This window comes from Pezoporus flaviventris, unplaced genomic scaffold, assembly GCF_033815535.1.
Source record: "Pezoporus flaviventris isolate CSIRO_AGI_PZ_B2104156 unplaced genomic scaffold, CSIRO_AGI_Pfla_v1 ptg000072l, whole genome shotgun sequence".
In the NCBI taxonomy this organism is placed as follows: Eukaryota; Metazoa; Chordata; class Aves; order Psittaciformes; family Psittacidae; genus Pezoporus; species Pezoporus flaviventris.
Window position 1 is genome coordinate 7,898,329 of NW_026892620.1, and position 1,153,433 is coordinate 9,051,761.

The 1,153,433-nt window shown below is 39.4% G+C and overlaps 10 protein-coding genes and 1 long non-coding RNA gene across 25 annotated transcripts; 5 read left to right on the forward strand and 6 right to left on the reverse strand.

Annotated features, from left to right (window-relative positions):
• Positions 1-1,721: 1,721 nt before the first annotated feature.
• Positions 1,722-11,959, forward strand: SLC10A2 (solute carrier family 10 member 2). Its single transcript, XM_061472799.1, has 6 exons — positions 1,722-2,314; positions 5,633-5,751; positions 6,858-6,946; positions 9,201-9,376; positions 9,962-10,119; positions 11,181-11,959. Exons 1-6 carry the CDS (start codon positions 1,893-1,895, stop codon positions 11,312-11,314), a joined length of 1,098 nt encoding a protein of 365 aa, XP_061328783.1. The 5' UTR covers positions 1,722-1,892; the 3' UTR covers positions 11,315-11,959.
• A 63,643-nt stretch (positions 11,960-75,602) lies between these two features.
• On the reverse strand, positions 75,603-93,333 carry LOC133279272 (protein-lysine methyltransferase METTL21E-like). Its single transcript, XM_061472800.1, has 5 exons — positions 93,234-93,333; positions 91,500-91,578; positions 81,098-81,255; positions 78,609-78,726; positions 75,603-77,700 (listed from the first exon to the last, which is right to left on the reverse strand). The coding sequence occupies exons 2-5, from the start codon at positions 91,561-91,563 to the stop codon at positions 77,276-77,278; spliced, it is 765 nt and encodes a 254-aa protein (XP_061328784.1). The 5' UTR covers positions 91,564-91,578; positions 93,234-93,333; the 3' UTR covers positions 75,603-77,275.
• Positions 93,334-94,774: 1,441 nt separating this feature from the next.
• Positions 94,775-125,973, reverse strand: BIVM (basic, immunoglobulin-like variable motif containing). Of its 5 annotated transcripts, XM_061472805.1 has the most exons (25): positions 125,733-125,859; positions 123,905-124,511; positions 122,301-122,427; positions 121,213-121,308; positions 121,002-121,106; positions 118,539-118,633; positions 117,571-117,703; positions 115,364-115,435; positions 114,467-114,550; positions 112,472-112,568; positions 111,366-111,615; positions 107,807-107,982; positions 107,167-107,282; positions 106,983-107,075; positions 106,178-106,238; positions 105,000-105,143; positions 104,442-104,649; positions 103,223-104,176; positions 102,598-102,827; positions 102,113-102,232; positions 100,400-100,613; positions 98,606-98,750; positions 97,625-97,825; positions 96,722-96,806; positions 94,775-95,413 (listed from the first exon to the last, which is right to left on the reverse strand). In XM_061472805.1, exons 2-25 carry the CDS (start codon positions 124,392-124,394, stop codon positions 94,883-94,885), a joined length of 4,827 nt encoding a protein of 1,608 aa, XP_061328789.1. In that variant the 5' UTR covers positions 124,395-124,511; positions 125,733-125,859; the 3' UTR covers positions 94,775-94,882. The 5 variants fall into 5 exon arrangements, with proteins under 5 accessions (XP_061328789.1, XP_061328790.1, XP_061328786.1 ...); XM_061472806.1 differs by lacking the exons at positions 111,366-111,615; positions 112,472-112,568; positions 114,467-114,550; ... (6 more) ...; positions 123,905-124,511; positions 125,733-125,859 and adding an exon at positions 108,603-108,836; XM_061472802.1 differs by lacking the exons at positions 94,775-95,413; positions 96,722-96,806; positions 97,625-97,825; ... (9 more) ...; positions 107,167-107,282; positions 107,807-107,982 and having other exon boundaries at positions 110,112-111,615; positions 125,835-125,973.
• Positions 125,974-128,914: 2,941 nt separating this feature from the next.
• On the forward strand, positions 128,915-140,639 carry POGLUT2 (protein O-glucosyltransferase 2). 2 transcript variants are annotated; one of them, XM_061472807.1, is made up of 10 exons: positions 128,915-129,283; positions 131,426-131,631; positions 132,046-132,251; positions 133,013-133,090; positions 136,906-137,078; positions 138,037-138,274; positions 138,857-139,066; positions 139,414-139,503; positions 140,065-140,169; positions 140,373-140,639. In XM_061472807.1, exons 1-10 carry the CDS (start codon positions 129,111-129,113, stop codon positions 140,388-140,390), a joined length of 1,497 nt encoding a protein of 498 aa, XP_061328791.1. In that variant the 5' UTR covers positions 128,915-129,110; the 3' UTR covers positions 140,391-140,639. The 2 variants fall into 2 exon arrangements, with proteins under 2 accessions (XP_061328791.1, XP_061328792.1); XM_061472808.1 differs by lacking the exons at positions 131,426-131,631; positions 132,046-132,251 and having other exon boundaries at positions 128,917-129,283.
• Positions 140,640-141,672: 1,033 nt separating this feature from the next.
• On the reverse strand, positions 141,673-148,185 carry TEX30 (testis expressed 30). Its single transcript, XM_061472810.1, has 5 exons — positions 148,099-148,185; positions 146,022-146,252; positions 144,542-144,593; positions 142,893-143,101; positions 141,673-142,025 (listed from the first exon to the last, which is right to left on the reverse strand). Exons 1-5 carry the CDS (start codon positions 148,114-148,116, stop codon positions 141,852-141,854), a joined length of 684 nt encoding a protein of 227 aa, XP_061328794.1. The 5' UTR covers positions 148,117-148,185; the 3' UTR covers positions 141,673-141,851.
• Positions 148,186-169,596: 21,411 nt separating this feature from the next.
• METTL21C (methyltransferase 21C, AARS1 lysine) lies at positions 169,597-173,532 on the forward strand. The gene is made up of 4 exons (XM_061472815.1): positions 169,597-169,988; positions 171,080-171,222; positions 172,752-172,869; positions 173,138-173,532. Exons 1-4 carry the CDS (start codon positions 169,835-169,837, stop codon positions 173,530-173,532), a joined length of 810 nt encoding a protein of 269 aa, XP_061328799.1. The 5' UTR covers positions 169,597-169,834.
• A 362-nt stretch (positions 173,533-173,894) lies between these two features.
• On the reverse strand, positions 173,895-227,067 carry TPP2 (tripeptidyl peptidase 2). Of its 3 annotated transcripts, XM_061472811.1 has the most exons (30): positions 226,852-227,067; positions 220,992-221,120; positions 219,828-219,923; positions 219,308-219,412; positions 218,520-218,644; positions 217,584-217,747; positions 215,249-215,403; positions 214,098-214,174; positions 213,544-213,671; positions 211,870-211,969; positions 209,687-209,835; positions 209,428-209,543; positions 207,714-207,882; positions 205,975-206,132; positions 204,545-204,621; positions 203,451-203,557; positions 202,557-202,711; positions 200,684-200,800; positions 199,315-199,415; positions 197,297-197,393; positions 196,323-196,460; positions 194,268-194,512; positions 193,986-194,064; positions 192,097-192,135; positions 185,437-185,588; positions 185,246-185,342; positions 184,628-184,758; positions 183,133-183,340; positions 175,445-175,564; positions 173,895-174,815 (listed from the first exon to the last, which is right to left on the reverse strand). In XM_061472811.1, the coding sequence occupies exons 1-30, from the start codon at positions 227,011-227,013 to the stop codon at positions 174,726-174,728; spliced, it is 3,786 nt and encodes a 1,261-aa protein (XP_061328795.1). In that variant the 5' UTR covers positions 227,014-227,067; the 3' UTR covers positions 173,895-174,725. The 3 variants fall into 3 exon arrangements, with proteins under 3 accessions (XP_061328795.1, XP_061328796.1, XP_061328797.1); XM_061472812.1 differs by lacking the exon at positions 192,097-192,135; XM_061472813.1 differs by lacking the exons at positions 173,895-174,815; positions 175,445-175,564 and having other exon boundaries at positions 183,174-183,340; positions 184,617-184,758.
• Positions 227,068-307,519: 80,452 nt separating this feature from the next.
• FGF14 (fibroblast growth factor 14) lies at positions 307,520-708,537 on the forward strand. 8 transcript variants are annotated; one of them, XM_061472825.1, is made up of 6 exons: positions 308,030-308,221; positions 528,654-528,693; positions 603,567-603,677; positions 612,299-612,402; positions 700,389-700,587; positions 703,151-708,537. In XM_061472825.1, exons 3-6 carry the CDS (start codon positions 603,626-603,628, stop codon positions 703,285-703,287), a joined length of 492 nt encoding a protein of 163 aa, XP_061328809.1. In that variant the 5' UTR covers positions 308,030-308,221; positions 528,654-528,693; positions 603,567-603,625; the 3' UTR covers positions 703,288-708,537. The 8 variants fall into 8 exon arrangements, with proteins under 8 accessions (XP_061328803.1, XP_061328801.1, XP_061328809.1 ...); XM_061472823.1 differs by lacking the exon at positions 308,030-308,221 and adding an exon at positions 470,496-470,763; XM_061472817.1 differs by lacking the exon at positions 528,654-528,693 and having other exon boundaries at positions 307,521-308,221.
• On the reverse strand, positions 551,201-555,250 carry LOC133279184 (uncharacterized). The gene is made up of 3 exons (XR_009746796.1): positions 555,136-555,250; positions 551,753-551,886; positions 551,201-551,349 (listed from the first exon to the last, which is right to left on the reverse strand). It is a non-coding gene; the product is annotated as an uncharacterized LOC133279184 (long non-coding RNA).
• Positions 708,520-845,880, reverse strand: ITGBL1 (integrin subunit beta like 1). Its single transcript, XM_061472816.1, has 11 exons — positions 845,481-845,880; positions 844,021-844,229; positions 782,616-782,762; positions 781,207-781,329; positions 776,156-776,296; positions 773,289-773,429; positions 769,762-769,908; positions 729,527-729,643; positions 717,866-718,012; positions 712,531-712,644; positions 708,520-711,050 (listed from the first exon to the last, which is right to left on the reverse strand). The coding sequence occupies exons 1-11, from the start codon at positions 845,576-845,578 to the stop codon at positions 710,959-710,961; spliced, it is 1,476 nt and encodes a 491-aa protein (XP_061328800.1). The 5' UTR covers positions 845,579-845,880; the 3' UTR covers positions 708,520-710,958.
• Positions 845,881-862,495: 16,615 nt separating this feature from the next.
• On the forward strand, positions 862,496-1,095,058 carry NALCN (sodium leak channel, non-selective). The gene is made up of 44 exons (XM_061472826.1): positions 862,496-862,674; positions 871,685-871,831; positions 874,099-874,281; positions 892,077-892,160; positions 893,743-893,882; positions 894,709-894,837; positions 915,186-915,340; positions 940,573-940,715; positions 940,836-940,940; positions 945,102-945,188; positions 976,717-976,848; positions 982,409-982,576; positions 987,069-987,260; positions 993,722-993,859; positions 997,600-997,674; positions 1,033,054-1,033,190; positions 1,034,897-1,035,038; positions 1,049,621-1,049,694; positions 1,059,832-1,059,933; positions 1,060,371-1,060,440; positions 1,061,714-1,061,805; positions 1,061,968-1,062,090; positions 1,064,603-1,064,659; positions 1,065,032-1,065,152; positions 1,065,244-1,065,375; positions 1,067,101-1,067,268; positions 1,068,433-1,068,537; positions 1,069,171-1,069,277; positions 1,071,102-1,071,222; positions 1,071,307-1,071,405; positions 1,075,969-1,076,062; positions 1,076,595-1,076,701; positions 1,077,109-1,077,183; positions 1,079,823-1,079,942; positions 1,080,911-1,080,979; positions 1,082,769-1,082,917; positions 1,083,611-1,083,704; positions 1,084,161-1,084,293; positions 1,084,861-1,084,976; positions 1,087,072-1,087,229; positions 1,087,862-1,088,012; positions 1,090,137-1,090,286; positions 1,090,971-1,091,088; positions 1,092,815-1,095,058. Exons 2-44 carry the CDS (start codon positions 871,724-871,726, stop codon positions 1,093,006-1,093,008), a joined length of 5,217 nt encoding a protein of 1,738 aa, XP_061328810.1. The 5' UTR covers positions 862,496-862,674; positions 871,685-871,723; the 3' UTR covers positions 1,093,009-1,095,058.
• The last annotated feature ends 58,375 nt before the right edge of the window (positions 1,095,059-1,153,433 follow it).

The following is a 1,153,433-nucleotide window of genomic DNA, read 5'->3' on the forward strand; positions in this document are numbered from 1 at the left end:
CAATGTTTCCAATTGTGGAGGAAGCCTGAGGGGTAAACTTTTGCCCAATTAAAAACCAACAAAAAACAAACAAAAGAAAGGCTTTGGTAAACTTTTGAGAAGAGACTGAGATTTGGGTATGCTGCGTAGTCAAAATTATCACAGCTTTCAAATGTTTTGTTGTTGCTGTTGCTGCTGTTGCTTTCCTGAACAACCCATCTGGCTGCTCTCGTACCTTCTTTTGCTTACAGAATACCAGTGGTACAAAGTTATTTTGCTATCCAAAGCATGAATCTTTGCACTACATTGACCTAGCAGGGAGAAAACGTAGTAAAGGTATCTAAGCAGTGACTGATATATGATATTTTTCTACAGAAAAGCACACGTGAGCAAAGGACATGAATCAAGGGACACTCAGCAGGACACAAATTCACTGAGGATGCTGTGGAATTCCACAAAGGAGGTGTTAGCCACACCATACAACATGTCCAGTGCCCATCCTAGAGCTATAAGCCCCCAGAGAGGTCTCAGGGAAGCTGCCCTGCCTCAGCCCCTCATCCCTTTTGAGTCATGGGCGTGACAGAGAACAGCAAGCCACACCAAAGCCAGGCATAAGAAACCTGTCTCCTGACCTCTGTGCCACATCAGAAAAAAAAGGTGACCTGCACCCTAGCCCCTGGTGTGGATGCTGAACGTGTTGCCATGCTAACAGGGATGCCATCAGCTCTGGCTGGGTACCACAGCAGCACACCAGCCCCACTGCCCTGCTCCCCACACTCCATGCTTGGCACAGGAAAACCGTCTCCTTCCTCCTCCACCCTTGTAAACCCATGCTCCTCCTCTCACCACCTGCTGTTTCCAGCCCAAGCTGGAGCAGAGCATAACTGCACCAGCTGCACCAGCTGCACCTGCAGAAGTGCCAGGATGACTGTAAATCTCTACCCTGCCCGAATAAGCACAGACTCTGTTCTTACTTGGGCAGCTCCCCACCCTTCCATCCGCCCTCCTCTCTTCCACAGTTTATCAGTGTGGAGGTGGATGTGGTCAGAAGCAATGTAAGACATGAGCAGGGAAGAGCTGCCATCAGGTGGTCATCCCCTGCCCAGGCTGGAGGGAGGTGGAGATACCATGACACCAGAGGTTCTCCATGTGTCAAAGCCATGTGCAAGCAAACTTTAGCAGACTGCTTCATGGGAAAGTTTGGAGCCAGGGATCTTCACCATCTTCAGGATTACATGGAAGCTGAGAAGGAATCAGAAAGATTACCTAACAGTTACATTTAGGAGCCAAAAGTAACACAAACATGCACACAGTCCTGTGGTAGAGTTATCACTGTGCACCAGTAGTAACTTCTAGAAATACAACCAAATGAGAATCCCACCACAACTAAACAAGCCTGTGTGCCACAGTGAATGCTGCATCACTTAACAAGGGTTGCAGCTTCAAATCCTAGCTCAGGACCTCTACTTGTGGTTTCCTGAATCTTGGTCTCTCACCCACAGACCACTGTAATGCCTCTGACAGTGCATGCATGAGTGACTCTCCCGGAGGCATGCAAGAAATTCAAAGAATGAAGTGTAAACTTTATCTTCCTCCTGTGATTCTCATTTCATGCGCTCAACTACACCACAAGCCTCCTTTGCACCCTTAAAGATTAACATAGCTATTCTCTTGATGTGGGATTCCTCATTATCATATGAATAAATGATTAATTGTCATTGCACAAAGCAAGTGCAACTTTTATAACTATATGAATCAGCACTGTGCCAAACCCTGCAAGAATAGTAAGAGTGTTCAAGTATTTATTGCACTTTATTGCTTCCTGGATCATTTAAAAGCAGTCACTGACAAACAACAATTTACACAGGTTTGAAAGTTTGCCTTGGATGTACTGAGCGGTTCTGTATTTCAAAATGCAGGCATATCTTCTTTCCCAGCAATTTAACATCAGGCCTTTGGCAGAGAACTCCACAGCTTGTCCAGCAAATGCTACTATTTGCAATGGCACATCTTGTGTATTACCAGAAGATAATTTTAATGAAACTTTGAGTGTAGTTTTAAGTACTGTTCTAACGATCATGCTGGCTTTGGTGATGTTCTCCATGGGTTGCAATGTGGAACTTAAGAAATTCTGGGGCCACATAAAAAGACCCTGGGGTATTTTTGTGGGTTTCCTTTGCCAGTTTGGGATTATGCCTCTCACAGGCTTCTTGCTGTCCCTGGCCTTTAACGTGCTTCCTATTCAAGCTGTTGTGGTGCTGATCATGGGATGCTGTCCAGGAGGCACAGCCTCCAATATCATCGCCTACTGGGTGGATGGAGACATGGACCTCAGGTAAGACCAGCTATTCCCTAATTAGTTCATCTGGCTTTTTACTCTACTTTATATTGAGAAAGACTCTCTGCTTTTTTTTCTTAGTTTCCTGGCCCATGCACAGAGAACCTTTTTTCTTGTAAAGATGTTTAGTTACTGTAATAGTAGTAAATATATACAGAATAGTAAATATCCTTGGTTCAGTGAGAACTCATGAAGAAAATACCACAACAGAACTGTGTACATTAGAAAATGCATTTATTGTAAATCTTCAGATTCTGTAGAAAATAGCATTTATGAAGACCACTAAGATACCAAGGGTTATGAAATCTTTGTCCAAGTTAGAACTAGTTTTGTGATTTTTTTGTTTCTCCCAACATCTTAGGCATAAAAAAGAAAGAAATATGTGCAACAAAGGATTTTAGGATCTGAATCCTCTGTACTAAATAGTGGCTGTGCAATAGTTCTTGAAGTAATGTTTCTTAAGACCACCTGTGGACAGATATTTTCCCTCCTTTTGTGGGAAAAGACGAATAGACAGGCATGGATTATCTCTTTGAGAACTAATACAAATGAAAATCACTTGCAGTCATTCTATTTGCTCCTGGCACTTTCTGCAAAGTCCTCAAACTGAAGGTAAGTTTTACAAGCTAGAAGGCACTGTCTAAGGCAGCCCTGCATATGGGGGCAATGAAAAAAAACCTTTGTGACAAAGTGTGGTGGTCTCAATGACAGGGTGCTCTGAACTCAGAAACAGATATGTAAGGCACCTGGCATGGCCTAGGACATCAAATACACAGGAGAAGTGAACCCTACTCTTGATACAAATTCCATGGGGGGTTCATTAACTCTAACAGCCTTTAAAAATGAGCCGTCTTTTGATATTTATATCCTGATTACTTTTTTGTAAAAAAAAAAAAAAAAAATCAAAACCAAAAAATAAACCCAAAACTAAACAGGATCATTTCTGTTTCCCACAGAGAAACATAAATTGTAGCATTCCTCCAATTTATCATATTCCAGTCTGAACTAGAAATGGAAAAATAATAGAAGTAAGAAAGATGTGGAGCTAGGGCAAATAGACGAAGAATGTTAATATTTGTGGCTTTAATAAGACATTTTTTCCATCCTTTGAAAATAGTGAGCTTTTCTGTCATATGCAGGTGTTAATGTAATACCAGCTTTCGAACTATGCATGAGGTCAGCTCTGCTAATCACCAACTTCCTCACTGTGGAGAAAAGACCTATGACATTAGGGAGGTGTAAGACACCTAATTTCAATAAATACAGGTCTAAGAAACCACAGATGGAAAGATATCCAGCACAAGTCTGAAATCCTGTCCTAGTCTTTCCTTAGAAGAACGTACTGAGCTAAACTATGCTTTCCCAGCTCTGTGTGTTCAAAGTCACACTACTGAAACCAATGGTAAAAGTGAGAACCAATGAGAAACATAAATATGAGTAGGGTTTATATCCCAGGATGCTGGCAGAGGGTGAAGTAAATTGAAAATACCTATAAAAGGTTGTTCTTCAGGTAAAGACATTTACCTTAAGAAATCAAAGGCTTTTGGTCAGTACCTTTGAGACAATAACTCAGGGACCAGAGAATATGTGACCTACAGCAGAAACAGCAATGCAAGTGTCTTCAGTTCTTGATAAAAAAATAATAATGTAAGCAGCTTGGCTGGTTTCTAGAGCCAGCACATTATGATAGAAAACCCACCTGTCAGAGCAGACAAGGTTTTGGTTTTAGCTGATGATATTTTATGTTTATACGTAGCAATCCATGAGAATTGTCTACAGTCCTGCTTCAAAACTTCCCAAAGCAAACAGACCACAAGTCAGAGCAGGAATTTGTTTTCTACTGCTCATATAATCACAGGGAGATGAAGGATGAATTTTTATATGTTTTTTCAGTAACTCAGACCCAGCTTCACATAGGGAAATCTGGTTTTGACATCTCTTGATATTTCACAAAAACAACTGATTCTGAAGCACCGTCTCCTCCACAGCAACCCTAGGAGTGTCTGTGAGAACAGAGACTGGGGTTAGGGAATGTGCAAACTTTGGAGCAGGGTACAGGGACGGTACGAAGATGTAGGAAATGTGGAGGTAGGAAAAATAATCTCTTTTATCCATTTTATCCAATCCCCTGGGAGCTTCTGTGAGAACAGGGACTAGAGTCAGACAATGTGCAGACTGGAACAGGATGTATATACAAAGACAATATGAAAATGTAGGAAATCTGGAGGTAGGAAATAATAAGCTCCTTTATCTATTTTATCTTAATTGTAGCCAACATTTCTTTTTTTTCTCTGTGTGTACAAACTTTCTAGCCTGAGGCTCCTACAAAGTTCTGTGCAATGACTGTGAAGCAGAGAGTTAAAGGGTCAAAAATGAATGCCGATATTCCTGTTGTTTCTGTCTTAATTCTTCTAGATTTCTCTGCACCTGCCCAGTTTGTGGACAGGGTCAGTAGACCCTTTTCTGAGGACCAGCAACATAAAAGAAAAATCAGAAGTGAGACTCAAAAGGAAGTTCCCAAAGTCCCTCAATCAGAGCCCTCTCTCATTGTTTTTATGTCAGAGGAGTGTGATTTGTAGACGTAATTTTATCTATTCTGCTCAGATTCTGAGAATTTCCACATTATTTTAGCTATCTTCCCTTTTCCTCCTTCTTCATTCCTGTCTCAGAATGCATCTGCCAGTACAAGGTGTTTCAGGCCTGATGGTTTCAAGATTTTATATTTTAAAACAGAAATGTTTTTGCACAAACAAAGGAAGCAGCAATACTTACGCTAGGCTTCACTAGGTAGCTCTTGTCACCTACTCTTTGGCCTAGAGCAAAACAAGCCAGAAAAGGGAATTTTATTGCAACACACAACCTAGACAGTATTTTTTTATTTTCTTTTATTTTTTATGTTGTTGACTTTGGAGTGAAATTTTAACACTCCAGAAATCCTGGTATAATGGAAAACTCCATTCAATGCCGATCTGATCCTGTCCAGCTTGCCACCCTCTCAGAAGCTAGTTGGACAGGCAGCATGCAGACAGACTGGCTAACAGACCTTCCTGATGGATGCCTGTCTGACTGCCTCATTTACACTGCAAGTTATTGTCCTGTGGCTGCAGAACACGTTGATATTTTATGTTCCTCTGTTTTCAGCAGAAGCCATTCCTTCCAGTTAGCCTTTTTCTAACCTCAAATACATGATAAATAGACTGTAGTCAGCAGCATTTCCTGCCCAACATTTCATAAGCTGTGAAGTCATAATAAGAAAATTAGGAAGACTATAGACTAGCATGAGATAAACTGTCCATCCACCCAATTTCTTTGCAGCATCAGCATGACAACTTGCTCCACACTACTTGCAATGGGAATGATGCCACTTTGCCTCTTTATTTACACCAAGATGTGGACTGATGCAAACGCAATTGTACTCCCCTACAACAGCATTGGTGAGTCCAGTGAAGCAGCACTTCCCCTTCTCCTTTATGCCATCCTTATGAGGAGTTATGAAGAAATTACCCCAGATTTGAAAAATATTTATCCTCCTACTTTCTAATAGCTTCCATGGGAATTAGGTACCTCAATCACTTCACGTCATCCACCGCTCTGCAGAACAAAGACTTGAAGTCATTATAAATATTATACAGATATTTATCACAAGATTGTGCATGTTTTTCTTTCCAAATGGTTTGGAGACCTGCAAGGGACTGGGTTAAGAATATAGAATCATTTGTACGTGAATAGCTACTTCCCCTGGATGAAAGTGTTTGTAACAGCTTTAAATCACAATACTGCAAAGTGCAAGTGCTGAGGCCATAATCTGGCAAAGTACTTAAGCACATGTGGATAATTAAGCAAGTGATTAAAACTGCTGAGTCTCTTTGAAAAGCTGCAATCTACACCGCCAGAAGTGGCTTCATTTGACATCCTGTCGAAAATCTCATCCAGCTACAAAGAAAAAATAGTCAGAGTTTGGAAATACATGCTCCAGTGCTTTGCAGAGCTGTGGCCCTAGTGCTTATCAAGTGTGGTTCCATGTTGTGCTGATCTTAAAAACCAGCAGAATCACTTTTATATTCTTCAATTTCATTTCCTATTGTTCTGGGGGAGAAAAAATATCACATACATTGCTCGTGCTTTCAAAATAAATACTGGAGGGGGGAGGACAAGACAAAAGAAGCTCTAAACCATTTGTTGATATGGTACAGTAGCAAAACACCTGCAGACAAAATGAACATTTAATATAGGTACTCATATCACAGGATAGTGATGATTAGCCCACTCAAATTTCTGTCTGCCTTTCTGATGCAGGTGAATGAGCATGTAGCTCAGCAGAATGGCAATTACGGCAACAGGCTGCCAAAGGTAACAGACTCCATAGAAAAGCAAATAGACAGGTGTGGGTAGAGCATGGATGCATGCTCTGGGGTGCACATACCAAAAACAGCCTTTGAAGGCTTGCTCTGCACCCCCAGACATGCTGCATGGTGTCAGTCTTCCTGACATGAACTTCTGCACGATACTTGGGCTTAACTTCTCTCTTCTTTTTTTAAAGGAATTTCACTGGTAGCTCTTGTAGTTCCTGTTTCATTTGGAATATATGTTAACCACAAATGGCCTAGAAAAGCAAAAATCATACTTAAGGTAAGATATATATAAGGCTGAAGCATTAGATTTATGGACAAATTATGGAATCAGCAGCAGTACATTGCTATTCATAACATTAGTGTCTGACTTTATAAGAGTAGGGAAGTTTTCAGCAGGAAACAAATGAGATGCTTCAGAAATGTGCTGCTTTTCCCTGCACAAATATGCATGAGTTGCATACATTATTTAGAAACCATGATTATCCAAAGAGCCTACTTTTATCTTTGGCTGCAACTGTGATAATAATTGAGTTCAGTTCATAATGTAAACTGAAATTGAAGGAAAATCATTCAGGTCAACTAGAAACGGTTTTTACTCTGCAAGGTAATAAAAAATAAAAATATTCTGGGTTAAAGAAACCTGCAACTTTCTATTTTTAAAACAGTTCATTGATTTATGTGGGCAATTCTGAGTGTGAAGTCAATTTTCATTTAAAAAAATTTTCAAAATATTCTGACTGCTAAAAATCTAAGAAAACTGTTCAGAAAATTCAAGTATATTTGCAAGATAGTTTCAGATGCATCAAAAAATGATTTTATTTAAAAACAATTGTCCTCAAAAATAATAATAATGATAATAAATTGGATGTAATCATATAATAATATAAGATTATGGAAAAATATTATATTTTATGTTATTATATAAATTATTTACTGTTATTTTTATTGAATATTATTATTATTAAAATAGCTGTTTAGTGTTTACAGCTAATTTTAGTGTTAACAGCCAATTAATCATTCTTATCAGTAGGTTTAGGCTGAAAATGACTGCCATATTCTGAGTACCCTTGGTATTTGTTTACCATTCTTACTTAACACATATATTTTCTAAATTTTCTTGAAGAAAACTACACTGACAACTTGTTATTCTACCTATGTTTTGTTATCATGTCTCTTCTGTTAGTTCAGGAAACACAGAACACAAACAAGATTCTTTTAAATCAATTAATTTTCTCAGACTCTTAGTTTTTTCTTTTCTATTTTTAAATGCACTCACAGTACTTATGAACTTGGATACTATTGAGTGCTGGTTTCAAAACTGTACTGTTCCTGTTTAATCAGTTAAGGGAAAATCATGGACTTAAACTCACATGAAAAGAAACTCTACTTGCTCTCTCAGCAAAACACTGTTTTGTCCTCTTTCTTACCAAGTGGGTGAGCAACCTACAGCAGGGTCCATTTTGACAATTTGCTTTATGCAGGACAATGAAGCATCAAGTGCAATTGAGCTATAGCTGTCAGATTAAGGTCTGTATAGTGGGAAATGGAGATAAGAGCACAAGGACAGTGTGCCAGGTGAAAAAAAAGAGCTTGTCAGGCCAGACCATGTTTCTTCTTCCTAAGTGCATGTGGTTAATAGCTCAGTCAAACAAAAGTATTTGTTTGCTCAGTGCTCTTAAAGAGGCTTCAGCCAAAGTCTGATAAAGCCAGTTTAATGGAAATACATATTTAGCTGAGAAATGGATTACCCTAAGATTAGCCCCAGAAGTCTGCCAGTAAGATCCCTGGCAACATATGCCATAAGGGCAGACATTTCTCTTGGATATTAAGAAGAGGCTTAGTTACCACATTTTTGGCAATTGATCAGTGGTGAAGATCTCGGCATATTCAGCCACAGGAAATAAAATCAACTCAGTGACTACATCTATGTAGAAATGCTATACAAACCCACAGTTTTCAAACACAAATTTTCAGCCATGTTAAATATTTACCCCTCCACCTGGAAAATAATTTGCTATCACTAACAGTCTAGGATATAGTTAGCATACGTTATAATAAGCCCTAGAGTGCAACTGCCGACGAAGCGGGGAGGAAAAGTGCATTCTATCAGCTATGAGGTTGCCAGCTTCCCAACAACTCTGGAGAAATTTTTCTAATGTGTGCACCACTCCTTGCTCACATCACACCTATGAAATTAATTTTAATCTCTAGTTCTAAGTACAATTATTACCAAGGCTTCAAGAGACTAGTTTTACAGGTATTTGCTATAGATATCTATTATAGCTGTGCCTCGATCTTTATCCGTAGTAACACATTGAAGCACATCGTACATCTCCTCTCTGGGAAAAACAGCAGCTATCTAATCTGTCTACCTACTGTGAATTATGTTGCTGTAAACTTCAGGGTTTTATGTTTAATAAGAAGTTTCAGTCACTCAGAGACACTCACAGGCATGTTTGACACCATGTTTGATGCCACTGGATTTTGTTGGAGTCTCTTACTCACACAGTCCTTCCTCTTTTCCCTGACAGGTCGGTTCCATTGTGGGAGCAATCCTCATTGTGCTCATTGCTGTGGTTGGGGGAATACTCTATAGAGGCTCCTGGATTATCTCACCCAAATTATGGATCATTGGAACCATATTTCCAGCAGCTGGCTATTGTCTGGGATTCTTTCTGGCCCGCTTAGCTGGTCTGTCTTGGAACAGGTATGGAATTCTCCACGAAAAAGACCTGTAGCCTTTTTCAACTGTGAAAAAAAGTTTTTCTGTAATGATTAATAAATGCTGAGAATCTTCCCTAAACATTAGCTATGCTCAGGGTCACTCATTCCCCAAACCTGTTTCTAGGATAAAACTTTACTTGTGCACATTTTTATACACAGATTCTGACTATACTATTTCCTCCAGATGTTCATACATCTTCCCCTGCTGTGCCCATGTACTCCACTTCAAATTAATGAAACAGACTTGACTTATAAGTGGGTTGGGAATGCAGTAAAATTTCTCATGAAGATGCAGCAGCTTGGAGTCTAGAACATCATTAAAAGAGAGGGAGGTAGTGCCACACATGTGGCTTGAAGGTGGATCACGGTCCCTTACAATTGCTGAACTGGCATAAATTGTTGTGTTCTGGTGGTAAGAGCCATATGACTTGAGGAGAGTTTTGCTGACTACATGAGCTGAAAGATACAATTTTCCTAGTTATCCATTACTGTATGTTTCTTGCTTATCTAGATTATTGCAAAGCATAAGGCTGCTATTTCACAACTGTCTTTGTATTATTCTCTTTAGATGTCGTACAGTGTCTCTGGAAACAGGCATGCAAAACACTCAGCTATGTTCAACTATAGTACAGCTCTCATTCACTCCTGCACAACTTGAACTGATGTTTACTTTCCCACTCATCTACAGCATTTTCCAGCTGTTGCTTGCACTACTAATTTTAGGAGGTAAAGTATATCTATTTTCTATGACAGAGTTGTAATTATGATTATTATCAGTCCCATTTTTCATGAATATGGAGAAAACAAGAAGGGATAAAAATAATCAAATGGAAAATAGTTAAGTACATAATGATTATTAAGCACTACCACTGTGGTGTTGCCAGTACATAAGTAGGAATATACAAGGCTCAGTTCAAAATTTGGAAGACCCTTTTTTTACAGCACAAGGGAGGGCATCTCCACCACCTACAACTAGGCACATGAGACTGCACTGAGCACAGAATTGTTACTATCTTTAGCAAAGGAAGGCCAAACGCATCTTCTTCCACTGTTCAGGGTGCCTGAGTGCTCAGCTGCTCAGCAGGGCCATACCCACAAACTCCCCTCCTACCAGACGCTGAGGTAATAGGCATTAGTTTCACAACTAATGTGAGAAAATATCTTCCCTTAGAGGTAAAGGTCCCTTTTCCCTCCCACATACACCTCCCATGTGTTGCACTTGTGCTACTACAACTAACCTACCAAAGGTTGGGACCTTGTCCCTGTTGCTCACACCTGAAACAAGCTGTTGATTATTGAGCTCCCACTCCCAAACCAGCCATCTTACCCAACACCAGAGCACTGTCCCAATGACACAGCCTGTGGTGTGCAGCCCCAACTCCAACCTCTCTGTCAGGCAATGGTGTGGGGACAGACAAACTTTGTCCCAGGTCCTGTCAAACAGAACTCACATGGAAGTAAAAGTCAGTCCCATAGACCCAGCCAAGAACCCAAAGACTTCCCAAGTGAGACAGGTAATGTTTTAAAAAGTCACTGCACACAACAGGAGCACAAAGCGGTCAAACACCAAACACGGATTTAAAATGTTTTCCTTGTTATTTTCTAAAAGTACTTTTCCACCAATGAGTGCTGTTGACATAAAACAGTTAAACATAGCTTTAAAGAAACTGTTTGCTTTAGCAATGTAAGGAAGGAAAATGTTGCATGGGTACACGTTACTACAAGTGTCCTTTCAGGCAATTTTTTGTAATTTCTTTATTTAATATGAAATATATACCAATCTCCAGGCTACCGTATTTACAGAAGACATCGGGTCAAAACAAAGACAGATATCGAGAAAACAGAGCAAAAAGAGGCTTCAAAATCAACATCATCACATGCTAACGTAAATGGAGGATTTGTACCAAATGAAGACAAATAGACAATTATCTCTGTTCTCACCAGCTAAAAGATATATGGTTTACTTAAAACTATTTTTTCACATGCCGCTGCTTTATGGAAATATTTAACAAAAAGAAGTTCTGTTGATATTGTACAGTAAGATTTTAAAATTATTAACTTATGAAAGATTTCTACTTTGATTTTTAACATGGTTTCTGCCACGATTGTTGAATCTGGCTTTGAACCTAATTCCCTATAAAAGATATTTAATGTTTTTTTTATGGCTTATTTAAAGAAAGGCAGAATAAAGGTGGGCTATTGCTAAAAAAACAAGCAGATATTTGCATTACCAACGCCAGCCATGATCCTGCAAATCCATCTGCTAGTGTTAGCTCACACAACAAAGAGAACACTTTTAAAAGTGCCCTAAGCAGCAACAGGATTTGATGTGGAAGATCTGATAAGGCTGGAGGACTTTCACTGGACATGAATCAACCATGAAATTGGAACAAGCTAATAATGAAATAAAGTTTCATGTAGGTCAGCCTGGGCAGACTAAAGTCATTACACTGTACTAATTGGTTGAAGCATTAATTTGCACTAAAGCTATGATTTTAACAAGTGCAAGGTACCTTAGAACTATTTTTCTCCCCTAAAGTAATAGAAAGTAACAGCTTTGAATCTTCAGTCTTCTAGGTGCTGGAAACATGAACAGAGAGAAAGCTGAGGGCATAAGCCTAGAGCAATTTTAGTGTGACAGCTGCATACAGACAAGCAGGCTGAGATTTTGGAAGTGTAAGAAATTATCAACTTCTGCACTGAAAGGGAGGCATTTGAAAGCAGAACAAAATTGTCCCTGATTTGCCCAGGGGTTTCACCACTGTTAACAGAAGACAATAATGTTTGTAGAGAGTTAGTTATATATTTTTGTTATTCCATGAACTCAATAAATTTGAATTACCAGGTGTCTGCAACATGTAGACACTGGTGTAGTTGATAATTTTAAGATTTTAACTATATGAACCACAGACAGAAATAATTGGATGTACACATACATTATTTGTCTTTGAAAATTCAAGAGTACATATGGAAAGCTGTCTTAAGTGTGTGGAGAAAATGAGTTATAATTCTAGGAGAAAAGTACAAAACAGTACAAAAACTAAACTTTTTGTGGCTGTAATTTTTTTATGGATACACTCAGTAACATTAGTCCTGTACGTTTTATGCAAAGAAAACATCCAGAGAACTTCAGATGAATGGGTGAGAGGTTGGCTGACCGAAAACTTCAAGAATGAGCCAACTATCAACACATGGAAACTATACACTTTGTCATATTCAGGTGGACCTTCTGAGGTGTTGTGAATTAATGTGGCAGGTTTTTTACAAACACAACTGAAATGGTGGAATTTAAGTTCCCTACATGTAGCTTTCTACTGCTGCAGAAATGTGCCCAGTATTAAACAAAGCATAAATTATTACTACCTACCATATGTGGGGGAAAGAGTCTCAAAATGTTCCTGAGTTCTGGGAGGCTTGAAGCTGCTTCACTTTTGGGGGAGTTGAGAGTGGTCATAACCTCCAAGGAAAAGTTTAACACTTGGTGGGAGGTAGCACATAATGAGGCATGCTGTATTTTATAGAACAAAGATTAAACAGGAAAATATAGTGAAGTCTGTTATGGAATAATCATAAATGTGCAACAGCACACTCATGGAGAAAAGGATAAGTTGCTAACATCTGTAGTAAAAAAGCTATTGTCTTTATCCTGCATCCATCAAAGAAAACGGGCAGCAAAAGTTAGTTCGGATCATGTCTTTCTTACACACCATGCTGCTACTCTTTCTCCATGCTAAACTTCAATGCTTCCATGCATATTTTTAAAGCATTTTGAAAATGTATTGAAGAATAATAGTTTGTCTTGCTCATACTCTGTGTGTGTGTATTTAAAGCAACTGTATAAACACTGAACTGAATAAAGTCAGAAGCTATTTATAATTTTGCCCACTGGAGTAATTTAAGGTGGAAAGAATTGAGACTGAAACCTAACATGCAGACAAAGTTTATGGCTTTGAGATGTAACAAAAACACCTCAGATTTTGTGTAAAATGAATATGTTTAATAATCAATCATTGAATCGTAGTATGGTTTGAGTCAGAATGGACCTTTAAAGGTCACCCAGTCCAACACCCCTACAACTGACATTTTTAACTACACCAGGTTGCTCAGGGCCTCTTCCACCCTGGCCTTGAATGTTTCCAGAGATGGGGCACCTACCACCTCTCTCAGCAACCTGATGAAAACTAAAAGGAACATGGGATGTCTGTCTGATGCCATATTTGGTACACATTTTTTAATGAATATGTGCACTTAGAACTCCAGGTGAGGGACTGAGGCTGCAGCTGCTACAGCCATTACAATTACATCTAACAAGGGTCGTATGTCCCAAGCTTTATGTGAAGCAAAGCCATCTTAAAGGTCTTAACCAACATATGTCCAGAGCACGTCAAACCTAAAACAGAAAAACACAGCTTGATGTTGCCAAACACAGACTTATGTTGACATGGAAGCTGTTAAATCTCCAGCTGCTAAATCTCCAGCTGTTAAATCTCCAGCTCAATGTCCATCCATCACTGGTGAAGCTGGAGTGAGTGGGTTATCTCACTGCAGCATAAGGGACTTCTGAAGAACCTGTGTCCTCTCCTCAGGGGCCTCCAAAAAGATGTTCTATTTCTTTAGCTGTTAGCCATACCAATCCTGACATATGGGCTTTTCAGCTGAGGGAGGCTGGTAGCCTCCAGCCTTGCAGTTGCAGTTGTCTTGCAATTATCAAACAAAAATCCCCAACTTGCCAAGGTCAGCTTGTTTAATCTGCTCAATGTCATCTCCTGTCATGTCCTCCAGAATGAATATCTTCTGAAAAAAAGGCAGTATCACCTAGTCACCCCTGCTGTTTAAGTAATCATCCATCCATTGAAACAGTCTGTGGATGGGACATTGCAGGACATGCAATTTAAAAGCATCATGTTCCGGTGAACAGATATCAAATGTAATTAACTCTTACACAAACTGGTAAACATGGATTCACCATGCGACCTAAGAAATTATACAGATTCCTTAGCTGGTTCTAGGTTAATGTATCTAGTTTACTTTTGGACAATAATTCATGTCCAGAGAGCCTGGGTAGTCCCTGAGTCTTAATTCTGCTGCACTCCCGATTCTCAAGCCATTGCAGGCAAAATGAGCTGATGTCTAAGGATAGACATACCCTAAAATTTTAAACAACAGCTGTTAACTCCTAACTTTCCCCAGGTTCTGTAGGGTAAGAGCTGCACTGATGCGACAATCATACTTGCCAAACCTAAGTCTGTAGCTATAAATCCGGGTATAAAGACATGTTCCTTAGTCAGCAAAGAGAAAGAGATGTACCCCCATGGAGTTAATCATGTTCACTGTCTCAGACTCCTGTTACAGGATGAGTTGCCCTCTGGAATTTTCTGTCTCTATAAGTAGATTTATGTGGACTCATTTACACCAAATATTTCACTTTTTTGCTCTCAGAGAGAAAAAAAAATAAAAAATAAATACCTCTTTTTGTCTTAATTTATTTTTCTGCATAAAGTCTCTGAACACCCAGTATGTTTCCTTTGACCAGGATGATAGGTTTTTATAACTTAGATGAAGAAAACCAAACAAAAAAAGTTCTGCATTATGATTCTAATCTCTTATGAAAATATAACTAACTTCTCAGCTGGCCAAAAGACACATAGAAGAACTGGTTCTGTCATATAGTGTGCTGTGTTGGTTAGAAAAGAGTGCAATTTGAATAGAATTAACAAGCAAATTGATTTCCAGTTTATGTTTAATGAGTTTCTTGTTTCAAACTAATTAGGTTATGATGCTCAAAAACCACTCTGCCAATCAGTATTATTTTTGTCAGCCTCAGAAAGGAAAAGTGAACTTACTGTTTTGTACTCCAACCAATTAACATACTGCATGCTTGATGCAAATCTAAAACAATAATCAGTATTCCCTATCTCCCAAGGCACAGGCCTCCGCTGTTTGGTATCTAACAAGAATGCTCCTTCTTTCCGCATATTAATTGTATTGCTTGCCCATGTCCAGAATGAAAGCAAATATAGCATAATAGTACCACGAGGAAATAACAACCCAGCAAACCTGGCTGGATTTTCCTACCCATGTCCAAAGGAAAGTAAAAATAAATCTCTGCTTCTGTTTCCTAAAGAATATGCATTCTGCTCCAGAAGCACTAACATCGCAGTTAAACTGAGCACTAAATTAACTTAAAATATCAAATGTAAAAATAACTGTTACTTGCCAGAGTATTTGTCAGTCTTCAAACTGGAATTGCAGAAGATGGATAATTGAAAACCTTGAAGGAGTACTAATATGTTTTCATGAATAGATATCTGCTGTGGAATGATATTACTTTCTCCATTTAATTTCCATTAAATTTAGTGATCTACAAATAAGTTTTCAGCATCGACCTTCATCCTTACCTAAAAACAGGCAGTCAGCACTGCCAGTAGAGAAAGACAGATGCCTCTGGAGAGCAAGGCATCACACCCCTCAAACACCTGGTTTAGGGTGGGAGGAATTCTGAAAGGAGACAAAGAGATTATGCACAATTCAGTGTGAAATTTGGTTGCCTGAACTTAAGCATCTCGTGTGATATGATATGGCATGAGGTGTCCTGCCTGGTTTTCCACTACCAGTCTAGGAAGTCACAGGTATTCTGTAGGTCCTGGCTATACCTACCATAGCCCTACAGCATCTAAAATGTCACCAGACCATTTTTTAGGCAGCCTAATCCTCCCTGCAACTTCTGTGCAAGTCATCCTTATTTGTGGGATTTGCCCTGATTTATACAAATTCCTCTGCAGTCAGATGAAGGGCTAGCACTCTGCATGAGATACTTGCAAGTCCATAGGACATTGTAAAATATCTCAGAATTTAGAAAAATAAATTAAATAACAGAAAAGCAGCCCTTCCAGCTGCCTCTTTGAACTAACCAAAAGTATGCCTCCTTAATAAATTTCTCCCGGCCCTGCATCTCTACCCAGAATTATATGGGACTTTGAAAGGGCTTGGAACAATATTTAGTGAGGACATTCCAAACAATGTCTATGTAAACAAAGAACACATAAAAATGTATTAATGATATCTCTGCTTGCTCATAATGGACTTAATGAATCAATCAATTGCCAGTAAGACTTGAAAGACCATAAATCAGCCTCCTCCCTCAGATAAGGTTTTAAGAAAAGATGAGACTTTAAAAATAACAACCTGAAATGAAGATTTTCATCTTTTGGACTTTAATTATTTAGGGATTCAGCCATAAGGACTGGACTTTTGACTTTCTAATAACACATCAGTTGATAAATCTTTTGCAATCATTGCATTTACTTAAAAAAAACAAAAACAAAAAAAAACAGAGAAAAGGAAAGAAATCTCAGCGCTGAAGAAAACTCTTATTTACTGCAACAGGGAGTTGATCAGGTCTTTAAGTGGTATATCCCCTGGTTACTACACAGTTTAGATATTGTTATGAAAAGGAATAATTTTTGTTCCAGACAAAGAGAAGCTAGTTGGTTTTCCTTAGAGCACACAAAGCTCACAGTTTCTCATTCACTGCAATTGTTCCTGACCATGAGAAGTATTAGCAATTACAAACCCAGCGTTCCCACCTCACACAAATTTAACATTGCTTCATATTTTATAGATACAACTTAATTGCTTCAGATATACTGATTAGATATACTGACCAGATATCATTACAGTAATCTGATGCATTCTTTTAAATATGACTACGGACCTCCTGTCTCCTTCTTCTGCACTACCTTTATGCATTACTCATTTGGGAGATTTCATCACAGTTTTTAAAAGCCACTTTCCCCCATCTGAATTCAAAATAGATGTAAGGAGGTCGCGTTGAGATGGTGAGGCCCTGTTTAAATAATTTGGTGGTACAATTAATTCCCCACAAGTGGAATTAATTGCAAGGGATTAATGAAAATGTCAGGGTTACAGGTTGTTCTGGTGATGTGTTTCTAATGTCAGTAGTAAATCTGCTGTACATAGAACACAAATTCTTTCCATGCAAGACATTTTCTTTAAAAATATACCCTGAATTCAAAAAATAACCCATAGCTGATATGGACCAATTTTCTATAAAAGTACCCCTACTGAGGAATCAGAAGAAAATATGCAGTTTACACAGATGACAACATGTATAAGGTTTAAGCTATCCAATGATGATTAAAAAAATAGTTACAAAAAAATAAAAAATAAATAAAAATATTTAATTAATGCAAAATATCTATAAGGTGGGTTGAAAGAAGAGGTGGAAAAAAGACTATTTTATGGACTAATTAATTGCTGGCAATTTAATATGATGCTCAAGGTACAAGCTTTGGCTCAGAAAGTCCTTCAATAGTTATTTGCTGGAAGCTGCAGAAATATGTGCCTATGTCTCTTACACCCTTTCCTTGACCTGCTTCTATCACTGCCAAGCTAACTGAGGTTCTTTACCTCTTTGTGCAGTCATTTCCACTACTCATTAAACCCAAGGAAAAACACAAGCTACTTTCAATTATTTTGCCTATTGAAAGGGAAATAACATCTGAGTGGAAGGACAGAACACTGAAATGAACAATGTAGTGAGAGGGGGGATGGGAGAAAATTATTTTATGAAGACACAGTTAGCTGTCCTCAGAGGGTACTGGTCATCACATTGATTATTTTCTTTCTATTCTGTGTCACTTCACCCATTCTGTTGTGTTTTTCAGAATTTTTCCACAGAAACAATTTGGTACATAAAATAAAAACTTCCCGCAGTCAGAAAACATAAACCAGCTGGGGGCTCTTTACATCACCAGAATCACTTATGGTATTTGGAACATCACTGGAATAGGATCAAATTAGTCACTGCAATTCATTCACTCTCGAGACAGCAAATCCTCCTTGAGATCTTTGCAGGCACCTACCTAGAAACATTGTGATGCTACTAAAGGCGTAGGAGCTTCAAATGCATGATTTGAGTGGTGAGGAGTCAAGGATGGCTGGGAAAGGAAGCTGAGGTCAGGCAGTGGTGAACACAGAGCACTGTTTCACCCGTTTTTCAGCCAACTGCTGCACTGTAGCAGTTGTGCTCCTACTACCCATGAGGGCAGAGCAAGAGGATGAGTTAGTCCCACTCTCTGTGCTTAGTTTTCCCACTTGATTCCCTACAGACTAGAGCCAGACCACAAGCCACCACTCAGACTTGTGAGGACAGGAGAATAGACTTGTCTCAGGCACAAGTCCAAGCTACACATGGCAGCAGAAATGCAAGTTTAGGCTATACCTTTGCTCATAAAATTTAACAGGGGGCAGTCTCTAACCCCAGAGCCAAGTGGTATTGTTCATCTCATGTGCACAAAGCTCAGATCTCTTTCCCCACAAGCAGGAAGGACACATTTCAGTCTCCCTTCTGAAAACAGCCCCCACCATCAGCCCTAGCCTGGCACTGCTCAAGACTGTCAGGTCACAAGAGCTGAAGCTGTGGCAGGAAGGGTGTAAACAGTCATGAGACAGTCCTCAAGCCAGTGCCCTCCCCTTGGCCTATTTACTGGTGTAAGATGCAACAGTACCTGCCCAAACCCATGTTTTTCTTCAAACACTCGAAACTGGATGGCTTTAGTGAGACCAGAGAATTCAGGGTAAAGACCATGTATTTTTCCCCTATTGTTTCCTTGTAGACCTATGGTAGCTCTGACTCACGCTGTTAATGATAGATTAAGCTTTAACGAAATAGATAAAGTTATTTATCTTTCTTCAGTTAGAGTAATTTCTACTTCTGTGGAAATGAGCCTCCACTCCTAGAAAAAATGAGCATATTCATCCCAAAAGAATACTATATCTTTGGTGTAATGTTCTTTTTGTTTTCATTAACAAGTTGATCTTGGTATCATTTATATTCTACTTTGAACAGTATATATTTTAATTGTTAATAAGCTAATGACTATGAAATGGAATAAAAGCGATCCCTGGGATTAAGTTTTCAAAGGAGAATTTCTACTTTTTTCTGTGTTATGAAGGGTAATTGCATTGCATGAGTTATTTTTGTTTAACTGCAGAGAACTACAGGACCAGGTTTGGAGGTGGTGTGCTGCCCTTAGGCACGCTTTTCAAAAGCTTGTGACTCAAGTGTATATAGTGATACAGAGCCAATCCTGCATTTTCTACATGATAAGAAAGGACATCTTGACAGTGTAGGAGGAGGGGGATTAGTGCTGCAAGGCTACTCAGTCAGATACATAAACACCTTTGCAAATGCGCAAAACTGTTTCTTGTACTTAAATGTTAAACTATTGAGCAAAGACGCCTGAACTCCAGAGGCACCTTACAGTTTTACCCCGGAGTTCTTCAGACAGTTTAAGGGACACACTCATGCAGACTCTGAAAATACCTTGTAGCACCATTCAGGTCAGAAACAAGTTTACCCCAAAGCCAAGCCAGGCCCTAGATACAAGGAGCTCCCCCACCAGCTTCTCTTCATGGCTTAGTCTAGCGGTCCTGTTCTGAGCAAACCTACTCAAGTAGGTTTTTATATGCAGCTATATGACCCATTTTCTACTCCCTTGTCCTCTCCCTCTCAGTGTACATTAGCCAAATCACCCTTGCTGCTGGGAGGACAGAGTTCAATTCCCTCTTCTATCTAAGGAGATTTAAATCACATTTCCCAATTCCCTAAAGAAAGCTCAACCACTTAATTCTGACTGTTAACTTGTGCTCAGCATATCTCAGCATCCTTAGTACACAGCCTGTATGACAAGCTGTCCTTGTAGCTCTGCTTTTGACTGACGCTCACTGTGTCACATCTTTGAGGGACTGGTTGTTCTCAAAAACAGAAGTCCTGTCCTCCAAACAGCATAATGACTTTCCTGGAGGTAACACAGATGCTTATATTCCTGTTTTTCAGTTGAAGGGTGAAATAAAAATAATCCAATAGCACAGAGATTAGTTTATAGACACTAGGGCATGCACACAGAGCACCATACAGTAGAGTACTGCTTCCAGGCTCCCCATCAAAGTAACTGAAAGGGGCTAGCAAAATATGTGAATTTTCACTTTCATCACAAAATTTAGTATGGGGGTACGTGTTTTAGCCCCTAAGAAGAACACTTTGACATCAGTGGTGTACCTCAAGACTGCAAGATGCCCAAGAGACAGAGCAGACACCATGCCCTGCCCCTGGGGCTGCCCACAGGAGTTCTTAAGCCATAAGAAAGGCAACCATGAGCACAGCTCAAGTGGTGTATTGAAGGAGAGGGTCACACAGACCAAAAGTAATCAGCACAACAGCATCCCAGAGGGATGCGTGTCAGCAACAACCAGTGTCTGCTCTGACACTTCACCTCTTACATGCTGCAGTTTGTCAGTGAATGTTACCATGTGCACAAGAGTATGTTGTTAAATTACAGGGTGGCCAGGAAACAAGTCTGAGCACAGGGTTTTACTTCATCCATGCTGCTATTTGATTCTGCCATAGCCATCGGTAACAGCTGAGGTCAGTTCCCCAGCAGTATGGGCATCAATCAGGTCCTAGTTCTCTTTCCTTTAGAAGTATATATATAACAAAGCAATATTCCTTCTCTCCGTGTAGAGGTACCTCTGCCTCAGGCTGAGATGTTACCTAGGCATATGCTAGTCCTGTCACGGGCAGCACTGCTCTGATTTCTGTAGGAGGTAAACCCTGTATCCAAAAAGTCACCAATGTACATGCCAGACCTTTATCAGTCTTTTGTAGATAATGCCATATATCGCATTGCAGCAACAGATGGTAAGTCTAGACATAGCCAGAGACGTGAAGGCTGGCTTCTTATAGGAGAGCTCCTCTGTCCTACTGAAGGCACCTTGGCTAGATCAGTAGCAGAGAGCTGTCAAAAAAAGGCTTTAACTATTCCAGGAATACACATATAAATGCATGAGTAACAATATGCATATAGGATACTATAAGGAAAGGAAAGAAATGAGGTGGAGAGATAAGAGAAGAAGGGTGGGTAAAAACTGCAATTACAGTGATTATTGACCGCAGCAAGAGCCTGAGCATGTAGAAACAGAAGTGGGTATAGCACAAGGATGAAATAAATGTAGACTGCAGTACTGCAATCCAACCAAGAAGTGTTCTGAAATAAAACTGGAAAGAGGGGTCAGAATTAGTAGGAACGGGTTTTGGAGAAAAAGAGTTTATGATGCCTTTCTTATTGACATCAAAAACTGACAAAGAAGGAACAGTTTTCAATATTCCTGCTTTTCTTTCTGCAAATGTACCTTTAAAAGTTAGGGAACAAAACTATTTATGTAACAGCCCCAAGATTTCCTATAAGAACACAAAGTTTAATGTTCCTTCTGTCTTTAACTACCTGATGAATCAAATAGGGTGTGCCATACACTTTTACCAGCAAGTCTCATCTTTACAACTTCAAGTTCTTTTTATCTTTGAAAGATAAAAATGGCTCTTCTTATCAGATAAGGTTCAGGAGATAGGAGACAGGAGTTCAGCTAAAAGATATGCACTTTGGATTAGCAAGTGAGCAATGGAAAACCTCTAAACTGCAAAGAATCAAAAGGAAAAAAAAATGCATTTTCCCTTTCAATCTGTACCCTACTAAATATACAGAGATTTGCCTGATATTCAGTCAGGTTTGCTCTGTAACTTTCAAGCAGGCTTTAGTTTTCCTGGCTGCAGTACAGGCCTTATCTTCTCAGCCTGCATTGATTTGATTGGTTGGTTTGAGTCAGAGAAAGTGTAATTGCATTAAACGGTTTCATGTAATGCACTATTACATTGAATTTATGCCACAACTGAGCTTCCACAGAAATCAGCTTGTCAAAATATCCGAACAGTATTGTCCTCTGCTGCCACTGTGTCATAAGTAGTGGTGTACTGTAATTGCAGCAAACATAATCTATGTTTGGGCAAAGCTTAGAAAGCAGCCTCAGCAAGCAAAATATTTCAACACCATCTTACTGTGCTCTTATTAAGTAGTAGCCTGCACAAACTGATTCTCTCTTTCCTAACTCAGATACTGAGCCCATGCAGGTAGATCTTGCTTTTGTGTGGAGAAAGGTTCTGCACAGATGGCTGGAATTTGTGAATTCATATTTTAGACTGCTTTCAGATCTTAACACAGATAACTGAAATTCTTTACTGTAGTTTATATTGATTTTAATCAATCCCTTGAAGTACTGGCCTGGATGATACTGAGTACTCAATCTCTTGAAGCACTGTAATAAAAGTTTGCTTTCTTTTCACAACAGGAAGTTTTGGCTGCAGAAATTGTGGGGTGAATTCCATGCCCAATCCTATGCCATCAAACTAAATTAATTCGATAGTCTTAAAATACCCAGGGAACAGTTGACTTAAGCTCAGAGGCCATCTCAGATCTTTCAATTACTATTTCAATTGAAAAGAAAAAGAAAAAAAAAGGTTACCATCCTACTGCATTTGTTCTTCCTTCCTCCCAACTAGCCTAAATTACATTGATTATTTTGCCTTGTCTCTTATTTTTAGTTCTGTGTCCTGAAGCTAAACTTTTGAAATCATATGAAATATTTACACAGAAATGTGAAAATATCAACACTTAATGACACATATTGGAAACAAGAGAGCTGAGATCCGGAGTTTCATTTTGCATAATCAGTCACTGCGATCACATGGTTTCATCGCACAGCAGCACATGTCAGCACCCTGTGTTCAAATGAAAAGAAGACCATAAATATTATCTACTACAAAATGTGTGAAAAAGTTATTGCTTCTTTGCATATCTTGTTCTAGAAAACTGACATCAGAGATACTGAGATACCAAGGTGAAGTACAAAACCAGACCTTAATAGGTTTAATTTTTATCTCTGAACAACATAAATACAGGCTACAGTGATAGCATGCTGTCAAGCTACACGTGCTTCTGTTAAAGAGTCTTTCACCAAACTCAGTGAAAACACCAACCCAGAGACCAAGAGGAAACAAATATTCAGTGCGTTACTCAATAGCCTCCTCGATATGTCCTTGGTCATCTGCTTTGGCCCATTGGTTGATTAAGACAAAAATGCCCTTTATCACAAGATGTCATTCTACTTGTTGGCAGAGCCCGCGGTGTGCTCACCCTACACAGCCAAGAGTCCTGCAAAGTGTCTATGTATCGTGCACAGGGAAAGGTCGTTCTCATTCTTCCCCTTGAGATCCCTTCCAACCTGGAATTCTATGATTCTACACTTTTATGATTCTTGCAGGAGACACCACTTCCTTGGCCTTAACTGGAAACAGGACCATAACCTGACTATATAGTATTAAGTAAGTTGGTGTGGGGCCAATATTCAGAGCCTTATACCTGGCATGTCACAGCTCACACTCACACTTTTAACATTTTTCGCCTCCAAAACGAAGTGGGCAAGTCCTAAATACCTGTCTGTGCACTTAAACACTTCTAATTCAAACCTGAAGCCCAGGTTTCTGACTTACCCTCAGTCGTTAAAATGGCAGCCCAGTGGCTGGCATACATATAGCAGGGTGGAATGAAAACCTTTCTGCCAGATTTGACCAGTGGGACCCACTCCCCCTGTCCCACCACACAGCCAAGGCTGCTAAATCCTCTCCCATTCAGCTCACAGGTGAGATGTTTTGTAACATCAGAGTCAAAACTATTATTTATTATAAAAGCAGGTCCTATCCGGACAAGGGATACCTCCCCCGTCCTCTGCACTTGTTCTATGTCCTCACAGCATGTGGCCATCCAGCCTTCTCATCATTCTTTTCTCATGTCGCAGAGAGCTGTGCAAACCTCTCTAGGCTGAGAAAGTTGGGGCTGTTCATCCTGGAGAAGAGAAGGCTGCGTGGAGACCTCATAACAGCCTTCCAGTATCTGAAGGGGGCCTATAGGGATGCTGGGGAGGGACTCTTCATTAGGGACTGTAGTGACAGGACAAGGGGTAACGGGTTCAAACTTAAACAGGGGAAGTTTAGACTGGATATAAGGAAGAAATTCCTTACTGTTAGGGTGGTGAGGCACTGGAATAGGTTGCCCAAGGAAGTTGTGAATGCTCCATCCCTGGCCAGGTTGGAAAGGGTGACAGGGTTTAGTGTGAGGTGTCCCTGCCCATGGCAGGGGGGTTGGAACTAGATGATCTTAAGGTGCTTTCCAACCCTAACTATTCTATGATTCTTTAACCACCTTCACAGGCTGCAGCTCTTCAAAGGCAGAAAGCAGTGTTTGGTATTAAAAAGTGAACTAATTCTTGGGCAGTCTTGAAAAGAAAGAGCACATTTACATAAAATTCAGTGTTTTTTTCCCAAAACTGCACATACTATATTCTTTCTTGTACTTTAGTCTGTTGGGTTTTGTGTCACTTTTCCACTGCTGTAAATGTTCTTTCATTCCATTCCACAATAAAGACTGTTTCAAACCTGTTTGGTGTTTAGGCTGTCAGCCTCTTAAGATTCCAGGGTCACACATGTAACTGCTCAGCTTTGGTAAATAATTCTAATAAAGGATGTCTCCAGCCTCTATCCTTATTTGCATTTTTACAGAAAAACAGATGCAGCCAGAGCTTATTTATAACTTAGGTAACTTTACTAAACTGATGAGGAAAGTTTCAGACATTACTTCTTTCAAAACTAATTTGTACATAATTATGGCCTAAAACCACTCTTGTTTATTTGGATTATAGGGTGTGACTCACAGAAAGGACTCTGGAAGAGAGAAGATGGTTATGACTGAAGTTGTTATGATGTAAATACATCTCAGAGAAAATTAGAATGTAGAATTGTTTATTTCAATTAATATTTCTGTTTGTTTTTTTCCAGTTTTCTGAATTTTCTCTGTTATTGTGTTTTTTTGTTTTATTAATATGTTCCAGTACCCTGGCACAAGGCAACGGTACAGCCTGCTTACTTAGACTGAGATTTCCCTCTTCTAACTTTAACGGTCGATATTTAGCCTACTTTCCTTAGACTTCCTTTTTTAATCAAGGGAGAAAAATGACAACTATCAAAACATAGTTTATCTGATCTGTTATAAGCATATTGAAGCTGGGAATAATGGGATTCCTATTTCTTTCCACTGACCAGAGACACAAGTCTAGGCTTGTGCATACAAGTTTGATGGTAGACATCCTCCTCTGACCAGTTACAAGGTTTGTAGATTCTACTTAGTTCAAGAAATGCAATATTTTCTATGATTCTCAGCAATTCATCTTCAACTGATCTAATAACAGTTGTATAAATTATTTCTTCTGCAACTTTTTTTTCATGTACCTCCTTATCAGTGGAGATTGGTAATAGCTAGAAACCTGGTGTAGAACTGTACCTTGTTGATTCCTGGGGGTATTGATCTTATTCATCTCTTTGGTATCACATGTTGAAAGGTTTGGTGACAGGAGGAATATTTCTTTTTCCTCCCCAGGTAAGATTGGAAGGAACCACTGGACTTTTTAGGCTACCTTGTAGCCCAGTGTTTGATTAAATAAATTTCCTTTATTAATTACAGGTACTCACACCATTAGTAGTTTTCTCATCTCTTCTGCTCACTGCCTGTGATGTATGATATGTGTAATAAAGCACAGTGACATTTCAAGTTGATGTTTTGAAAGAGCTCCACAAAACACCTCTTTTTACAATGCAAGGCAGGTGTTAATCAAGAGATAGTCACTTCCAGTCCTATGCTCTTATAACTTGTCAGCCGACAAATACTTTACCTGATTTCAAGGAAGAAAACAGAAGAGGATAAGAGGAGATAGAGGTCAATTAGTACAAGAGTATTATTAAGTGTTTTTTCCTATTATATTACTTGTTAATTTTAATAATGTTTTGAACTGTAACTAGTCATTATAAACCTTTTAGATGGAAAAAAAGAAATTAAATTTTACCACAAATTCCACACAACATGGTTAAGAAGCAATGATAACCCTTGAGACCTTAGGCCCATCTCTCATTTCACAGCAGGACAAGTCACATGTAATCAAGGCCTAAATTAATATGAGAGGCTTGGCGAAGACAGGAATATGAAGAATCACTTCAATTTATTCTAAATTGTATCTCCTGGCTAGCATATCTTATTGTACATTTCTTTTCCTCTCATCCATGTGCAAATTTTGTTACTGAAGGGCTATGTGCTGGCAGAACAGCATAATGGATGCTGCACACTGTGTGTGTTACACACTCACTAACACCAAGAAGATGGATGACACACTCATTCCCTTCTTGTCCCACCACTAAATTTGTCTTTATCCACCCCAGTGTTTCTGGGGGCCATATATGACCCCTTTTCCTTTGTTCTGCCCACAGCTCCATCCACACACCACCTTGAATGAACAAGTTTTACTACATAACCTAGAATTTCATGCTAGATCATAAGATGATATGACTCCATGTATTTGATGATGTACACACCTCAGGGAAGTCATTTTGTGTTCTTTCTATCTAATCGGTCCAAGCCTTTATACTGCTCTTATTACTACTACTTGTAAGCATTTAATTATCATAGCTAATAATCTACAAAAATTGCAACACAATGTTTCTATCAGATTGCATTGTCATTAATCTGATTTTGCTGACTCAAATGATAGAAGTCTACCTGGGAGTGTCTTTAAATATATGCATGATCTGATATCAGAAGTTCAGTTTCCTGTGCCATACATGGCAACAGCATTTTGACGTTAAAACAAATTCCTTTCTTTACTGTATCCTTCATTTTTCATTGTGGCAGCCACAGCTGACACTTTACCACAGGACACCCAAACCCTAATTTAGTCCCTTTCAGGCATGTATTTACCAGAAACAAGACCTGAACCTCCTTGCACTTTTAACAGTATCATCTGGCTCTAGCACATGCATGACCTGACATATGACAGCAGAAGTCTTCAGTAATGCACCAGCTTCCCTCTTCATTTCCCATTTTAATTACACCCAACCCAGGTCCTCTCACAGAACAGGGGAAAATTGCTTCTAGTATGGTGTATGAGCCCTGCACAAGAGCACAGGAGGTTCAACTATGGGGCTTTGAAGAGAGCTCCTTGTAGGGTGGCACAGATGGTCAGCAAAAACAGGCAGCTAGCACTTAACACTCGAACACTGAGCTAAGGTAAAAAGAATGTGGACAGGTCTATTTCCATCCAATTATATTTTATGTTCGCAGACCTGTCTTTCAGAGGTTTTGTTTTTGCCTTTCACGTTAATGTGCCAAAATAACGTAAATCAGATCTGCTCAAAAACATTTCACATGCACCAAACGAGGGAAAGTCGAGAGGGGAAGGTCAGTCATGTAAAGGTGTGATATGGTCAGTGTGAGCCAAGTTACTAAAAGGTTAGCCTTTTAAATGGCCAAGTTAAATAAGATACAATTGGTGCTAAGTTAGCCTCCAAGAGCTCCCAAATGCGGGCTTATGAATGCCTGGAGGGACAGGTTTGCTTCAATTGTGCCGTATTTAACTTGGCAATTTAAATGGCAAAGTCCTTTCTTGATATATATATCGCACCTTTATATGGCTTAACATAATTTCTAAAGAGGATTTTTTCTTCACATTAATTAGATATTGCCATATGTGTGTACTTAATATTCATATATATATATACACATAAAATATATTAATCTATTAGATGTCACTGAAAATTCACATGGGGTGGGTAAAATTTTCCTAGGTCTAGCACATAACCTATATTCAGATTTTTAGTCCTGAGAGAACTGGTTTTCTTAAAACAAGATTTTAACACCACAGATAGACCAGGAAAAGAGAGAAGTGCAATGAAGTCTTCTAGAAAGAGATCTTGTCCAGTGTTACTTGTTACTTTTGTTATCTGGCAACTCTTTTGGGGTTTGTCCATTGAAGGTTCAAATGAATCACTAACTAAAGAGAACTACGGCTTCCAGAGGTACTCATTTTCCTTATATCCCCTTTACAGATTGATGGGAGTGTGCTAAAGTTTGGAGGAAGTCACACTGTAGGGCTAAGGCTGGCATTGTACAGCTGTTCTCCATTTTAGGAACTCAGATGATCAAGGGCTAAAAAACGGTGATGGGATTAAATCCTTCTTGTAAATCCATCTCTAATCCATCTGTCATGACTGAGATCAAAACCTCTCTCTTTTTAGCTTATCTCTTAACATTTGCTGGGATATGCAAAGAACCTCTACAACTATTTCTGTTTTGTAACCCAGGTGTTCTTCTCTAGGATAGGAATAAGAAAATAATTGGACCCGAGTTGATCTGTATTGAGTTTTTCTAGACTGCCAACCTCACTAACTCTCAAATTTTGAACTGTACATCCTGAGATGTACATCCTGAGAGCTGAAATTAAATCACTTCAACACTCTGATATCTAAAGGAGCACTTTTTTCTCCTAAGAGACATCCTTTTCAGGTAATACAAAGAAAGAATGAACAAATAAATAATTCCCCCCCCCCCCCCCCCCCATTGATTTAAACTAATGATATACAGTAAAGGAGAAACGGATTATATAGCTATGGGAGACATTACTGTGGGGATCTGTTACAGACCGCCTGATCAAGGAGAACCTGCAGATGAAGCACTCCATAGACAGATAGGAAAAGCCTCATGCTCACAGGCCCTTGTTCTCATGGGTGACTTAAACCACCCTGACATCTGTTGGAAGGACAGTACGGCCCGGCACAAGCAATCCAGGAGGTTCCTCGATTGTGTGGAACACAACTTCCTTGTGCAAGTAATAGAGGAGCCGACAAGGAGAGGTGCCACGCTTGACCTCGTGCTCACCAACAGGGAAGGGCTCATTGGAAATGTGATGCTCCAGGGCAGCCTTGGGTGGAGCGATCATGAGATGCTTGAATTCGAGATCCTCAGGACAGTGAGAAGAGCGTGCAGCAAGCTCACTGCCCTGGACTTCAAAAGAGCAGACTTTGGCCTCTTCAGGAACCTGCTTCGGAAGGTTCCATGGGATACAGCCCTAGAGGGCAGAGAGACCCAAGACTGTTGGTTGATATTCAAGGATCACCTGCTGCAAGCTCAGGAGTGTTGCATCCCAACCAGAAGGAAGTGCAGCAGGAGGGCCAGGAGACCTCCTTGGACGGATAAGGAGCTCCTGAGGAAAATTCAATTGAAAAAAGAGGCTTATAATAAGTGGAAGCAAGGACAGGTGGCATGGGAAGAGTACAGGGATGTTGTCTGAGAAGCTAGGGACCAGGTTAGGAAAGCTAAGGCCCAGTTAGAATTAAACTTAGCTAGAGGTATTAAAGATCACAGGAAGGGATTCTACAAGTACATAGCAAATAAAAAACAGACTAGGGAGAATGTAGGCCCCCTCAGGAAGCTCTCGGGAGAACTGGCTACAGAGGATTTGGAGAAGGCTGAGGTTCTGAATGACTTCTTTGCCTCGGTCTTCACTGGCAAAGCTCTGACCAAACCACCCAAGTCTTGGAAGGCAGATGCGGGGACTGTGAGAATTAAGACCTTGCGCCCACTGTAGGAGAGGAACTGGTTCACGACCATCTTAAAAATCTGAATGTGCACAAGTCCGTGGGTCCTGATGAGATCCATCCGCTGGTCCTGAAGGAGCTGGTGAATGAAGTTGCGAAGCCACTGGCCATCATATTTGAGATATCATGGCAGTCAGGTGAAGTTCCCGATGACTGGAAAAAGGGAAATATAACCCCCATTTTCAAGAAGGGGAAAATGGATGACCCGGGGAATTAGAGACCAGTCAGTCTCACCTGTGTGCCTGGCAAAATCTTGGAGCAGATTCTCCTGGAAGGCATGCTAAGGCACATGAAAATCAACAAGGTGCTTGGTGACAGCCAGCATGGCTTCACTAAGGGGAAATCCTGTCTGACCAATTTGGTGGCCTTCTATGATGAGGCTACAGAACTGATGGACAGAGGTAGAGCAGTTGATGTCATCTACCTGGACTTGTGCAAAGCGTTCAACACAATCCCACACAACATCCTTGTCTCTAAATTGGAGCGACATCAATTTGATGGATGGACCACTCGGTGGATAAAGAACTGGCTGGATTGCCACACACAAAGAGCTTTGGTCAATGGCTCAATGTCCGGCTGGAGACCAGTAACGAGTGGCAGCCCTCAAGGCTCAGTGTTGGGACCGGTCTTGTTCAACATCTTTGTCCCTGACATGGACAGTGGGATTGAGTGCGACCTCAGCAAGTTTGCTGATGACACCAAGCTGTGTGGTTCAGTTGATACGCTGGAGGGAAGGAATGCCATCCAGAGGGACCTCGACATGCTTGTGAGGTGGGCTGATGCCAACCTCATGAAGTTTAACCATGACAAGTGCAAGGTCCTACACCTGGCTCGAAGCAATCCCAGGCACAGCTACAGGCTGGGCAGAGAAGAGATTCAGAGCAGCCCTGCGGAGAAGGACTTGGGGGTGTTGGCTGATGAGAAAATGAACATGAGCCGGCTCCAGTGTGTGCTCGCAGCCCAGAAAGCCAACCGTATCCTGGGCTGCATCAAAAGGAGCGTGACCAGCAGGTCAAAGGAGGTGATCCTGCCCCTCTACTCTGCTCTTGTGAGACCTCACCTGGAGTATTGTGTGCAGTTCTGGTGTCCTCAATATAAAAAGGACATGGAACTGTTGGAACAAGTCCAGAGAAGGGCCACGAGGATGATCAGGGGACTGGAGCACCTCCTGTATGAAGACAGGCTGAGGAAGTTGGGGCTGTTCAGCCTGGAGAAGAGAAGGCTGCGTGGAGACCTCATAGCAGCCTTCCAGTATCTGAAGGGGGCCTATAGGGATGCTGGAGAGGGACTTTTCATTGGAGACTGTAGTGACAGGACAAGGGTAACGGGTTAAAACAGGGGAAGTTTAGGTTGGATATAAGAAGGAAATTCTTTCCTGTTAGGGTGGTGAGGCACTGGAATAGGTTGCCCAGGGAGGTTGTGAATGCTCCATCCCTGGCAGTGTTCAAGGCCAGGTTGGACGAGGCCTTGGGTGATATGATTTAGCATAAGGTGTCCCTGCCCACGGCAGGGGGGTTGGAACTAGATGATCTTAAGTTCCTTTCCAACCCTAACGATTCTATGATTCTATGATTAAAGGGCTGAGAAGATATGTGCTTTGTGGGAAAAACAAAAAACTCTTTGAGCCCCTCTGGTCTGGAAAGTGTTCATTCCCAGAATGGGCTATTACTTTATTATACATCAGATTAGAAAGTTAAGTTTCACTTCCCCACCTTCTTCTTCCAAATACATTGACATTAGAAGGCAGATTACAAATTGATGAGACTACTGCAAGCTGTAAAAAAAATAATTTGAAATGAGCTGCTTCACGACTTGCTCCCCTATTAATCACTTCTATGTAACTGTTGCATTCTTCAACATAAGCTATGAAAGCACCATTGCAAAATGGGTTTTCTCCACAAAATCAGTATCATGTTTTAAGGCTGAGGCAGTATTCTGTCTCTTTGAAAGGCACGTCATGTTTGGGTGATATCTCAACCTACAAACAGTATACTGAGCAGCTTGAGTTTCTAGTCCTGTTGAAGACAGCAAAAGAAAGTGAGCAAAACGAAGTGCAGGATTTCATTACTTTTCATCATGTTTTATTGCATTGTCCATACCATCACTTTTAATCCTTACTATCAGTAGAACATCCAATTACAGGAAGCTTCAGATGTCGATTACTTGTTTAGGTGGGCCATTGTAGTGCTCAACCTAATGCACAGCATTTCTAATAGAAATGTATATCTCCAGTTGATATATGTACAGTCTCAACATCCCAAGCTTCTTTGCAAAAAGGCTGATGTGGCAATGTGGTCTGCCTGGATATTTTATGCAAAGACAAGTAGACATTAGGAGAGGGGTTTGAAGGACAGTTTAGAAGGTGGGTTGAATCTACTGCTTAGTCAAATGTTTCCTGGCATAACCTCACAAGTCATTTAGGACTACACCCACAAACAAATGATGCCCAGTTCAGGAAGATGAGCATGCAAAGGTCACTGCCTGAACTCCATGTATGACACAGAGGAAGAGAAAGGCAGCTGAGAGAGAAATTCACAGCAACAGCTTCTGGAGCAAAGAAGGATGTGGCTGGTTAACATAAGCTAGCAAGCTGCAATTCAATGGAGAAAGGAATGTGCGCAAAGTTGCTGGAATGTGGAAATAAGACTCACAGACACAAAGAACGGCCTATATTTAATCTTCAGAGTTATGTAATTGGCTGTTAACATACTCCACATTTTAAATACAGCTAAAGAGAAGATGATAATACTGGTGCCATTCATATTCTGCACAATAGCTAAAATAGTTGTTTCCTTCAGCTGTTCGTGAAGTCAATAGAGGAAAAAAAGTCACTGGAGGAAAAGAAATAAATAATAATCATTCCAAATAGGTTTAGTGCTTTTCTTTTCTGCAACTCAAAATCATAATGATGACTTATAAAGTTTCTGCCTTTTTTTCTAAGGTTTTGTATGTAAGAGCATGTCACTGCAGGGGCTCTCCAATTTTTGTGTCGAATTTATGAGTCACTTCCATACTAATTCTTTTTCTGATTTAGGGTACAGAATGTTACCATTTAAGATACCATTAAGGCTCTAATTGACTTCAGTGTGGAAAGCAAGCAGTGTAAGCTTCCTTGAAAATAGTTTGGGAAATCTTACTATATTATATTAACTGAAAACTAAGGTCATTTTACTACTCATCTTTCATTTTTTAAAAATCTTACTCTGTAATCTTTAAAGAACAAACTTGATTGCTGAAAATAATTAGGTATAGAAAGTACTATTTACATTGTTCAAAGTCTTCTGATAAATGCCCCTCATTCATTAAGAATCTCTAAAATTAGCAAGCCACAGTTTGGAGCACAAGTAGGATGCAAAGAAACAATCCAAAAGTAAAAAACTGGAGCTTGTTAGGCTCACGAGTCCAACATTGATTGTTTCAGATTGTCTAGAAGTTTCTTTTTCAGGCTAAACTATGTTTTTACCTGAAAAAGTTCATCATCAAAAATAGATACATAGGAACTTTAGACAGACAAGCTAAGTTATCTGGAGCTCTCTAGAGCTATCTGGAGAAGAATCAGGTCCCCATGTGTGATTTTGCTCTGGTTAGAAGAAAGGGGTCATAAACCTAGGTGGTGCTCTGATCTATTCAATTGAGTAAGAGAGGTGAAATAGAGATAGTTCTTCCTTTTTGACAGTCACTTTTCATGAATGGACAACCAAGAAATACAGATGTATAACTGCCCTTAAGCATGGTGTTCTCCGTAATAGTGACTGATTTTTTTTTTTTTGATCAGGTGGTGTCCCTCAGGGATCGGTGTTGGGACCGGTCTTGTTCAACATCTTTGTCCCTGACATGGACAGTGGGACTGAGTGCACCCTCAGCAAGTTTGCTGATGACACCAAGCTGTGTGGTTCAGTTGATACGCTGGAGGGAAGGAATGCCATCCAGAGGGACCTTGACACACTTGTGAGGTGGGCTGATGCCAACCTCATGAAGTTTAACCATGACAAGTGCAAGGTCCTACACCTGGGTCAGAGCAATCCCAGGCACAGCTACAGGTTGGGCAGAGAAGAGATTCAGAGCAGCCCTGCGGAGAAGGACTTGGGGGTGTTGGCTGATGAGAAAATGAACATGAGCCAACAGTGTGTCCTCACAGCCCAGAAAGCCAACCGTATCCTGGGCTGCATCAAAAGGAGCGTGACCAGCAGGTCGAAGGAGGTGATCCTGCCCCTCTACTCTGCTCTTGTGAGACCTCACCTGGAGCATTGTGTGCAGTTCTGGTGTCTTCAGCATAAAAAGGACATGGAACTGTTGGAACAAGTCCAGAGGAGGGCCACGAGGATGATCAGGGGACTAGAGCACCTCCCGTATGAAGACAGGCTGAGGAAGTTGGGGCTGTTCATCCTGGAGAAGAGAAGGCTGCGTGGAGACCTCATAGCAGGCTTCCAGTATCAGAAGGGGGTCTATAGGGATGCTGGGGAGGGACTCTCATTAGTGACGGTAGTGATAGGACAAGGGGTAATGGGTTAAAACTTAAACAGGGGAAGTTCAGATTGGATATAAGGAGGAATTTATTTCCTGTTAGGGTGGTGAGGCACTGGAACAGGTTGGCCAGGGAAGTTGTGAATGCTCCATCCCTGGCAGTGTTCAAGACCAGGTTGGACAAGGCCTTGGGTAATATGGTTTAGTGTGAGGTGTCCCTGCCCATGGCAGGGGGGTTGGAACTAGATGATCGTAAGATCCTTTCCAACCCTACCTATTCCATGATTCTATGATCTTACAGTGACTGCACTATAGGGCTACCTTAGCCAAAAGAACTGCTGAGAATTAATGTCTCGTAACAACCCTAAATAACTTCAAAATATGGAAGATGTGTTAAAGCAGAGAGCATTGCCCTTGCATGTGTCAAATTCAAACACTGAAGATGCTTCAAGTGGTGACAGTCATGAAACATGGAGAGATCCATCTGTTTGGCGTATTTGAAAACGGTGTTAAAAAGGAAGCATTTTTTTTCATGTAGCTGAGAACATGATTTTCGTGAGACCAGCATGTATGCCCAAAACAAGTGAAAATGGGATGCACTGCCCTTGGAATGATAGTCATTTGAACTCTCATACTCCTCTAATATAACTAGAGGTAAAAGAATAGAAGTAGGTGAAAGAAAGCACCTGAGTGCTATAGTTTTATACCAGAAAATGAGGTGTAGGCACTCTCATTAATCCCTACATCCCCACCATCCGGTGTTTGTGGGAAACACATAGCTTGGAGCACTGCCATGGTCCTGCGGTGACAGCGAGAGACTGCTGATGCCAGGCCGTGAAGGAGTGCTAGAAATAACACCTGCTCCCCTTCAGATGGAGATAACTCTGTGAGAAAACTGTGACAGCTGTTAGAGATAGGGGACACAGCTCTGATGGATAAGAGCATTTAGAGGGCAAATTTTGCTCCACCAGCTCTGAGAATACTTGATAACTTCCATAGCACAGTGTGGCAGGAGATCGAAGGCAAGCATCTTCTGGAAATCCCTTTCTGTCAACAATGTACTTGGGTGGTTTCAACTTTCTGTGAAGAAATAAAAATAAAACAGAACCCAAATTATCTGTTCCCATGGCTTGGCAAGGTCTTCGTGGGAGATTCCCACAGATCTGAAGTGAATGCTTGCTACACAACATTCTGCCTTCCTATCAGAAAAGCACTGGTCAGTCAGCACTGGTGGGTTTTGTATTACTGTAGAAATACTTTATTTAAAAGTACATTACAATAAAATACTTGTAAAGGAAGCTGAAAGAAAAAACATAGGGAAATCTTTAGGGCCACTAAGTCCACAATCAGAGATACTTGTATATACTTAAATAAACAGGCCTTATACAGCTTCCAGGTGGAAAGTAGATACAACTTTCATGCAGGTTTGCAGCTTTTTCCAGACTTCCAGGACTACATCAATATGTTATTAGAATCACTATGGTTATGCACAGCTACTTTTCCCAAAGTTTGTACAGACAGAAAAGTCTGCTGTTTTCAGCAAATTCTGAAGATTTTTCTGTCTTTGAGCTGTGCTGTGGATAAGGCAGTAATTTAATGGAACATTGTTTCAATTTCTGAAAACTAATAGTATTTTTCAAAGATTCATACTCTAGTAATAATGTAAAAGTAATAGCTAATAGTACCTTTGCAATTTCTTAGGTAATGGCAGATCATGCCTTAATGCAAACCTCGTTAGAACAGTCTTAGTATATACTCTTAACAACAGCCAGGCAAATTTTCCTTTTATTTTCCCCCCTTTTAGGGAATAAACATCTAACTTCACAACCTCTAAGGTTAAAGACATCAGAAAGCACATTAAACATTGAGCAGTTTTTATCATTTGAAAACTATCATCACTAGAAAGAGCTGCAAAAGGATTTCATAAACTACATTTAAAATGAAACTAGAGCTGGAGTCAGGTGAAAAATAGAAGGATCTGGTAATTTTTGCTAATTAAAGCAAAGTCTGATCTAAAAAAAAAAAAAAGTACTTAACATTAAGGAACTACATTTCCATGCTAATTTCATACCTACCTATTCAGCGTCATGCAGCTTGTAGAACTATTTTCACATATGACTTCCCATGTGTTTATGAAACATAGATATCCCATTTCATGCTGTAAAATCACTATCCTGCAACACAACCACTTGCATTATTTCAGCCACATTGAACTGAAAAATCGTATAAAGATGATGATGTTGATATTGTAACACAGTAAGGGCTAAGGTCAAGCAGCTGTGAATGCAAGAAGCAAATCCTAGGTAGGGCCAGCCTTGAGGCATAGGGACATGAGTCATTATGAACTGCATGGCATGGATCCTGCATCATCCCACATGGCTGATGCAGATGTAACTACAGAAACTGCAAAGCATAATGCTGGCTGTGCATATAACTCTGTAAATATAATGCTTGGAATTTATTACCCAATAAACTCTGAGCAAAAGGTTACTATTTGAAAGACAACTTTGCAGAAAGAATACTTACATCTGATACAGCAGTTAAAACTTTTATGTACAGAAGTTTATTCTTGTTGATACTACAGGATTTTATGAAGTACATGAATGTTTTCAGCATAGCTACTAGTATAAAAATAACCACCTTTATGGAATTCTACCACAGCTAGTTAAACTCCAACCACTGTTTTGTTTTGCTTTGTTTTTCAAATGTACTAGTTAGTTCATTGCACTGATGGTCATTGCTCCCGGCTTATGCTAGTTTATGTTGAAGACAGAATTAAGAAATGCAGGCTGCAGAGATCCTGCTGTGATCATTGTTCACTCACCTAAGGACCTCTTTGTGGTGAGAGAATCCCAGACATCCTTAGATGGGACTCAATATATCCTATAGCAAATCATCTATATGGTCATGGTCTGTCTTGACGTTTCTCCTCTGGGAAAAGCACATGGGACAAAAAAGATTCAGGGTCTGGTTATTTAGTAGAAAATGTGGATAGAAGATCCTCAGGTGAACAAAAAAAAAAAGGAAAAAGGCAACAAGAAAGGTTGCACTGCTTAGGGTAATCACTACTTAGGAACAGCTGAAATATCAGTGTATTATCAGCATTATTTTCATACCAAGTCCAAAACACAGCACTGTACCAGCTATGAAGAAGAAAATTAACTCTATTCCAGCTGAAACCAGGACAGACAGGTAACAGGGAAAAACGACAATTCCTTTTTTGCTTCAATTTTCATTGATAACAATCCAGGAGCTACAGGCCAGACAGCCTCACTTCAATCCCTGGGAAGGTGATGGATCAAATCCTCTTAGAAAACTTTTCTAGTCCTATGAAGGATAAGGTGGCTAAAAACAACCAACACAGATTTACCAAGGGCAAACCATGCCTGATCAACCTGACTGTTTTCTGTGATGAGGTGGCTGGTACTGTAGGTAAGGAAGAGGGCAGGTGATGCCACATACCTTGAATTTAATAAGGTCTTTGACACAGTCTTCATAGTCTCAGTATGACCAAATTGGTAAGACACAGGCTGGATGTGAGAACAATAATGTGGGTGGGAAATTGACTGTAACTGCTGGGCTCCAAGAATTGCGCTCGGTGGTGCAAAGTCCAGCTGGCAGCCTGCTCATAGTGACATCCATCAGGGATGAATACCAGGTCCAACAGTGTTTAGTGCCTTAATAGCATGAATAGCAGTATACCCTCTGCAAGTCTGCAGAAGACAGCAAATGTGGAGGTACAGTCAATATATTGCTAATCAGAGGGACCTAGACAAGCTGGGGAAATAGGCTGACAGGAATACTATTAAAGTCAGCCAAACTTTCAGCAGTTTTATAAATTATCTGGATGCAGGAGTTGACTGTATGTTGTTTAGCAATGATACTAAACGAGTAGCTGTGGACTCCTTTGAGGGTAAAGAACCCTTGCAGAGACATCCAGATAGGCTAGAGAACAAGGCAATCACCAACTGTAGGAAATTTAACAAGAGCAAGTGTGAGATTCTCCAGCTGGGGGAGGACAATCCTGGTTATTGTACAAACTGGGGGACAACAGTTCAGAGAACAGCCCCACTGAAAGAAATCTGAGAGCTTGGGTTAGTGTCAAGCTGAATGTGACTCAACAGTGTCCCCTGGCAGACAAATGGGTCAACCATTTCCTAGGGGACATCAATCACAGCATAGCTGGTGGGTGGATGGAAGTGACTGACTCATTCTATGCTGCACTGGTGCAGCCCCACCTCATGTACCGTGTACAGTTTTGGACACCTCAGTATAAAAAGGACATAAAACTGTCATAATGTGTCCAGAGGAGGACAACTGAGATGGAAAGAGGCCTCAAGGGCAAGATTTACAAGGAGCAGCTGTGGTCACTTGGTTAGTTCAGCTCAGAGAAGAGAAGGCTGAGGGGTGACCTCATTGCAGCCCACAACTTCCCCAAGGAGGGCAGCAGAGGGAGAGATGCTGATCTCTCTCTGGTGACCAATGTTAGGATACAAGGAAATGGAATGAAGCTGCGTCAGGGGAAGATCAGATTAGACATTAGGAAAAGGTTCTTCACTGAGAGGATGGTCGGACACTGTAACAGGCTTCCCAAGGAAGTGGTCACAGCACCAGCCCTGTCACAGTCCAAGGAGCATCTGGATAATGCTCTTAGTCATATGGTTTAATTTTAGCTAGGATATCAGGGTGGACAAGTGGAACAGGCTTTACAGCTGCAGCAAAGGCCATTGGTAACCTGGCTATAACAGTGCAGACAACAGATCCAGGAAGGACTTTTTGGTACTTGTGAAATCACAGCTGAAGAACTGTATCCAGTCTGGGGAGTCCCCCTTACAAGAAAGAGAAGGACATGCAGGAACAAATCCAGCAGACTTATTGATTTGAGAGAGAGATTACTATCTCATCCTGAACACCTAATCTGTCAGAGAGGAAGTCACATGAATTTGTCTACTACAGGTGCCTGAGTTGAGGGTACTTTACTTAATTCATCAGGGTGAAACAGCCTGAAGCATGCTTCCAGGCAGAAATCTTTTTTTTAGAATTGGAAATGCTCTTTGGGGTCTCACATGCTCCTACTGCCTATAAAAGACAACTGAGGGATTTCAGCACATAACATAGTGGAGCTCCCCCCAAGCCTTAATTCTTTTTTCTTTAACTTTCAAGAAGTTCACAATTAAGTTGTGTCATGATTTAGCATCTTTAGGTATTCAGAACTCTCTGCTTGTACTGTGACACATGGAAATTTCGCACTCCACCTTACTTCTCTGTGATAAGACAGTATTCAGCAGGCAGAGACTTCTGCTGCAGTACTGCTGTCAGATATCCAGTGGAAGAGATTCCCCCACTTGTGATTACCTGAGTGACTGAAGGACTTATGCAATTAAACTAGTGGTATTTGAAATTTATGTAGGGTTTGAGTTATCCTCTACTCTGAGGCTGAGACATGGACTCCATGCAAGAGACAGCTCACAATGCTGTCAGGACAGGGAAGTTGTAACAGGAGACACTATAACGGTGTAAATATTTAATTTCATTGTTATTATTTTATTCTAATTTATGTTAATATTTTAATGCATGCAATTTCCTACAGTTCTTATCATTACCTCTTTGCACACCATGGGATTAACATACCCCAAAATCCACTAAACCCTTACATATTTGGTTCTGTGTTGAATAAATCAGAAATGAGGACTTAAATGACTAGCACTCTGTCCTGTATTTCTTATGGTGATGTGTATTTAGACTTTGCTCCCCTGCACTTTCAGTGAGCCTCTATTCCCTCAGTGTCCCTGAATTGCTAGTCTCTAAACCAGACACGTATTGACACTCAAGGTATTTTCTACCTGGTTAACTCGAGAGCATGGCAAGTGTCAGGACTCAAGGCAGAACTCTCAGTGGATGTCAGTTGTCTTGCACAGACAATTGCAAGAGAATTTTTTCTCTCCATTCCTCACCTGTCAGAAATACTGGTCTCACCCTCCTTTGTGTTCAGTCAAATCCCAAGTTCAGCTACAATTGTGTGCAATTGCTACAGTGTTATCGGTGCAAAGCCTGGGGAATGGGAGGTGGAAAGCTTACATATGGATAATAATTACTAAATGTCTGTTTAAGCGTGCATCGTGAATAATATCTTTCAAGATATCAGGTTGAGAATAAATGTTCAGAATATATGTTTAAATAACAAATCACTTTTTTACATTATATACACCTAATTTAACCTTTTATTAGCACACCTGTGATTTATAATTTAGCCAAAATAATATATACAAAAAAGATATGATAAGCTAGAATAAGTCTGTGTCCAAAAGCCTCTCATCGGAGGTATCAAGAGCTCTTGAGTTTTTATAAAACCAGCTGCAACTGATTATATACAAGACAGATATCTTTTGCTTTTAATCTTCCTAAAATGCATTTATAGATATATAAATGGATACATTTTCATCTTAACTACATCCTTAAAACATCACTGTCCCCTGCAAGCTGCATATGTGCAATTAATAGAAGAATTTGGTCCCTTGCCTTCTGTCAATTTTAATGATGATCTTTGACCTGTAACAATCCTATGAAATATTGCCATACACGCTTTATTGTATGTTATAAAATGAGTGAGAAAGAATTTACTAAACTACTGCAGCTCATCATAATCTTATCTGCTTAGAGAGACAGTTGGCACTGCTTTCCCTTAGCAACAGCAACACAAAGCAGTGAGAAGCATAGAGATAAATTATTTCCTTCATAAATGTGTATTAAACTCAATATTTTGAAACCTGGATATCCAGAATGAAGACCCACACCAAGTATGAAAGCCTCCTTGAAAAAGTAACCTGTTTTTTAACTAATACTTAGCACCCATCCACAGCTTCCATTCATTTCTCTGAGCAGAATTTAGGTAATTATCACTGATTTTGAAAAGCACAAGCACAGTACCCATGCTAAATGCATCTGAAAATCAGACCACTTACACTTAGAAGCATAAACTTTTGCCCTGAGATAACAAAACCATCATTCACAGGTCACAGTATCATTTCTATCACATTGTTAATAGTTCGCAGAGCATGAATAGTGATCAAGTCACAAGTCCCACACTATAGAGAGATACTTCATACTCTTTTTCTGCTAGCTTACCTATAAACATTTCACAAGGCAAAGCCTCTTTTTTTTTTCCTGGACCTAATTCCAAGGTAAGTCATATATGGAAGACATCATTATCTTTTTGCTGTGATAGCAACTGCATTTTGGGGGTTTGGTTTGATTTGGTTTTTTAATGGATCAGCAACCAAGACAGAGAAGATGTGAAAATGAACACAGCATTTTTGAGTAACTGGGATAAATGAATGATGTCCAGGTAAAGTAGTCCAACAATTCTTAGTTTTGGTAAGAATTTCCTGTTCCATCTGTTATTAAGAAATTTGTCACTGCTTACTACCTCTGAAACACTATGAATTTCCAGTGAAACACTATGGCTTTCTTATATCCCCATATTTTGTTCTCTACCAAATTCCTCTTGCAGCTGACTGTACATTTCCCAGACAGAGATGTGCTAGCACTTTCTGGATCCTGTATTCCCGGCAACCAGAGAGGCAGTTAGCTACCTTTGCCAAAGCATTCTTTCTGACCTCAAGAAAGACAATGTCATTGCTGGTTGTGTTCAGCTGTTTCCACTTTCTTCTGCAAAAGTGTCCCTTCTTCCCCTATAGTTAGAAAGGCTACAGCATGTAACCTTAAAGTAGAGGAAACAGTGAAAGTTCCAGCACATTCATTTTCAAAGATCCCATTTTCTCTGTCTTCAAAAGAAGATGACTGGGCAGCATTCTCATCAAAGCATTTTCCTGACCCATGCTTCTTTTTATAACTTCTGCAGGGCTAACTGTCTGTCTCAGAAGGCTTTCAAGGTGTCAATGCTGAAGGTTTTATCTTTCTGCCCATAAGCTTTAGAACTGGTGATCCTAATAAATCATACTGAATTGTGCTGCAGTATTCTTACAGTTCTTTTGAAACTTACAGGACATTTTTTAAGTCAAGTTCATTGTACTGAATTGTTGAATAACCAGTTTAACTTGTCATACTGCACCTTTGAAACAGTGAGTCTGTCCTGGGTTCAGCAGTAGCAGTCATTTCTTTTCCTTCTTAGCAGCTGGTGCAGTGCTGTGTTTTTGACTTTCGGCCTGGGAACAGCGCTGATAACACTGATGTTTTTTGTTGCTGTTCAACAATGCTTACTCTGACCAAGGACTTTGTGAGCCTCATGCTCTGCCAGGGAGGAGGGGAAGCCAGGAGGAAGCAGAGACAGGACACCTGACCCAAACTGACCAAAGAGGTATTCCATACCACAGCGTGTCATTCCCAAGATGTAAACTGATTGTTACCCCAAAGGGCTAGATCACTGCTCGGTCAGGCTGGGTATCAGTTGGTAGGTGATGAGGTGATGTATTCTCTTCCCTTGTTATTTCCCTTATCATTATTATTATTGGTGGTAGCAGCAGTGATTTGTGTTATACCTTAGTTACTGGGCTGTCCTTATCTGAAACCGTGGGAGTTAACATTCTTTCGATTCTCCTCCCCGTCCCTTCGGGAGCGCGGGGGAAGGAAAGGGGGTAGTGAGCGAGCGGGCTGCGTGGTTCTGAGTTACTGACTGCACTTAAACCACGACAGAGTCCAAATGATATTTTAAACTAATCTCCTGAGTTAGTAACCTAGCTATTGCAAATTCTCCAGGGATTTCCTACCGAGCAAATGCAATGTACAGTGTGCAAACACATAGTCTTCAATGTATTGGAAAACATTTAATTCTATAAGATTTTGCAGACAATCTGCACCAATCTTGAACTAAAACCGAACAGGATTCTTAAATTATTTCATTCATTATTATATTTTTTGTTATTTTATTTATTAAAAAAAAAACAACAAAACACTTTCAGCTTTATTTGAATCATTTATAGCAAGAGTAAAACATCTGTCCTTTTCTTCAGATGAAAATAGGAGCTATGTTTACATTTTCTGACCAAATACTTAACACTTTTCACAGAATCCTCTCCCTTGTAGGCCAAAAAAATTTGTTAAGATTGTAAAATCTGAGGACTTTTCTGCTCGTCATTCATCTGGAGTAACACTCTTGAGCTTTTACGTAACAACAAGCTAATTTTTCATTTCCAGTAAAGACTGTCAGTCATAGAATCATAGAAAGGTTGGGGTTAGAAGGGGCCTCAAGAGATCAACTAGTTCCAAACCCCTGCCATGGGCAGTGACAGCTTCCACTAGACCAGGTTGCTCAAAGCCCCGTGCAACCTTGAACACTGTCAGGGATGGGCCATCCTCAGCTTCTCCGGGCAACCTGTGCCACTGCCTCACCACCCTCATTGTGAAGAATTGTTTTATTATAGTAAAGAGTTAAATAAGAGTTTTTCTTTTTCTTTTTTTAAGAACAATTTTCTATTACAACATTCAAATTAGAAGAAAAGCCTTAAAATTAACCACCCTCTGGTGAGGGTTAGGGAAGACAGTCCCAGTAGATGGGCCTGTTTCTGCTGGTATTACTCGAACAGGGCTGGCTAGGAATTCTGTAGTAGCTTTCTGTTGGAAATAATTTCTATGAATTAATATTACTTGTGTCTTACTTTCTTCAAATCCTTTTCTCACAGATCTGGAATTTCACAGTTAACAGGTATCTTTAAAATTCTGTGTGCACTGCAAGAAAAATCATGTCTGGTCTGCATTTTTTACTTAATGAAATAGCCATTTTTTGAAGCCTAGAAGGAGTGGAGATATTTTTAATGACTGGTATAATATGAATTGTGAGGGATTATGGTCTTTACCTACTCAAGCTATTCCTTCATGTGTCTTTTTGCCTATAAACAGTCTAAAAATGAACCCATAAAAAATCCTACAGAAGCAAAACCAAGCATCAGAATAATTCCCATAAATTATTCAAGTTTAATTCCACTGTTCTTCACCTAACTACTGGCACTAAGAGGGTATATTGTCACCATGCAAATCACTGATCATTTTTAAAATTATGCTGATCATATATGAAGAGGCATTTACACATGTAAATGCAAGTTGAATGTTTATATAGCAACAAATAGAAACTTCAATTCATGAAATTTAGGTAACAGATTTGAAATTTCTGGCTGTAAGTGTAAAAACACATTACCAGAATAAGACAAGCAGAGTGTCCTGTTTTCAGCTGGGATAGTTTATTTTACTTCTTAGTAGCTGGTGCAGTGCTGTGTTTTGGCTTTAGTCTGATAACACACCCATATTTTAGTTGTTGCTAAGTAGCACTTACCCCAATCAAGGACTTTTCAGTCTCTCATGCTCTACCAGTGAGGAGGGGCATGCAAAGCCAGGAGGAATCAGAGACAGGACTCCTGACTCAAACTAGCCAAAGGGATATTTCATACCACAGCACTTCATGCCCAGTATATAAACTGGGGGAGCCACCGGTTCCTGTATGTGGATTGGCTGTGCATCAGTCAGCAAGTAGTGAGCAATTGTAGTTTGCATCACTTGTCTGTCTTGGCTATTTTTTATTTTTAACTATTGTAATTGCTATTGCTATTGTTATCTTCATTTAAATTATTAAACTGTCCTTACCTCAACCCATGGGGTTTGCCTTTTTCCAACTCTCTTCCCTATCCAACTGGGGTGGCAGGGAGTGAGTGAGTGGCTGCTTGGTACTTAGCTGTCAGCTTAATTCATGATGCAAGGGAAAGAACTAAGAGAACCAAAAGGTAAAAAAAAAACAAACCACAACAAGAAAAAAACAAAAAACAGTTAAAAGGGAGAACTGCACCACTTGCTATAGAGTGAAAGCTTTTATCTGTATGAAAGCCCATAACTACCTTCCTGAAAGTATGTTGTAAAGGCTGTGAACCCAGAGGCTGGACAGGCTGCGAGGCTTAACATTTCTACTTAGCACTTAGCATTTCCAGACAAACCTAGTAGCTTTCCTAAGCTCCCTGTACACACAATGGGAAGATAAAGGTATCGCCCCTTAGAAACTTGCCCAGTTTCATTCCAGAGCCTTAACTGACGGGAGCAATACCTGCACTGCTCACCACCACAGGGTTTTCTTCTGTACATGCCAAGTGGCTCCCTTTCTGAGGCAAGACATGGCAAGATACCATGAGACAGCTTTATTCCTGTATGCAACCTCAGATCACTCAAAATTATGTTTCTGCTTTAAATCACCCCTTAAAGCAGCCTCACTCTCTCTGAAGGGAGTTTATACTTAGAATTAGAGCCAGATTACTACCTAAGCTAGGCTGAGTATCTAAAGTTTTAGTATCCAAAGTTAGAAAGCATGAAATATCCCTGAGTTTCAAGAGACATTTTCATAGCTCACTTAGAAGTTATAGAGAGAAAGTACAGAATTAATTTGAAGCTTCATTTCACAAAATTATTCTTTACTTATTATTGCTTCTTTCTCCCACACATGCGTGAAAAAAAATCCTGCTTTTACTTTAAGGATATGTTGTCAAGCTAATCATTACATGAGTTCCAGCAACACTGCCTGCACTGTATTATCCTGATTTCCTCAACTGTTAACTATAAAATCAAAAAGGGATAAAGTTCAAGATAATCACCAATCAATGAGTACTGCATCATGAAATAAAATAGTACTATAGCTACTGTTCATTGAAATTTAGAGAATTTAGATGTCAGAACTGCCCAAGGTTTACATTCTCAGGTACATTACAAGCATTGCTTTTGGTGCAAATAAAACACTTAGGGACTGTATCAATTTGTACTGTTCACAGGGGTGAGTAGTTAAAAGGAATGAGAATCTTAATTTAGCCTCACTGCACACCAGGTAGTTATGAACACAGCACCCCAGTGCCCTAACCTCATCAAAAAGTGCTTAAATTAACTACTTTAAAAGAACAGTCCTACCTCATTTGCTGGCTTTCATACCCATGAGTTCAGGAACTTGATGCATCAGCCCCTGGGATAAAAACTAACACTTTGTTGTGTGGATTCACTTAGACACAGCTAATGCTTATTTCAGCTTGGAGAAGAACAAGGAATAGGAGATAAGCTCTGTGTTCCCAGGTAATCAGGGTGCTGGCTGTTCAGCTGGTTGCAGGTACACCAGTATGCATCAAGAGGAACTAACAAGGAGTCTGTCATATTATAGTATTTCCAAATTACTAAGTAAAGAAAGTCACCATTGCATAAGTCTTAAATGAGATGATCTGGATTTTCTAGGGAAATCATCCTCCTGATTATTAACCATGGTCCTTAACTGAGAAGTTGCTAGGTGTAGAAGTGAGCTTCAATGCTCCGTCAAAATAAAAACTCAGATTTTGGATTAGATCTACTGTTTTACAGAAAACCACGCAGGCTGTCCAAGGCATCTATGATTTGCTAAGGAGTCAGGACTCCAAGTTTTCCTTTGGATTGGGGTAAGCAACCTTAGTGTACTTTGGAAACTTCTCTGTTCCTGCAGGGCCTTAGTACTCCTTCTTCCTACTTTCTTGAATTTATTTTGAACCCAGATACTCAGACAATAGGTTTGGGTAATAAAGCAGGCATCTCGATGCTTGATCTCTGACTTTTTTCATCCCTGTGTTTTCTCATTAACACAGTAACAACATCTAACTGTAATTGATGCCTATTTGACATTCACTGATAGCACAAGGGACAGCAAGTAGGCAGGTCATCCTCCCAAATACACAAGAAGAATGACTGGCAAAATCAAAAACAAGATAAACAATACCAGGAACAGAGAAGACCCCTTTCTGAGAGAAGGGAGAGGACAATAGCAGAAAAACACGAGGTGTCAGCAGGGTACATTGTAGAAGACAGCCCTCTTCAGCCCTGAAATCCCTCATGGGTGAACTCTCAAGCCTGACCACTTCAACCTTGGTGACAAAGGAAAAGGAAACCATCAGTAACCATAATCATCCATTCTAACTACACAACATCAGCTCATTGATATTGCATACACATAGCTAATTCAGGATAAGTATTAAAAACTAGCAGGTTTGTATACAAAATGGCGGTGACTAATATTGTGCAAGATTTAACCATTATCAAGAAGTATGATATTTCTTAATTAGAATCATAGAATAGTTAGGGTTAGAAAGGACCTTAAGATCATCCAGTTCCAACCCCAATTTTGATGTTTAAAGTTGGCCTGATTTTTCAGTCTTCTAAACACTCCTGTGTTTCAGTCTTCTAAACACTATCAGTGATCTTTAACTTCCCTATAGATATATGTTCATTTGCAAAAGTGCCTTTGCCTTTGGCTTTATCCTATTCCATGAAGTAGACAGGAATGTCACCATTAAACTAAATGGAAGCAGATCCAGAGTGATATTGTTGTCTAATATGTTAGGTAATAGTAATTTTTTCTTCACTTTAGCCATCTTCACTCTTTCTCACATACTGATTCTTATCCCTTTTTTTTTTCTCACTTTTGAAAAGGGTGTTCTTTTTCTCTCACTCAAGTAAAAAGGTTTCTCCATTTTTCTTAACTTTTTGTGAGCATTTATGCTTCATGAAAGGCTGCAGAGGAGCCACCCATACGCATGAGAACATTGATGTCTTCTATTTAGACACAGATCCCATAGAAACATTTGGGCAAATTGCAAGCCCCAGTCAAGATGTCCAAACCAGCAGAGACGAATCACACCCTGAAAGTGGTGATTTCTTCTCATTAACTGGAAAGGGAGACCAGGAACTTAACTTTAAGGTGATTGAACTTAGCAAAGCAAGTGCTGCCCAGAGGAAAGAACTGATGAACATTGCTCCAGAATGCTGTTAGGAGTTCAAGGCCCCTGTTTATGTGCAGGACAATGCAGGAACCAGACACAGCTACATAGGCTTATGATAGAACTCTTCATTTTCTTGCTAATCTTCTTGCTTCTGGGAAATAATAGAGACTTAAGCTTTGGAGTCCTCACATAACTGGCACTGGAAAATATGAAACACTGAGGCTGATAGGTTGCGTGACATTGATGATATGCAACATGAAACAACTTCTTTCCCCTTGGGTGAAAATGCCATGTGACAAAATCTTGCATGTGAAAAAAATTGATCAGGCCATATGATCTTTCTATCATTGCTACGGACATGTATCCAAATTGTTTTGAGACTGCGTTGCTCTATTACAAAGAGATTTGTCTATTGTTACAAAAATGCATGTCTTTGTAGCAGAAGGATCTAAACTTTCTAGTTATATATTTCCTCCTCTAATTATATTTTTGTAGCTTGCCATAAACCCACATTTCACCTGACTTGAGAATCTAAAAAGTTTCAGTAAGATTCAATCAGTTTTTTCCTCTAAAGGTGCAGAAATATTTATCTTGCTCAGAAAAGCAGTAAACAGTACGGCATTTGTGTACCTGATAAACAGTGAGTAGGTGAACTAATTTCTCTTATTCTCATTCAGCAGCATAATGACATGGCAAATGTGCTATATATGGTTTCAAGTGAAATGCTAAACCATCTCATATTTCGCAACCCTCAACTCTGCATAAAGTATGCTTTATAACACAAGCTTTTGCTGATACACATATCTAGAAGTGTAATGAAATGAAGTTCTACACTGTATGTTCAGTTCTCTCCTCAAGGAAAATGACAAATTTTAACACAGTAAGGGACAACACTGGAATGGTGCAACATTTATCTACTTAAATTACATTCAAAACAGAAAAGCTACACACATATGCGGAAAAGACAGCACCAGAAGCAAATAACTTTTGGGACTGATCAAAAGCTCCTAGAGCAATAAGAACTGCCATAATGTAAAATACTCAGAAAAAATTAGAAATCAGGTGTAGTGGGATACATCCTCACCTGATTTTCCCAGTGTCTACAATCTACATCTAAGGTAGTCATCTCAAGTGCCTAGTTAGGAGATGTATTCTCAGATGTGTTTTGTCTGATCTATGCTTGACATCTTATTTAGGATGGGAGATGCTTCTTCCTCCCTTGTACAGCCTAGAGATGTTTGCTCCTCCCAGTTGCCTACAAAGGAAGTTGACCTAAGGAACCTGACAGTTGACATGAGGATCGCCTTATGACACTGAATGTAAGTTACCCTGTACATTTTGATTTTTCACTCTTGGCTTCTCACAGGCAGTATCTTCAAACTATGCAAAGCACTGAGAGAATGACAGTTTGGAAAGACGTTTCATCTGAAGTCATTGGCAATACTTTGCCAGTGACACAGTCTGTCACTGCAAGTAGTTTACAGGGTCACAAATTTCATCTTCACATATACTGCTCTCCAAGGACAGTGGAGGACCTAGAGTTCAGTAATCCATACCATATGTTCACTCAAAGTTCAGAATAACTAAAAAACTATCCTGCCTTCTTTAGTGTTACTGTAGTAACACTAAAAATGCTAAAATTAGTGTTGAGTTTCATCTTCTTAAAAAACATGTAAACATATATACACAATCAGTATTTTTATGCCTAGATTTTCTCTAAATGGCTTTTAGGCCACTTTTAAGTACAATGTCACATTGTATTAGCTAACTCATATTAGAAACACATTAACAAACAATCTGAGTGCTGTGGCAGTAGGTGAGAATTGATCTATTAATACACAGTACATGAAACCCAACTTAACTTTTAATTTGCCTAGTTCCTTAACAAGTAGAAAAAGAGCACTCTGGTAGTGCCCACTGATTCTATGTGGTTTATGCTCTCCCACAAAAACAGCCATGCATATGAATAAGAGACTTTTCAATTTCTAGAATTATAAATCATTTCTAGACACCAAGCTCTGGGAGTTGGTTTGTAGACCTGAAGCTCATGATCTACTTCATGCTAGGTACACTTACTAGATACTACTAGATACTTCTACTTATTAGTACTACTAGTATTAGTACTACCTGGGTACTCACTACTGCAGATAAGAACCAGGGGAGGCAACACCTGCATTATGTTGGATCAGACAGCTTGAAGGTAAGTGACATTTTGCAAGGGCAGAAAGTGCCCTGAGAGTACTCAGAGAAGGGTCTGATGATCATATAAATCATTAAATCTGAAGAACAGTAGTGCAGGAGATTTTGTCTGGGAACGGTGTCTTCTTTCTGCAGAAGGTATTCTATCAGATTCTCATCCATAGAGCTTGTCTTCATGGGGATTGGAGTCAAAGTAAAGCCTGTGACAAGAAAGTATGGCTTGCTCAAGTGAAATTTCAATCCAGTACACAACACACAAGAGAGAATCGAGACAGAAAATAATTGCTCAGCAGTCATTATCTCTTCCCTTTTATGCACTCTGGGTGGTCTTTTTCTCTCTTCAACTATTTTTCAAACAAAGAGAGTATGAACTGAAGCTTTTGTCTACATTTTGCTAGCTTTACAGTGTCTAAAGTCCCAAGAGAGTATGGAGTGCCAGAAGTCAATTTATGCAAGTTCATTGGCCAAAGGTTTCTTCCCCTCTTCTAAGCATGGAACTGACCTTTTCTAGAAGCTGGCTTGACTTGTGCATGGCCTGTTGTCCCCACCTCCATGATTTTCTGTTTTTTCATGCTGCAGCTGTATTTTTCACCACTTTTCTGGTTCCAGCAGCAGACTCACACCCTGCATTAAATTCGCAGGCATTATCTTAGCACTCAGAAGGGTAAAACGTGAACATTGAGTTGTCCGACAAAGTTAATAAATTATTGCAGTTCAGTAGAACAGACAAGCAGTAGGCAGAACTTCAGTGGGCAATGTCTACCTCAACACCCTTCATCTTGGGACCATGTCAGGCCAGGGCAAGGCTCAGCTCCCAGAACTTTGTAGCCGTGAGGATGCAGTTTGCTAGAGAACAGGAAGGGGTTTCCTTTCCCAGGACACTGTAGTAAAGGAACAGTAGTTTGCATGTACCTCCCAATCATTGCACAATCAACATATAACATTCAAGTTGGCCAAAACACCAAAGTCACAGATAACTGTGTCTTAAGGACAACACCATGATCAAAGCGCACAAATAAAAATGTGTCTATATCACAAATAACCATGAAGCAGTTTCCAAGCAGAGTGCTCTAACTCCTTATTGTTCCAGCTAAAGGACAGCTTCATGGCCCAAGTTAGCAAGCTGGCATTAGCTCAAGGTTTCTTGAAAGTTATCTTTTTAGTGTTAATTTATCACAGGCACATCCTTGAAGACAAGGGGGTTAAAGTGTCAAAAGCCAGGGAACTCAAAAGGTGACATTCTAGACCTGCTGCAAATAAAGGACTTTTTATACAGACTTACAAAGGGATTTTCTGGGATTCCAAGCTGTAAGTTTCCACAGTTAAATGGAGAGGAAAATAAAAGAGGCAGGACAACTTCCTTGACAAAGGGAAAGTCTTTGGGAAAATGAGGACACTGCATGGTAGGAATGTTTTTCTCTTCTTTTTCTCTCTTTCATACCAACTTCTTACATATGCTTCTCAATTTATGTCTAAAATTATAAAACATATATTGTTTATTATTATTTTCTCTCCTTACTGTTAGGTTTCTGTTCCTCTTCCAGCTGTTGAATACATACATTAATATTACAAATAATTCTGTAAATGTCTTTGTAATAGAGATATTTAAATAGCTGACTATTCTTTAGCTAAAACAACCATCAAATAGCTATTTCAGCTTTCCACCAAACTGAGTTTTAGTGTCTATAATTTTGTATATAAATGTCTGTACGTCTATTTCACATTTCCTGTTATTTATATGTATTAATAATAAATCCATTATAAAAATAATTCAAAACACAGGGTAATTTCACAAGTAATGCTTAGGTGTTCTTAGTATTAAAATATCAACTGGATCAAAATTAATAATAAGGAAATTGTTAATATATAGTAATAAAGAGATGTGCACATCAAAGAAGCTGATGGACCAGAAATTATTGAACATCTAAAATTAAAATACTAGAGCTGGATCAGCTAAATAATGAGGAACTGATTGACTCAATTACCCCAGAGGAAATTAGTTCAGCAGTACAGAAATAAGCAACTGTGTCGATGAGTATCAAATAGAATATTTTATAGATTTTTTTGATAGAGAAAGTAGTCTTTCAGATGAGGAGTATATCATGGAGTAATGCACAGCCCAAGAGGTGAACACCTACAGCTATGATTCATAAGATGAATAAGCTAGAACCTCATTCAGTGATATTTGTCTTGTTTAATTAATTAAGTATGCATCAAAATCCTATCAGGTAGCTTAAAACAGGTCACAGATAAACTAATTCATAGAGATCAGGTTGATTTCCTCCATGGCCAATTTATGGCTGATAATTTGTGTAAATTATCCAATTTAATACAGCAAGTAAATAAATTAAGCATTCTCTCTACAGCAATCCCTGTTGATACACAGAAAGCCTTTAAAAGGCGATTTACTCAAGTTCCCAAATAAACTGAATTCCCAATGTCTCGTGGTAATACTCTATTACTATATTTTAATGCCGCTCATCTGCTTTTTCTAGTGTTTGCCCATGCATGCAGTCAAGATGAGGGGAGAGCATTTGGCCCTCCTGCCTTAGATGCTCATCTTGCAGCTAGATAGGATCAGCACTGAGGGAATCAGTTCTTCCCCACTAGATTTGTTGTTTATTCCCTGAGTGCCTAATGGAGAGAATTAGGTGCTTCTTAAAGCCTTGGCAGTCCTGGCTGCTTAAGCTGAGATCTCTCAGGTTACTTCTGCCTTTTGTGTGCAGAGTTGGAAAACTCTGCAAAGACTGCTGCTCATTATTTCACACACAGACACATTCCTGGGGATGGAGCCATGCTATGCACCAATCTTTGCCAAAACAAGCCAAGAAAACAATACCCCTGAAAAATGTGCTGTCATCCTGACATTTGCTCTCCGGAGGACAAAAGAGGGGAAACTGAACGAAAACAAAACAACTAGACTTGCAAGCCTGTTGAAGGAGGCAGAACATCTTGTGGACAGCAGCCCTATGGTTACAGCACCCACATTAGAGGTATTGGGTTCCACATGAGTGATTGCCCTGCTTCAGGAAGGCTTTCTAAGGACCAAGTTATGGACTGTTCTTGATGGTGTCATAATCCCTCCTGTTGATGCCTCTCTGCTTTGTGTAATATCCTGAAATACTCAAAACAGAATGAGAATGACTCCGTAAAAGTCATTCTGATTCTGCTTTGAGGGAAATTTAAGACGCAATCCCCTCTCTAATCCAGGTCTTTCCTGGCTTACATTTAAAAAGGTAATGGCATCATCAGAAAAGGCTGAGGCAACGTTGTCACAGGACCATCACATTCACCCCACATTCCTGGGAAGGACAAGAAGAATCAATCTTTAAGCAGGAGAAGGTGAATCCTTGTCTACAGTAACCTGAGTGAGGCAGGGGTGCAGCCCCAGTGCAGGGAGGTCAGCCCTGCCTCCAACAAGCTGACATCTGTTCTGAGGTGGCAAGTGAATAAAAACAAAACAGCAGCAAAGAGGAGCAGCTCTAAGTGTCATGATGTGCCACAGCTTCAGTCTACCAGCAAACCTATCGTTGTCAAGGACTAACAGGCTTCTAATCAGTATTTGAAAAGTAAATAGAACTTTGTATGAAGAAAAAGACGCAGTATGTTTTTCCTCCTGCGGCAATGTGGGATCTGTCCCCTTTTTCTCCTGTTGGTATGAGAACCTCACCCAGCAGACAAATGTGGGAACAAGCATTTCAGAAAAGATCAAAATAAACTCCTCTGACTTTTCCTAACAGCTTGCTGTCACTTTAATGCAGCCCAGTCTTTTGGCAAAACTGAGACAAATATCATAAATTATTTTCAGCCACCTTGAAACTGCAGGGTTTTTTTTGTAAATATGTTATTCAGAGAAAAACACTTTGCCTGGGTCTAATCAAAAACTAATTAGAATCAGCATATGCTTTTTGCATAGTTACCGTGTCATCTGGAACAGCTAGATGTACAAACCCAAATCTAATCAAACGGAGATGCTTAGCATTGGGAGCATTATCATCTGAAGAGTCTTCTGCAGTCAACAAAAAAAGAAATAGCAGCATGATTCAACTTACCTAGTGTCTTGAACCATCCTCTAAAAATTATTATTGCTCCCCTTTGATTATAGAGAAGTTCTGAGAATGTGATTTGGTCACCTGAGCACTGGTAGCCAGCACTATTTCAGATGCCCCAGAGTACTCACCTGGCCTACACCTGCCCCTTTGGAAGAGCACAGATTTCCCCCAAGTCCCATGGCATATCTGGCAGGACCAGGCAGGTGTTCTTAGTACCCTGGAGAATCCCAAAAGGCACCTATGAGCTGCACCTTAGCCATTTCTACATGCTTCAGTATGGCCTGAGGTCATAAAAGGCAAGCCTGGGCTGCTGGGCACTGCTGTAGCCATAAGTGAAGAGTAGCAGAAGCAGCAGAGGCTGAAGCCATAGCTTGGCTAAGAGTTAGCCAAGGAATAAAGGAGCTGCCACAAAGCAAGCCAGGAGTTTAGAGCTCCGTTTGTTCCTGAGTGAGTCACTACAGTGTCATGAGGGGATTGCTCAGACGCTATTGTTATAAAGTTTATGTGTCAAACTTTTTGCCTGAACCCACTTCCACCATATATGGAGCCATCAGACATATATACATACAAATCTGACTTTTGTGCAGCATTTTTCATTCTACATCTAATGACATTATCACAGTTACACAAATTACACTTAGAGAGACAAGTAATCGAAGCAAAAGTCAGAAACTGCAAAACTGTAACCTTTGGTCACCAAAAAATTCTTCTCCCTCAAATTCTCTTGCTTGTTTGATGAGTTTCCCACTTGTCCTTTCAAGTTTTCTTCTGTATAGAGCTAAACAGTTTCTTGTATGATAAAAAAATTCTTTAGTTTCATCATTAATCATAGAACTAAGACATTAATATGAAACAATTCATTTTATGGCAACATACTAGGCTTTTAAAAGGAGATGTAAGAGGTTTTCCATCTTATGAGGATCAATTTTGTTGTACAACCAAGAGAAATTTTAGTCCATTTTTCAGACTATCTGAAGTCCCATGTATTGAAGAACAATCCATCAGCAAACAGTTTCAATTCAAGTGGTAATTTATGATTCTATATGACCGCAATGATATTTGTAACACTGGCCACCAAAGTTTATCACCAAGATTTTACCAAGCAAAATGCATCCTATTTGCAGGTTTTCATTTAAACAAATATCAAAGATAGGACAGATTGCTTGCATGACTGAAAACCGTTGAACCAATTTACACTCAGCAAATGATGTATAGTTGAACATGTTTAACAACAAGTTTTAAAGCATACAGTGAACAGCAGCATTCTGCTGCAACACAATCCATCTTAAGGATTCAAAGGCAGGTTCTTGACCTGGGAACCTAGGCTGTCTGCACAGAGAAACAGCATCTGAACTCTTTCCCTGGACTCTCTATGCTAATTCCTAGTTTGGACACTTATAGCAGATGCCTGAAGTCAGATCCTGGAATACTCCTACTCTGTGTAATTCTGAGGCTGAGCAAGAGATGGACAGAGTGCTAATACTGAAATACCAGTAGGAAATTACTGGAGGGCTGCAAATAAGGAAGAATAACAATTTAGAAGTATATAGTCTCATTTAAGGATGCCAGAATAAAAAAAAAACAAGGTGCAGAGATCTGTGCCAATATCCTTCAAACCCTGTAACAAGACCAACCAAGACTGACAAGAAATTAAGATGGGCTGCAAAGACTTTCATTCATTTGCTTTATGAAAATGTACTACTGTTTTGGTCTTCTATGTTTAGGAACACCAAAACTCTACCCAGGTATTATGTTTAAAACCACTTCGTTATTCAACATGCTCCAGCATGTTCTACTTGTTAGGACCACTATGCAGCTGCTGAAGGTGAATGTCCTTTGATCACAAGGTGCATGGAAGAGTGTTTGTGCATGATAGTGAACAAGCAGAAGATCATTTGTGTGTGATGTTTACCAGGTGCAATTTGTGGAATTAGCCAAAGAACAATGGGTTTGTAGAGGTCCAGTCGTTTCAAACTTCAGCATGTGATAAAAGAAACATCTGCTGCACACAATTGGTCTTGAACAACAGACACTGCTGTTAGGTCTAAGAAAGAGTGTCACCACTGACAAGGATGAGAGAGACATTGTTGAGAAGTATCAGGAAAAGCAATACTGTTGGAAGCCAGATAGGAGGACCTGACATAAATTCTTGAAGATGTCAGACTGTATAATCTGAAATAAAGAAAGGTTTTTCAAATATTCTTTGCATGTGGAACCACAGATCTTCCAAACACATTGGGCAGAAGCCCAGCTCCTCAACCCAGGGCCTTGGCTAGTCACCAAGAAACACCATGGGCAGCTGGACCAGGTTAAAAGCAGAGGCTAAGAGAAAGTATAAGTGAATGTGTAGGTATCTGCTTGCAATGAAGTTTCAGCCAGCAAGAACACAGATGCTCTTCCCCTTACAACAGCCACACCTAAATAAGACAAACCAAATATTAAATATTATTTGCTGAAATGTATATCTAGAAATACATATATATCGTTAAAATAGAACTGTATAACATAAATTTTAGCTGGAGTATTTTTGTACCTTGTCATAAGATTGCTTAGATAGATTTAGTTTTGTCTTTGTAAATACTTATAAAATTATTCTAAAACTTGTCCATCAGACAAACAAAACATTAAGGGGAAGAAAGCAAGGTCAATCCAAAGCTAACAAGAGCACAGCAGAAAATCCTTTGAACAATCCTTGAAGCTGAATGACATGCTAGAGATACTTACTAGTGAGATAGGCAGTGCATGTGCTTGATGGCAATAGTAATGCTCTTATCAACATGGAAACGCTGGGTTTAAACTTAATCTTTCCCCTGATAAACTCTCTTTTCATCCAGTCCAAGGATTTATAGCCTAGACTGCTAAAAGTCTTTCAGACTCAAACTCAGAACCAAACTGTATCTGTTTATCCCATTCCTATAAGGATTGAAAGACGGTGCATTTTAAATGCAAATACTTGAAGTCCAGGCACAGGAATCTGAATAGCAGAGGTAGAGGATCTGAGGAGGTCTCTGGAGAGCTACGCAGTGAGTATAAGACCCACACAGTCAACTGTGCAGATAGCTGGGTCAGGGCTCAGCAGCACTCCACACTAGCAGGGCAGTAGCTGAGGCAGGAAAACTCAGGGCAACATTATCCAGCCTGGCTGCAGGGGAAATAAAAGTAATAAACAGATACTTAGTGGTCAAACAATGTCTGTAGGCTTGCAAGGAAACTGAAAGTCTTGTGGTAAAAAGACCAAAATGGTCCTTTAACATTGGGGTTTTTTTTCTGCAGTATCTGAAAAGCCTTTTTGCTCTTCCCTGAGATGTATTTTTAAAATCATGCATAATAAATATATTCATGCTTCAAATTTTTACAGTGTGGCAAAATTCTTGGCTAAAGTATTGATAATTATTTTAAGCTGTCATAGAAATATCATTTTATTTTTGCTGGTAGAGGACATACTCAAAACAGCTGAAATTAGAAGTGCGTTTTTGGTACACATCCTGGAAAGGATGTGTACCTTTCTTTGTCCATCACTTCAGAGTTTTCCTGAACTTACTTAAGATGACAGACTCCTGTGACCAAAGACAGTGATTGGTACAGGGTGACTAGCTTCTAAGCAAGAGGTGAGCCAGAGCTATGGCAGGAGAAATGGAGGGACAAAGACAACTCTGCTTTCCACAAATGGAGGCAGTCATCAAGGGATCAGTCAACCTGATGCAATGGCCATTAATGCCTGAATATATGCTTTGCACAGGAGTACATAGGTATATGAATTTCTCTCTAATGTTCACAGAAAGAAATGGCAGTGCCTTTCTGGTCTGCCACTTTTGACTAACTTGTGATGAGGAGGAAAATTAATATATAACACTAAAAGAGCAAAAATCATTTTCTGATGGTAAGAGCAGAACGTACAAATCATCACTTGGGTTTGTTGCTGATTTGCCAGCAGTAATATTTGGGTTGCAATGTACAGCTTGATACTACAATAAAATGTATTTTTAATAGTATCTTTTATTAAAAACCGCCTCCCAATTTGCTTTGCTAAATAATCGAGTAGTCTCAATTAAACATTTGCAGGAGAAGAGAATGCTTCAGAACCGTAAACAGGGGAAACCATGTTTCAGAGCAGTTTGAGCACCAAGGATGGTGTTTTCATCGTTCAGATGTTATAAGCAGGGTCTCCTTCTATTACATTCGTGTACACTAGCAAGCAATTAGGTTGTATCCATTGAAATAAAAAGAGTTTTCTAAAGAGAATTTTGCTCCCTGTGACATTTAATTTGCTTTGCTTCAAAACAGCAGCTGTCGTGTCACCATCCATGTAATTTAGTGCAGAATAGTCCTCGGGCACTAGGGAGGAATTCGGACCTAACAGCTGAGGACAGCCAACCCTACACTTTGCGTCAGCCACATGGAGTCCATTAGAAACAGGGAAAGGGGCTAAGGATCAGTGCCCTCATTTTGTGTTACTGCCTGGCAGTTTGAGCACTTGCCCAAAATGTCTGATATTAGAAAAATACCAGCAACACCTCCATTTTATCCCATTATTTTTGGCACTTATAATCCTCCATGGCTTTTGTTTTGCTTTTCTTTTTTTTCTCCAGGGGGCAGAGCCAAGACAAAATGTAACAGAGCATAGTTTAGTTTTGTTTCAAGTGCTTAGTCCTAACAGGAGCCCATAATAAGTTCCCCTTATAGGAATAATTCTCATTCCAGTTCCCATTATAGGAATACCCGTGACACTCCCATAGCAGCACAGTAAAAACAAACTAGGTAAGCACCATATGTGATCAACAGAGTGCTGTTTCTACATTGTAAAATATTGAGGGTTTCTTTATGACAAGGCTTAACATTTGAAACTGTTTATAAAAGTTCCTCATTTTTTTCCTTTTTATTAAAAAATAATATACCTTAATGCATACATTGGGACTAGTAAGGAGATTAAAATTAAACATGTGCACAAACAGCCACAAAAGAAAGACCTCGGACTGTGAAGTCCTTGGATACATGCTCCTGATGCCCCTGCTAAGGCCAGCCTGCATTTTCACATATCTGTAGCAAAAACAAGCCATCTACAGCAAAACATGAACTTACAGTAGGAATAAATGGCAAACACTGGAGGATGGATTAATAGCTCTGTGGCACTTTGAAGTCTGGATCCAGGAGTGAAAATGAAGTGCAGTTAAATGCCAAGTATCATGGAAGTCACCAAACATAATTCTTTCCCAGCTCTCTTCAAAAGTGAGTTTAAAAGTTGAAGGGGGGAATTAACTTCAGACTGGAGGTCTGTATTTAGACCTAGCAAGAAATCATTGAAAAGAAAGAATGGCAACCCTGAGACACAAATGAAATGAGCTGCCAAGCAGATTTTTCACAGTCATGATAATTATTTTTGAAATCTCACAGCTTGCTTTTCTCTAAGTAGAAAGCAATTCTCCTCACTATTCTCTTTCATGACAACTTGGGCATCAGCTCCCTCAAAACTGATTTTCACTTGCAGTGGTATTGTTAATTATTATAATGAGATACGCAAGAATCTAAAGCTTTAATAATAAAAACAGATACGGTGCCTCTTTGTCTATTTAATTAGAACACAATAAAGTGTAGAATTTATCCTTTTTAATGTTTTGCAGGCGATTTTCACACATGTGGTAAGTCTGTTAGAAATTTCATGCATAGCTAGGTTTAAAGCTTCCCTGATGTTCGTCAGATACAGCTGAAGCAGTGATTTTGTGTTGTAGACATAATTAGGTGGCATATTGCCATGAATTTCCCTTTTTCCCCCTTCTTCTTGCAACTCAGATGTCAAAGCAAATTATTCATCAGCTGTAAGATGTGAGGGGGCTGGTTATAAGGAAAAAAAAAAGGCTAAATTTTCATTAGTTTTTCATTGAAGTTTGCAAGTTTCTGAAGCATAGTCTCATCAAGATGGACAGTGTCCTCTACTCTGCTTCTATTGCTCTCTTATCCTAACTCAGTTTGTCACTGAAATGTTCTCACCTGGGTAATAATTGCTTGTTTCAGTCAGGATGTTGGTGACTGTGTGCCCCCTTCACAAGAACTATCAACCCAGTTGGCCTTCTTTGATTCACCTGACAACAGAAAAGCAAGAATTGGAAAGAGAAATATGTCTGTACAGTGTTTGAGAGCTGCCCCACTGCCATGCCAAACCAAAAGCCAAAGCCTGCCTGGGCAGGAGCTGCCAGCACTGCCTGGGTCCAAGCTCCAAGCAAAGGGCACCCCATGAGAAAAGCAGACTGCGAGATCTCCTTCACCTCGATGAGCTGCCTGCAGGCTGCATGCCTGAAAGCAGGCAAAGCTTTTGGGCACTAACAGGCACCTTGCATGGCAAATGCTTTCACAGCTGCTTGTCAGAGATTGTGTAGACCTTGTTAGAGAAACTGAAACTCCATTTCTCCCTTTCTGATTAGCTTTTCTAACTCAAGGGCAGCAGGAAGCAGTAGGGTACTTGGGAAATGTTCTGCTGCCATTTCCAACTGTGTCTGCTCTCTGGGGACTCAAATGAAAGATGGGGTGGGCTTGTCTGAACTTGCTGTGTCAGCTCCCTTCACCACCATAGATGAGGAGCTGACTCATCCTTAGGTAGACATTTAAAGCAGAAGAGGTGAACCTCATCTTCAAGCCTCATTTTAAGGCGCTCAGGAAGTCTGCTATCTAGCAGTAAATGTAGAAGATAACAACGTAAGTGTCTGAAACTACACAAGATAAATCCCAGTCCAGAGTCCAGAGATAGTGATCTAGCCCTTTCCTGCATGCACTGTGCTAAAGTTTTGGGAAATATACATTCATCTGTACCTCCCATAATGGCAGACACAAAATGGAAGTGAAAAATAATTTACCTTTGCTTACATTTTAAAACCCTCTGCTGGGTCATATAAAGCTTTGGTTCTTTCATGCAAAAGATGAATTCCCCTGGTAGTATAACCAGAGTAATTCTTTAAACTGCCCACTCAACAGGGGAATTCTGCTTTTCTTTTAATGTCTAAATATTAAAATCTAAATGCTTCTTAATAACACAATGGTATTCTATATTTTATAATTATTACTTTATTAAGGTAATTACATCTCTATTGTTAAATAATAACAATTCTCCTAGTAATATATACACTTCTGATTCCCAGCTCAGAGTATAATTTCTTCAGCAATTCTAGCTGCATCTCAATTGCTAGGATAGCTGCAGTATTGATAATTCGAAGCTTTCAGCAGTGCTAAATCAAGCCCTCACAATCTTCAGACTTGTCTGAAAAGCAAAAGTAGTGGCTCTTGCTTTCTGCTTTTGAGCATATTAACTCAGACATGAGCTCTTTCAAGTTGTACTGGCTCAAATGAATGCCAACCCTGCCTCCATTTTTTTTTGCAGTACCCACTCTTCTGGTGTGACAGCACCAACCAAATATCATGCCCATTTTGCAAAGTGAAGGGCAGTTGCAAATAAACCCTAAGAAAAAAAAATCCAACCACAAGTTAAGTGATGTTTAAGCAGTTACAGAATGACACCACCACCTCCCTGAGCTGTAGCTGTTATTTCCTGCTCTGAACATGAACAGACCAATGATTTTCCTCCTTACTTATTTCTTCATACCTCTGCAGCTCGCCAGTGAATCCCGTATTTCTAACATTACAGCCTTCTTGCTTTCAGTCTCCTGTCGAACAGCATGTCAGTAGGTGGCAGCCCATGGTTCATTAAGGCAGTCCTGCGGTGCTAAATTCGTAGCAGAGTCTGGATTTACAGCTTTTTCAGTGGACAATTTATTATTTTAATGCCTTTTTCCACCGTCTGTTATAGTGGGAATGATGGAGACTAGCAGTAATGTGTCTAAATCCACATTTTACTGCAAATTGCCCAACTTTATGTTCTCTAAACTGTGGCCCACAGTCAGACATTATTATTCACCATGTACAAAATGCAGTGAAAGATGGGCTGGATATGTATGATTGTATTTCACTGTAGTATCTACCACGGGGAAGTGAGAATAGCAGTCCAGGATATGGCCCACAGCAAAACTTTTTACAAACATGGAAAGATCTCTTTTGCTTGTTTTTGAGAAGGAATAAAGGATGTAATTCCTTTGTGATCTTTTAATTTCAAGAAAGGCCATTCCAGAAACATGTCCAAAATTGTGCATTTTGCAAATATCAAAATATCCCAACAGCTAGAAACAAGCCCTGCTAACTGCCCACCCTCAGTGACTTAAAAACACACAGCACTATGAGCAAAGAAAATACCTCCATTGCTCATGCGAGATAAGTAAAGCAGGGAAGTGAGCTTCTACCAAAGCAATGGTATACACAACACAAGCACCCGAATGACTGCATGCATGTGTCCATCTTCTCCTTCTCTCTGGGTCTTTGTCACACCCACTGTACATGGCCAAAACCTGTCAAGCTGAGATGGGGAACGATGTGTCTTCACTGGTGGATAGCTCAGACCTGACAAACTGTTCATTTGGGGGTGGTTGGGTTTTTAGTTAAAATGTTAAAAATAGACATGAGCAAGTTGCGGCAGAGGATTGTCAAGTCTCTGAGCTCGCAGCAGAAGCAAGCTCCAACAGCTCAAGGTCAAAATGCAATAGAGCATTTACTGGCCAAGAAAAAGCCCAGATCCCCAGGATAGTCCCAGAAAGCAGGAAGAAGAGGGAAAACAGGGAGGCTGGCAATCAGTCTTGGCAGGTCTGTCCCAGAAGAAAGGAAGCTAGGCTTGGAAAACAGAGCTCTTTCTCCTTCCATTGTCTCTATGACAGATACTCTGATAGACGATGAAGGCAAACCGCCCACCTCTGCGTGAGCATGAAGCACAAAAACAAGTTCACTCTTACCACAGAGTTCTCCCAGCAAAGACCATTACAGTTCTCTTTGCCTTTGCTGGTAATTTTTTTTGCAATTTGCTGGCAATGCTTTTAGCAGCAGCCAGCAGATAAGGCTCACCTGCTTCAATAAGAAGAAGACTTCATGCAGCCCCTGTGACTGATGTGCTTGATCCCTGCAGCTGACCAGGGCTCGCTCTGACCATGACTTCTGGATGAGAGAGACATCCGTACAACATGCTAGCACCTCAAAATCATCCCAGTGGAGATGGGATGGAGATGGAGGTGGAGGTGTACTCTTAGAAAGTTCAGATGAATAAAATGGAGCAAGAAAACAGGTTACACAAGACTGAGTTTACCAATGGTGAAAAGAAAGTGAGAGACAGAGACAAAATTGTTCCTCCAAAGGCTACCTGCTACAAAGGAGCCAAGAAAGGCCTTGGTGAAACTGTTGGCATAGATTAAAACATCCCATTATCATTACCAACCCCCTCTGTTTCATGACCCACATTAACACAAGCTTTGCACTAAACCGGGCTCACAAGTGTACACAAAGATATTTATTTTAACCTGCTCATCCCCATCAGCTAGAGGCTGGGTACCATTTCACTAGGACTGGTGTTGATAGGAAGACCAGGGAACCCACGAGCTGTGGTTGAAACCACAGACCCAGAAGGTTTGAGCTATTGTTCTCATACATGCCACTGTGGTGAACATGAGTCCATGTGAAACAGGTGCCACATAGCCTTTATAGGCTCCTTGGGGAGATCTAGGAGGAAAAAAGCAACTTCTGCCACAGTTGTCAGATATCCCTGTCAAACATACGGAAACAGATCAAGCATTGGTCCTGGAAAAACAGAGGGAGGAACTGGTAAACAGACTGGAAATACTGGAGTGCCTGGGAGAAGGCAGACATCACAGCACTCACACAGCAGGAAAACCGTCTTTGACTGATAGGAAAACAGAGGCAAGGGTGTGGAGGCTTGCCCAGAATCCACTCAGGCAGTTACAGCTAATTAGTGAAGTTGAGCTCCAGGTATGTCGCCCTGTGTTTGGTCCTGCTTCCCCTGATGTAGTGTTAAGGACAGACTGATGGGTAATATCTTTCAGATGCCAAGTCTCCTCTTTACAGCATGGCTGGTTTTTAATAGAGTTGTCAGTCACACTTTCTAACCAGGAGCTAGAGACCTGATTTTCCAAATTACACTGGAAGTCAGGATCAAGTGTTAACGTTTCTTAAATATTTCCTTTGAGAAGTTGTCCTATAGTGAAATCGTTGCTGCAAATCCCTTGGAAACCACATTACCTTCCTCTGAAATCCTTCTCCCTGTCTCAAATTCAAATTCAATGGTAGAAAAAGGATGTAAACACAAAATACTTTGCAAACAGCCGTGTTGGCTGATGAGTCGTTAAGTGTGTGATTTCCATTTTCTCTCTGAAAAGGAATGAAGGAGGTTTCTCAATAGTAAGCAGGGGCACCAGCATCCCCCTCCCTTTGGGACTCTTATGAGCCTGTGTCCTAGACACATGCACATATGTGCTGTCTCCCTCCGGGGATCACCACTGCACCTGGAGACTTCCTTGTCTCTTCTGGTCTAGCCAGGAAACCCAGGTACATCATTCAGATTCAGACCAGCCTCTGCATTCAGCCCAGACTCCTTCTCCTGGCAGCCTTTGCTGGGCCACTCCAAGCAAACCTGCTGCCACTGCTTTCTGCTTGTCTCTGGCACAACTCAAACACAGGCTCCCACAGCGGAAGGAAAATTGCAGCCCTCAAATAAGGTCTCTTCCCTCACTTGACTTTCAAAGAAACAAATCCAGAGGGCTAGTAAAATCAGATCAAACTTCAAAGTCAGCATTTTAAACCTCTTCAATTTCTGCCAGCTGGAAGCAGCAGAGCACACACCTTGACCTTCACGTGGCGTCCTTTGTACCAGCCTCTCCCTTCTGTCTATAAACCTGTGGAGACAAGCCTTGTATCAGACAAGGATTTAGTACCCCTCTTGTGCCAGAAGGTCTGTACATTTCGTGGTACCAATGCCCAGCAATGACACCAGCCACAAGCCTGTTCTCCTATTTCCCCGTTCTCCCCAAAAGTCTTCATAGGCATTTTTACCCTATCTTTTGTGCATGTGACATGTGCAATGAACTGCCCTGGAATAACATTTCCCTATCCTACTTCAAGCTCTAGTTCAGGACTCAGTCCTAATGACTTATTGATCACACACACATAGTGAAGTCAAACATGTCAATATTAACGTCCTAACAGCTCCTTAGATGACTGAGAGATGCTGTGTGAGTCCATGGAGACACCAAAAAACTTTAACAGATAACATCAACCTTAAAAATGTGACCTAAGTGTCAGTCCTCCTAAGGGGAGGGGCTCGTGGACACTCAAGAATCATGACCATGAATCACATTCATAATCAGTTTGAGTATCTCTAACAGGAAACAAAGAGGTGTTTTGGACAGTCTGTCACCAGGGAAAATGAGGTAACACATGATGGGAAATGAAAATATAAAATCTCAAGTCCTTTCCAAAACAGTTGCCTCTTTATTGAGATACAGCAATAAAATCATCATGAGCAGTACAGTAATAGTACATAAGTTCCCTACATACCTTGCAGGGCTGTTGTTCTCTGCATGAGCCCATTATAGGTGTGACATGCTGACTTCATGCAGTATAAGTATATATGCAGACGGATGAATCTATAGGCTTCCACTCTATGATTTGGTCATCTTTTATCTTAATCCACAACACATTTGTCTTTCAAGCCTGTTAGCCACACTTTGCAACATCAGTGTCCAGACTCATGTGCGAGGGTTATTTGCATAAATTACCAGATATCAATACACATAATAACCAACACTTAAGCATGCATGAATTGTCTACTAAGCTGGCTTGTAACCACATGCCTCAGAGAAAGAGATATGAATGACCACAGCTTCTCTCTAAAACCCACCACTTTTGTGATCCTTTCTGCCATTTGGTTTCCCAGCTTACAGCAAGCCTTTTCCAAGTGAAACAGGCAGATTGCTCTAAGCCAAGTCTCTCATGCTGCTGATAGCACAGCTTGTCTTACTCACTACTAGGCGCAATGGCCACCTAAAGGTGTCTACTTCTGCACTGGGAAGGTGTCAACCCTCACTCACACGTATGCTTTCTTTTGCCCAGCTCAAAGCAGGTAGAGAGGGGGAGTCCCCTCAGAGCTAACTTGTGAAAGGAAACTGAAGCTTGTACCTTGGGTAGGATGAACCACCACCTCAGTGCTTTTTGTGGGTGTAGAACTCTTGGAGAAGAATCTCTGTCCCTTGGCACTTACCCTCACTTGCATTTTTCATATTAACTGTCAGCTGATTGTCTTCAGCTGAAGACATTTTTGAGGCAAGATCTGTGTTTTCCTATAAGAGATCTCCAAGGGACACCTAATAGTGCACAAGCGGTAGTAAGCTTTATCAGCACCCTCATACAAGATCTTAACTAATCTTGTCTCTTTCAAGAAGTTTTTACATTCTCCAACCCTATTCTTACACACGATTTGAAGGCAGGGACGTGCTTATGCCTGAGCATATGCTAAAGTGCTTTGCTGCAGGAAAGCACTTTGTGTGCTACTGCCAAAATGTCATCTTTCCTGAGCTGGCTTTAAACTGTCTGGCTCAACAGCTGATGGCAGTATCGCTGCAGCAGCAAGGAGCCTCAGGGCACAATAAAGGCCAGAAAATCTAGCTACCTTTTCAGGTAGGTTTTGCAGCTTTCCTCAGTGTCACTGCTATGCATGCAGCAGGTAACGAGTTTAAATTAAGGCAGTTCTGTGTCAGAGCAGCTGTAGCCAGTTACAATGCTTGCTTATGCATCAGGGACCAGGAGTAACAAGAGCTGTTCTGGGCTCCTGCCGCAAGACCTTGGGTACATCACGGCTTTCTGTGGCTGAGCATGTCATGTGCCTGCTGCAAGGCGGATGCTGTGCTTTGCTGTCTGGAGAGGACAGAGAAGCACGAAGTGAAATTTCAGGAAAGTGTTAAACCCAGTGATCTATGTTTTCCTTATCCTCACATTTTAGCTCTCCTAAAGAGGTGGCCAGCTAAGGGAAGCAGAGGCTTCAGATAACAGTCACTTGAGGCTCGAAATACTTCTTGATGGGAAAATTCCTTCCCTATGTAAAGATGAGAGGATGGGCACTAGCCTCCTCTCTCACACTTGAGATCTTCACAGCATGTAGAGAAGGAGCATGTGGGAAGGGGACTCCTACACTATTTGCTCAAAATAAATCCTAAACATGCACAAATTGAAAAAGAAAAAAAAAGTGCCAAAATATGTCACATTTTGCAGTAGGGTTTTATTGTTTTTATCCCACAGTTTTCGCACAGTAAACACAGAAAGTCCCAGAACGCTCAATCTTTAAACCTTTCCCTCGTCAGTTGTTAATCGAGGGCTCTTTCTGGTTTTGTAGAGCTACAGTGACCTCCAGTGGCCAACACGAGCCTTTCACGTTTCTGGACTTCTGTTAGGTAAGGTAAAACTGTCCTTGATTATTATCTGTGTGTGACAGGTGGGTCTGGAAATGGAGACCGAAATTGAATCCGTGTACTTCTGGATCAAAGCTGAAGACTAAGAAGCTTCGTTATCTCGAATTAGGTAACAAGAGAGAAGTTTAAAGAATTCGTTATCTAGCCATTTATTTAGCTGGTATGCCTTTAATTAAACAAGGCTTGTTTACTTATCTACAAATCCTGCTAGCAGCATCTCTGCATTTAGAGTTTAGTTGGACCAATTTCATGCCTCCTTATCAAACATGAAAAACAACACGAGCAGTAAAATAACCCACCAAATATTATAAAAGATGGAAAAGCAAAATTTAGGTTAGAAAAATGAACAGCCAGTGTGTGGCAGAATAACTCAGAAAAGCATACACTAAGCAGCTAAATATTTTCTGATACTACAGTTCCACAACTTTATATATTTCGGCTTCCAATAAGTGCAACAGCTTTTTTCAGGTGATAAACCCTTCCCATGCTGGACGAATGAGCATTCATGGGAGAAGAGATGTAATGGTGTAGTGCCTTATATAGCCCATAGCACGGCAAATCTCATTCTATTAGCAGCCCCTGCCATGTGCTCCCATGTACGTACACCCAAGCCAGCAGGTTCAACCTCCTCAGACTTTGCTTGAGATGGGAGCTTCCACATTACTCAGTACCCAGTACTAATTATTGTGGGTGGCAGTCTTCATTACTGTTTCCAAGATACTAAAGTACTACCAGGCTAATGGTTTTCAAGGACATCTACTGATACAGTCAGTACTGTGATTGCTGATAGGCATAAATGAAAAAATTGTGGTTTTAAGATTGAGTCATGGAAAAGCAAATCTAACTTGTCCTTTCAATGTGGTGGTACTGACTTCACGTACACAGACACAAACAGTGGCAGCACAATTTCTCTTCTGCAATACCTATAGGGTCATACATGGGCTCCCACTCCTAGAAGTACCTGCAGTTGTTTCATGTCCCTCCACCTCAATACCAAATTGAGATTTCCAGGAAATCCTTCTAGGCCTTGGTAGGAGAAGTATCAAAGTTTCTAAAGATATTACATCTTTAGAAGGGGTAGATATCGCTTCTTTTTGCTTCAAGAAAGAGCTTGCCTACTTGTTCATTTACCATGCAGGTGACTCACAGCAGCACACAAACCTGAGAGATGAGGGGGTTCTTGGTTGAACAAAAGACTGGAGGACTAATACAACCGACTAAGACATTCCAGTAATAACAGAAAGTTCCAAGTATCAGCCCATAAATGCCCAAAAGGAGGCAGTAATTCTCATAGGATCTTGTTATACCTTTGCATCAAAATGGCAAGCCCTCTAGACCTTTCAGCTGTGGACATGTACAGCCAGGGTCTTCCTGAAGAGTCTTGTTCTCCCATTCAGCCAGGGTCTTCCTGAAGAGTCTTGTTCTCCCATTATTAAAATCCCATAAAACAGTCAATGCTTGCAAGATATTATCACAGTCTTTTTATACATCATTCAGCCCAGTCACGACTGTGCTCTTGGCTTTGGGAAAATACACTGGAAGCAGACATACCCACTGCTCAATGCATTGGTCCCCTGTAAGGATGAATACCTGGGAGAAAAGGCTCAGACCCCGGTGGTGCTATACACCTCTATTAGGTGGCCCTGAATATGCAAAAACAAAGATGTCACAATTCCCTTTTCTTACTTTCCAGAGCTTCATTTATGAGGGGATTGCATTTCACATGAGGGAACAGGCTCTCAGCCGTTTGGAAAGAGCTTTCTGGCTAAAGGAAGAGACATCTGCCACTGTCAACCTGGATGACAAGGAACAGCCTGAACTCCAAACACTGACACAAGATTAACTGAGACTTGCATTTCCTACCTTCCTGTTGCAGCAAGCCCTCATAAGAAGATTTCCTGTAAAAAGCAGCTGGAGAATAGGGTTTGGGTTTCAGCAGAGATACAAATAACATTGTTCAGACTTGGGATACTATACCAGGTGTAGCATCCCTCTGTGATAATTCTCAAGCACAGGAACACCTAGATGTGTGCATTTTGAAAACATGTAACACATAAGATTATGGTGTCAGAAATGAGAAGAAAGGAGAGAGAGGGAAGAAGGTTCACAACTCTTGACGTATTAAAATGCTTTGACCTAGATTACCTGTTGCGATACGAGTCTGTGTGGGAACTTCATGGCTTTCAGAAAACAAAGATAAGGAAACATGAATGACCTGAGATAGTCTAGGAATCATGTTAGCTAAAGTGAAATAAGGATATCTGGAGATGCAAATATTATATTGAGTGGAAGTTTTCTGTGGAAGACAAGCCTACTACTTCATGTGAAAACTAGCTGCTTCCTGAAAACTGAGTGGTTAGCACCACGCTTTTTGAAAGACTGGAAAGATCAAGACAAGAAACTTTAAGTATCACAGTAGTAGCAAATATGTGTACTGAAGGTGTTGGCTGCATCCAATGGGGCAGTACTCCACTGTATGGAATACTAGTTAGTTGGCCGTTGCCATACAGGCAAAGTCTATATGTAATGCAGTGAAAATCTCACAAATGTCAAATCACTTGTCTGTACACTAGGAAAAAAAGTAGAACTATGTTGATATCAGAAACACCAGCTCCCCAACGTACATAAGGCTTCAAAGATGTTCTAACAGAATTGTTGGTATCTGTATCTACTTGGAACCAATACAAAAGGATGATGATCCCAGATGACCAAATGGATACCCTTATTCTGTTGCCATGCTCAGCAACAGAAAGGGGGAAAAGCTGGCTGGTGGGCTGCTGCTTGGGAACAAGCTGGGCGTTGGTTGATTGGTGGTGAACAGTTATTTTTCATTTGTATCACTTGTTTTTCTTGGAGTTTATCACCATTTTTGCTATTTTCCTTTTCAATAATGTTATTATGATTATTATATTTTATTTCAACTTTTAAACTGTTCTTATCACAACCCATGACTTTTCTTACCTCTATCCTTCCCATTCTCTCCCTCATCCCACAGGGGAGTGAGTGAGCAGCTGTGTGGGGCTTAGTTGCTGGCTGGGGTTAAACCATGATAACAGAGAAAGGGTAAGTACAGAATTTCTCTATTTGGTGTTGATGTGAGACCAGAAATGAGAGACTTAAAAGGAGATCTTTGTTCTCCTTGACTAGACCTTACTAAATTGCAGCTACACCCCAGATATAGCCTCTAAACATTCCATATAGATAGTGAAGGGATTACAAGTGAACATCCTCATAAGCTTTGTAAAAGGCAGATTCCTCTTCACAGGCTGTGTCAGACAATTTTTCTTATATGAACTTTTTCTTGCCTCTAGTATCCAGCTGCTTATGGCTACTATACAGGCTATCTGCTAGGAGTTTACCGAAAAATGGTCACCAGACCCAATTCAACCAGTATTGAATAAAGCTGGGCTATTTTACATAGCCCAGTGAAAATTTCCATATGATTCCTTGTCTCTGCAACCTTCTGCACAGCTTGTTCAACACATCTTTTCCCATTTCATTTTCTTAATTAGAATTTGCTGGGACTTTTCTGATAATGTTGGCTTACAGTATAAAACACTGGCATTACAGAACATATCAGTTCCAATGAACATGCTTTGACAGAAATTATTTGCCTACCGTGCTGCTAGGAAAAATAGATTTCAAAAGCTGAAGAGTCTTTATCCGCCATTTAGTCTGAGACAGTCTTTCATGTACCTGCGCTATAGCATTGGGTACCACTCATTTTTGGGAGACACGGCACTAATCAGGGCTCCTTAGACATTCACTGTCACCACCTAAATCCAGATGACTCTCTGAAACTGTGAGGATTTTCATTTTAATTCAGACTAAAACTCCCCCTAAAAGCTTCCTTTCTTTGATAAAGGAATCTAGTCTGGGAAGAGGCAGACTATGGAGTATACTTTAAAATGTCTTAACAGTCATCTGTATCAGGCAGAAACAGGCAATAAAGTATTCTTTATGCTCGTAGTCTCTGATTCTCTAAGTCAGACTTGCCATCTATCCCTGTCTGTGTATTCTCATCGAAAATCAAAGCAATGCTGTCCATGTTTCAATAAAGTGGAATGGAGCTAGATTTCTTGCTTACCTTTTACAGCAGCATGACAGCTGAGCCTTCCAGGGTTTTGCTATGAGGTCATCAGGACCATGTTTTCTGATTGTTCAGACCACTTGGGAAACAGTGTTAACAATTTTTTTTTGAGAGATCAGTACAAGAAATAATGAGAAATCGTGCCTTCCAAAGGTGATCTCCACCATCAAGAAATCTGTTCATTTATCCAGAGGGCGCATACACTTCTACCAATTAATAGAGGAGTGCTAATGCTACCATAAACTGATTGACTCCTGGCAGGAACACAGCCAATATCTAATGACCCTTTTAGTCTGCTGCCAAGGCAGAGTGCAACAGTCAGTGCTACACACCTGGGTGTAATAATTGCATCATGAGAGCGACAACACTTTCTGCTTTCATGAACTGACTTCAAGCCTGAAAGGGATGTTAGTAGAATCAATAACACAGATAACTTATAGCTAATTTGTTGTAGTAATAATAATAATCTGGGCAACCCAATAATGCAAAAATCTGATACTACAGATTAATTATCTTTAATAATTGATGAATAATGTTCTGCAGAAAACTCAATTATGGACCTCCTAGACTATGAGCACTCAGCATTTCAGTGCATTTGGACTTTATGTCTGAATAGCTCCTAAAGGTCTGCAGCATTTCATAAGTAATCTTGATTTACTTGTCTTTTGATTTCCAATTACTATTCTTCCTCAGAGATGGTAGCAGAGTTACAGTGGTATAGTTTAGAGCATTGTCTTTCAGATAACTAGCACCACTGCAGTGCTTTGATCTACAGCTCTTCAAGAAGGACAGGAACAGAGAACAAAGTTGGAGGGGAGAATTGCACTCTATGTTCAGACGAATGGCACCCTGCTTTAGATAAGGCAATGAGCTAGACAAGAGTTTACAGGGAAGATCAGAGGGGAGATCAACAGGGACATCTACGACAGAACACTTGGTAGAGATAAGACAGCAGACAAGCCTTCTTTATAAACAGTCACTGGTTCTCACAAAACACTTTAACCAACCCTGATGTATGCTGGAAAGTCAACTCACAACACTGCAAACAATTCACAAGGTTTCTGGAGTGCTTTGGGGTCAATATTTTTGATGCAGATGCTAGTCTGGCCAGATAGGCAAAATGCTTTCCTGAATCTGCATCTCATAAATAAAGTCAGGGCTATGAGAGCATGTGGCTGCATTGGCTGCAGCAACCTTGAGATGGTGGTTAAAGATCCTAAGAAAAGTGAAAAAGGCAAATAGCAGAATATAGGCATTAGATTTCAGGAGAGGAGATTTCAGTCTGCTCAGGAACCACCTTTCACTTCTCATGGCTACCCTTCCTCTCCCCTTAGGATCTTTCCTCATGGCTGCCCTTCCTCTCCCTTCAGGATCTCCCTTCATGGATGCCCCTTCTCTCCCCTCAGGACTGCTGCTCTCTCCTCATGGCCACTGCTCAATTGTAAAGATACAGACTGGATGAATGGGCTACAAAGTGGTTAAAAAGCCCAAGTGGAACATTAAACTTCAAAAGGAAGTAAGCAAAAGTCCAAAGCCCAGCTATCAGCCAGTAACAGTGATGCAGGTGAGGTCAGGACAGGGCCCAATGTCATTAAGCATTTCCATGAACAATGGATTAAATACATTGAAATCAAATGTTGTTCAGACTCCAAACTGGGGTAAAGGCAGAGCTGCTCAGTGGGACTTTGACAGGCTGAATAAACAGGCTGGCAAAAACCACGTGAAGTCCAAACAGAGCACCACCGTGCAATGGCACCGGCCATGAGCTGAGTAGCTAGAGAGCACCTTTGCAGAAGAGGACAGGAGGTCCTAATGAAACAGGAGCAAAGACAGTGGTATAGCCTTGCAACAGATGCAAGCTAACTGCACTGGCAATTGGGTAGCAAACAGATCATTCACAGTGATTATTAGCTCTCTACATGGCATCATGACACCCCACCTGTAGTACTGTGTCCAGTTGTGGAACCACTAGTGAAAGAGATCTTAAACTAGAGAGAAACCAGAAAGGAGGATCACTAAAATGGTTAAGGCAGCTGAAGGAAGCCAATGGTGGGAGTTCTGGGTTGTTCAACCGGAAGTGAAGATTAGGGGTATCTAATACCTAATGGCTGTCTTCTACTACCAAACAAGAGTGTTACTGAGAAGATGAAGCCCTAGGTGCACTGCAGAAGTACAAAAGATAGATGCCCAGACACACCAAGAGAAATTCCAGTTGGATGGGGAAAGGACAGGGAATTAACAGAAATTAACATGCTGCTCAGTTAAGTTGTAGAATCTCCTTTCTTGGAGATTTTCATATACCAACTGCAGAACCTGAGTAACCTGTTCAGATTTTGCATCTGGCCCAGGCTTGAGCAGGATGTAGGACTAGGCAACATTCAGAGGTGCCTCCAACCTGAATGATTCTGAAATGTCACAGTAGCCAATACAGTCTGTATATCGTTTGGTTAGTTGGCATAACTATGTGAAAGGGAAAATTGATATTTTATTCTTGTTTGCTGCTGAGTTCTTATACTCTCTGGGATTTTGTAATGCATCTACCGAGTGACTTGAAATTTTTTTTTAATAAATTAATAAAATTAATCAAAAATTTTCTTCAGTGTGAGAAAATTCAAACACAACAGAACACAGGAAATGTTATTTTTACTGTGAAAGAACTTTGGTACTGGACTTTCCACTGTGACTGAAGTTAAGTCACCCAACATTTAGCTCAGTTCCCTCTTTGCTTTACACCTGCATGACAATATATCCCTGGAGTCACAGAGCTATTATAAGAAAGAGCATATCAGTTTCTGAAGTATACGTATGGAGCAACGACATCTTGAAAAACCTCTATCTATCTTTCTCACTGAACTTATTTGAGATCATCTCATGATTACCAGTGTAGTATTAATGGCTATGAGGCAGCAAAAATCCTGTACTTTTCAGGTCTCCAGCATTCAAAGGACATTAGCTGAATCTGGGTCTTGTAAACTTCTTCAGGTTTCAGGTTCTTCTGTTGTTTGGTAAATGTAGAATTTCTTCAGAAGATTGTGTTATCTGTGCTGACACGCTCAACAATCTTTAATACCAACCATGATCAAGGAGAACACATGTGGCAGCTAGTATTCTTTGCTTACATAACACCTGCTAGTGATTGTATAACAGCTAACCTAAGTTGTTCATCATTCAATTGCCATTTGTGCCATGGGTATTTATTTGAGTATTGTTTTGGCAGTTGCATTTCTTAGGCTGGGCCTCCATTACTGCTTCTAAATGAAAACAATGTTTGCACAGTAGATCTGTACTGTCATTTGAATGCTTTTTTTAAATATTCTGCAGTTACAGCTTTTTCTTATAGCTGTTACAAGAAGCAAAGCCCAAATTGCTGAGTTTAATAATGCAAATGAAATCACATCATTGAAAGCCACAACATCAAGATTCATCAAGACAAAGCCAAAAACTCAATATGACCGTGTAGAAACCGTAAAATCTTCTCAGTGTAGAAACCATAAAATCTTCTCAGATCTTCTCAGATCTTTCACCCACAAATTTAACTGACCTTTTTTCACTCCTCCTTTCACAAACTATGGGTACAAATGCTCTGTGTATTAGCAATATAATGCACTGAATGACAACTGGATTTTCCACTTGAAATTTTAGAACAAAAAGTGATTATTGAAATTATGACTGACTTTAGAAGTCAGTAATACTCAACATTAATGTGAAACTTGTTCTCAAAGAGCAGAAATATGCTCCATAGACAAACGTCACATACAACCTCACCCTCTGTTGGTTATGGCTAATAACCTGCCCATCATACCAGAGGATGAAAGGTGGCTGTACAATGGAGCAGCCAGTCACTAGAGCTTTCTCAGGAAGTTTCACACAGCAGTGCTTGACAGACTTGTGAGAAAGAGGGCAAATGTTTACTGTTACCCTACAGTAAATATTAAACAAGTTCTTGGGCCTAAAGGACCCAATCCCGCATCCATTCAACAAATACATCTCCTGTTGACTTCAACAGGAGCTCAGCGGGGGGACAGCCTGTAGCCCAAATAGGAGAGCTAATCAGCAGAACGCCTATTTAAAAGTGATCATATATAAATATTTTGCTGTAGTCTTCCTCTTTAGCCCTCATCACTAGGGAGTTCACAGGATATTTCTGCTGTTTCTCACTAATTACAGCGCCAACCCATTTATCCATGAAACATTTGTAAACAGAGATGCCCTTTGGGATGAAAGGATTAGAATTCCAATTGCAGTGGATTTGATGGTTGCAAGTGAGTTAGGAGGAAGAAAGCAGGGAGAGAAAATCTTGAAATGGCAGAAATCCATGTTTTCTTTATTCACTTAAACTGAATTATTTCTATTACACAGCATGGAAAAAAAAATTTGTATGCTCAAATCTGATAATAAATAAAAAATTCCTGGAGGAACTGTGAATAGAAACTAAACCAGTGAAGACTGACAAGGCCCAGAGTCCTCATGTTACTAGAGCAATTGCATGCAACAGAGGTGGTTACATTAGTACCCAGACATTAGCACATGAGATAGGTTTTCTTCTCAAGTCTGCAAGGGATTTGAAGGTATCTCGCACTCAATTACGAACAGAATCAGAAAATATGCAGTGTGCAAAGAATAATTTTATTAATCTTCCCAAAAGAAAGTTCTCTGATAGACTTCTAAGGACATTAATCTGAGCACTGAGAACAGGAACACACAGTGTTGATTGGCTAGGAGAAAAGCATGTTGTTTTCTCACACTACAAAACCAAATTATCATCCAAGCCTGCCCATGCTTCAGCCGCACTGTGTCAGGCTGGTTTATTTTCCTACCTCCAGACACCACCAGCTGGCAGTGCAAAACTTCTTTGGACGGCCACTGTCCTTTTTCCATTGCTGTTCCCTGAGGTCCAGATAACCGTCTATTTTTGGAGAAGCAGACCTCCAAGAATTTAAGGTCTTTACAAAGGGCACCTTGTGATATGCTGTACTTTTCTTATCCAAGACCTTTGTTCAAGCAAAAAGACATTTAAATCTGTGTGTGTGCAGCTGTCTGTTGAAGAATCCCCAAATCTAAATAAAAAAATGGAGGGGGAAAAAAGCATAATCATTAAATCAAATGGTAACTAATACATTCTGTCCCTTTGTTATGACAGTATATTTCCCAGGTGATGGTTTTTTTTCAGCTAATATGCTATAAAGGCTATTCAAATGAAGGATTCACACAATAGTGAGAAGAGGGAAAGATCACATTTAACACCACAATTTTTAAATATAAAGATTTATCATAGTCTCAAGTTTTAAATGATCAGTTGATCTTATAAGACACCATGCAAAGCTGCAATTGAAAGCTAATGAAAATATTCATTACATAACCATAACAATAAAGGTAAGACTTGCAAAAGTTATTAGTAGCGTCAGCTTAGCACATAGAAGTCAAGAAAATGTCAAATATAGCTTCATCTGCAGAAGAAATGTATCAGCAAATTGAATTTAGGAATTTGTTAGGGATGCACTAAGAATCTGATGTTTTGTTTTACCTAATTCTAAAGATGTCATTCATGCAGGTGTTACCAGCTACTAGGGTGGAAATTACTGGAAAGAGAACAAGCTGGAGAACAGCTGAAGCTGTCACCTCCCTCTCCCTCTCTTTTAGACCATGAGTTTGAAAGGTCTGGTTGTCATCCTGCTTTTCCTCATCGCCTTATACAGGGTTATGTTCAAACTGGGGAAATCAGAAAGCACCTCTAAATTAAACAGTGTCTGAAATCTGCCAACAAATTGGTTCTCCTTTTCCAACCGAAATCTCATAGCCCACAGAATAACAGTGTCATTCTTGCACAAGTGATCAAAAGTTAGGAGGAGTTCATCCAGGAAGGGATGGTGGTAAACTACATCAGCAGCCATAATGTAGTCAAAGTGACAGGAAGACCTAGGAAAATTCTTTTCCAGATCAACTCCCCAAGACAATGCCTTAACATGAGGCTGGTGCTTGCATTTCATCTTTGTATTTCGGAGAACATTGTGCTGGAGGTTTCCAAGCAGTTCTGGCAAATCAGTGGCAGTCACAAGTGCACCTGTGACAGGGAGAAAACAAACAAACTTTGAGTACACTTCAAGACTTGAGTAAAAGATATGGTATAAATGAAAGCTACGTGGACAAGGAACTGCCTTTAGCACATAGCTCTCCCAGGGGAACAGAACAATGCAAATAATCCAAATAACTCTTAGCCATTGTGCTTAAAATAAAGATTTGGTTCCCAGTAGTTCTACTTTACAGATTGCCAGCTGAATGCAATTGGGGATGAGTGGGGAGAAATCAGATACTAGATCTTGATATCATATTGGTTAAAAGTACAGTGAGTAACTAGGGATTGAAAAATGCCAGTTACCACTCCAAGAAGTCAGCATGAGATTTAAGCACTGCCTTGGGTTCTTTCTTTTTCACATACAAATCAGCTTTCCCAGACTACAGAAAGCTAAAAGTCTGTTAAAATGCAGAAGTCACTGAACTGGATCACTCTTGAGGGAAAATAGGCTACCATGAGAGAAAACACAGCAGTGTCTGTAGCAGAAAAATTAAGTTGCTGATCAGCTGCTGAAAGAAAATGCTCAACACGAATGGAATGAAAATGACCTGGCAATCAAAGAACTGTTTGGACAATGGAAGGTGGCGCATTGCTCAAGCCTACATCTGGCTTCATCTGGTTGCCACTCACATCCTGAGAGGCCACAGGTTCTTATTTTGGTCCCTTGTTTAACACTGTTAATGACATCATCATCTACTGGGACCCCCTTTATCGCATCAATAGAGTCACTCACAGCTTTACAGACTGGTTTTCAAACAAGCCTTTTGGAACTTACTTTTTCTTGCTCTTGAAAGCTTTCAAACAAGTCTTTTAGAAGAAATGACCCACTTCCTTTGCCATCCAGTATTCACCTGAGAGATGTTTCCAAGAGCATGAGAGCAATGGTATGTACTCACCCAGTAAACTGGCTACTATGGAGACCAACCCAGTTCCAGCTCCAATTTCAATCACATTTTTGTCAACCAAATTGCATTGTTTAGAATTAGTTTCCAAAAAATAACATAGAACAAGAGCCTGTAGGGGAGGGAATCCATGAACACACTGAACAAATTAATGAAATAAATTCCTTCACTAAATATGCATTGTCATTTAAAAGCATGCAAAAAATTCTTGTCTGTTCAAATGAGCAATAATCATTCAAGCACTGCCGAGCTCTTTAGGCTCACAAAATAAGTGCCACAACACGTCTCAGTATAGGCTTACAAAGCATTACAGCCAGGAGGAACAATTGCAGTTAAATAGTCTGTCATGCTGCATAACATGAGCTATAGAATTCCAGTCACCAGATCCTGCTTATAACTGCACTTTTGGTCAAGCTAAGACATATGCTTCCCAAAGACATCTTGATATAAGGACCGTTTGTGAGAGAAAATCCACAACCCTTGTTAAACTCTTCCAACAGTTAATTATTTCCAACAATAATTAAATACCTAATGAGTCAAAAAGGACCAATAGATTTACCCCTTTTCTTCCAGTTCAGTTTGTTTTCAGTTTCTATGTGCTTTCCTTGTTAAGCTTAGCAAACTTTCAGAGCAAAGCCAAAGAACAGACTCCTCATATATGCATTTATAAACTGTCATTAAGAAGCTTCTTCACCTTTTCTGCCCTGCCTCATACTGACCAGTGAGTTTTAGTTCACTGCTGAAATAGAAGTTTCTAACTTTATTGCTCTTGCAAAGATAGATTCCAGCTTGTCTCCCACAGTTTTTCACAGACTTTGATAATTATACAATCTCTATTGACAATTACATATGATGGTTGCCAGAACTTCTTGCAATACAGATGATCATTTGGAAAGCCAATTACTAGTGGCTTGGTCTGGCACAATAAAATGACACACTTAGTTTTGTTTTTAACCAATTAAGATGTAGAAGGAAAGGAACAGGAGTACTATTGACCTAATGTTAACATGCTAGAAATGCAAACGGGTTTTTTGCTTTCTACCTCTTAATTCAGAGCAAAAAAGAGTAGGGTTTTTTATGTGAACTTCCATATGTCTCACATTCAACAAAGCTTTGATATAGAAATATGTCTGTGAGAACCAGGACTAATTAAAGCCAGCTACCTAAAGATTGTGTCTGATGTTTGGCTGACATTTAAAACCACATTATATTAAGATTTCCTGTTAGCTCCATATATTCCTATAATTTCTTCTCTTGGAGTTTTGCCATATTCTGTTGTAGAAACTGCGGGCAGAGGATCAGTATTTCTGAGGGTTAAATTATGGAAACTTTGAAATTTGCCCTCGTTCCCATGAAACATGCAGAAACTTTATTTTCCTTAAAGTTTCTGTTCTCTCAATTTGACTGGCATTTTCTGGAAGGGTTCAAATACTGCTGGATGGGACTAGAAGGCAGAACATGAAAAGACACAGAAAGAATGGTTGCCTTCCTTCCACAGCTAAACTGGCTGAACCTTTATAGGAAAGACTTGCACTGGGGCTGCTAAAAGATATAGTATAAATGACTAGTCCAGGTCTGCTAAGACAGAAAATTTTTTGGAGTTCAAAACAGCAGAGAATGCTAAATGTCCTCAGTTGTACTATGGCCATATTTCTTAAAGATCCTAGAAGGCTGATACCACTGGGACAGAAATGGAGCCCCCTGGGTTTTAGTTCTCTCCTTCCTATGGGGCGTGCTGAAGACGATTCTGTTTCAGGAATGTTCTCTGGATGCCACAAGTGTCAATAGGGCATCCTGGCACCTCCCTGAACACAGCAGCTTCTTTCATTCTTCATTATTTTGAAACAGGCAGTTGTATTATACAGATCAAAACTCTGAAGAGGACTCTATGGTTGGCATGTTGATGGTTCTTATATCAATAGCTAAGGACAATGGTTCTCTCCCACTAGATTTCTGGCTGTTTAAGAAACTGAAAGCTCCAACTGAACCTTTTCCCATGTCTACATATTTACAAGGTAAGTTTTTTTTCCCATATGAGTATGTTGAGTAGCTTCTATGAGTCCTAATACCTTATGAACTCATATCACAGCTGTTTCCCCAGCCTGGTTCTGCCTGCTGTACAGCTATTTACAGAATGTATAGAAATGTGATCATCATAAGACTGTCCTTTTTCCTTCAAAATGTGCTTCTAATTTGGATGAAATAGGATCAAAAGTTCCTGGTAGGTAAGAAGGGGACACAAGATCATACAGCTTGTATGAGAGAGGCACAAACAAGAAATACCATTTAAGCTCTGAGAACCAGGAATCCATAGGAAACCAAGCTAAATTCAGGTTTGGGATTTGCAGAATGGAGACAGAGAAGCACAGAAGGTATTCCTTAGGTTCACAACATACAACAAAACATATTTATCAGGCAAAAGAAATTAAAAATGCTAGAAGACTCCAAAATTATGAAATAACAATACCGCATAAATATTGTACCGATGGCCAGACGACTGCCCCATAACAATCAATGGCTTCTGTAATTCTTATCTCATGGCCAGCAAAGTGAAAGCCTTCCCAGGTCTTATGAGTTATAACAGCAGGAAAAAAACGCCTTCTCATGATTTCTGCAACTATCTGTTCATCTTCTTTTTCCCCTGGAAGTAAAAGCATGAAAGGTCAAGCAGGCTGAGTGGACTCATAATGAAACTACCAATTTATAATGAAAACCTGATTTAGAAGCAAGAATGTGAATTACATCTGTGAATGAAAATACATTCATTAATGGTGAGCATCAAACATGGGAAATCTGAATTCTAATTTATGTTTTCAGTTTATGACTAAATAGTTTCTTTCCTGTTTTGCTGAAGAAACCAAGTTCATTAAAAAGTAGAGAAATGAAATGTTACCATATATTGCTTTCCATTTCAGCAATCCAAAGGAAATTTAACTTCTTTTTCCCTTCAAGAACAGCTGCCCTAGTACAGACACTCATGGTCTTATGTGCACAGATTTTTTATTATTTTACATATTCTTTTACTGCTCACTTTCTCCACATTGTGTTTCTTTCTGACAGTAAACAAAAGAAGCCACAGCATCATTTAGAAGTCTATCACAAGACTTGTGAAACAGATCCTAGCAACACAAGTTATGACAGATAGCAGCAAAAGAGCTAGTGTTGTCAGGAAAGCTTATCCACCCACCCCAACAGAGCCCTGTCTGAGGTATTCTTTCCAGTTGGCTTGATATCCCAAATGCCATCCCTGTTGCTAAGCAAAGGATATTTATGAGAGCTAACATAACCCTGGATAACACAAAGCTGCAACACATTGTTAAAAAGTAAATTGAAAACAAAAAGTGAAGCCGTCTAAAGTATTTTCTTAAGCAAAGTCTAAAATCATTCCAACTTTTCACAGGAAATTAGCTTTCACAGGCACCTGTGACACCTCTGCAAATCAGCTAGAGCAAAACATGTTTACCAGCTACACCTCCTAGAAAGCATGCTAGAGATATAAGTAACTGGGTTACCATCTCATCCAAAGCCAAATTTCTGTACTAAACTTGTAAGTTCCCATCAAAATCACAGATTGGGATCTGCAAAGAAACTGCAGGTCCAATGTCTATTAAAAATCAAAATATTTATGTTCTCATCAATATAAACCACATTGGCCTACTGAAGATTCTTCACATATTCTTTCCCCTCAAACCACTGCAGTCACAAGACATGATGGCCTCAAGCGTTGTTATTTGCTCTGCCATATGCCTCAATACTTTAATAGCCATAACCTATTCACAAAGTTTCTCTCTCTTCTTTGTTGTAGAAGGAGAAAGAAACAAAGCACAGACCACAACAGTATAATTTTATAAAGATAACAACTAAATTAGTCAACACTGAAACTATGATATTAAGATGTTAGGAAATAAGTAGCATGTGGCAGCCCATCACATATTCAGCAAGCCTCTAGTGTTGAGAGAAAACACATGCATCATTGTGCCTGCAATCAGGGAACTCTGCACAAACATGAGTTAAGTGCCAGATAAATGCTGCTCCAGGGCAAAATTAATCTTTTCAGATGGAAGAATTAATATGAAGCTATCTTATTACACATATTTTACGTGTATTTAATATATCATCCTGTTTCCAGGCATACCAGATATAGCCTGCTTTCAATCTTCTCTGATTGCTTAGAGCAGTCTGATCTTGTTCTATGATCAGCACTAGCTGTGGAAATAAAAAGCTGTTTCTTCTATTACCTCCCAATTACAACCATTTTTCTTGATTCTTCCTCCCTTGATACCTGTTTTGAATCCAATTTTGTTGAGAAACCATAACTTACAATGTCTTAACTTACAAAGCTTCTGCCAGCAGATCCATAAAACTTCAGCAGTATTACAGCTACCCCTCTAGTGTTCAATAAACATTTCCCACCTATTCCTTACCTTATCAGCAATCTTTCTACTTCACGGCTTGATTAGCACTCAAGCTAAACAAGTTTGGAGGCCACTGCTCCTTACCTGAGCTAAACTGTCCACACCCATGAACTAAGAATCCCAAATCTGCTGATTAGTAATACCATTTAAATCTTTGGCCATCTTATCCTGTTGGGAATCCCCCAGGTGGGTTATCTGGAGAAGTTTACATTGATTTTTATATTTTTATCTTCCGCTTAACAAGATCTTATTATTGTAGAGAATATGTCTGTGATGCATCAGTGACATTATATGACAATAGGCTTCAAAACCCTAATGAGAAATTGTATCATGATCATGATGCTGATGCTTCTGACGAAAAGTGCTGACAACATAAGGAGTGCAGACTTCTACTGAGATTTTCTTACTTACACACAAGTTTCTCTTCATATTGCAAAAGGCACTCCTCTATTTTCTGCTATCTTTCAGAATAACTGAACTACTTGTGAGACTGCAGAAGAGGAAAGTTTTTTCTGTAACTGCCTTCAAAGCAGTCAGAGCAGAAAAATAACAAACTAGTGGAACAAGAAAATTATTAGCAAGGAACAAGAAAATTATTAGCAGTGTAAGCAAAATCCAAGCGACATTAAGTCTTTTAGTACCTGCAAACATTGAGAAAGTTCTGCTGGTGCTTTGTTCTAACTAGTTTCTTGGTAACAGATGTAAAAATCTGATAGGAAGCTATTCTCCCAGAAGTAGCATTTATCTGTTAGTCCATATTCTCTTGTTCAGCAAGAAAAAGTCTTAGAATTATGACTCAGTGAATAGATTTTAATGGCATTTTAAGACAAGAAGAGCTCACTTATCAGTAGAATACGGTCAACAAGAAAGAGGAGGCTTGACTGACCTCACTCTCAATTCTTGTGAGAAAGGAAGCACATGATGGGCATTTTCAGCAGTACTACTTGAACACCCATACTAAAATGTCAGACTTAAAGGTCTGCTAGGTCTGGTTCCTCCCTTTTTCATTTGCCTGGGTTTGAACAAGTAGGTCACATATGAAGAGGTCTGGATTTAGAATTATTTTCTTCAGCCTATCCATCTCTTTGCATGAGCATGTGTACCTACTAACCACTGGAGCTTCAGGTGCTAGAACCTTATTTACATCAAGATGAGACGAGTCTGATCCTGTTCAGATAACATACAGAATTTGAAATTATTTTTGTTAGTGAAATAGAGTGCTCCTTTAGTCTTGAATTCATATTCACAAAGAAGTTCCTATCTAGGATGCCCCAAATTCTTCTTGAAATAGAATGTGAATGTCTAAATTTCTGAAGAATTTCTGCCTAACAGGTTAATCTCTTACAGCATTTTTAAAAATAAAGTTTGGAGCATATTCATTGAACTCCCTTGATTTTAAGTTAATATCATGTCTGAGGGAGAAAAGTCATATACTGCTCACACATCTTGCACTATATCAACCACATCATTAAGAAAAAAGTGTAATCATTCTCAAAGGCAAGCAATCGTTGTTATTACAACTGAAACACGAACACAGGTTTTCAAAGAGACATACTAAATCATGTGGAAGACTGGATTTACAAAGTCAGTGGCAGGTTAGTTAGAGCAGCTTCTGTCAAGCTGCAAAACATCCTGTAGGGAAACAGAAGATTTTGCTGACACATTCAAATGTCAAATGAAGTGTTTTATATTAGAAAAAAAAAACAAAGAAAAAAAAAAAGATGTGAATTCTGCTGAGACAGAGTTGGAGAAATCCTTCAAGTGGAGAAGGCAGAAGGAAAATAGCAGGAGATAGACCAGGCCAGAATAGAACAAGCTGCAAAACGCAGCATCTTTTTCTTTAACAAAGCAAATAACAGGAACGGGCCTTAGGTTATCTTTATCTGCACACTTTTTGCTTAGAATGGTGAGAAATAGTTCCTGTTTGTTACATGATCAACTGTTCCCTTTACACATAAAATTATGCTTGGGAGCGTACAGCTCCATCAGGAAACAGTAAACATAACATTCGTTGTGTATCTTCCATCAATTAATAGCATATGTTAATTCTCCCACTGCATAACTAATGATACTGCCTACATTAATGCAATCTCCACTGAATAAAAAGGGAACAGAAACAGGCACTGTTAAGCATCATTTTAAATGCAGGAAAAGCAGCAAAGATAAGGGGGCTGAATTAAAATTACATTAAAAAAATAGATAAGATTGTCTAAATACCTGAATTAAAATGTGGTTAAAAATTGAAGCAAAATGACCTTTCCATGTGAAAGCTGTGAAGAATATACTAGCAGTCAATATCTCCATTTTCAGACTCAATCACAAATAGCACACAGTAACAAAACATCCTCTAAGTACTTTGCTAATGGATTAAACAGCATCAATACAGAAACAATAGTTTCAACCAATAATTCATCAAAACAACCTACACGCGAAAAAATACAGATTAGTCTCTTTCAGATCCTGGCCTGACTCTACTTAATCCCTCAAGGTCAAATCATGTCCCAGCCCTACGTAATACGGAAACAAGACCCAGCTGTCTTCTGCTTCTCACCTGCTTCAATGGATCTTCTCCAGCTGGCAAAAGGAATGAAATCCAAGCCTTCAGCATGAGCTTGACCTGACAAAGTTCAGCCAAAAGACAGCAACATTCTCCCTTCTTCAGAAACAGTATACTCTCACCTGCACAGTTTAGATTTTTAATTTATCATTTAGACTTACACTCAAGTATTTTAAGAACTGCATATCAACAGGTGTGAAGACATACATGATTTCTCTAAGACTTCTCAGTAATTGCTCGAGTTTAATGAACACAGTAGGACTACCTGTGCCGGCATTACCAATTGAGTAATGCATGAGAGAAAGTTCCAAGAATCATGATAGCTAGGACTCTTCAGATCTCCCCACTTAGGACACATGGAACTGGAATCATCCAAGATTTAAGATGTATTATTTTTTATACATATACACACACATAAAAATATATATAACATGTACTATATATATTCTATATATTTTTATATAGATCTATGCAATAGTTATCTTTATATCCCAGCATCAAGAAGATGCCTGCAGAAAGGTTATCAAGGGAATAGATCTGCAATCAGTTCTGTAACCATAAGAGATGACTGGAGAAGAGTTACATTACTACACTAACAGGACTGTTCAGCAGGTAGCCCTGTGAATCCATCTGGGTATTTCCACTGGTCCAGAAGTTTGCCCCAAATCTACATTAGGTCCTGTTCTAAGGGACTGTGGAGACTCCTAATTTGTTCTGAGCTACTGACATCTCAGGAGCCATTACAGATAGCTCCATGGAAACATACACAATCCTAAATCAAAGAATAGTCCCCAGAATCAGGTGGTATCACTTTAGTGTCTTTATTTCATTCCACTTATTTCTATTTCATTACATTCCATTACATCTTAAGCACTCTTAAAGAAAGGAGTTAGGAAGGAAATCTAATCATACCCTTGACTTTCCAGAAGTCAGATGTAACCTACACCATTCTGAGAATATAAAGCAAAGTAATGGAACAGTATTTATCTAAGCTACACAGTTAATTGTACGTAGGGGTGAAGTAAGGAAAAAAGAAGGAAATGATCACATAACCGAGTGTAGGCATTCTAGTACATCCATTACAAGCTCAAACTGCTGAAGTGATTGCAATGACAAGGTATATTACATTGACTGATCTAAGATACTACGTCAGGGTATATAACACCTGAAACTTTATACTTTGAAATGCAGAAATACAAAACTGCCATGAACAGGCAGCCCCTTCTCAGCCACGAGACAAGACGCACTTAGCTCAGAGCACAAGGAGACAGGAACAGGAGAGGGATATGCTCACAATAGCCAGTCTATGTATTTACTCAGGCTCGAGAGGCATATTTTCAATTTGAAATTCACACCACTGATATCCCAACCCCATCCAAGTCACAGGTCATCCAAAACCACTAGAAGGCTGAAAATAGAAGTACCATAGTCAGATTATGTCATGAACACATAATGAAGTTAGATGTGCCAAGCACTTTCCTTGTTACTTCATCATGTTTGTCTGTCACTGAAAACATCTTCAGGTCTTGGCTGAGCAGCTATTTAATCTCTAAAGATAACAACTGAATGATTCCCCTTTGACTACAAAAGCAGACTGTGTTCTTAAATTAGATGGTCTAATGTACATTATAAAAGGCCGACAGCCAATTTCCTGATGGATAGGAAGGCCCTGGGTGAGTAATTCAGACACTGTAAGCCATTGTCTAATCTTTCACATCTCTTACCTTGTCCTGTCAAGAGAGCTTCGTGCCACTGAAAGCTCTTACTTCCTCATATCAACATGCCAGAACGTGCTAGATACCATAGCCAGCAGAACAGAAGAGACTCAATAAAATGCCTGCCAGTGTTCCCCTGCTACTACTACTACTACTATCTAAAATATTTCTTTGAGGAAAGGGCCTGAAAGTAACCTTGAAACACCGATCATGCCGCCTTTCTTGTGTGGCAGTTGAGAAGCCCTTGATTTATTGTTGAAATGCAGCTACTGCAAAGAGAAACATGAAAACAGGGAAGACAAGCACATGGCTGAGAGGGAAGAATGTTACAGACTTCTCTACAGAGTTAACATGTTTTGATTATTTGAGTGGTGTCTCTAACTTGTGTTTTATCTATACACAAGAATTTTCCATTTGAGTTTAGTAATGTCTTCAGCAAAAGCAGGTCTACTTGTTGAGCAGAAAGAAAAGGAACTGAGACATGTTAATTCAAATTACTACACCTGATGGTTACTATAGTACTTGAATGCTGCCACTTTCAAACAAAAGAGCTGAAATGTAAGTTACTATGACATAGCCAAGAGGCAAATTCAGAGAAGAGATATTTTAGACTATTCTGATTTGCTGTGAAGGTGCAGTTTAGCTCTAGTTACTCCTTAATTGGATTATACTCAAGTCTCATACCACACTATCTCTTTTAGTCTTTTTTGGCTTGTTTTGTTTGGAGACAAAAATTTGTTGCCCAGAAGGAATAGCATTTGAGTTCTGATATTCACCTGGGGAATTACAGACCAGTCAGTCTCATCTTTGTGCCTGGCAAAATCTGGGAGCAGATTCTCCTGGAAGGCATGCTAAGGCACATGAAAATCAACAAGGTGCTTGGTGACAGCCAGCATGGCTTCACTAAGGGGAAATCCTGTCTGACCAATTTGGTGGCCTTCTGTGATGGGGCTACAGAACTGATGGACAGGGGTAGAGCAGTTGATGTCATCTACCTGGACTTGTGCAAAGCGTTCAACACTATCCCACACAACATCCTTGTCTCTAAATTGGAGAGACATCAATTTGATGGATGGACCACTCAGTGGATAAAGAACTGGCTGGATGGCCACATGCAAAGAGTTGTGGTCAATGGCTCAATGTCCGGCTGGAAACCAGTAATGAGTGGTGTCCCTCAGGGATCGGTGTTGGGACCGGTCTTGTTCAACATCTTTGTCGCTGACATGGACAGTGGGATTGAGTGCGCCCTCAGCAAGTTTGCCGATGACACCAAGCTGTGTGGTTCAGTTGATAGGCTGGAGGGAAGGAATGCCATCCAGAGGGAACTTGACACACTTGTGAGGTGGGCTGATGCCAACCTCATGAAGTTTAACCATGCCAAGTGCAAGGTCCTACACCTGGGTCAGAGCAATCCCAGGCACAGCTACAGGTTGGGCAGAGAAGAGATTCAGAGCAGCCCTGCAGAGAAGGACTTGAGGGTGCTGGTCGATGAGAAAATGAACATGAGCCAGCTTCAGTGTGTGCTCACAGCCCAGAAAGCCAACCGTATCCTGGGCTGCATCAAAAGGAGCGTGACCAGCAGGTTGAAGGAGGTGATCCTGCCCCTCTACTCTGCTCTTGTGAGACCTCACCTGGAATATTGTGTGCAGTTCTGGTGTCCTCAACATAAAAAGGACATGGAACTGTTGGAACAAGTCCAGAGAAGGGCCACGAGGATGATCAGGGGACTGGAGCACCTCCTGTATGAAGACAGGCTGAGGAAGTTGGGGCTGTTAATCCTGGAGAAGAGAAGGCTGTGTGGAGACCTCAGAGCAGCCTTCCAGTATCTGAAGGGGGCCTATAGGGATGCTGGAGGGGGACTCTTCATTAGAGACTGTAGTGACAGGACAAGGGGTAACGGGTTAAAACTTAAACAGGGGAAGTTTAGATTGGATATAAGAAGGAAATTCTTTCCTGTTAGGGTGGTGAGGCACTGGAATAGGTTGCCCAGGGAGGTTGTGAATGCTCCATCCCTGGCAGTGTTCAAGGCCAGGTTGGACGAGGCCTTGGGTGATATGATTTAGCGTAAGATGTCCCTGCCCATGGCAGGGGGGTTGGAACTAGATGATCTTAAGGTCCTTTCCAACCCTAATGATTCTATGATTGCAGGTCAATCTTGTGGGGGGGGGGGGGGGGGGAATGTAGGTAGCTAATAATAATAGCTAATGGTACAATTTCCACAAGCTTGAGGCAGGAAGTTAATGCTTTTGAGATGAGAATTAATGGAAGAGGTTGTCTGGCTCTTTTGGTTTTGTTTGTAAGGATTTTTGTTTGTTTAAGAGAGAGGTTAAGGTTTAATTCAAAGCTAAGAGACAAAAGAAGAGGAAGATGAAAGAAGGAAAGGCAGGTGGTGAGAAGATAGCAAAAGTATAATTTATATATAGTATAAATAGGCTCATTTTTTAACCAGCAGAATCCACTATATAAAGAATGGTTCAGCAATTTAAGCACTCAGAAAATGGAGGAACTGAGTGCTGGACATTTCTCAGAAGGATTCAAATCCACAACTCACTTACCTGAAGGGTGTGTTCCAACTGCTCTACAGAACCAGGTGCTTCCCCATTCCTCCATTACTGTCTGAAGTGGGCTATCAGGAAAGCAGGATTGCAAGAATCATGCTAGAAGGACAAGCAGCAAGCAAAAGCCCAGCTATGAGTTGCACACTGAGAAGAGGTAAATTTGGGCTCCACACTCTGTTCCTAGGATGTTTTTCACATTTTACAACAAGGACTTTGAAGTAAATGGAACAGTGTCAGTGAGGAAGGGAGTGAGAAAGATAAGTATTTTTAAAAGTAACCCAGGAAATAGGAAAGAGACACTAAGTTACTCTCTCTTCCCATCTTAACTTCTAAAACGGACTTATGCTGCTTCTCACTTGCCTCCATTCCAACTACATCCCATTTAAGGCACCTTTCTGGGCTCCACCCAGAGACTTGAAATGATGGCACTAGTTGCCATCAGTTAAGACATCTGTCAAGCAGGGTGAGTGGAAGGAGTGTGTCCCTTCTAGAATGCCAGGAGATATGTGAAGGTTACCAGGTCAGCAATTTCTCAGATATTTATGGATTAAAAACTGAGCCCTGGCCAAGTGAAGGGAGGCAATGGAGTGTCAAGGACAAGTACGCCTTGCAAACTTGCTCTCCTTTTGTCTCAGATAAAATTAGTCTAGGGCGAATCTATATAATAGAACTGTGGTAATTTTGTATTCCAAGAAATGAAAATGGGAGTGACAAAATGTGATCTCAGAAAAGTTTAGACAATGACGGTTAAAACTAATGATCAAGAGAAATCATGACAGGAAAGAAAAGAGACATCTAACTATGCAGATGTGGTCAAGAACTAGTAGGATAAAGACACCAGAGGAAAGATCAGACAGTCTGAGGATCTACCTGTAAGCTGAGAAGCAGTAGTAATGGGAATCATGAACAAGAATAAGGAGTTTTAAACCTGGAGAACTTGTGACAAGCCAACTGAGAAGGAAAGGGGAAGGCATATAAAGGAATAGAAAGAACTCAGACTGGAACTAGCAGAGAAACCAAACTAGAATAAGAACCCCTAGAAACAGAGACTGAGACACTTGTCTGTAGAACATAACTAGACTCCATCCTGAAACAACACACACACTTGCCCTAAAACCTTGTCTACTTCTGGTGACCCCTATAAAGCAGATTACTCATGATGTTTTAGGATATGGAAAGACATGCGGCCATGAACTTGCTTGTGAGAAAAAGTTGCCAACAGCCCCTAAAGGTATTTGAATGTTAGGTTTAAGGCTGTCTGTACAGAAATCAGGCTTGTAATAACCAGTTCTCCCTAACTGACAGGCTGCAAACAAACCTCTTCTGAATAGCTTGAGCATAGACATGGCTTCATTCCTTGGAACCAGTCACAGTCAAACAGCTAGAGGACAGATGCCAGACACTGGAAGAAAATTGCAGGCAACAGAGTATGCACATAAAGCAAGTATTTATGGCATAGCTAGAATACTACAACAGCGCTGTCTGTTGTATTTTCTGTACAAGTGCCATAAGCACAATTCTTCAGGAAAAAAAAAAACAAACCTAATTAGAAGATAGCTCATTACTAGCAAGACACCTTGCTCATTATACTTAAAATATTCATAAGTGCAAAGATACAAAGTGAAATAAGAAACGTTTACCTTCTTGTCTTTCTTTTATCAGTTCATTCTGTAGATGATTATGTTGTGATGATGTCAAATCCATGCTATGCCACAAAACCTGGGACAGAGAAACACAAGCCTGACTGAATAAAATGACTTTTTCTTCTTTCCCACATAACATTTCACAAATATATATATGTATATATATGTTTTACACATATTGTGCTATAATTTACTTCTATTTGTGACATTGACACATAGACAGATAAACATCAATATTCAAAGCATGAAAGAACCAGAAGCAGCAAATTAGTTGAACTGCTATACTCTGAAAGGTGGGGGAAGTGAGTAGATTTAAAATAAATAAATAAAAGAGCTTTGATAAACTTTAAAAACTTTTATGAAATCTTAGAAAAAATTAAAATCAGGGTCAGTAGTTTTAGAAACATTTAAAAGGAAATGTAGTAACAAATATGTGAAACAGAAGAAAAATTGCACCAAAAAGATCTTGTCTTGCTTGAAAAAATTGGCTTGGAAGGTGAGGAAACAACCTGTTAGTAAAGTGGCATATGAGAGTAAGTAGGAAGCAGGATCTATAGACAACATGCAGAACAGAATGCGTATGTGCCTATACAAACAAACACAGAACATGCAGACTTGGGGGGGGGGGGGGGGGGCAATAGGAAAAGTATGACAGAGGACAATACAATTTTCAGCTGCCTGCAGAAAGGCAGACAGACAACCAGCAGTGACAACCAGCAGCTTCCAGTTCTTGATATCTTGATATTTTACAATTAGGGAAACACTGAGTTCATGGGGGGAGAGGAGGAGAATGGAAGAAATCAAGAAATCAATATTTGATAATTTTTAAAGCTCTTGCACTGTTTACATGGAAATTTGACTGATTTTTTGCAGGAATGGTCACTAGATAAGTCAATGAGTGAATGAATACAAGCAAAGTACAAACATATGCAGAATATAGAGAAAACTTCCCCACAGTGCAGTCTTAGACAGGTTTTCCTCTCAAAACTTCAGACAAAAGAGGACAGTATAGAACAGCCCTGTCTTGTTAGGAGGACACACTGTATTCTCTTGATTTCACCCTACAAGAGACACATAGGTTTCACATTTCAACTTTATTGCCACAGTGCCAGCAGCCATTAACCTATTTGAAGGTGAAAAATAACTTAGGGGGCTTCTACACAATACCATAACAGAAAAATACTGTTATATTTATATCTATCTATGAATTAGGCAATCGTAACATCATTACATGGGAAACAGAAAAGGGATTCAATGTTTTTGTATGCATGTTCAGAATAACATGCAGCATTAGAAACTACTGGAACATTAAGTAGTAAATGTTACCCACATCCATCAGCTTGTCATCTGCCTCAGAAATATAAGAAGACATGTTTTCCCTCCACTGGGGATAAAAATAACAGTTATTTATATATATTTATATAATATATATTTATATAATATATAATTTATATCAGTCCCTTTGCATTCTGAAGGACAAGCAACATTGCAGCATAAAGCCACCCTAAAATATTACATTTTGTGGTCCTCTTGTTTTTTTTCCTTCTAAAAATATCCTTTAAGGTACACTGAACTACACAAAAACCTGACTTTAACATACAAATTCTAATACAAAAACTAAACAGTTGCTGAGTAACACTGTTTAAAGGCAAGGATACAAAGCCATTTAGAGTCAAAGAAACAGACAGATGAAGTAACCACAGGCAACCACTGGGTTTCAGTCAACATTACCTGCTTCTCTCGCAGCTTTACAAAGACAGTAGGACAACAGAGTAGCTCTTAATTGCTGGGCTGCTTTCCCCGCAGCCACTGCAGGAGTGTGCTCTGAAGCGCATTGCCAACATACTCACAGCAGAAGCAATAATAAAACCCGTCAGCTGCGGCACGATCACAAAGTGGGCACCACACACCGTGTCCCTTACGTAAGGGAGCGGATTTTGTAACAGCAGCAGGCACCCGGTCAAGGGAGCACCTACCAACAAAGAAACCAACTCCAGAGTACTTTTTACAAATCTAAGGTAGCAGCATGATAAGGTAGCAACCACTCACTGTCAATGCAAAAGTAACTGAAGAGCAAAAGGGTCATTCTTCAGATTCAAAGGGCCCATGGCAGGAAGGCTGGAACTGGATGATCTTCCAGCCCAAACCATTCTGTGATTCCAAGCACAGAGGGCATTTGCAAAGGGGCAAGGGTGCATTTGGGGCAGGGATATATAAATTTTTGCTCGCATTGGAACACAGAACTGTAACAAGGTACAACTCCCTCCCCCCCAAAAGTCCTAGCACACTTCACCTCCTAAGGCAACTGTTAATGTGCATAAATACACACATAATACTCGCCCTTAGCACAGACAAGATGTACAGTCACTCAACAGGTCACAAACCATTCCTGCCACAGGAAAATACTGGTATCTTTAAGACTTCTCTTAATTGGGCTGTAATGAATTCAGGACAGAGCTGTTAGCAAAGTTAGACTTCAACCTCAATTGAGGTTTCTAAGTGCCACTGCAAAATAATAAACAGTTGTACAAAAATACTTCAGAAGACTAAAGGTCTCTATGCTTTATCACAGCTGGCAGAAGAAACTGGTAATATCTCCTCTCCACTTAGAAACCACCAAACAAATCACCAAGACCTGACTTACACTGTTGAAGCAAAATTCAGTTATATGAGTGACTTACAAGACTACTGTAAACTGCTCAGACTCAGAATTTGCTTAAAATATGGTAATATTTTCCAAAAGTAATATCAAAATTTCTGCCCAGTATGCACTGTAAGTATTAGACTCTGCTACTATTAAGGCCAAATCCTAGACAGCTCAGTTCAGCTCTTCATCCTTCAGTTTCCTTCATCATTAAGTTTCCTATGAAACTTAATTGTATGGACCTGGACTTTCAAACAATGAAACAATGAGAAATGAAGTCAGAAGGTCAAATGAGAAGATGAAAAACAGCAAGGACTAAAAGGTAATGTAAGAACACAGGTATGACTAGCAACTTACGTGCTTTTCCCCCTTGACCCACAGGAGCTATAAAAAAATTCTACAATCACTGAGGAAGAGAGGTGGGTAGGTGGGGAAGTCTGAGCCTAACACACATTGTTTCTCTTACAAACTAATTTGACATGAGTTCTACAACCAGTGGATACCTCTTAATGTCACTTTTGCAAATAGATTGTGTCTTTGGACATGGTCACGTAACTCCAAAACTAGAAACTTGACATTTACTTCAGAACATAAATAATCACTGTACATCAGATTACAGACCGACAAATACATAACAAATAGAGATAATTTATTATTTTATCAAAAATTCATCACAATATTTATAAAGCTTAAGTCACAAAACCCATACATAGCCCCTCTTTTTCAAGACTTTTCTTTAAGACGTTTTCTTTTTTATTCTTCTCTTACTCTGCGATTTCTTTTTTCCCTCAAACACAGGTTTGGCAGTCACCAAGATTATTTTTCCCAATTCTTCATCCTCACCACTTGAACTACTGCACCTCTTTTTCTCTTTAGAGTCTGCTGACTCCATTGCAGAGACCTTTTTCCTCCTTTTGCTCCTGCCCAAATCTCTGCTTTCTGATTCCTCTATCGAGGAGTCACTAGAAGTTTCTGAAAGATGCAAATTCCCTATAAAACCACCTCCATAGACATGTTCTTTTCTGGAATCTGAAAGCTTTCTTCTCTTTCCATTTTGGACTTCGGTGGCCATAACTTGATGATCTGTACAGCCTGCAGCATCTTCCCCTTTCCTTTCTTCATGCGCTTTTTCAATCTCCTGAACATCATCAGCTGCTTCTTTTTCCCTCCTCTTCAGGCAAGTCACAGCTCTGCGCAGTCTCTGACTTTTAATAGCTATTTTTTCCTGCTGTTCTAGCCTGAAGAATGAATCAATTCGAAGCTGAGTCTGTCAAAAATAAAACAGAGAAACACCTTTGGAGGTTTTTGTGATAGGAATTCAGTTAACTATATTATAATGCATACTAAGACAAAGGACTAACAAGATTAATACAAATAGATGTGAACAATAAGACACAATATTACAGACATACCTATACTTTATTATAAGTTCTGCAACAAGAACCTTTACAGAAACTAAATAAACAGCAAACTCTGGTGAAATTTCATAAACATCGTCCTTGATGATTAGATATGTTGCTATTTTCAACCTTAATACAGAGAATCTCTGTAGTGCTCTTAAGTATGTCCTTACCAACACATCGTTAGCTTCAAGCTGTTAGAACTACAGAATGCGTATTAAGCAAATGTTACAAGTGCACTTTACATTCCATATGCTAGTGCAACAAAAAGCCCTTATCTGACTCAAGTTCATTGTAACATATGTTGCTACAGTGTAAAGATTTAAGAGCAGAACTAGAAGGGCTCATACACAAAGGGTCCGTGTGACTCAATCACAGCTAGGCTTGCTATATAAACTAAGATAGCTCTCTATATTCTCCCTAAAATTGTATAAAAGAACCAGTGCTTCCAAAGGTTGCTCCAGTCAACCTGAAAGTAAATGACTTTAATTATGGGGTTTGGTACCTTTCACTCCTTTGAGCAACAGAGAAAACCTAGAAGACTAGTTTAGACTAAGGATCCATCTTGCTCATGGCGAAAGGAGAAAAGAATCCAACCTTCGGCGATCAGTTTTAGCACTGACTTTCACAGTACAGCAGCATGCACCACTATTCACTTTTAAGTTTTATTAAAGTTAACAGAACATTAATAATATTACTCTGATTACCATATAAATGTTGCTCAGCAGTTCAGTCTGCGCCCCTCCTCAAAGAATGGGGATGATACCAAATGGTCAGTCTCCATTCACCAAAATCTTAAAGGTATTTTTATAAATCATTTTTAGAGACAGCATATTGTCTTTTAAAAGTACCAGAGGTGCTTGAAGTACTTGCGATTTCAGCTACATCCAGAACAAACAGCAACATCAAGCTGAATAGGTGCTTGATAAGTAACAAAATTTGAAAACAGCAATTGAAATTACATAGAGTTCCTTAAAGGACACCAAAATCATATGGAAATGAAGTCCAGAGAAGTAAGTTTAATAAATTTTAAATATAATATGAATATTTAAAAAAAAATGGCCAAACCCCAGTTTCTGAGAAATTTATTTTAGATTAAAACCTTGCTGTTCATTTTAAAACAGCTCTTACACTTTTCTAGTTACCCTTAAACTACACACAGTTCTATGTTTTACCTGCTGCAAGTTCAGCTGTTTCATCACAGGCAAAAGGATTTCATCTGTCTTCACCCTGGTCCAGCCAAAGCGATTCTGACAGAACATGCAAAAAGTTAAGGACCTTTGCACAGTGGCTGTTACTAGTATTGTACAAACATAAAATAAAGATCTCTCAAATAAAAACTGTCTAGAAGAAAGCTACTCTACTTCAAAGCTTTTTTTACTAAGAAACCAGAGAAAATACTCTTAAGTTACTACAGCTGACTTATGCAGATGCTTCCAGTATTACATTACATATCCTAATCGTGCTGCTACATGTCTATTAGTTACAGATTTTTGTTCTCTAATATCAACATTTCCAAGAGTGTGTCTCAATGAGGACAGAACTCATTTTGGCTATACAGCATTGTCATATGACAAAGCAAGTCTTATTTTTACACTTGCACACACTGGAAGTTTCATTTGCTGTTCAAAATACCATTAGCTCTGCATGCATTGTCATGTACTTTTTAACAATTTTCTGCAGCTCAAGCTGCAATGGATGCAAGAAATACACTGCAAGAAATGCAGTAAGTAATGCAGCTTAAGTCACCATTTCTGCTGACTACACTTTGAAACATATTCGCGGAAGATGGCAGAGTAGCACACTCCTGACAGCTATGAGATTCTCTTTACATGCAATGTGAAACAGCTTACTCTCTTAGGAGAGCAAAGCCACCTCGTGTGCCACACATGCATGGCTGCATGCCCTTCAGTTCCAGGGCTGGTACCATTGTAGGATATCACAAGCATATGGAGCTAAGGGCCCCTCATACCAATGAGACGTTAAAAACTGGACACACCGTTACTGACTCACAAGCCTTATGAACTTTAATCTGAGCACTCTTCGCTGACAAATCCTGCTATACAGTAAAAGGATATTCTCTGATTTGTTCTACATCAGGCTTCCCCCAGATGAACGAACCCCTTGTCTCATCCACCATAGGATTCAGGTATGCTTCTGCCACTGCTGGATTTGGGAAACCTGAGGAAAGCTGCAGGTCCCGCAACTTCTTCTTGACTTTGGTGTCACGTGGATTAGGTCTCAATTTCTTATTCTTCTGAGCCTCATTCCACCACTCACTGAAAAACAGAGGAAAGTATTCCATAAGGTATAATTTGGAATATCAAGAGCCACCATGCTAATTTCAATAGCCCTAGTCTCCCTACTTCAGTTACTACATAAAGTGAGTAGAAAATTCCCAAATGGCAAAACGGACATATAACCTGAAAGCAGAAAAGACAGAACATACACAGTAAACGCAGCTGTTGTAAGCCACAGTAGCAAACATCATCTGGATTCCCCATAAACTGCTAAACAGAAGGCCCTAAATTTAGCCACACACAGGAAGGATGTTCCACATACAATGATAATTTTAAAAGGTTTTTTTTGTATGCAAAAGAAAATAAAAACTAAAAGTATTTCTAATCATTCTTGCCATTGCCAATACAACTGGCTTAGGCCCTCTACAAATCTTGCTCTTCCCCACAGCCTACCTGTCTGTCTCCTTCCAGGTCATCCATTCCTCACTCATCAAGTCTCTTTTCTCTATGAGCAAGCTACAGCACCTTCTCACAAACACAGGGAGAATACACCTCCACTCCACTATGGATCCAACTCCGCAATGAATTCAGAGGCAGTCGCACAGTTCTACAGCTGTTCTATTGTCTTCTTTAGTCTCACTGTAATAGCTGTATCAGTATGTCCCCTTATTTACCTGCCATTTCAAATAGTGACATAATGGAGTCACATATTTTACAGTTAACTTAGTCTCCTTAATGATGTTTGTATACTTAAGCAGCATAAAAGTATATTCACTAATATTATAGAAAGACAAAAAAGCAAAATACGATGAAGCATACGCAAATCTCAAGAGAGGTTCCAAACCATGCCCAGGAAATTCATTCAAAATCTCCATCGCTGTTACAAAGCCAACATTTGGGATACCCTCAGTGTAGTCACTTCCAAGCAAGTATGCCAAATTAATCAGCTTGCTTCGATCCAACCCTGTAACAGAAAGTGCATAAACCAATTAAAACCAGTGGATCCAGCATACATTCCCTTACAAAATTAAAAAATATGTTATCTGAAAGGCAAAACCCGAAAGGAACTCGAAGATATTAACTCTGTAAAAGTACATTTAATTCAATGTCAGAATTTGCTAAATGGTATTCTCGAGCACCTTAGCTCAAGCACAGGTAGTTGTGCTAACTCAACAAATACATCTTTGCCAAAATTAAATGTTACAATGTAGAGACCATCCACAAACATTAAGAGCTAAGAGATACTATTTTACATATGTTTCTCTAGTTTCTCTCCGGTTCCCATCTAATGCTGACCTGCAATCAGTAACACCTGCATCTGAAATAAAAAAAGCATTCAATTTGAATTCTAGCCCATAATATCAATGCCTCTATTTCTTAAAAGTGTTCCCAAACTGGAAGCCTTTGCTAGTGCAGTTATTAAGTAGACAAAAAGAGCCCATGAAATAGCCAGAAAGGAGGAATAACTCAGCTGACCACTTGTACTTAGTATGCTGCAAGATCTGAGGCAATCAGGCTGATTTTCAGTGACTAGCTTCAGGAGTTTAGATTAAAGAACAACATAAATAAATAAATAAAATCAGTTGATAAAAGAAGGGATGCATGTCTAAGCACACAAAGCAAAACTATTGGCATGCTACTCAGGATATCCATCAACTGTGGTGAAAGAAGAACTGTGCAATGCATGTAAAAGGAGTAAAAAGCACAAGACCAGAAGAATGTTACATGAAGAAGACCGATGGTGACTATTTTTCCCCCATAAATAAATAATAGCTCTGGTTTACTACATTAATAACAGAAAAAAAAAAAAAAAATCAAAAAAAAAAATCACACATTCCCACAGCAAATCTTCCAAGTAAGCTATGGTAGCACACCTAAGTAGGGCAAAGAAATCATTTCATGCAGTTTGCTGGGAGAAGAAACCAAAGACATTTTTCACCACATAAAAATGTTGTGGAATTTTACATGCTGAAGGCATTAAAATATTATTTCAAAGTCTATAGCCTCTCTCAACTTTGAAAACATCAAAACTGATTTTAAGAGTTCTGCTTAAACAAGGCATAAGAAGTTAAAACTAGCTCATATTTTCTTTAATACACTATGTGACACTAAAGTTTTGTAGTTCATAATTAGCAACAATTTGATTAGACTAGTACAAGAGTAATCTGAAAGAAAAAAAAAGCTGTCAGCGTAACTAAATGAAAAACCTTTTACAGAGCATATATGTATGCCAGACCCTCTCCTAAAACATTATGTGTCAGTATGTTCAAAATTAACTTTCATTTCCAGAAACCTATAAATCTGATGACATCAGAATATAATTTTCTCACCACATCAGAAAAGCCATGCTGACATCTACCCAGAAACAGGTACCAGGGTTCATACCTCCAGTCTTGATGTTCATCACACTAACTCAGTGTATTAAATGCAGGCGCCTTAAAATTCAGGGGGGTCATACGGCAATAAAACCAACTGAACGCCTTTACAGGCTCTCCAAAGAGCAGGCATTGTAGTAATAGACACACAAAATTCTGTGGAAATTACAACTTCAAAAAGATAGATGGCAGTGCTGTCTTAAAGACTGTATTTAACGAATCAATACCTGAGGCTTACCTAGCTGGTTTTGAAAATCAACATACTGGTAATACTCCACATATTGGTTTTGGCTGAAGAAATTTTTATAAACATGTCGTGCACCAAATAACCAAACATCGCTATCATCTGTAATTGTCCCAGAGGTCTGATCAGTAAGGTCCAATACAGCACACTGCGCCTCTGCCTCCATTGGAGCTTCAATATACGGAATGCCAAACAGACGGAGAAGCTCCTGTAGGATAGAGAGAAAACAGTTAATATTGCATCTGAAGAACGAACTTCTGTTATACTTCTGCTTTACTCAGAACTGCTAGATTCACACTTAGGGTGTATTAAACATTTCAAAATAAATCTTAATTTCTGCTGAGAAGTGCCAAGCACAGTAAAGAGATTGGAAAGTCACACACATCTCAGGCAGATAGTGCCACGTGAGTCAAGCGCTACTTGACCATACTATTACTGCACAGTCTGAGAGCCTGCTACTTTATTTGCACAAGCATACTTAAGTATTGTGCTTTGCACATCATGGACAAAAGACCATGTGTTACAATTGTGTGGCCTCCATAAAAAAAAAAAAAAAGATGCACATTAAATAAAGTCATCACTTCAGAGAATAGTATGAAAGCCTATTAGAAACATTCATATCAAGCAGGAAACAGTGGGCAGACTAATCACCCTTTGGATGGCATTTTGATATACATGTATTTAATGCATCTTAGACAATTTGGTTTTATGGAATATATTATTTAACTTCAGTTTGCTTTCACACACACACACACACACACACACACACACACTAGTTTTACAGGCTTGGGTTAGAGACACAATTCTGGATTAAGTCGTCTCCAGAAATTCCATTTACTCTCCTGCTCCAAAGTTGGACGTAACAATCACTGCAAAACCTAAGCTATAAAATTAATGACATATTTGATATGTATACATATATCTGCACATAAACACCCTTTCTTTTCTCCTCACTGCAGCTGGCTTTTGTGCCCTGATAAAGTCCATCTCAAGACTTAAAACTTTTACTGAAATAAAGAGCAAAAGCACAAGGTCAAGAGACTCACAACTATAATGGTTTATCTACCATTATAGGGCACATAGTATTACAAAAGCATTGGCCTTTAAAAAAACAAATTATCTGAAGAAACAAGTATGAGCAAGTATTTAACAAAGGAACAAAAAATTTCAAGCATTTTAAACTAAAATAAAAGCATTTCTATATTTCTTATAATTAATTTACTATGTGATAGATACTATGACTAGGCTATTTTATTATGGATTAACCTTAACACAATGTCATAAGTAGACCTCGCATTAGACTGTATCAACCTTTAAATGCATCTATTAAAGCAGAGGTTACAGGCTTATGCAGGTATTACTGGTGAGATTCATTAAGATCAGTTACCAGGGCATAAACCTGGGTTACCACACAGATTTCTTGTAAGATTTCATTTTTTAATCCACAAGAGAAATTACAATCTAGCTAACATCCAGATTATTCCAATTCCATACTAGAATATCATTATTCTATAATGTTATAGGTTAGAATTCAGTATTGCCTCAATACATGGAATGTTTTAAATCAAGCAGACTAAAGAAAACAAGCTCCTAAGAGGAAAAAAAGGTGACCTGTAATTAAACAAAATTACTAATAGCTTTTGAGAAAACATTTGACTGGAGTTAACAGCATACTGTATCAAACCAAAATGATTCAACAAATACTACCTGGCTTTCCAAGCACATCTGTCCTGTTACAGAGGCGGCAACACGTTCCTGCTTCTCTTTCTGAGCCTGAAGCTTATTCTGCTCAGCAGAAAGGTCATTTTCTAATTCTTCTAGCTCTTCCTGAAAAACAAAACAAGATTTTCATTATTTCAACAATTCAGGTATGTTTAATTAAGTAAATCACGAAGTCTCCCACTATAGTTATTCTAGTAGCATGTGCTCCATTACTTGGAAGTTGACATGGCCTCTCTGACACAGTAAATTATAAAATCAGAGATAGGTCTACCCAGACTGCTAAACCCTTAAAGTTTCCCTCTGAATTCAGGGAGATTATGATTAACCATCATCTTTAAAGAAAGATAAGGTCCTATAGAACTATAGGCATGTATGAGAAAGCAACAAAACAGTAAGAAGTTGTCCAATAGTCTTCCTTAAGAACTACTTGGGGACACAGTACTATCTCAAAACAAGTAACAAGGCGTTACCATACTGATGTCTTGCCACTTATCCTCTCCATCTTTATCATCATCTCCTCTTTCAACACTCTGATTGTTTGCCAGCTGCACTTCAGACTCTTTCAGCAAGTCCTGTGTGACAGTATCATGTCTGTCTGTCTCCACTTCTGGAAGTGCTGTTTCATCACCCAGTTCTTCATGACATTTAGCAGGAAACTCAGCCTCATTACTGATTTCAGTTTCCACTTCAATAAAACTTCCTATGAAAGGAAAATAAAGAATTCAACTTCCCACTGCTTGTCCAAAAAAAAAAAAGTATTCATAAGCATAAGTGATTTTTATTCTATATGCAGTAAATATATACAAGGATTGCGAGATTACAGAAACCTAGTGGTTGATCATTCCTACACCAGCTAAGTTCAATGCACACAAGAACATGCTTTCCTGACTCTCTGTATTGTACACTCAGGTTTCAATGATAAAACACAATACCAAGGGGAAAAAAACAACTCAGATTTTCTTCCTACCTCCTACATACATGCAAATAGAAGTATTTTAAAGCATTTCTTACCAGGAGAAAAGGTTAACTTCAACTGACTACTAATACAGTAAGGTCCCATTTTCTTATGTTTTTATCCAATTAAAAAGCACATACCATCAGAATCACTGTCTTCAGACAGTGATATCTCTTCTTTTTCCTCCTCAGGACTTTTTGTTTCTGGGAAAAATGTAATATCCTTTCGTACTTCAGGTACATTCTCTTCTGTTTGCAACACTTCTTCCTCTACATTTAGAGAAATTTTCAAGTTTTCCTCATTTTCACAAAGGCCTGCTGTTTCAGCATGAATCAAAGACTCTATACTAGTTTGTACAGGAAAACAGTTTGGCTTCTGCATGCACAAGTTTATATTCTTATCTCCCAAACAATTTAACTCTATTTTGGAACTATCATCTTCTTTATCTAAGTCTTCTTTGCCTTTTTTAGTATTGTCAATACAAGAATAGTTTTCAAGTGTGGATATAATAGTGTCTTTGGTTGTAATATGATTTTTGTCCAGCTCCTGACTCTTTTGTTCAAATTCAGCATCTTGCATAACCACCTGGTTTGACAAATTAATTGAAGATGTAGGTATTCTTCTCTCCTTAACTTCAGGAACCTGGTCTTCCTCATCTGAGCTACTAAGCAGCAAATCCTTCACTTCTGATCTTTCTGGTAGCACTCTATCAGTTCTAACAGTAACAACTTCCTCTCTTGTATCATCATCACCATCATCACTCAGAGCTCGATGAATTGCATGCAGTGTTCTTGGAGACACACTGCCTTCCTCTGTTACAGACAGGTCTATGTTCAGTTGTCCTGTATCTTCATCCCCCAGTTCTTCTTCTGAGCTGCTTTCTAGCATAGCAGCCTGGATGGCAAGCAAAGTCCGAGGAGAGGGTGGTGCAGTCACCACATTATCTTTCTCTGTCTGCAGTTTCTCAGTTTCAACTAGCTTTGCATTAGCAGGAGATTCAGCAAATTCTTTCAATTTAGTAAGTTCAGGCATTTTTGATGAGGGCCCTGCAATAGCTTCCAAATCTTGACCTGTAGCTTCTTTTGCTCTAATGCCTAAAAGAAAGGGGTTTTGTTGAATATTTTTTTAGTAAAAAAAATGCTTTATACTAACATTACATTTTATAGAATGAACATCATTGTATAAAGATTAATAGACCAGTTTTCTACACACTTACAGATCATAGTTAATTGTGCCTAACAGTAAGGTACCAATTTCATACAATTTCAAACAATAATCAGGGTTTGGGATTTTTTTTAAACAGAGCTGTAGACTGCAGATACCAAACAAGAGGTTTTACAAAATTAAGACCCAACGTACCCTTTATTAGGATGTAGTGAGAAGTATCCTCCGAGACTACCTTTCTATATTCCACTTCTTTCACAAAACCACCTTCATTTTCATATTGTGTTTGGATTTCACCAGTGTGCTGTTGATTCAGTTCTTTCTGTACATTTTCTATGCACCGACTGAGGCTGCTTTTCTTAAGCAAACCTCTAAGCTGGTACTGGGAAAAGGCATTGGATTCCTTAAAACAAAGAAATAAACAAGTCAATTTAAATAAAATTCCATGTAGCTGCACCTTTTAAGAAGGTTTATCTCCCACGCTCTGGAGAGGTAACAGGTTTAAGCAGGTAACATTTGTCTTTTAGTGACTGCTGCACTCCTGGATACTTTAGGATAGGGTTTTGAATAGACAAACATGAAGTCTCTGTTAAGAGTCATTATCTCATTGGGGCTTTTTCCTCTCAATGTAACATCTCCTATTAAACAGGCCTGGGGGTAAAACTTTCCAGATGGGATACTCTTATGTAATATTCATCTGCATTAATGGCAATAGCTCCATTCTGACGGCTTAAAAACCATTTTAAATATTACCTCTGGCATTGCTTCAAAAAATGTTCTTTTTCGTTTTGTAAATTCTTTCATCTCAGTCAAGATCTCATATTTTACTTCAGGAGGCAGGTTCTTGAAATCTTCTGATTCAATATCTACAGACTGAGGATTTTCACATAATGCTTCCTATAAAAATGGAAAACAACATAAACATCTATTTTATATTACAGCACAGCAAGAATAAAATATTTAGAGCATCATTTCAAACAACAACCACCCACACCCAAAACCTTTCTTGCTACTGTGAAGAAAACAGTTAAGGAAAAAAAAAACCAAACATCAACCAAACAAAAAGTAACAAAAAAAAAAAACAAAACAAACAAACCAATCCCACAAAAAAAAGCCAAAACCAAACCAAACCAAATGAGATAACTACCTAATAAAATAAAATGCATAATTGTTGATGTACTCTATACAGAGAAACTTGAGTTTATTCTTTTTTACAAAAAGATAAGTCTAAATCACAGAAGGTCCTACAGCCTCAGGTAATCTGATTTTATCCTTCCAAGGAGGTTCTCCTTAATATGAACTACTTCAAAGATAAACAGTATTTCCAAGTTTCAAGAGTTTTTGTTGGGGATTTTCTTGTTCATTTGCTTTCTTTGATGAAAACAGAGATAATTTTATTATCTACTGTGCCATCTTCTTAGATTACATATTTCTCTTCTCATGAGATCAGCACATCAGAGGGAAATACAGAATTTATTTGTGAAAACTCAAGGACTGGGGTGCTTCAGTATCAGTTCTTATTTGGAGAAGAACAGGAATTTTGTTAAATATGCTGTCTTATGTGTGCAAACACGTGCACAAATGCATACATTTCACTTATATCATACACGAAACAATCTCTTCTCCACATATCCAAAGAAAGTAGTCAGAAAAGAAAGATACCATACAAAATTCCTATTCTGCTGTATTTCTGCTGTGGAGAAAAATACATAAATACATTTGTACTTCCTTATTAGCAGGAATACACAGAATACTGAAAATTGACTTATTTGCTTGATAACTAACTTATTTGCTTGATAACTAACACTATAGTAGGACCCATACCTCCCCAGACACTTCCGTTCTTTTTCTAATCTTTTTGTTTGTCTTTTAGGCATAGCACATGAATGAGAGGATTATTCACAGTAATAGTTCAATTAGGATGCACTTACATGCAACATCTTTCTTTGATTCATTCTTATTTCCCATTCTTTTTCATCTTCCTCCTCTGAGCTAAAAATCACAATGAGAAAAAAGAAAAAAAAATTATAGATAATTACCTAGGAAAATAAAGTTCTTATTTTAAGCAAAAGGACCTTAGTCATCACTTCACCAAGTACAAAAATTTGCATACAAATATACATACACATATACATACACACACTCATGTGCACACATATAAATGCATACACAAGCCAAAAAGATCTGAACAGAAAGCAAGACTTTTGTCAGTTAAAACTAGATTGAGACAACTGTTACTGTTTAAGTCTACCTCATTCTTATTTGGTCAGAGCTTAAAGTATATATGAGATATGCAAAGAGTAATCCTCCACATTCCCACCTAATATCACTTAAGGTGTCATAAGTTTGACAAGTTCATACAAAGCCTACTTCTGCTGAACATGTCTGCACTACTAAATGAAGGGAATAAAGCTGCCACACACCCCAGCTACTCAAGCTTGAACAGTCCATTCCATTTAGTCACACAGACTGAGGCAGCACTTTCATCCTTAAACATTAATCCAATTTAAAATTTAACCTGTGGACTCTAAGGTGCTTGTTATTTTTGCATAAATAACTAGAAGGCCTGGGTACCCACACCTATAAACTAAACTCTCCAAAAGAAACTGACATAAAACAAAGATATACCTTATAGATAATGGAGCCTCATGGGTCACAGGTCTTCCAGCAGCATCAAAAAAATGTGGTTTGTATTTTTATCAGTTTATTATTGCCATTTAAGTTAATTCTACCTACCTGTTCTTCTCTTCTTCTTGTAAAGGCGGCAATACATATATGTCATCAATTTCTTCTCTTCGAACTTCTGTAATACTGGGAAAGGCTTCATGGCTTAGGGAAAGAAAAAAACTCCAGTGATTAACAGCTACACAAAAATTTCCCTGACACTTACAAACAAGGGTAAAATACTTTTTATTCTTGCCTCTTGCCCTTAAGAGCATTTTTGATAACTTGTCTCTTCAGAAATGTTTTCAAGAGTTTCTCTGCAGTTTTCCTGGAATCATGGCTGGCGATTTCCTTTCTTCGTCTTCGCTGAGCCTGTGAAAATATGATAAACGCCAACAGGATTTTGTTGGATGCTGAAGATACAAATCTGGCAAATTACTGTTATAATTCTGTGTGCTGAGCCTATGAGCAACCCCTAACTCATCCTACGTCAGTGGGGACATAATCTTCAGGTCCTCCAGATCTCTCTATGTTGATTTCCTCTGTTGGGACCCAGGAACAGTTTTCAGCTTTTGGGTACCAACGCTTGTAAGTACAGTGTTCAAGTTCATTCTAAAGCTAGACCATCACCTACACCACGGCTTATACCATCATCTATATCTCTACAACCCAGTTTCTACACAAATCAAACCTGAATATATCAAAAGGGAGGTGCTGCATGCTCCAACAGGTGTACCAAAGAGTGAGACTGCAAAGAACATCTGCACAGCAGTGCACTTCAAGCCCCCCATCCTCACAGTGCATAAGAGGAATAACAAGGAAATTGAAAATGGCTACTTAGCATTAACAAACATACACCCTATTTTGCACTACAATGACACAGGTAAGGCACTTACCAAGGTTTGCCTCTTCAGAAGTGGGGCCCCTCCATCAAAAACAAAGACGGGTCGAATCCGGAAAAACAGTAGCTTGCAAAGTCGACGAAACAGAGTGAGGAGGTGAGCATTTTGTACGGAATAACCACTGCGATCTCTGGCTCCCTTTATTGCTTGGTTTAACCAAATACTGATATCTTGAAAGAATCGTTAAGAAGAAAAAAATGTGCCACCTTATGCATATACCATATTAATAGTTTCTATAAAGTGCACGTATTTGACTAATAGGGCTTTGCCTACTATTCCAGGCTTGATTACTGAAACCAAGACTACCCAAATACTTGCAAACTTAAGAAAAAATTCTTGCCCCTATTGCCCTGGACAAAAACGAGAGCTGAAATAACTGTGCAGCAAGTAGTACCTCCCCAGGTACTCTTACAAATAAACAAAGGGTAATTTCTTTCCACATCTTTCCAGTATTGAACCAAGTATATATGATGAGAAAGGTGGTACAGTAAGTGTTTACATTTTTTCATCTTATAATCCTACTGAGAGCAGCACGTTAATTGATAAAGCACAAAATCCTACAGCCCAACACTTGTGTAAGGAACCTAGTAAAAGACCCCTTTTTAAAAAAAAAAGAAGAAAAAAAAGCTTAGTGTTCCACATATAATAGGGTATAAGATCTATTTATCAACATATGGTCATGTTTTAAAACAGAAATAAGCACATAAATAAGATAATGAGGCAGAAATAAGAGCAATAATTAAAACACTCTCCTTCGCAAATCCGGTTCCTCAGCTTACTCAAAGGATACCAACGGCAAGAATTTTTCCTTCTAGAACTTCAGGGTTTATCGGTCTCCCAGCGCATTCAAGCAGCTTCCAAAGTCCTTGAACTCCCATTGCCCTCTCTTAGCTACTCAGAGAGACTCTAGGAGGAACGAAAGGAATAACCCAAAGGTTATACGCTCCACGTACACCTTATTATGCGAACGCGTTACTACCACAACCACAGGCAAGGCGGCAGACTGGGGAGAGGAAGCCCGCCCGGGAGCCCCTCCAGCCGGTTCCGAAAGCCTCCCTCAGCCGGCGGTACGCCAAAAGCCTGTAGAACTGCGCTCAAGCGCGGCGTTACAGCTGCTGCGGGCCGGCCGTCAGACCTCCGTGGCCCAGGGACACACTGAGTCGCACCGCGGCGAGGCGGACCACGAAGGGAGGCAGAGGTGCCGGGCCCGGCCCGGCCCGAGGGAGGGCGGAAGAGTACCGGTCACAGCACGGCTGCGCTCACCTGAGGGCGGTGTCAACCGCCAAGCCCAAAGCCAAACACGTCACCAGCGGCCTAGGGCCTTGAAGTCCCTCGCAGACCCGCCCGCGGCCTGCGCATGCACCACCCCGCCCCGGCCCGCCTCGCCCCGCCCCGCTGAAGCATGCGCCACGATGGACTGCGGTGTGGGGCTGTGGAGGGCTTGCTTCTTGGCCGGGCTACGGGACGGGACGGTTCCAGCATCATTCCCAGCGGCTCTAGCGGCCGTAGGTGAGCGACTCCCGCCGCCCTTGCAGATGGACCCCACGGCTGCAGCCGCCTGTGGGGAAGCCCAGAAGGGGAAACCGAGGTGGTGCGGCAGCGCCTGAGGCGGGCTGGCTCCACGCCTGCCCACGGGAAGGGTGAAATGCCACACACCACCTCGCCCACGTAGTATTTTTGTGTCTCTGAACATGGTTTTCCCTCGGCCTGTGCTCTCTCCTACACATTCCCCCTGCACCCCCGCCCCAAACGGCTCCCACCGGGAATCCCTAGGAAAGCTCCCAGCTACTGGTCCCCAGGGACCTGCATCTTGGCAATGCCGGAAGGATGGAATATCCTATGCACTTCATTGAAGTGTACCCAGAAGCAAAATAAAGTAACAGGCTACTGTCAGAGGGGAGTTCCTCAGCGCAACTGATTATTAAGCAAAACTTGAGACTTTTGTGTAACTCACGTAAGCCTGAAGTCCCCTAAAGAACACAACTACAGTATTCTAAAGAAATCTGAGGCCTCAGCCCAAATTCACCTTGTAGAAATAAAGTCTGAAAATAGCTCATCTGGAAAATAAATTTTCAAAAGCCATGGGTTTTGCTCAGTCATCAGCCTGCACACTTTAGGAAATTAAGTATTAGAAGTCACAGTGGCTGCACAGGCTTATCAGCAAAGACATCTTGCCTTCAGGACTACTTTTTGCTGAGCAGGAGTTTCAGTCCTGATCCTTCACTTACCCACTTTCCCAAAAACCTCCACTAAACGTTAGGTCTCCATTCCCAAGGCAAATGATAAGCAAACAACAAAGTAGAAAACAAATTTTATTGAATGAACAAAAGTGTCCCTTTTTTTCTTTTGGTTAACAAAAGCAGTGACCTACAAAACCCCTGCATTCCATGACAAATCTTTTTATGTCAAAAAATTAATCCTTGAGCAGGTATGAACGTCTGTACACAGAAAGTTGCAACCACTGAGATGTGTTTGGGAAAACGATTGGATAAATTTCAAATTAGGGAAAAAGAAAAAGGAGACTGCAGAGGGACACCTGAAAAAACTTGAGCAACTTTGCTGGCCAAGAGTTATGTCATCAGGGCTGCAAGCAGCTTTCAGCACTTGCATCCCCTTCACACAAAAATTAAAAGAGCGGCAGAAAAATGACAGAGGTTTCAAGAATGAACAAGGAAAAGAACTGCCAACAGAATGCAGTGTTCAGCTAGCTCATTTGGCTAATGGCAAACGCAGCTTTTTAACACTGCATTCTGTAAGCTTGTGTTAAGTGAGTCTGAGTTCTAAAGAGGCTCCAGGGTAAGAATTCAGTCACTGTACCCACAGAGCACAAGCAGTATAGAAGGTCCATCCTCAAACATTCCCCACCACAGGCGATTCATCTCAGTCTGAAACAGGTATCCAGCTAAGGGAAAAGAAACTGAGAGCTGCCTGACGAAATATGATTATCTGACTGACAGAAATCCACTGGGCACTAAATAGAGAATGTACATTCACTGTGTAAATCTGACAAGGTTTTCTAACCTGTATGATTTTTTTTTTCCTTTTCACTGGATATGGGCAGCCTCAATAAAATGGAGTGTTCGAAAGGAAGGCAATGTTTGCTTTTACCTTTACATAACTTGCAGAACAATCCTTTTTATAAAGTCATATCATAAATTTCCATGCTTTTGCATACTAAGTATTTTCAATGAAGCCTGCTTATAACATTGATTAATTTCAATCTGCTCTTTTGCTTTCACAGATGAGGACATAATACAATTATTTCAAAAGAAATGATTGATTTTGCAGTCATATTTAGTTTTGATTGCAAAAGTACAATAACCTGTGCTTATCTGTCAGCTTATACGTCAGATCTCATCCACTGCAATCCTATAATTAGATTTATTTAATAATTATGAAGATGTATCTTGTACCATAACTTCTATTCATACTTATTCTAGGACTAGTAGATGCCTAATATGTCTTGATTAAAACTAACTTTAATATATCAACTCTATTAACTAAAGTTAATTTTAATCATTTCCATCATAGTCATTGTAACTCTGATACCCACTATTCCTCCTCTCACGAAAATTAGATTTCTTCCATGTAGATTCTTGATGAAAGCTAGCACTGAATGATCGACCCAGTCGTCCATGTTGTTTCTTAGAGATATTGTCTTCACTCTCAGATTTGGAAATTCCTTGTCCTGGTGTTTGGGATTGTTTATCCTGTCTAACATTTCCAAATGGAAAATTCCAAGGACCAAATCTTTGCCAGCTAAGTCTCTGAAAGGCAATGATGCAATGAAGATTTCCTCCGACCTAACCAAAGTAAAAAGGTTAAATGCACACAGTCGCATTTATAACATACAAGGATATCTGAAATTAACATCTTGGTGGGTAACAGAATTCTTTAAAAAAGGAAAACAAAAAACCCTCAACAACACACACACAAACAAACAAAACAACCCACAAAAACCATATCCACAAACAAACAACTCTGCTCAATCAATTTTGATTGTTCCCCAGGTTCAATTACTGCCTTCTTTCTTGTGTTTTAAAGTTATCACTTTTATCTTTCACTGGCTAGTATAACAGCTTCTGCTAACCTTTTTTTTATCTCCAGCCACCCTCACATAAATACCTGTTCTGGTCCCTTCTCATCTTGCTGACATGGTCTTCCATAGGGTCTCCACATTTGAAATCATCTCTTCCAACCTATTATTTCCCATAGACTTTCAATGTGCAAACTGAAAATACATCTCTGACCCACGAAGTCTGCTCAAGACTAACGCAGGCATTCTTTTATGCTTGATCCTCCTTGACTGTACTTTCTTTCCTTCTTACATGTAGCTAGAAGGTCATGTACCAAAAGGATCTGTCTGTATTTTATCTGTAGAGTATTTCTATACTTGCTGTAGCTACATTTTAAGCCAACGAGGTTAAATATTGTGATTACATATATTGTATATGCAGATAGCCTGGTTCATCCTTCCAAATGCCAGGCTGCTACTGCTTTGTGTCTTGTCCTGCAAATAAATATAAATAACTCTGGTATGCAAGTACCCACATTTGATTTTGGCCTTCAACAATACTTTGTAACAAATTTCTTTTAGTGAAGTTATTCATACTTCAACAGTGTAAGGTACTTCCTCCCACCTTTGTAAGTTTACCTTACCTTCTTTGTTTTTCGATGCTGCAATCCTCTCTCTAGGTGACGAATATCTAGATATTCTGGATTTTGGGTGTTTAGGTCAGTGACAATATCTGCCCACCTACAGAATAATATTATTACCACTCGGCTGGCATCGATGAAACCTCAGCACTACTAAGACTCACGTACACACACATGCAAATACAGATCTGCAGCTTTAAACAGTCTTACTAGTGATTTAAAGATAAATGTGTAAAGATGTAAAAGCCTCAGTATTAGAGACATCTAAGTGACATCTAAAGTGTCACTTTTAAACAAAGCATTCACAGTTGTTATTCCTGCTCTTGGGAACATCTTCCAAAATGAGTAAAAGAGCACCATGAGTTATTAGTTGTGGACCCTTACCAATTCATCAGTTTGTGAAAGGAAGAAGCAAAGTGTGGTTTAGGCAAGGAGAAACACTAGTTTTTACGTATTTAATCCTCTCTTCCCCTTTCATACAATTTTTTTAAAATTCTTATCTGTTCGGGTTTTTTTTTCCACCCACTAAACATGTTTTCACCAGACAGCTCTTACCATAACTCACTCCTCCTTTGTATCTAATTCCCATCTGTAACAAACTGTCATTTCAACCATTCCCCATTCATCCAGCTCTTCAGAGTTTCACAACTTCTTCTTGTCCAACTGAAATAAGTGTCCCCATATCCCAGACCTCTTTAAGCCTACACTTTGCTTTTTCATTTCTGTAAATGTGTAATTACCACCTTCTCTCCAACACCACCTCCAAGTTCAGAAAATCCATTTCTACGCCAAACCTTGCCCTCCTATCTTGAGCATTGAACTTTCTGCTAGTTCTCATTGGGATAGTAGCAGGAAGAATTTGTCTCCACAGTCAGAAATAATACTACAAAGGTTTGCAGTATGTTTCAGAAACCTTTTCCTCTAATCATTTGTAGCTTATATACCACAGGACAAAATCCTGTCAGTGGGATGTATAGGATGCCACTTCTCAGCACAGCAGCCCCATGCATAATTGCGATTTTTATTTTGTTGCACTTAATTTCATTTGTCCAAAATATCCAGCTATTTACAGTTATTGACATAGTCACATCACTGACAAAACAAACAAACAAAAATATGTGGCCTTTAGGTACTGGGTTAGATTGGACTGGCTATGAAGCCGTCAGACAAACACTTTCAATTTTTCAAAAAAATGAGAGAATAAAGAATAAGCAAAGCAGAAACTGTATGATTTCTTTATTATTATTACTTTTTCACAGCTCTTTTCCTAATACATCAAGAAAAATCACTCCATAATTAACTCAAGGGTTGGCAGAGAAGCTATTTGCTAAAGTTTATGTTTTAACCACAGAATTGGTTTCTTGAGAAACAGTATTTTTTTAACTGTTCTGTTTGTCTAGTTGAGACACCAATTTTGTATGAGCCAGAGCTCATACAAAATAAATATATTGTTTTAATTCATAGATTTTTATTTTTAAAATCCCTGCCCATGGCAGGAGGGTTGGAACTAGATGATTTTAAGGTCCTTTCCAACCCTATGATTCTATAAGCTAATAACACAACTGAGCAAAGGCTGTACCTGCACCTGAGCTAGGAGATCTTGGTAGCAGCATAATACCATGTGCGCACCCCAGACACAGCCTGTATATGTCCTCAACTACACATAAACACCTCCAAGTTCTGTACAGCCTGTAAATCACATTTGGCATGATCACAGACAATTGAGGCATCTTCCTGACTAATGTGAGCTGCATCACACTCAAACAAGAGAAACAGGATTTGGCTTTCAGTAGCTCATGCATGTCCTGCCACGATACAAAACTGTAGAGCCAGCCTAGAGGTCAAAACATGAAGTTTCTCACTAAAGCACCTGCTTCTGTTAAAACTATAGTATACTCACTCAAAAGAACTAAAATGTCACTAGGTGACCCTTAGCAGAGAAATATAAATCAGTCTGGAAAAACCCATATTGGTTTATATTCTTACCAAGTAACATACCTTTTACAGTGTATTGTCGGATGTTTTCTGCTCGGCTCTCCAATTAAGATCCAATATTCTACTTCTTGCTGCAAGACACGACCTCTGTTCAATAGAAGATACAATCCTAGTGAGATTTACTGTGCATACAAAAAAGAGAGATAAACATTTATATTGTTCTTTTTAGGATTGTTTAGTGTTTAAAATTGTTTCCTCAGCCAAACTAAAAACCAGTTCCTGTGCTATAAACAGTGTTGCAATTGCATATGGGGAAACTTTTTGTTTCACAAGTCCTGGGAGAAGCTAGGAACAAGACAGAAGCTATTGCTCATTATTTGGGAAAAAGACAGACCTTCATAAAATAAGTGTTTCTTGGATGAAAGGCAGTATAGTGTAAGATCCAAACAAACATCTTTCTCCCTATCTGTCATGTCTAACAGAGTCACGGAAGAGCCCCTCCACTGTTTTTCAACTATACCCCAGATGACAGTTGTTACTAACAGCTGCAGAGTAACCAGTAAGAAATCAACTGGCAACTTCAACTGCTTCCTCCTAAGGATACAGTACCACATATTAAAAAACAAAACCTCAACTGACACTAGTTCCAAGTTTGTAAGCAACTTCCAAGAAACTCAAAGCCTGAAGTAACTTTGCCAGGGAAAATTTGTGACAGACATCAGAGCAGACTGATGAGATACAAAGGACTGCTCTGTGACTTCCTGTGTCTAACTATCCCATGAAACACTACTTCAGCTTCAATTGTGACAAAAGCTGAGATTTTTCTGCCTAGGGTATTAGACAGCACATAGCCTTACTCTTGTAGTAATTTGTTACTTATAAAACTCTCTGCAAAATAAAAATGTATGCCATCATTGTACAGATGGGAAACCAAGACACAGGACAGATTAACTGACTTACCTAAAGTCACACTGGAAGTCTGTGGTTGAACTGGGAACTGAACCTAGGTCTCCCGAGTCCAAATCCAGCAACCTAAGATCATATAGAAAGTCTGTGGGTGACCTAAGAACTGACTCCTAAGCTCAGCCTATTTCTTTTGGGATTTTAACATTACTTAGCTTGATTTTTAAATAAAAGGTTTCCTTTATAACCAGAATGCAAAATCAGGTAAACAAGAACTGCTGCAGAATCTACTGATAGTGCTTCTCAAACATATTTTTTCCCAATAAGATATTAGAAGATACAAAAAGAACAGGATGTTCTTCTGGTCAGAGCTCCAGGCAAAAATGAGGCTATAAAAGTTCCCTGAAGTCATTACTTCATGTTACATTGTTAGAAGAGATCTGTTGTTAGGATTAAAGTCTAATATTTGCTTTAAAATAACATCACTAGTAACTGAGAATCCCTTTCAACCACAGGTAAAGTATCAAAATTTTTGTTCTTGCTCACTGCTAAACAATATAAATTCAAACTAGATGTAAGGTATACTGAATTTCCACACACTGCATCATACTGTTTCTCAAACTGCTTTTTTTATCCAGTAAATGCTTTTTTTTTTTTCCTCTGCTCTTTAAAGCAGATTCTTAGTAACTGATCAAGCAAGCAAGACATTAACCTTTCAGTAAACTTAAGCAAACTAATGCAGTGGGACTTCTATTTTGGACATATTTTCCACACTCTTCTAACTCACGTTGCATGTCAGTGGAATAAGCTTCTGTATTCTTCTATTCATATACTAAAAGCTTTCATTAACCCTATGGTCAGACTCACACTGGGAACAAATTAGATTCAGGTGATTATGCTTTATTACCTCCAAAAAAAAATACCATTTTGAACTCTAAAAGGTAGATTTAGCATTCCCCACTCTGTGATGTGACTCTACACCTTCAATACAGCCAAGGGTAGACTGCTTGGTAAGCAGACTGCAAGACTGAGGCTCACCTTACATCAGTGACCTATTCTTGTCATTGTTTAGCATTCCCCACTATTGGTATCTACTAATTTTGCCAGGGATTGCCTTCTTGGGCTCAATGATACTACTTATAAATACCAACCAACAGTTGAACCTTGATAAAGTCCAGCAGAAACCTCCACTACATACTGTGTTTGTCACTACTCTGAGAGAGGAAAAACAGTTTGATTCTGAGGGAAAAGAAACTACTCAGCATATCAAACAGCAGCAAGTTAAATGCCTTATAAAAGCAAAGATAAATTGCCTCAAGATTATGAAATTTTTCAAATTTAAAATTTGTGGGTTTAATGGAAGACTTTCCCTAAACTCAGTATGAGTATCAATTATATTATCCTCTTTTAAAACCTATATTTAATTGAAATCTGTATAAACCATTCCATTATTTTATCCTGAGCAATGTTACCTTGACAAACCTGGAATTATTCAGGTAATTGTATTTTTATTCTAAACCAACTGGCATATTAAGTTTCACATGGTCTTTGAGAAGTGCTTCAGCGTTCCAAGCATTGTTTAAAAAAGCCAAACATACTGTGATATGCCAGAGACCTCTTCTAGCTCCTCTCCCTACCCCCTACCAATTCTTGGTAATAAATTATTCAGGTATTTTTAGTCTTCTAAGCCTTACACTCCAGTAGTTACAGTTTATCATCATTATTAGTCAACACTGCAAAAAAAGTATGTAACCACCATCCTGCAGTACCTACACATCCCCTGTTCTCACCATACACACCGTTTCTTTAAGTGCAGATTTTATCACACCTGCTTCACAGTGGATTACTATCACTACAGAAAAATCCCACCACACACATACACAACACACACTTACTTCTTTTGTTTCCCTTTAGAAAACATCTGTCTTTTTTCAACCCATATGGTTTTATTCTTCAGACTAGTTACCTCCAACTTGTCCTTCAGGTAAGTAACTACCCTCTCTATACCCGGCTAAAATGTACCTAAATAATTTCTTAGTACCAGTCATAGTTTTCTGTTTGAGTTCTCTCAATTTAGTCTGCGTAGTTGTGTTTCATTTTAAATCAATCCTTTCAAATCACACTGCAGTGTTTTGCTAGTTCAGACATAAATGCTTTTACAACATACACTGAAATGTTATCTAGGGATAAAAAATGGTACCAACTTGTAGTGAATTTTTCTGTATGTTTCCGTCATTAAAGCAAACATAAACACAGTATCTTACCTATAGGCTTTGCTGGCTTTTACTGGGGTTGCTTCAAACCCAATTGGGCAAAAATAATGGTTTTGGCAATGGTAGATGTAGGCCATTGATTCATCTTTCAGTCCACGCGTTAGCTTTGCAAGGGCCCCTGCAGCTGCAAAGAAAGATCAGGTTACAAGGCAGACAGCTTTGGATTCAGCACAACACATTCAGCAAAAAAAAAAAAAAGACCTATCTGATAATATAGAACAGTTACATTGCTTTTTAAGCTAGAGTACACGACCTGACAGGCATGCACAAAATACAGTTTTGATTTCAAACTTCTTGTTTGGTTTGGGTTTTTTTATAGCAGGCAGGAAATTAAATACTATCTGCCATGTAATCTGTACTAGGGAAACGGAATATAAAGTACGCATTCCATTTAGATCAAAGTTACATTAAAAATTACTTGTTGTGCAAAAAAGGAAACAAAATACACACTGCAACACAATGCAGTCCCACTGCCCCAAGTTAGATATGGCACACGTCAGTACTAAAACCCCTAAAAGGTTTTAAACATTTTAGTATCGTGTCCTTCCTGGAGCTTCCTAGTCTCAGGAACGCATTCCACATTTGGGCATACAATATTTTGTAATGTGACCGCAGTGCTCAGTTTCAGGGAAAGACTAGAAAAGGCACTAAGACAGAATTCTCACATAGGATACCAAGACCTGGATGTGCAGTGCCCTCCTGAACACCTTAAAATTCCAGTTCTGTGACAGCAGAATATATAGTACAGAATATATTTTATCAAAATAAAACTACAAATGAAAGTTTTAGCAAAATAAGAGAAAAAGTAAAACCAGAAAAATCAGGCAACTTGGAGCTATTTGACAGCTTATCTCAAACTGGAAGTACTACTTACTGGTTTTGTCCTGTCAAATGCTACATATTGCAGGATTTTTCAGTTTACACCCTATAAGATGAATGCTTTAGAATTAGCTACGTACCAGTTTCTCCAGCTGTCTTGTTCTTCCCATGAGGTTTATACAGAACATACGAGCATCCCTTGATATGGAAGTGATCGTTTATTTGCCTAAACCATCTGAAACAATAAGCTTAAAGATTGTAGTAACTCAAAAGAGTAATTAAATGCAATTTTCTTTACTCCCATTTTTCTCCTGCTGGACAGTTTAGAAAAAAAGTCTTGGAGGGCTACTAAGTACCTACCACACTAGTATATAAACTGTAGATAGCCATGGTACCCTAATAGAAACAAAACTTAACATATCCTAGAGAGATAATACATACTAAAGCCTTTCCCTTCATTTTGCTTTTTCAGACCCAATGTGAATCCATAATAACAAAAGGGCTGAATGTGAAATGTTGGTCCTATTTGTGTTTAGTCAAGTCACCTCTAACTAATTACTCAGCCTTTAGAAAGATACTCAGGTTCTGAGATGTCAGTGTTCAACCATGATTTGTAAGCTACACAAAGAGAATCTTGTAAGACACCAGAAGGCATGACCCTTCAAGTGAGACCATGCTGGGCTTCTGTCACATAAGCTTCACAATGCCCAAGTGTTACACAAGTCTCATACTGTAACTCCTCACAGCAGCAGTAAGTGAAGACAGGTCTGCAATTTTTCCACATCAGAAGATTCAAATTCATATCTCTGAAGATAATACCTCAGGCATAAAGCTATGTCAGGTGATGGGGTTGGCTCCCAGCCCTCCTTTTTACCAACCTGCCCAGTACTTACAAATGATTTAACCAGGAAATAAAAAAACCTAATAAGGTAACATTTCTGCAGCACACAGAGCACTCAAGGGGGAAAAGTAAGACAAATTACAAGTTTAACATTTGCATACACTGTTTACATAAAGATTTTTCAGCTTGGTCTATAAGGGTTGCTGTACCCTGACATATTCCTAGAGATAAAAAATCCGGATGTAAGTCTCTTAAAGGAAGTTTTCATGACACCTTTCACTAATCTAACCAGTATGCTACCATTAAAGGACAGACTGCTGCCACATTCTCAAATCCAGCACCCACATTTTGTGCCAGACCCTATACACTGGCTTCAAAAATACTAGCTAGATCAAATCCAACTCATGAAACAGGCAAGAATACAGCAATTTTTTTTTCCATCTCAAAGAAGATAACAGATCAAAACCCTGTCAAGGAGTTCAACAGTCAAGTACGATATGCTTTAATTGCATCAAAAGAAGCATGACCAGCAGGTTGAAGGAGGTGATCCTGCCCCTCTGCTCTTGTGAGACCTCACCTGGAGTATTGTGTGCATTTCTGGTGTTCTCAACATAAAAAGGACATGGAACTGTTGGAACAAGTCCAGAGAAGGGCCACAAGGATGATCAGGGCACTTGAATACCTCCTGTATGAAGACAGGCTGAGAAAGTTGGGGCTGTTCAGCCTGGAGAAAAGAAGGCTGCGTGGAGACCTCATAGCAACCTTCCAATATCTGAAGGGGGCCTTTAGGGATGCTGGGCAGGAAGTCTTCAGGGACTGTAGCTATAGGACAAGGGATAATGGGTTTAAACTTAAACAGGGGAAGTTCAGGTTAGATATAAGGAAGAAATTCTTTACTGTGAGGGTGGTGAGGCACTGGAATGGGTTGCCCAGGGAGGTTGTGAATGCTCCATCCCTGGCAGTGTTCAAGGCCAGGTTGGACGAGGCCTTGGGTGATATGATTTAGCGTAAGGTGTCCCTGCCCACAGCAGGGGGGTTGGAACTAGATGATCTTAAGGTCCTTTCCAACCCTAACTATTCTATGATTCTATGCTCCTGTTTAATCCTAAAACTCCTAATGAGCGTAATAGAATAAAAAGGACAAAGATTTTAGACCCAACTTGTCAAGATCAGGAAATGGCAGAAGTGAAACAGAATTTGAAATTCAAGTGTTCTGTGACTCCAACCCCACCTTTTCTTTTTTATTTTATATAATCTCCTGAACAGCCAAATTGCAGCAAAGATGCAGCACTCACTATTTCATTTTCAGTTCTTAAATTATGTTTTACATAAAGCTACTAGTCTATATCAATTGCCTTTTCAGGCTGTTCCAGTGGCTTTAACTTGCATTTTCAAAAACAGGAAAATGAAGGTAAAGAAAAAAGTTTTCTAGCTAGGAGAGCAGATTCATTAGAGCATTCTACAACCATTAAAAGAACTGAACCAAATATCAAATAGAATTTCATGTCCACCTGATCTGTGCAGCAACACTGCACTATGCAAAATGGCTAGTGAAAAAAAACTCTTTGCAAAGTTTTAGGGTATTGTCAGAGTACCCAGGTACGCTTCATTATCCTAAATGTAAGAAGACTAACCTGTGTCACAAGTTAACTTGTCAACCACATTTCTTTTTTTTTTTAATAACTGAACTACTACTGTGTAAAGGTTCTCTCTCTCAGTTTCATGTTATTTTGCATACATTAACATCAAAAAACAAACAGACCTCATTAAAGTTGTATTTCCAGTGAAGGGACCAAACCGAATCTCTTCAAATGGAGGCTGAAATCCAAGTATATGCAAAGCTTCTTCTTGAGTAATAGGTGGTAAACTGGCAGGTGACAGAGGAAGAGAAAAAAGAAAAAAAATTGTTTAATTAAGTAATCAGCAATGTCTTTTAGAGTCTCTAGAGGCAAAGCAGTCTATGTATGACTCACCTTCCAGCTCCCAGTGTACTATATAAGAAATTCCAGCAAGACACTAAAGATGAAATTCCACAGGAAGTCTTGTATTGAGGTCGGCTAACACAATACCTAAACAAAACAAAACCTCAAACACCTTAGTAAGTGTTCCTGATTTAGTAGTTCAGGGGCAACCTGAACTACTTTTCTGTGTGCCATGTTATCTTAAATGTTTTTATGTCACCTGTATTAAAATTAAATTAAAAAAATATATAAATAAAAAATTTTAAAATGCAATCTCAAAAAAAAGTAAACATGTTAAGCAATTTCTCTGTGAGATACTACTACCCTATTTCACACAAATCACTAGGAAAAAATGGTTCTGTACTAAAGTAGTGTACAGTTTGATCCAGTCTCTTCTGACACATAAACTTGTACTAAACTGCACTTCTACCAATTTACTAACAAATGCCATTCCAAGTTGCAGATTCCACAGGCAAACTCTAACTGATGTCACAGACATACAGATATCTAACATAGGCATACAGATGTCTAAACTAAAGTCACAGACATACAGTAAAAAACAGATGGATTCAAAAACTAAATGAACTTAGTAGAATCATAGAATAGTTATGGTTGGAAAGGACCTTAAAAAGATCATCTAGTTCCAAACCCCCCACCATGGGCAGGGACATCCCACACTAAACTATATTCATATGATACAGGTTGTACAGAACTGACATATTCCAGCCAAGTATTTCCCAGTGAAAAGAAAAATCAGGAATAAAACATATCAGTGGTGTTTTTAATTTTTGCCTGACCATGCTAATGAACTTGGGTGTTTGTTTTTATTTTCAGCAACGAATCCCCACATATTTTTTTCCCTGTTGAAAGAAAAAAAAAATGTTTACAGAGAAAAATTTATGAATTTCAGCAGATGGGAGGAAAGCTCTTATTCCACCTGTAAAAAGTAAGAGATTTCAGGTATGTATGCTTAACATATCCCCATTTCTACTTAAAAAGTAGTATGAAGACATTATTAAGTTTGAAATCGGATAACCAGCAACAGTGTTTTACTAACAAACAGTATGGAGATAATCTTAAACACAATTAATAAACACTACCATCTCCGGAGGTCCAACACTTTCCTCTCCTTCACATCTTCGAGGGCAGAACGCTGAGGACACTCCCTGTGGTGTTTGTTTTTTTTATCTACAGATTTTTTCTTTGTCACCTGCTTCTTCATGTTGCCTGCAAAACAGATTTCAGAAACGAATGCCTAGTTTGCCTTTCCTATCTTTCTTCTTAAATATTTTTAGTAATAGCATACACCTCAAATAGAGATGCTGGTTGTGTTAGTCAGTGCAAACTGGGTCTAAACATTAATTGAAGGAAAAAGCTCAAATACATAATCAAGATTGTCAACAGGTTTGTGAAGCTGCCATCAGCTCTGTAAACATCATTGTGTTCAGATCATGAACAGCATTAATGATGACCTGACTGACTGTTCAGAGAGCAGTCAATCTGATTATTCTAATGCGATAAATCAGCCATCCCAGAAATGGGCACTTAGACCACCATGGACTTCCCATCTCCTAACATTAAATGCACAGAAAAATTTAATGAAACACGTTTTCCACGGCCAAACTCTGTAACCAGCTAAACTTTCTGATAAAAAATTATACGCAAGTCCAATAAGAATAATATACCCCCAAGGTCTTTTCCTTTTTGTAAGCCACTAAGGCAGTGAAAATGAAAAATTTGGCCACATGCTAGAGCATTAGTATTGCTGTCCTATTCTGAAGCCATCACTTCCAAATGAAACATACCACATATATTTTAACAGAAATGACCATCCTGTAATGACAGTAAGATACTACCATTTGTTTCTTATTAGTACTAAAGGACACTATATGTACACATGAAAAAGCAAAGGCAACTTGCCAAAGATGTTTTTAAGTTTTACTAAACCAGTTTCATACTAAGGTAGAGAAAGCAGAAATCTGAGTAGCTAGCCAAGCCATTAAGAAAAAAATCTACAGCCTTCTAAGTGGAGGGATTATGGGACAAAGAAAACCAAGTGCATATGCAAGTGCTTTATTCACAGATGCAATCTGTGAACAAGCAGAGAAAGAACATAGGAGGTAGCAAAGAAATGGGCTCCCTAACAATGTATACAAATAGCAAATAAAAATAAATACAATTCTCTAACAGAAATAAACTGTTGTCCTAGGTAACTATAATAACTTCATTTACCCCTTGTCATAATAAACCAGGTCTTTCATTTCAAAATAGATCTCTGAAGTAACTTGAAACATTTTGCAAGTGACAAACTTGTACTTACCAGGTAGAAGTAATCACTGCACAATGCACTAGGTGCTACTAAAAGAAAAAAAAACACTTCAAAAACCCAAGGGTGTGAGGGGTGGGTGAGCACACAAACAAATATAAACAAAACCAGAGGCCATCCCAAATAATACCCAAAAGCCCCACACAGTTAAGCAGCAGCCAGCCCTGTTTTAGAGCCACTTCCCCAGGCAGCTACACCTGACTTTCACTCCTCCCATTTCACTTGTTCCTTTCCCAGCAAGCAAGTTGTTTGAAATGATGTACATGCTTTCTTCTATAGGACTTCTTCAAGAGATAGGTGTGCTGACCAGGCCCCTCCAAAAATAAGTTGTAAACACAAAGTGTCTCCTAGCATACCATTGAATCTTCACCACCTCACCTGCTTTGTTCTTCAGATTGGTGGTGACGCCATTGAACTCTGATTTGTCGATTTCCCATGCCAGGGGAAGCTTTCCAAGGTCACCAGACAAGCCTTCCAAGTTAGCATCTTCACTGTAGATTATATCTGAAGCACCAGTTTGAATTCCGAGTAAGCCAGGGGTGTTATTTCCAACATTTAAGGCAGTACTGCCTGACAGACAGGCACTAACTGAAGCACTTGGGCTCTTACAAATAGATGTTACTCTGTTTAAAAAAGCATAGTCTGAGCAGATGGTATAAAATTTCTCTCGTGTATGAGTCACAGGACATCCCCATGGATAATGCCCATTTCCCCTCGACACCAAGGACACAGTGGAAGCATCTGTCATGCAGTATGGCTTAACAGGATCATGAAGAGAAGCTTCTGGGGATTCCTTCCCAGGTTTGTTTTCAGTGTTTCCATTATTTCCAGAACCATTCTCCTTTTCATCTTCTGAAATGTTAGGCATTGAACAATACTGACAGAGTACTGTAGAGCTAAGAATGCTTTTTTTTTCTTTATGCTTTAATTACATCAGAGTTTGCATCATTACCTCCATTGCCTCTGCAAGGTATTGACAATGTACCTGAAAGAAAATGAGAAGTTAGTACAATCAGCAACATAACACAAAGCTCATCTTTGAATAATCATGTCCAATAAAACCTGAAATACCCTTCAAGATACGTCACAACATACATCATGCCTCTTCCAAACCATCTCTAGATTCTACAAACAGCATTTATTTCTGAATTGCCCAGTATACGCCCTAATGATATTAGGATGAAGTTATCATGAGTAATTACACACGTAAATGAATACATTAATGATAAATAAAATAAATAAAATAAAATCTCTTCCTACATTTCTGCAGTTGTGGTGGATCACTTCAATTCCTTACAGTCAGAATACATAGGTAGAGTATGAAATCATTTATACAAATTAGCAAATCACAAAAACAACTTAAGGTCACTTAAGAAGAATTCCGCATACTTTTGCCCCTATTGAAGTTCTAGCTTACAGAAAATTACAGTATCTATTATCTCCCTTGACTGCAAATTGACAAAACTACACTCTTTTTGACAGCTTTCCTCACGTGGCTGTTAAGGCTTTGTATTTTTATGTGCCTCCTATTCTTCAAGATGTAGGAAAACCGGGTTTATTTACAGCAGCTAAGAATTCCCAAACCCAAATTTAGGAGCCTGGCTTGCTTTTAACACCCGTTTTTAGAAAAGCAAACTGACAGCACTTCGCACGCCCGCGGCGCAAAGACACCTCGCAGACGGGAAACCCGGCCCGGAGGAAAGGGGAGTCCCACTCGAGAGCCCACTCCGGCAGCACTGACTTCTGCTCCCTGAGCTGACGACCCGGCCCCGCCAGTGGGACTCCAGAAGCCCTGCTCTACCTGAAAGCCTGCAAGGTAAAGCAGGAACACAGCACCACAGCAGCGGTGAGGGCAGCCGGTCTGCGTCCAAACCCGATCCGCCCGGGGAGCTCCCGCTCACACCAGCCCCGCGGGGTCACGCACCGGGAAGGTCCGCACAGCTCCCCGACAGACGAGCTAGAGGGAGGATGCCCGGCCTCAACAGCGGGGCGGGACGGTGAGGCTGGGGCGCCGCCAATTGGGGCCTCAGTGAAGCTCTGCGGCCCCGCCCCCCGCCAATCAGCTCCGGAGAGAACAGCCGCTGACCGGCGGTAGCAGGGCCGGCAAGGAGAGCGGATGGGCCCGCTGCGCTCCTCAGCGCCGGTGGCGGGGCAGAGGAGGGGAAGGGCGGCTGCTGGCGGCACGGCCCCGCTCCCGGCCCATTACCTGCGCGGCTTGGCGCGGCGCCCGCCTGCGTCGGCTCCCCCGGCCGCGGCGGAGCGGGGACGCGAGCACGCCGGAAACAGACACGGCGTAGCGCGGGCTCACCTGCGCCCCCACCGCCCCCGCCTCCGCAGCGCCGCCGACGGCCGGCACCAACTCCCGCGGCGGTCGGGGGGATACGTGGGGCTGTCGTGATGTAGCGGCGGCCGTGCTGTCCCTGCAGTCCCTCATGGTGGCTCAGAGGAACCGGCTGCGCGTCACTCTGCTGAGCTGCGGCTGCGCCTTGGCGCTGCAAGACCCATCGCTTTGGCTGTTCTCTCCCCTTCGTATGCGCTCTCATGGTCTCGTCCGCCGCTGCCCCGGGGGCGGGAGGTGCAGGAGGCGCTCAGGGATGGCGGTGCGGGGGTGGGCGATGCTGCTGTGGAGGCCCGGAGGCCCCAGCTTTGCTGCGGAACTGGCTGCGGAAAATCCTGGTCCCAGCTGCCCGCCGCCGCTGGCCATACAGGGCAGGTGCCTGGCTCCGGACTGCCGGCTGCGGGGACGCCTGCCCTGGCAGGCCGGGGGCACTCCCCGCATTCGCCTCATCTCCCTGGAATGCGGGCGTTCGAGTGCCGCCGCTTCCGCTAGGTGGGCTTCCTCGCCCTGGGCCTGCCGATGGTGGCGAGGTTGGGGCCGCCCCTCCGTGCCCAAAGCTCCGAGGGCAGCTGGATGCCTGATCCAGGCTGTCCCCGCTGCCCCGAACTGCCGTCGGGTTAAAGTAGGCTCTGTTCACGGCAAGCATTGGCTCAACTTTGGTATCGTGCTTCTAGCTTGGAGACACCTTCCCGTTGAGGTGTTGGCGCATGACAGGGAGCGTTGGGCTCCTGTGGAGCAAGGGGCAGGTATCTGAGCCTTGTGTTTGCACAGGTATCTCTTGGTTTCCCTGACCGCAGCAAGAATACATGTAACAGAAGTGCTTCCAGAAAACTCAAGAGGAACAAACGATGATTTCAGGTCTAAAATTACTGATGGTATTTCCCATCTCATCTTCACTGCAGCCAGCATATTTTCACCACCATTAAACGCAGTGACACTGAAGACATGAGTGCAGTGCTTCTGGTACTGCCACAATTATTTAAATTGTATTCGTTTTTAAATACTCAGATTTGTAATCATTATTGCTTTTATAATGGTATAGTTACGAAATTAAAAACAACAAAGGAAAATACTGATCAAACCTAGGAAGATCAAAAGGTTACATGGTGTTCTTTACTGCTGACAGGGGATCCAGTGCTAGTGATGACTGCATGGTACCCTCAGAGCCCTTATCCCTCTCAACAGTTTCTGAGAGAGGTGCTGCAAGTAATGGAAAGAATCCTTCAGTGTTAGTTATTTGATAGTGTTCAGTGGTTAGGCAGAGCAGAGTATCTGTAGTAGCCATGGACACAGCCAAGTTTGCATCTCTTGGACACAAGGGAGACAAAACTCAATCAGATTCAAAGTTTTATGTGATTTTTTTTCCCTGAGAAAACCTGCCTCTCATTATGGAGAGCATCCCTTATGCTTTTGCCAGCTGGAAGCCTGCTGAGCTTTAGTTGGCCAACAGCTTTTAAAGTAATTAAACAATTCTGCCTCTTTGAGCCAAATTATAGGCATGAGGGTAGCAGCAATGTTGGCTTTGCCAGTCAGGACTAAAAATAGGTTGCATGACTGATTTTACAACTTGTTTGGGTGCTAACAAATAGTGCCAAATCTCTACACAGATTCCCCAAGCTGAATTTAATGTGGGGGAGAAAAGCTGGAGGAGAGAATGGCAGGAGGTTAGAAGTGTGTCACCTTGACTTCATTGCTGCTGTGCTTTTTTTAACATGCCAATGCCGCCCTGCTAGGAAGAGGATGTTCTGTGAATTCTGTAGCTGTGACATTTCTTTTTAAAGTTCTCTTCCATTAAAGGAGGCTAGCTTGTTTCATGCAGTAAGACATAAGTTGAGAAGGAGTGTGATTTCAGCCTGTAAAATACATTGGGGGAGTAAAGATGAGGAAGGAAAAGGAGCTAAAGGGTCATAGATATAAAGTAGGGCCTGCGATAATTTTTAGCTGGAAATTGCAAATCTTTTAACTGCAGGATGTCCTGAGAAATCATGTCAATGGGAATGGGGGGGAGGAGGAGGGGAAGGCAGGTGGCAAAAGTCTGGCTTCAAAAGTTGGGAACTTGGTAATATTTTAAGGCATTTTGTGATGCGGTTGCTGGCTGGAAAAGACTACATTCATTGACCCAAGTGGTCCTTTCTCAGCTTGTCGTTTTCTCAAAGCAAGTGATTTGTGTGTGTCTGTGTGTTCACTTTTCTATAAATATAGTTGCAGTATTTCAAAATGCAAAATAAAAAATCTCATTGAAATTGTGACTCCTTGAGGATGTTCAATTTTCTGTATTGCCTTATCAAGAATAAAGCAATAAAGAACAATGGAAGTATCTTTTGGGATTAAAGTTCTTTCACAAAGAAGCCTTCGTTTTGGTGAGGTTTCTTCAGCTAAATGACAAAAGCATTTGAGTATGTGTGTGTACAGCCTATCTGAAAGGAGGTTGCAGTGAGACAAGTGTTGATCTCTTCTCCCAAGTAATAATCAACAGGACAGAGGCAATGGCCTCAGGTTACACCAGGGGTGGTTTAGATTGGGTAAGAGGGAAAATGTCTTCTCGGAAAGGGCTGTAAAGCATTAGAACAGGCTGGCCAGAAAAGTGGTGGAGTCGCCATCCCTGGAGGTATCTAAAAGAACTGTAGGTGTGGAACTTCAGGACATGGTTCAGTGGTGGACTTGGCAGTGCCGGTCTAACGTTTGGACTCGATGGTCGTTAGGGTCTTTTCCAACGTAAATTATTGTATATGTAGTTAAGAACAGCATCAGCACTAGCTCTCTGCAATCCGAGTTTGGATCGTTTGACAAAGTGCCATCGGGTCACCCAGCGTGTGCGTTTGGACGTACGGCAGCGGTTGCTTTTCACGGAGACAGTGTGCTGTGGGCTGGCGAGGTGCCTCTTCACCTCTGCTCCAGGCACTCCAGTACGGAGAGAACGGCAACACCGAACGCAGAGCCGCGGCAGAGCCGGCTTTCCCCATTCCCGTTCCTCTGAGGCGGGTCCCAGCAGCACCGCCCCGCGAGAGCCCGTGCGTGCGGCGGGAGATCGGCCCGCCCCGATCGCCTCAGGCGCCGCGGGAATGGCTCGCTGAGGGGCCGGGCGCAGGGACAGAGCGGCAGCGGCCCCGCGATCCCCCCGGCTCCGCTGCATGCAGCCGCGGCGCAGGCGGGACTGCCGCGTGCCGCGGTGAGGGAAGGCGGAAGGCCCCGGCTGCGCGTCCCCCGCGCCTCGGCGGTGTTTCTCCGCCGGGGGAAGCTCTGTAAATGCGTGGCCTGTGGCCGCTCTGCTTTGCCCTAGGAGCCGTGGTGGCGGCGGCGGCCGCGGGCGGCCGGCTGAGCGCCGAGCGCAGCGCGGTATGGGGGCCTGGGCTGCGCGCCGAGGCCGCCCTCCCCGCGCGGTACTTTTACATGCAGGCCGTGGACGCCGAAGGGCAGAGGTAAGCGCGGCGGGGAGGCTGCTTTGCACCGCGATGGTGGTCAGGAAAACATCCAAGAGATGGGTTAAAAAGTGCTTGGGTTCCTGCCCGCCACCCGATACCGGAGGGGCAGCGCGTCAGGCGCGGGGCAGCAGAGCTTCTTCCACGCCCTTCCCCCGGCATCGGCATCCCCCACTTGAGTGTTTGCGGGCCGCATCGTAATGGCCGGACCTCTCCGCAGCTTTGAATCGCAGCGGTGCCCCATCCTCAGCGAGGCTGACCTTGCCTGCCCGTGTCCCACCTGAACCCCTCTCGCCTTCTGAGCAGAAATGTGCTTGGGATTTTCGTGTAGATAGGGAAGGCTGAAGGCTCCCGACGTGGCTTTCCCTGGCTGTCACTTAGAAAAAAGCAAATTAATCTTTCTAGGGGTAAAAGCCAATTAATCTTTTTAGGCATATCCAATTACTGCACAAGGGGATGGGATGGGAAGAGAGTGAAAAATGTTCAACAACAAAACGCATATTAGCATGTCAAACGTGTGCTAAATTAGTGTGCTAAATTTACGCACCAGCTTTCTCAGCTTTGTCAAAACCTGGACAGCAGCTAATACATTTAATTATGATATACTTGCTCAGGTGTCCAGCCTGTTTCCACTGTTAGGAGCATCAGTATTTCTCCTAAACGCATAGGCACATAATCATAAGAGTCATTCAGCAATTACTGGCCATTAGGTAAACTTGATTGGGACAAGACCAGTAGGCTTAGTTTTCAGAGGGCACTCACGGCTTTCCATTTCTACAGGAAAGAAACCCTGACTGTACAAGCTAGATAGGAGCTCAGAGTGCTTTTCCAGATTAAACACACTGTGGCATGTGTGAGCCTGGAAGCTGCCAATTCAGCTTATCTGAGAGTGTAAATATTTCCTGCATTTAGTTGAACTGGCAGCTCTCTAGTCTGGTTGGGAGAGTGTCAGGAAAGGTGAATGGGCTGCCAGGCTGCAATGCATTAGTTGAGCTATTCCCACCTCCTCTCTCTATCCCAGACTCTCCTTACATACTTGGGACTCTGTGTAAAGAGTGGAAGGAAGTTGGCAGATGCAGCATTTTGACTGTGCCAACTTTGTTAATAAATGTCATTTTGTCAACACATGTCAATGGTATGTGATAACAATGATTTTTAAAATTTTATTTGGTTTATAGAGGTTTTTCTATGTATGGTGAATTTTAGCAGGATTTCATAAGTACATATTGAATTACACCATCCCACTATAATATTTTTCGCTACCAAGACATTGGCATTTGTAATATCCTCCCCCCCATATAAGCTGCCATAATGATAAAGAAGTTTAACTTCATTCTTTACTTCCTTAAATAGTACTATGAAAATAAACATTTTGCTTGTGTATGTACAATAACAGACTTAATAAGCTGCTAAAGTGAAGCTTGTTTAGTATTATTTTTTCCTATATATCTATAGAGTTATAGAAGGGTTTGGGTTGGAAAAGACTTTTTACAGGTCACCTAGTCAGACCTGCTTGCTGTAGGCAGGGACGCCTTCCACTAGACCAGATTGCTCAAAGCCCCATCCAACACTGCCAGGGATGGAGTAGCCACAACTTCTCTGGGCAACCTGTGCCAGTGCCTCACCACCTTCACAGGGAAGAACTTCTTCCTAATGCCTAATAGAATCTACGCTATTTCAGTTTAAGACTGTTGCCCTTGTCTTTTCCCTACAGACAGGACACCAAGATGCATCTACCGAGGTCCATTTATCTGTGTGCTCTCTACCTTCCTATCATTTTGCATTTGAGCTGCTACTAATCAAGAGCTATGCGGGATTTTTAAAGGTGCTATTTTCTGATATGAAGACTGTATTTCCAACACTGTTCAACATGTAGGGCACCAAGTGACTTTGGAGGTGTGTTCAGGAGCATCTTGGGTGGAATCTTTCTGATACCTTCTAACAGCCTGAGACATTTTAGGTACTCTAACAAAATTATCTTCACAAAAATCTTGCCTTGCTTGTGAATACCAGTATGTGCTCATAAAGACCTAGCATGGCTCAGTGAAGTCACCTGCCAACTTGAAAAGGAATAGAACAGACCTAGAAAGCTGTTGTGTGTTTTCTTTTTTTGTATTAAGCTTCCACTTGTTCTCTGGGCAGGTTCACTTCATCACCAGGTGAAAATGCATTCCAGGTGAAGATCACTGCTCCTGAGGAACAGTTCACTCGAGTTGGTGTGCAAGTATTAGACAGGAAGGATGGTTCCTTTCTTGTGAGATATAGGATGTATGCAAGCTACAAAAGCCTGAAGATAGAAATCAAAACTGGAGATAAACATGTTGCAAAGTCTCCGTATATTTTAAAAGGTAAGAAGCAGCACTACACACAGATTTCCTATTGTGGCTTTTCCTCACAAACTGTGTCCCAGAATGTCTTCTAGGATTAGCATAGCATTATGCAGGACCTTGGTACTTCTCCACACTATCAAATGCCATTGAAATTATGGATTCATTATAAACATTCTGTGCAGACTATTCAAAATAATAAACAAATGCTGTGATGCTGTTGCCTAGCAAATAACATCTAGAGAAGACAGCTCACACAGAAGCTGATATAGCTTTGTGTGACTCCACTGGAGTAAAAAAACGTTCAAACGTGTCCATTTAGAGTTTCCAAAAGTTTGGTCCTAAGTAATGAATGCTCATGTCTGACCTTGTTTTGTGATCTCAACAGTTCAATGGTGTGACTTATTAAAAATAAGATAACTGTGTTCCTGACAGGACCTATTTATCATGAAAACTGTGACTGCCCTCAGGAGGAGAGCAGTGCGTGGCTGGAAGAGATGAACTGCCCTGAAAGCATTCCACAGATTCAGAGAGACCTAGCAAATTTTCCCACTGTTGATCCAGATAAGATTGCAAAAGAAATTCCACAGAGGTTTGGACAAAGACAGAGTTTGTGTCATTACACCATCAAAGATAATGAGGTATGGAATGGCTTGATCTGAAGCCCATCTAGGGATTGGGTGGAAGTCATACAACTAGGCTGTCTGGCCGTCCCCAGTTGAAAGGCTTCTTGTAGCCAGTTCTTTAAGAAACTTCCTTTGTTTGCTTTTCTGTTCTTGAATACTTTGCAGTTTGTATGTGAGCACAACAATATCTGTCCTACTTTGTAAAGAGCTTTTTGTCCATGTTATAACTTAAGCACCGTGAAGGCAAATTACTTTCCAAGCAATCAATACAAGTACTGGGCACAGACCCAAGTCTCCTAAATGCTAATTCAGTTTCCTGTTCTCTGAGTAATATTGATGTGGAGTGTCATGATCATCTAATTTGACATGCACCAATAAATTACGTTGAGCATAATTCTGAGGTACAGAAATGCCACTTTTATCTACACTGAGGATCAGAGCTGCAGTTCTTTTTAACACAACTGAACTGACTTCAGCAGAGTTTCATGTGGCAATGAGAACAGTGGAACACAACAGAAACAGGCAACCAGCTTCTATTTCCATGAGACAGACCTAAAACATCTGCAAAAGCAAGCAAAGCTTGTCCTTTTCTTTTGGATATTTTCCTGTGATGAGTTAGAGAGATGAGCTTTCTAAAGCTTCCCAGCTGATTCATAAATCTGTACAGCTATACAATCTGTCTGACTAGTTACTAAGTGATTAAAAGAGCTCTAAATTGTGTCAGCGGTTCTCTGAAATGAAAACACCAGACCAGTAAAATCTGTGTTTATGTTCAGGTTTATATAAAGACGTATGGAGAACATGTTGGCTTCAGAATTTTCATGGATGCCATACTGCTTTCTTTGACAAGAAAAGTGAGTAGTCATTTATTCTATGTGTCCTGATCTATAGAAGCCTGGGCTTAACAAATATACTTCATCATATTTGTTGCTGTTTCTCTTTAAAAGCTCTTGTTTTTTGATTAATAATGGAAAGGTCAGATGGATTTTCCTTGTTTGAAGTTGGCATTTTCTAGAACGCTCTCTGATCAGAGTAGCACAAATGTTAATTAATAACAGGCTTTTATAGGAGAGTTCAATAGATTTGGATACACTGCGGTTTGTTTTTTTTTCTGTAGACAAAATAAATCATCCTGCAGCATCTCATATAAAATTCTGCCTTTGCTAGTACCTTTTACAGGATGACTGAAGGAAAAAATAGAGAATGCATATTGTTCTCCATTGAATACTGTATGCCAAAAACAAAGACAGGGAGGGTTGAGAAAGAGTAGCAAAAGCCCAGGGGACCTCCCTTGATGTGCAAGCTAAAAACAACACACAGACCCTTTCCTAGAGAAACTTTGGAAAAAAACCTGGCATTATGTATAAAGTGACAGAATATAGCACGACTATAATCACAAATATGTGTTACATAAAATAGTAAGAGAAACACGAAGAGGTCCAAGTTAATACCTATTTTTGACTGTAGAATACAGCACACTTTGTCTTTTTAAGAGGAGAGAAAGAAGAGAGAGTAGCTTCTGAAGTATGGTGGTGTTTACCTAAAAAAAAAAAAAAATCCTTAAAATTCTAATAAAAAATAAACACATTATTTATAAACAGCTGAAAGATAAGGTAATTGGTATGAAACAGCATGGATTTATCCTTTCTTTCTGTAACAAGATAATAGGCCTCCTATATGGATGTCAAGTATCATAAGTTTAGTTAGGCTTTTGGGGGCAAGTCTCCCAAGGTTCTCATAAACAAGATAGGAAAACTGCCTTGAAGAAACTACTGTAACCTGTTAGATAGTCTTACTTTAACAATAGTTGCCAGTGTTTCCAGAGAGGTGAAAGGTGTCACAACATTATTTTTCAGAGATTTGTCCTAGGTTCAGTGCCCATTTAATAGTGTGGTTATATTTTGGCTGAATGATGGACTAGAGAATATGCTTATTGAATTTTCAGGCAACAAAAATGAAAGAATCTGCAAGCACCTCCTTGTACAGCATCGTAATTAAAGTATTTCTTAACAAGTAAGAGAAATTGTGTGGAAAAATGGATTAAAATAAAGTGACAAGGGCAGGGTATTACCCCAAAGGCTGGATAAATCATAAAGCTGTGACACCTATTTTAAAATAGGAAGTGAGTGGTTATTTTCTGCAGAAAAGTGTGAAGGTTACAGTATCACAAATTTAACGTGAGTCAACAGTGGCATGCTGTTGCGAAAAGCTAAACACACACATGAGAGAAGCAGAAAGTAACCTTTCCCTTATACTCCGGATTAGTAATGGGTCAGTTCTGCTACTGTGCCTGCTTTTGGGTGTTATCTTCAAGAAAGGTTGTTCAATTGCTGACATTGCACAGGAAAGGGGTAAGAATGACTAGTCATACAAATGCAGATTCATTTAAGTGGGGATTGTCTCATCTAAAAGGTATTTATAATCGAAAATGTTATAATCTAAAAAAAATAAAATTATATATTAAAATTATATATTTTTATATTATAAAATCGTAAAAATATTATAATCTAAAATATTGTCTAAGGGAAGACATGAAAGTAGCCTATAATTATCTAAAAGATTGCTCTAGGGAAGATGGAAGTAAGCTGTTCTCTGTGTCAGTAGTGTTGGGCAAGAAATAATGGAATTAAATTGCATCAGAAGTATGCAGTCTAAATGTAGGGAAAGATTTGCTAAGTCCAAAGACAGAAACTGCTTACAGATCTAGTAAAGCACAGTTTGTCTCATCCCCATTAAATACTTCAGAATTTCTATTAAGACACTGTCACTGGAAAACAATAGATCTATTGAGTTGGAGAAGATTGACCCTGTTGAGTGATTCTGCCATTGAGGAGGCAGAGAAAATAAAATTTGTAGCTTTTCCATGTCCATTATAACCATTAGATGGCACTGTACTAATAAAGTTTAGTGCTGAAGATTAGAATGTGTAGCCAAGCCCCCTCTGAAATGAAGGTAAACAAGAAAACCTTTTTTGTCAGTCTGTATACTGAAGACGAAAAGTACTGCTTTGGGTGTCTTGTCTTTAGAATTTCTGGATGTCTCTGCCAAAGGCTTCGCCATGTTATCAAGTTAGAGAAGAATTATCATCAGCCATTTAAAAGGGTGTTTGATATTTGCTAAATTACTAATTTCTATCTCTGTCCATAAAGATAAACTAGAAACTTCATGAAACCTATTTGGGACACAGAAGAATCCTGAAATGTTAGCTTTTGTCCAGCCATTTGGATCTGAAGAATAAAGGGATTTGAGAGGAGAAATGCTTTGATACATATATATGTTGAGGAGTCAGGAATATGTTTAAACCCTTATTTTTATGTGTTATGTATATTTTAATTTGAGAATTATTAACATTCACAATTGTTCTTTCTTCAGATAAAATATTTTCTCGTGTAGGTGTTAAGATAGTTTTCAAAAAATGCCAGTATAATAATGGGATATTCATAATGGTCAAATACCCAACCATGACTTATTAATGAGGAAGACAAAAACAAAAGAAAGATTATGTCACAGTGTGAAACCTGTGACATGCCTGTCTTGTAAAAATGGTAAACTTCTCATTTCATCTTCTCAAAAACAACTACACAGCAAGAAGGCTGTTTGCCCATGCAAAGACAAGCTAATCTGACTTAGATTCTTTTGCTTTGAAAGCAGCAAGTGATGGCAATGTTAGCAGAGATTGATATTTAAAAAAAATGAGTGTCATGGAAGGGGTGAACTAAGAACAGATAATGGCATCAGGTCTGCACTGACATTATACATGCCTTCAGGCTTCCATAAAACTCAACCATATGTCACTTTCAGATTTCTGCTCTCTGAACTGAGTGCCCTGCCATTTTCAGTTCCTCCACATAAGGCAGCTGGTCTTGTCCCTATCAGAGTGGATGATGCATTTCTTTGTACCTTCTCTTTGTTTGCAAATGCCAGAACCGCACACAATGCTCAAGATGGGAGTATGTCTAAATTTCATATAGCACCAAAAATGCCCTCTGTCCTGTTGTTACAACATTTCCTGGCCATCAGCAACATATTTTTCTTGCTTTTTGGCTACAACATTGATTTCAGATATGGTTCCATACTACCAACCATTTTAGATAAGTGAGGATGTTATGCTTAATAATTAATCCCAGCACTGACTAAATGTGGTCTTCCCATCATGGCTGTTCATTTCTGTTACTTCTCTTTTGTTGGATTTACTCATCAGGCAGACACAGGGCAAATCAGTTCACTCATGTTACAGCAAACTCATTTACCAACCAACAGCAATTTTGCATACAGTCAGCGAGGTGGTTCACCTTTCCTAGGAACTATACCATGGCTTACTAGATCCCAGTGCTAGCCTGGTACAAAGACTGTGTGACCAGTCATGTAAAGTAGAACAAGAGACCATCCTCTAAATTGGAGTGTTCCTATTCCTTAAAAAAAAAAAAAAAAAAAAAAGATAGCATTTATGTGACTTTAATCTTTAAAAAAATATATTATCTTGTAAGTTTTATTCTGTGGTCTCAGTACTTCTAACATGTTTCTAAACTTCAGAGATTTATTACAGGTGCATTAAGTAGAGACCTGGCTATTTTTTCTCTTAGTGAGGTTGTTTTCAAAATGCAAGGTCTCAGCAGAACAATACTGCTTTGTATTAAAATGCATTTGTGCCTGCTTTGCTTCTGTTTAGGTGAAAATGCCGGATGTAGAATTTTTTGTTAATCTGGGGGACTGGCCTCTAGAGAAAAAGAAGTCACCACAGAACCTGCACCCCATCTTCTCATGGTGTGGGTCCAGTGAGTCAAAGGACATTGTCATGCCAACATATGACTTAACAGACTCAGTTTTGGAGACTATGGGACGGTAAGAAATGGCTTAAAATTTCCACAAAATTCACAGCGAATGATTTTCCAAAAAGATGTTTGTATTAACAGTATATTGGTTTTATTTCTTCATTGAGACATTGGCATCCTGTAGGTAGGCAGTAACTGTGTAATCAATATCTTAACATTAACTAAGTTACAGATACAAATGGCATATTAAAATATTTCACTGTTTTATTTAAAAAATCAAAATTAATCTAAACATGTTCAAGTCATTGAAAACAGCACTTGGAAGGAATGCTTCAAGGGAGGTATTTTGTTTGCTGTGTTTTCCACCCATGAACATGTTAACAATTGGCCAGGTCTCTTTTTTCCTGATTTCCCAGAATCTTTTTTTTTCAACCTTTTAAAGCCCAGTGTAGCCAGATTTTTTTTTTATCTAGGACTTACCATCTCCCACTTTGATTACTTACTATAACTGGCCTTAGTAACTGCTCCATTGCCGTCCTGAAACACTACAAAGCCAACTTCTGTGAGTTCTTTGTAATCCATTTTGAACCTATTTCACTGCATTTAGTTATGGTCCTTTCTTTCTTATCAAGGCTTTTTCTAAATTCCCTGACACACCTAATTCATGTGTTTTAATTTAGCAAAGTACTTAAGGAAGTGAAATATGTTGTACTGAGCTAATTACATTACCCTGCATCACCCTTGTCTGTCTGGCAACCATATACACTTTTAGCTACTTTTTCCAGTGACAACCAAGTACTCTTTCCACATGCCATGTTGTTGTTGAACTAATGCCGTCTTGCCTCTGAACTTGACATTCATCTAGTTTTATTGCTGCAAAAATACGGATACAATATACAGACAGGTGTGTTCATGACTTACCTTCATCCTTGGTATTTGCCTATTGGTACTGTAACCTCCTTTAAGTAATTAAACTTAACAACATTTCCAGCAGACTTCACTATTAAATCACCTTTTTTCTCCTCCAGAGTCAGTCTGGACATGATGTCAGTACAGGCAAATACTGGCCCATCATGGGAAGACAAGAATACCACAGCATTCTGGAGAGGACGTGACAGCCGCAAGGAGAGGCTTGAACTTGTAAAACTCAGCAGAAAATACCCAGAGCTCATAGATGCTGCTTTCACAAACTTTTTTTTTTTCAAACACGATGAAAGCCTCTATGGCCCCATTGTTAAGCACATTTCATTTTTTGACTTTTTTAAGGTAAGACACTAATCATTTTTCATAGAGCTAGGTTCTTGGTGTATCCCATTATCAAATAACTTTGTAGGTATTACTGATAATAAAATGACCTTTAGATTTTCAGCACACAACTAGTAACAAGCATGAATAGGTATCCCTCCAGTGGGATTGCTGCTGTGTAGCTCTTACACAGGGGATGATGATGTTTGATTTACATCTGAAGGTTCTGTAGAATCTTGTGTAATCTATATAACTCCAAGTTCCTTTTTATTTTTTTCCTGATTCAGTGATCAGGACTACTAACATAACTAACATAGTGGGAAAATCAGTGGATGAAGTGGCACATCCCCCCTCACATCCGAGGATGAGCGTCTGAGAATTTCTGGAGAATTTAACTGATGAAGCGGGCCTCTCTGTGTACCCTGCACTCTGATGAACTCCAATATAAATACTAAAAGCTACTTAACATTGAGCCTTGCCTAGCTAGTCCTATATTGCTCAATATCTGCAAGTCAGTAATACCAGTGCTCTCAGAATAATATAACCTAACCAAGCTGCTGGCATCTTGTGTTTGTTAATAACTGACACTCATTTTCTTTCCAGTATAAATACCAAATTAACATTGATGGCACAGTGGCAGCATACAGATTGCCTTATCTACTAGCAGGAAACAGTGTGGTGCTAAAGCAGGACTCCATCTACTATGAGCATTTCTATAACGAGCTGCAGCCATGGAAACACTACATCCCATTTAAAAGCGATCTGAGTGATCTACTAGAAAAACTGCAGTGGGCAAAAGATCATGATGAAGAGGTGAATATACATTTAGAAGTATTTGGCAATGTTTCTAGACAACATAGAGCAAAAATTGCATTGCTTTAAAATAAAAATCTATTAGGACTTAAAAATTATTGTAATCAACTACAAACAAGAAAAATACTTTTTAAAAGTATATAGTACATCCACTAATTTGAAATTAAGTTGTACTTTGCAAAATTAAGAGTATATTCATGAGAATTACTTACTTTTAAAAGTAAGAATGCTTAAATAAAAATAAAGCCGTTATCCTAAACTGCCAACACTTAACTCCAGACTCAATACTGAAATACTGGGGTTTTTAGAATTTAAAAAATTAACCCAACTTTTATTTTCTTTGACAGGCAAAAAATATTGCAAAATCTGGACAAGAATTTGCAAGAAACAATCTCATGGGAGATCACATTTTTTGTTACTATTTCAAACTTTTCCAGGTTAGTACATTTTTCATAGCTACTGCCACAAAACCAGAAATCACACAGAAAGAATGAAGGGCAGTGGAGCTGCTGGAAATTGTCCAGTCTAGTACTTGAAGCCACAAGGCAAGCAGCAGCAATGGGAAACTTCAGTAGGTTTATGAACACTGTATGCAGTTATTTCCTATGAAGGCCCTTAAGGTTGGTGCTCTGGGAGAAGCAATCGGATCCCATAAATCTTGATCTAATCTGCAAGAATGTGTTGCCCACAGTGATCAAAGAATTCCACCTGAGACGCACACCCTGTGATCCACAGCTGAAAATACCTGTGCATTAGCACTGAAATAACCGAAGCTCCAGTGTGGCACCAGAAGGGGCTCCCATCTACACTTATGGGTCTGTTTACCATGCTGGATACACATGGAGTGTGTATACATATGGTTGGTTGCATATGGAGTAATGACTGTGTAGCCCTGGAGTTTTTACAGAATTACTCATCTGGGCTGGTGCACTCTTTACAACCAGATGTACAGTCTAACAAGTTTATACATTAAGGATATCTTCCTCTTTTAAAACTAGGAGTATGCCAGCTTGCAAGTGAGCGAGCCAAAAATCAGAGATGGGATGGAGAAAGTCCAGCAGCCTGAAGATGACCTTTTTCCATGTACTTGCCACAGAAAAAAGGTACAGTACATATAGCAGTAAATGTAGCATGCTGGATGCTTTCACTATTGCTTCTACTGCATTGCTTAGCACCTTGTGGTATCAGTTACCAGACATTAGCACCTACCAAACTCAGAAACATGTCTTAATGTATTTGCAGGGCTAGACAGGTAAAATTTGGTTTCCAGTTAACTGAAAAAGTGTTTCTTGTTTCTTGACCGCAGGCCAAAGATGAACTCTGACATAAAGCAACCAAGTGATTTTTTTTGTATTTGCCTACATTCAGACTGCCTCTTAAGGAAAGAATTAAAAATTGGATTAAAATGCCAGCAGATAATGTCAGCAGATATTAAAGAAGTTTACAGTATCATGATCTACATATGGAAGAAAACCAAGTGCCCCTTGTTTCCTTTTTATCTTGTAACAGTTGCAGGGCCTTGTTCAAAGCATTTTTGTAATTTTTTTTTTAATAAAAAAATATGTTTGTATCAGTCACATGTACCTGTCCTGAGACACCATGGAAATGCAGATACTTCTTACTTGTGCTTGTTATTTTCACAGATATACTGTCAGTGAAACCAGTTTCTTTAGCAGTATGAAAACAATTAAGTAGCGTTGGGCAGTGACCACTGAAACTAAACTGATCATTGTTTCAACAGTCTAGTCTACTCTGATTTTAGAACACCTGCTTTCCACTGATGCTAAGTAATTCAGCTGTTACTTCTGGGCATATCAATGTCATCTGAAAATGATCCATAGGTGAATTTAAAGTCTAGTCTAAACTTATCAAATTCTAAAGTTAATGAATATGCTTCCAGTCCAAATTGAAGATTTACCAACGAGGGCTGCATCAAAAGGAGCGTGACCAGCAGGTTGAAGGAAGTGATCCTGCCCCTCTACTCTGCTCTCATGAGACCTCACTGGAGTATTGTGTGCAGTTCTGGTGTCCTCAGCATAAAAAGGACATGGAACTGTTGGAACAAGTCCAGAGGCGGGCCACAAGGATGATCAGAGCACTTGAGCACCTCCTGTATGAAGACAGGCTGAGAAAGTTGGGGCTGTTCAGCCTGGAGAAGAGAAGGCTGCATGGAGACCTCATAGCAGCCTTCCAGTATCTGAAGGGGGCCTTTAGGGATGCTGGGGAGGGACTCTTCAGGGACTGTAGCTATAGGACAAGGGATAATGGGTTTAAACTTTTAAACAGGGGAAGTTCAAGTTAGATATAAGGAAGAAATTCTTTACTGTAAGGGTGGTGAGGCACTGGAATGGGTTGCCCAGGGAAGTGGTGAATGCTCACATCCTGGCAGTGTTCAAGGCCAGGCTGGAAAGAGGCCTGGGCAACGTGGTCTAGTGTGGGGCATCCCTGTCTGTGGCAGGGGGTTGGAACTAGATGGTCTTAAGATACTCAAACACTAGCCAAAAGCATTTATTGAGTGGCCTGCATTAGTAAGTGGTGTACAGTTATTTGCACAGAAACATGAAAAACGATGCTGCCCTGATTTAAAATATTTTGTGAACTTTCCGTCCTTTAAAAAGGTCTTTATTGTTTTGCATTATTTTTCATTCATACAAAAAAAAGTTTTATTTGCATTTACACTTAGACCTCTGAAAACATGTTTAAAAAAATACACCTCTCAGAAAAAGCAACCGAATTTGCCACACTAAGGAAAAACTAAGTGAAGACATTGCTTAAAAACTGCAAATCATTTGTGCTCCAGTTCCATATTCTTTCTAAGCCATGAAAACACTTGGGCATTTATTTCTTCCATGACATCTTCTGCTGTTCGTCCTTTGACTGCCATCCCATGGTTTGCTTTATCAATCCAGTGGATTTTTATAGGGGCTTTCATTTTGCTTACCACACCTTCTAGCAGTTGCTGAACAGAAAGTAAGAATGAAAAAGTCAGAGGATCACAGCTGCTACAAACTGCAACTCCTGCATCTCTCCTGCTTTGCCTGTGCAACACGTTAACAGGCAGCTCTCAAAAACAAAACAGATCTGCATGCACATTAAAAACACCTTAACAGAAAAGATGTGATGATCCTGTGTTCACTAATGGAATGTGCTCAAAGGTTCACTCCCCCTCAAAAGCAGAACTGCAGGAAGTCAGAACTTCTAAAGCTGCAAGTGACAACCCTGTGCAGGCTCCTTCCCCACAATGATGAAGGAATCTACTCTTGCTGCCGAAGGGTTGCGCCAGCAATAAAATGTCAGAACTTTGCAATATAATTATATGGAGACTGGCCTTAACTCCCTTCAACTCTCTCAGCAAACACATCTAAGAACCAGCTCAAAAAGTCTTAAGAGCTTTCCCCATTAAGAGGGCACTCCAAGGATCTGCTCTTTGTTAGCCTGACTTATTTTGGTGAAAACTCCTCATGAAAGCATTGACTCCTTAGAAACTGCCCAAGCATGGAAATGCCAATTGCACATGTTCCAAATTCAAGCTGAACTGTTCAAGAACAACAGGTACCATTTTGCAAGAGAACAAGGCAGAAAGCCACTGTATTTGCTGTTTTAAGCAGCACAAGAAAGCACCACCACGCTTCCTGATGTCCAATGACGTTTCCTACCCAAGGCTTCCTTCAGGAGATATATATATATATATATATATATATATATATATATACAGAGAGAGAGAAGGCTGTTAAACAAAGTCACAGCCATGCACACCAGTACAGATGTCACTGGGACTCATTCCTCCCTACTGCCCCTTCACAGCAGGATTTACAAGGGTACTCACTTTTTCACACATCTCATCTGCTGATCCTGAGACAAACAGCACTGGACACCTGATCAATAATAAATCTTCATCCCGGAGCTTGGACTGAAGTCTTGGTTGATGCAATGGGTAAGATAAACATACAAGACCTTGAACGAAGTCATCATCATCATCACCGTGGCTAAGCTGACGTACCACAGATGCAGCAGCTCGTGAGCCCATGGAGCGGCCTTTCTCCCATGTTAAAATAAAGGAAAAAAGTACATCTGCTGTCACCTCATCTACATTCTGTTTGAGTAAACAACTAAAAATGAGTGTATTTCAGCCAGCAGTAGTAAAAAATGCTAGAGATAATTTTATTCATCTACTCCATGAAAAGTATTAATCTTAATTTCAATATTTTCTTCTAAAATATTTGTCTGATTATATGATGATTTTACATCCCCCCTTAAAAAAAGAAGGGGGGCAGGGAAGGAAAAATAAATAGAGAGGGATCCTTTGCAATACTGGAAAGAACAAAGCCCATCCTAGGGGCAGAAGGAAGAGAGAGACAGGTCCTGTACTCCAGACCCTTGAAATCTGAGATAGCAGTGCTAGTATCTTGCACAATTTTTGTTTTTACAACCTTAATTGGCTCAAATTAAAACCAAATATTTATGCATCTTACTTCCCAAATAAATCCAGCAAGTGTTTATGCACACCTCAAACTTCAGCCTACAAGTAGAAGGGAGGGATAAAATACTGAAGTGTGAACTTGTAGTGTGAGGTCAGTTTACAACAGCAAGGTGGTATCAAAATATCTCCTCAAAGAGAAGGCATATGAGCTGACAATGCTCTGCAACTGAGTGTTAGAAGTGGCTGATTCCAGTGGGATTATCTTGCATCAGCGCAGATTAGTCAGAGAATTTTCAGAGTTTCCTGTATCAAGTTATTCCTAATCACACCCATCTATTTCCCTTTTCACATAACTGTTTTTTTTTACCAGCCACTAGGTTTCATCTACCAAAACTACCAAAACCTATTTTGGGAAAATGGTTTTCCATATATCAGTAACCAGAATTCTTCAAGACCTGCAGTTAAAAGGTACAGACTGATTATCAAAGAACACATGCCCTGCAACTTATAAGTGACAAGGAAGTTTTCTCCCAAAGTACATGGTTGTACTAATGCTCTCTCCTTCCTGCTCCTGGAGTGAAATCTGTGGCATCACAAGGAGGGTCAACAGGTCTGGAATCTGAAAACAGCAGCAGGTTGGATGTTCCCATGTGTGACCCCAGCAGCAGTGAGACAGCCGAGCTACACACCTGCCCTGTGCAGCCACCAGCTACTGGGCTGGTAGCATTCAGCTCCAGGTTAAGAGACCCAAAGAGCTGCCAGCAGGCTTTGCACCACTGCTCCCAGTGGACCACTAATCAATTAATGAAGGTTAGAACATTAAGCTGTCAACAAAGGGCTGGACTGCTCTCCCTAGGCAACTGACCAGTGGGGCTTCATTCAGCTTGTTTCCATGTCAGACAGCAAGCTTTTAGTGCCACCTCAGACTGAAACCTGTCATCTGCATCTGTTCATCCACCTCCTACCAAAGTAGGACAGACTTCAACAATGGAGTAATTACATATTATCTTTAGAGACAGTATAGGAGTGAAATTTACAGATAATAAAAACAATACCTGCAAGGAAGACACCTGAAAGTTTATAATCATCAGAAAGCTTTAGGTATTCCTAAAGAAATGAGATAAAGAGAAGCATTACAAGTTGGAATTAAGACAGCCGGAAAGCTAGGGATTGTTTTGTTTCTAGCTACTAAGCACAAAACATGAAGCTCTTTCAGCACTGCAGATTAAGCAAAAACCAGATACATACAAGTTGCTCTCTTTTTTCATACAAATAATTTCCTAACATTTTGCACCAACAACATAATAAACATAAGCAATTTCACATTAGCTCTCAGCCAAGTTTAAAATATCAGACGCCCTATCCAGTTACCAAAACATAAACAATTACTGTGTATCAACTTACAGTAACAAACCAGAAGCACACTCTTAGCTTGTAGAAAGGCAAAATTAAGCTAGCAAAAGTGCCCTTCACAGAGGTCATGTATTTTCAATGAAAAGATTAAGACACAGTCAGTTATCTGTCAGTTATTTCTGACAGAAAAGATAAAATTCAGCAACAAATTTTTCAGTTTTCAGGAGGTAACTAACCAGATGTTATTTTAGCAGATGCCTTTGAATTGCCTTTGCACAGCAGCAAATTAGTATAAACTCACTAACAATATGTTCTTCATACAAGACTAGAGAACATCTCTAGCAAAGTCTAACTTCAAATTAATGTACATAAAATCACAATTAATTCCTTAATAACTGCACGTAATTCCCCTATAAAAATGTCTGATGCTCAATGCAAAGTGCTCAAGCTGCCTTCCCATGCCCCAGTAAAAGCAGCTAGATAATCAGGAAAAAATTTCCCCTCCTTCCTACATGTTCCAGAACAGGAAGATACTCTAAACTGGTACTATCGTAACGAAACATTGCTCATTTTAACAGAACCTAGGTACATAAGAACATCTTAAAAAAGGCAGCAGCAGAAAAGTAAACACACACATGTAACAGTTTGAACTGTTTTTGAAATCAAAAGACTATTTAGGTTATAGGCCTCTCATATGCTACTCCTAATCTCTTGTGCTTCAACTCCTCCTGTGACCTGGAGTCCCCTACTCCTTCCCCAAAGTCTTGCTCTCCCAGCTACCGACCCCCCAGAGGCTCAGCACAATTCTCAGGTTGGTTTTCCTATATAAACTGCTTCCAAAGCTGTTTCCCTTAATTCCCCTCCCCTCACCAAGTCCTTGCAGAACACCCATCTCCTGTTTCCATCCTAAATACTTCCCTTTTTTCAAGCTGTAAACTCTCTCATAAAACACCCTTGCTTTCTTCACATCCTTTTCTCAAGCTCTTCTTTCTCTCCTGGCACCCAAACCCATATATATGCTACTGCCCATATAAAAATTGATCCTACTGTTGCTGTTCACAAGCAGTGCTCCATTTAACTAATCATCACTTCTGCTTTTCCTGCTGTTGCTTGACTAATCTGTGGTCATGATTTAAGAAACCCAGAAGATGACACCCAGGGCAGAATTTGGTCACTTCTTACCACAACTGTGTTGAAGGCCTTAGCCCTATAAGCAATGTTAAGGCCTTTACAAGTAAATCGTAGGCACAGGACTCCACGGGATGCAAGACAGGCTGCCAAAGACACTAAGTGAGGGAAGTTCGTATCTCCTCCAGCTCCATGGGTAAGAATCACTCCATATGTTGGTTTCTTCTCTGGAACAGAAAAGACAGCATCGAGATACTTGTTTCCAAAAGGTATTTTCACTTTAACCTGCAAATGAAACAAAACCCATTATAATTAAAAAAAAAACATGTTTCCAGTCTACACATTATAACAAAGAGCAATCAGACAATTAAGAAAGAAGCCAAAACTTCAAGTCCAATTTCATTTCTTCTGTTTAGGAGTACTAAATGAGTAACTCTACCTCTGGCTCAAATGTGTTCCATGCAATAATGGATAATATTATCACTCCACACCTTATTTTTTCCATTAGAGAAGGAATCATCCCCAGCTTCAAAGGATTCTTCAAGGCATAAACTCTCAACCTTCTCTGTATAGCTATTTGAGAGCTAACTGCCATATTTGACTTGAATATTAAGTCTTCCACAGTAAGAAACATTAACTCTCTGTAAGACTTAAAAATAAGTAAGAAATATGAATTCTTCTATAACTACAGTTTCCTACAGTGGAAAAAGTATTTTTATCTCACATGTCCCACTGGTATTATTAACTATAAGAATTAAGGAAATGTCTACACATTTATTACAACCGAATTACTTTGGGTCTGTAGAGCCATATGGAGTATATATGATTAAGAGAACCCCATGCTGACAGCAACTATTTCATACTGTAGCTGTAGGATCGATGTACAAGCTTCACTACCAAGGGAAAACACTACAAATAGTATGAAAAATGGATTTGAATACACTAGGTTTAGAAATTGCAGGCAACTATAAGGAAAACATTTTTTTTCCTCATAACGTGCTCAATAATAACTGATGGCAGATGTCACAAGATACATATACATACTTCATGTATACCTGATATTGTAAGATAAGCATTTACCCTCTAACTAGCAGCCTGAAGCACAGAACTACATGACATGAAGACAGCCCAGAAAACACTGTCAAGTGACACAGTGGTATGCACACTGTGGAGCAGATGCCTGCATATGGCACCTCTGTATAGAAACCTGCTCTGGTGGAAGGTGTTCCTGCCCAGGGCAAGGGGTGTTGGAAGCATGTATTTTTAACACCCCTTCCAAGCCAAACCATTCTATGATTATACAGTCAAAGACTGAGCTTTCATCAAGGACAGGAGACGGCACAGGTTCACATAAAGCCAGCTTCAGGCTGGCAGAAAGCCTCGTCGCGACAGACATCTGGAGTAGCTGAACGAGGCATCAGGCCAGCTGATGATCTGCTGAATGACAGAGGGCTGCAGAACGAGTGTCCCCGTATGTGCTGCAGCGGCTCAAAGTTAAAACACCCCAGGGCAGAGAGGAAGTACTATTTCATTCCACAGCTGCCTCCCAGAGGGTCTCTCTGCTTGGTAATGGTCCTACAGAAGCACAGGTCGGGGCAGGAGGAGGTTGTCAGTGGCCTCAGAGAGGCCTCTGCCAGCTGAAAGCGGGGAAGGCCGCCAGAAGACAGCAGCCGAACAGAGTCATGGCAGGCGGCTTGTCAGTCGGGGCTGCTGCTGCCCGAGCCCCAGGCCGCTGCTCAGTGAACGCACCAGCCTGCACCGGGTTCAGCCAGCATCCACCTCCGCGCATCTGCTGGGAAGGGAGGGGAGGGCAGAGCGGCAGCGAATCCATCCCCCGGCTCTCGGGGCTCTCCCGAGGGGCACAGCAATTCTTGCAGGACCCCACAGAGGCAAAGCAGACCCAGGGACCCGCGGCTGGCTGCTCCACTGCGGCCTGCGCAGAGTAGCCCGAGTCTTTCCGACTGCCGGTGACCCCCCGGGGCTCGCCCCGCGCTCGGGGCCTCACGAACCCCTTGCTGCGGCCGAGGAGAGCCACCCTCACCCGCTGTCCCCCCCGGCGGGTGTCCCCGTCACACAGACTGCTGAGTACAACAACCCCACGACAGCGAACCCAAACCAGCTGCGTCCGTACCTCTGCCCACCCGCCCATGCCGCTGCGCAGCGTGACGTCACGTGAATGACAGCCTTCCCCTCCATCGCTTGAGAGCACTTCCCGCGGGGGGCGGATACCGCTGTGTCTGATTGGTCTACAGATGCACAAGGCTCCGCCCACAAGGGCGGGGATAGGCTGCTGGCTTGGGCACAGGGAGGTGATGGCGTAGGGCGGTGTTGGCTGTTTGTAGGGAGTATGAGGCGGTAGAGGGGTGAGGGTTGTCGCTGGGCTGGCCGGGGCCAGGGGGCACCGCGATTTGATTCACTGTACATGGAAAACATGGGCTGCTGTTAGTATTACTGAAGAAATAAAGCAAATTGCTTCGGAATTGGTTGGAAAGTCAGGTTCTTGCTGACTGCATGGAGTACAGGTGTGATCCTTGCTATGAGTTAGGTGTCCGGAGCCACATCAGGCGATCCCTCTGGCAGTCGTCAGGGCACTGAGACTACGTGGTGTTCACAAAGGGGAGAGACAGACTACATGGGTAGTATTTTAGGTACCAACATATTGCCATCCCCTGGGCTGACTTTATTGTGCCGTGAAAAATCTGGTGTGCTCAAAACACAGTCTTAAACTGATGGAAGATGGCATCAATATTCTACAACAACACTCGCGGTATTTATATATTGAGTGTTTCACAGATAGAATCACAGAATGGTTTGGGTTGGAAGGGACCTTACAGCTCATCCAGTTCCAACCGCCCTGTCGTGGGCAGGAACACCTTCCACTAGACCAGGTTGCACAAAGCCCCCTCCAGCCTGGCCTCGAACACTGCCGGGGATGGAGCTGATTACACAAAAAATTCTAAAATCTTACATGGAAGGTATTTAGTCAGAGATCACATTTTCTTCCATCATGAGTGTATAAAACTTATATAAATTAGGATACCCTTTGGCTTAACTGATCTAAGGCACCATCAACAAATGGAATTATGTTTTTCACTTACCATCTGCTGGAAAATAAGCACATTTTGCCTTGTGCTCCAAGTGTCTTGGTGTGCCTCTGCCAGTTAGATATCGTCAAACATTGTCATCCAAACGTTGCAGCCCTATGATAAGTGAACCCATCAGAGCAGCTGGGGTGTACCCACTATCCTGGTGACCACCCTGCCCTCTGAGGACTGCCAACCTCACAGGCAAATTCCCGGCCCAGGCATTATTATTGTAAAGTGTAAGTGTTAGGGGCAGAAGTGGAGAAGTTCAACTGTACTCAAACTGAAAAAGACAGGAAGGTTTGTTTGTCTAAATTTCTACCTTGCCTTAAGAAATGTCGAGCTAAAGCAAGATGCAGGAGCAGAAAGCTGAATGAAGAGCACAAGCACAGCCTGCATGAGTTGTATACCTTTCACTGGGAGCTGAATGGCAGACAGTGTTCAGGTAGTGGCTCGAGCCATAGCTCACATCTGGGGGGTCCGGCAAATTAGGGGAAAGAAGACGCTGCAATAATGCCAGATTAATTTACCTTGGGTGGAGATCACACTGTTCTGATTAATACTTAATATCCATTAAGCCTTTATAAATGAGATAGTTAGCAAAAGAGGACTGTGAAGAATTGTTATCCCGAAGCAGTTACAAACTGAACTTCAACTCAGAACACAGTAATGAAAGAAAGAAGAAAAAGAGTTAACAAAATCTTCATATTCTAGTTTTTTCTAGTTCATTGCTTTCCTTCTTGTACTAAATGGATAATGTGCCCTGGTAATAATTAATAATTTTGGTGGTGTTTTGCTTCATTCTTGGTCTGATTTTTGCATTCTCCCTTTTCAATTTTTCCTCCCTGTTCAGTCCACCTGCTGTATTTCCTCTGCTTTATTCCATACTGTTTTCAGAGTGGTCCTTGAGGATCGTGCCTCCCATTAAATAGATACACGTCTAACCCCTCTCCACTGGAAAACTATTTTCATATTCTCTCTGCATGCAGCAAGCTGCTGTTGTCCCAAATCTGTGTTTCATCTGGCCTTCAAGAAGCCAATAAATACACAGGGTCTAGGTATTTATTTATTCATGCCTGCAGAGATGGGTGCTAGCTTTGTGGAATTACCACCCGTGTACCTAGGTATTGGTTTTTAATTCTGCAACATTTCTAGCACTTCAGAATTAGGTTTCTGTGCTTTTAGGGGGACCTTTAAGTAGATTCTGGTTGATTTTCAAGTGTTCTGAGTAACCTCTGAAATCCAGAAGTATTCACTGCCAGCAGTAACTGAAAATCATAATTGCTTTCCTTTACATGCAAGTATGAGTTAAACATGAATTAGGAGTTTATATTTAAGCTCCCACCTTTGAAGATACTGACTATAAATCTTTTCTGAACTTCTGAATTAATGCTTTCAATTCATTATCTAAGAAAACATGGTTTCTTAGATGTGTGGCTTCATTTGATAACCTTACATCACTCCTGGAAATAGATGTTTATTCTGAAAACAGTATGTGGTGTATAATAATCTAAATTTGACAGAAAGTATGAAAATTATGTAAGGTATGTGGTTGGACATGTCTCAATGAGAATATATGTTGTGTATTCTTATAACCTATACACTGCTGTAAGCACCTCTGACAGATTTGATATACCAAAGACAGCTGGGTTTGAAGAAACAGTGGCTGTTTATTGAAGAATGACATTATCCACAGCCTAAACTTGGGACCTGTTAACTTTCAGTAGCACATCAGACAATCCCTGTTCTTTTCCTTGGATTATAAATACAGCTTTTCATACCAGAGACTTACATTTTACGGAATAGGAACAACAGAGATGACCTTTCCCACTAATCTTGTATTGGAATGGGTTTGTTTAGAAAAATGTATAAAAATAGTTATAAAAATATAAAGTAATATGGGGCTTTCGTGTATTTCAGCACAAAATAAATGAAGGCTGAAGGGCAGGGGATCAGAAAGAGTTTTTTTTTCTATTCTTAAAATTTTTAATAAAAGACCATCAGAATTATATTTTTTTTGCTTTAGGCTGGAGACATACATGTTTGTTTTAAAAGTTCAACTCTCACTCTGACTTAGAAACTTTACTTTTGCCTAAGACGTTACATTTTTTCCCTTTCCGGAGGATGTGGGTACGGAGCAACACATATACGTACTGTGTGCGCAGGTACCTAAAGCACCTTTACTGATTTTCTGAAAGTGATCAGCAAGCTATTATTTCATGAGCCTGTAGGGTTTCCTGAGTTAAAAAGTAGTGATTTCCATAATGCTGAGTAACTTTTACCTATTGTAGCATGCTTGTTGAGGGGCTTTCCTCTGTGAAAGAGGAAATTATGGGCAGGCAATAAGCAGAACCACCATAATGTGCTGAAAAATACAGGATTTTAGTGTGGCGTGTAAATCCCTATGTCTTTACAATGAGCTGGAGAACTTGGCATTAATTTTCCACAAGAAGGGTGGAGGAGCAAGGCAGATGCTTACATTCGGCAGATATGAACATCGACCACCAGTAAGGTCAGAAACTGTCTTGGCTATAACTTCCCTTGGGACCTTAGGCTAGATAGAAGGTGAATTACTGAAACCATTTATTAATGATAATTCTGTAATTCAGTCTGATGAAATGTATTTATTAAGCAATTTCTTCATTTGATATTGATAATGATATTGTTGGTTTATTATTCTAGTTTTTCCTGTGATCTCAGGTTTCTCATTATGTCTGTCCATCATTAATTAGCCTATTCAGACTGCAATACATCAATAACACACTTGCTGTCATGTATATTTGTTAGATACTGATTTTTATGAATCTGTGATATGTCTGGTGTCTCTTCTGGCATTATATTGATCACAAACTCTGTGAGCACAGATGACATCAGGTAACAAATATGCAATGCATAAAACTGTCTTTCCATTTCAAACTGTCTGAGACTCTGGGAACATTTCTGGCTTTGTAATTGTAGTGCTAAACTGAAAGTCTTCATTTAATTAAGGAGGGTGTCATCATAACGCGTGCTTCTGGGTGGCAGCTTTTGGATGCTATACATTTCTCAGGGTGTTTGTTAGGGATTTTGTATTCCCTCATTGCTCTCAGTAAGTGCAACCATGTTGTTTTCCAGGGGCAGCTGTTACAATTTATTCATGTGCTGGGACTGCATGGTGGACTGCTGGCAAGAGGTCACTCTGGCTGTTCTCTCCCCTTGGCTGGCAGTGAACTGACCTGGCCAACAGCCAGTGGAACAAACCTTTCTGCTCCCACTGCTGCAAGGAAAGAATTAATAGTTGTGGCATGTTGGTACAATCTTTGAGTGCTGAACTCAATTCCACGTATATTTTCACTCTGGCATTTCACTCTGTTTATATCTGTTGCTTCTTCAAGAGATTAGCATGGGTAGGGATTGTAAAGAACATTATTGTCACTGCTAGGATTACCATTATTGTGAACACTGTGTTAAGATCTGAGACTCTTTAACATTTACTTCTCAGTCCAAAATACTGATACCCTCTGAAGTCATGTCATTAGTCATCCAGGAGAGTTATTTATCAGGTGGTTATTACTATTTATAATTACAAACACAGTGTTACAGCCCCCAAATACAGGAACTCTGAACATTTTGCATCTTGTTGCAAGCTCCTAGGCTGTTTTCACTTCCATTAATAACTTGATTCATTCCAAGATGCAGAAATTTACACTGACCCTCTCTTTACCTGTAATTCACAGAGTCACACAGGTCAGAAAATGAAGCCCTTTGTTTATCTGTAAATTGTCAGAGCATTGGCAACTGCAGAGTAACCCTGAGGCTCTGCAGATGTCTGCCATCCCTTCCTCAGTTACCAGTCCTCCAGGTCATTTCTTTCGTTTGTACAGACATTCACCTTCTAACCCCATTCTCTAAAGCATCCCAGCAGTCCCCCTCAGCCTCACATTACCTGTACGTTTAAGAAGTACATTGCCTACTTTGTAGCTCAAGATATTTCTAAATATGGTGAGTTTCAGAAAGGAGGACATGGAACTCTCTTTGATTTATTCTTGTGTTTTGATGGTGCTGTTCTCACACCACTGAGAAGTGTTTTCTGTTGAAAGTTTATTTCATGTTATCTTGAACAGCCTAGTTGATTCTGTGATTCCTTGATTCTCTAGCCTGATGGAAAGAGGAATTGGAACGTTTATTAAAGTGAATATATACTGCTCTTCACAAAATCTGCTACTCTGGGGTAGGAGGAAAGTAATTTGGTTTGACACAGCTTAGCAAATCCATCTTGGGTACTGTTCACCTTTAGGTAGATTTCAGTGTACACAAAAGTGTGTGTTTGCTTTAATAGTGCCTAGGAACTGAAGTTAAACTGAAAGGTCTCATTATTAACTTCTCCATATTTTCCTCTTTTAACTTACACATTGTCATGAATTCACATATGTTACGAGGATCTAGTTTGCTACCAGCTATATTCTTTTGATTACAAACCCCCATACTCATCATACATACACACATGCACACTGAAAGTGTTAGCAAGCAAGGAAATGACTCTCTGAATGTCTGTTAACTACAGATGTGGCTATGGATGGCCCCAGGCAGAACTTTCTAAAAGTATTGGTACTACTCAGAGCTATCTTATAGTTCAGACATCACTGAACTGTGCTCAGTGATTTCTGGGTGGGGGAATGCTTAGTGTCATGCAAAGCTACCCTCAGTGCTCAGCAAACTAGTGAATTCATCTTGGTGTATGTGCTCCCTGCACCAGTGTTCTCAGGAGTTAGCATCTTAGTGCATTTGATAATCCATGTAAGTGGGTATTCTTGAAGTCCTGTGTTTAGTGCCATATCTAAAACCAATCTGAGCATACCTGGAGAGATGATGTTTGTCTTGGAGTTAAGTACCTTTGGTGCCGATCTCTTTATTTACAAGACCTGCTCTTCTGAGCACAGGAGAAATCAACCACAGAGAGATGATGTCCTGCCTTACAGCCCTCCTGTGTTCCCAGCCACACCACTAGCTGAAAAGCCTTCACCCTTTTCTTGGGTCCTTGTACCCATACTCTCGAAATAGAGCAGAAACTTCCCACTTTCTGTTTCTGCATACTATATCTTTTCCATCTCAGCTGTCCTGCATTCACCCTCCTTTCTTTTCTGCAATCTCCCACTCAAGGAAGGGCCAGTCTGAAGCAGTGTTGTTCAGGAGCTTTTAATCCCAATCAGGTCTACTGTCACCTCAGTTCTTACAAGTGTTCCACATCTTCTACAGTGAACTGGAAAACAATGGTTAAGTGTGGTCTCACTGATCGCTGCCCCACCTGTTTGTGCTTTGCAGTTTTACATGTAAAATTTATGAGATGCATAGAAACTTGATCATTATATGGTGACCAAACTAAGAATAAGGCTCTTTGAATAAGGCTGAAAGATCTGCTCTGACTGCTGTTTTCTTCTCGTGCTAGGGTCACTCAGCTGGAACTCAACTGAAGTTAACGGATCAAAGCTGTTATAAATCGTGTAGGAATGGCTTTTGCAGCTGTTACAGAATCTTCGATAGGCTGGAAGAGAAGATTTGTGAATGGTGCAGGTAGTAATGCTCACATCATACATGTGACACGTTTAAATCCAAAGCCTCATAAGAGCTTCTATGATACACCACTGAATGTGTCCTGACATATTTCTTTGAGCTTCTGGCTATGTGACATTCACCATTCCAAAACCCTGAGCTCCACCTGAAGTTATGGGTTGCATGTCACAAAACCTGCCTTCTTTTTAGAAGGACTCATTCATTCCCAACTGGAAAATCTTCCATAAGATGCTGCAAGGGCAACAAATTACTGGAGCCCACATGATAGCTTTTAAGCTCAGATGTGTTTTGCACTTCTTTTCCTCAGGACTTGTAACTCAATAGATTGTATGACATGAACAAGTTTAAAAGAAAGATGAAGCACAGGATTTCCTCCATGATGAGTACAACAAAGATCCCATACCATCACACGGCTCTTATTTATGTCAGACTCATCATCCCAGTTTTAACCTTTTAACCAGACATGCAGCCTTGCACACCTAGTTACTTCAACAAGCAAAGCCCAATCATTTACTTTGGAGACTGGATCTAAGATCACAGGTGTCTTACATGTCTGTTCTGCAATTAATCCCATTAGCTGAAAACCAACCACAGAAAAAAGCAGCTCATTGCACTTTAGCCTCATGGGAAAACGCTAATGATAGTAACATTACATTCAGAAACTGGAGGACTCGTTTCCATGGGGAATTCATAGGTCTTTGCCAATGGCAGCACATCAAACTCAGGATGTCTGAGCAGACATCAGGCACACCACCCCTGGAGTCAAGAGGCAAGCTGATCATAAAGTCAGAAGGAGGCAGGCTTGGCAAACTGCCTCATGCCTATGCCAGCTTGTGCTGGTACACAGGGTGAGGTTTTGGCTTTGTTTTTTATAGTGTGATGGACAGGGACAGGGCTAATGAAAGGGGTGGTGAAAAGGGGACCTCAGAAAAGATCATCTGCAGGATGAAATTTATGGTGCTATTTGCTTTGTGGTTTAATCGCTGCTTTCAGTCCTTTCTCCCTGTGGTTCTGATTTTGGTTTTGTGGGTCCTTTTTAGGTTTTGATTTGGTTTGGGATTTTTTTGTCATTGTTTGTTAGTTTTTTGTTTGGTTTGGTTTTTTTTTGTTGGTTTGTTTGGTAGCTTGTTTTTCATAGAATCACAGAATGTTTTGGGTTGGAAGAGATGTTACAGATCATCCAGTTCCAAAACCCCTGCCACGGGCAGAGACACCTTCCACTAGACCAGGTTGCTCCAAGCCCCATCCAACCTGGCCTTGAACACTGCCGGTGATGGGGCAGCCACAACTTCTCTGGGCAACCTGTGCCAGCATCTCACCACCCTCACAGGGAAAAACTTCTTCTTAGTGAGCTCTCATCATTGTCCAGATCCTGGGCTGAAATTATCCTCTCTCTTGTGGTCTGTATCTTGTCTAAAACAGAACTCAGGTATGAATTTGTTTCAGTAAAGAAGGAAGTTGGATGAGGTGATTGGTGAGATTGGTCAGTTGTCAAAAGATGGAACAAACTAATGTTTTTACATCAATTTTTCATCAATGAATCAGTCTATTAAAATCATTAAAGTCTTTCTTTCAATATGTATTAGTGGGAACCCAAGGAAGGAGATGTAGCAGAAATACATCTCAGTGGATGCTTTGACATCACTGCAGTTAAATATCTTTTCAGGGGTAGGGCATTTTCCTAGGACCACAGAAGAGAATCAGAAGCCAGCTATGTCATCTAATCCTATCCCTGTCATATCCCTGCCATATGACATATGCTGTGGTAACTGTCAAGAACTTGTAAGACTACATTATGGCAGAAAGCCCTTGTGTTTGCAGTGACATAGCCCCAAATAGGCAAAAGGCTGTATCCATACACACACTGGGTAATCTGTTTAGTCTCTTCAGTCCTTTCATTCCCTGTAAACTTAAACATTAAAGAATGTCATTAACATCAAATGTTTGTTCTCTCTCCTTCTGCCTAGGGGAACTGTGCAACCAACCACAAATCTTCTTTTGAATGGGATTGCTTGTTTCCCTCTGCACACACAGTGCTGGATAGTGCATGTTTATTTTAATGTTCATATGACAAAGCAGCTGTGAAAATAAGACCATATCTTTGGAAGAAATACATGTACATTTACTACACCATGTGTATGCCAGTAGGTCTTTTAACTAACATGAAGGTAATTGATAAAAGGATTTTCCAAGCCACAAGGACTGCTTAGAGCATCACAGCCTCAAGGGATCATAGGGATCATTGGTAATGCTTTCAGTTCTGTGCGGCGTGAGTACTGATAGGGCTTGCAATACATAGGTATTGGTGAGCTGCATTCACAATCTTGGATCTTCCCATTCTTCATTTGTAGTGCTAATGTCATGCTCAATGTAGACAATAAAATATAGCAGAAATAACCTTTTTCTCATGCTTGTGTTTATACTGGAAACTTCATGGGGTGCCAGCACTTGGGAATACCCACAAAAATATGCAGATATGCTCATGTACATGTAAACCAGCACTTATTATTTTTTAATTATACTAGAGTTGCTTTTGAGTTCAGAAACATGCCGGATGAAATGAACTTCCCTCTGGAAGGTCTAGCACAAACTCAGCATTTAAGCCTTGCTAAAGCCCTATTTTGAGAGCTTAAGTACTATTAAATGTTGGAGTAGCCTCATGCCACGTCTGCAAAGGGAGCGTGAGTAGAGTTTGTTCACTGTGAAGTAATGGTTGTGTTAATAGTTACAGATAGGGTGGCTGGGAACCCATGCCTGGAGAACCTGTGATCTTGCTGATTTCGTGCCCTCTCTGGCATCCTGTGAAAAATCTCACATGACAGCTTTGAGGACGGCTGGATCCCTGCTGGTCAGCTGCACCATTCAAATAATTCTTCCTTGGATATTCCTGGATGACAGAAATCCCCATCGAAACCCCTGTCAGGAGGAGAAGAGCAGTGGTGTTGTGAAAACAGCCCGAGGTATGTCTGTAGTGCTGTTGTTTCACAAAGCCCATCAACACCACTTCTAGCCCAGTAGCATCAAACCAGTAAAACATCATGGCATGGAGCTCAGCTTAAGGTGGTTTGTTTGTTGTGGGGTAGGGTTTGAAGCCTTGACTGAATCCAGTGCTGCTGCTCTCTTCGCTCTCTCACACAGATTCAGGGTGTTCCTGCCTCAGCAAGCTGAAGTTCACTTCACAGCCTCCATCATGGCTATACCCAGGTGTCCCCCCAGGCAGCACAGAGGTACCCACTAAAGCCTGACTGGGTCAAACCCCACAGGTCCCGTTCCTTGGAAGGGCTCTCCTTTTCTGGGCAATTGTGCACCACCCTCAATCAGCCCAAAGTGCTGTGAGGAACCTGTTGGTGTCAGGAGGTGTGCCTAGAGGCCTCTGGCATGGGCTGTGGGGGAAGAGGTGGTGCCTGGTTTTGTCTTTGTTTCAGTTGCTGGGAAGGAAGGATGCTCTGCCTGCACCCTGCTGGGGACTGGGCATTGAGGACAGCAGAAGGACTGTGAACAGACTGGACTCCGTCTGAAACATGCCTTTAAAGGTTCATCTTTACATTTTCTTCTGACTACCAGAAGTCACAAGCATGTAGTTCAGCCACTGCTATGAGACAGGATGTCCACATCACATTGGAAGGTGAGAATGTGAGGTTACACTCGCTTTAACTTTGCTCTTTTCCCCCGTTAGTGTTTGCCTAGCTCTCCTCCTGCTTTTTCCTGTATTCTTCCAGTGGGTTGATTTTCCTGTAGAAAGTCTTGCTGCATTCAGGAAACTGAATGGGCAAAAAGCCAAAGAAAAGTATTCCTTGTTTTGCCCCTGTAGGGTTAATTTCCGGCCACTGTTTTCTGGGTCAGCTTCCCGCAGGTGGCACTTTGCTATCTCATTGCTGTAGCTGCAAAGAGACAGCACAGCCTCTGTCAGCCTTGAGCACATCTCAAGACAGAGCATCTCCCAGTTCATCCTGGGGTGAGGGAAGGAAAGACAGCTTGTTGAAGGAGGGACACTCAAACCTCTGAGAGAGAGTGAAGAAGGCAGCTGTGTCTGTAGGTACACACAGCAGATGTTCTTCCCTTGCTGCTTCTTATGGGAAGTTGGGAAGTAGAGTGTCCCCAGGGTATTTTTGACCATGAAGGCCTTCTTGCTCACCAGTAACCTAATCCGCCCAGAGGCAGGGGGATCCTAAATACTGATGCGCAGAGGGTAATGCCTGGTGCCATTCTTTACATCATTCTTTTTAACTCACATAACAGCTTGCCACAGGCTCTGAAAACTGAAAGCATAAAACATGCCAATGGGTATATAAACTGAACAGCATAAAAGTGGAGAAAAGTAAATTGTGCTTCTGGAACTTAGGGAGGTCTCAGATTTTGATCAAGATAACGTTAGTCTTTGACAGTGCTAGACAGTTTAATTTCCCCTCTCTTATACATTAGCAGAGAACATTTGCAATGTTCCTTGTACTTTGGAAGAACAGCTGCACATTAAAAGAAGCCCTCAGTCTCAATTTAAAGGAAACACATCTCACAGGGATTTTATTTCACAATAAAACCCTCTCTCTCCCAGGCACACGAATCTCCCAGCTTATGGAAGGGCAGAATCAGCCTTTCCCCTTGGTTTCAGAGCTCATTTTTTTCCTGTAAACTGGATGTTAACAGCTCTGACACTATGACAGATTCCAGAGGCGGCTCTGGCACCATCCTGGCGGATCCGTAGTTGGGGTAACAGCAGGGTTGTGGCGTGTGGTTCTGATTCCAAGTTTCAGTTGCCCAGGGGAGGACCATGACAGGGTATTTCCTCTTTCCTCAGAGATGTGGGAAGCACAGTCAGGAGAGCGCTGGCCTGGTAGTGCCTGCCTGTGGCCAGTGTCCAGTGCCACAGGGATCCAGCAGCAGAGATAAGGATCCAGATGAGTTCAAGGGTGCTGGGAGTGATGTGTTCACCTGGGTTCAAAAAGGTCACTGCACTGTTGTAAATAGGTGTATGTCAAATACACGTGTGTGTAGAGTCCATGTACATGCATATGAATATACATATTTCAATCTAACCATGATTTCTCTTAGGTGTATGTATCATCAGGGGTGTTGAATGGAATACTGGGGCTGTTCCAGGAGGGTTATACATCTTAAGTGCACTGAGATAAGGAAACAGATTATTTCCAACACTTTGAGGATCCTTCAGTATAGTAAAGTCAAAGGCTTTTAGGAAAAAAGTGCTGGGGGAGGGTAGGAAGCTCTAGGTTGCAGGAAGAATTACTTGTGAAGAGTTCCACCCTCTGACAGGCTCTTTTAAAATAAGAAGTAATCTTAAATATGAAGACCCCTAAATCCACCTGCAGCTCATTAAGCAGCTGCTTTCCAGGCCAGATTTAACTGAAGAAGAGATTACTTACCTCCACATCAAGTCCAAAGGAGTTTTCTGCTGGGGACCAAGGTAAAGCATAAGCTCTTAAGCACATCCTTAACTCGAGCATGCTTGCGGTAGCCGGGAGCTGCTGGCCAGCTTCGCTGAGCGTGTCAACCTCTTGATGTGGAGATGCATGAGCAGGTGGGTGCTACGTTGCCAAGGTGCCCAAGCCCTGACTTGCTGTTGCTCCTGTCCTTGAGAACCACTTGACCTGCTGGGAACTAGCTCAGGGACCTGTGCAGGCTATATCTCCTCCCACCCCATGGAGGGTTGAGTAGGTCAGAACTAGGACTGAGTGATGGGTGCTGTGATGCTTGGCTCAGGAGGGGCTCATGGCTTGTATGAAGCCAAGTCTGAGTTAACTAGTACTTGAAGACAGCAGGTCAGAAATACCCTGTCTGGCTCTGGGTGGCATGGCAGGAGACCAGGACCAGGACAGCTCACCTCTCCTCCTTCTGCAGCTCCTCACCTACCAGTGGGGTTTATGTTAGCTGGCTTGAATACCATCAAGGTGTCCCCCTTGGGTTGTCTGCCAAGGGGTAATGGAGGAAGGGTTTCCTGAATGCTTTTTTCTTATTTATTTTGGCTCCACCAAAGGCTTTGCTTTCAGCTCCCATCATCGTTCCTCTGAATTAATAACCAGAGTGGGTTCTCCCTGTATATGCTGGGTGCCATTTGGCTTAACCCCACATGCGCAACCACATCAGCTCTTGACATCAAGAGCCTGCAGAGTCATAGCCTCATCCTTCATATCACCAGTGGTGACAGAAAGCAAGACAGCTCCTGGCCTTTGCTTCTCTTCTGTTCCAGCTTTCAGCAATGCTGCAGAACCTGAATTGTATCAAAGGGCCCTTTCTGGAGACAGGGGACACTGGTCATTTAAATGTTTCTGATAAATTGGTAAGAATTGGTACTCACAATGGAAAAGTGAATGCCCCATTTGTAGTCAGAGATCAGAGCATGGAGCAAGCTCAGAAGCTCTCTTAATAAACAATCTTTAGCCCAGTATTTTAATTAGTATTATATATAATATAAACATTTATACATATGTTATTTATCATTATTTTCCTCTTATACTTAACAGTTTCTGATTTTCCCTCCTCTGGAAGAGCAGGTTGTTGCTATCATGCTATCTTTGTGATTTCTAACTTGGCTTCTGTGATGAAATAAAAAACCAGTCCTCACTTCGCAAACATGTGGTCATGCTTCTTAAATGAAACAGTGTGATGCTCGGAGTATCAGGGCTGTAATTCAAGTTGCTGGTCACAAACTGCCGAAGTATATTTCTTTCAGGATATTGCCTCGCACTGAACCTGAAGATTGGGTTACAATCTGTTTCACTATGCAGGGTATCTGTTACTGTTAGGGAGAGTGATTAGCAAACACTGGCAAGGCATTCTCCTAAATAATGTGTCACTACCACTCACTGGTGAATTTAAATGAAAAGATTTATATTAAACACAAGCAGCTCAGCTCTACGCATGTTTTTCTTCTGTTGTTTTTTATGTATCTATTGTAGCAGATAAGATTTTTTGATGTTTTGTGAGCTGTCATTTAAAAGTAACAAATCAAAGATCCTTACTAAAGGAACTCCTGAGCATAGAAGCCGGCCTTCTCCTATTAAGAGCACCATAGCCAGATGTTATAAGTGTAGAAGTAAATGTTTAAAACACTAAGAGGTAGGTGGCACATTAGCAGAGATTGTCCCCTTCAACTGAGGCTGTATTTGTTTCATCAATGATGAAACAGCAGTTGACTGAGAAGAGCTGTGCTACCATGCTTGAAATAGTCATGCCAGTATTGCCCTTACTTCTTAGCAATAAAGTGCCTCTGCCAAGGCAATGGCAAACTGGTCCCAGATTCTCCATTCAGGTGAAATATTTTCCTAGTCAGGCAACACATGAGCTGGTGATACAGCTTCCTACAGAAGAGTGGCAGATGCCACAGAGAATGCTCTTAGACAAGTTTTCCTGCTTTTACAGGTGTACTACAGCGTGTGAGGGCTGTTAGATGGTGGCCTTTAGAAAAGACCCCTTAGCACTTTGGTGTTGAAGGGGAGGGCTTGAAATGATCTACTAGCTTGAATGTGCATGGGGCAGTTGACAAGAAACAGTGGAGGCAACCTTACCCCCATTAGCAACATCTTAAACCATGGAGAGAGAATGTCCTTTCTCATATTTCCTGCACAGATGCTGGAGATAATTCTGAGTCTTTAAAACTCTGCTGGATATATATATGCTGGATATATTTGCAGGACCTCATTCCGGGTTTGAGGAGCAAGTACATTCTTGTCCGGTCTTCAGACTGAAGCAGTTTGGAAAAAACAGCCCATGCCAAAGTGAGGAGCTTCTGTCCATGCAGTCCTCTGAGAGCACAGATGTCTGCACCATCCGCACCCGCTAAGTGTGTCATGTACACGTTCTGCAGTTTAGAAATAGGTCTGAAATTCAGTGAGGGTGGGAGCAGAGTAGTTTCTGTCCACCTATGCTATTTATTTATTCTCCTTAAATGAGCATTTGCCCTGCAGTCTTGCTAAGAAGCACAGTGTAACTCAGAGAACACTCGACTCTTACTGTTCCCTGTGAATCTTGTTGGCTCATATGGGGCTGGAGCAACTTCTTGCCACCTAAGTCTCAGTCTTAGATGAGACTCTATTACTTGCCACCAAGCAGTACCACTTGGTGACAAGTGCCACTGAGCAAGGTGGCAAGTAATCCCAGCTCACACTCAAATGAATTTGCAATTGTCATTCAGTAAAGTGCTTGCATACATTTTTCAATCTAATCTGATTATATTTAATGGGATATGGAATGTCCTTAATGGCTGTGCTACAGCTGAGTGATCTTCTGACTTGGAGCTTCAACCAGAGGCTGTACAAAACCAAACTGCGCAAACCTCCTCTCACCCGGGCACTCAGGCCCTGCCTCTGCAATGTGCTGCCCATCAGAATCCTCTCTAAAACGGAGACTGTACCTCCTTGGGAGTCTCAACAAGCAGCCTAGACACACATTTACCAGGAGTGGTTAAGGTATAGCTGCTCCTGCCTTAGGCTTTAAGAATGGCCTTCTACAAGAAATTGCAACTCCATTTTCTGAGCCTTCATTCTACATGATGGTTAGACTATTACATGGGTGACAAGTATAGCTACTAGTTAGTAGCCAAAATTAAAACCAATCACATTAATTATGCAGATCTTTCTGTAGATCTTAAACCTTTCTAACTTCACCTAGGTATTTTCCCCAAGAAAAGAAGATTGAAGGAAAGAAAATGCTTTCCTTTTTATGTATGCCTTATTGTTTATCAGCTAACATCAATACAACCATTCTTCTCAGTTTAACTAGGACAGATGTCAGACTTACTGGCCCACTGTTCCCTAGCTCCCTCCAAGACCCTCTCAGAAATATGCCACATGTTTGTACCATTTCTTGTACTTGGATATCAAGTCTGCTTTCAGCAGCAGCACCATGCTCGTTTGCAGCTGGTAATTTCACTGCAGAGTTCTGGGTAATTGCCATCTGGTCCTGGCAATTTGTGACTATTAATTTCATTGATAAGAATATATTTTCACTCTTCTGGTTTAACTGAGCTGGGTTGTTTGGTATGAAGAAGAGAAGTCTCTGGGGAGACATTCTAGCAGCCTTCCAGTACCTAAAGGGGTCCTGCAAGAAAGCTGGAGGGGGACTTTTTACAAGGGCATATAGTGATAGGACAAGGGGGAATGTCTTTAAAAAGGGTAGATTTAGATTAGACATTAAGGAAGATGCTCTTCGCTATGAGGACAATGAAGCACTAGCACAGGTTACCCAGAGAAGCTGTGGCTGCCCCATACCTGGCAGCGTCCAAGCCAGGTTAGACAGGGCTTTGAGAAACCTGATCTAGTGTAAAGTGTCCCTGCCCATGGCAGGGGGTTGGAACTAGATAAGCTTTAAGGTCCCTTCCAACCCCAACCAGTCTAGGATGATTCTATGAATTCTGCCTTCTTCAGCAGAAATCTGTCAGACTTTTTGATCCCAATGGGTTCAGAAAAGATCTTAAAACTTTAATGCCGATTTCTCACAGTCTTTCAATTAAAGTTTTAACAATTTTAAGTAATTTTACACTGAACTTGGTACTGTTAATAGCAGAGAAGTTTTTATATTTGTTTTAAATTTAAATCAGTAATCGATCATCCAGTAATACAAATATGATTCTACTTGGCCTATACACTGAAAAGGATGCTACTGCTGAGTTCAGTGACAGGCAGAGTTAGTAAGAATACTCTTTCTAGCTTTCCTGCTAGCTTGATAGCACTAAAGAGGAAGAAGAACCACATAACCAACTGGTGACTTAATTCCATAGGGACTACACCTCCAGACAACACTTATTTTCAGTGTTCCACAAGAAATGCTTGGAGACAGAATGTAGCATAAGAGGCATTTGTACAAATTATGAAGTAAATATATGTCAACAGCAGCTATGTTCCAGACTATCAGTGTTGACTGCTGTATCACTTACAAACAAGAAATGAAGCCATACCTACATGATTTATAAGCAAGCTGTAACACTGGCACTACAGTTCCCATACTTAGCACAAGAGACAACATACAGTAAGGCAGTTCCTCTGATTTAAAAAATAAACTATTTATGTTCAGCATCAATGCCATTGCCAAAGCTTAGGACATTACTTTACCAGCAGCACCAGTCTGAACTACATTCACCCTCAATGACAAATACAATAAATATGACAGTTGGAATGTGCCAGCTAAAAGACCATGTCTTTAAAAGAGGTATGGCAGCCATTCTAACAGCAGCGTATCTCCTTGTTTCCTTTCTAATAACAGCTACTGACCTAGCTCAGGACTGCTCATTTGCACTACGTGTAAAGTCAGGCAGGTCTGTGAGATGCAGTGTTTACAATATCAGCTTAATACACTTAATACTGGGCCCAAGTATTAAAAAATAGTATCTTTTAGCTATCACATTTCAGGGGAAACAAACGTTTGAATGAGGAGCCAAGTGTTTCCTGTGTTTGGTGACTACTACAGACATGCAGCAGCTAATGTGTGCAATACACGGTGCCAGTGACGGAAAAAGCTGTTTTTCCTTCGCTGCTCTTCAAGAGAGCATTACCTGAATTAAAAAGCTGTCCATCCAAAGATGCAAATGTCTATAAATTGACTGAAAGAATCTACATCCCACCCCCCATTTCTATTGCCAACCTTCAGTTGTTCATTAATTAGCAGGGGATTGTTTTCTAGCTTTATGACATGCAAGGTTCCTTTAAATTCTTCTCCCCTTAGAAAGAAACTGCAGTGTCTTTTACAAGAAGGAGAAGGGAGAACAGAAGGGCAGCAACATGGTAAATGCATATAGAACTCTCAAATTCTTGAGACATGCAAGGAATACATATTTGGTTATCTCCCACGTCTATAATATCCGTTTCAAAACGAGGAACTGCAAGATTTTCTGATGAAAGTGTGATGTTCGTGTTTGCACCCTCTCTTTCAGCAGATACAACATTTCCTGTGGTCATGACCTGCTCTAAAGATGACAGGGAAGCTGCCGATTTCCTCAGGACTGTCAGTTCTCTGTGCTCTCCATGACTCAGGGTTGGGGGAATGGGACACCCAGAGCTTCCCCAGCCAGGTGCTCACCAGGGCAAGGAAGACTTGACCTTTCCCTGGCATTAGGAGCTTGAACTTTTCTCTGTGTTTGGGCTACTGCCAAGTGGCCACACGTTATTTATGGGATAGTTTGCCCACAGCAAGTTTCTTGTTTGGGTCAGCACTGCAGGGCGTAAAGCAAACACAGGGAACACTTAATCTGAAATAACAGACCAAGCGGTTGGAGGCAGCTGAGATTTTATTTCTGAACATTGGTTCTCTTGGGAATTCTGAGCCTAAGAGCATTTTTCCACATGTAAATGTGTGTTTAGTGTAACACAGTAAGTTCTTTGAGCCCTGCCTGGTAATGTTACTTGAAATAGCCTGCAATCTGACTGGGCGGAGCTGAAAGTTACTCCCTCCAGGTAGTATAAAAACCTCTGGGGCATGCATCTGCCCATAGGAACCCTCCAGTGCCTTCTGTCACAGCAGGTACCTGCAACCGCTGTCCAGCTAAGGTGCGTGACGTGCCTTTGTGTTCTCTCTGCTAACTAGCAGCAGAAATAACATTTGGCTGAATTCTTGTATTCCAGGTCAGCCCTTGCTAGCCCGCAAAACCCAGCTTACCTAACCCCTACTCTTGGTGAGGAGTGACTATCACTGCTGGTTTTCAGTATGTGGATGCATTTACCCCCTGTGGACTGAATTAGCATATAGGTTTATTATAGTGATGCTCCTAGCACTGACATTTCCTTTACTTCCTAGCATTTATATTATTATTTGTTTGTTTAGTGCATGATAACATGAGAAAATTGTGTGAGCTCTAGGAAACATGGATGCTAGTGCGTGGTATGAGTGCATGGCTAACCGTATCGTGCAAAGCATATGCTGCAATTGCATTTCCCATGTGAGCAAATGGAATTGGCTTTTGCCCAAGTAATTCAGACTAGAACAGACTACGCTGTGCAACTTTGTGCGGAGGTGAGAGAAACACATTTCAGCAGAGCTGTGCTGACAGCTGGAGACCCGGTGACACAGTACTGCTCACTAACCTACTTTTCTTTTGGACATGTAGCTAGATGTGAAAAGCTCTCTCCAAGCAATGGATTGTGGAAGTTTAAGTGCACAATAGGGGATAAACCATTACCTTAAAATTTATCATCATCTCACAATTTGCCATTCAGTGTTTGTATTGTTAGTTTTATGTGGCATTATTAAGCAGACATAATTTTGTGAATTACTTTTTCTTCCTTAGGTTCTGAAGAATCAAATATGATTTAGTACTTTATTCACAACAGTTTAAGACTACTAATGAAGTCAAGACTGGTTTAAAAATTTTGGAAAACAGAATTTAATTATTATTTCCCATCAGGACAGTTTGGAAAGAAGGCAGCTGCTAACATTCAGAAAGAGTCCACATAAGGGAACAGATTTTGGCTGCAATATTATTCAATCAAAATCCTTTTAGAGGTATAGCATTTGCAGTAAAATATGGATCAAAAAAATGTCAAAACAGTAAGAAACGTCAGGTTTTTTAATTCTAGAAGCACAGCAGCAACTTGACCATGTTACACATAACGCAAATACTACCTACTTGCAAATAGCTTACTCAATACTCACTTGGGTCTGTAGTCTTCAGGTGCGGTTTGTCACTTAAAATGATAAAATAAAGCTGTGCATCATTAAGGCCAAGACACTACCGAGATACTTGAAATTGTAAGATTAAATGTGTCCAGTAACTTGATTACATTTTATGGAAATAATTTAACAGTTATGGTGGCAGGATATGTATAAATATATATATCAAATTGTTTAGCAAAAGCTACACCTGTGAGAAGATAATGATATTACTACAGCATCTAGAAGCCCCAGCTTCTAGAAGCAGCGGTGTTGGAACCAGATGATCTTTAAGGTACCTTCCGACCCAAACCATTCTATGATTTTAAGAAGGGATTTAATAAAACCAGCGAAGTGCCTTTATAAATATTTAAGCAGACTCCTATTTTAGAAAAGCTCAAAGGACAAACCAGGAGAAAGCATAAGTTTTTAATTTGAATTTAACATTCAGTCTGTACCGAGTGATCACAGAGTATATATATTGTGATCAGCGATGCAATTATATTTCTTGCAAGTACATAACAGTGCATCAACAAGTGTATATTTATTAAGCGTGTTTCCAAGCCATTTCCTGGTAGTCACTGCTGCCCACAGCCAACTGAAATTCTGACAGAACTTGTCTAAGCAAGGAAAAAAATACAGAACTATCGCTTTCTATCCAGACTCACTAAACAAGCCCTTCTGGTTCTCAACATGAAACAGTACCAGAGACAAGGCAAAGTTTCCTCCTGCTATGTAATTTCAGGATTGGCTTTCCACCTAAACACCACAAATCTCATGCTACAAGAGCCTTACCAAAAAAACAGGAGCCCAACCAGCCAACCCCAAACCCCCAAATCTGAAAATGTGCTTTGCATGTTTAAACATGAGACATTCAGAAGACTGGGTCTTCAGGCAACTGTAGCCGTCACCAGTTCTGACAGATTCTTCTCTTTCCGTTACTCACCTTCCCAGTTACACAGGTCTTGATGTATTTTCCTAGAGATTTCCTTAATCATTGAAACACAACCAGATTTTACTCCAGCTCAAGGCATAAAAAAAGAGGCATTGCTGAAAACTGAAAGTATACTTTTGATTACCACTGCTGTTGTAAGGGGGCACGCTTTCATGTGTGAGACACAAACAGACGCATTCACTCAGATGTCATGTAACTGCAGCGTTAACTTAAGTCTCCTACCTACCATCATGATACCTTGAATTATATAAAACTTGTTACTAGCAAGCTAGAGGCCTTCTGAGGAAAAAGGTATTTAAAAAAAAAAAAATACATCTGCCAAAATCCATTTACTTTGGAGCACTCTCTTTTCTGAAACACTACAAAGCCACTGCCATGACTGAACAAATGCAGTGTCAGGAGTTAGAACACAAATCCTGTCCTTGCAAATAAATCCTGTCCTTATTCACCAATAAGCAATGTATCGGGTATCAGTAAAACTGCAATGGTGTCAATATTGTACGTACAAATAAACCACCCACACAAGTCAGCAGTCATTCTTGCTCCTTAAAAAACTACCTGTAGGCACTGCTGAACCTTCTGACCGCTACCAAACCTCTCCCCCTTCTGGCCAGGATATCCAGAACAGCCTCCTGCAACATGATGCAACCCAAATCATACAACGTTTTGGCTGCAGTGCATGTGGCTGGAGAGAGCAAACAAATACATGTTCTCAAGAATGAGCAGAGTAAGGCAAATTATAGGTAAAACCGGCACACTCCAGCCATCATGATATGTGGCAAGAGTGACTTGTACAGCTTCTGGCCAGAGCAAGTTACAAACCATTTGTTTTCCCTATTTATACATATGTACCTGTGTATGTATCTACACATACTCACAGGTGCTATCACTGAAGAAAACTCCAGTTATGCTAGAAGTTTCACTGGCATATTTCTCCTCAGGCAAATTCAGACCGAGCCCTACTCCTGCTTTTACTGCTTGTTAGCAGCATCAAACTGATCCTTTTTAGGTTGGGTGCTGCCCTGCACACCGGAGATGCAGTCATTTGTAACAAAAGAGTTCTCCAAAAAAAAGCTTACAGATTCAAACTTCTCACTGCAATTATTTCCTGGCTACAATCCGCATGTTCTACAGTTCAGTACATTTCAGGGTAATTCAGTTAGCTGTCCTGCAGGAAACAGGCAGAGAAAGCAATTCTACACAAGGAGACAAAATTAAGAGCACTGGCTGCAGCAAAAGAACCAGTTTTATCACAGGAATGTCAAGTCCTGAGTTCTTTGAGAAATGGTAAATCATGTATATAAGGTCATGGATGTTAAAGGACTGCTCATCTTTCTCAGCTATTGCTTTAACTGATAGAAGTACCATGCATGTAGCTCATGTTTCAGACTGATGAGTGGCACCAATTCAGTGACATGCTAAAATTTTGCATAAATGGTAAAATAAACATGATGAATATGATAAAACTTCTGACAGTACAACTACACTACAGAAAATGCTCGCAGCAAATTCCAGTGGAGTGGGGATGTCACCTCTCATCATGGCTTCCTGCCCCTTCCTCCCATCATTGAAAAAGCCCCAAAGCAAAGCCCACCCGAAGCACTGTCTGCTTCTAGTTATACATCGTAAAAAGAGAGTGGCTGCAAGCTCTCACATTGTTTTCTCCCTTCCATTTCAGCTTTTTTGACATGATATCTGCACAGCAGCCACCATTCCCCAACAAAATTCAAAGAGTAATGGACTGCCCAACTGACGAAGAAGAAACTTGCGAAGAACAGTATGGTTCTGAAAACTGCACTTGCAGCTCCAACCATGCATCATCAACAGCAGAATCCGAATCAGGTTTAATCCAATTTAAATATTGCAATTGCTATAACATGCTAGCATTTCATATTTAATTATTCTCTTTTCAGAGGTCACCATGTCAATCTTCCTTTTGATCTCTTATAATTTTTCCCACCATTTGCCCTTACATTTGTATTTATTATCAGACCAAATCACAAAAAGGAGTATCTCCATAATTAAGACGGATGTTTAAAAAGGCCTCCGGATTTTATTTAGACATCTGAGAATTACTTCTCAATTACACAGATATCATTATAATATGCATTAATTGGGCTGTCACTGTTGAAGCTGTGGTATTACACATTTCAACAGGCTAAACTGCTCAAACATCTACTAGGGATTCCAGGCAGGTGTCAAGTAAAACCTGTGCAAGCCAGAGCTAAATGTTTCTTTGAAGTTAATCATCTGTGCTTCCACCAACAGCACAGTCATTCAGAACCATGTCTTTGTTTTCACCGAGATCAGACAGAGCAGTTCAGCAGGGCTCTCCTGAAAAATCTCACCTACAAGCCTACTTGGTGCAATAAGACAGGATAGCATTACTGTAATACTGACTTGCTGAGCAACACTGTATATGTCGATGTATCCTTGGAGTATCTTACAGCCCTTCTTTTATGGAAGAATAAATAACCACAAAAAGGAGCTCCCTCCCCCCCCCCCCCAATGTAAGAGGAAAATCCTAACTCCTTTTTACAAAAGAAATTTCATGTTCTAGATGAAAACTACAAGTACAACCCCCTGCACGGCATACTCTGGCATAGTATGAACACCCCAAAAATACAGGCTAATTTAGCCCTGAAAGTCTTTTAGTGGTTATTAGCAGATTTATGCATTTGAATCAGTATCTTTTCTAAAAGCTTCATTTCTATCTGTAAATTGCCCATACAAACACTCAGAATGGCAGGAAATGACCATTTCTCCTTTCAGTCCCTGGCCAGATAGACCATCAACTTCTGGATAACAACCAGTCTCAAGGCCAATGGCCCAACAGGTTTCCTAGCCCATGTGCCTATGTATTTTTTTATATTTAACAAGCTCCATACCAACACCTGCATGTAACAATACAGATTTCATCTTTTCTCTCACAGATTCACCAGTAACTCTTAAAATACTACAGAGCTGGGCTCCTCGGATTTCGCACTACTTCGATAAAGAGCACTACACGTATGTTGGCCACCAGATCGTCATTCAGGAGTCCATAGAACATTTTGGAGCTGTGGTATGGCCAGGGGTAAGTACATGACACAGAACCCAGAAAGCTGACACAACGGAAGAGGAGTAAACCATGACAGTGGCACGCAAACATTAATGAAGCTTTCTTAGAGGACACTTTGGACAGCAGAGGTTTCCCTATGCAGAACAAAGTTGTGAGAAAATTCAGGAGAAAGCTCTGCCTTATGCTAATTTGCCAGCTCATGTCAAAAATACTGTGGCACCCAAGTATTTGTGAATTGGATGCAGATACTGAAAAAAAATTAAGAAAGGGAACTTGCGAAGAAGTGTTCAGCTTTCTCCTTGTTTTCAATTCACTGCTGGGAAGTAAACAATCAGCAGTACACAAAAAGGAAGCTGAAAAAGAAAACAGATTAAATAAAGGAGGTTAAAAAATTAAATACACTTCTAAAGAGCAGGCTGGAACAGTTCCATTACAGAATGGAAAACTGTACTTGCAAACAGTTCTTCAGTCTTTGCTTCTCCTGCTCTTAACACCAGAATTTTATGTGAACTGAGAACACCGCCTTTGGGGGAAACAAGGGTCAACTGATAAAGACATGAAAATTAGGATTTCAAAATTTTTTCAGATCCACATTTATTGAAAAAGCTCACAGAAAATGGCAATTTCAAAATAATAGAGAAAAGAAAGCATATGGGTGAGTGAAACAGTATCGTATTTTGAAGTGTCAGATCATCAGTTCTCACATTAATCAGGTGTCAGAATGCAGATGGTAAAACTCTCCAAGAAAATTGAGAGGTTGCACGAAGTGGCCTGGTGATTCATTAGCTGTCAGCTTTCCCAGAACAGGTAGCCAGTGTTGCATTATGAAAAGCACAAGAGTTAAAACAGTAACACAACTCTAAAGAAGAGAAGCAAAGGGGTGAAGGTAGTTTCTTTGGCATTCCTTTATGTTGTTCATAAAAAGCCAATAAATATTCTATTGATAAGATTTTAACAAAGGTCTGATAAGCAATACATCAGTGCTGGTTTTTAGTGTTTGGCTTTTTGATTTTTAAAGCTTATACCATTACCAATAGACCAGTGTTGAGTTGGTAAATAACAAATCTTTTATATTTCCTTTGCAAAAGAAAAAAAAAAATTGTTCTCAAAAAAAGTTCTCAAAAAATCTCTGCTGAAGCCTGACTCTACTTTATCACAGTGATAATAAACCATAACATTTATGATAATAAACCAGAACATTACAATTTAGATATTGTTGAACCTCCTGTGCTGTTCTGACTGCACGGTTCTCATCTAAACACTGCCTACCTCAGGCTGTGAGAGGACTCAGAGTGTATAAATCTGTAGCAAATCCATATTCCATAAACCCAAACCTAAAAATAAGTGGTTTATATTTTTTAATATAAAAAACCCAGGATACATCATAATTCTTTCCATATAACATTTTTACTTTACAGCCTTTAGTATTTTTCATTGTATATAAAAAAAACAAACCAAAACAACAAACCCTGTATAAAAACATCTACTGAATTTCTATGCAACTTACCTGTTACCCTCGTATGGATATGTGTTAACTGTTTTAGGCACTGGCTTTATCTCAGTATCTGGAATCAAATCAAGAACAATTCAACCTCAAAGACAAAAAAGTTTTGGAAATTGGTGCTGGAACAGGCTTAGTTTCCATTGTGGCCTGTATCTTAGGTTAGTAAACTCATATTTCCTTTTGCGTTTCTTGTGAAAGATGATCTAGATCTGCCACTGTCTCTTTAAGGCAATAAAGCAACAGTTTTAGTAAACTTTGTCATTGCTTTTTTAAAAATGAAAAGTACTGTAAAATACTGTTTTGTTAAGAAAGAAACTACCCTAATTATTGGTGAGGGGGAAGCTGGGGAACTTATGCAGATAGTTTTACATATGTTTATGTTCAACTGCATACCTGTGAACTGAAATAAATTCATGTTGTCTTCAGGAGCTTATGTTACGGCTACTGATTTGCCTGAAGTTCTTGAAAATCTCTCATATAATATTTCAAAAAATACACAAAACATGAATATGCACAAACCTGAAGTGAGAAAACTGGTATGGGGAGAAGGCCTCAATGAAGACTTTCCTCTATCCATTTGCCATTATGATTTCATACTGGCAAGTGATGTTGTATATCATCATGCAGCTTTGGAAGATCTGCTAGCAACAATGGTGTATTTTTGTAAGCCAGGAACAGTATTACTATGGGCAAATAAATTCAGATTCACTGCAGACTATGAATTTTTGGAAAAACTCAGCAATATATTTAACACAATGATTCTAGCAGAATTTCCAGAATCAGATGTCAAGCTGCTTAAAGTTACAGTAAGAGAGAATTAAAGAGAAAACTATTCCTAAGTTTGATTTAGTGTCAGCACGTCACAGTTTGGAATGCTTTGCAGCATTAGGGTGCATCTTCTGTGCATTTATGTTTGTAAAGCTGCAATTGTATCCAAGTGTTGCATTTTAAGTTATGAAAAAAATGGCAAGAAAAATGATAAAGCAGCTTGTCTCTGGTTGATACATGTGACTTGTTCAAACAGACCAATTTCACTCCACTGAAGGAACAGTATTAGTAGCAACCATTAGTAAAGTCTTTAACAGAGAGCACTGATCTTCTGGGATGCATTGAACTTCAGTTGTTTGTATGGTGTTTTCTTCCAGCAAGTTTCATTTATATACTCTTTCAGAAACCAATGCAATTTATAGCTTTATAATTTGTTTTTATTAATTATAAAATAATCTTTTAAAGTATCAGAGCGCACATGGTGTTTCTTGATCTTCAGCTTTGCACATTTATTCTGCTGTGGTTTACATTTTAAACATTATTAAACATATACGTATAGCTTTACAATACCTGCTTGAGATTTAACTGTCTGGCATGTTTATATACGTATCAGCCTGTCCTGATACCCTGCTTCATGTGGATTTTTGAGTTTGCCTGAAATCACCCCAAAATGAAGATTTACAAGAGCACCTATGCATCAGCAATTCCGATTTACACACTGTAACATTTTGAGAGGTTGAATTTTTCTTTAAAAAAAATAAAAATTATATGTAAACTCTTGCAAACAATCCAGGTAATGATGTCCCATTACTTTAGTCTAATAAATAAGATATTAGCTACTCCTGAAGTAGCTTTAAGGCCTTCATACAATCGAAATTAAGATCAAACATGTTAAAATTCAGTTTACTGTAAAAAATATGGAGCTTTTGCAGGTTTGAAGTTAAAAGTAACAGTTAAGAACCAAAAATGCATGCAGTAAGCCTTTCCAGCCTAATTCCAAATCCTTAAGTGTTGGCAGTTCTGGCATGTCCATTGCCAGCAATGGGATGCACAATAAGGAAACTTCCTGATGACAGGAGTTAGGTTAACCGGTATTAAGCTGTACCCAGGTGCCTCTACTGATAAATACACACAATTTAATAATCAGCATTCAGTAATGAAAACATGCATTCCAATAAAAAGTCAAACTTATCTTTTAATATCCTGACCCATATAAAATCACTTTAAGTTTACAATTGTTGGTTTTCTAGAATACACAATAATCAGGTGGATACATGACAGGAAGCCAATTCTCAGTGAAATTTGCACAATGAGTCCATCCAAGCAACTTCATTAGCTGAAGAAAAAAAAAAAAAAGCAAACATTAAAAACAATGAGAAACTCTAGGGTCTCACTCTTTCTAAAAATCAAGCACTGCATTGAAATCAACATCTTACTAAATACATCTATTATTAGAAAGCTAACAGGCTGGAGAACCGGTGATCTCCTACTTGCTCCTGAAAGGCAAAAACCATTTTATATGATCTACAGTCTTTCAACTCAACACACAAAAATTTTGTCCCAAGAGTTACACTAATTCCCATTATTTCTCTACCTATGTTCTACTAGCAATAATTGTGATTAATAGTAGTAAAAATAACAGTGGTTAAACAGCAACATAATGGGATTTTAAACATGCAGAAAATCTTTGGCTAAGTTGTCTCTGCTGTCCTTTACGCCCCAAAGCAGGTTTGAGAATGTAAATTGCTAAAAATGACAGTTACTCACAAAGTAGCTATTCCAGAAAAAGAAAGAAGAAATCGCTATTAAAAATGGAGGCCAAGCCACTAAAGCCTGGATAAAGTTAAAATTTAAAGCTGTATTTAGTGAGTTCTACAGTGTACCAAAAATTCAGAAAGACCTGTATCTTACTTTAAAAAGCTTACGTAGCATAAGTACAATGCATTCCTTTACCAAATACCTTACCTGGATGCAGTTTTTCAAGTTGTCCTTTGTTGGCTTCTCTTCCGCAAGCTTTGTGGCAAACTTGAGACCTCTCCCATACATTTTATTTACCAATGCATGCTTATAGGCAAAAGTCAAAACCTACAATGTGAAAACAAAAATAAATCAGATACTTCAATATTTTAATCTTACCAGGCTTAAAAAGTAATAGCAGATTCTGTTCAGGTAGCAGAAGTGATTTAAACAAAGTACAACACTTACACAAGATAGTTTGCATTTCTTTTTTTTCCAGTAAAACGGACAATTCACAGGAGTAATAAACATGAACTTTCTAGAGACTATTTCTGACTTCATGAACATATTTGACTTCAGAACATCTTATGTAACACAGATGTCCCTATTCTAATTCTTTATTCATTACATTTCTACCTTCTTTGGATTTTCATTCTCTAGATGCAATTGTATGGTATTAAAGAAAAAAAAATAAATATCAAGAACCAGGCAGGTATATCTTTGACCCACAGAAACAGACCCAGCTGAGAAGTTGGATTCCTAGTAAGTCACAAACTTACTGTAGAAACAAGTATGAACATACATAGTGAATGATACACACACACACACACACAGAGAAATGCACATAATTATAAACAAGCAATGAAAACAAGTAAGCATGGAGACAAGCCTCAAGTCTGGGGTCAGCTCCTCGCTACTGGTAATTTATTAAGAAGATATTATAAAAAGCTTTCTTTTGATAACATTAATTCTAGAGACAGCTTACAATATTCATCAATACTATAATTAACACGTGCAAATAAATGTATCTATTTAAGACCTAATGTAAAATAAATCAGGTTCTTAACACCCAAGCATTGACAGTGTTCAGGGTGTTGCAAGGTAGTTCATACCACTTCACCAGTCACAGCACTAAGAATTAGTGCAATCAAGACATGGTTTCATATATTCCCTTTGGAACACTATCAATGTTCCACTGTCCGAAACCAGGACAAACACTCATAGTAAATAAAGGGTTTCTTTTTTTTTTTACTGAAGAGCGACATACCAGTAAAGTTGGTTAACATGGTGGTCTTTCTGTTGCTGGCAAAGTTTATGAAATCTCGTATTAGTTCGTTATTCATTTCCCCTCACTCTTTATATCATTTCAAACAAAAGTTACATTTTCCCAATGCCCACTTAAAATATCCCTTTAAGAAAAGCTAACAAACACGCTTCAAGGATGTTCAGAAATAAGTATTTTGCATTAAAGCAAAGAAAAAAAAAATAACTATCATAAGAACCTAAACCATAAAGGAATCTGAGATCTGAATCCCGCAAGGACTGAAGAACCTGCCTAATTTTATCTGCCTGAACACTGCCACTGAATGTCAATCACACGCACAAGGCTTTGCAGGATCAAATGGAGCTAACAAAAAAACAAAACAAAACCAGAAATAATTTACTAATTATCAAGCAAATAAAGATGTAATTCTGAAGCTCTAAAGTATATGCCAAGCACTTTGAGTTGCTATTTCTTATGTCTTCAAGTACTTTTTTTCTTGTGTTGAGGTGTTCATACTTAAGGTGTCATAGCTTAAAACACACACATATGCAACAATGAGTATACAGCACCATTCACATAGAGATTTTCCAAATGCTGCTATTGGAAAAATACTTTGCATGCTGCATTCTCCATCCAATTATTTTGGATATTTTCTTAAAGCAAAACACATTAGCAAACACTTTTGAATAACTGCTCAGTGGATCCATAAGCAGCTTTAGTTTGTTAAACTAAGCTTATAAAGAAAACATTAATTCCCTTCTATAAAAGATGATAGAACCACAAAACAAAAACATAACAAATAAAAAGTAAAATGAAAAATGCATCTGAGCTCTCAGCAAATATAACATATTGGAGGCTATCCAGAAATAATGTCACTGCTCTATTAAGAAATCTCTTACCTGACCCTGTAAGTTTTGAATGGTTATTGAACATCAGTGATAAAGGCAGGAGGAAAGCCACTTGACAGCATTTCTTTCGTAACAGGGCTTCCTAGAGTTTTTGTGGCAAGAAAACAAAGCATTTTACGAAACACCCTTGCTCTGGCCGAATAAAAGTTTGGGTATTTCTAAATGAGAGAAAAGTTCTCTGCTGGACCAAAAGTTTGAAAACAATGCTCCAAAAGCACTTGATAAAAGACAGTAATTTCTGTTTTAGTGCTTGGAAAAAAAAAAACCCAACCCAATCCACTGCATACAAGTTAAGTAAAAATACTAAAGGTTCATTAGCACTTCAGAAGTTAAGAATAATGCATGAGATTCTTAATATCAGAATAGGTTTACAAACAAAATATGTGAGGTAAGAAATAATGCTTTATATCTTATACACATATTGGTCAAATTAAGCCTTAAATTAAAATATTGCAAGCTTTAAAAGATCACAGAAGTGAAGACTGTAATTCCTTGATACATGTAAACAAAATGTAAACTGGAGTGCTATTAAGATGTAACCAAGAAAACAGCTGCTATTTGAATGTATAATAACAGCAAGTAAAACAGTCTGCAGTATCTAAAAGCAGTTGCTAGATGAAAGAACAGGAATGAATTCTAAGTATTTGGTGTTATTTCATAATTTCAATAAATATAATTAAGACTAGCTTTTACAGGACAAGTGACATGGCCCAGAAATTGGCCAAAGAGCGATAAACAAAGGGTTGTAAGAAAAGGCAATGCATACTTAGAGGATACTGGCAAGGCGGTGGGAATCACTGATGGATATTTTATTGCCCAAGGCAATGGTCTGCAGTGCTAAGTGTGTGAAGAGCCAGACCCATGGAAGAGGTTGGATGTCCATGTCCTACATAGCTGCTTAACTTGCCATTGGCTACAGAAAGATGCTTAGTTAGGTCAGTAAAATGCTGAAACCATCTGTCCTCAGACATTTGCCATTTGCAGGGCCAAAGTATTCAGAAGCCTGAAACCACTTTTTGAATCCAGCAACACTAAACTATCTAATTAAACTTTTCTAGTATCCCAATACTGTTACCTATTGAGAAGAAAAAAAGACTTGAAATAATAAAGTAACTGATTATACAATAGTTGATCAAAATATATCTACATTTATAAATAATTAAAATACTAGTAACAGGAAATTATTTTTTTCAGGTTTAATACATTTATGATAATAAACTAAGGTTTCTCAGCTACAGTTGTTGGCTTCTCTCTGCTCTATCAACTAGACTACTATAAATAAAAGCAATATTCATATAAAAAGTTGACTCATCATATTTTCAAGAGAGGGAGAGGAGTTAAGGAAATCAAGTATTCAACAAAATTCTGGCAGTGACTGAATACAATCAGCTGGAAAAGACAGCTGCATCTGACAGTGCAAACAGCAACATGGAAAACAATCCAGCCAAAGATGTTTAATAGACAAGATAGAAAGGTTCAGGCCTTTCATTTGTTTTTTAAACGTAGTTTTAGATGTGACTTTTTGCTTTTCAGTTAATTTAAAGGTTGAAGGGCATTAAATTCTACAGATGAGACATTCCCAGTAACAAACAGGCAATATCCTACTACTCTCCTGCAGCAGTTCCGTTTAAGCCTGGGGATTTGGGCCTACAAATTTTAAAGCTATGTTCCGGGTATAAGAAAAATTGCACATCTTATGTTCCATTACTAAAACCCCTAAAGCACTATCACAAATGTGTTAGCATAATCAGACAAATACTTGCTGCATAAAGCTGTCTCAAGTGGAGTTTATCTGAACCACTTTAGTGTATGCAGGAGACAAATGTTTTCTTTCATGTTTCACTCAAAATAAATCTTCAGAGACAAGTGATCTAATTAGAATAGCTGAAAATGGGAACAAATGCAATCACTATCAAAGGTCAGCACCAGCTTTCCTACATACCTGCTGCAGTATGGGGACAAGCATGATATTTCAATGGAAAACTGGCAATTCAAAAGAACTAACAAATGCCCTGTGGCAACACAGGTACTACGTCTGCAGAAGAGAGGTGAAACAAGTGATAGTACTTGTTTTACTAGATGGTGGGCAGAAATGCACAGAGAAGTGATGGAGTTCCTGATTCATCTTTGAAAACAACATAGAAGAAAACATGGTCTCTGTCTTCAAAAATTTACTTCACCTTTTAATTACTGACATCTGGATGATCTGAGACTTACAGAAAACTTAGAGGTAAAAAACCTTGATGTTTCTGTCTAAAGCCATATATACTTGAATGATCAGTGCAGTATTCAAGTGCCTTATTTCCATCTTTTCTCAACCAGTTGCTCCATCTTTCAAGTGCCAATGCCACAAAACCATGTTCATATACAGGAAGACCTCCACATTTTTGCTTCCAACATCATGCTTTAGAATAAGTTGTCTGCCTCTTCAGGACTCATTTGAAGGACATTCACACAAGGTCTATCCCAGATCCTGCATCACTACTCCACTCTACCCTTCCTCCTTCCAAATCTCTTCTATTCCCCCAAAAGGCAAGTGAGTCATGCAAGGTTAGGTGATAAAGCCATGTCACAACACTTCATTTTATCAGTCCAGCCTAAGTCAGTCCAGAGTGGCATCACAGAAAGGCTGTTAAAGCCATAATTTATTTCCTACCAAGGTGAATTTTGCCAAGCACAACCAAGTCAGCTGGACTGAGAAACTTTTACCCTTACCCTAGCAAAAATACTCATTTCTTAGACAGAATCTGTTTTGAAGCCTTAAACATTACACTGTTCATTAAACTTCCCATCTCAAAGGAAGCAAACTACATGAACAGTCTGGTTTCCCTTAAATGGGGGAATTCCAAATTTTCCTCTAACAGTCTGAAATAAAGTTACTTGCACTAAGCTATTCAATTTGTTTTTAAAATAGCAAAATACTCCAGAAATACAACAGCATGTTGCATGTAACACCAAGGTGAAGGTTTATACGACTGTTTCTTCCAAAAAGACAGAAGAAGCTGCAAAGGAAGATGACAAATGGCCACTGCGGATATTTAAAACATCCCACTAGACCATCATGTAGGGCAGAAAACATTTCTATCGTTATTACAGCCAGCTCCTAAGAAAACTACTAGATGGACATGACATCTATTAGTAAAGGAAATGAAAAAATATGAATAGCAGCAAGCGTGAAACCTCTAGGAAGCAATAAAGGAAAAATGAAAGTTTTATTCCCCACAAATCTGCTATCAGCAAAAAATCATTACAGTGCTCTATCACCTCCTTTCAAAGCAAAATTCTCAAAGCCATTACTGCCCAAGCCACATGATTCTCACTCCTCATCCCTTTCAAAAAGTTTCCAGAAGAAGAAAACCTCGAAGTATAAAAATGAACAACTAAAGTCTCAGCTCCATTAATCACATGAAAGCTTTAAGTAGCAGCATGTATTTCTTTCCTTTCAAACTTTTTTGTTTTTTAGTTAGGTACTGCTGGGATTAGAATTACTGAACAATACCATGGGAGAGGTGAGGTGCTAAAACTGATAGCAGAGCCTTGTTTCTGTGTGGTCACATATGGCCTGTACTGCTAACAACAGCAGAAAGCTTATTAGCATTCCCTTTTGATCTGACAGCCTCACGTAATTAAATAGGCATGGAGAACAGATCTGTGGCTGATGGAGGTCTGGTATTGGCAATCTGGAAGCAGATGAAGCTCAAGTTAAAATAAGCAAGACATTTGTGCTGGTATTTGTGCTTGTATGGGGCTATGTTTTGGATTTGCAATGAAAACAGTGTTGATCACACAAAGGGATATTTTAGCTGTTGCTGAGCAGTGCTTGCACAGAGTGAAGGCCTTTTCTGCTCCTCACTCCGCTAGTGAACAGGCTAGGGCTGCACAAATTGTTGGGAAGGGATGCACCCAGCACCAAAGGGATATTCCATGAGACATCATGTTCAGCAATAAAAGAAATGTGGAAGGAGGAAGAGGGGATGTTCGGAGTTAAGGTAGAGCTACTTCCAAGGAACTGTTACATGTGGTGGACCCTGCTGTCCTGGAGATAGCTGAACTTCTGCCTGCCAATGGGAAGTAGTGAATGAACTCCCTGCTTTTGCTTTGCTTGTGCATGCAGGTTTTACTTTACCTATTACATTGAGACAACTCATGGGTCGAGATAAAGACAGTTTTATGTTTCCAGTTCTCCTTCCTGCTGCAGGGGAGAGAGAAAGTGACTGTGTAGGGCTCATGACAGTCAACCATTTTATATTTCAATTTGACTAGTAAAACCAAGAGGAAAAAGCAGGCAAACATACTGCGTAAACAGGATGGAAGTTATACCCATGTGAAATACTATAAAGTCCTAAAAAGTTTTGTAGTCTTTTCAGTACCAATTCAATTACACGGAGACATCAATTTTCAGAGAAAAAAAACGAATACGCACTTAGACAAATCCATGGTTAAGGCAACCAAAGAGACAGGTTCAATCCCTGACCTGTGCAATTCAAATCAGTTACTCATTCCAGCCCCAGAGCCCACAGCTCAGGAGTGCCAGGAACCAGTATCAGTCTTAGAAGAAAAACAACCTGTAACAAAGTGATAAACTTCCAACAAGATGTCTATGTTGGCTGGTTTTCCACTGAAATGATACTTGTGAGCTTAAAAAAAAAAAAAAAAAAAAAAAAAAAATCAAACCAGAGGGTCACTATACTGGAACACAGTACTGCAGTACTGTATTTACAAACAGACAGCAAGAAAATCATGTGCCTGATGACACGATTAAAGCGCAAAATCTGCTACCACATGATATTATAATTGGGTAAAGATTAGAAGAGATATGCTGAGAAGTGAGGGTAACTACCATCAACTTTTTTGTTCAAGCCTCCAGCTAAAGCACAAGTTCTTACTGGGAAGATTATTTACTGCCAAGGAAATGAAACAGGTTTTCTTAATTTCAAATTTCTTTGTTTGTAACTATATGAAGTGCTTTGGCAATTTAACTGATTTATAAACAAACATACTGGTCACTTCACCTTCAACTAAAACAGACCCATATGTTAGAGTTAAGTACAGAAACTAATTAATTCTCAATAATTCAACAGTTAAATGTAAAAAGTAATAAACTCTGTAAATTAAAAGCTACATAAGTAATCACATACAATGGATTGTTTTATTCTTCTGGAATAGCTGTCCTGAATGAAGCAGACAAAAATTTAAAATCTCAGGATTAGGAACCCTGAAATGACAGGGAAATCTGTACTAATAAATACGTAAGTGTATTTTTTTTCCCAAGGGTTTCTCCTTTACCTCTACAAACATTACTGACAGCAAAACATAAAACTTCTCTTGTCCATAGTGTAGAAGAGGCTACAGAATGCAGGACTGAACAGAGCAGGGCTGCTGCACACTTCTGTGTGTGTACAGCTAGAACAGCGCAGGGGTTAATCAAAAATATTCCCTGAAAGGTACAGAAAGAAGCAATTCAACAAAGCAAGTAGCATTTTCATGGAAGTCGGGTACTTTTCTACACCCTTCCCTTAACCTCTATGTTCACATGCATGGGGATGGGCTTACCATGGATTAGACAGGCTTGGCAAAACCTCTGTGGAAAAAGGTCATTAAGGAAACACAATATACGGGACAGCATGAAAAAGTACAAGGGAGGAATGTATGAGGCTGTGCACACAAAGGCGGTGCATAATTCCAGAAGAAGCCATTGAAAAACCCAACATGCAAAATCCAAAAATCCTGCTTTGCTCTCTTACCTTGCTGTCAAAAAGATCAGTCCATTTTGTTGTTTCCCAGAATGTCTCTGTCAAAGCTTCAGAGCAGCTCTCATGATCCTCATCTTTGCCTTCTGCATCACTGGAAGCAGCCCCTTCTTGGGCCTGCAGATGAAGAAGCTGGTCAGCCAGCGCACTTCCTTTTCGACAAAGTGCATCCACTAAAGTAGTCTTCTGTTTTTCCATTTCACTAGAAGAAAACAGTACGTAAAATATTAGGTCTTTTTGCAGATACCTCATTAAGAACAGAATCAGTGCTGTAGTGAGCTTAAGCTAAAATGTCTGCAGCAGTTAGTACACATAAAATGAAAATCAGCACAAAAAAAATATTAAAGCACAGCTACTTAAATAAACTAACTGTAAAAAAATTAGAGACACTATGCATTAAACAAGCTCAATCATTCTTCTAAGTCTGAAATGCCTTTGATGAGGCAAGGGCAACTCAGGATTCTAAAACTGAGTAAGCCAGCATTTAGAAATACAACTTTAGAGTTCCTGGCATTATAAACAGAGAGTCAAATCCACCACTAACATAAACAGATACAAGTCTGTCAACTTCAAAGGAATTGCACCCATCTAAAGTACCACTGAATTCAGTGTTCAATTTCAGATGTTAGATTCAACCACATGACCTAATGGGTCAACTTACCAAGAAATGGTATTAGAATGAAGTTTACTGTATCTGAGCTTTCCTTTTATATCAGCAATTCTAGAATTACACACAAATACTCAGCATAGATAGAACCTTGTTTTAGAACTGAAACCTGGTATTTTATCTAAAATAACAAGTAAGCGTCTCCCATTTTAAGGGCCTAATTTTCAGATCTGTTGCTCTATTTGTGACTAAACCAGCATCACATCACGTGCTTGAAATCCATTGGTTATTCTCCAGACTAAGGTGACTGTCAAAATACTGTCTTCCTAAGTATATATACTGGTAATTCACAGGAACAATCTAAGCCTGAACAACGGGCCTCAAAAATACTCTGAAGTATAGTTGCCATGCTTTTCACAAATGAAAGCGGTCACTTCTTAGACTGCTGTCAATTTTTTTTTCAAATACAGATCCAAAAGGTTGCAAGGTATTATGAAAAGGCAGGTAGCATTCAAAACACATACCTCTAGATTGATGTTCTAGTGGTCCCTGGGATCTGAGATTAATCTTGATACAAAGTAGCTTAAACTTGTATCAGGCTTGATCTTTATACAAAACTGCATTTTCCTCACACATTTAAATCCTGAAAGCATGCTTGTTTATTTACTATTTCTAAGTAAAAATGTGCAGGTTTCAGTGTTCCTGCATTCTAGAGATATAAAAGAACAAAATAATTTTGCAGTCAAATTTGAAATTACCTGAACCCCTAAAAATAGCACAAGTTATTCAACAAGGTTATAGTCATTCCATTTCTTATAAGCAGAGACGAAGTACATAAATTACAGAAATAGGATGCAAGAAAATTATTTACTGGGTAGGTACTTTTTTATAGTAGTTGCGTCAGGCCTGGGATCGGTCTTCATGGCAAAATATATTGCTAATGCTGTCTGATCAATATGAGAAATTACAGTATTTGCAGCTTCAACAATTTCATCAAGTCTTTTCATTCGTTCCTAGAAGAAGAATAAGAAAGGTATTTAGCACTATGAAATCATGGTCCTAATTTTTGAAGACAGTGACAGATGGTGGATTTAGCTGTGTCATTTCAAGGGGTTACTGTCCTCAGGTGACTGTGCAATTCTGCTAGAAGAAATTACCAAACCAGTATAGGAGTAGAATGGGATGTGTGGTTGTCTCTGTAACCACCATTTAGAATAATATTGTTACAGCTGAAACCAGTAAGAAAACTTACAATGTGTCTAATTTAACAAGGAGTAAATGATAAGCAAACATATTAGGTAGGCATACTCTATTTCATTTTGCTCTGGGATTAAGTAAATCCCACAGTTAGGGAGGCAGCTGTCAATCGAATTAGGAACTTCTGCTTTATAGTATTGACTTTGGTGGTCACTTCAAGACCAAATACGTAGGAAGGAAGATTCATTTGTTTAGGCTACACAGAAGTATTGAGACAAGCAAGTTTAAAATGTATTAAATGACCTTTTCAGAATCCAGCTGATGAAGTCTTGCAACGTACAATGGAAGATGATTAGGAAATGCTTCTTTCAACTCATTATACATGTCAGTGGTATCCAGTCTAGAAGAGAGGAGGACATAGCATGAAAGCACAGATTCTGGCTATTTTTTTGTACAGCTGCTTCAAGCTTGCGTAGTCATGACAGCAGACATACTTGGTCATCCACTGTATTTTTAGATCTCTTAAAGCTTCAGCAAATTCTTCTTTTACATCTTTTTCTTTTTCCTGTTCTCTTTCTTTGTCTTTGCTGCCATTTTTACTTTTTGATGGTGATGGTATCAGATGATAGTGAACAGTAAGGACATCCTGTGGGTAGGAAGGGACACATACTGAGAGGGATAAAGTACATTTTTTTTTTCCTGATGCTATATAAAAGTTAAATCATAGCAAGCAACTACTCTGAGCAATGCATACACTGAGTAAGGATTCTGAAAAGATACTAGTCATTAAAAATTCAGGAACTGCTTTAAGTTTTTATTTTAAGCAATGCATGGATATAAATATTAAAATAGCACACTGAGTGTAGAGACAAGAAAGCCAAAAATTAAGCACATTGTTGTGTTTATATGATTTTACATGATACTAGTTAGAGAATCAGAAGGGTGTGGGGGTTGTTTGTTTATAAAAAAGCAAGTAACTTGGTTAAAAGGCAAAAAGAAAAAAAATCAGAGATTCTATCCTACAAATCTGGCAACAATCAAATTAATAAAGATAAACTAATTCTAAAAAATAATACCCCAATAGGATAAAAAAAAGCACGAGTCATGCCATTCTCAGGTATTTACTGAGACAGTATTTTTTCCATGTGCCTCCTGAACTAGCTGAAGCATCCACAGTTAACTGTTTTCCAGTTTGCTGCTACGGACTTTACAGTTTTACCTGTGTCTGTGCTCAAATTAAGTAGACGTAACAGCAAGACATTTTTAAAACCCTATATGCTAGCATAGGAGTAGTCTGACTTCATGCTACACTAGTCAAGGATTACCATGAGAAAGTCAGCTACTGGTATTTAAAAGGAAAATCCTAACTATCTTAGACCATGCTCTTCAGTCCATTTCCCAAAATGGTTTACATATAAATTGGCAAATAAACCAGCATTAGATTTCAGTCATTGCGTCTAAGACATTGCAATTGCTGGGAGAAGCTATTTTATTGGGTTTGGTTTTAATGTTGAAATTTTTAAAAGAGCAAGAGAGGACACATGTCCCATTATTTTACAAACAGGGTATTTCACAGAGCAGATCAATTTAAAACCTCTACATACTGTTACTCCGCTGCAACACTGTGCACAATACTGTGCTGCATGCCCAATTGCCACAGCAATTTAATTATTTATGCCAATTATTCAAAAACATATTTGTGGGAAAGTTTCCCATACACCAGGTCGGTGTTGCATAATGAAATAAAACCTTTTGCACAAGATGGAGTTCTTTCAGATTACTTAAATAGCGAGTAAAAAGTGACTGTTAGAAATTGCTATGTAAACCTTGAAATAATGGACTTCAATACTACACTTCTGAAACTATTCAAGAACATTGACACAGAACAATTTTATTTGAACTTAAGAGTTTAGCAGACCAACAGCTCACTCCAGGTTACTGAATACTGGTAACCGAAAAGTGACATCAATATTCCCTTAAACAATTTTTCCAGCTACTTAACATGCAATTGCTGATGAACCACAAAATTCATGCTTACATTTTTTTTTTTTAAACCCAGTTTAGATCACTAATCTTCATCAAAACATAACTTTCACAAGAACTGTCCTGTACATAATGGTTCTAAAGCACAAAGTGGATGACCAGGCAGTGAACCTAAGACTACAGCAAGACCTAGGCCAGAGCATGAAAAAAGGGTTCTGGAAGCAAGCACATGTAGCGGAGGATACAAAGTCACGTATGGAGCTGTCTAAGGTAATTAGTATGCTAGAAAGCAACAATGCAGCTCATTAAAGCAAGCCAAGCATTTTAAGATGCCTAAAAAAGTTAGTTCAGCGCAAAAATTTGAATCAGTAGTATGCAGTGCTTTTTTAAAACATGTCCCCTCTACTGAGATTAATACTTTCCAAAGAAAGAAACCTGCTTTCCTAGAAATATTCTTCTAATATTTCAGGATTTCATTCTTGAAAGTCCTCTTTGATCTTACTTGGCAAGATGTTTGGAGTTAGGCACCTGAACAGTCTCTGCATTCTCAAGCCTTCTCTGTATGACAAGGCTACCACTCTGGTTTAAGTTTCAAGTGTAATCAGATTAATAAAATCCCAGTTATGTGGATGAACACTTTCATTTAAGAGACTAATTCTATGTAAATAAACCATCAACAGTAAAATGCCATCTCCCCATTCTCTCAGCTAGGTGTTTTCGGTCTCATGAGATCCTGCAAGCATTACAAGCTATGATCATTGAAAGGAAAACAATGCACTTCACATCTAGGCACCCTCCTTCTGAAAAAGAGCTTATAGAAAAAGAGGTGCATTCTCCTCTACAGACATCAAACTTGCTTCATGGGATAAATAAGGTTTAGGTGCTTATCACATTTAACTAAACTATCACAAGACTGTAAGATGGACTGACATCATCTTTCTTTTCTCTATTCTGACTGTAAACACTAGCATCATCTATAGAACTTGGCAACCCCTAGATACTAGAAGATCCCAGAATGACACTGTCATTGCCATTACAGAAACATTAATCATTAGAGATAAAGGAGAAGGCAGTTCTTCACAATTCACAGCTTTAATCTGCTTTCTTATTCAAATTTCACTATAATTGTTCCACAGCAACAGAACTGCTGGTGTACAGGATTTTAATTTTATATATGCCTATAAAAAGATATAGGGCTATAGCCAAAGGAAGGCCATGAGAGAGCATATTATCTGTTGAAAATATTACTTTAAGGAAACTTCCAAGTTAATAAGAAAGATTCCCTTTGACTATTCTAAAACAAAACAAAAATAACAACAACAAAAACCCACAAAAAACCCACCAAACCAGTATCAAAAACTTTGGAAGCATACAGGATATGCACTTTGGTCAGTGTACTCTGTGCACAGCTTGATAAGCCTCAGTGAGTTTACTTTTAACAGAACTACAAACTGTATACATAAACAACTGCAGTGCCCTCCACACAATCACCTCTTAAAAGAGCTTAGTTAACAGGCAACTTAATTTTGTTTGAACATTTAGATTTCTGTCTGATGATTCAAGGTCTGGTATTTTATATAGAAAAGACACATGAACTACTGTTACTTGTACCTTTAAACATTCACAGGAAAAGTAACAACAGGAAAAAGCTCCTTAAAGGAGCACATCCCAGATCTCATCTTCCATTTAATAAACACCATGCACATCTTCACATACACAGTTGAATGCACATATGGAATTTGTATCGATTTTAAGATGTATACAATTTGTGTAAGATTTCTCATTTTTACAGCAATACTCTTAATCATTTGAAAAAGAATGAAGTTAGTATTCATCAATATCTGCACAATGCATTTCTTACTAGAAACTGGAGAAAAGGATGGCAGAGGAGATGAAGAATTTTTTTAGCCCTTAGCCAGTTGTTACCTATTGCTCTTCAAAAGCTGCATTATTGAAAACAACAACTTGAAAACAAAGTGGAAAAAAAATCAGATTGCAACTGTGTTACAGAAGTTAAGCTGTCAAAGACGAAAGGTATGTAGAACCAGTTTGGTTTTCACATGGCTGCTTAGCACATGCTTCCCTATTACAGACGAAGGGCTCTTCTAAGTGTACACCAGAGGGCACTCTCTACTTCAGTGGGGATCAGTTCAAAGTTAAAACATCACTGAACTCTGAACTTCCGAATACTGATCCTACGATATGTATGAGAGATTGGATTTTTTTTAAGTCCAGACCCCCTAAAGACAAGAAGGCATCAAGTAAAAAGTCGTGTCCAAGGGTTATTTTGAGTTTGGTTTGTGGTTTTTATGTAAAATTAAGTTCTCCAGAATAGCTCTTCAAGCAGAAAATTATGGATTAGACTTTCAAATCTGTCTAGTAAAACAAAGACACCTGCTTATTCCATAGAAAGAACTCACTAACACTTTTCTCCAGTTATAAATGAATTAGTTATCTTCTTTAGAAAATTAAGCTGCTATTTCCTGGCTTAACCTCAAACTACTTTCAGCTAAACTAGAGAAGCTGTTGAGCTATGGGCTGGATGAGCAGTCAAGTGGATTGAAACCTGCTGAACTGCCAGGCCCAGAGGGTGGTGATCAGCAGCACTGTTGGAGGCCAGTAGCCTGTATGTACCCCAAGGGTCAACACTGGATTGAATTCTGCTCAACATCTTCATTAATGACCTGGATAATGAGGCAGAGTGAGCCCTCAGCAAGTTTGCAGATGATACCAAACTGGGAGAAGTGGCTGATACAGCAGAGGGTCGTGCTGCCATGCAGAGGGACCTGGACAGGCTGAAGAAATGGTCTGTCAGGAACCTCAACAAGTTCAAAAAGGAGAACTGCAGTCTTGCACCTGGAGACAAATAAACCCATGCACTAGTACATGCTGGGGGCCACCCAGCTGGAAAGCAGCTGGGCAGGAAAGGGCCTGCATGCCCCAGTGGACATCAGCTTGTATGTAAGCCAGCAATGCGCCCTTGATGCAAAGAGGGCTAATGGTATCCTGGGCTGCATTAGACAAACTATAAGCAAGTAGAGGGAGGCAATCTTCCTCCTCTACACTGGGGAGGGCCATACCTGGAGTACTGTGTACAGTTCTGGGCTCCCCAGTACAAGAGGTACTTGGATGTACTGGAGACAGTCCAGTGAATATCCACAAAGCTGATGGACTGAAGCATCTCTCTTATAAGGAAAGGATGAGAAGGCTGGGACTGTTCAGCATAGAGAAAGCATTTTTGGGGTGGAAGGGCAGGAGGCACTTGGGGATTGATTTCCTGTATCTGTGTAAACATCTGTAGGGAAGTTGCAAAGAAAAAGGCAGACTTTTTTTCAGCAGTGTCTACTGACAGGACAAGAGGCAACAATCACTAACAGAAACAAGAGGTTCCCATTGACATCAAGTTCACAGTAGGGGTGACTGAATACTGAGCACAGGTTGCCCAGAGGTCATGGAGTCTCCACTCCTGGAGAAGTTCAAAAGGCGTGTGGACCTGGTTCTGGGAAACTAGCTCTAGAAGGCTCTCCTTCAGCAAGTGGGTCAGAACATGTGAGCTCCACAGGTCCCTTCCAGCCTCAGCTATTCTGTGAAAATAACAGTGCTTGCAAACAACCAGAAATACCCACCCTGGATTTCTGGTAGTGTCACACACGTAGGCACAAGCCAACAAGTTCTCTCTTTCTATGCTGGAAAACATCTTAACGACATGTAAACTCATGACAGGGCAGGGCAAGTATTCAAAACTTGTAAACTAGGAAGCCTGCAGAGTTGCATTCTCAGAAAAACATTCATTAATGGAGCTTTTGCAGATCAGCGCTCTGAAATACAGTTTTATTTATTTGCTGCTAGTATGCTGATGCCTCACAAGTAATAGGTAGAGGTATCAAGAACAGTTTTATTTTGAATTGGGTGGGTATACTGCTCAGATCTGAGCACAAATCTCTGTTCTAAAAACATAAGAAAAAAAGAACATACAACCTCTTGAGTCTGTTTAATAGGTTTTCTTACACAAGTTAAATCATGATTAGAGTTTAACTCCCTTGTAAGAGATTCACTTAGTGTAAGACTTTATACCCTATTCCTCAGGAAGCTGCACACTTACATGGGATTTTAAATCACCTTGCTGAAAGCGATCTGCACACTTTTCAGATGCAATATGAAAACTGCAGCAAACTTCTTGTAAAGCCTAATCACATTCACCCTTGTTACCACGCCAAGATCAGACTAAGCTGGCTGGCATAGTTACCAGCGCACTGTTAACAAAATAACAATTACAGTGATACCCAGTTATTCACGATTGTCATGCCTTCTAAGGCCAACCAACTCGTGCATCACTCCAAAACATGGTAACTTGAAAACATGAAGTTGTAAAAAGCCTTACAACTTAAGAACAAAACAAAAGAATACCCAGAAGCCTTATAATGGTAGCGTACTAACAGTTGTTTGGGTTTTTTTATAAAGACTCTATCAGTCTTTATAAAATATACTACCTAAAGTAAAAAAGCACAATATAAAACACTACTATGTTAAAAGTCACTAACTCCTTATCCAAAGTATCTTAATACATGCTTACAAAATTCTTTCTGTAAATTCTAATACCCGCTACATCATTGTATAAACTCTAGCCTATAATGAGTTAAATTCAGTTTGAGTAGAATCGTAACTGAGAGACTTTTCAATCCAGTCCATCCCTCCCAAGAAAAACCTGAGTACTACAGCATGTTTCTATGACTGTAATGAAGCCAGCTCTCAATTCACTAGAGTTGGTATACAGTTAGATATTCAGTTCTACAAAGTGTTCAGTTTGTATTCAGTTCTCAATTTGCAGACAGAATAGGCAAAAACACTTGCCACAGAAAATCTTGACACTACACACTGAAGATTCCAAAGTGATTCATAAAAAGAAAAATTACAGACCGCTAATTATCACATGCATTTTTACAGCACTTATTGCAGAAGAATCCAGATGCTCACGTGCCTTTCAGCTTTGTGTTACAATAGTGTTTTGTCATTCTACCAGTAGACATACTTAAGGTGCTGAAGTAAATAACTCAGGACTAAGGAAGTAGATGAGGGAGACAAATTAAAAAACCAATACTGGTAGACAAATTCTGCAAGTCATACGCAAAAAAGACTTAAGTATATCTTTTTCAAAAACTAACATTCAGTACCTTTTTAAATTTTCCTTGTCGCTTTGCTGCGGACTGCCCCTGGGAGTTAGAATAACATACTGTAAGAAAACATGCACACACCACACAGGATGGAGACACCTTCTCTGTACAAATATGGTTATACTTTCAACCTACAGATTTTTAAACTTTTAGAGAGTCACATCTATGATCAAACATGCTCTTAAGCATGCTCTTTCATGTTTTTTAAATTAATAAACCAATGCATCATTGTTTATACAGTCCGTTATTCCTGTAAGACAAGCAAGTGTTGTTAACCACTTAGCTTAATTTCAGAATTACAGAAATTCAGCCTCAAAAGTGGAGAAACTGTTTAGTGGCATTGTTCTGTTTCATGTAAATATACAGAAAGTAGATACACTTTCCCCTCGCATTGCATCCACTTATTTACTTAGAGACAACTTTGCTGTCTACCCCCCCTTTTTTTTTCCTGGTACAGACCGAGGTTCACTAAAGGCAGCATAAAGTATCTAACACAATTTGGTACCATCCTTTTTTCCAGTGAAATATGACCTAACAGTAATGCCTTGGACTATGACATGCTTCAGCTACAGTTTCTCTCTGTGTAAGCTCTTCAGTATTTTCACCACATGAAATGACAGGAAATACGTATCTCCTACTTCTCCCATCCCAGAAATCATGGTATATAACCACTTAGTCTGGTTTTAAAATAAGACAAATGAGAATTGCAACCAATAGTTCAAAGAAGTGCAGAATTCAAGTTAGGGAAAATAGACTACGCTACCATAATGAATTTACCATGGATTTCATAGAATTTTACTTGCAACCTTGCATGAATCACAAAGAAGTACTTTAGAGTTCTTAGTTACTGGGTTTTTCCTCATTGATACATAAACTGTCCTGAGAGACATCTAATCTACAGTTACATGCAACCTGCCCCAGAAGTACTGCATACAACCAAATTGGACTGAACTAAACTTTTCTACTCGAGATCTAAAGGTATGTGCCCATCTACTCACAGAAACTTATTTTCTATGAAAACATACTCTAGTTTTATACATGTTCTTCAGCCACATCCAGTGATATATGGACTATTTCTAAATACTAACAATCACCAGGACTGATCCAAATCTGTTCTCAGCTTTGCAATCTATTTTAAAATAGCTAATGAAATCTTCTAAATACTTTAGCACCAGATACACACAAAAGGGATCTGGTTATTATAATCACTGTTGCACTATAGATTCATACAAGTTAGAAAGCAGTTTCTACAGGATGCTGCATTAATGAGCAAAACAACCCTACAACTTTTTTCAAGCATCGCATACAGAGATCTTGCATCATTCTCATGGGACATACAGCCATATTAGTGGTTGACAACATCAGTGTGCAGCAAGTATCTGTTTATGCATTTAGGTTGGCAAAATTCCCACTACTTTTTAACAGTAACATGTAGGTGCTAAGAAAGCACATTCGTTTGCTGAAAATTGTATGCATGCAAGGAAGAGTAAAGCTGTTTACTAGAGAACCAACATGCAAAAGATTGCATATGCAAGTTTTTTTCATTACAAAATTATACTAAACTAGGCAATTGCACAAGATCACTTTTAAAGGCTCCACACCAGAAAAAAAAGCAGTTGTTTCTACAAATGGAAGGATTCAGAGGGAAAGAACTAGAATTCAAAATCTAGAAAATGCAATTAAATTTGAAATTATAAGACAAAAATAGAAGTAGACTCGCTTAGAATTTACTCTGACCTTATGAGGAAACAACTGCTTCCAAAATGTGTTACGTTAATAAACCTAGTGCTCTACTGCACTAAAATCATGAAATAAACACTTCCCGGCATGCAATTTACTCGCTTTGCAAATTTCAGAAAAAGCAGCTGCCATCCATTTCAAATACTCACAGCTTTCTTTCCAAGTTCTGTTTTAGACAGTGTAAGGGCTCCTGAAAGATAACATCCTGGTCCTGCTCCTTTAGGTATTCTATTCAAAGAAAAATTTCAGTGTTAAAACCAGGTTCATTAATGTTCCATGAGAAGCACAATAAAGAACTGGAACAGTGAAAGAGCAACACAAGAGGAAATACCAAGCCTAAACAGGTAGACACAATCGAAGTATCATTTTAGTTAGGTGCAGAGGCAGCTGGTTTAGATGTAGATGAAAAAAACAGGACTTCAGTAACTTACTTGTCGTCAGGCAGAGATGTAACAAAGAATGGCTGACTGTGTTTTGGTGGTAATGTCAAACTGTTGGATTTCTTCTTCCCTAAGAGAGCAAGGCTATGGTTTTCATAAATATCTAAGCTCAAGGTACTAGACAACCTGTGAGAAACAATAAATGGAAGGTCTTTGATGCGATCCAGCTCACTGTTCTGTTCGTGACGAATTTGTAACCGAATAGTGTAATCTCCTTTTTCCAGTTTCACAGAATACTGAAAGAAAGAAGTTCTCATAAATGTCAAGATTAAATACCTCACCATTCACAAAGAAATCCAGAAATAAGACTGTCATATGTTCTTCTTGATCCATATAGCTGTAGTCATTTAAAATACATTAGACTGCTTAGTTTTGGATGTCTCCTGAAAACAGAGTGTCTTCAAGACTTGATAGCAGCCAAAACACATTTTGGATTGACGGAAAAAAACCTCGAAAGTTTTCAGACCACAAAACAAGCTGACATAATTTGTTCTATTATAACACTATTAACTGCTCAAATAATAATCAGAATTCTTGTTATTTCAGTTCAATACTTTTAGCAGATTTGCCTTGATACACTTTCAGTTTACTACATAACTTTGGGTGCTCTGTGGTTTAGATCACAGAATATCTTCTACTATCCCAAACACTGTACTAGCTTTCACACTGAGGGACTCAGTAATGCTGTGAGATTTAAGGCTGCAGTCTGAAGAGCTGACAGACTCTTTGCCCTGAGCTTTTCATATATTCAGTTATGCAGATAACATCATCTCCATTTATATAAAACAAACACCACCACCAAAAGCAAAACCCACAAACATTGCCCCCCCCCCCCAAACCCAGACTCTCAAATTCTTAGTTTTGAAAACATTCTTTCACTTCTATCAACCCGAAAGAGCACCATGTGGATGTTTTGAGCAGTAACATGCTAACCTTCCTTTCTGCTGTAATACAAAAGGCAGCACTAAGTAGAAAGGGACAATAAATCAAACTACCCTGCTCCCAGAATCTCACTCTCCTGGGTTAGGGATTCAGCTGGCATTTCTTCCTGGATAGTTAATTTTGAATTGCTTTAGAGTTTTCCATGATGCACAACATCAGAGATACACAGTGTGACGGTCCATGAGGTGTAAGTAACAGATTACTTTGGTGATTTTTAAATTTTGTAACAGCTTAAAAAATGCAGGTTAAGGAACAGAAGTTTAAGTAATGCAATTTCTGAAACTGATTTACAAGATCCAAAAGACATGCTTTAAAGCTGATCACCTGTACACTTCTAGAATGATGAATCTACCAAAATAAACATTACATCGATGAAATTCAGCAGTGATTTTGGATTGGTAAAAAATAGTTTCAAATAAAAAAAAAAACCTATAGAAAATGTTTCTCCCTTTTTTGTCTTCTTTTTTTATTCTCCTCCCTGAATGATCCAGAAACATAGTCTGTTCTAGCAGAAAGACTGCTGCTGAGGGTACAGTATCTACAAGCCTTGTGCAAAAAACTCCATTTGAAAGGCAGCGATGGGAATAAACCAAGCTATAGCTTATAAAAGGCTGTTTGAAGACATCAACAGCACAGAAGACAGCCTTCATAGTTACAGAAACCTCTGATCTATCAACAGACAAGTCAGACTACAGAAAAAATAATGAATCCTTTCCACCTTAAACAGAAAAGTTCAAGATATGTTGATTTTTATACAAAGATATTAAAGAAAACAAGAACTTGAATTCACTCTTTGAGAAGCAGCAGTCAAAAATCACAAGATCTCATGAATTAACAGCTTTCTGTAAAATAAAGCACACTATCACTCTTTCTCCTTCCTTGGAAGAGGAAAAAAATTATCATAATGTTCTATTCAATGGAAAGAAACCTGTCATTACTTCTTTTTCCAAATACATCACCACTGAACCTGTCTTCTTGTGAAGATACAAGAACACTTTATCTATGCACCAAGAAATGTTAGGAGCTAACAGCAGGCCCGAAAAAGAATGAAGATTTTCACAACGTGCAGAAAACAGAAGACAAAATAAATACATTTTTCTATACCTGGTGTGGATAGGCATCTCCTGAACCCATTTGTCTTTTGTTCTGGTCAAAAATAATCCACAGTTGACTATCAAATTCAGATTCATACAACAATTCACAAAGAAGCGGACAGCTTGGAGTTACTTCTCCACTCTTAGGCTATTAAAAGAAAGATTAAAACATTCAATTCACGACTGAATAAAACAAGTACAATCCTTACACACATACTCAAAAGGATACCTGAACTAAAGCCCACTTCAAGCAACAGTAGCTCCTAAAAGGAACCACATCAGAATTTCCACTGTAGAGAGTCCACAGTATAAACCTATACCTTGTTTCTGACAGAAAATTAGCTAAAGTTAACAACTGGCTTTAGAAAATACGCTATATTTATTAATGACTTTAAAAAAACCCCACAATCATCTATAACCCTGTCCTGGGTTCAGCAGTAGCAGTCATTTTTCTCCTTCTTAGCAGCTGGTGCAGTGCTGTGTTTTTGACTTTCAGCCTGGGAACAACGTTGATAACACCGATGTTTTCAGTTGTTGCTAAGTCATGTTTACTCTGACCAAGGACTTTCTGAGTCTCATGCTCTGCCAGGGAGGAGGGGAAGCTGGGAGGAAGCAGAGACAGGACACCTGACCCAAACTAACCAAAGGAGTATGATGCCCAGTATACAAACTGGGGGCAGTTACCCAGAAGGGCTAGATCACTGCTTGGGCCAGGCTGGGTATCAGTGGTGGGTGGTGAGTGGTTGTATTCTCTTCCCTTGTTATTTCCCTTATCATTATTATTATTGGTCGTAGCAGTAGTGGTTTGTGTTATACCTTAGTTACTGGGCTGTTCTTATCTCAACCCGTGGGAGTTACATTCTTTCGATTCTCCTCCCCATCTCTCCAGGAGCAGGGGGAGAAAGGGGTCGGGGGGGAGGGAATGAGTGAGTGGCTGTGTGGTTCTGAGTTATCGGCTGGGCTTAAACAACGACGAACCCTTACCTGATGGAAGTTATAGGTCAAAATCATCTCATACAGTTGTCGATTATTTGGCAAAATATCTCGGGAGCCCAAAGGTTTTATTTTTGCACTCACTGGTCTGCAGATAAACAACAAAGTACAGATGGTATTCTTAAACATGTATCCTCTATCAAAATCTGTCTTACTTAAGCAGAAGCATATTCTGAAGTAAAGCTGAATTCAGCCCATACAATAACATCTCTTAAAAAATTATAATTGTCAAGGCAGTGTAAATTCACCAGTTGAAATGACTACCCATACAAAAATAAGGTTTAGTAACATTAGACACTGCCAAAGAAAGAAGCCAACAGAACTAAAAGCAAGCAAATCTGATCCGAAAAATAATAAAAAAAAAAACAAAAAACCCAACAACCAAAAAAAACCTCAAAAAAACCCAGACTTCAGACTTATTTATAGAATGAAAAATTAATGGCATAGTAATTAGAAGACAGAATACATAGTTGATAATTGTTTGTTATAGAAGGTTATGTCAGAAGGGAATCTGTAATTTTGTAAAAGGCCTTATAGGAATCAAGAGTAGTAACACAGGAGAATGTGAACATACAGTACCTATACAGTATATGCTAACTCAGACGCAGCACAAAATATTGTTCAGAGCTCACAAACACTTCAGACCTTAAGCAAAGAATTTTGGCTAAATAATAATAAAATAGGAAAATCAGGGCTTCAGAAATAGAGGAGTGGAATGAGCGTGCCCTGGCATCATTTAACTTAACATTTCATTCAGACAACCTTTAATGGTATCTTCTATAAGATTCAGTCAGCTATTTTATTGCTAAGAGCACAGACTAGTCACAGACTAAGATACCTCTGCTTGATCATACCACAGAGTCACTCTAACCCAGGTTTCCTAGTCTGGCAGTCACCAGATAGGCTGTTGACAGAAGACTTAAGAACCAACATGACCACACATGACATGTCTCCCTGATATTCACCCTGTCTTCAAGCATTTGAAACTCAAGAGACTGAATGAGGAGCCATTCAGTACTTTCCAACCCCTTGTGTTATGACTCTAGTTCATTCAAGAGACACTATTCATGCCTTAATTTACACACTTAAATATTTATCATTAGTTTATTTAACTGTAGTTTCTTTACTGTCAGATGAGTGGCTCAAATATTACATGGAGGCAAGAGCATTTCCATTTTACAAACCAAGAATGAGGCAAAGATATATTAGGGGACTGTTTTATCCCCTCAAGGCATATCAAATGGTCAGTTTCTGAATCTAGTATTAAGTGGCTAGCTCCTAGCTACTTCACTTCCATTTACAAGTATCCAAAAGCCCCAGAGAGCCCAAGGTCTCCACAGAGAGGCCCAAATTATGGAAAAGTTTGCATTATTGACTACTAAGTAATCAGTCTGGCTCAAGTCTTAAAAGTACTGGTTAAACTGTACAGCATTTCTTCTTCTACGTGAAGTGACCAGTAATCTCTGCACTGGTTAGGAATTTTCCAAAGCTTTTCCTCCAAATCAGCATGTGTCAAACTGACAAGATAAACACAACTTTCCCCAAGAAATCCTGCACCAGATCCTACAAAGCCACTTCCAGTCAAGCAAGAGAAAGACAACAGTCTTCCCAGGTCAAAATTGGGCAGGATCTGAAGCAGCTGCTTAAAAAGCCCCACAAAACAACAAATAGTAGCACCAAATAACCCTACAATATAGATATTAAAGTGCAGTTTACATTTAAGCGGCTCCTTCAGAAGTAAGAGAATATTTTTGCCGCCTTCCCCCCTTTTAATTAGCTAAAGGAAAAAAATTTGCATGTAAAAAAGTCACCATAATGCTCAAATTTTATCGAAGTTAAAGGAACCAAAAAAGAGAATGCTGAGGGATTTTATTAATTGATGCTTCCAAACTTACTTAAAATTTGACAAGAACACTTGTTATCCCAAATTTCACCGCTCAGTTGTTACTGTTTCAAATACATACAAAGAGTTTTCCCACTTTTCCAATACAGTTCCCCAGAAATTCTACCTGAGTGTTTGAACCCAGCTTTTCAGATTTATGCATGGAGCAATATCTTCATACTTCAACAGAGACTGAACATCAAATCGTACGATGCCTTCTGAAGCATGCTAAAGAAAGAGTATATAACAATTATGTTTCTGTGAACTTATAACATCAGATGTGTACCATCAAAAATACAATGAAAGCTGTATTTAACTATATTATTGGATACAATAGTGCACAAGTTTGAAAGTGTCACAAGCTTACCTATATTTTACAGTAGTAGATATACTGGGACTTGCTAAACTTTAGCAACTGGAGTGGAAGTCTTCTCCATATTTTTTTCCCCATTTTAATAATTTATACTTAGACTGTATTTCTACAGATCCGTCACACTTTGGGCAGGGCTAAGTTTTGTTTGTACATTTGTGACTATTTCCTTTGAATATTTAATAGGTATTATTCATCTAGAATCTTATAACATATTTTACGGTGCTTCTGCTCAGGGTTATTATTACAGAATAGTTTAGTTTTGTGAAAAAGAAACAGTATTACCATACACAGGCTAGTGATGGGCCAAATAATTTGAGAACTTTTTTCTACCAGTGTCCTATGACAAACTGACCTATATATCACACTACTAAAATTTATTCTATGAAAGTTATAGGTGATCAAGAAGAAATGGCAAAACCATTGTATTCTCTCATTTTCAACTGTCCATTATTCAGTTGCTGTAATCCTGCTGGAGTGGGGGAAGCTGCAGTGCACAGTACCACCATAAGCTCAATTTTGCTGCTCTACAGGTTCAAGACCTAGTACCTTAACACAATGCGCCCACTCCCCCCCCCCCCCCCCCCAGTTTATTTAGCTCTTAGAGCCTGAATACATCCAAATTCACCTGTGGGACAGCTATAATTTGCTCCATTCCATAGCTGAAAAAAAAAAACCACAAAACAACAAAAAAGAGGGAGGAGCCAGTATAAATTAGCATGGTGCTGCTTTACAGAGGTATTGCCATTTCAGCTCTCAAAGAGAGCCCTCTTTAAGGCAAAGTCAAGCCAAGTCAGGTTGCACAGGACAGTAAAGAATACAGGAGAAAGACAAAAGTACCGTAAACATTATAATACTAATGTTTTTCGCAACTTTTTTAATCCTTCAGTATCATAGAGCCACAGGAATCACAATACAGCCCTTCCATTCTGTGGGATCAAACTGCTATTAACCCACCTTTAAGAAAAAACATGAAAATCTCATGTATAAAGATACTTTAAGTCTTTCTAGCTACAGACAAGAATGAAGCAAAACTTCTTTCATTCTGAGATACCCTAGGACTTCAGAATATTCAAATTCAGAAAAGGCAAATATTGCATATTCCAAATAACTCTGGAAAACTTACCATGTTTAGCTGAGGAGTAGCACAAAGTACACCATGGAAAGAAATTGTGTAATTAATGCTAACATCACTAAGGCTTGCCCACCACCGAGCAACACAAAATTCAATGGTTTTTCCAGCCTGGGTAACAAAAGCACACAGTTAGACGCAAGCTTCCATCTTTCACTTCTATTCACCACAGACTCCCTCATTCCAAGGCAAAATATTTGGAGTCTAGCTCAAAAACCATGCTGTTATGTCCAGTTTACGCCAATTGGATATGTTTGTACAGTACCAAATAAGACACGTCAGAAAACATAAGATAGCTCCAACAAAATGTGATGCCTGATGTCCGCATCAAAGCAGAGTATTGGGGTATATTCTACAGAACCTTTAAATACTACATTTTCCTTTCCTATCCTTCAAACTAGGCAGTCAGGTTAGTTCACAGATGAGTTTAACCTGTGTATCAGAAAAAAATGTGTAAAAATGTGCATGAGCATACTCTCTGCCTCAGCAAGATGACATGAAGATTGGGAGGGTTTTTTTGTTGCCGTTTGGTGGTTGGTTTTTTTTGTTGCCATTGTTTGGTTTTGTTTTTTTAACCAACACCATAGAATTCACAAAGTGTCAGTGGGACAAACTTAGCTTAGGTCCCCCACCTGACATTTTCAGAGGGTAAGGGAGTAAATAGCACTCTTAGACTTTAGAGCTATGTAACTTAATTAAGTAAGGTAGGGAACAAACTCAAGAAGTAGATTCTGTCATTCACACCCCTGAACTGTTAGCTCAGTCCCTGGTTCTGTTTTGGACTCTTGAGCTAGCATTGAGCTAAGCCTGCTGTATCTAAGCAGTATGAATGCAAACCAGTCAGTTATCGCCTGGCTTCAACATCAAGATATCCCAGATTACCACATGCAGCAGTAATGGCTAGATATGCTGAATTACAGCTGTCACTGAAAGTTGGAGGAGAATAAAACTGCTTAATACCAATACAGCATTAAGAAGCAGGCACTTCTTTATTGCAGCACTGGGTGCTAGGTGGAATTTCCACAAATCAAGCACACCCTATGCCAATTTCATTGCTACATTTATATACAAAAAATTACACGATAGTACACTCCCAGTTACAGTGATTGGTTAGTGATTTGCACATAATATCTGCTGTGTCATTCTTTTCCGTTACTACGCTTGCACGAGGGAAGTGTCTTCACCTGGACAAGGGTCTTCTAGATCCACAGGTCTGTTTTTTAGCATTATAATGAAGGCAGTTTACTTCAGGACACCTTAAAAGTAAGTTTTGTTGCCAGGTTGGCTGGCTAGATTTCTACCTTGCCAGGCTGTCAAATAACACATCCTATATACAGTGGACCCTAGGTGATTTGGTTATGGTCTAGAGAGTAAGGACTAAGGCTAACATGTCATAGAGAACAGGGACTTCAAGCTACAGCATCAGTTTTCAAGTACAGCAACCCGTGCTAACATAAAGGCTAACTTCTTAAATCAAGATATCCCTATAGATAACTTTCACAAACAAATAAAATACAGAAAAAAAAACAGTAAAACTTAACATAATCTGCAACACAGCTATCCAACAAGTCATAGCCCCTATCTGGAAGGGAAACAAACTGGTCTGTATAAACAAGTACCAACAACATGAAGAGAGCAACACATTATAAGGGCATTCTCAAATATTTGAAACACTAGCAAGCTATTAGGGATATTTTCAAAACTGAAAACCAGATGCATTCACTACTGGAACAGATGTATGATTTCTTGGGTTTGTTTTTTTTTCTTGGGGAAAAAAATAAAAAAAAAAAAAAACAGAATGAGTCATGTTATACTGCACTGAAATATTACTTTTCTTTCTTCCCCCATGCCGCTCTAAGGTACTTACTAAGACAGGAAAAGCTTCAGTCACTGATCCTTTTTCTGGTAAGGATGAAAATTTGTAAAACTCATGACTTCTATATGCTTTTTGTTTCACTAGCTGAACAGCATGAAGCACAAACTTGGCAGTCACATCAGCTGAACATGAGCATACTGTCACTTCTAGATTAAAGAAAAAAACTGAGTTTAAAGAGCCAAGAATCTTAGAAGGAAAGCAGAGATTCACCAGAAAAACACTAGTTATACAGTATCCACAGTGGCTCCATATGTGAATAATGCTTATATATCAGTTATTCGCAAAGACTCTTTCAGATTAAGGAAAACTAGCTAAATTCAGAGATCAGTTTAAGTGAACCATGACTGAAATAACCAGTGAAAATTAATCAGACAGTACAGAAATACTCAGACTGCTTCTGAGTTCCAAATAAAGAGTCTTATCATTAACCTCAAGCTAAATGAAAGATTCTTGAAAAGATTATTATTTAGTAATCTCACACAGGAAGACAATAAACCCTTTTTCACTTCTGGCTGAATTGAGCTACTTGTCCATCACAAAAACCACATTTAAGAAATCTTTCAACACTACAACCATAAACCTTAAGAACTAGGCAAATCTCAGACAATGATACTTCTCCGTAAACATAGGGTATTCCTCCATCATTTCAAATTGTATTTGCCATTTTCTACAAGACTGAGAATCAGGACTCTACTGTACCGAAACCATGAAATAACTCAAAATCACTCCTCTAAGAGCTTAAAAGCAAATAAATATTTTACATATTCACGGATCAAATCCTTCAGTTCTTATTCAGGTAGAACTCAAAATGATTTCCAGACAACTCTGTCAAGTCTGACAGATGCATTTTTTTTTTTATTTAATTAATGTGGTTATTTTTCTTACCAGCCCACGTAGCTCCCTGTGGAACATCAATGAAGTGCCTTCGGATTTGACCAGGTTTAAAATGAACATCTGTATATGTCAGGTCATAGCTTGATGAGTCATCTACTCTGTATGTCAAAAAGAAAACAAACAGTAACCAAAAAACATGTTTTTTAAAAAGCATTTTTAAATGCAAAAATACTCTTAAAAAAAAACATGTACAATGAGGAGATTTGGCCCTCAGCACCAATTATTTTAGTCTGTACTGGTACAGAATCTGACAGCACAATGTCGCTAAAGGATTTAAAAAATCAGCTCCATCACATTATGTGGACACCCCCCTTCCTCCCTTCACGTTTCTGTGCTTAAACGTAAGTATCAAAGGATCATAGTTTTCAGTGGAGCTGCTCTTCCTGGCTAAGTGACTTTCCACTTAAGTGAGATAAGGTATATAACAAGGTGTATTTCTATGAGTGAATTATAGAAAAATTTGAGGGCTTTTTCTCAGGAGAGATTGTCCACTGAAGAGATTTAATAAAATATTCTCCTTATTGACATCACTGAATTCATATGTTCAAAACAATGATAAGCATCATACTAACTCTTTAAATTTGCTGCATTAAAGTCATCATGGAAGTTTATCCCAATGTTCATATGCCAAATAATGCCCCTGCCTTTATGTACTCTAGTCCACCAGTCAGAAAAAAAAAAAAAAAAAAAAAAAATTAAGCCAACACCACCAACCAACCAACCAAAAACAACCCAACCAAAGAAAAAAAACAACCCCAGAACACCAAATTCCAGTTGACCTACACATATGAGTATCTTGATACTTTGGTCAACAGGCCAGAAGTCATACGTATTCTGATGGACCAGGAAGCTGCTGCCACTGTGGCTAAGCCCTGCCTCCTGGCTGCCAGGACCACAACTGCAAAAAAGCCACTGCTGCATAAGCCTGCCCAGAGAATCTTTTTAGAACTCTGCTACCTTATCAACGTTAGTACTAAGTTCAAGAACTCCTAGAGAAAGAAGGTGGGAAAATAAATGGTAAGTCAAGCGGGCACAGAAAACGAAACAAAACTTTAAAAATGCAGATAAAGCCTGTGTTTACTTACCGTGTTGGTATAACAACAGTTATTGGAACTCTGAAGAGAGGGCCTGCATTAGGCATTGCTATATCATATCCACACACCTAACAAAATAAAATACAGTGACTTAAAATCTTTGGTTGAAATTAAATTATCGAAGATAACATAAACTCAGAACTAGTTGCAGAGTATTTTGAAACTTTGTTGTTATCACCGAGAAAGAAAGATCCTCATTTGACCACTGTCACCCTAGAAACAGTAAAACAGCATCACTTAAGAAAACAAAATAAATTAGTTTTTATACTTAAACTCATTTCAGTCTTTCCCCAGAAGTTTTCAAGCTTTCAACCCACATTTGATAGTCCCTATATCAAAAGTTCAACCTAGTTTCAAATTGGAGTGTCCCAAACACCCTTATTTTATTTCAGCTATTTTGTTGTCGCATTAAAAATATTTTAATGCCTGTCTTCCAGGATTATGTTTGAGCAAATACACTTTGATTTACCATGCCTTTCACGGCCAAGCTTTAAATACTATCTCTGAAAATCTGTTCCATTGTCATTTGGCTAAAATGTTCACAAGGATACCCTAAGAGACTTGCAAATTTTAAGCATCTTAAACGAGTCACATTTAAAAAGCAAGCTGATGATATCTTCATTATGAACAACTACAAAGCAATGGAAACATTTCAATGTTAATATAAGGTTTGGGATGAGGATGGAAGGGGTTGAAAAACAGTTTTTGTTGGTGGGTTTCTTTCGCAGGAGTGAAATACAATATTTGGGAGCAAAAATGAGAAATTTAATGGCTTTTGTATTAAATTTTTCTAAATTTGAATGTAGATGCTTGAAGTCAGTGAAATGCTTTTGCTGTATGCAACCATTACCACACATTTCTCTCCTTCACCTTCCAAAATGGGATGGGGTAGAGATAAGGAAACAAGAAAATATGTTGCATCACTGTATCCAAGCAACTCCTTTAGGTAAAGCAAAATCTTGGGTCCATATAAGACTGCATGGCAACACCACAAAAGCCTGGCCAGTCCTTAAGCCACCACAGAAAGAGAGAAGTATTTAAGATCTCAAATATGTAAACCCACTAGTCTCTATCTTCAATAATAATACAGGACTGAGCCAGATAGTCAAAGGTGAAAATATACCCAGAGGAAAAAGACCTTAAATAAATATTTATTTGGCTTATATTTTCTATATGCCTTTATTTTTTAAAAGCAGATTCTCAAAGTCTCATTGGCATGTGCTACACACAACACTCTATAGCATAACTATTGCTGAGCCCTGGATTGAGCCTATATAGTGGAATACAGTGTGGCATTATTTTCTAGTCTGTACAGCACACAGCTTTTATTTCCTTAAAAATTACTTCTATGAAAAGCTGACAGAGACCACATGAAAAGGAAAGGGCACATAATCTTGCTTAGAACACCAATACTTCAATACCTCTGTATAATGCAGTCCTTCTCTCAGGCCACGTGGATCCACGTGAATATTTATGTGTCGACACTGGTTCATAAGCTCTAAATGACTAGGACACTGGACCCATGATGCATTTGAAGTTAAAGCTAAATGAAGCTGAAGAGATATTCTTTCAGTGTTTTCTGTGGAGACACAAAATTCAGAAGACAGTTTAATAACACAAATGCATGCTCATTTTCTACTATAACATAGTAGTTGCCATTGAATTGTTCTCTATTATTTCTCTTGAGAAAAAAAGGATAGCAGGAGTGTACAGTAAAATAAAGGATGTACCAACTTTGAAATCCCACTGTGCACCTCCCCCCACCCCGAAACAGTAAAACCTGACAAAAGGCAAAGGTAGGCTAGTAAGCAATGCTTCAGTTACCCCCAACATAGTCTGGAAGCAGGTATAAACTTATGCACAGACAAAAAGTCTCACCTAATGCAGAGACATTCAATAAAAAGCAACTGAACTGACTCAAAAGGCTATGCTAATTAGCAAATTACATTGTAGAGCAACCTAAGCAAGAAGTGAAGTCTGTTTAAAATTACTATGATAATCCAGTCTGACTCTGCAAAATGTCAATTTAGCCGATTTTGCAAATGAGCTTTCATGTCAAAAAAGTTATGGGTTAAAGCACAGCTTCCAGAAAGATATCCAAGCCTATCTGTAATATTTCAGTGATTAAAAAACAGCTTTCTCCTGATCTAAACGTTAATGACACTTTAAGGTTAATGATCCCCCCCCCCCCATTTCCTAGTCCTAATTAACCTTAGATTAATTTTAAGACATTTCATTACATCTTTGTTAAGTAAAGAGCACTCAATTATGAGATCTAATTCCCTCAATGGTAAATGAGAAGCAATAAAAGCTCAGAGAGCTTTGACAGACTGAGCAGATAAGCCTCCCTTAACCTCTTACTACAGTTTGCCTAACAGTCTTGTTGAAAACACCAGACAGAAGTAACAATTGGACAAGTACCAGGGAAACACCATGCTACAAGACAGTCACCCATTACAAATGTTTTCAGATTGTTTGCTTCCAACAGAAAGACATACTGAACAATTACTCTATTTCTCCATGTCATAAAGTAAAATTAAGAACACTAATTGCAATGTAACCTAAGTTACTCTGAGCCAGTAACCTGTCCTGATTCATACCCTTTCTTCCCCCAAATAAACTCACCCCTTTGTCACATGCCAACCTTGTTGCCATCACTGGTTTTAAGAAAGGAATTAATCTCAGTAACAAGATCTCACATGCATCAGTTTCTCAATACAATGTAATTCAGTCTCTCAGTGAGCTTTAATTTGCATTTAATAAAGCAGGACAAAATGGTTTACAGATAAAACACGTCAAACCTTACATTTGCACAATTTAGTTTTACCCTGTTAGTAAGTTCTTCAGAACAAAGAGAGATCCCTCTTTTCAGTGAGAAGCAGCATGAAGCAGCAAAACATGGAGATGCTTCAGCTATAACTCTGAGGTTAGAATGGACAGTTAGAATGGAAACTTGTTTAGCTGCATGCCATCATATACTACGAAATTTAGAGTTGCGCTTACTGCTTTTACGGTACAGATTGCCACCATTCCTCATTATCACAGCTTTGTGTTTAGACATCATGCTACACATAGGTCATTTTCTGAGTTCCAATTTGTATTTAATAAAGTAAAGCAGGGTACTTTCTTCCCCACCCCACAAGCAAAAGCTCTTTCCTACCCGTATTCTCAGGAAAGACAGGTTCTATGCCAACACCATGATCAGAAGGTGCAGCTATCTGGGCAGGATCTCTGAGGTAGATTCCACGGTTGCTGCCAACAGTAACTGTAAAGCCTATGTTACTTGTGAATGATGAATTCTGAATGAGGTAGTCATAGGCTTTATCAACCTGTTAGAAAGAACACATTCTAAATTAACAAACTTCAACTTGATCATAATTTATGACATTTTCAGCAATCGAAGCAACAAACAGTAAAGTAACTGACATGCTACCTGAGTGACACTGACTGCACCTTCCATGATACTTAGTATAGAAAATGAGGGAACATTTTCAGTCTGCAACAGCCACACAGAGCTCAAAGGCAAGAATATTTAAAAAACAAAACACAACACAAAACGAATCCCCTTTGCCTTGAATAGATCAAAAGATGCGTAACAAAGTTTTCAGAGATGACTTCAAAGACAAAGAGGACTTCAAAGGCCCAGACCTACTATACTAATTTAGGTGCTTTTCTCATATGTGGAACAACACTTAAGCATTTAAACCTTCTATACAAGAAGTTGAGCAGTTCAAAAGAGAGAAGCAATATAGGATGCCCATGTAATCTTTATATATTGATATAATCATGTCAGGAAATCCAACCCCAGATTTCAGTAACTGAGCTGTCAGAATAAACTCAGATGACAAGCCCACCTTTTTGTTTTAGAAAGACACCTTTCTATCTCACTTTCTATTCTACTGTGTCCAAAAGCTTACATTCTCTTCCACTTCACAGTGAGCTACCCTCTCCAGTGGGGATAAGGGCACTCTCCTTTGAGACAAGTATACAGCCTCAGTTTCCCAGATCAGTTTTAACCATGTTTTAACACATGCTTTAATCACAGACTACTAAATTGTAAGATATGACTACTGCATTTAATTTTTCTGTGGCCTTCTGTATCAAACTCGGTGTTACATATGTGTTTAGCAGCTGTTACCTACTAGGTTGTAGCATCTTCAGAACGTGACTTTAGGGCTAAGCATTTAATATCTAGCATCTTTAAGCATGAGCGAAAAATCTCAGTACCTCTATTTGACCAACAGCTCTTTAAGAACCTAAGCTTATGCACAGGTATACTGTCTTTCACTATGCAGGAGACAGGGAATGACTATCATCATACAAAGTATCACATCATAAATTTCCAAGCTACTTGTCCACAAGATACAGCAAACACCCAGAGCTCTCAGAGCAGTTCTGGCACAAAGTCATCGAACAACTGCAGTTGTACTGCTTGGTGAACCAGTGTGGGTATCTTTATTTTCACTGCGTAGAACTTACAGTTGCAGCTTTTGTCTGCACTGAATGTGCTCATCTCTCTCTGACAATAGCATAAGAACATTTTTAGACATCAGGACAGAATTTAGGCATCCAAATCCACATGTAGGCGATAAAAACCCACATCCCACTTTTATGCCTACGTACCTTTTTGATCAGTCTAAGAATGTGTCTAGTTAACACATTTATTCTACAGCAACTTCATGCTGAAACTGAGAGAACAAGCTCATTCTCCTCCCTTCCCACTGCATTCCCTTCTTCTCCCTCCATCAGATCTGAAAATCAAGCAGCGTGCTCATCTAGAAAGCTGCTTCTATTTTTTTATTTTTTTTTTTTTTGAGAGTCAGGTTTCCACTGGCAGTTATTTATATTATGTTGGGTTTTTTGCTATTAAGTACCTGAATAATACCATGTCCTTGTGCAAATACTTCTATGTTTTCAGCTTTCACTGCAGTATTTTCTAAAGCTCTTCTGACAGAATGAACAGTGTAATGAATATCATTAGCTTTGAGTCCTGAAATTAAAAATAAGGGTATTATTGGATACAACAAAAAATTAGAAAGTTACAGGGTTGTTTTTTTTTTTTTTTAATAAGAGAAAAGAAGACTCTAATCTCTTTTAGACTATGCATCTATATTTAACATTTTAACATATTACCTGACAATACTAATGCAATGCCTCCACATGCATTGGGAGAAGACATGGATGTACCATTCATGAGTTGTGTTCCTCGCAAAGTCCAGTTTGGAACAGAAGCAATAGCACCTCCTGGGGCACTGATGCTTACTCCCAGGGCTCCATCAGTGCTAGTGGTAAAACAGAAGGGTTGAAAAACAAACTTCTTTTCTGCACACTTTATATAAAGTTTTTTTGTGTACTTAATATTTTAACTTTAGGGAATGTCCAGAAGCACATTACTTCACTAAATCCATTAACCCATTAAACCCAAGAAAAAGCATGCCACTAAGTAGCAATCTAAAAATGTCACATTAATCATCAGCTATGCCTGTTTTACAGTGAAAGTTTTCTAAATTTACACTCCTTCAATACTCTTCTCACCATGCTTCAGTTAGTCAGCAGAGTAACTTCTGGGATTTGAATTGGAAAATGCACACAGACCTATCAAGCACTTCAATAAATAAATCTGTATTTAATATAGCCTATTTAACAGTTACTGTCTTTACAGAAAAATAGTAAAAGGGAGAAGATGACTAGAAAAGATAAAAAAAAAAAATGCAGATCTCTAATTCTGCATGTTGCCACTTCAACTACCAGATCAAATTCTGAATACAGGGCCTGAGACAAGGATAGCAAGGGAAGAAGACAAAAATAAAAAGGAATGTCAGGTGGATCAGGATCAGCTGGGCCTAAGACATCTTGCTCAAACATATTTAAGAACAGAGTGAGTACCTATGACACAGTTAAAAGCAGCTTTCAATGGTCTGAGCCAGATATACTCAATTTTCTTCACTCTGGATAGACAAAAACTGCACCACTTGAATAAGAACAGCACTGTGCCCGAGCTATTAAGTTCTTTGGAGAGGCAAGGTATTTTGGGGTATTTACATCCCACACTAACACTTTCATCCATCTAAAATCTGCCTCAAATCAGAGTACCCTCAGGATGATACTGTAATGTGACCTTTGGACATATTTTATGACAGCCCTATATAAATGACAGGCTCTGTATCACGACACTTCTGGTAAAGCGGTGCACAGTGCATCTGCCTGAAAGCCTTTCCTGCTTACTCAGACAGACTCATCCCTTAGCCCTGCTCTAGAAAAGGTTTAGGAACTCTGCGTGTTATACCCTGCACAAGGGGAATCCTTCTTTAGCCAGACTTGGGCCTTTTAGCTGACATGCTCATTCTGACTATTCTACAACGCAAGGTGACAAAGCACACAAAATGTAGTTTTTGTGTATGCACGTATACTAATATTAATTACAAATCTTTTTTCAGCTGGAGGCAGAGACCACATTTCTCTTTTCCCTACATGAAACATGACAATTCCACATAATAAGGTTCTCGAAACAATATATTTGCCTGTAAATACACAAACAACATGACAGCTAACTTTGAAGATTGCTATGTAACCAGCAAATAAACCAAAGACCAACCTCAAGTTATGTTTATTTTTTTCTTTCACCCACTACTATTGTAGGCTGACTACAAATATAGTGTACTGTAATTTTGCCACATGCGAGAACAAATATTTTTGCCTTTTTTGGCTATCACATTACTACCAAATGCTTCTGAGACATGAAATAAAAGCTGAAGTTTTCACTGCCCCATAATTTTCTTTCACAGGTCTTCGAGAAAATGTTCTCTAATGTGAAGCATAAAAGCATTTTTTTCTGCCTGCTCACACCTCTACTGGACTGAAGCAAAATCCTTAAATTGTGCCATCACAGCAATGTCACTGAAGCCAGAAATAACGCCACTGCAATAACAGTATTTCTTTTAATCTCCAACACTAAGCAAACAGTTAACTTCACCACACTAACTTAATGAAATAAATGCTATGTAAAAAATCCTCTGAAAAAAAAATTTCAGAAAAACAATCGGATTTCCAAACAACTTTTATGATCTCTGAGTATGTCTGTGCTCAAATACACTTTCCTGACACACTTTATCCTGTGCTGAGGCGGTGCAGTGGTCTTTCCCCCTTCCCCAGTTCTGGGGCCCGATGTACAAAGGCCTTCCAAGAACAGCAGACTACCTATGCTCTTCCCATGGAGGAGAAATACCCTTATGCTGGTATTAATGACCACTTCTGGGATTTTGAATTACATAATCTGAACTCCAAAGCAATGAATTTGTTCTTTCAGTACAACATACCTAGGCCCTCTGGATGACCAAGTATATTGATTTGCTGGCAGTTTTTCTCTTAAAGAGTATTCAGCAACCATCATGTCAGGTGAAACATAGGCACCAACACCTGCAAAAGCCATTTAAGTATTTTAAATGCGCAATGAATTTTTATTAACAGGAAAAAAAAATATTTCTGTGGTTTAAATTCATTATAAGAATTTTTTCCTTGACATGTAATAATGGAAACATGCATTTTCTGTATCATTACACCCAGATATTTTTACAAAGCAAGTATAAAGCAGCATGCTATGGACTAAAAATGTTCTATAATATTGAAATATTATGTAAACTTCAAAGTTTCATTTTTATTCAATTGGAATAGAATGTATTCACCTTCTAAATTTCTTTCACAACAAATTACTTCTACATGTCTCTACTCTCTCCCACACACCTTTGGCTGTGTTTACACTGTTACAAAGTACACCAAACATAGCTCAAAGCAATCTGTGCAAGTTGGTTCATGTTCACATGGCTCATAACTACGCCACCTAGAGCAGATGGCCACATCCACAGAGCTCAAACACAGCGATGAGACACTCATCACTTACTTTCCTATGTATCAGTTCAAAGTGCCCAGAGCATGTAAATGACTGTCAAAGTCTGCTAAAGTTGTAGTTTTAAAACATGATGTCATTGCACCTGTGCCCCGTCCCTACAGTGTACACTCCATTTTCTCTATGGCACAAGCACTATGAGGATAGTAGAAAATTATCATACCAAGCTAACAAACAAATCTGGCAAGATCCGCATCCATGCTGCCTGTGTGAACTATGCCAACCTGTCAACTAGATTTTGCTTTACCCTCAAAAGACAAACAAAAAATCCCCAACCTATCTGGTTCACGCCAGATGGTAGAAAAAGAGCATGCAGAGTGAATGATCAATCAGTCCCTGGGGTGATACAAGTACACTGAACTGACAAAGTAGATGTGCTGTAAGAGCAAAGACAATGCAAACCTGGAAAGAGCTTGTAAGTTCCAGTTCCAGCCCCTGTTTCATTAGTGAATTAACTGCAGATTAACTTCAGAAAGTAATCAGTGTTCTACTAGCTATCCTGAAATACCAACTCTCCAACTTTCAAATCTACATGCTAGTCTTCTTGAATGAGAATTCTGAGATTTAATAATCAGCTTATGTAACTTAGTAATGCAGCATCAGATTTATATAAAAATAAAGACTAGGGAAGTTACCCCTAAATGCTAGACATTTTGCTAAGTTTTATATCTCAGTCTTTCACTGAAATATCAAAACCCATACACCTAGACATTCAGAAAAATAAATTCTTATCGCAGTAATAGACCTGCACAGAAGTGGCACTACAGCTGAATGAATTCTTCCTCTAGAAGGGCTTGTCTAGGTCACCACATGGGATCATTTTACATCCAAGATAAATGCTTTGTTTCACTACAAATAGAAATTAGGGTATCTGATGAAGACAAAAGATCTAAAATTGTGGTTCTGACAATTCAAAATGCATTACAAGGCCTTCCAGAACATTAATTAGAATCGAACTTGCTTGTATTTTTACAAGTCAGATTTACCAACAGGTAAAGGTCTGAGGGGTGTTCTCAGATGGTTACAATTAAGACAGAAGCTGAATACTGCCAACACTTCCCCCCCCACCCCCAAAGAAATGATTTACCTATTACACTAGATGTAGTTCCACCAGGACATCCTACTGTAGAAAGGCAAGGGCCATTATTTCCTGCACTTGAAACATAGATTACATTGTGTTTCCACACTGCTTCATTAATAACTTCACAAATTCTCCTGATGTGTAAGAAAAAAAAAATTTAATCAAAAATATTATTTTCTTCCCACAGGGCAAAATTCCCATTTCCTGTAGAATCTCTGTGACCAGTCATAGAACAAGGAATATTATGCAGCCTGCTCCCCCCACCTGGCAGAGGCAGTTCCAATACAGAAGCTGACCACAAAAAATACTTCCTAGTCTAAAAAAAAAAAAGTTAGTTATGTAGCAAAATTAGGTTTTTACCCCCCCCAGTTATGTGGTGCTCCAACTACAAAAATTCTTTATTATTCTGAAACATTTTTATACTATAGTCAGTTAAAAATATAAACTGCAACAGTTTAATGTATATGAATTGTCTGAGCCTGACAGTTCATTTACACAAAGCTCAACAAATGTATGTAATTCATATTACAATACTTTATATTAACCACAGTGGTACTCACCCAGAATTTGGCCAATGTGTTGCCTCTCCATAGCTATAGTTGACGAGATCACATTTGTAGTTTATTGCTTCTATCATCTGATAAAGTAAAAATAAAAGCCAAAATACATCCTAATCATAGAATACGTCAAATAAGGAACGGCAAAGAACATCTGCTTAAACTGATCTGCTATAGATCTAAGAAAATAGGATATATTTCTTTTAATTCTAGAAAATAATTTACTTCAATCAGTTATTTAAGTGCTATTTCCCCAGTGAATAAACAGAATAAAAACCCCAGTCCCTGAACAGCCTAACTTTTGTCATGTTCCAAGCTATAAATTAACAGTACCCTAAGAGAAAACTGCATACTTCATTAGTATTTGTCTCAAATATCTGTACTCAATAACATAAAATTCTCTTTTCTCGTGCAGTTTGGTTAAATTCCCAAAAGTTGTAAAAATATTATGGTGCAAGATATACTATGGGCCACAAGTGTTGCAAGATTTACTGTGAGCCACAAGTATAGTTTTCTATTTTCTGTTCCTTTTCTTGTGTGATTTTTATCCCCCATCAATTCATTATATGGAAAAGGTCTTGGGCCTTTTTTCATTAAAAAGGAATTATATCTTTCCTCACTTTTCAGAAAGTGAGTAAAAAGAAAAACCAAAAAGCCAAACAAACAAAAAAAAACCACCAAAAAACAAATCACCCATATTAGCAGATACTAGATTTAAGCATTCTATAGTAACCTATGTAACTATAAAAAAACATGCTCACAACACAGAATAAGGAACTAGAAATGTGCATGTAAGTAACTTCACCCACATGTCAAGATAGCCAGACACACTACAACTCTGTTAGTCTGTAAAAATCTCTAAATGCTCTGTACAACAGAAGACTTATTTTATGCTAAAACATTAGTATTAAGATATGTTTTAAAATACATTCTGGTATGCTTTGCAGGTTTTTTTGGTTGGCTTATTTTTGTTTGTTCTGGATTTTCTTTGAGGAGGAGGGTTGTTGGCATTTGCTTGCTTACTTCTTTTTGTTGGAAATATTTTAGAACTATAAAAGCACTCCCTATGAGCAAGTAGAGAACAAAATTGTAGAATATTGTGGAACACTAAGTCACACTGCTGAAATTAATCGTTTAGTCAGTGTAATACCCACAGCTCTTATTAGACCAGTGCCAGTTTCCATTGTACTTAGTCTTGTATCACCAATCTTGATTGCAAGAATCTGAGCTCCAGGAGCCACACCATTTCGTTCTGGCTCTTCTGGAAAGTATCCAGCTGCAATACTAGCCACATGTGTTCCATGCGCTCCTGAGGAAACAAAAAGTTGTATCACTATATCTTTAGTGAACGTCATTTACACAAATTTAATACACTACTTCTCATTTATTGAGCTTTAAGTATATAAATCCAGTTATCAGCCAGTCACAAGTAGTGCTTCCCAGGGCTCAAGATTGGAGCCAGTTCTGTTTAATAACGTTATCAACGATCTGGATGAGGGCATCCAGCGCACCCTGAATAATTTTGCAAATAACACGAAGTTGGGCAGGAGCGTTGATCTGCTTGAGGGTAGAAAGGCTCTACAGAGGGTCTGAACAGGCTGGATCACTGGGCTGAGGCCAGCTGTATGAAGTTCAACAAAGCAAAGTGCCAGGTCCTGCACTTGGGTCACAACATCCCCATGCAAGGCTACAGGCTTGGGGAAGAGTGGCTGGAAAGCTGCCCAATGGAAAAGGACGTGAGTGGTGGTCAACAGCTGCTGAATATGAGCCGGCAGCATGCCCAAGTGGCCAAGAAGTCCAACAGCATCCTGGCCTGTATCAGAAATAGTGTGGCCAGCAGGACTGGGGAAGAGATCATGCCCCTGCTGAGGCTGCACCTCAAATCCTGTGTTCAGTTCTGGGCCTTTCATTGCAAGAAAAACATTGAGGTGCTGGAGTGGGTCAGAAAAGGGCAACAAAGCTGGTGTAGAGTCTGGGAAACAAATCTTATGAGGGATGGCTGAGGCAACTGGGGTTGTTTAGTCTGGAGAACAGAAGGCTCAGGGGGGACCTTATCACCCTCTATAACTACCTGAAAGGAGGCTGTAGTGAAGTGGGGGTTGGTCTCTTCTTGCAAGTAACAAACAATAGGACAAGACGTACTGGCCTCAAGTTAAGCCAGGACAGCTTTAGGAAGAAAAATTTGTTCCCTAAAACATTTGTCAGGCATTGGAACAGGCTGCACAGGGAAGTAGCTGAGTCACCATCCCTGGAGGTATTTAAAATACGCTGTAGAGATGGTGCTTAGGGACACCGCAATGTTAGCGGTTGGACTCAACCTTACAGGTCTTTTCCAACCTAAATGGTTCCACAATTCTGTAAAATGAGCCCAGGCTTTAAAATCACTTATTAAACAAATGTCCTGTTATTCTAAGGAAAACAAAACAAAAGAACCCAGTGAACAGCAGCCATCTGGAAAATAAAACAGCTTTCTGAAGGGAGAAAGGAGGCAAGAGGCAGATAAAAAGGATGTATTCACTTAATCCTACTAATGGAAGTTACTTTAAAGGCTCAACACTTTCTACTCTAAGTTATGAAAATTATACCTGAGATGACTCAGATAGTGGGGATTAAGTAAAAACAAAACAAACAAACACCTTAACAGAAAAAAAAAAAACAAACAAGAAAGAAAAAAAAACACCAACAACCCAAACCAAAACACCAACAGAAACCAAACCCAAAGAAAAAGAAACAAAAAAACAACAACAAAACCACAAACCAAAAACTGCACAAAGTTTTTGTTGAGATAAAAAAGAATCTCTCAAAAAATGATCATCAATTTAGAAACCAGAACTGCTTCTGTAGTTCTACTGACATAGGATTGTTTAATGATAAATTAAGAGCATTTTTCAAACCAAATATATCCACATCACCATAACCACTTAGGATGCTTCCAAAACATAACAAGATTATATAAGAACACACATATTCAGAGTGGTTAGAGCCTCAGCTATACTGACACCTGCCATCACAAAAAAGTTTGGATAAACCAAAATAAAGATCAATACACCTTTTGTTCACAGGTAAGTCTTATTTAAGATTCTTAAATCATACAAACACAAAGCACAGCAAGTAAAAATCAGTCATCACCTATATTTAAGAAGCAAAACAAAAAAAGGTACTTTGAAAGAAGGTTCTCTCTGTTTTAGGCATTAAGATGCAAGAACACCTTATAGAGCACTTAAACTGTACACACTGTATTTATGTAGGCATTTGAACATATAGTTAACTATTTCAGACAAAAATGCAAGCAAGTTTGGTAATGAGCTGTCATTATAGCTATAGTTGAGAAAATCCGAATATTGATCTTGACTGCCGCAGAATGCAGAATACAGAATGCAGGATACAGAATGCTGTATTAAGATAGCTGCCTTGAGCCATCCCAAGTATCAAAATCAAGACCCCAAAACTGATGCTGCTCAGCAGCAAAATTTTCTTATTTTCATTTACCTCCACTTGTCACAATGGAAAGAAGGTTTCCATCATCATATATATTCACAGAATAATTCAACATTTCAGATGTTCCAAAGGATCCATACTCCTGAGCCTCTTTGTAGGTTCTCAGCACTGTACAGCTTGTCAAGTCACCACTCTCACTTGTATCTATGCAGGCTCTGTTGACCAAACAAAATGGTTATTTTCCTGCTGCTGTAAGCTTTCAGTTATCTTGCCCCCACAGCAAAGTGTACCACCACATAGAATTCAAGAAGTCTGGTTCTGTGTTTACAGTACCTTAATTCTTTAAGTCAATATTTTCAAACTGGGTTGTTCGCACTTAAGATTCAGAATCTGCAAAGATCTCTAAATAAACTCACTTTCAAATGCTACTAAATTCAAATAAATCCTTCTTAGAAAAGAAAGCATATGGAAATTCAAGCAATTTCTTCAAGGAAGAAATTTTACTAATACTAGCTGTTCAGTGCTGGTACATAAACATGTGAAGTCTTACCCACCATTTTGTATGATGCACATTATAAGTCAAGAAAAGTGCCATGTTACATCTTGAAGTTTATGTAAAGACTTCTGTGTTTCGGGGGGGTTGTTTTTTATTGTTGCTGCTGTTTTGGGGTTTGGTTGTTGGTGGCTTTGTCATCCCCCCCCCCCCCGCAATGGATACTCAAAGTGATTTTACTCTGCCTCAGAGGAAAATCCCACAAGCTTACCCCCTTTGCATCATGCTGTCTTTAATAAGACTTCATTTTACCCCATCTTCATTTGGGATTGGAACTTTGTCATGAAACTCAAATGATACAGTAGGATTATCTTAAAGCAAATAATAATTAAGAACTCTATAAAGAGGGTAGATTTGAAAGTTAACACAGCCTTCAATGCAAGCTGGATTTTTATGTGTAGATGATGACAAGTTATACAAGTTTAGGCATTTACCTCCAGGTCTCACCATCATTCCATACCAAACAGTCATATACTGGGCCAGGATCACTGTATTTTTTCTCAAAAGAATTCAACAGTTCCACTTGATTTTGAAGTTCTTCCTTTATCAGCTTATTTACCTAGTAAGGTAACAAGAATACAGTTAGACTGTTTCTAAAGTTGTTACAAGAAATGTCTTACATTTCTTTCTGACGTTACACATTTGTTACATCACTTCACCAAGAATGCAAGATTATCCTAGGAGTCACAAACATCTAGAAGTTTAATCACCTTCCAACAGTGCACTGTTTATTTTTGGCCTGTTTTGCATAACTATTTCCAGTTTCTGTAATTGTAAAGTTTAAAGCCCTTATCTATTTATTTATTTTTGCATCATTAAATGTTAGAGGAGTGACCTGAGGTATTCCTGGTACTTCACTGAAATAGTACCTAGCTTACAAAATAAAGGATATGTTTAGAAGATTCCAACTTTGAACACACCAAGGATGATAGCCTTAAAAAACCCAGCATATTAAATTAAAAATAAAACTTACTAAAAAAACCTGCTACAAAGTATCTGAAGTAACACCCTTTTTGTATTTGACAAGTTTAGAAAGTTAGCGCTAAGCAAATGAAACAACCATCCATATATAGACTTTTTAAATTAATCAGAAGATAAACTAGCAAGTGATCTGCCAAAAGAATCACAAGTATCTTCCCTTCACTCATCTAACAAAGTATTTTAATCCTCTCAACCAGTTACAAATTGTTGCAAACAAGTTTATAAATTTACTTATCCAAACCTGGGAGGGAGAGCTATGAGCCGCATCAAATTCTTCTTGTTTTCTACAGGCCTCTGCTAGAGCCAGTCTGTGAATGGGATCCCACAGCTTTTCCTTGCGTTCTTTCTGTAGAATAAAACCAGGCTCCTCAATATATGGACAAATACCTATGTCCAAGTATCTATACTACAAAAGTAATATAAAAATTCTGTTTTGAGACACAATAGCTAGAAAAGTTCAATACAATACGATAAATGAACATCAAACACCACACAGACAAAAGAAACTGCTATCAGTAATTTCTAGACTGTTTTGCCACTGTGAAGAGGACCACTGACTGGACTGTTCTAAAAAAAAAATCACAGAAGAAATGGATCATGTCAAAACTAAGCAACAATAAGCGAGAGAATAGATTTCAAGTGCTGCTCAGCAGCCTACACGTGTTAATAAATCATATATCAAAGTTTCCTAGAAAAATTTAGGAGTCAGAACAGTGAAATATGACTATACACTACACTAGATGCAAAATGTAATTTCTTACCTGAATCCTCTCCTTAAGAGCTTTAGGATAAATATCATAGCCATTTTTTATGCCAATGTGATATTTGCCTGAAGGATTTACCCAGGTTGCTGGAATCTGCAGAAAAGTATATTCAGAAATCCGTTAACCAATGGCATTAAAAAAAAAAAAAATACGAAAAATCAACACTGTAAGAGAGCTTAGAGGAGAGACTTGCAAGTATCACCAATTTAATTCCCTGCCTCCATGACAGTAACACGTGCACTAAGTTTCAACAACATGACATGGCAATTTCAATCCATTTCAAAAGGAATCACTATTAATTCACGTGACACTGCCATTGAACAACTAAGTAACCACTGCCCTGATGATCTACTTTGAAAACATAAAGTCCCAGCAGTGACTTTACTGGGTAGAGGTCTGTGAAAATAACAGCGCTATAAATGAAAAGCAGCACCATAGCATGAAGGGGTGTTATGGTTTGAAGTCATGAGAAATATCTGAATATCTACTTTCATATCTCACTACAGCTTAGACTCTCAGTACATCAGATCCACTACTCCTAGCTGAAAAAAAAGAAAAAAAAAAAAGCGCAACAGATTCGCCCTTACAACCGTATTCTGTGCAAAATTCAGAAGCTGGTATCATGGGAAGATCCAAAGAGCTGATGCCCTCATATCACCTCATCAATCAAATTATGCCAGTAGCATCAGCAGTTCTAAGCTCAGACCCCTGCCAGATCTCATCATATCCTTTTCAAAACCCTACAGGGTTTCTGTTCTATTTATAGTGAGAATGCAGTGAGCCTACAACCAAGTCCTCACAGGTTTTTCAGTCTCTAGAACTATCTCCCCACAAGTTGAACACCTGCCTGCCAAAAGAAAGCAGTGAATGAATTCCCTGCTTTGCTCTGCTTGCAAACGCAGATCTTGCTTAACCTGTTAAATTGTCTTTACCCCAACATGCAAGTTTTCTCATTCTTACCCTTCCAAGTCTCTTCCCCTCATCCTGCTAGGGGGAGTGTGAGTGCACGACTGTGTGGGGCTTAGCTGCCAGCTGGCGTTAAACCATGACATCTGGTTAAAAGAAACTAAGTTCTGCAGAAACTAAAATAAGTACTAAATTTGTAGTTAAACAAAAAAGGAAAAGATGCCCAGTAGCGTCTCTGCAGCAGTCAATACTCACCTTTAAAGTTCTTCCAGATAGACCGACAATTTCTCCATCTTTAGGTTCCACAATGGTACACGTAGTTACATCACCACTGCCTGTTGTGTCAATTATATCAATTATCTTGGGTTTCCCATCAGTTGTAATCTGAAAATATGAATACAGAAAAATGAAAACATAGTTGATTACCCTTCAGCACAAAATCCATGAATTTTTTCATGATTGTTAAAGAAAATATCAACCAATTTTCTTAAGCACCCAACATTAAATGGAAAGACATAAACCCAACTTTAAATTACTTAAATTTTCAATGAACTAAAAGCAATGTGCCCATCTTTCTAGTTTATACAAATTAACTAATTTCTAAAAAGGATTTAGAAGACAAACAAGTAAAAACATTATATCAATAAAGCACAGGAGTCCCAATTTAAAACCAAGCTGAAATTTGCAAAAACTACTATATGTGTTCAAATAAACTGCTGTGTTGCTTCCATCCCACCATTGTGGCCAAATTTTACCGTAATGAACACACAACTCTAACAAAATGAAAGGTGCTTAATTACAGGCACTCACAAGCTTGAGTCTCTTAACTGAGCTTAAACCTAAAAGGAGCACAAGTTATCATCATCTTATTTTTCCTTTGTCAAGGATTCTACTCGTTTTAACCAATCTGAAGTCTTAGGAACTACTGCTATATACCCTAATACTGTATAAGAAGTATTTTTACCAGGGTGAGGAGAAAGGGAGCTGAGACTTGGTAAGAACAGTGTTAATGACCATAACTTTAAAGCCTCTTCAAATTAAATGAAAACTAGCCCTGATGGACTTTACAGTAGCTGCAGGCAACTAAACATCAAAAAAGAAACCACTAACCTATTCAAAGTTCCTTTCACCTAGAGTAACCTTCTACACAATTACCAAGACTAAGATTTTTTTTATGTTATTTTACATTTACAAAAATATTCAATATTATCTTCTTGTAATAACACGCTTCATCTAGTAGGTATTGTATGAGCTCATTCGGGAAATAAACTATACTCCATATACAGCAGTATTTTCTTGAAGGGCAATATGAATTCAGATGGCTGAAGCACCTCTCCTATGAAGACAGAGAGTTGGGCTTCTTCAGCCTGGAAAGAAGGCTCTGGGGAGACCTTAGAGTTAGCTTCCAGTGCCTATAAGGGGGCCAACATGAAATCTGGAAAGGGACTTCCTTCAGGGCATGCAGGGATGGGACATGGAGTAATGGCTTTAAACTGAAAAAGGGTAGGTTTACATTAGCTATGAGGAAGAAATTCTCCACTGTGAGGGTGGTGAGGCACTGGAAGAGGTTACCCAGAGAGGTGCAGATTCCACATCCCTGGAAACATTCAAGGTCAGGTTGGACAGGGCTCTGAGCAACCTGATCTAGTTGAAGATTTCCCTGATCGTTGTAGGGGGGGTGGACTATATGACCTTTAAAGGTCCCTTCTGACCCAAACCATTCTATAATACTATGAATTGGTCATATGCATCTATCTTCTTATGCTTCTACGCTAAAGGTTAAAAAAAAAAAATCTTCTCAACACCTTCTATACAATAACTACACTGAAAGTGAAAAAAGCTTCTTGTTCAGAAAAGCAGCAATATTTGCTCTTCTCTACCATTTAAATATTTGGTATTGTTGCCTTTATTCTCTATCAATAATTCTGATGCTAGACATAACATACACTACATGTAGTTTTGCCCAAATCATGCTCTGGAATTGCGAATTCAGCTGCTGAATTTAACAACGTGACCAAGCTGTTTCATAAAAATCACTCCATTGCTATCAAAAAGACAACAAGGTTCAAGCTTTTATCACACTTCAACAAATAAGTATTTCCAAGGTCTCAAATTCTTATGGTTAAGGGGAAAACCTTAACAAACAAAAGCACAACAAAGAAAAAACCCTCCACAACAGACACCCAACAAACCACAAATAAAACAGAAAACCACTCGCCCACAAACATCCACCCCAAAAATCCCAAAACTCAACTAAACAACATACAGAAAAGTAACAAGCAACCACTCTCCCATATAAAACCAGGCTTCAACAGGCCAGGAAAAAAAAGACCAAGCCCCAAAATCCTAAACTCGTCACAACCATAAGAAGGACATTAATTTAATTTCCCAGAAGGTAACAAATACTGCTTTAGAACAGATCTGCTAAGAAAAAATTTCCATTACAGAAACCAGCACTGTTACTCTGTTTACAGAAATTCATGTTCAGGTTTGAAAATTGTTAAAGCATATTAACCTGGTAAAACATCCACTGAATAACAGCTGCACAGTAGTGAAATTTTACTTGGTAAACACAGCGCATAGGCACTCAAACCATATGGTTTTCTAGTGTTTGTAATTAATTTCTTCAAATGCCACTCTACTTACAGAAAGTCAAGAGCTGCTCCAATAATAAAGCAACTGCAAAGACAACCCTGAGATTATCAGAATTGGACATTTTTCAATATGTCTCTAAAGAAAGTGACTTGTTCAGTGATCAAAACACAAGAAAAGAATGAAGATGTAATCCAAGGTGACCTGTTGGAAGGAGACAAGTTATACTGTAACAGGTGGCCAGAACACAGATTTATGCCACAGTGAACTTGGGTAGTTTTTAAAGTTGTCTAGCCAGCAAGACAATGAACAATTCCTACACTACACGGCACTTCACCTCACAGCAGGTCCAAAGGTGCACGTGAGTTTGTATAGTTAGAACTGACAAACTGGAATTTTGCAGTTAGACTCAAAGGTCTGGTTTTCAGGTACAGAGGTCGAAGACTCAATTCCTAATGGCAGTGAACCACACAGGTTCACCGTCACGTCACTTAGTACAAGTAACCAGCGTGGCTGCTTCTGCTGTTATGGACTGGGCTGACATACTGCCCACCAGTAGTAATGCTACAGTGAAACTCAGTTCTGGTGGTTTTTTTTTGTTTGTTTGGTTTTTTGGTTGGTTGGTTGGCTGTTGTTTTTTTTTCCCCCAAGGATTCTTCCAAGGATTGTAATTCCGAGGAAAAAATAAAATAAAATAAAAAAAAAAGAAGTGAACTTGATCAACTCCCTCATGTGAACAGAAAAAAACTGGAAATAATGATTCATTACAATCAAGGTATGTTTTAGTACCTTTGCGCTAAAAAAAAAAATTAAGAATATTTACAGCATATTTAGAACCCCCAATGCTACCTTTAATATCATGAGTTGCCTACAGCCCTTTGAAAAAATACATGAAACAGTTTACAAGTTTATGACTTGTTTATGCTTTTTAGTTTGAAGTTTGAAAAACATACTCTCATGTTAGCTCTGACATCATAAAGCAAATAAATTAGTAAATTTTAGTAAAAACACTAAAAAAAAAACCAAAACAAATCTATCTGCATAATCCTGGCAGCTGACCAGAAGCGAAGGAGCACTAGTATCTGCGACACTCCCAAATTAAAAGGCAAAGCCAGATGCATTTGAGCATGCTTTTGCCAGAGGATACAATATTACTGATTCCAACTGACAGCTATTGCAGCAACAGGAGATGAACAAGTTCTTCAGCACTTGGGTCACGGGACAGCTGATCATCATCACAAATAAAAAAGAAAATTATTTGAAAATTAACTCAGTGCTGAAAAACAGGTCAAGCCAACTCAAGCTGCTACTGCTAAAACATCATCCCATAAACGTATGAGCTAGTTTTAGATAATAATTATAATAAGAACTCCAACAGGCACTTCACAAAATAATCAAAATTGCAAGAAGCCGATGAACTGACCTATCTATTGTGAAACATAAGTAGTGACAACAACAACAGGTAAAGGGCAGGGTGGGGCTGAACAAAGACTATATATACACAACCACAACACATCCCTTAAATGTACCGTATCTGCCCACCTAAAATTTTACCATCTCCTGTGCCTTAGTGAGGAATTGCAAGCCATGACACAACAGATAACAACAGGAAATAAATTCTACCAAAGAAATGAAGAAGGGAAAAAAATAGCATGAAAAAAACAAACTGAACTTCACAGTTGGCATCAACAGGTGGAGCGTAAAGCAAGGGAAGACGAGATGAAAAGTATTCCCCTAGAGGGCACTGGCTACAAAAGATTAAGAAAGAACACAAAAGTAAGTAGAAGTTAGATAATAAAATGTTTTGTGTGGCAAAGCCAGCCAACCAACAGAGAAATAAACCGGATGCAAGAACCTTTGTTAAGCCTAGTAGCTACTCTTTCTATAGCAGCATGGAAAGACCACACAGCTTCTTCTAATGTTCCTCCAACATCCTTGCAAACTCACTCTCACCCATCACAAAATTAATAACATACACACCCTCACAAAGTTCTCCACAGATTTTTTACTTCACCACCTGTAACATTATCCTCCGCATAAAACAGGCTGAATAAAATTGGTATCATCAACACTGAGATCATGAGGATTCATAAGTATCCCTCATGAGCCCTGGGTTGCCTATCTCAGAACAAAGCTTCCCTCTACTGTCCATAAACTCATGCCCCCCCCCCCCCTCCTTTTTTTTTTAGTTGACTATTCCTCACTTATAATCTTCAGAGACTTAGGGTTTTTTGTTTTTGTTTTCATATGTGAAACTTCAGAATTAGACACACCCCATTTATATTCACATTTTCCCAATTGTCTTTCACTACTTTCTGGTGTGCCCATGCTATTAACTTTGCTTTTTAGCAAGCTTTCTTGAGCTTCCTAATTACTATTCCACTTACCCTCAATATTTTACCAAAATCACCAGCTTTATTGCAGCTTAAATCAACTGAAGTTATAGCTGCCCAGTCCCTCCTTTCACCCTACCTGTCCTCTTCACTCATCCTTTTACTTAGCTGAAATCCACAAGGAGTCATTTCAGAACACTGAACTAAAGATCTGCCAGGGTTAGGTCCCTGAAGTAGGTCACTTAGGACTAAAATCGATGCTTGTGCCAAAGAAAGAGAAAAAAAAAAACCAAACTAACACAGGCCCTTCTTAGTTAAAAAAAATAAAGGATTCCATACCCAAGCAAGTTCCCTGCAACTCTCTCTGAATCACTTCTCAGGGCTTCCTTTGCAACATCTTGGAGAAAATATGCCAACAAGAAGCAGGAAGGAGTAATGAAACAAAAGGCCACATACAAACTTACATGCTACAGTTAAAAGAATTAAGGAAGTGCTGAGGAGTGCAAAAATTAAAGTCACACAGAAATTCACAAAACTGAGATTGAAATAATTACGGCAATCACTCTGCGATCTGAACTACGATCAAAAAAAGCCGGCAGAACCAAATCTGACACGGATTGTTGTTGCAATACAACGCACAAAAAACACACTGAGAGAGGAATGCAAATTTTGCCAGAAATACACTTTTCATGTAAAAGATCTAAGCCGCTGTTTGTAGCCTCAAGCCACCTCCTGTTGAAGTTTGGTAAAGCTTAACAAAATCCACAGACTATTCTTTCACAACGAGTGCTACGTGCAAGAAGACAATGAAAGAGATTTAAGTACCCTAAAACCTCTGTGAAGGGCTTAAAAGGAGGATCCTTGCACAAACACCCGAAGTGACCCGCGCGGAGCACCACCGGCAGGATTCCCCGCCCTCCCGTAGCAAGAGCCCACGCTCACGCGAAGTGTGTGCTTAGCGGGAATTGTGAGCAAGCAAACAAACACCCCAACTGCAAGTCCCCAGACAACCCTTCAAAGGCCTGTCCCGCTACCGACGGCCGCTCGGGGGCTGCGGCCGCGCCTGGAGGAGCGCCCCGGCCCCACACTCGTCCCGGGCCCCCAGGCAGCGCAGCCCGGCAGGGCCCGGGTGCTCCCACCGCCCTTGGAGGGCCGCCGCCCGAGGCGGCTCCTTGCTACCCGCCCATTACCTGCATGCCCGGCGCCCCCGGGTCCACGCCGGTGTCCAGCACCGCCAGCAGCACCCCCCGTCCGTCGAAGTCGGGGAAGCGGGCAAGAAAGGCGGCGGCACCAGTCTCCTTCTTAGGCAGGAGACCGTGGAAGGGGAACGGCTCCTCTGCAGCGACCGCCATAACGGCGTGAGGGGGAACCGTGCGAGAACAGAGCACTCCCGGTGCCGGCGGCTGAGGTGGAAGAGGGGGGGGAGAGGGATGACGGCGGGGAGTGGGGGGGGGGTCCCAGAAGGACGGGCGAGGCCATGGGCGGCGCACGCGCCATAGCGCCCCACCAATCGGCGGGGAGGTGCACCCTCTCGCGGCCTGCAGCGAGAGAGAGCCAGGGCTAAATGGGCCAATAGGACCGCACTGTGGGCCGGCGTTCGCCCCGGAGCTGGAGGGGCCCGCGGCGGAAGACAGCGAATCAGGAAAGCTGCGGGCTCCACGCGCCGGAACCCCGGGCAGGGCTGCCGGGCCCGAGCGGCGGCAACGGGGAGGGGCGGGCGATAGCGGGGCGGGGCCGGGCAGGGAGCGGAGCGGAGCGGAGCCTGGGGCTGAGGCAGCCACGTACCGCGGTGATGGTGGGGAGTGCCCCGGGGGTGGTGCGGGAGATGCTGCCCGGAGGTGCGAGGGTATCTGCGGGCCCTGCTTCCCTGAGCGCACGACTGCTGGCAGCTTCCTCGGACTCTCGGTCCTGCCTCAGGGCTATTGTGGGGCTGCGGCCTGCGGCGGTGGCGGGTGGCTTCTCTCACAACCCCTCAGGCGCTGCTGAGAGGACATGGCAGTGCTGTAGCCGCGAAATTCCCCGGAGTCACGAGGAGAACCGATGTGCAATTTTACTTTTTTTTCATTACTATTTATTTGAATTTTGCTGATTCATTATCTGGGATAAAACATGTTGCGGTGCCCGCAGGAGCGCTGTATCCCGGTTACCGTGGGGTGATGCGGCATTTGTATAGTGTTGGAAGGCAGTTTGCTGATTGTGCTGCTGTTTAGTAAAGACAAACATAAAAACTAACTAAAGGTTATGTGGAGCTCCAAGTAAGTTTTTTTTTATTTTGTTTTGTTTTTTTTTTGTTTTGTTTGTTTGTTTTTGTTTTTTTTTTTTGTAAAGTAGTCAAAGGAAAAAGTACTTTTTTTTAAGGTTAGTTTCTAGCTTTCATGGTCACATACAAGCTTCCAGAGAAAGCTGAAACCAAAGACGACAGAGAATTTCTTTTCAATAGGTGTCTTAGTTGTAGTATCTGACGTGTGGCTTTAAGGTATTTTAACCAGCAATAATGGTACAAGCTGGTTGGTTACTTGAATATCACTTTGCTTTCCTCAAGCAAGTTTCTGTTCAGAGAGTTACATCAGAGGAAGCAGGTGAAATTTCTCTGACTACGTGGATGTGTTCACTGTAAAGCAAGGAGGATTTTGGCTTTTGAGAATTGTTCTATTTGTGTGATGTTTTTGTTTCATGGGTCTGCTGAAATATCTGAATATCACACATTAATCTTTGAAGTAAACCTGGCATTTGTTCATTCTTAGCAGAAATGGGGAGGGTGGGTTGCTAGCAAATAGTGGCACTTTACGCTTTTTCCCCATTTTATGTGCTACCATCAGCAGTGACTTTCAGCTCGTCAATGACTTAGAGATGTACAGAATTTTTATGCAAGTAAAGTACTAAAATAAAACTGAAGAGCACCATCTTAAAAATACATATTCTCAAAAAAAAAAATAATTAGTCAAAGCTGTACCATATGTAGTTAGTGTGCAACTCAGTCTGCTCCCCTCTTTTGCTTTCAGTCATGAGTGAAAATTTTACATTTTTATATCCAGGTACCATGTGCTTGACTTTCTTGGAATGCTGCTGGTGTCTGGCAGCCATATTCAGGCTTTTTTAGAATTACATAAGGCATAGACTGTTTTTAATGTAGGGAGAGAATTATTCTGACAAGGTGTTTTTTCACTTGTTTAATACCTAATTGCCCATTTTAATTTAGTTTCCCATCTGTATATCATTGCTGACGCATCTCAATGGGAGAGGTTTGTATTCCTGCCAGCACGTTCAAATAAACAGACGCTGGATATGTCCTGTTCCAAGTATATTTTGAGATTAAATTCTGAAAATGTTTCAGATTTCATTCAATAAACTGGCTGTATGTTAAAATTTGGAAACGTGTATTACTAACTCTGAAAAGTTCTGCTCTTTTCTGTTGCCTTGGTCTTAAGAGTTATAATACAAACAAGTCATCTAATTGGCAGGTACATTAATTGTACAGTTGTACATAACTCAGTGATGTGCCCTGGCAAGTAGGGCAGGTTCTGCAGGAAATACTGGGATTTGAGGAAGGTGTGCCAATCATCTTTTGACAGACTTTAAAGCAAGACCATGAGGGAGGAAAGAAAAACCTCATTTTGGTTACAGTTTTTAAAATGTGACTGTACTGTGTCAATTGTGTGAGCACAGTTGTTAGGATACAGGGTTAAGGTTGTGCATCTTACTGAGCCTTTGCAGATCTGAACATACTGAGATTTTTGGAATTTTAATTCTGAGCATCTCAGATTTCTGGTACTAGTTTGCTTATAGAGCTTGTTACAATAGTTTTGCAATATATTTATTTTATAATGGTAATATGCAGACTCAACACTGATTCCCCTTACTGTATCTTAAGTTTCTGATTTGTAATAAATAGAGCTTTGTTTTGCTCTGGGTAATACTGCTGTTGTTCCACAAAAGTAAAGGCAAAAAGTAGAGCTGCCATGTTGAAAAATCAGTTTGTCACAAGACCTCTTGAGACAATGGGGTTTGGTGGTTACAGTAATGAATTAGCCTCTCTTGGGATCTAAGCTTTTACAGCAGTTTATCTGGATTTGCTGTGTTAAATAGACTCACATCTCCGTATTAGGAACCATCTCAGCTGTTTGCAACTGAATCTGGGGATGGAGCCAAAGGGAAGGAGGAAGCAGCTGCTGCCACATCCCGGGACTCTGATTCTCAGGGGTGCACATAATTTGCAGATCCCTTGGAAACAGTTGAAGACCAGGGCTGCACATCTTCCCTAACAATCACTCCTCTGCTGTAAAATAGGTTTGAGGCCTGGTAACATTTAAATATCTACGGGTGGCTAGATCTCCATGTGCCTATGGTGCTCCATCCAGGTTCAGCTCTGAATATTCACAGTGTGGATGTGCTTCTAGCTCTGCTCCTGAGAGCCAACAGAGCTGTTTCAGTCCTGACAGCCCTGAGCCATTCCCCACCTCTCTCAAATCAGGCCTGTTGAGGTGCAGAGCCAAGCCAACAGTCCCCTTTGATTTCACATGCAGCCTTAACACACCTTAGAGGCTGAGGATACTTGCTGTGTCTTCTGCCTGATGTTACACCCAGAAGTTGGATGCTGGGATTCAAATCTCCTTTCTGTCTGAGCTTGCATCTTTCTGCAAAATAAATGCTCTAGCTGCTGCAGGGTTCTCTCTGAGTCAGATGTTTCTGTTTTGCATGGAAGCCTCCCAAAGTGAACAGGAGATGACATGACCTAATACCTTGCTGGTGCAGGCACTGACATGGATAGAAAAGTACTGGGGTTTTCATTCTTTCTCTAATTAACACTAAATAATTATATGCAAAGGATGAATTGGAATTGAGTGTAAGAACTCATCAAATTTCAGTTGCCAGCAATTACCTTAGTCACCATGTTAGAGATTTCACCCGCTCATGTCTCAACCCTGCCACAGTTGCAACATGTTGAGGGGAGGAATGAGCCTACCACCTGGTACAGGAAGTGTTTGATCAAATCACATTAGGCAAGGGAAGCACTTCAGTATTCTGAGTGTTACTCAGTATTCTGAGGTGTTCAGGTACAGACTCCTCCCCATTCCCACTTCATGAGAGAGGGTTAGCTTCAGAATTTAACTTCTAGCTTATAGTGGGGATAGATTATCCTTGAATGAGGTAGATGTCAAGATATACCTAATTCCTGCCATTGCCTTTTGTCTCCATTTCCTTAACACTGGTTCTAGTTATTCCCATGAAAGTGTAAATCAAAACAAGTCCTCAAGAAAGAACGGTTTCCCACTCCCTCCCAGCCTCATCCCAGGCCATTCATTCTTACTCTTCTTGCCTGGTCACGTGTGCTGGGGTGGCTTCATGGTGGAGTAATTCAAGCAATAAATCTGGCTGAAAACTATCCCACAAAAGCATTTTTGAGCATTTACCTGAGACAGGTTCCTGTGCCACCTCTGTCAATCTTGTGCTGGTGCAGAGTGAAGGTGGTCTCTCACAGTGCAGCACCTGCTGGTTAAATGGGCCATGGGACTGTGGTACTGCATGGGGAGCCCTGGCCACTGCATGTGGTCCTTAGTGCATTCTGGAAGAGAAAGCTGATTTCCAGGATTTGGATTTTGTTTACCATGCCCTGTACTGAGACTTCCATAAAGTGCCTGGGTAGCTACAAGCCTGTGTAAGTTTTTTGGTGGATCTGTTTCATAAAGATTTTCAAAGAAGGTTCAATCCTAGTACTTTTTGATTAGCACAGAACAGTTCAGCGTTGACAAAGGTGTCAGCTCCACGCAATGAGCACTTCGGCATTCTTATTCATAGAAGAAAAACACACACCCATCTTTTAGTTTTGGTAACAAATTTTCCTTCCTGGACAATGTGTCCTCAGCTTTGTCTTCATGAAGTTATTTACCTGGTTGGGTCAGTTTGCTATGTTCATTTCTTGATCAATATAAGAAGATAATTGTATACACGTACAATTATGAGATCATTAGTCAACAACAGCTGGCTGTTACTCTCCAACATAATTGTATTTCAAATATGCCTGTCAAAGTTAGAAGTGAAAATTAATGAATCCTTATTGTTCTCTGTCACAGAGTCTTGAGTCCCAGCTAATGGTTTTAGGCTATGCTGTCATTTACAAAATCATTAAAAATTGTCTGAAATGATATCCACATGGAGAGCTGTTCATATATTGCTTTAAACACTTTCTCAATAATGTTCCTGAAAAAACTGATTAGTCCTGAACATTTAAAAAGTTAGGGTTCATTTAGCAAGACCCTGGCCTCAGCAAAAAGCTGCAGCTGAAGTTCAGTACCAGTCAAGCCTCAAACATCTTGTGGTTTTCTGTGACAAAATTATTAGTAGGCTTGCTTTTAAAAGATATATTTCCTTGAGAATAGAGGCACAAAACCAAATGCCATACTCACTTCTTCAATGTAACTAACAAATGTTTCTCAAGTTTGCTTTTTTTGGTATGAAAAGAAATAAAGAAGAGAATCACAGCATGTGACAGCAAACACCTCCAATGAAAGAAGGCTCGAAGGACATGGGCATAAGTAATGAGCACAAGGAACAATATGAGGAATGGCCACCAATTATTGTAAGGAAAGCTGAACTTAGCACAAAGGGTGTTGAGGGTGACCTTGGTTTTAGCTATCCAGCTGTAGCAGTGGGGTTTTGAGTTGTGTAAACAGCTTTGCCTGCAATAATCGGGAGAGAAAAAGCATGGGTGGAGAAGTGTGTAGGCGACTCAGCCAAACCTAGAAGTCTATAAGCAAAACAACTGAGAAAATGAACTTTGAAGAGAGCAACTGAATTGACTTGAGCTGGTTTCAGCTCACGTATTCCTCCCCGGATATTGGCGTGCCCAGTATAACAATGAGCATACAGGGACTGGTAGTGGCAATCAGGTTTGTATTGAGATGCAACCGTATATCACAATTGCTATATTGCACTTGTGACTTTAGTACATTGCTGTATTGCTCTGCTAAATCAAAATCCTGTGAAACATTGAATATCTACAAATAAGGAAATCTGGTATTAAACATGAAGCCCTCCTTGTTTGGAATATCTCAAAGAACCTGCTCAGAGAGTGTTTGGCTCTGACACATTCCTAGTTGTAAGAAAGAGCCTTGAGGGCCACCACAGACCCTTAACGTGGCTGTCACTTTACCCTATAGGAAATACTCCTCTCTGAATTCCTAGTTCAGAATCACCTGAATAGTTGGAGGCTGTGTTCCAATTGCAGAGTGACTGTCCAGAAAATTACTTTCCCTAAGAAAATTAAATATGCAATTTTTGGCCCACATGGGGGAGATGAGACTGACATTTAAAGGAATGAGAGAATGTAATTGTCTCATTAATTTACAGTCAAGGTTTTGCAATGGTATAACACAAAATGATGAGACTAGAGCAAATGTGGCTTTTGTGATCTGTTTTTTAGTGGGACAGCATTCAAAGCAAAGGTAATGTGTTCTGTTTAAGACCATGAATGAAACTGAAACAGCTGCGCTTTCTGAGAGCCATATCTTCAGCAGCACAGATGTAAGAAAGCCTGTGGGTTCTTTTATAACTATGCTGCATAATGAGCAAAGAAATTGATGGTTATAAGTATACACTTGCTATTTCTAGAGCTGAGCATGCCGCTCATTTTTCAGTTTTCTCCGAAGCTTAAAACAGAGTTGAGCCTATTCCCAGACTTGGCCTTGCATAACATGCAGAGATTTGCAATAGAAATACAAGAATTAGTAGAATGAATTACAAATGGAAATGTATGTATGTAAAAGCATCAGAAGAAACAATACCAAGCAAAGGTTGAAAAACATCATGTACTGATAACCAAGGACATGGTTAACATCAGTCAAAATAGGTGAACATCAAGGAGCGTGTTGCTCGTAGCAAGACCAGAAGGCCTGAGCTCTGGTGGAGCCACAGCACGATGATGTTCAAGCAGAAGACTTGAACTCTGATAAGAGGAGGATGGCAGAAAGGTTGTCACCACAAAGGTACCCAATTGAGAATACACAGATCATGGGTAGCAGCGTTCCCAAAAGTTTATGGAGGAGGAATCTTTAAGTAAGATTCTGAGGCAAAAATTCATATCATAGTAACTAACTCACAAAATGTATAAAACCCTTTATCAGCAAGAGATATCCAAGAGGTTTAGTTAGAAGCTGATAGTTGATGTCCCTTGTTCCCTGTGCCATGTATAAGTGAAACTGTCCAGACCACTGGGGCACACACATTTTGGTGCAGGAGTATGTGTGAGTGTGGGAGAACAATATATGAGATAATGAATGTAAGTGACATTGTAAACAAATTTGTGAACAAAATTTGTTTTGTTCAACGCTGATTTTTGTTGTATTAGATTACCACAATCAGAGGAATTCTGTGTTAATAGAGTGGTTGCCCAGTCAACATTGCAGCAGTGTTTTTTCAGTAAAATGAATGTCACTTCAGGGTTTTTAGACTTTTAATTAGTTGAAATTTGTAAGATACCACAGCTTTGTTTCATTTTAAGTTTATGAATGTAAATTGTCTTGTGCAAGTTACACTGTGTCATGGTTTAACCCCAGCTGGCAACTAAGCACCATGGAAGCACTCACTCTTTCCCCCCTGGTCTGATAGGGAAGAGAATTGTCAGGGTAAAAGTAAGACAATTTGTGAGCTGAGATAAAGACAGTTTAATAGGTACAGCAAAAGCAGCACGTAGAAGCAAAGCAAAGCAAGGAATTTATTCATTCACTTCCCATTGGCAGGCAGCTGTTCAGCCATTTCCAGGACAGCAGGGCTCTGCCACAGGTAATGGACCTTCCTTCTTCCTCCCCCAGCTGTACATGCTGAGCATGATGCCATATGCTATGCGATGTCCCTTGGACCAGTTGGCGGCAGCTGTCCTGGCTGTGTCGCCACCCAACCTCTTGTGCACCCCCTCAACCTGCTCTCTGATGGGCTAGGGTGAGAGGCAGAAAAGGCCTTGACTCTGTGCAAGCACTGCCAGCAACAGCTAAACATCCCTCTGTTAACACCACCATTTTCATCACAAATCCAAAACATAGCTGTTGGAAGCATGAAACAGTAAAGAAAAAGCAAAAGCTCAAGGTGGGCAATGAGGCACAGCGTGACTGCAACAGGCATGGAAACGAGATGGAGGTCTGGTGGTTTGTCTTACTTTGGCTCTTGGGAGGAATATGAAGTGGGGCAAAGCCGCACAGTCCCATTCTGTTATTAGCTTGTTCCTTCTGCATGGGGTCATATTGCAAGATTTTGCAAGAAATGGTTACCAGTACCTGCTGCCAAGTACAACTGGTCTGTACAACATGTCCAGAAAGTTTGATCACAGTCCACCCACAACACTGCGTGCAATAATATTTAACAAGTTATAAAAATACCCTGATTTCGTACCAAAGTGGGGGACGAGATTTTGACACCATATCACAGGGACAGAGTGATGGGTTTGTCCTTCTTGCCATCCCTGGAAGGGATGCCTTTAGGAAGAATCGTGTCTTCAGCTATGCTGAAGTGTTTTGACCCAGGAAATTAAGCTTGTTATTAACAATCATAGTGTTAGCAGTATGTAGCTACTCTGCAGTTAATGCATTTATCACCAGAAATCCGAAAGAACCTCATATGTTGCATATGTATAAACCATATTAATAGCCCCATACCAGCTACTGTGGCTAAAGCCAGCACACACTATTACAGATTTAAGTACAGTAATTCATGCTTATTTATGATGGAATGTAAATCATTCATCCTTACAAGCTATTTCTGAAAATTTGCTGTATCATCTTCTTAAACTCTAAAGCTCCATCTTAGAAAGGCTAAAAAGTGTATCATATATCTGTCAACCTATATGAAATATATACATATTCCCCATAATGGAGCTCATGAGCTTCTGTTTGATAAATGTGGGTCTTTTTTCATTTAGAAGTAAATATACAAGGTGTTTGAAACTATATTTTCTTAGTCAAAAGCTACACTATAAGCCAACTAGAAATATTTCCAGACTTTCCTGTAACCGCTTGTACAACATTGTTTGGCAATGATTTTATTGTGTTTTGTTTTGAGCCTGAACTGAAATGGAGACATAATCTGAGCACTGAAGTTCTAGTTCTTGTCTTTAAGGGGCAATCTGAACACTAAGTATCTTTCTTTGGCTTACACAAATAGGAAAATGGGCAGCAGCTATTAGATTCCAGTAGTCAGGATTAAGAAATGTGCTTTAACTACCAGCTTGTCCTGAAAGAAAAGAAACAGAAAGCTGCATCAAGTAAGAGAAGTTACTGTGAATTTTCTTTAACTTAAGGGGTGTCTTTTGTGAGAAATCTCTCCAAACAGGAGCAGCTCTTTTCTTGTAGGTAGTGGGGTCCATATCTGCCACCTAAGTCTTTGCTGCTTCTTATGCATCATGCAGTGGCACAAGTACTCAGTGGGCGTTTACCTCCATTTTAGAACAGCTACAAACCTCATACAAACTAATTATTATGTCTAGCAACTTTTTGCATCTTGTAAGTAATTTCCATGTTTTTTTTTAATGACTGCTTGAACACATTAGTAGCCCTCAGTGGGCATATTGCTGTTTCTCTTCAGGGTCATAGAGACAGTGAAGTGACAACCTAGACTGATAAGAGAAAAGGAAATGCAGGAGAAAACTACAAGGTCCTGTACAAGGGCTTTGTCTTTTGTTTTCCGTTTTCCAGTGGGTGACAAAGAACAGCATAACCTCTTCCTGACTTTTATGCTACTGTTGTCTCAGGTTTCAGTGTTTTATATGCATGCACAGACATCTGGTACATTTTCTGTTGAGATTCCCATCAGCTAAAGAGTATCACAGGCACACTGTTCTAACTGTATATCATGTATGAGCCTTTAACATCGTTTCTTGAGCAGCACAAGGCTAAAAGAACATCTAGCAATTGAGGGAAGTATTTCACAGAAGAAGGCTTGAATGACACCTGGAACTATTTAGTTTGGTTTTGAGCTTAAATACTCAAGCTATTTATTTTGCTTGTTTGTTCTTAAGTTGCTCTCTAATTCCATTCATTTTTTCTTACTCTTCAATTTTATCAGAAAGACAAAGATGTGGTTAAATAGGAATTTCAAAATAGTTTGTAAATCCATTAGTAGCGTTTTGCTAGAAGGACAAACTACTGAGAATTTCCTGGAAAGTTTTTAACTGCTTCCAGGAAATGCCTTTCATTAAGAGCTGCAGAGCTCCTTTCAGGAGTTAATGAGGATACTGGGCTCACAGAAACATTTCCTAGGTTACCTTAGAAGCACTTGGAAACTATATTTCAGAACCTATGAGTGGCTGATGGCTCCAGTTGATCTGGTATTCTATCTCTCAGTGAAGCCCATTGTCAGACACTAAGGGAGGAGTAAAATCAGGGCAAACATAAATTATGTGAGTTATTCCCTGAACTTCTACTATTTTCAGCTCAAGAGGCCTTCTGAACTTGATAAGACCTGTCTATATAGTAACCTTAAACGGATCTGTCTTCCAAATACATATTTAATCTCCACTTGAAACTATATGTTGGCAGTGGTGGGGTTACAGCTATCTAGTATGTGTTTTTTCTTTTCATCAGATTTTAAAATATGAATAACTCTAAAGCTAAGTGTTTCAGACTCCACAAACCCTTTAAAGACATAATAAGTTGAGGATAAAATGGCTTGGATGTGTTTTTGTTTTGCAAAACATAAAAACCGGCACCCCTCAGTCGTTGCTTTTAATGTCATGAAGTAGATATTTGTTAAAGTTCTCCTCTTTTCTCCTCTTGAGGGCAGCAGACATTCAGAACTAAAAGTTGCTCATGTTTCTTAATGGTGTCATAAAGAATATCCTGAATCTGTATTAAGCCAGTGTTAGCTTGTCCTTTGGCCCCTATGGTTCAGCGTACAGCTCTACTTACAACTCTGTATCTCTTATGCTAAAGGGCGAAGCCTGAAAGCTTAAGTGGAAAATGCAGTGTATGAAACCAAGACTTCACTTTATAAACCAACTAAAAACAGAGTAACTGAGATGTAGAAACATATCCTACATTTCATAATGTCTCCACTGTTTGTAAGGTCAGGTGAAAAACTGTGGTCATCCACTAAAAATTCAGCAGGTTTTTTGTTTGTTTGTTTTTCTTGTGCATTGTTGCAGTCATGTGTGATAAAGTTTAACATGTCCTCATAATAATGGAGCTCAAACAAAGGCTTTGTGAGAAGCCTAGTTGCTGTGGACAGCTCTGGTGATTTGTGAGCGTATTCACACATGCCCAGCCAAGAAGAATGATATCTCTGGCTATGTTCTGTCTATTGTGTCTTCCATGGATGTAGTGCTCTGCCTTCAAACAGAGAGAAGGAAAAAACTACAAACAAGGTAAGAAAAACTGCCAGCATAGGTGCTGGGTCTGCCTGTGTATTGTTTGTGTGTCTCCCATGTGGCTTCATTCTTGTGTGGGCTTATGCGGCAGAACAAGTAAATGCAAATGATTGCAGTGGTCAGTAGGTCTGCAGCAGGATTCAGGAAGTATTTCCATACCTCAACACAACACCACCTTTTGATACTACTTGTACTGGTGCAATGTGCTGTACCAGTGATGGGCAAACTCTCTAAGCTGTCATGAAATTCATGTAAGCCTGAAAGGAACAATCTTTCTTTCCTCATTCATTAAGGAAAGAACTATCAAGAACAGTTTGAAAACTAGTGCTGTATTTACTACTGAAGATCACTGGCTTCTGTGTAATCTTTGAATGAAGCTAGAGAAAAGAGTAAATTAGACAAGTGTAACCTTTCAGGCTGACAATGCTACAAATGCACATTAGTATGTCTCATTTTATTGCTACATTGGTATTATTGATAGAACTCTGATTCAGAACTTTTCTGTTTGCCAGAATGCCATTCTGACCCAGGAATGACCTGCTTCCCTTGAATTTACTTTGTGTCCTAGAACACAAAATGCCCTCAAACTTTGAAAGTGATGCAGAGCTCCGGGGAACAATTGAAAGAGTTTGGTTGTCCTCTGCTTGCTCTATGGCTAATTTCCAGCTCTGAGGAAAACTGGATAGCATTCTCAGTGTGGTGTAGCTGGTTTGTACTGAACTGCACTCTACAGGAGTACTTACAGTTTTGTAGCACAAACATATATACTGTGGATGCGTTATCAAAATCCCATACGTTAAATCCTCAAGTAGTTTACATATACTTAGATTCTTCACTCGTGGTGATATTGACCAGTTCATCATAAGGCACAGAAAATTTAGGGAAGGGAACCTGAAGGAATATTGTGTCGACTGAAAGAATGAAACTTGTAATGGTATGAGAGGCAGTGGGTTTTGCATGCCCATGCAGGTTTATGAAGGAGACTTGACCATGCAGGGTTGTGTTATATGGCGTGCAAGGTGAACTGCATCTCGGCTGATGAAAAAGCATATGGTTCAGTGTTCTGTCTAGCTGTATGGCTGGACTTAATCCATCACTTTCTGGGATGGCTAACTTGTTAGTAGCTGTTAGTAGTTGGGCAAGAAAAAAGCTAAATGTTTCTTGCCCATCTGTAAGACTGTTGTTGGATCATGAGGACTCCCCTTCTGCCTTTGTAATTCCTTGAAGGGAGGCCAGAGGAGAAGACCTGCATTGGATGGAACAGCAGTTCATCCCACATAGGGTTGGGAAGCAGAGCTATCCCTTATCCAGTTGTAGTGCCATATTCTCTCTTTTGGTTGGGGAGCTCAAGGAATGCTGCTGATCAGTCCTTGTTGGGAATTAAGGCGCTGGTGGCCATGTGTGGAAGCAGTCAAGAAGGCTGGGTGCCAATGCTGCACTGGGGGAGCCAGTGAAATCAATATTGCTTCCCTGAAGTCCTTCAGAACTGTGGCCATGGAGCCTCCACCTAATCTCGGGGAAGCCTTCCTTTTCTTTCCCAGGCAGATCTCTCTTCCACCAGAAGAGCAATTTATGTGGACTAGCCAAGGAAAGGTTTTCAACCATATGGTCTAACATGCCCTGAAGGATTAGTTCAATAAAATGTTGTTCACGTCTGCTTGATGCGATTTATGGCAAGCCTCAGGGTCCTCCTTCTGTTTTCAAGGGTATAAAACTCTTAACTCCTTGATAATTCTGGCTATTTTACCATTTCAAATGTTACATTTTACTGGATTAATATATGGCATCATCCTATGCCAAAATCAAAAAGGCTTCTTCACCTATATGAGTATCTTTAAATACCTTCTGAATTTCTTCTTCTTCCCTCCATTAGTGTTGTAGCATTTTTTGCTCTAATGATTCAGAATTATACAGTATGCATACACAGATATATGTTTGTATTTTAAATTTTAAATTCTATTAAGATGCATACAATGTAAATAGAGAATAATAGCATCTGATACCAGATCTAAAAAATGCCTTTCAGATTAACCATGCAAAGTATATAGAAATAATTAACTTTACGGCCACTAGATGTGACTGTTGCTCTATGTGAGCATACTTGAAACATTATTCATTGCTCTAAGTCGTCCCTTAAAAAATATTGTAGGATAACTCTGCAGCTTTCTAGTTCTGTGTCCTTAATTCTGTACTTTGAATATTCAGCATTTCTGTAAAAAAACTACACCTTGGATGTTGCAGAACAATGAAAATAAATTATTTCATTATTCTGAAGTCTTAGCAATTAGGTATTTGTATTAGAAGAAAAACATTCTTTCTGGAAAAATAAATTGGTTGTAGAAAAATAAATTAGTAGATCTTTGTGTGGAAGATCTACTGGATGCTCTTTTTTGATTTGATTAGATGCTCAAAATATTTTACAGTTTTACAGAACTGGGAAATTGGAAAAGGCCTTTTCAATTGCTAATTTACTTATCCAAACTTCCAAATAATCCTTAGATCTAATTAATAATTAATTCAATAAATTTATTGATATTTTCCATATCACACCAATGGGATGTCTGACACCTATTTGTCCTGTTCATATAACTAGCCCAAAATATCTTCTGGAGTCAGTCTTCAACTTGCCCTTGCCTATGAATTCATGAGGAATATGGTATGGATCAGGAAGGTGCAATCACAAAGGGGAATTGCAAGTCATTGTGATGTGAAAACAAGCTCAAATGGGACTCTGAGACTTTTGAATCCTCAAAAATAAAGGAGTTATATTCTGTGAGCCTTAAGAGACCATGAGGCATGGGCATAACATACTGGTCTTTAAGTCATTGCATATATCATACAGATTTTAAAATGTTTTTGGTTGATAGAACAGTCAAAACTTCAGAGAAGACTATTTATGCTTATTGTGTCTTATCCTACCACCGCACACCACACTGAACAGTCTGAGTCCCATCTCCTTCATGACCTCCCCATAGGCACCAGGGTATCTGTGAAGTGTCCCCAGAGCCACCTCTGCCCCAGGCTGGACAAACCCTCTGCCCCAGGCTCTTCTCAAGGGCACTGCTCTAGCCCTGACTGTTACTGAACTTACCACCATTGATCAATGCCTTTCCTGTACTGGGGGACCCAAATTGGCCATGTTATCTAGATGTGGTCTAGCAAGTGCTGAGCAGAAGGGGATGACAGATGCTTCCCCCATCTTCTGGCCGTGCTCCCGATGATGCAGGCCCGGATGGTGTTGGCCATCTCTTTTGCTTGGGGATGCTGGTGGCTTATGTTCAAGTAATTGGTTGGAAAAGGAAACACAGTATAGAAATTAGTTTTCAGCTCCTTAAAAGGAAAGAAATTGTGAGTTCTGCATAGATCTGTACTGGAACATGTGCATGTGCCTGGAGAAAGGGTTGTGGCAAGGTAAGGTTTCACGTAATACTAAATCATTCAGGGAAATGATGGCAAAGAAAGAGAGTATCATATATAAAATATGTAATTATACATATATATGTATACGTACATGTACTCAGAAATGCCAATTTTGATTTTTCTGTATGCTTTGATGAAAACATTGAATTGATGCCTGGCAGAGTGTCCTGGGTTCAGCAGTAGCAGTCATGTTTCTCCTTCGTGGTAGCTGGTGCAGTGCTGTGTTTTGACTTCCAGCCTGGGAACAGTGCTGGTGATACCGATGTTTTCGGTTGTTGCTAAGTGATGTTTACCCTGACCAAGGACTTTGTGAGGCTCATGCTCTGCCAGGGAGGAGGGGAAGCCGGGAGGAAGCAGAGATGGGGCGCCTGACCCGGGCTAGCCAGGGAGGTATTCCATACCACAGCACGTCATGCCCGGGGTGGGGGGTAACTGGGAGTTACCCAGAAGGACACAGGCTTCCGGGTGGGACTCGTTTCTTGGCCGGTGGTATCGTATTCTCTTCCCTTGTTATTTTCCCTTATCATTGTTGTCGGTGGTGGTAGCGGTGGTGATTTGTGTTGTACATTGGTTGCTGGACTGTTCTTGTCTCAACCCGTAGGAGCTGCACTCTTTCAATCCTCCTCCCCGTTCCTCTGGGAGAGGGGAAGGGGAGAGCCCCGGGGGGGGGTGGGGGGGGTGCCCTCGGTTGCTGTCAGCCTGGCACCACTCACTGGGAGTGAGTGAACAAGCTGTCTGGCTAGGGTTTAAACCATGACACAGAGATAAAACCCTAAACGTTAAGAGTTATTATCAGAAGGTACAGAGAGTAGGACAGAACATTGTTATGCCCTAGTGACATGGTTCATTACATGCAGTTCTACTCAATTCATCTCAAAAAGGAGAGAATACAAAAATATGTCCAGACAGGAGAAATAAGAAAACAGAAATGGAAGAAGTTCAGAGAACAGCTGCAAAGCTGAGCAAGTTCATGCATTTCTTAGTAAACTGGGATGCTGGAAGCTGTCTGAGAATGAGAAATGAGGGGAATAAGGCAGAAGACTGTAAATAGATGAGTGGTGTGCTGAGGGTGAATTGGAATAAGTTCCTCTCTATCTCCCAGTACAAAACCTGGCATGCAGCAAACAAAACTGGATGTATATCTTTGTGTGCAGGATCCATTTTCATGGGCTAAACATTTATGGATTCAGAGACCTCATGATTCTTAGCCAAGTAGCAGTTATTAAATGCTTATAGACCACTAAGTGTACAGGCCACAGAAAGTTAGAGAGCATATTGGATAGGAGAAACATCCTACATGTTTGTCCTGTTCTTCCATACTTCCTTGAGCATCTACCCCTGGTTACTGCCAAGGGCAGGGGAATGGGCTGAAGGGATCTCTAATCTGAGCCAGTGTGGCCACTCTTATTTCATCATCTTCTGTCCTAAGGGAGTCACCACTTTTCAGATGTTATACTTAATACACTCGTGTCTCATAATCTTCTATTTCAATTTGTCCAGTTAGAAGTGAATCAAATACCAAACCCTGTTTTATTTTACCAACAAAGTATTGTCAGCCTCAGAACCAACTCTCAGTAGAAATGTTTGCCCTAGCTTTTGCTTTAATCTATATTTTTGTTATTCATGCTTGTTATAAAATAAAGCTAATATGTCATTTGATATGAAATAGAGTGCAATCACCTGGTAAAACCATTACTAACATGCTGAAAATATTTGAGTCATTATGGTCATTTTTGTCATAAAACAAATAAAAAGTATGTGTCTCAGTGTGTTAACAGTACTTCAAGTAAAGATTACTGGAACAGATTGTGACAGGTTAGTGTATTAATGAAAAGAGATAAACATTAAAAAATGCATTTCTCACTTTTCCTTGCTGCTCCTGGAGATTGGCATTCTCAGTGCCAATGTCCCCACTGCTTTAATACAAGTTTCAGGCTTCATTGTCAGACCCTGATCATAATAGTAAAATATCAGGTTCCGTTTCTGAAGCTGTTTGTAGGCATGTAGTCTGGCACCTTGCAGAGGAGGTTACCATTCACTTCCCTATGGGAAGAGAGTTGTCCAGCTGATCATCTGGATTATCAAACTGATGAGCTTCAAGTAGCGAAGGGAGCAGTAATCAGCCTTTACTGGAGAAGTTTTGTTGGTTGAGTCAACTAGGAATTATGTGCCATGCTGCTAAGTAACAGTTCAGGACATTTTCCTAAAACATGCCCCATATATGTATATCTCATAGATGCATATATAAACACCATTTTATATATATATTCATACACACTATATATATATATACACACCATTTAAATCATAGAAGAGTTAGGGTTGGAAAGGACCTTAAGATCATCTAGTTCCAACCCCCCTGCCATGGTCAGGGACACCTCACACTAAACCATGTCACCCAAGGCCTAGTCCAACCTGGCCTTGAACACTGCCAGGGATGGAGCATTCACAACCTCCCTGGGCAACCCATTCCAGTCCCTCACCACCCTAACAGGAAAGAATTTCCTCCTTACATCCAATCTGAACTTCCCCTGTTTAAGTTTTATCCCGTTAACCCTTGTCCTTTCACTACAGTCCCTAATGAAGAGTCCCTCTCCAGCATCCCTATAGGCCCCCTTCAGATACTGGAAGGCTGCTACGAGGTCTCCACGCAGCCTTCTCTTCTCCAGGCTGAACAGCCCCAACTTTCTCAGCCTGTCTTCATACAGGAGGTGCTCCAGTCCCCTGATCATCCCTATGGCCCTCCTCTGGACTTGTTCCAACATTTCCATGTCCTTTTTATGCTGAGGACACCAGAACTGCACACAATACTCCAGGTGAGGTCTCGCAAGAGCAGAGTAGAGGGGCAGGATCACCTCCTTTGACCTGCTGGTCACGGTCCTTTTGATGCAGCCCAGGATACGGTTGGCTTTCTGGGCTGCGAGCACACACTGAAGCCAGCTCATGTTCATTTTCTCATTGACCAACACCCCCAAGTCCTTTTCCACATGGCTGCTCTGAATCTCTTCTCTGCCCAACCTGTAGCTTTGCTGGGGATTGCTCCGACCCAGGTGTAGGACCTTGCACTTGTCGTGGTTATATGTATTTACTGTTTGGTTAAACCAATATGTATATACTGTTTGGTTATAACCATGGTTAAATGTATATACCGTTTATAGATACAAATTTTTACATATATATACATACACACACACATATAGTGATGAGCCATACTTTTGTATTGTTATTTGAAAATACCTGAATGAGAGAATTATGCTAAAAATATCTTGGGGAAGGAGCCACCAGAGTTAGCTGCTGTGGCCTTGAATGAGAAGTGGAACAAAAATAGGCCATTAAAGGCTCTCTTTTTTGTGGCACAGGTGCAGGCAGGAGCTGTACTGCAGTTCTTTCTTTCTAAAATAAATGAAAGCATTAGGGGAGCAATGGTGTTTCATTGATGCCACTGACAAGAGAGTTCTGGCAACTGGAGGAGCACAGGCAGCAACCAGGAGCAAAGCAGTGGTGACAGAAATGGTTGTTAAATGAGGCCACAGCTACTTACTACAGGAAGACTCCTGAAGGGAATCCCCACTGTGAGGCAGAGCTGCAACAGATACCAGAGCTGCCCAGGAAGAGAATAGAGTCCCTCTATTACCCATTCGGCAGGAATGAGAGACAGAACTTCCCAATAGTGGGGGTCCAGGTTTCAGTGAGTATGAGCATGAAGAAGGGCAATTCCTGGTGGTTCAACAATGATTTACAACAATAGAAGGACTGAAGAGGAGGGGTGGCTGCCACTTTCTGTCAGGAGAGAAGAGCAGCAGTCCCACAGACTTGTAATGGTTTGGGTTTCCTACTCTGACACTACAGTAGGTTTGCCAGTCTTCTCTTCCCCACATATATCCCCCAAAGGAAGTAATGTTGATGCAAACCTCTTTGTTTAAACTCATTCAAGTTATTGCCCATGCGGTGCAGTTTGATCCGACAGGGTTCTGGCTGGAAGATTCAGTTTGAGCTCCTGCTACATTGGTATTCTCAGATGTCTGAGAAGGAAACCTGGATGTTCATAGGGTTAAATAGTGTCCTGCAGGAGAGGTAAGTAGCTACATTGCAACAGTAGTACCCAAAAGGAGTGGAAATTACTCCTTTCCACATCATGTAGGTGCCAGAATTCCCTGCTGCTCAGAAGTGGGGGCAAAAAGAAATGCTGTTACTAATTAATTGCTAATTGATAAAATCATTAGTTACTTTCTCCATTTTATAAGCTTGCTTAAAAGTGATTGTTTTTTTTAAGTGTGCAATTGGGGATGTTCAAACCTCATGTGCTGTGAAGCCTGCTTTGTCACCAGGTTGGGATTTTTTCCTTTCCTGCCAGCAAGAATAATAGCTATAATCCCAGCCCCACTTCCCATAGTAATTCTCAATCCTGTGACTAGACCCTTTGAAGCCCTACTGGAACTGAAGTTTATTCACCACCTGGGGCACCTTCCCATCTGTGAACAGTGTTATAAGTCCTGAATGAATTATTTAAGCACTACTGGACATGTAAAATACCTGGGGCTTGAAGCCTGTAGTGGTAAAACTTGGGCAGGCAGGTGAAGTGGATCAGTAAGAAGAGCAAAGCATTGGCCTGCTGCATTGCAGAGGCTGAGGACGACAACATTCCCATACAAACACATTCAGATTTCAGCCTGCAAACTCATGGCTCGAAGCCGAAGCATGTGCATGTGACAACTGTCCAACTTGCACCATGCTGATAGCAATGGCAGAGGATAAGAAACACCAGAAAATTACAACAAGCAGTGCACTAAAATGGATTTCTAAGTACTTCTTTTGGGTACCTAAAGTTACATATTTTATGTTCATTGAACATAAAAGACCTGATTTTAAAACCTCATAGCCAGTCAGAGCTCCTATGGATTATGAGACTGCTGCACACACAGTAAGACCCTTTTGTGGTGGTAGCTGCCAATCACAGTTTTCACAGTATACTCCCAGTGAATGAAAAATCCATCCCATTAGGATCTCCACGGTTCTCTTAAGACAAAAGGCAAGTAAAATGGCTTACTTGTCTCTCTATGGATTCAAAAAATGTCAGAAACGAGCGGTTTTCCAAAATCTAACTTTGCAGATCACCAGATCTCTGGTGCAAACCATATGTAGGGGCTGGGGGGATTTCAAAGGAACCATGTCTTTCAGAAAGAGTGAACATTAAAAGAGCAGCAGGCTGCTATAAGAAAGTGCTTTTACCCTGGCCTCAGGTTCTTCTCCCTCCAATTTATATAGCCCAGCTTAGCAGCACAAGTAGAGAAGAACTCAAGGTATGTATCCAACCAAAAGCCTTCCAAGATTCTTTCCCTCCGTGAGCTGCAGCTTACTGATGAATTTTATTCACTTAACTCAGTATGTGTCGTGGTTTAAACCCAGTCAGGTAACTTGTTCACTCACTCCCAGTGAGTGGTGCCGAGCTGACAACAATCGAGGTCCGTGTCCGTCTCCCCCCCCCCGCACCGGGGCTCTCCCCTTCCCCGCTCCCGGAGGAACAGGGAGGAGGACCGAGAGAGTGCAATTCCTACGGGTTGAGACAAGAACAGTCCAGCAACAAATCACCACCACTACTATCAGCTAAAACAATGATAAGGGAAAATAACAAGGGAAGAGAATACGATACCACCGGCCAAGAAAGCGAGTTCCACCCGGAAGCCCCTGTCCTTCCGGGTAACTCCCAGTTACCCCCCACCCCGGGCATGACGTGCTGTGGTATGGAATACCTCCCCGGCTAGCCCGGGTCAGGCGCCCTGTCTCTGCTTCCTCACAGCTTCCCCTCCTCCCTGGCAGAGCATGAGCCTCACAGAGTCCTTGGTCAGGGTAAACATCACTTAGCAACAACCGAAAACATCGGCTTCACCAACACTGTTCTCAAGCTAGAAGTCAAAACACAGCACTGCACCAGTTAACACAAAGGAAAAACATGACTGCTACTGCTGAACCCAGGACATTATCCACCCCTTATTCCATACCATTCACGTCGTGCTCAGATCCCACATTTTCAATACACCATCACTCTCCCATATATATACATCCATATACATACAGACCAAGAGGAAAAAATCATTTTCTTAGTGCATGGACCAATCCCTATAATGCTGCCGAGTCCATTCGGTCCATGATGTTCCAAGTTCATTCTCTGTTGGGATGATGGCTGGAGGGAAGTCAGGGCCAGTCGCTGGTGACCTGGAGACATCTAGTTGATGGGCTATAAAAGCATTACACAGCAGGCAACAGCATACAATTGAGTTCACTGGCTGTTTTCCCCTAAAATCAAATCCCCTTGAGGTATACATCGGACTTCCCCATCTTCCTGCATTACCCACCAAGTATATCCAGGTCCCTGAGCAAAAGCAATCCCACGAGTGGGTTTGCCTTTACCTGAAGCAGGAATAACCCAGACTGTCTTCCCCAGCAAATTCTTCATATGCACCACGGGAACTTTGTCCCCCTCTACAATATGTAAAAGTTCTGACTGGGCTGGGCCAGCCCTGTTGGCAGATCCCCTGGTGCTGACCAACCAGGTGGCCTTTGGTAAGTGTGTACCCCAATGCTTGAAAGTTCCCCCACCCATTGCTCTCAGTGTAGTTTTTAACAGCCCATTGTACCGTTCGATTTTCCCAGAGGCTGGTGCATGGTAGGGGATGTGATATACCCACTCAATGCCGTGCTCTTTGGCCCAAATATCTATAAGGTTATTCCGGAAATGAGTCCCGTTGTCTGACTCAATTCTCTCTGGGGTGCCGTGTCGCCACAAAATCTGTTTCTCAAGGCCCAGGATGGTGTTCCGGGCAGTGGCATGGGGCTCAGCGTATGTTTCCAGCCACCTGGTGGTTGCTTCCACCATGGTAAGCACATGGCGCTTGCCTTGGCGGGTTGGTGGCAGTGTGATATAGTCAATCTGCCAGGCCTCCCCATATTTATACTTCAACCATCGTCCTCCATACCAAAGAGGCTTTAACCGCTTGGCTTGTTTAATTGCAGCACGTGTTTCACACTCATGAATAACCTGGGCAATAGTGTCCATTGTTAAGTCCACCCCTCGGTCACGGGCCCATCTATATGTTGCATCTCTGCCCTGATGGCCTGAAGTGTCATGGGCCCACCGGGCCAAAAATAATTCACCTTTATGTTGCCAATCTAAGTCCATCTGAGCCACTTCAATCTTAGCCGCTTTTTCCACTTGTTGGTTGTTCTGGTGTTCCTCAGTGGCCCGACTCTTGGGTACATGGGCATCTACATGACGTACCTTCACCACCAGGTTCTGCACCCGGGCAGCAATATCTTTCCACAGTGCAGCAGCCCAGATGGGTTTACCTCTGCGTTGCCAGTTGCTCTGCTTCCATTGCTTCAACCACCCCCACAGGGCATTTGCCACCATCCATGAGTCAGTATAGAGATAAAGTACTGGCCACTTTTCTCGTTCAGCAATGTCCAGGGCCAGCTGCATGGCTTTCACCTCGGCAAATGGACTCGATTCACCCTCTCCTTCAGCAGTCTCCGCAACTTGTTGTCCAGGACTCCATACAGCTGCCTTCCATCTCCGATGCTTTCCCACAATACAGCAAGAGCCATCAGTAAACAAGGCACACTGCTTTTCACTTTCTGACAGTTTATTATATGGTGGGGCCTCTTCAGCGCGCATCACCTCCTCCTCTGGTGACATTCCGAAATCTTTGCCCTCTGGCCAGTCCATGATGACTTCTAGAATGCCTGGACGACTGAGATTTCCTATTCGAGTTCGTTGTGTAATTAGTGCAGCCCATTTACTCCATGTAGCATCAGTTGCATGATGTGTAGAGGAGACCCTGCCTTTGAACATCCAGCCCAGCACGGGCAGCCGGGGTGCCAGGAGGAGCTGTGCTTCAGTGCCAATCACTTCCAAAGCAGCTCGAACCCCTTCATAGGCTGCCAGTATCTCTTTCTCAGTTGGGGTATAGCTGGCCTCAGATCCTTTATATCCCCGACTCCAAAAGCCGAGGAGTCGACCTCGAGTCTCCCCTGGAGCTTTCTGCCAGAGGCTCCAGGTAGGACCGTTCTCCCCAGCTGCAGTGTACAGCACATTTTTTACATCTGGTCCGGTCCGGACTGGTCCAAGGGCTACTACATGAACTATCTCGCGTTTAATTTGCTCAAAGGCTTGTTGCTGCTCAGGGCCCCATTTAAAATCATTCTTCTTCTGGGTCACATGATAGAGAGGGCTTACAATCGAACTGTAATTTGGGATGTGCATTCTCCAGAACCCCACTGCACCCAAGAAAGCTTGCGTTTCTTTCTTATTAGTTGGTGGAGACATTGCTGTTATCCTGTTGATCACATCTGTGGGGATCTGTCTACGTCCATCTTGCCATTTTATTCCCAAAAATTGAATCTCCTGTGCAGGTCCCTTGACCTTACTCCGTTTTATGGCAAAACCGGCTTTCAGCAGGATTTGGATTATTTTCCTCCCTTTCTCAAAGACTTCTTCCGCTGTATCGCCCCACACAATAATGTCATCAATGTATTGCAGGTGTTCTGGAGCTTGTCCCTGTTCCAGTGCAGTCTGGATCAGTCCGTGGCAAATGGTAGGGCTGTGTTTCCACCCCTGGGGCAGTCGGTTCCAAGTGAACTGGACACCCCTCCAAGTAAAAGCAAACTGTGGCCTGCACTCTGCTGCCAAAGGAATTGAGAAAAATGCATTGGCAATATCAATCGTGGCATACCACTTGGCTGCTTTTGACTCTAGTTCATACTGAAGTTCTAGCATGTCCGGTACGGCAGCACTCAATGGTGGTGTGACTTCATTCAGGCCACGATAGTCTACTGTTAGTCTCCATTCTCCATTAGACTTTCGCACTGGCCATATGGGGCTATTGAAGGGTGAGCGGGTCCTGCTGATCACCCCCTGACTCTCCAGTCTACGGATCAGCTGATGGATGGGAATCAGGGAGTCTCGGTTGGTGCGATATTGCCGCCGGTGCACTGTTGTGGTCGCAATTGGCACTTGTTGTTCTTCAACTTTCAGCAACCCCACAGCAGAGGGATCTTCTGAGAGACCAGGCAAGGTGGACAGCTGCTCAATTTCCTCAGTCTCCAAAGCAGCAATACCAAAAGCCCACCGGTACCCTTTTGGGTCTTTGAAGTACCCTCTCTTGAGGTAGTCTATGCCGAGAATGCATGGAGCCTCTGGACCAGTCACAATAGGGTGCTTTTGCCATTCCCTCCCAGTCAGGCTGATTTCAGCCTCCAGCACAGTCAACTCTTGGGATCCTCCTGTTACTCCAGAAATATAGATGGGTTCCACCCCTTGACAGCTTGATGGCATCAGGGTACACTGTGCACCGGTATCTACTAGAGCCTTATACTTCTGTGGGACTGATGTGCCAGGCCATCTGATCCACACAGTCCAGTAAATCCGATTGTCCCCTACCTCCACCTGGCTGGAGGCAGGGCCCCTCTAATGGTCGTCACAGCGTTGGACACTTAAGTCGTGTTGAAAGGGATTATTCTTCATTATCACAGGAGCTGGAGTAAAATCAGCTCTTCCACTCCATCTGGGAAACTGCTCACCAGAGACTGAAGCCGTAGCTCTCATGGGACGATCAGTCTTGGCCCTTGCTCCCCTCTTCAGTTCACTCACCCGTTCCTCCAAAGCTGAAGTAGGTTTTCCATCCCACTTTGTCATGTCTTCTCCGTGATCCAGCAGGTAAAACCATAGGGTACCCCGTGGCGTATACCTTCTGTATCTCCTCTCTTGAACAATAGGACGCCTTTTGTTAATAGCTGAGACGTGTGTTGGTACACGTGAGGAGCTGGATAAATCAGATACATCGTCCCTCAATTTGTCGAGGTCCTGGGACAGTTTTTCCACAGCTGAGATGATGGAAGGGGTGAGATTGTCTTCGAACTCTCGGAGTTATGAACCATTTCATCCACTGTTAGTGGTACTATGTCATTCCAGGTTACTGTTGCCAATGAATGGGCATATGATGACGGTGCATTCCGTGTTAGTTTTCGCCACATGGGTCGTGTACATTCAACTTCATCTGGATCTATGGGTGTATCCCTGTTATTCGGCTTGATGTGATAGATCATCTCTACAATGGCCGATTCCCTCAGAGACTGGATGCCTTTGTCTATAGTAGTCCACTTGGCCGAACGACTCGTAACATCGTCCTTGTATGGAAACCTTTCTTTCACAGCTGCCAAGAGCCGCCTCCAAAGGCTGAGAGACGTTTTCTCTCTTGCGATTGCTTTGTCAATTCCCCCTTCTCTAGCAAGTGATCCCAGCTGCTTGGCTTCTGTACCTTCTAGTTCGTGACCATCGGCCCCATTGTCCCAGCATCGGAGTAACCAGATGATGATGTGCACCCCTGGTTGACGGGTAAAATCTTTTCGCATATTCCGTAGCTTGGTTGAAGTCCGAGGTTGAGAAGTTACCTCTTCTTCTTCTTCTTCGTCATGTGATGATGACTCCTGATCAGATTCTGGACCGGGTGGTGAATTCATTGTTTCTTCATCTCGCTTCACCCTTCTTACCTCTTTTTTGCTTGTTCTCTTGCATACAGGGGCAACCAATATCAGTACGAATTGGTCCTCTGGTTTGGCTGCAGTAATTATCACTGTGGTTTGAGTAGCAACTTGTTGCTGGGGGTGGTGCAGCTGCTGTGCTTGAAGCTGGGGCAACCGCGCTGTCTGTTGCAGTCGAAGTTTGAGCTGTACTTGCTGTACAGCTGTACTGCTGTACTTGCCACTGGGGTAGCTATGCTGTTCATTGCAGCAAAAGTTTGAGTAGCGACTCTACTTGTCGCTGGGGGTGGTGAAGCTGCTGTGCTTGGAGCTGGAGTAGCTGCGCTGACTGTTTCTTTGCCCTCAGATCCGCCAACATTCTTTTCCTTTTGAAGGTGCTGGATAGTGTTGAACAAGGCCCTGTAAGCATAGGCCAAGCCCCAGCACATTGCCATGATTTATCCATCTCTGGTATGGCCAGAATGACCACACACCTCATTTAAGTGTTTTACTAATTCTTCTGGATTTTGCATTTCTTCGGTAGTGAAATTCCAAAGTACTGGAGGGGCCCACTGACCTAGATACTTGCCCATACTATCCCACACACCCTGCCACTCATGGCTGTCCAGCCTCAGGGAAAATCTCTTGGCTCTCCTACATTGTTGTTTGACCCCAGACAAGACCCAAACCTGACTCTGCTTAACTCTTGAAATCAGTCATGGGCAAAACACACTCTGTATGCATGCTAGCATGGTGATTCCCATCACGATCAGCAAACAAGTCTCAACAGCATTAAAAGGCCATTCAAAAACTTCAAAACTATCAAATGTAAATGGTCTGAGGGGGCGACTGGGAGGGTAAAAGGATGTCTCCTTCACAGGTTGAGCACCTGAGAAGGAGAAAAAAGATGTGTAATTGCTAAGCACCTCCATCATATACCTCCCAAAGTATAAAGGTGGTGACCACACTGGGAACATAAGCCAGATCAGTTTCATGATCAATGATTCTATTGTATTACAAGTCATTACCATAAAGTACAATGGGATAAAAACCTTAGCCCAAGCCCCACACTTGAAAAACACTAATACAGCAAATACCGGATGGACGTAAGATACGATATACTGAAACTGTGAGATCAAGAGGAAAAACCTTGAGAGCCAATAAATCAGCATTGTGACGAGTGACTATCAATCCAGTCAGATCTGTTCTTATCTCAACCCCTCGTGCCCCACGTTGGGCGCCAAAAAGAACTGTCGTGGTTTAAACCCAGTCAGGTAACTTGTTCACTCACTCCCAGTGAGTGGTGCCGAGCTGACAACAATCGAGGTCCGTGTCCGTCTTCCCCCCCCCTGCACCGGGGCTCTCCCCTTCCCCGCTCCCGGAGGAACGGGGAGGAGGATCGAGAGAGTGCAACTCCTACGGGTTGAGACGAGAACAGTCCAGCAACAAATCACCACCGCTACTATCAGCTAAAACAATGATAAGGGAAAATAACAAGGGAAGAGAATACGATACCACCGGCCAAGAAAGCGAGTTCCACCCGGAAGCCCCTGTCCTTCTGGGTAACTCCCAGTTACCCCCCCACCCCGGCCATGACGTGCTGTGGTATGGCATACCTCCCCGGCCAGCCCGGGTCAGGCGCCCTGTCTCTGCTTCCTCACAGCTTCCCCTCCTCCCTGGCAGAGCATGAGCCTCACAGAGTCCTTGGTCAGGGTAAACATCACTTAGCAACAACCGAAAACATCGGCTTCACCAACACTTTTCTCAAGCTAGAAGTCAAAACACAGCACTGCACCAGTTAACACAAAGGAAAAACATGACTGCTACTGCTGAACCCAGGACAGTATGATGGGAAGTTACCAAAACATCATCAAAAGCATCACAGAGTTTTCCTCACTCCCATTTTCTGCTTGTGGATAGGTGAGGGACAGTATCAATCTGAAAAGCTCAACTCAGCAGGAGCCCTAGGAGAAGAGTTGTTCCCTTTGAGTTGGAATGTGTGAGATGTTCCATATATAACATCAGAGTCAACATGAAAATGGTCACCCACCAAAAGGCCCGAGTTCTTTATCCTCTGTATGTAAAGAGACTGGAACAGTGTAGCAAAGAGGAAGCTGATGGTTGTTCCTCCCAGCTAGTAACTGCTAACTACTAATGCTGTACTGCAGAGATTTCTGTTTAGGAGCCTGTAGTAAGGGAGAATTATACCTGTAAGCCATTTCAGTGACTGTTGGGTTAGTGTGTTTAGGATGGTCAGCTCCTCATGTTGCTACTTACCTGTTTTAAGTGAATTTGCAATGCATCTCTGAAAACCTCTTTTCTCCATGCAGCTCCCCTCTTCTGTAAGTCAGCCTGGCAAGAGTGCCTGCTTGGTGCTGTTGGAGTCTAAATTTCCTCTCTAATTCATTTGGATTGTAGTTAATGATACCTTGGTACTTACACAGCACTTGAGTATTTAAAGCGATTTACAAATATTCTCTAACTCTGAAGTATTTCCTGGCAGCATCATAGAGAGCAGAGATGAAAAATGCTTAGAGATAGAAAAAAACTCTACCTATTTCAAAATGCTCAAAGCCAGGGGTATCAATCGCTTCCTTTGGAGACTATTGGAAAAAATGGTCACCAGCACCTTCCTTTCTTCTACTGCCTACCCCCGCTCTCCAAAAATATCACAGGATTTCATAAAATGTCAACTAATTAGATATTGGCATGTTGCTGGACCAGCCTCTGTAATTCCTCTCCTTCCTTCTGGCTGATGGAGTGTCATCTGCTCTGTAATTTGACTAACTGGTAGTATTCTTTCTGATTATATGACATTAAAGGAACAGATTAGGGGAAAGAGGACAGTGAGTGAAGCAAAGATGAGGTATCTCTTGGAAAAAAACTGCTTAGAGGAGTTGTGGGAACAGCAAAAACCCATTGAGTGAAACTGTATCTTCCAGGTGATAACCAGGACTGATAAAGCTCTTTTCCAAAGGTAAAAATGAGAGCTAAAAGCATCTATTTTGGAGAAATGGGATTTAGAGGGTGTTCCTCATGCAGACAAGGTGAGGCACTGACAGCAATCCTAAAGCGTTGATGCACTTGCCTAGAGCAATCTCAGTAAGTGTCTCTCTGCAATTAGCTTCTCAAATGAACAGACTGAATTGTTGGTTAAATTGCCTTGGACTGCAGTTAGGTAAGATCCATTTTAAAGCCTCTAGGCTGGAAGCCACTCAACTCTCTATGCTCATAACTTAGTTTTTGCAGGATGGGGTTGAACAGATTTAAAATCCACCACTGCCAACTGAGAGGTCTTGCTTCCTTTTCCGTCTGCCTTGGTGCCTTCTTCTGCATGCATACTCCTCCTGCTGAGCTTTTGGAGACGAATTTGGTTTGCTCTCCTAGCACAAAGCAAAGCATTTCTGTTTGCTTGTTTGTGGGGTTTTGTTGGTTTTACTGTGGGAAAAGAGAAGGACAGAGCAGTGAGTCCTCTCCTATTCGGTGGTGACAGCATTGTATCAGAGCAACTGTGAGACCATAGCCTAACACAGTGGAGGAGCCGAGATGCAGTTGCTGAGATATCCAATGTCTTTATATGGCAGGTGCTGACTGAGAGCCCTGAGAGCTGCAACTTTGAAGCCCTCAGCAAGAGAGAAAAGAGAATATATGCTGGTGGCATTTCCCAGGGTTACCTCAGGAAAGCTTGCCTCTGTGATTGAGCCCCTTAACAGATTTCATCAAACAACCTGTTTAAAATTGTCAGATGAAATAAACCCCTGAAATCATACTGGATGGCAAGGTTAAGTTGACAGTGTGTTTCAGCATGAACTTTTGAATATCTTTTTGAACCCAAGCCTGTCTTGCACTTGCACCAGTCCAACACAACTTGAAGGCTCAGCATTTTGAGGAGCTCCAGGGCATGTTAAAGGGGAAAGCCCAGGACTCTGCTGCCCCTTAGCATGGGCGTTACCTTTCCTGCATTGTGAAAGGGATGGGCTTGATGGGCTCAGCTGATTCTGCTGTTCACCCCATGCTCCCTGGAGGAAACATCGCATATGGACATGGGGTAGGCAGGTCAGCCAAGGACCTTTCCAGTGAGGAGCCTGGGATAACCTCCATCTCGTGACACTCTGTGCTGGTTTTGTCTGGGCTGGAGTTAATTTTCTTCATCCTGGTTTGTATGGTGGTGTTTTCGGTTTATACTGGCAATGGTGTTGCAAGCACAGGGATGTTTAGCTGTTGCTGAGCAGCGCTTGCACAGAGTCAAGGCCTTTTCTGGCTTTCACCCCACCCCACCAGTGAGCAGACTGGGGGTGCACAAGAGGCTGTGTGGGGACACAGCCAGGACAGCTGATCCCAACTGAACCAAGGGACATTCCATACCATATGGTGTCGTGGTCAGCATATAGAGCTGGGGGAATCATATACATCATATACATAAAGGGAGGGATGTTTGGAGTGATGATGTTTGTCTTCCCAAGTAACCACTACTTGTGGTGTAGCCCTGCTGTCCTGGAGATGTCTGAACTTCTACCTGACCATGAGAAGTGGTGAATGAATTCCTTGGTTTGCTTTACTTGGGCACATGCCTTTTGCTTTCTCTGTTAAACTGTCTTTATCTCAGAGTATGAGTTTCCTCACTTTTACCCTTCAGATTCTCTTCCTCATCTCACCAGCAGTAAGCAAAAGGCTGCATGGGGTTTAGTTGCCATCTGGGGTTAAACCACAACACGCTGGATAAAAAATGGGCCAAGGAGCACTGCAGACAGCTTGGACTAAACGAAAGAAGAGACAGTAAAGCAGCAGTCTCATTCACCAGCAGAGGAAGAGAGTGACTGCTTGTCAGACCTCTTTTATGTTCTTTATGACAAAGACCAGCAGCCATTTATTGCCTCAACTCTTTCCCTGGATGTTTGCAGACCTTTAGTTAAACACGCTTTTTTTTAAATAAAACTGTGGGTTTTTTGGCCACATAGCTCCTGGAGAGAGATGTTTCAGTACCTGTAGCATGAAGCTTGTCCCAGATTCCTACTCCACAAGTCTCTATCTTTTAGGGAAGATATATGGGAGGAGAGATGGGCTTATGAGGAGGTTGGACAGAAGAGGCAAACTGCAGTCTGCCTTGTAAGTGACAACAGTGCTTGCTGAACTTCTTCCTCACTTGCTCTGCTCTGCCACATTGCATCAGTAATCCTTCTGTGCAGGAAGGTCTCTTGGGCCCCGTACCTACAGAGGAACCTTCTGGACCAGGTGCCTGGTGCCTACAGAGAAATGTGGTCCCTGTGTTTCTGGACTTTGCTAAAATGCTGCTGAGAGCAGACCTTTGCTCGATGTCTGTGACAAGCAAGAGAAGCCAAGTGTTGCCCTTTATAATGGCTAAATATGGGACAGCTTTGAATGGTTAAACTATTACATGCTGTTAATGGGTTAATATAGGAGACATTTCAAGGGCAGATGAACAAAATGTATGTGTTAGCAGCAGTTTTCAGTACCTGCTGAGAGACGGATGTTCTTGCTTAACTGAGCATGGCTGGGTAGCCAAATTTACCTGCACCCAATACGGGTGCTGAACTCATTTCAGAGCCCTGCTCTTGAGAAGGTGTAATCTGGTAATCCTAAACTGCAGGGAACATAGTGTATGCCATCTCTGAACTGCTATTAGGAGAATTCATGTGTTTTATGTTCTGTGTCTGCTGAAGCCAGGAGCAAAGTAAATGACTGAATGCATAAAGTATCTACGTCAGTGGAGACCAAATTATCTAACAACAATAAATACCTTGCTAAATTAAATCTTGTTTTCTTCAAATAGCCACAAGGAGTGTGAACGTTCAGCAGCAAGCTGATTACATAAAAACAAAGACATCTTAGGAAAATGCCAAATATTACAGTCAGGATATTGTTTAACATCCTGATATTCAGATAAGAGTTTATGAATGTTATTAAACTTTACATAAGCATTCTCTTTTCTCTTTAAACAAAATCAAAGGCAAGACTCAAGGCAAAACAATGTTTCAAGTCAAAATTATTATACTATTAAAATAGGATTTTATAATGAAAGATGATTGTATCTTTCTCTATAAATACCTTCTTCCTCTCAGTGAGATACAACTTACTCCTCACAGTATTACGTCTGTATACTCTCTCCTCCATTATATATGCACACATATATGTATATATGTATTCATGCATTCCTTTTCTGACATTCATAGAAATGCTCTCTCACACCATTTTCACACATCCTCAAGGGTTTTTTCAGCTAATGGAGTACTCTAGCATTCTTAGGCTGAGATGAAATATTCAACGCCTTACAGAGGTTATGCAACCCTTTTCTTTATGTAATTAAACAGCTCTGGTTTACATGGATTAAAAAATTCATAAACACTTCACGCATTTTGGTTAAAGCTTCTGCTAGTACAGTGGAGGCCCTCCCTGCAGGTATTCTGTACAAACTTTATTCTGGTGCCAGGGATCATTTCCTTCCTTTCTTCCAGAATAACTAACATGAAGAGACTAAAATTATGTATATTTTGCACTATCGTTTTTCTTGTTCGGGAAGCAGTCTCTGAAGTTGTCTGTAAACAGTGATCAAACCGATTTACTGTATCCTTTGTCCTCCCATCTACTTTTCCCCAGTGTGCCCTAGCCCTAACTCCCCAGGTGACAATGCTCATTGTCCAGAGGCAGCGCTAGCGTAGCTGTCTGTGTGCAGGCTGGCTCCTGGGCTGCTGCCAAACTGGGTGTATTGCAGCTGAATTTTGCCAGACCTTTTCTCAGTGGGAACATTAATATGAATCCCTTTCCAGAACTACCAATTTTCACTGGTTTATCACTGACTTCTCTTATTTTTTCAGGCTTTGCTAAAAACCAGCCAGTTAGTTCAATGGTTTTGGTGGGCATGAGATGCACTTGGACACACAGGCATGTGGGCAGAGCAGTCTGAATTCCTTTTACTTTCAGAAAGCCAACCTAGGAAAGAGAAGGGATATAAAAATCAAGTTCAGTCCAAGCTACAGCTATTAACTGAAAGGGCATGGGAATAGGGGTCCCACTGTCGATGGGCAATGCTGTACTTTCACAAATACTTTTGTTCCAGCCACTGCTGGAAATAGGTTATGGGTTAACTGATTTTATGGACTGATCAAAAAAGACAGAAACATTTCCATCTTTTGTACAACATGAAGATTAAGAAAAAGAAAGAGAGAGAAGAAAAGGCAAATAATTCTCTGAGCAGCAGAACTGGTGAGTTCTGCTTTTCCCTGTGCTGCAAGGGGATGAGAGCTGGTTTTCCTCACCCCGGCTCTTGTCCTGCCTGTCCCTCAATCCACAGACTGTTCTTCCAGCTTAATCTGAGCTTTGCCAAGCTCAGGGCTGTCATTCCCTGGCCAGCTGCCCCTCAGGCTTTTGCTGTTTGATGGGGGACATCTTCTCCTAGGGACTGATAGGATAGCTGAGAAATCACTGCCTTCCCTTTCATGGCAGTGCTTAGCTGGGGCCCTTTTCTACCCAGTCACTGCTTTGCCTTGTGCCTGATATATTTAAGACCTTGACCTGTCATATTTGATTGGAACTGGCTCGTAGGTTCAAAGATTATTCGACAGTGAACAAACGGAGAGGTGAACACAGAGGTGGATAGGCAAGACAAAAATACCTCTCCTCTTGAATCTACACCTAATCAAACTTTAATTAAAGTTTCTCATGAAAGTCACCTGGATGAGAATCTTGATTTATGCTCCCATGTTTTAATCATATCATCATCTGACTTTCTCCCTGAGAAATCTAGGTATTATTCTAAGCGTACAGACTCCCGACCGAATTTCTTGCCTAAGTATCAGAAGTCTTCAGGTGCTGGTTTTCCAGGCCCAGAGTAATATTTTAGCAATAAATATACCATGGATTTTATTTCCTCCCTTGTGTTGCTTTGCCTCCTGTTACTAAGCTATATAAATGGGAACAGTCTGGTTTTTCTAGACAGTGACCACAGAAAACTACACCATTCAGAGTGAGGTCCTGAATTCAGTTCCTCATATTTGCTTCACTCTCCTATTTTTTCCTTTGTGCTTTTGCTCTTTAGCTATCTCTTAAAAATCAGGTTAGTGCTTGTTTAAGAGCCTTAGTGACTTTGCACATTGAAGGAGCAGTGAAGGGAGTGATGGGGAAGCTGTTTCGAAGGAAGATGAAAGAGAGGACAAGCCTGTGCAGGGCCCTTCCCGGATCTCAGTAAGAAAGGCCTGTCAACAAAAGGCTTACTAAGATAACTGCTTTAATAAGAAATAATAGAAAGAGGAATATAGATAGTGAGTAAATGTTATGTCATTCAGATTCTGGGCACCTGTGTTAGTACGGCATCAGATGTAGCCTGGATGGATTTTCTCCCAGTGTGCTGCTCAAAGCAGATTCTGTCTGTGGAGAGAAGTGCTCACTTTTTGGCCATTCAAGCTATTGTATAATACAAGAATTGTACTGTACACAAAGAAATAACTCTATTCCTAAGGGATGCTCACACAAGAACTTATTGCTACCATTTTAGATGAAGTCAAGGCTGGGCAGGTGGCACAAACTGTACTCTCCCGGTCAGAATCAATGCATACTACCCTTGGATCCATGTAGAGTTTACCTCTTCCAAAAGTATGCTATAAATTGCAGATTATATTAATAACATAGTGGCTTCTCAAGACCTAAGTATGAGTCCTAAAAGATCAGATGTGGCCCATCCAAGATCACTGACTCCTCGAATGCGAGGCTCCCAGTAGAGATGTATGTCTTTTAAGACTTTCTTCTACGTCTTCCATTTAATAATAAGCTGGTACATATAAAATGGGTATGAATCATTTAAAAATGTCACCAGAGAGTTACATTAAAGGGTAACGTAATACTCTGTAGTAACTAGAAATAAATCCCTTAGCGCTGAAAACTGCTGTACTGCAGAAATTACAAGCAAACAAAAGGGAACAACAAGATTCTTGAATCTTCTGGCTGTATCTCCGAACCTAATTAGCATAGCCTCCAGCTACGTCAAAAGAGTGCTTAATTAATGATCCTCTGAATCATCTCTACTCCTCTGTGACTGATAACCATGACTCAGTATTACCAGCTATGAGGATGAGATGGTTTGGTACTAAAGGCATTATATTGCCTGCTATGTCCAAGTTCTGCCATGAACTTGCATGGGCAGGCTGCCATCTCTCCATCTCAATAGCCATCATATTCATTTTGATCCTCATGACAAAGATACATTTTTGCTGCTTCTTTTCCTGCAGAGACACATCAATAATACATATCTTAATTACATTTGACTACTGAACTTATGTATTAGAGAAGTGCCACTTTGGTGATAAATAGAGATGTCTACCAATTTGTTGTCTTGCAAATTACGGGACTGGAAAACGCCTAGCTTGCCTGTGTAAAGCTATAAGGGCCAGTCTATAAAAGAAGACTGGGAAATATGTATTAAAAATGCATTATACTGAATAGTAGAAGTCCCTAACGTAATTACTGGGCTGAATTCTGCTTTTCTTGTTATAGCCCAGATACCTGTTAGATGTTCCTGAAGTACAAACAGTCAAAAAATCTGTTTGTACTTTTGTTAACCACAAAACAAAAGATGAGGCTTCTACAACACAGAACATTGTAAGATCAAAGATCTGTTACCCTGAAAATCAGGGAAAAAAAACAACAAACCAAACCCAGAAAGCAAACCAGTGAAGAAGTTATTATAGTTTAAGGAGTTTAGATACTCTAAGTAGGTTTATCTGATTTTTCCATTGTTCCCGTAAATCAATCAAGCAAAGAAAAGTTGAAGCTGTCTTTACATTACCTGTTTTCAAGTAACATACAAAATTCCGAGCAGGTTTTGTTGCATATTGGCATATACTGTGCTCTACTGCTAACATATTTTTCACAATACGAGAATGATAAGATTGCCTCTCTGAGAAGCTGTCTGTTAAAACCCTGTTTACTCTAGCATGTCAAACTTTTCTGTCAGTTTTAGGTTTTGACTATAGCTGGATCTGACATCAGTTCCTTATATAGCAAATTTTGACTGCCAGTTTAGATATTACAAAGCTTACTTGTTCTGAAACAAAATTTGGGTAGCAATGTTGGCTTTTAATTTCCTTTAATTGTAAAGTCTAAGGTTAAATCTTCTTCAAGAATTGGTACTCTAACTGAAGAGCAGTAATTGATTGCTGGTTGACATCTAAAACAACTCTGAATGGCAGGAACTGAAGTTGCTTACTACTTTTCTTCTCCTCTTTTTTTGCTTGACTGTAGGCAAAGGCACACTTTTCCTCAGGGAAAACAGAGAGCATCTTCTCCTAGGAATAGATCTGTAAGTATGGAAAAAGCATTCAGATACATTAGCATAGCATCAAAATTCAAAATATTTAGATGCTACCAGAGTTTACTTCTGGGGAGAAAGATATCTATTTAAAGTTGGAATGCTGAAGGTGGACTGTGTGGGCTGTGTCCGTGATGTCTTGTAGGAGACTTTCTAAGAGCATCTTCAGGACATGGAGATGCACAGCCTGTGTTGGCCCTAATGCTGTCTTATAGGGATGCGGGAGTGTTGAAAAGTAGGTGCTTTTGTACAGCTGGGAATCTCTCATCCTCCTCCGAAACAGTTGTACAGTTGGGAATCTGGTCTCTGGCCCTCTCTTGGGTCCTCTCAACAACCTCACATCATGAATCTCACCACATCCATAGGCTGTCCCCTGCCCTTTTGGGGTCTGATGGTGTAGCTTAGGGCACACATCCTCATGTGTAGCACTCTTTTCGATAAAGTGTAAGAAAGATGCCCCTTTTCCATTTCTGGGTGCTAGTGATGCTAATCAGAGGAGTAACTGCCAAGAGAGACTCCTTTGCTCCCTTGCTGCTGCATGATCCCCGTGTCTATGGCAGCCAGAGCTTCACTCCTGATGGACACTGTCAAATGTGTCAGAAATATTGTTCTGAGAAGGCTGTATGACATAGAATGACCCCACCAGGGACAGTCAGGACATGATACTTTCAGGCCCTTTTCTGCTATGTACTGACACCTTGGCTGCTCTTGTTACATCCAGACTTCTCTAATCCCACACTCCAGCTTCCATATATGCCTCAAACCCTGCAAAGTCCAAGATGTAGGAGGCAACCAGGCCTCTCTTCATGTGGAGAAAGCTCCATGGGGGTTAGGTGCTTTATATGGGGTCACAGGGCAGAACGGCACTACAAAGTAGGGCTTCTGCTTAGTGACTACCAAATGTTTTCCAGCTCCCCTTCCAGGATGTCTTCAAAGCCCTCCTCTCCTCCTCTCTCACAGTTGAGTGAAAGCTTTCCAGGACTTATGGAGTCGTGCATGGCTCTGCCAGAGCTAGCAGTGGCATCTGTGCAAGGAAGCTCTGCTATCCATGGGGTGTTTTGCTTTTGTACCTATAAGTAAGTGCTCTGAGTCTGTGACAAATATGGGTCCCTCTTAGGCATGTGTGAGCTTCCACATCTAGGAAACTTGTGTGTTCAAAGAGATGGCTGGAGAAAGAGCTACTTCTGAGTGTTATCTCTCAAACAGCTTTTTTGGGTATGCGGTTTCCTGGCTTTTACACCATAATCTTCTCATCTTTGTTGCTGTGTTTCAGAGAGATACCTGTAGGCTATCACCCCAAGTCGGTGCAGAAACACTGCAGAAAACTGGGGCAGATTTACTAGCTGTGCCATTCCTTCCACTGAGATGTCCAAGACCAGTAGGAGAAACAGAAGGAAGTGCAGGAGACATTATACATCCTAAGCTCAGTTTCTTGGCTGTAAGGCCAAGACCTTTGACACCAGCTTTAGATGGGCATGCCATAAACCCAGTGGAGCAGACACTGAAAGTCTCTGTCTGAATCTATCTATGTAAAGGAAACTTCCAGGGCTGAGGAAATCTTAAGGAAAGGTTTTGTGTCATTCTGGTTAGTCTTGGCCAGGAATCTGGCTATCTAGTATTTATTTTTACTGTACCTCACTCCTCAAGCAAAAATGTCTTATAGTCATGTTTCCTTTCCTTTCATTCCCAAACTGCAAGGAACATTGATCAGACACAAACAAGGCTTTGTCCTCTTTATGGGAGTAACATCTTATCTCACTTATCTTGCTTCCACTCTAATCTTTCTTTGAAAGCCCATTTGCGTTGTCGTTTGGTTTTGTTGAGCTTCTTCAGTCTCTCCTTTCTACAAGCCTAAACTCAGAGCACTTCAAGCATTTATCTTCATGTGAGATTGCACTGGAGTGATGTGAGATGTTACCTCTGAATAATTTTTCACTTTAAGTAATACATCATATGAAGTCAGATGGGACAAGAAATAAGCAGAAATAAAGTTCTGCAGTGGCAGTGAAACAACCTTGAATAAAAATACTGGATTGAGCCCTCTCTTCGTATTGAGCTAGTAATACCTGCCAGTGAAGAGAGAGTAGTGATTTTTGTGAATGGAAAGGAAGATGAAGGTAACTAAAGTCTTCCATTGCTTTTTCCTGTAAATAGTATTCTAGTCAGAATGCTAATGCAAAAAAGTCAGAATTTTTGGCCAGTGAGACATGGTCGTAGATGTGTGGAAATGCAATGGATTTTTGTGGGAAAGTGACTGAGCAGCTCACATTATTTTACATGGAGTGGAACTTCACTAGACCTGACTTCTGCTAGAATGAGTGGGTGTTTTCTGTCCTGTGTGACCCTCCTCTGGGAACTCAAAGTACAGTTAGGACAAAAAGTGCAGTTCACAGGCAGGTAGCATAATCATTCACTGTTCAAGTGAGCAGGACAAAAAATGTGTTTTGTAAAGATTGTTTCATTCTCTGCAGCTCTTGTGAAGCAGAATCTGTCATTAATATATGCTCTGTCATTCGAGTCTAAGACAAATATTTTAATCGAAATATTACTCTCAATGCAGTTTAAACATAAAACCAAGGAAAGTTTAAAAAACATCTTCTGACATAAATGTTTTGATATTAAAAATAAATCTTACTTGTAGAAATAAAAGCTATGCAAAAAATATAGTATGAACCAAGCACTCCCTGCACACGAGAGCATCTTGTACAGGCACCACAATTACCAATATGCCTCAGATTTAATAGGATAAAATCCTTTTCTCTCTATAGCAATCCAACTTTAAGATACTGCTGCCCCAATCTAGTAGGCGATGACACAGGGAATCGTTGGATTGGAATACTGAAGACAAATAGGCTTTGGATAGGAAGGCATTGTATGTTCCTTAATGCACTGCAAGAAAATCACTAATCGGAGGGGAGAGTATAGGAGAAGACACAGTGGGGGGCTGGCCCAGCAGAGGCTTGCTGTCTTTGCCTCCTTCTATAGTCAATGGAGAGAGGAAGAGGGTCCCGCCAGGCTGGCTGAGAACAAGAACCTACCATCATGTATTATGCATTGACCCTACCTCCACCATCTTAAGCTAGAGCTACATGAAAAGCCTTCAAAAGAGGGAGAAAAGGCACAGAAAGAAACAAAGTAAGAGAATGGAAGCAGAGAGGGAGTACAGGAGTGGAAGGACACTCAAATGAGAACTACAATTATGCAGCAACTTAGTGTGGGCTCTCTCAACAGGTGGGAGCAGAGTAAATGCTTTATCTTACCTGATACAGGGACCCAACTGAGGTTCTTGGAACTCATGTCAGTTGTAATTTAGAGTGTGACTGAATGAATGTTCAAGCTGAACAATTGTAAGAAAGAAATCTTCAGTGGGAGAAACTGGAGGAAGAGAAGGATACTGTAACCTTGGAAAAGAAAATTACATGAAAATTACATAAGTTTTGCTGGTGAAGATGTAAAGAAAAGGATAGCTTTTGAAGGATGTCAGAAAAGTAAAGCTGCCCATGAGAAGCATAACAAATCAGAGAAATACACAGGTGGAAATCCAAATCACTGAAAGTACATCTGAAATGTCAATGACAATAACATAAAAGAGGGATATGAAGAAAGGTAATTCAATTTTAGTAGTCTTAAACTGAAGAAGTACAGGCCTAAACAATATCTCATCTCTCCGTCTAGAGAGTCATGGAACATGACACGCAGTGTGCCTAATTTAGGCTTTTAACTTGCACTTAAAATTTAGGCAGATAGGGCCTCCTCCTGAAGGCTTTCAAAAGCACACTCTTCACTCTATTAGCTATAGAGGAGACTCATCTAGTTTACAGGAACTGATGAATTAGGAACAGAAAATTGAGGCACAAGTCTGGCTTCTGTGTTACTTAGCCTAGATTTGCCTCCCCACCTCCAACAGCTGGGCAGAGGAGCAGACATAGGTTTAAGAAGCTGCAAGTATAAAACAGACTGTTCACAGAGAATATGGAGCAAAAGAGGTTTCTCAGGCAGTGAGATTCCAGAAAGGTAGAGAAAATAAAAATATATGCCAGCAATATGTTGACTGAGGAATGGAAAGACTGCAGAGCAGGCAGAATAGGAGTGGTGAGCCAAGGAGAAGCTGATGAAAAGGGCCATTGACAAGAGCAGAGGAGATGTGATCATATGTAGTGACTTAGAAAGACGATGATTCCTTCAAGAACAAATAAAAATAGGACTACAGTAGAGCTTAGCAGAGGATCTCAACTTTTGCTGTGCCCTGGATATTTCAATAAATCAAAAAACAGTTGTAACTTCATAATTCGACTGTTAAAGACATGTTTGAGTCACATAAACTCAGATCCAGTTCACTTGCCCACTTTGAAGGGTATTTCCATTTGGATTTGATTGAGTAACTTTTTTACTTTCAGTGGAGCTCAGGTGCATATTGAAATCTGGAGATATTCCTAAGTTTCAATTGCATTTTGATTCAAATTTAATGCTTATTAAAGAAGGGAATGTATAGGATTGATTTGAATTGGAACTTTTTTGGTCATTGTAAGCTATGGCACAATGAGATTAGATCAGCTTGTATGTACTTTTGTCAATACTATGAAGATAGAAGCTCATCATGTAGCTCTGAGAATAAAATCTGGCTGCAGCTCCACAGACAAAGCTATCCGTTTGCAAAGAATTAAAGGCAATTTTTGTAAGAACTGTTCTCAAAAAACCTCCCAAATGTCTTACACCACAATATATTGTGGTACAACAAAAAAAAAACCTGTTAGATGTTTAACGCACCATAGGTGGTTACTGTGGAAGTGCAGTTTGGTTAAAATCTGTTTAGAAACTCAGCCAACCATGTTTTTGAAGCAGTCACTCACTATTCACTGCTGTTACAGTGAACTGCGAAATAGCAGTGCATAATCACCTCCTGGTCTGACGTAAAAATGGGACTTTTTATTTTAAATAGCAGTTCTCACATTTCCTTCTCACCAGCAGAATATTTTAGGCAGTACTGCATGCCATGGTGCTCCATACTATGATCTGAAATATTGAAATTCAAAGTGAAAGAAAGGAGATTGATTCACATATCTCAACTATGAAGTCTACATTCTGTTACTGATGATCTGACTCTAAAATCTTGACCTCCATAGGAATATTGGCATAGGAAATTGCATGTGGTAGCTTTGAAATGGTATTTTAACAGTGGAAGCCTTTTCAGATTCAACCTGAAGAAAATACATGAGATGAGCATGTCTTTCGAAAATCCTTCAGTCAATCCTGTTTGTATTCACTTTAAAATCAGTGGGAAGAAGCTACATGACACATCAATTTTTAATCAAAAATATTTTAGCAAAATATATTTGTTTGGGAAGCTACCACAAAATGAAATATGCAGTTTTTTCATTGTACAACTGAAAAGAGAATACTTAATAACACCATGCAGCACAAATTGCGCTTACATAGTGATTTTCACAGAGCGTCTTAAGGAAAATTACACCTAAAGAATACAAAACCACAAATTTAGTTCATTCAGTGAAAACCAAGGAGAACAATAAAATTCACATCTGGATTTGTAATCAGTAATTGAATCAACAATGCAAACCTCAGTGGTCAATATAGTCCAGATGTGAGAAATACTACCCCAGCAAAACCTCTATCTTCCAACAAATATTAACATACCATTAAAACAGCTGAAAAAATAGCACAGTTATTACCATAGTGACATTCTGCCACATATGTGAACAAAAGGCAGTGGGTTGTCCTAGGTTAAAATAGAACAAAAGATTAGAAGTAATATAGTGCTTTTCATAACAGACCTACTGGCTGAAAAATGGAAGGATGAGTGAGAAGACACAACTATGGTAATCTGTGTTGCTTAACATGTGTGTTGAGATACTCCTAACAGACTAAAAATTGACTAATAACAGCAATTCAGAAACAATTAAAGTTTCTGGATTTGCTGTGCGTATGTATCAGATGCTTGTGCAAAGCTAAGTTTTAGTCTCAGTAAGCCTCTGATACAGTGACTTCCCAAATGAATTCATATGATATTCCATGGTTTTCTATCTGACTTCTATACTGGTGTCATAATTTAATGTTATTGCTAACTGGAAACTGAGCAGCCTGCCGTAAGTATTACAGTTGTCACCCAGGAAAATCTTAACACTCTCAGTGCTCAGTAATTTAAACAAAAGTCTTTAATTAAAAATGTTAAGACTTTGAGCATATTTGGGAAGACATGCATTGGAAGCCAAATGTGGTATGCCTCTCACAATACTCCAAACACACTGTGCCTAAAACAAAATATTCTCTCTTCCCACCCCAGTTCCCTGTATCTGAGCTTTTCTATGTTAGCACTTTCTTCACTAGGCTCACATACATGACCAGGTTGTCGCAGGGTAAAATGTTAGTGCACATGTGCTGAGAAACACGGTTCCTAGACCGTGACAAATGTATGCGAAGTGACTTGCTGCTATCCTTATTCGCAGTGGGCTAAGTTAAATCATACTGTATAGCATTTGTCTTGAGCTGGGGCGTGTTTGTCATAGCTCAGCCATCAGGTAGTTACGATGGCTGTGTGAGCCTGAGCTTGGAGACTGACACATCCGTGCTGGCTTCTCATCTGAGCTGATGTCTATGTCAGCTTCCCAATTAATGTCACAAAGCAGTCAGGACTTCAGCCATTGTATCTGACGCCTTCTCTTCCCTAGTCAGAAAAATCACAGATATTAAAGTTGAGGAAACTAGTCAATGAACTAGCCCATTGCTCTGCAAATACCAAGGGTTGCTATTAGGGGAAAAAAACACCCCCAACCCACAAAACTGTAGAAACAGCTACAGAAGGAAAAAAAATAGCATAAAACTTCTTTTCCCTCGAGGCTAAATGAGAATGGAAAACTGAAAGGACAGGAGGTATGTAGTGTTTTATCACTAATCCGGTGGGCAATGCTTTTGCCTCCTTGCTGCCTGATAAGTGATGTTGCATGATTGAGTTAAGGAAGGATGGGATCACATGGAAACTGGGCAGTTCTTTTTACCACTCTTTAGTTCTGATGTATTTTGCTTTTTCGAAGAGTGGCTTGAGACAAAATTATCGAAAATAGATGTTTAAAGGAGAAACAATTGAAATTCTGCTAAATCTGAAGTTATTGCTTGTCACAGTTAAACAGAATGGCAAAAATATAGTGGTAGTTGTTTTACTAAAAGAGAAAAGAACTTATAAGATGACACATTAAAAGTTACGTCAGTGTCAATAAATCAGTGAAGGGAAGTGAAAGACTGTCTTTATCAGAAGAAAACCAAAAGTAATTGATTAATTTTGCATGCAGTAATAATTCAAAAAGCATACATTAAGTCAAATGCAAAAACCTGTTGTCCTGAGAGATACAGCTTGTTCTGAATTAAACTGATCCGCTTGATGCGTCCAGTGTGTGGTACTGCACAGGTAGCGTGTGGTTCCTTAGGGAATACAGAATATAAAATCACCCATCTCCCCAGGGCTGACACTTCAGCAGATAATAAAATATGCAGTAATTTATCAACAGTAAATTTGCAGTTTTTAAATGGGTTAACACTGGAATGCTTATCACGGCTAAGCCCACACATTGCATAAGCATGAATGAACCAAACAGCAGCAAGTCGATAGAATCAGCTACAGAGATTGTGTTTAAATTTTTCTCTATTTCAAATGTGAATACAGGTTTGTTGGGGTTCTTTTTGTGAAACTAGAAAGAAAACCTGCAGGTTTCCTTACTGACTTAATATTACTTTGGCACTTCACCCACAGCTATATACAGAAACACAGTATTAAGAAATGTTGCTGTAATAACAGTCAATTTACAGCACAGGTAACCAGTCAAAGAAATTTTTTTGCCGTGGTAATTTCTTAAATGTTTAAAAGATCAATCAGAAAAAGAAGAACAGATAGAGCTTTTAAGCATAGCACTGATAATTAGCACTTTGAGAGAAACCAAAGAGTATAAGATACATATTTCTTATGCAGCATCTTTCCTGATTTACTTCTGGAGTTATAAAGCTCAGTAATGATGCTTCAGAAATCTGTTTCATTCTCTCATTGGAGGGTGAGAATTTAATTTTTTGAGAAGAGTGCTGAGAGATGAAAGGCCTGGGTATTTGGGGAAATTTCTTCAGCTCTCAAAGTCCCGATGCCATCTATTTCCTCAGTAATCTTTGGAAAGTGCCAACTACATGAAATTAAACACTGACAAAAATACCATTCTTAAAAAAAAAATTCCTTATGTCTGATAACTTATATGGTTGGTTCACCATTTACTGTGGATTAAAACCTGGCTTTCTGCTCCATGAATTTTCTTCCAGCCTTCCTCTTTTTCCTCACACATTTAACAAATGTTACACTAGCAGGATTTATAAGTTCATTAACACTTGGGTTAATTGTGCTTTCGTTATAAATAGCAAGCAAAACTTCTGGAAAAGTCTGACCAACTGTAGGTTAGTACAATTTAGCAGTTACTGTACTCAGGCACAGAAGTTACATGAGTTTAAACACTTAATTAAGTGTTATCAATATTGTTAATGCTAGAACTGAAACCTGAGTCAATATCATCTTCATTCTTTTCGACTTCGGGACCTTAATCCTCAGTTGCAAAAAAGAAGAGTCTTAATTACTTTGTAAAATGCTTTGAAAATCTCTGAAGTTTAATGCTAGATTAATGGTAACAGTCCTTATTACAATAATTATTAATTGTTTACAGTTGTAATCAGGATGCTGAATGCCCTGCTCATTGCAAAGAGGTCAGAAAAAGTTCAATTTGTTGCATAATCAACTATCTGCTCTTCAATACACAAGCTAAATATAGTAGAAGATGTCAGTTACTAAATATGTAAGACTTGACGAAACAGCTCCTCTCTAACCTCATTTCTTCCAAACAAGTGTAGAATTTTAGCTTTATTTAAATATCAGTAGGGAAATAAAAGTCTTGAGCCTGTGTGGTTTAGATGAAAACCTGAACATGAAGCAGGAATGACTGGAGTAATTCTGTCTTCCTTGAGGTTATGGGCACACAGCTGTCAGTGCTTGTACTGCTGCTTCCAGCTTTCCCAACTGTTATGGTTGGATGAGGTCCTTGGCACTTTAACTTTCCTAGGTTTTAGAATAAGAGGAACTGGTACCCCTGGGATTGCTGTGAACAGTAGTAATGCTGGGATAGCTGGGGACAGCTGAGCAACTGACAAAACTTGGGTCAGAGTCCTCCTCCATAAGCTTGGAGAAACTTTGAAGAAGAGTCACAGTGACAGTCTGGAACTATTTACAGCAGCAGGAGACACAAAATAAGAACAGAAAGACAAGCTGTGGCTTCTGGCTGAACAATAAATAGTTTCGTGTTTCCAAAATCAAAGGTGGGAGAAGCAGAAAGAGAACACTCCATCTGGCTTGAAGCAGTTGGAAGAGATGACGGGAAGGAAGAACTTTCTGTTATTTATCAGACTTTTACTTGTTGAAGAATGGCAGGGCTTCTCCAACAGGAACAAAACCCAACAGCTTTACAAGAATTTATATGTGACTTGTTGAGAAGGGGAGACCCAATATTCCCTCAGAGCCATGAGGGTTTTTGTTTTGGATCAGTATTCTGCAAAGTGATAAAAAAGAGAAATTCTTGGACTGAATTAGAGGGAAATCACAACCTTATTATTTTTTTTTAAGAGGATTTTAAATAAAGAATTTGCCATACTATGATTAAAGATGGCTTAGAGATCCTTTGTCCTTTAGATTGTTATGACCTTGGATGACGGCATAGCTTTTAGGCTTGGTTAGTCCTCAGAATTGGCAGATGTGATCTCTTTATTTGATTGCATAGATTTGAATTTGCCTAGTTTGAATTTGGGTTCAGGATACTATCCTCACTGATCTTGGAGAATGACATTAAAATCTCAAGTGACACCTGCAAATGAAGGTGAAAATTTTGGGTTTTGCTTGTATTTGTCCTTCATCTGATAGTGAGGAGGGTAATAGCAAATAACTCCAATTGGGATGGGATTAATTTAATCCAGCTTCAGACAATTAAAAGCTAGATATGTGCTCTCTATGGGTCTCTCAAGTAGTGGTAATGGTGTTTCCTCCTGGGTATAGTTCAAGACATCTATCCTATCTGCATGTCCCAAGAGACCAGAAACAAGAATTAGATTGTTGCTAGACCTTAAGGCAACAATACTAAAATAAGCTGTTACTTGAAGCAAAACTTAACTGCAAAGCAAGCAAACCTGTGAATAAGGGTATGATTAACTGCAGTAATGGTGATGTAATGGACAATTATCAGTCTCAAATAAGCAAAACTATTAGGAAAGGTGCAGTGCTCATGCTAATTATGTTTTAAGATTTTTTGTAGTGATACCTCCAATAGATGAGTATAAGAAATCATAGGCATAGCTGACAATCCCTCCTACAGTTCAATTTGCCTGACACATTCTGTTAGAAGACTCTCTTTCCAGTTATTTAAAATGTCGCCAAAGATTAACCACAGTTCTGGGCTAAATTTTTTTCTGGGCTGGGATTTTGTTGTTTCTCACAAAATTTTAGGTAAAAATGAAACTGAGGACAAGGTCTTTGTCTTTCTGCTATTAAAAGTATTTTTGTGAAGAGCACAAATGCTCCCATGCTATAAAAAAGAACCTTCAAGTTTATTGGCATGATGTATGTTTTTTCTCCCATAAAGATCTGCACAAATGTAAACAACTTAGAAAATTAGCAAACATGCTTAGTTTGGCAGTAGAGGCAATAGAGTTTGATCATCGCAGTAGCTGAAGATGTTATCTGTGCTAAGCGCTGCTTTTAAACACAGCCTTAAACTGAAGTTCAAGCTCAGTCCCCTGTCCCTAGCTGCGCTATGCAACAGGAAAAGCAATGCTCAGTCTTGTACCTCGTTAAGCCTGGCCTTGCTGTGCTGACTTGGCTTCCCATCTTGATCTTGGCCCTGTCTTTTTGCCATGATCTGCCCTGGACATCTGGACTCTCACCTGACCCAGGTGACTTTCCCTGGACCTGCTCTGCTCTTGCTTGGGTGTTGTGGGTCTGCCCCACTGTCACTTTTTACTTCTGGCTCCCCTAGCTGCATGGGCAGCAGCTGCCCTGCTTGTTCGCTGGCACAGATCCTGCTCTGGTGTAAATAGCAGCCCATACTATTAATATGTAAACTCTCCCACCCCCATTGAGATGGTTGGTTGGCAGCAGTAATGGTGTTTAAATATAGCCTTGTTTTTTTTTAATAAAATTAGATTCAATACATGAAAAAGGTGGTAATGAACATTCAGAAACCTAGAAGCCCAAATATTCAGTGAAACCTATCACTGCTAGGCAGTCTTGCAGTTCTTCGCTGTTGCTCCCAGCAGTTTGCAGTTCAGGGAATTCAAGAGGGATGAGGATCTTTTCACTTGAGAGCTGACTCATGAAAGTGCCACGGTGAACCTGGGCACCTGGGATGACATCTTCATATTACTGAAACTAAGGCTCGAGGTCACCTATCTCTGTGCACGCAGAGCACAGGTTTTACAAATGAAGCAAGCTGAAAAGAAAAATAAAGCATAGATACACGGAAGCAGTTTGGCACCTTTCTGAAGTTAAAAATGAAGAAGCAGTATGTATAACTTGTTTGCACATACACATAACTGGGGCACACTGTGGGAAGAGCACAAAGCAGTAGCAGGCAATGATAATCAACCTGTTAATGTGGTTAACCCCACATGGCTTTGCAAACTTGGCTCACCATAGAAGACCAAAATCAGATTCTAAAGCTTCCCAACATTCAACTGACCAAACATGCAGCTGTATTCACTACCCAATAGAGACACACAAGCCATTTTCTGCGAATTGCTGGTAGAAGGTTGTATTGTTAGTATTAGACCAAGATTATTGCCTACTGAGGTGCAAAGGGAAAAGAAACTCTCAAACAATCAATCAGAGAGAAAAAAAAAATGAAGAGAAACAAGAAGAAAAATGAGGGTTTAACTAACAACTGTAATGTCTAAATAAAATGGTCAGGAGATTGATACGTTTCCCAGACACATGAACTTTACAAAATGGAAAAGTTAGCAAACACACCTATTAAGTTTATAACAGGTTTCAGCTTCTCATTGTGAAATGCTTTTTGGAAACTCCAGATTCTATGTGCTATGAATTTTTCATTGGAGGGACCATTCTCCCACTGAAATCAGGCTGGGCCACTCTGCAGTAAATTCTTCTGGCACCTGTATATTCCTGAGCTGTGAACTGCACTTGAGAGTGCATGAACTTTGGCTGCCTGATAACCTCTGCACAATGTAAAAAAAGAAACAAGTAGAAATTTTATGGAGCTACTTAGAAGCTTATCTCCCCCCAGAAGGCTTCACTTTCCAAGTCAGTCAGTAGCAGAAGTCAATCCAAACCTGCCAGGGACACTATTATCGTAGAAAAGTATGTGCTAATGCATCTGGAAGCAAAGAGAAAGTAATGTCAAACTCCAGTATGTGCTAGCAAAAAGAAATCCAAGGAAGAAAAGGAGCTGCTGGCAGTTTCTTTTTACCTGAAATTCTTCTATTTATTTTTCTAAAGCATTGATGTACAACTAGAAAAGTCAGAGAAATCTCTTATTCTCTCTTCTCCAAGGCAAAGGGTAATCCTGAACATGCCTCAAAACATGACAGTTTGAAGAAAAGTCAACCCACATTTCACGGAGCAGTGTTTAAAAGACACAGATCTATCACTTTAGTTCAGTATCCTCCCCTATTGCTTTGTCCCTTTCCTCACATTAGCTGACATTTGCCCCTTCCTTTGAGCTGTGGTACTCCACAGTTAAGGCCAGCGCAGAGCTGGATTCTACTCTTCCATGCCTGCTGCTTCTTCCTTTCTTTCTTATTGGACTACTCTAATAAACTCTTTGCTAATATTTAATTCTCATGTTTCTTAGACACAGTGGTCTGTCTGCAGCTCTCGTTTTTTCCAGTCCTCTGACTTTCCTCCCTTACTCCACCACCTCTGACTTTTCTGCTGAGTCTCAGCCTCAGCTGCCTCTTATTTCTTTCACTTTCTTGCTTGCCCTAGTTCAACTCCATCTGTCACCTACCAATCATGTTTCTTTCTGGACTGTATCTCTATTTGCCTGCATAGTATGTTTTCTCTAATCACAACCATATTTTCTTCTCTATCATATCCCCTAGCTAAAACTCTTCTTTTGCAGCCAGCCTTTTCGAATCTGGGGTACAAATAATACCCTAAATAGTCTTTTCCCCTTCTGTTTCCTTCACCTTATTTGAGATAATTTTTCAAAATTTTGAGTAAAGCAGGTCCCTAAAAGTATTGCATGGAAGGTGGGCAAACAACTAATCCCTGTTCAGAAAAGACAGTTTGCTTTTGGGCACCCAAATGCCAGATTAGGGAACTTCTCACACTGGAGATCCGCTGACCATCTTTAAGGAAATCTTAACTCCTCCTGTTGTCTTTGAAAACTAAACAAGAGACTGAGAAACTAGAAGGTGGCTTCACTAGACATTTAGAATGAACAAATGTAAGTGTCTATAGCATCCTTCTGTTTCACTGGACTAAAGCGTAAGGAAGAAAGAAGATATAAATTCAACATAGAGCATAAATTCACATAAACAATAAATAGATAGATAATAAATAAATATAAATTAGTTATATAATTGAAGATACAAAAATTGAAACATTTTAGTTGTAGCAATGCAGTTTTATCCCTTAAATCTCCCAGTTCAAGGGAGAGGAAGTTTTCTATTTTCTCTCCTGCCCGTTTTACACTTAAGTAACTCAGCCCACTTTATGCTTTGCATAGTGCCTTGCACAACACAATTCTGCTCTGCCTGGGCAGTAAAATAAGCCATAAAAATGATTATGCATCCATAATTCTACAAAGAATAAAAATGGAGAGCAGTAACTTACACTTCTGCATTTATAATTTCCTCATATTTTACATCACTCCTGGAAGTGAACAAGGTGCAGATGAAACAAGAACTCCAATCATGAAAGAACAGCGCATCTATTTTTCATTCAAAATCTTTATGAGAGTTAGAAAGGGAGCAGTCTTAATTGAGTGAGATGGTTTTTATCACATGCTGTTTCACCAAACAGGCGTTTGACATAGTCATATTTTGTGTTCCCCAAAATAGCGCTTTGGCATGCTTCAGTTTCTGAACTTGTTTTTTTTTAACTCCTTTGAATTTAATTAGGCTATTCATCAGCTTGGTAAATGCAAAGAACCTTTTAAAAGGGGAACAGTGATTGATTTTTAAAGTGCTATAATCATTCCATCTAGCTGTAAAAAAATATTTTCCAGTTAGGTATTTCAAAGGATATTAATATTCACTTTTTAAAATAAAAACTCCTCTGTCCTTATTTTAATACAGAACTGGGAAGCTGCCATGAAGTCATTGGGTGAAATCCTTCGCCCAGCAAAGCCCCCCTATAAGGCTGCCATTCACATCCATGCTTCGTGTGAATCTTTCTGATACAGGAGGAAATTTGGGGAGCCAAAGAACGTTTGTTCTGCACAGGCTCTGGGTCTGGGTCAGAATGGACTCACATGGAAAACAAAGCTGTATGGCCATACCAGCACATCACTCCACCAACATAAACAACCATTGCGTGCACCCAGATAACAGTCTTGGATGGAGTCTCGAGTGCATGTGTGTGTCAATGCACTGGTCAATGTTGAAAAATGGCAGAAAAAAGGAAGCTCGGATCTGATTTTTTGCTGGTAACCCAAAAGAATCAGGTTCAACTCAAGTTTTGTAGAGCCTTGTACTGAGTTACATCAGAATAGTACATTATAGACTGCAGCATTTGTAACTTGAAGTCAGTCCCAGGAAACAAATTCACCCTGAAAGATGTTTCTTTTAAGCATCTTCAGTCTTAGGCGTGTGACATGCAGTCATGCCCCTGCTGTAGAAACCAAGGTTATTCTCTAGCTGACAAAGAGGTACTTTTCAAACGATCAGTGCGACAGCATGTAACTTTTGCTTTCTTAGCAGGGGCCAAAAGCAACAGCTCAATCATGCCTGTGTGACAAGGCTGACTGACCCCCACGTGTGCTGTCAGCAGCACGAATTTGGCTGCCCAAACTCCTCACAAAGACAATGAATACTGTTCTGCCGTGTGAAATGTAGCTCTGTACTAGCAGTACAGCCTGTAGCTCTGCTGGACCTGGCCAGCTCTGGAGTGTGAACTGCTGCTTGCATCTTCTGTGAGGCTGCTCCTCTGCAACCAGCAAATGCTGACATGTAATAAAAGGGAAGGCAGCAGGACACCTTCAGCCTCTCATTTCCGTACAGCACGTGCTTCACAACACTCCCTCATCTCTTCTCTGCACCAACCCAAATAGTTTGCTTCACTGTCTCTCCCTTTGTCTGTCTTATCTTCATTTACATCTCATACCAGGATCAGCTCTTTTCCAGCCATCCATTGAGCATCATCCTGCACTTTACATTTTTTCTTTTGCTATGTCATTAATAACATTTCCTTTCCTTACGTCCCTTCATGTCACTTTGCTGCTCTTTGCCTTGCTTTCCTTACTTTATCTCTCTGCCATCTTGGCTTGAGCAGCACATAGGCAGATTTGATCCTGTTCCAGCCAGAGCCTACAGCTCACTTATATCCTGCGTGAGCCACGGGGAGAGTTCAGCATTGTGATGCACACCCACAAACTGCCATACCTTATATTCTACCCAGCCTGTGGAGATTAAAAAAATTACAGAATGCGTGTGAATACAATTGTCATTCCTGACATCTTACTGTTGGGTTTAAAGCATGTTAAATTGACCACTGGAAAAGTATTTCAATTATCCCGTTAACAGCACAGAGAAAGCCAGTCATGAGTCACACGAGTAAATTTTAGGGAAGACAAACAGACTCATGCTGTGTGTATGCAGTCCTTTTCTATTGATACAATACTTCTTAATCCCAACGTGTCTGACTCAGTGCAGCCTGCAGCTCAGGAGCCTACTAGTGCTCAGGGATGCTCTCACAGCTCCTCAATACACAGGTCAGCCCTGGTGAGTTGTCTGGAAGAAGCAGAGCACAAGGCAAATGCCCTTCTCCCATGCTGCAGAGGAGTGGACGGTGGCACCATGTATGTATGGTGTTTTGCAAGAGCATCACTGGCTGCATGGGTTCTGGCCTTGCAAAATGATGCAGGCTTATAAAACAGAGAATTGTAGCCCAAGCATTTTTGTTTCAGGACGAAACAACATGCGAATGGGCACGTAACTGCAACATTTACTGAGCTTTATGCTCATCTGTCGCACATCTGCAAAAGGACTGCACTTTCGTTTTGGGAGGGATTTTGAACCACCTTCAATGAAGAGCACTAAACAGCAAGTGAACTCTCTTCAGTCTCCTCCATTTTATCTAACAGGTATAAATAATTCATGTAGTAGCTACAAAAAATCCCAGAAAGCAAAAGTGTTTTAAAATTTGCTTCCATTTGTGTACTTCAGGCTTCAGTGAAACAGCTTAAAAAATATAGACCCATTCAAGCTGAAACAGCACAATTTTGGGGGTTCTTGCACAAAATACTTTTACACTCAGCGTAGTCTGCTCTGAGTGATCCTATTCCTCCTCAATTTTGTTGTTACAAATAGCAAATCTGCCTGTCTCCAAGCCACATCACCTTGAGAGAATGAATGCTACTTACAGGATTCAGAGCACTATATGTGCCATCAAAATATTACAATGCATTTCAAGTCTGGAGACAACACCATAGAAATATGCCGCAAGAATGCCAGAGGTGATGAGAGGCTGATGAATAGAACATGAGATGGAGGATCCCTGCTTCTTCTATTTTATTTTTTACCCTGGGAAAGCTGATAGCTTTTCTTTTTCCCAAAGAATAAGCTATTTTCATTTATTACAGTTCAGTCCCCCTGTTATGCGTGCCCTGCCCCTAATGGCTACAGGATGTGTAAGTGCTAAAAATGGATTCTGGTTTCAAAATTAATTCCTGCCTCCATTCAGATGACAGGAAGTTTTAACTCTGTTTCTTCTAAATGATTGACGCAGATATCTTGATTAGTTTATTAAAATAATCAAATTCTGTTCTTATATAATAAAATAAATTTTTTAGAGGTTATTTTTTTATCTGTAAAATGTTTCCATACATTAAATAGTCATTAATAAGACAAATATACTTCCAACAGAAGAAATAAAAGGGAGGACTGTATTAAGTCTGCTAATTTATCATTTGCTTCATACACACATTTTAGGTATCTAACAAAGAAATACTTCTGAAGTAAGGGCCACGTTTTTCTGTAGAGAAAATTAAGATGCGTCATTGACTTCGATGGCTCCCAGAGGGACAGAAATCCTGTCTCTCAAAGCTGAATGCCCTGGATCCTGAGAGATGAGAAGCAGGAAGAGACTCCTATTATCTGAAGTCCTATTATATTGCCACATTTCTGCTTGCAACTTTGACCAGGTAATCACCTCTATTTAGAAGATTTGAAAAAGGATCAAATTAACAAGGTCTGGAGCTCCCTATGCACATGCTTTCATTTTTTTTTTTTTATTTAGATGCTGCAATGTTAAGAAAAGGTGCTCTTTCACCATGCTACACTTTGCAGAAAAGTAGTGCATGTCAAGGACTCATCCCTGACATCCTACACTGAGCTTCATGACATCCATTTATACCAGGCTTGTTGTATTCCATCCTGTGACCTGGGATAATGAGGTGTGTAGCTGGTGTGCCAGGATTTGATGTGTTGCAATGTGGCATTATCTGCCTTGGGAAATATGAAATGAAGGCATTGTCTGAAAAATATAATTAAGGAAAAGGTTTCTTAGCCCGTAATAGCAGAGCATGAACACTACAAAGGCTGCTGCTCTTTTCTGTAAAGAAATAGAATAGCTAATGCCAAATGAAAAAGTTTTTATTCTTCTTTGGTTGGAAGAAGCATTCTGGAGAATACACAGCTTCAAGAAAAATGGAATGAACTGAAGCAGCTGAAAGCAAGGCTATATACTGTCCTTGAAAACTTAACTGTGGCTTTGTGTATGCGTAATATGTTATTATATTTTTACATCACCTCACCCCATTAAAAGGAGATATTCCTTGAAAATAAGTATTCAGAGAATTCATATCCTCACAAAGGAGTCATGTCATGGGATCAAAAGCAAAATGTTTGCTGGATTATAAGGGCTCTGGGATGAATTTGCTCTTGTACTACCTGCTCATGAAATCAGCCTACAGAGCTGCTGAAATAACAGGGCTTTTTTTCGTAGAAAACCCCCCACAGTCACGTACTTCACCATTATACAAACAAAAATGTAGCACTAACAATATGTTCTTAGGGGTATTGCAACTACTGTTATTCTCTGCAGTTAGTGGCACAACTCAGCAACCTGAATATGGATCTGGGGTCCATTGTGCTGGCCATCCTGGAATCAGATGTTACACCAGCACAAAAGATGGCATATGTGCTTGGAAGAGCTTACATCCTAACTTGACATAAAGAACCAATGAACGTCATTGGTACCGAATTGGGGAGAACATGGAGAGAAAGAACAAAATATGGAAAATAAGACCGTATGCTTATATAAGTGACCAGGAATGCCCATTACTTTTCTCTCTCAAGGTCTTCTGAGAAGGACAAAACTAGATGTGTGTAAGACTTTGAGGCTCATTGTATGTGAGGATGTGAGAGCTGGACTTGTGTTGAGCAGTCTCAAAACCAAGGTCCTGTCAGTTATGCTGCACTTCCCATGAGAGATCAATGTGTTGCAAAACCCTAAGAAGCGTGTGTGGAAGGTAAGGAATACAAGGGGACAAACCAAGTAAAATGCCCCAAACAAGAAAATGCTTTTAGTATCAAGGCCTTAGCTTTTCATCCTCTACAAAGCCCTTTTTACTGAGTTCAGAGGAATTTAAACCCAGACTTTACTCATGGGATTGAAGCTGTATAGAGGTAACGAGGCTTGTCACGCAAAAGAGGTGAACACTATTGGGCCTCATTGGCCCATCAGGGCAGGGATCTGGAAATTCCATTTTGATGGTATGACAGAGTATAAATAATAATAAGTGCAGCCGTGCCTTCGTCATGCTCTAAAGCCCCTGTATTGACAGCTGAGAGGTCCTTATTGTAATTGAGAATTAGACTGTGAGCATCTACATTCTTCTCCAGTACTTTCCCCACAGGGATGAAGCACACACACACCTCCACCAGCAAGCATGTCTTTAGGGCCCACACTTCAGTACAACCAGCTGGCCCACTTCTGCTTGACATGGTCAGAAATAGCTTCTTGAAGCAGCAGAAATAGGTGGAGTTACCCTGCTCTAATACGTCACCCAAGAGCGCACTGATAAAACTTCAGCAGGTTCTTTTAGCTCTTTTATTTCATCACTCCTTTAGGTTTTAAATGTGTAGTTTTGACTTTACGAAGGCTGCTTTGAAATACAAAACGCAAGCAAACCACAACATCCCACTGCCTGAAGTGCTGAATATTGATAACAGTGCAATTGAAAGATGAACAGTGCGCCCAAAAAGGGTGGCGGTTCTAATTTGTCCTATCTTTGTCCTGAGCATGTTGGACATCCTGTAATTGTCAAAGCAGTCTAATGAAAAATTCCAGTAGAGTGGAATTGCTTTTTCAACTGTTACAAAATAAAAATTGTCACTCTTTGGGTAAAATTGCTGAAAATGGTGACATGAATATTGCACACTCAATCACATGCTCCAACACAGTCACTGATGTAAAAGAATTGATTACTAAAGGTGCTATACTTTGTTACCTGCTGTCATGCACAAAAGACACCTATTGTCCAATATAGTAAATGTTGAATAAATTGGCTTTGCTGCAGAATGTAATTACCTACATTAATAATAGTCTTGAAAGACATTCCAGACTCTTTCTGAAATATTTGCATTTGTTGAATTTGCATTTTTGGGGTCATATAAGGAAATTTAATCAATAATACTGTATTCATACTGGACCGCTTCCTCTCACAGATGGGATCTTTCACATGAAAAAGGGATGCAAATGCAGGATTAAGGTTTCAGGGCTTTCACGATATATTGCTATATCACTGTACAATTAAATTGTTAGTAGAAATTGAGCAATAACATTCAGATTCACATCTGGACTAGACTATGAACTGGAGTCCGTATTTAAGCTTTAAGTGGAGATTCAGTTCAGGGTTTGCTAGCGTTAAAATCTGCAGAGTTGACCTGGCAAGAACATGGGTGTGCCCAAATGAGAAGATGTACAGGTACCTCTGAGACTGGGGGTCCTGGCCTACTTCCTGGTGGCATCCCATTGCCTGACCACATACCCAGATAAGCTCTATGTGCCCATCCCAGGGTCACACACTCTCTTCATACTGCAAGAATCCTGTAACTTAGTGGTTTGAACTTTCTGGCAGTTAGACAGACGTTCAAGTGAAATGGCCATTCCATGACCTCACTGGCATTCTCACTCACTTGTTGGTGTTGGTCTATTGTTAGAAATGCCACGTTGGTCCTGGTAGTTCCAGATATATACATCTTTTCACTTCAGCCTATAGAGGTGAACGGCAGGTCCTGCTTGTATCTCCATTACAATGTACTGGGTTTATCCAGAGGGACCAGTGAGAGCAAAGAGCCACATTTATTTTTCAGCTTGGCATGTGTACATACATCTCATGCTAGACCCTGCAGCCTCATAAGAAGTTTGAGAGGAAAAGCAGGAACATATTGAAGGAGACTGACTGAAAATGTCCCATCTGAAGTTCCCACAGGAAGTCACAGAATATGTAGAAGATATTTTTAAAAGTCTTTTTACCACTCCCTTTCTTTTCCCAGTGGTTCACTCTTCAGCTGACAAAGTGATTTATTAACTGTCTTTAAAAAGTTCCATTTCATCGAACAAATGATATATATCAAAACCTGAATCCTGACCCAACATCAATATCAAACTGGCTCAAACACTTGCAGGCTTAGTTTATTTTTCAAAGAATAAACAAAAGAAGAGTGAATGAATACTTAATTGAAGAATGCAGAAGAACATAATTATTGTTAGTCACAGTGGCTGGTAGACCTAACTTGCTGTGTTAATTCCGCTAAAGACAGAAGATAATAATTTTTGATAATCATGAATCAGTTACTTTTTCCCTTCCCCCCTGGAGAAAAGAGGTTTTGAAACAGGAAATGTGGCTTTAATTAGTAAAATCAAACAAAACAATAAACTGTGTCCTTCTAGTTCACCTTCTCTCCCAGCCACCCACATTCTGAAGGCCATGTGGCAATCGGTGTGGTCACTTCTGTGATTTGGTGTTCCTGCAAGTAACCACAACATGGAAGATGGTCTCATTCCCAAATGCATACACACACATAATGAATGCAAATGCAAAAACTGTGAAGCAATCAAAATTCATTCATTTGAAAATGTGATTTCCTGCTGTTTATGAATGCCATTAGTTTTACATAAGCATTTATTCATTCACCTGCATTTCAGCCGTTTGTAATTTCTTCATTGTATGTTGTTTAAACTCCAGTCTTCCTAAATGGATTTTTTTCCAGTTCAAATACTGTTTAAGTATAGGAAGACAAGCAACTATAAAAATATTAACAATTTTGGTGCAACTTGTTTTATGTCTTATTGATGTTTGCTGAACTGGCTGTCAGAGAAGTTAAGAATGGAAAGGATCACACCGTATTCAGATGCAGTGACACCTGGCAATTCTCTGACACTGACAAGGGTCACTCAGCTCAAGCCCAGGGTCTTGCAAGAGAAAGGGAAAATCCACTTGATCAAGTGAGACCTCTTGCAACAGGACTATCACCTTCTTTTATCAACATCAGCTGGAAGGTGGTGAGGGGCGGAAGAGATCAAATCCCTCCCCAAAGGGACTCAGAAGTTCTGAAGTCTGTTGCTGCTTAAATCACATTTCAGCACTGGTAGCAGAGGAGCAAATGGTGCATGAGTTTTATCTTTTGGGACTGCACATACTGTTTTCCCCCAGGAAATCCTAGACATTACCTAAAAGATGATTTACCAGCATAAACAAAGCCAAAAAACCTTTAGGCTCTCAGAAACAGCTCTGCATATTTCCTGGTGTCCATATGGCACAGCAGCATGTATCAGAAACAAACTCTGTTTTCAGAAAGAATTTGGAAAACTGTTCAAGGAAAAAGATTTTTGAGTAGAGGCAGAGGGTCAGGAGTGGAGAACTTGCACTGAAAGGTAAAGCAAGAAACTGGAAGCAGTCAGAACAGATTCCCCCACTGACACACGTGTTTCCTCCAAGAAAAGAGAATCCAACAAGGACAGAGGGAAGGCAGGTTCGAACCAATAGCAGAAGAAATTAATGGCTTTCTGGATTTATATCTGATCTCAACCTTTTCTAAAGGAACCATTGCACACAAGTATTTCTTTTAATAGTTTATAAAGTAAAAGTTAATTCTGTATTGTTTTATGATGTCCAGAGCAAGAGGAAAATGTTTGCAGCTCAAGGAAGACTGAACATATTTATTTTCAGTTGCTCTCATAAAGGTACCCACTGTGTTAGCACCTGGTGAGACACAGAGAAGCCCCACACAAAAGTGAGAAGAGGACAACAGGAGAATGGCATTCTCCCGCAAGGCAAGTATAAAACACAGGCAGAAAAAAAGTGGGGTTTCTGACCTATCTTTTAGTGTGTAGGGTACCAGATTAGTAAACAGTAAGTGTAGCTTGTCTCCCTGCATCATCTGAAGGCCCGAGATAGCGCATCGACCTTCTCCAGGGCCTGTTGGGACATGGGTAACCTTCAGGGTCAGGCTTGTCAGATTTGCTGATATCATGGAAGATTGTCTCCATGGCTGAAACACAGGCTGCTGTCATACCTCTTTTTTCTGCTTATCCAAGAGACCATGAAGGAAAACAAATTCAGTTTCTCTGAAGCAGAAATGCACAAAAGTCATGTGGGTGGAAAAAAGTGGGGCTGGACTGTTTTACGATTTATCATAAGGGTAAATATATTTAATTATATGGCCCAAATCTCTACCAATATTTAGCTTTCTACAAAATAATAAGAAACTCAGTTTATGTGAATGGCTGTAGCGTCAGGAAGTTGACAGAGCCTGCAACAGGTGCTTCTGGGGAGGGTAAAACATAGAGCATCAAGAACGATTGTGCTACATGGACTGGAAACTTTCAAAGGGAAGCCCTTTATTTTAAGGGGGATATTTAATAAGCTCAGAACATTAAAGCCTCAGTTGGAGGAGCTGTTTTCCTGAGCAATCCCATGTGTCATCCGTGTCCAGCTTAGTCACAACTAGCTGCTGTTTCATCCTGCAGCATCCATAGCTGGATACCTTCTCCACAATATTAACTACCTGGGTTACTCTGTTTCACAGAGAAGTTGTGGATGCCTCACCCCTGGAAGTGTTCCAGGCCAGGCTGGGTGGCATTTGAGCAACCTGGTCTGTGGCAAGGTTAGACTCAATGATCTCTACAGATTCCCTCCTACCCAAACCACTCTGTGATGCTGTGATTATGACTTCTGCTTGTTCCTCCACAAATAAAGCCAGAATACACTTATAACACCTCAGTTCCAAATTTAGATGGCAGAAGCAACTCTATTGTTTTAGTTTATTTTGCTTTTATTTGATTTCAGAGATCAGATCCTTTCAAGACGTTAAGTTCAGAGAGGTTCCTGGCAGGGATCCATCCTTCAGGACTGAAAAAATCAGCAGAAACCAAAATCCTGGGGAGATACACCCCTCACTGATGTTTTGGTAGAAAGAATATGGCTTACTATAAAAGAAAAAAAACAACAAACCAAACAAAGCAATTGTGTTTTTTAGATCAGGCAATTGAGGTGAATACTTTTAAATGTGCAAGAATAAGGACAACTTACATAGGGAGATAGTAGAAGTCATGAGGCTAACTAGCATTTGTATCTTACTAAACTTTCCTCCTCAGTGAATACTCAGTTATTCAATCTGCAAGCATAAATGGACAATTTTCATGTTCTACTTAGGCCAACATATTGTATTAGAAACTGAAATGGTTGTAAACTGTCTATATAGCTATTTTACTGCCAGTGCTACATACCTTTTTGCTGTGAAAATATTCCTTTCACTTACCTGACACTGATGATTGCAGAAACATGTTTTTCACATTTCATTTAGGTGTCCACTAAGTGATGCTAAATATGTTCTAAAATATCTATCATAAATGGTTCTCTTTGACAATTTTTTTTTCTCATTTCTGAAGTTACAATGCCTGATTACTTTCTGTGTCTTCCCTGAGGGTAAGATATATCTGTTTCATCAGATAGCTCCAAATGAGTTTTCTTTGGTCACTCTGTACATTTAAAAATGTTAGTCTATTCTGATGTAACTGGTCATTAATAAAACTATACTTTCAAAAGTTCTTTTGAGAAATATCACTAACAACAGGAATCTGTTTTTCTTACTGGCTTCCAAACCATTTTGATAGGATACATTTTGGACACATCATAACTTTTTTAAAACTTGTACTTAAATTTAAGTTATCTGCTTAATCAGGGAGTTAAACACCTTTTCCTGTAAGTAGGTGCACTTTATATACTCCAAATGTGCTTTTAGAACTACCCCTGGAAAAAGGTTTTGCTATCAAATGTGTCATGTATTCAGCTATTTTTTCCTTTTAGATTTAAGGCTCACTCTGAGAAGAAGGGTGAGGCAGTAAGGATATTTCTTTTTCATTTGATTTTTTTCCTTGTCCTGTCCTTGAATCTTAAAATGTTGTAATTTCTGTTTAGTCAAGTATCAATATGTCCATAATGACAAGCCATGTATCAGTCAATAGTGCATTTCTCTTTCTATTTAAAATATGATATACAAACACTCTAGTTCTCCACTTTCACAGTGATTAAACATAGTATTTCTTTCTTTCCCCCTCAGAAATATTTTCAAGAAATCTTTTCTTTTCCAGAATTCAGAAATGAATAGAAACTTATTTTCTTTCCTTTTTGTTTTGTTTTTTTTTTTTCTTGGCTTACCTAATGAAATCTTCATCACCTTACTGTCAGCTTTCAGTGTTACACTGTCCTTATGTCAGCATCACCCTTGATCAAGGAGAAAACAAGGAGGATCAAAGTGAAGGGGGGAGGAGGTACAATATTGCCTTTGCACATAGGAGCAACCACTGTAATAGTTCTAATTCTGCAATAGCTGTATTACTGTGCTGCAGTAATATGCTGTGCTACTGTAACATGCTGAGCTACCATAGCAGCTCTGCTATGCTCACTTCAAGAGGAAGAGTCATAAAATGAAATAGCTAAAAATAACTCTTAAGATGACAAGCTAGTCCTATTCAGTTTATAAAAAGGAGGTTGAGATAAGGTCTTGTGTAGCTACTTATACATGTAGGATAAAAAAGAATCTTAAAAGTGTGTAGTTCTGGCTTTTAGGAAAGAAAGTAAAACCGAAAGTCTTTTCAGTCTTATATAACATGAGACAACCAGATCCAATGAGCAGAAGTCAGGCAAATTCACCTTGACATATGATGCAGTTTTCTAACAGGGAGGATGATGAACTAACACTGATTTTGGAGGGTGGTGCAGTCACTATAATTGGAAGATGACGTTAGTTGCTGCCCTAAAGATAGGATTTGATCCAGCTTCTGGGAGCTTGAAGGCTGCACAGGCAGGTAGCTAAGTAAGCCGAAGTGGTTGTGTTCCTTCTTGCCTTGGATCTTGTGGCTCCAAATACAACTCTACCATCCACTTTCAGCCTAGCATCCCTAGGGGAAGGAAGGTTTGACAGTCTTGCCTCTTCAGTCCCACAGAAGTGGCAGCTCTGCAATAAATACCTGAAATCTGTTCCCAAGGCTCCTCATCTGAATAAGAAGAACTGGCCAAATTTTGTGTTCTCCATTTTCCTCTCTTATTCTAAAATACCAGACTTTGACTGGAGCTAGATGCAGGACAGTAGGTGAACTGGTATTCTGAGATGCATCTGTCAGCAGACTGATGATTGACATTCACTCAAAGTCCACTTGAACACCGAATCTGGGATGATAAATGTTTTGGGTATGAAAAATATCTCCATACTGGAAGGACACGTGTGTTATAGTAGATTTCCCTTTACTGTAGACTCATGCCTCGATCTCATCTGTTCCCTCTCTGTGGTACAAAAGGGTTTATTTGCCTGAGGACTGAAATACTTAAGTCTAATTAAAGTCATTGTGTTCAGCACAGGAATATGTGGGTGACATTTACACACCTTTAATAGATGAGAAGTCAGTTTGAGTAATTTATCAGTCATCTCTGGCCTCTGAAGATGACATACTCCATGAAAAGATAAAATCACCACTTCTCTTAAATGATCTCTCTCATGAACACAGCATCAGATCCAGCAATCAAATGTCATTTGTTACCCCAACGATTTTTGCTTACTGAGGGTCTTTTGCACCCTTCTTACCCCCAGCTCCTTTCAGCCTCTGCTACAATGTGTGTACCCTGCCAGCATGGATGGACAGCCAAACTCTGCCTGCCTTGTTTCCTTTCTGCTTCTCCTCAGAAGTGTCTCTTAGCCAGGAGCAGGGAGCTGGTGCACCCAGCCATGGCAAATTCTGCAACACCCAGAAAGCAGCACCTGGGATGAGACCCCAGATCACCCTCCAGAACCAGGAGCTGGTGCCTCCATCCAGAGCCAAGGGGTTTAGGCTTGTAGCTATCAGCAGCAGAAAGGTGTCACATCTTACTGGGCAAAAGCAGAAGGAGCCCAGTAGCTGGTAGATTCTGAGTGCCTGTCCCCATGGCACCAAGATAAGGAGCTTCCAGAAGCTATAAATACTTTCAGAAGACAAAGATAAATGGAGAACGTGCAAGCAAACAGAGAAAGAGTCCTTCATGAAACAATCTGTAATGAGGTCTGCTTTACCACTTGTCCCCAGAGCTAGCACAATCATCCAGCACCTCAGATTCACCTCTCTGAGGACCTGTTCTACCTGGACCATCCACACTCTCATGTTGGGGCATTACTTCCCACCCCTTTTCTCACAAGACCAAAGTCCCACCAGTTGCTTTTGGTCACACCTTCAAAATCTGTCTCTAAGCTCTTATTAAAATCCTCATAGAATAGACTTTGCAGACAGGCAAAAAAAAACCAAACCAAAAAAACCCAAAAACCAGAGAAGACATTCTGAGATGAAAAAGCCCCCTCATATACAATCACATTAGTCATAGCATCCCAGAACTCCACTCCCTGCTCAAGACTCCTTTGAGCTAGACAGGGTACAGACACAGAATAAAATACTGCCATGTCACAGACATTTATAATTCTTTGAGTATTAGCTTAAAAAAGCCAAGAAGTCTGGTAGATGGTGTTTTACATTCACTTTGATTTCACAGACAGATCAAAGAGAGTACAAGAAGTGGACAGTCAGGTTGGTTCCTTGAGCCCTTGGAAGTCAACAGATCATTTCACTATATCCTGAAAGTGCCAAACATATGTACTGTGTGATTTGACACAGAGCTGTTTTACACAGGGGGTTTTAAAATACTTATTATACCAAGTCATGTGGAAAGGGAGTCTGTGAAAGCAAAACACAGTGCATCTAGCTGCAAAAATCTGCAGAAATTTTAGGTGTTTGGACCTGACAGAAAAAGAAAGTGCCTGCATTTCCTTTAAGTTAATGGAACAGGGTAGGTGTCTCTGAAGGCAGTGGAAGGCAGGTGCAACCCCACTAAGTCAGATTTTTATCTTTCTTCATTAACTGCACAGAGACTTAAATGCTAGATGACTTTGTCTATTCAGAATCCACTCCGTGTAGTCCTCTTTGAAGATACAGACCTAATAGAGCATGACCAGCTCTTTCTAAAAATGAAAATGATAACCATAATGTCCCACTTTCCTATCGTGCAGATATTAGCAGTGATGAGAATGCTTGCTCCAGAGTGGGACAGCATTGGTTGTGCACCCTCAGAGACCCAGGGAAGTTTGTCTCCCTCTTTCCTAGGAAAATCTAACCGGTTCCAGTGTACTAAGTAGGGGAGAAGATTTCCACCCTTCTTTTTAAGGTGAGAAGGTTCTAGACTATCAAGTGTAAAAGGAGAGGCATGTGGTGTCTTACCTTGGACACTGTCATCCAGGCATTTTTGAGTGTGGGTTCTGTCATTTTGATACACTTTCCCACCTCATTTCCTGGAAAATACACAGATATGTTATGTGATTGAGTCTGCTCCCTTTATGAGTTGCTGTAGTTTTGCGGTCAGCCACATCAAGAATGTTGTGAATATATATGAACTGGTTAATACATATAATAGAGTGAAAGCTTTAACGTAACTCCTGAGTTTTAGCTACTAACAGAGGTGGTTAACTTACCCTGTGGGGACCGCTGATTACCCACAAACACAAAGTGATTACAAAGCCAAATATTGGGAACATAAGCATGTACCTATCATATTGATCTGAGGCTGTTATAAAGCAATGTTTTCCACAACAACTTAATGAACAAGATGAACCAGAGAACCAGGGCAAAAGGTTAATTTTTATGAAGGACTAAAATACAACCATCATTTTAACTTTTTAGTTTAGGATGGTCCTTCCTCTCTTCCTTCTCTTCCTGTCAAAAATAAAAGCCAGTTTGTCATAAAAGGCCCCTGCGTGCAGGTTTGTGTGAACAACAGGCTCCATAAGGACAACACGAACATGGGTGGAAAAGAAGAGCTACTGAAAGCAGTCAGCTGAAGGCAGGTGATGGAGCTGAGAGGGAGCACTTAAGAGCTGATGAGCTCCATAGACCACTCCTCCCTGAGCCCACAAGAACTGATCAACACATCACACCACAGGTCAGCCGTATGTGAGGGTGGTATCCCATGGGCATTGGCCTCAGCAGCTGGAGGAGGCTGCTGCCCTGCAAAGACTGCAGGCAGGCATGTGGCCTACAGGGCCAGGACCCTCAAAGGATGGCAAACTAGAGCCTACCCCATAGCCATCAGCCCCCAGAACAGCCGTGGGGCTAGAGAACTTGAGGGACAATTGCCTGCTACTACTTGTAACAGCTTGCCTTTATCAAGAGTAATGGCTTTGGTAATAAAATGTCTCCCAGCAGATACTGGCTGCGGTTTGTGTCTTTCCGGATTTTGTGGTAAGGAAAGGCAGTTTTAAATTTTTTTGGCCTATTTTTCTGTTAAAAAGCATGTGTTTATTTCCTCTAATTTTTTTTTTTCTTTTAATGCCCCTCCCCCTTCCTCCTCCCCCCAACCTTTCACTTTTAGGTTGCCTTGAGTAGTGTTTGGGGAGATTTTAGTTAGTTATAATTCTTGTTATCTCTTTTTTTTGTTTACTTCACTGACAAAACTGTAGATGTGGGGAAGAGCCCCCCATCTTGTCAAAGCATTAAATGCTTTTGTTTTGTTTTTCAGGGAAAAATGAAAGGGTATTTTTTTAAACTCGTCAAAGAGTGTATCTAGAGAAGAACCAACTCTTTTCAGTTAGCTCTACCAGGAAATAATTGAGATACCTCTTTGAGCGTATTATAAAGGAACAAATCAATACAGCTGTGTATCTGCAACATGCTCTGGGTAGATGAGGTAGTAAATGTACTGTAAAAACAATAGTCTTCTTTCCTTGAGATTCACAAGTGCTTTCTGCCTAGAGCTAAGCTCAGGTTACTGTATTAGGCAATGACTAAATAGTAAGATCACTTCAGGGGCTTTTTGAAAAATTGAGTCTTCAGCAATCCTAAATATAAATCATATTGCTTGGTACCAATCTTGTCCTGCTCTATCTATGGTTTGAGTTTGTCTGTATATGGGAATTTAGCTACAAGATAAAATAGTCCTTTATATAAATATCTTATGAGTCAGTCCCAGCTGTAACTTCGAAGTGGTGAAGTCGTTAAGTAAATGCTGTTAAGAGAAATGTAAAATGAGCTATGATTTCTTCACAAGAAAATGCTTTTATGGCATTTAATGTAAGAAAAAATGCTTTAAAAAAGCAACCCTGTACCCTTATATCATGCTACACAAACGACTATTTGAAAAGTAACAGGATTAAAATAAGATAGAGATATAAATCAATGTCTGGTATAGCTAGCATGATGGGTTTACATCAGCCACACTGGGGCATCCTATCATCCTATCAAAACTTACAATCTTTTCATAAGAAGAGAAATGGATGTTTTATGAATATGAAAAATGATGAACCCTGTGCATAATGTGTTTCTGTCTGCAGATAAATCTTTGTGTTATTAGCTTATCAAACCTAGTCTGTTATTCTATTATTAAAATTGGATAAATTACATATTTTTCAATCGATTGAATTAATGTTTATAATAGTGACTTGTGATAACTTGGATTTCTTCTACTTCTCACCATGATTTCTTTTTAAAAATATAATTAAAAGTCACACCATATTTCTAAGTTTCCATTTTCATCAGTGGGACGTCCTGGAAATGTAATATATGCATTATTTATTTTTTGTCACAAACCAGCTAATTTCTTTATAGCTTCATCAGAACTGGACTGCCTGGGGAGCAAGCTAATTTTATCAGCAATTAAAAAGGTCAGTCTTTTATATTTTAAAATATAGTGAGTAACTTTTTTATGGACCATATGTTAAAATATAACCATGTTCTGATAAGTGATCATCATGTACAACTGGCTTCATGGGATTCTAATTTCATTGTTCTTCAGTGGTTTCATTCCACATCTGTCACGTCATAACCAAATTGTTATTGCCAGCTATGCAAATGTAAGTGGTGGAGCATATGCTGTATTTCTTAGGTATACACAGCTGACTTGGAAAACAAGCACCGTCAGCAACAAATTTTGTTTCAGTTTCACTGACTTCTTCCAGTGTTCCTGGATGTTGCCACTGAATTGTCTATAAACTGCCAGTAGCCTAAAACTGGTAACAGAGCCTTGTTCCTGTGTGGTCACATCTGGCCCGCACTGCTAACAACAGCAGAAAGTTTGTAAGCATTCCCTTTTGATCTTATGGCTTCATATAACTCTCAGTTGACACCCAGAACACATCTGTGGCTGATGGAATTCCAGGCGTTGCTAATCTGGAAGCAGAGGAACCTTGCCCTAAGGTCAGCAAGATATTTGTGCTGGTTTTGGCTGGAACAGTGTTAATTCTCCCTTGCACCCTGCCCCACCAGTGAGCAGGCTGGGGGTGCACAAAAGGTTGGGAAAGTACACAGCCGGGACAGCTGACCCAAACCGGCCACAGGGATATTGTATATCATATGGTGTCACGCTTAGCATATAAAGCTGGGGAAGAAGAAGGAAGGGAGAGAAGTTCAGAGTGAAGGTGTTTGTCTTCCCATGTCACTATTAGGTGTAATAGAGCTTTCGTGTCCTGGAGATGGCTGAGCACCTCCCTGCTGATGGGAAGCCGTGAATGAATTCCTTGGTTTGCTTTGCTTGTGAGTGCAAGTGAAGGAGCAGGAAGTGGTAGAAATCAGGAAGTGTGGCTATCTGAATCACGGTTTGGGCCACTGTGGGGCCGTTTTCAGAAACCCTTGCATTTTATGGCAATGACATAAAATTCTTTACACGGAAGAGGTGTCATTAAGAAAGATTGTCAAAGGGTAGTTAGCTTGATCTGATGCGGTTTAGATCTGGAGCCAAGCAGTGCAATCATAAGTGGCACTGGCCTGCTTTCTGCAGAGCACTGCCTATGTTCTCTGGAACACCACTTTAGGAACATATGACCTGTGTTCCCAGAAGTGTTTAGTTTGAGAGAAATGATTTTCAGTTTATTTCTTTGCATATGGAATGAGTGTTCCTTTGGTCAGTGTCATGCCCTAGTCTAAGGGATGAGAAATGAGAATTCAATAGTCTTGTTTCTTCCAGGTTGAAAAGCTAGACTTTGTAAACATGGCTGCTTAAATTTAAAGCATCTGAGCTGTGGCTGAAATTGCAGAGCTCAGCTAGAAGATAGTAGGAAAATGTTATTTAGTAAGATTAGTTGGTCTGTAAATGCTTTCAGAATGTTCAGAAAATGTGTCGGTCCATGCAGTAGCTGATGAGTAGTACTGTTTCTCTGATCTGAATCCCTGAAGATGCTAGGAAAACCATGTGGTCAACCTTTGTGATGCCCTGAAAAAGAAGTGGGAACAGAAGGTAGCACTCTGGAGAAGTCACTGCTCCAATGGATGTGAGGAAAAGCTTTCCTTTTCTACCTACCCAAAAAAATGTAACAGGAACACTCAGAATATCTACCCAGCTGCCATGGAAAATGAACTATTTACCTATTTGGTCTGAATGATGTAGGTCTGGGAAGAAGATTTTTATTGTTTTATTGGGACACCTCTGATTAAAAAACCCGACCCCCACATAATGGAGACAATGCATTCTGTACAGAGGTCTGAGAGCCTTGAAGACTTAATGGTGTCAAGGAGAGTAAAGGCAAAGAGGATCCTATGGACACATACAAAAATGAATGTAAATGTTTTAAAGAAGAAGGTAATTGAGGCAGATGTCTGTATGGGATCCAAACAATTATCACGTTGAGCAGAAACATGCCTGAAGTCAAGCTATTGAGTGCAGGGTTGTGAGGCAGGAGTCATGATGTGAATGCTGTATACTCAAGTACATCTTCAGTCTCTATCAATGCATAGATGTCCCACCCCTTTTCCTTTTCTGTTCATGGAATGACGTCCTTAAGGAAGGGTCCTTCAGTTTCCCTTTGAACCTTTTGAAACTTGCTGCTGCTGCCACCTTCTTTCTGTAGCATAAGGTAGTGAACAGAGCAGGATATAAGTAGTACAGTTTTCTTTCTGCCTCAGCAGTTACAACCCCCTGTGTAATGTCTTTAAGCACCCTAATGTCGTGCAGCAACTCAGCAAGGACAGTTAAGAATTACAACATCAAAAGTAAGTGTTTTTCCCAATTTGCCTCATTCTGGTTGAACCTAAAGAAGAGGATAAACAATGAGCAGAAACAGGTGGGTGCATGTGGGTGCACAAGCTCTCACAGTGACATGGCTATGCATTAAAGGTCCCTGACATCTCAGTCCAACTTCTGGGCATCCTCAGGGGAATCTTTACAAGCTGCTTACATCTGTATAGGGCAAAGAAATGGTCTTACGGCAGCAGAGAATGGAAAGATAATGAAAAAATAAAATTAGATAAAATTAGCTTAAATAATGAGAAAGAATATAGAGGAGATGACCTCAGAGGCAGGTGCCCTTTTGGGAAAGTAGCTTAATTAGATTTTGATTTAATTTATTAAAGCCAGGTTGACAGTATCCTTTTTTAATGCTGTGTGGAACATTACCTTCTACTCCTGTTGATGGACAATGACAAAAAGCAGTGCATCTACTGTTGAGTGTGGCGAGAGGGAGAAGTTCCAAGTTTTGTTTTGTTTTTCATCTTCTTTCCCTATTTTGGCCCTATTTGGCGGCTGATGCCTGCTAAATAAGATTACTGCAGAAACCCCCTGAAGCCTTCTGATTTTATGGTACCTTGAAGCAGCTATTGGAAATATCCTCAATAACACAGCAAGACTTAGATTTGGTGCCAAAATAGAAAAAAAATATAAACTAAGACATGACATTTTAGTAGCTATCTTACTTAAAGATTTTCAGGTGTTTTCAGTTGGATAATGTGTGTTTTAGCTTCCCGCCTCTTTTAAATGAAATCAAGAGACATAAACCCCAAAAGAGGGTTATTTCTATGCCCACATCAGGGATAATCTAAAAATTCTTGTTACTGAACCATATTTCTTGTACTTGCTTAACTCAGCTTCTTTACAAAGTGTGTTATAACAAGTAATACATAAGGTCCTCATGTTCCTAAACCAAATCACTCACATTTAGAAATAGGAATATGCCTGTACCAGCTCTGGATTCTATCTAGAACTCCATTGAAACCTAATACATGTTGGAGGCAGGATTAATTAATATAATCTGTAACCTATTCACTCTTAAATGACTTCTGCAAGCCTTGTCTTGCCAACATTCAATGTGAAAATGAGCCTTAGCTGAAGAAATAATAGCAGAATTTCTGCAGCTGTTGCGACATCTGAGCCTATATTAATTTTGATTAAGCAGATTTCTAGATTTCATGATTTTCCTGCTCTAGGTCTGACTTCAAATGGGTAAATGGAGTTAAAACAAATAGCTTTAATTCTGTTTTTTAATGTTTTGTTGCTGTTTTAAATTAAAACTAACAAAACTGCTGCCCCCAAGCAGTCCTTTTTATTTAAAAAATGATAGCAGAATGTCTCAGATGTCTCTATAGAGAATGATTAGACCATTATTCTAAGCCATCCTCTGCTCTTACTTTTATCTCTAATAATGAATAGCAATTCCAGTGATTTGATAGTTACTTGTGATTATCAAGAATGCATAAGGGAAACAAACCTGGGCTTTGTTTTCCAAAGGCACTCTCATTTTAACACACCTCATTTTAATGTACCTTGTTCTACACTTCCATGACACAAGCCAAAGAGTAGTCATTTAGTGTAATATAAATGCAAGATCTAAGATGTGCAGTAGATACATTGTCAGTCTCTCTTGTAATTTATTATTTACAATATGTTCTCATTCATTTGCAGTACAAAAGTACATCACTGTGTGTTTTAATTTATTAAATAGTAGATTGGTACCTCTAAGGCTCATGCTCCAAGTACAAAGGAAAGCCTTTAACTGAAACACTTTTAGTGATCTCTGCAAACTCTGCAGTACAAATGGCTACTCAAAAATTAACATGTTAATGTAGCTGAAAAGCTGGCGAGTTGCCTAGATCAGACCTGAAACTAATAATTTTTCTAGGGAAAAAATATGACAAAAATATGAAAAACAACTCATAGTGAATGTTTTCTCTTTGTAAAAAAAAAAAAAAAAATAAAAAAAAAAACCAAAAAGACAAAGCTGTTTACAAAGACATTCTAGATTAACAGCTTGTTCAACACAAACATCTACTAGGCATTGATATGAAGAGAAAGACCTGAAAAAAAGATGTTATATTTGTTTTATTTAGCATCTTCCATCCTAAGGCAAGATTGTGTTTATTTTGTATTTTTCCTTCACCATCTTTATCAGAGTTGTTAATTTCTTGTTGGTATAGCAAAAATGAATCCAATCCAGACCTTTTTTTTAATAATGCCAAAAAAGGACCCGAGACATAATTCTTATTCATAGTTAGGTCTTGCTACTTTATTCCTGCAGTACATAAGATGTTAGAGTGATTGCAACTGTAAATTCCTTCCAGATTAAAACCTTTCATACAGTGGAGTGACAAGTAAGGAGGACTGAATGTAAACGAGGATAGCAAGTGCCTTTGGAAAATCTTGCTTTCCATCGTTCTGTGGTCACTTACACTACTTGTACAGTCACACCTAGGCAGAATAAATGTAACGTAATGATAAATCAGAGGTCTTGATTTCCCTAATCATTTCTAACTCTTTTTATACATGATAGGACCAGGATAAACGCAAGGGAAGATATGACTTCTGTGTGGTGCAAATGTCTACCTGCAAGAACAATCATAGGAGAGAACTGGAAATGCCAAAAGTGCCAAAGAGGGGACCCTGCTGACATCAATCACCAGAACCTGAAGGGGAAAAACTATAAAAAAAGCTAAGATGCTAACTGGAAGAACACGTTAACTGGAAGAGCAAGGAATAATAATTGTAGGGCTAGATAAAGAGCCTTTCACTAGCTATGGCAAGGTACTGCTTGCTTGCCTGACTGAAGAAGCTGTGGCCAACATTTTCAAGCTGGGTATCTAAATCAACATTGCCACATAGGAAGCTAACTAAATGTCCCAAATTTCAGATTTGATGTACTGTTGCAGCTTTTCTTGGCTCCAGTAAGAGTTCTCAGCACCTCAGAAGATCAAGATGTTCATGTGGGTGGTAGAAAGTTAAACCAGTGTAGCTTAACTTGCATGTGCAGAAACCAGTGTGTCCACACACAGGGTATTTTTCAACAACAGATATCTGGCCTAGATATTATTTTATTCACTTGATTGCTAATATGTAAATTTTTGAAATTAACCCAACTAGTTTTCACTTTCTCTTTACTGGCATATCACCCATATGTAATAAGGGATTGGATGCAATTGCAGATTAAGTTCTTATATTTAATTTCTGTCTATGGAAAGCTAGTCAGTCGAGTAAGTGGAATCAAGAACGATTTTTCTTCTGACCTGATGCAAAGCGGACCTGGTGTCTGCTTGAGGTGAGCATAAAAACTCTAGATTAGAGTCTACTTTTCTTTAAAGTTCATTCACTGTGCTAAAGAAATCTCATTGACTACCTTGAGAATGGAGACAGCTATTTCACACATTGACATATGTAGATTATGGGTAAATACACATAGGCATCTTAAGTTTATGTCTTTTAAACTGGGAGCTGAAATCCCCTTGCTATGATAATTGTCAGGCATCGACATTCGAATTCAGTCCTGAATAGCCACTTTATACATCCATTGTAAAATAATTGCACTCCTAAATGTAAAAATAAAAAAGTCCTATTACAGCTGTCTTCAGCAATACTTTTCTGTTAATAAGCTCTTGGAACCAGAACATATGAAAACTTACAGTTTTCTGAAATAGAAAGCACAGCTTTGGAGCTAAAGAATGGAGAGCTTTCCTGGTGTAGTCTTTACCAAGAACAGATTTTTCTTTACTTAGACAGGAAGAAAAAGCAAAAGTGGGTCACCTGGGAGGACAGACTTCCAAATCTCAGTTGTGTCTCGATGGCACAGCAAAATTGCCTATCCAGGTAATCAAACTACATCTGAATTAGTTCTGTATAGTAGCCTCAGCTACATTTATGGGTAGGGGGGGAAAAAATAAAATAAAATACGAGCATAATTATCTTTGTTCTTTGTGATCACTTCTTCTGTGGAAATGGTTAGTGATAATGAAATCTGGCATGTAGAGAGCTTTCACTGAGAAAAAAGCAACAACTCTTGGCACTGTCTGTGCTTACTAAGCTCTTTAACTCCTTTAACTGTTTTTTGTCATATTTACCTGGGCTATTCACAAGTTGTTGTTTTATAGCATCTGACATATACATAACGTACAACGGAGAAAAAACTTCAGTCAGTGGCCTTAGCATTATGACCTTGGGTCAAGTAGTCAAAGTATTGCTTTCAGGGGGAAATACCTAAACCTAAGTAATGGTAGGGCTGTAGCCCCTAACGTGAGACTTGAAAGGAGTGGAGAAAAGTAGCGTCAGCATCTCCTTCCAGAAAGCAATTTAGGGGATGTTTCTTTTACATTTTGTCCTAACAGTTGTGAAAGCACATGCGTAGAGATTTCTCATTGTTCATTATGCCAGTGCCAAGAACAGGATCAGCGACTGCTGGGAATGGGACAAAAGGAACGTTTTTATTTCCTTACAATGGCATTTTTTGTAAGGACCATTCACAATTTCTATCTTCCTCTACTGGAGAGCTGGTGGAGCTCCCTATTCAGCACAGTTCTGTACTTGTAGATTTGCCCTGCTGCTAAACATATCAGTCTTTGCCATGACCAAGGGAATGAAAGCGAAGACTCCTTACATCCTTCCTCAGTTATGCTTAATACCATGTTTTCCTTTTTCCACTGATATTTTCTCCATTTGCCTATGCTGCACACAGCTCTCCCTTCCCTCGCATCTGGAGAGACAGTGCTATGGTGGCCACATCCCTTTCAAGTTCATATTGAGAAATACAGCCACATGCTTCTTCATCAGGCTACTTAAACATGCTTCACATTTGTACACAACTTGTGAAGATTACACAGCCTTGCAGCGTGCCAGAAAAAAACAAAAGAAGAACTAGAAATATGCCCCAGCTCTCTCCTGAGCTTGACATGTTTGTGAGCATGTCAAGGAAGACAATGCTTGAATCTACTGCAGGGCTCAAAGATCTTTAGATAGGTGGAGAGATCTAATACCTGGCCCATGTATGCTTTGCTGTATTGGACTGTTGTTATAGATAATGGCAGGGGTAGGATCTAGTGATTAGATAATCATTCTCTCTTCATTGAAGGAGAGCGTCTTGCTTCCAGGTCCACTGGCTTATTTTGCAGGTAGGCTGGATTCAGTTCTCTGTATACTCAATGGAAAGAAAAAGATGTTCAGGTAGAGCATGCTGGATTTCCCTTCATGTATACCATGACCAAGTGACTACAATTTCAGTAAGAACAATTCCTATGTGAGACAATTAGATAGGTGAGTTGACTTCTGTCTCAAATTATTTCTTACTTGCCTATTTGAAGGGTGCTATTTTTTTTATGACAGTTTGAAGTTGTTGGCTGAGTTCAATGCGCTACATAGCAAGCCAAGCCTGGAAAATAGTTTATTCTAAGGGAAAACGCATGTACTTGGTTTAGGTTTTGAATGGTTTGGATTCTCTTCCTTCATGGGATTCTGATTTCTTCCTGTGGATGATTATTGATTCAGAGAACGTATGTGTTGGTATGAAAATACTGCAGATAAAAACACTTCAGGAAAAAAAGTCCTCTGTGCCCAGCAGTTATGTTTCAAAATCCCCTGTTCTGCTTTGATGGCAAACAGATTTCTGCTGTTCTTTGGTGATCCATCCTCATGCTTACAGTGCTGCATTGTCTGCACACTTCACTGTGATTTGTTTAAATAGCTTGGCAGCCCACTGCACCACCTTTTGTGCCTAACACTTTAGTTAGTGCAGCTGCTGCCTTAGGGTGCTCTGCTAGATGGCACCAAGGCAAATATAAACAGTCTGCAAACACGTGTCCAAGCTTGTCACCACTGTATTTCTCTTTATCTTGTCAGCAGCCAAGTCTCTGCTTTCTGTATCAATTACAGTCTCATTCAGATCAACATACATTTTATGCTTCCTTGCTGGATCATAGCATGAAGTTTAAGGTATCATGCTTTACTTATGCTTTCATCAGTGATTGCTGTTTTTCTGTTCTAAGAATCTTTCAGGGACTTTGTTATTTCTATTGTTCAGGTCAGTGAAAAATCACTACGGTGTCTTCTTTTTTTTTTTTCTTAAAAGGTTGATTTATTCACACCTTTCAAATACAATAAATATAAACCGAGACACAAAAGCTCTGCTGAAGCAGAATTATTGTGTTCCATTTAAACCACATGAAGCATTTTGCTGTCCTCCGCTGGCACAATTTTTAGTTTAGCCACACATCTGTAACACAAATGTTTTGCCCTTTAACAACTATAAAGTTTCACTAGTCAGTCTTCATAGCCATTACACATATCTGAAATTAAGTCAAGCAACTACAAATACCAAACCCATTGTATCACCTCAACAACTTAGACTAAGCTCTTTTAAATCTTTCCTCTGCCCTAAAATCTGCAATATTTGCTTAGATTCACAGTTAATTGCTCCTTCGTGCCATTCCCCTTAAGTTCTTGAGACATTTCTTGCAGTGTATTTGTTTTATCTTAACTGTAACTGCTTCTTCAATGTTTTTATATTTCTCAAATACTACCCTCTGCCCTGTAGTACATGCTCTTGCACTTTATGAAACTTCTGTTGTTGAAAGACAAGAAAAGAGGCACAATCTGCATTAAAGAGCAGTGCCAGGACTGGGTTCGTTTAAAAATGAATGCCTTCTGCTCTTAGTATCCACGGCTGTATTTTTTTCTTATGACGATGACCTCAGATTTCCTATAGATTATGGTCTCTGCAATGACTGACCGGTGTTTCCATGGAGCAAACCACTGCAGTATTGGCCTCATGATTAAACAGGGATGTTGCCCAGTCCCCTGCCATAACCAGAGTGCTTTACAGCTGCTCATACGTAACGGAGGCCAGGGCTCTGCTCTCCAAAGTTTCGGTTAGTTGAGCCAGGCTTTGTGGTGAAGCCAGCTGGAGTTGGTACCAGGGCAGCCCCAAACGGAACAGCCAGGAGATGGCTGCAGGCAGAAAAGCTCCATCTGTAAATCCTTCACCCATCTCTAACCCTTGCCTTAAAGGCAGTCACTGCCATCTGTTTGCTGCAGGTTAGGCAGAGGTAAGTACAGCCCCCAAGTCTGATGGTGGGAATGGTAATAGGCTTCCTGAAAACATATCCTACATGCAAACCTACATGGGTCCCTCCTGCATCATGTGTCACTCTGATGACTCTGTGTTCTGTCTGACTGTCCGCATTTAGCTTCTCCCTTGGAAAAAACAGGGTTGATACATACCATGGTGGACCGATACATGTTTATGGCCATTGAACTTCACATTTGTCAGGGGAGATGCTCATACATTTAAGGCATGCAGGAGCACTTCTGTGCTTCTATGAACATCTTGTGCTTTTTGCAGATTGATGAAAGAATTACATTTTGTCTAATGTGGGACAACACCTGAGCTGCCCCGGTCTGGCTGTTTCTTACAAGTTACGTCTTTTATTCTTCCCTGCAAAGATAAATTTAGTCTAGGCCCAGCATGCACAAGTCTTGCTCCTTGACTGAAGCTCTGGAGTTACTACATTAAGAACAACAAATTGTTCAGTAAAGTAATCTCAGCATCACCGCCAGCACATCTCATTTTGATTTCAATCCAAAACAGGGTAACAGACCAGGGTTTCTGGTCTGGGTTTCTAAGTGTCAGACCACTTCATGCAACACTCGATCTGCATCACACTCACATCCCACCCACCACCCAGTTACTCTCTCATGAGATCTTATTATACTGTATGGAGACAGAATTTCTCCCACAATTGCTCCTGCTGAGCACAAGGACCTTAGGCCCTTATTAAGCTGGCAGCTCAAGGCCCTTTTTCTCCTGTTCAGTTAGCTCCTTGTTTCCTACACAGAGAATGCCATCATGAGATACAAGGCTGGCAGGATAGAGACAGATAATGAAAGACACCACTCATGCACATGAAAATATCCATTTGCCTTAGTAACCTAAAATAAACCCAGGACCTCAATGTATGTTCACCTTTACGCAGGCTACCCAACCAGGCACCACCAGTACAGGACACCAGTACACCACTGGTTTAGGGCACTACTCACTTGCATTGCCCCAGAAACTCCCTCAAGTTCTTTAATCACCTTCAGGTGTTCCCAGGAATAACAGGGAAATCCTGATATTTGGTGACTTCTTCTTGTATATATCTAGTTATGAATTTGGCTAATACCTGCTTGTGAGAATATGGTTGATTCCCCATTGTCTCCATTCCTTTCTCAGGTAAGAAATGTCACCCTTACAGCCCTACAGAAATTAGCACTGGGCTGGAACTTGTGCATCAGCATGTTCTAATTTGTAAGATCATCCCATATTTAAACTCATCCTCTTCATTCCCTCGGGGCAATTTCACCCATATGCTGAATTGAGGGAGAACAACCTCTTCTTCTTCCCTTTCCCACTAGGAGCAAGATGACATTTCCAAATAGCCTGGATCCCTTTATCTCCATTGCTCTTGGTACTTGGGCACTTCTTTTTGACACTGTCTCTGTGGAATAGTCAAAAAAATCTACCATGAAGTATGATGAAGAATTCAGCCTCATCTACTACTGTGTATGGTACCACCAGCATAGAAGAGGAAGAGATGATGCAGGTTTCACAGCTAGCTAGCTCCAAGGATGACAAGAGTCTACAGTTATAAGCATTTAGTTTGGGAAAAAATTGTGGGTAAGACACCCAAACTGAATTATCTGTGTACATATAAACCCACAGACTGAATATCTAATCTCTGGTGTAATCAATAGCGATTTAGGAGCTCTATACACTGCCTACCCACAGATAGCCATCACTGTCTTTTTGAGATGACCTAGGATTTTCTGCGTGGCCTCCAGCTGCAGTCCATGAAGGCCTGTATCTCCCACAGATCCAGAATCATGTCTGCCATGTCAAGTTGCAAGATATCCTAGGAAGTCTCAGCCCTAGATGTCTAAGTTTCAACAGTCAAATCAAGTTCCAGATCTTCATGGACTATAATGGACTATACCATCCAGTTTGCAAGTAGACATCTAGATGTCTTGTCCTTCAGGCTCTGTCTCACTAAATGGTTGCTACAGTATACGTATTTTCTAGACTACATGGGAATTATGCAAGCTCTGTATTTTAGAAGACAAAGAAGCTTATGGTTGTTGAATAAAACAGCTGGCCTGGCCAAATTTAGTCTTGCAATCAATGTATACCAAAACTTTGGGTTGAGGGGGTTATTCAATCCACAGCCTTACTAATAGACAAGCTGCTTATAGGTGTGCTTTGGCATCTTGGGAAAGCTGTTTTTGTTCTCAAAGGACTTTCAGAACAAGGCTTTGCTTAATTTTCCTCACATAAAAAAAAGAATCCTCTGACATCACCACCCCATGAGGATGCCTTACCTGGAATTTAGCTCCTCCATCACCATCACCCAGGCCTCCCACATGGAGTCCCTAGGTAATGACTTCTCTTCCCTAATCCAGAAGACAGGGACTCCTGGTGTCATGCTGTAAAAACAATGTGGCTTTCATTGTGTTATGTTTTTCCTCTCTGCCAAAACTGCAACAGTCTCTACCAATCAGAGGTCTTCATGGTACAGCTTGAGTGACTAGAATATGCCACTGCTGCTTTCTCCCTTTCCCAAATGGGAACCTGAAATTGTTGGAGGAAGAGCTGAACCAAATATCAGCTGTTGGTTTCTCACTTCTTTTGACTTACAAGGACTATGTAGATGACATGTTCTTCCACAGGTCCGCTCACTTTTTATGGCTATATCCCTCTTCGAGTAGAGTCATCTTATTTCATGGTCCTAAGACAGATAAGAACCCTTGAGGGAATGTTTCCTTCTCTTTGCCCAGGTCATTCTTTTATTTGTTTGCTTGCATACTGTATGCAGTAAAGTATGAAATTTATTTCGATTCATCAATCTTCCTAATGAGATAAAATGCTTACACCCAGTTCAGTGTCAGCTAATGATAGGCCATTTATAAATTGATTAAAGTGTTGAGAAGGATAATTTATACTTAGGCTAAATATACCTAACTGTATGGTTTAGACTTTAAAGGTGGTTATACATATTTCACCTGACAAGAGAACTCTTCCTCTGTTTTTTCCACATTTGGTCAACTCTTCTTTGAAAAGGTTAATCTTTCCATGACTTGACTTTGCACAAAGAGGAATTCTGAAAAAATTATTGCTCTTGCTCAGGTATTGCTCTGCAGGCCTGCCATGTTTTGGGGACCTCTTCAAGGGCATTAAGTTACCAGATAGGAAAGGCAAGTGTTAGTTTCCTCAGTTGAAAGAAAAAGCTTCTGCTTCTGTTCTAATTCTGGTAAACCTTAAATCACATTACCATGAGAACCAGCCTCCCTTGGTTCTGTAGCCACAATTCCTGACATCTGAATGATGGTGAGATGCTAAAGAGAAGTTTTACTTTCATTTAGAAAGTAGGGAGTTACATGCTGGCCTGAGGGAGGTATATAAACCAATTAGCTGGGTGGAAAGCTTGCAAATGACTTTTTGTTTCCAACAGATCACAGGCTGTTCCCAGCTGTATAAAGTTGGCTCTTGTGGTCAAGGGAAGATAGACACAGATCTCAGCTATTTTGGGAAGACTCTAGATCAATTTTATGTTTGTAGGGAGCCATGACATATGAGCTACCATGAACGGCACTGGGGCTGCCGTGAACTCCCAGCCAGCTGGCTGCAAGGTGGCCGAGCCAGCGCTCATCTTCCCAGCAGCCCGTGAAACGTCCGCACACCCAGAAGGACAGACAGTTCATTAGCTCAGCAGGGAGCACAGCCCACGGGATGGGGCAAGGGCCACGCCACTACTTAGCATTAACTTCTTCTGCGACTCTTGCCTCACTCTATAGCTTCTCTTGAATTCTGTCAATCAAGTTTTGCTTATCTTTATTTTTGCAAACTTGGGCGCTGAGAGGTAGGCACTTACTCCCCTCCCCCAAATGTTCTGCAAACTCACCATATATCCCTTCATTCCTGTGCGTCAGTCTTCATTTCTGTAAACCAGGGTAATGATGTTTAAATATCATGTAGGCGAGGATCTGGCAACCAAGCACTTTATCTACATGTATAAATCCAGAATCTGGCTGAAATTAAAACTACAGGAAAATTCTCAGTTCCCAGCGCTTTTGTTGGTGTGCTGACCAAATGTTTATTGTAAGAGTTTCCCAAATATTGGTAATCAGACCGAGATCCTGGCAGGGCAGGAAAGGCACGCATACAAACTTCTGCATTTTTCATACTTTAGCCTTACACTCCTTGGAGCAATGGTGGCTTCCATGGCTTCAGGAGAAAATGCCAACATCTGACCATGTCTGGAGGAATGCAAATATAAATAGAAAAATTGGTGAAACCAGCATCCTGGTGCTTCTGTCACAGCATCACAGAATCAATGTTTTGGGTTGGAAGAGACCTTAAAGATCACCTAGTTCCAACTCCCTGCCATGGGCAGGGACACTTTCCACTAGACCAGGTTGCTGGAAACTGTCACTGGAAAAAGTTAATGGTAAAGAGCAAACCTTTGTCCAAACAAGTAAAGAAGATCATGAAGGTGGATAGACATGATTTTGAAGAGAAAACAGGAGAGTTCTTCTCAGCTGCTCCCTTCTACTACTGCTTCATCATCTTTTCCCTTATTTGTTTGTGCTCTCTACCCTATCACTTCCAACCCCTTCCCGTATCCACACAGTCCAGCACAACATCTAAAAGGGGAGAGGGAGATGATGGGCATTATCTTTTATTTCTCCCAGTGCCACCTCTGCCATGCATGGCTGCAGCCACTGTGAGCCTGCTCAGCATAACCCTCCTACATAGACGGCTGGTGAAAGGTGGGACTGTCAAGAGCAGTGCGTGGCATTGCTCAGGAGCTGGCCTGTCTGCCCACGGACCTGATAACTTGACTGTGCAGCAGGTGCTTTTGCCTTGTTGCATTGCCTCCATAGGTACTTGTGGTGCTTGGGAACCCAGTTCATGGCTCAGGGCTCCACTGCACATGGCGTCACCCGAACTGCTGGGTCAACCCGTAAACCTCACCAGCACACTTTTTAGGTATGACGCCAGCAGGGACAGCACCCAGAAACACCGTCGTTTCCAGGTTGGGCTATGGGGCTCCCGCCTCTTGGCCATTCATTCGTGCTCCTCGGGACCGCTCCATGACCGAGACGGGCTCGGGCCGCATGTCAGGGGTCGGGCGGGCAGCCCGCCCGTCCTCCCCGCGGGCGGGGCCGGGCCGGGCCGGGCCGTGCCGCACGTGGGTACGTGACGGCGATCGGGGCCGGCGGGGCACGGCGGCTCCTCCTCCCCGGACGCCCGCCGGCGACTGGGCGCCGAGGCTGCGGCGGGCGGCGCGGGGCGGTGCGGGGCGGGCGGGGGTTCTGCCTCCGGCGCGGCGCGGAGCGGCGGTGCGGGGCGCAGCGGCAGCCGGGGCCGGGAGGCGAGCGGCCCGCGCGGGCGAGGGCGGGCGGCGTCCGGGGCGGCGGCGGGGGCTGCGGGGCAGCGGCGGGGGCTGCGGGCGGGGTTCGCGCCCGCGGCCGGCAGCGGTGTGTGCGCCTCAGCCGGGCTCGGCCGGGAGCTGGTGGTGCGCTCTCCCGCCGCGGGGCTGCACAATGGCAGTCGCTCAGTAGGATGGATCCTGCCGTGGCTTTTGTTCTGCAGATCCACCCATCCTCCTAGCAGTCAAGTACCAGGCTATGGTTTTCTCTCTGGGGATCTTTCTTCCGCGTTCTGCCGGTGTCTCGGATGAGGTTTTGGCCTCGGCTGGGATTTCAGCACCTTACTTTTCGTTTGGCTTCGCGCTGAAAAAAAAAAAAAAAAGGGATTTCTTTTATTTTCTCTCCACGGTTTTGGTTATAGTCCGGTGTTGGTCTAGGGGGAATAACCATTCAGCCTGGCTGAAAAAAAGCATCCGTTGAAAAGTCTCAAAGAAATATACCACGTGAGGAAAAAAAACTGGGAGAAGATCGGAATATAATCGCTTTTTCTATGATAAAACTGGTACCCCTCTTCAGGAGAACTGGTCTCAATTTATTATTATGCAACCACAAGGATTTCTTCTTTCTCAGGGTGTATAAGCTGCTGGATTGCTTTTCGCCCAAATCAATGTGGTTTCTTTGGAACATTTTCAGCAAAGGATCGCATATGCTGCAGTGTCTTTGTGGCAAGAGTCTTAAGAAAAACAAGAACCAAACTGGTAAGCAATCCATTGCACTGCGTTGTTTTTCTTTTATGCTACCTTGTCTGTTGCTCGCCGAGGTAGATCTGCAATCCTGCTGAGGGGAGAAGGGGGAAATAGAAGGAGGCCAGCACGGACATGCATGTGCATATGTGTATGAATAAGCAAGGAGTGGTTTGGATTAGCTTCAGCCACTGTCACCACGGAAAAGAAAGAAAGAAAAAATAACCAAAGGCGACCCTAGCCCAGCTTTCATCTCTTAGTTTCTATGTGCTGTTTCCAGGGAGGAAACTTTTATATCGCTACCCTTTTTGAGGGGAAGCCAGTAGAGTCCCCCTTCCCTCTGTTCCCGCCCCCGATGCTACCCCCCCTGTGCAGACCCCCAGTCATTTTTGGGAAGAGGAGCCCTGGTCTCTGGGTTGGTGTCAGCCGGCCCTGCCTGCAGTGGACGAGTGTGCCGGGGCTCAGGTCCTGCACAGCACTTTCTGATTAGGTTGCAATATGTCACCCCCCACCACAAACGCACTCACTCCCCCCCCCCCCCCCCCGCCTCGCTCGGTTCTCTGAGTCAAGCCCGGCATCTCCCGGCCCGGGGGCTCCCCGTTGTCACTCACCCCCCGGGGGATTTTAGGCCGGGAAGGTGCAGGGTGGGTGAGGATAAGCGGGTGAACACTTTCTTGGGGCTTGTGCCCAGACGGCAGTTCAGCCCGCGATGCCGGGCGGCAGCACCGCTTCGGCGGCTGTATCGCCCCGCCGCCTCTCCCTGCCGGGCTGACCCCTCTGTGCACACGCCGGTGTCTCTGCGTCCATCTCTATGTCTGCCTGGCAGCCAGGATCATGCGCTTCGTTTCAGCCCGGCTCCGAGGGGGAAACTTGCAGTACATTACATAAGGAATGCAAATGTAGGTGCTCCGGGGCGTCCGGCCCCGGGGGGGTCACGCTGCTGCTGCTGTTGCATCTCTCTTGCCCAGGGCCCGCTGCTTGGCGAGCAAGGTGGGCGGGAAGGGATGCTCGGCGGGCGGGAGAATCTAGAGGTGTTCAGAGGAAACACCGGCCCTCCCCGGCCCCTCACAACGGGCTTCGTCCCCCCTGGCCGGCAGGTTGTCTGCAGGCACTTGTGTGCCTGGGGAGGCGAGAGCCGCTGGAGCCTGGGCTGCGAAGGGCAGGAGGGTAGGCTGGAAGGAGGGATGCCGTGTGTGCGCGCTGGTGTGTGTGTGTGTGCCGGCTGCCCTGCAGTGTCAGCTCCCGAGCTGGAGGCTCCTGACGCTGGCACTGCAGTGTAGTAGATCATAGGCTTTCGTTGCCGCTCTGACACCCCAACATCAACAAGCAGCAGCCCTGGCAGCCCGCACTGCTCTCCTCCCCGGCAGCCGGGGTGCCGGCTCCGGCTTTGCCCACTGAGGGCAGGTGCAGAGAGTCGAGATGGGCACCTCGACGGATTTTTTCTTGACACACCCCCCCCCCCCCCCCTCCCATTTGCCAGCTCGTCCCTTTCCACCCCTCCGCTGCCGCAAAGAGCAGCCACTTCTCAGCATACCAAAGAGGCCGAAATGCCCCGCCGGAGGCTGCGCTCAGCCTCCCGCAAAGTGCCCTTTGCTTCACTCGTCCCTTTGTGCTGCAGCAAGCAGCCTCCCCCGGGAGGAGGGGGGGAGCCCTGCAGCCCGGGAGCAACTTCCCAGCCTTGTGCCCCCGCCGGGGAGGGATGGGGCAGGGCAGCGGGATACCTTCTTGCAGCCCCTGGGGACTCCCCCTCTCCCCCTGCCCGGGCCGTGGATGCAGGGGCCGTGACCGAAGGGGGAGAGCAGAGCCGCGGCGTGACTCTGCCTGCCCTGCCCGCTGCTGCCGCCGCTCGTCCCCCCGGGGAGGCCCGGCTCCAGCGCCGTGGTGCTCTGGGCGAGCTGCGATGCTTCGGAGGAAAGGCTTGGGTTGTGTGTTGATTGTGGTTTCTAGACCTTTCAGTTTGCATACTGGGGGAGGGACGACACGGACGGAGGGAGGGGGCGTATAAACATACCCCTCCCGACCCCCACTCCCCAAAGGCCCGTGTCCTTTCCTTGCGGAGGGGACCGTAGTAAGGAAATGGCCCTTGAAGCCGAGACGTGTCCTTCGGAGTGTCAGGGTCCGAAGCTCACCTTTCCCCTTCCCAGGGACTTTGCCGCACTCTACCACCTCTGTACGGGTCGAGTGGGATTTAGTGACAGGAGTGGCATTGCACCCCGCAGCCACTCTGCCCAGGGACGGCAGAACAAGCGGGGCGGACCTGGGGGGGGGCAGAAACCCTGAGGGCCGGGTTGAGGGATGGCTGCCAGGGAGTGCCAGGGGGACACGGAGCGAGGAGTGGGGGATTGCGGCAACTCTTCCCGCCCGCACAGTTTGCGCGGCTCAACTCCGGTCCAACGTGATCCCTGCAAAGCCGCATCATGCCCTGTCCTGACATCTCTAAACTGCGGCTAGTCTGAGGAGGCTAATAATCCGTTTGGCCGGATTAGCTGGTGCTCGATCACAGGCGCTGTTGCTCCGCCGGCAGATCATCTCCTTCTAGGCTGGGGTTGCCGAGGGAAGCTCAGGGAGACGGTGCCGTGATGCCCGGCCTTGTCCGGTGCCCCTGGCCATGGGGCTCCACACTCTGTGGCCAGCTCTGCCTACGGGAGCCGGAGTCCTCCCGTCGCCGCTGCTGCAAGGGGCTCCGCTACCCCCCGGCCCTTTCCCGACCTCCTTTGCCAGCCAAACTTTTCAGGAGCTGCTGTGTTTTTTTGGTCTCAAAAGGCACCGCACGAGCGAGCAGCTGCCGCTGATCCAACGGTGCGGAAAATCAAGCAGGTGAGGCAGCTCACGCCGGCTGTAATTTCAGTTCATTTAGCTATTTTCGGCCTGCTGCACTTTTTTAATCGTCTGTTTCAACAGCTGGTCTTTTTCCAGAAACGGGACTGGGTGGCTCATTTCCAGATGTTCTTGCTTTGCAATTCCTCTTCACCTCTGGCTGCAGCTCTCCCCTCCTTGCATGACCTCCTCCCGGGGCTCCCCTCCATGCCGGGGGTCCCTTCTGGCCCTGCTGGGACTACTGGCACCAGGCAGAGCTCCAGAATGAGGGTAGAGCTGGGCAGAGAGGGATGGGGTATACAGTGAGGTGTGTGCAAGTCTCTGGCACGATTGCATCTGGAGGCTTTGGTTCATCCATCATAGAAACGCAGCTGGCTTAAACCCCTTTGCTTCAGATTTGTATTCCAGATAGAGGAGCTGCCTTTGATTGATAGTTATTTACCTCTCCATGTTTCTTCATAAGGAGAAAAACTTTGAGAAGCAATAGATGTGGCTTTGCTTGCACTGATTGAATTTGTTTGCATTTTCTTGAGTTTAATAGTACAAAAAGTATTTGAACTTTACATATTTGCAGTATCCTCTCCAGCATGAAAACATTTGCAATGTGCTAGGTTCCCTGGACCTCACTTGCTTTTGTAATTATTCCCATCTAACTCTGCCCTTCCAGCTTGTCCTACACACAGAGAGGACTTCACAAGTGTGAGCAAAAGTGGACTTTTTCTCACAAAGAGTTAAAAGTTGCTCAAAACCATAAGGCCTGAGTCAAGGCTTGTAATGACAAGATGCCATCCTGGTTGCTCCCCCCAGCCTTGAGGTGTACATTTAGTTAGGGAATGACGTACATTTAGTTAGGGAATGGTTAAATCATGGGGAGGATTTGGGGCTTGAGGGAAAATGGGGAAGGAGAGAATCACTGGGTGTTTTTTTCAAACCAAATACTGCAAATTAATAGATTTATTTTATTTTATTACTGAATGACAGCTGTTAGGGTGCCCATGGGAAATGAGTTAGCTGGCTGGAGTACTAGATGCCCCCATGGCGGTAACTGCTGTCACATTTCACTCCTGGTAGCAGCCCAGCAGACAGAGGATGGATCAGGTTTCCTCTCCGTTTACCTCCAAGGAGAGGCATCTCTCCAGCTCAGTCAGGGATGCTGACAGGAGAGTAGAGGGAAATTGGCATTACTATAAATTTGCTGCTGATAGAGGAATTTAGTTTCTGTATCAATCCCATATCAATCTCACATACAAAACCTATTAAAAAAGATGAACATCTGAAATACTGCTGTGGCTGATCTGGGATCTCTTCCTGGTCCCTTGTTAAACTCCATAAAATAGTCAGGCTGTTCTTTCATGGTCACTTAGCATTTTGGAAAAGTTTTTAAGCACAGCCATGTGAGGATCTGTTTGAAATGGAAGCTTGGGTCATGCCCATAAAATGTATAATGTGTATCTTGATCTGAATTCTAAGAAAACTGGGCCTCCCATCGCCCTCCTTACTCATAGAAAACAAACCTGCCAGAAGACAAAGGGTATTTTGCCTCAGTAAGAGCTGTGGGATTGGGTCCTTGAAGTTTCTTTCACGTGGGTCTGGAAAGCAGCTCTGACTGTCTTAAATATCATAATTCCAATGTCAGTGGGGCCGCAATGGTTTCTCTCACTCAAATGTAAAATTGCCTATTTACACGTATTTCACCTACTGAAGTTTTGTCCTCTATGGAATACATTTCCCTAGTTCATACAAATTTAATTATTCTTGATCAAATTAAATTGCATATTCTACTTGTTAAGGGGTGAAATTTATGCCTGCTCATGTATCTCGCTCCTGTGATAAAATGCTTACACCTAGTTCAATGCCTGCTAATGACAGGCCATTTATAAATGAATCCAAATATACAAAGGATGACTTAAGCTTAGGGAAAATATGAAAAATGTATTTACAGAAATCATTCGTTTAAATATTTATATATATGCAGTTTTCATTTGAGTTTCATGTTTATTCTGCTTGCCTGCTTCGATTACGTTAACTGTATTAATTTTGAGCTAAAATTCCTATTGACTTCAAGTTTAGATAAGGAGTGATTTAGACATTCAGAATTTGTCCCATTGCAAAGGTTTTCTGTGTAGTAAATGCCTGTAAAAATATAATCTGGAGGGGAGCAAACTGTATGAAACTGGAAACTGTTTTTTCCAAAGGACTTCATAAAGCTAAAGAAATAGGAATCAGGGCATTGCACTGACTCTAAGGTGGCATTTTCCTGTTGGTGGGGTCACTACTGAGGTTTTTGTATAAGCACTCAACATGTAGGATGAAATGCTATGAGTCTAGGATGATAAATTAAGTGGCTGTGTGCAACTTAAACTCTGCTGAATATTTACAGATGTTTGCCAAATGTGCCTGTGAGCACTGCATTCTGTTGGAGCAGGTTTCATTCAGTTGAGAATGATCTTGTTACTTCAAGAGCAGTGATTTGTTGCTTTCCTGCTTGTTAAAAATCACAGGCAGTATCTGAGCATTGCGCAAGTGTGCTGTTAGTCCTTTTGTTTGCCTTTTGCATTTCAGTGAATGATAGCTTTTCAAAGACAAATTACTAGCTTACCGAACAATTTACCAAGGAACAAAACATTGCATGATCTTAAAATTTTGCTGTCTCTGTTGTGAGAAAAAATTGCTGTGGTGTAGCACAAGGCTTGATTTACCTGGGAGCTACTTGCCGCTGTACAGAATGAGTGTATACAGTAGAAAAACAGTGTACCTGGAAACTAACTTCACAGGGCTGAGGCCATGTTTAGTTCAGCAAGAGGCTGCTTCTTGTACAGAGTATGTTTCTACTGTCACAAAAACAGAGCAACTGGGAGGAAAATCTTTTCATTGGAGACCATTTGATAAAGTGCTCAAAGGAGTATATTCATCTTCTGACTGGCTATTTAAAAAGTTATTTATCGTGTTCTCGAAGTGGATCCTTAGAAGTTCTGAGCCACTAATAAGTACTGTAAGATTATAATTGCAAAGAGAGCTGATGGTGGTTGGCACCACGATGGACTGAACTCACAGCGAGCAAAGTTCTTTTTAATATACTCTGCAGCAAAGGTAAATAGCATGTAAGTAACTAACAAAGTTGTTACTCAAATCAGAAACATGCTGACTTTGAAGGGGACCTTTTTGAGGGCAAAACCTCAGAAATAATTGATTGAAAGGCTTTTAATGGAGAGATGAAATGCAGGTTTGGTGTGTCTGTAGCATATGCTGTTAGAAACACATTAAATAGTACCAAGGAAAGTAAATAGTTGCTGATGAGACAGCATTGAGAAGCCAGAATAATAATATCTGCAATAAAATTCAATGCAGTAGTTTAGGTAACATACCGTGGTGAACATAATCAACATTTTACTAGTTTGGGAGTTAATATGGGGTGGTTGTGTGGGTCAAATGACGATAAATGCATGCAGTTGCTAGAAGAAATTGATGGTGTAATTTCAACGTCTGTATTTTGTGTTTTCACTCAGACACCTGCTTATTTAACTGGAAAAAGCATGAGGAATTGCACTGAACAAGTTTAATCTTTGCCTACATAAGGCAGTATCTTGGAAATTACTTGGCTTAATAATTTTGTGGCACTAAAATTAACCTGGTCCCATCAGACAGTAGAACTGAACGAAAGGTTAAACATTTTAATTCCATTGGAATTGTTTTGGCTTTTTCTTTCAGACACTGCTACAAATAAACTGTAACCCTCTATGAAAAAATTGTTTTAAGTAAATTCCCGAAAGGTCTGTATTTCACTGAGCTGATAAGGGAATAGACTTCGCTGTTCCCTGAAAATTTGTCATATCATCCATATTTTTTCCAGTTTTGTCATCTGGAAAGATAAGAATACAGTGAGGAGGCAGAATGTGCAAGACTCATGGCGTAGCTCTTCAACATTCCCTGTCTGTAGCTCTGGGCATTAGGCGGTATAAGAAAACACCAAAACACAGGGCAAATCTAGGTTTGATCCTTCCCCTAATCTGCCCTCTCAGTTTTCAGCTGTCACTGGACTGTCTTAAGTTGGAGCTTTTATTCAGACCACTGCATGTAGTAGCCACCTTTACTTGTCAAACAGCATTTCTATTTTGGGCATCAAAACCTTAGCGTGGCAGTGAGCTCCACATAACCATGTGCTACGTGGAAAGGGTTTGTCCTTTCAGTGGGTACTCCTTCATGCTTCTCCTGTTGAAAATCAGAAGCTATTCCTGTTATGTGTTTGTGATTACTGTTGATGGGGAGCTTTCCAGGAGTGAATATCTCATCTATAAGGTGAAGAGCATTTTTTTCACAGTGCCTTCTCCTTCCCTGAACTGTCAGAAAAAGCAGCATTTTCATCATGCCAAGTCCTGTGCAATATAAGTTGCCCTTGCTGAGGATACAAGATGTTTCTGGCTTTGGAGGGCAAAGATGAGGCAGCAGCTGACACATCCCTTTGCATGCTCTGCTTTCATCCAGCTAAAAGGAGTTAATTCCTATGGATTTTCTAGGCCTATGGGATAAGGAAGTATCTCCTGCAAAGGGCATGTTTTCACAAAGTCCCTTCTCTTGAGGGAAGAAGCAGCGCATTTCTCCCTTGAACAAGCTTTTAAAGAATTAAGCTCTACTGTGACTGAAAACTTGAATTTTGTACCAGTGTTGAATGGTTTGAACAGGAGAGAGGGCTTGCATATGAAAGCAAAGAGTTCTGTTTACATATGAATCTCTTGGTTCTCACCAATGCTAGCAAAAGAAATACACAGGAATTTCATTGTCCTTTAATGAGGTTTTACCTGAAAATGTTAATTTAAGGAAGGCAAGTTTGCCAGACTTGTTACTCTTTCAGTAAATGTATTTTTAAGCATGTCCTGCTACATTTAAACAAAATGCCCAGATTAAACAGTTTCCAGCTCATGCTTCTCCTTAGAGAAGTGCGTTAAGGATCATTACTAGTGCCCAGCAGTTTCTACACATATCACTCATTGCTAATACAGATATATTTATTGACACTTGAATGAGACGAACAGGAACTACCAGTGCAAAACAGTGGAAATTGGAGAAAAAAGATGTGAAAAAAATATAAAGTAGGGAAATGCTTAAAAAAATGAATCAGTTAAAGCACTAGTATAATAATAACTTACAGAGTATCCTATCAAGAATATCTTAACAGGGTTAAATTAATAGTAGTGCTTATTAATTCATGGTGCTCATCATGATATGAAAAAAACCCACTTTACAGTTCTGATTTTCTTGCAACTAGAAATTGGAGTCAAACCTAGACTACTAATAGTCTCTAAGAAACTGAACCTAAACGTGATTTGGGCAGATTATCCTACTGGGAGATCAACCCAAGATCTCGGATATGAATTAACTTTAGGATGTGTAAAACCCAGGTGCAATTTTGTGGTTTGGACTTTTTCAGCTTTCACTAAAATCCATGTTTTAAGGTAGGATTAACAGGTGGATTAAAATCTGTTAAAGCCTCATGCCCCCAAGAGGTTTCCTTCTAGTCCCCTGCCAGTATAAACCTTTTTTTTTATGTTTGTCCTCATATGAAGGAGACTTTCTTCCTCAAAAAGTAAGGTTATGCAGACTTTCAGTACCAACATTTTCTGGTCTCCTGCTTTACTCAGACCTGCTTTATCTCTGTGATTATGACCTTGACCCTTCCCAGACACTGTCTCCTCCATTATAGCCTCTCACATCTCTTTCAGTTCTTTTACCCACTGCTTATGCAGGCATCTCACCTTTTTACTTTGGTTTAGGGTCCCTGAGGAAAAGTAGCCCTTAATTATGTTTCTCTCAGATATGTTCAAGGTCTCTCCAGCACTTTGACTAATTAGCTCGTGGCAGTGAGCAGGGTGACTGTACAGGTTGTTGCTGATGTAACAGATATTTTGGATGGATGAAGGGTAGGCTGATGAACTATGCTTTGTTTTATTGGCGTGAGCTGTATGAATGATTGCTTTTCCACTTTCTGCTGATTTACAGTAGCAGAACAGTAGCAGAAGTACATAAATACAGTAAAGCAACTCATTGACTAGGAAAAAACAGTAAAATCAGTGAGAGGGTTTAAAAGACATGAGAGCAAATGTGCCTTTCATTTGTTTTGAGGATTGTTTGAGGACAAACTGCTTTATGTGAGATTCTGCTGTTGAAGCAGGACTCCTCAGCTTTCAGGGAAGTTTTCTGGATAATATTGCTAAGCAATTCTTTCTTGAACTGGTAGGGAATTGTTTCCAAGTCCTGGCTTTGTCTGCATACATGGGTGCTACGTGCCTGTGGCTGTAGTACCCTGCTGAGGAGTTCCCAGAGAGCTACAAAACCCATGTGGCTGCAAGGCATGCTCTGTATGTCCACACTTTTGGCAGGGTACAGACAGAACAGCCTGTGGTCTGGATCTTGCTCACCTTTGATGAGCCTTGTTCACCTTTGGCTGAGTTCACTTTTGATAGTCTAGTTTTTAGACATTATTGTGTGAGTGGATTCTAACGTGCCACTTCAGTGCAACATACTTGAAGCTTCCTACTGACCAGGGAGAGACATTTGTGGCAAAACCAGTGACTATGTGTGCTATTAAATCCTGTCTTCTGAAGTGTTGAGCTCTGCCCACTTGCACAAAGAGTTGATTTTTTTACCTTTGAAACTGGTAGCATGGACTCTTCCATGGAACAGGGCACCTAAAAGCAGTATGGGATTGTTATACAGCAAATACATCATCATGTAGTGCTTGTATTGAAAACACACATTTTGTGAAGGAGAACTTAATTTGTTTTAGAACTGGACTTTAAATCCTGATAACGTTTGTGAAGTTGTAAAAGTGTAAGAAAAAAAAAGCTGTTGTAGTTTCCTAGGTGATACGTATCTGGGTAAAACCAATGAGTTTACTTAGGGCAGGAGGAATGTGAGTCATGGTAGTGGAAATGGAGTCACTGTGATTTTGTGTTCTGGTGTCTTTTCTCATTTCAGTTCATCTTTGCAGTTTTTAAGAGATGATGTATCTGGGGTATTACTGTATGAAGTGGAGATGAGTCCTGTGATCTGTGGGCCACAGGAGGTATTCCCTCCTTATTGAAGATTTCAGTGGAAGTGTATCTTAGAAGATGTTGGCTTTCTTAGCACTTCAACATCACACATGTTGATTTTGACCATTGCCATGCACTTCTGAGAAAAAATAATTGAACCTAAGGTTATGCAGGCAAATATCATGGCAGTTTAACTGTAGGGCTACTTAGTTTCATGGCCTGTTAGATGCTGTATGAGAATGATTTTGTTCCAATTGTGCCAGCTGCTATAAGGATGAAAGTGGAAGCAGCAGTTCAGGACCTTTTAACCAGGACAGAAGTAAGCTGTAAATCGTGCAGGCTAGGTTAAATCTTATAACAAAATATCAGGAGAAACAGTAATGTGAGGGTTCATTGTTTGCTGTGGCCAATTTTCCTTGCCTTTCTGTGGCTGGCTGGAGTGGCTATGGTCTAAGCTGGCTGCTAAAAGGAATGCCTGCTAATAGATTTAAGATGGAAGATGAAGAAAAGATAAATACTAAGCCCTTGTAGTCCTATATATAGGTTAAGAATTTGGGGGTGGAACTTGATGAAGTTTGAACAAAAGTTAAGTCAGAATACGATGTTAGCACATTAGGTGAGATTTTTTTCAAGTGCTGTGTGGATGATACATGAATAGTGTGGGATGCTCTCTCTCCCACTTATTCTCAGAGGGAGTTGAAAAACCAGAGTGAAAAAAGAAATTATAAAGTAAATAATAAAGGGATTAAGGGAATTTATAGTCATTTAGACACGTTAGTGATAGAAAGTCCTACAAGAAAGCAGAATTTAGAAATTGTTTAAGCTACTTATCAATTGGAGAGCAAATAGATTGGAAATTTAAGGACATTTGCATGGAAAACATCTATTTCTAGAAGTGTTTCTTTCCCAAGGACATCTAGGAGAGTTACTTTTGAGAGTTTAGCTTCTCTCAATTTATTCCATTTATAGCAATCTTGTAAAAGGTGAGATATCCTTGTAAATGTTGCTTTGCTTTTATAACTGAAGGTGCTCCCACACTCTGATGGGCCTACCAGCTGTCACTGCACAGCTCCAGAGCAGTGGCCTCCAGGGTGACCTTAAGTTGATCATCCCATGCATCCTGCCTGCCTGCCTGCTGCCATGCACATGCTCTGCAAACCGCCTGCGTGAGCATGCCTGGCAACCCTTGCTGGTTTGCGTGTGTGGAGTCCTATGTGTGCTCCAGCCGCCTGGGCTAGCACCTGCAGGCTCACTTGCAGGAGAGATGGCACACAAGCCTACTCATGAGGGTGGCCCTCAAGCTCCACTGAGACAGTCAGTGTAGTTGCCACAGTAACTGACGGTGGGAGGAAATGTATTACCTTCCCTTAAAAAAAAAAAAAAAAAAAAAAGCCAAACCAAACCCTAACAACAGCAACAGCAACAAAAAATTATAACTTTTAAAATGTAGTGTTATGTGTTTCTATGGATCTTGAACTTTGGAAATCTGTGTTTCAGACAGCAAGCACTGAGCAGTATGAACTACGGAGGTATCCAACACTGGAAGCATTTGAATAGCTTTTGTTTCTATCAGGAGGTTTCAAAGACATTTCTGCACATTTGCAAGCATTAGCACTGTGAAGGAAGGTAGGATAGGTTCAATATTAACTTTTCTTCCAATGGTTTATTAAGTCTACAGTCAAAAAAGCCAAGAATGTTAGATGCCATTCAGACATAGTAGATAACCATATCTGTGTCAAGAAGCTTATTACTGGAGATCATAAAGTAACTTCAAAGGCAGATCCAATTTCTTCTTATTAATAGATGGCAAGTAAGAATTGTGAGTAAGAACTGTCCACCTTCAGTTTGGTATTGATATCCTTCCCTTCCCTTTAACTCCTTCTAGTTGTTCAGGAATCTAAGACTGAATTTATATTGCTTAATTAAAAAGGGTCAGGGATTGCCCCACGTCCAAATGGCTCTGCCTGGCTCATGTCCACATTACTTGCAGTTACTACCCTCCCTAGCAGATTTGGCTTTGAGAGAACTAGATGAAGTTGTCCAAAACTACCTGGGACACAAGGAACAAAAGTGGGTGACCAGGGGTCTAGCACTTCTTTTGTTTAGCTGTATGGGCACAGCCAAAGAGGGTCAGAAAATCCCCTTTCACTTCCACTAAGGAAAGTTAGTGCAGGCTGTGCTTGTAGGGTGATTTATTTGTGCCCCCGGCCTCAGTGTGAGAGCACACCTGGGCTAATAACAGCGTATAACACCATCCCAACCAAGCAAGGGGGATATTAGACCTTCAGTAGGAGTGCATCTCAGCTTCATCCTTTGAGGAAGGGGCACTTGGAAAGAGTCTTTCCACGGGCTTTTGGTTAACCCAGTGAAAAGCTGGTGGAGGAAAGGGACCAGAACACTCCACTTTGGAGTAAGTCTGGCAGCTGAGCAGCAGAGACCTGAGACAGCAAGGAATGAATCATCATGAAATTCTGAGGAGGGCAAACCAGACACAAAGGGAGGTTCAGTCTTGCTGGGGAAAGAAACAGATTTCCCCTTTCTCTTCTCTCTGACAAGAAGATGCTGGTCCAGGGTAAGGAAAAGTTGAAGGACTGGAGGTTTCCTCTGTTTCTAAGTAAAACCTTTTTCTTCCGCCTTATTGACTTGCAGTTGCTTTCCTCATCACTAACCTTACTAGGGATCACCCCTTCATTTGTGTGAACCTGTGCACTGAAACTGACAGTATTGGTCATCTGAGTAATTTGTCATTTTACCCATCTTCTCTTTGCTGAGCTACATGAACACAGACCCAAGGTGCTGCTGCATGTGCTTCTTGATCTTCTTTTAAGTAAAGGGTGTATATCTCTTTCCACATGACTGCCACTCCCTCTCTTCTTTTCTATAATTGTGAGGCGCACAAGTAAAGAAACATTTTTATTGATTATTGGTGCTTTAAATACTTTGGCAGGCTAAATCTGGTCATGATCTGTGAATTAGAAGACTCTGGGTTATATTCTCACAGCACGTTCCAGTATCTTTGTGTGTATTTGGCCTATATTAATGAAAATAAAAATCATAAAGCTGTCGGTTTGTGGGGTTTTTTGTTTGTTGGGGTTTTTTGTTTGTTTGCTTATTTTGTTTTGGCTTATTTTTTGACTAGTTTTAGGGAAAACCAGTTTACAGCACTTGGAATCTCTTGATTCTTTTCTTCGAGGATGCAAAGGGTATGTTTACTCTTACTGCTAAATATGAAAAGATGGAATTTAACCAGTGGATTCTCCTCTTTTCATGAATTCCCTGAAAATCCCTTAAAGTAACTGTTCCTTTAAAAATTAAAAATCAGAAGAAATTCCAGTATTCATTACTTAATCTGGGACTAAGAAGGATATTGCTTTTAACAAGAACAGAGATTTTTAAGTTTTCAATGACTACAATAAAGCCAATTGTGAAAAGCTCTGATGATGGGACATAGCTTTGTGTTGCCTTAGAATAGAGTATAGTGGGGGGGGCTGTGTTCAGAATGTGGGCCTGTTATGAAGAGCTGGGATTTCTGAAATCACTCTATATTTGGAAGTCAAGTCATATCTTGTAAAGCTGGTAAAGTCATTTTAGCAGTATAAGAGTAATAGAGAGTAAAAGTATAAATACTTCTCAATTTACCAGGTATCTTGAAAATATTTCTTCAGTTAGCAGCACATTAATGTAACATGACTGGGACCTTTCAAATGGCATTATATTTAACTGATTTGGGACAGACTACCTGCATTAAGATTCTTTCCAAGAATGAAAATGTATTTTCTTCATTCCCCCTTCCAGGCTGGTGAAATTAAGTTCTTTGGTGTCTCCTCATTTACAGTGTCTTTCTGTTTGGCATTCTCACTGAAAGCACCAGCTTTAATCCTTCTGGAAGTTCCTTGCTATTTGCTTTATGCTGCAGTGCTCCATTGTCAGATTAGATCATCAGAGACCTTCAAAGAAGGGTTTTACCAGAGGATAAAAGCAGCATGCTCTCCATGACCAGAGCACAGGACTGTTCTTGTTATGGAAGTGATCTTTGCCCTCAGAGGAAAAGAAGGTAGAAGGTTTTTGGTTTTGGTTTTTTTTCTGGCTTTGGCACACTGGTTTGGGTTTTTAAAATCTAGCTAGATTTAAATACTCAAATCCTTTCTTGCTAATCCACCAGTCCTTGGTCTCTGTAAGGATAGGCCTCTGTTTTCTGTGGAAGACAGTAATTTTCTTGTACAGATAAGTGGTTCTGTGCTTAATCTATTACGTGAATAATTCTTACAGCATCAGCCTCAGTCTGTTCCATCTTGTCTATTTTAACTTACAGTGACTAATTTGCAGAAGAAGCATGTCTTCACCACTTTGAATTCAAGGACATTAATGTATGATGAAACTAATTTAAGTCTACAGAAACCATATAGAACAAGCAGCAAATGAACAGCTGAGACAGAACAATTCTGCCCACATGGACACAGTCCTCTTGCGTTTTCCCCTCTAAAAAGAATGGAGCTTTTTCTCAGAATCCCAAAGTTCTTGTTTTTTTTCTTTGCTCTGTTACGTACAGGCAACAGTGGAAACCAGAACAAAATGGTTAACAAATAGATTTCATGAGTTTCAACGTGTCTTCAATGAGGGACCTTACAGCAAATTTATAAAATGAAAAGCTGAGTTGGCAGGAATTTCTAATCCTTTTGAAAAATGCTTCTAAAAAGGAATATCAGGGAATGAAAGTTCAAGCTGCAAATGTTGCAGTATACAAATTAGTAAGCGGGTCACCTGGTAGTTTCCTTGCCCTGGTACATGGCACTAATGCTTTCTCCCTGAGGGTAATGTGCAACAGCAGTGTCCTAAGTTGCTGATGGAGAGCTATAATTTATTTTTTATTCTTTATTTCTTTAATACAGTACAGAAAGATCTGGCCAGTGTACAAAGAAGTGGCATCAGTAGTTATTGTCAATAATTTTCAAGGAAAAGTGCTAAAAATTTCAGTTCTTTTAAGGTTATATATGAAGGTGAGTTTACGAAGCTTCTCAGAGAGCACTGGTGGAATGAACAGTATGTAATGTGCAGCCCAGTGAACGGCAGTGCACTCAACTAAGTACGAAATAAAGGACCATCACTGAAACGGAATGTAAAAATTATTGCTTTAAGTTCAGTGCTGTTTGACTTAGGAGGGCAGTTAAGCCTAAAATCTCCATGATATTAAGCCCAGCGTTCATAGTACGCTCTGTAAGTGCCTAAGCTTTGTGAACTGAGTAGTGAAGTCAGGCAGCTGAGTAGTGAAGCAGTGTTTTCTGGAGAGTTTATAGGAACTAATTATATGCAATTTGTTTAAATTAGTGGTGAGCAGTTCTGTGTTAACAATTGTCTTAGTGCTAACAAGTAGGAGTGTCTGGAGTGTGGTACTTTGCAGGCTCAAGTCTTACCCATGCTTCAAGAGGAGTCAGGTCTTCTTTCACACCCAATTCTTTCATACCAAAAGCTCAGATATTTTTACAAACTCATTTTACATCAGTGTCCTTTTGCATTCCTGTCTTCTTTTTTCTGTTTTGTTCATAACTGGGCAACCTCTTGCCACACTATTTTTAAGATCATAAATTAAATTAATTTCCTCTAATAGCCCTTTTTGTCAGAGACACCATTTTGTCATAATATTACATGGCTGATGACCGGGTAGACTGCTCTTGCCCTTAGACACAGAGTTGTCTAATTACAGAGCTTTCTAACCTGTATTTCCTCTTCTTAGCCCACAGCAGACATGGGAAAATTCCTTTTGCCAGTGCCATGGCTTCTACTACAGTCCATCTGCTTGTGCCCCTCCTTCCTCCTTCAGCTTTCTGCCCATCTTCCTTTCAGACAAATTTGTTAGAGAAAGAGTGAAAATCACACTTCACAGCACCCAGGAGGGAAATTTGTCACCTGGGCATGGGATTTGGAAGAAGGCTTTCTCACAGCTCTCTCCACTTCTGTGGGTACAAGACAACGCTCCTGCCAGTTCACATCCTTTGCTGTGATGCGGGGCCTCGGCAGCACTGTATGCTTTTGTGCATTTTAAATCTGGATGGATTTTAAAAAGCCTGAGAGCTAGGACACCTCTGCTCTGCTCCATATGAGATCTCATGGTTATCTCCTGCAGTTCCCTTCAGTGACCTGAGGAAGTATCTTGTGCCTGCTTTCAGTAACATAGTGCTTGGAGCACAGGGCATCGCCCTGCCACCTGATGAGGTTCAGTGTGGCAAAGCTGTTTTGTAACAGAAGAAACCTTTGCTTTAGGAGGGAAGAGATTTTGAACTCTAAGTTTATTGTATTGTGGGGGGAATATTGTCCTTCCGGGAACAAGCTCAACTCTGAACAAATTAGAGTGGATTTGAATAACAGATGGGAAGGAAAAAGGCTTCTGAAATTTCTCTAGAGAGAGCACAAGCTCTGCTCACTGTAGCATCCAGCCTGTGTGCAGAGGGATTTGCGTAAGTGGAGTAGAGGGAGGAAAGAGCAAAGCCAGTAAATGCGCTGGTACCCAGATGTCTTGTAAATGAGCTTCAGATTTTGTGGCTGAGATACGAGAACTTTTGGGGTCTTGTTACTAAAAGTTCTTCTGTTCTACAGAAGGTGAAAAAAGAAAGGTAGTTTTAATTTTATTATAGAGATCCTTCCTGCACTTCAATGTACTATACTGACAGCATTCACTGTGCACTCCTCTCCCTTCCTGCTCTTCCAGGCTTGTGGATACCATTAGTCTATTAATACTTACAAAACTACTTTTATTTTCATTCTTCTTCATCGTGCAGCAGCCATTTCAGCTGTGTCCACTCTACTTGGCTCCATTTTTGGCAATTCTGTAATGAGGATTTAAGAAGATAATGTCTAAACAGGAGCCAAATACTCATATTTATGATGGATGTACAAGGACCCAAAAGAACACTTGCAGATCAATTTTGGTTTTACTGCCCTGATATCTCATAGTTTGGCATGTACAAGGAAGCATGAAGGATTTTTCAGTGGATGCAAGTTCAATTAGATTTTGTTTGTTTGCAGGCAGTTTTTAGTTTAAAAGGTCCAGTGATAATTTGGGAGATAAACAGGTTAATATACATCAGACAAATTCCCATCCTGCTGGTAACAGAATACAAAATGTTCTTAAAGGTGAAGTGTAATGTTAGTGGCAGGATTGGGCTCATGGTTTAATTGTCATGTCTTGGAATACCAGTTGTGTTAAAAAACCCAACTCTTTTTGTTTGGAGCGTTCAGCCCCAGCCCAAAGGAAAAACACTGCCTTTGGCTAGGATGAGTGTTGGAGAGAAAATTTCCCTAGAATTATTTAATAAATTGGATCTATTCAGTTATCAACAGTGTAAAACAGAAGGTGCAAATGGCCTGTTTGGTTTTTAGGGGTAATATTAACATTCAGTTTCATAGCCAAACTTTCTGAACTGTATAGTTTTACCAATGCCTTTTAGTATTTTGATAGGTTTAATGAAGAGCTCAGTCACTCAAAAATTGTATTAATTCAGTAATAGCAGGCTCAAGGCCTTGTCTGTGTCTCAGTCTTTACACAAGTAAAGACTGAGATGCTGACCTTTGATAATGTTACAAGGGCTCATACCAAAAAGCAAGTACAAATTTGCTTTCTTTAAGATTAGTTGTTCCTGCAAATAATCTGGTGGATTTATTTATCCTTCAGAAACCAGGAAATTATTATTTCTGAGTATATTTCTTCCCACTTTTGTTTTTTTCTCTGCTTGTGGAAAATGGAACAAAAGTATTGCAGGTTGCCTTTCCTCCCTTTCTACAGGTTCAGACTCCTCCTAACTGGCATTGTACCTCAAGAGGCCTAGATAGGGACTGATTTTACTGCACTAAGCCACTCACAATACCACATGTTCATATCGAGCTGCACACTGCTCTATCTTTGCCACCTCATTGAGTCTCAGGCTGCAGCTTTGAAGAACTGGAAGTGTAAAGATGACAATTCTTGCAATTCACAAGCTCATGTCTGAACTGATGTTTTTCATTCACATACTGTATTACAAATACAACAGAAAAACATTACCCACATGCAAGTCTGGGGAGATGAAAAGTGAATTCTATTTAAGTTGTTTTATTGCTATGTTGGCCTAAGACGGTTTTTCTTGTCTAAATAAGAAAATACTTCAGCAGGAAATAAGGAGAGCACTTGTATTTTAACAATGTCTTTTAAAAGATAGTAAATATTCACTGTTTATTCTAGCTAACCTAAGTAAATTTCTTTGTTAGTCTTCATCAGTCTTTGAAATTGTTCCAGAGGTATAAGGAAGATAAATGTTTCACTTGTCTTATCAGTGGCTTTTTCTCTCTTATTAACTAAATAGATACAGTAGCTATAGCAATGGAGGCGCTGAAGCCGTGGTCATATATGTCTCATGTTTAGAACCAAGACTGGAAACCTCTCTGGTTTGAAATACTTCTTCAGGAACAAAATTTATTAAGAACAATGTCATCATACAGTTAAAAGAGTTTTGGATAACCACTGTTCTTCATTTCCAAGAGGCCACAGTATTTAGTGGTTTCTGTCCGAATTCGACATCTCACTGAGCAGCGGCAAAGGACATGATATTATTGAGTGTCTCTGCTTTACATGCACAGTATAGCCACAGTCATGAATAAAAAAAAAAAAAAAGAAAGAAAAAAAAAAGCACTAAAACCATGTGCTGACTGTGCCAGATGCATCTCAATGAAATCCCCATACAATAATGTGCACTCATTTGAATGGTTCTATTCATATGGTAAGGCCGACATTATACTTAGTTCTGCACTTGGCATACCAAGGACAAGGCAGTACTTAGCTCTTTCTCTTCCTTGTTTTCCTGCATAGTGGCTGGCTCAAATTTATTTCTTCTAACCTGGGCATAGAGGGATGTTCAGGAGGTTGATTCTTGACAAGGTGGGAAAAGCCATGTCTCTGCTCTTTCTGCAGCAGCTAGAAGGCTAGAGACAGACTTGTGGGCTGCAGGATGTAGAGTAACGCCCTATTCCTTCCAGTTACAACAAATCTGTCTCTGATGTCACACTGTGTGGTGTGATTCTGCTTATCAAGCACCTGATTCCTGGATTCCCAATGACGTATGGGACACAATCGCAAAGCCAGTACTCTGCTTTAACATAGATAGCAATCAAAATCGACAGTTCTACCTCAGTTCATACTATTTTTTCAGTGTCGTTGGGAGCTTTCTGCTTCTCACTCATTTGTTCGTACACTGTAATATGTATCTCTACTTAAACTATAATTAGTCTTCTGTTTTCCTCATTTCCTCCACTTGACAGTGTATGCTACTGTCACATGTTGCAGAAATCGAAATAACAAGTTCCGGGATGCTACATCAAGTCTTTGATGAATAGTAACTTCTAACGGTTACTACTTGTGGATGTAAGCAGGTAGATGAATGTCAAGGGCTTTTAGCATCTTTCATCTGAGAATTTGAGTTGTGATTCATGTTGAGTTCCTAACATACAATATTTACACAAGTGGAAGCAATATTACCTATTCTACTGCACTTTGAGCATCTCTTCAAAGCTGGTGGTGTTGATATCCAGATGACTTGAACACAGCGCATGAAATGCAGGTAGAAAGATCAGATGTATTTTCAGCTGTTTATGCTTGAGTGAGGGTGAGTTAAGAAATTAGCAAGGCGGGGAACAATGAACCTCCTCCTGCTTGTTGCAGAACTGAGATAATTCCTTTTTCTAATATTTCTGGTGTTTTCTTTTAAGACCAGTTCCATGGCTGTAGTATAAAGTTAATGGTGGATGATGTCAACAAACATCTTTGCTGCAGACATGCATTCCTTGACCAGCTTTCTAGTTTCCTGGTTCAGGTTAAAAATGCTGTCCAACATTGACCCCAGGCAGCTGAGAAGACAGTGAGAGAACAAAATAAAGAATTCATGCCACAGTTCCTCTGACCACAACTTTCCCTCTATGAACACATGAAAGAAAATTGCCCAGGAGTCATAAGCATCTCTCTGTCTGATATGGGGACAACAGCGACAATTCTCCTATGCATAAGCTACTGGATCTGCAGCAAGATACCAACAGCCTCAGGAGAAAAATTATCCAAACCCCTAACCATAGAACAGAGTCTCAGCTGATAAAAACTGAAAGGGTGTCTTCCACATCAGTGATATTGTGGAGATTTGCCTCTGTCACAACAGCACTTACCTCCTAGAAGGGCTGCCACATAACACAATATCTGAAACAAGTACATTACCTTTTTTTGTCCTGTATGAATAGAAGTAATGAAAAGTGCTCCAGAATATTTTGCCACTGTAGTGATTTTAAGAAGAAAGATGTAAAAGGTTTTGGCTGGTTTCACTGATAATGCCAATCATTTTTCTGGTTTCTTTTCTTTTTTTTTTTCCCATTTTTTTTTGTATTTTCCAGGGAAAAGAATGCAAGGAATAATTAGTTCTATGGAAACTATCAGATGCCTGGTGTGTAAAAGTTTTACTTTTATTTTTTTCCTTTAAAATCAGGTCCATTTAAAACCATATGTTCAGTAGTGAAAGCTCTGAGCATAGCTCTGTATTCCTTTGCTTTCTATACAGTAGGTAGAAATTCCAGTTTACATCATGCATTTTTTTTTCAGATGTACTATGGAAAAGAAAGCAAATAAAAATTAATTGCTTTAAAGTAGTTATATCCATCCATGATCATAAACTATTCTGCAGATATTCAATAGGACTTCCAAAATTTCTGTGGAGAAGGGAGTCTTACTAACCACTATTTAAAGAAAGGAAAGGAGGAATAGAAAAGCATAATCACTTAACTTTTTATTTTTTTACATAATACTCTTTCTAAGAAGACAACATTTTTTTTCAATGCCTTAACCATAAAACTGTTCTTTGCTCACTAGCATTCTTATCCTGACATCCAAGTATCTGAAGAAAAGTGAATAGCTACTGGGGATGCAATGCAGCTAAACCTGGTGCATGTAATCACTGTGCTTGTTTTCAACTTGTTTTTGTTGCTGCTTGACAATATTTGTCAATACATTATTAAAAACAAACAAATAAATTAAAATGCATTAAAAGGAGCTGCAAAATCAAGCATTCAAATGACAGGTCTAATTGACTTTAGAGAGCTGTAATGCTTTAACTACAGCAGTAGTAGGATTTAATCCCTTAGTTTGTAGTCCGTTGTACCAGGAAGGAATAAGAAGCTCAAGTATAAGGCAGCCTCCTGTTGATAAAGTAGTTAACGTTCTTCTTAACTGATCTCCATTATATGTTTAATTATGATAGACTTGGGCTTTAATTACTTGATTGTCTATTGGTTTTTGTTCTTTGTCTTTGCTGCCTGATCACTGAGCATTGCCTGAGCACTGCAGGAGCACTGGAGGGAGTACCTCCTAGGCAGCTTGAGAAAGGTGTTAGAAGCAATGGAGAGAAAATCCTCCCTGCTCACCAATCAAAATCCTAGGCTGAAGCATGCACAGCACCTGCAGAGACTTTAGCTTCTAGATCCTAGCAAGTCTATTATAGAAACAGAGTCTGAGGTTTTCTGTGGTGCTTTTACAGACGTTTGCTCTACTTCATGGGCGCACTAGATCTTTTCAGAGGAATGACTGAGAGTTCTTTTAAATATAGGCAACATGTTTCCAGACAGCTCAAGCTGACACTAATAAGTCTCAGGAGGACTTATTAGCTCAGGTGTGATTAGAAATCAAGCTGCCTGTGTGTAGTTGGGCTGCACCGCACCTGAGTGAATAATGTTTCCTATTACGTGATGCACTGAAGAGTGCAGGGCAGGGACGTCCATGTGGCTCCAACCAGAGCTGTTTAGACCAATCTGAAACTGGTGCTCCTCTTGACCTAAAAAATACACCAATGAATGCAAATTGATGCCAGGTGCCTTCACACTGTCTTGTTATTGGTATAAGCCTAACTGGAGATAGGAGGTGTCCCCTTCATGTGCAGAAGGTAGGCAGTGTGGGCGCTGGTTCTTTACCAGGAGTTCAGCATCCAGACACCTTTCAGGGTTGAGGACTGCCACCTGGTTAACTAGCAGACTTTAATAAGAGAAATATTTGCAGTTGCTGTTTGAGTTGACAGCTATCGCTTGTGAAGTGACAAAAGAATGCAGGATTCGTAGTTTATTTGTTCCCAGATTTTATTGTTTTTATTGTTTCCTACTTACACGTGAACATCACCAGGCACTGACTAGTTAATTGTTTTTTGGTTTTGAGGGTGGTTTTTTTTTTTTGTTTGTTTGGGTTTTTTTTACTTTGGGCTTCCTAACCCCCTAACAGAAAGCTTTTATGGAAAACTTATTTTTGTCAAATATGTATAGTCAACTATGCATCAAAGTACTGAAGCAAAACCAGTGTAGCCACTGCAACATTTTCCTTTGTGCACTTTCTGAACATTGGGTTTTGCATTGTTGTTTTTTTCAGTAAGTGTTATACAAACACACCCAGGATATTATATGGAAGTCTTGAAATTAGGTCTAAAATTTTTTAACTATTGTTTTGAGAAAGTATTTTCAGTGTTCAGATATTCACACTGAGCAAAATACAGCATTCAAAATGCTGCCTGGAGTATTGTAAAGGAAACATAACCAGTTTGATACAGCTTTCCTCACTGTATTACTGTTCTGCAGTTTACATAATACATATTTATGGAATAAAGAATGTATACGTTTGGAAAACAACAAGAGAAAGTAAAGGAGAGGTTTTAGTTTTAACACATGCACACAGACATACAAGTTTTGTTTTGTGTTTATTATAGTCTTCCAGTTTTTGTTTGTGTGGCATATAATCAGTGATCATGCCAGTTTGTATATTGATTGGTATTTGCATGTAACTGTAACCTTTCTGGACATGTGCTGGAGAGTCTGCTCATTGAGCCGTGGGTGCCAGGAAGACACCGAGGAAGGTGGGATGAAGGTGGGATGAAAGCAGTTGGTTGTGTCTTGCTGGAAGCATCTGGTTGTTGTGAGGAGTCAGTGACTGGGAAGATGGCTCAAGTGGGCTTAGTCTTGCTTGACTGGGAAGAAAGTTTTGAGGCAGGTTTAAGACGGGGGTAGGGTTGACGGGTATTGTCAGATGGAGCAGCTTGGTGGATAAAGAGGCAGGAAACAAGACTGGCTCCTTCTTCTTTGGATGACAGTGTTTATTCTTCCTTACTTTGACTTCCCAGAGTCACTGGGGAGGTGGGATGGGATGGGATGGGATGGGATGGGATGGGATGGGATGGGATGGGATGGGGTGGGGTGGTTCCATGCAACATGATGAGCAATTACAAGGTTGCTAGCTGCAAGCTGGGACTGCCAGATGAAATTGTGGTTTGGAGGCCCGGGCCACAGCCTGAAATGCAGCATTTGTCATCCAAGCCTTCACAAGCAAAGGTGAAACAGCAGCATCTCAGAACCAAATTCTTCTGCAGGGTCAGAAAATATGACACCAGCTCTCCTCCCTGAATCTTCCTGCAACACCCTGGTTTCCAGTCTCAGAAAACATGTCGCAGTCAGTCTGGTAACCTGATGAAAAACTTGTCTGTTGCTGATGCACTAAACCTTTAACATTCAAGTCTGCAGGGTAGCTATGTTTTTGGCCTCTTGACGCAGGCTGCAAGGTAAGCCAGAGCAGGTCTCCCATCAGTGCCTAGGTCTGTAACGTCCTGGCTCCTTTCCTGTATAGTGATCTCAGTAGTCCGAACTCTCAGGCTAAGGGCATGTAGGAGATCTATAAAACTGCCCCTGAGACTAGCTTCCATAAGCTTTGATTAACCAGTCTGGAGCCTTCTTTTCTAGATATTCTCTGGGGAAGTGGGTGGAAGAAAAGAAATAACTGTAGGAAAATGTCCTATTTCATTCTCTGTCTGCTTAAATAAAGATGAAGCTGGCAAACTCCTTTTTCATTCCTATTACTGTTTTTCTCTTTTTGTTCATAACTCCCAAGCAATGCAAAATAAAATGTTACAGTTTCAAATGAAAATTGGATTATACTCACTTGGAGGGAGGAAAGGAAGAAGAAAACAGGCTTTATATTTTGGTAGAATTAAATCCAGACTTTTTAAAAAAAAAAAAAGAATAATTTTGTAATATTTTGTAAGACTGTTCTAAAGATGCAGCTAATCAGATATGCACGCAAATTTAACCTGTGTATCTCAGGTATGCATTCTCATTGATTGCATATCAATGCAATTGCCAATTCTCGTGATTATTATTTTTTTCTTTTTTTTTTTTTGCTACAATTATGCAGTGTAAAAATTGGCCTCTTGTGAGAAGCTGCTGACAGCTCAGCAGTTCTGCTTCAGTGCTGGCTGCAGAGGGTGGGATGGCTGCCAGAGCGGGCTTTCGGCTGAGGTGCAGGATGCTTCCAACTGAGGCAGCTGTTGCACAGCCTGCACCAGTTTTTGCTGTCCTGGGAGCAGCAACCTGTGAGACAAACCAAGACGCTTGCTGCGTCTCCTGACCCACCCTTTCCATTTACTTAAGGTGAAGTGGGAGGGAGAAAAACAAGGACAATGTGTAGAAAGCAGACGCCCAGAATCTGTGTATTTCTCCATCTTACTGCCATTTGCATATAATCAGATCCCAAAGTGGAAAAGATGAAGTGAGAAAAGGGGTAAAATCAGTTTGGAAGTAATATCCACAAGGTAGGATGTAAGAGAGCTAGACATCTGGTCCTCAAATTGTGCATGCTGTGTGGAGAAAATGGAGAGCACCAGTTTTAAGAGATGGGAAACTGGACAGAGCAGGGCCTGATGCTAGAGTTCATGAAGGGAAAAGGGTTGGGGGTTTGTCCATGGCCATGGAGAGCCACAGGCAGCAGCACATGGAGAAGGAGCTTGAGAAGGTACCTCTGCCTTTTCACAGAAGCAGAAAAGGAGATCTCTATTGAAGGCTTTCTGAAAACACTCTGAAACAAAAAGAGGTGACTCCTTCCAAAGAACAGGTAAAGCCAAGATAAGCCTGCTGTATTCAGTATTGTGACAGTGTTTGGTTTCGCTTGTGTATTGTCAGCTCATGAGGTTGGTGATACTATGTGTGTGTATATACATCTCATCTCCCCCCATGTAATTTGAGGAAATATGCAAACTGAAAGAAAACAGGAGGCAATAACGCATTCTGGATTATTCTTCCATTACTGTGTTATTTCAGTGCTGAAAAAGTAGCTATGCCTTTATTATTTGTATTGTTGACGTAATACCTCACTACTCCTTCAAGTATTAGTCTATTGATATTAACAATACTATGCATAAACTTACTGCATTTAGAAGACAGATATGGTATATTTTTCTCTCACATTTTTGTATAAGCTCTTGTTTATTTCAAGACAACAATGAATCTTGGTCAGTATTTTTTATTACTTGTAATGAGTTCTGGTGAATGGATATCCAAGCTAATGCAGGAAAATAAGTCTTGTACAGGGATTTGGCCAATACAGGTGCTTTGGTATGTACCAAACAGTGGCTGGGAAACAGACCTTCACTGACCCACTTGTCTCATTACAGGCGCCCACTTAGTTCAGTGGTCAGATTGGAAATTTAGAACCATGGGAGACAGGCAGTAGAAGCCAGCTGAAATGAAGAAAAAGTTGTCATTTTTAGTAGTCCGCAAATACGTGGGAGTGAGAGCTAGCTGGTAAACAACTTGGAGAAATGTTAGGCTGACTGCTTTACTGCTGTGCATGGTGTGAGGCCTTCTGTATTTGTGCAAAGCATAAATACCAAATAAGATCTGTCTTCTTATTGCACTCTCATTTTGCTTGGTTGTGAGCTGCCTGAGTTATGGGATGAGGGCCAGCGACTGAAACAGTGTATGGGCTGGAGATGTGCCACATGGACCCGAAGCAGATCGACTTCACTGCCTTGTCGTGCTGTCATCATCAACCTAACGCTGTTCTCCAAGGTCCGTGGGATGGAGGGTGGATGAGTTGTACAGCGTCTGTGGCACCATGCTCTAGCTTCAGGCTCAGAGCCCCCTTTACTCCCAGCCTGGAGCTGCTACGCCTCCTGAGTCTCTACCTAATAGGGAGCATCCCATTATGTTAGCTTTGCGGGTGTTGCAGAACAGCGCAATCACATGTTGTAACTGAAATGGTGAGATTTGTTGCTCGAGCTATAATTCCCAAAGTGTGAATGTTTCGAGTGCTAATTTTAACTTGAAGAGCAAAGGCTTCAAGACTATTTTTAACTTAAAGACTTGATTCTCTGTGCTGGGAAACTAAAGCTGGGATACAGTGAAAGGACGTTATAAATACAGTGTGCCTATTCTAACTCCTCGCTTTCTATTTTGATCACATCATGAGTATTCAACCTGAGTGATTCCTATTGTAAGGGGATGCTGACTTTGTTGCAAGTTATAATTGAAATTAAAAAGAAGAGATGGCAAACTGCAGCTCAGTTGTAGGTGTGCAGTTATATTATGGCTTGAAAATGGTCCAGAAAACCATGTCTGCTACTGCAGACTTCGTACATATTTTAAAAGGGTCTTAGAAGGCAGACAGCGTATCAAAGCTGATAAATGCCAAATGGATCACTTATGTATTTGCTATGGAATTATTAACGATTAACACTAAGTATGTGGCACTTATTGTGAGACAATAGCTCATAATTTTCTTTTACACAAACTGAAGAGAAGCAAAATGATCTTAATTTCAAGGTAAAGGCAAGTATTTTTCCTCTTTAAAACTTTATAGTCAGATCTCAAGTATATAGCTTCTTTGCTTTTCATTCAAAGTAGTAACATAGCTGGGTGAAGATGTTTCACTGTTTTCCTCCCATAGGTAGTTTAATTCTGTTTAGGAGAACATAGTTAATCACAGGAGTAGATAGAAAAGCAGGGGATGGAGGGGTAAGGGGGATGTGTGTGTGTGTGCAGGGTGTGTGTTTAGTTATTGGGGAATATTCATGAAAAGTATATATAGAATTCAGGCTTATGAATGGGCATACTGCAGATCAGACGAGTTCTGCTTGTGTAATCGGCAAAAACCACATTTGGCTTAAGACCTGTCAAATTAAATTGAATTTAGAATTGTGAGTATGGAGCTTATGATACATGCTTGCAATGAGAAGCTTATTAAAAGTCTGTAGGAGAGGAGGTGCATGCATTAAAACGTGCTCAAAAGAATTTCGAACAATGAATACGTTTATGGAAAACATGTTCTGTTCCTAGGCAATTCTTGTTGAGTAATAAGTGCTAAATTTGACTTAATTGATGGCTATTATTATTTCTCACTGTTTCATGTGGTAAAGCCATTGAAAATGACCCAATTTTGTGAATTGGAGATTAATTGAGAAGAAAGTGAAATAGCTAGGATGGTTTATTTCACTGTATACTAAGAAATGCTTCCTAACACACTGTATATAAGGTGAGGCCAAAATCCCGTGATAAACTTTCTCTGAAAAACAGAGTATTTAATATATTATAATGGCATGAAATCAGATGGAGCAGTGCATTCAGGATGTGCAACCAACAGTGAGAGTGTGAGTCTTGCTCTGAGTCTGTGTCAAAGACACCTCACTTGGTCCAGTTCTAGTTGAGAAGTGGATCATTAGGGCTTCGGACAAGGGGAATCAGGTGTTATAGGAGCTATAGGAGCTATCTTGCTCTTCTGAGAGGCTCTTTTAGCTAGACTAGCCAGATTAGACTGGTATGGTGAAAAAAATAGACTTTATTTAGGTCGTGAATACATCTCTAATTGGTGTCCTAGGTCTTTCGGTTGTGGGCACAGGCACGAGTGGATGGGCATGTACAAGACAGATACAAAAAAGCTGTGGTGCTGCATACAATATCTTTATCATGTTCTTGCCATAGGATAATTATACTTATCACTTTCTATGCCTCGGTAAAACAAAGCATTTTGGTGACTCCAATCTCTTGTGTCAATGCATTTAATGAGTAAAACTTTACTCTAGAAAGTTCCATTCTGCCAGAAGGGTGAAGTTATTTGCCAAACTGTTACTGCTTTCCTGGTATTAGGTATCTTGATGCTCAGACATTGAGTGTTTCAAAAATAGGGATTAGTGCCTTGAATCTGATGTTGCATGGAAAATGCATGCAATCCAAAACCAGGTCTGATAGTGAAAATGGGTGTGGAGATGTGCTCTGTTAAGCTGTGTCACTTGGTATTCACTCTTCTGTAGATTAAGTTGTTGATCTGCAGCTGAGTGGTGATGAAAGTATAAACACCCTAGGGAAGTGCAGGACTCACCAGCTAAGAAGTAAATGAAATGCAGTTTCAGTTTAATAGGGAAAACCAAGTAAACTCTATTGTCATCATTTCCCTAGACAAATAAATACCCACCAGTCTTTTGTGCTGCTGGTCTCTGTGTATACATATGCACATGCTCACACCCAAATGTGTGTATCTATATATATGTGTATGCAACATATTTTCAAATCCAGTCTGGAAGGCAATGCAAAGTATTTTATGCAATTGTTTGTGGCATCACATGTATGTATGTAGAATTATATGCCAGAAGGTAGTCTTTATGTTTGTATACAGCTTGATTATGCAGTGCTTGCCTTTGAACGCAATACCTGCAAGTGGTTTGACATGTCAAGAGGTGTAATTAAAAGATGAGTTTTCAGATTACCTATTCATATCTTGTAAGAGTTGAAAAAGGAGGGTGAGTCTTATTGAATTTAAATTTTCAAGGGTGTACAAATGCAGATTTGATAGACATAAATGTAGCTATAGTTAAAATGGTTTTTCTATAACGTTTTCTGTTCATGCAATTAGAGGAAGAAGGGTGGCCTTTGTATGAAGCTTTTCTCAAGAATGGTTTCCCTAGAGAGAACCTGAAATCCCTCCCAGGCTTAATTACTGTTGCATGTAGCCTATATGGCAAACCTCTCCTTTTTCCTTGCCTTTTTTTTTGCAGTAACTGTTGGGAAAGATATCTTATTTCTATAGATAGGTAAAAAGCTGTAGGACAGAGCAGTATCCATCTATAGCTGGCACAATACTGCAAAACAAATAAATAGGATTACAATAAGTAATCATCAAAGGGCTGAAGCTCTAACTTTGAGTTTCAAAAGCCTGCATTTTATTTAAGTGCAGGGATCTTGTTAGGCAGTCTACCAAGGATTTGAGTTTGATTTACTATTACCTCGAATAACTAGCTAAATAATAACTGGGGGAGTCAGTGGCATTATAGTGATGTGCAGCTAACATAAACAAGAGACCTTCCAGTCTGTGTGTTGTAGTCCTTAACCACAGACAAAATAATTTCTCTATTAATGCCTTAACCTTATGTCCCTTATGTGACTGTCTTATAACAACTGGTAGCATACTAATGTTTTAGATACATTATGAAAATACTATTGTATATTTCTTTTTCTTTATTCATTAGACAACACTGTCAAATAGCCAAGTTAAGTTTACAAAAGGTCTTGTTTTCTTTTATATTAACTAAAGTTTTTATGAGTTATTTTGTAAATAAGGACCTAATTCTCTTTATCATTGGCTCTCGCTGATTTAATTCTCTAAGAGACAGTGAAAATAATCAATTCTTGAGAGCGATACCAAGAGAGTCACTCCTGCGTATATGAAATCATCCATGGAAGCTGCTTTAAAAAGTGCTCTCTAGAGGACAGGCTCCAAAGAAGTGATTAATACTGATTTTTTTAGTGTATGAACATATGACTCCAGTGAGTTCAAGATTTCCCTTTCTCCTGAAGTTACAGTTAATAAGGTACTTCTGTCAGAAGGCAGTTTTTGTGCCGCAGAAGAGCTACATTTACTACATCTGAGGGGGTGGTGGGATTCATACACTATGATTCATCGCACACAGCATGTGCATCTCCATTAGTGACTGGTGCAGCATGGAGGGGGAAGGACCAGGACAATCCATTTTGTTTTGAGGGCTCAGACTGCACATGATGTGTATACAGGCAATGAAGTTCAAGCCAGTTGCCAGCTGTAAGCACCTGCTGTATGTCTAAACTCACAGGCTGCCCTGGGAAGTTGAGTAGGCTCCATCCTTGGAGGCTTTCAAGAGTGAGCTGCACAATGCCCTGAGCAACTTGATCTGATCTTGGAGCTGACCTTGGTGTGAGTGGAAGGTTGGACTAGAAACCTTCTAAGGTCCCTTCCAACCCAGATTATGCTATGATCCTAATCGTGATCAGCAGCTGACTGCTGTTCAGCCACCCAAAGGTAGTCTTGTGGTTGATAGCCCAGTGTCCTACTGTGGGCAGCACCAGCTGCTGGAGGACCCTGTGTCCATGCAGCAGCAAGGGCTCCCCAAGAGCACCCAGACACACAACTTCAGCCATGGCACTACTGGGAACGTGGAGCATGCCAACAAATTTCTGCTTAAATAGAGCCTCTCCTTTATAGTAAGTGGCTGGTGTTAGCACTATGATGCTGAGGGATGAACTGGATCTTAGCATGACTCAGAAAAATCCCAGGAGTTTCCAAAATGCTGTCAGACTGTCATAGATCTGACAGGTCGTTTCTGCCAGCACACATCTCTGAGGTATTGTTTCTTTTCCTTTTTTTTTTTTTTTTTTAATCCTCCCATTCTTAGTAATTGGAAGCAGTAGGACACAACTTATTCTATATTTCATCTAGAAATCTCTCACATATTGGTAATTATTACTTTTGGTTAGCCAAAGTTAACTGGTTGCAGTTAGAACTTTTTTAAACTATCAGGCATAGGTATTATTCCCTGTTCTGTTCATTTAAATTGTATTTTGTTTGAATTAAGTAGTCAAGAGTGGTTTACCCACTTGGCTTTCCCATAACTGTAGGTTTGGTCCTGTTGCAAATAATTCTGTTTCTCAGCCCCTCCAATATAAATCATTAAACGGGTAGACATATCAACAGGCCCTGATAGCTCTGACCATTAGGCACAAAGAATATAAGATCAATTCTTTATTGAAATAAAGCAGTTATAAACATGGGATTTTTTTTTCCCTTTACATTTAGGTGTCAGGTGGCATTTATGTATTACGATTTCATGTATTCCAGTGAAATTTCCCTTTTCCACCTTAAAAAGTTCCTAAGTTCAGTTAAATTATGCAGGAAGTGTTTTGCCTGAACTTGCTTAAGAGCATTATAAATATGTCGGAGTCTATGAAATATCTACGACTCCATTATAACTGATTTTTTTTTTTTTTTGATAGCATACAATGTAATTGATTGAAAATTTTACTTACAGGTGCCTGGATGCCAGAAGTATTGTATGAAAGCCTTTATTTTAATCATGTAATATTATCCTTCCTTGTCTATATTTTTATAAATACTGTTTTCTTCTTTATTTCTCAGCATAATTGCTTATCTTGAATAAGTGGGACATTCAGCCTTATGTAGACCAGATTCAATGCATAGCTGTAAGTAGAAATCTTCCAAGACGGTATATAGGTAATGCTGATGCAGATGGCAACAGTTTAAGTGACTAGCCTGGTACTGACCATGTGCTCACAGGAGACTCAGTTAGTTACATTTGAAAATGCCACATTAAATTCTTTCAAAATTTAGACTGGATACAAAGAGGACAACTAGTTGCAAAACCACCTCAGATTTCTCATTCTAAACAGTCAGAGGGAATGGTGGTGTCATACTTCTACCTTTACCAAGTTAGGTTAAAACCCACAAAGTATTGGGATGTATAGATAAAAATCATTTGCATCTATGTCCACTTCAGTATAGCTCAAGAATAAGGACGGAAATCATAAAGGACAGATGCCAATTGCAAACTTGCTGACATATTCCAAGTGAAATGTTCCAACAGGGAACATTAGAAAGAGGGTGATCTGAAGAAGGTTCAATCTGTGCAGCACCTCATACAGAGTCTACTAAAGGTCATAATAGATTCTTAAAATTCCTGCAGGTTTCACTTCAAACTCCTGAACTGTGAGCAAGACACTAGATCTGAGGATTTGCACACTGAATTGCAGATCTGTAACCTACTCATGGCATTTGTTTTATGGTTGGCAAAATTCTCTTCAGAATTTCCCAGTGTCTGCAAGAAGACTTTGATGTCCTTAATGCAGCATGTTAGATTGGTTTTTGTTTGTTTTCTTTTCATGGATTATTTGTTCACAGGAGATAGGGAATATCATCCCAGTCTTGTAAGAAACTGAACTAATTGACATTCATAGGTGTAAAAGTCACACAATACTTTTTAACACTCAGTATCTTGAAATATCACAATTTATGTTGTTGGCATAAAATATGACAGGATCAATTGCAGGAGATTTAAACAGTGTATGCTGTTCTTGTGCTGGAAAGAGGAGTCGTGAGCAAAGCTTAATGTGACGAAGCCAAAGTTTGGTTTCAAGAACAGCTGTTTATAGTTCTGATGATCAAGCCATCCAAACAATGATAATTCTCACCAGAAAGTACTTGCCTACTTATCAGAGACTGTTAGAGTAAGTAAGTTATCTAGCAATATTCATGATCAGACTGAAAAACCTCAGACTATTGATTTCAGGAGCATCACTGCATAGATTAAGTTTCTTTCCCTTACAGATTCAAGGATTGAAAATTAGAGTACAAGTATGATGTCACAGAAGTGAATCAGGAAGAGAAGGTCAGGGTTGGGAATACAAAATGCAGGAGGAGTCTTTAGTTTTAGTTATGTATGGCTGTAGTGTGATGTATTGTGTACTGCAATTGGTATATGATGTGCTCAATGTGGACAATATTTACAGTATCCTTTCAGGATGCTTATTTACTGGCTTCTTGAAGCTTGAGGATATTTCCTAACATAAGTATGCTGTAATGGTGTAATAGCAAAATATTTCTTTAACATGTCAACTAACAAGACTTACATTTTATTTTAAACAGTGGGACTCTGCATATATTATAATTCTCTAAATGACTTTATCTGAATTGTGGCAGATACTATATCTTTCTCCTGGATCAAATACTGCAATACTTCACATTGCAGTGTGATATATGTGTGTTTAGAATTTGTGAAGTTTTGCTATCATGTTGGATTACATGTTTGAATCAAGATAACATAACAATAAAGGCAAACTACAACCAGTCCCCAGCAAACTAATTTCTGATAACTCTGAGATCTAACCTGCATGCACAGGTGAAAGGGAATACAAAGATCTGGTACACACAGCATCTTCTCTGTCTTCAGAGTATAGTAAACCCTGCTGTTCAGAAATTCCTTCAAATAACAGACAAAAGAAGTGAATTAACAGCATCAGTCCACTCCTGTTAATGTGGATCGTCATATGTTTTGTATTGATTTTTCAACTTGAAATGTCAGAAGTGAAGCTGGATAAGCATAATAAGAAAGGTGCTAGCTGACACTGCAGAGACCAAGTTTGTTCCTCTTCCTTCTGTGGATTTCGTGAAAGCCAGGAAAAACTAAATCATCTCCTTTAGATCCCCAAATAAAACAATGCCTTCAAAACACTTCTCTATCTCATAGTGGCATTGAAAGAATAAATACATGTTAGATGATGTGCTCAGAAGCAATTTTTTTTTTTTCTATATTTATAACATGAATTTTGTAAAGCCTGTTGCTTTTTGATTTGGGCAGGGGAGTGCCATTCTAATGCAGACAAATGGTAATGGTTTATTAAAGTACATGGCTTGGATACAGCGTTTTGATGACTTCAGCTTCTTGCCTTCACACTACAATGAGAATATCTTTTTTTTTTAATTTTTTTATTTTTTTTTTATTTTTTTGTCACAGCTGTGAAATAACTTGTGGTTTGGAGCCACATTCATTGCTTGGGAAGGAGAAACAATGCCTCAGGGTTTTGTGAAATCTGTTTCTGGAATACTACTATGCTATGTTTCTATGACTAAACGAAGGTACAAAGAAAACATGACAGAAGTCAGCACTGTTACTGGAAACCCATTGTAATATGAAGGATCAGTGTGTTGTATGTGTATACATATACCAATGTCATGCAATGAGTTATGGATCTCATTTTGGAGTAAAACGTGCCTACGCGGGTCATTTAGCAACCTTAATCTCATTTTATAAGAGAGTAATTTATAAATGTCATGATCTCTGAAGAAATGAAATTGCTTTGCATAAACTTTGTTTATACAGGGTAGACTGACAGTGAAAGCATTGCATATATTGTAATTTATTAGTGTAATGTCCATCATTCTCTGTAATTTAAAGCACATAATAAAAGTGAGCATTGCCAACGGTCTTTACAGGGATAAGACTTTTTTACAGGGATAAGATTTTTTTAATATTGAAAGTCTGAAAAATGGTGCTTTCACGTATACATGTGTATGTGTGTGCATTTTGTACTATTTTTCAGTTGTATTCATCTGGATAACTCTGTTTCTTTCCAAAGCTCATACAATCTTACAATTTGCTGACAGGTAGAGCAGCTTTCGGTTACACTACAGGTAGTTTGCCTGCATTGCCCTAAGGTCATGCAATGCTGTAAATGTCAGATTTAATTTTATTACATATATACTGCTTATGTTTTAAATATAAATAAAAACAGTAATCTGTTTATTATAACGGCAGTAGCCACATGCTTGTAATTCTAAGTGTGTAATTACTCTGTAGCATTTTATGGCATATTCAAAACCCTTGGAGAACAATAATACGCACTGTTTTACGAGAGTGGCATAATGCTTACTACACTTTATTTTAACTTTTTTTTTTTTCCCCCAGCAATTTAAGGGTTACCACCATTAAGTGTATTTCCTATTATTGATAGGAAAGCTATGTATTCAGTAACAAAGACTTTGCAATTAGTATGAGGTTTGTTTATTATCAATGTATATCTTTCTAAGCACTCATACTATTTTGAATTCTTCCTCTTAGTTCATTCATTTCAATTGCATTGTTAGCATTTGAAATGCTGCTAAATATTGTATTCTTACACACTGATAAACAATGTCAAAGCAACTTTTTAAGTTAGCAATTACATGTTGCTGAAGCACTGTCTTACGCAGCAGGCAGCTAAGCAAAACATGTATTATCTTGCTTCTTATTTAGTTTCAGTCTCAATTTCCTTTATGGAAAATGATGTATTTCTGATTTTCCTCTTTCCTATTGCTGTAGCTGCTGCTGCTTCTTTTTTAATATTGTGATTTTTATTGCACTGTCTGGTGAAAACCAGCCTTTGTCACTAGCAATTGTTTGAACCTGTATGTTATAAATAGTATCTCTCAGTTATTTATTTTTTTATTATACATGAAAAACTGCAACCTGTTTTCTTTATCCACTTGTAAGCTGCTGTGTCTATCATCCATTCCTATTCTTTTGAAAAAGACTGAAGACTACATGTATTTCCATCTTCTGCAGTGACTGGAGAAAAAGATCAAACATGTAGCAGCTGTTGAGTCAATACTACTTGCCATTGAGAAAGTGACCAGCAATTAGCCAGGTGCACGCGCATTGATTGTGGTAAGGCAGCACAAATGAAACTTAGAGCTGAAGAAAGTCAGAGGGCTTGAAGCTAGCAGAGCTCAGGCTGTGTTTTATGCACCCCTACCTGTAGAAACCTGGTTGTAATGCTCCAAAGCACGACGGTAGTGCTAAGGAGTGTTTGAAAATGTGCAGCTAGTGTAATACCTGGTTTATAAGAAAGCCTCAAAGTCTCCTTCTTCTTTCACATATAGTTTTCCACTCTCAACATTTTTATGTTTCTCTCAGAGTGGAGGTGAATATATCCAGTAAACAAAAAAATGTGTTTATGTGCATGTGGGTGTATATATAGTCTTTAATGTGTCATTGGTTTCCAAAGAAGAAAAGAATTTTCCATAGAAACCCTGATAATAACAAGACCAAAGATTGTTATTTCTTCTCAGAAACTTGTAGAACTGTGGAGCTATAAATCTGTGTTGAAGATTAAAAAGAGCATTTTGGAGCATATAACTGCAATAGAAGTGATGCCTTTAGTTCAAACCAATTCTATATTAAAGAGCGTTTTTGGTGACTTTGAGGAAATTCTTGTTTTGTGGTGTGCAACAGCTTCATTCCTACAGCTGTAATATATGAAAAAGAGAGGAAACTCATAACTATTTTCCTAGTTTAGGCTCTGTGATGACAGATGTGTTTTGTACCTTGCACAGAAGGGAAAAGAGCCCAAGAAATCACAGAAGTGAGCTAAATATCTGGTTTTGGCTTGGCAATGTCCACTGGGGAGGACCAACAAAGCCAACAGAATTTTCTTCTTTTTTCTTTCTGCCCAGCTCGACATTTATATCCATCACTTCCTGTATTTCTCTCTTCACCTGTAGGTAGTCAGTTCAAATAACTTGTCATTATGCTTTGATCTGTAGACCCAAAGCACTCCACAAAGAAGAACAAACTAGATCTTTCTTTGTTTGTGGGTTCATTTCCATATCACTCAAGTATACCGCAAAATATAAAAAGTGCATATTGGTGACAATTACTCTCTCCACTTCCAAAATAATATCAGGACTGTATTATTCTTCAGATTTCCTGAGGGACAGTAGCTTTTGCAATTTTCTTTGGAGGCTGAGAATCTATTTAATCTTCTAGGAGTTAATTCCATCTCTGACTGCGGTGTCAGTACTTTTATGAATTTTGCTGTGGAAAATGGCAGTCCTATTGCTCTGGCGGGATACAGGTTTTTTGAAGGATCACATGAAGATGACTGCACGAAAATCTTTTTTTTTAAAGAGGAGATCTTGATATTATTGAATTTGACTTGTTTTAACAGGGCAGGCAGGTAGTGATGCACTTAATCACATGTTATTGATTTCTCTGTTCTGACTGAATTAGTTCCTCTAAAGATTACAAGTGTCATAGAGAGAGGTGAATTGTAAAGACTACTTAGAGCTACAGTTATGTAAATAATACGGAGCCTTTACAGACGAGGCATTACAGTTCAGCTTTAGTTTGACAAGATGAAATCCAACCTTCTTTAAGTGAAAGTAGAAAATGGAAAGTGTTTTTTTTATAGCAGCAGCTACAGTTAGATGTTTAGAAACAGTTATAAATCCAGGTGAATAGTCTAGTTACCAAAGGTCTTAGTGATCTCAGGGAGGACACTCATCTTGGGGAGTGCTATTATAAAAGAATTTGTGTATTTCCATCTGCTTTTCTCCTTGCTGGCACCACTCCATTACTCCTAGCATTCACTTCTTCAGGAGACTGGACTCACAATGCGTGATATCTTGACTGAGAAACAGTTACTTATAGGTTCCTGTGACATCATTGTTTTAATACTAGTTGACTCATACTATGCTTTATTCATGTGTGTATGTTTTGGAGGCAGTGTTTCATACTCTCAAGAGCTCTGCTATGCTCAGCCTGGCAAATGTAAGAGTTTCTGATAGGAGCAGAAACAACACAGTCATGGACAATTATGCAGTACAGCATTTTCCTTCTAGGGCTTCATGTGCATGAGCTGAAAGAGGAAAATAATACTTTATTAGGAGTCATATTTATTGTATTGTTCGTGACAGGAGAATGCATTTTAGTTTAGTGAGGGAGATGAGGGGTCTTTTACCTCTTCTGGTCAATCACTGAGAGTGTCTGAGCTGTAATACAGCATATTGTAAATCTTCTATCCTGACAAACTTCCAGCATGCCTTTTCTACATTGAAGACTCCATGACAGAGTAGTGCAGACGCTAGCTGCATCAACTTCATGGTTAGTGTTCAACTCCCCTGTAAAAGGTTGCTTGATACCTTCTGTGTACTGCCAAAGCAGCATGAAAGTCTTGAATGCAGAATGAAGAATTTAAGCAATGCTGCGGATGAGTTTCATGTGTACTAAGGACATATGTGAAATGGTCACAAGTATGACAAGGTTGGCTGAATTAAGAATTCTGAGTTAATCATCTGTATGGTTCCTCTTATGGCCTTGAAATGATTGCTTTATCGCAGCAAATCACTCCAGCTGCCACAGATTTACTGTTATATTTTCTATTCACTGTGGTTAGTCAGAAAAAAAATACAATCATCACATTCTTTCTCTCTTCTTGTTATGTCTATGCCATTGACTCAGAGTGTATGCTGCAACCAAGAGCTCAGCTGAGTCATCAGAACATGCTATGGTTAATTCTTGGCAATGTGATACAACATTTTGTAAATAGCACTGGTGATATAGTATCTTCTTATTTTGAAATCAAAGCCGTCACTGTTTGCTAAGGATCCATCCTTAACATTCTGCTTATTGTGGTCCAACATATTACTGGAATAAATACTGCAACCTAATATGGAATGTGTCCAAGCAGCCACTATCAACAGCAGGAGGAAAACCAAGGGCTAAGCTTGGAATACAATAAGTTAAACTTAAGGAGCCAGTCAAAACCATGCCCATATTGCTTATCATCGAATCACAGAATCATAGAATTGTTTAGGTTGGAAAAGACATTTAAGATCATCGGGTCTGTTAACCCAGCACTGCCAAGTCCACCACTAAAGTATGCCCTAATATGTCCTCATTCTACACCATACTTTGTAAAAATGCAGGTTTTTGTATCTTGTGTTTCTTTTTTTAAAAAAAAAAAAGGTAGGGGTTTGATTGGCTCCAGATGATTGTGGATATGGTAATATATGACTTTGTCTCTCACAGTGCCCCAGTTCTGCTTCCCTGCCCTTCTGCTCCCTAAAGCTCTGTTGGCAGCCATATGTTGGAGATGTGGATGGCTGGAAAAAATGTCAGAAATCCTGACTTTTCTCTTGGACACACAAGGATATGTGATTTTACTGCTCTAAGGGCACCCTCTGCCCACAATTTCTCTTCTAGAAAAAAAAATCAACTATGTACTCATTTGCTCAGGAGTGGTACACATGCATTTAAAAAAAACCCTGCTTGCCAAGTTACGTTGAGCACTCATAATAGGGGATTCAAAGGGCAGTCATCATGGGTTTAATGAAATTAACTGTCTTTCTGAGAACAAGTAAATGTGAACTCAATTTTAGGGTTTTTATTTGCTGTTACTATTAGGAATGTGCCAGCATTTTCATGGCTGAGACGTTTTACATTTTGATGGAAAATAATTTTCATCAGTCTGAAATTCGGTATGCTAGCTCAGCCCTTATTTAGACTTCCAAATAAATGGACTGAAAAGTATTCATCATAATAAAGTCAACACACTACAGAAGTAGGAAGCACTGCAGCAGGTCTTGCTGGTGATCAGCACTTCTGGAAATATGGCACTTATATTTGATTTACGAAGCTGACTCTAGACAATCATGTTTTAAAAATGTGAGCCTTAGTGCAGAAAAGAATGTGGTGTAGAGTTTCTGTATGAAGAAGACACAGTCTTAAAATAATCTGCTCTACCAGCCAGCATGTATATGTCTATGGATATTTTCTTACCGCTATGGCCTGGCTCCTTTTGATGAAACATTTTAAAACTGGTTGCTCCTGTATTTGAAATACATTTATGCATTTTTTTCTACCTCTTTCTAAGTTGTGTCAAATCTTCTACATTACAGCCTGCACTGTCAAAACATCATCAGTGTCTTGACAGTTTTAAACTGGGAAGTCTCAGCAGCTGAATGCAGATTGGCAGTGCTAGTAACACTATCTGGGGACAAAAGAGTTAGGGAGAGGTTAAGGGATTTAGGTAATACATAATTCTGTTCTGGCTTCAAGTTAAAAATGAGGAAGTTTGCTCATTGACTTTCTAGGTGCTAACAGGAACGTGCTGTTTGGCTTGGATCTAGTAGTCTTTGAATCGTGGTCAGCAGATCCCCGGAAGTCTTTGAGGCTAAAGAAAGTGGCACAAAGCTTTTCTATGGAAGCAAGCAGCTGTCAGTCTTTGCTGACACCTCTACTGGCTCCCCTGGCACACAGCAGAGTCTTTAGGCCTTAAACAGCACCTCAGAGCCTCAAACTCTCTTATAGCGGTGGCTGAAATGAAAAAAAAAACCCACCATGGAATAAGACATAGAAGTAAGAAAGACACAGAATGAGTTCCTAATATGGCAAAGAGGGTGTAGCAGTGACTTCTGGACACCTTTTATAGCATGCTGTGAAAATTATTGCCTTTTGCATTTCACCTAGAACAGACCAAAAAGAGACAGCAAGGGAAGAAAAGTCAAATGAAATAGTCACAGGTAAGAAATGGTAGAAGGAAGAAACTTTTTGTCTGCACAAGTCTCACAGGCTACCAAGCAAGATCATGATTTAAGGAACTGCAGGTTATAAAAATCAGGTTTAAGCTTAGACTGAATCTTTCTGGACACCAGGAGATCCCATAAATGCAACAACTTATCATATTTGTAATAAACCAGCTTAATTTTAGTGATTGGGTAATAGAAGGGCTTTGCCCTGGAGCAGTGGTCTTCTGGCAATGACTCCTATTCATTCAAGCATGAAGGGACACCCTCTTCATCACAGAAGTGACATCTTTAGGGAAGCTGATGGAGGATTTATCACAAAAAGTCTGACCTCTTGCTAAAGTCTATTTACATCTTTCAGTTTAGGCAAATGTAGTTGTAACACTCTTCTTTTTGATAAGTTCTTAAATGTATATTTAATATAAATTTAATGCCTTTCTTTCCTGTAATGTTTATATTACATGACTGATTTGTCTTGTTCCACAATTAATATTTTAGGTAATGGTCTTCTAGGATAAGTCCAGTGGATTACTTAATTTCAGTCTGGAACTAATTTAGTGAATGCTTTTACTTTCCTTCCCACTTGGGAGTCATCACTTCTGTCTATAACTCAGTGTGTCCCTTTGCTGGTGGTAGGCACATTGCTTAGTGGCACAGTACTTAGAGGTTCCGAAGTGTCAAAGTTTGACAGCAATCTGTTGGTCCAGACTTCTTGGGAACCACTCTAAAAGACTAAAAAAGTGTTTTTCATATCCTTCTTAAACTCCTTCTCACCAAGTGCTAGCTACGTAGGTTTCTAGTGCTGAAGGAGGTCAAAGGGCTATGCCAAGTATATGTAGGAAGGTGTGAGAACAGTGCTTTTGAAGTATTGAGTCAGACTGAGTAGTGAGAGCTGCCAGAGTATGACAGAGGCAAAAGCAAGGTAGCCTGCAACAAACAGTATGCCTGTTTAATTTGATTTGTGTCTCTTAGCCTTGGTTTACTTTACTGTTGCTGAGGAAATTAGCCTACCCAGCACATCAGTGGTTATGTCAGTGTGCTCAAGAGAAGGACACAATGTAATTACTTTGTGTCAGAAATAGTCTGTATCTCCAAAGTCTTTGATTATTTCTACTTCAAGAAAATAAAAATTAGAAAGTCATCCAGTACAAGCATGTTGAAGAAGGAAACCAGTGGAGCATGCTCTTGTAGCAAGCATCTTTCTTGCCTTTCTTGATCAAATTTTTTAAAAAAGGGAGACTAGCCCATATGTGAGGAATTGTACCCATTAGGTCTTGACCTGCCATGTAAGATGACATGGAGAGCACTAGTTGAGCTTCCCTCTAATGCCTGCCAGCTTATTGGTCCTTGCATGGAAAAGTCATCTCCTTAAACACCAAGAGAGATTTCTCATTAATTATCAAGACCACTATATTGGGCATGAAGCAGGGTGCAAAACACATGTCTGTGTAACAGCTACTACCTGTTCTCCTCTTTGGGCTATGGCACAGTATGGAATGAAACCACAGGTGCCACTGCTGTTCACAAGACAAGTGGTTCCTAGCATATTGCTGCCCCCCCCAACAGCCATAGCTTGTTACATGTGATGTGCTGGGGCTGGGAGTAAAGGCTCTGGCAACTGCAGTGTGGGCACTACTGAAAGTATTTGCAAATGAGGCCAAATTGTGTATGTGCTTTGCACTGGGGAAATAAAGAAAAGTCTGGAAGGCTAGAAACCTGCTGTGGGAAGATGTGACACTGCTCTTCTACCATGTGCCTGGATGAGGAGGGAACTCTTCCAGGGCTCAAGGCAGTGAGTTCCTGGAGAAAAAAAGCTAGTTTCTGTAGTTACTATTAATATAGCCTTTTGTTTTTCATATGGATGAGCAAAATGAAGTGTCAGTCAAATAGAACAATTATGTCAAATTATGTTGATTTTCCCACCCTTTTCATGAGGGAAAAAAGAGAAATCCTTGGATGTTTTCCTTTCTTTATCAATTCAGCAGCTGGGATTGCTTAATCATACAGCCTTACTTTTCCGAGTCTGCATATGGCACATAAATGTAGGAAAAGCAAACTATACATCACATGCTTTCTCCTTTGTCATTTATAGAACAGAATAGAGTATGTTGAACAAGACTGGTCCTGGAATTGAACCCTGAGGAACACCACTGGTGACTGCTTGCCAGTCAGATGTAGCCCCATTCATTACAACCCTTTGAGCTCTGCCCTTAAACCAGTCCTTCATATGATACATGGTAAATTGCTGCTTTTCTGTCCAGAAGCATATTCTCTTTTACAGCCTTTAACACATGGGAGGACTTGTCAGCAGTTACGTGGTTGCAGGTCTGTCTGCAGGGTGTGCGGGAAGGTAGTGCCAGTCCTACCTAATTGCACAGTTCAGAGGTGTCTGTGGTGGGGGTGGGTCAGCAATCTCTGTCACAAGTCACTGCCCTGTGCTCTGCCTCTAATACCAGAGCAGCTGTGGAATTACAGATCCCCTGAATGATCTGTCCACCTCTGTGATACATACGAGCAAGGCAAGCCTTAATAATGGTGTGGTCGGTGCTCAAGGCAGCAAAACAATCAGTGTAGTGTTCAGGGCCATGGGTACCTGTTGCCAGCTGACTACTGAGCAAGTGGAGCTGGGCTAGGGGAAGGGAGGGATCCAGGGCTTCCCATGCTTCCTGCTAAATCAGGCGGAGTTCACAAACTGCTGACCTTAGCACCCAGATGTCTGCCAGGGGATGGCACACATTAGCTGAAGGAAGAGTGACCTACTGCAAGAATGTGTTTTCTTCCTTGCGTGACTGTCAGTGGTTTGCCATGCTGCCTGTTGGCATGCAGTTTGCACATTAGCTGATGAAAATAAGACCTTGTTTTTGTTAAGAGTGTTAATGGAAATACAGTTGACCTGAAGAGCTCACAGTCAAATGCTTTTCTCAGGTCAGTGATGGCTCTCTACACAGAGTGCCAGTATGCACGTTTGCAACTGGACAGTACAGACACATTCAAATAACTCATCATGTCTGCTCTACACCTGGTGCTGCCCTAGAGATAGTGTCTGCATAAAATGGCATGGTTTTCTCTGTCACCTCCCAGTGATTTTCTGCTGATCATTGAATAGAATTGTTGGGAAAATCTGTGTGTGTGATGTGGAGGAAAGATCAATCTAATGGTTCTAAAAGGCAAAGGAACAAACTTAAGAACTCTACAACTGGTGGAGGAAATAAAGTATTGAAGACAACCAGATTTCTATCGTAGCAATATCTCTCATCCTTATTCAAAAATACTTTTTTGGTTGTACACACTAGGCTTTTTTTATGAAGAGGATGATGGTGAGGGTGTCCATTACAGCCTGCAGAAAGAAAGCAGATTTGAAACACAGCCCTGCGCTTGGCTTTGATTTCTTTTTCCAAAGGATGCATCTTTTGATTTCTTTATTTTGCTCCCCTCTCTGAACTCACTCTTTCTCTCCTTGTTCTAACCTTTTTCTTTCATTGTATAGATATGGATACATTTATTTTTACACAGTAGCTGTTGATCTAATTGTGTTACTGAGAGGTGAGAAGCTGAAGCAATGAGCAGTGCTAGGCTTGACCTCATTTCTTTTTAATTCTTTAGTTACAGTGTGAGTAAAATACCCTTAGAAGAGTATGGAGGGCACATGTGTGCACTTTCAGGATCTATTTGCACATTTGAAGGCAGCTTGTGGAGACCTCTGGTCTTGGCTGCCTCTTCTGCCCATCCCACTTCAGCTCTCCAACTTTGTGATTGTCCTGGTACAAGCAGTCTGTGGATCCCTTCACACACAGACAGGGAAATAATTGTGTTTAAAATAACTTTGCAGTTATTAAAAAATGCACAGCAGATGCACCTAAGAGCTGTGGATGATGCATTGGGACCAGAAGCCAAAGTAGGAGTCTCTTAAACTGTCTTTGCCACTGAGGAAGAGTATTTGTGGAGCTACACCCTGACACAGAGAAGCACACATACAAGCAGGCATACATATCCTTCATGCAATCAGGCAGGGACTGTTCAGTCATCTATCACTCCTTCTACTACACTCCACAAAACAGTTATCTGGGGGGAATCACTCTTTGGCAGGTAGGACCAGCCCTTCTGCTCTGCACATCTGAGCTGTGGCTGACTCTGCAGCATGGTGTGGTAGCAGGGAACAGCAGCAGTGAGGAAGGGCTATGGCAGGGAATCATCCAGGGTCCAAATACTGCCAGCCTAGGACTTCGGCTGCCTGGCGGGGGGCTGCCTGCAGGGAAAACTTCTTTTCCTACCCATCCTGCTTTGAGGCTTCTAGCAACTGAGGTGGTAAGGAGTAGAAGGACTTAACATGGCTAGCAGGGGAAAGAAAATCTTTGGCAAAGCATTCCTAGTATTTTTTTTTTTTTAAATGGGAATGTAAAGTGTTTGCTTCAGAAGGACTCTTTTATCTATGATATTTTATTTTTTTTTTCATTGAGGGCTCGCACTTCAGCGCCTATCCTTGGTACCTTTTCATTTGTTGTTTCCTATAAACTGGGACTTCCTCTTCTAAAACTACTAAGGTCAAGATAATATTTATCATATTGCCAGATACTGTTGCAGTGACATACGCAGTTTTGTTAAGAATAGTTTCCTGCATGGGGGAGGCAAAAGAGCTGAGATGACCTTTTCTGTTACTGCTGTTTGTTTGTTTGGGTTTTTTTTCCCTGGTGATTGTTGAATATTTTTACACTTAGCAGAGTTGTCTGGTTCCTAAAATAGTTTCTTCATGTAGAGAATGAAACCTTTGGCTTTTTTTTTTGTTTGTTTTATATTTTGTCTTTTTTTGTTTGTTTGTTTGTTTGTTTGTTTTTCCTGAAGGAGAATTAATAGAACATCTCACAAATTAAGACCAATTTAAGTTAGATTTGTGGCAGAGCTAGTAACAGCAGGAACCAAGTATCTGTGATCTTTAAGGTCATTTCAACCTAAACTGTTCTGTGATTCTGTGATCTATATTCCACCATAAAACAGAAAGAGAAGAACAGCAAAACCACTCAGCTTGTAAACAGTATCTTTTTTCAGTAAGCTTCCATGTATTCTCAGATCAGATGCAGTTTTGAAGCAGACTTTCATGCAGGCTGATGACAAGTGCTCACTAGGCAGAAGTAATATATCACCTTCGTACTTTGCTTTGGTCAGCTGAAGCATGTGTTGATAGCGACAGTTGTAAAATATATTCCCCTTTGTGGTTTATCTTTCATTTTCTTTTCATCAGCTTCACTGATGGAAAATCATATCTCATTTGAAATCCTCACAGTTCCTTAAATATACCCCTTGAAAACTGCCTGCTGATTGTGTTAATATAAAAGAAGTTTCTATCATTTCATCTGTTGATAAAGTGATTTTTAAAGTACTTTTCACTGTGATATCTCGATGCTGAACCTTGGTTTGAAAAATAACCAAAACTCCTTGGATCCTGGAAAGCGACAATGGTTTTGAATACTGTGAGACAGCATGATTTCGTGAGATTGACAAACAATCTCAAGTGAGTTACTTGAAAAATATTTAGAAAGGAGTTATTTCTGAGCATTTGATATTGAAAAATACTCATGTTTATAGGAACAAATTTTTCTGATTAGTGGGACTTATATCCCCAAACTATGAAATGCTGAAGGTGTGATATTTTTAGGTTATCACTGTGAACAAGGAAGGTGTGAAAAAAACCCAGCCTGACAGTAGTACTACTTTTGAAATTTTAACTGTTAGCTGCTTTCTCCCCTCTGTACCAACTCTATGTGATCAAAGATTTGAAACCAGAGACCTTGGCCATGTGTTTCAGAACAGTGGGACCTTGCTGATAGGTTAAAGAGGAGGTCTCTCAGCTACACTGAAAGAAAAAGAGGCTGAAATTCTTCCAGAGATGGGCCTAGTTAGTTGGTGGAGCATGATCACACATGGGGTACACCACAGAGTCTTTGTTCTGCTGAAGTTATCAGAAAAATCCCAGTGGATGCCAGTGGCCATTTGGGTTAAAAAGTCACTGAAATAACTGGCAGTGAAATTGAGTCTCAATGATGGCCACAGAGCATGTTGTTATTAATCTTGATTTATTACAAGTAATGCTTGACTTTTCAGAAAGATTAAAATCTGGTAAGTCTGAAGGGATAATAGCAAACTGGCTTGCATTTACCAAGAGTCAAACATTACCTACAAGATTTAATACTGCGTTCCAGTTAGCACTGCAAATTGAAGTAATTTCTTTGTAATGCTTAATTAAGTTTAAATATTCTTCAGGTTTTGAGAGACTATTCTCTCTGTTTTTTTATCTACCAATCTTCAGGCCAGGTAAATTTTTTCAAGAACAAACTATGATGCCAGCTAGCCACAAAACAGTACTTTTTGTATAGATGTTCATTATTGTTCTCTCTAGAAATTAAGCTTCCCAACTGTCAGTTATTTGCAAAATTAAAGCCACCTTTGAGAGTAGTTTGTAGCGTGTGACAGCAGTGACTGTGTAGAGTGAACGCATATGGACATGTATTTAAATGCATATACAAGTAGTTTCAGAGAAAAAGAGATCTGTTCTTTCTTGTTATCTATGCCTCTGTCATTATATCACCGAAGTTAGTCTTATGTTGTTAGAGATGAGGAAGTCTACCAGGAACGGTTAATTCCAGAAGAGGTTCTCAAGAGAAGTGTTTTAGTGGATTTATTGCACTATGTATGGTGTTTTACAGGTTTCAAAGGAAGCATCATGTTTAAATGCAGTGACTATATTCATGTGTCTTTGGAAATAGGGTGATAGGAAAGGAAGCTGTTGATAGGAAAATATTTTGCAGAAAAAAAAATCATCTTTGGTGGTCCTGAATTAGTGCATTGTGTTTGTTAGTACAAAAAGTCATGAGGTTGTTTCAAGTAAAACTGTATTTTGAATAATTTGTTTGGTATAGTAGTGATGAAGACTAAAAAAAGTATCCTCAGTCTGACCTGTGAGCAACTTCATAGTCAAGAAATGAATGGACCCAGTGCATTGAGTCGTTGTTTTGTATAAATGTGTTTTATAATTTCAGCACTTTTTGAAATAAAGTTCCAAAATTTTTTAAGTCCGTTTATGCATAGTTGGTTCTTCCAACTGCCCCCCATATTTTCTCATATTCTTTCAAGCAAATGAAATTTCATACCAAGATCCAGTAGAGAACAGTCTTATTTTATCTGACTCTAAAGTCTTTGTTTACTCATGAATTCTTAGCCTATGCTTTTGCTTCTGTTGCTTTAAATGGGAAAAGCTAGAAAAGTGGGACTAAACAAGATGATACTTCCCTGTTATTTTTTGTTTTTCAGAGGTGTAAGCAATAAAATACATTAAAATTGTAGACATTTTCTAACATTTGTGATAAGATGGAGAAATTGATATAATGTTACATAGAATTAATGGTTTCAGTGCTAGAAGGATGTAATTCATAAAGTTTACTGGAAGCAATTAAAACTTCGGTTCTGCAAGCAATAAAAAAAATCTGCCCTTAAGCTGATTTGTAATGAAACCTAAATTAATCATAAGAAAAGAAAATGATTTGCCACATTCTTAATGATTTTCCAATGCACTTATCTGGAAAAGAGGGGAGAGACACTTCTTATTTTTCTCAAAATCAAACTTAAGCTATGTGAGGAAATGCTGCTCCGGCACAGTTACAATGGAAATCCCAGAGCAGAATTTCAGTTCCTTAAAAGATAAATGAATTAAATAGGACACTGAAGTCTGGCATGGTTATTCCAAGCATTTTCTCCAGGACTATAATTCTTTCTCTCCAGGCATTAACTCCCACATCCCACTTTTGATCCAGGTAGAATGAAACCTTTTCCATTATTAGGAGAAGATTGTTGGTTGTCAGCATTATCATCATCTACAGATATTGAGGACTGTAAAAGCAAACAATGCCAAATCATGGCTACCAACCCTTGGTTAGACTAATACCCTTTTACCAGGAGTTTCTATAAGCAATAAATCAAGGAAATTGTTCTTCTCCAAAAAACAAATATACAATTTATTTATGAATTACTTTGGAGTTCAGTAGTGGTACAAGGAAGTCTGTTCTTAATGTTAAAAATTGAAATTAGTTTAAAAATTAACATACTGTTAAAAATAAGTAGTTGAACAGCTGATTTTTCTAGTGCACAGCTGTAAATAAAAGAAACGCCTAGCTATTGTTCATTCAGCAAAGACATTAGAGGTGCGCTGAAGTGACAATAAGAAAAGGATTTTTAGTGGCATTTTCTAAGTTTTACTTTTGACCAGAGAGACAAGGAGAAAAGTTAACAGCTGTTAACTGTTGAAAAGCAAAGGCCACTGAAGACAGGGCAGGGCAAGCAATACAGCAATCTTCTGGAAGTGGGGACAGGAGTTTAGGACATTTGCGTGGTTGAGCAGGGTACACTTGGGAGCTCAGCTTTTCGCCGTCCTCTCACCAGCAGCCAGCCTTTGACTCTCTGTTGGTGGCTACTCCTTAGGCCTCTAGAGAGACCTAGAGAAAATCTGCCCTTTCTCTGTCTTGTTTGCATATGGATCTCTGTGACAGTTGTGCAGGAAAGCAGAATTACCACAACTATCTGGTCCCCATCTGCCAAAAAATTTACTGTCTCCTGGTGGCCATCTGAAGGTCTGTGAATTACTTACGAGGCTTATCCAGATCTTCCCTCCTTTTCGTGCATTTCCTCAGGAGGTGCACAACTAATATGGAGGAGAGAGAAGAATTTTCCCTGTAGTAAGGAGGATTTCCTGGTTCAAGCTGTTAAAAAATGAGGGAATGGTATGGGGAAGCTGGCCTTTCCAGTAGGGAACTTAGGCAGCACAGTACTGCAGATTGGCCTTGTAGCCATTCAGCTCGTTCTGCTTACAGTGAAAGTTTTTGAAACTTTTTTTAATTTTTTGATATTTTTTCTACTTTCGCTCCTCAGGAACTGCAGTGTTGGGGTTTCATGGGAGATTGTACACCAGTAGCATTGGTTGTTCTGAGGTGGCTCTGTGATTCAGAGTTGTGGTATCTTATTCTGTACCTCTGAAAACGCGGTGGAGCCCAGGCCTCTATTTGAAAGGCTCTGGGCTCCGGGCTCCATAAGCTGACTCATCTGAGGACATGCACCGCTTGAATGCCAAAGTGAAGAGATGCAAATGAGTTGTCTTCCAGAAAGCTGTAGAACATTTAAAATATATTTCGTAGAAGCTGACCTGAAAGTAACTGAAATGGGAGAAACTTCTTTGTATATCGTCAGATCACAAGGAAAAGAAAAAATAAATGCAATACGCATTTCCTTAGGAAAAATGTGCATCAGGGTGTGGGCATAAGAAAGTAGGATCCAAGTTTTGATATTTGTTTTGGGAAATTTCAAAGGGTTTGGAGCCAAGAATTTTATTCAAAGTCAGGACATCCTGCAAAGATCTGCAAGGGGTAAGCAGATGGGTGTTCAGTGTGTTCCGTTTCCCACTTCCTTGAGCTTGGACCAGTTTTATGAGAATTAACATGTACCCAGAATGACAAGCCGTAAAAAGCTAGAGGGAAAGAAGATTAAGCGTATGTTAGAGAATTCTGGAGAGACGTATAGAGATGAGAAGGACGTTTTTCCTCTTACCTTGCTGTAGATGCTCTAAAATTAAACCTCTAACTCTGATCTGGTGATCCTAAATTCATTTTAGAACTGATGGAGAGAAATGAACAATTAATCTGACCATTATTAGACACCTTGTCTGGGTGAGCTGGATCACTCTTTGGAAATATGAGTTTCTTTCAATTGAATACAGAGTGCTCAAGCTGATTTGCTCATACCTGAATGTCTAGCATCATATTCCTATGTTAGACTGGGTGAATTTCACCTGGACTGTAGGAGGCAGGAAATGTTGATCCAGGCTTGATGAAGAAGCATATTTTATAATGGCAATCTTCTTCTAGTCCATTTGTAGTGACTGTATGACTCGCTGTAAGGACCAGTCAATATTTACCTGACTCATTCTGAAAGTCAATGAATCAAGGTAGAATCTTACTAATTTACTGAACTATTTTAGTTCACGTGCAGCACTATGACAGGCTGCCACACCAGGACTAGGCTATGGAGGCTGATCAGGGCTCTGAAGTGCCACACTCTCCTACTTATCTCATTCCTAAAGACTGTTTCATGAGCACACTTTGTGGCACCATGGGTTGTTTCCACTAAAGAGAAATTAAATTTCTACCTGGAGTTTTCTAGTTCCTGGGAAGCAGATTTTAACGAGATACTAAGATGTCTAACTCAGAGGTACCTCCAAGGAATTTTACGCAGTGTTCAGTGTTGCATCTGCATGAAAACTTAAATCCTAGCATTATTTTGGATGCTGTAGGAGACTCCCCTGACCTATACATGTATATATATATATACACACATGTATGTAATATAGTTCTAAAATTCCATCATTTACTTCAAAGTTAGTTTTTCTTTCTTCTGAGATTTAAGCATGTCAAATGGATTGTATATAGAGTGTGAGGTTATGCTATCCTGCCATAGAAGTTTATGGAGGTTTTCTGATTATATATTGCAAATACTGGGGTGCAATATGATCTTGATGATCTTGCTTGCTAGTTTGTCTTTTCAGGCTTCCTACTTCTCAGTCATCTGTATTTGTAGCACCTTCTGGGAAACATGGGGAAACAGAAGAGGTAGGCCTAGCAGTAAACAGTGTTTCCATGCATACATTTATCTGCTACCAAGGCATTTTACCAATCTCTGATTATATTCCTGGACTCTCCATCTCTCTCTGGCACACCTTATCTCCCCTCTCAAGGCCCTTCATTACCTACTACTAATGATATTATCTGTCACTCACTGTTAAGATCCACTTGGCCCAGGATGTTCAAATACATCTTCCATTTGTTAATTATCAAACAAGCAATTTTGGCTCTGTCCCTTAACCTAGGAAAGGCTTTTCTGTAAACTTCTTCAAAACTTCAAGAAAAGGTTTTTGTACAATGAAAATGCTGTCTGTACAAACTGCTCTTTCTCTGTGAACTGTAAATTCCTGTCTGTGCCACAGAAGAGCAAACTCTGTGGACTTGTTCAACATTTCATTCAGAATTTTTTTTTCATTTTGTGTCTAGTTAATTGCCACCTTATCATTATGAATATGACAATCAGTATAAGATTTACCTTCTCAGTGCGCCCTTTTGCTTTTTTGGTTTATTTTTTAGAAAGTATTTTTTTTTTTATCTACCTCACTGATGTTTCTCCCATTTAAGCCTTAATATCTTCATTCTCCATATCTTCTAATCTTTCTGTAGCTCTAGAGGATTGGGGAGAGGGGAGTTTTCTGTACTCTCTGTTGCTCCACTTGACTTTGAGAACTAAACACAGTGTTCCAGTTAAGGCTGTACTGATTCATGTACAAGCCTTATAATCATACATATAGTATTTTCTGTTCAGTACCTTATACATCCCAGCATTGTTCTGTGGATTTGCAGGGTGAGCAGAAATCTTCACTGAGCTCTTCTGCAAGGTGTCCATGGTCTTCTCCCACAAATCATTTTACTTGTTATCATTTCTTCCTATTGACTTGCCTAAAATTAAGAGTTCCTGTCCTCTGAGGCATAGAAGCACCCCCCTCTTTCCCATGCTTTTTCTTTTCTTCCTCCTTCTGTGCTATTTAAAGATATGTGTTGCTATATTGCCACCTAAACTATTTTAAACCTCTGAGGTTTTCTTAATGTTGTGGTTAAAATGTTCAGTGTGATCACTCTCTAATTCTGTGTCTTTTTGATTACCTTTGTCACTTTTATAAAAAAAGCACCCTTTCAGAAGATTACTGTGACAATGTTATTTTATGCTATGATAACTCCATGGAGGAAATTGAAATTAATTGTATTGTGTCACTGTTAATTACTGGCTTGGCTGTAGTTACTTAAACCAATTCTAGCATGTTTTAGAGGAGAACCCTGAGAATAGCTCTGAGTCCTGCACACCGTTAAAGAAGCTGTTCTGAGAAGCCACAATTTTAGGTATTAAGTGCATGTGACATATTTTGCATGTGGAGATGAAATATGTTATAATCACTTGATATTTGAAACTGTTTCTGTTATATCCCTAAAGTTTGCATCTGACTCTTTTGCTTTGTCAACTGGCTTTTGAAATACCAGTACTATGTTGTATATTTATAACTCAAGATTTGTATTCATTCACACTCTGTTGAAAATATATCTGATTTCTTACAATTTCTTTTTTTCAGATATAATACTGCTTACCTCCATTACAAAAACTCTGTGTTTCCTGGGTATTTATTTTCACTTACAGCATTTTTGTGTTTCTGTGGATTCTTACATCATTACCAAGCAGACTAAATCACCTGGTTTTGTTTCTCAGATCCTCCTGTTGCTTGCTGACATTTTTTTTTTTTTTTTTAATGGATGCTGCAACTATTGAATAAAACCCCTGCTGTTTCACAGTGTGATACTTTTCAGATTTTATGCCAGATGTTCTGCTGTCATACTTTCAGTATACATTATGATTCCCCCCCCCCCCCATCCTTATCCAGATGCAAAGTTGCGTGTAATGTGAGGAAAGATACTGAATTTGGAAGGCATGTAATAATAAAGCATTAAAGTTTTTTAAAAAGATAGAAAGTAATGTCTGAGCTGGAGAATACTGCCTCTGGAACAAAATAAATCCCAATAGAATCATAGAATCATTTACGTTAGAAAAGACCTTTAAGATCAAGTCCAACCATAAACTTTATGCCAAGTCCACCACCAAACTATTTTCCCAGGCTCCATGTCTTTTAAATACCTCCCGGGATGGTGATTCCACTACTTCCCTGGGAAGCCTGTTCCAGTATTTAATAAACCTTTAGTGAAGAAATTTATCCTAACACCCAACCTAAACTTCCTTGGTGTAACTTGAGGCCATTTCCTCTTGTCCTATCGCTTGTTACCTGGGAGAAGAGACCAGCCCCGCCTCACTACAAACTCCTTTCAAGTAGTTGCAGAGAGGGGTAAGGTTCCCCCTGAGCCTCCTTTTCTCCAGACTAAACAAACCCAGTTCCCTCAGCTGCTCCTCATCACAGTTGTGCTCCTGACAGTGCTCCTGAAACTGTGCTCAGTTTCATTGCTCTTCTTTGGACATACTCCAGCAACTCAGTATCTTTCCTGAAGTGAGAGGTCCAAAACTTCACACAGGATTTGAGATGTGGCCTCATCAGTGCTGAGTACAGAGGAAAAATAACATCCTTAGTCCAGCTGACCACACTATTTTTCATACAATATAGGACACTACTGGCCTTCTTGGCCACCTGGGCATGCTGTCTGTTCATATTCGGCAGCTGTCAGCCAACACCCAGGTCCTTTTCCATTGGGCAGCTTTCCAACCACTATTCCCCAAGCCTGTAGCCTTGCATGGGGCTGTTGTGACTCAGGTGCAGGTCCTGGACTTTGACTTGTTCAGTCTCATATAACTGACCTTGGCTGGTTGATCCAGCCTGTCCCAGTCCCTCTGTAAAGCCTTTCTACCTTCAAGCAGATCATGACTCCTGCCCAGCGTGGTGTCATCTGTGAATTTACTGAGGTGCACTCGATCACCTCACCTATACAATTGATAAATATTTTAAACGGAACTGGTCCCAGTACCGAGCCCTGGGGAACACCGCTTGTGACTGGCCACCACCTGGATTTAACTCCATTCTTCACCACACTTTGGGCCCAGCCATGCAGCCAATTTTTTACCCAGTGAAGAGTACACCCATCCAAGCCACGAGCAGCCTGTTTCTCCAGGGGAATGCTTTGAGAAATGGTGTCAAAAGTTTTACTAAAGCGTAGTAGACAACATCCACAGTCTTTCCCTCATGAGGGAACTTCTCATGTGAGCACTTCTGCCAGCTTGTTCAGTACCCTTAGGCAGATCCCATCAGGCCACATACATCTGTGTGTGTCTAAGTGGTGTAGCAGGTAGTTGACCGTTTTTCCCTGGCTTATGGGGACTTCACCCTGCTCCCCATCCCTGTCTTCCAGCTCAGGAGCTGGGTACCTGCATAGCAACTGGTCTTCCTATTACAGGCCAAGACAAAGGCATTAAGTGCCTCAGCCTTTTCCTCATTTGTACTTAGAAGTATTGGCTTTTGGGGGATCAAGGACTAAATATCATAACCTAAATATGCTCATTATAAGTAAAAGCAGAAAATTCCAATAAGATGTTGTCAGGTAAAATCTATGCTTGACAGAGCTAGAAGCAGTAGGATCTTTTATTTGCCTTTTTAATAGATTAAGAATGAAAGAAATGTTGGCAAAAGTGTCAGTCCAATATGGAATGGAAAATACAAAATTGTTAGTATGACTCAGGAGAAATAAAACTGTTCAAGAAATATTTATTTTCTGTATTTGGAAAACAATAGGATAATGTATTCCTATTGCATGAGAATAATTTAGTCATTCTGATCCTGGTTCATAAACAATTAGGATGTTAAACAACATCCGCTAGGGATAAGCAATTATAAATCAACAAAACTTGTAAGTAGCTGATTGGGAAGATATCTGCCACCCTAGTGCTAACTTTTAATAAATATCAGAAAAATATTACAATCTGAGAAAACCATCACTAGGCAACATTGCTCCAGCATTAGTGAAAGATAGTTTGTCTGATATGGATAACCACAAATTGACATCAGTCCTGGGCAAAATAACTGAAAAGTTGATATTGGATGTAATTATTAATGTCTCAAAGGGTAGGAAGTAAATTAATGTCAGTCAACATAGTCTTAAGGAAAACTAAATTCATCCAACAACTTTAATTTCATTTGAAGGGATTACAAATGAGATTGAAAGACTGAAAGAAAACTGTAGGTAAAATCCAGTTTCATAAAACTACTGATTTATTTCTATATGTCATTCTAGTTTTGGGGATTTTAAGACCTGAGAAGTTGCTTGCTTTTTTTTTTTTCATAAACTGCCAAGATTAAATTTAAAAGTCATTACTGATTTAAAACAAACAAAAAGAATGATATCATTACTGGAGAGCTGCATCTTCTAGGAAGAGCATTCACAGGGCATGACTTGGATTATTTGGGAAGGTGTGTCTCCTCAAGTTATTGCACACTGGAATGAGGGACAGAGACCATATTTACAAAAAGGAAGTCTGTGTGCAAGAAAGCAGCAACTTTCAGCAAGACTTAGGAATTATGGTGGGTGAACACCTCAACATGGGTACCAGGATGAGACTTTGCCAGAAAGACTGTATTCAGTCTTTGAGCATGTTAGTGTAACTAACTGTTGTTGGTAAACCAGAATAGCTGTTACCATAGCAGAGCGTATACAGTTCTGATGCCACTGTTTTCTTAAGAGACTTGAGCAGAAGGAAAAAATGCAAGGGGAAAACAGAAAAAGATTTTAAGGTTGTAGAAGATGCCTTTTAGAATGATACTTGGCGAGCTAAAGCTTCTGTAATGTCCCTTGATTATAGTCTACAAGAGCTAAAAGAAAATGTCAGAAATTAAGTTCTTTACTTTAGCCAGAGAAGGGATTACAGAAACTAATGTCTGGTAGCTGGAACTTTACAAACTCAAATCAGAAACTAAGCATCAGCTTTTGGATGGTGAAAGTGACTGATAGTTACTTGAGCAAATAGTCACTGGAGCAAATTATTGAGAACTATATTCTCTATCCTTACGTCTTCAAATCTAGAAATATTATCTTCCTGGAAATCATGCTTACGTTATACCCAAATTACTTGGTTTAGTAGGTCTTTTAAATTGCAGTTCTCCTTGAGTTACCAGACACTGCTTAGGGCACAGGCAAAGGATTGCTTTATCTTTGTCCATACCAAACAAAGTGTCTGCATGCTGCCTTCATAGCTAATGCTGTGAATAATCTCTCTAGTTAGGTTTTTTGGTTTGCTCTGGTTTGGTTTGGGTTTTTCTGCTGGGACAGTACCCTGTTATAAAAATGGATGCTTTGCCATAGTTTTAAAATTATTTAAAGTAAGGAGTTGATAAAAGTACCACAGGTATTTCCCTCTTGTACACTCTGCCTGCAGCCTGCCTCCCTTTCTGTCATTCCCCTATTCCATTTGGACATAACCTCGGTGCATACCCTACACTCTCTTTCGGGAACACAAATTTACTAGGAGACATTCTGCACAAACCCCATAAAACAAACCTGATTTGATTTATTGAAATCTAAGTTTTTGCTTCAAATTAGAGTTTTGACTGAAGAATCCAGAAGGGAATTTTAAAGAAAATTCTAAGTGATTTTATGGTTCCTTATAGTTTGTTTTCTTTTTTTTTTCCAAGACTTGATAAACTCCTGTATTTTTGGCTGGTCTGTCTACCCCCACTCATAACTGAAAAGCCAGCCTAGAAATAAAAGTAGGGGGTTTTTGGCCTGAAAGAAGCCTACTTTATTAAATTCAGCATGTTTATTGCCTTTTCATCTTGTTTGATACGTCTTACAGGGTTTTTGAGTAACATTTTCCTATAAGCTTGTTGACAGAGCTCTATAAGCTTTATCACATTTCCTCTGACCTCACTCCTTAGAACATATCTGTATTTAATAAGTCATCTTTGAGATTTCATATCATAGAAAGTTGATAAAGGACTTGTCAGATAACCATTTTTCTGCAGTCATTTCTAGGAAAAACAAGCCCATCTAGGCTCCTTTCACATTTATCTGCTGGGTAAATGAACCTATTCATCACTTTAAACTACAACACTCATATCCAGGAAGCTTTTTGTCTAAAATTATTTAAATCAGTTTAGATTGTGTTATCACAAAGAATCAAATTAAAAGCACAACATCATTAAACTTGTGGAAACAGAGGCATGTGCGTACATGCACTTTTTTTTAAGGTCTTCATTAGAGTATCAGACTGAGGATATACCTGTTCTTATTTGGTGGGTTCTCTGTTATATAATTCTTTTTCCATCTTTTACCCAACTGCTAGAGGGAGACAAATGCCTTAGTAGGCAACTTCTATTTTTTTTTTTTTTTTTTTCCCCTAAATGCCTTCATTTTGGTAGGGAGGAAGCATCTGCACAGTACTGTAATTTCTTCCCACTAATGTTCGCTCTGACGAGAAACACAGAGGAGAAAATCAGTCCTTGCTATAGACAGATTTAGGGGGTGGTATTTGCTTGACTAAAAGCCTCCTCGCTCCACTTTTTAAAGCTCCATAGTGATAGCATTTGCCAGGAATGTAGCCTGTGTCTAAGTGACATTGCCACTTGCATGAAAAGTGATTAATGACAACTCATACTATTTGCATTTTGTTATGCAGGCAGGCTCATGTTGCAACAGCTTTTGTAACTACTGTCTATCTGTCACCAATGAATGTTTAGACAGGCCTGATCACATTAAAATTGAGTCATTTTATTTGGTGCCTTAATTCCTTGAAAATTGAATTAAGTTGATACAACACGAAAGATGGTCAGCTGCTTAGATACTTTCAGTGGGAAATACAAAAGAAGCTCTATGGCCAATAAGAAGATGGTATTCTGAAATTTAAGAAAGATTGTGATCGCCAAAATCTGAAAACAAGGGTTAGTTTTTCAAGAGTACACGTCATTATGGCTTGTGATAAGTTTATGCATCTCCCATTTTCCCTTAAGCAAGGGGTGTGTTCAAGAAACAAAAACCCTTTTGACAGTAGCCTTGGATGGTCTATAGATCATGTGCCTTTGATCTGAGGCCTTCTCTTCTGTAAGGATTATATGTAGATCACAGATACCTGCTTCCCTCTAGGAAGAAATCTTGAAGCAGATTTGATCAAAAACCTACCTTGCCATTCAATGTACCCAAAATGAAGAATTTAAGGTATGTGCTACAAAATCATGGGGGAATTTAGGTTGGAAAAGATTTCTGAAGTTTGTCTAGTTCAGCTTCTGCTCAGTGTGGGCCCAACTAAATGAGGTTACTCAGGGTCAAGTGTTGAATGTTTCCAAGGGTGCCAGTAACCAATCTGGCCAACCTGGTTCAACGTTTTAACTCCTCCTGTGCAGCAGAAAACAAATGAAGACATTTAACAGAAAAGCTTTTCTTTCACATGGTTTGGCATTCCAGAGCCGCTTTTTCTAAGGTCCTACGTCTGCAGCCTCAGTGAATGGTAGGAAATGAAAGGAGTTTTCCATCTTGCTTTTCCACTATCAGAACAATGTGTTCCTGTTTGTTTGCTCATAGATAAAGCATACACTAGAGTAGCAGAAGTCCAGACAATGCCTCACTTTACCTCCTTCCTGTTAGTTGAGTCATCTATACATCGGAAGACCAGACCCATTATAGTTTTGTCTGTCATTTTGTAAAAGGCACAATTTTGTATGTTTCTGTGATCCTCTGGAAGGATTTTCAGCTGTCTTGTTTTTGGTTTGGATAATGTCTGATCAAAGGGGACAGGGTTAAGGTTGATGCAGGAGAAACATTCTTTAAGTTAATTGCATGATTACTGAGGAGAGCATCACTTAAGAAAGATGTTAAAGGAAAAAATGAGTTGTACTTGGCAAATCAAAGAGTTTTACAATAATCGGTGCAACAGCAGCACAGCCACACATATATTTGATCATTCCTTGAAACAAACTAAGGTAGAATTATACTGATTCGAGATGGAATTAAACAAATGTAAGTCACCTTCTTGAAAAGGAGTGAAGAAGGAAGGAACAAATACCCTGGCTTTGGAAAGGGCAACATATGACACAGAAAGGTCTTTTTTTTCAGTGTGCTATGCTAAGGAAATGGCAGCATGTTGCTTGTTTATTAACAACACAAAGGTCACATACTGTTCCTTCTGCTGTCAGCTCTATGTTGTCTGCTGACTTTCTTAGAAAATTCCTAGGGACTACATTAAGAAGATGAAGGTCATGTTGTAAGTTCATGTCAAAAAGATAATGCTGTCTGCTTCAAGATGTTACTTAGGAAATTATAGGCAGAATGAGCACATCTTATAATTTGATTGCTAGTGATATATGTCATGGATCACAAGGTCAAAGGCATTGGAGTGCACTTGTTCCAACTTTAACACATTTTGCCGGTATTTCTATTTTAACATTCATGAGTAACATGCAAAGACTGTGGTTGGTGTAGAATGAATTCAGCAAGGTTAGAAGTTGCTTTTCAGTCACCTAGTCCCACACAAAGGTCTACAAAAGTCCTGTACTCCCTCCACAGTAGCACTCCACTTTCAGTGCTAACTTCCTTATGTGAAGCCTGAAAGAGGAGGCATGTGGGACCTTGTTGCATGTGAGGTCAATCAGTAAAGACCTTTATTTATTTTCTTTATTTTTTTTTCTCCTGGGAACAATTTGGGGCATTTGGTGCCCTCTGTAGATTAATATTATTCTGTTACTGGTTTATTTTTTTTTTTTCCACTGTTAAAAATATGTCAGAAGATCAAAGATAAAACATTTTTAAACAAACTGGAATGTTAGAAGAAAGGAAGTCTTGAAAGGAGAAAAAGATTTGAAAGATTGTGACCACTCAGCTTTGGAAAGAGATGGATAGTAAAGAAAAAAAAGGGTTGTAAAAGGTAAATTAAATCTCTGATTTCTCAGAGATTTAGGAGCAAGCAAACTAAAGTACAGCTAGATGAAACATTAAATATCTTTACTGCAAGAAATGCCTATAGATTTACAGTGCCAGTGGATATCAGTGAAGAAGAGGGTTAGGGTTAAAATGTTCATGTGGAGTATAAAGCATTAGACATACAACAGGGATTAAAAAGAAGCACCAATTATTGGAATGATTCCTCAGCCATGGCCATTGGATTGTCTTCAGTGCTGTGACACCAGCCTACGCACTGATGATCTACCTCTGGGACTCTGAAAAATTCAGCATCTCAACATTTTGAGATATAACCCAAACTGTAATTATTACTGGGGGATTAGGAAGATTCCTCCCCCCCCACCCCACCCCCCCAAACCCAGTAACTTAATAATTGCCTATTTTAGGATTTCTTTTGTCTTCCTCTGAAGAGATATGAGGATACTGCTGTGAGATTACTGGACTAGCTCGGCCACCATGCAGGCCCAGCTTACTGTTCTTCGGCTATGTTGGAGTACAAGCTCTGTGTATTTCAAATGGAGCTTGAGCCTGTTTAGTAGTGCAGTGTGATAATTACAGTGTCACCACGATGCTCCTGAAATAGGAATTAAAATTCTGCAGACTCTCACAGCAGCTTTCATAGGACCAGATGCTTCAGCTCAATCTGTGTTGACTCAGCTCAAGTGAAAACTGCTTGAAGTTTTTGCAGTTAAGGGAGAAGTTGCTGTCTCCAGAAGGAAAAAAAAAAAAAAAAGAAAGAAAAAACAAACCAAACCCCAGTTTATTTTTAACCTTCTTTTACTGATTTAAGAAGCTACTATTTTATTTTATGAAACAAGTTTTTTGAAAAAAAATGTTTTTTTCTTTGTGAAAATTTAAACCTTAAACTGACTTTTTAATCACTAAAATGGACAGTGAAAAAAAAAGTTTTTATTTATTTTTTAATAGGTTGAGACATTCTTTACAGTTATGTAAATATTTATCTTTTTACTTTGATCAGAATCCACCTGCAGAATCATAAAAATCAGGTTAGAGTCCTTTCTAGTTTCCAGCTCTATCAGTAAGGTCTGTGTACATTCCCTCATCTGTGGAGCTCCATCAGCTGGAGTGCCGTCTGTCAGAGTCCAGCAAAAGCAATTTTAAAATCAGGTGTGACTTTAATGGTTCAGGCTTTACCTCATTTCATGGTGGATAGCATTATCCGAGTGAGAAACCTAAGAAGATATTTGTTACTGTAAATTCATTTATGTTAAAATAAAGATATTAATACTTACAAAATTTCATACAGTGCTTTTTGGAAGGGGAGATTTGTTTGAAAGAAGGGATCATGACTTCACTGTCAAGTGTTATTAAAATGTAAATCATTGATTCCTTAGAAAGAACCAACATGATTTCTTCAATGACGAATCACTCTGAAATATGTATATGTATGACCAATACTCTGGAAAACTTCTTTTTTTTTTCCCCCTTTGCTACTGTTTTGAGTTAGTAAAAACTGGAATAGTCCTTATACGATAAGTCATTGCAGCTTCCTGACAGTTCAGACAATTTCTGTAGCGTTCTGTCATCCAAATGACTTGATATATTTGATATGAATAGAGATGGGAACATTTTGTAAGTTATAACCACAAGATAATTTATTCATACAGGGAAGGCATTGTATTTGATAGCTGATAAATTTCATTGTGTTTTCATGATAAAAGCAAAAAAAGGGTGTGTGGATTGCAGCTGTTCGCTTAATAGTGTTACTGATGACTAAGGAAAGAATGGATCTTTCTGTGAGTTATATAATCAGTTTTAAAGCTCTCCACATTCTGCCTGTGACAGTTTATTAAAAAAAAAAGGATAAAACAAGAACCCAAGGAATAGAGATATTTTCCTTTTTTAAAACACTTAGCTGTTCTAGCTGAATGTAACAGCCAGATAAAGATCAGGTATGACTTACTTGTACAGTAACTCTAGGAATATTTTTAAAAGAAAGCCTGAATCTCTTCTGTATTTAAAGAAACTGAATACTAATGTTTATTTAGGCTTGGAGATTCTCATTTAGGAAACTATGAAGGGAAAGGATGAACATTTAGCTCACTCTAATTGGGAATTTGCTTGGAATGATAATAATTATTAACAATTGACGGAAGGAGCCCTTTTCTCCATGCACCAGAGTTCAGTGCTTCCTAAAATGGAGCTTTGACTTAAGTAGCCATAGCCTAAGTAAACACATAGCCCACAGAGAATTTGGGTTGCTTGCCCACATAGCCTGGGACTGATTATTGGTTCAGCCAAATTCTAAGTGTATGCTTATTCTCTGTTTTATTGAAGGCCTTTTATATACGTAATATTTATACCTACTTAGATTCTCTTTAAAATGGGGGGATGTATAGAAGCCATGACAGAAAAAGCCCAGAAAGAAGAAAAGCGGTGAGTCCATAAAGAAAACATATCCCCCTCTTGCAAAAAGTACCACAAAATAAAAAAAAAAAATCAACAAAACCAAACCAACCAATAATAACAAAACACCACCACCACCAAAAAAAAACCCAGAAAACCACAAACCAAAACAAACCCAAAACCAACCAAACAAAAAAAAAAAAGGAAAATATTTCAGATATTTCAAAAGATGTGGACTTTTGTGGTTTTTCTAAGCAAACACAATAACAGAGTAGAATTAAAACCTTTTATAGTCTAAGCCCACAAGTTTCTTGTAATCTCCAGGGAGGTTGAAGGTGTGTTTGTTTGCATCACTGGTTTTCTTCTTTGGACCCTGGAGAACGTAAAGGCAAAGAGCCGAAATTGGCATTAAGGTGGTAATGAGAGAGTTCTGCTTTTATTCCATTGCATGGGAACAGAGTCTGTAACAAACCAACCCAAAACCAGAATAAAAGAAATAACGAAGAAAATAATACAGCTGTTTGATTACTACTGGGAACAATTTTGACAGACATAGGTGGAAGAATCCTACCACAACTAAAGTGGTTTCTGTCCTTGGTCTGACGTTTGCCTTCATCCTGTGACCAGGCATGTAACACCACAGAGAGCCTGCCTTCTTCCTCTGCCTGCTTTTTTTTTCACTCTTTCTTTTGTCTTAACCAAGTCACATGAAATTTTGAGATATTGGCTACCTCAGGTGTAGAATGGAATCATTATTCCCGACATCTGGTAAAGCACATGAGCTCCTTCCACAAAAGGCACTGGTTAAGTAAAGTAGAAAGTGTCAGCATTGTATTGTTGAAACATCTGTTAGGTTATTTTCCACCAGGCCTTCTATTTTTCTCTGTGTTTTCTAAAATGATTTTCACTTTTCTTTCTTCACAGGATGTTTTAACCTCCTACGGTCATTTTGTATTTTCTGTGATACCTCAATGACTTCACATATTTAGAAAAATAATATTTCTTCTGTGTCAAAAACCTGTGTTGATAAAACCAAAATTTAAAACCAGCAGGATCTATTAGCTTTTCAAAGGTCAGTCTTGGACAGTAATCAGTGAAGACTGGCTGGGTTATACAGCTCTATGTGTATAAGATGGTGATGTGTATGTGGCAGGGAGAAAGGTGAGAGACAAAGGATTTAGAATTATAATTTTATGATGGCTTGACAAGGGACATTAAAAAGGGTAGAAGCCCAGTTTGGAAATAAATTGATCCTGGGAAAACACCTACTGATCTGTTCAGATAGCATTTCTCAAACTGTTCTTCCCGTAATTTTCATTATCTTAGAGGATATTTTGAAAGATTCAAAACCTGGTGATGAAACAAGGCAGTTTCATCAAAAAAAAACAGCCAATCAACAATGCTGATGAAACAATCAACAGAGTAATTCTATTGCAGTGATCTAAAATACTCGTGGAAAAATAACTTAGGAAAACATGACTGGGAACCACAATGCAAGCTGAAAGTTTTACACTGCGTCCAAGTTCAGTAAGCAAGTTGTTGCAGCCAGGGGCTCCAGCAGTCCTATCTCGGTGCACTTGCAAGCTTAGCTTCTTCTTGGTTCTGCATCCCAAGCACAGGAAAATTCCTGCTGGGTTGGTAACTTCAGTGCACAGCACATCTGCTCTGCCTGACCATATGTGATGGGTCCAACAGCCAAGTTGTCACTTCTGTTTTGTAGCTGAGCAGTGCATATTTGTTCATGCACTCCAAAGCACCATGAGACAACTAGTGCAGTATTTTTTGAGCTATTAACCTCTATATGAATAAAGTAGCATAGTAGGTAAAATTGTTTGCTTCAAGATTACCCAGCATAAAGTTAGATAGTTTTAATTTTGCAATTATGGAATAAGTACATTAAACTTCATGTTCTTTATATGAAAACACTTTGGACTTACAGGGAAAAAAGAAATGGAATAAATAAATAACATTCTAATGGCCTTTACTTCTTCTGTGGTCTGCATGCAGATAACACTAAGATTACAGTTTTGAACAAAGCAGCTATTAATAAATATTAAAATTTGTCCCATTAATCTTAATTATTGAAACTGTTAAAAGACTGGTGCTTTTTCAAGTAGAATGTCAAATGGCTACCACATCATTTATTATCTTCTGAGGCAACAGGGAATGAGATTTGAAGCAGCTATTAGTTCATGTATTGCAATTTTCGGTTGGCTGACAAGACATTAGAAGACAAGTAACAATCTTGATCTCTCGTCTGACTGCCTTGCATATCATACCATTATGGGGGACTGTATCTAGGCCATCTGTGCAACAATAATTGCATTTTTAATAAAAAGATTGTAAAATGGCATGTTTTGCTCCTGGAATGAATTTTAATGTAGGCCATTACCTACTGTGATGAAGCTGTGTTGATGTGCAAGCCAGAGCAAGGCTGTAAGTAAAGATCCTTTTCTCTCTACAAAAGCAGGGTGTTAAGACATCCCCAAGTGGGGGTAGAATAGAAGAAATCAGTAAAAACTGTTGTTTTGGGCATCAGTATCACTGGAAGGAGTGTAAAGGGGAGAAAAGTATGACTTGCAATAATCTCTGGTATTCCCACCTTGGTCACACAACACTAGTAGAAGAAGACAGCCCCATCATACATACTGTTGCTGCAAGGGTAGCAGGATCTATCATGCTTGTCTTCTGGAAACACAAGGTCATTGCCTGCATTTCAGTAGGGAATTGCTGTATTATTACTGTATTATTGAAATAATACTGACTTCTATTTTAAAAACCCCAGAAAATGAGATTTGTATTTCTTCTTTTGCCAGATTATTCTATGGTTGAATGCAGGGTGCTTTTTCTGTAAATATGCATAAATGCGCTTCTTGCTGATTTAATACTAACATCTAGATTTTTTTTTTTTTTCCACTGTGCATTAAAATACCTCTTTCCTCCCAGGTGGCTTTAGTAGTCTTCAGTGCCTTACTCTGGAGAAGAAACAGTTGTATAATAAATGAATCTCACCTGTTTTCACACTAAACCACTTTGTGCTCCCTCTTATCCTCTTTGTCTGATTTAGCATTGCTCTTTAGGTAACATGGTGCCACTAATTTAATCTGATGATTCAAAGGTAGTCACACTCAAGTGCTAAGGAAAGGAGTGCACCAGTTGCTAAAGAAGGTGTTTTAAAAGCATGAGAAAAGAGTCAGCCATCAAAAAACCTGAAAGACATAATCTTTGACTTTACTAAGTTGAAATTCAGTATCAGTAAACACCTTTCTTGCATAAAAGAGTTCAAATCCACTGAAACATATGCAGCCATTTTGCCTACATTCTGAATATTAGCTTTCCCTAATAAATCTTTTCAGTTTTATTTTTGGAGCAGTCAGTGGTGCTTATCTTCCACTGTCAAGTAAACTTCAAGTATCTAGGACTTGCATACTTAATTTTCAATCATGGGACATATACTTCAGCACCTAGTACTGGTAGGGTTTGAATACCACAGATAAAAGTGATATGATCAAGTCAATTTACTCAAGTGGTATTTTTTGATTTCCTTCAAAATCCAGGAGAGGCTGAGTTAAAAGTTGAGTGCACCTTCTTTTTCTTCAGTAAAGGTACAAGATTGCTTACATCTCCTTTCTTTTAATCATCCTTACTAACAATTCAAACATTATAGAATGATTTTTTTCCTATAGGCAATCTGTAGATACTATTTAATAGTGTCACTCTTTGATGAGGGGCAACAACACTAAAGGTATGATGTTTTTCAAATTGTTTATTCTTTTTTATTTTCTTAAAAAAAGCTTTCTCTTTTGGAATAAACAGTTTCTGGCTTCTTCCTCTTAATTCACAAACTTCCTTGCATTGTATGTGTCTTATGCAAACTCACGTTTCCATTTCTTTTCTTTATCTGATATTTAGTGAAGGTGAACTTAGTTAAAATTACAAAATGCGTATTTTGGAGCTTAATCTTTAGGGAGGTATTTTGCCTTGTACCTTCGCCAGCTCCGCAGCAGATATTATCACCAGAACCAGATTGAAAAGGTACTGTATGGACCTCCTAGAGAAAAAAAGTCCATGGTCCTTTCTTGCCCTTCCAGAGTGGGAGGGATGAGATCCTTAGCAATTATAAACAGCATAATTCATTCTATAACTGTAAACAGTCTAAAATGATGCTGAGGTCCATTTTAGCATTTAGAGAACAGAAAACATGTAGGTGCCATAAATACAAGAGCATATGCTAGTCCTTTGGAGATTGAGTCTGTTTTATCTGAGATAACAGTAACTGTGTATGTGCCATTTAGTTGACCTGGGTATGTGCAGAAAATCTGACACACAAAAAAACTGTATCAGATGTACCACATCCAAATGCACATTCTCTCCTCAGTGCTTAGGCAGGTATCCCAGGAAGGGAAGATTTTATGCATATGCACTTTGAAGCAGATCTATATTTATGTAGTAGACACTTACTTATGGTTTTCTGAACATGTGGCAATGTGGACAAGGCTCCTGCTACTATACTGACCAACCAGGTAAACACTCAAACTCCTCTCATAAACTCCTTTGGGTACTGCATTAGTGTAATTTCTAGGTGAACAGAGACGTGTGCAAAGGAGGAAATGTGTGTGTTTCACAGCACAGTGCTTGATGCATTGAGATGGACAGAAAGTTATCTATTTTGCATAAGATCTGGCAGGCAGCAATACCACTGAAATAATAATTCATATGGCAGGTCAAGAAATATAGTTTGCTGCAAATAAATAGGTAAATCCATAATTGGCTTCAGCTCTGTTTTGATGATATCACAACTTCAGAATCATCTTCAAACTGAAAATCAAACATTTTCAAGAACTCTGTTGCAACAGAATTGTTTTATCTCATTTCCCTAAGTTAGTCATTCCAGGAAATCTAAAGTCAGACCATAACTGGTATGCCTTGGTTATAGATATACAAAACTACGCTTTTACTGTCACATGCTCAGGCCAAAGATAACACTGATCTGGTGAATGTGTGAATCTCTGTTGATCTCAGAAATTTTATCAGAAGTATCTCTGTTAATCTCAGAAGTATTTTATCTGAAACATTGCTGGGATAGATTATCACTGTTGCTGGGGTGGTTTATGCATGCCTACCTATACTGTATCACCTGCACTGAAGTTACTGCTGTAGCTGACAGTACTATTGTCACTTTCTTCAGAAAAGAACTTCATATTTTTCTTAAAGCTTTTTTCCTAAAATAACAAATAATCATTATTCTAGTCAACCTCTAATAGAAAGATCTTCAGCTGTAGTTTTATTAATTATTCAAAGCCTTTTGATGCCTATGTTCAATAGAAAAGTGGTATAACGGGGCCAGTTCCATGTTTTTTCATGTCACTAGCTTGGTGCTTTATATTTAGAAGTACATTAGAATATTAAATAATAAATTTTGAGTAAACATGTAAATAACGATTTTGCTCTTGTGGGGTATATAATATTTCTTAATTTGCTTTGTGTGATTTCGAAATCTGAAAGCTTAGCAATGACATCAAAATGTTTTAAGAAATGGCTTCAAACAAGCCTATGTGGATTGTAAAAGCCAAATATATCAGGTGTTGCATAAGAAATTATAGAGAGTTTAAAAATCAAACTGCTCAGAAGTTGTGATTTTCCTCTCATTTTACAAAATCCCAAGAAAAATGAGTGCTTATTGGTTTCCTGAAGTAGCCTGTCCATAGATGGACATTGTGCAGAATAGGTAAAAAAGAAATGCAAGACGAGCGCTCCTGAAATTTCAAATTATTTTCTTTTGTCTATTGCGTATAGCAATAGTAAGGGAGCCCCTTGACACATTTATTTGCTCTTTCACAGTGAAACACCCTAAATTCCAGTGTAATAAAGATGAAATCTTGGTGAATCTTGTGTGGGTTTGCTCTACAGCTTCAAAAGAATGTAGGGAGTAGAAGTGGGATCCATTTTATTTAATTTTTGATGTCTAGAAGACTACTGATGTGAGCTACTTTTCTTAGGCCCTTTAACAGTCAGTAAAGAGGAGAAGGAAACTCAGGAAGGTGATACTTCTCATACTAAAATAACCACCTGTGTTTTATCAGATGAATATCAAATATTTGACCCCAAAATGTGAATGACTTCATTTTAAACATCTAAGCTAAGCTAAATGAAGTCTAACCTAAGCCAGGCAACTGTTCTAGCTCTGTAGCACGCATGTGAGGAGTTGGGTAGCATTTTACCTTCAGTGGGCAAAGTTCAAAGATCACCTCTTAGGGGTAAAGCTTGTTTAACTTGTGCAGTGTGTGGCTGCGGCAATAGGCCAGGCAGGGATTGCAAGATGAGGGTGCACTACAGTTATTTAAAGAAGGTCAGTTTTCTGTGGAAATTTGTACTTGGTCTTTGTTACTTAAGAAGTAGAAAACAGTTTTAAGGAAATATGAATTCAAATTCAGAATACTACAGCAAACATGTAATCATTGAGAAATATTCCCTATTGACTCCATGTCTGCCAAAGTTAAGCATATACCTAAGAAAAGTTTGGTAAAGGCATGTGTCCTGGGTTCAGCAGTAGCAGTCATTTTTTCTCCTTCTTAGTAGTTGGTGCAATGCTGTGTTTTTGACTTTCAGCCTGGGAACAGCACTGATAACACCGATGTTTTTAGTTACTGCTCAGTAATGTTTAGTCTGACCAAGGACTTTCTGAGTCTCATGCTCTGCCAGAGAGGAGGTGAAGCTGGAAGGAAGCAGAGACAGGACACCTGACCCAAACTAGCCAAAGAGGTATTCCATACCACAGTGCGCCATGCCCAGGATGTAAACTGAGTGTTACCCCAAAGGGATAGATCACTGCCGGGGTCGGGCTGGGTATCGGTCAGCTGGTGGTGAGCGGTTGTATTCTCTCTCCTTGTTATTTCCCTTATCATTATTATTATTGGTGGTAGCAGTAGTGATTTGTGTTATACCTTAGTTACTGGACTGTTCTTATCCCAACCTGTGGGAGTTAACATTCTTTCAATTCTCGTCCCGTCCCTCTGGGAGCAAGGGAAGAAAAGGTGGGGAGTGAGAGAGCAACTGCATGATATACAACAGATCTTAAATAATGACAACATGGTAAAGGCAGATTTCAGATCTATACTAAGAGTCTGATACACTTGATTTAGCCTGATTTTCAAGTAGTATTAATGTCTTACAAATGGATAAAGGGAACTTTTTTGTATTACCCTCTTAAAATTGCTTCCCTAAGATAGTTTGGGCATTTGATTATCTCCTATTTTCTTATAAAACTGATGTAAAGAAAATGGTAAAATAATTTTAACTCATGCCACAGAGTTTTTGTAATCTCATTCACAGGAAAGAAAAAGCAGAGCTTATAAATGGAGTTACTGCAGGTAGAAAAAATTCTGGCTTTCCAGGTTGCACAGTCCTCAGGAAGTTCAAGTGCATAAGATAGATAGACCTTGACCAGTGCAGATCTGTCTTGCTTTGCAGAGCCAGAGAGAAAGCAGTGTAGGCCTACAAAATGAAATTGTGGTATAATAAGAGGAAATTAGAGCTTGTCTAAATAAGCCCTTTATTAATTCTGCAATATAACTCAGTATTTATTCTTAAGGTCATTGGTCATCACTGTGTGTAGGCAGCCTAGAGCAGGCAGTGCTTTTCTTGCTCCCTTATTACCACCGGCTCTTCTGCTCTTCTGTGTCCTGCATGAAGACTGAGGATGACCATGCGAAAGACTCTGGTGACTTGGGTTGACCTAAGCTTAGATCAAACTGGTCCAATACAGAATTTAAAATAATGCCAAAGCAGGAGTGGGGAGGGGAGGTGGAAAAGTCACGTGCAAAACCATATACATTCCCCATACAGCTCGGTAGGCAAGACTGTTTATCTGGTTGTATACCCGATGTTTGCTGCCCATTTTCTGTCCCTTTAGGTTAGCGCAGAATTTGGTCTACCATAAAAGCTGTGTCCATAGCAGACCCTGAAATGATCTGCTTGCCACAGCCCCAGGGACCATGGCGTGGGGCACCTTTTGAATCAAATAAGGCAGCAAACAGAAGCAGTTGGGAAGTATCTCTGCAGTTGAAGAGCTTGAATACGTAATCACATTATAAATGAATGATCTAGCCAGAATCATTACATCTTGCTACTTGATTTTCCTTCGTTCATATATTTCCTTATTTTAAGGCTGCAAGAGAAGACTGCTTTTATGAGAGTCTCTGACCACAGCTTTTACAGAATGGTGTGCCTTGTCATTGGTTGCTATTAAGACATATTTTATAGGAAAAAAAATTTTAAAAAGAAGTAATAGAGTTACAAGTCTGCTAGTCTGTGTATTGGAGTGTTAATTTTGCTCATGCTAATAGAGGTGATCATAGTTGGCAACTAGATATCAAATGAAGGTGCTCCAAAGAAACCAGGAAGGATCAAATATTCTTTCAGCTACTCTCCATGACAGGTTAACATAGTTCTGCCTTACAGTCAGAATAATTCAGCTTTTTTTCTCATCACATCAGCTGCTCTGTAGTTTTAAATTGTCCCAAGGCTTGGTTTATTTAAGTATAAGCTGCATGACACTGGACATCTGACGTGACTCCTTATCTCTATGGGTTTCCACCCTGCAGGCAGGATATAGGGAGACCTTCAAATAGAATTGTATTCAACACTTTCTTCAAGAGAAAATACTCCAATTTTTCTGCCTTCTAATGAACAAACCATTTTGAATCACATGTAGTTATTTGAAGAAAATGTTTTTGTTCCAGTGAAAATGTTTATCTAAGTTGCCTGCTTGGTTTGTCTGCAGAAATGCTAGTGCTATTTTATGAGATGATTTTGAGCTTTGAGGTGGGTTAGAATAGGCTGCTATCATGGTTAATATTGTACTGTAGTTCTTCAGCCTTCACAGGAGCCCGGTACTATTCCATACCATTGCAGGGGTCTCTATATGTTACTGTAATGCCACTTCTTAAAAGCTAAGGTTAACTTTTGACTATTTGCTTGGATTCAGGTTGATGAATCATATTGCATAGATTTTTCACTGGTTTAGATGCTCATTATTACAATTACATGGCTTTGAACTGTTTCCCTTCTCACATTTTCAGAAATTCAAACAAATTTTGCACTGACATTCAAATAAATTTTACACTAAGGTAAGCAGCTAAGGAGAAGTGTTCTTGTCAGTATCTATGATGTTAGGATATACACACATAGGCTCGATAGATTCAAATGAAGTGGTAGCTGAGATAATCAAACACTTATTTTTCATCCTCACCACTCAAAATTATATTCTCATTATCTGATTTTCTGTGTACTTAAAACAAGGCCTATACAAGGTGCAAGATATTGGTGGTGAAGAAAGTAGTCTTGAGGTGATGTCATTCACCTCTGAGCTAATATCAGATTCTCATGACTTCTCAGAATATGACATTTCTAACATTTATCTTTTTCTCCCATCTTTTTGTCCTTCATGTGCCGAGTTTCTTCTCTCTTCCTACATTTTTAATCTTTTTTTCCCATTACAGAGGAAAAAAGTTCCTATTATGAAAGTCGCTGTTATTAAAGTTGCATGTTTTCCTATTACAGAGAAAAAAAATCAAAAACTTAAACACAAACACAAGCACCAGTTGCGAGTACTGTTTATGTATAAATTGAGTGATATGTGGACATCCAACAGATGTGGAGCTGGTAATCATGTGACAGTGTTCAGAGGCAGCAGATAAATTATACTTAAACACCGTTCACTGTTCACTAATTTGTCACTGTCAGAGATACCAATATTCTAAACCTCTCATCTGCTTTGGGTATCTGACCTTTAACAAATATATGCTGCTACAAATAATTTTCTTTATTCTGGCAATTTATGATATTACATCTCCTTCAGTACAAAATATGGAACCACCCACTGCATTTTCAAATGGTGTTCAAATTGGGTGACTGAGAGTTTGAAAGTTTAGTGTTCCTGAAAGTTTTTCACTGCAGTAAAGGTTTTGTTTGTAGTTCTGAAAGGTCTTAAATATATGCATAGCAAACATTATCAGGTTAGATGTCTACCACCAGAAAGACACTACACTTACTTACAAACTATGACATTTTTATATGTAAATGAGGTTTTATGTATAAATGTATAGGGCACAAAAAAAAAAGGCTACCTCTCAACATTATGCATTTGAACTTATTTTGACTGACAAATCTTTGAAAAACAGGTCTCATCAGGAAAAACTGTTTCTGTTTTGCCATCAGGATGAGCTACTCATGAGCTGCTATGCACTGCTTCTTGTCTACTCTGGATCCATTATAGCCTGTGTACCTGTAAGAGGATCACCGAGACTTAGCAGGAGCCTTTAATGCACTTATACACCCATCACAGTTTACTTGATTTTTTTGCTAAAACCACTGCTTTGGAGTCTGATGAAGATTATACATATCATTGTTGGGATGAGCTAAACGTTTACTGGATCAGAATTTGATCCCCATGCAAGAGTGAGGCTCACAGATATAAACAGCATTTGGTGAATCCGTCTGCTTTGACTGAATACAATGAGAATAGATAAGGTACTTCAAGAAACAGGTATTCTCTAATCTGATCTACTTGGTGTATAATTTGATTTTATTCTGACGCAAAGGAAAGGTGATTTTTCTTTTGACATCTTTACAGAAGCCAGATCAGCAGCCTTTCCATCTTGAAGAGTATGTATTTTAATTAGTTTAATAGCCTGAAGGATGCAAATGTAAGTTCCTTGATGTGAAAGATAGTGAGACAGGCAAAGAAGATGTCACAAAGAATGTCCATGGAAGATACATAGCCTACAGAGTAGGAGTCACCAACTTCTGAGAATCCCATTGGGAATATCACACACTTCTAAGGGGTTTACAACCACTTTTCCTCAGGCTCATCAAGACTGCTGTATGTATTTAGGCCCTCAAGCAGCTGTCTCAGCAGGATCCCTAAATTGGTCTATCCGGGCCTGCCCGGCTTGGTTACAAAGTCCATCAAATAAGTAAAATGAGAACCAAGCAAAGAAAAAACTTTTCAAGAAAATATCATCTTCTTCCCAGACAAATCTGTTTGCCTACAAATTACTCAATCCTCCTACATAATTTGGCAGCAGAATTTAAAGAGTTTGGATTCAGGTTTTTTGTGGTGCAGGGTTGATCTTTATCTTTTTGTCAAGGTGCCCCCTTTGTTATAGGGCAAAACCCTACCCTCCTTCCCTGATCTTCCTTCTGCAGAGAGGGTCTGCATCCTGAAAATATTGGTTCCAAGACTTTTCATAGATATTTTTTTGACACTAAAGTTGCATCTTCTTCTGAATAAAAGAAAACCAAAGATCTTGATATAATTCATAATCATTTTCTTTAGAATTAGTGGTACTTGGCCTTGGTTCTAAATTTTGGGTCCTTTGCAAATGTCATCTTGGTAAGGTTAAGTAGAAAATAGGTAATTGTTGTAGCCAAGGTCTTCCCAGCCATGTATAGTGATTTCTGATATCTAAAGTTCTTTTTCAGTGAGGTTTGAGCATTATTATGCTACAGTCTTTGACTCACACTGACCTTTAACAGAGACTTGCAAAACAGTCATTACAATTTTTCTGCTGGGACAGATTTTCTTTTGATTTATGTTACTTGAAGATTCTGGATTTATACTTTAAGAGATATTCTGCTCTTAACAGTCTCCCCAAGAGTAGGAGATGATTTCTCGAAGTATTGATAGTGACTTAAATGTAGACCTCTATTTTGCTTGTAGATTAAACAACACTGAGACTGTAACCCTTTCAAAGCAACCAGGGTACCCAGCTGTCACTGGTGAAGAGTGCTATGCTTGTGCCCAGTCACCAAGGCTCATTGTTCTCTTACTGAATTGTAGATCATTCTTCTGTATAATTAACCAGGAATTTGAAGTCTTCATCTTTAGAGAAATATGGGGCAAAAATAGAGCTTGAAGATATGAGTTCAGCTTGATTGAAGAGTGGGATTAGAAAATATATTTACAAACTAATGTCACAATCCATCATCCTGCAGTGCAAGAGGAGTTTCTTTCTTAATCAGTCTGGAACTACAGAGGAATGAATTTGTTTTACGCATGTGATTTTGCTTGTTTGTTTGCTTTTAACATTCTGCAAGCCCATGAACCACCCTTTTTGTCCCCACCAGAATTCATTATCCTCTGATAACCCCAGAACTGTCAGACAATTTGTGGCTAAACTGACTTGCTCTATATTCTGCTCTGAGAAGAGCTGCTTTCTCTCCAAAAACAGTTTTTCTCAGGTAATTTTGCCCACATCTGCCTTTCTTACTGCATCTCTTGAAGAATAGCAAGTGGATTTCACTAGCAACCTAGCAGGCTTGAAATCTCACTAGCCAGCGCTGTGAGTCCTTTCAGATGTCCCTGCTCCCTAATATGAATCTGCGCCCTCTTCCAGGTCGTGAATAAGGTTGGTTGGTTTTCCTCAGAGGTGTGGATTTAAGGGGTAAATATTTTTCAGGATTTTCATCCTTTGCTTTCTGAGAGAACAATTCAGCTGGTGTCAAAGGGGGCCTTTCACAGACTCAAAGAAAGCATCTCTGCAATCATCAAGTTGAGCCACTGCTTTAAATACACACTTCAATTCTCCAGCTAAATCCTGTTAGATAATGAGGAAAATATAGCTCCTAACAGTGAATTCACCTGGTAGCATACCCATTTTTTTGTGCTTCTAATGGAAGTTATAGAATAGGATCAAAATGACTATTAGATCATCTAATCTGCCCTTTTTTTCTTTTACATAAATTACTCCATTCATATTAGTGAACTCAAGATGGTAAGGCAGGGTCCAGAAGAGATGTTTGAATACAGATGTCAATGCTTACTTTATGTAGATTTTATTTACCATAGCTCAAGCCTTTCCACTGTGATGGTTTTCAATTTCATCATGAATAATGCTGTGCCTGCCAGCTGCCTGCCCAGATGAGAACTGTGCATTCAATCAACAGAAGTAGGGATGCAACTTTACAAAAAGTAGTTTAGAATGAAAAGGTAAATAGAATCATAGAATCATAGAATAGTTAGGGTTGGAAAGGACCTTTAGATCACCCAGTTCCAACCCCCCTGCCGTGGGCAGGGACACCTCACACTAAACCCTGTCACCCAAGGCTCTGTCCAACCTGGCCTTGAACACTGCCAGGGATGGAACATTCACAACCTCCCTGGGCAACCTATTCCAGTGCCTCACCACCCTAACAGTAAAGAATTTCTTCCTTATATCCAGTCTAAACTTCCCCTGTTTAAGTTTTAACCCCTTACGCCTTGTCCCGTCACTACAGTCCCTAATGAAGAGTCCCTCTCCAGCATCCCTATAGGCCTCCTTCAGATACTGGAAGGCTGCTATGAGGTCTCCACTCAGCCTTCTCTTCTCCAGCCTGAACAGCCTCAACTTTCTCAGCCTATCTTCATACGGGAGGTGCTCCAGACCCCTGATCATCCTCGTGGCCCTTCTCTGGACTTGTTCCAACAGTTCCATGTCCTTTTTATGTTGAGGACACCGGAACTGCACACAATACTCCAGGTGAGGTCTCGCAAGAGCAGAGTAGCGGGGCGGGATCACCTCCTTCGACCTGCTGGTCTCACTCCTTTTGATGCAGCCCAGGATACGGCTGGCTTTCTGGGCTGCAAGCTCATGTTCATTTTCTCATCATATAGACAGAGCTGAGGTAGTGGAGCTGGCTGCCATATCTTGATGATCTGCACGGTTGTGTGTTTTCCTTTCTTCCTAATACTATGCTGACACTGTATCAAGTTTCTTCCTCAAATTGATAGGAGGATTGGGAGAAAATGTTACATAAATAGACTATAAAAATTTACTACTGCCTTTGAGAAAATAGTGAATTTGATTTGGTCTTTGCAGGCACAATTTATTGGAATGAATTTATTCATTGCATAATCTTTGTTTTTTGCTGGAATTTTTAAAAATCCTTTTGCCATGGATCTCCACTTCTGTTTTTTTGAGGGCTTGATTCAATAAAAAGCAACTTGGTTCTCTGCTGCATGTTTCATAAACCAAATGCTGCAGTATGCACTGAGATATGTGGAAAATACATACTCTGAGATGCTGGGCATATGAGAGTTTATACACATGATTTACAATAGGTACTTACAGCTGGAACTTCTACAGCTTAGAGATGAGATAAGGATGACAGATATGCTGAACAATAAAATGCATTTCATTTTAAAATAATACAGAAGTGACAATTACTCATGCATCTTATTTTCTTGCTTGTGGCTCTCGGCAATCTCTCAATGAAGAGATAGATAAAAATAAATAAATGAACAGGAGATATTCTGAGGCATTGTATTCCAAACTAACAGCCGCAAATAGCAAAAGAAGTTAAATGTCAAATTGCATCCCATCATGGCACAGCCTTAGTTAATTTAGCTACCAGAAAGGGTGTTCTGAAGGCATGTTTTCTTGCCATATGGTGCAGTGAAAATGAAACCATGTTTTTCCTTGAGCTTCCTTTAGTTTGGGTATGTGCCAGTTCCGGCTTCTTTCTGTCTTCCCCTTGATCAAAAAAAGGTTTGTGGTTTATTAATGCTTCAACAAGAGGATGTAGTTTCAGCTACATGACAAGTGGAGTGAACTGAGGCCCCTTGAGCATACTGTTGGCCAGAAGAGGCACCACTTTCTTGCGGCTTCCTGAGACACTGGAGACCACCTTTCACTTCTGCATGAAACTGTAGATGCAGGACCTGGTTTACTGCTCTGTATGCTTAAATCCTCTCCTTTATCTCACGTAGAGATAAAGGAGAGTATATCTTTAAACAATTCAACCTTTCCTATATTGGTTCACTCAGAGATCTTGATAGCTGGACTGATGTTCCTTTTCTGGTAATAAGCTATTTCTTATTTTGAATTTGCCTGGCTTCTCTTCTCTGATCTGACCATTTTCTTGGATCATTTTAACAGCAGATTTTCAAGATTCAAGACTCTCCATTAGTTAGTGATGCCGCCACTGTTTTTGATTTCATATGGAAATGGAAGTAAAAATATTAATAGATATGCCAGGTTAGCTGTACAATTAAAATACAAGCTGTTGTTTGAGAAAGATATACACAGGGAGTTCATAAAATTAGACTAGGATCCACACCTTCATAATACAGTGTTCATATGACCACATGGTAATTATATTTTATGAACTCCACCACATCAAACTGTGAACATGTCTTAAATTTCTTCAGATTCTATTACCACCTGCAGTTTTTTCAAACAGGGAAACCTAATAAATTGTCAGCACACAGATTCAGGCAGTAACAGAAAGAGAATAACTGTGGCATTCACGATTTTCATTACAACAGTACAAAAAAAATCTAGTAAAATGTTTTTACCAATAACCTACAGCATACCTGGGAATTTCCTGGGGCTTAGCCATTGTGCAGTAACTGGCTACTGGGGATGATTACTGGCCCAATGACAGGTCTGTACTAGCTGAAATTAATGGGATTTCAGTTCCTGGATACAGCTGAAATTTATTAGAGGCTACCTCCTGCCCAAGGCACCTTTGCATGTAGCAGTATTTCCCTGTCTTCTTAAATGCTGCATGAGGATGAGATGTAAGCTCCAAAATTACCTAGGCTGTCACTGAAATTACTGTCCTTTGATTCCAGTGGCCTTTTTCAGCTATAAGTAATCATGAATTTTAGCTTGTGAATAGCTGGAATTTTGTTTGCCCATCTGAGCCCTCAGCTCGTCTGCACCACAGTAACCCTTGGGATGTACAGGCAGAGCAACTACGTGCTCTGGTGGGTCTGACTATTTTCAGTTGAAATCAATTCCACTAATTCAAACAACATCTTTTCTTGGTGACACCAGAAGGTGTGTTGCTGAAGCCAAAACAACAGCAAATTATAGTTAGCTTGTACTGAGGCAAAATCTGGTGCTAGGTACAATGGCAAAGTGATGTCTGAATCACTTGTTTTGAGCTTCTTTCATTCTGCATGTGTCTCTACAACATACACAGATAAGCAAACTATTCCATCAAATACACTAAAAAAATGAGAAGCAATTAAAATCTGAGTGTACTGTCAATGATATCTTGTACTTTTATGTTAAAATGTTAGTTATTTTGACCTGCATTTTTCTGTAAATGTTTTTTTTTTAGAGAACATAAGAGTGTAGATTCTTGTATGAAGACGAAAATCTAAACTAGCAAAACCATGCAAATTTAGACAATATGGTAATTATTCCGCTGTTTGCCCTTAAAGAAAAGTAAGAGGGAAAAAAAAAAAGAAAAACTAAGAAACATGAAAGAAGTTATAGATGCACTTTTTCTGCTGCAGGCTTCTTCTTGTCTTTATGTTTTTGCTATAGATGTTATCGACATAATTTTAACTTTTTTTTTTTGTCACATTTTATGGTCTGCTGAAAAAGAGACACAAACAGTGCAGGAATACTATACAGTTATTAGTGTACAGCAATAAACATTTTTCCTTGTGTTGCAACACTTGCATTCTGACTTTGAGTATCTGACTCAGGATTGTGGGATGCTGATGTCATGGCAGTTGCTGAACTAATCACAAATAATATGGAAGGGGAATGAAAATTTCTCCCTATGTGCTGCTAATAAAAATACCTCAATTTGCATATTTGCAATCTTTCCATCTGACTTTTAGGCAGAACAAATGTCCTTTAAAATGTCTCATATAGGCAGGGAAATTGTTTGCTTAGATTTGTGCTATGTGGTTTAAGCCTAGTGATTACACAAATATTGTATAATTGTTACTGCTTGTGTAGTCGTTACAGACAGAACAATTCTAATTCTCCTACTGTGAGGTAACTTGCATTAAAGGTTGGTGTTAAAACTATCATCTGTTGTGACTTCTTGGCACAGAATCAATCAAGAATATCTCTCTGCAGGAAGACATTTCTCGGTATTAGTCTGTCCTTCATTATCTCTCTGTATAGTATGCAATTGCAGCATTTAGTGTGAGATCTGATGCAGATGCTGTGTTCCATATCTTACAAGGTTGAGTAAAGTCAGATGGCTATTATTTTGTAGAGGATATGATCTGATTATAATCTCCATCATTTGATCTGTTGTGGTGCCTTGTGATCTTGAGAGCATTAACATCATAATAGGGATCTTTGAAGTGGATGTGGTAAGACAGGGACCCAGGCTCTTGCAGTTGGCTTTGATGATGATGTGGTAATAAAAATATTAATACTTAACAGAGCCTCAATATTCAGTATTTTCCCATAAGCACACATAGCATTATCCGTAGTGGAAAAGCACCTTGCCCTTTGTCTTGTCACATTACGAGAATCTGCTTCCTGCTTGAGGACTTGGCTAGTTGATAGTTTGTTACTCCTGGTTATTCTTTCGGTGTCAGCCTTCAGCAGATTCTGTAAATAGAAGAGGTGTAATGCAGATCTATGGGTAATCCACACAGCTGTCTGAAGCTTCAGAGTGCTGCAAGACCAAAAAGCTGTAAAAAGACTATGACTATATGGGTAGAGAGGATAATAATAACTATATGCATTGTATTTTCTCTTTTTCCTATTTTGTCTTTCCTATTTCCTTGCCATTCAAAATATCTTTGACTTAGATATTTATGATTTCCTCCCTTTCCCAAGACACTGCTGTTTTAGCCCAAATAATGTGATGTCTTAAGAACTCGTGATAAAGCAGTACTAGGTATCTGAACTATGTATAGAAGGTACACACTGAGGCTTTTTAATATATACGTGGCACTGGTTTTTATTCCTATGTATATCTGACTCAAAAGTGGATGATTACAGTGGAATCTGAGAGCTGTATTGCTGTCAGTCATTTCAAAAAACATACATTCTCAAGGTAAAAGGAAATTTGACTCTTGTGTTTGATTTGCTTGGCGCCTTAGAAGGTTATGTCATCAACCCTAATGAACCATTTCATGATGCCAGTTCACATTCAAAAATAATCTGGTGTATTTTTTGACTCCTAGACAGAGCATTTTGAGACAGGACACTTTTGGGCACATTCAAGTGTGAATATCCAGTCTGGGCTCATCATTCTCTCAGAAAACTGATAGTGCTCACTAACCTGACCACCCATTTTACAATTAGGGCAATACTTAAATGACTGTCTTCCATGCAAAGATCTTACAGGATTGAGCATGAATTGTTTTCTCTCTGAGCCTGTTGCTTCTGGTAAGAGTGGCAGTGGATCCTGCAACATTATTCTAACATTTCAGAATCTTTTAGAAGAAAGAGTTACATAAGGGTCTGTAAGAATTCCTTTTTTAGCCTTTATTTCCAAACAGAAAACCTTTTCTTTCATGATCCTTTCAAATCGTGAATACTCCTTTTATCTTTACTGATTGTGCTATGTGTCACTCTTTCATAATAGGAAGCAACTTCCTATCATTGCCTTAGCTGCCGTAAACTGTCTCCTGCATGTCTGTCCTATGTGATTGCAAATGAGAAAGGCAGACTTATTCTGGCATCTGTGTTAAAGTGAGGAGTGTATAATAGTATTATATCTGGCAAGTCATGTGGATGCCAGATCACATCAATCATGGGTTTTGTGGCTGAGACTTTTTAATGATATTACCAAGCACATTCGAGGAATCTGACTGAAACAGAAACGGCTGGACCCAAAAGGAGGACGTCAAAATCTAAATATGTTTCAAGCAGAATTCAAAAGCCAGTATACAAAGCTGTGATGGGGAAACTGCTGTTCAAATGCTCTCTAACCCTGGACGAGCAACATGAGTGTTGCTTTCATGGACTGTAAATTTTTTTCCAGCAACTGCAATCTGACTACTGTGAATATACAGGCTTTTTCATTCTTGCTGCAGTATAATACTTTGCACTTAAGCCCCTTTTGGATCCAAACCTAAGCTTCCTCTCCTTAACTCTCTGGAACACGGCTAGCATAGACTGAGCACACTAAGTACAATGTGCTTGTACCTGCTGCTGCTGTTCAAAGCAGAGTTGGAGAAGCCTGAGACAAAATCTTGTTTCTTGATCCCTGTGGGGCCAAGGCCCCAGTCTCTTGATGGTTGGAAAGTACTAGAAATATATATGAGCAAAAAAAATGAGACAAGCTGCCAGGCTCTGCTCATAATACTGGCTGACACTCTGAAACTGATCATGGGGAAGGAGGAGTAAACTGAAGCAATCTGGTGTAAGATAGCCATGAGAGTATGTGGGGAAGGATAGGGACCATGCCAAGAGGTCCAGGAAGAGCCTGGAAGGTCCTGTGGGAGCAGGAGGGTGTAGGAGATAGGAGGAGAACGCTTTGCAGTGAGGCTCGCCAGGTGAAGTGCTCAGGCAGCAGTTAGCAAATGTTGGTTCATTTTCCTAATGAGCAAATTCTTCTACCTCCCAGGAAAGTGCCCAGTACCACTTGGTAGGTGCTGCTCACTAAGGAGGAGCAAAGCTTCTCTTCTTTCTTACTTCATATATCCGTGTAAAGCAAGCTCACTACCATATGAGAAGGATCTGCTGTGAACTCAGCTGAGAAATGTTCATCTAACATAACTGAATCTTTGCAGCAGGAACTGGCATTTGCACACTCTCAGATGTGTATTGTAGGTACAAAATACAGTGTTTCTAGTTTTTAGGTGACACTGCCTGGTATGAGGCAGAGTAATTGTCGTAGGTGAAAAAATGGATTGAACTGTGAATGCCATGAGACAGCAGATAATTGTATGCACAGGTCTCTGTGCCGACTTAACTTCCTGCCTAACTGTCCTCAGCCAGCAGTGACTTCCCTGATGGAAAGAGATGGCCAGATCTAGTAACTATAGGTGAAAGAGTGGGTGCCTCATAATTGAGTAAAACCCTTGAATCACTGATTGTTAAATACAGTCCAGTATCCAAATTCACTGAGGGATGTTGTTCACTCTGTCTTGCCTCTGGTATTCTGAATCATGGACCCCAGGGCTACTGGGGACCCAGTGACTTGGAGCATCTTACAATTTCAACTCTACCTTCTCTTAGGGAGCAGGAATTTCTGAAGCTGGAAGGTTTTTTGACCACATCCGTTTTTCCTCCATTATGCCTTAGCAAAGCCTACAGCTATTTCAGGCCAGGAACTCATCAAGTTAGCATTTTCTACTAAAACTGGGTCTTTGGAAGGGCTTATAATTATCTAACTGAATGATGCGACCTGAACTTTTGTAAGACAGATGGTTTTAAATATAAAAATACCCTGCCTGTAGATACATAATATATTTTTGACTTATTTCTCCTCCCTCTCTTCTCCTAAGTGAGTGACAAGCATTTAAGGCTTGCAGATTCCTCAGTACAACTACAGCATGGCATTCTCATTTCTGTTTTTCCTTCCTTCTTACTTTAATATCTCACCTTTCTACAGTTTGTCATCCACCCTGTTCTTTCTCATTGTTGTTCAGAATGTTCAGATCTTCAGTGTACTTCCCTTTTCCTAACTGCTCAAAAGGCTTTTAGCAATACAAGTTCATTGCTGTGAAAGAGTCTGTGGAATACTTCCAGTGTCTGTGTACACTCTATGTCAAGGATTTCTAAGCAGAAAAATTCAGTGTACCATCAAAGGAGGAAAGGCATTTCTTTAGTTATGGAAAATTACCTAAAAACAAATTTGGCTTTGATATAATAGCTTCATTAGTGGATGCAGGTTATTCCATTTTATTTGAGGTTTAGATTTCCTGACTGAGGTGCTTCTCGTGGAAGTCATAGAACCAGTAAACCCACTGGATTAGTGGTGGTGTATTAGTAATGGGCAGTGTTTTTGTGTCAAAACAAGAACAGAGATAGGCCATATGGGACACAGCTAGTAATACCACTGGAGGTACTTCTGGCACAAGGAGGGTACATGTGCTAGAATTAGGTCATGATCCTCATCCAGTTTTTAGCACAGAATTGTCTGACCCTGGCACTTGCCCCAGTGCACCTGAGGGAGGGCGATCTGGTCTGGCATCTGTCATCAGTTTTAAATCTTAAAATGGAGATTTATGGTAGTCTGTGGAAAAATAAGTGCTTTGAGCAGATCTGCTACGGTCCTTCCCTGAGGGTGTCTGTGATTCTTGACAGACTGTTGATTTTTAGTAAGGAAAACGGAAAACTGGAAGGGTTTTGTTTGAAGGAAAAAAAATCTTACAGGGTTACCCAAAGCAGAACATCATGAGAAGATACATCCCTATAAAGACTCAGGTACACAAGCTACGTACCCCAGCTGTGACAGGCACAGACCTTGGGGACTTTTCCACTTTTTTTCTGCAGCATGGACTACAGATCACCAGCTAAAATCACCTTGGTATTTCTGGCTGACTGCCTCCTTGCCGTTGCAAGAGACTTAGACATTGTCTACACATCAAACTCTCCTACTCTGTACATATAACAAGTGACTCCTCAGTCTCTTTGTAGGCTAAATTGCTTGGTTATGTCTTTATGAGGAGACAGCCTCTGGCCCTGAAACCAGCTTGTGCAGCTTGCCTTTCATCCTTCAGATGATGCTCTTCTTTCCAAAACCAAGGCTACACAGATCTAGCTAAAACCTTGTGAAAAAGAGTGATGGAGGATTTTCCACGGCTTGGACATGGATATTAGTGCCCAATAGGTAGATGAGTTAACCAAAATCTCTGAGCCTTTTCTAGAGATGTTAATTAGCCAGCTAATGCATAAAATCTGCCTGATGAGCTGTGTCCTATACTGGGGATATGGAAGATGCCAGTGCAATCTAGACATAAGGGCAAATGGGCAGAATCATCTGCCAGCATATTGGATTGGGACTTGAAAATTAGACATTGGGATTATTAGGAAGAAATTCTTTACTGTGAGGATAGTGAGACACTGGAACAAAGAAAGAAGTTGTGAGTGCCCCATCCCTGGAAGTGTTCAAGGCCATGTTGAATGGGGCTTTGAGTAACTTGGTCTAGTGGAAGGTATCCCTGCCCATGGTAAAGAGGTTGGAACTACATGAGCTTTAAGATCTCTTCCAACCCAAACCATTCTATTAGTCTATGATTCTATTGTGGTTGAAAAAATTTACACTGGTGAGGGATGCAAATATTGCATGTTTCTGCTGCAAAGAGGCTTCTCATCTAGAAGTATGCAGATATCAATATTTTAACTGTGCAAAGGCTGATATATATATGTATTATAAATGTTTCAACACATTTTTTCTTTTGTTCCTGCCTTGTAACATGGCATTTATCCTATTTATTGCCCTATTGATCCTGTGTCATGCTGTAAAACTGCAGGATCCTCTATAATAGAAAGTTCTTGTGGGCCTACCGTCAACGATGCAAGTGAAGAAACAGTCTTTTTACTCATAAAAGGAAGCTTCTGTGCATTAGAAAAGCACAATTATTTTGGATTTTAGTTTTACATACCACTGTAATGTTGGATGTACAACAATGAATGGATAACACAGCAATATATTACACCCTTTTAAGATGATTAAATGAATGCCTTCTCTGACTAATGAACAGCTTAATGCTAGAAATAACTTAGGAGGCTTTTTTATGTCAGCCTGCTTGTAGAGAGAGTGTGGCAGCGTTTTAAGTAGTGCAGTATGTTCTGTGAGTTTGGTGCAGTGCAGCAAGCTTGTATAATATTAGCATCATCTTGATGTTACATTTGGATCTTCACTTCGAGAAATGGAAAGCATCCAGTGTTTTGCCTTTCTTTCTTGTGTCTCTATCCCTTGTCTTCTTTTTTAAAAATAAAATTTTATCTCAACAAATGAGTTCCAGTACAACATTGCTACCAGCAAGCCCACCATTTGCCGAAATTTCTTTTTCGTCTACATGGTTATAGACTCTTGAAGGAACATTCTGCTAACCCTGGAAAGTCATGAGTCTAAGCCCTTGTTTTATGCCATATATGTTGGGAATACATGGCAAGGTGCTTCTATGCTTTTCTATGTTCGAGAAAAAATTTAGCGTCAGATCCATGGTCTAATATTAACAGAAGCCCCAGAACCAGTAGTTATTTCAGGACTAATATTTAATACTTTCTCTAAAATCTTTGGAAATATCCATGTATCACAGTTTCCATTTCCTACCAGGTTTGCCATTTTCTCACATTTGTTTCTGTGTATTAGGACTCCACGACCAGTTCCTTGTGAAACTCTCTTAAAAGAACAGAAGTCATAAGCTGCTGTCTTTAAAAGTCTTCCTGCAGTGAAGATGTGTTTTTCCAGGCCTTTTTCTGTAGAACTGCTTAGTCTCATAGTAATCTTTTCTGCTTACTCATAAAGGGGCCACCTAATTTAGAAGGCTGCTTCTCCTGAAAGATAATTCTTTTATCTGCCAATTTTACCCTCATTTTTTTTGGAATGAGGTCATCTTTTTCACAACTGAGGACTAAAAATGATGAATGATTTCATTTATTTATCCAGGCAGAATAATGCACTTTTTAAAATTTTTTTTTTATATGAGGTTTATTTCAAAATGAATGCACCTAAAAGACAGTAAGGAGTCACCTTGCTCATTTTCATCAGTTCCTTGTCATGATCATTAATTAAACTGTATCTTTTAAATGTAAATATACTGCAACAAAGTAAAAGTGTTTTATGGCCATAACTCTCATGGGTGTTTTTGATAGAATCTTTATGCACACTGTGATTATATTGCAGGCGTTAGAAAGGGCAACAGGGAAGCAGTAACTCATAATTTCATAAAACATTGTTTACCAATCATAAGATTCAGGTTCCTTTCTATAGTAAAATTTTAGTGATTTTTTGCAATGTATTTCCCCCTTATTATTTCCTAACAGCAAAAGCATAGCAGGAAAAAAATAAATGGCTCAGGCAGGTTCTTTCTGGTATTTTGAATATATTGCTGTATGGCATTTTATATACTCTGTTACATATTTTCAATTACCTTATCAGCTTCCTCTCTCCTTTTTCTTCTATTTTCTCTTTTTTTTTTCCTTTCTTTTTATTTTCAGTTTCCTGAACCTGACTACTACCTGCAGAAGAAGCAATTTTCGATGCAGTTGTATATTACATAGTTTCTGCTAAAGGAAGTTAGCTCTTAAATGAGCCTTATAAATCAGCTTTCCAACAGAAAATGAGTCTTGATGTTGGATGCTGGACCAAAATCTGATGATGCACAGACATGTGGGCTAAGGGAGAAAGGAGATTTAAAGCTAACTTTTTTCTTCTTCTGAATTCATTCTGCTCTCCCACACACATAACATGCACAATTTCTCTCCTCTGCCTCCTAGTCCATTTGCCACCTCCCTTCTTCCCTACTGTTTGTTTTTCTCCCTCAATAAATGTCTAAAAACTGGAATTAGAGACTGGTTATATTCATGTTACATTCATTGTAAAGGGAAGCTCTGACTTCTCTGTCCAGGGAGGGAAGATTAACATTTCTTGGAGGAATGCAGGCAGTGGTAAGGAAATAAAAAGTCCATTGACATTCCACTCAAACCTCTAGTCCCTATTTTTGGTAGCTTCTTATTCTCAAAGTTTTCATGTAAACATTTTTCTTTCCTTCTTTTTCTTTCCTTTTTTTTTTTTTAATTATTAGAGATAGGCCTATTGTCCTCGTATTTTTAACACTGAGTGTAAAGGATGATGAATTTAAGTACAGCCACTCTCCAGATGGTCTCCCAGTTCTGTTAACAAAGACACCTTTTCTCAACTCTGCCTAGATATGTTCACCATAGGGTGAAGGTGGCACTTTCTTTAGTTAAGATGATGCAAAATTCCAGTGTACATAAGTTTTGCTTATACCTCTCAGATACAAGAACAGATCAAAGGATAGATTAGGGTGGAGCCTGGAAGTCCTAAAATGTTTTTGAGACTACCAGAGACTCATTTTCACCAGGATTTCATCTCAGAGGTAGTTACCACAAAACTATAGAGTGGCTGGGCTTAAACCATGGCAGTTTTTACTGAGAAAAAAAGCTATAGGAAAGAAATGGGACGTCTTTGATACGCAGAAAACTTTGAAATCTTAGCAGCCTGGGATAGAAAACTTGTGGAGAGCTGGTGACTGTTCTTATGTCATTCACCAGAATGCCATTCTGAGGGTATTTTAACTTGTTTTTTTAAAGAGAAGGATCTAGATGATGAAGTTTCAGACCTCAAAACTGTGAGCTGAGCTGAGCTGAGTGCAAGTTACATCACACTTAAAGGAAGAAAAATCTGGTCAAACTTAAATATGCTTTAAAATTCCATCAGATCTTTTGGTAATTAGTTGTAATTTCCAGAGGTTGAATGGCCTTGGCAGTGCTGGGGAATAGTTGGAATTGATGATCTTAAAGTTTTTTTCCAACATGGTTGATTCTACGATTCCATGATTCCCCTTTCAGCCTCTGCACTTCTCAACAGTAGTATTTTCTTTCTCTCCTCAAGCTCTTTTAAGAAATTTTATTGTCTTCTGAAGGAAGGACATTTTTTAATGTGTTACTTAAATGAACTTTAGGAAGACTTCTCCACTACTAAATATCTCTTTGTTCCCTTTTACCTTTGGGACTCTTAAGATTTAAGCATCTTTACATTGTCTTCCCTTTTTTTTTGTGGTTATCTTTTCATGGTACAGAAAAGACTAAAATGTCCATGACAGCTAAGTCATGCCAGAATGAAATGATCATTAAGAATAAAATCTTTGATATGAGACATCATCTAAGACATCAATATGTGATAGAAAAACTAGATGACTGCATGACCTTTTTATGATTAGCCTTCTCCATGTCCTCCTTTTCATCAGACTTACTAGTAGCATTTTGTTGCGAATAAGGCTTTAGGTCTCTGAAACACAGCTCCTCTTTGCTTTTATCCAGGGTTAAGCAAAATATGCCTTGAGGTTTTGGGACTTTGAGAGACCATAGCTCCAACATCTTACAATATCCACTCTTTAATTTCTTTGTGAGAGAAAAAAACCTACAAAAATGACCAACAACCGTCTTCATAAGGGGCACAGATTTTTTTGCTCATTTGTTCTATGAGGAATTGCAAGGCTCAATCTATCAAACTTTTGTAGAGCAACCTGAAGCAATGTATGTATGTGCTGATTAAACCTCCTGTTCAGGGTAAAATGGAGCCTGAGAAGAGTGCTGCTGATAAGAATCAGCTAAAAAGTTTAAGGAAGAGAGGCTCTCCTCTCTTTTTCCAAGGTTGAATTATCTACCTGATATAGAGATCGCAGATGAGGCTTTACACATGAAAATTCTACTTACTATGCTAGTAGAGTGATGGAGAGCAAGGGACTGAACTGGAAAGGGTCACTAGTGGCTGTGCAGACAGTAAATCTGTGCCACCTTAGCTATTCTATTATAATTTATTGAAAAGGTGCAGTGAGTACTTTGCTCTGAAATGGGAGAGGGCTGCGAGACAAAGAGGCAAGTAAAGTCTTTCCACCAAAATCTGGATGCTTCTTCCTTCACCAGTGTTCTCAAGAAGTTTTCTTCTAGTCTCAGCAGGACATGTGCATAAGTATGGGAAGATAATCTATACTCTGGTGCTGATTTGTTCTGAGTCACTAAGAAGAAGCTGGAAAGAAGGTGCCAAATTGTAAGTGAAATGGGCAGCCTGAGGGGTAAAGGCTGAATGTAAATTTTAGAGGAGAATAGAGGTGAAAGACTACTGCTAAACAGTTTCCTCATTTCCAGAACTGGGACTACAATTTGGTGGCTGAATGACCTATCAAAAAAGAGACTGTAAACAGTGAAAAAACTATGTTTGTGCCCCAAGTTGGAATTCTGATTTTTTTTAGTTTTTATTTCTTTTGGCTGTCAGTTCTTTCTCTTCCCAAAATCACCCTCCATTTTAAGCTGAGCAGTATATATAAAATTTGGAATATTAGTTTTTAGTGTATTAGTTTCAAGTATAAGTTAGGTTTCACATAATTAGATCTATGCAGTAACTTAATAAAACCCTAAAAGGCCTAAATTTCTTTTTCAAATTTATGAATAAGTTACTTAAACCTGAAATATCAAATAAAAAAAAAAATCCCATAAGAGCAGTAGGCAGATTACATTGCTGAATGCCACCTTTATAGGGGGCATTATTGGACATCAGGGATGGAAGAAATGGTTTAAGTCTACATTTTTTTTTTATAAATATATTTTTAGTCAATCTGTATTTATATTCAGTGCTACCATGGTGGTAACATCGCGTTGGTGACTCAAAGTACAAAAAGAGAGGCTTTACATTTTCAGAAATGAATAGGAGAACAGTTTTCATACGTCTGCAGTGATAGCAGTGAGACTTAGTGGAGTGCAGAAGAAATTTCTCAATCATGATTTAGAAATGACTGTCAGGTGTAGGGCAGCATGCAAATTGAGCAGATCACGAATGCAACCCTAGCATAGCTCATGAACAGAATTCTTGAAACTTTTGCAATATTAACATTGTGAGATAAAAAATTACAATAAGTGATAGGATTCTGGAGAAAATATGTTAGTTCACTACATAATTATTCACACTGATCACTTAACTGTGGTAGAAAATTAAGTACTGCTGTTTGCCACACAGTAGGATAGAAACTATATGCATAGTCAATCATGTGTAAGTTCTTCTTAAAAGTGATGACTTGTTTGAAAGGGTATGTTTTTCTTTGTGTCCACTGGTTTCTCAAAGCAAGGAAATGCCAAAAGGTTTGCAAATTAATTAATTCTTGTCACATAACCTCAGTTATCTGCTGTTCCCATGCTTTTTGTTGTTGTTTTTTTGTTTGTTTGTTTTTTAAGAATATTAGGAATATTTTAAGATATAGGAATGCATGCTGTAGAAACTGATTTCAGTTTTGACAGGGTATCTTCACCTGCAGCTAATAATTTTACTGGTTGCAAACACTATTTGTATACACCATCTTGTTTAGAGGTAAATGAAATTTAGGATGGGTACTTGTTTCCAGGTATTTACCAGCTCTTGTGCTGCAATGTTCAGCAAAGCCAAACATCAACCATCATTTGAAAGCTGTGTAGTACAAATTTTTATTCCCTTCTTGTTATCAACTCCAAAAGGTTCAGAATTGTTTATATGTGATGAAATTTTCTCTCACCTCTGACATTCTTTCTCTTCAGCCTGCAGTCAAAAGAATGTAAATATATTTTCCAAGCAGATTAAGTTGCTTTCCACTTTGTATGAAAATAGCAATTTTAAAGCCCCCTTAGGGAAGACAAAGATGAAGAGATACTGTCAGTGACAGAATACTGATTTCTATTTCTGTCACAATATGTTTAAAGTTTTAATGAAAACGCTTGAAAGCTAGAAAAAAGTATTTTATACATGACAGAGTTTATGACAGAATGTAGTCACCTAAAGGCTGAATGATAGCAAGTCATTACCCCCCTCCAAATCTGATAATTAATTTTTTTCTGTAATTATAAATCAGAAAGACACAGAGGTTTTAATTCTGCAGTGTATTAGCACCGAAATACCTACCTGCCCTCACACTTTATTTTGAACAGAAAGTTTACCTTAATTTGATTTAGCCATTTGCTTGTCTCAATTTCTCAGTCTTTCTGGAGTTGCGATGTTCAGTCCTAGCAGGAAACAGCACTGGAAAGACCATGTTGTCTAAAGGGACATGGATAGACTGCAGAACCTGCTGCATATTGATACTGCTAAGCCTGAGCTCCCAATTTAAGTTCAGGTTTTCATAGTTCTGTGAATGAAGAAAGATTTATTGAAATGTATTAAAACTGCAAAGTGCTACTTCAAATAAGAAACGTATTTTTTACATAATTGAACAATACATTTGGAGGTGATAGAAACCTATATTACAAGAAAAGTACATTTCATGAAAAGATCCTGTTTTGTCTCATTGTCTTTTTTCCATCCAAGAAATATTTGGCCTCCAGTTTGACCTTATTACCAAAATAATAATTAGTGGTATGCTGTGTAAAATCCAATAATCAATAGTTAAATCTCCCTCAGGGTCTACTGGCTGCAATAAACATCTGGCAGTGACAGAAACTGATGTTTAAAAGCAAAATACATCAAGTATTTTCTTGCCACAGAACAAATAAAACCAGACTTAGAACTAATGAAACCCATCAGATGTATCACATAAATAATCTCTTTTAAAATTGTAAATCCTCATTTGCTTTGTAGCAATTTAAAGGTAGATAATTTAAAAGTTATTTACACAAACAAACATTCTTTGAAATAGCATATCTTTGGGATGACATCATGCTGAAATACATCTCTTTTTATAAGCTGATTAATTTGAGTTCTAGTATTTTATTACCAGATCATTTCTTTATGCAATTTTCTTCTAAAGAGCCTCGGTCCTAATTTGCTTCTTCTAGTGTTACTGTTTAATTAGGCAACCAGCTTTGTGTCTGCATGCTGGTGGAAAAAAAGAAGTGGCAGCATTACACAATGGGTTCGTTTAAAACTGCAAAATATAAATTTGTACTAACAAAAAAGAAAGGGTTAAAATACAGCTGAGGCTTGTTAATAGAGAGATTATTGATGCAAGTACAACCCCACTGTTGGGGTACAATTCATGTTTTCCTGCATTAAGAATAACTGAAGTTTTCCAAATATAGTATTATTTAACCTTGTAATCATTATGAAACTTGTAAACTCCTTGAAAGTGTCATATTTAAGTTTGACCAGATTTTTCTTCCTTTATTTGTGATAAGTAGTATCTTGAATCCTTTAAAATTCTTACTGTAATCGTGAGATCACTTACAGGATACAGTGATATTTATTCTCCCAGGAATGTGAGAATTCTCAATAGATTTTAACATCAAGAAAAACAGGAATCGGGCTACAGATACAAGTGCACAAAATGTCATCCAGAAGGTGTAACACATAAAATCAGCAAGCTCCTTCAAAAGAGATGAGCTTTGAAACATGTCTGCGGCAGACTTCAACAGTCCAGGGGTTTCTGGGACAACATATGGAGTCAATTCCAAAGTTATGGACCTCTTTTAGAAAAAAAGAAAAAGGTCCTAGCAGCACTCTTTTTTTTTTTTTTCTGCATTGAGAAATCTCCAGCAACATCAATGACAGTGCTAATATTCAAAACCTCAAAATACAATCCAGAGTAGCTCCTTTTGAGCTACACGATGTGGGAGAAATCAAAAAAACCAAACATTTCTGAACCTTGAATAATTTTATGCCTCTGCTTCTCCACCTGCAAAGGGGCGTCATACAGTGTTTAAATGCTTGAAGATTTATAAACAATGAAAAGATATCCCAAACATATTTTTATATGCTTATTCAAAAATATAAAATCAATCTCAAACTTATGAAGTATTTTGCAGTGAAAATATATGCTTTTTTTCTTTTTTGGTAATTTTTATCATGAAGACTACATATTAATTATATATATATCTATATGCATATTTATTAAAACCTTGAATTATAATGAACTATCCTGATTCTGAAATTATTTTATAAAAGTAATGAGTGATTGTGCTACTCTATTACTGATTTGCTATAGCACTTCTGCCTTTAGGAATTGTCACTGTTTGTGGCAGCGGAGGAGTAGAGACCTTTCTCTGTTATTGCATTTAATGTTTTCAATTAAGGATGAAAAACACCCATTCATAATCACTTAAAACTAAGTTGTTCATACAATTAATCATCCCATTAAAATGTGTTCTTCCCTTCTTCTTTAGTTTGATAGCTCAGTAATCTTTGTCAGCCTTACAAAGCTTAAATCTCTCTACAGTGTTTCAGTTATTGTCCTAATTAACATACAGCTTTACATGACTGAGTGATCAGTGCAAATTAGATGTCAACATGGGCATTGACCTAATGTGCAGACAAACCCCAAAACCAGATCTGAGAGTTCTGCAATGAATTCAGAATGCGGAGTTAGCATCAATGCATGTCTGAGCTCTTGGTTTAAAAAGAGTTCTGTTGCAGTTTAGAAATGTCGACGGGACTTCAGCAAACCCAGAACCTATCACGGTGACTCACTCCTATCAAAGCATGGGGCAGCAAAAGGAAGCTGAAAAGCGACCTCAGTCAATGCTGTTATGTCATTCCAGAAGGTAAAATGACATTTTGAAGCGAGCCACCTCTTTCTTTGGGAAAGCCTGATCTCTGTATGATGCTCATTTTACTGGGAAAGGAAGATAACACCGAGTTAGCAGATTTGTAACAAATGAAAATGTATGCATGTTTCTGATGAAAAGTCTCCGAGTTTCTGTAGTTATTTGGTAGCAAATTACCTTAAAACTCTTTGCAAATGTTCATGGCTACTACTCATCAGGAGGCAGAGTCAAGGATATTTGCAAAGCCAAAGTGTGTCTGTTGGCTGCGCTTAACTCCTTTCTACTACTTGTGTTCAGAAATACAAGGTGGATATGTGTCAGGAGCATGTCTCTTGTTAAAACTTAGGGATAATGGATTTGAAAGCACTTTAAAATACATGCAAGAATGGCAGTTTGGATTTTTCTGTTACATCTGCCTGTGATGCTCTATTTTAACAATAGATAGGCTGTGTGGCACATAACAGTGTGGTTTGCCTTGTTAGAAACTTTACCATTTAAGCAGTTGTTTGATCTGTCTCAGCTGTCTTTGCTTGAAACCTTGCAATAGTTGTGCAGAAGTTTCTTTCCATGATTTTGCAGTTTATTCCATTGCGAGCCAGACCTCTCACCCACAGGTAGATGAAGCCCACCCTTTCCCAAGCAATGCAGTGAGGTCTTCCCAGGCCAGCAAGTTTTTTGCTTGCATCTGAAATTATGAATGACACCAGCATTTTTTTTTCCTCTGGTATGAGGACAGGTAGAATCATGTCCTGTTTGCTGGAAGATTTTCTTGGCATCTGAAGCCAAACTATTATTTGTAACACTTCAGAGTGAACACTTAGGCACTTGAAAGTGCAGACACAGAGTCGCTAGCTGTTGCCTTTCATTTTTGCCCCCCGTGTACAGCTTCACAAACTGGAACAAAGGGGGATGTATAGTAAGAGGCTTCCAGTGTTTCCCATTCGTTTATTTATTCATTCAGTCAGTCAGTCATTCATGTATTTTGCAAAATCAATATTCATTTCATTTGTGCATAGCAGATAAAATTAATTACTGCACTGCAGATAATAGCACATAAAGGTCATCCTTTGAATTGTGTTTCACTTTGGTATCTTTTTAATGCTTTGAAGATAATAGTGTGATGTTGTTTGTGCACTGTGAAGTGCTCTTCTATCCCTTGGGAAGCATACTGAGAAAACAAATAGTAACAGGATGGTACAGCATAGCTGTTCCGCCATGTTTGCCCTGGCTTTAAATGTCTCTGCTGCTTAAAGCAGTGCCTGATGGTAGTGCCGAAGTTCCTTACTCTGTAAACATGAAGGCATCGATCTGAGGACACTGAAAAAGATGCATCTATGTGTGAGAAAATGGATGTGTTGGACTGGAGGTTATTAAATTATTCCAAATCATTTGTTGCTGTGGTGCCTTTCTGCAATACCCTTCTTACTCTTTCCCCTTGTACCCAGTACTGGGTGAGGAACTTCAGTTCAAAATGGATCTGGGCTCATAGAAAGGTGTTTTATTTATCAAGTTTTTTCCCTTTACACAGTGCACAAGTATAAATTCAGCTGCTTAGGAGAAAAGTGTCAGATTTTGTCAGTACTCACATAGTATTTTTTTTCCTTTGGACAAGTGCTGTGGGTTTACTAATGGTCACAGAACATATGCTTCAGCTTCTCCACCTTGAACTGTGTGACAAATGCGTCGCATCATCAATAAAGATGCAGGTAGAAAGCAGCATGTGTTCAGGGTTGACTTGGAAGGGATTTCATCTTTTTTAATGCCTGTGAGCAGGAACAGTTTTATTGTCGCATGCTGGAGTTGGCTGGGGCTCATCATTCTTTTTGGTCACAATGTGGGCCTGCGTGTGTCCTGTGCTTGAGGCAGCATGACGTGTCAAAGCCTCTGTGTCCAGGGAGCTGTGGTGGAAGGTGTCCCAACCCATGGCAGGGTGGTTGAAACTAGATGAGCTTTAAGGGCCATTCCAACTTAAACTGTTCCATGATTATGATTCCATGTGCTGTGTTCACACTTGGCTGTAGTGTGGCTTTGTAGCTTTTCCCTGCTGCCTGCAAAGCAGTTGGGAAGGGCTGACTTGTGAGGGCTGTGGCAGTGAAGGGAGGAGAAGACGATGAGCAAGGAATTATGAGAGGAACTCAGAGGATGGAGTTTGACAAGAGCTCAAGTTCCATTGTCTCTTCTTGAAAAATAGCACCTGGAATTTGTCAGAAGAGAGGGATGTTGCTGCTGAGAGATGATTGTACAACCTAAGCAAGCATTTTTTTGGGTGAATGCAAAGAAGTCACTGAAGGAGAGATGAAGGTGGTCCCATTACAGCTTATCTTCTGCTGGTAAACAGTCTGTGGAGTCAAAGTAATTTCTGGCCTGTGGAATAATAAATAAACATTTGATTTTAAAGATACTGGTTTGGTTTTGGGTTGTTTTTTTTTTGTTTTTTTTTTTTCTTGTTTGGTTTTTTTTTCAATTTAAGTGGAGAGTATGTATTTTAAGTCTATTAGGAGAATTGGTAGTTTAGTAGGAATGGTATTGAGTTTGGAAATTTCTCGTTGTAGCTAATGCATAAAATCCCACCTGGTTAATACTGTCCAAGAATGTACATAATTTTTCCAATATCTAAGTGGAATTGCATTGGTTTCCGTGCAGCTTTTTCTACGAAGTTGCTACTTCATTTTTCATTAATTAACAATTAATGATCTAAGCCTATGTATAGTGTACAGAATGAACCTGAGTCCTAACAGTAGTCAAAACTATAATATTTTGACAGACTATTGTGAAAGTCATCAGTCTATGGCTATACAGTTACAGGGAACATTACAATCCTGTCTCAAGTGCACAGTTATCCCTCAAAGAAACTCAGATAACTCTATTGGTCTATCAACACAGCATTCAAATAATGTGGCTTGCAAAAATGCTCCTTGTATGTACTGCTCTAACTTCAACTGGTTTTGGTGATGGGATAGGCTCTTCCTAGGAATACATAAGCTATTCAAAAGCAAGAGATATCTTACTTTGCATTATGAACAAGCCTCCTGTAGGTCAGAGGTGTTAAATTTGAAGCTGTTTAGCATCTGGGTCATCTGCAGTATATCAAAAGTACTTGTAATAAGGTACTAAATAGTTTGAATTACCTCTGATGCCTTTGATAATTACCATGTGATCCTTGGCTATTGGTAGAAGTGTTTCAAAGAGGACATAGTGCTGAGTCTCTAGGACATTGTTAGTGCTGATGAGATCTCTCATAATCAGTAAGTGGTTCATCATGCTGTTAAAAGCCAGTTGGGAAAGACAGTAATACAGAAAAAGGGCTCAGATGAACAGTGTCACTGTCTCTCACATTACTCATATCACTAGATGGATTTTCATAGCAGCTTTTTGTATGGAAATAATTATTCATGACAAAGCAATATTTATGTCATTAAAAGTTTGTGCCACATAATAGGACCCAGGCCTAAACAGTGTGAATGAAGAATCAGTGAGATATTTTGAAGCTCAGGAAGACTCATCATCCTACATTTTTCAGTGAAATGACAATAAATATAAGGTAAACACGGAACTAAAAAAAAAAATCCAATAGTGAACTGCTTTGGCTTTTATCCTTAATTTGCTACAGTTATTTGAAGAAGATTCAGCATGCTTTGACAGTGATTGCTCTGCCAGTAGATTAAGGTTGTAAAGGAAAAGCACACGGTCTGTGAGAGCCCCTTTGATTTTGGGAAGTGTCTGGCTCTTGTCACGCTAGTTACTAAACCTAAAGCTGAGCAAAGCCACTGCATAATTCCGACATGCTGTCGAGGACTTTGAAGAGGACCAGTAATGTAGCTGTGGAGATCTGACGCGACTGTTCTGAAATGATGAAAATAATTTATCAGTCCATGTTTATTCAGCTTTGTTGAGTTTTTTCCTGTAAACAGTTTTACAGTACGCTTCTTTCAGGACACCTCTACGTTACGCTCTGTAGCTCCTTAAGGATTTGTAAGGTACTTTCTTCTTCATAAACTGACCTCATCCATTTCTTAAAGGGAAATTGCCTAATCAAAGGAACTGTTAATAATGGATTCTTTGTGAATTCAGAGTAACTTAAAAATAATTAGTGATAGGCTAAATCTTCTGTTTGATGCTGAGACGCAGGCTGCACCCCAAAAGGCTGTTTGTGAGTGGAAGCCCTGCACTGGCTTCAGTGGCAGCTGAACACTCACCTGCCTTAGAGAATCTGGGCCTGGTTGTGGTGGGGGTACAAAGGGTAAAACCCTTCAAAAGTTGTGGCTTTCATCATTGCTGTATATCTTGTGAAGGTGTACTGGAGTCATTTAACTAGATTATTAGTAGTTAACGCATTTAACTAGATTATTTTATCTGTTTTTTCTTATGGCAGCAGACAAAGGTGCACTTCTTTCTGCAGATCTGTGCAGCAGAGCCCATTTGGACAAAATTTCATTGTTTTATACCCAATAATTCTCAAGTCTAAAGAGAGACAGTAGGAACACAGTAGGTTCAGACCTATTTAACAACGCAGGAAGCTGAACTGTTTCCAGAGAGCTTGCTTTGTCTGCTGGCAGACTCCCCGAGACAGGATATTATGGGTAGACACCTCTCTCCTCCTCCACTGCTCATCTCCAGCCCTTTATGTAAGAGATTCTGCGCTCTTTTGTTTTCTCAGCGAAGACGCGGCTCTGCAGAGCCACCGGGAGGTAGGATGGCAAGCCCGCAGGCAGCGCTTTCTTCCCCTGAAGGTTGTGCGGGAGGAGTGGGCATTAAACACAACATGATCCATTTGATTGCCAGAGAGCCAGGTGCCATGAGACTTTCACAGGTGACCTGTGGCTTTTCATCTGGCAGAGAACAAAGCTCACCCGCAGAATAACACCATGGGGCTCTAGCCCTGCATAGGTGGTCCCCCAAGAAGGAATCTGCAGCAATGTGTTTGTCCTCCATCTCTTGTGACTGACTGAAAGTAGGTTTCCTTGTGACAAATCACGGTGTCAAAACCTGGATTGCCTTCTCCAGGGCAAGCACAGGCATGATATGCTTTTTATGTGGTCCCTAGTGAATCAGGCAGCAGACTTTCTCACCACCTTCCTTGATCCACTCAATGCAAAAGAGTACTGAGGGTAATAACTTGGGTCAAGGCTGAGAATATTTTCTTTGCATCAGCACAAGATAAGTAGCTGTGGTAGCAGAGGGAAATTTGTTGTGAAGCCTACTTAGTCCCTCCCAGTCACACATATCTGCAGATGCCTTAGAAAGGCATCTGGCTGTTAGATACCAAATGACTTTATACAGCATCCTGGGCAATATATTGCTTATTGCTGTAAGCTCTGCTCTGCCACCAGAGAACAAGAAGTGCTGAAATCCAGGTGCTGAAGCAGTTAGCCCTTTCCTGAGGTGACCACAAATAGAAGCAAGCCTATTTACAGTATTTCTGGCCACTCATAATTCAAGTCAGAATTCCTAGCAGTCTAACCTGGAACAATGGTTTGTGTCCTCAGGACTGTCTTTTCCTGGTTCCTGAATGTGTTTGGCAGTCATTCCCGCACCCTATATAGAGGCAGGGAGCACATCTTCCCCAAAGTGCTATGGTAAAAACAGAGACTCATAAGTTCATAATTTCCTGTAGCAAACAAGGCTGATGATAAACCTTTCTGCAAAGCCATGAGATAGTATCATCTAATCTAACACAACAGCTTTTGTCACTGCCATAGCATCAACTAATTTTAACTAACTTTAATGTTCATCCTTAGTTTTAACCTTGGAAAATTTACATCTCGGTGAAGCCTTGGATGTACCAGTTTTCTTCCTAAAATCTTCTGTCTCTGCTGGATGAGGCAATGCTGAATATTTTAGATCCTGGGAGGCTTTTGTGGCTTCGTAGATAGATTGGTCGAAAAAGCTGATGAATTTGTGCTGATCGCTGAGTTTAAGAATTTATTCTGCTTACTCTGGTGAAACCATTACAGCTGTGCTATGACAGATCAGTTGTTACAAGGGTATGAGGCCTTGCCCAGAAGAATGCTCTAAAATGAATTTCTAATAGATTCAGGTCACTTGATTTTGAGCTCTGCAGAACTAGTATTTAGAACAGAGTTCAGTGTTCACCTTTGTGAGGCAAATTTGGATCTATTTCCCAGATGTGGAGGTCAGTTAGGAATTTCTTTTTAACTAGCCTTTTTTTTCTGAAAACCTTGGGGACGATGGGGAGCTCTTGGGTAAGTACCCTGGAATAGGAACAGAAGATCTTTGAATAAAAAGATGTGAGATAGTTAATAGCACCTGGGATTTGGTGGAAACTCCTGAACGAAGTTCATCTTTACCTGCATTCCTATTTTCTCTCAAAAGGCCCCTGGTTTTCCAAGTTTCAAGATTATAGAAAACTGAAATTACTTTATTATAAGTAATGCATCCATAGTACTTATAAAGTATATATATTTATTATATTTATATATTTATTATATTTATATACTTATAAGTCTGTTATGAGCTTTTAGACTTATAACTGGGTAGATGTCACAGCGAGTTTTTAGAGTTTTATGTTAGCACAACTCTTCTGTTATACTGCAGGTGTTCACTAGAAGAAATGTCAGTTGCTATCCTTTTAGTACTGCAGTCTGCAATTGCAGTGAGTTGCTGGATGCCTGGCAATTCTACACAGCTGTTTCTGCCTGTTTACGCTGTGGAGCAGATACTGATTGCCACACTTCCTTCCAAATACTGCCATGCCCAATCATTCTCTCTTTAACCTTGAAAAATCAGGATCATGCAGAGCAGTGCATTCCACTGCCTAACACATAAAGAAATTTAAGAAATGCAGTAGCACTTTCTTTTACTGGAGTATTGGTTCCTCATAAACCTTCCTGTGAGCTCAATAGCAAAGTGGTATCAAGCTGGACATGCACTTGAGGCAAGTTTGAAGGGAACTCTGTTTAAATATGGTGATGGAAGAGGTCTATTATATTAATAAATACATGTAACGGACTTTACATTTTGTGTAATTGGGGTGCTTAGTGATTCTTAGATAGCTGATAGGGACAGAATTAAGGCTTAATGTAGATTTCAATATTTTTAATTTGACAGAGGCCATGCAATTTTTTGTACGACACTGTAATATTTATAAACTGACTCAAGTGCTTCATGCAGGCATGCTGTCAAAGCTTTCTTATTCCAGTTACACATAATAACAATACCGTTATATGAAAATGATAGTGCTTAGGTAATCACACTACCAGGAGCTTTTGCTGCCTATTCCGAAGAGCAGAGAAGTAGAAAAGTACCTGGCATGGAGAGATGAAGTTAAAATGTGCCCTTGCAGAACACTGTTCTTCCACCAGGTTTGTATACCACTCATCACACTTCTGCATCTCAGTTATGCTTATGTTCATTCAGCAGGAAAACTATCTCTGCTTGAAATCTGGGAACAGAGCTGAACTTTAACTAACTAGTTTTGGTTATTTTCATGGGAGGATGTGCATAAGCATCCAATGGTTTTCTCTGGTTGCCTCACTCTTCAAATTCAAAAAGTGCTTACCATTAGTCTGACAGGTAAGATTCACATTGTACAGGGTAACAGTCATGCCAGGCTTTAAACATGTTTGTTACCAGATAAATAGTATTTTCTGTAGTGGCTTTATTCTCATGCTGAATGTCTGCTTTGTGGCCCTGGTTATTAGGAAATTTGCCCTTGACACAGCTACTCCGAGGCTTTTTTTGTGTATCCTCTACAGAAGACAATAAGCAAATGTTTCCCATGGAGTACATGATTGCTCAGAACCATAAGGCATGCATGGCAGTAAGTATGCTCATTGAAGTTTCTTCAAGACCAATTTTTAGTCTATGTGACTTGTACAAGCTTCTCTTCTACTCTTTTACATTGCCAAAATATGCCCTAACTGCTGAGTAAGGGGACCTTACTTGGTGAGTCAAAAATTTTGTCCAGCCCTTCAAACTCTTCCCATGAAAACTGGTGAAACCTAAAATATACCTTATTAATTCCTCATATGTAACTGCATCCTATCTAGGCTACCTTTTCTTAGAATCATAGAATCATAGAATGGTTAGGGTTGGGAAGGACCTTTAGATCATCCAGTTCCAACACCCCTGCCATGGGCAGGGACACCTCACACTAGACCATCTCACCCAAGGCTTCGTCCAACCTGGTCTTGAACACTGCCAGGGATGGAGCATTCACAACCTCCGTGGGCAACCTATTCCAGTGCCTCACCACCCTAACAGGAAAGAATTTCCTCCTTATTCAGGCTTATTTCTTCTTACTAGTGAAGTCTTCTTTCGGTGAAATCAGACTAGAAACACATGTTAATTTATGCACTAGCACCTCTTCTTTGAGGAACTGCTGAATGTTGGATGTAGGGGTAGGGATGTCAGATCTTCTCCTTCCAAACAAGCTGCTTAGACTTCCAAAAGCATTTGAAAATGTTGCACCTATAGTATTTAACATGACAAAGCATGTAATTTTTCACCTGGTTAATACTTGAAACCTATATTTGCCCTCTATTGCATTTAATATAAAATACAACTTAGTTCTGAGTTTCATGATTCATGATTAACTCTTGGCTAGTTTATACTGTTCTTTTGAGACTTTGTGTACCTTAGCAGATGGTGATAAAATTTCTGTGAATAGTTTGATTTCTTCCCACTTTCTTAGCATCACCCTTTGCTTTTAATTATTTGGCTTGCAAACTAGTTGATGCAAACTAGCTGAACATGATGGTGACAATGCATTGCGGTTGCAATATAAACTTTTAGAAGTCAAAATCTGAAATAATTAATTAATTTTAAAAGGGAAACTTTTCAAGAATGTATCAACCCCTTTACAGCAGGTTGTTGTATGTACAGAAAAATCCATTCTAGTGTAGTGTGACCAATATTCATGAAATTTGCGTATGTATATATATTGGGCAAATTTGGGCCCTAGTCACAATCAAACTGAAAAGAAGAAACACAAGGATAATTCCAATGAAGGCTACAATTCTGCAAAAAAGCTTTTCGTGTGGGATGTATGGAGAATTGGGGCTTTTGTCAAAAATACTACTAGGAAGAGGTTTTTTTACTCAGAGTTATGTCATAACCTCATTGTCAGACATCTAAATATGTAGCATGTTCTCCAGTGTAAAATATGCACCATTAGTATTGATGAGAAATGTCTGTCAGCTAATTTCGGTCTTTCACTATGAAAATTAAATACTTCAGGAAGGAGTTAATTGAAAACACAGGTATGAAATGCCATTTAAGATCCTGCTGGCTAATATAACACAAGACTTTCAAGAAACTCTCTGCCTTATGGGATGGTAGCTAAAGTTAGACAGGACACCTCAGGATGCTCAAAATGATGCTGTGTGTCTTAGATGAGATAGCTGAATCCAGAATTTAGCACTGACACAGCAGGAGCTTCTTAAGATCCACCACCTTTGAAGTAATGAACATATCAAAGCATATGCACTGCATCAGATCACCTTCAGGAATTTAATTTTAGGCAGTCAAAAAAAAAAAAATATTCTACATACTAAAGTACTGGCAAAAGCAAATAATCCAAAACAGAGAATATTTTCATAGTGGTGTGTTCCAAAACTAATATTCTTGCTGTCCTGTTTGTTATTAATGACAATCTCCACACCTTGCAATCTTGCATTTTCTGCATAATTTACTGCAGCATTTTGAATGTCATGCTATTAACAAACTGCATCTGTCAATGTACGGTTTAGTTTTACAAGGTCTTGTTGATGACAGCAGTATCCAAGTTTTAAAAAATCTTAAGGAACATTAAGATTAACCCAATTGAATTTTAATTTAAAAAATAAATATATGCATTCTAACTGATGACAAAAAGTTGTTCTGTCATGATTGTAAAATCTCCTAAATTTTCCCTATTTTTAGAAATTTAGACATTCAGCAGCTTCCCTTTACACTCTTGCAACCCACAACTTTTCAGTCTCCTTTTCCACAGCCATTACGATGTCCTATTCCTTCTCCGTTCCATTAAAAACATCTCTTTAGCTCAACAGTGAAACATTAATTTCTTTTACTAAGGCACCAGTGCCATTTGACATCAAATAAGAAAAGAATTGATCCAGCTACTGCGATAGAGCTGCACAGTTTCCTAGTTTGTTTTTACAGAAAGAGGAAAAACTATACTTAGCTAGAGCTATATTTACTGAACTGCAGCCTGAAGCTGAAGCTAGTTTTCATTTTGAAGTTCTGTTTTTCCCCAGTTATAGTACTGGTTTCTAATATTCGCTCTAGATAAAAAGACCAAGTTCATGCTGGAAGCAGAAACAAGTGTCTTCTGAAAATCTCAAAATAAAAATAATGTCATCTTTGTGTCATCTGAAATTCTGACTTTAACCTGCCCATCTCCACTGCTCAAAATAGCCCCTTACTGGCATGCTAAAATTAATATCTGTGCACACCTGTATGGTATGGTTTCTTACAGGAACATAATATCTGTGCACACCTGTATAGTATGGTTTCTTACAGGAACATAAGCTGCATTAGAGCAAAGCAGTAAGTGATTCTGCAGTTTACAGCGTGTGGTTTGGTTCCAAGTTCACTAAGTGGGAGATGTTTCCTGCCACAGAAGCATGAGAACAGTCTTCTATGTGTGTGCATGGAAACATGCAGGGAAAGGTACAAACATGGACACATTAATGGAATGCTTATTTGCCCTGACATTAAGAGACATTTAGTAATATCCAAAGCTTATCTGGTTGTGAAAGACCGGTTCTAATGTTAATTCTTCTCTTTTATTTTACAAAGAATGTTGCCCATCTTTTTTGGGTGTTCATATTTACAATTGCTATTATAGGTAAATTAAAACCATTTTTGTATTCTTTCTGTATAATTTGGTAAAGATAAGATGTTCAAGGATTTTGTGTTGGCATTTTGACATGCCCCTGGTATTTTTTTTTCACTATGTTTTCCCTGAAGAAGAGATAAGGTTTCTCTGAAGCCATAAGGAACATACATTTTTAGTAGAATCCCTGCCTTCTCATTTAAAGAGCTTCAGGTATCTTTTCCATGAACAGGGTATGGATAAAAATAAAAATTTGTCTAAGCAGAAAGAAAAATGGAAAGAACAAATGACAAAGCTTAAATACATAATAACATCTTTTGTATTACCTAGGAAATACATGTCATGGAAGTATTCGGTTGCAAAATCTCTTGTGTTTTGGTATTTTTAAAATGTTAATAAAATGTTTACAGTACATTACCTGCATTTTTCCAGTACTGCTGTACCTGTTTTGACCTTTCTACTTGGTCTACTGAAAGACCACGAGACAATGAATAATGTATTTGAAAAATGGTGTCCTTCTTTTCCCTTTGTGAGTCAGTAGCATATTCTTCCAGCTTTCCAGCACTTACTAGCCTGTGGCTTTTCCAAGACAGCTGCACAGTATGTTAGGCTTCATTCAAAGTAGTGTGCATTCTTGCATATTCATTTTCTCAATAGTTTATTTTACAGAGTTTTCACTGCTTTCTATTTATTCAGACTTCTTTTCTTTATCTTTCTAAAGATGGATTTGGAAAAGGATTCCAGTATCTCAGTCATTACTGAACCATCGTTAATTTAGTCTCTCTTTTCACTGATTAATATGCTTTTTTTTTCCTTGTAGTTCTGATTTTGCTACTTATAAAAGCTCCTGATCTTCTTAACCTCTATGGAATAAAAAAAACCAATCCAACAAACCAAAGCATACACTACCAACCATGTGTTTCTTCTTGTCTTTCCCTTTTCATCTGCTAATTTTCATCCAGGTCTACTGATCCGTTAGCATGGGACTCTTGTCACCAGGTTTCTCATGAATACCAGAATAACTCTAAATTTTCTGCTCAACTATGCATCCATAACTGAATGAATTAACATCACAGAAGTGAATAAATATTTAACTAATAGCAACATATGAGGTTGAGGGATCAGAATCTGTTGCAGATAAATGTTGCCAAATAGAGCTGACTGGTGAAGACCTTTACCTATTGTGGGCTTCAATTTTTGGCTCCTCATTCACCTAAATCAATTTAGTCTCCTAAGCTATTTTCATAGAAATACAAGTGGAAAGATTTAGATACCTCAGACCTCTCCAAAGATCGAACCATTCTGCCTGAATCTGTACATTTATGTTAGAGGGACATGTTATTCCTCTGCTGGCATTTCCCCTTCTCCATTTGCAATATGAGGAACTTGATTATTTCCTTAAATAACTGCTTCATTGCCTGAAATTTGAGTGCAAATTACTGCCAGAGTCTAGCAGATTGATCTTGCTTAAGATAGCCATCATTTGCATCACAAAATGAGCATGTAGATATGCTATAGATTGCTCAAGATTTCTACTCGGCTCCAGGTCAGGCCTTTGTATACTAGCTGGTTTTGTATACTAGCTGGTTTTGTATACTAGGTGGTTTAGGAATTATATGTGACTCAAGCACCTGCGTTAAAAAAGCTAATCAGGTTGCCCTATCTAGGAATTCAACAGAGAAGGAACTAAATCTCCTAGTCACAGAGCAATTGGGACTTGTCTTTGTTTTCATTTGAATTTCAGAGCCCTTTCTTTAGAGCTTGGCTAAGCCCAATGCATATTTAAAGAATGGTACAAGGGATAACATTTTAGTGCATAAAACTGTGAAACCAATTTAAATAAGTCTTTCAGTTAAGCTTAAAATTGTTTTCTGGCTTGTATCCAGATGAGAAAGACACACAGAAATGCCTACCATTTTATATCTAATCCATTATTTTTGGAATAATGACAGCTGAACAAACACAACTCTAACTGAAGATGCGTGTACGTGTGCTTTCAAACGCTCTCACAGTAGCAAGCACTATCTTTTAATCCTCTGCAAGAGCCTATCTCCAATGTTTTTCAAGTCTGTGTTTACATGCTGGTTAGAACAACTTTTGCTTACATGAGAAATGAGAATTATTGTTGCAAATACTTTCAATCAGAAAATATACACTTCCCCCTTCTCTCTCACCTTTCCCCCCTCCCCTCCTCCCCCTCCATTCTAAACTGCTGTTTCATGATCAACAAAGATTTGGTCTGTAGAGATTAATTTCAACAAAGGTTAAGCTTAATGAATTTTTTGTTTAATTATCTGCATAAATGGCAGGTACAAAGACTGTAAATTTAGGATACACGGTAAAAGAACTTTCCTAGATAGACTAAAAAGGACTACATTTCCCATAGGCCTTGTATCTATCACTGAGTAGGAAGTTTTCTTAAGGTTCTAGTTCTTGGAGCAATGTAAGTATCAGAAACCCAATTACCGCTTTCGATGAGTTCTTAGATCTAGGGTTTGCATGAAAAAAGTAGTCAGGAAACAATTAAGAAATGGAAAGCAAAATAAAGGCACCCAAATGGTGTTCTTTTCCTACCCACCCTAAATGCTGCCTTGTATTATGTGGGGACCTGATTCAAGAATCATGAATCTCTGGCATTAACAATAATGTGAAGGCTGCAGTGAATGCCTGGTCTTTGTTTCTTCCCCCTCTCCGATATATTGATAAATTTCCTGTTCAGAAATAAAGAAGTCTGTATCATGGGAGTGGGGGAGTTGCTGATTATGAGTAGGCATCTGAAAATGTAATGCCACAGAAAGAATGAGAAAGCTGTACTGCTTGTTCAAGAGAATAAAATAAATGAAGGAGAAAGAAATAATACTGAATGAAATAGCCCTGCTCCCAGGTCTTGCTGCAAATAAGTTTCATACTGGCATTGAAGAGGTATGCGTTGGCAAGAAATCTTGAACACCAGCCCAAATTCCCAATGCCATACATAATCAATATGTAGAATTGAAAACAATTATTATTGTGGAATGGTTCTACTAGGGTCTTGTTGGTTGTGATTTTGTGCACTGGATGTTGCATGCCCTTAGTACAGCTTAGGAGAGTCAAGTGAATAAGGAGATAAAGCATGGAAATAGTTATTTAATATACATGATTATGTTTGGGTTTGCATATGTGCACAGCCTTGAGAAACTGATGGATAAATCTGAGACAGATGCTAATTCACAGCAATATACAATTCTATTGTGTGTTTTTATTCCTGACATTTAGAACATTAACCAAAAGCGTTGGCTAAAAAGACTGAAGAAAGATATCTTGATTTTCTTGGCAAGGTGCTGGTAGTACCAAGACAGTACTTAAAATGACAATGAAAACAGACTCAGAATATAATTGCTCCCTTTGGACAGACATTGTGGTTTAACCCCAGGTGGCAAATAAGGTCCACGCAACCACTTGCTCACTGCCCCTGTGGTGAAATGGGGGAAGACAATCCGCAGGGTAAAAGTGAGACAACTTGTGGATTGAGATAAAGGCAGTTTAATAGGTAAAGCAAAAGGTAAGGTAATAGGTAAAAAAAGTGGGGTGAGAGGCAGAAAAGGCCTTGACTCTGTGCAAGCGCTGCTCAGCAACAGCTATAACATCCCTGTGTTAGCAACACCATCAGCACAAATCCAAAACACAGCCCCATACCAGTTATTGTGAAGAAAATTAGCTCTATCTCAGCCAAAACCAGCACAACAGATAACTTTAACAGATAGCTAGCTACTTACAGGCAGGGTAACAGTATTGGCACACGGCCATCGGAGGGCACTTAACTGTATCAGTTTGTTAAAAGACTTGTCAGTTGGTATGCTGATACCGAGATGCTGTTTGTTTCATTTCCTAAGAATACATTTGGCCAACCTAAGTCAGCTGCAATCTGATCTACTTTTTCTGGTGGCTGCACAAACCATAAATAAATTTCATTGCTATACATGTCAATCTCTAACAAATCTCATCTAAGCAATCTCTTACAGAGTAATAGCCTTCCAATTCATTGTATTTTTTCAATTTACCACTTAATAAAACATGAGGTTGTCCTGGAAACTCATAAATCTGGTAGAAATGAATTATCTCCTCAAAACTTTTGGGCAATTTGCACCTTTTCTTTCCTTGTGGCTTATTGAACTGATTTACAGACTGGTTTTATTATATCATATTAGAAAAGAAGATGCTGAGTGTGACATGGATTTGTGGTATTTTGGCATTAGCTATACCAGGTACTTATCCTGATGGACAAACTTAATTTAGATAAGACGTCTGTTGGAAGTCCCCACTTTTTTTTTACCCACATAAATTACAAGATGCTGAGTTATACTGACTAAAATATGTGTAACAGTCAGGCTTTGAAGAGTCTATAGAATTGAGTTTCACCTTATTTGTGCTAAAGGTAGTTGCCATATCAAAGGTAAAGCCAGTACCTCGTATCTATATGTTAAGTGTAGAAAGTTAAAAGCCTTTCTCTCAGGTTTGCTCCCTAGGGAAGGTGAAAGAAAAAGAATAAATGCTCAGAGGTTTGAAGAGGAAGAGGTGGTGCATGTGCTATGGCAAAGCGAGGACACAATGCTTCATGAGCATAAACAAGGTAGACATTCAGGAATGGTTTCAACTGAACAAACCACATTCAGATATGACATTTTGGAAGACAAACATAGAAGAAGTAGCATATGAGAATAGCACACTCCCAGGATAACAGTTTGCATAGGTGGAATTAATATGCTAAATTTCATGCTCAATTTTCCTGTTTTGTAAAACGATGAAGTGTGATATCCCTACCTGAAACCTGCAGAAAGGTGCCAAGCACATTGTCCTGGACATTTCTGAAATGATGCCGCTTGTACAGACTTCTCCAGCATGTTGCAGCCTGTGCAAGGCAGTCAGGCAGGAACAGTTGCATAGCCTAAGGACAAACTTTTGCTGCTGTTTCCCTTTCATTTTAGGAGGCCAGAGAAGGAGACAATGCAACTCTTACTAGCAATCATTTTAGTGATGTGGCCTAACAATGTAAAACTAATTCTTTAAGGTACCGTTATACATCTGAGAGATACTATTATTCTTGAAATTATATTTTCCCCTTTATGTAACCAGCTGCCGCTTTTTAAAGGAGCATGTCCAGATTGGTTGGAGTCTTGGACAACATGGTCTAGTGTGAGGCATCCCTGGCCCTGGCATGGGGGTTGATGATCTTAAGGTCCTTTCTAACTCAAATCATTCTGTGATTCTATGATTCTCCCAGAGATATATTTATTATTTTGTACTTGTGCCCTGAGTAGCCACAAGCCCTGCTGGCCCTATCCAGCCTCACCTGGGACTCTCAGCCTTCCCCATGACCTAGGAGACACCCGGGGAGGGGAGATCAGTTTGTGCAATACACAAGCAATTACAATTAATTGGGACTCTCAAACAGTAGCCTAGTACAAAGGAGACTAAGCTGAAAGACAGCACCGTAGGAGTGCATAAAAATGCATAAGGACATAACAGTGCAGAGGGTTGCTTCCATGGGTATCACAGCAGGATCAAAACAGATATGAAGGATATAGATCTGTGAACTTTTCGTAGTTTGTTAGCCTTTAATATGATTAGTTTTCAAGCATGCATGACTGAGCAACTTAAAGAGGAGCATGCTCTTTCTTCCATGCTAATATGGAGCTTTACCTGACATTTTAGCAATGTCAGAATTACAAATATTCTGTCATGGAAAATACAGGTAAACAGCATGATTTAATTCAATAAATTGACCTGATTAATGTATATGTCTCATTTTCAAAGGAATAGAAAACTAGTTCACAGAAGCCACATTAAAAGCTTCAAAGGCTGTTTTAACTTCAGATATTGATGTCTTATTCTACTAGTGCAGATCTGTTCGCTTCATTTGAATAATAGTATAACAGTGTTTAACGTAAGAATTGAAAAGAAAAAGAATAGACAGAAACAATTTTTAAAGATATTTTAGCAGGCCAATTTAAGATTTTTGGCTTGAGAAGGCTTTAGAACATTTTATATATTTCAAAAAGTTTTCTCTCTTCTTAGTTCTGAGTTGCTATCTTCTTTTTATAATAAGAAACCATAGAATAAAGAACATTTAGCTGCCATCAAAAATCTGATTTTTAAGTCTATGGCAAGTTTTAATCTCTGACCCATTCAGAAGATATCAGTGGTGTCATCAGTAAGATTAATATAGATCTGATCTATTGAGACAATATGTACCCTTGTTCAAGAAAAATGAGCCATTAAAATTTAAAAATTTTAAAAAGTTTATTTTAAAAGTTAGAGACAATAACTGCATCTGATAAACATTCCCCACTCGCCCTATCAAGCAATTAGCTTTGTATCTTCCAAGCTGTAGCTACCTCAGAATGAAGCTATCTTAGCTATCTAGAATGAAGATGTCCATATTCCTTTTTCTTAAGGCCAAATAGTAAATGCACTGTGGTTAAGATGGGACAACACAACAGAGCTTCAGTTCCTGCAGCTGGGTTGCATGGACAGACTGCTGCTTCTAGTGTCACTACTCTTTCCCATAGTGGATCTCAAGCTGGACACGGCAATTCTCCCATGCCTAAAAAAGCACAGTTTCCCAGGTCTCAGCTTCAGTGTGCCAACTACAGGTTTTTTACAAAGTCATATGTTTGGTTTGGGGACGATTCTTTCTATTAATCATGCATATGACTGGCAGCATTCATGCTCCTTGGGGATGAACACTAAAGCTATATGAGACATTTAATTTAAAAACCTATTTTCTCCATGGAGACACCCCCAAGCATTCTTACTCTATTGAAGTTATCCTTCTATTTCTATATCTGACACTTTCTTCCTCTCTTCAAGAGGAAAAAAGAATGTTTAATCCATCTGATGATCATTTTTGCTATCTTATACTCATCCTTGCATATCATCTTTGAACCACAGAAAGAAAACTTTAGATATGAAAAATGCATAGGATTTTGAAAATATAATATAGTAATGAAATAGGTAGCAATCATACAAGCATACATCTAGCTGAATGTAAACGAATAGTTCCATTTCATTCAGTAATACTTTTCATATACGTAAAATTGAAATTACATATTTATTTTGTGCTGTTGAAACCTAACACTATACAATGTGTTTGTTTTCCTCACAGTTGTGTGATTTGATGGCTTTGGAACTAGAAAAATAAGTCTTAGAAATACAGAAAAAATAATATATTATAGATACAACAATTATTTATTATCTGCTTTTCACTTTTTCACGACAGCTATCATTTAGAAATGGTGAAACTTCACAGAGAATAATTTTTTACAGATCTTTTATATTTATAGTTTCATTTTTACTTTTATTTCTTGTACTTTCAGCTGCACATAGTGATGCTTAACAGGTGTATTTTCAGATCAAAAGGAGAATGATTAGATACTCCTCCTTTCCCCAAATTGCCTTGTTCTTCAGAACAGATTTATTCCTTTACAAATTGTAGGAGTGTATTCATTCCTTAATGAATTAAGAATTCATGAGACACTCTCTTCTTCTCCCTTTTTGTGGAGCTGTCTGTGCTGCTGCTGCTATTTTGTGTTGGTGCATGATAACATAACGTCTAACTTGTGTGAAACACAGCTAACTCTTTTTCTTGAAATGTATAGACTGTAGTTCCACTTGGAAGGAAAAAAAAATAAAAAGTGCGGTTTCTTCATTCATGCAGCTTGCTTCTGTATACTTGCATGTTTTTTTATTATAGTTGGATGATAGTATCACCATTAGTATCCTGCTGCATTATTTTCGTTACTACAATCCAGGGTGCTGGAATACTGTACAATACTTTCTGAGGGGAAAACAACAATTTCAATCTTATTTCAAAGGGGCCAGAAGACTTCAATTTTTACATTATTTCGTTGCTTTTCCAGATTGTTTCCTTCAAAGGCAATAAGCTAACATGCTTATGTGCTCTTCAGTCTGCACAGTATGGATAAATGTTAATAAAAGTATCTGAACTCGTGATGTGGGTTAGAATTTACAAGCTGTTTCAAGAAGAGGAATGGTTAATGCCATCACTGGCAAGACAGCAGATGGGATGATGAAATGCAGCTGCAAGGGATAAATGCACTCAGGAGAAGGCTGCAGAGGAGGGGAAGTGCCTAAGGAAGTAGGGAGAGTACTTAGAGGAGTGTTGCTAGAAGGGCATGCTGTGAATCTCAAGGTGACATAAGCCTCTGAATGAAGGAAATAGAAAAACAGCTCATATGTGAAAAAGATGAAGATGTACTTTTGGAAATGGGTTTGAGGGTGAGTGGAAAAAAAGAGACTTTTTTTTTTCCTATCAGGGCTACACCTGCCAAGGCTGAGTCCTTGCACCTCGACCAGTTTGTAGGTCATGGGTGGAGTTCAGCTCCCTGAACTTCAGAAATCTTCTATGTGATAACAATTTGTATTTGAAGCTTGGTGTTGGCCCCTTTGCTGTCAGTGGAAAGAAACAGATGCTTTTAGGGTGTGATTCATCTGACCTATTTTGGACACCTGCCTTAGGAGATGAATCATGCCCCAGAACTGCTGCTTTCTTTCCATTGACTATGAAGAGAGCCTAGGGCAACTAGCTCAGATTTAAATACCTGTATAATAGATGTCTTGGCTTGGCCAAGTATAAATAGTCCCAAAAAATACCATGTAATTGGTGAAGTTAATGTTTGAATGTCAGCATGGTGACAGCTCTGGGGCATGAGCACTACAGCAGTTTCTCTGTGTTTACCTTTTACTCCACTGTTTGGTTTTTATATAGGATACAGTCAATGGGAGGTGGTGGCCTAAACACAGACACCCTCTGTAACTGGATGTGTGCTGAGGTCTGGCAGCTGCTGCAGAAGCCTGTGGCTCTCTAAACCATCCTGTAGTCCTGCCGGTGCTCAGGAGTTGCTTCCTTCTGAGCTTCAGGGAAAATTTCACAGAAGGAGAGGGGAAAAAAAAAACCACCCCAGATCCTTCCAAAGAATGACATTTGGCAAACCTACCAAGTTTCTTTATGTGCTGAATTACCTCACACCCTGTTTGTAAAGGGGGTGAGACTGTAGCACTTCAGTGATTAGGAGGATGATTGTGAAGTTTTCCTGTGGGAAAGATAAGATTATCTTCACACAAAATTTTTCAGTGTGAAGGATAAAGTTATCTTCACATCAGCTATTTGTCCTGTGGAAATATGCTCAGTTCTGTATGAATGGTAAGCCTCCATGTACCTTAGTTCACATAAGCTTGGTGGGAACCTGTATTTCACTCAGTATTTGTGGACCTGTCACACGATGTCATTGTGTCGTAATTTCACAGTGATAAAATCAGGATTGCTGTTATGGCCCTTATTTGCAAAGGAGATGCATTTTCCAAAGGCTTTTAGGTAGCGTAAATGACAGCAGCCTTCAAAAAGCCCATGAGAAAATTAATGATTGTCCTTTTAGACTAGGATTTGAGTCATCTGTAGTAAATAAATATTCAGCTAAGCCCCCAACAGTATTTTAAAAATAGGCTTTTTAAGGCTCACTGCAAGATAACTGTGTACAATCTTTAGAAATATAAGTTTGAGTCTGTTATTCTGGTTATAATATTTGTGCTAAGAAGTGAAATCTTTTTTCTGATTCTGGAGTACGAGCTTAAAATCACTGTAATTTCTCTGTAAACTCAGCACAGGCCAAGTTGGGCATACCTCTTTTTCTACAGTGGGAGCTTGGATATGTGTAAACACAGAAGAGTTGGCTAGAGGGAGTGAGCAAATTTCAGTCAGAATACAGATCTATATTCTATAATTATTCTTTACATTTATAGTAAGCAGATATCATCAGCGACTTCTTAAAGGTGGCAATATTTGAATTTAAAAATTAGTGGAATTATAATGTTTTCTTCTGCATACTTTTCATATTTTCCAATTATTACATAATCAAAGCACCAAAAAGATAATTTTTCAATATCACTGTTTTTACACTAAACCTCCCCTTTAACAATGCAAAGCACAAGGGAGCAATTGCTTCCACCACTAGGACATTTTCTTTGGCTTTCAGTCTGTGTTTTGCATATATTCAGATACTGTGCTTTTCCTTCGCAAACAAATCAAATGACTCAAGGGGTGTTAAGTTTTTGTTTAATGACTAGTACACTAGGCATGTTTGCAGAATTTTCTAGGAAGTGAATTCGAAACGAGCTATTTTTGTCAACTAAGTATACATTCACCTGGTATTTAAAAGAAAATTTGCCTTAATTACATGTTTAAATTATTATCTTACCTACATATATTTGTGTATATTTTATTCTGTCTAGGTGCTGGAAGTTAGACTAAATGATCTTTAATGATCCCTTCAGTCCTATGTTTTCATGATTCTCCCACATAAGGGGAGGAAAGCAATGAAGTGGCACAAAAGAGGTTTACTCTCATGCTACGCTCGTATGGAAGCTGAAGCCTCCAGTGAGAGCTCGAACTTCCTATTCCAGTAACAGGATTAGGAGACTACCTGATTAAGAGAAAATTTCAGGATGATCCAAAACTGTTTTCATTGCTTATTGTGTCTTACCACATACACCAAGGTCTCCTCAGACTCCAAAGTTCCGTGAAAAGACCTGAGGCTTGGATTTAAAATATAAACAATGTTTAGCTCATATTATCTAATTATTGGAAATAAAATTTGAAACCCTCCAAACTGCAAGTCATGCTTCACTATAGAAGTCAGGTAAAACAGATGAGGTTATCTAATGAAAAGGTTAGTGAAAAGGAAAACTCTCCCATCCAGCCAAAACTGACCAGTTTAAAAAGGCTGACTAGAGCTCTAGTTAAAAATGTCTTAGATTAGCCTAATTTATTTTCCTTTTGTATGAATAAAAGGCAAAGCTAGGAGTGCTAGTAATAAAGCTAACAATATCCTTGTAAGGTACCTACTTTTTTTATCTACTCTGAGCTGTTCATCAAATTTGATACTTTAGTTGAAAATCTATTATTTGCGGCAGAGGTTTAAAAGAAGATATGTGGGATGAGCTCCTATGAAGTAAAGGCTAGCAACTTATTCTTTGCTCATAGATGTTTCTGGCTCAGGTTAACTGTGCATATTGTATTTGTACATTTTTACTATTATTGAATACAACTCATCAGGAAGACACAGAATACTGTTTCTGAACTGTGACTAAATAGAAGAAATTTCTGAGGCAGAATAGTTTATTGCTTTCATCACATTAGGATGTGATTTGAGTATGTGAAATAAATATGGAAAATTACTACTTCTAATGCCTTCTTTTGAACAAATAGTTGTATTTCAGTATCATCCTTATTTTGTGAACTATTCCTGAATTAAGAAACATGTGGATGCTAAATAAACCTCATATCTGGGATCTTAGAAGTTTGTTCATATTTACATACATACGTATGTATATTTTTTCACATGGAACTTTTGGTCACTGTTAAGAATTTTTTCATTTTCAATATCAAATTTATATTTCCCTTTGCAGGGATTTTTCAATGCTGTAATCTGAAAAGGGTCTTAGTCTTTGCTATCTAGAGGGCTTAGTCCACACAGATTGATATTTTGCAATAGCTGATTAACTTTTTTTTTCCAGAATGAAGCAGCAGCATGTCTGCTGTGTATTTGATAAATAGTTCTGGCATACACTCTAAAAACTCACTCAAGAAGTATATTCTGAGCATTTTCCAATAACAACAGAAGTAGGATAAGGTTCACTAAGCCGAGGGAGTAGAAAAACTCCAAGGAAAGAAAAATGTAATGCCTGAAACTTCTGAAGATCTGGAGATAAGTCCTAATAATTTGTATTCTGGGAAGTGCTTGGCCTGTCTGCAAAACCTGTATAAACTGTCTTTTGACCCCTTTTGAGAGTGGCAGTTGTTATCACTAAGGACAAGCAAAACAGGTTAAATCAGTAGCTGCCCACTTGGGTGCTCACATGAGCAAGTCCAATCACAACCGATTTTTTGAGTGGTTTAATTGTCAATTAAATATACAATATGAAGGCATTTTTGTATCTCTATACAGTAAAAAAACCCCACACACAGTCTAGACAGAAATGTGTAATTTTTGCTACTTAAGAGGTACTTCGAGGTGCTCAAGAACAACCACTGATTTCAAAGTCATTGTGGTCAGTTTAGTGAGTAGGAAGGCAGTTAAGGGCTTAATTCTCTCTGGAAGCTAGAGGTTTGTGTTAGTCACTAGTCCTTGTTATCTGGGAGCACAGGTGGAAAATGTGTGAAAATAAATGCTAGTGATTATGCCAACCTTGGTTACTGGTCTGACTTGCCTCTGTTAGGTGGCCAGTCCTCTTTTTCTCTTTTGATGTGACTGGCTAAACTGAGAACCCATTTAAAAAAAAAAAATAAAAATCAATCAATATCTTCTTGAAAAAAAGAAGCGTAAGTTTTGATTACCATTTTTGTGGTGCTTTGGGACAGCTCCGTTCTTTTTATCCAGTTGGTTGGAAGTGTTTCCCTGTTTGGTTATGAGAGCAATTGCTCTGATCACTGTATTGCAATGGGTGCATAGTAATAGCTTTATAGATATAAATGTCAAAATGCTATTAGTGCTGAGAAATATTATTTTGGCAACTGGATCTTGTGTGGAATAACCTAATTTTTAATAATATAATTTGCTTAGTGTTACATACTTACAAAATTAACAGTCATTGAAATTTTCCTTGCATTTTCTTTTTTGAATGGATATAGTTTTGCCTGTCAGATGACATGTTATTAAAGAACATTAGCTAAATTAAAATTACACCTAGGCTGACACTTAATAGTCTTTTTTGCAGTTTGCTTCAAAGTACTTGCCTACTAACAAGATTAGAGACATTAAAATGACTGTATTTGTGGGGGGAAATTGTGCTTAAAAAATAAAGCCACTTTCATCTGCATGTCTTTTAAGCCATAAATTTATCACACAGAATGGTAAGCAGGGTAAGCATCTCTTCTGCAGTCTGGGGTTGGGGGAATAAAGCGGGTGCTTGCCACAAGTGTTCTGAAAGAAAAAGTTCAAATAGCAGGAAGGGAGGTCTGAGTCCTGCTGACCAGCACTGTCATGTAAGATGTAAGATACTGTAAAGTAAGACGTCATGTAAGATGGGCTGCATGTCCCTGAACCCAGGACACCTTGGTAGTAGGTCAGTGACAAGCAGTAGCTGTAAACGTCTGGAGGTGGAAATGTGGAGCATCACTCTCGGGGGAAATCAGCTTTCCCCCTTCTACCCCATCTTCATGCCACAATATTTTCTTACAGTTCTTCTGCAATAACCTACATTTACTGAGAGCTTTGTTTTTATGGTCTTGTGCAATTTGGTAATTCCTCTAGACAGCAGAGTAACTTTCCACAGTACAAGCATTTTATTTCCAAAAACTGACTGGGTCTCGGGGGACTTCATCAGTATTTAGAAAATGTCTTTAGACGTTACTGTAAGAGGTGTTTTATACTGTGATAGTAGTTGTGGAACGACAACACCGAGACAATTTATTTCTCAAAGGATGTGCCGTAACTCTCATGGGATTCTCCATGTTGGTATTCAGGTCTTGCTGCGGTAGCATTGCAGAGCTACCCAAATCAATGCAACACCCTGAACTGGGCTTGAACCAAAAATGTCAAAAGAAACTCCCTTTTGATTGACCCTAAGTCATACAGCTTATTTTTCGTACTCTTTAGTCTCATCCAAAATTGAGCTTCATAACAGTTAGACTGGATGATCTGAAAGCTATTTTCCAACCTAGCTGATTCTAAGATTCTATGATCCTCTTATCGTTGTTTCTGGTACACAGTGTCAGAAGAGAGAAGGCACAAACAAAGAAGTTTGAATTGCCACCCTACCCACAAGACTGTCCCACTGTTTGTCACCTGCAAGTTTTTCTGCTGAACATCTGGCTGATTTTGTGTGTTTTTTAATCACTGTGCTAACCTTTGCCTAGCTACCCATTCCTTGTTTCATACAAGCAGCAACCAAATTCATTATCTTCTGTTTGTTCTGCTTGTATTTTTCTGGATGGGACACTAAATCATTTTCTAGATTACATCTCATGTTGCCTGTGTTGCATGGAAACACTGTGTGAAGCTATGGAGTACCGGAAACTGGCAGCTATAGCTGAGTTTTAGGTTTTGTGTCTTTCAAAGAGAAAGATTTGAGATTTCCCTTTTCAGCTTCCACATGAAACTAAGTAGCACTTTCTGAAAGTGTCATTTTAAGTTAAAATCAATGGGAGCAACACAGAGACACATAACAAGAATACAAATAGCCTAAATCCTAATTAAAACCCCCCCTCCGGACTTTCAGAGGTCAATAGGTAGAAAGGCAGATTTTAGTTCTGCGTGTTGGACCATCAACTTGTCTAAAAATAGTATTGTTAAAAATAGATACAGCTCTCTACTCCTTCTCAAAGCATTCTTTAATGGAGGGATTTCTCCAGTTTATACTTAATTCTACAAAATATAAGTCTCATTTTTCTAGTTTCTTTCTTTCAAATGTACAGACTTAAGTATGCTACTAGCAGGGATAGTACTTCTTAAAGATGTCATAAATTTTAATTAATAAAATCAGAAAGAGTCATGTTTTTATTAAGGAGCAGAGCAAAATAGAAGTTGTGTTTCTGTCTTTAATAACTGGAGGCCTAAACCTTATCTGCTAAAATCCGCAGAGATGAATCTCGCATAGAGAAGCTAATTTGTATATTTTAAAAGTGGTCAACCTTGACTTGATTTGTTTGTGTTTAAAAAAGGACTGTGTGCATGATTATGTCTCTAGCCTGTACCTATAGGACAGTATTTGCATAGTTTTCAACACTCAACAAACTGCAACCATCCACAAATTAATAGTAAAAGGAAACAGATACTGCCTACCTGCAGAAAATCTAAAAATCCTCCCATTTGGGTTAGATTAGGCTTTACACTGGTCTAAACAGGACAAGCAATAGGAGAGATTAACTGCGGGAAATGTGTAATTCAAATATGCATTAACAGCATTGTCGCCAAAGTACCTCAGGCAGTGGGAATGGCCCCTGAATAACTATACCAGTTCCAGGAAACAGAAACAGTACTGTAATTAACAGGTACTGGAAATCAGTGCCAAAATAAAAAATCTAGAATACTTAGAAAGTAATAATGATTTTTTTTTTCCAGCAGTATGATATTAAGATTCAGCAATAACTCTAATTGAGTGGAAGATCCATGTCTTCCAATAAAGTGAAAAGACTTAAAAGTGTTCATTTCAGTAAAAGATTTGTAAGCATTCACTACTGTGAGAATGAGACTGAGCCATAAATTATGGAGGAAGCTTAGTTACTAGCCAATAGGAATTTCATTTTTGTGTATACAGGTTGAATTCAAAAGCTGGTCCTACAACATTATTTTTAAACTTGGTGGTCATGTTTTCATGTTTTTATTTTTGAATTTCAGCTTGTTTTGACAATTTACTAATTTACTTTTTTTTTTTTAATTACACTTTAGAATACTTCTCTTTTAACAAAAGTGATTTCTTGTCTTAGATATTTTATACCTTTGGCTTGCCAGATTTATTATAAGTGAAGTTCAGATCCAAATTTTCATATTTGTAAGAGAGAAAAGCGTTCTTGGAAGAAGATATAGTTGGTAATATGACAAATCCATACAATGCATCTAGTACAGGATCATATCTCTGATGATCATCTATAGCAGTTGCTGGTGACAGGATAAGCATACTGTGAACCTTCTTTTCACCAATTATCACAAATTTTAGTAGGCAAAATTTTGGAGGCTTTCCTTTCATGCTTCCAAGCTGACAAAACACTTGCTAATGATCAGGAGGAAATACATCTTGAAAATGTGAAATGAAATAGATTTTCCCTTAGGCAACCTCAGCAGTTTGTTAACATTTCTAACTTTTCAACACCTAGGAATAAAACAGTCCTGGAGACTAGTATTATACTAACCTTAATGTGTTATTAAGGTATTAACTTTAATGCCCTCAAAAATAGGTTATTGTTTCTCTAATTCTTAGTAGACAATAGATGATGATAAATAAACAATTTTTCTTATGTTGGAGAAAAATTAGGGTGAGATATTATTTTCAGTTTCACTGCTGCAGTCTCAGGCCTATAAGTTTGTCTGGATGCGCAATTTTAATTTGATAAATTATTTTTCCTTTCTTGTTACATTAAGGCCTTCATGTGACATGTGGCGACTTTTTTCCCTTATATGTAATTAACTCCTTCCATATAAAATGTAAAATGTTAAGGTATTTTCCAAAATCAGGCAAAGGGAATATGCATTAACTAGGAAATTGATGTAGACCGTTTCTTTCTTTTTCTTTAGTTCACAGCTAGTGCTGTACGTGGCCTATAAAGCCCAAGGGAGATGAAAACAGCTACTGATGTCAACAGTAATTATTAGTAATATGTAAAGGTAAACTTTTCTGAAAGGGAGTTTTTTTATATAAAGGCATCAAGAGGGCCTGCAGTGTGCTTTCAGAACAAGTTCCTACTAGATAGCACATAAGTACTCTTGAAAAAGCTGTGTTTAATAGAACTGTTTCACTTTTCTTTGACAGTGCCATCGCAAATGTAAGAAGAGGATAGATGTTTTGGGCAGATTTGAAAGGAAGGTTAAGTGGCTATTCACTTCTGCTTGCCCTCTGCATACCCTCGCCCCTGGGTGCTTGGGAGGGAGAGTCGTCTGAATATATCTTCCCTCTTCCTTGAAGCAGCTGTTGTACTTTTCTTATTTCTAGTTTACTTTTGGGGCATATTCAGGTATAAGCCCAGTAAAGATAGGGCTTATTCCCAGAAGGGTTTATCTCCCTACTCCTCCCATGCCAGAGAGACCACCTTGGTGTTTATTTTTGAAAACACTTCTTACCTATTCCTGCAGGTATCTGCAACAGCTTTTTATTGTCTCAGAAATAGTGTGGCAAGCAGGAATAGGGAGTTGATTGCCCCTCTATACTCGGCATTGGTGAGCAAGCCTGCACGCCAAATCCTGCATTCAGTTTTTGGGGCCTTCACTACAGGAAAGACATTAAAGAGTTGAAGCACATTCAAAAGAGAGCAATGAAACTGGTGAAGGGCCTGGAGCACAAGACTTATGAGGAGTGGCTGAGGGAACTGGGGTTGTTTAATCTGGAGAAAAGGAGGCTCAGGGGAGACCTTATCACTCCCTACGAGTACCTGAAAGGAGGTTGCAGTGAGGTGGGTGTTAATCTCCTCTCCCAAGTAACGAGCGATAGGACAAGAGGAAATGGTCTCAAGTTGCATCAGGGGAGGTTTAGATTACATATGAGATCAAACTTCTTCTCTGAAAGAGTTGTCTAGCATTGGAACAGGCTGCCCAGGGAGCTGGTGAAGCCACCATTCCTGGAGGTGTTAAAAAGACATGTAGTTGTGGCACTTAAAGACATAGTTTAGCTTGCACTGCTGGGTTAACAGATGGATGTGATTATTGAGAATGAAGACCTTGGGCCCACTGTAGGAGAGGATCTGGTCTGAGACCATCTTCAGAACCTGAATGTGCACAAGTCCATGGGACCTGATGAAGTCCATCAACGTGTCCTGAAGGAGCTGGCAAATGAAGTTGCGAAGCCACTGTCCATCATATTTGACAAAACATGGCAGTCAGGTGAAGTTCCCAATGACTGGAAAAAGGGAAATATAACCTTCATTTACAAGAAGGGGAAAATGGATGACCTGGGGAATTACAGACCAGTCAGTCTCATCTCTGTGCCTGGCAAAATCTTAGAGCAGATTCTCCTGGAAGGTGTGCTAAGGCACATGAAAAACAACAAGCTGCTTTGTGACAGCCAGCATGGCTTCACTAAGGGGAAATCCTGTCTGACCAATTTGGTGGTCAGTAACGAGTGGTGTCCCTCAGGGATCGGTGTTGGGACCGGTCTTGTTTAACATCTGTGTCCGTGACAGGGACAGTGGGATTGAGTGCGCCCTCAGCAAGTTTGCCGATGACACCAAGCTGTGTGGTTCAGTTGATACGCTGGAGGGAAGGAATGCCATCCAGAGGGACCTTGACACGCTTGTGAGGTGGGCTGATGCCAACCTCATGAAGTTTAACCATGCCAAGTGCAAGGTCCTACACCTGGGTCAGAGCAATCACAGGCACAGCTACAGGTTGGGCAGAGAAGAGATTCAGAGCAGCCCTGTGGAGAAGGACTTGGGGGTGTTGGTTGATGAGAAAATGAACATGAGCCGGCTTCAGTGTGTGCTCGCAGCCCAGAAAGCCAACCGTATCCTGGGCTGCATCAAAAGGAGTGTGACCAGCAGGTCGAAGGAGGTGATCCTGCCCCTCTACTCTGCTCTTGTGAGACCTCACTTGGAGTATTGTGTGCAGTTCTGGTGTCCTCAACATAAAAAGGACATGAAACTCTTGGAACAAGTCCAGAGGAGGGCCATGCGGATGATCAGGGCAGGTTACTGGTGACTGTGTTTCCCTTGCGGATACATCTACACCAGGGCCTCTTGGCAGCCCTTCCTGGTGAGACGTGCCACAAGGTGGCTGTGCTTACCGTGTCTTCATGATGTGATGTGGGCATATGAGTTCCCTTGAAGTACCAGGGAAGCTATAGATTCATATCAGCCTCTTTGGCTCCCTTTTGTAGACAAGCCTTCAAGCTAATTACAGCACCTTTTCTGAGAGTGGGAAGAGCATTGTGTGCTCGATGGGGTGTTGCAAGTTTACATCTGAAAAGACTTTTTGATGAAAAGTAAACTTTAAATCCACAGAAGTGTTATTTATTATAAACCTGAGGATTTGCAGGAAGATGGGAATTAATGGGAGAATTGACTATTATTCTAAATGGAGTTATTACAACGTATAGCTTTTTAATGGGTAGGAAGTAAAATCCTTGTTAATATTTATGTTATTTGTAAAGGCTAATGCCATAATTCCCCTGGGGAGCTGACTTCATTAAGTGTACACAATCTTTAAATTGCCAAGCAGGTGAGGTGAATGCAAGCTGTAGTGATAAATTGCTTCCTTGGTGGGCTCACCTTATTTTTCTTTCTTTCAAATCTTGGGCTTTGTCAATGTTTCTTCCAGGGTGTTTAATATTTTAAAAAGTGGCAGTTGTAACAATATGTGAAGGGGGCTGACAATAATAATCTGCAGATGCTGTCCTTTTCTTCTTGTGAGCCCATGGGTGTTTTCTGGATGTGGAGAAGCACAATTCAAGCCTCTTTGTTAGGATGAGGCATAAAGCTGTAGAGAATAATGCCGCCTGGGAGCATCTTTTTTCTTTAGGATTGCTGCAAGCTGATGTTTTGACCTACTGTGCATCTCATAATTGCATTAAACACAGTTTTATTCCTTCTCTTCCCCTTTAACTGCTGTTTTCTGCTTTCACAAGCTTGCATTTTTAATGTTTTTCCTGCTAGTTTGATATTTGCAACACAAATCCCAGTTTTTTGCTCATAGATGAACACAATATATATAGATTTTTCCTGATTAATTTCACCTAACATATTTGACATACTTAAATTTTATTCACATGTGTAGGATGGCAGCTTTGTGACCTTTTTGGTATACTTAAGCTTTTTTTTTTTCTGGATAAAAATCTAGATGTGATTCAAAAGTACAGTAAGTGCTGATGAAGCCATTATAAAACCAAAATAAATTTGGAAAAAGAAAATAAAAAGAATAGATGAAAAAAAGTGTAAACCCTTCATGAAAAAAAAAAAATTCCTAAGAGATTTCTCTGTTTTCAGTGGGTAAACTTCTTGATTTGTTATTCTGTTGGGTTGTCAAAATAGGAAATTAATGTGAAGTAAACTGTTGAACAGACTTTATTTGGCAGAGAAGAAAAAACTGCTTAGAAAGGAGAAACCCACTTATTTTTAACTCTACTTCCAGTTTAGATAGAAATTTCAAGAAAGGAAATCAAATTCTTTGTTTTTTTTTTTGGGGGGGGGTGTTTTTTTTTTTTGTTTGTTTGTTGTTTTTGTTTTTTGACAGGATAGGTAAATTTGAGAAGGAGGGTTGATTGCTTTCAACATGGTGTTGCATGATGCTTTCACACAAGATTTTCAAAGGCAAAACCAGAAGATAAATGCTTGGTATTATGGCATGTGTTTGCATGATGATATGACTCCCAGCTGGATATTTAAGATCAAAGGAGAAGGCTCCTGTTGGAAAGGTGTGTCATATGCATGGCTTGGGCTGAGCTCTGGTATGTCTGCTTGGCAGGTAGGGTAAGCACAATGGTGAAACACAGACATAAAGCTAGGCCCCAAATGCTACATCCTTGCTGGCCGTTGGTAAGCTAGTGGGTAGGTTTTCATCCACAGGTGTCTTTCACTGTGAAGAGTCAAACAGCAGCTATATCTAGGAGAAGCTGTGATCAAGGGATTGCTGCTGTGATCAGGAAGGGGTAACATGGATCAGCCATAGAGGTTTAAAGACTTTGGATGCAGGTCTAGAGGGCTGAGAGGGGACTGTCCATGAAACAGTGACAAGGCCAGGAGAAATGTGTCTTTATCATGTTTGTCCAGTTGCTGGGCTGTCACTGGTGAGTGGTTGCCTGTGCCTGATGGCACTTTTCCCCTAGAAAGATTTAATGAGATTTGGTGAGTTAGGAAGGCATGAACAATGCACCTCCAGAGGATCTCTGAGCTGTAACTAATGTGGGTTTGCATAGTGCAGGTATTGCATCTCCAAAGGAAGGTCCCGCTGTGAAGACACCTTGAAGGTGTGTAATATCACCTCCCAGTTTCTTTAGTAGGAAAATGACTGCCCAAAGAAAGGACTGAATTTTAGTTGCCAAGTAATATTTTTATATTATACCAAGCTGATGAAAGTTTTTGTATTTTTTATGAATTTATTGAATAATCATAAAATTACTTTTTATTATTAAAATCTTATTTTTCAGTGAAATGTGAAATAAAATTGTTATAATAGACATCGTCTAGGGAAAAAAGGACAGAATTTATATAAACTTTTTGACAGACTGTAGAGATATTAATACCTTAGTGAATGGAGTTTTAAGATAATGCTAAACTTACCAAATCTGCCCCAAATACCTCAGAAGTCACAGCCTTGTAAAAACATTCTCTTCTTACTTTTGCTAGAAATGGGCTCATTAGGTGTGTGTTGGTTTAATTATTTCTTTAATGAGAGAAGACTCAGGTTTGCAGCATTGTGAAAAGCTGTGCCAAAGCAAGAGGAAGGGAAAGAGCTTTTTAGGATTCTATGCCGAAATGGACTTTTATACTCAGAAAGGGCTTTTTTCCTTATTATTCTGCCAAATTCCCAGAGCAAGCGAACCACATGGGTACAATCAACTTCTGTGACAGACAATGAAGCAGGCTACTTTGCGTGCTGGCATTTCTCATACCTGCACTTAATCCCTGCCTCAGTGCTCAAGGATGAGGAATTGTTGAGAGGCAGGACCTCATACTCTTCCACCAACACAACCCCACCTGCTCCAGGCTCAAGTGCTACAGTGCTTGCAGTCTGTGCTGGAACATCTGGTTTGTGTGAAACAGCTGTACCCAAATGGCCTGGGTTCAGCAGTAGCAGTCATTTTTCTCCTTCTCAGTAGCTGGAGCAGTGCTGTGTTTTTGACTTTTGGCCTGGAAACAGCACTGATAACACCAATGTTTTTAGTTACTGCTCAGATGTTTAGTCTGACCAAGGACTTTGCGGGTCTCATGCTCTGCCAGGGAGGAGAGAAGCCGGGAGGAAGCAGAGACAGGACACCTGACCCAAACTGACCAAAGAGGTATTCCATACCACAGCGCGTCATGCCCAGGATGTAACTGAGAGTTACCCGGAAGGGCTGGTGCACTGCTCGATTGGGCTGAGATTCGATGGATGGTATTGTATTCTCTTCCCTTGTTATTTCCCTTATCATTATTATTGGTGGTAGCAGTAGTGGTTTGTGTTATACTTTAGTTACTGGACTGTTCTTATCTCAACCAGTGGGAGTTACATTCTTTTGATACTCCCCCCGTCCCTCCGGGAGCGGGGCTGGGAGGGGGTGAGGGGAAGAAAGGGGGGGAGTAGACTGCCTGGTTCTGATTTATGGCCTGGGCTTAAACCACACCACCAAACCAATGATATGAATAGCACTATCCTTGGGGAGCAGGAGCAGGGGTCAGACCTGCTCTGTGACCCTTCTAGGAGTACCAAGTGCAAACTGAGAAAGAGGTTGTTGAGAATTCAGTCTGAGTGATGTTTAAAAGTGTCTTTTATCTCTTTCCATAGGTTACTAAGGGCTTTTGACTTGTTTGGCTATGGTTTGGTTTAGATGCTTCATTCTTGCTGTTAGTCAATAAAGCATTAATTAGCTCAAGATTTCAACCAATCTAAACCTACAATTATTCTCAGAACACTTTATACATGGGTTGAATTCACAGCACAAAGCAGTAATAATAATAAAGGCCTAACAGCCAAGAATTGTTTAATGTAGTGGTGCCCAGGAAATGCAGTTACTCTGGTATTATGTACATATGCATGTGCACAGCCCTTAGGTTTCTTTTCTTACCTATTTAAATAAGAGAAGCAAGCAGTTCTTCAGGGCATTTCCTGGTATTAGGGCCTGGATCAGGACGACTCTGCTCAAAGAGCTCTCTCGGAGCACTTCACTGACTGTTCTCCCAAAGTCTGTATGCCTCATCAAGGCTGACTCAAGACTTGTCCTTGCATTAATGTGGCTGTATACTGTCCGAATGAGTTTATACTGACTGCTGTGTCAGTACTGTACTCAAATGGACTGGATAGATATTGTGTGTAAGGTGAAGCACTGTGGCTGTTTCTCACCTAGCTACAAATTATCCTGGAATGAGTAAGGTTCACATCATAGAAACTAAGCTACAGACACATACATGAGTCATCTCTAAGAAGGTTTCTCATTGTCTAGATGAGAAAACTAATTGTATTTGAAGAAGAAGAAACTCAGATGTGACTGATTCATCTAATCTGACATTCAGACAGGTGTTTACAAAGCACATGGTTGATCAGAATATTACTCAGCTGTGAAAAAAATACATTCTATACTTGCCCCTTTTCTTTGTAAGTTTTCAGGGAGACGTTGGTTTACTTTTGATGTGTGCCATGTTTTCTTTGTTTGGAATTATACTTTTTCTCCAGTCACACTCTTCTGCAAACCATTTTGCTGAAATCAATATTTGCCATGTTTATTCTCCAAGGTGCTGAGTGATCCTGTGACATCATCGGATCTTTAAAGTGTTTCTGACATTCATGTATGCTCATAACGCTGAGTATTTTGCAGCACTGAACTCTGATTACCCTTTCACTGTCTTTTTTCATTTCTTCATCTGAGTCTACCTGCTTGAGAAATCTCTCATTTCTTAACAGAATTATTTTCAGTTTGTGTACTGTTGTTTACTGAATGTTTGAAACATGTATGCAAAGGATTAGTCTGTTGATTGCATCAGGTCCCTTGCTCAGTCTTTGGCAGATTTACCTGCCCTGTTCCTTTGCATGAGCTCCATTTGTCTGAGTGACAACTGAGAAACAAACTGCCCCATACTCCTCTTTCACCATACAGTTGCTTATTGATTGTACTGAAGATTGGCGTATGAAAAATAACAAGCAACATTTGTTCTAACACAGCAGTCAGATTCAGTTTATGCTAGTTAAAATGATCTTTGCATTCAGAGACTCTACAGGCATATGAGAAAAGAAAAAGTTAACTTGAAACATAATTACTTGAGTTACCCAGGTCCCCATTGCTTATTGTTTAGGGCTACATATAGGAAAAAAATATATTAAGGATTTAATAAATAAGCTGACACATTGAGTCTCACAAGCCACCAGTAATCCTAAAATAAAACCTCAAAGCCCTTATGCTTTGAACAAACATCCAAAGCTGTCAATACTTTTCTAAACTGAGCCTTGTATGTGAAGGATTGTATTGTCATTTAGAAATAGGAAAAAGACTCATTATTTAGGGCATTTGGACCCTAGTTACCAAGTTGATCTAGTGGAAGCTAAACCCACCATTCCTTCTTTTGGTGAAACAATTTTGGGTTGAAATAGTTATATAATCCTTCTCTTCCATGCTCTTAGGGAGAGGATCTAACACCTAGGTTGAACTCTTTCATTCTGGGGCAAGCAACAAAGCAAGTAAGTTTAACTTCAGTAATGTATATACTAAAGCAAAAATATTTATATGGGCCATTTGGAAAGATTTATATAAGGAGTGAAGGAGAGCTCACTTTGAGGAAATAATGGTGGTCCTATTGATTTGCTTCAGTCTTCACCAGAGAGGTCTACTAAGCCTCTGTGCTTAGTGAAAGGCTTGGAGGAGGAGGACAATGACCAGCAATGGGTGAGGATTTATCCAGGGGTTAACTTTGAGAGCACAACCATACAAGTCCATGGATTCAGACTGGCTGCATTCAAGGCTGTTTAGAGAGCTGACTGATATCCTTGCAAGGCTATTCACTCTCTATCATCTTTGAAAGTCAGTGAGATCATGGTAGGTCCCCAGTGAATGGCGAAAGGCAAGTGTTGCTCCTATCTTCATAAAAAGCAAAAAGGACAATCTGGAGAACTACAGCCTCACTGTGACCCCTGAGAGTATTTTAAAAGAGCTCCTCTTGGAGCATGTTTCTGGGCACATAAATAAGGTGATTAGGGGCAGCCAGCACTAATTTACCAAGACTAATGTCTGACAAGCCTGACTGCTTTTTTTGATAAAATCACTGAATTGGTGGACAAGGGGAGAGCAGTGAATGTCATTTATTGTGAATTTAACAAAGCTTTCAACACCATCTGCCACTGTGTTCTTCTGTCAAAGTTCGGACATTCCTGACTAGATCAATGGACTACCAGATGGATGAAAAAAACAGTTGGAAAGTCAGGGTAAAGTTCAGTGATTGTACGCTGCCTGGAGGTCAGTAACAAGTGCAGTACTGCAAGGGTCTGTCCCGGGTCCTGTCTTTTTTAATATCTTGATCAGTGACTAGAAGGAGGATATAGAAGACACCATCAACAAACTGAAGCTCTCAGTATGTTTGAGGATAGGGCTGCCATTCAGAAGGCCCTAGACTACCAAGGGGAGTCATGAAATCCAGCAAAGGTAAAGGGATGGACCGTTCCTTTGCAACAACACAGGCTGGGGAGCAGCAGCAGAGAGGCACTAGATGTCCTGGCAGATAAAGACCTGGACAGAGCTAGCAGTGAGATGTGGCAGCAGCGATGGCTAGCAGTGGCCACAAGTGCATCAGTGGGAGCACAGCCAGGAGATTGGGAAGGTGGTTGTCTCCCTCTGCTCTGTGCAGCACCTGGAGTCCTGCGTATGCCTCTTAGCCACTCCAGTGTAAGAAAGATGTTGGTAAATTCAAGTTCAAAAGGGGGTCACCAAATTGGTCAGTGCTGAGGCAGGCTGAGACAGAGGTGTTTTTTGGAGGACATAACAGCAGGCCCATGTTGCTTACCATGGGTAGGGGGACTGAGATATCTGAGCCAGGCTCCGAGATGTACAAGTGAACAAGAGCAATGACCACGCACTGAAAATGAAAAGTTACAACCTTTTATAAAACAGAACTTTCTTGCCTCAGGAAGGCACTTGAGCAGTGGGACAGATTGTCCATGGAGGTTGTGCAGGCTTCATCCTTGATGGGTTTCAAGATGAAACAAAGTAAAGACTTAAGCAACTTGGTCTTATGTCAAAGTTGACCCTCCTGTGAGCAAGTCAGCCTGTATACCTTCTGAGGTCCCTTCCAACCTGAGTGATTCTGTGATTAAATACAAATAAAACTATATCTAGTTTTCACAGAATGTGAGGTAATATATTTATTTTTGTGTGTTCAGACAATATTTTTAAATTGGGAAATGAGGGCTTGAGGTATCTTAATCTGTAATGTGTGTTCTTTCCAGAATTTGATCAGTATTTTGCCTCATGCAGGGGAAGAATAGATGAAAAGAGGGACATTTGTCTTCTGAACTGGTGCTGTCTTCACTTGGTTTCAGTTAAAAGAAAGCATCTTGTATAAGAGCTGGAGCCCATACCCTTCAATTTCTTGGAGATAAACTGATTCCAGTATGATTATTTACTGGATGTGTTCCATCCAGTATAGTGTTTAATGTTTCTTTGACTGATCTGACAGAAAATTCTTACATAGTCATATACAAAAATAAAAGGGGAGGGAGGGACCTTGAATTAGCAATCTTCCAAACAACAAAATCATAAATCCACAACTGGGTTACTTTTTCTTCCCTTAAGCCTGACGTTATTTTCTTCTGATTGAATTTATATCATCTGAAGAGTGAAGAAAAAAATATTGCAAGTATGTTTTGCAAATACAAGATCTGTGAAATAGAATAAATTATCAACTATTGGCTTGATTCTGAAACTTGAATTCAAGCACATAATCAGTTAGTCATACAAATGTTCCTCAAGTAAGCCAGCATCCTATTCTCAGGTTCCAGGTTTTTATAACTGGTTATGATGTGATGAACAATTGAAGGTATTTTGAGTTGATGTGAATATTAGAGTCATAATTACACCTAGCCTAGCTGTTTGGTTCCTTTTTGGTTAATGTTTCCAATCTACATCTACTTAAGTGCTTTGAAAGCACAGACTGTTCTTTGTGTAGGAAAAGTACATGCTAACAAAATACAGGGAAATTTCATGGAGAATAGAAGGTATCGTGTTGAATATTCCTCTTCTTCCTACTCTCCATGAAAATAAAAAAGTCTAAAAAGACTAAGGGCCTAATCTGGTGTATTTATTACTGCCTTAGATCTGCCCACAGCTCTCTCTTGAGGCGTGCAGAAAGATTTGATAAGCAAATCTTGACAGATGGCTAATGTTTGAAGGGAATGTTTTGCTACAGACTTTGCAAAGTACAGAAATGTTAAAGTATAGCAGCATTCTACATGCATAGGACTGCGCTGTACTTTGAAGTACATGCTCACGTATTGCATTTTCTGGAGTAGGGGCAGAGGGCTTGGTTTTTCAAATACCCTCGTCACAGCTGGCACTAGCACATTTTTGGTGTTGACTGAATAAAAAAGTGAACAAAAATTATGTAGGTTCATACTGTAGGAAATTAAGGTACCTCCACTCCGCAGGTTCCTCACCTTATCATAGATATATATAAGGCTTTGAACAGGGAGGAAGAAGGCATAAAAAGGGAAGGCAAATTTGGCAAAGCTGTTGGTCTTGAGTTGGCACTGTAAGGAAGGGCAGGACCCCTTTGGAAGATCTCTTCCTTTGGAATTCCTCAGGATAAGCTGCTCGAGAAGTCTAAAATTTGCTTTCTTCATGCTGTGAAAATTATTAGTTTAGCCATTTAGGTGACACAAGGGTTGTCCATTACCTTTGGACAGCAGTACATTCGGATCTGTAAATGGATGTTGTGTTGCAAAGGAGTTTTACTCCTTGCTTCTGAATCACACTTGAAATGCGTATTTATTGCTAATTTGACAGGCAAGCGCCATTAAGTTACAGAATAATGTACCTAAAGTTACTGAAATATTAATGTTTGTAAAATCAAATTCAAAATGTATTTACTTACTTGCTAAAACAAATTTTCTGCTATATCTGCAAAAGCTGTGTATGTCATTAGTAGTCAGTGAGAGCCACATGTGCAATGTTTCAAATTTTAGCAGTTATTCCTGTAGTCTTTCCTTAAGGAAGAAAAATGGATAAAAATATCAGCCTAAGAACATTATTCTTCCCTCTTTGACTTTTGAAGGCAAGGGAAAATATACTGTAAGATTACCTACAGTGCTACCAATTAGTGGCTGGTAAAGCACTGCATAGGTGAAATTATTTGTAGGATGAGGGTGCCATATACTTGTACAGATTGTATTGATAAATAATGTACCTCAGCAGCTTCCTGTGGTGTTAATCTTAACTCTTTCAAAATGTTTTCCGTAACTGTATGAATAAACCACTCATTATACAAGGTAAAGTGTATTTCATTATTTTCTTCCCTGCATTTGTTATGATTGATCACGTAGCTCACCTCACCTCTAGAAAAGAAGAAATGGAAAGCTAGCAGTGCATGCCAATCACTCTTCCTTCAGAGGTGGAAAGACCTGTTTAAGCTGCACAAGCTTAAACAGACATGTACATCTATTCTGTAATCAGACTGGACCAGTGAGATTTCTATACCTCTGTATACAAGGCGCTTTTGTATTTCAAAGGGAGCCTCAGCTGAGGCCACAGGGAGGCACCCAAATCTCCAAAAACACCCTCTAAGATCTTGAAAAATACTCACTGGCATCATAAGTGTTTCAGGTGGAATATTTCTACTCTTTTTTTTTTTTAGTTAGGAAACCAAGTAAGGGTACTTTTTTTTTTTTTGTTCGGCTTTGGTTTTTTTTTGTGCTGGAAGATCCTTTTTTGAGTGGTTTACAAGTTTGTCAAATTTAAACATAGGAGTGAAACTACTGGTGCTCAGTGATTGCCTCAATGTCTTCAGTTAGTTTAGTGATTTTTGTCTTTTTGTTTTAAACCTCAAAGGAAGTATGCTGAAGGGAAACAGAAGTCATGCAATTCTGAGGACTTTCAGTTTTTATGTATGCTGGCAGGTCTCTGGTGGTCCACAGCTGAATATGACTCATCTTTGATCTCAAATGATGGTGTGTTTAACCCATCAGGTAGCTAAACACCACACAGTCACTCGTTCAGTTCCCTCTGCCCCTGCAGTGGGACAAGGGAGAGAACTGGAAAAAAAAAAAAAAAGGATAATTTGTAGGCTGAGATAAACAGAAAATAATAATAATAAAAAAAGAATTAGAATATACAAAACAAGGGCTGCACAGTTCAAATGCTCACCACCTGCCAAACAATGTCCAGCCAGTTCCTGAGCAACTGCTGCCAGCCAGTTTGCCTCCTACTTCATATACTGAGTGTGATGTTGCATGATCTAGAATATCCCTTTGGACAGTTTGGGCCAGCTGTGCCTCCACCCAGCTTCTTGTGTCCTGTCCCACCCCAGCCCCACCCGCCCTCCCCTCCTCACTGGTAGGGTAGTATGAGAAGCTGAAAAGTCCTTGACATAGTGTAAACACTGTTCAGCAACAACTGAAACAGCAGTGTGTTATCAACATTATTCTCAGACTAAAGCCAAAACACATCACTGTACCAGCGACTAGGAAGAAAATTATCTCAGCTGAAACCAGGAAAATATCCACCCCTTATTCTATACTGTTTGCATCATGCCTAGGTGCCACACTTTCCCACACATCCTTTCTTGTTTTGATATAGCCATGTAGTATCATTCCCTTAGTCTATGGGTCATCTGTCTATGCCAGTTGAGTTCACTTAGTCCATGACTTTGGGCTTCATCTGTCATAGCAGTCCTTTTGGGCAAGAGATATGGTATGTTGTGTTGGATTTTTGTATGCTGAGGCCAATTCTGGTAATATCACTACTGTGCTTGTCCAGTTCTGTCATCGCTGCACTTTGCCCAGTTTCATCAAAATTCATTCTTTATTCATCTGGGCAATTTTTACTGTAACACTGTTGATATGGCATATAGCAACCATAATGGTGATGACATACAGTATTGTATAGCAATTAACATAATACAGTTCAAATAATTGGCTATTCTCCCAGAAAAAATCCCCTTGAGGTACACATCAAACTTCCCCATCCTTCCACATTACCCACCAAATGCACCCAGGTCCTTGAGCAAAAACAATCCCACAAATGGCTTTGCCTTTGCTCAGACTGTCTTCTCCGTCATATTTTTTATGTGCACCACGGGAACTTTGTCCCCCTCTACAATATGTAAAAGCTCTGACTGGGCTGGGCTGGCCCTGTTGGCAGATCCCCTAGTGCTGACCAACCAGGTGGCCTTTGGTAAGTGTGTATCCCAATGCTTGAAAGTTCCCCCACCCATTGCTCTCAGTGTAGTTTTTAACAGCCCATTGTACCGTTCGATTTTCCCAGAGGCTGGTGCATGGTAGGGGATGTGATATACCCACTCAATGCCATGCTCTTTGGCCCAAATATCTATAAGGTTATTCCGGAAATGAGTCCCACTGTCTGACTCAATTCTCTCTGGGGTGCCGTGTCGCCACAAAATCTGTTTCTCAAGGCCCAGGATGGTGTTCCGGGCAGTGGCATGGGGCACAGCGTATGTTTCCAGCCACCCGGTGGTTGCTTCCACCATGGTAAGCACATGGTGCTTGCCTTGGCGGGTTGGTGGCAGTGTGATATAGTCAATCTGCCAGGCCTCCCCATATTTATACTTCAACCATTGTCCTCCATACCAAAGGGGCTTTAACCGTTTGGCTTGCTTAATTGCAGCACATGTTTCACACTCATGAATAACTTGGGCAATAGTGTCCACAGTTAAATTCACCCCTCGATTAATATGTTGCATCTCTGCCTTCATGGCCTGAGGTTTCATGGGCCCAACAGGCTGTAAATAATTCACCCTTATGTTGCCAATCTAAATCCATTTGAGCTGCTTCAATTTGAGCAGCCTGATCCCCCTGCTGGTTATTTTGTTGCTCTGACTGGTACATGAATTTCTGTGTCACATACTTTTATAATCAGGTTCTTTACCTGACCAGTAATATCTTGCCACAACGCAGCAGCCATATGGGTTTCCCTCTGCGCTCGTTACTGCCAGTTGCTCTGCTTCCACTGCTGCAACCACCCCCACAGGACATTTGCCACCATCCATGAGTCAGTATAAAGGCCATTTTTTTCATTCAGCAATGTTTAAGGCCAGCTGGATGGTTTTCACTTCTGCAAACTAACTCAATTAATCTTCATCAGTTTCTGCAACTTATTGTGTGGGACTTCACATAGCAGCTTTCCACCTTTGACGTTTTCATACAATACGGCAGGACACATCAGTGAATAGGGTATATTATTTTTCATTTTCTGGTAGTTCATCATACAGTGGAGACTTTTCAACATGCATAGCATCCTCCTCTGGCGATATTCCAAAATATTTTCCTTCTGGCCAGTCCATGATTACTTCCAAAATTCCTGAGTGACTGGGGTTTCCTATTTGAGGGTCTGTGTGAAACTCCACGTAGCATCAGTTGCATGATGTGTAGACAGGACCCTCCCTTTAAACATCCAGCCCAGCACAGGCAACCAGGATGCCAGGAGGAGCTGTCCTTCAGCGCCAATCATTTCTGAAGCAGCAAGAATACCTTCATATGCTGCCAATATCTCTTTTTCCGTTGGAATATAGTGGGCCTCAGATTCTCTGTATCCCCAATTTCAACCCCCTAAGGGGTACTGGGTAACCTCCAGAACTCCCTTGGTGCTTTCTGCCAGAGGCTCCAGGTAGGACCATTCTCCCTGGCTGTGGTGTAGAGCACATTTTTCACATCTGGCCTGGTCCGGACCGATCCAGGGGCTGCTGTGTGAGCTACCTCTCTTTTAATTTGCTCAAAGACTCAGGGCCCTATTTAAGATCATTCTTCTACCGGGTCATGTGAAAGAGAGGGCTTACAATCAGACTGTAATTTGGGATTTACGTTCTCCAAAAGCCCACAACACTTAAGAAAACTTGTGTTTCTTTCTTGCTAGTTTGTGAAGACGCTGTTATTTTGTTGATCACACCTGTTGCAATCTGATGACATCCATCTTTCTATTCTATTCTATTCCCCAAAATTGAATCTCCTGTGCGGGTCCCTTGTCCTTACTGTGTTTGATGTCAAAACCAGCTTTCAGCAGGATTTGGATTATTTTCCTCCCTTTCTCAAAGACTTCTTCCGCTGTATCGCCCCACACAATAATGTCATCAATGTATTGCAGGTGTTCTGGAGCTTGCCCCTGTTCCAGTGCAGTCTGGATCAGTCCATGGCAGATGGCAGGACTGTGCTCCCACCCCTGACGCGGTCGGTTCCAAGTGAACTGGACACCCCTCCAAGTAAAAGCAAACTGTGGCCTGCACTCTGCTGCCAAAGGAATGGAGAAAAATGCATTGGCAATATCAATCGTGGCATACCACTTGGCTGCCTTTGACTCTAGTTCATACTGAAGTTCTAGCATGTCCAGTACAGCAGCATTTAATGGTGGTGTGGCTTCCTTCGGGCCACAATAGTTTACTGTTAGTCTCCACTGTCCCTTAGACTTTCACACTGGCCGTATGGGACTGTTGAAGGGTAAGCAAGTCCTGCTGATCACTCACTCCTTGTATCTCCAGTAGATGGATCAGCTTACAAATGGAATCAGGGAGTCTTGGTTGATGTGATTTTGCTGCCAGTGCACTGTTGCAGTAGGAATCTGCACATGCTATTTCTTAACCTTCAGGTTTTCCCTGTCATCCACCTGGCTGGAGACAAAGACCTTCTAGTCCTGGTCATAATATTCGCTACTTGCTTCTTGTAGTAGGAATCAGAAGTCCCTTCATCAAGATGAGGAGTAAGATCAGTCCTTCTACTCCATCTGGGGAACTTCCAACTGGAGACTGGAGCAGAAATTTCCTGGAAACACCTCCTTTTGTGATTCTTTTTCCTTGCAACTCACTTACCTGTGCCTCTAGGGTTGGCGTAGATTTTTCGCCTCACTTACTCATGTCCTCTCTGTGGTCATGCAGGTAAGACCACAGGGTGGCACATGGTATGTATCCACTCTATCCTGTCTTTTGGGCAGACGAACACTTACTCCTAACAGCTGAGATACTACTCCATACAAGTGGGAAGTACGATTTATCCTCTGTGAGTTGCTGGACCAGTTTATCCACAGCCAAGATGAGGGAGGAAGAGAGATGTTCTTAGTACTGCTGGAGTTGCCCATCCAATTCCTCCACCATTTGCTACTCTCCATTCTTCCAGCTCATTACTGCCACTGAGTTGGTATACAAGGATGGTGCACTTTATGTAAACTTAAGTCACATGGATTGCGTGTACCTGACTTCATCTGGATCTTTGGGTACCTGCTTTTTGTTCAGGTCATCATAGATCACCTCCATCACACCTAATTCTGTCGTGAGGTGGGCTGATGCCAACCTCATGAAGTTTAACCATAACAAGTGCAAGGTCCTACACCTGGGTCAGAGCAACCCCAGGCACAGCTACAGGTTGGGCAGAGAAGAGATTCAGAGCAGCCCTGTGGAGAAGGACTTGGGGGTGTTGGTTGATGAGAAAATGAACATGAGCCGGCTTCAGTGTGCGCTTGCAGCCCAGAAAGCCAACCATATCCTGGGCTGCATCAAAAGGAGTGTGACCAGCAGGTCGAAGGAGGTGATCCTGCCCCTCTACTCTGCACTCGTGAGACCTCACCTGGAGTATTGTGTACAGTTCTGGTGTCCTCAACATAAAAAGGACATGGAACTGTTGGAACAAGTCCAGAGAAGGGCCACGAGGATGATCAGGGGACTGGAGCACCTCCCGTATGAAGACAGGCTGAGAAAGTTGGGGATGTTCAGGCTGGAGAAGAGAAGGCTGCGTGGAGACCTCCTAGCAGCCTTCCAGTATCTGAAGGGGGCCTATAGGGATGCTGGAGAGGGACTGTAGTGATAGGACAAGGGGTAACAGGTTAAAACTTAAACCGGGGAAGTTTAGATTGGATATAAAGAGGAAATTCTTTCCTGTTAGGGTGGTGAGGCACTGGAATGGGTTGCCCAGGGAAGTTGTGAATACTCCATCCCTGGCAGTGTTCAAGGCCAGGCTGGACTAGGCCTTGGGTGATATGGTTTAGTGTGAGGTGTCCCTGCCCGTGGCAGGGGGGTTGGAACTAGATGACCTTAAGGTCCTTTCCAACCCTAACTATTCTATGATTCTATGGTGGTCCACTTGCCTCGGTGAGATACATCTTCCTTAAAGGGATACCTTTCCTACAGGTCTGATGGAAGTTGCTTCCACAGGCTGAGGACTTGTGCCCCTTTTCCAGTCACTTTGACAATGTCTCCTTCCCTAGAAAGGGATACCAGGTTTTGGCTTCTTTACCCCCTAATCCCAGGCTACTGGCTCCATTATCCCGACGTCAGAACAACCATGTGACAATGTGCTCACCCGGAAGATGGCTGAAATCTTTTTGCGTATCTCACAGCTCACTCAAGGGTAGGGATCAAGGATGGCTACTGCCTCATTTATGAGTTCTGCTTCCTCCTCAGGGAGTGGCCACCTATCTTCCTTCTCATGGAAGAGGAGGAAGATAGGTGTTCCCATCATGGGAACACATGTTCCCATCATGGCCTTACTTTGGAGTAGCACAGCTTTTCCTTTTTCTGCATTTCCTCTCCTAACCCCATAATTTTTCTAATATTAAGTAACCACTCTTATGCATAGAATGAAAGTAAAATTAATGACTGATACATTTTGCCTGTAATGAAAAGACGATTAAGATTTTATAGATAAGCTTCCTTTCTGAATACTCTGACTCAAACACTTGTTATTTGCAATTTTAGCACATTTTGATGTAATGATTTGCAGTGTTAATTTTATGTAAGCAGTTTGGGCTGATCATTTGTTTATCCCTGTCGGTTGGTCACAAATGTATAGCATGTATTGAAGGCACATAAAACCAGATCTCCCTCTAGAGACACTTTTGTTTTGTTTCCTTTTTGAACTTTAAGCAAAATTATATGAAAACTCGGAGAAAACCTGACCTCTGTAAGAACAATTTCGCACCGGTGCTGGCAAGCCTGGAGACACATTTCCACAAACAACATCCATGATGGTCACAAACATTTTGTTTAACCTGGCTGCTGCTTTTTTTCCTTCTCCTCTATGTCTTTTGGAAAGGAAAGAAAATGTGTTTTAACTTTCGTGCTTTTCTGCTGAATCATAGAATAGTTAGGGTTGGAAAGGACCTTAATATCACCTAGTTCCAGCTCCTTGCTGTGGGCAGGGACATCTCACTAGACCATGTCAACCAAGGCTCTGTCTAACCTGGCCTTGAACACTGCCAGGGGTGGAACATTTGCCACTTCTTTGGGCAGCTTGTTTCAGTGCCTCACCACCCTCATAGTAAAGAACTACTTACATCTAACCCGAACTTCCCCTGTTTAATTTTGAACCCATTACCCCTTGTCCTATCACTAGAAAATGAATGCTAAAGTCGATTTAGAAACCTAAACCTTCAATACTGCTTGAAGTATGGAGCCCCAAAAGAGGTGGTGTATGGCACATTTGGAAAGGCATGCTGATTACAGCCACTGGCTTTGCTTGTTACAAAGTGCCCATCAACACAGGCACCTTAATTAGAATTCCTCTTCAATTGCTTGCTATAGATATTAAAGGATAATATTATTTTGAAATATGTGAATATTGTGTAATGCACTTAAGGAGATCTGAAAAAAATGTATTTATCCAGCCAACTTAAAAGTGAGATATTGATCCAGAAATGATAGTCAAAGATATCTCAAAGAAGAAGCTGCAGTGAGACTCCAAACCCCACACCAACAAAACAGTGGATCTGTGAGCTTTTGCTAAGCTGAAGTTCTTTTCTGGCAGAGATAGTAGAAAACTGTCTTCTCTGAATTTACTGCAATGATGGGAAGGTTTACATAGTGTCAGAAATGTTACTTCACTACCTTGGTGCTTTCACCTGGTAGAACTGGTAATTCTGAAATTCACATGTTTGTTTTGTTTTACTAATATTAGTGTAATAATTTGTACATAGTGGAAAAAGTAGGGTTACATTGTGTTTCTGTAAATCCAGGAAATTAAAGATGGTTAACGCGTCTCTCGCACTGTATCTGATGAATTCAGAGTTCATTTGCAGTCTTGAATAAAAGGGAGTGCATCTATATCAGTATTTTTAGTGGATGCCAGATCCCTAGCACTAGTTGCTTTGCTTGACAGATGTGTTCCTACTGCAGTAGGCCACATGCTAATGTAGACACCAATGGGTAGTTTGGGCTGCTTTGTTTATGTTAGCAAATCTTTCTCTGAGCAAGATGGATGAGAGAGAGTAGAACAGGTAAAGACAAGCAATGGGAACATTAAACAGTAACAGCACTTCCATTTTTTTTTTTCAGTATATTTTAAGTTTTATTTTGCGTTTAAAACTCCCTTTTTTATAGATAATGTGTAGATTTATTTTGTTTCATTCAGTGGTTTTGGGTTTTTTGTTTGTTTTAGTGAGGAAAAATCCTGCTTGACTGCCTCTTACTACAGTTGGAACTAATGACTATTCTTTTAGGTCTCTTATGGAAGGGATGGAAGAGAAAAAGTTAGTTGAGATGGACTGCTGCTTTAAAAGTTTTTTCTAAAAAGACAAAATGTACCAGAAAAAAGTAGCAAAAAATAGAAAAAGCCATTCTTGTCTCAGGTGCTGGAAAGACGTAGGCAGAACACATGGTCTCATCAGCTGCTCTGCGATGTGGAAACCTGTAACAGGATTGGGATATTTGGAATATTACCGAGTTACCTCATTTGTCACAAGTTCACAGAAATGTTGCCTTGTGAAAAAGGTGGTCTTGCGTGTCAAAGCAAGGCTCTTAAAGAGGAGAGAATTAGGGAGCATTAGAAAACAGACATCTCCCAGGACTTGCCCAAGATTTAGCCAGAGGTGACGGACATAGTAGTAAATTCTGCATCCTCTTCTCTGCCTGGTGATGTTGAGACAACATTCAAAAAGTAGGAGTTTCCTCACTGTCCTAATGGGTCTGTGACTCCAAGAAATAATGAGGTACAATTTATTTCTTATTCTTTTTGATCCTTTATTGTTCTTCCTTTGTTCACCTGTCACAATTTTTATTTCCTTTGTCATAGGTATTAAATCTTATTTTCAGATTACATCTGCCATCCTGCTTCTCTTTAGTGCCTTAATTCAGTAACATTAGGATGTTGGAATGCATTATGAATGGATGCCAGAGTGCAATCTAAATAATACGTACCAGTAAAAGTGTGGTGCTGCTTATACTCTCTAGGTGTATCATAAAGTTCTAGTGGTCTGTCCTCTGAAACTGTGTTTTTAACTTCAAGGATGTGAATATTCCAGCTGATACCACCTGGTTTTATACATGTAACATAGGAAGCCAGGCTAGCCTTCTGGTCCAGAAAGATTTACCCTGAATCTGGAGGATTTCTGCATTATCTTTGATTCCATAAAAAACTGAAGAAAATATTCATAAGGAGGCATTTAACCCCTAAAGCTAGTTGGTACGAACACCTCTTTCTAAGGTTTGGCCTGTAAACAGCTCTTCTGTCTGCCTCTGTCCCTGGGATAAGTTCACCCACCAGTATTTCCATTTGAACATGAAGCCTTCAACGTGTTCATGAGCCTCACCTTTTTTTCCACTTGTTCTTCCCTCCCCACCTCATTTTTCCCCTGTCCGACTGTGTTCTTCCTGTTCCTTTATTTGACATGATATAAAAAATAATGGTCTGTGGAAAGAAAGTTCTGGGCATTAAAGCCTCTTCTTAAAAAAAAACATGTACATAAATAAAAATAACAAAAACTGTCAAAAGAAGCTGCTAGTGTTAATGTATTTATTTTATCATCAGTGAAAAAGCTTGAATCAGCTCCAGGACTTCAGGACTACAATAGTCAGTAATTTCTAGATGAGTGAAACATCTATTTCTCTGTTAAAATATGGGACAATCTGAACCTTAAGTTGTCAGCTGCTTTCACAAGAGTTTGAGGGGAAAAAATACCACAACCAACCAGGAAAAAGATAGACCATCTACCTTCTGAACCATTTAACAGTCAATAATCCAAGTCACTTGCAGGAGTGGGGTTAAAGCATACCCCAATATGGGTGAGTACTGCAAATACTTATGGGTGATGCCAAAACAGCCTGGCTTAGAAACTTTGACTTAGTGTCTTTCCTGGAGGAAAGGAGATTAGTGGGGACATTTCCCAGGTAAGGACAGTGTGGCAGGGAAAGAGACTTGGCAGCAGGTACTGTGGTAGCTCTTGTCAGTTTGTGACTTCCCAGTGCCAGGGGTTGGGTTCCCTGGCATCCCTGGTGCAGCACAGCCCCACTGCCCAGTGGTATCCAGCCAGTGCCTGATCTGTGAGAATGCCACAGGTGGTCGCCCACATCTGCTGGGCTGGGAGAACTGCTTGCATGACAGAAATCAGGAGCTGATCTGTGCGCTGCTGCTTTGGTTTGGAGACTGGCTGGGAGGAGAGGAGATGCTGCAGAGATGTGATTCATTCCTGATGACGAGTGGGAGCAACTCAGGCAGGCAAAAAAGCTGTGATTCAAGGAACCTCCTGAACAAAGAGAGGACAAGAAGAGAGCAACCAGCAAGAGTTTTTGGAGAATGAGTTAGTGTGTACCATTTAAAAACCTCTACCAACATCTCCACTTGAAATAACTTTTTTGGAGGCAATCACAGTTCTTTATAGCAAAATACCCAAATATTGTAATAAAAATGTGTTCCTTAGTGCATTAAGACCTTGTGTCCTGTGATTTCCTTTATTTGCAAGGTAATGGATTGATTCAAACATCATAAAAAACCCTAAAAATTAAAAAAAAATATTAAAAACTATATTGAACTATGTTTCAAAATATGGTCTGAATTATATTTTCTCTGGTGCAGTCAATTCACCATTTGGAAGCCTGCATCACTAGAGGAAGAGCTGTATAGTGTGCTGACAGTTTTGTAGATCCTGGGTAGGATAAACCAGGCGGAGAAACAAAACCCAGAGCTGAAGATATTTTCAGCATCTTAAACGAAGCAACCAAAAAAACAAAACCAAAAATCTACTTGGGAAGAAAAAGAGGAAATGGGAAATTTTCCAATAATAATAGTAATAAAAGTTTAAACACATGTACTTGTTTATTCTCATCCCCCCTGCCTGCTACCATTTATCTGTGGCTTTTGTTTTAAAGCACTGAGTCTTTTTCAGTTTCATGAGCAGAGACAACACACTACTCAGAGTTTTATGGCTATTTCAGGGTTTGACGATCTTAAAGGTCTTTTCCAACCTAGTTGATTCTATGATTCTATGATTTGGCATGGACTGAAGAGTCGTGCTTATGAATTTCAGTGCAGCATCAAGCTGTCAGAAGGGCCTGCTCTCTAGGGCAGAGATTATTAGCCTTTCATTTGTGCTTTGCTGAGCCTGTTCTAGCTATTATCCGTGGGCAGACAAGGGCTCTATTCTGCAGGGACAAAGCCCCAGCGGACAGCTTGCTGACACTGCAGCACCACTCCGTGATTACCCTTGCGGTGCTGACAGAGTCCAAGGAGTGCTGATAAGAGTTGAGCCTGGACTTCATTTCCTGGGCTAAGGAGTATGATGGGGGTCAAAAGAGATTTGTATGGCATTTTCAGTGGCCATGTTTTCAGCCCTCACCTAACAATGCTATATGTCTTCTCCTTCAGTAATGTGAATTAATTTGTTGCTAACCAGGTTTTCATTTCAAGATGGCAAATATATTTTAGGACAGTAATTTAGAAGGTAGTTTCATAGAACTCATATGTGGTAATTAAGATGAATATTAGCATGTCCATGTATTATATTGCTTTATATTTGCCAAAATTTAATAGGCATTTCTTAAAGAACTGAATACATGTAAATTATTAATTTGCTCAATACTGGACAAAAATGTCCTGTGCTTTTCTTCAAGTTCTCTGAAGGCAATCATGATAGAAAGTACACATCATGAAAGAAAACTGAAAGTCAGATGAAACATTAATCATGTTAACTTGCAGGCAGTATGCTGCTATTCACTGGTATAGCTGTTAAAGAAGAAAATTCCCACATGTACTTCAACATGTAAATAGATTGCCCTGTTAATAAAAGGCAAGCAGATGAAGCAGGTGGTGTGTTTTCCTATGTCAAGTTATATGATGTGCAAATATGTTGGGAACTTGGAAGACTTCCTTTGCTTTCTCATATTTATGGCAACATGTTACTCTCAGCTAGTACAATCAGTGAAGCTGCTGTTTTCATGCTCTAAAAGTTTCTTCCATTTTTATAGGCTTCTGCTTTTAAAATACATATATAACTGATATAATACATTACACCTAGACTGAAAAGTCTGGAGAAAAGCCTGTTTGGAGAATTCATACAAAGAATGAATTGCAGGGAGGCCTGTGATTTACATAGTGGGCTGGGGTGAAAGTTTATAGGCGCTCTAAATAAACTGAGAAAATCCTGACTTAGGAGTCCAAGGTTTGTGTTCATGAAATGAAGGTTTGTATTCATGAAACAGTTTGTATGAAAATGATTCACTTTCATTTGAAAATACCTTTAAGCTGTAATTAAAAGTACAATATCAAATTCCACTAGGTGTGTGCTGCTGAGTATTACTTTGTAAGTTTAGAAAGACTTTCAGTGAGGCTTCTGAAGATGTTACTCCATGCTGAGAATTCACCTTCCTGTGACCATTTTGGAAGAAACCTTTTTTTTTTAAAAAAAAAGAAAGAGAAATATACTGATAATGGCAGTTAGAGCATTGGTTTCAGCATCTGTACTGTAAACGTAAACCTTGGTGACCCATTTGCAGAATCCTTATGAGGCCTTTTTTGCCTGTGTTCAATAATGCTTTCTATTTTAATCAGAACAGTTATGGTGGCAGACTCCACACACGGGCTTGGGATGTGGAGCTGTTTTGTCAAGGCATCCTGTTCTCACATTCCAAGCAGAGCCTCAGCACAAGCATTGCTAAAAACACATTAGGAAGCAGATTTGTGCATTCTCTGTGCAGGGCATGAAAGTGCTGGACAGAAGTTTCTTCAGAGCGAAGAGAAACAAAGTCTGTGACAAAGGTTCAAAAGGGAAAAAACGGCAGCAGCAGCCTGGTGTGAATGCTGCTTGGTGGCTGTTTTCATGGCAAAGTCCTGACTGCCGTGGCAAGGATGCAGTGAGTTCCTGTCCTACCCCAGGAATAGCCTAGGAAATGTGCTGGGAGCTCACTGCCTGGGCTATTCCTGGCGTAGCACGGTAATTCATGGAAAAGACTCAATGAGAGTCTGTCAAAATCTCTGATTAGACAAGTAGTCTAGCTGTGGGGAGCCATAATTTCTGCTGCACAGGACATTCCCAATCTGCTGTGCTAATAAAGGCTTGGGGGTCTGTAGTGGGTAGATCTTGGCTGGATGTCAGGTGCCCACCATGCTATTCTGTCACTCCTCTCCTCAGCAGGACAGAGGGGAGAAAATAAGATGGAAAAATCCTTTTGTGTCAAGTTAAAGGCAGTTTAATAAAGCAAAAACAAAGGCCACCCACAGAAGCAAAGGAAAACTAAAGGTTTTTTCTCTACTTCCGATCAGCAAGCCATGTCCAGCCACTTACCAGGAAGCAGGACTTCAGTAAGTGGTAGTTACTCCAGAAGATATGCATAAATAACAAATGCCTCCTTCTCCCTTACATTTATTGCTGAGCAGATGACATATGGTATAGAATATCCCTTTGCACAGTTGGGATCAGCTACCCTAGCTGTGTCCCCTCCTAAGATCTTGCTCAACCACAGCTGACTGGTGAGGGGGAGATACTGGAGAGACAGCTTTGATGCTGGGCAAGCACTGCTCAGCAGTAAACAAACCACTGGTGTGTTACCAACACCTTTCTAGCTACTACTGCAAAGCACAGCACTGTGAGGGCTGCTATGAGGAAAATTATCTCCATCTCAGTCAGGCCTAATACAGTGTCTTCACACTGGAGTTAGTAGGTGTAGGTTGGGTAGAACACCAGCATAGGCAACCATCTGTGCAGATACAGTAATCACACGACAGTGTTCAGTGGTGCATGTTTCTGACAATCCATGTACAAACTGTTCAGGGCAGCATGCTTCTTAGCTGAAACAAACGGTGTTTGAAGGAAAGCTGAAGGGTTAAATATCTACATTTCCACTTGCTTCTCCTTTGACAGCTGCATTGCAGTCTTTGAATACTATTCTAAATACACCCACAGAGCTACAGATGTTGTTGAGACGTCGTATCTGAGCATTGCATGGCTATAATAATTTTTTGCTGTAGACTCAAAAAAAAATTCTTAAAGAGTGGGACACTTAAAAAGTGTATGTATAAGAGGGGAGACAAGGACTTTGCCTCTTTTTTTTTCTTTTTCTTAAAATTTAAGATAACTTTTTACATTTCTAAGAGATAGATCTTGTTCCCATACACCCCATTGCTCTTCTTTATATTAATTTCATTGATTCTCACACAAGTCTCCTAAACCTGGGCTCTATTCCATTGGCTTCATTGATGGCTTGTACCATTTGCAAAGTCAGAATCCAAACTCAGCCTTCCTGCTCCCTGTGGTCCCTTTTGGGTTCCACTGTGTTACCTCTGACTGTGGGAGGTGAAATATATCAGTTGCTTGCTCACCCTGGACGGGTTGCCTTACGGAACCCTGTACCTGACAGTGTACCCAGGAGAAAATATTGTGGCTTGAGCAAATCTCCAGCTTCAGGAATGAGCTTAGCTGTCCTCAGTGTTTCACAAAGAGCAAAACTGGTTCTGCCTTTAAATTCTTTCCTTTGTTAGCTTATTTTACAGCTTCCCAGAAATATACAATTCTGCTGAAGTTTATAGAAATAAGTCTACTTATGCTTTTGTATTTTCTCCATGGAATATGATGCCTGTTTTCAGAGAGAGCAGGGGTCTCACAGGGCAATCCAATCCTGAAGCAAAAAACAACTACTGTTGCCAACATCACTTCAATCAGAAAAGGGCGAGTACAGTTCTTGAGGGAAGTCAGTGAAGTCATTTTGTCATTTGGAAAGCACAGAAACTAATGAGTCACTTCTTTCAAACAGAGGCTTTGCCAAAAGGAAACTACTAGGAGAGCTAACTGGTATTTGTAATTTTGTACACCTCATTTAAAGTAATCTTTATCTTGATTTTGAAAAGGTTATGAAGGAGAGAATTATGCTGGTTGAAAGGAAAGTTTTGTTTGTTTCTTTTGCATTACCCAAAGTGATCCCTCAGGGATCGGTGTTGGGACCGGTCTTGTTCAACATCTGTGTCGCTGACATGGACAGTGGGATTGAGTGCGCCCTCAGCAAGTTTGCCGATGACACCAAGCTGTGTGATTCAGTTGATACGCTGGAGGGAAGGAATGCCATCCAGAGGGACCTTGACACGCTTGTGAGGTGGGCTGATGCCAACCTCATGAAGTTTAACCATAACAAGTGCAAGGTCCTACACCTGGGTCAGAGCAACCCCAGGCACAGCTACAGGTTGGGCAGAGAAGAGATTCAGAGCAGCCCTGTGGAGAAGGACTTGGGGGTGTTGGTTGATGAGAAAATGAACATGAGCCGGCTTCAGTGTGCACTCACAGCCCAGAAAGCCAACCGTATCCTGGGCTGCATCAAAAGGAGTGTGACCAGCAGGTCGAAGGAGGTGATCCTGCCCCTCTACTCTGCTCTCATAAGACCTCACCTGGAGTATTATTTGCAGTTCTGGTGTCCTCAACATAAAAAGGACATGGAACTGTTGGAACAAGTCCAGAGGAGGGCCACGAGGATGATCAGGGGACTGGAGCACCTCCTGTATGAAGATAGGCTGAGAAAGTTGGGGCTGTTCAGGCTGGAGAAGAGAAGGCTGAGTGGAGACCTCCTAGCAGCCTTCCAGTATCTGAAGGGGGCCTATAGGGATGCTGGAGAGGGACTCTTCATTAGGGACTGTAGTGATAGGACAAGGGGTAACGGGTTAAAACTTAAACAGGGGAAGTTTAGGTTAAATATAAGGAAGAAGTTCTTTCCTGTTAGGGTGGTGAGGCACTGGAATGGGTTGCCCAGAGAAGTTGTGAATGCTCTATCCCTGGTGGTGTTCAAGACCACATTGGACAGAGCCTTGGGTGACATGGTTTAGTGTGAGGTGTCCCTGCCCATGTCAGGGGGGTTGGAACTAAATGATCTTAAGGTCCTTTCCAACCCTAACTATTCTATGATTCTATGATATCATTCAAATTTCATAGGCAGTCTTTGCCTCTCTGGAAGAGTACTGCAAGCACCTATATTCAAATGTATCAATAATGTTTACTGGAGAAATCTTTGTACTTCTTAGAAAAGTCTTTTTTTTTACTATATTATTTTTGTAATTTACTTTTAAGTAAGAAAAAAGCAGTGTCTAGAAAGTCAGAAAAGTCTAATTCTTGGTTTTCTTCTGTGAACAGCATTACCTCTTCTTGTTACCCAGCTGGTTTTTTTAGTTTTTTTCTTTTTATAGTTCATATGCACAGGCTTTGTTTTCTTTCTCTTGTTTCCACCATGAATTAATCTTTGTTTTCCAATCACTTGATTTGTGATTGAGAATTGCTTCAAATTTAACACTGTTAGTGTAAGTTGTCCCTTTCTAATACAAAATCAGAAATAAGGAATCAGATGGATTAGCAATTCTCTCTCTTAAAATGGAATAAGGAATATTAAGAAGATTGGCTTGATTTTATTTTGTCCCTTTTCCTTCTCAACAAAGTGACTCACAGTCTTACCTGATAGAATTCTTTCTTCCGTCTACAGTATTACTCTTAATGTTTAAGGATTACCGACTAACCCAAAACCTAGCAGAATAAATGAATTGAAAAAGATCTTTTCAGTATCATGTCTTTTGCTGAAAATATCCAAAGGTATTTTTAGCTGATAAACTGTAGGTTTGCTTAAAGTAGGCATTGCATCAGTATGGAGTAATTCTCTGATGTATTTCTGAAGTCTGCAGGATTCTGAAAATACTTCTAGTACACCTTGTCTAAGACTACATTGTAGTCAGCTCCAGGCAAGGAACAGGTAATAATACTTGTATGGAATCTGGAGCAGCCCAAAAGTGAAATTAACTCCCAGGTCCAAAGATTTGTGCCAAGTTTCTGGCTATTGTATTGTAATAGTGGAGGTATGTTCTCTTCAGTCATTCATCTATTCCTTGAACAGTTCTTCATAAGCTATTGAAAGCCACTTCTGAAAGATAATCCTGTAGCCTGTATAATTCACAATGAAAGGCTTCCTGTCCTAAGCTGTATATCTTTGTGGTTCTGGATAGCTCTTCTACCTGACAAAACCTGCGGAATATGCCCTTTTTGTGGATATTTTTCTTTCCCATTGCCTGTTTTCTGGTAGATCAACAGCACCACTAACTGCGTTACTAGCATTATTTAATGAAAGAAATAAGCACTTCAATCTTTCTATTAGGTAGTTTTCAAAACAGATGCAGAAATCAAGTGTTATGGAAGAACGTTAACTTTTGACTTCTTGTTTACTTTTTTCTGAGATGCTCTAAAAATTAAAATTCAGAAGCAAGAAAGTATACTTTGTGACTGATTAATTTCTTGATTCTCTTAGAGCGTGATGCATGGATTGCTCATCAGTTTTATAGGGTAATGTATCATGCCACTTATAAATATCTCATTAGCTTCTCTATGCAAACATGTATCAGAAATACAACAGTTGAATGCATGCAGGATTTATATTTCCCTGGGGAAAAGTAAAACTTCTGACTTAATACAGCAAAACTGGGCCCAGTTTGTTGGCATACCAAGCATTACCTGGCTTACTGAGAACCTCTTCTAGGTTCAAGGCAGCAGTAAATGCATCCTACTCAGTGTGTTAGGCAAGTATTCCGCTTGGTCATGGACAAATCAGTGTTTTTTCATTTTTTATGAGAATTTTTCCCTTTGCTCTCTTTTACTATGTAAGACTTGTAGGGCTTGTGGACACAAGCAAGAACCGTGAAAATTACTTTGACATTCTTTTCTTTTCAACTTTTTGCTACTGCTACTTTTCATCCCACACATTCAGGACATGTATTAAAACAAACAAACAATCCCAGAGATACAGTGAGTTAGAAGATGTGAGACTTTAGCAAAGGATCCTGGAAAAAAACTTTTTTTGAAGAACCAATAATTTCACAGAGATATTATTGATTGTTTTCATAGAACTACCATCTCAGTAATAATCAGAAAATACTAAGTATTAGGAATTTACAGGAAAAGAACAGAAAATAAAACTAAGAACAAGCTCAGTGTTTGTAAGTCTGTGGTTCACCTGTATTTTGAACACCATGCCATTCTTATCCCCTCATATGACAGAAATTGAAAAGATTCAAGAAAAAGCCATGAGAGCAGCCAAGGCAGGGAACAGCTTCCATACAGGCCATGACTTGATGGGCTGGCCATGAGTATTGGGTTTACATGGCAAAGTTTTCTTAGCAGGCTGGGCTGCAAGGGTAGCATCTGTGAGAACATGCCCCACATCAAACAGACTCAGTTACACCTGGCTCCAAGACAGACCTGCCTCTGGCTGAAGCTGACCCAATCAAGGATGGTGGTATAATACATTATACTACCACTCTGGGATAATGCACTTAAGAAAGTGTAAAAACTACTGTACAATTCCAGCTGGTAAAGATGAGTGAGAATATGTGACAGAAACAGCTTTGCAGACACCAAGGTCAGCGCAGAAGGAGGAGAGGGGGTGCTGCAGGTCCAAGACCAGCACCCCTGCAACTCATGGTACAGTCCATGGTGAGGCAGGCTGTACCCCTGCAGTCTGTGGAGGTCCATGGTGGAGCAGATAGTCACCTGCCGCCTGGGGAGGACTCCACAGTAGAGCAATGGGATGCCCGAAGAAGGCTGTGATTGTGTGGGAAGCCTGCACAGGAGTAGGCTCCTGGCTCCTGTGGCCCATGGAGGGAGGAGCCCACACTGGAGCAGGTTTGCTGCAGGACTTGTGAACTCATAGGGGACCACACTGGAGCAGTCTGTTCTTGAAGAGCTGCACCCTGTGGAAGGGACCCCATGCTGGAGCAGGAAAAGAGTGTGAGGAAGAAGGAGCAGCAGAGACAATGCATGTGATTGCAAGCCCTGTTCACCATCCCCCTGTGCTTCTCGTGAGGAAGGAGGTAGGGAAGTCTGTAGTGAAGTTGAGCCTGGGAAGAAAGGAAAGGTGGGGAAAAAGCATTTTTATATTTGTTCTTATTTCTCATTATCTTACTGTGTTTAATTGGCAATAAATTAAATTAATTTCCCCAAGTTGAGTCTGTTTTGCCCAGGATGGTGAGTTATGAGTGGTGTCCATGTTGTTATTTTGACTCATGAGCTTTTGGTTTTGGTTTTTTATTTTCTTCTCCTGTCCTGTTAATGAAAGGGGAATGACAGAGCAGTTTGGTGGGCACCTGGTGTCCAGCCAAGGTTAGCCCACTCCACCATGAAAAACAGAGGACATGACGATGGGTCACATAGAGGAGTCAGGGATATAGTAACTCAAAAATGATGAATGCCATGGCAAAAGGAGATAGTGTTTGCTGTCTATTCCAATACAAGAACTAAGGACATCAAATTAATCTATGAGAAGCCCATTACAAAACAAAAGAGACAGTTATTCATGCAATAAGAATCAGAACCAAGGAGCTTACCAGTAGGTAGTGCTGTGAATAATAGAAGTTTATATGATATCAAGGAAAGAATAGACAATTACTTGGAAGAAGTATCTGTTGGGGATTAGTAAACACGGAAACCACGTCAGGCTCTGGAAATCAGCTGAGTGGAAAACAACTAAAAATTAGGAAAGATCTCAGGGGAAACATCGTAAGTGTTCAGGTTAAGGTTGTGGATGGAGTTTTGAGTAACCTAATCTAGTAGGTGTCCCTGCTCACTGCAGAGGGGTTGGAACTAGATGATCTTTGAAGGTCCCTTCCAAACCAAACCATCCTATGAGTCTTATGATCTGTGATTCTGTGGTTCTGTATGGTTGTCCCTGGTTTTAGTCTCCTCAAGCAGATGGCTGTAGCCGTTGACGGAAACAGAATACTAGATCATATGAACTCTTCAAATTAGCCAGGAACGCGGAAATATAAGAATGTAATTAATTACAGATAGCAAGAGTTAGACAAGATGGAGCTCGCTAAGATTTGAGAGGTGTGAAAAACTCCAGTGTGCATATTTCGGGGGGAAGAAAGGGGACAAATGTTCCCCTGGGAAAATGCATCAGCTCTGACATCATCTTTGTCCATACTAGCAGACATCTGGGTAGGAATGATGAGCAACATAATTACTTTGAAAACACTGCTCTGAAAAGACTTAAACACTGAGAAAAAGGTTCTTTCAACATATAGAGAACAAGAACAAAGTACCACACAAAATAAAATTATCTCTTTCCTAGGTTATTTCTTGCAAATTTTCTTCAAAGATCTGGTGCAGATATAGGTAAATATGCACCAATGAAAGGAGCAAGCAGTTTAGAGGCAGACGCTTCAATACATGAAAGGAAAGACATTAAAATTGCCTAAAAGACTGTGAGTAACCTGTTTTCAAGCAGGGTTTCTTGGTTATTATACTATTTTTATTTTGTGGTTTTGAGTGATAACAGATTTTGGCTTGGCAAAATAGTTCATCCGAATGAAAAAAAACTTCATTGAAATAAAAAGAAATATATATTTTTTAAACCAGTTATAGTTGATTTCCTATTTAATTAAAAATCCAAAATTAGTGTCTAAAGGAATGTGCTGTGAGGGAAGTGGAGGAGAATTCCTACACCACAGTCTATTATTTCAAGTTTAGACAAATTAGTCCTCTTCTTACTAATGAAGATAAAACAGTACTGAAAATTTAAGCGTACTTGCATCAAACTCTTATTTTTCCTTATCTACAATCATAGAATCATTTAGGTTAGAAAAGACCCTTAAGATCATCACGTCCAACAATAAACCTATCACTGCCAAGTCCACCACCAAACTATGTCCCCAGACACCAAATCTTTTAAATTCCTCTAAGGATGGTGACTCAACCACTTCCCTGGGCAGCCTTTTCCAATGTTTGATGACCCTTTTGGTGAAGAAATTTTTCCTCATATCCTATATAAACCTCCCCTGGCACAACTTGAGGACATTTCCTTTCATCCTATCTCTTGTAACCTGAGAAAAGAGATCGACACGCACCTCACTACAACTTCCTTTCAGGTAGTTGTAGAGAGTGAAGATCTTCTCTAAGTCTCCTTGTCTCCAGACTAAACAACCCCAGTTCCCTCAGCTTCTGCTCATTGGGACTTGTTTTCCAGGCCCTTCACCAGTTTCATTGTTCTCCTTTGGACATGCAAATCTACTTCTCATCTAACCAATTTGGAAAAATTCAACTAGCATTTACCATTTTAAGCTATTTTGACAGCTTGCAGGGAGAGGTTACTCATCACTTCTGGTAACTATTAATTTCATCCTTGATTTCTCTTAGAACTGCTTGCTGAATGCCAGAGGGCTTTTTCAGTTTATTACCAGTCACTTTCAAGTAACTATAAGATACAATACAGAAGTCAGAGGTCTCCTTTACTGAGTCCTCCAAAAATAAGGACTTCAGCACAGGAATCTGCCCAGGTTTTTTTTATGGTGAACAGTAACACAAAGAATTTTTTTTTTATTCTTTGCAATCTTGTCCTCTCTCAGGTTTTTCTTGTGTACTTTGATCAACAGTTGGACTTACAGACTTTGCCAAGCTTCATGATCTTGTTGTGTTTGAAGACAGATTTTGTATTTAGTTTTAATTCCTTTTGCCAATTCCTCTTCAAACCCTATTTTGGACCCTCCTATTTATATTTTTACATTTAATCTGCCAGAGTACGTGATACTTTCTTTTTCCTTAGGTTTAACACAGCTTCAGCCTTCTGAGGGCTACCTTCTTGCTTCTAATAACCTTCACTACCTGCTGTTCAGTCCTCATGACTTCTCCACCCTTTCCAAAAATACTTTTAAAAAAATCTGTGGCATGCATTCATCAATGCTGCTCTTTCAATAATCTCTATGCTGTCTGCAAGGTTTTAATTCCCTTAGTTCTCATTTTAAACAAGTTTTTTCACCTTTGTATGACTGTCCCTTGAAATGCACCAAAATTTCAGTGTATATTTTTGACTTTTGATGCTCCTGTAGGGATACAGAGTTTTTCTAGATTCTCATGTGCAGTTTTGAGCCAAGCCATGTGTGATAGCTGCAACAAAGTTGAAGGAGGCATCCCACTTTGTGGACTGCCTTCATGGCTGCTTTAAGATGTGCTTATCATTGGCCTCATAAAAATGTGATCTCTGTGTCACATACCAGTGAGAATCTTCATAAGGATAATTGAAGGCTCCGACTACTCTCGTGTTTCCTGACCTTTCTGACCCTAATCTCTCATGGGGTAACAGTCAGTGCTGCCATCCTATTTGGGTGGTCAGTAATGTCTTATATTCTTCCTATTAAGGCCTTGAATTTTGGTTCCTAAGGATACTGAGGCACTCGGTCAGGGAGGTAGTTTCTTAGCTTTGATTCTTTGATCAAATTGGGCTTCTTTGGTCCATTGAGGATGAGTGTAGGTCTGACAACACAAGGAAGGAAAGGAGCAGCCAAACAGTTCAGGGAAAGGGCACTTGCTCCAGGGATTCATTCAGATTTTCTCCATGGTCAGAGGAGCAAGGAGGGGCTCTTCTAAAGAAGAATTAATTCTACCTTCTTTGGAATAAGACTATCCAGTTTCTTAAACTTAGATTGGCTGCTTCTATTTTTCCAATTACCAAATAGACATTTGAGATCTTATTGATGGAAGATTTAAGTGCCTAAAGTGTGTCTTCAGATAAATATAAGCCTGTGATACACACTGATTGATTTATCCTCCTTCCTTCTGCTGAAATCAGTCCAATTAAATCTTTTAAATGTTGAGGTCAGAGCTCCTTAACTTTTAGGGCTCATGAGGGGAGGGCAGCAGAAATAGGATACGTCAGGTTTATGCTTGGTCCAAGGACCTATTTTTATATTAAACTGTCAATGGGTAAGTTAAGTCCTTGGAATAGAGACTGCCTGCCAATAGAGTAACTTTACTCGTCAACTCTCTCAGTCTTGGGCCAGTTTTGCTTAAACATGGAAGCACAGTTCCAGGTGCCTGAAGGATTTTGAAGTCCAGATTTTGAGCATTAAAATTTTTACCCTTTCCAGGAAGAATGGATCACTTCTTTATAAAGAGTGATGGATACACAAGAATGGGGGAAAAACAAAAGGATGAGAGCTGTATTTTTATGCCTGATACATATAAAGAGCCTAGTCCTCCTGAAGTAGCTCAGAAGAGATAAGTTATTCATTTAAGAGGTATAAACCAGTTATTAATTCAGCAATAGAAATAACTGATTTTGCCTAAAATATAAAGTTTAATTATTAACATTATTAATCTGAGTTTATTTCTATGAGGCAGCAAGCTTTGTGTGCTGTTCCATTTGTAAAGGTATAGACACTAAGTCAGCTCTGGTTTGAAGGTGAGGAAAGCTATGGCAGCCCATGACAGCTGGTGAACTGCCTATAAGTACATAGAATATGGTTTCAGCAGATACTATGATTTGCCAAACTTAAAATCAGCTTTCTTAGACATTGAAAGATAAAAATGCAAAATCTTGATGAATGCCTCAAATGATTAATGTCTTTAAATTTTTTGGTAAATTTCAACTTTAGTAAACATTTGAAGGAGTTGCAGTATTACTGCCTGAATTCTTTTATGCTAGGCTAGAAGCAGCTCCTTGTAGGCTTCCTAAGCACTAAGTGTGCTGCTCTGTTCTGGATCTTTTTATGACCATACTCAGAGAAAATATTTAAGAGGTGGCAATTTGCAGATTTGAAGTCAGTTTTCAGTGTATATGACCCTGTGGGCTACATTTCGTAAACAACATTATAGGAATTTTAATGATTACCTTATATAGTAGAAACTTCTATAGTACTTTTACTTAGCAAAATATCAACGTTCCGCTGATATGTGTGTTCCTGTTTAACAACCCAGTGAAGCTGCTTAAACTGACAACTCCCACAACAGCCAGGATTATTCCTTGTCTGCAATCTCATGTATTTAAGCATTTATATTCCTTTGATCCATTTCATATCATGTAGATCCTACTGTAGTGTCTAAGCAGCTTCCTGAGGTGCAGAAAGAAATGTAACTAGCACCCATTGTATCTATTCTTGTATCTATTCCCTATGGGAAAAATGAGAATAGTGGAAACGCTTTATGAACTACGTCAAAGCTTAAAAAACTTTTTCATGTAGATGGCCTTTGGTTATTCAGGAAACACATTCCAAACATTTAGCCCTGACAAAATGATGTCTCTAGTGCAGTTGAGCTTCACCCTCACTATAGAAAATTTCAGCATGTCAGAAAAACAGTGCTGTTAGTAACACTGCTAATGTTGGCCTTTCGGTTAACCTTGATCGAAACAATGACATACTTGAAGATAATAACTGGGATCCTGGGCAAGAATAAATACTGTACATAGAGACTGTTTAGAAATCAGAGGACAGATTTGCTACCCAAACAGCAGACAATGTTGTTTGAAAATTAGGCTGTGTTACCTTGCTCGGCTCTGAACACTTCATGAGATGATAATATGATTACTGCCTATTGGCAGGAAATGTAGGACTTCATATCAGGGTAGTAAAGCAATCCAGCTGACAGACTGATGTCACTCTTTGTGAATGCTTCTAGCAAAAAGATTATTTCAGGCTAACTTCTAGGTCTATGCTGGTAAAATACCAGCTCTAATGCCATGCTCAGGCTAAATAGAAGTACTGAGCAGTTAAGAAACAAGATCTGCCTTTTTCCAGCTAAAAGAGGTGTTTTTTCTTTTCTTGTATTGGAATCTCACAGCATCCCAGCCATTAAAACTAACATAAGAATTAGTCTGACACCATCCTCCAGTTCATCCAAATAAATAAATAATTAAATATAATGCCCCCCATATATCCAAAGAGTAATATCTCCATGCCAAATTTTGCTGCTAATAGTTGTGTACCTATTATTTTTAACTCTGTGGGAGTTTTTTTTCTACAGCCATGGATGGAATTTGCCCCCTCATAGCGATTGTGTCATCAGTCTTTGTAATCTAGGTCAAGAGAAGAAATTAAATTATGACATTGTGCTGCTTGCTGTGGCATCCCCCAGGAGTTTGTGTGGTCCCTACTGATTGCCTTGAATCATTAATCAAGGGTAACTGCACTGCACAGCCCACAATTTGTTCTCAGCAGGCACATGCATTGATGATGCTGCACCAAGAAAAAAAGACTTAATTGCATTGACAGTACCGTTTTTTCACAGTTTAGAGTGTTTATCAAAATTGTGCTTGTAGCATCTAAAAATACTGTAATTAATGCAGCATTTGGCCTCTTTGCACACTGTTTTCTTTTTAGTTTCTTCTGTTAAAGAAGACAGCTGTTTGCTAGGAAAACAAATTCATCTCTTTTCCTTCTCTCTCTCGCCTCCTGTTTTGTATTTGAGTGCATCAGTAGGAGTCTTACAGTTTGTTGTAAATGTTCATTCACAGTTTCTGCAGATTCCTACATTCATATTCACAAAGGCAGAATATTTCAAGATGTCCTTCATATCAAGTTACTGTTACCTCACATCAGACATGAGGAATACAAAATACAGATTTCAGGGGCTTTGCTTCCCAGGGCAAAGCAAAGATCCTTAAGGGAACAAAAAAACCCCATGGTCCTCAATGAAAGTGTGACAAATTGGGTCAAACATTTCTTAATTCTTAAACTGTTTTCTTTCATTGCTGATCTAAATGTGGCTTGTGGGTATTATCACGTAAAGTATACTACAAAATAAGGAAAGTAGATCTTCTTTGATCGGATAAAGTATCTGCAAAAGAAGGTAAGGATGAGTCAGCTTGTAACAGCACTAGGCAGTTAGGGGTCGGCTCCTGGACAGGCCAGGGTTGTGCTTTTTTTTTCCCTATTAAATATACAGACAGCTAGAACTTTCCCTATTAAATATACAGGCTGTTAGAACAGGAAAGGACACACAAGTGTGCCACATGGTTTAGGCCACCATCATGGGCTGTTGCTCCTGTGCTAGGCAGCCGGTGTGCATGTGGGGATCTGCAAGCCCATTAGAAACCCATCCTGCTTAGTGGTAAGCAGGCTAGGAGTAAAGGAGTAGTGTATGCTCTCCTGTGCAGAAAGCAGCAGGAACAAAGGGAATTTGTAATGGAATGAAATCTAACTTAGGCTAAAGAAAATACTGGGGAAAAAAACAACTGTTTGAGCATCAAGAGAAAGAGACTTAACAGCTGTTTTCTTCACACCTCTACAGAAAAATAGTATTATTGTGACTTCTTTTTGTCATCCACCTGCTACCTCTAACTATTCTAAAGTGTTTTTATTACTTCGAATATCCACATAAGGTTTTAAAATGTTCCAGCTCCTATACATTGCCTTGTAAATCTTGTATTACAGTAAAAAGGGATGTGTATGTAGCAGAGCATTGCAAGACTGCAATTTCACTGAAATGACTATTATTACCTTATAGACTGCCAGGGTAAGGCTCAAGTGGTGCTGTATATGAAATCCTAAGATTAAATAATGGATTTTGCCATAACATCACACTAGACTTTATACTTCTACTGCAGATGTAGGACTCAAAGCTCTTCTAAAACAAGAGCCTGCTGAAAACCCTCATTGTCTGGTACAAAAGCCTGTACTGTGTACACACGTGAAGCTCAAGTTTTCAGTATCTTGAGTTCATCGAAAGCTTTCTGCTTTGTGAATGAAAACATTTAGAGCCAAGCTGCTGTTACACTGCTAGTTTGCAGTACATGTGAGAAAGGCATCCACAAGAGTTAAAAAATGGTGACCGTTGAGCAGCACTGGAGCTGAAATCAAGTAATTCATGATAGTTGAGAAAATTAATGAAAATCAAATATTTTAAATAATGAAGGTTTTAATCAAGATGCTTGTAATGTAAATCTTAGCAGACATTCACTACACTTAAACCATTCTTTCTTCTCCAGCATGTTGAAGTGATATTTTGTATAATATTCCATATTAATTTGAGTTTAATGTCTTTTGAAAAAAAGATGCTACTTCTTTTTCCGTTACAAACTCTGGTCTTGGAAGTGTTGCTTTACAGATTAAAATAAACTTAATGCAAATAGTATTTGAGTCTTAAAACCACTGAAGAAGTAAGATGTCCCTAAAATTGTGCTGGCATCTCTTTTCATTCATTACCAAGACAACATTAAACTGTAGTGGTCATGTCCCTGCTATTAAAATTTCATCAGGACTTCCACTCAAAAGTGGTGAAAAAACACAGACCAAACATTCTGTACCTGATCCTCCCTCAGCTGTTAAAATTGACAGTGGTGTTTGCATTGCAAGATTTTTTATTTTGCATAATGTGGATAAAAATGGGTGCAGCTTATTAATTTTCTTTTGTCTCTGTTTTGGAAAACTACAGAAGTAAAGGTAACTGAAAACCATCCTTAGCTTTCACAAATCGTGGCACTGTAAGGTGCTGGATGAATAGGAAAGACCCTTGCATTTGTGTTGAGCTACTCTTTCAATTAATGACTGTAAGCTGCTGCTGAGGCTTTTTAAGCCTTTCAGAAAGGCTGTCATTATGAATAAGAATACTGATATATGAAAGCCCTCTTACTTGCTGATGCTGGAAGTGCCAAGAGTGTCTTCCCTCTCCCCCAGCTATGCCCAGCTTCATTCACTTCCTAGCAAGGAATCCCTTGTCCTTCAATTTAGCAGAGAAAAAAAAAAAAAGCAGAAAAGGAAACGTCATTAAAGCTTAATCTAAATATATATGTGGGTTTTTAAATATGAGAAGTAGCAACTTTTCAGCCAGCTGTTTGTCAGCCTCCTGTTTCACTGGGTCGGCATCAACATTGAACAGTTTGTTCAATGCAGAATCATGTTTACATAGGCAGGCTCAGCTATTTTTCTTTTTAATGCCCCTCTGTGATCCAGTAATTCACAGAGCCCTTGAGAAAAATTGTCAACTTTAATGAAAATACAGAAGTAAACCAGCAATTTAAGTACAGCCTTCACTCTAATATTACTACTAGCCTGTTTTGTTTAATCAGGCTTTTGCCCTGTGCTGTTTTTAAAGCACTTAGTAGTGTCAAATGCTAAAATACATGTACTATTACTGATTCTTAAGCTGTACAGTTATACTAATATTACAATCCTTAAAATATTCTTGTCTATCTTTACCACCGAGATGAAGTTTAGGCTGTAACTCCACAGGAATTGGTTCTAGGGAAGCAGAAAGCAGGGTAGTCTGCAAGAGGTTCCTATCAAGCAAGTTCAGATAACTTCAGTGTCAACTGCTTTAAAAAAATCCAACCTGTTATTTTCAATAACCGAAGGCTGCACAATGTGTCTGCTGGTAACATCTAGTGATGAAAAGTGATCTAAGGCTGTTCTCAGTTATACTGAATAAAATCCACAGAATGGATTTACTTTACAATATATGTGCTTTGGGAAAGGGAGTTTTAAACAATTCACTATATAAAAGCTTTGTCTGTTCCTGCTCTTGAACACAGAAGGGTAATTTTGAATGATATTTCAGCTGTCAGTAGATTTCAGATGTTGTTAAGGTTTTTATTCCTCATTTAAATCACAGACTAATCTACTTTAGCAGTCACATAAGTTATGGGCAGCACTGAATGCTCTATCTCTTGTTCCTTACTAGCCTAACACATAATTTTGTGTATATTAACTTTCTTAGTTATCAAAATGTAAAGTTTTTGAACAAAGCCAACAGAAATTTACTGCAACACCTATGGCATTTTATTTTTTCTTCATTCATGGATTAACTTGTCACATACTCAGGCGATGCATGCTAGCAGACTGAAAGACCACTGTGAAACTCTTCAGGAATTCATGGGAAGTAAAATTGTTTCTCTTGAAATATAGAAACAAACTTATGCCAGCACTCCTTTCTAGGGGAAAGTTAAAAACACAGACACATTAACAAACCCGGAAAATAAAGAGGAGAAATAAATATTTCTAGGTCCATGACTGAAAACTGCTTTGGTCCTTGAACTTCAAACCTGCAGTTTGGCAGGTTAATAGCGCCAGGTGCTGTTTGTGGAGTGACAATGTTTACTGCCTTGAAATCCAGACTGCCCGTCCTTCCATCACTCATTGATACACTGGTAAATTATATAAACCAGGCCATCAAAACAAGTGCTCCATAATCCACTGGGCTAATAATACTGGGTTACAATCATTCCTCAGGTATATCACTTGGACGTTCATACGGTTCTGTGGCTTTGGATCTTTATTGGTATATTAATACTTCCACACTCTAATTTATCTTGGGCAAACATGTACAAACTTCTCTTGCTGCTCACCCCTACAGTGTTTCAAGTATTTCTGGGGCTTCCCTGTGGTAAACAAGGTGACTATGGGGCTGTTTCTGTATTACTCTCACACAAACAATTGTTAGCTAGATCCAGAATGAGACCATTTCCTAATCGGAGACCATTGCCTAAAATGCCATTTTTCCTCCTGTCTTGCTGAATACAATACCACCACCCCTCCCTGCAGACTTGCTGGCATGCTGTGTCCCTCAGGCACCCAGTGTGTTTCAAGACCTCAGCAGCAGCATCAAACTCTATTAACAAGCTAAGGCCACCCATTACATTTACAGCTAACCTGATAGGACTGGTACTATAGGTCTCCCTTGGCTAAACATACCTTAATCTACTGTGTCTCAAAGGGTTGAGTGAATGCACCTGCCCAGTATTAAAGTCTGACTGCTCCTCAGCTATTGGAATTGAAACTGTTTCTTTCATATAGCTACAGATCACCTGTACTAGTTTCAACACTTGACTCTTGGGATTTTGTCTTTCATTTCTAACATACAGTTCTGCCAACTGAACCATGAAGGTGATAAGTGGTTTCTTACTCCATTTAGCTGTATCTTCCCTCCTCTTTTCCCAAGTTTTATTGTTCTATTTCAAATGCCATCTTCATGACTCAGTTGGCATTCCTGGAAAAAAAAAAACAAAATAAAATACCCCTCTGTGCCATTCTACAGGCAAGTCCCATACCCATACCCATAAGGGTCTGTCTTGTCTTTACATTCCAGAGGTCTGGCTTGTTTGCCTTCCAGTCCTGTATTAGCAGGCACTGTAACTGCTTGTATTTCTTTTACCATTGTATTATTATTTATTTGCCTTCTCCTTTTTTATTAGATTCCTTAGGCCCTCCTCCTTCCTCGATAGTCTTCCCAGCCCTGCCAGCTTGCCCTTCCAAATCCAGCTGATAACATTAGCAGGGGTCAGAGGACCCATAATCACGTGCAGTGGATGAGTGAATCCTCTAGAACTATAGTTTTGAATATTTACACACCATAGCTAGGCTCCACCTCCCTCCAGCAGCAGCTTTAACAGTATTGGACTCTGGATCTATTTGGGTTTTATTCTTCCAATGAAGCTCTACAGATGCCAATTCCAGCTGCTTTAACGCATCTCAGCACTAGCTGTAACCATTGTTCATTACCAACAATGGTTTTTCTGCGGGTTGTACATGGCCCAGTTGGTGGCTACGTGGGCTGGTAAAGCCAGGTGATTTTGATCAGCATTGGTCAACTGAGGGTGATTTGCTTTCAAAAGAAATAGTCCAAGGTAAACTGGGATCATCTCAGATGTCTCTGTGCATCAGAGGTCCACTTTGCTAGCTGTCTTCTGGTTTGTATGGAAGCTGCTGTATCCATTTTACCTAGTCATGTCTATTTAAGTTTTTCGGTTATCTTCCTGTAAGAGTTGTGCTCCTCCCCTTCCTGTCTCCTTTCCTTTGTTTTCTCCATTGCCACTGTAACAGCTGCCTTGGCCTGAGCCAGCTCATGGTTTTCTTGTTTTCGCTTCCCATTGGTTTATATCTGAAACTTCTTCCCACTCTCACCATTCTCTCCTAGCAGCAGCTATTTTCAGCCCTTCTCAGCAAAGGTACATTCCATGGCCTTGTACTCCCCTGCGTGATCCCCACAGCATTTGTTTCCTCCCCTAATGCCTTGCTCTTATCTTCACATGCTCTCGTGAGCTGCCCAACATTCCTCTGGCCCAGGCCTTTGTCCTGTTAACTCCTCTTTTCCCATAAACAATCCACTCTTCCTAAGACCCTCAAAAACTCATACAACTTTACTTAAAAGAACTTTAAAAGCTTCAGATGGTGAGGGGTCAGGATCTCATTGTCCTGCCCATTCTTCTACCGCAGAAGCCATGGTAGTTTCTCTCTTTCAAAAACCATGACCATATTCACTGGTGGAGTTGAAAACTTCTTTGCCATCCTGCTTTGGCATACACGGGTTATGACCTTTTTACCAACTTGATATTTGAGTGTTCTTGTTTGCTGTATGTGATAATGATATAATTTCTATTTATGCTCCTCTCATGCTGTCTCATTCTTGCTCCTATAACCTTGGCTATTGAGCTGCCTGGATTCTCCACCAACCTGTTACAGGAAAAATGTTGGGTTTTGATGCTTGCAGGACCCACCTGGTGCAGAGTGGATGAAAGAGAACAGGGTTGATTTTTTACTTCTTTACCAGATAATTGCTTGCATTTCTGTTGTGCTAGGCTTTCTTTTTTTTTTTTTTGGATCAGTTACATGTGTTTCAATATGCAAAAAGTCTCAAGGAGGAGAAGATTAAGGGATAATCAGTCCTCCACTGGAATCTCACATGGTAAGTGGACTTTTCTTTCTAGTGCTCATTGTGGTGTCCATGTACCATTTAACTTTCATGTTGTTCTTATTATAGTGCGGTTTCGCTGGAAAACACTCTTTGTGTAGCCTGAATGCATTTGGGGTTTCGCACAATTCACGTTGCAGATAGTCGTGTGTACACAACTACATTATGCATCAGTGAAATGTTGCTTGGTGAGGTGGCCTTAGTTTTGCAGCAGCTTTGCAGCCTACTGATATTGCAAAACACTTAGTTCCACTAAGCTGCGGTCCTGAAAGTCCACAGCAGCTGCATTCTGCAGTAGAAATAATCAAGGCCAGTAGGAATAACCAGGATTTTCTGTGCTGGATATTGTCTAATTGTAGCAAAAATGACATGGAACTGAAGCAGTTTGTAGACTCTGTATCATGAGAATTACAATTGCGTTCCTTATATAAAGCTTTCAGGGATGAACAACTCTGTTAAGTCACGAAAATTATCAGGGAGTTACAGCAATTCCTTCTTTAGCAGGGAAAAGCTTGAGATGGAAGCTACAACAAGGGAAAAGTCTCCAAAGTAATAAGAAAAAAAAAAAAATTGATCTACCTTGAGTTTTGCAGTGAGTTTTTATTTAGTGAATCTGGAGGGGGGCTGTCCATTGATTATTAGTCCTACATTAGTCTTGTAACTGGCAGGGTTGGTTGTGAGTTCTGGCCACACAAAATTAAATTTCATTGTGTTTTTTATCTTGTCTGTGTTCAGTTTCCCATTCAGTTACATCAAGATTGAGAAAACCTGTGGAATTAGTGAACTGTATATAATTTTCCATGCATAGAAGCAGTGTCAGTTTCTAGTACCTGACATCACAAGTGTCTTTGGCTTACTCTTAGCAAATATTCTTTGCAGTCTGCTGTTTTTTTGAATGTTCCTAAGAGATCTAAAAGAGTTATGGCAGGGTTTCCTGCTCTTTTGTCAGAACTGCCAATTTTTCAAGAAACGTGCTGGATTTGCTGCATTTCTTTCGTACTTTACGCATGCTTTGGTCAGCTAAACTGGTTTTGACAAATGTGCATTTCTGCAAGTCTTAGGCTATTCCATGTCTTCGTCTTGCCTGCAACTGAAATACTGGTTATAACTTATCAAATGTTATTCTTTGCAGCTTTGGTCTGTAGGAGTCTTACTGGCATTTGTGGAAGAAACTGTAATACCTGTCTCAGCTTACCAGAATTTTCTGATTTATGGTGGCCAAAGTCTATCAGTTAACCCCAATTGATGTAGGATTTTCAAAAGAATAGGGAAGTTGGCACAAATCTGATCACCTTCACCAGCTATAGAGTTAGAATAAAAAAGATTTTGTAAATTATTTAATTTGCCTGACTGCTCCCATATTCCTTCTACATTTTAAGGTCTTCAGTTTCATAGTCATGCTTTTACCATTTTATAACCCTAATAAACTTAGCTGTATGGGTGGTATAAACCCCTCTTTTTAGAGTATCATTCCTGTTCTCCATGGTCAGAACAGGAGTTCTTTCTCTTTCATTATGAGGTCATCACAGCTCTGCATCTTTTAACATAATTTTTCCTTTGACTTTGATTTCAAGTCGAATTTCCCCTAAAAATATTAATGTATATTTTCTTTGTTTAAACTCTGATATTTGCTTTTACAACATTCCAGTTAAAACTTGTTTTCATCAGTATGCTTTAGAAATGAGAATTTTTACTTGCAGTGTAGTGAAATAAGTGTAGGGACTCTTCATTAGGGACTGTAGTGATAGGACAAGGGGTAATGGGTTAAAACTTAAACAGGGGAAGTTTAGATTGGCTATAAGGAGGAAATTCTTTCCTGTGAGGGTGGTGAGGCACTGGAATGGGTTGCCCAGGGAGGTTGTGAATGCTCCATCCCTGGCAGTGTTCAAGACCAGGTTGGAAGAGGCCTTGGGTGATATGGTTTAGTGTGAGGTGTCCCTGACCATGGCAGGGGCGTTGGAACTTGATGATCTTGAGGTCCTTTCCAACCCTAACTATTCTATGATTCTAAAATATGTACTTCACTTGTATCTAGACATTTACTTATTCTAGTAAATTCAGTTAAAAAAAAAAAAAAAAGAAGCATATGGGAACAAGAAAACAAAATCTTAGTCTTTGCAAGGGACTTTCTGAGTTGCTGCTGGCAATGAGGGCAGCAGCCTCCTGGCTGGACAGGGGACTGAGCTGGCCTCCGTGCTTTAGCTTTCCCAGCAAGCCTGAGCCTGTAGCAGCTTACAGCAAACCTGCATGGAGTGTTGGATTGGGTTGGGTATTCTGTTTCTTTAATGTAATGCAGCTCTCCCCCAGGGGGGGCTGCAGCTGTGTCCACCTCTGCATCTCAGCAGTCAGGCTCTTGCAGAATATGCATATAGTTGCTTTGCAAGGCAATGCCTTATCTCCCTAAATTTCTACTACATGTCCCAGCTTTGGTAATGAAAGTAACTTTTTCCACTGTCTTTTGGACTTGGGAAACATTTTTACACCTTTTTCTTAATGCATGGTGATCGCAATGAAGATATCATTTTGTAGTTATTTTCAAAGATATCTTGTATTTTCTCCTGGTTTTAGACAGGAAGAATTCTACAATGAGATTTGATAGAAAATCCGATTCATTGCTGTGTTACTCTGCCTAAAGCCACTCTTAACTCTGTCCACCAAAACTGGATTGAACTGTTTCCTGACAAAATTGCTGGAATTAAGGTCATGTGAAACTAGGGTAGTGCCGTGATACATCAGACTTATTCCATTTTTAACTGTTTTCTTGAGTTGCTGTTCATATTTGTATTGTTTCTAGAGGAGCACTTAGTAACTACTCCCATTATGAATGCTATCTTTGTAGGTTTTCTGGATGCCTACACACGCCTTCGAAGAGCCATCTGGTAAATTGTGCCATGGCTTGTTATTTACATAGCATTTACCTATGGCTCCCTAAGCTTCAGTAATACAATTGAGACCAACAGTTCCTACTGAGTAACACACTGAAACTAAGTTGTATAGCATGCTGTATCCAACTGTTACAGAAAAGGAACTGATATCAACCTGTAAGGAAATTCCACTAGAAAATAGAAAAGTTAATTTTTACTGTGGCTTTGTACAATTCTTTCTTTTATTTTTTTCTTTTAAATAGCACAGTCAATCACAGCAGTTGCTGTGAGCAGTATCTTCCTTCAACTTTGGACTTTTTACCTTAATCCTTACCCGCTTTCTGGTTTAGGTACTTTGTCTTTAGGGATTTTTTTTTTTTTAACTGTCAAGTTACAGGAATATAAGAGCTGGGAACAGAGTCATATTGACAATTTCCCCAACATAACATACAAAGGATTAAAGCAAAGCTGTTAATTTTCTCTGCTTCCATTGATGCAATTTGGAATCATTATGACACTGGCAAAGGATACTCTTTAACCGCATTGTTCTGTTGCTATTTATAAATGGGATCTTGTTTAAATTTAGAACACAAAACCTTCCTGGGTGAGAAACTGCCACCTTGTGTATCTGCATGCAGTGCAGTGCAAGGGATCTTATCTGATCACTGTCAATATCACGGCTGCAATTCAGATAGCAATAATGAGAATAGCACAGAGTTGCCCACAGGGCTCAATTCTGTAACCTTGTCACATCTGAAACTATGCCCTCATCAGTATGTGGAGCTTTACAGACACCACGTGTTTAAATTGATGCATTTATCAGGAATCATGGGGCATCTGATGTTCAAACTGTGATGTACATTGGAGTTACGGGAGGTCCAAGCACTCAAGTTGCTTCCTAGCTGAATCCCAGCAGCACCCTGGGGTGCACAGAGGAGACCTACCTTCTTCTTTCTTATTGTCTTCTCCTGCCAATACTCTCTTTCTCCCACCGGGAAGCAGGCTGGGTATCTGGACAAGGGGAGGTGGGAGTGCGGGGAGCACTGGGTGCTCCCTGAGCTGGCACTACAGCTCAGGTGTAACTAGTAGGAACTGCCTTTTGTCACCTTGTGTTTGCACGGTTTCCAGTGCTGGAAACATTGGCTAAAAAGTCAGAACTTCTGCTTTGCTGCAAATGTACAGAGAGGAAATATTTTAAGTAGGACTATTTCTAGTCCAAATTATATATTTTGGATATTGATACAATTAGTCCCTCAAAGGTCTAAGATATGTAAGGCTTAGAGTCCTGAATCCAGCTCTGCTTTTACTGTTCCAAATCCTTAAAATTTTTTACAAGTAGCAGTCTTCATCCATGTAGAGCAGGTAAACCTATTGCATTGACAGTGAATTTTCAAGGATGTAGTAAAAAAAATCAAAAAAATGTCTTCCATATTTTATTTTTTTTTCTTTTTATATAGCAACTATAGACAGAATCTTTGGTGCATCAAAGTATTTGCCACTTTTATCTAAACTGAGATAAGGAGGAATGAATTTATGAAGATTTATGGAAGATCTTTGTCTTTCCTGTAATTTCAGCATGTCAATAACACTTAGTACTGTCAGGTTCAAAGCACCTTGCATTTGCAAATGCTGCTTAACCAAAATTGGATAAGATGGTGATTGTCCCCAGTTAAGAAATGGGGGATCAGGAAATAATGAAGTGATCCAGACATTTTGAGCCATAATTGAAAGGTGGTTTCTACAAGGTCTAAAGTTAAGTATCATATATGAAGTAATTGGTATTTAAAGCAGTTTTGTGAAAAGAGTACAGTCACAAAAAATCACAATAGTTTGATCACTTCAGATTAACAAATTGCTGCCTGCCAACTAAGCAGCACCAACTTACCAGGTAAAAGTTACAAAGATGATTTTTATTACAGATAGTGTAAGTTTTATTAAAATTATTCTTGGGACATTCAACAAAATTGCTGCATTTATATGCAACTTTCCTTGATGTTATGTGTACTTGAACTATTAAGCCACCACAAGTTGCCTGTGCATAAATCTACAATATCAGTTGGTCCTTTTCCTTTAAAAAAATTCTTGCTCTATATGAGATTTCAAACTGCATTTGAAACACACTTAAGCCAGTGCAGAGAAACATAAGTTCAAAGTCAGAAAATCAATATCTGTATGAACAAACAGAATAGCTGGTGAAATCTTGCACTGCAGGGATCAGTTATAAAATTCATATGAGTTCTGCAGAGCCAGGACTTTCCCTCAAACTTTAGAAATTATGGGCACAATAAATGTAACTTCATCGTTACCAAATATATTCTAAGTTATCTACTTCGCTGCCTGATCATTTATACAACTGTTAGCTTATTCATTGGTGCATGATAATAAATTGTGAAGACTTTAAAAGACTTTAAAACTTTTTAGCTTTGGAACAAGAAGAACATTTCCTTTTTTTTTTCACTCTCCCTTACAGTATCACACCACAGTTTCACAACTTCACCAGTGTAGGGTTTCAGGCTGTTGAAATAAATCTCTGGCACTGGTGGCTGCAGAAGATCTTCAGACACTGCTTGCTTTGAACTGCTTTTCTTTTGAAAGGCCTAGCCATAGCTGAAATGTCATGCCATAAAGGTATAAACTGGCTTAGCTGCAGGATCTGCCCACACCCATTAAGTTTTATGATGTGTGCCCTTTTTAAGTATGTAGTTGATTATGAAGTCTCTCTTTTCAAGCATAGATGAAGAGATGACAATACATGATGAGATGTGATTTTTAGCACAACTTGATTCAGGGTGCAACAGTGTCTCCTGGAACTGCAATCTGCTCAGATATCAATAATTGGAAACAGGACTTTGTCATTCCATGAAAATTCAGTTGGGGAATGAAAATGTCCTCCTATGCTTGCCTAGTCTTCCCTGGGGTCTTCCCCCATCCTGCCCATGGTCCAGCCCTGGTCCATCTATCTCTCCCCCAGTGATGTTGTAGCAGTGCTACAGGACTCCTAATAAGAGTAAGAGCTTTAATTTTAGGCTTTTGGTCAAGTTCTTGGCATGTTCTTTAGCTTGGGTGACAGTATATTGCATACAGTCTTTAATCCACTACTGAAATACCTACAGCATTGCCAGCTTTCCATAAATTGATAAGAATTTGGCTCTGAGCTTGTGTTCCTTCACTGTTCTCTTTTGAAGTGGCAGTAGATTAATACACACAAATGTGAATTTGCAAAAGCACTTTTGTGCTGTCACCAACAGGTTGCCTGTACCTGCCTCAGAGACTGACCACATCTGTGCCATTGGGAGAGAAACATCAGGTCCAGGAAAAAGGCCAAGGGCTAAAAATAGAACACACGTGCTGAGAGAGTGATGTGACATTTGAAAAGCAGTGTGCTTAGCCTGGTGGGTTATGTTGGATAAGACCTAGATTTCCTGATCGGTCAAATATGCATTGGGCACTGCCTTAGCACCTCCAAGTGGACATTTACGTTGTACAGATATGGAAGGGCTCTATATCCAATGGGCCTTGTTCTGCCATTTCAAGTTAATGCATTTGATGACAAAGTTACTTGTAGACAGAGAAAACAGACCATCCCCTTCTATCTTCAGCATGCCTCCATGTCTAAGCAGCAAAACCAGTTCTGGCTGTTGGCTTCCTTCAGTTTTTTGTTTCTACTCTTAAGACATTTGATCCTCAGAGTATATTAGTTTGAGACTTGGAGATTACAGCCAATATTCAGTCCTAGTTTCTAAGTGTGTAATGTCAAGCACTGCTGTGGGATTTGAGCCATAAAAAAAACCAAATCAACCCATACCTGTGAAACTGTAAAACCACTGAAAGGGTAGGGCAGGGGGGAACAGATTTTACAGAAGGTGGAAAAATGGCCACACAGGGACTGAGATTATATGGACAGCACATCTAGGAAGGTAGGGAAAGAAAAAAGCTAGGGCAGCTGTAATCAGTGGGAGGAAAAGTAACTCACTGGCCATTACCAAAGCCCATAAAAGAAGGAGGAATGGTGGGCAACTAGATTTGTTGAAATGGAGGTTAGTCATAGACCCAGAATAGAATAGGGAACCCAGGGGTACGGTGAAACTGAGAGGAAAAAGCATGTGCAAAACTGAAATGCAGTAAACAGTAATGAGCTTTGTCTTGCAGTGGTGAAACAGTAGCAGGGCAGAATAGTAGCATAGTTTGGGAGTGAAACAAAAGTTCTAGAAAATGGAAAGGAAGCTCATTCTTTTACAGTAAAGATACTAAACCTTCATGTTCAGAGATGGGGTGTAGGGAAAAGTGCTGGGTTTCCCTATGAGCAAATGGGCTCCAGATGGACACCAGTGTAAGCCAAGCTTGCATGTCCACTGCTGATCTAGCTGTTCAGTCAGGCTGCAGTGCACCTGACTGAATTCCAGTTTAAGTGAAACAGCACCTCAAAAGATCAAACTCTTACTGAGAACCATCCCTTCCATATCGCCCCAGTAGTGGGATTATCCCACTCATCTGAACTTTAAACGATAGCACTGTGGATTTATAAAGTGTGATGAGCCTGCTTAGTACATCTGTTCCAAAGTCAGTTAGTGAACCTTGCCTTGTGGTGATGGGAAGAGGGCAGGCACCCCTGGAAGGCAATTCATCCGATTTATCCCATACCTACTTTGGGAAGGATGAACTTTCCTTGAGAAGTGTTCTAAGTTTCGAAAACAAGCCTGAAGTGCTGACATTGATGGGGGATGTGATTCAGGTATAAACTCAGACGTAAAAAAAAAAAAAAAAAAAGCCAACTTGGCAAGCCTGTCTTCCTCTTTAATCTTAGCTCAGGATTTTATTAGTCAAAGATTTAGGTCCCCTAATTTCTCTGCTTTTACTATAACATTCATGTTTGATGTTTCTCTGCACTTCCATTCAATTAAAAATGTGCCTATAACCACAAAAAGAAGAAATAGTAACAGAGCAAGGTCTGTATTTTCAGATGCTGAGATGAAAACTTGAATTACCTTAAAATAGTCAGGCATTCTCTTGCATATTCATCTGTAATTTTTCCACAGACTCGTAACTTGTCAATCTCTACTCAGAATACATCCCGCCTTGAATGGTTTGCCTAGGTACTCTGCTGAAGGGGAGGGTTTTTTTCCTCTTTCCTCTTGAGCATCCACTCTGAAAACTGAATGAATGACATTAGCAGCCTTTTCTCCTTTACTTAAATATTGACTTATTACTTGAATTTCAAGCTTGGTCTGAGAAATTGGCCCTACTCCTGCAAAAGATGCATGTGTACCCTCTAAATTTGATGATATGAATAGCTCCACTGAGATCTGGGAGTGTATTACAGCATAAAAATTAAAGAGCTATGAATCTTTGTAAGATGAGGCTATTGTAAGGAAAAATTTACTAGATGCTTATAGTGGATCAAAAGTAGACAGAATTTAGCATGTTAAATTTGTAAGAGCTGTCTGAGCAGCTGTATTGCTGCTCTTACATTAAGGAACTTAATTTGTTTGAATTGATCAACCATCATATTCTATCATTTGACTAATGTAAATAATTTGGAATTTTGTTCTACTTCCTTTTAAGAAATTCATTTGACAGTAATTCAGATTATAAGAAATGAAGGTGAATGGAGAGTTCTCTTTTAAAAAAATAGTAGTTTATTATGCTTCAAGTTGCTTTGCTCCAGTTATCACACAGATGAAATGCATTTCTGTGTGTGCAAAATTATTTTTTATAAAGCTTGAGGAATCTTCTTGCTTACCCATGCATCACTGTTTCTATTCCTGATTTGATTTTATTTCTGTTTGGGTCTTGGAAGGAAACTCTGAGACTACCAACCTTTTTAACAAGATTGCTGTCAGGTTAAATTTATATTTGAAAAGTTTGTTGGGAGTTTCTTGGGTATTTTTTTTTCTTTTTACGCTCATAAAGGAGTGCTAGCTCTACTGGATGTCAAAAGCATTATTTGTAAAAGCTGTTAAAACGCTCAGCCACGTGTAGTACTTGAAGTGCTTGCTGTGTCCCAGAGTTTCACTTCTGAAAACATGCTATAATACAAACTGAAAGGCTTATTTTTTTCACTGGGGTATACTACCTTTGGAGATTTTCTTCAGTCTGTATACAATTAATTACAAGAATTTTAATTCATCTTTTCTTAGCTTAACACTTTGGGGCTTTTAAGCATTTCAGCTCCCCTGAAAACATTCATGGACAGGTAACAACCTAGAAAGACATCCTCTGTGACTTTGAAATGCTTTGTCTATGAATGTCTGTCAGCATCTCTTCCCAGGCAGAGAGTGGATAGGTGCAGGTAGCACAACAGAGAAAAGAAAACTCTCTGGAAAAGCTTTACTACCTGGCATTCCTGTCCAGGGTTGTTACCGCAGGGATAACCACTGGCTGGTTTTGCTTCAACAACTGCTGGTGCAGATGTTTATCATACATCTATGTTACCTTTAAACAAGCAGCATGCCTTCTGGTTTCACAGTATGTTTAAACACAGAATGTTTTTATGCCATCAGTTTGCTAGAGTAATTTTTTCTGTTATTCTTTTTCTCCTTCTGCTTGGTTTACAATAGGCTTTTATTTTCTTGATCTGGTTGGGAGAAAAATTCCAGGCTCTTCAGAGGTGGTACACTCACAGAGAACAGATTCTTCATTTGAATTGTTAGCATTGACAACAACAACAAAATGTGGGTGGTTGTTGAATCTTTGCTGTTGAAGACTTTTTACTTGGAAATTCTTGTCAACAGAAATCAGCTGAGAAATATGAAGCCACACAGTCACTAAAATGTTGGCATTTTTATTTGTATCCCTAGTGCAGTGCAGGTGCATACTTCATGTTGTAGAGAAGCGTAATCATGTGTCTCATATCATGAAGGGTCACCTGTCTGTTTTTACACATAAAGATAACTCTGGGCCAAAGTCTGCATTTATGGTAGCATATTTAGAGACATGATTTATCTTTAGTGTTAATTTAGAAAGCCTGTCATTGGTCAACAAGTTGTTGCCTTAGATAAGCAAGAGAACAATCTATTTTCCCTGTGGAAGCAGCATGTGCTAAGAAGTTGTAACTGCTTTTTCCTCCTAGGCATTTTAAAACTCATTAGATGGCCTTTTTGCTCAGTAGGAGGAGTCTTTCCTCAGGCTTTAATGAGGAGATCCCACACCGAGGTCTAACTGACTCCCATCTGGCCTTTCAGCATCTCATTTCAGCTTTTACTTTCTCAATAACATGAGTCATCAATGCCTTGGATAATATCTTGGAACTTGAAGTAAAATGGTAATTGTCACTCAATAGTTTTGTTCAATTTCAGTATCTCTTTTGTGACACCTGGAGCCCTGGAGGAAGATGCAAGCCTATGAGGCTGGGGCTGGCAGTCTACTGCAGCTGTAATTACCAGTAAGGATGCCCGTGTTCCCCTTTCCAGTTAGTCATCCTTGGAGACATGTCTTTTTTAGGGAAAAGGAGGGGTTGAGCAGGTAGTGGGGGCCTATAAATATTCTTGAACGTATGGAGTACTGAAGAATTGGAGTTCTTCAGTGATTTGTCAAAACACACCAAATGAAGAGAGTGCTACGATCATACATTTTTGCTGTAGCAGTGACTTACTTGGAAACGAAGCTGGGTAGCTTTAGATAGAATCAAGTCTACCTGCCTCTTATATTATTCAATATACATTAAATTAAGAAAAGGTGATTTTAACCAATTGTAACCAATGAAATACACAAACAACTTTTATAAAGATACAGTAGCTTCTTTGATACTCTTGCATGGATTTTGAGATTACTTCCTTCCCTCCCAGGTATGGTGAGTTATATTAAACTTCTTTATGAAGAGGGGATGCTGCAGCATTAAGCACAGATAATTCCCCCTTCTCTGGCATCCTGCAGGATAGTTCATTCCATTGTTCAGCCAAATCTGAGGGATAAAAATGCTTGTTCCTCCTCCCTGTGCATACTGATCGTTTCTCAACAAAACACTCCTTAAAATTCCCTCTATTCAAGCACTTTTCTAAACCCAGCATCATTCATGAAAGAGCTGGAGGTCTCACTTGTGATAAGGCAAATTACACCACCTGTTCCCACATTCTGTTGACTGCATGGTGGTCTGGTATCCAAGGACTGCAGTTTCAGGTCCTTTAACGATCTGTCCTAAATACAAGGTTATTGGTAAGATTCTGGAAAACTGCTGCTGCTGAAGTAGTACTTGGCTACAGGAATATTTTGGCTCAAAGATTTGTTAGTGGAAACAAAGGGCATGCAAGAACACCACTGTACTTACATTGAGCCTAATAACTGTCACCACCAAAATGTGTGCAACAAACTGTGGGCTTTTTTAAAATTATTCTAGTTTTGAAAAAAAAATCCTAAAAGTAATTCTAAAAGAAAAAAAATCTTTAGAAATATATATAAAAGCGGATCTTTATAGATTAACAGTGAGTATTGTTTGACTGTTACGCTAATGAGACAATATAAAGAGTAAGGGAAAAAATGTTAATATTAAGTAATGTTAATGAAACTGCAGAATTTTGATAATTCTTTTTCTTGCCAAAAATTTCACTGGGTTTGGTACTCAACTTTTTTCCCTGCTACTATTTTGTGGACTTTGTTATTTGATATTGTTGGGATATAGAAGAAAAGCAGTGTCTGATTTGGTCTTCTGATAGGGCTTGTTGCTGCTAATTCAGTTGTTATGCAGCAAGTGGTGATTCTAGACTCCTTTTATTGATTTGATATTGCCTGACATTCAGGCTTTGAAAAGAATTGTTAGAAGAACAGTGTTTTATTTGTAATGAAAACTATCTGGTCCTGGAAACAGAGGTTTATGGGGTTTACAGTCTTCTCAGTGTTTTACCATCAAGTCTGTTAAATGGTCATAATTCCTTCACAAAGTCTGAAAACAGCTGATGTAGAATTGGTTTAGATCTCTGTTTTCATTTCATGTCTGTGCTCTTGTCTGTGTGTTTGTTTGTTTTAGTAGACTTATTGAACCATTTCTTTCTTAGTGAGAAAGGAGCATATTTGTATTATTGCCGCAGATAGCTTGCTATCAAAATGATCTAGCACTTTTGCAGAATTGGCACGGGGTGAGAGTTTGGGATTGAAACTGTTATTTGCTGACATGTACAGTTTATACCAGAATTGCACTTTTCAGGGTTTCGGGGTTATTTTTGTGTATGTGTACTTAGTTTCAAGTAACATGACATGTTAAATCTGTAGTGTGTGTCTGCTGGCAGCTAGTGTAAAAATTCAGACCAGAGGCACTGCCCTTGTCTCAGGCAGCCTGTCAATGGAGTTCAGCAATCTCACAGGACTAGCACCAGCAACCTGTTTTCAGGGACTCTTGTAATTTGTCACAGTTCAATAAATCTCTGTGTGAGAAGAAAAATCTGTGCTGTAAATCTATCCATGTAATCAGCTAAATCTTGCAGTTAGGGCAAAGTAAGGCACTAGGCTTTGCTGTGTGCCTATATATATGCAGGGTCAGTTGGGTCTTCCTACTCTCTTTTGCAGTGGGTGTGTTTTGGTTTCTGCCCCACAGCCTCTTGGTTCCTATCATCCAGCTGGATGCATATAAAGACTGCAGATCCTGTAAACAAGGCAATTAATTCAAGCTGATATTTCTGTGAATGTTAATAGTAAAGTTGGCAAGAATTCTAGCTGGGAAAAAAATTAAACGTATAAAGTGAAACTCTTTCAGGTAAAGATCTAGGTGAAATTGATATTAGTGCTTTCCACATGCAGATAATATGAATTCTTTAGCCTGCTGCCTTCTGTAATGCTATTGAAAATACTTTAAGAAAATTAGTTATTGTGAAGTATAATACTGCTTGAGTTTATCTATTTTTAATGAGCTAATATTTTGCCCTGTGAGAGCTGTGCCTACAGTGAACATGCCTTAAAGGAGTATATTAAAAAGGCTGAATTCTAAGAATTAATATTATTCATATGACTGAATTTACTGTTCTGGTAGTAAATAATGAACATGTCTGAAGGTAACTTAGAAGAATTGGTAAACTGTGTAATCTTCAGACACAACAAAGCCTTATACTTACAATACCCAATGGAAGTGTAATCTTCTTCCCACTAAGATCTCACTGTCATTGTGCCTGAAATGTTGCTTTCTCTAGAGAGAGCATTTAGGCATAAAGCTTTCCCGTTGCCAGGGGATAGTGTGTCTCCCCAAAACCAGAGGTTTGTGTTTCAGAGGGATGTTATTAATGCTTTCAATACCTAACTCTGTGTCTCTTGAAAATGGATTAAAAAGGCGATGACAGCCTTCTCTAAGACAGAGAAGGCATTCCCCTTTTTCTTGTTCTGCTGTTGGGCTGGACCCGTAAGTGAAAGAAGCTAGTTAGCTCTTGAGTGGAGTGAAAAGCAAGCAAAGCAAACTGCCTGAAACAAATCCATCATTTAGAACTCAGCTTTCCTAAGGAAAATTGAGGAAGGTCTGTAAGGAATTAAAAAAAAAAAAAATCATATCAGAGTATCAAAAAACGCAATGAAAGGTAAAATGCTTTGAAGGTGTTTTCCGGAGAGCTATTGTTAAAGAACCGCTTTTGTAATGTAGGAGGGGAGAAATAATCAGTTTGCATCACTTGTGCTCAGACAAACTCAGTAACAAGACCAAAGTGTGGGCTTATTTCCTAATTCTTCTGACAGAAAATGGAAATTCTCCAGAGTCCCATGTTCAGGGCCATAGGATCCTACAACAGAGTCCTTCCAAATGTAGACACGTATTTGCAATTAGCATGGAGGATCTTCAGCAAAATTAGTTAAGACACCTACTTAAACTAGAGATGAATGCCCAAGTGAGTGCTGAAGGAAATATTTTTTTCACTACAAAACAGCATTTGAGTTGTAAATGAGTAACTACTTCACACACGTAAACTATAGACAGAGGTTTCTTTCAGAAGGCTGTTGCTATACAAGCAGCATATGGCTTGTGCCCTTTGTCACTCTTTCTCTGGAAGTGACTGCTCAACGCTGACAGTTACAGTAACCCAAGGATATAAGGTCTCTCCAAGTCTGTCACCTTGCTTTAAATAGATGTCCCAGTCACTCTACAAATGTAAGCTTTCTTGTTTGGGGAGATGTAATTGAAAATTAGCTTTAGACTGAGTTGACATTTCTGGAATTTTTAGATCTTTAAGGCAATAATCTAGTGATAATTCTAGTATGAAATTTATGTGTTGGCATTAATTACTGAGGCAGAGGACATTCAAGTACAGATCAGTCTTGTAGCAAAGACGGTGCAAAGTTTGTGAAAAGCTTTTGATTACCCTGGATTTTGGCTATTTGTGCAGCATATCTTCAAACAGTGGCAGAACATTTGTCATTAGAATTTCATCTTGAATAGCTTTTATAGCCAGAACTACTCTTTAGTCATTTACTGCACTAAACTCTGTTCTGACCTAGCTCCTTCATAAACAATGCTGTGTTTAGCAATCGATGCTATTTTTCTAAGTGTATACTAAAGAAAGCAATAGCATTGCATAGTTATACAGGAAAAATCAGTGTTAATGAGAGAACTGAACTGAGAAGATATAAGGAGCAACTAATGTTGGAAAATGGTTTTGCTTATTCATTGGTCTTTGAATTCATACTGAAACTCAAAACCAGCTTGAACTGCTTGAACTTCTTCATTACAAGGGATTTGCATGTGCATTTAAAAAATATCTGTCTGAGAACTTGAGGAACAGAGGCCCTATTACCAAATACTTTTGTAATACAGAATTGAGAAAGAAAGAAAAAATGTGAGAGCTTGCATTTTCCCTACTTTTTGTGAGAAAAAAACATATTATTAGTGGTCACTGAATAATAAGCTAATGAGAAAACCCATCTTCTTCTGATAACTGAATAATTTTTTGAGGATAATATACATTTTGACTGAAATAACTCCAAGATTAAACAAACAAACAAACAGCCCAAACACCTTTGCACCTTTCAGTAGATAAATCCAAACTTGAAAGAGCCGACATATGGAAGTGTGAGAGTTAATTGCTAAGCAGTAAATTTTTGTTTCCTGCTTCATCCTGTGGCCGTTTTTTCATCTTTTCTATCCAAATCTTAGCATAAACAATGTAAGACAGCGGGGAGGCTTAAGGCATTCCCTCCCAAGATATCTATCTAATGGGCAGAGATGTGGCAGTGGATCCCCCTGTGCTGTCCAGGGGTTGCGTAGGAATCTCACCATTGGATGTGCTCCAGCAAGTGAGGTATGCAGGAGCAATTTTTTTTCCCAGCTGTTCTCCTTGGAGGTCCAGCAGTCAGTGTAACTTTAGTTTATGGTACAAATTCCCAAATTTCCTTTATTATTGTAGTTTTAATTATGTCTATTGCAATAAAAATTATGCCCTTCCTTAAAGTGGGCTGGAGTTTTGGTGTATTTTTCTCAATAAATATTTCCTTTATTATTTTTCATTATTTTAGGCTTCCTGAAATCTTTCAAAAGTTCATTCTCAATGTAGTCAATCTAAATTCAAATCAGTGCTTCGATAGTGAGATGCATATGAAGACATCATAGCTTCCTTAAGCATTTTTTTTTCTTATACAGAAATGGACAAGGGGTTTTCTCCTGAGCCCCTCAGATAATCATCTTTTCTGTTTCATTGGTTTTCCCTTACAAAAGGAGGGGAAAATACAACCCGCTGAACATATATTGTAAAACCACTGCCAGATGCATGAAATAGTCAAGACTGAGAATGGAGGTAAAAGAAGAAATTCTTTAACTGTTGAAACTGCTAAAACTATTCTTAAAGAGACTTCTGACAGTTTATGACTATGGGCCTCCACTTGAATGTTTTAAACCCCAGTTAGTGCTGGTTTTAAGGCCCTTTGGAAAGGGACTAGAAAGGTGGCAAAGTTTTACCTTTGTTTCATGGCTGTTTCATAGATTGAGCTCGGTAATGTAAGAAAACCTACTCTTTACATTCTGATTTTTCATTTTCCTAATTATTTTTCTTGCAATTACACTTGTTCTTTTTGTACTGTGGCTCTATTACCAGCACCCCAAAAAGACAAAAATTGCTCACATTATAATGACTCTTTCTTGTAAACTGTAGTGATAGTGTTACGGAACAGGACCCAGCTTTGGGGTATGACCAGCTTTTAAGCAGCTGCATCAGGGTTTTGCTTCGGCAGTGTTGCCTGAGGTGCTGCCTGCACAACAGCTGGGCTGAAGAGAGACAGCCTGCATGATGCAGCCCAGTCCCAGCATGTGACACTGGTCACAGGTCGATGGAACGCACTGAGGCCAACACCAACCATCCAGGAAAAGTGTATGTATTCTGGAGTTCACCTAGGGTCAGTTACTGCCACCTTTTGTAGAAGGGCCTTCCCCTGTGTCTAGCTTACTTCTTGGAAAGTCGAACTTTAGGCGCTGCTTGGCACACCAAAATCAGGGCTGCAGATTCCAAGCAGGTCAGGAATCGAAGTTCGAAGGAAGATGAGCTCACATCTCTTGTTAATAATATTTCCTAGTGGCTTTTGATGACTTACCACTTGGAGCATGAGTCTCTGACCTTATCTCTTATTCTCCTTGTGTATTGTATGCTTGCTTTGCGTCTAGCTCCCAGTTTTCTGTTCTGCTGTTAGACCAAGATGAAAAAAATTAGACATTATTTAGACATTGTCATTTAGACATGCCAAATTTAAGACAGCTAATCCCTTCACTGGATTAAGCTTTTTAAGTTTTCTACAGATTCAGGCCCAGGCATTTTAAGATTTGGACTTCAGATGTTTGGTGTTACAATACTCTTAGTCACTCTGTATATTTATTAGCAGTAAATTATCTTGAGAGGTTTATGGAAGAACAAGAAATTGGGTCTGCATCCAAGGCTGGGACTTTAATCAAGGACTCCTTCCTGTGGTATGTTTTTCGAAGCTGTTCTGCTTGTTTGACTGATGGGTGTCAGTGCACTGCTTTGCAATTAAGCATGATTCTTACTGTCCTGTTTCTGAAACTAGGGTTGGGTATCTATACAGCCAGGTTGATTCCATCAGTAGTCTATCAGGATAAATTAAAATCAATAGTTACATGGCAGTATTTATGTACAAGATCATCCAGTTTCTTTTCATGCTTTGAATGATCAACCAGAGCCCTGCCAAAGTTGTTTTCAGCTCTGTTGGGGTGTGGTTTCTTTCTACAGCTGATCAAAACTAACTGAAAGTCTAATCCGCACCCCATCACCCAGACATTTGCAGCTTCAGCCTGCTTTGGATTTGTGCAGCATACAGAACAGTTACATTGATTTATCTTGTGGAGAATTAACTAACAAACCACAGGATTCAGAGTTTCATTGGATCATCAAACTTATCCATTTTGCCCTGAAACCACAGGCTCATGAGATCTGGCAGGAGGCAGAGTGGAACTGTGCTTTTGGCAGAGGCATGTGATTAGACTTCAGTAGGTGTAACATACTGTTAGGCTAGCATTTTGAGATCCCACTCATAAACTAGTACCCCACCAGGATAAGCATAGTAGAAATATGTAAGAAAAGGATGATCCATGCAGCAGAGCAGTGTTACGGTCCTTAAGCATAGGTTATAATGTGTGCTAAAGAAGTTTAGGAGGAAATGAGCAGGAGTATTCATCAGTAGTCTTTCATTCACTATTGATAACTGCATGAGCCCTGTTGTAAGGTTAGACTACTTAAAGAAAATAGAATAACACCCGAATAAGTAGTTAAAATAATGTTTTAGCCTGACTTAACTAAGATTTTCTGAACTTCAGATGAGTTATTATTTTGATCTGCCTTTGTTTTTGTGGCATTATTTTTCCACATATTCTTGGCATTTTGTCATTTGAGTATAATTTGTGATCACTGGCATCTGGTAGACTTTCCTGACTAATCCAGTTCCTTGCTGAGCTGGCCGTTGTAATATATGGCCTTGTTTTGGAAGGAGGAACTATTAAGTCATTACAGACAGATCCTAAATAATTTTGAACTTACAGACATTATTTCTTTTTATGGCAGCTCTTGAAAAGCGGCCACTTATTTCTATCTAAATAAGAAAGCAAAATGCATCAATTTAGCCATGTACACTTAGGGCGACTGTTATAGACTAGTGGCCTCTTTATTAGCTAACAATTGGATTTGAGAGATGCAAAGAACAGTGAATATTATGAAGATTCTTATCACTAAACAGATCTTTAACTTTTTGCAGTACACAAAGTACATCAATTTAAGGAGGCATATAATATGCTGAACTTTGTGAAACCCTAACAGTTATGACTGGAAAAACATGTTAAAGTGGATTTCATAACACTTGCTTTTCTACAGATCCAAAATCTCTAATAGAAGAAAAATGTCTTGAAGTAAAATTAGGAATGAATACATGTCAGGGCAAAGTAAAGTGTGCTGCAAAGATCATAAATTCACAGAATGGGTAAGGTTGGGCAAGACCTCAGGAGGCCTAAAGAGACCTAAGTACCTAGATGACCTGAAGCAGGGTCACCTAGATCAGGTTGTCCAGTACTGCAAGCAATCAAGTTTTGAATATCTCCATAACTTGCCTGGGCAACCTGTTCCTGTTTCAATACCCTCACAGTAAAAAAAAAAATCCCCTAGGGTTAAACAGACTTCCCCATGTTTGAATTTGTGCTCGTTGTCTCTTGTCCTGTCACTGGGCACCACTGAGAAGAGTCTTTTTATTTCCCCATCAACTATTTATACACATTGATGAGATCCCCCTGAGCTTTCTCTTCTCCATGCTGAACAGTCCCATCTCTCTTAGCCTCTCCTCATTTGACAGATGCTCTAGTTCCATGTTTCTCTTTTATTGGGGAGCCCAGACCTGGACCCAGCTCCCCAGATGAGTCTTACCAGTACTGACAAGAGGGGAAGGATCACTTCCCTCGTCCTTCTTGTACCACTCTGCCCTGCGCAGACCAGGTTGCTGTTGGCATTTTTGCCATGAGGGCACATTGCTGGTTCATGGGCAGCTTGGTGTTCACTAGGACCTTTACATGCTCCTCTACATACTTCTAATCATGGTTTATGCTATAAAAATTTCAACTGCCATAAAAAAAAAGTTAGTTCTAGAAAATGGGGTTTTCTTGTATTTCTTCATGACACCTTTAGCAGAAAGTCTACTTAGTGTCATGACGAATAATTCATAGCTAAGCTTGTCCTTAATGAACCACAGCAACTGGGAAACAGCAACTACTTGGTCAGATATCCAGCATACATGCTGTACATGTCTGAAGTTTTAGACATCAGCCAGAGCTGGAGATAAGGCTCAGGTACAAAAATAAGCTGTAGTGTTTTTGGTATAGTTCGGAGTGCAAACTTAAAAAGGAAATGCAAAAGGAATCATACTGCAGAATTCATATAGCTGGACTTTGCTCTCATAAAAATAAACACATCCTCAAATAACCATTGTTTTCTACTAGGACTTAATTTATCTTTTCTTTAATCTTATTTCGTAAAATGCCTGACATTATTTCCCAAACAGGCACAATGGATATATCTATATTTACAAATATAGGTAACAGCGGAGATTTTTAAAACTGCTGTGATTTAGAAGTCTACATGGCCTTCATTTGAGCTTGTTTACGCCTTCTTTATGCACCTGCAAAACTTTTCCTTGAGCTCTTAGAGAAAGACAACATGCAGCTTTCCCACATTGTGTTTGAGTATGGCTTCCTTTATTTGCTCTTCTTGGCTCTTATTCTTATAATAAGCTGGTGATGTAAAACTGAACTTTTGCTACCTTACACCAGATATATCGCTTTCAGTATTTTGTGAGGTTGCAACTGGATATTTTGTTTCTCATTTTCTTCTAATTATTAAAACATGTAGTTTGCTTGATTTTATTATTATTATGCAACAAAAAGTAAAATACATTGAAACACACGATTCAGTTCCAGTATGGCAGTTTCTGCATCATGGCAGAAAATTTCTGCATGGCCTATTTGCTGAAACATTCCTCCAGAAGCTACAATGTGCTCTTATGGCTTACTGAGTGTTTAAAGTGCATTCTTCTTTACAAAATTTTAACCACAGAGCACAGTGTTTCTGGAAAGTACAGTGGGAATATTATGCAACAGAAAAGAAAAAAAAAAAGGAAAAACTAAAGCTTAATTGGGTTGAACGACTTAAAGAATTAACATAGCTTCATTTTTCTTAATTTCAGAACCATGCCTTATGTCATACGCAAAGTGCATAATATTTAGTGTTAATGTTGAAACAGAAGCCAAAATTAAAGTGTGGTCTAGTTCATATGCAAAGTTATGCCTGAGCTTTCTAAGAAGGTTTAATAAAACAGCACAATTATATGTGTAATTTATGCTAATGGTTTGACCCAAGATTTACCTCATGCTTCAGTGAATATTAACAAGTGTCCTATCACAAATGCATCTTTGAGGCTAACACTTTGAAGCTGGTAAAAAAACTAATTTTGCAGTAACTAAGAGATTTTCTAATCAATAGGCTTGTTACTTCAGACCTTCCCTCTCCCAACAGTATCTTTAAAATATTGGGAAGCATGTATATTAAATGGGTTGCAGCTTACTCCTTAGAAAATGTAATTGAATCCAGTAAAGGGTTTCTAAGGCCAATTGAATGATCTAGGGAAAAGGTCTCAATAAATAATTAGGCATATTTCACTATATCACAAAATAATTAAGTTCCTTCCCTGCAGTGTTAGAAGGATTGGAGATAAACTTTATTCAGGATGCAAGCCAAAAAGTTTTGCTGTACAAATGCAGGAAGCCAGACATCTTAACCATGTGGGTACTGAAACTGTTCTCTCTGAGGTGTGAAGACAAGATGCTCTTTTGATAACATACAATCTTTATAAGAATGTCAAAAAGAAACATGCCTATTCAAAACTTTCATAAAATAGGTCTTTCTTTGTCCAGAATAGGTCTACGGCATAAATAATTCTAATATTAGAAGTGTGAGTTTCTGAAGATTGAAGAACATAGTCTGTGTTTGGGGCTATTAGCACAGTCATAAGGTCTTGCTTTCAAAGAGAGAAACAGGCAGCTACTGATAGACCCCATGGTATACAGCTGTGGAAGGACTGTTTTCTGCAGCCTGCTTGTGTGTTACGGCTTTCTCCAGGTTTGAAAAACCATGTGGATTTCACTAAGAATGCCTACAGCTGAACAACCTCTTATAAGAACACCCTGTTTTCTCACCTTCAGATAAAGTATTTACATATGTTTTGCATAATAATGGGCCTTGATCTGATCCTTTTTCGTCTTAAAGATGGTGTCTGTATTGGCATGTAATATTATGCATATAATATTTAACCAGTTACGGTTACCAGTTATTTATATGGTAGATTTACTGTCAATCTGAGAACAAAAACTAAAAACGTTTTTCCACTGCAATTACTTCTCCTTCTTTGCTTCAGAGAAGGGAATATTGGTAAGCGTTATCATTCTCTCCGCTTTTAAATCGATTCGCTTCTAACTTGCTTTTCTGAAACCTTATATTCAAGGATGATGACTAGAGACTAACACATTGTGAAATCAGAGAAATTATTAGCATGGTTAAAAGTTCAGTCTCTTCTGCAACCTTTGAACATTTTTTTTCCTTGAGTCAGACTCAGCTGACAGTGAATAATGTTTTTCTAAATTATTTCTTGCTTTACTGATGGAACAAATTATGCCTTGATTGCATGACTGTTGGGAAGTGGCATGATTATGGCCAAGCACCAAAATAAAAGTAAAATCTGGAGGCAGTGGAAAGGCAAAGGAAGGACTGTCTCCCAGATTCCAGTACTGCATGGTTCTCTGAAGAATAACTTTTCAGTGCTAATCCTTCAAATGACATCTCCTGCTAACCTCTAAGTCTTTGGAACTTGAAATATTACAAGACATTGCAAATATGTGTAGTATTTGGGGAATATAATACTTGCACTCTTCTTTCTCTCAGCAGGTTGCTACTATTGAAGACTGTTGGGGAGGAAGATTTTCTAGGTAGTAATATATATAATAATAAAGCTCCTGATAATTGCCCTCTATGATGCAGAAATATTGCTCTTTGCTCTGTTTCGGTGACAGAGAAATTAAAGGGGAGAAAGTGAAGGGTCCTAGTAATATCTTTCCTGAAAAGGTGAAACTGATAAAGACCCACAAAATTCATACTCTCTTTCCCCTCATGTTTATCCACAAGAGTGAAGCCTACGATGGCTCTTTTTCTTTTTTTTTTTTTTTTTTGGTGTCTTTACTGAAGAAGAACAGGTCTTTGGTGTGGTGTCAGTTTTTACTGGTAGTATAAAATTTGCATCCATTCATTGTGAATTTACCTTACTATCCATTTTTATTTCCTGGGGTCTGTAGCATTGGTCTGCATAGGAGGGAAGCAGGAGTTTTCCATAACTGTCCACCTGTTTTTCTTCTTGTTTGACAAATTCTGGAGAAACTTTCAATCTTATTTTTTTTAACTAGTGTGCTAGTTCTATCCTTGATTATGGATTCATTTGTATGTATGTAACTATATTTAACCTTCTCGCAACTACCAGAAATAAAAAGGACCAGGTTCAGGCTCACTAGAAGTAATGGAAAGCTTTCCCAAAGCTCCCTGTGCTATTTTTAGCTACCGGAAGCTGAAACACTACCGCTTTGTATCCTTGGTCTCATTTTCATTTGCACATAATTATGTATTCATGCTTGGAAACCACGACATAGGGAAAAGGAGTAACCTCTTGTTTATGATGGGAAGGTAAAAGAAATTGGAATATGAAAAAATATGTCAACCAAATATATAATTAAAAAAGCTAAATTTCAGCTACATTCAGTAATCTAACTTGCCTCACAGATGTAACCACAAAATTCTTTGGTCTCATTGAGTCACACAATAAAAGAAACTTCTTTGACAGGTTTTTGGCAGGTCCATGACACTTTAAGGCAGTATCCCACTCTTTGCTTCCCACTCCTTGTGCTTTTGCACCACCAACCACCACTGAATGGTACAACAGGCATTTGTGAATTTTTGCAGTGTTCCTAATCTGGCTCTCAAAGGCTTATTACAGATACAGTATTAAAGTAACTGAAACCAAGAGGAATTCTTTATTTGTCCTCTGGACAAAATCTCTCCGTGGTGTCTTTTGATGCAAGAGCAAATCTGTCACGAGCTTGAATGGTAGGTTGGTTTTGCAGTCTTTCTTGCCCTGCAGAATCCATCACAATGTCTGGTTGTTTTGTGCTGTAAACACTCTTGCACAACACTGGTCAGCTTGAACTTGTTAGTGATGGAGCAGACCCCTGTCATCCTATTTTTCCTTTAATTAATGAAAAACTCAGAATAAACTCTGAGATTAAGGTGACTAACTTGCGTATTCATAAGTCTTTTTACAGCAGCACTTCAATATTGCACATACAGTCAGAGTTTGAATTCCTAGTAGTACTACCAAATGTCATGTGTGGAGCTTCAGAATGCCTTAGTCATATCAAAATTAACACTAGGGAGATGGGGCAAGCTGATTTTTTTTTTTTTCCTCCTAGAAGGGGAGTGTCATTCTGTTCCTCTAAACTTAGTAGCACCAGACGTCAAATAGATCAGAAATAATCCCTATCATGATCTATAAACAGGATCACAAATCCAGACTTTTCTGGGAGGCTATATAGGATTTTTGAAGTTTCCTGAAAAATACCCCTGATAGTAAAGGGGAAACGTTTTTCCATTAGTGTTTCTCTTCCTGCTTCAGGTGAGTGTGCTGTGAAATCAAATAATTTTCCTGAACATGTTATGAAAGAAAATTATGCAGAAAATAGTCTGTAAACTACAGCGTTTTCCGTCTATAAATAAGACTTTTAATGGGAGAAAAAGGCAAACATGTCTCATGTTTTCATGAGACAAAAAGGAAAATAAGCTTCTGGTCTTCTTAGCTAAATGCAAAAGATTTGGGTGGAACACCTTCCCTAAATGAGCTGGGGGGTCAGATCTTTGTACAGATATCGAGGACCGCTTCCTGACCTGCTGCTGCTTCTGTAATTTCACATAATTAAGTTCAACATAAATAGCTTCTCCTCCTGGATGAAATCTCATTTCTTGCACAGTTCCTTTTTTTTAACAGTTTAATCAAACTAATTGTGACAAGGAGTGTATTTGTATAAATATTTAAATGTGGAGCATGAGGATTGAATTATTTATTCTGCAAATGTAAGCTTAATGTAACTATCTTTGGAAACCATCTCATTCTCATATGGTTGTGCAATTTGGTTGTGCATGTTGTCTCCTGAATTCCATGTTTAATGTTGCAAATGGCTCATATAAATTATATTACTTGCATAAGTGCTAAACAAGATGACAGAAGAAACTAAGCACAGAAGATTTTCTTGGTTTAGCACATGGAAAAACTATCAAGGGTCTCCAGTTTCCTGAAAATGGGTTAACAATGATACAGATGATGTCATTCATTGTCCAATCTTGTCACATGCATGAAGAGGCATATGTTCTGAGCTGGAAAGAAAAATATCGTATTGATTGCAGATGCTAAGCTGCACAGGGAGATGCTGAATCTGAAGCTCGGAACCAGATTTTATTCTCGTGTGATATTGTGACTTGCAGTGTTTCTGCACCGTCCCTCTTATGGGGGGTTGCAGAACTGTGCATGCCACTACGTAGGTGAGTTATTACTCTCAATGCAAAAAAGTACTGCTGAACATGAAGAAAGATACCATGCTGAAAACCATACTGCATCCCAGGAAGTGGGTGGCTGATAAAGTCTCTTGCTTGACTGCATGCATTAAAAGGTGGCTTAACAGTGCATAAAGGCTTCTTCATTACACTTCCCATACTAAGCCCCAGATCAGCTGGCACTGGCTGCTGCTCTCTGGGCAGTGAAGGTTACGCTTTGGTTGCTGCTACTACCCTGGGCATCAGCCACCAAGCCAAGGACTGTTTCAGCAACTGTGCATCAGAGGTGAAGCAAGGAGGAGGACACCAGAGGGGAGATTTGACAGGGGAAATAGGGTTGGTGGCATTGATAGTGATGTGTATTTTCTTGTTTACCACATTTCCCAGCAGTAATAGGTCCTGTATCAGTAGGCCATGCCTTGTGCCTCCTTACCTTTATATTTCTAATTTAGAGGGATGGTGACAAAAGACTTCAAGGATATTAGTCAGTGAGCTGAAACTGGTTGACAACAGTAAACTCCAGACTCAGCAAGTGCAAAAGAGAAATGATCCTCCACTCCCCCTATCCTTTCTTTAAAGAGTGTGAAAGCATTTTCTGAGGGTAGGATTTAGTTGCTCACCTCCTACTGATGTCCCCCGGTGCTGATACCACCTACAGCACATTTGTAGAATGCTTTTATGTTCTGACTTCTTAGATGTGCAACAGAGGTGAAGCAAAATAATCCCCTTTTGCTTTTGAAGGCACCTTATTATGAAGATATTCTGGTTTAAATAATTCAGTATGTCAGCACTACTTCAGACAGGTTTGCTGGTTGATGTTAACATTAGGAGCCTTCAGTGGGAAGTGAGTTATAATCCCAAGAAATATTGCTACAAAAACCAGAGGGTAGACACCAACACCTTTGGAGCTTCTTTTTTTAACATTTTTTTTTTTCCCTCAATGAAATTTACATGGGTTCTCAGCTATCCTGCTCAAACAGGTAAAGAAGCTGGTTTGCTTGAGAACAGGTTGTTCTAGGATTAGTTTTATTCACAAGCAGCCACATTTTGCTGCATTCTTACTGTTTAAACCCCAGAAATTTGTTCTAGCACTTGTGTTCAGATCAAGTATTCATGATAGGAGTGATTTTTAATTAGCTCTTTCTCTTCAATATTTCACTTGCCTCTGGCAAAACCCATCCAATTTTATCAAAATCGACCATGACTCCAAATGTTAGTTTGACATGGGTATCTAGGAGTTAATTCTCATTTTTAAAGGAGACAGGTCTGTCTTGGAGCAAGTGGTATCTCAGAGCTTAGGTATTTGAAATGTGAGACACCTAGGTCCATGTGTCTGTGCTGGGCCCACACTGGTGTAGCGCCTTTCTGGCTCATGTCCATTTGGTGTAGAGGTGATTGTTCTTCTTCTTTCATGAAAAGGCAAAAGTTGAAGAAAGAAAACAATTTCCAAAACAGGGTTTTTTTTTTTGTGATCTTTTTTCTCCATCCAGCTTTGCTTGTGTCCTTCAGATGATTTCATTCTCTGAAAAGTAGTGGTGTGAGTATTTCTAGAGATGTTTCTGGGCTCAATGACATCAGTTTTACTAAGTTTAGCAGAACTGCAAAACTCTAAATTAAAAAACCACTTCACTGTGCTCTGGTGCTAGAGCTAAATCAGCAAATACTGTTTTCAGTGAAGCATTGCTACTTTTATTTCCCCAGTGTTTCTTTCATTGATGGGGTCTCAGCAGGGGAAAAAGGGGTATTTAGAGAACAGAGCAGAGCACAGCTAAAATTTTACCTTGCCACAGTTTTGGGGGGCCTCTATTTATCTCTGCCATGGATGCTTTTCAGTACCGTGAATATGGTGTTATTGAGTTTACTACAAAAATTCCAGTGTTAACTGTGCTATTGTTGCATGTGAAAAAATCCAACTCGGTCTTTGGTGATTGGCCTCTATCAAAGAAAATACTTGTTTCGGTTACACATGTTGTCAGAGGACACTTTACACACCCACAGAAGGCTTTCAGGGGTGCCAAGAGCATGCACATATACTGAGCACCCCACTCAGAAGTCTACAGCAAGAAGGGAGTTGGCATGACCTGGGCAAAGCAGCGTGTTGGCACAACACAGTCTGCAGCTGTGTTAGCATTTCTTTGCTCATTATTGCCAAAACCAACCCCCTCCTTGACTTGAAGGGAGCAGAACACCTCTAGGATACCTTCCTTATTTATTAATGCTATTTAGCAGGAAGAAAACTGCCCCTTTAGTTTTGAGGTTTTTTTATTTTCTTGAAGAATTAAAAGTCTCAGCTACTTAGTTTTTATCTACCTGAAGAATATTTTCAGTGGGAGTGTGTAGAAATTAAAGATTTGTCTAGTAGGATGGGATAATGAAACCACTCAAAACCACCTCCACCCAAAGCTACATATTGAAGTGAAAAGGATTCTGTTGAATCGTATGCTATTTCAAATGACAGCAGAATTTTGCTGCAATATTTGTCTCTGACAAGATTATTTCTGGGGTCTCACTGAGGTACTGGATTTAAATACTCATTGTGCTTTACTGTGGAGACCAAAATCCGTCTGTTGAAGCTTCTATTAATGCTTTCTTTTATGGAAGGAAATTTTCCATGCATTAAAATGCTAATGGAAATATGTGAAGTGTTGCAGTTTGACCATAATGTTGGAGTAGTAGAACATGGCAGTTACTTTAAAAACATAAAGTGCTGACTACAGTTATCTTCCGGTAAAAGAAAAAAAAAAAAAAGACATATGCTTCTGCTCAGCTTATGCCAAAAGTGTTTAGATACCTAATAAAGCAATCTTTTGAAGGTTAACCGCTATTACTCTTCTTTCAAAGGTCAATAAACTGAATTAATAGATGTGGAGGTAAAAAAAACCCAGTGTTTTGATGGCTTACAGAGAAAGGTTTTGCCTGCCCGACTAGCCTCTTTATGAAGCTTTTCTCCTCTGGGCTGCAGCTTTTCTCAAGCCACTTAGAGATTATGGCTACCCAGAGCAGCAGTCCGTGGGTTTTCTTGCTTTTTTTAACCTCACTTCTTGAAATTAGGGAACTTCTAACTTCAGCTGGGTCTGAATATGCATGACTGATGACTAGCACACATTTTTCAATGGGAAGGAGGAGGTTAGGCAAATATGACACAAGCTTTGGAGGACGTAGAGTTTGTTGGCTGTGTGCTCCTACCCTCATGTCTTTTTTTAGCTTAGTTCATTGACAGCCCCTTGAGGGAAGGAGGCTTCTTACTTTTATAAAATTGAGAATATATTCAATTCTATTCATTTTTTAAATTTAGTTCATTCTTACATTTTAATGTTTTCCTTTCATGCCTTATATCTATTTAATCTCCTGACAAAAAAAAAAAAAAATTATTGCCTATGAGCCCAACTGATAAAACTAGTTTAGCTCCAAATTTTCTATATGGATTTTCCTTTGGAAAAAAAATACAATTTTCAGGCTTTCTGTAGAGTAAGGAAATAATTCCATAATACACCGTAACATTGAAAAGAGATCTGTGACTTAGCATATTACCAGAAATTAAAACCAATATGAAGGTGATAAGGAAAATGTGGTTGCTTTTGTAATGGATGCAGCTTATATGCCATTATATGTCGTAATACCATATGACTGATGAAGCTAAAGCTAGTAATCATAGAGAAATGTTGGAGGAAACCTTGAAAACAAGCAGGGCTTTTGAAGGCGGATGAAGGAAACAGGAAAATAAACTAAGCCTGTGTTTGGGGATTGTTGGTAAACAGCAGTTATCTTATTCAAAGGTTAATATTTTATTATTTCTTGATACCAAGAATACACCACCTTTACTTGAAGCAGCGTTGGAACCTTTGGCTGTCTTGCATGACAGCTTGCAAAATTGCGAGATTGAGTTCTTTATGCCATGTTGATACACTGTGTGACTGTTTCACAACTGATAAAATTGGGAGAGTCAGAAATTAATGTCTGGTTCAGACTATTTATTTATCTTACAAGTGTTAAACCAACATATACCTGTCAAATGTTCAGACTACTTAAGGTTTAGATTTTTAAAAAATCATAACTCTGCTGAAGTGCTGAAAGGCTGTTTTATTTGCTTACAAGTAGATAAAAAATGCCAGAGTTCTGAAATTTAAAGTGCTTATTTTAAAGTGCTTATTTATATGCAGTGTTTCTAGAATACATTCCATTAATTTAATGGAATATATTTTATGTACAAGTGATAGTTGAGGTGACTGACACTACTTAGACTCTTAGTGAATGTTAAATCTTGAGAATAAATTAATTTAAGAAAAAGAGTGACTGAAGCAGTTATACACTGTTAGACACTCCAGTAAAGACTATGTGCATAGCAAGTAGTTCAGTTAGCATCTAGGCTCTGACATATCAGAATTTCTGCACTTTTATCAGTTTGAATTATGAAGTTATCAAGCAAGAATAGAGAAAAGACAGAAATAATTGTTATTCTTTAAGGAAAGCTGTGAGGCTGTCAGAACAGGAGTGCCACTTTCCCTATTTAAGTAGAAGTCAGAAGGGAAGTTAAACATAGAAAAATGCTCTTGTCTTTTAGCCAGTCTGCAGGTTTGATAACTTATACTGAAGATGATACTAAGGATGTTTGGAGGAGTTGACCACAAATCTTTGAGTCAGCGACAAACTTCAACAAATCTGATACTTACAATGCTGGAAAGGGCAATGGGTCATTATTTCTCTTTTACTTTAAATGTAAGCGCAGGATGATAGATAAAACTGCAACTGGGTTAGCTCATCATTAGAGCTTGAAGACACCGCAGGAGATGCAGTCAGTAAGACATCAGAGGATGAATGTTTACTTGAGTCAGTCAGTATGATTCTGTGAAGAATGGGACCTGTCACAAAAACATCAGTGATATTTTGTCACACAGAGAAGACAGCTCTGCTTGGGGACTGTATTTCTGAATTTTTGTAAGGCACTTGATTCAGTATCACCTGTGTTTGGATTTTGAACCATCCCATGCTGCATCGGTTTGGTGCCATTATGAAGACTTATAATTTAGCAGGCATTCTTAAAAACACTATGCATATTTTCATCTTTTCTTAAACTCATTATTGTAACTTCAGCTAGTTTTCCTTCAATAATAGATTTTAATATTGAGGTCCCTGGGGCAGAGAAACTGAAGTTTTAAAACTTTGAGTCTTTCTTCATTTAATCCACGTTTGAAAGCTGGAAGGTGCTGGCTTACATTTTATATCGATTTGTAACTAAAGGGAAAAATGTGAATGTTTTTACTTAAAGGCATAACATTTCAATGTTATGTTAGATGATATCGATATTATCTAACTGATATTAGCTATTAGAGATTTTATGGAAATGAGTTCTTAATTTCAGTTTAAAATTCTTTGTATTATGGTCAACATTTCCTATTAGATATGAAGTAAAACAGATACCTTAAGTGAAGATTTATTCAAGACTTTCTTCTTTGGGCCAAAATCCCTGTTCATTTGACTTACCTTTCATAGCAGACTGCAAGAATTCACATTTGGATGTGCTTTGTCAAAGGGACACTTAACATCCTTGGATTTTGGCACAAATGGTTTGTCTGTGAATGGAGGAAAAGCAATACAGAGAACCTCTTTCAATTATTTAGAAGCAAATACAAGATCAAAAAAGTGACATCAAGTGCTTGAATCTTGGGGTTCTATCCCATGCTGAGCCACCGCTTAGGTACCAGGAGGATAAATTATTCACTAGAACTTTTTAAGTTTACTGGTGTAAGACTGAAAGTGAGGTAATAAATGCAAACATAGTTTATATGACTTACAAGCAGGTTGAGACATACTCATTTTGTAGGATGCTGCTATGTGAATTTTTCTGAAAATTGTAAACCAGATTACTGTAGAAAAACAAATTTTGTAAGTGTTTCCTGCTGAATGTTGCCATGTTGTGTTCCTTTCTCGCATGCATCAAGCCACCATCTCAAGAGTGTTTTTTATTAAGCAGCCATACTATGTATGCTTAGGTACTGCATAAAAAAACACATTTGTATAGATTCTTGTTTATAGTACACCAGCTGGCAGTATTTAGAAAGGTCTGTCTGATCTGTGTTGATTGGTAAGACAGTGACTTTACTCTGTCATGCTGTTTAGTTTTCAAGGTGTTACTATCATATGAGAAAGGCAAAAATAGATTTCAGAATACTGTCATGCTTCAGTAATCTGTCTGTTATTGAAATTTTTAGTATTCTAAATAACTTTTATATTGAAAAGTTCTTACATCTAATTTAGAAAATCCCTGTGGCCCAGCATAGATGCTTAGAAAATCATGGTCCTGAAAAGGAGCACTAGGAAGATATTGGCAAAGACGCCAATGAAACTGAGAACATTGTAACAACATTTCACAGTATCACAGTATGCTAGAGATTGGAAGGGACCTCGAAAGCTCATCTAGTCCAATCCCCCTGCCGGAGCAGGAACACCTAGATAATGTTACACAGGAGTGTGTCCAGGAGAGTTTTGAATGACTCCAGGGAAGGAGACTCCACAACCTCCCTGGGCAGCCTGTTCCAGTGTTCTGTCACATTTGTGTTGTGAGAATCTGCTGTGTTTATCCTTTGCTCATTTGAAAAGAAAAAAAATAATAAAAAAATCAGCTGCTTCAGAGATTTCTTGACTCTGAAATGTCATCCCTGACAGTCAAACTTCAGGGAGGAAAGATTTGTTAAGTCACGTAGGTGAATTACTAAGTAAAATGTCTGCGCCCATGGCAATGCAAGCACAGTTATTTACCTCCTCATACATTTATTATTTATTTCTAATGTTTTGCAAACTTAGGTGACATCATTTTGACAAAATAGCAGATAAGTTGGGAAATGTCATCTTGGCTACCCCGAAGCATGGGACTTACAACCTGGAGCTTCTTGAGTGAGTCTGTGGACTGAAAGAGGCAGGAAACTTCTAAGCCGCCCCAGCCTGCCCCAGCTGCACTGAGGGTGGCTTTTCCCAGCTGGCTGCCTACCTCCATTGTGCTTTTTTTAAATCCTTGAATTAGTCAGAGTGTGAGAGAAAGAAGTGACTCATGAACCTCATCTTGAACACAGCCCCTTTGAGAGGTTAGGGCATCCTGGTGTCATCCACAGCCCCTGAGGCAAAGACAAGTATCTTTTGGCTTCTGTTCCCCAAAAGACTTGCAAAGGTTTCTCGCTATACAGTTAGTAGACTTGGTTGCTGTATGAACATGTATATTGAACACTAAATCAAGAAATTCTCTGCAATAGGTAGATTCTTTCTATGATTTGTAAAACTTCTGGTTTGTATTTCCTTTTTAGGCTGCCATTAACACACAAGACAAAAAATAGTATATGTATAACTGAAAAAAAAAACCAACAAAAAACCAACCTGTTAATACGAGTGCCTTGAAAATAATTCTAGGAAGAGTTAGCAATGAATGTTCTCCAGGAACTCATTTCTAGTCATTAAGTTAGGAACAATTAGATGTCTACACCTTGCATCTAAATATTACCTATTTGCACCACCTATTTGATAAGAAAGGTTAATATAGTACAGGACCCTCAGAGTATTAATAGGTTTTTATAAGCCTGAGGGCTTTTTCCCTTGGGAAAACAACCATGGGAAAAATGCTCTGTCTAAATAGGTCTACTGCTTATTTGTATTCAGGACCTCACACTCTCACTTGACCAGAAATAATCTATATTTTGCCCGTGATTCCTACACTTGAAAGAGAGTCAAATGAATTCTAGTTCACCTTGAGCATCACCAGAATAACTCTCCAAATAATGCCCATTATTTCTGAGTAAAAATAATGGGATTGTGTAATTAAAGCTTGTGCTCCATCCAGTTCGACTTTCATTACTATCACAAGCTCCAGAAAAGAAAACTTGGGTACATGATTTACTATCTCTTTGCCATAAAAATTGTAACATCTTTTTTCCTCTTCTGACATTTCTGGCAGAGATAATTCACCTGTTCCAAAACTGTGAATTCATTCTTTACACCTGCATTTAAGGGATTTAATGCCTGCAAGCTGGAAAGCCAGTATTAGCTTGGTTACTGTGGTAACAGACTCATTTTCAGCAGCCTGTAATGAACGCTGCTAGAAGCAGAGATGCTATTCTTGAATTTTATTTATGTAAATGTTTTAAACACCTTTCTCCCATACCGTACCTTCTGCTAATAATCTCCAAGTATGAAGGTACTGGTATGTGAGGCTTTCTCATAACGTTTGGATTTGGGTGGGACTGTTCATTTCAATGAAGTCAAATTCAGATGCTTTTGCAAAACTCTGCCCTATCACCCCAATTAATACCGCCTGGAAAGCTTACCATCAGAACTGGCTGCCACACTGGTGCTCCACTCTTCTCTCTTTTACAAAAGCGTGTAGATTAGAAGACCTTATGGCCTCTTGGTTTTTACCAGCATTTTTGAGAGACAGAAAGAGACTGCTCACCAATGCCTTTGAAACTGGGTATAGCTCAGTTTAATAATTATGTTGGTGGAGACAGGAACATTGTTCCCTGGATTTCTTGTAAAGTAATAAGAACTCTTCAAATCACACCACAAAAACATTAAAAGGATTGCTCATCGTTTATAAAGCTGCCAGTACCTTTATGAGACACTTTTGTTTTTCCCCTCAGTGTTCGGATCTCATTGGGATTAAGTTTTCAGAAATATTGGCTCACGTTTATCCAGTCTAAAAATGTAGTATACCAAGGCTTGCTGGCTGGCTCATTCTTGTCCTGATCCTTGCCCTGGCGGCTTTTGTTGCATTAAGAAGAGGCAGTCCTACTACTTCGCCCTCCTGCCTGTATGGGATGATCAGATTCTGAAGTTTCTTCATGCCAAAATCTAGAAACAAAATTGTGTATGGATAACCACTGTGAAACAAGAATCAGATATGTTAGCAATCAGAAATAAAACTTGTACAGAGCTTAAAACACTTGTTGGAAAAAAAAGGTGGAAGAATTATAAATATTATAATTATGCTGATAACTAAGTCTCTCTTACAGAGACTAACTTATTTTCACTACATAATAACTGAATAAAGCAAATAAAAGCAGCATTATTGTCAGAGTCATAGTTACTTTTTAAGTAACCAAAGACCAGTTCTTAAGGAAATTATACAGAAAGTTAATGATAAGACAACAATGAAGGAACTAAATACAGGTGTCTGCATTAAATTAGTTCACTGCTCAGAAATGCTTTGGAGGACATTCCCTAAACCACAGCCAGTAGCCTCCCAAAGAACTTGGAATGACACAAGCCTGCCTGTCCAAGGAAAGGAGGATGTGGCTAATATGACATCTCACCACAATTACACAATCTTTAGATAGCAAGCCTACCAGCTGTTTTCTCTCTTCACTGTGAAGAGTTCTTCCTGTAACTTGGAATGATCTCTGTATCATTTAAACATCCCTAGTAATTGGTTGTCATCTCCTCTGAATTCACCTCAAAACGTGCACTACAATAGCTTATAAAAAAAAAAAGTGTGCAGATTTGAGCACAGTGGTCTCCAAGGCCATTCCCAACTCACCTTCTTTCACAGTGCTGTAGTTGTCCCACATTTTGTAAGTACAGTAGGTGGAACAGACTGAAGCAGCATTTAAACCATGTTTATTGACACAGCATGATTACTAACTAAATTCCGGTTTTCTATTTAGTACAAGGATGCTTCAGTTTCATTCTCTTGCTTCTGTCCCAGAAATTTCTTAATGTATCTTTTAATCTTTTTTCCCTTCTTTCTACTCCATTCAAGAGTTAATAGTGTGTTAATTGTACCAGATCCATGGGGGTGATTTAAAAAAAATGAGTACTTGTTCTTTATTCTGCAATCATTGTCTACTTTTTAAAGTGCTGTTAGATATTTTTTAGAAACAAGAATCAGACATCTTGTTCTGTAATAGGTTCTTACTAACTGTCCTCTGAAATTCCCATTTTAATTTTTTTAACTGGAAGACAAAGATGCTTGCCAGTCTTTTTCTTAGCTGGAAGGACCTTTAGCTAATCCTAGAGCAGTAAATTGCCAAAAATTCCTCAGCTACTTTATGCTGGGCTGTAGAATGTGTAGATTATGGATGCTACAATTCCAGAAGATGATATCTGCTGGGGATAAGCACACAAGTTCAGTGATTTGGCAAGGGTGGCACTGCAGTATGCAGAGTTCAATGGTTCAATGAAGGGAGGATCACCTGTGGTATCTCCTGTGTCCCTGCCATAGCTCCTGTGCTCTTACTCATGCTCTGCAAAATACCATTGCCTGCTGGCTCAAACAGCTTTTAAAATACATAGCATAGTGTGGGATGAGCTGTTTCTTTATTTAAGGGAGAAGAATTATGCCTGAGAGGGCCATGATGAATTGCTGGTGAGAGGAGATGCTGACAGGTGTTTTCTGTGCATATGGAGAGCAGCAGAAGAAAATACATCAGCAGTACCTTAGAGGAATCAGTGAAAAGGCACAGGATGAACAGATGTCTCTGGCCCCTGCAGGCTTTTGATAATTTCTCTGGTTGGACTGTTCAGGACTAAATCCCTCCACAGTCCTCAGCACAGAGCAGCCCTCACCAGCGCAATCCTCTTCTCACTCTGCTCAAGCTTCTTCGCAAGCCAAAGGGGGCAAAGTCCTGCCTGACAGGAGGGGCCAGGAGCTCCAGCTCCTGCATTTCTGCAATTCTCTTTCCATTTTTGTCTTGCTGACTGTTGTCCTGCACTATATTGACTGTATAAAGCTATGACAGACCCGTGGGAAGCTGTTTCCTGTGTGGTGCCTCAAAGGCCCAGAGACAAAGAGTCAGCAGCAGGGCAGGCTCCAGAGCGTAGGGCTGTTTCTATTTTGAGGATAGTTTTGGTTTCCATTCAAAATTTTAAATTTTTCTGGGAGACAGTAAACAGTCTGATCTGGTCCTATTGCTTCCGCAGCCTTGCCAGACTGTGTTGTATTGCGTATAAAAAGCCAAAATGCTGCATTTGACGTGTGTTCCTCCAGACAAGCTATCTGAAAGCACACTGCTGTTAGCATCAGAGTTGAATAGATGGTGAAGTTCATGTTGTAAATTATGCTTTTGTTCTACTTGAAACAGAGATTTTGATCAGGATGTGAGGGGAGTAGGGAGTTGTTTTAATATTCTGAAATACTTAAAACTTGTAATAATCTGTCAAATATTGTGCTTCAGGGAGTATAAATATCTTGGGGGGAACAATAAAAATGTTGGTGGCAAATACGTTTGAAAATTAATTTTAATACAATCATGTGTGTAATTATTGGAGGTTACCATGTGATTAATGTGATCTTGATGAGGAACCAGAATAGGGGAAAGAAAATGAAGATTCTTCTCCTTACCTGTGTCCATTAGTAGAATATTTATGTATTCCCAGTAAGCTATTTCTGTTTTCCTCCTGCTGTCCATAGGAAAGTGCTTCAGAGAACAATTAACAGCATTTGACCTCCCTTTATCTGTTGTTTTTCATATGTTTAGCAATAAATTAATTGATTTTTCCAATACCTATGGCAATTAGTTATTTTTACTCCAAAGCCAAAGGCCAAACAAAGCATCACAGTTTCTTTTCTTTAAGAGGAGAATGAGGGGAGAGTTTGTTTCCTTGTTAATAAGTTAAAAATAGACTGTGCTTGTTTTCTCGTTTCAAACTCCTGGGTCACTATTGGGAATTAAATAGTTTGATAATACTGGTAATGTCATGCTTTATACAGAGTAAGGGAAAAACTGGTATTTTTTGCAGTGGTTTTCTCCTTTGGGTCACTGATAGCAAGGGGGCATGGGGTTTGGGTTTCTGGTGGGTTTTGTTTTGTTTTCCTTGCGTGTTTTTAACTGGTATTGATAGAATCTGCTCAGCAGTTAAATCCATTTCTCCCATGTCACTGCTGTGAGTGACAGGATGGCTCTGATCAGTTCTGGCCTGAAGAAATCTGTGTCTATTACAGTCATGTCTCCAAATGCACTGCTTGCACACTGTAAAGAGACATCTATGTAGACCTCTTTCTGCTTTAGTATTTCTCATTGCTAAGGTTTATTCCTGGAGTTATATACCCTTGCTTTAAGAAAATGCTCTTGGGTCATTGCATTCACCACTGGTGACCACTCCAATCAAAGAGGAGCAGCACCAACACCAAATCCTGACAAACTACCTAGCTAGCACATTTGATATGTGAGGCACTTTAGCATGAGAGCCATCTCCCGGGTTTTACTGAAAGGTTACAAGGCACTGGGTCTTGCTCACAGCTTCTAGACGAAGGTCTGAGAGTAGGAGGAGTAGCCATAGAGATACTAATGACATATATCAAAACCAGTGCAGTGTGAATGCTGCAATTACTTCTGTGTACCAGTAAGAAATTTGTATGGGTATCTGCCCACTGTAATGTCCAGGGCCCTATATCTCCAGGGACATATCAGAGTGCTCTGTTATCCTGGTTGAAAAACTTCACCTGAAAGTTCCTCTAATGGACACCGAAATATTTTAGTGTCCCGACAGAGTGAATTGTACAAGTGCTGGAGTTCTTCCATGAAACCTTACTGTGATATATCAGCCTGTGTATGCAGCCCATAGCAACTTTACAGGAACAGCTGTAATATTTAAATTCAAATAGTGCTTGATGTCAGACTCTTAAGGGAATAAAAAAACATTGCCAGCTTTAACTATTACCAGTTTCTTGTATTCCTCTTTTTTTCCTGATGAACAATTCTATCATGGTGACATAAAACAGTCATTACATTTATTTAAAAAGCTGCGAGCACATATTTGTAAGCAATGAGGATAAACATTTAAGTGTCAGCAACTGACTGTTGAAAAGAGAGAATTAGTATTCCTTTATGGTTAATTCTCCCCCCCACCTCAAATTCTAGGTTTTCTGGTAATACAGCAGTATGAGTTTATAAGGCACTAATAACCCCCTACTTAAGGGCAGGATATACTTGAAGAAAAAGATTATTAATACATTTCATAATGAGCTGTATGCCATGGAGAAATTGAGCCTAGAAATGTGAACGACTGATAAGAGACTGTTGTATTTTTTCTACCAAATGAGAAAAATGAAATATGTACGTAAAGGACCCAAAAATGGGGCTGGTTTAAAAATAGGGTGATTTTGTTAGAAGGCATTTGCATCCTCCCTCTGCTGTTTATTTTATTCTAGGATGTGTTCTACAGTTTGCACCCTCACCTTCTGGAACCTGTGCATCTCTTTAAACCAAATTGTAGTAGAGCATATTTAGTGCTTTTGAGTATTAATACTAAGCTATATAAATCATCTAAATTTCTACTAGCATGCAGTAAGTGTTTTAAAAGAACACTAACTCGAATCAAATCTACTTGTTTAAAAATACTGTATTTCAAGCATCTTACTGTATAGCACTTTGATCGTGTCTTGCCATCTTAGCATGATTCTGCTGTATTTTTGTTTGTTGTCCTGCTTTCTGAGAGAAGAGAAACATCTGCAGTTGACCATCTGGGGAGAACTGCAAAGCTCTATGTACGCAGACCTTCCTCCAAACCTCATTTCAGTCTGTTTGGATACTTTCAGTGTTTGCGGCAGGTTTTGGATCCGTGCGCTGGCCATCAGTATGTACGCACTGTTTAGTAGTGTTACTTGTATGCTTTGTCACAAGTTGATTTGTATTTGATTATTTCTATCAAGCTGACTTTGTTGGTTTTGCTAAAATAATGCTGATTTCTGCTATTCTAAAGCAAATAGCTCTTGTGAACAGGCTCACCACGGACCTTGAAAATATATTGGCATATGGACAAACAGAGGACAATCATTGCTGGCACACTGTGGGAGCATGATTGCTCCTCATGCACGCCCTGACTGCTTCCTGGTGCAGTTCTTGTTCTCCTAGGTGGTGTGTGTTGGGCATTTGTTTCTTCGAGACTGACTATGGCTATCTAAAGGAAAGTATGCAGGCAATTACATGTAACAGCCTTACAATTACTCTACTTGTTCTAACCAAAGGTCCACCTAGCTCTGTTTGCCATCCTTCAATAACAGGTATTTGGTGAACAATAAGAAAAAGTCATTTTCCAGTAACAGGCAGCTTAGGGGCTTCCAGAGTCAGAGGCAGTATATTTTGATCCAATTTGACTCAGAAATTTTGCCTGTCAAATCAGATTTGCAGCCTTTTTACACCTTGTTTCATCTGCAGTGTCCAGTTGCAAAGAGCTTGACCCCTGAATCCTGATTCTTTCACATCTGCCCTCTCCCAGCTTTATTTGGTGTCATTACTGTTGTATGCTTGTTCTCTCTTTACCTTCATGGCAATTCTCAGTTTATAGAAAACTCTCACACTTCCCATCCGCAGTAATATTGCTGTCAAGCTGAAGAATCCTCGTTTATGTAACACTTCAAAGTAAAACTTAATTAATATGCTGAAATACTTCAGAGCATTTTCCAATATTCTTCAACAGAATCTAATCTGAACTTTTGCCTAAAATAAAAAAATTAGTTATGGGAATGGAAGCAATCAGTGTCTGCATTTGGGGATTTTTTTGTTACTTTCCTGTATCAACCATTTTCTGGATCTGAATAATGCATTTCTTCGTTTCCTTCAGAAGAAAAAAGTACAAACACTCCACCACACACACATGCAAAAGGAAAAATAGCTATCCAATCTAAGCAGATCTTCTTAAATTTCATTTTCCCTGCATACGACCTAGATTTTTGGCTGCATCATTAGGAAACATATTAGCTTTCCTTTCATGAGTGTACATGTATGTATGTGCATGTGTAATAATATTTTTTTTCAGCAGTTGCTATGGAAAACAGTATTGTGTGGTGAATCATGCTTTGACTTTTGTTGAAAAGTGTCATTCTGCTTATTTTACAATCATTTTAATTACAAATATTTCTTGAAAATTAAAATGTTAACAAGTGGAATGTATGCTGAATACACTTTAAAGGTGATGCTTCTTTGTAGCTTACTGTATGATGTGCAGCATTATTAATGCCACTCTATAAAATAAAAGATATCATAAAATCACAAAAGCACAGAATACCAGGTTGGAAGGGACCTCAAGGATCATATGGTCCTGTCATTCTAGGCAAAGCATGACCTAGGCTAGATGTCCCAGCACCTTGTCCAGCCGAATCTTACAAGTGTCCATCATTGGGGAATCCACCACTTCCCCGTGGAAGCTATTCCAATGGCTGATTGTTCTAATTTGAAAAATTTTCTTCTTGTGTCTAGTTCAAAACTCCTCAGGAGTAACTCGTACCCGTTACCCCATGTCTTTTCCATATGCCTCCTTGTAAAGAGGGAATCTCCATCTTTGTAGCCACCCTTTAAGTACTGGAACATGGTGACAAGGTCTCCCTTGAGCCTTCTTTTCTCAAGGCTGAACAAACCCAGTTCTCTCAGACTTTCCTTATATTCCCAGTCCTTTGATCATCTTTGTTAAAAATTCTCTGTCCTAAAAGTGAAAGAGCTGGAAGGGGTAGTTTCCCTGTCCATAGGACATATCTGAATGCATTCTGTTCTGCAGCAGGACTAAATATTTGGGGATGAGCTGAAGGGTACATGCATCCACCACAGAATAGCTAATCATCCAGTTAGTTAAGACATAACTGCATTTTAATTATTTTTTTTTTTTTGCCATTTTACTGTATTTAGTCATTAGACCAAAAAGAGCATGACAATCAACATTCACTGGGGTATGGACAACAAGGTTAAAGCTACCTCCTGTTAAGTTTTGCAGCAAGTGGATCTTAAATGTTCTAAGTCCATGTTCAAAGTGTTGACCTTGCTGTGTATATTACTTAAATATTACTTCTCTAGGATTTCTTTATCCTCCTTTTTTCTTTCCTCTTCCCAGCTCAAAAAACTCATCCATTCTTGTGAAAACTGACAAATGTTTTCCAGCCAAATGTTTGCATTTGGCAAATTATTATTTTGACGTCTTTCCACATCTGTTCCCTCTCTTTTTCTTCTCTCTCTATTTTTTTTTTTTTTTTTTAAGAAGACTATCACTCTGCACTGCATGGAAGAATTGCTGATGTCCCACTTTTAGATCATGAAGTGAAATACATAGGAAGTGGGAGAAACCCCCTAATTTCAATTAACATTTCAGAGCAAGAGCCAAAGTAGTTTAAGTAAAAATAATGGTGAAGGATGGAAAGTTGTCATAGCAGTATTTTGCAAGGCAGTTTACGGCAAATAAACATTTAAGGCTTCATCAATTTTTTTTTTTTGTATTTCTCCATCAACTCCCTTTGATGATCTTAACATCAAATATGTTTTATGTAAGCTTTATAAAAAGGACACAACAAACCTAGAATCTGAAATAGCGATTTTCACACCTATTCCTTCTCGTATATATATCTTTTCTTTATGAAAATTGTTTCCTGAAAATCTTGAAATTTGTAGTTGGAAAAAGAGATGAGAGCTGTTCAAAGAACCTCATATTAACTTTGGCCTGTTAATTCTTTTTAATCTATGTATGACATAATAAATTCAGTGAGAACTAACTGGTGGTTATCCAAGTAGAGAATTCAAGTTGTCCTAACACTTTTGTCAGAGAAGCTTGGGTAATGAAAAATGAACATGCACGTGAATAAAACAACAAATCCCTGGCAGTATTAGATGTGATTCAGCATCTGAACTGCAGAAAGCCTGTGACTTACTTGCATATAGACGATAAACTAAAGCCAAGACAGATGTTAGTCTATGTTAGTCTTTGTCTTACCCCTCACTTTTGGTAATAACTGTTCTTAATCACCAGAAAAAAAAAACAAAAGAAGAGGTCATATTAGTTTTCATTTTAATTTTGTTTTCTCTTCACATTCTAGTCTCTTTATATTATCTTCAGTGTCCTGTTCCAATTTTTAATCAGATGAAACAAAGAGATAACAACAAAGAAAATGTTGCCTCCGTTATTTACCACCTGTCTTTGGGATCTGAACATACTTGTCTTCACCTGAGTTGTCTATATAAATCTGCAGGCTTCCTGATACTTATCCCTGCCAACCTACCAAGCTTTTTATTTGTGAGTCCTAAAAATGACAAAAAATGTATAGAGAATTGCAAATAAGCAAAGACTGGAACTCTGAGCCTTGTATCTTCCAATTTTCTGTCCTTCATACTGTTCTTCATGTTACTCTTGTTCAGATAGCTCTCCCGTATCTGATATATTTTTCCTTTGTTAGCAGGAAGAAATAATTTTGTGATAATTATTAAGTCTTCAGATATTGTACATTGCAGTGGTCTAATAGCACCTGGATTTCTTGCATTAGTATTTTTCATTATATTCTAATTAGTTGTTGCAGCAGAAGCTGAAGTAGAAGTAAGTAAATAAAATTGAAAGAATGAAGCATTATAGAAATATGTAACTGTGATGCACCGAATATACCTTGAAAACTTCTGAAGTTAAGCAGATACAATTACTTGCGTCCAAGTTAATCCACTGGTGCCAGACTAACAAAGCTTGTATTAATCTATCTGTTTATTGGAAGAAAATTCCATTTTTCCTTTGTATGATCGAGATCTCTCTGTTTTCTGACGTATTTTTAAAGGCCATTTTTTATGTGGTCTACCTAGCTAACAGTTTTGTTTTCTATTTCTAAATGATTGAACAGTAACGTATGTATTACTTAATAGCCTGAAAATAGCTGATCTTACAATTTACTGATTTTTATGAGCATATGGTGAGGTCCTTGTTTTTTATCTCCAAATTAAATTTCTTCAATTGTAAGTAAATAAAAAGGAAAGCGGGTGAATTTTATTTCTTTTTTAACAGCCCTGATGTGTATTGATCAGGATTGTTTCAGCTTTATAGAGATATCAGTAATATTTGTTGTGTTCCAGGTTATTAAATCTTTCTCAGAGCTGTATTGTGTATCATAACATTTTGTAAATGTAATTTAAAAGGTGCAACCACTCCCTGCCTTAGGGTATTTTGGTTTTGATATTCCACAAGTGTATTAAAAAAAAAACCAAACGAAAAAGCAACCAACACATGAAGAGCTGGTTGAGCAACTCCTTTGATTTTATTTATGCTTTTTATTCAACATTATCTAGAAGAATTTCAGGTTTTGTTTATAGTGATAAAACCAAGTATCGCTGTGGGAACAAATTCATATGAGTGGGACAATGTGTGGAAAATAACAAAAAGATGGTGAAGCAACATGGAGGAGGCGGAGTGTGGGTGCTTTTTTCATTGTTTTGTTGGGTGGCTTCCCCCAAAACATACCTCACATGAATCATAGTGGTTTAGTGGAGATAATGCTTTGAAGAAAGCTGTACGCCTGTTCAGTGGAATATGATCTTAATTTTATCATTCATGTTATTTCAGGAATTCTTTATGGGAAAAATTGCTGAACCATCTGATATTGCAAATAATTGTTCTTATGAGCCAAAAGAATAAAGTTTGCATTTCCAAAGGTTCATCCAAAAAGTAGTTGGATTTTTTTTTTTATTCAGTTTAACTTCTGAATGCTTCTATGTTATGTAGATGCCATTTGACAAGTGAAGAAAAGATATAGGTCCGGATTACAAGTCTGCGTGCTTTTGCTCCAACAGGGTATTTGAAAGTTGTATGGTTTTTTTCTTTGAGAAAATGCTTGTCTTCAGTAGGTAGAGTTCTTTGTTTTATCCATAACATTTCAGAGGATGAAAACAAATTTTTTTTTCAGAAATCTGATTCTTGTATTGGTGAAAATTTGTGTGTTCATGTATATCAATTAAAAAAAAAACAAGTTTTCTTATTAAGGCTGCCAATTGTGTGTTTAAGTTTTGAAAAGATTTTAGAGGTATGAAGCAAATTATGGATAAAAACAATTTTTACTTCTTGTGCTTTTTCCTCCCGGTTTGCCAAAAAGCAGTTGGTGCACAATAAAATAAAAGTTTGAATTTAAAGGCATTTTTCATGCAAGTAGCCATATACACTGTCAAAGGCATTGGGCTCCAGAACAGCATGAGGTTTTCAGCAGTAAAGAGAGCATTATACTCGATATGCCTAAGTAGGTAAAGTTCAATGTGCTTTCCCTTAAATGCACACCCAGACTGGTAAAATACATTTTTAAATTGCAAAATTCTTATTTCTGAGTATTAACTATAAGGCTATATTTGAAGAAAAAAAACAGTGAAACTTCTGAGAACTTCTGAACACCAGGAACAGCCTGGTTTGGAGGACTGGTCACATGATGGTATTTATAATTTATGGAACATATAAAAATATTTATAAATACTTATAGAACATATACAAATAATACAAATTTACCCTTATTTTTTAAAAATAAACAAAAAATGCCCCCCCCCCCCCCGCTGAAATCTAAAGAAAAATGGGCTTTTGTTGTTTTGTTGATTAGGTGTTTTCTGGGATTTTTGGCCTTATCCATGTTTATAACCATTCTTTCTAGCATTTCATCCATTCTTTTTGTCTGTTTTAATTGTATTTAAAAAGATTTTGTTTTCAAATAGAACTGCACAGGATTTTTTAAATATTCAGTGTTTCATTTTCATGAAAGTAATATGGCTTTATTGCATATATTAATGGAAAAAGTGCATTCTGTGGCTTCTTATAGCAGCCGCATGATTGCAGGACCTATAGCAGGTAGGCCTTTCTGATTTTTCTCATCTGCTTATTTCACATATTATTGTACATAGATGAGTAACCACGAGATTTAATTACTGTAAGTTTTCTCCATTCAGCACTATATACATTGAAATGAGCTGTTTAACTGTATCATACTTCAATGACATGAAAGAAAACAGGATCACATGCATTTTTAACAAGCTTTTTATAGTTTTTCTAAAAATGTTCAATACTTTCAATTTAATAACTTGCTCTGAAGTTGTTCCAAAGTTTTATTAACAGAAATTAATCCTCTTAAATATACAAAGCATCACCTCTCAATTTTTGATCCAGTTTTAAAGTAGATGAATTGAGACTATTCTGTGTAATCTTGTACTGTATATGGAGCAAGGCAAAAGTCTGAGGTGCTAAATTCCACAGATTATTGTATAAAAAAGTCTTTATTTTTACATATGTAAATTTGACTTGTGATATGTCTTCCGGAGCAAAGACACCGAATGAGGAGGTGTATGGAGTTGGGTAACTGCAGCCAAAGAAGAGGCTGGAGAGTGCACAGAACAACCACTCACTTGCGCAGCCTGTCATCATTTCTGTTCTCTTGAATTTATCATCGACACTTCCCTGTCCAGATAGGAGTAATTTATTCCAAACTGTGTTATCAACAGCACTTTTATTTTAGTGTTTCCAAGTTTATCTGATATCAGTAACCATATCTCTACTTCTTGAAGGCAAAACCATCACTTAACATGAAAATCCGTCACATTGGTAGTGCTGAAGTTACAATATTGCTTATAGTGCTCTTCTGAATGGTATTACAAACTCCCACATAAATGGCATATAAATGACATGGCTACTGTGGAAGACAAACAGTGATTGACTGCTGTGTGTGATGGTGCTTTCACTCATTGTGGGAAGTAGCTGGGTGCTGTGGTGGTTTTCTGAAATGTTGTAATGCCTTTGAAATGTTTCAGACTGTAATGCTAAGAAGAATAATAACACCAAGTCACAAAACTGAAGGTGAAGAAACATAGAAATACAGAAAAAAATTGCACATGTGAATTGTTGATATTATCTAGGAATTGAGACTTCTGTTTGAAATGTGGTGTGTACCACTTCCTCCATAGATATTGCAACTAATATGTATTTCTGGGCAGGTAGTTGTAATAACTAACGGTTGTAATTCCAGAGAACCTATTACACTTACCAAAGCTGTTCTCTTGAAAACATTCTTTAAAGAGTATAATTAACCTCCTGCCTTTTCATGTTCCTGCTGCTTACGACTAACTGGAACAAATGGCTCTGTTATAATTATCTTCCTGCACTTTCTTCCCTCTCATTCATCTTAAAAAAATTAGCACGACTTTCAGTTTTCTATGTTTCTCCTATATTATTTGCAAGATTTTAATTTATGTTGACATTACCAAAGTCATGTAGAATCATGCAGAATCACTTTGTTTGAACATAGCTGTCAGGAATCTGAGAACACGATGACTGAGTTAGTTACTTATGTAGAGATTTACCCTCTTATTATTACAGGCAGCAGAGTTATCCATTTTTCAAATGGTTCCATGTCAGAAACTGATATTTTTTTCTTCTTCTTCACCACTACTCTCCTGAGTAAGATGTTTTACAATATCAGTAGCCTGACATTTGAAAGTCAGGTTTTTTTCTTCCACAATTCATTTTCTCCTCCATAATTTTCATTCAGATTTTCTTTTGCCAATTCTGGTTTAATTTTATACTGAAAGAAAGTTTAAAAGATCACATGCTTTTGAAATATCAATTTTTTCACTACATCAAATTCTTGTTTTCTGGAAGAATAACTAAATTCTTTGTTGATTTTCATTAAAAAAAAAAACGCCTCAAATTATTTTCTATTTTGTTTTTAATACAAGTCTTCAGGCTTCCCACCATTCATCACAGGGTAAAATTCCTCCTGCAACACACAGTTACAGCCTAAAACTGAGAGCCTGTGTGCTGTCTCTGCAACAATATCTTTCTTAAATATTTTTCTTGAACATGAATGTCGTCTGCAAAGTCTTTTTGTGGGGTGAAGGTGGCAATTTACTGCTGCTATTTTGACTGAGATTGCGGCACATCTTCAGATTTCCCTTCCCAGCTCTGGTTTCTAGGAGAGATTTAGAGACTGAAAAAAACACATCTGTGGGAAGGGAAAAGGGAATAAGAAATTGGTTGTAGAGCTTAAAAAAGAAGATGAAAGAGCTGTGACAGGATGGAAGGATGAAAGGCAAGGGGCTATAAAGACAGAGAAAAAGACATACTCCTTATCACAAGAAAATCCAGCAAAAACTGAATAAAGAACTTTAATATGTCATTTTTCTTGTAGCATCTGTTAACAATCAACAAGTAGTTGTTAACAAATATATGATTCCTGCATCTCTGGTAACTCTTCACCACTGTGAAGTGATGAGTATGACTGATAGTGATGAGTACGATAGCTGTGGCTGGGACCCCCATATTTGGCTGACACTGGTGGATCTGACTTTTGGCATCCTAGTGCCACTTGTTGGTTTGTTGCTTTACCATTAAGCGGTATCAGGGCAAAGTGCAGGGTGGGCTAAACCCTCTGATAACTGCAGGTCTATAAGGACAGTGAAGGAGAACTGTGGGCAAAGAAGCACTGAAGCTCTGAACGGCACTCATGCTTTTTGCTCTGAAGGTTGTTCTAGACTGTGGACTCCCAGAGGCAAAGCAGCTGGTTCATACCAGGTTTTGGAGGCAAGACTTTTAAGGACTTTACAGAGATGTAAAATACACCCTGATTGATATTGTTTAATCATTTTGTGCTCTGGAGGATGCTCAGGAGTGGCAGATTGAGTGGCTGCTGAGCTGAAATGTGTCTGACCTGTTGTACCCCTTGGACTCATACCTCCCTGTAACCTCCTTGTAACCTCTTAGTTTCTGGTTTTTTTCCCCTCAAATTACTTTGGATGGTGGACACTTGATACGTATTTTGGAATTTGACTAGTAGGATTTCTTTATAGTATGCAACATCAATGTTCTTATAAGAAAAAAAAAATCAATTTCTACTGTTTTCTTCTGATTACTATTTTTTGTGTGAGTGGGGATTGTGTAATTGTAGACACCTTGTTTGTATCATATGTTCTGACTAGAATCAATAACTAAATATTTGTGTTCCCTTTATTGAAGGTAAATTTTTATCATTTGGGTAATTTTCACTCCATAGCAAGTTGATTCACTCTGTAATAAAAGATGTTTTTGAAGCTTCATCGAAGACCTTATATTTCTGCTTTTTATAGTAACAAACCAAGAAGTACTCTTTAAGCCTCAATCAACAGGAAGAATTTTACAGATAATAAAGTAATACACACTCTTAGGTTTAGTTTATTTAGGATTTTGGGGGGTTTGGGTTGAGAGACGCTTTAAATGAAAATATAAGCAGATATCTCTTCCAGTCTTCATTTTGGTAGATTTTCTTAAACTGAATATCTCGCTAGGATGAGTTAAAGCACAGCAAGTGAGGGAGAGAGCAGTTATGAAAGCTGAAGTTCTATGTACAGAAGAAAACATTTTGTGAATACTTTTTGGCGTTGCTCTGAAAACCATGCTCAGCACAGTGAGAAACATGGCCAATAGTCAAATTCTTCAAATACAGCAAGTACGCCTGATGTTAGCAAAAAGAAAAATATATTAATTTTTACTTCATTTTTATTTTTTACTATATTATTATTATATATTAAGCTGCTGAAATCCTACTGAATTCAGAAATCCCATAGAGGAAGCTTTATAAGGCTGAAGAGGTTGTGTACTTCAAATGACTTAACATGTAGTAGTTTCACAGCAGGCTGAGTTAGTCCCATGTGGGGACGACATGTCCAGAAGATTTAGTGATCTTGCACACACAGTCTCCTTCGAGTGTGGCAGCATCATCCTCTATGTAAATAACAGCTGATTTCCTCTTGTCTCTATTCAGGAACAGCTCATTTGTCACTTTTCCTGCTGCCAGAGAAAAGAGACATTTTCTCTGTGAAAAGGAAGATTTCTTTTTCCTATTATTTTTTTTAAATTTTTTTTTACGTGAGCCCCTTTGTCTTTAATAGCTGCTACTGATTTTCCTAGCAGTATGAGAAAGTGTCAATAACATTTGAAAATCTTAATTTTCTATAGACCTCAGTGAAAAAGTACTAACTGGGTGGAATTTGGAAGATTTCTGTTTTCCAGAGCCAAAGACAGTAGTTTATAACAGAATAATTTAACTATATTTTGCCCTGCATTATTAAAAGTGCTTAAATCAAGAGAATGTGCTGAAGCTGTGACCTGCTGTGTAAGCTATTGATTAAGCTGAAATACTGGTTGCAAAAAGACCTAGTTCATTTATCGTCTTAAATTTGCAGTTGAGTATAATAAAAACCCTAAAATCTGGATACATTATTTTTCATAACTGTGTGGTCTGTTGCCTTTTGATTTTCATAATAATTATCTGGTAACCTCGATGATACATACTAAATATCCATCCTTGTGATGATTTTTAAAATGAACCTCCAGCAACCTATATCCTAGTATAACTCCTTGCATATGTGTTAAGTACAGAAGTTCCTTTGAATCAGCAGGGGTGGTGGTGACATTTATCATGTAAGATGTTATCTAAAATTCTCAGCTGTTCTTCAGTGATGATATTACTCTTCTCCTTAGCTTAAGTGTTGGATGTGGTATGTCTTCATGTTACAAAAATAAGTTCCTGGTTCCTATGGACGTGTATGTAATTGGTTGACTCCAATCAGATCACTCAAATTAAAAAAGACATTTGACTTCTGATTTTGTAGTTAAAATATTCCAGCTTATGTGACTGAGATGTCAATGTTATTAAATTAGGCATTTTCCTTTTTGGGAGATATAATTTTTTTTCCAGGTTACTTTACATATTTTGAGATGCAAATGGTGAAACAGAACAAGTGGTGTTATTTTCTAAACCAGCTAAGACTCTCAGAGGTTTCTTTAAATTGAACTCAGAGAACTCATGTTATCTTGAGAAGTGCTAAGAGGCCTTCATACTGCCGGGAGCTCTTCAGTTTGCAACACCTGACTCCAGAGCTGAGAAATGCTTATCATCTTCCAGGCAGTGCCCAGGGCTGCTTCCCTTGAACTGCGTGGCAGTGTCTTTGTTCAGGGATTTATTTTCTTTACTGGTGATTGCATAATGCTGGATTAAATCCATTTTTGTGTCCTTGCCATGGTCAGAATATTCCAAAATGTTCTTGGGATAACGTCAGAAATCTGAATATTTGAGCTGAGTAGTGGATTTTTCCACTGTCTGATTGTGTGTCGGTTACCTGCAGAAGTTTGAAGGGGACTGTGGATTGTGTGGCCTGGGATTTCTGTTTGTTGGCTGTTAGAGAGAGGTCAGAAATGGAGATTACTGTCATCCATAAAAACTGCCTGTTCTCTTCTCCTCTGAGGAAACTCCACAAAGAGATTGGGAGGAGACGCTGCTGGCTTCATAAACTCATGATATGCAGTGACAGGTCACATTTCCTATACTGCTACATTTGGCTGTCTGCTACCTGGTATATAAACAATGTTCATACGTGAGAAGTGAGAAAGTACACAGCACACGTTTGGCCATGCTGGACTCTGCCATTGACAGGTGTTTACAGATGCCATCCATTGCCTAATGATGGGCAGGTTTAGTGGAAGCAGCAGGGCAGGGAAGATCCTGTATATCTTGGGATCCATTTGTGGTAATATGGGTAGACTGCCTTTAGGCAGCTCTGCTGCAGCAAGTTTATCGTGTGTACAATTACTGTGTTGACTGATATGAAAACAAATTTTGTTGTGCCTGCCTTACTTGTCAAGAAATTTTGAGACTCCTCGATGTGGAAATCTATTCAATTTTTTTCTATGAAATATTTAATGGTGTGATGTGAAGACAGATTAAATCATACTGTTTTGAAGGACAGCTGGTTAGGAAATTAAAATCTTCAATCAGTCTAAGGTAATAAAGTATTTAACCCAGATGAGTCTTTTGTTGTACTTGTTAGGAACTATCATGTTTTATTCACTAGGTAAATATACTTTCTTTCTTAGTAGCTCTGAGTACATTTAAGTGAGTAGGTTCTTGCCTTGTTCCTTAATTTGATTGTGTCTTATACTGCCCTTCTTTATTATTTCACAAAATTTAAGAGGGTGTGTAGCAAGATGTATATTTTTCCACTTCTTAAGTTGTTTGCAGAGCTGGAAATCATGTTGGAATGTGTATTTAAAGTCCAAATTATCTCCACCACCATGAAGACATTTTTCATTTGGTGTCTGTGGAAGCAGACTGGGTTTTCTAAAGTAGATTTTCCTTTTTCTAAAACACCAGCAAGATATTCCAATCTTATCTATCTATCAAAATAAGATATCAGCTTTTTTGAAGATGCTAAATATGTCAGTTGCTAAGCATTTTGGAAAATCTTTTTTAGGTACCTGAGTGGAAGCTGGGCAATTAGAAAAATCATGTACAAAGCATTTCTTAGTGGCTCTTTCTGAGCATAGCATGTAGGGGAGAGAGGTCTGTATTCATTTATTCACTGGAGAGCTACAGAAGGGTCAGGTGAATGCGTGCAAATCTAGTCTGTAATCATTAGTCTTATGTGGCAAGTTACAATAACTTACAAAGGGTGAGTCACACTCACTGTAAAAAGTAGGGGCTTTAAAAGGTACAGGAGACAGTTAGGTACTTCATTTTCCATGGAGTGTGTAGTTATTTTTCTTTCCTTTGGAGCCCATTCTTGAGATTTTTCAGTAGAGGAACCAAGGCTTTAAAAAAAAAAAAAAAAAAGATTAGGAAATAAGACATTTTTCATTCTGTACAAAGTGCAGGGCCCATAATTACTGATATAAGTTAGGTACCACTCAACAGCTGTCCAATATGCTGACTGGACAGAATTCCAGCCCTGGATTCAAGCTGTTACAGCCCAGCATAATGTGTTCTCATTGCTTTAGTACATTATATTCTTTACAGAAAAAATAAGCAGTGCACTGAGGGGATAATCAACATGTCTACAACTGTTGTTAGTCAACTTAGCTCCTATTCTAACACCAGGTGGGGAGGAGTAAAATTTTTGAAATCAACCCAGTTGTTCCGTGTTAGAGTGAGTTATCGCAGCATACAAAAATACCTCAGTATTCAAATGCAGTTCTACGACCTTAAGCATTTAAATGCTGTGCCTAAACATATAGATGGATTCTGTATTTTTGATAGGTTCAAAAAAGTATTTTAGGCAGTCAGAATAATGTGCTGCTGGGACCTACAGAAATACTGAGATTTCTAGATATTTATTTGCCTGCACGTTACTTACTGTGTGCATGTTTCTTTCATGTATTCAAGACTCTAAAAATCTATTTTTGGCTCTTTTAAATGTTTGCTTCCCTCCTCTGTGAATTATCTTCTACTTTTGCTTCTTTTTATGTTAATCTCCCCCACCCCCAGCCCCCCAAACACACACGCATTCGCTTATCCTCTTGTTTCACATTCCCATCTCTCCATAAAGTTCTTATTCTCTTCTCCAAGTGTGCTTCCTAATTCTCCTCCAGGTTAGATATCTAGTCATCATCCCCTCTTGCCTTTCATGTAAAACCTACATGAAGCACTTTATCTTCTCATTACATGTTCCTGCTCTTTTTTTTTATAAAAGCTTTTGTATCTGTCTTCTAGAAGATTTTCTCTTCTGTCTTTCATGATGGTCATTGTGTGCTATTCACTGAAGTTTGGGGTTCTTTAGAACTATTGTATCAGATGATCTAGTTCCAACCCACCTGCCACAGGCAGGGACACTTTCCTCTACACCAGGTTCCTCAAAGCCCTCCTATCCAGCCTGTCCTTGAACACTTCCATAGATGGGGCAGTCACAGTTTCTCTGGGCATCTTGTTCCAGTGTCTCACCATCTTCACAGTAAAGAATTTCTTCCTAATCTCTAACCTTAATCTACCTTTTTCAGTTTAAAGCCATTCCCCCTTGTCTGATCACTACATGTTCTTGTAAAAAGTCTCTCTCAGATTTCCTGTAGGGCCCCTTTAGGTACTGGAAACTGCTCTACGGTCTCCCTGGAGCCTTCTCTTCTCCATGCTGAGAAAGCCCAATTCTCTCAGACTGTCTTCACAGGAGAGGTGCTCCAGCCTTCTGACCATTTTTGTGGCCTCCTCTGGACTTGCTCCAACATGTCCATGTCCCTCTTGCATGGAACACAGTACTGCAGGTCACAGAAGCAGAGTAGAGGGAGAGAATCACCTCCCTTGACCTACTGACCATGCTTCTTTTGAGGCCGCCTAGGACTGTGTAGACAGACCTGTTACTTATATTGCAGTAGTAGTAGTACTACAGAGCCCCAGATATAGTCCAGAAACCCACCATGTGCTGTAAGAACTGAGAGGAATGTTGATTCACATGCTCTAGCTTTCACACAACTGTGGAATGACATCCTTCCTTGAGGAAGCATCTCTTTTAAATGTGCAGCAGCTATAACAGTTGTAACAGAGGTCAGTTGAAATATGAGGTTAGTCTAGTATTTCTTGAATAAGCCTTTTAGAGTAATGTAGTCCTTTTTTTCCCCTGAGTTTCTGGTGTTCCTTGCAGTCCCTACAATCATATCCCATCGGACCTCCACTTAACTACAGTGTTTATATCCTAGGGAATTCATGCTTCTTCTTTCCTTCCCCAAAGTATGTGGAATGTAATTGTCTTCATGTGCAATTTGCTTAAAATATAAACATGGTATTGTCAAACTGTATTTGTTTATGAAGCAAACTTGGTATAGCAAAAGGTGTTGAGGTATAAATAAAGTAAACTCATTTAATTATATGGCTGCATTTTTACAGCTGGCATTTGCTTGACACATTGCCTGTCTACAGAACAGTGAGTGATTAACTGTTGTGACTAGAGAATAATTATTAATTATATTGTAATTTGTGAGCTGTTATGTGCATATTTAATTACTTTGGTGATGCTATGAAGGCTTTTGGGCCAGAGGATGTTAGTTACCTTTCTAGACAATTATGAAATATCTACAGTGCACTGTGTGCTCCATTATATGCATTTATAGTAAGCTATCTAGTACAGAAGCCTAACTCACCGAGACAGTAAATCCCCAGTCTAAAGTCTTTTCACCATTTTTTTCACTATGAGGACAACAGTTTAAAATAAAAAGACTCTAGAGAAACAAAATTGTGTTGTCTCATGAAGGCTGTTTGCATACCCATGCATGAAAAATGTATGGTCTCCTTCAATTAATAAATGCTACCATTACTGCAGATTTGTACTTTTTCACTTTTTTGAAAAGTATCTGTGTAGGAAGAAAAGCCTGAAAACTGAACTCCATAGTCTCATCTAGTAGTTTATTCCTTTTTTCCTTCCTTCCTTTCTTTTACCTCCAACATCTAAGACGCTGTTGTTGTGTGGTAATTGCAGTATTGCTCTCTATGCTCATCTTTCAAACAGCTGAACCTCATCCAAAGAAGTTTTCTGTCTTATTTTTCAGATTTAATATTAATTTTATTCTCATATGTCCTTTCCTCTTTAGCCCACAAAATAGCTTTCCATAAAACAAGCAATGTAGCTCCATCAACTTGAAAAGAAAAAACAGAAAGAAAATGTAATAGTAGAAGGTATACACAATCCAATCACATGCTACCTTACTTCACTGGCTCTCTTACTTGTCCTTCTGAGCCCAAGCTTTGTGCTTCCAAAGGATGATGGTGTGTGCTCAGGCATGAGCTATATCTCTTTTTTGTACATGCCTTACAGATGAGGGAGGAAAAAGATCATATTCAAACTTCTGTTGGTTTTGGCCCACGTCACAGGTTGCCCTCCTCTTGGAGAGGTAGGAAAATTACATTGTACTATCTCTGAGCACTGCATGTTGTCACAAAAATATCCAAAATCACTGACATCCTGGCGAAGCAGAGTCTGTTAGTTGTAGCTCATTTCCTCAGTCTACTTCTCAGTGCCCCAAGGTTTATTGTTTATTTGTTTCTCCTTTTTTTCTCTCTCTCTTTCTTCCCTTCCTTTTTTTTTTTCCTAATCTTTTCCCTTCCTTTTAAGGAAACCAGGAGTTCCAGCATTTGAATGTTGTTTTCAGGTGGGTGTCTCCCACCTGAATTCGTGCTAAAATACAGGCTGAAGCTATAGGTGGGTATAGTTTCCTTTTAACATTTTAGAAGATATTTCTATTTCTGCTTTTTTTCTTGTTAAATCATTAAAAAATCCCTCAGTAACCTTTTTTTAAGCTCTTATATGTTCCTTGGATATTTTCCTTTTTATTCCCTCCCCCCCACCCCAAGAACTGTGGCAGCTGATGTGTTCTTTACAGCAGGTAAAGCTGCCCTTCATCTCTATTGCCCAATAGGTGGTCTTTTGTAACTGTCCTTACTATTTAGTCATTCTCTTTTTAAATAGTCATCCACTCTTTATTCTGTGTACATTCACCACTTGCTAAACATAGCATTTCCAAGCTAGAATAGGCTGTCCCTTTTGCAGAAATAGCTTATTTTCTTTTTGTTCCTGTACTGCTTGCTTCTGATCCATCATTATGGCTGTTTTCCACTCAGACCATTGGGACCTGTTGTTAAGCTAATGTCATTTATATGGATACAAAACTTACCAGAAAACAGTTGCTTTGCAGATCAGCAGGAGGACTCCCAAGTAGGATGGTTGTTTTTCTGAGGGAAAAAAGAAAATAAAAATCTTTCTAGTGATTTTGAGATTAATTTGCAAGAACCTTCAGGATATGACATTTACCGCCAAGAAAACCTGGCCAATTCAGACTTTGAATGAGTACAGTGTTTCAACAGGCATTTCCAACATGTTATATCTTTTGTGTGAGTAAATCACCACTACCCATAAAGCTTCTGCAGCTTCAGTAGAGATTGTTGGGATAAAACATTTTTTCTGTAGGAGGAAGAATGATAAAATATTTCATGTCAGTAAAAATATGTTTAACTGCAATCAGTGCTTTGGTGATTTTTGCCAAAGAATAAATTTTGTACTGTAGGAATGAATATAATTTTTTGGCAAAATTTATATTCTACGGGATCTTCCAGGCACCATGAGTGAATGTCATCTCTTAATGTGCTTTCTGTGGGTTTCACAGCCATTAATGTGTTTTTGGTGAGAAAATCATATATGTTATTTGGACTGAAGTTGACTGAGTGCAGAGTATATGGTCTTAAGAGCATTATGCTCATGTTATTAGCACAGTGCAGTGAGATTTGGGCCTCCTTTGGCATTCTGGACTATGTAACACTGTTCAGGATTTACTCCAATTAATCTGGGCAGGCACCATGCATCTGACAGCAAACTGCATTTAACGATGATGTAATCTGACTGCTAGGTCTACTATGATATTCCCACTGAATAAAAAGTGGATGAAGGGAGGGAGTTTGAACTGGTATGGGAAATCTGATTTCGCTGTTCTCTATCTTCAGTGGCTGATGCGTGTAAGCAAGACTTGACTGGAGATCAAGGGTGCTGTAGGGTCAAAACAGGCTCCACATCCAAAAAGCTGGAAACATGGCCCTGTGCATAAGATCCTGGTTATACTCCTTGTCAGAATTTCTACCTGTGATCCTTTTTCCTCTGGAATACATTTCTGTAGGTACAACAGCAGAGGTGGTATATCCTCTGCATCTGTAGCAAGATGTTGACTTAAAGCCCGCTTGAAAGCTCTGGTTCACATAACCCAGCCATGAATGGCATAGTTAGGAAGCCAGAGGTTACTGGGTATCATGGGTATCATAGTAGCTGTATCACTTGCCTGTGTGCAGCAGTTATGGGATCCCATTTGCCTTGTACTCCCTAACCCAGTGGGCCATCTGATAGTCTGCTGTCTTTGTCCTGTGGCTTTTCAGCTTTCTTGGTTGTCATCAGCATATGTCTTCTCTCTGCTACCTGAAAATAGAAGGTTATAAAGTATTTTGTAGCTACAGCAAGGCAAACATAATTTATTTTGCTTTCAATCTATTTTAATTGCTCTGTTCCCTGGGACTGACAGAACATTTCTATTTTCCCACGGTTTTTCTTACTCCAAGTTTATTTTGGGCTATTTGATCTTCAACCTTTCTTCAAATTTTACTCTGTTGGGTTTTACTTTGGAAACAAGAAAAAAAGGCCTATAGAAAATGAATATTTATTTTCAGTCTTGGATTTTGGTTCATCTATCATACTGTTGTTTGCTCTTGCTCTGTCCAATCCCTGTGATGTAATTATATTGTTCCAAAGGAGAGCTCAAAAGGAGTTGAAAGATTTTAACCGCCGTATGTTCAAACCTTTGCGTATGGTGTAAATAATTTTTTTTAAAGATTTTTTTTTTAAATAACTCTAAAGTTTGCAAGCTTCTCAATACTGTAATAATTATTTCAAAACATACAGCTTAATTACATTCCAGTTACTATAGTTTAGTGAATGAACTGCAGCTCTTGTGAGAACTGATGTAGAGAAGTGATTTATCTTTTCTCAAGAACAGCTTTTTAATAGTCTTTTATAATCCAGAACTAGCAGTTACAAGAGCCATGTTTAAGGTGTCAGGAAACTGGATTTCTAAAGCTTGTCTTGTTGTAACATTTGACCAGTTGATGCAGGAGTATCTAATTCCCCCTCTCATCCCCTTTTGGCCTAGTTGCCTACTTACACTTAGAGATTCAAACAAGTGTAGAAACAGTGACATAACCTGCTGCAGTAAGGTATGCATTTCAGCAGATATTCTTTTTCTTGAACTTACCTACATCCAGCTTTGACCCATCTACCTCACTGTTCAGTAGTAATTCCATCAGTTGTCTTATCACTACATCAATTTCTCTTTACGTTTTTAAGCATTGAAGTGGTTTTACCCCTGTTGAGTTCTCTTATTTTAGAATCCTTTTGTTACCAAGTGATCTCTGAAGCTATTGACTGCTAATTTCCCTTTCCAGTAAGGTCATCAAAAACCACTTCTTAGTGACCCAGAAGTTTTTGTACCTAATGTGTTCAAGACACATTTGCGAGACAGTAGAGAGGGTAGTCTGTGTTTCAAAACCTGGATATTAAAAATTCAGTGAGTCTCTGAGCCCTCTCATTTGCTTCTACACAAGCACCTGTTGCAGTCAGTAGTTTCTCTGAACCAACTGCTTCCAGATTAAGTTTTTTTGTGTAGTTTGTGTTTCTTTCCATCAGTTTTCAGCAATATGTATGAATTGCTATACATCTTGGTTTTCTTAAGAAACATCAGAGGTACTTGCATCTTCCCTGACTGAGACCACACTCACGTGAAGAGGAGGTCAGTTTTATTCTGTGAGAAAGGAAGATTTTAGTAATACTTGAAATAGGCGTTGCTTAGTGCTGTGAAGATACTCCACCGGGCACAGAAAAACCTTAGATGTCTCCCTGTTCAGTGTATTGGACACATTTTAATCTTCTGGACCAAGGGACTGAGGCTGCAACATCTGATACATACAAAGTTGAGATTTGATCCTTGATGCAGTTCTTGCCACTATTGTTATCAACAAGACTTAATCTGGATGATTTTGATTGAAGAGTTCCTAATGCAAGCAGTTAAGAGGAGCTTATCTTCCAATTTCATTTCATAACACTTCTGCTTGTTGTATGGAATCTTGCTTTTTAGGGATGGGAGGAGACAGGAAATACAAAACTGTAAAATCACATATATATGCACATTAGTAATTGTGTTTGTCATAGTCTTGTTTTCTGCCATCTTATCTTCCTCCCTCTTTCCCCCTTTCTCATATATTGACTTTCTCCACAATATTATATTTCCAAATTCTACAATTTTTTTCCTATTTTTTTTTAAATTACTATAACGGGGAGAAAGGGTGGAAGTTCACTGTATGTAATACCCCTGTGATTGACAGTCTTTTTACCTCCTGCTTCCTAGTAGGTAGATAACACTTGCTGTATGGGATCTTGTTTTGTAGGGTGGAAGAAGAGGGAGGACTACAACAAACACAAATAGTGGTATGTAATTTTCCCTTTCTCCTTTGTCTCTCCCTACTTACCACTCTTAACACAGAATTTGCTCAGTCACATGATGGTGCCTTGTACTGGTATTTCCTGCTTTTTATAAAAACACATCTTCACAATTTTTGTTAGTTAGTTGCCTTAACCACTTGAAGAAAAGATAAAAATTAAATATCACCTAAGGCATATAGGCAGTGGGTCATATTGTGCTCGCTCTTGGTCACAGTGTGACTGAACTTAAACTGAGCAGGTCCTATATACCATTGCACCATTTGAAGTCCTCTGGTCATCCACTATCTTTTAAAATATTTAACAGGCTATTGTATGTGGGATTTTGGAGAAAACAGCTGTGATGGGGAAAGGGTAATCATCTTCCTATTTAAAATAAAATTAACTACATGCATAGAGTGCACTATCTTTTTGAAAAGCTAATACTATAGAGCTGATAGCGAGCTGCCTCATTTTCTGGGTCAAGTTTCATCAAAGTACTGTAAACTTAAATTCTAGTTGCAGAATCTTAATTAGCTTGAATGGCAGAGGGAGATGGTACTCAGCAGTGCATAAAACAGATTTTCTGGAGGTTAGAAGGATTTTTCCTCATAAAATGTAGGGGAAGATTGCTGTTAGGCAGGGGAGTTATATTATTTCTAAGGGTAGGACAGCACTTCAAAAAGTACCGTGTTGTGTAGTGTTTGAACATTTCACTCAAAAGCACAATAGTTATTCAAAAGATGTCATTTGGTTTGGGTTTGTTTGTTTTGTTTTTTTTTCTGTCATAAGGCTCACACTTCAGCACTCTTGTTAAAAATGGTACAAGTTGGCAGTGTTTATCAGGTAGATATATAAAGCATCATAGCTGCAGTACAAAGGTTATGAGAAAATGCTTTATTGAATTCAGTTATCAAGAGGAATAGAAAAAATCAAATGATGTGTCAAAAATTTGTTTAAATGAAGATGATACCATCTCCATGAGACCAAATTTTCTTAGTGTTGTTCTGGGTTGTTTTTTCGCTATGAGAGGGAACACGTCTGCCCAGTGAATCATTCCTAGTTTCTATGACACCCCTAATATCAGCATAGTACATCTACAGCAAAAGAAAAACTCATATTTTCAAGTTCTGAATAGCTGTAGTAATTATAAAATATTTGTATCTGCCATGATGATCGGAAAGCTTTTTCATTTCAGTTGAAAACAAGAACAAAACCCATTAAATCCTTAACAGAATTGCTAATATGCACTCCTTTTGGTAAGAGTGGATGAGGGATTAGAACCTTTACATTAACTGATCTGCAGAGATTCTGTGTCAAGAAAGTAAATGGAAAAGATAGAATAAATTTTATCTGTTTGATTCTCATTAACATACGATATGTTTTTATGGACACAACGGCTATGGTCAGGATAATTCTTCTCTTTCTACTGTGAAACTAAAAACAAAGGGGTTTTGGATGATCTATGCTTGGCCCACTTAAAAGGAAGTTCAGACTAGGCTAAAACCTAAATTCACATTGTCAACATGGATCAAAACTACTCCATCATGCTGTAAAGTGAGTCCCCAGAGTACATTTTCTTTAAATAATGACTGCATGTTGTGAAAAATATGAAGTATGATGATAGAGAACTAAGATGTAGCAGTTTTGTACTGTTGGCATTTTGAAAAGAAAAGTTAATTGTTTTTATTCTGGCATTCATAACATTGCTATTAAATTTCATGATAAATTTATTGCGTAGACATATCTGACAAAATGTGCATGGGCTACTAAGATGTCAAGAAAAATGACACTTTAAAAGTTTCAGAGGGATTAAGTTTTGCTTGAGCTGGGGGTTCTTTTTTTCCTTTTTCTTTCAACGTGCTCGTGATTTGCCTACATAACCACCACAAAACCTATGGATATGACGGCTGCCTTTTCCCTATGCAGCCTAGAAGGTTGTCCATTTCAATTTCAAGAGTTGTTCTTGGCCTACAGTAGAGTGACCATCACCCGTGGGCTATACCGGTACATACTATCTCTGTCTCAGTACTGTGGTTGAAAGATATCTTAATGGGAATGAGTGTGGAATACTGACTCCTTTTACCAGTTGGAGTGGAGAGGAGTAGTGGTACCTTTGGACTCCCAGAGAATCCTCATTATCACTGCAGCACCTAGAAATCCTGATTAGCACAAACACCCAGCGTCTGTTTTGGCTAAATTGTAAATGTAAAAGATATGTTGCAGCATGTCAGTCTTGTATTTTCTGTGTTACCTGCAAACAAAATTTGCAACAACCCTCCTAATGTGATGAAGTAGATATAGCAATTTGCTAAGAATACAACAAACCTTTTTAAGCAAAGCTTTCCTATGGACATAAGTAGATACTTAAGTAGCAGGTGTGTGGGTGTAATTTCTGCCTTTTGCTAGATTTCTGAAATTTCCTTGTTATAAATAATGAAAAGCAACATTTACTTAAAAATACTGAAGGGTAGATTTTAAGAATGGATCCTTAGAGCACAAAGTTTCATATATTTTTAAAAATAGTGTTCTGGTTCTTCTTCATACTGAATTTTTACAATGCACATTAGAAAGAGGGCATGGCTTGAATTGCTTCTGTAGCTGAAATCTGCTATTCAGGTATAACAAATCAGATTAATTATAGTCCAGTGTTCATACTTGTTTATTTTGTTGCTGAGATACACTTTCGACTGGCTTTTTTTTTTTTCCATACCTTATAATTTTCTTGTTTTATGCCAAATACATTATGTTTATTTTACCATGAATATAATGATTTTTGCCTTCAAGATAATTTCTGGTGTCCTGTGGCTTTGGTCTTTTAGCCTATGATTATTACAACAAGTTTATAAATATTCTTGTCAATTGTTTTTTTCTGCCTGTTTTGAGCTATGTATAATTCTCATTAGTAATTGTAGGATAGGAGATTTCTCTTGTTAAACAATGAGATGGGATTCTGGAGGTACTGGAGAAAATTGCTAGTCATGGGCTTGATGTCCAAACAAAATAGACATCAGCCAAAGACAAGCAGCAGCCTTCTTAGGCATCTACTAAGGAGAATTACCAAAATAGTATCATTCCTGAGGCTGAGGTGAGGCAAACCTGTAGTGCCTTGCAATGAAACCCCAATCATTCTATGGTTCTTTCAATTTACTAAATAAATTCCACTCTAATGGTACTCAAAAAAAAAAGAAAACAACAAAACACCAAACCAAAAAACATATATTCACGCCATTGCTTCTTTCATGTTACAGCACTGCTGACTTTTGTAAATCTGTGTCTGATATTTACAGCATCACTGGAAATGAGTGACAAGCAGGGTGTAGATTCAGCCCATTTTTCAATAGCCTCGCTAACATATGGGCAATGACTATGGGCTATCTACTTGGGCTCAGGAGAGACTGGCAACAACCAGCTGATCTTTCCCAGCCACCTAAGTTAGATACCTGTCTTACCACCATGCTCATGGCTGGGGTGTGGTATATTCTTACTTTTACATCTCAGGTCAAGAAATCTGTAGCTCTGACAGTTCTTCTGGATTTGTTGGTGTGACTTTTTAAGAATTTCTTCTGCATTGTAAATAGGTACCTTAAATTTTCTCTATCAAGGAGACTTGAAGAAGCAATGTTTCTCTTTTTAACAGATCACTCTCTTCCTAGTGAAAAGAACTATGCACTTTATAACATTTTATAACACAAAGAGGGGATTTTGATCTCAATAAAAGTTTTTGTTGTTTTTTTTTTTTTATCATATAAAGAAGAAAATAAAAACATTGAGCTTTAGCCATTTGCCTAAGGAACTCTATGCTCTCACTGTATTTTCTGGTCAGGAAATTGATAATGGTCTTCCTTAGAGACTATCTAAACTTTTGAAAGTTTTCTTACAAATGCTAACATGCTTTAAGAAAATAAAACTAGGCATTCAATAGAGAATATACTCCTCAGTCCTTTCATTAAAAAAAAAAAAATCCCAATTCGTATTTAATAAATTTGTAGCATATTTATTCAGTAAGCATAAAAGAAATAACAAATAGTCCATTGTGAAAGAGGGGAAGCTTGCAGTAATAAAAAAAATCAGATTTTGCAAAATTGCTGTTTGGGAGGAGTATTGGTACCCCAAGTCTGAGAGATGTTGAATCATCAAAGACAACCAGATATTTAATATTTCTCTAAGATACCTTAAGGTGTTCTCACTGAGAAATATGACTTATTTGAAACTGCTCTCAGTATTTGAGGTATTTTTTTCAGATTCTTTCTCAAGCGTTCATGTTAAATATGCTCTGTTTAAAACAAATCTGTTCTACAAAACATTCAAACCCTACAGAATTGCCCTAGAAATGAAAGTTATTGCAGTCTCTCAGCTCTTGCATTGTGACCATCAATACATTTCTTCCATCAATAAGAAAAACACTCTGAGGAAGATATTTGTCCGTATATGAACACACATAGAAAGCAAATTTCTGGATATAAAGGAGCCAGTCTGTATGTTTGCTGCACAGAGAACATCAATCTCTAGTCTTATGCTCTGGACCTGTGAAGGGGAAAATTCAACAGTGGCACATGCTTGGATGAGTGATCTGCAGAACAAGTGGTCTCGTTTACATCTGATCTACACTCTTTATGTGCACCAAAGACATATATAAATACGTATAAAATTTATCCTAAGCTCTATCATCGATTTGGTGGTTACCTGTATTCGCCCTAAAACCAGAGGGGTTATTAGGCTGGTTTTATGCGATTTTGAAAACAAAAAAAGGTCTCATACATAAATAACTTATGAATAAATTGACTTATAATAACCAGATATGCAAAATAGAACCATGGCCAAAAGAGTTTAATTTAACGTTTAGTAGCACTTATATTATTTCTAACTGAAAAATAATTCTTATTTTATACTTGTGATGCAATTATACTGTTTTCTGCTTTAGAGAAGAATTTAGAAGAGTTACTGAAATGCCAAAATGGAGACAGGATAGGAGTCCATTATTGAAAGGACTTTTCCTTCTATTTCCATCCAGCCTGGCTAATTTTCAATACATACTTGTTATTTTGTTATTATTCTGTGTTCTTAGCTTATATGTTTGACCTAATAACTATGATTACATTATTTCCATTTGATCCACCGAGTATGAAATGTTAAACATGCTTATTAAGTGTATTAGAGTCAAGTGATTTACCATGGAAACTGAAGGTTTCCCAGTCTTCATGAAATATTCTTGGAACCTGTCTTATTAATAACAGAGCTTGTTTTGCCATCTGCTAATACCACTGATTTTCTGTGAAGCAAAGGAGTATGGGTTTTTAAAACATCATTCCTTGAAAAGGTTTGAAAAATAAACCTTCCCTATCAAATAAAGCACTTCCATGGCAGGAGTCCTTCCAGGTTTCCTGCAGTGTAAAAGCTTGACTACCTATTTCAAGGCTTTGAGAACCTGCAAATGCGGCTGTCGGTGCTTTGCTATGCGACAATGCTCATACAGGTATTGTTGGTGAAGTGGGATATTACACAGTAGCAAGCCATTAATCTGCTCTTCTGGCCACTGGTCAAACCACTGGTGTCATGTTAGGATTGCCAAGTGTTTCTTGTGCCATCAGTCCTACCCTTATAGGAGCGCTGCTTATACTTATCCTTCAAGCAGAGAGGTCATTCAAGGAATTGCTTCACAGGGTTGTGGATGCTAGGTTATTTCTTCTTCTCAGTCCCCTCATGAGTCCCCTCTTCCTCTGAAGACTGATAGCGTTCATGATAGATCTGGACAGCACTGACCAGGAGCACACATACTGCCCTGTGTCAGGCTCTCTGTGGGAGAGGTAGCAGAGGGTATGACTTAGGTTAGATATTAGGAAACAGGCCTTCACGGTAAGGGTGGTGAGACAACAGAACAGCTGTGGATATCCCAGACCTGGAAGTGTTCAAGGCTGGCTTAGGTGGAGCTTTGAGCAAAGGTCTTCCTGCCCGTGGCAGGGTGGTTGAAACGATGATCTTTCAGTTTTCTTCCAATCCAAACCATTCTGTGATTCTATCAAAAGCAACAATTGTTTAAGTTTGTGACTCAAATGTTTATACTTCTGCTTATCCCCTTCATTAAGATATCAAAATCAAGTCGCTGAATTTACAGAGGTTCTAGCTGGGATTCTTCAAGTCAATGGGAGTTGGTGTAGTCAGAACTCTAAAAATAAACGGCCTGATTTTTATACTTTGGAGGAATTTTCACTCAAGCAAGAAAATTGTCACTGCCAGATGGTGATGGAAACATTACTACAGCAAGGGGATATTAACAAAGATGCACTCAGCAAGGCAAATTGTTACCATAGTTACAGGATGCTATGCATTTCAAATAAATAAATAAAATTAGACTGTATTGTTTAGATATCTGAATGGCAAAAAAATAATTTCGGATTATATTTCCATTTTGAAATGGATGCGGTTTTCTTACATTCTGCTTAAAACTTCGTTACAAGCCTTTCTTGATGATTAGGTGTATTTCTTTTACCTAATACCCTTATCAGCTGTATTTATTTTTATTCTTGAGCAAATCCTGGAACTTACTCCCTTTCCTTTCTCCATTCTTCCAGCATATCTGTATAACTGAACAGAGCATAATAGTCCAGAGGATTTGTAAATACCCTTTATGCATTTATAGCGTGGTATGACAAATGACAAAATTAATGTTGGTGCCAGTGTAACTGTTCCTGCGTGTCCTCAGCCAGTGACTGGGCTCCCACTATTTTAGTTAAAACACAGAGGGAGTTTCATGGAAATGTCATGGAAATTAAAGGGTCTTCAATCTGGTTTTAGTCAACATAAATGAAGAAAATTTCTGCCATTCAGGAAGAAATGGTCCTGCTTCACTTAGAAATATACAAGTCTATGGGGCCAGATGGGTCACACCCCAGAGTGCTGAAGGAGCTGGCAGAGGAGCTTACTAAGCCACTCTCCATTATCTATCAGCAGTCCTGGTCTAGTGGGCAAGTCCCTGGGATTGGAGGTTGGCCAACATGACACTTCTCTACAAAAAGGGCAGGAAGGAAGAGCCTGGAAACTACAGGCCTGTCAGCCTGAGCTCAGTGCTGGGGAAGGTCATGGGGCAGATGGTCCTAACCAAGATCATAAAGCATGTGCAGGAAAAAGAGGGAATCAGGCCCAGTCAGCATGGGTTCATGAAAGGCAGGTCCTGCTTGACCAACCGAGTCTCCTACGATATGGTAACCCACCTGGTGGATGTGGGAAAGGAAGTTGTCTATTTGGACTTATGTAAAGCATTTGCCACTGTCTCCCACAGCACCCTCCTGGAGAAATTGACTTCTCATGGCCTGGATAGGTGGATTCTTCACTGGCTTGGAAACTGGCTGGATGGCCAAGCCCAAAGAGTGGTGGTAAATGGCATTACATCTAGTTGGCGACCAGTCACTAATGGTGTCCCTCGGGGCTCAGTGTTAGCGTCAGTGTTGTTTAATGTCTTCACTGGTAATGTGGACGAGGCCATTGAGTGAACCCTCAGTAAATTTATGGATGACAACATGTTGGGTGCGTGTGTTGATCTGCTGAAGGATAGGAAGGCTCTGCAGAGGGATCTGGACAGGCTGGACCGATGGCTGTGGCCAGCGGTACAAGATTCAACAAGGCAAAGTGACAGGTCCTGCACTTGGGTCACAATAGCCCCATGCAACGATACAGGCTTGTGGAAGAGAGGCTGGAAAACTGCTCAGTGGAAAAGGACCTGGGGGTGCTGATTGATGGCTGCTGAACATGAGCCAGCTTGTGCCCTGGCAGCCAAGAAGGCCAACAGCATTATGGCTTGTGTCAGAAATAGTGTGGCCACCAGCACTGTGGAAGTGATTGCTCCCCTGTACTTGGCATTTGTGAGTATGCACCATGAGTAGTGTGTTCAGTTCTGGGTTCTTCACAAGAGTAATATTTAGGTGCTGGAGCAGGTCCAAAGAAGGGCAGCAAAGCTGGTGAAGGGTCTGGAGCGCAAGTGTGATGAGGAATGGCTGAGGAAACTGGAGTTGCTCAGTCTGGAGAAGAGAAGGCTCAGGGGGGACTTTATTGCTCTCTACACATACCTGAAAGGAGGTCGTAGTGAGGTGCAGGTCAGCCTCTTCTCCGAAGTAACAAGCAATAGGACAGGAGGTAACAGCCTCAGGCTGAGTGAGGGGAGGTTTAGATTGTATAATAAGAAACATTTCTTCATTGAAAGGGTAATAAGGTATTGGAACAGGCTTCCCAGGAAAGTGGGGGAATCAGCGTCCCTGGAGGTATTTAAAAAGACATGTAGGTGAGGCCCTCAGTAATATACATGGTTTAGTGGTGGATGTGGCAGTCTTGGAGTAAAGGTTGGCCTTGATGATCTTAAATGTCTTTTCCAAACTAGTTGATTCTATGATTCTATGATTCTATGATAAAGTGAGCCAAATGAAGCCTTACAAGCGGGAAGAGTTTGTGGCAGATACGAATGCTAAAGCAAACCTATTTTAATGAAAGTAGTTTTTTTAAATAAAAGAAGCAGTAGGAATGTGTTTGTTAGCCATGCAACAAAAGATAACACCTTTGCTGTTGGAGAGGTGAGCTGTGGAGGTTATGATTTTACTTCATGGCTTGTAAAAGTTGTTTGACCCATACTGAAATCTGCAGAACATTTACAAACCAGGATATTTACATAGAGTGGGGAAAAGGGAAGTCGGAGAATGCTTCTCTTATTCTTCTTTTGCTAGAAGTAATCGTCAGATACCACTTCTTTAAACAAGAATTTTGACTTACTAAATCAACGCAGAAAAGGTTAAGGACAATCTGGCAGGAGTTTCAAGGTGAGAGATTTCTCATCTTTATAAATGAGAGACTAATGCAGCTTCTCTTGGCTCAGTGGAGCCATTTTTCTGTGTATTTGAAAACAGTGCCCTGAAAAATGCCTCAAAATGTACAGGTTTGGCACTGGGTGGCTCTTGAACTTGTTTGACAACTTCCTGGTTCATGTAGGAGTTCTGGCAATTCTGCTGCTCTTGGGACCAAATAATTTTCTTTTTAAAGTGTTCAGCACCAACCTGAACATATGGAACACCGTTGTTGCTCCCATAGCTGGGCTCTCCTTCCTGCAGGATCACACTGTGTGTTGTATTGACACTATCTGCCACTATTTTAAATATTTAGATTAATGGTCTAACACTAATCCAATGTCTTAAACCACTAATTGCTCTGGATCTGTAGAAAGGGAGACAGAAGCTGATTTCCTCCAGGAAAAGGTACTCTAATTTGATTTTTCACTTAAAATATTTTCTAGATTGGGGCCAAATACACTAATGCAGTTCGAGCAAGCAAAGTATTCAGATGTGAATAATCCATGAATATACATAACAAATCATACTTAATTACATTTTGATGTCTGGATAGAAGCCAGTATGTTTTTTTCAAGTCCCAGAGGGAAACTGTTCAGGCTATTTATGCATCATTTCATAAATTGTTTTACCATCATGCTTCATTCTGTTCTTCAGGCGTATTCTAAAACTGACATCACTTCTTAAGAACAGCATCATCTTAAAGTGGGAATGTAAATTTCAGTATAAAATCACCAAAGAATATTGGAGTGAAGCTTTATACCCAGTCCACCCAAAAATTTTTCATGTCTTCTTGGATGTGTCTCATTCTTTTTCTTTCAATGTAATAAATTTAATCCATTAAGAGCCTGTCAATATTCAATTTGATTTAATTTGTTATATTAGGTAGTCTTAGAAGCAACCTCTAGCCTTCTTTATAGAATTGTATGTATTAATTTTACTAATCATTTTGCATGTGTAGAATTATCAGCATCATATGTTGACAGAATGTGGTATTTGACTATAATTGTGTTAGCGTATAATAAACATAAAACATTGCTGTCCTGAAGGAAAGATTTGTGGTCTCTCTGCAGTGTGCACTCACATACACACCTTTCAAATGTGTAATAATGTTAAACAAACCTATTCTAGCTTTTTTACTTCTCATTATCTGGGATGTGGCCTTCCAAAATTTTGCTTTTAATTCCTTTGTTACTTAACTCTTTTATTTGTCTTCTTTATGATAATGATTACCTAATTTTCTGTGGTTCCGTAAATAGACAAAGATTTAAATTGCATTTCCAGCTATGGCAAGAGAAAAACCCAGAGGAATGAAGGAAAATAAAACTATTTTAAATGCTTAAGAATTATGACAGATAAGCTGCATTGTTACTTTCACCATTTACTAAATGCATTTAGATAATCTGGTGTCCTCAACATAAAAAGGACATGGAACTGTTGGAACAAGTCCAGAGGAGGGCCACGAGAATGATCAGGGGACTGGAGCACCTCCTGCATGAAGACAGGCTGAGAAAGTTGGGGCTGTTCAGGCTGGAGAAGAGAAGGCTGCGTGGAGACCTCATAGCAGCCTTCCAGTATCTATAGGGATGCTGGAGAGGGACTCTTCAATAGGGACTGTAGTGATAGGACAAGGGGTAACGGGTTAAAACTTACACAGGGGAAGTTCAGATTGGATGTAAGGAGGAAATTCTTTCCTGTTAGGGTGGTGAGGCACTGGAATAGGTTGCCCAGGGAGGTTGTGAATGCTCCATCCCTGGCAGTGTTCAAGACCAGGTTGGATGAGGCCTTGGGTGATATGGTTTAGTGTGAGGTGTCCCTGCCCATGGCAGGGGGGTTGGAACTAGATAATCTTAAGGTCCTTTCCAACCCTGACTATTCTATGATTCTATGTAGAAATGTGCCAACACACACTGGTTTTAGCCTAAAAATCAAACATTTTTTCCAGATATTAATTTGCATAAATGCTTTGTTTATTATGATATGCATACTTAGGCTCACCAATATAATGCTTTAGTTTATTAAAAGAGCTATTCTTTTCTTACACATGTGTAGGTTACTTCAGTGTCAGAAACAACAAATTAATTCTGCTTTATTTTTCATGCAGGCTTGCAAACACAAACAAATTTAATAAAGTAAATCTGGTTGAACCAAACAAAATATAAGGAAGGATTTGAAAATGGGTGCTAGAACATGACAATGATATTTTTCGTTTTGATCAATGGTAGTGAATCTGTGCTAGTATTAGGAAAACATTGCTGCTAACTCACACCTGCATGAAGCCTTAAAGATGTCTCACCTGAAGTATTTAGGCATCTGTGACATAATCACTGTCATCTGTTAGGCAAATTACTTCATTTTGTGTGCTCATAACCTCCAAAGATATATGGTGTCTTGGCTGAGGCAGAGTCATTCTTCTGCCTGGAGGTTCTCCTCTTGTTGCAGTTGACATCAGCAGAGCACTGCTGGAACGCCTCAAGTGTTTATGCTACTTCCCCACTGTTGGTGTTCTGTGTCCCTTACAAAATAAATGCCCCATCACAGAGCTTGATATCAAACAACTGGGACTTCTTATTTGTGAATCTACTTGGAAGGAGTTTCTCTAGTTCTGATCTGATGGAAAATGACTTTTTGTTTCGTGTTGTACACATGATTTAAGTGACATTCTTGTGACATTCTTTTTGGTGCTATGCGCAATTAAAATGAAGTTTCAGCCATCACAAGTTGCCACAGTTGAAATGCGTTTTCTAAAATTATTACTTAAAAACCACATTTTTACACTTCAGAGTAAAAAAAACCAGAAGGTGAATGATTGGAAGATGTGGATATATTTCAGGGCCTTAGAAAAGTATTTGATACGCAGGACATTTGCATCAATAATAGCTTTGGGGTTCTTGGCTCCTTTAGTGGCAACAAGAAAGGTGGAGGGAGAGGGAAGGTGAGATAGTAATTAGTAATCTTTTTTTTTTTTTTTTTTCCTGGGAACTTAGACTCCTAAATAATACCAATAGGTGTCACTAAAACAATTTTTATAGATATTTTTAATTTAGGCTGTGGATTTTAATTTGTGTTCTACCAGAAATTGTTCCCAACATTTGTTTGATAAATACCACTGTTTAATTTTCATTTGCAAGGAAGATTCAGTGAAGATTACTTGATTTTATAAAAAAACCCTCATTTTTGTAGGAGGAATGTAAGTCAGATAAATGTCTACATTCATACTGAGATGTTTCTATTGCAAAACAAGTATGAAAGAAAATACAGTTTTTGTTAAATATTGAACTTTCTGTGTCAGCTTGTGTTTTTTTTGTATTTTTAGTCCCTGCTTTTTATTATAAAAAAAAAATGGCATTGCTTTGTTGTTCAGGGTATTTTTGTAGTCCCACTGTAACTGTAGCTGTTCAAACCTTTAACAGCATTATCAAAATCTTGCTAAGTGTCAGAGGTTTAACTTAAAAAATTTGAGTAGGAAATTAGGGCTCATTTGCTCTCAAAACATGAAATGTGGGGTAATTACCTGGCTGGACTGATTTGTGACATTGTTTTATACTTGTGTCATCAAGCTCATTATATGTACTTATGCATTCAAAATGTTAAAGAAGTACATTCTCATTCACTGAGGAGCAATGCATAGAGAAAACTATGTCATTAGGAATAACACTTCCTTGAAAGACAGGTCCAAGTTGTAGTCCAAAGAAGCTCTTCTCACCTTTCACCTAACGTTGAGGGGACTTTAATTCTATAGGGGCACTTTTCTTACCCCAAATAGCTCATATTTTGTTTCAGTGTGTATCAGGAAGCATTTTCTTGTCAAAAGGTTGAGGAAACCTGGTAGCAAGCTCATGGCTAGGGGCAGGTGGGATGGCAGCGCATCCTGCACCAGAGCTTCAGTATATAGGACCCATGCTGGAAGAGCTTCTTCCAGATCCACTTCTTCCAGTGGCTCAAAATCCACCTAAGGTTTTCTCTTCAGAGGAGCTGGATTGAACTTTGTCAACTGCAGTTTAAAATGTTTAAGTTCACATGAGCAGACCTGAGCCCCAAATCCACTGGGGGTGATTCTGAGGCATTGTACTTGCAGTAGGGTTGTGGGACTTTAAAGGTGAATTGCCTCTGATAGTGAACAGGGGTTAATAAAAAAGGACTTTCACCTTTCTCAAAAATGTGCAGTCTGTCCGCTTTTAGGTGAGAGGAAGCAGGCTTTGGACCTTTGAGGGGATTTTTGGCAATCATTAGTTTTCTTGAAGTGTTCTGAGGGTAAGCAACTCTGTCATCATCGTGCTCCTGGTTTCTCACCATCCGTTTTACAGGCAACTTTCACTCTTTTCTGAGGATCCTGGAGACTGTCCTGGCGTTAGACAGGTCTCCTAGTGCTGCTGTGAATAAAGAAGGCATTGATCAAAACACTTTGCACCAAGTGTATTGTTTTGGTCCTACTACTAGATGACTTCGAGCTCCTAGATTTTGACTTTAACCTTTGTGTTTAGGCTACTTAAAGATCAATGGAAAAATCATCCTAATAGTCTCAGGTTTCAGAAGTGAGTCCCACCGTGGATCCCTCTGTTTGCCAAGCTGATTTTGTTTATATTTGCATTCTATGGGTTTACATGTGAGACAAGATCCAAATATTTAGGTATTTTGTAGCCCGGTGTCAACAAGCCTGCAGACAGTGGATTAGTTGAAAATTTTAATAGCTTAGGTTTTGGACCTAGTGTCTAGTGCTTCATGAAGGATAACAGACTTCTGGTAACTGAGTCAAATATTTTCATTTGTCTTCTCTGCATGTTACTCAGTACAGCATTTTCCACTTACATAGTTTCATGAAAGTGTCTGGTGTCTTTTCCCAAGTAACGAGGGACAGGACAAGAAATAACAGCCTCAAACCATAGCAGGGGAGGGCTAGACTGAATGTTATGAAAAACTTCTTCACTAAAAGGGTAGTCAGGCATTGACTGGAACAGACTTCCCAGGGCAGTGGTGGAATCACTGTCCCTCCAAGTGTTCAAAACCATGTAGATGAGGCCCTTAATGACATGCTTTAGTGGTGGTCTTGGCAGTCCTGGGGTAATGGTTGGACTTGATCTTAAAGACCTTTTCTAACCTAACTGATTCTATGATTACATTAATGTAGTTGCTTAGTGTAATGCAGTAATAGATCAAGATTGCAAACTGTTGGAAGTGTTATGAGTTTCAAAATCCCAGAGACTGTAGGTTTTTTGGTGGTTTTTGTTTTTTTTTCCTCTTCTTTTCCCTTCCTTCATATTCTTGGAAGGGTTGTTACTTCGGTTTTTTTTAAGAGGCTTACTCAGAGGAATCCAAGTATAAGACTGCACTCTCTTGCATGCACCAAGCCAGCATCTTCAGTGGTCTAATACCAGTTTTCAGAACACACAGTCTGCATTTTTTTTCCTACCATTTGTCATTCTGGAAAAATGAATTAGATTTTAGTTATTCTGTATCTTACACTGTAAAAATTATTATGAAGTCAGGGCCAAACTCTGTTCAAAACCTTTAAATAAAGACCTTGTTCAGTTTTTGCTGGGATTTTTAATTATGTTCTGAGGCAACTAAATAGAAAAATTACCATCTATCAGAGAATTAGTTTGGTTCTGCATGTTCTTTAAAATCATCTTATTTACACCAGTGACTATACACAGCTTTTTTCCTTTTTTACTGAAGTCAGTTATCTTGAGCTGAAATAATGTATTTTATGGAAAAATCAAGGTTGCTGTCTTTCAAAATACTTTTCAAACTAGTAAAATAAAATTAAGATAAAAGACATACTGATTTCTAATTTTTAAGTAATATTGAACAATTTAGAAAAGAAATAACTACTATTTAAATTTCAAATAATTCTGAGTGTATGATGTACTTTATTATGTCAAAAACCTGTTTGAAAGCAAGTACAGAAATGATCTAAAGTTGCATTTACTTAGAAAAATTGGAGCTACCTTAGTATATCAGGTCTCCTGCAACATTATCAAGTGGGGTTCGATAATCAGAGAGGAAAAAATCTGAACTAGTATTTTCATTCCTCTTGCTATATAGTTATAACTCAGACTGTTCCCTGATTCAAGTGCACTAGGCAGCAGATTTAACTTTTTGCATGTAATCCTATTTGATTATATGAATTTTATTTTTAGGCAATTTTCCTCAAATGTCTATAAGCATGTGTATGCAATATATATTTTCTAGGGTAAAACTTCAATTATTCTCCAAATAATGGTGCTCATATACCAAAAATAAAATGCTTTTTATCTTGGGAGTTACTGTTCTGTGATTTGAAACATCATTTAGCACATTTTTTTGTTGTACCTTTTAAATACATTTCACTTCAAATGTCTCTGCATTTAGCCTGTCCCAAGGTTGTATTTTTGCTTATAGTGCCCTCACCTGTAACTTAGGGCCAATTGCAGAACTTTAGCAGGAAAAGTGACATTTTTTTCTTTGAATCCAGAGAATTACCCCTCTAAGTGTCTTGTTTTGACAGCCAGAAACAGATAACGTGTTTCACCTGACTTGTATTAGTTTGCAAGATTACACTTGAAACGCTGATGTTTTAGTGTATCTTAAACATGGTTTACTTGATGTCAAATCTCAGTTGTGTACTTCTACTCTATAAAGGAACCTGCAAACACTAATGAAGCAATTCATTCACACTTGAATTTCAAGTACTGTCCTTAATTTAACCATTAATCAAACACAACAGATCAAAACAGAAAGCAACTGGGGTGAGAGAAACAATATCAGTGTAGCTGCTTTTTTGGTGTTTCCTTATTTCTTCTTTCCTCGCTTCTGCCACCTCATCAGGTAAAAACTCTATCTGAAGTTCACAGGAATGATAAGCACACCTTTCAGTAACATATTTCATTTAGCAAACTTTACAGAAACAAACCGGAGATCTGGGAAGAATGATAACCAATTTAGTCTGGATGTTTCTGTTTTGGTTTGGTTTTTAAGATCACTCGGAACAATTTTTTAAATAGTCACCTTTTATATCCGAACACCAAACCAAGTGGATAGGTCTGTAGGATGTCTCATAGCTACAGTTTTCTCATTCTCAGGTCACCTTGATTTGGTATACAGACAAACATATCATAGGCTACTTAAACTTACACTGTGACTCCTAGTTTAGTACACAGGCACAAAGTGACATCCAGTAGAGTACAGATATTTTTTCTAATGCCAGAGCAGGTGAATGGGGTGTGATAACTTCTCTTTGACAGTGAAATTTGAATCTATCAGGATCTTGCAGTACCGGGTTTCTGTGATTCCCTTTCTTTCGGAACTTTTCTCTCCACAGTGGTCTTCCAGGCTACGGATGTTCAGTGCCCATGGTGCCAATCAGGCTACAGAAGCAACTGGGGACACAGCTGTGGAATGTTAGATGAAAATAGAAAAAACTTGTTTCATTCTTTTTACATGGAAAGTTCATCACCTAAAAATTTAAGATTTTGATCCAGTGAGAAATGGTGCAAAGTGGGAAGAGGTGTAATGTGGACAGAGCCCACAGATCAATCATTAAGACTCAGAAAGTTCACATTTATGCACAATTTTCAGACAGCTGTCCTTAGGCACCTTTTCCTGCAAGGAGCTGACTGTGATTTATGGATGCTTTCAACTAACTCTTTCTACAAAGCTGAATCCTATATCTGTTAAATCAAAGCTTGCTTCCTCACATACCTGTGCATTGTTTTCCTCCTCCCCTTCCCTGCAAACACGGACTTCCATTTGTTTAATTCATACTAACCTTAGTGTTTCTCTTACAAATGTCTGTCCTGTAGTGGCTTGTATAAGCTTTGTTTGTGCCCCGTTAGACACGTGTGTTTAAGGACAAGTATCTGATCTTCATGCAGATACATTTAAGGGAGGCAAATGAGGAACAGAGGAGAATGGATCTGTAGAACTTTTTATGAATTATTGTACTGCTTCTTGTCTGCTTTAGATGTGTGAATATTTACGCATGGTTACTCTTTCCTCTAAACCTTGGTATCTTGGGCCAGGACCCCACTGTGCTGAGATTGTTCCAATCAGCATTTCTGGGTTTGAAAGCCAAAATTAATGGGATGTGTAGGATCGCAGCCAATCTAAATATAGTTTCCACCATGTGTATGCCACTGTTAAAAAAAATAATTTTTCCAGATTTGTTGTTTGTTTGTTTTTTATTTTTATTTTTATTTTTGGGCTTCTTTATTTAACTTTATTCACTTCCCAATTCTCAACCATTAGCATTATGGAACTGGACAATGAAAAGGGAGGACATACTTATTTAAAGATATCTGCTTTAAATAAATATTTCATAACATTTTTACTGAGCTTAGGTTTTTGAAAAGGTATCTTTACATCTTCCTTTTGAGGCAATTTCCATTGGCAAATGTTCCTCTCAGTATCAGGTATTACAGGTACATTCGTCAAAACATGTTATTTTTACCATTCTCTTCTTTTCAAAACATAAAGTTATTTTAGGAATGCTGTATATTCTGTTGACTACTAATATATGTATGTTTTACTGTAACAAGCACTGGGAATTTGTCTGGGTACAACAGATGAAAATGGGCTCAGTGTCTTTTGCTGTCTTGTAACATGCCTGACATAACCTTGGGCAAGGATTTTGGTTTGGCCTTCCAAAAATTAAGATTATCAGCCTTTGCAAGTGTTTGAGGTAGGTAGGTTGTAATCCTAAAAGCATTACCTCTGGAGTTAAGAGCCTGCCTTTGAAAGGCTTGGCCTAGGTTGAGAGGTTGAAAGTTGAGGTGATAAATACATGCGCATTTGCTATTGAAGCAATTTTCTTGTTGTGATTGAGAAGCTGGAGGGTTTCTTTGAAAATTTCCTTTAGAAACTATTGACCTGAGCAAACTGCATATGATTTCTGTCCAACAGTCTGTTTTTCAAAGGAAGTTCATCTACGAGCATCCAGTTTAAAAAAAACACATTCTTATGACAAACAGGAAAAAAAAACTATTCCTTTGGATTTAAATGAGTTTTGTGCGCTTGTGTGTGTCTGCCGTTGTAGCTACCGGTTCTATAATACATCAAAGACTGGAGTTGGTGGTTCTGATGGTATTTGAGCCACAGCAACATTTTGCTGCTTCTGTTAATGAACTTGTTACAACTAGCCTAATGGTAACTTCCCGTAGAGTAACTTTAGTTTAAGAGTGTGCAAAGAAGTGCAAAGTCTCATCCCGGAGACAAGACAGAAACTTCTAATTTTTCTTCTTTTTTAGAAGGACATTTTTTCGACTTTGATAAATCAAAATTAATTTGGTTTTAAGTTTCAAACTTTCCATTAACCTAATCTTCAACTAAAATATTGTTTAATGGCTGAAGCAAAGTAGTTCATGCATTTAAAGAATCTCTAGCAAAGGATTCTGACATGGAAAACACACCAAACATAATAACTGTTTTCATAGCTGTTGGTGTACCAAAATGATGCATTTCAGCAAAACAGTGGGTTAGTTAATAACATTCTTTAAGAAATCATGCATTCTGTTTTTTACCTCCCTTCCTAAACTAACTAATTCACCTACTTCTGTTTCTGATTTCTTTGCTTACCTTTGGAAGGGCAGTTTGGGCTAGTATAATTGTTTTGCGTGATACTATCTATTGCAAGGTTCCACAAAATGGTGAAGTGATGCTATGTGATGACTGAATATACTGGCAGACTGACTTTTGCCAAAAAAATGCAGGTTTTTTCCTCCGGCTTTTTAGGACTTGAATTGTATTTGCTTTTAAGTTCCAGAAAAATTTAATTTTCCCACATACTTGTTTACAGGATATAAGTGAAGTAGACATTCAAAAAACATATTCTTTCTTCGTCCCCTCCCCTAAAAATGTTCTTTGAGCAATTTCTTACGCAATACAGAATATTGTGGTTTTACTACATTTGTTTTGATGTTAAACTTACCATAACCATTCTTAGCTATCATTTCTTACAGAAGGAAATATTTTTTCCTGATCATAACTTCTAATGTTTATTTCAATGTTGTGTGCTTTAATGTCTCATAAATATATGACTTCAATAAACAGTTATTTTTATAAGCAACTTAAAAAGGAACCATCCATTAATAAATAACCCCAAACTATCATATATTCAGAAACATTCTTGAAAGATGCATTGCAAAATTTTAAATCTGCATATTAAATTTCCAATGTTTAAAACCCACCCAGTATGTAAAATAGGAAACGGTTAGTACTGGCTAATTGCTTATTTGCTAATGCCAAACTTTTGAGCCAAATGTTCAGTAGCCCAACAAGTGTTTCTCACCGGTTTAATTACTACATGTATAACTGTGACTTGATTTCTCTCTGCTTCTCTCTCCTTCATTTTGGAAATACAAAAGCACTCACTTAATGGTTAACCTCACTATCATCTGCGTATTAGAGTCCATAATTCATTTTCAAGTTCTCTGCATACAAGTTGAAAGAAAAACTTCCTGATATGATTTATTTAATGCTATTCACAATAAGTATTAAACAGCAGATTCTTGTTATGTGTGTATACCTGCTATGTGTTCATACCTCCTATGTGTGTATATACGTGTTTATAGTATAAGACATTGAGGGAGAGCTAAAAGGCAAGGTATTCGCACACAGTGACCAGTGTGTATGAAGTCATTATAGAATCATAGAATCATTAGGGTTGGAAAGGACCTTAAGATCATCTAGTTCCAACCCCCCTGACATGGGAAGGGACACCTCACACTAAATCGTCACCTATTCCAGTGCCTCACCACCCTCACAGGAAAGAATTTCCTCCTTATATTCAACTTAAACTTCCCCTGTTTAAGTTTGAACCCGTTACCCCTTGTCCTGTCACTACAGTCTCTAATGAAATGTCCCTCTCCAGCATCCCTATAGGCCCCCTTCAGAAACTGGAAGGCTGCTATGAGGTCTCCACGCAGCTTTCTCTTCTCCAGCCTGAACAGCCCCAACTTTCTCAGCCCATCTTCATACTCCAGTATAGCTCCAGTCCCCCGATCATCCTCGTGGCCCTTCTCTGGACTAGTTCAGATGTCCTATTTATGTTGAGGACACCAGAACTGCACACAATACTCCAGGTGAGGTCTTATGAGAGCAGAGTAGAGGGGCAGGATCACCTCCTTTGACCTGCTGGTCACGCTCCTTTTGATGCAGCCCAGAATGCAGTTGGCTTTCTGGGCTGCAAGCACACACTGAAGCCGGCTCATGTTCATTTTCTCGTCAACCAACACCCCCAAGTCTTTCTCCGCAGGGCTGCTCTGAATCTCTTCTCTGCCCAACCTGTAGCTGTGCCTGGGATTGCTCCGACCCAGGTGTAGGACCTTGCACTTGGCATGGTTAAACCTCATGAGGTTGGCATCAGCCCACCTCACAAGTGTGTCAAGGTCCCTCTGGATGGCATTCCTTCCCTCCAGTGTATCAACTGAACCACACAGCTTGGTGTCATTGGCAAACTTGCTGAGGGCGTACTCAATCCCACTGTCCACATCAGCGACAAAGATGTCAAACAAAACCGGTCCCAACACCGATCCCTGAGGGACACCACTCGTTACTGGTCTCCAGTCGGACATTGAGCCATTGACCACAACTCTTTGTGTGTGGCCATCCAGCCAGTTCTTTATCCACCGAGTGGTCCATCCATCAAATTGATGCCTCTCCAATTTAGAGCCAAGGATGTCATGTGGGACAGTGTCAAACGCTTTACACAAGTCCAGGTAGATGACTTCATCTGTTCTACCCCTGTCCATCAGTTCTGTAGCCCCATCATAGAAGGCCATCAAATTGGTCAGACAGGATTTCCCCTTAGTGAAGCCATGCTGGCTGTCACCAAGCACCTTGTTGTCTTTCATGTGCCTTAGCATGCCTTCCAGGAGAATCTGCTCCTAAATTTTGCCAGGCACAGAGATGAGACTGACAGGTCTGTAATTCCCTGGGTCATCCATTTTCCCCTTCTTGAAAATGGGGGTTATATTTCCCTTTTTCCAGTTGTCAGGAACTTCACCTGACTGCCATGATTTTTCAAATATGATGGCCAGTGGCTTCGCAACTTCATTTGCCAGCTCCTTCAGGACCCGTGGATGGATCTCATCAGGACCCACGGACTTGTGCATGTTCAGATTTTTAAGATGGTCTTGAACCAGTTCCTCTCCTACAGTGGGCGCAAGGTCTTCATTCTCACAGTCCCTGCATGTGCCTTCCAAGACTTGGGTGGTATGGCCAAAGCCTGTTGGTGAGCACGAGGTCAAGCATGGCACCTCACCTTGTCGGCTCCTCTATTACTTGCACAAGGAAGTTGTCTTCCACACAATCGAGGAACCTCCTGGATTGCTTGTGCCGGGCCTTACCGTCCTTCCAACAGATGTCAGGGTGGTTGAAGTCACCCATGAGAACAAGGGCCTCTGAGCGTGAGGCTTTTCCTATCTGTCTATGGAGTGCTTCATCTGCAGGTTCTCCTTGATCAGGCGGTCTGTAACAGATCCCCACGGTAATGTCTCCCAGAGCTGTTCTCCCTTTAACCCTGACCCACAAACTCTATGTGGACTGCTCTCCTGTCCCCAGACAGAGTTCCATACTCTCCAGCCTATCCCTAACATATAGGGCAACTCCCCCTCCCTGTCTGCTGGGCCTGTCTTTCCTAAAAAGCCTGTAACCTTCCATTCCAAGACTCCAGTCATAGCAGTCATCCCACTATGTTTCTGTGATGCCTATTATATCATACCCCCGTAGACGTGCACACATCTCTAATTCCTCTTGTTTGTTACCCATGCTACGGGCATTTGTATAGAGGCATCTGAGCTGAGCTCCAAATGAAGCCGGCTCACTGGCTGGAGCGGCTGGGATATATCTACATTGCTCCGAGCATTTATTATAGGTTCTGGCAACTGACTGGGTGTGTTGGGATGGAATGATGCCCCCCTCCCCGATTGACAAGTTAATTTGATTGTGTAAATCAAATTTGAGCTGACATTAGGAAGTTCAAACGCTTTCAACTATGCTTCAGCCAGAGTAGATATTCTTTAACCAGTAGTTGGACTCAAAATATTTAAAAACTGTCAAATATCTTAAAAGAAAAAGTTTCCTTTATATATAAATATATATAATATACATATATAATATATAAAGGCTATAGCAAATGAGAAACTTTGGCATTAATTGAAAAGAATAAGATAATAAAGAACTTTCTTCTTGAGGGTGACATCTATATTAACTTATCTTTGCAAATCTCCTTTCTGAATTATTCTATATACTTTTTGTCCATCACTGGGAAACTTCATGGTTTTGAGTAGCTATTGCTTATCTCTTCTTTCTTCCTTAGGTTTTGCCCCCTATGTTCCATTTTTCCCTACTTTTATCCATGCTACTTGGATATGTACATGGATACAAATTCAGCATGGATTCAAATTCAGCCCCATACCAGGCTGGGGAGGAGGATGGTAGGCCTAAGGGTTTAAACAGACACTGTCTTTTGGAAAAAGATACCATAAATCTTCTCATCATTGAGGTCATTTCTTATATAGGACAGTTATTTCAGCATTCATCATTTTTGGACATAAACTTCTAAGTTTTCATTAAACTTACTACTTAATGTGCTCTGACCCATTACAATAAAAGAGCAGAAACTATGAATAGTAAAATATTTCATTATGTTTTTCTTATATTTCTTGCTGCACAAATACATTTGCAACATGAAATAACAAGCAGCTCTCCCCTCACTGTCCCAGTAGAGATAAACATTTTTACATGCATTCAAAACGTATTTGGAGTACTGTAATTGGCAGCTTATTTTGGGTCTGATCTATCAAAACCATTGACATTTTGCTATTGATTCCCATGAGAACTCACTTCATCAGTGCTATTGCTGTAATAAAAAGAAGTACTTGTTATGAAGTGGGCTGGCACTAAGCAGGTTTTCATCATCATAACAAATATAAATATGCAGTTTATATGTGTCTCACACAACCTAATCATTGAATCTGTATATTTGAAATAATTGGGAAAACAGGTCAGTGAGTAACTCACAACAATGTTCACGTGTAAGCATTCTTTCCAGTTTATAACCAAGGTTTTCTTCCATAGGTTGCTTAGATGGACTCACTGAACCTGTCATTCTTATTTACTTGTCCAATAACATCTTCTTTTAAGAAAGAGTGGAAGGATAATTTGATCTGATTATTGCTTCTGTTTCCATGGCTAATTAGGTCTTGAGTACATTGTGGCTTCTTCTAAATATTGCTATTACTTGATGATGGGAGAGGACTTACATATTAATCAGAACTATAGGTCACCGGCCCCTGTAGTTCTTCATGTCTTTAATTCACTGCTCATAGTTTTTTTCCCCTTTCTGGGAATAGGATAGGTCTTCACAGGTGCCTGCTGATAGCAGTCATAAAATAACCTGAAAAGAAGCATTAGAGAGGAAACTATAAATGGTCTGAATGCACTCCTAACTTAATAAAGCAGTCAGTTGCTACGCAAGAGAGCAAAAATAGGACCACAGTACCACAGATCTTCACAGGACTTGTCCTGTGGAATGATTATAGTTCTTGTGCCAAGTATCAATGAATTCCAGAGCATGGGTTCTATCATTACAAGCCTTGTACTTCAGAAATCAGAACTGAGACTTGAGTCAGATGAGTCTGTATCTTCTCAGAAAGGTGAGAGCATATACTAGGTGAATAAGTATAATTTGCTTTAACTTTTTCAGCTTTACTTTCTGAAAGGAACACAGTAGCTGATCTAGAAATGCACACAATGTTGAGCAACAGAACCTATTACAATGGGCATTGAGTCCATAACATCTTCTTTCTCTCAATTTAGAAGTCTTTAAATTATGCCCATGGTACTGCCTTTGAAATAGCCTCATTTTGTGCTATGTGATACTATCTCTTTAAGAAGAGTTTTGGGAACCTTTCTTAAGGAAAAGTAGGTTTCCATTGATATAAAAAATGTCACTTAATTCTTTAAAATATTTATTAAGTCCTTGTGATAGAATATTACAGTCATAGGCTCCCAGTACCGATAACACCTTCTGTACTAGCAGTTCCCAGACTAATATGCAAACTTCAGAGTTCAAGTATTCAAGGTGACCATCTCTTACAGAGAACTAGATATTTTAGTAAAATATATCAAGCTTTTATAAAGCCATTCATCTGGGAAGTCTTGTGTTCTTTGTTGCCTCACATTCCTCTTCTCTGTCTTCCATCACTGTGGCTACAGGTCAAGCAGGATCAGCGAGATGATCCAGCAGATTAATCTGCTAAAACTATCACTATTTTTTCTGTTGGATCAGTGAGCTGCTCTGACTCCCCCTAAAACTGCTGGTCATTGGAAAAGGGAAGCAATGACCAACTGAAGGAGCTGGAGACTTGTGGTTAGATCAATGTAAGATGAAATTGCACCTTGGTCAGGACCCTGAATATCTATCTAGATAGGCACAGAGCAAGTGCAAAACATACTCTTGGCTAAGACCTTTTATCTCCACAGAAAGTGGAGATGTCTTCCATGACTGGCAAATTATGTTGCCATGCCTCTAATGACTTCCATCTGTTGATGGATTCCTATTCCTGGCTATTCATTACTGGGCCATAATTATTGCCCCTTCCAGACTTTCAAAGTTGAGGAAAAGGTACTCAAGATGGGAGAAGCTGTCTGTGCAGCAGAATGTCTTGGAGGGAGCATTCATTGACTAATCATTTACATTTCTTTTGTGCATCCTACTGACATCAACACAGCAATTAATTTTGCTTCTACTGCACCATTATATGTAAGAAGTGGGGAATGGCTAGGTGTTTCCAAATTGCCTGTCAACCTTTTAATTTGTAGCTGTTGTATTTTGTTAATGGCTAAGTAACCTGCTGTGAACTTTCCTCATTAAAATGGCTTGTAACACAGGCAGCAGACAGTATTACTTGAATTTACACCTTTCATTTCAAGGCTATGTCAGAAAAAAAGGATTTGCCTGTTTTCTGTTAACTAGGATGCTAGCCTTTTGCATGCTAACATATTGTACTCTGCATTCAGACAAAATTTCATATGAACCTAAGAAACAGCATCTTTCAGAAACAACAGGAGAATAATGCTGGAAGTCAGTTTGTTTTCTGGCCAAAAATCCTGTTGATAGTTACTTTAGTATATCCAGAACTGTGCCTGGTATTGCTAACTTTTTATAGGCAGCATGGATAGTTGAGCTTTTCAGAAACAACTGGTAAAATGTGATGCCTTTATTTTTGTATAGCTACCTTAAAATGAATTTTAAAGCAGTGTCAACTCCACCTCTAAAGTGTTCTAATGTTGCCACCTGTGAGCATTAGTTCTTTTTAAGTATTTTTTTCTCTTAACAATTTTTTGTTTGTTCATAAGAATGAAAATACCCATGTTTTTTACGTGACTTCTAAATGTGAAAATTTACTGTCATTAGGCTGTAAAGACAGTTTTCTTGTCAAGCAAAAGCATTCATTTGTGAATAAAATTTGTTTAATCTGTAATTCCTTGCCCTTACTAACAAAAAGGACTTTTAATTCTTCTCTGCAATTACGCTATAAACTGCTCTAGGATTGTTCGTATTTGTCCACCTGGTATTTGCAGCCAAAGCCCTCTCTTGACACTAGGCCCAAAATTCCCTTTTTTGCTTTAAATATTGGAGCTCAGTTAACTTTTCCCGTCACAGTGCACATCTAACACAGTTCAAAATGATTATCACTTTTCAATATAGACTCCCCAGTTATATATTGACTTCCTTGGGACCATAGATATAATGAGAGATCTTCGCTACACATCCTTTGCAGACAGGAGGGGTTTTGGAATTCTGTTTTACAGACCGGGCAATGAGAATGGACACTGTTCTTTCTGTTCAGGCTGTAGCACTGTGCAGCAAATACTGAGAGAGGGGAGTAGCGGGCATGTCAGTAGCTTTGTATCAAACATTTTCCAGTGAAAGAGGGGTTTCCTGGCTTTCAGTTCCTATTGCTAAGGCAGTTCTTTACCATGCCCAGTGACTGTTTACTGTAAAATCCCTTAAAAGATGGATGAATAATTTACAGCATATAGAGCATTGAAGGGGGAAGCAAGGATTGTGGGTAAAGGGGAAGTAAGAGAGAGCAGAAATTTGGAGGCAGATGATTTTTGCCACTGTTAAGTACTGGAAGTGTGTCTGATGTCATGTGATTCACAAAGAGTAATAGCTCAGGATATTAATAAAGTATTACCTAATCAAATAAGTGCATAATAATCCTCAAAGGTCTTATATCATTCATAATGCTCAGGCTGGTAAAAATAAAATAAAATAAAAATTATGAGCATGTCCCTTAATCCTGAAGACCTTTTTATAATGAATCTAGCATCTCTAGATGTTCTACTGAAAATGACCCTAGCAAGATTTGAATATAATTGATTCCACAAGGAATTATTTAGCTAAAATACATGTAGCTACTGAATTTTAATTGCTTTCTTCACTTTTCATTTTAATAACTTTCTAACATATCTGTGGAAAATTACGACTTTTATAAACTTTTAAACATAAAGACAAGATGACCAGGCTAAACCAACCAATATTCCCTCTTCTGTTTCCTCCAATTCAATGATCTTAGTGGTCTTTTCCAACCTAAACAATTCTATGATTCAACACAAAAATGGCAGCATAACTGACTGCAGTTTGGCACAATGCGGGCACTCAGAGGCAAATCAGCTTCACCCTGCCTTGTGACGTCTCTGATTCTGGTCTTAACCTGCCCTTCAGCAGAGCAAAACTGCTTCTGTGGTATCTCTCTTGCACCCAGAGGAAGAGAGACAGAGATCTAGAAAAGAAAAGAAGGTATATGTTTAGGAGAAGCCATGAAAGCTGAGTATCCACAAGGAGATCTTGTAAAAATAGAGAGGTGTTTTTGCTTACACTTTTGTGTTCATATGGAACAGAGCTACCCAGAACGGGGCAGTAGCTTTAGCTTGCCTTTAAATTAAAATTCATTCTCCCAAGGGAATATCAAAATGTTCTGAGGATTACAAGGAATGTATTCGTTTCTTCTGTGTCAACAAATAGGTATAATTTTTAGTTTTATGGCACCAAGTAGGTTTTTTTAGTAGTCTTAGTTCAGTGAACAAAATTAGCATTAAGCACATGGTAAAGGCCAACAAATTATGTAGTATTTTAATACAATAGGTTTTAAATTGGAAACATCCTTTTAGATTGAGTGTATGAAAGAGGCTGATCTCAGAAAATGTCTTGCAAGCAATGAGGGCTTTGCAACAGATTTTCATGTAACACTCTCACTTCCCTTCCCCACTCCCACCCAAATCCCCCATCTCACCACTTTTCTGCAGAGAAATAGCAGAAGAGATAGCCAGCTATTAATACAGTGAGAAGAGATGCCAACGCAACTATTAATTTCTGTTAGCTAGATAATAAAACTTATTTTTTCATTTCAGCGATGAGGTCACAATAGGAGCCCCTGTATGTAACAAGGTACATGCAGACTAGGTTTTGGTGATATGTCAGAATATTCATTAGGCATAGTGAGGAAAGGAATTCTGTCTTGGGATGTGTTCAGGCATCACTGAATAACCAGGAGAAATGATCAGAGCTACATTACCAAATATTAAAGTTTGAGCAGTTATAACTGAATATGGGAAAGTCAGTAATCTTTGATGATTTAGAATGTTTGAATGCCTCACACTAGAACTGTTTCACATAATCTTCTAATTAGCAGTCTTGTTGGCTCTTCTGAGAAAATTTAAATAGCCTGAAGATTTCTGATGAGAGTGAGCATTATAAACATGAAAAAAAGAAAATCCAGGATATTTCAGCTGATGCTGCAATACAGAAAGCCTAGTTCAAACAATGAGTTATTAACTACTGAAAATTAATAACTTTCAGATACCTTCAAAATTTTCCTTTTTAAAAAAGCTTATCTTAAACTTTTTTTGTTGGTATAAAACCCTATAGGAACTTAAATACTTTAGATTGTTTTAAGCGTTAGAGGTGCATTACAGACAGGCAGAATTAGGCTTTTGAATCTAAACCTAACAACTGCCTTTAGAGCCAGTAGAAAAAAAGAGGGGTCTCCCATGCTCAAAATCTGTGTTGGGCAAATGCCTCTGCTACACGGTGTTGAATAACACTGTGAAGGTCCCTGTTAACTGAAATTGTGACAATTCATATCAAGGCAACTTTGTCATGAATGGGATCTGTCCATCAAATCCACTGATCATTTCTAGGTTTTGTATGAGAACAAAAGGTCTGAGTTTTTATTTGGAGCAGATCAAAAAGAGACACAGTCTCTGTATCTTTCCTTAGAAATTATACTATTATAGAATCATAGAATCATAGAATGGCTAGGGTTGGAAAGGATCTTAAGATCTTAGAATCACAGAATGCTTTGGGTTGGAAGGGATCATCTAGTTCCAACCCCCCTGCCATGGGCAGGGACGCCTCACCCTAGGCCATGTTGCCCAAGGCTACATCCAACCTAGCCTTGAACATTGCCAGGGATGGAGCATTTACCACTTCTTTGAGCAATTTGTTCCACTGTCTCACTACTCTCACAGTAAAGAACTTCTCCCTAATGTCTAATCTAAATACCCCCTCTTTCAGTTTAAAACCATTCCCCCTTCTCTGATCGCTACATGGCCTTGTAAAAAGTCCCTCTCCAGATTCCTTGTAGACCCTTTAGGCACTGGAAGTATGTTATAAAGTTGTCTGTGCTTCAGAAAATCATATGCTTCAGAAAATGTCATGTGAAGCATGTAAGACACAATCAAGGTTTAACTTGGCAACAGCACCACATTTTTAAATGTGCTGTCTTCTGATCATAAGTATTTTCAGAAATAAATCATGCTGTGAAAGCTTATCAAATAAAATATGTTTAATCCTTTTGCACACATTTTCAATTAAAAGATCCTGTTGTAAACCAGATGTGTTCTTCTGTCTTGGAAAAAAAAAAAAAGCAATAAAAAAGCAGATTTAGAAATAGCTATTTGCTGTTTAGATACAGGTCTGCATGCACAGATTTTTGATTCACAAAATCTCTTGTAAAGGGACTTCCAGAGGTCCCTTTCAACCTAAACTAGTGTACACTAAAAAAAGAGACAGGTTTTAGTAAATTAATTAATCATTTACATGCTTTCAATTTAGAAAATTCATATTTTTAATAAATAGGAGTTTCATTGCTTGATATTTATAAACATATTTTTTACATGTTTGCAAAAACTTGCATAAAACTACAAAGGGATTTGCAGATTATGGTAACAGATAATGGAAATTATAAAATATCTTTATTTCAGATCATAGTGCTTTATCTTTGTTTTCCCTTCATCAGTGTTAAGCAGGCAAATTCCTTTAGGTGTGGGCCAAATCTTGAAATAATGAGAAAGCTGATCTGCAAGATGCTGTTTTTCAAATGAAATGATACTGAAGAGCTATTGTACAACATACTGAGAGACAGCTGTTTGTTTTGTTGTTTGGGTTTTTTTTTGTTTATTTGTTTGTTTTTAATTAGGAGATTAAAAATAATAAAAATTGATTTCTAGGGGAAGTTGACCTACCTGTACCCAAGGTTGTGGCAGTCAATTTAAAAACGTGAGTAGTATCAAGGCATTATTACGCAACACAACCATAAACAAAACCATTAAAACCTTACTTATATGAGTGATACTACAGCATGGTACAGTACCTCATTCCTCATGAGTAAAACTGAATGCTAAACAATTTTTTTTCCCCTAATAAATGATGATGTGTAGGTTGTTTATACTTGAGTCTTTAAGGCCTAGAAAGAATTGCTTCATCTCTAGTGAAGGAATATTAGTCAAAGAGCTACGGTTCACAGCAGTTTGGCTGCCAGTATATTCCATTTCTAATGACTTCTGTTCTTCCTTATCAGCCTAGCATAGCCAGAACCACTCACTTGTTATTTACAGAGCACAGTTTGGATTGCATCAAAGAGAGCTTCCACTCATCAAGCTGTTTCCTGGTATTAATTTAGCTCTTCCTCCCTACATCTGTAGCTAAAGCCAGTCTCTGTAGTGCTTAAACTGAAGTCTGAAAATAAGTCAAATATCTTTGAGACTCGGTGAAAAATTTGTATTTGGTTTTTGGTTTTGGTTTTGTTTTTTTAGAACATGAGACTTACCTGAAGGGCAATACAAGGGATACTTGGAGACTTCTGGTAACTAATGATTCCCAAAGCATTGAGCCTGAATAGCAATGCTGTACACCAGTAGCAAGTTCAGTTTCAAGGTGGGTGGCTTGGTATAAACAATATTTGCGAAGGAAAAGTGCTCTGCCTACCTGTGTTCAAGGCTGAGCAGGTCTAAGAGCTGTTTTGGCTGGAATGTGGTTTCAGCAGTCTCTCAGTCTAGTCCAACTGTTCTGCTTTGACTGGATTCATGCACTCACTGATGGCTTCTAAGTCACTTTTATCCAGATAATAAGAGGCTGTGAACAGGAATAATTGACTCAGTGGATGCTCAACGCTCTCAAATGCTGAAATACAGACAGCTAGAAGCTAGACCTCACACCAACTTTTCCAAAGTTCCCAGCTCTTGGGGAGCAATTTCACAAGTCTTACGTTAATCTGTGACTATCCTACCCCTGATGAAGGCATGACCCTCTCCTCGCTTCACCTGCAACTTTGCCAGCTCTGCATGGCCAGACTGCACCATAAGTAGTATCAATTTACTAATTAAGGTGAACAGCAAAGAGAGAAAGAAAAAACAAAAAACAAAAAACAAAACAAACCAGCCTGCAACTGACTTTTCACATGACAAAAAGCATAGCTGATAGACCTCTTGGGTGTCCTGTGTACGTGTATTTGCAACAGTACATGTTAGGTCCCATTTGTAAGTTTTCAGCTGTGTTAGCCAGACAACAAAGCGTTATGCAACTAAGATACTATGCATTCTTGCATGAAAACTGCATTTATATAATAGTATTAGACTGATGGGAATTTAATGGGGAGCTTAATGAGATTAGAAGGTGATTGCTGTAACTCTTGTAGCTTTGTCTAAGAAGTTAATATTTATTATCTGTGATTAAACCTGTGCATTGCTTTTCTTAAATGCTTATATTTTGTTTCTGTTTCTAAGATTAATGGAAACTCTCTTCCTAGATAATCCTTTTGTAGCTCTCTGTGTTGGTCTTATAGCTATCTGTTTTTTTCTCCTAACCAAAAATTTACACTTCAGCTTAGCTTCAAAGTGCCTGTAAAAGTATTAGTGAGTAAAACATGTCCTTTGAAAATGATGATCAATTATATTATTCAACAAAGTGTACAGGCTACTGAAGTAAATAGCCTGTTTAGAATTTTTTACCTTGCTGATTTCATTATTTGTAATTTTTATAGAAGCATGGCAAAAGATGTACAGTTTATTGCCATAGCCATCATTCTGTGAAAAAGAGGAACAAAAATAATTTCATTTTTTGCATCAGAACACCTCTTTTATGACTTGAAGTGACCATCAAAAAAAAAAAGCAGTCCCATGTGAATAAGTCTCTGTTTTTCATAAAGCTATTTTAAAATAAGAGTATTTTTAAAGAAAGGGACTATCTGCTATCACACAGATGTTGAAAAATATTTCTACCATTCAATTTTACTCAGCGTTTGTCTGATACAAATAACCCCAAGTTCTCCCAGCAGTTCAAGTAATAAAAGAAAAATTTACCAGTATGTGTTGCAAGTTATTCTCCAGTCAATGTATCTGTGGATAACTAGAGTAACAGTGTCCACTGCTGGCAAATCAGATAACTGCACTGCACATTAAACCAAGATTCTGTTGAAAGGTTTTGATGAGTTAAGTTTTGACTGTGAGATATTTAATAATTTAAGCTTGTAGAACTGTGTTACAAAATCAGGTCACTATGTCAGGAGTATTCATGCTATTACTGCTAATAATAAATGGTAGTATTTGAACTAATAGCCAGGAATATCAGAACAGTAATATGAGCAGGTATTGCAAAATTTTTTCAGGACTCGAAAATAATTATAGTATTCATTACATTCTAACTGTCACATCTTCAAAATAAAGAAAAATGTAGAAAAAGTCTATGAACTTTGTCTTGGTTTTCTAATCTATGCAAGTAGAAGTTCTTAATTTTTATTTTTTTTTTAGGCCAAAGCATTTGTTGCTTGCTTTGCTAGATTTTTTTTTAACATATAAATGAAGCATAGAATAAATTAATGTTTCTATTGGGGAGGAAATAAAATGGAAATATGCAGCTTGATATAGCAGTTGCCGCAGGTAATGATGAAACTAGAGATGAAGTAGACTGTCAAAAGAGAAGAGGAATAAAAACCTGGTATCTAAAAAGTTAATCAATGTTTTTCTGGTGGGTTTTGTTTTTGGGCGGGGCGGGTTATTTTGTTTTTTGGTTTTTTTTTGGGGTGGCTCTTTGTTTTGATTTTTTTTTTTTTTTTTGCATTTGTTGCAAAGAAAATAGTGAAAGAAAGATTTAGAAGAAAAGGAGAAAAAAGGAAAAGACACTTCCTGTCCTAATGCAAACTGAATTATCACGTCTTATTATCTAGATTAAGTAAAAAGAAGCTAAAGCACACTTTTTTTTCCAGATGTTTATATCTGTCGTAAATTTTCTCCATTCAATAGAAGCAGTAGGCAATCCACTGGATTTTCTGTTTGACTGGAAAGAGGGAAACACCTCATGTGGCTTTTTTCAGAGATCATTAGTTGTTTCTGAACCTCAAATGAAGGGACATTCCTGTATGAAGAGATCTCAGAGGAGATCAAGGCTTACCCTATGGATGAATGAGTCATTAGCTAGCATTGTCCTATATCTACTTTTTCTCCCTTCAGAGATTTAACTTTCCCTGGTGAGCAGTACCCAGAAAAAGTAAAGAACAGGATTTTAGGTTTCAGGGCTTTTTTCTTTTTTTCCTTGCAAATGTCTTCAAAATAACATCAGATGGATTGCAAAACAAAAGTTATTTGAAAACAGCAGAATTGTAAACAAAGACAGATGACTATTGAGAAGTTTGCTTGCCAAATTAATTATGCTGCCAAATTTTAGGTTAGATGATAGCAGACTACCTTTTTCTAAATTATTTGCTAGGGAGTGCCTTTTATGCTTTCTTCCACCACAAAATGGTATTGTGGACACGAGTGTGTGTGTGTGTGCATGCAAGTGCGCAGGCAGTCATGTTCCAGTCCTTCCTGTCACTGGTGAAAATCACTTTCTATACTTACGGGATTATAGAATGTATTTTGAAGGGAATCATCCTCCTGCTTCTCAAGCTAGTAATTTACGTATGTCTCTGCTCATCCTGTCTTCTCTGTTCAGCATTTTATTGTAATGGATATAACGTGCTTTTTCTACAGGGTTTATGTGAGATGACAAAATCCAACACCTCCCTTGTTAAAGTCCAGAAATATAACACATTTTTTCTCACATTTGCATATGTTTTCATATCTGTTCTGAGGAAAGCAAGAGACCCTTATATAAAGATTTAAAATTAATATTTTGGGGGACTTCAGAAAAAGTCAATAAGCTTGGCCTATATAGTTTTACTTGTGTAAGACATTAAATATTGTGATGTAATGTTAAAGTCTACGAAAGGAACAATCCCCCTATGTGTATGCTGCTAAACATTCCCTAAATCACTGTTATCCACAGATCTGAGGGCTTTTCTCCTTACATTTAAGAAATTTTCATATTGATGGCTACTTTTCTATAAGCCATGTTTTATTCTGGAACGTGTGCAGCAAAAATCAATTTGTGTTTAGGATAATATTTGTGATGTTTCCAATGAGGAGACTGCAAGTGAGTTCACTGCAACCTCCATAACTATTTTTCTGTTCTGGGAGTAGGAAGCCCTACTACTATACCAAGCAGGTGTAACAGCTGACATGTTATCATGCTCTGCCAACTGTACTGACCCCAGAGGAAGGTCACTGTAGAAAGCAAATTTTTCAGGAATGGCGTTCCTTTTGTTGCTGCAGAACAAAATTCAGCAGACTCACGTTACAGGGATTTTCAGTTACTTGGGAGAATAATAGGGGAAGTCTGTTGCATGTTTCCGAAGATGGGAAAAACAGAAAAGACCTGCTGTGGCTAGATAAGCAATTGCAACAGATGTTGTTTTAAGCTGTGCATATTAATGAAAAAGCTCTCCTTGCTGTTTTTAGGTCTCTAAATCTTAAACTGCTCTGCGCATCTGTGTGGACTAGAGACTGGGGGGGGAGGGGGGGGTGGTGTTTTTCTTTGATAACAGTCGTGGTTCTGGCTTGTGTCACTAGAGCCTTGTCTGAAGCACTCTGGTGGCACATCTGCTATTAGCTTCAGTGCGAACAAAATAAATGGCTATGTATTTCTCTCACTGGTAATTAAGAATCTCTCTTCAAGGTGACTATTTGATTTTTAAAGTTAAAATCATACATGTGTATGTCTCTGCTGAATCCACGATGTATTTCATTTTTAATTACTTTTACGGATTTGTCCCTGAAAGTGATCTTGATACTTTTCAGGTTTCTTTCATTGTTGCTAACTGTTGTTTGAAAGAGACTTGGGAGTTAAGTTTGGGCCTAGGTGAGCTGTCCTGGAGAGCCTCATATGATGTGTGTGCTCTTCAGATTCTCCTGTCAATTCAGCTAATTTTTTTTGTTCAGCTGGTCTCAAAAGGAGTATGAGAAGCAGAGGACGACAGAATGAAAACTAAGAAGAGTCATGAAAGATGTCACAGGAGGTGTGTTAAAAGTTAGGAGATGTAATTATGTGTCTTATGTTTCTGAAATATTGATTGTTAAAAATAGCATGAGAATCTCCACTCACTTTCCTTTTCCCTGTTGAAGAACGAAGAGTTAGCCAATAAAACTGAAAATTAAACTTGAAGCAATTAAAACAGGGATTTTCCTTGACACAGCATTATTCATGAGACTTGTTACAGCAGTATAATCACTGCAATTTAGCATTGGAAGGGAAGAAGAAAAGCAAAGCCAAAAAAAAGCAAAAGCAAATCCAAGCAATTTAAGAACTATGTAATTTTTAAATAAGACAATATCTATTTGGTTCTGTCCTATTGCTCATCTACAAGGCAATTTAATTCAGTTCCCTGAATGAAGCTGAATCCTTACTAGTGCAGAGGTACTCAGTCCTTCCAGTTGCCGACATATTCCAGATAATGTGTAAAAGATGTCACCAGTCAATGTAGAACAAATACTGCACTAACACATTGGCTCTGAGTGGGCATAGACATTTATACTTCCTTAGATCTTATGTCTAGTAATGGTGACGTTGATAGTTCTCTGCATAACTAGTAACCTGAGGTAGGACTTCCTTGCATGGCAGATTAATTTATTCTTACATATATTCTAATTACGTTTTAATAGTTCTTCTTACGACTCAGATACATGAAGTTTAGCAGGACCAAAACCTGTGAAGCTAAAATACGTGCAGTTCTTCAAACAACATACTGGAAACTTACTTTAATCTTATTTAAAGGGATTCACCTTAACACAATACACTCAAGGAGCCAAAGTCATACCTATTAAAATATACTGAATACATAGAAGGTCTAAGTAGTCAACAGTTTCAGTAGGTATGACTTTGTCTCCTTGAGTGCATTGTGAATGTTGAGACTGAAAGCTGAGTGCTTTTGATGGAGAAAGTGTGAAAGTATAGATACCCAAATTCTGTCAACTATATTAGTATGTTTAATAAATTTTGTTCCTAATGCTCATCAAAGTTTAATCAACCAGCATCAAGTGTTCAGGGTGGTAAGGATTTTAAATTACAGTGCTTCACAGTGCATTGTCTTCTGAGAAGTTAACAACTTATAAGGAGAATTATATCCGTAACAACATAGGATAACATGTAAAACTGACCTAACTTAAAAAAGCTCCTTGCATAACCATACTACTCTTACAATAAACACAGAATGCACATAAACTATATGGAAAAGAATTTCTCACCCATGTTTTAGTATGTTCATACGCGTATGAAAAAAATGACCTTTTATGTTCACGTGTTTTTCTAGCTTATTTTTTTTTAACTTTGAACCCTTACCAACCTGCAGAGTAAGCCATAGATTATATTTCTCTCACCTCCTTCAAGTTGTAAAGTTATAGCTCTTTGTGTCCCAAGAAAATTAAATAGAGAACTGCAAGTTACTATTTCTTACCAACAACATCCCCCCGCCATATGTACAAACTGTGTGCCTTGCACAAGTATTAGTTTGTAGTTATATGAATAACCATTTTTGAGGCAGTTTTGTGGGAGTGGAGGTGTCTTAGTACATAAATTGAATTCAGACACTTGAATTACGGTCCTCCAAATTACCAGCAACCTTCAATAAATTTTTGATCAGTACCAACAGATGTTCAGAACCACAACCTTAGCTGATAAAAGCCCTTTGGTAATCAGTCTGATGTCTTATCAAAAGCACCAGAATGTTGATTAAATGTATCCATCAGAATTTATAAACAAGTATTTTTTCACTGCTGAGACATCTCTGCTTAGAATGACATTAAATGCTCCCAGTGGCCCAGATGTACTCTTAAGCATACCTTGCAACTGTTATGCCTAAATTGGTACTTTTACTCCTAGAATAGCCTTTGAAGTTTGAATGGAGTTTTAAGGAGTAAGGTATTAACTTTGTTTGCAACTATAGCACACATCTTCCTGGGATATTTGTCTTAGGGTTTGATCTGATTTGGTTTTAATATAAAGAATAGGTTCAAGATATCTGGGAGGAGAAAATGTGGGTGGAGTGTGTGTATGTGTGTACCTGTAGAAAGACATTTTTATGTCTTATGAAATTGTTTATGAAGTTTGTAGGGTTTTCATATCTGTGTTGACCAAAAATGACTCTGTAACTTGTAACTCTTTCCAACCTAATGCAAAACATACAAGTGGGAGAAAAAAAATATTAAAATACACAAATAATAATGAAAACAAACCCCAAACACAATAAAACAAGCCAGCAAACACAATTCTTTAAACCATAAGGATTACATTTCTGATTCTGTAAACTTTACAGCCTATAGATCTAAGTTAGGCTAGAATATAAAGCATAAAATCTCATTTTTCATCATGGAAGCCCTTATAAAAGTATTTTATGTGTCACTATTACATGTATATACACAAATATTAGCAGTGTACATTTTAATATTGACCTTTGATGTTTGAAAATACCACACTGCAATTTACATTTTAAATTAGATGAAACAGAATGTGGCTTGTCCCCAGTAATACAGAAAAAAAATAAATTTAGGATAATAAGGTTTGATACCCTAGTATACGATAAAGCATTTTATGCACACTTTATATCTGTTGAGTGTTTTCCTCCAAAATTAATTCAAGCAAGTAATTTTAAATATTCTGAAACGTTTTTGGTTTAGAAAACTCCTGAATAATAATAATAATAAATTAGCAGTTAGAAATGAACAGATGGGAAAACAGAAAGTATTGAAAATCACTTCTCCCCCTCTTTTGCTTTTAATCGTTTGTTTTCATATCCTCAGTTTTGTTACTCAGAAATAAAATTCTGTCATACTGTTCCAAAAGTTAAAGCTAAGATATTTCCATTTGTCCTGAATGTATAAACTCATGCAGTCACTAGTCTTTAAGGTAGCCGATATATTCATACTTGTACAAACCATCTGTTAGCAGAACCTTCACTTTGACTGGAACTGCACACATTTTATCACAGGTTAAGACAGCAGATGGCTCTCTTGAGTTTTCTTTGCAAAACCTCGAACTGTAAACAACTGCTCCGCATTTCTGAGATGCAAGGAGAAAGCTATTGTTTTTGATCTCTGGAGTAAGAATCACATTTTCTCTTGTCTATAGGCATCCTGCCCATTTTCACCTTCATTCTTTCCTTTCTTTACTATCACCCTGAGAATCATAATATTGAGGAATGTCAATGCACTTTGGCAAAGGCCCAGTATTTGAAGGAAACTAAGGAAAGGGAACAATAGTAGTAGATAGTATATAGTGCATAGCATGATTGGATAATATAAAGAGGCCCTTCCAGTGAAAGGAAATGTGGAACCTACATCTTTGTGGAGAGTTTCTTGTGCAAAAGTTAGGGCTGTAGGTATTCCTCTCCTAAATTCTTGTAAAAATTAAAGACAGTGGAGGATTGGCCTTTATTTCACTCTACTCCCTCTCATTCATTCCTTTGTTTGGAGACAGGTTGAGTAGGAGCCATTGGGCTGTGTCCTGTCACCTCTTCCTCTAGTGGCAGGGGAGGTCCCAGAGCCACATTTATCCAGCCTCTGCTCAGCTGTCCATCGGGCATGAACAGCCAGGACTGGGACAAGGACCAGGGACAGGACCAGGGATGGGGTTGGGGGGCCCACCGGGACAGCATTTGGAGGAGGGCTTCTGTCTTGAGGACACTTAAAGAAGGCAATACCATGTCTTGTCTGCTGTTGGGAAGTAAGGAAAAGAAGCAGTATGCAAAACTGTAACAGCGTAATCTAAATAAGAAAACCCACCTCACTGTCTAATTACATTAGTTAAGGTAATTGTTACTGTTGTAAGGAAATTGCTGCTCTGTAAAAATCACCAGATAGAAAATCCAATGCGTTTTAGCTGAATCTCTTTAGAGACACTCTTAAATAGAATTAAAATGTATTATCCAGATCCGATTGTGCATGTTCTGCTCCTAGTTGGTCTAGCATTAATACAAAATCCCTGTATAAGGGAGTTCCCACCATACACTTTTGCCCTCCTTACAAAAATAGCCGTTTATAGATTAAAGGATTTAGGGAAATAAAGGTCAGTATTGGAGATGCTGAAGCCTCTGCTGAAACAAGAACTTACACTTTCCTAGGAGTTTCTGCATTGCAAAGCAGTGAATTATGCTGGATAGATATTTACACTTCAAAGTCTGTTTTCTCTAAAGAACCATCTAATAAGAAATTAGAGTATTCTTAAAACATTATTAAAGTCAGATATTTATTACATGATATTTCCCTGTGTGAGCATCTGTCCTTCCTTATAGGATAACCCTGCATTTTTTTTTTTCTGTGTAGCTGCTGGCTTCCTTTTTCTACTTGCCTCTGATTAGTTGCAACTTCAGGAAGTTTAACCATTAGCCTGGCAGAAAGTAAATCCAGAAAACATTGACCCCTTGTTTGAAAAGGGAGAAGACCCAACAGAAAAGATGAACGGAAAGAGATGGAATATCATATTTTATATGGTATTTATTATCTGCAGCATATTGCGGACTCCTTGGGGGCAGAGACTTCTTGGGGCAGAGACTCCTTAGGCATTCTGTGTCTAGCGAGCTTGGCTGGGGCTTAGTCAAATGCTCCAAAGCCGCATCCAACTAGCCTTGAACACTTCCAGGGGTGGAGCATTCCCAGATTCTCCGGGTAACCTGTTCCCGTGCCTCACCACCCTCACAGTAAAGTGTTGGTGATAGATAAATCTATCTACTGCGGCTGTTTGTGGGTGCCCTTTTGGTAGTGGAATTCTTTTGGTGGTTCTGAAACCTCGGAAACCAGTTAGCATTCCGAGGTAAAAGTGTACTGGTGCAATAACCTTCTCTTCCCAAAGATCGCGTCTTGGTTTGGGTGGAAAGTACCCTCCGCCTCGTACGTGTGAGTGCTCCTCAGGGCTCTTAACACCTCCGCATGCAGCAGGAACCCCTCTCCCGCCGGACTACACCTACATGCCCCGACCGGTACCGAGGCGTGGGGCGAGGAAGGGCAGACGGGCGGGTTCCCCATCGCCCTCCCTCTTCTGCCCCACAGCTTCCCCGCTCGGGAACGGGGGCAGGTTCTGGCATCACCGCAGGCTCGGCGGCAAAGGCGGCAGGGAGCTGGTGCGAAGAAGCATGGCCGGGGAGGGCCGTGAGCCGCAGGGCGGGAGCCCAGTACGAATCAATCCCGAAAGCTGAGAGAGAGCAGAGGCAGCTTTCGGCGGATCCGCCGGGAACCCGCTGCTTCCCACCAGAGAACCGCTTCAGCAGCACCTCTTTCCTCCGCCCCTCGCCCCCCTTTGCTTTATTCTCCTGCCTGTCCCCCGTCCCTCCTCCACCCCTGGCACCCTCGCCGCCCCTCGCCTTGGGGAGGACAAAATAAGCTCCAGCGGTGCGTGCATTTCTGTGTGTGTGCGTGCGTGTGTAGGGGAGGCTGGAGCGGGGTGGGACTGAAGAGCCGTGATTACAGCTCTCCCCGGAGAAGAAGATTGCTCTCTCCAGATGCTGATTTCTGAAGCACTTGGCAATCATCAGGCGGGAGCCTGGAACAGGCGGCGGTAGCCGCCCCGGCCGCGGCGATGGCAGCGCCAGGCGAGCAGGCGGCGGCGCGGGGCTGAGGGGCAACCCCGGGAGGCGACGCTGCCGGTCGGGCTCGACCCGACCCGGCCCGACCCGCCCTGACCGGGCGCGGCTCTGCCCCGAGTCCCGCTCGTCCCGCTTTGCTCGGCGCCACCAGCCAGCCCGCGGACACCCGCCACCCAAGCAGGTGGTCCTGCGCCGGGACACGGCGGGAGCGGCACCCATGCGGTGACCCGCGTTGGCGGCGGCAGCTCCTGCGGGCCGCAGGGCGGGAGTGACCCGCTGTAGCCGCGCCTCGGCCCGGAGAAGGCTCCCGCTCGCCCGCGCCCCCGGGGATGGGTCCCCGCCGGGGCTGAGCCCCGCCGCCGCCCTCCCCGCTGCCCGTGGGCGAGCCGGCAAGCAGCCATGGCAGCGGCCATCGCCAGCGGCTTGATCCGGCAGAAGCGGCAGGCGAGGGAGCAGCACTGGGACCGGCCCTCGGCCAGCAGGAGGCGGAATAGCCCTAGCAAGAACCGCGGGCTCTGCAATGGCAACCTGGTGGACATTTTCTCCAAGGTCCGCATCTTCGGGCTCAAGAAGCGGCGGTTGCGGCGCCAAGGTGCGTCCCTGTGGCCGGGCCCGCCCGCGGGGTCCGGGGGAGGCGGGCGGGAGAGGGCAACCTGTGGCTAGAAACTTCCCGGGCCGGGCCGGGCCGGGCCGGGCGCCGCCGCGGCGGGAGGCGGTAACCGCTGCTCCTCCCGGCGGGCGGCTCGCGGTCCCTGCCGGCGGGCGTAGGGCTCTGGGGGCACGGCCGTCGGTCGGGACCGCCCGCCTGCCTGGTGACTGCGCTGCCGCCCCGCCCCGGGGCTTGGGTGGTGATCGCGGCAGGCGGGCGCCGGGGTAGAGAGACCGCCGGCTCAGGGAGGCGGCGTGGCGGGAGCTCTGCCCGTGTGTCCCCGTCTCGCCAGTGTTTCTGTTTAAAGGACAAAGAGCTCACAGTGTGGAAGGGTTTTTAAGTGCTCGGCGCCTGGGGACTGTCGCTTGCCCGCTTCTCTTTAGCAGGTGCAGCCTGGCCATGGTGCAGGGTTCCGGTGACTCCCTAGTCACCGGCACAGCCGGCAGCAGTAGGAGAGCTGCTTGTCATCCCTGTGAATGCCCAGGTCAAGGCCCTCTTCATAAACACCCACAAGTTTAGCAGGCAGTTCTTTGGTGTAGATGGCTGGTAGTCATCGGAGATGGCTTAAACTAGTACCATGGTGACTGCATTTTACCTAGCACTTTGTATTAGAACCCTAGAAATAAAAGGAGTTAAATGATACTGCAGTGACTTCTCTATTTTTATTTTTTCTTTTTTTTATTTTGTGGTATTGAACTCGATATTTAACAGCGTTCAGAAATATTGGTGACTTATCTTGTACTCATCCTCAGGAAACAAGTAGTTTTGGAACAAAGGGATTGTATGATGAAGAGTGAAATAGTTAAGTATCACTCAAAACCTGGCTAATACCTACAAGTCAGTGGTGAAGTACAAGCAACCCTGTTACACTGAAGAATGCCACCATGTGTTGTAGTTTGGTATGTATACTATAGCTACTCTCCAGGTTTGGTCAGAAGATAATTTTAAGAAGCATAATCAGTGATCTGTCCTGATTGATCCTGCTTTTTGCCATGCTTTACACATGAAATAGCATAAATGACAAATTCCATGCAATTTTATTTTTACATGACTTTATTGCTGTAAGGATTGTTTCTTGTAACTCCTAGTGCAAGCCAAATCTTGCCATTCTTAGGTAGTACTGTGGTATAGGGAAGACGAGTGAGAAAATATCAGTGGCAAAAACCTATGGTGGCTTCTTTTTAGACAGTCTGCATGTGTGCTCAAACAGGTAATAGAGTACTTGGTTTATGATAGTGAATTTACACATGTGATACTTATTCGTGAAAACTAGTTGAGGGGGATTTGCTAACTGAACAATTGTTCTCGACCACCTGTGCAGCCTTATTTGGGGAAAAACTCTGTATTTGACTATATAATGGTTTGAGGAGGAGATGACTGTCTCACAGGACCAAAATGCCAAACATTTTCTTAGGTAGGAAGAGGCTTTAAAGAGACTCATGAACTCAGCCTTCCTCATTCATTCATTTTTCGTAAAGCACTTTGTGACATTCTTGAATAAGAAAACTAGATTAAAATATATCTCAGCTGTTAACCCATACCACTGCTACACGTGATTTCAGTAAGAATAATCAGGAAAAGGGCTATTTACTTGTGCAGTCTGCAGCACTAGACCCCCAAGTTTGTTATTTGAAGAATCCTTCAAATGGAGACATTGTGATAATTTATCCATTGATTTACATTAAGGTCTCAGAATTATGCTCATCCATAAGAATTCCTGCTGAAAGAAAAATCCATTGTATCTTTTGCTGCGTATATTCCTGATGAGTAAAGTGGTACATAAAGTACCTGTGGATTCAAAGTTGCATGCTATTTAGGAGGGAAAAACAAAGAAACAAGCAGAAGTCATTACATAAAGGACTTACGCGGAATAATTTAGAGTGAATGATTATTTGGAAAAAAACCTACATTTTATAAGGCTGGTTGCTTTAAAAGTGCCTTATATGAGTTACAGAATGAACATTTATGAATCTTATTTTTCTGAAACTGAGTTAAATCAACACTGAATTCTTCACTGAAATCATACTGTAAAACCCATTAAAATAAGCCTTTGCCAAGCAAAATAGGAAGCATTTCAAAACATCTGTTGTCAGAAAGGTGCTATGGGATTTTGACAAATAAACCTTGTGTAAATGATATAAAGTGTCATGAGAGCATTATGAAAAATGAGCTAATCGAGATCTGACAAACCATCCATAGCATTCTTGTATAATTCAATAGAAGAGTAGAAGTATATGTAAAATATTTGTTATGTACAGCAGTAAAAGCTAGACTGTATTTCTTATTAAATAAAAAAGTGTTTTACTTTGTTCTTACATAGGAAAAATAAGTGTCTTAATGTCTGAAATAGTGAAGCAGCAAAAACTAATGATACTGCTTTTTAAATGAAAATCACTTACTCTTGCACATACATGTGTACATTAATGTGATAGATATACACAGTCTATGAACAGTTACCAACATGTTAGCAAACTTCTAAAAATATTTTTCATTTTTAAACTCTTAAAAATGCCTGTTAGTACTGTTCACATTCAGTGTGATTTATTTGTGAAAAAATGAAATTACAAGGAATAACGTGCTAAAGTCATATGTATCCTCAACTGAATATAAAAGCTTTCTGTCATTGTGACTAATTTTCTGTTCATGGTCCTTCCTTTAGGGGCATACTAAAATATCAGTAGGACTGTGTTTTAGGAGACTTAACATTTTGAAAGGGTAGCATTAAAGATACATCCATGAGCTCACTCAGGGTAAAGGGTAGTATTTGTCATTGCTTATGTATTGGTTCAATGGCAGATAGAATAGTAGTTTTAAACAGTTTTTCTAAAACTTTGGTTAATGAATCAGATTGTCAGAGTGATTTCTGTGGGAGACTTATCTGATTTGCTATTGGGTGAATGAAACCATTTTCATTTACTGGGCAGCTCTGATTTGTATTGTTTAGTATTTTGATACTTCAAATTTCTTTCATCTTTATTTTATTCTACCTGTCATCTGATAAAGAAATAACTGTCATTAATTTCCAGCTAGCCATAAAGCCAAGATCTTTCCTGACACTGATGCCAGACATCAATTAATTATGAATCATCCTCTCCTGGCTTAGAGGTTGTTCAGTTATAATGGTTTAATTTATGTTAATATAATCACAAATGGGAGAATTGACAGATGAGATTTTGAGTCTTCATGTGAAATAACCTTATATAACCCGGGGCCACCCCGTAAAAAGAAGAAAATAAATGTCAGTTCTTCTCATCATGCAACTACACTGAGCAGAGATTAAAACATATGCTTATCACTAGTGCATATTCAAACTTCTTAGCCTGTATTTTCCTCTACATATCTAGCTTCTTTGCTAATCTGAAAAATCATCATTTGGTTAATTAGGTCCCTTGGGAGTGTTCTACTGGAAAATACTCAACATTTAAATGTATTAAAAACCAAGTGTGATGTTTACCGTTTCTGTGTGCTAATACCACATTAAGACTTCTAGATTTATACATAGTGTATGAATTTTGGAATGACTTGGCCTCTGATTTTGTACATTAATATTTATGAGAAAGAGAAGACCTAGGGAGCATGTTCAGAAAATGCACTGATTGGATTTTTTTACATCTACGAAGGTAATTTAATTCTCCAAAGAAAGCATTTTTGGAAAACTCCTCAGTTTATTGGCTAATGTTTTGTGGCAGACATGGGAGTGGCCCATAATCTCAGATGTAAGATAATTCTGTGCCTTAAGTAGTTTTTAGTTCCCCTACTTGTGGAATGGTCTAAGTGGAACTGAAATGGAGATCTGTGCACGCGGGTGTACATGCCTCATTTCCTGAAGCCTAAGAAACTGCATTGAATCCCAGTCAGTTAGCTCCAGTCCTGAATGATCTGTCTTGTTCAGAGTTTCAGTGGACCCAAACCCATAGCTGTGCTTTTTTCCTTTGTGACTGTCCTCAGAATTAATTCTTCTTGGCAGCTCACTAAAGCCCACAGCTTTTGCATTGCCCAGGTGTAAGACCATCTTCTATTTTTCTGGACGTTGAACTGAAGTTGCTTATTCTCCATTGCTTGTCTTCAGATAAAATTGTTTAACCCACAACCTTTTTGGAACTATAAACCCAGTCTTAACAGTGCATACAGGAAATGTTAATCTTTCAAAATATTTCCTTCATTGCTGCTAATCTGTTCAAAGGACTGCATGATCATCACAAATAGAAAATGTGTAAATATGCTGTATCTTATATAAAACATTCTAAGCATATTGAAAAATTATTTTTGAACATATGGTTTTCTAGATTCAGTGTCAAGTTTTCTTTCCCATGCATTCACTATTTCATACAGACCCTGTGCTTGCTGAAGGGAAGCTTTAAAAAGAAATGTAATAATGGATGGAATATAATTCGCTGAACTGGTCTTAGTGGCTCTAAAAGTAATAAAGTAGATGGTTTTGAGAGGAAATGGGGAAAAAATAACTTTAAAACAGTGACATAATTTTGGGACTATTGATTTTTAGAAATATTTCAAGCATGGGTGATAAAATAGTGGGCATTTAATGTATACGTAGTGCTATACCAATGTTATTTCAGAATATCTTCTATTTTAATCTAAAGTGAGCAGAAAAACTTAACTACAGCCATTGTATACCTTAAAATATTGTGCTAAAAGTAGAAATCAGAGATCAGATAACTTCAGAGAGCAGTAGGTATTTTAACTTGTATTTTCTAAATATTCTATATTTGGTACTAGTTGCAAGTTAAAATTTCTTTGAAATTTCTCAAAGGCTTAACAGCTGTCTTGGCTGGAATTACTTGCTTGTTTTGTCTACCAAGTAGTGTGTTGTTCAGGGTTTTTGGTGAATTCTTTCTTCCTGATAAGCAACGGTTTACATTAATTTACCTCAGGAAGTTTGCATATCTGGAAGATATGTGAAATTGAAGGAACCCAAATTTCATTTTTCCTATATAGAATCATTGAATCAACTAGATTGGAAAAGACATTTAAGATCATCAAGGTCAACCTTTACTCCAGGACTGCTAAGTCCAGCAGTAAACCATGTCACTGAGGGCCTCATCGACATGGTTTTTGAACACTTCCAGGGATGGTGATTCCACCACTGCCCTGGGCAGCCTGTTCCAGTGCCTGAGCACCCTCTCTGTGAGTAATTTTTTCTAATATCAAATGTAAACCTCCCCTGGTGCAACTTGAGGATATTACCTCCTGACCTATATCACTTCTTAACTGGGAGAAGAGACTTGACACCCAACTCACTGCAGCCTCCTTTCAGGTAGTTGTAGAAAGTGATAATGTCCCCCCTGAGCCTTCTCTGCTCCAGACTAAACAACCCCAGTTCCCTCAGCCATTCCTCATCACACTTGTGCTCCAGACTGTTCACCAGCTCCCAGCTCACTGGACCCACGCCAGCACCTCAATATCTCTCTTGTAGTGAGGGGCCCAGAACTGAACACAGTATTTGAGGTGCAGTCTCACCAGTGCCGAGTACAGGGTGAAGATCATTTCCATAGTCCTGCTGGCTACTCTGATACAAGCCAGGATGCTGTTGGCCTTCTTGGGTGCCTGTTCAGTAGTCATCAGTCAGCACCCCCAGGTCCTTTTCTGCCAAGCAGCTTTCCAGCCACTCTGTCCCAAGCCTGTATCGTTGCATGGGGTTGTTGCAGCTCAAATGCAGGTTGCAGCACTTTGCCTTGTTGAATCTTGTACCGCTGGCCACAGCCCATTGATCCAGTCTGTCCAGATCCCTCTGCAGAGCCTTCCTATCCTTCAGCAGATCAACACTCCACCCAACTTGGTGGTGTCTGCAAATTCATTGAAGGTGCAGCTAATGCCCTCATCCAGATCATCGATAAAGAGATTAAAAAACTCTGACCCTAATACCGAGCCATGAGGGCTATACAAACATAGCTTTACACTGTCTTCACTAGGTAATTGGTGATCTAACTCATTAGCAAATGAACTCTTACGTCTCAAGTGATCTTACTGGATCCCCAAAGTTCAGGCAGATTCTGTCCACATACAGTGATATTTTTTGTAAGGTGTATCAGTTATTGTATCTATTAAACGTATTGTAGAACTAAATTATCTGGTTAATAGAGATACTAAGGGAGATTACAGTTGGCTTCTGATTCATGGTGATGTAGCAATAGAAATGTTATAGGCAATGTCAAGTTTTTATGCTGTATTTAAAGACAGAATTCTGTCTTTTAATAATATATAATCTTTTAATGGATGTAATTTTTTTAGGGTATTTCAGGCTGTTACTTTGAATTAAACTAAAATGAGTGCTTAAAATAATGAATTTTGAAGTCAGTAGCTTATAAGGAGCAGTAATTAATTTTAATATGGAGCTAACACTCAAAAAGATTCTTACAGAAAAATTTGCTGTTAAAATCTTTTGATTTAGAATGTAAGCATAATGTAGAAATTTAAAGATACACAACTGTGGATACCCATTTTTCAGAATGAGTAAGTGGAGGCCTGTCTTGCGTGGTCATATGTAAGTTCCTTTCTACCTCAGGCAAATATTAGTGATAGGAAGATAAACCCCAATGGCATGTACTCTTACTGTGCTATCAGCTTTTTCTGAAACCCCTTGAAACTGGTACATTTTTGTTCCCAAGAGTTAGTGCTAATTGAGATCCTATGTTCTGCCATACACTGAATGGTGTGAAAAGAGAATGAATATATGATACTGCATTCTATGGTAGAGAAAGATGAGAAAATTAGTAAAGCTCTGAATGTCTTTATTATGATCTAAAATTAGCAACCTGCTCTAATTGCATTGGAGACTATAACATTTCTGTACATTAGGGGTTTAGTTTTTCATTTCGGTTAGATAAATCAGATAACTTGATGAGCTTAAGTTTAGATCTTCCAATATATTTTCCTGTGGGCCTGAGAATGAGAGAATACACCCTTTCCTGCTGCAAAGAAAGAAACTTGCTGCTTTTGGTGCCATGATATAGGAAGATACAACTACATCAAGTTAGAGATGGGCAAGAGTCGAGTCCAGGATTCTCAGGTTCTGATTCTGTGTTACAAACTATACATGATTTCAGTATCTCCAGAAATAGGTGACATTACTTAAATCTACATTTCTGTAAGTAAGTATATTCCCGAAGAAGATGGAGAATTCTGGTGTAAAGCTAATATAAGATTGAAAGAAGTAAATGGCAAAATGTTAATAAAAAATTTAAATAGATGAACTATGTTGAAAAAAATTACAGAAACCTTTGTTTCCTCAAGGTTTTCAGGATCCCAGGTTGCAATTTTGTAAAATGGCGAGAAAAAACTAATAAACATGATATTGGTTGGTCAGTAAGATTTTCATAAGCGAAACTAGAGAATGCTGACTGAAATAGGAATGTGAAGTATATCTTTTCTCTAGGATATAAAGTATAATCTCTAAGATGTAACTAAACAATTTTATTAAATCTGTGGTCTTGATTCAAATGCTTGCCCAGGTATAGAACTTTTGAAAGGCACTGGAGTTCCTGTGCTATAAAACTGCTGAAAATTGAACCAAGATTGAACTGCTGATTGACAGTAATCAGTGTAAATGGATGATGGAACTCAGGATTTATTTAAAATACAAAATCAAGCATTTTATTTCATGTCAGAATAATTCAGTATTATGAAATACAAGCACACAGTATTTTTCTCTCTGTAGAAATATTTTTTAAAGGCAAAAATAAGAATTGCTTCTTAATTATCATTTCTATTGCAAAGCCTGCACTTTCTGCTTTATTTTGCAAATTCCAAGATGTATCCCATATGTTGAGTGCAGGTGTTGCTGCTCCTGCTTTGCTACTCTGAAGTCTGGCCCCATAAAGCATCTAGTTCCAGTGCTGGGTTGGGTTTTGTTCTAAAGTAAGAAAAAAAAAAGGCAAAAGAGAGAAATTAAGGAATATTTTTTTACGTTAGTCTCCATTTTTTAATGTTTCATTCCAACTTGAGTGGAATTTTATGTCCTAATCAAAAGACATTTTTGCAGCCTCAAGGCATTTTTGTTACTGAATTTCAGTATCACTCAGCAACAACAGATATGTCAAGCTTAAGAAAAGGTCAGCAGGTTTCTTTACATTAGAGATTCTTGTGGAACTATGAGCCTAGAGGTGGGAGCTACTAGCAGTGTCTTCCTTAATGCAGGTATTTCTGGTTTGGTTTTGATGAGAATTTTTAGTCTCTAAGTGTTTTAGAGAGACTGTTTTCCTTACTTACTGTATAAAACTAGAGCAATGGATGTTTTTTTTTTTACTAAAATTACTATGCTTTTACTGTAGTATTCTGTAGTGTGAAAGAAGGCTGTCTTTGAAAGGTAGCTATTTATTTAAGCCTTCTGTGATTCTAAGTACTAAATTTATAGTTTACATAAACCTACCTGTATGAAAACATTACATATCTGTGACATACAGATCATGTTAGTGCTCTTGTATAAAAATGTATATTCTCTAATGAAACAGTGAGTACTTCTCCAACAAGAAGTCTATTTCAGTAAATACTTATATTTTCTTTCCAAATGTGTAACAGAGTTTTTCATACAGCAGACTTAATTTTTGTGGGTAGAACAAGGTGTGTGAAGTTTATTGGTAATTCAGAAAGAACAGTCTGTTTTTTAGAGTGTAAATAAAGTAGGTATTTTATTTTTTTTTAAATTTATTTGGGGTTTAATCTGTGATTATTCCTTCTCTGTTTTGTTTTTAAGAAGTCTCATAGCAAATTGGTACGTTCATAAATTTGATGAAGTAATGTTTTTCTCCAACTAGACTTCCTTGTAACCTAGACTCTCTAGTTCATGGACTGTAGTTCCTAACTGATCCAAAATCTTACACCGCTTACTGAGCGTTCAGTTGTTCACACACTTGCTGCTTTATGCATTGTGAATATTCCAGTTTAAACAGATGCTCCTCTCATTTTCATCTGTGTAGTTTATGTATAACTGAGACTTGAATTCCTCTACGTTAATTAGTGGTTTGTATCTCTTCATATGAAATTCTGATGAGTTGAAAAATTTGGTACTGTAATCTGTATACCAGTGACTACGAAATAAATGTACTCTTAAACTTCATTGCTCTATTTTCCTCCTTCACTTTTCTTGCTGTGCAATAAGGAACAGTTCCTTCTTTGTTATCAGAACAGACACATATGAAATGAGTAATATTTTGTTCCAAACAGCATTTTAAACTGTGTTATTTACACCAACAAAACCAAGATTCTATCAACTATGGAATCTCTTTCTATGACACTGGAAAGAAGCTTGCATGGAAGGAATGGCTTTGCTAAAGCTTTTTGAATTTTAACAAGGCTCCACTTGTGTCCACCTCCAGCCTTGTACCTAGGAGTATTACTTTGTCATCATTCCTGAAGACTGCACAAACTTGCCCTTAAGCAAACAGAGGTATGGGTACGGGATGAAGACCTAAGTATGGTTGTCTATTCCTTTTCTTATGTAGGAGCACACAAAAAATTAATAATGAATTAGTTCCTTTTCATTATTTTGTCAATTACCTTAGATCACGGCTGTGCCAAGAAGTAGGACTAATTGTAAAATACCACAGGATACTTTAGGAATTTTTTTTAGTAGAAAATTATTCCTGGGGTTAAAAAGTTGAGAGATTGATCCCTGCTGACGCAAGTAGTCTGTAAACTATGACATGTAAACCTTTGTTGTTTTTAGCAAATATTATTTAACTTATCTTGTGTATGTTTTAAGGACTTAAAAATATATATGTTCCACCTAAGGAACTCATTGGAAAATTATTAATAGTGAATATACCTCATCATCTTTGTTTCTCACTACAGAGCAAGCTATTTTCTCATCTGAAGGGCTTTTTCTTGGTATTCAAGTTTTGTGCTTAGCACAAACTCCAAGCAGTCTGGTGCACAGATTATTTAAACCTTTTTCAATAAATACTAAAAAATTAAGACCGTAGTCTTAACTTCCATACTAGCATAGTTTTGGCTTCTTTAAATAAAGATCTAAACTCTGTGAACCTTTTTTACCCTTTGTTTTAACATTTTTTTTTTTTTTTTTTCCCCCTCTGAAGATGGTTTTATGCAGAGATTAGTTTATGGCTGAACTCTTCCAGGCATTAGATTTGTAAATCCCATTTCATTATTGCTTCCCGTTATATTTTAGTCTTCTGGCAAAGTAAAAATAATTGTCATTCTAGTTCTTGTGACCATAGACTTTTGCTAAATCAAGTGAGATACTTGCTCCAGGTTTTGGTGGGTTTTTTTTGTTTTTTTTTTTGTTTTGTTTTGTTTATTTTTTTGGCAATACCTAAGAAAGATAAAACATTTTGAATTCCAGCAGTAAAGCAGTTTGTGTACAATTAAGAAATTTAGCATTTTGTAGATGTAAATTTAGTCATTAAATTCTGTTGTCTAAGTAAGTAGCTTGTATGTGCTAAACAGCTATGAGGTTGTGATGTTACTACCCCAAAACCACATCTTTTGATGTAGTGCCCATGATTGTGGAAATCTTTGTAAAATTTTTATCTAATTCTCTATATAAAAAGTATTCTGTTGTGAGTTCAATATAAAATGAGCAAATGAGTTATGCATGTAAATAAGTCAAAATGAGTAGGTGGTTGCTGTTTACCTAAATTATGGCATTTAGAAAACCCTGAACATTACTAGGAAGCAGCCATATTTCTTGGGAAACAGTGAATATGACTGTAGACAATTAACTCCAAATGACACAGAAAGAAAGAAAACCAAAGTCGTTCCCATTAGCCATTCTGTTTATTTCTCTACTTATTATCAACACTCTCAGACATTTTTTTTGTCTCAAAAGTGTGTCTCCATTGACAAGAGAGAAACAAAGACCCATCAGGTTTTCCATACAGTTAAAAGCTGCTAAAATCAGTGTAAGTTAAGCCTGAATAATCTGGTTGTAGTTAAACTAAGGTGTGAGTACACATTTGTGTCTTGGTTTTGTGATGACAAAGTGGCTAGATCAAGCCAATAGCCATCTCAGGGCAGCTTAGCATACTCAGTGCAATTTAATCAATCAATCACCCTTGTTTTTTTGTTGCACATGTAATGGTTGAAATGAATGGGTGGGTTTTATGTTGCAAATGCAACGGTTGAAATAAACCAGTGGCATAAGCAAATATTTCTGTTAAATTACTGGTGTAGCTTTCTAGGTCATTGGGTGTCAGTGGGCAGGTCATATTCAAAGTTTGTTACGGATAATGTAGTCAAAAATTCAGGCTCTGAATTACTAAAACTCTGCACTTGCAGCACTCCAATAATAGCAGCTAAAAACCTCGTGGTTTAAGCAGCCGAAGTGGAACAAGTGTGAGGAACATAGTGAATCTTACCTTAAAAAATGCTTATGCTTATTGGTTCTTCACTGTAATTTTGTCAGCTTGTTACCAACTTCACACAGGATTGGTATTTTGGTTTTAGCAGTTGGCATTTGTTTTAAATATAGGGAGGGATGTAAGGAAAATAAGCCTGTTTTCTACTTTTTGCCAACGAGTGTTTAGGTATAAGTAGTGTAAGGGTGGAGTATTAAGTAGTTAAGCAGGGATTGCATTGCGATGCATTGCTGGAAAATTGCTGATGCTTTTATTCCAAAAGCATTAACTGCAAATTTTGCATAAACTTTAAGAAATTAAGTCATGTAAAGGTGTGGAGAGCATAAGGTGAATACACCTGAGCAACCTGACTAGAAACATAAGTACTTCTAGATTAAATGGACTTGTAAAGGCAGTGTACTTTCAAACTTTTTAATTATTTCTCTCCTGATACTAGTATCTATCTAGGACATAATTGGGGTTGTTTGGAGCAGTATCTTTGAATTTAGGCTTCTTACTTATATAACTAGTGTGGTTAACGTCAGTTCCTAATTACAGTAGGGAAACCAGCCACATTTGGAGCCTGAAGCAGTAAAAAGGTCTTCCTTCTTTTTAGGTATTTTTGTTGCTGCTAATCGTATTAAGGATGACAGAGATTACTACAGACAAGACCTGACTTGGGAACTGTCTTTAATATTAGCTAATTATTTTTAGTCTGTTTACTCTGTTTATAAGAGATGCAGCTAGTTTTTAATTGTGTAATAGTTTTATGTATAATAGTGTTCCAGTTGGTTTCCAGGTAGATGCGTGCATAGGAATAATTTGGGTGTATACACTTATTTTCCAGAGCAGTTCAAATGTGACACTGGAGGACTAATGGCACAACTCTTATTATGAGTCCAATAGATTGTGGCATAACGAGTTCTTTCTAGGGATATGTCATAGCTCTGTAGGAGGTGAAAAAAATGTTTCTTCACTTCTGCTGTAGTATTGACAATGTCTCACACAGTGGCTCTAATATGTTGACAGCTCTGTGAGTCCTGAATGCCTCCATTCGGTTATTGGGTTGAGTTTTTATTCCTGTGAAGGTTTTGTTTGGTTGTTGGTTGTTTTTTTTTTTTAAGTAAGTAACAAGAAAATGACACAATTTTGGATTCTACCGTCTACTGCCATGGAAACAGAAAAGTGTTGTTAGTGGACAACTGTTGAAATGCCAGTTTTTGTTGTTGTTGTTGTTGTTTTTGGTTTTGTGTGCCTTGTTTTCAGAGAACATTTTCATGATAAATTGGACCTTGGTCTTTCTGCATGCTGTATATAATTAGGCTTTCCACATGAGTTTGTAGCTAGTTACATTTATTTTCTCTTTGTAGGGAGACACTGGATCAGTGTTTTTTTTAAATGATTGTGAGGCAATTGATCAGTGAGCTAATTCTGAATATTGTTAGTTTGTCTATTTACTTTCTGTTATCTAAGCTTCTATTTCAGGGGAAGATGAGAAAATTGAATAGATTTTCTTTGTTGGGGTCATTCAGACTCTGTCTTTGGAGCAAGATAGACATTTTCTTATTTGCATTCCCACAGGGGAAAGAGAAATATGAATTTCTATAGCACTGAAAGTGCTTTGCCACCATCTTTTCCTGTAAACCTCAGCAGAGATGCTTTTGAAAGGGAACAGCATTGTTTTCCAACCATCCCAACATGTAGTTTCTCAGTCTTGTTATTCAGAGTCACAGGGATTTATGCTGTCACCCTTCTGCACTGTGGATGTAAGGCTGAAGTCAGTCATTACAGTAAAATCAATTAGCACAGTATCTCACTGCTTTCTCCAGTGGAAGCAGTGAAACAGATAGTGTAGTGCTTTATATGCCACTTGGGTAACTACGTGTTGCCCAAGCAAATTAAATTAGAAAAAAAAATAAATTCCCACTAAATCTCCAGTAGAAGGGCAAGAAGAAGTTGTTTTGACTATCTGAGAAACAAGATGCAGCTACGGATACATAGCACATGTAGGTCAGCTATAATTTTACATATTAAGGTTGTTCTGGATATTTATGTGACTCCTATGGCAAGTATGTGCAGTGGTGCTGGTGCTTCCATGAGCACCTGGACTTTTGAAGAAAAAGATAGGACTCTCTGATATAGGCAAGGTCGTAGTTATCCTTGCCTGTGCTGTAACAAAGCTTAGATGGCTGGCAGGCATGTTGTCTTAGGCCCACACCAGGAGACCATCCAAACCACCAAAATAGAGCAGAAGTGGTCTGCTTCGTAAGCATCTCCTAACAGAAAGACATAGCAGTGCATTGGAAATTGCTCTGGCTGCTTGAGAGCTTCAGCTTGGAAATCAGAGTAGCAGTAATGCCAACAACTTATTAAACAAAGCTGTTGAGAAAATGACTGTACTGTCATCTGGGAAAACAAACCGACATTTAGGTTTGTGGAGTTTTTCACTGCAAAGTGTGCTGTATTTTCTCTTTTGTCAGAACAGCATTTCCAGTCAAATCCTGTTTTGGCAGACACACCCTCACTAGGCAGTATTGTATTGGGGAGAACCCCAACAAACAAGTAAGCTATACATATTTTGTTCTGTCAAAAAAAAAACCCAACAAACTATGGTAGGTATACAAAGTACTATAACATTAATTATTCAGACTTTAACTTTTTTGTTGGCTCTGGAATGCTTCATATCTGCCATGGTTCTGCAGTTTCATGTATTAAAACACAACCAAAGGGGATAACAGTCGGCTCGTGAGAACCAGCTACCTGACACCAATTATGTAATTTCCATCAGTGGAGTGGAGTGGAGCTGGTGGCAAAGTCAGGCTTTGCCATAGGTGGAGAGATATTTAAAGATGAACAAAATAGAAATGCAGCAAAACAGCTCTGAACTTCAGGTCTATCCCTGTATCCCCAGTGTACTTCAGTGATTTATTTTTTTACAGATTTCTGCTACAAAGACAGATAGTTGGAATTAGTTTCAGTTCTCTAAAGGGATAATAAAATACAGTCAGTTGGTTGGCCACAGGAAAAATATTTATAACAAATGTAAGTAATCTTGTGGATATGAGGTTTCATAGTTCAGAGTTTTGAAACAAGAACAGAAATATTTTCAGCTGCAATTAATGACAGAGGTAATTTTGTTTTTCTGAAGAATAAAACCATCTCTGCAAATACTTGTCTTTCTATATGTTAAAGTTGAATCAAAAATCCTCGGTCTTCATGTTTATGTTCACTTTGAATATAAGGAAAGATAACTATGGACTCATTAAACTGCAATGGCCTATTAGGAAAAAATGCTGGAAGGTTTCATTTGAATGGAAGCTTAAAAATTACAGTGGTGCTCAAGCTAGTATTTTCCTCATAAAGAATCAGAATTGATTTAAAATATAACTAAAATCATACTGTTGGTGGAACTTTTATTGTATGCTTACTAAAATGAGTTATGTTTGGCAACCAGACAAATTTCTGGATTGCCAAATTTCTGGACCATTGCATTGGTCTTCTAGCTTACGTTCTTAGAGGAGCTGCACTATCACATGTTAGCGAATATACCAAGCGTCAGGTATGGAGACACAGCAACATGCTAGGTTTAACATCAAGAGCTGTGTAGGTTAGAAGGTTTCAGTCATCCTTATAAGGAAGCAGAGATGAGTTTGGTACAGCAAAATGATTGAAGAGTATGTTTTAACAAATTAAATAGGATTTCCTTTCAGCAGCTCTACTAAACATAAATTTCATAAGGGCTTGTGTCACTTTGTGTTTGCACATAATGACACAGAGATGATGACAGCAGTAAGTAGGCTTCACCTCTACTGGAGAGGGTGGAATGGTACACGTGTGTGTACTGAATTTGAGATTGTCTGTTGCTGCTGTAGCAGAAGTGAAACTGCCCTGATGAGTAAAAGATTCGTTAGAAGAGCTGGATAATATTATTCTGTGACTTGCTCAAGTGACCTCCGGTTGTGCTAAGTTCAGTTGCATTTTGCTTTGTTCTTTTTGCTTGTAACTACAATTGCTTTTTCTAAGAAAATAACTGAAAAACAAAAAGGTGAAGTAGTTCTTTAGGACTGTGTATCACTGTCAGGAGAGGGAGAAAAGAATTTACCAAATATTTTAGGGTGAGCAAGTAAAGTGAAATTGTCACGTGTGTTCAGTAGCCGTTCTTTCTAGGTAGATGAGCTGCGTTTGTTCTGACCCTCTGGTAGAGGTTGTTAGACTGATAACTTTGATTTTAACTGAAACTGTTTTACTGTCCTGTCAGGTTTGGCCAAATGCCAAGCTTCCATCAGAACAGGATAGTTTTGTTAAAATTTCTGTTGGAAAAGTGTCTTGAGGCTGGAGAGTTATTATTTTGTTGAACCTCAGGGTATAACAAGCAGCTCTGTGGCTCAAGCACTTTTGTGCCATGTAGACATTTTAAGTATGACTTGCTTCTTGCTTTGGTCCAGACAAAAAAGCCTTTAACCTGAATCTCCATTGACTGCCAGGCTGCTAGTTGTTCCTGCCTGAGTAAATCTGGTATTGTTTTTCCCCTTCTTTTTAATTTTTCTTGAAGAAAGCTTTGTTCTGGGCTTTATCCTAAAAAGTATTTCATGACAGGAACATTAATTTCCGCGTAATTCGAGCTGGAAAGCTTTTTTCAAAATGCATTGCCACAGTAGTTCTTTATACAGTCTACTTGTTGCTGTTGAAGGATCTCATAAACTTGTTTCTTCAAGGGACTGCATAAGACATATTAAGTAGGACAGGGAAGTAAATTCTCTTCTGAAATGCTGCAGGTGGTTGTCACAGAAGTAGAGGGTCTGTTCCACTTCATGTGTGTCATTCAGGGAAGGTTTAACTGTTACCATGGGTTTTCTTAGACTTATGACTTCAAGGTAGTCATCTTAAGTTCTTTGAAAAGAAACAGAGTTACTGAGATAATTTTCCTGTTCTCTCTAGTAGGAAAATATTTTCTGCTAATGCCAGCTTTGAAAATGTTCAATCTTCAGGACATCATTTCAAAGGGTTTTGATATTGACTGGATTCAGATGACTCACAACATTTCTCAGAGGGGTTTCATTGCAGTCACCTGTTACATCACTGATTATTTGTTGTCATTTACCATTGAATCCGAATATTTTCCTGGGATATTTTGATTCCACTGAAATTCCAGGGAAAACAAAGCCAATGAATTGGTGGCCACGGAGCTTCTCTAGATTCTTGGGATGAGATTCACCTGGTCAAATGCAAATTCTTGTTATGTAGACACCAAAGCTTGAGCAACTTAGAGTTTCATATTTTGGTTGTCATGCAGTTAATGAAAAATATTTATTTCTATGCTATAACCTGTGGCATCCTGAAATAGATGGCTCCACTAGCAGTGAAGGGAGCCTAAGGGGATTACATTAGATGTATGCTCTAGAGCTCTTAATGACTCTAGCCATAATGTCTGCTCTAGAAGGAGGTTGCTTCTGGTTCCTGAGTTGCATGGCAGGCCTAAGGAGAACTGAGACCCACAGTAGTACTGTAAGTCCCAAAACCAAGCACTTTGCTGCTTAGAAACTTCCCAGTCTCCAGTGCCTGGACAGGAGCTGTGAGCCTGAACCATTGGGAGCCTTCCTTTGCACTGTGGTGTCAGGTCAGCTTCCCAGAGTCTCCAGCTCTCAGCAGAGCTGAGGAGGAAACTGGATTCTTCTCTCACAGAGAAGTTGGATTTCTAAAGAAGTGTTTTTATGGCAGAATAAGTAGATTTTGAAGTTTAAAATTCCCCAACTTTTACCTGCAGTTTTTTACCTTCTGCTTGTATTGATAAAAAAATTTACAATTATCTTAATTTTAGCTCTCATCACCAGCATTTATCTTCTTTCAACATGAGTAGAGTACAGACATTTCTGTGGAAGAAACCTGAAGCATTTACTAATATTTAGCTATTTCAGAGATTTTGAGAACTTCAACATTTTAGATTTTTGCAGGTGTCCCAACACTATTTAAGGTAATCTTCATACTAATTTCCAGTTTACTCAGCTTTAAATGTCTTGGGAGTTTAAGAAAAGTGTACAAATGCTTCCATTAAAATGCTTTGTGACTTTCCAAAGGAGGTAATTATTTATTCTGAACAATGAATAACCAGTAATTAGCATCAATTGTCCAAAATATAATTTTAAAGCAGATTATTTTGTTTTGAATGGTTTGGAAAATGTTGACAAGGATTTCTTTCTTGACTTTTTTTTCCCCTTTCTAGTTGCATTCATCACTAAATATTGAACCACTGAAGAGAGATTTTATATGCTGTTATTCTCCTTCATGGATAGAATGCTTCTAATAAGTGATGTCTATTTGCACTGACATCTGTTTATTTTATTAATAGTGGCAAGCCTTTTCCCCTTGCCTTCACTTCCCCCACTTAAAATTCCTCTATTAAAATCCTTAATTTGCCTCAGCAGTGGGCTTGAGTTTTACTCAAACAAATGCACTCAATTTAATGTAAAACTCAGGGTAATAATTGGCCTCTGACATGCTTGTAAATAGTGGTTTCTGTCTACCCAGTTGTTAATTATGTCTTTTCCAGTTATATTAAGTCCTTTTGTATAGCCTGGTAGGGGCATCTACATCCTGGACTAGCATGCAGGAAACCTCCTGTTTATTGCTGCTTTGGACAAACCATCACTTCTCTTTGTGTTTCTGTTTTGCTATCTGTAAAGTGGGGTTGATGCTCATCTCCTGTGTTTAGAATCTGACTGGAAAGTTGCTGGGAGCAGTCTTTTTATTGTGACTTAGCAATATAAGGCCAGTGCTCGTCCTCCTCCAGGAACATGCCTGGAGGTGGCTCTGGATCCAGCCAGTGTGCTCCGAAGTGGAGCCTGACCCCCCACTCCCCTCCTGACTGGGACTTCTGGGTTTTGCCCTCAGGGCCATCCTCACCTTCTTCATGCTGCTAGTGTTCCAGAATAACGTATTCATTAGAGCCTACAGAACGTTGCAATCAACAGGACATATGCAAAAGCTTGTAAATACCACGATTTTGTTAATCTGGATATAATGGAAGCAGCCTGTATTTGCTTTGAACTTGAATAATAATTTCAGTTAATTAACTGTGTGGCCTTTAAAATATTTACATCAAACTATTCAAAACAAACTATGTTCTAGAAATAAATGCAAAGTAGAAATAGGCAACTTGTGGTGCCTTTTTGGCAAAAATTAGAAACTAACTTTGGCTTTCTTTGGATTAGGGCTGAACTTCTGATGGTTTCAGGAGGCAGCCAGAGAAATTCAGTAGAGGATACTTGTCCTCTCTGAGCACATGACACTTTCCCAATGGGAAGGCTGTAGATTCTGCTTTTATGAGAATTTGAATATGGTAGTAATACTCTGCTTCCCTGGTGTTTCTGTGTTTCCAAACAGGGCATATATTTTTGACAAGGTCGTGTAGGTTTTGGGTCCTTTTGTATGCATCAGAACTATGCTGGTAGGTGAAATGAGAAGGCACAGAACTGATCCTGTTGACTCAGGTGGAAAAGATTTATATATCTCTGCTTTAGATGGGATATTTGGTATGACAGGGCTATTTTAAATGGTACATTTCTTTGCAAACTTGTTGATTCTAAAATGTAGAACTTGAAGAGAAAAAAAGAGTCTCCATAGGCATGTTAGTTTAACCATGTTGCTCTTTGTAGCAGAAAGGGGTGAACCTGGAAGAAATCTGAAGAAAGCTTTTTATTTTCAGATAATCACTTTACAATGTCTGTTACTATTATTTTTCCAGATTGAAGCAAGTCTTTTTTTCAAGTGGTCAGTCAATTTAATTTCAAAATTATAAAATTGCACTTGTCTTCAAAATGAAGTATTTGTTGTTTGACTGAATTAAGTATTTAGTTTGTCAAGAAATGAAGGATTTAAATTCTGAGTTATTGATTTTGCTTGGTTTGGTGTGACCCAAGGGTTTTTCAACTGCCATTGCTCACTTTAATGTATTAAAGAATGGAAAACCTTTTAATCCATTTGTTTTGGGTTTGATAGTTTTTTTTTTAATTATTTATTTCAATGTTACTTTTTGTTTAATTTTGGTAAAGTACCAAAAAAAATAAAAAATTGCTGATCTTGGTTCTAAAAATGAAGGCCAGCTGTCCTACTTCCAAGCAGTTGCAGGTGCTATGGAGACTTATCCATGCCCTTTTTCAGTTACAAACTTTCTGGGTGATCTTTATTGGTTTGTTTATTCACATCATCCAGCTTCAGACTTCTGTCTGCAGCATCAAGTGCCCTGAGTAGTATATGACCTTGCAGAACGTGAGTCAGGGCACTTATCTTAGAAACCTCAATTCATACGGTGCGAATAAGTTTCTGAGCCATGTGTGTCAGTCTTTCTACGTAAGGTGAGTTGCCGCTACTTCTCTACTTACTGTTGGAACAGGGAAGCACCTGATGAAACCCCCCCCTGTTGCTTTGACAATATAGTGGTAAGGGCTGAAAATGGTTACCTTAGGTAGGGAATGGCCCTGCATCTTCAGGCCATGTACTAGAAACAAAGTCAATGCTCAGCTACTTTCCAGTATCTTGCACTTCCTTTCCCATTCTGCTACGTTCTGCGGAAACAGCTGAAGCAACACTTCGATTATAGAGCAGCAGATTTCTGGTTTATCCACAAAATACACACCAAAAAAAAGGCAGGTGAGTTTTGTGGCAGCGCACAGCTGACAATGCATCAGTCAGAGTGATGGGAGCTTTTACCTTCTTTTTCCTTCTCTTTCTTCTATGGTAAACCACATTTTATATACAGCTAAAAATAATTTCTTAGAAAAACCAAGTCTCACCCACTTGACGGTGCCACTGACACAGATTTTAATGAAGAACCTAATAAAGCATAATCAAGGCCAATACATGCCCCTCCTCTCTGTATGTAGAAAAGTGAGCTTGGGTTTGTGTGTCAAATCTGAATGAGATTTATGTCAGATATTTCTGCTGTGTTTGAGGGTAGAAATAGAGAATTACATCAAAGGCCTCTGAAAAATAAACAGGGACTTCCGCTATAAAGTGAGCTTGGTTTAAAAGGGAGTAGATTAATTTTGGACAGCTTTCTGAAACAGTAATGTCCTTTCCATTTGTTTTGTTTCATTGTTGTTTTTTTTTCTGGCTGCACTTAGATGGTAAAACTAATTTATATTATAATTTATTTATATAATTTAGATATTTATATAAATTTACATCCTGATGCATAGTAAAAGTGTTAGGTATTTCATGTTGGTTTTGAAGTATATGGAAATATGCACTGGAGATACGTTATGATACTAAACCTTGCAGCATTTTACCTGCAGTACTACATGTGAGGCACAAGACCTGTGGTTACAGTAAAGAGGGGCAGCCCTCGGTCTGCTCATCAGCCCAAGTAGGAGCACATGAGGGTTAGAGAACAAAAACAGGACAGACAGCATTTTTTTACGCTATGCCAAGTCAAGCAGTGTTCTGAAATGAAGTGTGCCAGCCTGCAGCCAAGGGATGTCTGCGCAGTCTAGACCTGCACTGTCAGCATGGGGCTGTGCAGCCGGCCCTGGCTTGCCAGTCTTGCCCCAGCCTTGGAAAGCTCAGGCCCCCAGGCTGTGAAGTTAAATGTGAAATATTCAGTCAAAGGCTCTTATTAGGACACTATAACAGAGTAAAAATTTGCTCCACTTGTTGCAGCTGCTCAGTAATGTGTGCTAATAGCAGTGCTGTCACTTTGGCATCACCAGGCGCAGGCAAAAGTTGCTACGGAAATTTCCTGCTTTTCAATGTCTAATCTTTCAGCTTCAAGTAACATTTAAATTGTCGGTGTAATAAATGTGCAGCAAATTTAAGAGAGTTAAAGAGAGTTTAATATTAATACTCAGAAAGTGTAATTTGTTCTTTAGGAGCATACCTGTTGGCGCTTCTGAATGCTGGCTTGCACAGTAGCACCTCAGTCTTTGCTGAGGCTAAAAAGATAGTGCTACAAATAGTACAGATAGTACAAACAAATTGCACTTGATTTCTGTTTAAAACATGCTAGTTGTCACATGTGGTGAGAAAAGTCAGCAGCTGATATTGAGGGTGCAAAACAAAACAGTTTAAACATCGTTGTGCCCATATAGCTGCATTTTTAGAGTATAGTTGGCTGCCCTAATGCAACATAAGAGCAAATGTGTGGCTGCCAAGGTCAGACCGTTACGTGTAGTCCAAACATAATAGTCTGACAGGGACTGGAGTTGATTCCTGGGGAGGAAAGGCATTAGTGTCTCTGGGGGTGGACCATTCCAAAGAGCATGTGATAGATGCTTTGCATGGATAGGTAAACTATTAAGCTAGGTATAATTCATTTGGTGGATATTTGGCCTGTCCTTCAGATTAAGGGAAATCATACATAATGCTGCTTCTTTCTTCCCACTCCATCTCGACTGGAGTTCAACATCACTAGTTCAGGGGCAGATGTCCATACCTGTTCAGAGGAATGTCACTTGTTAGGTCACTGGAAGGCACCATCGGCAGGTCTGGAATTTGCCCCAGGTATTTTCTTCATAAATGTAATTGGGCATCTGTAATAAATTAAGAGATGATCCCAGACTTGACAAGGAATGATGCTTGTATAACTGGTTTTGGCCAGGTGGACAGTGAAGGAAGGAACAATCATCATGGAAGTGTTGTGGCTCTGGAGACTTGAGGAATATGTCTTGGTTTGGGTTTTCAGGTTTTGGGATCCTTTTTTTTTGGCCAGTTTTATATTACACATCTTGGGAGAAAGTACACATTTGGGTCTGCCATGGATCTTCAGTATGACTCACTGCTTTGCAAAATGCATGTAGTGGCTGATGAAGTTGCTGGTGGCTTTGGCTCAAGGTGCTAGAAGACTTCTGTGTATATAACCAGAAATGATAGACTGTATTATTTCCTGGTAGCTATGAGGTGAAGAATGTATCTTCTGTTAAGTTCATAGCTAGCCTAAAGAGAATCTGAATGTTTCTGTAAATTTGTGAAGGAAGCTATATATGACTGATAGCATATTCGTTGTATTTAAGTTTACAAAAGTGTTTTGCTGTTAGAGTTAAGATGTGATTGGGCAGCAGCGAGGAGACTGTCTTATTTCCTCTTGGCTGCTCTGCACAGCTTGAAATGAACAGCTGGGAAATGATGCTGGACTGGAGAGTACAGCAGGTAGGGAGTGAAAGAGGATGTGAGAAACAGGCAAGGAGAGCCTGTTACCTGAACAGGTTAAAAAAGGTAGAGGTGGTAGATGCATAACCAGTTCCTCATGGTGAGGGTGCTGGACTGAAGGCAAAGCTGGATGAAAAAACAGATCATGAAGTCACTGTAAAAATGCACTAGATAGGATGGGAGATTTCTTATGAAACTCTATATTTCGCTTTCCATTTTTATATTTTAAAGCTGTTGATTCTGGTTTGTGTTCTAATAAAATTTAGAGATTGAGAGACCTTTCAGTGGTTTTGAGGTACTTAGGGGCAGGTCTCCACGAAAGCACAAACCAAATTTGATCTCCTCCAAAACCTTGTAAACATGTGGGTTTTGTGAAAATTTATAAAATACTTTCATTTTTTTTTGTAGGTGAACAGTAGGTTTAGTTCATGGTGCCAGTGAGAAGCTGGGGTAGTCTCTTCTGTTGTCTCCACCATGCCATCAAAAGACTCAGAACTGGAAGATTTACTCCTTATTAGTGAAGAATTAAGTTGAGCTGAACTGTTTCTGCTCATTGTGTCATAGATGCTATGAGTATAGTTCTGCTTCGTTAAATTCCTGGATGAATAACGTGTACGAGAGAGACAGGGTAATCTAGCTGGGATAAATGGTGTGGGTTTGTTTGGGTTTTCTTGTGTGGCATTTGTTTTTGTTCCTGCTGTTGTATGTTTGGTTGGTGTTTTACCTCTAGGAGCATTAGGCGGCATAAAAGGAGTCTGCCACTTACGACTGACGGTCATTTTTTTCTTGATGGAATCAGTCTCAAAGCAAGAGCAGTTCCAGAGAAGCAAGGCTGTGCTGCGATCCCTCAAAAGGATTTGTTGAGTGACTGCTTCTCACAGTTTTCTGTGATCTTTCCTGTATCATCAGTGTAAAAATCTACCAATTTCCTTAAAGGCCAGCTCCTGGGGTCATGTAACTTTGTAAGAGTTTGCTTTCCTTACATGTATTCCAAGTTTTCTTGGATAGCAGAGGTGGGGGGAAGACCAAAAAACACTGAAGTTGTCACCCAAGTTAACCTCAATCTCAAAAAAAACCAAACGGGGAGCACCTCCAGTAAAGCGGCATGGCTCTCATACAAGTGATAGAAGAAGTGAGTCTGTAATTCTGAATTAGAAATGGTTCAGAGAGTGTTCTTCAAGTAGAGTGATTATTTTCTTGTCTCACTGGATGAATGTCAGGTTTCCAAGCTGCTTCTCTGTCATGGTTTAAGCCCAGCTGGCAACCCGGGACATTCTTTTAAGATTTCTGAATTGTGTTTAATACCACAGATTATGAGGCCTTGCAGTCTGCAAGCTGAACAGGACTTTCTCACTGGGAGGATTTGAGGAAAACATGATCTCAGAAAACCAAAACCAGCCATGCATTGCTTCTCTTTCTGTCTCTTCATCTCACTAGATTCTTGCACAAAAACCCCAAACACAAGTGCTTGTGTGTACACTAAAATAAAGTGTAGGAAAATATCTGCTATTTCTTCAGTGGGTCCCTGGTTAAATACTATTCCAGAGTAATACTTAGTTACATTGCAAAAATGAAAGAGCCGCTGAAATATTTAGTATGAATTGCTATTTTCTGGTACAAGTAGGTCTCAATAATCTGCTTCCTATGACTCATGAATTTCTTGCGTATATCATTTGTTACAAAAAACAACAACAAAAAAGGCAGTAGAACCTCAATTATACTTTTTTTTTTTTTTGTAATATTGCCTTGCTTTCATTTAATATTTGCTGTTAGAGGTTTTGGAGATTAAACTGGAAATAGCAACCCTTTGTGAAAGACCAATGGAATGTTGTGAAAAATGTTAAATAAGTATAAATAGTACTGTATGTATAATGATATTAAAAATATTTTATAGAGCTTTCCTATGAATTAATGTCAGTGCACTCATGCTTTCCTACACAAATAAATATTTTTTTCTAATTAAATAAGGTATTTTATTCATATTAACAGTGCAAACTTCAGTTTATCTGATGGGACCTCTGTAATCTTGATTTATACAGAAACAATAAAGATTGTTCCTAACTAATAACAAATACGGAAATATATTTATTTCCCTTTCACAATGGGATTATCCATTTCTCATTCATTTTTCCTTTCATCCTGGCCACATATGTTTGGAGTCCAATATCTCCAGCAATATTACTTGTTCATTAAGGGGACTGAAATGTAATTTGCATTTAACAGTTCTGATTTTCTGGGATTTTATGTCTGGGTAAACAAATCTGTTCAGACAGTGTTGGTGAATGACAAGGTCTGACAATGAGGATTTACGTTAAAGCATAAGGATTAAAATGAGTAGTAATATATAAAACTACGTAACGTTCAATAAAGGAAAATTTTTACTTTTCCACTTTATTGAAGGTTGGAAGTCAGTTCATTGATCCATATTTTTCATAGTAAATGCTTTCTGTCAGATATAAAGAAAACACAACCCCTGTGTTTTGTACATCATTGAACAACAATTATTAACATCCTTAGTACTTTATTTCCTTTTAAGTGATTTTTTTTTTTAAGTATCAAATGGGGTTTATTTGGTTTTGGTCACAACTTAATGCTTTTATTATATTGTTAATCAGAAATTTACATTTCTGTACTAATTTATTTGCACTGATGAAAAAGAACAAATCATGGTTTTGTTGGCTTTCTGGTTTATGTGTTTAAGCCTGTATAAATCTCAGCTCAGTCTATTCAACCCAGCTAATGTGAAAATGGCAGTTCATGATTTTTTGTAATTTTGCAAAATGCAACTCTTTATTTATGTTGGTGGCAGTAAAAATTGAGACAGCTACATTAGAAGATATTTGGAATCTGCTGCACCTGAAACCAGGAAAGCCTTATATGTTGTTCACCTACCAAAGAAAACTTGAGTGTCTGCTCTGCAGTATAGCTGTGACATATCATATGAGAACAAGTCCTGTGAGGAACAGCTGAGGGAACTAGCTAAAGTACCAAGGATATTGTTTAGTCTGGAGAAAAGGAGGCTTAGGGGAGACCTTATTACTCTCTACAGCTACCTGAAAGGAAGTTGTAGCGAGGTGAGTGTTGGTCTCTTCTCCCAGGTAGCAAGCAATGGGTTGAGAGGAAATGGCCTGAATTTGCACAGGGGGAGCTTTTGATGCAAGGAATGCGAGGAAAAATTTCTGCCCCGAAAGGGTTGTCAAGGTTTGGAACAGGCAGCCCCGGGATGTGGTTGAGTCACCATCCCTGGAGGTATTTAAATGATGTGTAGGTGTGGTACTTAGGGATATGGTTTAGCAGTGGACTTAGTATTACTACCTTAATGGCTAGATTCAATGATTTTTAGGGACTTTTTCAACCAAAATGGTTCTGTGATCTTATGTATTGCCATTTGTAGTTACCACTTCATAACTAGGTAAAATCGCCTTTGTCCCAGTTCATTGACAGTGCAGTTCATCTTTTTTACCTCCACTTTTCATGATTGTCAGTAGATGAAAATGTAAAATTTTTTGAAAGTAATGCAAATGGCTCCTTTCAGTATTTTGTGCCATTGGCTAGGAAGTAAATATAATTCAGTATGTTCTTGAGGTGCACATTTCAGAAGAGATGCTGTTGCATATCTAAGCAGAGGGAATATATTACTTCATTTTGTTGGCTTTTACACACGCTGGCAATAATTAAATAAAGTTGATAACAAGTTAAGAACCCCTGCCACTCAGTATTAGGGAAGCTTCCTGTATGCAACAGTAGAAAATGAAGTGTTTAGTATTTAATATATAACATTGCAAATTATCCTGCTATCCTCTCTCCATTAAACATTACATTGGTATTTTTGAATACTTTTAAAACAGGTTGTTTTGGTGCTTTCCAAATTTAATTCTAAGTCAGTTTATAAAAGAAATAGGAGCTGACTTAAAATATTTCATTGCTTTGTGATGAAGCATGCAAGGAGACAAATAGTCAAGATTGTAAAAATAAACTTAATGTTTAAACATTACATTTCTAAAAATATGAATTATCTAGGAAAGGCAGTGTCAGATTCGTTCCTTGGTAAGTCAGGTGTTATGTGAAATATATTAATTTACATTTGGAAAGGTCATCTGTGCCCATCCTGTTGTGCTTTCAGCATTCAGTGGCATCTTCAGAGAAATCTCATTACTAAAACCCATTTAGTTACTGATTCAAAGGGTAATGCATTAGTAAAAATTTATATATAAGTTAAACAGTAATAGAATCTGTCACATTGTTGTGCCTTGGTGTTTTTTGAATGTGGCTAAAATAAACTTTGGTATTTCACAGAGCCTTTTTATGGGAAGCTAACAAAATGGAGATTATTGCAAAAATGAGGACTCAAATTAATTAACTCTGGGATGTATTGCTTAACATTTTTGTTTTAAACAGAAATGTTAAGGAATATTTCATATGATGTTAATATTTTAATGACAGAATTCAGAAGCAAGAAAATGCCAGGTAGAACTAAGACATTCAGGTATAGGAAGGAGTCCTAAACAAAATACTAGAAAATTATTTAAGTCAAGAAAATTCAGTAAGGATATTTTTTAAGCCTAGGTAAAATGAAAACAGCAAATAAAAATTGTAATTGCAAGACTGTTGTAATATGGAACTTTAGGCAATAGAATTCATAGCATTTCAAAGTAAACTTTGAGGAAGTGAATATAGTTGCAAAGATGATTTCTTTGTGCCAGTGGAAGATGGTGTTTGTCATATAATATTTAAATGCATTAAACTATGACTAGTGCTAAGTGAACCTGGAATTAGAGGCCAGCTTCTTCTCAGTATTCCTGTATATAATATCAACTATTTTAGAAACTGAGAAATTAAAGATCATTTGAGTTTTATTTTATAAGAAGAAACATGGCTCAACAGTGGCAGGTAATATTTAGGGAGAAATTTCCCAACAAGACCATGTGTTGCAAGATCACAAGCATCGGAGATGTGCAGTATGGTCCTGTAGGAAAAGAAAATTATTAAATGAAGTTACTAAAATCAAATTACCATACCCATGTAAAATTCTGATTTTGGAACAATGTGTTTTCTTGACAATCTAAACCTCTTCCCTGTCCAACAAATACCTTCCAAAATAATATAGCTGGTAAAGAAGACTGTTAGATATTATGCTGTAGACAGGTCTATTAAATCTAATATTCTGGTGAATCTGAACAGATACAAATTATCCCAGCTAGAAGCCAAGTTGCTGTAATTCTATTGACGGTCAAATTTGTTCAAGTAGAACCACATAGCAAGAAGCAAATCTCATGTAGTTTGAAGTGTATTGTAAGACCTAGAGACAAAACATCAGTGCACACAAATGGAAGGGAGCACACTTTGCAGTTAACATAAAAACATTTGCAATACAAAGGCAAGGATGCCAGCACAAAGGGTGTGATGCTGGGCTTTCAAGAAAAGCAACTATTTTACAGAACTCCGACCCGCTTTCAGAGTTTACCAAGAAATTTCATAAATGCTGTGGAAGTGCAGATGACAATGACAGCACAGGAACACAGGAGGACTCTTGTCTCTCTTAAATGTGCTCTCAAAGTGAGATTCTGCGGGAGACGAGCTTGTGATGTGAGGCATGAATGGACAAAAAGTAGAGTTAAAAATAAACACCAAAGTTGAGTGCCCTGTAATCATTGTGAGGACAGAAAAATAAGTGAGCACAGAGAAAGCCACATTTCAGAATAAGTACTATTATTACTTATGGGAACAGGAAATAATGGATACTACTGCTTTTCTGAGTTCACATGATAGCCTTTTTCCCTCTGTCCTGAATAGAGCAAAACTTTCTTCTAAAAATATTTTTCTTTCAAGTTTTTAATTAAATTTTAGTTTTCTGGTGTGTATTATGAGATATTGAAATTATTATTATTAAAATCAGAAAGCACTGGTATATGAATGTCCGTATTTTATCACTTCTTATTAACAGTGAGAGAAAGTAACAAGCACACGATCAGAAGCTTTGAAACATTGACACACCAGGTGACAGGACAGTCAAAATAATAAAGAAGTTAGGAATGTATAAAGCTTTTGAATGCAAGAGCTGTATCATAAGAACAGCTGAAGAGATAAATAATGAAGGAACATTCTGTTTTTAGATGCCTATTTAGGATTTTATCACCTTTAAATGAAGTACAAAATTCTGTGTTTGAGTTCCCCATTGGCTATGTACTTGCTTTAGGAAGCTTGCTTTTGTGATTGTGTAACACGTATCAGAGGATCCTGCACTTTTACATACTGGGATGACAATGCAAAACTTGCCAAAACAAGGCAAAAGGAATGTAATGTGGTCATCAGTACTGAGTGTACCTCTTGGAGTACTGTTGCAATTAGACATAAACAGTATGCTTGAGAAGAAGGCGACTTTTGGAAACTGCGAAAAGCATTACAACAGGAACCGAAATATTTGAATTGAGAATCCAAAAAAGAAATGTAATTTTCCATGGGATTTAGTCCCTCTTTCTGGATCTGAATTGCCTAGTAGGAAGTATTTCTAAAATGCTGTCGTACTGACACGTGTTTGAAGTTTTGAGTATTATCCAGATGTTAATCTGAAGCATCAATAGGTTTCTGTGCAAAAGTTGGTGAAGGGCTGGAGGCTGCCTCATGGTATGATGGGCGGGCTCAAATCCCACGTGTGCTGGGTATTTAATTATTACACAATGTAGAGTGGCTTCAGAAAGACAGACTGCAAGAATCCCAGTCTGAAATGTCACAACACTATTGTCAGGGTAGTCTTGTCTGAGAAGTCAGGAAACGTCACCTTTTACATGTCCCAGGCCTTACAAACTACCTGGGAGGTGGGTCTGGGCTAGGTGGGACACTTTGTGCTTTGTGTGGGTATTTGCTTCCCAACTTCAGAAGAAATCTGGGGGTTGCAACTTCTTTGGGGTGTGACACTTTTTAAATCTTAATACATATTATAAACGTTTTTGATATTTCAAATAAAAAGTTTCATAGACGGAGAAAATGTCTAAAAGATGCTGATCATAACATCAGTAGGCAAGACATGGCAGTCAAGTCATGGTGATTATTGTAAATCTTAAAGAAATAGATGCCTGATTTATTTTGGATGTGTATGAGTGGTATTTTAAGTACTGAAGTATCCAAAAGTATAAACTGCAGGAGGGAAATGCAAGTAAAACGTGAAGGACCTGGAGCTACCAGCTGTTATCATGAGTTTGGTGCTATGCTATTTGAGCAGAATGTACGTCTAAATACTAGCTTTCATTTGACTCTCTGAGAACTCATTTTGTGACAGAGTGGATAGTGCAGTTTATTCTCCCTAAGAATGTGAGTTGATATGAGACTAACCCACTGTTAAGCATTTGCTTGCCAGCTCAAACAGGATTTTATTTACTACCTTTACTTATAAGAGGGAGTCAGTAAATAATAACAGGCAAAGAAAGCCTTCCTGTGGTAAAAACTACAAATTAAAACTCCAGTGGATGATAAGGAAGGCATTGATTTTTCATGATGTTAAAAAACAATGGGAATACTCATCATTGTTCTTTTAGCACTGTACATTCATCTGTGTCTGAACAAAGTAAATACAAAGGTAAAATGTAATTACAAAGGTAAAATCCTTAACACTCATGTGTAATGAGTTTGCCCTCTTGTATTTTAAACCTATACAATTTCTAAAGAGATCTGTCCTGGCAGTCTCTGAGGGTGGGGATGCTAAAATCATTCTGTTTGTGAACAGCAAACATTGTTAATTCAAAACAGAAAGTATCATAATTGTTCTAAAGCGAGAGAAGCACTCAGCCTGTCACGAGTTAATGCCAAAGCTGCTTTTATAGCCGCTATTCGAGGGAGAAGAGAAGACATCTTAATTAAACTCTGCCTTTGCTGAGGACAACCTACTGACAAAGCGTACATGCTAACTGCAGTCATGCATCCTGCTGTCGCCATTGTCAAGGAAAAAAGCAATAAAGACAGGCTGCAAGTGGCTGCTGTCATGCAGGTTGCTGTGGAAGGACAGGCTTAAGAAGGGGTTGCTTTTTCCATTCAGTACAACATCTTTGAAATTTTAGAGACAACCTCTAATAACTACAAGTCAGAATAATTCTTTCCATGGCGGGGCATTGCAGACATGTCACACTAAAAAGTTCAGCATCAGAAGTCCAGGTGCATCATTAGGAGATGTTGAGCTCTCCTTTGTTTTTTATCCAGTGGTGAAGTTTGCTGGCTTAGGATTTTTTTTTCCCCTGAAGTCAAGATGCTTAAAATTAAATAGAAATGGAATTTTCACATAATCACCTCTCTGTAGCAGCTGGGACTTTAAGAGAACTACCAGCAAAATATCTGTAATAAAATAATGAACTGGGATGTCTTTGATGAGGTTGTCTACTCTCTTTGTGTTTGTTTGTGTTGTATTATTTTTCTGTATTCTCTTGCCATTCCCTTTCTTTTTCATGTGGGAAGAAAAAGATGTGCATGGGGTGTAAAGGGTTAGAGTAATTGCTGATCTGTCTACCTGTATCACTGCAATGGGAGTTAAAAATCATTAAGTACCGGTACACCTGCAGACACCAGTCTTCTGCCGGTATTTCTGGGCACTGCTGGTCACTCTAACTTTCTAGCAGACAGTAAACCAAAACAAAACAGAAAACTGTTGTCAAGTGAGGTTTGAGAAGCTTGTTTGTAAAGTGTCGGAGACTGTTCCTGCAATATCATGAAGGGACAATAGGTAGATACAATGCTATAGGAATACAGGGACCAGCGGATTGCTATTCCCTGCTTACTGCCCAGGAGTCTCAAAAAAAAACTGAAAGGGCAATTTATCTTTCTGCAAGGAGGAGAGATAAATTCCTTGCCTGACAGGATTGTCTGCTTCGTCTTGGAGATATTCATCTTGAGGCTGTACGGGGTAGTCTTTTTGAATATTGCTTACTGTGACTTCCATTGAGATTAATGAGTCATTTCATACAATTCCATCACTGAATCTGGGCCACTTTTTTGGCTAAGATCAAAGAAATACCATGCCACATTGTCCAGTTCCACCCTGGTTTTTGAGCACTGTTCAGCTAAAATATTTAGTTGTTTTTTACTTTGAGTTATAGATCCAAACTGTTGTGATAAACATTAACTAAATATTACAATCAACAAATGGTAAAAAAATGCATGATTAAATTACTTGTCAGGAATAAGTTCTAATCTTGCTAAGACAGGTAGGAATTTAAGGTAGAAAAGATGCTCCTAGGGGGGTAGATAAAACAGGTTGCAGTAATCCATAGGGAAAAAAAATAAAAAGAAAGTTTCAGTTGCTACACTTAATGGAAAAAAAAAATTCTTTGCCATTTATTAGTCTACAGAGATATACTTTATGCAATGAAAATATTAATTAGTATCACACTATTAGTAATAAATTCCATTTCAAACATTCAAGTGAAAGAGCCATGTTTTGGGGACAGTTCTGTTCAGTTCTCCAACAAATGAAACCATTAAAGCTGAATACAAGTGATACATAACACATGACTAGGATCCTCTGGTTTCATGCTATAATAATTATTTTGTTGTGTTCGGACTTGAGTGAAGAATTAAATGGGGGATTCATACCCTGTCTCATCACACAGCCTGAAATGGTAGCTGAAATGCATTGCTATCCACCATATCAGTTTTCTTCAGATATCATTTTAGTTAGCTGGTTAACTTTAAATAATGCTTTTGGTGAAAACACAGATAAATGATTGTGCAGTTTCTTGTTAGAAAGTATATTTTATTTGTGAATTTAGAAAAATTAATAGAATGAGTATAAAGAACAATTTCAAAAGTCACTTCTGTTTCACTTTTTTCCTGTTGAAGCAGTAGATGTAAGTAGCTGGTGATAGTGAGTTGGCTGTACTTTGCCTAACTGCGATGCTTCTTTGAGCTACAGGGATGATTAAAACTCATGATTCTTTGGGTGCATAAACTTTTTCAAAAGGCTGATATTTTTCCTGTAAATACTTTGTAAAGCTCTGGTTATAGTAATATTATTAAAATATTTTTTTTTAGTCTTTTAGGATGCCATTTTAATATGTGTAAAGCAAGTAAGTTTAAAATTGTCAATTTGGAAGTGCACATTGAAAGCATGCACTGATAGGAATAGTGCCTGTGTAAGAGAATGTCACTTTGCATTTTTAAATTATGAAAATACTTTAGAGTAGCCTGATGAAGTTCTTTAAGACAGTATAGTCAATGAAAATACAGTTCATTCTGTTTATAATTTTTTTAAAAAATACTTGTTTCTGGCTATTCTTATATGAAGAACATTTACATTTGCTAATGTAAAAATCCATGGAAAGTAAAAGTTGAAGTTAAAAAAAAAAATTGTAATGTACTTACGTGTTGATCATCAAATTTTTATATTACTTATTTCCATGCCTCAAAAGTTTTGCAGTGTTAATATTTATAGTAACAGGTTTTATTATATTTACAAGTAATATAGATATCTTATATTTTTAATTTAGATGGGGTTATTGTTTAATATGACTTTAACTTGGATATTCGAGGAAAACTTAACATTTTCATAATCATTACATGGAACTGAACCTCTGTAGAAAAGTTCAGAGCTTTCCACTCAGAGGCAGTTATTTTATTAGTGTTTATTTCCGCCTCCTGTTAGGATACCATAAGTAACCCAGCATGACTGACTGTGCAAGGAATTACACACAATTTGAGGAGGATTTTATATTCTGGCCATGGGGTTGCATGAAAATAATTTCTGTTGTCCTTGGAAGTTTACTTGTTCATTTTATTACATACCTTTCTCAAAGTCTTAGGATTTTAGGTCATTATTGCAAAGCTAAGCATGATATGACGTAGATGCTTTTAATACCAATGTCCCCACAAGTTTATGTACTGGCTGCCTGGAGTTTGGCCTGATAATTTATGTTTAACAATACTAGGGCCAATATCACTCAGAGGTAGTGCTGTTGATTTTTTTAAGTTGTGATGTTGTCTTCCTCAGCACTGAACTAGTTTTGCAGCAGCTTACCTTGTGATTTGGTAAGGCATCATTCTTGAGATGAATCATAGAGTTATGGCTTGGCAGCTTCTGTCCAATTCTGGGCAATTTTCCTAAATGCAGAGTATTACACAGGGCAGAGTATTACCTGTTCAGCTACCTGAATTTCCCATATACTTTTATCTTGCTAAGTTTTTTTTTTTCAGGTTTTTCCCTCTGTTGAAGGAGGGTTATGTCATTTCTTGCCTTGACTGTGGGTCTTATTTCCTGGGGAGTGGGAGAGGGCAGGTGAATTGTATCTGCTTCTAGATCAGTAAAGTATCTTGGGAACTCTTCAGATGGGACTGTTGCAAAATATTATACCTGATAAGTTTATCACTTTTGGTACAGAGTGAAAGGAGACAGAACTTTTCCTCCAAGTGTCCTTAAAAATTATGTGAACTAGAGTAAGTTATTAAAATGTATGAAACAGGCAAGGTTTTTTAAATGTTTTGTTAGATTCTGTAAGGTTCTATACATGCTACTGTGTTTTTTTCTTGTGTTTTACCTGTGTTAATTATAATGAAGGATGTTGGAGGCAGAGAACAGGACACACAACTGACATAATAATACTCTGCGGTGAGACTTTTCCCCATCTCCATCAGGACCATCCTGTTGTAGTACTTAATTTAAGATGGCAATGCTGCTTCACCAAACTTCCTCCTGCAGTGAGAGAAGCAGGGATAACTCTTGGAAAAGTTTTGAGGCTAGTGACAAAATATGTTTGTCTTTCAGATCCCCAGCTCAAGGGTATAGTGACCAGGTTATATTGCAGGCAAGGCTACTACTTGCAAATGCACCCCGATGGAAGTCTCGATGGAACCAAGGATGACAGCAGTAATTCTAGTAAGTGACTGCCCCAGGGGAATGTCATAATCGCACATGCAGATTGCATTGCTTGAGTATGAACGTGCAAGCACAGTGTTAATGCATTTGGAGGGTTTCTGAATGTGTTTTGTCTGAAGGAAAAGGGTTCTATCCATTTGAAGTCTAATGACCACCAGCACAGCTTGTGCAAGACATTGGCCTAAATGTATTCCCTCTGAAAGGGAAGGTGTAACAGCCAGTGGACCTTAGGAGTGAGACACTTAGGCCAATGATTGTCTTCTTATAATTTCATGAAAATGGTAAAATTATATTAAATAAGTTTCTTGTAAAAGCTAAATTTCTTCAAATAAATAATAGCAATGGAAACAAAAATTCCTTGAAAAATCTGATCATGTAGACCCTGATTCAGCAAAGCAAATAAATGAATGTCTACCAAAATCGTGCTTAAAACATATGCTGAAGTACCTTGCTGAACTGCAGCTTAAGGTCCTATAGTCCCTATACTAGCAAGAGTTCCAGTGACTTTAAGAGAATTTCTACCAGTATAGGGACTGTTACAGTGGCAGTTTTCAAAGATATCCCAAACAAAAGTTGTCTTGAAAGGCCTTGTGGGTTGATGCTTTGGTACTGTTTTCCTATGATACTGCCACATATTTTCATTCCATGAGCACATATATGTTTGATAACTTCAGCTGCAAATTATAATTAAGCAAACCTATTCTTACTCTAGAAATAGTTGATATTTAATTTTCTGTTTAGCAAAGAACATTTGTGTTTTGTTTATTTAATGATAATGGCATATTTAAGTAACATTTATATTTGATCTTGAGGTCTATTTTAAGCATTCTTAATATAAAATATCTTCTTATTATGCATAGATAAATAAACCTTTTGTTTTCTCAAAAATGTTGGCATTAGGCTGTAAAAACTAAGGGATTTGAGGTTTCTGCTTTACTTTGCTTAGGTCCCTGGTATTCTCTCAATGTACAGACATCATTTTTAACATATTTCATCAACAGATAGCGTGATCATCTTTTATTGTTCAATTGTATTTTTTTTCCGAATTGAGAAAAAGAACTGATTGCTCAATTTTGGTGTGCATTTTTCTGCTTGTTTTTTCAAGTGGTTTTCCCCTACTTTCCTTGTTTCTTTTCTTCCCTCAGTGTGTCCATCTCTCATGCCTGCTTCTGTACTGGACTAGATACTAAGACCTTATACAGACAAGATCATTATTGCTTTTTATAGAAGCTTTGCCTATAAGAAGTCCAAGAATTGTGTCATAAAGTGCAAGCATGTATCTTTCCTCTCCCTCACCTTCTCTCTCTGCACATCTCTCTCTTCTTTTCAGCTTCAGTGAGGAGGTGTGTATGACTGCAACAATTTTGGACTGTTTTAATGTCACTCCTGTTTAGGTTTTTTTTTTAAATCTTAGAATTCTGTAGATTTTGAATGTTTGCAAAACTAGACCATAGTACCTTACTTTCCTCTTTTTTTGCTATTGTAACCTTTGCAAATCTTCCTTTTTTTGCTTACTCTATCATTTTTCCTCCTCCCTGCCTTTCTGGATATCCATCTGTCTGCCCATCGCCCTTGTTCTCGTTGTTCCAAAATAAAAAATGAATATTCTATATCATAAATATTCTGAAATGTAGAACTTGTCCAAACTCAACCAAATACCAGACAGCAGTATTGCATATTTTGGATAAATATTGTTAGATAAAGTGTTTTACTTCAACATGATTTTTAGGCTGAACCAAGGTGTGTTTTTTTTTCATAAAGTAATTGTTTTCTTCCTTTAACTGGTTTGATTCACTATTTTCTTCTTCACTAGTCCAATTTTACAATATTATTTAGGAAAGACAGTTTAGACCATAAGAATGTAAAATTAATCTCCACCTTAATTTTTGCTAGTATGTATGTATCAACATTACATGAAGAGCTGAAAAGATTTATCTATTTGGTATATGAGTATATGTCTGTTTCTTCTGTGCTGTCAGTTTTTCTCCTCAGTTCTTTTCCCTTTCCACTTTGTTTCCTTCCATTTCCTCTTAAACTTTTTATTTCTCCTTGCTTTCCTTTATTACAGCATATTTCATTTTTCCTTTTCTCTTTTACTTTAAAGTGATATTTTTCTCATGGATGGAATTCCCAGTGTTCTGATTTTTTTTTTAATATATTTTTTTTTCTTTTTTTCTTTTCTTTTTTTGTGAGCTCCTTATCATGATAACTTCTGTCTGAAGCTTACTGATAAGTATGTTTTGGCAGCTGCCAGAGGGGGAAAATCCTGCTTCTGACCATGGAGCTTTCAGGCTGTCTATTTGATGTGCCCAGTGGGCGACGGGATGGACATATATTAGCTGTCAATAGGACTGAGGATGACTTCCATTCAAAGTGTGTTTTATAAAAATGGAGAAAATACATGCTGCCAAAAGGGTGTCCATCTCTGCCAGCCTTCCACCCATCTTCTGCGCTATTCACTGTTCCTATGAAAAAGTCCTCCTCATGCACTGACCATCTGAGTACCTATGTGTCAGAGGAGCCAGAGTGAGGAAGTAGTGAGAGGCAGAGAAGTGATTTCTTTTTTGTCTTCAGCAAGGAATCTTTTTGAAGCTTAATCATGCTGATGCTTTTTGTGCTGTTGCAGTTTGTTCTGTCAAGCAGTTAGAGGAGTGCTTAAAGTTAAAATTCCCTCAAGTGCATCTTTCATTTTGTACTCATTTTATATGTATGTCTGTAAACATAGGTTATACACAATTGGAGTTACAGTGTTATAGAGAGGTAGCACAAAGTAAGATCAAGATGTAGTCTGTTCAAACTGAGTGATTCTGGTTACACCCTTTTTTTTTTTTTTTTGTCTTCGAAACTTCTTGGTAGTCTCTTTAATGGGACTTTTTACTTCTATCGGAAGTTAAAATGAGTTTTCCTAGTGGTTTTGGTCAGGTGCTATAGTGCAAGCCATTGCCCTAGCTTGCCTTATGTTTGAGTAAAGGGTAGAGTCTGCAGAGCTAGAGGGCAAGATTTTTAATGTGTTGCTGTGCACAAACCCTTGCATGAAAAAGGAAGAAAGATGTGACTGCTTGTAATTGCATCCCTGAACATACTTTTGCTTGTGTTGGTAGCCATGCTGTAAGAACCCAATCTATATGGAGTGATGGGTTTCAGTTCCTTGTTTAATTTCTTTTTATATCTTTTCCAAGTTAGTGATGTTCTATAATGGAGTAGGGATTAATTGCACCTATTGGTTAACAGTCCTGAGTTTCTTTAAATCTCATCACCAGATCAAGGCTGTTAGCTTTAACCATCTTGTGTGTGCAGTTTGTATGTTTTTGCCAGTCTTAGTGGTATGTGGAAAGAGGCTTTATTGCATTGCTTTTCTTGGTTTAGATGGTTTTCACTATTTTCTTCCTCTAATACCTTACACTTTCTGGGTTGCTTTTGTGGATAGTTTGAAGTGAAAGTAGGGCTGACTGTGGTTAAAGCTGTAGTCTTGGTTACTGAGGTCCTACTCAGCTTAGCTATCCCTTTCTAGCTCTAATTTTCCTTACAGCAGTTCTCGGCATTACCTGGTGAGAATGGAACTTGCTTCAGTGTTGTCCATAGACCTCATCATTATTAATTAGGAAAAGCAAGCTACTACACAGAAATTATAAAGAAATGGAAATTATTTTCATGTTGTGCTTGTGGTAACAAGAGTTACATTCCCGTTCTGTCCTCCTTGCCACTCAAAATGACTCATTTTCAGTCTTTGGTCTATCTTCAAAGTTTTGTCTCATGAATGAAGGGCAGGTTTAGTAGAAAAACTAATTAATTTGGGAAACATACAATTCTGTTTCTTTAATATCTGAGTTTGAAACCCTGAATCTCTTAGCCATATGGCTTAGTTTGATTCACCTGAAGAGTATATCTCAGGCAACAGCCACTGAAAAAAAACATCATAAATTCTGAAACTTTCCTCAATGGGTGATAAGCCTGATTTTAACACTCAAATGCTGCTATTTGTGCCCCCTATGAAATTAACAGTTGTGTTTAAAACAGATTAAAAGAGCATTACTCATTTGTAGCCTTATTTCATAAAGTCTTAGATGCCAAAGTTAACATTACCCAAGCATCTTTGATTTGGCTGTGCTGTGACATCTCTTGCTTAATTATGCAGCAGCATGCCTTAGTTCCTTTGTGCACTTGGTACCTGGTAGAATTGCTGTTCAAGAAATCATGCAACTGTTTAATATTATTTTCATCTTTCAATGCATGCTCCTAATGCTCTATGTATATTTTCCAAAATTAATATGGAAGTATTAACTTTTTCATGTCTTTCTAAACTACCTTCCACTCTCATATTCTGGCTTGAAGATATTACTAAAATAATGTTCATATTATCCTTCTAAGGTACAGGAGATCATTAGACAGAAATAAAGCACATGAAGCTTAAAAAAAACCAGCTGCAATGCTGTAAAATTTGGATTACTGAGCTGAAATATTTGCAGTCTGATTTTTGCACTGTTTTTTACTGCAGTTTGTCTTCAAAGAATTGCATGGAGATTTAGTCATGTATTTACATCACCTTTGGGAGTTAGGTAAGCCTGTTTCTCCCATCAGTATCATGTTAGTCAGTGTGACAGGATCAGTGGAGGGCATGTTCAGCCATACTAAAAAGTACGTCTTGTGTAACATCAAGTGGATAGAATGGGTTTCCTCCGTAAGATGGATGGATCTCTGAATACCAACCTTCCTGTACTCGTTGCCAACCTAAAAGATGTTCTAATGGAGTCATCGTTTTTGGCTGTAGGCACGTAGATGGAAACAAAGAAATAGTTGCCTTGATCTGATTGGAGATTTGGTGCTGTGGGTACGCTTGTTAACTGACACAGGGCTGCGCCTGTGCAGAACAGACAGCAAGTTTATAAGCCGTAAGAAATTGGTCTCTAGCAAGCTTCTTGAGAAAAACAGTGATCTGTAATGGCAGTTTTCTTGTAGCTATAAGTCAGTTGTACCTACATACACTTCCATGAGGATATGGAAATACCTGATTTCAGGCATTTCAGATTTCAAGTTAATAGCCCGTGAGGGCATTACATATAAAAAAGGATAAAAGGTATGTGGTGGGTTTGTGTTTTGCTTAAGGAAGGAGTTACAACATCAAAAAGTGGACTTTAACTTTGGCTGAAACTTTTGGAGGACTTGGGTTGTTCCTGCAAATCCTCTCCACACCACCTAAACCAGTAACTTTTCTCATGCCAGTTGTTGCTATTAACTGTCCACCTCCCCCATTTTCTGATCTTGTGTGTGGTGAGAGTAGGCTTGCATGCTTAGGAAAAGGAAGAGAAATCATTTTCTGTACAGTTGTGGTTTAGGTGGTATAAAAAGAAGAGCTAAGGGAGCATGCACAGCCTCAGCACTGACAAAGGGTTTTACTTGCACCATTTTTGCCTGTCAGTCCACTTGATTACCCTGATGTTCTCACATCTTGTTTCCAGCTGGATTTGCCAGGCTTTATACTTGATTGTGCAGCATGGAAGCACTGAGCATCAGGCAGAATTATATTTCCTGGGTTGTTCCAGGATGCTTCCTCTCTCAACTCACTGGTGGACTCACCAGGCTGGGTTTAGGTACATAAAGATGTTCAGGGACCTCACCCCCACTTTTTTTTTGGTTTTGGATCATTGTCTTAGAGGGAAGCTGGGGGCATGTTTCTTTTTACCCTCCCCCCTTGGGTAAGGGCTTATCTTTGGCTGTGCAGACCTGAAATGCCAGCAAATTCTGGAAGGCTTTCTGCTTTTCTCAAGGCAAGTTCTTACTAGAGTAGGGGATAGCACAGGTGAATCCTAGGAAGGTTGGAAATATGTAATTGTGCACAGAAATCCTGCTCAGTAAAGTTACTGCACAGCCAGGTTCTGGAGGAAATTGAATTTCCTTTGGCCAGCTTCAGAGCACATAAAAACCACATGCTGTGCCTTACTGATGCATGTTTTGCCGACCTCACTGTGAAGCACCTTGCTGAGCATTTAGAAATCAATAATTGAATGTAGACTGGCCTCCTTAGTTTCACCCAAATCTGAAAGATTTTGTGGAAGTTACTGAATACTCTGTATGTGCAGAATTAGAGCATTTCAGATCACACTGTAAAATTTTATGGTCTTAGACTAATTACAGGAGCTCTGAAAATCTCCCAAGTAAAACTTAGTGTCGGTAAAAGACACATTATATATATATATTGGATGAAGCCTTGGCTGAGATGGTTTAGCGTGAGGTGTCCCTGCCCATGGCAGGGGGATTGGAACTAGGTGATCTTAAGGTCCTTTCCAACCCTAACTGTTCTATGATTCTGTGATTCTTTATGCTCTCCTCGGTGCTTTCTAAATTCACCAGCAACTATAAGCCGCTGTAGGAATTTTATAGATTGCATAAAACACTGCCACGTTACAGGCCTCTTACTTCAGTGGTGGTTGTTTGGGTTTGTTTTTTTTTCTAGCTTTGCTGCTTTATTTTTATTAGTAACAGAGCAAAGTATATCTAGGTTCCAGAAGTTTTGACTGAACCACTGTGATTTGGAGTTATTTTTCATTAGCTTTCCATGGCTGACTTGTCTTTTGTGTTCACCTCTTTTCTTTCTACAAGTACTGTTTGTTTTTCCTTTCTGGTGTTCCCTCAGTTGTTGCTGCCCTCCCTCTAGCATCGTGTTCCTATCTTGGCTTCCTCCTGCAATTTTGTTTCTTCTAGAAAAAAAAATAACTGCCATCTGAAACCTTGTGTTGCTGTGACAGTAGTGTTGCTACACTGCCCACAATAGTGCTTTTGCTGGTTTTGACATAGTTTCATTTCAGGGTAATGGCTGATTATTTTTTTAACTTCCAGATTATATTGAACATTTGAAAACTCTCCAGTCATTCAATATTTAGCCTATATACTCTCAGGACATCTTGTCCACGAGTGCCATATTTCACTGGTTTACATTTATTTTGTATAGGTTAGATAGGGAACCTTGTCTGTGCCCCATATCCAGTAAGATCCTTGCATGGCGGAGAATTTCGGAAACTACAGAAATGAAAATATATATTTGTGCTAATTCTTGCCGATGTCATCTCTTCCATTCTTAGTTGTAAAACCATTTATTTTTCTGTTCTTCCAGAGCTCTTTTGGATATATTTTAATTTCTACAGCTATAGAAAGTGCTCTGCTACAACAGTTCGTAGCTTCATGTTGGCTTTGTGCATTCCTAAAAAGTTCTTATATTACGTGTTCTTTTAGTGTGTAACAATGTTGAAGGTAATTTTGTCTTGAAGTCAAGCTACGTTTTTTCTCAGTTGTAAAGATTTGATCATTGTCATCATAAATAATCTGTGGCTTTGTGCCCTTTGACCAACCAGGAGTTTTCACACCTCGAGAAAATGTATTTATACGCTACAATTTACCCTTTTTCTCTTGATTTAGGCTTTACCTCTGACATTCTGATTGCAAATAGCTCATAGGGTGCGCTTTCTGGTCACATCTATGGATGTTCTTCCTAAATTTGGAGGAGCTCACTGGAGGTGTTACGATGTTTCTGAGACCTGGCTTAGTTGCATGTGGACCATACAATGGTTTGCGTTTTGGTTTTCATGCAAGGACCTGTGAATCATTGATTCATCCACAGTGGAAAAACACTTAGCATGAACCCTGGCTCACCCAGGTCTTTTCTTCCAAAACTGCTTGATGTGTGCTTTGCATCTGATTTCCTAGTATGAGTCAGTAAACTTAGTTTTGGCGTGTACTGGCATAATTTTTATTAGAAGAATTGGTCTGTGTCTCCTACTTATATCACTTTTGTTTTTCTGTGGTGAGGCTAATAAACTCCCACGCTTCACACTGGTCTCTTTCAGACACTAACCAAAGCTACGGCTTTTTCACAGAGGTATCTATTGCTAGGGTATCTACTATTAGCTCAGGTTAACATTTACACACACACACACAGCCCCACCCTACAAATTTCAGTCTTTGAACTTGTTCTGTATTCAGCTCAATAGCATTTAAGCACATTTAGAGTGAAGCACATACTTCAGTGATTCTCTGGACTAGAATAAGCTTCTTTCATTACCTCTGTTATGCCTGTGTACTACTGCTTGTATCAGATGTGTAATTCACAAAAGCAGTTGTATTTTTTTTTAATTTCAAATCACAGACCCCTTGAAAGCAATCTTTAAAGAGAGCACCTCTAATCAAAAACTGTAAAAATGCCCAGAATCAGAGGTATGGTTTTTTGCAGGATCTCTTGCAAGTATTATCCTGAAAAACAGTCTACACTGATGGAAAATGTTGGGCTCTGGCTCTTTTCAGATTGTCTGAAATACTCATGTCTATAGTGCTGCATAAATGACTACAGTCCAGTCTGCTGTGTTTTGTATTTGCTAGTTAGCACCTGTGCCAAATACTGAACTGTTGCAGAACTTATTGCTAGACAGATACTTAGGCTTTAATTTTAAGGATTAATTTTACTAGAAGTAAAACTAGGTTTCAGTTTAAAATAAAAAAAAAAGGGAGAATTTTTCTTTCTTTTTACTAATGATGTTGATTAGAATACAGTAGTAAATGTATGCCACTGGCTGGGCTTAAACCGTGACACTGTAGTATATTCATATCTGGTCTTCTTTTTTTTTTATTCCCAGCTTTATTCAACCTTATACCAGTGGGACTTCGAGTTGTTGCTATCCAGGGTGTAAAGACTGGGTTGTATATAGCCCTAAATGGAGAAGGCTTCCTCTACACATCAGTAAGTACCTTTCTGAACTCTGTTTAAGAGGCACAGGTGAAGCATAAATCTACACAGGAATGAGATAGATGCGTATTCACTTTTAAGAAGTTCTGTAGTGTCTATATGTGTATTACTTACATTACACACCCCCATTTACCATGTATGTATGCAGCATATCTATAAATGGCATACAGTAGAAATTATTGTGGACTATGCATGAAAGTGTGCGTGTTAGAAGTCCTAAAAAAAACATTCTGTAGAGCTCTTTTTCTGCTAGGCAGGTAGTGTGCAATTCACCAGAAAGATTATTAATATCAATTAAATTCTCAAGAATTTTTAAATCAAGACCTGCAGTTATTTTCTTAGTGACTTGTTAATCAGAATCCAAAAGCTGGTCCAACAGTTACTTTCATTGATAAGAGTTACAAATGTAATTTCTGTCTAAAAAGTCAGTAATAGCCTTACAGTTTATCACCATAATCTTGTAATTTTATGCTTAGTATTATTGTTTTTTATATTTATGATATTAGAAAAGTAAAGAGTTAGGTGAGGGACGATAAAGTTTAAGAAAAAATCTTTCCCGTCAGGAAGAAGACTGCTGGATAAAGTGGTTGTTTTAAGATTTTCTAAATGATTTAATGCTAATCACTCAGTATATTGTGAATATGAAAATCCTCAGTTTTGTGTAAATTCAGTGTCTTAACCTTCTTTGAAAGGCAAAAAGACTTTAATATGAACAGGCAGTTCTGTCAGGTATTAATAATGTGGCTTAAAGGATTTTTCATTACTGTATTTTCATTGCTATGTTGAATTTATTTATGTAGTGCTTTTTCCATTTTTTATGTCACATAGTTCTTAATTCCCCACAGAGTTACAACACACTGCTTTATTTTCAATGTCCGTTGAAAGGAAATTGGACAGATTAAGCTTCTGATGCCCTGAGGGAAAGTATTCTGTTTCGAATATACAATTGTCTTGGAAAAGCTAATTAGGAGGAAAAATTTGGAACTAATCTTGAATGTCAGTGTCAAGAAAAAGAGAAAATTCTTCCTCATAAAATGTCTGCTGGAAGCTCCAGCAGTATGATCTAAAATATTTATTTTTTCTTTTTAAAACCAAAAATTGTGTCACAGGAAAGCATTTAATATTTGCTGTCTGAAGGAAGAAAACTGGAAGAACAAAACCTAGAGTTATTAGAGAAAAAGCATTTCTGACTTCCCAGTTCCATCACTACATGTATGCAGTTCATTTCAGTATAAAGTCATGAGCAGTACTTTTGCAATGTGTTGGTATATTGCTCAGCACTGTTTCTAAAGTGAGTTCTCAGTCATTCAGGAAGAAATACAAATTTCAGAAAATGTACCTGTTTCCTGATGGATAATTCTGCACAGGGAGGGGCCCTACACGAACAATTTCTGTCAGCCTCTGTGTTCATGTATTATTCTGGAAATGGTTCAAGTCAAATGAATGGTGTCACCTGGGGAAAGGAAAGGAGTAGAAAGTACAAGACGAAATAAGAAGAAATGGCTGGATCGAAACTTTGAATAGATGTGAACCCAACCCTTAGGACATCCTCAGGTCTAACAAGTTATTTTTGTCCTGCTAGTGGGAATCTGAATAGCTTTGTTCCTATGTCTTCTTTTTTGAGCAACACACATTACTTAGGTTGGGATCAGTCTCATGGATATAAATAAAAGATTATGTATAAGGAAAATGTAATCCACGTTTAATGTTTTGCAGGATTGCATATTCTTCATTGTAACTAATGGGAAGATTTTTTTGGGCTTGGTGACTTCATACATTCCTGTAGTTATTGACAACTTGTTAATTACTTTGGAATTTTGTTCTGTGAATATTGTCATGTTGTGAATGTATTTCACTCAAACTTTTTGGGAGTGTCTCAATTTGTCACTTTACCTTGTGTGAGGTAAGGAAACAAGTGTTTTTGAAATGTGCTGCTTACTCTTCCTCATGTGGAGAATGAAAGATGAGTGGCCCATTAAGTGACAAAGAGATGTGACACATTAGAAAACTCAGCGGAAACCATTAGTTTTGGGATGTCTACAAAACAATTTTCAACTTATGTTTTTGTCAAGTGCTGTACAACAGTGCTGTAATACAGGTTTGATTGTTTCATATTAGTGTATTGAAAACATGTTTGTCTTAGCAATTGACTCCTTTCAGCTTTTGAAAAGGAGAAGACAAAGCATTAAAGAGAAGTCTGTCTTCACCCTGCGGATCAAGATGAAGACATACTCCACACAGAATATTTTTAATACTGTCATTTGTAGAAAAATAGTTTTAACATATCACTTTCTATTACTGTGTTGTTGGTGGATTTTTTTGACTCTTTGTCATGGTTGTTGTATATTTGTTACACCTAAATGCAGAAGTTGTGTATTGCATGTCATGTATGTTTTTCTCTTGGCTATTCAGGGAAGGACAAGAGAAAAAAGTTTTCTAAATTTCATATGCCAACTGTCATCATTGGAAAAAAATAGCACCACATAATGGGAACATTAAAATTTATGTTAAAATGGGAATTGTTAAAATTTACATATATTTAGGTATATTATCAATTTCTTATAAACACTTAAAAAAAGATGCATTTACTCTGTAGCATTTATAGTCTAAGTTGAAACCAAAGCTCTGTATAGTACTTTGCAGAATACCTCAGTGTCCCTTTTTCCACTCATAGTGTGTGAAACCCATAGCTTGTGAGAATATCCTACGTGTTGATGCCTCTCTTCAGAGATTGAAGGCCCAGCTCAATTAGTTTTATCACTAGCTTTACTTCTTGTTGACTGATTAAGCAACAGCAATGACAGGAAAGGTATTATGTGTGATCCTGCTTTCTCCATAAGAAGTAGGAGGAAAATGAAGGTACAGTTACAGACCAGTTTTACATTGAGATTATCAAATGCAGCTTTGCATTTTTTTCTTGCTTTATTTAAAAGAAATAATAATCTAATGGTGATTTGTGTCAGTTTGGGAGTCACTTTTTTTTTCTTATTTATTCTGCCATATTTAAGATTTTTTTCAATTAATTTACAGAATGAGAATTAGAAAAAAAGTTCAGAAATATGGCACTAATTCTTAGAACAGAAATAGAAGGACAGCAAATTGTGTAGGAAAGTCAGTCTCAAGAGCTTTTCATACCTATTTTGCCTGCTGCAGCAGCTGAGACTTGTATTCTGTCCTTTGGGGATTAATGGAGTCAAGGCCCCTAACACAAACCATCAAAGCCTTGACAAATAAAGGAGAAACAAAATCTTTGGAGTTCAATAACAGCTTTGCAGAATTCCTGAGAGAAAATACTTTTCAAAAATCATAACCTTACTTTTCAATGCATTTAAAGTAATTATTGTAATACTGTGATTTGTTATTTTCCATTATATAAAATATGAGACAAGAGCCTTTTCATGTTTTATTCCTTGTACTTTCAAGGGTTAGCTCACTTAAAGACATTAAGGTCACCTTTTTTGATGTTTTAGTTTATTGCATCCAATGCATTTGTTTCTCTGTGTGTATGAGTACCTATACTTACACATATATGTTCATATAAATATCTCCATGTATATCCATTCATAATTAGGAAATATTTATTTAGTGACAGCTTCCCAATTCTAGGTGTACATTAGTGAGTAATTATAATTATAAAAATTATTTTAAATCTATTTTAGATGTATTAATGAAGTGTCAATAAATCAGTATTTATGACTGAGTTCATCACTGTGAAAGCTAGTTGGAGAAGCTAAATTTTTGCACAAAGAACCGTCTCAGTTAGTAGGAAGATTTTTGGCATATTAGTTATGGACTTTGTATGTTTAAGTCCAAAAATATGCCTTACTCCTACCTCACCCTTGGAAAGGGTAGGCAAAATAGGTTTTCATTTCCAGGGTGGGACCTGTCAAAATCAAAAGGAGTTGAACTGGCTCCATGCACTGAAAAAAATGAGCACAGCCGCAGGGATTCTTCATTGGGAACAAGTATTGCCTGCAGCAGGAAGATGGCAGTGTAGTACGTGGCTTTTGCTTTTGATGCTAATTTTGGTCAACTCACTTTGCAGAAGGTTCATTAGTTCAACTTTCATGGGGGCTGCAGCTTCTTATTTTGCTTCTAGTATTTTCTGCTACCATAACAGGATGAACTCGGAGGTAAAGCTTATGTGTTAGTCCATTTTATGTTTGTTTTTTTCCTAAAGTGAGAATATGAAAATCTTCTTGGATTATATCAATTCATTTATCTTGAGAATTACTTGATGTATCTGGGAAGATTTGTCAATTTTTTTTCATCCTAGGAGCAGTTTAGTAGGGTGTTAATAATATTTGGTGGCTGCCAGAGTAGGGGAAAATGGAAAAACTAAAAGGTAGAAATGAAGAAGTTCCAAAGTCTAAAACATCTTTACCTTCTTGTGCTTTCTTCTTTATGTTTCATATTTGACGATTTCTTCTATCAGTTTTCACTGAGACCTGAGATGTGCATGAAAACAGAAAGGAAAGAGTACACCTGTGATTTTGTCAGCAGCAGATACTAAGTCATAGCAATCCACCACATGGTTTCTTAGCAAGGCTGATGAACTACAGAAATGCTCTAAAAGATTACTGAGCCTGCAGAGCCAGGTCTGAGCTGCCTGGTCACCTCTGCCAGTGTGGTGCCTTGCAGGGGTTGTGCACTGCCGGTCCAGAGCTGCACTTCTGGGTATGGGGCAGTTGGAATCTTGCTGAGAGGGTGTAGAGAGTAATGGAGAGACATGGCTGCATTTCCAGGAGGTCTTACCAACTTTGTAAAAGGTATTTTGATTTAGGGATGGCACACTACTAGCTTCATAAAATAATCTGCTTGTAAGATGGGGCTTGTGTTTGACCTGCCATGGTACATGGTGTTAAGGATGTTCTAAGGGTGTTGGTTGGGTAGTGTTTTGGTGGCAGTAAGATGTCAGTCTTCGTCATAGCCTTCATGAATGAGAGAAAACATCAGTATCTGTTACTGGGAAGTGTATTTGTTACATTCCTCTGGTGACTCTCACCTGAAAGAAAAGCCTTTGAGGCTTTTCCTGACATTTCAGCAGCTTCTCAGTGCTAGTATTTACACCACTTCTTTAAACCCACATAATAGACCTGTCTGAGGAGAATAAAATTCAGCCTTAAGGAAGAAGATAGGAGCACAGACAGTACAGCCTGCAGAAGAGTGAGAGCTGAAGTAATCAGTATTTCTAGTATCTAAATCAAAGTCAAATGAAAAATGTTTCTGGTAGCTTTTCACAGAGCCTCTTTTTGCTTTGGAGTAGCAACACTTAGCATATGCAGTGCTTCAAAGGTTCAGAGGTGCATAAAAACTTATAATAAACAGAACAGAAGGAAGTTTAATCTAGGCAAAACCAAAGAGGAAATGTGGTGGATAAAAATTCATATTTTTTTCCAAGGATAATCAAAAAGAGGTTAATGTTACATCGAGGCAGCTTTTTTTTTTTTTTTTGATGTCACAGTATAATAGCAGTTGACTTAGGTTTTGGCAGAGATTGTTCCCCATCTTGCAAGGTACTGTATAAATAGTTAAGAATGTATCTGTTTAGAGAGACATTGACAAATACAATCTTGCTGTATGATTTTAAAGAGGTAGGCTTTTTTTTTTAACCTGGCTAGTCAGCAGTGTACTGAATAATAGAATAGGGTGAATCTTGTTGCTCTTGAGGTGTCTGTGGTTTTGTGAACGTGAGCACATCAGAGTGGAGTGGCTCCTTTTAATAATATTGTGATCAATAGGAAACATGATTTCCTTTCTTATGGCAAATCTATGCTTTGTCATTGCCCGTGTCGTGGAGCCATCCTGGCACTTTGGAGAGAGGAAAGTGGGTGAGTTTAATTATTTAAAAATCACAGCTTCTGATAAAGACTTTTGAAAACTAGTTATGTTACCAGTGGCATTTTTAAGAGTGTAAACATGTGGACCTTATGCAAGCTTCATCAGGTAATTTTAAGAGCTTACAACTAAAGTGCTTTGTTATGTATGAATACCTTCTTTGCATAGCCTGTTACCTTTTACCCAATTTGGTATTGGTTGGAAGGTCACCTATATGTGCTTCATATAAGGAAAGTTTGAGATGGGACTAAATAGCACATTTCTCGGCTGTGTTCCTCTGTAAGTTGGGCTGCTTTGCTAAACGTGAAAGTTCAGTGTGTTCCAGAAGTAGTTGAAATACACTGACAGGGAGGAAGAAAACATCTGCATGACTTATGCTTATTTATATCTGTGTTTGGAGATAGATAATTTGTCTCGCAAGTTGCCTGCCAAAAATAAATTGCTAATGTATTTAGTTATTCTCTGGTGGCACTTAAGGAACAACTGATAACATAGCCCTGCTGTATTGTGCAAAATAGTGCCAGATGTCCCCGCTACAAAGTAAAGTGAAAAGGGGCATAAAATACATACTAAGTCCATGACTTTTTTTCAGTGGGTTAGGTTTTCAGTACGTTTTTTGGTTGAATGTTTTTTTTTTTTCCCCATACAAGATAAGGGAAACAGGAGGCATGCACAGACACATGAGACTTTGATAGAGCAGGCTAGGAGAGAAATGAGAAGAAAAGAGGTGAATGGAATGAGGCTGACATGAGGAGACTGCGATAAGCAGGGATTTAAGAAAGTGGAAAAATAGCACAGTTGAGCAGAACAGAATTGTGGAAAACCCTGTGATGATATCATTGTAGAAATGTTCATGATCATTGAGTCTGCTGCTTACATTTGTTACTACCTTTCTGAGTCTCACAAGCAGAAATAGCTACTATTTGAACTACAATTCATAAACAATATTAGTTAAAGAAATATTCTACTTTGAATATATAAAAATAATTAGTACTATAAAGATGCAGTATTTCAGTGTAGCTTCTTCATCTCTGGCAGCTGTTTCACCCTTCTGCCATTTAAACACTATACTGGGGATAATAACAGAAGTTGACTCAAAACTTGCAGTGTTGTTTCTTGCCACTTAAACCAAACGTGTGCCTTCTTTGTTCATTAATATCCACAGTATCCTTGACAGGACTTGGTCAGATTTTTTTTACAAGAAACAGTTCCATATTTGCTTAAAAAAATTGTTTTCCTTTCCCACATTTATCTCGCACATGCAAAAAATCTCTTGATATATGTGTTCTCTTTCCCTGAGATTGCAGAAATGTGCCCAAATGCATCAAGGTTAAAAAGCTGCTCATCCAAACTTCTTGTGAAAGCATGGAAGATCACAGAATCAGCAGCTGCAGTTAGATATTTTTCAACTGATAATTGTATAACAAGGAATAGTAACTGTAGGTAGGTATGCTAAAATGAGGTATTCTAATCTCATGCTTCAGGAAGTAAGATGATTGCCACAGGGATCAAGAGAAGTGCTTTCCTCTATATACAGCATCGCTTACTGTAGATGCACTAAAGGAGGTTTGCCTCCAAACTACTGTGCAATGGTCACAGCCAAAGGCTGAGCACAGGCTTGGTGGACCATCAGCTTAATCTAGTCTGTCAAATTAATTGCTTCTGGAAATTTTGTCTCTCATGGTAACCTCTCTGTATTTTTGGTCAATGTTTTTTTTTTTTTCTGTATAAGTACAACTACCCTTTTCTGGATGTTTTGTTATTCTCAGTTTTGTTGTTCTTGGACATTTGGGGCTGTCGATAATCCTAAATGTTGAATGCTGTCTCACTCTATTGTCTTCCAATGTCCTTCTTGTCTTCTGTTATTTTAGTTCCCTACTCATTGCCACAGCACAAGCAAAAGAATCATGTTTGGAATTTCTCATTTTCTAATCATTACTATTTAATCTTACTCATTTATTGTATTAAGTATGAAAAGTAGCTACTAAAGATTTTAAGTATTTCAAAATCTAGGCAATTATCAAAAACATGTTTCCCAAACAAAACCCTACTACTTCTTTCTGTTACTGATTAATGAATATTGAAAATATTGAAGACAATTATAGATGGGATTTATGGTAAGTTTAAATCCTTTTCATAATCGGTTGTTGTGATGTGAAGAAGATTGCTTTTCTGCATCTTGAAGATTTTTAGGTAAGAAACAAAAATTAACTCTGTGTGGAGTACAGCAACAATTAGACACGTGGTGCTTTCTGTGCCTGCTGTAGCTGCATACTTAATGCATCTTCTGTTATTCAGGGCTATTTCTAGAAGATATATGGCTAGATACCAAGATAGATGAACAGAAATGAACTATAAGCTCTTCAGTATAAAGTCTTTTTTAAAAAAAAAAGAAGGAAATCTGATGGGCTGAAGAATGGCTTTAGTCAGCCAAAAATGTGCTTTCATTATTCAAGAAAAGTTCAGCATTATCATGCAGAAATGAAATATTCAAATGCATATTTTTTTTTTAATTTCTTTGAAACTTTAACTGGATCTGAATATTCAGTTTGTATCCCATAATATTAAAATAAAAAAGAAAAATGTATTTACTCATGTAATTAAAAAAATTATGCAGGCATCCTATAACTTCAGGGAGCTTGGTAAGACACCGTACAAATCCTACAGTAACATGATGTGAGCTCAAGTATGTGAGCATTAATTTATCATTGCATCTTTGCAACAATTCTGTATAATGTGTAGGCCTTAAGATTGAGCTGCAAGAGAAGGACAGTATATTTAACATGTTATTGTAGTATGCAACCCTACAGAGTAAGGCTTTGTATAAAATACATTTCAATAAATAACAGATATTGAAAGAAGCAATACCAATCTTCACCACTGTTGTAAAACAAAAGCATTATTTGCAATGCAGCAGCCATAGATGTCTTCTGTATTAGTTTTATATATATATATTAAGAACTGATTTACACATAATATCCATAATGGTTTTGGAACAAAAAGGTTTCATGTTATTCTTCATTATTTTTTTGTCTTGTTTTACCTTGCTATTATACACATTTATTTTCTTGTTGAAGCATATTCATTTTTTCACTTGAATAGCCTCCTGGGTTCAGTAGAGCAGTCATAGCAGTAGCTTAAACCGCGACAAATAGGCAAGTGCATAGCTAAGGTTAGTGAATGATGGTCAGTGATAAAATTATATGCCCTTTAATCTTCCCATATGCCAAGTACCCCTGTGGAAAAAATTGGAATATTTCAGTTTCTTCCTTCTTGGTGAGGCAGCTTTAGCCGTGGGCTGTGTCCTGCATGGAAACTTGACCATCTGGGCAGACCCATAGAAATGCTGATTCTGCATGTCCTGACTAATGACCCCTTACCCTTCTTGATTTTTGGCAGAGCCTGTTAGGAGCTTCCCTAAGGTGTTCATGGCCCCCTGTCTTATGTGTGTGTGCTGGGGAGGCACAGGGGACAGGGGTTGCTTCCACCAGCTTTCCCCTGTTGTATTTTCTGTGGTGAGGGACTAGATACAGCATGTGTCTTTTGCAGAGCTGCGACAGTGTTGGTGAGTATGTCCCTGTAAATGACTGGGATTGTCTCTTGAGCTTTCTTGTTTCCATGTGACTAAATCTCTGTGAAATGAAAACTTGAGACCACTTTTTCTACCCTCTTTAGCTAAATCTGTAGTTAACTATTTGCTGATTAGAATTCACTTACAACTTAAATGAATGTGTTAGGACTAATTTCCAAAACTTGCTAGGAAAGCAAGCATGCAGTAATTTCTTATGCGTAGTTGTCGCAAGCATCAAGTCTTCATCTCCCTCTTGGTTTATCATGTCAGATTCCTCAATCCTCCACTTTTTTCTGCTGGCAGTGTTCCTTAACAGTGATCCCTGGTGTATTTCCATGGATAGTCCATGAGCATATGTACCCATTTAGACAAGTATTACAGACCTTACAACCTACTGTTGACATTTTTCTTTGCAGAGGGTGACTCTTTCCTGCCTGCCCTTCTTTCCCTCATTTGGGACACTATTCAGTCACCAGAGGCAGTTTTAGGTGGAGGGAGGCAGGAAAAATGTATGAGGTTCATGGCTTGTTACTTGACCAAGCACTAGCGTAGCATCAGAACAATGCCTAGCAACGGTGGGGCCTTTTCTGCCCATAACTAGTGTCTCACATGAAACTTAAATAAAAGTTCTAGTTTCATGTTTGTGAAATACTGCCTCTGAATGTCTCAGACGTGTTAGCCTAATTCTGATGCTAATTACAATCTCTGATCTCATAGGTAACAGGGTTGTGATGACTGAGCACTTTCAAAAATCCCCCTTGCAAGGGTTAAACTGGCAAGGTTTATTGTGCAACGTTTATTCCACATACTCTATTCACTGTCAAATGAGAGGGTCTCTTGACTGATTCCTGTTGACTTGACAAGGATTCTTGTCTTTTAGCAGATTACAAATACAGCCTTGGGGAGATACTGTCTTTCCCCGAGGAAAGCAATCATAAATCTGTAGAAAATCAGCAGCCAAACTTGAATCCTGCACTAAAAGCGTTGGAGTAGGAGTGACTAGGCAACTCACCCCACTGTGTTTGAATTCAGTTGTGGCTGTTCTCTACATTCTGTTCTCCTGTTATATTTGTTACTAAACATTTTGTAATAAAAAGTGACATGGTGCCACTACCTGGCAAAACACGAAAACCTTGGACTTCATACGCAGGATCTGCAGGAAAACCCTGTGCTTTGAGTAAGTGAAACAAAAATGTGAGGACTTACTTCCTTCTGTGCACCTATGGGTTTCTTTTTCCAGTAGCACATCACATTGCAGATAGCTTTGTCTTATTAACAGGTGATAAAATTTTTTAGCATTGCTGGACATTTACATTATATTAATTAATCTTTTGTGTGATTGCAGCTGAAAAGCTGAAAACAAAGTGTTTCAGCATGAAAATTAAATATCAGTACTTTGCAGCTCCACAGATGGACTCAGCTGAAGACCTAGAATTTTTCACAAAAGAGATGTGATTGCCTAATTCACCACGGAATTGTTTACTTATTGCAGAATTGCCTAACGGCTGGTGAATTTTAAAAAGATATGGAAAGGGGTTTACACCACAGGCACAAAACAAAATAGAGCCAACATTTCAAAAGCATAATATGTTCTCATTTTCATGTTCCTCTTGGCTAACATCTGACTTCCATGTTGTGACTGATGCCCCTTAAGCAGTTATACCCTGTCACATTGCCATTTAGGCTACAGGCCAAAACTGAGCAAAGTCCCGATCATCAGGAAAGAGGGTAATGTTACAAAAAGATGTACTTCTAGAAGTAGCTTAGAAGATGTTGAGGATATGTAGAAGTATAAGCTTGTTTTTTGAATCTATTTGCCAAGTATTGTTACTGTTTCTCCCACCAGAGTTTTACATTATTGAGTGTAGCTTTATTTAAAAAAAACACAAAACTAAGGGTTTAATGTTTATAAAATTTTAATTGCCTGTGTTTAACCACATTCCACAATCCTTGTTGGTATTTTTTTTCTTGATCCTGTGTTTGGATGTTCCCTGCTAAGGGAAGAGCAAGGGACATGTTACTGTGATAATGTGAGTCAGACAAAAAAGTAAAGTATAATTAATCAAGAATCATCTGGAAACACTATTATTGATGAGACATGAACTGAAAAATGTATTCTCTCAGAACTCGGTCACAGTTGTAATTTCATACTTTCACAAGAATTGCTTTTCTTTTTATAATGACATAGAATAATTTTTAGGTTTGGTAGGAATTTTTCCATTCATTCCAGTGGCATCTGGAGCTATTGGGCTATGTTTCAGTAGGTACCAGGAGGATTTGGATAAGTGTAAGCATCATCCTCATTCAGCTTCTTCTTGAGCAAAATGTGGCAGGGAGAATCCCTTTGTTTAATTCAGCATCTGAATGCTGTTACTAAAAAGTACGTTTGATTTCAGCCTGCATACCTTGTGCTTCCCCTCATCCCCCACTATGTTTTCTGCACAACTTCTTTTAAGGCTTATGGTAAGATAGCAGGAGGCAGCATTTAATATTCTTTTTTAACACTTACGTTTGCGAGGGGGACTGAGTTGAGTTGACTATTTTCCTCTTGACATTTGAAGATCAGGAATGTGCCCTTGTCTCTTCATTTTTGAGTATCAATTGGCACCAGCAGAGGAGATGAAGGAATCAGCCTTTCAGGCATTGGAAGTGACAACTTCAGAAGCGTCAGCTGAAGCAATTCTGTCACCCATTTATCATCCATTTGAGCACTAAAGGTGGCTGAAGAATAGCTTTTGAAAACAGAATAAGAGGTAAAATTGATATTTCCTTGTAATAGTTACAGAAATTTCACTGCATCTTTGACAGCTGACAGCATCCTACCTTGTGCTATCCTACTCAAAACTGTGAAAGCCACTTCCCTTCAATTCACATCATTAGCGGAGAAGATAGATCAGGTGATTTTTGATTTTCAAAAATTATTGTATGGAGGTGACTGGTCTATAGATGGCGTGTGAGGAATAGTCAGATAGTGTCTAAACTACTGTGTCCAGCTCACAGCTTTGGATGTACAGATATGGCACTGAGAAAGAAGGAGGCAGAAGAAAGGATTAGGATTAGATGATTGACATGTAGGTTCACCTCAAACTCTGCCAATCATCTGAATAGTCTCACTAGTAAAGTTTGCCTGAAACTACTCGAGGTAAAAATAGCCTGACTTGAAACTGTTGGAATTACCCTGGTAAGAAATGTGGGGGCTCTGGCCGTATCAGATGCAGGCATTGTGCAGAGTTAACACAAAATGTCCTTTTATTCTGTCAGATCACAGATTTTGTTAGCTGTGAAGAGGCTTGTTCAGTCTCATTCATCTGTAGGTACACCAAACTCAGAAATATAGCATGGAGTTCTGCAGTCCTGGTCTTAAAAATAAATGCACTCTAACCTTGTTATCCTCATGACTTCAGTAGACATATTTTTGTGTGAGTGGTAGAAATTTCTTGGACAGATTTGTGGAATGAAACATTAGTCATGGAAATGTGAAGAAGATGACGGGTTGTCTCACTGACTTTCCAGTGAAGTCCATGAGGGTAACCGTTAACTTATGACATTACTGAATAAAAGAATATTGAATAACAGTTGTGGTACTATAGCTGTTCACGACACCAGTTCCTGAATGTTAATGAGAGCAGAGGAAAGTTAATTGTGCTCAAAACATCACCTGAGTAAGTAAAAGAAGTGGGGTTTTAAAACATCTCATTGGACTTAATACAAGGTAAAATGAAAGATATTACTTATCCTAACAAATATTGTCTGTTGTCTACATTAATGGAATTAAACCAAAGTATTGCAAAATTGGCAGTAAGTATTAGAAAATCTTGTTGCTTGTTTAATGGTTTGCAGGGCAAAAAAGTAAAAATGACAGCTTGTGAAAACTGAAATATTAGATAACTAATTAATTAAAAAATAAAAATGTTTTTCAAAGGAAAAGCTTTGAAATTATCCAGGTAAAAATTTCCAGAAATAATTACTCAACAAAAATTTCAAGATCTAAAATTGTGTTCTTATTTAGGCTTTGGAAGAATGCTGAAATCTGTCTGGAATTTTTAGTCAAAACTCTAGAAAATAACGAGAAAGTAACAACACAAATAACAACTTTTTTAATAATGCTCCTGTTGCTTATAAGTGTGAAGGGGTGTGTTAGTATACACAAATAAAAGTAGTGTAAATTATAGATAAAGATGTAATTTAATCACAGACATTAAAGTAAAAAAACAACAACAAAAAACCAAAACCAAACCCCCCAAAACTATCTTGAGAATGAACCTATTCTTTGTTAACACAACCTGAATAATCCAAATTATTATCCATTTTTACAAGAAGTGAACCTGTGTATTTTGCAGATTCAGAGTGTTTCTTTCATTGATAATCAAATCTGGAAGCGTTGCATTCAAAGGTATGTAAAGGTAACTTTATAACAAATCAAAGATAATTGTTTTGCCTTCTTAGTTATTACCATCTGTTGGTAATTTCTATCAGACTGGGTGGTATTTTTGTAGAAGAAAACGACTTCAGGAATTCAGTAAATGAGTTTGTGTGTATGTGATAGTTTTTATCTCAAAGATTAAACAGTATTTTTTCTTCACATTGTTCCATTTGGTAAAGCAACAAATGTTGAAAAATGCCCACATCTATTTTGTCTCCTTTTTGTCGCATCCTATTTGTTAAAGTAGGGCTGTACTATTTTCCATTATCTGTGGATAGGAGGAGGAATTTTATTTGGCAGTTCATGGCCTGCTGCCTTTTCTGAAGGTTTCCAACTCAGTTCCTCTCACTGGTAAACAGCATGGGGTTCTGTAGCCCATGCTTCGGATTGTTAGTAGTATCTTTCTATTAATGTCAAATTGCTGTCACTCTGTGATTGGAGTGACCTGGAAAGCAAGCTCTGCTGGATAAGCCCTTATTAAGGTGACACATTGTTATTTTATTCTGAAGTAAATAACTGCTTCCAACTGTATAAGAATAAAAATCAGCTGTATACATAAAAAGACTAATTTGTTTATTCTGTAGCATGAATAGGTAAAACAAACATAAAAACACGCAAATGTTTTCATTAACTTATTTGCCTTTACCATGTACATTCTAAACATCAGCGTTGGAACACTGGCAGGAAGGCAGGTTTTTCTAGGACAGGTTGTTAAAATTCTACTCTTATGTCATGCTAATAAAAGAATACACCAAGGATTTCTCACACATATCAGCAGTTTCATACTTTTGGGTAGTCTCTGTGAGAGGGGAACTCTGCTGCTTCCTTGAGAAAAGCTTTGTGAAACCAGAGCATAAGCATTCCCAACAAATACCCATAATATGGTGATGGGAACATTTTATTTTGTGAACAGGAAACTGCTGGGGACCCCAAAGAACTTGACATGCAGGAATAAAGGTAGCTTTGTAGCTCCCATATGTGCCGTGCAAGAATTCCAGTCAGCTTTCTTGTCTTCCTTTAGTTAAAAAAAAAAAAAAGTAAAAATTAAAATTTAGGAAGCTCTTCAACTGACAAGAGTTTAATTGACCATGGTAACAGAAGTAAATGTCAAGTGTTAAGTATATAGCAAAGACTTGAATTTTGTGAACATGCAGCGGTAGAAGCTGATCTGCACAGAGCCCCTAGTTCTTTCTCTGGACTGTTTTTAAACCAGGCTCTGACAGGGTTAGAAAGCAGGTACCTGAAATTCTCATTGTTTTCTTGAATATGAAAGTCATAATAAATTCACCATTAGTGCCGCAGCATGTGGTTTGAATGTAGTCACAAAGTCTTCTGTCACCTGAAAAACCTCTACTAAAATGATTGATATAAAGTCAAATTATTTCAGATAACTTTATGGTAGAATGAATTTAACAAAACTTTTAACTTATTTTTGCAGCAGGCCTGTTTGTAGATTGCAGTATGGAATATCCTAATTTCTGCCACTAAACTGTGACAAAAATCACATCGCTCGTCCACATGCTATCTCCAGAAATGTCTCTTAAGTAGATTATATAAAAGTCCTGTCTTTTTATCGCTTTAAGAAAACTATGAACACTGTGGCAGAACAGTGAAAAAACAAGTATGTTTTCTTCATGCAGTTTGTTTGCCATGGGTTAAACCCCCATGTTCAAATTAGCTGTCTAAAATGAGATCTTTTGGTTCTCTTTTTTTTTTCTTTTTCCCTGTTTCTAGTAATTGTTTTGTACCTCAAGCCTGTTTTGTTAGCTGACTGGATTACCTGAATACTGGCACTAAGATGTGATTTCTCTCAGGGGAATTTTACATAGCTACATCACTACACAGATAAAACCTCTTTCAAAACCTGATCTGGCTCATTTGCTCCTGACCATGGAAACCACCTAACTGTGCTATAGAGTAAGACAAAACAGCAGTACCAGGAACCAAGCTACAGCTTTTAATAGATTTCACTGCTTCTTGGAAAAGTTTTGCTAAATATGCCTCTATTGTCTTCTAGGTTTAACTTCTGCAGTGGAGAAGAGTAAAATAAAAGTAATATTGAAGACAGCAAACATAAGTAATAATTTCAGATATCAGATTAAGTGTACAAATTGAACAATACATAATTATTTCAAAATCCCATAGTTAAAAAATACAAAATCCATGTTTTATGGGTAGCGATTATGTGAAATATGGTGAAATGATAAGCAGTCCAGGCCACAGTCCTATTAATGCTGCTATTAGATTGGGCCCCTACTTTTTAATAGCCTGGTAGGTGATTTGAAGAATAAATATCCCTTAGAAAAACAGCTATATTCTTAATTAAATAAAAGCACTTTTAAATCTTTATACTTGAAAGGCATTATGTCAGTAAAATTGGACAAGGCTCTTTCTTCCTGACGAGAGGTATGTAGTGGTTTCTCTTTCGTCTAAGAAGTACTATAAAAGGGAAAGATCTTAGGTTAACACTGAAAGTACTCCTTTGTTTCCATTTCTTTATTAAAAAAAAGGAAAGTTTTATATCCATATTATGCAATAAAGCTAATTTACCCAAAAATATTACCTCTGTATTAAACTACTATTCCTTTTTCAGATGCTGACAAATAAAATTGAGTAACACCTCAAGCTAGTTGTTAGTGAGACATTTAAAAAGACATGTTGTCATGGTTTAAGCCCAGCCACTAACTCAGCACCATGCAGTCATTCACTCATCCCTCCTTTCCCTGCCTCTCCAGGCAGGATGGGGAGGAGAATCAAGAGAATCAAAAGAATGTACTCCCATGGGTTGAGATAAGAGCAGTCCAGTAACTAAGGTATAACACAAAACTACTACAGCTACCACCAATAATAATAATGATAAGGGAAATAACAAGGGGAGAGAATATAAAACTAAAAAGGGAAGGGATAATAAGCTCCAATAAACACAAGGGATGCACAGTACAATTGCTCATCACCCGCCAACCGATACCCAGCCTGACCCGAGCAGCAGTCTGGGCTTTCTGGTAACTCTCCCCAGTTTATATACTGGATATGACATGCTGTGGTATGGAACGAATACCCCTTTGGCTAGTTTGAGTCAGGTGTCCTGTCTCTGCTTCCTCCTGGCTTCTTGTGCCCCTGCTCCCTGGAAGAGCATGAGACTGGAAAGTCCTTGGTCAGAGTAAACATTACTCAGCAACAACTAAAAACATTGGTGTTATCAGTGTTGTTCTCAGACTGAAGGCGAAAACACACTGCACCAACTACTAGGAAGGACTAAAATAACTGTTACAGCTGAAACCAGGACACCTGTCTTCTCACTTGTCAGAACTTCTAGGCCTGAGGACCTTAATACAGCTTCCTGAATGCTCTTCCTAAGTGCAGCTCACAATGTGAGTGTATTATACAACTGGATTTACTTTGGGATTCAAGAATGCTTCTCAACATTTTTTCTTGAATCCCCTTATAATCTGTTCTGTATTTTCAAACGCTGCATGCCAAGGAATACAATACATGGAAATATATTTTGCATCCATCACCCTTTTCACTTCAAAGAGCAGAAGCTTGAGGTGTTCTGTGGATTATAAATTGAAAATTAGTCATCTAGAAGAAGGAATGAACATTTGGCTAAAAAAAAGGCCTGCTAGTCATGCCACTGTTAAGAAATTCAAGGCCAATTTATGCCTTTAGCTAAAAAAATACAAAAAACCCAAACCCTATACAAGTATAAAGGAGCAAGGAGGAGTATATGACCTGGTTTATATGTGTGTTTTCTTCTTTTGTCCCTAACTTGCTTAACAAATTGCTAAAACGGTAATAAAAACAGAAACATCATCTACCTTTGTCAGAAAAAATGTCAACATTAGAGCCCAATTAACAGCCTTTTATTGTGAAGAAAACGTGGGGATAAATACATCCTGGTATTACTGCAGTTAAAATTGCAGGTGCTTAGTGCAAGTATTAGGCTGCAAATGGTATGCCTGAGGGGGTCAACATTGTTGAGTATTATGCAACTAGTTTATGCAAAACCCAGCTACAAATGATTTTCAAAAAAAAAAAAAAAAAGTGCATGTGCAAAAGATTCTAGCATCCAATTTTGTATTTTTGTTCATTAAAACTACTGCTTCGTTTCCTGAAAGATATGTCAGATAAATGAATGTGGCTATAGTTTTCACTCTGTATAACTCTTAGAATGGCAGAGCCAAAGATAAATGCATCATTCTGTGACAGAATAGCTAAATGCATATACACAGAGTTTACAAACTCTTAAGCAAAGGTATTTTGATGAGCTTTTTTTCTATTAGCTATAATCATTTACATTGCTTTTTAAAGGAAGACTTCTGTACCAGTTGTCAGGGAAAAGAGAAAGTCTTTTCAAAGGGAATGCATCAGGATATACTGTACCATCTATCCAGTAGTGCATAATATAATGCTGGCTACCTTAATACTGGTTCATCAGGACAATTACCAGGAGCAAGTAGGAAGCAGACAAGTGCACCAGAAACCCCATATATCCAAAATTGAAATTGCTGCAGAGATTATTTTGAAATAAGAAAGACCCATATGAGTAAAAGGATACTGAATCAGATCTATTATTGGAGGCAAATGATGTGAAAACCTGTGAATAAATATATATCATACTCTCTACTGCAGAGAGCCGAAAGGTAATTTGTGACTTTAAACTACAGAGTAGAGGTTTCCTATGTAAACTTGAATGCTATCTATAGTATAAATAGAAGTTTTATTATCTAATGAAGCTTTTCCTTTGTTTCTCCCTCGCTCTTTACGTATGCTGCTATGACTTACTGTATTCAGGAAGCTGTGTTACTTCTCCATTTGCAGAAGTCCCATAGATTTTTGGAGGATCTTTTGTTGATAGGAGGTTTTGAAATTTGCTTTTGTGATTTTTGTTCTACTGTTTGGTTCTTTTTACATGGGAAAGTATATTTGGTCTTCCATCAATCCTTAGTTAAGAATTAAGTGATATTGCCACAGTATTTTCATTATTCACATTTTTTTTCTGTCTGCTGTCAATTCTTATAATTTGATTAGAATGTGCTCTCAATCTTGAAAACTTGCTTATAACTTACCTTATATCCTTCAACAAGAATTCTCCTGCATTAACTACGAAGTTATTAACTGGAAGAGAAGTAATTCTTAAAGATTAATAGAGCTATAAATGCATTCAATTTGAAGACTTGAAACCTCTTTTCCATTGTATTTCTTTCTTAAGTGTGTGTCCAGCTTGACCTTTATTTATATAGAAATGAAATCAGTCAAATATTTTCTTAAGGTAAATCCTTTGGAAAAAAAGCTTAATCATATATTCATGGTGTTTGAAGGTCTGCTTCAGAGCATTAAAATCTTAGTAGAATATTTTAAGAATTACTGGTAGCATAAAGTTTGGGTTTGTTTCTTTTAGTACTTCCATTTTAATGTGATACATGCTAATAAGGTAAATAAAGGACTTCAGTACTTTTTAATTATGCTACAGAGTGAAACAGAAAAATCTGAAAGAACAGGATTTTTTCTTTAATATTTTTTTCATCACAAAGAGTTTGTAACGAAGATGTGTTAACTATATTCTGTGCTTCTAATTTCAGTGCAGTTATTTACAAGATAGAAATTGTATGTTAAATAGAAAAAAGTGTTTTCAAACAACATAGAAGAATTTATTTTTTTAGGAGGGAGTAATATTTACAGTACAAGTTAATCTTCCATATGTTTTCATAATTCAGTGGCTGTTTATGATCATGACAGACCTGTAAGTGGTGCAGCTCAAGCAGAGCCACATAAATTTCAGTGGAGTTGTGCCTGGAACAAGACATCAACACAGATTTGTAAAGCAGTAAACTCGTGCCCAAACAAAACAGTATCCCAGATAAACACCCTGAAATCTTTTCAGGCCCATTGTTTCTGTGCATAAATTGGAATTGTAGGTTGATGGAGTCAGGGAAAACCTGAGTTTCGAGGCTGCTTTCAGGGAAAGGTGGTCACAAAAGATGGAATGAAAACAAATGGCCTGTTGCACTCAGAAGAGTGGGCAGTGTTAAGAGCTACAAGATTAAGGGAAAACCAGACAAATTATCATAAAATAAAACAAGAAACCGCTTTGACTATTAGTCATACTAATTGTAGAACAAATGGAAACAAGGATATGGGGCTAAGGATAGGTATGAAGGAATATCTGAAGTAGAGAATTTGGAAATGATAGAGCTCTAAATGTTATCCTGAGAAAATGAAAGTGTCAAGAAGAACTTGAACAGACACAACAAAAGAGAAGGGAAAATGAGCCTATAGGTCAATCTTTAACAGGATGAGGTGCAATGTATGGCACTGAGAAGGCCAAAATGGTCCAGAGCTAATCTGAACCTAATTGTACTCACTGGAGAGTGCGTCAGAACAAGACTCAGTCAAAGCTAGTGGATTTTTAGACTAATTAAATGCATTTGATCCGAAGTGCTTTCTGTGTCTGGTCTCTAATGTGCCAAAGGATCTTGAAGCTTTAGGGGGTAAGGTAAAACCCTGAAACCCAAAACCCAAAGCAAGCATTGTATCTAGCTTTGAAGGTTGGGGTAGAATGGGAGGAGGAGGTAGAATCTAGCAAACACTGTCTTTCTAGGTATCATAGATAAATTACTTTAAAATATATAAATTTTATTATTATACAAAGAATATAGTAAGAAACAGTCCATACAAATTTATCCAGAAGTTACTGTGTGAAATCGGTTATCCTGCTCTCTTCTACCACTAGCTCACCTAGTGGTAAGAAGAAAACTTTAAGTATGCTGTATTTTTGATTTAGTATGGTTTTGATGTTGAGGGAACTGGATTACGTTAATCTGTACTGTAGCAAGAAAATAAATCAATAATCAATAAATTTGAGAGAGGTCCTCCTTCCCCTCTACTCTGCCCTGGTGAGACCGCATCTGGAATATTGTGTCCAGTTCTGGGCCCCTCAGTTCAAGAAGGACAGGGACCTGCTGGAGAGAGTCCAGCGAAGGGCAACGAAGATGATTAGGGGAGTGGAGCATCTCCCTTATGAGGACAGACTGAGGGAGCTGGGACTCTATAGTTTGGAGAAGAGGAGACTGAGGGGTGACCCTATTAGTGTATATAAATATATAAAGGGGGAGTGTCACGAGGATGGAGCCAGGCTCTACTCAGTGGCAAACAATGATAGGACAAGGGGTAATGGGTACAAACTGGAACACAAGAGGTTCCACTTAAACTTGAGAAGAAACTTCTTCTCAGTGAGGGTGACGGAACACTGGAACAGGCTGCCCAGGGAGGTTGTGGAGTCTCCTTCCCTGGAGACATTCAAAACCCGCCTGGACACATTCCTGTGTAACATTATCTAGGTGTTCCTGCTCCGGCAGGGGATTGGACTAGATGAGCTTTCGAGGTCCCTTCCAATCTCTAGCATACTGTGATACTGTGATATTTGCAAGGATAGGACAAGAGGTAATTAGTTTAATTATCAGTGGAAACAATGTCAGGAAAAAAGTCTTTAACTATTTAAGGTACTGGGAAAAGCTAAAAACCTATGAATCATCTCACTGGAGGTTTTCTAAGTGTGAGTTAGGCAAACTTTTGTCATCATAATCTAGACAAAATTGCTTCTGATTCAGAGCAGGAAACTTAAGCAGGGTCTGTAAACTCTCTAACCAAACACCCTTTTCTAGTCCAACATTTGCATGGTGACTGATTTACATAGTTTATGAGTCTTGGCCGTTAAAAGATAATGCAATCAAATAATTACTGACTGCAATCTCCTTTACCTTGCATGTATTGCCATTTGGACTACAAAACTTAATTCGGCTGTCAGAATTGAAAAAGAAATTCAGCAAGTCCCATTTCAGCAAGTCTGGTAACAATAAAAAAGGTTTGGAGTTTTCATTGTAGAAAATTTAAGTTAATTCAAAACATAGGAAAGAAATGTAGGTGTTGTCATTTAGGAACGGTACCAGCCTGAATCTGAAAAAGTAGTGAGTGTCTGCCTTTATTTCTACTAAGAGCTGTATAGTTCTGAATGTTAGGTCTAATTTCACAATCTTGATGAATTTCAGTCAGTATTTGGTGTGTTTTCCAGAGAAGATTTCTTCAGGTGGTGTGCATACTCAAACTAGTTAAGTATGGTTGACAGAGGATATTTGGAGTCCCTCGAGTACTTCACATTTAGAAATATAGAGTAATTTGAAAGTATGCTTTGATTGCTTACTTTACAATAAAGTTCAGCCCAATTAACTGAGGACTGTGGAATTCAGACTAAGAAGGCTATAATCAAGAATTGCCTGGTTCTTTTAGTGAGGAGTACTTTTCCAGGGTCAGTAACATCCTGAAGTGCCATGGGAATTTGGTTTTGTTGGAAAATTTCCCACTGATGTCACCTCTGTTCTAGGAGGCTTAAAGGATGAACTGAGTAACTGGGGATGCTTCAGAAGCTGAGATGGCTTCTAAGGCTGCTGAGTGTGTGACTCACTAGATAGAATTTTCAAAGAAAAGTTGTTTATGTCTGCTTGTAAATAAGTACAACTGTAATTACATAGCACTGGTTTGTACAGAATAGCTGATTGTTGCCGATTTTGTGCATAATACAATTTTGTCTCTTAATTTTACATGTGGGCTAGTGGTGGACTTACCTATCAGACAGGAAAGTTACCTCATGCTCCAAAAAGTAGCACAATCTCCTGTCGTACTCCTTTTAAGCTCCTAGTCTGCAAGGCTCATCTCCCTCCATTCTTCTATCCCCTCCCTGCTCTTTCTCTCCCCCAGTTTTAGTGTCCTAAAATATTGTCATCACAGTCCAAGATATAGTTCTGGTTTGGTTTGGTTTTTCTTTTCATCGTGTGTCCCTAAGTTTTCGTAACCATGCCCTACATACAGACAGCTTGCTTTATTCCATTTGGAAATTTCTGTTCTGTACTGAGGGAATCACAGCTAATTGTTAAAGCAAGGACTGCACTGCATCTAGTCTCCCTTGAGAGGATATTTGTAATGTCCCCACAGCAATTAGCAAAAAAAAAAGAAGGTATGTGACAATGTTGGCATTGTTTATTGTGGGTAAGGCTGTCTTCCTGTGAGTCATTGGATATACCCTCTTCTGCATGTGTTTTTCATCTTTAACATGTAACAAAGTTTAACAGTGTTTTTCCTAAATTCTGAAAGTTGTGAGTTAAAATCTGCTCTACTTCGTTTGGGTTTTAGACCAACTTTAAGGAATACTGTGCATGTATGGATGTATAGGAGGCTAAATTAAGGTGGAGTTGCTTGATTTGTGTGATATTATTTCAGGAAAAAAAAAAATCACCGTAATTGGTAGCTGTCATCATATCATATGACATGGATTGAACGTATATAATTCAAGGCAATATTTATACACTCCTTTTTAAAAGGAATCATTTGTTACATGACAGGGAAGCTGTTGAGTTCAGTGACAGTAAACAAAACCTAGTGCTCTGGAGATCTGCAATGAGGTAGTTACAGCACTAATATGAATCCCCAGATTTAGCATCCTGATTCTTCCTTGTAAAATACAGCTAGAGCTTTATATTGAATGGTAACAAAGAAAAGAATATAGAAAGGAAACCAAAAATTATTCAAAATAGAAATTAAATCCAGGTAGCAGCACAGAGCATAGAAGATCCTTCCATTACTATTTTGTCCATTTCCTTTCTTTAATTTATTTGCTTTTTTTCACCAGTTTCTACTGGCTGTTTTGCTAGTTTGTTGCCCAATGTTACTGTTGTAGTAGAGTGTGCAAATTTGTGTTTTATTTGAGTGTGCAAAGCTAAAAATGAGCACAGAAAAGTCTGTACTGTCAATGTTTTAAATTTGAGATTGAACACACAGATCTTCAGTGTTGTCCTTTTTCATACTGAAGTTTGTAACTTCATTTTTATCTTTGAGGAAACAACATGAAACAAAAAATATATAGTCTAAATTATTTGCCAGAAAACAATGCATGCAATAGTCTCCAGTAGAGCTTGGAGAATAAGCCTGTGTTCCGACATGAAATCTTAGGAAACAGCAACACAGTTTTATATCTAAAATGTAGGCAGCACCCAACCTCCTTCAGGAGCTTCAATGGCCCAAGCATTAAAATGATCATTTTAGCAGAGAACTCACACTAAGTTTAGCTGGAGCAAAACCCAGATAAGAGTGAATACTTTTGAAAACTCCATTCCCTCTTTATTAAACAGAATGTTGAAACAATCTAATGTTATCGCAGATAATGAGATACCATGTAAATTTAGGACTCAGAAGTAGTTGAACTGCTAACAATTTGAAAAAAACCATTTCTTACTATGATTTACTTTTCAGTTTTCCTGGTATTAGTTTCACTATGAGGTCTGAGTAGCTTTGATATTCTTGAGAGGTGATATATTTATAAAGTGAGAGACAATAATAAAAACTCCTAATTAGTTTATCAAATTGTTTTAAGAATAGAGTTCTATTTTGATTTGCCCTTGGGTGTTTAGGGATGGTTCGTATTTTCTTCCAGCCTTTCAGTAGCTTTGCTGGGTTGTATGCATTTTAGTTTGAGTTGCTTTTCACTGTAACAAGCAAATAATGTTCAGGCATGATGACCAGATGACAGTTCAGAAATGGCATAATAATCCTATCACTAATACAATATTTCATGCTATTGAGAGGCGGGAAAAGTTAGGAGACCAGAGGAAAACAATTTTGATAAGCTTTGTTAAGAGCAGAGAAATATTTCACTTAAGTTGTGGATGCAATTTAAATGCATAACCATTAATTGTCAATAAAATGAATTTTGCCACACATAAGAAGCTAAGTTCCAAGAGTTCTATTAGCGTAGTGTGAAGCAGTAATAACAGAAGTTTGTATTATCTGAGGAACTTACTCTGTAAACTTTAATGAAACTTTTTATTACATTCTAAAATGTACCTTCCTAAGAAGTTTCGGTTTAAGCTTGTAATGTGCATCATTTCTTCATTCCCCTCTTACTTACTTTCCAGCAACAAATAGAAATAGTTTTAATGCCTATAAATTCTTCCTGAAGGCAGTTAAATATGACATGATGTGCAGTAGGGCACAACCATTGGGCTATAAAGTATACTTTGGAAATATTAGAGAGATCAGGAAACAGTCTGACAGGTGGTTAGATTTCAAGACTTAAAAAGCCTCCACAAGACAAAAGAATAAAAAATGTTCGACCTTTTTATAAGTTGGCCATAATGTTTCAGAACAAAATAGTATTGTGTTAAGGAGCTACTTGAATTTTGGATGTGTGCAGTAAAAGATAAATAGCATAAGTTCATGTTTAGTCAAAAGTTCTGTAGGCATATAAACCTAGCACACCAATCTGTTAATTTTCTTCAGTTACCACAAGTGGATCGGGACATATTTGAAGTAATCCGTTATACTGCTATGATTTCTCTCAATTTTTTTTTTAGATTGCTTTAGTAGTGCGGAGGTGTAAAAAATTCAAGAAGCAAAATTATGTAGGCACCGGCGTGGAATATAACTACTACTATTGCAAAGAGGAGTCTGAAACCTCCTTTGGCTCAAAAAACTAATAGGTACTGGTGATGATGATACCCATCTAACCTTACTTCCTTCAAAATACCAGAATACTGTTCAGTAGTTTTCACAGACAAGGACTGAAAGGCTATATAAATGAATGTGGTAGCTACCCCACAGCTTAATTATAGAGCACAAGGTTACCTCAGTTTGGTCTGCTTAAGGAAAAGTTCTAAACCCCTGCATTTTTGGGGTGCAGAATGACTACTGACCTGATTGCTCTCTGATATAGACATAGATTAGTAGATATGTTACTGAAAATAAATAAGCTGAATTAATGCTGAATTAGTCAGAGACTGTCATCTAGATAATCAAACTGCTGGGAATATGCTAAATTTGAATCAAGTTTCCTAAAACAGGTAGTTCTTTCTACACCATAATTGAGTCTTTCACCAAGAGATGCAGCTGGTGTTGTTTTTGTTTTCATTTAGAATACAAATTCTCCTTATATGATAAAGTTTGTTCCTTGGCACACAAAATTACTCAGTGTCATGGTGGTGTTGCTTTCCTAATTGGCTTGTAAAGGCAATTCATGGGGACTGCATCTTCAGTGTATTCAGTGATAAACAGCTTTGTTTTTATATAGGCCACCAGCATGCTAGAAACGTACCTGAATATGAGTTACAGGTTTGGGCTTTTTTTTTTTCCCTTTTTTAAAGAAGAAGGTTATCTGATTCTCCAGGTACCATATGCTTTCTATGTTGTTGTTGTTGAGGGGTTTTGGCTTTTTCTTTATGAATCTTTTTTTTTGGCACTGCCCTCTGTTACAAGGACTTTGTTCTGACATGGCTCTTCTTTGTGTATCCTTACATTCACTGGGATTGCAGTCAAGTTTATAGTCCTGCAGTTCTGCTGTGCGCTGTGCCATTAATAACTACACAATGTGAAGCAGGTAGAGGAAAAGCACTACTTAAAGACTTTTGGAGGCCACATCTGAATCTGCTGTACCTCTCTCTTTTCCCTTTGACTTTTGTCAAAGAGCATTTTTTTCCCCTATTTTTATACTCCCTCCAATCCTATACTTGTTCTTTTCAGCAACAGCAGTATTCCGCTAGATTTGTGATGATACATCTTCTGTAACAGCCAGCAGCTGGCATCGTGCTACATAAAACTCCTGATGATGCAAAGGTATTTGTCATATTTTATAGGTAGAAAAGTCAGTATGAAGACTTAAATTGTAGCTTCAAGGGGTTTCTCAACTGAGTAACAAAATGCCTGTGCTTTTTGCTCTCAGGAGGAAATACCACTGCTGTTATTTATTTATTTTATAGTGATTAGGCAAGAGCTGTATTGGTGTATGGTTTAGAAGCACCTGTGTCAAGGTGATGCCATCTGAGCTGTTTTTTGAGCTGTTATTGATCCTGATAGGAGTGGTCCCAGGAGATAGGGCTGGACACCTGGGAGATATCTGCCTCTTATTAGGATCTGCCAATACTCATTATTCTTGCAAAACAGAGTCGGCATGTGGGATCCTAGCTGCGAGCACAGGGGCTAATGTAATCAGCCTGCGAAGAAGCTTTGCTCACTTCTACAGGGCATTCGTTTTGCTGAGACTGGGAGCCAGGAAGGTAATGCATGAAAGGAGACACAGGGTGGTGTGTGGACAGGTTACTGTTGCCTCTGTCCTGTCCTGGGGTGGTACCTGGGGAGTGCTGTGGTTTATTCCTAGGTAAGGATTGCCAAGCTTGGCACAGCTCGGCACAGGTGTGTGGGTCACAGCTGCAAAATGTGTTTCTGAGAGGATGGGTATGCAAGTCACTGCTGTCTGTAAGCAGCTACAAATGGCTCGTTTTGCTTTTTACTCCTCCTTTGGAGGAGTCCTTAGACCACTGCCAGGCCTGAAGATGCTACATTAAGATAGATGAAGCATGTCAGATATTTAGGTCTTTGCACTGTCTCTAGGAAAGTCTACCAGTATTATCAAATTTTGAGTGTATGTTTTAATTAGCACAAATTTTAGAGCTACATACCTGCATGTACATACAACAGAAACACAGTAATTTAGTTCTAAGAGTGTTTGGGTTTTAGCTCATAATGTGACTGAAGAGTGCTACTGATGTAGCACTGACAATGGCTGTGATTTTATATCTTTTTAACTAGAGCTACTTGTTCAAACTCAAACCTTAAAGGAGACCAGACACATGTGAAATATGAAGTTTTAAGTTTTGTTCACTTCTTAATCACTGGTTCATATAATTCTTTCTGACACAGATTTTTGGCTGAAAACATAAAACAGGGATAAAAGAATTGAGGCGAAACTTTGCTTATATTCCTTCCACACACACACAAACAGAAATAGAAACAGATTTTGAGCCATAAAATATATAGTCCTAAAATATTTTCTCTTTCATTAGTACAAAATATTCTATCTAAAACTGGCAAACACAGTTGGAATAATAGTAGGTGTATATAACAAATACAACAATATGTGAGGGCGTGATTTAAGTAATAAAAAAAGGAAGTTATTAGCGCACAGATCATTATAGAAGTAGTGAAAATCAATGTTTGCCTTTTGTGCATGCAAAAAAAATGATTTTTGCTTTTTGTATGTACAGAAATCAATGTAATAGTGAGACAATGAAAAGTCCTTCTGATTCTGAGTTTGGGATTTTCAGATGCAGCTAACTTTGGGACTCCGGAATACTTTACTTCTGATAAAAGGACAGATTTATTTTATAGAATCTGGAATGGTTTTCTAATTTGATTTTTGTTTAATGCGGGCACTGTGTTGGTGGGGGAAACCATTACTGGTAATGATCACATTCATTTCAAATGGCTGAAGCAATGCAATTCAGTGAGCAAAATTTGCAAATCAGTGCTATAAAAATGGTTTGTTGTGCTCAAGTCAAACAGCTGATGTGTCTGTTACCTATAAACCTGAGATACAGCACACAGTGCAATCATGTGTAAGCGGATATATAGTGAGTACAGACAGTTGCTATTATTCTTTTCTTGCTGGTATTTCTTTTCAACACCTATCAAGGATGTAGCTGTGTTTCATGCAATAGACAGTGTTTCCTAGGGTATGTTTTTATCAGTAATATAGTATTTCAGACAGACTTAGCTCAAGCTAAAACAACAGATTAACTTAATATTTACGTAACAGTTACTATGAGACAATAGTGACAGAAGTAATTTTACATGTTTTTGAAATGAGTGTAGGTGTAAAACTGATGCCCTGAGTTATTTGTGCATTTGAGGACACTGAACACCATTGTTCTGCATGATGTTCATACCCTGCCTTGGCTTTTGATTTTAATCTCCTGTTTTCACATATTCAGTAAGGTTAAGTATCCTTTTTCTTTTCTTTTTTTATCTTTGAGTTTTCACTGCAATGAATAACCAATGGTCTTTGCAGAAGGAAGACTGGCTATTTTGATAAAATTTTAGCTTTTGATTTTGCAGACTCTGTGGTGGTTCAGATTTGGCTTTATACTAAGCTGTCTGATAGGATCTTTTCCACTTCTGTCTCTATAGGAAAAAGTTTCAGTGTCTGCTTTTGTTCTTGAAAAGCATCTGTCCATCTCATGACTGACATTTAAATCAAATTCTACTTGTAATGGTTTGTGTATTTATTTTATGATCTACTAAATTTGAAGATTTGACGAAGCGAGAAGAAACGCTTCTTTCAAAGGAAAACAAAAAAAACAAAACCAAGCAAACAAAGCCCCAACCTGTTCAAAGCAGTTCTGTCTATTTGGCTTTTTCTTCAGATCTCTATAAATCTATAGATTTGTAGGTTTCAGAGAAACTGTTTTTCTCAGCAACTATGCCTTTGAGTGAACTGGATATCCTTCAGAATTCCTACCTAAATTAATACTTTTCTTCTCCAGTATGCTTTCAGACGTGCACTAGTCAGTTCTAGCAGTGAACCTTCATTGTTTAGCAAGTACTCTAAGTTTCATCCTTGCAGTTTGAGACTCCAGACATAGTGAGACTACAGATTACGAGCTGTCACACTGGGGCAGCTGGAGAAGGGGGAGGTCTCTACGCAACCCCTGGTACTATGCTGTGAGGTGCACTCTGCTCTTCTATATTGCACAGCTGTACAGACTTCTTCCAAATACTCAATTTGGCCAAAATATTGCATTCCTCCTTGTGAACAGACTGCAGAAGTAATTGATCTGGGAAGTGGTTTTAGACTGGAAGACAAAAGGAGGTTGGTTCTCGTTCATGTGGTCAAAGTTGATCCATATTTAAGTAATTTGTAATACTGCTAACATCATGGCATTTGACCTCCACTTGTCTCTGCCTGTGTGATTTTACAGTTTTCACTCCTGGCTTCCTAGTTGACCTTAATTCACTCCTTGGAAAACTAGAACAGGTATGATTTCTCTTATGGTTCTTACTTCTATGTTCCATTCATAGTATAACTAGCACAGCCTTACCTCTCAAGTTTAATATACCACTAAAAATGACTGCACGGTTTAATTAAGAATTAAAAATAGATGAAAAAAAAGAATAATTGCAACAATATGTTTCTTAATAGTTCATGTAGTTCTGGTCATAGCTGCAGTGAAGTTTTGTATGCATACTTCTGCATAGGCCTCTTCAATACAATAAGAAGAGTAATACGTTTGTCATTGTTCTGATTCCACACACAATACCTTCAGTGAGTAAAAAAGGCAGAACTTTATTGTCTTGGTGTGTGTATATCTATCGGGTACTTAAGCTTATCTTTTATAAGCAATTTTTAGATGTGCTTGTTAATGTTAACATTAACTAAAAAGATAACCACATTTAGGATTGTTAATGTAGAATTTCACACTCTAGTTTATAAACGTCTTGTAAAAGGTGTTCTTAAACTTCCGTTTGTTTTCTTTTTTACCAAGAAAAGCATTATAGAAAACTGTGTTTGGTAGGGGAATCTGGTATGCTGAGACTTCATCGGACAGTTGTATTCTGGAGATTTCTGTAGGAGAATACACTGACTTTCACAATTGCGCTTTGGTGCATCAGAAGTATTTCAAATCTAATTTGAAAATCCTTCTTTGTAGCTCCTAGGGAGACATGTTGCCTCAGGTAGCTGGACTCAGCACCAGCGTATTTTTAATCACCAAATCTGTAGCCTAGTGGTCATCCTTAACTGAGTCAAGCATTCAGGGCTGTACCTAAACCTGGATATGGATAAGCTTGAGTTTGTCTCATTGCTCTCTATGCCCATTGCATATTTTTTGAAAGGATTGAATATGAATAGAGAAATTTGAATAGAAAAAAACATGTTTTCCCAGTGGTCAGTTAAACTACAATTTTGTGACTTGAATTTCTTTTTAGTTTGTAATACGCACTTAGCAGTGTTGCAGCTACAAAGAGCGTATTTAACTTCTAAAGTCTGAACCAGCTGGCCTCTCCTACTCATTGCTCAGTCAGTTTACATTTTCTCTGTTCTCTTCAGATATGTTCAAACCTGGTCCTTAAGCTATGTCTTATGACTTCCCTGTAAACCAAAAAGTTTAAAACTGAAGCAGTTTCGAACAGTTGAAATGAGGAGTGACCAAATAATTTTCTGTCAGCAACTTGATGCAGTTACATATTTTTTGCCATGTGTTTAGTTAAAACCTCCCATGCCATACAGTATTGTACATGTCAAAACACAGCTTGCTTCAGCAGATGTAGTCAGCTGCTAAAAATCAATCAATCTTTTTGCAGTTTGCCAGCAGGGAACATTATACTCTGTTTATTAGTTGGCATTTTTACCCTTCAGAAGTAAGAAATAACAGATCTGTTGAGTCTTAGTGTATTTCTCTGCTGGCTGACTGCGCTACCCTGCTGTGAAATGTCTGTGCAGCTAATGCGAGCAGCAGCAGTCTAGCCACGGTGGCAAGGCAGCTGCAGGCGGCTAGGTGTGGTGTGGGACCTCGTTTACAGGGATGAATTTTTTTTGTGCTCTTTTTCTGATTTTTGTGCTTCCTCAGCTGGACCTTCAGTGGTTTGGTGCTAGTTATTATAAAGGCAGCCATTGCTGAAGAACAGGCATGCTGGCATTTAGGGCTTGAGGGGTATCGGCAGGCATATTTCCTGCATGAGACTGTGAGGGCTGCATGCCTGTCCCTTGTGGCTGGGACTATGAGGAGCTCCCAGACCTGTTTTAGTCTTGGCATTTCTCAGCTGTCCACTCCTTACTGAGGTTCTCTCCCCTACATCCAGATCTGGTGATCAATGCACAGAATTCAAGCCCATGTCTCATTATATCATTTTCATACCATCAGGTTAACGAAGAACATTGCCATAATTTATTCTGAGATATGAAAGCATAAAATGCTTTTCACGTACGTTTTTTCTTCCCTTTTCAACACTTCCCTAAGGTCTCTAGTTTGGTTTTGGTATTGTTTTTTTAAACTCCAGTTTTCCAAACCACTGGTAAGTGATGTGGATTAAAGAAACCATATAAATTTCATAGTTTAAAATAGCAGTCAATAAAAAGTGCTTTGCTTAGCAATTCGTGCAAATGATATTAATGCAAAGGAGATAACATTTTATTCATGCTGGTAAAAAGGGAGGTAATTTTATAGTTTTCATGTTCTTTAGTCCCCAGGCTTGGGGGAATCAAACACACATTTTGTCCTAACAACACAAAGGCAAACTGGTTACACATCTGTTTGCTTAAATGGCAGTTTGAAAGTTCTTTTACATTTTTAATAATTTCAAGTACTGCTCTTTTTATAGGTTTGGGAAGTGGTGGGCTGGAAGCTGTTACGAAAACCCAGTAATGAAGACTAGAGGCAAAAATCTGAGGCAAAGTAGGCAAGTGAGCAAAATGAAAACAAGTTAAAAATGGTCCTTGTTTCAGCTATTCCCTGCATACTGAAGAAGCTTCAAATAGATTTTTCTGATGAGATCTAGGCCAAAGCAGACAATCTGAAGTTGAGATTGTCACCACTAGCCTACACTTTCTTTGGTTATCACAGGTGATGTTTACAGTCTTAAAGCTGCTTAAACATCTTCTGTACTGGTTTTTAAATGTGCAGGAGAAGTTGGTACAGAAAAGAAAAGCTACAATAGTATCTCATTATCCACAAACATAATGGCTTTCACATAAACCTCTCTTTAAAGCAACGTGATTTTACCTTTGTATTGTGGTTATATTAAAGTTTAATATCTTTCATTCCTGTAATGTGTTGTTTCAAGCTTTGGAAACATTAGGTTCCCTGACATGTTGTTGCTACTTTCTTTTTGACGTATTATCCCAGGAGGCAGATGAGCAATCTGCACTGGCATATTCCCTGGTGGCTTTGTATCAGCATACCTAGTTCACAAGTTAAGTCTGCTGTTCTGTATAGAAGTAGTTAGATGGAGCAGGTGTGCCAAAGGGCTGAGTGAAGTCTTGAAGGCATAATGATGAGTGGAAAGGTTAAGGTACAAGAAGTAACTTTACTTCTAATTGTAGTCCATTGTAAGCATTGCTATCAGGAGCATGATGTCCCCTGAAGTAACAGGCAGTGAAGCAGATTCAGCAAGTCCCTGAAACCTGCAGTAACCAACCTTTACACCAAACTGGAAAAATCCTGTGAACTCTTCCTTAATAGTTGCCTGAACAGGTGACTAATATCTGTATGACAGGATCTCAAGGGTGAGAAGAGAGATTCCCTAGGATGTGCTGTGGCATGCTAGTACGGATGAGAGGCCCCTTTTAACACCTGTGCACTGAGCCCACTCTGTTTTCTCTGCTTTTTTTTAGGATGTACTGTAGGACAAAACCTTGCCTGTTCGTTTGTCTGGCAATGCAAAAGGGAGGACAGAAAAGGTTAATGGTTCTACATATTACTACTTGAAATACTCCGCACCGCCTTCTGCTTCTTATCTTTATTTCCCAACCTGCCTGCCCATGTAGGTTTTTGCTGTCGTGCACCTGCAGCATTATTGCAGCACTGCCTACCAGTGGTATTGGAGGCCAGGCAGTGAATTTCTTTGCTTCCTGGTTCTTTTCACCCTAAGCAGAGCTGCATCTGTTCGGTGGCAACTTACACACACATACTGGCTATGGCAGTGGTTTCTGCAAAGGCACACTGGATTTCTCAGCTGTGGAGTTTTATCTAAGTGATTCTTTGTCAGTTCCCGAATGCCCATGTTTTCCTAATTAAGCCATCACACTGTTATGTATTGTCTCCAACCCAGCAGGACAGAAATACTTCTTTTAGGAAGCCCGTTTGGGCTGATGAAACAGTTAAAAATGTGAGGTCAGTTTGGGGAAGAATTATTTTAACACACACGGATATATCCAGATACAGTGTGGTTGCCTCATCTTGATGAATCTTTGTTACGTAACTTTTCTCATACACAGATCTCCGGCATGAAAGCCCTCTGAAATGAGCTGCCTCAGAAGATAGCCCAGGTACTAAAGTTATATAGAGAATGATGATTAATAGAGTCTCCTCCTCTCTTTCCACCCTCCATCCATCTGGAACAAAACTGTGGCAGACTAGAGAGATACACATTACTTATTTTCTGTCATTACGATCAAGGTGGATATATTCAGCATCCCTGAGAGGCTGCACATTGTGGTTTTGCTTTTTGATTCTGCCAGAGAAGCATTTTCTGGTCATATCCCAAAATATGGATTTAGGTTTGCCTGTGCACTAGGGCAAGCAGCAATCACTTTAGGGTCAATAGCAGTTTTTTATTGTGTGTTAAAATGTCATCACTTCTAAGTGTTGTATCTTACTACTTTGGAGGAGTGGGATCTCAGAGTTTCTGGATTCTCGCTGGATCACAGCACTGAATTTAGCCCTTAAAGGCATTCAATGTCATGATGTTTTTAAAAGCAAAAGAGTGTTGGAGTTCCTGGTTAGAGACCTTTTACTGCTGATAATTTAGACATCTTTCAGAAGGATGAGAAACACACTTGTAATACTTTTATTTTACAATGGTACATTCTTGAGATATTTTTCCTCACAAAAAGATTCATGCATGCCAGCTCACACAATTGCATGATATAAATATTTTGATTAATACTTGTGTAAAGTGACATATATAACCAACGTTTCTTGTCAGTTCTGAATTTGATGTGGGTATGTGACTAAATTGTAGTGATCACTGAATTTCACTTTTTTTTTTTTACCTCACAGTTTTCTATCCCTTCTTTTACAGAGGAGTAGAGCTGACAAATGCCCAAGGCAACGGGAAGGTTAATGAAACACAAAAGAAGCATATTTTCCGTCATTAAACTATCCACAAACCATGAAGCAATGAGCCTTGTGCTACAGCTCAATATAGTGCTGTTTATTCTGTGCATGTTTATAACATGAATCTTGTAACCCCAAGGAGTTCCCTGTACACAAAATAACTGGGTAAAAGCTGTGACCCACAATTATTTCTCAATGACTTCAAATTTGGGGATTGTGCAGTCTCTTGAGTGACAATTACAATGGGTTTAAACACTGCCATTTCAAATCTAGGTTTTACCTTCATATGTTACTGGCACTGTGATATCTTAGCATACTCAGTAGAATATATCATAATATTTCCTAGTAATTGCACTATATTAAAGTCTTGATATATATTACTGAACAGTCAATAAATCAATAGACTTTGAAATCAGTAGGAATCAAACATGCTGATGAAACTTTTAAAAGTATTTTACTTTGTGATAAGCATTTTTTATGCTAGGTCAGATTATATATTGCACCATGTTGCATAATAGTGGGATACCTTACATTTATTCTTCTGGGATTTCAAAAGACACAGCCTGCATTATTAATTTTTAAGCCAGTGTGGATACAAAGTCCAAGCACTGCCATCTGCAAGTACTCATCAGTGCACTAAAATACTGCGGTAATAAAATTTCTGGTAGTGCAGAATTTCTAACTTGGTTATGGTGCTGGATTTCTTTCATATTTTAATCTTTTTCTAAGGCAAACCTTTCTAATGAGAACATTTTGCAGTGGCAGAAGCTGATTGTTGCAGTCAGTATTGAGACAAAGGGATGCAGGCAACCTACTGTCCTAATATTACCTTCATGCATACAGCACTGTGCTATGCTGTAATAGAACTACTCTCAGGGTATGGCAGGTGATGAGGATCAAACTCCCTAACATTTTATGTTTCCATTTTCTTCATGTGTTTCGCTTAAGCATCCAGCTACTATCTCCAACTCGTTTCCTAACCAGTTTCTCAAAGTGACTTCCAGTATCTTCACCACTTTCTCAGCAGAAGCTTCTATTTTGGAAAAATCATCTGAAAAACTTTGTTTCAGAGTATGTGTGATAATCCTTTTACATTCCTTTATTCAATGCAACTACCAGCCTGGGATGCTATGTTACAAATGAGATCATTTGATGAAGACAGCAAATGAAAGTGACCAGATGATACAGTCATATGCACACCAGTTGCTTACAGAGGAGTTGTGGTTGTGAGTCCATTAAATATTCAATGGCAAGTGTAGGAAAGTGCAGCTGCTTATTGGCTATGCAGAACTTATGTGTGGGGGAATGTCATCCCTGTAATAGTGCATCATGCTCTGCCTCACCCTGCAGTGCAGTCAGCTGTGAGACCAGCAAGAGCTGGTTTGATGATGGAAATACAGCTTGCTGTCCTGCCTGGGCTGGACAATTGTAATTAGTTTGGCATCCAGAAATCCAGAGGAAGCATAGTTATCATCCACTGACAGCAAGTTGCAAGCCCGACCAGGAGGATTCAGTGCCATTATTATCCCAGTGGCAACTTTGTAGGCCCAGACTGATTTTTGCCTCTTGAAACTGAAAAAGAGATGACAGAATTATTTACCATTTGAGCAGGCACAAACTGGCTTGGAGACACTGAATAAAATTATATAGGCAGCATAAATATCACAAAACTAAGATCCCAACTCGCCAAATACCAAATTTGACTGCAAGACACCTCAGAAGTACCAGTGTTCAGTCACTTCTTCATAGAGGTGACCTGCTGGAGCACAGCAGTAAAGAAAGGCAGATCCATCCTCACCGTGGCACACGTCTTTCCTCTTTAGAGTATGAGGACATTGCATGGCACAAAAGTTTGGGCCAGCACCTATCCCACTGTCATCTGAGCAAGAGGAGAGTCTTTGCTTTGCTTCCTCCCCATGCTAAGACAAAACTTACCTTCTTTTTTTAAAACAAGGTGAGAGAACTAAACCATCATTGCTCCAGGAAAATTTAAATAAATGTGCACTGGTATGCAAAAACCAAAATTAATCTTGGTCCCTGCAGAGAGAAACTGCTGCTGCTGTTTTGTTCTTACAACATTCAGTAATTTCTACCTCATCATTGAAGTGAGGTGCACCATGCAAGCATTTCCTTTGTACTTGAACTTTTGATCTTGAAAACAAAATAAATGTGTTTTTTAGTAGAACCTTTACTTTTGATGAGTCCTTATTATTATGTTTGCAATGTGTCATAGTCCAAGTATCCAGTAGCTGAATTCTCTCCAAACATGCTTTGATATGTTCTCCATGCTTAAATTAACTTGAACCAGAATTATTGCATCTACATTTTTATTTGTTTCCTTTGTTTGTGAGCCTTTTTGCTTTTGACTACATTAGAAACCTTTGATAAAGTGTTTTCTTTGGGTATGCAGACTTTTTGGTTTAATTTAATGCTTTAAAAAAAAACACCACCACCAAAACAAAAGCAAAAAAAAACAACTACCTGCAACAGCCACCCTACAACACACTAGACTTCAGGGGCAGATTTGCTGGGGATATGATGGTTTTGGCATGCTCCTCTTTTAGGTTGGGATTGATTAGCAATTTGTCACCCTGTGTACCTTCTTTTACCATGTACATGCCCCAGAAACAAACTGGCTACCTTGAAATAGAGTGTCTCTGTTCCCTGGCATTTAGTGAGACATAGAGAAGTGTTCAGAGGTTGTGATGAGGCATTGGGAACAAAAGCTGAGGCAACAAGGCATTGTTTTTTCTTCTTTTATTTTCTTAATGCTTGTGGTATGGAGAGTTGTAAATCACTGGTTTCCTTTTTCATCTTTCTCCATGGTTTAGTTCAGTCTGAAGATGCTCCTGGGTCCTTATGGGCTCTGCATCTTCTGAATTTCTTTTCCCTGTGGATTCTGCTTTGCCTTGTGATTTTGGGGAGTCTTCCTCTCAGCGTTGCAGGAGTCTTCTGTGTTCCTGGAATGGTACCAGGTCCCTGTACAAAATGGCATTAAGCTGTACACAATATCTGCATATGGCAGCGCTGTCTTTTGTTTATGTCATTTGTCTTTTTGCTTCAGAGCTGTGCTTTCCCCATGTGGTAAAGAGCATCTTCCATTAGATTTTATGTCTTTTTTGTATATGTCCAAAGGAATATCTGTATTCCCTCTGATTTCTGGCAGCTGGGCTTCTGTGCTGTTTTATTCTACCCTCAGGCCGAAAAAATCCAGGGTCCCTTTTGTTATCTAGGACACTAGCATCCGCTTGTGTTGATAACCTAGGCAAAAAAGGGACATTTCCAAGACAAAGTGACATCTTAAAGCTTATGACTGTATAGACGTGTAATCCTTAGACAGCAGAGGTAGAAAATCTGGCCAGCAGAGCCAGTGTTGCAGAGACAATGGCAGTGTCACGTTGATGCTGGAGCTGTTTGTGTTGACAGACACCTACACAAACTGCCACAGTGGAGAAGTGTCAATCAAAGCCTCATGTACCTCCAGGGACTGCTATTACTTTACTTGCAGAAGGTCAGGGTTTGGCTGTCGGGACTGAAACTAGACTAGAATACATGTATGCCCCAGACTGCACTGGTAGAAGATGCTTTATAGTGTAAACCGTGTCTGATACATTTTTTGGAAGAAGTCTCTCTCAAGATAATTCCTCAAATAGTTCTCATCCTAGATTTCTCTCTTTAAACGTCCTTGGTTGCTTCATAATCTTTCTTTTGGGGAACTGTTTGATACCATCCCCTAGGCTGCTTGTGTTCCTGTCCCACTGATGGCAGCTCTTGTTCAAAGGACATTTGTAGCAGCTGTTTAATTCTGTGTGGGGAGCAGAAGTCTTTGAAATGGATGCACTTGTGGTGAACTGTCAGAAAGGAACATTAAAGAAACAGTTTCCCTGTATTTAGAATATTGTTAGCATTTTACATAATTTAAACAGTTGGGAAGCCATGTTTTACTTATTTGAACGCTTTTGACTGTGATGGGCCTTGCAGCAGAGCTGTGAAGGGAGTGAAGTAATTTGGCTTACTTGGGCAATACCAAATTCTCTGAAGAGGAGGTGATCTGAGAGGATTAGGCTGTGCTCATGCATCCCTAAAAGTACTAGAGAACAGCAGCAAGCAAAAAGTATTAATTTAAGAAAGGTCTCTTTTTTTTCCCCCACCTTCTTTCTTTGCTATTTCTGCTAGGTAGGTCTGCCCTCACACCACTGCAGGGGGCATGGTGGTTGTCATGGTTCAGAGGGTATTCAGTGGGTTTGAAAACTGCAGGTGAAATTAGGAAGAAGGAAGGAGTCCCAGGATTTTGCTAGAATTAAGAGTAAACGTAACTGATCATAAAAGGACTGGACAATTTCATAAATGTAGCTGCATATTCTGCAGAGCCTGTTCAGAGGCTGACACCCTAAGGCCCTCATCTATTTTTTGTGACTCCGTATGCTAAAGGTATTTCTGTTTGGACTGATAGGCAAACTCTTGCCATTTCACTGTTTAAAATAATTTTCTAATAATTAAAAGAAGTTGCTAAAAACCCCACCCTACCATCTTTTTGATTCATTACCAGTCTTGCAGATAAAAATAGGGAATCTTTTCCTTGGTTTTTAGTTGTCTGTTTTTGTGCATCATGCAGAACATGGGCTCTCAGAGGAAAACAGTGACTGCTTGTGTTAGTCTTTCAGAGAGAGCTTTTGAATAAGCTTCCTGATCACAGATGTATGAAAGTACAGCTCAGTTTGCTTGAACCTGGAGTAGTGGATGGACAATGGGTTTAAAGTGGAAACCTGAAGCTTTTCTACAAGCCTGGGAATAGAGGAAGGGCTAGTAGCTGTGTTTACCAGCACTGTAATATAAAAGCAGGAGAGGACCAAGACTTCAGGTGTGTTACTGATATGCTTAGCAGTTCAGTTCTCGTCACAGGATAGTGGAGTCACCAGAAAGTCACTTCATTAGGCTGAATTTGGTTTCTGGAGGACCTAGTCTATTGAAAAGCCTTCAAACTACAGGTCCAACTTGGATATCATTGGTACAATGAATTCTGGCATGATCAAGCTTTTTACTAGGACAGGACATCAGTGCTGAGATATTGGGATACACACACTCAGCCAGCTTGTCTTTCTCACTATCTATTTGGATAATAGTGCTATTGAAATGGTTATTGATTCTTTTGTCTATTTTAAAATAAAGCTGTAGTTTATTTAACCAAAATTAAAAATTTGATTTTTGAGAGAAAACCAAATCCTTTCCTTCTACTAAAGATTTAGCAGTAATTATATTTAGTTTCCAAAAATAATTTCAAAAATCATGTTAAGTTTCAAACATGTATTTTTCTTTTCTTTGGTCATTTGTTTTGGTATGTTCTTGCCTTGTAGTGCTTCATCTTTGACTCTCTTGTTCCTCTTTGTGTAGTGGAAAAAATTGCAGTCACTTTGCTGTGTGCCATTTGGTTTGAAAGGGTCAAATGCTTCTGAACAGCAGAAGCTGTAGGTTGCCATCCTTGCATTACCTCACTTTGTAGTGGTACCCACCAGGTGACTGTGCAGTCTCTCAGAAGTGCTGCTCAATTAGTCATGTATTGATGATCATTCTTTCTCTGCTTGTTCAGACAGTCTCAAGATGCGGATTTACAAATTAATAAAAATGTAGTTGTCAGGAAGTGGATTGTCTTAGCAAAATATTGCATCACTTGCTCTGGAGAGCTGTGTTACCTGGCAAGGATTAGTGCTTATTCACTGCTCTCGTTGTGATTTTAGCATGGGCCACGTTACATCCTGGCATGCAGTTTAGCATAGGAGGGGAGTGAAGTCAAGGCTCTGCTTTCCTTAGCAGTGACCCATGTCTAGCTGTGTTTTCCCATACCTGACCAGTGGTGCGTATAAATGAACCTGGTTTCTTCCCCACTTTCCTCAGATGATGTCCCCCAAGTGATAGTAGCAACAAATGCTACATGTTTATAGCTGATTTTTTTGGAGCAGACTCATTGACTCTAGAGGTGCTTTATGTTGTTTTACTGTGATCAGGAGCTGCTCTATGGTGAAGAATCAGACTATTATACTGATAATTATTAATCTATTTTGCTTAGTGTCATTACTGAAGTTTCAACATAAGCATGAGACTGAAAATGTGACAAGGTATCAAGACAATGGCAAAACTATCTTTCTGCAAGTCATCAGGCACAATGCATTGATTCGGAGAAAACTCCAGGAACAAAGTTTTCACGCTGACAGGCAGGTATTCTTTATTGCGGCGCCAGGAGACACGGGGGATAGCTCCTCCTAACGTGTGTCCCCCTATTGCCACACAAGCCGTCCTTATATAGTCCCTGGGCATACATACATACATATTCATGAGGCTACGTATGGATTACATCATTTTCCAGAAAATTCCCCGCATGCATACAGAATTGTGGTGGTGGTCTCTGAGGGTCGGTTAATTCTTCCAACAATCTTCATCACTTCTGGCCGCCTTTGAAGCAGGCGGAGTAGATGCTTATACCAGCTTAATTGGTTCGTTAGCACCTGAGATGTAATAATCCTTCTGTCCTCCTACTTATCAGTTAGTTTAACTGTAGCCCATCCTGGACACCTGCGGTTCCCAGATACTCCTTATCCCTGTGTCCTGTTCTTTTAGACTATTTTTCTTAAAACTCTGTGAACTATAATGATTTATCTTGTGAGAATTCTCAGTATGTTCTCTAGCTGTAGACGACTTTTTTCTGTGTATCATGCACCTCAGTAATTTTCCATTGCTACTGTTACAAAGACATCAAACTTAACATTACTTAAAACTGATTCTAAAGGTTTATATATTTCATTTTGTAATTTTGTGCTCCCCCTTGTCTCAGCATGAAGCCATTTTAAAAAATATAACCAAAATTAATGAACAGCTTAACAATGTATATTTCTGAGAAACTAATAAGAACTTTTCTTGTAAAGTTATGTCAAAAGAGCAAGATCTCCTTTGTCTTCTAATTGGTTGTCATAGTCCCATTTCAAAAAACATCCTTAGAGTAACAACTTAGTCTTGCCATCATTGCAGCAACACTTTCTTGATACAAACAGTTAAGCATCTAGTGAAATATGGGACACATTTTAAACTTTATCCTTTAAAGCTCTTTAAATGATAAATCCTTTAAAAATGGATTTAACATAATTTCAGTTTGATAGATATTTATGATATAAAAAGTTCTATCCCAGCTGCACTTCTCCTTTGTCAAAAGTAGGATTATTTTTTGTTGTTTGATAATACTTTATTAAGTGGATTGTATTCATTTAGATATTTAAAATCGGTTTTCTTTCCCAGAGTTCTTTCCTTTTGTGTTTGGCAGCAATGAACAGATTAAATATATTTAGTATACAAAATCTAAATAAAATAGAATGGCAGCTGTCCAATACAGCAGTGAAGCTTAGCATAATGAGCACTAATAAAGAAGATAACAAGTCTATTAGCTAATATTAATTCTTAGACAATGGGTGCAATTAAATATAGCACAATACAAGGGAATTTAGTGGTTGGGAAGATGTTACTTTAGCTTATTTACCGGTATCTGGTTTTACTTTTAGAAATGTGAATCGTGTCACTTTTAATTATGTCTGATTCTGTTTCCTTTGAATATGACTCCGTTTTCACATGCACATTTGCAATTTTGGATTTTGTCCTGTTCTAGCATTCTTTTTTCCAAAATTGCTTCCATTCAGCAGCATGGAGAAGCTTCAAACTGTGTATGGTATTCCAAGCGTAGTATTAGCAAAGGCATATGGATTAAGAAATCAATTTGGTGGGCAGAGCAGCAGCTAACTAAACTCTGATTCTTAATAAAAATTTGTACTTAATATGCCTCTCTAGGACGTAACTTTGAATATGGGAAGTCTCTTTGGGACTTCCACTGGGCAAAGTATTGTTAAAATCTCCTACCTGAGTATTTGTTCCAGCATGCTTTCTACAACTGTTTTATTACAGATTTGCTGTAAGTAAGACAGACTTTCTTTCCATGTCTGTAAATTCTCATTATGATTAATTTTATATCAGAGTGAGCAGATCTCAATAAAAAATAGGGGGTGTTGATAAGAACTTGAAATCTTAACTTTTGATTAGGTGTCAATAGGCCATAGTGATACAGGGTGATTCTCAGGTCTGGGAAGGAGTTTGTCTTAGTAAGTTATCATTCCTTTCTATTATGTCACCAATCCCATTAATGCTTACAGCAACTTTCAGTTTAATATTTTCTGTGAATTTAATTATTTTTGTTATCCCGTCAGATTACTTATGCAGTTGTTAATTAAAATTTGAATTGGCAAGGTTGTCTATACTTCCCTACTGGAAAACCAGTGCTCAGTAGCCCTAAAAACAAGTATATTTTTATATTTTTACTATCTTGAATGACCTGGACTACCACTTTTTCTTTTAAAACTTTTTGAGCAATGACACGCAAACTGTTTTTTACATTTTTTCATTGAATAATCCTGACTTTCTCTATGATGGTACAATAGAAATAGATACTTGGAGGACATTTTCAGTGAAAAGCTAGAACTTCTGGAATACTTAAAAATTCATGAACAAAGTTATAGAAAAATGGGAAGGAGATAAAGGTTAGGGATAAAGACATCGTGAGATTTGATGAGGTTGATGATTGCTTTAGGACGGAAACAGATTGGGGAGCCTGAATTTTTTCGGTTTGTGAAGTTTGGGTTGTTTTTTCAGTATGCTTTAGAAATGATCTGTGATATTGTTCCTTCTTCTTACCCCTCAGACTTCTGTACCTTCTGGAGCATAAAATCTCCTATTTTGAAAAGCTCTTCTCTGTTAAAACTCAGCGGCTATATCCTAGTTGTGGTTTGCTCTTTCCTATCATAAGATAGCCAGAAATAATAGCCCATTTCTGGTGGTTTTTCACTGTTTCACCATTCAGTAAAATTAAAGCATTTTGTTGAATTTTTGCAGAGGTATAGTTTTATAGCATACTTTGTCAAATCAGGTTATCTCTTGCAAATCTATGATGTGCAGTTTTCCTGCTTGAGTAGATACTGCATGCCTGTTTGAGCAGAGTTTTATGCAGAGGATATTTCTCAGTAGGTATGCAGCCAATTGTAGAAACATTTCCTGATTTCATGGTATAATATATGATGATAAGTCATGTTAGTATAAGATGAAATAAATAATTTTCACATTGAAATGCTTTACAGTGGCAGCCAAAGGGTAGCATTCACGGCTTCATAGCTATACATTAGAGATATAGCAATAATGGAACAGAAAATACTTTTTATTATGAATATTTTTATATTCTATAAAGAATAATACAAATAAGGAAGAATGTAGTTTAAAGTGAAGGCTGTTCAGTGATTTTGCTAGGAATATTTCTTTCCCTACGCACATACAGCAAGTTGCTTTTTATATAGCTTTCTTTGAAAAATGTATATTTTTTCTAAGACATGCTCTACCAAAAGATGCAAGAAATTAATTCTAAGCTCTTCTATACAATGAGTATTAGTTTTATCTTATAATGAAATACCAAATAAAGAACCTTTGTGCCTGGCATTACCACTGGTATGCTGTGCATTTGCCTGTATGGTAACAGGTAAAAGTTGACCTGTATCTTGACAAATTAGATTATGAGATGTATCTAAATCAAAATTTATATATCTGCATTAGTACAATGACATGTGCAGCCAATATACTCTGTTTCTCAACAAACCTTTGAGCCTGAGCTCAGAACTGTGTTACCACATTGCTTCTGGACTGGACTTGTGGCCCAAAGTACAAGGCAAAACTTGCTAAAAATTGTTCAGTCTTGTAGGCATCCCCTTAATCTTCACCAGTTATTTAATTTTGTATTAGTTTCTCCTTTTTATAATAGGGAGATAACACTTCTGTAATCACCATGGATATTGGAGGAGGGTGAAGGGAAAATCAGTAACATTTTCTCTGAGTGTAAGGTACAGCCACAAACCCTTTCAGACAGCCAAGCTCTATCCAAAAGAGCTGGCTCTAGTACATCTAGCAGCCTTTTAGCTGCATCATTTTAGCACTATGCGCATTCTAATTTCTCGTGAGAGTCAGTAGCATGGGTACAAAAGTATGCTCATGATGCTAGAAATTACCTTGGTTACGTCTCTATGTTCCCAAGTGTCCCAAAGCAAGGAGGTTTTATATGACTATCTTCAATAGATATTGTAGTGATATATTATTTATGCAAACCATGTTTAGGTGCACCTAAATTTTCATTCCAGTCCCCTTGGAAACCTTCCTGTAAATTTAAATGATGGACAGCATACACTGGGAGATACTTCATAAGGAGATTTTTTTTTTTTCAGAGGCAATCCAGTGTACACTGAGAGACAAAAGTAGCCAGTTTAGGATGACTAGGGTTTTTACCAACTCTCCAAGTTTATACATTTTAAGACTAGACATCCCACCATTTTGAATAGTCAACCTTGCATTAGTCCTCAAAAATATGTGATAAATGTCTTCCAAAAAGAACTGTGATGAAAGAACAGATAAATACAACACCAGCCAGCTTCACAGCTGTTTATTCCCATACCTGCAAAATTTAAAAGAATGGGCATCAGAATTGTGAAAACTATTCCATACTGACCTGATCATGCTGTATAGAGAGGTAAAGCTGCCTTCTCTGAATATTAGCTGGTCTTTGGTTTACAAAATCCAGGCTACTGTAGTCTGTGTTTGCCAAAGCACGAAGAATTCATGATAAGTCACTTGTCTCTGCTGACCTTCTGTCCTTTTTGAAGTGAATGTTTTCCATAATTCTTCCTCCTTATTTTAGAAGTATTGTTTGCATCTTGTGCCTAAATGCCTGAATCTCCATGTGGCTGTATTAACATGTATTTTGTCTGAATTTGCCCCTCTTACCCAGCAGTCCAGCTAGTACTTGTCTTTCTCACCAGCTAACACTGGCAGAGTCCTAATCTTAAAGGAGTATTTTTGAGACATATCTTAGTTTTTTCAGTGAAAATCCTGTAAAGTATTAAGTAAGATGCTTTACCAAGTTGAAATATGGTGTACATAAACACATTTTCCTTTGTCAGCTGCCAAATCTAAAGTTATCTGAGAGAATAGAACAGTATTTCTCTGATAAAATACATTTTTCATAGTATCATGTTGACTTGCCTAATTAAATTCCTAAATTTTAATTCTCTACTAATTAAACCCAATATAATCTTCTAATATTTTCCTTTTTTTCTGGTTGGTTGTTTTGTTGCCTGAGTTTTATGCTGTATCAAGTGATATGAAATCAGTCCATTTGCTCTCTTCAGATACTGGTACAGCATTCGAACCAGAATTTCTCCACCACCAATTCCCATTGGTATTGAAAATGAACATGGTTGTTGGAGATTTTTCTTAGGCAGCTTTTTTACTTTTGAGAAAAAGAATCAATGTTCAGTTCTTCAATACCAAAAAATTCTCAGCTGTTTGTAGACATTTTCATAGAATCATCGAATCAACTAAGTTCGAAAAGACCTTTAAAATCATCAAGCCCAACCTTTTTGTGATGATTATTGTTACCCACAGAACTTTGATGCTGTAAAATTATGCAAAACATAGAAGGTGCGGTTCTTGCCTCAAGGATTTGACAATATACATCACTTGTCAGTCATGTATATTCACACGTACCATGTGTATCATACCTACAATGAATCTTTTCTCATGTATAGGCAGAAATTGTGAGGTTACATACTCTCTCTCACAAGAGAGAAACAGTGGACCAACGATAGAAGTCTCCTGCTCCTGAAGTAAATGGCATGGTGAGCACTATTTCAACAAACGTGGAATGATCCCCATGTCTCAGTGGCCTGAGAAAGTTGTTTGGGTTTTTAGTATTTTGTAGTCTACTGGGTAGCTTAGTTTCCAGTGTTGTTAGCTGGTTTCTGTGCCACTGGAGCTGGGACTTAGTCCCACACTTTCTCCCTAGCTGCAAGTCAACAGAGACTCAGCAACCCATTGGGAGCATGTATATTTTATGTCCAGATGAAAGCAAGCTTCTTATGCTTTTTTATGCGCTTAACTTGGTGTGTCAGGTTGCATCATTTTGCAGTTGTGATTTTTTGAGAAAAGGTGTTATTTCAGTAATCGCTAGTAAGCTTTATGTTTATATGGTACCATGTGGCATTTGGTAGAGGTGGTTCATTCATGTGTTACTCTGCCATACATCACAGAAACCAGCTGGAAATTTGGATCCAGAATGAATCCAGTGTGGGCTTTAAAATATACCAATATATTGTATCTAATGTAGGAGCAGATATATATACCAATATATTGTGTCTAATGTAGAATTAAAGACCAACATGCAATAGCCATAGTAATTAACTTTCCAAGTGGGGAACTATTACCAGATCCAATATTGCATGTAATCTTCAAATTAGTTTTAATGTAATTGAGAAAATAAATTTCTTAAAATAAATAGCTACAAAACCAGTGGTCAAATATAGTATCCATAATAATTTTTGCTGCAATTAAGCCGTGTAATATCATAATGGTCAATTTTAAGGGATGCTCTTGGAACTGAGTCTTAGAAACTGTGTTTGAGGTCATCTTGGATTTCTTCTAGGAACTCTGAAAACAGTAAGATTTGATCTAGCACCTTACCATCCCTCTGAGTTTTTATGTGTGTAGTTAGTTTGAGCTGCAGTCTTTGGATAAACCCTGAAAGAGGAGGAATGTAGAGGAAGAGCAGGGGCATGTGTACAAAACAGTGTCACATTGAGACACCAGTTATGAATATTGTGGTTTTGGAGCTTTGGATCCTTGGTCTCTGTGTAAAGTAGAAGTTGGGAGACAAATATTTGGGTGACAGTGACCATTGGCATGTCTAAAATACTGTGCAGATTCCAAATGAAAAGCAGAAAAACCTTTGCAAAATTAAATGTAATTTGCAAATTGAAGGTGAGGATTTTATGACCATATAAAAGTGGAGTTTTCTTATGGTCACAAAAAAATTTCTGGAAGGTGGCTGTATGCACATTTCTGTCAAACTTAATTGTATTTTGGCACTTCCATGTTATCTTTATGTCAGTTTCTCCTTATCTATCTGAAGAAGCAGCAAATAATTTCAGAGAAATTATCTGGTATGTTATTCCACAAACTGCATCTCTAATCTTTAAAAAAAGAACAGTGTGGGCAGATGATTTCACCTAAATAGAGGGGTTTTTTTAGGAAGTCAGGGGACTCCGTGTGGGCGCAGTGATCTGCATTTATGCACCTGTGGACCTCAAGACTAAGGCAATTTAGGGCATTAAGAGCTTTATTTGTTTGAGTACTTCCTTTAATTTTAGTAAGGGTATTTGCGGTAATAAGGACCTCATGCTCAGAAGTGTTTGCAAGATCAGTCCCTACAGTATTTAAATGATTGTGCAGTTCTGGCACCTTCACCGGTGAAATGTCTTCTACTTTTTTCTTGAATAAACACATGATGCAGTTGCAAGTGTGTCTGAAATCAGTGGTCATCCCTGCTGTATCAACATTTGTTGAATGTGCGAGGCCACAGATAGTAGATAGGATTCTGTCATTCTTCAGTTTTCTCCTCTGCTTCAGGAAAAGCCCAGCAACAGTGACAGCGATACCTGTTGGTAAACAGATGATCTACGAATGCTGACAGCTGTACTGTAAAATCCCTATCACGGATAACCTTGCCCCGCTATTTGACTTTGCAGGGACTGCCTGTCCTTCTCTAAATTGAATGATTGGATGGAAATTGTCATTCTTAATATGTTTACCTTCTATTTAATGAGCAATCCCATTATGAAGGCTGAAGACAATGCAGCCACACACTCAGGTTTTGTTACAGATCATCAAAGAAAATACCCTTGCAATGTCAGAGCTCCTCTGCAGCAGGCAGCACCAGGAGCCGCTTAAAAACCCACCATGAAAGAAGGAATCGTTTAAAGTCAGTGCAAAAAGATTAAAGGGAGAAAATTTCAAACTAGGACTTTTCTAAGGCCAGAAAATGCCTCAAGGTGCCATCTACAGAATTGCAGTATTTTGCACTGTCTGGTAATATACTGTCTCAGGTCTTCCAGTAATCAGGGCTTCTCCTCCCCTGGCACCAGCGCCCCTGTGTTCCTATCACTAGGATTCATTGTTGCAACAACCTAAAGAAAGACATTTTCAGAGATTTTTTTGCTTTCATGAGATTTCTTTGACCAATTTCTGCCTTTCCGTTGAAGTTTAAAATGCTGTTGGTGGTGGAATCTGTATTGCTGACTGCAGTTTTGAATAACCCACGTTGTATCTGATTAGTGACTAAATGCAAAGAGAAGTCAAAACAAGTGTAAACTAGACAAAAATCTAATCAAACGGCCAGGTTACATGTGATGTACCATACTGTTGCCTGCTTTTTACAACCTGTTATTCTAGTGGATGATTTGCATTGATACGAATGCTGGCATTACTAAACTGTGGGCACTGTCATGGTCACATAAGTGGGCTGGCAGATTTTGTGGCCATCATTAGGCTCAACGTACGCTTTGTGAAACGTCTGAAATGAAAATGTGTGTGTGTCCTGCTGGTTTCAAGGGCAAGCCTTGAAAGGTTTGATGAGCCATTCAGCAAAGGTCAACTCGGTGATTATTTTTTTATCTCCTCTCATCTGGAGCTAGAGAGATGGTTAAAAAGTCATGTTTTGTTGAAATATTTCCACTGTGGTTGTTTATTTCCTGCATCTTTGAGTTGCAAAGAATGTTCGTGACTGTTCATTCCTGTTTGATTCCTGCCCCACACCTTTTTTTTTCCTGTCACATAAGAATATGAAATCATTGCTGCATTTTATAGTCACAAAGCTCTGTGGACTCTGCTTTTTTAGTTTTCTGGAAATCCCTCAATTTGTATCATTAAAGTGGTGTTTTCCACTGCATTTTAATAAATTGGCAGATCGGTTTTAAGGCTTTCTATATGCTTTTTCTGTCTTTGAGTGCAAGTCATTCTTGTCTTCCTCGTTATAGAGATTATATGTTTCTAAGCTTTTATACAGCTTTAAGTTCAATTACAAGCATAATCAACTATAGTACATGAGCAGCAACACCATAAAGTCATATAAATTTCAAATTATGGTAGCAGATTCACCTATTGACTGGAAATACAGGCTGAAATACTGTGCTAAATGTGAATCTATCCCAGTAGACTCATTGTTTCCCTATAGTTAATGTTCGTAATATAGAGATCCTGATCCTGTTTTAACAAGGGTTAAAAAAAAACAACCAACCCAGTAATATTTTATATGTTTAGCTGCAAAGGGAAACTGAAAAATGTGTAGATAACTTTAAAAAATTCTTTTTCTGCTATCACATACAGAGAGTGAAATAAGGCACTATAATTGGGATATTTAGGGACAGAATTTCCTTATTTATGATTGCACATTTTTGACACCTTTCAAACTCTCATTATGAACTTCTGAATCTATTTTCATTCCTAACACTTACTTTTAATTTTAAAGAACTAAGAGTCTCGGAAATCATCAGATGAAGTTTGAAATGTAAGTTGAAATGATTGTAAAGTAGTGTGAACCTATTGAGAATAAATGATTGCTTTTAAAGTGTAGACTTAACATTTAATACGAGCATACTTCTTGGTTAAGCACAACTAGGTATACGTTAAATTGAAATAATGTCTCTTTTTTCAGATTCTATGAGATCCTCATATTGCTTCTTGGAGGTCATATTGGCAAGAGCAAGCTGAGTTATTTCTGTGTTTTCAAGGGTTACTAGAAATAGTAGTGTCAGCCAGGTGTGGAGGTTAAAATAAGGATGAAACAAGTGATTGATGAAGCATGATACACATAAGGGGAAACAAATAGGGTTTTTTGCCTTATCCAATAGATTGAAGCAGTTTCACGTGTAAGGCTGGTGCAGAGAAAAACACTTGGGGTCAATAAGAGGTTTTTCTTGCATTCCTGGGAGAGATAAATATTCTTTTTTTTCTAATTAAAAAAAAGTACTAAAATTTCCACTTACATGCAACCTGATGCAGCTTAAAGCAGTTTATAACCTTTACAGCAGAAAACCACTTTATTCGTGGGAAAGCAAATGCTGAAAACTGCATTCACTGTTACGATAGCCAGCTGAGGATGGGTATCATAACAGATGGGATTTTTTGCCTGCATGCATGTGTGTCTTTGTGGTGATACCTAAATGAGTATTGTCAGCCAGTCTTCTTCCAACTGGAAGAGTACCTGCAGAACAATGGATATAGGTGATGGGTATCAGTTGGAAACAGTCTGCAGCCCCAGAGCTGAGAAGCACAAAGGATTTGAAGAAGGACTTGTTCTCCCATTCTGAGGGAAAAGCCAACTTTTCCTTCAGTTTCTTTCAAAACAGTGTAACAGAGTAACAGTGACATCCAGTGGTTGGCTATTTCAATCAGATACATAAATCATTATACCAAACAGTATTTCAGTGAGTGTACTTCTGCCAGTGCTTCCATTAAAGCCCTTCCCAAGGTTCCCTGGGGTGGGAGGTGAGGGGAAACACAGATAAACCTTATAGCAAAAGAGATTTACTCTGGGATTTTCAGCAAGTGTTCTGCTGAAGTGGAAGAAAATTCTTTATGATTTTAAATCCAAAAAGCATTTTTTGTGTGTGTGTGTGTGTCTATGTGTGTGTTCATTTTTTGTGGTTTAGAATCTGCTCATGCAGCAGTGGAAGGCTGTTACTTACTGCATCATGACTTTTGGAGTTTTGCTTTGTATCTGAAGTTCACCACATGAATGTGCAGCTGTGCGCAAAAAAGAAGACATTTGCCTCTGCCATCTGCAATTAATATTCTTGTTGAATAGGGGAGAGAGAGAGAGAAGATAATGGGAAGAATTTTTCATTTCTTTTCTTTGTGGTATGACATATGTTTATTCTATTGACTTGCTAAACTAAAGGGTCTGTTATTAAAACATCCCAGTAACTGCATTCATTCTATACTTTGCAACTTGTTAGGCAATTTTTTGGCTGTCAAAGCTTGAATGAAGCTTTTAAGCATGAAAAGAAACTTATTGTTGTTCATCCAAACCAGTCACGTTGAAAGGCATCTCAAACACAGATTCTTCCCAGTTACTGTGCAATTTTTCTTTTAGGCTTATGGGCTTCTATTCTCAACAGATGATCTGTCAGCTAGCAATATAAACCTAAATAGCTTTTATTATATTAACAAAAGAAAAAAAACCCAAACAACCATACTTACTTCTAGTCTTATCTCAAGTTCTGTAATAGTCTTCCATAAGCTTTCAATAGTAATGATCACCTTGGTCAGTAAGGAGAAATAACAGTGGAAGTACGTTTCTGGTACCTTCCTTGCTATGGTACAAGAGCAGTAAAGATTTTTTGGTCCACCCAGTAAGGCATTTTTGTTCTGAAATGCAAAAGCCTTTGAGACATTTGAAACATTTGAGTCTAAGTTTTGAAAAGGTCAAAGTGCTGGTACATTGCTTCTGAGTTATGGTGATGGTCATTCCCAAAATAGTGCTCGAACTGGTGAAGACAAGATAGATGACAATGTCTACAGAGTGATAAGGAAGTGTTGCTTTATGGTCCCCCTTGGTCATGTAACTGAAGAAGTCAACACGGTGCAAATCAAAACATGCCATGTCCCCATAATTTCAAGACAAATATTGGGAAGCCTATGAATTTTATTACTAGTCAAGGAAGTAAGAAACATTGATGTCATTTTGAGAAAGCACCAGTATGTTTCTGTTCTCTCATTTTTGTGTATTTTCCTGCTTCTCTATGTGCTATGGTGCTGCTAGTTCTTCAGAAGGCTTCTCATTATACTTTAGGGAGAAAAGCTTTGGACACAGAAAGTTCTTGTTTCAGCTGTGTGTGCAGTGAACCATTTACTGAGGAAGTGACCGACAAAACGTATCAGCACTAGTTTAGGGGCAAATCTTTTGTCTGTCCAAGCCTTTGTGCATATGCAGGCTGATTTAAAAGAAATAATATTTTATCCCTCAGATTTATGCAGCTTGATGCGTAAATTAATTTTTTTATCTACCTTCCAGTTCAAAATTTAAGTAAAACTTGTTGTTCTTGGCTTCAGTTCTCATTAGGAAGGGAATCATTTAGTGCAGCCAGGTTGGTGAGCTTCTGGGGAGACACACTTCAGGACTGGTTTCTCATGTGTGAAAGAGAAGAGAGGTGATTGGCTTGCTCCACTACTTCAGCTGTAGATGGAGACATCTATCTAATGAAATTCTTTTAATACGAAGTATCTAAGTTTCTTCAGAGCACATAATGCATAGGAGGTATATTCCAGACAATCCCTTTTCTCAATTGCAGTTAAAGTAATACTTTGAATAAAAGGGGGTTTCCACTTGAATTCCAGGTATTGCTAGTTAAGATTATCTTCTGCTCAAAATAATATCATTAGTTTTCTGCTGATTTGGAAATCAGTTACAACAGCCCAATGGAATTATTTCCTTCAAAGCAATTTAATTTAGGTATTGTAGAAAGAAAACCCCTCTTGATACTTGAATAACAAATTATGCCGTGCATTTATCAACAAAATAAAACTGATTTACAAGATAAAAACTTACTAAAGATAATCTGATTTCTGATAGCTTTACTGTAACAGCAATTGTCATACATTTCCTTCAAATCTGTCCAATAAAACCATTGTATTTTGAAGCACAGGAGTCATAGATACAGTTTTCGTGTGCCCAACTTGTTAATAAAAGGTTAGAATGATTAACCCCCATTTTCAAGAAGGTGAAAATGGATGACCCAGGGAGTTACAGACCAGTCTGTTTCACCTCTGTGCCTGGCAAAATCTTGGAGCAGATTCTCCTGGAAGGCATGCTAAGGCACATGAAAAACAACAAAGTGCTTGGTGACAGCCAGCATGGCTTCACTAAGGGGAAATCCTGTCTGACCAATTTGGTGGCCTTCTGTGATGGGGCTACGGAACTGATGGACAGGGGTAGAGCAGTTGATGTCATCTGCCTGGACTTGTGTGAAACGTTCGACACTGTCCCACACAACATCCTTGTCTCTAAATTGGAGAGGAATCAATTTGATGGATGGACCACTCGGTGGATAAAGAACTGGCTGGATGGCCGCACACAAAGAGTTGTGGTCAATGGCTCAATGTCTGGCTGGAGACCAGGAACGAGTGGCGTCCCTCAGGTATCGGTGTTGGGACCAGTCTTGTTCAACATCTTTGTCAGTGACATGGACAGTGGGATTGAGTGCGCCCTCAGCAAGTTTGCTGATGACACCAAGCTGTGTGGGTCGGTTGATACACTGGAGGGAAGGAATGCCATCCAGAGGGACCTTGACACGCTTGTGAGGTGGGCTGATGCCAACCTCGTGAAGTTTAACCATGCCAAGTGCAAGGTCCTATACCTGGCTCGAAGCAATCCCAGGCACAGCTACAGGTTGGGCAGAGAAGAGATTCAGAGCAGCCCTGTGGAGAAGGACTTGGGGGTGTTGGTTGATGAGAAAATGAACATGAGCCGGCTTCAGTGTGTGCTTGCAGCCCAGAAAGCCAACCATATCCTGGGCTGCATCAAAAGGAGCGTGACCAGCAGGTCGAAGGAGGTGATCCTGCCCCTCTACTCTGCTCTTGTGAGACCTCACCTGGAGTATTGTGTGCAGTTCTGGTGTCCTCAACATAAAAAGGACATGGAAATGTTGGAACAAGAGCAGAGGAGGGCCATGAGGATGATCAGCGGGCTGGAGCACCTCCCGTATGAAGACAGGCTGAGGAAGTTGGGGCTGTTCAGCCTGGAGAAGAGAAGGCTGAGTGGAGACCTCATAGCAGCCTTCCAGTATCTGTAGGGGGCCTATAGGGATGCTGGAGAGGGACTCTTCATAAGTAGTAGTGAAAGGACAAGGGGTAACGGGATAAAACTTAAACAGGGGAAGTTTAAATTGTATATAAGGAGGAAATTCTTTCCTGTGAGGGTGGTGAGGCACTGGAATAGGTTGCCCAGGGAGGTTGTGAATGCTCCATCCCTGGCGGTGTTCAAGGCCAGGTTAGACGAGGCCTTGGGTGACATGGTTTAGTGTGAGGTGTCCCTGCCCATGGCAGGGAGGTTGGAACTAGATGATCTAAAGGTGCTTTCCAAGCCTAACCATTCTATGATTCTAGCCTTGCAAAGGCTAGAACAACAATCTACAGGTGGGGAACAGTACCACCCTGACTGTCAGAATTATTCTGGGCTACCATGGGCAAAGTGGAAACTGTGGGGCTTTGAGTGACCAAACCTAGGGATCTTATTGTGGGGTTTCTTTTATGCAGCCCAGCATTTCAGCCAGTTTTTTCCTCTACTTGCTTAGAACAAAGTGAAAGCAGTGAAATGGAAAAGGCTGTTGATGCACCAAGAAATCACCTTGTGAATTGTCTTTATTTAGCAATGGCTAGGGAATCACTCAGTAGATTTCAATATATCTATGTAATTCTGATAGGGTAAGTAAGAGCACTTGTTAACCAGTCTAATGACAAAGCTCTCTTGTCCAAATCTATTGCAGATTCAACCAGCATTCGTAGCACAAGTCATAATTTAATAAACATGTTGGGTTGTAAGGGTGTATTTCAGGGGTTTCAGTCTATTTAACTGGGTTTTCGTGACTTGTTTGCATTGCTGTGGTATACAGCCTGTTATTGATTTAGTCTGTTTCAAAATTGGCATAACTAAAACACAATTCTGCATGAACCTTCTTCGATGTTTTTTTGTTTGTTTTTTTTTTTTTGGTCATGTGAAAAACTTCAGATATTTCTTTCTTATTTTTAACCTTGAGGTTTGATCTTTAGTGACAGTTCAGATTTAAAATCACTTCCTACTGTATCACATCAGTAGAATGATTGAAGGGAACTGGAATCCGCACTGTTTACTCACTTAGCTGTCAGAAAACTTCCCTTCAAGGGAAGCATTTCAATTAACGTTATATAAACCACAATGGCAGTGGAGACCAGCCTGAAGCTGTATGTATGGATGTCATTTAAATTCAGAAGTCAAACGTGGCTTTTACGTGCAGACCTACCACTGAAAATCAGTGGTGTTTGAAGCATGCTGGATATTTTGGCTTCACATCAGCAACCCATATCTGAAAGTGAAGCAAGAGCTTACAGGTGAAGGTACACGCACAGCCTCTGTGTGCTTTGAACTGTAAATACAAAAGGTCAGATAAACACATGGGAAATATGTGTTCATTTGTTCATCATCCAGGAAGTCTAATGAGTAAACAGACTTCTATTCCCTTCACCATCATCTTCAAATGATGAAAATGGCGTTCTGGGGGTAAATATGGGGTAAAGGTACTGAAAAGGATTTCCAGCTCCTCCAACTGTAACCTCTGAATATCCTGCTTCAGTCTGAAAGCTTACCCTTTGGGCGCTCATTTTTGGAGAGCATGCTAATGTGTATCTTTTTATTTATTATTTTTGTAATTCACCTCCTGGCTATTCATAGTTTTCAGTGTCATTTGTAGAGTCCTCCCATTTCATCACAGCAAATGTTTCTCAGATTTCTTAGAATATTTTTGAGGTGTGTTTTAGTCAGTGTTGAAAGAAAGGACCATCGGGACTTCCAGACAATGCTCAATAAATTGTCAAGTTGGCAATAGTATGGTTTTGCAGAATCCTCCAAAATTAATTATTTTAATTGTTTGAATAAACTAAAAGAATGACAGTTCCCCATTCAATTCAGTTGGAGAGAACTCCAGCTGAACCAAGTTACTTTCCTTTCTTGCTTATTGAATGTTGTGCTCACTCTTCCTGTTAGGAAGCATCATAGTATCACACCACTCAGTTAGCTTAGTGTTGTATTCATGCTTTAGCAGTATTCTCAATACTTCAGAGTTTTCCTTTTACTTTGGAAAACAGAAGAAACATTATCGTTCAACAGCATAAATTTACAGCTGGAAATACGGAATTTCCAATCACAGGTGATTTCCAATTCTTGTATTGTGGCAGTTTTTCCAGATTGGGTATGATGAAAAATGTCTTCACTGAAAGGGTTGTCAAACGTTGGAACAGGCTGCCCAGGGAAGTGGTGGAGTCACCGTCCCTGGAGTATGTAAAAGACGTGAAGTGGCTCTTGGGGGCATGGTTTAGTGGTGGACTTGACAGTGCTGGGTTAACAGTTGGACTCAATCATCTTCAAGGTCTTTTCTAACCTAAATGATTCTATGATTCTGTTCACAACCAGGAGACAATTAGATGTTTTACATTTTCCTAAATTGTCCCTTGTCTAAGACAAAAATAATTTCTTTTCTGAATGCTCGCTGCAGTTCTAGGATCGCAACAGCAATGCACCTTAAATATTTAAAACCCATCATTGCTGAAGCAAAACTATGGCTGAAAGCACATAGTGAAATCAGCCTGACATGCTACCTGGAAAATGTACCTTTGGAAACAGAGGGACATGTGAAACGTTACTACAACCCACTAAGTCAGTTAGGAAAGACTTTAAAGTGAAGGGTGTTTAGCTACATAACATCTCGAGCTTTGCTTCACTAAATACCTAAAGACTTTTTTTCCCCTAATTTATGCAGAGATACTGAAGTCTCCTCAAGCCTCCACAGCAGACCACCTTTGCTAGCAACCAGTGGTGTCACTGTAGGCAGAGGCCCTGCATGGTGTGTTGGGTGGCAGCAGCTGGAATGCCCTAGAGGACCTGGAGCATTCCTCCTTACACAGAAGGATGGTCAAACCCTGCTTCTGCTGAGTCTTGTGGACAACGAAATGTTAAAGTAATCTGAAGTCCTTAAAAAATACAGTGTCATTCTAACCAAATGATGAAACCAGGGCAATCTAATGCAGCAGTCAGTCTTCCCCCAAACTGCCTAGAAATTTTCATGAAACTCAAAAAATAAAAAGGGTGTCCCTTGGAAAAAATTATAAGGGTTAAAGTACAGGCAGTTTTCATGAAACGGAGCTGAACGTAAAACTGATCATTGTTATGAAGTTTTCCTTCACAGGGTGAGATACACAGTGCCTGTCAGAGGTGTGGATGTGCTTAAATTCTTGATAGCAAACCCTGCAACAGCAAGGGCCAAATCTGGATCTAAAGTAGTTTCTTTTAGTTCGGCAAAGGAAGGAAAAAGAAGTTTGGAGTACCAATCCAGTGCTCTTAAGTAAAGCACTCATCTCTCTGACACTATATGAAAGTAATAATTAAAACCACTGGTATCTGCATCTTGAGATTCTGAGATCTGGTCTGTCTTTTGTTCGAGAACAGGAGCCCAGCAGAGTCAGGCTCACTCTTTACATATGTATTGGTAGGGTCACCACATCCCACAACATCTGCCATGGGGACAGGTTGCTGGAAAGCTTGCCCACAAGCACAGACATGGCTTTTTGGTCTTTGTAGGTAGGGGTATGTCCACACCCACAGGACAGACGTATACGTAAACTTTTCAAAGAGGCAGTTAGGCTCCTGATGAATTTTAATACTCACAAAGAAAATGGTACTGGGATGTAGCTGCAATAGCTTCCATTTCTGGTGATTGAGATATTTCTAAGCACAAAATTTAGTTTTGTTAAAATTTTGATAGTCTTCTTCCCCTGCAGTGCATATTTGATTCATTTCTAAGGCTTAGCACAGCAGAAATTTGCATAGTAGTTGTAAAACTTTCTTCCAAAGGCGCCCATTTCTGGACAGCATACATTTGAGAAGTCTAATATAACGCTACTACTTTTTTTGGTTTCTTCCAAGAAAACATGTTCTTTGGAGCATGTGTAACGTAAGGGAAGAGGATTATGCTTACGTTAAAAAATGTATTATTCAATGCAGAGTATCCTATGCTAACCATTTCTCTGTTTGTGTAGAGATGGGCATATATATGTTTTTCACCAATGTTTCTTATCAATTAATGTGATTGTAGAGAAAAATAGTATTTTAAAATTATCTCTTATTTCCCACTGATTACAGAAAAAATACTCTGTACTGTTAAACTTCCTCATTATACACAGCTGAACATGTTTTTTCATTACCTCTTCAGAACTCACTTGAAGAAGGTGCTGCTAAGGGTTAGATATAGTTTTAATTGGGTTATGTTGTATTTGCAAGAGAGATAAAGAATAAGGAAGACCTTGCTCTGAAAAAGAGTGGAGGTGACTGCATGCCCCAGACTTCACACTGCTATGATGACATCATTTATTCCAACTAGTTACAAGGTTTTTCACTTACAGGAAAAATATTGTTGGCTCCTACTCAAGCTCTTTTGACCTGCTTTAATGGCAAACAGTGCCTGCAAATGAGGTTTATCCATATTTAATTGGGTGTTTATCCACTTGTAGAATCACAGCCTGATTTGGGTTCAAAGGGACCTTAAAGCTCACTAGTTCCAGCCCCCTGCCACTAGACCAGGTTGCTCAAAGTCCTATCCAACCTGGCCTTGGGCACTGCCAGGATGGGGAAGCCACAGCTTCTCTGGGCAACCTGTGCCAGTGCCTCACCACCCTCACAGTAAAGAACTTCTTTCTAATACATAATCTGAATCTACCTTAAGAACAGGCCTTACTGGCACCATGCTGGGATTCAGCTGCCTGCCACTCATTTTTGTCACTGGGCCGTAGTGGCTTTGGGAGAAGCTATTGTGATCTACAGTGGGCCTGAGAGCTGCTGGAAAATATTTAGGTTACTTTAAGCAAAACTGTTCTTTAGAAAGTCTCCAAATTCAAGCACTTGAAGCCCTCCTTCAGGTCTTTCATCGAGTGCAGGGTTTACTTCTCCATCAACGGAAGGCTGAGTTGTTTTTGTTTGCTATGTGTTAATCCTTCCTAGGCAGTTAAATTGTGTGTTGTCTGAGAATCAGTTCAAGGAGAGAATTGTGTAGCCTATCAGCTGGAAATGGTTGGCATTAAAATAGCCTTTTCTTCTCTTGTAATTACTAGCATCCACTCTGTTTTACAGATTGAGAGATTCCTTCAGTAAAAGAAGTATGGGCTCATGTTTAGACTTGCTGGAAATTGCATGATCAAACTAAAACAAACATTTGCAAACAAGATATTAGTTTAAGGGTTTCATAAATGCTTCATGTAGAAAAATGAAGCAACAGCTTCATAGACATGACTGATCTAGCTCTTGGGCTTTCTATCCCAAATGACATCCTAAAAACCCAAAAGCATGGCCATGGCCACACACACGCAAAATTAATTTTATATGTAGGTAGAGACGACTTGCACATTATATGAAGCTTTACTCCGTACAGTTAGTTAGGCTGCAGCTGGCTAAAAATGGAGTAGATTATTTATTCCCCTGTTTAAAAAAAATGTTTGGGCTTGCAGGGGGTCAGTGTATTTTTATGTCTATAACTATTTGTGTAAATGTTTCTAGTCTTCCCCTTATGTGTAACCCACAGATGAAACAAGTTGCTTTAGTTTTTATTCCCCTTGCCTGCAATTCACTAGGCTTTGCTTTAAGGTACATGCGTAAGTCAAAAGTGAATGGGGTGTCAAATTCCCGTTTGTGCCTCAGCCAACTGGAGGTGTTCCCCAGCATGTTAACTCTGAAGTAGCAAAGCTCTTTTTTTGGCTATAGAAAATCCAATATGCCAAGTCTGTAAATTATTTAAATCAAGATAGATTGCTTTTGTTGCAATGCTGTATAAAGAGACTGTTCTCCCATTTCCCAGTATGCATGGACGGTATATGTGAGAGCCCACAAAAGAGATGTGATTTGTCTAGTACCAATGTACATAGCACTGCTATGTATTGATCTTGAGTCACAGGGCATTCTCAGCTCCTGGGCAAATCTCTTATAATGGATTAATCAAGGACACAGTTCTTAAATTTTGAGACAAGGGATGCAGTTTCCAGCTAAACCCACTCTGAGATTAGTGTGGAATTTGACAGGTCAGGAAGACTTCAGTGGCTGGGCTGCCCTGCCTTGTAGTTTGAGCAGCTGGCTCAGGAAACAGATGCTTTTCTATAGGTTCCGGTTCAAAACCTTTATCCAGCTTCATCACTTCTTAATGAAAGGCTGAAGGGAATAGAAATATTTTTTCCAATACAAGCAATCAGTTGAAGTGTGCTTCTTGATCGCTGCATCAGTGTAGCCACACCAGTCTGCTTCTTATATTGCTATTACTATGACCTTTCCAATATTTTCACATTTATAGATAACATTTAAGAAAAGATTGGTGGTAGCGTTAAAGCAGTAAGCATGGGGTGATAACCGCCTGCCCAAAGAGATTAAAAGGTTAAACGAATACCAACTGAGGGACTAGCACTAGCAGAGCACCGTGATAAATTTAGGACCAGATTATTAGGGGGTGTGGAGAGGAAATGATGATAATCAGAAGTTCCTCAAGTGGTTGGCTCTGAAAAATACAAGTCAGGAAGGGAGAAGGAGTCACTAGCAATGAAAGCAATAAAATAAGGTTATTGCTAACGATGATGAGATGTCAGGTGAAATATTGCTTGCAGGAAAACCACAGTTGGATTAAGGAAGATGAGAGAAAATTTGAGGAAAAAGCAGCAGTGGTTTCTGTTGATGCCAGCTCAGATGCTACCAGCACTGGTAAGTGCCACGGCTTTTAGGAGCTGCCTTTCTTCTAGAACATGAGTTGGCTTTATGCACATTTCCATTTCTGTCTGTATTTTACTGTAGGAAATGCATGCTTAAGAAATGCAGTGTTCTGCACAAAGTTTCACTGGTAGCACTGGTTTCTGAGTTAGATGGCTGTGAGCCAGGAGCAAGGTGGAGATGAAGAGCATGCACCTTTATTATAAAATTCATAAGCACCCAGGTACAGCACAGAGAGTACCAGTAGTGAAAGGGGACCAGTGAGGAGGAGGGAGTTTCCCACACACCTGGATTATCTTGAGGTATTCGGATTGGTCACTAAATCTCAGTCTGTAGAAAACCACATGTACTTTAAAAGGTATTTACTAAAACTGATTTATGACCACTTCTTCACCCTTCTGTCTAGAAGATAAACTCTCTGTCCAGAAATAAACTGTCTTCCGATTAAACACAGCATTTTATGGGTCTCTTAAAGTACTTGCTCATGTGCTTTGGTTTCCAAAATACTGTGTTGCATGGGGTGATGATTAATAGGATGCTCTGTTCCATTAATGTGATTTTTTTTGAGGGACAGTCCTAGTTGTTATTAAAATCAGTGCCATATTAGAGTGGCAGAAATACTGTTGTCAGCTTCTGTTTGGCTGCTGCACATAAGCAAAAGCATTAATGATGCTGTTTGATAGGAAAGGAAGCTTATGGTTATGCTAATTAATTGTTTATTTAGATAGTCTGCATGTCACAGGTTGGTAAGGCAAGGAGAGACCTGTTAGCACAGACTTCTTCCAGTCTGTGTGCCGCTGCATGTACCGCTGGGAGCAGACACTCTCTTGTTTCCCTGTCACATGCCAGCAGTGACCAGGCTTCTGCTCAGACCTTCATGATTGCCTTGAATCAGCTCACAGGTTTCCAGCCCCTCTGGACTCAGCACGCTCGTCTTCTCTACCTTCCTAGAATTTCCTGTTGTATGCATGTAATGTGTTATTGAATAAAGATCTTGACAGTGAGTAAATGGTTCTAGGAAATAAATCATATTAAGTATCATATTTGGGCTCTTGGGGTACTTGGTGCACTCCTTTATAAAAGATTAGGGGTACTGTTTTACATCTGGAAAATTAATCACTCTTAGAGCCTTGGAAACACCTCCCAGGCTGCAGTTGCTATGGTGATAGATGTGGTGTGGAAATGTAGATAGATTGCCTGAGCAATACTAGCCAATCATCTTCTCAACTTCATTTTTTACAGACCAAACAACTGTCATTTGTTGCCTTTTTTTTTATTTTCCACTCTTATGAATTGTAGTCACCCTGATCCTATAACTGGAGCCATCTGGGCTGTATCCATGAGGTCTGAGTGCAAACCCTATGGTCATGGACCTGATGGTCCCTCTATAGGAACACATTTTGGAGCATGAGCTTGATTGTTAGTTAAATGTACTTTTTTTGATAATTACTTTGTTCTAACATACAGGAATAGCTCTGTTTTTTTCCTCTGTTGCAATGTGCACCTGTGAAGCTGGGTTGTAAGCACCAGTACTGCTTCAGACTTTGAGGTCCCTCAACGTTAATTGTGTTGAGATGTTTACCCAGCATTTTTCTCAGAGAGAGGTATCTGTGCTAGGGTACTGATGGGTTGCTGGCAGTATAGATCCCTGTGACACTAAAGACAAAATAAGAGCAGTTAAACATTCGTTTGTATAAGTTATCAAAGGACATGCTGCTTACAGTCATAGCATTTGGCCATGTATTTACAAGTCAGTATTTCCTTCACAACAGCTGGCTTTGGGAGTTTGTTCTGGACTTAATCAGCAAGGGATTAGTCTCCTTAATGTTCTTCATGACCCATGTAAGAGCCCTAAAAGGGCAATTAATCTGACTTATCGTCATATCATGGGCTGCAAAGGGTCACTCTGTGAAGGCACATCTTTCTCTCAACTGGCTAATCTACTGGTCATCTTTCTCTCTACTGTCTTCTGATTTTCAAGAAGACTTTATAAACAAAGTTATTCAAAAGAGATCCTATATATATCCATTGCCACTGCATATATGTATTCTAGTGTAGAGTATATGTCCTGTGTTCCAGGAGTATGTACTTGTAGTTACACTCTAAACAAACATGCACATAAGTTAGTGTACATACACTTGATTGTTTGGGGAGGTTTTTTTGTCTCTCTGGCAAGAGTGGAGCATTTTTCAGTGACAGCTATAACATAATTAATTGCTTTCTGAATAGTTCCTGCAGATTTTTATGTTTAAAAGGCTTGGGTTATTTCCTGGAACACTGGAGGGGTGTGAGAGATTTCATGTGAGAAACAGCAGTTGGAGCTGGAGCTCAGCGGGGGGAGGCCGACATGGCACTAAAAGGTACTCCCTGCAGCAGCCAGACTGCCCTAATGTAGGTCACTGCCTGGGATGATGCTCTTCCTCGAGGCATCTGTGGAAAAAACAAAGAGCAGGAAAATTGGGATGATGCAAATGTAGTCTGAGGAAATGTGACATTTACAACCACTGTTGTGGAATAGCACCATCCAAGGCCACCCAGCAGCTGTCTAATATAGTGGTATAAGCAGAATACTAAGTGAATAAATAGCTTGTGACAACTGTAGTTAGCGCTACGTGAATAAATATCCTGTAAAGAATGTAGTTAGCAGTACTTAGAGGCAAAAAAAGTCATTTGGAGCAAGGACCCAGAGCAAAAGCTGTGCGCTTGTAATATGTTCCTGATGTCTTTGTTGCCAAAAGCTTCTAGACAGCTGGATAATGACTCATCAGAAGGCCTCTTGGAGCAGTTCCACAGTCCTGCGAACTCCCAGATTTGGGCTTTTTTTTCCCCCATGAAAAAATGCCATCAGCTATTCAGTTCCACACTGGCTGGCCCAGCAGCATGGATTAGCGCAGGGAAAAGTCAGACAATGCAAGGTTTTTTATTTTGTTACCGCTCTTGAGAATATAGGGAAGCTCACACAGTGTGTCAGTGTGCGACACTTTGCTCCAGGAGTTCCACGAAAGTATCGCTTGGTCCACAGCTGCACAGCCTGGGTAGTGCAGCAGTTCATTTGCAACTCTTAGGGTCTGAGCAATAATTTTCACTTCAGTTATTTACCCTTGTCTGCCAAGAGTGAAAGCTGAATGATCCTTAGTGCGCTGACCCAGGCGGAGGATTGTTATTCTTGCAGAATGCACTGCGAAACTGTCCAAACACCCCAGAAAGAGACCAATTTTATGTCTTCCTGGAGTTAGCAATGTATTATCCACTTGCATTCAGTGTAGGTTAGAGTAGAAGAGCTCAGAAATTTGCAGGACAAAAACCTCACTGTGTTGCTTATGTACTTTGGCTAAGAGTGGCTCCGTTTCTGCAGCAGCCTGCTGTTCTTTTATTTCCGTAACTGTAAACTGTGTACATCTGCACTCTGGTTTGCTTCTGATCTGAGAATTTTCTCCTTATGTGCTCCACAAAAAGATGCTCACTTGCTCCCTCCCACACTTTCAGAAAATCAGCGTTAGCACTTTGTCCTGTTTTTTGGTGGCTTTTTGGTAGCTAAATCTGCTCTCAAGTGTTGTGCGGTAATTGTCTTCAAAATGCTCATTTTTCTGCACTGAAGAATTATTACAAAGGTTGGCAACAGCCCTAGTCTCCAACTGTAAATTATCATAAAGCTTATTTCTCTATGTACTGGACCTACACTACAAAACCTTTGACAGGCTTCATATCCCAGGTTCAATATTTAGGGTTTTGGCTGTGGAAGATAGATGTCAGGAAGGATCCTGCACCTTTCTGTCCTGTTGTTTCTGTTTATTTGCTGTTGCCTGGACGTTATCCGGAGAGAACTTCTTTCTGCAAGAAGTTAGTGTTTTCCCACCCATTTTCTTGTTGAGTACTCCTATAGGTAAAAAAAAAAACTTATTTAGTAGTAAGGACATTTTCTGAGGACCATGGAAATCTGCAATATCTCAGGCTATGTTTGTACTGCTGACTAAAAGTGGGCAAAAGCTAATCCTTACCCTGAGGCCAATCATGCTTTCACATGGCTGATGAAACCAGGGCCCATGGGGCACAGGCACTTTCAGAGGCTGCATGTCTCTCCCTAGCCCTTGGCCCAGCTGATGTCTTCACCCAGACATGGAGAAGTGCAGAACGTTGAAAGTGGCATTAATTTGATGAGTGCAGGTAGAGAGCTGGTGCAAGTGCTTAAAAGAAGCAGGAGTGGTGGCAGATAAAAAGAGTAAATAAGAGAAGGTGAGCACAGAATGTTAGGCAGGCTTAGAGAGCTTTTTCTGAGTGGGTATTTTGGAAGATGCAATATGCCTTTGCTTTTACTTGTCACAGGGTTGTTAATCTCAGGATCTGCTTTAGCTTGTATTCCAGTAGGTAGATAGGAATAGCAGCATTGGTTGGTTCTGCAAAGCAGCTAATAACATTTAATGCAAAAACCTGCCTTAGTGTTATGCATTTCTGATTGAAGTACATTAGAATAGTACTGATATAATTAAGTGTAATCTAGGTAGAATTTAAAGGAAAGCTTAATTTAAGCTGCTGTTAAATTTTGCTAAACAGAATTACCAAAAATGCACTCAACCTCAGCCATATGTTGTTTTAAAAGTGGTAAGTGATTAAAAGTGGAACAGTAGGTTAATTCTGTTTCTGTTTCTTATGGTACTTTAAATAGGGTAATAGGAATCTTAAGGCTGCTACACTGCAGAAGTTTATCACAAATCAAAACTAAGTAAGTGTCTAGATCTTACACAGATTTCTGCTCTAGGATTAAATAGGTTATTAGGATTTATGGCCCTGTGTTGTTCTCTTTCTTGGTGCTAACTGCATTGATCTTCTGTTAAGAATGAAGTTCTGCAATGACAGAAATGCAGTTCTCCGTTAGGTCCTTGATACATATTTGCACTGTGTAGCTGTGGTGGTTTCAGGATGGTTCATGGAGCTGCTCTGCCACGAGACTTTCACTGTTTCTTCCCTTGTGGGGAATTAATGTGGGATCCTTCAACCATCTGCTCAGCCTGGCTGAAGACCGACCCTATGGACAAGGAGTTTGGGTCAAAAAAGATCGATGAGCCTTAGATCAACTTGTAGTATGAGGGAAACAAAAACACAGATAAAAACCAAATTTAATGGAACAATAGGAAGGGACTCTTAAAACTGTGAACCAATCCAAGACCTTTTTTAAACTTTATTATTTGTGTCCTGGGTTTAGAACAGCTGCTGTGATCTTATTTTTTAATGGCACAGCTGACCTAGTTCCCTTCACCGTCACTCACATCATGTGCAGCTAACTTACTCATGCACAGTAGTATTTTGTGAAAGCAGTTATCACTTTGGAAAAAATATCTCAGCTATGAAAGCATAGGAGACAAATGTATCCCACTCCAGGCATTTTGCCTTAGATTAGATTTCAAATGTTGTAAGTTTATGTGTTTTGACAGTTTTCAACAGTGACTTTAACAGTGGCAAGTATAGGTGAGGTTATCTCTGTGTCTGCTTACGGGAGCCTGCGTGGATAATACCTGGAATACTTCACAGAGTACCTATCTTCAAGTAATGATATTATTAATTACAGTTATTTATATATTTTAGTTTAAATATATGAGTGCCCTCCTAGTGTCAGGTATACTAATTAAGGTTATGAATATTTATAAGCATTTGCAGACTGGGGCTTTGTTATCCAAGGTGGTGGAGAGTTTTTTAAGACTCCTGTTTTATTCCATGTAAAACAAACATAACAAGCACTCTCTGGGGTGCTATATGTAGGGTCCTTCTTTTCTCCATGAAGAACAGTTCTTCTGTAAGTAATGTACCTGCAGCTTCTGAGCCTTAGAAAGAACTAGAGTGCCCAGCAATAGGGATTCAATTCAGATGAGATTATCCATACCAGTAATTGAATGTTCCTGATTTTCATTTTAATAAAATAAATTATAGCTCATAACATTTTATGTTTCATTAAGTAATTTCATAAATGAGAGTCATGAATATTATATTTAGACAAATAAAACATTGATGACTGTAAATTATTCAAGGGTACTTTTACTCAGCTTTGAAATATGCTCTATTTTCCATTCTGCTCATTGGCCCTGAGGATTGATTCCTGGTAGAGGTTTCAGCAAGTCAAAAAGTGTTCACACCATTAAAATAGAGAAGATTATGCTAATATTGTAATTTCTGTACAGTGTTTAGTGTTTCATTTAAAAGCACATAAATCAGAATATTAATAAAGAATAATATCACCTTTTTTGTCCATTGACTATTTCGATTTTCCTTTTGAAGCAGTGAATTATAAGGAAAGAAAAATATGTTTCATGAAAGACAAGTGGAAATTTGTTTACTTTTAACTGGCAATACCTACTGAAGGCCTTTACCCTGAGATGTTAACAAGGAGTGACATATGAGCAAAAAGACTCCCCATAAGTTAAAAAGATGTAAAAATTCAACTGCTTGAGGACATGATTTTAGAAGCGAGTTCTAATAAAAGCAAAATACAGAAATGGCAGAGATAATGAAATCTTGGTGTCTGCTAAGTTTCAGTGAAGGAAGAGAGGAGTCTATTTTATTATTCATAAATTGATCAGTGACCCAGCCAGGAGCAGTTTCTTTTGCCTGCCCATCGTGGCTGCTGGGCTGGAAGAATATGAAAGCAAACAATATTGAATGTCCATGGTGGCTTGATGGTTTGTCTGGGAGGCTCAGGTCATGCACTGTGGCAACTTCCAAGCACACCACAAACTCAGGGTCTGCCTGTGAATCCTGCAAAAGCTGGGGTCTGGCTGTGCTTCCCCTGAGCAGGTACCAGGGAAAGAGGCTGCTCCCTGCCCCAGCATCACCCTGTGCATCCCCTGTGCCAGACACCCACATCCTTCTCAGGAGCCAGGCTGGTCCCAGAGAAATTACCTTTAATGACATCCCTGTGGTGTCCTCACCATGTGATTTGCCTATGCTAAACTCAGGCCTTTAATTGACTTAAGGACCTTCAAAGACCATTCTCAGAGTGCCCTTAAAAAGTGCAGGGAAACAAGGGCAAGTGAGTCAAACAAGGTTTATACTGTCATTACCTATGTTGTACTGTTAGTCTTTGCTCTTCCTTCTTCTTACTTGAAGACACACACCCCCCCCCCCCCCATCTGGACATGGTGCTTGTGTTTTCCTGCCTTTCTTCCTCTTACTGATTCTCCCTAATGGATGATGAATGTCAAGAAGGCAGTGCTCACTCTACATGTTGGCAATGTTGCACTGACATTGACGTGACACCTAGAGTCACGTATTTACTGGTCAGTCCTTGGTGAAATCTCTGGCCAGGGGTAGCTGTGTAGTTCTTCCCTTAATCTCAATGTAAAATTTAGAGCTTAATCCAAGAGAACTCACCTTCAGTTTTAACAGCAAATTCTTTAATTAATGTTTTAATTACTCAGCTCCCTGTGTGTATTATAAAACATTCATTCTTACCCCCCCGTGAGGACCTCGAGTATTTTTATATCAGTTTTCCAAGCACTGTAGTATTTCAAAATTTTACCTCTACCTTGTAACCCAATGTATATTAGGTTTGAGTCAGTTTTGTGTCTAATAGATACACAAGTTGAGGCACCTGATAGCTCTTGTGTAACAGGTATGCAGACTGTAGGTGGTGTACAAGTTGTGAGCCTGAGAAGTGTCAGGCAAGAGACAGACGCTGTGTGAGTAGAGAAGGGATAATTTTTCTCTCAAATATTGCACCTTTTTGTTATTAATGATAAAAGCAAATAGTGAAATACCTGCAATATCTTTCTGGAGGCATGGTAAGTTAGAAATACAAAGCAGAGGGGGTGTTTTTGCCCCCTTTTCTTTGTAAGCATGACTCCATTTGCTTAATTTCATTTTCTAAAACAGCTTTGCTAACACAGATTGATCAGCTGAGGCCGGGTGAGGGTGGTACTCCCCTGGATGGCATCATAAGCAAATACAATGCTCACTTCAGAGCTGTGAAAAAGTGGTTTTTACAGAATTCTGTCTACTTTTACAGTCACATCTGTGTCTACTCAGTTGCCCTGTGAACATACCCTTTCACATTCCAGATCTGGGTAGGTGTCCTGCATGGGTCTGAATGTCCACAGATTGGAAGAGGGCTGGCAAAGCAGGGAGATTTGTATTACCTGCTTGCCTTTCCTCTCTGGGCTCAGTATCTCTGTTGGTATCACCCAGAGCATGCAGGAAGAGGGATTTTTAAAAATGAAGGAGCAGCAGAAAGATTCAGCAGTTAAAGCATTCTCCTCCTGCCAAATAAATGGGACAGAACCACAGTGTGTACAGGCTTGAGAAGTGGGATGCCCTCAGGCCTACCTGTCCTACATGCTTATCTGATTCCAGCTACATTTTAGTAAGGAAAAGCATCATTCTGCAGTGGTTAAATTTACAAGAAGCTCTGCAAACCCTAGCACTTCACGGGACATATGGGAGAGAGGTTTTCTCTTGATATTTTTTGACCTGTGTGTTTACCCACAGTGTCTCAGCCCATATGAACTTTCCTTCCAATTCATACGACTGAGCAGCTTGATCTGTATTACTTTTTCTCCGAATACCTGTAGTCTCATCACACAGCCCATGTCCACTCCCCTACTTGTTCAGGTCTTCCCAGACTTAAGTTTGGGCCATTTTGTTCTTCTCTTTTCTATTTCTCTATTTTTCTCCTACTTGCAAATTTTGTCCTTCAAGTTCATTTAGTGGATTCTCTTTTTCTTAATCACTTACACTGCTGAAACACCAGCAGAAAATCTTTTCACCTCCACAGTGAATAGGTTTGAGGGTTGATTTGCAACCACAACACTGCATTGCATTTGTTCTGCATATGTAGTTAGACGTGGGCTAGTTTTAAGTTAGCGAAAGGAAAAAAGGAAAAAGAAAAGCAAACTTAAGAAAGAAAAAGAAAAAAGAAAAATGTTTGTCTTTCTGTGAAATACCAGTTTTGTTACTGATGTAAATCAGAGTGTAAACAGCATGTTCTTGTGACAGCTGGGGACTGAGCACCTCAGCAGAAACTGTGAACGCAATTCATGGTGGCTCCCTGTTTTCTAATTATTCATCTCACACAAGGAATGACTCAACTAAGAGGAATTATTCTCTGAAATTAGTGACTGCTGTATACAAGTATATCCAATGCCCCTGACTCTGTATGTGCTGGCAGGATTTTTTCATTTGCTGCTTTTTTCCATGGGAGAGTTCAGTTCACAGGCTGATGGTTTTCCAGAGGCAACAGAAGTGACACCCCTGCTTGAACACAGACAGCAGCAGCCCTCATCTTTTGATTGCTGACAGAGCATCATATCAGTGCATAAGCTGAGGAAGAGGGTTTCTTCTTTCTCTCAGCATTCCCATTTGGAACTTCACAGGCTGTTACTGGCAGCCGAACTACCTGCTCCTCACACTGAGATTTCCCAGGTATCTTGGTGCTTCCCACTGGCACTTCTGAATGCTTGGTGAAATACTGAATCTGTAAGGTGATGTATTAAGAAAGGGTCTTCAGTGCCAAAGAGATGTTACATTGTCAGGAATCCAAACAAATTGTACCACAAAACAACCTCCATTTAAATGGGAAATTAAAAAGAATTGTTTGGTTTTTTACTTAATAGTGTCTATGTGATTGTTTGCAAAAAACCCAACACAATTGTTGCTGTCATATTGTTTTATGCACTAGTAGGTCTGACAGGTGATAGTTAATTAGTTAACAAGGACATACAAGAATTAACTTATTTTCCAGCTGCTTCAGACCTTCCGTGTATAAGGAATTAACCCTGGATTAGCTAAGTAATGTAGCTGTATGAAAATATTGTAACTATGTAGTAGAAAGTTACTCACATTTCCAAAATATCTGGATGCTTTGGCTTTATTCATTTGCTTTTAATTAGGCCAAAAGTCCAAACAGTTAAAAAGACCTGACAAGCAAAATGAAGAGGCAGAAAAAGAGGGGGTGTCACCTGCTCTGAGTTTTATACTCTCAATTACATGTTCTGTTGATTGGTTTCTCCTGTGATGCCTCTGCAATCTCGGTTTTGATGCCTGAAATACAGCAGTTCCAACCCTCTATGAGCAGACTTGTTCTTACTGTTATTTTTCCACATCTCTATACTAAACCCGTTGTAGAAATCAGACATTTGGAGCGAATAATAGGTAATAGTCCCTAAATTCAGTGCCTTTTTTTCTTTTTTCTTTTCTTTTTTCTTTTTTGTAGTTGTCTAAAGTCTGTTTGTAATGGAATGGATGTTGGCAGGAACAAAGTCCTGAGGAAATTCCACTGACGATAGGTTAAAACTCACAGCTAAATTTATCTTTTTTTTTTTTTCAAAAAAAGAACCCTAAAACCAAAGCATAGCACAGAAAATAGTTTGGAAAATCTTCCTTTTATTGCAGTCAAAGCTCCCTTTCTTTGCCCACTCTTTCATTTGTTCTGCCACAAATCATTATTTTTAGTGTTTTAAAACATGTCAATGTTCTGTCCTTACCTTGGGCCTTGGAGATCTTGGACACAGCAAGCGTGTTATCATTACATTTTATTCCACTGCAGAAACAGACACTGTTGCAGGCTTGCCCCTAGTTGTAATGGAACTGCCAGTGCAGCAGCGGGCATGGTTAGAGATCATAGAATCATAGAATCACAGAATGGTTTGGGCTGGAAGGGACCTTAAAGCTCATCCAGTTCCAACCCCTGCCATGGGCAGGGACACCTTCCACTAGACCAGGTTGCTCAGAGTCCCGTCCAACCTGGCCTTGAACACTGCCAGGGATGGGGCAGCCACAGCTTCTCTGGGTAACCACCCTCACAGTAAAGAATGAGGAGGACATTGTGGTCACAAGAAATAATGCCTCGGCACAGGCACTGTCTTGAACATGTGCTCACCATCATGGCTAAGGACAAAACAGGAGTTTTAATATAGGAAACAACTCCAAAGCTCTTCAGGTTAATTATAAGCAATGAAAAAGAAAGAAGTAAGAGGGAAGTTGTGTGAGTTATCAAGGATCTACTGGGGTCTACAGAGCCAGGGACTGAGTGATAAAGTAGTGCTCATAACCCACAGGAAAGCAATTGCTCTCTGAGAAGGCAGCTGAGATCAAGGGAACTTCTGAGGTATCACCAGGCATCAGCTGGGGGTAACCGAGTTCCTGGCTGAAGTTCAGCCAGTTTCCAGCCTTTCTGTATTCTTAATCTTGCAGTTCAGCATTTGTGTGTAGCATGGCTAGATGCATACTTGGGAAAGAAAGATATGAAAAACTGTCCTCGGCTTTGGTGAACTGGCAAAGAGTTGTGTTTCCAACAGACTTGGAAATCAAAATACCTGATATTTTCACCTCCACACTTTTTGCTTTAGAAATCAATCAGCTGTTTGTAAGACCTTAAACAGTCTTTTCTTTGCATTCAGTGATGTAGTAGGGAACACCTTGGTCTGTGTATTGATTGTGTTGCCTTTGCCAGTCAAAGGTGTGTTACAGATTAACTTACTCTCTTGAGCGGGCTACAGTTTTGATCCTGATCCTATGCCTCCAATAGTTTTTATATACAGTTCAATCATAGAATCATAGAATAGTCAGGGTTGGAAAGGACCTTAAGATCATCTAGTTCCAACCCCCTTGCCATGGGCAGGGACACCTCACAATAAACCATGCCACCCAAGGCTTCATCCAACCTGGCCTTGAACACTACCAGGGATGGAGCATTCACAACCTCCCTGGGCAATGTCCTTTTATGTTGAGGACACCGGAACTGCACACAATACTCCAGGTGAGGTCTCACAAGAGCAGAGTAGAGGGGCAGGATCACCTCCTTCGACCTGCTGGTCACGCTCCTTTTGATGCAGCCCAGGATATGGTTGGCTTTCTGGGCTGCCAGCATCTCATCGACCAACACCCTCAAGTCCTTCTCTGCAGGGCTGCTCTGAATCTCTTCTCTGCCCAACCTGTAGCTGTGCCTGGGATTGCTCCGACCCAGGTGTAGGACCTTGCACTTGGCATGGTTAAACCTCATGAGGTTGGCATCAGCCCACCTCACAAGCATGTCAAGGTCCCTCTGGATGGCATTCCTTCCCTCCAGCCTATCAACCGAACCACACAGCTTGGTGTCATCGGCAAACTTGCTGAGGGTGCACTCAATCCCACTGCCCATGTCAGTGCCAAAGATGTTGAACAAGACCGGTCCCAACACCGATCCCTGAGGGACACCACTCGTTACTGGTCTCCAGCTGGACATTGAGCCATTGACCACAACTCTTTGCGTGCGGCCATCCAGCCAGTTCTTTATCCACTGAGTGGTCCACCTATCAAATTGATGTCTCTCCAATTTAGAGACAAGGATGTCATGCAGGACAGTAATAGTAATGTATGTTTTCTAGCTTGGTTTATCTTTGCAATTAGCCACTCAAGTCTATAGATAATGTATTTTAATGCCATGTTGACAAAAGAAGATCCTCCATTTCTCAGGAACATGGATGGTGTAAATTCACTTCCAGGCAGCAGTAAATACATCCATAATCTTGAGTAACATCTCATTGCTCTCTTGGAAACATATTCTCCAGAGCTGAGCCTCTTTGCAAAAACTGGTGCATGTGTGTGGTATGGTATAACTCATTCTGCTGAAAAGCAATAGGATACAGAGGAGTTAGTCTTCCCGTTAAAGTGCTGTAGATGCCCAAAAAAAGGTGATTTTTTTTTTTTTTTTTCCTTTTGGAGTCTGCATTCCTCAGGCCCAGGGTTAGAAGTTGGATACTTGTACATCTCGTTATTCATCATGATCTTTCATGAAGAGGTTGAAGCTGCTCTAGGATCAATAGGTTGTTATCCATGCAATATTGAGCTTTGACATTCCACAGGACAGATATAGGAATATGCTGTAATAGACAATGAGTTAGGCAGAGGCTGGAGAGCAATGGGCTAACTGATTTTATGGGAAATTGTCAGATTACTAACACCTTGAGCAAGTAGTGGCATTGATTATCACTCAGTTGCCACCAGCTATGAATAAAAATCTTCATTTTAATGTTGTTATGAACTCTATTTGGTAAAACTATTTTTGAACAGTTTTTTTTCAGTTCTGCAATGCATATGGTAACACTGAGGCAAATAAAAATTCATAATCTTTAGATTTTTATACCTTTATGGCTTTTGTCAGATATCTGTATATTCACATTGTTCATAATCAACCTTTATAAGCTTGTTGCTAAAAGAGGAACTTTGAACATCAGGATGCATCTATAATCATACTGCTGTTACCCATCCATAACAAAAACAAGCATCACTGCTGAGTGTGTATTAGGAGTTGCATGTAATCATCTCCTATTTAATGAGACACATTAAGTTTCTGCTTTTTTAATATATAATGATATACGCAGAGTGTCTGACTTGTTTTCTTTCACCGCTTCTGACTAGTTAACATTGTAATGCCGTTCCAAAAATACCTTTTAGTGGCTGTCATTTTGTTTTCCATTAATTGTTTAGTTAAAACAGAAGACAGAATGGATTTTCTTTTTTATTTGGTATTGATTCACTATACAGCTTTTAAATGTTTGGGTGTGAATCTTTGTACTTTAAGTTTCTTCTGATAATGAATACTTGAAGTAGAAGTTATGTAAATGCTGAGGAAATTAAATAGTAACAGGAAAATATTTTTTGCTATCTGGATGAACTGAAGTAAATTAAGTGAAAAGAGACTTTTTTTAAAGTGAAAATTACTGTTTGCCTGATATATATGTGTGTGTGTATATAGGCACTCTATATATATATACACATAAAAAAAAATTTCCTGCATGTGCATTGCAAAACACACACTGGCAAGAAATTTAGTATTTTTGGTCATATTCATTAATTTCAGAACAGGCAACTTTGGGTGTCCCATCACATGACCTTTTATGTTTAAGTGAAACAGTGCTGTAGACATCCACTTCTGTGAAGTAAGAAACAATACACAGTATTTAAGAGCCTGTCAGGTTTTGGCTGTCTTTCAGATTTTACATCCGCCATTTTCTACCTTGTCATTGGAAGAGGAGAGAAGGAAGGTGAACAGAGGATAGAGCCTTTTGTCTTCGTATGTGAAAGCTGCATTGGAAGGAAATGGGGAAAAGACCTGTTGAGTCTTACAGTTGTGCTTCTGCAGCAGAAAGACAAACCTGAGCAAGAAGATGCACAGCAAAAGAAGCAAAGAATTGCTGGTGTTCTCCTAAAATACTATTAGCTGTATAACAAGAGTTAAGTAGCAAACATCTCAAAGTGGTCTCTCTTCCCTTCTGTTCCCTTTGTTTCCCAGCCTTCAGTGGTCAACTGCAGTTTAGTTAAGTCATGAAACCAAGAGAAGACCTAGCTAATTTATTTTCTCAGAGAAGCAATTACATTCATTACAGCACGGTTTTACCTTGCACTAGTTTTCTCAGACTGAGGTTCCTCTGGGCTTGCCTTTCATGTTCTTATTACCCAGCATAAAACAGCAAAAGGATGACACATTAGCAAGAAGTTCATATAATCCGTAGAATCATAGAATGGTTTGTGTTGAAAGGGACCTTAAAGACCATCTATTTCCAACCCCCCTGCCACAGGCAGGGACATCTTCCACTAGGCCAATTTGCTCAAAACCCCATCCAACACGGCCTTGACCTACCTTAATTGACTTTTATTCAGTCCAGCCCTTGTCTTTCTTAGTAGTAGATTCTTTAGGCACTGTAATACATGCACTGGCAGGTCATAAAAAAAAAAAGACTGCAAGCAGAAAAACAAGCTCACAACTGTAAAGAAAAAAGAAATAAAAAAGAGTACACTAAAGTAGGCCACTTCTTCTAACTTGAGTGTTCTTGCAACTTTTTTCTAGCTTCTCAGCTTGTAAACGACACCCATTTAAAACTTTCATAAATTCACACATCCTTTGGAAGGAACATGTAGAACTGAAAAAGCCTAAAGTATACCTTGCAAAATACCTCTGAATTTTCATCTATTTATCTCTACTTTTGTATTTGTGGCTAGTTATGGACATGTCATGCTGTCAGAGTCAGGGAGGTCTGCAAATACTATGTAACAACACCATATATGAAAATATACCATCCCATATATGAAATGTATATGGAAATACATATATGGAAATATCCCATCTGACCTTGCCCAATAACAGCTAATTAATGCTAATATACCAGCCATGCAGTGGCAAAAACTGGAATCAGTTTTCTTTATCCAACATTTCAGTGTATTGCAGAGGAGCAGAACTTTCATTAATAGTAAATGGTAATTAAAAAAATCATTCTCCTTGGTTCTTTTTCTGTACTTGATGATTTCAATAACTATTTGGCTTCTTTTGTTGATAGTTTATTTTACTTGAGGCATCGGGATTACAGAAGGTTTTCTACAGTAATGTCTCTAAGCGTTTGGATAAAATTGTGGAAAAAAAATTCCACTGTCATTCGGAAAGGTTCAGTCTATATCTGAGAGCATTCTGTATTCCTCCTGCATTATTCATCTAGAGACAGAACCCTGGATTGATGGGTGACTGGATGAGAATTTCTTTCCCAGCCCATCGTGGTTTGTTTCAACACCTGTGTTAAATCCTTCCTTTCAGTCTCTTAATTTAGTGCTGTCCCATCTTTCTGTTGGCGCTGACCTTTTCTAGCTGAGAACCTGGTGCTGTCTACAAGCTGATGAATTATGGCTGTTCTGAGTGGAAGTGACTGGGAAAGATAGGTTTATTCATGTTCTTCTCTGAACTGTCCCATAATAGTTGTGTAAGAAAATATTCCCTACAACACATGCAATTTCTCTTAGTCATTCCTTGGGGTTTGTGCCTTTCTTAGTGCTACTGGATTTCTTTAATCACAGATGCTGTACAGGAGATAAAAGATGTCTTTCTGTGTCAATACATCAAGGAGTTATAGTTGCTGTTTAAGCTGAAGCCTTAGAGGAGGTTTTTACTGCAAATTTAAACCTTGAGGGAAGCTAGGTGCTGAGGATTAGGTGGGGAGGAGATTGTGCTTTTGGAGAAAGAATATCTCTTTTCACTGGTACAATGAATTGTACCAGTGGAATTCACTGTACCGATGAATTCCGATTTCCTTTAAAGCCAAGAGTGTACTCAAGCCAAAATAATACACATTTCTGTGGAAGTTCAGAATGGGACTGAGGCAGAAAACTAACTTCACCATCCTTTATATGTCTGTGGGGATGAAGGAGGGTATTCTACTTGACCATATCCTATAATTGTGATGGCTGTCAGTGGGCTACAGCCCATTCTAAACCAGCAGTAACAAATCTGGCTTAACACTTTCATTTCTAAAATTCATTTTGCTTCTTTTGTTCAGGTGAGGCAACACTTTTTTAGCAGTTCTTCTCTTGAACTTTTGTTGAAGTATCCTAGTTTTGGCATGTAAATACCATAAAAACAGTTTTAAAAATTAGTAACCTTTTCCAGGCTGCTTCCTCAAACCTTCTGTTGAATTTAAACAGCCTTGATTCATTCACTCCTAATGTGAGGGTCATGATTCAGATCTGTGTAACAGGCTTTGTTTCAAAAAATGTTAGCTCGCTTTTGGAATTGTAGTGTGCAACCTTAAATAACTTATATTAGAAATGCTTATATCAAGGAAATTTTGTTCTATTTTAGCCATGTCCCACTGAGTTGATGACTGTGTTCTGCCTTCTATACAAAATACTATTGCCTTTAATAAATTGCAGTTTAATATGACCATAGGTGCTAGTTGTAAGCAATACAACCTTTCTGTTATGAAACAAGGAAGTTTTTGTATTCCAAGCTGGTTTATGTTCTGTTTCAATCTGGACAGAAAACTAAGCCAAATTCAGGCTGCAAGTCTATACAGATCTTAAACACACAGAAATATATCAAAGCTATTTTTGTTGTTATTTTGTTGGTTTTGTATACAATGTAGCTTTTATTCATTACCTTATTTTAGGTGCTCATGAATGTACATGAATAAAAGGATTACCTCATAATTAATATTACTAGTCATATCCTTGCTAATTAGAATCCCACTTAAGTAAGTGCTAATATTTGCAGTAGCCCAAATTTACATTTACTTTTGCCTAAATTTAGTCAAAAGTTGTGTTTTGTTTCTTTGCAAGCAGTTATATTCACATTTTCAGGTCTTTTAAAAAGTAAAAGTTTACAGACAGCAATTAGAGCTAAAAGCTTTGCTTCTACATGCTGACTTCCTTATTGCACTCGGTGATTCTTTAACCAGTGAGAATCATCCCTGGTTTTTACCTGCATGATATCAAGTACTACTTTTATTTTTTTAAGTCCACGTGTTAGGAGTCTTCCAGAGAACAGAAATGACAGCAGCTCTGAAGAGCCAGTGATGGTTTTCCGTGACTGTTGTAGTCTAGGAAGTTTTCTGTCAGAAGACTGTGGAAAGTATGTGAATGGACTTCTGAGCATTTGCTGCTTTCATGGGGCATCTGTAGGATCGGGAGGTTCAGCTATTACTGCTCTTTATTTTGAAGCCTTTGTAGTAAAGTCACTGCTCAGGTTTGTAGTGGCACCGAAAGCCTCATATTCCTTGGTATCTTGCTTGGTCAGTTTGCACATAGAAAATTCTGCCAACTTTGCTTGTTCTTGGTTTTAAGTTTAAAAAGTATGTTTATATTAGTGTCTTTTAGGCTCAGATCAGCTAAATTTCTCATGAATATAGAGGGAATATAATATCAATTTCTCCTTCATCCATAAAATACCTAACCATGTATTGCTGAGTTTTATGCTGTTTGAAGAGGAACTCTTGAACAAGATCGTTTCGAAATAGTCTTTCATCAGCTTAAGGGTTGGAAAAATCTGGTGCTATGGATGAGAAATCTTGATTAATTTTTTTAATTCTCTTATACCAGCATTTGCCAAACAGGTACAGTGTAAGAAGGTATTCTAATTCACCTGTTTCAACGTGCAGCAAGTCAGAAGAATATCAGTTTAGGTACTTTCCAGTTCTCATGTGCAGCCTCCAGATCTTAGAGGTCTTGCTGCATGAACGTGTCCCTGATACGGCCTCTTGCCCTTCTACACCACTGCAGCTGTTTTCTGGGATCTCATAATTTCACACCTCGATGACTCCAGTGTCCTCCCCTCCTGCACTGAGAAAAAAAGTGCTAGCCCTGCAATCTCCACTCAGAAATCTGCCACAAAGTTAACTTCCCAGCTTCATTATTTGAACTGTATTTCTCTCCTTTTCTGAGTGCCTTCTTCTCATTAAACACAGACTGCTTCTCTAAGGCCCTTCATCATGAGTCATTTTCAACCTTTCTATCCACTATTAAAATGTCACTTCCTTCTTTTGATTCCTGTGTTGCTAGCCTCTAACCCCCAAAACACCTTTGTACTGACTCAGTGCTGCTTTTCTTACTCTGCAGAAGTTTCCCATAAAACTCCACAGAGCTAGCACTGTCCTTTTTCCAGTGTGTCCTTAAAAATCCTTTGTCATCATCCATACAAAAATGGTTCGATAACCAGCTACTAATATTCTGATACCATTGCTCAGATGTTTTATTGGTTTGGGTTTGGCTTGGGTTGGTTTTTTTTCGCCCTGTATCAATTGCTATTTGGACTGAAATGTGTTCACATCAGGCAGACTCCCCTTGGTCTGTACTTCCAATGCACTGAGATCCTGTTCCATGACAGGGACTTTGAAGTGCAAATAGTAAACAGTATTGAGTGGTTTCTCCAGTGCTTGATTAGACTGGCTATTCCTCGCCTGGCAGTCTCTGAGTTTGTCTTGCAGTTGCATTTTCTCCTTGGCACCAAGGAGAAGCTGTAGCTAATTCAGCCTGCAGCTGCCTTTGTGCTGCCTGGTGTGATGAGCAAGCCCCACTGCGCCCATCTCCAAGGGAATCCTCCTTATTTGCTGCTGGCTACATTCAAGAGGCTGACTGCTGTCTATGTCAGTTCTGTGAGCTGCAACTAGAACAATACTCTCCTTTCCTATATTTCAGAATAAAACACAAATCAAAAGAGGCTTGAATGTCCAGGAGTAGAAAGCAGGAAACTTTTGTGGAAGCCCTTGTCCTTGGAACTACCGGTTTTGATGACCGTGGTAAAGCTGGGGTCTTACACTGTCCCTCATGGTGTGCCGTGGAAATTTACTTTTTGTTCAGCTTCCACAGTTAAATATTGATTGACTTACTGAACAGAGATATAGCTTAAAATCACAGGGGTTTATGTACTTTTAAACAATATCTATTTAGATTTTAAACAATGGCTAGCAGTGTTGTCATGCTAGTTTTTTACTTCTCACATCTGGTCCGCAGCATAGGCATCTTGTCCATAGCTGCATAATTATTTCTTCTTTCTGAGAGCTGTTGTAGAAAAACTCCACAATTTGTGGGGATTGTTTTAAGTAAAGGACCGTGGCTACGAATGGATATGTGCGCTTCATTAAAGCTAGCAAAATTGAACAAGCTAAATTGTGGAAGACCAGCAATTGGAAGTTACACATAACTCATTCAAATAACTTAGTTTACTTAATGACTTGTGGAACACAAAAGTTTGCCGTACTTGCATTTTAAACTATAGCCATTTGTATAGTGCTGTATTATTGACTAGGATGGAGGTCTAGCTTCATCATGTCAGACTTCATCCTCTGATTGACAAAAAGACACTACTTGGTAGGGAATTCACGTCAGCTGTCACCTAAATTGCTTTCCAACAATCCTTGCATCTCCATGTTGACAGCACAGGTAACCCAAGCTCCTTCATTCAGGCATTCCTAAGTCTGCAATGTGGATAATGGCTTTTTTCTTTATTTAATTTGTGTTTTGTTCTCAAATGAAAGCAGATTCTGACAGTGCTAAAGCTCCACTATTATGGTATACTACAGTGCTGAGTTTTAGCAGCACTGGTGGGGACTCCAAAACTAAGAGCACTCCAGTGACAGAACTTTTAGATTCCAAGAGTTTGAACCTGCAACCCATGTGTTGTGATATTTATTGATGCTACAGCAACTAGGAGAATTAAAACATCTCCAAATAGGCCTCACATCAAGCAAAACCTTGATGGGAAGCTGGCAAAACTATCCGAGTAAAAATTCTTCTCAGCAAGGTGCAATTTAGTATATCCTTCACTTCTCTAGGACCCAGGAAGCTATGTCAGATTGAAGCTGACAGCCAAAACCCACTCCTGGGGTTTTGGAAATTGGCAACTGGTATATAGTTTATTTTTCAAATATTTGACAGGAGAAAACCACCTTTTATATAAGACTACAGATTAAATCTGGGCACTGACCTTGGAAGAGAAATCCTGAGCATAAGTTCTTGTTTGCAAATCATGTCTGGTTTTGCAAATTATTTGTTCACTTCCTAATACAAAATGCCTGAACTAGGAAGTGAATGAAAGCTTCAAACTCCAAAAGTCATTCTTGCAGGGAAAATTATTCATATCAGCCAGATGCGGATTTGGATTCCTTCAGGTTGGATACAGATAGGCAGGTAGCCTAGGGGCGTGCTCTCACCATTGAGTTTCTCTTATAAAATGCCGTTGTACTGCCTTTTCCTCCAGCATTGGATTTGAATAAAGTCATCTGTGAATGACTTTTTTTAAAGTCAGTGTTGTTAGCACATTTTCTGAGAGTTCTTATTGGGTTGAGTCTTTAAGTATACAGATCTAGTTTTGTCCTAGTTGCATGCAGAAACAGCATCTTAGGTCTCCTGCTTTACTGGAGAAAACGTAGGTCCTTACAGCTTTTCAGACAGCTGAGATGGTGTCCGAGACAAGGCTTTAAACATCACTCTCAACTTAGATATATTCAGTTTCCACCTGAGCCCTGGGGAAGGTGCCCATTTCAGAAGACCCCTTCTGTGTAATTCTTTCCTCCAAGGAACTCGTCCTGCCATTCAGCATAGTCAGTGTCAAGTGCTGAATTTTCACTCACGAGTACTCCCCAGCTTGGTAGAACTATTAGCTTGCTTTAAAGTAACATATAGTAAAGTGACTTTTGGGCTGAGTGCTTATCCCAGGCAGAATTGCATCCTAATATACTGGATGAATGCAAACCCTGTCCAAAGCTGTTGCACTACCCAGACACGTGGAGTTAGGATAGCTGCAGTACTTTTAGGCAGAATACAGTGTTCAGGTATGGCTCTTCCTTGTATGCCAAAAAAGACCATTAGCAGACTATTACTATGCTTTTGGTAACTAAGAAAAAGGAACGATGCTGGTTTGTCCAGTTTATCAGTCTGCACCCAGAAGTAGCCAATTGTGTTGACCTAATCCATTTTTTTTACTTGGTGAAGTAAATACCCAGGGTTTTTTTTGACTTGGTAGATAAGTTCCTACTGTTTCATCTGCTGTGCACTGTCAGAAACACTACTGTACGTTCGAAGGAATGAGAGAGGAAAGCCAGGTTTCATTTGTTCAGAGGAGGGATATGATTTAAAGGAATCTTGTTTCAGTATCCTAATGGATATTGTTTGGGAAAACACACAAATAGTATTTACAGAGTCTAGTACAGAAGAGCATGGAATGACAAACAGCTTTTGTTTATAGCAAAAAAAGTGAGGCTTGGCTAAGTAGTGTTTATGGTAATTGAGGTTTACAAGGAAGTAAAACTTAGTGGGGAACACAGGGGGTAGCACTTGCAGTGAAGCAGGTAATAAGGAGATCTGTGTAGGCATTTCCTGATTAGCATCTGCTGTTTCAACAGTGGAGGAGCATGACTTGCATGCAAATGCTTGTGCTAGGCTTTATCAGGCATTCCCTCTAGCTTGCCACCCTGCCTTCTGGTTTTGTTTTGAGTCTCCTTGAGCCCTACTGTAATTTGAAATCAGTGGAGGAGAAAGGAGAGTAACACAAACAACAGATGTCTTAAAGTCTTGAAACAGAGAGAGAAAAAGCCCTGAGGCAAAGGAGAAGGTGCGGTTAAGGTATTTCCTGACATTAGTTTTCGGTGCCTCTCGTACAGAGTCTATTTGCATTTCTGCATATGTACATATACACAGTTATGCACATAGGTGGTAAAGAAGTTGTAATGCAAAGATTGCACACATCAGAGAATATCTTTGGCATCCTGTAAAAGTGTGTGAACTATAGACACTCATTTGTGCATATAGTGCCACAAGTGTACACAGACAAAGCAACCTATTGTAGGGACACAAACTATTTCCCAGGTGCTGCAGTTACTGGTTTCAGTCTGTTGTTGGATAAAATACATGAGTTCTTTTTATTTGAGGTTATATTATGTTTCATAGTTGAGAAAGCTAATAGTATGCCCAGTGTCCATCAAGACAGCTTTGCTTATAGGTAGAAACTCAAGCCATGGCAATACAAATACTGTGTACCAGATAACATTAAGAGAACTTGGTTGTCCACTGTCACATTTGGTGCATATTCAGAAAACTACTTCATCTGTGCTTTCTGGCAAACTGTTTCTTTACAGACTTCCTTTCATTTCCAGAAAGGAAATTTGTGACAGAAACAGCTGAGATTCTTACAATTCTTACAATATATAGGCAGCTGGAGATGGCATAGAGACCCTGAAAAGATGTTACGTGCTGTGTGTTAACTCAGTACTGCATGGGGCCAGGAGCAAAAAGAAAGGGGGGGGGGAAAATATACTGGCCTACGGCCACGCCACCATTGAGTGCTGCCATACCGGACATGCTAGAACTTCAGTATGAACTAGAGTCAAAGGCAGCCAAGTGGTATGCCACGATTGATATTGCCAATGCATTTTTCTCCATTCCTTTGGCAGCAGAGTGCAGGCCACAGTTTGCTTTTACTTGGAGGGGTGTCCAGTTCACTTGGAACCGACTGCCCCAGGGGTGGAAACACAGCCCTACCATTTGCCACGGACTGATCCAGACTGCACTGGAACAGGGGCAAGCTCCAGAACACCTGCAATACATTGATGACATTATTGTGTGGGGCGATACAGCGGAAGAAGTCTTTGAGAAAGGGAGGAAAATAATCCAAATCCTGCTGAAAGCTGGTTTTGACATCAAACGGAGTAAGGTCAAGGGACCTGCACAGGAGATTCAATTTTTGGGAATAAAATGGCAAGATGGACGTAGACAGATCCCCACAGATGTGATCAACAAGATAACAGCAATGTCTCCACCAACTAATAAGAAAGAAACACAAGCTTTCTTGGGTGCTGTGGGGTTCTGGAGAATGCACATCCCAAATTACAGTTCGATTGTAAGCCCTCTCTATCATGTGACCCGGAAGAAGAATGATTTTAAATGGGGCCCTGAGCAGCAACAAGCCTTTGAGCAAATTAAACGCGAGATAGTTCATGCAGTAGCCCTTGGACCAGTCCGGACCGGACCAGGTGTAAAAAATGTGCTGTACACTGCAGCTGGGGAGAACGGTCCTACCTGGAGCCTCTGGCAGAAAGCTCCAGGGGAGACTCGAGGTCGACCCCTCGGCTTTTGGAGTCGGGGATACAAAGGATCTGAGGCCAGCTATACCCCAACTGAGAAAGAGATACTGGCAGCCTATGGAGGAGTTCGAGCTGCTTCGGAAGTGATTGGCACTGAAGCACAGCTCCTCCTGGCACCCCGGTTGCCTGTGCTGGGCTGGATGTTCAAAGGCAGGGTCTCCTCTACACATCATGCAACCGATGCTACATGGAGTAAATGGGCTGCACTAATTACACAACGAACTCGAATAGGAAATCTCAGTCGTCCAGGCATTCTAGAAGTCCTCATGGACTGGCCAGAGGGCAAAGATTTCGGAATGTCACCAGAGGAGGAGGTGGTGTGTGCTGAAGAGGCCCCACCATATAATAAACTGTCAGAAAGTGAAAAGCAGTATGCCTTGTTTACTGATGGCTCTTGCCGTATTGTGGGAAAGCATCGGAGATGGAAGGCAGCTGTATGGAGTCCTGGACAACAAGTTGCAGAAACTGCTGAAGGAGAGGGTGAATCGAGTCAGTTTGCCGAGGTGAAAGCCATCCAGCTGGCCCTGGACATTGCTGAACGAGAAAAGTGGCCAGTACTTTATCTCTGTACTGACTCATGGATGGTGGCAAATGCCCTGTGGGGGTGGTTGAAGCAATGGAAGCAGAGCAACTGGCAACGCAGAGGTAAACCCATCTGGGCTGCTGCACTGTGGAAAGATATTGCTGCCCGGGTGCAGAACCTGGTGGTGAAGGTACGTCATGTAGATGCCCATGTACCCAAGAGTCGGGCCACTGAGGAACACCAGAACAACCAACAAGTGGATAAAGTGGCTAAGATTGAAGTGGCTCAGATGGACTTAGATTGGCAACATAAAGGTGAATTATTTTTGGCCCGGTGGGCCCATGACACTTCAGGCCATCAGGGCAGAGATGCAACATATAGATGGGCCCGTGACCGAGGGGTGGACTTAACAATGGACACTATTGCCCAGGTTATTCATGAGTGTGAAACATGTGCTGCAATTAAACAAGCCAAGCGGTTAAAGCCTCTTTGGTATGGAGGACGATGGTTGAAGTATAAATATGGGGAGGCCTGGCAGATTGACTATATCACACTGCCACCAACCCGCCAAGGCAAGCGCCATGTGCTTACCATGGTGGAAGCAACCACCGGGTGGCTGGAAACATACGCTGTGCCCCATGCCACTGCCCGGAACACCATCCTGGGCCTTGAGAAACAGATTTTGTGGCGACACGGCACCTCAGAGAGAATTGAGTCAGACAACGGGACTCATTTCCGGAATAACCTTATAGATATTTGGGCCAAAGAGCATGGCATTGAGTGGGTATATCACATCCCCTACCATGCACCAGCCTCTGGGAAAATCGAACGGTACAATGGGCTGTTAAAAACTACACTGAGAGCGATGGGTGGGGGAACTTTCAAGCACTGGGATACACACTTACCAAAGGCCACCTGGTTGGTCAACACCAGAGGATCTGCCAACAGGGCCAGCCCAGCCCAGTCAGAACTTTTACATATTGTAGAGGGGGACAAAGTTCCCGTGGTGCATATGAAGAATTTGCTGGGGAAGACAGTCTGGGTTATTCCTGCTTCAGGTAAAGGCAAACCCACTCGTGGGATTGCTTTTGCTCAGGGACCTGGATATACTTGGTGGGTAATGCGGGAAGATGGGGAAGTCCGATGTATATCTCAAGGGGATTTGATTTTAGGGGAAAACAGCCAGTGAATTCAATTGTATGCTGTTGCCTGCTGTGTAATACTTTTATAGCTCATCAACTAGATGTCTCCAGGTCGCCAGCGACTAGCCCTGACTTCCCTCTAACCATCATCCCAACAGAGAATGAATTTTGATAGAACCGGATGAGTTCCACAGTAAAGGAACGACCAGCATCAGCAGGCAACGATCCAATACTGCACACAGCCTTTCCTGCCCTGAAAGATTGTTACAAGAGATGGAACCTGACATCATGGACCGAATGGACTTGGCAGCATTATAGGGATTGGTCCATGAACTAAGAAAATGATCTCTTTCTCTTGGTCTGTGTGTATATGGATGTATATATGTGGGAGAGTGATGGTGTGTTGAAAATGTGGGATCTGAGCATGACGTGAATGGTATGGAATAAGGGGTGGATAATGTCCTGGGTTCAGCAGTAGCAGTCATGTTTTTCCTTTGTGTTAGCTGGTGCAGTGCTGTGTTTTGACTTCCAGTCTGGGAACAGTGTTGGTGAAGCCGATGTTTTCGGTTGTTGCTAAGTGATGTTTACCCTGACCAAGGACTTTGTGAGGCTCATGCTCTGCCAGGGAGGAGGGGAAGCCAGGAGGAAGCAGAGACAGGGCGCCGTCATGCCTGGGGTGGGGGGTAACTGGGCGTTACCCGGAAGGATACGGGCTTCCAGGGGGGACTCGTTTCTTGGCCGGTGGTATCGTATTCTCTTCCCTTGTTATTTTCCCTTATCATTGTTGTCGTTGGTGGTAGCGGTGGTGATTTGTGTTGTACATTGATTGCTGGACTGTTCTTGTCTCAACCCGTAGCAGTTGCACTCTTTCGATCCTCCTCCCTGTTCCTCCAGGAGCGGGGAAGGGGAGAGCCCTGGGGGGGGGGGGCCCTCGATTGCTCTCAGATGGGCACCACTCACTGGGAGTGAGTGAACAAGCTGTCTGGCTAGGGTTTAAACCACGACAATGGAGAAGTGAAAATATATGACATTTCCAGATTTTTCCTTCTTGGGAAAGATAACAGAAAGAAATATAAAAAAAAGGATTCAGGATTTGTGCTCTGAAGACTTACTAAGCTACCTTCCACTTTTCCACGTCTACCTCCCCCTTTTATGTCTTATATCTTCCAAAGGTTTCAGCAGCTGTGCCAAATACAGAAAACCACATTCATGCAGAATCCTATTCTCTCATGATATTTTAAATGTTATTTGCTTATTAACTTGCTGTTTTTTTCAATGGATTTTGGTAAACTGTCTAAATATATGTTCATTCCATTTATTTTGTTAGTTATTTGTGTTACTGAAAATATATTTGAATTGTTATATAGCTACTGGGCTACAGAAGTTTGTTCTTAGGTTAATCTTGGTAAAGGTTACTGTTCTCTTACTAAAAGTGACATCTGAAAAGCATTCCAGTTTTGGGATGAATGCTGAGGGTGTCAGTAGGAATATTTTTCTTTCTGCAGAAATTTGTACATCAAAATAGTGTTCTCCTGTGGTGTTTCAGGCCATGGGGACTCTAGGAAATTATATGTATTTTAATATGCTGGTAGCAGCCTTTTTTTTAAGTATGAAATATTACTTGTTATAAGCCATAGAGGGAGTTTGTTGCATTTAGTATGAAAAAATGGAACAACTGTTTTCTCAATAATGCTATTTTAGCATAGACTTTCTTAATCTTTGCAAGTATACCCTATCAGTAATTAACCACAGTAATAATTATGCCTGTATTTTAAACAGTGTTTTTATGCCTATGTTGCTTCCTTTCTACTTTGAAAATATACCATCCCTGTTGTACAGATGGAAAAACAGAGGCATCCATGGGAGGTGAAAGAACTTCACCTGAGGGTCTTCTAGAGGAAGACAGATCTCCTGGTCTCAAAGCAGACCCTTATGATTTTGTATATTAAACTTATGAAGAGGTGTTTTTAAGTTAACAAAACAGAAGTCGTGCATTAGAGATAACATTTAACATTTACTTTTCCTCCCACAGGAACTTTTTACTCCAGAGTGCAAATTCAAGGAGTCTGTTTTTGAAAATTATTATGTAATCTACTCATCCATGCTCTACAGACAACAGGAGTCCGGGAGGGCCTGGTTCTTGGGGCTGAACAAAGAAGGGCAGGTCATGAAAGGAAACAGAGTGAAGAAAACAAAACCAGCAGCTCATTTTCTACCCAAGCCATTGGAAGGTAAGGCTCAGTCCATCACTGGCAGATCCTCCAATAAATCTCACAAGAAGAAGAGGGAATGGTTTCTAAAATACCCTTTGTGAATGTGCGTGCCCTGCACAGGGACCATTCCAAATGACAGTCCCCAGAATTCATGGAATGAGTTTATGCTTCAGCATAGTGATGCCAGAAAGGGCATACATAAAAGCTTTTTTTTCCTAGGGATGAAGAGGTCATTTTTCAAGAAAAGAAATCTTCTGTGAAAGTGCATTATTCTCTTGGTAGGGACAAAAGTTGTTGTGAGTCTTGCAGTGAGAAAATAGTCCTTTCATTAGGCAGAATGAAATAATGGATATTGTAGAATAACTGGGAGTTATAAAGGGAATAGATGAAATGTCAGCATTTCAAAGTAAAAATTTTCTAGTACAAACCAGAAAGGTCTCTTCATAAAATAAATCATTCTGTATTGCTTAGCCAGTTGATGTAATGCACATAACTTGTGTTAGTTGGCCTTTAAACCAAGACAGAAGTGAATAAAAGTCATATAAACCTTACACATTAAAATGATGTCACACGTTCTCTGAAAAATACATTCATTTATATCTTGGTACTTTTGGGTTATCCTATGTATTCTGCAGGCCTTTATAAACATACGCTGTTTTTTGCTTCTTATCCTGATGGCACTCCAAATTTCATTGATATTACTGCTAAACATAGCCTCAGAAAATTATCTCATTACTTATCATCTGAAAACATGTACCTGAGTAATGTTTTACTTAGCAGTCCTATTTCTTTTAACATTTTATCTTAATTTTTTTGATTAAGGGATTAGTTTGTTAAATATTTTAGAGTTTCATCATAAGGAATGAATCTGAGTAATTCTGTGTTTTAACTTCCTACTTGAACTCAGGTTGATGCCTTCATGCTTTCCTCGTCTTAAGCTCTCAACAATATTGACACTATATCTCCATCCCTTTATATTAAATTTTAAGAATGGTATGGATGGAAAGCCAGAGCATTTTTAAAAGCAAAATCGATTCCTATAGATTGGGAAAGAAGTTACTTTTTTTCATTTATGGTTGGATGTTCATACTTTATCAAAATAGCTTAGACAAGACTTACTTAGAAATAACTCGCTTTATATTGCCCGTGAGAGTCATCAAGTACAACAGCTGTGCTATATAATTTCTTACTTTATAGTTCCAGCTCATGTTATTTGACTTCATATTTTCATAGGTTACAATGTTTTTTCATCAAGCTCTTTAATTAAACCAGCAAAGCGTCCTAAACACAGTAATGGGTACGCTCTGAAAACATTGAACATAACCAGCGTTATGTACTCTAGGGAAGACATTTAATTTCAGACTTTCAGAAGCCATGGAAGGAGTTAGATTATGTCATTGGAAATATTAGAACAAGTGTTTGATTAGTTAATGATGCTGTGGGGCCCTTCATATTTATTATGAAACTTCACACCGCTGAAGATCAAGGTCAGAACTTTGGTGCTCCAGCCTCTTACTCTAATTAGCCAAGAGATGAAGGGATTGTGCTCTCTATGGCAGCACACAGCCATTCCTGAAATCACATTGTGATGATTAATTCCTTTGACTGCTTTGACATCTCTTTTAATGTTGCTCTAATACAAATAAGTGCTACTGAAGTTAGTTATACGTGGGAATATTACCTGATACAGTGACATGGAAAATGAAATTGAATTATCCAAGAGCATTAATCATTAAGGCAGCATAATGCTGGAACTGTGTAATTGAAAACACGTATTTTCCTCAAAGGATTTGAAGAGGTTAGATAGGGACTGAAGCCCAGCGGCAAACTTGTAATTCCTCTAAGAATTCAGTTAACAGTTTAATTTGGAGTCTTCCGTGCTTCTGCATTCAGTGGAGATCAGTGGCTACTGCCTACATTTTTGGAAAAGAGGAATAAAAATCTCAAATCTCTTGTGTACTCTGCTGTTTTGTACTCTGTACATTTCTTCAGTATACACCTGAAGAGATCACAACCAAGGTCCTCAGATTTGGGAGACAGGTGTATAAATAACTTTGTAGAACTGGACCCAAGCTTAGCCTTGCATACAGGAGTAAAAAAAGAACACATTAGTCTAGACAACTGTATCATATGATCCATTTGTTAAACACCATCTGTCTTACCATATTTTACTTCTAAAAACTTGCAGAGTGTTTACTTAAGGTCTGTGTATATATATACACACACACACATGTATATACATATGTGTATATATATGTGTATTTTCGTGTGTCTGCCTCATGCAGACAGTAGTTTTTCATTCCCAAGGCTTCTGTAGTTTCTATTAAACAAGCAAGTATACAGTTTCCTCCTGTTTTTTTAAGTAAGTCAGATACAGAGGAAGTGAGAAATTTGGAGGGTCAGACAAAGCTATCAGCTATGCGAACAAGTGACTGTCGAAGTATTTTCCCTCATGCTTGCGAGAGGAACGTAGATTATATTGCAACATCAGTTGTTGTAGAAAATTAATCGTATTTGAGATGAGCTCTTAAATGAGATATATTCTTACAAATATCTCTCGTTTTCTCTTTTCTCCCCTCAGTTGCCATGTATCGAGAACCATCTTTGCATGATATTGGAGAAACAGTGCCAAAGGCTGGGGTAACTCCAAGTAAAAGCACAAGTGCATCTGCAATAATGAATGGCGGCAAACCAGTTAACAAGAGTAAGACGACATAGCCAGATCCTCACAGGTGTTGTGACTTTCTGAGTCCTGAGTACAGTTGAGCCATTTATCCTCGCCAGACTTCCCCGCTGCAGTGTCTGTGGATCAGCTTGCGGCAAGTCACAGACTTGCCCGTTGCTGTTTCTGAACTGAGTTGTTGCAAGTGGATAAATCTCAACATGTAGCTCCACCCACAACAAGAAGACACCTGGATGAACCAGCTAAACTCAGACCATGGAATGCCCTACCAGATATTGGAATGCCTTTTTAATATCTTTTCTGTGACTGTGACACTTCATGTGAATGACATACTTCACAAGTACACTTGATACCTTGCCTGCTGAAAATTGCCCATAATCCCTTTTTGAGTCCAGTTTCAGCAAAATCCATGTGTTTAAGTTCTATTTTGTAGCACACAAATAATCAAGTAATTTCTAGTTAGATGCTGTAAACCTGTGCTATTATGGATTTCTCTTCTTCCCTTTTTTATAAGGCTGCTTGCTCCACTGTCTGTGACCTTTTGCAGGGATTGTGTTTCTATATAACTTAAGTGTTGCCGGTGGCTTAGTTTTGAAAGCAATCAGGGAATCAGGAAGCCTTCAAAAATCTATTATTCCAAATTATATCTATAAAGAATAGGATTGTTGTCTCTGGCTTACAATATTGATTAAATGTGAATACTCTTTAGAGCAGATACTGTGCTTCTGAGGTTGGCATTATAGTGGAGGGAAGAGCGTCAAACACAACCAACAGGAAGTTTTCTGAAACAAGTGTTTGGCATCCCCCTTTAGTTTCTTTTTGTGTGTGTGTTTTATACATATCACAGGCTTACTGGTAATGGTAACATTTGCCTTGCCCAGCGAGCAAGACCCACTCATTTTTGGGAAAGTGGGTCCAAAGAATTTTGTAGGCCTTGTAGGCCTGAATTAAGGCTCATTTTTCATCTACTAAATCTTCATTGTTTGAAAAACAACCACTACCAATTAAAAAAAAAAGATAAAAAGTAAGTAAGACTAACCAGAATTGCGCTACCTAAATCCATTTCGAATATAATCCTTTCCTTTTTTTAAGGAACTGAACTCAATGCCACTGTTATTTTTGGCTGAATCCCACTCCTACTTAGCAAAGCATGGGCAAGGGTGTCGTTGTGTTCTTTTTTGCAGCACCAATGCAAAGGGTAGTTACAAATTATAGTTTAATATTTCTGGTGTTTTAAAAAAAAAAGTTTTAAAACTGGACATATTACAAACCTTTGTTTTTCTTTTTAGCTAAGCATGCAAAGTCCGGTCCTATGTATCTCACTGATATCCCAGTACATACCTCCACCCAGCTTCCTAGGATAATACGCCCACCAAATTGCTAGATTGAAGGTGCCTTGCCTTGATCTCTGTATACTGTACTTTCTCCTACATGAACCTAGAAGAAATCAAAAACATTATAAAATTGAAGCCTTGGATCATATTACCAGAAACAACATCAACCCTTTGAGTTTGCCACTTGTGAACTATTAAACCAATGTTGAGGAGGGAGGGAGATTTATAGAATACCCCAGAGATGCCACTGAAGTGTTACACGCTTAGTCACAAGCTTTCAGAAGACTAAAAATATGGGTACTCTATGTATGCTTAGGAAGGTATTTGTTTCTCAGAGAGGGCAACAAGGACCAAACTGTACCTCAGTCTGGAAAATTGTGTGACAATGCTCTCTTGGCCTCTTGCTGTTACCTTGATATTTAAAGACAAAAAAAAATGGAAATCACACATTCTTTTTTTAGCACTATATTTCTGGTAGTTTATCACATCTTTGTGCTGAAGTCCCTAGCAGAGACAGCAGGTTATTCAAACTCCCTCTCTGCTCAGCTGAACTGATTCAGTCTGAATGAAGTCTTCATGCTAGTTTTCAAACGTGTTCTGTTTTTATAAGCAACATTTAGTGCACTCTTCTAGGAGGCTACTGTAAAGCTGCTATAATATAGATTTTATGTTTTTTTTGTAGGCCAGACTTCCTTGTTTATATATGTACTATGAGAACAGCAAGCTAACACTTGATGTCGGGTCTTTCTAGGGAGGGAATGAGTTAAGCATGAAACCCACTATCCATGTAGATTAAAAAAATAAAATACACACCTACTCTAATACTGTGATAAAAATGCAAAGAAACTTTGACTTAGACTGTGCCCTTGCCTGCTAGCACTAAGTATGCGTGCTTGGGGAAAACAACACTTTATTAAAAACTTTGGTGCACCCTTCTCATCCCACCTGGTCCAGTGGGATTTGTGCGCCATCCCTGAGAAAACAAAACCAAACCAAACCAAAGCAACCTACATGGTGATCTGGGAGCTTGCTCTGCATCTGGAGGACCAATGGGAGGCAGCAGTCTTGATGTTGTACTGTCTGCTGGGTCCCTGATGAGGCCCCAGGCTTTCCCACAATATTTTGAATAAGATAATACAGCTGAAGGCTACACTCCTTCCTCTCTTACCTGAATTGTGTAAGAGTTCACGAGGAGGAAATGACGTGTTCATGCCCCATCTCCAGCCGTCTTTTCACTCTCCCAGTGTAAAAGCTTGGGAAGAGCAGGGCTGGGGACCTGGCTGAGCCATGCAAGGAGGTTCTGGTTCACGGCCTGATGCTACATAAAAATTGTTTTCAATATTAAACTTCTGATCCTGAGTCATTATGATCTGCAAACCAGCTTGGGAGGCTATAATTAAGGCACGATTTAATTTTTGTAAGCAGTTAGTACATACTGGAAATAATACAGCATTTTGTTCTCATTTTCCATTTTTGTTTCTATGGGCTAAATCCATATGTGAGTTTAATCCACTGAATAGATGTCCTAAAAATATTTTTTCTACAGTCTGTTTAAACATGGCAAAGGAGTCTTTGTGCTTTGTTTCCTCCCTTTAATTTTGTCTTGTTTCATATGTTGCATGGGAAGATGGCAAAGATGAACTGCATGTAGTAGGTCGTGTCTGTCAAAGGTCTGTTGGTCAGTATTTCTAAATTTACATACATTTATGCAAAGAGTTTGTCTGCATTGTACAATTTGTGTTTATTCTTATTTGTTGTATAACACAGATTCAACTTGATGAATAAAACATTTATATGAAGGCATACCAGAAAACAATAAAAAAGTTTATGTAAGAAGTAGAGCGTGCAAAACATCATTGCACTGGCCACAGGATGGTGAAACTTCATGTAAATAGGTTGGCAAACTCAGTTCTCCCCTTTTACCATGCCAAAGAAAATTTTAGCTCCTTAATATAATACCTCTCTTGCTGTTCTCCAGGATGAGACTTCACCATTTTCTTCCCTCTAAAATTAATTTTGCTGTTAAGTGAAAGCCGTTTTCAACTGTCTGTTACTACTAAAGTACTGTATAGTAAACCTGATGGAATCAATTTGTATTTACAGACTGGGGTTTTTGTACTTAACATGTCCAGCTGTCTGTGAATCTGCAGCGTTCCAGATCTTTTGCATGCTTGCTTTGTATTTTGTTCTTCTAGGTTTTATCTAATCTCTGAGAGACTGTTTGCACAGCAATCCAACCTCATCTTACCATTGCATATGTTAACAACACTGCACCTACTCATTCTGTCTTTCCTATTTTCTTAACCTGTATTTCAGCTACAGTTCTATTTGGCAAAGTCAGTCACACGTGCACGGATTTAGACGTCCAGTTTTAAGCAGATAGGAACTACTTCAACAAAGCACGGGTTTGTTGCACTTCAAAGATTTTATAAATACACAAGAATCCTTATGAGATTGTTCATATGATAGGGCCTCTGGAAAGGTGTCTATAGCTTTTAAGTGCTTTTTAGTTCACATAACACTGCTTTTGCTTTATTTCCTGGGGGGTTTAGCCACTCTCAAATAATTTTTTAATATACTGTCATTTTCATAAACTTTAACTTGTGTAGAGTCAGGTTGGTTCTTAACACCCTCCCTACACACACCTCCCCTCAGAATATAAAGCAGTTCAGTTTGACAATGGTATATACCTGAAACAATACTAAGAACTCTGACTTTTTCTATATATATTGGGAACCTTTCGATCTTGGTTGAAAACCAGTGTAAGCAGTGAGGTATGAAAGCAGGCAGTTTGGTCCATGCATTAAAAGTGCATCTATCTTGCTGATCCATCCGTTTGTTGGCATAAAGAAGAAATTATTTGGCTCTATTCAAATGGGAATGCACGTAAAATTAGACTAAGTAAGGAGATTATCTTTCTTTTAAAAGTCCCCTTAGATAAACTCCTATTCTCTGCAATGCTTTTTAAAATCTCTAGTAACAAGGGGGTTTTGTGATGACTAATGCAAATGCCATGACTTATTTTTAAAGATGTAATAAAATTTTTCTTCTGTTACTTAGTCACAGAAATATTCAACTTAGCTTTCTTCATGCTGGTATCATTTAGCTACAAAGTGAAAAAAGGGTCACAAGTAGGTCAATAATTTATAGAAGGAAATTAGTCCACAGCTGGTTTATAGGTGATATTATAGATATATTATATACAGTAGGCATAATCCTACAAGTTGATTGCAGAAGCATTCAGCACACTTCTGGATTGTGCTCTTTCTTTCATAATAAGAAAGAAAGAGTATAGTGTCTTTTGTTTATAAGGTTTATAAATCCAGCCAGTACAAAATGCATCCAATTTGGTTTTGTCGTATTTTGCCTTTTGCCACAGGCCTAAAAGCAATTTTTTACAGTCACTGGGTATGAAGAATCAAGCATTATGTTCCAATCCCTTATACCTCTTCTTGCTTTTACAGTTTATGTATCTGGAATTCCCATCACAGGGAATGAGGTGCAAAATCACAATTTATTAATACAGCTATTATTTTCACATATGTGGAATAATAATCCTGTTCCTTCTGATCTCATTTTTTAGCGAGGAAATGAGCCACAAAACAGATCTGCTGGGAGTTACATCACCAGCTACCTTAGCAGGAAGAGTGGGGGGAATGTTCAAGCAACGTTATAAGAAACAGAATAAAAATTGGAAAGGAATTTATGCATACCTTATATTTTTAGTAGTCTTAGTTATACTTCAAGGTTTATAGCGATAGCACCATTTTGTTTGCTAATTTACATTTTAACAAACCACTGACAGTAGCTGTCTTAGAATATTCTACTATTTTTTGTATATGTACTTTAACAAATGAGTTGGGTAACTTTTTCTGAAATGCTGTGGCTACATAATCCATCCAGTAGCCAAAATACTGGAGCTGATTGGGTTAAAAAAAAAAATAAAATAAATCTAACTAGAAATCAGAATAACCTTACACTCTTTAAGTATATAAATTTAAAGCAAAATACAAAGTAAAATGCATCAAATATGACATTGCAACCCTCTAAAGAATTGTTCTTATGCATATGAATACCTGAAATACCATGGCTGATCTATGGGATATATAAATCTGCTTACCATGCCATGAAACCATTAAAAGGCATCTACTGAACCTAGAGAGAGTTTTGATTATCTGCTATTTTCTTATTACAATACTAAATACAAATGGAAGGAAATCAAGGAAAACTTTGTATCTTTCATTATTTATACTCCGATTCAGCAGATGAATGTATATGTGGAAAAAACACTGATTATGAGATGATTAAGGTCAGCGATATTCATAAATATAAATAAAACCAACAATCTGTGCTCTCCACACACCAGGGTTGACTAAATGCATACATGTTAAAATCTAGGAAAGTATTCCTGTTAAGCTGTATAATTTCAAGATGAATTTGACTTTGAAGGTTCTTTATACTGTATCAATACATTTTAGAACTCTGCCTGATAATTTGATAACTTAAGAAGAGAGCAGCTAACAGCTTTGGGATGTATATCTCATTAGTTATCCGCATAGCTTTTCTAGAAGTTATGCACTGATGTTTGGTGATTAGACTCCCTGAGAATATGTGCTTCATAAACTTAAACTTTAAAAAGAAAGAATACAAGTAAAAGTTAAAAAAAAATGGATAAAAAAGGGAAAACTACAAGGGAAGGGGGAATAATAAAATAAGTTCATTTAAAATTTTTGCATTCTATTACATGTCCTGTACCATTGTACTTTCCTGTTTCAAAATTGTCCTTTTTAAAACAAATGTAATTTCTAGGCTAATCATGGAAATTCCTTTTTTTGTTGATATATAGTTCCCTTATTGCTGATTCATGTACCTCTTCAAAAATCAGGACCTTGGCATCTAAACCACAATGTTGCAGTTTGGTATTAAAAAGAAATATTGTCCAACCATTTAAACAATTTCTCGCTCAATCATGGTTTCACAAAATGTAAACTCTTCTGAACCTAAAATGTCTGTATCTTTTTTTGCTCTAAAGAATTCAAGGGCTGCCAAATCTACATGTAAAAAAAAAAAAAAAAACCTGAAAAAAGAGACTCATATGTAAATAAGTTAGGGAAGTCCCAATAGTTGTGCATCGTTCATAACTCAATGTGAATTTCACACTGAGCAGCATTTCACCATTGGAAAATAAAATTTTTGTTCATACCACTGCTTTGTTTGCATTTACTGCATTAAAACTTTAATTACTTTGTTGCTATTGTCTGAACATCTTTGGCTGAAACCCGGCTACTAAATAGCATAGCTGACTTTTTAAGTCAGTTGACCTTCAGGCTCCCTACTTCTATAAAATCAGTTAGATTCAATGAATACCATGTGGGACAGCGCAATCTGTTCCAAACAGTGATTTCTAATAGCATACAGAATTGTCATCCTAAAAGTCATTGGTGTAACAAATTTTCATTTGCTTTACTTTTAAGAGGCAACTGTACATACATAGAACATTATGATAAAAGTACATACGGGTTGCAGGATACATATTCAGAATAGGTAATCATATGTTTATATATTTATTAATTGTGTTCCTTATACTCCTATAGGTTATGTATTTGAAAGTATTGTAATATGTAGACTATATAATCAACTTATTGACACATTAACTGTAGAAACTAAGAAGTTCTCTTATGGACAAGGGTCTGTTCCAACACCTTGGGTCTTCATTCTATGGCTGTCAGGTAATTGGACCTCAGTTATCTGAGTACAATTTTTTGACCAAATAAAAAAATCATTAATATTTGTATAAACTTCTTTATAGCTTTTTTCAATTTATGAGCTGGTATGTACTCAGAAACTGTTGTTGGAAAATAAAAAAGGGCCAAACAATGTATTTGTCAAACACCACAAAATGAATCAAATTAAGCATTTGGCAAATATTCAACTAGTGCTGCACTTCTACAGGAGTACTGTTGTTGCATACTGATACAGGGAGGAGACAACCAAGTAAATAATGTTTAGTAGAAAGGCTTTCTTGCGCCCTTTCCAAAGGTTGCTCAAGAAACAGGAATTATGGGTGTAGTCTCGGTCCCACTGAATTTACCAAAATACTCTGGAAAGATCCACAGGGCCTTTATAGTATTTTGTGACTTCACATTTTAGAGCCTGGACTCTCCAGCTCCCAAGGCAATTTTAATTTTTTTTCTTTTAGTTCTCTTATGCATTTCTTTACAGAGCAGGCCCTCAGATGAGTGTTCTAAAGCTTTTACACCCATGTACGTGTGCATGCATGCACACCCACATACTGAGTACTTCTGAAATGAAATGTTCTAGCATCCTAAAGAAAAACAAACAAAAAACCTTCTTAGTCTTTGATGGGCTTTGTTAAGGGTATTCTTTTCCCAGCCAGATTTCACAAGCATTTCCGTTCCATCCTTCCCAGCACTCACAGTTTCCACAGCTACAAACACCATTACCTAGAACAGAATGAATAAAGGGCAATTATCATAATTGAAATGTAGTACATTAAAATGTGTTTTATGGGAAGTAAAAAGCTATGCTAAAGTCTGCATTGTTCCTTTATGGCTTCCCCCCCCATGTTTTGGGGGCTTTTTTTGGAAGGAAGCAATTACTGTCCCATTGCATTAAGAAGCCAGCCCAAACCTATACTTACAAAGCATTAATAACATTCTCTCAATAATTCCATTAGCAGAATTGAAAATATTTCAATTATGCCACCTCTACTTGTACCCCGCTGTTGAGGCTCTGTGTTCACACTGTACCTCCAGGTACAAGAAAAACCAAGATTACTTTTAACTATCATTTAGAAAGAAAAGGACATAAAAAAGTTACAAACAGAGTAGCAATAAAAACATCACTTTGAAACTGAAAAATTTTAAACCTAAATTCGCAGAAGTGCTATAAAAAGAAATAATATCTCAAACGCTCTATTAGATGAAAAATGTGTTGGCCCTATTTTGCAGTGGGGAAAGGTTACTTTCGTTTTATTCAAATATTCCTCATGACTCCTGGATGCTTAGCTGGAGACTTCTACAGCCTGGGTTTCCAATGTGACGAGTCTTCCCACTGACTTTATGAGAATCTATGAAGAGCTGCTGAAGCTGAAGACTCCTTGCCTCTATTTTGGGTACTAACCCCCAGAAAAGGACCCTTGCTAATAGGAGTAGCTGTGAGACAATTTATGAGTGTCAGCCCTCCCACTTTCACTCTAATTGGCTTGCAGATTTCCTCCACATCTAATAATTGCTCAGCAAAGATTTCTAAAATTAAGCTTTGTAACAGGAAGCAGCCAGTGAGTTAATTTACAATTCCCGTGTTCCTTCTTGTCACTAGATTTGTCATGAGGGTTTGGTGGCAGCCTACCCATTTCTATCCACATCTGCCACCTGAACTCTCAGACAATATTAAGGTGAAACTGCTTTAATCACTAGTCATCATGTCATAAGAAAAACTGTCAGGTATTTCAGCCTCCCGCTGAGAACTGCCTGATTGCCAGGAAGCTCTGTTAACCCACACAGCTATGCCACTCACCTACCAAGATCATCAGACAAGTGAATTTTGTCTATGACTTAAAAGCAATATGTACATAGAAAATCCAGTAAGAGAACAAAAGCTAAAGAAATCTCATGATCAAAACATCCTTTCCACACTGCGCGTCCTTTGCCAAAAAGCAGTAAATTGTAGTCTATTACAGTGAAAAGTCTTGATGGATTTCATAGCTGGCTTACTTATTTAAATTCATACTCAGGCTTTCAACTGGTGTTTTGAAACCTTAAGTTGATTATCACATTGCAAAAAGAAACAATTATAGCAGGTTTGCATAACCAGCAAACGCACTTCCTCCGTCAGTGGAGGAAGAAGCCAGGCTTTGTTTAATATAATCCCCATCAACACAGTTTGTTTCCTGAAGCAATTAAGTGTTAGCCTGTACTGCACCTGTGCAAATGAGACCTTCATGTTTGTCACAGTCTCTGTCATCGCATTCACAGAAATCACCCGAAATGTACCATTCCTGTGGTGAACAAATGCACTTTCCACAGTGGCAGGAACCTGAAATCACAGAAAAACATTACTCACAAAGAGCACTGGCATTTTCAGACTAGAGAATAACATGCCCAGACATACGCGTGCACACACACACATGTGCGCATAGGCACAAAATTGCTGCCTAAGAAGCTGTTGCATAAAAGAAAATCATCAAGCTAAAAGCTTTCTGAATAAAAGGATTCTTTTGACATGAGAGTATGGTGGGACGTTACTACTAATGCTTTGATTCTGCTATTTCATTTAATCAGGACTTGCATTTTGAAGCTTTTCTTTGGTTTCAGAGGCCTACAATCAGAGCTGCTCTTCCCAGCAACTGCTCTTTTTTTGACTAGAAAAGCTCAAATTGTCCCTGACCCACTGTTACTGAAGGCAATAAAATCGTACCCAGGAAGAAAATGGCCCTCCTCATCTAAAATCTTTAGGGGTGAGGCCAAAAAAGACCAGGGGTGCCTGAGAATAACAAATTTAGACCCCCTCAAACCCTCATCACCACAAAAGAAACTGCTCCACCTCCCATGGAATTTCCTCTAGGTCAGAAAGACTTTGTGCACATAGTGGTGACTCAGCAGTCTACTTGCTTCTGGAGAGTACCCCAGTGCGTCTCATTGGGATAAGCAGCTCTTCTCCTCAGGGATGTCAGGTTGCACCCCCACAAGCAAAGGGGGAACTTCATGGTGACTTTCGTGTGATGCTGCAACCCACCAAACACCAGAAACCTCCTTTTAAGGGAAGACTCAGAGCCATCTCTACCTTCAGGAGAAGGTTCATGGCTCTGAATCCTGGAAAGGGACAGCTGCCCCAAGGCAACCATGTCTCAGGAAGCCTGTAGAGTCAGAAGGCTGCAAGAGAGGCTTTTATGCAACTAAAAATGCCAATAGGAAATGGTAATTCCTCACAGATGATTCCAATACCCAGCTGAAGAGTTGGCTTTTACAGAGCCCATCCTCAGCTGCCTGACCTTGCACAGAGTTCAGACACTTAAATGCTAAGGTGACACACTTAGTAACTGCTAAGCGAAAAAATCCTTCTGGGGACCTATGAACTGGTAACAGCACAAATCAATACAAAAATGTCAAAAACCAAATAAATCACAACAAATAAGACAACACATGAATATACACATAGTTTTCAATTATGAGAGGCAGGATTTAAAAAAAGTCACCAAAGAAGCTGTCAACTGTTAACAGAACATGCTTATAAATGAGTTAGATGCAGTTGAAAATCCTAGTCCTCTTGCAAAATTTTCAGAATGATTCCACTACAAAGACACAAAAGTTTTTAATGCAATATTAAAGAAAATATGAAGGAAGCTTGGCTACGAGTTCTACAAGGATGATCAGGGAGCTGGAGCACCTCCTGTATGAAGACAGGCTGAGAAAGTTGGGGCTGTTCAGGCTGGAGAAGAGAAGGCTGCGTGGAGACCTCATAGCAGCCTTCCAGTATCTGAAGGGGGCCTATAGGGATGCTGGAGAGGGAACATTCATCAGGGACTGTAGTGATAGGACAAGGGACAATGGGTTTAAACTTGAACAGGAGAAGTTCAGGTTAGATATAAGGAAGAAGTTCTTTACTGTGAGGGTGGTGAGGCACTGGAATGGGTAGCCCAAGGAGATTGTGAATGCTCCATCCCTAGAAGTGTTCAAGGATGGGTTGGAAGTGCTTGGAGCAACCTGGTCTAGTGGAAGGTGTCCCTGCTCATGGCAGGGGGCTGGACCTAGATGCTTTTCCACCTTTCCATTTCTTTCAGTGATTTCTGAATAAAATCCAACGGAAAAATTCAAATACACTTAAAAAAAAAAAAAAAAAGAATTTATCTGTCACTATCAAGCAATATTCCATAGGTTTTTCTCATAAATACCAAAGTGCCCCTGATTACTGAAACTTAATTCCTTAAACCTTTAGAATAGCTTCAGCAGAGTTTCTACTTTATTTTTTTTAATTAAAATGAAAGTAATTCAGTGTTTACTGACAAAATTTAACTCATTGCCTAATTTTAGAGAAGTGCTGTTTTAACTTGTAACATATGCAACATGTAAATACATACAGGAAGAGCCAGCAACTGGAGCATTTAGGGATGGAAGCATCTGGATAAGCATCTATTTTTTCCATGAGTTCTTAGTATTGCTTACTGAGCCATGGGCATAGAAAATACTGACATTCCCCACAAGGATGAAAAACGCCATTGCACAAAGCAACAGGAGGAATAGCATAAATGCTGCATGGCTGCTGTATGAAAGGTACGCTAAGACATATTTGAGGGTAATTTAAACTGAAGTTTCTGTTTATACAAACTACAAGCTACTGACAGCTAAAAATGATGAATTGTATGAGAATTTCAGTGAAATTAAAGCAGTTAATAAGAGCACGACATTGTGAGAAACCTGAAGGGATTCTGCATAAGCGGGCACTGATGCTGCTACTGAGGGATGCCCGTGATGTTTAAAACTATTTTGCAGAAGATACAGCAAATTTAACACCAAGCCAACCAAGGAAGATCAGAATCCATAATGTAAAATCTGTAAGGGAGAATAAATGTATCATGTCTTTTCCCTGAACAGAGAATGCTGCTCTGGGAGGCTCCTCAGTTTAATTAAAACAAGTCTAATGAGTTGCAGGGTGTTCCCTGGGATCCCAGCCAGATCCTCTCGCATAGGCTTTGGCTCATTACCTAGCCCCCCATCCTGCACTGTTACAGTAGCCATCTGCATCCCTGCATTTACTGCCAGGGAGGCAGCAGCATGGTGGGTGTTGCTGTTTTCCTTGGGAAGAGCTTTTACTACAGGTGGCGTTGTCAGCGAGCCAAGATTCCGAGAACACCCTAGCAATGTGGATGCCCAACTCTGCTTGTGTTAGCAGAGCGTAATTTTCTGACAGTGCTCAGCAGTTGCCTGCTGAAAACCAGGACTCCTTAGAGTTCATAACTCCTACATACAGAAAGTCAAGATCCCCAAATCCATTTTTGCATTTGCATATCTTGGCTAGGTTTCCAGCTGAGACAGAATAACCACCATTAGTTCATGGGTTTAAAATTCCCTTTTATTTGACCAGTAATGGTTACGTATGGCTCAATGCAATGAAACAGAAAGAACAATTTGTCATTTTGACCTCTGGATAGTGCTGGTCACATTAGCTATGAACAACATTTTAAAGTATGATTTCCAGATATTTAAGTATCAAGAATAGATTTGTCTTACAAATAAAACCCCATCCTGGTCAGAGAAGAGGCAAGAGACAGTAGTCTCCTCGGTGTTCACTGGCTACATGCTTCTTGAGGTTGTCTTACGTAGGGATTTTTCTGCTGGGACAAGCATTCGCGTATGACCGGCTGCTCCCACAACAAAGCTGCTATAGCGCCTAATATGACACAGCTTTATTATATTGACTGTCCTCAAGGAAACCCTCGGTCACACGAGAAGCTCACCTGTGTTTGGGGGCTGAAGAAACCTAAAAAATTAAAATAATCCCACCAGTGCTGCTGAATATGGATTTAGGGGCAGGTTTGCAATTTGCACAGAAAGTAAATGCTACTCAACAGTGTGCTACTGCCTTAGAAAATCCGGTCTTTTGGAGCCAGCATTCATGTATCAGGTTTAAAAGCAGTACCTGCATGCAGCAGGTTACAACCTAGAGCAACTTTCAGGCTGCTCCACCCTGTATCAGTGATCAGATCCCAAACCATCCCCTGGGCAGCACAGAGAACAGAGGGAAAATATCCTCTGCAAATTCCTGCCAGATTACATACTTTGAAAGCCTCAAAGTAAATTGTAGCCTTGATATACATGCTTAAAGCTAATTGTTCTCAGAGTATTCAACAGGCTCTCAGCCATATTTCCAAAAAGGTAACAGACAATACAAATATTTTAAATTTCAAAATAATTTTTCACATTTATATTTAGATTCTTATATAGTGCATTTTATTGATTATGAGCATATTCCCTACCTTCACAGTTTATATTTAAAAAAAAAAAATAAATCACAGGGACACCAAGACTAAGAGTAATTAACTTCTGCAGTAAACCACAGTAGCTCCATTTCTCCAGTAACTCAGCATCCTCTTACACACATACTAAATTAAAGATAGCCACAGTCATGGAAACAATGCAGAGACAGTGAAACTTCCTTATTTTCTATGACATTGCAACAACTGGGGGGAGAAAAAACCCAAAATAAAAAGGTGTGGTGTGGGAGAATTCCGATAAGTGATAATACAGATGGAAGAAGGCCGGGCTGGAAACCCCATTTAAATATCCTTTGCACTGAAGCAAGAGCTACTAAAGAGACAGCTGGAAATCTGCCTGATGTAAAAGGCCCCTAACTGGGTTTTCTTCCAGTTAATAGGCTTCTTCCCTGTCCGTGCAAGAGACATATGAACAAGGGAAATGGCACATCCAGTCTGGAGTGAGGGCATTTTAGCTTCCAGCCAGGCCCACCAACCATTTTTTGTCTCTTTCAGGCATATTATATTACAAAAACAGGCAGTTTGCATTATGGGGGAGCTAAAAAGCTTTCTTTCCAGTAATGCAATTTTCTAGCCTGAAAGACTGCAAGGTAAAAACCTCAGAGAACAGTTTCAGATAATTATCAACATTTTCTAAATTTCATCCCTCCCTGGGGCAATTTTTCATAGCTGGAAAACAAACAAACAAACAAACCCAACAAACTAAAGCAAGCACCTGAATAAAAATTTAGTAAATAAGGGTTTGTTGGATTCTGTTGTGGGGGCTGCAGATGTCCACCTTTCCTTTGCTGCTCTGCTGAGGAGGGAGGTGATTATACCAAAAGTTGCTGTTGCACACTCTCCACCTGAGATAGTTGCTGTTGCACACTCTCCACCACTTACCGTTGCCTGAGATAGTACATTTGCCATCTTGCCCACTGAAGTGTGGGCAATGCCTCTGTCCCTCAATCTGGATGGAACATTAACTGTTTATAATATACAGCCGTTCAATGCAGACCATCAGATAAACACATAAGGAAATTATATACTTTTAAGAAATTGCATAGGACAGCAACATTATTAAACACGTATGTCTGTGGTGGGGGTTTGACAAAATGGATGCAAGTGCATTAAGGAGCCAAATATAACATCCTTTTAATAATAAGTGCCTTTGAAAGAAAGGGCTATTAAACGATAACCCACAGCCAAGCACATTAGTCTTCCAGAACCTGACGGTTTTCCTCTGGAGGGGCACTGATATGGGGTGGCTCAGCTGCCAGATCTTACCCTTCCCCGAGCATAATATGCCATCTGCTGACTCGCAGAGACTTCTGCTCTCCTCCTCCGTCATGTTGCACTTCCTTGAATGCTGGCACAACTTTCCAAACCACCCGTCCTGGCAAATGCATCGGCCACATGAGCAGATACCATGGCCTGTAATGACACCAAGGTTAGTTATGAGCAAAACAAAGAGAAAGCACTGTGAAGTGCATCCTATGGGACAGACAGACAGATAGTTGGACAGAACAGCTTCTCAGCAGGGTCATCTCCTTCAGTTCTCTCATTCTTGGGTTAAACATGGTGCCCTAATGATGTGCAGGAAAGCATACACATGGGCCCCTTCATCCAAAAAGCTCAACATCATCTCAATTTTATGTTACGTTCCCTAATCCCCAGTGTACTGCGGGCAGACACAACCTCTTTCCTGCCAGGTCTTCAACCCTGCAGGCTGGTGCTAGTCTCACTTGCATATCCCATACTGTTAACTGAAGAAGCAGATCCCAGCACGGGGCTGAGAGGATCACAGCACACAGCAGAGAAGGCAAGGGAATTAAAAGTTGCCATCTCCTCCAGCAGCCCATTACTGCTGGTTATCTGCTGCAGTCGAGAGAGTGGCTGTGCAATGCCTGAGCTCAACATACTCTGCAATTACTACAAATTAAACTCATTTAAGGTTATATGTATATGCAGGCTGGACAGAGCCTCAGGTGACATGGTTTAGTGAGAGGTGTCCCTCCCCATGGCAGGGTGATTGGAACTAGATAATCTTAAGGTCCTTTCCAACCCTAACTATTCTATGACTCTATGATACAATAAAGGATGAAGATAATTCCTCCAGGGTCTCATGCAATTGCTATAATTGGTTGTATGTAAACCCAACTGGCAACCTGCAGAGTTTCATCATCCTAACAACATCCTGTTGCTGTTCTGCATCTTCTTTCCAGGCACAGCTATCCCAGCTCTCCACACGAACACATAGATGTCAATTCCCAGATCAAGACAAGAAGTCTGAATGAGAGGGAAGATGGACAGGCAAAACAAAAGTACAAAAGCAATGACATAGATATCAAAAGATTATTAATAATAAGGGGGGAAACAGGGAGAAATGAAAGGACATAAAGAAAAGAGGAAAGAAAAAAAAAACCATAAAACAGAGGGTAAGGGGAGAGGAATACACTCTGAAATGTTAGGGAAAGAAAGGTAGGGAGTGACAAGCGAGGAAAAGGCCAAAGAAACCCTTGAACTTGGGTCAAAGATAGAGGCTAGAAGTGATAATCAATGTTTAGAAAAGAAAAAAATAAAGAAACAGAATTTTTGAGAACTATTTGCACAAAGATTCATAAAACCAGAAAATATGTTGAATAACAGAGTAGGAAATCTGGCCAGAAAGAAAGGAAAGGTGGCAATAAATGCAGACAAGAATACAAAAATGGAAAATAGAAAAAAAAAAAAAAATTAAAAATAATTAAGAAATATCTCCCGGACAGAATTTCACTTTTCAACCTTGAATAATATTTCTGCAGTAGAGGAGATCATTCCTTAGCTTTTCTGCTTACTGGGCTTAAAAGAAGCAAATAAAACATACCAGTGACTTTTGTCCTATTCTACCTGCTATGTAGGCCAAGGGAGTGGAAACAAAGGAACTGAGATAATTTGGGATCGTGGGCTGGGAACAAGCAGTAATAGTATCTGGTAAAGCATGGAACTGTAGGAAGCAGAGGCAAATCACCAATTTTGTTTTTCTGATTTGTGGACTTCTCATGAGACAACAGTGGGAAGGCAGCACTGACTGAAACCCAAAGGAGACACAAACTTTGTAGTTTGCTATAAGTGTAATTCCTTAATTACTGGGTGCTCCAAAGTCTTGAAGCTGTCATATACAGTGATCTAAATGTTCAGAATAATTTTTGTACCCCAGACTGTGTATTGATCTTGGAGGTTTTTGATCTCATTATCTATACAACTTGAAATGCTCAGTAACAATGACACATTTTTAATATGGCAGTATTGATTCAGCAATTACAAATTTACATATATGCATTTCACAGCTATAAAATATTAAAACTTTATAACTAGCAACAATGGAAGCTTAATGCAACTTTAGTTTCTTTGTTAGATTGGGAAATAAGAACAGCTATACCACAAATAAAAATACAAGAGATAGAAAATAAGCATATTGACTTTGCCATATGTTCCTTCCAGGTAGACGTCATCCAATTGTCTACATTAACTTATAGCTAGGCTTCTCACAGAGCATTTCTATCTGCCTTCTTTATTTTAATTCGTAACTTATAGATTGATTTGAGAATAGCTCAACCACTGAAGAGCAAAATATAAAACTGGATAACGGTGTTGGAAAATTATCTGTGGAGATACAAATACTTGTACTCATTTTAGCAGTGAATAGTAAGAAATCCATGCTGATTCTACTGAGAAAATAATTTTGTATCGTTTTTCTTGTATGGTCATTATGATTTACAGAATGCAGAGACTGATCATGTCTGCAAAACCTTTACATAAGTCAAATAAAAAAGTAATTAATAATCTATAAATTTGCAGCAAACAGAATTTACAGTTTACTGCATAAAATTTGACATGCATTTTTCTGACATGACCATTTTTCTCCTTGATGCCATATAAATCCTCAAAACATAAATGATTCTTTTGTCTTAACTTCTCAAAAATAATATTTACTCCTAGCTGACACCAGCTTGGGCAGCTGCAGCTCTTCAGATGCCTCATCCACCAGGGTGGTGAGGATGCAAGTGCATAGCCTAGTGCTTGTTAACTCCTTGTTATCTTCAGTATGTGCTAGCCTACGAAAAACTGCTTTACACAATTTAGTTGTGTATATCCTCCTTGCAAAGGCTCTTTGCATTTGTCTGAATATGTCCAAACAAGCTGATCAAAAAGAAGGGCTTTTCAGTTGAATGTAATATTCAAATTACATTAAAAGTGTCCCAGGTTCATTCCAATAAATCCCAGACTCTCAAACTTATAAGCAACAACAGGTTGCTCCTCTTGCTCTTGGGTCCTTTTGATCTGAATATAAATCCCTCCATAGAGGAGAATAAAATTCAGGAATACAGCAATCATAGAGGAAAGGGGAAAAGAAAAATCTCTAATTGAAGAAGTCCAGTCCAACTGAATTTGGTAACATGATAAAATCCTACTTTATCTATTCAGATGAAACAGATTTACTGGAAAGTGTTGGTGTATTATCAATTCATATTTAACTAAAAACGCTTAAAATCACAAGCAAATTCTATATTGCAATAGCTCTGAGACTATAGATCTTCACTTATTAAAACCTGTGTTGAAGACTTGAGTTAACGAACATTTAAATATATAACAGAATGTTTTAAACATTAATTCCAATCAGGAATGAGGAAGATTCAGGATGAGAAGAAGCAGGCAAGAAAAAAATGGTTGTTAAAGACACTGTCACTTTGTTTAAAACTATCAGTAAATCCAATAACCACAAGATTTAAATATGAAATATGAGTGAGGTAACAAAGAAAGCTGTGACACATTACTAGCGGAGGTCCATTGTAACCCAAATCAGCCCAAATCAAACTGGACCCTAGGATGAATTATTTCTTATCGCGCCTGGAAATAAAACTGTGTGGTTGTAGGAAACTTCAGTTTAGGACTACTCACAAAACTGTTGTCAGAGTTCCCAAACAACCTGCATGATAATTTTTCTAGTACAAAAGGCAGCACTACATGGGAATGTCAGCCTGAGGAAAAAGGTGAAATATCCGTTGCAGAGAAAGGTGGCTCTTATCTGTAGACTGACTATGACCGGATTATGTTCACAAAGGGCAAACTCATGTCAACCCCAAACAAAATTTGGCAACTCAAAAGAATGAGTTCCTCAAAATAATTAATAACATAACCAGATGAAAAATAGGAAGTTTTAAAAGTGTAAAAAGGATATGAAAAATCTCAGAGTAATGCAGGATCTCTGCTTTAGAACAATGCAGTAAATGAAACAAATATTTCTCTCTGTATTTCAATAGAAACAGGATTTTCTATTTTTTTATTACAGGACTGTGATAAAGAAATTTCCATTGTATTATTGACATAAGAGAATATTAAAAAACATCTACCTGGGGGAAATATTTTTAAATGAGGAAGCTTCATTAACCTGCCCTATGCTAAAAGAGTTGTTAAAAGCATTACCGGATCACTGATTTTGTTTTTTATTGAATATCGGTAGAATTCCATTACTTGAACAGTTGTGACAACTGCAGTTAGGAAAATCAAATTTAAATGCGAAAAAAATACTAGTTACCTATTTTATTTACATAATAGGTCACTTAGTATTGTCCAAGTCTAATAATAAAGACTGTGGCTCCAGTTTGAGCAACACAACAGACAGGTAGTTCAGTATAACCGTCAAGTGAAGCACTGCAATGAAAAGGGCTAACATTATCATATGCATGTACCAGGAAAGGACTGAGTAGGGACAGAAGTGAGTAGGAACTTTTAGAGCATTAATGAGATGGACATTAAAGTCCTCACTCTGATATCGATGTTTGAAGAGATTTTTATAAACTTGGAAGAGTCCCAAGAAGTTCCAAAGAAAGAATTCAAGGGGCAGAAAAAGTGGGTTGTTGAATTAAATTAAAAGATCTGTATCTGCTTAGCCTATTGAAAAGATAAAGAAAAAAAGAAAAGAAAAAAAATAGGAAAGAAATTAAAAAAAAAAGGGGGGAAAGGGCTAAGAAATGCTTTAGCAGGATCTGAAACGCCTTCTTTAAAGGTAGTAGAATGGGGTTTATCAAACTATATGAGAGAAAGACAAAGCAAGAACCATAGAGAAAAGCTGATATCGACAAATTCATTTGAGAAACAAAACAGCATTCCAAAGATGATGAATACTGGAACAGGCTTCCAAGGGATGTTGGCATGGCTGCACATGACTTGGAGTCTTCAGAGCATGGCCTTGTCAGAGACAGGCTTTAGTTGCACATGGTACACAGACTTCAAATAGGGGAAGCATGAGTACAGTGTAAGGGTTATCTGTAGCCTAACATATGAGGTTCAACATATAAATCCCTTTTAGATCTGCAAATTATATCTATTAATCATCAACTAATCAAAATCAATGTTGATGCACTCCTAATTCCTTTACTGCTCATTTCAACAGAAAGATCCAATTAAAATTAATTCAGTACCTACTGATGCTTTTGAATTTATCTGCTGCTGTCCCTGGATGTCCCTTAAAACTAGGATGAAGTAAATTAAGTGCAAGGATGTAGGCATTGAATCATTAAGTCTCTACTTTCTGGTGTAAAATAAAACCCTAAATCACAGTAACTTTATGCCAGGTAGCCTTTGACTTCTCCACTACCTAAAACATTTTCACTTTTTTGTAGCAGCTAATGAGCATGTGGCATTTTTCAATAAGAAATACCATAACAAGAATCTCTACTAAATAATATAAAAATATCTAGCAAATTCTGTAACCATTATATTTAGATGCCTAATGCCATTTGACATATCCTAAGACATCAAGGACATCCTTGGACATGAAGGCAGCAAATAGGCAGGCATCCCTGGGTCATTGTGGAGCCAAGCTGGGGTCAGGCAAGAGTAGCCTTGGTTATCAAAAATCATACAGGGTGGCTAATGTTAGGCAGCTGAAGACTTTGACATTATGTCCTGTGTAGTCTGAGAAGCCATGTCAGGAGTTGTATTCACATCTCTGAATTTATAGACTGGTCAGTGCCAAAAGCTGTCTTTGGCTGGGAGACAGGCTGATATTATCTTCCTCTCCTAATTTGCATTTTAGGTATATTTGAGAGTTCCATAAATGCCCTATCTACTTCTGTTTCTGTGAAGCAATATTAGTGCAAGGAATGGGTTGCCTGTTATGAGTCTCAACCTTTGCTAGTGGCCCTAGTGACAAACTTGTGTGGAACTTCAACCATTTTTACTGGTTTTGTTCGGTTTGCTTTTATTGTAGAGTTTTTAAGCATCATAATCCTGCACCAATGTGTAGCATGCAGAAGATTCGAAAGGGCTTCAGTTTTATTCTTTCAGTGGTTGATACTTTGCTGTGGCAATAGGCCAATAATGGTCCTGAGCACGAATCAAAATGAATGGCATTAAAAGCATTACCAAATCAATTTCAAATTGATCTTTGCTGTTCTGAATTCTTGTTGCCTGCCTGCCCTCAATCTTGAAAGAGAACAGAACATAATAGACAACAGTCACCCAGTGAGGTGGAGCAGCCAACCATGACATCAATGACTAGTCACAGTAGGGGAACAAATGACACTTGAAAGCTCAAGACACACCTGCAGCTAGCAGCACAGCCATAACCTCAGAGGACAGGGAAAAATATCTCTCATCAGGAACAGTAAGGTAAGTAAATATCAAGCCTGGTGTACATCAGTGACATAGCTGAGCCAAGAAAGAACTAATGCTGGCGACCTGTGATTCTCCAGTCATTTTGTGCACCAAAAGCACTTAACTTGCACACTAAAGACTCAAGGAACCAAGTAAAGTTGAAGAATACATGATGTTAAATACTGCAATAACTGCAATACACCTGGGCAAAACTTACATCACTGAAAAAAACAACTGTAGGGAATGGGCCTCTAAGTAGAACATATCTATCTCAAAAAGGCTGCAATGAGACACCTCATCCAGCTATAGCATATCGAGTCTCTGTGCAGAAGCACAAATAAAGGAAGAGGAACACGAATGAAGAACCTGGAAAGCAAGCTGAGTGAGGTCAGTCTCCCTCTTTACTCCACTCTCATGAGACCCAACCTGGGGTACTGCATCTAGTTCTGGAGTCCCCAGTACAGGAAAGATACGGACTTGTTTAAGCAAGTCCAGATGGTCAGAGGGCTGGAACACCTCTCCTGTGAAGAAAGGTTGAGAGAGTTGAGGTTGTCAGCCTGGAGAAGGTTCTGGGGAGAACTTATCGCAGCCTTTCAATATTAGGAAAGACAGCTAATAAGAAAGACAGAGACTTTTTACCAAGGCCTGTTGTGACAGATAGGGGCAATGGTTTTAAACCTAAAGAGGATAGGTTTACCTTGGACATAAGGAGGACTTTTTCACAATAAGGGTTGTGAGACACTGGAGCAGATTGCCCAGAGGAGCTGTGACTGCCCCATCCCTGGAAACGCTCAGGGCCAGGTTGGATGGGGCTTTGAACAACCTCGTCTAGTGAAAGGCATCTCTGCCTGTTGCATGGGATTCGGAATTAGGTGATCTTTAAGGTCCCTTCCAACTCAAGGCTCCCTATGATTCTATAGATCCATTTCTAATAGCAGAGTGCTGTGGAATCTATGCCAAGTCCTCCTGCAACCTCTATCTTTGTGGAGATGCAATGTCTCTATTCCTGGTACTGCAATGATGGACAGCTGAATTTTTAAGTGAATGACTCACTACAATCATGCAGAAACATGGTAATAAGGCCTCACTCAGTTGTACCCTAATTTATCACATCTTTCGCTTCATGTCTTCCTACAGTCGCATGGACAGTTGGTCTGGAAAGCAAGCTATTAATCAATCTCTGCTGGTCAGAGGAGGCCAATACCAATTTTTATTCAAAGCATTTAGGTTGTCATTCACATTTCTCATTTCAGCATGCATTTGATCTGAAAACACTGGTCCGCCTTTCTTGTGTTTACTGGTACTCAGTGCTCACTGTCAGACCCTGCACTTTCACAGAGTCCAGCTTACAATCCTCTGAAGGCTTGACAGTGATTGCCTAGATAGCAACAGTGGCAGAAAAATAGTAATGAAAACAGAAGGAAAGAGGAAGGAATAAGCAGTTCAGCAAGAGGTGTCAAGAGGGTCAGGCTGAGATGGAAGCATGAACAAACCTGAAAGGAAGAGAGAGAGAGGTGCATGCCAAATTAATGAGAGAAGTGCTGTAAATGGATAAGTTGCAAAAAGGAAAGAAAACAAGGTTAAAATTGGTAGAATCTCCTAATAAGAGTGATGTGTGAAATATCAAAGGAAATATTCAAAATATTATCAGGATACAAAGTGACAGCCAAGCAAAATATCCGGCAATTGCTACAGATTGTTGAAGATATCATCAGTAACATCAGAGGCTATTGAGAATCTGAAAAGGATAACAATGGCAGAAATTCCTACATTTGGTCAGAAACTGTGGGAAAAGGCATCTAAAAGAAAATGTTGGTAGAAGCTAGAGTGAAAGATGAAGTAGCAGAAAATGCAAAAGGAGTAAATGGCTCATATTATAAGTTTGAAGGTGACGGGAAGTAAGGGAAATTCACTTACTAAGTGGTGAGTGAACAGAAAGCTGGAACTGATGGGGATTCTCTGAAGATAAACATTCTTGTACTAAGTACTTATGCCTTAATAGGTACTGCCTTAAGTTATTAGGGTCAGGGGTGGTCTCGAGAGAAGTAGCTCAGAAATACAGATGGACACTGGATGGTGAAAGAAAACAAGGTTTCTGGAAAGGAAAGAAAGCCGAGAGAAGGAAAAGTGGTGTATGGAAGAGAATCACATGATTAGTAAGACATCTCTATTTCTTAATCTGAATCTCAGTGCACTTCCCACTGGAAAATCAGACAAGCACAAGAAGCATTTCTGTGGCATGAGAAGAGAGAGGATTCTGTAAAAGAATGAAAGTAAATAGAAACATAAAATAAGAACAACACAGAAACATGCTTCAGAGAGTAAATTACAACCAAATCTAGAATAAATTAAAAATACTTCAAATTATATTTAGAAATAGCACAAGAAATAAAATATCAAGAACATGAAAAAATAATTTGCCAATTATTTGCCACTGGAATCCCAACATATCTACAACAGAAATCCAATAATTTTAGAGGACGGTATTAGTAGTGGCATGACTTCTAACTGGGAAGAGTAAAACTCTAGAGACCAGCATCACCTCACCAAGTTCAGAGAGCTGCAAGTAAGCAAAGATGCTCTAGTCTTCCTTGAAGCACTTCAGAGGTCAGCTTAGATCTTGGTAGTTTTAATCACTATATGCCACATTTCCTACTCTCCTCTTACTCACAAAAAAAAGCCCAGGACAACATGACTCCTGATTTGGCGCTTATCCTAAGATTTCAGGGAAAGAATTGGGAATAAGCTCAGGTCCCTGTACCAGCAAAAATCAAAGGGCGGGCTTTCTGAAGTGCTGTCAGTAGATGCTGCGCAATGCAATTTCAAACAGGGCACAGTCACTCGAAATGCATTTTCCCATATAATTCCTTTCACCTCCAGAGAATCATTAGTAACTAAACTATCAGCTTGAATGGAAGTGAAAAAAATGGAGCCTGAGACTAATATAGTTCATGAGCTGGCTTTCCTTTTTATTAGTTGTTTCAAAATTATGAAAAGAAGCTTAAAGTGTATGGGTTTAAAATAATTGATTAATTTCTACCATTTTTTTTGGGCAAAGCTATTTAGAGTAAAGGGGAGACCTTATTCAGGTAATATCTCTGAAAAGTATCTCCTGAACAGTAATAAGTTGGACACTGGTCAGGTGTTGAGGTGATTCTTCATATAAGTGTGAGGTATTTCAGCCAGCCTCTGTATCCTTTCTAATAAGGAACAACAGAATTTTTGTTTATAATTTCAAAAATGTGCAATAGCATTACCAATATAAACACTAAAAAAATGCCATCAAATAATAAAAAATATGAATGACATAAATGGGAGAGGTATTTTTAACCATGGAGAATGATGACTTTTCAGTTCCCAAGTACTTAATTTATAACAAATAGGACCCAGCTTTTCAGTGGTTTTATCAGCTTTTATTTCCCTTATGCAAAATTAAATTTCAAATTATTCGTTTTATACACATTCATATTATTGAATACACCAAGTGTTACAAACTATTACCATGGCAGGTTCAACATTCAAACTAGAATTTTCCATGACACCAAGCTGTGTGGTTTGGTTGATACGCTGGAGGGAAGGAATGCCATCCAGAGGGACCTCGACACGCTTGTGAGGTGGGCTGATGCCAACCTCATGAAGTTTAACCATGACAAGTGCAAGGTCCTGCACCTGGGTCGGAGCAATCCCAGGCACAGCTACAGGTTGGGAAGAGAAGAGATTCAGAGCAGCCCTGTGGAGAAGGACTTGGGGGTGTTGGTCAATGAGAAAGTGAACATGGGCCGGCTTCAGTGTGCACTCGCAGCCCAGAAAGCCAACTGTATCCTGGGCTGCATCAAAAGGAGCGTGACCAGCAGGTCGAAGGAGGTGATCCTGCCCCTCTACTCTGCTCTTGTGAGACCTCACTTGGAGTATTGTGTGCAGTTCTGGTGTCCTCAACATAAAAAGGACATGGAACTGTTGGAACAAGTCCAGAGGAGGGCCATGAGGATGATCAGGGGTCTGGAGCACCTCCCATATGAAGATAGGCTGAGGAAGTTGGGGCTGTTCAGCCTGGAGACCTCATAGCAGCCTTCCAGTATCTGAAGGGGGCCTATAGGGATGCTGGGGAGGGACTCTTCATTAGAGACTGTAGTGATAGGACAAGGAGTAATGGGTTAAAACTTAAACAGGGGATGTTTACATTGGATGTAAGGAGGAAATTCTTTCCTGTTAGGGTGGTGAGGCACTGGAATAAGTTGCCCAGGGAGGTTGTGAATGCTCCATCCCTGGCAGTGCTTAAGACCAGGTTGGACAAAGCCTTGGGTGATATGATTTAGCGTGAGTTGTCCCTGCCCATGGCACCGGGTTGGAACTAGATGATCTTAAGGTCCTTTCCAACCCTAACTATTCTATGATTCTATATATTTCCTACATTCTGCATAGCCAACACCTTGAAGAAATATTCCCTTTAGTCAGACTTTTTTTATGTACACAGGATTATGAAGCAATATTCTTTTTCCTTACATAGAGATCTTAAGGTGCTTTCCAACCCTAACGATTCTGTGATTCTATGATTCTACGCACCAACTATTTTGTTAATATTAAGAATTAAAGAGTAATTTTTGAAATAGAGCCAGTGAAAGCTAGAAAGAGAGCATTTAAGACAAATACTCCTCACCTGTTTTTAAAACACCATATGGTATATACTCATTTACATATCTAAAAGTAACCTGATATGCTGCTTAACAGCAACATATTACTGAAAAAATCGAAAAATAAGGTTTTCACTGTCAACATTAAAATAAACCTCCTGCATGTACAATTACAATGACAACGTAGCTCAAGCATTTCAGATTCTTTCATAATAAATTTTTACTACTATTTTAGAAAACAGACATATCACTGTCGGTGAATATGACACATTGAAAAGTATTGCTGTCATTATTATTTTTAGATAAAATACAATATTCTCAGTAAAACATCAACTGTACTAAATGCAAAGTAAATTTACCTAATTTTTCAGATTTTCCTTTACGTGCCTCTATTCGCCTCTAATGAACACTTATGGAATTTGGGTTCTAATATAGAATTTACATTTTTCTATTAGGTGTATTTAATCTACTTCGTTGTTAGCGTTTCTGAAGCTTTAAAACAAATATTCACTAACATATTCAGCTTTCACAGAGCTTGCTTCTCTCCAAAAATCTATAATCTGTTATAATTAATCAATGATGTCAATAGTCTATAGTGACATTCTGTTATAAAATCAGAGGGAACAAAGTTATACATTGTCAGGATTTATATAGATTATGTTATGTGGATACATACCTCCACAGACATCGCCGTCCACATTTTCACACTGTCGATCATCACATTCACAGTTTTTGCCATAAACTCTGTTGTCTCCTGGAGGGAAACAAGCGCATTGGCCACATTCACATCTCCCTGAAAGAATAAATAATTGTTAGAGTCATGATTTCAGTAAACTAAAATAATTGAAGGAATAAACCAAACTTATTCTACGCCCTCACCCCCCCAAAAGCAAATTACAAGTCACTGTGTATTAATTAAAGCATTCACATAAACACTATTAAAAAAAAAAATCAACAAACAAAACCAACTATTCCCTCTCCATGGCAACAAGCAAAAGATATTACTGTTATATCTTGATGAAAACAGCAACAATAAGCAATAATTGGCATTGTATGTTTTTCATATCTCAACTTTGCATAACAGAGTATGGCACATGCTTAACTGCACAATTAACCTCTGTAATTGATCTAAAATATTAAGCACATCTCAGGCACTCTAACATGAATGCAATTAGAATTAAATAGTCTACGCACAGGGCTATCTAAGACACTTTCTATTCATTGAGAAACATAACTCTTCAAATACTCTGTCATAGAATCATAGAATAGTTAGGGTTGGAAAGGACCTTAAGATCATCTAGTTCCAACCCCGCTGCCATGGGCAGGGACACCTTACGCTAAATCATATCACCCAAGGCCTCGTCCAACCTGGCCTTGAACACTGCCAGGGATGGAGCATTCACAACCGCCCTGGGCAACCCATTCCAGCGCCTCACCACCCTAACAGGAAAGAATTTCCTCCTTACATCCAATGTAAACTTCCCCTGTTTAAGTTTTAACCCATTACTCCTTGTCCTATCACTACAGTCCCTAATGAAGAGTCCCTCTCCAGCATCCCTATAGGCCCCCTTCAGATACTGGAAGGCTGCTATGAGGTCTCCACGCAGCCTTCTCTTCTCCAGCCTGAACAGCCCCAACTTCCTCAGCCTGTCTTCATACGGGAGGTGCTCCAGTCCCCTGATCATCCTTGTGGCCCTCCTCTGGACTTGTTCCAACAGTTCCATGTCCTTTTTATGTTGAGAACACCAGAACTGCACACACTGGTCTTTCGTCTCAGCATTTCCCCTCGGGAAAGGACTGCTAAGAAGACCCTTAGTAAGGCTTTTCTAACACTAGGTTTTGTGACAATAAAACCTTTTAGGTCAACACATACTGCTAAATTATTCTTAATCTCTCTCCTTTTTTCTTTTTTTTTTCTTCTTTTTCTTTTGAAACGTCTAATCTACACAGGTTAGAACTGTTGGGTTTTTTTTTTCTAAAAAAAACCACTCCAGTCTAATTATGTTGGTGTAGGGAGAAATCTTATTACCTATGGAAAAAAATTCTCAGCTTATTTTATAGCTGCTCTACTCTTCATGTTCCCAAGCAGCAATGTACTTGTACAATGCACTTTTGAGCTGACATTCTATGTGCCAGGATTCAATCTAGAAGGACATTTTATGATCAGTTTAAAGTGCAAGAATCTTAATAAAAGACATGCTGACAGAGAGCATTAACAGCAAATACTTCACAATACCTTAATAATATATATTTTTTTAAAACAGTTGCACTGGCAATTATATGAGAATAATCACTCCAGAAAGAAACTTACTATAGGAAATGCATCTACCACATCACAGTTGTATTTGGTAACCATGTCAACATTTAAGATATGATTGTCTGCAGAATGACTGATATTATTTGCCTGCATTCACTAACCTATAATTATTTACCAAGAACAGCTACATTAGAAACTGGGGGAAAAAAAAAAAATAATCATTCCTTAGTATTTAAATATATGGAGATTTTTAATGAGTCCAACTTGTTACTGTTTCGGGCTCTCACAGTCTCTTTCTATGCATACACCTTAGACAAGCTTGCTACGTGTACAAAAATGTCACATCACAGTGTCCCAAAGCACAGTCACCTGTAAGCAGATAGATACCTGATGAACAGGACCCATCTGTTGTGAAGACTCTATAAAATAAACAAAAGAACCATCCTTAACAGTGGTATCCTGGCCAACTAACACTGTACTAAGGAGGATGCCTGAAGGACAATAAAATCAGTTTAAATAAGTTGCTTTGAAGAGAGGAGTCAGCAGAGATGGAAAATCCTCCAGAGGTACAAAAGAAGGTTCTGTAATGAGGCGCCTGCATGTTCTGTAATTAAGTACTACCTTCTGTAATGCTTAATTTAATAAGTCAGAATGACTTGGGAGCCCAGTGGCTGGGCACTTGCACTGGAATGGGAACAGGTTCCTCTCAGTCCCTGCTGCAATTAATATTTATTCATTTTAGTTAATGTGCAACAGATACACCAGCAAGAAAAGCTGATGAATATCCCATCCCTAGGCAGATGGGGCACATTTTTGTCATATATATGTACAATCTCAGATTGTCCTCTCCATCAAGCACAAAGGGATTTAGGCTCTACTTTTTCAATCTTCTCATCTGAACTAATGAATGAAATACCAACACATATATTCAAAAAACCCAAATTCCATGCTGATATTTGTGCCTCATATTTTATTTCAGCTGGCTCCCACCTAGTTTCAGGGTATGATTTAGATCATCTGATGCAGACCTCAGCAGAACTGAAAGTGTCTTGAAAATGGACAGAAACCTCAGTCAGTAAGTACTCTGGAAAATGATTCCTCCAAGTTATTTCCTTGTTTTAAATATTCAAAGATACAGTTATAGTAGTTTAGTACACTGCTGCCAAAATTGATAGTCAAAGTATTAGTTCATCATCCCTTTTCTTTTAGAAATGTGACAAAATCAGCACTAGGAATGAAAGAAGTTAATTTAGTAGTGGCACTAAATAATTGCAACTTGGTATTGGCTTAAAGTACCTTTTACTCTCACAAGTACTGAGATTTGATTAGATTAAGTAAAGTGGAAAATCTGTGGAAATAATTTAACAGACAATTAAAGTCCTTTTGCTTCTGAACAGATATCTATGTAGGATGCAGGGTACATGCAGCACACATACATGATGTCGTAAATGTAAACTCTGAAGTCTCATTTTATCACCATATACATCAACACAGAAATTAGTAACATTTTGTAACAATAAATTTCAGATTGCTTCCCTGAGAAAACCAGTATAAGATCTCTGCAGGGTAAGCTTGCTTCAGCCATACTACTACTTTGTCAAGTGTATATACTACCAAAATAACAGAAGCCACACTTTATTCTGTGACCTTCTCTTAGTTATAGTGATACAATACCTACCAAACAAATTCAATCATTCAAAAGTAACTTGAGGTTCACATTATACTGAAAAGGGATCAGCACTTCACTAAACATACTTTCATTGTCTAGAATAATAGGTTTACCATAGCAACCTGATTATAGAGGGAAAGCTACTGCCAAACACATCCTAAATTCTCTTTAAATTCCAGGGCATGCAGAAACAATTAAACACAGAAGGGCTATAATGTTTCACACCTTCTCAACTGTATATGCAAAAGCTACACTTTATGAGTAAAAAGAAATAACTTCAGCTGAGGCATTTTTTAGCAGGGGGCTTCTCATTGCTAAACCGCGGGAGTAAATTTCATCACCCAATGATTTCAGATGAAGAAAGCTTTATGATGGAGGTTGTATTAGCTATTAGCATTGAAAAACTTCACCTATTTACTCCAGTGAAAGATTCCAAGAATTTATTTGTCTATGGTCTTAATATTTCCCCACACTCTTTCCTTGCATTGATGTCAATAGAAGTATTAACTTATATAATTGTTATTACTTGAAGACTGAAAAATTACCAGCTTAGGGTGGAGTCTTCAGTTTTTAAAAGGGAATTAAAGAGCCACATCTCATTAAAATTATTAGAGTTTATTAGATAATTGACTATAGAATTCTAAAAATCTACACCTTAAGCATTTAGCTTTTGATTTTATCCATCATTTACTGTAGCATTTTTTCATTCCTCTTGTCCAACATTTTTGAAAGCATAACTAAAGTGAACAGTACCTAGACTTACAGCAAACCTGCTCCCATAAAAATTACTGTGACCACTAGCTGCATATGCATTCAAACCAATTTCCAGCTGCTTATGTACAATGAAGGAAAGTCTCTTTTATACAGGTAATTTTCATTTTAAAACACTGTGCTAGAAGTATATCATTTACATAATAAAACATTTTTACCCTGTTATTGTCAGCAAAAAAATATCAGGAAGAAACACTAATAGCTTTCAATGTAAAAATAAACACTGAATATGTAAGAATGTAAGATCTATCTCATTGTCTTTTCCTGTCTATAACTACAGTATATAGGATTTTTCTGTGCATGGTGCTGAATTTTTATGTTCTAAATGAAAAAAAAAAAACAACCCTTATTTTTTTTAAATGTTTAAGGAATACAGCACTAAATTACACTGAGATTTTTGTAAAGGTTCATTGGTACCTCAGAAAGATGGTGTTTCAGGCTAGTAATAAATATAAGGGAATATGCCTTTAGGAAGGAGTTTTCTGCCCTATGACTGTTCCAGACTTAAGATCTGAAAGCATTACCTATCAGAAATCACAATTTCTTTGTTATCAAGCAATGTCAGGCAACCTAAGAACATTCAGTAAAGCTGCTGTGTCTTTCTGCCAGCAGAAACCATTTCATGCTGGATGGGAACAGAAGATCCAAAATAATGATCAGAAATGGCAAATCAGAGAAGGGGGATGGGAGGATTTGTGCAGATCACAAAGCTTCAGGGGACACAGTAAATGAGGGGAAGCAGACATGACATAGGGAAATAAAAGGTAGGATGTAGAAGCTTCAGGTAAAGAAAAGGAAAATTCACTGACTGGGTGGTGGCGGGAGGAGGGGAAGGAGTCCAGTAAAGGGAATAAACTTAAGTACCACAAAATGGGCAAACAAAGTGCAGGGCTTGCAGGGTTGACAATCTCATCATGCCCTGTTCAGTCTGAGGCATTAAGAGCAGTGCAATCCAGCTGAGTTTGATCAATGCGGAGGAATTCATAGACTCAAACAGAAAACAAGTACAGATTCCTCACTGGGCACTCACAGTTTATTTTGCATGCTCCATTCCCAAAATATCCTGGAAAGACTTCCCACACCTTAAAAGGCTTTTCATTTAAAACAAACAAACAAAAAAAATCAAAAAACAACAAAACAAAAAACAAACAAACAAAACCAAAAAACCAAAACAAAGCAAACGAAAAAACCCAAACCACACGAAAGGAACAAACAAAAAAACCCCTCCACATATAAAAATATTGTATTGACTAGATAAAAAATAATTCTGTCTTATACATAGAGGGATGCCTGGCTTTTAAAATGCTGGCAATTCTTGGACCTGATTGGTTGGATGGTTTATGAGATGCCAGAAAAAGAAGACCTTTGGAGGCATCTTTAGTATGTGCAAACAAAATCATCGGAAGCCCTTTGAACACCTGAATATCTGGCTGATCTCACACAAACTATGAAAATCTGAGGATTAGTTTCTTAGAAGGATTTTGGGCAAGCAAGAGCAATGCTCTACTTGTAATTATGAACAATGTAATCTGCGACTTCTACTCATGGTGGGGAAAAAAAGGTTTCCTCCTGTAAAAACGGTTTATGAATTCACATTAGTACAGTTCTGTTGTCTCCAATGCCCCAACGTGTTTGGGGTTTTGTGACAAAACAGCTGGATAGGTTAGCATAACAGGTTCTCTCTTACCATCTCAGTGAAATGAAGAACATCAGAGCCCTTAAATGTGGTTTGTCCACTGTACAGACTGCTCAGCTGTAGCTGCAGAGTGTGGAAGGTGCACTATGCTGCTCGTCACAATGCACTGACCTTTAGCAGAGGTACTAATGTCGGTTCATTCCTGGGGAGCGGCAGCAGTAGAGACAGAGGCATGTATGAGATCTATCAGTAGTGTGGCATCCTGGCTCTGCTGTGTTCTGCACCTTATGAGTCTTTGCAGGAAAGACAGAAAGACAGCAGTCCAGGAGAGGATATCTTGTCCAGCAGCTTCCTTGCCTTTGAAACATCCATTGGGAATAGAAGTTTCTGTATTTTAACTGAAGCTACAAGAACCATGAAGGATTTCTTTTCTTGTTGTGCACACGATTGCTCTATTAGGCAATAGAGGTTTGGGGTTTGTGGAGAGCTTGTTTTTGTGGAGATCATTTGATGCAAACTTTTTCACACAAGGTTCAAGCAACAAGCACTTTTTTTTTTCCTGCAGTACATTGCGAAAAAGAAAGTTGTGCATTTATCTCCTCACAGACAAGGAAAAAATGTGCTGCAGCTATTACAAGAACAACTACTTGTTCAGATCTGGGTTGGGAACTAACTTTCTATTCCTAAATCAATACACAGAAAACAAACATGCCTTGAGTCTACTCATAAAAAGAGATTATTTGCAGCGTGACTGACCCAAGACCTCAACCGAACATATAAAAGCTCCAGAGAAGAGCTTAGCTGAATCATACAGACATAAAATTAAATTCAAATTGCTGTAATAAATCTAAGTAGTTTCCAAACTTCAGATTTTTTAACTTTTTTTTTTCCCCTCTAAGAATTCTGTACACTGATGAGAACTTTTAGCAGCAAGACCTGAGATCTTTTTATTTAAATCACACCAACAGTAGCTAAAGCATGTAATTGGGTTAAATATTTATGGTTTTCCTAGTCTTACTAGGCACCTCTCAAGAGCAATAACTACATCAGCTACTGTCAGCGCTATCAAAGGGCTGAAGTAAGTGGAATCTCTCACCATATATCACACACTCAGAAGACTTTTGTTCCAGGTTGCATTATCTCACCTTAGGCCCATATGTGGCTTTAAGGCCCAGTATACTTTCACTAATTGCTTGCACCTGGCTTGAATTTATCTTCCATAACACTCTTGGAAAACCTACTCCAAGTCTGTGCTAAGTGCTCAGTGACACTGGGCCATCCAGAGCTACATGGAACATCATCACCTCCACTCCGTGTTTTGCAATGGCTGTTGGTATAAAAATTTGGCCTACAAAACAAGCACTATTCACAAATTAAGAAATTCTTTTGTTAAAGCTGTCTGAGACTTTCCACTGTTGTATATATATGTTAGGATGTTACTCACTAGTACAAAATACCAAGTTGTTCCTCATATAATAAGGTATGTAGGTTTTCTTCTCAGACAAAAAAAAAAAGTATGTTTCTTTTAATCTTTTCAAATTTAAGTTGCTTTATAATGTAAAAGAGTATTTTAAAAGGTCTAACAATCTAGTTTATTCTTAAGGGAGAAAAAAAAAAACAACCAAACAACAAAAACCAACAACACAGGAAACAAATACCCCTAACATATCCTCCTAAGCCCTGGGGAACTAAAAGATGTTATCCCAAACAACAGAACCCTCACAGCAGCACAAGCAACTGAATATCCAGGATTGTAAAAGAGAGCATTATGCAAGAGCAATTTCAAATGGTTGAGACTTGCCTCCTGCTCTACTACACATGCATGTATGACTGTAAGCCTAATTGCACAGTTGGCATATGGCATCTGAAGTAAATGCTCTTCCTTAGTGACAGCCTAATAGTGAAATACTTCTTTAGATAAATCCACTCAACAGCACCACTTCACAGATTTAGCATCAGATAGTCTTTTACAGCTCTCACTGATCAGCACTACTGATTTGTATCTTTTCTGTGTTGCTTCTCTTTCTTCTCCCCCTCCCTCCCCTCCTCTTTTAAAACATTTGGGTAAGAAGCACTGCTGTGCTGCTAGTTTCCTTTTCAGATTGTTAACTTGTTGACATCTGCTATCATCATCAAGCCGGCATGTCTCCTCCATCTGCCTCCTCTCAGTAGCAGCGCTTTGAGGATACACTCCTTGAAGGCTGCTATTGTGCTTCTGCACAGCCAACGGGGAATTTCTAGAGGAGTTCCAGGAGAGGAGCCATTGAGAACACCCCTGCCCACTTTGCAAGAGCAGGATTTTAGCCATATGCCTCACTTTTCCTGGTGACATTTTCCTCTGGTCTCCTGTTGGGGGTACGTCCTTGACAATTCACTCACTATATAAAGGGGACAAGTAGGACTACGAATGCAATTACTTCTCTGTTAGAAAGAAATGTGATAGTCAATGTCACCACACAGAGGAGAGATGTGTGAAAAAGACAAGAAAGAAGGTGGCAAAACACTTTCTAAGGGAATGTGTTGTTAAGGCAGAGAACAGTGGAAATGGAGGAGGAGGAATCCGTTAGGGGGAAAAGAGAAAAACTAGACAGCATGACAAATGTTACTCCAAAGATGTAAAAATTCTAGAATTCAGCAAGCCATCATCTGTTGGGTTTTTTTCAACCCTTCCTCCCTCATCTCTTTTTCATTCTTTACCTCCAAATGTTTTCAATAACTCAAACTATAAAGAAAAACTACTGTAAGAGATGCCAATAAATCAAGTAAACGATACACAGCATTCTATTTAAACTAACATCTTCTCCATAGAATAGGAAAAATGAAGTTGTGTTTGATTTAAAGGACCTGACTTGAGAATGCTTTTCCTTCGCCTTGACAACTATAAGGAAAAATAAGTCTCATTTTCCCTTCAGCCTATCCAACTGTCTGATGCTTAGCATAAGCTGCTATAAAATATGTTGTAGCAAAACCCAAACATAATAAAGAGGCACAACCCAGCAATGAAAGATATATGGAACGCAATGATATTGTTCAAGAAGCTGTGATGGCTTTTGAGCCATTTACAGCTTCGTACATTTGACTGCTTTATCATCCAGAGGATTGACTGCTTACCCCTTTTTACATGATCTGCCATGTAATGAGTCATAGCACTAATTCCACAGAGATATTTAATTTGCAGATTAATTTACTAGAAAATGTCAACTGCTTTGTGGAAGTTTAATCACCAAAATGTTAACCTTGTTCACTTCCTGCTGATGCCTGTTGTTTATTAGGTAGTAAATTTCAAGACATTTTAAGGTTGTAATACCAGCCTATCTATTAAAACATTTAAACTCCTAGATGCTTTGCTCTTTGAAGCTTTAGCAAAGATTAAAGAGCTTTATAATGGCAAAACAATAATATGAAAAGATTAAACTGCATAGCAACCATCAATATTATTTGCAGATAACAGACTGCTAAGTTCAGAAACCATGGCAACAAATGACATCACACTATATCTATCTTATTGATTAGCTTTCACCTCAAGACTTTTTCCAGAAATGAAAGACATTACCTAGCAACTGCATCATCTACTGAGTTGTTCCAAGTTAAAATGCTCTTACCCTTCACTTGTAAGCAAATTTTTCCTTTCTGTTGCCAACTGGCCAGATTGTGCACTAGTCTCTCATTACGAGGGTATTTAATCTGTTGGAAAGACACTGCCTTATGGCTCCTAAAATCTTTGCCCCAAATGTAAATACATCTGTGAAATAATGCTTCTTCCCAGCACCCCAAAATGTTGGCTCTGAGGAAAAGTATGTATTGTGTAATGAGGGAATTAAAGACATGACTGCAAAAACTTTTTAAGTGTAAATAACCCAGGCCTTCATTTTCCAACTCTTTGATTTCAAGTATTAGTAGCAAATTCTTTGTTCCAGGTAACCCTGAGTTTACAGATTTCAGTAAGAATGCATAGTAATAATAAAACAGTGATACAAGAGATGTCAAAGGAGACCAGCAAGTCACATTACATATCACCCTATAGGTAACCTTGTTTAAACTTCTTGAAAGTAATACCCTCTTTGCTCACATGCCTTGATAGTCCCCCAGGAGCAGCAAGGACACTGTCAAGACTTAGAGATAACAGGTATACTTACAATGAGTTTCACATATTTATGCTCAGCCTCCTGTTTCGAGGACCTGAATAAAACTCAGCAATTAAAGACACTTAGCAAATTTCAAGCTAGTTAAAACACATGCAGCAAGTAATTAAAGCCTACCAGCAAGGTCACACTATTCCTACAATGTCTGACACCTAAAAGATGGATTTGTGATCAGTTTCCAAACCTTCTTGACAAATACGAAAGTACACTGAAACACTAAAATTAAGGCATTTTATTTTAGTTAGTTAACGTCAGTAACTGTTATGAAGAGGCTAAGACTGAAACAGCTATCTATGCATTAACCTTCTGGATAGTTTTGAGAGCAAGAAATCAGGATTATAGTGTGCATTAGGTCAAAAATTTCTGGAATGATCACCGTTAAATAAGACATGCTTCTGCCAAGATTTCTGCTTTGACTGGAACTGATCTTCACTTTGAAAATCAGTCACTAGCAACAGATTAACTTGTGTGCTAAAGTTGGAGCTGCAAAACTGTCTCGCTGTGCAGCCACCTGCCCCTTCTCTACCACGTTCCTTCAGTCCTGACCCATGTTGCCACCAGGGTCTGTGTCTGCTCTCGGTCTGACAGCCCACTGAAAACACTGACAGCCAAGGAAACATGTCTGGAAGAGCCTCAGCCCCTGGTCAGTGTCATCCGCTGAACTGGAGAAGAGGAAATGCCACTGATGAACAAAGGAGGTGCCTGAAATGGCAATGGAAACTAGGGACCAAGAAACCGTTTCTTGCATCACTTTAGGGACTGCTGTACTGCCACACAACATGAATGTCTGGGAGTGCCAGGAAAGGTTTCTATAACTCACAATTTTCCCTACAATTCCTCTCTCAAAAGAAGGTGGGAGAAGGAAGAAAAGAGCTCAAAGTTCCCCATAAAGCATTAAAATCCCTCTATCAGATGGATAATTTAAAACACATGACCAGGCAGCAGCCTCTTGGAAATTTCAGTCAATATGATTTTGAGGAAAAACAGTCACAAATATCGGTAATATGCTTGATATCAAATACTGTAGCTCTTTTAAGGATATAGGTACTCTTTCTTGTCTTTAAAAGTCACTGTTTAAAAAAATGAGAATTTTATCAACATTGATATATGGAAAAAATTAAGATGAAAATATGAAAAAAAAAATTTCCTTTTTTTTCATAGCATTGGAAACATTCTGAAGTCAAATGAAGCAAAAATAGAAAAGCTAAGGTCTATTATATAAATCAGAGAGTAAGACAATGTTTTACAACTGATTAAAAATGTTAAGACTGTAAACCCTGATAAGTACTGCAGGGAATTCTATGTTAAATTGAAAACATCTACACTCTTCTGTTTTGGAAGAAGTATAGATATTACACAAAGTACTGCTTTGTCAATCTCCTCAGCCATCGTGGAAGAACACAAAGACAATGCAAACAGTGCTTCCCACAGACCATTACTAAAGGTCTTCCAGAGGGCTTTAATAAATGTTTAAAAATTCATCAGAAATGAGATTGCTGGCTAAAAAAGCAATCCTTTCAAGGAAAAAGCACTATCCACTGCAACATTTTATAGCAAAAAATATCCGCCAAGCAAAAGGACTAACAGGAGAAATCTGGACCTACCCAGTGAAGTGATTGGTTTTATCTTCCTGGGTAGAGAAAAAGAAAGAATGCATCAAAGCCATCTGCTGTAGCAATTTGTGTTCCTTTTCTCCCACAGAATCCTTTGTCTAAGCAGGTCCACTAAATTGTAAACTAAAACTGCCTATTCTCCAGCAGTGAATATATGAAGAACATAGTGTTCCCAGAGATAGCTGCCACTATTACAGGAATCTGAAGGTAGATGTGACTCTCTACCCACTCCAGCTAATTAGGAGCAACTCCTTGAAACTTTTGAGCAAGGTTACTCCAGTGGAGAGGAAAGAAAGAACTCAACCTTCAGATAAACCAGGTGAAATAAACCCTACAGAAGTAAATTTCAGTACTTTTTTAGCCTAACCAAAATCAAAATGATAAAATAGCCAGTGACTAAGTCAACAAAGCAGAATCACTGCGGAGATAGCATGTGAATTTAAAGGTAGGAGAGATTGCTGGGAGATTTTTCTTTTTTTGCGTGTGTGTGTGTTTTTGCATTTAAGGATAAGAGTAGGAAAAATTATCCAAGTGGTTGCCAAGGAGGCAGAAGATGGGACTTGGAAAGAAGACCATGACAATGAATACACTTTAGGAAGCATGCTTTGCAATATGTACATGTAAGAAATGTAATCTAACAGGTTCCACCAAAGAAAAGTTCCCAAAACTAAAGATACAGATGAGGATAAAGGCAAAATTTGGATGGGGAATGAAAAGGTATGAGAGAAGTGGGAAGGCCAGATATACTGAAAACTTGCAAATCTGGCAAACAAGATTTTGACAGCAGATTCTCTATGAAAATGGGAAACACCTGGCCATGAAGTCAGGATACAAAAGTAAAACCAGTAAAAGAGAAGAAACAGGCTTGAAGGATAAGTTTTGAGTGCTCCATACACCCTGAAAAATGAAGAACCAAGTGAAATTCTAGGAAAGAAGATCAGACACCTGGAAATCACAGAATCATTTATATTGGGAAAACCCCTTAAGATCATCAAGCCCAACTGTTAACCAACACTGCCACATCCACTAGTTAACCATGTCCCTAAGCACCACATCTACACGTCTTTTTAAACACCTGTAGGGATGGTGAATCAACCACTTCCCTGGGCAGCCTGTTCCAATGACTGACAATCCTTTTGTGGAAGAAATTTTTCCTCATATCCAACCTAAACTTCACCTGGTGAAGCACTTGTAGAAAGTGATAAGGTCTCCCCTTATTTCTTAGGAACAGACAAGGGAGGCAGGTAAGTACCAGAGCTCATGGAAAAGTAAGTGAGTGATTATGTGAAAACAGAAAGGGTGATGAACTGCCAAAAGAATGAGCAAGGGTAGAAGGAGAACCTGTTACTGACACTCAGCAAATAAGGCAGATTAATCTCAAAAATACAGGGATGTGCAAAAGGGATGAGGATGAGTAGTTCTAAGGAAGATGCTCAAGGAAGTGAAAAGCCAGGTATTCTCAGAAAAAAAAAAAATCCGATTTGCAGAAAAGAAGTACCATTAAAAGACTATTAAAGACAACAGATAGCTCAAGCAGTGGTGTGAAGAGAGAGAAAAACTATATTATCTGCCTAAAGTAAAAGAATTTCTGTCCAAGTCAAAATTACTTTATCTGTGGGAAGGGCCAACACATTGTCCATAATAATAATCAGACCCCATTTCCACAGGAAGACAGCTTCCAAAGCATGCACCTTTCTGAAACATTATATAATTTTACAGACCATTCACTCTGCAGAAAGAAACACTATTTCCTGCACCACCATGGTTCAAAACTTTGCCAGCTGTTTTTTATTGTCACTGCTATGGCCTCCTTTCCTCTTAAACAGTGGCATCAAACCAGCTCTGAACCGCCATGGCTCATAAGGGTTGAATGGTGGTCATGACACATGGGATGTGTGGTGGCACAATTAAGAGAAAAATAGTGTTGCCATTTGGCTATTTAATCAAGCTAGATGTTTCGGTAAAAACAACCATTCCTATATGCTTACTCGTTCCAATTAGAGAGGGCATCAGGGATGATGGTGCATGGTTGCACCTTCCAAGTTTCACCATGGATCTGAATTTAGGAAAATCATTAGCAATCCACCTTGTTGCCTACAAGAATGAAGCAAAATTACAGCACCCAAAAGCAGATCACTAGCCACCAGTGTATTAAAAGCAAATAGTGTGCAAAGTGTTCTAAAAAAAAACCAAACCCCACAACCTATGCTTTGCAAGAAGGAGAAAATTGCAAAGAGCATCCCGAGGTGGAGAAAGACAATGTGGGGGGAACAGCCTCTTACAGCTTTAAGATACCATTTCATAGCTGACAGGAGCTCTTGCTCTGCTGTGAAAGTCAGGTTTCCCTGGCTCTTGGTTTCTGCTGCACTCAAAGAGCCACAAGAGCTGGCAGCTCTTGCTTTGTGTGAGAAGTGATAACTTGCAGGAGCTTGGTCTTATAAAACCCTCAGCTCTGCTGGTTGCAGAAGCACTGCCATGCTTGGGGCAGAAGGCATTCAGGGACATAGTTTAGTGGAGGACTTGGCAGCTTTAAGTTTATGTTTGGACTCCATGATATTAAAGGTCTTTTCCAACCTAAATGATTCTGAGTCCTGCTGAGCCCTGAGCTCCAGGGCATCCTTTGACAGCAGCAGGATCCAACCCTCTGTAAGACAACTGCCCCCAGAGCCAAACCCAACTGTTGATCTTGGACCTGCATATCAACAACAAGCACTGGAAATGAACCAGGCAGCTTTGCAGCAAGTGTAAAGTAGCATTTGTTGTTCATGGCTTTCATGAGAGGGATTAAACTGGTATGAGAGAGCAGAGAGGAAACAAATCCCAAGAGTGAGAAATATTCCAGCATTAGAATGCCACCTCTGGTTTTAGTATGGCATGAATTAATGCTAAAGCTATGTTTGCTCCTATGGATTTTTACAGACTATCAAAAATTCATCCCTACCCTTTTCCAGGAAATGTGAGAGGTCTGCTAGCAAAGAAGAAAACCAAAACCGATTACTGCTAACCAGATTGAACACAACAAGTTTTGTAAGCTCTATCATACTTGATTTCAGCTGGAAGTCAGGCCTAGATGGACCACTGCACACTTACTATAAACATCTTATTAGAGAAATAAAATAGGCCTGTTATTACCAGTTTAAAAGTGTCAAAATTGCTTTAAACACAGCATGAATGTGGGATTTACTTTCATTGTTGTTTTAGAGTACCCCAAATTACTCAGACAAATAAATACAACATTTTAACACTACGCTTAAAAAGCAATTAATTCTGCAGACGTATTTTTTTAAGCTAATAAAGGTTTTGGTTTATTTTGCTTCGTTTTTAACAGCACGCAATAAGGAGCTAAACAGAATTTAGTTCATTAAAAAAAAAAAAAAAAGGTGGATTGGCTCCTCTCTGCAAATATAGTCATAAGAAAATTGTATTTAAACCTCCTCTCAGTAGCTCCATGCAACTGAAAAAATGATGCATTATTAAATCCCTGTGCAGGAAGATGTAAGGTCCCAGCAACTGCTTGGATTTTAACCTTTCTCCCCAGGAACCCGAGTTATGGCAGAGCACTGACAACAGCAAATAAGAGGCTGCCACAGAAGAATTAGTAATTGTGTTGGTATTTTCATCTCCCCCTCCTGGAGTGGGGAGGCTAGTGAGTCTTGGTGCCAAGGGAGTGGGAAGAAGTAAGTAGTCAGTAGAACTCATTATTTTTCTGTGAGAAAAAGTGGGAGGCATAAGTTATAGGGTGTGGTAATTCTAGATCACACAAGGGCAGAAACTGATACTCAGCTGTCAAAGGAAAAAGAGCAGTGGAGACATCAGCAGCAACCACATGTACTATAACATCAGTAGCATGCAAAACATGTCAAAACTCTTGCAGTGCACACATGCGCACACTCATAGAAATGAAGCCTTTGTTTTAAACAGTCAGTTACTCTTTTGCTTACTTCCCAAGAGGCAGCAGCTCTGCCTCCTCTCTAACAGTAAGACTGCATGCATCTCAGCGTCACTGCCAGAGACATTGGGTCTGTCTGCCATGCAGAGCTTGGCTCTCAGAAGCTATGATGGGAAGGGGGGTCAGCAGGCAGAGCAGCAACAGGAGTCTGCCAGAGCAGGCTGCGCTGCAGTGGACCTGGACAGCTTGGGAATGTCAATCTCAGGCTCAGGAGCCTGAGCGCAGGCAGATAGCAATGACAGAATTTAATATTTTCCCTGCAGCCTTTGTTATCAGCACTGGTACTTAAATGAATGACTCATTTTCTGAAAGAGCACAACAGGAAACACTACACCCATCTCTAGTTCTCTACTACTTTATTTATAGCTGCAATTAATGAAAAAGAAATGTATTTTTCCCCAAGAAATTTCACTACACAAGTGAAAACTATCTACAAACCAAACAATTTATACAGTAAAAGAAATATCTATAAAACAATACAAAGTCCTCTCACTTTTAGTATCTATCAAAAAGATAGTCTAGGTTTACCTTAAAAACCCCACCACTGATAAGCAGAAGTTTAGTGTTCAGAAGACCAATAAAATCAGCACACAAATCCAAACAAACCCCACCCCAAATGTCAAGAGACATGCCCAATGCAGCATTTGGATAGGATGAGGGGTAATGGTTTTAATCTAAGAGAGGGTAGACTCAAGCTGCTAGATAAAAGAAAATTGTTTTATTATGAGGGTGGTGAGGCACTGGCACAGGTTGCCCAGGGACATGGTAGATGGCCCATCCCTGGAAATATTTAAGACCAGATTGGACAGGGCTTTGAGCAACCTGATCTAGTTGACACCTATGACATTGAGTTGGACTAGATGACCTTTAAAAGTCATCTAGACCTTTCCAACTCAAACTATTGTATGATTCCATGTTTCTAGTTTTATACTGCAAATGCAGTTATTTTCATGGGCACTTTTCTCCAAAAAGACTTTAATCTAAAAAATTGCAGTACAGATTGATACAGGTTTCTTCTATACACAAAACCCATGCAAGACCACACAAACTCAGGATTTTCTGTAGAAGACTCTACAGACAAACCCTAAGCAATGCTGAAGAGCTTTGAGCCCATCCATGGTCTGTGCTTCAAATGAAATGCTATATTGGTCTGAAGAACCTTATTAACTCCTAGACAGCTGTATATACCATCCAAAGCCCTTGGTTAGATGTCCATGGAAACTAGGGTCATGTGGCTGGAACTCGGGCTCTGTAGAAGCTCAGGTATTTGTCTTCTGCAGATAGATTTTTAATGAAAATAAACCCATTTTTAAGCATGCCCATGGCTCTAAATATCTCAGTTAAAGAGACCTCACTAGTTATCACAAAGTGAACCATAAACTAGCCAACAAGGGGTGTACTCTTGCAGAACCTGAAACCCAGAAGCAGCAGCTCTCTGAACTCACCCCTTTAACTCTCCTCTTGCCATCAATGTTCTCTTCCCAAGGAAGTCCAGGCAATCACAGGGATTACCTGCTGCAAGGGAGCAAGTTACTGAGTAGTTACATGATGAGTGACCCTCTAATTCTCATGTACAAGTTACACAAATTAAAAAGGTTATGCCGAAGAACATAGTTTAACAGCAGTATTTGCACATATATATGGAACAGTTTCTTTGCTTTTCCTTTTCATTAGAACATATGAGCCACACTACTCTCACGGGTTAGCCTCATACCATGAAATCACAGCATTTGACATTAGCAGAGATGGACTGTCTAGTACTGCTGTCCCATAAACCTAAGAGGCTGCAATAAGTTATCTGTAATTGAAATTAAGTCATTTGTATTGATGGGAAAATGAAACTGTTGCCATGAATCAATGCTGCAAAATTGAACAGATTTATGTGTCCTTGTGGGAAAGTTTTTTCTGCTAATATGAGTAACAGCATAATTAATGAGGATCACAGAACAGTAGATGTGGTAACACACCCCTCGGCATCATCTAGTCCAACCCCTCTGCTCAGGCCACCATGACATACAGCAGGCTAACCTGTGTCCAGCTGGGTTTTTAATGATTCCAAGGATGGACACCACACAAAATCTCTAGGCAACCTCTTCCAAAGTGTGGCCACCCTCACAGGTTTGGTTTTTTTTTTTTTTTTTGTTTTATAGAAAGACTCATAGAATGTTTTGGGTTCAAAGGGACCTTAAAGATCATCTAAAAGAACCATTTTAAAGATCATCATGTCGAGCTTATTGGCAACCAGCACCCCCACGTCATTCTCCTCAGGGCTGTTCTCAATCCCTTCACTCCCCAAACTTGTATTTGTGCTTGAGTCAGTCAGTAGCACTGACCATAATACCTGATGGTTTGACTTAAGCTCTAGCACAAGCTCTACAGTAAAATCTCAAAACCAGATTAGGCGCAAAGGTAGTTTATATCCAAAACAAAATGAAACAAAACAAAACAATAAAAAAAAATCTGATCTACACTGCAGTAATAGATTCTCAGGAGCAGGTCTGCAATTAAAAAAACAAAAATTTACAGAGCATGAAGACTGCTACACAAATTACCATTCTCTGCTGGGAGGATAAGGTGTAGTTCTTTTTCAACATTTCCTAACACAAATCGTCAATCCACCTCCTCAAAACAAAACACTCTTCCTTTGGGAAATGATGAGAAAAAGAGCAAGTCTCAAGTGGTAGCACTTTTGCTTAGAAGGCAACTGAAAGGTACCTGGATATGGTGGGAATGTTGTGTGAGAGCATACATAGGCTAGAATGAATTCCAAACACCACAAAAGGTTATTCAAAGAAATCCAAGAGGACAAGCAGCCTTATGGTGCTTGACAAAACAAGGCAGCAAGCTGAAAAGCCCATCAACAACTTGAATGCAAAGTTAAACCAAGAATAGGGGAATTCTAGGAGAAGGTGGTCAAAACAGGGCAGCCTACAAGTAAAACACATTTTACTAAAGAAAACGACAGGAGTTGAAGACAGGTGTGAAACAACTTCAAGCTGATGAAAATTCTCTGGTTTTCAAACTTGCTCTATATCTTTTAAACAATGCATTTTTCTGTGCTTTCTTGAGAGTAATTCTGGTGTATAACAAATAATAAATATATAATAAATATAATAAATACAGTATTAATAATATAATATAATAATATGAAAACTAAAACCAAAATCTTAGAATAGCATTATTTAAAGTCTACAACTATGAAGAAACATAAAAAGTCATTATGAATCTATGAGGGATACTTGTTTTGTACCAAGACAGCTTCAAAGCACATCAATGCACACCTTCTCAAAAATTAAAATTAAAAAAAAAATGAAATAACTACATGTGTTTTAGGAGCCATTAATACAATTTCTGGTAAAACAAGTGTGACAGTAAGATAAAGCCTCAGAAGTGCAAAAGCTTAGCAATTTCAAATAACATAACTCACATCCCCCTACTTGGATCCCTTTTGTATAGCTGGGTATATTATGGCTGAACACAGAACAAATTACGTAACAGTACCAAGTGTTATCGCTGCCATGTTCATTCACTTACATACATATAACTGTATGTGGATACCTGTAACTGATTTGTTCTTATCTCATGCAATCCAGATAAAAAAGCTAAAAATCCTAGAAATGAAACATTTATGACCTTAAACCACAGGGTTTCTGTGGTTCAATATTTAACTTAAGACTCTTTAGGTTAAAGACAACATCTATCTTTATTCTGCACTAAATTAATTTCATATCCAGTCCATGTTATCTCAAAAAAAGGGCTGTGGGAAGCTTCATATCCAAATTTCACTTGAATTGCTCAGTATGGCTCCATTTTTTAATCTGCAAAAGATTGTTCAATAGCACAGGTTAACTCCTGCCAAGTGCTATTTCTATGTTACAATGTGTAGATGAAAGGGCAATAGAAGTGTTTTTCTCTCTCCCTTTCAAACAAATTATTTCAGTGAATTATTCCTGCATAATACCAGGATGAATTATAAGTGCTAGCATCAGAAAAGCACCAATAGTCTGAGTGCAAAATACAGCTAGTTGAATTACTTGGAGTTATTAGTTCACCAACAGCCATGAACAAATAAAAGGACTACCTCAGTGCTGTTTGATGTACTGAGATGGGTGCACTGATTCATTAAGTCAAACAAGAAGGTATTAAAGAAGAGAGGAGGATGTACAAGAAGCCTACAATTCATGCCGCATGGTTCACGCAAGGTAACTGGCTGCCTCCCTATTCTTTCTGGGAAGAAAGTAATATAGCAAAGTGTAGGAAGTTAAAGGGTCTTGGCCCTGCTGACTTCTTGCAGCCTCCTAAGAAACACAACTGAATCAACTGAGAGATGGATCTCATCACACCACCTGCAATAGGCACCAATTAGGCATCGCCCAAACACGTTAATGAGCCCAACGAACAGCTGTGTCTCCCGCTGCTCACTTCTGTTCTTCCTTAGGGACTTTTCATAATATAGATATTCTAGTCTGAAACTTAGATAAGGGATAGAGCAGGAAAGACAGGAAATAATCTGTTGTTATTCAAACCTCAAGATTTTTGCACATGGACTTTTCTTTACATCGAAGCATTTCTGTGCATTGTCTTTCATGAAGTTATGGTCTTCCTGACTCAATAATTAATGTGTAAAGTTATTGCTTGCATGCATAATCTTCCTCTCATGAATATGTGAAGGAGGAAAGATTATAAGTTGTCAAATGCTTCCAGAGCCTCTCTCCATGGCAGAATGATAGATCCCAATGCTGTATTTAAAACACAGCTGAATAGATAAAAATAGTGTTTAACTTTTATAGTCATTATGAACCACAGTAATTTATTGAACCCTTCAATCAGCTGAGGAAACAAAAGATTGGGTATGGGTGAATGACTCATTTCTTTTCATGCAGTATGCACTGATGCTCCAGTAACTTGATGATCTGAAGGCTAAATAAGACTGCACAAATGTATCACAGAAATGAAGCAAACAAAACACATCATAAACAAAAACAAATCAGTGGAAAGCACTGAGGGAAACTCCAACCAGTAGTTGGCTCTTAATTAGCAGTATCTGCAGGATGTGTCTGAAATAGTTGGGAAGACAAATGTAGATTTCACAGTTACTCAGGAAAAAAAAAAAAAAAAAAAAAAAGAAGTAATTTCAGTAGGAACAAATAGTAAATAGGCTTAGATATTTCTGCTCCAAACAACTCAACTATGGAATACATGCATAAGTTTTGTGCCTTCTTTTTTTTGTTCTCCCAGAAGTTAGGTCCTATTCATGGAGGGAACTTGGATACCACATTAACTGCCACTGTTGACTGCAGCCTCATAATATATATTAACGGATGGCATCATCTATCTATATTTACAGCAGAACTGAAAATAGTTTTGTACAACCCTGTTTATAAACTGGAAGCTATGAGGTACCACCTATCATGGAATATCCCTTAAAGTGAGAGTTTGTATACATCTTCCAAAACACACAAAGAGATCTTGATTCAGCCTAGGCAAAACTAACAATACAGAAATTGCTGTACTAAAGTAAAGAAATAGTGTATCTGATTATTTATCCATTTACTGACCATGAAAAGCTTTGGTAGATTCAGATTTGATATGCCAAACTGCATGTTGTAAACTTGGCTCCCTTACATGCATCCCTTGCAGAAGAGCAGGGATCCGTTCAAGATTGCCAATGGATCCACAAACAGACACACCAGTATAGAAAAAGTCAGATGAGAAAAGGCTTATAACATTCATGAATTATAACCATTCTTGCTTGACTCAGAGTACAGAGAAGTCTATTTCTTTCCAGGTATCAAAGAGATGAATTTTTAAGAGGGGAAAAAGAAAGGAAAAATAGTAATAAATATTAAAAAAGAAAAAAAAAAGCCGCCCAAAACCCACCAAAAAAAAACAACAAAAACCCAAAACAAAAGACCAAAAAACCACCAAAAAGAAAAAAATAATCACTCCTTGCCTTCTTTTATTCTCAAAATATTCTTCCTCTCAAAGAAAATCAATCAACGATCAGAAAGATCAGCACCTTCAGATGAAGAACAAAAATTTAAGAGGGGTAGGCAGTTCTCACTGACTCCTAAGAAATAAAATACAGCCATAAATATGGGCAGTGTTATGAATGCAGCCATGAATATGCAATCTTCTGTATGATTTTGAATATACTGATGCTATGGGTTGAATTGTAAATGTCATTGCCATTGATGCATTTGCACTTTGCATTTGTGAAATGAAGATAAGCTGAAAGGCTGCTAGGAAATAGCACTTAAAAAATTAAATAATCCTAGAGCTGGCATTTTATTTTGATTTTTTCCCTGTTCTTTACAGTATCCCAAAGTCCTCTTCAAAGCAGCTGATAGACGCTTTCAAACTATGAATAAAATGACCAGGTAAATAACTGTGATAAAAATTTTCATCCAGATCATATCTGGCCTAATTACTAGAACTGATGCCCAATAAAGGCAGGGAAGTAGGTTTTACTCAGTATTTCAGACTAAAAGTTCAAAATATTCTTTGATGCTGTTTTTAAGTATCTGATTATGTATTTCTTACTGGGGAATATCAGGTTTCACAATAAATTGTATTTTTTGTTGAACCCCAGAGCAGAGAAAGCGACATCATAATTGATAACACAGAGGACAAGATAACAATTAAAATCTCAGCTAACACTGAGAAGGCAATGTTCCCTTTTGTCTCCCATATGCCATTACTCATTGTCAACAGAACAGAATGGTCCCTCCTAAAACAAGAAACCTCTTCAGACAAGAGCCATCACTTGTTGCCGCATAGGCATACAGTACTTACAGAAATGCTGCTGCCAGCTCCTGATTGAAGACCAGAGGCACCAAGAGAATACAGATGACCACAGATTAATTGAAACTAAGCCAGACATAGCTGGTGACAAAATGCAGCACCTAAATTCAAATATGAGTTTGGTTTGTTAAACACACAGACACAGAATCATTAGCTTGGTGTTATGTGTCTCCTCTCACACAAATAGTGCCATTTAACAGACCCACCATGCAGTATTTTATGCTTCCTTAACACTAATGTGGTGTCTTTGAAGGCAAACACTGAGAGGTCTGAGCTATCTCAGACTGAAGCAAGAGGTTACCTTGAAGCGACCTGCAAAACTACAAAACTGTCTTGTGATTTAGTTCTCTGTAAGAAGTGTAAAATTTGTGTAGTATACTCTGCTACAGGTCTAATTAGAAACACTATAACATAGGGCCTTTTGGAATGGAGAATGGGTCCCACTCGTCACATCATTACCATCCAGAATATCATCTCAACCTTTTGGTGTTTTATTAATGAAGTAGATGGTGCTGGGGAAAAAAAAAAAAAGAAGAGAAAAAGAAAGTTTTTAAGTCTCAATTCTTCAACTTTTTCTCTGTTAGTATGTCATTGCTTGATCTTAAGAGGTTTGTTGTTACCTGTGAAAACAGTATAACTATCTTAGCCTATCCTTTGATGCTTTTTTCTAGAATAGAGTTTTACTAAATTCTGCTGTCATAGGTTAAAATAGAAAAGCTGAACAAAGAGAACATATACCTTCAAGTACTGTTTCTTATAATATTATAAAGTAGTAAAAAGAGGTGCAAGAATTGAAAAGAATCTTCCTTGCTACTATTTTTTTCATGATTGTGTAAGTTTATAGAAATTTATATGTTTATTATTAGTATAGCTAAAGGTAAAGTATTGGCAGTTTGTGCTTCTACCTCCCTGGATCATTCGGATCAGGTATTAGTAGTCACTATCCACCCTTAGTACACAACTGCCAACACCACCATCACCCAAAATTTCAGGTAAGGATCCAGAGGATTGATTTCTTCTTGACGAAGAATAACTACCACTAGAAAAATGAATTAGTTTAGCAGCTTACATATAGATGAATATAGTAGTATGAATGAAGCTTATTTTTCCTGAAATTGAGATTTGATGACCATGAACTTCTGATTCTGTGGGAGCAGGGAACCAGTTTTCCTCTTTACAAGCGGACTACCCGAGAACTCATTCTTGTCTATTTTTCTTGCAGGATTGAGACAGTATCAATAAACTCTTTAGTACTTATATTGCAAATGGTTATAGCAATAAAGGTGTTTAATCATCAGAATGCCAACAGAGGAAGCGTTGTGTTCACCTTCCAAATCAGGGTCATTAGGCCTTTCTTGAAGATACGGCTTTGTTCTTAAATTAAATAGAAACTATTGACCCCAGTACATGTCTGTATGGAATCTAAACATCTGAACGGTGCATTATCTTTTCAAAGCTAAATTCAGTGGGCAAAATGGATCCAACCTGGAGAAAATTAATTTAATTATAATAATGCTACTAGTTAATTGATAATAAATAAATGATACTAGTAATTAGATATGTAATCACTAATTTGGGTACGGGGAAACAAAAAGGTAAACATTAAAACTATATTGCTTCTAGCCCTTTCCCATGTTCAGCTTCACTCCTGCACTCCTGATTCCTCCCCTCTGCTGCCAGCAACATGAGGGGATGGGGAACTGAAATTTCTAGTCAGTCCATAACAGCTCCTCTCTGCCACTCCTTCCTCCTCATGCTTATCTCCTGCTTCAGTGTGGACTCTCCATGGGCTGCAATGGATGTCTGCTCTGCCATGGAGCACCTCTTTTCTCTGACCTCAGTGCTTGTAGCGCTGCTTCTCACTCTTTTTAGTGCTTCACTACGGAGATGAATGTAGATATTCAGACACAGCAGGAACACTTCACCTTGCCATGAAGTTTTCTGTGTTCAGCCCCCAATGAAGGAGTTAAAAGTTTGAAAGGAGTTTTTGAAAACTGTGTGATTTACATGGTACATTGACTATGTGATTTTTTTGTCATTGATGATAGTACCTTACACCAAAACACTTCTGCCATTATTAGGCAAATCTTATACAAATGTATCATTATTATGGCAATTTGGCAAGAACTCCTTGAAGAAATGTAGGTTGAATTATTTCTCCATGAGCATTTATTTCATCAAAACAAAAAGAACCCCCTGAAGGCATCCTACCGGTAAAATTATATAGAACTCACTCAGCAGAACTCAAGTGCATTACCAAGCTGAAATTTCAGTCTTAAAAGTCTTCTGCACAAGGCACAAGTTATTTGGGATTCTGACAAAGGGGTTTAGAAACTGTAACATGTTCTCTGTAAAATATACAGAATGCATTGCTTTTAGCATTGCACAACCCTTACTGACAAAGTAACTCCATGTAAAGATTGTAAATCAGGTCCCTGACTGGCTTATTTACTTACCTCTGGAAGAAGACTGAATAATTATGCCAGTCTCCTGAGCTAAGCTTTGCCCTAAGTTTAAAAGAAAGAAGTGTAGCAATTAGAGTGCAAGTCTTTAACTTCCGAACTTGAGACTCACTTTCTGTGAGTGCCTGTGCAACACTCAGCTGTTCACAGATATGAATTCTTATCTTGCACAAGCAAGCTAAAAGAAAATTAAAAGAAAATTTTAAATTTGAATATTCAAAAATTATCATCCACCTTAACTATGGCTAAATGGTCCATCATTTAAAATGTAGGTATGTTAATCCCCAGAGAAAACTTGCTATTATGAAAGGTGGAATAGCCTTTTTCTATCTCCTAAGAGAAAGCTGTCAAAAAGTCCCCTCTGTCTGTGAGGAGAAATATTTCCTTCTTACAAGTTTTTAAGCAGAACAAATCATAATCACACTCCATTATCTAAAGGATCTATTGCTCCACAATCTTTTTAAATGAATCTAGACAAAATTATGTCACCTTGCTGGCTCACTTCAGTCAACATACAAACTGAAGAGTGTAACACTAAGCTACATGGACAAGATGGAATAAAACCTGAAAATACCACAATATCAAATTTGTGATGAGTCATTCCCATCGAGAAAGAACCACATTTACCACCTCAGAAAGAGCTCTTCAGAAACACAGCTATACGTATCATGTGACAAAATGACAGTCAATATACAATTCTATACCAATAAGCGCCTTTTATAAGGTTATTTAGCCTGAGTTATCATTTACACCTAAACCAGACTCATATTTAATTTAGTTATTACTTCCACTGGCTATGCTCACATGTCTAATTTGCATTGCAACTAAGTCTAGCTGACCCAAACCCATCATTGTTTTATAACTGTGATAAAGAAATGAATCTTAAGAATTTACAAGTTAAACATAGGAGCAAGAAAAACTGCTGAATGGGAGAATGAACTCTAGTAGATCACTTCTTTATTTTTTCTTGTTTATTTCATTCTAAGTATCTGCTTATTAGATCATCCTTGAAAGTTTGTCATCTGAGAAATTATCCATCTGATTTCAATAGAAACTGATACAACTTGCAAATTTACAGATGTGCAAGCTTCCTACCCAAAAGACTGATGGTCTCTTCAAGATGCTTATAAGCCTCACTATGCCCAACACTGGGAATAAAAGGTTTTCTCTGAAATTCCTGTGACCTACTGTTAATATATTCACTGAGATGACCCAAGAATGGAACTGCAATTATTATGTGAAGTTTGGCATGCTTGATAATTCCGCAAGTGACAGATTCTTGCCCACCTTGCTTTGATTTAGACACAACTCATCATTATGCACATTTCAGATCTCAAGAAAATGTGTATTAATGTTAATGAATGCATTTATATTAATACTCATAATACCCTTCCTTCCGTCTCTTCTGAGCTCTTTTCTTTTTCCTGTCTTTTCCTTGATTGCCACTGCCACTAAAGAACTGTTAAGGCTTAAGAAATTATAAAGCCATATTTACACTTATGATTTACCTCTATTTATCCTACCTTTTTTTTTTCTCTGTTAATTACTTATATGCGTATAAAGCAAGCATTGGATGTTTATTATTCAATTATTCTTCATCTGTATCCTCACAAAAAATAGACAAATACATTTTTGACCACAACATCACTGTGGTATCTCCAGTCAAAAATCAGTCACCTATGACTAATGCATGTAAGGTGCCAATAACTGAATTCAATACATCATACATGAGACCAAGAAGCCTCTGTGTTGATTATGTCTTGCAAATATCTCTATTAGATGATAATGGTGCATCACATTCAAATTGCTAATGGATCAGTAGCAAAGGTCACAGAAAGGTATCTAGAAATATCTTTGAATCCGTGATATGAACTAAAAAGATAGACAATATAAAATAAATTTCAGGCTGCTCATACTAACTACCCAATTTTTTCTACATCCAGGAGAGTGAAAAAGATCAGCATCTTTCTTGGTTATGGCAATATCTTTCAAGTCTTACAACATACTGAAACTAATAAAACGGAACTATTACTCATTTGGGTAAAAGCCCAAAAAATTAAACTAAAGGTAAAAATTTGAATTAATTGATCCAGGATTTATAACATTTGATGACAGATCAAGTTAATTATAATTTCAATAATGATAAAACAGGTTAGTAGCCTGTGCTTTTTGATGAAGGCATGGATTAACTAAATCAAACTTACTAATCACAACAAAGATTAAAGTTCACCTCTAGTTTAACATATACGAAGCAAAGAGAATTCCAGTATGCCATTAAATTCATAAAAACGTAAGTTTGCATATGGTTGTGATGTTTCTGATTTCTATTAATTCCTTTTACTTTCAGAGTCCACTTAAAGCTTATATGAGACTTTAAAGGGTAAGAGATACTTTGAGCTACTCTTCAAGTATGCTTTAGTGTGTGTTCCACATAAAAATCTGAACCTCTATGCAGAGAAGTGTAAATACCTTACTCCTTAAGCTATATAAAATTAATGCAGTTCCTTACGTGGTGAGGTAGTATTTGGGACAAATTCATTTGGCAGCACCTTCCCTAAGGAAGCAGTGCTCATGAAAGACATTTCCAATGAAGACTGTGTAAATGGAATAACCTCTGGGTAACACAGCATTATTGATGACCTGACTATTCCTTCCATGGATATTTTGTCCATAATCATAAACATAATTAAAATACTTTTGTTCTTTCCTGGCTCTCAACTTGGTTCTGTAACTACAGGATCATGATAGGAATCACCACTGCAACCAGGTCACTAATAGTCCTCAGAATAACACATTTTTTTCCACACAGCAAAAATGTGCAGTAAAGTAAAATTCTATTTTGTTTCTTCAATGCTACAAGGCATAAGCTTATGTAGGTCAGTTGACCTACTGAGACAGAGGATCTTCCAACCTCAGTTTGACACTTTTGTACACTATTAAGGGCTTAAAATCACTGTAATTCAAAGGCTAGGTTTAGAAACAAAGCTATTGCTGATATGAATTTATTACTTAAGTAGATATATAGTCAGCATCGACAGTTGCATCTGGAAGTGCTCTACATTTGGTAGTACCTCCTCTATTTGCCCAGAATTTGAGAGGCTGCTCAAACTCAGCTCAAGCTCACACCTGGGTAAATGGCAGTTGTACAGGCACGAACTGATGCACTAAGGTCATATGTGATAGCAAATTGAACCCCCAGCATGTGACATTAGACTTCTAGCACACACACCCTCAGGGGGGCTCCTACTTTCTGGCTGGTGTCTGTGAAATAAACATTCAACACATTCAAAAGCCACAGGGATCAATGTCTGGCTTATGCAGTGGAATAGACAATACATTTTCAAAGGCAATAGATCTTGAAATATCTTTTACACTTCAGTTTCATATTTATCATTACACAGATCATGGATTCCAATATGACTATTGCGCTAAAAATCTTGTTAGCTTCCAGCTGTCTTATTTCAGTATCCATCAAAACAGGTGAAAAAAAACTCTGTTGCCAGCATACATCTCCTTCTTAACTAGTGGTCTTTGGAGTAAGCATTCAAAAATGTAAATAAACAAATAAATAAAACTGTTAGTGAGCTATAAATTACACCTGGACTCAGGTTGCTGGGTTATTCCCCCAGCTCTGCCACAGGTAAGTACAGATCTACTACAGAAAAAATAGTTGTGTCTATAGTCTGTAGGTATTGCAGACAATAAGCAATAGGGCAGAACAAATATATCTTAAGGAAGTTTTCTTGAATGAAAGTAGCAATATTAAACTCTAAGCCCTCCATTAAATATTGTTTTATCTTTCAAAAAAGAAAAATCCTTTCCTCTTCATCACCCCAAATAAAAGTAAAAATTACTAAATCAGTTGAATTGCATCATTAAATGAATCTGAAATTACTTTCATTTTTTAAAAGGTAATATTGCTATCTTGAATTGAAGTAAGGAATTTCGTTAAACGTTTCAAAATAGAATGTATGCATGATCCCCATGAATACTCTGAAAAACAAATGCCTATACCTTTCCCTCCCTGCTGCCCCCCCCCAAAAAAAAAAACAGACAAATTGTTATTTAGTTAATATAAAGAATGCCATCTACTGGCAATAACATGAAGTAGAACTGTTTGCAAGTTGTAAGGTGTGGTAAAGTTGCCACCTTCACACACGGCAAATGAGTAAAGGTCATTGAGGAAATCTCTAAATTTGAAACAAGGTGCTATGTTCCAGGTTTCTCTTCAATGTCTATTCTTAATCATTGCCTTATGTTTGGAAACACATCCCTAGCAGGAAATAAGGGGCTGGGTTCATGACCCAGTTAGAAGGAATTTTTTTGTCTGTGTATGTTCTACAGCCTTGCAAGCATGCACAATGCTGCCACAGTTACAAAATGGGCACCTTTCACAATGAGAAGGCATATATAGCAAGCAAATACTGAAAATTAACCCCAAACACACAGTTCCAGAGTTGGTCTGCACAAAGGAGGCAGAAGATGCATGAAAAGATTCATGAGTAAACTGGTAGAGAAAGGGACCCCACTAGACAGGTCCATGTTCAGTTTCTTGTCATACTTTCCAAAACATTCCGAAAACATTCATTGTTACAGTGGTGTTACTTTGAAACAGATATTTTGGCAACAATTGATTTATAATAAATAAGTAAAGTAGCTAGTAATAATTTTAATTAAAAAAACCAGGAAGGATGTACATATTTCACTTCATAAAAAATTAGGAACAGCATGTCTTCAGATACTTGGTCTTTAAAACCATGACTATGACACATGAGAAAAAACAAACGAAACCCAGCCAAACAAAAACCCCAAAGTTTCAAATAAAACCATTAATGTTTAGTATCTCATTTGTCTGCCCTTCTCTGCCACCATGTCTCAGAGGGATTAGATTCAGCACGTATTAATATTTTTAAGACAGCAGTTTCTTGGATCTAGTATTTTACTACCTTTCTGAAAAACCTCTGTAATTGTATGATAGTTGTGTTGTTTAGATTTACCCACCACTAAGCTTTCAATTTTAGAACTGGAGAGCTGAAATCCCAGAAAATCTCACAAAAATTATAATTTAATCAGAAGTACTTATTGGGGGGGGGGGGGGGGAGGGGGAGGTAAGTTGTGGTTTATTTGCTTTCTGAAGTGCGATTTAGATGACAAACTAAAAAGCCAACAGACAAAGACAAATACCAGCCTCCAAGCGTGCCACAAAATAATTTTTCTAACACACAGAACTGACAAAGCTGCCTGCTGAAAGTGTTTTGAGCACTGGACAAATGAAGACTGCAAGGAAAGGGCGGAACATTTGAACTCATGGGCCTATTACTTAGAAAAATTGTAGCAATTCGTGTGAAAGAAATGCATTAATGGTACTCAGGAAACAAAAATGACATAATGCAAATTCTAGCTCCTCTTTGTGAAACACTATCTCAGAAAGAGACGTGCAACTTCTGGTACAAAGATTTTTTTTTGTTGAAAGAAGACTTTGTTAGGAGTTTCTCAGTACGAAGACTGGCTTTCAGCCTGACTTTTCTTGACTTTGATCTGTCATTGAACTTAACTTTACACCAGTTTCCTCCAAACAAATTGCAGAAAACAACTTTAACTTTGAGTTATTTCCCAAGGTCTTATAACAATATTTAGCCTTATATCCAACAAAGATATCAGAAAGTGTTTAGGCTTTTAGCTGCTAACTACACTTCCCACTTTCCATCAGTAACTGCAAAAATTCTCAGAAAGAGATCAGAAGTGCATATACTTCCCCCCAGTCTCACTTCTCCCTAGGTTCCTTGCTTTCAGTTAAAATATTTAGTCCAGTTTGTACTCTGTTCTTAGTGCATGAGTCTCTCTGGAACCACTTAAAAGCAAGGAAACAATTCCACAGTTCTCTCACTCTCTCTCTAATGAAGCTTATACTCTCATTTCAGTTTCCTATGCAAAGAAATGATGCAACTGTTTATACAAGCACAGGGAACAAAATACTTTAAAAGCACTGTCCGCATAAAAAATAATGCTGAGCTTTATCAGTAAGAGTTTGACAGACATTTTAAACCCTAAAGAACTAATTTTCTATAAAATATCTTTTTAAAGACATTCTTAAAAGCAACCCATAATATTTCCCTTTTAGTTTTCTTGGGAGAAAAATATTCAAATGTTATATGTTTTTGCAAGATACTGGCTTTTCCTTATAAATCATATAATTGATCACTGTGCACCTTCACACCAAATAAGCAACCTCAGAAAGTAGTATAGTAAAAATTCAGTGTAAATATCAAGATTGAGATGATTTAAATTCTGCTTTTGATGAATGTATTGACTTCTTGAAGTTACTTTGGAAAAAGAATACAGATCTTTGTTCCTGGTAGAAAAGCCTACATACTTTGTAAATGAGATTCACTGAATTACTTAATAAATTACTTTGATAATATTCTGACTCTTACAAATACTACATCTCTAATGTATTAGCATTTCATCCAGTAGGGAAACAGCACTTTAGAATTTAAGTAAAGCAGAACAAAACTGTTGATATAAACATGCAAGCTTATTTTTGCTTATCAGAAAAATAACATTTGCTTAGCTTTTTAATAGCTTTACCATTACAGGATTTTAAGTTTTTAATCTTTGTACCTATATGCTTCAAATACATTGTACTAATACTCAGGTATGTGGGAATGGAATAACTCATTCTGCACCATAAGCATGACATGGCAACATACTTGAAGGGAAAAAGAATGAACTCCTCAAACAGGAAACGCTGAGACAGATAAGCAAGTAAGCATTGATTAGGCTAGAATCTGGTCAGGTCTAAATTCAGTTAAAAATAATAATAAAAAAATAAAAATGTAAGGCATCATTTTTGTAGCGTGGAAAGTCAGATTTCTAAACCGATGCTATGAAGTCAAGGCATCCTTACCAAAAAGCTGCTGTCTTCAAGAAGGAAAACACAAGCTACTGTCTTTGAGAAGACACAGAGCAGGTAACAGCTTCAGAGCAGACAACGGGTCCTTGGCAAGGTGTGCTGAAAACTTGTTTCTTTCATCTTTTCCTGTGGACTACATATATAGCACACCAACCACAGCGCAGAAAGGTCAATCTTCGTTACTATAACAACAGTACAGTATTTGATAGATCTCTTTAACTAGTCAATTAAATGGGATTGGGATTGTTCCCTGGCACTGAGGCCAGTTGGCACTGAACTGGCACCTGTACTACCAAGCTGTCTTTCACGAAGATGGCTTCAATCAGACTGCCTACAGGGACCAGTCACTAACCCATGCTAATTCCTGAACAACAGGCAGGAATTGTTTGGAAAAGATACTAGCTGGCATAGGGCAAAAGTGGGCCAGTGGCTGTTCTAACAATGTGACATCACAAGCTAGCAAACTGCAGTGCCTGGGAATAATCCATAGCACTATTTAATTTACTAGTCTAGGTGTCACTTCTAAGACAGCTCAAAACACCAAGATATTCAGAAAAAGTACTCATATCTACTTATCAACAGCAGAGGTTCTTTGTTCCAGCTCATGCAGGCTTCTATGCATTTTACTTGTACTCTAGTAAAACATTACAGATGGGGTAATTTCATAAACCGGTGGAATTCATGGAACCCAAATGCAGGCAAACACAGGTTATCCTGATGGTCATTCTCTCTAAAGACAGTAGGGAAAAGTACGAATGATAAAAATTCACTTTACAGTTAACACAGAAAGGTAGAAGAAATGGTCAAATTGCCTTCAGTTTAGAGGTGCTTTCATTCCACTGAAAAGACAGGCAGAACCATCTCTCTTTTTTCTATTTTGATGCTTAGATAAATCCAAGAGATGAAAATCACTCAGAATGTTCTACTGTGTTTACAATAGCTAGCGTATATTTAACAGCTTGACTTTAGTTCCCCCCTCCCCCCCGTAGGCAGCTGTACAGGTAAATAAAAATGCTCTCTTGTGCATACACCGGTCATTTCTGCATTTCAAAATAACTCATGCAATAATGTTCCAACATACAAATATTATATACATTTATTACATTATCATTTATTACATATGTTTATGAGGATGAACAGAAATTTTGGACAATAGAGGCCTCCATTTCACTTTTTGCTGCAATGTACAAATTCATGACTTTATATCAGGTATTTGTTCCAGTCAACAAATTATGACATCTAATCAGCTCTCACACATAAACATATACAGACACCTCAATTGCTTCTTTTTTCCCAGCAGAGATTCTTTCGGCATGTCTCCTCTTACCGTGATGAAACTACTAATACTTGACATATAAAAGTTATGAGAGAAGGTGCTCAAAGATACTTTCATTTTAGATAGCTTCTATCTGTCCAGAAATGTAAAATGAACCTTTATCTATCTCTTGTGCTGTATGCATTGCATAAACATTCCTTCGTACGACTACCCTTGCACATTTCAATTAATATTTTTTCAGCAGTGTGAATCATTCCCATATCTCTGCAAGTACTTAATACATTGGTAAGTCCTTACTTCAGGTCAGACATCACTTTTGAAGTGAACCAAAATGCAAAGACAACTTGGAGCAGCAAAAATCTAATCTACTTTTTAAATTATTAATAATTTTAACTTGTTATATCTTCTCTGACTTGAACAAATAGCTTATGTTCTACCTCTATGATTTTTTTGGTATATCAAAACAGCAAGTATATTTAATATTAATGTTAGGAATCCTTCAGCAGAAACTAATAAAATTTTACCTTAAACCTCCAACTATGAGGCTTTAGTGCTTAAGTGTATGCAGTTTCTTCATCTAGCATTGACAATAATATATTCCCTTTCTAGACTCTACCAGCATATACCATCTATCAAAAGTGTTGATGTGTGGAGGGTGTATATGCAGCTCACTATCTGATCAAACGAAAGAGACAGACTAGACAAAAGATTCAGAGGAAGTCGAGCACAAATGAGTGTCAGTCCATTCTTTGATTAGGTAATGGCAATTATGATAATTACAGCAATCCACTGCAGAGTAATGTTCCCAAATTGCCAGCCTGCTGCAAAGCGTAGCACTTGAAAGTATCCACTTACACAAAGATTTGCTTGAACTTTTTGAATACTAACCATGTTCTTTCAGTTGTAAACAGCATAAGCTGATCACTTAAGACTGTGAACTGTTTCATCTTATCATGAATTCTTCTAATATATATGCACCATCTATAGATACACATCCCACCAGAACGTAAAGAGAACAGACATTGGAAGTTTAACACAAATTCACACACAACACTACAGTATAACTTATTTCTCACATACTCTTTTCCTGGTTAACAATTTCAGTGCTGAGACTTTTACATTATACAGACATAAGGTACATACCTTAAGAATATATTTTTCAGTTTCCCTTCTATATTATGTTCCCTGCTCTGCTAAACAAGAAGCCAAGCTCAAACAATTTGAAAAAACAAGGGTGCCTGAAAAAAAGGCCAACTGTGTCAGTAGATCACTGAATACTGACATTTAGAGAACAGCAAGACAGAATCCCACCAATTGAAAATGGGAAGATACAGGCTCAGAACAATTAAGCAAGACTGGGATACAAAGCAGACTATGTACAGAAGATAACTAGCTGCCAGAGAAAAGGCAGTCCTGGCCTTCAAGTTCTTTCAGAAATACCTTTCACAGATGAAAGAGGTCTTCTTTGTTTGCTTGAAGAATTACAATTAAAGGAACAAGAATAAATAAAACCACATCACATACAAAAGGAAACGTGAGCTGTTCAGAGATAGTAGCATTTCAGAAGCACCAACTGAGAGAATAAGAGGGATCTTTCATGTGGTTAATGCTTACATCCATCAGAAAAACAGGTTCCTCCCTGAGCTGTGAAATTAGTAAATCTTATTTTTTACATACCAGTACCCTACCCAGTCTTATCCGTCAGATTAACCCTACTTGAACCACGCCTCCAAATACACTCCAATAGGCATACGGCTTATTAGAAACAGAACCACACAAACTGGCTGGATAGTAGCCTAGGGCAGATTTGGCTACTGAGTACAAAAAATTCCTTACTTCATTTTATCTCTTTTCACCCGAATGGCTTGGCAACTACATTTGTCAGCTCCTTCAGGGCCCTGGGATGTATTTCCTCAGGTCTCATGGACTTATATATGTTAAGGTTCACCAAATCCTGCCTGGAGGATCAAGACTTGAGAGGTAAGGCACAGACCTACATCACTTGCATTGAGCTATCCTGATCTTCCAGCAGATCTCAAGGTGACTGAAATTGCCTGTGATTAGCAAACAAGGCCTCTAATCTTGGGGCTTTCTTCAGCTATCTAAAGAAGGCTTCATTTACATCCTTTCTTGCTCAGGTGGTCCCACTGTGAAGAAAGTGGGAAACTTCAGAACATTAACAAATTCCATTATAGAAATTTCTGTGAACTACTTCACTCTTACAGTATCACCTGCATCTCAGAAACAGCCAACTTCTAATACACCTTGCTTCTACCAACAGATTAAAAAAGCACTTATGCAGAAATAAAGTACTTCCTGAACCATTTATTTATTACTGAGTTATAAGCATTACAAATATGGGTTCAAGACAGAAATGAAATATTTTCTTTATATACAGTCCTTCCTTGCTTCTTCTGTCCCTACTTGCTGTCTCCTCAAAAAGATATAGTAACAGGCAGGATTACTGTGAGGATATACAAACAGCCAGGAGTGCTGTAGGTTGGTCATTGATAAATAAATAAATAACCTTCTCTACACAAAAATACTGAACCATTGAGCTCCTGAACACTGATTAGTAATGATCATGATGATTATAATAATAATATCAATATGCATTTTAAAAAATCAGAAATGGAAAAAGGTGACCTATTCTCAACAGTTCTAAACTGCCTTTCCCAATATCAGTAGATAAAGAACTGGCTTTGGTGGATAAAGAACTGGCTGGATGCTCACACGCAAAAAGTTGTGGTCAGCAGCTCAATGTCCAGTTGGAAAACAGTAGCGAGTGGTGTCCCTCAGGGATCAGTGTTGGGACCAGTCTTGTTCAACATCTTTGTCACTGACATGGACAGTGGGATTGAGTGCGCCCTCAGCAAGTTTGCCGATGACACCAAGCCAATGACAATGCCAATTTTATGAAGTTCAACCAAGCCAAGTGCAAGGTCCTACACCTGGGTCAGGGCAATCCCAGGCACAGCTACAGGTTGGGCAGAGAAGAGATTCAGAGCAGTCCTGTGGAGAAGGACTTGGGGGTGTTGGTCGATGAGAAAATGAACATGAGCCGGCTTCAGTGTGCGCTTGCAGCCCAAAAACCAGCCATATACTGGGCTGCATCAAAAGGAGCGTGACCAGCAGGTCGAAGGAGGTGATCCTGCCCCTCTATTCTGCTCTCGTGAGTATTGTGTGCAGTTCTGGTATCCTCAACATAAAAAGGACATGGGACTGTTGGAACAAGTCCAGAGAAGGGCCATGAGGATGATCAGGGGACTGGAGCACCTCCTGTATGAAGACAGGCTGAGGGAGTTGGGGCTGTTCAGGCTGGAGAAGAGAAGGCTGCATGGAGACCTCATAGCAGCCTTCCAGTATCTGAAGGGGGCCTACAGGGATGCTGGGGAGGGACTCTTCATTAGGGACTGTAGTGACAGGACAAGGGGTAACGGGTTAAAACTTAAACAGGGGAAGTTTAAATTGGGTGTAAGGAGGAAGTTCTTTACTGTAAGGGTGGTGAGGCACTGGAATGGGTTGCCCAGAGAAGATGTGAGTGCTTCATCGCTGGCGGTGTTCAAGGCCAGGCTGGACAGAGCCTTGGGTGGCATGGTTAACTGTGAGATGTCCCTGCCCATGGCAGGAGGTTGGAACTAGATGATCTTAAGGTCCTTTCCAACCCTAACTATTCTATGATTCTGTGATTCTATGATTCTAAAAGGCAGCTTCCAGAGAATCATGCTTCAATTAGCAGAGAGAGGGAGGCTCATGCAGAGCCTGAATCAGAGCAGCAGCTTAAATCAGTGATTTAAAGTCCTGATAGACAAATCTAGCAGGATTGTGATACAACTGTTTATCTATATTTTTCCTTTTGCCTTCAACAGACTACAACTGGAGTTCAGAGTGCCAGTCCAGCATATAAGGGTATATCAAATTGTATAACAAATATTGTTATGCCAGCTCATTTGGCATTAAAGTGCTAGTACAGTTAGGGTGCCTCTCTGCTTGAAGTGCACAGATGTATAACGGAGCTCAGTCTCAAAGTTGATGAGGTGAAATCTAGAGATGTGATGCATGACTTGCATTTATGTTCTGTTCTTGTTACACCAGCTAATAACATTACTTGCTGCCAGGCTGTCTCCTATAACACTAATTAAGACCTCCTTCAGAATGCAAGGGTCATGCAAAATGAATGAAAACAGCAGGCCAAATTCAGAGATTATGTACATTAGAGTAATTTACACTTCAATTAAACAGTGCAATTTGCATAATTAGAGGCTGTAATAAAGAGCTGGTAGCAGGGATAGTAACCTAGATTTTAACTTAGGATTGTTTACACTTTTCCGTTCTAACCCTATCCTGTCATATATCAAGTATAGTGAATTATTCAAATGGCAACTTCTACTATCATCTTCCTTTACTACGTCAACAAGCGCAGACTTTGGAGACAATGCTTTTCTATAGGTACCTGATAGAAATAGGAACAGGTTTTGGTCGATTTGTTTTGGAAATGTAATAGAGGGGGACCCCAAAGTCCTTCATCAATAACTGCACTTAGAACAAAAGAACCAGAAATTTGGGGAAATAAAGCTACTGTAAATAAGGCTCCAGTGGTAATAGCACAGAACTAGCTCTCATGACCTGGCACATGCCACCAGCCGCGCTTCTGCCATTTCACAGATAAAGAAACAGTTTCATTCTCACCATACAACAAATAAATAAAAGCAATCTTAGAAAAGAGATTAAAATGGTAAAAGACACCACCAACAATATTTGTTATTTTTCTGTCTTTAGATAACTGCCATGGATGTCTGCCTTCACTAAAGGTAAGTGATGAGAACAAGATTATTTAGACAAAACACTCTCCTCTGTTCTCAAAACCTACTCTTTTTATTTTCAATTCTCTTCCTGAAGGCTTTTTTATTATAACTATTTTGAAATCTGCTTCTTGCCCTAAGGGGAAACTCAAGTGTGTGGTGGACATTTTAAAGTGAAAAGGGGTTTTTCTTGTTCCTTAATCCTGACAACAATATGTTATCTCTTTATTTCTTACTATAAGGATTTTTTTGTGTGTGTCTTTTCCTTTCGCTCTGGCACTGGTCCTTTTTGTACAGAGTGTTTTCTTAAAAGGACAAACTTTCACTGTAAAAGTATTATATCTAAAGTGAAAAGTCATGCAGCAAGTAAAAAAACAAACACCACTCTCAGGAATAAAAGAGTAAAAGGGATTATTCACTTTAGATGAATGAAGCTGGCGAGAATCTCTCTCCTCATCCTTAACATGCTTTCGTAGGGAAAGTAATTTTTAGAGAGTACCTAATGATAGGACTAGGAGAAAAATGTTACAAGGAGGTTACCAAAACACTAATGTTCAAATGGAAAGAGTTCCACTTTGATTTCCTTTGGAACTTTCCCTTTCTTGTCACAGTATCCTCCCTATGGATTTCAGTTATGCTGCTTTTACAAGTCTGTGGCCTTTCCCTCTCCAGAAGACTTAAAACAGGTGTCATTTGATTGGATTATTTAGTTGGTTGGTTTGGGGTTTTTTGGGGGGTTTGGGGGGGTGGGTTGGGTTTTTTTGGTGTTTGGCATTTTTGGGGGTGTTTTTTAATTTATTTATTTGTTTGTATCATGGAATGCAGAGTCTCTTGATCCTTTATTACAGCATCAGTCTATCATACCGTTTCCTAGATTCACATCCATGGATTTGGAATGCCATTTGCATTCCTTATACAACTTGGTGATTTCTTGTTTGGAAGTCAAAGGAAGTTTAGTGAAAGCCACTATCAAATATTTCTTTTATTCCAATAGATATTGCTTGCGCTTTATTTTAAAATGTTGATCAACAGATCATCCAGTCAAATTAATACACCTGAAAGGGACTTATTTCACTGTTAATATATCAGCTGGAGAGCACTGCCAGCATTAACACTCAGGTAGGGTTTTTTGGGTTTGGAGTGGTTTCAGTTTTTTGGGGTTTGTTTTTTTTTTTTTCAGGAAAAATATTTCACACTATATTAATAAAACTTTCAAAATTTGAAATATAAATGGAACATTATTTTCCATAACTTAAGACTCTATTTTAACTCAGATTAAACTCGTTGTTATGTATATAATTCTTTTCTCTGCCATTTGACTCTCATAGTGCACAATGCAATTAAATCATAGAATTAACTCCAAATGTTCAACATACACAACTCCTAGTGAAGCAGGTGAGAGAAGAGACATTTAGCATCCAATAAGAACAGGAAAACACTGAGCTAGCATTTAAAAAAATATAAATAAATCAATCAAATGTTAACACTCTTTTCTTTTAGTTTTAATCCTTGTGATCACGAACAATAAAATGCAGTTAATTCCTTACAGATGCCCATGCTTCACCTAACTTGTAGACAAAAATTTATTTGAGAATTTTTAGCAAGAGAGATGTAATTCGCTGCAAAACTGTAGCTTAATGAAGAAAAGAGCAAGCAACAAACTGTTAATACATAATTCTTTAAAGATGCAGATAATGCTGCGCTACTAACTTATGAGCTGCTACCCATTTACGTGGGGAGAAAAATACAGTTATAGAGTGCTGACTTGGGTGGACAACCTACAGTTTTTGACTACATTAGAAAGCATTGTTGAAAGAAGAAATTGCAACTGAAATTACATTTCAGGTCAGATGCAACAATTCAAGAATAACTTTAGACCTTTCCCAGCAAATACCTAAGTGGACAAAATTCAGAACTTCAATTACCAGTTCTAGCAAAAGTCTGTCTCTTATTTACTTTTCTCTCTCTTTTCTGCAGAAAACCACATTTCACACAGTGACAGATTAAAATTGGCAGGTTCTTTTCCTTCTGAGAAAAGTTTCATTTCACTTGCAATGTGTATTTCAACTGTATGTATATTTTTGTACTCAAAGCTTTTGAAAAGGCTACACAGTGTCACAAAGAAGTGCTTTCAAATGAAAAGCCAGTGGCTAACAAGCGTACTGCACTGAAGAACAACTGCATTATAGAAGTCAGTCCTGCACTCAGTGGGGCAGGTTCTTAGGCGGTGTAAATCCAAACAGCTCTCCCACATTGGTGCCACAACATTTTACACAGGCTGAAAATCTCATGCTGGCTTTGTCAAAGAATGCATAGAATAGGTTCATATTTTTAATGTAGTAAAGACTTAACTGCAGTAAACTTCAAAGCACCCTTGTAAATCTCCAAACCAAATGTTGAGATATGTAAAACAAAATACAAAGTAGTGGATGACAGGAAAAATAGGTGACCTTTGTATTCTTCTCCTCCCTTCCCATAAGGTACACAGGTGTGATTTATGCACAGTAAGCCAAGAAAGTTCACATTTTTCAGTACTAGTAATGTTGGACATCTGTAAAAAATTTTTTAATGGAAGTACATTTCAAGGGCATGAAAATTCTTCCAGAAATGTGCTTACCTCTTCCAGAGCAAGGTAAATTAGAATTTCCTTGGCATTTTTTAGCACTCTCCTCAGGTGACAATGGACAAGAATGTGGATGTTCACACTTTTTCCCAGTCCATCCTTCTTTACAGTCACACCTTCCACAATTACACTGTCCATGACCTTTACAGTGAATGCAGTTAAAGATTAGCCTCCATACTGATGATAAGTATTAAAACCTCATGATTAGATGAACTTTCTCAAAGCTGTGATAATATTAAATAATCAGACTGGCAAAAATACAACCAAATGAGTATATCTACTTTTCTCTGAAAATATCACTGGTCTACCATTCTATTTGACCCATATTTCCTTTAATTTTATTTTTTTATTATTTTTTGTGTGTTAAGGGCTTCTTTGCCTTTGGCACACACTCCTCGTGAAAAGGTGGAAAATTTACAAATACACATTCACCATTGTCTGGAAAACTTAGGCCAGCATAAGGCAATATTTCATTAACATTTATATTCTTTTTCTACTACAGTTGCAGCATACTCTCTAAGTAATATATCAATATAATCTTTAACCTATTTGTAATCAATGTGATCCACTACAGACAAACAAAGTTGCACCAGTTCCAAGTCTGAAACCAATGCCTTCTACTAAATAGTGATGTGCAAATAATAAAATACTGGACATAATCAGTTCTTATTTCAGTAGGGCAGTGGTTTTGGCATCTCTTTAGCTAACTTGACTCCCCCTGACCATGTCTGAACATAGCAATATAAATGCAACTTTCATTGTACAAGTTGAGGTAAGGAAAAGCAACTGATCTCCAAGGAAACTTTTCTGGACAGTTTCTTTAAAAAAAAAAAAAAAGCAACAGCCAAGAGTTAGGGGTGAACCCCTTCTGAGAACTTAACCTGGAAAGCCATCCAAACAAGCTATTTCCTCCATACGAATGCTAACATATCCAGACCAAGAAAAACCAAGCCCCTTTCCCTTCATCATGAGCCTAATGCTCTTTTGCTTCCATGTGTAGCTCCTTACAGGTAAACATACTTATGAGAGGATGATGTTCTTTCATAAAATATTTTCTTTGCTAAAGCCACAGCAAAGGAGATAATGAGATGTATGAATGTAGGAATTTTTTTAAGGAAGCCTTTTTTCTTCCTATGGCAAGTCATGAAAGATATTCTCCTTTTAAAGGAAGAGAATCACTTTAATGTTGCAAACACCTCTTAAAGAAAATAATTCAGTAACATACTGAACTGCACTTCAGATGTTAAAAGAAGGCATCCAGTTCCTAATATGATGTACTGCAAATTGACAGTCACCCCAAGCCATATGAAGTTTCTGGAGGGAGCTGCTGTTGCTTGATGTTAAATCCTCACATCAGGGCTGTCAATTTCTGTCATTTGTAGTTTATGGAGTAAACATAGTATTTCATTCATTTGCAATAAAGTCTTTACATGTAAACACGATTTCCTATCATTTCAATCTGCTAATCAGGGCAATGTGGTTTCTAGTTTTATGTATTGGCTAGGCAGAAAAAGACAGAAAAAGTTTTATATCACCTCTATTTGATGTATTATCTATTTGTTTTGTAAACAGACACTGTTCACACTACTTAATATGAATATGGATTTTCTGCATGCTTTATTTCAGGAATGCATTCTTGGTTGGCCATTTAAGCTTAAATTAGGCTTTTTTGAAATGTAATGGAAATGGAATTGATAAGAATAAGAATACTTTTTCTTCTGATTAGGTAGAAAAACTAAGCTATACTTCATGAGTTTTAGTTACTTAAAGCAAACCATATGAGTGCCTTCTTTTGTATCTCTCATAAGGTTTGCTCATGGCTGTGTAATAAAGAGTATTGTACCAATCCTTAATCCAATGTGAAATGACAATATCTTTCCCCGATTCCTTTGTAACTGTCCATACTTTCTTATACTTTGCTTTCTTACAACAGTTACCACCCCGGGCAGCAGCACCAGCAATGGCAGTAATGTCTGGATAAGAGAGAGTTCAAGCCATGTTCCAGTGATACAGCATTAGCTGTAGATGCTACAGGTTTGCTTTAATCTAATTAGGTTTGAAACTCTTGAGTTCACCCTTAACTACAGAGCATATTTTCTGCATTGTTTTTTAGCTTTGTATTCTGTAACTGATGCTGACATTTTGATCAGCCCCTAAGTGCTAAAAACATACTCAGCAACACAATAATACATTAAAAAATTGACAACATCCCAAAGTCAATCTTCCTGCTGCTCTCATGTCTGCAGTTCTACCTCCTTCCAGCTTATTAATTAAATAAACCTATCTAACATTTGTAGGTGGCTAAAACAGTAACAAGAAAATTAATTTGCTGATGGTTTTTAGCAATGCTGCTTTTTTTTCTCTCTCTCTCTTGCATTTGTTAGCTAGTGATTCATCAATATTTACTTTAAAAAAACAACAAAACAGGCAAACAAGAGGTTAAGAATTTTATGTATCATGTTTGTTTCAGCCTTCTCTCCCTATTATGGATAACTCTTACAATCGTTCTATGAGGAATCTCTCATTCTAGTAATAGGAGAATAAACCACATCACTACTTTCCTTAATGTGACTGCAATCTTCTTATTATTAATTAGCCCAGAGCAAATTTCTACTGGATGCATTAGAGCTGGCAACCTGTAATCTGTCAAGTCCCTTTGAAACCACCCTCATTTGTTTTCAAAAGGTTCTTGCGTGTACAAATTGAATGCTGTGTATTGACCAGAGTCCTTTTCTCCTGCCCAATATTAGCAATTTTATCAGTAACTATAAAAAATTGTATGCAAGATCTCACACAGAATGTCAGCTTTTGTTAGATAATAGACAAATCACCAATTTAAATACACTGCAAACCTTGGATGGCTGGATGGACATTAACTAATTTGAATATAATGCTATGAGGTAGAAGAAAAAAGGAAGGTGAATGTGTCTAAGATGTACAGCCAGTGATGTGCAGCTGGACTAGACATTCATATTTTCCACATATTGATGTTCTATTTGTTCTCAGGTCAATTGGCATTCTCAGGATACTGTTTTTCATTAATTCATCAATTCACTTTTCCTCAAATTTTTTCCCCTCGCTTGTCCTCTCCCTGACATATAACATGTAATAACAAATAAAATTTGATCTAACAACTTTTCAAATTTAAATTTTCCCAAGGAAGGAGATGCATATATTTGAAAGTTTCAACCATTCTCCAATTTATGTCAGGTTACACTGAAGAAAAGAGTGTTAGAAGGGAGATGGGCACCTAAAAGTGATTAATATTTACACAATTTTGTTAAAAGGCATAGAAAAAAAAAAGTTTTATGAAAACTTTAGAATTAATTAATTAATCTAAAAAACCCACTACACCTCTCCAAAAAAAAACCCAAAACAAACAAATAAAAAAAGAAGACAGCTAAAGCTTGGTATATTTTAAGACAGGAAAATGAGAATTGGAAGACTAAGGAAGAGCAAGATCAGACCAATTGAATGTTTCCGTCATAAAACTGTAAATAAGTTCCTTATATATTCCTTACCTGAACAGAAGTCATCAGAATATCTATCATACACTGCTTTGCAGTTTCTTTCATCACACTCACAAGTATCTCCATGAATATCTCCCCAGACACCTGTGGGGTCCACATCATGGCATGTGCATTCCCCACATACACATGTGCCTAAGAAAAAAAAAGAGGGGAAAAAAAAAAAAAAGAAAGAGTGTAAAAAAAAAAAAAAAAAAGAGAGAGCCAGAGCAGATTAACTGAGCAATTTAGAGCAATAGTAGTTTGATTACAGGAATTTACACTTGTGAATTGTCTGCTCTCACAGGAATGCAGTTTCAAAGCTACAAGTGTTAATCATGAGAGTATGTTCATCTTCTATGACTTAAAACCTTCTATGATTATTTCGTAGTAATACTTCATACAAACAAGTTTTCTTCCCGTTCAAGTTTCTTTTTGCTGTTGAGCCTTGCTAGGAATCAACAGAAAAATATAGAGCACAGAACAATTGTAAATCTTTGACATCAACCGTAATTTGCCTTGACACTAATGAGAATAAAAATCAATGTTGTTTAAATAACTTGGGCTTGGGCACAGTGGATAATTAATGATTGTTAAAGCATAAACATTTAAACTAGAAGGGAATCCATATTAACCCAGCTGAAAATGTCTAGAAGGTCATTCTCTACCTAAGAAGATCATCAGTACAGACCTACATAAAAATGATACTTTTCTGCTTTTCCAAAGTCAATATTCAGGGCTGTTGTTCACAATAAGAAGGGAAATGTGAAATATGACAAAGATACTAATTTTGCACAACCTTACTGATATACAGAGAACACACATCCTACTTGTTGAGGAAAAGTCAGGACAAAAAGACAGTTTCCTTATTCAGAAATCCAAATATGCTTCAGGGCCATACACTCACTACTTTTTCTGAGATGCCAACAGGCATAAAGAAGCAGCCAAACCTTACAGATGCAGGCAATTAATCATCTTAAGAATAGGTTCACCTTCTATTACTCCACCAAAGCCTTTGTCTTCTTCTTGAGATCGCTCTGAACAATATAATGCATTTGAGGATATCAGGACAGCATGACTAAAGAGTACATGTAGACATGGGCACATCCTCTGACGAGAGAAGGTCTACGCAATTGTGGATGCATGACAGTTACATCATGCAGAAGACTTGCTGCCCTGCCCCTTTGGTGCTAAAGCCACCAAGACAGCCCTCAAAAAATGTGAACCTGATTTTTGATACTTTTACAATTCAGTGCCATTACTAAAGGAGAAGAAAAAAAACCAACACAATAGCAACAAACAAAGAAAGCCCAGAAAATGAGGAAATGCATCTGGGGAGTGATTTCTCTTCCCAGAAACAACTTCAAAGTGAATTTGAATCAGCTGTCTTGGATATTGGAAGGAAAAACACTGTCTCACCAAGGTTTAAAAAAATCTAAAGATTCACATCTGGTTTCAGCTGGTTGACTAGGTTGGTGGAAAGATACAGACAATTTATCCACCTTAGCGCTGAAGGAGGCTAGACAGCAAGGTTAGCCTTGCTATTTAATTTTTTAGAAGGCCCAAGACTGACAAGGTGAACTTCAGCTATACCACAAGATGTATAAACACAGAGAACTGGGTTAATAGGAGTATAGAGAGTAGAAATACTGTGTTGGAAAGCAACTTTGTGCAGTCAAAAGCCTACAGAATTTTTATATGGATAAAATAACAAATACATGAAAGGCTAAAAATATGGAAGTATTCCATGAATGTACCTTTGTATAGGAGAGCTATTCAGAATATCAGCTATACTATTAATCCTCATTTGCGCCCCACTCACAATGTAAATTTAAAGACATGCTTGCATACTAAAATTTGAAATTTGAAAAAAAAAATTGCTTTGACAAGAAATTCTTTGTCAAGTAATTACTTTCTTTGTACAAACAAAACATCTGATCTGAAGCCATTTTGATATTTATTATTTCCAGAATTACAGATATTTTTTTACTGCTGATGTTCCAAGACCAAATGAGCCTACATGATCTATTTAAGCCAGTCTTTCAATTTCCTTGTAATTAAGACAAGACAGTTTTCTAAATGCTCTCAGGATAATTAGATGTTCACACTATAGCAAGTTTTGTCAGTAGAGCTGCTTTTAAGAAAGGTTTCCATGTGGCTTGTGCTTAAGTACTACTGAAACTATACTGAACTATCACCCCAAAAATAACATGGGGTTTGTAACTCTTTATTCAGTGAAATCAAACATAGCAGCTAGTAAAAATCAACATTATTTTGTGCCTTTTTTTTTTTCCAAAATGGCAAAATTAGACAGAACTTTATGCAAATAAAATCCCATGCAATTAGAAATAGTGTGAAGTCTACCTTTCCAGCCCCATATGCATTCCACAGCATTGTTACTAAACACTTTGCAGTTGTTCTTTTCAGGTTGCAGTGGAAACTAAAAGCTTTGTGTTTTCACTTTCCTTATTCAGTTGTGGGTTCTTAGTCTTCTTGAAGAGTGAATTGACATACACCCCTGTTGGCCTTATAGCACCAATCCATTCTAAGTCAAAAGTCTGCTAATACTTTATTTTGCAGGGTAGCTCTCTCACCAAAGCATATATTAACAAATTATCCTGCTCAGTCTTACTATAAAAGTGAAGGATGAAAACAACTTGGGTCAGCTTAATCCAAAAATGGGTGTAGATATGTATAAGTTTATACCTAAAAACAGGTATCTATGCACTCACTTGGAAATGTATATCCAGACTTGAAATAATTGAGAGTAAATTAGAAACTATCAGCAAACACCACTATGATGTCCTACTGCAGAAAATGCATAATGTAAAATAAAAACACGCTATATAAATATGCATAGAAGGAACGTGCGAATGACACACCTCTGTTGCTGCAGATTTTGCCATCTGGAGATGTGCATCTTTTCTTGATCTCCCAGGGGGTGATGTCACACTGGAATTCACATTTATCTCCATGCCAACCAGCCTCACAGTAACAGTTTCCACAGTAACACTTTCCATGGCCTTAAGCCAAAACAAATTTTATACAGTGAGAAAGAGGCAAGTTTTTAAAAGGCATTAACAATTTAACTGTTTTTTGTTTTAAAAACTTTTAGCATTACACTCAGAATAGAAATAATTTATAGACTGTATATGTCTGCATAAAACAAGACAAAGGATATCTGAGTTATGCTTTTCCCCCAAGTCTATTTTAGAATAAGTTTTCATTTAATTACAGATTCAATTTAATCCATAAATAATAATAATCACTATTTTTATATTTGTAAGCTTAATTTTTGAAACTTTATAGGTAAATTTGGAAGACAGTAAATGTAATAGTTAAAATTTAAGATTTAAGCACAGTTTTAAATGTCAAGATAGGACACACTTGCCCATCATACTTAGCATGTCTAAGAAAACACTGTGTGTTCTTGACTCGTCAGATAATTCCAGCACAGGGACTTTGATTTAAAAGCTGTTTACATTGTATGTGGCTTCCCTTCTTACCTGTTAAGATCTTTGAGCATGGATAAACCAGTTCATGAAAAATAAGACATAGTAAAATGCACCTTTTAGATCTTCATTTAACAAACCACACATCTCTCCAAAAGATACTGGGGTCATCTGAGGCTTCATGAAACCAGCTTCTGAATATTTTGATCCACTAAGGTACTTCTGCCATGTGTTTCAATGACACAAAGCATTTAAATTAAGTAGCTGCAACTCTTACTTATCCTAAGGCAATAAATTAATTCTTTACTAGAAAGATCAAGTCAGGATCTCCTTTTTTCTCTCCAGGCATGTTAAGCTTAGTAGACCTGGTCATTTCCATCACAGTCTGGTCAACTTATATCCTTAACTGTCAAATTCAGACCTGGGGAAAATATTTTCATTTTGGTTTTGTTTTGGTTTTTGTTTTTAAAATTAATCATGGATTTTTCATTACAATTTTTTGGTCACATGTCAAAATATAACAGAAGATTAAAAAATAATTAGATAAATAAACAACAAAGTCTAAAATAATGTTTTTTACTAAAGGGATGTTCCTTAAGAAGGGATAAGAAATTAAAGGAAAAAAGGTGAAGAAGCAAATTAACTTGATCCACTGGCAGTTTTTGCAGATTAAAATATCACTACTTCAATCTTCACTCACTCTTGTGTAGTCCTCAAAGAATTTTGAATTAAATGATACAATTTTCTACCTCTTGCTCTTGACTGAAGACAAAATCACTCCATTAGAGAAAGAAAAACAAAGTGCCTTGGATAAAAATTATCAATGTCAGAATTTAATTTCCTAGAAACCATGATATTTTATTAAAAATAAACTGCAACTTGATTCCAAAGTTTATGTAATCTCAAACAAAAAGTGATGCAGTCAACTGACTGATAAAAATCTGAGACTAGAAAAACTTGATACATTTTTGTAACTCTGCCTTACCTAATAATGGATTTACTTAAAGAATGCAATTCCCTTGTGCAAAGATTAAAATACATCCATATCTCAGCATGGCATTGTATGCTTTTCCAGGATGAAAACACAGCTCACAGCTGCAGCCTTTAGAAAACATGTGTGTAAATAGAAGCTTTTGTTTTTTCATTAGTTTGATACTCCTGAATTTGCTTTCTTTGAAGATCCATCTATACCTTCAAGGGCAATCAAGGGTATGTAGCAACTAAATGGGTGCTACACAAACTGGGAAAGTACAACAGAAACTGATTGCACTGATCAGGTTCACCTTGCCTGTGGACAGAGTATCCAGAGGCCAATGCTACCTAAGCAGAACCGGGTTTGAGCACTGTTTCTTTTTACTTCATAAATAAAACTAAGTGATTCCTGTGGTGGAAATTCTGTGGAAGGAGAGATGGTATTAAAGGCAGCATGTGGAGGCGAGAGAGAAGCAATAACCAAATAGGCATGTGGGATCTGCTTTTTCTGTGATGAAATTATATTCCTTTGACCTTCAGTTCATGTGGTGTCCATTTTTTCTGCATAAGGCTTGGTTCAGTGTGGGATCATAGAATCATAGAATGGTTTGCGATGGAAGGGACCTCAAAAGTTCACCTAGTTAGAGCTCCCCTGCCATGGGCAGGGACACTTTCCACTCAACCAGGGTACTCAAAGCCCTGTGCAACCTGCCATTGAACACTTGCAGGGATGGGGCATCCACAGGGCAACCTATGCCAGTGTCTCACCACCTTCACAGTAAAGAACTTCTTCCTAATGTCTAATCTAAATCTACCCTCTTTCAGTTTAAAGTCATTACCCCTTGTCCTATCACATACCCTTGTTAATACATATGGTTGTAGAATCGTAGAATCATAGAATCATAGAATAGTTAGGATTGGAAAGGACCTTAAGATCATCAAGTTCCAACCTCCCTGCCATGGGCAGGGACACCTCACACTAAACCATATCACCCAAGGCTCTGTCCAACATGGCCTTGAGCACCACCAGAGATGGAGCATTCACAACTTCTCTGGGCAACCCATTCCAGTGCCTCACCACCCTCACAGGAAAGAATTTCCTCCTTACATCCTATTTAAACTTCCCCTGTTTAAGTTTTAACCCCTTACCCCTTGTCTTGTCATTACAGTCCCTAATGAAGAGTCCCTCTCCAGCATCCTTATAGGCCCCCTTCAGACACTGGAAGGCTGCTATAAGGTCTCCACGCAGCCTTCTCTTCTCCAGCCTGAACAGCCCCAACTTTCTCAGCCTGTCTTCATACGGGAGGTGCTCCAGACCCCTGATCATTCTCATGGCCCTTCTCTGGACTTGTTCCAACAGTCCCATGTCCATTTTATGTTGAGGACACCAGAACTGCACACAATACTCCAGGTGAGGTCTCGGGAGAGCAGAGTAGAGGGGCAGGATCACCTCCTTTGACCTGCTGGTCACACTCCTTTTGATGCAGCCCAGGATACAGTTGGCTTTCTGGGCTGCGAGCACACACTGAAGCTGGCTCATGTTCAGTTTCTCATTGACCAGCACCCCCAAGTCCTTCTCCACAGGGCTGCTCTGAATCTCTTCTCTGCCCAACCTGTAGCTGTGCCTGGGATTGCTCCGACCCAGGTGTAGGACCTTGCACTTGGCATGGTTAAACTTCCTAAGCCTGGCATCAGCCCACCTCACAAGCGTGTCAAGGTCCCTCTGGATGGCATTCCTTCCCTCCAGCCTATCAACTGAACCACACAGCTTGGTGTCATCGGCAAACTTGCTGAGGGCGCACTCAATCCCACTGTCCATGTCAGCGACAAAGATGTTGAGCAAGACCGGTCCCAACACCGATTCCTGAGGGACACCACTCATTACTGGTCTCCAGCCGGACATTGAGCCATTGACCACAACTCTTTGTGTGTGGTCATCCAGCCAGTTCTTTATCCACTGAGTGGTCCATCCATCAAATTGATGTCTCTCCAATTTAGAGACAAGGATGTCGTGTGGGACAGTGTCCTGTAGAGTTCTGTTAGAAAGCAATGTGAATTCTAAGATTCACAGCCTATGTGCATAAGCTTTTCAGCTTACAACAACCTAACCAAGACAACACACCATTAGTTTATATTTACTTTAAAATGCTCCAAACCTTAAATAAGGCATCAGGCTTTTGTACTAATGAATCACATCCCTTAGAGACTTGAACCTAGCATCATTTTTTGTCCTGTTTCATCAGAATACATGGTTAGTTTTTTACAGAGGTGCATCTGGTCTGTTTTGGAATATGGTACCCCTGGATGAAACAAAGGGAAATAAGAGCTAAGGAAAACCTAACAATGTAAACCAGCATCCACACAGGTGTGGGAGGAAAAAAAAAATGGGCAAAAACAGCAGAAGGAGAATTTACTGGAACTAAACACTGAACTTTTACCATATTTGGTACCTTATGCAACAGTTGCAAGCAAATAAATATATACATGGCATAATTGGCACATAGAAATTATTACTTTACATTCATTTTATTTTAGGCAATTAGTGGAAATATTGTACTCTACTTCTGGATTTGGACTTCAGAAGACCATTTTTATTTACTCTCACTTAAAATCTCTACCTAATCCTATGCAACAAAAAAGTTCTTTTTCCCATCAAAGGAACTAAAATATATAGGATTTATTTTGTTCTCTGTGTATGGATAAAGATAGATAAAGCTATTTTACACACGTACTCTCTCTATATATACATGCACACAGAGAGCAAGTACTGTTATCAGAGTATGAATAGTCTAAGAGCAGTTCTGAACCATCCAGTGTGCATACAGACACAGTATGCTTGTGTATAGCTTGAAAAATATCTATAGCAACTTCCATCTTAAGGACAAGCCTCCCTGGTAGTATCAGCAACAATATTTATAATTCCATAAGTGCTGTGCATTGCACAATATTAAATTGCCAGGTTTCTATCTTACAAAGAAATGAAAGCATAGTTTAAATTTCAGTTGCTTTTCTATATATCAGCAGATTTCACTCTATCTTATTATTTTGCCTTTGCTATCAAAGTTCAAATTTTTCTTCATTCATTCTTTTCCCTTTTTGTCTCCTGAATTGCTTCTGAGTTTTCATCCATATTTATTCTTGTTTTGCTTCCTTGACAAAATTGCTAGTAATCTAATTTTCTTTTTTTTCTTTCATTTTTCTTTCTGTCCTCCACCTTGCTCTCATCTGTACTACAAAGCATTAACACTTCTTATATTCTACCAAAGACAAACACACTAAGCAAATTACCTTAGTGAATTACATTGTAAAATCCTTTTTGCAGTTCTTCCAAAAAGCGGAAGATGTCACAGGATTTCTTTGTTCTTTAACCTTCTACTTCAGCTCATTTCTGCACCTGAAATTCCCACTTACAATCTGCAAGCTAAATTCTTGCAAGTATTCAGTAGACATTTCATAGGTCTACACAATTAAATGATTTTATAACACCCTTCTTGCACTAAAGTACATACCTGTACAAATCTCTTCTGTCTCATCATCTATGCATTCTCTGTCATCGCATTCACAAAATTTACCATAGACAAGTCCATTTCCTTCTGAGTTTGCACATTTACACCTGCCACAGTGACATGTACCTGGAAATGTTTAAGACAGTACTCAATGACAGCAGTTTAGGAAAAGATTCATTAGTCCATCAGAGATGGTATGCATTTTATTTTCGAGAAGGCTGAAATCTGAAGATCATCCAGATAAATAAAGACAGACACAGAAACAATCCATATCAACAGAAAGCCCAATCTTAGCTGCAAATATACTTCTGTATATTTTTCAGTTTGAAACATAATGCATGATAACATATAAAAGTCATAAATAAACATATTAAGGACTTACAGAAAAAATAGAGAATATAGAGAATCTCAGTTTAGGTAGGATGGCCTAGTTGCTCTGGCAAATGATTAGGAGCAGTTGAGTCAGAAAAGGTACATTTTAGGTGGATCTTGATTGGTTCGTGAAAAGGGTTACAAGAAATGTTTAGCTGTGTGACAGTAGAAGACTGGTTTTGCAACAACTCATATAATCCCTCCCCATCTTTACTGGCAATTAAACAGAGTTCAGACCCCAAAGGCAATGTCAGCAGTATATTGAAAGGCAATCCCTTCAAGACAAAATATCTATGGCTACAGCTCATCAAAGCTACCTCAAACTCCCTAGTCAGTCTCATTGGAATTCATGTCTTGTTTAATACCAGCAAAACCAAAAGCATTTACTCATCTCCTGACCTCACAAACACTCCTCTCTTAGCCACTCTTAGCAGTTGTTAGAATGGGAGCATTTCTAGCGAAGGAAAGAAAGAGGAAAAACGGGTCTTAACATTCTTGTTTAAGTACTTTAAAATTATTTATGTAAGTACTTTGACCAGAATGAACCATGCTTATTTTTGAGAGTCAGTTTAGGTGACGTTTAGGTGTTTAGAGAACAGAGAGATACCACATCAGAAAAGTGAAGATGGAAATACTTCATTAAAATGATTCAGCAGATCTTACACAACAGTTTTTAATAACTATTTTACAGCTTAAAAATGTCTTGGAAAAGTATATGCAAATGCCATTTCTGCCATTTCTGTGTTAATGCCCTTACTATAACCTTTTGATGGGCAAAATGCATGAAGCAGCTGTAGTTTCATCAACATAAAATAGCTATGGATAAACCAGGGTACTAAAGTAGGCATTCTGAATCAGCACACATCATACGCACAGGAATAGGCCTATATGAAAATTAAGCATTTTAGTGTACATACAGTTATTTCTTAGTCTTTGGAAACACAGTCTAGAAAATTCCTAATTAGAAAAGAAATTACAGTGATTCTCAAAATAACACAGGGAGAACATTAAGCCATCAAAAGCTACAAAAGACCTCTTACCTGCACCAGAACAGATGATATCTTGAGAATTCTTGCACATTTCATTACTTTTTTTCCGTGTAAGGTTGCAAGTAGTTGGATACTGACAAGCTTCACCATACCAGCCTTCATCACATTTGCACTTCCCACAATCGCACTTCCCATGGCCTAGCAATGGAAAGAGTGTGTCAAGTCCTTATATTTTCTAATCCATCTTTTAAAATAGATTCCATCAATTATAGTCTTAAAGGAACATGATTAACGTAGTTCATATGCAATTAAAAATAGAAATGAATAAATATGATCTTAAATATGAGGAGACACCTGGAATCACCATGAGTTTGAAATCTAATGTGTGTAATTTTGATAGATAATATGAGTTTTTATTTTATGAAAGAATACAGAACTAAATCATCCTGTATGGACAATGGGCTTTCTTACTACTTTCATCTCTTTCTCATTTCCGTATTTGTCTACTGTTTACTATTATTAACACAATAAAACTGCACGCACAGAGATTCTATTCACCTCCTTGACCAACTGTAGGAAAAGAACAGCTAGAATCTGCAGCCTGAGGACTCTGGATTAATGATTATGGTACAAACCCTGAAAAGGAGTGAGGCGTAGGCCAGCTATAGCAGCAAGCAGTAATTTCCTCATGCAGCAGCAGCTGTAGCTCCTTCCTCTACTAAGAGGCATAAATCTTTTTTCCCAGAGCCTCCCCTGGCTACTGGTTCTTCCAGCCTTCTCCCACCCACTTAAAGTCTACTTGGCTGCCACTGCAAAACTGAATTTGCCTTTAAACATTGACGTGATATTGGCAATGTAGTGTATATTATGTGGGACTATATTTGCTTATGATTATTTGCTAAGTGTGAAATATCTTAAAGAATAATGCAGCTGCTCAATCTATTAGGTGATGTCATGCTAGCCTTCTATCATTTCAAGAACTCATTGCTTAAAAATTGTAATATACCTAATAGCATCAATACTGATAAAAGTAAGGAAAGTTTGTTTATAAAACTTCTTTAGCTTTCTTGAAAAATACCCAAATATGCAAATGAATTGACAATTTACACTATTTATGTTGTACATTAAGTATCATGTTCCACACTAAATTCCAGGTGAAAATTTCTATCACATAAATCTTTAGCATTCCTTTACAATTTTAGTTAGCAAATGTGAAAACAAATGCAAATCTTTCAAAATAGAATATTTAATTAAAAAAAAACTTGAATGTATATCTGATTGACAAATGATTCCCTTGCAATCACTAGATCTCAAAAATAGAATCTTATTGCAGTTTATTTTAAATGCATCTGTTGCCTGCAGATAGAGTCAACTGTCTGAAAATACAAGCCCTATCTGATGCCAATAAGAAGGAATTAAAATAACTGTTGTAAATAGAAAATTTTAATGAGAAAAAGGAGTATCTTATGTTGCTCAGTAAAATTTTGTTTGCCTTCCAAGATGGTCATAAGACAAGATAAAATTCTTTAGCTGAAAAAAAGTAGTTCAAAACCATATTACAGAATCATGTTAGTTTGTGTTTTAAAACAAGAGTTTCCACCTAAAAAATTGCTGAATAACTCTCTGTTAGTAATGGACAATTATAAAACCCCCAAAACTAACGAAAAATGTCGGATATATAATAAAAACCTAATCTTGCCATTACTCTGCTTCACTGAAGGCAACAGCATAAGACATTCCAGAAAATGGTAGCTAAAATACCTAAAGACAAAGCATAACAGTCTCCCTGTTTTCCTTCCTTGAAAGGAAGGAATTTACTATTATTAACACAATGACTTTGCATTCTTTATGTTAGGCACTTTTGTGATTTAACAGTTTGATGTCTGCTAGTGAAGAAAAGATGCTCTTATAAAAGGAAGACTGATATTCCCATTCTAAATGACAGAGTAAGGCAGAAGAACTCCTGTTTAGTACTGGTGGTCCAACAGCAATAACCTCTCTCAGTTAGAGATCCACTAATCTAACATATGGTGCATAGAGGAAAAAAAATAATTTCATTTAAGATTCATACAGCCTGCTTAAAGAAAATGAAAAAAAAGACTTCCATAAGACTAGTCATACAGAGCAGATTTTTGGCTTTATTTAACAAGAAAATACAAAAAAAAATAAATTAAATTAAACTGAGAGAAATAATGGAAGATCTCCTGCATGAAACTGAAAGCAACTATAAGGAATTTAATTAATATAAATTTGTAAGATTGTATGAATAATTTTGACCTTGATCATGCTCTTAAAATGTCCTAATTTTTCCAACTGGTTAAATATTTTTTTAATCTTACAGCAATGAGAATATTCTGCCCCAAAATTTGTGTAAGACTATATTGGAGTGTAGAAGGCCATAAAACTGCCTGCATTAGCTTGCATAACTCACTGAATTTTCCCTGTCATGTAGATAATACAGTAGAACTGCATGTCAGTTTGACATAGTAATCTCTTCTTATCTCCCACATTGACATGTACCTATGTTATGGCCTTCTTCATGGCAAAAATAGTGATGTGATGAACTGTAGAGCAAGTATCTGATAAGCTGCAAGCAAATTAGAGAGGGTACAAAGGGTTTTCAGTTCCTTTCAGATAGCTTTGCATAGGATCCCTTTTATTGTATATTAATTTCTGCATGATTTAGAAAGCAAATAATATTATGAAATAGTAAATAAAGAGTAAAGAGCACTGTAAGAACTGTGAGGTGGTACTGTAACTTCACAGAAAATCAATTCTACCAATGAGGCTTAGACACAGTTATCTGAGGATGTGACACGTAACATGACAAAAGGAAGCTACAAAACCCTACTAAATAGTTCATCAAGAGAGCTATCTCAGAGTGATGACACATTCATTCATTTGTTTTAAAAAATGGCTGTAAAATGAATAAATGCCACACATAAATAAATCAGATTTTTACTTCAAAAAATCAGAAAATAAGAAAATCAGAAAACAATTGAGTCTTAAAATTGCTGGACTCAAGGAAGTATTAGAATTCCTTCAAGAAAAAGTCTGTGGCTGTGGGCCGTGAAAAACTTGCAGCTTCAAACACATGGAGAATCTTTTATAGCAAAGCATGCCATTTCTACCTAGATGAGCAGTCACCTCAGAGAGTATATCTGGCACACGCAGAAAGCTTGTAGGGTGGAAAATTAAACCAATATGCAAGGAAAACTGTCAGATGTCAGAAAATAGATGGAGAAAGCAAGAACAGAAAATGTTAGGCAGGGTCAGATCTTGCAAAAATGCAAGTACTAAAATGTACTTTCATCATCCAAATAAAAAGAAAATAGGAAAAAGAGTGTCTTCATCAAGCAGCAAAATGCAGCTAAGATTAAAGGTAATTTACAGACAGTCCAAAACAAAATTAATATGGGGATGTTGACTACAGCAGCAAATGCAGTGTGGCTAATGATACACTCTGTGGAAATGAAAATTACTCATCTAAGATGAGAACAAAACAAAGACATAAAACTGTTTTTAAGGAAGTGTCTAGACCAGAAGGGCAAGACCCCATAATCTGCATTCAAGAGTACTTACAATATTCACACATGAAAGGTCAGTTTAATAACAAAGTATTTTAATGAATACATCAGACTGGCAATCAAATGTCTGAAAAATAACAAAACTAATGTTTTTTTCTTTTAAGAAAAAGGGATGTGCATGACCCAGACAATATCAAAACAAGTGACTGTAACCTCATGAGCTGTGCAAGGGTTTGAAACAAATTATGAAGCATTGCATAGATAGAGACACTGAGGTAATGAAAAATGAAAAATATAGCAAGTAACAAATTTATCCCAAAATATACTATCATTATGCCAAATTAACCTAGCATCTCTCTTTATAGATAACTGCTAATGTAACAAAAGGAACACAAGAAATGTAGCTGATAAGATCTTATGTATTGGACACAATGCCACTTAGGAAAAAAACATTAAAAAAATCACAACTTCGTTTAAGAGAAGGAAACATTAGGACCAAAAGGAATTTTACTCTGATAGATTACTGGTGATGTTTCAAAGGATAGGTTAGGGACTAAATCTGTTTTTTACTGATACTGATACAAAAATTCAGAGTATGCTAACATCATTGGTCAATGACACAAACCCATAAGCCCTCAGTAGAAAGGTGAAGATGGAAAATTATACAGAATGAACTGGACTGAGAATCTGAAGGACTGAGGCAACAAAAGTGAATTGAATCTTGAAATACAAAACATAGGATCACACACCAAGGACAAGGAAAGGACATCATAGGCTAAGGCCTCCCCAGATGGAAAGAAAAAGAGCCTGAGTGTGTATTCATGTCAGCCCTGGAAAGATGGTGTGACTAAGCCCGAGATGCACCTGTTCAGTACATACCAGTAGGTACAGAAAATGCATTTGAAATGTTAGACACAGTGTAAAATGGGCATGGGCCCAGTTTATCCTGGAAAATTACCATTGGGCCTCTAAACTTTAGAAGAATGCATCAAGTTTTCGAGGGAAAACACCTGTAGAATTTTAGCCACTTACAACATTGCAATAGGTTAGGAATTAAAACATCAGCTGAAAGATGACCTCAATAGAATGCCTTTCATAGAATTATAAAATGATTTGGGTTGGAAAGGACCTTTAGATCATCTAGTTCCAACACCCCTGTCATGGGCAGGGACATCACACACTAAACCATGTCACCCAAGACTGTCCAGCCTGGCCTTGAACACTGCCAGGGATGGAGCATTTACTTCTTTGGCCAACCTATTCCAGTGCCTCACCACCCTCACAGTAAAGAATTTCTTCCTTATATCCAATCTAAACTTCCCCTGTTCAAGTTTTAACCCGTTACCCCTTGTCCTGTCACTACAGTCCCTAACGAAGAGTCCCTCCCCAGCATCCCTATAGGCCCCCTTCAGATATTGGAAGGCTGCTATGAGGTCTCCACGCAACTCTTAGGCTCTTAACTTCATTCTAAGTGCATTCTAAAAATGTTTTCCTACAACATGTTTGCATAACTATAGGTCCAAGAGCAAAGACACAAAAGTAAAATCTCTTCAAGTTCTGAATCCACATCTGAACGGCACGTATTCAAGGCACCAATTTGGAAGCCTGATTTTGCTGGAATCCAGCTGTAATCCGTCATGAGAGACAGGCACTTCTGTAGGGTGAGTCAGGCCCTGTGTGGGCTGAATAGTCCTCTGAGGTTGGCTTTCTTTCTTCGTTAAACTACTGGGAAGCATACAATGATTAAACAGGACACACAAACTTAACTGATGGGACTTTGAATTTCAGTGTATCACTAGACTTGTATGTGTGCAAAAAAAAACATTTGTTTATTCATTTGCTTCACTTACAATAATCTATGGCAGGTTTTAAATATTCTGACACACTTTGAATTAAAAAAGGAGAATGATATCAGCTTAGTTATAGGTTGAATTCCATTAGTTTATGAGGACAAATATTTTGCATAATTATTGGGTAAACTGGAAAACATATTTGAACATTGCTTTCATTTCTTTATATCTACAGAAATTGCAGAATTCAGCAGTGTTATTGTTATTTCTGTGCCTTCCACTGGATAAGATCCTCCCCACTTTTGTACCAGTTTTTGTTGATTTTTTCTATATCATACTGATGCTCATTATGGCTGAAAGCTCTGCTACATCCTAGTGGTTAAACTTTCCATAGGCAATGCAAACAGTCAAAACAGATGCCTTGTTTTGTTAACTACCTTGGTTTTGCCACCTAAGAGCATATGCGAATGTATGCACGGCTATGTGCTTTGATTATCTTTTCAACTGAGTGCTGGTGGGGCACAAAAATGCAGACTACTTAGAAACACTTAGCAGAAAAGAAAAATTAGAAAAAAATTATCTTGAGGCTAAGATCTTGAATTGAAAGAAAGGTGACTGATCCAACTCTTGGATCTTTCATTTTCTAGATAACCTCTGGCACAGGACAACATCACCAGGGTTCCCAGATAAGAGCATAAGTTCCCTTTTTTATAAAGCCAGAGATTTTGTTAAGGACAAATTTCTTGGTGTTTGAGAGCTTTTAGATGTTGTTTGGTTAGGGAAAGCTAGTTTTAAAACAAAACAAACAAATTAAAAAATCCCCAAAACAATGAGAATATATAGTACCTTTCAAGTTTTATTTACCTCTTTTCTCTGTAAGATGAAAAGAACACTCCTTGTCCAGGGGCAATTGTAAAACATAATCATGGGCTTGTTAAACTGCAAGGACCAAGCTCTTAAATCATTGGCTCATTAAGCCAACACTACTGGAGATAATGCCTTTTGTAGAATAGCTGTTTATGTGGTTGTGCAGCACTAGTTATAGCACAATAATTCTCAGTACAAAGAAGTCTCTCATTGGAGTACAAAGATCCAGGCTGTTTGACCAGGCATTAAAATACACTCAGATGTCCTTGCTGTCACGTATTTTTGATAGCTAAAGCCCAATTATTCTATGTAAGAATACAATTGAGGGCAATTCTCATTTTAAAATTGTAATGGAATCTATTTCCTACAGGCAGGTGAGGTTTAGCATAAGGATTCTTCTCCATAGCATAAAGTCAGCCAGCAGAAGGAAATCAGCAGCTGGCATGATAATTGAATTGGGCTCATTACTATTCATTTTTAGCAGCCACAGAGTGATTCATGAAGTGCTTTTCAAATCTAAAAAACACTTCATGAAATAGGTGAAGAAATACGAAGAACTTGTTGTTATGGATTCCCACTTTAAATCGGTATGATGGATAGGAACGATGATTGAGTTGTAAGAGTTGAAAATTTTGGGAAAGTAAAAAGAATGAAATATTGTTCTTCACTATCAAACCTAGACCAGCATAGTGAAGATGTTTTTAACAGTTCTTTCCAACTGGATGATTTTCTTTTCAGTAGTCAGTGAAGTAGATTCTGCAACTTTACACCAATGTAAAGCTAATGCAAATATTTCAGATTACGTTAGGATAAGATTAGCAAAATGGCCTATTTAGTTTAGCTGCATTTGTGAAATTCTCAGTAACTATGCCTTGCATTCAACTGAAGCATATCTCTGAGTCTCTTTTTTCAGAATTGTTGGAGTTGCAGTTTCTGGGGAAAAAAAATAAAAAAATGTTTGCATAATTTTTATTTTCTATGTCAATAGGTTTGAAATTAATTTCCCTTTAAGGCTGGGGGGGTCTTAGTTGTTTATGTTGTGCTATCTCCAGTGAAAACCAGATGTCTTCTAGACATTTGCAGTAAACCCTAGGGATTCTGCCCTTACTGAAATTAGGTTCAGCAATGCTGAGGAATTCACAAAAATACTGGCTCCTGCTTCACATCTCATCACTTGTTACTCTCTGTATGCTGATACTCTGAGGCTAAAATATAGATTGGTTAAGGGGACTGATTTGGATTTAGAAACAGCTCTTAAAAAAGATGGGGAAATTTGAAGGAAAACAGCCACCTAATGATCAAACATTTCAAGCCAGTCTTGTCACTGAAGCCCCATATCAGCAAACCACAGCCCTGATAAAAAACTGCATCAGGGATTTTCAAAGAACCACGGTAAGCACAGAGGCCTTTAGGGAGGAAAAGAAACTTAACCCTATTTATTTCTCAAAAGAATACTAAAAAATCCCCAAATTTTGAACTTAGATGTTCTTATGTTAAGCCATTTCATTAGTGTTAATTTAAGGCATCCAGACCTTGAAGTAGCCCAGAATAACAGATATGAACATTCAGCACTGGCCTTTCAGCTGCCTGAGTGACTGAGTCACTGTGATGAGCACACAGGGTCTGTCACACAGTTTGCCTCTCAGCTCTTTTTGGTGATTGCATTCCTCCTGCTGCTTTAAGTCTATCTGAAATGGACTTTTCGAATTAAAACAAAAACTGGTGACAAATCATCTCAATCTAGTTATTACTGGATGCACTTTAACAACAAAAACATCATTAATGTTGTTAAATCATAACTCCAACAGAGGTATGGATTGAAAAAAAAACCAACAAACTACTGTATATGCTTCTTAAGGAAAACCCGTTGTTGTGGTTTAAACCCAGTCAGGCAACTCATTCACTCACTCCCCCCCTTCTCTCCCTCCCCCTACTCCCGGGGGGATGGAGAGGAGAATCGAAAAAAGAATGCAACTCCCATGGGTTGAGATAAGAACATTTAGTAACTAAGGTATAACACAGATCGCTACTGCTACCATCAATGATAACAATGATAAAGGAAATAACAAGGGAAGAGAATACAACATCTCACCACCAGCCAACTGATAACTGCCCCCCCTAGCCCAACCAAGCTCTGACCGATACCTCCTCCAACCCTGCAGTCCCAGCCCTTCCGGCTAACTCCCAGTTACCTCCTGGGCATGACGTGCTGTGGTATGGAATACCTCTTTGGTCAGTTTGGGTCAGGTGTCCTGTCTCTGCTTCCTCCTGGCCTCCCCTCCTCCCTGGCAGAGCATGAGGCTCACAAAGTCCTTGGCCAAACCAAAACATCAGGCCGAAAGTCAAAACACAGCGCTGCACCAGCTACCAAGAAGGAGAAAAATGACTGCTACTGCTGAACCCAGGACACCCGTTTAGTATACAAAGCAAAAAACATAACAGTCCTATGCACTTGCTGTGTCATGTGTTGCAGGGATTGATTAGCACAATATTTTAGTAAACAAATATTCAATAGAGTTCCAAAATGAAAAAATTGGTTAGAACCCACATAGAAATGTAGAAAATATGCCAGAGATGGATGTGAGGGCATGACTGCTGATGTTATTTATTTTTCAGGTTATAAATCAACTAAGTATTATGCCTATTTATATTATTAACACTCTGCAATATCATTTATAGCAATAACCTCTTTGTTTCATGTTGAGATAAGGAACTTAGTACTTTAGTGTGTTCTCAATCACTGAAGTCAATGTCAAAAAAGCAGTTTGAAAACCTTCTAATCATATCCCAGGGAAGTTTTGCAAGTAAGCTGATTTTAAAGTACTATTGCTGAATTTGGAGATGAAAAGTATTAGCATTCACAGAAGAATATTTTAAGAAAACATTTAAAGTTTGCATCAGAATACACAATCTGTAAGTAATGTGCTCTCACTTGATAGAAGTCATTATTGATTACACTAAATTTTTTGGCAGTTCATTTCATGGCCAATTCTGAATTCTTTTTTGGCCATTGTTTAAGAAAAATTATGTGCAAGGCATGAGAATTTCAAAAACGTTGCCACTCAAATTTCACTGTTTCCAGATGCAATGCATGCCAAGGGTAATATATGGTTTAAGTACCTTAATGTACTGGACAGTGCTCTGACACCAAATTGTCTTTCATAGCTTGAGTCTTTTATTTGCAGGGTATATAAACCCCACATTTATATATATATAAAAACCTATGTGTTTTATTACTGTTCATGTGTAACCAGTATAAATAAGATTATGTCTATGTATAAATATGTATACTTCAAGAATCAAAGACAATATTCACTTTTCCTCTACCTCCACTGAAAGGGTAGAAAATATGAGGGGGAGGAAGATATTGCTTATTAGTGGCATTCCCCTTTTCCCTCTCTTGGCTATGAATACAAATTCACTGTAAAGTGGAACCGGAACATTTGTAATAAAAATCAGTTAGATATTGTAAATGATTAAAATGAAGGAAAGCAACACTCAATTGGAACAGCTCCAGTTTGTTACCCCAGAGGTGGCACAAGTTGGTATCATTTGAAATGTGATTCATGCTGTTTAGACAGATGATATAAATATCTCAGGGAGACAGAGATAAATTAGTTTTATCCATCAAAACAGTCTAGAGTCAAGGTTTCCGTTAATAATTCAGTGGTTCTGTGAAAGGTTCCTTACTCATTTTTAACCAAATGGTTTCTCATTTTTTTTAAGAACAAAAATAATCAACTTTTAAGTAGGAAGATCTTTTAATAGGCAGAGCAGTATTCTTTGGCTTCTCTAGAAGACCAATTTGCTGTATATTACTTTCCCAGTGCAGACTTTTGTAAAAATAATGAACATATCGAACAAAATTACACCTGAGACATGAACAATTCCTTTCCATGAAATAACTTGCAGAGAATGAAAAAAATACGAAGAAACTTCACGTTTAGCTGTGCAGACATTAAAACTTGTAGACACTTTAAAAACTACATTCTTGTGGGAAGATTTATAAAATCAGTGGGTTCACGTTTGTGTAACTGTGCCCAAGAGATGAAATAACTGAGTTGCTAGGACTGTGGTGGTTTAAACCCTAACAAATGCTTGCTCACTTACTCTTCTTTCACTTGCTCCTTCCATGGTCTGTGGCTACACATGACCTTTGGGCTCCAGAAGCCCAAAAGTGATGATCCAAAACTGACTTAAGAGAATTTTCTGGTTCTCTGTGACATTAAACAGTTGATGTCTGGCTTCACCACCACCATCCCAAAACAACCCTCTGTCATGGTTTAAGCCCAGCTGGCAACACAGAACGACGCATCCCCTCGCTCACTCCCCCCAACCCCTTTCTTCCCCTACTCCTGGAGGGATGGGGAGGAGAATCAAAAGAATGTAACTCCCACAGGTTGAGATAAGAACACTCCAGTAACTAAGGTATAACACAAACCACTGCTGCTACCACCAATAATAATAATGATAAGGGAAATAACAAGGGAAGAGAATACAACTGCTCACCACCCGCTGACCGATACTCAGCCCGACCCGAGCAGTGATCTAGCCCTTCTGGGTAACTGCCCCAGTTTATATACTGGGCATGACATGCTGTGGTATGGAATACCTCTTTGGCTAGTTTGGGTCAGGTGTCCTGTCTCTGCTTCCTCCCAGCTTCCCCTTCTCCCTGGCAGAGCATGAGACTCAGAAAGTCCTTGGTCAGAGTAAACATTACTGAGCAGCAACTAAAACCATCGGTGTTATCAGTGCTGTTCCCAGCCTGAGAGTCAGAAAACACAGCACTGCACCAGCTACTAAGAATGAGAAAAAATAACTGCTACTGCTGAACCCAGGACACCCTAAAATGCTGCAGCATTTTTATTATTAAAAACCAACCAACCAAAAACCACACACAAAAAAAGCCTGCCCATCAGCTACTTAAGCCAAACCATCAAGGGTCTTCTAGATTCCCATGGGCACAAGAAAGGAACACATGAAAAACTGGCGGCCTCTACAGTTTCACATCTTCAGCTGTCTGATAGGAAGTCTGGGAACATTGGTAGCTGTGTTTGTATAGGAGCTCTCAAGGTTTCCAGCTGTGGATCTTAGCCCAAAGACAGATGAAGGACTCCTAATGCTTCCAGTCTCAGATAACCTATCATAGTGACCTGAACATCTAACATGCAGTGGTTACTGTTTGAGAAATCTCTTTCAAAAAGCTGTTTGAAGAGCAATTTGAGGAAAGATTTTTTCCTTATAGATTCAACAAATGTGAAATATCCAGTGAAACCCTGTTTCACTCAAACACTCCTTGCTATCTTTACTGCTATCAGCACCAACACACTGACCTACAGAGCTACAGCCAGTTAGTGATGCCACAGGCACTGCCTCTCTCCACCTAGCCAAACACCATGCTTCCAAGTCCAGTATTACCTGGAGCTTTGAAAGTCTGCCCTGATGAAGAAGTAGTGACCATGCATATAGTAAACAACTCTGGGCTCCTCTACCCTGCAATGCTTTTATTTCCTTGATCAGTTTTGTGAGCCTATCAGGGCAGTGAGGGTACCACCAGCCCTCCCTGCCCATATCCAGCCTCCCAGGGGTACCTCCACCCTGCCCATGGCCATGATTACCTCCCACACCATCAGCCCCTTTCCCATTGATGCCCTAGTGGGGCACTCAGCCATGTAACATCAGCAAGCACTCACTGCAGTTAAGTCAGGGCTTCTAAATCCTGGATACTGGAAGAGATTTTGTGAGAAGAGCTGCTATTAGTTCATCACTAGGTACCTGAAAGAAGAGCAGCATTAATGGGAAGTTTGTAGTTAAATCATAAAAGCTCAGCCATTTTTATTAAGGGGTAAAGTAATGTCATACACTTTGTACATTCAAAATTAGTGCAGTTGGTACTGCAGAGCATAGGCTGACACCACAAACTTCACTTTAAGGACTGGGTGAGCTCAGATTAGCAGTAGTAACATTTGATTTGCTATACATGAAATATGTGGCCAGGCTCACATGTGGCCTGGTGAGGATGCCACCTATGTGTCTTTGCCTTCGTCTTACAGTTTTATCTGAACACCCTTTTCCTTGACAGTTGAAATGTCCCATTACGTTTACTTACAAGAAAATTCTGTAGGAGGTCTGAAGGCCATAATGCTGGTGAACCTCAGCACAGGAAGGATCCAGGGAGCCTGCTGTGCCTGTTCAATGACTATGCAGTCACCATTGACTTAGAATCTAATTCTTTATGCTACGTCTCCTTTGCATAGTGAGCCAGAGGGCAGGAAAGGGAACGCATACTCATAAAACAACTACAAGTCTCCCACAATGACTACACTGAAGTGAAATTTAGTAGCATGATAAAAAGTTATCACTTCTCAGTAACTGTTTAAGGAACAACTGACTGGTGATCCAAGGACTTTTTTCAAATGAAGGATCTCCTAGAAGATATACTTTCTTATCTGAAATAATTATGTTTAGTGTTAATGATAGATTAACTTTTAATATTCATCCAAGTTGTGTTTACGCATCACAAAACATAAATTCTCTATGCCTTCATGATAATTATACTTAGTTAATTGGAATGGTTAACAATTTTATTTAATGGTGTTTCTACATATGTAATTAATTAAGGGATGTACTTGCACATTCTTCCTACACTTTCTGTTACAAAGATTAGTTTAAAATAAATTCCTTGTGGGTGTGCTTTGCACAGCAGCAGCTCAAGAAGAAAGCATAAACAAAGCTAATGAGTTTCCTCAGATTTAAATCAGAAAAATATTTTTCAGTCTTTTGGTTAAGCACGGAAGTTCTCTAGTAATTTATGAATCCCTAAGCCAAGATCATAAATAGCATTAACAGTCTCCTTTAGACTTGCGTCTGGTAGGAAATCTGGTTCCTCTCTCTTCAAAGTAATGCAGAGGCACACTTGACATGGAAAATATAAATGGGAAAAAACAGTTCCATAGCTTGTCACAGCATAGATTTAAATTGTTAAATACCAGCTAGTAATCCCTGAAATTGAGTTACTAACTTCTCGAAAGCTTTTGCTAGCATACGGGGAAAATTGCAAAAAGAAGAGCTGTATAAAACTAGAGTGTTCAAGCATGTGCTAGCTTGCAGTAATGTTTAAAAACAAACTGAGCATTGCATGCAATTTTAATAGGCCATTATTGGGGGAGAAAACACAGGTGCATTAAAATCTCATTTTAGAAAGTTCTGAAAATATTCAGTCACTGAGGAAACATAAGAGGGGCATACCCTGGAATTCCAATAAAGAGCATGGGTTAGATCAATATATAATTCTGAACACAATAAATCATGCCCACATTTATCCACTCTTTTCAGTAGTGCCAAATGTTAAACAACTGCTTCTCAAGATTTATTTTGGCTATATTCTGCCCCCACTATACTGCTAGGTATTAGGTTTTTCTTCCCTTGCTTTTGAAGATTAATCATCTCTTAATACTGTCTATTTCTTTCCCTGTGTTTTTAGAAAAGTTAAACATTTGCGAACTTTTAACCCGTGCAAAGATTGTGGGGTTCTTTATAAGCTTTAAGAAGAATCTGAATTTCAGCAAAATAAAGACATATCCTGTTTCCTAGAAGATGCCTTAGGTTGGCAGTTTCATTTACAGTCCAGCCAATCCTCCTGCAGCACCTCCTGTCATCACAGTCTCCAAAGTACAGACTTGCCAATTTACCAAGTTGTGCACTGGCTCCTCGGTGAAACTAAAATAGACTTTGCTTTCCAAAACATGCTGTATGGTATTTGGGAGATTTTATCCTTAACTGAACAGATATGGAAGGCTAAAATATGTTGCAATTGCAGTCATTCTTTGAAAAAGGTTAGGTCTGGATTGGTAGCAGCCTGTAGTCTGAAAATCCAGTAACTTGACTGAGTCGGAAGGAGGGCTCAGCAATTGGAATACCAGGAGAATTAGTGAAGAAATAAGTTACTCAAAATAGGATACCTTTACAAATCATTGCACCTTCTTTGCAAACAGGAAGACTGGAAGAGAGAAGGAGGTGAAGGAAAAGAAAAAAAATACTTTTTTCCAGGTATTTAAAGACAATTATAAAAGAAAAGGTTAGCCTGGTATCCCGGTATTATTAGTTTTTACAAGGCCCCTCAATTCTTCCTTCAATGGAAAAGAATACACTTTAGTTCTTCTGTTATTTCAAAAGCTGGATCACTCTAAGCTTGTCTATGCTCAAAGGAGAGAGATGGCTCCAGCAAGGGGATTGGTTTGATACAGATCTTAAGTAGTGCTGATTTCCTGAAGAAAAAAAGTCTATACCAGGATGTAAATTCTTCTTGCTTTACAGACCCCTAAACATTTTCCAACTAATTTGTCATCGTTTTCATAAAACTCATCAATTTTACCAAATATATACTAGAACATGATTTCTTCAGTTGCTTCTTGCGAAACCTTTACATATAGTTCATGATCCACTACAGATGGTAACAGCATAGTCAGGAAAACAATATAGGAAGACAGATAGGCTCCTAACTTAGATGCCTCAGATACACCACCAAAATTGGGTGGGTGAATATGGTCAGACATTTCTGTAGAAGGCACAGTCAGACAATGTAGGGAGAGGCAAAGTAATGCAGAGCTTTTCCAGGGTACGCATTATTATATTTTTTATTCTTTACATCAGAAAATTTAAAAAGCAAAATAAAAAAATACTTGCCCAGAGACACAGTGAGAAAATAGCTGGCAGGTGGGAAAAAGGCTCCAACTGTGATAGTATGCACAGATTACCACCCTTTTAAACAAAGAGTAATCAGCACAGTATTATACGTTTTTAAAACACTGAAGACTGCAATTCATGACAAACTGAAATTAACTCTATTTTTATTCCTTGGTTTGAAATAAATCAGAAAAATCTCTTAAACTACAAGAACATAATGGGTAAAAGGTGAACAGATTGTTTTATTTGCTTTTCAAACATTGTTTCAGATTCTTAGTGTAAAAAGATTATTTCTATGTGTGGGTGGTATAATTGAACTGATCAGTTTCTTTTTGTTGTTATTCTCCTTCATGCACATTTAAATGTAGCACTAATCAGTAATGAATTTAAAGAGGAAAAAAAATCAATCCAAACAGTTGAACAACATTTTCCATTCCTGACAAAGTATGAAACACAAGGGAAAATGTACCTCAAAGTTCTGAATAATTTCAGGTGAAGTACTGAATTCTTTTAATTTCAGATACTTATATAGTTCCATTGCCATATCATTTTAGCATATCACAATCTAGTATTAGGTTTTTGTGTGGCAAATTACATTCACAGTGCCCCAGAGCTGTGAGGGAAAAACATTACTCATGCTTTACAGATAGGGAATAAATGCACTGGAAAACATGCAAGAGAAGTGAGTTCAGCTAATGTTCCCAAGCTATTCACAGGGCAGTGAGACAGGCTCTGTCTTCACACTCAGGTCATACAAGTCAGTGGTCTTGTCCCTATACTTTGCACTGTGCACTTCCTTCTTGATTAGGTAGCCAGGAAGGAATAGAAGACAGCATACAAAATGAATCCTGTAAGCAGAAAAGGAAACAGAAGAGACTGGCCTGCTGAAGTCAGCGGCAAAACTCACATTGATTTCCATGTCTGGTTCCAATCTCAAGTCTAATCATTCTGCTCATGACAGAAGTCCTCTCATCTAATGAAATGATCAGGGGATCTTCAAAAGCTCAATCATGGCAGCATAAAGAAAAGCTGTTCTAACAAAAGATGTTGGGTAGCTTTTGTTAACAAATCTTTCACATACACAGACAAAGAGACAGATTCTCTGTCAGCTTTCAAAAGAGAAAATTCCTAAGAACTTTGGTGGAAATAAATGAAAGAAAGAAAAGGGAAAAAGAAAAAAAAATAGCAAGCCATCTTTAAATGAGGGGTTCAGTAAACAAGACTTTTATTGTTCTCCTGAGTTTGAGATGAAGATGATGAACCTTTTTAAGGAGACAACAGAAAAAAAATAGAGTCAGTTAAAGAAGTTTCAACACACTAGCTTGATAATACAAGAGTATCAGTGGGTTTGGGCTCCCGCCCTCCCAAGGCATTCTCTTAATTGTATACTTTAGAAAAGTCTTGAAGGTGAAAGTGTGGGTGGGAAGCCTAAAAAAACCTAAAAGGAGACAATAAGGAAAGTTCAGAAATCAAAGACAAAAACAGGGCATTTCTGATTCTGACTGAGACACACTAACATGAGCCCTGACACAACGTGTATTGCAATCATAATTCTTCTGTTCATGCTGGTTATTTATGCCTTCTTAAGCACGACTAAATCACAAACCCATCTACTTTCAGCAAGACCTTGGCTAGTCAGAGAATTAAATGGTTATTAATAGAATTTTAAAGAAAAGGCAAAAAGAAACTAACTTAAAAAAAAAACAAAAGACAAAAACCAAAAAAAACCCAGAGTCACAGAAAATAAGAATAATGCAATTAATAATTGTTTAAATAGTGCCTTGAAGACAGAAACAAGTCCAAGGTCCCCTGTTACCCCTTTTTGTAGCACAGCTTTGTTCTACAAAGTTTTTCCAAAGTGCAACCCTGGCTAACTTTCATATTCTGTGGAAAATCAATTATCACATAAATTAATAATGTCTGCTTATTATGGATATGTTAGTTGTTCTAAGAAGTAGATCAATTTGAAAGATAGATTAGACAAGATAAACAAATTCAAGAGAGCACTCTGAAACTTATGAATATAGATAAGTGTAAGACTGACTATAATACCTTAGACCAACAACTGTAAGTGAATGACAGATCAACACAATTACTCTGCAAGCGGCACATAAATGTAAAAAACTAGGTGGAACATATTTCTCCTTGAGTAAATATACTCAGTCAGTGCTCCTCAGAGGAAAAAAAAAAACAAAACAAAACATAAAAGTATAGGCTGAAAGAGGAGAGGAGCTGGGAGTTAAAGTTGCTTTAAGCAAATAAGATCTACAGCCACACATGTGGGCACAGGAGAGTATTAAATACAGTAGTCTAAAGAACCTCGAAGCAAATGAAGAAGACATGAATGACTGTGAGGGAGAAACTAAGGCAAGAAAAAGAGGCAGGCATAGATTAGTAAAAAGGACCAGGATACAATGTGGAGCAAGGGGAAAAAAAAAACAGAGCACTACAGAGAGAATCCAGAAAAGAAAAAAAAAAAAAAAAGCAAAGGACAGAAAATGAAAAGGGGAGAAAATACAGACAATTGTTAAGGTCTATATTCAAAATGGAGAAGGAAGTGAAAGAAAGATGAAGAAAGCAGTGGCACAGGGAAGAAAATGCAAAGAAGAATACAAAAAAAGCATAAAAAAATACCCAGAAAAAGTTAACCTTCCCAGTCAAAAGGATGAGATTTGAGCACATCAAGAATCAACTCTGGCCTTGTAGAAGATATTCCAGAAGAGAATGCAATTTCCCTAAAGGAAAAGCCTTTAATAAGAAGAAGAATTAACAAACCAATAGAAGAACTGTTCAGTTTTCTTGTCATTAGTTCAAATTCATGTTCCCCGCAAAGAAAGGTTTAAGAACCTGAACGTGCACAAGTCCATGGGACCTGATAAAATCCATCCACTGGTCCTGTCGGAGCTGGTAAATGAAGTTGCTAAGCCACTGTGCATCATATTTGACAAGTCATGGCAGTCAGGTGAAGTTCCCAACACCTGGAAAAATGGTAATATATCCCCCATTTGCAAGAAGGGAAAAATGGACGACCCAGGTAATTACAGACCTGTCAGTCTCACCCCTGTGCCTGGCAAAATCTTGGAGCAGACTGTCCTGGAAGGCATACTAAGGCACATGAAAATCAACAAGGTGCTTGGTGACAGCCAGCATGGCTTCACTAAGGGGAAATCCTGCCTGACCAGTTAGATGGCCTTCTCTGATGGGGATACAGAACAGATGGACAGGGGTACAGCAGTTGATGTCATCTACCTGGACTTGTGCAAAGCATTCAACACTGTTCCACACTACACCCTGGTCTCTGTATTGGAGAGGCATCAATTTGATAGAAGGACAACTCGAAGGATAAAGAACTGGCTGGATGGCCACATGCAAAGAGTTGTGGTCAATGGCTCAATGTCCGGCTGGAGACCAGTAACGAGTGGTGTCCCTCAGGGATCGGTGTTGGGACCGGTCTTGTTCAACATCTTTGTCGCTGACATGGACAGAGGGATTGAGTGCGCCCTCAGCAAGTTTGCCAATGACACCAAGCTGTGTGGTTCGGTTGATACCTTGGAGGGAAGGAATGCCATCCAGAGGGACCTTGACACACTTGTGAGGTGGGCTGATGCCAACCTCATGAAGTTTAACCATGACAAGTGCAAGGTCCTACACCTGGGTCGGAGCAATCCCAGGCACAGCTACAGGTTGGGCAGAGAAGAGATTCAGAGCAGCCCTGTGGAGAAGGACTTGGGGGTGTTGGTTGATGAGAAAATGAACATGAGCGGGCTTCAGTGTGTGCTCGCAGCCCAGAAAGCCAACCGTATCCTGGGCTGCATCAAAACGAGCGTGACCAGCAGGTCAAAGGAGGTGATCCTGCCCCTCTGCTCTGCTCTCCCGAGACCTCACCTGGAGTATTGTGTGCAGTTCTGGTGTCCTCAACATAAAAAGGACATGGAATTGTTGGAACAAGTCCAGAGAAGGGCCATGAGGATGATCAGGGGACTGGAGCACCTCCTGTATGAAGACAGGCTGAGAAAGTTGGGGTGTTCAGGCTGGAGAAGAGAAGGCTGCGTGGAGACCTCATAGCAGCCTTCCAGTATCTGAAGGGGGCCTATAGGGATGCTGGGGAGGGACTCTTCATTAGGGACTGTAGTGATAGGACAAAGGGTAATGGGTTAAAACTTAAACAGGGGAAGTTTAGATTGGATATAAGGAGGTTCTTTACTGTAAGGGTTGTGAGGCACTGGAATTGGTTGCTCAGGGAAGCTGTGAATGCTCCATCTCTGGTGGTGTTCAAGCTCAGGCTGGACAGAGCCTTGGGTGAGATGGTTTAGTGTGAGGTGTTCCTGCCCATGGCAGGGGGGTTGGAACTAGATGATCTTAAGGTCCTTTCCAACCCTAACTATTCTATGATTCCACGTCTGAATGACAATCGCTGAGCAAAGAATTGCATTTCTATTACAGCTGCCAATAAAAGCTACAAAGGTGCAAAATGTATACAACTGGGATCTTTGATAGATACAATACAGCGGTCCACAAGAGAAAACCAAGTTAGATGATAGTGGAATAAAGTAATTCTTATTCTTTAAATGAATATAAATTACTCAAACATTCTCTGTTATAAACATTTTAAAGTACAGGTATGTTTAATAAAGTGTAACGTTCTTGAAGTGGATTGTTTCTTAATGAATTCAATATGAACACTGCTTGGTTTAATTCCAGTCAGACTGTGGATATTTTTTTTAATCTTGCAAAGGCTTTAAGATTAGACAAACAGAACATATAAATCATCACACATTTCTTATTTCTTCTATGTAGTGCACTCAAAAGCACATACCATATTAAAATACAATTTTCTCTCTAGAATAGTTTATCACTTGCTTGTTTGTTTGCCTTGGTTTTTGGAATGTCTTCCTGTGACCTTTCTAATCCTCAAAACCCACAATCCTTTCCCTTTTGCTTCACAGTCCACAGCAGAAGCAAACAATGCACCTACTCATAAAGCTAGCTAAATTCTGTTGCTGTAGTATCCACACCCTTCCCAGTACCATACCCCTTGAATATTGGTGCCGACTTTGAAAAGCCAAATTGTGTGCATTACAAAGAAATGGTGAGTTTCGTTAATTCTTACTGCAATCAATGGTTTTGAGAAGGTGCTCAGTACATCCTGGTCAAAAGCCTCCCAGAAATGTGTATTTTCTTCCCATGTGGAGCTGACAGCCTACAGAAGCAGTGGGGTTTACATTTTGTGGGCATAAATTATAGGTTAGGAAAAGAAGTTTACATTCATTTTAGAAATACATCACAGGCAAACTGTGTTGGAAGCAATTTAGCATTCCTACTACTTAAACTGCCAGATCTTTGCAGATTACTTTTAAGTGCTATGTTGGTAGGCACAATTTGCCTAGCAACAAGTGCCAGATTTCATTCCATTTCCTGCACACACAGTAGAGGTCTATAAATTGTTTCAGGATTTAAGCATTCGGGAATTATAGCTGCTGCTCAGAATGTACCTAGTCACAAAACTTCTTGCATACAAATTGTGTGTATAATCTCTTCACATAGATGAACATGCTTAAAGTTGTGAGGGGCTGATGGTTTGGTTAGGGTTATTGGGTTGAGGTTTTTCTCCAAATTTCTGTGGTTTTCCAAAGAAAAATTTACGTTACATATTAGCAAAATTTTTTTCTATACATATATTTATAATGAGAAGACAACATACTAACATACCTAAATGCCAAGGAAACTGTAACAAACAGAAAATTACTTTAAAAGTCAGACTTTGAAGTAAAAAATTAGTAATATACAAATACTGTAGGGAAATAACTAAGTACAAATGTTTATTGAAGGACTGACAGTTAGAAGATAAATCTAGGTGAAAAATAGTGCCTGTTACCACAAACTAAAAAACTTGACTATGAAGAGCAACAAAAGAAGGAGTATTCATTAATAAAGACAGGATCTATTGATCATAAAAAGAGAATGTGAAAATATTTTAGGATGTGTATTCTGCGTGAAAATAGACATTTTGAAAAAAAATGTGTAACAAAACAGAAACGAAAACAGTATTTAGAAAATATTACCTAGGTGGACCAGATAGTCTGGGTAATATTAACCTAGGTAGGTAGATCTTCAGATGTTCAGTGGTAGGATTGCAAGATCATAGCGGAAAGGATTACCACAGTATTTCTGTGAAGTGAAAAGGAAGCTGGAACAGATTGTGGAGAATCAGGTATGGGTAGGATTGGGGAAAGAAATACTGAAGTTCAAAACAGAAGAATCCTGCAGGACTGTGCTCCTGCAAGTACTAGGTTAGCAGAAGTGATTATAATTTTGCCTTCCATACACAACTTTTTATAGGAATATCATGTGAAATTGACTGTAGTAAAACATACGTCCTAAAAGGATTTAAATCCATTTTACTATCCTAGATAATGCTGTGACATTTCTCTTACCTTTAAGAGCTATTACCTCCAATGGGACCTAGAATGAATTTTGAAGAGTGTTTCCTGATCAGCTGCTAGGTTGGAATTTCTTGTCACCAGAAAAATGACTTTATAATTCTGAAGTTAAAAAAAAATCCAAAGCAACAAATCAACTACACTCCCAACCTCACAACCCCTGTAAATATTTAGCATTAACTAAGTGTTAATTGCTCTTCAGGTAAAATCTGTTTCATGATAATTTTTTATAAAAATAATGGTTTCCCATATTACTAAAGCTGGCCATGTAAATAAAAATAAACAGTAGCAGGGAGGATGCATAATTTCCCACTTAGCACGTTAATATATGTATCCTCTATGCAATTTCTCCATGGATGTTTGAAAGGAAAAACAGTATATAGACACTTTACAGAAAGAGCTAAATGTTATACATTGCTTTTCTGGCATTAAACAAAGCAAAAATGATACCTGGCAGTTTTCCCAATGCTTTTTCAGACAGCTTCTTTCCATGTACAGATATGTATAGCCCACCCACACACATATATAAAACATAGCTACATATATACCTATAAAAGTAAAACACCTGAATTAGCACGAAAGTGTTTACGCTATTTGGGCAGTATTGCAGGAGAGAGAGATGAAGATCATAACTAAAATGGAAGATGAAGAAAAGGTACTTACTGTTGCACATGCTGCAATAAAATGCTGAAATATTTTTTTTAAAAATCAGTAAAAATATATTAGGAAAATAAGCATCAACCACACATAAACAAGAAGATAAATGTAGTAGGTCCATTTTAAATAGTTTTGCAATAGGAAGTGGGCATTTTTTCAGTACAAATCATCAAATGCTATGAACTAGATTTCAGATCCCACTGTTATTTGATCTTTGCATACTCTTTTTCAATCTTTCACTTTTGTAACGGTTTTTCTTAAACCAGCTTTTTTTATTTTTTTTTAAGGAAATTGAGAGATTAAATACTAATGGCAAAAAGTTCTCTACAGTGTTCTGTAATTCAGATACATTTCTTCCTAGCTCTTCCAGTTTCCATCTGTCCTGGAACATAGCCTGCTCTCCCCATCCATTGTCAAGTTTGCTATTTTGAATGGAGTACACAGGTGACTCAAGGGACAATTTAACTCTACTATTCCAAGTAATGAAACAACATAAAATTCCTTAAAATCTATCCTACCCTTATTGCCCCATGAACCACACTGAGATAATTTAAAAAAAAAACAAAACAAAAGATATGAAGCATATATCAATAAAGATGACATCTCCCTGATGTTCAATTGATAAATGTAAGGCAAATTATACTGTGAATTTCATCCTCACATGCCTGGTGTTTTCATATTGAGATTACAAAATAAATGAATAGGACAATTATTTCATTTCAACATCTACCAATTTTTTTAATTCAGCAGGATTTGGACCAAGCCCTAAACAGCTGCTAAACTCATAGAAAAATAGAATTATAGAATAATAGAATTGTTTAGGTTGGAAAAGACCTTTAAGATCATCTAGTCAACCATTGACCAAACACTGCCAAGTCCACCACTAAACCATGTCCTAAGTGCCACATCTACACGTCTTTTAGATATTCCCAGGAATATCTTGTTCAGCAGCTGTTGACCATCACCCAGATCTTTTTCTGCCGAGCAGCTTTCCAGACACTCTTCCCCAAGCCTGGAGTGTTCTATGGGGTTGTTGTGACTCAGGGGCAGAACCTGGCACTGAGTCTTGTTGAACCTCACACAGTTGGCCTTGGCCCATCAATACAGCCTGTTCAAATCCCTCTGCAAAGCTTTCCTACCCTCAAGAAGATCAACACTCCTGCTCAACTTGGTGTCTCCTGCAAACTTTTTGAAGGCACACTCAATCCCCTCATCCACATGATTGATAAATATATTAACCAGAACTGGCCCAAACACTGAGCCCTGGAGAACACCACCTGTGACCAGCCCCCAGTTGGATTTAACTGGTTCACCACCACTCTTTGGGCCCAGCCATCCAGCCAGTTTTTAGCTCATTGAAGAGTACGCTATGCCAGTTTCTCCAGGACTACGCTGTGGGAAATGGTGTCAAAGGCTTCTGTAAAGTTTAGGTGGACAACATTCACAGCCTTTCCGTCATACACTAAGCAGGTCACCTTGTCATAGAAGGAGATCAGGTCAGTCAAGCAGGACCAATCACCTTGTTGCCCTCTATGTGAGGTCTGATGGCACTCAAGATGATCTGCTCTGCGGCTTCCTCCTGCACTGATGTCAGACTGACAGGCCTGTAGTTCCCCAGATCCTTCTTGTAGATGGGTGTCACATTTTCTAACCTCCAGCCAGTTGGGACCTCCCCAGTTAGCCAGGGCTGCTGACAAAGGATGGAAAGTGGCTTGGTGAGCAATTCTCACATTCTTTTCCTCTTTGGAACTGTTTTTGTTTTATGTTAGCATGAACGATCTTGCAAAATACCTCTAGACCTTCCAGCAATAACATAGCAGGTCATGATGGTTTAGGTTGAATTACACATGGGAATGTGTGTAGGTGTAAAACATAAAAAAAAAATTAAAAAAAAAAAAGGTTTTAAAAGTAACAACATTATGATTTTTTTCAGACTGTAAATTGCATAATGCTGAAAGTACAGATCTGGATCACAGAATCATAGAATACTTCGGGTTGGAAAGGACCTTAAGATCATCAAGTTCCAGCCCCACTGCGGATACTTCATTTGTTTCAAATTGTGTTCAAGGTGGGACTGAGGTGCAGCAACCAAATGCTTCCCAGAAAAAACATGTACTGTATTTGTGGCAGCTAATCGAGACTCAGCTCTTAGTCGAGTTATAATATCTTCTTCTGCATGCTTTAAGGTGTTTCAGTATGCATTTTACCTCCCCTACTTCACAGCCGGAATCTCTCCTTTTCACTATTTCTGGCAAAAATAGATCAGTGAGAAAATTTTTCTAAACATATTAACCCACTTTGTAGGAAGGGAACACCAGGACTTGATTCAAGCTGAAATGCTGGATGTCTGCATGATCTTGAGCCAACCTAAACACAGTAGACTTCCCACAGGCTATTCAGCTACAAAGCCAAAGGGCAGTCATACTTCTCAGACTGTGGCTTTAATTTGCAATGAAACCTATGAAAATGAAAAATAGTCCTGAAAAATCAGATTCCATTCTCCAGATCTTGTGCCACTCACGGTCCCAGCACATTCTGTCCTGGTACTCTAACTCAGCTGCTCTGAAGCTGACAGAAAGGAAAAAGCACCAGGGAACAAAATTCAAGCTTTTTTCAGCAGCAGTTTCCACCCAAATTTCACCAGTGCAGGATAGAAAAATCTCACACAATACTAGCATCCCACCTCTGTTTCAAGAATTGACTTATCTGATGGTCTTCAGACCATTTCATGGCCACGAGTGTTAATAAATGCAGAGTAACTTTACAGGCTCCTGTAAGAAAGAGAGGACAGACATTCTGCAGAGCCTCTTCCTCTACAGAAGCCAGGAAACTTTTGTCTCAAATTAAAACACGAGGGGTCACTGTGATCTTCTATCAGTAAGAAGAGCTAGAGGGGCTGTACACACTGATTTGATCCATCATCCGTATTTAGCACTTTCTATGAATAATGTGTTTTGAAAGTAGGTATTTATTGTACAGATCGGTCATGGATTCTCGTACAAAAAGCTGTATCTATAAGTCATTTTCTGCCCTTGCAAACTCCTGCAGATGTACGTGTGGATCTGAGTGTTGCTATGACCCTCCATTGGTTTTCTCAGCTCTGTAATTTGCAACTTGCAACTTTAGAGAATGTTTGATTTTCCAAGTGTTGAAAAAAGTGAAATAATTACCTTTCAACATTCCATGGAAATCAGGAAAATACAAATTATATGTGTTTTAGAGAGCACAATTGTTTCAGGAAAGGGAGTTTCAATTTATGTGTAGTTGGGTCTTACCTGACTTTGTTAAACTTCAGATTGTTTTTGTTTCTTGGTATTGGTTTTATCATCATTTTGGCTTTGTTTTTTCAACTAAAGTTTTCATTTAAAGTTTTATTACAGAATGATTGTTTTTAGAGAGCTTACTTTGAATACTTTATTATTTATTTGTCTTTCAGAACCATCTGAATGTTCCTGTTGTTATCCTGATATCCTTTCTAATTGACTGTGGAAAACACCCATGTAACGTTGATGATATATTCACTGCTAGCCCCTGGTCATACTCCCATCAACTCCAGTTCGACTACAGTTTCACACATAAATAAACAATATTTCCTATATGAGAGGCAGAAAACAAAACATTTCAAAGTTCTTAAAATTTATAATTAGTTTTAAGTGTAAATACCTGGATTCAACAGAGATAGTCCTATCAGATATAAATGATTATGTAAGTATATGTTCACTGATGAGGCCCTGTGAACACAGCCAGTGAGCTCTGGGAAGCTGCCTGCTGGAAACAGCAAAATGGATGTGTGTGCAATAACAAGCTCATTTAGATGGACAGTTACCAGCAGTCTGCCACAGAGGTGCTCTTTCTGACTGCATAACCAATCAGCTTGAGCAGATAACTGAATTTTATCACTGTATTTGTTTTATTACCAGTAAATTTGCCGCTACAGCAGGAGTTTGAGAAGAAAGACTAGGAGAGAGGTGGGCAATAATAATTATGAGTCTAGGTGTTATACAGATGTTAGCAAAATGGAAATGAGAAGCTGCCTTAGCAAAATAACCAACCGTGTTTGGCATTTGATGGACCTAGCAATTTTGTTTCTGTAGTTAATAAAACATGACTTTGCCAATTATCATAACTAGTAGCATGACAAAAAGGAAAAAATTGTCTCTTTCATACTTCCATGCCGAAATAGCTAATATCAGGATTTTCTAAAAATTAAAATATCAGCATTCAAAGAGATGGGAGGGTAGAACGGCAACAGAGACTACATACATTTCTGTAACTTTTGTTACTGTCTTCTGGTTGTCTTTGTCCAGAGGGATACAAGTACACAATTAATTAATATTTTAAACAATAATTATGACAGAGCTTAGAAGACAAAGCTCAAAGTGCCCTGAGAAGAAAGGCAGTATCATCACCCTATTTTTCTGGAAACAGAACCCCTGAGTGAACATCACAGAGTAAGTAACTGCCAACGTCAGGTACCAGAGTCATGTTTCAAGCCCTGCTATAGTTGTCTGTCCCTTAAGCATTAAATTCTGACTTGGTCTGTGTCTCTAAAAACAGCCCTCATACATGAGTTTCTTATGTTCCAGACTATTTCAGAATCTTCTCTGCTGACTGGAATGAACAATGATAAAGAGAATAAACTGGAAACCTAGTCCTTTGCATGTACCACCAGTGAGCATGTCTGCTTGCACATAATTTCCAACCTTTGAGTGCTGGAGCTCTCCAGGTGTCATAATTTTAGTGAGATTAAAACAGGAAAAGGCTAATAAGCCTTTGAAAATTTCTAATGTTTGATGTGCAAAAGATGTGTTAATCCATAAACTCTGCTTAAAAAAAACAATATGAATCTGGCATTAAAAGTAACCCATTGTTTGTTTTACTTTTTTTTCCTCAGGTAAGGCTTTCTATATACCTGTGCTTTGTTATTTTTCCTCCAGAGGTCAAAATAAATCTCCCAGCTTTCTACGGAACCACACTGTATCAATTCTTGCTGACACTGAACTGAAACATACAGTATTCTTCCCTTCAGTCTTCATGCTACAATAATCTACCATGGCAGGCTCCCATCTTAGCAGACTAATATCAAGGGATATTTCTATAATAGTCTACAAATTAGCATTTAAGATGTTAATTGCTTCCTGCCTAATGATGAAAATGATGAGTTAAATGCACAAGAATTATTTATAGAGTGCAATGGCACACCAATTTTCTCTTCATATTTTAAAAATACATCAGCCAGCGAGGAATTTTAGAGCAATTAGTAAGGTAGACCATACAAGTCTGTGCATGTCAAGCTTTTGTAGTTCTCATTCTATGCTTTTTTTGTCCCTTAGGGTAAAGAGTATCATGTTTCCTCACCTAAGATCTATTCTTATGCTTGCTTCGCTTCAGCTGAAGTGTAAAATTTTCTTGGGCAGAACACACTGTACCTATCAGTTAAATTCTGCTCCCATTGTGGTCAGTGTACAAGCTTTGTATTAAATGTAGCAGTGGAACCATGACAGCTTAAAATACTGTTATTCACAGTAGAACAAAGATATTCAACCACATAGTTTCTCCTTAACACTGAGATTAAATGTAGCTACCTAACCAGAAAACAACTAGATAAATTCACTTATAGTGGTTTTTAAACTTCAGAACTGGAAGTTCATTCACTTCTGTAAGGACTCAGTAGGGAAGAAGTGATAGTTACATCATAGTTTAGTGGCATCAAGATTAACATACACACATTACCACAGATAGCTGCACAGTTTAGCAATACAGACTTTTTTTTTCTTTCATTGGTTCTTCTAACACTTCAGATTTTCTTAGGTTTACACACTTTAAAAAGAAGAATGAAGCCCTTAAATTTCAGCATGATACAGATTATGCAAGAAAGTTTCCTCCAAGTTAAAATACACACTTGTCTATATAATTTTACTGCATGGTACAAGAAAAAAAAAAATGTACACATTTTCTGCACACAAAAACTGGGTTTAAAAGAAGGAGTCATTTAAACTGGCTTCTCTGGATCACCAGAATATTTCTACTGCAAGCTCCATGGCTGTGGTTGTGGCTACCATATTCATTGTCTTTAAAGCCATGAATGTCTGACCCTTTTCTTCAACTTTCAGTCTAAGACTCTGCCCAAGTAATACCTACCAAGATTGAATCCTGGGCACACATACTTCAGCATCTCTCAAAATCCAGAGACAAATCATTTCTGATTCATCTATTTGTAAAGTCACACAAGAAAAGCCATTGTCTGATTGTCAGATTTCCCTGCCAGCACCTCTCCTATGAGGAAAGGCTGAGAAAGTTGGGGTTGTTCAGTTTGGAGAAGACTTGGGAGACCTTATTGCAGTCTTTCAGTTCTTAAAAGGGGACTATAAGAAAGATGGGGAGAGACTTTTTAGCAGGGCCTGCTGCAATAGGACAAGGGGGGATGGTTTTAAACTAAAAGAGGGGAGATTCAGGCTGGACATGAGGACGACACTTTTTACAATGAGGGTGGTAAAACACTGGCAGAAGTTGCCCAGAGAGGTGGTGGATGCAACATCTCTGGAGACATTCAAGGCCAGGCTGGATGTGGTTCTGGGCAGCCTGACTTAGTTGAAGATACCCCTGCTTGTTGCAGAGGGGTTGGACTAGATGACCTTTGATGGTCCCTTCCAACCCAAGCTATTCTAAGATGCTGTGATTTTAGTTGGTGGCCTGTTGAAGAAAAGAGATGTGTCCAAAAACCTAATGATTCCTTCCCAGCAATAACAAAGACAATCTAAACATGTCTGAGCTAGCCTATTTTTGGGGGGGAGGTGGGGTGGAAAGAAAAGCCCACCCACAGTTTTAGACCCCCCTGCAGCTACAGCTCAAGAGGCCCCACTGCAAACGAGAAAATGACTGGTAACCCAACATGGAGGATAAAAAGAACACGATTCATTTTAAAAGAAGAAAATTAAATCAAAGTCAATAACCGTAAAGAGCAATATTAATGCTAGAGAATAAGATAATTACTGAAGGCACATATATAAGATAGAAATACACAGGAGATACAAGTAGAATGCTACAGTGACATTTTGTAGTCAGTTTTAAAAAGCCAGCTTCATTTTTAGTATCATACTCCTGCTTTGATAAAAAACAACATGAGTGAAATAATTCACTCTTATGTACCTCTGCTGGCCTCAAATTAGCACTTCAGCAAGAAACCAGAGCTTTGTACCATAGCCTACTTTTAGCCTATGAAGAACTAGTGTAGACTGAATTAATTCATCATCAGTATTCATTTATACTGAAGTGCCTATGCCTAGAATTGGAACGGGCATTTTAAAAAAGAAGAAAATGAGGCTGGAAAAAAATATAACATAAATGTATTTGTCTACTGTTTTAGAAAGAGATGAAAGTGAATTAAATCTGAATTCTCTTGTCTGGCCACCACTTTTTGCAGCAGCTATGCTAAAGTCACCCTTATTTTGAGAGCACCACAGGGAACATATTTTCACATGGGTAACATGTTCTTGATTAATTGTTCCAGTGTACTAGGAATAAAAGTAATAAAACAGGGTTACTTTCATCTTTGCCAAATCTGGATATGTGTCACGGTTTAGACCCAGCCGGTAACTCAGTACCATGCAGCCGTTCACTCAGACTCTGCTTCAGAAATGCTTTTCTTTCTATTGATAGTTCACTAATATGGCAGCATAGGACATGTTTACATACATAAAGAGAAGGGAATGATGCCAAATATGATGCCATTTAGATAATTTATCTTTAAATTATTAATCTGCATTCATTTTAAAGGCTGATCAGCTTCAAAACACTCAATTGAGCTTCATTCTAAAAGGCTAGAATAAGTCCATAGGTCCTCACAAAAACTTGTCCAACTTTTCTGCTTTTTCATTACATAGTGATTTTGCACCAATCTTCAATTATTGCAGTTTAGAAACTGTCTCCTATTCAACGGTTTTATCCACAGGCAAACCACTATTTGGGAATCTCAGATGAAGCAGGTAGGCAGACTGTGTACCACACAGACCCAGTACATGTAGGACCTCTGCACACACTGTGTAACAAAATTAGAGAGAAGTAGTCAGCGGAGTCACAAAAAACTGACGTACGGCAGATGCAACCGGATGAATGGTCTGGCTGTAATAAAACAGGCTAAAGAATTGCATGCTGAAGAAAGTGTCTAAACCCCTTATGATCTCATTAATATCTAGCCTTGCCACCTGGTCTTGCCATATGAAGCAGAATTTACATCAAAAGAGATTAACATTTCTTCTGGGGCTAGTCAAATTTATACAAGTAAACTAATGTGAAGCAAATAAACCTCCCTAATAGCATTTATGTGAATCAGACAAAAGAGATAAAAAATTAAATATCCAACAAGATTATGTTACTCATCTATTGTCTAGGGAAGAAAAAACTCACTGTAGGAATCATAATAAAAAACTATGAAAGTAAGCACAACCTAAAATGCCATCATCATAGAATTACAGAAGAGTTAGGGTTGGAAAAGACCTTAAGATCACCTAGTTCCAACCCCCCTGCCACGAGCAGGGACACCTCACACTAAACCATGTGACTAATCGCCCAAGACTCCATCCAACCTGGCCCCGAGCACTGGCCAGAGGTGGAGCATTCACCACTTCTTTGGGCAGCCTGTTCCAGTACCTCACCACCCTCATAGTAGAGAACTTCTTCCTTATATCTGACCTGAACTTCACCTATTTCAGTTTAAACCCATTACCCCTTGTCCTATTGCTACAGTCCCTGATGAAGAGATCCTATTTGGCCCCCTTGTAGGCCTCCTTCTGATATCACTCGCTATAAGGAGACCTAGTTTGTAAAAGCAAATGTGGGTAGAAGGCACCAACTCCCAGTATTTTCCCAGGAGCATGCACGTAGCAGAACAGTGTAGGTGCACAGAACAAAATCATTTAGAGCTTATGTCAATAGGTAAGCGATCTACTGATAGGACAGTTGGTTGGAAAATATTAGCAAATGTACCCATTATTACTTGTCAGTGGGCACAGAGCAGATGATGTTATTGAGACCTTAGATGAAGTCAGGTCGACGGAGCGGTTTGCCTTAGTCGATGAGGAATGGGTTAGAGAACAGTTGAGCAATCTGGACATCCATAAATCCATGGGTCCAGATGGGATGCACCCGCGCGTGCTGAGGGAACTGGCGGAAGTCATTGCTAGACCACTCTCCATCATCTTTACCAAGTCTTGGGAAACGGGAGAGGTGCCTGAGGACTGGAGGAAAGCAAATGTCACTCCAGTCTTCAAAAAGGGCAAGAAGAAGGACCCGGGTAACTATAGACCGGTCAGCCTCACCTCCATCCCTGGAAAAGTGATGGAACACCTTATCCTTGGTGCCATCTTAAGGCATATCAAGGATAAGAGGGTTATGAGGGGCAGTCAGCATGGCTTCACCAAGGGGAAATCATGTTTGACCAATCTCTTAGCCTTTTATGAGGAAATAACACGGTGGATGGATGATGGCAGAGTGGTGGATGTGGTCTACCTTGACCTCAGCAAAGCATTTGACACAGTCTCCCACAGCATCCTCACGGCTAAAATGAGGAAGTGTGGACTGGATGATCAGGTAGTGAGGTGGACTGCGAACTGGCTGAAGGAGAGAAGCCAGAGAGTTGTAGTCTATGGGGCAGAGTCTAGTTGGAGGCCTGTAACTAGTGGAGTGCCTCGAGGGTCAGTACTGGGACCGGTATTATTTAATATATTCATCAATGATTTAGATGAGGGAATTGAGTGTACTATCAGCAAGTTTGCTGATGACACTAAGCTGGGAGGAGTGGCTGACACGCCAGAAGGCTGTGCTGCCATCCAGCGAGACCTGGACAGGCTGGAGAGTTGGGCAGGGAGTAACTTGATGAAATATAACAAGGGAAAGTGTAGAGTCCTGCATCTGGGCAGGAACAACCCCAGGTTCCAGTATAGGCTGGGGAACGACCTGTTAGAGAGCAGTGTAGGGGAGAGGGACCTGGGGGTCCTAGTGGACGACAGGATGACCATGAGCCAACACTGTGCCCTTGTGGCTAAGAAGGCCAATGGCATCCTGGGGTGTATTAGAAGGGCGGTGGTTAGTAGGTCGAGAGAGGTCCTCCTTCCCCTCTACTCTGCCCTGGTGAGACCGCATCTGGAATATTGCGTCCAGTTCTGGGCCCCTCAGTTCAAGAAGGACAGGGAGCTGCTGGAGAGAGTCCAGCGAAGGGCAACGAAGATGATTAGGGGAGTGGAGCATCTCCCTTATGAGGAAAGACTGAGGGAGCTGGGTCTCTATAGTTTGGAGAAGAGGAGACTGAGGGGTGACCTTATCAGTGTCTATAAATATATAAAGGGGGAGTGTCACGAGGACGAAGCCAGGCTCTACTCAGTGGCAAACAATGATAGGACAAGGGGTAATGGGTACAAACTGGAACACAAGAGGTTCCACTTAAACTTGAGAAGAAACTTCTTCTCAGTGAGGGTGACGGAACACTGGAACAGGCTGCCCAGGGAGGTTGTGGAGTCTCCTTCCCTGGAGACATTCAAAACCCGCCTGGACGCATTCCTGTGTAACATTATCTAGGTGTTCCTGCTCCGGCAGGGGGATTGGACTAGATGAGCTTTCGAGGTCCCTTCCAATCTCTAACATACTGTGATACTGTGTGATACTGTGTGACAGAGATTGGTATATTTTACAGGCAATGTATATTACCATGACATCTGTTCTTGACCAGCCTTATTCAAAGTACTACCATCAGGACTCCCCACATCCTCTCATTTATTTTTCCTGAAAAGCTGTTTTACTTTTTCAGTGCACAGGAAGCCTTGAGAAATGTTGCCAGACAACCTGGTGCTTTCTCATGGGCCTTTGTAACTTCAATTGCAAAAATTTGCACACAGCACACTGAGATATATTTTTGTGCAAACACTGTCAGAGCATAATGCTCTCCAGGGAAGTAAGTAGCATGATTATCAATATTTGGATAGCACACATCATTGTACTGATTGGGATTTTCAGCAGGTTTATGTGCTACATGAAAACACAAAGAGGTTATTTGTAATTTTGGTGAATGATTTATACTGCCTCCAGAATTTTCTTTCTTGTTACATGCTCTTTCAGTAATATTCCAAGAAGAACTTCTACCATATAAACATCCACTAAGAAATTTAAAGCCTTTGAATTACTTTTTCATAAAAAGAAAAATCAGGAAAAAAAAATGGCATTAAGGAATTTGAGTTGATCTGCCAAGAAAAGCCAAATCATGAGGCAAATGAGGAGACAGCTCTAAATCTGGCAACACATTTGTCTGCAGAATCTGCCAAATAACCAGATGTTTCTACTGCACAAGCTCACCCAGAGCTCAGCATAGGAATTCTACCAGAGATAACTACAGCACAAAATTAATGACTGAAGTTTTAATTTAGGAAAAAAAAGTTCATTTCAGACCATGCCTTCACCAATTTTTGGCAAGGAAGTTTAGAATAATCACAAAAGAAATTTACCAGACAACTAATAGATAAATGTATCTCTAGTTCATCGTAATTACTGCCACTCTGTACCAGGTAATTCAAAGAGAAATCCATTTCTGAAGTATTTTCATAAAGATTTTTGAGATGAGTCATGCAAATAACTAAAACAAGTTCACCAGTGTTTCTGTAGAGTAACACAGTGTTTGAATGAACTCTAGATCACAACATTTTCATATTAAAAGTAGACAAGTAGTTAAGAGGCTGATGACAGTATGACTTTAGAGGCTTTACAAAACCACAGCACATTTAGTGATATCAAGGGGAATTGCTGCTTTGACAAAATTGAAAACACCCTCCTACAGCTGTTCCAATCAAGAAAAATTAGAAGTACTGCCTTAATTTTCATTCTTTTTTTTCCTCTGCACTGAAACACCAGAGGCATTAAAAATAAACACTTCTTGTGGTCATTAATGTGACACTGTCATTGCTATCTGCAGCAGCGCATGCTGAACATCTTTTGTTGACAAAATATAACTAATAATGCTATGACAGCCTAGAGCCTAGCTTGAGTCCCTATGTCCCTAATTACCAAACATCAGTTATGAGGTTTTTCTTTCTTTAATGTTTCAACTTGTTACTGTTTCTCATGGGAGAAGAAGCAAGACTTAAATGGCAGCAAGTACAAAAGAAGTGAGTTAAAGTAAAGATAAACATCCACTTTGGATTCATTCCTTGCATCTCCAAGGAAAATACAAAAATTTCAGACCTAATCTTTGGCATAAACTCTGAAGTCCTGCATGAATACAATATTCCCTAGCACTGAAACAAAAAGAAGCACATGTTTTCAAAGTTCAGAGACCAAGGCTTAGCTCTTATAAGGAGTGCACTGCTTTTGCATATGAGATCATGTACATACTAAACTTTAAAAGATGTTTAAAACTTACTGAAGTTTATTCCATTTACAAGGATTCTACCAGTTACAGAAATATTTCCCGACACTGAAGGTTGATTCAAATGAAAAAAAAAAAAAAAAAAAATCCTTACTGAAAGGTATTCCACATATTCCAGAGACCTAAACCACAATCATAGAATAGTTAGGGTTGGAAAGGACCTTAGGATCATCAAGTTCCAACCTCCCTGCCATGGGCAGGGACACCTCACACTAAACCATCTCTCCCAAGGCTCTGTCCAACCTGGCCTTGAACACTGCCAGGGATGGAGCATTCACAACTTCCTTGGGAAACCCATTCCAGTGCCTCACCAAATGTACAGTAAAGAACTTCTTCCTTATATCCAATCTAAACTTCCCCTCTTTAAGTTTTAACCCGTTACCCCTTGTCCTATCACTACAGTCCCTAATGAAGAGTCCCTCCCCAGCATCCCTATAGGCCCCCTTCAGATACTGGAAGGCTGCTATAAGGTCTCCACGCAGCCTTCTCTTCTCCAGGCTGAACAGCCCCAACTTTCTCAGCCTGTCTTCATATGGGAGGTGCTCCAGTCCCCTGATCATCCTCGTGGCCCTTCTCTGGACTTGTTCCAACAGTTCCATGTCCTTTTTATGTTGAGGACACCAGAACTGCACACAATACTCCAAGTGAGGTCTCACAAGAGCAGAGTAGAGGGGCAGGATCACCTCCTTCAACCTGCTGGTCATGCTCCTTTTGATGCAGCCCAGGATACGGTTGGCTTTCTGGGCTGCGAGCACACACTGAAGGCAGCTCATGTTCATTTTCTCACCAACCAACACCCGCAAGTCTTTCTCCGCAGGGCTGCTCTGAATCTCTTCTCTGCCCAACCTGTAGCTGTGCTTGGGATTGCTCCGACCCAGGCGTAGGACCTTGCACTTGGCATGCTTAAACCTCATGAGGTCGGCATCAGCCCACCTCACAAACGTGTCAAGGTCCCTCTGGATGGCATTCCTTCCCTCCAGTGTATCAACCGAACCACACAGCTTGGTGTCATCAGCAAACTTGCTGAGGGCGCACTCAATCCCAGTGAGTTTATTACAATATTACTAAGCTTAATACTATTTCAAAATATAAACACTTTTTAACAGACTGTATTCTGTTTTCAGAAGCATTTGTTGGGCATTTTACTTTATTTCTGAAGAGGTTCACAAAACCAGAAGGAATAACTGGATCTGTCTTTGAAATGTATTGAGACATTTGTTTAAAAGTAAAAGCCCTTCTTTCTCCAGCAGTAAGATCAAGAAGAAAACCACCTGAGCCCCCAGGGTTTTGACCCTCACCTCCAGAGCCATGTAGTCACATTTAATATGCTCCAGTTTTCCTCTGTCTGTATCAGATGGAAGAGCAGCAGGATTAATAGAGGGTTGGACCAGGCTCAGCAGTCTTTTCACGTCTCAGGTCCATGTAACAGCAACAAACCACCCTTGACAGCAGATAAAGACACCAGACTGTGACCTCCTTTGTCCAGCACAGCAATCCCTTGCTGCTTCCTCCTGGCACTGCTATGTGGCTCAGGATCAGCCAGCTCTGGTTCTTCATGTAAGATAGCTCCCAGTCTCTCATCTGCTACCAGGACACTGATCCTCTTCTGTGGGTATCATAAGCCACAAGCTTCCAGCCCTTGTCATCATTTTCCAGCCTGAAAAATGCAGACTCCCTGCCTCTCCTTCAGTACAGCTGGGCTCCTGTAGCTGCATGGTCTTGGTGAAGATCTGGTCAACTTCCTTTTGACCGTCTCTGATGCTGTGCAGTCTGCTGACCTCCTCCTGAAGCATCTTTACATGTGTACATAGACCCTCCTCCTGCAGGCAGGACACCAACTTCCCAGCCCCTTCCTCAGCGAGAGGCTCCAGGCACTCCCTGCATCCCCAGACCCAGAGACTGGCATCGTCTCTTGGGCACATTTTCTGACTTGAGGCTTCAGATGTTTCAGAAATAGTTGCTCCATTTGGTCCTGAGGATGATCATGCTCTGTGGTGCACCACCACCAGTGATCAGCACATGGATACTGTTCTCAACAAAAGTTCTGTCTATCCTTCTTTCTACTGCTTGATTTTCATTGCAGTTTCCTAATAGCACATTATCATGAAAAGGTGTACTTATCATTCTCTGCAAGCTTGCTGCAGAAGCAGTCCTATTACCATCATTCACTTGAGGGTTGATAACTGAATCAATAAATTCATGATTTGCATTGAAAACACTGCGTATATGCTCTATATTCATTAGTAGAATGCCTGTGAGCACCTTGAAGAAAGTCACGATACCTTGCTTGTCCTTTGAAATGGTGTCCCTAGTTTGTAACAGTCTCACTGCCATCATCCTGCCATGACAGCATCCACTACTGCAGTTGTCTTCCCAGCTTATGTGAAAAGTTTATTTGCATATCCATTTTCACATAAGCCCTAACTTAGAATAACACAAAGATCCAACCAGCTACTGGAAGGCTGGTGGTCCAAATTGTTTACCTGGTAAACATAAAAGTATACACAGCATCCAAAAACATAAGGTTGTGAAAAACTTTGTTTCCTGTTTAACTTAAGACTTCCCAAAGTTTGCATCAACTTGCTCAACTAAGCGAGATTCTAAATTGTGTATTTAGAGACAGCGTGAAGACACATATTCTATCTTTCATTAACTTAAAAGGTTTTTCATGTTCCATCACTCATACAAAGATGCTCTCTGGTAACAGTATTCCAGCAATGCCTGTTGTGAGAAATCTGGGACAAATCCAGAAAGTCTGCAGAACTATGAATGGTGCAACCACCTCAAGACGACCCGGAGGTCCTTCTTCCCCCTCCTCCCTCCAGGACAAATCCTTTCTTCCACCTGCATCAGACAGAGGACTATTGCCAAACTCAGGTTTAAAAAAAAAAAAAAAAAAAGAAAGAAAGAAAAAAAGGCAAAAAAAAAGAAAGAAAACAAAAATCTCAGAAGTCTTGATAGACCTGTAAGCAAAACTCATTCTCCATCTAACTGCTCTGGAAATATTACTCCGCACAACAAGAATAAATTCAGTTATATAGGAGCTGGATTTCTCCAGTTATCTGCATGCACTAGAGTGTAATAATCACCCCTTCAAGCCCATGGACCAGACTTTGTTCAGGTCTGAAGCCCAACAGCCAGTAACCATTTGGCAAAGTAGTTATCTGGGCAGCTATTCACACGTATTGTTTAAACAGCTACTCTTTCACATCAGCAGCTTTTAGCATTCCTTCTGTGCCTCTTCTCCTCACATCAGCTTCAAAGGTCTTCTGTTTGAACTCTCTCAAAAGGCAGTCTCAAGATATTTCCCAGCTGGAACAATACAGAGACAACCCTGCAAAAAGCCTCCTGCAGCCAGCACCTTGTTGCCTCTTGCCTTTTCATACCTCGCACAAGTTCAGAGAGGTCAGTTTCCTTTCAGTGCTTGGAAGCAAAAACGTTTGCCCTATACTGCCCTGCACTATACCTCACAATTCTCACTTGAAAAATGCTGATGAAAGGCATGAGCACTGCTATTCAAACACTTTACCCAATATTCTTGTAAATCTGTTTTCTAAGGGAGACATGGGTCTGCTAAGCACACACAAACTCTTGTCTCCCAAATAACCAGCATATATTTTCCTCAAGCAAAACACTGTCGCCACTGTTTTAAAGCCAATGCCACAAGTTGTTTTTTTCCCTAGGAACCGCAAGTGCTGCTTGGACCCAGCAGGTAATTCTAATTTGCACAAGTAGGATTTAATTTCCTTCCCATCTCCTCAACCAGCAATCCCAAATTCGCACTGAGGCAAGGCTACACCATCACCTATTGGTGAAAGTGCCACTGGTTGTGACCTTTACAATGCACCTGTTCCTCTTACTGCAGAGGACAAACCTCGAGGATCATTTAAGACCCAAACAGAAAAGTAGGAGAAAGTAAGATGATAATGATACAGTGAACCTTCACGGCAGGCTATAAATTCCCTCCCTGCAACTGTCCTTCCCTCAATCAGGAGCGGAAGCGATGGTTTTCTACCACAGCTGCAAGTATCTCCCCAGACAGTGTTTTCTACCGCCCCTCCTTCCACAACTCCCGTTAACTGCATTTACAACTTAATGATTTGTTTCTGTAGTACTTCACTTGTATCTTCCTGCCTGGCCTGTGCTCTGAAACAAGCTTCCTACAGATATTTTACTCTGCATCCTTACATATGCTTTCACATTTAAGTGGATTGAACAGCATCTGCCATCTATTAACATATCCATTTAATTTATTTAAATCTTTCTATAATCTGTGAGATTGCTTGGCTTTTCACTGTTTGCAACTGAATCTACTTGAACAGTAATTCAAAAATTTGGAAGTTTGTCCATTAGCTGTGTCAAACTAATTGAAGTGCATAACGAAGCCACAAAGGGATAAATAATAATCTTGTTCATAAGTGATGAATTTTATTACCTCAGCTTTCTTTTTCTACTTCAGACATTCAATTTAAGGCTGATTTTTGTTCAGACTTTTATTCAGCATTATATTCACTTCCAATTTTCATATTCAGTAGTTCATTGTAGTCATAATTTCCAATGTGAAACCTTTTTAGATACACAAAAACTGCCTACTGTGAATGGTCAGTGCCAATTTCAATCAGTATTTTCCTCTCTGTTTATACAGACAGTAACTTTGTCAAAGAATCCATAGACAGCCCACGAGACAGATGCAATCATCTCTTCTTGTTACAACAGTAATTGTTGTTAAATACTATTTTTTCAGGGATTCTTTTATGAGTTAATCAAAGTAATATCCACACATTGGCTATTTTCCATGACAGCCTTGAGACATATGGTCTTTATTCTATGTATGCCTTTGAAAAGAGAAGTCTGGGTGGTATAGGCAAGTCAAATTTAATGGTGGAAAGAAAATTCTGGTGCTTTTTTTACACTTCTTCTAATATTCTTGAGCTTTCCTGGCCTTCTGGACCTATTTCACTCAATCATCAAACCCCAGATCCATTAGCAGAAGATGATTCATGTAAGCACCATTGGTGTCAGTCAAACATATCACTGTTCTAGTGTTAAATGCCCTGAATATCACCCTAATTTGACTCACAAAACTTAGGCATCCCATGACAGCAAATAAAGCATAAAGCATCGGCTGTCTCCAGGCCAATGCTGTAAAGATGCTTTCCACTTGTAAAAGGAGTGCATTCAGTAGACTCACAGATTTATAGTGGAGATTATTAAGCCTGAATTGCAGAGGCCAGAGGTAGGTGTCCATTTATTGAGCCCAACGATTTATTCTTCACTGAGTTCACCTGAGCCAGAATAACCCGTCAAGTCAGCATGCATTAAGGCACACACATGTTGATGGCTTGAACTCAGGATTCTGGACTGACAAAATTCTGCCATTATGCCGCAAAATACACCTACACTAAGGACACTGGAAAGTAAGAACGGTGTTGGTCAATGAGAAAATGAACATGAGCCAGCAGTGAGCGCTCGCAGCCCAGAAAGCCAACCATATCCTGGGCTGCATCAAACGAAGCGTGACCAGCAGGTCGAAGGAGGTGATCCTGCCCCTTTACTCTGCTCTCCTGAGACCTCACTTGGAGTACTGTGTGCAGTTCTGGTGTCCTCAACATAAAAAGGACATGGAACTGTTGGAACAAGTCCAGAGGAGGGCCACAAGGATGATCAGGGGACTGGAGCACCTCCCGTAGGAAGACAGGCTGAGAAAGTTGGGGCTGTTCAGGCTGGAGAAGAGAAGGCTGCGTGGAGACCTCATAGCAGCCTTCCAGTATCTGAAGGGGGCCTATAGGGATGCTGGGGAGGGACTCTTCATTAGGGACTGTAGTGATAGGACAAGGGGTAACGGGTTAAAACTTAAAGAGGGGAAGTTTAGATTGGATATAAGGAGGAAGCTCTTTACTGTGAGGGTGGTGAGGCACTGGAATGGGTTGCTCAGGGAAGCTGTGAATGCTCCATCTCTGGCGGTGTTCAAGGCCAGGTTGGACAAAGCCTTGGGAGAGATGGTTTAGTGTGAGGTGTCCCTGCCCATGGCAGGGGGGGTGGAATTAGATGATCTTAAGGTCCTTTCCAACCCTAACTGTTCTATGATTCTATGATTTCCACAGGGGCTTACTTCAGTTGGTATGCCTTTTGATGTGGTTCTTTGAGCCCGACTGCAGATAGAAGGATCCTTCATTTAACGCAGAGGTTAGGAAGCAGGAACTCTTATGTCAGGTATTTCAGTCACGGGACTTCATTTAAGAGCCTGAAGTGATAATCTTGTAAAACATATTGTTGGCTTTCTTAAAGTATTGTTTCATCTAAAGTTAATATTAGTAAGTATTTTTGTAACTTTCTTTTTTTGTTTTGTTTTGTTGTTTTTGGTTGTTTGTTTTGTTTTTTTTTTTGTTGTTGTCTTTGTCATTAAAAGCAACATGGATTTCTGAGTATTGGAGCACTACAGAATTTTTACTTTTCTCAAAAAGGTTTGGGAAAATGTACCATTGTGTTACTCAACTGATTCATGTGTACAGTCAACATTTTTTAATCATTTTCTGAAAGAATATTAGGGTAAAGATAATAGATTATCCTGAAAGTAATGACTTGGCCTGTCATGGGTTTTGTTACACTTTTTTTCTGTAACCTTTCAGTAATCTATTTCCAAATCAAAATTCTTTACACAGAAATCCCCAGAAGCATCCTATCAGTTCCAGAAGTAAATTATAACATACTATCCATACTAAAGCAAGGTTAGTACTATATCCCAGAAATATTAGAGAAAGAATAAAAACTAAAGGTAAATAGACCAAAAAAGAATTAAAAAAAAATGGGAAAAAAGGAAAGCCATTAAGCCATTAACTTTGCAATGGAAACTTTGAAGTAATCATTCCTGCGTGTGTAGAAAGTAGAACACAAATCCTTGCTCCTTAGCAGGACAAAAAGCATGAGGTATCCTAGGACTTGTTGCTTTTAAAAAGTTTACCAGGACAGTGTATTAGGCCAAAAATCTGGATGTGGTGTGCTCACGTCCTCTGGTGCAAAGCCTAGACACTGTCCTCCAGCTATTGGTAGAAATATGTAAACACATATGTATTTCTTCTGGGAGCAGCTTGCTTAGGCCCAGAAACCATGCACTGTGCTTCGAAACCCTCCAGTGGGTGCTACACACTTTCTGAAATTCAGAAAACTTGTGAATCTCCTCATCACCTGCCATTTTGGGACAGGGAGTAACACCGTGTGGTCACACAAACAAGTTACACCCAGGAAACTGTAATGCAGCCAGCAAATCATCCATCCTTTATGGGTCATCTCCATCAACTTCCTTGCAGAAGAAGTTTAGTCATGGTCTTAACATCTGGCCCAGCTGGGGAGGCCAGCTATGTCTCCCTTCCTCACATTTACAACACAAGAACAAGGTATGAAATTATCAAACCTACAGAAGCGCCGTATTTTAAAAGATTTGTTTGGCGGTTTTTACAGTTAAAAATCAAACTGGAACTCATAATAAAGAGACAACTTTAGAAGAGGTGAGAGCATCCCACTGAAGGGGCACTGCTTAACTTAGTTTGCTAGTACTGGGGAGAGGCAAGTTTATACCACCTACTGTTGCTGCTTCTATCTCTTGGCATTCGGCTTTTCCAGGAAATCAGCTTTTAGCTGCTGCTGCCAAACTGGAACCTTACACAGCAATAAGCTCACAATGCTATCCAGAACTTTGTAATAATAAAGCAAATCTTGAGCACCTCTTCATATTTACTGAGCAATGAAATATCACACCAGGATTAAAGAGTGTTTCTGAAAATAGTTTGAATGTGAATCAGAGGATATTTCAACAGATCCAATGGAGTAATTATAGGGTAGGAAGAGCAAACAGACTGTAATAGAGAACTGTGACAGGCAGTCATAGACAAACTGTTTACCTCCCTGCTGATGGATGAATAGAGCAAATGGTCACCTCAGTAGGTTTTTTTATTTAACTTTTTGCTGGTAGATTTATTCTTGATGTCAGGCTTAACAGACAAGACCAGACTGACTATTTGGCAGCAATACACTAGATATATTTAACACCAAAAATCTTCGTGGAAGTCCTCAAAGACCATTTAAAATGTTTTTTTATAGAAGGATGGTAAATATTATGTCACACTTACAAAGGGGTGGATGAGACACGTGGAGTTTAAGTTAACCTGTTCCATAGTCAAATTGAGCTGGGGCAACAAGATCTTCAAATAGCAGTGCCAAAGCAGCTGGCTTTGCAAGGCTGGAATCAAGTGCCAAAAAAAAAGACCTCAGCTGAAGCTCCCCAAAATTTTGAGTCTTGGAGTCATTCAATTGTCACTTCAGTGACCAGTGACGACTTGACATAGTCATGATGAACTATGTCCCTTCTTTTGATTATCAATGGCCTCTTACTAGGCAGGAATTCTGAGACAGAGATAGTGGTTTCATGACTGCATCTTATGTTAACAGGGAAATGCTTGAACCCAAGCAATAAAACCAAATTTTTTTTTTTATTTAATTCGAACGATGCAATTTGCATGTTCATTCCTTCAGTGTATCTTTGACTTATGAACTATTAAAGTCTTGCAACTTCAAAAAGGCTTAATTGCAGGACTAAGCAAGTCTATCCCTCTGCATTCTGACATGTACCATGTACCACTTTCCTCTTGTCTTCCAACAGGAGATGCCCAACAGCTCATCACACACTCCATGGAGAAAACCTGGAATAATCAACTCAACCAATTAGCATACACTCAATAGAAAAAGTCAAGTCTACTAGCAGCTTAAAAGGGCAGGGAAACATCAGAAACAAAAAGTAACCTGGGGCAGATTGGCTGACTGTGGGCTAATGAAGTAGGCAGAGCTAGCCTAATTAACAGCTCTTCCTTAAAAGTCACTCCACAACAAAAATTTTCTGCCTTTCTGTTTATCTCAAGGCTTACTTTTTTTTTTTTCTGATATAAACTACAGAGCTTCAAAAAACAGCTCTAAGGATAAAAGTATCATTCTGCTATTAATGAAAATGGTAACATAAATCAATTTAGTTTCATAACCCATCTCTTATGTCAAAAATTCTTTTTAACTGTTTCTAATTTTTGCCAAATGAGACAGAAGTTCATCTGAACTTCTTTTGAGATGATTTTCAGCTTGTCACATGTTTTGACTTCTTGTCTGTGATGACCCTGAGCAACTCCACAACCAGCCTACAGGAGGAAGCTGGACCATCTGACCTCCACAAGTCCCTTCCAACTTGAATCATTCTCTGATGCTATTCTGATAGCCTGGCTACAAACCAGGCCATTCTTTCCATTTTCAGGATTTAACCAATGCTGCTGAAAAAGATAGTAAAAAGTAAGACTGAACAAGACTTACTTTGTGATGGCAAAATATATTATCGTGCACTTATAATAATAACTATATAGAAAAAGAAATATGCTTCAGAAGGTTTTTTAAATGAACTCATATATAGCTTCTTCTCCTGACAAAATTTCTTTTGACTATGAGAATCATACTTTTCACTAAAGCAAAAAAAAATTAAAATAACTGATTGATTCTGACGTGATGGATTCCTGTTGAGGACTACAGCTGAATTACAGAAAGGAGCACTGAAATTCCTTTTTGAACATGAATGCAAGTCTGCCTATACTGTTGAGTATGTGACATAATCAAAATTGTGACATAAAGACAACTACTGTCAACAGCAGTGGTAAGAAAATCCTGAAAATGCTGTCTCAACACAGCTGATATTAGCTCTCCTGAAGTTTAATTATCCTAATGCTGTTCAATTTTCTGCTGCTTGAAACAGAAATACCAGTGTACCCTCTGCTACTTGTATCTAAATCCCTTTTGCATGTTCTTATTTCAATACAAACACTGCAGGCAAAGTAATCAAAGTTTTGTAGGCAAGTAAAGTAAGTAATGAAGCAAAACACTGTTGTCTTTAATAGATATTAACAGCTGTATCTATGCCTATTTACTTTTTCCTCATTTCATCCACTATGATGAAATCCTCCCGCTCATCCTCCAGAATGAACAGTTGCCTCTAGGTATCCTCTATACCATTTGTTTCAATACCGATGTTTCTGTCAGTTACCTGTTCATTTGCCAACTGCACAATTGTTTATGAGATTCTGAGGACCAGTTCTCATTACTCAGGAACCAAAAAAAAATGTCTTGAAAGTTCATGACAATACTCATTTAAAATGTTTACAGAGGGAAGCCCACAAGTCTATTCAGCAGACTGCACAGCTCTGTAACACTTTTCATTCCCTGGGATGTACAAATCAGAGAGTGCTCTTAGGCTTTTTGCAAAAGAGCAAAAGTTATCAAATTTCTCAGTCATATTAAAACACAGGTGGAAATATATTTAAAGAAAACACAGAAATTGAGAGCTGGACTGATGTAAATGGTATGTAATACACCACCTTCAGAAAGCAGCACATATGACCATTAGGTGTTTGGAAAATAGCAGAAAGATTAACCAAAATCTGAATACATCACTAGGACAGCATCTTGCAAAGGAAAAAAATATTATATTTCAAGATGCATTTACAGACTAAGTAACTCCTGACAGAACTAATTTTGTTACATTACCTCTGGAACTGTTTGAAAGCCAGGTATCTTGAAGTGTACCCTTGGCCAACAGAAAAACTGCATGCAAGAACAGCAGAACAGATGATCCTTAAAGCAATATGGATGCGTTATATTCCATTTACAATACAAGGAATCTTTGTTTTTAAGTGTTACATCTTAGAACGACAGAAAATTCACTCTGATTTTTTCATTGATTTGTCTCTATGGAAACCAGAAGCATGACTCTTAATTTTAGATGGTGACGGCTCAGTAAGTCACTACACTGCATTTCAACTGTATCTGTTTTAGTTTTCAAACTTAGAAGTTTTAAAAGCCATGATGCAAGTAATACTTTTTAACTGTTTATTTTACACATTCTAGTATTTTGGGTGGGGAAGTAAATAATATTTTTATTAAAATTGCATTTCTAGGATCTCTATTATCACAAACACTCCAAAAGTGCTTTTATCATTAAAACATTACTTTGGAAGAAGCTGTTGCTGAGGGGAAAGCAATGAAGACACTGAACTGTGTTCATTTCCCTGCTTATTTCATTTTAATGCCAAAACATAGTTTGTAATGCCAATTCAGTATGTTTCAGCATAGCAGTAAAACAAATTCGCTATTTTGGCTGTCTCCCACATTTTTTCCAGAAATATATCTTGCCTATCCAAGTGTCTAAAATAGGATTTTCCCACCTAGGTGTTTGCCTGGAAAGGTGTTAGTATTTTCCTACTGATTTTTGGCATCTGTCAATTGAGTCTTCTTTTTCTATACCACACGCACAATGTCTTCAGGTGCTTGTCTCCTTCATTTGCAGGCTGAATGAAACCACAGGGTCAGGAATTTTGTGAATGTTAGCATCACAAAATTAATTCACTTTTTAAAAACTGTGGCTGTTATAACAGACCTACATTTTCCTGTTCTGAGGAACACTTTGTACTGCATGTAGTCTCATACATTCCAGCTGCCGCTTGTATACAAAGTCTTTACTTTTGTTTCCAACCTTCAAGCCTTTCCTTCTTCTCACTTTCACCACATTAAATTTCCTGTGTGCATTTTGATTCTTTTTCAAAAAGCAATAAGCCACAGCAGAATGGAACTCTTGGCTTCTGATACTTGCCAAAAGGTGTTAGGAGGTACGCAGCTAGCCTAATGCTCAGTCTGATCCATTTTTGAAAAAGGATTTAAAAACTTAAACTGACATTCAAAATAGAAACAAAAGCTTGAGGTTTTGACATTGTTGCGACAAAAAAAAAAAAAAAAAAGAGCATGCAAGGAATTATTATTAAGGAAAGCAAGGAATTATTATTAAGGTGTTCAGTAGATGGCCTAATGTTAGTTTTTAGGTAGTAGAGAGACTGTATATAGTGACATTAAAGGAAGGACAGAATTAGCGAAACTATCAATCAGCAGTTCTGTATGAGTCACTAAAAGACATATAAAGCCACTTATGTGACTCATACAAGGAGGAAAGGCAGAGCAAAAAGTGAAGAACAGTGTACAGTGAGAATGCCTTCTATGCCAGGACACCATAGGATTCTTTAAAACTGGCCTCTATCACTACACTTGTGAGGTGAAAATTCTGTCACACAGTAGAAAGGGAGAAACATCACCCCCTAAAAGTACTGTCTTTTCTTTTGTGGTTAACGTAACAAAATCTTTAAGCACTATAAAGTTATTTGATTTTATAAAATACACAGTCCAGAAACACAGGTATTTCCCTTACAGCAGTTTCTGAAATAGATGCTTCTCAGCTGCAACAAACAATTGAGTGGCACAGTATCAGCAAGACCAAAACATAGCTCCAGGATGGGCTATTCTGAAGGGAAGCGGGGGACAGTGGGCTAAAGGAAAAGTTAAGCAGCAATATTTTAATATTTCTTGGATGCAGGAGAAAAGGAGAAGATTGGGAAAGCCTTCTGGGGAGGGGTGGAACTCCCCATTTCTTTCCTACAAATGCCTCAAGAAGTGTGGTGAATAACACGTGCCAAGGCAATGCAGGAAAGACAAGAGAGGAAGAAGGAAGAAGAAACATTCATACAGACCTGTTCTGTATGCTGTGTATACAAGCATCACCTTAGCTGGGTGTTTTTAACGTGAAGAAGGAAATATTAGGGGCAATTCACCAATTAGGGCTATTCCCATGATATGAAAGAAATCAGGTTGATAGAAGCATGTCTCCCACCAGTAGCAACATCTTTTGACTTGCCATCAATCTAGGTAATGTTTTCAGCTATCACCAAAGGGTTCAGTTCATTGCTGCACAAGAATGATTATTAACTTTCTGGAGGGTGTAATATTGCATTGAAACAATATAGTCAATGAATATCCTCATGGCAGCACTTAAAAAAACTGTCCTAGTTCTATAATTTTATTAGCAATGTATTACTACTTGCTACGCTTTTTTTCACTATCTGACAAAATATTTTCACATATTTATTTCCAGTGAAAGAAAGGCAGAGTGGATGCGGTTCCTGTTTAAGTAGGAATTCTGTTATTTGTTGTTTAATGGGGTAAACAAGGATAAGGACTTTCCAGAATATAATTTTTGTCATGGTCTATTTAATTCCATAACAATATATATCCTATATCCTATATATACCATTCACTTTCCCTTGCAGCTTTGTACATTTTGCCAGTAAACCATACAGTCAGTGGTTGACTAAGAATCCATTTATTTAGAATCACAGAACAGTTAGGGTTGGAAAGGACCTTAAGATCATCTAGTTCCAACACCCCTGCCATGGGCAGGGACACCTCACACTAAACCATCTCACCCAAGTCTTCGTCCAACCTGGCCTTGAACACCGCCAGGGGTGCAGCATTCATAACTTCCCTGGGCAACCCATTCCAGTGCCTCACCACCCTCACAGGAAAGAATTTCCTCCTTATATCCAATCTAAACTTCCCCTCTTTAAGTTTTAACCCGTTACCCCTTGTCCTATCACTACAGTCCCTAATGAAGAGTCCCTCCCCAGCATCCCTATAGGCCCCCTTCAGATACTGGAAGGCTGCTATGAGGTCTCCACGCAGCCTTCTCTTCTCCAGCCTGAACAGCCCCAATTTTCTCAGCCTATCTTCCTACAGGAGGTGCTCCAGTCCCCTGATCATCCTCATGGCCCTCCTCTGGACTTGTTCCAACAGTTCCATGTCCTTTTTATGTTGAGGACACCAGAACTGCACACAATACTCCAGGTGAGGTCTCAGGAGAGCAGAGTAAAGGGGCAGGATCACCTCCTTCAACCTGCTGGTCACGCTCCTTTTGATGCAGCCCAGGATACGGCTGGCTTTCTGGGCTGCGAGCGCACACTGAAGACGGCTCATGTTCATTTTCTCATCAACCAACACCCCCAAGTCTTTCTCTGCAGGGCTGCTCTGAATCTCTTCTCTGCCTAACCTGTAGCTGTGTTTGGGATTGCTCTGACCCAAGTGTAGGACCTTGCAAGGTCCCTCTGGATGGCATTCCTTCCCTCCAGCGTATCAACTGAACCACACAGCTTGGTGTCATCGGCAAACTTGCTGAGGGCGCACTCAATCCCACTGTCCATGTCAGCGACAAAGATGTTGAACAAGACCGGTCCCAACACCGATCCCTGAGGGACACCACTCGTTACTGGTCTCCAGCTGGACACTGAGCCATTGACCACAACTCTTTGTGTGCGGCCATCCAGCCAGTTCTTTATCCACCGAGTGGTCCATCCATCAAATGGATGCCTCTCCAATTTAGAGACAAGGATGTGGTGTGGGACAGTGTCGAACGCTTTACACAAGTCCAGGTAGATGACATCAACTGTTCTACCCCTGTCCATCAGTTCTGTAGCCCCATCATAGAAGGCCACCAAATTGGTCAGGCAGGATTTCCCCTTAGTGAAGCCATGCTGGCTGTCACCAAGCACCTTGTTGATTTTCATGTGCCTTAGCATGCCTTCCAGGAGAATCTGCTCCAAGATTTTGCCAGGCACAGAGGTGAGACTGACTGGTCTGTAATTCCCTGGGTCATCCGTTTGCCCCTTCTTGAAAATTTAAACAAAGCAAATAAAAATAAGTGTTTCTATTTAATGCTTCCACTGCTAACTTTCTTTCAAATGGCAAAGATTGGATAAAAAATGTTTACCATGACTGAGCTTGTTACAGAAGTCAACCAAACACTTATCTTTAAAAAGCATTAATTTATGCCTTTCTGTTGAAAGTTTAAACAAGCAAGCTTGTTCCCAGGATTGTTCCTGCTTAAGAGACTTGGTAGTGGTCACTTGGAAATACGGTCATTTAGAAACTCGAAAAAGATGCCCATATTTTAGAAAGTATTATAAATACTGCAAAAAATGTAAGTTCTTAGTCTTAAACAGATTAAAATTAATGGCTATGCATCCCTTTCAATAAATTATTATATTTAGAAACAACATCATGACAAAAACTATGATTATACTACCACAGGTCCTCCTCACTAAGGCAGAACACCAGGCAAGAATTGTTTCATAGCAGCATCAAAGAAAATCAGCCTCAAAGTGACCTCTGGAATAGATCATCTGGTCCACTTCTGTGCCTGGAGGCACAAACAAGTGTCTGTTGATCCTTCCTCACAGATATGTATATATATTCAACCAGTCCTTGAACCTCCCAATCACAGATTCCACAGTCTCCCTGTGGCAACCTTTTTTAAGATGGTTAAAAACAGTTTCCCTCTTGGGAATAAAAAAAGCAATGCACAGATAATTTGGAGTAACTAAAATAAACCCTAGAATTTCAGTATGCAGTGCCACCTACTCCAGGAAGAAGAAAGGGGTGAAGCAGTGAGAAATGATGATACAGCAGTGTACACTTGATTTATGCCTGTTTTAAAGATTCTGTGGTTTAGATTCATATCCTACCAGGCACCTCTACAACTGAACAACACCTGCATGAATAACGTATGACCTGAGAAACAGCATTTAATTTCATACGACTGTGGTTAACTTCTACAAGGTCAGTGAATACCTCATACAGTTCAACAACTCTTGAAGGCATACCTCCACTACAAAAATATAGGCCTGGCACACAAGTGTCATTGGTTTAAGAAAGAGCCACCAGGAAGTGTAAAAAGAGCCAAGGTGGGTCTAACTTCCACTCAGTTCCTCATGGAAACAGTTCTTTTGTGAGCCAGAGGAATGGATTAGGAAACTGGTGAACAGCAGTCCCAAGGAAATGGGCCAGATAGAGACCACCCAAAAAGCAGAAAAGGCATAAGAATGGGACTGGAATTAGAAGAAACTATTTGTCAGTTAGAGATAACCAAATGGTCAGAGTGGTGCTTGCAACCATTGCTCATACAGAAAAAGGTGGAGGAAAAGCCAACACAACACCTGAAACCCAGGAAAACAGAGGACTAGATGCCCATATGAAGAGAAACTATGTACTTATTTTGAAAGAGCTTGATAAATTATGTCCCAGGCAGAGTGAGATTATTTTAATAACCTCTAACTATGGGTTCCTTTGAGAGGCACGCATGAACTAAAATGAAGTCTATGGTCACTGTATTATTTAGATATAGCCTCCACAATATTATGCTGCAAGAATTTAATTTAAAAAATTCCTATGTGGCATGTCTCTTTGAAACCACCTATGGAGAATTCATGCTATATTTTCTGGATATTATCAGTAAATAAATCCTTTATAACCTGCTTGTAATTGCAGTAGACACACATTTAAGCAATTAACAGTTGCATTTAAAATGGGATTTTCTTATTTATAAAACAAAATCCCACAGAACTCATTTACAAAGGCATTAAGATGGTGAAGGGAAAGGGATTGACAATTACGCTGCTCATCCAATTACAAAATCTGAATCTTACTGTTACTTTCCAAATCAGCAGACCATTTAATGAAACTTGGGATAGTTCTGTCAGTGTAGCAAATTCCTTAATTAATACAGCAGAGTATAACTCTCTGAAATATTGGTTTTCATTTATAAGAATATTTCCAACAAAAGTCTCATTTCTGCTAAGTCCAACTCTGCCCATCTGGATAAAAATTATTTTGGTAAACGTCCTGTCAAACTACTGCTGACTAACATGTAACTCTTTAAAGTAGTACAATACACAGAAGAAAATCATGTGAATTGTTGCCAAGCTTAAGAGCTCCAAGCTATGCTTTAGAGATTTCATTATTGTTATTACTGTTTTACAATTACCATTTGCAGGTAAATGACAGGGTCTGTATGATGCTGTTGTACTTTTGTCTGCTGTTGAGTAGAGATTCTGGTCAAACAAGGGAAGGAAATGCTGTGAGACCAATTCTCTGTTGGCGTAACTGCATTGATTTCACTAGACTTATGTCAGCAGAAAACATAAGCTTCTGCTTATATTTAAACAAAAAAAAAGCAAACCACCAAAAAACAAACAACAAAAAACAACACACACCATTTGCTTTTGCTAAAACATCTTTTTCAACTGAAGAGTAGATGACAGGATCCACTCCTAAACCTAACAAAGTACATACCTTCTCCAGTAGCTCCCTGTCTTTCTTGTACTGAGGAGCCCAGAACTGGACACAGTGCTCCAGATGTGGCCTCACCAGGGTCGAGTAGAGGAGCAGGATCATCTCCCTCGACCTGCTGGCCACACTCCTCCAGATGCACCCCAGGATGTTATTTCTCTTCCTGGCCGCAAGGGCACACTCCCAGTTTATAGTCAATTTATCATCACCAAGTCCCCCAGGTCCTTCTCAGCTGAGTTACTCTCTAGTAGGTCAGCCCCAGCTTCTACTGGTGTTTGGGGTTCTTCCTCACCAGGTGCAGGACCCTACCCTTGCCTGTTTTGAACCTCATTAGTTTTCTCTCCATCCAATTCTCCAGCCTACCAAGGTCCCACTGAAAGGCAGCACAGCCTTCAGATGGTGAATAAAGACCTAGGAATTAAAAGAAAGGAATATGTTTGGGAAAAAGAAGAAAAATTCACTGTATCTGGGGTTGGTGAAAGAACAGGTTAGGCTCATTCTGGAAAGTTCTCAGATGGATTTTCAGTAGCAGAAGCAGGAAATACATTGCTCCAAGAGCTCTCCAGGACACAACAGCCTTAGTTAACCTGCAGTGGCTGAAGCTGCCAGGATTGAGACACTAAATGAGAGCTGAGACAGTTAAAACTGACTTGTATTTTTTTTCTTCACATAAAGGAGAGTTGTAAAAGTAAAACTTGAGCATTTTGCCTCATTAAAAGTATTTCCACTGGAAATGGACTGTAGGTAAATCCACATAAATAGAGACTAGTTGTATTCAACTGCAATTACTCCTACATTCTCAATTCCCATCTAGAGAAACTGCCCTTTCTTGAGGTCATAGGCAATTTTCTTTCAGTGATAGCTGACGTGTGGATCTCTTCCTAAGCACAGACTGGGAGCTGTGCTTCATTACATCTGCTGTGTTTGTGATGAGGATTATCTGTAGCTTGAAACAGAAGTGAGAATGAAACGAAATTCTTTCAAAGGATGGTCATTAGAAGTCCTACAACAGTACTCCAATGAAGTACTTCAAGACCATTTTCTAATTTTAAATACATTTCTCACTGGTTATCTGCTTTCCACAGAATTTACCTGACTACAAAGGCAGCAGACAAAAACCTAAGTAAATCTGTAATACTGACTTCTATGATTCTGCAACAGAACATCTCAAATTTATTGATGTAATTCTGACTACAGTTGTAGAACTCATTCATTGCCACTTGTTCTCTAGTTTAAAAACTGATTGAGAAAGAATCAAGCCAGTGCAGACCATTAGCATAAAAGAGCCCACATAAGCAGATTTTTTACATGTAACGCATATAGCGATTAAAAGACACAATTGTGAAAAAGTGTTCAGGAGAACCACACTGCAACATATTCTCACATAGCTTTTTGTCATGGCATCACCAGGTTTCAGCACGATTTGGACCTTTTGCAAGTTATGCTTGTAAAATGAAATTGGTTGTCATCCATTTCAGTTCTTCCCTATTCCTGATGTGAGAGGTCAGAATTTTTCCAGTAATCCGTCAAAGCATGATTTTACAAAACACCATTTTGAGGACTGTTCTCTGGAACACAGTCTACCAGGCATGTCACTGCACCTGCTGTTGTCAACATTTCTCAATAATCTTTTCATGGTAAGCTTCAAAGGATATGAACTTAAAACCTTCTTTCTCTTGAAAAGCCTGTCGGTCTGGAGTATCTTTGAAAATGGCTACACTTAGCTTGATTAATCAAAGTTATTTCACAATATTCTGAATGAGCAAACTGACCAATTCTCTGTGGAACTGATCTCCTACAAATTGACATCATTCTTTATAGGTGGAACACCTTTAAGCTGGAAATACACTGGGCGTTTTCATAAATCAAAGCTGCTCTCACTTGGATAATGATACATAGGAATCAACAACTCAGTAGTATGTGATGCACAGATGGTTCTTTGGAAAAGGAACACATTATTATTTGCATGAAATAGTATTTTTAGCATATAAACATGAAAAAAATATTTTTTGACACATCCTTAACTGATAAGTTTCATAATATTATATTTTATTCTTGCACTTGATGGGGACTCAATGGTTTGAGGGTCCCAGAGCAAGACTCAGATAACTGGGCTCTATTCTGAGTCTCACCATCAGTCTAAGATGATCAGAAGGCATATTTTTGATCTCTGACCCTCAGCTCCCCCTCTCTTTAGTATCAGAAGAAAACGACATACCTCCTAGTAACTTGGTGCGAGAACTGCAAAGAAAGGTGTATATCAGAGCTGGATTGCTGTGATCATTACAGTCCAGTGCCATATACCAGACACATTCACACCATCTGAAGTGGGGCTTGCATTCTTTTCTAGAGGGGAGGAATCTATCCTGCTTGTATAAGCATGGCACTACCAGCTTATTCTACCATCAGCTTGTGGTGCCTAAGAATTCAGTACACCCTGTTCAGAGTGAAAGAGAGATGACAGTTGACTGTCTCAAAGATTCCCTAAAGTAAACAGGATAATCATCAGGCAGCTATATGAGAAAGAAAGAGAAAGTGCTTAAATTTCAGTTCTGAACTACACCTTTGGAAAATAGGTTGTTCACAACAGAAATGTATTTTAGACATACAGATTTGTTACTAGTTTAAAAGTCACAGGAATTGCTCACAGGCAAAAACTATCTACGTGTACAACTGGAAAGGCAAATAAAATCTTTCAACTAATATTTTCTTTTATAGCACATACTGAGTATGGCATACAGACATAGAAATTAATTGGGTTATGTAATTTATGTCTTGTTCACAGGCAGATGCCATTCATTTTTCACCTCAAACAGAAATGCCTGTATCTTCATCTGCTGAAAAAACATTCAAACCATACACCAGGTCTACTTGTACCCAAGAATTTCTGAAGGGGAAAGGACAGACAAGAAATAAGTCTGGGTGTTTCAGGGAATGAAGAGGAAGAGGGTTTTCTTTTTTTCAGAAGGGCTTCTTGCTTCTGAGACTCAATCAGCTTGCACCATTGGGTTTAGGAAATACCCAGTTAGTTTCTGCAAATATCCAGTTACTTTCTGCAAAACCTAGTTTAAAACACTTGGAGTGAGAAAATAAGGCATGAAGAAATCTGTGTTACATGACAATAAACTGCTTTAGCATATATACTCCCCACATTTCAGACGAATGGATTAAGGTAAATTATTAACGTTTGTATCTTGCTTTAAATATGTTACCAAGCTTGTAAATTAAGCCTGACATTTCAAACGTCAGGAAGCAAGTCCTTCAATTGACATTGAAGTATAAGTCCACTGGAGAAAACCATAATGAATGCAAAATGAAAAGATGTATCATGGTGCAAATGCACACTATTAGTGGCAGAGAGTCAGATTTAGCATTTCTTAACTGTCAAGCATGCAACTTTGAGATTTAAATAACTTCAATAAATGCTTTTAATTAAATAGGTAATTACATGTCAAACAGGAAAAATACTTAAAACCAACTATTTTTCACGTTCAATAGTCTCTACCTGAGGATTGTGAAAGTTAGCATCCCCAGTATTTAAAATTACTGATATCACCTGTAACTGCCAGAACTGGAGCTGCTGGAAGCAGAGGACTGGAAAGAGCATGACTGAGGAAGGTGGACTGTGGCAGTCTGTTTGCAGGATGGAAGGATGCTCCCGAAGCTCACTCACACCTCTCCTTGTCCCCTGCATCACTCCCAGAAACACAATACTGTGACCAGGTGCTCCAGATACAACTGCAGCTGGCCAAGCAACAGCGTTTGGCTGTAATATTTTCCAAATCACAAACCCCTATCTGCAAACAAAGACTCACTCTATGACTAGGAAAGGAAGCTTTCAAATAGCCTTTTAAAATATTGTATAAAAGAAGAACAGTTTTCCATTACGTACTCAGACATAGAACAGAAGAGTGGAGGAAAACATACCTCGCTGGGTCTGGATATGTGTCTTTTTAATCTATAATTATTGCTATGTGCAGGGCTTGCAAGTGGGTTGGTCTGAAATAATCCTCTCTTTCTAGGGAAAAGTAAAAAATCTTAAACAAATCAAAGGAAAAAAAAGAATCACCCCCAAGGCCCCAGATTCCAGCTCCTTCACCTTTGCCTTGGTCTACATGGTCTTCCCAGCTCCAAAGGAAATTTGACTACAGCAATACAACTACGATACATCGCAAAGTAACATGTCCTCCCTGCACCACCATATACTTCAGTTAAAACACTAGTAAGTTCCAGTACCACATATATACTTTGGGGTCTTTGTTTGCATGGAAGCCAAGCATCAGTCCTTTTTAGGCAATTATCACCTTTTCACCTGGGAGAGCAATAGCAATGTGTTCTTTCCTCCTAAAAAAGCCTCATGGAAAATTTGTAAATCAATGACGTGTTCCTTGTCAGGACAAACTACCTGGGAACACCTTTACTGAAAGGTCTACAGTCCAGTGGCAGAAGTGATAGAAGTTTGAAACCCTTTACAGGATCACTTATCAACAACAGAACTTCAAATAAGCACAGAAAATCTTACCAAGCCAGTCAGTTTGTCTGACAAAGGCTGTCTTGAGAACACTTACTGAAACCCATCCACTGATGGAGCAGGTAAGACCATTAATACACTGTTCTGTAACGTTAAGTATACCATCTATTTTCTATTGTCCATATTTTTTCCATATTAATGATAATGAAACTCAAATGTTCATAAAAGGACTCAGTCTGTGAAAGCCATTTTGTCATAAAGGTCATGCTTTCAAATAAATGAAGACTTCAATTTGCTATCGGCCTGTGAGTAGCATAAAAATTCAAACCCACTTCAGAACACTTACTTAGATTGTCAAAACTTGTGCAAAGGTTTGCTTTTCTCTGCAAAAGATAAGCTTGTCAACCCAAAATAAAGAAGGACAAAAGTTTGAAGGAGATGCTGCTCCCTGTCCTGCTTTGTTGTTGGTGATGGCCTAAGGAGCTGCATTCCAGCTCTGCTAGGTGCTGCAAATTGTCTCTCCTTCCACATGCTCAAGAACTCACTTTTAGTTTTTAAGCTAGCATATATTTTCCATGAGTAGTATCTGCAGATAAAGGTGATCAAAATGAGGACTAGGCATTAAGCTACAAATCATTTAATAAGCTACTTTTAAAATGCTTCCCTTCCAATAATCTCTCTCCAGTGCCTTTTCCTGAGCTTTCTCATCATGCCTCACTCGCAACTGCTATGAATAAACACTGCATTTGGAACTACAGCAATTGTAGATGTATATAGGCTACTTGAGTTTTCCTAGATCAGGCACCAACAGCATAAAGCTGAGAATAATAGTCATGCTTTGTAAGTTTGCCAGGACCTCGTGCACTTCGCAAGGCAATAAGCACACAATGAGCTCTATGTTACCACAATTTCACTTCTACTAGACTCTGGGGGACTTGTTTTGAGCTAAGTATATATGCTATTATTACAGCTACACACCCCTGCTTCACAAGGAAATGTAACTTAAGCCAAGTTCTGAAATCTAGCAAACCAGGTCAGAGAAGAAACACTACCTCCCGTTTCATGAGTAGCCTCCTGCCCTATTTTTAACTCCGTCTTTTTAGGAGGATGTGTCCAGTGACCACATATGCCACAGCTGAATCTTTGCAAACATGACCTCTTTCAGAGAAGAGACTTACACCTGTTCTCAAAATCCAAGGCTTTGAATTTCCCTTTGGCTCAAACGGCAGTCAATGCAGGTCATAGACAGGCTTTTCTTCACAATTTTAGCAAGAAATGCTGCTCAATGAAAAATCAGCGTGACAGACCTCCCTTCAGCAGGAATGAAAAGGTAGAGTTGTTAGAGCATTTCCAACTCAACTAAGATAGCTCACTACTCAGCTTTTGTGCAGAGCAGTCCTCAGCTCAGAATGTTCTCCAAACTGCATTCTCCATTTTCTCTCTCCAACTGATATATACGGCCATATATCCAATAAAATCACATGGATGCATAACTATGTATTACATCAACACTTTCATTTGAATTTATCTTGTATCTCTACATCCACTCCTTGTCAATTTAATTTTTCACTTCTGTTCTCTGCATAGTTTAAAGCCTTACAGGGTGGAAAATAATGGCACTGATATCTTTCTGTCCCTCACATAGCTATGATAACACTTGCGACTGTGAAAAACTACAGCTAACACTGCCATTACATTGCTGAACTAGTCTTAAAATAGGTACAGCACTTAGGAATCTACAGCTTTGGAATAGAAATGGAAAAATCTTTCACTGGCCTGAACAGCGGCAACAGAAGTTCCTCAGCAACTGCTTATGGCAGTGGTAAATCATGCAGTACCACCATAGTGAGGCAATTATAGTAGGTGCAAAAGGTATTTCAGTCCAGAATAAAAATTGTTTATAAGATCTTAATAACTATGGAAAAACAATAGCAATTAATATAGTTCTGAGCAAAAAGGAACCTTCTTCCTATGTTGCTCTCTGTGCTGTCACGGAATCATTTCTGTCCCTCGATCTCACCAACTATGCGCAGAGCAATCATATTGTCTCATGTCCCAGCTGGCAATTTCCATGGTCAATTCTTTAGAACCTAGTGTTCCCATTCCATTTTGCCATGGAAGTCTGCACTTAGTTTACTTTTTCTATCATCATTAATCAGAGGCACAGTAAAAAAGATTAGCTTAAAAAAGAGAAATAAAATTCACTAACATTGATTTTCCTCTCTACAGCAAAACCACAGAAAAAGAGGTATCAAGCAGAGATGTGATAGGAATTAGTGCTGCATTCCACTTTGCTTTACACAAAATACAGGGTCCACTTACGCTAAGAAAGCTTGAAGCAATATGAAACGGTCTGAGATTAGAACTACTATTTGCAAATAAACAGCAACAAATACATTGTCTGACCTGAATAAAGAATAAATCCTTTGGGGTTTTGAATCAGTGTTTGATTCAGTCTTCCTCCTCTTAGTTCATTTCTGTGAAGACCAGCAGCAAGTAACAAAATAAAGATGTCACCAACACTGCAAAGAGAATGACAGGATTGGGAATCTTCTTTCCTCTACACCCTGCAATATGGCAGGCAAATATAAAAGCCATTGAGGAAGACAGAAAACTCAATTACTTGACCTACAGAAATTCATTTCTCTTTTCTTTGTTTCTGACTCCATAAGATATCACCTATTGCTACTGCTGAACCCAGGACACAATCCCAGTGGGATAGAGGGCAAAAAAAAAATGTTGAGAATTCCCCCTAAAGCACCTGGAAACACCATGGAAGGGAAACACAGCAAAGAAGTCTCAAGGGAGAGTAAAAGGCCAGAGGCATTTGCATCTGCTCTTTTTCATTACTCATGGTAGAATCTCTTTCTCATTGCTTACAGAAGGTGATAAGAAAAAGCAAATAATCTCTATCTTCAGCCCTTCCCTCTCCAGAATATGGGTGTCCAAAAGGTGGATCTGACCCAGGAAATGCATTGAAGATAATGAGCTGCATATTCTGCACCCATATATTTTGTTTAGCTTGGGACAGGAAAGGGAGGTAGAGGTATGTCTGAACTCAGTGGCAGGAAAACAGTTATCTTTGGCACTCGTGACTCAAACAGCTCTGCTTGTCCAACTCAGAATATGAACATCACTGGTGATTAGACACCAGTCACTTGAAAAAGTCATCACTCTGGCAGCTTGAAAAGTGGCTTGTTTGAAACAGCATTAATCTCAAATACCATGGCTCTCTAGAGGAATATTCAATTAGCATCTAGAAGTGCTGCACGTGGTAGCAGTCAGCAGCTATTGTTGTACTCAGCAGGAGAGACCCACAATGAAATGGAACAGCAAGTGACAAAATAAAAATAGGAAAAACAAAAACAAAGCAGAAAACAGGAATAGAACTGCAGGAAGACATTTTGGCTATTCACCTAGAGGAAACATAATTTCATCACAGAGTCAAAGAACGTGCTCAAAAATGCAAAGAAAGGGAACTATGTCATACATGGGAAATCAGCTTGATGGTATAATACTAAGAAACATCAGAGATGCAGTTCACTGAATGGTTGCGGATGGGGTTGTTAGTCATACAACATAAGGACAAGTCTCCTGCCAGTTATACTAGATCTGACCATCTTTTCCATGTTCCTCTCCACCCACATACACACTAAGTGACTAAAACCGTGGTGGGGAAATGAAGAGGGCAAGCACAGCCAAAAGGAGGCATTTCCCTGTCGGGATCCAGACCCCATGCCCCAGTCCCGAAGGAGTTACCCAGGGCCACTCTCCTGCAGGGAGAATGCTGGGCAGCCCTGGACCCCAAGAAAGCCAGCAAGACTTTCAGCACCACTGTAGAGAAAACAAACCAAACAAGCAAAACCCATAGGCTCTTCACAGCTGCTTTCCTCCCCATGCCTTTGTACCAAATTTTTTACTACCTTTTTTTTTCCAGAAGAGTGAATTTAAACTATTTGACATCTCAGAGGTAACATGGCTTCAATACTCCAGCTACAAAAGGTGTCAGCTACAATAAATGGTGATTTTAAAAATGCTTAATCACTTGACATTCACACCTTCGAACTACTGCATGAAGGGCTACACATAAAGATGAATACTGTTACAAATCTCTCGGGTTTCTTTATCCTGTCAGCACCCCCTTTCACGAAAGCACTGGCAAAACTTACAGCCACCGCTCATGACATTAACAGGAAAATAATGCTGGGGTTTGTAGCAGAATATTACAATTGAACGAACTTTCAGTTTCACTTCATGCAATTACCCCAGCAACAACAGCAAGCATATTGAAATCACACCACCAGTCAGCAAATTCACATTTAGGACAGCAATGCACTGAAATGATTGGCAGACCACCGATATTTCTTATGTACCTGGATTAACACTGATAACTGCAGAGTCTATGTCAGTTTCTCCACAAAATTCTAAAGTTATAGGTAACAAATACAAACATTTTTCTTATAATCCCATCCTTGATCTTTTCATGTTATTATTGGACTTCTTATTCCTAGCTACATTGTTGCTAAAATAAGTTGCTCTTTTTTCCTACAAAATATGCCAAACCCACTCTGGAATGCATTTGTATTGTCCTCTTACTAGGAGAAATCCTGTAACATTCCCATTGACCTAATTGCAATTTTTGGCCTGAAAAGATGACACGTTTGTGTGAATCTGGTAAAGCTGTTGAAGCAAATACTAGAAATGAAGTACGCTTCTGGCCCCTTACATAAAGCTCCAGGCTGAATCCCCTTAGGAATGTGATGGCATTTCTTCTCCCTGCTTTCTTCTAAAATCCTACTCTAAGCTGCTTAAAAAAAAAAAAAAAAAGAAAAAGAAAAAAGTCCAAAATAGCCCAGAAACTTAAGTAAAGACAGCTGGAAAGATGAAAGAGTGATAATGCTTAGATGCAAACCAAGCAACATGTTCCAACAACTGGCAGGGGCTAAATTCTGTCCCAAAAATGTATGCTATTTCATCTGTCATTAAAAAATACTGTGTCAGTAGGGAAATCTCTGAAACCACAATACAATTACATTGTTTTAAGTCTCTATTTGGAAGCATTATCATTACTTCAAGAAAACCAGAGTTTTCGTATTTATACACCCTCAGTGTGGTACCTGCTACAGCAAACCTTCTTCCTCATAGCAGCAGAAGAAAACAAATAATTACAGGACAAAACTGATCGTTCAGAGATAGTTTGAAGTGTTGGTAAATACCACGTGCCATCATCAGGCAAGCAACTCAAATGCAGTGATATTATATGAAAACCACCTGCAATATTGTGTCCTGTATTAGATTCCAAACACAGTTTGCAGAGATTCCCAACCCAAAGCAACTCCTGCTTTTGTCTCTGCTGCAGATGAAGCTCACGCTGGGCAAAGTCTCATTTTATAGCAAAGACAGTGCCATTGACTGGTATCCTATAATCTTGTTAAATCCTTGGATGTGCCCACAATCCCATTTAGAGTCATGGTGCAGGAACATAAATATAACTGTGTTTCTTCTGTGTCAGTGTGCTGTGTTCCCAACATATTTCTGGCTGTAATACATGCTTTTAATTTTCTGAGCTTCTGTCATGGCTTCCTTACCTGCACAGATCTTCTCATCATAGGTCTCGCACATCCAGTCATGGCACTCACACAGTGGACCATAGTATTTGCCAGACTCAGTCACTTGGCAGATGCAGACTCCACACTCACATCTGCCCCTGTCACTGCACAGCTTTCCCCCTGGAGCACGGCACCTGAGCTCTGACTCAGTTCGGGATAGCCGGCATGAAGGACGATCCAAACCACTCCTGCAGAGGACAGCAAACGGAACAAGCTGTGGCCAAAGCCAGTGGCTGCAGCTCAGAGCTGGTCTGATGAGAGCCTGGCTCAAGGGCAACCACACCCCTGCCATGGCTTCAGAATATTGTTTTAAATGCTACCACTTTAGCTGTGCTTGTAAACTACTTCTTGCCTCAACTCACCCAATTTTCTTCTCTTTCATCAGAAATCTCATTGCTAGCTGTGTTAATGCTCATATAGTATTTTACTGACCATGTTAACTGAATTAGGTTCATCATCTTTTTCATTATGTGTATCTGGTATATAAACATATACTTCTATAGTTTAATTGTTTATCATGAAAGATTTTAATCTGAATTATTCCAAGAGGGTTGGAAAAGATGCATACATCCAAACATCTAGGTAGCATAACAAGAATATCTGATACCAAAAAGCAAAACTATGGTCGATTCTAATAAAATACATTGCCAAAGTAATCTTTCTGATTGTCAGATACATAGGATCCATGCTTTCATCAGAAAAGGAAACCAAAGTAATCATTGCTTTCCACACAATAGTGTAGCTTGTCGCTGTGTCTTTAGTGAAGTCAGCAGAATCTGGATGCTAGCTCTAAAGATCTGCAGCTCTGCCATGCAACTGTACCATGTACTGGAGCACAGAGAGATCGTACACAGGGAAAATCACACATTGCCTCATCAGGAGCTGGACTGTAGGAAAACAGAACAAAGGGCTGGCCAAGACAAAAATAGGTGCTCACAACACAAGGGAATGTGGAGGATTCAGGTGACTAGTACCTGCACTTCTCAAACATTAGATTTTGCAGGCTCTGGAGCAAAGGAGGTGCTGGCTCTAAGAGCCAGGCGGGTGCTGGCCCTGGTAGAGGAAAAGAGCAAAGCGCAGTGTACCTGCTGAGCAGGAACTCACAGGGGTTTGTGGTTAGGCGCCTGCTCTGCTCGGGCAGCAGAATTTAGAAGTTTGTGTGTAGAGAGTCATCACTGTCCAGATCTTCCCCCTTCACTCCTTTAAAAATCTACACTTTGGGCATAAAATACAGCACTGCAAATGACCCCCAGTGCTTTCACAACACCTCTTTAGGTTCCCAGTGACCCAGATCACTTCCCTCAGTGTCACTTTAAGGCAGGCAGAGGAAGAGCTCACAAACCGCTCCAGTGTGCCCTCCACAACCGCAGCCTCTGCACTCCTGACGCCTCTTAGCCAGTCGCAACCGCCCCCCCCAGGACCTTCAGAGCCAGACTTACCGCAGGGACAGGGGGCCGGCCGGCGGCGAGAGGTCACCGGCCGGCAGCGAGGTGACCAGCAGCAGCACCACCAGCCCCAGCAGCCGCTGTGCGTACATGGCGCAAGCTGCCCTGCTCCTGCAGCGGGACAGCCGGCAGGACAGACCCGCCGAGAGTGCACAGAGCTGCAGGCTGGACAAGCCCGGCTCCAGGGCTGCTCCCCCCGTGCGGCAGTGGCTCTGATTAGCTGCCTGGAAGCGGGATTTGGGCAGCACTCTGGGAGGGAGGCCGGTGCCAAACCCCGAAGTTTACAGTCTAGGCAGGGAAGTAATTAGAAACAGTTGTGCAGCCAGATGGTTTATTTTGATGTTTTAAAAGTGACCCATTCACAGATGTGAATGAACTGTCTAGTTCTCAAAGTGCAGGCACTGTAAATATTTGAGGTATGTGCTATCCCCCTGTCCTTTGATGGATGGCTGCTTGGGATAATCTGTGTGTGGGAAATGTGCACCGCTGAGGAGAGACAGGGCCAGTGCTCCCAGCTTGAGCATCCCTGCCTGGCTGGCAGAGCACCTCCCTCTTCTCCTTTCCCTAAGGTTACCTGCTCAGACCACTGCACTGTGTGACACCACAGGCTGCCAACCTACAAATTAAAAACCTGAGCAAATTAAAAAGTATTAATTGTTTCCTAATGCGTCATTAAAACAGGCAGAGTGGTGTGAGATTTTGGAAGGGCTTTAAAACTAAGATAAAACAAGGGATAGAATCAAAGAATCACAGAATGGTTTGGGTTGGAGGGGACCTTAAGATTATCTAGTCATGCACAGGGACACCTTCCCCTAGACCAGGTTGCTCCAAGCCCCATCCAACCTGGCCTTGAACACTTCCAGGGTTGAAGCATCCACAACTTCCTTGAGCAACCTGTTCCAGTGTCTCACCACCCTCACAGTAAAGAATTTGGTGGGAATGGTCATGTGCATTTCCTTATGCTACAGAAAAGGTGGAACACTTTTTGATCCCTCTGGTTGTCCTGTGAAATTACTGACTGCCTGATACTTCAGAGATAGAAAGCCTTTAAAGAAACAAACTTTCACCACAAAAGATGGTAGGATATATGTGTACACACACATACACATATGCTTTTTTAAATCAGGCAGCTGACAGAAGAAACTTTCACTGATTCCACAGACTATATTGGAGATTAAAGCCCTTAGCTCTCTCAAGATGAATAACTCTTGCTTTATTTTCATATTTATTATCTGGTATACCACAGATTATACTGTTCTAGAAAACATTTTAAGATTTGGTAAAAAATCCTTTGACTCAGATGCTTGCATTTTATGTAGTGAACTCCAGGGTACAATTCCACGGATTCATGTAAACATAACTACTTCTGCTAGTGATCTTCCTGAAAGAAAAACATCATCAAGCATTTGACTTCGCTTTTCAGGTCTCAGAGATGCCAAAAGAACATTTAAATTCCAGTTTGAAGCCTGTAAATCCAGGTTTTACTCAAGGACCCATTCAGTTAAACTTTCACTGAAACATAAGGAAAGAGATTGGACAAAATTGTTCTATTTGTAAAAATATATTCTTATTCCCTGGAGATATACAGCTTAAAACCAAACATGATTCCGGACAAACACAAGACTTTTGTCTTCTTTTAATAGGTTGTCTTGAAATTGTGATATGTAAAACATTGCTTTTGTAATGTACTATCCCCTGACATATAAACTTGCCCTAAAATATGAGCAAGTAGAATTAGGATGTAAAAAGATCTAAAGGCCTGTATTTAGATATGCTGTTATAACTATACTATTGCATATGTATGCAAATTTTTAACCTTTTTTTCTGCCTTTTATAGTATATTTCATATTGCAAATATGTTACAGAATTTTCTCATGCAATGCATCTGGTAAAAAACCTGCATTAAGAGTGATCTGTTGGCTTCAGTCTTGTGAATGTTTACAGTTGTGCTAACCTCGTGCACTTGACTTATTTTGATGGATCTAGTGAAAGGATGAGAAATATTCGCAGGCCTTTATTTCTGACAGTCCTTGAGCTTTGAAGTCCATGCTTAATGGACTAGATGTTCTATCTGTGAGATAGCTTTTCAAATTTATTTGTTGTGCTCCAATTCAGAAAAACAGAAACAGAACAAAACCACCCTAAACAAACCCTTAGATTCAAAAAGAGAGCACTTTTAAGAAAAATATGATTGTCAGAAATTGTACTGCCAGAAGTCTGGAGTTAGAGAAGAATAAATAGAAAGCTTTGCATTTTAAATAGCATTTCCCTTTTGGCACTAAATTATCATTAATCCACAAACTAAAATGTTGCCATCTGTTCATTTTCCTCCTGTTTCCTTGTGCAGACTGGTGCTAATAGGTATTCACAAGACCTTCAAGCATCCTGCAAACTATAACTTCAGATGAACCACGAGAAGACATCCATCATGATATGTTGACCTTATCATGCTCTATTTTTTATTTATTTACATTGTCAAGGTCTTAAGTGATACACGCCTTTTGGCTGTGGACCTTTTGAATTTAGAGAAGGCACAGCTGCACAGGCCAAGGGTGAGATATTTGAAATGTGCACCCAGGGCTGAAGTTTAATAATTGCTCTTATGTCTATGTGCCTCTAATACAGTATCTTGGTGCTCCCTTATTAAATTTTAACCTTTGCTCGGATTTATTATTTAATCATTCAAACCTACAATGTTTGTATGCATGCATGTACGTGGTGAGGCCCTGACATAGGCTGCCTAGAGAGGCTGTGGCTGACCCATCCCTGGCAGTGTTCAAGGCCAGGTTGGATGGGGCTTTGAGCAACATGGTATAGTGGAAGGTGCCCCTGCCTGTGGCAGGGGGGGGTGGAACTAGAGGTCCTTTCTAACCCAAACCATTCTACAATGTATATATATGTATATATGCACACATGATATGCATTTGGAAGGTTGGGAGCAAAGTGGTTCCCAAAGAGGCTGTAAATTCAATTTAAAAGGAGCCAGACTCTCTCTAAATGAGCACCTGATAAGCTGTCTTTAGGACTGCTCACTTCTTTTCAGCCACTACTGCACATAGTCTTCAGGACCTTTGTTCTCTACCGGATAACATATGCCTACACAAATTAGAACACTTGTAAAATACTATTTTTCTTACATACTGGAGTTTCAGACTAGGATTTCAGACCTGTAGGTGCTTGGTAGATGCACACTTTCATGTCACTACCTGCAAAGTAAAGGTAGAGAAGAAGATGTCAACACAATGCTATGAACAGGGGAATCTGGAGCATACTGATAATACTGAACAGCCTTTTGAAAAGTAGGCAATAGGTTTAAATAATACTTGTCAGACAAGACATGTCTTCAAATAAAGATGTGGAATCAAGAAAATAAGTGCTGTTAAACACACCTACACTTGAACCTCAATTTAAGTCTATCACTATTAGTGCTCTTATTACAAGTCAGCAGGATTTGGTAAGGTCAGAGACTGGGATAAACCTTTCTCTGGCAATTTCATTTTTCAGCAGAGGAACCAGCAGTATAATTTCCTATCCAAACTGGTGATGGCTATTTTGTGGTTTCATAGCCTTCTGAACTGTGAAGAAGTGTGATGTAACATATGCGTAAAAATCAAGTTGCAAGCCCTGGCTAGACTAGGTAATTCATAGGAAGTAGGGGTTTCTTTTATTTGATTTTTTTTTTTAAGGCAAGCAATATCTTAGCTTTAACTTCCCTAGAATTGTTTTTTGTAGTAAAATAAATTATTTTAATATTAAAACAGAAAAAAAAAATAAAAAAACCCAAACAAACAGAAACTAAGAAAATGCTTTTTTTACTGTAAGAGTGGTCTAACACTGGAACAGACTGCCCAGGGAGGTTGCAGAACCTTCACCGCTGGGGATATTCAAAACCATCTGCACAGGATTTTGGGCAAGTGGCTCTAGGCAGCCCTGCTCTCAACAGGCGGGCTGAACTAGATGATCTTTATCTCTAGAGATCCCTTCCAACCTCAAATATGCCATAATTCTATGACTCTGATGACATAGTGTGCTACAGAACAAGACTTGATTTGATGTGGGGAGGCAGACGGACACTGCCAACTCCTTTATTACAACTTCTTAGTGGCCAGCTAAATTTTGTTGTCACTTTAACAAAGCTATTAGGTTTGCAAACCACATCCCATGCTATTTTTGAAGATTTTTTTTTCTTTTCAACAAGACAAAGCAAAATGCATATCTAGTGAAGAGTCTTAAGCTTTAAAAATTCTAGAGACCACCAAACCTGTCAAATAATCCTCCTGGGTTTTGACTGAATCCATTTTAACACCATGGGTTTATAAAAAAAATTATCACAGGGATGGAACAACTCTGCTATGAGGAAAGGGTGGGAGAGTTGGAGTTGTTCAGCCTGGAGAAGAGGCTTTGTGGAGACCTTATTGTGGCATTTCAGTTCTTATAGAGGCCTGTAAGAAAGACAGGGAAAGACCTTATAGCAGGGCCTGTTGTGATAGGATGAGGGGTGATGATTTTAGACTAAAAGAGGGGAGATTCAGGCTGGATGTAAAGAAGAAATGTTTTACAGTGAGGGTGTTAAAATACTGTTAACAGGTTGCCCAGAGAGGTGGTGGATGTGCCATCCTTGGAGACATTCAAGGCCAGGCTGGATGTGGTTCTGGGCAATCTGATCAAGTTGAAGATGTCCCTGCTTAGTGCAGGGGGCTTGGACTAGATGAACTTGGAAGGTCACTTCCAATCCAAACTATTCTGTGATTCTATGATTTTATATAAGTGGTGACACTGCAGAGTGTCGTGGTTTAAACCCAGTCAGGTAACTTGTTCACTCACTCCCAGTGAATGGTGCCGAGCTGACAACAATCAAGGTCTGTCCCGTTCCCCCCCCCCCCCCCCCCCCCCCCCCTGCACTGGGGCTCTCCCCTTCCCCACTCCCGGAGGAACGGGGAGGAGGATCGAGAGAGTGCAACTCCTACGGGTTGAGACAAGAACAGTCCAGCAACCAATGTACAACACAAATCACCACCACTACCACCAACGACAACAATGATAAGGGAAAATAACAAGGGAAGAGAATACGATACCACTGGCCAAGAAAACGAGTCCCACCCGGAAGCCCGTGTCCTTCCTGGGTAACTCCCAGTTACCCCCCACCCCGGGCATGACGTGCTGTGGTATGGAATACCTCCCCGGCCAGCCCGGGTCAGGCGCCCCATCTCTGCTTCCTCACAGCCTCCCCTCCTCCCTGGCAGAGCATGAGCCTCACAAAGTCCTTGGTCAGGGTAAACATCACTTAGCAACAACCAAAAACATCGGCTTCACCAACACTGTCCCCAGGCTGGAAGTCAAAACACAGCACTGCACCAGTTAACACAAAGGAAAAACATGACTGCTACTGCTGAACCCAGGACATTATCCACCCCTTATTCCATACCATTCACGTCGTGCTCAGATCCCACATTTTCATTACACCATCGCTCTCCCACATATATACATCCATATACATACAGACCAAGAGGAAAAGATCATTTTCTTAGTGCATGGACCAATTCCTATAATGCTTCCGAGTCCATTCAGCCCATGATGTTCAAAGTTCATTCTCTGTTGGGATGATGGCTGGAGGGAAGTCAGGGCCAGTCGCTGGTGGCCTGGAGACATCTAGTTGATGGGCTATAAAAGTATTACACAGCAGGCAACAGCATACAATTGAGTTCACTGGCTGTTTTCCCCTAAAATCAAATCCCCTTGAGGTATACATCGGACTTCCCCATCTTCCCGCATTACCCACCAAGTATATCCAGGTCCCTGAGCAAAAGCAATCCCACGAGTGGGTTTGCCTTTACCTGAAGCAGGAATAACCCAGACTGTCTTCCCCAGTAAATTCTTCATATGCACCACGGGAACTTTGTCCCCCTCTATAATATGTAAAAGCTCTGACTGGGCTGGGCCAGCCCTGTTGGCAGATCCTCTGGTGTTGACCAACCAGGTTGCCTTTGGTAAGTGTGTATCCCAGTGCTTGAAAGTTCCCCCACCCATTGCTCTCAGTGTAGTTTTTAACAGCCCATTGTACCGTTCGATTTTCCCAGAGGCTGGTGCATGGTAGGGGATGTGATATACCCACTCAATGCCATGCTCTTTGGCCCAAATATCTATAAGGTTATTCCGGAAATGAGTCCCATTGTCTGACTCAATTCTCTCTGGGGTGCCATGTCGCCACAAAATCTGTTTCTCAAGGCCTAGGATAGTGTTCCGGGCAGTGGCATGGGGCACAGCGTATGTTTCCAGCCACCCGGTGGTTGCTTCCACCATGGTAAGCACATGGCGCTTGCCTTGGCGGGTTGGTGGCAGTGTGATATAGTCAATCTGCCAGGCCTCCCCATATTTATACTTCAACCATTGTCCTCCATACCAAAGAGGCTTTAACCGCTTGGCTTGTTTAATTGTAGCACGTGTTTCACACTCATGAATAACCTGGGCAATAGTGTCCATTGTTAAGTCCACCCCTCGATCACGGGCCCATCTGTATGTTGCATCTCTGCCCTGATGGCCTGAAGTGGCATGGGCCCACCGGGCCAAAAATAATTCGCCTTTATGTTGCCAATCTAAGTCCATCTGAGCCACTTCAATCTTAGCTGCTTTATCCACTTGTTGGTTGTTCTGGTGTTCCTCAGTGGCCCGACTCTTGGGTACATGGGTATCTACATGACGTACCTTCACCACCAGGTTCTGCACCCGGGCAGCAATATCTTTCCACAGTGCAGCAGCCCAGATGGGTTTACCTCTGCGTTGCCAGTTGCTCTGCTTCCATTACTTCAACCACCCCCACAGGGCATGTGCCACCATCCATGAGTCAGTACAGAGATAAAGTACTGGCCACTTTTCTCGTTCAGCAATGTCCAGGGCCAGCTGGATGGCTTTCACCTCGGCAAACTGACTCGATTCACCCTCTCCTTCAGCAGTTTCTGCAACTTGTTGTCCAGGACTCCATACAGCTGCCTTCCATCTCCGATGCTTTCCCACAATACGGCAAGAGCCATCAGTAAACAAGGCATACTGCTTTTCACTTTCTGACAGTTTATTATATGGTGGGGCCTCTTCAGCACACACCACCTCCGCCTTTGGTGACATTCCAAAATGTTTGCCCTCTGGCCAGTCCATGAGGACTTCTAGAATGCCTGGACGACTGAGATTTCCTATTCGAGTTCGTTGTGTAATTAGTGCAGCCCATTTACTCCATGTAGCATCGGTTGCATGATGTGTAGAGGAGACCCTGCCTTTGAACATCCAGCCCAGCACGGGCAACCGGGGTGCCAGGAGGAGCTGTGCTTCAGTGCCAATCACTTCCGAAGCAGCTCGAACCCCTTCATAGGCTGCCAGTATCTCTTTCTCAGTTGGGGTATAGCTGGCCTCAGATCCTTTATATCCCTGACTCCAAAAGCCGAGGGGTCGACCTCGAGTGTCCCCTGGAGCTTTCTGCCAGAGGCTCCAGGTAGGACCGTTCTCCCCAGCTGCAGTGTACAGCCCATTTTTTACACCTGGTCCGGTCCGGACTGGTCCAAGGGCTACTGCATGAACTATCTCGCGTTTAATTTGCTCAAAGGCTTGTTGCTGCTCAGGGCCCCATTTAAAATCATTCTTCTTCCGGGTCACATGATAGAGAGGGCTTACAATCGAACTGTAATTTGGGATGTGCATTCTCCAGAACCCCACTGCACCCAAGAAAGCTTGCGTTTCTTTCTTATTAGTTGGTGGAGACATTGCTGTTATCTTGTTGATCACATCTGTGGGGATCTGTCTACATCCATCTTGCCATTTTATTCCCAAAAATTGAATCTCCTCTGCAGGTCCCTTGACCTTACTCCGTTTTATGGCAAAACCAGCTTTCAGCAGGATTTGGATTATTTTCCTCCCTTTCTCAAAGACTTCTTCCGCTGTATCGCCCCACACGATAATGTCATCAATGTATTGCAGGTGTTCTGGAGCTTGCCCCTGTTCCAGTGCAGTCTGGATCAGTCCATGGCAAATGGTAGGGCTGTGTTTCCACCCCTGGGGCAGTCGGTTCCAAGTGAACGGGACACCCCTCCAAGTAAAAGCAAACTGTGGCCTGCACTCTGCTGCCAAAGGAATTGAGAAAAATGCATTGGCAATATCAATCGTGGCATACCACTTGGCTGCCTTTGACTCTAGTTCATACTGAAGTTCTAGCATGTCCGGTATGGCAGCACTCAATGGTGGTGTGACTTCATTCAGGCCACGATAGTCTACTGTTAGTCTCCATTCTCCATTAGACTTTCGCACTGGCCATATGGGGCTATTAAAGGGTGAGCGGGTCCTGCTGATCACCCCCTGACTCTCCAGTCTACGGATCAGCTGATGGATGGGAATCAGGGAGTCTCGGTTGGTGCGATATTGCCGCCGGTGCACTGTTGTGGTCGCAATTGGCACTTGTTGTTCTTCAACTTTCAGCAACCCCACAGCAGAGGGATCTTCTGAGAGACCAGGCAAGGTGGACAGCTGCTCAATTTCCTCAGTCTCCAAAGCAGCAATACCAAAAGTCCACTGGTACCCTTTTGGGTCTTTGAAGTACCCTCTCTTGAGGAAGTCTATGCCGAGGATGCATGGAGCCTCTGGACCAGTCACAATAGGGTGCTTTTGCCATTCCCTCCCAGTCAGGCTGATTTCAGCCTCCAGCACAGCCAACTCTTGGGATCCTCCTGTTACTCCAGAAATATAGATGGGTTCCACCCCTTGACAGCTTGATGGCATCAGGGTACACTGTGCACCGGTATCTACTAGAGCCTTATACTTCTGTGGGACTGATGTGCCAGGCCATCTGATCCACACAGTCCAGTAAATCCAATTGTCCCCTACCTCCACCTGGCTGGAGGCAGGGCCCCTCTAATGGTCGTCACAGCATTGGACACTTAAGTCATGGTGAAAGGGATTATTCTTCGTTATCACAGGAGCTGGAGTAAAATCAGCTCTTCCATTCCATCTGGGAAACTGCTCACCAGAGACTAAAGCCGTAGCTCTCATGGGACGATCAGTCTTGGCCCTTGCTCCCCTCTTCAGTTCACTCACCCATTCCTCCAAAGCTGAAGTAGGTTTTCCATCCCACTTTGTCATGTCTTCTCCGTGATCCAGCAGGTAAAACCATAGGGTACCCCGTGGCGTATACCTCCTGTATCTCCTCTCTTGAACAATAGGACGCCTTTTATTAATAGCTGAGACGTGTGTTGGTACACGTGAGGAGCTGGATAAATCAGATAGATCGTCCCTCAATTGTTCGAGGTCCTGGGACAGTTTTTTCACAGCTGAGATGATGGAAGGGGTGAGATTGTCTTCGAACTCTCGGAGTTTATGAACCATTTCATCCACTGTTAGTGGTACTATGTCATTCCAGGTTACTGTTGCCAGCGAATGGGCATATGATGACGGTGCATTCCGTGTAAGTTTTCGCCACATGGGTCGTGTACATTCAACTTCATCTGGATCTATAGGCGTATCCCCGTTATTCAGCTTGATGTGATAGATCATCTCTACGATGGCCGATTCCCTCAGAGACTGGATGCCTTTGTCTATAGTAGTCCACTTGGCCGAACGACTCGTAACATCGTCCTTGTACGGAAACCTTTCTTTCACAGCTGCCAAGAGCCGCCTCCAAAGGCTGAGGGACTTTTTCTCTCTTGCAATTGCTTTGTCAATTCCCCCTTCTCTAGCAAGTGATCCCAGCTGCTTGGCTTCTGTACTTTCTAGTTCGTGACCATCGGCCCCACTGTCCCAGCATCGGAGTAACCAGATGATGATGTGCTCCCCTGGTTGATGGGTAAAATCTTTTCGCATATTCCGCAGCTCGGTTGAGGTCCGAGGTCGAGAAGTTACCTCTTCTTCTTCTTCTTCGTCATGTGATGATGACTCCTGATCAGATTCTGGACCGGGTGGTGAATTCATTGGTTCTTCATCTCGCTTCACCCTTTTTGCCTCCTTTTTGCTTGTCCTCTTGCGTACAGGGGCAACCGATATTGGTATGAATTGGTCCTCTGGTTTGGCTGCAGTGATTATCACTGTGGTTTGAGTAGCAACTGTACTTGTTCCTGGGGGTGGTGCAGCTGCTGTGCTTGGAGCTGGGGTGACTGCACTGTCTGTTGCAGTTGAAGTTTGAGCAGCTGCTGTACTTGCCACTGGGGTAGCTGCGCTGCTCATTGCAGCCAAAGTTTGAGTAGCAACTGTACTTGTTGCTGGGGGTGGTGAAGCTGCTGTGCTTGGAGCTGGGGTAACCGCGCTGTCTGTTGCAGTCGAAGTTTGAGCAGCTGCTGTACTTGCTGCTGGGGTAGCTGTGCTGTTCATTGCAGCCAAAGTTTGAGTAGCGACTGTTGCTTTGCCCTCAGATCCGCCGACATTCTTTTCTTTTTGAAGGTGCTGGATAGTGTTGAACAAGGCCCTGTAAGCATAGGCCAAGCCCCAGCACGTTGCCATGATTTGTCCATCTCTGGTATGGCCAGAATGACCACACACCGCATTTAAGTGTTTTACTAATTCTTCTGGATTTTGCAGTTGTTCGGTAGTGAAATTCCAAAGTACTGGAGGGGCCCACTGACCTAGACACTTGCCCATACTATCCCACACACCCTGCCACTCATGGCTGTCCAGCCTCAGGGAAAATCTCTTGGTCCTCCTACATCATCGTTTGACCCCAGACAAGACCCAAACTTGACTCTGCTTAACTCTTGAAATCAGTCGTGGGCAAAACACACTCTGTATGCGTGCTAGCATGGTGATTCCCATCACCATCAGCAAACAAGTCTCAACAGCATTAAAAGGCCATTCAAAAAATTCAAAACTCTCAAATGTAAATGGTCTGGGGGGACCACTGGGAGGGTAAAAGGATGTCTCCTTCACAGGTTGAGCACCTGAGAAGGAGAAAAAAGATGTGTAATTGCTAAGCACCTCCATCATATACCTCCCAAAGTATAAAGGTGGTGACCACACTGGGAACATAAGCCAGATCAGTTTCATGATCAATGATTCTATTGTATTACAAGTCATTACCATAAAGTACAATGGGACAAAAACCTTAGCCCAAGCCCCACACTTGAAAAACACTAATACAGCAAATACCGGATGGACGTAAGATACGATATACTGAAACTGTGAGATCAAGAGGAACAACCTTGAGAGCCAATAAATCAGCATTGTGACGAGTGACTATCAATCCAGTCAGATCTGTTCTTATCTCAACCCCTCGCGCCCCACGTTGGGCGCCAAAAAAGAACTGTCGTGGTTTAAACCCAGTCAGGTAACTTGTTCACTCACTCCCAGTGAGTGGTGCCGAGCTGACAACAATCGAGGTCTGTCCCCCCCCCACACCAGGGCTCTCCCCTTCCCCGCTCCCGGAGGAACAGGGAGGAGGATCGAAAGAGTGCAACTCCTACGGGTTGAGACAAGAACAGTCCAGCAACCAATGTACAACACAAATCACCACCGCTACCACCAACGACAACAATGATAAGGGAAAATAACAAGGGAAGAGAATACGATACCACCGGCCAAGAAAACGAGTTCCACCCGGAAGCCCGTGTCCTTCCTGGGTAACTCCCAGTTACCCCCCACCCCGGGCATGACGTGCTGTGGTATGGAATACCTCCCCGGCCAGCCCGGGTCAGGCGCCCCATCTCTGCTTCCTCACAGCCTCCCCTCCTCCCTGGCAGAGCATGAGCCTCACAAAGTCCTTGGTCAGGGTAAACATCACTTAGCAACAACCAAAAACATCGGCTTCACCAACACTGTCCCCAGGCTGGAAGTCAAAACACAGCACTGCACCAGCTAACACAAAGGAAAAACATGACTGCTACTGCTGAACCCAGGACACAGAGGCATTTGCTTACATAGCAATTTTCTAAAATTAAACAGAAGCAGAAAAGTCCACATATCAAACAAGTTATTATTTCTCCATAAAACATGGAATGAGGAGAGTTAGAGGCTCCCAGTGATTCTTCATCACTTTCATCAAGGATATACGATCACTGAGATGGCTGTAAAAATCTGTAACAAAACACTATAATACCCATGGACAAAAGTACTTGATGGAGTTAACTAAAATCTGTCTAAATTAAACAGTCCAGAAATGCATGCAACTGTTAAGAATCATTGCTGTGCTAGCCGATGGCATCCTTGGAAGTGAGCAAGAGAGAGAGTATGCCAGAGCTGTGCCGAACAGAAAACCTTGTGTTAATTTTGCTGACATGGCATGGAATCTGGGACAGCTGATGGTATCACACAGGGGATAGAAATAGCTTTTAGAGTTATAGGATCAAGGTTAGAACAAGATTAAAGCTGAGCTGGCCTGAATGTAGCTGGCCTGGATAGTAGCGAATATAAGCTACCCAAACAGTTCACAGGCCAACATTAATCAAGATGTCATTGTGTTTTACTTCAGTGTAAAACCTTAGCTTACTCTTTCCAGTCCCAGTTGAAACCTTAAATAGTAGGTAGGTCTTTTGTTTGTTCAATGTTTACTAGTTAAGTCCCCTAAACAGCAATAATACCCTACTTTTACAGAGGCCTTAAGGAAGCATAAGGTTTTTAAGCAGGAGCTTGCAAGACTGCTCAGAATGCCAGCAATAACTATGTTTTAAACAACAAACTACTGCATTCTCAGCCATTTAGCACCTATTTCAGAGAGTCAAGGTCTTGTGTAATTCAAACTCATAGTATTGTTGCAGAGGCCAAGGAAGGAAATAAATGGGCATGTCATTTTCCAACATGAATTCTCACTCTGTGGTCCAATTGTGACTTCCTTTTCAAAGGGACAATGTTCCTCGCTGCTGGTGATCTTGAAAAATCTAAAATAATGACAAATATAATAAAAATAATGAATCTTTGTGATTTTTGAATTTTTTTAACCTGAGTGAGTTACAATGAAAAATCATTCTCATCTTTCTGAGTGAAGAGTGTTTTTCAGGATAGTAAATTAAAAAATAGATACTGCTGACTTCTTCAGAGTTGAAATTGCAGTGCCTCTGTTGAACACATGTACACCAGATTCTCCCGGCAACAACAACTATCTTGTATGGTTTCAATGCTCTGTCTTGCACTGGGTCCTGCTTGTTATTAAACCAAAAATGAAGGAGAGATAGAAATTAAGAAAAATGAAGGGGGGGGGGGAACCATTACTGCCCCTCTTCCAAGTACTCAGTACTTTTTGAAAGTAAATTAAGTATATACATACCTAGTGTCATACTTAGGACCCTCCTTAAGGTTTCAGAGTTTGAAAACCATACTCTGTGTCTTTATTCTATTTCATCAATGTTGACACCAGTCACAGATACTTACTAATGAGTTTTGTAATCCATCCCAATCAAAACGGATTATGAACATTAACCAATCTTCTCTTGGTGTTTTTATTCTATGTTGCTTCATGACCATTTCTGTCAGAGTTATACACTTCAGTGTGAGACCACCTCTCAGCCTGAGGCAAACAGAGCAGACGGAGGGAAGAAAGCTGGGCTGCTAGGCTGGTCTGAATCACGTGGAGCCCTGGCAAGAGTGGGGTGCTGCTCAGCATGTGCAGAACAAGACTTCAGACCATGGGAGGACTTTGTGGTAACTGCCATTAAGACGACTAAGGACTCTGGACTCCCTGGGACTAGACAGCAACAAAGAAGGAATAGAGCAGTTTCTGACTTGTATCCTATGCCTAAGTGATTAAATCTTCCTTTGGGTCTTAAGTTTAGCTCTGAATTTCTAAGTGACATTTTGTGACCTTTCTTAAAAGCTCAAGCATTATTACAAAATTAATATTTCATGAATTCTTTTACTCATTATGGAATATCTGAACTCTGATCAAACAGTGCATTTTTCCTAAGTGGTAATTCAAATTCCAACAATGCCATTTCCAATAAACAGCTCCTTAGGATGTTTTTAAAATTTGTTTACATTTCTTTTCAACTACTTAACAGATACTTAATGAAAGTAAAGGACAGGAGAGCAAAAAATAAAGCTCGAAGTTCAGAAATAAAAGCCCTTAATTTCACTATTTCTAATGTGGCTTTACTTCCTTTTGATCACAGTAGGATAATTAGAATATATGTGTCGCTGTGGAAAGGTATTTATACGTTAGATGCCAGCAAATGGAGAATAGTAATTGGATGCCAGCAAATGGAGAACAGTAATTGGATTTTATAAGATGGAACAGTCATTCCCCAACTTGTGCTTTCCCTTCAAACTCTTGCTTTTCCTCACTGAAAATGGGGAAGATGAGGACGCTCATTATTTGCCTGCTTTGGCACACTCTAGAAACACTTCACTCTTACCTTTTACCCTTTTAATTGCCTGACTTAACGGCACCCCAGAAAAAAAAAAACAAAAAACCAAAAACCCCCCAAAACCCTGGACTTGAGGGATATCCAACACATGCAGCACTAAGTAGATGCACTGCATTCCCCATTTTTCTTCAGGACTTACTGAGTAAGCAGGATTAGGAAACCTCTTTTTGCTAATTACCTTTTATCCAGAAAATTTTACTGTGTTTGCAGATCATGTTACAGAAATGAAAGTGATAGTTAAGGCTGAGAATTCACCTTTTGAATTCTCAATCTCAGTCTTCTAGAATTTTCCCTTAAAGAGAAGTTTCCCCACGGCCAGTTTCAACCACATGCTGAAGTTTGAAGATTGAGTTAGGAAATTCCTTTATCTGTTCTAGACTTACGGACATGGGAAGTAAATATTTAGTATGACATATCTTTCCTTTTGACCTATTTCACATTACTTTAAAGTAACACTTTATATTAACTCCCAAATTCAGTCCTTATCTGTATGCTTATGGTTTGTTCTTTAGGTCAATGGGAATATTCTAAATCAGAATATAACCAGACTTCAGCCCTAAATATTAAATGTCAGTATGGACTTTAAATGACTGGTAGACCCTTTGCAAAATTATAGCAGCAATTTTATAAATATCTAAGTTTTCCACTTTATCCTCACATACATGTTATACGCCAGTCAAGTTCTAAAATGTCTGTATTTGCTTTTCATGTGATAGAAAGTGAAAGTAAATTTGTGGTGAAATAGTAAAGCAAGAAAGTTAACAGCATACCTGCACTGTCTGCACAATTCTTGAAAGGGAAGACCACTGCTTTGTGCATAGGCAGGTACATCAGGGCATCAAGGGCTAAACCCTCCTTCCAGAACTAGCATCATCCAACGTCAAAGTCATGCTCATGGACTGACTGGCCAAGAGAATCCAACCTTCCGTTGAAAGCGTGCATCCCCATTAGCAGCCTGCAGTTCATAGAGGCTCAGTATGGGCAGGTAGCACAAAACTTAACAGTTAAGTGTTACCAAATATGATACCAGGTAAAAGTAGAAGTTTTAAATACATAAGGAAGCATGTATTTTATAACACAAACCACATGTAAGGCAATTAATTACCTTTCCTTGACATTCATTAACCTGTATCTAACATACTGCATCCAATTCTGAGCCCAATTCCAGTCCATGAAAGATGTTAATATACAAGTCCAGTGGCAGGCCACCAAGGTGGTTAGGCTGGAGTGATTGCTCCATGAGGAGAGACTGAGCGAGCTTGAATCTTCAGGCTGGAGAAGGTATGGCTTTGGGAAGCACCTAAGAACAGACTTCCAGGGTCTACGAGAAAGCTGCCAAGATGATGGAGCTGGGCTCTTCCCAGGAGTGCATAGCAGGAGGAGGACAAGAGAGGGTCCAACTGCATGTCAGGAAAAAAATTCTTCACCATCAGGACAGTCAAACACTGGAACAGGTTGCCCAGGGAGGCTACACAGTCTCCATCTTGGGAGGATTTCAAGTCCCAGTTGGATAAAGCCCTGAGCAAGCTGGTGTGATCTCATAGCTGAGCCTGGTTTCAGCATATCATTCAGACCAGATGGCCTCCCTAGTCCCTCCTGACCGGAATTGTTCTATCAAGAATTATTGTTCCCAGCAAGCCCACAGAAAAACTGTTGCACAGGAACATCTACTGGCAAATCCTGATTTCTTTTGCTTAGATAGAGCTGCAGTGCTTCACTGTTTGCAATTGTCAGTTTTCACTTATGAGATGCTATCACCAACACCATAATGCTGCCTAGCAACTAACTTATCCCAAGTAATAAAGTATAACTGGGGAGGAAGAAGAAAAATGTGAAGAGTATTATTTGTATTTTTTTTTCTTAAATTGTTTCCTTTACCCATTAGGTATCACCTGGCTGATTGCTTAAAAAAAAAAACAACAAACAAAAAAACACACAAAAACAGTTCTGCAAACACTAGAATTAAGTGCTTAAATTCACTGGAATTGATAACGCTGCTAATGCACATACGTAAGCGCTGGCAGGACTGCATCCATAATCCTGAGGCCAGCTGCCTAACTGGCTTATTAGTTTTTATTGCAAGTGTCAAAGAGATATAATCTAAAGGCACCTAATAGAATTTATGCCATACACTTCCCTTCTGCTTTCCAGGGTATTTTGCTAAGGATTTTGGTTTTCAAATCCTTTTCTGTGTCTTTAATGTCACTGTAGCAACAACTGCATTTGCAGGATTACATCTCTAATTTTCCTAATTTCAGAAGCTCCAGAAGGCTATGGGCTCACATTATTTCATAGTAATTAAGTTAAACTGTAATTTACAGAAATTTACATTATTTTTGCACAGGCAGATAACACAGATTGGAACATGGCAACCTCATTTATAGAAGTATTTTTCCAAATATTTATTTATTCATTCATTTGGGATATCTCTTTAAAACAGGTGATACTGTTTTATGAATTTATTTCACCGTGGAGCTCACGACTGAGGCTTTATTTGGCTCTTCAGTAATCTGTAAATGAACCAGACCAGCCAGCTGATGCTACCAGAGAAGTAAACGCAGCGCAGCGGGCTAGAAGCGCACGAGTACCAAACGAGCTTTGAGGTACACAAATAAGGTTTCTCACCAAACTAAGAAAGCCTCCTCCTCACCTGCCTCCTTCCCTTCCATCGTCGCCAGCCCGCAGGCCGCCCCGCCCGCCCCCCGCCCCGTCCCCGCGGCCGCCCGCCGCCGTTGCCGAGAGACCGAGGGTGGCCGTCGCCGCCGGGCGGGCACCGCCGCCCCGATCCACCGCGGGAAGGACGGCATACGAGGCAGGCACATCACCGTAACACCTCACACGCCCCGACCGCGCCATGAAGAGAGATGCTGGCGGTAGGTCGGAGGCGTCGGGCGCGGCTTGCTGCGCGGCTCTGGGCTCGGTACACGGTGGGCCCCGGCTCCTCCCCGCCCCCCTTCCCTGGCCCCTCGATCGGCGACCACCGCCGTGGTTCTCCCGGGGATGCTGGAGGTTCCCAAGGAGAGGGCAGGCGTGGCGAAAGGCCTTGGCCGGCCCGGTGGGGGGCCAGAGGCGGTGGCTCCCTGCTCACCGCCCGCCGGAGCCGGCCTTCCCCCGTGGTGGGAGGGGGCGCTCCGGTACGGCCTCAAGGCCTCCTGCTGCTGCTGCTGCGCCTCGTCTGGGCAGGAGGGGGCTCGAGGGGGGCAGCCAGGCTCTCCGTCCCTGCTACGGCCTCCGGCGCGCTGGGCCCCCTCCGCATCACTGAGAGGGGTGAATAAGTGCCTCAGTTGTTACTGAGGCAGAGCAGGCCCGTGGGTGAAGAGGCCCCTCCATTAACCACAGGCCGGGGGTTCACTAATTTGTGGGTGGTTGTGGATGGGGCCGAGTCGGGGAGGGTGCCCTGGCAGGGGGAAGCTGCCTTCCTGAGTGGAGGTTTTGTCTGCTTCACATTGGCTGGTGGTGATGGGGTTGGCGTAGCTGGAGAAAGCCACGTACCTAGGCCTGAACTCAAGTCTGTTCACTCTGCAGCTTCAGGGGTCTTGACACTGTTCATGAAGTGGAGAAGTGCTTTACATTTTTTTTGTTGCTGGCAACTTTTATTTCGGTACTCCTGCTAATATTAGAGATGTTTCTAGGAAGGATGGAGGCTTCTGATGGCCCATGTATGATTAGATTTAGCTTTTAAGTAAGCTATGAATTGGTTTGTTACCCATTGCTGAGTTCTGAGTCACTCATAATAGAAAAAGTCATAGTGAGAAAATACAAACTAAATGTTGTTTGAGCCTTTTTTGTCTTAAGCACCTTCAATTTCCTGATTCATTTCATTGTGGCTCTCTCTTAATTTTCTTGCACAGCAGCTGCTTCCCACCTGCCCTCCGAGTGGCCAACAGAGAAATAATACATATTAACGATGAACTGAGTTTTGCTTCCTAAATCACAAAATTAAGAAACTTTAATGGAGAGATAAAAACATAATATTTCTTTGAGTTGGTCTTTGTGGCTGCTAGAAGACTCTAGCTCTCTTCAAGTTCATGCATATATATCTTTATGGACTTTTAGGAGCAGTTGGGGGAAATTTTAACTCTGAGCTAGGTACTGTGTTTTAAAATGAAACTTTCAGGCTGTAACAATCAGCATGTCATTTGTGCTTTAGAAATGTAGACCCATAGCCTTTTTGTTTGGAGCATTGTTTTATTTTAATCTGAGATTTGCTTCCTCACAGTTCATTCCCATTTAACCTGGACCTCCTGGAAATACAATTTACTCTGGTTTGACTTATTTTCAGTTTTTGGACATTGCTGGTACCAAGAAGATCATGTAGTCCTATGTGGCGTTAATCCAAACCTAGGTCTTGAATCACAAACACTTCAGGTCTTAAACCTTTACCACAAGAGATGAGTAGTATCAAGCTGTGTTGTAAAGAGAAATGGGCTACTGGCCCAAGCTCTGGAAGAGGTGTGAACTCTCAGATAAGAGTATCTTTTTCTTAAGGCATGAGTATCTCATGATATGAAAGAACTGTTATTGCCTTCTGAGGATTTGGGTTTCCTCCCTACCCACAAGGTACTTTGGAATTCAGACAGTTGTAAACAATATTTTTGATGTGTTTAGGAGTAAAGTAGAGGTGTTAACATTCACAGATTTTATTTTTTTTTTTTTTACCTTATTGCTAATAGAATACTTCCATGGTTGCAAAATGATTTGGCTATTCTGTAGGTTTTGAGCTTGGAATCTTTTGGGAGGTAAAGAGCAAAGTCAGACTAATATGGGCATTATGTGTTGAATCATATTTCCCTTTCAGTCTTTTCCTGTTCTCCCTTTCTTTACCTCCGTAGTTTCTTTTCTTTCATTAGAAATATCCCGTATCAGTTAAATACGATAGATGCCCTGCTTTGGGAGATACCACTCCTTGACTATGCAAATTTTCTTGTTTATGGTAGGTAATTTCTCTTTATTTTCTGTGATATTTTCATCTTTCATCTCTTTTTCATCCCACCGTGAGGTCAGTCAAGCAGTGGAACAAGATGCTTAAGGAAACTGTACAGTCTTCACTGTTGGAGGTGTTCAAGACCAGTCTGAAGTAGCCTGGTTAAACTCCAGTAGCCTGGTCTGACACCAGAGTTGACCCTGCTTGAGCAAGACTGGGCTAGAAAGCTTCTGAGATCCTTGTGTCCTGTGTTAACATATGATTCTATGATACCAGTTTCACTTTTTTTTTTTTTTTTTCCCCTCCCCAGATAAAGCTTTTAGGTTTGGCCTTTTCTTCATAGGGCATTACATTGAGTCATTCTGTTTAGGAAGGTGGTAGTACAGTAGCAAAGCTTATGGCTGCAGATTGTAGGAGCTGCCCTGCAATTTGCTTTAAAGGAAAGATAAGAGGGAAAAAAGGAAGGGTCTTAATTTTGTTTTCAGGATTTCAAGTTGTCCTGGGTTCAGCAGTAGCAGTCATGTTTTTCCTGCTACTGCTGAGCCCAGGACACAAGTTTAAAATGTACAGGTGTTAACTGTTTTTCTGGTAATTCCTTACATGATTGTCCTGGGTTCAGCAGTAGTAGTCATTTTTCTCCTTCTTGGTAGCTGGTGCAGCGCTGTGTTTTGACTTTCGGCCTGATGTTTTGGTTTGGCCAAGGACTTTGTGAGGCTCATGCTCTGCCAGGGAGGAGGGGAAGCCGGGAGGAAGCAGACAGGACACCTGACCCAGGCTAGCCAAAGAGGTATTCCATACCACAGCACATCATGCCCAGGATGTAACTGAGAGTTACCCAGAAGGGCTGGGACTGCAGGGTTGGAGGAGGTGTCAGTCAGTGCCTGGTCAGGCTGGTGGGGGGGAGTTATCGGTCTGCTGGTGCTGAGGTGTTGTATTCTCTTCTCTCGTTATTTTCTTTATCACTGTTATTATTGATGGTAGCAGTAGTGGTTTGTGTTATGCCTTAGTTACTAAACTGTTCTTATCTCAACCCGTGGGAGTTATATTCTTTTGATTCTCCTCTCTGTCCCTCTGGGAGTAGGGGGAGGGAAAGAAGGGGGGGGAGTGAGTGAACGAGTTGCCTGACTGGGTTTAAACCACAACAATGATGGAAGGGGAAGAGTTTGGGAAGGGAAGATAATCTAAAATATTCAAATTTCTTAGATAATTATTTTAGCAAAAATCGTTAACAATGCTAAAAGAGTATAACCACTGTTTTAATTTATTTTTATTTAAATTATGAAAATATGTGTATACAAGGTTCTAGGCACAGTAACATGTACTTAGTGGTACAACAAAATCCCAGCAACATTAAAATCATTGCTTAAGCAAGCATACTGCCAGCCATCTGCCTACAAAGAAGCTCCTTTCCACCCCTACATCATTCTGGGAAGGATACTGTCATTCCTTTCTTTAAAACCCTGAAAACAGCAGGTTACTAAATGCGGTGTATTTTGGAAAGAGGGCAAGCTGCTCTCTGAATTCTCTCAAGGAATGAATGACCTGTTGCTACCTGCCCCCTTGCTTTCGCAGAGGACTAAAACACAGTTTCCACTTGGAGATGAGTAGACTGCAAAAGCAAATCCCAGAACACTGTTCTTGTATTTTTTCCATCATGATTCTTACAAAGCACATTCTTCTGTCAGCTGTGAGCTGACAAGAAGTGGCATGGTGAAATCTGCCATGGTGTGGTCTAACAGTGCTGTTTGAAATTTTTTCTTTTTTTTTTTTATACATGTGTAGTTTATTCAAAAATATATCTTCTGGGTGTTAGAAGACTTACAGTAAGAAGGACTTGATATGGCATTATGTTATAGTAGTGGTAGGCTGTGTATCTGACTCACATGAGATTTACTTTCGTAGGCAATGAGGTATTTCATTCTGTCTGCTGAGTAGGTCTGAATTATTTTGGCTAGGCCCGAGAAGAACTTACATTGAAGAAATAAATACTCTGTGAGCATTGTTCTTAGCTGATAATAAGACACAGGAGATATGTTGGGAGCAAAGAGCTGAACTCAGACTCTTTATTTTCAGAGTAGATGTTCTTAATGTTGGCAGCCTTTAGCAATTGCTAAACCTTTCCTCGATTTGTGAAACCCAGTCTGGTGTATTTGGTCTGGTGTCCTGTTAGTAAGTACAAGATGTCACCAGCTGTTCTTTCCTACCTGTATTCAAATGATTTGAAAATGTGAATGTAAGTGATTTTTAGGATATTTCCTTCAGTATACCTTCTCTGTGAAGACTCCTGATTTGTCTTAGTAAATACTGAAGTTTGATCAGCTATTAGCAGTATGTGTTCAAAATCATGAGGAGATCTTTTAGGGCATTTAATCAGATGCAATAAGAATGCCACACAGAGAGAAAAAGTATTGAAAGTATTATTTTTTCATTGAAACTAGTTATGAGTTAATAACATCCATAGTGGCATGTGTCATGCGATTGCATCCATTGGAATTCTGCCTTTACCCTTCTTGAAATTATATATATATATGGACTGCCAGGTATAAAACTTGCTCATTTAAAATGTTTTGCAACATGGAAACAAATACTGAAATGCTGCTCACCACTTTGTGTGTCCCAGCTCTGGGAGAAGTTAGAAGGGGAGCAGACATTTTCAAAGAAGAGAGAATTGGTGTTAAAGAGAGTGCTTGTAGGTGGCCAGCCCTGGGAGGACCTTCAGTCAGTGCTCTCATGATCACAGGTGAAAAAAATCAATACACAGGGAGAAAAAGTATGTTAGAAGCCAGACAGTGCAGTTTCCAAGGATTTGTATGATTTAACTCTTTCCATAAGTTGTAGGTAGGAATACATGCTTTATTTTTCCATTTATTTTTCTGTGAAGTCGTTTCTGAACTGCTTTCTTTGTCTATCAGAGCACTTACAGGGATGTTTTCCTGGCTTTGTGGTAGAAATTTCATGAGTAGATTATGCTGTTTACAGTGAGTTTGCTTTATAAACAAGGCACAGATTTCTCAGCTTTTGATGCTCTGTAGGATCAGATAAATTTTAAAATTTGTCTTCTGATTTTTGTGGGAAGTGATCTGCAGGAGTGTATTGTGGTTAGTGTGGATATCACAAACAGGGATTAGATCTTCTTCAGACTTTTTGTCTCCCAAGTGCACACTTGGTCTGAAGTTCAGCTACTGTGCTGGCATACTTTCATTTCAGTAGAAGCTGTAAATTTAGTGGCTGGTTTAGATGGTGCAGTGGTTGCTGCAAGTTCAGAGAGAGTGAGGGAGATAAAGGCTGACCAAATGGATCTGAAGGGGCTTAGTGTGTGAGTAATTTTCTCTTTAGTTTTCTTCCTTTAATTTGTCCTTGCTTCTAAAAATATAGGAGAAATTTCAAAGCAAAGATTACATTCTTCCCCGAGGAGGTTGACACCTGCACTGAGGATTTTCATTGCTACTGTAAAGGAAATTCTCCAAAGAAATGTGGAGGTAGCTCCAGAACTCCATGGTGTTTTCCTGTCTCAAAACCTGTCTGCCCTGCACCCGATATTTTTTAAAAACTCTGGAGCTAGAAATATATCCTAGAGAATGTATTAAGCCTTTCATGTTAATAATGGGTTGAGATCAAAGAAAGATATAATGATGTGTGTTGGAATCAATGTGGGAACTGCAGGGGTGCATTTGTAGCCAGGGTTAGGGAGGACTGCCTTCCTGTTAGCACAGCTTGGTGTGGTGTTCCCTGTGTGTCACATGCTGGAAGCTGTTCATGCACAGCTCCCTTCTTCCTGTTAATCTTTCAGCTGGTTCTCCCTTGTAGAAACAGGTGCAAAAGGGATTGTAGTCCGAGAATTGGAATTCTTTACACACATGGTAAAGTCCTGAGGCTGTCTGAGGCTTTGTGTCACTCTACAGGAACAGACGTGTAAAAGCTTGTGTGTTTCCCAAAAATAAAAGTAGTGAGAACAACAAAAAATTGCATAAAAGCTTGAGAGCAGCCATGCTGTATTTTGAATGATCTTGCTGAAGACCATTTCCAGAAGATTCTAGGTTTGTTGTCTTCTGCATTTTTGTCAGCAAATCTGCAGTAAACAAGCTGATTCTTATATTCCATAAACATTTATTCCCTTCCATTGGGTTTATATACATGGTGATTTGTTTATTCAAGGCCACCTCTTAAAAATAAGAACTCTGATCTCTTTAGTCACAGCATTTAAGTTTATGAACTAAATCTATTATGGACATCTAAAGTTCATTGTATTTTTTGTGCCCAGATCAGTTAAAAGAAAAAGATGAAGAGGCACTGGGTGAAAGGGTAAATGGGAATTTCATTAGAAGGATATAGCTAATCTTCCCACACGTCAGAAGTATAAATAAGCAATATTGAGAAAAGCGCAAAACCAGCAGAGCCTCTCTAACAGCCAGTTGATAATTATCTGTTTTCTTTCCCAAATGGACATAGCTTGTTATTTAGTGTCATTTATTTAAAAAGAAAAATAAATCAGCTGTGGCTTGTTAGTGTTTCATATCCTGAGCCTTTTTCCATAATTATTTGTTGTACTTACTGATTATTTATTGGTGTTTTCTTTAGAGTTTACTAGGAGCACTGTCATAGCCATTACCAGAAATAGTAAACATAAAATTATTATTTTGTTAATTCACTGATTAGCTTTTTAGTAAGTTTCCAGAGGAACATAGTTGCAAGAAACATTTTAGAAAATGTTGTTTTATTTTATTTCCTAAGGTCTTAAGAAATGCAGTACCCAAAACATTGCAGTACACTTCTTATCAGTATGCCAAATGTAGCCTTTTTAAGGCTTCATGACCTCAAAAAGTACACTAGCATCTCTGAGGCTTCAAGCGTTTCTAGTTATGCTTTGGTCCAAGTAGGAAAAATAAGTGAATACATTAAGCTTAGAAATAAATAGGAGAAAGCAGGAAAACTGCTAAAGAGAAGGAAGTAATGAATTCAGTTATGAGAAAGAATTCAGAGCATAAAGCTTTAGCAAGGGGATTAGGAGAACATACAGCTTGTATGGATATTATTTCAGTTTTCATTTGTTAGAGAAAGACAATTAAAAAAATTAATTTTACAATATTTACATATTTTCAGTGACAGCTTACCAGTTTTGTTATACTAAAGTTGCTGTGACTGACCATACAAATAAAGGTGTCAGAAGTTGATGCACTTGGTTTTTAAATACTGCACAGGAGATACGAGATAGTTGTGTATACCCAAGAAAGCACAAGGTTGTACTGACAACAGTTGTCATGATCGGGAATTTTTGTTTATTGACAGATACAGAAGAACATACTGAAAAAACTTTGTAGAAACTTGGCAAGGAACTCACATATGGAGCTTGTCATGTCTGGAGAGACACTGTAGGAGAAACCACAAAAGCACTCTTATGAAAATGTAGCGAGGGAGTTTCTATTGAATCTGAAAGAGAGACAGAGTAGGAGTCGATTCTGGGGGGCTTGAAAGAAGACATTTGCCATAACAGCTAAAAGAAGAGACAACCAGGGATGCATAGGTGCTGCAATGAAAGCAGCAGCCTCTGTAGCTAGAAGTCATCTGAGACCAAGCACATGGGTACTTCTGCAGTCCTGAGCCCAATGTTTCCTCCAGCTAATCACCTCTTACATCATGTCACTTGCATTCATGTTGCAGTCATCATTCTGATGCTTGGGCCTGTAAGTACCAGGGCCTGTAGTGATGGTACAAGGCACCAACAACTTTAAACTGAAAGAGGAAAGATTTAGGTTGGACATAAGGAAGAAGTTCTTTACTGTGGGGTTGGTGAGACACTGGAACAGGTTGCCCAGAAAAGCTGTGGCTGCCCTATCCCTGGCAGTGTTCAAGGCCAGGTTGGATGGGGCTTTGAGCAACCTGATCTAGTGGAAGATATTCCTGCCCATGGCAGAAGGGGTAGAACTAGATGAACTTTAAGGTCCCTTCCAATACAAACCATTCTGATTCTACTGTATACTAGTTTGATAAACTTTTCAAGAGAGTAGTCTACGTTTTTGCACGTACCAACCATGCTTGGTCCAGACTAGAGGTCCAGAAAAAGGTCCCAAGTTTTTGCTTTCTCCTTCCCCCTCAGTTGCCTGAAAAAAAAAAATAAAAATCCCTAGGGGATTGTATTTCATGAATGACAGAGCTGTATTTCATCAGCAGATTCTTCTTAGAAAAGTTTATCTTCTCTATGTCTTTGGATTTATTTAGACACTGGGGTCTATGAACTGTATCAGTGGGGAAGCCTAACCCACCTTTCTGCTGCCATGGCTCAAGTGGCTGAGCATACAGAAGGTTCGGTCAGTGCCACCTACACAGGAATGCCCAGATTTGGCCTGATCTTGTGGAAACAACACATTTTCCTCAGTGCATCCATGTGCCAGCACAAGCCCCAGAGACAGCAAACTGTCAGGCTGTTGGATAGATAATGGCTAACATTAGAAAAAAAAAGTATTAGAAAAATACATGTTAATAGCAGTCTAGAGCAAAAAGGCTCTTCTAATTTCAGTAAAGAACATTACCATGTGTCATCTGTTTAACATTGCCTGTTTGCCTACAGCATGTTGGGATTTATCTTAGCTAGGGGAATAAATGGAAATGTCTCCAATAAATTAAATGGCCTTAGGTCAAATCTGTCCAATGATTATTCTGGGTTTAAGTTTACAGCAGTAGCATTCTTTGCATATTGGTACAGTTTTTCTGCCAGCTTTGCTAAGGTTCTGGTAATTGCTTGCATTACATACCTTTGTGTAATTTTTTGTATACTAATGACAGTCATGTCAGTGATCTCTATAGGCAAAGCTTTTTAATGAAATGAAGATCCTGATAATCAGTTAGTACAAAAGCAGTTTGCATAAAACCAGAATGCTTTAGGTTACTTATAAAACTGGTCAAAATGCATTATAAAATTGTTTTAGTGAATTAATGCCTTTTCTTTTTTTTTTCCCCCCCAGGAGATTTCATTATTATAGATAACAGAAGTTAACTTCAGGATGCTAAAACGGAAGCAAAGTTCAAGGGTGGAAGCCCAACCAGTTACAGATTTTGGTCCCGATGAATCTTTGTCAGACAACGCAGATATTCTGTGGATAAACAAACCAGTAGGTATCTCTTTCTGTAGTTACTAATTTTAAGTTAAATGTGACTTTTTTTGTTGAAGTAGGACTTGACAGAAGATGCCAAAATAGATATTTGTCAGAAACAAGTATTAAGCTATAGTTGCTAGTCTACCAGTTCATTATTTGCAATTAGTCCAAAACTAAATAAAAAGGGTTCTTTCGATTGTTGCAGACTGATGGGGATGATCAAGCAGTGTTTGTTAACGAGTTTGTCTACTGATTGGCAGCCATCCTTTCAATGTCTCTTGTTCCTAACATGTTTATTGAAATTAGAAGTCAATTTCATAAAAGGAGCATTTGAAAAGGATGTTTAAAGGACCATTTCATTGCTAAAGTGGTAGCCAGCAGTTGGCACTTTTGACTTTCAAATCTCACCTTTACATCACTTCTGAATATAAAAGTTTATTTTGGCTTGTTACATTTTCTGGTATCATTTAACCTACAACCTGCCCTAAGAAACAGATAGATGTAAAAGTATCTGGCAGCTTGAAACTGGGGACAGCTTCATTGAGAGTGTAATTATTGATAGAATATGCAATATTAAGAAAATGCCTTTACTTTGTGAATATGGTTATGGTGATTAAAGTATTTATTCAGCAGTCAGTGTGCATCTGGAATTTCTATATGTTGAATGATTCACGTTTTTTCAGAGAAGATATTTTCACATTTCTCTTAAGTAATGTATACTTCTTTACTTTGTAAATGCAGAAAGTCAGATACTGTGTAATAATACATGTTGTTGGCATTACATTCATTTGATGGAACTATCGTCTCATTTGCGGTTTGGGTGCCAAATCTCCTCAGCTTTGCTGCTGAGTTTTAACACACAGATAATTTACAAGACAGCACCCATATATTTGTGCTAAATAATCTTAAGTAGAATGTTTATATTCACTGCTGTAACTACAAGTTCAAATGCAGAGATAAATCCTATGTTATTTGCCTGTGTTTCTCAGCACACAGTACATTTTTTTTGATGGAGTATTTTTTTACTTGTCTCACTGATGGACTAGCTGTATATTGCTTAGCATGTCTAATAGCAGTGTTTTACTGTGGCAGAGAACAGATTTTATATCTACTACATTTCAATATTTATGCTAATTTGTTTAGCTGAGACAAGGTTTGAAACAGTGTGGGTGTTAAAGGGACATAAGGGATCATCAGGTGTCTTCACTTCCAAATCACTAATTTGGGCTCAGAGTATGGAAATAAGCTGTTCGATTCAGGCCAAATATTACACTTAGGTGAGTGTACAGTGAGTATGAAAATAGGTGAGTGTTCTCAAATCTTCCTGATACGAAGGTTTGAGGTGGTGTAAAGGTGTGTGGAATTTTTCCTCACATGAAAAATTGCTATAAATACACTTCAGTGATTTTTGTTTGGAGATTTTTTTTCTTGCTGAAGTGTCTGGTTTTATAGTTCTTCATGTCTTGATAGCTGTGACCTTGCCAGCTGATTCATTACACTTGCTTGGCTTCAAGATGTTTCAACAGTGTTTTGATTTAAAAGAAAAAAAATCCACCTTAAACCCCTGTATTGATACATTCTGCACTGAGTAGCAGCCTTATTAATAAGGACTGTAGTGGGACTGAGACATAAGTAGTCATAGAAATTAACTATTCCCTTACAGTAACGGTATTTGTTTGGAACAAATGTGAATCCTGATGTTAAGAAGTAGCTTTCTGTGACATAGTCTTTTTTTATATTTATTCTTTCCATAAATGGAAAGATACTTTTAATCCCCATGCCTCTCACTCAATTTTTGGATTTGTAAACTGATTTAAATTCAGTTCATCTAAATGTGGAACTAAAATTTTCCACAGATACTTTCATTTAACGTATTCACCCAATTTATAACATTATCTAATTCCACTTACTGTGTTACACATAAATGTGACAAGTTGTCATTTGAAAAGAAATTGGATAACGAAAGCTGCAAACTAGAAATGATAGAATCTTAATTTTTAGTTTCCTGGCTCTTAATTCTTGGTTTCTCAGTTATACAACCTCCCAGATTGACAACTAAAATTATATATGTATATATGTACATGTATATGTGTGTGTATATGCATAAATTAAAGTCAGGAGTGCTTATTTTTGGATGGAGATCTTTAATATGTGGATCATGATATAAAAGAAAAACACAAATGTGTGTTTACAAAAGTGGCAGAACAAGTTATGGAGGCTTAATATTTAAGCGTTTTTTTGAACATCAAAGAAAACTCACAATGTCTTGTGTTCTTCTTCAGTGGGTACACTCTTTACTACGAATCTGTGCCATCATCAGTGTTATTTCTGTTTGTATGAACACTCCAAAGACCTTCGAGCATTATCCTCCTCTCCAGTATGTGACATTTACTCTCGATACCCTGTTGATGTTTCTTTACACTGCAGAGATGATAGCAAAAATGCATATCCGTGGGATAGTTAAGGTAAGCATTTAGATAGTGCTCTGCATGTGCTTCAGAAAATGGTCTGAATATATACTGACTGTATTTGATATTTGTTTTTTAACTTTTCAGCTCTTTCTGCTATGATTGGTTTTAAGTGCAGGCAATACAATGTCGTATAAACTGAAAAGACAGGCTGACAAAGATGCAGCTTTACTGCATATTTGATCCCCCAAAATATAATGCTAACTTTCATAATAATGGTTTCCTAATAAGAAATAGTTTAATAGTGTTAATACAAAGAATAAAACGAAAAATAAGCTACATATACATTACATTAGCAAGAGTATTTTGTAAATGTCTAGGTATCCATATATGGATTTAGAACTTTGATTTTCACTTCAGAATGCTGGATGAGTTGTTATGTGGTTACTTAATTTAAATAAGAACTTATGTCTTACTGCGAGCTAAATGAGAAAGTCATTAGCATTATCAAATATTTTTCTTAATATAAAACATTGGTAAACAAATGCTTCTGTTATCATATGGTTACTTTTGTAGCTGGACTAATTTGTGAAAGTAGATTTGATACTGGAGAAGGTAAAACTGCAGAATTTTTCAGTAATCATTTTTTATACCCTTATTTTACTCTTTTCAATTTTCTATAAAAAGATACAAATTCAGCTTACATACAGAAAACCCATTTGCAGACATTACTGAAAATACAGTTATGTCACTGTTGCACAGAATAGGTAATCATTGTATTATCCGTGAAAGATCTAGTGACTGCAGAGACATATGAAGTTGTACTTCCCTCTTCATTTTGTTCTGAGTTTGCAAATGGCATATTTTGTTCACTATCAAACTAAGCTATTATAGAATCATAAAATCATAGAATTGTTAGGGTTGGAAAGGACCTTAAGATAATCTAGTTCCAACCTCCCTGCCATGGGCGGGGACACCTCACAATAAACCATCTCACCCAAGGTTCTGTCCAATCTCACCTTGAACACTGCCAGGGATGGAGCATTCACAACTTCCTTGGGAAACCCATTCCAGTGCCTCACCACCCTTACAGTAAAGAACTTCTTCCTTACAGCCAACCTAAACTCTCGCTGTTTAAGTGTTAACCCATTACCCCTTGTCCTATCACTACAGTCCCTAATGAAGAGTCCCCCTCCAGCATCCTTAAAGGCTCCTTTCGGATACTGGAAGGCTGCTATGAGGTCTCCACGCAGCCTTCTCTTCTCCAGGCTGAACAGCCCCGACTTTCTCAGCCTGTCTTCATGCAGGAGGTGCTCCAGTCCCCTGATCATCCTCGTGGCCCTCCTCTGGACTTGTTCCAACAGTTCCATGTCCTTTTTATGTTGACACCAGAACTGCACACAATACTCCAGGTGAGGTCTCACAAGAGCAGAGTAGAGAGGCAGGATCACCTCCTTCGACCTGCTGGTCACACTCCTTTTGATGCAGCCCAGGATATGGTTGGCTTTCTGGGCTGCGAGCACACACTGAAGCCGGCTCATGTTCACTTTCTCATTGACCAGCACCCCCAAGTTCTTCTCCACAGGGCTGCTCTGAATCTCTTCTCTGCCCAGCCTGTAGCTGTGCCTGGGATTGCTCCGACCCAGGTGTAGGACCTTGCACTTGTTATGGTTACCCTTCATGAGGTTGGCAACACAACCATGTCATCTGTCTCGATGGCATTCCTTCCCTCCAGGGTATCAACCGAACTACACAACCTGGTGTCATCGGCAAACTTGCCGAGGGTGCTCTCAATCCCACTGTCCATGTCACCATCAAAGATGTTGAACAAGACCAGTCCCAACACCAGTCCTGAGGAACACCACTCGTTACTGGTCTCCAGCTGGACATTGAGCCATTGACCACAACCCTTTGCATGTGGCCATCCATCCAGTTCTTTATCCACCGAGTGGTCCATCCATCAAATTGATGTCTCTCCAATTTAGAGACAAGGATGTTGTGTGGGACAGTGTTGAATGCTTTGCACAAGTCCAGGTAAATGACGTCAACTGCTCTACCCCTGTCCATCAGTTCTGTAGCCCCATCATAGAAGGCCACCAAATTGGTCAGGCAGGATTTCCCCTTAGTGAAGCCATGCTGGCTGTCACCAGGCACTTTGTTGATTTTCATGTGCCTTAGCATGCCTTCCAGGAGAATCTGCTCCAAGATTTTGCCAGACACAGAGGGGAGACTGACTGGTCTGTATTTTCCTGTTGTGGTTTAAGCCCAGGCTGTAAATCAGAACCACGCAGTTTACTCCCCCCCGCCCACCTTTGCTCCCAAAGGGATGGGAAGGGGAATCGAAAGAATTTAACTCCCACAGGTTGAGATAAGAAGAGTCCAGTAACCAAGGTATAACACAAATCACTACTGCTACTCCCAATAATAATAATGTTAAGCGAAATAACAAGGGAAGAGAATACAATACCACCCTCCAACCGGTATCTAGCCCCACCCTGCAGTGCACTAGTCCTTCCGGGTAACTCTCAGTTACACTGTGGGCATGACGTGCTGTGGTATGGAATACCTCTTTGGCTAGTTTGGGTCAGGTGTCTTGTCTCTGTTTCCTCCTGGCTTTCCCTTCCTCCCTGGCAGAGCATGAGACTCAGAAAGTCCTTGGTCAGACTAAACATTTGAGCAGTAACTAAAAACATTGGTGCCATCAGCACTGTTCCCAGGCTGAAAGTCAAAAAACACAGCACTGCACCAGCCACCAAGAAGGAGAAAAATGACTGCTACTGCTGAACCCAGGACAGTATCCACCCCTTATTCCATACCATTCACGTCACTCTCAGATCCCACATTTTCAATATACCATCACTCTTATCTCAGTGCGCTCTTATCTTAGTGCATGGACCAGTAGCTATAAAGCTGCTGCGTCCATCTGGTCCATGATGTCAGGCTCCCTCTCTTGTAACAGTCTTGCAGAGCAGGAGAGACTGTGTGCAGTGTTCACACTCGTGAATAATCTGGCCAATAGCATCCACCCCTCGATCGTGAGTCCATCTGTATGTTGCATCTCTGCCCTGATGGCCGGAAGTGTCATGGGCCCACCAGGCCAAAAATAATTCACTGTCCCCTTCAGCAGTTTCTGCAGCTTGTTGCTGGGGACTCCATACAGCTGCCTTCCATCTCCGATGCTTCCAAAGCACTGGAGGGGCCCAGTGGACCAGATACTTGCTCATACTGTCCCACACACCCTGCCACTCATGACTGTCCAGCCTTGGAGAAAACCTCTTGGTCCTCCTCTATCATTGTATAACTCTAGATAAGACCCAAACCCGACTCTGCTCAACTTTCTAAATCAGACAAAATGGTCGTGGTTAAAACACACTCTGTATATGTGCCAACATGCTGATCCCCATCACAATCAGCAGGCAGGTCCCAAGGGTACCCAAAGGCCATTCAAAACCTTCAGAACTCTCAAATGATGCTGCTGTACTTGTCACTGGGGCTGGTGTAGCTGCTGTGCTTGCTGGCTCTCTTACCACCAGCTTCTCTTTTTCTGAGTCCAGATCTTCTGCCTTGCTGGAAAGTGCCGTGTGGTCTCCTGCATCCTCCACTTGTCCTGGGTGCCCAAGGCTGGACCCAGCTGAGGCTCCCAAAGGTGGTATCTTACTCTCCACATCGTCCTGGGGCTCAGGCTCATGGGGCTCGGCGGGCAGCTGCTGGAGGGTGCTCTCGGCTGCCGCAGGGCTGGACTTGGCCACGGGGCTTGGCTCTTCTGCCGCCTCCTCCCACTGCTTGGCAGCCTTCTCTTTCCCCTTCTCGACCACCCCGACCTCCTCCACTGGCAGCCGCTCCCTCCTGGCCTCCATCCCCTCTCTTGCCGCCGCTTGGTCCCCCGGGCCGCTCTTCTGGGCGCTTTGGCCACTGGTGGCTCCCGGGGCAGCTCCCCCTTGGCTCCCCACAGCTTCACGAAGATGGAAGCGAGGATGAGGGCCAGAACGGTGAAGAGCAGTGGGACTGCCAGGTACAAGTCCACAGCCACATCCATCCTGCCCTGCTGCCGAAACCTGCCTGTGTTACAAGTAATTACCATAAAGTACAATGAGACAAAAAACTTTGCCCAAGGCCCCCAGCTGTTAAACACTAACACAGCAAATACCAGCTGCAAGTAAGGCACAACATGCTGAAACTGTGAGATCATGAGCAACAAAATTGAGAGCCAATAAATCAGCATTGTGACGAGTGACTATTAATCCGAAACAATGACTGCTTATCACAAATATGATTATACATACTCCGGTCAGATCTGTCATCGTGCACCAGCAACCAAGAAGGATAAAAAATGACTGCTGCTGCTGATCCCAGGACCTTTCTGAATTTCCAAATTCCTGATTATGTCGTCATACTTAACAAAAATTAATAGTAAATATTAAAGTATCATTAATATTTAGATAATTGCTGAAATAAGTTGATTCTAAGAAAATCTTCATCTGTTGTGTAAGGCCAAAGTAATCCTTTGTGAAGCGCTGTTTCCAGCCACTACCTGTGCTCTTTTACTCAAAGATGTCCATTAAGCAGGTGGAGTGAGGGCATAGGATGGAGAATGAGGAATTATTGGTCAGTGTGCGCACTTGAATGGTGTGGGAGTAACAAGTTACTATTACAACCAGTACAGGCTTTGCAAAGAAATGGACACTTAGATACTAATGCAGAGAGAGGGAGGGGTGGCCAACAGTGTGACTGTTTTACAAAACTTGATTTCTCAGTCTTTGTGTATGGAAATAGAACCTTCATTCACAGTTGACACCTAGGGGCTATGAAGACTATGTTGCTGCATATTTTACTGTCTTTCACTGGGTTGGTTAAATTTACAGATATGGAATGGAATGGAATAGAATAGTTGGAAGGGACCTACATTGATCATCTAGTCCAACTGCCTGACCACTTCAGAGCTGACAAAAAGTTAAAGCATGTTGTTAAAGGGTGTTGTCCAAATGCCTCTTCAACACTGACAGACCAACCCAAGTGAAATAAGGCACTGTTTAGAAAACTGTTAGCATTTATTAAAGATGTTTGTAAATGAAACATCTTTATATGAGGAAATTTATTTATAAACTGTAGTCCTAATTTATGTGCATTCATGACTTTTAGTGAACATAGGATCAATGAATGTATTGCCATATGGTTCTGCTAAACTTTACCATAAGTCAGTATTTCTGTAAAAGGCTTTGGAATGGAAATGCTAATAAACTTTTGAACCATGATTAATGCAGAATTTCAGTCCAGTGAGAAATATTTTATTAGGTAGCAAATACTCTGTTACCTGGAGTTTATTAGGAAATACATAATAAGGTGATTGCTGGAATACCTGGAGTATGAAAATTTGCAGGCAAAGTTACTTTGTTCTTTTTAATGTAGTTGATCTTAATTCTTTCATATCATGGGCACATTTTCCTGAAAGTTTCTCAGATTTTGGCATATCATCCTCTTTGGTTATTTTGTTATATGGAATGCCCCTTATTATTTGGGATCATAAAACTGGAACTTCCATGCTTAGCTTGAAATTATCTTTATTTCACTGCCTGCTACTGGTGATTTATATTTCTATAAAGAGTCTAAAAGTTTAACATGTATGCAACCATAATATACATCAGTTTTGTGAGTGAAATTATAGCCTTTTAAGAAATACATGCAATTTTTTCTCACCACAGTACCACACTGTATACCAGTGTATAAAATGTAATAAATTTAGTGCAATGATAAAACTTACTGAATTCAATTTAACACTGGTGTTTTCATGATCCTTTTCAGAATTCCACTTTCTTCAATTGATCCTAGATTTGTTTGCATGAACTTTATTTCTCAGAGTGTAAATAGAGTTCAGAGACTCTTTGGTTCTGATTTCTTTCATGTTTCAGGCTCCTTGGTCAGAAAGAGCTCTTGTTATAATCAGCTGCATCAAGGAAGCATTACATGCAGTTTACATCTGCTGCATAACTTATTGATTGGCATGCTTCTGGTAGCACCATGAATTAACTACTGTTTGTGTCTGTCAAAATAGTTCAGCTTGTAACCTGACTGACAAGACTCATGGTCCCTCAGAGTAAAAGCTTACATTTACATGCCCACTTGCATGTCACTTACAAACATGACTGTATGTGCTTGACGTAGGAAAGTGTCCAAAATGATCTCCTCATTGAAAAATGGGGGTGAATTAGGTAACTGTCAAGCTTAAGACATGTGATATTAGATGAGCATCAGACTTCTGAGAGGAGTCAGGGAGCCTAACTTGTGGCGCAAGAACTTTGCATTTCTTTTAATCAGTGTGATGCAAGAAATACCTTCTGTTTTCTAATAAGGTGTATTCTGAAGGTTATCTCACATTGGTATGAACAAGGTAAGGATACCTTACATTAAAGATGTCTTTATTGGAAGCTTTTACTTTCAGCCTTTGTGTTAGGAGATGGAATAAGGAAAGAGAGAAATATTACTGATAAATGCGGGTATTAGACACAATTGCACTTGTGGCATTCTATATAATAAAATAACCAAAGAGGATGATATGCCAAAATCTGAGAAACTTTCAGGAAAATGTGTCCATGATATGAAAGAATTAACATCAACTACACTAAAAAGAACGAAGTAACAGAGGTCTCATGTGAAATTTCAGCTTCTAGGGAATTGGAGATAAATGGATATTTTTTCACTCCATGGACAATGTGAGGGTATGTGAACTTATTTTCATTTTACCACATCCTCATTGCAGCTTCTAATCACAGTAATGATGGTATTAGAAAACCTACATTGAAATCATGTTGCGAAAAGGAGGCATGCTTTATCCTGTTTTTCAGTTAAAAGATTGTAAAATAAGAAAGTGGGAGAGTTCTCTCTCCTGTCTGTTAAAAAAAAGCCTATTTGACACTTATTTTAGTATCATCATCTGAAAATTAGAATTTTTTTTATATAGCTCAAGTAGTGCACTGAGTTTAATAGAAATGTCTTTCTTTTCACTGTGCAGTTGTGACACATGTCAGCTAACAAAGGAGATTATTGAAAGTCGGAAGTAATGGCCCTTGACATTTCCCCCATTGTTAAATCAATTACATTTCCAGCAAAACATTTGTACCAGCTGAAGTGGTTGTGAGTGGATTTGTCAGACTTTATTTCAGCAGCACTGAGCACTACTCACTAACTTCAGTACCCCTGCAAAGGGCTGAAGTGAATGGTTGCACCATTAGCTTTCAGCACTCTTCATGAATTCATGCAGGAACTGAAACAAAGCTTAATCTTCTACCAAAGCAGTTGCTGATAGATGGGAGCCATTTCCTTTGCTTCTGCCTAGTACTAAAGGCCAGATTACTGAGTTAACTTAAATCATTGGCTTTCAGTTTGTCAGGTGTTCCCAGGCAGTATTTGCCCTGTGCAGGGAGCACGTTTTCCTCCTTTTTCTGATAGGGGCTTTGTTTGCTGTAGTTGCTATCTGCTCATGAGAAGAGGATGGAGGAGAGAGCAGGCTGGTGCCTTACCTCAGCCATGTGTGCTTTATTCTGTTCATTCGGTTCTCTTCCAATATAAGGAACTTTCCACCTCTTGTGCAAGCACTGTGAGGTGGAGATGGGCTTTTTATGCTGTAATGAAAAACTCAGGTTGCCATGATCTAAAGGGGGGTCTGCAACTGTTACTGGTGGCAGTAGCTGACATCCATTTGTGTCTTCTGCTGCTTTTTATCTTTGCTTGCATGAAATAGACTTTTGGTCTTAAAATACAAACACTTTTAGTAGCATTCATCAACACTAATTTGAGGGTCTGCAACTGTCTGTAATTCATTGTGTCTAAAATAGGCTCCTCCAAAAGGTAATTTATCTGGCCTGTTTCTTTCCATTGACTGAAAGGGAAACTTTACATAGGCTGACACCCAACCTTTAGGTCTCTCACAGTCAGCAATTACTCTGACTCATTATTGTAGATTTTTTGTCAATGGACACTACAGAAAAACTGACAACTGTATGCCAGCTTATTCTTCAACATGGCAGTTATGTCATTTATGCTTAAATGAGTTTCTTCTGTAATCATCCTAATTCAGAAGTTTGCCCTGAGTTATGGATTACAGAACTGTTGTTTTACTGTACCTCATTACAAATACCTGTTTTGCTGCCTTTTCAGTACTTTTAATATTGAACATTCCACTTTCATCTACAAGAATGGAGAAATTACGAGTTTAATCCTTCTGATGATTGAGGGAAATATGAATTGAATTGCAGTGAAACAGTGTCAGCTGGCTCACCAGCTTTTAGTATCTTTGTCAGGGGAGTTTATGCTACATTACAAACTGAAAACGGAAGGTGGAAATTGTGACATTACTGTGCTCTGTGACTTCAGATACGCTGTCTACCCATGGTGTGTAAATGAGTTAAGGATCAGGAAGCTGTGTTATTTTCAAAGGTCAGGTAGTAAAACAGAATATGTGGCTCCTGTCATCCCATGTCAGCATACTCTGGTGTGCTTGGAATGGCTGGTGGTGAAAGCTTAGTTTCGGGATGTGCAAGTCACAGACAGGAGTGAGAACTCAACCTTGAGGGCAGGGATGACCAGTGGAATTAGTGGCAGGGATGAGAAAATGACAAGATGTTTTGGCTAAACAGAGTGTAATTATGTGGAAGGAAAAAATAAAAAGAGTAAACTACTTACATGTGGTAGTCAAAAGCTCACAGAACAAACATGAAAAAAGGCCCAGTTAATTTAAGATTTGAGGATTTTGGGATTATAAAATAAACATTATTTTACATATCTATTAAAAATATAATTCTTTAGTATGTATAATTGTGTTGGAAATCTAGATGTGCAGTGCAGGTCCCATGCTATTCTGTGTTGCCAAAAAGTATTTTATTTCAAATTGTCTTAAAATTTAACCTCAAAAATACTGTGGTATTTTGGTGTTGGCAGCTGTGATTGTCTTAAGTATTATTTCATAGCAAACAGCATTAATATCCATTATTTGAATAAGACATTCAGTCTACAGAAGTTGATTCTTCTGTCTCACCTTTTTCCTGTGTTTGTCAGCTGCTGGTTTGCTAAGTGCATGTGTCCATCACAAGGACATTTGTTCCCGGCCTCCTGGAATCATGCTGCTAGTGAAGTGCTCCTATGCTGCTTCCAGTCACAGGAAATTTAAAAAAAATCAAAACTGATTATCATGAGGAAAACAAATACGAAGTTCCCTGCAGCAGAGTGCTGCCTGTGGGCCAATGAAGGTTAGAGACCATGGTGCTGGAATATACGTACCTGTTTCTATGGTTACTTGTGCCTGGTTTTGTTGGAGCATTTATTACAGGAAACTAATGACTCATATTACACAGTGGGGCTTTTTTCACCACTTTTGCATTAAAGTATTAGAAAATCAAAGGCATTTCAGTTACTTAGTGAACTTACACAGGCAGTATTTCTAAAAGAAAAATGGTAATTTTTCTAAACAGTCAGTGGGTTATGGAAATTTTCAGTGAAAAATGGTTTTTGGGCATGGACTGAAGTATGTGTCCATATAAGACTTAGTGACTTACCATGGTAAGTGAAACCTAATTTTAAAGTTACCAAAAAGAAAAAATCTATGGCATACTGACTTTCATAATTAATTTATAAATTTCTCTTTCAATATACAGACCACTTAGATGAAGAAAACTTTTTGGTAGTGTTATTTTTTTCTCTTTCTAATAGCACTTTCAATGATTACTTTAGAGGTTGGTTGCTTTTTTTTTTCATGAAAGTAGCTATTATTGAGAGATGTTTTTAATGTATTGCTTTGTGTCAGGGTAAAATGACATATAATGGGATAGCAGTGAAATCAACATATTGGATAACATGTATTCAGATAGGAGGAGAGGGAACTTCATCCCTAACGTGCCTTTTTGTGTTGAAATTTGCATTTTCAGGGAAGTCTGCTGTAATTAAACAGCATTGATACTTTATTTTATGTTATGCTATGTTATTTTATTTTATTTTAATGCCCATGTTGTCATCTCTCTTAATTTGAGAGAATAAAACAGGACATCAAGATGAAAAATCCTACTGATATCCAAATCCCTGTGGAAAGGAATAAGAACATTTCTATGTAGCTGTATTTTCATGAAAATGACAAAATATTTGTGGGAATGTTAAGGCAGTAAGATGAACGTAAAATTTCATTTCAGAGTATTGTGTTCTCCATCACTAATATAAATACTGCTTTGTTACAGCTATCCTAAGATTGTTGATTTGATAAACTTTTCTTAGTTTCTGTAGTATGAAATGGATTCTCCAGCTTTTAATAATGCTAATTACCAAATGATAAAATCCTCTTTCTGAAAAGTGCCTCCTTCTTATCTATTCCAACTTTAATCATTGTGGCTTTTTTCGGTTGAAGGAGAGCTGTTACTGACAATCATAAATCTGAGTTTTGTCATGTTAGATGAAACTGTTTGCATGTCAAATTTCCCTGTTCAATCTCCAGGCAGTATTTGATGCCTTGGGGTGAAAGCTTTCACCTTGAAACATTTGGATCCAGATCTTCCCAATCCAGCCGCCATAAACACTGGATTTGGTGGATGAAGCACAGCAGTGTTTAACACACATAACCTAAAGGCTGCAGAATACTTCCATCATGAGCAGATGTCCATGCATGTGGAACTAGATGTAGAACTGGAATCTACCTCAAGGAACTGTCACCTTGAGGAGATTGGCTTGGATTGCACACAACTAGAGAAGAGTCTGGGTTGGAAAGGACCCATGGAGATGGTCTGGACCAACCTCTTGCTCAAAGCAGGGCTTTAATTTGGTTATCCAGGGTCCTGTCAATCTGCGTCTTGAGTATTTCCAGCAAGGGAGATGCTAGCACTTCTCCGGGCAACATGTCCCAATGTTTAACTGTTCTCACAGTGAAGACTTTTTTCCTGCACACTTCCTGGAAACAGTGAGTGCTCTTCCAGGTAGGGGAATCCTATTAATCCTCCTCATGATTATCCATTTTCAGATTTGCTGAACCGTTAAACATCCAAGGGAGCCAAGTTAGCTAGTAAGGCATTACTTGCAACACTGAATACAGATGGCTAATGAGCAGATAGAGAGGGAAATGAAATTCAAGCTTCCAGTAGTAACCCATAAAATTTCTCTGCAGGGCATCCTGGCACCCAACTGCAGCAATAAAGCAGTGTATCGAGAAAGCAGCAGTGTCATACATCAGCAAAGCTCCCTTCCCCACATGTTCTTTAGCCATACCTGCTGTTGGGTATTGATAAGAAGGTACTGGCATCTGCCCTCTATTGACTATATGATAAGGCTGTGCCTGCCATCTCTGAATAGTGGACAATCTGAATTACTTGCCACTCAGATGAACTGAGATGCTCTACAGTGATTGAGCTGCTGTGGGAAGTGTGTTCAGGCATTCTTTTCCGTTGCTTTGTGGACCTGGTCATTCCCTTTGATACTTTTTTGTACTCAGGGGAGGGAGTGTTGTGTAATATTTTCATGTTTGTTTCTGGTTTGTTTTTAAATTTTCTTTAAGTTTTGGTTTAAAACACTATCTTTAAACTCTCCCATTCCCAGCCTTTCTCCTTATTTTACAACAAACATTGTTACAAGTGATAGGGCAAGAGGAAATGGCCTCAAGTTACACACAGAGAGAGAGGGGAGGAGAATAGGAGGAGAGTAGATTGGATATTAGAAAAAACTTCATCCCCAAAAGGGTTGTCAAACGTTGGAACAGGCTGCCCAGGGAAGTGGTGGAGTCACCATCCCTTAACATATTTAAAGGACTTGTAGACCTGGTGCTTGGGAACATGGTTTAGTGGTAGACTTGGCAATGTGAGGTTAACATTGGACTTGATGACCTTAAAGGTTTTTTCCAACTTAAATAATTTTACAAACAAGATCCTTGTTTGCCTGTTTAAAAGTCTTAATTCTTACTTCATGGCCAGGTTTGTTTCTTCCTTTAGGCTTTTTGGTGTGGGCTTTTTTTTTTGTTTGGTTGGGTTTTTTCTCCTGTTGGAAACAATGAATGAGATGGTGAATACTGTAAAAGCCTCCTATTATAATGTGGAACATGAAATAACAAAGTTTGTTGAAATTAATTACATAAATTAACAAAAATCTAGTGTGCCTTGATAACACATTTGAGACCGTTCTTTAATGAATGAAATAGCCCTCCATCTTCATTGATGATTCCCAAAATAAATGTAAAATCACAACAAAATCACTTAAAAAGATTTTTTTTATTATTATTGCAGATGATGAAGTAGTGATTTTGTAGAGATCATAGCTTTTTTGTAATGATAGATTGGAACTGTGTGTTGTGTGTCTGTAGCATTCATGACATCACCCTCTAATCCAAAGGACCAACAAGAGCTGTGTTTCACTGTTTTAATTTAGAAATAGTTCCTTTGTTTTCTGTGCTGTAATAGCAAGTGATTTTTCCATTTTTTTTCTGGCATAGAATACAATATTACTATAAATACTACATTGCAGGTTATGACCAAGATAAATTGTGCACTGGGTGACATGATCGGAAGCATCTGATGATGGAGCAGTTAAGTGCAATGCATGAGTAGTTGCAAATTGAACCTGTTTAACTCAGTGGTGATAAAGTGAGATAACACCCACTATAACCATTTAAACTTCACACAGCAGTTCTGTTGACTGTTACAAATCAGCTGCTGTTATGTGAATATATTTTAAGTAACTTCCCTCACTGTGAATGAAGACACTTGATGAGAAAATAAGACGTACAGAGATGAGGTGCTGTATGTGGTCCCCCCTCTTATTCTTCTTTTCTCCCAAATACTGACTTTACAAAATAAAATAAAAGTTGTTTCAATTTCAAGTGCTACTATCACTGTTGCAGAGGGCTAACTTGGAGGTGACCATCCATTTTAAATTATGCCAGTTTTAATTTGGTTATTAACATAGTCTTAGTTATTAACATAGTTATAGTTATTATAATAGTTATAACATAGTTATAGTTATTAACATAGTCTTAGCTATGTTAATAGCTAAGCAATCCACAGTTTCCTTAGTTTCCTGCATGGATCATCATTTTACATTTACAGAAGTACTTTCAGTTAAGAGATGGCTAGGATATGATGCTTGAGCCATGGCTTGTGTATATGGCTGTGAGCCATAGAAGATGGGTCAAACTTAAACAGGGGAGATACAGGCTAGGTCTAAGGAAAAAGTTCTTCATTATGAGGGCAGTGAAGTGCTAGCACAGTTTGCCTGGAGAAGCTGTGGATGTGTCCCTGGCATCCACAGAACACTGTCCTAGCAGTGTTCAAGGCCAGGTTGGATGGGTCTTTGAGCAGCCTGGTCTAGTGGAAGATGTCCCTGCCCATGCAGGAGGGTTGGAACTAAACAAGCTTACTGTCCTTTCCAACCGACCCATTCTAGGATCGGGTTTTAGTGTGTGTTTTGCATCACACAGAGTAAAAGATGGACTAGTGTAGTAGGTAGTATGGTTGAGAGTCATCTGTTGGTCCGAGGTCCCACTTCAGCCTGTCCCCAAGAAGCTGAGAAATTTCAAATCTCAGAAGAAGGAAGAAAGGAGCTAATGTTTGATGCATGAGCACATTTGAGAAGTATTTTTATACTGGGGGGATGGGAGAATTCAGAACAGAAGTCAGAGGCAGCTTTTCTTCTTGATTAGGCTGTATCTCTTCATTCTCTTTTCTGTGTAAGGAAAATGTTGACGGTATTTGACAGTTGAGGGCTGGGTTATCCACATCATTCTGCTACTGAACAGACCCATAAACTGCAGGGTTTTAATGAAATAGGGAAGGTTTAAAGTTGAGCGAGAAACATACGTGTACATGTGACTGGATAGAAGATACATAGCCTGTCAGTGTGTGTATGTATATCTGCATCTGCAGGACAGAGAAAGAGGTTAGGCAATCCCTTCAGCTCTTGTTTCATTTTCTGTCCCACTCCCACCTACGAGCCCTGTGGTGGTTGTGTGAATTAAGGGAGTGGGGAAGGGAGGGTGGGTCTTATTTCCCTAACTCAGCTGTGCCTTCTTATAGCCTGCTCTTTTTGTGTTATAATAACCATAGCGTAGGGGGGGAAAATCGTACTCCCGAATTCTGATTCCCTGTATTCTCTCTGTTTCCTCCTGTGCATTTATGCTGCTCCAAAAATGCCAGTAAATGTCAGCCTCCACCCCTAAATGCTTATTTGTGGTGCTGCGGGAAAGAGCCCACAGGGTGATCTGAAAAATTTGCTGGAGCTGTTGATATGCTTTATCTACCAAACCACACGAGGCATTCAGTGACCATGCTAGAATAGCAAAGTAGCTGGTACTGAATTTGCTGTCTCCTTGTGTTTGTACCATCTTTCAGCTCTCTTGTTTGTCAGAGACTGAGGCAAAGTGGGAGACTAAGGTTCTCCTAATGGCAGACCCAAGTCTCTAGAACTCCTTTCCAGAGCAGATGATGATATATTTAATTACTCAGGGCAAATGTCATATCACTTCTTTTGTTTAGTTTTTCCACAGAGGCATCTGGAAAGAGGTGGGAGGGAAGAATTCAGAGAACAGGTTGTAGTCACAGCTGAGACAGAAAAAAACATTTCTGAAGGCAAGCAGGGAGGCAGAGGAGGCTTTCTACTTGCAGGGGTATTTGCTGTTCATTCTGAGTATTCCTGAGATGCTAAGAGATAAGCAGGGCAGAAGTGACCTAGGAGGTGACTGTGTTGTCATCCAGCCAAGATGCCTACCTTACTAATGAGATACTGAAATGGCCTAACAAAATTAGTAGACATAATAAATCTTCTAGCAGATTGCTTTATGCAATTTGGAGGTTGATTTTGTAGAGTATTTTGTTTTCAGCAAGGTTGATAAGAGAGTATGCTTTTATTAAAACATTTAGTCTGGCTTGCCTTCCATTCTAATGTAATTTAAACTGTTACTGTTCTCATGGAGTGACTATCTCAGGCATTATTACTTCTGTCTGTGGTTCTGACTGTATTTTGTATTGGATCACATTTCCAGTGAGTTAGGTCTTCCAAAATTGTGGTTTTTTTTTCTGTGAACTTGTGTAATGACTTTTTAGGGCACCTAATACTGGTAATGGTGTTTTATCTTTAATGTCCTGGTTACAATTGAGAAAGTGTATCTTTGGGAATCTCAGTGCGGTTATTGGGGTATCAGTATTGCATGTCAAAATGAAAATGAAGAAATGAGCTAATACATTGTACTCACCCTATGTAATGGTGCTAAAATTAGGCAAAATCTGGTGAAATAAGCAGAGTGTAGGGAGAAGGGAGGAGATGTATTTGTTGGTCCTATTTTTGAGGAGACAAAGAGACATTAATGCCCAAGGAAGTTGTGAATGCTCCATCTCTGGCGGTGTTCAAGTCCAGGTTGGACAGAACCTTAGGTGAGATGGTTTAGTGTGAGGTGTCCCTTCCCATGGCAGGGGGGTTGGAACTGGATGATCTTAAGGTCCTTTCCAACCCTAACTATTCTATGATTCTATAGACTGTAAGTCATGTTGCTGGAGAAGTTTTCAGGTCTTGCTGTGCACATTAGAGAATCCATTGTCTACTGTAGGGAGTAGGAAGTCAGCAACTTTAACGACATTAAGAGGTTTGGATTAGTCTCAGCATAGGGTTTCTAGTCTGTAGTACTAATTCATCTTTTTCAAATGTTTAGATCACATTTCAAAGACTTATAAACCATAATGTAAATGGTATGGGATAGTGCATTCACAAAAAATTACTGAAACAAAACTCATCAATAATTCTCGAATTTCAGCAGATACGATGAAAAAAAGGCAAGGGATTTACATATTGCAATACTTCAGGTATTTAGCCGGTTTAGCTAAAATGTCATCAGATGTACTTAAATTTCATGTATCTGTATTTGTTTCCAAGTCTAAGAAAGGCTGCCATTGGCCATGAGTCTGTAATTTCAGCCCAAGGCTTTTTCCAAATGTGAATGAAACTCACTGTTCACTGCTGTTAATATTGAGTGCTAGCCGGTGTTTAGTCAGAATTAGATTTTTTTTCATGAAGTAGCACTAGATGTCAGTATCAAGGTTTGTACCAAAAAGTATATTCCAATTTTTGCACTAAGCAGGATGTGATCCTGCCTTAAAATTGCTTCCCACAGCAAATAACATCTCATGGGCCAATACACAGTATAAATGCATTAATGATTCCCTGCCAAATCCACTGCCAGCCAAATAACAGACATGAAGAGGATTTGCTCCCTAGATGCAAAGCAGAAAGGGCCAGTTTCTCCCCTAAAATGAGTAGTTTTTACAGATGTCATTAAGGTGCCCTAAGTTTCTATGGGTGATCCACTGGAAGCCTCCCTGACCAGGACGATACAGCTGTGGAAGCTGGCCTGATGTGACTATGAGAGAAGTGAGGTGGTGGAGCTGTCTGATTGCTGAGAACACTGGAAAGGCTCAGGACATCTTCCTTTGTCGGGAGAAAACAGCAGAGCTGCTTCAATCATGCCACACCTATTGTGGAGAGAAAAAGCAATTTCTAAAAAAAGATTTGGCTTTTAGTGAGTACTTGACGGGTTATTCAGAGGAGGGTGAATACAGGAATTCCTGCACAAGTTCATGCTCAGATCTGTACAGCACAACTCAGGGAAAACTTTTGCTTTAGACAAAGAGTGCTTGAGAGAAGAAAAGTAAGTTTCAAAGGGTTCTTCAGCAACAGAAAGCCCAATCACCATCTTTGTTCAAAGCCACAATTGAAGGACTCAAGTTGCATGTTGTTACAAATCTCATATGAGATTTGTTCACCAAGAGGGAACAGAGAGAGGAGAGAGGGGGGCGTTGATAGCAAATCTCTTCAGATAAACAATGTATATCTATCTGCTTCATGTTTACTGAACGTAACCACCGGAACAGCTGTGTTTGTTCAGCCTTAAGTAGAGTTACTGATTAGCTCAGACTTTACTTGGGGAGCTGTCTACTTTCTTCAGGAAGGACGGGTTAAAAATAGGATGTAAAGGTTCCTGCTCTGTTGTTTCCCTGATTTGCAGTCTTCCTCCTCCTAATTCTTGGATTGAGAACTTTAATATCCTTACATGTTGCAAAATCTTCTGTCTGAAAATAATATTGAAGTTCTCTTTCCTTTATTTCTGAGTTGAAAATCACTTACTGTATTTTCGTTATATCCTTACTTTATCCACTTCTGACTGAAAGAATTTTTGCAGCTGAAATAAAGCTTTTTTTAAAAAAAATCATATTTTGTCTCTATTTACACAATATATCTTGCTGTCACCTACTGCAAGGAATGATAAATCAATTTTAGGGTAGTGTATGTCATTGAAAATATTAGATTTAAACAAAGCATCCTGTCTGTGCTTTTAGAATCAATGAAAATGCTGAGACATGTGAAAACAAGTACAGGTTGTCTGAAATAACTATCACCAAGATAAGAAACTGTGTATCCAGCCAAGAACCGTATAACAGACCAAAGTCTCTTAATGTCTTCAAGGTTCTTGAGATGCAACAATAATTTTTTCCCCAAAGTGGATGTCAAACACTGTAGTTTGTATCTCAAGGAATGCTAAACAAAGAAAAGGAAGCAGAGAATGTCTTAAGGGAGGGGAGGGATATGTTCAGTCTGTTAGGAGAAATCTCATTTAGAAAGGGGTGTTTATGTGCCCTAAGGTACACTACCATTTACTCACACAGAAGATGTGTTTGTACATTTCCAGCATATTCTAGTCTGCATGCTAGGCTTTTGGAGTCTTTCAAAAGTGGCATTTTAAAAGTAGTACAAAGAAGATTTCTCCTTCTTCCAAGAACTTTTGTTTATGATATTTGTAAATCGTGACAGTAAACCAGCAACAATTAATCTCTTAGCTTTTCTCTCTCTTGTAGGGTGATAGCTCCTATGTAAAAGATCGTTGGTGTGTGTTTGATGGATTCATGGTCTTTTGTCTTTGGGTGTCACTGGTTTTACAGGTAATTATTCACTAGCCTTTCTCAATGAATAGTTCTTTAATTGTGAAAAATACATGGTGCAACCAAGTAATTACAAGTTGCAGAAATATAGCTTCTGCAGTACATGGGTCAGATTGTTTAAAAAAACTTGTGCTGAATTCAATAGTTCCATAATTGCACATTGCAGTATATCTACATTTGTGTTAAATTTATCTTGATTAATTTTTCTTACTGAGAAGTTAAACATTAATCTGAAGCCTGTTACCATAAACCCTCTGCATAGTGAAAAGGAGAGAGAAGGATCTCCAGAGAGCCATTTATCTCTTAGCTCCATATGAAAGTTGTGCTCATCTTTCATCGAGCCTGGTAGGATGCCTTGGTGACTAGTGACTAGCTTAGGCAATTAAAGAGAGAATGATTCCTGTGTTAGATATTTGCTATGCTGTCAATATATTGATATGGTGAGTGAAAGGGTTTCATGGAATATGATCCACACCTAACAAAACTTTTTCCAAAAGTCAAGTTAAAGCACAATGGAAAAAATAATAATAAATACATTTGGAAATAATTCGATACATTTTCATAAGGAAGGGAACTCGGACACGTTGCAAAAATGTGTAGGTAGAGGTTGAATTGTGTACTCCAAACCAATCAGTTCTTAACAATAGCCAGTTTTTTGGGTAAGAACAGATTGAAGGCTCTGAGACTGGGCCTGCAGTAGTGTAAGAACTGTAAAAGTTCTGTAGCAATTGCTGCTAGGCGTTACTTATCCACTTCTGACAAACTTAAGACACGTAATTTTCTATTTTATACACAGGGGAAACTTTGGTACATCATGTACACATGCAGAGTGACAGTTATCATTACAGATAAGCACTCTCAGACATGCCAGGTTTCCCCTCCATTTTCTTAGTACTTTGAACAAACGTTAAATTAAGTAGTTATTGTCAGAGTGAGAGACAGGGATTAAAACCAAGACATTTTTGCCCAATCGTTGAGCTAAATAGTCTTCATGGAGTGCTTAACCTGTCAGTGTATTAAGGAGGTAGTTCCCTGTTCTGTGGCTTGGCTTAAATTTGTGTTGTGAGTAAGTGGAGTTTAGGAGAAAAACATGCACAATTTTCTCACACACTTGGAATTAAATGGAGCATTTATAAACACATAGCAACTTACAAGGTGATCTGTGTAAAACGTATGTATACTTTTATATCATAGTAAAATCTTAGTGGTGTGCCACACAGATACTGATTTTCATCTTTGAAAATGTAAATCACTCACTTTTATCAATGTTGTGGGAAATGTGTGGGGTAGGACTAGCACAGTATCAGGCAGCTGACACAACCTTCTGCTGTCTTCTTGAGTTGTTTGAGACAGAAGCGTTATGAACATGGGCAGAGTATAGTTTTAGAATTTCATTAGGATAACTTAGAAAGGCATTAAAAGTTATCTTAAGTCTTTAAAAAAAACATGGTTAATATGAACTGTAAAATAAACCAAGAGAAGTTTGAAAATGAAAATAAGTTTCACAGTTTTAAAAGTTCAGTAAATGAATACAGGAAAACACAGGGTCATCCAGAAAAACTCCCAATTCTTTTGTTTGTAGGTGTTTGAAATTGCTGAAATAGTTGACCAGATGTCACCATGGGGCATGTTACGCATTCCACGACCACTCATTATGATTCGAGCATTCCGGATATATTTTCGTTTTGAGCTGCCAAGAACTAGGATAACAAATATCTTGAAGTAAGTAAGGCTCTTATCTAAATAAAAGCAGAAAATTTTAGATTTAACTTAGAAGACTGACTATGCAGCTTAGAAAATGACCCTTCATGCTTAGTGGGTGTTTTCTTCCTGAGTTTTAGTTCTGGCCAAAAAATTCTGCTGTTACTCTACGGAATCATCAAGTTTCCTAGAAAAAGATCAAATATTTAAAGAAATCCTAAAGCTTGTTGCTAATAACTGTAGCTAGCACTTTTCAGCCAATGGGAATAAATTCTGTTCCATTAATATGGACACTTAGTAATCAAGGTGGACGCTCCTAGTAGGGTAAATAAAGTACACGAGCATGTGCCACAACCATTAGAGTTACGAGTGTACATTTATTGGTATATGTACAGAGACGCTTACATGCAAGCAAATACACCTAAATATGTTTGGTACAGCATGTAATAGCAGAAGCCATGTAGTGGTAACGTGAAAGTTCTTTGGTCTGTATTTTGTATCAGCTTAACTTCATCATCACGTTTTGTCTGTAGAAGTCATTAGATACTATTTTACAAAAGCTAGACTTTATGACTTTTATTTATTTATTTTTTTTATGACTTCTATTTATTTATTTTTTTTCTTCCACCCTTTTGGTTTACAGCTGATTTAGTTACCCTAACTTATGGGTTTAAAAGAAATCATGGCTCCCCATTCAATCTCTGCACTGAGTTAGAGGTCAGGTTTAAGGACAAGTTTTCTGCAGGATGAAATATTACTTTGTGTGATCATATTGTGTATTTTGGAGCTTTTCAGAGGAGGCTTCATGTTGCCCGTGCATTCAGTGTCATATTTATCTTTTTGCCAGGCGTTCTGGAGAGCAAATCTGGAGTGTTTCAATTTTCCTTCTGTTCTTTCTCCTCCTGTATGGGATCCTGGGAGTGCAGATGTTTGGAACTTTTACGTACCATTGTGTGACTGATGACACACAGCCAGGGTGAGTTAGCCTGTACAGGCATGACAAGGGGCTGTTCTTTCATTGCGTATGTATAACTGTAGTCAATGGGTGTAAAATGGGGTTAATAGATTAAGATTAGTTCACAAAAATGCCCTAGATAAACTGGGGAAACAAAAATATTAGGAATTACAAAAAGTACAAATTTTGACTGCAACAGAGAGATTATGAATTGTGGCATTTGGCTGCAGTCTTGAGTTAGGGAGTGAGTGACTGTGTATGTGTGTGTTCGGGGGGAGAAAGCAGGAGAGCAGAGGAGGCTTTAAGAGGAGTATTGCCACTTGTGGCTGATTCAGGACGCTGAGGATGCATCAACTTTCCTTGTATCCTCCCGTCTTTTCCCAGGAAGTCTGGGTGTGGCAAGCAGATCTAAAGTATAGGGAAGAACTATCCCTAGAATCTCATGCCTTTTCTGGATTAAGAGGTTGCTGGGACCTGATGCTCAGATTTAAAAAGCCTTTTTACCCAGTCTTTGGAAAATACTTGATTAATGTTTTACACCAGTGATGGAATATACATAGAATCAAAGAATCACAGAATGGTTTGGGTTGGAAAGGACCTTAAGATCATCTAATTCCAACCTCCCTGCCATGGGCAAGGATGCCTCACACTAGACTGTGTTGCCCAAGACTCAGTCCAACCTGGCCTTAAACATTGCTAGGGATGGAGCATTCACTACTTCCTTGGGCAACCTGTTCCAGTGCCTCACCACCCTTAGAGTAAAGAACTTCCTCCTTATATCCAACCTAAATCTCCCGTTTGTCTGAACCCATTAGCCCTTGTTCTGTCGCTGTAATCCCTGATGAAGGGTCCCTCTCCAGCAGCCTTGTAAGCTCCCTTCAGATACTGGAAGGCTGCTATGAGGTCTCCATGTAGCATTCTCTTCTCCAGGCTAAACAGCCCCAATTTTCTAAGCCTATCTTCATATGGAAGGTGCTCCAGCTCCCTGATCATCCTTGTGGCCCTCCTCTGGACTTGCTCCAAAAATTCCATGGCCTTCTTAAGTTGGGACCAAGTGAGGTCTCAAGAGAGCAGAGGGTTACATAGTACAGGGATATATCAGGGTTTTGATTCAGCACATATTTAAACACAAGATCAACTCCAAATGCAGTATAGCCTTTTGTCACTGGGATGGCTCATAAAATCACAGATAAGTATATGCTTACATGTCCCGTTAAATTGAGGGCTTGACTTTATGCTCAGCCATAAAGCATTGTGAGAGTCTTTTGCATCTGTTTCTTCGTTTTGTCCCTGTTTCTTTGGATAGGGAAGTTGTAGCCTTTGCTTTAGTCAAAATTGAATCCTTTTATTCCTATTGAATTTGTCAGAAGATAAAATAAATAGACATTATAAGAAAGCAGAACACCACTTAATCTGTTACTGTGCTGAATAAAGTCTGATTATCGCAAAACTCTGTGTTAAAGATTTTTTCTAAACTAGGGCCTATAAGCTATCAAATACAAAATGAGGTTATTTAAAGTGCCAGATACAAAAAAAGGTTACAAAATTATTTGAGAATATGCTAGATATTATATGGCATTTTGTTAAATGAAAAAAAACCTGTCTTCTAGATATTTTCTTATTTAATCAATACCATAGGAAATATGGGGCTCACCTTCACCTAGACTGGAAATGAGGTATGATTTTTCCTCTTTTTTAAGAAAATCTTTATAGCATAGATGTTATTTTAGTTTCACATAGACACAGGGGGAATAAAAAACAACTCAGGAAAGACTGGGCAAGTTGAGTCAGTCAGTCTGTCTCAGGTAGTTCTGTTCCTGGCAAAGTTGGCTGTACTTTGCCTTAAATAACTTCAGAGTCATTAATGAACCACACCTGTAAATACTGACTATTTCTGCAAACCAGATCCCAGGCTCCCAACTGAAGATTAGCAAATGAAAATCATGCAGTTAGTGGCCACCTGTAAGAACATTACATTAACTGTAGGTGATTTGCCTGGTATTATGCGGAATTCTATGGCAACCAGCAAGGCTAAAATCTTATTATTGAGGTCAAGACTTCATCTATTTCAGAAATTCTGGAAATTACTCTTTTTAAGTCTACTGCCTTCTGAATTATTATTATTATTATTATTGTTATTATTATTTCATTATTATACGGGAGGCAAGTCTCTGTCAAAAAGACAGCATGTTAAAATCTTTCTATTCTTCTTTTATTTGAAAGGATGTGGCAGCCTCAGCAGACACTCATTGCCTCTTTGACTGCTGCAAGTTCTTTTATCTTTCCATCCTTCTTGACACCCACGCTGCCTGACCTCCTGTATCTCAACCTCCTCAGTCATTTGCTAATGTTAACTCTGGCAAACAGAAATACTGAAGTGAGATAACTGTGTTCAGACTTTTTCATTCTATCCATGAAATCAGCAAAATCTGACTTCCTTCCAAAGGCTGAAAAGTTTTTGTGTATTTTTGTTGTTGTTTGATGATAAATGTTTCCATCTGTCTTATAATTTTCTTTACTTTGCCAGATTTTTTTTTCTCCCTCATGAGGACTGTCTTCTTCCTACACCATTTTCTCACTCAGTATTCCTTTGGGATTATTACTTTTTACTACTATGCTGTCACAGTTTTCCTCTGATGATTTCTCCAACCACTGTATTTTTTTTCTGCCAATAAATGGTATATCACATGGATTTCCTTAGTATGGATCTTCTTTAGTTGCTTGAAAGACACACAGTGTGGTTGGAATGTAGCGTATTATAATCCAGTTACCTGGGTAAGTCCATACCTTGTACGCAGTTTCAAAGGCTGTTTTGTTATATCTCAGATTAATTTCAAAGAATTGAACAAATACAGTGAAAATAGTTTGTGTTCCTGAATCTACTATAATTTACTCTTGGGCACCTCCAGTATACAAAAGGTACTTCCACAAGGATAGGAGAGAGAAATTACTTCCAAACCATTGCTCTGGCTGTTAAGATATTTTATATATCTTCACACACTAGCCACTAAATATTTTCTTTATTTTTATTCCCATGTTTGTCTACACAAAAATACTTTCTTACCACATGATTAGATTATATTTATTCCACAACAGTAAATTTTCCTTTTGTAATTCTCAGTCTGCATTGAAGCTAAGGGAAAGGAAGCCTCATCAAAACAAAGAAAGCTAATATGGCTAACTGCCATAACTAACATAAAATGTAGTACTGATTCTTCTCCCAAAGAAATTCTTTGAGGGTCTTTTTGTAACACTTTCAGTAGACTAAATATTTTTGTAGACCTGTCTGCCTTGTTGCCATGGCAGTCAATTTTAAATCCTTCTTTGCAAGGTTTCTTGTTTAAAGTAGGAACTGCCCAGGAAAACAGATAAGAAAAATAATTACCAAGTAATAGAAAGATCTAAGAGGTTCTTGGTCATCTTTCCATCTGTCTATGGATAGGCCATGAAAATGTCAGAAAACAGCTTCAAAGACTCAGGAGCTGAAAGTTCACCACAATATCTAATAGAAGAAATAAATATGATTAAAAAGAACAAAAGGGATTCAAGATACTGTCTTACATCAGCAGTGGGAAAATAAGAATGAGTAATTGGATTTCTGAGAAAGGGAAGAAATCAAAGTCCAAGCTTGAAAAATCAACGTAACATGTCTTCTTTAACAGGGCACATTAATTTATTGATACTGGTTGAACAATCAGCATGCTTTAATATTGCCTTTGGGATTTATTCACAATCTCTCTTAATGGGGATATGTTTCTAGCATAAACTCCTCCAGGAGAAGAGAAATGGAAGAAATCTTACTTTTCCAGGCCTGATGTTGTTTAGACCCCAGCAGCATCAGTCTAAAAGCGATCCGGTCAAAAGGGTGAGAGCAAGTGCTGAGGTGACCTGTACTGGTGCCCAAGGGAAGCAGTCTTCAGGACTCTCCTGACTTTCAGAGGGCATGTGATTTCTGAGCAGAAATGCTAATGTTGTCTCAAATTGTTATACAGATAGTTATCCAGAGCAATTAGGCTGTTGGTCCATTTCACACAGGATTTCCAGTGTTTTTGTTTGTCCAGCTCCATCTCGAACAAGAAGGTGACTTTTTAATGAAGGTCAAGGATAGAGTGATGGGAGCCCAGCAGCCTCAGCTTTTGGTGGCTGAGTAGTAACACATGCTCTATTGAGATGTGGAGTCATTCGGGTTTACCACAATTCTTTGTCCCATTGCCGACATCAGAGTTTGTTGAACTTCTTCTCAGACTGTCAGCCTTTATGGGATTTGTTTCCTCTGGCTAATAAGTCCTTTCGAGTAAGCTGGAGTGGATTTTATGGATTATTGTGAAATTGTCTGGCTATAAATACAAGAATTTGAATAATGTAACTACCACATCTCCTCTTTGCTGTAGGGAAGGTTTTATATTGATGCACAAGATTTTTACCATGGTACAGAACTGTGGCCTGCTGAGTATTGAACTCTCCACATGAAACCTGCAGGAGGCCAGGATGACAGGAGTCAGGACATCCTTCAGCATATTGTAAAATTGGGGGAAAGACCAAACATCACTGGATAAACAGAATTGAAGAGTGACCTCCACTGAATCTGCCAAATAGGTGATCAACTGCTGTTTGCTTTCTGGAATAGAAGGAAGCTGGAAAAATTCTGGGTTTTATATTGCAAGAGGAAGCCAGACAACTAATGGAGAAAGCTGTGGATGTCCTGACATTAACACAGGTTAGGAGTTAGCAGTTATCACTAAGCAGTATGCCTCTCTTAGCCTAGAAATACTGCAAGGAAGAGTCACTTCTGGATATGCAAGCAGTTGTGGGAAATAGTAAGAAAGAAGTTCTGAGATATTTCAGCTCTTTTTCTGTGAGTGATCTGTCTCATGTTGTTTTGGAAACCAGACTGACTGTTTTCAGTTTTTTACTGCTATAGAAGCTGAATATGATGTCTAAATTTGATTTCTGTCTCAATTCTTTGTATTACTGCAATTCAGAAAGGTCTGGAAAATGCTGGAATATTCATCCTGAGATACATGCGAGCAGACTGAAGCTGTGATCTCAACTATGTTATTATTTCCAAGAACTTGTGGAAGCTGGGTGAGGAGCTGGAAGGCAGGAAAACAGCAGAAGTTTAATGAGAAGGAAGGAGTAAGAGACAAAGAAAAAAAAAAACAACAAACAAACAACAAAAAAAAATCCAGCAGGGGTTATGGCTAAGCTACTGATAAGCTTAACTTCTATCCAAGAAAGAATTCTGTAGTGAATAAACACAAAGTTGTAAGAAGCTGGAAGATAGCAAGGAAATGAGTAGCAGCTAATATGGATTTGTCAAGAATAAACCATGTCAAACCAATATAATTGCTTATGGCAGGGTAACAGTGATCTGAATTAGACAGAAGAGTGGATGTTGTGTATATTTTAGGAAGCCTTTGTAACAGTCTCACGGACATTTTTCTAAGCTGGCAGGAGATACATTGTTAAGGTGAAAATAATCATCAAATAGGTGCAAAACTACTTGGAAAACATGCTCAGTGAATTGATATTAATGGCTCATCAGAACAGAAGGCGCAGGGATCCACATAAATCTGTCTTTGTGCTATTTGGAGGTTTCATTAACATCCTGGATGATGGCAGATAGAATTATACTTATTGGACTGAGGCAGACATGAAGTTGGGAGGGAGTGCAGACATTTTAGAAGGCATGGTTAGAATGAAAATGATCCTGACAAATTGAAGACATGCTCTGATCAAGCTGCTTTCTTCTAGGTAAAGTGAGAGCTTTCAGCAGATGGAACTGGCTGGTCAAAAGCCAGTCGTCAAGTGCTAAGTAGTTTGTTTTTGGAGCTAGCTGGATGATGCTGAAAATTTTTTCTTAGATGCTCAGTGACAGAAGCCCCTTTCTTTTGCTGTGCTGAGTCACGTCTGCTGCCACTTCAATTGTTACATTAATGACTAGTGTGTGTAAGTGCATTTGATGAAGGCATCCTGTGTATGGCCTTGCACCTTGCAACACAAGCTTTAGGAAGGAATTTGTTTTGCTTTGAGATTAGATTTAGGGCATTATTCTTTTATGATGCCGACGATTACCCTGTCTTGTTTCTAAGCAGAAAGTTTTTTGAGATTAAACTGCATGGTGCAGTGATTCAAAGAGAGAACCAGGATAACTTTCCTGGCTAGTTGTAGCTAACTCTGCTGTTGTGGGTCCAGAAGTGCTTGTGTGCTTTGATGGAAGTGATTCCCAGCTGAACTTCAGTCTTACGCTTTTCAGATCCTACAGTGCAGTTTAGGTACCTTGTGTTCTCCCTATACTCACTAGACAGATACTCAGAAGGTACTTTTCTATATTTAATCCAGCTAAGTCTGGTATGCAAACTTTTGTGTTTTTTGAAGTTATCATGAACATACTTCAAAATCAAAATTGGTACAGTTTTCAGCTTAGGTTGGTTTATATACTTCTGTTCATGTCCTTGCAATTTAAAAGGGAATGGAGGCGTTTTTCACTCTTTCTTTTAAAATCTCTAAGGAAATACTTTATTGGAATGTAATAGTAACTATCAGAATGAGATCACTTGAACTTGTAAATAAGTCCAATTTGATACACGTTGGTGAAATGCAGATCTGTGCAAGCTAGCTTGATTTGGTTTTAACTCTTCCTGTTTATTTCCTATGTATAAGCACTTACAGTGACAGCCTCTGTTGTGTGAATGCCATTAATTCATGTTGTTTTTATTCCTGTGAAACAAGCCTTGCATTGGCATACGTAGCATGCAGTTGCTATTTGAATTCAGCCGGATGTACATTCCAGCATAGTCCATAGGAAAGATTTCTTCTTTTACTTGTTTTTCTGTGGTTAACTTCAGTAGCTTTGTTACACTGAAGGGTAATGACAGCATGATTTCAATTTAATTTCCTCTAATGCCAGTAACTAGTGATCAATTCAATAGATTGTTAAAACTGTTAGGTGGCTGCAATCATCGTGTTCTCATCTGGACAGTGACAGCATTGGCTTTTCATAGCATAAGCAATTTGCCATGAGAACAGAGTAATCTGGTTTTGATGTTAGCACCTTTGTTAAGAACCTAAATGCCTTGAATTTCCTCTCTGGCTAGCAGAGCGAGAGAGGTGCTTCTGGAGTGTGGCTGCACCTATTGACCTCTGAACGTCTGGAGTTGTATTTATTTCTGTCTTCCATTGCCTAAAATGAGGTGGGGATAAGTCAGGACAGCAGGGTTGTAGCCTTTATTGTGCAGCTCCTTCTAGCGGTGCAGCTAAGAGATGCTGGGTCTTTGAATGTTGTCCTGAAGTGGGAGATAAGGTCAGTGGAGGAGACGGAACATCAAAGGCGCATTTTGTAGACCCTAACTTAGGTCACGTATGAAGTGAAAAAAGCTACAATCAAAATCAAGCTTCACCTGGTTTTACTGCCTCATGTAACAGGCAGTCTGATTTAATCACGCTTTTTTACTGAATGTGGGTGGGAGGAGACAGGGAGCAAGACCAGAGCTTTTCCCAATTAATAAACATGTAAACACTTTTCTTCTTGAAAAATTGACCAAAAAAGTAAGAATCTCCAAGTTCTGTCCACAAAGACTCAAGCTTAGATACTGAGTGAGTAGCTCAAGAGAGGACACCGGAGCAGGGGGCAGCTCAGCATCCAGGAGCCTCAACTCAGAGCGGCAAGAGCCACCGAGGGAGCCTCAGGTCCTCGGCAGGACCTGCCCAGGAGCCGGCAGCTCAGCTGACGAGAGCGAGCAGCTGACTCACAGGGGGCGGAGCCAGGAGCAGCGGCACCAGCCATGGGTGGGTGAAAACCTGCCCCAGGGAGCGCGAGCGATTTAGCACAGCGCGGCGGTTTGCGCGGGCAGGCGACTCGCCTCATAACCAGGGCCTGCTCTGGGAGCTCTGCTCTGGCTGCCCCGGCGGTGGCAGCGTAGGCACCCAGACAGAGCCGATGAGAGGGGAGAGGCTGCAGTGCAGAGCTCGGGGTGTAGAGAGTGCCTGCGCTGGTCTCCTGAGAGGAGGGTGCACAATGGGCAGGGCTGCACTCGGTGCTCCCTGGTGGAGGCCCTCCTGCAGCAGGTGGCTGAGCTGCGGACCGCTGTCAATAGGCTTCAAGAAGTCAGGGAAGATGAGAAGAAGCAGGACTGCTTGCTCCAGGCCCAAACTGTGCAGGGGCCACAAGCGTCCCCCTCTAGCTCATGGAGGGAAGAAGGAGGCCGCTAACACAAGGAAGCTAGGAAATAGTAACAAAAAAAAAAAAAAAAAACCTAACAAAAAAAGGAGGAATAGGACATTAAAAGCAAGGGGCTTTCTCCTCAATCTGTTTTCCCCACGCAGAACTGCTTTGCTGTCCTGCAGGGGGTGATGAGGAAACACACTTGCACCATGAACAACCAGCTGGTGCACTGGTAAAGATCTCTACTGGTGCTGGCAGGAAAAAGCAGCAGGTCATAGTGGTAGGGGACTCTACTTTGAAAGGCACTGAGGCACCCACTTGTCGGCCTGACCCAGTCTCAAGGGAGGTGTGTTGCCTGCCAGGGTCTTGGATCAGGGATGTTGCAGAGAGGCTGTCTGCTCTAGTAAGTCCCACGGAGTATTACCCACTTCTAGTGATCCATGTGGGTGCTAGTGATATAGATAGCAGTAGCCCGGAGAACATAAAGGACTGCAAAGCCCTGGGAGAGGTGGTTAGGGGCTCTGGGGCTCAGATAGTCTTCTCAACAATTCTCCAGGATATAGGGGAGGACCTTAAAAAGGCTAGGAGGATTGGCCAGGTTGATAAATGGTTAGAATGGTGGTGCCATAGTCAGGGGTTTGGGTATCTAGAACATAGGACTCAATTTAGTAGGCCAGGTCTAGTGGAGGCTGGTGGAGCTCATCCGAGAATGAAAGGGAAGAGCACTTCTGGTAGGAGGCTTGCCAGACTGGTCAAAGGATACTTTAAACTAGAAGTGTTGTGGGAGGGGGGCATCATTCCATCCCAACACACCCAGTCGGTTGCCAGCACCTATAATAAATGCTTGGAGCAAGATAGAGATATTCCAGCCGCTCCAGCCAATGAGCCACCTTCATTTGGAGCTCAGCTCAGATGCCTCTATACAAATGCCCGTAGTATGGGCAACAAACGAGGAATTAGGGATGTGTGCACATCTATGGAGGTATGATATAATAGGCATCACAGAAACATGGTGGGATGGCTCCTATGACTGGAGTGTTGGAATGGAAAGTTACAGGCTCTTTAGGAAAGACAGGCCTGGCAGGCGGGGAGGGGAGTTGCCCTAAAGGGGCTGTTAGGGATAGGCTGGAGAGTATGGAACTCTGTCTGGGGACAGGTGAGCAGTCCACAGAGAGTTTGTTGGTCAGGGTTAAAGGGAGAACAGTGGTGGGGGACATTACTGTGGGGATCTGTTACAGACCACCTGACCAAGAGGACTCTGGATGAAGCACTCTACAGACAGATAAGAACAGCCTCATGCTTGCAGGCCCTTGTTCTCATGAGTGACTTCAACCACCCTGACATCTGTTGGAAGGACGGTACGGTCTGGCACAAGCAATCCAGGAGGTTCCTTGATTGTGTGGAAGACAGCTTCCTTCTGCAAGTAATAGCGGAGCTGACAAGGTGAGGTGCCATGCTTGACCTCATGCTCACCAACAGGGAAGGGCTGGTTGGAAACGTGACACTAGGACAGCCTTGGTTACAGTGAGCATGAGATGGTTGAATTCTAGATTCTCAGGACAGTGAGAAGAGCGTGCAGCAAGCTCACTGCCCTGGACTTCAAAAGAGCAGACTTTGGCCTCTTCAGGAACCTGCTTAGTAAGGTGTCATGGGAAATAGCCCTAGAGGGCAGGGAGGCCCAAGACTGTTGGTTGATATTAAAGAGTCACCTACTACAAGCTCAGGAGTGTTGCATCCCAACTAGAAGGAAGTGCAGCAGGAGGGCCAGGAGACCTCCTTGGATGGATAAGGAGCTCCTGAGGAAAATTAGAAGGAAAAAAGAGGCTTGTAAAAGGTGAAAGGAAGGCCAGGTGGCCTCTAAAGAGTACAGGGATGTTGTCTGGGAAGCTAGGGACCAGGTTAGGAAAGCTAAGGCTCAGCTGGAATTAAACTTGGCTAGGGATGTGAAAGATAACAGGAAGGGATTCTATAGGTACATTGAAAATAAAAGACAGACTAGGGACAACATGGGCCTTCTCTGGAAGCTGTCAGGAGAACTGGCTACACAGGATTTGGAGAAGGCTGAGGTTCTGAATGACTTCTTTGCCTCAGTCTTCACTGGCAAATGCTCTGACCACACCACCCAAGTCTTGGAAGGCAGATGCAGGGACTGTGAGAATTAAGACCTGGCGCCCACTGTAGGAGAGGAACTGGCTCGAGACCATCTTAAAAATCTGAATGTGCACAAGTCCATGGGTCCTGATGAGATCCATCCACGGGTCCTGAAGGAGCTGGTGAATGAAGTTGCGAAGCCACTGGCCATCATATTTGAGAAATCATGGCAGTCAGGTGAAGTTCCCGACTACTGGAAAAAGGGAAATATAACCCCCATTTTCAAGAAGGGGAAAATGGATGACCCAGGGAACTACAAACCTGTCAGTCTCACCTCTGTGCCTGGCAAAATCTTGGAGCAGATTCTCCTGGAAGGCATGGTAAGGCACATGAAAAACAACAAGGTGCTTGGTGACAGCCAGCATGGCTTCACTTCACAAACAGCCTGCCTGACCATTTGGTGGCCTTCTATGATGGGGCTATGGAACTGATAGACAGGGGTATAGCAGTTGATGTCATCTATGTGGCCTTGTGCAAAGCGTTTGACACTGTCCCGCATGACATCCTTGTCTCTAAATTCGGGAGGCATCAATTTGATAGGTGGAGCACTCCATGGATAAAGAACTGGCTGCATGCAAAGAGTTGTGGTCAGTGATTGCAGGTCAAGGTCCTGCACCTGGGTTGGAGCAATCCCAGGCACAGCTACAGGTTGGGCAGAGAAGAGATTCAGAGCAGCCCTGTGGAGAAGGACTTGAGGGTGTTGGTAGATGAGAAAGTGAACATGAGCCAGCAGTGTGCACTTGCAGGCCAGAAAGCCAACCATGTCCTGGGCTGCATCAAAAGGAGTGTGACCAGCAGGTCGAAGGAGGTGATCCTGCCTCTCTACTCTGTTCTTGTGAGACCTCACCTGGAGTATTGTGTGCAGTCCTGGTGTCCTCAACATAAAAAGGACATGGAACTGTTGGAACAAGTCCAGAGGAGGGCCACGAGGATGATCAGGGGACTGGAGCACCTCCTGCATGAAGACAGGCTGAGAAAGCTGGGGCTGTTCAGGCTGGAGAAGAGAAGGCTGAGTGGAGACCTCATAGCAGCCTTCCAGTATCTGAAGGGGGCCTATAGGGATGCTGGGGATGGACTCTTCATTAGGGACTGTAGTGATAGGACAAGGGGTAACGGGTTCAAACTTAAGCAGGGGGAGTTTAGATTGGATATAAGGAAGAAATTCTTTCCTGTTAGGGTGGTGAGGCACTGGAATGGGTTTCCCAAGGAAGCTGCGAATGCTCCATCTCTGGCGGTGCTCAAGCCCAGGTTGGACAGAGCCTTTGGTGACATGGTTTAGTGTGAGGTGTCCCTGCCCATGGCAGGGGGGTTGGAACTAGATGATCTTAAGGTCCTTTTCAACCCTAACTATTCTATGATTCTACTGGAGGACTGTGAAAACTTAAAAAAATCTGATACTGAAACCTGAAATTGAATGTATAATAAATAAAAGATCTGAACTGAATAGTAATATATAAAAATCTCTGTACCTTGGGGCAAATACACTGAAAGAAAATACACTAGCAGTACTAAGGTATTACAGTATCTATATGTTGAATTTAGAGTCATAGAATCATAGAATCACTTGGTTTGGAACAGACCTTTAAGATCATCAAGTCCAATCATTCCCCAGCACTGCCAAGACCACCACTAAACCATGTCACTGAGGGCCTTGTGTTTGAACACTTCCAGGGACGGTGACTCCAGCACTGCCCTGGGCAGTCTGTTCTGCTGCCTGAGCACCATTTGGGGAAGGAGTTGTTCCTCATCTCCATCTAAACCTCCTCTTGTGCAGCTTGAGACTGTTTCCTCTTGTCCCATCCCTTGTTCCTTGGGAGCAGAGCCCAGCCACCTCAGGGTTCCATCCTCCTGTCAGGCAGTTGTAGAGAGTGATAAGGTCCTCCCTGAAGAAACAGATCATATAGGCAGACTTCGTTTTGTGTCACCTCTATGAAACCTTATAGCTTGCGTCTGACCTCCAGTGTTTCTTGTAGATAGGTCTATTCTTTGTTAGTTGGCAGAATAATTTATAAGCAAGGGAACTTTTTATTTATGCCAAAAACTGTTTCACTGTTAAAAAATATCTTCATAATTTGTCATCTTAATTTGTCTGGCTTCAACTGTTAGCTTTCTATTTTTGTTATGCTCTTTTTATGCTAGATTACGCAGCACCTTAATTCCCAGTATTTACTCTCTGTGAATCCACTTACAACAACTGAGGCATCTTTCAATATGCTTTTTAATAAATTAACATTATTTAGCTCTTTACATCTCTTAGTGAAAAGCATGTTCTTCAGTGTTCTCATTTTCATGGTTTTGTGTGATTTCCTAAATTTTTCAAATATAAAAAAAATAAACCTGTATGCAGTGTTAATCATCATTTGTATGAGTGTCATACAGAGAGGGACATTAATTCATTATTGTTCTGCTTGTACATTCTGGGAAAGCACTGTCTCTTTCTTGCCATGAGGTTGTTGGAACAGATAGGAGAGGGTGCCCTATCATACCTGCTTATCTCAAACTCTCACATAGCATCTGTATTCTATAATACAGTATTTCCATACTTTTTTATCCCTTTTATTCCATGGGCCATAATGTTTGCTTTCAGTGATTCTACCTCTATAATTTTACATTTGGCTGTATCAAAGCACATTTATCATATCCAGGTAACCAAATGATCCTGGTAACTTGTCAGACTGCCCTGTCCTCACTGTTACTTGTTTCTATCCATATTCTTAATTTTATTATACCTGTTTCTCCTTCATTGATTATCGTAGATCATGATCATCATTTCACTGGCAAGTATCTTTCTGACATGTCAGTTAATCAGTTTCCAGCCCATTTAGCATGTGCTTTATTGATATTACATAGTGCCAACTTTTTTATCAGTTATTCATTATTGAATGAATTGCTTTATAAAGTCTAAGCAAGGCAATTTTATTGGAAAAGTCTGTAACCTTATCAAATTCATGTTAGAATGATGAGAATTATTTTCTCTAAATCTATACTGCCTGTCATTTATGTTCTTTATTCTTAATCAGTTAGACTTTGTATCAGCTCACTTTTGTCTTGGTTGATGTAAGGATAACCCGTTGTGCTGCTTGTTCTATAAAACTAATGGCACAATAGGATGCTTCTGGAATTTCCCTGCTATTTCAAGATTTGTTAAAAATTAATGGGAGGGATGAGAGATGCTCTCAGTTATTTGGGTCTGTTGATTTGAATATAATTATCCCTGGCAGATGATGTCTGATATTCTTCTCAGTTACTAATTCTTGAGTAGTGATATCTGTGTTTGCCAAGTTACAATGTAAAATATGTAACGTTGCCAAAGCTTAAGCTTTGTGTTTGTAGTCATCCTAAAGTTGTGAATCCTTTAAGCATGCCCTATCTTATTTTCTAATGTGATAAAAATAATAAGTGGATATCAGAGACAATCTGTTACCAGAAAGGTTTGAAATCTTTATATAGTTAGAATTGCAGATATAATTATGAGAAACATTAAATATGGATGATTTTTTACACTTACAGTTTAAAAGATAAACCAGATTTTGTTCCCAGATTAAAATCAGGAAGCTGGTTCTGTACATGATTTTTTTAGACCTTTAAAAATGACCCTTTGGAATACTAAGATTTTAAAATATAAGAGGAAGAATTGTGCCTAGACGTATCTGTAATCCTTAAGTCAGATAAGTACTCCCTGAAAATTTCTTTGTCACCAATGATTTCAGATGATACTGTTATTGGATTATCTAAAACTTGTAATTACTCTGGCAGCAACATTGGCCTAAATTGCCTTCTCTTTCTGCACAAGCTAGAAGATCTATCAGTGGAACTCCATTATAGTATGACTCCCTTTTACTGAAGTTAATGGTTATATATGTGTCTGACTTCAGTGACAGGAAAGTTAGCTGACAGCAAGTACACTTTGAAAAAAACCCTATGCCCAATATAAAGAGAAACTAGTACTGCAAATTTTAGAAATATCAGTATCACTGATTTATACATTAATATTTTCCTTGTTAGGCTGAGGTCATAATGTGATAATAATTATGTAAATGATCATTAGAAAACTTCACGACACAAAGTTCTTATAAATATTATTATTATTCCAGATATTAATATAAATAATATAAATATTATTATTATTATTCCAGACTATTATTATTCCAACAATTGTCAGGAGCGGCTGTTATTGTTAGATTTCTGTAAAAAGCGTGGTAGTGTAAGGAAGTTGTCTAGGAACCATCAGTTAATAGCAGTTGAATGTTCAGAAATTCCCACTGCAGCAAATGGACTGGATTGGGTTAGCACAGTAAGAATTAAGATAAGGATTTGGAAATAAAAGACACTTTTAAAAGGACAAGTGAAATGAAGTTTGCCTGGGAACTTAGATTGGTCTCACGGTCATCAAGCAACAAATAAACGTCAAGCCTTCTACTTTTTTTTTTTTTTTTTTACATAAAGCCAGATGAAAAGCAAACATTTTCCATCTAGGCTTCTTGTCTTTTGAATTCCCAGAGTCTCTGAAAAAAGCATTTCTTGGAATATGAAAGAAATATTTTTACCTTCCCAGTGATAGTAGCAGCTGTATAGTAGTTGGTATGAGCTATCTGAACTTTTAAGAGGACATATTCTAAATAGAAAAGTTAATTAAAACTTCCTTTCTGCACGATGTTACTGGTATAATGTTGTCAAAGGAACCTTTCCTGGTTGTTATTCATATAAAATTACAACCATTAATTATGGATTTGCTAGGGGTATCTTTATTTATTTATTTTTTAATTTTTGTGAATTGTCTTCCTTAAGGAAAGTCTCTTGATTGGAAAACAAGGTTCTGTGCTCTAGAACTGTATAATGGTATAGGGGGAAAGCAAATTAAGGCTGATGACTTTGCTTATTGATCATAGGAAACGGTTGTTTTTTTTTTTTAATTTGAAGGGCCTGATGCAGTTAGTGTTAGTTGAAATACCTAATGTGTCCAAGATACTCTAGTATGACACAGGGGTCTCACGTGTGGCACAGGACCTACAGAGACCTGGGACCTCCTAGATCAGGATCCAGAAGTTGAGAGGGTTACCCATAGGCATCCAAAATGGTACTAGCAATCTGTGTGATGAAAATCAAATTGAGTTAAAAAACTTGGGTATTTGCATGGACTCAGTTACAGGAGGGAGCTTTAAATCTAAAATGCAGTGTTTATGGGTAAACAGAGCTTATTCTGTATTTGATGTGAAATTCTCTTTTATATGATTAAATATAGTAGTGAGAAGTCAGCAAGAAAAAGGTTAGTATTGGCTACTCTAGAAATTACCCTAGAATTTCTATAGCTGATTGTGACCTGACAAGTTCCATTGTCATTTATCTGCCAGTCTATACATATCTTGCCTTTATATTTTTGTGTTTCAAAGAGAACTCCAAAAACATTGTTAAAATCAGGATGCTTATGACACAGCTGACCTTATTTTCCCACTGTGAATCCAGCTTGTGTCATTTCATCAAATACTGATATAGAATTTAAATCTTTTAAAAATTTTAATAGGCTGTAATAATTATCTAGAATGGTATGAAGGTGTTTCACAGAACTGGTTTTCACAATAACGACAAATTAATTAGATGTCATTCACCTGTATAATATGAGAGAGCAATATTAATAATACTCATGAGGTAACTGATCTAAAGGCAATGTAGAACAATAGTATTACTTCATTAAATGATATTTAAATCAATTGAATTTGAGCTGTGGGAGCTTTTTTCTGAAGCATAGAGTGCTGTGCTCTCTTCCTGGTTTATTTTAGGTTTATTGCTATATTCTCACTGGCTTGGTGCTTTTGCCTTGTGTTCTGCCAGTATGGCAAAACAGAAGCATCTATTAGAAAAATGTGTAGTAATGGACTTTTTTTTTCAAAACTGCGTGCTCAGAGTTAGACATCTAAATTCATGCAGCAGAAGAGGAAGCTATAAATTCTTGATATCTTAAAAAGGAATCTCTCTCTCATCACCTGATCCCAGCCTATATTAGTACTTTCTATGCAACATTGTCCATTTTGCATTTAGGTTCTCTCACTTTCTGAATTCATTATTTGACATTAAATCACAGTTACTGAGAGTAACCTTTAAGCTCTTCTGAGCTACATAATCTTTCTCTATTCCCAAAGGTTTTTGTGATCCTTCAACATATGCTTTGTGTGATTTTGATGAAGTGGGGTTCACACAGTCCCCTATGTCACTAATGAACGGAACCCAGTGCCAATTCCTCTGAGATCCCAGTTAATGCATTGCTCCCCATTTGGAAGCTGTACAGTTGCTACTTGTTTTGTGATCTGCCAGCCATTTTTTATGTCTGCTATGGTATTTTTACTAACACAGTAGTTCTTTAGTCAGCAGCTGTGCAGTGCCTGGTTTTGGTGCAGAGGCAGACACAGGGTTCCTTTCAGCTAATATAGCAAATCCTTTAGCTCCAGCTAATTCATTTGTAGTTATCAACTTCTTTTACCTGTGTGACCATTTGGAATGGTTTTTATAATACCTTATGAATAAATATCCTTCTTAATTTTTTCTGTAATTTTCTGGACCTGGAAACTGCATGAGTAGATTGGTAATTTTGAATGGGTTTCTGGTGATAGTTTATAAAATTAATAGAAACCAGAATAAAAAAATCCCATTTTTTTCTCCATTTCTATTTTAAGTAGAGAAGGTCAGGCTACCAGAAAATAGGAAGTTAGGAACTGCCTTGGGTAGTTTTTCTTTTAGGCTGTCAAAACCTGTCTTTGAAGAACAGCCTGATGAAGAGATTGTGCTCAAAGAGAAGTTGTGCTTACATGAGCACACAGTAGTTGAAAGACCAAGTTTCACTGCAGGTGCCATGGAAAACAGGGACATGTACTGCCAGGACACATTGATTCAGGTTCTTTTTGTGCTGTACATATGTATATATGTAGTCAGAATGTTCTTCAGGCAGTTAAAAACACATCAGAGTAGCACTCCTGTGACTTTTGCAGCAACCTGATTGAAGGATTCTTAACACGTGATGTGGAGCCGATTATCTCCGTTTCCATCCTTTGCGTTCCTGTGCAGAACTAATTTCTCAGTGCAGCTGTTGTGTAGATGTTGTACTACATACACGTTGAATACTCTGCATAGAAATATTCATTTGGTCTGTTGGGATGAATTATTCCTTTGGTCGTGTTGCAAGAATTCATAACTTCATCAAGGCACCCTGTTCAGCTTAAGCACGTTGTCTAATCAAACTTTCTGAGATGCTGAAAACTAGTTATGTGCTGAATCAGCATCTCAGTATTTAGTTCATGTTGAGTATAGCCTATGAAGTAATAAACCAGTTTAAATCATCTTATATTGAAAACATCTTGTGGTGTTCTAGCCACTTCTAGACTATATGTCTAATATTGTTTTGTCCGTGTAGACTATTCTATGCTAATTTACTGTCTGAGGCAGAACACAAATTGCCTAGTGACACTGGTCAAAAAAAAGGCGTATATCTGTATAGGTACAATTACTGTAAGCAAAGATTTTTCATTTTTTAGCCTAACTCATACTCTGTGCATGGCTTTTCTTCTTCAGAAGGAGGTGTGATGTGATATAAAAATAACCTGGGTTTAAGTAAAACACTTAAAATGAGTGCATTGCATTGTAGTGATTGAGCCAGCAATACTTTTAATAATATGCTCTCATGCTGCTACCCTCTTGGATCTGAGGGATTTTCTAATGGAAACCATAATGTAAAATTCATTAGCTATCAGGAGCCCAGGTTCTGTATCTGCTTGAGCCAATGAATTAATTTTTGTTTCTGAAAATATTTCTAAAATGTTGTCTTATAATAATCCTACATATTATAATGGCTTTTAGATGAGAGTATCATAAATCTAACATACTTAAAGCATACAACTGGGTATGAATTAACATAGTCCTGTATAAAGGAATTAGTGTGTACAGATGAATTTTTACATCCTTGAGTGATATGCTGACTATATTTGCAAAAGGGTGAAAAGAGTACACATACGCTTGTATATCTGTCTGTCTTCCCATTTATGCACAGTGTTCCTTTAAAACTTCAGCTGGAACCGTATGTGTCTGTGTGGATATATGCATCCATGCAGATATGCATACCTCTCAGGTGTCATGAAGAAATGACTACAGAATGGGTGCAACTGCAGTTATTTCTCTGCATTTATAATTGCCTAGGAAAAATTTGTGGGAAGCTTTCGTTTCACACTGACAGATTTAGACTAATCTATTGCTATCACATGCAGCGCATAAAGCAAGAAAAATAATTAAAGCTTCTGTTCACCCAATTTAGTTGTCAAAATGCATCTGTGAGTTAGATTAAAAGGACTTGCCAAAGAACAATAAGATACTAATTTTACTAAAGGGCAGAGTGAAAAGTTTCACCTTTTCTGTGGACAAGCAAGATTAATTAAAATGATTTTAAGGCACTGGTCAGAAGCCTCAGGATAATGGGGTGAATGCTACAAGATTTTCTTTGTAACTTTCAGCAATTCGAGTTTTTCTGTATCAAAAGTCTGTGCTGTGACCAGGAAGTCAGAATCAACCTGAACATGAATGGAAGATGCTATTGACTGTTTTTTTTCTCAGATCAGAACTCACCATGATTAGCTTTTCAAGTCTGATTTGAAATTGCCCTAGGACTGAACAAAAATCAGGATTTTCATTTGCTGGATGAGAGAATACAAGCAAGGAGAAAAACGGATGTTGCTTAGTTGTGTGCCATTTCAGCAGAGTTGGAGCTGTGTCTTACTGAAACCTTTCTAGTGTGGTTTAACCAGCTGACTCATAGCACAAGTAACATGAGTCGTCATGTCTGTGCTGTAATACTGTGCTGTGTTGTTTTGTAGACTTTAACAGGTGCCTGCTCAGGATGGGGGGGGGACAGTTTGATAATCATAGAATGGTTCCTCTTAATGTCCATAGAAACATTACCTTTTAATTAAACTACTTCATGGGAAATGGCGCTACAAGTGTTTGGTCTTGGCAAGGACTATGTATTGCAATTATTAATTTGGTGCTGTAAATACAGCATCAACTGCCTGAGCTTCTTACTGAAATTTGGGAGTACTTGGATACCCAGCTTCATGTGTGCATGCCACATGAAGACATCCTGCTCTACAGACTACACACTACAGACTTGTCCTCCCTCTCCTTTTAGTTTCTATGTCTCTTAATGCTGAACTGAATTCCCATTGTGGTGCAGCATGAAGGGCATCTGGCAGCTCAGCTCCAGGTGCAAGAGGAGCTGCAAGACAAGTGATACTCAGTCTCTGGCAACAGTAAAACATGGCCACTGTATTGTGGTGCTGCCCCTCGTCTCATGATCTTCCTATTTTTCAGTGTTATGTTTACCAACATAAATCAGTTTGAACCAGTTCAAACCTGTTCAGATTTTTTCACGTGTTCTACCAAATCATGACTGGACTGACCAAAAAGTGAATCAGATCTGTTTCAGTCACAGTAATACCTAGATGCTAATTGCACTAAACATGTAGTGATTTTGACCTCTTGCCTGTGACTGTAACTGTTCATCTGTGGTGGAAACCTGGTCTGACCATGATATAAGATGAATACATACTCAGGTGGCTGATGGGTCATCTGCAGTGATCCTTTCAAATAATGTCAAAACTAGCTCAGGTAGTGTCTGTGAAAGTCTTAAGACAGTATTGACTGCAGTTGAACACCCTGTTAGGATCTGCAAAGGAGCCTGAAGCAGTAAGTGTCCAAATTGTATTAAAAAGCAGTTGGAGCAGCTGAATGCTAACTCCTCTGTCTTGGAGAGTCTCAATCTTTTATGGGGTTCTAGGCATTAGTATGAAACTTCTGCTGTTAGTATTTGTATTGTTATTACATAAGTCTGAAATCTTAGAAGGGAATTAGCTTGCCCTTTACAGTAAGTGCTTAATTAATGAAAATAACATATACCAAAGAACATTAAATAGCAAATTACTGTACTTTTGTACTTTTCACTTTAGTCCTTTTGCTTTCAAGTATTTAGTTTTGCTATAGGCTGAATTTATGTAACACCTTAATTTTGTATTTTTCACAGAAATGTTACCTGGAATAATTTAGCTATCCCAGATACACACTGTTCAAGAGAGCTAGAAGAAGGTTACCAGTGCCCACCTGGATTTAAATGCATGGACCTCGAAGATCTGGGACTAAGCAGGCAAGAGCTGGGCTACAGTGGCTTTAATGAGATAGGTCTGTCCTACTGATAAAATCCATTTCAGTATCCATTAAAAAATGTTTATGAATAAATAGGACATATAGCTCATGTCTGTGCTGAAAAGATATTGAGTGCAATCAGTCTTCTGCTCAGATAGAGCACATGCCAGAAAAAGAATCTCTGCTATTTGCTTTGGAATGATAGAGTTATCATCTATTTTTACATTGCTTGGGATTCCAGGATTTAAATAACTTTAAAAAAATGTCTTTTATTTAAGAAGAGTCAGGCATTGATTATCACCAACAAATGTGATGACTAATTTCTGTGATTTATTTATGATTCATTTTAGAGTATATAATTCATCCTAGTTGTCTAATTTTAGTCGTAATTCCTATGCAAAAAAAAAACCCACCCAGAATTACTTTGATAATCATCTTGGTACTAAAGATAAACCAGGGGGTCGGGTGGAGAAAATGAGGTTATGTGTATCTGTGGCCATCTTGATCAAAATTGTGTAATTCAGAACATCACCCAGAAAAATGACTTGGAGTCAGAAAGATTTTGCAATACAGGTGCATTTTTTTTTTCTTTATAAAAGACACTTCAAAGGCACAGGAGATTACATTCTCTGCTTGCTGCAGTGTGTCATGCCATCACCATGGGGAAGCAAGTGTAGAACAGTAGTTCGGGAAAAATGGCAGGAGCAGCCGTGGCAAGACCAGTATCCAAAGGGAAAATGTGAAGTTACCCTGTCAGAACATTGTGGTTATATCTCACATTTAACAGATGAAAGTCCAACAGGGGCCTGCAGCTATAAATTTTTGTTTCGGCACAGGTAGGGAAGTCCCTTCAAGTGGCAAAGCATGGCTGCAGGCCATAGTCTTTCTGATGCAGCTCTCTGACTCTATAGTAAGCTTTTCTTTTTCCACTTTTTCTGGCTTGAGCTCTAGATGGTTATCCTGGCTCCAGCTGAACTTGAAGGTAATAAAAGCATTTGATGACTGAATGACTGCAACCCAAAAAGATGTTTTGAATATCAAAAGCCTTTGCAGCTGAAATCACTTCAGTTGGTTCCCAGGCTGCTGAATATAAACAATGAGCCTTAAGAGTTAGAAGAAACAGTCTCAGAGTCCTCTTAAGACAAGTGCTCTGTCGGTACCAGATACTTTTTGAACAAAACCAGTCATTTGTGTCCTTTCAATTTTCTTCTGAGAAAGAAGGGAGAAAAACCCGATTTCAGCCAAACTCCATTTTGTTTCTTCTGGGAGTCAGAAGCATATCAGTTTTACAAGTACTGCTAGCTGAATAGCACTACTGATAGTACCTATCTTTTATATAATTTTTTCTTCAGCATATCTCAAAGGATAACCCTGTCTGATCTCTGAGAAAACTCTCAGATTCCTAAGTTAGTGGCGTGCTGCCGTGCGCAGGTGAAGAAGAGCTAAATTCAGACTGTAAGCTAAAAACCTCCATGCTCCTGTTCTCTAGTTCGAGACGGTTTAGCAGGGTAGTGTGGGATAGATGTATCACCAGAAAAATTATGCCTCAGATTGAAATCACCCTTTTTATCTTGACAGGTAAAATTATTTGTGGCGTTGAAGGCTGTTATTCTAGCAGCCTACCTGGTCACCAGGGAAAAGTAGATGCAATGCTTTAGAGCAGTTTAAGTGGGTAGATGATGTGAATGTTGCTCAGAATGCATAATAAAGGAGGTCAGTATGTTTTTAATGATGCGAGCAAGTTGGCAAAGACAGGTGAAATAGTTTATCCAAGGGTGCCTGCAAACCTGGTGGAAAAAACAGGGCTCAAGCTGTGGTCTCCTGAGTTGCAGTCCTGCATTTTACCAATATCTCATTCTGAGTGTGGCATTTTTAAAGATCAGATTTCTAGTAGACTTAGGAGACTGAGAATCATAGAATCATAGAAGAGTTAGGGTTGAAAAGGACCTTAAGATCATCTAGTTCCACCCCCCCTGCCGTGGGCAGGGACACCTCACACTAAACTGTGTCACCCAAGGCTCTGTCCAACCTGGCCTTGAACACTGCCAGGGATGGAGCATTCACAACTTCCTTGGGAAACCCATTCCAGTGCCTCACCAAATGTACAGTAAAGAACTTCTTTCTTATATCCAATCTAAACTTCCCCTCTTTAAGTTTGAACCCGTTACCCCTTGTCCTATCACTGCAGTCCCTAATGAAGAGTCCCTCCCCAGCATCCCTATAGGCCCCCTTCAGATACTGGAAGGCTGCTATGAGGTCTCCACTCAGCCTTCTCTTCTCCAGCCTGAACAGCCCCAACTTTCTAAGCATGTCTTCCTACGGGAGGTGCTCCAGACCCCTGATCATCCCCATGGCCCTTCTCTGGACTTGTTCCAACAGTTCCATGTCCTTTTTATGTTGAGGACACCAGAACTGCACACAATACTCCAGGTGAGGTCTCACAAGAGCAGAGTAGAGGGGCAGGATCACCTCCTTCGACCTGCTGGTCACGCTCCTTTTGATGCAGCCCAGGATACGGTTGGCTTTCTGGGCTGCGAGCACACACTGAAGCCGGCGCATGTTCACTTTCTCATCTACCAGCACCCCCAAGTCCTTCTCCACAGGGCTGCTCTGAATCTCTTCTCTGCCCAACCTGTAGCTGTGCCTGGGACTGCCCTGACCCAGGTGCAGGACCTTGCACTTGTCATGGTTAAACTTCATGAGGTTGGCATCAGCCCACCTCACAAGCGTGTCAAGGTCCCTCTGGATGGCATTCCTTCCCTCCAGCCTATCAACTGAACCACACAGCTTGGTGTCATCAGCAAACTTGCTGAGGGTGCACTCAATCCCACTGTCCATGTCAGTGACAAAGATGCTGAACAAGACCGGTCCCAACACCGATCCCTGAGGGACACCACTCATTACTGGTCTCCAGCCGGACATTGAGCTGATGCACAGTTTTTGTATAGAAATAGATAACCAGGATATAGCACCTCTTGGTACTGTACTTAGAAGTTTTGAATATAAATTGAAAGCTGGTTAATAAACTTGCTAAGACATAGCACTTTACCACAAAATATTAAATTAGCTTACTCAAATGGTGAATGCTATAAACAGGGTTATAACTTGCAAGTTTATTTTATAAATCCCAGTTTTGTGATGCACCTTTGTGTGCAGTTAACAGGTAAGTAATGCAGTAGGTCTTTTCTGTGTAATTATACTATTTTGTTGTATACATTCATTGATATTTTACTTGCCGGCACTATGATGCAGCCTGTACTGTTGGTTCCTGAAATCTGTCATTAGAAAAATCACAAGAGCACCAACAGTTTGGCAGCTACTGTTAGTTAGTACCACTTAATTTGCAGTACATAAGTACAAGCTATGAATGTTTCTGTTATTTTTCCTCTCTTTAAAGAAAAAGTTTGTTGGATGTTTTTACAATTTTATTACTGGGTAAAGACCAAGCTGTCCCAATCAGATAAAAGTTAATAGAGATTTTTATACTATAAGGGGTATGCCAAGTAAGAGGTTTCATATTTGGAAAAATCTGTTAATTTTGGCGATATCCTGCTCCCACTTTTATATATGTCGTTGGCTTTAAAGGGATGAAAATTGGAAAGATGGTAGTGTAAATTTTAGTACTTGGCAGTATACTTATTTCCTATTTTTTTTCTATTTTTAGTTTTGAGGTGTTCTGGTTTTCTGTTCTGTCTGTTTCTATGCAAGTATGTTTGTATTGTTTAAGGAAGAACACAGTTACAGACTACTGATAAATGTGGCTTGTCAAGATAATCTAAGACATCCTCTAACAATGCAAGGCAGACTTCACAATCTTTTCAGGCAATCTATTGCACTGCTTCATTGTCTGTACCCTAGGAAGATTTTCCTAAAGTATAACATGAATCTTTCTCTTTTGCAATTTCTTTCATTATAGGGCTGACATTTTTTATCTTAAATTATTCTTATTGTCCTTCCCTAGACTCTCCCTAGCTGATACACCTCTTTGTTAAAGTGCAGCACTTACAGAATTCCCCAGTAGAACCGTTACTTTATGTGTTTTTTAAGCTCTATTACACTTTCTACATTCCAGTGAGATGTTTTCCATTCTCAGAACAGCATGTTGTGGGTGATTCATATGTTTTTCTGATTTGTTACAGCCCTTGTTTCCTTTTAAAAGAGCTGCCATTGCTATTTCCTAATTTTTATTTGTTTACTTGATTCTTTCTTTTAAAATGTAGGCCTTTACCTTTTCTCCCAGACTGTTTCTTCTATTTGCAAAGATCTTCTGGAATTTTAAATCTTTCCTTCTGAATATTTTCAGTGCCTCTTAGCTTACTTTTATTGAAATTTGGTGGGTATCATTTGTTTTCTACCAGCCCAGTCAAGAGTGAAAAAATAAATAGAACCAGACCAAGATCAGACTCCGTTGGACCCTCGTTTGACAGTCTTCCTTTCTGACAGTGTTTCACTAGTCGCTGCTCATAAGGACACTTAACAAATGGTATAGCACCCATCACAGAGTAGTTTCACCTAGCAATATTTCACCAACACATATTTGTGTTGTTTTGGTGTGTTGTCATAGTGAGACAATGTTAAAAGCCTTTTAAAATCAAGTTGTAGACCATCAGGTGCTTTTCCTCTCTTTACAAAACCTGCTTCGATTCAGCAGTCATACAGTAAGATTTGTGCATAGGCTGTCCTGTGTCTGCACACTTTGAATATATATATATATAATAATATAATACTTACATCTGGTGTTTGTGAAGGTAATTTTTCAAACATGGTGCACATCGGCATGTATCTACAGTTATCGCCTCTCTCTTTCAGTGTACGTATTTCTATACTAGATGTAGAACGAAATTAACACCAGTTGGTTTAGCCAGCTTTACTAGTGTAATCTTTAATGAGAGTGAAGTCACTAAAAGCTGGGGCAGTTCTGTCTGGCAATACCTCTAGGAAAGTTATGAGCAACAGTCTGCCTTGTGACTGCTTGTGAAACTGGAGAATTAATGAAACATTTGAGTGGAGAGCCAGTTAGCTAAGGCCTCCATACCTTGCATCCTTCTCTCTGTGAAGTTCTGAAATGGGAGGAAGGAATAGGAGAGAAAGAATAATCTGTCCCCCTAGGTGAGGTGACTTCAAATGTTGCAGGTTCCATCTGATGGGAGGCTACAAGAAGTTACTGCTTTCTTCTACCAAGTTGCTCGTGAACTCAGTAGAAACCTGAGTACTCTTTCCAACAGTTTGACACAAAACTTGACTTCTTAAGTAGGTGTTGTTCTCATACAGTGGGAGCTTTCATGTTAAATGAAGTCTTTTATCCATCAGGATGCCTAAAAGATTTTTTGAATACTACCTGTAGGGCTGAGTGGGAGTAAGCGAAAGGATATGAATGAAAGGCTTGGCTAGCTGTATGGATGTGGGTGGCAAAGCTCCTTACTATTGACAGTAGCTCTATAGTACTGTCAAGCTCTTCTCTTTCTCTGTCTTCTTAGCTGATTTTTATTCAGGCTCTTATGAAATGTTTGATGTTTCCTTCATATTAGAACAGCCTTCAGCCTTGTCTCCTGCTGAGAGCATCAGGTATGTTCACAGCTGGGCTATTTCTTCTGATTTTATTCTCTTCTTCTCTGTGGTTTTCCTGGGTGTGTTTAATTCCATAGGGTGCAGCTGATAGCATAACAGTATCATGAAGAGCGCAAAAGAAGTAGAGCTAAATACTGAGGAAAAAATGGCCTTTGTTTTGTGAATAAGCCCCAGTAATTGTACAACTCATTAGGTATGTGATTGTATTTGTGTAAGAATTTGTATCTGATATATCTAAAAAGCATAAATACAGTTGTTGAATTAAATAAGAGCATGCAAGACTTGGCAACTGAAGAATTATGATAAGTACTTCTGTCTTCCATGTCATTGTTTATCTGAGTGTGCACCTATCTTTACCTTTAGTCAATATTTAACATGTCAGTAATTGCTAACAGGGGCACACTAAGTATGTTGGTAGAGGTGTGTGTCTATGTGGGTGCTGCTGGAAAGGGTGCTATGTTGATACAAATGTGCCAGAACTCCTACTGTTGCTGGATCCTGAGCAGTTTTCCTCCTTACCTGTGCTTTCCACACAGTACAGATCTTTTTGCATTCAGATTTTTGTAACATCTGGCTAGTAATCATTCCACATGCCTCATGGGTGCAATTATCTGTAATCATCTACAGATGTACACTTACAGCTACATTACTGATTTTACTCTTCATGTAACCTAGAGAATTTTAATTTTTTTTCGTATGTAATTTACAGTGCTACATATTGCTTCAAAAATACTCGAAAAGGAAGTCCCTAATGAAAGATAAAGTTAAAAAATGTCCTACAAAGTAAGCAAGAGAAGTTTTAAGCTTCATGGCATTTTCTTCTTCTGAAAGGAGAAAAAGATCTTGTTGTGTGCTGTATCATCAACCCATCTGTCAGTTGCTATGGCCAGTACCCTATTAAATGATACTAATTACATCTTATACCTGCAGAGGGTATTTGACATAGACTACCGTATTAATGCCCAGTTTACATATAGGAGATAAACACATGCATGTTGTATGTTGGAGACAAATAATGAAATTTCAATGGTAAGGAGTGCTTTGAAGAAGATACACAAAATATTGTGTCTTTATTAAAGCTTGCTTTCCTTATAGTAGAAATGAACACTGTTAAATGGCACAATGAGGCAGCAAAATCATCTCATTTCATGGGCTTTAAAACACCAACAGAGCTTTAGGTCCCAGATATTTCTCATTTTTATTTTAAGGCCTTTCCCTTACAACATGTGACACAGACTTTTAAGTACTGTAGGCATGCCTACAGGTGAGAGCCTTTTTGAAACTGGTAATTAGAAAAAAAGATTTTATACATCACTGTGAAAAATGTCTGCCATCATTAGGTTAAAAGTGAACCTAATTTAATGTTTGTGAAAGGAAGCATAATGGGACCAAAGACAACTCCCTTAATTCACTGATAGATATTGTTTTACTGTAAGCCTTGTACAGGGATCAAAATTGCTCCTCTGTTTACCCATTAATTGAAATTTTGTCTACGACGCATGGGAGTTGACTGGGTCTCTTATTAATTATTTTATGATGGGGAAAATACCTTCAAGTGTGCAACCAGTTCAAATTGCGAAGGCACTGGTCTTAGACTGGGGTGGCATTATGTCCATTGTTCAGAAGAAAGGAGTTAAGTTTAAAATAGTATGATGTGAATCTGGATTTTGTGCCTTACTGCCAGAATCTGTTAAGTACATTTTTCATGCGAGGTTTCATGTTGCCCAGGGTCTGTGTACCTGTCTGTAGGATTAGAATTCGTAGTGGCTGAGTATGTGCTGAGTGATGAGGTGTGATGGACACATGAAAGCCAAACTGGAAAGGGAGGAAGGATGCTTATATCAGTCTGGAATAAAAGCTGAAAAGTCAGCCTAAATCAGATGCGTTAGGTACTCCTAGAAGCAGTGAGCATTCAGAGCTACTTGTCCATTTGTTTACGTGGACACCTGTATCATGAATTCGGCTGAAGGAAACTGACACAGGTTCTTAAAGAGAAAGTAGAAGTGACCCACTTTTTTTATATAGTAGTGCAGTGGTCAAAGTGAATACCTACCTGCATTTTGGAAGGATGCCCTACTTGCTGTCATGCAGGAGCTGGGACAAAGCATGCTCACTACCACCTCCCTCTCTGAGTCTGCAGCAGCAAGAATTCCTGGCCCTGGAGGAAAGCAAGCAAAACAAGACTGGTGACTAAAGGGGGTATTATAAAGACCTGCTCTTATAATTCTTTTGTGAAGTTATTTCTAGTTTTTCTTTATGGATTATCTAACACAAAAATGTGTAGAACCATCTTTAATATTTAGGTGGCTGAATTTTAGTAAGACATACCAACATAAAACACTTGAAAATCCAACTGGCCATTCCTGCTACCACTGGATGAAGAAAAGAACCTGTCACTAGTGGTACAGGCTGACCTTTTAATTTCCCTGTCACTCCACTACCACCTTAGACACAGCCTGCTTGTCTCTTGGTGGCAGTATTAGCAGCCACTTGATCTTTCCAGATCCTTGACATGGGCAAGAAAGGCAGGAAGATTATGACTCATGGGTTGTCCTAGGCAACTGCCTACTTTGCCAGCTCTGAGACTTCAAGGTCGATGAGGAACAGTGAATTATGAGTTGATGAACAGAAGAAAAATGGTATTTGCTGGTTACTCGTTCAAAGTAGGAGTTGCAATCCTTTCCACTACCAGTTGTAAGGGAGTTTTCAGCCTCCTGCCTCCCTCCACTGCTGTTTCATACAGTCATCTCCACCTGAATGAAGACAGTGTTATTTTGCACAAACATAGATGGCCAGAAATGCAGATCAGCATCACTACCACAGCCTGAATCCCTTGGCTCTGGGATATTTGGTATCTGAGACAATAGAAAACAATGAGGGGATGTAATTGTTAAGTCAGAGCTTCCATTTAATTGTACCTGTTAAAGGTTGAGAGATTGAGCTAATGATTTCATCAAAATTTGTAGTCAGACTTTTTTATTCTACAGATTATATGTATGCTTGATATATGTACTGAGTCTTAATGCTCTGTTTATCCTAGCAAGTGCATGATATTATTAAGTATTTTGATAAACAGGTCTAATCTTATTCCACTTACACAGCTGTTTGATTCAGGCACTTGCATGTAAAGTGCCTAATAAGAAGGCCTTCATCCATGATTGTGGCCTGTGGAGTTATCATGTGGTAACATGACAAGTGATAGCAAGGTTAATGTGTGAAGGTGCCAGAGTGTAATTAGGGAAGCCATTCAGACTATCTAGTGGTAAAACTTGTGAGCTAAAATGACTTAAAGCATGCCCCATTAGTCCGGTGATTGAGAAACCAGTAAAAATCATTAGTTCAAAAATGGTGATAGAATTTTGTTTTTCTCACTGGAATTCTTTCCCTGGCCTTGCAGAAGGAGAGCAATAGGGCCCCAATCACAGCTGAGGCACTGGTGTGGGTGAGAGAGTCTCGGGGGATTTCGCTTAGATGTTTTACTATCAGTTAACATAAGCTTATAATCACTCATCCAGGTATTAAAAAGCAAGGAAGACAAGCAGTTAAAGAGACAGAGGAAACATCTTTCCTCCTTTGTCTCAACTTCAATCCATACACCTCCCTATTCCTAGTCCCTACTCCTCTGCTTTTGCAGCATGTGAGGTAGGGAGTGGTGCAGGAAGTTGGGGTAGGTGCATAGTAGGGTGTGGTTTTTTTTTTATGCTGGTCCTTGTTTCTTATCCTTGTGCTGGTACTGCTTCCTTCTTAATCATCCTCTCTGCTCCAGGGTGGGCTTAGCCATGGGTTCCAGTCCCTTCAAAAGTGTTCCCTGCTCTGGTGTGCCCCCTGCTATCAAAAGCCTGCCAGTTATGCACATTGAAGGCGTCTAAATAACATGTCGGCTTAGACCACCTTCAGAAAGTTATACATGTTTTTGGTGAGCACAGAGGAGTAAAGAAAATGGTTCATACGCCCTGTGCAGGTGAGAACAGTTTGCAATCCTCACTCTGTTGTTCCTCTTGAGGAATAATTCTAGTTACAAAGGATGTGAATGCTATGAGGAGTGACGCATAACTATGTGAACAAGTTAAATAAGTTCAGTTTGTTCCTTAGGTATAATGAACAAGTTGAAAGGGAGTCAACTAATAAATCCCTGTTTGAGCTTAAGGCACAATGCTGTTTTAACTGGTTGCAGCTTCTTAAGGCCCTGCTTACAACAACATGTTTAGTTTCTCATAAGTTTAATAACGGAAGGCTTTGGGAATTTTGTTTTTAATTTGGGATTTCTTTTTATTTGGCAGGAAAAGTACTAATGAAATTCAGTGGTTGGAAGTTGAATGTAAACAAATTTTGTTAGGAAAACTTGTACAACATTCATGGCAGGTCCTGCTAGACTAACCTGATCTTACTCTATGACACCACTCTTTGGGCCCGGCCATCCAGCCGATTTTAAACTCCACAAAGAGTACATCCGTCAAGCTGTAAGTAGCCGGTTTCTCCAGGAGAATGCTATGGGAAATGGTGTCAAAGGTTTTACTGAAGTCCAGGTAGAAAACATGACAGCTTTTTCCTCATCCCTCAGCTCCTCTTTATTACTCACTGTTTAGTTACCTTTCCTTTGAGTTTCCAAATGACAGTTTGTGTGGAGGCTTAGCTTCAGAAAACACAATGACCATCTTCCTACAGGGCTTTTACCCACAAATGCCCTTTTCCATTATGGTCTTCAGAAGAATGTGTAATTTTTGCCATCATGTGATTCTGAAAGTATCGAAAGCTTTGTCCATCTTACCTTACACTTGGTTGTGTTCTTTGTTAGTAGTATATCATGTACAGAATACAGGGTAATATCTTTTAGGTCAAATTTTCCTGTCACTGAAATTTTCTTGATGCATAAAGTAGAACAGTGTTTTAGGGACTCTTGTCATGACCCAAAGCAATAAAGGTAGCTTTTCCTTGGTGACTTTTTTCTCAGAAATTATAGGCTTTCATTCTGTTTGCCAAACCATGAATTTTTTGAAGCATCATTCATGTGCTGCTTTCCATGTTTTTATGTCACCTATGTGGCTGAGTTACCACTTTTTCCTTTCCTCAGGAAAACTTCTCTGTTGAATGCTTATGTTCCATGTGCAGTTAATATTATTTACTTACTATTTGATCAATTAAAACAGTTTCAGCCGTTCATTTTCAGTGAGTCCAAGGGCGTGACTGACATGTAGATATTGGCTGTTACTGGTGGTCACAGTGAGCTCTTCGTATTTTTCTGTTGGAAGAGTAACATAGAGATACCTAAACCCACAGATGTTCGAAAAAGGATACTAAGACAATGCTTCTGGTTTTAGACATCTCAGTAAGTGACCTCAATTTGAAAAAAAAAACAAACCAAACACACCATAGGATGCTACAGTTAACTCCCTTAGATATTTGATATTTCTATGTGCTTGCCACTTTTCTCACTGAGGCCATTTCAGTTGCCTAGTTAGTGAAGACTTCTTTTTTTCTTTTCTTTTTTTCTTTTTTTTTAAGTAATGGTTTATAGACACAAAAAATTGCACAAATAATGTCCATTGAATTAGCTCTGTTACAGTAACAAATGGTATGTGGGAAGTTGTAGAGTTTTGGAAACTTAGAGTAATTTGAGCAGCCCACCAGAATTTTAATTTATTGCTGTGTTCATCCCAAAGTAATTGAGTCTTGCATTAAACCAGGCGATCAGGTGAAGCTAATGGGAATAGATTAGTACAGTTGTCTTGTACTGAGACTCAAAGAAAACTTTGCTGCTGCTGAGAGAATTTATTGGAACATAGTTTCCTCTGCCATTTCAGGGTGTTCTGTGTTGGTTTCAGCAGCTAAATAGTTGAATTTATGATGGAATAAAACACCTTTCCATAATGCTTTGTTCTCACTTTTGTTTGTAATTGTGGCTCTTTTACTGATAGCTGTCTTTCTACGCTGTGTATAGTTTCATCTGTCACTCACGTCATTATGGTGTGCTACACAGAATTTAATGTTCTGTCTGAGGTCTGTGCTGTGTACTTACTCCTCTCCCTCCCTCTTTCATTCCCATCTGCACCTGGGAATGCAGGAAGAATGTTTTGCATGCTGAACCAGTTTTCATTTTGAAAGTAAGTAGAGGTTATCCTCTACTTTCCCAGCAAATCTGTACTGCTGTCACCTTGCAATGAAGAGTACCATAATGTCATTGATAATAAGCTGAAGAGATAGAAGAGCAAAATGTGGCAGAAAGGCAGTCTTATTAGAAGGATGAAAAAAAACAAAATGAAAGTTGAGGAAGATCAAATGCAAGCTTTAATTGCATCTCGTTATGCTTTTCTGTACTGTAAGCTGTATCACCCAAGACATATCAATCCCTTATTGACATAAAACTTCATGTACTGTTTCTTAATTTATCACAAGTAGCATAATCTTAACTTCTATATACATTTTCCCCTATGCTTAGTAGGAGTTCACAAGCATAATAACAAAAAAATCAACTGAAAATTGAGTAGAGCTCACTAGCACCAGCATAGCTGTTGGCTTCTTACTGAACCACTTAAATATTCCCAACCCTTGCTCTCTACTATTTTGTGTCTCAAGAGGGCTTACTTCTTAGAATCGTAGAATGGTTTGGGTTGGAAGGGACCTTAAAGATCATCTAGTTCCAATCCCCCTGCCATGGTCAGGGACACATTCCACTAGACCAGCTTGCTCAAGCCCCATCCAGCCTGGCCTTGAACACTGCCGGGGATGGGTTAGCCATAACTTCTCTGGGAAACCTGTGCCAGTGTCTCACCACCCTTACACTGAAGAATTTCTTCATAATGTCCAATCTAAATCTACCTTCTTTCAGTTTAAAGCCCTTACCCCTTGTCCTATCCCTACATGCCCTTATAAAAAGTCCCTCTCCAGATTTCTTGTAGGCTCGCTTAAGTACTGGAAGGCTGGTATGAGGTCTTTCTGGAGCCTTCTCTTCAGGCTGAACAAGCCCAGTTCTCTCAGCCTGTCTCCACAGGAGATGCTCCAGGACTCTGATCATCTTTGTGGCCCTCCTCTGGACTCTCTCCACAGGTCCATGTCCTCCTTATGTTGAGGGCCCCAGAGCTGAATGATTTGCTCCAATATAAAGCTTTAAGGAGTCCTGGAATGGAGCTTGCTGGGGAAGGTGGTGCTGGAGACACTGCAACTGGCTCTGCAGAACCTAGGCTCCAGAGATCACCCCTACCACGGACAGCCTTTGCACTGCACCTCCAGAGGCTGTGCAGCATGTCAGCACCCACTCCTGCAGATTGGGAGGTAAATGTAGTGTAAGTTCTATTTTCACGGATGACCTTCTCATACGTACTTTCTGCTGCTCTTGCTCCAGCATAGCAAGGCCTCACGGTGTGATTTTGAGATGATACATGCCTTGTGAAGCCAAAGGAGGAAATTTGCTTTTGTACTGCTGCTGTTTACTTTAACTCCTATGGAAGTGTGAGTTAAAACACTCATGTTTATTATCTACAGTGACATTTCTTTTTCCTCTGATGCACAATACTAACCAAAGGGTCAGATAACTTTGAGAAGCTAATTAAAGCAGGGGATACATGTGCTGGGAATGTCATGGTCAAAGGGAAATAAATGCACATTAAGACCATCTTCTTAATGAGGATTTACTAAGAAAGTAGATAGAAAGAGCTGCTTCAAGCTAAAACAATGTCCAAGCCCACCAGTTTGTACTCTGCATGAGAACTGAAGAAAGACTTATGTCAGCAACATAACTTGGAGGGACAGCTACATAACAGCTCAGGGTCTGACAAGGAAGAGAGAACAGTGTGAAAAAATAGAAAGAGGACTTAAAGGTCTGACAGTAGTGTGAACAGCCCTGAAACAAAAGGTGTGACTAATTTCAGCCAAGCTAAAGAGCAGGAAGCTCTTAGCCAATAGGCAGAGCATGAAGTTAGGCAATTAGAAACCTGTCATTCCATACCAAGAAAATTAGATCCTATCAGTTTAATTATCAGTCAGTGCCATTAAGACAGTATAGCTCTGCATAATGAAAGCTGCAGTTACTGGGTAATAGAGGTAATTGTTTTCGCAGTGGAAGATTTTCACTTTCAGAGGAGAGCTTCAGTATGTGACCAGTTTACAGGCTTTGACCTTCAGCACTTGCGTAATTCACAGGACACATTGTTTTTACTTTGCCTCCTGAGATTTGATTATTTTATCCTAAACAGTATTTTCGTAAAGTGTGTGGAAATGAGCAAAACCACCCCCTACAATTCCATTCTACAATAGTCACGCAACATGCCCTCTGTTACTGTAATTAGAGAAGCTTACCAAATCATCTTTGATTTAAGACCATTGATTTGATAACACAAGGCCAGCTTGCAGCTTGGCTTTCAGACTTCTGCTGGGGAATAAGGGGGAATAATGCTATTCCAGAAAATCCATATCACAGATGGTTGGTCTAGAGGGGGTAACACACACAGAGCAGAAGCTTGGGTGTGATCAGCTCATCTGGGGTAACTGATTTCATACATGCTGCTACCCTTGCAGTACCCTGTAGCAAATGTGTAATGACATACTGTCCTTCATTAAATGGTGCACAGTCTCACTTTATTGCTTTGTTACTCAAATAATACTCTTTTTGAAGACATGCTATTCCATCTACAGAGAAAGTATGATTGGTCATCTTGGGAAGTGTCAAGAAACATCTGCTCCCATACTACAGTCAACATTTTCCACTTTCATCCAAAAATTCCTTTGCAACTCTACTTTTCCTACAAATCTGTATTGCTGTCACCTTTCAGTAGAGAGTACCATAATGATCAGCACTTTGCCTCATTTCAGTAGGAGATTTTGACCACGGTGTATGCATCCTAAGATTAGGTAATTAGCATGAACCATAAGAGTCTCAGTTCACATATGAGAAGGAGTGAACCACACCACAGTATCACCTTTTCCTTTCCACTGTGAAGAGGATTGCAGTAAATAAGCTCCCAATTTTGGCACTTAATTGAAACAGCTACAGTGAGATTGGATGAATTTGGGTCCCTGTGAGCAGCTAAGCTATACACTTTTAAAATTAGTAATACTGAAAGAATTAGAATTATTTAATGCTAAAATTCAAAAGAAGTGAAAACAGCAAACTTTCTGTCAGAAGACCTTGTCAGTTACCAGGGAGTCAGGGACATCTAACCATTCGTAGGGCATAGATGCTCTGTGGTAATGCATACAAGATAAAACCTTCAGAAATCTGCTCTATTTTTTGAGGAACTGACTCTGTACATAGCTGATTCATCTTGACAGAACTTACCCAGGGGCTGACAAATTCAAATAAAATAGATTAGTCACAACAGGACTTCTGTATGTCTCCTGTGATAAACTGAGATATTATTTTCTTCTAATTACCTGCCTGTGGCAGGTTTTGCATGGTTTTTATACTGGCATGTGTGCTACTTGCATATCCTTCTGTATTAGCCAACTTTGCTATGTTCTACATATGAATATTTTTCTTACATTTCATTTGGTTTTAAGCATTTCACTTAGAATTCTGAGATTAAGTGGCAATTAATTAAATATGTCTATCGTCATCTCTCAAACAAAACAGCTTCAGTTGTATTTCTATTTAATCCTCTCCTCCAGAGGAAGAGAATCCTGCTAAAAACATTTAGTCAGTACTTTAGCAAGTTCCTTAGAAAAGTCAGTGGAAAGAGTTTTATTGTCAGGACGCCACAGATATCCCTCATGGTCAGTTTTGGAAGCAGGTATTTTTTGTGACTCTCAGTTGCATTTGTCTTCTTTTTAGGAAGCCCATTTCCCAGATGCTGTAGAATGAATGGGTCTGGAAACAGCTGTGCTTTCTTCTCTTGCCTACACCGTATAGTTGTCAATCTGTAGCTTTATTTTAAACGTGGCATGCAATTTAATAAGTGTTTTGAAAACAACATATTGATAAAATGTTTTATTTTCCCAGGATTTTTTATGTTTTCCAGGATCTTACGTGGTAGAATCTCAGAACCAGAAGTCTAACTTTATTTCTACTAAAGAAAATATAAAATTCCCTTTGGCTTCAAGCACTAAAATTCAGGCCAGGATTGGAAATTTTGAACTTGCCTCCTTCAGCCTGTCAAAGAATCAGACTATTGTCAACTATCTGAACATCAGCTCACATGCCTCATTTTAGGCTGTGCGATTTAAAAATTGTGAGCACAGTTTTCTTGTAAAAAATAAGACATGAATGGGCTGGCAGAGCTTCCAAGTTAGGGTCATGATTTGTTTCCTGTTCTGAAAAAATATTAGGACATAATGTAATGATATAAAATTCTACCCAAGCCATGGCAGGACCTGCAGATATGTTACTGAGGGTAACGAGATGTGTTTATCAACTTCAGAGGTAACTGTCCTTATGTATGCTTTTATTCTTAAGTAAGTAATAGAAAATAAGATGAGCCTTTGACTTCCATGAAAGGAAGGTCTTCTAGAGGTCTTTTTTAAGGTGAAGTGTTGGCCAAGAGGTAGTCACTGTGAAGCAAATGGCATGCAGAAAGTCATCTCCGAATTTATGCATGTCACTTGTTTGCATCTTCAAACCTAAAAACTCTGATTTCATTCTGCCAACTGAAAATTATTTTAATATGGAAAATGAGGTCTGTATATCTTATCCTTTGATAAAATATTTCTGGGAGTAGGTCCGATCTGTATTTCTTGGGAAACTGCTTCAGTGAACAATGCCAAAAGACTTTTTTTTCATATACAGTCCTTCTTTTTTTATAAACCACATGTTCACATGGCTCAATGCAAAATGCCACATTTTCCGAAAGCTTTGAAGAAAAATATGTGAAATATCATAAGTCTGTAAGAAATTAAAGCAGCTTTGAGGAAAAGGACCGAGTTGACTTACACCTGCACAAAGTATAAACACCTTTGCAGGTAAACTTGATGATGAGAAAAAAGAGAGGGCGCATCTGGGGAAAAGAAAAACATTGACTGAACAATGATAAATCCAGGAAATTTCTGTTATGGGTGTGTAGAACTATTTTCAGTAGTCCATAAAGATCAGAAAGGATTTTTGCAGAAGAAGGTAATATCAAAAACAAAGTTTAAACAGAGAATATTAAAACTTTGAAAGTACTCTCCCAAAAAATTACCTGGCAGTTTATACGGTTTTTCTTGCCAGAAATTCTGTCTTCAAATAGACCTTCCAGCTGCTTAGTGTATTAGTGCTAGTCTTCCAAGAATTCTTTTGATAACCAGTAGAAATCTGGTCATGCAAACACTTTCTTTAAGACAGTCAAGAATAAAAGAACTCAACCTTTCATTTCCTGAAGGAGAGAGAAAAGAAAGTTTTGCCCTGTTCTTGTTGACGTGCATGTATGTTTCTTCTGACAAAAAAATAAAATAAATCAATGTCTTTTGATACCCAGCTCTTTTAAAATCAGAAATCTTTAAGACAGTGTCACCTTAGACATTTATTATGTTGTTGTTTGAGGGAAGTTTCTAACTTAACAGAGCCTTCTCTGAAATACAATTAACAATATACTTATCTCCCAAAGGTGCTGTGATGTTTAGTGAGCTATCAGCACACTAAGCCACTTCTTCCTGTCTCTGCCTGCTCTCTAACTGCACATATTAGTGGGCAAGTGGCTAGTGGGCTAGTGGGCAAACCTCTCTCTTTCATCAACAATGTAAGTAAATTATTTTACTGCTAGTAGTACATAAAAGGTACCTGAAAGCACTTAACTCATTAATAGCTAAACAGGTCATTGAGTGAGTATCATTTGGGTTTTCATGCAACAGCAATCATACAGCTCCTTTCTCCCATTCAGGAAACGAAGATTTTCTCTCTTCAGTGTGGGATATCCCATTGTCCAGTTGGGGTCAGCTGTCCTGGCTGTGTCCTCTCCCAACCTCTTGTGCACCCCTAGTCCTGCTCACTGGCAGGGCAGCATGAGAAACTGAAAAGTCCTTGATGCAGTGTAAGTGCTGCTCAGCAACAACTAAAGCATCAATGTGTTACTAACTTTATTCTCATCCAAAATCCAAACCACAACACTATTAACTCTATCCCAGCCAAACCAGAACAAATATCATCATGGTCACTCTAGATTAGGAAGTGTTACTATATGAATATGTTCTATGGTTTTATTCTTCCATACTTCTTTCATCTTAAAAAGCAGACACATTTTTTATTTATTAAACAAATTAAGCATGCCATGATGCATGGTACCTTTGCCGTTTCATGACTGAACTTAAAATGAATTAGATTGTTCTGTCTATGACTATTAGGAAAGTTAATGCAACAAGCGATTAGTTTTGATTGACAGTGTATGAAAGTCAGTGCTGAATTTACATGCCTTGTGTCAAGGAAGATTTGCATACTTTGTTTTCTCTCTAACAAAGGGATTCATCACTACCTTGATTTTAGTAGTCATTCCCGGTGTTTAATATATGGCTGAATAACAATCCAAATACATAATACCTGTACTGAGAACCTGTCTTAAATTTGTGTTTTGAATATGATAACCCTTAAAATGTTAATTAAATTTTAAATGGAACAATTTGTGAATATTTGGTTTCTGGACTGTCACTTTTACTGTATGGTTTTAAAGGCATCTACATACATAACATTTTTAAAGAAGAAATAACAGTTGTATGAGAACACGGTTCATTTTTCAAAGGAATATATTAATATCAATTACAGAGTTTCTTCTATTGAACGTTTTTTATGTTACACAGTTTTGTTGTAACATTTATTGTAGCAGTCATTTGATCTACTATGACTGTACTTTAAATCAGAGACATTTCATTGGAAAGATTGAGGTGGTGACAGACCTATCTTCACAGTGTTTGTTACTCTTAACCAAGGCCTCGGGATTCTGTGTTCTTGGTTTCTAGATCTGAAAAGTAAGTATTATTACAGTTTGATTCTCTGATAAGGAAAAGCATGACTATGGCAATGCCCTACTTCCAGAATCCAACCTGAAGCTCTGCCTGTTCTGTTGAGGATGGGAGCCCAGGAATCCACAAAGAAATGCATCCTTAAAGATAGTCCTTAGGGGAAATCGTAGAAATGAAAGATGGGAGTTGTTGACTGTGAGCTTTCAGGTAGTGGTGTAAGAGGTGTGAACAAATTGCAGCTCAGCATTTCCTAGAGTCTCCAACTGCCAGTAGAGTTTGTGAAGTTGCAGTACACATAAAAAAAAAAAACAGTGATTATTAAGAGAAAGTGTATATTAGCACTACAGCTGTGTAATGACAGAAAGGAAAAAGCAGACAGTATTTATGCATATAAAGCCATCTTATGAGCTCTGCTGACATTTTGGATCCCTATTTGTTGTTATTTGTGGATATATAGCTGAGGAGCATTTTAGTCAAAAAAGCATTAAAGAAAAGCAAATATAAATGTTAGTCTGGCTGATAGCTGTAAACATGCACCTCTAAAGTCATTTGGCTGTGTTTACACCATGGACTTGTTCACAAATGTAAAACAGGTTTCTTTTTTTTAAAACATAAAATATTACATCAGGAAGCACGAGCACGATCGCATGGGAGACTAATGGTATAGCTATTAAATACTTTAAATAACTTTAAATACTATTCATTTAAATACTGTACATTTAAAGGGTAGGTACAAAGATGGAGACTTCCTTTTTACAAGGAGTCACATGGAAAAAGGAAGAGGTAATGGGCACAAGTTACTACTGAAGAGATTCTGACCTGTCACAAGAGGGAAATTTTTCACAACGAGAAAGTCAGCCATTGGAATAATCTCCCAGGGTAGTAGTGGATTCCCCAGAGTTGGACACTTCTGAGATTCAGCTAGAAAGGGTGCTGAGACATTTAGTTTAGATCATGCTTTCCCTAGAAAGGTTGAACCAGATGATCCTTGAGGCCCCTTCCAACCTCTGTATTCCGTGATCCCATGATTCTGTGAACTGAGCATGAACTGCCATGCTTCTTCTGTTTACCCTGTGCAGTCCATACATATGCCAGCATCGCTACATTCATATTAGTAAGCTAACACTTTTGGACAGTGAACGGATTTCTAAAATACTTGTAAACAGTGCAGCTAAGTCCATCAACATTTTCTCTGAAACTTGGCTGACTTTCCATCTTTCCATTACTAAGTCTGTAGAACAAACTGCATTGATCTTAGCACTTACGTGTGCACTGTGTCCTTATCTCCTTATTGTCGGTTTTATGCATACAGTCTCTGTATGCACTCTGTTCTCATATGTGAAAGCTTCATCTCATAAGGAAACAGATTTTCAAAATAAAGAATCAATAACATATCATTACTGTATGTTTGAAGTCACGAGGGTTAAAATACTGTGTTCAGACTGGCAGTGTGTTTTTTCTGCTCTGCAGAGTTTCTGTTTTGCTATCTTTTCCACAGCTTAGTCACAGGAAAATGTCTCTGGGGGTTGAGGTTTCAACAGAGCACCAGAGCATTGGCATGTTTCATTTTAATTCTTTTCATTCTGGTGGCTGGTAAACTAGCTGTGAGTTGGTTTGGGAGAGTAAAATAGACTGGATCACTCACTCAGAGACAAGCAAGAAACCCCATGAAGCCATTCAGGATTCACTCTTGTTGATTTCAGTCCCATGTACCAGCTGCTTCCCAGAAGTGCCAACAACTTTGTCCTTGCATTTCCGGGCAATTTTTGCTCCCTTTTAGTTTCACCAAAGCAATAGTGTAAGCCAGCTGGAAAATCCTGACTGCATGCAATGTTGTGCAAACACCTTGATACTGAAAGGTAAGACATAATTAAAAGCTGACTGGTCAGTGGGAATATCCATGCCTTGCAGGAACATTCAGCTTCATGATTTTATCAGTGAAAGTGAGCAAGGACAGAAAGGGTTGGTAACATTTCCATAGCTAAGCAAAAGGTCATTTCTTTATGGACGTAACATTCACAAAAACATCTTAAGGAAGGCACAGTATTCAGCACAACAAAGAATGCTAAATTAGGCAGCAGCGCCTGCTAGAAGAAGGCTGCTTAGTTTTGTTGGGGAATAGAAAAATCAGTCCTTTTGCGAGCGCAGCGGGCGGTTATCACCCTGTGCGCTCAGGGTGGTTGCTTCCCCGCCGCCTGATGTTCCAGATGTGCCCGAGGTGCACGATCGCCATCTAGTGGTCACTGGAAAGTAAGGAAAAGGAGCCTGTTGCCGGCCGGCATATGAAGCATTTTATGGGTGACAATGTGTAGGATTTCAGGCTTTTAATAACGTTTTTACTTGGCCGAATAATTCCTTACTAAGAAAGAAAATAATAAAAAATCCAGAAATTTATCTTTTTTTTTTTTCCTTTTATATAAAGTGGGCCTTCTGTAGGTTTTCTTTCTCAGCAGTTTCACAGCAGGCACAAGAAAACTGGGTGAATGCTGACATGGTAAACCAATGTAGTCAATAGACGTAGGTTATGCATGCAGAAAATGTTGGAGTTGATGGCATACCTAAGCTTAGTTTTCACTGTTTCTCACTTGGAACACCTACAAATCACATAGCACAAAGATATTAATAAAAGACACCTTCTCACCACCATGCATTCTTTTCCTCTAATACTTCTGAGATTTTGAATTGAGAAGCAAGAACATCACATCATGTTAGGAGGAAAAGGTTCTGTTTCCAGATATAGTGAATTTTCCACATGACCTTTTAGCTCTTTTCCTTTAATTGTGCAGTTATAAAATTACAGCATTATTCAGCACACTTCCTTTTTCATGATGTCCATTCACAGAATTACTTGGTGACAGCAAGAGCTGATGTCACAGAGCATGGTAGTGTCACAGAGGCATAGAAACAAGCAGAAAATCTTGCCTGTTTACAAAGTATACATAAATACAAAATGCACTATGTAAAATAATGATGCTATTATTCTTCTATTAACAGCGAGTAATTTCTTTTAAATAAATACCTTCTATATTCCTTAGGTATTTAAAAGATAGGGTTTTGTCAGGATAGGTTTCTTCACTCCCCTAATAGGTAATGGAAATGGAAAATCATTACCTCTGTGCTCTGCCACTTATAATTCTTTTTTTCCCTGGTACATCTCTACAGCACAGAAGAGCCAGGTGACTTTGCTCCTTGATTAGGCATAGAAACAAGTAGAATCTTCTTTTATTATAACAATTTAGGCGTTATAGCAACTACTTCCTTCATGCCCCTTCAGGCTAATGCTCCCAGCTGGTAGAACTGAAATAAACATGTATTGAAGAAGGCATAAGCCCCCTGCATTTCAGTGCTGAATGCCAATGTACCTAAACATTTATTAGTAAGAGGGATACAGTTAGTTTCTGATTGCTGTCTTTTCTTCTATACTGTATGAAGCAACTGAAAATGTTGCATAAGTTGAGTAAGATTCAATCTGTTTTCTTATATTTCACTGAATCTTTCATTTGCTGGTGGTCTTTTTTTTCTTTCATTTTTAATAATGACTGTGTGCAGCTGTAAACCATTTTCAAAGGTAGTCGTGTTTATTGGTTGCATAAAAGCAGTCTTTTGAGACTGATACATGTTATGATATGGATTTATTTAGTTTTAATCTGTGTGTTGAGAAATGTTTTCTTGTTTTAATTAGCTATCAGTGTGGTTAAGGGATTTGTTTAATTGTAACCTAAAAATGTGGAATTTATTAGACAAGGTCAAACAAAAGGAAATGAATTCAAAGTATATTCCTTTATTTTACCTCTGTTGTCATCATAAAGTTCCTCCTAAATGACTTTAATCTGCCTTGCCACTCAGATTTAGCCATCTACTAAGACAAATAGAAAAATCATTGTAAATATTTTCTGGATATTTTTATTTACTAAGATTTAACGATATTCTAGATGCAGGTGGTGAAGTCCTACTCTCAAAGTCAGCAAGTTACCCATGCCAATATACCTAAACTGGGGAAGTTTAGATTGGATATAAGGAGGAAGTTCTTTCCTGTTTGGGTGGTGAGGCACTGGAAGGGGTTGCCTAGGGAGGTTGTGAATGCTCCATCCCTGGCAGTGTTCAAGACCAGGTTGGACGAAGCCTTGGGTGAGATGGTTTAGTGTGAGGTGTCCCTGCCCATGACAGGGGGGTTGGAGCTAGATGATCTTAAGGTCCTATTCAACCCTAACTATTCTGTGATTCTATGATTATAGTCCCATGTTTAAACCTTTTCATGGTTCAGAGCTTTTTCATGACTGAAATGTCTTGCTGATGCCTGTAGGTAGATTGCACAAATCTTGATCTGAATGTTCAGGACATTGGCAAAAGATGACAAGGTTTCTAAGCCCTCATTCACCCTGCCACCTATATTCCTGCTTTTCTTAGACCAGCTCCAGGAGGTCCTATGCACTTATGCCCTAACCATGCACTCTGGGGCCAGGACTTAAGCCCTCTGAACTAGTAGACGAAGACACTGTGTCACTGGTAGATAGAATACTGATGGCTGTGGAAAAGGAGAATTTTGCCATTTGATCTAAAGGTCAGAAAGTTAGGTTTCATGTCTTGTTTTTTGTGATGTATCCCACCATTACTTAGAATTTTGATACTTTCTCTTCCTCTATATGGCTTTGAACATGGTGAGAAAAACAGAACATGCTGCTGTGAAAGGACAGTCTCTTTCATAACTTAGGCATTGGCTTTAGGAAGGTGGAGTCAGATATTAAAGAAATACTTAGAAAAAAAAATAGAATCGGTTGCTGATGGTTAAGTGTAACTTTTAAAAGAGCAAAAACTGCAGTAAGGCAGATGCTAACTAATAATTACTGTTCTTTTTGACTGCAAAGCATTTCAAGGTATTGGATCCCTTACTGTCATTCCTTTATTCTGTTTCCAGTTGAAACAGTATTTACAGAGATAGTTAACAGTATGGTTCCTGGCATCAGTATTAAAAACTTTATTACTTTCAAGTCACATATGTTAAGTAAGAATGTATATTCTTAGTGGTGATTGCTTTCTAATAGCTTTAAGAACACGTGGACCATTTGTATAAAAGACATATTTTTAATTTAGCGTCACAGACGAGCACATGTTATTTTATTGGGTTAATTGTGCATTTTTGTCCATTCACAGTATTGCTTTACTGTGACAAATGGCCCAGTGTATGTGTTATAAATACTTTGCATGACATTCCCTCTATTTTGCTAATCTTCACTGTGACTTTCCCATTGGTAATGACTAATGACAGTTTCCTAGCCAGCAACTTTTAATAGATTCCTTTTTTTCTCCTTAATCTCTGCCTGTCCTCAACAGCACTGTTTTGTTCAATAATTTAATCAGTTCAGCAACAGTATAATATTAGGTAATTGAACCATTATTTTTTGAATTTTTGAAATGCAAAATACCCATGAAGTAATCACTGATGGATATTTCACTATTGAGAGAGACCACTCTCTTTTCTGAAGAAATAGAAAGGGTTTGCTATCTATTCTTGAATGCCTTTTCTTTCTTTTTATTTTTATTTCTGTTCATTTGTCCTGAGAACCATATGCAATAAATAGGAAGGAATCCAATAACCAGAAAAATTAACAAAGAGGATTAACATTTTTGCCTATCCACCATGAGCTTGTTAACCATTCAACACCTACATATCAAAGGAGTGAAAAAATTCCATTGATCCCTGTCTTCTTTTATCAGTGAAGATTTATCCACAAAACAGGGACTCCCTGAGGCAAAATCACTTCCAGGTTCATCCCACCTGTGTTGGCAGAGGAAACAATGTAGATGCTGCAATTTCAGTGGGAGAACAGCAGCAAAGTGCTCCTGTGATTTAGTGTAAATTTTTGGAAAACTCATGGGCTCTGGGAATTTCTGACTAACCCCTCCTTTCCCTGTGGATGGAATTGGATAGCCAGCTGTTTCGTGCTTACTATCTGTATGTTGCTAGCAGCTGCTATGTTTTGCTAAGGGCAGCACTCCTCATGTTCTCTGTTTTATCCAAGACAAAAAACTACATGGAGCAAAGCAGTGGTGGAGCAGAGCTAGCAGGTGGCTTTAGGACAATTCTGTGATTTCACAGCAGTTTGTGAGCTTTCACAGTTTAATTTCACAGTTTAATTGTGTTTCTTCTCGGAACAGAAAATTGCATCAGACAGGAATGCCATACAAGCACTAACTACAGTCTCTATTTTGAAGCCTTTATTGCAGAGATGAGGGAGGGGAAACTGGCTGAAGCGTCTTATAACTCAGACATTAGGATGAGTTTGAATCTTAAGTTTAAAATTAGTAACATGATAGCCTTTATTCAGAAGCAGTTTCTGAACACATAAGCCCCTCATAACTTTTTTTTTGGATCTTCTCCTCTCCCCAGATGATGTAGGAAGTTCAACTTAAAAATGCTGTAATGTTTTTTAGGGCACCACATGTATGTTAATGCAGCTACCTTGGCTACTGGCCTGAATTTTGAAACAGCTCAATAGTTTCAATGGAATCTGTCTTTTCTCATGGGTGCTGCTGAAGTCACAGGAAGGGACAAATTCTGCCTTTGGAGACATTTGTGGGCTGTCAGTGAACGCATCTAAGGGATTATCCATGTGTGTCCAGGCAGAAAAGGGAGTCAGTCTGATCTGATACGAAACTAATTCATATTCAATTGCAAAAGGAAGAAACATGGTAATTCATCTGGAAAAATTCCCTATGAAGGAAAAGAGGAGAGCTGATACCCTTTAGAGAAATGGAAAATATAATAGATAAAAGATTATTGTTTGCTGATACTGAAAACTTTGAGGGGGGCTTAATGCCAAACATTTTCATTTTTCCTCTGACAGGCACAAGCATATTTACTGTTTACGAAGCTGCTTCTCAGGAAGGCTGGGTGTTCCTTATGTACCGAGCAATCGACAGTTTTCCCCGATGGCGTTCATATTTCTATTTCATCACCTTAATTTTCTTTCTGGCCTGGCTTGTTAAGGTACTGATAAATGTGTTCTTTTAAACCTGTCTGCAATGTAGACCATATTAGAATGAATTTCTTCTCTTTTATGCTTGCTGAGCTTTGTGTCAGCCGTTCTTTCTTGTTCTTTTTTTTCAGAATGTTTTCATTGCAGTCATCATCGAAACATTCGCAGAAATTAGAGTGCAGTTCCAGCAGATGTGGGGGTCCAGGAGCAGTACTACTTCAACTGCAACCACCCAGGTGAAGCACCTGAGATGATAAGATTTTCTGGGGGCTTGATTTGGTTGATTTTATGAATGAGTAATAAAAAAAATACTGTGTTATCTGATTTGACTTTGCACGTTACCACATATAGTTTGAAGTTGATACATGAATTTTCATACAAAATTAAATTCTAGGTTATATTATCCAACTAGGTTTTCTTAAAAAACAATATTAGAGAAGAGTATATTATGGTTTTCTATATGGCTGTGTATGTTATTGCTATGATTTTATTTTAATAGTAGGAGTAGGATAATGGTTCCTTATCATGTCATTGGTGAGTTTGGAATCAGGGTTGCTATTGAATGTCACTTTCTGGGCTGTTGAATATCACTTTCTGGGCTAAGGAAGAAGAGCTGAAATCGCAAGCTGTAGCTGGAAGAGGTCAGAGGGTAGCTGAACTGTTTGTTGAAGCTGGTCCTGGAGTTGGGAAGGGCATGTTGAGACCAAGGAGGAATGAGGTCCCGAGGCAAAGAGCCATGCTAACTGTAGAGGTAGCCACAGAAAGTGGGACCTTGAGTAGGAGAAAATGGGTAGGAAGAAGCCATGATAGGAATGGCACTGCTACATGTGGGCTGTGTAGTGTGAAAGACCTAGTATGAAAAATGTGGGCGAACGAGTCGAGGTTGAAATTCTCCCACGCATTGTTGTAACAATCATCATGTTATGTATCCTGAACATGCAAACGGCCAGGCTTTTCCAGGCTAGTGTAGTTTGCCCTGTGCAAGAAGGACCAGCACCAACCGCCACGAAAAGCTCTTAGCAAGACAGATAGATGAAATGTGCCCATGAGGAAAATATTTCTAACCTCTGTAGCTAGAGATTATTTCTTTTCTCTGAGCTAGAGAATTTAAGTGTTTCAAAGTTATTTATTAAATATTTTGTGATATTCCTCTGGATATTCCTGTAATCCATATGTAAATGCCTGCTGTTACATTTTCTGCCTCAAATAGACTTTGTGGCAGTAATTTCTACGCTATATATGTCTGTCAAAACAGACTTAGAGGTATAAATTTAAAATCTAACAGAAAAAAAAAAGGACTTCCCCACATGGCACATACTTAGGCTGAGGAACTTAATATTCATTTCATCTCTGATCTCAGGGATGGGACGAATTCCTTAGCTGTATAAGCTTAACTGGTATACTGTGAACTAGGAGCTGGAACAAAATGATCAAGAAGCAGCCAACATTAAGGCATTTCAAAGATAAAAGAAATTCCCAAAATTATGTCACTGTGCCTGAGAATATGATCATGTTGAATATAAATTGCAGCATGCAAAATAAAAATCACATGTAGGCTGCAGACAAGCCTGGGAGAGGTGCCTGAGGACTGGAGGAAAGCAAATGTCACTCCAGTCTTCAAAAAGGGCAAGAAGGAGGACCCGGGTAACTATAGACCGGTCAGCCTCACCTCCATCCCTGGGAAAGTGATGGAACACCTTATCCTTGGTGCCATCTTAAGGCATATCAAGGATAAGAGGGTTATGAGGGGCAGTCAACATGGCTTCACCAAGGGGAAATCATGTTTGACCAATCTCTTAGCCTTTTATGAGGAAATAACACGGTGGATGGATGATGGCAGAGCGGTGGATGTGGTCTACCTTGACTTCAGCAAAGCATTTGACACAGTCTCCCACAGCATCCTCACAGCTAAATTGAGGAAGTGTGGACTGGATGATCAGGTAGTGAGGTGGACTGCGAACTGGCTGAAGGAGAGAAGCCAGAGAGTTGTAGTCTATGGGGCAGAGTCTAGTTGGAGGCCTGTAACTAGTGGAGTGCCTCAAGGGTCAGTACTGGGACCGGTATTATTTAATATATTCATCAATGATTTAGATGAGGGAATTGAGTGTACTATCAGCAAGTTTGCTGATGACACTAAGCTGGGAGGAGTGGCTGACACGCCAGAAGGCTGTGCTGCCATCCAGCGAGACCTGGACAGGCTGGAGAGTTGGGCAGGGAATAACTTCATGAAATATAACAAGGGAAAGTGTAGAGTCCTGCATCTGGGCAGGAACAACCCCAGGTTCCAGTATAGGTTGGGGAACGACCTGTTAGAGAGCAGTGTAGGGGAGAGGGACCTGGGGGTCCTAGTGAACGACAGGATGACCATGAGCCAACACTGTGCCCTTGTGGCTAAGAAGGCCAATGGCATCCTGGAGTGTATTAGAAGGGGGGTGGTTAGTAGGTCGAGAGAGGTCCTCCTTCCCCTCTACTCTGCCCTGGTGAGACCTCATCTGGAATATTGTGTCCAATTCTGGGCCCCTCAGTTCAAGAAGGACAGGGACCTGCTGGAGAGAGTCCAGCGAAGGGCAACGAAGATGATTAGGGGAGTGGAGCATCTCCCTTGTGAGGAAAGACTGAGGGAGCTGGGTCTCTATAGTTTGGAGAAGAGGAGACTGAGGGGTGACCTTATAAGTGTCTATAAATATATAAAGGGGGAGTGTCACGAGGATGGAGCCAGGCTCTACTCAGTGGCAAACAATGATAGGACAAGGGGTAATGGGTACAAACTGGAACACAAGAGGTTCCACTTAAACTTGAGAAGAAACTTCTTCTCAGTGAGGGTGACGGAACACTGGAACAGGCTGCCCAGGGAGGTTGTGGAGTCTCCTTCCCTGGAGGCATTCAAAACCCGCCTGGACACTTTCCTGTGTAACATTATCTAGGTGTTCCTGCTCCGGCAGGGGGATTGGACTAGATGATCTTTCGAGGTCCCTTCCAATCTCTAGCATACTGTGATGCTGTAAATGGTTGCTTTCTTTGTTGAGCCACTGGCATAGTGGGACACAAAGGGATTCCAGTTTACTAAACTACAAAAAAACATTTTTTCTTTCTGTATTAAGAAGAGTGGAAGATTTCTTGCAGGTTTTCTTGTTGAAAGCACCAGACGAAAGTTAAAAACCTTCCTTGTTTTGTGCATGAAGTAACCTTGAGAAAAAATAACAATATCTTTTTTTATTTGCCCACTTCATAAATCATTTATCCTGAAATGTAGTCCTATAGAAAATGAGTGTCCAAGAGTCAAAGTCAAGGAAGGGGTTTCTGGAGAATGATAAAAGGAGGTTCCTGTAAAGCACTTTAGCACTGCACGTTAAAGCATGGTACAAAGAGGAATAACTCAGGATTGAGCTGACTTGACAACTCTCTCTGGTGCAGAGATGCTAAATAAGGACTCGGCGGCATTGTAACCATATTTGATACTGTCCCCAGTCTAATGAGCACTCTCAGGATGGCTTTTAAGCTTCAATCATGCTGCTGTGGCTGTGTTCTTGAGGTGACTTGTTTGGGTGCTGGGTGTCAAGGAGAAGGTGAGAGTGATGTGGGAACTTCACCACACTTCATTACATAGTACATGCAGGCTCTCAGGCTGCAATTCAAAATGCTAAAGCCATGCATTCTCTTTTAAGGACATTTTCAAGGACAGTGTTAATCATATCCAGGCATGTTTTGTCACTGTTCCTTATGTCCAGCAGTCTGCATCTTTTTATGCCTTAATTTCTGAGGGGAAAAAACATAAATAAATGCCTATACTTATCACTTCCAGAGGTAAAATGTGAATACTGCTGGGCCAAGAGAGCCTTTTCCATTTACATCATTAGAGTCTGGGTGTCATTCAGCTATTTGCAGGAATTGTAATCTCTGGGTAACAATACAGAAGGACTCTATAGCTACTCTTGATATGCCTCAGTGCGACAAAAATAAAGTCTGATCCTTGGAGTAAAATGGTCTTGCCAGTAAATAAGACAAGGTTGTCTATTATTTCCAAATGCACCATGAAACTTCTTTTGTGTTCGCAACGTATTTGCTTCCTCAGGATAAGTTTACCTTAGTAAGGAATTTATTCTGAACAGGTACCACTATCTAATGAAACTGATCAGAGATTAACTGTGTTGGTTTCTACATTGGAACTAATAGGAACACTTTGTGTTTGATGTTACCTGAGTAAAATTCAGAATCTGTTACTGCTGGAAAAAGAGCATGTTGCTTTCTTTTTTTCTCTGTAGCAATAAGAACCATTTACCTCTTATTTTAGACTAGCTATCATCAACATGCATGCAGGTCCTTAAGGGGACTATATTATTTTTCACTTGTATTTATTGGCACATAAAACATTTCTGACAACATTCTTCCCTTTCAAGATGTTTCATGAAGATGCTGCTGGAGGTTGGCAGCTTGTGGCTGTTGATGTGAATAAACCCCAGGGCAGAGCTCCTGCATGTCTACAGGTATGACATATTGCTTTTTTAATAAATCTGTGTGTAACCAGCACCACTCAAATATTGGCATAAGGAGACTGTGTTGTGAAATAGCTACAAAAGTTTTAGTCATAAATGTCCTTAAATCCATTGCTTTCTGCAGTGTGGCATGTTCTTAAAAATCAATAAAAAAAGATATACCACACTGAAAGGGAGAAGATTAGAATGATGCATTCCTTGTAAAAGTTCTGTTTTGAGAAAGATTTTAGATTTTTAAATATAAAATAAGTAATCATCCTTTATCTCTCAGACTTTATATGCAAACTGATTCCATTCCTAGGTTATTCACAACAGAAATGCTTGTTTATTAACTGCAAAATAAAATAACATATGCCAAGAAGCATGACGAATCATAACAAACACAGAATTATCTCATTTCTCTTGCTCCATCTCAAAAATAAGCTTATAGAAGAAAGGGGAAGAGGCATGTAGGTAGTAAGCCATAGAGTGTTTGAAACTTCCAGATTTAATATTCACACATAGAGTTTGTAAAACTATCCTCATTGTTTATATAAATACAGGCCAAGATAAGCATATTTTTATAAATCCCTTTTTATTACAGCATATTGTACAGCAGTTCAAATCTTTATTTGCAAGTTAGATATTTTTACTTCTGGATGAAACAAAGCTGCTTCAGAGTAGAAAGCCAAATCTACGACAGCAATCTGATAGCATGATTTTGCTATTTTTGGCAGTTTTGGTTATGTTTAGTTTAATGTGTAAACTAAAATACATGTATTTGTTGGCAGTATGTACATTGCTGAACACTAAACTGGCAAGCACCTTTCATCCCCTCCACAAGCTGTTCGTTCTCAAATATTTCTGCTTTGTTAAACCACTGCCATGTATTTTAGGATATTTCTTAATTGATAATTCCAAATTTAATTCTTTTTTTTGATGGCAATAAGAATATCATTTGTGGTATTCTTAAGTAACAGTCTCAAGCAAGTGGATAAAACATAGCTGAACTCACAATGAAAACTCCTCCAGATGAACGTTCAGGTATCATCTGACTTACCTGGTCTGCCTTTGTACATAGTTTTGCATTCTTGCTCCTTTTAGGAATTGTGTGAACACACAGTTAATTGTGTTCAGGGGAATGTAAACCTCACGCATCAGTGAGTGCTACAACTTCTTACAGTTGCAATTCAACTAGCAGGCTTTTTCTCATTCTGCATCTCTTTGTGCAGTATCTGCAGGGTTTCCAATAATCTACGATGTTACTGAATGTCAATCCAGGGAAAGCAATCCAAAGGAAAGAAATGCGTTCGAATATTATTTTATTGGGATACTACTGAAAATAGGTTTTATTCTTATAGACCAAAATATACCCAAAGAAAGCAAAATCTGAAAGTCTGAATTAACACAAACACCTTTATTTATCTCACCATGCATTGTTAGTTCTGTCAGTCCAAAGTAAAAAGATAGTAGACTTCCAAAAATTCATGTATTTAAAGCCATTGCAATATGTTAAAGACATTATTTATGCATTAAGTCTCTAGTTGAGAGATGTGGTAGTTATTTTCTAAGGGTTTGGGTGGTTTTTTTTTCCTTGAAAGGAACATGGTGCATAAATCTGAATCTTGGAAAAAGTTAATCAGATTGGAAAATATATACCTTGCCTTTAGGACACATTCAATTAATTTCCATTCTTCTGACCTTTATTAGCTAAGTATATTGTTATCGTTCAATATCCTGTGAAGGATGGAGTTCTTAGAAGGAGCTAGGGAAGACTCTCTATTGCCCTGTATAACTTCAATTAAATTTTGCAGTAAGTTTGGTTTTATTAACTCCTCCCTGGGGTCTGTAAATATTACTGCTCCACATACTAAAGGGAGCATTATTAAAAGTTCTTTTTCAACAGTTGCATAGGTCTGGGTCTGTGCTGTGGAGAAACTCCACTTATTCAGTGTAGTCAGTGATTTAGAATTTACTTCCTCTGTACTATACTGTGCACAGGGAGAGGAAGTATTCTAACAGCTAGAGGAATGGAGGGGGACTTCGGAAATCCTGGTTCTATTTATTGGCCAAGCACAAATTTCCTGTAGACTCTGAGAAAATTACTTAATAGGTATCTTTGCTTTAGTTCACATTCCTTGTGGTGGAAAAGGGTAACCCTCCCAGATTTGGCTACTGAGGTGTTTACACTTGCTAGCTATTTTAGAGGCATCACAATAAGATGGGTTTGTGCTATCTAAGTTACATCCAGCTTTCTAAAGTAGGGAGTGATGGACAAAAGAATGCAATCTATGTGTGGTGTGTAACATAAAAACCCTCCAAGGCAGGTTTTGGAAGACACTCCATATGGACTAGCTGGGTCTCTGGGGTTTTACTAGTTCGGACATTGTTCAGTCGTCTTCCCACACAAACCAGGTCAGGGGTTTCATCCTGGTAGGTCCTGCTGATCTAGGTGGTACACTGCAATGGCACGTGGAGCAATGCAAGTCTGGTGTTCTTCCTGAGCAAACAATAATTCAGGCAGAGATACCTTATAGGCTCTGTGCAGAGCCTTTGTAACTCACTTTGTCTCATGCAAGCATGTTGCACCAAACTGCTCAATTGTATAAAGCAAATAAGCAGGCTAACTATGTCTTTACACTTCTGTCGCAGCTGATCTACAAAGAGGGGATTACAAAGAGTTTCATAATTCCATCAAGTGAGTAGTGTGTCTTGGTATGTCCAAACTGCTGGGCACTGCTGTGCTTCCCAGGGTACCCCCTCTTGTCTCTCCGAGGAGTCCACCTGCCTTTCCACTGGGTCATGGCATATGGGTAGGACAGAACCAATATGTGCAGACATCTGCAATCTGCAAGGGTCTCCTGCATACAGCAGCATAGTAGTTAAAAGGCATTTAGCTAAACCGTGACAGGTGGTGGGCAAGAAAGGTGGGCATTAAACCTGGTGGTTTTTGAAGAACTTCAACTCAGACACCTAAGTTTTCTTTAGTTTTCAAAAAGTGGCTGGAAATGGAAACATGAAATATTAGTATCAGTATGGTTTCTGATTTTGACTTGCAGATCTATCCTCATGTGGGGAAAAGGGGCTTTTATTTCAATATAATGGTTTTACGTTCATTGCATTTTTCTTTTGAGTGTTCCCAAAGGTGCTTTATGGTCTTCTCTTACTTATTCTCACTGTTCCCCATGACTAGCATTGATTTAAAGTATTGATTTTCTTTTGTCACCGAAAAATAATCTTTGTATTTTCCATTTCAACGTGAACCATTTGGCATGAATGCATGCTGAGGCTCCCACACTACCACATTATTTTGCTGTTGTTGATATTACTTCAACACATTGTAGTGTGTTAGAACTTCCTGCCTACCGTGATTTACTCCTACAAGCACAGTAGGAAGCTCTCAGTTCACAAATAAAGAAAAACTGAGCACCAGGTTCCAGAAAAAATCCTTTAAAAAACTCTTTGAGCATGTTTTTATTCCTTTAATCCCATGTTAAGGGCACATTGCGTTTCTTATTATTTCTTTCCTGTTGATTTTAGAGTTTGTTGATGTTTCTGTCACTCCTTCCTTCTCTTTGTCTTCTTGTCCACAAAGACTTGTAAAGCACACATGTTCTTTTAAAGCTGAAATTGAAAGATTCAACTCATGTCTTCCGTGAAACTGTGGCTGGTATTAATAACACCAGGTAATGACATCTTCAGTCTTCTGAATGCATAGTTTAGTAATGAAGAGGGAAAGTCTAGAACTGTGCTTTTTGTGGGAAACAATTAGCCAGACAGCAATTTCCTGTTCATGCTAATTTTTGAGGGTCCTACGTCCGTCAGAAATGAAACTCACAGCTGGAGATGGAGTGATGTTTAGAAAAAGCCTGGGGACACTGTCAGCATGAATGGAAGTGGTCACTTACAAACTATACGTGCACTCGTACTCTGTTAGAAAAATCTTCAACACATTAAGAATACTATATTCACTTTTAATCATATATGCTCCATCTAGAGAAGAAATAGGTCACAAAGCTATGATGTGAGTGAGCGAGATTATTATGATTACAGAGCTCTTGAGCATATGACTAAAGTCAGAAATTTAATCATGTCTTTTTGCCTCAGAAAGAAAGTCCTTCACGCTGTGTTGTTATCCAGATGTGTTACAGAATTCTGTACAATTATGGAATTTTAGAGAACCTTGAAGAAGAGGCAAAAAGATCAGAAGTAATATCAAAAGACAGAAAACATGGAGGATGGAGGAGACATGGCCAGAGAAGCCATTTAGAAGGAATTTAATGTTTTAGCAGTTTCAGAATGGATATATTGAATAAGAGAGAGAAGTACCCCGTCCCTACCAGTAGTGACAGGACAAGGGGAGATGGCTTCAAGCTAAATGAGGGTAGATTTAGATTAGATATTAGGAAAAACTGCACTCTGAGGGTGGTGAGGCACTGGCACAGGTTGCCCAGAGAAATTGTGCCTGCCCCATCCCTGGTGGTGTTCAAGGCCAGGTTGGATGGGGCTTTGAGCAACCTGGTCTAGTGGGACGTGTCCCTGCCCATGGCAGGAAGGTTGGAACTATATGATCTTTAAGGTCCCTTCCAACCCAAACCATTCTGTGATTTTATGAAATGCAGCAAAACAGTATTTACAGATTTTTACTGCAGGAGTAACAGAAAAGAACATAAGTGGGTTTTCTCTTTGTCTTTTTCATGGGAAGTAATTATTGGTGAACCAGAAAAGTTTAGTAGTCTATTTATATACTAATTTGCCCTTTATTGTAACCTGGAATCAAGCAGAAGGTATACCCACTCAGTCCTATTCTCTTCTTACCTACAGTGGCTTTCATTACATTAAATATATATGCAATATACATTTCTTCAAATTAACTGAAATCCTCTCTTATGGTGAAAGAAAAAAATCTCGGTTAAAATTAAGTTTTTATTTGAATGAGTTTATTATTTATTATATGAGCTTATTCAGAGGCAGATTAAATTGATTCCAAATCCTTAACTTCCGAGGCTGTCATTAAAAAAAAAAAAAATCTACTTCTTTTTTTTCTATGCCTTGTTCTTGTTTAGAAAGCCTACAAATCGCATCTGTTAACAGAAGCTTGGATAGTTCAGTGATGTACTTGGCACTGAAACAGTACTGAAAAACTGACGAGACTCAGGAGCAGTGTGTGCAAAGTGTAATGTAAAAGCAAGCTGTTAGCTTTGGTGAGGTAAAAATGGTGGGAAAAATGAGGTGGAATGGAAGACTGCAGAGAAACTTAACATGTTGGTGACAGAAGAACATGCACAATAAAGTCCAGTCCCACCCAACCTCTATATCCCCAGTTGTGTATGGGAAGATAGTAAATGCTGGACATTATGAAAAGAAAAAAACCCAAGAGAGATTTCCAGTATTGCATGTAGGGTAAGGGAAGAAATAGTGAAAGTGTGGTGACTGGAGTAAAGGGATAGACTCCAACATCTGGCTAATTCAGAGTGTGGTTGAGATTTCACAAAACAAGCTGTCATTAAATGTGTGCTCAGTTCCAGCTTTATGCTGTTTAAAGTGAGGAAGGTAAAGCTGCTAACATCCTCTGCTGTCTGCTCATCCTCTTTTATTAGGGCCTTTAGCTACAGTAACAGTGGCAACTGAAGAGGCAGTGAGTTTATTCCTGGAACACTTCAGTCCCCCATCTCATCGGTAATGTAAACTTGTGTTCAGTTTATGCTATTTTAATAGCATAATTGAGTTATGAATTCAGACAGCTGAAATTATTGCAGTTTGTTTACCTGGAGGAAGGAGAGGACAGGGCAAGTATAATGTAAATATAAGTGGTGAGAACCACTGTGTTTTTTCTGTTACGAATTAAAAAGATAATCTCATTATCTTTTGATAATGGAAGGAACTGGAGAACCAAACATATTTTGCCCATATACATTTTTCATTCTTCATCATTTTTTACTGAAAGGTACATGAAAAACAGTAAGCATCATGATGTAGATATTGGAGTACTCATAAAACAATGCATTTGCCATGTCTTAAAAACTGGTCAGTACCAGAAATAGGCATATATAGATCATCCTCTGAGCTCTGGCTGCCCATTTATTTCCTCATTCTCTATCTTTGACTAGTGCAGTCATTCATTTTGGGACTTTCTGAAGTGAATGTTAAATTTAGGCCATTATATTTAGCATCCATTGATGGATTTATCACCTATCAATTTGTCTACCTGTTTTTGAGCCCATTTATGGTTTTGGCCTCCATAATGTCTTGTAAGAACAAGTTACATAAAGTAACTGTGTAGCATTTTAATTTGCTACAACTGCAGAATTAATTTGCTAATTTTCTTGAGATTGCTCCGAAGTAGCAAAAAGCTTGATGCAAAGATTATTGGTTGCAATTTTGAGATGGCTGCTCATTTTCAATAAAGCAAAGAATTTGAAACAAATCTTGACAATCAGGATCACAAGTTGCTGTAATATGCAATCAGTAACAACAGGAGGGCAGACATGAGCGTGTGAGGACTACAACCACCGAGTATGGGGATGGTTGGTTTATGATTGTGTTTGTGTTTATGTGTACAAAGAGAATTACCAGTGATGAGGAAACTTCAAAAAGTCGAATAGACCTTGAATATCAGGAAGGACTCTTAAAAGGAGACATTATTTGATGACAAGGCTGTTATTTGTAAGACAACTTTCTGCCATAGGTAACATTCTGGCATTAACAAATACTAATAACAATTATTAGATTCCTATTGTAATTTTGTCTGTGCTTCTATTTCTCTGCTACTGAATACATGGGTCTAAAAGAAAAGTAATTTCAAGGGGGTACAGAACTGCATGCACATTTCCAGTCTGCAAGGCATACAGCATCCCTCCCACCCTCCCTTATCTCTTTTTTGCCTGCCTTCTTTTCCTTTGTAACCATTATACCAAAGCACTTATGTTAACAATGAGTTAGAGACATGGTTCTTTTATGTTCATAGTTTCTTCTCCATAGTTTTCTGTCTACTTGCTGAACTGTCTGTTCTTGTTCATTACAATCAAAGTAAATTACTAGCCACAGTTTGTAGCAATCTAACCACAGAATCTAAACAAAAAGGAAAGAAAACATGTTATTGATTTCAGTTTTGCATTTGAACAAATAGATTTCATGAAAATGACTTCCTCAGCTTGAACATGTAATTTTCCTGCAGACTTAAAGTAACAAAATCCCATCACACAGACAGAACGGATAGGTGTTAAACTATGATTAAGCTTATAAAAGAGTGTTGTTTTCCTTGGCAATAATCTTTATTAGAGGAGGGCCTCCTACAGCAGAAAACATGGTCACATTAGGCTCCTGGCATCTCTGTCCTTGGGAGATTTAGGATCTAATATTTTGAATTTCTCTGAGGCAAAATCTTTGTATGGCAGAGTTATATGGAAGCCTTGGCTGATGCAGTCAGTTAAGATCTCTGAACTTCCCCTTATTTTTGGACAAGATGAAAGCAGAACATTTTGTGTAACCCCTTATTTTCAGATTGGGCCCCCAGAAAGTTTTCTGCCCCACGAGTAATAAATTTTATGTAAGGATATTTTATAAAACTTGACTTTCTTTTGCACACACCTGTACACTTGTATTATGTCTGACTGAGATGGAGTTAATTTTCCTCATAGCAGCCCTCACAGCACTTTGCATTGGTAGCTAGAAAGGTGTTGATAACACAGTGGTTTTTTTACTGCTGAGCAGTGCTTGCCCAGCATCAAAGTTGGCTCTTCAGTATTCCCTCCTCACCAGTCAGCTATGGGTGAGCCAGATCTTGGGAGGGGACACAGCCCAGATAGCTAAAAGGGGATATTCTATGCCATATGTCATCTGCTCAGCAATAAAAAATAAGGGAAAAGAGAGGTGTGGGGTGCATTTGTTGTTACATTTGTCTTCTGGAGCAACCACTATGTATACTGAAGCCCTGCTTCCAAGGAAGTAGCTGTACATAGCCTGCTGATGGGAAGTAGAGAATAAATCTTTTGTTTACCATTGCTTCTGCGCATGGCCTTTGCTTTTGCTGTATTAAACTGCCTTTATCTTGACCCACAACTTTTTTCCATCTTACTTTTTCCCCACCCTGTCCTGCTGAGGAGGGAAGTGATGGAGTGGCTTGGTGGGTAGCTGGCATCCAACCAAGGTCAACACACCACAACATTTCACCCATAAAGTGGCATTAAGTAGTGACATTCAGTTTATTAAACATCATAGTTCAATTAATAAACTAAAAATTACTTATGATAAAAATATGCAAGTTATATTTTGTTATAATATTTTTAAAGACAGCTTCATGTATGTGCTCTGGGTTTTTTTTACCTCAGTCTTTTTTTTTGCTGTGATCTGACCAGGCAGAGTGGACCATTTTTCTAGCATTCTATTCAGCAGTGGACTTCAGTACAACTTGTACTCATAATTTGTACTTAGAAATTTTGCAGCACATGAGTGTCAATGGATTACATAAACTGTTCAGTAATACCACTAAAATTGAAGTTCAGCTGATTTTCCTTTAGAAAATTTTGTTTCTGAGGTCAAATATGTCCAGTGTTTCAAATCCCATCAAACTGAAAACAGGTATTTAAATTGTCATGTAGCTTTTTTGTGTTTAGCACAATTACAGCAATCAAAGCCTTGGAAGCAGCAGCAGCAGCAGCATGACTTCCTTTAGAGGTGTAACTTGGATGACAAATCTGAGCAAAGTGGAAGACTGCAGAGTCTTAGAATAAAACTAGCAGGCAATTTTTTTTTTCTTCATGTGAGTTGTTTTTCCCCCAGTATTTTCCATATTTCTAGTATTTCACAGAGAAAGCTCTCCTTTCACTCCGACTGAAAAGAATATCCTATACTACAGCTCTGTAGGTTATTAGATTGCTCTTTTTAGATGTTCTATATGGATTTTTGAAATTTAAAAAAGAAAATAATCACTTTGTGATATCTGTTACTGTTGAGGTCTCTAATCCTTTGGGTTCCTCAGCAGTGAGTGGAGGGAGTGATTCCCATCATGAATAATTCACATGTTGGAGATGCTGAATTGCCTCTCAGATTGTGTTTATTTCTTCATTATCATGGGGAGGTGACATAAACTGTATGGCCTTCTCAGCTTCTCAGTGAAGTGCCTAAGAGTAAGTGGGATGAGTCTGAGCCAGTTGGTATTTAAACAAAGAGTTTTTGCTAGATCCTGAAATTTTTAAGTGGCTATTTCATATTCAGATTAAAATTTTTCATTTCAATTGCTCATTAATGTATCTCACAAAAAAAAACCAAAAAAAAAACCAAAAACACCTATGAGAAGTCCTTGCCTCTTCTAATTGTATTCTTGGTATTCTGAGCACTGACTCTAACTTTTGAGAATCATTGCCATTCTGATTCATTTCACATGTCTTAAGTCCTTAGCCGATGCCAGGGGTAGGACCATAATGGCACAGAGCCAATGGAGAGAGATGGGCACTGCCAGAGAGCAGCTGGGAATCTGAATCTGGTGGTGCCCATCACTCTACAGGCTGCTTCAGGGTGCAGGGAGTTTACTTGCGTGTTTGTGTGCCAGTGCTTTTAGACTGAATCCCTAAAGCCAAAGTCTGTACTTCCTCTTTCTCTGGTAGGCCATAGTAATATATATTATATATTTCAGATTTACAACAAAATTAAGTTCCACCTTTGCAGTCATGTATACTGATTTTTCATAAATATTTTGCATTTATTAAATCCCCCTGGAACCAGTAGAAGGTACCTAGAGCTTTGAGAATTATGTTTTTATAGGAGTGATTTCATTGAGACAAATGCAGTTCTTATGCAGAGAAGTATTTATACAGTCCTGTCAAAGTCTACATCCTTTTTGCTTTGTGGATTCCTAAATGCCAGTTAAACAGAAAAGTCTCCAGCAGACCTATGCTTTTTAACAGGTTGTAGGCTGCAGTGCAGCACAGTAAATTCAGATATTCAAGCTGATTCCCTCACAGTTTTGCTTCCCCTTTCTAGGATTCTTTTCTACCCTTGAAAAGAGAGTCTTTGAGGCCTGATGGGGGTGAAAGGGAAAGCTAGCAATATAGCATATGGAAGAAGTAGACTGACTTTATTCATGTTTAATGTATGTGAACTGATAGCACTTGTTTGCAACCCTTCGTTGGCATAGATATACTTGGAATTCTAACCTGAGATTGAGTTTGGTGTTCAAGGTGACTGTTTTTCAGTTTGAGGTCTTTTTTCCCGTCTGTTACGATAATTCTTCCATACACACAAAAAAAAAAAGTTCTTGTCTCAGAGCTTTCAGACAATCAGTACAAAGCTGAACTGTCACAGTAAGAGTGTTCATTCCCTTTGATACACTCATTATCCTTATTTTTGTAGTTTAAGAGGGCCAGGATGGATACCTGGGGGTTCAGAGGCCATCTGACATGGACTGCAGCCTTCTGCACTTCCCTCTCCAGAACAGATTGATCATGCTCACTTTATACAGTGCTTGGTCCTTTGTCTCTTCTAGGCCCTATGGCATCACTCTGTCCTTCAGGCACAATTATTTCTCTTGTGTTTTTTTCAGCTCTGAGTATCTAAAAAATGCAAGGGTTGTGTTGCAGCTCACCAGAATGATAGTCTTATGGCCTGATCATGCACTGTGTGCCCTCAGGTTTAATACAAGGGAGAGTGAGTTCAAGGGTGCAAAGACTTTTGTGACATTATAGAATTGTACAGAACAGAGGGAGTCATGCTTAAGTGTTGTTTTAATGAGAATTAACTGAAGAAGTCCAAACCAGAGTGGTGCAGCCAGCTAGCTATTAAGCAGACTGGATATCACAATCAATTTTATAGTTGTTTCTTGGCTTTCATTCCTTTAACAGAGTAAAAGTACCAGATGGTACCTGGGGATGAGGTTTTCCCGGGTGAAAATCTTTTAACAAATTCTTTCATAACACAGGGGCAGAAGGATATGGTACAGGACTTCTTAGACGCAGAAATCAAACATGCCTGGTTGTTAATGCTAACTATAAAAGGTGAGTAGAGGACAGAAAAAGAGGATAGGGTGTACATTATATGATACAAGCAAGCATGACCAAGACAAATGGGATAAAATTAAGAATGAGATATTTTGTGGACAACAATAAATGCAGAGTCTGTGGAGGAATTTGTGTGGTAGGAGGGAAATGGCCTCCAATGGCTGCAGCCATTGTCAGGCCAGGCTGGGCAAAAGGCTAGAAAATAATTCTGCATCAATAGGAATAAGGGTGGGGTGCAGTAGAAACTTCTTTCATTCTCTCATGAGAAAAACAAAATGAATCACAGCTCAAAAACTGGCCCTCAGCTATGTGGGTTCTTTCCCCAGCCTTGCCTCTTGTCTGCACAAGCAGCCTTGGTCTTTCCACCTCAGCTCAGTGCAGAACTGTTACATGGGCTTCCTTTCCTCAGAACAGTTGACAAAACAGTGGCATGTTATTTCCTACTGCACAATAACCAGTTGTTCATATGGAAAGGAATTTAATGTACTCTAGATATTTAAGTTATCCAACGGAGGTACAGAAGGTTATACTTGAGAAAAACAGGCACTTTCAGCAGATCCTTTCTTTGCTAGTTATGATGTAGACATATATATATATATATATATTTTTATAGGCCTAGACCCATAACATGCTATTTCATATTAAAATTGCAGTATTTAAGAATTCTCATAATTGCTTTCCATAGTCACTCATTTTCTTTTATACTTCACCTCATCCTCTGAATAGTAGAATTATAGAATCATAGAATAGCTAGGGGTAGGAAAGGACCTCAAGATCATCTAGTTCCAACCCCCCTGCCATGGGCAGAGACACCTCACACTACACTGTGCTGCCCAAGGCTCTGTCCAACCTGGCCTTGACCACCACCAGGGGTGGAGCATTCACAGCTTCCTTGGGCAACCCATTCCAGTGCCTCACCACCCTAACAGGAAAGAACTTCCTCCTCATATCCAATCTAAACTTCCCCTTTTTTAAGTTTTAACCCATTACCCCTTCTCCTGTCACTGCAGTCACTAATGAAGGGGGGGATCCTTATAGGCCCCCTTCAGATTCTGGAAGGCTGCGATGAGGTCTCCATGCAGCCTTCTCTTCTCCAGCCTGAACAGCCCCAACTTTCTCAGACCATCTTCATATGGGAGGTGCTCCAGTCCCCTGATCATCCCCGTGGCCCTTCTCTGCTCTTGTTCCAACAGTTCCATGTCCTTTTTATGTTGAGGACACCAGAACTGCACACAATACTCCAAGTGAGGTCTCACGAGAGAAGAGTAGAGGGGCAGGATCACCTCCTTCGACCTGCTGGTCACGCTCCTTTTGATGCAGCCCAGGACATGGTTGGCTTTCTGGGCTGCAAGCACGGACTGAAGCCAGCTCATGTTCATTTTCTCATCGTCCAACACCCGCAATTCCTTCTCCGTAGGGCTACTCTGAATCTCTTCTCTGCCCAACCTGTAGCTGTGCCTGGGATTGCTCCGACCCAGGTGTAGGACCTTGCATTTGGCATGGTTCAACTTCATGAGGTTGGCATCAGCCCACCTCACAAGCATGTCAAGGTCCCTCTGGATGGCATTCCTTCCCTCCAGAGTATCAACCGAACCACACAGCTTGGTGTCATCGGCAAACTTGCTGAGGACGCACTCATATCTCAAGACATTATACTTTAAGTGCTACACATTATTTTACCATTAATGCCACCCGGTGTATGTAGTCTATGTGGTAACATTTAATAATTGCACAGTGCCCAGAGTGTATATAAATAATTTCCTCTTCTGTATCATAAATTTTCCAGAAAAGTTTGGCTGAGGAAAACAGATACATAAACTAGTGGGCTTGATTTCAGAAGGTGTTTTACTACAAACACTGCTAATATAGCAGAGTTGGCAGTACATGTGCGCTTGTCTTTATTTCTGGCTTCCACTTACCTTTGTAGAATCCTAGATAACTCAGAGGAGGAACTGGAACACTAATTAGTGAAAGCTGACTGCACATCCAGATTCTTCCCTTATTCTCTCTTTATCTGCATATAGTTTTGTCATCCGGTCTGTTATTCTGTTCGCTCAGAGCTATCATCTTGGATTTCTTCTTTGTTTTCTTTGCTGTCTTCTAAGCCATTTCTCTTTTACTGAGAAACTGCCTCCCACTGAATATTCTTGGGGTTTTTTGCAAGAGAAGTCTTGCTATTTTTACCCTCAGTCACTCCTTTTCATCCCCTGCCTGAAGTAAAATTTCCCAATACTGCCCAGCATAGAAGTCACTACCAATAGATCCATTCACAGATCCTAAATTTCTTCTTTCTGTCTCTCCTCTCTAGCCAAGGTTGAGCAACCTTTGGTCTGTGCTGGCTGTCAGACCTTCAAACCAAGGCTGACAAACCTTCATTTGTTCAGACCTACTCTTCCTCATCCATTTAGTTGCTGCCATTCTATGAGAACTCATAAACATGCTTCTTCACTCATAGGCATACACATATATATAGCATTATGCATATTAGTCACTGAAACGGGGCAGAAACAAAGCAAACCATAAGAGCCCTCTGTGGTGAGTTTGTTCGTTATGGGTGAGCAATCTTATACTCTGGCTCTGGAAGATTATCTGAACCATTTCTTCTCATGGGGGTCTTATTTCTCTGCTGAGTGCACACTTGATGTATGCTTTGTGGAGCCAGCACAGCTCCTGTACTGGTATTTTCATGTACATTAAACCTTTTCCTGTTAAAGCAAGCCGTTGCCTGTGCACTGCTAGGTATCAGGTAGACCTTAGCCATACTTACCAACAGTATAAGTGGTTTGCCAAGATCAGGTTACGGTTGTTTGGTTGGTATTGTTCCATCCCACCCTCATAGTAAACATTCTACTAAGCACACACAAATACAACATTCTTTGAAAGGAAAAAATTTGCTAAGTATAAATTTTGCTAACAAATCAATTTTTCTCATATTTGTACATGAACTCTTAAATAGTTTTCTGTACATCACACGCTTCCTTTAAAGTGATTCTGTAGAATACAAGTTTGAAATACCCATATCATTGAATTTAAAATGGGGAAAAAAAAATAGAAGAATGTGCTATGGCAATAGTAAGGCATAACTGTGAAACACAGCCACCTAGAACTCAGTACTCAGCTACACCTTTGAAAAGAATGGGAGAACATGGCAGGCAACACACTGGAAATTCACATTTCCACCTTGAAGTCAGATATCTTTAAGATAAGGAACACTGTAGTAATGACTGGCTAGGAAAGGTTTCAGCTTGGTTAACATCATGAAGTTTTTTAGCAGAGGTATTCATTATATACAGTTCTTCTGGGCAGTATTCAGCTGCCTTAACTATGAAGCCATCCTCAGACACCACTCTGCCTTACACCACGTTGCAGAATATTCATCTACTGGTGTACAACATACAGCCCCTTGATGTTCACTGAAAAGTTCAGGACTTTGATAACCATTTCATTAAAGTCTGTATTACACCATGCACATACCAGACACAGATGACTTTAATTCCAGCATTTTGTAATTCATACCTTGCATATTTAATAATGTTCTGTTGTTACCAGATTTATTTTTGCACAAAGTAATTTTCAGCTAAGAAGCTATTAAGCATATAGGTCCTTATTTTGTTTACTGAATATCAGTATTTTATTCAGAAAAATATCCAGTTTAGCAAGCATAGGCATATATGTGAATTTCATTAAAGTCATTAAAATATATAAGGAATTTGTGCCCCAGTCCTCTTATCGATGCAATTGGCATTATTTGTGGAAAGTAAGGGTGCAGGCATTGATGGTAGTTTGGTTTACACTATGTCTCGTTGTGGATGGTATTTGTTTTGTGTGCTCCCAGTCAGAAGGATTCCTGAGAGAGAAGGGAGCACTGTTCCTTTTTCAAGGATGCTGTTGAGCATGCTTCTTGTGGGGATGGTTGCAAAGGATGTGTATGAAGTCCAGCAAGGTGTAGCTGTGTTACAGCATTGGGATCTTGCAGCTTATGCCAGGAGACTTCCAGGTGGCAGTGAGTAGGCATCCTTCAAGAGGTGACAGAAATAACTTCCTGGGGGTAGAGCAGACTGAGCAGAGTTTATTGCAGCTGAGAATGTCATTGAGTTAACTAAAACCAAAACTGGAGCAATGATTTGCCTGCAAGGATACATAGGCAAAGAAAGCTGTGTATGATACAGGAATACCAACTTTGGCTTGCCAGTCTTTCACTTGAGTGTTCTGAGGCAGGTTGCTACTCACTGACTGAGCTGCAAAAGAGGATGATTCACTGTTCTTGGATAGGGTTTCTGAAAGAAAATTCATGGGGGATTCTCTGCGTTCTGCAGAGCTAAGTAGAGCCCAAGTCTTAGATGCTTAGAGCCCACCTTGTACTTATCCCTCAGAGAAAAGATGAAGAGGAAAGAGTACAGTAGAACCCTGGCACCGTCAGACTCAGCAAGAGTTTTGCCACTGGCTGCACTGGGAAAGGATTTGATCTCTAATGTTTTGGATGTAGGACGGTTTTGCAGTCATTAAAAATGGCAGATATAAACAAATCTAAATGTCAGTCTTGAAACAAATAAAAGTACTGCAATTCCATTAGGCAGAAGGGACATGCACTTGCTAAGTGTTCCTCCTTAAAAACATGAAGATTTAGGGGCACGTGGAAGAAACCAGCTATTTCTTTCTCTCAGCTATAAATATAATGGAAAAAGGGACTTCCTTACATTTACTCTACCTACAAGAAATGTAATTTACTGCTTAAGTTTGACATTGAACACATATTTAGAATACTGCCTAGTTCTCGGAATTAACGATGTACTGTGCTTCAGCAACTCCAAGAATTGTTTTCATTCCTTCAGTGGAACTTATGTGCCTAAATCCACTTGACTGCTTTGAAAATTGTGATCTCTAAGCCTGTTCACAAATGCGTATGCTGTGTTTTCATAAACCAGTAAAGAGCTTGTATCAAGACAGGTAAGTACGTACAAGACACATGGTGAAAGCTGCAAACTTACTTATTTTTTGTGGATTTTGATTATGAAAATGTATTCAAATGAAAACATTAGGAACTGGCATAATCATTTGCATGAAAGGACAGTGATACTAGTGTATGTACATATGAACCAGTGTAGTTACTTTTGCAGATCATTTGGAAAATTGTCTGTAGTCACTGAAGTTCCTTTTTCACATTAAAAACCTCACATTGTAAATCAATGTACAATTTGTGCTGTATACAGCATTTCAGTTCAGCATTAATTGTGAATGTATACCAGTAAGGTTAATTCTACTGGCTGTATGAGAGATGAATAAAATATGGTATGTAGAGGGAGAATAATGGAATATAGCTGTGGGTTAGAAAGAGATGTGTGGCAGTGATGGATGCAGTTTTTACTCTTCACTGATGGGAGAGAAGCATTAAGTAGAAAGTAATTTTGAAATTGCTTAAAAGCTTTAGGGGTGGGAATGAGGGCAAGAATAGATATTTATGTGTAGGTGTGGTTGTTCAGACATAGACATAGAAGAAATGGAATTTATTTGGCTGTCTTAGGAGTCTGGTAATTAAATGTGCTGATAGGAGTTGATCACCTTAGGCACTTTGTAATCAGAAGAAAGAGACATCAACAGGAGGTGATTTATATAGTTTTAAGACAGTCATTGATGATATCTCAAAACCTAGGTTATTTAAATGTCCAAGTCTCCAGCTAAATTCACAATGCAAATACTGGATCACATATTGTGGTAATGCATTTTCAGCAGGCCCTACTTTTCAAGTAGGTATAAAAGCCCATCATGATAATAGTGAGCAGCATTTTGGGGGCACAGTGTTGTTTACAGACACACCAAAATTCATCTGATAAAAATAAAATTCCAGTTAGTCAAAACTGAAAATTGGATATACAGGTCTGAAGAGTTCCTACCTCATTGCTGTTTAGAATAGCTTATTAATTCTAGTATACTGCAGTATGTCAGTGACAACAGTTCCCTTTAAAGAATTTGTACAGGATAAAAATACATTGGGAGCATATCTCTCATGATGTCTTACAAATAGTTCTTCAGTTTTGGATGTATTTCAGTGACCATAATTAAGGAAATGTTTTTCAGTAAAGACAAATAAGTTTATTCATACTTGATATTATCAGAATCATATATAAAGTATGCTTATAAAGTAGCTGCAATTTCTGTATTTTCCTGTTTTCCCTACAGACTATAAAAAGAAATACTACTTAACAATATATGTTAATGTGACCATTTCTAAAAGTGCTGTAGATCTTACTTGGAAAAGTAAAATCAGCTTGATGATTTTCAAATGAGGAAACTTCTAAATTTACAAACTTGAACTAATATTGTCAGACTTATTAGTTTGTTTCATCATTTAATTACAGAACCCTTCTTCTTTCCTCCAGTCTTATGAGATACCTTATAATTCCATTGAGAATTATCAAACAAGAATTATATATTACAAATATAGGACAACAGCATTTTCCTATCAAAGTATGTTCCTTTGTTGTTCAAAAAAAAAATAAAATGTTTGATGCTCATATTTTTAAAATCCTTTGAAGTTTTCTTCAGTAGAATCTTACCATGCAGACCAGAAGAGATTTAGTTTACTTGTTAGCTGATTCATTTAGATATAGCATATAACAAAATCAATTCACAATTATAGATTTTTTTTTAATTAAACTTTTAAAAGCAGCTGTGTATGTGCTGATGGCAAACTTTTAACCTGCCTTTTTCTTTTATTTAGTTTTCTTCTCAATTCCAAACTTGGTTTAATGTTCAGCATTTTTAGGCAAACACTGCACTCACCAGTTGAAGAGCAGAAGCAAGAAGTGAGGCTCATATGAATCCTTACCCTAGAATGAGTTTCACAGTCAATAAATTGAAATTCCCTATCATTGCCACCAACCGTTCTGTCTCTGTCAAGTGCTCTTACAAGCTGACCGTGGTACTAAACACTTTGTTCTCCTTTGCTCATGTTCTGCTTTTCTGTCCTTCACCTGCTGTGAACATAAGATTTCTTCATTCCCACCCCATGTGCTTTCGCATCAAGTAAGAATTTCTGAAGTGAAAATTTGTAAGGACATATGGGAGTAATTTTTGAAAGGATGGATTACAGGGAGAAGAGCTTTGTAAGAGCTCAGGAATTTGTAGGAAGGGTAAACTAGGTATTTTCTTTCCACACCCTTACTTAATCAACTTCTTTTATCCATGTTGCTTCTCAGTATTAAGGGCATTCCCCAAAATTTATCATTTTCATCCAAAATCACACATTACCGTATGTGTCTTTACTGCTTGATCAATCCTGTTTGTTTTGCTGTAATTCTGTTCATCTCTAGCAGCATTCAGTGAAGCAGCTCTTAATTAGGTAGTGTTAAAGCTGTCAGTGTTGCAAATCAGCTCTACCTGCAGCTAAACAACTCTTTTAGTTTGTTGGGTATAGATGAGCAGAAAGTGACATAGCTCTGGAAAGCTGTGATGGTGAAAGGAGTAAAAAAAATTTAATTGTACCCCATTCCACACAATCTCCCAGCCTTTGAAAGAAGACTTACTAGTACCTGCATTTGGTGCATCTATAGATGTGTCTTTTCTAGGACCTACTTCAGTTTATGCCTTAAGTATGACCATAGTTATGAAGACTACATGTTATGCTTAACTCTTTATTACATGGAATCTATATTTTTAACTCTTCTTAATCCTATTTGGAAAAACAGTCAAACAATAGAAACGGTGTGAAGTTTTCTAAAAGATTCTTTGTGGGGATGTATTCTTGAGAGTGAGTTTGAAGGATTTTAATGAGGTCTGAAATTTGAATTAATGATGCATATGTTAGGTTTGAGATAATCTCTCTGTTTAGGCCTCTTGCTTTAAATAAATTTCTTAAAATAACGTCTTTTATGAGAAATCTTGTGATGTTGAACTATGAATTTGCTGAAAATTACAAGTCGTATCTATGTGGTTGTGAAACAGAAGAGTTACTGTGTTGCTGTTTCAATTACTCACAAAGTTTGAGTTCATATTCAACTAAATTTTGAAAGGTGAGCTTCAAAATAACTAGAAGGCTGCAGTCTCCTGTGTCCTATGACTCCAGCCTCTCCATAAGATTTGCAAAATAGGGTTCCTGTGTGGTCCAGTCATATTCAACCTTAGTATCATGATCTTTTATAGAAATTGGGGAAATACCTTTGTTCTGCTACATGTGAGAAGGAAGCAATTAAAAATGTGTAATTCTTTGACCTTAGAATCAACATGTTTTCATTCTGAAATGCTGCTGTATTTCATCCAAGCCACATTAGTTTGAGTGGTCTTTCCATATCACTTTGGTTGGACAGGTGTACACCTCTGGTTCTAACTTCTTAGTGAAGAAAAGAGGGGTATCGTAGCTTAACTGCAGTCTAGCCAGTGAAGTTGGGGAACTGATGCTTTGCAAGAAAAGGGGAGGTACACAGGCAATCACTGCCCCTTGCCCTACAGATTGATGGCAATCAAAGTCTCTGATTAGCTCGGCTGTCCCCCTGCTCAAGGCAATAAGGCCTCTAAGCTGTCAGCAGTTTCCAGTGCTATTTCAGGTTGGGGGAAATGAACAAGTGATTCTCTTCTGTGTGTTAAATTTTGTTTGAATGGAAACTGTTTTGCTAGAAAGTAGGTTTTGAGTCTAAGTCCTAAAAGTCTTTGTTTCCTTATAATTATTCATCTGGTCACGTCTTTAATTGAGCATTTGATTTATATCAAAGTAATCTCTGCTTTTATATGTAAATCACTAGTTTGAGAGTGTGGTAATTAGATTATGCAAGGAAAATTCAAGGAAAAACTGTTTTAATCAAAGGTGGAAATTCTATTAAAATATTTGATACTTATTTATGAGGCCAAGTAAGTAATTTTAGAAAAACATTTTTTTCTAAAAATGAGGTTTTCTGTTAGTGTTACCACTATGAGTGTGTCACTTGTGTTTCCTGTCACATACCTGGTTGTTTCTGAAGGTCTAAGCCTTTTAATATGAAGCAGATGCACATACATGTTTTCAATCATGTAAACTGTGTTCTGACTCTAAGTAAATTACCAATTTCCTGACATAAAAACTTCCTCCACGACGTGAAGATTTTATTTCCGCATTCAGGCACACTAAAGTGTAAAAGTGATAAAGACCAGGAAAAAAAAAAAAAAAAGCATTTTAAAGCAGCTGGCTTTGACTATCTTGTACACTACGTTCCAAGACAAGTACAGTACATGCATATGGTAACCAAGAAGATTAACGTACTCTGTTAGGGAAGGCATATCAGTCAGAAACCAATAATCAATATGAGCAGCCAGTCTGACCTAGGAAAAGATTTTCATTAATTCTGGGCAGAGTTGTCTTAATTGCCTGAAGTACACATTTGGCAGGTTTTAGTTTGGAGGGAAACTTACCAAAGAACTGAAGTATTCTAGTGTTTCTAATGATGATCAAGTACTGCTGTAAGTTTGGAACAGATCAACAATAAAAGAGCTGTGAAAAGCACTGAAATTTACCTCAGCCTTCTAAAGAATTTCAAAGCACACATGCTATAATAATCATTGTACTAAGATAAAAAGCTGTGGTAAGAACTAAGAGAAGGTAAGGTGCTCTAGTTGAGCATAAAACTTTTCCACAAAGGAGTTTTTTTCTTACTGTCTCTGTCAGGAAATACAATAATAGTAAAAATAAAAAGCACTAAAAAAGCTGTTTCCTTCCTTGAGAACTTACTTTCTTAGAATCTCATCTTCCGAGTTTTGATGGTGTTTGGAAATACTGACAACAAGATGTCCAAAGAGAGAACTGAATGCTTCCACAGACATATTTTGATGTTGGAAAAGAAGTTACTTAGAAGGGTGGGTTTTTTTTTTGTTTCCATGTCAGGCAACCCTTGCAGCATTTGGATTTAATTTTTGTTTTTTCACCATCACGTCTTCAAACTGAAGAAATGGGGGTGGGGGTGGTATATTTTTATTATTTTTACTGTGGCTATTCTCTTGCTGTTAAAACATGTGGTCTTGTTAGCGCTTTCTCAGTAGGTAGCAAAAGGCAGTTGGGAACTCAGAATTCTGCTTCATCCTTGTACAAGAGTTTGCTGACAAATAGAGACTCAGTTTCTGCTTATCCTGAATTGCTGTGTATGATTTTTTCTCATGAGCTAAAAGGAACTCAAAAGATATGCCCTGAAGTCTTCCTAACAGCAGAATTTATGTTTCTGGTCCTCCAACTCCTTCTGAATAGTGTCAGCTCTCTTCTGCCCTCTGTTACTTTGAACTATCAGCAAAACACCCACTTAGGTTACTCATGGTACATGAACACTGTTGTGAGGAAAGGTATAAAGCATGTTTACAGCACAGAGCTTGGGTTCCCCCTGAAGACAGAGTGTATGCAGAACTAGTAGCTGCCACTGGAGTTCACACAGCAACTCAGTCAGCCTGAAACTAAATCTGTGCTAAATACTTGAGAAGGTGGTTTAAACTGAGAAGGCAAAAAGGGGAAAGGCAGGCAGTGTAATTAACTCCTCTCTAGCTCAGCTGTACCTGCCTTCGTATGTGGCATAGCTAATGTTGTATCCAAAAAAATAATACCAAGAATTCTGAATGATTTCAAGATGATCCTGAATATCAGTTGAAGAATGTGGTGCAATACTTACATTACAGTCTATTGCCCTTTCAGCTCATGAGCTACCCATAATAAGAACAATGTTTTCCTTCATATTTATAAAGCAGCTAGTAGACCTAAGATCTACGCTATTGCAGTAACATGTAAATTGAAAGAACGCATTCTTAATTAATCAAGAAATAAAAGGCCAAAGAAAAGAGAGGCAGTGAAAATGGCTGCTTCACAGGTGAGGTCTTCAAAGGCATACAATTTAAGGAATTATTAAATTAAATTTTAATTAAACAAAATTATATCAAGTATTAATAGGAAATTGTTGGAAGTGAGGTTCCTTGAGTTGGAAAATGTAAAATTTATGGATATTTTGAAGGCATGGAAAAGATTACAGCACAGATAGGTTCCATTCTTTCCCTCCTCACTCACCTTCCCTGCAGTCTGGGGAATTTGCAAGTTGGGAAAAATGCAAGTTGAAGCACATGTAATAATCAATTAGTAGTCAAAGTTATGTCTAGTATGTTTCTGAACAAGTGAGCAATTTTATATACCACAGCTCATACATGGTACAGCTTTTTAGTAGCAGCATAGGTTTAGTCTTAGATATGGAGCTGACCAGCTGCACAGTAAGCATGACGTGATTGGGGTTTTTGCTGTTGTGGTTAACACATTTTCAAAATAAAAATAGGCAAACATAGAAAATGTCAACATTGTTGATGTACATAAAATAGAAGATTTAATCTAGAGGGTTCAGCAACAATATGTAAATGTGCAGTCAGTGTTTCAATGCAGATACTGAATCAGCCTGAGTTTTCAGAGGAAAACTTAGAAAATATAGATTAAGAATATCAAATGCATCAGTTATAAGGTGACTGACAGAGGGCAACGTCATAAATCAGTTACAAATTTGGCCTACCCTATGAGTGTGAGTATACATACATGTGCATACATGCACACACATTTTTCATATATTTATGCATATACGGTGTGTGAACCCATGATATGACCAGGCTGGAGTGTTTGGATCTATACCTCTTCCTATACCTGAAGTTACATGCATTTACCATTATGATTTGAAACTTCAACCCTAAGCTTAATAAAGTTGCTAGATATAAACCAAAAATTAATTTGGACTATTGCATTTAAGGTTTTATGCAGTTATTATTTTGACTAGTTTTATTTTCTGAATAAAATTGTGCTGCAATGGTTAGGAAAAATAATTAAATCTGCATTCGTATAATTTGGGTTCCATTTTGCTATATTTGATATGAATGTAGCTTTAAGAAAATTACTGCTGAGGTGATGATATACTTATTAGCAGTTCTAAAATCTGAGGGGTAGGTAACAATCTCTATGCATTATTGTTATCATTAACAATTTAAGTAGTATTTTTAGGTTTCTTTTATGTTGCAGCTGCTACTCTCCATTTCTCTAAGTCAGATTGCAGTCACTGAAAGGCTGCTTACTTCCTCTCTATGTTCTTGCAAAGAAAATGACATATCTGTGGTAGTTGGTTTATAAACTGGTGAGGAGGAGGTTCATTTAGTGTCAAAGAAGCCATTATTTCATGGATTTTAGAGCAGGAGAGTCACCATTTTCTTTTTGACTGTTCTAGAAGTTTGTAGGAGGAGAAAAGTGATTGCTGTTAGTAAGAGGCATACAGGAATATATCTATACGACTGCTTTATTCTGTTATTGCAGGGTATGAATTAACAAGATGCAGCTAATCTGAAGGAGGCACATACAACACTTATTCTTTAGCCTGTAGCAATGTTTGCTATCAAACATAGGATGCAGGGGGGAAAGTATCTAATTTCTGTCTGAAACTTTTGCCCTTAAAGTTTTGTTACTTGGAAAAGTCATATCTTACAGTTTTTCATTTCTATTCAGTAAGCTTTTTTGTTAGTATAAGCTTTTGTTATAGTAAGCTTTTTTATTGTTATTTCCATTCGCTTCCTAAATATTTATTTTTGCATTCTTCCTGTGCTATTGAGTATAATTCATTCCTTTCATCAGAACTCAGTTTGCCTTTTTAAAGTAGTTTTTAATTTTTAAATCAAAACTTGCTTTGCAAAAAGGCAGGTGTCTGGTATAGTCTGACAGGTTCATTAATTGCTTGTATTTTCAAATATTACATAGACATTTAGACTGCTGAAAGACACTTGTTGGCAACTGCCGAGTTTTGTATGATTTTAGCTATAAATAACCTGAAAATTATATTAATTGCTTTAAAAAAAACATATTGTGATGGCACAAAAAGCGGGACCTTGCTTTACCTATCAGAGCACATATTTCCATGTCTTGGAATGTTGTCATTTTTCAGTTATAGTCCCATTTCCAGCTTATTTGAGGCTGCATAGTATGGGACCCTGGAAAAAAGCAGTTAGATACAGTCCTTACCTGGAGTCTTACATACTCAAGGTAGGAGTATGTAAACCTCAGAGGTAGAGTTTTACATACCTACCTCAGGTGTGGTCAGATGTAGAAAGCAGAAAGAGAAGCGCAGAAAAGTGAAATAGAGCGATTATTTTGGAGCCAGGACAGTTTAGTATATTTGCTACTTTTCCTGCCAGTTAACCTCTGCTGCAGCCAGATAACATTTATATAAAGTTTTCCTATTGCATATTCTAAAACTTGAAAGAGTTATGATGTTTGTTTTCCGAGGAGAGTTGTGCTTCCTTGAATATCACAATGCTTTCCATATTATTTCCTGCAACCGGTAACAGAGGTTCTCTACACTAAGGTAATCTTAAAGTAACTAGTTTCCAAGGGATTTTTTCATTTTACAATGGATCTTTACATTCATCTTTATTACATCAGCACCCTAAGAAGTTCCTCTGCCATCATAAAACATGTTAAAGCAAGTCTGTGTAGCCTAAATTTGTGAAGAATCACCCTACTCTCATGTACTGGAAAGCCAAGACTGGCTCCCTGTTGTCACCAACGTGAGTAACATCTCATCTGTGATGCTGACTTATTTTCTTTGCAGTGTCTAAAAGCCACCCATTTCAGCATCTTTAAAACTCACCCTTCACTTTGTTTCCTCAGTTAAGTTGCATTACTTGAATTTGTCTAGCATTTGAAAGTTCCTCTCAAATGCAGTAGATGATATCTGAGATTTCTCTCTTAGGTTTTTTCATGTCCCACACTGATATATAACTGCTTCAATATAAGATATTAAAAAGCTTGTTCCCTTAAAATTTGTGGTTAATGCATAATAATTTTCAGAAATGTTCAGATTGCAGAGCATAAGAATCATTTGCTAAATTCTCCTTACAAGCATATCTTTGTTAGGCAGTCATAATGTAAGTTGAAAGGAAAATGGTTTATAGAAAATTAGTTACACAGCTTGTAAAATGCTGTACAATGCTCAGCAAACAAAAGGGAAAATTTCCTGCAATTTCACAATTTTGTACTTGCTCAGATGGCCATTAACCAACAAGATGAAAATCAAATTTGTCCTATTCATGCTATGAATTATCTATGATTAGCAGTGTATAGAATGTGATTTTCTAAAGCTCCTTTCATAGTCAAGGTATCTTCAAGCACTTTGTAAAAAAAAAAAAAAAAAAAAAAAAAAAAAACCCAACCAAAAAAAACCCCAAAACAAAATAAATGCCATGAGTATACTAAATGTGTATAGGATAAAAAAAAACTTGTGCTTTTCTTTAGATTTAATCGCTGCTCAGTGACTCTTAGATATCGTGTCTCATAAAATCCCAAAAGTTTTCTTTCCTATTTCTAGTCTTGTGCCAGGACCAGTACCTTGTGATACTTTGAGGCATGTGATGTCTCCTGCTTTCATCGTCAAATCAAGAGGAACTGTTTCTCATATTACTTTCTTAGTGACATAAATCCTATGCATACAATTTAAGCTGGCCCCACTGTATAAAACCCATAATTTCTTTATGTGCATTTAGAAGTTTGTCGGCCAAGCTCTGAAGAAATGGCTGAAAAGAATGAGAATTTACTCATAATGCATTTTCATTTTTTATTTGGCTTACAGTTTTCTGTGCTGCTATAATGAATTTGAGTTGTGCTTTGTTAGCTCTTCTGAGCAAGAGTTCTTCCGTATTCTGTGGTACTGACATGACTCCAGCTGGTGGGGCTTCAAGAAATCACCACAGATAGGTACCATAAGACTTGGGTTACAGAACGTACCGCTACCTCAAGTCATGATGGTGCTGTGCACAGAAATGAGCAGAATGGGGTCATATTTACCTTCATGCCCCTGCAGTGCTAGGATCTAGGCTGCAACAGGCCTGTAAGAAAGAAAGACTGGAGTAGCACAGATGTAACCTTTTCAGTTGTGGTAACTATTTTAAAATCTCACCCAACTCTTTTGTACACAGCTAAACAACTTTAACAGATCAAAGTCTATTCTAGCTACTAGAGATAATGGTCAGCCAGTAGGCATACTTAAACATGAGTACAAATAACCTAAAGCATCATTATAGTAATTCTATGATAGGTCTAGAATTAACCACAATAATCATGTAGCCAGTATAAGATCTTTAATCAACCATAGCTGGAAGCTTGGCTTGAATATTTTAGGGGGACCTAGCTTCATTGGGCAAACAGCAAAAGCTAACAAAGATGAAAAGGGAATAAGCAACTTGCTGGAGCTATCCTATTAGAATATGGAGAAGTGTCAGTGTTTTATGAAGTGTTAAAGTATACCTAACATAAAGAGGGACAGGTGCAACTGTGTTTTTCCTGTTGATGAATACACAATTCAAGAGTATCAAAACTGGAGAAAAACTGCTTATCTATATAGTGATTATAAAAGCCTTTTAGTTAAATGACATTTACACTGTATATTAACTGATTTGGTGCTTTTGACCGCTACCCTGCCAGTTGGACAATTATGCACCCAGCTTAGGTTTTTCACACACTAAATGGCCAAAGTAAGAAGAAGTTTTCTGCATATCAAATCCTCAACATGTCTTGCTCAGTACTAGTAGCTTGAGGGCTATGACCAATAGCGTTAAGTATTGTAAAATGCAGTCTGAATTTCTGTAGGGCTAAACTAAAGCCAGTGAGCCCTTTGAAGACACCTTTTTCAAGGTTTCACATGATAATTTGGAACATTACCATCCTGGTCAGTTTTGAGCTCGGCAATACCAGCGTAACATGGCCCATGTGTTCTTTTATTATTAAGTCTGTCAGATCCTAGTTTGCAACCCTTACTGTCTTGCTTAGCAAGCAGTATCTATTAAGGGCTTGAAATAAAAATCCCACCTAAAGGATGGTGGTACATACCAAGCCCCAGGAAGGGTTTTAGCATTAGGAATATGTAGTTTCATCTTCAGTTATTCTAGTTTGCTTAGTGACTGCATTTTGTATGGACCACTGCTTTCTGGAGCCAGGGTCTGTGTGGCTCTGGCTGTGTGAGGTGGCAGCTGCTGTGGATTTTCTCCAGGGCAGAGAGCTGGCAAAGGCAAATTTATGTCACTCATTCTCCCTCTACCATGCAGGAAGGGGGAAGGAGTATTAAAGCAATGGGTCCCATTCTGATACTCCTGGAGTGACAAAAGACTGCTTTAGGCCATAAATGGTAACATTCCATGCCAGCAAGTGACCCAGGTAATCTCCACCTGTCAGCAATTGCAGTGTCATTGCTTACTTCAGCTTTTGGGTGAATTTGGGATATTACATATAATTTTTCATTTAGAATTCTTCGGCTGTACCAAGCACATCCCAAATGTTAAATAAATAAGCAGTATTATAGGCATCTCTTCTGCTTTCATGAATTTCACATCTGGGCACAAAGCAAATCCTCAACTCTTTTGGATTGTTAATGGTTTGTCCTGTATTGGTTTTCATGGCCCTTGTGTCTTTAATGCACTATGCCATCCACATTCTTCATAGTGTTCTGGACAGAGGGAATTGTCATCCTGCATGAAGGCAAATGGCAGTGTTAGAAGTGATTCATTGAAAATGTAAGAAATTCTTCCCTGTTGTAGTTGATTGATGGCAGCAACAGGGCATTTCACTTGAGACTGCTTCAACACAGCTAATCTTAAGTCCGATTTAATATTAGACAATCTTCCTGTCATGCAGCTGGCTGACAGGAACATCAGAACATTTCTTTCATCTTATTCCTGCACAGGTTAAGAAACACATATCCGAGGGCTGAAAAAGGTAATTAAATTAAACAAGAACAAACCCTGGTATTATGTCTCTTCTTTCAAGTTTGCACGGAGAATTTTCCATGGCTGTGTGCTCTGAAAAGGGCTCTAATCTAAATGAAATCACACTGCTGATCCGGTGATCCAAAACGGTTTTTAAGGCTTGGGCAAGTGCTGTGGGCTAAATTCAGCTGTCTCTTAGACCTCTTTCCAAATACAGAAATGTGTAAAGTGCTGGTGAAATCTTATGGTCAAACATTACAGCAGAGGTGCAGTTGAACTGTTTCAAGGGTTCGCACAAATTAAAATTCTGTGATGCAGAAAGAACAAACTAAGACAGATTAAAGTAGAGGAAAAGAGCTACAGCACTGTGATTGATGTCCTAAGGATATTGCAGTCTGTCTGTGAGGCCAACAGGAAAGCTGCTTATCATGCATAGCATTTGTAACAAGTGTTCAGCTGGATTCTGACATGCTGTAGAAAAAATGAAGATACAGAGATGCCAATCTGGCCCCTGTAAGCAGTCCGGTCCTGAGATCTAAAAGTAATGAATTTCTTTTTTTGGGTCTCTTCAGCATAGTGTTTTTGCTGTGCATATGTATTTGCTCAGATACCTTCACCTTTCTGGCCCCATGAGCTCTCTGTCTGTGTGCCAGTAACTGGGTGCTTTTCACTTTGCCTGCCCCAACCATCTCCTAAAAATTGCTGCCTCAGCCAGATGTTCCTGCCTTTACACAGCCTGTCCCTCACTTACATCCTGTCTGAGCCTCCTTCCTTATTATCTTGGTGCTGAATTGTGTTATGCCAACATAATACTGTCTATCAGCTAAATAGTCTTAGTTCATTTGGGAAGGCAACCTTTAGTAATTGTCAAGAAGCTTTATTGAATTTTACTAAAGCATACTATGATTAGGATATTATTTATGATATTTTGATTTATTTTCCATTATTAAATATACCACTGGAAAATCTTTTTGTGGGTGTCCAAAGTTGTAGACTGTATGAGAGTCTTATGCATGTATGTGCATGTATACCAAGGCAGTTTATGCATTTTTATTCTTCCTCTATTACCATTTTACTTCCCTGCTGTTGGGGTTTTTTTTTTCTTTTGTGAAGGGAGAGAAAAGTACATTTTACAGCCTCACTTTCTAGTTTCTTTTAGCAAGTCCTTTAACAATTGAGGTAGAATACTTCATTACAACAAAGGAAATTTTAACACTATCAAAAATACAGTGTAAAATATGCAGAGAAACTGTTTAGAACTTGTGTGAAATGGAAATGTAAAAGATGATACTATCTGTTTTGAATCACACCGCTGACAAAAATGTATGATTGATGCCAGTAGGCCTGTCTTAAATTATTGTATTTGTATAGCTTGCCTTGTGGATTAAAAATAAATGCAAAACCTCATTTAGCCACTCTGTTTTGGTGGCTTTGCTGTGCTTTAGGCGTTGTTATTAACCCAGGCTTGTTCTGTATATTTCTGACTGTCAGGCTTTATCTCCTAAGCCTCCCATTCTAGATCGGAATATATAGCCATTTTATGCCACTGGTGTCAAAAGGAAGCCAGCCTGCATGAGAAGGGTTGAGCTGCCTTCTGTCTGCAGTGCTATTAGTGATGAGACATGAGGCTGAGTCCTTTTAAATACGTGCTTAGGCTCTACTCAGCTTTAGTTGAACCAAACTATCTTAAAACACCAGTGAAATTCAACAAGGGATTAATTCTTCTGTGGGCAGGTACAAATCTTCACTAAAAGCCTGAACAAGTGCTGGTCCTTACATCCTCCCATATATACCATCTTATGTTCTAATTTGATCTCATTAAATCCTAGTAGTATGAAGAGTAGCTTGGTCAAGACCCTGAGCTCCAGGTGGGGTTTAACATAAAATGTAAATATTGACAATTGTTTGTCAGAGTAACAACCTCAGATTACTAAAGACTGAGACAGTATTTTACAACTGTGTGTATGAATTTTCTAACATGTTAATATATCTTTGCAAAATAACAGTGTGTGATGCTTGATTTTTGCATTCTTCCATAACAGCTTCACATTCACGTCCCCTGTTCTCCTGGGGTAATTTAAACACTTGATATCTGCTAGAAGGGCAGCACAGAAAATAATCCAGATTTCTGGATTGCAGTGATGATAACTTCTTCACACATGTGAGCTGATAGGGGTGGGTGTTCTGGCTGGACCTCATACTTACAAGCATGGAGTATCTGGTCAGGTTATGAGGTTCATGAGCAGTCTTGGTTGCAATGGCCATGAGATTGTGGAGTTCAGGATCCTGCAAGGAGGGGGAAAAAGCCAAAAGACAGGACCACAACCCTAGTGTTCAGGAGAGAAAACTTTTCATGTTCAGGTGTCTGCTGAAGAATCCCATGAAATACAGTCCTAGAGATAAGGTGGTCCAGAAGAACTGGGTGATTTAAAACACAGGACAAGGTTACCCAGGCAGGTTGTACAGTTTCCATCCTTGGAGATACTCAACACCTGACTGGATGTGGTCCTGAGCAATCTTCTCTATGTGATGCTGCTTTGAGCAGGGGGGGTAGACTAGATGATTGTAAGAGGCCCATTTGCAGTCTCAGATCTCTGAGTCTCCTGGAATACCTGCTCCAGCTGACTGCTTGAGCAGGCAGAAGCAGACTAGACAACCCCAAGAGATCCCTTCAAACCTAAATAACTATGTGATTCTGTGAATATAAACCAGTAGAGGTACGCAGAATCTTTAGGAAGAAGATGAGAAGGGGCAGGGTTCTTCTATATTTTCAGTGTTATTTTTCCTGAAATCTTGTCAGGTACTTCTACATTTTAACACAGGAACAAATAAAAATGGGCTTTTTCAATGCGAACACAAATTAAATTTACACACAAACACAAGGAACCATAATGGTGTGTAACTTACATTGTGTTTGCAAATAAGCATTAAAAACATAAACTGTATTACTTGTTAAACACTGTAAAAAATATCAATATTAGTGACCATTCAGGGATGGTTTAATGTAAGATAACATTTTGCCAACATTCTGCCTGTTTGACTGTAGATTCTACTGGAACAGCTGTGGCTGACCCAGTGAGGGTAGTGATTTTCAGGGTAAATCGTAAAACCACATTCTATGTGGTGGAGGCCTAGAAGTTAGTTCTTTGAACTTCGGGCATACCTCTTATCCCTACTGTTTGTGCAGCTCATGGATGTGAACTCCTGGCCATTGCTGCATGACTCCATTTCTCTTTTCTCCCATGAGATTGCAGCAGCAATGACACAAAGCATTAAGTGCACAGATAAATGAAAATGAAATATCCGTGAGGTACTCCACAGTTTATCGGCCCAGATGTGCATATCTAATGTATATATCGATGTTTTACACTTTGAGGTAATAGTTTGCTATCAGATAAAAGCCATATTACTTGTCTTTCTTGAGCAGAAGCAATGCACAAGAATTAATGTTATTTGTTCCTGAACAATTAAGTTATTGAGATCTGCCTGAATAAATTGTAATGAAGGAGTGTTAACCAAGGACAACTGAGTAGATAGAAGTACAGTTTATGCTTTATAAACATACTGAAGTAATACATATCGTATCAAATTATAAATCTTCAGTAAGAAGTCAACTGGCAAATAAAAAACTTTTCAGTAAAAAAAACCCCAACTCACACATATAAACCCGTTTCAGCAATATATCAATATATTTTAAAGAATAATTATTAGAATCATATAAAGAAGCTTTATAAAAACACATTATTGTAGTTGATTATGTTTTGACACTGTAATAAAACTTTATAATGCATATGTTTGACTCATTTTGATGATAAAGTTTCCTTTTTCTTTTGCAGAAAATGATGAGGTCATCCGTGTTTCATATGTTCATACTAAGCATGGTGGCTGTAGATGTGATTGTTGCTGCTAGTAACTACTACAAAGGAGAAAATTTCAAGAGACAATATGATGAATTTTATCTAGCTGAGGTGAGTAAGCTGAAATGACTCTCTGGATATTTTTCAAGGTATAAGCTAAAGTATAAAATGTGAATGTCAAGTATATTTTAGTATGTAATTTTTTTTGTTCCCTTAAGTATTCTGAGAATTCTTTGCTAACCTGTTCAAGTTCCTCTGGGTGACAATGACTGACAGCCCTGTCTTAGAACCTTTTGAAAGGTAATTTCCTCAAACAAAATGTCAGTAGTAATGAGCTGAGGCTGATGTATAACATCTGCAGGCAGTGCATGGCTGCTGAGTTGCTGTCGTTCTGTTGCAGGAGTGTAAAATGCAGAAGAATTCAACTCTGAAAAAAATGACAAAATACTGTCTTTAAAGAATAATAATATAGTACATTTTCCTAAATAATCTTTATGCACCATACATATAGCTGCAAGAAGGTCCCTAAGCATAACCAAAATAGTCTTGAAAATCGCCAAGCTTCAACAGTCTCAAGAGCACACACAAAAATACTTATCCAGTCATGAATTTGGTGAATAAGGAGGCTATGCTCCTGAACCAGTGAAACAGGGGTAAAAAAGTTTCATTATAAATGACATTCTGGCAGGGAGCCTGCTTCAGTCATTGGCTGGTCAAGGATTTTACTGTAGAGCATGCATTGGAGATCCTAGAACCTTGTCTACATGTGCTTCTAGTACTATTTAATTCAGTTTGAAAAAGAAAGAAAGAAAGAATTTGAGTCTTTTGTTACTAATATACAGCCATAGTTTAGAATAGATACTTGTTTTTCCTGAATCAAGAGTGAAATCAGTATTGTAGCATTCTTTATTAAAAATATTTACTTTGATGGGCACTGTGAGTTGTGACTTTATCTGTAGAGTATAAAGCCACCAGTGCTGAAATTCACCAGGATTAGTTCTCTGAAAGTGTTGATCATGGTTGCCTCGATTGGGCACATGTTATGGTTTCCCTGATTTCAATAATTACGGAGTCCTTCTTTGGGGACAAAAAGGACATTCTTAGGCTAGAGTGCATGATAGCGGTATAGTCCTTGTGATTCCTTTGCCATTGGTATTTGCCGTTCGTTGTTGGCAACAAATACACCAGTGGCAGGGGAATCACAAGACAAGAAGTTCAATGGTTTCTGCTCTTGTGGTTTTAAATGTCTTAAATACATTTGAGAGTCAGACTCAAGTGCCAGCTCTAAACCCCTAGTCCATAATATCATGACGCTTTACAAATCTCCCTTTTCTAAGGGAGATTGACTTGATACCCATTTTTTAATTTATCTTAGTTTTAGAATTTGTATCAAACATGATATAGCAGGAGATAGCTGTAGTTTAGAGTAATTGTGAAATGTGTTATCTTTATTTTTTCTCAACTTCTGAGCATATTCAAAAAACAACATAAACTTGAAAGATCCTGGGAATAAGTCATCAGAATAAAACCAGTAAATGCTGGATTTTCTTATGACACAGATTTGAGGATAGAAGTGAGGACAGGGAAACTCATTTTAATCTCTGTTCTGCTTTAAAACTGGCAGGCAGCTCAGCCTGCCACTCACTTACTGTCCCCCAGTGAGAGTCACTCACTCACTCTTCCCCAGTGAGATGGGGAGAGAATTGGCAGGGTGAAAGTAAGATGACTCATGGGGTGAGATAAAGACAGTTTAATAGGGAAAGCAAAAGCTGTGCACACAAGCAAAGCAAAACAAGAAGTTCATTCATCACTTCCCATAGTCAGGCAGGTGTTAGCCATCTCCAGGAAAGCAGGGTGACATGATGCATAACCATTGCTTGGGAAGACAAAGACCGTCACCCCAAACATCTCTCCCTTCCTTCTTCTTCCCCAGGTCTATATGCTGACCACGACACCATATGGTATGGAATGTCCCTTGGTTCAGTTGGGATCAGCTGTCCTGGCTGTGTCCCCTCCCAACCTCTTGTGCACCCCCAGTCTGCTCGCTGGTGGGGTGGGGTGAGAGGCAGACAAGGCCTTGACTGGGGTGCAAGCACTGCTCAGCAACAGCTAAAACACCCCTGTGTTAGCCACACTGTTTCCAGCACAAATCCAAAGCACCATCCAAACTGATAAAGAAAATTAACTCTAGCCCAGCCAACTAGGCCGGAAACAAATAATGAAGTCAGCATTAAAGCCTGAGTCTGTGAACTTCTTGCTGTTTATACCCAGGATACAGCAAGTGGAGCCTGGATTCTTAACAAAATAACATTAATTCTATTTATACTCAAAATAGGAAACGCTGCCTGTGCTATTCCTATTTTGGCACTGAATATATAGTATAATTATGCTTTTATTAATCAGCGCTAGAAATACTCTCTTCAACATCAAGTGTACATTTCAAGTGAAGGGTTTGGGTGTTTTTTTTTTCCAACAGAAATATTTGACAAGGTTTAGAAATTCAAGATGAACATGTCATTAGACTAGAGTATAATTCTGGCCTGAAAGTAACATCCAGTTTTCTTTAAAGATATATTTTTCTGTTTCTGTATAGCTTAGATTATTGATATGTAAGTGGGGAGGTTGTCATAAAACTCATTTGTTTGCATTCTACATGTTTACATTTCTAAGTATGTAAGTTAAATTAGTCTGGAATAGTGAAAGGTATTCTGTTTATTTGTAAGGTATACTTATTTGATGTGCATTTGTTGGGGTTTGTTATTATTTTTAACCGTTGATGCTTTTACTGGAAACACAATAAAAATCAAACAAGAACAAACCCTGTGTATCTTATAGAATGAGATATAAAATACAGAATCCGAACAGCAGGAGACCAGAAAAATTCTGGGAGAGAGGAGAAATTGATAAGCTGTTGTCATTTGCTACTTGGTTATTGTGAATCTTGTTCTTTGCAGCACAGGACATACAAAGAAATTGTTTGTAATAGCCTTGAGGAGACTGAATACTCAAACAATGCAGATTATTCCACAGTGGCTGGCTTGTTTCCTTGGTGAGGGAGACTGGTTGAAGCAGGATGCAATACTGGCTTGTAAACCAGTTGCAAAGAGGCTGTCAGGTTGGACATTGGCTGATACTGAGCTCTGCCTCTGCAAAAAAAAAAGATGTTAAGAGACTACTGGAAAAACAAAATGCTGCTGAAGGAGGCATTGATGCCATAAAGCTTTTGGGTGACTGAACGGGAGGTAGCCCTCAGAGAAGCAGCCCATTTCAGGTAGCTCCTCTTTGTCCTCCCCAGAGCAAAACTGGCAACCTGGTAAAGGGTGGCTGCTCACGCTTTACGTCTGCTCTTTTTGTGTGGGTCTGCTCTGGCCTCTTATGAGAATTTGCTTTTCCCCTGTCTCTACAGCAATGAAAGGAGTAATTTCAGCTTAGAAAAGAAATAAAGAAAGAAAGAAAAAAAGAGGCTCTAAGATTGTATTACATTTCACACCTAACAAAAAGTTCTAGTCAGATATTCCAAATCTCCTCCTGTATTTAATTACAAGGAAGGAAAAAAAATACAAGTCTGTCAGCAGGAAGACAGGTGTATAAATGTAATCAGATGTTATGCAAACCATTTGATACATTTTTAAGTGCTAGGGGTTTGAATTCATTTGACAAGCATGTAAAATGCAAATGATCCCACCCACACATTTCTAGAATAAATTAAAATACACTTAACATCATATTTGTTAGTCTTGTCCTAATAGGAAGCCTATGTACTCTGAAGTATGTATGTGTGTATTTAAATGGCATTGCTATTCTACCTGCTCTGTAACTGAACTCCACCTGCTTTCTCCCTACTGCTCCATTTTTCCTAATTTGACCACCTTATTCTTTTAGGACTCAATTAGATGTATTTTCATTAAAAGTGAGCTTTCATTTTAATATTTTTTGATAAAGCGTTGTGGTTTAGATAGAGATTTTCATATAAAGAGGTAGTCTGTTCAGACTCGGCTCATTGCTCTCCACAAGCTCTTTGAGCTACCAGAACAAGGTCTGAAAAACTGGCCAGATGCATTTGAGAATATGAGCATGAACGTGTCCCTACACTGTGTATGACTGAAATCATACGAATATTTCTTCCCTAATGTGAAGAAGGTTTTGAAGTGCTATGAAGCATTCTTCCTTGATTTAGCCATTCAGAGGACATTTGACACCTGATAACTACTTTGCATTCCTTGAGGAGCTATATAATATAGCTTCTAGCACTGCTCATAAATAGCTGTGTGGACAAGGGGAATAAACATAGGACATAAACTTCAGTGTTTAATTCTCTACACCTGCTTTGGGACAGTCCTGTCCACATAAAATATGTAAAACTTTATTTAGCTATCTCACCAAACCGTTCTTTCATGTTTAGAAATATATTTTTTGAGGGACTGGAGAGTTTAAATTTTCAGTAATATGAGTATTTAAGGCAGCATCCCAGAGATTGTCACTGTCAGATTCAGGATTAAAATCTTAGTCTCTAACTTCGTTATCCTCTGCCAATTCTAGTAAACTTTATGGGCTACAGTCAATTAAGTTCTCTATCTTAAAAGACTAATAATGCTTTTCCTCAAAGGAGGTTTGAGCTGTATTTTGTTAATGTTTGCAGGCACTTTAAAAGTATTAGTTGTATATATAGATGCCACCTAATTTTATATCAGTATCTCTTTTAAGCCCCAAAGTGTGTAAAGTGTCAGAGGGGAAAATTGCTGAGTCAAGGAAAAACATCTTTTCCATTGGGTTTCCTGGCTGTTGGGAAGCAAGGAAGAGAGTATCTCAGGGTATATACAGTGGTAAAATAAGAAGGCAGGTTAGAAATAAGTGTGTCTAGCCAGAAAGATTTTTGGAAGTGACAGAAGTAAGAGAAAACAAATACTGAAGTTGTAAACCTATGCAAAATTGTGTCCCTTTTTTCCAACTGAACATCATGGGGTTTAATGTATAAAAATTTCAAAAAGCCTCTGGAAGAATCCCACAATCATTCAATGCTTACAAGTAGATTTCTTCCCCTGTAACTTCTACCCTTACTCTCTTTGCTTAACTTCTTTAACACCATCTCTTTTTAAAATTGTGAAAGTTTACCAGTTCTGTAATGAGTTTGAATTTCCTGGGTTTTTTTAAGTTGTTTTAATGTTTAAGTCCCATCATCCCTTTTCATAGTTGTTTTGGTTGTCATATTACTGTGGAAGGTTTAGAAAATTGGGAGTAGCAATTTTCCACCAAGAGACCTTTAAACTTGGTTTTATTCCTTAGATCTCTTAAAATTCTTCATACAGTTCACATGGTCTGCTTCACATTTTGAAAAAAACATCTTATAATTGTTTCCATTTTATCTGTGTCACAAAGTGAAAGGTCAGCTGGGTGGATTCATTACTTCATGCTTTCCAAACTGGGAAACCTACAGGTCTGTGTTGACACTTCATAAAATTTCATGAAGTGTATATTTTAAGGAAGAATATGAGACAATATGAGGAAATCTATTCCTGATCATTTATTCTGTTCAGAGCATGAGTGGCTTTGTTAAATATTATGGAGATATTTATTTTTGCCATAGAAAACCTTAATAGACATTATGTCATAGAAACCTGTAATTTAACTCAGTGTTTTGAATGCGTCTTTCTTGTTTTATATTTTCATCTAGGTTGCTTTTACAGTTCTGTTTGATTTAGAAGCTCTCCTGAAGATCTGGTGTTTGGGTTTCACAGGATACATCAGCTCATCTCTTCACAAGTTTGAGTTGCTGCTTGTAATTGGAACCACTCTTCATATTTATCCAGACCTCTATCACTCTCAGTTTACATATTTTCAGGTATGATCAGATACTTTTACAATTTACTGTATATACCAAAAAAAAATATTAACCATCAACATTTCACTCTCATTTACTTCCATTCTCAGACTACTGAAGTACACACAATTTAGGCTTAGTTTAGGAATACCTTAAAAATAACAAATAGGATTCCTTATAGCTTTGCTGAGAAATCCTTTCAGTTTTCAGTAACTCCTATTTCTTATCTGAGCTACACTGTTCAGCAGGTTCTGGATTAGTTTATTCACTGTCCTTCATTGAGCCTTTTCCTTGCACACAGCTGTTTACAGCAGCATCACCTTCCTGTAATGTCTACTGCTGCTTCCTGGCTTCTTCCATGAGGCCTTCGTACATTTGCTATTTCTTCCCCAAATCTTCATCTCTGTGGCAGTCACGTACCTAAGGGTCTCCACTCCAGTTATTGTGGATCTTCTGAGGTCATTTCTCCAGAACCATCTTAAACCATCTCAGAGTTGTTTTTTATGGCTTTCCAACCATTTATTATCTAGAGGGAAAATGTGTTTATTGAGCATCTTCCTACATTTTCACTTTGGGGAAGAACACGAAGTAGGGACAAAGAAAGACTTATTAATTCAAACTTCTGATTCTTCCTCTGTCAATCAGCCCAACCAATTCCCCATTCATTCTTCTTGAAGTGCTTAGAGTTGCTCCAGTTGTGGGAGAAAGCACTGAGATGCATTATAATGTGTTATATTCTACAGTGCTAAAGAAAGGGATTTAAAAAATACATATTAAAGGATTTGTATCTGTCCATTATTCAGCAATGGATTGTCATAGTGAATAATTAATAATCAATAAAGGCAAATAATAAATCATCAGACAGAGTACGGTCAATAAATGTGGTTAGCTACAGTGACACATATTATGATCAAGTAAGTACAATACGGGGGGAGCAGTCTCCAAAAGTGTAGGTTGAAATAGAATGCTCTTTTTAGATTTCTGCAAATGACCTCCTGTATTTTTTTTAAATGATTCTACAAGCCTGCTCAAGAAAGCTTTCAGGATGACAAATTCTATTTTACTTTTACCTGGTCTCATTTGAAAGTTTTCAGATTATTTTAGCTTTTAGTTTGCAGTCCAAATGTGTAAAATGTTGTTATTCAGTGTAGCATTATATTTCTAATCTGCAAGAAAACGTAATCTAGCAGGAGTATGACGTTGTACTCTTGTGTCAAAAGCATGCAGGAAACTTAACTGGGAGCAATCAGTTAAAATAGTTACATAGTTAACAGTTGGTCCATATTTATTAGGGCAGAATCCACTTACATGTGATGATTTCTTTCTAAGAATTTTAAATATAAATTATGAAGATGTTGCACTAAACGGGTAACATCATTACCTCATAGGATTGAAAGTATAATGAAAATGTAGCCACATGTTGATTAAAAAAAGTCTTCTCTTTTTAATGGATTTAATAAGTTTCATGGGGCAGGGGTGGTGGTGTTTTTGGGTTGGGTTGGTTTGGTTTGGTTTTGGTTTTGGTTTTAAGTGCTAGCTTTTGTGACAGAAAATGCCAGGATGTGCTTTTTTTCCCAAATACCTGAGAGACACAGATTTTGCAAGCAGAAACACCTGCTACACTGAAAGATTTGGGTTGTATTTTGCAATGCAAATCCCCTAAGAGGCAAATGACAGTAAGGTTGGAAAATATGTTACCTTTGATGTCAGCGTGTAAGGGAGGTATGCACTGTATTCCCCCGCAATTAAGCTTCTAGGCAAGCTAGATAACACATTTTCAAACCAACCAAGGTCAAAAAGTCTTTTTCACATGGATATGTCTTCATGTTCGGCAGATTTCTAGGCCTTTAGGTATTAATGATGACAGGTTAAATGTGTTTCTTGTCAGCCAACAAAGCAGATTACTGAAAACAGAAGTCTTGCCACATTCTAGCAAGCATAAATGTTTGGCTTATATAGCCTTCCTTAGCATGTATTTCGGCCTGCATTATTCATTTTATCATTTATCGTGGTCTTTATCATTACCTTTTGCCAACACATCATTCATTCTTCACCACATTGGCTACTGTCCACCCTCCCACCTATCTTTCTTGCATTTGCTGTACATTGATTCAAAACACTTTGCAAAACTTTCTGTGAAAGACTACATCAAACCACCATTCCATGTCTATAATCTATGGAACACAAAATCAGTGAAGAAATTACAGACTTTGCATATTATTGTAGAGTTCTGTAATGAACTGGCATAAAAGGGAGAGATATAAACAGAATTTGACCTATACTGGTCTGAAGAGACGTGCCTGGGGAAAATATTGCTGAGTCATTTTCTGAATACATATCATTGCTTTTAGGAGATGCAGCCATTCTTTGTAACAAAGCTGTGGTTCCTTTTTTGTATTTTTTATTTGTTTTTTAATATATTTTTATATTTATTCCAAATAGTGCAACTTCTGCAGCTCTTAAATCTAATACAATTTGCAATCCAATTACAAAGAATGCATAAATGTTCATTAGAGTATACTTTTGCTAGATTCAATTTGTCATCTAATGAAAATAAATGGAAAAAACAAAACCAAATAGTATGAGTAAGATTAGTGTGTCGCTTAAGGGTCAATTAAAGTTCCCCAAAGGAAGGGGTGAGGGGGAAATAAGGCAGATAATGCAGTTTATCTAAAGTACAACTCAATACCAACTTGCATGAGATCTTCACTCCGCTGGGGTCTGTATCTAAATTAATACTGGTGGAAACAGAGCTAACATTTACACTATGAGTAGATCTTGTAAGTAAGAAGGCACTAAATTAACATGTTCATAGTTCTTGGAAATCTCACTTGTCTCACTGTCTGTCATTGCCTTGGTAACCAGTTTCACATACTCAGATTATATGTAATATGATCACAGGACCAATATGAAAGAAAAGACCTTACCTTACTCTAATATTGTGAAAGTTTATTTCACAGAAGGGGTCTGGTGTATTTGGAATGAGTTGTTCACTTGAGGTGGCTGTTTCTGTCTCTCCCCTTTGGCAATAAAGCCTAGATGACTAGAATATTCTGCATACCTGATGGCTAGGTATAGAGAAGAGTTTCATGCAAAAGGCAAAGGTGTACATTATTAGAAAGCTGCAAGGTTCAGTGAACTCTTTCTGTGAGCAACCTCTGTCAAACTTATTTTTTCTCCAAAAGCAGCACAGTAATTTTATTTGACCCGTACATAAGGTCAACCTACAATTGCACTGTAATTCCTACCTTTCAGTTTCAATATGATTCTTTTGGAAGTACAGGTGGTACCTTGGTCTAGAGGGTCTTTTTCTGTGTAAAACTAGCAGAATCTCATTTGCCCCATATCCTGCTGTCTCCTGCCTCCAGCAACTACTGTTGATGCCACTCCCTCTTGTTGATGCTGATGTTCATGTCACTGTCTGTGTCACTGTCAGTGGCATAAATGGGAGTATCAGAGCTATCAACAGGTTTTTTGAGGTGGACTCAGCAGTGAATGCGTAAGGAGTTCCACACACAATCACAGTTCTGCTGCCACTACTAGTACCAAGAGATATCAAATATGTCAGTGGCACAATTTCCCCTGTATATAGCATGAAATAGCAAAATATGTTCATTATCAAACTTGCTAGGTTATATGGTACACAATGCCAAATAATTTTACCTTGGGTCACTGAAACAGAAAGATGACCTGTAGAAGAGCTGGCAGTTCTTTGTGTGTATCTATAACCTGGTTTAACAAATAATATAGAATTATAGTAAAATGTAGGTTGAAAGTAGCCTTTCAAAGTCATGTCATCTAGCCTTCTTCTCAAAGCTGAGCCTTCTTCAAAGATTGTTCAGAAGCCTGTCCCTTTAGAATAATTACGGATTTTTAACACTGATGACCTTCATTGGTCTGTAATTCCACATTAAGATCACATTTACTATCTCTGGTGTGTTTTGCCTATGACCTTGTTCCCTTTGTTACCCCCAAAACAGCTTTACCCAATTACATTTCTGTGATGCCTCTGTGGCTGGTGAGCTGGGGCCCTTGAGTATCCTCCTGTGCCTGTACTCTCAGTTTGAACAAGATGCTGTTATCACGTCTGTATGCCTTGATGCTGCATTTTAAGCAAGGCTCACAGACAGCTTATTCCATGCGAAATTACAGCTTGTTACCGTATCTTAGAAATAGAGTTATGTAACAATAAGCATTACACCGCATAATCATAAAAAGCTAAGAAAAGGACAAAGTAGGTTAAAAGTTACGTGGTCATGGGTAACTGCTGTTGCTAGTTAAAAAAAATGTTCAGGCAGGCCAAGATAAGTACAGGCAAAACTTGACAGGTTCCAGGGCTTGTGTTCTTAACCTAACACATAACTTGTGGTCTATTACAAGTGGAGGCAACTTGATATTTACTGGGCTACAAGGCTGCAAGTCCCTTTTTGGCCTTGAATTTTCTGATTCTGTGAAAAGTTGTTGATTAATGTGATAATAAATGAATACAGTTGTATTTTCTCTTTCTTTGCAGGTTCTTAGAGTAGTTCGGCTTATAAAGATTTCTCCTGCTTTGGAGGATTTTGTGTATAAGATATTTGGACCAGGAAAAAAACTTGGGAGTTTGGTGGTATTTACTGCCAGCCTTTTAATCGTAATGTCAGCAATCAGTTTACAGATGTTTTGCTTTGTGGAAGAACTGGATAGATTTACAACCTTTCCACGGGCAAGTATCAAAACCATTGATTACTTGTTGCTTGTAATTATTTTCTTATCATTAACAAGATATTTTCTTACCATTGGTGGTGGTAATGTTGATGCTAGCTTAACCGGGGGACTTAATGATCTTAAAGGTGTTTTCCAGCCTAAATGATCCTATGATCCTGTTGTGGTTTAACCCGGCAGTTAACTACACATGACACAGCCATGGTGAATAAGAATATACAAAACAAGGGATGCACAATGCAGCTGCTCACCACCTGCCAACCATTGCCCAGCCAGTCCCTGAGCAATGGCCCCCATCCATGCTGAAAAGTCCTTGAATAAATGTATAACACTGTTCAGCAACAACTAGTACATCAGTGTGTTATCAACATTATCCTCATCCCAAATCCAAAACACAACACCGAAGCAGCTACAAGGAAGAAAATTAACTCTATCCCAGCTGAAACCATGGCAGATTCTACAATTTGTTATTATATTAGTGGTCTGCTTTCCTTCTGAGAACCATGGAGCATTTTATCTCCATATGTGTAGATAAAGCAATTCTATTTTCTGGTTGTAACGGCCACCCTGTAGTCCTTCAGTAGTGAAGATTGTCTTTGTTTGTGTTAGGTATTCTGTTTCTGCTGTTAAGGGAACACAGAAATTTCACACATGCACCCTGATGGTGACTTCAGCAAAGCATACGGTACCTTAGCATGTTACAGAAAGAAGATTCATGTGCATAATCATCAATATTAGCCACAAAAATTGCATAAAACATGTCTACACATGATTCATATCTTCATGTTATGAAAGTGATTGTTCTTGATTTGTAGAGGAATGCTTGTTTTACACAGGACTATAAAATCTGTCTGCACTGACAAATGTTTGCCTTTGGGGTATAAATAATAGATATTTGTGGGCATTGCGTTAATTCGGAACAGAATATTGAAAATCAGTGAAAATTGGAGCTAATGTATTTATTGAAGCACACTGTTATGAATGAAAATACTGCCATCTCTTTAATAACAGATTAGACTGAGTGTACATGGATTGATTCCAGCGACAATTTATTTGTTTCTGTCATTCCAGCTTGGTTATCCAGTGTATCTATTTTAGTGAAAGTGCATTAGTTAGAACAATTAAATAACAATGAATAAGGCAGCCTCAAGGGTCATGCATTGAGCAAACAAAATAGCTAGGCAACAATTTGTAATTATCAGCCTGGACTTGATGTATGGGAAGCTAGCCATCAAATGTAAGACACAAACTACCTACCCGCAGAGAATAATGTAACACCATGCTTTCTATTTTGGAAAATGTACTTAGAAAAGCAGCCAGTAGGATCATTAAGAATTCATTATAATTACTTTTTTTAAATGCTGAAGAAAGCAAAAAAAAAAACACAAAACAAAAAAAAAACACCAAACAAAACCAATAAAACTTAAGCTTTTTTAATCTAGTCAAAGCTCTTCTCTAAATTGGATATTACCACTATATTGTATGCCCAATTCCCATGTATAGCTTCTGAAAAAATACTTTCAACTGCAAGTTTGAAATCATCATGGAATTTTGTTTTGGAATTATTTTTATTATTTATGCAAAATAATAATGAAGTCCTGCAAGAATTACTGCAGTATAATTTAAATAAGACATTCACAGCCACCTGCACATTTTAACTAGATAAGTAGATACATATATATCTGAGAATGATCCACTTGCAGTAAAACATTGCCAAGATACATCAAGATATTAATAAAGTTTTAAATTGTTTCAAGCATTTAAATCTGAGGCCATCTAAGCTTCAATAAAAGCTTCTATCATATTAAAATTTCAACAGATTTATATACTAAATACATTGAAGAGTGAGAAGATATTTTCAGCAGCAAATCATAGGTTTTTACCAATAGAAAATATCTGAACTTGTTTTCTATTTTCTGACATAAGTTTTGGAGAAATGGAAGGTTAGCAATAATAAAGTACTGTTTTGTACAGTACTGAATTGAAATGCTTTTAATAGTTTTTATATGATAGAAGGGTCTCACCTTATTTTCTTAGTTATTGTTTATTTGTTTATATATGTGAATACTTAAACATATTCACCTTGTTTTGAAAGTTTCAGAAGTATAATTTACAGGATGTGATTTCTCTTTGTAGCTTTTTCGTGGCACATCTCTTAATAAGTTAATAGAGTCAGAGAAAAATTTGTACTCACAAAAACATTGTGATTGATGGGGTGAGTGATGGTGTCCCTCTGAAGTAGTGTGTCTTCATAGCAAAGGCTGGGGGATTCCCACTCATTTTGTCTACTCTTAATAAACATCCCTGAATCAGTTTACAATAAGACAATTATAAAGTATGTAATTTTGCTTTTGCCTGGAATACATTATTTTCAAAATGTTACTGAAGACATACTTGCATTACTGTATGACATAGGAGATGATACGAGGCCTGCAATAGCAGAATTTACTGAGATTAATTTTTAGGACCTCATCCCCAAGGAAGAGCAAACCTAAACTGGCCAGGATTATTGCTGTGGGCTTCTTCAGTTACAAATACAGAGAGAACAAGCACACTAACAAAAATGGTGACACTAGAGGCTAAATTTTGAGGGTTTACATTAAAGTGCTTTTTACACTGAAACAGACAAAACCTCAAATCATCTTGAAACTGTAAGTGCTTTATGAGAAGGCACAGTATGGGTTTTGGAACAAGTAGACCTCCTCCTTTCGCTAATGCCTCTAAATGGCATGTTTTCACATGGTTTCCTGTCAACAGTCAATAGGCACAAGCTCAGTGTTGCTATGGCTACAAATTTCACCCTTCTTTTGGCCACTGCAGCTTCCCAAATGGACTGGCTTTCTGTCTAATGCAAGTATAAAAATATAGTTGTTCTCCATAATGTTTTTAAGCGATCAACCATCTCTATTCTTGCACATCTTCTTGGGCTGCACATACTGAGCCATGAGAAAGGCAGGCAGTGGCTGGCAACCCTGAAGATGGAATGGGAGGGGAGAGACTCTGTTCAAATGCATCAGTGTAAGATGACCACTAAGAAATTTTAAAATTCCCTGTATGGAAAACAAAGCACATTGCTAGTGTCTCTGACTTCCATGCCAAACTCCTGGGGCTTGGGGCCATGTGCTGGCTACTCGGTGTCTCAAGTTACAAAGCTGGGAATGCTGTTCTTTTAAGTGGGTCAACACAAGATGAAAGCCGGGCCCAGCTGATCTCAGCAGCAAAAATCTCCCAGTCTTCAGCAAAACCAGGGCTTCGCCCCTAGCTTTGAGCTTGGAGAAAGCTCAAGCTGTTAGATGTTAGATCAACTTCAGCATCATCCATTAAAAAAATTGAACAACGTGGTCTTAATTCTCTGATCCAGTTGAAATCTCAGTGCCACTGCCACAGGATGGCTGCTCTTCTCTCAGGGTGTTACTGAGCACTCATGACTGAATTAGGTGAAGAAGGTAACTTTACACAGCTAGAACAGATTGCAGACAATTCACAGCACTGGCCTAAATCCTGTTAGCTTAATTTGCAGAAATAATCCCACTGATTGTAGGATTGCTGCCATGAATAAAGCCATTGGGATTGGGCCCATAATATTTTGTGGACAAGCAACTGTTACAGGACAAATACATTATAATTGTAAGTAGTAACTGTGTGGCATCACCTATGTAATAGTTGGACAGGATATCGGAAGTGGCACTTCAGCTCGTATATTCCACCAAACCTTTGCTGATCTTCCACTATAAATAAAAAGGTAGTTTGAGTTCCATCATCAAAGCAGCTAATTAAGTAATAGGGCATAAATACTCAAAGAAATTGACAGTCTTTTCTATAACATGAATTAATTCAGAAAATCACCATTTGCATAAATCTTTTAAGTCTCATCTTCACAGATGTTGATTCTGTCAGCTAGTTGCATTTCAAATTAATTTTAAAATAAACAGTGGGAAGTATACCTTTCAGCTAAAAATAACTTGCTCCAAAGTAGATGTGAAGCATATACTTCTTGTGTACCTCCTTATTTTCTTAAAACTAATGTTTTGTCATGTACTGGACTTTCACGTTATGAAAAATGTTTTAATTATATTGAAAAATCATTTTATGTAATTATATGCTTTATGGACAGCTGTTTTACATGGATGATTAGATTTTTGTGATGTTAAAAGAATGTCTTTTCTATAGTAATCTGTTGCTTCTATTAATGAGAGGTCCACAACATAGTGTTGGAAGTATCTTTACACCTTCAAGAATTTTTTTTTTTTTCTAAAAAAAACAATAAACTATGGTACTTCAGTATAATTCAGAAGAAAGGATACTGCACTCTTTCCAGTCCCTAAGGTATTTTTAAAGCCGGAAGTGTGGTGTATTACTTAATGTAGTGCCCACCTTATATATCAGCAACAAGTGTTGCATCAGTCACTGGCTTCAGAGATGCTCGAAATGCAGGGAAACAGTGACTGCCTGGTTGAGCTTCACCGCCTTACCAGGAAAGGAAGCTGAGAAGCAGTTCTGAGCACTGATGGGGTGGTTGTCGTATTCATCCTCAAGCATCACTGGCAGCTATAGAGGCTGAATTTTCTGCTTTCTTTCTGCATGCTTCTGTGACTACAGCAGGCCTCTCCTAGGTAAAGACCCAATATTTCCTTCTCCGCAGGTTTTTCATGGGGAGGTATTTTACAGAGCTAGATTATGCCCTTGATTTCTTAATACAGAAACAGTGTGGCAAACTATGCCACAAAGTCTTCTTTTCTTTGTGCCAAGTACATTATTGTGTTAATGTGCTGTTCCTGAGGGTGTCAGGCACACTAAGCATAGACCTAATATATCACTTTGTGAACATTTTGAATTTGAAGATTCCCTTTATCTGGAAGCTGCATTGTTAATATCTTCAGTTTCTAACATTTTTTTGTTGTGTATTAACCTTGAGTAAGATATCAGCTTGATCCTCTCTGTCTGGAAAGAAGTACTTTTGATGTCAAGCAACAGCAAAAGAAAAATGTGTGATAGTTCACCCTCATTGAGAGATTTAAGACTCAAGATCCACACTGTGATACCACAGTCAAACTCATATGGCTGAGGGAGAGCAGTCTTCAGTGTCTGTTCACAATGTAAAATATACAATGTCATGCTCACGTTCATACTGAGTTAGATTCTGATTTGTGCTTTAGGCTCAAGCTGGGGTTTCAAAGGTCCTACGAAACCTGGGTTGTAGGCTTATCTGGATTCATATACTTCAATCACCAAAGGCAGTTTGTTGAAATATTTCCATTATTCCCTCTATTTTTTATATGTACCCCTGGTTTGAAGGGATTTGAAAATGTTACAGGAACAGTTCCATAAATAATGCTGTTTACAAAACATACAGGGGAAGAATTTGACTGAAATGAGTGGAAGTGCTGGGACCTTGCCTTGTATTGGTTAGTCTTGCCTGTTGGGTGCCTGGAATGCTTCTGTTATTAAGATAACATAAATTTATGGTCACATTTAATTCTAACACTTTATTGCAGGTATATAGGTACATTTATAGAGAGGTAACAGAGAAGAATAAGCATAATTGTCCTGGGTTCAGCAGTAGCAGTCATTTTTCCCCTTCTTGGTAGCTGGTGCAGTGCAGTGTTTTGATTTTCGGCCTGGGAACAGAGCTGATAGCAATGTTTTGGTTTGGCCAAGGACTTTGTGAGCCTCATGCTCTGCCAGGGAGGAGGGGAAGCCAGGAGGAAGCAGAGACAGGACACCTGACCCAAACTGACCAAAGAGGTATTCCATACCACAGCACGTCATGCCCAGGATGTAACTGGGAGTTAGCCGGAAGGGCTGGGAGACTGCAGGGTTGGAAGAGGTATCGGTCGGAGCTTGGTCAGGCTGAGGGGGGCAAGTTATCGGTCGGCTGGTGCTGAGGTGTTGTACTCTCTTCCCTTGTTATTTCCTTTATCATTATTATCATCGGTGGTAGCAGTAGTGATTTGTGTTATACCTTAGTTACTAAACTGTTCTTATCTCAACCCGTGGGAGTTGCATTCTTTTCGATTCTCCTCTCCGTCCCTCCGGGAGTAGGGGGAGGGAAAAAAGGGGGGGGGGAGTGAGCGAACGAATTACCTGACTGGGTTTAAACCACGACAATAATAAAAAAAAAAAGACAAAACCCACAATATGGTATAACATTCAAAACAATGATCGCTGATGCTCAGAATATTTCTCCCATTTTGTCAGCCCTGGAGGAATCAAAAAAGCTCTTGGAGCTAATGGAGCTAGGACTGTGTTTACAAGTTGCATATTACAGTTCAGTCAAAGATCAAGCTATTTATTTCTCCTTTTGATCTGGAATAGTGTTTCACCTGACTTCAAAAATTGAAATACATTTGTTTATTAAGATAGGTGTTCTTCTCTGTAAAATCAGCTTGAGGAATGTGTTAGTAAACCCATATTAATATAATTTGTGAATTGTTAATATGTTTATAATACTCTTCCTTGCAGGCCTTCATGTCAATGTTTCAGATTCTCACACAGGAAGGATGGGTGGATGTCATGGACCAGACACTGAATGCTGTAGGACATATGTGGGCACCTGTAGTCGCTATTTATTTTATACTATATCATCTTTTTGCTACTCTGGTAAGTCTTCACTTGCAAATAATGCTGTGCTTTTCTTTGTTTTGGATTATTCTTACAGCTCTGGTATTACTTATTTTTCTCAGCTACCTAAAAGTAAATGTGATGCCTATTTACAGCATAGAGGGCTTTAGAGCTAGTACTTTCATGTGGTAGAAAGCGGTGGCCTTTGTTCTGATGTGAGATGGTGTTCTTCCCAAGATTCAAGTTGCACTGCTAGACTAACAATATAATTGTTAATTGTCTTGTACTTTCACAGTTCTAATGATTGCAGAGTTAACTGAGTGCTTTTATTTGTAATGTACTGATGATTTCCTCAGCTTCCACTGCATTCTTATTGCATCAGTAATTAAAGTGAGAAATGTAAAGCCTCAGGGTATAAACTCTTTACTAGAAATCACTACTTTCCTCTTGCCTGATGCAAAATCAATGCATAGAAAATATATGGTACAGTATGTCAAGCAATAAAAGGATAAGAACTAATACAGCAGTTCCTGAATGTGTACGGAAATAGGAATTACATCTAAAAAACTCTTTTGTGTATGCATTTCAAATGGGATCATTTTGGTTTTTTACAGAGAAAATGGTAAGGACAACAGCTTTTTGGATATCCTGTATCAATAAGGGCTTGGTACTGTACTCTGAATACCAACACAGAGAAACTACCCCATTAAGGGGAATAACCATTTTATGCACCTGTAATTCTCTCCTAGTTTTGTTCATTTCATATTGGCATTCACTGTAGTTTTCGATGCCCTTCTTACTTTCATTTTCATCATTCCATTTTCAGTCTTTGCTCAGTTGTCTACTTACATAAGGTACTAACTGTATATATACAATCTCCATTAGCTCCCATCTGTTTCTTTTACTTTACAGTATGTCCTATTTCATTTCTAAAGACTGAATAATCAGACTGTAACTGTGAGTGCTGCAGGTTCCTTCTTATGGATTGAAATCTTGACCACTTTAGAAATGGCAGTAAAGTACATTTGATGCTCTTAGAGCTCCTTAACCAAATTAAAGTATAAGCCAAACAAATGTATGTATCAGCAGATATACAGGTTATGTAATTGGCTTGCAAGGGTCAGATTCCTTGGGGTCTGGAAATGCAACTTCTCTTACTCAGCTGATCTTTTAAAACTCTTGGGGAAGTGGGGATAGAAAGAAAAAGGGGAAGTGAGTTTTGGTCATGGATTTGAAAGCAGTTTCTGGTTAGAGAATCTTGATTGCTGTTTTTCTGATTCTTCACCAAAACATTGACTGGTCTATAATTCATTTTTCTCTTAGATGAGCATTAACCAGGCCCGTAAAGTAAATTGGTGTCAGGCAGCTTCTGTACTAAAAATTCACACCTTAATTGAGAAGTGACTTAGCTATAAGAGCATGTTTAGTGTTCTGCTTTATATTTCATGTTTTGAAAGAATCATCTGGGACTTTCAATTTGTCTACTAAACACACTTATTTTGCTGTGCACTCTTCAGTACACCACCTTCAGTCCTTTTACAGGGAAATTGCATTTAAGTACATGGTCCTTGCTTTGCTTTTGTGTACACATTTCTTCTCATTGACCTATGCAAATTTTACATGAATGAAGAAACTCTGCTAAGACAACTTTGCAGAATTAGCTGGCCTTACAAAGTCATTAGTTTTAGTTCTGAGAGTTTCCTCAGACCCTGAATAAGATAGGCTATGTAGGACAGAGCTGTCTGGAAGCAAAAGAAGCTTAAAGAAAGAAAATAATGTGAAATTGGTAAAGGAGGATGACCTGCTACTAAAACCAGAAGAGTTCCAAGAATAAATAGTGGTCAGTGAGTAACAAGAGTGATGTCAAATGAAGAAATTGCTTTCATCAGCCAGAAGAGGGGGAGGATTAGAATTGAGAGGTAATAATTGCAGGCATTTGGCAAAGAAGACTGTAGAGCCTTGGAAAGAAATTAAAAGGTTTCACGTTAGAAGGCAAAGAAAAGTTGAAGCTCAAAAACCAAAACCTCTTCTGGAAGCAAGGACTGTTATTAGTTGGGATGCCAGTGGAGGAAGTTAAACAAATAACAAGCGTGTGTTTAATTTCTGTGGTACACCATCCCTGATATTTGTTGAATTAAAAAGGGAGTTAATGGATGTCTTGATGCCTAGATACATATCTGTGTATGAAGCAGCAAGACTGTAAGGGATGACCTATTTAGTGAGTGCTATACTTTGTAGTGTGGAACTGTACTTCCTTCACTAGTATGCTCTGAGCTGCAGGTACTGCAGTATCATAGACTGTATAAAGTATCTGCAGAAGAAAAACACCATAATGGAAAACCCTGACAGAATGATACAAAAGTGTTCATCAGCAATTAGGAATCAAAATATTTTGTTCTGGGGATTACCTGTTTTATCAGAATTCTGTCTTGCTTTGCCATTCTTCCAGGCCATCTACTGTTTATAGTAGTCAGATCATAGAAAACTGCAAGAGGTACTCTTTCGTATATGGCACATAGAACTTGTCTTTTCAAACAGCTGCTGGAAATTCTATGTATTGCTAAAGCCAGTTTCCTATTAAAAGAACATTTCTTTTTATGAATACTGACATTTATAAATTTATGGGTGTGTCCTTCCTGTGTCTTCTGTACCTTTATAGCTTGTGGAGGGAAAGGAAATCTTGGGTCTTAGTTCTAGACACCAAGCTCAGATGCAGTTTGAGGTCCAGATGCCTTGTCTGATATACTAAGCTACTTAATCTTTTACATAGGTAGGGAACAATTTTTCAGTATCATTGAACAGCAGGTAAACTTAGACTTTCTTTACAACAGTGGTGGATGAAAATGTCTGCTCTGCTTGTCACTCGGTGTTCCAAGACCACAGAAAAATTTTAGGCCTGTAACTCTTAAAAAAAAAAAAAAGCTTAGATTCATTCTCATATCTCTAGGAAACTGGTGCTTACTGTAGGAGCTCAGTATGTTTGAGGATATTTGCCTTGAACCTCAGAGACTAAAAACTTGGTAGTTGCTGACAGCTGTAAAGCTATGTATGTACACATTGACTGCCTTGGGATGTAAGTTGTCTGAGTATGTATGCTGAACCGTGGTATCCTCCTTCACCTAGACTTTGCTTTCCTAGTTCTGTCTCCTCCTCAGCTGTGTCACATTTTCAGCTTCTTTGGCCTCTACACAAGGAAAATATAATAATCTGATAGACACTTTCTTTCCCCTGGGATTCTTCATGAACGTGTATGAGTGTCCTAAACTGTGGCTCCTGGTGCATGCAAATAATGAGGCAGCTTACTTTTCCTCTGGAGTTAGCTACTTTGCACAAAGGCACTCCAAGCATTAAGCAAGTTACTGGTGGTGAAATAAATGAGTGTTAGGTGGCCTCTATGCTAAAAATTCACACCTTAATTGAAAAGCACCTTAGCTTTACGAGCTGTTTCAGGATTCTGCTTTGTGGTGGGGTTTTTTTTAGTAGTTCTTCTTAATTTAATCTTATTTTCATGTGAAATACATTCTAAGGGATATATTGTTAAACACACATAATGCATTGGTCATAAAACCTACAATTCAACATGTTTAAATTCATATAATAATTTTATGATAAGGAAAAAAGGATTTACTACTTGCAAAATGGCTAGCAGACATATAGTAGCAGGTGATACTGATGTCAAAGGCAAGACTCTTATTTACAACAGTAGAGCCCTCATTTTTCCATGTCATTTCATAGTACTTCTTAAGAAAAATAACAAATAATTTGCAATTGTTTTGTAGATTCTACTCAGCTTGTTTGTTGCTGTTATTTTGGACAACTTGGAACTTGATGAAGATCTGAAGAAACTTAAACAAGTAAGAACATTTTTTTGGTGTGCTTGGAAGTAGCTTCAATGAAGTATTACTTTACTGGTGGTTTTAGGGTTAAAGATGGGAAAATTCTTAATCAAAATGAGTAAAAGAGTAGATGTTGAAGGGAATAGCAGAATTTTGTTAGTTGACCAGCACACCACGTGAGAAATTAAGATGTAAAAGAGATTTAGAAATTAGTTTAATATTAGATGAAAGTTAGTTTAGGTACTCATGTAATTAAAATAATTTTCAAATCATAGCTAGGTCATCTTTTTGTTTATAATATAATGAAATAGGTCGTGGGGGAGAGAGGGGTTGGATCAGATGATCTTTAAAGGTCCCTTCCTACGCAAACCATTCCATGTTTCTATAGCTTCATGAGCACACCATGGAACCATTGCAGGGGTAAGTATTGGCAAGGGTCCACACACAAGAAGCAGTAGAGGGTAATAGGCTGAATGTGTTAGTTGAGTGCTAAACTCACTTGCAAAGTTAGCTTGCTTGATTGATTCTTCAGATTTGGGGGCTGAGATTACCAAGAAGCCATTCTCTTAGACTTGAAACTGCAAACGACAATCACATAAACCAAATTTAACTAGAGTTCATGCTGGCCATTCTGACCTTGTGCACAAACCACAAGGTATTTGTAGCTTTTACATAAACACATTGCTGGCTTTAATCTGTGCAAAGGGGAGCAAAATCATCAACATTTGCCTATTTCATGCATGAAATAGAAAATTAAGAGCATAATATGTGGGAACTTCTTTTGTATATTTGTGTTATAGCCTTCTTTCACCTATGATTTGCTGGTTTTGATCTTCTTTCAGGTGCATCAGCAATTGCTGTAGAATTATATTCTTTCAATTCTTGAAAAATAATCAGAGACAATTTAGTTATTTTACATTGAACTGTTACATTGAAACTAATGTGCCAAATAACCATTCTCTTATTTTAACTTGTAATTATTTTTCTTCTAGTTTTAAAACTAAAGTGATGTATTTATTCATTTATTTTGTTTGTATTCGTTGTTTTCATTTTCTACATATTTCTCATTTGTGGTTTTAAAGACTGTTTCACATATACTCACTGAATATGTAGAAGTCAAGCTAATAATCTCCCCAGTCTTTTATTTTACTTCAAGGCACTGAGAAATAAGAATATTATATTGTTACTTTGAATCCATCAGCAGAGAATTCAATACAGAAATTAATTTTGCCTTTGTTGTTGCAGCATTAAATATCAGTATGTATTGCAAATTTAAGTAAGTTAAAAGGGCAGGCAGTTTCTGCCATAAAGACATATAAATACTGGATTTCAATCAGCTCGGATAAGTGAAATGAGAACTCTAATAGATGATTTTGGGATGGCCAGACAGTCTTGAGTATGCAAACTGAGTAGAGCAATCAGGCTTAGTCACTTTTCTCCTTACCAGTCTCAAGAGGTAAATTATCTGAAGTGAAAATGGCTCAGATATATGGTAAGCAATGTTATACCATACTGATCATTTTACAGAAAATTTTCGTGATGTCTGTGTGAGTTAGGAGCACAAATCAACTTTCTGATGTGAAGAGCTTAAGATATGAAATCCTGTGGCTTTTCTGTGAAACTTAACATCTTCAGTTCATAAACCACTTCAGTAGTCTACAGCTTTGCTTACCAGATGGCCGCAACATGGCTTTGTGTTTTAGCAGTCCACCCTGAAATGGTGAACAAAGTGCAATGATGAGAGGCGACCACTTGCAATGCTTGCCACTGTGTCAGCCTGGTAGAAAACCTGTCTCCATAATAGCAGTAGAGCACACTCAAATAAAAGACATAAACAATTTTAGTAGAGTCCCTCAACTTCTTAGCTTTGAGACTGGCAGCACCGTAACTCGATGAGTGTGGTGCTGGGCCAGAGTAAAACCTCTGTTTAATTGACCAGACCTTTTAATTACCCTCCAGTGTGTGTGGCACCATGATGACACTGACAGTCAGTTTCCATGACCCAAGTGAGTTTTTAACCAGAGCACAGCACTGCCATTGGACATACCAGTTTGTTTGATCAGCATAGTGGTATACGCGTCATATGCCAGTGTGATCTCTAAAGATGTCCAAGGTGGCTGACACTGATTCACTTCTACTGATGCTTTTCAAATATTGCTTTAAACCGCAGCCTCTCTTCAAAGGCTATTACTCAGTACTAGCGAATGTATTCCCTTCTGGTATTTTATCCAAATTAATGTTATAGGAAGTGTTACATTTTTTTAAAATGCCTAAGGTAAAAGGAGGTAAGAGACTCATGCTTGGAGCTAAATCATATGGAATTATTGGAATGATTGCACAACTGCTGAAGTATCTAGAACAGAAAAGGTTTTCTATGGGGTAAATGCAGTGCCATCGCAGACTCAGTGCTAACAGTGACTGTGCACTATTATACTGAAATATTGGTTTTGTTTCAGAAAATGTAGCGGCAGGAGTTTTTAATTCAATGATATTTTGAATTCTCTGCTAAAAAAGGAGAAAAAGGACTGTAAGAAGAGGGAAGATTGTGAGCTAATCTTTATGTTTTAATCAAGATCATTTCTATAAAGAAATAGATCTGTATTGCTGCACAGGAAAATTTTTGGCATCTATAATTAAAAGCTGAATAATATTCTAAGGGAGGAATCAAATAATTCAGATTGTTAAGATTAGAGACATTGATTGGTTGAAAATGGCTCTCAAAAGTATTTCTATCTTTATGTCTGCATTTTTTTGCTGCCTTCAATGGCTGTAAAGCTTGAGGCCCAGGGCATTTTCAGGTGATGAAATACTGAATGGTTTTCAAGGAAGAGAGAATATATTTAGGCCAGAAATCACATCTAGGTAATAATCACTTTTGGGATGTCTCCTTCTTAATTATGACTTAATTTCTTTTTTGGAACTTGGTAAGAAATATATTATTACTTATCTTTCAGATTATTGGGAAAGGTCTAATTAGTTAATATTTGCAATGGACTCTAAAATGTAAAATGATATGTAAACACTTGATTAATGTTGGTTCAGTAAATGTGTTTAAATATTAATAAATCAAAGCAAAAATATATTAAATGGCTAGGAGATTATATGTAATACTGTAATATAATGTATTTAAAAGCTAGTAAACTTTTAGAATTAAATTTACCAGTGCAAATTTAGTTAAGGATATACATCATGATTCAGTTTTTAATTACATCATTATTCTTTCCAGAAGTCTGGCCTCATTTAGTGCAAAGAGTAAATAGAACTCACTTTAATAACCCACTAGTCAATAGCTATCCTCTTTACTATACAGTGTGTGATCCCTGTGCATTATTTATTGCACTGTATTCAAGCTTTGCTATGAAGATAAGACTATTACTCTCCATCCTGACTTTTTTATGGTACCTCTCGTAAGTATCTAGAGCAAACATAAAACTTGTAAAAGATTAACTTAAGTGATTTACTTAGCACCACAGGCACACGCAGGAACACAGACTGTTTTTCCAAGACACCATTCAGCTGCTGTAAGACCAGATTTATTATTCGTAGTCGTAGAGTTATGTTCTTTTGCATATACCTCCCATCCTCTGCCACAGGTCATCCTTTCATTTATGTCTGTCATGATAGCTGAAGTCAAGTGAAAAAGGGTTGTAGATCATAGTCACCATCTATCTGTGCAAAAAACTTGATTCTCTGCGGCAATCCAAGCTGACCCTAACAGGCTCCCTAACCTCCAGGTATTAGGTTGATCCTGTCCATATTCCCATGAGGCCCCTTTCTGTGGTGTTTGGTGTATCAGTTATGCAGATGATACTGATCTGAGACACAGGAAACATATCAGCTATAGTCTTAAGCTCCTTCTCTTTTATTCCTCTCTTCTTCACCGTCCCCATAAACTGTTTCCCCAAAGTTAAAAAGAAACTGAAAACATTGCTTTGATTTCTTTGAATTTTAGAAATTCAACACCCTTAACAGATTGTAAAGCATGACTTTCCTTTACAGCAGCTGTGTTAACTTTTTCCTTTATATTTTCCACATATTTATTTATTCTGTTGTTACTACATTTCTATCCATTTGCCTAGATAGGAAGTCAGACTGATTCGTTTCTCATTTCCCACACTGTATCCTGAAGACCTTTTTCGAAGTTAGTCACATTTACCACTTTCCTTTCTCTAGCTACCAAATTTATTTAGGTGACAAGTTATTCAACACCACTAGTATGTCAGCATTGTTATCTCTGAGATCCTTTAGAAGTCCTGAGTGCATGTTATCAGGTCTGGAGAGAAACAAATTGACCTTGTGTCAGTTATCTTCCAAAAGCTTTTCTTCTGACATTTTTGTTGATTAGTCTTTGGCACAGTTTAGGGTCCTCTTTGACCTCCTCTATGGTCAAAACTATTCATTCTGCTTTCTTGCTTTGGTTTTATTTTCCTGAACACTCTTGATTAATAGACTGATGTTCTTTTAGACTCTCTGCAGATTACGCTGCTTTCTCTATGTTCTTCAAAGTTTCCTTACTAGATTTTACTTCTGTAGAAAGTAGTCCCTTAAAAATCTTTAATTATCTGCTGTATTACTGTTTTATTTTAAAAATTGTCAGAGTGCATGCTCTTTTCCCTCTCTTTTTTGGTCTAGCATATGGCTTCCCTTTCTGAAACATATACATTTACTTTTGAAAGCCTTCTTTGCACTCTCGTTGACCTTGCTGGCCTTCTTTACCTTCTTGAAGTTTTTCTGTGGGTGGTAGATGTATTCTGTGCTTCTAAAACTGGATATTTAATAAGACTGTACAGCCCCCTCCCAGTTTCCGTTATATGGCCATTCCTTTAAATTTCTTTTCAAAAGCTTTATGATTTTACGTAATTCATTTGTAATGTAAATTCAATGTAGTAGATGGTTTTAACCTTCTACTTGTAGAAAAAAATCTGAATTTAAGAGCATTTTTATCATTGTTACAGAACCGCTTTTTGATATTTATGTCATGAACTAGACCTTGCTCAGTACTAAACCGTGAGATGCTTCTTCACTTAGGTATTCTCTGACTGTATGTTTCACCGAGGACTCACTTCTGAGTACAGTTAATCTCTTTGTTTTACCTTCCCTAAACATACATGAGGGTAAACAAGGCTTCCCACTATTCTTACTCTTGTTTTTAGGCCTTTAATACTACTTTGCATATTGAAATTACTTTCTAATCCTCATTTACATGTATATAGAATATTTCTTCCAGTTAGCCATGCAGCGTCATTGCAGAGGGCTCCTATGCTGGTTTTGTATGCATTTACCTAATTCATTTTATTGACTGTAGATTGTCTGTAACTAATAACACTGGTGCAGTGTACTCTAAAGCCTGTATAATATCACAGAATCATAGAACGGTTTGGGTTGGAAGGGACCTTCAAAGGTCATCTAGTCCAACCCCCCACAATAAGCAGGGAAAATCAAATATGTTGCCTGATTCTGCATATTCTCATCCTGTATGATCCTACTGCTTGTTACTTCAGCCCAGTTTCTGAGATGTATTTTGTGTCAACACTGTGGATTTTTTAATAACAGGAATTCTAGTTCAATCATGTTATTTTTTAGGACCTACTATTAGTATAAAAGCATGTGTATGTGTTGTTCTTGCCTAGTTTTATGTCCCCTCCTTTAGAAGGCTTTATTTCTTACATTTTTCTGTTACCTATCAGAATCTTGTCAATTTTTAGGATTCCTATAACCTCATTCTGTACAGAGAAACTCACTTTTACCTTATTGATTTTTCTATTTCGGGCTTACTTTACTGTTTTAGTACCTACTCCCTGAAACAGCTTTTGCAGCCAGTGAAGTTAATTAAAAATGGTACAGAGTTTTAAGCACCTGGGTAGAATTCATCCCACTTCACTAATACATTACAAAGTCGTTTATGCAGTTTGAAATATTCATACAGGTTTCCTTCTCTAGTCCTTGAAGAGTAGACATACTTTTGGAGGGCAATTTTTAGAGACATACGTTTTGCTTGTAGGGTGGCTACAAGCAAATTTGAAGCCAACCATGAAATTATCCTCAGGCAACTCTAGCTGTATGTATTATCTTTCCTTCCCCTGCAGCATAGTTTGTAGTTTACAGCAGTGACACTTGTATGACACTATTCTCAAGCGTATATCCAAGCTTCCGTTACAATACAAAGTTGATCCCTTCTAAGCCTACAAAATTTAAGAATAAGTATTTGTGGAATAATGACAAAAAAGATAGAGAACAAAAGGTAGGGATAAATGATTGGTTTTCATAATAGAGAAGAGGTACCAGTACGAGGTCCATTGTCATCTTGCCTGTGATCTGTGCTGATCAGTATTCATAAGTTATCTAAAAAATGGGGTGATTAGTGAGGTGACAGTTTGCTAATGTTGCAAAGTAAGCAAAGGCATGCAAAATTAAAGCCAACTATGAGTTATTCATATTTTATGGCAGAGAAATAAAATGACAGATAAATGTAATGTCAATAAATGCACACAGAGAAGCAACCATACTAGATACCTGAATGTAGGTTTTAATTAAGCTATCACCAGTCCAAGAAGATTTTTGAATCATCATATATATTGACTATCATGTCAGTTCAGTGCTTGCCAAAAGAGAAGACAAGCACATTTCTAAAAACAATTAGATTGTTAGGCAGAAGTGAAAACTTTATGGTTCTGCCATATACATCCAAGATGCTTCCATGTCTTGAATACTGCATGCAGGTAAGATCACACTATCTTTTTAAAAATAAGAGATAACAAACCTAAAAAAGATATAGACAAGGATCATGAGTGTAATCTTCAGCTTGTAAATGAGGTGACTGAGAAGGAGGCTATGACAGAGTTAGATGAAATCACAAAAGGTGTGAGAGTTGAGTAGAAGGCTATTTTACTTCTACTGTAAGAAAATGAAAGGACACTCTATCAAATCAAATTGGTTTGATTTTAAGACAAATTAATGGAATAAAAATCCTGTTAGGGGGTTCAGTCCCAGAGGTTGTTGAAGCTATGAAAGCACACAGAAAGTAAAATTATTCTGTATTTGATCTGTTCTTACATTTCAGACACCTTCTGCTGGTCCTCACCAGAGGCATGGTACTGGTGAGATGGACCTCTGATCTAACCCAGTGCAGTCATTCTTACACCCCTAATGTTCTATAATCTGAATGGGATTTCAGAAGCTATTTGCAAATAGCATAGGGATGAACCCATTGGTGACTAAAACCATATGTGCTGCCACTTTACTGAGTTGTATTTCCGCAAGAGAAAGAGCAAGCATCTCTGAGTATAAGCAGTGGCCTGACTTCCTTGGCCATGTAACCTTACTTCTGTAATACTACTTCCTGGAATTACACTGTTTAATTATGTATAATTTTAACAGTTTTAAAATACAAAATGTTCTTGATCTGCCTTACATTTATGATAACAACCCCAGCTTACCTCACTAACTTTGGAGGGTTTATCTTACAACTTATATCAGCAAAGATTATTGTGACCCTATTTTACGACTGAAGAACCAAAGCTGAAGAAGTGAAATCTCTAGAGTCATACATAAATTCCCAGTACAGTGAGGAATGAAACAGACCCCTCAAGTCAATCATGAGGAACAGCCATCCACTTTAAATTGTTGAAATCTCGCATAAGCATAGTTTTGCTGCTTCAAAGGAATATTCTCTTAAGGAAGATCAGATTCCTGTCATATCACATGTGTGCTGTCAGTGCTCACTAATATACACTCACAACATGAGGAAAGATGGCATTCATTACTAAAAATATTTTCCCAATACATTTCTAATTTCTTACTACCTAGCAACAGCAACTTTTGCAGGAATAAACAGTAGGGACATTTATCTTCTAATTTAATTCTCACTCTCACCACTGATTCAGAAGATACTTGTCAGATGTACATGCTCCTTTCCCTCCAGTTCTACTCCTCACCATGAAATAAAGACAAGATTTTTTCCCCCTAAATCCATATCAAAGCAGCAATTGCAGGAGGCTGCGCATGTATATGGATCTACTTATAGTATATATATTTTAGAAGTCCTGTATCTAGAATTATATTATTTTACCTCTGTACTTTAACCATCTTCATTTCATCTTTTTAAAGTCTAACTTTGAACTGTTTGATGTTGAAAACAGGAACTTTCATTAACAAAGCTTGGCCATAGCGGTAGCTTCTTTGCTGGTTTTCTCTGTTGAGGTAGATTTGTGTTTTCAACAGTGATTGGTGTTTGAAGACCTCAGTTTGATGCCAGTGGTTCAGGGTCGCATTTTGAAATGCTTGGAAGCTTTGCAAAAAAAGCAGCAGTTCAAGTTAGTGGTCTTAACAGGACTTTCACAGCAAAAGCATAAAAGGAAACCATTAGGTGGCAATCTGGCTGATAAGAAGGAGCAACTGCAATAGAAGAAAGTTAATTAGGAGTTGGTTGCCATCAAAAATGGCACAACTACTATGGTATCTGGTTCCATAATACTCTTTTTTTTGGTGGTGGTCATGGGGGCATGGGGAGGCCTGTACTGGGGTCCACTACCACCTAATTGTCCAGAACTACAGCAGCAGGTTACAGAGGTCCTTTAAAAACATTTCAAACAAATAATTAACAAGTATAAATAAATAAGTATTCATTTTTAGGTGCTAATCCCTCTTGTCTTAAAATCTACCCTGTTTTTTTCTGGGTTTGTTGTCAGGGAAACAGAGCAATTAACACCTTCTTTTTCACTAAGCAGTTACTTTTGCTTCTTCAGTACTTCAGTTAGAAAATCCCTGATTTCTAATGAAACTTTAGGCCTCCTGCTGTCTAAAGGAAGAAGTGATGGGGTTTGAGGACTATTCAAGATAATTCTGGAACAAATATTCTAAATATGAACTTGACACAGCTCCCCTTTCATGCAAGTATACGTATATGAAATTTTGGTTAATGTCAGTCAAGACAAAGCAAGTCAGTCTATAAGGAGATAGTGATGAGTCCTTTTACCTTTTTCTCTGAAATAAAGTTAATTTTAATAAAAGATTCAAATCAGACATTTTAAGTAGAATGAAATTTTTTTTCAGTGTTAAAGGACTCTGATCACCACAGCATCCTGATGATTTTGGGAGGGTCACAGATTCTCAGTTGCTTATAGAGTTGGAATTTTTATTAAACTAAACCAGTATTCACATGCCATACAATTCAAACTTACATCCCCAGAGCAAACATAAAATTTCCTTTTTGTGATTGCTGTAATATTCAGGTTGGTTTGTCTGTAAGCTGTAGAGAAGCAGCACAATTTGTACCTTTGATCTTAAATTCATGTGCAATCAATTGTTGATTATGCAGTTAGTACTTTGATGCAGTTAAAAAATATCTCTAGTGTCCGTGCTTTTCATATCTAACTCAGAGATTCACATTTTTAATCTGTGTAAATCTACCAAGAATAAAAAACTTCATGCACTGCAAAAAATGCAGTTATTTTTAAGCAAGAGGTGAAAGTCTCTTCTGACATACAGTGGAAAAAAATAAATTGTGAGAATTCTGTGTGCTTATGCAGTAAGCAGCATAAGAAATGTTTTAATGCTTTTATGATTAAACCAACACTTAGGAGTTTAGAAGCAACTATTCTCAAGTTTCAGAACAATTATATATACATAAAAAAATTCTTTTAGATCAAGGTTGGCATTTTCCAAAGCCTCAAAGGGTAGAATTCATGTCATCTTGTTCATTATCATGCAATAAGTTAGATATGTATTCTAAAGTTGTCATTGGTGCTTGCCTGTTAGCTACCCTCCATGGAATGATTCACCCCATCCCATCCGAGTTGGGTGTTCTCTTTTTTATTACAGAGGGAGTCTAGACAGCTAATTAGGCAAAATGCCTGATTTTCAATGATAAAGGTAAATTACACAAATCTCCAACTTTGACGAACTAGGAACTTGTATTTCATTGGCATTTATTCCTGTGGGTGCTTTTACATTACTGAGGCCAGTAATGTAATCATGGTGTGTAACACTAGGCATCTGAATGCCCTAGGTTGGGATCCTTATTTAGGTCAGGGATTTAGACTGTAATGGCGAGAAAGAAGGATAAAAGTAAACATTCAAGGCTGGTCATCTCTCTTCACTCACAGAAGTGAGTGCCATCAAAAATGGCACAACTACCATGTTCCTTGTTTGTGAATTTAGGTTCATAAAATAGCAGGTCACCTGCATTGGCACTTCATTTAGTTTTGTAAAGGTATGTGGTGCAAATCCAACAGGATCTTCGTAGAAGTTCCCGACTTTCACCTCCATTGGCTGAGAAGGAAATGTCTCACCTGTGGAGCAAAAGGCATGCTCAGAGGCAAAAGGAGTGTGGTCTGTGTGAAACCAGACATTCACCATTTGCTATGGAAATATGTCATTAATGTCTATCTCACACATTTTAATGTATCCTCCTGAGTTTTTTGTACTTATGTTTGGTCTTGAAAGGCAAAGATACAACTACTGATTCTTTTTCACACAGTTAGTGCAGTCTTTTGTTTATATTAGATCATACATTTGCTACTGCCTGTAGTCACTACTCCATGATCATTGCCAAAGGAATTTACCCATCCTCCCATTGCTGGAAATTTGCAAAACCATCCATTTATTAAAAGAGCCAGAATTTCATGGATGCAGCACTCATTTGCTTGAAACCTTTCAAGGTGTGTTCCCTTTCAAGTTGGCTCTTACTCTGCGAATGATCACTACTATCTTCTGGACTGAAACATCCTTCTAATAATTGATTATCTGTGTTTCTGTGTCCAAGGCATATGCTTATTGCTGAAATCTGTGATATGAGAGAAAGCTTTCATTCAAACTAGGTTTCCAGTATGGAAGCTACAGGAGCAAAGAGATAACAATGAGCAGTACACTTACCTTTTCCAGAACAAAATGCAGAAATCAGGTCTGCAGACTAACCACCTGTTAGTTCTTCTGTCTCTCTCACACATAGCATGTTTCTACTTTCAGTGCTGGGGGTGGTTACAAATTTCAACACATTTTCTGGTTTAGGTTTTTTTTTTGTTGTCATCCTGTTGAAATCAGATGAAAAGTAAGAAAAGGTTTTGCTAGCCACCTCTTGAGTATACATTCATGATGTTTGCTGAAGCGGTCTATTTATTCTTCTCCAGTTATTGTTTGCCTTTTTAACTGTTTCTAGATACTAAGCTATGAAATTTGGCTTCCTTACACTCCTGCCCTCCAAACATTCATCACATCTTCATGTAAAATGGCTCCAGCAACTGAAAGAGCTCACTGCGTTTCTAGCTAGTGACAATACATGCTATTTTTATAGCTTCCGCTAGACGCTCTGCTGCTGTCTTTCTGTATTATTGTCTGCAAAGCAACTGTAGAAAGCAACCTGAACTAAGGGTCTTGCTTATTTTTCTTCAACTTTTTACTGTAAACTTCTAAGAATTAATATTTCTGCATTGATCCTTATCTTTATTTTGGTCAATAAATAATTGAACCCCTGTGAGAACTTTGCAGAGGTGAGGGGTAACAAAATGATTTATTCAGCAGAACCAGTCAACAGAGAATGAAAGTCAAAATCTCACTGTCAGCCATACTGAAGACCATGTGCTCTAGTACCATAAGCAAGGCCAAGAAGTTCTACCTAAGCCTGGTTCCAGTAGGAGAAGGAAGTTTGGATTGTCTGGTATGAAGGGTAATTGACATGGGATGCCTGAAACAGTACAAAAGTAAAAGTTTTTCCTTGATGTGGATTTGGGAATTGAGCAAATACAGTTACACATTGTAAGAAGCTAAAAAAGCAATTATTTTCATTTCTGTTAAAATGAAAACACAGAAGCTAACTAATGCTCTACGTGGCTTTTTTTCTCTATGCGGAACCCTGGTTTCTCACAGAACTTGTTCACATGGCAGCTAGCCAGTGGTCTGTGAACTGCTCACCACACTGTTATGCATGACTTATTAAAAGCAGAGTACTATCCCTTTGGGAGGGAAATAAAAATAACTGTTTGCAAATCAAACCATTGTATAGAGGACTGTGGCAGTGAAAAGAAAAGAATGTATCGGGAAGTCCTTGATCCTCCCTTTGTCCCGATTGTGAAACCAAACCATGAACAATTCAGGTTTCCGAGTAAAGCAGTTACAATCTGTCTGCAGCCCAAACCATCTGTGATTTGATATTTGAAGTGAAAGAGCGTGCATTATTCTGAAACCATAACATCTGCAATACTGAAGTTTTAAGCAGTTGGCACTTTTACCAACCCTTAAAAAAAAAATAAAAATGTTTGTATTGAACAATGTAACTTTATTGAGTAGCCTATTGTTTCAGAATGCTCCTTATACTAAGTATATGCCTTATGCCTTTCTGTCTGGATGGTCATATGGCTAACAGAAGAGGAAAATGTACTGTTTTCATTGATTCACTGTTTCTCAAATTCCTGATGTATATGAACTAGCTCTGGATTCATGAAAAGATTTAGATGAGCTTAGAGAAAACAAGCTGCTTGCATTAGCTTCAAATGATTTTAAGACTTGCCAGAGCTACTCTAGGAACTAAAGCTGTTAATGCTGGCTGTCATTTTTAATCTTTGCATTGCGATATCAACAGATCTGCATTAAGCTTCTCTGAATAGACTTTCCGATGTCAGAACTTATCCATTTTACTGCATCCTGTAAAGATATCATAGGCTTAGAATAAAGCCATTCTAGGATCTGGTTCAGTGCTGTTTTGGCTTTAGTAAGAGAACACACCAGTGTTTTAGTTTTTGCTAAGTAGTGCTTACTCTAAACCAAAGACTCTTCAGTTGCCCATATTCTGCCAGTGAGGAGGAGCACAAGATGGGGAGGGAGTACATGCAGGACAGCTGACCTGAACTACCCAAAAGGGTATTCCGTACCACAGCACATCATGCTCACTATATAAACTGGGGGGAGTTGGCTGGGAATGTACCAGTTGTTGCTTGGGGACTGACTGGGAATCAGTTATCATGTGGAGAGCAATTGTAGAAAAAGGAACACAAGAATCACTTGTGTTCCTTGAGGTTTATTCCTCCTTTCTATTTTTTCTTTATAAACATTATTATTGTTACTATTGTTGTTGATGTTACATTTTGTTTTATTTCATTTATAAATTGTGCTTATGTCAACCCACGAGTTTTACCTTTTTCCGGTTCAACTCACCGTCCCTGGGGGAGTTGTTGTGAGTGAGCAGCTACATGGTACTTAGCTGCCAGGTAGGGTTAAACTGTGACATTGGTGCAAGTGAAGTTGTCAGGAGCTTCAACATTAACTTCAACAGAATTAAGTTGTAGAAAGCTAAGGTGAACTGCATTACAGACTATGTAATGATCATAATTTCTGCTCATCTCTGCTCAGTATCACTCTGTGTAGATATCCAGTCTGTTCAGGATTCCCTGTGGGCAGCTGAAATGAACACACTTCAAAATGGAGCTTGCTATCCCCCAGAGGAGGTGTAAAATCTAGGATGTTACATAGCCATGGCAATACTTGGCGTGTGCTGGCCATCACAGTGCAGCAATGATGCATTTTCAACAGAACTGTGAGGTTTTCCCTGTGAGGGTGGTAAGGCGCTGGCACAGGTTGCCCAGAGAAGCTGTGGCTGCTCCATCCCTGGCAGTGTTCAAGGCCAGGTTGGATGGGGCTTAGAGCAACCTGATCTAGTGGAAGGTGTCCCTGCCCATGGCAGGGCATTGGAACTGGATGAGCTTTAAGATCCCTTCCAAATCTAACCATTCTGTGATTCTATGAAATGAGACAAAACAGTACTTACAGATTTTTACTGCACAAATAACAGAAAAGAACACAAGTGGGTTTTCCCCTCTTCTCTTTCATGGGAATTAATTATTAGTGTAACAGAAAAGTGTAACTTTTACTGGTAAAGTTATTAAAAAATCAATGTCACATTAGGTTCTTATTACGCTTCTATGTGCAGAAGCCATCAGTCTATAGAAGTGCAGCTATCAAATGTTCAAGCCAATAGCAATTATTTCCTTATTTATAGGCCAGAGTATTCCAGACATCAGCTTAAAAACTAGGATGGGGGAGCATAGACTTATACAAGGAGATTGTAGAAAAGGTGTAATTCAGCTCCTACCAAAGAATGAAGAGGCTATTTTTCATTTGCATTGGCCACACCCTTCTGAAAAGAAATGTGTGTACTTCAGTCATGTTTAAAAGATTTCACACAGGTTTTGGGGTTGTTTGGTTTTTTAAAAAGAGGAAAAAAGAATCTTTATCTTTTAAGGTATACAAAAATGCCTCTGAATCAGACCTTTTGATTATACAGCCAGCGCCTTGAGGTAGTTAAAAAGCTTCCAATGTGCTACATTCCATTCTGCACTAAAAATAACGTGTGTGTTCTGGGAGGATGAGGTACCCTTTAGGCAGTAGTATAAGCAATTATGTTCAGGGCAAAACAGCACTGATCAAAATGTCAGGACAAGCTCTTCTTTTTGCAGTTGTTTTTATGTTATTTGGAAAGAGTAAAGGATATGAAGACCTGAGTGTACTTGCAGATGCATATTCTTCTGTTCTAGGCATCTGATTATCATATCATAGAATCACAGAATGGTTTGGATTGGAAGGAATCTTAAAGGTTGCCTAGCATCCTAAATGTATATTTTGGGTCTCTTGCCAGCCCAGCCATGAAAACGTACTGTGTATTTTTTTGCCTTCTAATACCAGCAGCCTGTGTGCTTTTGAATGTACACAGACAAACATATATGTGCGAACAGTTTCAGAATCCGTCGTTTTCCTCCATTTCAGGTCCTGCAAATACCTTTGTTAGATACACATATGTGAATGCACGTGTACACACACACACACACACACACACACACACACACACACCAAACTCGTCAAATATACAGAGTTTTTCAAAGTGCCCTGATTTTGACAGGTTGCAGAACAACAACAGATCACTTTTAAAATCAGGCCAATTTCACCTAAGTGCTGAATACATTTCCGAAGCTTGAAAATGTGTGTGCATTTCTTAGAAGAATATTGTTCTTTTTAAAAAGTCCTTGACAGGTCCACCAATGCCTCAACAATGCCTACAATGAGTTTTCTTGTGTTTAGTTCTTCTTGGTGTTCTTTTTTTTCTATTAGGAATGTCTTAGTTCCACAAGTGTTTCATCCATTGTCAGTGGAGTGCTTGCATATCTTGTTTGTAACAGCAGTGGACTGTCCTAGGACAGCAGGTACTACCAGAGACTTTTACTTTGGTGGCCCTAGTGCGCTGTGTTCATAGAATTATAGAATCACAGAATAGTTAGGGTTGGGAAGGACCTTAAGATCATTCAGTTCCAACCCCCCTGCCATGGGCAGGGACACCTCACACTAAACCATGTCACCCAAGGCTCTGTCCAGCCTGGCCTTGAAAACCGCCAGGGATGGAGCATTCACAATCTCCCTGGGCAACCCATTCCAGTGCCTCACCACCCTAACAGGAAAGAACTTGCTCCTTATATCTAATATAAACTTCCCCTATTTAAGTTTTAACCCGTTACCCCTTGTCCAGTGTTCAAGGCCACATTGGATGGAGTCTTGGGTGACATGCTCTGACCACATCACCCAAGTGTTGGAAGACAGACGCAGGGACTGTGAGAATGAAGATCTTGGTTCCACTGTAGGAGAGGATCGGGTTTGAGACCATCTTAAGAACCTGAACATGCACAAGTCTGTGGGACCTGATGAAGTCCATCCACAGGTCCTGAAGGAGCTGGCTAATGAAGTTGCTAAGCCACTGTCCATCATATTTGAAAAATCATGGCAGTCAGGTGAAGTTCCCGACAAGTGGAAAAAAGGAAATATAACCCCCGTTTTCAAGAAGGGGAAAATGGATGACCCAGGGAATTACAGACCAGTCAGTCTCACCTCTGAGCCTGGCAAAATCTTGGAGCAGATTCTCCTGGATGGCATGCTAAGGCACATGAAAAACAACAAGGTGCTTGGTGACAGCCAGCATGGCTTCACTAAGGGGAAATCCTGCCTTACCAATTTGGTGGCCTTCTATGATGGGGCTACAGAACTGATGAACAGGTTGAAAAAGCAGCTGATGTCATCTACCTGGACTTGTGCAAAGTTCGACCCTGTCCCATACAACATCCTTGTCTCTAAACCGGAGAGACATCGATTTGATGGATGGACCACTCAGTGTGTAAAGAACTGGCTGCATGGCTGCACGCAAAGAGCTGTGGACAATAGCTCAATGTCCAGCTGGAGACCAGTAATGAGTGGTTCATAGAATGAACCACTATGAACACACCACCTCAGGGACTGGTTTTGGGACCGGTCTTGTTCAACATTTTTGTCACTGACATGGACAGTGGGATTGAGTGCGCCCTCAGCAAGTTTGCTGATGACACCAAGCTGTGTGGTTCGGTTGATACGCTGGAGGGAAGGAATGCCATCCAGAGGGACCTCGACACGCTTGTGAGGTGGGCTGATGCCAACCTCATGAAGTTTAACCATGACAAGTGCAAGGTCCTGCACCTGGGTTGGAGCAATCCCAGGCACAGCTACAGGTTGGGCAGGGAAGAGATTCAGAGCAGCCCTGTGGAGAAGGACTTGGGGGTGTTGGTCGGTGAGAAACTGAACATGAGCCGGCTTCAGTGTGCGCTCACAGCCCAGAAAGCCAACCGTATCCTGGGCTGCATCAAAAGGAGTGTGACCAGCATGTCGAAGGAGGTGATCCTGCCCCTGTACTCTGCTCTTGTGAGACCTCACCTGGAGTATTGTGTGCAGTTCTGGTGTCCTCAGCACAAGAACATGGAGCTGTTGGAGCATGTCCAGAGAAGGGCCACGAGGATGATCAGGGGGCTGGAGCACCTCCTGTATGAAGACAGGCTGAGAAAGTTGGGTCTGTTCAGGCTGGAGAAGAGAAGGCTGAGTGGAGACCTCATAGCAGCCTTCTAGTATCTGAAGCGGGGGCTATAGGGATGCCGGGGATGGACTCTTCATTGTGAACTGTAGTGACAGGGCAAAGGGGAATGGGTTTAAATTTAAACAGGGGAAGTTTAGATTGGTTATAAGGAGGAAATTCATTACTGTAAGGGTGGTGAGGAACTGGAATGGGTTGCCCAGGGAAGCTGTGAATGCTCTGTCCCTGGCGGTGTTCAAGGTGAGATTGGACAGAGCCTTGGGTGATATGGTTTAGTGTGAGGTGTCCCTGCCCATGGCAGGGGGGTTGGAACTAGATGATCTTAAGGTCCTTTCCAACCCTAACTGTTCTATGATTCTATGATTCTGTGGTGATCCCTGCCCTGACATCAGAGGAAAGCCTTCTGCAGCCTTTAACTGCAGAAACCCCAGATAGCTTCTGGTGACCCATGATTTTCTTCTAGCTCTAATTCTAATTCTATCAGTATCACCTTTCAGTCATCTGAAAGAAGAACCAAAGCACTGACAGTCACTTGGCAGTTTCTTGTAACCAGTGATATTTCATACTTGAATGATAGTCACTCTGTAGGTATTTGAGAAGTTCCAGTGATGTAACTTTGTCTAGTAGTTCTCAATGGATTTATATTTTGCATGCGTTTGTTAAATCTATTTTCAAATCAGTGTATATTTAGCATTTATTGCTGGTGGTAGCAAAGATAAATTTAACGATGCACTATGTGAAAAATTATTTCTTTGTCCGTTTATGAATCTGCCACTTGATTATTTCATTTGATGCCCTTTAGCTCATGATGTACAGTCATTCCAGTTAAATGCTTCCTCAGTGCTCTGTCCTTCCTACTGTGCCTGTTACTACTTCCATTGTATACTGTCTTTGTGCACCTGTACATGCAGCTTTAGAATGTGGCCAAAGTTTCTCTTCACTGGGTAAGTCTATTTGAAGTGTCCCCCATTTGCAAGCAAATTTGGCAGTTTAACTAATGCATCTTGGAAAAAGTCATGTTTAATACCCTTTACAAACCCTCTCAATCTTTTTCTAAGTAAACAAATCAGCATGCTAGGATAGAATTTCTCTGACATTATTTCCTGGAACTTCCTTTCTTTTTTTAACAAGAATTCAAAATATGTAGTCCATAATAGAATAAACATGAGGAAAGCAGTCTGAAATAATCAGAAGTCCTGTCTGCCTGCATGCAGCTAGCTTACTGATGCTTTACTGGTACTGTTTTTTAGGGATTTCATCTTTTTGCTTTCCCTTTGTCTGAATTTGCTTTCCTCAGATCTCTTTCCTGGTGAATCAGTTTAGTATTTAAAAGCAAGCTGTCTCTAGGGGAAGTTCCAGGCCATTCAGATACAGTCATTATTCACTCAGAACATAGTTTTGACCTTATTCCTGTAATACTAAGGAGTCTCACTGTCCTGGCAAAGCATGCATCATTTTGGCAGATCTATTAACAACTCTTTTATTCAGTGAGGAGCAAAACTATACTCACACTTTATGACCTAGTTGTACTTTTTAGTATGGAGTTTTTCTCTCCCCCAGCCCCAATTCTCCATAAGTAGAACTAAAGCACATCGCTCACTGCTGCATTTAATAGAGACCAGGACAGTGATGGGTCAAACACTGGTAATTGATTTTTTGGGCACCTGGCTCCAACAGCTATTTTGAGTGATATCTCAGAAGAGACATTTTGTCTACAAGTAGAGAAGGAGATGAAAAAGATAGGATTTTGAGGCTTTCTACCTGTCAGACCTAAGGAGTTTCATAGAAACAGCTTATAAACTAGGAACAGAGCAGTGAAAAATCAAAGCCTTTGATACAGGCATTAAGCATTAAGAACCGTGTAGGTATTTCTTTCCTTTTTAAATGTTTCGCGGTTTGGGGTTTTTTTTTGGTTGGTTTTTTTTTTTGCTTTTTTTTTTTTTTTTATCTCTATGGTACCCATTAAGATGATAGTGAAGAGCTACAAAAGCCAAAACCTTATCTAGTCCTCACTGTCTTGATGCACCCTGTTCTGGGATTCTGAACACATTTGGTCAGAATATACTGTTGAAGCCCTGTGCCTTTCACTCAGCACCTCCAGGCATTCATCAGATCTAGTAAGATGCCAATGACAATTTCAGCAGTAACATCACTTCCAAATTTTGTGTGCTGAGGTTTCAGCATTAAAGTGGGAGTTTCAGCATGGGGATTTTTCATGAACATATTGTGCAAACAAGGTGTTATAATTGGCATTTCTAATTTAAACACACTCGGCATAAAATTTATATATGTGAATGTGTGTGTGAAAATCAAGGAGTTTTTTAAAGCCTAGTTAGATTTACTTGCCTCCAGAGTATTTTTATTCTGAGGACAGTTCTTGAGGTGATTCCAAATGGAAAATAGCTGCAGAATAGAATAAAAATGAAAAATTACCTTTTCATTATATTTGATCCCATGTAAACAGATTTTAAACTAGTGGCAGGAAAGATAAGCATTGAACACATTTTATTAACAAATGAAAAGTACAGTAATTCCAAAGTGAATTTCAAATACAACTAAAATGCATGAAATCCTTCATCATAGAGGGAATATAGTGGAAAGTTCACAAAATTCAAGTTGTTTCTCCATTACCGGGACATATGAAGAGCATTTAAAATAGCTCTATTTCAAAAGTAGTAAACTTTACAGAGACTATGTCCATTTCTAGAAGACAATCTGTCCTTTCAGGACTGGAAAACATGGTCATCTGGAAAATTGCTTATGCCAGGCTCTCCTTTTTTACTAACTTAAGGACCTTTTGAAAGCCTCCTGAAGGCTGTAGCTTCCATCTTTGAGGTTTTTTCTACCTCTTTATGTCATTTGTCACCCTTTTCAAAAGCAGTATCAATGGATCACAAATTCTGGCTTATTCATTTGATGCCCAGTGGTGAAATAAACACTTAAATATTAATTCAGAAGTTGTCAACCCCTAGTATATGAAATACAATGTTATTTATCAAGAAAACACATTAAATTCAAGAGGGGTTCTCTTGGAGCAACGTTTTATTGTGTAAAATAGGGACCTTTAAAAATTCTAGTCAAAGATCATATTCAAAGCACACCTTTTCAAGGAGGAGAGATTGTAGTCAGATTTGCTATGCATGTGTGAATAGCAGTAGCAAAAATATAAATGTAAGCTGCTGCTGCTTCATTTATATTACCAGGGAAGAAAATGCTTACCTAGCTTTTATATCACCTGGAGCTCATCTAATCTTTATTTTTTGTTTTGCTTGGTTGAAACCTAAGAAAAATGCAAGTGCTTCTCAGGGCACATTGGTCATTCTAGGTGCTCAGCCTTCTGGATTAAGGGACAGCACTGTAGCTCTTTGGAAAGAAGGAGAGGGGTTGTGTAGCATTACTTATTATGTTGACGGCAACTGGATCCTTGAAAATCCATGCTGTGTTTGTCTTTGGGTCCTTCTGTGTCACACAGGTCTGTGTTGCTTTTCTGAACTATGTTTTAGGCCTATAGGAGTTTGTGGATCTATGAGCTTGTGAATATATTGTACCTTTGGATACCTAGAAAAAGTAGAGTCCTGACCTTTGCATGAGATTTAATTCCTTTTGCAGTCATTAAAAAAAGCTAGCTGCTTAGAAAGATGAATATATTATATTGTCACTGAGATTTTAAGTACCCGAGTGTAAGTCACTTATTTTCCACATAGAATTCAGAGGACTTCTCTTTATAGTTCCCCAAGAATGGATTAGGCACTTTTTAAAACATGACAGAAGATGAGGAAGCCTGCACAGTTTTCCTGTGTTATATCCAATGAGTGGAAACACTATTTCACAGTTAAGAGAGAGTTCTTACACATATCTCCTCAAAAGAAGAAGTTCATCACCATAAGAACACAAACAGAACCGTCCCCATCTCTTACAAAAGTCGATAAAAGAATACAGGAATCAAGCCCTGGCTAAAACTTGGGTGGGAGAAAAGGGCACCAGTAATACCAAACTATTCCTGTTTTCATCTAACCCAAGGAGGTTTCTGAAGTAATTTGGATCAGCCTCTGTGTCTTCCCAGCTACCAGCATGTCCTTTTGTTAAATCAACTTTTGCATGAATTTTTGTACTGGAGAAATACTGTAAAACTGCAATGCATCTACAACTCAGGCCCCCAGTGTCAAATTAGATGTTCTGCCTCTGGTTCAAAGCAAATTAAACAAACCACGAAAAGGCAAGGGGCACTAAATTGTGCAAGACAGAGTCTCTCCTGTTAAAAGAGTTATACTGGATTCTGCCTTCTGCTACAGCTGTGAATTTTTTTCTCAACTTCAGTTGCATTTTCTCAGTGTTAAGTATATTCTACCATCTACCAGAGTCCAGTAATGGTTTGAATTTATCAAGAGGTGGCAAATGCATATGCACAACAGTGAAACTGAAGAGCATAATCATCTGTTCTCTTGCAGTTCATAGGTATCACCAAATCATAAAAAAGTCTAGGTTGGAAGGGACTTCTAGAGACCATCTGGTCCAAACTGATATTGAAAGCAGGCCACTACATGATGTTACCCAGAGCCCTATGAGGCCAAGTCTTTTATATCTCCAGTGATACACCAGTGAAATTCCACGGCTTCTCTGGGAAGCTTATTCAAATGACTGTCTTCATAGTGAAGTTCTGCTTTGTTCTATCTAGACAGATTTTTATTTTTTTTTAATGAAAATAATGGTGCTGTTTGCCTTCTGCCCTGTGAACAAGTCTCATTGTGAAGTTTGCCTTTATATTCTCTGGAATTACATTGTCGAGAAGATCCGCGTGGCCCCTCCGCAGATCCTCTCCAATTTTCCAGTCCCAGACAAATCGGTTACATGGAGATCAGATCAAATGTACAGCCTCATACATATTTAGCAGAATACATTTAACAAAGCAAACCCACATGACAATGATGTCTATAATAAAAACATGGAAAACAAAACAAAAAGGTACTATGCACTGTGGTTGAGGTTTGCTTAGCTGGTCCTAGTTTCCAAACTAAAGCCAAAACACAGCACTGCACCAGCTACTAAGAAGGAGAAAAATAACTGTTGTACAGCTGAACCCAGGACACACCCCAGGCAGCACTCACAAATTCATAGAGAACACATATGTTGGCTTTGAAACATGAAATGAGGTTCAAGTAGCATAGACATGTTTCCTCCCTTGCAGATGAAACTAAGTAGTAAGTCAAGTTGGATACGCTTTATGTCTACACCACTTGAGTTGTAATATCTCCCATTAATACCCCAGACGATACATAGAGCAGCCTATATGAATCATATGAAAAAGGTTTTGCATGTATGGATCAAATTGCAATCTTCCTGTACTTTGGTATTAAGAGGGCCTATGTCAAAGTTATATTGCTTCGTTCAACTATGATCAGGGACACATGGATTCTCTGCAGATTGAGTCTTTTATCCCTGTGACCTCACTGCTCTTCCGCATTTTGTATACCTCTCACTGTCTGTTGCCTGATTGGAAGTCAAGATGATGACTACCTCGATCAATCACAGCCTGGTTGAGTGTCTTTAGCTCTTTCTTTTTTAAGTGAATGGGAGCTGCCTGTGGTGAGAACCTTTGAAAGTCTGGGCGCAATTATCATTTCCCATATTGGCTCTATTTTTCTGCAAACCCAGCAGGGCAGATGTAGTTGTGTGTCTTGGCTATGTGTAGGTAAGCATCATTTACAAAGCTACCTCCAGGAGTCTTCCTTTGTGCAGGGTCTGGAATAGATAAGCAAACATTAAGATTCTGAACTATCCTGCACTGGCACTTCCTTTGCTTCCTGCACAGGAGCACACTTTCAGATTGTAATGGATTTTAATCTGAGTCCTGAAGGTGAGCACACTGTAACTAGTCAATATTGAATGATTATGTTTGTACAAGAGCAGAACTCATACATCCTGTGCTTTTGTTCACCTGAAAATATTTTAGTTGCTTATTGCTCATCAAATATGCAATTCATATCAAAATAATGATGCCTAGTTTAAGTGAAGTCTCAAGGAGTTTCCTCCGATGAAATACAGCATGTAATGCATTATTTATTATAATGGATATTCTTTTGTGACTCACTACCCTTTATATGAAAACAAAAATGTTTCCGTTACTTATCCCAAAAGAAAAATCATTAATATGAAAATGGTAAAGCTGCATTCATATGTGAAAAAGCTATTACAAGAATAGCTATTCATGCTAGCATTAGATTTATGTTTCATTTACATTATCTGTTTTAAACTATCCATCTGAAAATGTATTGCTTCACCTGGGCAGCAATATCTTGCCACAGTGCAGCAGCCCAGGTGGGTTCAAGTGTACTGAACTATTTTAAAATAAGGGTGGGGTTTATCCAAGATAAACCATTTTATCTTGTCTAAACTAGAGCATCTTCTGTAAGATGACTGGCTTGTATACACACCTGAGTTATTTTTCCTTTCCAAAACAACCTACCACTAAAACAGGACATGTGCATACTGCCTACTGAGGATGGGATAAGCCCCAAACTGTGCTCAGGCACTATCAAGGAGAGCATTAGCTTGCCAAGACCAAAACTGTGCAGGTGGCCTTGCTAACATTGTAACCCAATGGACGATCTTAATCCAGTTCTTAGGCCCACACCCCAGTACATTACTAATGTAGAATGTAGTCTTATACTGTCCCTGCATTCAGTGAAGAAGTTACTGTGACGTGATGTTCCATCTTGCTTGTCTTACTTATGCATTAGTATGGGATGAGTCAATATCTGGAGATACCTTTTCCAGTTAAATACAAGAAGTACCTAGATGATTATATGATACACATCACATTTGGGCAACTATAATTAACTGAGATGAATAGCATCATAGATGCTATGGCCTAGATTAATCCTGCCTAACATTGGGAATCACACCTGTGATTTAAACAACATACTGGAATCAAGTCCCCTCCTTAGTCAATGGAAGATAATCATGTCTGAAAGGTATAGCCAGCCCAAGATCTGAACTGACTTCCTCCTCAAGTGCCTCTGTCACTTTTGGCTGTAAAGAGAGACTAAACCATAACTTAGTTAGGTAAGTACCTCAGTATAATGGCAAGAAGGTTGAATCTGGTCTGGAAAGCACATTCCTGCTGCCCTGATTAAAGACACTGCACAGAATCTCAGATCTTCTGTTTCTTAAAATAGTATAATTCTGGCCACTGCAGAGGGGAAAAAAGATTTGGAAATATGGCTGAAGTGTAATCAATGTAGCAGTGTTTGCCTGAGTCTGTAGGCAGTATGAAGTAATAGCTCTGAAAAATTCATCTTATTTATCTCAGTTGATCAAAGGGAAACTCTGACACACTAGGTTCCTGACCTCTATTAGACAGATGGACTAAATTTTAGCCAAATTTTCCTAGGGAAATTTTATACCATTTGAATTGCAGTCATATCTTGTCAGCAGCATTTGCTCCTTAAGTACTGATAGGAGCTGCAAATACTGGAAGGAAGTTATTAAAATACATTTGTGAAACCTTACACTACTGTATTAATTTAGAAGACTTCATGCAAAATTGAAGAAAAAGTTATTTAAGTGAATAATAGAAGAACAGCAGTCGCAGCACCAAGTTGTACTACACACAGCATATAAACCCTGTAACACAGAAATATTGTTTATAAAAAAAAATATCTTGTGCATATGAGAAACATATGTGTAATTATGTCCCTCCCATCTGCCAGGCAGTTTTTCAGTTTATTTTACCCTGAAGTTGTCAACAGTGCAGTCGCTACTGTGAGTGCCATCACCATTGTAATCATGTTTTTTTGTACATTTCACTGAAAAGTCCCCAAGGCAGCACAGAATGTGGTTAAAATCAATTTAGGTTCTGTTTTACAGTCCCTACATGGGAGGATTTTTTTATTGCTTTCAGTGTCCCCATTTGTTTAAGTGAGCCTAAAGGGCAAAATTCACAACTGGTATATCTAGGCAGTTAGCTAAAAGAGGATGAGAGAGCAAGATCAAGCATTAACTCCTTGTCTGATCACACCACTTAACTCTTCACTCACTGCTGACTGTGTCCTGGAGCTCCAGCTACTTTCTCCCAGAAAATACTTTGATATACTTCAAGGAGTATTTTAGTTAGGGACCTCTTTCAAAAAAAGCACAGGCAAGACTTCACCAGGTGGGACTCTAAGCCACACAGTCCTGTAATGCTGTCCCACCTTCAGCCACACATACAAGCTCTTCTCTCTCTCAAAGCAGGCAATATACAACCCAAATGTCATCCTACAGAAGTGCTGCTCAGGGGAATTGGACGTAAAAGCTTTCATGCTGTTAGAGATGCCTTGAAGCACTGGAAAATGAGTAGAAAAATAACTGTGGTAATTATGTCTCAGGGCCACCACATAGGGCCTAGAAGAACCAAGAGCTAACCATTATGTCTTGAAGTCAGAGAGTAATGTCTGACCTTAGAAAATGGGTTAGGCCCTTGGAAGTCCTTAATATAGAATCATAGAATCACAGAAGGGTTTGGGTTGGAAGGGACATTAAAGCTCACCCAGTTCCAATCCCATGCCAGGGGCAGGGACACCTCACACTAGACCACGTTGCTCAAAGCCCCATCCAGCTTGGCCTTAAACACTGCCGTGGGTGAGGCAGCCATAACTTCTCTGGGGAACCCATTCCAGTGCCTCACCACCCTCATAGTAAAGAATTTCCTCCTTGTATCTAACCTAAACTTTCCCTGTTTAAGTTTAAACCCATTCCCCCTTGCCCTGTCACTACAGTTCACAATGAAGAGTCCCTCCCAGGCATCCCTATAGCACCCCTTCAGAGACTGGAAGGCTGCTATGAGGTCTCCACTCAGCCTTCTCTTCTCCAGCCTGAACAGACCCAACTTTCTCAGCCTGTCTTCATACAGGAGGTGCTCCAGCCCCCTGATCATCCTCGTGGCCCTTCTCTGGACATGCTCCAACAGCTCCATGTTCTTGTGCTGAGGACACCAGAACTGCACACAATACTCCAGGTGAGGTCTCACAAGAGCAGAGTAGAGGGGCAGGATCACCTCCTTCGACCTGCTGGTCACGCTCCTTTTGATGCAGCCCAGGATACGGTTGGCTTTCTGGGCTGTGAGCACACACTGAAGCCGGCTCATGTTCAGTTTCTCACCGACCAACACCCCCAAGTCCTTCTCCGCAGGGCTGCTCTGAATCTCTTCTCTGCCCAACCTGTAGCTGTGCCTGGGATTGCTCCGATCCAGGTGTAGGACCTTGCACTTGGCATGGTTAAACTTCATGAGGTTGGCATCAGCCCACCTCACAAGTGTGTCAAGGTCCCTCTGGATGGCATTCCTTCCCTCCAGCCTATCAACCGAACCACACAGCTTGGTGTCATCAGCAAACTTGCTGAGGGCACACTCAATCCCACTGTCCATGTCAGTGACAAAAATGTTGAGCAAGACCGGTCCCAAAACCAGTCCCTGAGGTGGTGTGTTCATAGTGGTTCATTCTATGAACCACTCGTTACTGTTCTCCAGCTGGACATTGAGCTATTGTCCACAGCTCTTTGCGTGCAGCCATGCAGCCAGTTCTTTACACACTGAGTGGTCCATCTGTCAAATTGATGTCTCTCCGGTTTAGAGACAAGGATGTTGTATGGGACAGGGTCGAACTTTGCACAAGTCCAGGTAGATGACATCAGCTGCTTTTTCAACCTGTCCATCAGTTCTGTAGCCCCATCATAGAAGGCCACCAAATTGGTCAGGCAGGATTTCCCCTTAGTGAAGCCATGCTGGCTGTCACCAAGCACCTTGTTGATTTTCATGTGCCTTAGCATGCCATCCAGGAGAATCTGCTCCCAGATTTTGCCAGGCACAGAGATGAAACAGACTGGTCTGTAATTCCCCGGGTCATCCATTTTCCCCTTCTTGAAAATGGGGGTTATATTTCCCTTTTTCCAGTCGTCGGGAACTTCACCTGACTGCCATGATTTTTCAGATATGACAGATGGTGGCTTAGCAACTTCATTTGCCAGCTCCTTCAGGACCCATGGATGGACTTCATCAGGTCCCACAGACTTGTGCGTGTTCAGGTTCTTAAAATGATCTCAGACGTGATCCTCTCCTACAGTGGGCCTAAGGTCTTAATTCTCACAGTCCCTGCTTCTGCCCTCCAAGACTTAGGCAGTGTGGTCAGAGCATTTGCCAGTGAAAATTGAGACAAAGAAGTCATTGAGAACCTCAGCTTCCTCCAAATCCAGGGTAGCCAGTTCTCCTGATAGCTTCTGGAGATGGCCCACGTTGTCCCTCGTCTGTCTTGTTTGCTACATACTTACAGAAGCCCTTCCTGTTATCTTTCACATCCCTTGCCAGATTTAATTCTAACTGGGCCTTAGCTTTCCTAACCCTGGTCCCTAGCTTCCTGGACATCGTCCGTCCCTGTATTCTTCCCAGGCTGCCTGTCCTTGCTTCCACCTTCTATAAGATTCTTTTTTCCCTTCTAAGTTTCCTCAGCAGCTCCTTATCCACCCATGGAGGCCTCCTGGCCCTCCTGACACATTTTCTTCTAGTCTCCTCATTATCCTGAGGATCTCGAACTCAACCGTCTCATGATCTCTACAGCCAAGGCTGCCCTGGAGTGTCACATCCCCAACCAGCCCTTCCCTGTTTGTGAGCAGGAGGTCAAGCATGGCACCTCTCCTTGTTGGCTTCTTTATTACTTGCAGAAAGGAAGTTGTCTTCCACACAATTGAGGAACCTCTTGGATTGCTTGTGCTGGGCTGTACCGTCCCTCCAACAGATAACAGGATTGTTGAAGTCCCCCATGAGGACAAGGGCCTCCAAGCATGAGGCTGCTTCTATCTGTCCATAGAGCACTTTGTCCACAGAGTCCTCCTGATCGGGCGGTCTGTAACAGATCCCCACAGTAATGTCCCCCAGAGCTGTTCTCCCTTTGACCATGACCCACAAGTTCTCTGTAGACTGATTACCTGTCCCCAGGCAGAGTTCCATACTCTCCAGCCTATCACTGACATAAATAGCTACTCCCTCTCCCCATCTGCCTGGCCTGTCTTTTCTAAAGTGCCTCTAACCTTCCATTCCAACACTCCTGTCATAAAGTCACTCCATCCCACCATGTTTCTGTGATGCCAGTGATATCATATCCTAGTAGCTGTGCACACATCTCTTAATTCCTCTTGTTTATTCCCGATATTACAGGTGTTTGTATAGAGGCATCTGAGCCGAGCTCCAAATGAAGCCGGCTCATTGGCTGGAGTGGCTGAAACAGCTCTGAGTAGTTCCAAGCATTTATTACAGGTTCTGGCAACTGACTGGGTGTGTTGGGATGGAATGATGCCCCCTTCCCCCAACACATCTAGTTTAAAGCACCAGTCTGGCAAGCCTCCTACCAAAAGTGCTCTTCCCTTTAGACCAGCTCCACCAGCCTCCAGGAGACCTGGCCTCCCAAATCGAGTCCCATGTTCTAAATACCCAAACCCCTGACTATGGCACCACTGTTCTAACCATTTATTAACCTGCCAAATCCAACTGGCCTTTTCAAGGTCCTCCCCTTTGACCCAGAGGATCAAGGAAAAAGCTGTCTGAGCCCCAGAGCCCTAACCACCTTTCCCAGGGCTCTGTAGTCCTTCTTAATGTTCTCCAGGCCACTGCTGTCAGTATCAGGGCCAACTAGAAGTGGGTAATAGCAGAATTTACTAGACCAGTCAGCTCCTCAGCAACATCCCTGATCCATGCTCGTGGTAGGCAACACACCCCCCCTTGAGACTGGGTCAGGCCAACAGATGGGTGCCTCTGTGCCCTTCAAAGCAGAGTCACCTACTACTATGACCCACCTCTTTTCCCTGGAAGCATCAGTAATGATCAGTGAATGTGTCCTCGTTAGCCCCTTGCAGAACTGCAAAGCGGTCCTGGGTGGGGATGTCAGATTTAGGAGGAAGAACGTTGCTTCTAATTGTTTTTTTCTTGTTGTTTCCAAGAGGTGATTATGCTCACTTTCTACTGGAACTGGGCAAAGGCTGTAGCATTTTCTGCTATTGTATGTGAAAAACATAGGTGTTTTGCCTAAAAGTACAGCTTGTTTAGACAGGCACAAAAATGTCCTCATTTCAGATAGGAACCCAGCTGGGGCTGTCTTCTGCAGCCTATACCAGCATCCCCAATAACAAATGCGGTGACTTTCCCCTTCCCCCCGATAGACCACACAAGAAATAAGCCTATGGGAGAGAGACCAGCGGTCATTCCGCATTTCAAGGATTTGAACAAATGCGCTGGGGGGATTTGGTGCCTATCTCTATATCTCTGCACTCTATACATACCCTTATTTAAAACTTAGCTGAAAGTTTTAAAACTGTTCTACACAACTTGAGTCAGTGTTGCAGGGAAAAGCTGTGCAGTCCACGCAGTTTAAACTGAATTGGATCAAACACCTTACTGAGCTGTCAAGAACATGGAATTAGGCAGCAGTCAGTGAAGTGTTGCATTCAAGTAGTAATGCAAGACGTAAACCCCCAAACTAGACACATGAATGTTAATAAACAAGCAAATAGCTAAACACTCTGTGTAACAAATGCAGGAGAGATTTCTTCAGTTCTTCTTCTTTCCAAGAAGATGACCTCACCATACGCAGTGTAGCAGCAAATGCCCCTTGGTGCATTGATAAGGAATGGTGAGGAAATCCTGTATGCTCTCTATGTTTCTGCAGAGTTTATGCAGAGGGAACCAAAACCCCTTTCCTTCACCTCTGGGATCATAACAGTCAAATGCCCATACGTGGTATAAACGCCTTTATTGATACAGTCTGAACACACAGATTAATTTACAGGGACACCCAGCAGCGGTGCCCAGTGTGTGGCTGCCATGGACAGGAACCATGGGCCTCCTGGGCACAGGCACTGCCTCAGGACCAGCACCCCAAAGGCCTTTCTCCAAGGGATGCTGGGCAAAGGGGCAGCAGCAGCAGGGCTGCGGTGGGCAGGGCTGTGGAAGCCCTGTCACCCCTGTGTCACAGTGCCACCACCCACCAACACAGCATCACAATGCTCTGGGGCAGTATAAGGCAGCATCCTCCCGGGTCCCACTGCCAGAGTACCCGGCGCTGCCACCAGGACAGAGCTGGAAGCCTGAAGGCACCCGAGAGGAATTCCTTGAGACACCCGTGGAATTACTTGGAGGGGCAGAGGGGGGAAGACTGCCCGAAGGTGCGGGAGGTTCTCTGCTGCAATTCCAGCTCCTGGAGGGGCCACACTCACAGCTCATCGGATGGATGGAAATCCTGCTTCAGTCTGCGGGGGGATCGCCATCCTCATCTTCTAGGGAAATAGTGGCAGCAGTCATAAGGAATAGGTCCACAGATGGCCCAGTGCCCTCCTGCAGTGCTTTATAGCTCCCACTGCCAGACACAGGAAGGGTTCTTCCCCCAGGGTTGATCAGGCCAGGGTCACTTTGCTGTTTCTGGAAGCCCCTGAGATGGCTCCAGATGGAGGCAGAAAAGGCAGGGCCAGTGTCCCCTAACAGCCATAACCAGCCCATGGACCAGGAGCAGGTCTTGCTCAGGTGCTCAGGGAATAGCCGATCGCCAGCACTGGGGTCAGGAAGGAATTTTCCCCTGGGGCAGATTGGCACTGGTCCCCGGGGGTTTTTTGCCTTCCTCTGAGCACTGAGCGTGACCACTTGCAGGGCTCCTTGGTGCATTCCGGCTTGGTTATCTCCCGGTGATCATGCTCCATGAAGGTGGCCCTCGCGTCCTGCAGCTGGGGGGGAAGAGCTTTTTTGCCCGCAGGTGGACTAGCAAGCGTTCCCGGGGTTTTTTGCCTTCCCCCGCAGCCGAGCACAGCCCCTTCACGGGGCTCCTTTGGGTTATTGTGGCCCAAAGGCAGCGGCTCGTGCTCCACGCAGCTGGCCCTCGTGCCCCGCATCCGGGGGGAGGCAGAGTTCTGGACTCCCAGGGTGGCCCCAGCGTGGCCCCGGGATTGGTGCCTGTTCTCTGTGGCATTGAGCACCACCCCTTGTCAGGTCTTCCCGCATAGCACCACTATGAAAGAATTAGGAAAAGAAAATATAACCTAAACTAGACAAAAATTAACTATACTAAACCAAGCTAAACCTAACTTTACTTATAAATAAATAAAACACTCTTTCCACCTGTAAGCTTTCTGATTTGTTTCTTTGAAAGTGTTTTTGTTGCTGAAAACTCCTTGGCATTTCTGGTAAATAATGGTCTCATCATTATACAACCCATTGTGAGTGCAGGGAATGGAATGGAATGGAATGGAATGGAATGGAATGGAATGGAATGGAATGGAATGGAATGGGGAGGAATGGAATGGAATAGAACAGCTATGATATCTCGTGCATATAGTTCTGCATGACAAGTTCTGACATAGGTCTGAGGGGCTGTCTGCAGTGCGGGCCCTAATAGGGGCTGGTCCCAGGTGCTGAGGCCTAAGGAAACCCGAAGGTTTCCTCTCTCTCCGGGGTTGAAGTAGTCCTCTCTGGAAAGCACATTTATAGCTCTATAGACGTATTAATAAGATCTACACATCACAAATACTGTTTCTGAAAATTGCAGGTGTTACTTTTCTGAAGTTCAATTAGGGTTTTGTTTGGGGTTTTTTTTAAATCTTAATTTCCAGATTATTTTTTGCCTTCCTTCTTCACGGTACAGTTTGCGCCAGTGATTATGTGTTGAACTCTAAATCAAATGCAGGTACAAAAATGTTGATACAATTTGATGCCCAAGCTGAGTGTGTACTGTGTAAGCTTACCCGTATATGTATCTTCTTTTAGTACAGCTCATTCATGTCCAAAAAATTCACCAGATCTATACAATTACCGGCTAATAGCAGAAAGGGAAAAAATAGGTCATTTAATCTGCCTTTTTTGTTGCTTAGTTTACACCTGATTTAGTTCTAATTATTTGGATTTCTTTCAAAGCCCTTTTTGACAAGCCAAAGGTGATGGTAAACCTGAGAAGTTGAATAAGTAAAAAATTCTGGAAAACTCTTGGCTGGGTGCTGCTATCAGTTTGTCATGTCTTTCATCCCCACACACTTCCATGCTCAAAGTGTTTGGTGTTGGAATACACAGCATTTCCTGCTAAGACTGTGACACAGATATTGTATAGTGATTTTATTCTTCAAATACAGCCCCTAAAGGAGATTTGCAGTGAAAAATGTTGATATTTAGCAGTGTACTATAATGTACCAAACTATATTAATTTAAAACTATCCTATAGTGAGACTTCTGGACTTTCTCAAGAGGTTTGAACTTTTCAGTCACCGTGAAATTATTCTGGGCAGCTGGCCAGTTCCTAAATAACTGTGTGTACATCAGTAGCAAAGCTGTTAGTTTTGTACATGATTGATCTCAGCCTGTTATGAAAACTGTCAACTAAAATGAAAGAGTTAGAGCATTACAGTACATTTTTCATGATCATTTAATTTCATTGAAGTATTTACAGAGTGTTTAAGTGATTTTCGCATACACTTGCCTCACAGACCTTATGAAAATCGCATTTTTCACTCTGTGTTTTGCACATTACCGGATCTTCTTCCATGATCAGTATTAAACAAATAGGGAACAAAACAAAAAGTTAGGAAAAGTAGGTCTTGTCTATGGTTAACTCTGTTTCTTGTTTGGCATGTTCTCACCAAAGTGTCAATGTCTTAGAAACTCAATGACTGTGTTAAATTTGAGCTTTCAGTTTGCTTTGCAAAGAACTTTACATTCAAAAATCTTCCTGTCTCTAAATGAAAATGGGTGCTCACTCTCGTTAGCCTTTTGAGCTGTTTAGGTAATCACGTTACCAGACCCTAGAGCACTTCCACATTCCAGGCTGCACCATCGTTGCCACATTCCAACTTAACCCTGTACCTCGAAAAATATGTGTTTAATATGGGTTAAAGAAAGTTGAAGTTGTAAAGGTTTTAAGCAGCAACGCAAAGTAGGATGTATGGCATGGAGAGCAACAATTACACCTTAAGTGCATAGAGAAGAATGCGGTGAAGCTAAATGCCTCACACTTCCCAATATGTAATAGCATCACAGCATGAATAATTGGAGATATTCTTTGGAACTGCTTTGGCTGCTTAGACTTCAGGTTATTTTGAAGCCTATCTTGAATCATTCTCCTGTTTAGACTGGGGATATTGCTGTCCCCTGGCTTAGACTGGGGATATTGTTGTCTCCTTGCTTACCTGTTGATCTATACATTTTCCTACTTCCAAGCTCTCTCCAATCTGGTCTGCAGTTTATCATATGCTCTAATCTGTATAAACTGATGTCTGTGAACAGGAGTTCATAGCATAGAGACATTCTCCATGCCAAAATCTGCATATATATGCAATTATTTTTTGTTAAAAAGCAAATGGCAGAAACTTGCAAACTTTTTTTCCTCTAAAAAACATCCCTTTCCCAAAGCTTTTCCACAGTACAATATGCAGAAAAGCCCTGTTAGATTACCCAAATCATTACCTTGTCAGTGCGTGATTTCTTTCTGCAGCACTCTGGTGTTTCAAGGGTTCTGTCTAGCCTGAATTCGAAATGATGAGGCACTTCCCTCCAGAGACCTCTCTGAACACTCGGAGACTTCCCTGTAATGATAGTAATCTTTATTCTCATTCTAGACATTCCTTCTCTTAATTTCATCCTCTCGTTCCTATATTTGGAATTATATTCTTAAAATAATTCATTTTCAAATATTTCTTACACAAATCTACATCATCACCCTTCACCTTACTTTATTATTATTTATGGTAGATGTAGTATAATATTGGTCCCTTTTAGCCTTTCTCTCCATTTTATCCCCTTTCTCCAGTTGGTTTATGTAGCCCTCCACTGGTATTGCCTTCTGCACTGTTTTGGCTTGATAGTATAAGACTGGTGAAAGGTATTTAGAAATGAATGCATACTGAGCTGTAGTCTCTTCAAAGCACCACATACTGGAGCTGTGGACTTCTGTACCATTTTCTAAACCTATATAACATCTAGCCAGCAGAGATTGCTTGTGAGCATAGCCTTTAGAAAGTAGTGTAATTGATGCCCAAATTGGTCTTCTGATGCAATGTTGAAGTACAAGTTCTTGATTAGTTTCTGCTCTTAATTCTTGCTATAGATTTTTTTCAGTCTGTTATTTCCTGCCCTTTTTTCTAAATCTGTCCTTTTCCTCTTCCAATGTAGTTTTTGCAACTCTTCATATTTTAATATTGAGGGTTTCATTAATGTCATCATTTCTTCCTTTTAAGGATCATTAATAAAGCAAATAGGACAGGACATAATACAGATTTATGCAATAGCCCCCCTTCTATTCTGACTCACTGCTTTACCATTAATCATTAGTCTTTGTAGCTCTTCAAGCAGTTTTTAGTGTATATGACAACTTCTATCCAGCCAAGTAAGAACTGATTTTCTGTTTAAGCTGTCCTGTGGTTGGAAGTGGTGATGTTGCTGATAGTGAAGCTGAGCAGTTGTTCTTCTATAGCATGCTGCAGGAACAAGTATTTCACTAGGCAGTGCAAACGAAAGTTAAAACTCTGACTTCCTAGCCTTGTAAGAATCTATAGCTGATGTCTGTCAGCAGTATTCCCTGCAGGTGCTGATGGTGAAAATCTGTTTGAAAATGTAAGCTTCTAAGCCTGTGTTCACAAGCAGGTGGGAGAAGAAGAGCTGCAATAATCTCAGAGAGATGTATGCTGATTGAAATAGCATGCAATACACATAGCATTTAAAATAAATGTAAAAATTAATTTCACTGATTCTTTTGACTTGGTATTTTGTAGCGATGACACAAATGAATTGCTACATCAGGTAGTAAGAATTTAAGAATCCTATCTCCATATCATATTTTTTTTTATCATATATCATTAGATTTAGCCATCATTTGTCCACATAGATAGATGTATCTGCCTTTTCTTTACTTAAATATGTGATATTCTGTGGAATAACTGTTTGTGCATATTTATAAATACAACATGCGTTATGTGATTTGCTGAAGCTCAGTATCAGAACTGCTGATGTCGATGGATTCTTTTAAGTCCTTTGTTATTACTTGTAATACTCATCTAAATGTAATTTTCCAGTTATTTTCATGTTCTGAGAGCTAGATTCCTTTAGAATTGCTCCCTTTTAAAATGCCATGTTCTATTTGAATATTGAGGAGCTGTCAGCATATACAAGAAGATGTGCCTAATAAGAAAAGATCATGGGTGTTTATTTGCTTGATAAAGTGTAAGGGAGCTGTGAAGAAAACATAGAAATAAGCATATTGAATGGGACACTCATACGCTTCATATTTTAAAATTAAAATTATTAGCAATCCTTCCATTTTATGACTTTCAATTAAAGGCATGGTACTGTTAGGTATTTGTCAGCTTCTAGCAGAAGCACACCAATAACTCATATCAAGTTTACCCTCTGTAGTTCTTTGCTGCCATCTTCTGTTTCTTTCAATGATTGCCATTATTATTTGGATTCCGGAGAGCAAGGCTGTGATATTACAGAGCAAAATTTCCCTTTCTGTCATTTTGTTTCTTTTCCTTGTTTTCAGCTAAAGCAAAGTGAAGCAAATGCAGATACAAAGGAGAAGCTTCCATTACGTCTACGCATCTTTGAAAAATTTCCTAACAGGCCACAAATGGTAAAAATCTCCAAGCTTCCTTCAGATTTCACAGTTCCAAAAATAAGGTATTGAAATATTTCCTTTGCTAGTATGTCATAAACTTGTCTGGTGCCATGTAGCATCCAAGATATTTAACTGGTTTGCTTGTGGGCTCAGCAGATCATTCAGAAAAACAGAAATGAAACAGAATTAATGTTGGCATCAGAAGGATGTAACATTTTGGATTTACCTCATTCTTACTTGGGAGGAAAAAAAAAAAAAATCCTAAAATTTCTTATAACATATTCATGGAAGCAACTGGATTGACCATAACCACCACAAGTACAGTATGATTGAAAAGTGTGTTGTTGTTACTCCACTCACATTTGGATTTTAGATTCTTGGCTGACATAGACAACTACCAATCTAATTGATTCTCATGTAGCTTTTTAAAGATAAGGTCAACTGGCAGCAAATCATTAGAGGGGTGGCACAGGCCATCCAATACCAGTTACTCTCTAATGACCTTGTCCACTCTCTGATCACCTTGTCCACTCTCTGTATTTGCATAGTTACCATTTTCCTGTAAAATTCACCTTAATAAAGGATCCAACCCTCTGTTGCCTACTTGATCATCAGTTACAGTTCAGTTACTCTTCTGTGATCCCAGAAAAAGCTTACAGAAATCCAGGGGCTGCTCTGCAGCTGGCCAAACAGGTCTTCTGGCTGTGCCCATTCCAGTATCTCTACCAAGCACATACTAGGAGAGAGGATGGTGTGAAAGATGGGTGTCATTGTTCTGGGTCTCCTGAAGTTTGTTTTCTTTTTTTATTAAACTCACAAGGAAGCTAAGGCAGCTGTTTTGACCTATTTGCATCATCTTAGCTGAATGAAAGGCATAATGCTGGTCAAGAAAAACAACTTTCTAAACCTCAGGGAAGCAGTCATAGATGTTTTGCTTTTAGTATCAAAATACTGTTTTGTTATACATTGAGGGCATTCTATTCCTAGTCTTAGTCTTCTTTGGTATTTCCTTCTAGCTGTTTTTTTCCCAGCAGGGAGAACATGTAGACTAATACATGACCTGCTAACTACTGAAAGAGACTTCAAACTATCACTAGTGAATCCTATCTTTAAATCTGAAGCTACTGTACTCTGTAGAACTCTCAAATAAGTATTAGTTTTGACATAGTCAGTTTACACTGAAATTAGGGCAACTCTACTGAACTTAAAATACAGCAAGATGAATGTACATTTGTTGTAAACAGAAATGCTTCTAAATTTTAGACATGGTATATGTGAGGGACAGAATTGCTGAAGTGCCTTAATAATGGCATTCAAAGCAGTTATCTGAACAGATGTTTGAAATCTTCAAGAACAAATTTCTTGCAGAGAGTATGTTTCCTTTGGATTATATCAGCATTTGATGTACATTGAAGTAACAGCTTGCTGTTTGATGAGCTCAGAAGAACTGAAAACTGCAAAAGGCTCTTCAAATTTTTAGCACTTTAACTGGTAAATGTATAAATAAATAATTATTGAAAGGAATAAAGTTATTTGCATAGAAACTGCATGCAAGCTGCCCAGCTCTGAATTCAGGTATGGATTTCTTTAATAAATGAATTTAAGTTTTATCAGTTGTTTTGGCATTCCATCCATTTAGACATCTATAGCTCAGTAGAACTTGGAGTTTATTCATTTTAGCACTAGTGGGCTGTGACATGTCCTAAAGAAAGCCAAATATTAACTCTTCCTGGTTCTAATCCATCAATATCTTCTATTTGTTCTCAAGGGAAAGTTTCATGAAGCAGTTTATTGATCGCCAGCAACAAGATACCAGCTGTTTGCTGCGAAGACTTCCTTCAGCATCTTCTTCCTCATGTGACCACTCTAAAAGATCAGCAATTGAAGAAAACAAATATATTGATCAAAAGGTAAATCAAGAGTATAGGGCAGTATATGTCTTCCCTTGCATATTGTGAGAAAAGATGGGAGATTTTTCAGGCTGACAAACTGTATAAAAATGAACACAAGCTAGGATGGCTAAACCCAGGCTCAAAGGCTGCATTTAATTTTGCCTAAAACAGACAGCACAGCAGATCCTCATTTTATTTAAATCTTCATGTCTCTTGACTTCAAAATTCAGGATTTGATACATAATTTTGTTCAGTGCATCCATCTTATGAAGCTATTTTTTTAAGTAGTCTTGCTGTTACTCACTGAGAAGCTCATGGAAAATTGAAGTTTGTGAATATCACATGGAATTCTTGAATGCCTTGATACTGTTACACTGTTGAAAACACTTCACTGAAGCAAGGTCTCTGTGTAATCATTGCAGATGAGTAAAAATGTAAGAAGTATTCTAGTTATTTAAAGGACATTAACCTCTCCGTGAGCCTGGGAATCATTAGAAAACAGATGCTGAACACATATATTTAATACCCATTGTGTTAAATGTGCTAGTTTCCCAGCCAGACTGGTGTGGATGGTTGGAATTGAAAAACATCAGGACTGCTTGAAATGATGACAGTGATGATGCAGCAGCGTAAGTGAACATGTGACTTCTTGCACCTTGCAAAACTGCAGGAGCAGAAAGAGTCTTCATGTGCATCATGGAGGATACTGGCTTCCCAGATTTCTAGTGGCATCTACGTTGATACCACTTCTTAATCATTTTTAATATCATGTAACTTATTAGTGACATTTCAGCAGACAAAAGAAAAGCCCTTTCAGTATTCATATCAGGGTGCTCAAATGCCCTTTGAATATTAACATCAGGGGGCTGTAAATACTTTTTAAGTTAGAAAGAGGGTATGCACTGTTGTTACACAGTATAACTCTTGTCTTTCCTAGGGTGTGGTTTGCATCTGTAACGCAGGAAGCAGAGTTGGGGAAAACAATACTCTTCTGATAATGAATAAATTTGCAAATTTCCAAAAGAGACAATTTGCAAACTGCTGTCAATTTCCATCCCTGTTTCAGTGCAAGAACCCATTCCTGTGGCCAATGTCTTCTGAGACATTAATAAGCCAAAGCTGAACAGCATGGCCTTAGAGGGAGGTGTGTGGAAAATAACATTTATCAGAGAAGGAAGGACATAGGAAGGAATCAAGCCTAAATGGACATCATCTACTCTAACAAGCAAAGCAGAAAAATTAGGTATTAAATGACAAGCCTAGGGGTCAGCAAACCTATGCCAAGTATCACTAATAATGAATCTCAAATGCTGTGCAGGAGAAATAAAAGGGCATTTCTACTGTGTATGAAGAGATGAACAGAGACCTTAAACTTGTACCAGCGACACAGAAAAGTCCACAGTATGCATTGCAGAGCTGTGCAATGATTCAGTAGATCTGTCTACATGAATATAGTTAGAATATTAAATTGCAATATCTTAATTCCTTCTGCCCGCTGTTCACAAAAGTTATTATGTTTGAAGATAGATGAATACCTGGCACAGTTTATTCACTGAGATCTTGCAATATGAACACAGACTGCTGCAGTCTTTTCAAATTTTCACTTCCCTCCAAGAGCAACTACATATGATCCGACTTTCATTTTTTAATTGAAATAAGTGTTTGCAAATTGCTTTTGCACTATTCAACCTGCTTTAAGCACATACTTTTGGATTCCCATGCCTCAAGGGTAGAACCAATGATGAGTAACATTCTGATAAATGCAGCTTAAAACAAAGCAGTTACACATTCCTGTTAAGAGGGAGAAAGCACTAGGAAGCATTTTGTGTGGGTAATTACTCTGGCTTTCTATAGTTACAGTTGCCAAGGCAACCTCACTTTTGTATAAAAAAATCTTCAAAAAAATATTCTTAAAACAAGCTTGGAATGACTGGTTGCACTTAAATATAAACCCTACATGCATACTTTACTTTCTTTGTAAAAAAGAAACCTGACCAAACTACTAATCCCGAGTACCTAGCAGGATGCATTCCCACTGCTCCTGATAGCAGTGCCACTGCTTCAGAAACTTTTCACATCTTTTTTGCATTGTACTCGATGAAAAATACCAGGGTGGAATCAAAAGGTGAGATTTTGCTGGCAGATTTGACTCTGTCTTTTCTTTGCAGTGCCTTAGCTGTGGATAGTTCTTCCAGTTTCTTCTGGACTTATATCATTACTTCTGCATTCCACACCTCTTGAAGTGATAGGAAGTACTTAATACATACATTCCTTTATTTCCACTTTAGCCACAATTTTTTTCTTTCTCTAAAACTGTACCACTATATATATATGTTGTTGGTTTTGCCTTCAAAATCAATCTGACCCATAACTTATGATGATCGGTAAAGCAAATCAGGTTTTGTTCTCTCATATGATTGGTTTTGTAAGTCTTTTCATTATTACAATTACTTCCTTGAAAAGATGTTCTAAGTTGTAAGAAAGGAGTAGATTTTCATTGCATTATTTCTTTTTTTAAGGTATTTTGCCTTCTTAAAAGAATTGAAAATATTATTTGTATATCTACTCATAATCGTGACAGCAATTGGTTTGAAATTATTTTCATCTGTGCCAAATGAACATAACAGGTTTTGGAAAACAGTCTGTGAGTTACGGAAGTTTTTGAGCTCTTCCAAATTTCAAAATTATTATCAAAGTAATGAACTGACCAAACGCTAATATAAAAAATTGCTTTTAGATACCTTTACCTTTTTTATGTCCCCTAAGAGTTCCCTCTCAATGTGTGGGGTCTGAGTGGGTGTGTGGAGACAGCCTGCCATGCTCATTCTACATCCGATGCCAGAAACACCTTAACTATCTCAGTCATGGATGCTTGATAGGCAGCTTAACATGATTCTTTAATTGAGCTCTTTATGATTGTCTGTAACTTTGTGTGCAAAAATGGAATTCTCTCAGGTTCTCTGAACTTAACACTGCTGGAAGTGCAGGATATTTGGGTTGCACTCTCTGCTTGAGGTCCTGCAGAGCAAATTTTCTTAAACCCATTGATCTTGCCATAGACTTGCTCCATTGTGTGCTGAGTTAGTCTATCCTGATGTGGTCTGCAGGCCATGAGTTGAAGAGCTCTGGGTCTAATTAGAGAAGCCAGGACTGTCCAAGTTGGTGAGGGTACCCCTGTTGTAGTACAAAGTACCACAAAGATACTTTCTGGTGAAAAAAAAGAAGTGCAAGTATAATGAGGCAGTGCCATTATAAAATCAATGTTAAGGAAAAAATGTCTAAGAAAAGGGTTTAAAAGTTAAAAGAGGGAGTTACGATGTTAAATTAACATTGTAGATGTGGGAGAATTGGATTTTTAGAGACAGAGAGGAAAGTGTTCTTTTATACTTCCACATTTATATGAAAATTATTCACAGTATGCTGGGAATTTCCTTTGCTAACCAATATTTAGTAAATTCTTGGACAGGAGAAGAGGATAAAATAAGGAAACATAATTTTTGTGTGAGTGGGTTGATGAGAACAAAGAAAATTGGCACAAAAATGAGGACATCTCACAGTGGTGCTCTCACGAAAGTGTGAGGGAGTCTCAGCAAGTTCTGGGGGACAAAGATCTAAATGAGCTTTAAGATTTACAATAAATCAGGTACCCAGTAAAATACAGCTGAGATGCCTGCCGAGCATTGGCTTTGGCTTCTTAACTTCAGGGCTGGAATCAGAGGAGCACAGGAACACCTCAGAGTGCTTTCTAAGAGGTATTCAACCTTTAACAGCCCTGTGGAAGATTGTTGTGAGGACACTCTTGAACTGGTTACTTTGGCCATGCAACTGCACAATGCTGCTAGAGTTCAGAACTGGCAGGTTTATAAGACAAACTTTGAAAAAGCCTGTGGCTCAATACATACAGAAAACAATGTGCATGTTTACAGCACTGGCACAGCAGGAGTGTATTACAAAACAAAGGAAAAGAGCATTTAATGTGTCCATGTATTTTATTGAGACTCTCTCTTTTAATTGAAGGAATATAAGCAAACCAGTTCTTTTATTTTTTTTTATTTGTAAGATTAACTGGATAGTAACAAACATACTTTGTTTCTTTTCTGTCTTATAATCCTGTTTCCTATCTGTTTCTTTTCACATGTATGAGTTTTGGTTTTAGCTCTTCAAGCAGTGAAACTAGTAGCCATTCCATTTTCCTGTGCAAGCAAGATCCATCATTAAGGTCTAGATCCTGTAAAACTTTGACCTCCCATGCCATATGCCTCCCCCACTGACTTCCTGCTTGCAGTAGAATGTACCTGTATGATTGGAGGTGATGGTCAGAAAGTAAGAGCTGATCTCAGAGGTAGCCAGAGCCATTACTTTGGAGGACTATGAATATTAAGCAGCAGACCTCGTGCTGGATTCTACGTTCTTCCTCTGGCATGTCTTCTTCTGATCTGTGCTCAGCTTCTTCCATTCATTCCATAGTTTCTAGCAAAAAGAGCCACATATATTCTGAAATTACTTTTCCTTGCAGAAAGTATTTGTAATTTTAAAAGCTGAAATAGCTGATTTATAAGGCATAGAATCATAGAATAGTTAGGGTTGGAAAGGACCTTAAGATCACCTAGTTCCAACCCCCCTGCCGTGGGCAGGGACGCCTTACACTAAATCATATCACCCAAGGCCTCGTCCAACCTGGCCTTGAACACTGCCAGGGATGGAGCATTCACAACCTCCCTGGGCAACCCATTCCAGTGCCTCACCACCCTAACAGGAAAGAATTTCCTTCTTATATCCAACCTAAACTTCCCCTGTTTTAAGTTTTAACCCATTACCCCTTGTCCTGTCACTACAGTCTCTAATGAAGAGTCCCTCCCCAGCATCCCTATAGGCCCCCTTCAGATACTGGAAGGCTGCTATGAGGTCTCCAGGCAGCCTTCTCTTCTCCAGCCTGAACAGCCCCAACTTTCTCAGCCTGTCTTCATATGGGAGGTGCTCCAGTCCCCTGATCATCCTCGTGGCCCTTCTCTGGACTTGTTCCAACAGTTCCATGTCCTTTTTATGTTGAGGACACCAGAACTGCACACAATACTCCAGGTGAGGTCTCACAAGAGCAGAGTAGAGGGGCAGGATCACCTCCTTCGACCTGCTGGTCACGCTCCTTTTGATGCAGCCCAGGATACGGTTGGCTTTCTGGGCTGCGAGCACACACTGAAGCCGGCTCATGTTCAGTTTCTCATCAACCAACACCCCCAAGTCCTTCTCCACAGGGCTGCTCTGAATCTCTTCTCTGCCCAACCTGTAGCTGTGCCTGGGATTGCTCCGACCCAGGTGTAGGACCTTGCACTTGGCATGGTTAAACTTCATGAGGTCGGCATCAGCCCACCTCACAAGCGTGTCAAGGTCCCTCTGGATGGCATTCCTTCCCTCCAGCGTATCAACCGAACCACACAGCTTGGTGTCATCGGCAAACTTGCTGAGGTCGCACTCAATCCCACTGTCCATGTCAGCGACAAAGATGTTGAACAAGACCGGTCCCAACACCGATCCCTGAGGGACACCACTCGTTATGGTCTCCAGCCGGACATTGAGCCATTGACCACAACTGTTTGTGTGCGGCCATCCAGCCAGGTCTTTATCCACTGAGTGGTCCATCCATCAAATCGATGTCTCTCCAATTTAGAGACAAGGATGTTGTGTGGGACAGTGTCAAACACTTTACACAAATCCAGGCATAGCTTTCAGTAACAGAAGACAGGGTGTCCTAAGATATCTTTCAGATGAAGACATACTCATAAACTTTATTTGTATTTTTTTCCTTCTTTAAAAAGAACCAAGGGTAAAATATTTATTCATAAATTACGACTTGCAGAATTTCTGCTTTTTGTTGTAATAAACTTATATCCCAAATTAATCTTCATTAGGGACTGTAATGATAGGACAAGGGGTAATATGTTAAAACTTAAACAGGTGAAGTTTAGATTGGGTATAAGGAAGAAGTTCTTTACTGTGAGGGTGGTGAGGCACTGGAATGGGTTGCCCAGGGAGGCTGTGAATGCTCCATCCCTGGCAGTGTTCAAGGCCAGGCTGGACGAAGCCTTGGGTGACATGGTTTAGTGTGAGGTGTCCCTGCCCATGGCAGGGGGGTTGGAACTAGATGATCTTAAAGTCCTTTCCAACCCTAACTGTTCTATGATTCTGTGATTCTAATCAGCCTTTTCTAAACTTTGTTTTGGGCATTCTAATATGCAAAGCAAAATTTTGTCATAAAAAGCACAATATCATTCTGTTGTGTTCCTGATTATATCCTTTTCTCCAAGTAATTTGAAAAAGTAATTTTATTACATTAATTTTGACTATAGCAGAAACTAATAAAGTGTAATTGCACATGAATTCCAAGTAGAAAAGATTATTTATTTTTAAACAATACTAAATATTGCATTTTTTTCTGAAATAATTCTTGAGGAACTTTGTGTTTAAGTATAAACAAAAATAATTTGGTTTTTTATCTTAATCTCCCTTTACTGAGTATCTGAGTAGAACTCTGTCATACAAATTCAGATTCCACATACCGCTTGTTAATTAAACACAGCCAAGTGCATCAGTCTTACCTATTTATGTCATTCACAGGTGTTTACAGACTCTATCTAGCTATAACATTCAGGGAAGTCATTAAAACAATCTATCTGCTGGAATGAGAATGACTGTGGATGCAGCATTTTACTGCTCATTACAGTCTTGATTCTCAAAGATTATTTTTGCCCCATGTCTGTTCTCATCATACCTTTCTAATTAATATATGTAAATGCAGTGAGGTATTTCTGGTTTTCTGAAAATTAAGCAGGAGACCTCTTTTCTGCATTCTTTAAAGGTCTTGTTTATTTTCAGATAAAATACATATGTAACAATGTCCCTGCCTCTGTGTTTAAATAATCAATTTATAGAAAAAGACACTTTCTCATTAAGTATTTACCACATACATATTTCAGCTGATAATGTTTAACTTTTCTGGCCATGTTTGCTTTCAGAGCAGAGAAGACAGAGCTGCAATAGAACAAGATTCTGTTCTTGTTATGGTTTGTCCCTGGCTTCTGATGATTTTAACTCGCTTTGTCACTTATGCCTTCACATAGTACGATCAAAATTCTGCCTGAAAAAGACCAATCTTCAATTAATTTCTGACAGAAAGTAGGCTGGTAACTGGATACTTCTTCATTTCCAAAAACTACCATAGTTTTACTCTTCTTTCTGGCATTAGGTTTCTATTTCATCAGTTTTGCACTAAAAGATTTCAAGGGTTTGATACAAAGGCTGTGAGTATGCATTAAAACACAAAGGGCTGATCATACTCCTCCTATTTCTTCAAGCAAATAAAATACAGTCATGCCAAAGTTTTTAGGGATGTTGTAGTCTAACAGAAAAGAGCATGCATTAGTTTGGGGTGAGGGGAGAGACAGTGAGGGGCTGGGTTACAGGAAAGTCCTTCTATTTGAGCCTTGTACTCTCCCTTTCCTGCTCCTACTGAGGAATCCAGATCTCTTTCTCCAAGCCCTTAGGTCTCCCTCAGCCACTCACAGGACTCATTCACAAGAACTGGTGGAATATAGTCATGATCGCCTTGTTCTAGTGAAGGCATTTATATGCATATGCTTATAGAACCAGGAATAATGTTATTTCATGTTCCTCCAACCCAAGTTACTTCCACCTTGAAACTCTCAGTTGATATCAGTCCTCTTCCATCTAGCCCACCATGGCAGTCCCTTCTCTACAGCCTCACGATGCCCATCTCAAGGTGTGGAGTGGAGCCTTCTCCTCCATCACTGTGCACCCAGCAGAATGTATTACAGCCCCATATCATCTTGGCCACGAGTCCTTACTTCCACCCTGTTGTTGGCTGTCATGAGTAATCTACCCAGCCCTCTTTACTACCTTTTCCCAAGGTCTCCCTGGCTCCTGCCTTGAGTAAAGATGGAAAACAAAAGAAAACAAACTTATCCAAGTTTGCCCAAATGATCAGAGGGCTGGAGCACCTGTCATATGAAGACAGGCTGAGAGAGTTGGGCTTGTTCAGCGTGAAGAAGAGAGGGTTCCAAGGAGACCTTATTGTGGCCTTTCAGTACTTTAATGGAGCTTACAAGAAAGATGGGGACAGACTCTTTAGTAGGTTCTGTAGCAATAGGACAAGGGGTGGTGCTTTTAAACTAAGGGAGGGGAGATTCAGACTGGATGTAAGGAAGACGTTTTTTACTACAAGGTGGTGAAACACTGAAACAAGTTGTCTATGAGATGTGACATCCCTGGAAACATTCAGGGTCAGCCTGTATGGGACTCTGTGCGACCTGATCTAGTTGAAGATGGCCCTGCTCATTGCAGGGCACTTGGAACTAAATGACCTTTAAAGGTCCCTACCAACCCAAACTATTCTGTGATTCTATGGCAAACCTACCCATTAAAACACTGAAAGTGAAAAACTCAGATATGTCAAAGGGAAAAACCCAGCTATAGCATGACAAGACATAAAAGAGAGGGATTCTCCCTCCCTGGAGTTGTTCCCCCACGTGTCTGAGATGGACTACTATCATCCCCTTTAAGTCTTCGAGGGGTTTGTGAGTATACTCATATTAACCTTGTCCACATTCTCAGACTTAATCGAAAAAGGTCTTTGGTTATGAAAGGACACGTAGATTTTCCAAACCACTAGTCATCTAATTAGAAGAACATGGCTTTCCTTAAGAGAGAGGCAGCAATCAAGGGCTACAAAATGAATTAAGGCTATTTCAGGTGAATGACTCCCAAGAGTTAAGGAGATTATGCCTACTTCTCATTCTAGACATCTGATCAGAAGGGACAGCCTTTGACTCCTTGTGGCACTCATCTAATGCTAGACCACTTTCTTCACTGTTTAGTGAGCCTGTTTCTTATATAGGACAACCTCGCCAAGGGCTAGATTTTTAAAGTCCAAATTAAAATAGTTAGTTCTACTTGGAGGGAGAGAAATGGATTAGGTGATCTCTAGAGGTACCTTGTAATTGCACCCTTTATGATTCTGTAGGCATTAAGCAAAGTTTTCAAAAGGGCTTAAGAACTTCCCCACTGATTTCTACAGGCTTTAGTCACTTAACCTTCTTAAATTCTTTTGAACATTTTGTTGAGTACCTACCGATAATTTCCCTTATATCACTCTTCATTTTTGTGTCACATTCATTTTGATACTGTCTGATCTCTTCAAGCCAAAGATACATAGGCAGAATGTTGTTGAACAAATAATATTTGCATTTGAGAGGCTACATAGCAAACTCTTCTGGGCCAAAAATATCCTATATTTAATAGAATGATCAAGCAGATTCTGCCCAAATATTTCCTCACTGTTTCTTAAAGAATCACTCTTTCACTGTTTCTTAAAGAATCACTCTTATATATTGCTTATTGTGTTGACTCTTCATATTTCCCCAAGAAGCTTGTTAAATAACAGTACAATACCTCACAATCTGTTCAGTCTGCAAGTCTGTATAAATCATCGTCATCCAACAAATACTGAACTGAAACAGAAGCTTTGGGTGATTTTTTTTTCTTGTAATTTCTGGCTTGCTACAGAAGACTATTCCCATATGGTCCTGCAGTTGCCCATTAAAAAAACAACACTAAGCTAAAATTCCTTATTTTCAGATAACACTAAAAAAGAAAAAAAATCAGAAAAATATATCGCATGCACTTTTCCCCCCCCATTTTCCCCCCTTGTCTCACCTCAAGTTGCGGAACACCCACCAGCACTTGTCTCTTCTGCCAACTCTGCAGTGGTCTGATACAAGAGCAATACACTACGTCACCACAGTTTTTACCTGTTAATAGCATACACTTCTCTGTCAAACTCAAGTTGAAAACAGTTACTTTATGAAGTCCTTGCTGGGGTTTGTGCACTGCACACATGTCACTAGCCATATCTATCAAAATCTTGACAATGAACAGCATTTCTTGAAATGTAAAGCCACTGAGCCATATCTTAGCTGTTATAAACTGCCACAGATTCCCATGAAGTCAGCAGTGCTGAGCCAGTACACCTAGGCTGTCAGATTGGTCCACACTCATTAGCTGTCACCTAGCAAAGGTATCATCCTGTGTTGCCTTGCTTTTAATCTTATGCCAAGGCTTTTGTTTTTCCAGGGTAGAAAGCCTGATTTTTGAAATATATTACTAAATAAATACTCACTTAAAATGTTTGCAGTACCTTTTTAAAGCAGCGGGTGGCACTTGCGGAGCAACAATGCGCTGTGATTTAGCTTCTTTTACAGCAGTTACAGTAGTTTATTGCTTTATCCTTGTCGTTTTGGACAAATGGGATCTCATAGGATGCAGCATTCAGGTCGAGTTCACACTAACTGGGTCATTTGGTCTGCCTAAAGTCTGTCCTGCCAACAGCAGCCCTGAAGGGTGCCAGCACTTGTTGGAGAAGCAGTACCTGCAGATTTCCTAATTCTGTGTTTACAGTCACATCTCTGTAAATAACCTCAAACGAATGTGGAAAGCAAGGCATGAGCTTTAATCATGGTTTCGTAGGAGCACATGCCTTCCATCTAAATCCTTTTTATCAAGGAAATACTATTGGTAATTTGCTGACCTGTCACAGCTGTTCCTTGCAGATTAAAGTAACCTGTAGGAGTTCTTTAGGATGTGTTGTTGAAAACATACTTAACAGTAATCGGATGCTAGTAGGTGATTTCAGGACAGTGTCTTATGCCAAAAAAATAACGTGCTACAGCAGAAAGCTATATGGCACTGTTACTTCAGCACCAAGTGTACTTATAGGTAGCATAAAGAAGTAAATAAATAACGGGTAATAAAGATACACTGAGGGTGTCCTCACACTACATTATAATCTGTAATAAAAAAACCCAGCAGGCTAAGCAGATATACCCTAACATAACCTCAGTAGAGTATACTGTACTTATTTAATTCCACATCATCTGATCAAGTAATGTCTTTTGTACATTAACACTGCTAATAATTTCCTCTGCAACATTCAAGAACTCGGCAGGTATCACAAGTTTTAATTGCCAGACTCATTTTATGCCAGCATGTGGCATCTAGACATTATTAAACAAAATACTGATCATCTCCCCCATTTTCTGTTTGCACAGTTCCATTGCATTTGCCTGGTGTGCTATGCAAATTTGGAAAATTAAATGGGAAGCAGTTTGGTTTATTTATCTAATATAGAAATAAGGATATATATATTTAAAATCTACAGTAATGTTTGATTTTCTTCAGCATCCATATTGGCATATGCATGTTGCTATTTGACTGACTCCTTTAAATATGAGAAATGGATCACTTGAGCATATCTAAAAATATTATTTTGTATTGCTTTTTCTGGATATTTTAAACTTGAGATACTCTCACTAGGGTTCTGCTGAAGGACACACTCTTAATCTTGAAAAGCTGTAATCCTTGGAAGTGCTTGGTTTGTATTATCAGTTCCATTTTGAACCACTGAGATCACTAGGCACCGAAGTATAGGGTTTTGTGCATGCTCATGTGCACCTGGATTAAAGAACTGGATACCTGGCTCCAATCTAAATTCTGTCACAGTGCAGAGGCAGACAGGCTGGTAACAAACCTTCAAGACTTTACCTAAGCCTCAGTCCATTGGGTATGTTTAGACCCCAGTCAGTGCCCAAGGATGTACTATTTCAGGTGCAAGTTTTACAGCTAGTCCTGAAAAAAAGTACAGGAAAAATAAATGCACTCTGCAAAAATAGCCTCGTGCAACACCCATGGTTCTAGGCCCTTTCCCATTCCCACCACTTCTTAAGCATATTTAGGCATGTTTAGGAATAACAGTAAAATTCATGAGCAGCTTTAGGAGTAGGAACTAGAAACCCAGTCTTTTCTCCACCATCTCAGTGGGTCCAGGCATGGGCTCCTTCCTGCTATTTCTCTCTGGCTCCATGGGTGTTTCCCTTCTGGCTGTGCAGTGCCAAATAACAGCATGCAGCGCTGTCCTTGCAAACTTACAGCAGACAACTGGAGTGTTCATTGGAGGCATCAAAACCAGGGGAACAAACCTTTTCCAGCTGAGGCGTGCAAGGGATTTAGCAGTATGCTTTTATTCAAAACATACATTGCCGCCTTCTTTGTTAGTCTTGCTACCTCGAGGGAGGACTCAGCAGTCCCTGATAGACACATGTACCAGATACAACTAGCCATTGGCCTAGACCTCCTGGCAGATTTTCTCGAGATGTTCTTCCTTGCTGCCAATAGGATAGTTTTAACCCTTGGCCTGAAGAAGGACTAAATGTGTCATTACAAGATCCAGTCTCCCTGTGAAGTCTTTGAAAAGAAGTAGACTCCTTGTTCCTGCTTTGCCAGGACATGTTCCCTTGTTGAAGACATGGTGAATTTTCCTGCTTGGACCACACAATTGATGCCAAAGTGTTTTGACACCTGTTATAAACACCAAAAGTGGTCTACGCCAGATACGGAGCTGTAGACAATTGCTGGAAAATTTATTTGCCTTTGATTTTTTCTCAAGTCAGATAAGCAATAACTGGAAATTTGAAAGGAAATTAATGCTTCCTGTGTTTGAAATCTTTCCAATTTCTAAGATGTTAACAAGCAAAGAATTGTTACTAGAAATAAATTGACATAACACATTAGCAGGCAGCACTCTTTTTTTCTCCTGATGTTTGATGTAATTGCAGTTATTCTAAAGCAATTATTTAAAACAGGGATAAAAACCTCAAACCAGTTGTTTTTCTACCTTCATTATTCCCATAAGTTTGATGTTCATAGTTGAGACCTAAAAAAACATATTAGCTAACGCTTTACAAGAGGACGGATATTTTGGTTTGGAGGTTGGATTTTTTTTTTCTGATAAGGGGAGAAATAGTTATCGGGGAATCCACTAACGTTAATTTCACTGACACCAGAAGACAAAAGATGTGAAAGAGTTGTCGTTGTTTTCATCGTCAGTTATATCTAAATCCATGGTAAGGTACCATGCTGATAAATCCACTAAGCCTGTCCTGAGATACTGCAAATGACTTAAAACCTACATAAGTATGTTTATATGAATTATTTACCCCTACATGATATTTAATATAATGGTATATCTCATACTGTGATTTCCAGTTTATTTTGATGTTGGCCATATCAAGGCAATGGAACCATTTTTTTGTTTTTTTCTGTTCAGAATTCAACAATTCTGTTACTATTTATTTAAATCTTAACTGAAATTCCAGTACCTTATTTTCCAGACTGAAGTGTTGCATACTTTATTTCAGTTTCCAAGTTGCTGGTTTTTTAAGGACCCAACCGAATCTTAAAATAGTAATGTTTTCAAATCATCTATGTTCTTACTTCCACAGGCAGTACAGAGATAGGTTAGGACCTGAGAAAGGTTAAAGAGGCCACGTTTGAAAAGGCAAGGGTTAGGAAAGTGATTGTAGCTTGCTACTACAGGTGTGGCTTAAAAAGTAGTAATCATTTTGTTAAGGGCAACCAGTATAATAAACAAGTTGTAAGGTATTTTCTAGGCTTCTGTTTTTCTCCAAGTAAGACTTCTTACTGTGAATCAATCTGTTTTAAGAGTTCTAGCAAAATTATTTGTCAAATTACTCTGGATTTGAGGCAGTGACTTACATCCTTACATCAGACACAGATCAGTTAAACCGATCTGATACTTCTAAGAAATAGTTTTAAAGAAACATGCTTAAGGATTCCGTTTCAGATTGATCAGAAACAGGGCACACATTGCTAGGAGCTCTCAAATCTTTCCCAACCATTTGCTTCAAGACAACCATCTCCAAACAGTCCACAGTCTTTCAAGGTGCAAGAGGCTTTCTGTTCATCGCAGGTGCAGTTCCTCAGCTAAATTCTTCATCTGTTATTTGTTCTTTGATTTGCCATGTTTGCTGACCACTTGCTTAGGTATTAAGTGCTTGGGTTTTATGTATTAGTCCTTTCATTTAATATTCAGGAAGTCTTGTTCACAAGAATATGTCTAAAACACTGTTCATAACCAGAGGCAAACACATGCACATTTTGCTCACCACATTTTTTGTTCTACATTGTGGGGAGGAAAGGGACCTACTTTCATCTCACCTCCTCTAGGCACTGAAATGATACATCTAAGCTTCGTTAGCTGGCTCTGCTATATAGTTAAGGCATCTCTAGGGTATGATCCAGCCTACTCAAAATCCAGAGTGAAGGAGGGGTAGCAAAGATTAAGACAAAGTGTGACTTGGCTAACGAGAGAAAAACGGAAATCTCTGATAAAAGGAATAGTACTTGTTCTAGTCAACAAAACTATCTGCTTCTTTCTGCAATGAACTAGCAAGGGTCTGGGTTTTGAAGACCAAAACCTGCAAGAATAAGGCTAGGTTCTGATACATTCCTCAAGGAATTTGCTCTCAAAAGTGACCATTTTGATCTTTTCCACCATCCTTTTCCTGGAAAAAGACACCCATGCTACAGACTGTGAAAAATATCTTTATGATAGAGAACACTATGTGTTTAACTTTATATACACTCAGCATTGTAATGTTTCAATGGTCTGTCACATACACATGCTGTATTTTATGTCAGTTTGAAAGTACACTGTCTTTTTCTTAATTTTATAGCTCCGTAAATCTGTTTTCAGCATCAGAGCAAGAAACCTTCTGGAAAAAGAGACAGCAATCAATAAAATTCTAAGGTAAGAATCAGCAGTGGTTTCATACTGGTTTAACTGTCATCTGATTTCTCATAACCGTGTTTTTCATGTATGTTACTGTATGTATAATATTTATTATAGTATACCCCTTTGTAGTACATCTATTGCCTTCATTATCAAAGATAAATTTCTCAAAGAGAAATCTGGCTGTATCGTATGCATAAACAGCAACAAGGGAAAGACTGATCTTCAGTATGTATTTCAGTTCTGTGTCACATGGAAAGATCATGTTTCAGCACTTTTCACTTATTCCTTCCAAATTAACAAAGAAGAAAAGTCTCTTTGTATGTTCTCTAAAGAATTCTAGCCTAGTTCTTGCATAAATATGAACATAATAGAAGTTGTACACCGGAAAGCAGAGGCTACACGTGATCGTATTTCAAGTAGGAAATGTACAATGAAGATTTGAGAACTGTGATTTCTTTAGAAGGATTTCCTGAATGTTTTAATAATGATCACTCATTCTGGTATTCCATATCAAGTAAGTACACAGCACTGTAAGTAAATAATGCAAGCCTAAGTCTCCAAGATGCATATCTAAAGTTATCATATGGGTAACAGTTGCAGTTTTTCACGCCACTATTGGTTTTACCTTAGAATGACTACAATTGACATTAGCAATCCCAGCGATTTATAGATCATTCTTTCTTTTGTATTTACACTCTCACAACAGCAGATGTGTCTCCAGAATATTATGTGTGAGTGGTCCCAGGTATATACACAGTATAAACAGGAATAACTGATTTGAGCAGTACAACTGTGGGATTAGATTAAGTATGGCAGTGTTTTGTGGAGAGCAGTGCATTAGGAATTCAGAGTGATTCCTGAATTATGAAATTTCTTGAAAAATGCCTAGTGATTACATGCTATCTGAGAAATATTACAGCTCTACTTCTTAATACTCTTATGAGAATACAGTGCAAGGAAAACTGTAGAAATTAATGTGAAATTTTATCTGTCTTTAAAACCATGGTAACGAAAACGTGAACAATTTCTAATGGCAAAATGTTATTGAGAAATGCAATTACAATTATAAATACAATATATATAATCATGTCATTACATAAGTACTCTATTTAAAAGAAAAAGAAAAAAAAACAAAAACAAAAACAAACAAAAAAAAACACAAAACAAACCCAAAAACCTTAGGGCTCTGTTTTAAGCATTTCTTTCAATTACATGAAAGTACCTTGATTTTACAGGCATTACGGTTACAGATAGGTAAATACAGGTCGCTTTGTCCTGAAAAAAAAAACACTTCTAAAAATACGTTTTTAGATACAGGCTTCGTGGCAATGTTTCAGTAAAACATTTGTAATGAAACTCTATGTTATATTGCAACTGTGAAATGACGTTGACACCTCTAGGGTTACATAAATGTCAATTTGTTGGCATGTTTTCTTATACTACACCACAGAGAAAACACGCAGACAAAGAGAATACCCTATTTTTATATTTTAAAAAATAAATAAATAAGACCTGTGACATCTGTAGGGGTTCCATTCTTTCTTGCATAGAAGAAAAAATCAAGTCCTGCAAATTGAAGATCAAAATTCTAATGAATTCTTCCATCAGCACAGCACTTTCCTCTTTCAGGAGAATTCTGAAGCAGAGTGGGACAAGAATCCAAGCAAACGGTTGCTTGGACTTCACTGGGTTCTCAGAGGTACCAGGACAGAATCAGAAATCAGTCATTCCAGTTTCAATCCTCTGACTTCCACTTGGTCCTTCAGAGCATGACTTCTGCCAAAGTTTTGTATATAGGGAGACCTCTCATCAATTCACCTGAGTTCCTCTGAAGAAAAAATACAGAGGGAGAAGAAAGTTTTCTGATCATTTTATCTGCATTTACTGTGCTTTTCTGTGTACTTCCTGGGTCATCAGCAATGAACTTTTGAGGAAGACAGAGAAAAGGAGGGAACCTCTGTGAAGTAAGAAAAATATGGAATCATATGTGTTCTGATGCTTTCTGAGGATGCTTTTAAGTCATTTGCAAAAGGCAGTCTTATGCTCCTCCTGAAACAAAAGGAACAAATACTGTTTATTCTTTCTTGTTGTTGACTCAAAGTTGTTAAACAAGTGCTGAACTGTGACATCTCCAATACATCTGTTCCAGCATAAGAAAATCGTGTTCATGGTATTGTGCCATGGTGGGCATGCTGCTAGAGAGCATTGCTAGGGATGGGCCTGATGGTCCTGAGCCAGTGTTTCCATGCTGTTGCCAGCATCGATGCGGGGGAATTTTACAAAGAGAGAAATGGGAGAAAGGATAAAATTTACAGCTGAAACTTCAGATTCAGCTCAGGGAACACAGGAAAACTCAAACTCACAAGACATACGATATTCTTTTTCTTATTTTTACTTTAATTGTAAATGCTGTATATTCCTTAAGTAGCTGAATCTCAGCTATTCAGAGTATGTGACAAAAGAAAAAATGGCATTTATGCCAAGAACAATAAGAGAGAACTCCATATGTCTCTTCTGAAAAGATTCCTTCTAGAATCTTTTTAAATTTTGTCTACCTGAATTAAAGAGCACTTATCTAAATCATTTCCTCTACACAGTAAAGCTGTCTATAGGCAACTACAACTTGATCAAATTGCCATACTGAAAAAAGAGTTTTAAGTCTGTTCTGGCTGAAGTCCACCTCTCACCTTCCACACACAAACACTTTTTAAATCTCAAAAAAATCATATTTCAGCCAAATTCTAAATGTTTCAACAGAATCAGCATCAGAGAATCACAGAATCGTTAGGGTTGGAAGGGACCTCTGGAGATCATCTAGTTCTACATTACACACAGGTACCTTTGTGTCTCTTTTGTGCATCTTCCTCTATCTAAACCTTGTTTTTCCCTTTATATACGGAACTGCAGGTTGACATCTTCTTCCCCAAGAGGTGAAAGGAGGGCATAAGAAGCCCTCAACCACTCAGAGAGATGGGTGATACATTCAGTCCTAGTTGTCTTCCCTACTTGTCTCATGTTACATTATGCATCAATATGTAGGTCTCAGGTCTCTTCATTTTCCTGCACCTTTCTTACTGCACTTCAGGAGAACTATCTATTTTCTGAAAGTCCTTGCTTGGAAACCATCCTTCGTCTTGCCCCTTAAGGTCTCAGTGCAGTTAGTCCTAGGAACAAAATCAAGGATGTAACAACTACTGTCCTGGGTACTTTGACTCAAACCGGTGATTTGCATGACCCCTGCCAGTGTGAGCACAGAGAGACTTAACTCTCCACGTAAGTTCATTCTGAGGTGGGGAATTGACCCTTCTGAGGGAAATAAAGCAAGATAACAGTGTATTACAGACAGAACAACTATTTCAAAACACAGTCACATTTAGTGGTGCCTCTGAGTTACAAAGAGTTCAATTTCTTTCTGAAAATTATGATGAATTTCCCTCAGCAGCAATAACTGCTTTTAGCAAATATAATTCCTCCTGCATATCTATCATCAGCGTTTCCCACTTCTGTCTCAATCTTGCTGTGAGCACTGCTTTTAATCTCAAAAGCAAGTTTTGTGCCTGTAGTTCTTCTGACCCTCGTTTCTTGTGGGGTCAGTATCTAAGAATGGGTTTCTAGACCTTTGTAAGTCCCGTTGGCTTTCTGAAGTAGCAAGGGTGAAGAAGGTCTAGTCAAAATGTTATGGATAAAGCAGTCCATTCTCTCCAGAGCTGAGGATAAGTTGTAAACAGCAGAAGATGGTGAAGAAACTGAGCAAATTAAAAGTAGTCTTACATAGTCCAAATTGTAATCAAAGTATCAGTAGTGCAGAACCTGATTCTGGTGTCTATTAAAGCATGATTCATAGAATCACAGAATGGTTGAGGTTGAATGGAACCTCTGGAGGTCATCTATTCCGACCTCTTTGCTCCAGCAGGGCCACCCAGAGCCAGTTGCTCAGAACCATGTCCAGACAGCTTTTCAATGTTTCCAAGAATGGAGACTCCACAGCGTTTCTGGGCAACCTGCACCAGTGTTCAGTCACCCTCACGTAAGGGTTTATGCCCTTATTTTATAAAATACAACGAATAACTTAAGTTCTCTGATGTGTTGATAAGAAAATCAAACTCGCCAAAATCACAGAAATTAATTTTATGATAAAATATGACAGTTTTTTAAACTAACACTTTTAAAATGGTCATCTTTTTATGTGCTTTTCATTACAGCTGATGCTGTAGTCAAAATGCAAACTAATGCTAGGGGCATGGAACAGAATTTTCACTGTTCTAGTCAAGATTTGTCTGGTGCATGTACTGGGCCTAAGGGAATACCATAACTCATGCTTAAAAGGAACTTTCAGTTTCATAAATAGCGAATCTAGTGAAGTGCATTTATCTTATGTTTGAAACTGAACTGCCATAAGCGCATCTTGGAGGCAAAAAAAAAAAACAACAAAAAACACCAAAAAAAAAAGGAGGGGGAAAAAAAAAACACACAAAAAAGTATTTTGCAAGTCTTTTGAAAGTGCTAATTTACTAATATGCTAGAAGATAATTCAGGCTGTGTTCATACAAGTGTTTCTGCAAAATACAGTGATTCTTCTCTGAATATTAGAATGAGCAAGAAACAAAATTCTCTGGGCTTCTAGGAAAGTTATAAAATTAATCTCTGAATAAATTTCCTTTGGACACTAATATGGTAGTATAATACACCACCTGTCATAAAAGAATGAGCAAACCTTCTCATTAGTTTGTTTATTACAGGACCATAGGCAGTCAGAAGGGAACTTTGGAGCCTGTGTTGTCCAACTGCCCACTTCAAGTAGGACTATTGCTAACCCTAGATCAGACCAGCTTTTCATCTTCTACTGCTCTGGTTCAAGCACCACATTACCCTACCCTTGGGAGAGCATTTTCCTGATGCCCAGTCTGAACCTTTGCACCCACTGTTTCTGGCCATTGGTCACTGCTCTGGTGGTGTCACAGTAACAAGAGTTTAGCTCCATGCTTTAACCTTCTCTTCACCAAAGTAAACAAGCCCACCTCTCCCAAGTCTCGCTGGAGGTCATGTGTTACTGGCCACTGACTGTACCTGCTCCTGTGTTTTAACATCCCTTCTGAAGTACCCAAAAGTGTGTTTCAGGTGTAGCCTCTCCAGCTCATGAGAACAACTTCCCTTGATATGCTGGCTACACACCTCCTTAATACAGTAATAATCAGTTTGCCTCATTGATGGCAGGGACACATTTATCCAGTTATCATCCAGATCCAGACATAGTGCACAATGTGACTTCTTTTCCTCAGCCAGCCATTCCACAGCCTGCATGGAAACATGGAACTATTTTTCACCAGATGTGAAACTTTGCACATTTCCTTGTCCAGCTTCCTAAAGCTTTTGCTGACTCAGTCCTCAAGTTTATCAGGGTCCTTCTGGTTTAATGCTCTACCATTCAGTGTGTCAAGCACTGCTTTTAGCTTGTCCACATAGCCAGTCCCTTCATCTTGATGATGATAGGGTTGAGTGTTTATGTATAAGAATCAAGGGGAAGGCCATCATGGAAGATACTACAGTGGCAGCCTGTTTTATAGACCACCCAACCAGGATGAAGAGGCAGATGAAATATTCTGTAAGTAGCTGGGAGAAGTTTCACAATTGCTAACCCTTGTTCTCGCGGGAGGACTTTGCAGATGTCCACTTGAAATACAATACAGCCGAGAGGAAATAGTCTAGGAGGTTCAAGGAACATGTGGAAGATGACTTCCTGACGCAGCTGGTGAGGGAGCCAACTAGGGAGGGCGTCCCCTCAACCTGTTGATTGTGAACAGAGAAGGACTTGTGGGTGATGTGGCAGCTGGAGGCTGCCTTGGACAAAGCAATCATGAAATGATAGCTCTCAGTTCTCAGAGAAGTAAGGAGGGCAGTCATCAGAACTGCCACGTTGGACTTCCAGAGGGCAGACATTGTCTTATTTAGGATCCTGGTTGACAGAGTCCCTTGGAAGGCAGTCCTGAAGGGCAAAGGACTACAGAAAAGCTGGATATTCTTCAAGGATAGAAGTGGAGAAGACCAGCTTGTCTCGAAGTCATAGAAAAAAAGAGAGGTTATGCAGGGAGAAAATTAGGGGGGCCAAAGCCCAACTAGAACCTAATCTGCCTGCCATAAAAGACTAAAAAATGTTTCTGTAAATACAATTGCAACAAAAGCATGGCTAAGGACAATCTTTGTCAATGATCTGGATGAAGAGGATGCATTTTGCTTGCTATTCAGACAGTACTTTACTGAATTAAATTCATAAAATGAAAGAAGGAAACACCAGAATGCCTATCAGGTGGATTCACTGTGAATCTTAGGTTGTCACATTTAACTATATGTTCCAAGTTAGATGGAAGTAAAATGAGAACAGAAAAATTTAGTAAAGATAGAGTAATAGTGAAAACAACACTGAAAGAGGCTGATAATTGAGTGTTTTACTGAGGTGTCCCAGACAGCTGAGACTTCAGTGTGAGCACATTTCAGGGAGAGCAAGGACAAAAGTACCTCATAATATATGCAGCTGTGTAGTTACTGCAGAAGCATTCGCTCATTAAGATAATACAGAAAAACAGCAAATTGGTGTTCTACTGGAATGTAAGAAGATGAGTAAACGCTTGTTGCAGAACGGATGCCTCCCTAAAAAGTGAGCCATATGCATACCTCAGAATGAAGGAGAGTCTTCCGAATATTCATTAAAGGTATAGTATTTTGAAGTATTGATCAAAGCACTTAACATTTTACATTAGCTCAAAGAATGTTACTTGAACACTGTTCACTCCTTATTTGCAGGGGTTTCAAAGCATGAACTAGTCTGAAGGACTTCGAAAGTTCAGACATCGTAATTGCTCACAGGTAGTACAGTGTGGTATCCCAGTATCATACTGTTCTGCATGGCCTTTACCTGTAGCCTGGCTTTCTGATGACCTACCAGATTGGATTTTCTTTTTTAGGGTATTTTACTGTATTTGTGCTTTTCAAGGCAAATTTGGATCATGTGCTGGACTGCGTTCAGGGTTCTGCAAGGTGAGTACAAAGTCCAGAAGCTTGACATATTTCCTGTCTCTTCTCCCTTATTTCATCACATTCCTCCACAAGTGAACATATATTTACAGAGATTATATACGGAGATGGAAAGGACAGTTTTAGCTTAGAACAGGTAGTTTTGCATGCATTGTTCGAAGAAAAGTCAAAAGATTCTGACCAGCTGCAGTTACCTGAACATGTATCAAGTCAAGAAAACATTTTTTCTTAACTCCAGTTTGCAAGCCACATAGAGTTAAATTTTAATGCTGTGGCACAGTGATTATCCCAGGTGTGACATTCATTTCCAGACTACCAGGTCTGTCTATAAGCTAAGTAATGACTTCTGTCTTCTAGCTGACAGAGATCTAGATGGTACAGGCAGTTGAGCCCAGTGAGATCTTTAGCTGACTGCTTTGTCTTTAGATGCCCACTTTATGGTTACTTGAATACCTTCCAAACAGCATCAATTAAATTAACTGAACAGGCATTCAATGCAGTTGTCCACATATGGGCATCTAGTAATGTATGAGGTGGTAGAAGATGTCCAAAACATCCTCTTGAGGATGGCAGGTAATACAGAAATTTGTAGAGCACTTGTACCCTGCTGGAGCAGCAGCTGGAAGCAAAGCAAAATATACTGCAAGGCATGGCACGTGGCACTGGCCCCTTCTGTGCAACCATTGTAATTCTCCACTGATTGTTAGGGAAGCCTGGACACATGGATCGCATATAGGCACTGAGGATTAGCATGCAAGTGTCGGTGTCTACAGTAAGAAAACAAATCCTGTTGTAGACTTTGAAATTGATAACTATGCAATTATGAAATCTTCATGGCACCTGCCTTCTTTTTCAAAAGTCCTCAAAGATCTGTGACACTAGGTGTCTAAATAGCTGAAACAAATCCTAAGTCAAAAGGATAACAAAGCATAGCTTTTGCTAAGAATGAATACAAGGAAGATCAAGGCACTAGCTCCCATGAAGTGGAGAATGCTGGGAGCCACCTCCTTTTCAGCACAGCATCTTTTTGTCTTTTTTTCTGAAAACACAGTAAGTTTATTTGCAGTTGCTTAATAAAAATTTCCAATCTCCATGCTAATCCCCTGGTGTTTCATTATTTCTCTGTTGACTTCAGTAGGAGTTGCAGGGCTTCCAGAAATTAAATGAGGCAATGGATATAAATGCTAAATATAGATTTAGTGGGCAGAGATCATAGACAATTCTTTCTACTAGTGTTATCCTTTATGCATAACTATTCTATATAGGATACTGCTAAGTGTATTTTATGATACCAATAATAATCAAATAAGCCATCTTGTGCATTAGTCAGGTCAAGAATTTATTGTTTGAGCGTTTAATGTTCTCCTTTATTATGGATACTAAGAGTTCATGTAACTTGGTATTCAAGTAACCTGTACATGCACATGAAAAGTTTATGACAAAGTCACTTTTTGATGTCAAGAAAATAATTTCAAGTTGTTAAAAGCAGAGCACAATAATTTATATTTATAGGGAAAAAAAGGCAATTGTCTCTGCTAGGAAAAGCTTGATTGTCATTTTAATGGAGTCAGATAGGAAGTAATTTTCATCTGTTTGGTTTTCGATGTTGTGGGTTTCTTTTTTTTCTTTTAAGAAAATTACACAGGTACTCAAATGATATTGCTGGTGTTCTGGCAGTGTCATGTAGTATCATCCTCCATAATATAATGCTTAAAATCTATTAGTATTAAAATGTACACGATTTAGCTAAGATGAGCTGTGTTTTATAGGACATACAGTGATTTACTTAAATGGCATGATGCTTCAGTTCAGTGTAGCGTAACCTAATGCCTTCTATAACAAATGAAGCACAATGTGATTTTCTAGAATGTTAGTATGATTGGCAGTGATGACACTGACAAACTTCTCATTTTTGTTCCAGATCTCACTTTAGATCCTCACTCACATCATTTACATGTTTCAATGCAAAAGAATGAGAAATAGTGGAGAAGAGTGAAAAACAAAATCACAGTGGTGACAGAATGTGCCTGGAACACCTTTTGCCATCAAGCATGGTCATCTCATGCTGTCAAGGATAGCATTTAAGACAGCAGACTGGTGAATAGAGTGGTTACTCCAGTAGCACGGAGGGTTTTTTGTGTTGTTTTTTTTTTAAATAAGGATATTAAGTTCATTAAAAAGTGTGAAATATTACCAGTGGGTCTTGTGTTTCTCTGAATGATTGCATTACACAAAAAGAGCAATAAGATGTGCACTGTTTAAATTTAAAATATTCAACATTCCTGGAAAGTTACAATATATTTCTAATGGTGAAATTTTATTTTTCAGCCATCAGAGAGTTTGCATGAGCTCTTTTAGGGGAGACCTCTCTTGTTCTTGAGCAAATCCATTTCATTGTAGCCATCAAAATAGAGATGTGCATGCTCTGTTTAGCTGTAGCACGCTTGCTAACCAACAAATACTCACTTCTGCCAAAAAAAAGTGTTTGCCAAAATTCAGCAACAGCAAAATTAAACAAATGAGCAAACAAGTGAAAAAAAAAAACACACAACAAAATGTTGTAAGTTCAGTGCATTCCCAGAGAGCAGACATTTCATATTACAGGATATCAGCAATGTGCGGCTTTTCATTTCAAACCACGTATGGTCTCAGTCATGTAGAAGAACACCCAAAGATATGCTGTAAGCCTTGAGCATATACGTAAACATTTTGCTAAATACAGCTGTGAAAGGGAGCTGTCCTAAATGACATCTGCACTTGTAGTATTCCCTTCTTTATTGCCAAGAAGCTGGTTTTCCTGATAGTTGGTGCATTGCTTGACCCTTTTCACACTTTGTGAAGTCTTGAGGAACCATGAATTCTACCACAGACTGAAAAAAACCTCATAGATGGCCCTTGCTAAGTCATGGAGAAGATTAATCAGATGACTGCTTATGTTGCAGAGTGGGGCCCATTGCCTTGGAAATATGTTTTCATGGTAAGTACATTGCTGTTTATTGTTATTGTCTTTTAAGCTGTGCACTTGCTTCCCAGAAAGCCAAGCTGACTTGTCTGAACACACTACCTCAGAAATTACCATTTATACTGAGAACTCTATGTCATCATCATTATATTTATTCCTAGGGCCTGCACTAGACAGCGCATGCTGAGTGGATCCTTCGAGGGGCAGCCTGCAAAAGAAAGGTCAATCCTTAGTGTCCAGCATCATATACGACAAGAACGCAGGTAAACGTGGACAGAAAGGATGTTTTTAAAATTCTGTTAAATAAAGGCAACAAAAAGAGTTATCATTGAGCAATACCTAACGTGTGAAAAACTGCAATTACTTACTTGTACAAAGAAGTGAATTCTACATTCTTTTTTGTAACCATAATGAAATTCATTGTCCTACATAAATGAAAAAAGTGCCTTTTTATTTCAAATGTCATTTCCTTTGCCAACTACAAAGCTATCAATTTAAAGATCAGAAAGAAAGAAATTGGCTTATGTTAGACCGGATTGAAAACAGTTGAAGAACATATAAGCTTCTGATGTTAGCAAGAAAAAAATGATAAGAATTTGAGATATTGTGTGGCTGGAGAGCAGTGCTTTATAATGGCCATCTTATAAAGGTCAAAGTTTCATCTTGAGATGTATCATTAAATTGATTATGATTGTTTCAGGTCACTGAGACATGGTTCCAACAGCCAGCGAATCAGCAGAGGAAAATCTCTTGAAACGTTGACTCAAGATGTAAGTCCCCATAGAAATGATAATTTGAATCTGAGAATATAAGAAATAAGAACATGTACTATATAATAAATGCTTGCGTAAGGCTAATGTCTATTTATGATCTTGTTTACAGTTTGTCTTTTGAAATCTTGACAGGAAATCATAATATAAATACCATAACTGCATTAGAATTATCCTCAAAATAATTGACATGGTTATTTCACTGATAGACTTACTGATTTTGAAACACTTGCTGAGACAGATTCACTGAAGCTGTAGGTACTACATTAGGAACACAACAATTGCTACCCAGGACACCTTAAAAAGCCTTACTCTTGAATTACACAAATCACTCAGACTGGCAGAGCGGCACTTCAAAATTTTTAATGGAAGTTTAGCAATATTTTTCAAACACCAGGACTGTCAGACAAACGAGCAAAGACTAAAAGGGAGAATAGTAATCATGGATTCCACTGTGGTATAGCTTCATGCAGTTAAGTGCATTTTCACTTCTGCTAATTCATAATGATATTTTGTGGATCTCTGTGACTGTCATAATTGAAGGGGCGATATTAGTCCTTCCATTTCCAAATAATGACAGTCATTTTCTAGATGTGCTTCATACCTAAAAACAACTGCGTAAGAAGTAACTAATTAATTACCCTGCATGGCAGTAAAAAGAAACCATAGGTAACTAATTTTTTAAAGCAGATGTGGCTTTGCTTGTGTGCAATAATAAGGGCAAAACCCAGAACTGCTGCTCCAGGAATGCTCCAAAGACTCACTTTGAATAGCAGTAGTGACCATATCCTCCACAGAATTAGCTCAGATGATGTCCTCTCTGCCTCTCCCCTCTCCCTGAACTCACAGTCACCACCTGTATGTTCTGCACAGCTTGCTGCCTGGCAGCACATGCAGCAGGCTTGAGAAGCCGATATGGTGTCTAAAGCTTTTTCTTTTCCAGTATTTGTGCTTAGTAACTTTGATGGTATTCATTCCAGTTCAGAGAGGTTGGCTGAGCCTACAGTACCTTTGCTTTTAAAGTTAAAAGTTGCATTGGATGGGGCTTCAAGCATGAAATTAAAACTGAAATTAACCTTGATGAAAATAAGCAGTCTTGTGCTGTAGATAGAAAATACTGTACAATATGCTTGACTGAATTGGTGTGCGTGCATTTGGAAATAAAGATTTTTTCATTTGATTCTTTCTATGTAAAATACCGTATCTTGCTTTTATCTAAAACATTAAAAAACAACCCACAGACCTCATTTGAAAGGATTTTTTTTGATTCTAGCACTCCAATACAGTGAGATACAGAAATGCACAGAGAGAAGACAGTGAGATAAAGATGATCCAAGAAAAAAAAGAGCAAGCTGAAATGAAAAGGTATTTAAAAATCTAAAGTCTGAGTGCACACTTTTCCATATGAAGTATTCTCTGTGTGAAGTAAAATTATTGAGAGTTACGATGAAAAAAGAACTAAGTGTAAGGGGTATTTTTGCTGGCTATAATGCATATCACTTAATAATTTACATTGTCTTTCAAAAGGAAAGTCCAGGAAGAGGAGCTGCGAGAGAATCATCCTTATTTTGATAAACCACTTTTCATAGTTGGTCGTGAGCACAGATTCAGGAATTTCTGCCGAGTGGTGGTACGAGCTCGCTTTAATGCGTAAGTTTATTCCACATCAACAATCGGTTCCATCAAGTGTTTCATTTTATTGTAGGGATTTAGGTCTAACTTGTACTTTGGAAGGAAAACTGTGTATATTGTGGTCACTACACAAGCTGGCAGTCAGCTGCTAAGTTATAGTCTTGCTGTTGGAAGAACGGAAGCAATGAACTCCTGTGTAAGGGCAGAGATGTTTGAGCAATCTGTGATACTGAGATGGAGCAAGGCCTTGGGGAAACCAGAGGAGAGGAGAAGCTCATGTTTTATACCCCCATTTTTAGATCTTGGGGAATCAGCTTGCTGTTCCATTCCTATTCCACGTCGTAAGGCAGAAAGTCTTTATACACCAACAGTTACTCAAAGAATAAAGGTGAAATGAATCCCAGCTTTGCTCACCTGAAGGCTCCTTAGCCCATAATTAGAGACCCGGAATGGGACAGGTAGGTCCCAGAAGTGTGGGAGATAAAAGGAGAAAAGCTGAGGCCAGATGAACGGTGAGAAGACTCAATAAATAAACTATAGGTGTGTGCAAGTGTGGCAGATAGAGGTCTATGTACAAGAAGCTTGATATAAAATCATAACTTTTCTTTTAAACCTCTATGACTGACACCCTAATTTTGGAGGGTAATGCGTGTTACTTTGCAAACAGACAATGTAAGAAAAAAGATAGCTCAAGGCTATGAGCTTGGTACTTGGCAGACCTTGTTTCAGCACCTGCTTTATTATTGATTTTCTGTGTGTCCTTCAACAAAGTTCTTCTAGGTAGAACAAGAGGAAGGTTAGATACTCAGATTTAGAATGACCATATGCAAGTGTTCCACGTAGAAACATGTCCTTGAGTTAGATGCCTACTTTCCTAAGCAACTGCTAACTTGATTGTGATTTGCTGGCCCATGAAGCAGTTGCAAATTGAAACAGCAAAACAAAACACACAAACATACATTCCAATCCACTTGTCAGATACATGTCAGTGCCTCAGCATTGTGGAGTGCCCAAGGGCAACAGGATATTTATATTATCAACAGTTTAATTAAAATGTGTGCGTTCACAAGAGTGCACTGATTTTGGTAAAGAGTCTTTTTTTTAATTTATTTCAATGCTGCTTACTTTATTCATTGTCCCACCCAGCTTGCCAAGTAAGATATTCATAGAATCATAGAATCGTTGGGGTTGGAAAGGACCTTAAGATCATCTAGTTCCAACCCCCCTGCTGTGGGCAGGGACACCTTACGCTAAATCATATCACCCAAGGCCTCGTCCAACCTGGTCTTGAACACTGCCAGGGATGGAGCATTCACAACCTCCCTGGGCAACCGATTCCAGTGCCTCACCACCCTCACAGGAAAGAATTTCCTCCTTATATCCAACCTAAACATATTCTGTATATCTTTTCCAAACTGGTATGAATCATATTTTCTTCTTGTAAAAAAAGGCTGAGGAATGCCACTGTATACAATGTGGGGAAGAGACGTAAGCTTAAGAAGACACAAAAGTCAGTGGGTTCAGTGGGAAGGCACCGAAACCAGTATTTTCTGTTTATGGACTGGTGTAAATGAGTGAACCTAGCACATGGAAAATGCCTCTTGTTCTCCTTGTGTGCATTGTGTGTTCCTGTAATTTATAACCGTGAAATCTCTTCTGGTGGTAATGCCTCAGTTCAGGTCAGTCCGTTTTTCACTTTAATATCAATGAAGAAGTGACGGCAAATTCCCATCCCAGTAGCTAGAGCCCTCAAATGGAATATAGGATACCTCAGTGCAGATCTTGTCTTGGCATGATATGCTACAAGGATTTGAAATACAAGTAAAAAGCCGCCCTAAACACTGGGACAGGGGAGACTTCTTGTAGCTTCTGCTGAAGCCATTTGGCTTTGTATAAAAGGTCTAAACAGCTGCTGGAGCAAGAACTCAGCTTGTGTTACCTAGATATGTGCTCACCAGTTATAGAGTAGTTCTCATTCTCTCTGGTTGCCTAATGGGTGTCTGGATATGGTAGGTGAAGTGCTGCAATTTCATAAGGCAATTCAGATATGGAGACGCTAGTAATATTAATCATAAAATAATGGAAGAAATGATAACAGAAATAGGGTTTGTAGAAGGATTTTTTGAGTCTACAGAGGGTATGGTCCAAGAGGTTTCGAAGTAAAAGGAAAGAACTCCTTGGGATAGCACTTTGGGATGTGAAATTCAGTAGCAGGTTATCCCCGCCATGCCCAAGCAAAATACAAAAGGAAATCCTTGCTTACAAAAGCAAGATCAAAAAAACTATCAGTTCAAAGAATCATTAGAGGAATTGCAGGTAGGCCATGAGTTAAAGTGATAGTAGCTCTGCTGATAATATGGTTGAAATCGCAGGGAATTAAATGAAACTTATACAGACATTTAAAATTAAGCCAAAATAAAATGTAGCCTTGATTTTGGTTATAAATTACTTTGAGGGATGGATACATGATATAATTATAACACTGACTGAAATAAAATGTAAATGACTGTATCTTTTCTTCTTTTTATAGTTCTAAAACAGATCCTGTTACTGGAGCTGTGAAAAATACCAAGTACCATCAGCTTTAGTAAGCACTGCAAAAGTAACTTTGCTTGGTCACATAAGCCTGCAGTATATGTGTGTGAGCACACACATGCATGTATGTGTGTCTGTGTATGCACATGTGTATTTCTTCTTTTTTTCCCAAAAAGGCTTTTCTTTCAATGGAGCTATATGGGGAGGAAGATAAATAGGAAGAGGATATTTTATCAGACTTTTCTTCATCACTTGCATGTAACTTGCCTAGTTTTACAATGCATTTCTGAAATACTGAAATCTTTGACACTCCTCAGTTTAATTTATTTTTCATAGGAAAGCACTTAAATGTGGTATAGACACAATACAAGGGACACAGAACTTTTGGCATTTCTGTAATGTTATCCTTATGTATTGTTCACAGTGATTTGCTGGGTTTGGTTACTTACCTGGACTGGGTCATGATCATTGTTACAATATGCTCCTGCATTTCCATGATGTTTGAATCCCCCTTTAGAAGAGTTATGCATGCTCCAACACTCCAGGTACTGTCGCTGAATCATTTTACATGTAATGAAGCACTGGTTTTCTCCACGCTGTTCTTAAATTAAAACTCTTCTCTGCTTTGATTTTCAGATTGCTGAATATGTTTTTGTAATATTTATGAGCATTGAGCTTAATCTGAAGATTATGGCAGATGGATTGTTTTTTACACCAACAGCTGTCATTAGGGACTTTGGAGGAGTTATGGACATATTTATATATCTTGTAAGTTTTTATATTCATGGGGGGTTTCTGTAGTGTTCTTAATTTTGATATCTTTGGAGATACAAATGTTTGGTAACATTAAAAAATCTGGCTCTGTGCCCTGGTGCTAATGCAGAAGTGTAATTTGTGTACAAACACCACTGTTTTCATGTGCATTCCTGTCAGTTATCTGTACAAATACATATTTAGACATCAAAAAAGACGCTGACATGTAATAAGTACCTGACAGTTTACTGAAAGCCATTGTATGGCCCCTTTTCATTGTTTATTTGTTCGTATGTTTTAAGTATCAGACCCGATTTCATTCCAAGTAAGCTCAGGATCCATGACCTTGCTTCAGTATTTTTATGCAGGACAATCTTTATTTTATCTATTTCTTAGCCATTCATTGCTTCCTCCTTTCTTGATAGTTCTCCTGCTTTATAGAAGGTATTTCAAAAGCCTTTAGTGTTTGACGGAAAGGCACGTCCTTGTTGCTGACATTGCTGTAGCAGGAAGAAAGTAAAGCAGCATCTTTCTATATTGCATACCTTTCAATAGCAGTTCTTAGGAAAAAATATTGTTGTCTTTGTCCCCCAGAAATTTCTTGCATTCTATTCAAATACAAGAGAAGGGGATCTGTTTGCTCTTCACATATGACAATAAACACCACAGGATATGTCAAAACCAGTGCTCAGTATGATACAGAATATTTTCTAACTGAAGAAATTACTAAGCAAACAGTCTGTGATGGATTTAGATTAAATCTTTAAGAGATTAATCCTCCAGACAGACGTGCTGTATAAAATTTGTCATGATCAATTTGTATCACAGATTCCATTGTTAGCATAAATAAAAATATGCATGCTTGTGCAAAACTCCTACTGTAGTATGCATAATCAGTATGTGCATTAGTTTCTTAAAATCTCTCTGAATCCCTCTGCTTGTGTGAGGGAAGATTTAGATGCTGTACCTTGGATACTCCAAATGTGCCTGTGGTGGTCTTAAAAGAGTATGAAAGAAAGTCAGAAGCCCCGGCAAATCTTTTTGTTTTGATAGGGTGGCTGTCTTTTACCACTGTTGTTTCTAACAAATTGCACTATGTTTAAATCATATTGGTGATATCAGCTTCATCCTCCGTTTTTTTGGCTTTATAAATACTTTTAAAAAACTAAGAACTAATTAACAGACTTTAGAATCAGTAACCATCTGTTAGAGATTGTTCAGACTGCAGGACACAGCTATGCTGTTTGAAAACACTTTTGAATGCATAATATTTGTTTAATAAAACCACACAGTCACAAAACTAATCCCTGTAACAAAGCAGGAGGAAAAACTGGCGAGGAAACTGTTAACAGACTTTCCAGGTGAAGATATCTCAGTTTCAGGCTAAAAGCTCTGTTTGAAATGAGAAAGGGGGGAAAGAGATGATGCTTCCTGCTCCAAGAATATAGTTTTGTCACTTTGCTGAACCAGCCAATTTAATTTCTTCTTTTGGATCTTTTCAATCTGCTAAGTATAAAATAGATTTTGAGTCAAAGGAGAAGACAGAGGATGAAGCTGATGCCCCTCAGTTAGGACAGTCAGCCAGGGCACAGGAGATACAGTCCTTTTTCTAAATTAGGCGCTTATTTTGCTGTAGTCGTCCCTTTAATTTTAAGGAAGCGTTCATTGATCTATGCTGTGTCTGTGTCAGGTAAGACATTGTAGCCCAATCTTTGTCTTCTCCTGCCCCGTCTCCTCAAGGTGAGTTTGATATTCCTGTGCTGGATGCCCCAGAACGTCCCTGCCAAATCTGGAGCTCAGCTCTTAATGGTACTTCGCTGCCTTCGACCTCTTAGAATATTCAAACTGGTTCCTCAGATGCGGAAGGTGGTGCGAGAGCTGTTTAGCGGCTTTAAGGAAATCTTTTTGGTATGTGCCCATTATTTTTTTGTTGTTGTTAAAAAGAAGATACTGAGGAGTAGTATGATGCCATTTTCCTATAATGTTTATGTTTTCTAATCTTTTCTCCATTGTTGCTTGTTGATTTTTCATTGTAGCTACCACTGGCGATGACCACAGAACAGATTAGAGATTAGGAATATAAGTAACTCACATTTATACTGAATAAAGCTGCTACAACAATTCTTGTACAAATCATATTATCCATTCAGCATGTCTTTTTCCATAATTACATAGGATGAGGATTATGAAATAAAATCTATCCCTTATTCACAGTTCTAACTGGGGAAAGAAGATGAGACATAGGGTATGGCAGCTCTACAAGAGCAAAAGTAAACCTGGTTTCTGCGTTGAAGGTCTACTTCCAAGTGTTTTGAGAGGCAACCAGAGGAAAATATAGTTGTTCATCACAGATCTGGATACCATTGTTATTTCATTGTGATTATTATTATGATCATGATTATGCACTTATAGTAATATTAACAATAATGGAGTCTTTGATTACTTGATCAGAATGTAATCTATTGTCTGGGGAACATAAGTGATATTTGTCAGCCTAAACAACAAACATTTTGTTCCTTAACAGAATGCTGTATTGCGTCAGGTTGTTACAAAAAACTAAGCTACAAAATATTTGCAGACAGTAATAAAGCAAGGACAAAAAGTATATAGCTAGTTAGCACTTCATAGATTCTGTATTCTATTGAAGATATTTATAATTGCTCATGCGTATCTTTACTGTAGCTATTATGGAAGATAAATATCTAACAATGGCTTACTCAGATTAATTAGTAAAGCCTGATTCTGCAAAACAGAAGCAGCATGTATTCAAGTACTTGAAGAGTTCTCTTTAAAGTGAATGGCAATTCTTATGCTTAAAGAATTTAGCGAGGTGGTACACTGAGTACAAGAAGGCTTTGATCCTCATCTGCAATTCTTAGATGTTATGTTAATACTAATTATAACACAGCACCTGGATACTGGATCAGAACCTAAAGTAACGTGTCTGTCACAAAATCCATATCTCCAGGTTTATCCAACAAATAGATCCTCCCTACAGTTCACTGAAGGAGCTGACCCCCTTTTCCAGGTCTTTAGGAGGAGAGCTTGACAAGTCTAACTTCATGTTTACAGGTTTCTATTCTTCTGCTGACATTAATGCTTGTTTTTGCAAGCTTTGGAGTGCAGCTGTTTGCTGGAAAACTGGCTAAATGCAATGATCCACACATCATCTCTAGGGTAAGAACTGCTTTTCTGCTTCAAAATAATAGTATGCTATCATGAGAGATGGAAATCTTGGGCACTTTCTTGCTCAAAGCAGGATGATGAAGGGAAAGGTGTTAAAGGAGGAAAAAAGTAAAATCCAAATATTTGGGACTGTCTGAAAAAAATATCAAATTCATGCCATGGTATATGCAAAGGACTCAATGTCACATGGAATTATCCGTGGAAAATGACACTTTGTATTCCTAAATCAGCAACTAAAAAGCAGATTAGGCTTCTAGAGGTCAAAATCACTGAAAATGCTATGTAAGCTACAAGGAGAACATTAGCTGTGCTTCTTACTCGATTTGAAGAAATATCATCATCACCTAAAGGAGCATTGTCTTTAGGAAAGAGGTGAAAGGCTAGGTAGTCTTGCAAAATGAAAGGCACTCTCTGCCCTGGAAGGAGAAAGGGTTTTTGAATCCTTCCTAAGATGCATTTTTCATTTGGGTAAAGGTCCATGACTATTAACCCCAGACCTGTAAATAACCCTTCATTTCTGTTTACATTGCTTTTGCTTCATGGCAAGTGTGCTGTCTATACTGTCATTCTGGCAGATCTTACAGGCCATTATTTAATCTCAGTCTGTGTTTTATTTCACTATAGGAAGATTGTCATGGCATCTTCAGAATAAATGTAAGTGTTTCCAAAAATCTCAATTTAAAATTAAGACCTGGAGAGAAAAAGCCTGGATTTTGGGTGCCACGAGTCTGGTGAGTTGCTACAGATTGGCCTATTTTTCTTCAAAAAGGAAGCTGATGATGTAGAAAATGGCTCAAGTCTCATAGCATTAAATTACTGATGAAGGGGTTTTATTGTAAGCCAAACATTATAGGTAAAAATTCTGGTACATTTAGTAAAAAGGCAGATATACAAAACTTTTCCAGATTTAAGCTGCTCTTCTATTTACAAAGCAGAAAGGAAGAAAACACCCTTAGGTACTGGACCTAAATAGGAATTAGATGTGATTATTATTACAGTGGGAGTTATTGTCTTAAACCAAGATTATTGCTTAATTGTTCTTTAGTACTATCATGAAGACATCCTGAGATCTATACATCATCAACAAGACCCAATAATAAAAGAAAGAAGAAATTAAAATCAACCTGCCTACAGCTACCCATAAAACCAATGAGCAAGTCATGCCTTAAACCAGCCTTTCTCTTCTGTGGCCATCAACCATGCCAGCTAGCAGCTTCTTTCTAGCAGTTTCCAATGCAGGGAGTCTTTGTGGTCTATCTGGTGCAGAAGTGTGGTAAAAACTATTTAAGTGCTAACATTATGTTTATGATTTGTATTCTGATAAAGTCCATTTAATATTTCCCAACACCTGAACAAGCAAAAAAACCCTTTTTTTAATTGTTTACATTTTTAAGTCGGTTGATATTTTGCAAAATCAGCTTAACAGCCACAATTATTTTAATTGACTATGTGTGTGGATAAAGAATGTACCAGCGGTGGTAGATTCAGAGCCATCCTACACTAATGAAATAATATGCTGTGATTTGAATAGGCAGAGAAACTCTGACATCTGCAGAAGTCTTTATTTCTGGATGCTTCACACAAATTCTTCCTCAAGTAAGCAAATTCAATCCTCTTCAGATTGATCCAGAAGTAAGCAAAAACTGTCTTAATCAGCATAACTCTAAACTTTGGGGAATGTTTTGTTACTGCAGAAAAATGTTCTACTGCAAATGCATTTATACCACCTGTTGGCTGTGTCAGGCCAGGTTTTCAAGAGCCAGATGTCAGTATAAGGACCACATTTTAAAAAAAAAAGTCTACATCTGAGATCTCTTTTCATTGAATGGTTGAATTTTCACAAGCACAAGATAGTAATTCTTCTCAAATACAACTATTTACCTTATAAACTGTTGAAAATTAATGCGATTTATTATTAGCTTATCTGTCTTTGATTATAGAGACAGAGCAATGTGCTAACGTAGCCCAAAGAAGATGCTTTTAATTTTCAGCTGGAAACATCCTCTTGAATCTCAGCTGACACAAAAAGTCAGAGCATATGGTATAGGAAAGGCAAGAAGATGTGATGCCCTGTCAGTAGTTTTTGCTTTAGACCATCAGTTCCCAATGATAATGAATAAGGAACAGCATTTTCTAAATGATCTCACTGACTTTGGAGTCTGAATCATTTGTGAGGGTTTGAGACTGGTCTTCTTCAGGTAAGTTTATTTCAGAATCTGGTCAGTGCCACTGGATCCAGTTTTTCACAAATATTGTATTTTTTCTAATATCATTGACAAAAACACTAAAATGCAGCAACTTGTTACAAGCTTTATTGCTGTGAATCGGATTCTGAGTAAGAAAATAAAACATACATAGCTATAAAAGAAATGATGCTGTACACGTTTATTGTTGTTGCTGTTGTTCTTTTGTTCTTGAGACAGAACTTTGAATGATATATTTCAGAGGCTTTCACACCAACTTTGCAAGGTATTTAAATGTTAGACTATGAAGAATCAGTAAGCAGTAGAACAACTTTATTGCTGAATTTATGCTATTTGTGTTATGTATTTTAGGGCAAATCCTCGGAATTTTAACTTTGACAATGTGGGGAATGCAATGCTGGCACTATTTGAAGTTCTTTCCCTAAAAGGCTGGGTGGAAGTCAGAGATGTTATTATTCATCGTGTTGGGCCGGTAAGAAAATACATCAGTGTTTTTGAATTCTGCAACACATACTTTGATTTGTTTTAACTATTCATCTTATTTTTATCTATTCAGATCCATGGAATCTACATTCATGTTTTTGTATTCCTTGGCTGCATGATTGGACTGACTCTTTTCGTTGGAGTTGTCATTGCTAATTTCAATGAAAATAAGGTACTGAGTAGGGCGGTTTATTGTGTGTTGAACTGGCTCTGTAAGAAACCTGAAACTGATATTATACTGTTATGTTGTCTGGTAAGACTGCCTTTAAGATTGACTTACAGTCTTACAGAATGTAAGACTGGAAGTATAGTTTCAGACAGACCTGATCTGTATTTACCACAATACTCAAGCTTGGGGTGATAGCAGTCCATCCCACACTTTTTCAAAGCTGTCTGAGTATATTTACAATGCAGCCATGTTACCAGATGGAAGCTGAACCTAAAGCACCATGTATTTACAGACGCTCCACATTCTGCTGTTTTAGTTTGAGGTAGGTGTCAGGTAAAAAGACATCTTATGCTTGTATGTGTTACAACTAAAGGGGTCTCAATAGAGATTGGAGTATTTCAGATCCAAAGCAAAGCTGTATGGCTTTTGTCTGGCAAACAGCAGAATAATTGTAAAATTAGTTGTCCATCACTCAAGCAAAAATGTGTCTAGTGTTCTAGGAACTGCAGCTCACGTGGGCTTTGCGGGTTACCCTGGAAAGTAGAAAAACCTGTCCCCAGGTGAATTGTTGAAGAGCAGCTCATGTCTACATACTTTAACAAGATGGCATTCTCTGGCTGGGAGTGCTGCATACACACTGCACATGCCTTAATCTGGCACTTTTTAAGACCCACTTCTGGTGGCCCTGTGGCACTAACATATAATTATTCTTTTTTTCATCTTTCAGTTCGAAATTTGAAAAATAATTAGATGTTTGCAGTTATCTACAGTGATATTTTTATCACTTTGGCATTGGAGGAAAAGGATGATTGTGTGCTCTGGGGCTTGGAGATGCAAGATAACCGAGCCCGGTAGTGCTAGAGACTGGGTGCTGGCCATGGCGCTACTGTGGCCCTGACCTGAACTTTGTGGCAAACACAGCTGTTGAGTTTGCCCACCAAGGAAACTACGTGGCTCCTTCTGGAAAGGGGCCGAGCAGCACATTACTCTGCATCCAGTGTGGGCAAGCAAGGCATCATGAAATGAAGTCAAGCAGATTGCAAGTCAAATAAATAGCCTAAAACCTCTGCTGTTCAGAAGGTATTTTTATGTTTGCATGACTCCAGTGTAGTTTTGGTGGGATGAAGTACAGTCATTCTTGTTACATACATCTGTTCTACAGAACAAAGAACAATGCGCTATTCATTTTCTTTTTTATTCACTAAATTTTGACTAGTGAATTAAAAAATAAGAACTTTTACCAGTATGAGAATTGCCCTGGATTTTTATAGATGCTTTTGCCCCTTCCTGTTCAGCTGTGTAATATTACTTCTTCAAATGTGTCAGCCTTACACTGATGAATAAAAAGTATCTTTCAGCAAGTCTTGGGGGAAAAAAAAAAAGTAATTTAATTTAAATTACAGGTAAGCTAAAGTATTATTTGAAATTATTAAATTATTATAATGTTGTTCTTCTAGAGCTATGATGTATTCGGCTATGTTTCTGTCATGTACATCATAGTTCTTGAAGCTTTACTGAGATGTGAGCTGAGCACTTCTGTAAACTGTTTTTCATTTGCCTCTACACTTTCTACACAGGCCACTTTCCTCAAAAACCTGTTCATAGGCATGAGCGTAGGAGAGAAGAAGAAATATCACATTACAGAGTCTGCTTTTGATCATGGCTGTTCAAACCCTATTTGAGGTGTGGTGCATACAGTGTCAAGAAGTGGGCATTTCCTCTTTAGTCTTGAATGTGGTCTTGAGTGTGTCTGTCATGAACTCTCAGCCAGATCTGCAAGCAGTTGAGAATCATCAGGAGCCACTTGCTGCTCTGGATTGCTTTGCTACACCTACGGGCATGTACTTTTTTTCCACTGTCATAGAAAAAAGGTACTGGAGGAGCTGGATCTTTGCCCTTACTAGCATGACTTCTATTACGCTTTTGTGACAGTAAGCCAAATCTTAATACATGCTGTCAATCTTCTAGACACTGTTTTTGCTCTTAGTTCCCACTCTTTCCATAGAAGTCACTCGCAAGATTAAATTTACTTTGTCAACCTGGCTCCTGCAAAAGCAGCCTGTGAGATCTCATTCACAAATTAGTGAGATATCATTAAGTCAAAACTCGCTATTCATCTGCATAGTCAGCTCTTGACTATGGAATAAGGTGATCAGAACACAGATTACTTTTGAAGTGAGTTACCCACAATATCAGTGTAAATCTTTCACCAGTTTTTTAAAGTTTGAAACATGGACAGGGGAAAAGCACTCCTAATTATATGTGACTTATTTCATTCTCTCCTCCTAGGTATGCAGCTTTAAAGACACAGGACAGCTCAAATTAATGTGAAAAGTAAAAGTTTGCTTATGTGCACTGTGATTCAAAGTGAGAAGGAACAGGAAGGTGTAAACATGAGACTTATAAGGATTGTGAGCACAGGGGATAACTAAACAAGTCATCCTAGCCCAGACAACTGCTGCATGAGCAGCCAGTGTAAATGTGGAAGTCTGAGTTGTAGGGCCTGAATTAGGGTTCCCATTAGTTTCAGACAGTTGTCAAATTTTTACATTTATCCTTCTGGGGTGGATTTCTCTGCTTGTAAGTTTTCCTCAAACTATGGCTGCCATTTTAGTTATGAATGTGCTCCTCCCTTAATTCTGCATCTGAATACAGGGAATGCATTCGTCTGAACATCAGAAAAGCTACTCACTAATAACAGTTCCCTATAAATTACATTCAACAGCCATGTCATGCGGTATTTCTGTAGAGTTTGCATGATAATAAAAATACAGTCGGTATAAATTGTTTGTCATGTGGTTCAGCTTCTTCAGTTGTTTCTTAGTAACCTCAGGTAACTGCTGTGGCATGTAATGTTTGGTTTTCTTTTTCTTGAATACTTGTTACTTTTTGTGCATTTATTATAGGGAAAACTTCTGATTTGAATTGAAAAGATTAATATATTAGTTAATTATGCAATGAGGGAAATCTCAGCCAATCAATATTCAAGTAGAATGAAGAAATTTCTAGGAACTGAAAGAAATGTGAAATAAGATAGAGAGATGACTGACATTGAGTCCAAAAAGAAGAGAGCCAAGCATTCCACTGTATGACATTAAGTTGCCTCGTCTTAAAACTAGTTACTTGGACAAGCAGTAGGTGATTTAAGTAGACTTCAGCTTTAGTGGCTGATAGATGGGGGGTCTGGTCTAGGTCCTCAACTGTCCCAGCAACAGAGCACAAGCCGAAAGTGTTCCATCACCACCCATTTCACAACCCTTGCCCATCATTTGTCACAGCTCCCAAGTGCCACATGTTCAGTCAGAACTGAAGATGCGATCGGCTCAAATATTATGTCGGTTTTGAGTTGAAGTCCAAATGCAAATGCAGCTCCTCCAGCAGCAGTCCCACTCATGGGGCTGTGTTCTCTGGTCCCCTTATAATCACCCCCTGGTGGAAGTGGTAGTTTCTGAGCAAAAGAGCAACTAGGCACCACCATTCCTGAATTTTACAAAGGTCCACTTTTTTTTGCCACCTTTTGTCTTGTTTGCAGTGAAAGCTCTCCAAGATTATAAACCAGACAGTCTCACTGGGGCGAATCAGTTGCCTTTTAATTTAGGTGTTTCTAAATGGCATGGTTTGGGCCTGACACAAGCAATAGGCATCCTCGTGTCTGTCGCTTGGTCCACATCGTGTTAGAAAGCACCTACTCCCAGTGTGTGGTGTGGGGACACAGTTCTATAAAGAAATTATGTCCACTGAGAAGGAGTAATTCTTACCTTATCAGCTGCACAGCCAGCTGCAGTTCCAGTATCTACACAAGCCAATGCCCAGGCGAGTCCCAGAGATCAGACCAGCCCTCAGTGAGGCTTTGTGCTGACTGAAAAAAAAATCAATGAGATTTTACAGTTCTCTGAAGTCATGAGGACCTCATTTTGTTTTCAAGGTCATTTTAAATAACATTGAATTCTGTTTGGGCTTTGCTTGTTTATTCCTATGTTCTGAAAACACACACATTACCATCTACCACCTCCCACCTAAATAAAAGGTTTATTTTCCACCTCTCCCTAATGAGTCCTTTATGGAGGGCATTTGTAGATTCATAGCATACTACTATTTTATTTCAATTACACCCCAAGCAGAAGAGCTGGGGAGAGACTCAGCAGTCTCCTGGAGGGCTCATTCCCTCAGAAACTGTAGTGGTACTGATGAGCCACAGGATTTTCTGTAGCAAAGTCCAGACAAAATTGGCCACTCTTTAAAACAGTGCTTCTTGGCAAACGATGTTCAGTCAAATGGAAGATGTCCTGCGGTGTTTCCCTGCCCACACTGGGCTGCTGCTACAAAGAGACACAACTCAGCCTGCTGAGTTGAGTCCCAGAAACTCACAGCTAATGCATCCAGAAATCCTCTTGAGTAACAGCAGATACTTTCGACCCCTTTACCCAAACGGTGTATTATTTAAGGACAGCTACATATGTAACTTTTTGCCAGTCACCAGAGTGAATGTTGTTTTCATGTTTACAGCATTCAGTATTCTAGCTTTTATATGATAAAAGCTTTATACGCTTCTCTTTATTTATTAAGGGGACAGCTTTACTGACTGTAGATCAGAGACGATGGGAAGATCTGAAAAGCAGACTGAAGATAGCACAACCTCTTCATCTCCCACCTCGTCCGGGTATCAAAGATATTTTGGTTTTATTCATGTTGTGCCCTAGTGTTCGTAATTCCCCAGGAGTCTGCGATTCAAATTAAAATTGTAATCGTGAGGCCACTAGGAGGTTGTGCATAAGTTAATGTGGAAACAGGCTCCAACTACAGATCTCTGAATAAGGCTATTAAAATCTACCCCAAAAAAGGTTGTGCTTCGATGGTTTTAGGATAAGCCTTAATGAAAAAATTATTTTCTAGATGAAAAATATTTGCAGTTGGCTGTTGATGATATGAAGGGAATGTATTAACCTGACAGCAGTTGAATGATGCACTTGCCCCACAAGTACCAAAGCCTTCATGCAACACTGTGTTCAGTATTTGAAATTATATGTTTAGACACCCTATTTGATATGGAAAATTGTAGCAGAAAATTAGAAATGTATTTTGAAACTAGCAAAGGATTATTTTGCCACTAGTGAACATGGAAAAGATGTCGAGAAATAGGAGAAAAACACCAGTATGTATTTTAACTTTCCTCCTCAAACTTTCTTTTTCAGATAATGATGGCTTTAGAGCTAAGATGTATGATATAACTCAGCATCCATTTTTTAAGAGAACTATTGCTGTACTTGTTCTGGCCCAGTCTGTGTTGTTATCAGTTAAGGTAATTGTGTTTCTTTTAAGCACTTCATTATAGTAGGATAATATGTGTTGTGCATTTCCTAACACCAATTAACGATCAGTTGAGCCCTTAATGTGATGAATGTACAGAAATATGTTTAGATACAGCAATCTCAGTTGGCACAGATCACTGTAGATTAATTATAACTTGTGGAGCTGAGTCAGTTTCTGCCTTTTTGTAGTCTGGTCCCCAATTTTAATTTCCAGTTAAGTTGTAAATCTGTGAGAGAAGAATATACCAAGATGCCATTCCTGTCTGAGTGTATCTTAAAGTGAAATCTATTCATTAACAAAACCTGCAAGAAAAGTTAAGTCAATTAAGTTTAAGGCAATTAAGTTTAAGGCAATTAACAGCTACTCTTCTGTGAACACATTTTGTTTGCATTTCAGTGGGATGCTGCAGATCCAGTGACTGTGCCTTTAGCAACAATGTCTGTTGTTTTCACCTTCATTTTTGTCCTTGAGGTAAAGTAATATGTTTCATGACTTCTTGAGATTAAGACTGGTATGTATATATTTTATTTTGTCTTTAGGGATGGTCTCTAATTCTTTGCTACGGTTTTTATTTCTGAACATGTATATTTGGGACTTTTCATGTCACTTGTCTTTAAACATGTACTGCAGGAATAAACTTTTCAGTTTGTTGGTTGGGTTTTTTTTTAGTATCATATCTCCATTTAAGTCCTTTTAATAAGCTATGCCAAATTCCAATATTGTGTCTTTGTTGTTGCATGTATCTGGATCCTGTGTGGTAACGATTCTCTATCTGTGAGAAAACTGTAACTACAACCAACTGTGCAAGGTGTACTTAGCCTATTTTCACAAGACTGGAATCTAAGGACTCAAACACGTTTTAAAAAGCACTTTTATGTATAAGGCTATCTGTAGTGTAAAAAGCACACATTTATGAGGTTAAAGAAGAGCCTTCCTCTGTTAGGTTAGTACACAGTTCTTCTGTAAGTTTGTGGTTATTTTTCTTTTCAGTTCCCTCTGAATAGCTGATACCACTGTCAGAAACAGGATAGTAGACTACGTTTCCCACTGCTCTAATCCAGTATGACAGTTCCTGTGTTCCAGTGATACATTTTGCCAGCAGTGATGAATAAACAATGATGTGAATACCTTGTAGCTAGAGTATGTCCATGTTGTTGCTTCTCTTTCGCCTACCCAGGAGAAAACAGTATCTCCTGAGAGACTGAGTAAACACAGAAAAATTTGATTTGTATCATACACAGACAGGTTTTAATTTACCTAGTAACTATTCTTTAGAAATACTTTTTTATTTTATACTGCCAGGGGAAACAAATGCTCTTCTAGAATTTTAAAGGAACTTTGCCAGAGCCAAGAAAAAATTGTTGACTGCCTCAACAGGCAAGCTATCACACTGAGTGCACACAGTTCATGGAGAGAGGAAGCAGCTTCCTGCCCAGGATCTTTCCTGATGCAGCAGTCTGGTTACAGTCTGTTATACATATATATATATATATATATATATATATGTTCTGCTAGCACTAGCAGCCATGGTCCATGAGGAAGGCCAAAGACTTCTGCATAGCTAATGGCTCTGTGTCCAGTCTAAGGACTCCTGATTCAGTCTTAAATGCTTACTGCTCACAACAGTATATGTGGTAAAGAAGAACAGGAAGAATTCGGAGGCCTCACTTCTGTTACCACACTGATGATCACAGAATAAAATGAGATATAATTTTTTTGTTTTCACAGTGTGGTACTCAGTCTGAGATTATAAACATCTGAACTTCAGTGGTTTAATTCTACATGCGAGCTAGATATTTAAGCTGTCACTGTGAACAAGGGAGTTGTGGGGTGGGATTCAGTTACCTAAATAACTAAAGGCATCAAAAGCTTTTTGGGATACCCTAGCTGATCTCCCCTTGCCTGCACTAGCTGCTACAAAAGGGCAAGGATGTTTGCAGGTCTTCTGTCAGCCCTGTCAGCCCCGTCAGCCCCACACATCTATCCAGTATTCTAGGGCATCTCTGCTGACTTGGTAGAAGGAGGCAAGATACCTTCAGGTACCTCAAGTGAAAATTAGACATTCAGAGACCATATTCTTCATCTCACAGTCAGGCTTCAGAAAACATTAGCATGGCAAAAAAATAACTGGAAAATCAACCTTTTATGTCAAACTAGTGTCCTTTTATATGCGGTTTTGGTTTCAGGAATGTAAAGAATACTGCTAAATGGCAATGCTGCAAGGTGGGATGGAAAAAATCATGTAATGAATGTCTGACATTTATAGCCTTTATATGGTAACACTTGATTTGCTTTGAAGTTTAATACAAACTGTGTATGAGAAATTCTAAAGTGTTCCTTCCATTATCCTACCTCAGTATCTTTTAGCTGTTGTAACTGTTTCCTATCAGTATCTATTCTTAATCTTCCTCTCTATGCTCCTGTTACCTATATTGGAAATGTCAAGCACTTTGGCTGCTTTTACCAGGTACATTGTAAAATGTACTGTCTTTACAGTTCTTAGCTTTCTTCTCTTACATCTGCTGAATACAGATGGTGCCAAGTACAGAGTATTCTTTATGGCAAGAAATATCTGCGATATGGGAAAGCTTTTTAAATAATTTGAACTACAGGTGCTACAAAACACAATGTGCTTATGTGATTTTAGCCTGCTTACGGACAGCTAGCTAGATAGGATACTATACTATACCCCTTTTAGCTACGTATTATTGACAGAATAATTTTCCAACTTCATTACTTGCTTATCTATAAGAAAACTTAAACACAGATTTACCTCAGCAATCTATACATTAAGCATTCAGTCTAAGGTGGTCAGCTGCACTCCTTCCTTCGATACTTGATGGAGAGAGAGAGAGAGAGAGAGAGAGACTTCCAGAATCCTGTGCATCTCCTGCTTTTGGTCATCTGTAATCTTCCACAAGTACCAGTTTTTCTCCATCTAGCAGCCTAACTTGTCCACATGGGAACAGCCAGCTGACATGAAACCTGTCCTTGGCTGTTTGAAACTATTTCATAAGACAAGCTCAATCAAACATTTTAGAGAATGGAAAAGGTTCTTAAAGCAAGAAATAATTTTTTTAGTACAACTGAGAAATTGTTTGTATTCATAGGTCACAATGAAGATTATTGCCATGTCACCTGCTGGCTTCTGGCAAAGCAGAAGAAATCGGTATGATCTCTTGGTGACATCTCTTGGAGTTATATGGGTGATACTTCACTTTGCCTTACTGGTAAGATCTACAAAACAGAGTTCCCACAATTAAGCTTGATTTTATTTGTTAAGCAGCAGCAGTAGGATCACTGCTGTTCACCCAGATAAATGCTTGGGAGGTTTATAAGGCTGAGACAAATTAAGCTTTATGCTAAGAAGAAGGAATCACTGTCTTTGGCAATGATAATGTACAAAAGTTGTCTTACTGATATGAGGTAAAGTCTGCAAATATGGTAGAAAACTGAAGTCTTTAGGAGGGATGTGAGTGAGGAAAGAATATGAAGAGACTGAGAGGCCCTGCCAACAGCAGCCTTGGGAGCATCAAGGAAGAAAGAAGCAGTGTACAGAATCCACACAGCAACAAAGGACTGGAGGAAGGCATAGGTTCAAAATTGCTGAGCAATACAATCTGTCTCAAACCCAGCAGTGACTCTGGACCACTGTTTTTGGCTAAGGGTCAATGTTTAATCCAGGAAGGCATGGAGGAAAGGGAAGGAAGTCAGCTCTCCCTCTGTCCCACCCTGGTTTTTAAAATTTGGCTACAGCCTGTTTCCCTTATTTAACAAGGGAAGGAGAAGGGGTAGCTGATACTTGTCATCAATTGCAAGTTGTCAAAGTCATCTTGCCCTGACATTCACAGTTTGCTCCCTGCTACTGAGTAGCTTGGAAGGCCTGTAAATTTCTGTAAGCCAGCAGCTGCCTAGACAAGTATACTGGGGCTGTTGGACATAATTACAGCCCAGCTAATAGAAGATTGTAAGTTTTGGGGTTTGATGTATGGGGAAGTTGGGTTAGTGGTTTTGAAGTGGTAGAGCTTCTTCTGCTAGTTTCTTACTGCTCCACTTTACTGAAATATTAGTGCTCGTGGTTAGTGATTTCTCTTGTTTCATATGGCAACTGCCCTACATTATTAGAAGACCAGATATCATGATCTTTTCATGAGATCCCTGGGGTACATCTATTAAGTCTTCTGTGTTTCTGTTCCAGAATGCGTACACATACATGATGGGGGCATGCGTAATTGTCTTCAGATTCTTCTCGATTTGTGGGAAGCATGTAAGTATAAATTAGGAACTACAGCCATTGTAGTGCTCATGTACATATTAAAGGACTAGATGCTGTGTCTCTAGTGCACATTCTGTAAGGCTCCATTTTATATGCCAAAAAAAAATGAGACTTCAAGCAGCAGCTTCCAATTTTATGTGCTGTCTTTAAAATGTCAGGATTTTAGGTATATTTTACAATAGCACTGTGTTACAGTTATTGGAAAAGCTTCATTTTTTGCAAAAATAGAAAAAGTGCAACTGCAATGCCATACAGATTTTAAAAACACTCTCTAAAACTCTGAACAAATATTGTGCGACTTTCAGTCCCTGCTGCTGGTGTGATGTGCATGCTATTTGCTTATTTTCTCTGGCAGACTAGTTGAGTGGTGGTTAATGCTCTCATTATGGTAGTGCTCTCTTTTAGAAGTTTCTTCCTCCAGAGTGCAGGTTTATGTCTTGTGTCTCTACAATGTACGTCTTATCACAGTAAAGGACTTACATTCAATTAGAAAAAAAAGTGGGCCAAGATACTCCTCTGGAAACACTGCCATGGCTACAAAGCAAGTCACTTCTGAAGTTTGTATTTCTTTTGTGTTTGGATTTGCTCTGGTGTAATTGAGAGGAGGTTGGCAGAATAAGCATAGGCAGAGAACAAACACATTTGTTTAACAAGTGGTGACACTCTGCATGCTCTTGCTGTAGAACTTCTTAGACTATCCAAACATTTTCTGTGAAGTCTGACATATTAAAGTAAATGTGATGAAAAGCCTGCTGTACTAGGTTGCCGGGGTTAAGAACAGTAAGTCAGAGGGTTTGTTCAGTAAAGATAAAAAGTTTTCTTTCAATCAAACTACACAGAGCCTGTAGAGCCTTGGAACTCAAATGAAAAATCCTTGCTTCTTCTATGCAGTCAGACCAAGTGATTGCCTTCAAAGCCTCCTGATTGATTCTGAAGTTTTTTCAAGGTTTTAACCTAGGCACTTGTGCTTTCATGTTAGGAGCTGTATCAGTTTCACTAATTTATCTGTTGTGATGTAATTTGATGACTGAAAGTCAGCATGAGTTATCAGTTTGGCATATCTCTAAAGAAAACCGCTACCCTCAGTCCCATTTAAAAGAATTTTCCATAGCATCCAAATGGCTAAGTGATTAAGACAATAATAAGAATAAAATGTACAATATGTATGTATGGGAAAGTAATATCTATTATCTAGGCCTACAGCCTATGGAATTTCCAAAAAAAATGCTCTCTTCTTAAGCTCTTTTGGCCAACTTGTGTGAGAAATTACTAGTTTAATCAAGCTGTGCTGATCTTAAGAATATCCCTTTCCCTATACATCAATCCATTCTTTTAGGTAGGCTGCAATATCTGTGGTTTCCACGTAACAGCATCACTTTCAGATAAGCCCAAAGTAGTATACTGCTGTGTTCATGCAATGCTAATTTTGATACTTCTGGAGTATACTGATCCTAGAATATTATAGTTAAGCTTATGCTGTATTATTGCTGTGTTATCCTACACTATTATCCTATATATTCTTTGAGGAGCAACATCTGGACCTTGCAAATTAGGCAGATATGCAGATCTCTTTAACAAGTAAAAAGCCCACTACATTTCAGAGGAGGACACAAAATGTTCAATTCCAGTAAGATTCGTAATGTCTCCTTTCACTGGGTTCATCCCTCAGTATATATGTGTAAAGAATTCATTTTCAAAATGGCAGCTGCAGTAACACTCTCCCCTTTTATCTCTGCTTTCCTTAATGGCATCATGGACTGCTTCTTCTCTGTCCTTCCAGGTGACACTAAAAATGCTACTCCTGACTGTGGTTGTCAGCATGTACAAGAGTTTCTTCATCATAGTGGGAATGTTCTTACTGCTTCTTTGTTATGCTTTTGCTGGAGTAGTTTTATTTGGTACAGTGAAATATGGAGAGAACATTAACAGGTACAGTACATACTTACTACCTCGTGGGGATGTTCTTTAAACAGCCTGAAAAAATTACATTCTACTAGAGAGTTTATCTGTGGTAAAAAACAGGCAAGTCCCCAGGTCTAGCTGAAGAGCTCTAAACAGAATTTCAGTTAGGAGACATGGAATCATTTTTCCAGTTCTTGTGCCTCAGACCAAATGACACCCAATCCAGCCCAGAGCAGACCTAGAGCTATTCTTCATTACGCCAACTGGAATATGCTTCAAAGCAGCACTGCACTAGCCACAAGCTGCTGAAACACACTGTACCTACTACACCTTATCACCAACACCCAATCTATATATCAGCCTGATACAGACAGGTGACAATTCTGTGAACTGGATGTTAACTGAAGATTTCCCAATCAATAGCATCACCAGGCTTCAGGAAGAGAATGGAGACAGGAGATAGGATCTGGCCTTAAGCCTGTGTTAGATCTTTGATAAAATGAGACAAAATGCTGAGACCTGTGTCTGAGCTAGAGTTCAGCTATTATATCTTGAGTCATGGAATAAATAATTCAATGAGCTCATTCAAATAATTCTGTAACTATTTTTCAGACTAAAATAGTTGAGCAATAGAAAATGGAAATTATTTGCATTTATTCTTGCCAACGTTTTAGTTCTGGGATGTGAAATGATCTCTCTCTCTCTTATTCTTTAAAACAGACATGCAAATTTTTCATCAGCTGGCAAGGCTATTACTGTACTCTTCAGAATAGTTACTGGAGAAGACTGGAACAAAATTATGCATGACTGCATGGTAAATACAATACTGCCAGAAATAAAGTAGACAAGAAACAGGAGACAGCCTTGCATCTCAAAGTATTTCCAGTATTTTAGCTTTGTACACGGAATGTTGTGATTGCCTTTATCTCTTCAAGAAAGAATAATGTTCACTAAACCTCAGAACATGACACACAAATTGCAGTTCCAATCACACACTCACAGTGTAATATTTCATGGGGCTGGACTATTACATGATTTAAAAACAAAAATAAAAAGATGTTTTAAAAATCAGATGTGCAGTAACTCATTTTTTCCGCTCTTTGCTTTGACTAGGGCACAGTGACTTTTCAGATTAACTTTAATGCCTACACTTTGGCTTATTCACTAATTGGGATGCTTTAGAGAAATAGTCATAAGTATTATATTTATTGCAGAGAAACTAAAAATCTCTTTTTATGATTGCTTGACTTTGTTTTCTTTTGTTTTGAAGGTCCAGCCTCCATTTTGTACGCCAGATAACAGCACCTACTGGAAAACAGACTGTGGAAATTATGCTGGTGCTCTTATGTATTTCTGTTCATTTTATGTCATCATTGCATACATCATGCTCAATTTGCTTGTTGGTAAGTGAAAATACACATTAATAACAAAAAGGTCCATCTTGGCACGTAGTGTGTTAGATGCAAGTCTGTTGTGCTATTCAGTTATGAATTCACTGTTACCTTATATGTATATGTTGGTTTTGATACTTCTCTGGTGTATGCTAAAACTCAGGATGTTTGGGGATGAAAGTTTTTAAACAAAGAGAATGTTGTATTTGCATAGTTACCCTAAGAAGTACTATTTTCTCAGCTTTTCCTTTGTCCAGTTAACATTTTTCCAACAACACTGGAATTCATCTAGTTGATAATCTAACATCTTCCAGTATCAAGTAGGTGAAGATGTTAGATTAGGCATCTCACCAGCATTTAAGACATACCTTTTAAAAAGTGAGCACAGTGAATACTAATGTAGCACAACAGTATATTACCCATTCAGAATTCTCATCTGAACATACAGCTGAAGGCATTTATTAATGTGAAGTTTGTGCAACAGAATTAATATTGTGCTGAAATCCATTGTTGCTTATAGAAGTTATCCTGTCAGAAATTAATTACAGGCTTTCTTTATTTTGTTTTTGTGGTTTGCAGCTATCATTGTGGAGAATTTCTCCTTGTTTTACTCAACTGAAGAAGACCAACTTTTAAGTTATAATGACCTTAGGCATTTTCAAATTATATGGAACATGGTTGATGACAAAAGAGAGGTAAGAAACTTAACAATGTGCACAGAAATCCAGTAAATTTTCATTTTTCCTTGAAAAAGTATATGGGGAAACCAATGTGTGTTGACAGAACTCAATGAGCAGTTACTGTTCAAGTTCTAAAAGTTCAGTGAGCATGACCTAACATCTTTCATGGCCCTTCAAATACTGACCTCTATTCTTTACTACTGTGAAGTAGTTACAATAGTAGATTTAAAATCAAATGTAGCTAGCTATTCATAGAATCAATACAATATCATCTTTCCTCCCAGCTCCCTGAGAGTTGTTCCCCAAGAGGTCTGTAGACTCACGTCTATTTATGTGTCTGATCTTCAAAAGGGCTTTGCTGAGATCTTGGCATTGTGTCCCATAATAACTTCCTAGAGAAGCTGATGAAGTATGGGCCGGATGAGAAGACGATGAAGTGAATTAATAACTGGCTGAATGTCCAGGCCCAGGGTGTGATGATCAGCAACACAGATTCTAGCTGGACACCAGTAACTAGTCATATACCTCAGGAGTCAATACTGGGTCCAGTCATGTTCAACATCCTCATTAATAATCTGGATGATGAGGCAGACTGCATCCTCAGCAAGTTTGCAGATGACACCAAACTGGGAGGAATGGCTGATATAGCAGAGGGTCGTGCTACCACCCAGAGGGACCTCAACAGGCTGGAGAAATGGGATGACAGAAACCTCATGCAGTTCAATGAGGGGAACTGCGAAGTCCTGCATTTAGGGAAGAGCAACCTTGGGTACCAGTACATGCTGGGGGCTTACCAGCTGGAAACAGCTTGGCAGCAAAGGGACACAAAGATGATGAAGGGACTGGAGCATGTTTCCTATGAAGAAAGTCTGAGAGATCTGGGGCTGTTCAGCCTGGAGAAGGCTAAGGGGGGAATTTACCAATGTATATAAATGCCCAAAGGGAGAGTGCAAAGATGACACAGCCAGGTTCTGCTCAGTGGTGCCCAGCAACAGGACCAGAGGCAAATGGGTACAAGCTGAAACACAGGAGGCTTCCTCTGAACATCAGGAAAGATTTTTTTCACCATGAGTGTTACCAAGCACTGGCACAGGTTGCCCAGAGAGATTGTGGAGTCTTCATCCTTGGAGATACTCAAAAGCCATCAGGACATGGTCCTGAAAAACTGACTTTAGGAGGCCCTGCTTAAGCAGAGGGGGTCAGCCCAGGTGACCTCCAGAGGGCCCTTCCAACTTCAACCATTCTGTCATTCTAGGAGGAGAAGAACATCTGGGAAACTGAGCTGTTCAGATGCCCACACAAGTTAAATCACCATCTGAATAATTCATGACACCACTAAGATTTTAATATAACAACATGAAGGAAGTTGGTTGTTTGTAGCTGGCACATGGCTGTGCTGGAGGTGGAAGCTGAGTCTGTACTGAGAGTTCTACATCCATCATGCCCAGCATTGACGGTATCTCTCTCTGAGGTAGAACACCACATTACAGCAAGAAATAGTTCCAGTCAGGCTCATTTAACAGAACAAAATATTTTAAAAGTATGGATACCACAGTTTCAGAGGGAAACACTGTAAGTCCTAATTTTTTAACAGCAGATCAAAATTGTCACAAGAAGAGCAACACATGCTGGGTTGACTCTTAGTGCAGAAAACCTTTGAAAAACTAGTAAACTCCCAACATTCTCCTCTGAAAACCTGCACAGAGAAGGGGACAGGTTTACAACCAGGTATAGGCCTGGCCCTGAATGTTTAAATTGTAGTTTAATTTCAGGTTTTCAAAGGCAGCTCTTTGGGCATATGATCCTCATTACAGATTAGTGCAAATGGGGAAACTAAATCCCTGAGCAATTTTGAAAATTTCTGGCAAAATTAACAGCACAGATTCTCATCATATATCAGTCAAATAACAGCAAAGACTTCTGTGAATGCGCTGAAGAGCTGGCTGCATGTGTGTATTTTTCAGTAATGTATTCACAGTGTCTTAAATATGCCAGGATTTGATGCAGAGTCTGTGCAGAAACAGTGTTTCTCTCACTGATCAAGTTGAATGTCTGAGCTGGTTGTTAGGTCACAGGAATAATTTACCATCTATTACACAATTTTACCCAGGGAGTAATCCCTACCTTCCGAGTGAAATTTCTTCTGAGGCTTCTGCGAGGCAGGCTGGAGGTTGATCTCGACAAGGACAAGCTCCTGTTCAAGCACATGTGCTACGAAATGGAGCGGCTCCATAATGGTGGTGATGTCACTTTCCATGATGTGCTCAGGTATGCTGAGATTTTTCTCTAAATCTGTAGAACAGGTATGATGGCCTGTTTCTCTCCAGGCCAGCCAGCATTCATTAGGCTTGGGAGGCAGTGCCATTTTAAGTGTAATACAAAAATTGTATTTCCCTCATTTTCCTGCAAAATATTACTGCTGGAAAACGCAAGTGCTGGGGAATTAGCTCTAAGTAATTTTAACATTTTCACTGGAGACAGTTTGTCATAAACAGCAGCACTCACGTGTTGTTCTTGTATCTCAAGTAATGAAATATTGTTCTCGCATGTGTAGCAACATGACAATGAATCTGACTAGAAATAAACAGAAACGGGAACATTATCCAAGCATAAACACTTTGGGGAAAAAGGGGGGGAATGAAACCACCACAGATGCCCTAGTTACTTACAGTTCAGTACCTCACCTGTATTGGATAACTAGCTGTAGTGATAAGGTTTTCATTTGTTTTGAGCACCACAAGTCTTTTCTGCAATCTGGAAGCCTCAAATGTGAATTTATTGCGTACACCTCAATTACGTATTTTTGCACTGAGGTGTTAAGTATGAGATTTGATTTTCGAAATTAAAATGTAAGGTCACCAGCATTTAAAATAAAAATTAAAAAGCCGTGTTTCTTCCAGCATGCTTTCGTATAGGTCTGTTGATATCAGGAAGAGTCTGCAACTGGAAGAGCTGCTTGCTAGGGAACAACTGGAATATACCATAGAAGAGGAGGTGGCCAAACAGACCATACGCATGTGGCTGAAGAAGTGTTTGAAGCGAATCAGAGCAGTAAGTCAAGCTAAACTAGTCTCTAAATGGTTGCAGACATTGTACTGCTCAACAATGCTGGAATTTGCTGTCGCTATGCTTCATTTACTCTGGAGTCACAATAATATTGAAGAAGTATGTAGCAGTTGCTAATTCAGCAAAAGAAAAAAAATGTTACAGCTCAACTGAAAGTGCTATAAAAATAGGCACCTTGAAGGCAAAAACTGTCTTCCTGCCAAAAATGTATCTGTCTTTTCAATACAGCAGGAAGATATATGTGAGGAAACCGAAGTCAAAGAAATACATTAAAAACAGTGTAATTTGATGAAACCTCACAGGCCGAATCCTTCCTCACAGAATGTAATTGTATAAATTTCTTGTCTTTGCTGGCAGAAGATACCATGATCAGTCACCAGCAAATGAGTCTTCAAATGGAACCTGTATCTAGACACATCATTGGAGTGAGCCATTACAGTAACTGTGTTTGCAAATGAGCAGTGTGTACATGCACATCAGGTATATGAACCAGGACACACAGTAGCTGTGTCTATGGCAGCAAACCAGACATGGCCAAAGCACTGGCTTATGATTGGAATGGGGTCACCCATACTTGTTAGCATGTTCCTCAGCACAGTTTCGGCCCATGTGTACTCATACTCTCCCGGACCACTGCCATAGGAGCGCATCACTGCCCTCCAGGCATGGATCAGAGTAGAGACTGCTCCCAGTATGCAGTGGTTGAAGCCTGAAACTGTCCTGTGTGGTAGATGGAAGATAAGCAAGTCCTGGCCTGGCATTTAGCTTCAGGCCTGCAGGAAATCCCAGTCTGTTTAATTTACTGTTACAGACCTAGCCAGTACTTCTGTTTATGCAGTGCTTCTGGTTGTCAGAAACTTTTTTGCCTTTTCTTGGGGTAGCTACAATATATGCTGGTCACCATTTTTCCTTGGACAAAATCTATATTAAAAAAAAAACAAAAAAAACCAGGAAATTTGGATTAGGTTTTGAAGTTATTCTTCTCTTTTGTTCAACAAATAACTCTTCCTTTATATAACATGTCACAATCTGGTTGCACTGATGACTGATTTTTCAGTTACTGTAAGGCTGAGTCCAGGGTTTGGTCCATATATTTTCCATTTTTATAAAAGCTTACTTCTTGTGAATGGAGGTTTTCCACAGAGATCTGTGATCATGGGATTTTTTTGTGTTTGTAAATTTATAAAAAAACCGTAACTGGACAATTTGAATGTAATGTACATTCCAGATGAAATGTCAATTTTCAAGGCATATTCAGATAGTTTCATTTTGATCTGATCTCTGTTATAATAACGGCAGTAAATTTAATCTCAGCTCTCAATTCCAGGTTTATTCAACTCTGTTGTTCATTTCATTATGATATTGAATTACACTATGTTAAAGTAAATATGCTATTCATTTCACTCTAATAATATGGTTCAGATCATTTCACATTATATGAACCTTTTATAAACTGAATGTAATTATGGAAGTTAATATATATTTTCAAATTCTGATGTTAGTCTCTAAGTCTCTCTAGAGGGAGCATGTGAAAACTACCCAGGAAAGTGAAACCCTTCCTAAGGGCTGTTTATTTTAATTTAAAAGCAAATTAGATTGTAAGATCATAATGGTAGTAGATTTGTTTTTCTATTTGTATTGTAAATCTATATTCAGTCCCAAGGTTTCCACTGCTGTTTTATTCAGTATTACTGACAGCCTGTTCCAAAGTTCATGAAAGAAATCAGGATGTTTTTCATTGCCTTCATCTAATTTGTAGTGAATCTCTACCAATTCATTTTTCCTTTTCTTTGCAAGATTTTTTTACTCATAAATTGAAAACTTTACGTGTTTTTAAACTCCAGGTTTATACCAATAATTGAGCAGCTTGCCTTCCACTTAATATAGTTTATAAGTTTTATCCTCTATTCCCTACATACAGGTTAGACATATGCTGGAAGTCACTGTATTTAAATAGTGACCATCTGATATATGTAGTTTTATCGATGCATCTGGTATGCGTATCTGGTGCGTAATGTTTGGTTAAATATTTAGAAGGTTTTAAAAAGAATAAAACACTGTGGTACACCAATGAGAACATTTTTGTTGTCACATATTGTACCTTAACAGAAACAACAGCAGTCATGCAGCATTATCCATAGTCTAAGAGAGAGTCAACAGCAGGAGCTGAGCCGATTTCTGAATCCTCCCAGCATTGAGACAACACAGCCAAGTGAAGATATGAATGCTATTAATCAGGATAACGGCACACAACCAGAGGTATGTTCACCGTAAGACTATCATCTACTTGGAACAAATTTAGAAAGATTCCATATTTCTTATTTGTTCATTTTTAAACATCATTTTAACTGGAAAAGTTGAAAGCATTATCTTGTTTTGTTTAGGTCTTTGCCATCAGATGCAGAGGCAAGATGGTCTAAGGCAATAACTCCCCAGAATAGTTAGCTGTTTTGCTAGCACCATAAAGGGCAAACTCAACTGTACAATTCTGGCAGCACCAACTTTCAGCTCTAGCATGAGTTGTTTACAGGCTCAGGGTTATGAAGCTTTCCTGTCCAAGCATTCTGAATATTTACAAAGTGATAACATTGGGCATGCTGGGTCTTTGAGCAGGAGTCCTGGAATTTTCCAGGGTAGGGAATGAAGTAGGTACAACATAAGGACTCCACTGTAGAAGGCCGAGAACAAGTGTGTACCCTTCAGTGGGACTGTCTGATGGATTGAGACCAAATGGGGTATGGGGAGGGTGTAGGGGGTGATTATTTTGTTCCTATTACCCGTAGTTGTCTGGGGCAGTAAACGGAAGCCATACTGCCTTAACAAATGGCAGTATATTTTGTTTGTATTCATGTGCAAAGCTTGGAAATAGAGTAGAAAGACAACACTTTCTAGGATCATCCCCATGCAGTAAGGAACTATGACTAAGATTCTTCCTCTGTTCAGACAAGTAGCCAGCAGCAGCTTCTAAGCCCAACACTTTCTGACAGAGGTGGCTATCGACAAGACTCTGGAGATGCTGGAAAACCTCAGCGGAAATTTGGACAATGGCGTTTGCCATCAGGTAAGTGAAGAATGTTTATTAGTATAGTCTCCACATGCCAAATCACTGCTGTACAATAACAAACCATGAGAGGCTTCATGATTCAGAGTTCTATCCAAGCAGCAAGCTTGCTGCTTGGACCCACATCAGGGTTTTTCTACACTCATGCATGATAAAATACAGCAGTCTTTCCTCTTCCTTCAAATTCTGAAAGTTTGGAAGATTGGCTCAAGCATTACCATATGCAGATGGTTGGATTTTTTTACTTTTTCAGATATTTACTCAGGATCTTTGGATTGGGGCTGTACTGTCACATCTGTTTGGAATAGAATCTTGTGCATTTAGAGTTTTCTTTTATCATATAAAGCACAGTGCAAATGAAGTTTTTCCTAACACCAGTACTTCTGAGTGCCTTGTCTTGTCTAAGCATACTAGGCACATGGTTTATACCTTACACGATAATAATATGTTATTATATCTTCACTTCAGCCAGGAATTGGCCAGGTGTACAATCAGTTTCCAATTTATTTTCTCATACTCAAGTTATTCTAGTAACTGTAGTCTGGTATAAAATAAAGGCTAGACTATGCCTTATAGGAGGGTGGGAGGGTATAGCCTGACACCTTATGAAATCTTTATCTCAAGAGCACTCCCCATCACCCTCTGCCACCTGAAATAGTCTCTTTTAAAGTGCATAATGACTTCTGCTGACTGCATACTCATGACCAGTAGGTTAGGTGTGTGCACATCAACCTGCTTTCAGCTGTCATCAATTAGTCCTATTCCAAGTCAGAGCACTGCCTTCAAAGGCTGCCACTGTTCAGACCCTAATCACATCTAAGTGGAAGTAGAAAAGATGATCATGCTGTGAATACCATCAAACCTGTGACCAGAGTACTTGTCCAAGAAACAGGACAGCTTAATAGAGAACTTGCAATCCATGTTTTCTACTTAAACATCACTGAGCAGCAAAGATTGCTTTTTTTTGGAACAGAGAGAAAGAGAGGGAGCATGCAAAGGAGGAATCATACTATTGTAGCCAACTGGATAGGTTTTTCAAGTGAGAATGAAGAGTTCAGGATTTCCTTTCTTAGTGCTGATCTTGGACATGTCAATCCTAAATGTGCCTTAGTGGACAGTCTCAGAAAAGGAGGGTCACCTCCATGCATGGGACAGCCCAGCAGATGGTAAATACTCTGCCTTCAGTCCAACAAAGGCATATATTTAAGATCATGAATAGCATCGTTAAGATCACCTGTGGGTTTTATATACTTACACATGGGGTTTAGTGCTTTCCTAAAGCCATACTGGCTTCCACCCTTAGGCCACAATAAAATCACTTCCTAGGTGTAGCTGCTGCCCTTAAATGCACTTTTTTTATCCTTTTTTTTGCCACTTACCACTTTATCATTTTGCCAGCAGGTCAGGTCAAGTAAGTACTGCCTAAACCATTCAGGCTGCAATTGGCCAGGTAAGAAGAGATCAACTCCATCAGCTATCCCAGCAGAAGGAAATGAAGCACTGCTCAGTTAAACTGCTCTACCAGCAAATTAGTGGGAGCAGTGTGAACAGCTGGAGCTGGGAAAAAAAAAACAACAACCACCCTACATTAGAATAGAGCCTTACTCTTTCTGCACTAAATCAGTTTAAAAGTGCCCCAGTTAAGCTAGTCCTATATGCCTGAATTCTGCGCAAAACTGTTCAAGAAGCAGATCTTCTCTAATGCAACTTTCTGTTTCATTTATAGCCCCCAAACCAATAAGCCATTCAGTGTCTTCAGTCAACCTCCGCTTTGGTGGGCGTTCAACTATGAAATCTGTTGCATGCAAAATGAATCCCATGTCTGATGCTGCTTCCTGTGGATCGGAAGTCAAGAAATGGTGGACAAGACAATTAACTGTGGAAAGTGATGAAAGCGGAGAGGACCTTCTTGATATCTGAGAAAAAATTAAGTCATACTGCAACAACAACCACTTCAAGTACAATCTTTTTCTATGGTTAGAACTGAAGATGTGTGTGATGTACAATTTCTTTAACATCAATGTCATAATCAAATGCTCATCCTTCTGCCATATGAAGCATAGCACACACGTGTTAGAACTCACCTCTATAGGCACTAACTGTACTTTAAGAAACCTGTATACAAGAGCAGTATTAACAAAGCCAGAGAGACTATACTGCCTTTAGCAGGCAGGGCGTTGAAATATTTCCTATGTTCTGTAGCTACATAATGAAAACGTATTTTGATATACACACCTTTGTGTTTTTCTTCAACCTATACCATACTTCAATGTGGAAACACTTTACAATACAGGGGTAATGTACTTCTTCTTTTTGTGTTTTCCCTCAGTTCTTATTTAGTAATGTTTCTTTAGACAGATTTTATTATTCACAAATCACCTGAAGAGGTCAGCACTGACTTCATGTTCAAGGAAAGTGTTTTTACAAAGTGCAGATTCTGAATTACAATTCTAAGATTTTTCTGGACCTTTTTAAAAAATATGCAAAATACAGGATAACCAATTTTAAAAACAGAAGGTGAAGGATTGGCTTTTAAAATGTAAATATCTTTGACGTTTGGTTAATTATGCAAAGAGCTTGATTTTCATAGAGAAAACAGGGGAAAAAAATCAAGAAAAAAAAGACATGAAAACTGTGTCTCTAAGCATCCAGCAAAAGACCTCCATGTGAAAAATACGGTTTATGCTTCATTTTCCGAATATACTGGTTATTCATATGTATGGTGTCATTCTCCTGTTAATTGGGTCCCGTTTCTTTGTGTAGTCATAAGATAACTTTCTTCATGTCTGTGTGATAAAAATTAGCATGTCGGGGGTTCTAATTACAGAACAGTATTGTATGGCTTTTAAAATACAGTCCAGTTATGCTGCAGAAGTGAATTTTACTTACCCATGTTACAACTCATGCTACAGCCCTGCAAAGCTAAGGCATGACACTGTACTGTGGTTAAATACCTTTGTCTCTTTTATCCTGGTGCATCACATTTTGACATGTTAGCCTTCTTTTATGTTATGAAGCATCAATAGTGCTACATTATCACTGGTGAAAAAAGCAGCTATCCTTTCATATCAGTTTTTCCAGTGAAAGGCCAAGGCTATACAGATATGGAGGTGGAGAAGAAAAGCCACAAAACACAGAAGAGTTCTTTAGTTTCAGAATTTAAGGCCCTCTAAAAACGTAGGATAAAAATGTGCCCTTCCATCAGGGAAGAACTAAGAGGTTGCAGATTTGGTAGCTCAGCCCCCATCTGGGTATTTCAGCATAGCGAGGACCTTTCTGTTACCATTGTTTCCTATGGAAATGATAGGTTGCTCTAATATGGCCTGATGTGAGATCTTGTAAGAGGCTCACAGCTAATGTACATCACCATTTAAAATATATGTCCTTTAAAAAGCAGACAAAAGCCAGTGCTCTGTGATGTTTTCTGGCCAAAATATTAACGTAGAGTGGTCAGAATACAGCACTGTTTTCATAGATGCCTTCACCATAAATGCAAAATCAGTTCTGGCCATAAAATAGTTTTCTTGGCATCTATCAGTGTTTTGTTCCCTGTGTATAGTTGAACATGGTTTAGATTTTTTTGGTTTTTTAAATAGTCATATTGAACACATCTGTATTTTGTGGTTTCTTTATGTGTTTTGGGATATATTTAAGTTGAAATCTAGTCAATTGTAACTCTATAGTAATAAATGTGTGCATTCTCTTGTTTACTAAATTAACAGCCATCAACAAAACCTCATATGCAAATACATTCCTTTGTGTTCTGTTTTGTGCGTAAGATGAGCTTTTGTATATATGACAAAAAGATAAATATTGGATTTATAAAATAAAGTATCTTTGAAAGTTCAATAATATATTGAACTGCAGATCTTTCTGAATCATTCTTGCTGCAAATCTTCTTTTTAAAAAATCTGGCAAACATTTTTTCCTTGCCTTACAGTACTCTGTCAATAAAAGTGAGTTGCTTTAAGCAATATTCCTCCCTCTGGTTTTCATTCTAACTGCATTCATTGTTATCATCTGGGATTATGCTGCATAGTGGCTGGGTGTCTCGTTTGTACAGGATTATTTAAAGAGATGCTTTTCAAACTCTTCTAATTGGGGGCCTTTGGTTTTTTGGTGAGAAGTCCAGCAACCACCCTCATCAGTACCTTCCACAAGGGGTCTCAGTCAAAAAATGGGACTAAATAGGACTGTTCAGTATCTGGTTTTCTTTAACCCACTTTGTTTGCTTTAAAGCCTGGATGTGAATATGTGTGCATGTGTGAAGGGAAAATCTGTGGTGGAAATACTGTGATGGGTTCCAGTATCTTCCAAAACTCTGGATCATAAGCTGGGTTCCAGTATGTTCTAAAACTCTGGATATCCCCGGAGCATCTAATTTAATTAGCCCACTAGCTCTGAGAAAGCAATACTCACGTGTTTATTTCCCCATTTTACTTTGGCAGATGTAGAAAGTGCAGTGCAGTTACAAAAATATGAAAATAATGTATACTAGAGATGACTAGGTAAAGGTAAAAATGTTCTTAGTATGGCACCCCAACATAACTAAAGAAGGTGATAACCTCCTACTCTGCAGCAGAGCAACCAGTGAACACTTGCATATGAAGGTGAAGCAGAGAGGAGAGTTAAGAATGACTGAAGTTCAAACAGCCTCTGCAAACAATGGAGAGACACAAAGAGGAAACAATGCATCAGGAAATCATTCAGTCTAGACAGCCTGAGAGAAAAGTTCAAACAAGAATAGGCCCTAGACAAAGGTAAACAAAAAAACTGCCAGGGGTATATTACTACCTACAGTGGTCTTGGCTTCTAGAATTAAATCCAGAGTTATTCTACACAAATCATAGAATCACAGAATCATAGCATGGTTTGAGTTGGAAAGGACCTTAAGACCATTTGGTTCCAACCCCGCTGCCACGGGCAGGGACACCTTCCACCAGACCAGGTTGCTCAAAGCCCCATCCAGCCTGGCCTTGAACACTTCTAGGGATGTTTAGGCTCCCTCTGTTCCATAGGAAGCAAGTTGTAAAAGTCTTCTTGGCTTGGGTGGGCAAAAAGTGTAGTGCATGTTGTCACTGCTCGAATAAAAAACAACTGATGGGAAGTCTGAGAACATGCAGCAAAGATGCATCTCAATATCATTCCAAAGCAAGGTCAGATTTCAGACAATCACTTTTGAAATGAAGAAATTAATAACCTGAAACCATTTGCTACTGGAAGATATCCAATTGAATTAAGAGCTAAAAACATAAAGTACACTTTTATCTGGCAAGCTGAAAATACCATCATTGTTTTAACTAATGAGGGCTGATCAGGCTTGAAGATCTTCAAAATAACATTACATTCAGTATTGGCTGCATCCAAAGACAAGTATCACAGCTTCAAAGAAGCCAAAGAAGATTCAGATGCCAGAAACAAATGATTGACTTTGTGAGAACACTCGTTTTTGTTCTTTTATTCACGACATGCCCACATCTCCTGTTACTGTGAAGATACGGATGTCCATGAATAACTGACACAGAAGAGTTCACACTGTTGTAACAGTACATTTGGAGCCAAAGCAAGCAAGATGTCTACAAGAATACACACTCCTTCTCCTGCAACATTTACACAAAGTAAAAGCAAACACTGCCCTGGGCTGTCAGTCAAAATTACCAATAGGATTATCTCAGTTTCCCTGAATTTAGCTTTAGGAGGCTAAATTCACTCCTTCTAATGAAAGCAGTTTAGTCACACCACAGATAAACTTGCCACAATGCATAGTCTGGTACTGGGAAGTTGGCTGCCCTGGTTTGTTCCCTTGCTCTGAAACACAAGGGAGCCTCTCTAGAATTCAATTAGCCTTCCTCTTCATCCCAAGGGCACTAGTGTCCGACCACAGTAACAGCTGTTGTCCATTGTTCTTAATGAAGAACCTCTAAGCACCAAATTACTGACCCATCAGTGAGCTAAGGCAGTGGCATTTTGTCCCCCTTCCACAGGTTCCTGTTTCAGATACTTATTCTAGTACCCTTTGTGGTTTCATATTTTTACCTGACTTGCATATCTGCACTGTGGGATTTAGGTGAATTACTTGGGCATATACAAAAGCATGTTTTGTAAAATGGCAGCTTACTGGAAATGCAAGAATGTCTTAAGTACAGGTAGAAAAGGATGAAATAGAACCCCACTCCATCAGCCTGAAGAGCTGCTGACTTTATCCCTTTCTTCCTCCTGAATTCAAGCAGCAGCCACCAGCAGTACAAGCCTCGAGTGTATTAGTGGATATTGCTTGTTTCAGGAAAACTTTTGCTGAGGTTGGAAAGAAACTGGTTTATGCCACATAGACATCAGTGACTCCTAGAGACTTGGACAGACAAGTTTTAATTAGATCATCCAGTGACAGAAGCCACTGCACGGGGATTACTGTTTCTGAATACATTTATCTCGGAAGGCAAGAGAAACATAGAATAGTTAGGGTTGGAAAGGACCTTAAGATCATCTAGTTCCAAGCCCCCTGCCATGAGTAGGGACACCACACACTAAACCATGTCACCCAAGACTCCATCCAACCTGGCCTTGAACACCGCCAGAGATGGAGAATTCAAAACTTCCTTGGGCAACCTGTTCCACCCTCAGAGTAAAGATTCCTTTTATCTAACCTAAACTTCCCCTGTTTAAATTCAAACCTGTTACCCCTTGTCTTACCACTACAGTCCCTGATGTGAGTCCTAGCATGCTTGTACATCCCCTTCAGCTACTGGAAGGCTGCTATGAGGTCTCCACTCAGCCTTCTCTTCTCCAGGCTCAAAAGCCCCAATTTTCTCAGCCTCTCATCATATGGGAGGTGCTCCAACCCCCTGATCATCCTCATGGCCCTTCTCTGGACTTGTTCCAACAGTTCCATGTCCTTATGTTGAGGACACCAGAACTGTACACAATACTCCAAATGAGGTCTCATGAGAGCAGAGGGGCAGGATCACCTCCTTCGACCTGCTGGTCACGCTCCTTTTGATGCAGCCCAGGATACGGTTGGCTTTCTGGGCTGCAAGTGCACACTGAATCCGGCTCATTTTCAGTTTCGCATCAACCAACCCCCAAGTCCTTCTCCGCAGGGCTGCTCTGAATCTCTTCTCTGCCCAACCTGTAGCTGTGCCTGGGATTGCTCCGACCAAAGTGCAGGACCTTGCACTTGGCATGCTTAAACTTCATAAGGTGGGCATCAGCCCGCCTTACCAGGACCCTCTGGATGGCATTCCTTCCCTGTAGCGTATCAACCTAAACACACAGCTTGGTGTCATCGGCAAACTTGCTGCGGGTGCACTCAATCCCACTGCCCACGTTGCCAACAAAGATGTTGAACAGGACTGGTTCCAACAACAACCCCTGAGGGACACCACTTGTTAGCGGTCTCCAATTGGACACTGAGCCATTGACCACAACTCTCTGCATGCAGACATCCAGCCAGTTCTTTATCCACCGACTGGTCCCTCTGTCAAATTGATGTCTCTCCCATTTAGAGACAAGGACGTCATGCAGGACAGTGTCGAACGCTTTGCACAAGTTCAGGTACAAGATGTTAACTGCTTTGCTCCTATCCATCAGTTATGTAGCAGCATCACAGAAGGCCACCAAATTGGTCAGGCAGGATTTCCCCTTAGTGAAGCCATGCTGGCTGTCACCAAGCACCTTGTTGATTTTCATGTGCCTTAGCATGCCTTCCAGGAGAGTCTGCTCCAAGATTTTGCCAGGCACAGAGTTGAGACTGACATGTCTGTAGTTCCCTGGGTCTTTCATTTTCCCCTTTCTGAAAATGGGGGTTATATTTCCCTTTTTCCACTTGTCGGGAACTTCACCTGACTGCCATGATTTTTCAAATATGATGGACAGCGGCTTACCAATTTCATTTGCCAGCTCCTTCAGGACCCATGGATGGACTTCATCAGGTCCCATGGACTTGTGCACATTCAGGTTCTTAAGCTGATTTCAAACATGACCCTCTCCTACAGTGGGCCTAAGGTCTTAATTCTCACAGTCCCTGCATCTGCCCTGCTGCTTTTTCCTGGAAACACACTGCACTTGGGCAGTGTGGTCAGAGCATTTGCCAGTGAAGACTGAGACAAAGAAGTCTTTGAGAAGCTCAGCCTTCTCCAAATCCACAGTACCCAGTTCTCATGATAGCTTCCAGAGATGGCCCACATTACCCCTAGTCCGTCTTTTGTTTCCTACATATTTTTTATAGAAGCCCTTCCTATTATCTTTCACATCCCTTGCCTGATTTAATTCTAACTGGGCCTTAGCTTTCCTAACCTGGTCCCTAGCTTCCGGGACATCGTCCATCCCTGTATTCCTCCCAGGCTGCCTGCCCTCACTTCCACCTACTATAGGCTTTTTTTTCCACTCTAAGTTTCCTCAGCAGCAACTTATCCATCCAGAGAGGTCTCCTGGCCCTCCTGCTGCACTTCCTTCTAGTCAGGATGCAACACTCCTGAGCCTGGAGCAGGTGATCCTTGAATATCAACCAACAGTCTTGAGCCTCCCTGCCTTCCAGGGCTTTATCCCATGGAACCTTACTAAGCAGGCTCCTGAAGAGGCCGAAGTCTGCTCTCTTGAAGTCCAGGGCAGTGAGCTTGCTGCACACTCTTCTCACTGTCCTGAGGATCTAGAATTTGAGCATCTCAGGATCGCTGCAACCAAGGCTGCCCTGGAGCGTCACGTTCCCAAATAGGCCCTCCCTCTTGGTGAGCACAAGGTCAAGCATGGCACCTCTCCTTGTCGGCTCCTCTACTACTCACAGGAGGGAGTTGTCTTCCACACAATTGAGGAATGTCCTGGATTGCTTGTGCTGGGCTGTACCATCCCTCCAATAGGTATCAGGGTGGTTGAAGTCCCCCAAGAGGACAAGGGCCTGCAAGCATGAGGCTGTTCCTATCTGTGCACAGACCATTTTGTCCACAGAGTCCTCCTGATCTGGAGGCCTGTAGCAGATCCCCACAGTAATGTCCACCATTGCTGTTCTCCCTCTGATCCCAACCCACAAACTCTCGTTGACTGCTCACCTGTCCCCATACAGAGTTCCATACTCTCCAGCCTACCCCTTACATAAATAGCAACTCCCCTTCCCCATCTGCTGGGCCTGTCTTTCCTAAAGAGCCCATAACCTTCCATTCCAACACTGCAGCCATGGGAGCCATCCCACCATGTTTCTGTGATGCCAATGACATCGTATTCCTGTAGCCGTGCACACATCTCTAATTCCTCTTGTGGCACCACTGTTCTAACCATTTATTAACCTGCCAAATCCAACTGGCCTTTTTAAGGTCCTCCCCTTTGACCCAGAGGATCAATGAAAAAACTGAGGCCCAGAGCCCATAACCACCTCCCCCAGGGCTCTGTAGTCCTCTTTAAGTTCTCCAGGCTCCTGCTGTCAATATCACTAGCACCCACATGGATCACAGTGGGTAATAGTCAGCAAGACGTACTACACCAGGCAGCCTCTCAGCAACATCCCTGATCCAAGACCCTGGCAGTCAACACACCTCCCTTGAGATGGCATCAGGTTGACAGATGGGTGCCTCTGCGACCTTCAAAGCAGAGTCACCTACTACTACGACCTGCTGCTTTTTCCTGGAAACACCAGCAGTGATCCTCTTTAGTGATGCATCAGCTGGTTGTCCACTCAGTGCAGCGAGCATGTCCTTGCTAGCCCCTTGCAGACCTGGATGGGATCTCAGATTTTAGAGGAAGCCCCTTGCTTTAATTGTCCTCTTCTCCTCTTCCTCCTTTTTTTTTTTTTTTTGTTGTTGTTTTTTCTTGGTTACTAGCTCCCAGCTTCCTGTATTAATGCCCTCCTCCTCTTGTGTATGCGCTACGGTGGACGCTTGAGGCCCCTGCACAGTCTGGGCCTGGAGTAAGCAGTTCAGCTCCCTCTCAGTTCCCCTGACACCTTTCAGCTACTGACAGTGCCCGCAGCTCAGCCCCCGCTGCAGGAGGGCCTCCACCAGGGCCCACCGAGTGCAGCCCGGCCCATGGTGCACCCTCGCCCCACGAGACCGGTGCAGGCACTCCCTGCATCCCGAGCTCTCCGCTGCAGCCTCCCCTCTCACCGGCTCTGCCCGGTGCCGACGCTGCCACCGCCGGGGCAGCCAGAGCAGAGCTCCGGAACCGGACCCTGGCCCTGAGGCGAGCGCTCCCACTCCCGCCCCCTGCCCGCTCGCGCTGCCGGCACCAACCGCCGCGCCACGCCCACGCGCTGCTCCCGCCCTCCCCGCTCAGCCCTGTGGGTCCCTGCTCGCCTCAGCGGAGCTGCGGCTCCTGGGCGAGGCCTGGCGGGGGCTCGGGGCTCGGGGCTCTCGCCGTTTACAGCTGGGGCTCCTGCACGCGGGGTTTGGCCTCGCTCGGGGCTGGAGGCTCCTCTGTGGAGACAGCTCGGCCAAGAAGCTGTGGCTGCCCCATCCCTGGCAGTGTTCAAGGCCAGGTTGGACGGGGCTTTGAGCAACCTGGTCTAGTGGAAGGTGTCCCTGCCCATGACAGGGGGTTGGAACTGGATGATCTCTACGGTCCCTTCCAACCCAAACCATTCTGTGACTTCTATAGATTTTTGTATCTGGCAAACGAATGTCATACAGCAAAATGGTATGCAGAAAAAAATGGACACTGCTTTTGTTATCGGTGTGACTAAAGCTGCGCAAGAGTGAATATTTTACTCTATTTGCTGAAACTGACTCAGCCAAAACATTGGTTTGCTGACATTGCTGTGTGTCTTCTCCTGAAGCACATCACATATTTCAAAAACTAAACATCACCAAGGAAAAAAGTAACTTTTCCCAGTTCCTCCTCAGCTGCTGTCAATTTCTCCAGTGTGACGAACAAGGTGGTGAGTTTTGCAGTGCCTCTGTAGGCACTTGCTGGCTAACCTGCTGCTGGAGACAACTGCTTCCTCATCAAACCTGGCAGACGGAAATAGGTGCCTGTGCCTCTGTCCTCCATGACAAAACCTGGCTTTTCCCCCTCACGCACTGTGGAGGGGACTTGAAGCTCTACCAAGGACAGCAGAGGCTGAGCAGATGAAGGACCTCTTCAGGCTGCTCCCCCCCGGGAAAGGGACACCTCTAGCACTGCAGTGCTTGGGCAGCTGAGAGCAGCTGATGGGCTCAGCAAGGGTTGCCTGTGCTTTTCTGCCAAAACTGTCAGATCAATGACATAAGGTGTGCAATTTCTCCACTTCTGCGCTGCAAAAACTCCTGAGGATATGGTTTAGCTGGTGTGGGTAAGAAGGTCTCAAATGCATTTGCTCATAGCCAGCTCCAGCTCTTCCATGAGTAAGTACAATGCCCTGAACTTGGCTGGTGTAAGCAACCAGTTGCTTCTTTGTCTGAGCTCTGTAAAATACTCCAGATTTTAAAATCTGGGTATTAAAACCTTCATATTAATTAGATCAGCAACAGCAAGACTATTTTTCTGACCTTCACCTATAGATGTTTTTCAACTCTATGTGCATTCATCAATTCAGCATGTATCTGTAAAGGCTCATCTACCTGAGGAAGTTGCACCAGCTTAAGTTTAATCTGTTGTTGCAAATTGATTTCTTTAAATCAGTTTGAATACCTGTGGAAATGCTTATTTCAGTTTAAAGATTTTTTTCTTCTATTGATCTGTGTTAAAACCCAAATAACCTTGCTTTTATTCTAATGGCAAGAGTGCTCCCATAGGTCTGCACATCAACCCTCTTAATTGGTTTTAAAACCGCACCTTTAATTATGTGGTTGTAAGTCCTTTGCATGGAGGAGACCTTCTGATTTCTGCAAGCAGCTGAGGTGCTGAATAAAAGCTGTCTCAGGAGAAGCTTGCACCCTGTTCCCCAAGCAACCACACCACCCAGTGTCAGCACAGCCCCAGCTCTGCCAGGTGCAACTCCACCCACTTTGTCCCAAGACACTTTTGGGCAGTTTGGGGTAATTTATACCAAGAAAGACTGTGGATGAGACTGTGCTGGGTATGGCTCTCTCTACCTTGTGCAGTCCTCAGCTAGGGTGTGAGCAGCTTTGTAGCCGCAAGTATTCCTACAAGCCCCCTGTTATGCCCCAGCGCATCAGGGCATCCTCTCAATTTCACACTACGGCTGGTGAGATACATTCCTTGCTTTATTCCAGAAGACTGAGCTGAACAACACGCAAAAGACTATGACACTTATTTACTAGGCCCACGTAAACATCAGATGGGGCCCAAGGTATGTGCTGTGGGCATTATGGGGCTTCTGCAGAGGGTCTTACCCTGTGCAGTGTGCCCATACAGCTCCTGCCATGTGCCCTAACAGCCAAAGACGCTGAGTTCTATCTTCCTTTTCTTACAGACACAAATAGTCATCTTAGGCTTGGATTGCTTTCAAGAAACCTTTCAAGTACATCAGTGCTTTTCAAGAGGAAAAGGCCTTGATACGATCTGTAAAACTGTTTTCCTGACTCAGTCTAACTACAGAGATTTATTTTGATATATATTCAGACATCCATAGTTGTAATCAAAGATTTTATCTCCCCTGAGCCAGACAGTCAGAAATGTCAAAGACAGGTCATTTCAACAATTTTCCATAGCTCAGCTTCTACCAGGGTATCGCAGAACTATGACAAATTTAAACTCTTTCAGCACTAGAAGGCTAGTGTTGCTTTACATTGGCTCTCTGTATACACACACACAAGATTAGTAAGTGGATCATCTTTGTGGTAGAAGCTGGGGGGGGGGGGGGTGTCTTTTCACTTTGTATTTAGATACCACAGTGTCAAGAAATTTCTAGTGTTACATTATAAGGTACCTTTCATTAACCTTGTCATACTTATGGGAAAAAGCTGCTTTATTTGTTTTGTGGAAGCATGACTTTTGAGGAAACTAATGACATTTGCATACCCACTTGCATATGATGTGCACAGAAGTTATAGTAGAAGATTGAGTTAGCAACAACATTTCATTTTCTCTGTCTCCAGTGATTGTGATATTTACATGTCAGCTTGTATTTGCATTTCAATTCCCAGGAAAATTCAGGAGTGACAACACTTTCAGAATCTTGCTCCTAAAACTGAATGAAAAAAACAGCTACAGATGTCAGAAATCTTATGCCAAAAAAATAAAAGCATATTTCATTTCTTGGAAACATAAATTATACTCAGTAATTTTAACTGTGACACCTGCTTTTTATGATGCCTTTGTTTTTCTTTCCTGGATTTTTTTTTTTTGCCTGACTATAAGCATCTCCATATGTTCACTTACAAGCTTTAGTTAGATAAGAAATACTGTTAAAGATGATATTTGTTGATGATAGTTAATCATTTCAAGAAATATTTGAAAGTGCATCTTGCTTTCTGTGCCTTAGCAGAGAGTGCTTGGGGTTATTTCTTTCAGAGCAATTTTTACAGTAAGAAGTAGAAAAAAAGCACAGGATGGTGCACAGTGTTCATTGACAGCAGCATGAAGTTTCCCTTTGGCTGCAGCGAGTCCGGGTGTCCTTCCTTAATGGACACTTTAAGCTAATGTGGTTAATTTCCATTTCGTATGTCCACGTGCCATACCCAGCTGTGTCCAGTGACTTGTCCAGTTGTATTTCACCCACGTTCAGTTACACACCCACATCGTTGCTTAACATTCCTCATTAAGCTAGGTAGTTTGGGCTTTCCCCTTCAAGCGTTCATCTAACATGAACCACAAGATTTTGTGCCATATCAAAATATTTACTGGGTAAACTGTCTCACTGAGGGGTTTGTCAACTTGAACTGCAGATAAATTTCATTTAAAAACTTCAGTGCACATCTGCACTTTTTGAAATTTGAAAATTCAGCAAATCTGAAAATTTGAAAATTTCAGCAAATCTGAAATTTGCTGCAACACACTGCTCAGTGGTGTGCAGGAACTGGCACACAACCTGCAGACACCCAGGTACTGCTGCCTTGCAAGGAGGGCATGTTTGCTGTTGTGATGGCCTGTTGTGTTTAGCATTAGGGTTAAACACTACCTGTATTGCTCAGCTTCTGTGTGCTAAGACAGAGGTTTTTTTCCTCTGTGCAGTGGGATACTTACCAGCAGCAGATAATCTAGAGCCTTATATTTAACCTAAACTTCCCGTTTAAGTTTTAACCCGTTACCCCTTGTCCTATCACTATAGTCCCTAATGAAGAGTCCCTCCCCAGCATCCCTATAGGCCCCCTTCAGATACTGGAAGGCTGCTATGAGGTCTCCACTCAGCCTTCTCTTCTCCAGGCTGAACAGCCCCAACTTCCTCAGCCTGTCTTCATACGGAAGGTGCTCCAGTCCTCTCATCATCCCTGGCCCTGAGGCGAGCTCTCCCACTCCCGCCCACTGCCCGCTCGCGCTGCCGGCACCAACCGCCGCGCCACGCCCACGCGCTGCTCCCGCCCTCCCCACTCGGGGCGGGGCCGTCCCTCCTGGCTCCGCCCCCTGTGGGTCCCTGCTCGCCTCAGCGGAGCTGCGGCTCCTGGGCGAGGCCTGGCGGGGGCTCGGGGCTCCCTGGGTGACTCTGTCCGCTCAGAACTGAGGCTCCTGCACGCGGGGTTTCCCCTTCCTCCGGGGCTCGAGGCTCCTCTGTGGGGCTGCTCCCCTCGGCATCCAGCTGAAGTAACTCACCTGGGGTCGCTGAGACATGTCTTACATCACCCAACCCTTCATCAAAATGATCCTCGTTGCACTTTGAAAGCTACGGGCTTCTGCTTTAGGCTGACCCAGCAGGATGTCCAGTACCTGGGATGTGAGGAACTGGTAGGGTTTCAAGTGCTTTGTCTGCCTTGAAGCAAACAGGTCATTTAGTTCTTGAACTGGAATCAATTAGACATTCCCCGAAATTCAATTTGTAAGGACTGGGCCCATCAGTGGGTATAGGGATGTGTTTTTCACTGCAATGCAGCACCCTAAGGCCTCTAACTCTAATAGCTAAGCTTCGGTTTGCTAATTGACTGCAGTGCTGTCCGTTGTTTCAGTTGTATGCCAAATCAATCCTCATATGGTCAAGTTCACAAATCCTGCACCACACAGGCAGAATTACATTGCGGCATTGTCCAAATGAAGGAGTCAACAAAAAAAAAGAAACACATTTATAATAGGCAGCCTTGAGGGACCCCTAAGGCAGGACCTGGGAGGAGGCTGAGCCCAGCTGTGCTTTCTCAGGTTTTGACCATGGGCCATTTAGGTGAAGTACAGCTTGTCCATGCCTCCAGAATGAAAACATCTGTAAATTGTTTGAGGTTTGGGGTGGTTGTTTTTTTTTTGTTTGTTTGTTTGGTTTTTTCTCTCCTTTCTGGGGTTCTTTTGCCTCCTGGGGACCTGGGCAAATGCATAGTCCAAGCACACTCATTCGGAAGCCTGACCCCATTCAGACCAGAGGTGCCCCGTACCACATGCAGGTACTTGGTGCTTGAGTGGTTACGTGGACCTGTAACACCCCAAATGCATAGCGAGGCCTCTCATATGGGGGTACAGGGAAGGTGTTAGAAGGTCTGAGCACAAAGGGAAGAATAATGGGAGGGGAAAAAACCACAGGGTTACCAAAATTGTATTTATCTAATGTGTTCCAGAAAGTAATGTCCTAGGCTCAAGGGAAGAAGCAGTCATTCAGTCACTTAACACATTCATAATGAAGGATGATTAGATTCTGTAAAACTATATCCATAAACCATAAGGAAGAGTGTATAGGCTTTACCTCCCTATCCTGAAACATGGAAAATTACAGATTTCCAGCAATGAAAGTCTCCAGGAAGGCTCCTGGAAAGGCTTGCGTTTCATATTCCTTTTTTTCTTGGGTTTTCTTTTTGTCTTGAATTGCCACTTCTCCCCAAGGAACAGCATTGCAGACCAGAGCACCTGTGCTGGTGTGGCTTTGAGGGCGGCTGTGCTGGTGGCCAGGGACTCAGCGCACACAGCCACCTCAGCCCAGGGCACGGATGAGTGACAGCTCTGCCTGCCACAGGAGGGTGCCAGGAGGGAGGTCTGCACCTCAGTGCCCTTTTTCGGGAGCTGTCTGGACTCTGCCCAGCTCCAGCTGGCGCAGAATTACTCGGGACCTAATTACAACAACCTGGTGACAGCGCAGTGAGAGAAGTCCCTCATTAAGCGTGATGGTCTGGATGCTGCGGCTGGCACGGGGAGCTCTTAAAATGGTTATTGCTGGAAATGGTGAGTGCATACCAGGGGAAAGATCACTCTATAAATGTGCTATTTCTTACATTCTTTCTCTGAGCATCTGTTATTACTCTCTGCCAAAGACAGGATATTGGATCCTTAGCTTGGCTCAGTGCAGCCAATCTTCTGGTTTTATGGTTAGGTCTGCAACTGCAGCTTCAAGAAAAACTTTAAAATACTTGAATAGAAAAGATCCTTTAATAGCATTCATGCCCTTTTTTCTTGGCTCCTGGAGTATTAAGTAATTTAAAGGAGACGGGTATTGTTGAATACTGATTCAGTATTGATCTGCACGGTTCCATTAGCAGTGTTTGCTTTGTATTTCCATTATATTATAATAATGTTACATATAAGTAACATTTATGCATATTGAGATATTACTAAAGTATAAGACAAGCTTTTTCTGATACAGTTAGTTGTAGTATGGTGAACAATGGCTCTTACATTGTGTGGCACATACTGGGAAAGCTTTTGCCCTTTGATGAGATGGAATAAAGAACAGGCTGAGTCCATAGAAATCTGTCTGATCTGAAAAATAAAACAGAAGGCCTAAAAAACCTCCACTGTGCCCAGGGAACTTTGACAAGGTCTGTTCAGGGACTGAATGTGTCTCCTGAGTTCAGAAACATGATTTTCCATCCCTTTCTTCACCTGACTTTGCAAGTTTTAGAAGCCAGCTGCCATGAAGCCCGTTTGGTGATTTGGGGTGCCAGTGTCCCATTGTTGGGCAAACAGAGGAGCAGTAAGAAGTTTCTCCTTGCATTTGGTTGGGCTATGGAGGTCTCACATGCTTCCTGTCCATTAGATACAGCAGGTCCCTCTAGGCAACCACCAATACAAATGGACCCTCATCCATCTTTCCCAATCATCTTCATGCCTGGTGTGTCCCAGGGCTTATCCAAGCACATGCGGTTGGGTCCCTCTGGACTGAATTCTTCCACTAGCTTTAGTATCCCAATCCTCCTCTCCTTTGACGCATGCACTCATCTTGAAGCACTCATTCATTGATTATGTCCCCTTGGTGTGATGTTTCCCAGAAGCAGCAAAGTATGTGATCTCAGTGATAACATGGCTGGAGCTTCTCTGGCAGGAGTTCCTGCAGTTGTGGTAAGCTTTTGCTGAATTGATTTGCAATTAGCATTCCATTCCTAGTGTCACAAATACTTAAAAATGACCTGAAGTTACTCCAGCAGCTTTTTAATTGCTACTCTTCTGTGAATCTCTGTTAGTAGTCACAGACAAAACTACAATACAGCATAAAAGCAGATTTTAATTTCTTCTTTATTATTTTACAGTACTTTTTCCTACTGATGTGGGGCACTGCAGGACATGTAAGCATAGATGCAATATGAGCTGCCAAGCATGAAAGCCCTGACCACCTGTTCTTTTCCTGAAATAAATGTTGAAAAAATCCTGTTATAACAAACTTTAAAGTAGGTTTACTTTAAAATTACTCTGACTTTGCAAAGTCAAGCCTTTCAGGTTCCAAATAATCATTATTTTAGCATCTCCTTGTTTTCAGAGAAAGCCCTCCTTGCCAAGAATGGTTCTTTTTCCGATATTTACCTAGGAGCCACACAAGAACAATCCTTTCTGTTTGACAGCTCCTGCTAATCTCAGGTCTCATTGATGCTCTAAAAATGTGAATAAAGAAGCAGTCTTTTCCCAAAGGACTTTAAGGTCCAGAACCTTTAAGGTCCTGTGGAGAAAAGCCTGGGGCCGCACTTTGTGATGTCGAGAGCCTCAATACTCAAACTGAGTATTTTAGCCCTATCCTTATATGTAGTCCCACACACAGAAATTACTGGGGTCTTTGGCAAAATCCCATACTCGAAAGAATCTTAGCTTGGACCCAGACTCTCTCAACAGTAGCCTTCCCCATGAATTAACAGCCCAAGGGTAGAGCTTCATTATAGGATCACATATGGAAGTATGAGTCCTCTGTGCAAGTCCAGCCATATGCTCCATAGGACATGCAAAATGTGCATAAACCACATAAGTTGTTCTGTGACGTGTCCATCAGCGTCCTGAAACACAACAGCTTAATTAGCTCATGAACTCTAGGAAGAAAACTGCTCTGCATCTATGCACGAAATCTTCCTGAACTTAAAACCATACTTCCTGCTGAAGTGGTCCATTACTCAAAGACAAAGCCCTGGCACTACATGTCCTGCCATCTGAATCTGAAATGGTAGAAGTCAGCCTTCAGCAGAAACACCTCCTAATTTTGCTGTATGCACTTAAGTAAAACTATCCATCAGCCAGTTCACTTACATGGCCCAAGCTGATAAATGACCCACACATGTAAATCTATTTCCACAATTCAGCTCATTCTTTCTGATCTGGTTTTATGTCCACAGACAACTGCTTTCATCTGCATTTTAAAAGCAGAACTTAAAGTATAAAGGTTATTAGTTTCCAGAACCTCCTGTCCCTGGGCAGTCTTATAAGGTCACTGACTACCAACAGCAGCTTGCTTTTCCTTCTCATTATGCCGGTATGTAAGTTTATTCAAAGACCCCTGAAGAACTGGAGGCTTGTTGTACTCATAAATTTCCCAGGATGCCTGCCAGAAGCATAATATGTTCCCAACTATCTGAAAGTCATTAGTGAACTCTGAGAAGGCAATATTTAAAACCAAAGTTAACAGCAAATGTTTGCACTTTTATACAAATATAGTAAAAAAAAATCTTCAAAATAGTTTCTTGATGTGATTTGGAAAGCTGATGATATCAAAACTAAGGAAACAATTTTCTCCTCCTTAGAGAGAGCAAGGTGACTCACTAGCCTTAGGTAGGAAAGCTGTTGAAGAGTGCCTGCTTGTTAGGCAAACACAGAGAACACTGGGTGCTATAAGCAGAAATCCAAGACATTTAAAAACTCAAAGTGAATCCAATATGGGGAAGGGTGTCTCTGTGGAGGCACCTCCAGGCTTATGTCGGTGTGGAAGAGGCAGCAGCAGCTCCAGAGCTTCTCTAGAAGTGGCAATAAGAAATTGTGATTTAATTTTGTCATCTTACACTACATCTTTGAGATACCTGGGCAAGGTAGCATCCCTAGTCCGGGCCACTCAAATCAGAGCTTATGCTGCTGCTAGTTTCAACAGTTTATGCCAGGGAAGCCTTTTATGATTTGTTTTAGTTACACATCATGAAATGGAAGAAAATAGCCAAACAGAAGTTGAAAACTGTATTCTGGCCATGCGTGGAAAAGGTATATTTTCATCTTCTGATAACCAATGAGCATATGAATTAAAGAGAGCTGGTAACCTACCTGCATGGGAGTTTTGTTGCCCATCTTGAGATTCTGGAAGCTGAAAGTTTCTCAGGACCCACTGGTCAGAAGGGGACACAATAGGATGCAAGCTGTGTTCTGATATACAGGCCACTGCCAACTCATACTGCATCCCGTGCACGCTGTAAATGAGCACAACCAGTTAGAATCACAGAATCATAGAACAGTTAGGGTTGGAAAGGACCTTAAGATCACTTAGTTCCAACCCCCCTGCCATGGGCAGGGACACCTCACACTAAACCATATCACCCAAGGCTTCATCCAACCTGGACTTGAACACTGCCAGGGATGGAGCATTCACAACTTCCCTGGGGAACCCATTCCAGTGCCTCACCACCCTAACAGGAAAGAATTTCTTCCTTATATCCAATCTAAATTTCCCCTGTTTAAGTTTTAACCCGTTACCCCTTGCCCTGTCACTACAGTCCCTAATGAAGAGTCCCTCCCCAGCATCCCTATAGGCCCCCTTCAGATACTGGAAGGCTGCTATGAGGTCTCCACGCAGCCTTCTCTTCTCCAGGCTCAAAAGCCCCAACTTTCTCAGCCTATCTTCATACGGGAGGTGCTGCAGTCCCCTGATCATCCTCGTGGCCCTTCTCTGGACTTGTTCCAACAGTTCCATGTCCTTTTTATGTTGAGGACACCAGAACTGCACACAATACTCCAAGTGAGGTCTCACAAGAGCAGAGTAGGGGGGTGGGATCACCTCCTTCGACCTGCTGGTCATGCTCCTTTTGATGCAGCTCAGGATAAGGTTGGCTTTCTGGGCTGCAAGCGCACACCACTGGCTCATGTTCATTTTCTCATCGACCAATTGACCAGTTCACAGATACAAAGCCACAAATCACCTCCTCACTTCTTGAAGTTCCAGGAACTGTCATAGAGGCTGTCCTGGGACAATACATTGATGCTGACAGTGTGTTACATGCTGATTTAAGCACTCTTTCATGCAAGCTAAAACAATAATCTCCTTTTGTTTAATAACATCAAAGTTAGTGTCACCTAATCTCCATTTGAACAGTCAACTTTCTTCTGGAGAGTTTCTTTCTTGCATCAACTGTGGGAGATAGGATAATGTCCAAGGAAAATTTGGCTTCCACTCTCAAGCAAAGCTGACTGTGTCCCACTGCATGTAAAATCCTGTATAATAATGCATTTATTAGTTTTCACCCAGAAATCTTTCCTGCTATTGCTAGCATTCCCCCCCAGCTGAGACTCTGTCTTCCACACAGCTCTCTCACCAAGCTGTTCCCCCAGCCTTGAAGAATTCCTTGAAAAATGGATTTAGGATGCCTACAAGTCTGTCTGGTTGTTGGGGCTTCCTACCAGGCTTCCAGTGCTGCAGCCTGTGAAATAGCTGTTATTCAAACTAATGAACATTGCTAGTGCAAGCACTGGTGGATACGAAGTGTCCATGAATACATTTACAATGGAAATTAGACAAATATTTCTAAGCCTTGGAAGAGGATGGTTCTGGAAAAGCCTTTTGTTGTAGCAGTGGTAGCTAAATCCTGAGATGCTTCAATTAAACATAAGTTCAAGCAGTTATGTTCTGCATGGAAAACGAGAGACCAAACCAGCTTTTTCAATTCCTGTGTTGGCAAGCTCAAGCATTAACACAGGCACATCAGCCTCTCCTCACTGCTCAGCAGTGACTACTGGTACACTGAAAATAACAAACATTTTGCGCCTCACTGCTGTGGGGCATGGGACACAAGCATAACAAGCACAACCTGATGTTCTAAGAGGCAGGGGTTAAGTTAGGCTAAACCCTTCAAACAGGAGGCAGTGAAGATGGCTCTCTGTAAATGCCAGGACCCCCAGGGGCTTCTTTTTCGGTTCAGCAGGCTGGGAGAATCAGCAATGGTACCCATGGGGCATCACATCAGAGGTGTGCACCTGGGGCACCCCCACTGCCAAGGGGAGCATGTGATGGCACATGATTAAAACATCCTGGGTTTCAGTATAGAAGGGTCTTCAGAAATATGTAGGTGTTCATGAAGGTTTTTTCAATATGTAACACCGTGGTTTACCCGTTGCATTCGTCTTGATTGTATGCTGCGGTGGTCGTTCGTTACTTACATGTCAATAATAAGTAATCATTTGATCTAGACTGTGTTCAAACAGCATGACCAGTGGGGTACTTCCCTGTGACACAGCAGTTAAAAAGGTGCTCACTACCTAAATGAGTTTACAAGAGATGGGTAAATGGGATGGAGATACACAAGAGACCAGCAAACTGAAGCAATGCTGCCAGCTGCAGCGTTAGGCAGAGGTCTCTCTCTCTCTGCTCAGCTGCAGTGTGGCCACTGTCAAGTTTTGCTGCTGGCACCACAATAGAGAAGGGTTTTAAGAAGGGATTAACCACCAGAGCACTTTCCTTCTGCTTCCTTTTGTGCTTTTGTGTTTTTCTGTTGGCTCAAAAGCAGCAGGTAAGTAACCCACATTATTGTCAGAGTTTTTCTTGCTGTTATTGATGATCTGCAGTAGCACAATGAGAGCAAGCAGTGCCTTAGAGAGTAAAGCTCCAAAGAAACAAAACTAAGAAAATCAATGTTTGCTAATGGAGAAAAGAAAATCATCTGCACTGAAAGGGACTGATGGAATGGGGTTTGTGAGTCCCTGCCTCAGCTCCTGTAGGCAATTGCCTCTGTTTAAAGGTAGAAGGAAAGAGAGAGGAGAATGGTACAATTCTGTTCCGTGAATTAGGGCAGACTCTCCTCCCATTCTGGGATGTTTCAGCTTTCCCTGCAGAGTCTTCTGAAGTCAAAGCAGTTCATAGGATGTTTTCATTTTCTAGGCAAATAGCTGTACATTGCCTTCTGTGTCCCTCTCAGGTCTGCAGTGACCATGAGCTAACCTGTATTTAAAGCAACACCAAGGGGAAGGAGTAAAATACTGTTTCTAACTTGGGGCAATGCAGAATAAAAGATCCTTTATTTCTTCTTTTTATTAGCAAAGCATGGAGCTCATGTGAATGGGCTACTCAGAATGGGGTGGTTGGTTCTTATTCAGAAGCGTGCACTATATGGGATTATTGATTTCTTCTCTGCTTGGAGATAAAAAACAGAATAAGCGGGAAATGTTTTTCATACCTGACCTCATGCATGTTCAGCACTGAATTGTTACCTAGCAGGTTCTCATGCATCAGTTTTTAACCTTTGGATACTGCTGTCTTTACACACTCAGCAAGAACACTCCACACACAGTTATCTCCTCCTAGCCATCAGCTAATTGGTCTTTCCAAAATACACCTCATCCAGCCCTAAATTATTAAATCAATGGTGGGTTTTGAACAAATCATTAATAATTTTATCTCTACTTATCTGCTTGATTTTGTCTGCACCTCCACCTGTGTTATAGTAAGCAACAGTTTTTAAATCATACCTATTTTTCTATCTTCTGTTATTATAATAGGAGCAATGACTGGGATAACACAGATCTGGAAAAAGAGGAAAATTATTAATTAGATCATACTTCAGTAATAACTTGGCTTTCTGTTACTGCAATGAAGCAGTAAAGGATTTAGCAACTCTGGAACTAAAAGCCTATTTAAATAAGTATCAGCCCTGTTTATTGAGAAGAACACTTAAGTTACAAATTTCTTTTAAAACAGGCAGTGTACTTACCTTCTCTGCAATTTCAAAATCAGTAATTTTGTAAAAAAAGCATTTTTCCTTGTTTGCATAGGTGCTACACAACTATATGTAGTGTATTGTGTGGAAGAGGATACAGAATTATTCTTGTAACAGCAGTTTGTTTGAAATACCTCTTCCTGATTATTTTTTTGGGGGGGTGGATTGTAGAGTCCTATTATTAGTTGTTGTCTGTATCAAATGGACACAAGTGGCTTACACAAATATGCAAAACATAAAACTACATATTTCTTGAATTATACACAAGCGTTTAGCCTTGTATGTGCACACGCACGCACCTATTTTGTCACCTGCTATTGCTTACCCTCATGTTCAGAAGCTCTTGGTCAACCAACTCTGGCTGAAGTGCAGCACTACCCAGCTTTATGCTGCCAACAAGAGATAATCTAGTTCAAGTTCAATATATTTTGCCATCATCATTTCTACTTTCAGCAAACATATTTTAAACACTGAGATGGAAATGCAAAAGTCCTAAATTGTGACAAAAGAGCAAAATATGTCACTGATATCTTTTAAAAATGTAAGGACACAAGCTGTTTGGATTAGTATATGTCAGTTTGACATTAGAACAATTTTGTTCTAAGATAGAACAAGAAGTTAAGGAACGATAACATATTTGGATGGCTTCCATTTGTCCTTGCACCACTTATAAATAACTTTTTTCTCTGGGTTGATACTTCAACTCCCCAGTTATTTTAATCCAACTGTCCCCATTACTAGCAGATAGTTACAAAGGAAACATGGATTTGTTTGCAGATGAAAAGCTGGTGTTTAAGGCAAGTAAATAATTCCAGCTAGTTCCTATTGAGTTTCTGGTGGTGTCATATTTCCATGAACAACAGGTTCCTATTGAGTTTCTGGTGGTGTCATATTTCCATGAACAACAGGATATTTTTAAAATACAAACCAACAATTGAATTGTCACAGTATGGGTGGCATTTCAGTTCTGCACTGCTCTGTCACTGGACCAAAAGATAAAAGGTTGAAATATTAAGGGACATGGAGCTAGACATGCTTCATCTGTTAGCAACCCAGCATGGCACCACAAATGCGCTTCTGAGAAAGAAACATTAAAATGAAGTCCCCAGGGATGTTAACCCTTGTGTCACTGTTCTTTACCTTTAGCCCACATTCCTCTCCTCAGAAAATGGGGGTAATGCCACTGTGGAGGCAAACACCAGGGTGTGTTTTAAATTATTGCATAGAAAAGCGTGACCTGGCTGCTGAGGACCTCCACCACTCATCAAGGACTAATTCAGTGACACTCCTGGAGACTCAACATTGCAACTGACTCCTCGCACCACCAGAGCTTTGGGACTTCATCTTTTTTTTCTTTTTTTTTTTTTTTTTTTTTTTTAAATTTCCTTCCCTTTGGCTTCTTCAGCCACTGAAATTCTGGGTCATCTCTGCAGCCCTTCTCTAGCTCTCTCCCTGTGGCCTTTCATCTAGCTGTTGTAGGGCATCCCTCACATCTCTGACTCATCTTACCATAGCAAAGCCAAAACTATTTCCAGCTTTACATCTGTTTCTTCCCATGCCTTTTTTTTCTCTTCTGCATAGCTTTCTTAGACTAGAGGTTCCTGAACTGTGACTTTATCCAACAGGTATCTGAAACTTGCTTAAGACACATAATTGTGATGAATGTATTTGCCAGTTTGCTTAGGAGAATGTTAAGAGTTCGAGATATGCAGTGTTATAATATTATTTTCATCAGAGAGACGTGGTATGGCTTCTATGACTGGTGTGTTGGAATGGAAAAATACAGGCTCTTTAGGAAGGACGGTCTGGGGAGATGCAAAGGAGTGTCACCCTCTATGTCAGTGACCAGGTGGAGTGCATGGACCTCTGCGTGGGGATGGATGAGGAGCCAACGGTAAACTTATGGGTCAGGATTAAAGGGAGGGCAGGGACAGGTGACATTATAGTGCAGGTCTGCTGTAGTCTACCTGGCCAGAAAGACAGAGCAGGTAAGGCCCTGTGTAGCCTTATGTTCACAAGCCCTGGTTGTCATGGGGAACTTAACCCCTCCAGTATCTGCTGGAAGGACAACAGAGCAGGGTGTAAGTAATCCAAGAGCTTCCTGGAATGTGTTGATGATAACTGCCTTCTCCAACTGATAGAGGAGCCAACAAGGAGAGATGATATGCTGAACCTTGTTCTCACCAACAAGGAAGGGCTGGTGGGGAATGTGAAGCTCAAGGGAAGGAGCTCAGGACTTCAGGAGAAGAGACTTCATAGAACCATAGAATCATGGAATAGTTAGGGTTGGAAAGGACCTTAAGATCAAGTTCCAACCCTCCTGCCATGGGCAGGGACACCTCACAATAAATCAGGTCACCCAAGGCTCTGTCCAGCCTGGCCTTGAACACTGCCAGGGATGGAGCATTCACAATTTCCACAGTCAAGAACTTCCTCCTTGTTCCTTTAGCCTCTTCAGGGATCTGGTTGGTAGAGTACCATGGGATAAAGTGCCAGGGGAAAGAGTGACCCAAGAGAACTGGTTAATATTTAAGGATCACCTCATGCAAACTCAGAAGCAATGCACCCTGACAAAGAGAAAGACCTGCGCTGATGAACAAGGAGCTCCTGGACAAACTCAAACGCAAAAAAGAAAGCCCACAGAGGGTGGAAACAAGAACAGGTAACCTGGGAGGAATACAGAGATACTGTCTGGGCATCCAGGGATCAGGTTAGGAAACCTAAAGCCCTGATAGAATTAAATTTGGCTACGGATATCTAGGAGCAACAAGAAAAGCTTCTATAGGTATACTGGTGATAGAAGGAAGACTAGGGAAAATGTGGGCCTTCTCCAGCAGGAAAAAGGAGAACTGGCTACCCAGAATATGGAGAAGGCGGAGGTTCTCAATGACATTCTTGCCTCAGTCTGCACTGGAAAGTGCTCTAGATACAGAAATGCCAAAGTCACAAAAGGCAAAGGCATTGACTAGACGAATGAAGAACCACCCACTGTAGGAGAAGATCAGGTTTAAGACCATCTAAGGAACCTGAAGGTGCACATGTTCACATGTTCACGCAGGTCCTGAGGGAATTGGGTGATGAAGTCGTCAAGCCATTATCCATCACATTTGGGAAGTCATGTCAGTCCACTGAAGTTCCTGCTGACTGAAAAAATGGGAAACATAATCCCCATTTTTGAAAAGGGAAAAAGGAAGAACTGAGGGACCACAGGCAAGTCTCATCCACCCCCATGGCATCTAGTTGGAACTAGATGATCTTTAAGGTCATCAGCCAACCATGCTATGATTCCATGTGAAGCCTGGAGCCAGCCTGTGTAGTTGAAACTGGTACCATCTGGCATGGTCTGGCAGTGGTCTGGCATAGTCCAAAGACATGCCAGGCACTGTTGTAACAGCTCCCTAGAATCACATGCACATCTCAGTGCCTAGGCTCTGACATGAGCCTGAATTTTCCCAGTGGAGAGGCAGCCCAGGCTAATTATTTAGTCACTGATCTCTGGTATCTCCTTCTGTGTTAGGATATGATGTTTCTGAGCAGGTCCTGTTTGCATTCTGTTAAGAAGTAGTCTGTCCTTCAAAGCTACAGTATAGCCTGTCTCTTTTCTAATTGTTTCAAGACAGAAGAGAAGTGAGGAAATTAAATGGGATAGAAATATAATCTGAATAGCAGGCTTTCAACTACTTGGGAATCTTAAGAAATATGTAAAATGCTTTTTGAAAAGGCCATGTAGAAAAAACCATAAATTTTAGTAAGACATTCCTCTCTGCTGTTGAGGCACAGTGTCAATATGGAACAACCTCCTAACAAAGGTGCATGAAGCACAAACCTCTGGTGTATTTAAATACTACTGGAAATTAGGAGAAAATATACTTTTATGGAGTATGCAAATTATTGCTTAAATAAAATCATATATATGGAAGGTCACACTCAGTGTCAGTAAGGCGGAATGACAAGAACAAAGAAGAAGCTGACTTACGTGGACTGAATTTTCAGAGCAGTGCCTCAGCAACTCTTCTGTAGGACTCCAGCTTTGCACACAGAGATAAAATACATCTCAGCAGCACATAGTGAAGCACCTGCAATCTGAACTTCTAGGCTTCTATTTACAATGGTGATCAGGTACCTGCACAAAACTCATCACCAATTCAGTGGTCCCTGGAGAGTCACATTAATCACAAAAGCCTGGTCTCAGTCAGTGACAGCAGAGGTCACAGCTCCCATGCAGACTGCCCCACCAGACTCTCCAGTGTTTAACTGATGAATTTACACAGGCTCAGATTATTTTGTCCATACCATTTAACTTGCCTTACTTTCTCCCTTCTATTTATTAACAGCTGTTGTGAAAATAGTTACCCATTTTCTTTGAAGCTTGGCTTTCCTTACTACACACATTTACAAACCAGCCTCTAAATAGTGCAGGTGTGGATTAAAAATAGCTATTTTTGTGACTAGCTTTTGTGGATTTGTGAAGAGATACCTTATATGAATAAAATGATGCTCCAGAAACTTAATGAACAACTGATTCACTCAATGTGTTCATATGGTTTATTGACAAAAGTCATTTTAATATAAAAAAGGAAGTGAATGTATAGACTGATCAAGTAATTTCTTTCTGCTTACAAACACAGCTTACAAACAGGTCTATCATAATCCAAAATATACATAAACCCTAAGTGCAAAACTGCTAATAGTGCAAATAATAGAGCTAATAATATCTGTATTGATTGTGCTCTTGAGCATCTGCTTGCACCTTCTGCCAGTGCCGCTGGTAAAGATGAAAGAATGAGAGGGTACTTTTTCAGCAAGACAGCGAGGAAGGAGGAAGGGTTATGCGACAAGAAATCAGCTTGGATAGATAAAAAAGCTTTTTTATATAACACAGCTTTTTCTTTGGGCTGCTGAGGTGAACCAGATATGACTATTTGCCAACAGACAAGTAAAGACTTCTGCAGATTTCAGTGGGTCCAGAGTATCGCTTCAGAAATGGAAACACAGTAAAAGGGAAGAAGAGCAGTTCATGAGAGGATTTTAAAATGTGGATGGCATACAGAATGCAGCTAATAACAGCATATACCAAACTGCAACTGCTTATCTGTATTATTTAAAAAAAATACCACCTCTTATTCTCATAGCTTTACTCCAGAGCTTCTCAATGACAACCATGTTTGAAAGACCCTGTCTTTAAGTCCTTGTCACACACAGACACAAGTCATGTTGCAAAGCTGTAGTTCATGGTTTTAAGTGATTACTTCATCACTTGCAAAAGGAAATATTATGGCCATTTTAGTTTTTATGTGCAATTTTTAAAGAGCTTGTTTTACAGAAGCCGAGTGTGGGATCCCTGCAGGCTTAATGAACAAAATTCATTCTCAAGATTACATATTATTGCCATCATCCAGATGTCATTTCACTGTCTATTTTGTATGTTCACTCACTATTTTCTTTCTTTAATTCCTTGGATGGGCGTTTTTCAATATACCAGACAAGCAAAAACATCAGCTTTCCTTCTGGCTAATGGGTAGCAAATCTAGCAGGGCACAGCAAGCCTCTGATTTCAAGAAACAGAAAATATCCCATCTCTTGTCAATTTTGCTGTTATGGTAGTCTGGTTAAAAGTGAACAGAAAAATAGTAACAAGGCTGAGAAGGGCCTGAAAAATGCTTACAGCGACTGTCATCTTCCAAATACCTTACAAAGGATAAAAGGAGAAATAAAGTGATGGCTCCATTGTTTATGGTTTAACGATCTAGCTTTTGCAGTGTTTCTGTGAGCTGCACCACAAGTGGTTTCTGCAGCCATGGTACCAGCCTCAGACACCAAAAGGCTTGCTTTTGAAAGCCTGGGCAGGGCTCAGACTCACCAGGTTCATCCAAGACACCAGCTCTCTAGACAAGCTGATTTCTGAGTGGGAAAAAAAACAACCACCAAACCGCAAAAAACCTGCAGTGGAAATCTATTCTCTGTTGAAGTGACAGATAAGAAAATAATTCTTGCCTGTTACAAGATTTCTGTTTCCCTGGGACTATTCCTGACAGTCTCTGTGATTGTACAATTAATCCAATTAAACAATCTTTTTCCATAACAACCTTATTGTGCAGCTCTGTGATTGTGGGTGGGCAGCTGTTACCACAGCTTGCTGGGGCAGGTCTCAGAATTACAGCAGAAAAAAAGAATTACATTTATGCATCATTCACTTCTCACCTGGGGCATAATAAATAGGAGGTCTTGCGATAACTGGCTGTCTGTCTTGAACAGAAGAAAACACCATGTGAAAATGACACAAATCTGTTTTTCACCTAAAATATGGTAGAAATTGCTGCTAGCCTCTAGAGAAATATCTGGCATTCTGTTCTTTTTTTTAGTTAAAAAAAATCTATAACAACTCAGTCCTTGGCATTAATTTTTCCCTTTCCTTTGCAATATTTTTTCATGGCTGACTTCACACTAGGAGTATCCCTCCAGTCTTTTGCTTTTTTCACAGGTATACCTAACTTCTGGGATTCCAGTTTAGTCAGACAAGATCTCTGTTTTATCCTTACAAGGCAGAGAAAACCCTCTCTGTATGTATTCTGGGAAAACTAGATGAGAACGTTCCTTATATGAGATATAGTAACCTTCAGAGCCTCACCTGGGATCACATAACGCCTCTCTGCTTTCAGTGGTACTAGAAAGATTTGAACTAGCCTTAATGCAGTACCCCAGGACTCCCCAGAGGAGAGAAATCCTTCTGTAGCAGAAGGGGGTGTTCAGACAGCACAGGGAAGACACCAGATACCTGTCTGCTGAGGAAAAGCAGCACAGACAGGCCAAATGTGTCCTAATGATCTCAGCAAACAGCAAAATCTCAAGCCTTCGCCTGCTTGGTTCAGTTGCCTACACACAAGCATCTATCACTATTTCAGATGCCACTGGGTACCAGAGGCAGCCCCATGGGGCTGTCAGAAGTACAAGACCTATAGAAATGTGACCCCTTGGGAAGATCAGGGAAGATCTGGACAGGAACACAGAGTGACAACAAGCAATCTGACTGAAGTGTTTTAAAATACACCCTTTCTCTCCTGAATTTTCTATTTTTTTCCTTTTAATGTGTGGTCTTTGAGCTTGGTAGTTTATCCATCTCTCGCCTACCTGAGACTAATCTACTGATTCTTATACTGGAGTCTGATATCTCTAGTTGGTACTTTCAAAAATGGTATTAGCATTTATTAGCATGTATTAGCCTTAATAAAAAGCAACAATATATTTACTGTTTTGTTCCTTCAGACATGATCCACTGGTCTGAAACAATTTTTGAAACTCTCATAGCAAAACCATAATACAAAGGTCACAGAATAGTGAGCAAATTAGAAGCATACTCATCTTTTTACATAAAATGCATATGCGAAGAGGCAGATATGCATCTTGCCATTGAAAATCCATAATTTGTTGTGCTTTTCTAATAATTCATTTGGGAATTTAGAAAGCGTGCAATACAAATTTCAAAATACATCACTGAATTAAAAAGAAAAACAGACATAAAAAGACAAAAAGTAATAATTTGGAAACCGATTTTAAAAAAAAACAAAACATCATATCTGCAATCACTGTCTTCGATTTTTATTTATTCAAAGGAGAATATCTCACCTTTGGTTTTGCAGATGGGGAAAAACTGGTAGTACAAATACCACTGGATGAAATATCTATATGAGTTTAAAATTGTACATGTTTGCACCTTATAATAACAAAAGGAATATTCTCTTCAGTTCAAGGTGTTGTGTGAGCTGGGTGGCTTACCTCCCAATATACTCCACGGATATCTAGGCAGTAAATCAGAAATCAGTTCATCTGTTCATGCTCTGGTCTGTAGTCCCCCATGAGATGTCCTGGGTAACCTCACCCTACCTCCAGCTGCCACTCCACAGCATGCTCTCAAGGCACAAGCATCATATCAGCTCTGTCAGCGCAGATCTCAGTCTCAGATACTTTAGGGCATCAGAGATACATGAGATGCTTGCATTTAGAATAACTTAATAGACCGTTATTTATGCCATGTGTGGACAGGGATTCAAATCCCTCCAGAGCAGACACCCACACATCAGCTCAGCTGAGCAATTTCAGATGACCAGGTGGTGGGCTTCCACAGGGGTCTGGTACTAGTAGAGATGCCCAGAAGCATCCTAGATGCCTACACAGGGTAAACAGGCACAGCACAAGCTTATGGGAGACATCTTTCTGAAACAGACTCTGGAGACTGACTGGCGTAAAATGACTCTGTACCCTATGTTAGCTGAGTCAGTTCCTCCAAAAATCTGCTTGTAGCAGATGCTTGACACCCAGTTCATAAGTAGACATATAAGTGCAGTCACTTCCCACCTCCATGGTCAGCCCTCTAAAAAAGGTAAAATAATGTTCTTACAGGTCATGTTAAATAGTAAAGGATTTTTTTTATATATAATTTAAAAAAAAAAGGTATATATATACCAGATTTAAGTATATTTTCAAGCCATGGTGCACAGAGAGACAGAAAATTATCCCACAGACTTGCTATGCCTTACACACAAAATTATACTCTCTCCTTTAAAAAGTTGAAGAGAAACGAGATAATCTTTCCCTTCACTGTAAAAAAAGCCAAGACAGATAACATGGAGCAGGACACCTTTTTACTCACAGCTTCTCTTAACCTGAAAGAGAGAAAACAAGCATCATTCCTCCAAAAACATGTTGAAAAAGACAGCTGAAGAGCAGCCTAGGAATCCCCTCCACAAGAGCAAGTTCCAGTAGTGTTAATGCTTTGGCTTTTCTCAGCAGGCTTGTGATACAGTTTTTTCTTAAGAGTCCAGGATTATGAGAATCTCAGCATGCTTAAAATAAAAAAAAAAAAAAAAAAGGAGAGGACAAAAGGTAAAGAAAAAGCGAGATGGGGAAGAGGGGAAGATAAAGGGAAGGGAAGGTGAAAGGCAAGAAGAAGTATCTAGACCTTTCAAAAAGGAATCCTTATGATGACTTATGCAGACTAACAGATCATAAAATTTAAGGAAATAAAAAAGCTTTTTTTTCCTTAAAAAGTTGTGACTTATGGTTCAGTATTACTTATGAGAGCATGATTTATGAATTTTGAACATCTGGAGTCAGCTGTATTTAAAACACGTATGCATCAACAATAATGGAATATGATCAGAACTGTATCACGTGTCTTCAGGTTTACACCTGATGAACTGGGTCACTTAACGGGGGAGCCGCCCCACAGAGAAGCCTCCAGCCGCGGAGGAAGGGGAAACCCCGCGTGCAGGAGCCTCAGTTCTGAGCGGACAGAGTCACCCAGGGAGCCCCGAGCCCCCGCCAGGCCTCGCCCAGGAGCCGCAGCTCCGCTGAGGCGAGCAAGGACCCACAGGGGGCGGAGCCAGGAGGGACGGCCCCGCCCCGAGCGGGGAGGGCGGGAGCAGCGCGTGGGCGTGGCGCGGCGGTTGGTGCCGGCAGCGCGAGCGGGCAGGGGGCGGGAGTGGGAGCGCTCGCCTCAGGGCCGGGGTCCGGTTCCGGAGCTCTGCTCTGGCTGCCCCGGCGGTGGCAGCGTCGGCACCGGGCAGAGCCGGTGAGAGGAGAGGCTGCAGCGGAGAGCTCGGGATGCAGGACGTGCCTGCACCGGTCTCGTGGGGCGAGGGTGCACCGTGGTCAGGGCTGCACTCGGTGGGCCCTGGTGGAGGCCCTCCTGCAGCGGGGGCTGAGCTGCGGGCACTGTCAGTAGCTGAAAGGTGTCAGGGGAACTGAGAGGGAGCTGAACTGCTTGCTCCAGGCCCACTGTGCAGGGGACACCATAGCACATACAGGCAACTGGGAGCTAGAAACAAACCAAAAAAAAAAAAAAAAGAAGAGGAAGGACCAGCTCCCAGATACGTGGTGCACTGGGGGAGACCATTATTTACCTGACATGCCAAGGAGTTCTCAGCAACAAGAACACTTTCAAAGGCACAAATCAGAAACGCTACAAATCAGAAAGGTGGAGAGCGTATTTTTATTTATTTATAAGTAGTTAGCTTTAGCTTAGTTTAGTATAGTTAATTTTAGTCTAGTTTAGTTTGGTTTAGGTTGTTTTCATTTCCTAAATCTTTCATGGTGGTGCTGTGGTGGTGCGAGAGCAGTGCAAGAACCCAGCCAGAATGGGCCGGGGAAGACCTGACAAGGGGTGGTGCTCAATGCCACAGAGAACAGGCAACAATCCTGGGGCCACGCTGGGACCACCCTGGGAGTCCAGAACTCTGCCTCCCCCCGGATGCGGGGCACGAGGGCCAGCTGCGTGGAGCACGAGCCACTGCCTTTGGGCCACAATAACCCAAAGGAGCCCCGTGAAGGGGCTGTGCTCGGCTGCGGGGGAAGGCAAAAAACCCCGGGGACACTTGCTAGTCCACCTGCGGGCAAAAAAGCTCTTCCCCCCCCAGCTGCAGGACACGAGGGCCACCTTCGTGGAGCATGAGCACCGGGCGATAACCAAGCCGGAATGCACCAAGGAGCCCTGCAAGTGGTCACGCTCAGTGCTCAGAGGAAGGCAAAAAACCCCCGGGGACCAGTGCCAATCTGCCCCAGGGGAAAATTCCTTCCTGACCCCAGTGCTGGCGATCGGCTATTCCCTGAGCACCTGAGCAAGACCTGCTCCTGGTCCAGGCTGGTTATGGCTCTTGGGGAGCACTGGCCCTGCCTTTTCTGCCTCCACCTGGAGCCATCTCAGGGGCTTCCAGAAACAGCAAATTGACCCTGGCCTGATCAACCCTGGGGGCAAGAACCCTTCCTGTGCCTGGCAGTGGGAGCTATAAAGCACTGCAGGAGGGCACTGGGCCATCTCTGGACCCTATTCCTTATGACTGCTGCCACTATTTCCCTAGAAGATGAGGATGGCGATCCTCCCACAGACTGAAGCAGGATTTTCATCCATCCGATGAGCTGCGAATGTGGCTCCTCCAGGAGCTGGAATTGCAGCAGAGAACCTCCCACAGCTTTGGGCAGTCTTCCACCCTCTGCCCCTCCAAGTAATTCCATGGGTGCCTCAAGGAATTCCGTGGGTGCCTTCAGGCTTCCAGCTCTGTCCTGGTGGCAACGCTGGCCACTCTGGCAGTGGGACCCGGGAGGATGCTGCCTTATACTGCCCCAGAGCATTGTGATGCTGCGTTGGTGGGTGGTGGCACTGTGACACAGGGGTGACGGGGCCTCCACAGCCCTGCCCACTGCAGCCCTGCTGCTGCTGCCCCTTTGCCCAGCATCCCTTGGAGAAAGGCCTTTGGGGTGCTGGTCCTGAGGCAGTGCCTGTGCCCAGGAGGCCCAGGGGGATGTCCCTGCCCATGGCAGCCACGCACTAGGCACCACTGCTGGGTGTCCCTGTAAATTAATTTGTGTGTTCAGACTGTATCAGTAAAGGCGTTTATACCACGTATGGGCATTTGACTGTTATGATCCCAGAGGTGAAGGAAAGGGGTTTTGGTTCCCTCTGCATAAACTTTGCAGAAACATAGAGAGCATACAGGATTTCCTCACCATTCCTTATCAATGCACCAAGAGGTATTTGCTCCTACACTGCGTATGGTGAGGTCATCTTCTTGGAAAGAAGAAGAATTTAACAAATCTCTTCTGTGTTTGTTACACAGGGTGTTTAGATATTTGCTTGTGTTTATTAACATTCATGTGTCTACTTTGGGGATTTAACTCTTGTATTACTACTTGAATGCAAGACTTCACTGACTGCAGCCTAATTCCATATTCCTAATAAGGAGAATATAGAAAACTGAGGGTACTACAGACTAGTCAGTCTCATCTCTGTGCCTGGCAAAGTCTTGGAGCATTTTCTCCTGGACAGCATGCTAAGGCACATGAAAAACAATGAGGTGGTTGGTGTGAGCCAGCATGGCTTCACTAAGGGGAAATTCTGGCTGACCAATTTGGTGGCCTTCTGTGATGGGGCTACAGAACTGATGGATAGGAAAAAGCAGTTGACGTCATCTACTGCACTTGTTGTCCTGGGTTCAGCAGTAGCAGTCATTTTTCTTCGTCTTAGTAGCTAGCTGGTGCAGTGCTGTGTTTTTGACTTTAGCCTGGGAACAACGCTGATAGCACACCTTTTTTTTTCAGTTGTTGCTAAGGAATGTTTACTCTGATCAAGGACTTTGCCAGTGAGGAGGAGTACAGGAAGCCAGGAGGAAGCAGGGACAGGACACCTGACCCAAACTAGCCAAAGAGGTATTCCATACCACAGCATGTCATGCGCAGTATATAAACTGGGGGCAGTTACCCAGAAAGCCCAGATCGCTCCTTGGATTGGGCTGGGTATTGGTCGGCGGGTGGTGAACAATTGTATTCTCCTTGTTATTTCCGTATCATTATTATTATTAGTAGTAGCAGTAGTGGTTTGTGTTACACCTTAGTTACTGGGCTGTTCTTATCTCAATTTGTGGGATTTACATTCTTTCAACACATCTTCCCATCCCCCTAGGAGCAGGGTAGGGGAAGAAAGAGGGGAGTGAACAAGCAGCTGCGTGGTTCTGGGCTGCCGGCTGGGCTTAAACCACAACACTCGTGGAAAGTGTTTGACATTGTCCCACACGAAATCCTTGTTTCCATACTGGAGAGACATCAGTGTGATGGATGGACCACCCTGTGGATAACAAATTGGCTGGATGTCTGCATGCAGAGAGTTGTGGTCAATGGCTCAATGTCCAATTGGAGACCAATAACAAGTGGTGTCCCTCAGGGGTTGTTGGGACCAATCCTGTTCAACATTTTTGTCAGCAAAGTGGGATTGAGTGCGCCCTCAGCAAGTTTGCTGATGACACCAAGCTGTGTGGTTCAGTTGACACACTGCAGAGAAGGAATGCCATCCAGAGGGACCTCGACATGCTTGTGAGGTGGACAGTGTTAACCAAGTTCAACCAAGCCAAGTGCAAGGTCCTACACCTTGGTTGGGGCAGTCCCAGGCACAGCTACAGGCTGGGCAGAGAAAGAGATTCAGAGCAGCCCTGCGGAGAAGGACTTGGGGGTGTTGGTTGATGAGAAGCTGAACATGAGCCAGAAGAGTGCACTCGCAGCCCAGAAAGCCAACTGCATTCTGGGCTGCATCAAAAGGAGCATGACCACAGGTCGAAGGAGGTGATCCCCTGCCCCTCTACTCTGCTCTTGTGAGACTTCACTTGGAGTATTGTGTACAGTTCTGGTGTCCCCAACTTAAGAAGGACATGGAGCTGTTGGAGCAAGTCCAGAGAAGGGCCATGAGGATGATCAGGGGGTTGGAGCACCTCCTGTATGAAGAGAGGCTGAGAAAGTTGGGGCCGTTGAGCCTGGAGAAGAGAAGGCTGCGTGGAGACCTCATAGCAGCCTTCCAGCATTTGAAGGGGCCTACAAGGATGCTGAAGACGGACTCTTCATCAGGGACTGTAGTGACAGGAGAAGGGGAAATGGGTTTAAACAGGAGAAGTTCAGGTTAGATATAAGGAAGAAGTTCTTTACTGTGAGGGTGGTCAAGCACTGGAATAGGTTGCCCAAGGAAGTTGTGGATGCACCATCCCTGGCAGTGTTCAGGTCCAGATTGGATGGAGTCTTTGGGTGACATGGTTTAGTGTGAGGTGTCCCTGCCCATGGCAGAAGGGTTGGAACTAGGTGATCTTAAGGTCCTTTCCAACCCTAACTATTCTATGATTCTGTGAATTTCCCTCAAAGAGAAAAACATTAGAGGCAACATTTCTGGTAGTAAAAAGCTGAGCACTTGAATACCTGCCATGCCCAATTCCCCACTGACACTGAAGTGCCTGAGTTAATGCAGAACAGTACCTTGTAAGATTTGTTTTAGTTCTTCTTCACTGCATGTAAAAGTTTCTGTTTCCTCCTATGGGAATGACTTAAAAATCCGAGTGGTTATGTTTCAAATATAAAAATTTACTGCAAGGTTGGGAACTTACTATAAATATCTCCTGACAGTTTCATAGAATCATAGAATCACAGAATGGTTTGAGTTGGAAGGGACCTTAAAGATCACCTAGTTCCTACCGACTGCCATGGGCAGGGGCACTTTTCACTAGATGAGGTTGCTCAAAGCCCATCCTGCCTGGCCTTGAACACTTGCAGGGATGGGGCATCCACAGCTTCTCTGGGCAGGTTTCCCCCTATTTTATTGCTGAAAATTGATGTAAAATTTCAATCCATTAATATGCAAAGTGGCACTTTTCTCTCTTAAAGCTGAATAAAAGGCAGTATAATCTGAACTAATGCTTCCCTTCTGGGAAGGGAGGTGGAGGGAGATGTTCCAGTAGCTGAGTGCAGAACATCAGAAGGGGACTCTGCCACTTTGAATAACATTAATGTTCGTGCAAGGGCTTGACACAGCCTTTGTGACTGTACAAGCAGTTGGGTGGGCATCAGCTCAGCCAGCAGAGTGCAAGAGAGGACTTAGCAGCTGGGCTGAGCCTCCAAGCTGTAATGACAGAGGCTCACAGAAGATGAAGCTATCATGCTCACTCATTTCTTCCCACCTTAAGCAACAGAAGAATTGTCAGGCAGGACCAGAGTGATTGTCCATGAAGTCCAAGCGATGCTGGTTCCAACCAGCTCATTCCAGAGTCTCAAGCTTATTTTCTAGTCACATCTGGCAATGCTGCACTTTCACAAAAGAGGGAGAAGTGCGTGTCTTGAAGTATAGGCATGACATCTGGTACGAAAACTGTGGGTCTCCCCTAGGGTGTATAGAGACCAAATGGGCTGATTCCCTCACAAAATAAGCAATTCTGAACTGATGCATATTACCCATCTTCTCACTGTGGAGGGCTGATCATCTGCTTCTGAAGTTGTAAGCCCTTCTTGGATGAGTTCAGGTAATAGTCCATGTCATCATGTCATCAAATTTTAAACACCATCACTTAAAGGCATTCCACATTTTTAACTGACATTACAGCAACTGCTGAAAAAAGACATCTACGTGTTTGACAGTAAATAGCTGCTGTTTAGAGCAGAGAGATTTTTTCCCCTAGAAAACAATAAATACCTGCTTTCAGAGGATGCAGTATCCTACAGGTCAATCACCAGTGCAAGAGTGCCTAAAAGGTGACTGTTGCCTAGGTAGCAATGGTCATGATCTGGTCATATTTGTGTTGTACAAACATAGATGGTACTTACACATGATCTATAAACTCATGAATTTAAAACCACCAGTTTTCTAAAAATTAAAACAACTGTTAGTATAGCTGAATAGTCTTAAATGTGATTCAAAAACACTGTAAAATCAAAGTTTGCATGAATATTACTGGCAAAAAGTGCATTGCTCTAAATAAAGTATTAAGCATGACTTTTTAACGAAAATTTGAAACACATCAATGCATAAAGATTGGATGCAAGAAGAGTGGATGAAAGGGAATGCTGAAAAATATGGATAACAAAACCAGACAATCTATATCCATAAAGATGCTAAAAGCCACTGAAAACAGATTCATAAGAAAATGAGCCTCCCTTTAAATAAAGTGCAGATGGCAGAATGAGAAGTAATGGTATAAAATTGTTCAGTATGTATACCTATCCTGTATTTTAAATCAGACAAGAAAATGTGTCCACCCTATTTTGTGCTGATGGAGAAAGTTGCTACTAACATCAAAAAGAGCAGTGGAGAGGTAGGTGATAGTCTTTATCTGAAAAGGATGGAAGGGAGGAACTTTCTGAAACCACCTGCTTAATTTTGAAGAGATACAGAAAAATAGTGACATCTTGCAGTGACAGGGTATCCAAATGCAGGTCAAAAAGGCATGCTGCCATCCTGAAAAATACTGATTTACTTCAAAGGCCTCATACAAGCTAGTGAAACTCCTGATCACAACCGGTGTAATTCCAAGTATTAAATGAGCACAAGAGGTTTATAAACCAAATTGCTTCACACAAATAACAAAGAAAATAAACAAAAGCCTCAAGTTAAACTATGGCTAACCATGGAGTCTGCTAATAAGAAATTAAAGACTGAGGGGGAGATGCAAAAATTATTCACGACATAAATAAAAAATGAGAAAAACCTTAGGTACCTACCTATCACAGATACCAAACGCATGAGTGTTTTTTGCTTGACCAGTTTTCCAAGTTGCCCAGATGTGCTGCAGTTTTGGTTAAACTAATCCATAGTTTAGAATAAAGCCAAGTGGTTAAGACACTTCTGCAGGAACCAGGAAATGGGAGATCTGGTTCCTCCTGAGTTCGCAAGGTTGTTCATCCAGGCCACATGCTTGGCTTCCAGGCTGTCAGGAACAGCAGGTCCTGAGAGGCTGAGCTGCTTGTGTATTTTACTATATGACAGCAAATGAAAACCAGCTTCCAATCAGAAGTACATACAGTTGGATGCAGCACCTGTGTGAGATGGTTCTGCCATTTCTGCGTCAGACCTGACTCATGCTTCTCTCACCAGGTTTTCCCCAAAACTTCACACCTCTGGCTATTGGGCCAGGTCAAGAAGGGGGAGCAAGATCCAAGAGAAGAATTTCTAAGGTATTGAATGATTCAAAGGTCTGAAAGCTGACAAACAGAACTTTGGTGAGAGGATGCTGAAGTGGGGGCCTAATTTTTTGTCTGTGAAGTCCTGGTTTAAATTGCACTGATAGGTCTGGACAGTAATGCACTACTAGTGACTGACTTCTCACTCAAGTTACCCAAAGCAGGTGGTTGCCTCGACTCAGCTCGCAATGAGAATGCAATCACTCTCTGAAACCCACTGCTCCTACCACCACAAATTGCAGCCTCCATCAGGAAATCAACAATTTATCTGTCACAGAAAACTGGCTTGTCAGATCAGCGCTGAAAATCCTGTCCTGCTGCCTCCCATGCTGCACCTCTTCTGTGGATAATGAGAGGACATCAAGCTCCAGGACTGTCAGATTGACACCTCTGACAAGCTCTAAATCCTGGGGCAGGAAATTGTCTTTTTTTTTTTTAAGCAAACACTGATGGCAACATTTGACTGCCTAGCCCCAGTGACAGTAAGTTGTCATTACTTATAACTAGGGTTTCTGCTCCTTGGAGTTGACGCGGACTGCCTGGGATGCACTTGTACATGTCCTGGATGTTTTGCCGAATTCCTCCCAGAATTACAAAGCCACATCTCAGCCAATGCAGTAGCCTTTGGTGTAGCAATGACAAATGTCACCTTGTGCTGTTGACATGCAGCCAGAACATCACTGCAAGGGTTTTCTCCCTAAACCAGTGACTTTACCCTCTCCCCCTATCTGCATATTCTTTCAGTGGGTTTGCTGTGTCAGTCAAAGGCCATGTGTGCCTTCCTCCTTGGCAGTCTCCTCTTTTTCCTCCCTCCCTCAGCACTGGGAACATGCATGGCCTGCTACCTCTCACACATCTCAACATTTGTTTCTTTAAGGTGTCTTGTCTGTGGATATTAAAATTGCAGGTTGTGAGGAGAGGGACCACTTTGTGTGCTTTATTTGTGTAACACACAGTGACACATAAGTGCCTCCTGTTTCTAGCTGCTTTGGTAATGCAAATTAAACAAGAGTAGTGACATGGCTGCCTAATTACCCTGTTTTCTTCTCTGTGTCAGAAGCAATTTCAATCAGTTGAATTTTGTAATGACAGAGTTAAGAGTGGGCACCATACCAAGTCTCTTCTTTTGCCCTCTGATTACTGAGTTTTCAGACATGGGTCCTTAAAGAGCTAATGGCACTGTAAAAAGTCAAAAGCCAGAGTCACCTGCTCCTTAGGATCATGGAATCATTGAATTATAGAATAGTTTGGGTTGGAAGGGACCTCTGAATGTCATCTAGTCCAACCCCCTGCAATGAGCAGGGACACATCTTCAACTAAGATTGGGTTGCCCAGAACCACATCAAGCCTGGCCTCCTTCTCCAGATCATTAGAGTGACTTAGGGATGTTTCACTTCCCCTTCTTTGACTTATTTTTCCCCAGCTCAGTGCCAGTCTCACTTTCCTGCTCCAGCCCTGAAAGCAGACTGGGGCTCTCTCCACTTTCTCTCCCACTGGGGTAAGGCAGCTCCAGCTGGTGCCGCCACCCATGTCCTAGGGAAAGGCTAGTTGTGTTGCACTCCTAATACTGTCTGTGCTGCTGCGCTACAGCTATTAGATGTTGTACCATGCTACAGTTTTAAAGTGCAACTTCTGCTCTGATCTTGGCAGCCCAAGACAGTGATTTAAATGCCTCCTACCTTCTTTCCCGAGTGAACACTTCAGCACCACTGCTAAGAAGCACAGCTGGCTGACAGCTTTTCGGGAATCAGCCGCCTGAAACAAGTCCCAGGGAGAGGGCAATATGGCATGGTGCCCTGCTTGCTTTGCAGTTCTGAAATACACAAGGGCTCAAAGGACTAATTCTTCATTCTTTTTTAAATGAGCAGCTTCATAAATACAATAGGAGCCTTTGGTGCTGATTCTTACCTGAACAGGTACCTTCCATGCAGGACCAGCTCTCCTATGCTACTCTTGGTTTTGGTTGGGTTTTTCTTTTTTGGAGGGAGGGGTTAGACGTTTGGGTTCAGGAAAAGCTTAACCAAACTCCCTGCATAATGGTGTGGATGCAGGGGGATCCCTGGGGCAGCCCTTTCCTGAATGGGCTTGAAGAATTTTCTGCAAGAAACTCAGCAGCTCCCCAGAGGAGAAGCTTGCACCAGTACTGAACCAAGCAGCTAGTTTTCAATAGCCACCTATAATTCAGGTCAAAGCTTTCTTGTAAACCAGAATGCTTTTTCAAGGGCACATTTAACTTTATTTTTTTATTGGTCCTAGCTGAAATGTAAGAAAAAAGAGTCATGAATCAGCAAGCGTTGTGTTTTGCATTAGATGGGCAGACCTAGTATGAGCACATAACTGAGTAAATATTTAGATTAGTGCTCTCAGGAATATGAACTTTCTGCAGGTGTTTTGGCTAGAATTTGAACATGATCTGATGGCAAGCAAAGGATATTGAAGAGAGCATATGTAGTAGGAAGTAGTCTGCACTTAATTATTTTAAATAAGAAAGAAAAGCAAAAGTAGCTGAGTGGTCACAAAAGTAATTAATACAAAGCTTATTCTTTTTTTCCCCAGATAATATTTATAGGATTTTGTGATACTAAGATATCATCTAAATTTTAACCGACCTCTCAAATACCTTTGATAACAAGCCCCCTGTTCCCACAGACAGCTCCTACAGAGCTTTGTTTCTTTCACCTGATGTAGGCTGTCATTCTTTTTCGCAGTATCACAGTATCACAGTATGCTAGAGATTGGAAGGGACCTCGAAAGATCATCTAGTCCAATCCCCCTGCCGGAGCAGGAACACCTAGATAATGTTACACAGGAATGTGTCCAGGCGGGTTTTGAATGTCTCCAGGGAAGGAGACTCCACAACCTCCCTGGGCAGCCTGTTCCAGTGTTCCGTCACCCTCACTGAGAAGAAGTTTCTTCTCAAGTTTAAGTAGAACCTCTTGTGTTCCAGTTTGTACCCATTACCCCTTGTCCTATCATTGTTTGCCACTGAGTAGAGCCTGGCTCCATCCTCATGACACTCCCCCTTTATATATTTATATACACTAATAAGGTCACCCCTCAGTCTCCTCTTCTCTCCTTCAGCCAGTTCGCAGTCCACCTCACTACCTGATCATCCAGTCCACACTTCCTCAATTTAGCTGTGAGGATGCTGTGGGAGACTGTGTCAAATGCTTTGCTGAAGTCAAGGTAGACCACATCCACCGCTCTGCCATCATCCATCCACCGTGTTATTTCCTCATAAAAGGCTAAGAGATTGGTCAAACATGATTTCCCCTTGGTGAAGCCATGTTGACTGCCCCTCATAACCCTCTTATCCTTGATATGCCTTAAGATGGCACCAAGGATAAGGTGTTCCATCACTTTCCCAGGGATGGAGGTGAGGCTGACCGGTCTATAGTTACCCGGGTCCTCCTTCTTGCCCTTTTTGAAGACTGGAGTGACATTTGCTTTCCTCCAGTCCTCAGGCACCTCTCCCGTTTCCCAAGACTTGGTAAAGATGATGGAGAGTGGTCTAGCAATGACTTCCGCCAGTTCCCTCAGCACCCGCGGGTGCATCCCATCTGAACCCATGGATTTATGGATGTCCAGATTGCTCAACTGGTCTCTAACCCATTCTTCATCGACTAAGGCAGACCGCTCCGTTGACCTGACTTCATCTAAGGTCTCAGGGGTACAGGGCTCTTCAGGACTGCCTGCAGCAGAGTAGACAGAGACAAAGAAGGCATTCAGTAACTCTGCCATCTCTGTATCTTCTGTCACCAGGGCACCCATCCCGTTCATCAGTGGGCCTACTTTGCCTCTGGTGTTAGTTTTATCTGCCATGTATTTGAAAAAGCTCTTTTTGCTGTCCTTGACCCTTCTCTCCAGGTTTAATTCTAAGGAGGCCTTAGTCATCCCAGCTGCCTTCCTACATCCTCTAGCAGCAGCCTTATATTCCTCCCAAGTGGCCAGCCCCTCCTTCCATGACCTGTAAACTCTCCTCTTCCACTTGAGCATACCTAGCAATTCCCTATTTAGCCACGCAGGTCTCCTGGCCCTCTTCCTTGACTTCCTACGTGTCGGGATGCTCCGATCTTGATCTTGGAAAAAGCAATCCTTGAATGTCAACCAACTATCTTGGGCCCCTTTACCTTCAAACCTTTTTAAACACAAGTTGTTTGTGTCATATGAATATAGCCTAGTCTGTTGTTTCTGATGAGATTTGCAGAATGATGTCAAAATCACTACAAAATTGATGTGGAAACTGATGCACAATGGTAGCAGCAATACAGAGTAGCTGTACGGGCAACTTCTTCCATAGACTCGGAATACAGAGACACAAAAGGGCATCCTTGAACCTTCATCTGGGAATGTGGCCTGCAAAGGAAAATGTCCCTTTGTGCTGACTGATAGGAAAATTAACAGTGATCTTGGCTCACTGACTTCCTTGTGGCATGGCACAATGCTCAGAGCGTAATCTCATGAAACCAGACACACCAAGTGTGATTTGCATTTTGTAATGCAATGAGCTTTGCCTAGAGGATCCCAGTTTTGGATACTGGCTTCACAATTTTAGAAAATTTACGTTCTTAGAAATATAGGAATTGCCACAGAGAACAACCAAAATGATGTTTCATCCATTGTCTTGTCCCTGATAATGGCCAGCAAGCAAGGCAGCCCTCAGAGGTTTAAGTGCAGCATAATGTGCCTTACCCAGTCAGCAGGAGCCCTCTTTTGCACAAGCAGTCATTTAGCACCTGACGAGGCTTGCTAGATACCTTTTTCAAGAAGCCTTTTCTGAATTGCAGCAATTTACCTGCCTAGATTTTTCATTATGTATCTAACTTTGCCATGCATATGTGCACAGTATACATTTTTGAAAGCTGCATATTTTACAGCTACAGCTCATAATTTGGCAAGGCTTATAGCTTAGTCAAATAAAACCAATTCCCTGCGCAACAAGCATAGGTGCTTCTTTTCAGCAAATGCTGTTTCCCTGCCAAATTCCACTTACAGCCCCAAGGCTTTTCACTCATCTCATATAATTCCATATACATCTGCTTAAAACATGGGCCCTTTTTAAATCTCCTCAAACTCAAAAATGCCTCATCAATTTTTCCTGTCTTTCCACCCTCTTAAGGCAGAAAAGAAATATTTGACTCCTCTTAACTTTTTACTTATGTGCTTCTGTAGAACAACACACGCATAAGTCTATAGCAATGCTCCGAGTCATCAATGCACATTTATAGAAATAGAAGTATTTAAAAATTTTCAGTAACCAAAAGTCTTCAGCAACTTTAACAAAAGGGATCATCAACACCTCTCTTTTAACTGTTGAAAGGACCTAGAGCTGTAAATTGGGAGATGATAGAGAAATAAATTCTTCAGTGTGATCTGTAGTGATTGGTTTCTATCCCTTAATGAAGATAAATCAATACATCTTTTGTAAAAGACAATTACTTACCCTGGGAGATTCAGATGTTATTGTGCGCTGCTAGTCTATAATTATTATTACAAGCTTGACTTCTTCAAAATAAAGGTGTGTTGAAAGCCAGAAAAACTCGACTTTTGTTACGATGCTGAATTAAAATGAATGACAAAACTATGAAAGGTTTGAAATGAAGACTGCAGGAAAGTATCATCCTGATGTGCGCAAATCCTATTGTAAACCTTCATTGCGTTAGACTGTTTTTGAAGGTCAGAAAAAATAAATGATCCATGCCCCATCACACATCACACTGATTTTGTCTAATTCTTTGTCAAAGAGTTATACTATAGATAGATCAAGGCTGTGCTGTCTGTGCCATAACCTTCTAGACCTTATCTAGGCCATAATTAAGCATAATTAGTTATTCATTATTTTTCAGTCAGAACAGTAAGTCAGGGAATGCAGTCTTTATTTGAGAAAAACTTAAGTCCCTTCAACCAGGGATTGTTTAAATGGAGTTTGCCAAATGTAGTGCTTGAGCAAATCAATGTACCAACTGTAGGAAGAGAGTTAGTTAGGGAGTATGTGAAAAGTGTGAGTCATACACTGTAAGAACTACTGTTCTTAATTTCTTAATAGCTTTTTACCTCCAAGCAGATATTTTGCTCTGCAGCCTGGTGGGGAGGAACACTCTGATCATGGTGATTATAATGCAAAATACTTGTATTAAGGCTAATTTCTACTGAAAAATATTCCTCTCTAATGGCAAGAAATTAAGACTTACAGCTACCTGTGTGGCCTCCCTCTTGTTAGACTAACAGACATTCCAGAAACTGAATAGCACTGAGGTTGGAGTCTCTTTTCATTACTGGACACAGGCCTTTTGGGTTATGATTAAGGTTGATCAGCATAACAGGGAAAGGAAACTTGTGGAATCATGTCTTGCTTCACATTCCTGTGACTGTGGACCCAGTTACCTAATTAACTTGTTAACAAAAGCAGGTTAAAATTTCACTTTCGATTTAAAGCTAAATTGAAATGCAAGTTAATATTCCCAGTTTGACTGGGAGCTGAACAGTGGCAGGCACTGAAGGAGGTTATGTATAGCATTTTCTAATGATCTTTGACAAAGATTCCATTTTAAATGTTATTAAAAGAAGGCAAGAAACATAAATTTGCTTCATTATAAACACAGGTGAACTGATAAGTTCCATCTTTCTCCTGAAGGTCTATATGAGTTTGGGAATCTTGTGTAGCACTGTACTACAGGTGGAAGATAAAACTAAGTGAAGCTCTTCCAAAGGGAGAAGATTCTGGTTGGACCAAGTCTTGTGGTCTTGTGTCCATGAAGCCTCTGGGCCATCGTGGTTTACATCGGCTGCAGATCTGAACCATTGTTTCTATATCTTTCCTGCTACATAATTCAAATTAAATTAACTTGGATGGCCAGGTACGTAGATGGAATAAAAATATCTCTGTTTTGAAATATTGAGCATTGTAATTTGTATTCACCCTGGGGGGGCAGGAACCAAACAAAAAAAAAAAAAAACAACAAACAGGACCCCATTGTCCTACAGAAAATGCTTCTTCTCCTTACACAAGATTTTTCTAATCAAACACCTCATCTACAAGAAATATGTGCTGAATTTTGTTCATAGCTGCAGGTGCCTGAAAATGTGTCTGAAGAACGAAAAAAACAGCAACCGTTCAACTGTTAGGTAAAGCAAATGCCTATGTGCAAGAATGCTATTGTATGTGTCCTGCTTTCCAGTCTCAGTCCAAGGTACTGCTGCAACCATCACAGCATCCTTACTTAGATAGAACCTGGATGAAAAGCAAGCAGAACTTCACTGCTCCTGAAGTTACTTGGAGGGTGCTGAGGAATTTTGAAGCTCTTTGCTTTTCCTGTGCATGTAGCTTTTGCTTTACTTATTAAATTGTCTTTATCCCAACCCACGAGTTTTCTCACTTTTACTCTTCTGATTCTCTCCCCCATCCCACGGTGGAGGAGTGAGCAAGGGGTTGTGTGTTGCTTAGTCGCTGGCTGGAGTTAAAACAAAGCATACCCTCACCACTGTGTTGCATATCCAACAACACAAATGAAACTAACTGTTCTGAAAAGACCACACAATTTTGTTTTTTTTTTTATTAACCGATAGAGGTACCTCATCTCTACTGGGTTGCTAATCCCAGCAGATTCTCTGCAAGCAGCTGTCAAAAGATTGATTTTCAGCATCAAACAGGAAGATACAGAGGTATTAAAGAGATGTAACTCACGACATCTTCCATACCTATAATGAGTAAATGGGAAAAATGATAGCTTTTTATGTTGGGAGATACCATTAATGCTTTCTTTAAAAGTGGAATTAGCCTAGCTAATAAAAAGCAAAAGTAGATCAAGCTTGATCTTGGTTTTTTATAGCTTCTATAGACTTTTATCTTGTTTTTTATTTAATTGAATGTATGTGGTCTTTAGTTCGTTGGTGTTGATCTGAACATGCACATTCCTTATTTGACTTTAAACATAGGATTATTGAAGGTTAAAAATACCCCATATTTTTTAACAATTTGTCAGCATCTGGATCACTTTTTAATATCAAGAGGCAATAAGCAAGCAGCGCTGGGTGCGCGGGGAGTCCCCGCTCCACCAACAACGCACACTGGGGTTTTTGGGGTATAGTCTCTTATACGTCTTGATCCAGGGTTTCAGTTCCTGGTTTTGAGTTTCAGCCAATCCTGTTGTCTTCTTTGCCCGAAACTCGATGTGGCTCCTTTTCATTTGTTTCTGTCCCTTTGCTGGGGTCTTCTCTCCAGGTAAAGAAACATACTGAAACTTCTCTGTAATACATTAACAGAAAGATGTCTATCACAAGCTTAACCACAATCTTAGACCCATATATTTAACCGGATGTGTCTCCTTGGTTACCTAACCCCCTTAAAGAATTCAAGCAGCTAAACAAAGCTAAAAGCGTCCCTTATTGTTTTAACAGTCTAAATGATTAAAGAGGGGACTAGCTTATTCCCTTGTTTCTTCTTCTTTCCCATCATTACATTGACAGCAACATTTATTATAATTAAGGTCGTTTTTATACATTCCACACATGGTACACTGGTCACAGGTGCATTGGTAACAATGATTCCTAAGTTCTTGACACGAATCATTCTCGTATTCTTTACATCACAAGCACAGAATAAAGGCAAAGCAAAGCAATGTAGAAATACAATGAAGCTACTTTTGTTTAAACTGCTGGTCTATTCTCAGAAAGGAATTGAGAAATGGATGTGTATTAATAACTATGCTGGAAGAACTGAACAAAAGGGAGCATGCCTTTTTAATTACAAAGTGTTTTTACCAGCCATGGGTTTTTGTTAGTCACAGATAAATTGGTCGTGTCTCATCAGGAGCAGACAAATACAGCCTGTTCTGTTTCTGTTTGAAGAGGTGACTTGACGTTCTCGATCATTCAGCATCACTCAGACTGGTGAAATGGGAGCTAAGTTTATTTTTCCTACCAAGTTTGCTGAGCCATGAAAAAGTGTCACAAAGGTATTTTAACCTCAGTTTCAATGGTATTTTGGAGCAAATGAATATTCTGTTTTGGAGACGAGGGTGTACTGTAAATGTACTGCTAATATCTTATAACTAGGATAATGCTGTAGCTAATTAAGTGGAAGATTCACTTATTGTACATGCTAATTGATAACTGTCTCTTCACTACTGACTTAATCCTGTGCTCTGAATTTCAGCGGAAGGCCCAGTTGCAATATTAGGGCTTCAGCTCATACTGCACCCTTGGTACCCCTCAATGAAGTCTAATTGAAATTTTTAAATGTGTATTCCCCTCACACAGCAAATGTAATTTGTGTCACTGTAGAGTTAAATCCAACATTGTTGTAAGTGTTCATTTAGACTAATGTAGGGAGAAGCAATTATTTTCAATTCCTGACCCATTTCATCCTGTTTTTCTATGGAAGCAGTCTTGCATGACCAGTTTGGATGAGATTTAACCTACCTAACTTCAGACATCTACAATGCAGATGTTTATCTCTAGGTATCCTTAGATACATATCTGACTTATAATTGCTTATAATTTCTGTGAAATCAGCCAGCTTAGAAAAGAAGACAGATACTGCAAGTATATAAACCAACAAAAGGCTACCTCTAAAGTTCCTCTATTTGGAGACCTCAAAGAAGCACACAGACGTGATCTGGCAAAAGTCCTAGGTGGGGAAGGGCAGTGAGTCTTCTAAACTAGGCATCTGTTTGGATATAAATTTTCAATAACTAAGGTGAGAGTCAGTTTAGCTGTGGAAGCCGTAGCTTTACAATATAGGTGTCTGCACTTGAACTAATCACCTGAGGCTCCCTTTTTCATAGAATCATAGAATAGTTAGGGTTCGAAAGGACCTTAAGATTATCTAATTCCAACCCCCCTGCCATGGGCAGGGGCACCACACACTAAACCATGTCACCCAAGGCTCTGTCCAACATGGAGAAAAATAAAGACATTCAGGGTGCTGCTCATCTAGCCCATTTTAGATGCCTAAAGAAGGCTGAGAATTGCAACCTCAATGTATCCCTATCAATGGATAATAAAGGATTTTAGGATCACTAATTTAGATATTCATTGGGCATGATGAATTTTTTCCTTGTCTCTTAAAACTAATATCTACCTTCCCTGTACAAGTAGTGGAGAGTGGAAGATGCTTTCAAGTGATTAGAGAGCAGGATACCATGCACCTAAATAAGTTTTTGTTGATTATTTGGCAACCTGATGCATACCTCAGATGTACTGTCCCATTACTTGACTAAATTTTAAGAACCAGCTTGATCTCTAACATAAGCAGACTAGATTTTATCACTAGTTGCATCAATTCTCATTAGAAAAGAAGTTCTAGTTTTTCTCTCCCTCAGGAAAAATATCAGCAAAGGATGGTTCAGCTGCTGGGATCTCAGGTTACCTGGATTTGCTTACCTGAAGACAACACTGTTATTCAAAATCTCACAAAGTAGTATTTGCTAGAGAATGAAAGCAAAGAATGAGAAGTGAATGAAAAAGTGAAGACTAAAAGAGACAAAACTAATGTAAAAGAATATTTACTTATAGAAAAAACTATTTATATTTGGAAATAAATATTGGATAAATTCCCAGCAAATGCATAGCAGCCAGCCATAGCTTCCCCAGAATCCTCTATGACTATTAGCTATTTCTGGCAGCAAATGACTGCAGTTTGCATGCTTTTCTGTCCAAAAACTAAGCCAAATGTTGCAGTACTTCCATAGTAAGTTACTTTCTTAGTCATCTCACCCAGCTTCAACCCTCTAAGCATTAGCTGTCTGTTTTTCCTTGCAGGAAAGAAGTGGGTAAACTCAAACTGATGTTTATCCTTGCTATGGGAGGTTGAAGTTTCATAATTGCCTTTTACCAGTCTAGAGCTGTTGTGCTGTTGCCACACTCAGCCCCAGCTAGTTCTCTAGTGTTGGTAGTGCTGATCAAAAAATGGAATCAAATCAGCTTGGTGAACACTAGATTTTATTTTATTTTGTTTTGTTTTTATTTTTTTAATTTTATTTAATTGTAAGAGCAAAAGAAAAGAACAGAGGTGCACCTCAGTGAATTGTCAGATTGCTAGACCCATCACAGGAAGGGCGGCACAGATCCTCAACTGAGAACGGGAAGGAGCGTGGGGCCAGTTATTTCAACAGCATCATATCTCACACAGACTAAGGCTGATCATAACATTGCACTTTCAAACCACACTCCAAAGAGGGGATGAGTTATAGCCTCTTTTCCTCTACTGACTGCAAAGGGAGTTTAGATTTATGCATTTAATCCATAAATGGCAGAGATTAGTTGAAGAAATTGCATCCAGACTTAATCAGAATGCAGATACCGTGAGAGAAACCACCAGTGTTCTCAGCATGTTTTACCAGGGAAGTTCTGCTTTCCTACGGGGATGGACCGAGTGAACATCCGTTTACCTGCTGTACAGATTTAGCTTTTTGGGGTTTTTTGGTTGTTTTGTTGTTGTTGTTGTTTGTTTTTTTTTTATGATGGGATTTTGCAGTGGTTTACTCAGCAACAGCATTCGGAGAGGGTATCCAGTGATATTCAGCTCTTCAGGTCAAATGGGAATTCCCAGTCAACTGTCTAACCTTATGCTCCTGGACTGCACACACACTAAAATCTTGCCAGTAAAATCTGCCCAACTACAAATGTTTTTTCCAGGCTATACTCTGATTATATCCAGAATTTCCTTCAGCCACCACTAGTTACAACTGCATAAGGCATTTTGTAGCATTTGACTTGTGCATGCAGACTGCAGAAATAATGTATTGCATTTCCATAAGCTTTAGCTAGCATTCTGTCATGGAAACAAATCAGATCTATATCTAGGTCCTTCATAAGCAATCTGGAAACAATGAAATAATAATATATGCACATGGAAAATTTCTGAAGTGCCTTGCTCAAGTCTTTCAGATGGATTCTCACCTCACTTACACCCCTTTCTCAACTCCAACACTTGAATTTTTAATTTCTTAATCACAGCAGGGTAAGTGAAATCTAAAGGGAAAACATGAAACATTAATTTATTTGGGGGTGGGGGAAGGAAGGGGAATTCTTGTGGGGATCCTTCTCATCTCAATCATTCAATTACAATGTCACCAATAACATTTATTGACTGTTAAATATGATCATCTTATACTGAGAAAAAGGAAACCAAGGAAATGAACAAACAAAATTAGTACACAAAGCAGTTTGATTAGGTTAGAAGCACAAACGTTGAGACAAGCATATAAGCTTTAGCTAAAACATCTAAATCTCTTAGCTATACCCTGTCCCACATGATCTTACATGGTGGATATGGGGATAAAGCCTTGTATGTGTGCACACAAAGCTGCTGAAGTTTTGCCAAATCAGAGTTTTGCAGTATCTGCTGCCAGTCACGCTCAGAACCTGGGTGGGGAAGAAAGGAAAGTAAGGGGGGAAAGCCTTATTCATGCTTGGTTTGAGTTTTCTGCAAAAGATGTTTATCTTTACAGGCAAGTTTGGTTAGTAGTTGCATAGCTGCTGGCCCCAGATCAAGTAGTAAAGCCCTGGAATAATAGAGAATAAAATAAAGAAGCTGCTTTCAATTTTCTCCTTGCAGATAAAAGAAAAGCAGACATGGATCTAAAGCAGAAAAGAAAAAGAGTAAACATTTTCCTGTAAAGCTGCATATATAGCCCTGTGAAATACCTGTTACAACTTTAATGATTACTGGCTCTCTCCCACCATTTCTGGAGGTTGAGACGTTAGTCATCAAATGAACAATTGCCACTAATAATTCATTTGGTAGCATTCAAATCATATTGAGTCGTGGGACAGTTATGGTGCTTTATATATGAGATGACACAGGAATATTTTCATAGTTACTGACCAGTTCAGAAAATCCCCAAAGACACACATGCACAAAATAAAATTTAAAGAATTCCATACACAGGTCAATATCACTGTTTGTTATAAAGCATGAACAAGTTTCAAAGAGATATCAGATGAGAAATCTTCCAAAATACATGGTATTTCAGGACAATATGTTCAAATTTGACTATGATCAAGCTTCTGAAACCAGTGCCAGCCACTAAGTTCTGAGACTTTCCCTCTCTTTTAGTCTACATATAGATTCAGAGATTAACATTTGGACTGAAATCAACAAGGGAAATGAAAAACAGACTACAAAATTAAATATTTTTAATTTACGGCAAACTAGGATGTAACATAAACCATTTCATATGAAGATTAAAGTAAAATATGATCTTGGTCTACATTATTTTTACAGTCAAGCCTTTCTTAACATAGAAAACACAGTTCAGAAATGTGGAGAAAATGGTCGCTAAGAGCTCAAATAATATTCACAGAAGATTTAATCTTAAACTTTCTTATTTCAATGGGAGACATGCTTCTCTAAACGGAAGTTGTTACATTGTCTCAGTTAAGCTATTTCTAATTCATGTGAGATGTATACCTACAGAGTTCTTTTTGCCAGTTGCCCAGGCTTTGACAGCTATGTACCTAATCTTTAAAATATGTAAATCGATAAAATGAACTTAAGTAATGGTGTTACTAAGAGTTCAAGTGGCTAACCCAATGTATTTTATCAATTGATATATAAAGCTTATATGCTACCTTCAGCTGAAGTAATAAGCCACTGATCTCACATAAGTTTGGAGGATTTTGACAATTTATAAGTGACAGCTCAGAGCAAGCAACTAAGACTTCAGGTCTCTCTGCGCCAGAAAGTAATTAGCTTGAACCTACATGAGTTCTCTAGCAGTTAAAGACAAGCTGAGCTGTTTTATATACCCTGTAGAATATTGTCCTATCAACACTGTGCAAATGAGCTTTCTTTGCAGCCTTGCACAAGTCTATTGTAAACTAAGGACAGATTCTGTCTCAGAGGAATTCAGTGAAATCTAGGGACAGAATTTGGCCTATACTTCTAATCACTTGCAAAATTAAAAAAAGCCATCTCTTCCAGGCATAAATTTGTCATCTCCTTTCCAATTGAGTGTCTACAATAAGCCATAATGACACAGTAAATTATGAGTATCACTAAACCCTTGCATTAATTAAACACATATGTGAATTCTCTTATACCAGAAATACAGAGGGGTTTAGATCTGTGTAGCAAATGAATGTAGAAGTTAATGCAAGTTCCTCTATCCCCAGCAGTCTTTTAATGATGCATGGGTGGTGTGATAAAGTGACAGGTTGATAAACTATTACATTTTACTTCACAGATGAATCGGTGCTTTAGGAAGTCTCATAGACTGCAATGTTCCTAGCACATAATAAAAAAAAGTCAGTGAGGTGATGATACAAGTTGTACTTCATTTAAGACTTTTAAGGACAAGCACTTTTGTTGCTCATATTCACCATCCCTGATTCTCTGGACAGCATCAAGGTCATTCTTGCCAATTGAAACATTCTGAACCCTACGTGGCTTCACTGAGAAATGAAGGGAGAGTTACTTCCTTTTGAGGATGCATAAAGAGCACAGGTGACTTGAACAAGGTCTTCCAGTGTTCGAGTCGCAAAGATAGGGCCAGAAGATTTTTTTTTTCTAAATCTTCATTCTTTCTTTTTTCCCTGGATCTTGCTGCTTTAGTATAAAGGAAAACGTGGGGGACAAACTTCTGAGCTGCAACTCTTAGCAGAGAGTGACTATGAATTTGACACTTCCAAATCAAAGGGAAGGAGCATGTGCAATTTCTACAGCAATGTAGTTAGCAAATATAATCCTCAATCAAAATCAGTATGAAATAGCAGTCATTTGAAGCCATGCCACTACAATAAAGAAGTAATTAGGTCATTGCACTTTCCAATTTCTGACACAAAAACATTGAATAAAGGAAGAAAATTCATTTCCATCAAATACGCTGCTGCTAATTTAACTCTGAAGACATTATTCAGCGTTTCAGCCTCAGAATCGTTCTCCCTCTTCTTCCAGTTCCACAGCAGTGACAAATTCTCAGTCCTGCTTAACTGCAGCCCCATTTCAGTTTCTCATTTTCTCTAATGTCTCCCAATGGAATAGGGAGTTGACCAACAATACTTCCTGAGAAATTTCATTTATAGATTATGAACATGAAAAGAGAGGTCATGGTCAATTTTTTAAATTTGTACTTTCTGTAACTCTTTCTTTGTAAGAGGAGATGATACGTTTGCTTAAAATCCACAGACTTTGAACCTGCCTATGTAGAAATTGCTTTTGAAAAGCAGATCCAAGTATTGAAGCCTTCATCTGGTTACAGGCCAGGCTTTAGGCTGGCTTTCAAGTTTCAAAAACTTTGGTGGAAATGCACAGATACAGTGTTTTCTCTTCATAGTTTTGTAAGTTTTTACACTGCAGAATAAAATACTTTAAGCATACTCAGGTGGAGTGGAATCTAGGTGATTTCCCATCAAATTTTGCATCTATCAAGGAGACAAAATATCCTTTCTGTCATAATCATGTGTTTTTCTTCTCTTTATTTCATATGTAATAAATGCTTTAGGGATTACAGAGACATTTGTTAATCTATAACCTGTTGGTATCCCACAGCTGAAAAACAGAGAAAATTATCATAAAAATATCTCTGAGAAAAAAAGGTACATGATAGTTACTGGTTTATACATAATTTACAGAAAGAAACGAGGGTGAAATTTCTGCACTCTTAGATAAACACAGTGCAATTCTCCAGCAGAGATGAGAGATTAATGCCTTAGGATATAGTTTCTCTGCACATTCCAATCTATCTTACTGTTAATGGAATTGCATACACTTACTGAAATGCAAAAGCACATCTTTATGCTGATGTCTAAACAAGGAGATAAAAAGTGTGTTTATTACAGAAAGAGAGCTTGTGCAGACAAAGTGCAGGAATGACATTCCTAAACTTGTTCTTATGACAGTTGTCTTGTATTACCTTGATGGACAATCAGTGTTGCCAGGACTTTGAAAGAAAGACTGCATTCCTTACTAGCACTAATGGTCTAAGGGATGCCTGCACTGTAATTGGCAGCTGGATGAGGACTTTATTTTACAAATAGCACAGGACATTCATATGTAATTATAGTGCCAGCTCCCACAAAGTCATTGAAAATTGGAATTTATTTGGTATTTTTCTGAGGTGTTCAGAGTCACATATGTATAAAGTAATCAAAAGTCAATGAGAAGAACACATTTCATGTAAAAACCATGAGATATTTTAACTTTTCACAGGGCAAGGTTTGCTGGTTTGAGGATTGAATAGTAGCTTGCTTGCTTGTTTGCTTTCAACTCTCCAGCTAGACTAAGGATTTACAAATAGTCTGTCACTGTTATACTGCTAAAGAGATCAAGACTGCAGCTGTAGGAGGAAGACAGTGCCAGGACAGAGATAAGAGGCAGTTACTGAAGGAAAGTGCCCTCCTACTTATAAAGGAGAAAACGTGAGACTCATACCAAGGATGGCAGAGCAGGTAAGATGTCAAAGAGTCAGCACAGGCAGTGCTCAGCACACACTGTTGGTTTGCAAAAAGTGCTTCAGACCTACTAGCTAGTGTAGGCAGATACGGTTATTTTATATAAGAACCATTATAAATTCGAAAATCAGCACTGACCATCTGCCTCTTTGAGGTTGGGGAGCTGTGGGGTGCTGTGGGGACCTCAGGGACATCAGGGACCTCAGGCACAAGTGTTATGGGCAGAGCTGGGGCAAATAACTGGGCCACAAGGAGCCCCTTTTAGGGGCCTTGACTCTTGCTCTTTTAGGAAGCAACAAGCTGGGGCCCCAACCCAGCCAGAGGCAGCACAGAGACAGGACTGAGCATAGGCAATCCCATGGCATTGCCAGAGCTGAGATGGGATATGACTGAGCCAAAATGGGGCCCAGAGTCCTGGATGGGTCATTCCAGGTGAGGCCCATTGGGAACAATAAGGCCTCATGCACTAAGTCTCAGGAGAAATCTTCAATAATGCTAAAAGCTTTCTTACAGAATCCCTTTAGTGTCCTAGATCTACTGGTGAGCTGAGTGCAAACAAGCAAAGACACACACTAAATATAACCCCATAAAATCTGTACATTTTCCCACCAGCATTTGCCTCTTTTTCAACAGCCAAAGTCTCAGAAGAATTACAGAACAATATTAGAATGGTTTGAGTTGGAAAGAACCTTAAAGCCATCTAGATCCAAACCGTGTGCCCACTTGTCATGGTTAAACTTCATGAGGTTGGCATCAGCCCACCTCACAAGCGTGTCAAGGTCCCTCTGGATGGCATTCCTTCCCTCCAGCGTATCAACTGAACCACACAGCTTGGTGTCATCAGCAAACTTGCTGAGGGCGCACTCAATCCCACTGTCCATGTCAGCGACAAAGATGTTGAACAAGACCGGTCCCAACACTGAGCCCTGAGGGACACCACTCGTTACTGGTCTCCAGGCGGATATTGAGCCATTGACCACAACTCTCTGCATGCAGACATCCAGCCAGTTCTTTATTCACCGAGTGGTCCATCCATCAAATTGATGTCTCTCCAATTTAGAAACAAGGATGTCATGCGGGACAGTGTCAAACACTTTGCACAAGTCCAGGTAGATGATGTCATCTGCTCTACCCCTGTCCATCAGTTCCATAGGCCCATCATAGAAGGCCAAAAAACTGGTCAGGCAGGATTTCCCCTTAGTGAAGCCATGCTGGCTGTCACCAAGCACCCTGTTGATTTTCATGTGCCTTAGCATGCCTTCCAGGAGAATCTGCTCCAAGATTTTGCCAGGCACAGAGGTGAGACTGACTGGTCTATAGTTCCCTGAGTCTTCCATTTTCCCCTTCTTGAAAATGGGTGTTTTATTTCCCTTTTTCCAGTCATCAGCTACAAATGAAGTTCAGATCGTATACCTGAAAGTGACACTACCTCCTAAAAGCTGAATCATGAATCATTTTCAGACCAGAGAGATGTTTTACTTCTCCCCATCCAGATCTAGAGATGTTGGCTGCCCCTTGTCCGTTGGCTGCCCGTTGCCCACTCTGACAGTAGAACAAAGACTTAATTCTTCTCAGGCAAACTCAGACTGATTTTCTTAGACAGTTTAAATGTTTGGTCAAAGATTACCTGACTGATTTTGCCTATAGCAAATTAGGAAGCACATGCGTGTGCCACTTTGCAGGTATATAGGCCCAGACATTGCTGTTACTAACAAAAATGCCTGCCTTAGCTGTTTAATATCTGAGGTTGAAAAAGCCTGCCAGATAGTTCTTATGTATAGACACACACACATATATATACACAATGGAAGTGTCTGCTTTTGGCTGTTAGAATGCTAAATAAAGCATTGAATAATAAGTGGATGTTCCTATTATTTCAGTTGCATATTTAGATTGCCACTGTTTATGCGAATTTTTAATTAACATATGGTATTTATTTTTGTATTCTCAGTTATTTGCTATGCTCTTTGATGAATGAAGCAAATTAAATGGGAAGAATGTTCGTGAGGCTGCAGGGATGGCAGAGGGACACGGACAGCAGCGAGCTAGAAGCCCTTACCTCCCCAGAAATACTGAGGGACCTGGTGAGGCACAGAAAGTTAGTGGCCAGGCTTAAGAGTGAAAGAAGACTTGGAAAGCTGAAGCTCATTCAGCTTTCTGCACATATGTTTAACAGCCTCCAAAATCAGGTGCAGGGATCATCAGGTCCATAGCTAGAGAGCACTCATGCATTCATCCAGCTGTGCAACAAGGGCCCATAACTGATGAAGTATAAGCTAAAATCTTAAGGTCAATATTTATGCATTTTTTTATATTGATTGCTCAGATATTGTCTGTTTCCATCAAATGAATCTCAGCTTTGACAGATATGCAGTTTGGGCTCTGCTGAAGCTAAAGTGGTAAATCTGAACTTGTAATTAGGTATAAGAGCTCTAGCAAGTCAGTAACCTCCAGCAGAATGAAAGAAAATACATCCAAGGGTTGTATCTTCTTACATTGGCTAAGCTATATCTGGAAACTGACATTTACTTACGTACCAAGTTCAGCCAAAAAAAGAAAACAACAAACCACCTCTGCCAAAATAAATGGTCCACGCTATAATAATAATAGTTTTTATTCACCAGTCTCAGCAGTGTGATTTGTATAGAGTGGTAAAGGAGAGGGCTTATAGGAGTCGTCTGCAGTGTTCTGCATTCTGCAGAAAAGACAGTTATTACCATAGACCAAAACCTCTTCACAGAAGGGATCTCACTATCTCTTCATTTTCTTCTTGTAACCTTTTGCAACTCTACTTTTGATGAATATGAACCCGTTCATAGATGTTCGATTTTAGGTGAAAAGCATATTCTGCTCACTGACAGACACTGCTCAGAGTGCAAGCCAGAACTACAGATGAGAGTGTTGTTTGCTTTCCTTCAGGTGCATTGCTATGGCTAGACTGTACTACGTTGACCTCAATATTTTGCAGCAGGAGACACTGCTACTATTCCCTCACTTTTGTGAATTTTCAATCCATCTGTCGTGGTTTAAACCCAGTCAGGTAATTTGTTCGCTCACTTCCCCCCCTTTCTTGCCCTCCCCCTGCTCCCGGAGGGACGGAGAGGAGAATTGAAAAGAATGCAACTCCCACGGGTTGAGATAAGAACAGTTTAGTAACTAAGGTATAACACAAATCACTACTGCTACCACCAGTGATAATAATGATAAAGGAAATAACAAGGGAAGAGGATACAACACCTCACCACCAGCCGACCGATAACTCGCCCCCCAAGCCCGACCAAGCTCCGACCGATACCTCCTCCAACCCTGCAGTCTCCCAGCCCTTCCGGCTCACTCCCAGTTACATCCTGGGCATGACGTGCTGTGGTATGGAATACCTCTTTGGTCAGTTTGGGTCAGGTGTCCTGTCTCTGCTTCCTCCTGGCTTCCCCTCCTCCCTGGCAGAGCATGAGGCTCACAAAGTCCTTGGCCAAACCAAAACATCATTGTTATCAGCTCTGTTCCCGAGCTGAAAGTCAAAACACTGCACTACACCAGCTACCAAGAAGGAGAAAAATGACTGCTACTGCTGAACCCAGGACACCATCCATGAAGCTAATGAAAAAAATAGAAGATACTGGCAATGACTCAACTTTTCCAAAAAGTTATGGTTGTGTTCATCGCTATCGCACTCCTTTTTCAGCTCTTCAGTTTTCCTCTTAATGTAAAGGTGCATAATAGCTTTGTGCCCCATAAGCTTACCTCAACTGAAACCTGCTACAACACTTGCCTAATAAGCTCAGGTACTAAGATGGGTCCTCTGACATCAATCCTTACTATGTAGGTTGTATCAGCAGAAAACTTGACCACTGTCAGGTGGTTTCTGTATTTTTTTTCTCTCCCAGGTAGAATTTTCAAATAATCTCCAAGCTGCACCCAAAGAGACCACAGATTGTCTGCTCTTAGGTGACTGTTAGGTGCGCTTGCTTTGACAACTGGTAAGACTAACCGAGCCGCTCATCATTTTCGTGCATAGCAGGGCCACAGGAACTGCTAGATCATGTCCTCCCAAGCTACATATGTATCATTGGCTGTTGAATTTCACAATGTTGCCTTTGCATTCAGCCCAGCCAATATTCTTAAACTGATCAAGGCTATATTCCTTGCTCCCTTCAATGACAGCAATGTCCACCACCCTGGCCTGAACAAAATGTGGTTTGGGCCCCCAAGAGAAAGAGCAATGACCCTTGGGTGCTCATCAGGCCACACATGCATCAGTCACATGTATTGCTGTGGCATGAGTAAATCCGTGCCAGTCTTTGCTGTTGTGAAGGCCATCCATCATTTAGGCTACTGGTTACATGTACATCATTGTGTTATTTAGGAAGAGAGACACTGCACTGGGCTCATCAACAAAATGGATGTCCTGACCAAGGCTTCTCTAGGACAATTTTTGGATTATATAAACAAAGTGATCTAATTTAAACATCCTCAAGAGTGCGCAGCATCATGTGAGTTTATTGCACGTTTGACACAGAAGAGGTGTACATAATCTTCCTCTGTTTTGGAATGTCATCCTCAGCCTCCTGGGGCAGGCCAGCTTTCTGTCTGCCCAGTTATATGAAGTATTGTGGAAGCACATCTCTGCTTTATTAGCAACACCGTCTTGTTACCCCTGTGTGTTGCAGCTATACTAAGCAGCAAAGCACAAGTAAATAGTTCACCTCTGACGTCTAAATAGTCCTTCCTTCCTGATGAATTTTAATGATGTTCAAACCCACTGACAAGAATGGAGACAACTTTATCCATGTGGTTTGAGGAGAACTGGGTACTTTTGCAGCTCATCATCTGTTCTAACCCTAACATTTCACAGTCTTGGTGGCAATGATTAGGTGGAAGAAGTGGTTGTGTGTGACACAGGACCCACTGGTATTGTGAGACCCACCACCCTCAAGGGACAATCATGACCAGCATATGTGTCTCCACTTGGACTCAAACTAGGGACTGAACTTCTCATTCCTGGATACCTTTCCTTTTAAGTTGACTTCTCTACTATTTCCTTTTAAATTGCCTTCTCTATATATTCATATATTCACCCTGCACAACCAGGTGGTAGAACAGCTTCCTCTGCTTAGAGTGCTCTCTGTCCTCATCCCAGTGGGGAAAGAAGCTCAGGCTCTTTTGAGGCCTGTTCCATATGGCCACTATAAGCAAGCAAGATGATGCCTTGGTGTTACAGTAGTCCTTGACACTTGTTTGGAGATTCTTAGACCCCACGACATATGTCACACCCAATGGTTTATTTCTGTTATATCTCTGAGATGTCAACAAAAGTCTGTCAAATGTCCTCTTCCCTGAGGGAGGCAACAGCCTAATCTACAAGTGGCCAGAGTTCATAATGGCTGGGCACAGAACCCACAGAAGGGAATTTCTGCCCTATGTACCAAGAAGGCAGAGGTAATGGAGGAGATAGACCTGAGGGCCTTTTCAAAGCTGTGGAATCAAGACTGGCAGGGTTTGACAAGGAAAGACCCTTCCTTACAAAAAGAATGTGTTTTTTTGCATGAAGTGAGCCATAGCAGTCAAACTAGAAATGACACAGTTTTTTCTTTTCCTCCTTGGACCGCAAGAAGCCACGCAGAGCACACACATAGGCTTGTCGGTTTTGAGATGTTGAAGATTACTTAGACTTCATGTATATAAAAGCCAGTTCTTTTCTGAGGCTCCAGGCAGAATATTCGAAGAAAGATGGGAAACATAAAACCAGGCTACCTCCTGTCTTGGCTTATTAGAAAATCAGTCATTCTGTTGTGAATGGGATCTGTTAGACTTAGTTGATGCTACTAGAAGAGAATACAAGCTCTCCTCCTGCCTTCAGAACCATTTCCTTCATTTATCTCTTAATTAACTTTTCAGAGCACATAAGAACAGAAAGCAATCCATCTTTACTTCCTGCTTCAGAAACTATTTAATGTTGCCTGGCAGAGATTCAAGTTTTGTTTAGCACTTTGCAGTTAAGTGAGGAAGTACAAGGCAGTTATAAGAGTGTATTAAGGCAATTTGAACTATATCGTAATCCTGTAAATAATGCAACTTTAAAGGTATTTTCATGTAAGAGGTGAAAAAGTGAGGGAAATTCTGGGGTTTCGTAGTGTTGCTCAGTGTCTGATATACCTTTTGCATTGCTTGGGGGCCTGCAACCACAACTCCACGGCATGCCTCTGACTGCCAGCTCTGCACCCTCTCACTCAGGCTGCCCAAGGCAGCGTTTTCCAGAGCTTTCAGGGCTGTTAATTTTAACTTTGTTGTTCTCATGCTATTGCTCTCATGATGTTATTCTCATGGCCTTGCACCTACAAACCCTGCTAGTGTAGCATATTTTCCTTTTTGCCCTTGACATGAGAATCCCAC

Bases quoted from the DNA above. Each gene is read 5' to 3' on its own strand.
- NALCN (XM_061472826.1), top strand. From the start codon at position 871,724: ATGCTAAAACGGAAGCAAAGTTCAAGGGTGGAAGCCCAACCAGTTACA. The intron at 1,049,695-1,059,831 runs GTAAGAATCAGC...ATTTATTCCTAG, and splicing joins GCAATCAATAAAATTCTAAG to GGCCTGCACTAGACAGCGCA. The intron at 1,068,538-1,069,170 runs GTAAGAACTGCT...ATTTCACTATAG, and splicing joins ATCCACACATCATCTCTAGG to GAAGATTGTCATGGCATCTT.
- TEX30 (XM_061472810.1), bottom strand. The intron at 144,594-146,021 runs GTAAGAAGTGAC...TCATTTCTTTAG, and splicing joins AGGCCTTCAACACAGTTGTG to GAATACCTAAAGCTTTCTGA. The intron at 143,102-144,541 runs GTATTGTTTTTA...CATGGGAGAAAG, and splicing joins TTCAGGTGTCTTCCTTGCAG to GCCGCTCCATGGGCTCACGA.
- POGLUT2 (XM_061472807.1), top strand. From the start codon at position 129,111: ATGCGTGGCCTGTGGCCGCTCTGCTTTGCCCTAGGAGCCGTGGTGGCG. The intron at 131,632-132,045 runs GTAAGAAGCAGC...TGTTCCTGACAG, and splicing joins GTCTCCGTATATTTTAAAAG to GACCTATTTATCATGAAAAC. The intron at 139,504-140,064 runs GTTAGTACATTT...TTTTAAAACTAG, and splicing joins ACTATTTCAAACTTTTCCAG to GAGTATGCCAGCTTGCAAGT.
- LOC133279272 (XM_061472800.1), bottom strand. From the start codon at position 91,563: ATGGATTTGACATCATCACAACATAATCATCTACAGAATGAACTGATA. The intron at 81,256-91,499 runs GTAAACGTTTCT...TTTTACTTCCAG, and splicing joins GATAAAAGAAAGACAAGAAG to GGGAAAAAGAAGATGAACAG. The intron at 77,701-78,608 runs GTGAGTACATAC...TCCCTGTCACAG, and splicing joins CATAGTAGCCAGTTTACTGG to GTGCACTTGTGACTGCCACT.
- TPP2 (XM_061472811.1), bottom strand. From the start codon at position 227,013: ATGGCGGTCGCTGCAGAGGAGCCGTTCCCCTTCCACGGTCTCCTGCCT. The intron at 209,544-209,686 runs GTAATATGTTAA...TTTTAATTTCAG, and splicing joins CATTGCATTAGTATTGTCAG to GACTCAAAGCTAATGATATT. The intron at 184,759-185,245 runs GTCATTTAATAC...TTCTTCTTCTAG, and splicing joins ATCAGCTGGATTCTGAAAAG to GAACGAATGAAAAGACTTGA.
- SLC10A2 (XM_061472799.1), top strand. From the start codon at position 1,893: ATGCAGGCATATCTTCTTTCCCAGCAATTTAACATCAGGCCTTTGGCA. The intron at 6,947-9,200 runs GTAAGATATATA...TTTCCCTGACAG, and splicing joins AAGCAAAAATCATACTTAAG to GTCGGTTCCATTGTGGGAGC. The intron at 9,377-9,961 runs GTATGGAATTCT...TATTCTCTTTAG, and splicing joins GCTGGTCTGTCTTGGAACAG to ATGTCGTACAGTGTCTCTGG.
- ITGBL1 (XM_061472816.1), bottom strand. From the start codon at position 845,578: ATGTACGCACAGCGGCTGCTGGGGCTGGTGGTGCTGCTGCTGGTCACC. The intron at 781,330-782,615 runs GTAAGAGGTCTT...AAACATTTCCAG, and splicing joins TATCATCTGTTCTGGTGCAG to GTACATGTCACTGTGGCAGG. The intron at 711,051-712,530 runs GTGCAGTACAGG...ATTCTGTTCTAG, and splicing joins TGAAGGTCTCATTTGCACAG to GTAATGGTGTTTGTAGCTGT.
- BIVM (XM_061472805.1), bottom strand. From the start codon at position 124,394: ATGCCTAACATTTCAGAAGATGAAAAGGAGAATGGTTCTGGAAATAAT. The intron at 115,436-117,570 runs GTAAGATACTGT...ATATGATCTTAG, and splicing joins AAAGCCAGCAAAGCCTATAG to GTTGCTGGATTTGGACTCGG. The intron at 98,751-100,399 runs GTAAGCCTCAGG...TTTCTGTTACAG, and splicing joins TGATTTTCAAAACCAGCTAG to GGTTGGATCGAAGCAAGCTG.
- FGF14 (XM_061472817.1), top strand. From the start codon at position 308,014: ATGATAAAACTGGTACCCCTCTTCAGGAGAACTGGTCTCAATTTATTA. The intron at 603,678-612,298 runs GTAAGTGACTGC...TTTTATTCCCAG, and splicing joins GGATGACAGCAGTAATTCTA to CTTTATTCAACCTTATACCA. The intron at 700,588-703,150 runs GTAAGGCTCAGT...TTCTCCCCTCAG, and splicing joins TCTACCCAAGCCATTGGAAG to TTGCCATGTATCGAGAACCA.
- METTL21C (XM_061472815.1), top strand. From the start codon at position 169,835: ATGATATCTGCACAGCAGCCACCATTCCCCAACAAAATTCAAAGAGTA. The intron at 169,989-171,079 runs GTTTAATCCAAT...TTTCTCTCACAG, and splicing joins AACAGCAGAATCCGAATCAG to ATTCACCAGTAACTCTTAAA. The intron at 171,223-172,751 runs GTAAGTACATGA...TAACTGTTTTAG, and splicing joins GAGCTGTGGTATGGCCAGGG to GCACTGGCTTTATCTCAGTA.